Here is a 1153433-nt window from a genome sequence, read left to right as displayed (position 1 = left end):
CTGCTAAAATAAAAGAATGTGAGTGCTGTTTTTCCAAACGTTGAGGTGACACTTTGCTTATATCTACTTCTGATGCTAACTAACTGCAGTGGGTAGAGATCATTCTCAAAACTTAAGTTAATTAAAAATCGACGTCGGTCTATGATGGGCCAAGAGCGTTAATCATCACTCTATAATGAGCATCGAACACGATGTCTTAAAGCAACTAGATGTGTCCGAGTAACAAGTAGGTAACTGTAACAAATTACAGATCTTGTATTTTTTATTATTTAAAAATATATTTATACAAATCACATCCTGTAGTGAATACACGTACCTGGGAGTAATCTTCGATAGAACGGGAAAAGACGATGAGGAAATAAAGAAAAGGGTAACACAAGCTAGAAGAACAATTGGATGCCTAAATGGAATACTTTGGAGCTCCGAAATAGGAATACAGCGAAAATACAACATCTATGAAACACTTATTAAAAGCAGCCTACTTTTCGGAGCAGAAACTTGGAGAATAACCGAGAACAACAGGAAAAAATTAGAAGCTGTAGAAATGGATGTATTTAGAACATCGTTAGGTATATCCCGTAGGGAAAGAATTCGAAATGAGGAAGTAAGACGACGAATTGGAATAGATGGTTACTTAACAACAGACATTGAGAGGAAACAGTTGATTTGGTATGGTTATGTTCAAAGAATGGAAGACACAAGATTGCCCAAAAAGATCTTGGAGTGGGTACCACCAAACCGCAAAAAACGAAGAAGGCCCAAAAAGACATAGAAGGGGTAACCAAAGCAATGAGTACAAGAGATCTTAGAGATGGCCAATGGGATGATAGAAGGACGTGGAAGTTAGGCATCGGACAACGTCGAAAGACGTTCTAAAACCGATACATACATTTATAAAAATAGATCAACATTTTTTTTATAGTAGGAGGTAGGACCACTACACTAATTCTGCCCAGGGGCCCCCACTGCCTCAAATCCGTCTCTGGCCACACTGTGCTGTCGATATTTCTATAAAATAATAATATAATATCAAACATCATTTTTGGTGGCGAATTTAGATTTCTCATCCCAAAAAACCCCCGCTTACCAAATTTTGTTATCCCATGCCTGTCAGGAAATATTCAAGATATAAATAAAATAAAAGTTTAAATTTGACACCCTGTATTTCGGATCAGAGAAATGACTGGTACAAAGAAGAAGCCTCATAGTGGAATGGTGAATGATTCAGAAGGCAAGATTATAATAGATTTCAAACAAAAACTCACAAGATGGAAAGAATACGTAAAAGAATTTTTTGACGACGAAAGAGAATTAATAACAGTGAAACGAGAAGAAATGAAGGGTTTAAGGATACTTAAACAAGAACTGGAATATGCTTTAAAAAACAGCAAGGATGGTAAGACACCAGGGCCTGATAAAATACCGGTTGAAGTATTAAAACTTATTGATGAAGAAATTATGAACATGATACTCGAGTTATTTAACAACATATATGATACTGGAATACTACCACAAAACTGGTTAAGGTCCACATTCATTTTAATACCTAAAAAATCAAATGTAGAAGAGTGCTCGGATTGCAGAACGATTGCCTTGATGAGTCATATGCTTAAAGTTTTTCTAAAAATCATTCATAATAGAATTTTCCGCAAACTTGAAGAAGTTTGGCATGGTAAGTGAAACAAAAATGGGCTTCAGGAACGGCCTTGGTACGAGGGAAGCGCTCTTTGGTGTGGGCGTACTATTTCAGCGGTGTTTGGATATCAATCAGATGTATATGCCTGCTTTATAGACTTTGAGAAGGCATTCGATAGAGTCCGACACGACCGACTGAGACAACTTCTAATCGAAAAGAACATTGATGAAAAAGATATTAGAATAATAACTAATTTGTATTGGAATCAAACAGCACAAGTCAAGGTCGATGATGAAATGACTGAGGAGATCAAAATATGTAGAGGAGTAAGACAGGGGTGTACTCTGTCTCCTCTTTTGTTTAATTTTTATAGCGAAGTCATATTTAAAGAAGCTCTGTCGGAGGTTAGTTGTGGTGTAATGATCAACGGAAATACAATCAATAATGTGAGATACGCTGACGACACAGTGATATTAGCAGACAATCTTGCAGATCTGCAACGACTGATGGAAGGCATTAACCACTACTGCAACAGCTATGGACTTACATTAAACCTCAGGAAAACTAAATGGATGGTAATAACAAAAGATCCACACGCCAGGAATGATTTGGTTGTCAATAACACCGTTATAGAAAGGGTATCCTCCTATAAATACCTTGGAGCTTTCCTGGATCATACAGGCGATCAAACAAAAGAAATAAGAGTAAGAATAGAAATAGCTAGATCAGCATTTAACAAGATGAAAATATTTCTCTGTAGTCGTGATATAAATCTTGATCTGAGAGTGCGTATGCTGCGGTGTTATATTTTCTCCACTTTATTATATGGAGTTGAGTCATGGACCATGAAGATGGGCAGCATTAAAAACATTGAAGCTTTTGAGATGTGGTGTTACCGTAGAATGCTACGTGTATCTTGGGTGGACCACGTGACGAACGCCGAAATTTTACGTCGGATCGGAAAAGGATGTGAAGTTGTACTTACTGTTAAAAGAAGAAAGCTTGAATACTTTGGCCATGTTATGAGAGGTGACAAATACTCGCTGCTGAAACTGATCATCCAGGGTAAAATCAGGGGTAAGAGAAGTATCGGTAGGCGCAGAATATCTTGGTTAAGAAATCTGAGGGAATGGTTCGGCCGCAGTTCCATCGACCTATTTAGGGCGGTCGCCAGTAAAATAAGAATAGCTGTGATGATTTCCAACCTCCGATAGGAGACGGACTTTAAGAAGAAGAAAATTTCGGTTATTATCAACTTTCGTACTAAGGTAAGTTAGCTTAAATCGAACTATTTTAAGCTCAGGAATCTAAGGTTAAGCTATGGCCCATTCTTTACCAAACACCCTGTATATACACTATTTCATGTACAATTTTACAGCAGTATGTTGTTTTTATGTGTTATGTCAACGGCGGATCCAGCAACCTTGCAAGGAGGGGGCAATGAAATAAAACTTTTCTTGTCACTCGCGTACGCAGGATTCTTTTTCGGTATGGGCTGTTACTTTATTTTTCTTCATGTACCATGTCCTTTCAGAACGTTGGCTACTATCATAGCTATCTTAATTTTATTCACTGCCACCCTAAATTAACCACGAAGTGCTTTTTCGTCCTGGACTGCGTTTGCCTTCTATTTTCACTTGCATAATATTTTGTAGCAGCCTATATTTGAAACTTCTCATTACATGTCCAAAATACTCCACTTTTTTCTTCTTGATGCCTTCTATAATCTCAGAAGTCTTGCTGAGACGTTCTAGTATTGTGGAGTTACGAATCTTCTTCACTCAAGATACTTTTAAAATTCTTCTATAGAACCACATTTCGAAAGTCTCAAGGCGATTTAGGTAAGTAGATCGATTTTATTCACAGTCCAAGACTCGACAGCATACAGTAAGACCGAGAACACGTACGTTGGAGAAGGAATTATGTTTTATGTTTCATTCCGTTATTCAGTTGTCAACAGGACACAAAACTCACCATTTATTTTCAATCGTAACTATATATTTCATAAAAAAAGGCGACACCACGCGAAGTCTCAAGGAGGGGGCAATTGACCCCATTGACCCCCCTTGGATCCGCGCCTGTGTTATGTATTTGATACTGTTATTTTTGCCGTCATTATCTATGACTTGCGAATATAATTATTTTGGTGTTATTACATACCACTATACCACCTAACTAAAACTCATTTACGCTGTGTTCAGTGTCAGCTACTAGTGGTTACTTATTTTAAAATTATAATTTAATGTGCGTTTTTTAAGAGTTTCTCCGTCATATTTTTATGAGTCCATTTTAAGCCCCGTGTATTCTCAAGATGACATTCGAAGCCAGAAAACTGACTATAAAAATAATAACACGCCTCGACCTCACCGAGTCGCAGACCTCATATTGTAAATAATTCAGTATTGAAGGTGAATATCGAAATAAGAACACAGTCAGCAAGCAAGCAAAATAAAGTAAGTAAAGGCATCAGCTGCATTTAGGGTATTGTTCTCCCCCATTACTAGCCGATAACGCCACAAAACTGAGACCACAATTTCACCCTTGTATTACCAGGCCCGGGACAAGGGTCCATCAAGCTATATGCAACCTTTTGTTTATTACTAATACATATTTGGAAGTTAAATAATAATTAGTTTTGTAACGTTGTAAACGTCACATGTTTTTTATTTTTATTCAAATAATTATTTTATTTCAAGTTGTTTTGATTTTATTCACTTGTTCACTTTTTGCTTTGTTTTACTTTTTTTCTTCTAAAAATAGTTGGCGCCTAATTCTCCTATCAACTAAATATTCGGTTTAATCTTTCACTTATTTTGATTCTTTTCACAATAACAACTTAATCATAAGCATATATAAAATATCTATGGTGTCTACCCCCCATTCACAAGTATAATATGATAAAAAATATTTGTCAATTGGCAACACTTCCTCTTCTTCTTTTTGTATAGACATGACTTTGTCTGTTTTTTCAATGTGCCTCCAGTAAGTTGTCGTTCCATCGTTTTCGTGGTCTTACCACTGAATCGTCTTCCTATTGGGGAACCGTCTCTCGATGTCCTTGCTAGGTACTCTATTTGTTGTCGTTCGACTTATGAGGTATTCCATTCTACACTTCTGTTTCTTCCTCATCCTCCTCCTCCTCCTCCTCTATATGTTCTCCTTCGTAAGGATGTAGTGGCGTCATGTAAGTCGTTTAACTATTTCTGTCCAGTTGCTCTCTCTCCTGTGCGTATGGTTTTGCTTTGGAGAATGAGTAACCAGCTATGTTCTTTATTTGGTCCGATCATCGTAATGGAGATCTTCCTCTGGATCTTCTGCCCTCTACTTTGGCTTCAACTATCATTCGTTCCCAGTGGCGGCTCGTGATTTTTACAATAGGGGAGTCTATACCTAACTGTAAAATATCTAGACAAATTTGCACTAGCAAAAAAATGCGCCAAAAAATGTAATTTAAGGCCCCATTTTTTGACCATTTTTTATTTACATTTCATAATATCATCCTAATTCATAATTTCATGATATCATATCATTTTAAAAATAGTTACTCTAATTGTAAAAGTTTAATACCAAAGTTTGTGTTGTTTATTTGTTAACAATTCCATCTATTTGTAAATAGATACCTCGCATATCAAAATAAATACAGATTTGAAGTTTTGCAGTCCATTCATAATGAAGCTTCAAATTTTTTGAGATACTCAACTGAATTTTTTAATTCTAAACGCGGCTTACTGCGCATTCAAAAACACCATAAATTACCGATATTTTGCTTTGAGTTAGAGATATCGGAAAAAGTTATTTAAGCAAGTTGTTCCAAATATTATTATAACCCCACATACCAAATTTCATAACAAAATTCGCACTTTTAGATTTTTCATTATTTTTAGTCCGGACCCTAAAATTCGTTGTCCCGAGACGCACGCAACCACGCAACGGAGCCGAGAAGCTATTCTGCCTCCCTTGGTATATCTCCGGGCAGCGTGTGATGGCACCATAGATGCCACTGTTAGGAGACCGGGTCTCCTTAAACGCCTGCTGCGCTGCACGGAGCATTAGCAACGGAAACTGCTGGGCTTCTCGGCTCCGTGCTCCGTTCATGCATCTCGGGATAACCCAGGGTCCTGCCTACAATAATATGTAATAAAACTGAGACGCGATCATGCGTTCTAATGGTAATGCTCCATACGTATGGATAATTAGTGATAATATGGAATTTACACGTTGTATAATAGTGAGAGTGCGTGTTGTTTTCGCGATTTATGATAAACAAAACAGTGTAGAGTGTGTAAAAAAATTATGGGGAGGCTGAGCCTCCCTTGCCTCCTCTGACGAGCCGCCACTGTTCGTTCCATGCCTTTTCTTCTTCTAGTTATATGTCCAAAATATCTCAGTATATTTTGGTTGATAGTTGTGGTGAGTCTAGTTTTTATGTTAAGTTCGGCTAATATTGAATTATTTGTGCGATGTGCGTTCCATGGTATGTGCAACATTCTCCGGTAGACCCACATTTCAAATGCCATTATACGTTTTGAATCTGCTTTTTTGATGGTCCAAGTCTCTGAAGCGTAGGTGGCGATAGAAAATATTAACGCTCGAACAAGGCGTAATTTTGTGTTTTTTGTAGTGTCAGTATTCTTCCATATTTTTGTGACTTTGGCTGTTGCCGATCTGGCCATTATGATGCGCCTACGGATCTCGTATTCGCATCCTCTACTGTTAGTAATAACGGAGCCTAAGTAATTAAATTGTCTGACCACTTCGTAACCTGCCAAGTCTCTTATCTCCAGTTGGTTGTTTCTGATTTTATCGATGATCATTACTGATCATTACGAATTACGAAGTTTAAAGAGGAAAGGAAGTGAGATAAACAAATTTAAGAAAATTTACACTAATTGACGAATGGTCTTGAAATTTTTTGTGCAATATAAGGACTACTTGACTTAAACTTTTCAAGAAATATTAAATCCCTAGGTTGATTTTTGCTAAAGTTATAGCAAATTTTTGATTTCCAAAATTTTAGCTTTATTTTGCAATTTCCAAAGCAAGAAATGATGGGACCAAAACTCAAAAACTAACATTTTAAATTGTTGCCTATGTACATACTAAAGAAGAATACTCTAAGTAATATCGTTGATGTAATATATTAAATTATCCTATTGTTACCTGTAGCGACTTAAACGAAAAAACTATCATTTTTTACCCTTACTTGTTAATAACTATCATATGCTTCCGAAGAAAGTCAACGAAAAAACTGTTCAAAAAAGAAGAGAGATGAAAAATAAGCCAAGAAACTAGAGAACTAATCAAAACTCCAAGTAAAATGAGAGGAAGCGAAAATACTGAAAAACGTGCATTAACAGATCTCAACAAGTAAGTGTCAAAAGCAATTAGAAAAGATCTAAGGAAGTTTAAAACTCAAGGCATCAAGAAAACCAAAGAAATAAACGAAAGTTTGAGAGTTTTACGAAGGAAATTGAACAACGAAAAATGCGAAATACATAAATTAAAAAATAAAAAGGGCGAAATAACAACAAACAGAGATAACCACTAGCGAAATCCGTCAAGCACTAAGAAAAATAAAAAATGGAAAAGCACCAGGTAAAGATGGAGTCGTAATAGAGGCCATTAAAAACGGAGGCCACATTCTTATAGGTAAAATAAAAAATCTCTTCAACTTATGCCTTCATCAAAAGTCAATAGCTGAAAAATAGGAAAACGCAGTAACAATACTTTTGCGTAAGAACGAAGATAAAACAGACTTAGAACATAACAGACCCATTAGCCTGCTAAACCACTTATACAAATTCTTTACAAACGTAATGACATCAAGAGTAGAAAACAAGCTGGATTTCGCACAAACTTTGGAACAAACGACCATCTGCAGGCAGTAAAGTTACTAAATTGAAAAGTAAATAGAATATAATAAGCCCCTTGTCCTAGCATTCGTGGATTTTCATAAAGCCTTTGACACGATAGAGCTCGATAGCATTTTAGAAGCTCTAAATGAATGGCGCATTGACTATCGTTATAGTACACTCATCTATAATGTTTATAAAGTGGCAACAATGAGTGTTAACCAGGGAGCAGTCGCGCTCACTTTTGTAACGTAAGTAGTCGCGCGTAGAGAAAAAATCTCACAATATAGATTTAAATACGAATTTAAATCAAATTTCTATTTTATATTTTTGTTTACTTGTTATGTTAAAAATATCTATTTCTAACAATTTTGAAGCTAATTAGTTCTCACCAAAACCATACATTCCACAAAAAAAATAAAAAAATAAAAAAAATCTACGCATTACTACGATCTTCCTCGAGGCACTTACGAGTGGAAAGTTATGTTGCAAAACTTTTCATCAAGTTATCACGGAAAAGAATAAAATGTGAGATTTTTTCTCACGGCGCGACTGCTCCCGGGTTAAGATACATGATAGAACCAAGCAAATAAGCATAGAACGCGGCGTGGCGTAAGACAAGGCAACACACTCTCGCCAAAACTATTCATAACTGTTCTTGAATATGCCTTTAAGATGCTCAACTGGAACAATAAAGGTATCACAATAGATGGAGAAAAGTTAAATCATCTTCGTTTTGCAGATGACATAATCCTTATAACTGATGACCTAGGAGAAGTAAAGGAAATGCTAAATGAGCAGGAAACCCATTATGAACGCCCGGCACGGCACAGCCCGGCACGGCACAGCAGAGGCCGGTACGTCCAAAAACCCATTCGTAACGGCCGGCACGACACGGCACCGGAAAAATGATCAATTGCCATGGAGACCTCGTCAGAAGAAGTGGTTATAATAATAAGTTAATTTGTGCTGAGACTAAAACAGACGAAAATGCAAAATTACTACGGAAATATCGGTTTTGGGTTCACGAAATATTATAAAAAGAAGAGAATATGGCGATTTTCATCATCTTTTCCCGCATAAAGATGATCCAAAATTTCCCAAATATTTTCGAATGTCTCGGACCAAATTTTATATTTCCATGTTTCAAAACAAACAAAGCGCTTTCAATTAAAAAATCAACAATATATCTGCTTGCTACCAACAATTATGACGCACTGGCGCCGACTGGCCGTTCAGGCCGTTCGACTTCAACGGATTTTATTCTCCTCGGAGAATTTTGGCCGTTCCGTTTGCGTGCTGGACTGTGCGGGGCCGAGCTGTTCCGTGCCGGGCGTTCATAATGGGTTTCCTGCTTTAGACGTTACCTGCTGGAAAATAGGCCTGAAAATGAATTTTATTAAACTAAATTTATGACTAATCTGATTCCTAGCGGACAGCTGATAGTACGTGAACAAGAAGTAGAACTATTGGAAAGTACATTTACTTAGGTCATGAAATTAGAATTGGTAGAGATAACCAAACATGGGAAATAAAATGAAGATTAACTCTTCTTTGGGCAGCCTGCGCTGCGCTGAGAGACATATTTAATAGCAGTATACCGATCAGTTTAAAAAGACAAGTGTTTAATCAATGTGTATTACCGGCAACGACATATGTAGCAGAGACACTGACTCTAATCAAGGCAACAGCGTCGAAAATGAGTGTTGCTCAAAGATCCATGCTGGGCGTAAACCTACTGGATAAAATAAGAAATGAAGATCTCAGAAAAAGAACCGGTATCGCAGATGTTATAGAATGGGTCACCAAGTTCAAATGGAACTGGACAGGACACGTCGCCAGGCTGAAGGATTCATGATGGACAAGAAAGCTAAGGAATGGAGACCAAAAGAAGATAAAGGCAGTAGAGGAAGGCCGCCTACACGATGGACATATATCAGGCGGATTAGTAAAAACTGGCAACATTCAGCATAAAACCGTGAAAGGTGGAAACAATTGGGGGAGACCTATGTCCAGTAGTGGACGTAAATTGGTTGGATGATGATAATTATATGCCTCCGAACTGTGACGGGCATTTTTGTGTTTATAATGTATTAGGTATACAGGGTGTCCCCAAAAAATTTGGTAATAAATTATACCACAGATTCTGGGGTCAAAAATAGGTTGATTTAACCTAACGTACCTTAGTACAATTGTGCACATAAAAAAAGTTATAGTCCTTTGAAGTTACAAAATGAGAATTAATTTTTTCCAATATATCGAAAACTATTAGAGATCTTTTATTGGAAATAAACGTGTGGCATTCTTATGGTAGGAGCTTAAGTAACATTATAGAATATTATTTTCAATATTATTACCTCTATGTCTCTATAATCGTACATCTCCATATACAAATATGTGGTGGATATGACAAATATTCAAAATATCTCGATAAAAACTGGCTTTTCGAGAAAGTACTAAGAGACAAAAAAGTTTTAAAAACAATGTGTTTAACTAATGGTAGCACAATAATAATTTAATTGGAACGTACACAAAAGTTAGGGGGGTTTAAGGGAACAAAACCCCCATAAAATTTTTATGGGGTGCACAAGTTTCACTATAATTTTTTTTAAAGATCCTCCTACTATAAGAATGCCACACGTATATTTCCAATAAAAAATGTCTAACAGTTTTCGATATATTGGAAAAAATTGACTTTCATTTTGTAACTTCAAAGGGCTATAATTTTTTTTATGTGCATATTTGTACTAAGGTAAGTTAGGTTAAATTAATCTATTTTTGACGCCAGAGTCTATGGTATAATTTATGACCAATCTTTTAGGGACACCCTGTATACATAGTACCTATCAAAAAAACACATTTGCAACCTTGCTGGGTCAGTGTCCCGAACACGGTGTATTTTTGCCTTATTTCCCTGGGGTATTAAATCATACATGCCACAATAAAGCAGTTTCAGAACCTTATTCACGTACCAACAATGGCCACCATTTCTAGGTTTAATATTGAAATATTTTCAATCTGGAACCGGTCCTGTAGTCACACACTGACGGTCATAATCACACCACCTACAGCCCCAGAGTTTCACCTGAATGTCCAAAATCGAATTTTTGTTCTTTTATAACTTCTTTGGGATTACTTTTGGAACAGTGGAGCAGAGAACATATAATCTATTGACATAATTGGACATAATTGAACAGTTAATGCCGATGGGGAATCGACTGATGGAGTCAACTAATTTGACATAGAGGCGGTTCGGAAGCCTCTTTTCTTTCGGTAAGAGATGTGTGAGATTTAGTTTATTTGTGTCGATATTTAGATAAATCAAGTTATGTACATTTCTCCAAGAAATTAACGCACCACCTTAAAAATGGGTAGTTTTTAATGTCTCGAATTTCCTAAACCTGTTGTCTGATTTAAGTGATTATAGCCGTATTCTTTAACAATATCGCTGTAATAATATTGTTGCTATCTTCTTCTTTTAAGTTCCATCTTCTATTGAAGGTTGGAAATCATCATGGCAATGCGGACCCTGTTGACTGCTGCTCTAAATATCTCTGCACTGCTGCATTCGAACCATTCCCGTAAGTTCTTAAGCCAGGATGTTCTTTGTCTTCCCACATTTCGCTTTCCTCGGAAGAGCTTCCCACATTGTTGCTATACAGGTAAATCATTTACCTGTCTACGACAATTGTTGTCATTGTATACCGGGTATGCCAATCAAACTGTGATTTTTTCTCAAAGTTCGCGTCACCCTGTGGAATATTCTAGCATTTATAAAATACTGAAATTAAAACTATAGCCTCATGCTTTCTTAACATTCTGTTTTTTGTTCATTCGCTTATATTGAATAATAAAAAAGTTAGGTATGTACTTTAACAACTAGACTTGTTTTTCATCAATACAGGGTGTTTTTAAATAAGTATGGCAAACTTTAAGGTACTAGTACACTTTAAAATTTAGAAGACCAAAAATAAGTATTTTTTCAAGATTTTTTTTCTCAGAACGTTTATTAAAAGTGAACATAAAACTTTTTACATATTAATATCTAACTCTTAGAGAATACAAAAAATATATCTTTTTTCATTTTTGCACATACACTAATATTGCAGAGGGCGCCAAAATAGAGGCTTCAAAAAAAAGAAGTTCTGATGGCGGACAGTTAATCTCAGGTTTGGGATCTCTAAAACAAAAAAATCGTACGGCATTTGAAAAGGGAAGGTTTCTTACGTGACAATTTACCACCGTTAGTGAAAAATTCCCCAAAAAAAAGATTTTACGGAAAGGAACCCGCACAAACCTTATGGAAAATAGGTCCCAGTTGATTTCGTTCATACTTTGGGAAAATACTCTTTGAAGCATCCTGATAAAAGGTTCTCATGGGCACAACTCAATCGTATGAAGGATTTTCAAGATATAGAGGCCCAAACTAGGAAAATTATAAGATTTACGGGGTATTCCAATTCCGTGAGTTACTGGTTATTTGGCAACATGTTGAAGTTTGGATCAAGGAAAAGTACTAGTAGTCTAGGATTTTTTCCTGGCTATCCAATGACGAACTTTACTTTGACCTTGACCTTCAACGGACGTCATCTTCTAGAGTTTCGAGGGTTTTAGGCATTCAATTGATATAAACAGATTACTCATGGGTTTTTGGGGTCGCAAAACACGAATATGATATCAGAATTAACCTCCGGATGACGTGGTGGCCAGGGCCACTGCAAGGGACGTCATCTTCTAGAGTTTCGATGGTTTTCGGCATTTAATTGATGCAAATGAATTACTGGAGGGTTTTTTGAGGTCGCTAAACACGAATATGCTACCAGAACCGACTCCCGGAGCACCTGGTTTCCAAGGTCAATGAAAAGTGCTCCTGGAGTTTCGAGGGTCTTTGGTACTACATTGATGCAAACGGATTACTCAAAGGTTTTTGGAGTTGCTGAACACGAATACCCCATCAGAACAGACATCGGAGTACCTGGTGCCAAAGGCACGTCATGCTTTGGAGATTCGAGAGCTTTCGAAACTAAATTAATATACACTGATTACTCACAGGTTTTTGGGGCTGCTGAACGTGAATTCGATATCATATCCTATCCACGGAGCACCTGGTGCCTAAGGCAGGTCTTCTTCTGGAGTTTCGACAGGTTTCGGTATTAAATTGATACAGATGGGTATTACTCATTAGTTTTTGGGGCTGCTAAACACAAATACGCCATCAGAACAGACACCGGGGTACCTGGTGCGTAAGGCACGTCATCTTCTTGGGTTTCGAGAGTTTTCGGTACTAAATTGATGCAAGCGGATTACTCTTGTGTTTTTGGGGTTGCTGAACACGAATATGACTTAGACAAAAGACTCTGGAGTATCTAGTGGCCACGATGAATACCACTATCAAAATAGAATGTAGTAAATCGATATTAAAATAAATGAAGGAAAAACATTGTCAGATATAAATTGAGTTTATATTTTTTATAAATAATTAAAACAATTGAGTACTTAAGTTACTCACTTAGTGAGTACACACACCAAAGAGTAATCCAAAAGAGCAACCCCAAAAACCTAAGAGTAATCCATTTGATTCCTCCGAAACTCTAGACTCTAGAAGATAACCTATCTAAGGCACCAGGTGCTCCTGTGTCTGTGCTGATCACGTATTCGTGTTCAGCAACCCCAAAAACCTATATCTAATTCATTTGCATTAATGTAGTATCAAAGACCCTCGAAACTCCGGGAGCCCCTTTCATTGACCTTGGAAATCAGGTGCTCCGGTGCATCAATTAAATGCCGAAAACCATCGAAACTCTAGATGGCGTCCCTTGCAGAGGCCCTGACCACCACGTCATCCGGAGGGCAATTCTGATGGCATATTCGTGTTTAGCGATCCCAAAAACCCATGAGTAATCTGTTTATATCAATTGAATGCCTAAAAACCTCGAAACTCTAGAAGATGACGTCCGTTGAAGGTCAAGGTCAAAGTAAAGGTCGCCATTGGATAGCCAGGAAAAAATCCTAGACTACTAGTACTTTTCCTTGATCCAAACTTCTACATGTTGCCAAATAACCAGTAACTCGTAGAATTGGAATACCCCGTAAATCTTATAATTTTCCGAGTTTGGGCCTCTATATCTTGAAAATCCTTCATACGATTGAGTTGTGCCCATGAGAACTTTTTATCAGGATGTTTCAAAGAGTATTTTTCCAAAGTATAAACGAAATCCACTGGGACCTATTTCCCATAAGGTTTGTGCGGGTTCCTTTGAAAAAATTTTGTGAAAAAATCTCCCGTTTTTCTTCAGTTTTTCATGGTTAAAAAATATTCATTTTTTATTTTTTGGTCAAATTGTGGTTAATTGTCACGTAAGAAACCTTCCTTTTTCAAATGCAATACGATTTTTTCGTTTCAGATATCCCAATCCTGAGATTAACTGTCCGCCATCATTTTTCGAGGCCTCGAATTTTGCGCCCTCTACAATATTAGTGTACGTGGATAAATGAAAAAATATATATTTTTTGTACTTTTTAGAGTTAAATATTAATATGTAAAAATATTTATGTTCATTTTTAATAAAGGTTCTGAGAAAAAAATTCTTGAAAAAAATGATTATTTTTTGCCTTCTAAAGTAGTACCTTAAGAGGCAATACTGCATGAAAAAATAATGACAGTTTGCCTTATAAACGTATATCCGCAAATGCTTTGTTTCCGAGATAGGGGGTGTTCAGTTTTTTCTTACAAACTGACGATTTATTTATGAGACATGCAAATGAAATTTGGTGGATTTTAAGAGGTAGTTATTGCGGATTTTTTGATATACAATTAGGAATTTAATATTCACCGTTGGCGCGCATACGGGTAATATGACCCTTACTATAGACATTTTTTTAAAATGTCTAGATCAGGGATCACCAATTATGTTCCCTGTGGATCCGTTTCGAGGACCTATGACACATCCGGGGTCCGGACTTAATACTGCTTGTTTCTGGTTGTTTTTTTTCTGCAACTATAGTGTTGCAATTAGTAACAATTTTATGGAACATATTTGAAAAATATTCATTTAAATTTTGAATTTAGTAGGTACTAGCTTACGTTAAGGGGAGGGGGGTGGTTTGAAAATTATGAAATTTTCGCTTTTTTATTATTTTAAGTTAAAGTACACTTCAAGAATACTCTCTGAAAATTTCAAATTGATTGATTGAAAATTACCTGAATTACAGCATGATAATATCTTTCGCGCCAGCGCGCGTGAGCGTAGTGAGAAACGTGTTCCCCTTCTCTTTTGTAAATTATTCCACGATTCACAAACATATTCCGGTGTGCATCACTTTACAACGGTGTAACCAGGATGATCCTAAGTGGGGTTAAAAATACTGGATGGTCTGTGGGGGTATGGAATAGTAATGGTGTTAAGAGTATAGAGCTCAAAGTAAAACCAAATGAGGGGAGGGATACAACCCCGAAACCCCCGTCACTTTACGATTTTACAGACAACTCGTTATACTCAAAATTGTTATTTTCAAAGGCGGTGGATATTGTAAGAAAACTGTTTGACCGATGCACCTAAAATTTTGCATAGATTTTTTTTAGACATTTCATGAGGTAACGCTGTCGAGATATTTTTTGTTTTTTGCTTATTTTTTGTTTAACAATAATAAATATCCACAAGGAAGAACTTCCTGTAGTTGGCTGTATACCATTAATTACAAGTGAAATTTAATAAAAAAATGTTTTCTTGGTAAAAGGTATATTAGTTTAAAAAAGTCCTCAAGGGGTACAAACATATGAACAAAACGTTTTCGCTCTGTAACAAGAGCATCATCAGCGTTACCTAAAATAAGTATAACCACATTAATTAAGCAAATGTTAAAGTTAAAATGATGACAAAGCTAAAAGGAAAGTTTGGTTATACTTACAAGAACATGGTGAGCCAACCAAAAAATACAAAGGTCAAAGCCTTTCAAAAAACAGACAAAAGTCTTATATAATTGAAAACATCTAAAAATCCAAAGGATGGATAAAATTCCTAAGGATACGGCCCTAGGGCAACATGTGACTCCCACACGTTGTAAGTGGGTCAAAAGGTAACTAGGTCATTCTGTTATAAGAGGTGGCAGGCAACTAATAGATGAGACTTCAAAAGCGAATCTGTCTGATGTCAGGACGACAACTGTCAATGATTGAAGTTTTATGAAATTTTGGTTACGCAGCTACTAAATTTAAAGTTATTTATGGTACAACAAATGATAACAGCTAACATCAGTGTGTAAGATTTATAAAATAATGGGCGAATTTGAAATTCCAAAATCATCAATGAGGTGTATATAAATTGATGAAGTGAAGATAGGCAAACCAAAATACAGGTGGCATGTTTTGCGGTTTGTGTTAAAATTAGATAATTAATATTTGTGAACCAACACAAATGATGGTTGATAAAAAGGCTGCATGAAGATGAGACAAGTGAATAGGGGTTGTGATATCAAATGCTGAGGAATATTGTAAATGCAAAAAAATTTTTTTTATAGTTAATAGGATATAGATGGATTCATCTATAGCCCTTTAGGGCTTTTTAAACTAATACCTATACCTTTTACCAAGAAGAAAATTTTTTATTAAACAATAATAAATATGTTGATTTTCACCCTTTTTTCGAAAAATTTTGTTATTTTGAATTTTGAGAGACACCAATAACTCAAAAATGGTTAAAACTAAAAAACTCCACAGCGTTCCTTGAAGAAACTCATAAGCTAATACATACAATCTTTTTGAATTTTTACTACTATTGGTTACTTTTCTATTTTGCCTTGAAATTTAATTTTGAATATTTTTTGAATTGTACTGAATACGATTATTTAATTTGAAAATAAAATAATTCTACCACAATTTCAAAAGATCACAAAAATATGCTTGAAATGTTGATTTTAAAACAAACACTATATTCTGAATTTAACGGCGGTCCACACAAAACTAGCCTATGGTACGGATGCGGACCGCGGTCCGCTATTTGGTGACCCCCGGTCTACCTGCGTGGAAGTCAGATATGCTACCGCCTAATCTATCCGAGTCCTCTGCTACTAATCTAATTTTATATAAAAACTTCACTGATTCCTGATCTAAGCCATCAATGCTGAAGTTCTCTTTTGTTCTTTCTATTTCTTTACATCTGTTGATATGCTGGTTTTGATATTTGTAATTGATTTCTACCTTAGCTACTATATATGCGTCATTTTTCCAAACACGTTAAATGCAGCTCTCAGAAATATAGTAAGGGCTGAATCACGCTAAAATTTTACCGCTATACCTAAAAAGGTTAGAGTTTCTAGAACCAATGTTTTTTTGAGATCTCAGTGCCCGAATAAGCTAAGCAAAGGGCGTTAATTATCAGATCACCGAATAAGTATAATATTTTTTGATACAGATAAGATTGTCTTCTTCTTAAGGTGCCATGCATTTCTGCGTAGGTGTCCACCGTACATTTTCTTATTAGGTGAGATCTTAGATAGTCAGGATTAAATTATTCCTGTTTTAGCAGCATTACGAAGCATTTCATAGCTATGGATTCCTGTTCACTGGCGAATATTACGCAGCCATGACATCTTTTTACGTTCTAGACCTCTCTTAACTTCTATCTTTCCTTTGAGTACCAGTTGCTGAAAAGTGTATCGTTCCTCTCGTAATATACACCCTAAATATGTAGTTTTTTTTACTTTTGACATAATCAAAAAGTTCTGTATCTTGGAAGCCTGCTCTTCTAAATACTTCCTCATTTTAGACTCTGTCCATGATATTTTAAGCACTGGGCGCAGGCACCATTTTTTTAAAATTTCAAGTTTGTCAATGGAACTGGTCTTTAACGTTCATGCTTCCATTTTGTATAAGAAACAGACCAAACGTAACACTTTACAATATTGTGTCTCAAAAAATCATTTCTGGCTTCTTCTACTCTGCTTTTTATTTCAGTTTTAGGGTACCAAGCCTCGTTTAGCAGACAACTCAAGTTTTTAAACTGCCTGACTTATTCGATTCCTTCTCCAACTGCATATTTATATCTTCTACTGCATATGTCTTCTTGATATGTATTTTCAAACCCAGAACTTTACTTGCAAGTGTCACATCATTTAAAAGACATTGAAGATCTTCTATGTTATATGTTACTATCGCTGTGTCATCGGCATAACTAATGTTCTTAATAAATATGCCGTTTACTTTAATAGCCTTATTAGTGGCAATGCTTCTACTTATGCTAAAGCTTTTTCTACGTATAAGTTAAACAACATTGGAGAAAGTACACAAAATTGCCTTACTCCTTTTTTAATTGAGAAATCTTCCGTTTTGTTGTTGTCATTGTTTTTGTCTTCTTGATATGTATGTTCAAAGCCAGAACTTTACTTGCAAGTGTTAGATCATTTAAAAGACATTGAAGATCTTCTATGTTATCTGCCACTATCGCTGTGTCATCGGCATAACTAATGTTCTTAATAAATATGTCGTTTACTTTAATAGCCTTATTAGTGGCAATGCTTCTACTTCTGTTAAAGCTTTTTCTACGTATAAGTTAAACAACATTGGAGAAAGTACACCAAAATTGCCTTACTCCTTTTTTAATTGAGAAATCTTCCGTTTTGTTGAAGTTTTGAAGATGTACTGTTGCTGTCTGGTTTCAATACAGATTGGCGATAATGCTTATATCCTTGGCATCAAATTCCAACTCTTTTAGATATTTTATCATTAATTCTTGTTTTACATTATACAGGGTAGCGAGAATGTATGGGAACACGGTAATTTCTCGGAAACCGCTAGAACGATTTTTATAGATTTTGGTGGGTCTTTTAATGCGGCCGATATTATAGTGGTAATTACATTGTTGTCAAATCTTCCGTTTTTCTGGAAATATAATGAACTCTCTTATTTTAAATAAAACATCCTATATAATTTTTACGTTTTGAATTCCTTAAGAAATGCTGATTATTTTTCGTGTTATATTCCCTATACCTAAGACATATCGTGTTATATTTCGTGTTATATTCCCGGGTAGACATTATTTTTGGGTTTTTTGGATCATTGGGAACAAAAAAGGTCTTTTGTAATTTTCTTGTAATTTTGTATTTTTTTTTTTTAGTAAATGTGGTAATAACTCTGAAACCTCGACAAATAGGTATAGGGAATATAACATGAAAAATAATCAGTATTTCTTAAGGACTTCAAAACGTAAAAAATATACAGGGTGTTCTATTTAAAATAAGAAAGTTCATTAGATTTCCATAAAAGCGGAAGATTTGACAACAATGTAATTACTACTATAATATCGGCCGCATTAAAAGCCCCTCACCCACCAAAATCTATAAAAATCGTTTTTGGCGGTTTCCGAGAAATTATCGTGTTTCCATACTTTCTCGCTACCTTGTAGGTAGAATGCTTTCTCATAGTAGATAAAACAGATAAAAACATCCTTTCTTTGATCTAAAACAATTGAGGAGTTCTTTGCAAAAACCCCAGTTGTCATTATTTACAACATTGGAGATATTTAAAAAAAAGTTATTTAATTGAACCGTATTAAGTTTACGGAAATTCTCAAATTAGTGATTTATTATTTTGATGATTACACACAGTTTACAATATAAATAACATTATTTTTTCCTTTTGTTTATTTATGAAGGACATTTATTCATTTGACATATGGGGTTTTTGCAGGAGTTTTTCATTAATTTATAGGAAAAATGATATTTATAGTAATAAACCAAAATAAAAACTAAACGAAAAATGGTGTTTACTTATAAAATCACACAACACAACTATTCGAAGGAACTTTAACCTATAAAAACCTACTGACAGCCAAGCGATAAAGTTTCCCGCAAAAACACCAATAGTCATTAACAACTATGGTTTTAAAGGGAATTGCGCTTGACATATGGGGTTTATGCGGAATCGTCTATATTTTTGTCGCTTATATTTTGGACTACTGTGATTGTAATGGAAGTTTCTTAAGCAAGGAACGTAGGTAGAGATAGTGCAAACACTCCTGACCATGGAGCTGCGCGAAGGCGGAGTCAAAATCTCAAAATTCACGGAAAGACAGAAAGGTTATATTGTAGATACTAGATACAGTGCGTTTCGCATGGAAGTGGGAAATAAACCAAATTTCGTCTACTGCGCCGTGGTCAGGAGTGTTTGCACTATCTCTAATTAGTCCTTCAATCCATAGATGGCATACCTAAGTCCATTTCCGAAAAAAAAATGAACTGGGGTTTTTGCAAAGAACGCCTCAATTATGTATTAGTGTGTGCGTACTAAAGGTCGATTTCAACCACTGACTTCTTCACATTCCTTAAATAATCTTGTGTATAGTATTCTCAAGAAAAGTTTTAAAATGTGGCTCATTACCGTATTAGTCGGTGGTCCTTCCAGAAGTTCGCACTTAGTGTTTTGGGTAGGGAGATAAATGTAGAGTAAAGCCAATCTTTCGAAATATGGCCCGTATCGTAGATTTCGTTAAAAAGCTTTACAATAATATCTAGATATTCTTTATTAACTTAATTGTTTCTGCATACGTATTATCTGGCCCTGGGGATTTGGTACTTTTTAATAGTTTGATAGCGTGTATAACCTCAGCTAAGATAAGGATAAAGAATTAACTAACTAATTACATTGCATTGATTGGCGATGTTCCACAATAAGTCCTTCTAATTTGATCAATATATCTTTTATTTTAATTAGTTTTACGTACCAAAAAGATGGCAAATATGGTCTAATTGTTGACTTATAATAATAAAAATAAACAGCAAGTATCAAAAAATTTATGTTAACATGATGTAAATATAGCAAATATTATCATATTACTACCAGAAGGTTAAACGAGTGATCCCACATAAATTCTAAGACTTCCCTACAAACCCCATTCCCCCAAACCAACACAGAAAAGTATAATCTGACTGATTTTTATCATTCTCCATCAATTTATCAATATACGCAAGGTACACAATGTGATTTTTTTGTTCCAAGCCAAAACACCCCCGTCTGAGACCTCAAGTTGTTGAAGATGCACGATCACGACTGCCTCGGGACCGGAACTGACACGACTGCCAATTTATTGTGGCATATTCGGTATTTATGAATACTTCACAATTTGTTCGGATAGGATGCAACCAGAGATATATGTTCAAGTTTCTCGAGATTTTTCTTTTTTCCCACCCTAAATGGATCAATTTGTGCCTCCCGTTTTTTCAATAGTTCAATAGGACGATATACAGGGTGTTTCTAAATTCATGCGACAAACTTCAGGAGGTGATTGCTCGTATGAAATTAATACGGGTTCTTCCTATAACAAAATTTCCTCAGCCCAACCCTTAAGGGTGATGTCACCCATAAAAGGTGGTAACTAAAATTGAGTTTTTATTTTTTTTAAATTTCAGTAAAGCTAGAAACTTGAAATTCTGTAATTTTCGTGCACTCGCAAAGGACTAACCACGTGTATTTTTTCAATATTCCTGTTACATTATACGGGGGTGAAATTAGCAACCCTTACTTTATTTCATATCAAAACTTTTTTTTCGAGACGAAGTTGTATGAAATAAAATTTAACTTAAAATCCTTGTTTTATTTAAAACTTTTTTTTATTCTTAAATTTTTTTCCCAAAACCAATAGCTGAAAAAAAATAAACATCATAATTTATAATTTTTTTAATAAATTGAGTGGAAAACAGTAAAGATGTAAAATGTGATACGATTCATAATAAATGCTGGAAATGACCACCTCTACCTTAATGTTTTTAATTACAAAGTTTTAGAATAGTAGGCTGCTGTCACTTCGACATTTACCGTGTTTACTTAATGTTTATTCAAATATTAGTAGACTGATGTCAAACACTGTTGTTGGTAGTTACCAATCGAAGTTTACTTGTAAGTTTGTAGGTTGTTATTTTTGCATTATCTGTGTATTGTTTATTTTATAACATGTATACAAACGCTGAAATGGCCGACATGCATTTTGTGTATGGTATGGCAAATGGTAATTGTCGACAAGCTAGACGTCTTTATGCTGAAAAATATCCGCAACGAATAACGCCTCATCATTCCGTATTTGCACGTATTCACAACCGCTTATCCGAAACTGGAATGTTAAAAAGAAATTCAAACAGTACTGGTCGTTTCCGGACAGTTAGAAATGTAATGGTAGAACAAGCAATTTTAGATGAAATTGATGTACACCCGGAAACAAGCACTAGAATAATTGCCAACACCTTAAATATCAGCCATTCATCTGTGTGGCGAGTTTTAAAAGAGCAGCAGTTATATCCTTACCACATCCAACGGGTTCAAGCTCTTTTACCTAGAGATTTTCCTCAACGAGCTAGATTTTGTGAATGGTTAACACACGAATTGCGACAAAATCCTCAATTTTTAAATAATGTATTGTTTACGGACGAGGCACATTTTTCAAGAGTAGCTATCATAAATTTTCACAATAATCACGTATGGGCAGACGACAATCCCCATGAGATTATAGAGCACCATTTTCAAAATGTTTTTTCAGTGAACGTATGGATTGGTATAGTAGGGGATAACTTAATTGGGCCACATTTTCTGGCTCAGCCATTAAATGGAATTTCTTACACCAGTTTTCTACAAAATGATCTCCCTGAACTACTTGAAGACATCGCACTGAATATCAGACAAAACATGTGGTTCATGCACGATGGTGCTCCAGTACACTTCTGTCGGACTGCTAGGCAACATTTAGATGTAACATATCCCAACCTTTGGATTGGCCGAGGAGGGCCCCAACATTGGCCTCCTCGATCTCCAGAGTTAAATCCTTGTGATTTCTTTTTTTGGGGTTACCTTAAATCATTAGTCTACACGACACCCATAGTTGATATCAACGATTTGAAGAATCGTATTCAAATAGCGTGTGACACCATAAGAAATACACCTCAAATCTTTGAACGTGTACGGCAATCCATGACACGTAGGCCACGTTCATGTATTTTGGCTAGAGGTGGTCATTTCCAGCATTTATTATGAATCGTATTACATTTTACATCTTTACTGTTTTCCACTCAATTTATTAAAAAAATTATAAATTATGATGTTTATTTTTTTTCTCTGCAGCTATTATGATGTTTATTTTTTTTCTCTGCAGCTATTGATTTTGGGAAAAAAATTTAAGAATAAAAAAAAGTTTTAAATAAAACCAGGACTTTAAGTTAAATTTTATTTCATACAACTTCGTCTCGAAAAAAAAGTTTTGATATGAAATAAAGTAAGGGTTGCTAATTTCACCCCCGTATAATGTAACAGGAATATTGAAAAAATACACGTGGTTAGTCCTTTGCGAGTGCACGAAAATTACAGAATTTCAAGTTTCTAGCTTTACTGAAATTAAAAAAAAAAAAAAAATAAAAACTCAATTTTAGTTACCACCTTTTATGGGTGATATCACCCTTAAGGGTTGGGCTGAGGAAATTTTGTTATAGGAAGAACCCATATTAATTTCATACGAGCAATCACCTCCTGAAGTTTGTCGCATGAATTTAGAAACACCCTGTATATATTTTAGACTTAGGCAAATATGCAAATTGCATATTTTAATATTATGCATAATTTTAAATGTTGCATATTTTTATATAAGTGTGCATACAGTGCATATAATTTGAAATTTTGGTTGTAACTATACATACAGGGTGGGGCATTAGTGTGACAAAGTCCAATTACTCGTTTGTCGTAAGAGATACGAAAAAAAGTTATTTACGTAAAACTTGGGGCACACATATTACCATAATTTAAAAATATTTTCAAATATACAGGGGCGTGCGTATTGACAGGGTGACACAAACTTATGTTTTTTTAAATGGAACACCCTGTATATTTTTACATTTTTGGATTCTCCTCAATGTTTCCTTTCTTAAAATATATGATTTTGTAATATTATATGAGGTAGTTTAAAAGTTAATTACGTTTTTTTGTTAATTTCGTAGCAATATTTACACCCTGTAGAATTGTACTGATTTGACATCAAATTTCCTATTTATATTCAAACGATTTTCAATATAGTCTACTACTGTTAATCATTAACAGTATAGCGAAATGTTTAATTTTAGTATGCAGGGTGGGTCGAAACTCGGAATGAGTATTTTCTGAGTTTTCTTAAATGAAACACCCTGTATTTTAGTATTGTACTGAAATGATATTTTATGGTACTTTTTTATTTCTTAAGCATTCTCTATACCTAAGTGCTTTAATTTGTAAGTTATTCGTGATTCTTTAAGCCAAATATTAATTGCAACAAAAATTACGTGAAATTTTATTAATATCCAATCAAAAATAATTTTTCGAAAAAAAAAATACATAATAATCTAGCCTGATCCTTCATTTATTAATATTGGATGAAATATCCAAATGCATTCGTAGTTAAAGTTGTTGGTGCTTAATATATTAATCAAACATACAAAATTCTCCCTAGTTGGCTATGACACAAAATTTGCTTAAACATTTGACATTATACTATTTATATAGTTCCAGTTGATTTGTTACCATTACTTATATTAATTTTTCTAATGAGGAACTGATTAAAATGGCTTTGTGCTATAGTCCAGGGCGCATCTCTTTTGAGATGGACGTTGAGAGGTGACTCAAATTTTTTGGCAGAAATTGCCTGAAAATAACTAGAATAATAATATTTGAGTTATCCTCCCACTCAAAATGGTCCGGAACATTGTTTAAATAATCAAAATATCAAAATATGAAGGAAAAATTCGATTTTTTTATTGGTTTTTTGATTATAACTTGAAAACTATTCATTTTTGAGAAAAGTTGTACCAACATAAAATTTGCGTAATTAAATTTCTCACAAGATAGAATTGGTTAAAAATTTAAAAAATAGTCATCCTTGTTGCAAAATAGCAATAACTGCGAAAAAAGCCATACAAAAACAAGTATTCGCATTTTACCTTTTTCAACCATTTATGCTACACCTATGACCTTCATGCTTTACCCAGAAAAACTTTGTGATATAGTAAAGCAATACTGTAAATTTTATTAAGATCGGTTTAATAGATTTTGCAAAATAAATTTTGCATTCCAGCTTTCGCAAAAAAATTTCATTTTTTTAAAATGTTGCAGGACTGAAAATAAAGCAAATAGCAAGTTGAATTTTTTTTGCTTATAGAAGTTTACTGCACCTTTCATTTGCAATTTGCCAAATTAAAATCGATTAATTACCACGGCGTCAGGAAATTTTTTAAATAAACATTAATTTTTAGTTCTACGCGCAGGACAGCGGTGTTCGATTCACACAAGTTGATTTCCACCAAAATTTTTTCCAATCTTTATCTAATATATTATTTTCTTAGTCTATATTTTGTTGTATTTTATTATTTTAATTCCACAAAAATCAAACTAAGTTTATTATTGATTGTGAAATATTGTTTAAACAATTGCAGATGTTTAAAAATAATAAACTTTTATTCTTTAAGTTAAAATATATAAACAAAGAAAGTTTTTGATAAAAAAAGTGTTATTTCAAAGGATAGAGTATGTGTTTTTATTTTGCAATAAACAAATTTATTTATTTATATCGAAATGTAATGAAAATTAAAATGTATCAATTATTATCAAAGGTTATTGGAATGCCCAATCAGAGCAAACTATCCGCTGTCCTGCACGTAGCACCAATAATTAATGTTTATTTAAAAAAATTCCTGACGCCGTGGCCGTTAATCGATTTAAATTTTACAAATTGCAAATTAAAGGTACAGTACACTTCTATGCGCAAAAAAATTTCAACTTCTGCTTTATTTTCAGTCCTGTAACATTTTGAAAAAATGAATTTTTTTTGCGAAAGCTGGATTGCAAAATTTATTTTGCAAAATCTATTAAACCGATCTTAAGTAAATTTACAGTATTGTTTTACTGTATCATTATGTTTTTCTGGATGAAACATGAAGGTCCTAAGTGTAGCATAAATGGTTGAAAAACGTAAAATGCCAATACTTGTTTTTGTATGGTTTTTTTTGCAATTATTGCTATTTTGCAACAAGGGTGACTATTTTTTTAAATTTGTAACCAATTTTATATTGTAGAAAATTTAATTACGCAACTTTTATGTCAGTACAACTTTTCTCGAAAATAAATACTTTTGTTATAATCAAAAAACGAAGAAAAATATCGAATTTTTCCTTCATTTTTTGACATTTTGATTATTTAAACAATGTTCCGGACCTTTTTGAGAGGGAGGATAACTCAAATATTATTATTTAAGTTATTTTCAAGTAATTTCTGCAAAAAAATTTGAGTCACCTCTCAACGTCCAAATGTGCTAATATTTTTACAGATGCGCCCTGGTCTACTAGGAGAGTATGTATAACAAAAATGAGCTACTTGCAATAAAAATTTATCATGAGCAATTCCCTGATAGACGACAACTAAAAAGAGAAACTTTTAAAAGTATACTAAAACGGTTTCAATAGACTAGATACTTAGATTGTGAGAACGGTTGTACTAATATATGCAGATCCTTAGTGACACTAAGGATTACATTTAAGTCCTGTTTTCTTCACTTACAATAGTTTTTGTTCGATCAGATTTATCATAATCTAAGTGTCCAGTCCGTTGAAACCGTTCTAGTATATTTTTAAACGATCGATCTCATTTTGTATTAAAAAAATAAAAAAAAAGTGTCTGTCAGCCGCCTCAACTCCAGATGGTAGTGATGTTGATTATAGTTACTTTCGACTATTCGTTACAAATGGTTACTTTTGCATAAAGTAATCATTTACAGTATTCGTTACTTTGATTACTATGATTACTTTTATTACTTTTGTATTTGAGTACCGGTAATCATATCGAAAATCGTATTTCTCAGTAGGTAGGTATTTTGTATAGGTATTCCGATATAACAACGACCTTCACCGATCTGTTTAAAGGATAAAAATGATTTGATTACTATGATCACTTTTGTATTTGAGTACTGGTAATCATATCGAGAATCATATGTCTCAGTAGGTAGGTATTTTGTATGGGTATTCCGATATAATAGCGACCTTCACGAAGTACGAAGTAATCAGAGTAATCAAAGTAGATACAATAGTCATCACTCGCTCTGATACGATTGGTACGAAGTAGTCAGAGTAATCAAAGTAATAAAAGTAGATATAATAGTCGTTACTCGCTCTGATACGATTGGTACGAAGTAATCAAAGTAATAAAAGTAGATACAATAGTCGTTACTCGCTCGAATACGATTGGTATGAAGTAACGAAGTAATCAGAGTAATCAAAGTAATAAAAGTAGATACAATAGTCGTTACTCGCTCTGATACGATTGGTACGAAGTAACGAAGTAATCAGAGTAATCAAAGTAACGATTTGCCTCTCTGTATAGTAATCGTTACTTTTGGAATTCGTAAGTAACGAGTACGTTGTAACGAATAGTTACTTTTTCAACATCACTACCAGATGGTGGCTGCTTTTTAATCCGCTTTTCGTGAACTCCCAATATTTTACAAAATTCTTCCAAAATTAAAGAACTTGAATAATGGTTGATAAAATTGTTGAAAAAACCAACGACATATTAGGACTTCGCAAAGAACTCATTAAAAAGGTTTGATCATTCATTTTAGCATTTCACATTTATTCATTTGTCATAAGTGTGTACAAAATATATCAATAATTACCAAAAAGTAATAAACAGAACGATGGTATGAAAATCTTCTTCTTTCTATGATATGAAAGTCTTCTTCTTTTTCAGCTATTCCCTTTTAAGGGGTCGCTTAGTCCTCTTCGCAAATGCAACTCATTCCTACCTATCGTATCCTCTTCACCTAAACCATTCTATCTCAAATTCCCTGCCACACAGTCCTTTCGTCTTCTCCTCGGTTTTCGTCTACCTTGCCTTTCATCAACTTCTAACAATTATATCCTTCGGCCCACACAGTTTTCGTTCCTATGTCTAACGTAACCAAACCAGTGCAGTTTTTATTCTTAAAATTGTAGCTACTCCGTATCTTTCCCTAATCATGTCGTTACTTATCCTGCCCCTATAGTCTTACCCAGCATCCACCGTCACATTTTCATTTCAGCTACCTTTATCTTCTTTTCCTGAATCTTCTTTATAGTCCACACTTCGTCGTCATACACCAACGCAGGTCTCAACATACTCTTGTATATCTTTCCTTTCAGCACTTCCCCGATTTCGATTACAGATTACCCCACTCATTTGCTTCCAGTTAAACCAACCAGCCTTGTGGGCCAAGACTTTGAAAACTCTAATACCCGTATTATAGTCGTGCCTCAAGACCTTGTCAAGTCTCGAGACCGACGTTGAATAAAAGTTGAGTTTAGTTTACACACAAATTTTATTCAAGGTCGGTCTCGAGACTTGACGAGGTCTTGAGATTCGACTATAAATATGGGCAAGGCCGTGCCGTGCTATGATGCGGTGAGGCAGTCGCATCAGGCGGCATCCCAAGAGGGGCGGCATAATCAATAAAAGCAAAATACAAATTGAACCATTCAATAAATAAAAATATAAATATAGGACTAAGTCATCCGAAAGTATAAATATTGTGTACATGCAACGCTTAACTTTTTCTCTAAGTTCTTTGTTATTCCGACATAGAGGTATACGATTTATGGATTTATGTTTTCACAGCAATGTTTTTTCTAAGCGAACAAAATGAAAAGTTACAGACAATCTGGCAATGACCAAATGAAAATGACTGCAAATGAAATGGCAGAAAATCTCGATACAAGTTGATATCTTGATATAAGTTGATTACGAAAAGTCTGTGGATGAGCTCTTAACAGTGGAAGATAAATTTAATAAGTATATATTTATTCATCTATATTTTAGACATTGGTATTAATGCTTTGATTGATCGATTTTTGCTTCTAGAAACGCTAAAAAATTTAAATTTTTATATGATAGTTGAGGGAAATAGATGATAAAACACTAATGTCCGTCCCACCTTGACTTTACAGTGTAGGGAACATAGGCAATGTTCCCTTATGAGAGCTTTTAGTGCGGTGATGCCAATTTTATCAAAAAGAATTTGTAATTGAACATTAGTGAGATTAAATTAAAACTCTTTTAAAAAGACAATCTACAATTTTAGAATTTATATGCGTAATAACTAATATATCAAATAAACTTAAACGCATACGAATCCTAAAATTTTAGATTGTCTTTCTAAAACAGTTTTAATTTAATCTCTCTAATGTTCGATTACAAATTCTTTTTGATAAAATCGGTATCACCGCGCTAGAAACTGTCATAAGAACTATAATGTAAAGCCAAGCTGGAACGGACCATAGAAAAATATTGTATTGATCTTCTTTCAATAATTTCAATAGAAAAAAATCGGATATAGAGGCAAATCAGCTTCTAGAAAAATTTCGTGCTGTATCCCAAATTATACCATACTCCATGAAGTCTTTAGAGGTTTTGAAATATTTTTGCCAAAATAATCTAATTTCTCTATACCTAAAGGTAGTTGTATCACTAAGAATTTTATTAACACTCCCTGTCTCGCTAGCTAGAAAGGGGAAAGAAGCTTTTCAAAATTAAAAATTATTAAAAACTGTTTACGAAACTCCATAAGACAAACAAAACTAAAAAATTTAGCACTCATTTCAATAGAGTCCTCACTAGCAGCTACTTTAGACTACACCAACATGAATGACGATTTTGCCAAAATTAAAGTCGGAGGGTAAAATTGTAATTTTTGTAAATGTTATTTAATGTTAATATGTATGTATATATTTCATTCAATTTACGGTATGTTTTGTTTTAAAAACAAAAGTTTTCGTTCATTTTGTGTAGTTTCATTTAGTAAAAGTGAAAGTTAAGTTTCCATAACATTTAAGGGCGTAGGCGCAACATTTCGACTCCAATACTTTATAAATGCATTTATTTTTTTTAATCGTGAGAAAACTGATAAATATTTTTGAAAAATTTAAAGGCAGAATAAAGGATTACATTATTACCGAGGGCCGAAAGTCCCTTAGAATAAACAAAAAGTTTCTTTTGAATGAGATATTTGGAAATAAAAATCACACTAAATTCTCTCTTAGTTTTTCACCCCTGTAACTTATTAAAATAAACATTATAGAAGTTTTCGGGGACTTTCGACCCTCGGTAATAAAATAACGTAATCTTTCAGTCTGCGTTTAAATTTTTTAAAAATACTTATTAGTTTTCTCAGGATTCGAAAAAATGAATGCATTTAAAAAGCAATAGAACCGAAATTTTGCGCCTACCCCCTTAAGGGGCGACATTTCGAAGACTTGCATCATATTGAAAAGATTTACCACACGGCTCTGAATATGGGCATAAGACCCTATCCTAATTTTTGTAACCTGTAATTATGTTCATCCTGAAATAATAGTCCTCATCCAGAAATCCGAACGGAGGCTCAATTTGCTTCCGGAACATTTTACCTCAGCCATTTCATAAAAGTACGTTAACACTAAAACAGCTGTAACTAAAAAATATCGAATTTTGAAAATATTGAAAAACAGTAGTTTCCGGTAAATCACTAATACTTTATCTTCTTCTTATATTATGCCTCTTGATTTGCTCTTAACCGATTTTGAGCTTGTATTCGTAACTGTGATGTTGACTGCCAGCTATCTCACCACCTTTTAAAGGGCCTTCCTATTGGTCTCTTACCTGTTGGCTGGGAATATCTGGCTATACGGGCTATTCTTTCGCTGTCCATTCTCGTCACATGTTGATTCCACTCTCGTTTTCTCTGTCTTCCCCACCGTACTATGTATTGTATGTTACAGAGATCTCTTATTCTGTCGTTTGGTATTCTGTCTCTCAGTGTTTTCCCAGTTATTGACCTCAACGTTCTCATTTCTGATGCTGTCGGTATCCTCTTGCTTTCTGCTGTGTCACATCTTGTTTCTGTAGCGTACGTCATGATCGGTCTTACACATGATTTGTATATGCGTACTTTTCCTTCCAGCCTCAGATCTTTATCTCTCCAGATGACATCCCTCAGACATGATGACACGTAATTGGCTTTATTTGGCTGTAGGTTATCCTCGTTATCGGAGATTAAGATTGCGTCGTTGTCAGCATTTATTTGTTTTTCTGTCATCTTATATCCTCTTTCTTTACTTCCTTTAAAAAAAAGGGCTCAAGCTATCCCCTTATCGGAATACCGAGTTGAGTTCTACTTCCGATGTTAGTTAGTTTTCGACTTTTATTCTGGTTTTGTTCTTCGTATTAATGTCTTTAATTATCCATATCATCTTGTTGGTCTGATTTTTCTTCTTTAGCAATCTTAACACATCTTCTAATCTTACACAATAATATTTTTATTGCAAGCATTCAATCAATTACGATACTTTCAATAACTTTCAAACTCAAAGTGATAATTTTGAAGTAAAACATCAAATATGAATGCTCTCTAAATTTGTCTCAAACACGAAATCGAAATACATTTAGCCGAAATTAAACAAAGGTTTGACGAGGGGTCGAGTAAATTCGTTGCGGACACTGGTATTATATCAGATTAATCCCCGCATTGGTCACGGGTCTTAGTGTGAGATTTACTTTTTAATGTTCAGTGCCTGTTTCCAATCAAATTGGGCTTACAATATATATAACGGATATATATAGAAATAAGTTTTTGTATACATCAAGAAAAATGTTATGCAATAAAAAAATAACCTTTAGAAAACTACTTGGTAATATCTACTACACTCCTAGTCAAAAAAATCCAGACCCCTTGCATTTTGTAAATTTTGTTAATTTTGTCAGTATATATTGATTTGAATTGGTAGGCAGTACACATTAATAATAAAAAACTTTTATTCACAACAATAAAAACTAATCTTTTTAAATGATCGCGTCACTATAGAAACAAAATTTTGATATTTTATCAGAAAATAATGCTTTATCTTGTTTACTAGAAACGCATTTTTTGCATTTTCTTATTGCATTTACGTTTCACATTTATTCTGATACATTCAGATCACTGTCTATTGCTTCCACTATTCCAGTTTTTTTGTTCTAAGTCGCTTACCCTTATTCCTACTAACACTACATTTCAGCATATATTAAGCACCAGGGAATGTTACCCTGTAGTTTTACTGTAATTTTGTCCAAAACTAATGAGCATAAATAAGGACTAAGCACCGAGCAATCCTACTTTAACAGGATCAGTCCAGTCTCTCCCACACCTGCCCTAACACTAGTTGTTACTCCCTCAAACATAATTACTTCCCACAATCTTTACATATTTACCGGGGACTCATTTTTATTGAGTGCCACCACAGAATCTCTCCAGGAACTCTATCATATAGGTACTTTCTCAAGATCAAGGAATACCACATGAGCGTTTGTTTCTTTATTTCTGTATTTGTCCATCAACTACCTTATAATGAAAATTACATCTGTTGTTGATATGCTCTACATAAACCAAATTTATTATCGTATATTTTGGTTTGTTCACGTATCCGTCTATCAATTACTCTGTCCCATATTTTCATGGTGTGACTAAGTAGTTTCATGGCCTTGTAGTTTGTACAATTTATCCCTTGTTTCTGCTAATACACTGCTTCTGGCGTCTTCACGGCGTCTGGTAGCGCCCACAGTGGTCCTAGTAGTCACTGTCTCACGACAGAGGCAAACGGCCAAAGAATACTACCAGGGCTATAGTCCCTGCCTGTCGTAAGAGCCGACTAATGGGTCAGAGTGAGAGGTGTTTAAGCCGTCGTTTGTGGTGTCGAGTTCGTAGAAACGAGCGCAGGGCGCTATCCTGATCGCTGTGTCCCGTACGTAGCGAAGGTAACGTGGCCGTCGTTTGAGGTGTCGGCAGACGAGAGGGGTCTGCTAGTATCCGAGACGAGTCCATTAGTCGCACTGGCCAACGGTCTACGTTCTTAGTATCCAGGACGAGCTAAATGGGGGGCCACTGTACTCTCGATTCTGTATAACTTGCCGTGGGTAAGTTCGACAGTTCATAAATGCTGCACCCGAGCCAGCGTGAACCGACGAGCCATGCAGTTTGGAGACAGTGGTAAAGGAGGAGGCTCCTCGACGGTGACCTGCCACAAGAGCTTGGTGGGCTGCTATTTCTCACCGGCGTAGACTTGACCGCTCTCCGGGGAATCACGGACAGGACGACATACATATAGCGAAACAACTACTGCGGGGATGCCCCACGAGGACGGTTCTCGTACCCCCCTCATCTGGAGACGGACTCGCAGGGGTATTTGTTCTTCCTGGATAGGATAGTTTCTTCTCTATGATGTAGAGGAATCTCTTCATACTACCTGCCTTCTCCAAATGCGGTATTGTTGAGACTCTGCATCGAGGGGGACTCCAGACTTCACACCCTGGGGGGAATTCTTGTTAGCCATTCACGTTGACACGGATTCCTTAGTAGGGCAGGGGTCCGGTGTTTTTCTTGGGTTTTTACCGGACTTCTAATCCCACACTGCTACGCATATGCGTCATGCCTCGTAGACCGGAAGATCGTTTACACATAGAGTCTAGTTCCTCTTGGAAAGATAATCCAAGGCGTAGCGCTGCACTATAATTCCTGCTACCCAGGAACGATTCTGTAAGGAGAATCGGAGGGGGGAAATGGTGTAACCGGTCCGGGGGAGGAGTGATCAGTATTGCGGGCAAGCTGCGAGTACTTCGGGCAAGCTGCGACATTCGAACATTACTGGGGGTTCCTATGGGTATTGGGGGATTACCATCCCCCAAGCCCCTTGGTGCGGTCGCAACTATGATTCTATTGATATTTGTAATTTGTCTGGCAATTGTCCAACTTCCATAATGTACAAAATAGTTTGCTTAAAAATTGTATAAAAAGTATTTAATAAGTATTTTTAATGTTTAAATGTGTTGTTAGGCAAAACGATTTTAAAAATAAATAAGACAAAACATGTATAAAAAACGATACGGTCAGGCAAAACTCTCTTGATTCATTTGAAACATGTGTCTCAGTGTACACAAATCCGTACAGTTCATTAGGGATCGCGAAGGAACAAACTAAGGGCATTGCTGCCAAATGTTTGTGGAAATGGAATCGAAATGACTCATTGTTCTGCTAATCCTTTGGATAGATCTGTATTAAACCTTATATGAAGGCATATACGTGTTGTTTGTGGTCACTGGCTCGGTGTTCAAGGTATTAGTAAGCGAGAAAACATGGGTTTCTAAATAGATTTTAAAACTGCTTTAAATGTTTTCTAGATTTGATACATTTTCAAATTCAAACGAGAGTTATTTAAGTGCTACCTGATTAAGGATGCGGTCTACTCTGAGGATGGGGTGTACCTGCGCATAATACTATATTATGCCACGAGCATTTAATGATGGTCGTTATGATGCGAGTATGACGGATATAATACAAGCTTCATAATGACAATTAAATGCAAGTTATATACATGGTTTTTTCAATGATCTATCACAATAAAAATATTTTTTTTTCTTCTTCTTTCTATGAGTCTTCCCCGGACGATGAGGTCCAGAATTCTGGCCATCGTGTTGGTGGTCTACCCTGTGGTCTTTACCTATTAATCTGAGGTATTATTTTTGCTCTTTTAACGGGTCTGATGTCCTCCATTCTCTTTATATGTTTGTTCCAATATCTTCGTCTCTGTCTGACCCACCTTCCTATGTCCTGTATTCCACAGTTTTGTCTGATGTCTTCACTTCTTATTCTGTCACGTAGAGTTTTGCCTTGTATACTTCTTAGTGTTCTCATTTCAACTATTATTCAACTATATATTTTCTCATCATTTGTAACGTTCTAATTGTGTCTGGTCTTGTTTCTGCCGTATATGTTATAATAGGTCTTACTGTTGTTTTATATATTTTGACTTTGCTTTTAAAGACTTTGCTCTTTAAGAGATTTCCATAGCTTGTTATTTCCGCATCAAGATAATATTTGAAGTGATTCAAGTGCTCCACAATTTTGGAGTCAATTTCCAATTTGCATCGTATCGGTTCTTTGGAAATTACTAGGCACTTAGTCTTCTCTGTGTTGATGAGCATATTTAGTTCTTTAGCTTTAGTATTAAATGCATGCAGTAGCCTTTATAGATTGTCTTCAGAATCGACGATAAGGACAGTATCATCAGCTTAGCAAACGACTCTAAAGAATGTGTTATCCATCTAAAAAAAAAATATATTCAAATTTATTAATTTTGCAACGTAAACAAATTAAATAGTTATATGGTTAAATTAATTATTTTGTTGATACATTTATATTTTCAATATTACAATAATTATTCAAATCCATAAGGAAAAAATTTCCTGTAGCTGGCTGTATACCATTAATTACAAAATTGAAGATAAAAAATCTTCTGTGTAAAAGGTATATTTATTTGAAAACCCCAATAAAGGGCTACATTAAAAAACAGAACGTTTTCGCTCTAAAGAGAGCATCATCAGTGTTCTAAGCCTAAAATAAGTATAACCATAATTAGTGAAGACAAAGTAAAAAATGTAAAGGTTGACTAAGATAAAAAATTAGGTTATACTCACAAGCTCTAAAAGTCTTACATTGACGTGTTGTATATTAAGTCCTGGCGATGGATGAAATTTAGAAAGATACATCAAAGCATCATATGACTATTCCACGAGCATGTGGGTGGTTTAGTCGATTTTTCAAATGAATTTGAGGATTCATTTTAAATATCCCTATGGTCTTCAGACATTTTCTTAAAAAGATTTAATTTTTAAATTATTCAGTTTGTTTACATATTAGGTTTGTTCCAACTCGATACAAAACCGTTCTTGAACGGTTACGAGTATGCGCAGTAACGAAAAATTTGTTACTGCGCATAATTATCCGTTATTGCGCATGCGCGTACCGATTCAAGAGCGGTTTTGTATCGAGTTGGAACAAACCTTTTAAGAACTGTCAAAGCTTGTATACCTATTTGACTCGACATTGGTCACTGCGCATGTGCCACCTTCATCGCGAATGTCATCTCGCGATTCTATTGGTTAAAAATCTGTATCATAATGAAAATCTGTAAGTGTAAGTATCATAATAGTGGATCATAGTAGTGAATCATAATTAATATATTAAAGTATGAGAGTAAAAAAGTTCTATTATAGTGTCCGGTGTACCGTGTGAAAAGAAAAGTCTAAAAAACCATGTTATAAAATCTTCCCAGAATTTCTTATAATCACCTTTTTTGAGAACTACTTCCCAAGTGAAAATTGAAACGTCAAACATTAGTTAACAACTTGGCTGCGTTACGGGACAAATAGACCTTGTATTACACTATCGGTTGGCTGCGTCGATAATATGTCGAAATGATTTTTTTTTCATTTTTCAAGATACTTTATATATTATTAATTCGGATAGGAATATATTCACTCATAACATACGGTCTTCTTACGGCTTCCAGATCATACGACCCAAATAGACCTCGTACCGCACTGAAAATTGAGAATTGTTTTTGTAATGCGATGAGAGCATATCGTTATATACTATATTACTATAATAATTAATATAAGCAGAAATACGAGACACCAGTGACTCAAGCCGCACTGATAAAAAAATCCGACAAATATGACTTACTTGTATTGTGTATTACAAAGCTATACTTGATTATAACTTAGTGAAAAAGGGTGTTGATTTTAGTGATCAAGCGGCTTTCTATCAAAGCCCAATACGCAACTCTCTGAAGTGGTACCGGAAAGTGGAATTAATATTTAATTCCGCAGTAGTTAATGCTTTGCTGCTAAATAATGGCAAACGTGAAAAAAGCGACGAGATTCGTATCTTTGACTTCAGACTGCAGCTGGCAAAGGCATTGGTAACTAGCAAAAATTTGGAGCCCTCATGACCACTTACATCCAAAAAATATCATAAACTCAAGCAAAGCGATGTAGATAATAACAAGAGAAGAAAGTGTACAGGATGTTACAAACTTTTAAGAAACATGACTAATTAGTAGAGAGGCCGATAGAAAAGTTAAAACATACTGTAAAGAATGTGATGGAAAACTTGCATTATGTCTAGCGTGCTTCAATGAAACACGTTAAAAAATGTTTTTTACTGATAGAAGAACTAGTTTTATGTTAATTTTAAAAATTGTTTCCAGTCTGCTGTAGGTATCATTAAACAATTTGTTTAGTATTTAAAGAAGAAATGTTGAAACGAACGGTTTTATTTTTATTATGGCCCCAGCTTATGACAGGAAAGATGTAGGTATCTCACTCCTGCTTTTGTAAGGTATGTGTCCAATATTATATTAATCATTAATTTGACCGTTAATAAACCATCTGTTATTTTCGAATCACAGGCACCCTTTTCTTGGCAAACCAAAATAAAAATGTGAAAACTGTGTTTTCTTTATATTAATGCCCTTCTAGAATTATTTAAAAATTTATGAAATGGATATTTCACCTTTAATTTATCGGTAAGTACCAAATTTGAATTTGTTGCAAATTTTTTACATTGCCAAGAATACCATAAACCTTGTTATCACAATGATCCATGCATTTTTCTAAGGTTTGAAACGATTTCTCAAAACAAATTTCAAATTTCTTATATCTGAGTTCATGGGAGTACGCTCGCCCCCTCTCCACCCATTAAATTTCAAAAAAAAATGAATTTTTCCAAAAACGAAATTTTTTTTTTGTAAATTTAAAATAGAATTATTTATTTATAAAATATAATTATTATATTCTAAATAAAATCCTTATAATCTAGATAACTTCTTTTTTTGTGATGATAGGCGTAAAAACAGATTCTTTTGTCATTCAAACAAAGTCGCCTACCTTCACACTTTATGCACTGAAAGTAGTGCCTGAGTTACAAAACATAGACATAATTTTGTCTATCCTTTTTTTAAACATATTTATCTGCAAAACGGATAAAATTGCATAAAAATATTGCAGAGAAAAAAAAATCAAAAATCTACATTTGGAAAAAAAATAAAAACTTTACTCACCGTATACCTGGCAATGTAACAAATTTGTTACAAATGTTTGACAACGTTTTTTGATAGTTCAAGAAACAAAAAAAAAACAACTAAAACGTACAGTCTCTATTTACAGGATAATTGCACAATATAAAAAATCACCAAAATAAAAAACAAACTATTTCTTATAAAAAATTTAAAGTTTGTAAAAAAGTCGGGAATTTTCTCAAAAATGCAACCGGTGACAGAGATCATCATAATTTAGAAGTTAACGGAAATTGGTAATAATAAAAATATAAACCATCTAGGGACAGTTTTATATTATTAGTACAAAATGTGACTAAAAAAATGTGCTCAAAGTCACCTAGAACTCGCCTAGTACCTAAAATGAAAATGTTACAAATGTGTTACATTGTCAAGAAAAGGGTTAAATAGGCCTTTAAGAGGTATATACGGGTCGTAACGCACTGTGGCAGAGATACACTACGGGACATATTATGCCTCGTAACGTACTCAACGTAATCTTATAAATATCTGCTTATCTGCAACGTAAGCTTATAAATATCAACGAAGCCAAGGTGTTAATTAAAAATGTAATTTTCATTACAGCAATAATTTATAGCTTAATCGCATATAAACATAATACTTATAATTAAATTATATTTTAAAATAGATGTCGCGACTGAAAATCAATTCCAAGTTCCGTTCATTTCCCTTGTGTCTATGCATATTTATTTGCAAGGAACCTTAATCCAGAAAACTTCCAATTGATTTCTTGTGCTAAATGTTTCAGAAATAAATTGAAACAGCACGGGGCAAGAAAAAAGAAAAAGTTGATGCATTGGAATAACAGAGACCAAGTCACTATTGTTCGAAACACCCTTTCATTATCTTCTTCGTGCAATTCTTCCTTCTTATTATCTAAAGAAATAAATTTTACCGCACGATTCGAAAGATGGCAATCTGCATACCAATTTCTCCACATTTAATTTCAAGTTATTTCGAAGGCCACCATAGAATAAGTCGCATATCTCGGGAGGACAATTTTAAATTAAAGAATGCACTTTACAAAACCCGGCAACGTTTTCCGCTCGATCGAACAATTTTATGTTGATTTCCTACTACACTTTATACGAGTAGGTATAGGGTCTTTTATAATTCAAATCACACTTGTAAGTGAATAAAAACTTATCCATCCTACTTTTATAAAACTTTACAATTTTAAGATTAAAAAACACTAAATACCAGGGTTCTCAATTTCCAGAAAAATAATTCATTACTTTCGCTAGACATATAATTTTTTCCAAATCGAAGTATTTTAACTAGTGTTGCCCAAATGCAAGATTAAGACGAGACTTAGACAGTCTTGGTCTTGGTCTTGGTATTGCGCTCCCAGTCTTGGTCTTGCAGCAAGAGTCTTGCAAGTCCCGCAGTTGCCTATTAGCCTATTGCATATCTTTGAACAACGTGACAGAGATGTACATTTAAAGCTAGAATATCATAGCCGTAGTAAAGACCAACCAAATTAATAAATATCTAGACCAGCGGTTCTCAATTTGGGGTGCATGTACCACTGGTGGTACATATAATTATTTGCGGTGGTACACAAAACGCAAACACAGCTAAAATCAGCAACACAATTATTATTATACTTAATTAGATTACCTAGCTAGATACCTATTTCAGTTAGTTGGTAACAAAAAGTATTTTATGGTTCATGACTCAAAAAGATTGAGAATTACTGATCTAGACAACTGATACCGGGTGGAGTTTGAACCCATGATCGAAGTGATCCGTGCCTATGTTCTACCTAACTAAAGTTTATTAGAAACTTATATATTTTATTATATTAATACAGGGTAGCAAAGCCATATCCATGATGAACGGCATTCTGTGGGACCAGACAATATCTAAAGCGAACAAACAGCTCATATACAATAGCATACTTAAAAGTATAATCACATATGGCAGTGAAGTTTGGCCACTGAAACAAAGAACGGAGAAAATGCTACTAGTAACAGAAATGGACTTCTGGAGAAGAGCAGCAGGCAAATCAAGAAGAGAGCGGATACCAAATGAGAGAATACGAGAAATGATGGGAGTCACACATACAATAATTGATGACATAAAAACAAAACAACTAGTATGATACGACCATGTACAGAGAATGCCAGATGACAGGATCCCTAAGCTGATTTTGACATGGACACCACAAGAGAGAAGAAAAAGAGAAAGGCCGAGAAGAAGCTGGAGGGAGGGAATTGAAAAAGAACTAGAGGAAAGAGAAATCCCTCCAGGTCTATGGTTAAACACAGAAGAATGGCGGTTAGGAGTCGGAAGGCGTCGAAGAACGCTGTAAACCGATAGTAATAGTAGTAGTAATGTATTTTATTATCCAATATAAGAGAATGTAATGTCCAATATAAGCGAAAATATGAGGTTATCGTTGTAATTTCAGTATTTTATAAATGCTAGAATATTCCACAGAGTGATGCTAGCTCTGTGAAAAAACACACTTTTATTGGTACACGCGGTCTACAGTGACAATAATAATTGACCTGTCTAGCAACAATAATATTAGAGCGATATTTATAAAAATAAGACAACAAAAAAATCACTTAAATCCCACAACAGGCTTAGGAAATTCAAGACATTAACAATGACCTGTTTTTAAGGTGGTGAGTAAATTTTTTGGAGAAGTGTATATCGTTAATTTCGGTATTTTATTTATACTGTTCCTTTGTCTCGTTATCATACTATTCATACTTTTAAATAATAGCCGCGCTGTTGCGGCAAATTTTCTGTAACCAAGTGATCTCATAGCATAGGTCTAGCTCATAGCACATTCAGCAAAAATAATACATAATAGTCTTACTATTCTATATACCGATCATTTATCAACAAGGTGACATATTTTTAAAAAGTTTGGATACGATATTTGATATTACTATCGGCGTCGCAAAGCAAGAATGTTATGTTATGATTAGAAGGAGACTATTCTCATAATAGGTCTGGATCCCGCGTATGAAAAAAAAGTTGATTAATAGCATGCTGAAAATTTGTTAAGAGCTTAAGGGTGTCTAGTCGGACAAACTTTGATATATGGGAACACTGGAACAGGGGTTTAATTGTGGAACAGTTTAAAAATTTGAAATGGCCAGACCACGAAAACGTCACCAGTATTTTGTCCGACAGAACTTCCAATTGATTTGTTACCCTTTCATTAAACTCTCATGCAAAAATTAGACTGCTATTTATCACCTGTCATAATTCCTGTCATTTGACATGTTCTACGTGTTCCACTCATTATCATGCCCATTTGGTGATAAATAGCAGCCTGATTTTTGCATGAGAGTTTAATGAAAGGGTAACAAATCAATTGGAAGTTCTGTCGGACAAAATACATGTGACGTCTTCGTGGTCTGACCATTCCAAATTTTTAAACTGTTCCACAATTAAAACTTCCCCTGTTCCAGTGTTCCCATATATCAAAGTTTGTCCGACTAGACACCCTTAAGCTATTAACAAATCTTCAGCTTGCTATTAATCAACTTTTTTTTCATACGCGGGATCCAGACCTATAACCCGGACAACTAATTTCAGAGAGGTCGTCTGATGGGAAGGAAAGTACAAAATATTTTATTTTTACATTGTAATAATGACCTGAATACGTGTCAAATGTGTCAAGTGTTCTTTAAATGGATATTTTTACTCGCTATGTATGTTTATGGTATTGTTCGTAGTGAACATAAGTCCAATTTTCAAAATTTTTGTTACAAATTTTTTTTGTTTCTCATAAAGTATGTAAGAATATAGCCGAACTAATATACATACTCCCTAAAACGACCCTCAGTTCTAACTGCAAGACGCAAGGGTCTCGCAGGCTAAGTCTTGTTCTTGCTTAAGTCTTGCACGGTAAGTCTTGGTCTTGGTCTTGCTAAAATTAGGCGGTCGTGGTCTTGGTCTTGGTCTTGCGAAAATGCAAGAACAAGACCAAGACTGCAAGACCAAGACCGATTTTGGGCAACACTAATTTTAACATATGTAGAACTATCTGTGAGTGATTTGTTTGTTCTTCTTATTCTTCCTCCTCGGCTTAAGCAATTCTGCTTGTTCATTGGCGAATTGATGTCTCTATGGAAGGTTGTCACTCCATTTTTTTCGCGGTTGTCCGATACTTCTTTTGCCGATTGGTGGTTTATTTCTTGCTATTTTGACCACACTGGTCTTCACTGAAAAGTCTAGAGAATTTCAAGTACCTATGATTATATGCTTCGTTGACTACCAAAAGGCATTTGATTGTGTAAGCTGGATAAATCTGTGGTCAATTTTAATGGAAATGGGCGCACCAATGCACCTGGTGAACTTATTAAAAATCTGTACCAGTCTAATACAGCGATAGTACGACTAGATCAGAAGTTCTCAAACCAATTCAAGACCGAGAGAGGTGTTAGACAAGGATGCGTGTTGTCACCTGACTTATTTAACATTTATGGTGAACATGTCATGAGGATGGTTTTAGAAGGATGGGCCGGTGGAGTAACAGTAGCTGGTAGAAAAATCTCCAATTTAAGATTTGCTGATGACACTACACTTATAGCAGCAAATGAGCAAGAAATGTTTGATCTTCTACAAAGAGTTGAGTACGAAAGCAATAAAGTTGGTCTGAAAATCAATAAAGCTAAGACAAAAATAATGGTGGTCGACAGATTCGACACTATTCAACTGACTAACATATTACAGGAATACCAGATAGTAAACACCTTTGTCTATCTCGGGTCTAGTATAACTAACGATGGTAACTGTGAATCAGAAGTTCGGAGACGTATTTGTATGGCAAAAAATGCGATAAGTCGCCTAACTAAAGTTTGGAAAGACAGATCTATCTCTCAAAATATCAAGATGAGACTGGTGAATGCCCTTGTATTCTCAATATTTCTATACGGAGCAGAGACTTGGACTCTTCGCGCATGCGAGTGCCAAAAAATTGATGCCTTTGAGATGTAGTGCTGGAGAAGAATTTTGCGCATACCTTGGACAGCTCAGCTCAAAAAGGACAAACGTTTCCATTCTAAACCAACTCAACATTAAAAAAAGGCTGTCCACAATATGTCTGCAACGAATTCTGCAATTCTTTGGTCACGTGGTTCGCATAGGTGACGACAGTTTGGAGAGATTAATTGTTTCTGGAAACGTTCCGAGGAGAAGATCAAGAGGACGATCACCAACTAGATGGTCTGACCAAATAAAGCATTCAGCTGGAAACTCATTCTGCGAAGCTCTTAGAGCAGCTGAAGATAGAGACCAATGGAGAAATATTGTTAGGAATATTGGAAGAAATCACGATCCTCAGTAATGGGGAAACGACAAGAGAGAGAGAGAGAGAGGTCTCCCCCATTCTGCTTATGTGGTTATTTCATTCTTTTTTCTATTTAGTGTCCATTCGTTTGTATACTGTGCGTTACATTTTCTTCTATGCTACAATGTTCTATGTTACAATGTCTTCACTCCTCTATCGGTTTCTCAGCGTGCTTCCTGTAACCCTTCTGAGTACTCTCATCCCTGCCGTTTCAAGTAGGCTTTGTCGGGCCTTCTTTCTAATTATTATCGGGTCATTATTGATCATACACTGGTTTTAGAAATTCTATCTATAAAGAATTTATAAATAAATTTTGTAGAGGGAAAGTGACATGGAAGGAACCAGGAGATAACTCACTTCATATAATCAGAAATCAGATAGATTATATTCTAGTAAACAAGAGATTTAAGAATGGTGTCAAGAGATTAACGACATATCCTGGTGCAGATATCGGTTCAGACCATAACCCCTGACATATAGCTGACATCCAAGTGAAGCTCAAAAGAGTCGAATAAAGCTCAAAAAACACCAAAATTACATATCTCAGCATCCAACAAAACGCTAATAGAAAATGACCTGAATAATCAGCTGAAGAATTCAACAAATAAAAACAATACAGAAATATGGAACACGTTTAAAGATCTTACCTGGAAAGTAATGGAAAAATATACAACAACGATGCAGAGGCACAAAACACAACAATGGATGACTGATGAAATCCTGGAATTGATGAAGCAGAGAAGAAAACTGAAAGATAACAAGACATAATACAAAGAAAAACAGAAACTAATTAAACAAAATATAAAGGTAGCTAAAGAAAAATGGATGGAGGATAAATGCAAGGAATTAGAAAAGTTGAATGAAAAACATGGTACGCTTAAAATGTTTAAAAAAGTTAGAGAAGTAGCTGGTTTTATCATAAGAAAACTCCACATACTATAACCGATTCGTCGGGAAAAACGATAATAGACGAACATGAAATTCGAACTACCTGGTATAATTATATAAATGAACTGTATAATGATGATAAACCCGAAGAACTGGAGACTTTAGATGAAGGTGAAGGGCCAGAAATACTAAAATCAAAAATACGACATGCTATAAAATTGGCAAAAAACAAGAAAGCTCCTGTAGGTCCTGACAACATACCTACAGAAATGTTAAAGCTCATAAATGAGGAAAACATTGGAATACTAGTCAAACTTTTCAATGATGTTGATTCGACTGGAGATATCCCTGAAGATTGGAAGTCCGAATTCATAACCCTTCCAAAAAAAACAACGTCCGAAAAACTGTAGCGATTATAGAATGATAAGCCTTATAAGCCACACTTTGAAAATCTTTCTACGTATCATCTACAGTAGAATCAGAGATAAATGTGAAGATCAGGATGAAACACAATTTGGCTTCAGAAATGGACTGGGAACCCGGGACGCACTCTTTGCACTAAATGTAGTATTGCAGAAATGCCGAGATCAAAGGAAAAACGTCTTTGCCGTATTTATTGACTATGAGAAGGTCTTTGATCGAGTACAACATCACAAATTAATTAAAATATTAAAGGATAAAGGAGTTGATAGTCAAGATGTACGAATCATAGAAAAATTATACTGGCGTCAAACAGCGACAGCTTGCATAAATGGAAAATCAACAGAGAGATGCAAAATACAAAGAGGTGTCAGACAGGGATGTATACTGTCCCCACTGTTATTCAATTTATATTCAGATAGAATATTTAAGGAAGCACTGCATACGTTGGAATGGGGTGTGAAAGTTAATGGAATTCTGATAAATACAATCAGATATGCAGACGATACAGTTATTTTAAGTGTATCGATTAAGTGATGATATGAATGGATTACAACACCTTTTAAATGCCATTGACGCAGTGGGAAGAGAGTTTGGCCTAAACATAAACTGTTCAAAAACAAAATACATGGTATTTAGCCGTTTGGCCCCTCAAGATTCACGGTTTATGTTGATGGTCATATAATTCAAAGAGTACCCAGTTTTAAATATCTTGGTTGCCATATTACTGAACAACTAGATCCAGATAAAGAGATAAAATGTAGAATCGAGATAGCCCGCACGACATTTTTAAAAATGAGGTCATTCTTCTGTAATATTGTAATGATAACTTGCAACTTCAACTTCGAAAGCGCATGATTAAATGTTACATTTGGTCAGTCCTCTTGTATGGTGTCGAAGCATGGACATTAAAAATATCCACCATTAATCGTTTGGAGGCCATTGAAATGTGGCTGCACAGACGTATACTGAAAATACCATGAACGGCTATGCTGACAAATGTGGCAGTCCTTAAGAGAGCAAATGCTGCCGGCGAGCTGCTTGATACCATCAAACATAGAAAGATGGCCTATTTTGGACACGTAGTAAGGGGAGACCGGTATAATATTCTTCAACTTATTATGATGGATAAAATCGAAGGACGCAGAGGAATTGGTAGAAAACAGGCCTCTTGGTTGAAGAATATCCGGGAGTGGACAGAAATAAAGAAAGCAGAACACCTATTTAGAATAACTTGGGATAGAGACAGTTTCGCCATGTTAATCGCCAACGTCAAGGGGATTTAATAGGGCACGTTAATGAGAAGATGGGAAGTAATTCCCCCAATAATTAGGCACCCTGAAAACTACTCTCTGTATAATGCAGCATCATCAAAAGGGATATCTGCTACCATTTTCAACTGGATTAAAGCAATACTGGAAAATAGGCTGATTCTAACCGACCTGTAAGCAGAGGAGGTTTTAGCCAAAGTTAAGAGGTGCTCACAGGGAGGAGCGCTTTTGGTCCTCCAGTGGTAACTCCTGGTGGATGAGTTGATTTAATTTTTTTGCACAGGTGTACAAATGCAGGGTTATGCGGATGATCTAGTAATTATGTTAAAAGGGCAATATGACAATTTTCTATCCAGCACACTCGAAAGCACATTAAATATTCTTACTATGCGGTGCAACAGGAAAACACTATATCAATCCTAATAAAACAGTTGTAGACAGTTTCATAAGGAGAGGGTACCCAGATAACATCTAGATATCCGCTCTGTATGAAGATGAAAAAACTTTCAAAGAGGCGAGTGAGCTAAAATATTTAGGAGTCTAGATAAGCACCTTACATGGAACGCACGTTTGGTAAGAATATCAAAAAAGCAAAGCTTTCCCTTTAGACATGTCGGAGGATATGTGAAAAGAAATCCTGCCGATTAAGCAGAATCGTATTATGATATCATACTTAGAAAATTGGATTGGAAATGAATATATAAACAAGCACGCATATATAAAAATAGAAACACAAAATAACACGGATTATTAATTCTAATTAGTCAGCCAGATTGCGGGGAGAGTTTTAACTAAGTTTTGAGTTTGCTTCCTTTAAGAATAGAATGTAGTCATTGTCGTCACCAGCTGGGTACAATACATGGAATTTAACCAACAATAAAGTACAGATGAGTAAATAAATGTATTCCTGACAACCAACCTTCGTTTCCCTTCGTTTATTACCTTAATTTAATTTTAATTTTAGTAAGACAAAATATTTTTGGATAATATTCATATTTCTTTTACAAAATATCACTCGGTTTAACATGTTGTGCTTCGTATATGCACGAACACCTCCGCGCCGCGCCAACCGCTGACCGATTCTCGTGTTACTTCGACCCTAAAATCCCTTTTTCCCAACATTATTGTACCTAATCATAAAATATTACAAGTCGTTGTATCGATGACATTTCTATGAATTCTAAATTCGGTTTATCAAGTAGTTCACGTTCTCCTGAACATCAAAAAAGAGCGTATCCGATAGGGATTTAGGGGTGACTTTTTTAATCATTGTTGAGATTTGACGAATCGGTTTTAACCTTTATTGTAGTATGAAGAAATTATTATTTTATTAACCCTTATCCGGGCAAGGTGGGTTCAACAGGCCCGAAACGCCAATTCTTTTATCATAAACTGATAAAAAAAATTTATTGAGTTTTATGCATCACTGAATTTGTTTAGAAGTATGTTTCCTTCAACATAGTCATGAACTATTCAAAATATTCATTACCATTTTTGAAATTATTGCGTCGAAAGAATTTTGTCACGTAAAGGGGCAACACGGGCCCGTCGGACCCTATTTGTATTTATACCTCAAGTCTAAATCTTTGTTACAGAAGTTAATCTGGCAGTCAGGTAATGTTTTCGTGGATTATCTAAACGACTTTTATAATTCCGGAAATCCAATAATAAAGTATAAACCTGCAACAAACAATGTAAACATCTCTTTGGTGTGAACATCAAAGAGATGCTTACGATAGGTGTTATATCTATTCTAAATGAATTTTAAAAACTGATAAGCATTGTTGGAATGCATTAATATTGTTAGGTAGGTACCTATACATATTTTGAAATAAATAATGCATCTGCTATCAATCGTTTGATATCGATGTTAGTGTCGACAACTAAGCTCCTAAAATGATATTGAATTACAGTGAAAGTAGATAGTGCGAATAAAATGTCCCGAAAACCATTATCAGCTGCAGAACTGCAAGATATTGCTAATAATTTATGGGACTTCGATGATGAAGAATCTGCAGAAGTAGGTGGCATTGAAAGTGACTCTGAAATTCAAGATCATTTTTCGGAAGCAAGTGAAGAGGATGATCAGCAAGTAGTATTGAGTGATAATGAAGAAGAATGTGTAGCTACAAGTTCTCAGATTTCAGAGTGTGTAATTTTTGAAACTAAGGATGGAATTAACTGGAAGAGTCAACCACAACCGACAGGAAGTATGCGATCTTGCGACATAATAAAAAGCAAAATGCACAAAGTAATGTTAGCCCCTGGTCAAAGTGTAGATGATCCTGTTGATTCCTTTTGTTTGTTTGTGGACGAAAAAATTGTGAACGAAATAGTGAAGTGTACAAATAAGCCGAAAAAGTCCTGGGAATAGAGAACTGGAAGTATTGAGACTCTACAGAGCTATATGCCTTTATTGGACTACTACTAACTGCAGGGCACCTGAGTGCCAACATCCATTAAACGATTCAAAAATTTGCTAAGATTTGTTCGATTTGACCATAAAGACACGAGGTCTGAAGGAAGAAGGAACGACAAATTAGCAGCAATACGCGATGTGTGGAATCAAGTCAACCAAAACTTTCAGAAATAGTATTTACCAGGAAAAAACATAACGGTAGATGAGCAACTTGTAACGTATCGACGTAGGTGTCCTTTCAAGCAGTATATGCCTTCAAAGCCAGACAAGTATGGCATGAAAATATGGCAAATCCTTCAGGTAGATCGCACCCTCAAGGTAGACCGCATACTATAGTAGCACTTTTTATTAATCTAGACAATTTAAATATAACTTTAGTAAAAAATGAAAAAAGAATATTAGAAATATATGGGTAAATATTAATAGTACATTCACGAACAGTGGTGGGCCCAACGGACCCGAGTTGCCCGGTTACGTAAGTAAAATGTGTTGCCCGGCTAAGGGTTAAATAAAAAATCTCAAACAAAACATCAGATACAAAAAAAGCAAAAGAAAAGCACGTGGCCTCGATGAGGTTCGTGCTGAAAGACATACTAAAGTTTTCGGGAGAAAATGGATTTAAATCACTGTTTGGTCTCTTTAACAGAATCTCTGATACTGGGATCTTACCAACTGAGTGACTAAGTCGACATTTGTCACAATACCAAAGAAACATCGTGCAGAGACATGCAGTGATTATCGGACAATAAGTCTGATGACTTACGTTTTGAATATTTTCCTACGAGTACTACATAGCAGAATATTTAGCAATCGAAAATTTGTGGGAAATAATTGACAGAAGACTACGGCAGCTTTTGCCTTCTCCTTGAACCTTACAAAAGGCTCTCCTAGAAACAGTAGCTCTCGAGATATGGAATTATATTGTTCAAGACCAAACAGCAAACCTCATTTGTTTTGTAATATAAGACATAATATTCTGGCGAAGTAGTTTCTAGCGAAGTAGAGCCTTCCGATGAAGGCTCCAATAAGAGCCGAAAATCGCGATTCAAGGGACTGGACTGCACTCCGTATTCTAATTGAAAAGTAAGATTGTTTTGCCTTCGCATTGCAACTGAATAAAAATGGTATACATTTTTATTTTATAGTCGTATTACTCCGTAGAGTAACTAGGTGCATTTTTCCGTTGGAACTTTGCCAGCTGCAGACGGGGGATGTGAATTGCATAGTGTAGAATTCCTTCCCTCTCGTCTTCACTGCAGCATCCATTTGACTTGCAAATTGTAGAAGTCTTGGAGGTGTCACCAGGAAAGTGTACCAATAAGTTTTCAATTTAAAAATCTTTTAGTAATATTTTTAATATTTTCAATGTTAATAATTTACTATTAGGATTGAAAACTACTTCGTCTTTCAATGCCAGATGGCGCTAGCCACCTACTATCATCACTTCAGTTGCAATGGGTGGGAAAACCTCTCGATACGAATCAGTTAAAATATGGAGAACAGTGCCTACGTTCCTTCCGATGAAGGCTCCAATAAGAGCCGAAAATCGCGATTCAAGGGACTGGACTGCACTCCGTATTCTAATTGAAAAGTAAGATTGTTTTGCCTTCGCATTGCAACTGAATAAAAATGGTATACATTTTTATTTTACATAATATTCTCTTTTATTATACATAGAACATAAGCGAATGAATAAAAAAACAAAATGTTAAGAAAGCCTAAAGCTACAATTGAGTTTTAATTTCAACATTTTATAAATGCTAGAATATACCACAGGGTGTTCCGAACTTTTAGAAAAAACACAGTATGCTTGGTACATCCGGTATACAATGACAAAGAATAAAGCTATAACATATTTAAAAATTTACTCAAATCGAACAAGAGGAAATTCGAGACATTAAAAATGTCCCATTATAAAGTATATATAAAACCCTTTTAATTCGCCGCCCCTACAAAAATTTCGTTGTACGGTTTTCCGCCGCGCGCCGCACCGTGCTGATCCTATACGATACGGAATACACACACATACACGTCCATTTATAAAGATTGATCTCCACTCATAGACATAACCATTCATCAATTCCTTACTGGTTCTATTGCATCATTTATGTTTTAAAGTCCGTTAGGTCGCACATTTACATTAAACATTTATGTGCTATGTTCCAACTTAAGGCCAAATCTAGTCATTGAAGAGAAAATATTGGTTAGGTGTTGCAGGTGAGTCTAATTCTTTGCTTAGTTAGACACACTTTGTTATCGATCAGTGGGATTATTAGAACACCTTAGGGATTCGAACAAATGGCAGTACATTCCACATACGTTGTTTTTTCGTAACGACGTGGTTTTCCAGTGTAGTAAATTAATGAAATCACCGGACCATATACCTTACTGTTTAGATGTCTCAGCAAATTCTTTTTCTTTGTATAGTTGGTTAAATACATTTTTTTATTTGTTGCACACTTCATTAGAACACCTTTAACACAAAGACAAACAGCACCACTTGTCACGTGCATATTTAATTCCTATGATCCCTTAAAAGTATAAAATGAATCCATTAATTAAAACAAAATTTATATATCACGATGTTTCCTTTTTTAATGTGGCTGTTGTACCAATTAGCGGTCACCAAGAAATTGAAGTTAAAGTATCGTTGTTAGTTTAAGCTTCTGTTTTTTTCACACGTTTTGTAATAAAAATGTCACCTATGTAAGGTCTATTAAGATTCTGTTCTTGTTTACTTTTATAAGATAATATTCAAATCAATAGATAAATTATATGTCACATTCCACAGAAAATATTCACTTTTTTGATCCGAAAAACATTGGATTTTGAAATGTGAAGGCTCACTCCTGTGGCGATTTTTTTTTTCGTTAGTACTTAAATCTGAAAGAAAAAATAGTGCCGCCACACGGAAAGAGGATAATCATGTGTTTTTTGCGATATTTCAAAAATTGAATGAGCAAAATAATAGTGATTTTAAACTGTCAATCACTGTAGAATTTGTTTAAGAGCATTTACAAACTTGATAGACTTCAGTTCAGTGGCGGCTCGTACCACTTTAAGAAGGTAGTGCCAGAACTCGTACAGCCGCCAAAATTTTTAGTGACGGATTCACGATATTGTCAAAAAAAGGTATACTGACAACAAAAACTAAAAAAAAATATGCGCGGATACTTTTATCTTATGTATCTTAAGTTTATTGATCTGAGGTGCCAAGCAATTGTCCAACATTGATCAAAACAGTTCCGTAAATTAATTAATAATAAAAACCTCTTAACCTACCACCAGCATTTACTGCTGATAGTGCTTGAAAATTGTTATTACGATTTAGTCTCTATTTACCAATTTATAAAAATAATACTATTTCATTATTCACACACATGCACAAATTTTTGTAATGTCACTTTTAAAGTTTACGATATATGAAGTTCATTCTTCTATTTTTTGGTTGCAAAGTTTTCAATGAATTTATAAATAAAATTATCAATACAATTTACAAAATGCTTTTCTGCAGATAGCATACCTAAAGCACTATGTTTTAACATCGAAAAACAGCGTTCTGCTTCAGATGTGATATAGGAATGGTAACTAAAATACTTAAAAGTTTAATAGTTTCTTCAAATGTGCTTTTTAAACCTTCCCTCTACAATAAAACCGATTGTGAAACAGCCCCAGAGGTAGTAATTAATTCGTCTCGCTAATATAGTACCTACTTCTAATTAGGTTTTAAACCGAGTTTTGCTTAAAAATTAAAACTGTCTCCATGTTTCATTAAGAAATGATTCGGAGAACTGATGATTATAAGCAGAAAACTTCTCCGACATAAATAAATTAGAACCAACTAAATGTCCGGAGAAAGTAGAAATTTGAAAGATCTGGTACTTTAAATAATATGAACCTTTAAGTCGTTGTCTAATTCGGCGCTAAGATTGACCAGCTCCTTAAATTATGCCTCTATTTTCTGAATTTTCTTTTTCGCCGTGACCTCTTAAAGCTATCTCGAAAGCTCCACAACACCTTATAACATTTGTAGTTTTTTTCTAGCGAAAAACCACCAAAAAAATTTTTTAAGATACTAATCTTCATTGTCAATTAATAAATTAAACTTAAGAAATAATCAAAATATCAAAATACCCACGATCATGATGCGCTAAAAGTTTACTTATAAATACAAAAACTTTTTAACAGAAAATATACATAATAAAAGCGACAAACCAGCACGTAAAGAAACTCAAAATAAATAGACCTGGCATCATACCCTCGTGCCTGGCACAGTGATTCTAATTTTAAGGTATACTAATAGTCCAATATAGCTCTTTCTCTGTCACTTACATAGAATGCTCGTAAAATCTTTTTCTCTTTAGTCGTGCCAGTACTGACTTCGGCACGAAGGAGATTCTCCTGTCGAATACTCTCCGCTGTCGGCAGGGATTGTATTACGCCCATAGTTGCCATATTTTATATAATTTATGAAGATCAAAAGAAATACACACAAAAAAATTAACAGGAATTAAAAAGTTTTGAAGATAAAAAATATGTTTCTGCATAGTTAGCAAGGTAGTGCCATGGCTCAATGGCACTACCTCACGGGCCGCCACTGCTTCAGTTACTTGATTGTTTCTGTATTGATATCATCTGGTCTTGGGCTTTTGTTACATTTTAATAGTTTGATAGCGTGTACAACCTTAGGTTTCTAAATACTTGGGCCATTCAATAGGTCTCCCAGTTGCCATGGCGTTTGTTTCCTGTTATCGTTGAAGGGAGTAGCTGTGTATATTTTCCAAGTATTAAGTAAATCGCTAGGGTTCGTTAAATTAGTTCATCCTTGTCATTATATGTATACCAGTGACTTGCTTTTTGTTGAACATATGTTGTAGTTACTGTTATAGAAAGTCTGTACCAGTGTCTAAAAAACACATCTGGTGACAGATAATGAGGCGACTGCATATTAACAAAAAATATATTGACTTCTAATTCTGACTTTACCCGATTTACCAAAATATACATGCTACGATGCCTAAGAAATATAGAGGATGAATGAAATAAAACCTACAAAACACAACTTGCATAAAACAAAAAAACTGGAAGGAGATCTATAGCAAGGGTTAAAGACTAAGTGTAGCAAAACCTATGTAATATTATTATGGTTTATCTTTTAACCAGGAGGAGTAAACTAAAAAGACAGATTCACACCCAAGAAAGTCACCAGAAAAACCATCAAATACATCTTCTTTTTTGGTTGATCATGTCGGCCCTCAACGGTAATCCATAAATACTATATTATACCGGGTGTCCACTTATATTTTCCCCCATTTTAACTGCCTATAACTTCTAAACAACTCAAGATAGAAATATGCGGTTTTCGCTGAAATATTTTATTTTAGTAAAAGTTTTGTCTGAATGGATTGAATTTTTTATATCGCTTTCAAATACGAAAACAAAAATGGCGGATTTTTGAAAAAAGTTGTTGACTTTTTTTTAATGGAACACCCAGTATATTTTTTTGTAAATTGAAACAAAGGTCATTTATCTATCCAGCGATATAAAGTTTTTCAAAATCGGTTGTCAAATCACTGAGTAATTAATTTTTAAAATGAGGGGTGCAACATGGATATCACATAAAATAACATAACTAAGCAAATTGATATTATGTTAGGTGATTTGCACATTGCATCTCTCATTTTAAAAATGAATTGCTTAGTCATTTGACAACCGATTTTAAAAATTCTTATATCTCTGGATAGGTAAATGACTGTTTTTTCAAGTTTTTAGGTAAATCACCATTTTTTATCTCGCTTTTAAATAAAAAATGGCGGATTTTTGAAAAAAAACGATGTTGACTTTTTTTTTAAACCACCCAGTATATTTTTTTGTAGCTTGAAAAAATGGTCATTTACTTATCCAACGATATAAATTTTTTTAAAATCGGTTGTCAAATGAGTGAGCAATTAATTTTTAAAGTGAGAGATGCAATGTGGAAATCACATAACATAATATCAATTTGCTTAGTACGAGTATGTTATTTAGGTATGTGATATCCACGTTGCACCTCTCATTTTAAAAATTAATTACTCAGTGATTTGACAACCTATTTTGAAAAACTTTATATCGCTGGATAGGTGAATGTCCTTTCTTTTAATTTACAAAAAATATACAGGGTGTTCCATTAAAAAAAAGTCAGCAACGTTTTTTTCAAAAATCCGCCATTTTTGTTTTCGTATTGGAAAGCGATATAAAAAATTCAATCCATTCAGACAAAACTTTTACTAAAATAAAATATTTCAGCGAAAACCGCATATTTCTATCGTGAGCCGTTTAGAAGTTATAGGCAGTTAAAATGGGGGCAAATATAAGTGGACACCTGGTATTAATACGTCGCTAAACAGTCTAAAAACAACTGCTTTTTATATAAAAGCAGGCTAACAATCTAAAATTTAAAGGAATAACACAGAAAACACAAAAAATCGCCGATATAACTTAATTAACCTATGAAATGCCAAAAGAGTCAAAATTTGATAAAAATGTCATTAGTGTCAAAATTTTATAACAATGGAGTAAACTTGCCTGCGGTTGGACCAATTACAAACAAGCATTACAGCGCGGTAAATTTGAATCACTCCTCTTGGTTTAAAAACAAACTAGTGATAAAGCACATTGTAAAATGTATATTGAATTTACATGCTCTAATGTGGCTAATCCTAAAATACATATACAACAATATAACTCACCAAATAAACTTAGTAGAAAATCTAACAACAAGCAAAACAAAAATGGAAAAAGGAGTTAGACACGGAGATACTATCTCTCCAAAATTGTTTACTATTGTAATAGAAGATGTGTTCAAGAAGCTACATTGGAAACGAGGCGGAATTAAAATCGATGACGGATTTTAATTCATATAAGATTTGACATTGGCATAGTACTCATAAGCACCAATACAAAGGAATTACCCTACATGTTAAAGGAGCTTACACAAGCATCAGCGAAAGTCTAATTCTTTGATTAGTTAGACAATAGTATATTATTCAACGAGCATGTAATGATGGCTATTACTCACGATGATGAAGTTTGCAACACGAGCCGTTGGCGAGTGTCGTAATTCATCCGAGTGAGTAATAGTTATTACATACAAGTAGAATACTATACTTTTTCTACGACCTTTTTTATTTGGATTAGTAGAAAAATATAATTATCAACTACTAACGTTATTTAAAACGAAATATTTTATTTTTCATAAGAAAATATATTTTATATAACTATGGCAACACTGTTAGAATTACACTCGTTGGGCTTATAAAACAATCAAACAGTTGTCATTATGTCATGGAATGGAGGTGGCTTTTAAAAATAAGACATATTTTATGGCAATTACATGAAAAATAACGTGTGCTGTCAATTAAAATCTATTGTACAATGAACAGTAAGTAAAACAGAATTCATTGATATGAATTTCATATCCGTAAGTCCTTTTTCGAAATTAATACCGATTGTTTATTGTTTACCTTTTAATAACGTCAATCTTAAAATGTCAAATGTTGAAATTTAAACGTAAAAAATATACTAACCCAATGTTAAAGTTAAAAATCCTTTAAACATTTTTCAAATTTAATTGTTCATATAATTTACAATGATTATTTTATTAAATAAACAAGTTTAAGTAATTTTATTTGCTAATAGGTATATTAAAAGTGCCATGCACCACTTGAATCTAACTTCAACCCGTGAGTAATGACCCGCGAGTAACTTCAGCCCGTGAGTAATGAATTATTACTCACGGGTAAAGTAATGGGTGTTATTATCTATTCAAAAATAGCGAGTAATGAGTATATTATTAAACGGTCGTAGAAAAATTTTGTTATCGTTCAGTGGGATTATTAGAACACCTTAGAGAATCGAACAAATGGCAGTACATTCCACATACGTTGTTTTTTCGTAACGACGTGGTTTTCCAGTGTAGTAAATTAATTAAATTACCGGACCATATACCTTACTTTTTAGATGACTCGTCTCAGCAAATTCTTTTTCTTAGTATAGTTGGTTAAATACATTTTTTTAACTTGTTGCACACTTCATTAGGACACTTTTAACACAAAGACAAGCAGCACCAGTTGTCACGTGCATATTTTATTCCTATGATCCCTTAAAAGTATAAAATGCATCCATTAATTAAGACAAAACTTATATATCACGATGTTTCCTGTTTTAATGTGTCTGTTGTACCAATTAGCGGTCACCAAGGAATTGAAGTTAGTGTCGTTGTTAGTTGAAGCTTCTGTTCTTTTCACACGTTTTGTAATAAAAATGTCACCTATGTAAGGTAATAGATACACTATATGTCGCATTTCACAGAAAATATTCACTTTTTTATTATTGATCCTAAAAACTTTGGATATTGAAATTTGAAGGCACACGCTTGGAGCGATTTTTTTTTGTTCTTTAGTACTTAAATCTGAAGAAAAAAATAGTGCCGCCACCCGGAACGAGGATAATCATGTGTTTTTTGCGAAATTTCAAAAATTGAATGAGTGAATTAATTTTGATTTTGGAGTATAAAATGTCGATTTAAAATCACTGTAGAACTGGTTCAAAAGCACCTACAAACTCGACAGACTTACATAAGTAACTTGATTGTTTTTGCATTCATATCATGGTCTTGGGACTTTGTTACTTTTTAATATAAAATGAAAATAAACGGTTTTGTTTATTTAGAACTTAAATTTGAAGGAAAATATAGCGTCGCTAACCGAATCATGGGTATGTATATTCATGTCTTGCGTAATTTCAAAAATTAAATGAGCGGTATAATAGTAATTTTGGAGTGTAAAACTAGCGACCTAAAATCGCTGTATAATCTGTTCAAAAATACCTACAAACCGGTTCAGAAACAAAACTGAAGCCTTTTCGTATAATTTGAAAACAATGCTTTTGGTTCTCTTTATTCTTACATTGTTGTCACGCCTTCCGTTTTACTGAAAATCTAATGAACGCTCTTATTTCAAATAGATCACCCTGTATATTTTTACCTTTTGAAGTGTTTAAAAAATACTGAAGTTTTTTTATTTTTCCTGTAATGCTCTCGGGGTTATTGATACATGTATTATTACATTATATTCGCTGAAGTTAAAATAATACATTTTGATGAATAAACTCATTTAACCGTTATCCGGGCAAGGTGGGTCCAACAGGCCCGAGACGCCAATTCTTTTATCATAAACTGATAAAAAAAATTTTATTGAGTTTTATGCATCACCGAATTTGTTTAGAAGTATGTTTCCTTCGACATAGTCATGAGCTATTCAAAATATTAATTACCATTTTTGAAATAATTGCGTCGAAAGAATTTTGTCACGTAAAGGGGCAACACGGGACGGCGGACATTATTTGTATTTATACCTAAAGTCTAAATCTTTGTTATAGAAGTTAATCTGGCAGTCAGGTAATGTTTTCGTGGATTATCTAAACGTTTTTTATGATTCCGCAAATACAATAATAAAGTCTAAACCTGTAACAAACAATGTAAACATCTCTTTGGTGTGAACATCAAAGAGATGCTTACAATAGGTGTTATATCTATTCCAAATGAATTTTAAAAACTGATAATCATTGTTGGAATGCAATAATATAGTTAGGTAGGTACCTATACATATTTTGAAATAAATAATGCATCTGCTATCAATCGTTTGATATCGATGTTAGTGTCGACAACTAAGCTCCTAAAATTATATTGAATTACAGTGAAAGTAGATAGTGCGAATAAAATGTCCCGAAAACCATTATCAGCTGCAGAACTGCAAGATATTGCTAATAATTTATGGGATTTCGATGATGAAGAATCTCCTGAAGTAGGTGGCATTGAAAGTGACTCTGAAATTCAAGATCATTTTTCGGAAGCAAGTGAAGAGGATGATCAGCAAGTAGTATTGAGTGATAAAGAAGAAGAATGTGTAGCTACAAGTTCCCAGATTTCAGAGTGTGTAATTTTTGAGACTAAGGATGGAATTAACTGGAGGAGTCAACCACAACCGACAGGACGTATGCGAACTTGCGACATAATAAAGTGCAAAACGCACAAAGTAATGTTAGCTCCTTGTCAAAGTGTAGATGATCCTGTTGATTCCTTTTGTTTGTTTGTGGACGAAAAAATCGTGAACGAAATAGTGAAGTGTACAAATTAATGAAGAAGCCGAAAAAGTCCTGGGAGTAGAGAACTGGAAATATTGCGACTCTACAGAGCTAAATGCCTTTATTGGATTACTACTAACTTCAGGGCAACTGAGTGCCAACATCCATAATGTAGATATACTTTAGACCTTTGCAGTAAGTTTTATGGACCTACTATATTTAAAGCTATCATGGGGTTAAACCGATTCTAAAATTTGCTAAGATTTGTTCGATTTGATCATAAAGACACGAGGTCTGAACCAAAAAGGAACGACAAATTAGCAGCAATACGCGATGTGTGGAATCAAGTCAAACAAAACTTTCAGAAATAGTATTTACCAGGAAAAAACATAACGGTAGATGAGCAACTTGTAACGTATCGACGTAGGTGTCCTTTCAAGCAGTATATGCCTTCAAGGCCAGACAAGTATGGCATGAAAATATGGCAAATCCTTCAGGTAGATCGCACCCTCAAGGTAGACCGCATACTATAGTAGCACCTTTTATTAATCTAGACAATTTAAATATGTTTAGTAAAAAATGAAAAAAGAATATTAGAAATATATGGTTAAATATGAATAGTATATTCACGAACAGTGGTGGGCGCAACGGACCCGAGTTGCCCGGTTACGTAAGTAAAATGTGTTGCCCGGGTAAGGGTTAATGTGAATAATTTTTAATAACTTATGTACTAAGATTATTGGTTTAACATTAAAAAAGTGGATATTTTCTAACAACGACTAATCAAAACTGGACTAAAATTTGAGAAGAAAGGTCCCTTAAGTTGGAGATCTAGTTTTGAGCAATGAAATAATAAAAATTATTATAATACTTTTACGTCGTTTATAACGTAGCAGACGGACCCATGAATATCATATGATATCTCAAGGACTCATAATATTATCCTTATGAAATATTCAAAATATAGTTTCAAAAATTTTTTTCTATAGTTCTTATAAGATTTACATATTTGTAAGTTTTTTTCAGATATACATAAAAAAAGCTTTCAGTGGTTTTAAAATTAATAATACGAAGGTATTCGAACTCTTATCAGGCAGTGTATATTATAAGTAGTGTTGCCCAAAATCGGTCTTGGTCTTGCAGTCTTGGTCTTGTTCTTGCGTTTTCGCGAGACCAAGACCAAGACCAAGACCGCCTAATTTTAGCAAGACCAAGACCAAGACTTGCATGCAAGACTTAAGCAAGAACAAGACTAAGCCTGCGAGACTCTTGCGTCTTGCGGTTAGAACTGAAGGTCGTTTTAGGGAGTATATAGGAGAATAAAATATTTTGCACATCTTTAACAGTAGACAAATTCTTTGCTCTGAACTTAATTGTCCAGGTTTTTGGTACGAGTGTACCAATCAAACTGTGTTTTTAAATACATATTTTCTTAACATTCTGTTTTTTAATTCATTCGTTTATGTTGGATAATAAAAAACTTAGGTACTTTTTTAACTAGCCATGTTTTTCATCAATGCAGGGTGTTTTAAATAAGTATGGTAACCTTACAGGGTAATTCAGCACGAAAAATAATGACAGTTTGATTTATATACATGGTATGTCCTATTAGAGGTAAAATTCAATAGCTACACTTTGTACTTGATGAGTTTTTTCATGAACACAATTATTGGATATTGAGAAGTTAATGAATTTATCTCCATAAAGAATCATGACGTTAAGATTCAAAATGAAATAGGTAATGAATACAATGTTATTAAATAATTATTAAGTATGTACATAAATAAGTTTATACAAAACAGTTGCCTCTATAGAAAATCACATGTGATAGAAACAGAAGTAATGTTATTGTTAAAATATCAACATCCATTTTATACATACAAAGGTACCTATACAAAATTTTGCTGACTTACAACTACTAACGATCTATTAAAAATAACAGTCTATTCTTTAAAAAATGAACAATAAGTTTCGTTGTTTGAAAATAAATGCCATTATTTTCGGCGACAGCCACAAAAGTCGCCTGCTTAACCATAAAATAGATAATGTTACCCATAATGTAAGCGTAGGCTATCTGTTACAAAGAAATTTAAACCCATATTTTTTAATCAATCGCCGAACAGATAATGCACATGAATAATATACAGTTTCAACAATACAATATAACACACAAGTCGCCTGCTTGATCGCAAAATAGATTATGTAAAATATTTGCTACAAAGAAATAATTTAAGCTCATTTCTTCAATCAATCGCCGAATAGATAATTAACACAAAAATAATAAACAGTTATGTTTAATAATGTATTGTTTGAAAGATCACTAAATAATATGTATTACCGATTCGGCACTCCAGATTGTAAGGAAAAATTCACTAAGGGCAATAATAAGTTTTAATGAGTTTTACCTTGAAACCGAAATTCACAATCATGCACTTAGTGAAGTATACCATAAATTATCTCAGCAATTAGAATAGAGCCCCAGTTGATTTCTTCAGAGCTGGACAGTACCGTATTGAGTTCAAATTGATGAAAATGTCAAAATCTCAAAAAGTGCACTTTGTGAGTTTCACCTCTAATAGGAGGGTATGTCCGCAAATGCTTCGTTTCCGAAATAGGGGTATTAAAATTTTTCTTACAAACTGAGGATTTATTTATTGCTCTAAAACCGGTTGAGATATGCAAATGAAATTTGGTGAGTTTTATGAGGTAGTTATTGCGCATTTTTGACATACAATTAAGAATTTAATATTCACCATTGGCATGCATAGGTAACATGACTCGTTTGTTTAGAATTACCCCTTAAAGTTTGCCATACTTATTTAAAAACACCCTGTATTAATGAAAAACATGGCTAGTTGATAAAATACCTAACTTTTTTGTTATACAACATAAGCGAATGAATCAAAAACAGAATGAAAACATTAGACTATAGTTGGGTTTTAATTTCAGTATTTTATATGCTAGAATATTCCACAAACTAATGCGAACTTTGGGAAAAAAACACAGTTTGATTGGTATACCAGGTATCCGGTATACAATGACACTTTACCTGTCTAGCAACAATATTTTTCCAGCGATATTGTTAAAGAATATCGCTATATTATAGCCTTATATGTATATAAGACTAACAAGTGAGATATTGAAGAGTAAGTTTCACTCTGCTTGTGAAGCAGCTGACGTGCCATAAAATCTGACACCCATACTGGCCTGTCCAACCCAACGTAGTGTATAAAAATTAGAACTGGCATTAACATACTGTGCAGATCTGTCACCGAATTGAATGCTTTTCAACTCACAGATAGTGAATAGCAAATACACTAAAAAATGCATGTTTCTAATAAACTTTAGTTAGTTAGAATATGGGCACGCATCACTTACACCGTGAGTTCAAACCCCACCCGGTGTCAGATATTTATTAATTTGGTTGGTTTTTCCTATGGCTATGATATTCATTCTTAAAATGTACCTACTCTGTTACGTTGTTCTAAGATATGCAATATGCTAATGGGCAACTGCGAGACTTGCAAGACTCTTGCTGCAAGACCAAGAACAAGACCAAGACCGGGAGCGCAATACCAAGACCAAGACCAAGACCAGGTGTACTGGCGCAAGACCAAGACCAAGACTATCTAAGTCTCGTCTTGGTCTTGCATTTGGGCAACACTAATTATAAGTTATGTACTATAAGTACTATAAGTATTATAAGTTATGTTATTGTACTTCATAAGTTCTGCAGTAAAGCAGTAAATAAAAAATAATTTCTCATTTCGTTTCTCAGTTTGGTTTTGTTTCGATTCAGAGCGTTCATGTAGCCAAACTAAAGAGGTCTTCTATAGACCGAAACGGACGTATGGGGATGGTGGATCATCTCTGAACTGAAATGAAACATAAGGGCCAAACCAGACGGGACACTCTGCAGTGCTACTCTGCGGATCCACAGAGTGGCTGAAACAGGCGATTTTCTCATGTCGGCGACTACGCTGCTAAGTGGATCGTTTGGAAGGGTGCGGCGTTTAATGTAGTGAGTGAGAAAAAAAAGCAAGCTTGTTCAAATGATTAAAAACTTGCCGGCTAGTAATCTTTTAAAAATGTGTGTTCGTCAAAGTCAGTGTTTGTAATGTCCATAGTTTTAAATATTTTATAAAATTTCTACTCTTTTGAAAAAATACCAATAAACTCCATAAATGGAATTAAGAAGAACCAGACAAAAGTAGCTACATCACAGAAAGAAGCACATAAAAAATTAACCAGTACATCTGGTATCCAAGAGCCACAAAATAGTTTGATACAATTTTCAACAAAAATGGTAAGATTCCCATTACAACTGAGTGAACGAGGTCTTGTTTTTAAGGAGATGATGACATTGAATATATATGTAAACATGGTAACTTGCAACCCTCTTTTAACTGATATCTTATCGTTTTGTTTTCTATAACAAACAATAAAACCTTTTTTGGCAGAGGAAGGGACCCCACTATTTAAGATAAATAAACCATTTTCGTTTCCACTCTTTCAATGCTTTTGCAACATATATTTTAAACAAGGTCGGTGATACACAACACCCCTGACGTAGACCTTTATTAACCAGGAAGCTTTGCGATAATCTGTTTCCAGTTTTTATTTGTGATGTTGACCCTTCATACAAATTTCTTAAGGCTTTTATTAAGGTGACACTAATATTCGTCTGTCGTAACACGTTCCAGAGTTTGTTTACAGGAACTGTATCGTACGCCTTCTGCAAGTCAATAAACATGAGGTGGGTTTCTTGATTTGTGCTTAATTTTTGTCTATTAGTTGTTTGAGGCAGAAGATATTATCAGTACAGATTCTTCCTGTTCGAAAACCTGATTGTTCTTCTTCCTCTTGGTCTTTGTACTCCTTCTCAATGCGGTCTCTAATTATTCGTCCATACAAACGGCTGAATGTACTAGTGACTGATATCCTTCTATAGTTGTCACATTTAAGCTTATCTCCTTTCTTATGGATTGACGAAATGTAAGCAATTTTCGACTCGTCGGGTACGGGAGAACCATTTATAAATTGATTTATGCACCAAGTGACGGTTTCAAACAATTTTTGTGATCCACATTTTATTAGTTCGGCTGGGATATCCCCTGGTCCTGGAGACCTACCGCTTTTCAGTTCTTTTATAGCTTTTCTAATTTCTGTCACTACTATATATACTAATATATACGTTCCCTAAAAGATACGTTAATCAACACGTATTTGCAACGTGAATTTCCCGAAAGATTTTATTGCTATTTAAGGCAAATAACACGTCTATTGAAGACGAGTTATTCACGTAATTTAAAGACGTATTTTCAATGTGACATTCCAACCAAATTTTCACGTGAAATTCGCGTAAGCAATTTACGTATATTGGTGACAAATATACCCAAAATTCACGTAATTAACACGTCGGTCTCTTTGCTGGGATGTTCAAAAAATAACTTAAATCGGCCAACAGGTTTAGGAAATATGAGACATCAAAAATGACCAAATTTTTAAGTGGGCCGATTTCAATGCACGTAAGTTTAAGTGCGGTCTATAAAAGTCATAAATATAAAATAACTAAGAAAATATAATTATACAAATATTAATAGAAAGTGTAAACAATTTTATTGAAGACAAATGCTTGAAATTGATGATTTTTTTAACCTTTAGACATACAAATTATATTAAATCTTTGCCTGAGATCCTGCTCTATACCTTCAGTTCCTAGCCCATTATTTACTCCTGTATCTGTCTTTTAAAGCTTCAATTGACTACCGGTACAAGTCGTGTGTAGTGCAATCTCCCCAACCCTTGTTCTCAACAAACAGGGTGAAAACACCCATTTTTCTTTGCACGCAGTATTTTTAATTATCTGCACTCCGGCGAAATTTTATTATTTGTAAATTTTAAGAATGGAAGTCTTTTTGCATTCTACCTACATCGGGGAAGAAAAAATTAGAGGAGAAAGGCGCTAGCCCGATAGGGTGTTTGGCTCTAATTAAAACGAGTTATATTTTTTACTACCGGAAGGGTATTTGGTAATTTGTTTTTTGATTTGGGAACAACTTATCAGACTATGCGCTTTTATCGTTCTGGAGAATTTATGGGAAGGATACAGAATGTATTTAATTGCAAAAAACAATTGTTAATGAGTTTTTTTTAACCAAGTAGAAGAAATGAAATTAGATTCGAGCTCATGCAAAGTTTGATTAAATGTATTGTCATAAATAAATAAAGGCAGAGGGGAAGAAGAAGAAGAAAATCTAATTATCTAATTGTATAATAATTTATATGCATAAAGTTTGTCAATTTGTTTTTTTTTTATTAAGCGCAACAGGCCTTGTAGGCCTAGGGCTAAAATGTTTACATTTCTGATTACATAAATAATATAATAAATAAATATTAAGTTATTTATTATATTATTATAACTTACATAACTTATAAAACTTATAAATTTTATTTGATTACACTTCAGTCTTTTTATACACTCCTTCACCACCTTCCCCCATCTCCTTCTGTCCAATGCTAGTTCTTTTCATCTCTCAATGTTACTTTTCTTCAAGTCTTCATACACACTGTCCTTCCATCTTTTCCTTGGCCTGACTTTCCTCCTCTTTTGTATTGGTCTTCGTGAGAGTACCATTTTTGACATGCGTTTACTTCCCATTCTCTGGATGTGCCCCAAGTATCGTATTCTCTGTGCTTTGATCGTCGTCATGATCGTTGGCTCTTTTTATGGCTCGTTTTACAATAATCTATTGTAAAATAGTTCATTTTTAAAATATTTAATTTTTGTATTCAACATGTAAAATAGGTATCGATTGGATTTACCCAGTATTTTAAGTTTCTCTTTTAACAATGGTAAAATAATTTTATGATTTTTGGACAAATGTTTACAATCTTATCAGTGCGGGTAGATATGACAGAAAGTACTTCTAAGAACAATTAGCGGGCGAAAGTGACTATACGAAAGACGTTTTTGTTATCCGAAATATTTGGAAAAAGTCGGGATTTTCGAGTTCCTAGAAAGCGGTAAAAATTTGGTCCGTTGAAATATGAAGAAGAGCGATATTTGTTTTGACCAATAGAACTGAAGGGATGTCATTGATGGAAGGGGAAGTTGAGCCAAGACAGTTTTGGCAAAAAGAAAAAAAGGGGATATTCCCGATAGATGAAAGGAGCAGTTTGTTAAAAAAATAATAAGTATCGGTCTTTGTTAATCAAAGCCTTATAGGCCCCGTAAACAAAAAGTACTAAGTAAATGTTTTATTAAAGTTAAAATTAAATTCAGTGATAAATGGTAGCAGTTGTACCTAGGTATTAAAATTTATATTTTTCTATATCAATATTCTCCGTGGCGAGGATTTCGGTTTTCTTTGGCTCATCGACGTCTACATAAAGACTCCAGTGTCATTTGACATAAACTTTTACATAAACAATTTCGTAATTTTTTAAATTAATTTGTAATTACCAGCTATAATTCATTATTGTACCTATACTGGGTAACTAGGGAGATAATCAAATCAAAATATCTTGTAAATAAGACTTTAAAAAGCAACCCCATGCAATGATGGCAGTAAAATTTTGGTGATCCCATAGTAAATCATGAGGAAAAAATCAGGAAAATCATCACGATATTATCCCGAAATGATAAGTATTTGGTCTAATACAGTGATAAGAGCGCTAATAACCGGCAAAATGACGCAAGAAATGGAAAACACATTAAGCTGTGAGATAAAAAGAAATTAAACTAGTGAAGGTGGGAGATTTAGCGATAAAAACCTATAAATTTACAGTCTACTTATTGTTTTCCACCTATAGACGTATCGGATGAGTTTGCCAACTGCCAGTGTGACAGTGACAATTTTAGTTGAGATACTCCTTTGATACATCTAAAGGTGGGAAACAATAAATAGAATGTAAGTTTATAGATTTTTATCGCTAAATCTCCCACCTCCACTAGTTTCATTTCTTTTTATCTCACAACTTAATATGTTTTCCATCTTTTGCGTTATTTTGTCGGTTATTAACGCGCTCATCATTGTATTTACTCACAAAATTAATACCAAACTCTGATTTTACATGTTTGTTGTTTTAAAACATCAATGATGTAGGCTCGATATGTTATTGATTTACTAATAGAGGTATTTTCTTGCTATTGATTTCCTCTTTTAATATGAGTAACCAGTTCCTACTAAATTTTGCCAATGAATTTGTAATGCAATTGGTTTTATTTAACATAACCAGAGCCCCTTCGTTGATTTTTCTCTTTTTACCATCTCTTTCTTTCATGACTATTTTTGAATCTTTCCACTAAACTCTTTGTTCATTTTCCCATGCATGTTTCCATAACATATAGGTATGAGATCTATCAAATTCTCTAATTATAATATAAGATTGATGTTCACTTTTTCTAATGTTTAATGGTCTTAATGTTTCATCTAAATAAAAATGTTCACATTGAGAAGGTCAATTTTATAAATACAATTAATGGTTTTTTCTTGTTCATTGTTAGGTTTAGTTTTAGATAAAGTATATTATTATAAGCAAAAAAGCGGTAAACATTCTGAGCTCTCTACTGTGGTCTAAAGATATAAGGCAAGAAATGAAATTGACAATCTATCGTACCTTGGTAGAGCCTATTATGACTTATAGGGCAGAAGTTTGGCAGATGACAAAAAAAGATAGGAAGAGAATAGAAGTAGTAGAAATGGATTATCTAAGGAGAGCGTGTGGTATATCTAAAAAAGATCACATCAGGAATGAAGATATTAGAAGGAGGACACATACTGTATATTCCAGTGTAGATAAAATTGAAACTAGACAACTAGTGTGGTATGGTCACGTGAAACGAATGAATGAAGATAGATGGCCAAAGAAAGCTTTAAATTACATACCACACCAAAGAAGAAGAAGGGGAAGACCTTCAGTTGCCTGGGAAGAAAATGTACGGCACATCATGAAAGATAGAGCCATCAAAGAAGACGAATGGATGGACAGAAAACGATGGCGGTCGAAATGCGAGAAGCGGCAGAGGCTGTAGGAACCTCGCTGATAGATAGATAGATATTATTATCTTATTGTGTTTGTTGTTTTGAATGCTGTTGAAATGTTGAATTTATTTCATATAATATGTTTTTCCGATAAGGTATGATCTTGTTATTTTCTTCGTATTATTTCTTGTAAATGTTGTAGGGTCCCGTTCTAAGATGTTCTGGTCCATTCAGGCTATTCTTAAAAATTCCTTATTTTTTATAAACGACAAAGGATAATTCCTTTTTAATAAAATATATTTTAACAAATGTTTTTCTTCTAAGAACGAATTTTCGTTAAAATAAGTAATTTTGGCTATGATTTGATATGTAATTTAGATGTTTGTTGGTGGGTGATGGTTTTCTATACACCTGAGTCTCATATCTAAGTATTCTTTGAGATTAAAATATCGAGGAATAGTTTATATTATTTAGGAATGTGTAAAACAACTCTGATCCATGAAGCCCTGTTGAGAACATATATCCTGTGTACATATTTCCACCAATAATGTGGGGTTTCAATTTTGTTTAGAAATAATATTTGTTTCGAAATCTTCCACAAATATATTCGCTAAACTGCGGCAGGGGTTGGATATTCTGTAACAACTGCAAATACTGTTCTTCAGAAGTTATGCCTTCCAGCATCCAACTCCATCCATACAGGAGAACTCTATGCCATCCTCCAAGCATTAAAATGGTTATCTAGCCAAACTAAAGCCAAAAACATTGCAGTATGTACTGATTCGATGTCCTCCATCGACTCAATTAAAAATATATACTCCCAACATCCATTAGTTCACGCCATACACGAAGAAACAAACCGTCTCATTTCTTCTGGAACAAATATAACATTAATCTGGACTCCTTCACACGTTGGAATTTCAGGCAATGAAACCGCCGATACTGCTGCAAAAGAAGCAATTACAGCCAAATCAGACATCAAACACGTTCAACTAGCATCAGATCTAAAACAACTTTTCAGGTCCCAAATCAAAAAATCCTGGCAAAACCAATGGAAGAGATCAACCTCGAAATTATTAAAAAAAAAACCTACTGTCGAAACCTTTCAGCTACCTAACTTAAGCAGAAGAGACAAGGTAATCATTCGCAGGTTGAGAATTGGTCACACACGGTTGACACATGGACACTCATGGCTTCAGAGACATCAAGTGTTTGTGAAAAGTGCAGTGAATCGCTAACCGTTCAGCATATTCTCACTCAGTGCACCGGGTTCGAACAAGAACAAAAAAAAAATACTCGATACAGGGTCTTACGAATGTGATCCTCAGTGACTTGAAATATGTTCAGAATGTACTTGACTTTCTGCGTGAAACAAATATGTACTATAAAATTTAATGTTTCTTTTTAGGTATTTTTTCTCTATTGTAAACAATAATCTAATGTAACAACTTATGTAACAAAATTGGCCAAGTGTCAATAACCTTGTTGTTGAGACACAATAAACAAAAAATTTTCGCTGATAATCGGGATAAAGCAGTGCCTATTTTTAGACCAAAATTTTGTTTATAGAATTCATAATTATAATAACCATTATAACTAATACATTTAGTCATGCTCTAGTGTTATCAATAATATGTATATCATCGTTCTCTAATTTGGTTTTGATTATTTTTAAAATACGTATATTATCTAATGGCACATTTGTAAATAAACTGTTTATGTCAAAACTAACTAAAATTTGAAATCAATAAAAAATACCATTATTAATACGCCAGTAACATATCTAGGATACAACGTTAATGTTTTAAAATAACATACATATAAAATCAGAGTTTGGTATTAATTTTGAGAGCAAATTTAATGTAAGATGAAATACTTACCATGTCGGGATAGTATCATGAGGATTTCCCTGTTTTTTTCTCATGATTTACTACTTATATGTGATTACTAACAGAAGAATTTTACTGTCGTCGTTGCATATGGTTGTCTTTTTAAAGATAAATCACATGCTATGATTTTTCTGACGGATATTCGTCAGTGAAAGTTAATCTCATCTAATCAAATGAACTCGGTTCCAATAAAGTTTTCCCAGGAACGCAACTAATAAATATTGGCAGTATCATTTTAAAGTCATTTTCCTTAAAATGCACTTATATATCTGAATTGTCAGTATGAATCAGTCAGATAAAATTAAACTATTAGACGATTCTATGTAACAAACGACAAAACCAAAAACAAAATTTGTTTAATAAATTCATGTTTTTTATTTGGAGAACGATATCCGAAGTGGATATCGAAACGTCAAATAAACTTTATTTTAAATTAAAATTGTGGCTTATTGCCAACAAAAATAGTAAATTGCATTACGATGCCACAAGAAAATAGCTTCAAAACAATATTTATTTAAAAATGAATAACCATTTTCAATTTCGTTGCAAAACAAAAACACAGCCGAACCATATTCTAGTCCAATCAGAGAGTGCTGCAAGCACCCCTATACCGGTTTCGAAACTTATTAGTCTCTCATCAGGAGGCACATATGCTGCTCTCCCTGATCCAACCAAAACAAACCCCAGCGTGCAGTCCCGGATTGCAACGAACGAAATGGCATAGATGCCCTAGCGGCAACTGCTTGCAAAAAGACTAAGTTTTCACTCTAATGGCATATAAAACAACAAATTTTATTAGGTGTATAGGAAGTGTGTAAGAAATGTGTTCCATGCTCAAGAATATCTCTATTTTTGACAATATCGAAAATTAATATACAGAAAATATGTTTATAATTAAAAATAATTTTATCGCCAACCGTCACTAAAGTCATTCATTATTGTACTCATTTGACGCCATTTGCGGCAGTAAAGTAACACTTTATTGCACTGAAAGAAGAATTTTACTTTACCTGCCGCGATTAATCAAATTAACTGATTGACTAGTAACTAATTGAATGTAAGTGGTCGATGGTAGTAATCGATTATTTACTTGAGTGAACTTAAAATTTATTTACTTTAATTATTAAACATATTGTACAAAATTTACGTTATTATTAATTAAATTTATGTCAGAAACTGAAATTCTGTAGTATTTTGCAATTATATTTATAAAACATAAATCAAAACTTTACAGATTTAGTAATTAGGTCTTCAATATTGATACCTAACAACTATCGATTAAACATCGAAATCGGCCATCATGAAAGAGCCTTCTATCATTACTGTCATACGAAATTTTTATTTCGTCTAAAATTAAAAGAATTCTTAAATCTTTTAAGTTTTTTATTAATGCGAATATACATAGTATGAAATGGTGTTTTTGTTAATTAAATTATAATATAGGACGGCAATAGATATTTAGGTACTGATAATTTGTTAGCAAATATATTTATTTAGATTTTCTACTATTCATCACGGGAAAAGCAACTGCGCTGCGCTGCGGCAGGCTACACGTCATAAACAATAACGTAACTATTAACGGTATTTTATTTAAATGAAAATACGATAAAACTTTTTAAAATATATTTATTTCATTGAAATCACAATAAAAAAAATATAACTTCTTACGTCCGTACAAAGTACACACACTCTTTTTTCATTAGAAGGTTGTAATTAAGTAAGTGTTAATGTTTTTTATGATTGGCGATAAAATTTTGTATGCACCACGTCAGTAAAGACTCTTTATCGAACTCGTGTGTTACTCGCCTCGCTCTACTCGTAATATCAGACTCGTTCGATAAAGAGCCACTTTACTGACTTGGTACATAAATAACTATTAAATCATTGTTTAATTATTAATTGCAATAATAAAACTATTTTTTAACATTTTCTCTGCGATAAAGTTAAAAATTCAAGTTTGTGCATTAATGCATTAATATATTTTGACAATTATAAACTTAATGAAACAATTTTAAATACCATATTTACATCAAACAATGTGCCAAAAGCATGGATTTCACGGAAAACGTAAAAAACTAAATAGACCCGAAGTTAGCCGCAGTTTTGGTGACGTAAATCTAAAGGAGTAGAATATAACTGTCTGTATATGACAATGACATTGTTGTTGTTAGTATTTTCTTTACAATTTCATAACATTTTCTCACCTTTTAAACCTTCCTTGGATTTCTACAAATGAAGACATAAGTGGATAAAGGTCATATGTCACATTTTTTGAGAAAATTGTTTTATTAGGTTTTAGTTCTTCTAATATGTTGTTTTACTTTTTAGAATTTTAAAATAACCTATTTTTAGTTAAATAAAAATAACAGGAAGGTATTAAAGCAATATGTCCCACTAGATTTTCGAATTCTAGTGGATAAAGGTATTATGTACAAAATCGCATTTGGACATACCTAATACCTTTATCCATGTGAAATGTGTAAATATGGAGAATTTTTTCTACTACTTTGAAGATCTGCTGACGAATCTCTATTTATGTAAAAAGCAAACAAACACTTCAAATCAAAAGGTTAATTTTCGTGTTACGTAAAATGGATAACAGTGGACGTATTTGGCTTCTACCTCTATAAGACATAGATACTTTAATGACTACATGGCATTTCAGCAAGTAGATTTAAGAAAAAAAGGACACCACATCTGACCACAACTGAATCCCAGCAAACAGGTTTGAGCCCAGTTACGTGATGATTACGTTAAATTTACGGCAAATTTCAACGAATACGTAACTCGGTGATTTATGACGGGAAAAAAACGTATTTCAGTGACAAATCATTCACCTATATATTAGTGCTTCCTTTATACATGTTTGACATTAAAATAATATAAAATCATAATGACGAATATGGTACATGTTTTTTATAATAGGTGCGAATGTCGGTTACATCGCAAAGGTAGGTTTATTTCACGTAATAATCACGAAACAGAAATAACTTCCTTTGGTTGAATATTGAGAAATATTTTGGAAAACAAAATTTTACAACGGTGTTGGTTAAATACGTATCGCTTGAATTTTACTCACTGTATTTTATGGACGTCGAAAAATTAGATGTATTTCACGTAAAAGTAATGTAAATAATACCAATATTTAAACAAAAGTTTATGATTTCGCTTTTAAAATCATTTAGCATAACTATTTCAATCCAACCTTGATTTGAAGATATTTTTGCTATTTTTTCTTTAAATATATCACAGGAGCTAAAATGAGGTTGAGTCCAATTTTCAAATCGCGCGCGGTGATGACGTACTACCAAGCCTTTCTCCTCCTTTAAATACTATCACGTGACCACGGTACATGATTAACATAGTTGGTTCGAAAACTAAATTAATCGATTTATCGAATAATAGATACGTTTCGATAGGATTATTTTTTTATATTATTCTGGTACTGAAATAGATTTTTAGTAAGACCAATTAGTTAATAGTAGAAGAAATTTAAAAACAAAAAGAAAATACGTAATACTAATTTAAAGTAAGTAGAATAGTTTAACTGTAATTTAAAAATAATCGATTTTTATAATCGATGATCATAACCTCTAATATCAGCTTCTCACATTTCCCATTTCTCACAACAAAAAGTGAAACGTGAAGAGCTTTATTTCCCTCGTTTTATTTTAGGCGGGTTTATTTATAATAATGTCTTTCGTATTAACGTTTACCTCACTGCTCGAGGGTTGAAGTGCCGATGATGCATTTAGAAAAAACAAGAAAGTGTCGAAGTGTCCTCCTCGAAATAAAAAGTGACCTGTGTTGTGTTTTGTGTTGGCAAATTTTTTAATGTGTTTTTAGGTCAGTACCATTTTTGGTTCATTATCTTGTATAATAATTATACAAGACAAATGTTTTAAAGTCTCTAAATTCTACTAAATAAATACATTGTGAATACTTTAATTCTTATTTTATTTATTTCATATGAGGATAATAATTACGTGATTCATAAGTTACTTAAGGTCGAATTATTTACGTGAACCGAGGACTTATCTTTCACGTGAATACTAATATATACATTCCCTAAAAGATACGTTAATCAACACGTATTTGCAACGTGAATTTCCCGAAACATTTTATTGCTATTTAAGGTAAATAACACGTCTACTGAAGACGAGTTATTCACGTAATTTAAAGACGTATTTTCAATGTGACATTCCAACCAAATTTTCACGTGAAATTCACGTAAGCAATTTACGTATATTGGTGACAAATGTACCCAAAATTCACGTAATTAACACGTCGGTCTGTTTGCTGGGAATATTGGCTCCGTGCGTCTCCCCTCTACTTACAGTCACGTGACACGCTGTCAGATTTTGTAAGGACGTTTTAACATTGAGTCTTATGGGATTATTTTGTTAAACTTGAATATTTTATTTTGTAGTGATAATAACCGAATACAGTTGTTAGAATGCATTAGTTATTAATTTATACTGTAATTTATTGTGCAACAAAATATTTTCTTTTTCGTTAATAAATATTTATTGACATAAACTGCGATAGTGAGGTCATATATACAAAATCAAAGTGATAATCAATATTGGAAAGTGAAGAATTTATATTAGATTAAGTGCGTTTTTATTTTCTGTTTATATTAATACATAATATCACTAGCGTGACACGGCATTTTTTTTAAATGTCTCATTTAAACATACACAAAGCGTCCTTATAAAATTTCAAAAAACCGCCACCATGAGCAGGTCGGTCGATTTTGCTTTGACACTTTGTTAACGCTCGGAGCGAATAGACCAAGAAGACTGGAAAATAAAACTGGTAGTTTGAGTTTGGAAAAACTGGAAAATTTAAGAAACCGAATAAAATTTGTTCCCGAAGAGTATAGATGGTTTTATGAAAACGCGATAGAGGAAAATAAAGAAAATCCCAAAAAGAAAAGAAGAACCTACTAAAAAATATGTTTTTATTTATTTTACAGTTTGTATTGCAATTTCTTTTGACAATAAATGCCCATTTTTGATACTTAACTCTTTTATCCACTTAAACCTAACATTTTATTTTTACTATAGTAACTTTTTTTAAATTCAATTTAAAGTGTGAAAAAAGTACCTTCAAATACCTGTTTAAAAAAGTGTAGTAATGCAAATTTATAAAATAAATAAATAACTTGGAACAAAAGACACTAAAATGCTCATTACTCAAAAACATTATTTTGTGACATATGACCTTTATCCACTCATGTCTTCAAATGTTTTAAATGTTTATTAAACGTCATTTAATGTTTATATATCGAAACTTACCGGACAGACTGCGTGACTTGTCGCATTAGGATTTGATAAGATTAGATTTGTTGAATATTTAATTAAACTTGATTAAACATCAAATGAATGGATTTTGCAAAAAATAATAGTAAAGTTATTGTATATTATGATGTCATAGAGAGCTAATCAAAAGCGTTAATTGCGTGGCGAATATCGTGTAGTAAAAACAACGATTTATTAAAGCCGTAGAACAAGCAAGGAGCTGGTATCTATAATCCCATGAGTGTTTGTCTTAATTATAAGCGGAGCTCAAGAGAAGCTAGTCATTAGAATAAACTCCCACTGGACCTGGAAACCTGTGAATCTCATCAAATACCTAATCCCAATTCCATCTCGCTGTCGTTCGTATTGTTCCACTAATAAACGAAGTCACTTGACACAACATTTATCTTAATGGGCCTTAATACATCAATTCTTTCAATAAAACTGTTCTATTGATTTATATTGTCTTACTTGTCAGGCCAATTTTGCTGTTATTGGTTTTGTTTAACTGCTAAGATGCTATTTTTTAACATCCCCCTATATTATATCTGACACTTCGCATCAAGGGTTGCTTGCCCTAGTGCCTTGCACCCTGGACGACCAATTCGACACCGAGGGAGTAATTCTTGCAAATAGTGTTTCGGACTTCTTTAAATTCTTTACGACTGTCTTCTATCAAGAAAAACTTAATTTTGTATAATGGGGCTCTTTTTTATACGGAGTGTTTTAAAGTGAATGCTAAAAAAACTTTACGAAAAACAATATTTTTTATTTTTTATTGAAATAAAAGTAATAATAAACTCTTACTGCATTATTTAAGTATTATATTTATATTGGGTTAAGTCACAATTATTGGTGAAATGAAAAATTTTACATTTTTAATTAAGTAATGTTTAATATTTGTCGTTTCTATTTGTAGTCCGGAAATCGTTCTCAAAAAAGATTATTTTCCATGATAATAAATCATAATATTCCCATTTTATTTTATTCTAGATATTGTAGGCCACAGTAACTGTATGGTTAAAAACAGTTTTGAGGGTGTTATTACCCGAGAAATATCAAATTCTGATTGCTTTTTTATGCTACTTTCTGTTTTCTGTCGGCGATTTCAATGCTAAGCTGGGGAAAGAAGAAACTTTGGTAAATATATTTTGGAAACATAATTTGCATACTGAAACAGTCAAAATGGACTTAGAGTTGCACAATTCGCAGCAACAAATAACTATGTAGTTGTTACTACTAATTTCCAGAGAAAAGATATCCATAAAGGAACGTGGAAAATTACCAACGAAGCCAACCAAATTAACCATATCCTCATCTCAAAAAAATGGGAAACGGATATAACTAATGCCAGAACGTATCGCGGGCCGCAGAGCCTATTTTACTTCAAATCAGGTCCGAGGCACTACACAATTTTCGGGCCCCTAAATATAATTTAATAATAATAACTTTTTTAAATGTAATAATTATTTAATAGAAATATAATAGTTGCACAAGAAAATTAAATTTTTATTAACAATAAATAAAATTTATATTTAAACAATTAAACATTGTTTAAAGGGATAGGCCCAAACTTCAATGCTATTTAAACGCATTCGTTTTTTTCGAAGCCTGAGAAAACTAATAAGTATTTTTGAAAAATTTAAACGCAGAATGAAAGATTACGTTACTACCGAGGGCCGAAAGTCCCTGAAATCTTCGATAATGTTTATTTTAATAAGTTACAGGGGTGAAAAAATAGAGAAAATTGAGTGTGATATTTAATTTTAAATACATATCTCATTCAAAAGAAACTTTTTATTTATTCTAAGGGACATAGTCCTGTCGCCTGGGGGGTGCTCAGATGGACTTACCCAAGTTTTTTTATGTATTTTGACTTGTAGAACAAGAATTTTTTGGGTAACAGTTGATCGGGATGTCGATAACATTGTTATAAACAAAGAACTTGAGGAGTTACATAACAGCGATTTCTCGCAAAACAAAACATTTTTTTGTATATTTTGGGTCATTCTAAGCAAAAATATTCCTACAAGTTTTTTCGTAGGATGCATAGTTTTCGAGATAAACGCGGTTAAACTTTCAAAAAATCGAAAAATTGCAATTTTTGAACCCGAATAACTTTTGATTAAAAAATAAAATAGCAATCCTGCTTACCGCATTTGAAAGTTTAAGTCAAATTATATCGGTTTTGATTATTTTCATTGCTAAAAATTTATTTTTTTATTGTTAAACAAAGCTATAAACATATAGTGTTTCCCGTGCCTAATACATGCGTTTACATGCATGCTACGTAGAAATTGGCTCGATTGCACTTGTACCTACTCTACCTACTCGTTCGAATTTAAATGAGAGATCATTGAAAACATCACTCAAGCACTAGGTGTTTATGGCTTTGTTTAACAATAAAAAATAAATTTTTAGCAATGAAAATAATCAAAACCGATATAATTTGCAGAATTGCTATTTTATTTTTTAATCAAAAGTTATTCGGTTCAAAAATTGCAATTTTTTGATATTTTGAAAGTTCAACCGCGTTTATCTCGAAAACTATGCATCCTACGAAAAAACTTGTCACAACATTTTTTGCTTAGAATGACCCAAAAAATACAAGAAAATGTTTTGTTTTGCAACAAAGAGACAACAAAGTCCAACAAAGAGGCAGGAATATCAAAATGCTCTCCAAATAAAACTCAACGGAATCAGAGAGGAAGATGCTGCAGAGGAGGAGTGGAGACAATTAAAAACAATAATAAGGGAGTCTGCAGAGGAAACTGTCGGAAGAGCCAAAAGGTAAAGAAATTCGGAATGGTATGATGGTGAATGCAGAACTGCAATAGAGGAAAAAAAGGCAAGCTAGACTCAAACAACTTCAAAGAAACACAAGAAATAGCAGGGAGATTTATAACGAAAAGATAATACAAGCGACTAGAATATGCCGAAGAAAAAAAAGAGAGGCTTTGGGAAAACAAGTACAAGAAATCCTAGAGCATAACAACAGACGAGAAAGCAGAAAATGCTATAAAAGAATAAAAGAAAGCACACAATAATTTAGACCAAAATTGACGATATGCAAAGACAAGGACGGAGAACTACTAACAGAAAAGCAAAAAGTTATAAGGAGATGGAAAGAACACTTCGAAGAAAACCTAAATTCAGACAACGAAAATGATCACACCGAGACAATACACTAGTGGCCAAAATTCTGGAAACTTTACAAAAATTTTAGTTTTGTTAGCAGAATTCATCTCGATGAAACTTGTTGCATTCGATTCGTAAAAGCCGTAGGAACCTTTGTGAACTAAAGTGATGAAGACAAAATGAAAATTGCATTATTGAACAAGGAAAATGCATTTCGAAGTGTTGAAAAATGATAAATTTGTAATTCGGAAATAATTGACATAAATGAGTTCAATATTATTACTCGGAGGTTTTTGGGTCCTCTGAACACGAATATCATGACGGCGATGGTTTCCCAGGCACCAGGTGCCTCGGAGACCATCGGAGACATCGGTGCTTCGGAGACACCATAATATTGAATTCAATTATGTCAATTTTTTCCGAATTACGAATTTATCATTTTTTATCATTTTGAAATGCCTTTTGGAAAATGTATTTTCCTTGTTCAATAATGCAATTTTCATTTCGTCCTCATGACAACGTCAACTAAAGTGATGATGACGAAATGAAAATTGCTTATTGAAAAAAGAAAATGCATTTTCCGAAATTCAATTCGATGTGTTGAAAAATGATAAATTTTTAATTCGGAAATAATTGACATAAATGAGTTCAATATTATGGTGTCTCCGAGGCACCGATGTCTCCGAACCACCTGGTGCCTCGGAGATTATCGTCGTCATGATATTCGTGTTCAGTGAGCCCAAAAACCTCCGAATAGTACTATTGAACTCATTTATGTCACTTATTTCCGAATTACAAATTTATCATTTTTCAACACTTCGAAATGCATTTAGGAAAATGCATTTTCTTTGTTCAATAATACAATTTTTATTTCGTCATCATAACTTTAGTTCACAAAGTGTCCCAAGGCTTTTACGAATCGAATGCAACGAGTTTTATCGAGATGCATACTGCTAACAAAACTAAAATTTTTGTAAAGTTTCCAGAATTTTGGCCACTAGTGTATATTATTCGGCGAAGCAGTACATTGAAAATCCGACTTATGAAGTACTTCAAATAAAAAAGAAACTAAAAAACAATAAAGCGCCAGGAACGGACGGAATTTCAGCAGAATTACTAAAACATGGAGGATCTGAACTCTGGGGAAGAATTCATTACCTAATAAGATTAATATAGACCAAGGAGCAAATGCCGGAGGAATGGACAGTTGACCTTATACAGCTAATATATAAAAAAGGAAATAATAGTAATGCCAGAATTATATACATACCAATTATTACATTGCTAAATGTAATATACAAAATTCTTTCTGATATAATCTACAATCGATTGTTAGAATACTCCTAAAATATAATTGGTGATTATCAAAATGGATTCAGACCAAATAGAGCCACTACAGATAATATATTCATACTAATAACGATACAAGAAAAAGCCTATCAATACGACATAGAACTATCTAATATGTCTATAGACTGACTATACACAAGCTTTTGATAGTGTGAAAAGAGACAAAATGCTGAAAGACCTTCGTAATCTAGGTATACCTCTAGGTATACAATATGGAGAAATAAACATTTCGGAAATGAAAAAAGAAATGAAAGGCAGAATTTACAAAACAGTCATCAGACCAATAATGACATACGCGGCAGAAACACGACGCGACACAAAGATTGCTCGAGATAGCGGAGATGAAAACCCTCCGAAAAATCGATGGTAAGACTCTATGGGACAGAGCTAGAAGTATAGATATACGGCGGAGATGCAAGGTGGACAACATTAATAATTGGGTAAGAAATAGAAGAATAGAATGTAGAAAGAATAGAGTAGTAAGGACAGCGAGAGACGGTCCCCAATAGGAAGACGATCAGTAGAAAGACCACGAAAACTATGGAACGACAACTTACTAGAGGCACATTAGAAAAACAGAGAGAGTCATGTGTATACAAAAAGAAGAAGAATAATAAGAAGAAGAAAATGGCTTCAGAACAATATTGATGATATACGTAATTTAAATAATAAAATATCCTACCTGTATAACAAATAAGTTTATTTAAAGATAAATAATATAAAAATAAAAAAATCAAAATAAAATTTCGAAATAAATTAAAATAAAATGCACTAAAATATGATAAACCCTCTATAAACCATTAGTCCTTTTTGAAGTGAACGACTACCGAAATCGAAAATTCCAAATACCCATATAAGAATCTAAGATTCTGGCATTGTATGGGTTATCTGTTAACATTCCTTTGATTGGATCGCAGTTGAACAGACACATAAGAAGTTATTGGCAAAAGTAAAAAAAATGACCGAATAATGGTTGTCTGGTTATTCTGGTCTCTCCATGCCGGTGCTGGTGCTCGTCGTTCTTCTGGTATATTGAAAGTGACGATGTCCACGAGCGGCATAGGTTAAGACACGTGCTCAAGAATGGCGAACGAAAAAACATTCAACAGTTTCTTAAAGAATGAAATAAGAAGATGCGATAATAGCTATTTAGGACTCGAAACTATTTTCGATGTTTAAAAAATATTTATTCCGAAAACGGGATGTACAGGGTGTACAACTTTTTATCCGAGCATGTGCTCGTCCTTATATTGCTATTAAAAATTACTTGAAATGTCCGTAACAGTTTTATTATTGAAAGGTATTTTGAAATAGTACATAAATATCTTTTTGTTGGTAGTAGACGTATACATGGTGTTTTATTTACAACTTTATCTTAAATTACAGTGGAACCTCGATAACTCGGATTAATCGGGACCGCGACCGATCCGGGTTATCGAAAATCCGAGATAGCCGGAGAATATGGTAAAAATTAATAAAATACGGTATACTTACAGATAAACTCCATTAGAATTGAAATAACATGAAATATATTTATAAATATGCACAGTACCTACTCATTAAAATTACTAAAAAAAAACACCAAACCCAAACGTAAGCAAATGGAAGCGAACAATACAAGACACACAATACTAAAGACCATTGTTTATAAAAGAATTTTTTAAATAGTCTTTCCTAAATAATGCTGACAGTTTGAAATAAAAAGGAATAGATACTACAGGCAGGTGGTTGTTGTTTCTGCGGCGTGTGCTATGAGTCATTTTTAATATCGTATAGTTCAAATTACACACATAAGTACACATTATCTCTCAAATATTATATTACATACATTTTTATTGTTGAAAGGTTTGTCTGATAATTAACTATTTTGATTGGAAATAAGCCACAATTAAATTGAAAAATACAAAATATTGAAAATCAAAATGTTTATCTGATGAAAATCGGTCCGGGTTAGCCGGACTTCCGGGTTATCGGGGACCGACTTATCGGGGTTCCACTGTACTTCATAAAAAGTAGGAAATGATTTTAAATAAGTCAATAGATTGAAACGAAACGATAAACTACCCCAGATAATTGATACAATATTGGAAAATAATATTTCAATCATCCATGACAGCTATCGTTCACCCTGGCCTAGCTCAGTCTCCCAAGTTCTGTGTTCGTCTTCTCCTAATAAAAAATATGAGCACTGAAAAGTTAGAATGGAAGCAAACAAAACAATACTTTAACTAATCATGTTTATTCTTCAAAAAGATATAATAAAATATGACCTATTAAATGCAAAAACAAATATATTCAAATGCTTGCCAAACACTAACAATTTTTGAATTATACTCGTACTTATGGCTTATTGGTTCGATGGTAAATTCTTGATGTCGAATGGTACTGCTATACACTTGTAAACTTGGACAGATGTTATGGCTTCAGGTCCCTGCAGCTGGAGATGTTAGTCGTTGCAGTCTGGATATGGTCTTCGTTGTTTTCAGCCTTGTAGTGGCATCGCCGGCGATGGGGCTTCATGCTTGAGGCTCCCGAAGGGAGAAAGGTGATCTAATTCCAAAAACCCAAGAGATCGTCTGTTTGAAATAAAATAAATCTATCTTCAGCCTGCAATTGGCTTTTATAATTTTATTAATTCTACCCGCTCTCCATTATTGTCACTGTCATTGACACGACAGCGCAACGTAGGAGATGGCAGGCATGTTCCATTTTAAAAGACAGATACCTAGAGTGTAAGAATATATGAAGTACATTCAGTGTGATGATTTAGATGTTAGATGAAAAGAGAGATAGGAAATAGATGATAACGAAAGAGGGCGCCAAACAGGTTTTTAACGAAAAAACAAGTTAAAACGAATACAGAAGATAATTATTAATGAAATATTAAAGAAAATACAATAAAATAATTATTTAAAATAAAATAGGAAAGATGTGACGTTTGTAACTTTACAAGATATTATTATTTTAAATATAATATTTATATGGGATTAAGCTACTATCATTAGTGTAATGAAAATTACATTTTAAGAAATGTTTGACGTTTCTATTTCCACTCCGGAAAGCGTTCTCAAAAAATATTATTTGAACAAATTCTGGGAAGATATATTTATAACTTATAAATCTTATAGAAAAATGTATACTGAATATAATAAACCACTAGCTGTAATATTTGTGGACTATGAAAAGGCCTTTGACACCATAAATCAACAAAATATGCTGGAAGCCTTGACAGAATGTCGAATTGACTATCGGTATATAAATATAATTAAATACATATGCCAAAATGCAACAGCCAGTGTTAGAGTGAGTAATCGTCAAACCCAGAAATTCCCGATACAACGTGGAGTACATGAGTTATCAATGCCATCTATCTTAAAATTTTATAAGCTACCTGATAAATTTGACTCTCCTATCAAAATCTTATCCTAGAGGCTAGATGGCGTTATTTTTTTCCGGTTTTAAACAAAATATGATCGACATGCTAAACACAACAGTGTGACTATACTAGTTGTGCCACAGGAGTGAACACAGATTTTTAAAACAAATTGTGATTATTTGTATAGACACGGCTGAAAGACTGAATCATGTATTTGAAACTTTTAATTCGTAAAGTGTAATATATTGTTTAATCACAATTTTCATTTAAGCAAATTTTACAATGAACATACAATATCATCGACAAAGTGTTACTTTTATTATAACCACACTTTACTTTTAAAATGATAGCAATCTATACCTACACCAATTTTTATTACTACTAAAGTGTTACAATTCCTTTAGTCACTCTTTTCTTTTATGTAGAGTTGTAGAGGGTAAAGAAATCAATATTGTTAAATTTAATAGTGAGACCTTCAGGTTAGTTGCAGTTTACATATTCACCCGTGTTGAGCTGCCCCCCCCACTTGCAAAAATTAAAAAACAAATAGCCCTGATTTATGAGCTATTTATGAGCTTTCATATTCCGCAAACTAAAAATTTTGAGCTCGTTCCACTGAGCAGGAATTTACTGCTTTAGTGGGGGGGGGCGAGTCAGCCCCCCCCCCCAACTACTTAAAAATAGGAATATTGAATCGGTTTTTGCGGCAGAATTACGAGCTATTTATGAGCTCTTGAAATTATATAGTTTCGATTTTTGAGCTCATCCCCTTCACCCCCAAACAACCCTTTAATTGATTTAACTTAAGAGAAAAATGCTGAGAAAACTTAAAATATATCGTATTGCGGATATAATTCCTATAGCGTATATACTCTAAGAATAAACTATTAAATCACGTGCATTTCGATTATTGAGCTACAACCCCTTCGCAAGAAAACCACCCTATCTTCCCGGCTTAAGATAAAGTTGTACTTAAAATGCATTAAATTAATTATTTGGCGACTACATATCATTTAATAATTTATAAGTTTCCAAATTACGCACATTTAAATCAGTAAATTGCAATTTATTTTGTATAGTGCAGTCACTGAAAGTAAAAATCAACGATTACCTTCAATTTCGGTGAACCTTCATCGATTTTCACGAAAATTAGTCAGTGGTTAGAGGATACCTCAAGAAACAAAGGTGACATGGTACCACCTTGCGCCTTTACCCTGAGGGTGGATACCGCCCCTTCTCGGGGGTGGAAATTATTTTATAAAAAATAACTGCACAAATCTATAAAAGAACAAATTATTAGCAAAATTTATTATATAAAGTCATTAAAATAAGTCAATACTTTTTAAGTTATTAAAGATCAAAAATTTTAATTATTCGTGAAAAAAATGCATGTTTTGAAGCGGTTTTTCGTAAATCACTGAAAAACTGTAAGTTTTTACAAAAAAGGTAATAGTACTTTTATTCGTATAGCTTATATTCTAAGAATAAACTCTTAAATCACGCGCCTTTCGATTATTGAGCTACAACCCCTTCGGAAGAAAACCATGCCATATTCCCGGCTTAAGAGAGAGTTGTACTTAAAATAATTTAAATAAATTATTTGGCGACTAGATATCATTTAATAATTTATGAGCTCGCAAAATATACGCATCTCAATTATTGAATTGCCATTTTCTTTCTATAGTGCAGCCACTGAAGGTAAAAATCAACTATGACCTTTGATTTCGGTAAATCTCCATTCATTATCACGAAAATTGGTGAGCGGATTTTGATGGTATCAACTTTTTCTGGAGCTCATTTTTGATAGGTATTTCTAAGTACTTTTACAAGTATTTAGTACCTAAGTGTTATAAAATGCATCTCTTTCCCGTTATTTAAGCTTGAATCCTTAGATTTGAATAGTCGCAGAAAAAATATACATTTAATTACCAATAACTTACTTTAAATTAACATTAAAGGGTTTTTCAAGTAAGCAATATATTATATTTTTTATTAGCATCAATTTTAGTGATTAACACTTTTTTGTTATTTATGAAAAATCGCTTTAAAGCATGCATTTTCTTTCACAAAAATTAAAATATTTGATCTTTAATAACTCAAAAATATTGATTTATTTTAATCACACTATATAACAAATTTTGCTTACAATTTGTCCCTCTCTCGATTTGTGGGGTTATTTTTAATAAAGTAATTTTCACCCCCTAGAAGGGCTGATATACCTATACGCCAGGTTAAAACCCCAAGTTGTTATTGTTAATTCGTGAAAATGAATGGAGATTTACCGAAATCTAAGGTCATAGTTGATTTTTACCTTCAGTGACTGCACTATAGAAAGAAAATGGCAATTCAATAATTGAGATGCGTATATTTTGCAAGCTCATAAATTATGAAACGATATGTAGTCGCCAAATAATTAATTTAAATTATTTTAAGTACAACTCTTTCTTAAGCCGGGAATATGGGATAGGTTTCTTACGAAGGGGTTGTAACTCTATAATCGAAAGGTGAGTGATTTAAGAGTTTATTCTTAGAATATAAGCTATACGAATTAAACTACTATTAACTTTTTTGTAAAAACTTACAGTTTTTCAGTGATTTACGGAAAACCTCTTCATAACATGCATTTTTTTCACGAATAATTAAAATCTTTAATCTTTAATAACTTAAAAACTATTGACTTATTTTATTAACTTTATATAATAAATTTTGCTTTTAATTTGTTCTTTTATTAATTTGTGCACTTATTTTTAATAAAATATTTTTCACCCCCGAGAAGGGGCGGTGTCCACCCTCAGGGTAAAGGCGCAAGGTGGTGCCATGTCACCTTTGTTTCTTGACGTATCCTTTAACCACTGACCACTTTTCGTGAAAATCGATGAAGGTTCACCCAAATTGAAGGTAATCGTTGATTTTTACCTTCAGTGACTGCACTATACAAAATAAATTGCAGTTTACTGATCTAAATGCGCGTAATTTGGAAGCTTATAAATTATTCAATGATATGTAGTCGCCAAATAATTAGTTTAATGCATTTTAAGTACAACTTTCTCTTAAGCCGGGAAGATAGGGTGGTTTTCTTGCGAAGGGGTTGTAGCTCAATAATCGAAATGCACGTGATTTAATAGTTTATTCTTAGAGTATATAAGCTATAGGAATTATATCCGCAATACGATATATTTTAAGTTTTCTCAGCATTTTTCTCTTAAGTTAAATCAATTAAAGGGTTGTTTGGGGGTGAAGGGGATGAGCTCAAAAATTGAAACTATATAATTTCAAGAGCTCATAAATAGCTCGTAATTCTGCCGCAAAAACTGATTCAATATTCCTATTTTTAAGTAGTGGGGGGGCTGACTCAGCCCCCCCACTAATGTATCAATTTCCTGCTCAGTGGAACGAGCTCAAAATTTTTAGTTTGCGGAATATGAGAGCTCATAGATAGCTCATAAATCAGGGCTATTTGTTTTTTGATTTTTGCAAGTGGGGGGGGGGCAGCTCAACACGAGTTACATATTCACACTATGAAGTGTTGCGCTAGTAGTTGCGCTTACAAGTACAACACTGAATCAGCAACTCATTCGGTTACCGATTTTCCGGTTACCGAAGAAAATGAATGCTTTGTACAAACGATGTACAATGATACGAGAGAGAAGGGCAATTGTGACTTTCTGAGGATAGTTGCAGAGAATGAAGGAAGTGAACAAGTTCCAAGTTCCAGAAAAAGATCTGTTCCATCTAGTTCATCATCATCACCATAATGTTCCTCGTCATCTAGCTCAACCTCATCTTCATCAAATGCGTCCACATCAGGTAAATACTTTTCTTTCTATGATGCAGATAGAGATCCAGACTATATAATATCAACTCAAAGTAGACGCCAATTATTATACAGGCCCATTTTAGACCATAACAGTATAATGCAGAAAGGAATATAATGTAAATCTCCATGCTGATAGCAATGTACCGAAAAAACGAAGGCGTAAACATTTTAATCATTTGTCTCGACAGCAAAAAGATAAAAAACAATGGGTGCGTTCGGACGACCACAGCGGCTGGACAGCTGAGCCAGCAGTAGCTGTCAGACGTCACCGCTGGAAGCCAGCCGCTGAGAGATTTACTAAGCTTTCCCTATCACGGCTGGATACAACCACTCAGCCGATTTCTGCTGACAGCCAGCCGCTATGGTCGTCCGAACGCACCCATTGTAATAGTTGACAAAAATATATGTTCTTCCATGTATAAGAGGAAAAAGATCGTCCCTGAGAAGAAGGTAGGACCTCCATGTGGGGAAAAATGTCACCTAAAGTGTAGTGAAAAAATTACAAAACTTTTACAAACTTTATATTTTTATTATCAATTATTTTGAATTTTATGATAACTTTTCAAAAGATTTTATTATTTTTAGTTAGTTTATGAAAAAAAAATATTTTTGTTTGTTAAGATTCTTTTTATTATTAATATTCTAATATGACAATAAAACATTAGTAAGTATGATAGTTTGTTAATTTATCATATTTAATACCCACAAATATCAACTTTATTATTTTTTGGTCAATTTTATTATTTATAAATTTCATAGGTACCATTTATAATTTAATAAATTTAAGTGGTTGAAGAATTATCGCTTTGGTATTAATTCCCAAACCGTTTTCTCCGTCTCTTGGTTGTAGAATAAATTACTTCTTTTTCCTTATTGGTTTATTTAAAAAGACTACACTTACTAAAGCTAAGTTTAGCTTTTACGCCAGACACATCGAGAATTAATATTGTACAAAAATAGTCCCAAATATTAATTTGGACTTAATTATGAACTATTATAATTGAAAAAGCTATCGTTATTTTTAATATGTAACATTGACAAATATTTTCTTTTTGTAATTGTCACTCATTTTTTGAGATAGATTTTTTAAGAAGGCCAAAATCGTGTATTAAATGTGACATAATTTTAGGGGCGTAATAAAGCAAAGATTAGAATTTGGATTATATAATAAAGTTTCAACATTCTCCCCCGCGTTGAAGCATCCCTGCTTCAACTAAATTACACAGTGACAGAAACAGAAAAAACAAAGTGTTAGGAAGAATGTAACAAAACTAGAAATAAGCATGTTGGTCGTTTTAAGGTTGAGTTTGATTTGGTAATAAAGAAAGCTTTGAAATGGATCGGATATACTCTCCGGAAGCCGTACGGAGCTTAACCACACGGACTTTGCCATCCTTACCAGGATATACTTCAATGATGCGCGCCAACGGCCACATCATTGGAGGTACATTATGTTCCTTGAGTAAGACTAGTTTATTTACTTGCAGGTTAGAATATTCTTCAGCCCATTTAGGCCGGTTCTGAAGGCGATTTAAGTAATCAACCGACCAACGTTTCCAAAAAACTTGTTGAATTTTAGAAATCTGCTGGAAGGTGGAAAGTCTATGTTCGTTAAAATGTGAAAGATCCTTTTCAGGATAAGCGGTGAGAGGAGACCCTATCAGAAAGTGTCCCGGTGTAAGGCAGGTTAAATCTGTAGGGTCATTAGAAACTGGACCTAAGGGCCGAGAATTTAGTATTGCCTCGATTTGACAAAGAATAGTGTTAAACTCTTCTGAAGTGAACAAAGCATTACCCACCAATCTCTTGATATGAAATTTTGCGCTTTTGATGGCGGATTCCCAGATTCCACCCCAATGCGGAGATCGAGGTGGAATGAATTTCCACTTGGTCTCATTTTGTGAAAGAAAGTCACAGATAATATTTACATTATTATTAGTTTTGAAAAATTGATACAACTCACGTATGACATTTTTTGCACCTAAAAAATTGGTGGCGTTGTCACTATAGATCACTGACGGATTTCCTCTTCTCGAGACAAAACGTTTTAAAGCGTTCAGAAAGGAGTCAGTAGACAGTCCAAGAACTAGCTCTATGTGAACTGCCTTGGTGACCATGCAAACAAAAACCGCAATGTATGATTTTATGTGTGGAGATTTACGAAGCCTTGAGGATTATATTTGACAGAATCCTCCGAAATCAATTCCAACTTTCTGAAATGGTCTAGAAACATTTACACGATCAGAGGGCAAACTTGCCATAATCTGTTGGCAGACTTGATTATTGAATCGAAAACACATATTGCAATTTCGAATGATTTTTTTGATCTCTCTGAGCCCATTAAGGGGCCAAAAACGTAAACGAATATTGCTCAGAACGGTTTGAGCACCAGCATGCCCGAGCCGCCTATGTTCGTACTCTAGTATGAGGGAGGTCGTATGATTATGGGGTGGCAAAAGCAAGGGATGTTTCTGTTGGTAGGGAATGGAGGCGTTACAAAGCCGTCCACCGATCCTCAGCATTGATAATTCATCGAGAAATGGATTTAAAGATAATAATTGTTTATTTGATAGTTGCTGGTTTGCAGAAAGTTCGGAAATTTCTTTAGAAAAATTGGTTAGCTGAACTTGCCGAACTATAAAATATAGAGCTTGGTCCAATTCTTCAACAGTGAGCGGATCAGATTGTTTGTTTCCTTTTAAACAACTGACAAATCTGAGTACATATGCGATAGTACGACGTAATCGAGAAAAAGAAGAAAATTTTTGAAATAATTGTTCCCAAGGAGGTTTTGAGTTGACGTTTGTGTGTATATTGGAACGAGTTTTTCTGTGCTCTGTAATTAGCTGATCAGCTATTGGGGGTTCATCAGAGAATTCTAAAGAATGATTAAGAAGAAAAGCAGGACCGGACCACCACAACTTGTTGTCCAGAATTTCTTGGGCTGATAAACCGCGTGATAGAATGTCAGCACTGTTTTCAGCTGATTTAACGTATCGCCACTGAAAATTTTGCGTCAGTTCTTGAATTTGAGTAACTCTATGCGATACGAACACTGACCATTTACTAGGGTGTGCCCTGCACCAACATAAAGCGACCTGAGAATCGGTCCACAAATTTATTGAGTCATACTCTAATTTATTTTCGAAGACTTGTAGAATTTTGTTTACAAGTTTCGCCAGCAAGAGCATAGCGCAAAGTTCTAACCTTGGAATGGTAATTGATTTAAGTGGGGCGACTCTAGATTTTGAAGATACTAAAGTAGAAGAAATATCATTGTCAGAATAAAGAACTCGAAAATAAATGCAAGCACCATAAGCCTCTATGCTTGCATCAGATAAGCCATGAATTTCTATTTTGCTAATAGTTTTCGGACGAAAATATTGTCTAGCTATTTTTTGTTGTGAAAGCAAGGGGATATGTTCAATAAAATTGTGCCAATCTTTAAGAATGCAAGCGTCGTTTATTACGGTGTCCCAATGAAACTTTTTGAACCATAATTTTTGCATCAGTATCTTACCTTTTACTATAACAGGATTCATCAAGCCTAACGGATCATAACATTGAGCTAAGATAGAAAGTATTTTTCTTTTGGTAACTGGACCATGCACGATTTCTTGAGGCACGGAAATACAAAGAGTATCTTTGGCTGTACTCCACTTTAGCCCAAGAACTTTACTTGGGACTTCATCTATGTTTATGTCATAATCAGCTTTTTGATTTTCCGAAATGTCTTTGGAAATATTTTTAAGAAAATAATCACTATTTGAACAATATTTATGCAACTCAAACCCATGCTTATTTAAGATGGTATTTAATTGAGAGTATAAATTGAAAAGTTCGTTGTGATTATATGAACCACAAAGGCCATCGTCCATATAAAATTGATTCAGAATTGCATCAGACGCAAGAGGAAATTCTAAATAGTTTAGACAAGCAATTTCTTTAAGAACCCTTGTTGCCAAGAACGGGGCTGAATTGGTTCCAAAAACTACAACATCGAGTTGGATACATTTAAAGTCTTCATCAGGGTTTTCTCGCCATAAAATTTTTTGAAGAAAAGTTTGTTCCGGGTTCACGAGTACCTGTCGGAACATTTTTTTAATATCTACCGTGAATACAAAAGGAAAAAGTCTAAATCTACATAGAATGTCATACAATTCTGGCTGGACCTGATATCCCTTTAAACACACGTCGTTTAAGGAATACCCTGAGGAACTTTTGGCGCTGGCGTCCATGACAACGCGCAAACGCGTTGTTAAACTGGATTCTCTAACTACACCTAAGTGCGGAATAAAATATTTATTTTCAGATTTGGCATTTAGCAGAGTTAGGGGTACATAATGAGCATGTTTAAGTTCAATTAATTCATCAATAACTTTTTTATAGTCTTGATAAAAGTTGCAATTAGTTTTAAATTTATTTTCTAAAGAAATGAAACGCTTTCTGGCCATGTAATAAGAATTTCCTAACTTTAGATTTTCTGAAGGTGATTTCAGCGGCAAACTTACTTGAAATCTACCATTTTGTAAAATTTTGGTTGTAGAACGGAATAGGTTTTCAGATGCCTCATCAGCTTCTGAAAGATAGAATTTATTGGGAATTTCCTCGATTTCCCAGAATTTTTTCAAACGGCTGTCTAATTGTAATGTGGAAAGAAGTGAATTAGATTCAGTTAAAACTTCTGAACTACTGTCTGTAACAGATATATTGGATACAGTAAAATGATCAGGAACTGTACCAGCTACCACGAAACCTAAGTGAGACTCTTGTAAGACTGGAAGATTTTTGCCAAGTCTGACGAATTTAGGTAAAACAATATCGTAATAAAGATCCAAACCAATTAGAATGTCAATTTCAGAAGGCTTAAAAAATTCGTCGTCTGCTAGAAAGAATTGTTCCGGAATATTTAATTTTTTCACTAGTATTTTTGATTGAGGGAGAGCACAAGTAATCTCGGGTAATACAACTACTGAAAAATGAAAACTTCTTCGACGATCATAATTGGAAAATATGGTTATATCTGACATTTTAGTACAAGTCGAGCCACTCCCTCCTATTCCTGATATATGTACTGACTTGTTATACGTATCTAATTGTAACTTGTTCACAAGCTTCTCTACGATAAATGAATTTTGGGATCCTGTGTCCAAAAGAATTTTCGCTATGCAGAAATTAGCGTTTTTACCAAGTAAAGTTACTTTTGCAGTACCCAGAAGAATATGACTATTTTTTACTGACTGAACAGAGTGATTCGCTGAATGATTATTTGCGTTAGGATTATTTTCCGTAAAATTTCTCGAAGGACCTTGAAAATTTGTTATTCCTGAATTTTCCTGTACTGGTTGGATATCCAGAGAACGGGTTTGAAGATTTGAATTACTATCGAGATGAGAAGATGAATTATTACCATTTTGAACGTGAGCAGTATTATCTAAATAAGAACTATTAGATGAGATTAGAGAGCTATGGTTACCTGCGTAGCTATTAGGTTGAGAATTTGAACCATTATTATATAGAGAATGTGAATGACGCTTACTACTAGTCATTGGCGGAGAATGTTGATTTTCGCCGATTTTTATGTGCATTAACGAATTGTGTGACTTGGAGCAAAAAGAACATTTTTTAGAGGATTTACACTCTTTCAAATTGTGTTTACCAAAACAATTTATACATAAATTCTTTGCCCTAATAAATTGCAATTTGGCGGAATGAGATATATCTTTAAACTCAGAGCAAGTGTAAATTTTATGGCCCTCCTTGTTACAGTAGATACAAATTAATTGAAATTGGCGATTTGAAGTTGCCTCATGCATTGTCGAATGAGATGAGAAGTTTTTTCTGGTAGTTTTAGGACTAGAAATTTCAACATTTTCCAGAATTACTGCACGTTTTTCTAAGAATTTTAAGAAATGATTTAAAGTAGGTATTTCATCGTGATTCCTCTCAGATTCATATGCCCTAACCGATTGAAAATCTAACTTCTTTTTTAGAATGAATATAAGTGTTAAGTCAAATAAATTTTCGGAAGTTAAATTCAAATTTTTTAGTGACAAAATATTCTTTTGAATTGTAGTGATTAATTCTCTTAATGTGTCTGACTTACATTTAGAAATATTATTACAATCAAAAATTGCTTGCAAATAAGAATTTATTATGGCGAATTTGTTTTCGTATCTCTTCTTTAAAATATTTAACGCGATTACAAAATTTTCATTAATTATCGGTAATGAATCTATAAGTTGAAGGCTTTCACCTTTTAAATAACTCTTCAAGTACACAAGTTTTTGGACATCTGTTAATGTCTCATTTTTCACAATGAGCGCATCGAAGAGCTCGATGAACGATTGAAAGTCTCTAATATGACCTGAGAATTGTGAAATTTTTATATCCGGAAGACGAACTGCTATTGGAGCACTACAAGAACCCTCACTGGATGAACTAGATGTTATCTGAGAAGGTGCAGCTTTTAATTTATTAACACAAGCGGTCAAATCGCTTACAAGTTTGAAATATTGATTTTCTGTAAACTCTCTATCTTTTTCTTCTTTGCCTGTATTTGATGCAAGGAATTCGATTTCATTTTGTGCTTTTTCATAATCATGAAATATTAAATGAAGTCTACTTAATCGCGTCTCGAACTGGGTAACATCTAATTCTACGTCTTTTTTGGCTATAAACCAGTTATACATACGAGTAAGAGAAGACTTAGCAATTTTTCTGTATTTTTTGAACTCATCCATTTTTATTAAAGATATTGGAACACGAAAATGTCTTTGAATCACAGAATTTAATGATTTTAATGTCTTTGAATAACTGATAGCCAAATAGAATAATGAAACAAAGGGTATATAAATGGACTTATCTCACCCAGTATATCCTTTTGCTGTTGTGTCGGCGAATAATCTTGAAGAACTTTCCATAAGTTTTATGCTGGTCAAAAATCCGGCTCGATGTAGGCCAAATGAAGAATTATCGCTTTGGTATTAATTCCCAAACCGTTTTCTCCGTCTCTTGGTTGTAGAATAAATTACTTCTTTTTCCTTATTGGTTTATTTAAAAAGACTACACTTACTAAAGCTAAGTTTAGCTTTTACGCCAGACACATCGAGAATTAATATTGTACAAAAAAAGTCCCAAATATTAATTTGGACTTAATTATGAACTATTATAATTGAAAAAGCTATCGTTATTTTTAATATGTAACATTGACAAATATTTTCTTTTTGTAATTGTCACTCATTTTTTGAGATAGATTTTTTAAGAAGGCCAAAATCGTGTATTAAATGTGACATAATTTTAGGGGCGTAATAAAGCAAAGATTAGAATTTGGATTATATAATAAAGTTTCAACAGTGGTAAAGTGTTACTATAAAAATTAAAAATTCAAAAAACATTGTTCTAATAAATTATTCATGCTTTCCTCTGTTGTATGTTTTAATGTAAACAGATATCTATAATATCGCACAAAAATAGGGTCCCAGTATCTCTTCCATTGTATCAAATTAAAAAAAAAGAAAAAAAATTTTAATATTCGCTCTACTGTAAAATTTGCTTTTTTCGTTTAGTAACAATTTAACTTTGAAGATGCGATATGTAAAAGAACAAAACTGACCGACAAGGGCATAAACATAAACGGAGAAAAGATTAGCCATCTGATGTTTGCAGATGATATTGTACTAAGCCAAGCCGCACACCAAAGAAACATGAAACGTGAAACGAAAAACATGTTTCATGAAAAGAAAACACTGCTAAAAAAATCTCAAAGTCCGCCTACTAATGAAACGAGTGTGATTCATGCTCATGACACATTTTTATTTTCGGAGAGTCTCATAAATGGCCGGATATATATTTGTTTAGCAGTGGTTTATTTCCATGAAACGTAATTTACGTTTCATGTTTCTTTGATGTGCGGTCGGGCTTATAGTTGATAGGAAAGGTGAGGCCAAAGAACTTTTAAATCAGCTCTACCTTTTCTCGCTAGATGGGGGATTGAAAATAAATATATCTAAAAACCAGATGATGACAAATCTTGTAATTAGCGAAGATATATGTGTAGAAACAAGCTCCATAGACCAGGTCACGGCCACCCCTACCATGTGTGCAAAGTGTGCATCGCACACGGGCGGCCGATTATAGGGGCGGCCAAAAGCAGGCCACTGATGATAATACTTTTTTTAAAACCAAAAAAAATTAAATAGTAATGATTCAAATATTTCTATAAACTCTAATATTCCAAACAATCTAAGCAAAAATGCCAGAAAATGTTATTTATTATATGAACTGCCCTTTTGCAGCTGTAGTCATAAAGTAGTTCCGGGAATGCTTTTTAATTCAAAGTTGCTGGCGACTTTCAGATTTTAAGATATTTTTATCTACGTGGTCCATATGCGCTTTTTTTCAAATTCTGAACATTTATGATTTGTTAAGAGAGTTACGACAATAGGATACTTTCCGAGAATTTAGATAAATGCTTGTTAACTGTCTCTCATTAAGTAATAAAAAAGTCTTTTTTTATTACTCGATGGTTTAAAAACTATTTTTATTACTCGATGGTCGCTCTATTATAATATTGTTCCTTTATGCTTATGTATGGTTAAAGATGGGTTATAGTTCAGTCTAAGTTGAGAATTTGATGATTTTTGACACGCTTTTGATAAACGATTTTGTTTGTAATATAATAGTAGTGTGCCCGTTTCTTTTGCACACTACTGTATTTCAAATATGTTTTTAAATATACAGTCGAACCTGCTTATTGGAATAGCCTTCGTGCGAAGCAAAAGTATTCCTATAACCGGGATATTCTAATAACCGATCATTGGTGGCTAGTAGAAACGTTTCGGGACCTCAAATTTCTATTCCTTAAACCGTGATATTCCTGTAACCGGTATTTTAATAATAAGCGGGTTCGACTGTATTAGTAAACAATTAAGCATGCCGAATGTTGTAAGTAGACTTGTAAACAAAACTTACACATGTAGGTATTAGTGCAAGATTGCATTTCTGCATATTATTATAGATATAATAATAATAACTTTTTTTGGTACGCGGGATCCAGGTCTAAAAGTAACGTCGAGATCAGAGCAATTATTATTATTCATATAATCGTTACAGTCTCCTGCACATTTACTAATAGTACCTATACTATGTTCAAACGACTAAAGTGTTGGAAGGGGGCGACAAATATTAAGTTGCACACGGGCGGCCCACACTTTAGCGGCGGCCCTGGACCAGGTAATGGTCTATAAATACCTAGGTCATGAGATTCGCATAGAAAAAGATAACCAAATCGTTGAGCTTATCCGTCGTATAAGACTGACTTGGGCAGCTTTGGCAAACTGAACCATATTTTCAAATGGTCCGACATACCAATATGCCTTAAAAGAAAAACCTATAGTCAGTGTATTTTGCCAGTGTTGACTTACGAAGCGGAAACGTTGACCATGACAAGGAGAGCAGTGCAAAATATCCGTGTGTCTTAAAGGGCAATGGAGCGTGTTATGTTGGGCGTTTCACTACGAGACAAGATCCCAAACCGCCAGCTACGACAAAGATCAGGAGTGGCTGCTGCAGTAGAGAGAATAGCAACACTGAAATGGAACTGGGGAGGTCACGTGGCTCGAATGACAGATCGGATCGAACAGATGGACAAAGCGGATACTGGAATGGAGACCAAGAGTTGATGCCTACCGAAGCAGAGGTCGTCCAACATCACGTTGGACTGATGATCTAAAACGTTGTCATAGGAATTGGATGCAAGATCGAAAAAAGAAGATGCAAGAGGCACAAGATCGAAAGAGGTGAAAAACCATGAGGAAGATCTATGTCCAGTTGACAAGCGAAGATTAAATGATGATATTTATAACTTCCGACTTCCTTTACTTCGCCTATTTTTGGTGTGTTCTTGTTGTTGTATTGGCAAGTAACCAAAGCCTGCTATATTATGTGAATGGGATCGCTACACAGTTTTCTTCGTTAAGTAGGATGAAGGCTGCTTCTTTGACTTTCCTCTTTTGCATGTCTGTTTTTGAATATGTTCCGTATACTTACCAAGTTTTTCTCATACAGCCTTCTTATGAGGTTAACTAGGTAGTTAGGTACTTCCCTATTTTTCATTATACTCCAGAGGGGATCCCATTTTACTGAATCGAAACCTTTGAGTTATCTATGAAAAAAATCAGAGTGGGTATTTTGTGTTCCCTCGTTTTTTCTATTATCTGTCTGGTATTCAAACAAAAACAATGACAAGGACACAAGATAATAGAAACGTAATACTAAACGGCAACACAATAGAAGCGGTTAATGATTATATATATTTGGGACAGATAATAAAAATAAATAAGGAAAACCAAACAGCGGAGGTAAAAGGAAGGGTCAGATTAGCCTGGGCAGGATTTGGGAAATTAAAATGGGTCCTAAAGAATAAAAAATACAACAATACTTAAAAACAAGAGTGCTTGACCAGTGCATACTCCAAATTCTCACATACGCATGCCAAACATGGACCTTGACCAAGGCAAACATGGATAAAATAACGAAGACACAAAGTGCCATGGAGAGAGCAGTGTTAGGAGTAAAATTAACAGACAAAAAGCAAAACAACTGGGTAAGAAATAAAACAAAAGTCAAAGACGCAGGAAAACATATAGCCAGGCTAAAATGGAGCTTCGCAGGTCATAACGCTAGACAAACGGACAATAGGTGGAATACCACGATACAACAATGGAGACCATGGACAGGAAAGCGAGCAAGAGAACGAACCCAGATGAGGTGGGGAGACGACATTAAAAAGATAGGAGGAACGCACTGGAAACAGAAAACACTAAACAGAAGCGAATGGAGGAAACTGGGGGAAGCCTATGTTCAAAATTGGACGAACTAAAGGGCAAAAGAGGAAGAAGAATAAGTCTGGTGTTCAATATCTGCTCATGCATTCCTTTTCCTGGTACAACTTCACACTCGTTTATCTCTGGAAGTAGAAAGTTCTTCAGTCAGCCATTGATTATATGTAGCAGCATTTGGCTTGCATTATTAATAAAGGCAATTTTTCTGTAATCGGTGCATATGGTTAGTCATCCTTTTTTATGGGTTTCATATCATTTATGCACAGGTCATTCACCTGGATCCATATCATGTTGCACCCAGTATTACGTCTATTTCGATCTCGACCATTGCTTTTATACTCTCCGCTGGTATGCCATCGATCCCTGTAGTCCAGGGTAATAAGGTTTTTTCCATGACACTTGAACAGCCAGGGTACTGAAGCGTTTTTTTAACAGGTAATACCTATAAGAACAAATTGTAACTATTTCCTGCGTAGGATCTGGCGGTCATTTTTATTTATAAACAATTTAGTGTCAAAAAACGGACTTTTTCCCTTTTTTTCAAATTAATGGAAAACAGTAAGAACTATGGTTTTTTTAGTACAAACATCTTCGAGAGAATGAAAAAAGCTTTTAAATGTTGTATTACAAAGTTTAACACACTCATTTATTGTTAATATAATTGCGAAAAAAGGTCGAAATTTCAAAAAAACTAATTTCGCAATAACTATTGTAAAAACAAATGTACAGCTTTGAAATTTTTGTCAAATGAGGGTTCTTTGGTGCTTAATATGTGACAAAAATTTCAAAACGATTCATTTAATTGTTTAAATTTTAATTAAATTGTTTTTCCCAGATTACTTTTTTTGCAATAACATAAGTAAAAAAAATAATGTCAGAACCATTTTACAGGTATCAAATGAAAGAGCATGAGCTAAATTTTCAAATTGGTTTAAAAAAAGTGAATAAAAATTGCATTTATTAGTAATAAATAATTATGTAAAAGTATGTTCAATTTTTCCTTATAAACTTTTTATTTTTTTATATAATAAATTATATATATTTATTACAATTTTTCATCAATTATCATATACGTAACATTACTTGGTAGTTGCGCACTTAAAAAAACGGTAAAAAATAGATTTTTTTGAAAAAAGTTAATCAAAAAGTTTATAAGGACAAGTTGACGAAACTTCTGAATTATTTGTTACTAATAAATGCATTTTTTATTCACTTTTTTAAACTCATTTGAAAGTTTAGTTCATGCTCTTTCATTTGACACCTACAGAATGGTTCTACCATTATTGTTTTCTGACTTATGTTATTGCAAAAAAGCTCTCTGGGATAAACAATTGGAATAAAATTTAAACAATTGAATGAATCGCTTTAAAAATTTTGTCACATATTAGGCATCAAAGAATCCTCATTTTTCAAAAATTTCAAAACTGTACACTTATTTTTACAATAGTTATTGAGAAATTAGTTTTTTTGAAATTTCGAACTTTTTCGCAATTATGTTAACAATAAATCAGTGTATTAAACTTTGTAATAGGCCATTTTAAAGCTTTTTCTATTCTCTCGAATGTCTGTACAAAGAAAAGCATAAGTCTTCGTGTTTTCCATTAATTTGAAAAAAAAAGGAAAAAAGGCCGTTTTTTGAAATTAAATTGTATATAAATAAAAATGGCCGCCAGATCCTACGCAGGAAATAGTTAGAATTTGTTCTTATAGGTATTACCTGTCAAAAAAACGCTTCAGTACCCTGGCTGTTACAGTGTCACGAACAGGGTATATTTTTGTCTTATTACGTTATTACCCTGGCCTACTGAGGTTTGTTTGTTTCTTAACTGACTGAGAGCCTTCTCTTCTGCTCATAAAATGACTCGTTCTGCATCTCTGACTACATCTCTCTTGTGTTTTTTTGTCTATATTCTCGTGTATTTTTCGCAATGCCTGTGTATAATTCTGAGCAGTAATTTTTCCAGGTCACTGCAATGCCCTCTATGTGGTTTTTACTTCTCCATTATGGCCTTGCATGGCTTAAAGTTTGAAGTTGGGACTTGAACTCTCGGATCAAATTATTTAACTTTTTTTAAATAGTTCATGACTTTCTCATGGCGGTTCGCATGTTGCTCCAGTTCTTCATGAATAAACAATACTGTATATTATACAGTATGGGGCAAATGAAAGGAATAAATTCGGTACATATTTCGTAAACCGGCGACTTTACGGAAAAATGCCGAAACAGGTCGATTTTTATTTTTAAATTATGATATTTTGGCATGTATATCACACAAGTGACGTCATCCATCTGGGTGTGATGACGTAATCGATGATTTTTTTAATGAGAATAGGGGTAGTGTGCTAGCTCATTTGAAAGGTCATTCAATTCTCTATTCAGTAATATAAACATTAACATCGTTATTTGTACAGGGTGTCCAAAAACAATTTTTTATATTAAATTAATTGACAAAAAAAGGGAAATATATGTAATCTATTTAATTCAAAATACATTTACTACTGTCAGAAAACAGGAAATAAATGTTTATTCGAAAAATTAACATTGCTTTTCTCTTAAATTAATTGTTCAAACTTCCAAAAAGCAGGTGCCTAGCGGGAGCTGGCTTAAACATTCAATTTAAGCGAAAAGCAATGTTTATTTTTTAAATAAGTAAACATTTTTTTCTGTTTTCTGCTAACAGTAAAAATTATTTTGTATTAAATAAATTATATACGTTCTTCTTTTTTTGTCAATTAATTGAATTTAAAATATTGGTTTTGGACACCCTGTATAAATAATTATGTTAATGTGTACAATACTGAATAGAGAATTAAATGACCTTTCAAATGAGCTAGCATACGACCCCTGTTCTCATTTAAAAAAATTATCTAAAAATAAAAATCGACTTGTTTCGGGATTTTTCCTTAATGTCCCCGGTTTACGAAATATCGAATTTATTCCTTTCATTTGCACCATACTGTATACAATTTGCAATAATCAGTGTGGAATATCAATTATTGACAGAAGCAATAAAGAGAGGGGTACGACAGGGATGCCTACTGCCACAATATTTTATAACGTATATTCAGAACACATAATTAACTTTGCCCTAGTAGATGTAGACGAAGGAATACTGCTACACATCGTTAATATTAAAGCTACAGTAAAGATAAAAAGTAAAAGCAAAAGTATAATGTTCACCAACTCTGGATGAACTTGTTTTGTACATTAAAATATGAAACAAAATACGCATAATATTATCTAAACTTCTATATTTTTTATTCGTAGTTTCCTACTTGTTGTAACGAAACAACCAAAAAACAATTTTCTATCTGCTAGTATCGGTATTAAAAGAAAACGAGTGAGAAGAAAAATAGACAGCGAGAAAATTTAATACAACAATAAATCACCCCATAATTTTTGTAGCTGCTCTTATATTGCAAACCAACGCAGTGTAATATAACTCCCTGTCCATCCTCGTGTATCTTGGTAGGAAGGAGGAAGGAGGAAGGACAATGATCTGCAGAAGCCCAAGCCCAACCACATTTGTTGTATCGCTACCACCAATTTATATTAGGTTCGTGTCCAATCTGCCGGTAATATTAAGACGTTAACTTGACCCTTTACGACAAATGATAGCGTGCTAAGATTTACACTAGTCGTTGCCAATACGTTATTGTTTGTTTTGGGATAACACATTATTAGAGATAATAGTATAACTTCACAATATTTCTCATTTGTTACCAAATATAATGAATATAATCATACACGAGAACAAACAATCGGTATTTTTCATATTTTTTACATTAGAGGCATGTTCAGAGCCGCCGCTACCATGTGTGCTAAGTGTGCGTTGCACAGAGGCGGCAAACAATAGAGTCGGCCAAAAGCAGGCCACTGATTATAATACTTTTTTTGAAAACGACAATAAATTCAAATAATTAAATAGCAAAATTTTAGATAATTCTATAAACTCTAATATTCCAAACAATAATAGATAATTATTATTGGTACCGTTAACACGTATCGAATACGAGCCAGGTAGTTATCAAAAAGCAATTAGCAAAAAATTTATCGTTCATTTAGTAGATATAAATAAAAGTTTATTTATATATAAGTTAAGTTTTTTGTGAAAGTGGTACATACAAGTAAGTGATATACGGCATATTATCTACTTTTCACGTAATTACAGTCGAGCCCGCTTATTAGAATACCTGTTATAGGAATATCCCGGTTTAAGGAATAGAAATTTGAGGTCGCGAAACGTTTTACTAGCAAACCAATGATCTGTTATTAGAATAACCCGGTTATACGAATACTTTTGCTTGGCACCAAGGCTATTCCAATAAGCGGGTTCGACTGTATTTGAGACAATAAATTTTTTTATTGTATTATAATATACAATTGTATATACTAGTAACATTTTCAACACATTTTCAACACATTTTCAATTTTATTGCGGTCTATACTGACAAGAACTGGAGTCGGTTACCAATAGGGGGATAGGGCCGCAGTCACTCTTGCGGGTGATACCTACCTGTTCTTCTAAAATGATCTCCACCGAAGAAAGCATGGATCAACAATCTCAACACAACATAAATTCGCCGAAAAGCTACTCATAGGTGACAAATCAATTCAAATTCCCTTCAAGGGACCAGGCACTAGTCTTCAGTGCAATCGAAAATACTCCATTTCATGACTACCTAATCCCTCTTGATAACATTATTCAATCTAAAAACATCATTTTGCATGTACCTCGCGAATAGAAATATCCTAGATCAGTTTTTAGATCACTATGGCCAAATCACTATCCGAGGAGAACTTTTAAAGGCTAGACGACTTATAACACCAGCCGAACGAATTGTCATATCAAATGTATCCCCGACCATTCCACACCATATTCTTGAAAAAGAATTTCTAAAAATCAGTCTACATCTTGTATCTCCCATAACCTTTCTAAAAACCGGCGCAAATCTTCCCGAGTACAGCCATATCCTAAGCTTTCGACGGCAGGTATATGTTAGCCCTCACAATTTAACCATCCCAAACGCCATAACAATAGCAATCGGAAACACAAACCAAACAATATTTTTTTCTCAAGATGGAAACGTCTGTTTCAAATGCAAAAAACCAGAACATATTGCAGCAGCCTGCACCAAACCTACAAATATATCTACGACACAACAAACTCCACTAAGCTCTGCAGCTACAAATACTACAACTGTAGCTGATTCGGCTGCACAAACAACAACAGCATCGATTCCTACGCCAACCCTTACCAGTACGATAACCAACCTGAAACGTCCCAATCTAATCAAGCTCCAACTACATCATCACACCAAAGTACCTTTTCAGAACATACTGAGTCAAAATTACCAAACGTAAATACAGAAGTAACCGAAAACAAAGACACTCATTTAAAACGCTCTATCAGTAAAGTCGTCTCTCCAGAAACCGACAATACACTTCAAGAAAACCCATTTACAGTACCAAAATCTACAGCAACTCGAAAGAAGCCAAAGACATCTAAACTTGAAGAAACGCATTCGAATGTATCCATTTTCTCCATGATAAAGCCTGCCAAAAACCTTCATCGATAATCACGAACCACCATTTCCGCTGAACAGTCACAGTGATCAATTAGTCCTCCTCCTAGAAAACATAGCTGGCTTATCGAACCCCATAATCCCAATCAATGACTTCACTTCTGATTTTAGAGGTCTCAGTGACATGTTAAAGGAAATCCGTCCCTACTTAAAAGAAAGATCGATCAAAACAAGGCTGACTAACTTGAATAAAAAAATACTTGCTCATCTTGGAGAGGTGGGCTCCGGTATAGAAAGTGATGCATCACAGTCATCATAGATCAGCAGCTGGTTTCTATCCATTGTTATATTCCTTTTTTTACATTCAACTCGTCCAGTGAAGGTATTGGTTGTGCATTTGTAACTCCAACGTCTATTTTTCAATTTAAACTACCGCCTAATTCAAGAGTTTTCACCGCTGAACTATTTGCACTGTATCGCGCCCTAAAACATGCAAACCTTTCAAATATTTCAAAGCCTCTGTTTCTCACCGACTCGCTCAGCTCTCTTCCCGCAATCCAGCATGTGTATCCTGAAAGTCCTTTAGAGAAACTAATAAAAATTGAACTACAAATTGCCCAAGAGAACAACACAACTCCGAAATTTATATGGATCCCATCACATATAGGAATTATCGTCAATGAAGAGGCAGACAGAAGTTCTCGTAATGCAGCAACAAGTGCAAAATCCAAATTAGTGCGCGAGTGTGTATCTAAAGATCTCAAAACGTTTTTTAACCAAAAAGTGATCGGTCAGTGGCAACGTGGATGGTTTCTATCGCAATCTAATCTAAAATCGGTAAAACCACATACACGACAGTGGAAAACAAGTGCTAGTTTGAGGTTTATTCAAACGGTTCTAACGTGCCTACGTATAGGGCATACCAAGATTACACACTCATATTTACTTTCGGCCAGTGAACGTCCCATGTGCGACCTATGTGCTACGCCTCTTACCGTCACCCATCTGTTAACTGAGTGTCCAAAATATCAAATGTTCAATGAACAATCTGCCAAACACTCTACCAGCTTTATTAGGAGAAAACTGTCCAGTAAAATACTTACTCAACTATCTAATTTCAAATCTAGTTATTTTTTTATTTGTTAAAAATCATTGTTAACCTTTGTTTATCAAGTAATGCCGCTAATAACTTGTTGGTGGATGCGGTAATTTTTCTTTAATAAAAAAAATAATTATTATTACTTAATAATACTAAAATGCGTTTCGTTTATCATTTAAAGTTCTTTTTTCATCCTAATCTAAACAAAAATGTCACAAAATGAATGTCAAAATGTGTGGCAAGTAAAATATACGTGGTTATTATAGCAAAATCCTTCAAAGTTCAAAATATGACATAAAATCTTTTTCCACCTACCTCTACCGAAAGTATACTTTTCCGGACCTGATTGTAGGGAGCAAAGTTGTACTTTTCCTCCCTAGGGAGGAAAATATTTTTCCTCCCTAGGGAGGAAAAGTAAAAGTGACGTCATGGTATTTCATTTATGAAATGTAACTTATTGACGCCCTGTACAATATCTATTTTCTATTACGTCAGTTTCTATACATTTTAACGTTTATTTATAAAACACTCTGTATTTTGCAGAATGGTAAAAAACAGTAAATTGTTATTTTGATTTAACAATGTTTACATTATTAATTTGACTTATATTTGACAGTTGACAGTTATATTGTACGTACTTGTTAGTTTTAGTTCTAATAAATTTTGTTGGTTAGTTACATAAATAAATTAAGTAAAAATGAAAACATGACTTGTTATTTGAGGAAGGTGGAAAAACCATATGTATAACATGGGAGTAAAGTGCCTTTTCCTCCCTTGAATGATTACTGCCCTCCGCTACGCGTCGGGCAGTAAACTTCATTCTCGGGAGGAAAAGTAGCACTTTCCTCCCTTGTTATACAAATAGCTATACTTATACACTTGATAATTTAAAAAAATATTTCATAACTAAACGTCCTCGAACGTTTTCAAAATTTTGTAATTTAATCCAGAGAGATATCTACAAAAGCTAACATTGAAGAAGATTTCCCTAGGTCCTCTACCGAACGAATTGAAAAAATAAAAGTGCATTTTTGAGTAGAAAGGAACTAATGAACCTATATTATCTCGGTAATTGTCAATTAAAAGAAATTTTTATTTTAAGATTTTGGAACGAATCCAATTACTTCAACAGAACACAGACTATTTTAGTGTAATATATGGCATAAACCAAGTTAAAAACGATGATGAACTTAAAACCAATTGTGAGAAAGTGTATCAAACCCTTACAGACATAAACAGATCAGAGACTGACATTAGTACAATTGATCTATATGAAGAAATTAAAGCTATTCAACCATATTTTATGACAAAAAAAATTCCGAGTGATATTTTTTTTTGTTCTGATTCTGGCCTTGGTTTATAACCTTTAGCCATAGTGATATTCTTGAATACATTTATGAAAATAATCTTATATCAACATGTCCGAACTTACTATAATCTTATGTATATTCCTCTCTATAACTCTAATATTCACCATTGAATTGAATATTCACCATTGGCGCGCATACGGGTAATATGACCCTTATGTGCGCCAATGCTGAACATAACATTCTTAATTGTATCTCAAAAAATGCACAATAACTATTTCTTAAAACGCACCATATTTCATTTCCATATCGCAACCGGTTTTAGAGCAATAAATAAATCGTCAGTTTGTAAGAAAAAGATCACAACCGCCTATCTGGGAACGAAGCATTTGCGGACATTCATTTATAAAGCAAACTGTCATTATTTTTTATGCAGAATTACCCCTTAATGTTTGCCATACTTATTTAAAAACACCCTGTGTTGATGAAAAACAAGGCTAGTTGTTAAAGTACATACCTAACTTTTTTTTATTATCCAACATAAGCGAATGAATAAAAAAACAGAATGTTAAGAAAATATGAGTCTATTATAGTTGGGTTTTAATTTCAATAAATGCTAGAATATTCCACAGGGTGACGCGAACTTCATCCACCATGAGGCGATCACCATTGCGAAGGCTTGTCGATCTTCTGCAATATGGAATAATTGTCCAGCATTTGGTATCTGAGTCCACTCTCGAATGTTTTTTAACCAAGAAATTTGTTTTCTTCCTACACCTCTAAGGCCGGCCCTCTATTTTGCCTTTAAGGATCAGTTGTAATATATAAACGCCCTGTATTGTATACAATGACAATTTCCCTGTCTAGCAAGAATATTATTACAGCGATATTGCTAAAGAATAAGTTTATAACATTTAAAAAAAATCACTTAAATCGGATAACAGGTTTAGGAAATTCGAGACGTTAAAAATGACCAATTTTTAAGGTGGTGCGTTAATTTCTTGGAGAAATGTATTAGTTAAGTTAAGATATCTTCTTCTTCAGGTGCCATCTCCGCTACGGAGGTTGGCAATCATCATAGCTATTTTAATTTTTGAGGCAGTAGCTCTAAATAGTTGTTTTGAGCTGCATCCAAACCATTCTCTGAGGTTCTTCAGCCATGAAATTCGTCTTCTGTCGATGCTTCGTCTGCCATCTATCTTTCCCTGTATTATGAGTCGCAGGATGCCATACTTCTCGCCCCGCATCACATGTCCGAGATACTGTAGTTTTCTTTCTTTAATTGTAAGTTCAACTTCCTTCTCTTTACCTATTCTTCTCAGTACTTCATTGTTCGTAACTCTATCTATCCAGGAAACCCTCATAATTCTTCTATAGGTCCACATTTCAAAGGCGTTAAGTCGTCTCATTGTCTCTATATTTAACGTCCATGATTCCAGTCCATAGTATAGTACACTATATACGTAACATTTCGTTAGGCGTACTTTAAGAGCTAATGTTAAATCTTTGCTACATAGGACCTTTTTCATTTTCATAAAATTAGAACGTGCTTTCTCGATTCTGACTTTGATTTCTGCAGAGTAGTCATTATTTTCGGTTATAAGTGTTCCTAGGTAAGTGTACTTTTTTACTCTTTCGATCTGCTGGCCCTCTACTATCAAGATTTCGTTAGTATTATGGTTGTTTTTACTAATTTTCATAAACTTCGTCTTTTTGATATTGAGAGAGAGTCCGTACTCCCTACTACACCTTACTATTTTACTCATGAGTATTTGCAGGTCTTGTAAACTATCGGCTATTATTACTGTATCATCTGCATATCTGATGTTGTTAACTAAGACCATTTACTCTTATGCCGACTGTTTCATTTTCCAGAGTTTCTCGCATTACCTCTTCAGAATAAGCGTTAAATAATAGAGGTGATAGTATGCAGCCTTGCCTGACTCCTCTCTTCATTTTCATTTCTTCAGATGTTTCTTTTTCTATTCTTACTATTGATCGCTGATTGTAATAGAGATGTGTTATTAGTCTTAAATCTCTTTCATCTAGGTTTTTAGTTTTTAGAATTTCCATGAGTCGGTCATGTTTTACTTTATCAAACGCTTTATTGTAGTCTATAAAACAGACGTAAAGAGAACGGTTAACATCCAAACATCTGTGTGTCAGCACGTTGAAGGAGAATAATGCCTCTCTAGTGCCCATACCATTGCGGAACCCATATTGAGTGTCACTAATATCCAGCTCCAGTTTAGAGTGTATTCTGGCGTGGATAATTTTCAGCAGAATTTTCAGGGTATGTGACATTAAGCTTATGGTTCGGTAGTCACTGCATTCTTTGGCATTCACTTTTTTTGACAAACACACAAATGCTGATGTCAACATTTCCCTAGGGATGATTCCCGTAGTATAGATAGCGTTGAACAGTTCTACTATTATGTCCAGGTTTTTCTCGTACGGATGTACTAGCTTCTCTCTGGTCATGAAATAGTTCCTCGATGTACTGTTTCCATCGTCGTAGTTTTCGTTCTGTCTCCATTATAATATTTCCATTTTTGTCGAGCAATATATTTGAGGTTCTTCTATTTCCTACTCCGGCTAGTTTTTTGACTTTTTTATGTAGGTTGAAGTTGTCATATCTGTTTTAAAGTTCTTCTATTTCTTTACATTTTTCAGAGAAGTAGGTTTCTTTAGCCTCCCTAATTTTTCTTCTTACTTGGTTTTGAAGCTGTTTATAGCGGGTCTTATTATTTGTTTTGTTTTTTCTTCTTTCATTCATCAACTCTAGAATTTCCTCCGTCATCCATTCTTCTTTCTTACATTTGGTTGTTGTAAGTACTTTCTTATTTGGCTCTAATATAGTGGTTTTGAAGAATTGCCACTGATGTTCTACGTTGCAATTACTTCCTGGGTTTCTATCTAGATTTGTGTTGATTTCATGTTTCAAATTTTCTTTTGTTTCTTCTGACTTAAGTTTCTGTATGTTAAGTTTATTGTTGTTGCGGCTTTTTTGCGTCTTTTTTAGTTGAAGTTGAAACCTAGCAATAAGAAGACTGTGATCAGAAGATACGTCTGCTCCTGGATATGCTTTTACTGCCTGAATTGAGTTTCGATATCTGTGCTCCTAACCTATACCTAAGATCTATAATACCTTTCAGTGGTGCAATATGTGATTAACAACACTCAACCTCAGGATATAATATTTATTATTATTAAATAATTAAAATGGAATAAATTGTTAAATATACAATAATATAAATGACTTGTTCTTTTATGAATATCACGAAAAAGCAGTAATACATAGTTGGAATGATTTATATTTATCGGAAATTGTATATTGAGACAATTCCTGTATATACCTAAAAACATAATATAGGGAGAAGTTCAGAAAGTTTGAATGAAAATGTCCATTTGGAAAATGTCCGCAAGATGTTACAACGTAGTGGTGGACAGCCGTATCATTCTCCTATCAAATTTTATTGAAAACAGATGGTCCAGCTACTTGGTTTACCATAAAAATCTCATAAACGAAAAAATACGCGTTTTTCTAGGGGCCGTTCTTAATAATTCTAAGAAAAATTAGATATTTATGGATTATGTTCTTTTTTAAATCAAATATTCATTTTTATATCTGCCTTACTAGTAAAATAAAAAATAGGTGCACTAAACCACTTTTAATATTGCTTCATCTATTTTGCTTTATTCATAGTGTAAATTACATGATTACATATTTCCCTCATACAACAATATTCCGCTTGTAGAAGAAGATTTTTAGTATAGAGAAAGAAGGATTTTCTCAGGACACTAAAATATCTAGGTAGCTGACTACTTTTTTAGTTATTGTAGACCTGTAGGAAGAAAACCTACCTGTTTCCTGCCTAGAGTTCGCGTCCGTTTTTTAATTATTAACAATTTAGTACAAAAAACGCGATTTGTTCGATTTTTTGCACCCCATTAAAAAGATAAATAGTTGACATAAAGTTACAAAATTTGAATGTTAAAAAGTCAATTTGTTGCTTCCCAAATTACAAACTAAATGAAAATCGATATTTGTTAATAACTTTTACTAAATTTAACTTAGAACTTTAGGGTTTTACCCAAAGTTGGATATTTGAGTACTTAACAAACCCTCAAAATTTGAGACCGATCGATTAATTAGTTTCAAAGTTTATTTCTATTTGTTTATCCCAGGCACCTTTGTTTTGCAATAACATAAGACAGAAAATAATAAAGATAGGGGCAATTCTGCGTATAACAAATGAAAGTAGAAAAGTAGAAATTAGAAAGTGGAAAAAGGTTAAAATATTAAAAAAGATAAAAAAATTATTTAATATAGTAAAAATCCTAATGCCAAATTTTTGAAATTTTGTAGTTTATAAACATTTAGAATAACTTTAAAAATATTTTCCGTAGAAAAAATATTTTTGTATATTCGAAAAGCCAGTATTTGAACACAAATTTTCAAATACAAAAAAGTAGCCTAGGTTCATTTGGGCCAAAGTTAGCCATGTGTTTCCTTTTTAATTCACAGCTAATTTGTTTATAATAATTAAGGAATCTCATGGATACCATTTTAAAGAATGCGATTTGTATTTTTTGTTAAAAAATTTGCACACATATTGTACCTTCACAGGACCCTCTACGAATTTTCAAATATGTAGTTCGTAGTTCAAATTAGTGTTGCCCAAATGCAAGACCAAGACGAGACTTGAGATAGTCTTGGTCTTGGTCTTGCGCCAGTACACCTGGTCTTGGTCTTGGTATTGCGCTCCCGGTCTTGGTCTTGGTCTTGGTCTTGCAGCAAGAGTCTTGCAAGTCTCGCAGTTGCCCATTACAATATTGCATATCTTAGAACAACGTAACAGAGTAGGTACATTTTAAGATTGAATATCATAGCCATAGGAAAACCAAACAAATTAATAAATATCTGACACCGGGTGGGGTTTGAACTCACGGTGTAAGTGATCCGTGCCCATATTTTAACTAACTAAAGGTTATTAGAAACATGCATTTTTTAGTGTATTTGCTATTCACTATCTGTGATTTGAAAAGCATTCAATTCGGTGACAGATCTGCACAGTATGTTAATGCCAGTTCTAATTTTTATCCACTACGTTGGGTTGGACAGACCAGTATGGGTTTCAGATTTGATGGCACGTCAGCTGCTTCACAAGCAGAGTGAAACTTACTCTTCAATATCTCACTTGTTAGCCTTATATATAAGGCTATAAAGCCGTATTCTTTAACAATATCGCTGGAAAAATATTGTTGTTAGACAGGTGAAGTGTCATTGTATACCGGATACCAGGCATACCAATCAAACTGTGTTTTTTTCTCAAAGTTCGCATCATTTTGTGGAATATTCTAGCATATAAAATACTGAAATTAAAACCCAACTATAGTCTAATGTTTTCTTAACATTTTGTTTTTGATTCATTCGCTTATGTTGCATAACAAAAAAGTTAGGTATTTTATCAACTAGCCATGTTTTTCATTAATACAGTGTGTTTTTAAATAAGTATGGCAAATTTTAAGGTGTAATTCTAAACAAACGAGTCATGTTACGTATGCATGCCAATGGTGAATATTAAATTCTTAATTTTATGTCAAAAATGCGCAATAACTACCTCATAAAACTCACCAAATTTCATTTGCGTATCTCAACCGGTTTAAGAGCAATAAATAAATCCTCAGTTTGTAAGAAAAATTTTAATAACCCTATTTGGGAAACGAAGCATTTGCGGACATACCCTCCTATTAGAGGTAAAACTCACAAAGTGCACTTTTTTGAGATTTTGACATTTTCATCAATTTGAACTCAATACAGTACTGTCCAGCCCTGAAAAAATCACTTGCGGCTCTATTCTAATTGCTGAGATAATTTATGGTATACTTCACTAAGTGCATGATTGTGAATTTCGGTTTCAAGGTAAAACTCATTAAAACTTATTATTGCCCTTAGTAAATTTTTCCTAACAATCTGGAGTGCCCAATCGGTAATACATAATATTATTTAGTGATCTTTTAAACAATACATTATTAAACATAACTGTTTATTGTTTTTGTGTTCATTATCTATTCGGCGATTGATTAAAGAAATGAGCTTAAATTATTTCTTTGTAGCAAATATCTTACATAATCTATTTTGCGATTCAGCAGGCGACTTGTGTGTTATATTGTATTGTTGAAACTGTATATTATTCGTGTGCATTATCTGTTCGGCGATTGATTAAAAAAATATGGGTTTAAATTTCTTTGTAACAGATAGCCAACACTTACATAATGGGTAACATTATCTATTTTGCAGTTAAGCAGGCGACTTTTGTGGCTGTCGCCGAAAATAATGGCATTTATTTTTAAACAACGAAACTTATTGTTCATTTTTTAAAGAATAGACTGTTATTTTTGATCGTTAGTAGTTGTACGTCAGCAAAATTTTTTGTAGGTACCTTTGTATATATAAAATGGATGTTGATATTAACAATAACATTACTTCTGTGTCTATCACATGTGATTTTCTATAGAGGCAACTGTTTTGTATAAACTTATTTACTCAATAATTATTTATTAACATTGTATTCATTACTTATTTTATTTTGAATCCCAACGTCATAATACTTTATGGAGATAAATTCATTAACTTCTCAATATCCAATAATTGTGTTCATGGAAAAACTCATCAAGTACAAAGTGTAGCTATTGAATTTTACCTCTAATAGGACATACCTATGTTTATAAATCAAACAAGACCAAGACTGCAAGACCAAGACCGATTTTGGGCAACACTAGTTCAAAAATGGTTGCTAGGAGGAACCTACAAATCCATCGAGTTCAAATACCGAAAAAGCAGTTTCAAACTAATACAATTTTCTGTATCTCCGGATCTACTCAATAGATTTTGAGCATTATTTTTTAATTTTCATGTTGTTTCTACATACATTACATATATGCAATTTGTTTATAAATTTACATACATACATAATCGATTGCCTCTTATACCAATAGGTGTCGAGGTTTCTTGCTTTATATGCTACTCTCTACAAATTTACGCCACTTCTTCTTATCTGCTACTAAAACTCTGCTTCCTCTTTTCTTAAGTATTTCATTTACACTAGTGTTCCAGCTTTTCCTTGGTCTGCCCGTCGTGCTTTTACCCACTGCTTTGGCCTCCCATGCCATTTTCACTTGTCTGTCATCACTCATCCTCATTTTAACTTCTTTTCTTCAACTTTTTCGTTGAGCGATTTTACCTCTAGTTCATGTCTTATAACTTCGTTTCTTCTTTTGTCTAATCTTTTTGCTCCCACCACTTTTCTTAAGTATTTTATTTCTGTAGCTTGTAATCTTTTTCTTTGTCTGTCATTCAGTACCCAGTTTTCTGCCCCATACATTGTAATTGTCATAATATATGTATACGGCTTTATAGACTGCCATTTTGGTTTTACTCGATATTTCGTTTTTATTTAGGAAATTTTTATACAATGAATAGTAAGTTCTCGAATAATAATAAATTTATTATTTGATAAACACTCTAATTTGTTTAAACAATTCTTGAAAAAATAATTTTTTTCCAAAAATCTATTTTTTAATCATAGTATCATTAATGATCATAAAAAAGTTAAAGTTGCACTTAAATAAATAAATTATTTTTAATAAATAATTATTTATTGAAGATCATTTATTTATTAAAGTACACCTTAACTTTTCTAAAATTAATAACAATATGATTAAAAAAGTGGGTTTTTGGGAAACAATTATTGTTTCAAAAATTGTTTAAACAAATTAGACTGTTTATTAATTAATAAATGTCTAGATAAATTGCATATATGTAATGTACACAAAAAGTAGATACAAATTAAAAAATGAAATAAAAATGTGTGTACCATTTTTATATATTCGGCCGCAATACGAAGGAAAAACAATCTTACTTTTTAATTAGAATAAGGAGTGCAGCCAGTCCCTTTAACTGCAGTTTTCTGCTCTTATTGGAGCGTCATCAGAAGGAACGTAGGCACTGTTCTCCTTAATCCAATCAAATCGCATCGAAATGTTTTCCCAAATATTGCAGCCAAAATGATGGTAATGGGTGGCTAGCGCCATCTGGCCGTAAAAATACGAAGCAAGTTTTCAATCCTAATAGCAAATAATTAATATTGAAAAATATCAAAAATTACTAAAAGATTTTTAAATTGAAAACTTACTGGTACATCCCCATGTATACGCCTCCAAGACTTCTACAATTTGCAAGTCATATGGATGCTGCAGTAAAGACGATAGGGAAGGAATTCTAAACCTTGCAATTCAAATCCCCCGTCTGCAGCTGGCTAGGAACTGAAAGATGCACCATAGTTACTCTACTGAGTAATAAGAAAATAAAATAAAAATGTGTGTACCATTTTTATATATTCGGCCGCAATACCAAGGAAAAACAATCTTACTTTTTAATTAGAATAAGGAGTGCAGCCAGTCCCTTTAACTGCAGTTTTCTGCTCTTATTGGAGCGTCATCATTTTATTTTTATTTTATTTTCTTATTACTCAGTAGAGTAACTATGGTGCATCTTTCAGTTCCTAGCCAGCTGCAGACGGGGGATTTGAATTGCAAGGTTTAGAATTCCTTCCCTATCGTCTTTACTGCAGCATCCATATGACTTGCAAATTGTAGAAGTCTTGGAGGCGTATACATGGGGATGTACCAGTAAGTTTTCAATTTAAAAATCTTTTAGTAATTTTTGATATTTTTCAATATTAATTATTTGCTATTAGGATTGAAAACTTGCTTCGTATTTATAATTTTAAAAAATGAAAGATCAAAGTCCATTGACTAGAGCCCTAGATATAGAAAATGATGGTAGTTGTAAATTGCTTTTTTAGTTTTTGAACTCAATGCATTTGTCGGCTCCCAGCTCTCCCTTCACTTACCACGACTAGTCACCATTTGAACTAAATTTTTAAAAATTCGTGTAAAATACCGACTTTTCGCATAATATGTAAAAAGATTTTTTCTACGGACAATATTTTTAAAGTTATTCTAAATGTTTATAAACTACAAAATTTAAAAAAATTGGCATTAGCATTTTTGACTATATTAGAAAAAATTTTTACCTTTTTTTTAATACATTTTGATAGTATCACTTTTCTACATTTATTTGGCATACGCAGAATTGTCCTATCTTCATTATTTTTTGTCATATTTTATTGCAAAAAAAGGTCTCTGGGATAAACAAATAGAATAACTTTTAAACTAATTAATGGATCGGTCTCAAATTTTGAGGGTTTGTTAAGTACCTACCCCAATACCCAACTTTGGGTGAAACACTAAAGTTGTAAGGTAATTTTGGTAAAAGCTAATAACGAATAACGATTTTCACTTATTTTGCAGTTTGCGAAGCAACAAATTAACTTTTTAAATTTTAAAAATCGCCATTTTGAAGGTTTTTCAATGTTCTAAAAAATTTAATTTTGTAATTTGGTGTCAACTATTTAGCTTTTTAATGGCGTGCAAAAAAATTCTAAGAATCGCGTTTTTTGCACTAATTGTTAATAATTAAAAACGGACGCGAACTCTAAGCAGGAAACAGTTAGGTTTTCATCGTATAGGTCTACAATAAATAAAAAAGTTGACAGCTACCTGGATATTTTAGTGTCCCCAACATGATCTATTTCTAGCTGATTTCCCTGGAGTAAGAGTGAATTTTACCATTAGAGTGATTGAGGCTAAATCTGGTTAATAAAAATAATAATATATTAGCACTTCAATCCAAGCAGGCTCATGGCATTGTTTACAATATTCCTCCTTTCCTGTTTTTTGCATTTTCTCTATAATTTCTTACACTGAGATTTAACCTCATTTTAAGCAGATATTTGAGAATAACAAATTTATTGATTAAGTAATCAATTACTTCCAATCAAATTAAGAGTAGTATTAGTCACCTCATTTAGTAGCTTCTTAAAAAAGGCAGAAGCAGTTACTGGTTATGTAAAAACACATTTTATTAGTCTCCTCCTTTAATAGGTTATTAAAAAGGGTTATAAACAGTTTTATCTGCTGCATTTTGTGTTCCAGCCACTTCCACTTCACTTTATTAGCTTGCAATTTGCCATATAAAATTCTCTTAGACAAATTAAATTAACATATCTTCTTTATATTAGAGTATACCGGGTCTACTTTAAAGTAGGTCAAATATTTTTTATAATAAATAGATAACACTCTAGGAAAAAATTGTGTCATTTTCTTTCAAATATTTTCTTTATTTGTTCTTTTTTGCAGTCAGACATAGCAGTCTTTATGGAATTTTCGTTTGAGTTCCATTGGAATCTTTTTTATATATTATTATTGTAACAATATAGTGAACAAGTAGGTTTTCATCCTATAGATCTACAATAACTAAAAAAGTTGTCCTCTACCTGGACATTTCAGTGTTGCGAATATGGACTATCTCTTAACGCGAGTAATCATAACATATTAACAACAAAATAACCAACAAGTAAAAAAAATTAAATGATTAGTTGGGAAATGATTAGATATGCTATGTGAATACTCAACAGCCGTATAATCGTATATTCCACCAAATCCGATTTATGACTTTGATAAAAATTGAATGATTATATCGCGTGCCGAAAACAAAATAACAAAGGTCTGCACGTAATTTTTAAGAATCTGCTAACAGATCATAAATTAAAATACCTACAAAAACTTGCTGTTATCCAAGAGGAAAATGTTTGTAATATTATTCGTAGAAAACATTTTTCTAAGGTGTTCTTCTTCTTTTTCTGTAGACTGTTTTTCAATGTGCCTCCAGTAGGTTGTTATTCCATCTTTTTCGTGGTCTTCCCACTGATCGTCTTCCTATTGGAGAATCGTCTCTCGCCGTCCTTGTCATTCAGCTTATGTAGTCATTCCATTCTACTCTTCTGTTTTTCACCCAGCTATTAATGTTGTCCACCTTGCAGCTCCCTCGTATATTTGCACTTCTAGCTCTATCCCATAGTGTCTTACCATCGATCTCTCTAAGTATTTTCATCTCTGCTGTTTCTAGCATTCTTTTTGTCCTCACTGTTGAGAGATTGGTCTAATGACTGCTTTAGTAAATTCTGCCTTTCACTTCTTTTCCGATGTTTTTATTTCTCCATATCGTTTCATTCAGGTAACCTGCGGCTCTGTTTGCTTTATTCACCTGATCTTCCACTTCTGTTTCGAGCTTTCCGTAGCTAGATAGTGTGATGCCTAGATATTAAACTCCATGACTTGTTCTATTATTTGACCCTCCAGCTGTAATTTACACCTTATTAGATTTGCTGTTATAACCATGCATTTAATCTTTTTTGGGGAAATTAACATGTTAAATTTTCTAGCGGTTATATTAAATTGGTGCAGCATACGTTGTAAATCATCTTCACTTTGAGAGATTAGTATTGCGTCGTCTGCATAGCAAATTATTTTAAGTTGTTTTTCTCCCATTTGGTATCCTTTTTTTTTGTTCTTACTTTTTTATTATTTCATTCATGATCAGATTGAACAATAGAGGACTCAGGGAATCTCCCTGTCTGATCCCATTGCCAGCTTCAATTAGGTCAGTTAGTTTTTTATCTACTTTTACTTTTATAGGTTTACATTTTTGTAAAGTGTGCCAATATTATGGATGCCTCAGAAGTCAAACGGTGTAAGTCACATTCTCCCTAAAAATGGCTTACGAGATATAACACTTATTATTATATAATAATATTATTATTTCCTTGTTTGTATTTATGAATATGTTACCCATATTATACTAAATAAAGTCAGTTTATTTGTTTTTAATAACTACTTATATTTCTGCAACTATTGTCAGAAACACCTTAGTATCTCATTTTAAACACTTATTGACTTACACCGATTGGCTTCTGAGGCATCAACATCTAAGTTTATGAAAATAAATCAATTTCATAAATATCTATCCGACGAAATAAATGAATAGATGAATAAACATTTTTATAATGTTAAAACGGTCATTTATATGGTTCAGTAATGTTTTTCGGATTAATACTAACTATTGAAAGGTGCTACGATCATGATATTGACTTACACGTCCTTTTCCTACATTTTAAGCAAACATTTGACAGCTTAACACGTTCAGTGCTGATGACGCACCGGTGCGTCAAACTATTTCTTGTAGAGGGTCGGATGACGCACCGGTGCGTCATATACCATATCGAATATAATGTTTATTTATGTACTAGCACTTGTAGTGGGTGTATCGTAGGTGTGATAGCACTTGTGGTAATGTGTGTACTTATTTTGTCTTGTTTTTAACTCTTATAATAACACACATACCTATTAACAATAATGGAGATTAAAAAATTTCAAAAATATGTATCAGGCCGGCAGCAATGTTACTAATATATGAGTAGCACTGAACGTGTTAATAAAACCCGACCTAATAGAAGATATGAGAAACCTAGATATCGCTGTTTAGACATTTTATAAAATTTATTTTGTTATATTTTTTAATGTAAGCTTTGATTCTATGATGGATGTTGCTATGGTTGACGCTAACAACTGATATAATAATAGAAAAATAACTCTTGTTACTAAAAAATGTTTACATGATTGATTCAAGAATATGGTCAATCATCATTGATTAGCCCGAAGTTTATACAATGAAACTCATAAAGGTTACGAAAATGACAATTGAGGAACAGAGGGGGGGGAGGAACAGAGGAACAATAATAACAGATGACGGCATTTTCAAAAACATAGAAATAGCAACTGGACTACGACAAGGCGACTCTCTATCAAAGTCACTATTTAATGTCGTTATATAAGGAACAATATGAGCTACCGAAATAAAAGGTACATTTCTAAGTCGATGGTCTCCAATACACGCTGTACGCAGCCTACGGCCTCTATTGGATACCACCGGCTAGGTCGGTAGTCACTTCAAGTCACCCCGTAATTTGAATTTGTTTTAGAATTACTCTTTTTTAAATATTTTCGGTTATAAGTTATTTTTTATCCTTTAAAGTTTATTAAAAGTAACGAAAAAGAACAATTTTCCTACGGCGTGACGTTGTACGCAGCCTACAGCGTCTATTGGAGGCTACCGCCTAGCGAACCTTAGCGAACGGCCCCACGAGCGACAAATTGACAATAGCAGTAGCAGTTAAATGAAGCGTGATAAATGCAACCAATAGCGATAATACTGGGCGGCTCCACGGAGCTGTAAAATGTCGCTCAAGATCGGGAACAGGCGCGTCGTCAAGGTCATGTCGCAGATGGATATTTCAATATTTCTAGATACATATTATAGTTTTGTCCTTGAATGTAAGGGTAAATCTACCAGTTTATACCTACATTTTATATAGGGATGGTCAATTCTACAAATTCCTTTTGTTGTAAGATTAACACGTGTCTTTGCAATTGTGATAAAAATAGGACCTTTAAAAATTCAAGACCAAGACGCGGCGCTATGCATGCTGTAAATTGTCCCCTCGTTGAGCCATGATTTTACAGTTGTGCTGCTGCCGTAATTTTACTGCTACTGCTAGCGTCAATTTGTCGCTCGTGGAACCGTTCGTTAACATCGATGTCGCAGCTTGTGGCGTACTTTGACGACATAGCATTGATTAGCAGAAACCCAAACAGCTTAAAGGAAGAATTGGCTCAAGAAGAAAAAGTTGTGCAATAAAACATCCAAGATGGGCTTGGTAATAAATCGAAATAAAATAAAATACAGTAAGGTCTCCTTTATGCGGATTTTTTAATGCGATTTTGAAGTTGTGCGGTTTGTATTTCATTCAAAAATTTCTATTATTAACAACTAATATAATTAATATTAACTATTCACATTCAGATATCAGTAAAATGAGCATTTGCAATTTGATTTGGGGATTCCTCTTGTTACATGATGCCGCTATGACATCATTCTGAGTTTCACATTGAAAGGTATAACTTGTATATAGTTGTTTTGAAATTAAATTTTCTCTTAGCGGTGCTTCGTTCATTTTTATAAGTGACGAGTTTAAATTTTTCTGATTTCAAGTTGCAGTATAAAGCCGCGTCCTCACTGGTAAAAAATTACAACGAACTAGCTGTTCGTCGAAAAACATTTTCATTCTCGAGGTAAATTATGCTAAATTTAGACGCACACAACACACACGATCCATCGGTTGTCGGTTTTTGAGCGAAGATAAAAGGATTTGCGTCGCATACAGTTTGCAGTGTGAAAGAACGATAAACAAATTTTCGATGGTCGAGCAGTTAAATTCGCGACGCAAATTCTTGCGACAAACCATTAGATTAATACGCACGTAAAAATTTACCATCGAGGACGCGGCTTTATATGCAGCACATTTTGATTTTTAAATTGAAACGTTTAAAGCGAGTGTCGTCAAGTTTTACTTTTCATAAGAGGTTTTGCCAACTCAATATCGTAAGTTTATTTTTTTTTATTTCTTTTAAGATTTTATTTGAAATTTTGGTGGACAAACGTTGTGGTTTTATATGATTTTAGAGAATTAGGGAACGTATCCCTATTTTTCAATGCAAGTAAAGTCTTTTTTAATGCGATTTTTTTATATGCGCTTATCTATAGAACGTATCCACCGCATAAATCGAGACGTTACTGTACCTAATTTGCTCAAGAAAAAATACAGTTAATATGACAAGGTTAAATATTGGCGAATATGAGTTTGAACAGGTAGAACACTTTAAATATGTTTGGGTGTCAGTTAATGGAACTAATGATAGAAGCATAGTAACCAATGAAGAAATCCTGGCAGGTATGAGAATTCCTACTGGAAGACAACTTCCTTAATGTTAAGAAGCTTACTCAGAATACTAAACTGAAACTGTACAGAGCAGCAATTAGACCAGTAAGCACATATGGTGTTGAAGTAATGAACCTGGCAAAGAAAGATGAAGACAAGTTGAGGATCCTAGAGAGAAAAATCATTCGGAGAGTAGCAGGCTCATTAAACTTAGGAAATAATGAATTTAAAACACTGATGAATTATGAAGTAAGGGAACTTTTGAAAGGATAAGATATCGTATCAGATTTATCAACTCACAGAGATAGACATGAATGGGACATACAGAAAAAGAAATCCATAAGCGACTATCAAGAAAATCACAAAATGGAAACCACTATTAGGCTGACCACGAGAAAGATCGAAAACAAGATGGTACATCCAAATAATTGTGGACCTTAAGAAAGCGGGAGTTAGAGAATGGATAACCATAATCAAAAATAGGAACGAATGAAGAAATATTGTAGAAGACGCAACCAATGTTACACAACCAATTGTAAAACCAAAATGTTAATGCGGACTGAATCCCTGCGACAAACGAATCAGAAGGGTCCAAAGAGAGCGGCAATCACCGAGTATGCAATCAGGACTGTAGATGCCATAATGATGATAAAGATATTTTTCGGAAAATGAATTGCAAGACATGAAACATTAATTTATTAACTGTCGGAGATTTTAATTTTATCTTACTAAAGGCTATGACGCACTAGTACCATTACGACCACGACTGTGACCAAGACAGAATACTGTGTGATTTGGCTTTTCATTAAAACATAATTATATTCCTCTAAACTAATTTTCAGTCTCAATGTTACCTCTAAGTGGTAGTTCAAAATCCCTGCAAAATTTGACATAGCTAACCGTTTCAGAGTGAGCCGATTTTTTATTATTAAAGGCATTTTGCCTACCAGCCAAGTTTAGTCGTGTTGCAATATTTGATTTATAATTGATGGATTCGACCGTTACTTGATGGAAGTTCATTTTATCTAACAATAAAATACTGAAAACTTTTGTTTTCTATACTTCCACAAAATTTATTACAACTAAGTGACTACAGCTGTTTCGGCAGAGTGCCTTTCTCAAGTGATATAGTTTACAATGTGTTTGCCTTTTTAAGTCTTTAACTGAAGAGGTTGAGGAGTGGGGAGCTGTTTGTCTCGAGTTGGTCAGTCAGAATTACATCTGTATTTTTCAATTTATTAATTTCCATAGATCCTAAAAAAGATAGCTTAAGGCCTTTATTTTGAATATGCAGAATTTGAAACTTTTGATTGAAAGAATGATTATGATCTAGAAGGTGAAGTGCGTATGTAGAAGTATCTGTTTTTCTATTGTTGAAAGCCCTTTTATATTCTGCTATCCGTTTGTCAAAGGTTCTGCCAGTTTGACCGATGTAAGTTTTCGGACAGTCACCACAAGTTAGTTTATACACACCACTCTGTAGTTGCTTTCTCTTTCGGCTTTTATTGTTCTTAATATATTTGCTTAAGTTGTTGTTGTTTCTGAAAGCTGGTGTTATTCCTTTCTTTTTTATGTATCTGGCTATTTTTGTTGTTATCTTGCCAGTATTTGTGAGAGAGCAGAAGGTACTGGGTTCTTTCTGTGGTGGTGGATACACTAATTTCAGGGCTTTCTTATGGAATTTTTGGTTTAAAATGTTATTAACTGTTTGTTCGTTATAGCCATTGTTTACTGCTATTTGTTTAATGATGTTTAGTTCTATCTCGAAGTTATTTTTTGTCATGGGAATTTCTGTCAGTCTATGTATCATGCTATGGTAGGCTGCTAATTTGTGTTGTGTAGGATGGGATGATGAATTGTGTATGGTTGTGTCAGTATGGGTAGGTTTATGATATACGGAAAACTCATGTTTGTTGTGTAGTCTGGTAATCGTTACATCTAGAAAGTTTATGGAATTATTCTGTTCTGTTTCTATTGTAAACTCAATATTACTATGAAGTGAATTAATGTATGATAGAAATTGGTCAAGTTGTCTGTTAGTTCCTGTAAAACATACTAGTATATCATCCACGTATCTACACCAATACAGAAGAGTTTCAAATTCTGCATATTCAAAATAAAGGCCTTAAGTTATCTTTTTTAGAATCTATGGAAATTAATAAATTGAAAAATACAGATGTAATTCTGAATGACCAACTCGAGACAAACAGCTCCCCACTCCTCAAACTCTTCAGTTAAAGACTTAAAATGGTGCAGATATTTGTATCTTCTTCTTTAGGTGCCGTATCCGTATTCAGACATTGGCGGTCATACGAGTTACTAAAACCCTTCTCTATCGGGTGCTGCGCGAAATATTCTTCTGCCGTGGAACCACACCATTGTCTAATATTACGCAACCATAAAAGTTTCTTTCGACCAATCTATCTCTTTCTCTCCACTTTTCCTTGTATTATAAGGCAAAGTAGATGGTATTTAGATCCTCTAATTATATGGCCGAAGTATTCCGTCTTTCTCCTCTTTATGATGTTTGTGAGCAGACGTTCTGAATTCATTATTTGGAGAACATCTTCATTGGAAGTGTGCGAAACCCACGATATCTTTGGGATTCGTCAATAGCACCACAATTCGAATGCTTCTAATATATTTAGCACTGTGGTTTTTGACGTCCATGTCTTACAGTCATACAATAATAAAGACCACTAATATCATTTCAGGACCTCCTTGCGAATATTCATCGACAGGCCTCGGTTACATAAAAATGGTTTCCAAGTCATAAAAGCATTACCTAATGTTTCGATCCTGGTTATTATCTCTTCATCACATTCGAAATTTGCGTTTAACCAATTACCAAGGTATTTAAAATGGTTTACCCGTTCTATGTCCTCCTTACATTAGTCTTTCTAACTGCCATCCAAAAAAAGAGAAAAAAAGAGAAAGAAAAAAAACGAAAAAAACTAAGAAGATGTAAACCTCCGAGAAGTTGAATCGGGTTTATGTCTTAGCGTAGTAAAAAAAAACAATTAAAAAAAGAAAAGAAAACAAATTAAAAATATAATAAAAAAAATATATACAAAAAAAATAAATATATACAAAAAATATTTCACCCAAAACAATGTATTTATTTAGATAGTAGTATGTTAGTTTATTATGTGCATATATTTAGAGTTAGAAATAGAGAAAAAATTCCTCTGATTGAAAAAAAAATGTTTGTTTTTAAAATAAAATGTCTGGCTAATTGGCTCAGCCAAGGCCATCAAATTCACACAAAAAAAAAGTACCATCCATTTTGTCTTTGACGTATTGATTTTTAGACCTACGGTGCAGAAGTTTGGGACATAAGTGCAAGAAATAAAAAGAAGCTACTTAGTACAGAAATGGACTTTTTGAGGAGAAGTTGTCAGATTTCGAGGTTAGAACATGTAAGAAATGAAACAATTAGAGAACGTATGAAGGTGGAAAAAACTATAATAGACGATATTGAAAATAGACAGCTGACATGGTTCGGTCACGTTAAAAGAATGAATGAGACTCGCTGGCCGAGAAAAATATTAGAGTGGGTCCCACCGGAGAGAAGAAGAAGAGGACGACCACGGAGAAGCTGGAGGGACAATATTCAGGAGGCAATGGATTAGAGGCAACTAGATGAAGATATGTGTTACGATAGGAAAAATTGGAAGCTGGGTATGGAGAGGCGGCGACAGCCGTAGAAATCCATTATATATATTTTTAGACCTCTCCGTTTAATAGCTTCACTGACTAGATTTACTAATGTCTGGAGATCTTCTAAATTTTCTGCAAGAATGGCTGTGTAGTCAGCGTATCTGATATTGTTGATTACTTCTCCGCCCAGACTTACTCCCTCTTCTTCTGTCGTCCAAAGCCCCCCTAAAGATTTCTTCAGAGTACAGATTAAAGAGACTGGGTGACGAAACACAACCCTGTCGCACTCCACATTTTATGGGTAGTTTTTCAGTACGACTATCTCTTGGATAGAGGCTACTTGATCTTTGATCTTTGTATACCGTTAACTATTCAAAACAAATATATTTCCCGCAGCATTTTAAATAAATAAACGAAAACAATACAACAAATTTGTCTCACACTCATATATCCAATATTTATTTTTTATGTATATACATATTTAGACAAATAACGCGTAAAACTTTTTTTATGACTTTTTCTTACTCACATGAATTAGCTTTATTTCCAAAAGTCTGCTTAATTGCAAATATTTTGCGCCATTTGTCGTACTATATAGTCGCATTATGCGACTGTATTAGTGATGGTGGTTTTTAAATCACGCCGTGATCAATGACCATGATTTTTGAATAACGGTGATTTAAAACGATGACCGTGATCACCGTTTTTTTTTATGTACAGTAGGCACAATAATTGGCTAATAACTAAACAACACGATCGTGGTTCCTTCGAACACATCCTTCTGTCTTCAGTAGGGCCCAAACCCAATAGAATAAAATTGTCAGCTGGTGTACCAAATAGAGAATTACCCTTAATCCAACAAAAACGCAGATGAATGCCTTCAGACATCCTAATAGCACCAGAAACGGGCTAGGATAACCCTTCTAAGAGAAGCACTCGAATTCCGTTCATCAGTGATCTATTTGGGACTTTATTTTAGCAGAAATCTCAACTGGAACACTAATATCGATAACACCTTACACAAAATAAGGAAAAGAGCTAGTTTTCTTGGAGCGTTGCGTTATTTTTAAAGTTTGGAGGCACATCAAGCCGAACTCTCCTACTCTCCTACACACCTGCAAAACCTACATAAGGCCAATAATCGACTACAGAGCAAATATTTATGGGTCACTTAACACCAAACACAACATCATCGTTGCCACCGAACGTAGAATACTAAGAGAGTGCATGAAAAAGAAAAATTCGTGGTGGTATCCATCGGCCTCAGTACATACACTCACTAAAATCCCACCCCCGCCATACAGAAGAGAATTCGTTCTCTCAGTAGCAAGTATGTACGACGTATGTTAGATGACTCCAACAAAAGAGCTAAAGATGTCCTTAAAACACCTTGCAATATTTACGGCAGCAACATGCTCACCAGGAGACCCAGAAATAAAGTTCCATTCCCTCCAGCCAATCTTCTACAATTGGCGAGAAATGAAATGAACTTCCTGATGAGTATTATGATATTTTAGAAAAATTCCCTTATTATACCGCAGATAACTGAAGCTGCGTCCCCAAACGTTGATCCAAGAACCGTCTCCAAGTATACTGGTGACATCAGGTACCTTCGCTGGTAAAGGGTTGTTTTGCAACGATTCTACTTAAACTCCTTCAGCTTCTGTGCTGCAAGACAACCACCTTCTAAAACCCCCGCTCCACTAGCAGTTTTGCTTCTCCATCTACAGTACTCTTTAATGCCACCTCCATGCTCCCGAAAGGAAGATTCCGTACCCTGAAGAGGCCTAGGCATATAACAGGGATTAAATAGTGTGTCCTCATTCATGTATGGTAGTGAAGACAAAAGAAAAAAAATTACTAAATTTATTGATTGATTATAAGAAGTTTACCAACAAATTTTCATAATATTCTAGTCTAGGTACTTAAAAAAATTAAAAATATTTTGGTTGTAGGTATACTACTTAACGAATTTTATTCCTTAGGCTCACAGCCATAGGGCCTTTTACTATCGCCACCACTGGATATTATTATTACTATTATCTAGAGAATTGAAGCGTGAAAATAAAAACCAAAAAACATACCGTGCATTAACTGAAGAAGCATTTCCTACGTCGTCCATAGACGGCTTCCTGTAACAAAACTTTACTTTAAAATCATAGATAACTTTGCAAGTGTAGTCTTTAATAGTAATAATAATAATAATATCAAGGATTCGCTTCGAGATCTCTATACTTGGCGATTTTACAGAGATCTCAAAATACAAATAAGGAGACAATGGAGAATGCAAAGTACCCAGACAATACCTATTGTTCTTTCTACTACTGGAGTCATTCCGAAGAACCTCATAGAAAACATCAAAAAGCTGGGTCTAAATGAACATATTTACAAGACCATGCAGAAAGCTGTACTACTCCACTACTCGTGACGGCCAAAAGTGTACGAACATTTTTGGGAGACACACCTGCATTCCAAGTCACCTAGGGCTCGATAACATGGAAAGAGTCCCACCAGAGCTCAATCCTTTTGATACCCTGGGTATCTGGGATGAGTCAATTTTTCCCTTAGAGGGAGTGTGAGCCTCATGGCTAAATCTGGATCAAGGATTCTCTATTTATTGCTCCGCTAACTTAATGTTTGTAATGTTTTACAAACTGCTGTTACAAATGTCTTCCAAACGTTAAGATCATAGGTACCTATATGTTATGGATTATATATTGAATATCCATCAGACTAATTTCTAAAATCTCAAAGATCTGTTACCGTTCTATTTTAACTATATAAGTACATTTTAAACTGTTGGCCATTGTCTTGACTTGTCTAAATTTTGATGATATCATCCAGATATATCAATTGTGTGATCTGGTCTTTTACATCTGTCAAAAAAATGAGCGGCGTGTCTCCTCTATAATATTACAAAGAGTAATAATTATTGTTTACAACCATATGGTACACCACTCAGAAAATGATAACGATCAACATTATTTGTATTGGGTTGAAATAATAAATGTTTAAATTTATATAACGGACTCCCCTTGTTGAGTAAATTGACCCTTCCATCTATTTCACGTGTCGTGACAATTTTTCATTTTATTGTAGAGAAAATTAATACAATGACACTATAAAAGCTTCGCTTAAAAAAACAATTCTAGAGAAATAGGTACTCTAGATCAGAACTTAAGAAACTTCTTTTTGTAATTCTGCTTCAAATTTCTACGTATTTTCACATTAAACGGCATGTAACAAACTTAAAGTAATAAGATACAGTCGAAAGTAACGAGAATTGGATCTTTAATTAAAAAAGAAAAAAAAGAAAAATAGTAATAAAAACGTTCGAGAGAGGCTTAATTCGAGTGGTAGTGTAAATGTGAGCATATAAAACTGCAACAAAGTCCACTTTTTAATTGAAAAGCTTTTTCAGGGACTGTTGCCATTAAATCGCGGGCTTTTCCATGGGCGTATCAAACTCTTCATAATTGTTTAAGTTTTTAATCTAGCACATAAAATGATATTTAAAATACCATTTTATATCCTACCAGATTAAAAACAATGGAAAATCTTCTCTGGTTACACCATCCGAGGCTTCTAAACATGCAAGCCATACGGATTCTGAGACTATAGGAAGATGAGGTAATTTTACAATTTGTAATTCACATCCCATCTGCTCAGGCGGTAAATTTCCAGCGAGAATGGTTCCCTTCGTATTCCAAATGGAGTAAATATATAAATTAAAAATGAATAAACATTTTCAATAGTTCAATAGTTGAATCAGAGAGTACAGTAAGAATCTCTACCGGTTTCGGGGCTTCTTAGCCTCTCATCTTTTCTCTAGCAGATGTCCCTAGGGCATCCCTACCATTTCGTTCCTTGCAATCCGTGATTGCACGCGGAGAGTTATTCTGGTTCAGTCAGAGAGAAGAGCATATGTATCTCCTGATGAGGGGCTAAGAAGCCCCGAAACCGGTAGAGATGCTTGCTGTAGTCTCTGATTGAACTAGAAATACAATACGACTGCAGTTTCGGGTTGCAACGAAATTGAAAATGTTTATTCATTTTTAATTTTTTTCTTTATAATGGCAGCTAATCTGGAAAGCTCAACGTAGATGACGCTTGTGTAGTTGGAGGGCACGTCAACTTACGTCAACTATTCAAATCAATCTATTTCTAAGTAAATATTGCATATTTGTTTCGCTGTGTGAATTTAATTTGAGAACATAAAATGCCTCAATGTTGTGCTATGCCTTTGTGCTTATTGAGAACATCAGGATACAGGTTTCTCAAAGATATTCTGATGAGAAAAAAGTAGATTGTAGCAGTACGAAGGGATAATAAATATCTTCTGACAATAAATGCACGTATCTGCAATAAACATTTTGTTGAAACAGATTACGTATTGCCCCTGGATTCGACTTTAAAAATTGAATACTTCACTATAAAACTCAGATCAACATTAATATTTTTATTTTGGTCTGAGCTATAGAAATAAAATATTAAGACGATGATTAATATAGCTTACCCTTCGATAAGGGCTTCCTTTTTTCCAGTAACTCTCGCATTCCAACAAAAAGAATATCGAAAAAAAAATGGAGGAACTGAAACTTATTAATGAGAAGGCGCTTCAAGATATTAATCAATTACGAAATTAATTAAAGATCTCCAACGAAAGAGTACAAAAATTAGAAAGAGAGGGAAGAAGGAAAAATATTGTGATTCAAGGACTGCAGATTGACACCTATCAACCACTCTTGCTAGGGAATGAGGTAGAAAAATTCATAGAAAGGGAAATGCGAGTAAAAGTAAACGTTAATGAAGCAAGAAAGCTGGGAGCCAAAATATATTTGGTAAAGATGGATAGCAAAACAGAAAAGACCAAAGTAATGCAAAATAAGATGAAACCCAAGCAACCGAGAGAAATAATATATATAAATGATGATCTGACGAAGGACGGATAGGGAAATAATGGCCAAAACAAGAAGAATTGCTAAGGAAGAGATAATCAAAGGAAATAGCACAAAAACAGGATACCAAAGACTGACAATAAACAATGAATTATGGAAATGGGGCAGCTGGAAAGAATAGAGGAAGACATTGCAAAAAACTAGAATTGAATGCAGTATTAGGAGACCCAACAAAGATGACCCGGCAAAGAAAATGGAAACAAGAATCGAAAAATAATAAACGAGATAATGGCAATGAAGAACTAGTTAAAATAGCGACGTGGAATATAAGAAGATCATTCCAGGAAGGAAAACTGAAGCATCTAGTAAACGAAGCAAAAAAATATAAATTTGATCTTGTGGCAACAAGAGAATAAGAAACTAGGACAGGACATTTAGGAAATAGATGGCTATATAAACAGTGGAGGCTGTTAAGGGGCTTCCTTCAAATCCTTCAAATTGTAAATAAATTTTGCAATCCAGCTTTCGCAAAAAAAAATTCATTTTTTCAAAATGTTACAGGACTGAAAATAAAGCAGATAGCAAGTTGAATTTTTTTTGCTTATAGAAGTGTACTGTACCTTTCATTTGCAATTTGCACAATTAAAATCGATTAATTACCACGGCGTCAGGAAATTTTTTAAATAAACATTAATTTTTAGTGCTACGCGCAGGACAGCGGTGTTCGATTCACCGCCAAAGTTGATTTCCACCAAAATTTCTTCCAATCTTTATCTAATATATTATTTTCATACTCTATATTTTGTTGTATTTTAATATTTTAATTCCACAAATATCAAACTAATTTTATTATTGTTTGTGAAATATTGTTTAAACAATTGCATATGTTTAAAAATAATAAACTTTTATTCGCTAAGTTAAAATATATGAACAAAGAAATTTTTGCTAATAAAAGTGTTATTTCAAAGGATATAATATGTGTTTTTATTTTGCAATAAACAAATTTATTTATTTATTTATATCGAACTGTAATAAAAATTAAAATGTATCAATTATTATCAAAGGTCATTGGAATGCCCAATCAGAGCAAACTATCCGCTGTCCTGCGCGTAGCACCAATAATTAATGTTTATTTAAAAAAAAAGTTCCTGACGCCGTGGTGTTAATCGATTTTAATTTTGCAAAATTGCAAATGAAAGGTACAGTGCATTTATATACACAAAAAAAATTTCAACTTGCTATCTGCTTTATTTTCAGTCCTGTAACATTTTGAAAAAATGAATTTTTTTTTGCTAAAGCTGGATTGCAAAATTTATTAAACGGATCTTAATGAAATTTACAGTCTTTTTTTACTGTATCATAAAGTTTTTCTGGATGAAATATGAAGGTCCTAAGTGTGGCATAAATGGTTGAAAAACGTAAAATGCGAATACTTGTTTTTGTATGTTTTTTTCGCAATTATTGCTATTTTGCAACAAGGTTGACTATTTCTTAAATTTTTAATCAATTCTATGTTGTAGAAAATTTAATTATGCAACTTTTATGTGAGTACAACTTTTCTCGGAAATGAATACTTTTAAAGTTATAATCAAAAAACCAAGAAAAAAATCGAATGTTTCCTTAATTTTTTGACATTTTGATTATTTAAACAATGTTCCGGACTTTTTTGAGAGAGAGGATAACTCAAATATTATTATTTGATTTATTTTCAAGCAATTTCTGCAAAAAAATTTGAGTCACCTCTCAACGTCCAAATGTAGGTACTAATATTTTTACAGATGCGCCCTGGTCTAAATTACTACTTGTCCCATCATCATCAATGCTACAAAAATATGCAAACATAAAAGATACTGGGGTCCTTTATTTGAAGAGAAAATTTATATTTCTACAACGCGTGTCTTGTAACATAAGTAATTGGTTTTAAATATTTCAGACCCTTTTGTAAGAGTCAAGTAAGTATTTCTACGCCCGTGTTCCTGGCGGGGGTGCGTATGTCTTTTGCCATAAACGTGATGAAGAAAACTCCTATGAATCTCTTTATACATCCGTAATTGTTAACCCCATGCACGTTTATTGCTAATCGTCCTTATGTGACACTTAAACTTCATATTAATTATCAGATTCGGACGTAAGTAGTAACTCAGAGGCCTCAACTTACAAAGTGGACGAGAATGACAAGAATTCTGACGCAAAAAAGCCATATTTATTACCACACGCTTTCTATTTATACTTCAGTGCCTTCTCTCAGTTTTTACTTTATTCTATATAAAGACATACGTTCATTATCATTTTCTCTGTATCTGCGAAGTCTCTTTAAAGGGACCTACCTATAAACTTCATCGCAAAAGTTTTGCGTCACCAAAAATTATGCTCATTTTCATAGTTGATTTTCTCGTGAACGAAGTAACGGTTTCGGCTACTATTTTTTTAATATTTCAGATTTTTCGTTGGTATTTATACCGTAGTAAGAACCATAAATCAAACACTTTTACAGTAACAGGAGGACTAAGACAAGGCGGAACACTTAGTCCAACGCTGCTTATAGAGGGTGTTTCATTGGGAAACGGAAATACTTAAATGATGAATAGAGGTCACCGAGGCGGTTATAGATTAGACTACATTTATTGCCTCACCATTTTTTATAACCGAGTTACAGGGTGTTTTATCGATTTTGTACATTTCTTTCTGGACCCATAACTTTAGAACCACCTTGTATATTTTTTTGATATTTGGTACACATATGTTTCATTTAGAACCTAAATCATCCAACTACAAATCACAAGAAGAATCCAGGTCCGGACTACAAAAAAAATATTTCATTGTGACCTTGGAACAACACCATGTATATTGAAATTTTCAAAATCCGTTTGCATATTTGAAAAGAGCACAAAAAAGTTTAATGGTTCGCTTAAATTTTTTGGCCAGACAATTTAATGACTTTGATTTTGAGATTTTATAGATATTTTCGTTTTTTTAATGTGTATTTTTATACCAACTTGCGTTTCAAACGTCCCGTAAAAACGGTATTGTCCCGTTTTTTAACGATTTGTCTCGGGGTCCCGAAAAAGTCTCTCGAGACTCCTAAATGTCCCGTATTTGCGTTGTGTTTATTTTTTGTATCTGAGTATGTTTTCTCTTAATTTTTCTTCAATTTCGGCATCTGTTTTCATTATTATATCTCCCTCTTTTGTTACATTGTGGCCCAGTATTGTTTCCATTATTTTTCTTTCATTATCGTTGTTTCCATCCCATATGTAACAACAGGTCTTATTAAGGTCTTTTATAGGTTCATATTATACTTAGAGTCTTGCTTCTCAGCAGATTTCTATTCATTCCATATGTTTTTCTGCCCTTCAGAATTCTTTCCTCTGTTCTCTCTTTTTCGGTTTTCCCTATTGGTACTTCCAAGTAGCTAAAGGTGGATAAAGTTTTAAATTTATGGTTCTGTGTTATTAGATATTTCCCTTGTTGTGTCATCCTTCCCTATCGTCATGTATTTTGTTTCGTGCTGGTTTATCTCTAGTTCTAGTCTCTTCACTTCCTTATGTAATTTTCCAACTGCTTTTCACTGACACTGCAAGTGTCATCTTAGCCTTCTCTACGATGACTAACTAGATCATCTGCATATGCTACTAGTTAAAGTCGATCTGTAATAATGTTTTTGCTTGCAAAGTTTGTCCTCCTCACGATTACTTTAAATATCAGATTAAATAATGTCAGAGAGATAGTGTCACCTTGTTTCACGTCTTTGTTTACATAAATCTCCATGCCAACTGAAGAGTTAGTTGCCTGTCACCTCTTGTAATATAATGACCTAATTTGTTACCTTTGACTCACTTACCACGTGTGGGAGTCATATGTTATCCTAGGGCCGTATCCTTAGGAATTATTTCCATCCTTTGGAATTTGCTATGTTAGCATTTTGATGTGACTTTTAGTCCATTTTTGAAAGGCTTTGACCTTCGTATTTTTTGGTTGGCTCACCATGTTCTTGCAACACTGATGATGCTCTTTTTAGAGCGAAAACGTTTTGCTCAATGTTTGTAGCCCTATAGGGCTTTTTAAAATAATATACCTTTTACCAAGACCAAAATTTTCAATAAATAAACATTATTACCTGTTTTTTACAGCAGTAAAATGTATTTTGAATTAAATAAATTGCTTACATTCTTCATTTTGTGTCAACTAATTTAATAAACAATTTTTTTTGGACACCCTGTATAAATTATTACGTTAATATTTATATTTCTGAATAGAAAATTAAATAAACTTTCAAATCAACTATCACACAACCCCTACTCTTATTTAAAAAAATCATCGATTATGCCATCACGCCCAGATGGATGACGTCACTTGTATGAGATATATATGGCAAAAAGTCATAATTTAAAAGTAAAAATCGACCTGTCTCAGGATTTCTCACCAAATTCGCCCATTCTCTACAGGAATTTGAAATGCTGATATAATTCTTTCATTTTTGGTAAATCTGATTTTTAAATTGGATATAAGTTGATCCGCATACTGAATAAAATCAGAAATAATTCTAATAAAAAATAATAATAATTTCGTTCTATTTTTCAAAAATAATAATAATAGCTTGGAGATAAACATGCTTCCTTGGTACCAAAGCCGAGGCAGTTTTGGGAGGGGTCCGGACCCCATGGACCCATCCCTTGGCTATGTGCCTGCTGTTAGTTCATCTTATCCTGCTACTTTTTTTGGCCCTTGGGAGCTATGCCCATTTAGCCAATCCTGCTGATTTTCCTGCGAAAAATAATCCTGTGAAAAATAATGTTACAAAATACAAACAAAAAACAAACCAAAATTGATTTTTTAAGAAGTAATGCCTACCTTTTTTACATTAGTATTTTATTTATTTTATTGAAAATATATAATTAAAGATCAAGCAAATCGAAACCTCTTTTTTATTTCAATTAATTAAGCGATAACTCTACACAACGGACAACTCTACATAACGGAAAATTATTTTCCCCGTTGGTGTCCGTTATGGAGAAGTTTCACTGTATTTTAATAGTTTTTAACATTTCTTTTAAATGTCTATTTACTTAACTTTGACTTATGCTGTAGTATGTAAATAATCTATAAGGATGATTAATGTATCCAGATTTAGCCAAACGGCTCACACTCCCTCTAAGGGGAAAATTGACTCATCCCAGATACCTACGGTATCAAAAGAATTGAGCTCTGGTGGGACTCTTTCCGTGTTATCGAGCCCTAGGTGACTTGGTATGCTGGAGTCTGGAGTCCATAAACATAATAAAGAGGAGAAAAACAGAATACTTCGGCCATATAATTAGAGTGCCTAAATACCATCTACTTCGCCTTGTAATACAAGGAAAAGTGGAGGGAAAGAGATGGGTTGGTCGAAAGAAACTTTCCTGGTTACGTAATATTAGACAATCGTGTGGTTCCACGGTAGAAGAATTATTTCGCGCAGCAACCGAGAGAGAGAGGTTTCAGGAACTTGTAAACATGATGACAGCCAACGTCTGAGTACGGACACGGCACTTAGAGAAGAAAAAGTCTGGAGTATCTCCCAAAAATTTTCGTACACATCTGGCCGTCGAGAGCAGTACAGCTTTCTGCATGGTCTCATGGAGATGTTCATTCAGACCAAGCTTTTTATGTTTTCTAGGAGGTTCTTCGGAATCACTCCAATAGTAAACATAATAATAGACATCGTCTGGGTACTTAGCATTCTCCATTGTCTTCGTATTTGAATTTCCAGATCTCTGTACTTGACGATATTTTCAGTAAACTTAGTATGTAGATTATTGTTGTTAGGTATCGCCACATCAATTAGTGCTGTTTGTCTTGTTAATTTATTAACTAGTACGAGATCTGGTCTATTATGTGCCACTGTTTGATCTGTGAGAACAGAGCGGTCCCAGTATAGCTTGTAGTGTTCATTCTCAAGCATACTCTTAGGGACGTATTGATAATATGGGAGATGGTCCGTTTGGAGAAGTTTCAGCTTGATAGCTATCTCTTGATAAAGGATATTTCCTGCTGAGTCATGCCGTTCCTTGTATGCAGTTGCAGCAAATGCCTGGCAGCCCCCTGTAAGATGTTGGATGGTTTCTTGGACTTGACATCCATATCGGTATTTGTCGTTATGGACCTGAGGATATTTGACCATATATTTCAAGTAATTTTTTTTGGAATAACCTGATCCTGGATGGCTAGTAATGAACCTTGTGTTTCAGGGAACATCTTTCCTGATGTCAACCAATAGTTTGACGCTGTATTGTAGACATACTCTTGGCTGACCTGATTGGAATGTCGCCCCTGCAGAGGATTACCCATCAAGGTTCGCATTTTTTCGTCTTTAGTTAGGTGGTTTATGCGCATTTCTGGGTCGCTCAGTTTGATCGGTGTTGTGTCATCTACTGCGCAAATAGCGCGATATAGAGTAGATGTCTCAGCCTGCATCATAAGTTCTTAAATTAGCAATATGTTTGTCCAATTGCTTACCTATATCCATAAGTCCTCTCCCTCCTAAATACCGGGGTAGTGTCGTTCTTCCTTCTGCACTTCGAAAAGGGTGTTTTTGTGCCTTTGTGAGGTGCGTTCTTAGTTTTCGCTAAAACGGACTTACTTAACAATATCAAATGATTAGCTAAGTGCGCAACAAGCGTAGGTGTTTAGTGCCTTAATCAAATTTTTACTGTTAAGCTGTGAACGAAGCAGCTGTTTTACCCTTCGTACAAACTCAGTAGTTATCTCAGTTTTCATTTGCCTATGGTCAATTTTCCGCGTCTGCTTTAGTCCAAGATACAAGTACATATCGTTTTCACTCACGGCCTCGATGTTCTGGATATTTTCCATATCGAATCCACCTGGCTGTATCTTTCCTCTGACTATATTTAAAACACGGTACTTATCTAGTCCGAAGGGCATACTAATATCATTAGAGAATGTTTCTACAGTTTTTAGCATCTGTTCTAGGTTTTCTTGAGTGGAAGCATTAATTTCAAATCATCCATATACTACAGATGATTAAGCTACTACAGTATTGTTGTTTTTAATGCTAAAGCCTGAGTCAGTCGAGTTTATTAGCTGGGTTAGGGGGTTCATAGCTAAACAAAACCACAATGGACTCAGCGAGTCTCGTTGAAACAGGCCCCGGTTGCATATTTACAGATGCTCCTATACACCAAGGAAATAAGGCAAAAATATACCATGTTCGGGACACTTGAGCAGCCAGGTTGCAAATGGGTTTTTTGGGTACTATATACATAATATATTACAAATACAAAAATGCACCGTCACAGTTTGGACGAGAAATTTAGTTATTAACAAATAAGAGTCAAAAATGAGAGTTTCTTAGTTTAAATCGCTACAGGTATAAATAGGGTAATTAAATGTCTTATTTATAATATTTTTCTTTTAGTAGATGAGCCAACGTTTAAAATAGCGTTTTTTAAATTTTGGTCCGGTTATTTGTTGCTTCTGATATTGCAAAATAAAACTAAAATTTCTAAAATAAAAAATTTGCTATAGCTTTTGCGAAAATCAATTTAGGACTTTCATATTGCATGAAAAGTTGAATCAAACAGTCCATACAATGCACAAAAAATTTTAAGACGATGCGTCAATTAGTTTAAATTTTATTCAAATTGTTTATCCCAAAGAGCTTTTTTTGCAATGTTATTGTTCAGAAAATAATAATGATACAGCAATTTTGTGAAAACAACTTAAAAAAAGAATAGTCAGATTTTCAATGTATTAAAAAAAATCATTAAAAAGTCATTTTTATCACTCAGAAAACATTTTACTAAAATAGAGTCATTTTTTGCTTATAAACAATTTGAATAACTTTGTTAATATTGACTGTAGGCTAAAACTACAATAGAATTTGAAAAACTGGTATTTTTATACGAATTTTCAAAGAAAATCTTTTCGCCTAGGTTAATTACGGTCAAAGTTAGCCACTTTTTTTTATTTAATTGAAGGCTACTTTGTTTATAACAATTAAGCAACCTAACTAGAGCCATTTTGAAGTTAAAGATATATAGGCTATGTGTAAAAGTTTGAGTAAACTTTAAACCTCAACAGAGTGGTTAATAAAGCTTTAAAAATGGGGTCCGAACGGAATTAATTCGTGGTGGGTGGAGGGCGGAGGGTAGTTACTAAAATACGTGCACTCAAAAAATGAAACTGATTCTGCAAACATATGCTGCAATTAATATAGCTGGAACTTGTTAATGGATTTTGATTAAAATTTTTTAATTTGTATGTACTCGTAGTCTTATAGAGTACGTTATGTACACACAACCCCACCTAACATTACAAAATGTTAGGGGGAAGTCCCCTTATCACTCAGGGATATGAAAAATAGATTACGACCGATTCTAAGACCTACCGAATATACATATATAATTTCATAAAAATCGGTCAAGCGGTCTCGGAGGAGTATGGAAACTAACACTGTGACAGGAGAATTTTATAGATATAAATATATTATAGATGGCTATTAACAAATAGGGGTTGGTGATAGAAGAGTGAAAATTAAAGGTTGTATGTATTTTTTAATTCTACATCATATAAAATTAAGATAGATAATTTTGTCCAAAAAAATAAAAAAAAGTCAGGGGGCAACCCCCCTTATAACTTATGGGTATAAAAACTAAGTGGGTAACTTTGAACCTAATTAACCTAGGGAAAAAGTTTTTTTCTGAAAATTCGTATAAAAATACCAGCTTTTGAAACCCTAAAGTAGATTTACTCTATACCGGGTGAGGCAGATAAAGGGCCTATTAGAAATATCTCGAGAACTAAAGGCAACAGAATCATGAAAATTGGAATAAAGGGGTTTTGAAGGATGATCTATTAAATGAAAATATTTTCATCTCTTTGCAACTTCCGGTTATACCGGAAGTTGCTTATAACTTCGTTTTTTTAAATGGGACACCCTGTATATTTTTACATTTTTGGATTCTCCTCAATTTCTTCTTTCTTAAAATATAAGGTTTTGTAATATTATACAGGGTATTTTAAAAGATAATTACGTTTTTTTATTAATTTCGTAGCAAAATTAACACCCTGTAGAATTGTAGTAGTTTGACATCTAAAACTCTACTTACGTTCAAATGATTTTTAATATACTCTACTATTGTTAAGAATCATTAGTATAGCTAAATTTTTAATTTTAGTATACAGGGTTGGTTGAAACTCAGAATGAGTATTTTCTGAGTTTTCTTAAATGGAACACCCTGTATGTTAGTATTATAATGAAATGATATTTTATGGTACTTTTTTATTTCTTAAGCATTCCCTATACCTAACTGCTTTAATTTGTGCTTAATTGTTAATCGCACCAACAATTTTAACTAAGTAGGTATTTCGATAGCTAAACCATTATTGGTAATTTTAAGGACCAGTCTGGATTAATATGTATTTATTTCTGAGACATTATTTGGGATTGAGTATTTTCACGGCCAACCTAATAAAATTTTACGTATTTTTTGTTGCAATTAATGTTTAGCTTGAATCACCAATAACTCACAAATTAAAGCAGGTAGGTATAGGGAATGCTTAAGAAATAAAAAAGTACTATAAAATATTATTTCACTACAATACAGAAATGTAGGGTGTTCCATTTAAGAAAACTCAGAAAATACTCATTCCGAGTTTCGACCAACCCTGTATACTAAAATTAAAAATTTAGCTATACTAATGATTCTAACAATAGTAGAGTATATTAAAAATCATTTGAACGTAAGTAGAGTTTTAGATGTTAAACTACTACAATTCTACAGGGTGTGAATATTGCTACGAAATTAATAAAAAAACGTAATTATTTTTTAAAATACCCTGTATAATATTACAAAACCTTATATTTTAAGAAAGAAGAAATTGAGGAGAATCCAAAAATGTAAAAATATACAGGGTGTCCCATTTAAAAAAACGAAGTTATAAGCAACTTCCGGTATAACCGGAAGTTGCAAAGAAATGAAAATATTTTCATTTAATAGATCATCCTTCAAAACCCCGTTATTCCAATTTTCATGATTCTGTTGCCTTTAGTTCTCGAGATATTTCTAATAGGCCAGTTATCTGCCTCACCCTATATAGTCAATATTAACAAAGTTATTCAAACTGTTTAGAAGCCAAAAATGACTCTATTTTACTAAACTTTTTTCGGAGTGATAAAAGCGACTTTTTAATGATTTTTTTCAATACTTTAAAAATACAACTATTATTCTTGCATGTGGTTTCCACAGAATTGCTATGTCATTATTATTTTCTGAACAATAACATTGCGAAAAAAAAGATCTTTGCGATAAACAAATTGAATAAAATTTAAACTAATTGACGAATCGTCTTAAAATTTTCTGTGCATTATATGGAATGTTTAACTCAACTTTTCTTGCAATATTAAAGTCTTAAGATCATTTTCGCAAAAGTTATAGCACATTTTTCATTTTTTAAATTTTAGTCTTATATTGCAATTTCCGAAACAAAAAATGATCCCACCAAAATTCAAAAAGTGCCATTTTAAACCTTGGCTGATCTACTAAAATACGGTTACTCTAAATAATATATATATAATTACCCTATTTTTACCTATAGCGATTTAAACGAAAAAACTGCCATTTGTGACCCTTATTTGTTAATAACTAAGTTTCTCGTCCGAACTGTGACGGGCATTTTTGTATTTATAATGTATTAGGTATATAGTACCCAAAAAATCCATTTGCAACTTGGCTGCTCAAGTGTCCCGACAAAAACCTTATTTCCCTGGAGTAAGGCCCCGGTTGCATATTTACAGATGCTCCTATACTACGGCACCAGAGTGCTGAAATCGGTTAGCCTTTGAAATATACTATTACGCTACAAACCCTCATTGATTTCGGCACCTATTAAATTATAAGACATCTAATAAATTATGGCGCCTAAGTTTTTATTGCAATTAATATTATTGTAAGTATTGTATGTTTCAATAATAAATAAAATTATAATAAAACGCCAATGAATAAAAAACAAATAAATATTTTTTATTTTTATTTATTTGTAAGTACAGATATAATTACTTGTATACAGTGCGTCCATAAAGTAACGCATAAATTAATTATTAGCTAAATAAACAACATGATTACAAATTACCGAAACAGGTCGATTTTTTATTTTAATTTATGATTTTTTGGCATATCATAATATATCATACTAATGACGTAATCCGTCTGGACGTGATGACGTAATCGAAGATTTTTTAATGAGAATAGGGGTCCTGTGATAGCTCATTTGAAAGGCAATTAATTCTCTATTCAGTATAATAAACATTAACATAATTATTTATACAGGGTGTCAAAAAAATTTTAATTAAATTAATTGATACAAAAAGAAGAATGTGCGTAGATTATTTAATTCAAAATGCATTTTACTGCTGTCAGAAAACAGAAGAACATGTTTATTTCAAAAATAAACATTACTTTTTGCTTTAATTCAATGTTTATTTGTCTAATAAACATTTTATTTCTGTTTTATGACAGCAGTAAGATGTATTTTGATAATAATTAATTATTTAGATGGGAAATAAGCCACAAGTAAATTGAAAAAAATAATTTTGTTAAAGTCGTCCCAGGAACGCAACTCATAAATATTGGCAGTATCATTTTAAAGTCTTCTACTTTAAATGTATAATATAATATGTCTGAATTGCCGATATAAATGAGTCAGATTAAATAAATTATTAGAAGAATTTTTTACTAAGCAACAACATTTTTGTTTAATTTAGTAGTATTTTTATTTTGACAACGACACCCGATTTGGGCGTCGAAACGCTAATAAAATTATTTTTTTCAATTTAATTGTGGCTTATTTCCCAGCTAAATAGTTAATTATTATAAAAATGACACAAGGAAATAGCTTCAGAACAACATGTATTTTGAATTAAAAAAATTACGCACATTCGTCTTGTTGTGTCAATTAATTTAATTAAAAAAATATGGACACCCTGTATAAATAATTATGTTAATGTTTATATTACTGAAAAGAGAATTGAATTACCTTTCAAATGAGCTAGCGCACGACCCCTATTATCATAAAAAAAATCATCGATTACGCCATTACGTCCAGAAGGATGAGGTCACTAATATGATTTCCAAAAAATCATAAATTAAAATCAAAATTCGACCTGTTATTCGGTAATTTCTAATAATGTTGTTTATTTAGCTAACTTTATGAACGCACTGTATACTAGTAATTATATCTGTACCTGTACCTACTTAAATAAAAATAAAAAATATTTATTGTTTTTTATTCATTGGCGATTTTTTAGAATTTTTATTTTATTTGATTCTTCGGTTATGGTCAAAAAACACATTCTGGAGTAGGCTCGGCTTATTGCACTTTCGACATTTCTAATCCTGTTTTTCAAAAATAATTACAATAATATTACATAATTGCTATAAAAACTTAGGTACCATAATTTAATAGATGTCGTATAATTTAATATGTGCCTAAATCAATGAGGGTTTGTAGCGTAATGATGTATATCAAAGGCTAATTGATTTCAGCATTTTGGGGCCGTCGTCGTATAGGATCATCTACACACACCCAAACTTATATGGAATCACCTAATATTTCTTATTATTTCGTGCGAATTTTAAAAAACGAACACACGAAGTCAAACAATATTTATGTTAAAGCAATTTAATAACAAATACATAACAATTAAATAAAACAATAAAGTATTTAACAAACAAATTGCAATTAGTTGTTTTAAAGAGAATAGCATAAAAATTTCAATGTAAAACAAATAAAGTTTAAATTGTTTTTATTATTTTTTTTTTTTGTTTTTTTTTTGGTAGTCCGTGTTATCACCTGTAGTCCTTCTGCAAGCTTCAGTTTGCGTGGGCACGCTCCTTATCAAATTATCAACATTTTGTTGTGGTAGGTTTCTCCATCCTTCAAGAGCAGCTTATACTAACCGTGAGGTGTTTTGTGGATTATCCTGGCGAGCTCAAATTTTTCTTTTAAGAATATCCCACAAATTCTCTATAGGGTTAAGCTCGGGTTAGCAAGCAAGCCACTCCAAACAAGGGATACCTTCTGCTTCAATGATGTCTCTAGTCACTCTAATGGTATGTGGAGGTCTATTATCATGCAAGAAAATTAAATTTTCGCCTGTTGCACCTCTCCAGAGCTTAACTACAGGTTATCAACATACCTGTGAGCAGTTAAAGTTGATTGGATGAAAATTAAAGGAGTTTTTTACGGATCACAATTCCTCTCCAGAACATTACACTTCCTCTTGTATATTTGTGAACAGATCTAACAGTTTCCGTTCTTGATTGTCTTCCTTGATCTGTACATACACGATTTCATGGGTCATCTGATTTTACACAAATCCTGACTTTTCCCGAAAATAGCACATTTTGTCAATTCCCAATATTCCAGTTTTGGTGGTGAAGACACCAATTTAGGACATCAATCTTGTGCTGCCTGGATAACTCGGGAACCCATAACTGTCTCCTGCTGTATACTTCTTGGCACGAACTCTTCTTTTTTATCGTTTCAACTGAAAGAGTTACACCTGTAGCTTCCAAAAGCTGCCTTTGGAGCTGCAGGTGAGAAATGGTTGGATGTCTTTTAGCTGAATGGACAATTAAACGATCGTGGCGAGCCGTTATTACTTTTTGGCGACTTTCCCTTGCTTTATTTATGAGCTTTCCTAGTCTACCGCCTACCTCTACAGCTATGTCCCTCTAAAAACATTACTTGCTCCACAAGACCAATAATATTTCCCCGTTGAAAGTTCTATAACCCCATATGACGCATATTTTCGTTTTTGGACGCAAAAGTTAGTTTATTTATTTTCGTTCAACTTGCAACTCAAGCAAATAACCTACACCGTACCGAACTGTACTATCTGATTGTCTTATAGATTTGTTTATTTTCAATAAAAACCTTTATTCTTCGCAACAATACAAGTTTTTTCAAAAGAAATAAATATTACTTTGAAATACATGGTGATTCCATATAAGTTTGGGTGTGTGTATATGAGCCCCGGTTGATTGCGATATTTTCTGTTTCGATATTGTTTTCACCAGGTATTTGGAGGTGAATTTTAGTCTTCCAATTTGTCATTATATACCTTAAAATGTTCACTATCATCGACTTTGTATATTTTTAATATATCTGAATAAAGTAATATTATCATTATTATTATTCATTATTTGTAATTTTCTTATATTGTAGATGGTTTTTTATGCAAAAATTTCATATATATTTCGAGTTTCGGTCGGAGATTTCCAGACTTTCGTAATAAGATCTACAGCAAATGCCGGAAAGAATGTGCAGTGGCCCATCAAATATGACATCGGGCATTCCTCCGTGCTCATGTGCTGTTTATGAGATATTTAACTGGCCTATAAATCAACACCCTAGTGAAACGGTTGTAATTAAGGGTATAGTCAATTCTGATCCGGAGGAATAGGGCTCGCTAAGAGCTGGCAGACATGCCAGCGGGTTTTCAGAGGCTTCTCCTTGGCTAATTAACCACTAAATATCCACTGAATTGACCGGAATGTATTTATTTCTGTACGGGGTAACTTATATAATTGAACTACAATTTGCATAATTCAAACAGAATGTAGGTGGGGAAATTGGATAAATAAAACGTTTATGAAACTATTGATTTACCGAAGCTTTACAAAACTAATAACTAAACTCACGACAAGCTGTTTCGGTTAACATTTTTAATTACTAAAATCTTTGTTATAATTACTATTTTATGATAGTAGTCAGTAAATTATACTAGACAAGAATATTTCGAAAACGGAATTTTTCTTTTTATTAATTGGGTACATTCCATGTCAAATCACTCAGACAAAAACTTTTGGATCTCCGCTTTGTCTGAAACTTGGTGTATAGCTTCTGCTTAAAATGTCTTAAAGCTTAAATTTTAAGCTCAAAATCTTTTTTTTTTCTCAAAATATAATTTTAAGCGATTTTACAGTGATTTGGTATTTATTTAAACAAATTTGCATTTTTTTTATCCTAAAGTATCAATGTAAAAAATAATGTTTTAATAGAAGGGACTCAAAATTGTCGTTATAAGGCATAATAAGTTATTTTGATTCAAAACAAGTTTTTGATCAAATTTTAGTGTAGAAAACGTTAAAATGCCGGTTTTTACATATTCCTCCATTCTCAAAACATATGTCCTTTGATTTGACTGAAAATTTGCCCACAGATAGCCAAAACATAGGACTTTAAGTGGTTAAAAGAATTTTTACAGTTTAAAAAAAATTACATACAATAATAGCAGAGTCAAAAATATGGGCGTCTACTGTAAGTACAATTAACTCGGAAAATATCGACCTCACGACAAAAATTGTTAAAAGAAATTGTAATAAAATTGTAAATGCGATTTATTTGGAAACATTTCAGTTCTTATCATTTTTGCCGAAAAGTTGAAAAGAGCGATATTGAACAAAAACAACTACTATCAAACCAATCAGGTCTTACGCTCGCGCCTTTACCGTATACGTACTAATTTAAATATTGATTTTAGCAAAAAAATTAAAGAGATCAAAATTGTATAAAGTTTAATTCTCTACAAAACCGATTCTCCCTTGAAATCAAAATGGCGGCTACCGCAACGGTAGAATTCATTCGCGATTTTAAATGTACACTACTATTGAACCCCCTATAGATTACAAAAATAAAATTCCGACTGGACTATATAATTTTGACTGTGATATTATTCCATATAACTTTTCTTGTATTGTAAAACTATACAAATTATTTTCACCACTTAAAGTCCTGTATTTTGGCTATCTGTGGGCAAATTTTCAGCCAAATCGAAGAAGATGTATTTTGGGAATGGAGGAAAATGTAAAAAACTGTATTTTAACGTTTTCTACACTAAAACTTGCTCAAAAACTTGTTTTGAATCAAAATAACTTGTTATAATGCCTTATAATTACATTTTTGAGTCCCTTCTATTAAAATATTATTTTTCCATTGAAACTTTACTATAAAAAATGCAAATGTATTTAAATATACCAAATCACTGTAAAATCGCTTAAAATGATATTTTGAGAAAAAAAAAGAAGAAGACGGTTCGACCTTAAATGACTTATTTTTACGTTCCGCAGAAGCTATATGCCAATTTTCAGACAGATCGGAGATCCAAAAGTTTTTTTATCCAAAATTAAATGATTTGAAATGGAATCACCCATTGACCTCAGCTAAATAATCCTTTGAATGTGGTCTTTAAAGACCAATTAGCTATTTTTACTAACATAATATTTAGAAACAAAAGATCTCCTTACCTACCTCCTTTCAAAATTGTTTTCGCAGGGAAAGGTCTACATTTGATAATCGTATTTCACTACAGATCTCAAAATTAATGAAGCCTTTGCAAACAATCAGAAGTTAATAACAACATTTTTTGAGATAATCCAGGATTTCGATAGAACATGAAAATACTCTATATCAGCAACATAGTAATTACGAAATGCAAGGTAACATACTTGAATTCATAATAAATGTCATAGGTAACCGTTCTATAAAAGTTAGAAAAAATAGAATCACTGGTTTTCCAAAAATGCTCGTAATCCCTTAAGGATCTATTTTAAGTCCAACCATATTTTTAGTGGCTTTTAATACCATCATAAATGTAATTAAAGCTTCTATTTCCTATTAAAGCTAGTATTTATGCGGATGGATTGTTCTAACAATAAAACACTGAAAACGTTTGTTTTCTATACTTCCAAAAAATTTATTACAACTAAGTGACTACAGCTGTTTCGGCAGAGTGCCTGTCTCAAGTGATATAGTTTACAATGTGTTTGCCTTTTTAAGTCTTTAACTGAAGAGGTTGAGGAGTAGGGAGCTGTTTGTCTCGAGTTGGTCATTCAGAATTATATCTGTATTTTTCAATTTATTAATTTCCATAGATTCTAAAAAAGATAGCTTAATGCCTTTATTTTGGATATGCGGAATTTGAAACTGTTCATTAAAAGAATGATTATGATCTAGAAGGTGAAGTGCGTATGTAGAAGTGTCTGTTTTTCTATTGTTGAAAGTCCTTTTGTGTTCTGCTATCCGTTTGTCAAAGGTTCTGCCAGTTTGACCGATGTAAGTGTTCGGACAGTCACCACAAGTTAGTTTGTACACACCACTCAGTAGTTGCTTTCTCTTTCGGCTTTTATTGTTCTTAATATATTTACTTAAGTTGTTGTTAGTTCTAAAGGCTGGTGTTATTCCTTTCTTTTTTATGTATCTGGCTATTTTTGTTGTTATCTTGCCAGTATATGTGAGAGAGCAGAAGGTACTGGGTTCTTTCTGTGGTGGTGGATACACTAATTTCAGGGCTTTCTTATGGAGTTTTTAGTTTAAAATTTTGTTAACTGTTTGTTCGTTATAGCCATTGTTTACTGCTATTTGTTTAATGATGTTTAGTTCTATCTCGAAGTTATATTTTGTCATGGGAATTTCTGTCAGTCTGTGTATCATGCTATGGTAGGCTGCTAATTTGTGTTGTGTAGGATGGGATGATGAATTGTGTATGGTTGTATCAGTATGGCTAGCTTTATGATATACGGAGAACTCATGTTTGTTGTGTAGTCTGGATTGTTATTTACACCAAATCTAATAGCCTAGTTTCAGAAAACAAGCATTTTGCAACTTCTGCGGAGAAAACTCAATACGTTATTTTTAACAAAAATAACCCTCACCATACAATTAATATAACATTAAATGATTTACCGATAAAGCAATCAATGGAAGTAAATTTTTAGACCTAGCTTTTGATCAAACGTTTAATTGTCTTCTTCTTCTTCCTCTTCTTCTTCTTCTTCTTCTTCTTCTTCTTCGTGCGAATAGGATTACTCAACTTCCAATTAATCAACTTCCTGTTTGTCTGCCTCTTATTCTGTTTCAGTTGTTGTTGACTGTACATTGTCTTTTCACCTATTCGGTGGCCTTCCAGCGGATCTTGTGCTGTACGGCTTGTTGTTTTTACATATGTTCGCTAATCTATCTGGTCCCATTCGGTTTACAAGTTCGTTCCAGTTTTTTTCTTGTTTTTATCCACCTGTTAATATTTTGAACTTTGCATTGTTCGCGTATACTTCTGTTGCTTTTTCTATCTCTTAATGATATGCCCGCTATTGGTCTTAATACTTTCATTTCGATATTGTTGATTTGTTTTTTCGTCTTACCTGTATCGGTCCTTGTCTCCGCTATATATGTTAGGATTTGTCTTACTGTTGTCTTGTATATTTTCATTTAGCTTTTCGTGGTTGATATTGCTGCTTTTGCTGTTTGTCTAGCGGTAGCTGTTCTTATATTCCTGTCCCTAGTGATCTCTACTCCTAGGTAATTGAATTTCATTACTTGTCCTACAATTTTGCCGTATATTTCTAGTTTGCACCTACGCGGCTCTTTACTGATCACTGTACATCTAGTTTTTTCTACTGATATTCTCTTATTAAGTTTGTTTGCTGTAATATTGAAGGTACCGAGCCGCCTTTGTAGGTCATCTTCGTTATCAGCAATTAGTAGGTACTGCATCATCGACATAGCATACTATCGTGATTTTATGCGCTCCCATGTGGTATCCATGTCGTTTTCTTACTTCGTGAATTATTTAATTCATCATATTGAATAACAATGAGCTAAGCGAGTCTCCTTGGCGGATTCTTCTTTTTAGTTCTATGCATTCTGTTTTTCCTGTTGACATTATAACTCTGGTATTGCTCTTCTTTGGATTGGAATGTACGTATTAATAACTTACAACAAGCATACGAAAACCGATTAAACATACGTAGGTAAAGCATTATTGCTTCCTTAGTTACATTACGATAAAGCTTATTTATTTCGGAAACCATACGATTGTGTCCACCATGTCCAATTGCGAAATGCGTATTATGAATTATATCAAATAGTTCATCAGTTGTGGCATTTATAATACTTAAAGAGCTATTTATAAACTCGACGTTGACGTTAACGTTACCGTTCGACGTTGACCTTGATGTTCGACGTTCTGGGGTGCATTTATAAACTTTTCGTTGACGGTGCCGTAGCAGTTAGACGTAATGTCATGTGTCATGTCACATTTAAATTTCTTATTTCTCTCTAACCTTACATTTTTTATTTTTTGGAGTTTGAAATGGTTATATTAGAAAGTTGGAAGTGTTGAATGTAGAATGTTGATAACTGCAAAAGAATATGAAAACATGTACTGTTCCTGTTCAGCTTAACCAAATGGAGAAAAGACCAGGCGTTATTAGAAATAGTTGGAAGATTGTTGCAATAAGGGTCCTATATTCTCTTAGAGATAGTTGTTTATGTGAATATTTTTTATCTGACAAGAATCATATACCTACAGAGAATATTTTTAAAACAAATATCAACAATATTGTGAAGAAACTAGTAGTGTACATAATTTTTGTATGCATGAAATTGAAAATATGTATGGTATGTACTTTTCAGATCAACCAAATGGATTTATGGAGAATTAATAGACCATGGATCAACAGAATCATTTGGAAGAATTTTGCAAAAAGGTCCTATATTCTGTTTCTGAGATACATTATATATTTTTCTTCTTCTGGTAATGCTGTACACAAAATATTTTAAAAATAAATATATCAAATAAATTTTAAGTCATTTCTTATATATAGCCTCAACGGTTAAATACTGAAACCTCAAAATCTACAACTTTTCAGGATAGCAAAATAACTTCCTTGCTTAGTACATGTTTTTTGTGTTAATAAACTTCATTGGAAAACTTAGATAAACTGTTTTGTTTAAAATCTAACCTCTATAATGCAAAATAATGATGACTGTTCTCGCCGAAAAGTTCTCTATAATTAATGTATGTACTGTATAGTCAGAGGCGTGCGGTCCATGGAAGCGGGGGAAGCACCGCTTCCCTATTATACAAGGTGTCCCAAAAGTAGTGGAACGGTCTAATATTTCGCGAACTAAACATCGGATCAAAAAACTAAAAAATACGTGTTCAATCATTTTCAAAAATCTATCCAATGACACCAAACACCAACCCCCACTATACCCCTTGGGGGTGGGGTGGGGGGTAACTTTAAAATCTTAAATGTAAACCCCCAGTTTTTCTTGCAGATTTTAATTCGTTACGTAAAAGTAAGCAACTTTGATTCAAAACATTTTTTCGAACTGTGGATAGATGGCGCTATAATTGGGAAAATCGATTTATCCTGATACCAAAGGTAAATTATAGAAACGGTCTAGTATCTCATGAAATGCACTTCCAAATGAGAAACTAAAAAACAGATTTTTAATCTTTTTCGAAAACCTTTCGAATAACACCAAACGTGACCCTCCAACCCACTACCTGGAGGTGGGGTGGGGGGTAACTTTAAAATCTTAAATAGCAACCCCCACTTTTTATTACAGATTCGGATCCATCATGAAAAATTAAGCAACATTTATTCGAAATATTTTTTAGAATTGTTAATAGATGGCGCTTTAATTGGAAAAATACGATTTATTAGCGCCATCTATCAACAATTTAAAAAAATGTTTCGAATAAATATTGCTTAATTTTTTATGACGAATCCGAATCTGCAATAAAAGTGGGGGTTGCTATTTAGGATTTTAAAGTTACCCCCCACCCCACCTCCAGGGGGTGGGTTGGAGGGACATGTTTGGTGTTATTCGATAGGTTTTCGAAAAAGATTAAGAATCTTTTTGTTTTGGTTTCCCATTTGGAAGTGTATTTCGTGAGATATTAGACCGTTTCTATAATTTACCTATGGTATCAGGATAAATTGTTTTTCCCAATTATAGCGCCATCTATCCACAGTTCGAAAAAATGTCTTGAATAAAGGTTGCCTACTTTTACGTAATGAATCCAAATTTGCAAGAAAAACTGGGGGTTTCCATTTGAGATTTTAAAGTTACCCCCCACCCCACCTTCAGGGGGTGTAGTGCGGATTGGTGTTTGATGTCATTGGATAGATTTTTGAAAATGATTGAAAACGTATTTTTCAGTTTTTCGATCCGATGTTTAGTTCGCGAAATATTCGACCGTTCCACTACTTTTGGGACACCCTATATATTCGATATAACAAAATATATTATTAACTAATATTTAATTATCAAAAATTTTCCCCAATCCCAGTAATCTACATATTATTACCTAGGCAATAGGCATTGAAAAATATTAAAAATTAATCGCATAGGAAGGAACTCAATATGCACTATGCACACAATTCAACTACATATTCGGTCCACCCCTGACAGAAGCGCATTTCAAAATCGCCGCTTGTCATGCAGTTGTCCCGTATAAAAATTGGTCAGGGTTCAATGACCGCACCCACTAGTCGCGCGAATTTTGGTACCCTGCAGATGAAGCGATCGTTCGATCGCCTTCCAAGAGTGGGATGCTCTGACTGTTACTGCTTTTAAGGGGTGCTTAGTCTGCTTAGGTACATACATTCGCTTAAAGAATATTTCGATTTAAATTTTTTGCAGAGATTTTTCCTTTCACTGATCTTTTATTTGACATTTTACAGATGAAGTCAATTGACATTGCATTTTGTATAAGACAAATTGATGACTTTATTAATACGATAATTAAAAAACGAGAGCAGTTTAAAAATATTTGGGATAAAACTGAAAATATGGGGTTTGAACATGAAAGAAAAAGAATGAAGATTGATAATGTCGACAACAGATAGACCTTTTGATAACATTCTACAAAAAATGAATTTTCGCTTTCAAAATTTTACCGAATTAAAATTTGTAGAATTATATAATATATTCTTATTTAATATTTCTTATTATAATTCATCAAAATTTCCCACAGAGGAATTTATTTCACTACGATTAAATAATGAAAATATTTTGATATGCCAGCTTTGCATTATAAGTTAAGTGTTGTTTATGAAACAACTCACATTAGTGATAAAGATATACTCAGAAATCTGGGTATTTCTTATAACTACTGGTTTAAAAAAGTCCCTGTGTGAAGCGTCCAAGTTGTGTGAATTACTACAAACTATCCCAGTCACAAGTGCATCAGTTAAAAGTTTTTCAGTATTAAAATGCATTAAAAGTTTTACAAGAAATTCAACAAGCGAAGACAGACTTTACAAGTCCATTGAAAAAGACCGAATTCAACAATTATCAGAAGTTGATAGGAGAATAGAGCTCAAGTATAAATAAGTGTCATATTGTTGTAAGTTTTGTGTTGTGGAAAATGCCTCGGTATTAAAAAAAAACATTTAAATAGATCTCTTCTTTAGGAAACGACGCCCGGAGCGGGGACTTAAGGCCCGAGCAAGTAATACAGATCAATGATAGGTCACTATAGTCACTAGAAATAGCGGCAATAGAGTGCCTCACGCATTGATCGGGGTAGGATTTAGTGTGTGACTCTTTGTACCCAGGACGTCTCACATAAGCACTTTGCTGATAGAGAGCCCCTATATCGCATCAGAGTGTTATCAGGTGGGAAGTGGCTCGACCCTCGACCCTTAAGAAAATATTTTTATATCCTTATTGAATCGCTTCCCCTTTAGAAAAAGTCACCGCACGCCACTGCTGTATAGTATACCTACATTAAATTAAAATACCTAAATAAGAGGGCGGCAAAATTGTTTTCCGCCCCGGGCAGCCGACACTCACGCTACGCCACTGCATCATAGCAATCTTAATTTTATTCACTGCCACTCTAAATAGCATGCTTGTATCAACCCCATACCAATATCGCAAGTTCCTTCAACCATGATGTTCTTCTTCGTCCTGGATAGCGTTTGCCTGCTATTTTCCCTTGCATAATATTTTGTAGCAACTTATATTTGGGACCTCTCACTACACGTCCGAAATACTCCAGTATTCTCTTTTTGATGCTTTTTATAATTTCAGTAGTCTTGCTGAGACCGAGACGTTCTAGTGTTGCGGAGTTTCGAATCTTCTCCACTCAAAAAACTTTTAAAATTCTTCTATAGCACCACATTTCGAAAGCCTCAAGGCGATTTAGATCAATTTTATTCACAGTCTAGGACTCGACACCATAAAGTAAGACCGAGAAACGTAGCAGAGAACACGTAGCAGCGAAATATGCGGATTCTCAATGCCAATTTTAGGTCTCTGTTATACATAATATCTTGGACATCCTTCTAAAATCGGCTCTGGCCTTCTCTATCCTAGATCTAATTTCGCCGTGAGTCTCTGCGGTGCAATTTAATTGATATCCAAGGTAAAAATTTTATCAACTTGCTCAAGATTGGTATTATTTATACATATAGACGGTTTTATATTTTGTTGTTTACTTATTACAAGTATTTTGGTTTTCCGTATGTTCAAATCCAGACTTGCTTCCTTACCACTCTCAATGACACTATCAAGTAATGTTTGCAGATCTTCTAGCTAGGTTGTAGATCTTCTAGCTAGGAGTGCTGTATCGTCCGCATATCGCATATTATTGATGACTTCACCGTTCACAATTATTCCTTCTTGTTTTTCAGAAAGTGCATTTCTGAAAATTCTTTCGGAGTAAACGTTAAAAAGCAGGGGCGACGAGAGGCATCCCTGCCGTACTCCTCTTTTAATATAAAGAGCCTGTGATTCCAAACCGTCTACTAAAAATGATGTTGTTTGATTCGAATACAAATTTGCAATTATGCGAACGACTCTGCCATCCAAACCAATGTCTTTTAGAACTTCGATTAATATTGAGTGCTTTACACAATCAAATGTCTTTTAGAAGTCAATAAAACATCAGTATATGTCTACAGATATATCACGCTATCTATTGAGCAAGTACATTTATCCTAAACAACGCCTCTCTCGTTCCAAACTCGTTACGGAAACCAAACCGTGTGTCACTTAGGTATTTCTTTCATTTACTGTAGATACGGTCATATTTACCTTCAGAAAAAATTTCAATAAATGGTTTAACAATCTGATGGTTCTATAATCACCACAGGTTTGTGCTGTTGTCTTCTTAGGTAGAGCTATAAACAGTGAAACTGTTCTATCGACAATAACGTTAATATCCAGCCATTGTCGACAATGGCTAACTCAACAGGCCAGGTTAATAAAGTTATTGACCGGATTATCGTTATTGTCCGTAACATATAGGGTGTCCCAAAAGTAGCGGAAGGGTCGAATATTTCGTGAAGTAAACATCGGATTGAAAAACTGAAAAACACGTGTTCAATCATTTTCAAAAATCTATCCAATGACACCAAACACCAACCCCCACTACACCCCCTGGAGTTGGGGTGGGGGATAACTTTAAAATCTCAAATGTAAACCCCCAGTTTTTCTTGCAGATTTGGATTGGTTACGTAAAAGTAAGCAACTTTTATTCAAGACATTTTTTCGAACTGTGGACAGATGGCGCCATAATTGGGAAAAACGATTTATCCTGATACCATAGGTAAATTATAGAAACGGTCTAATATCTCGAGAAATACACTTCCAGTTAAGAAACCAAAAACAGGTTTTTAATATTTTTTGAAAACCTATCGATAAACACTAAACATGACCCTCCAACCCACCCCCTGGAGGTGGGGTGGGGGGTAACTTTAAAATCTTAAATAACAACCTCCACTTTTTATTGCAAATTCGAATTCTTTATGAATTAAGCAACATTTATTTGAAACGTTTTTTAAAATTGCTGATAGATGGCGCTAATAAATCGTATTTTTTTAATTAAAGCGCCATCTATCAACAATTCTAAAAAATGTTTCAAATAAATGTTGCTTAATTTTTCATGACGAATCCGAATCTGCAATAAAAAGTAGGGGTTGATATTTAAGATTTTAAAGTTACCCCCCACCCCACCTCCTGGGGATGGGTTGGAGGGTCATGTTTGGTGTTGTTCGATAGGTTTTCGAAAAAGATTAAAAATCTTTTTTTTTTGGTTTCTCATTTGGAAGTGTATTTCTCGAGATATTAGACCGTTTCTATAATTTACCTATGGTATCAGGATAAATCGTTTTTCCCAATTATAGCGCCATTTATCCACAGTTCGAAAAAATGTCATGAATAAAAGTTGCTTACTTTTACGTAAAGAATGCAAATCTACAAGAAAAACTGGGGGTTTCCATTTGAGATTTTAAAGTTACCCCCACCACACCTCCAGGGGGTGTAGTGGGGGTTGGTGTATGGTGTCATTGGATAGATTTTTGAAAATGATTGAACACGTATTTTTCAGTTTTTCGATCCGATGTTTAGTTCGCGAAATATTCGACCATTTCCCTACTTTTGGTACACCTTGTATGTATAACAAAAACAAAAAATAAAAAAATTAGTTCATACATTTTACATCGTTCCTTTAACTTTAACTATTGTATTAAGAGAAATAAAAGCACTTCACCTGCACTATATACACCTCTAATTCCATCGAAGTGAATCGGTGAAATCGGCATCTGTGCCGCGGCAGCAACATCAACATCCAAAAACAGAAAACAAACAGAAACAGTGGCCGATTGCCGATTGCCGATGACGACGATGTCGATGAAAGATCAGCTATAGAAGAAGAGAGTGAACCTTCGAGAATCAAGACCAGCTGTCTGGCACGCGAGCAAAACGCGCCCTGAATCTCTAAGTAAAATCTTTCCTTTCAAAATACTTATCAAATCTTGACTGATTATATGGATACTTAATGTAGTAGGATATGCCTATTGATTTTGTATGCGATACACGATAGAATATCCTACTTGTTTTAATTAATATTTTGTAGATCCGTCAGTGGCGCTACATAAGTGTGAAAATGATTTTAACAGAAGAGCCTAAGCATGAATTATTTTTTTATATCTTGTATTTTTTAATACAATATATACAGTATGCGGCAAAATAAACAGTACTGAAATGAATATTGGAATGTTTATGATTATTTATATATCCTAGTATACATAGCCTGCAAACATTATTCACGACGTCGCACGTTACCGATAAAACAGATGTTAAAGATGCCCTCTGGCCAGTGGCGGATCTACGGGGAGAGAAAATGAGGAAATTACCACACCCCTAACAAGGTCCAAAATTAAAGAAAAAAAAAATTGTTCAAACATAAAAGTATATTAGCTGACATAAAACCGAAACCACAGAAAGACAAATTCAACCCACTAAACACGGTAGTTAGGAAAATTTAGGGAACTTAATGGCTATAAGTTATTTTTTATGTCTCTTATGTAATCTGAGTTTATCTTTTTTATGTCTTTTGGTTGGATTTCATTGGAAGTCTCCCCATAAGGCAAATGTCCCCTCCCAAGGCAAATTTCCAGATTCACCACTGCGTCTGGCACGAAAAAATCTTTAATTCTAGTCCGCAATTCTGAAATGGCAGACGGTTGATCTGTCTGATGACTCCTTTAGCTTTACCCATATGTACGCATATGGCGGCGTTACTTCTGCTGAATGGCAACTCCCAAAATGATCGCGCAGTATTCAAAGACACTCTCTGGCAGTGTGACAGATTGTCCCGTCCTGCTGAAACCATTGTTGATTTTAAGCTTGGACCGTTTTTGTGACCTTTTCCGTATGACCGAAAATAGTACTCCATTGTTGCCTAACTTAGATGAAAACTAGAGTCTGGTGGGGTTGCAATGTTGAAACATAAATTTATTGTTTTATAGAGCTTATACACTATGGGGCAAATGTTTGGAATAAATTCGTTATTTCGTAAGCTAGCGACTTGGGAAAAATCCTGAAACACGTCGTTTTTTTAATTATGATTTTTTGACACATACGTCATACTAGTGACTTCATCTATCTGGGCGTGATGACGTAATCGATGATTTTTTTAAAAGAGAAAAGGGGTCGTGTGCTAGCTCATTTGAAATGTTATTCAATTCTCTATTCAGTAATATAAACATTATCATAGTTATTTATACAGGGTGTCCAACAAATTTTTATTTAATTAAATTAATTGACAGGAAAAGAAGAATGTATGTAATTTATTTAATTCAAAATACATTCTACTGCTGTGATAAAACAGAAAACAATGTTTTTTAATAAATAAACATTATTTTTCGCTTAATTCCAATGTGCAAGCTGCCATCCATATACCTCTTGACAGTTTAAACATTTAATTCAAGCGAAAAACAATGTGTATTTGTGAAATAAACATTTTTTTCTGTTTTCTGGCAGCAGTAGAATATATTTTGAATTAAATAAATATATTTGAATATATTTGAATTAAATAAATTACATACATTCTTCTTTTTGTGTCAATTAATTCAATTCCAAATAATTATTCTTAGACACCCAATATAAATAATTATGTTAATGTTTGTATTACTGAATAGAGAATTGAATAGTTTTTCAAATGAGCTAGCACACGATCCCTATTCTTATTTAAAAAATCATCCATTATGTCATCACGCCTAGATGGATGACGTCGCTAGTATGATATATATATATATATATATATATATATATATATATATATATATATATATATATATATATATATATATATATATATATATATATATATATATATATGTCCAAAAATCATAATTCAAAAATGAAAATGGACATGTCTCAGGATTTCTTTTAAAGTCGCTGACTTAGGAACAACTAACGAATTTATTCATTTTGAGAAACATTTTTGCACCATACTGTATACGATTCATTATAGATTACTCTCTATGGTTCTGCGTCCAAAAATCATTGACATTTCCAAGAAAAGTTGACATTTTTCATAGTTCTACCTTGAGGGTATATTCAGGTGCTATGCTATCTACCCCTATTATACAACCACTTCATGTTGAAACTTCTGAGCCTCCTCTTAGGATTAGAAGAAATTTATTAAGCGAAAAATGCGTACTCAAAGCCCACTAAAAGAACTCCAACAGCCACAGTTATAGACAAATGTATCTAAATCGATAGAATAGACTGGCTGTGTTTATTTTTTACCCTCAAGAGGTTCCCATTTCGAGTACAAACTTTCCAATGAGTTTTCAATTTTCTCAACGGAATCCTTGGCCTCATTCGAAGCGTTGAAATATATTAAAAACTCTCATATTAAAAAAAAGTTAATTCTTCAAACTGCCTTTCAGTTCTACAGAACATAAAAAATACTTCTTTGCCCAAAACATTTAGTAGTGCTTATATATTTTTTTAATAAAAGATCAGTAAAACTTATTTGGGTTAAGAATATATTGGACTCAAAGGAAATTAATATGTATACTACTCAACTAAGACTAGTGTAACATCAGGAACTTTATTGTCATATTCTTTATGTGTATCAAAAAGATGCCATTAAGATATTTAAAATAAACCAGCTATCGACATGGAATGATCAATGGGATTTACTGCTTTACAAACCATGCAAGATACACCAGTTATTCCACAAACTACTTGGTTTTAAAGAGTTTTAAAGTTCCACGTAAGTATATTAAGTATTTCCACAGTTTTCACTGTATTCCTTCACTCAACCGTTCTCTCCAGTTTTTTCTGTTCCGTCAGTCCCCTTTCTGTAGATTTCTTCTTTACTTTGCTTCGTCCACTTCATCTCTGAAAGATCTTTGGGATATGCCTCTCTTCCTTCTTCCTATCGGGCTCCACTTTGTTATTCTATTCATCCAACGATTCTGGTCTGCTCTTCTGACAACATGTCCGTACCAGATTAATCTCTTGTGTTCGATGTAGTCTCTTAAATCAGAGTTCATTCCAATTCTTTTCTTTATCTCTATGTTATTTATTCTATATCTTCTTGTTACCCTGCAGCTGCTCCTTAGGAATTCCATATCTGTTGTATGTAAGTATATAACCACCATAAATCGACTACGCTTTGAACATGCTTGCTATCCAAGTCATTTATTTAAAATAAAAGTGATTAAAAATGATAATTGTAAACATTGCGGAACACTGAGTGATCATATCTTTTTTGAATGTAAAAGTAATAGTAATGAAAAATACTAAGTTTCAACGTCATTCAAACTCCCTCTATAAGAATTTAATCAAATTTAACATGTATGCATCATTCCAAATCCAGTCTCTGCTGGCTACGGGCTCACAATAAATATACAATAATAATCATTACGTATAGATCTGTTGTCAGACACATGCACGGTTCTATAAGATTTGTACGCAAGCATGGAATTTTTCATGATGGTGTGAAAGTTCAGATTTGCATCCTTCGTTTATCCTAAATGTTATAACACCTTATCCGTGGTCGAGTATGGTTTGTCTACAAAAAATGTATTGATGGGTTCCTCGACCATAAGGAAGTGACACCGTATCTTTCTTATCGTATTTTCTTCTATTAATTATCCATTAATGTTGTATTAGGGAAAATATTATGTATTTTTTGTCTAATACAGTGAGTCTGAAGTCTGAATTATATTAGGTATAATATTTTAAAATTGTTGATAAGGACTAGGTGAAGGATACAAATTGTGTTATGCAGGGAGTAGTAACACTAGAAATGGAGTTGGTATAATTGCTGATAGTGAAATGAAAGATAACGTATTGGAAGTTGTAAGAACGAGTGATAGAATGATGTCAATAAAATTTGTAATTGATTATTGGAGAGGTATTGAATGTTGTGTGTGTATGCTCCTCAAACAGGTCTGAGTGAGAATGAAAGAAGAGCTTTTTATGACCAATTAGGAGACGTCCTGAGTGATATTCCGTCAGAGGAGAAAGTTATAATAGTAGATGATTTCAATGCACATGTGGGCCAAGCCAAGGCAGGATACGAAGCAATACATGGGGGATTAGGCTTTGGCACTACAAATGAAGCTGGAGATGATATGCTTGAATTAGAAACAGCACTAGATATGGCGATTGTTAACACATTCTTTAAAAAGAGAGAAACTCAACTTATTACGTACAAAAGTGGACAATATCAATCCCAAATAGACTATTTCATCATAAGGAAAGAAGACATACGTGAATGCAAGGACTGCAAGGTAATAGTTAGTGAGACAGTAAGCCAACAACATAAGCTGCTTGTTCTGGACATCGAAGTAAAAAGTGAAACTAAACCAAAATATCGGAGAGGACCACAAAAAATCAAGTGGTGGATGCTAAAAGGTGAGAAAGAAGGTCTATTTAGGGAAAGAATAGTAGAGAAAATATGTTGTAACATGAAAGGAAGCCCTACTACAATTTGGAGAAAAATGGCCAGTAGTATTAGAGAAACTGCTATTGAAATACTGGGGAAAACGTCAGGAAAAACGTTTGAGGATAAAGAGACTTGGTGGTGGTCAAATGAAGTTCAAGGAAAAATAAAAGAGAAGGGAAAATTATATAAAAAGTGGCAAGAAACCATATCGGACATAGATCTTCAAAACTATATGGTCGCCAAAAAGGAAGCGAAAGTAGCAGTAGCAAAAGCTAAAACAGAAGCGTATTCAAACCTATACGATCAACTTGATACCAGGGAAGGCAAAACGAAGATATATAAAATAGCCAAACAGAGAGCAAAGAAAACAATAGATTTTAATCAGATTAGATGTATCCGAGATGAAAATAATAAAATACTAGTTTACGAAAAGGATGTCAAAAAGAGATGGAGAAAGTACTTAGACAGCTTATTAAATAAAGAATTTGACAGAGAGCCTGTGGAGTCAACGGAGACAGTAGCAGCAATGGTCACCAAAATAACAAACGAGGAAGTGGCTCAAGCGCTTCAAAAAATAAAGAAAGGAAAAGCGGTAGGACCAGATGATATTCCTGGGGAAGTATGGAAAGCATTGGGAGAGACAGGAAGAAGGTGGCTAGCAGGTTTATTTAATACAATTATGGAAGTTGGACAAATGCCAGACGAATGGAGAAGCAGTATACTAGTACCTGACTACAAAAAAGGGAGATATACAGCAGTGTACAAACTACAGGGCTATAAAACTGCTTAGCCACACCATGAAAATATGGGAGAGAGTAATTGATAGACGGATACGTGAAGAGACCGTCATATCCGAGAATCAATTTGGCTTTATGCAGGGCAGTTCAACAACAGACGCAATTTTCATTATAAGGCAGTTGATGGAAAAATACAGGAGTAAAGAAACAAATGCTCATATTATGGTATTCATTGATCTTGAGAAAGCATATGATAGAGTTCTTCGAGAGATTCTGTGGTGGGCACTCAATACGAAAGGAGTCTCTGGTGCATATGTAAAGATTGTGAGGGATATATATGAGGGAGTAACGACTAGTTTTAGGACAGTTGTGGGAGAGACTGATAAATTTCATGTGAAAGTAGGATTGCAGCAAGGCTCGGTGCTTAAGTCCGTATTTATTCTCATTAGTTTTGGACCAGATAACAGCGAAACTACAGGGTAACATTCCATGGTGCTTAATGTATGCTGATGATGTCGTGTTAGTAGGAAATAGTGAAAGAGACTTAGAACAAAAACTGGAACAGTGGACACGAGCTCTGGAGGAAAAAGGTTTAAAACTTAGTAGGATAAAGACAGAGTATTTGGAACGTTCATTTAAAGATGGAGTTACTACAAATAAAGTGGTATCTTTGGATGGTGAACTGATTGTAAAAAGCAATAGTTTTAAGTACCTAGGATCGGTATTACAGAGTAATGGAGAAATAGATGGAGATGCATGCAGTAGAATTAGGGCTGGATGGATGAAGTGGAAAGAAGCGAGTGGTGTGTTCTGTGACAGAAAAATTCCAATGAAGCTGAAGGGAAAATTCTATAAAACAGACATAAGACCGGCTATGATGTACGGAACTGAATGTTGGGCAGTGAAAAAGAAAGAGGAACAACGAATGCATGTGGCGGAAATGAGGATGCTTAGATGGATCAGTGGAGTGACAAAGAAGGATAAAATTAGAAATGAGTATATTAGGGGAAGTGTAGGTGTGGCACCAATTGATGCCAAAATGAGAGAGCATAGGTTGAGATGGTTTGGTCATGTTCAACGTCGAGACGTTAATCATCCAATACGAAGAGTAGCTGAAGTGCAGATTCCTGGAAGGAGTAGGAGAGGAAGACCAAAGAAGACGTGGGGGGAGACGATTAGGCAGGACATACCCCGCATAGGGATAAGGCAAAGAGAATGAATGAAATGTTGCACTATATATGACAATAATATTGTAATACCGACATGCATGTAAAATAAACGTTACGAAAACCCAAGTGATGCCAATCCGAAAAAACCAAAATATACCTCAACCTTGCACAATTACCAGGCATATTTTAGAACAGGCCAATAGATTGAAGTACCTGGGATGTTGGATCGATAGCAGCCTAAATCCTGATCTCGAAATAAGATCGAGACTAGAACAGGCCAAAATTTTTTTTGAAAAAATCAAAAGACGGGCTATGTGATTCTCGAATAAATCACTAAATTTGACTACTTTTAACAAAATGATATTTCTGGTCTTCTCTCTGCAGTTGAGACGTAGGCCCTTAAAACATCAACCGTAATTAAATTGGAGGCCTTTGCAATGTGGATATACCAAATAATCCTTAAAATTCCGTGAGCATCGCATACCTCAAACGAAGACGAGCTGCATAGAACAAACAAGGAACGAAAATTTTCAACACAGAGAAAGTTAGAAAGACATCATACCTAAGCCACATTCTGAGAAATAATAAGAAGATATCAATATGCTCAACTAATAGTGAGATGAAAGATCGAGGAAAAGAGAGGACTAGGGAGGAAAATACTATGGTGGCTAAATTTTGAACAACTAATAAGAATAGCTGAAGACATAAATGAGTTTACAATTGTACCTAGTAGTCAACCTCCATTTACGAGAGGGTCGACTTTAAGAAGAAGTTGATTATGAAAGAAAGAAAACCAGATTTGCTACGTGCGTCTAATAATATCAGGCTGTATATATGAGGTTAAAACACGTTAAAAAATGTATACTGTAGCACGTAAGATAAATAATTTTTATTTATCCAGTTCAATTTATATAATAGAATACCAGGCAAATACAACAAATAATTATTTATCCAGGTCCTTTCTAGACTTACTATATATGTTTTTTCGCGTTTTCTTATTTAAATTCCACTCTTTCATTCATTTAAATGCAGCAACAGCTGCCCCATACGCCCTCGCCCCTCAGTTCCGCCACTGATTCGATTTGTAGTCATTAAGATGCGATAAGATTCGATTAATGGAAATTATATGAAGAGTTATCGATCGAAACCCACCTCTTCTTTTCTGTAATCATATAAATTAAGTGATTACTTTGACATTTTATCGTTCTTTAATTAGTGTGCTTTACATTCTCGAGAAAATCATCAGATATTCGATACCATACAACAAGAAATGGATAATAATAATTAACTTGACACCTTTTGTTCCTTTATCTAAGTACAATGATAGACTAGGTGGTAACTGATTAATTGTCTATTGGACAGGAACAGTCTTTCAATATAAGATATATGTATATCAGAGTAATTAGTTTAAACAATTTACAGTACACTTTTAAAATGATCATAAGTAATTAATAGTGGTTTAAATATTGTATTTATATGGGATTAGCCACAGTTGATTGTAATCAGAATTATATTTGTTTCTTAACCTTTGGATGACCAGTCTTTTTTTCTTACATGGTCAAAAATGACAATTGACAAAAAATGAAGTTGTTTTAAGAAATAAAATAATGTATTTATAATTTTAATGTTGGTATTGTATCAAAATTAGTGATTAATAAACAAGAATAAAAAACTGTTAAACGCCGTAAAAATGAGTGGCGCATACAATATTCCAGCTACAAAAGAGCTGATATAAGCATTACGTGGGGCGAAAATGTATTTTCATTTTTGTGGAAAATAAAATTATAGTTTTATTTTGAAAGATTTTTTCCATATTTGCTAAATTTGAAATAAGCCGCGCCACAAAAGGGTAACTTTGATACAGTTTGCATTTTGAGGCTCTTTTGTGGCGCGTTTTACTTCAAATTTAGCAAAAATTATGAAAAAAATCTTTCAAAATAAAACTATAATTTTATTTTCCATCAAAATGAAAATACATTTTGGCGCCACGTAATACTTATATCAGCTCTTTTGTAGCTGGAATATTATATGCGCCACTCATTTTTACGGCGTTTAGCAGTTTTTTATTCTTGTATTAGGAGTTTTTCAAGTGTTTTATAAATTAAATGTATAAAGTTGAATGTAATGTTTCTCGATTACACGTTAAGCGTTATAAATGGTCGCCTTTGTCGCATTCTCTCCCAAATGATCTAGTAGTTACGACACCAGACTTGTGATAGAAAATCCGAGTTCATATCCCAGCCATCCCAATAATTATCGCCAGCAAATGAACTCGGATTTCACGATCAATCTTAGCGTAACCATTACAACTACATAAACCATTTCAGCGATAATGGTTAAATGGATTATAGTTTTGGAACTCATTACTTCTGAACGGCTTAACCGATTTTGATCATTAAACATGAGTTTGAAACGTATTGACAAGTAGTATCTGATACATCCAAGGTCAAGTATGATAACTGAATATATTACAGGAATTATTGAACTTGAAAAACTGTTTTCTCCATAAGAAATAGATTTGATCATACTTATGAAGCCTATAACTTAAAAATTCGAATTTTCCCAGATATGAGGTACCTATACACCGTTAGATGCGTCTAGAGTCCTCCTACAAACGCTAAGTTATTGGCGTAATTCGTAGGTTGAAATTTTGAGTAATTGTCAAAAAACCAAAATTTTCAAAGTTTGGTTTTTCAGTTTTTCGGCTATAATGAGCCGTGTATATGTCTGATCCTAACCGGTTAAACACCATTTGAAAGCTTAACTCAACGCTATTGATTTGGTGTATTTGTGGTTTTCCTGTTTCTCCTTGAACCTAAGATATATACGCCCAAAAAATATGCCATTTTGTATCTACCAAGCCCTATAGATGGCTTATGAGTGGTCAAAAGTCACAAACTACACCGGTATTGAATCGGCCTTGACCCCCTCTTGAAACAAAGAAAAAAATTCAGATCGGTGTAACTTTTCCACATACATATTGTTATGCTCTACTTTTTCTATTTATTTAGATTAATTAGCAAATTCTTAATTTAATTGATTATTCAATAATTATTTCATTTCTTGCCTATGTAAAAACACAACTAAATTCGAATTAAATTTTCCAATCAATTTTATTCTCAGGGGTAATCTTGTATTTGATACAATATCTGTGATCTGTGGCTTCTAGTATTTCTGGTTGCTTACTTCTTCCAGGGTAGAAACAGGGAAATTGAAAACACTCAAAATCATATTAATGTAATCTATTGTTTTTATCAAATAAGCCGTGTACATAAGATTCAAAAAATACTAAAATTTAACTTTGTTGCAACAATCAATAACTTAATAAATTAAACTCTAACTCTGATATCTCCTTGTTTTTACAAAATATTTATTTGATTAGTTTCTTATTTACTCATACTAAATTGAATGAATTTTGAATGAAAAAGTCCCTCTCGTCCAAACTGCTTCCAAGAAAAAACACACAGGACTTGCTCGAATATCTTGTGCACAAACGGATAATAATCAGCTACTCGTTCTAGACAAAACAAAGGAATCTCCCTCGGACCAGGAAAATTAACTCTTCAACCGGTCGACGATTTGGTTTCAACTTGATTCTGCTCGCAAAGGCCGATCACACCACTCTACACTGATTCTACACTTTATAAAAAATTGGACTGCTCTCTTCCGATGTCAATTACACAGTGTCTTTATTTTTCTCTCAAATCCATACTCTCACATTCATTATCCCTTCTCCTGATATTTTCCATCTAATAGACAACAACCTCTCTCAAACCATTTATTTCTTAAGAAACCCAATATTCTTCCAACAACTTTTACAATTTGTCAAATTTCAAAGAATATCATAATTAGTTCTTTACTACTTTCTACTTTTAAAACTAAAAGCTAATACAGTTTGTTTACCACATTAAATTACCTTCCCGGAAGGATCTTAAAAACGTCTTTGTTTTCGTCAACGATGTCCAACTCTCTAATCACCGAATTTGTTTATTCATGTCCCGTGCATTTCGTCGAATCACCTATTAGTCGTTTCACTTTTCCCCGAAACACTTGCTTAATAGCAAAATTAAATTCTAAACAATTTTGGTGATATACAGGGTGATGAAAAACTATGATTTTATGGTCGTTGATATAAATTTATTTTTTTTTAATTTCCTTAAAAAAACAATTCCACAACAATACAGGGTGTCCCGAAAAGATTGGTCATAAATCATACCACAGATTCTGGGGTCAAAATAGGTTGATTGAACCTCACTTACCTATATACAATAGTGCACACAAAAAAAGTTACAGCCCTTTGAAGTTACAAAATGAAAATCGATTTTTTTTCATATATCGAAAACTCTCAGAGATTTTTTATTGAAAATAGACATGTGGCATTTTATGGCAGCATCATCTTAAAAAAAATTAAAGTGAAATTTGTGCACCCCATAAAAATTTTATGGGGGTTTGGTTCCCTTAAACCCCCCCCCCCCAAACTTTTGTGTACGTTCCAATTAAATTATTATTGTGACACCATTAGTTAAACACAATGTTTTTAAAACTTTTTTGCCTCTTAGTACTTTTTCGATAAGCCAGTGTTTAATATTGCTCCTCGTTTTCATTGCATCAATGCTGAAGGTCGTCAATATCAATTTTCCTTATAATTTTATTGTATAGAACTAAACATTTATTACCTATAAGTAAAAACAAAAAGAAATAGCTATTTGTATAACAAGGGAGGAAAGTGCTACTTTTCCTCCCGAGAATGAAGTTTACTTCAGAGAAGGAAAAGGCACTTTACTCCCATGTTATACATATGGTTTTTCCACCTTCCTCAAATAACAAGTCATTTTTTCATTTTTACTTAATTTATTTATGTAACTAACCAACAAAATTTATTAGAACTAAAACTAACAAGTAGGTACAATATACCTGTCAACTGTCAAATATAAGTCAAATTATTAATGTAAACATTGTTAAATAAAAATAACAATTTACTGTTTTTTACCATTCTTCAAAATACAGGGTGTTTTATAAATAAACGTTAAAATGTATAGATACTTACGTAATAGAAATTAGATATTGTACAGTCAATAAGTTATATTTCATAAATGAAACACCATGACGTCACTTTTACTTTTCCTCCCTAGGGAGGAAAAGTACTAAGTACAACTTTGCTCCCTACAATCAGGTCCGGAATAGCTATTTGTATAACAAGGGAGGAAAGTGCTACTTTTCCTCCCGAGAATGAAGTTTACTGCCCGACGCGTAGCGGAGGGCAGTAATCATTCAAGGGAGGAAAAGGCACTTTACTCCCATGTTATACATATGGTTTTTCCACCTTCCTCAAATAACAAGTCATTTTTTCATTTTTACTTAATTTATTTATGTAACTAACCAACAAAATTTATTAGAACTAAAACTAACAAGTACGTACAATATAACTGTCAACTGTCAAATATAAGTCAAATTAATAATGTAAACATTGTTAAATCAAAATAACAATTTACTGTTTTTTACCATTCTGCAAAATACAGAGTGTTTTATAAATAAAGGTTAAAATGTATAGAAACTTACGTAATAGAAAATAGATATTGTACAGGGCGTCAATAAGTTACATTTCATGAATGAAATACCATGACGTCACTTTTACTTTTCCTCCCTAGGGAGGAAAAATATTTTCCTCCCTAGGGAGGAAAAGTACAACTTTGCTCCCTACAATCAGGTCCGGAAAAGTATACTTTCGGTAGAGGTAGGTGGAAAAAGTATACTTTCGGTAGAGGTAGGTGGAAAAAATGTTTTTCGTTTTTATTTTTTTAAGTGGGATGCAATCAATTTAAAAATTTCAAAAACTTCACACGCTTAGTTGTGACCTTTAAAGTACATGTCTATTTTTTATCGACCCGCAGACTGAGTGTACTTTAATTAAAAGTACATTTTGTTTTCGAAAAAAAGCGTATAACTTTTTTTGGTGGTGGTTGCAGTTCTAATGTTTTTTATTTTGTGTATTTTATGCACCTTCAAAAATCCGAAAAAACAGTTTTTATCGGTTTTTGGGAATTTTCCCTATTTAATAGACCTCAAAATAGATCAAATCAAGGTTTTTTATAGGTTATATATAATTTGAAGTAATTAATTTCTTTCGGATATTCAAAAATTGGGCAAAACACGTTCAAACTCAAAAAATAGTTTTTCACGGTTTTTAAGGGATTTTACGAGTTATTACGGGTCAACTCGTATTTTTCAGATCGATACACTCTGAATCAAGTTTTCCAGTTTTGTACATGTTTATGTTTTATGATTAAAAATTTGAATTTTTTAAGCGCATTTTTAACCTGCCACTTCGTTCCCTTCCCCCAAGAAACGTCATTATTCCGTTTTTATTTTTTTCGGTGGTTTCCAATAAATTTAAAAATTTCAAAAAATTCATACACATGGCTTAGGATTTTTATAAAACTTGTCTATTTTTTCTATATCCGTAGATTAAGTGTACAGTTGCGGCCACTGAATAGATTACAACTTCATTTTTACATTATAATACTGTAAAATTGCAGTGTCGTACGGATTTGCTAAAAGTCAAAGTACTTGTTAAAAATTTCGCGAGCATCGAAAAATAATATATTGTGTTACTGTTTATCATTAGTTAATATAAAAAAGATTTAAAATAAAATGTGTATGTTTAACCCAGACTTCCTTATTTTCGTTATTAAGAACGTTAACAAGAATCCACTTTATTAAAAAAATGTCTTTTTATAAATTCCGTTTTGTTACATTTTGTAAAATAGATTTATTTTATTTTTATTGAAGTTATACTTCTTTAGGCGCGTTGGGAGTAAATTTATATGTGCGCGAATTCATCAAAAATCTTGGTCCTGAGCGCAGCTGAAACGCTAAACGTGCTCTGATTGGGTAATTACAATGACCTGTCAACAATTTTTCAATATGTCGGTTATTTTATTAATACGTCAATGGTTATGTTATGAGTAAACAAATGTTGTGTATATTAGTTTTTATTGTTGTGAGGACCAGACAAAAGCGAGTTTATAATTGTAGTGACTTTTTAAATAGTTTTTAAAAGCAACAGGTAAATGTTTCAGTATTGTAATAAGTAAAAAATTACATAGCTACTTACCTATTTGGAAAATGTACCTATCTAGTAGGTAATGCTTTGATTTACATAATTTGATTACCAACAAAATTTCTACCAATCTTCATCTAATATATTGTTTTCTTACTCTATGTTTTGTTGTATTTTAATATTTTAATTCCACAAAAATCAAACTAATTTAATTAAATTCGGAACTGTCAAACAGTAAAACGTTCAGTTGCTCTATCTTCCCACATGCCAGATATGTGTAATTGGGTAAATGAGTAGAGGCTTCGATTACAAATCTATGCGCCCTAAAATGCGCATTCGAACCCCATTGCGAGTTCTTATTTTTTTATGTATTTTATACATTTTATGATTGTAAGTATATTTGTTATATAATTTTTTTTTTCAGAAAATGCGTATTTAGTTAAAATTTTTGTCAACAATTATTATTGTTCAGAAATAATTTCTTTATGCATTTTTCAATGTGTTTGTGTGCGTTTTATTCTTTTATTTTTTTAATTGTTGGTATTGTTTTAATAAAAAATTTTGGAAAGTAGTAAGTATTAAAATTAGTTTAATATTTAAATAAAATATAAATAAACTGTTTCAAGTACATTATATCAATTTCGTTGAAATCACATAATAGAAGTATAACTTCTTACGTGCGTACAAAGTACACACACATTCTTTTTTTTTTTTAATTTGAATCAACATAATATGCTGGGTCCGCTACTAGTAACGTCCCTTTGATGTAAAAAGTGCGTTTGAGGTAAAAATTTAAAAATCGGCTACTATAGGTAATATGTATGGCTGTAAACTATTCAATTGCCGCAGCTGTATATAATCTGTAAATGCATTTTTATTTTCAACAAAATCTTATAACTTTTTTTGCGATGGCTGCAGGTTTTTGTTGATCCAGTCAAGGTTTTTTATAAGTTACAAATTATTTTCAAATAAATTTTATTATTTATTTGCTTTTATATTCACATTCACTTTGCGACTGTTTGCCAATAATTTTCCTTATTTGTATTTAATTCTATTTGTACTGGCTTACTCAACATCATATATACAGAGAGGGGCTAAATTATGGAATAAATTCATTTTCTCTAAAAAGTACGATTTTGGAGAAAAATCCCGAAAGAGGTCGATTTTTATTTTTAAATTACAATGTTTTGGCATATATTGCATACTAGTGACGTCATCCATCTAAGCGTGATGACTTCATCGATGATTTTTTTAAATGGGAATAGGGGTCGTTTGGTAGCTCATTTGAAAGGGCGTTAAATTCTCTATTCAGTAATAATATTATTTCTACAGGGTGGCCAAAAAATAATTTTTGAATTAAATTAATTGACGCAAAAATAAGAATGTATTTAATTTATTTAAGTCAAAATACATTCTGTTGCTGTTAATTTTATGTTTATTTGCCAAATAAACATTGCTTTTCGCTTAAATTAAATGTTCAAACTGCCAAGAGGTAGGTGGGAGGCTGTTTATGATTTAATTTAAGCAAAAAGAAATGTTTATTTGTAAAATAAATATTTTTTTCTATTTTTTTGACAGCAGTTCAATGTATTTTGAGTTAAATAAATTACATACATTCTTCTTTCTGCGTCAATTAATTTAATTCAAAAATTATTTTTTGGCCACCCTGTATAAATAATAAAATTAATGTTTATATTACTGAACAGACAATTGAAAGCCCTTTCAAATGGGCTACCACACGACCCCTATTTCCATTTAAAAAAAATCATCGATGGCGTCATAACGCTCAGATGGATGACGTCACTAGTATGAAATATATGCCAAAAAATTGTAATTTAAAAATAAAAATCGACCTGTTTCACGATTTTTCTCTAAAATCGTCCATTTTAGAGAAAGGGAATTTAATCCATAATTTAGCTCCTCTTTGTGTATATTATATATGTTACCGGCCAAACCCGATTTCAGGACAAACTAGTTTATCCTGATATAAATACACACACTTCAGGCCAAACTAGTTTATCCTGATATAATAAAGACTCACACTTCAGGATAAACTAGTACGGCCTAGTCTAAACCAATTTAGTCTAGTCGAAAGTAATTTAGCGAACATGTAAGGACCTTTACTTGCGGGGAATTCCCAAATCACGTCCTAACAGGGATGGCAAAAAAATTATACATCGATTGTATCATATGATACATCGATTGTAGATATTGATACATGCTATGAATCAATATATTCTTGTATAATTAAATAATATAAAAAATAATCAATAAAAGGATGAGGTTTTCTCCAAAAATTAAAAGAAAAGATACAGTTACGAATAAAATCTCGTACAAATGAATATTGTTTTCACCAATTTTGAAAAACAGTGAAAATGTTGAATTATCCACGATCGTCTGTCCGCCCGTCTGTCTGTCTGCCCGTGAACTCAACTCCTCCGTCATTATACCAGGTAGAATGACAAATAAGGTGTCAAATAAAAGCTTATAATCCAAGGATGGCCCTAAATGTGAGAAATGCGGACTTCCTTTTTTTAGAAATGCAACCGGAAGCACTGTTTTAAAGTCACCGCATTAGTACAAATGATATATTATTCGACGCCATTTCGCAAGACGAGAACAAATATATACTTCCGGTTTCATGACTGTCAAATTATTTTTTCTGTTTCATTATTTTCCCAAGATCAAAGTGTTTTATTCAATTTATTATTTATATTAAGCCGTACTAATTTGCTGAATTACTTTCTTCTTCTTGGCTTTTTCCCATTATGAGTTTGCCGTTTTCGTCTTCCATCATAGCTCGCTATTCTTCCAGTCGCCATTTCTGAGGTCTCTATCTATCATAGCATTTCCCATGTAAGTTTTCCATCTCACAGCAGGTCTTCCTCTCCGCCTTCCTCCCCGCGGGTCCAATCCAGTAATATTTTCGGCCACCTGTGCTCCGGCATTCTTTGTACATGCCCATAACAGTTCACCATTTCAGGGCTCTACTTTTACTACCACAACTTTTTTGTAATTAAGCATTCTACTTCTATTTTTTTTCATATTCCTCTGTTCTTATTCATTATTCTATCCTACCTGGTAATTTGTAGACACCTTCTCATAAACTCCAATTCAACTGTTCATATTTTATTTCGTATTATTGTTGTCACTGGCCATTCTTCCTCTCTTGTAGGGTAATATTCAGCACTATGCCCTAAAAAATCCTTTTTTGTTTTCTTCAGTTAGAGTGTTCTTCCATATCACTCCATGAAGTGCTTTCGTGGCTTGTTTTCCCCGTACTTACTATTTTCATTTCTATATCTTTCATACAAGTACCATCTCGGTTTATCATTTACCCGAAATACTTAAAAGTCTTACAACTCTTAATAGTGTCTTCCAAACTTAAGTTTAAGTCAACAACCAATCTGTAATCAATTACTTTCAACTAGATTAAATTGGCTTAGACTAGGCTAAACTAGTTTATCCTGATATAAAAACATACACTTCAGGATAAACTAGTTTGGCCTGAAGTGTGTGTCTTTATATCAGGATAAACTAGTTTGGCCTATGACAAACTAGTTTGGCCTACGCTCGATAGGACAAACTAGTTTGGCCTAGGTCAAACTAGTTTGTCCCGAAATCGGGTTTGGCCGGTAACATATATATAAGATGGTAGTATTCTTGACTGTAGATTTATATAGCAAGTAGTGACTCTTGAGGATGCAGTCAGTTTATTTGGCCCACAAGACAAAGAAAACTCTTTGACTTATTGTCAAGCTTTCGGATATATCAAGCTTACTGTCAAGCTATATATATATATATATATATATATATATATATATATATATATATATATATATATATATATATATATATATATATATTATATGTATGTGATGGTGTGTGTTTGTAAATATATTTATGAGATGTCGTTAATCGTGACCATTTTGCCCAGACTATCTGTCTTGTGTTTGAGCAGTCGTCGATCTTGGTCGGGCTTCGGCTACCTGTGCAGATAATATCATATAGAAGTTCGCCAATCGATTCTCGAAACAAATACAACTCCATATATGTCACCAACCTTCAGCAATCTGCAACTACCCATTATGGTCTAATTGGTTCTCAGAAGCAACATTGATTTTCTGAATTCTTATTTATTGCTTCTAATAACTGTTCCTTTAATTGGGATATGAGTCGGGATTACTTTCATACGGTAGATGCTTCTGTTTAACTTCGTGTTAACACTAATGGATACAGATTTGAGACAAATTAACAAACCCGACGTAAAATGTTTTATTTCTGCGTATAATGTTTAACGTTTCTAGTTGCGCCTTAAAAATAAGATTAATACTTGCTGATAATATTAAATAAGGTCGGACAATAGATTACAGAATACATTATTAATATTCATATATATAATAATTTTGCTTATCTATATATTATATAGATAAGCAAATACGTAACCTTTTCATCATTAACATACAACTTTTGTTAACTTACTACACTACACTGATGAGGTCCAAGAAGGCCGAAACACTGTATATAGTTGCCCAGAAATGTATGTAATGATGACCCTTCATCATTTTATATATTTCCTTTTATATTCACATTCACTTTACCAGTTTTAGCCAATAATTGCTTATTTATATTTATATTTGTACTCGATTATTAAACATCATTTTATATAAATAAGTTGTGGTATTTAAGACTGATGATATAGAGGATATAATGATATAAAGATATGATGTGATAAGTAAGGAATTCATTCTATTTTTTTATTAGCTTCAATTTTAGTAATGAAAACTTTTCTGTAAAAACTTTGAGTTATTTATGAAAGACCGATTTAGAACATGCTTTTTTTTCACGAAAAATAAATTCTTTGATATTTAATAATTCAAAAAGTATTCATTTATTTTAATAACTTTATATAAAAAATTTTGCTTAGAATTGGTACCTCTGTCGATTTGTGGGGTTATTTCTAATAAAATAATTTTCACCTCCGGGAAGGGGTGGAATACACCTCCAGAGAAAAACCACAAGTTGGCACCCTGTTGGCACCATGTCACTTTTGTTTCTTGAAGTATCCTCTAACCATTCACCAATACTCGTGAAAATCGATGGAGGTTCACGGAAATCGAAGTTAATAGTTGATTTTTACCTTCAGTGACTGCACTATACAGAAGAAATTGAAATTCAATAATCGAAATGCGCATATTTTGTGAGCATTCCAGTCCAAAACACTCCGTATGATAAGTAAAGTTCCATGGTACGTATCCAACCAGACACTTCACAATGATCTGGACATCCCACTAATCAAGGACTTAATAAAAAATCGTTCAATAAAATATAAAAATCGCACCACTGATCACACCAACGAATTGATAAATAATGTATTCACCCAACCACTTGCTGAAAGAAGACTGAAGAGAACTTTGGCCAGACGACCTACCACAATAATACTTAGAGAACCGTCACTGGACGGTACCTAACTCATGTTAATTGACTTACATAGGTACCATTTACTTATTACTTTTTATACAGGGTGTAACAAAAATACAGGTCATAAATTAAATCACATATTCTGCGACCAAAAATAGTTCGAATGAACCTAACTTACCTTAGTACAAATATGCACATAAAAAAAGTTACAGCCCTTTGAAGTTACAAAATGAAAATCGATTTTTTCGAATATATCGAAAACTATTTGAGATTTTTTATTGAAAATGAACATGTGGAATTATTATGGCAGGAAAATCTCAAAGAAAAATTATAGTGAAATTTGTGCACCCCATAAAAAATTTTATGGGGGTTTTGTTCCCTTAAACCGCCCCCCCCCCCCCCCAAACTTTTGTGTACGTCTCAATTAAATTATTATTGTGGTATCATTAGTTAAATTCAATATTCTTAAAACTTTTTTGCCTCGTAGTATTTTTTAAATAAGGCAGTTTTTATCGAGTTGGGGCTTATTTTTTAATATGTTTACATAAAAAATTTATGGGAGTTTTGTTCTTTTAAACCCCCCAATTGTTTGTGTACGTTCCAATTAAAATATTACTGCGGTACCATTAGTTAAACACAGTGTTTTTAAAACTTTCTTGCCTCTTTGTATTTTTTTGAGAAGGCACCTTTGTCGAGATGTGGCTTCTTTTTTAATATGGTTCAAAATATACCTAAATACAAAATTTTCATATTATTACCAAGTCTCCATAATCGCACTTAACCATATTACAAATATGTGGTGGATTTGACAAATATTCAAAATATCTCGATAAAAACTGACTTTTCGAAAAAGTACTAAGAGGCAAAAAAGTTTTACAAACATTGTGTTTAACTAGTGGTACTACAATAATAATTTAATTGGAACGTACACAAAAGTTTGGGGGGGGTTTAAAGGAACAAAGCCCCCATAAAATTTTTATGGGGTATCCAAATTTCACTATAATTTTTTCTTAAGATGTTACTGGCATAAGAATGCCACAGGTCCATTTTCAATAAAAAATCTCTAATAGTTTTCGATATATTGGAAAAAATCGATTTTCATTTTGTAACTTCAAAGGGTTGTAACTTTTTTTGTGTGCACATTTGTACTAAGGTAAGTTAGGTTCAATCAAACTATTTTTGGTCCCGGAATATGTGATTAAATTTATGACCTGTATTTTGTTACACCCTGTATAAAAAGTAATAAGTAGTATGTAAGTCAATTAAAGTGAGTTAGGTACCGTTCAGTGACGGTTCTCTAAGTATTATTGTGGTAGGTCGTCTGGCCATATTTTCTTTAGTCTTCTTTCAGCAAGTGGTTGGGTGAATAAATTATTATCAATTCGTTGGTGTGATCAGTGGTGCAATTTTTATATTTCATTGAACAACTTTTTATTAAGTCCTTGATTAGTGGGATGTCCAGATCATTGTGAAGTGTCTAGTTGGATACCTGTATAGAGTAGATTGTAAAAGTGCAGTGTATCAAATAAAAAAAAAAGATATTTTGTGAGCACAAAGTTTAGTAAACGATATGTAGTCGCAAAGTAATTACATATAACTATATTCACTATAAGTACAATTCTCTCTAACCGGGAAGATGGGAAGGTTTTCTTGCGAAAGGGCTGTAGCTCAATAATCGAAATGTGCTTATTTTAAGAGTTTATTCATTCTTAAAATTTATACGCTAGACGAATTATATCCGCGATACTATATATTTTAGTTTTTCTAAAAACTTTTCTCTTAAGTTGAATTAATTAAAAGGTTGTTTGGGGGTTAGGGAAATGAGCTGAAAAATCCCAGCCATATCACTTCGAAAGCTCATGAATAGCTCGTAATCCTGTTACAAAGATCGATCCAATATCTTTTAGTGTAGGGGGCTGAGTCAGCCCCCCACAAAAAATAATTAATTCCTGCCCACTGTAACGAGCCCAAAAATTTTATTCTGCGGGATATGAAAGCTCATAAATAGCTCGTAACTTAGCGCTATTTGTTTTCTAATTTATACAAGGTGAGTGGGACATCATCTTTTTTGGAAAAAGTAAATTCAAACTGAGACCAAATCTGATGGGGCTCTTTAAAAGTGGAGGAAAAGACAGAAAGCTGGGAGCTGGTTTTTTGTGGTAGCTAAATGTATCAAGGAAGAAGTGATAGCTTTTAATTCTGTCTCTGATAGGATGTGTTAATTATGGATGAAAAGTAATCAAAGGAACTAAAGTTTATTCAGTATTCATGTACCGTTAAAAGACAAGGACGACGAAATAAAAGATATTTACTAAGAACAGCTAAATGACGCATACGAACGCTTAGAGGCCGTCAATCACGTGAGGCTCGAAAGGGGGGAGGGGTCTATAAAAAATCACGAAATTTCATAATCCACGTGATATACGGGGTCTCAAACCTCACAATGTATCACCAAGGGGAAGGGGGGTTAAAAAATGACAAAAAAACCTCACGTGATTAATGGACGGCCCCTTACCTATACGTGATGTGAAAGTATACGTGTAATGCTAAAGTGGGAAAAATTCTCTGTACACTGTAGTAACTGGTAACCACAGTAAACATGAAGTAACAAACGATAATGGTGAAAGATTTAGTAGATTTGCAGTACAGCAACATAGCGGTCAGAAGCACACAAATAAAACGAACAGAGATATACAAAGGTACGTGAGTCTCCCCAGATAGAAGGACGTTGAATTAGATAGATCATGTTACGATTGAAAGTAAATGCATGAATATCAGTCAAAAGGAAAGAAGTATGAGAGGAGCTGAAATCGATTCTGGAAATGTCCTCGTTAAAGTCACATGTCACAAATATGAGGAGGTAGGAAGAAAAAGTGGAAACGCATAATAAAGCGAAGAGAAATCATAATATTGAAAAACTGAATACAATATTAAAAAGGAAGAAAAAGTACACTATTAAAGAAGAAATAAAAAATAAATATGAAGAAATAAATAAATTTCTCCAACAATGTGATCAAAATTTACAGAGCAAGCCTGGGAACAAACTAAATCTGCCATAGGAGAGGCTAGCGAGAAAATAGTTAAGGGCGACTTTAACCTGACATCCGACAGGTGAACTTTTTTGCCACTAACAGACAGGTGGGGTGTGACAAACCCCAGCAATTGATAGAGTTAAAGATTCTCAAAAAATCTCTTTACGTTTAGTTTTCTGTGATGTCTGGAACGTCAACACCTAAACCTTCAGGTTAAGGTGTTGGACTTATCCGTCAGGATAGTCACTATTTACACTAACATTGTCTAATTCTTCACTTACTTCCGAATTACTCTTGTCAATACATTCGTCACTGTCTGCTTCATTCCGTAAGACCTGAAGACGTGTTTATTCTCGATCCTAATTCATTTTAGCTTAGACTAATAAAAAAATATGTTAAAATCTGTAATAAGTATTATTCACTTACCTATATTACTTATTTATAGGAGTTAAGCAAAATAAAGACAATTCTGCAGAAAGTACAAAATCAGAAACGTGGGGCGTTTTTCAATCCAAATGTATTTGCTGAAACTAAACAGACGACTAAAAAGGTTGTGTGTCAAGTGTGTCAAGTGTCAAAAAAGTGTGTCAAGTGTCATCGCATAGATGAATATACAATCGAAAGCTATCTAGCCGCTGTGGCCACTACATGCAAAATTTCCTTATGTTTCAGGCCCTTCAGCATTGTTGGGGTGTACCACACCCCACCTGTCGGATGCCGGGTTAAGAGAATTGCAAAGAGAGGTTTGACGAAGAGTGTCAGGCGATAGCAAAAGAAAAGGAGGGGATCATTCAACAACGATTAACAGATATTAGAGATTGTAAAAACAAGCATATAGAATAATTCGAGGGAAACTCAAAGCTTTGTAGAAAGAAAAAGTAATCCCTAATTATTAAACTCTGATAGAGATATTATCTTCTCTGTTAATTAATCAAGAATATCTTGCACGTTATAAAAAAATAAAAATCTATCACTAAATCTCCTGATTTTATTTTTTTTATGTATATTGTCCTTGTGGAGGAGAACAATTCAAGATGTCAGGTTGTACCGTGGTGCAAATGCAGATTCTGACCACTTCCTAGTAATAGGAAATGTGGAAATGAAAATGTGTAATTAAAGACACAAAGAAATACACGAAAAGAAAAAATTGGAACGTAAGGAAACTAGAGTCGTATACTGTTCAGAAATATTATTCTAAAGAGTTTGAAGTTAATTTAAAAGTTTCGAACCCTAATAACATAGAAGAAACGTGGAAAAGAAATAAAAGGTTAAAAAGAATGGTATGACGAAGACTGCGAAACAGCAACCAGGGAAAAAATCTAGCTCGAAAAAAATGGCTGAAGACAGGTAGAGAAGAAGGTTTGGAAGAGTATATGAGAAAAAAGAAAGAAAGACTCAGACAAATGCTGTACAAACAAAAAAAAAGATATGGATTGATAAGTTATAGAAGAGTTGGAAGTAAAAAGCAAGAATAATATAAAGCTTTACAAATTTATAAAAACACAAAACAAGAAGAAACCAACAGTTAAGATTGATGCGAAAATATGGGGAAAATACTACGAAGCAGTGGCGGATCCAGCATCTTCAAGAGGGGGGGCCGATTGGCTAAATTTCTATGAAAAATAAATGAATAAATGAGTGTTTTTATAATCTTTATGTATAACTTGGTTAGAGAGAGGGGACGATCGCCCCCATCGCCCTCCCCTGAATCCGCCACTGCTACGAAGAGTTATTTAAGGCGAGAGAAAGTTCTCTCGAATATACAGAAGAAACAGACCTTGACGATGAAATCGAAATCGAAAAGCCGTCATATGAGGACTTTTTACGTGTGATAAGAAATCTAAAACAAAATAAAGCAGCAGGCCCAGATAAAATCCCAGACGAGCTAATAAAACGAGGTGGAGAAGAACTATAACGGAAAATATACGACCTAATAATAAGGATTTGGGAAGAAGAAAGTATGCCCGAAGAATGGAAAACTGGATGGATATTTCCGATTCTAAAGAAAGGGGACACCACAAAATGCAGCAACTATAGAGGAGTAACACTTTTAAACAGCTGCTACAAAATATTGACATCATTAATCAGACCATAACTCTCAAAATACATTGAAACTAAAATAAGAGACTACCAGCACGGATTTAGAGAGGGAAGGTCAACAATAGACGCAGTTCACATAATCACACAGTCAATTGAGAAATATTACGAACTTGACACCGACTTTTCAGATCCTTTTCATAGATTTCAAGCAAGCCTTTGACAGCTTAACAAGACCCGACCTAATAGAAGACATGAAAAACCTAGATATACCAATGAAACTTATAAAGCTTACGAAAATGACAATGGAAGTATCGACTGCAGCAACAATTACAGATAACGGAATCACCAAAAATATAGAAATAGCAAGTGGAGTACGACAAGGCGACACTCTATCAACGTCACTAGTTAATGTCGCCACAGAAGGAACAATAAGAGCTACAGAAATAAAAGGTACAATTATAACATCGACATCGCAACTTGTCGTGTATGCTGACGACATAGCATTAATTAGCAGAAACCTAAACAGTTTAAAGGAAGAATTTACGAAGTTATCCAAGGAAGCATCCAAAAGGGGTTTAGAAATAAATTAAAACAAAACAAAATCCAGTTAATGTGACAAGTTTAAATGTTGGTGAATATGAATTTGAAAATGTAGTCAATACTTTTCGAGTTATTTGCGAGTAAATATGTTCATTTTTCACAAAAAATCCCACGTTTTTAGACGGTTTTTCGCAAATAACTCATAAAGTAAGTATTTTAAAAAAAATTTCTTAGCAAAACTATAGACTATAAAAAAGTGAAAAAAATGGTGTATGTGTGAGGTCCGTAGACCCAGTAAGCGAAGTTGTAGCTAATGAACAACAGGTTCATATTCGTCAAATTCCAAATCGAATATTTCAACATAAAATAACCAAAAAATTATACACTTTTTGAGGAAAACTTGTCACAACTTTTTAAAGCATTTAAAAAAACTTTATTCTTGTTTTTTGAAAAAGTATCTAGTATCAAAAATAAAAATAAACAAGTTACGCTCAAAATAAAGTTGGTCCCTTTTTTTTTGTAAAACAAATCGGGAATATCACCCCCTAACTAGCATCTCAAATGAAATTAATCGTCACCGCTTCACAAGTTGCTTTACTTATGTTGTGTTTATATGATCTGTAAGTTTCAAGGGTTCGAAAGTGCTTATAAAACCACTAAAAACGTGTTTTTTTGTTGAAAAATGAACATATTCACTCGCAAATAACTCGAAAAGTATTGACTTAGTGAAAAAAACTCTATAGAACAAAAGTTGCTTAGAATTAATCAGTTTATCCACTTCCGGACTTATTTTAAAGGTTTTTTTCACCCCCGAAAAGGGGTGAAACTCACCTCCAGGGTAAAAGCACACATCTGCACAATATTACTTGTTTTGATTGACATGTTAGCTATGTGTATGCCACATCTCATGTCAATCCAAGCGGTTTTTTAAAATTTAAAGCAAAAACTGTGAGTAAACTTTATTTTTGCAATAATTTATTAATAACAAAGTCGGAACATGGTTTAAGCCAAACTATCACAATCACAAGCTCCATCTAAATTTTCGGCGTTCATATCTTTTGATTAAGACAAGGTGTACTCACAACCTGAGAAACTGAGCTAAAGGCGCTAAACGATAACTATCATAGTTGATTGAAATATTATTTTACAATATATGTAGTATTTCAATTCCCTGTGGTAGTTTATCGTCACACTAATGGCACCCAAAGTGCATTATTCGTTACAGAGTATTGCTAATTCTCTCCTCTAATAGCGAGTAGGTATATTCTGCTGAAGTGGCGTTATCGCGCCAATTTATTGTGACGATAAATTGCTGTGATTTATTTATTATATTAAATCTGTTTAGACACTGCGATAAATTGTTGCGATTGATTATAAACTGGAACAACTCGATCGTTACAATAAATTGATGCAAACCGATAATCCAATTTCCATTAATCGCTGCGATGTACCGTTTACACAACGATAAATTGAAGCAACTCGATTGATATCGATAAATTGGGTGGCTATACAGCCACCGAATGGAAGTAGACCGAGGCGCAGCGAAGTAGCACAAGGTTACTGTCTACACTCCCGTACTTGCTCAACTTCGATCGACTTCGCCGAGAGTGTGGTGCTCGCTTAACATTATGTGTCCGTTTTTGTCATTTAAACTTTGGATAATTGTTTCCGTTTGTTTCCAGTGACCTCTTTTAATTTTTTTGCTTAGATGAAATATGAAATGTATCGTGTTTCTTTTCATAATGCTCAGTTTCACTACATTCGCAATCTTATCAAAGTGTGTTTAGACGTTTTTATAACATAAAACATATATACATAACTTGTTTTTTCGAATTGTCTTAATAACACAAGAAAAGATAAGTCTCATAAACTCCGCAACCTACTCTTATTACGATTTTTCTCAATGGCTAGGTATTATCGAATGAAATCCTTTTTACTGTAATTTCTAGACATTATTATAGAATTACAGCATATTATATAATAAAATTATTATAGTACATTATATTTGTGGTTTCAGAGTTTTACTAGCATGTACGACCCTCTAGCAAGAATAGACTCAACAAAATAACAGTAAAATTTAATAGGCGAGGAAACGCAGCATTACACCTAGGAATTTTGTGCAGTAAAATCAATCGTCATACAACTTTTTGCATTCGATTCAGGATAGTGCAGGCGCAGATCCAAGGGGGGGATCAATGGAGTCAATTGCCCCTTCTTGAGACCTCGCCTGGTGTCTACTGACACTGTTTTTAAGAAAGAGATTGCTATTGAACATAAATAGTGAATTTTGTGTCCTGTTGATAACTGAATAACTGAAACATAAATATGGCAGAATTCCTTGGAATCGAAAATTATTAAAAGTCTTTGGAACATAATAAACGAAAAAGTCCCACAATAAATATATTCAATTGCCATCTATTCAATTCAACGCCAGAGACCAGATAAAAATAGTAATTGCCGGTGCTATGTTATAGTAATTTGATCATTTAATAAAACCCCCCGAATAAGAGCCGCTTTTAGAAGGATGTCCAAAGTATTATGTAACAGAGACCTAAAATAGGCATTAAGGATCCAACTACTTCGCTGCTACGTGTTCTCGGTCTTACTGTATGGTGTCGAGTCTTGGACTGTGAATAAAATCGAACTAAATCGCCTTGAGGCTCTCGAAATGTGGTACAAGAGAAGAATTTTAAGAGTTTATTGGATGGAGAAGATTCGAAACTACACAATACTAGAATGTCTCAGCAAGACTACTGCGATTATAAAAAGCATCAAGAAGAGATAGCTGGATTATTTCTGACGTTTAATGAGAGGCCCCAAATATAGGTTGCTACAAAATATTATTCAAGTGAAAATAGCAGACAAACGCAATCCAGGACGAAGAATATCTTCATGGTGGATTTAGGGTGGCAATAAATAAAATTAAGATACCTATGATGGTAATACCAACGTTCTGAAAGGACATGGTACATGAAGAATACGAAAATAACAGCCCATCACGAAAAAGAATCCTGCGTACGCCAGTCACGAGAAAATTTTTACCCCCACCTTGCAAGGTTGCTGGATCCGCCATTGGGATAATATCAGGAAAGTTTGTGAACTAAATTGATCTCCGGCAGATGAAAATTTCCATAAGAAAAATGCACTCAAAATGCATCTCGAAAAGATGGAAAATGAAAAATTTATAACTCAGGAAACACTGATGGAAATGAGTTTAATTTTTATACACGAGGATTTTGGAGGTCGTTGAACACAAATTTCACCTCGGCGATGTACTTCAAGTTACCTGTTGCCCAGGCTGGAACTCGTCGCCTAGAGTTTTATGATATAATCACTTAAAATCAGTCGATTAGTTAAGTTTTCCGTCGTTTTCTTCCACATTTCCTTCCATTTCCTTCTATCCATGGCCTTTTGTTTCCTCCTATTTTATTTCTCTTTTGTCGGCCCCTTCCCTCACTTCTTCTGTCCAAGTCTTTATTGGTCTTCCCCTCTTCTTTCTTCCTCTTCTATCTCTCACCTCATATATTTGTCTTACTATTTTCTCTTCTCCTCTTCTCAGTACATGTCCGAGCCATCTAAGTTGTCCTTGTTCGATTGTTGTTGTAACTGGGTGTATTTTCAGATTTTCTCTAAAGGTTTGATTTCTAATTTTATCTTTCCTCGTTTTCCCCTCTATTGTTCTCAAAAATCTCATTTCTGTGCTTATTAGTCTATTCTTTTGCCTTTTTGTTAATGCCCAAGATTCACAGGCATAGGTTAGAGTGGGTTTCACAATATTTTTTACTATTTCCGTTCTTATATTCTTAGGTATTTCTTTCTTTTTTAAAAAGTTACTCTTAATAATATTGTACAGCTTACCAGTCTTTGCAATTCTTGTATTTATCTCATCTTCTAATTTTCCATCCCGGCTTATGACTACCCCCAAATACAGTCGAACCCGCTTATTAGAGTACCGGTTATAAGAATATCCCGGTTTATGGAATATAAATTCGAGGTCCCGAAACGTTTTCATTTACTCCTTAATAAATTTATCCGTTTATTGGAATACGTATTAATAAAACAATACCGCTTATAAGAATATTATTTTTCAGGTCAACGAATAAATTTTTACCTACAATTTCGAATTTCCTAAAAATTTAAATTATGTCTTGTACTATGGTTTCTAGCCAAGGGCTTCGAAGGCCTGTAAGTAGTGCTGTTTTATTTATATTATTTGGGTTTGTCAGATAGGTAATAAATATTTTATTGCGTTGTTATGAGTACCAATTCAATCGTTTACCGACAAATTCAGTCGTAAAATAATTTCCTTTGTCTACAAACTATATATATTGCCACCCACTTGCCTGTTATAAAATGTTTAAGAAACAGTTCGCCCATCCTAATCGCTTGTAAAGTTATAAAACGTTTTCGGGATGGCCAAACCATTGTAAATTTTTCTAATTTTTATTAAGCTTATTTTTATAAAGTCAAAGCAACAAAAGTGATTAGTATTTTATGTAACAAAAAAACAAGCTACAATTACCGATTAGTTTTCAAGACTAAATAAATAATTTTCTTATTAAGTATATTATGTATTTTAATACGAAAATTTTTACATAATCTATATATTGCATACATTTCATATTAATTACTGTATGCATCCACATAATATAATGTAATTTGGTTTTTTAGTAAATACATTACGGTGTTGTATGATTGACATAAAAAGACCTAAAACAATATAAATATGTATACATATTAACATAGTATGTGCTATTATTACGTATATATTCGGTACACTTATTACGGCTAGCCACCAATGATCGGTTATTAGAATATCCCAGTTATAAGAATATTTTTGCTTAGCACGAAGGCTATTCCAATAAGCGGGTTCGACTGTACTTATATCTGTCTACCTGTTCAAGTTGCTTGCCATCTACTTCTATTTCATGTTTTCCTTTTTGTCTACCAATTATCATTGTTTTTGATTTTTCTTTGTTTATTTTCATGTTTCTGATTTTTAGCTCTTCACACAATATGTTTATATTTCCTAGTAATTGTTTTTCTGACTCCCCAATGATCACCAGGTCGTGTGCGTAGCATAGTTCTGTTATTTGTACCATTCTCAACTTCCAATATCCTACATTATATTTTCTCCATTTGTGTTTTTTCATTCTTTTATTACGTCATCTACTATTAGGTTAAAGAGTAGTGGGCTCAGGACACAACCCTGTTTTAATCTAATGTTGCTGTCGAATATTTTTGATTTTTCATTTCTTGTCCTTACATAGCTTTTCGTTTTTTCGTATAAACTCTGGATGCATCCCTATTAGATCTTGTTCACTTTTTCTCTTCTCTAGTATTTTCCAAATATCTTCTCTTTTAATTATGTCGAAAGCTTTTTCCATATCTATGAAACATACAAGTATTTCTTTTTCTGTTTTAAGAGCCTTTTCTATTATTTGTCTTATGAAAATCTGATCGTTCGTCCCTCTTTCTTTTCTGAAACCACTCTGGCTCTCTTCAAAGGAGTTTTCTAGTTTTTCTCCTAGCCTGTTTTCTAGTATACTAATACTAGCATAAAGTTTTCCTACTGTGCTTCCAAGTGTTATTCCTCTATAGTTTGAGCATTCTTTGCTATCTCCTTTTTTATACAATGGTGTTAATGCCTGTCTGCCAGTATAGTGGTACTTTCTTTTCATTTTTAGCTTGGTTCATGATGTTTAGTAATTCTTGTTGTCTTTCTTCATTCATGTATTTGAACATTTCTGCAGTTATATCGTCATGTCCCGGTACTTTTACTATCTTGATTTTGTTGATTACATTTGTTAATTTTTCTTGTGTTATATTTCCTATCTGTTCCTGTTGCTCTTGCGGAGTGTGTTGATTTTTGTTTTCTTCTTATCTCCTTCTACTTGTTCCACTTCCAAGAGTACAATCATTCAAAATCAGTCAATAACTATTACTCAGGGGTTTTGGGGGTCGCTGAGCACGAATTTCATGTCGGCGATGATCTCGGAGGTATCTGGTACCTACGGTGAAATTCATCACCTAGAGTTTTATGTTACAATCAAAATCAGTCAATAACCACTACTCGGAGGTTTTGGAGGTGGCTGAATATAAATTTTTCATTTTCACTAAACCATGTACCTCGGAGACGATGGTCGTTTGGACCCCCAAAACTCCACTAATAATGGATATTGACTGATTTTGAATGATTATAACATAAAACTCCAGGCGACAACTTCCACCCTGGGCATCAGGTACCTCGGAGACGATCGCCGTCATGAAAATCATGCTCAGCGTCCCCCAAAACCACCCAGTAATGGTTATTGACTGATTTTGAATGATTATAACATAAAACTCCAGGCGGCGACTACCACCATGGGCACCAGGTACCACGGAGACCATCACCGTCATGAAATTCATGCTCAGCGACCACCAAAACCCCCGAGTAATAATTATTGACTGATTTTGATTATAACATAGAACCCTAGGAGACGAGTTCCACCATTTGCGAAAAGTAAAAAAGTATCTATCCTCAAACCGTTTATTCAATGAAGACGCGCCCCACGCTTTTCTTTAGCGAATGTGTTAGATTTTTCACTTTTTTAACGAATGTGTGAGATTCTTGTATATTTAATATGTCTAACAGCTTTTTTCGAATAATCCGTCGAGTTTGAATTTTTTTATGTTTTGCTTTTTTGTTTTTTTTTTATATTTTTTATTTTAGTCACCCGTTACTAGAGAAAAGCGTTTCTTAAAAATTTTTGTTTTCATATTTTTTTTCTATTCTAAAACTCACATCGAAACATTATATTACTACCTTATTTGACTTACTTCTTTTTAGTTAACATAACATCTCGCGTTAACATCCGAGACAGGTCAAAGACTCCATTGATTGTTAGTTCGTCAATGGCATTGAATAACTTGGGAGTTTAAATATTGCAGAGGATCGATGTTGTCAACGGAAACAAATCCGCGGACCTTTTTCTTTATTTCTCGTAAAAACTATACGGTGGAGTGGAGGTAGGTATTGTTGACTAGAAAGAATCAACAATATTTATAGTGTCCAGCAGGCTGCCAGAATGCGACGAGTGGAAGCCGCTCTTGAATTACATTTCCACATTCTCAACATACATGGGCTTTAATGAGCAATCTCTCCTAGTCTTTCCATTGTATGTCCCTCGCGGGCCTCGCGGGACATGGTTTACGCACCGAACATCCATCTTAGAGGACAAATTTCTTTTTTCTATTGCCGATATTAAGCGACTAAACAATAAAAAATGACATGCTGCTGCGAATATATAGAGCTTTTTTATAAATACCAACTTTTAAAAATTTGAATTTTAAATTGAAATTAAATACGTTGAATACGTCGAATTCCACAGGAAATGTCCACTTTTTGATACTAGGTATACTATGTACATATAATCACATAGAGCCCGTTCACATGACAAGCGCATAACACGCGTTTTGATTACACGGGATTACAAATATATAAATTTTACTTGAGACCGTTTATATGCTAACGCGCGTTTTAAGTAGTTAGCTTCGATGTAGTCTCACTTTTCACGAATGTTCCTATAGAGTATAGAGGAATCACTAGATACCATAAGCAGAAAGTCTCCAATACGACCGGATACTCTAAATCTAACGAGACACTGCTTAAATAATATCTATACAGGGTGTCCCGAAAAGATTGGTCATAAATTATACCACACATTCTGGGTTCAAAAATAGTTTGATTAAACCTAACTTACCTTAGTACAAATGTGCTCATAAAAAAAGTTACATCCCTTTGAAGTTACAAAATGAAAATCGATTTTTTTCAATATATCGAAAACTATTAGATATTTTTTATTGAAAATGGACATGTATCATTCTTATGGCAGGAATATCTTAGAACAAAATTATAGTGAAGTTTGTCTACCCCATAAAAATTTTATGGGGGTTGTGTCCCCTTAAACCCCCCAAACTTTTTTGTACGTTCCAAGTAATTCATTATTGTGGTACCATAAGTTAAACACAACGTTTTTAAAACTTTTTTGTCTCTTTATATTTTTTCGATAAGCCAGTTTTTATCGAGATGCGGCTTCTTTTTTAATACATTTACAGAAACGTTTTATGGGGGTTTTGTCCTTTTAAACCCCCCAAATGTTTGTGTATGTTCCAATTAAACTATTATTGTAGTACCAGTTAGTTAAACATACTGTTTTTAAAACTTTTTTGCCTCTTAGTCTTTTTTTGACAATTCACCTTTTATCGAGATGTGGCTTCTTTTTCAAAATATACCTAAAAATGTAAATTATAAATAAATTTTCAGAATATCAACAGGTCCCTATAATCGTACACTTAACCATATACAAATATGTGGTGGATCCGACAAATATTCAAAATATGTCGATAAACACTGGCTTATCGAAAAAGTATTAAGAGGCAAAAAAGTTTTAAAAATATTGTGTTTAACTAATGGTGCCACACACACAGTTTTTATCGATTTTCATAAAGCCTTTGACACAGTTGAACTTAGCACAATATTACAGGCGCTTAAAGAATGCAGGCTAGATTATAGGTATACAAAATTATTACACAAAATATACTTACAGGCAACAACCACTGTCAAATTACATACTAACAGTAATCGCATAAAAATAGAACGGGGGGTTAGACAAGGAGACCCAATGTCACCTAAACTTTTTAATACGGTCTTAGAACATGCTTTCAAGAGTTTGGATTGGATGACAAAGGGAATAAAAATAGATGGAGAATACCTAAACAACTTACGTTTCGCCGATGATATAGTCATAGTAGCTGAGGATCTAGGTATGGCAAGAGAGATGGTACAAGAACTCGTTGTAGCTACAGAAAATGTAGGTTTAAATATAAACATCTCAAAAACAAAAATAATGACAAATTTGGTACCCAACCAGAACATCAGTATTGGTGGGAAGGAAATAGAACTCGTAGATAGATATAAATACCTGGGACATGAAACTACGATTGGCAGGGATAACCAGACTCATGAGCTGAAGAGAAGAATCGGTCTTGGGTGGGCAGCATTTGGAAAACTGAGAGAAACTTTTAAAAGTGAGTTACCCACATGTCTAAAGAGAAAGGTATTCGATCAGTGCGTCCTCCCAGTCTTGACGTACGGATCACTTACCTTAACTAAAGCCTCGGCTACCAAACTAAGAGTCACGCAGAGAAGAATGGAGCGGTCAATGTTAGGAATAACTCTGCGAGACAAAATCAGAAACGAAGAAATCAGGAGAAGAACAAAGGTGACTGACGTCATCGAGAGGATAGCCAGGTTGAAGTGGAGATGGGCAGGACACGTAGCCAGAATGACAGATGGGCTATGGACGAAGAGGTTATTGGAATGGAGGCCAAGAGAAGACAAGAGAAGCGTCGGTCGACCACCTACAAGATGGACTGACGACTTAAGAAAGGTAAATAAAAACTGGATGAGGGCGGCGCAGGATAGATGGGGTTGGAAACGAGGGGAGGAGGCCTATGTTCAGCAGTGGACTTTTGAGGCTGGATGATGATGAATGGTGCCACAATAATAATTTAGTTGGAACGTACACAAAAGTTTGGGGGGTTTAAAGAAATAAAACCACCATAAAATTTTTTTATGGGGTGCACAAATTTCACTTAATTTTTTTTTTAAGATGTTGCTGCCATAAGAATGACACATGTCCATTTTCAATCACAAATCTCGTAAGAGTTTTCGATATATGAAAAAAAATCGATTTTCATTTTGTAACTTCAAAGGGCTGTAACTTTTTTGTGTGCACTATTGTATATAGGTAAGTGAGGTCCAATCAACATATTTTTGACCCCAGAATCTGTGGTATAATTTATGACCAATCTTTTAGGGACACCCTGTATATTTCACCTATAAAGCAGCGTTTAGACTCCGCGATAAATCCGAGCAATTTATCGATATCGATCGAGTTGTTTCAATGCATCGTTGTATGCAAACGGTACATCGTATCAATTTATCGGAATTGGAGTTGGATTGGAGTTGGTATCGGATTGCATCATTATTGTAATGATCGAGTTATTTCAGTTTATAATGAATTGCGACGATATATCGCAGTGTCTAAACAGCTTTAAAAAAACAATAAATCGTAGCAATTTATCGTCACAATAAATTGCTCGCATTTATCGCGGCGTCTAAACGCCACTTAAGGAACAAAGATATAAACAAGTTGAGGGAGCACCGATGGGTTCCCTACTGTCGCCAGTAATAGCGAACTTGTTTATGAAAGAAACAGAACAGCGGGCAATAGAAACAGCTGAATACAAACCCAAAATTTGGCTTAGATACGTGGATGACATGTTTATCATCTGGACACACGGAGAAGAAAAACTAAAGGCTTTTTTAGAACATATCAACAATATCCACCATAAAATTTAGTTTACCATGGAACTGGAAAAAAACGATCAAAAACCATTCTTAGATGTGTTAATAATAAAGAAACAAAACACACATAGGCCATACAGTTTATCCGAAACCGATACATACCGACAGATATCTAAATGCTGCTTCACATACCATCCTGCATAATTACGTCCAGTTATCTGAATCTTGATTACACGATAGGATAGACTGACAGACCAAGAACATCAAAATGAAGAAATGCATAATGTGAATACAGCGTTAAGAAAAAACGGCTTCTCAGCATACACCATCGAAAAAGCTCAAAATACTCGAAGAAAAATTAAACACCCAACAGAGACGATAATCCGATTGGCAAAACCATTCTGCCATATGTGAAGGGTACAACAGAGAAAATAGGGAGAGTGCTGAGAAAACACAAAATAGAAACGATATTTAACACGGACAGAAAAATCTCAACTACACTAAACGCAAAAAGTATCTCATAATTTTTGAAACAGAAAAAAAGTTTAAAAATAATTTTTAATTTTTAGCAGAATGTTATAATACCCGTCTATCGTCTTCTTTAGGTGTCTACAAACCCATAACATTTCAAGTTGAAGTGCGTGCCGAAAAAAAAACAAGAAACAAAACGTTGTTAAAGCAGATATGTTGGACATTTGTGTTCGAGATTTTGATGCTGATTTTGTCTGCTTGAGTTTTCAATGAGGAGGTGCGTTCTTACAAAAAATTAGTAATATAACGTCAGAACAAGCAGCCCAAATTGTAGGAAATTGGAGATGGCCGATCGCAGCAATATCTTGCTGAAGTTATGGGAATCCACCAATTCAGCGTTTCAAGAGCTTTAAGAAGGTATAGAGAAAGTGGAGAATACACAAAATGACCAGTTCCAGGACTTTCCAGGTCCACGAACCCAGCAGATCGACGTTATTTACATCTGAAAACTTTGCGTACACATCATGTTACAGCTAGACAACTTCAAAATGATCTTTCCTCAGCCCGTGGCCTGTAATGTTCGGTTCGTAAAGTGCCAATTCGGTTAGAAACAGATTAAGGGAATTTGGAATCAGAGTCAGAATGACTGCTATTGCTCCACTGTTAACGAGGGCACACCGTATGTCACGTTTAAGTTTTGCGCCAAACCATGTCGATTGGGATATTAACGAATGGACTAATATTTTTTTTATTGATGAGTCAAAATTTACACTTTTTGGATCCGATAGACACTTTGCACTGTCGGATCCACAAAGTGTACATTTTGACCCCTCAGCAAAAAGAATATTAGTCCAGTCACTAATATCCCAATCGACATGTTCTGGTGCAAAATTTAAACGTGCCATACGTTAACAGTGGAGCAGTAGCAGACATTCTGACTCTGATTCCAAATCCCTTAATCTGTTTCTAACCGAATTGGCACTTCACGAACCGAATATTACGGGCCACGGGCTGTGGAAAGATCATTTTGCAGTTGTCTAGCTGTAACATGATATGTACGCAAAGTCTGCAGATGTAAATAACTTTCATCTGCTGAGTTCGTGCACCTGGAAAGTCCTGGAACTGGTCTTTTCATTTCATTTTCATTTTCTCTATACCTTCTTAAAGCTCTTGAAACGCTGAATTGGTGGATTCCCACAACTTCAGCAAGATGTTGCTGCGATCGGCCATCTCCAATTAAGCCTACAATTTGGGCTGCTTGTTCTGACGTTATATTACTCATTTTTTGTAAGAACGCATCTCCTCATTGAAAACTCAAGCAGACATAGTGCACAGTCAAATTCTAGAACACAAAGGTCCAAAATAAATATTCTACTTTAACAACGTTTTGTTTCTTGTTTTTTGAAGTTATACTTCTTTACGATCGAGAGTGAAATTTTATAAATGCCGGGCGCATGCGCACACAGACAGTATATTGTTCATTGTTAATCTTTCAAGATATGTATGTATTAGCGCTGTCACCGCAAATAAGTAAAAGGATATATTAATGTTTTTAGTAAATGTATTACTTATTATAATTTTTGTGTCTTTGGATTTGTCTTCCTTGGGAATAAGATATTTTATAATAATAGTAAGTATATTTAAAGTATTTTTGTATACTTCTCTTGATCTAATAAATTTGTCAGTATGTATAAGAAATCTTGTAACCTGTCAAAGCAAAGGGATATAGCTCAGTGGTAGAACGTGTGAACCGAAGATCGAGAGGTCCCGGGTTCAAATCCCGGACGATTCATATCATTTTTTTTTTAAATTATTGTAATCATTTTAATAAAAAAATTTTAAAAGTGGTAGGTAAGAAAGTTAGTTTAATATTTAAATAAAATACAAATAACCTGTTAAGTATTTTTATTTCTTTGAAATTATATAATAGAAGTATAACTTCTTACGTGCGTACAAAGTACACACATATTCTTTTTTTTTATTCGGCAAAAACACGCTCCAACTTGAAATGTTATGGGTGTGTAGACACCTAAAGAAGACGATAGACGGGTATTATAACATTCTACTAAAAATTAAAAATTATTTTTAAAATTTTTTTCTGTTTCAAAAATTATGCGATATTTTTTGCGTTTAGTGTATTTTACCAACAGCAAAAACCAAAATATCGCTACAAAATCAAGGAGTATAAATATGAGATTCCATATAGGGATTGTAAAAAGTCGTACATCGGGCAGACCAACCGAATAATCCATGTTAGACGAGAAAAACAGCGAAATGCCATCGAAAGAAGAGAAACAACGTCATCCCTTGCACAACATGTCGCAAATACAGGACATACAATAAACCTAAACCAAACGACGATGCCGATGCTAGAGAAGAAAACGTGAAATTAGAGAATCGATAGAAATAGAAAAAAATCCTAACAGTCTAAACCAAGAAAACGCATGCGAATACTTGTAACTATAATATACTCTATGGTATCATAATTTGTTGTTGTGCTAGTAACTCCTATATATTGCCATTTTTTATAGTTCCCAATCAAAGATTATTATCTGCGAAATAACTACACTAAATTCAAATTATAAGACATGCAGTGCATGTAAACAAAGATTACAGTTGTTAAAGGTATTTAAAAGCGTATCTACTCATCCCATAATAACAGTATATTATTAACATCGCGTTATCACTTCGTCCCTTTTCTCGATTATTAGATTTTATTGTATACCTAGTATATAAATCACTGTAGTCACCGAATACATAGTTAGTAAACAAATAATCCTATTAATTAAATAATTGAATAATTTACGCGATTATACAAGTAACTGTTATCCAAAAATATTCAAAACCTGAACGGAAATAGCCATCTTTTATGTTGCCCATGATGACATCGCTGTCAACTAATGTTTACATCCCATGTCTCATGCGAATAAACTGTAGTCCGTTAAGGTATTTACTAAAAATTGATACCGCATAGACGTAATAGAGGAAGGGACAATAAATTAAACAATTATAAATAATAATTATCATGTCAGACGATTGGTTAATAGGCCTGGATCGTGTGTACGAAAAAATGTTGATTAATAGCAAGCTGAAAATTTGTTAATAGCTTAACGGTGTCTAGTCCGACAAACTTTGATGTATGGGAACACTGGTACAGGGACAGTTTTAATTGTGGAGCGTGATTTTAATTGTGGAACGTGTCATCCTGACAAGTTTATGATTGTGAAAACTAGCAGGTTGTTTTTAAGTTTATTCAATAGCAAACTTTATACAGTGCGGTGGAATAAGTGTTGCCCCCCCTGTTAACTTGTTTATTTTAAGAATATAAGCAAAACGCTCGGACAGGTCGATTTTTAAAATAATAAAAGTATATTATAGCATCAACGTTTCGAACTTTACGCGATCCCTCTCCAGGTGACAGGCATAACTTTGATTTTTTAAAATGGTAAGGTACATCATGTGACACCTCATTTAACAGCTTTTAAAATACTGATTTCAAAAATGTATAATACTTTAATCCTTTTTGAGATCGCAGGCCCAAAATTTCGGTCGAACTCTTTTTAAACGCATTTATTTTTTTCGAATTCTGAGAAAACTAATAAGTATTTTTGAAAAAGTTAAACGCAGAATGAAAGATTAGATTATTACCGAGGGCTGACAGTCCCTTGGAATAAACAAAAAGTTTCTTTTGAATATATTTAAAATTAAAAATCACACTAAATTTTCTCTTTTTTCCACCACTGTGACTTATTAAAATAAACATTATAGGAGTTCTCAGGGACTTTGGACCATCGAGAATACTGTAATATTTCATTCTGCGTTTAAATTTTTCAAAAATATTTATTAGTTTTTTCAGGATTCGAAAAAAATGATTGCATTTAGAAAGAATTCGACCGAAATTTTGCGCCTACGCTCTCAAACAGGATTAAAGTATTATACATTTTTGAACTCAGTATTTTAAGAGCTTTTAAATGAGGTGTCACATGATGTACTTTCCCATTTAAAAAGGGATCTTTTTTTGTCATCTGAAGAGGGATCGCGTAAAGTTCGAGATGATTGGCCATTTTAATAAGTCCGGCACGTAGAACATGTCAAATGACAGGATTTATATTGGTGGTAAATAGCAGTCTGATTTTTGCATGAGAGCTTAATGAAAGGGTAACAAATCAATTGGTAGTTCTTTCTGACAAAATACATGGAACGTTTTTGTAGTCTGACGTTCAAAACCTGTAACTTGTTCCCAGAGCCTATTTTACTTCAAATCAGGCCCGAGGCACTACACACTTTTTGGGGCCCTAAATATAATTTAACAATAATAATAATAATACTTCACCAGAAATTTAAATTTTTATGAACAATAAATAAAATGTATACCGATTTAAACAATCAAACATTGTTTAATTATAATTCTTATTGTTATCATTTATCATTTCCTGTTCGTAAAATAAAATAATTTTGAAAATCTATTTTGATACTGTAATTAAAATTTTTTTGGTGATATTTCCGGGCCCCATTAAGGTACGGGCCTGAGGCAGGTGCCTCACGGGCCCAGTGGTAAAATAGGCCCTGCTTGTTCCACGATTAAAACTTCCCCTGTTCCAGTGTTCCGGTACGTCAAAGTTTGTCCGACTATTAATAAACTAATATTGCTATTAATAAACTTTTTTTTGGTACGTGGGATCCAGGCCTATTAGAGGCTATTGCCGGATTACTGTTTTATTACATAATAAAAAAGTGTTTATCCCTAATTTAGAACATAAATAAGAAGAATTAGTGATACGGTCCTGTATAAAATAGTGTACGAAAGACTCGTAATAGGTATCCGTATCGATTGTGTGGTGGGACCTGCTACGAGCCGTTTTGAAGCCGTTCGAATTTTAGATCAATTTATTTTGAAGTAGTGGTCAGTCGAGTTTTTATTTTGTCACAGACATTATACAGACAGGTATCGATACTCGTTTCTAACTTTTTGTTTAGGTCGCTCAATGTCGATTATGGACTGACTCTGTTCGAGAACCACGAAGAAGATGAGATGGTGCTTTTGCCGCTTAATGAGAATCGCAAATAAAACAACAAAACCTTTATAAATTATCTCGAATCGATTAGCCATCAGCAGAGTCTATCAACGCAAAATCAAAACCAGTTATGAAATAATCGACGTGATTACTCTACCGATGCTGGCAGATAATTTGCCTGAATAAATGATGTTCCAAAATGACCAGCGAGGCCCTGAACCACCTGAACGCGGTACCGGCACCGACACAAAACCCCACGACCTGCCTCTTGTCGGTTTTCGGTTCCCGGTTATACTAACGTGGTTCCGGTTTACATTTTACTTGTAATCATTTCACCTCTCACAAAATCCAAATATTTGACACGAAATACCTATTTTTAAAATGTGTAAGTATGTAAATACACTGATCAAAACGAAAAAGAAGCCACTTATAAAGATGTGCGTAGTTTTGAACTAATTATTTTTATGATTATATTATTTTTATTTAATAGTCCAGAGAAATAAGGATTTTCTCGGGACACTTGACGAGCCATGTTGCAAATGGGTTTTTGGAAACTGTATACGGTACATTCCATGTCAAATCACTAGGGCAAAAAATTTTGGATCTCTGATTTGTCTGAAAATTGGTATATAGCTTCTGTGGGACGTAAAAATAAGATATTTTAAGGTCAAAAATCTTCTTCTTTTTGTCTAAAAATGTTATTTTATGCGATTTTACAGTGATTTGGTGTTTATTTAAACAAATTTGCATTTTATGTCGCAAAGTATCAATGAAAAACATATTATAATAGAAGGGACGTAAAGTTGTCATTATATGGCATTATAACAAGTTATTTTGATTCAAAACAAGTTTTGAATCCCCACAGATAGTCAACACATAGGACTTTAAGTGGTTAGAAGGATTTGAATTATATTACAATACCAATAAAGTTACATGCAGTAATATCAGACTCCAAAGTATATTATTAATCCAGTCAAGATAGCATTTGACCTTGCATGCCGAGCTACCCAAAATTTTATTTTTCTAATCTTTAGGGGAGTCAATAGTAGCCTAAATTTAAAATCACGAATGAATTCCTCCGTTATGTTAGCCGCCATCTTGATTTTAAAGGACAACCTGTTTTGCTCAATATCTCCGCTATTTTTACCTTTTCGACAAAAATGGTAGGAACTAACATTGTTCCAAATAAATCGTATTTACAATTATTATAATTTCTTTTTAACAATTATTGTCATGAGGTCGATATTTTCGAGTTAATTTTACTAGAAATAAACGCCTATATTTTTGAATATGATATGCATGTAACTTTTTTGGTATTGTAATATAATTCAAATCCTTCTTACCACTTAAAGTCCTATGTTTTGGCTATCTGTGGGCAAATTTTCAGCTAAATTGATTATGATGTATTTTAGGAATGGTGAAAATTAACCCGGTCTATATAGACATTTGAAATAACAAAAATTGCCGTAGAGCCAAATTTTGGTGGAGAGCTGGGGTATACCTAGTGTGACCAACTCCAATTCAGTTGAATTCGGGACAAGACTGAAAAAAATACTTGAAATCCGGGACTTTTCAATGAAAATCGGGCCATCATTTTTATTTTTTAAATATAGGATTTTAATATCATCATGTTATTGATTATTTAACATTTTTATGTTGACAATGATATTTTTAATGGGATTAAGCCACAATTGGTTATAATGATGATAATTATATTTTTGTTAGTTTCTGACGTTTCGACTTCCAATCATTCTCAAAAAAGGAAAAATTAGAAAATAAAGTGATGTGGAACTTTCATATAAATACACTCACCGGCAGAGAAAACGGGCACCCCAAAAAATGGGTCATTTTTAATGTCTTGTATTTCCTAAACCTGATGTCCGATTTAAGTAATTTTTTAAATTTGTTATAGCCTTATTCTTTATCAATATCGCTGTAATAATATTGTTGCTAGACAGGTACATTGTCATTGTATACAGGGTGTACGAATCAAACTGTGTTTTTTTCTCAAACTTTGGAACACCCTGTGGAATGTTCTAGCTTTTATAAAATACTGAAATTATAACCAAACTATAGGATAGCCTCAGGTTTTCTTAACATTCTATTTTTTGATTCATTCGCTTATGTTGGATAATAAAAAAGTTAAGCACTTTAACAACTACCCCTGTTTTTCGTTAATACGGGGTGTTTTTAAATAAGTACGGTAAACTTTAAGGGGTAATTCTGCATGATAAAATAATGACAGTTTGCTTTATAAACGTATGCCCGCAAATGCTTCGTTTCCGAGATAGGGGGTGTTGAAATTGTTCTTACAAACTGACGATTTATTTATTTTTCTAAAACGGTTTGTGATATGCAAATGAAATTTGGTAGATTTTAAGAGGTAGTTATTGCGCATTTTTTGGCATACAATTAAGAATTTTATATTCACCATTGGCGTGCATACGGGTATAAATATTATAGATATATCCCGTATGCACGCCAATGGTGAATATAAAATTCTCAATTGTATGCCAAAAAATGCGCAATAACTAGCTCTTAAAATCAACCAAATTTCATTTGCATATCACTAACCGTTTTAGAGCAAAAAATAAATCGTCAGTTTGTAAGAACAATTTCAACACCCCCTATCTCATAAACGAAGTATTTGCGGGCATAAGTTTATAAAGCAAACTGTCATTATTTTATCATGCAGAATTACCCCTTAAAGCTTGCCGTACTTATTGAAAAACACCCTGTATTGACGAGAAACAGGGGTAGTTGTTAAAGTGCCTAACTTTTTTATTATCCAACATAGCGAGTGAATAAAAAAACAGAATGTTAAGAAAATCTGAGGCTATAGGTGGGTTTTAATTTTAGTATTTTATAAAAGCTAGAACATTCCACAGGGTGTTCCAAAGTTTGAGAAAAAAAAACACAGTTTGATTCGTACACCATGTATACAATGACAATGTACCTGTCTAGCAACAATATTATTACAGCGATATTGATAAAGAATAAGGCTATAACATATTAAAAAAATTACTTAAATCGGACATCAGGTTTAGGAAATACAAGACATTAAAAATGACCCATTTTTTGGGGTGCCCGTTTTCTCTGCCGGTGAGTGTATAACCTTAGGTTAATATAAAAGTGTAATTATCAATACAACCAATTGTGGCTTAATCCCATCAAAAATATAATTGCCAAACAGGCCACAAGAAAACAGCTTCAAAACATTTAAAAATCAATCCCTTCATATTCTAAATTTACCTCAACAAACAAAATATGATGTATTCTTGCAATGTAATTCTTTACATTGCTTATTTTTATTGTCGATTTTTTCTCGTCCCAACAATTTAATTTGATGTGAATTCTTAAAAGAATAACGAAAAAAATAGAATGTTACCAAAAAGTTGAAAATTCGGATGGCCCGGAAGCCTTTTCCGGGACGCCGGGACACGGCTTCGTAATTCGGGCCATGTCCCGGATTTTTCGGGCTAGTTGGTCACACTAGGTATACCATAACAAATAAAGTATTAAAAGTTAAAAGTCCCCATCGATTCCATGTGTGCAACAAAAGTTATTCGGGGTCAAAGGTCAAAATTTGAAATTTTTTGAATTTTTTTCGAAAACGGTAAGTTTTATCAAAAGACAACCTTAAACCAAATTTGTAGATCTTAAAATTCTCTACAAAAATAGTCCTTACTATTTTTTTCCTAAGAGTTGCCATTCCTGAGATATTGCGATTCTAAGAGTCACATTAAACATGATATGCACACGTTTCCACACCACCTGTGAGGTAGTGTACTCGGCGCGTTTTTTTTAGCTTGGTTTCCCCTGTAGGCCAGGGGGAAACAGGTCCAACATTACAGCAACTGAATTTTTTTTTTCTGTATCTCCGGATGAACTCAATGGATTTTGATCTTTCTTTTTTAATGTGTATGTAATTTCTACGTACATTACAAATATGCAATTTGTTTATAAATTTATTACTTAATAAACAGTCTAATTTGTTTAAACAGTTCTTGAAAAAATATTTTTTTTTACAAAAATCTATTTTTTTAATCATATTATTGTTAATGATCATAGAAAAAGTTAAAGCATACTTTAATAAATAAATGATTTTTATTAGATAATTATTTTTTGAAGATTAATTTATTTATTAAAATATACTTTAACTTTTTCTATGATTAATAACGATAGTATGATTAAAATCATGGATTTTTCGGAAAAAATATTTTTTCAAAAATTGTTTAAACAAATTAGACTGTTTATTAATTAATAACTGTCTAGACAAATTGCATATTTGTAATGTACAGAAAAATTACATACAAATGGAAAAAGAACGATCAAAATATATACAGTAGATCCCGAGATATATAAAATGATAGTAGTTTTAAGTTGCCTTTTTTAATTGATGGATTCGACCATTACTTGATGGAAGTTAATTTTATCTAACAATAAAACACTGAAAACGTTTGTTTTCTATACTTCCACAAAATTTATTATAACTAAGTGACTACAGCTGTTTCGGCAGAGTGCCTTTCTCAAGTGATTTAGTTTACTATGGTTTTTAGTTTTTGAACTCGTGCATTTGTCGGCTCCCAGCTCCCCCTTCACTTACCACGACTAGTCACCAATTGAAATACATTTTTAGAAATTCGTGTAAAATACCAGCTTTTCTAATATTTAAAATGATTTTTTCTACGAACAATATTTTTAAAGTTATTCTAAATGTGTATAAACTACAAAATTTGTGTAAATGTGTGTAAACTACAATATTTGTAATGTACAGAAAAATTACATACAAATGGAAAAAGAACGATCAAAATATATACAGTAGATCCCGAGATATATAAAATGATAGTAGTTTTAATTTGCCTTTTTTAATTGATGGATTCGACCATTACTTGATGGAAGTTAATTTTATCTAACAATAAAACACTGAAAACGTTTGTTTTCTATACTTCCACAAAATTTATTATAACTAAGTGACTACAGCTGTTTCGGCAGAGTGCCTTTCTCAAGTGATTTAGTTTACTATGGTTTTTAGTTTTTGAACTCGTGCATTTGTCGGCTCCCAGCTCCCCCTTCACTTACCACGACTAGTCACCAATTGAAATACATTTTTAGAAATTCGTGTAAAATACCAGCTTTTCTAATATGTAAAATGATTTTTTCTACGAACAATATTTTTAAAGTTATTCTAAATGTGTATAAACTACAAAATTTCACAAATTTGGCATTAGGATTTTTGACTATATTAGATAATTTTTTTATCTTTCTTTAGTACATTTTGATAGCATCAGTTTTCTACTTTCATTTTGCATACGCAGAATTGCCCTATCTTCATTATTTTCTGTCTTAGATATGTTATTGCAAAATAAAGGTCTCTGGGATAAACAATTAGATTAAACTAATTAATGGATCGGTCTCAAATTTTGAGGGATTGTTAAGTACCCCAATCATACAGGGTGTGGCATTAGTGCGAGGAATTCCAATTACTGATGTGTCGTAATTAGTACGAAAAAAAAATATTTAGGTAAAAGATATGGCATACATATGTAGGCCCATAATTTAAAAATATTTTCAAATATACCGTGCTACTTCAAATAAACCCTGTACGTTTTAATATTTTTGGATTCTCCTCGATACATTCTTTCTTGAAATATAAGGTTTGATATTGTTATACGAAGTAATTTCAAAGATAGACAAGATAAAAAGAAAGATAAAAAGCAAAGAATGTAGTCAATTAATTTGAGCTAATATAAGTAACACTTTGAGCTTCGTCGAGCTTTCGGAAATGTTATTTTCCTTTTCAAGACAATTTAAAAATGTTTTACTTAGACTGCCTCCGTTCCACTTTTTTCTAGGCCGTCCTACAAACCTTCTCCCACCTGGTCTTTCCCAAAACCCATTGTTTATGTAATCTACAAAGAAAAATTTTCCTGTAGCTGGCTGTACACCATTAATAACAAAAAAATTATTAAAAAATTCTTTATAAAAGGTACATATTTATTAAAATCCCTCAAGGGGTACATCAAGATCACAGAACGTTTTTGATCTAAAAAGATCATCATCAGTGCTGATACAGGTTAATCACATGCTGAGCTACCAAACATTCATGGGTAAAAAAACCATTTAATTTTTTTTTAAATATGTTAAAGTTACATTATTATTTAAATTCTAAGTGATGACATGTGGGTTACTTGTCTTTCTCCGAAGAATGAAAAACATTAGCAGACTTCAGAGTATATCAGAGTATACTCAGTATATTAGCAGAGTATATCAATATCGAGTATATAAATCGAAATATCGAGTATATCAATAAAAAAATAAAATGATACAGAACATAATCGAAACAGCATATAAACAAAATGGATAAATATCTTCTAACTCAAAGATGAAATTAGCGCCCATTGAATAGATGGATCAAAGTAGGATGCAACAGCAGCAAATAAATGCCTACTTTTTGGAATGGAGAAGAAAAAGCAATAATGAACTGGAGGATTAAAAATCAATTGACAAATTAATGATTGAATGGAGAGAACAGATAGAAGTATGCTTGACATACGATGAAAAGTGTACGATGAAAAAGTATTAGAAAAAAGACTGGAAAATCGTTAAACAACACAATTTATATACATTATTCATCTCTGAAATACACTGCAACAAAACGCATCCCAAATTATTATTGAAAAACGGTTTTAACCTAAAATACATAAATTACTGTGTAGTTAAATAGAAAATGCATTCATATACAGTAGAACCCCGACTATCCGTGCTCCACGGAACCGGACGTGGCACGGATGATTGAAAAGCACGGACAATTCGAACATTTATTTCTTATACAGTGATGAGTGCGCTAATAACCGGCAAAACAACGTAAAAAACGGAAAACATAATACGTTGTGTAATAAAAAGAGATGAACCTAGTAGAGGTGGGAAATTATAAATAGAAACCTATAAATTTAAATTATATTGATAGTTTCCCTCCTTCAGACATATTGGCAACTACCACTGTGAGAGTGACAGTTTTAGTTGACATACTCCTCCGATACGTCTAAAGGTGGGAAACTATCAATATAATGTAAATTTATAGGTTTCTATTGATAATTTAGCTCCTCTATTAGTAGCATCCGTTTTTTATTTCACAACGTATTATGTTTTCCACCTTTTGCGTTATTTTGCCGTTCTTAGCGCACTCATTACTGTATATAAGTAATACATATGTTCACACATACATATTATGTACCTACCATAAAAAGATAACAGAAAGAATAAATTTTATAAGTTCAAAGTAACTTTTACATTAGGTACATAAAAAGATACTTAACCAAAAAAAATAGTATTTTTAGGTTACTGTGATTAAAAAAAGTCAATCACTTTGACCTACCTTAAGAGTCTTCGATTTTTTTTATTTTCTGATGTAGTATACGCAAGTTCAAAATACCAAGGTCCGAAGGTTCTCGTTGTTCGAAATAGTCTACTACAGTATGCAGCAAAATAGATGTAAACTTACGTGCATAGAAATCGGCCCATTTAAAAATTTGGTCATTTTTGATGTCTCATATTTTCTAAACCCTTTGGCCGATTTAAGTGATTTTTTGAACATGTTATAGCCATATCCTGATTCTTTAAAAATACCACTTTAATAATACTGTTGCTAATCAGGTAAATTTTCATTGTATACCGGGTGTACCAATCAAACTATGTTTTTTTCTCAAAGTTCGCATCACCCTGTGGAATATTCTAGCATTTATAGAATACTGAAATTAAAACCCAACTATAGCCTCAAGTTTTCTTTTGATCCATTCGTTTATGTTGTATAATAAAAAAATTAGGTACTTTAACAACTAGACATGTTCTTCATGGATACACGGTGTCTCTAATAAAGTACGACAAACTTTATGGGATAATTCTGCATGAAAAAATAAAGAGAGTTGGCTTTATAAACGTATGTTCGCAAACGTTTCGTTTCCGAGATAAGGGACGTTGAATTTTTTCTTACAAACTGACGATTTGTTTTATTGCTTTAAAACCGGTTGAGATATGCCAATGAAATTTGGTGGGTTTTAAGACGTAGTCATTGCACATTTTTTGACATACAATTAAGAATTTAATATTCACCACTAGCGCGCACACGTGTAATAAAACCGATCATATTACCCGTATGCACGCTAATGGTGAATATAAAATTCTTAATTTTATGTCAAAAAATCCGCAATAGCTATCTCTTAAAATCTACCAAATTTCATTTGCATATCTCAACTGGTTTTAAAGCAATAAATTAATCGTCAGTTTGTAAGAAAAAATTCAACACCCCGTATCTCGAAAACGAAACATTTGCGGACATACGTTTATCATGCCAACTGTCATTATTTTTTTATGCAGAATTACCCCAGTTGCAGTTTGTCGCACTTATTTTAAATCACCGTGTATTGATGAAGAACATGTCTAGTTGTTAAAGTACCTAACTTTTTTATTATCCAACATAAACGAATGAATCAAAAAAGAAAATGTTAAAAAAATCTGAGGCTATAGTCGGGTTTTAATTTCAGTATTTTATAAATGCTAGAATATTCCACAGGGTGATGCGAAATTTGAGAAAAAAACATAGTTTGATTGGTACACCCGGTATACAATGAAAATTGACCTGCTTAGCAAAAATATTATTAAAGTCGTATTTTTAAAGAATCAGGCTATAACATATTTAAAAAATCACTTAAATCGGCCAACAGGTTTAGGAAATATGAGACATCAAAAATGACCAAATTTTTAAGTGGGCCGATTTCTATGCACGTAAGTTTAGTAGTATTAGTACTGAAATGAATATTGAAATATTTATGATTATTTATATACCCAGTATACATGATACTAGTACTATAGTATACATACATAATGCAAACATTATTCACGACGGCGCACGTTCCCGATAAAACAGATGTTAAAGATGCCCCTGGCCAGTGGCGGATCTACGGGGAGGGAAAATAAGGACCCTAACACGGTCCAAAATTAAAGAAAAAAATTGCACAAACATAAAAATATATTAGCTGGCATGAAACCGAAACCACAGAAAGACAAATTTAATCCAATAAACACGCTAGTTAGGAAAATTAAGGGAACTTAATGCCTATAAGGTATTATTTGTAATGTCTTTTATGTAACCTGAGTTTTTTATGTCTTTTGGGTGGTTTTTCATTGAAAGTTTCCTCCTAAGGCAAATTTCCCCTCCCAAGGAAAATTTCTAGATCCGCCACTGCCCTGGCACGAAAAAATCTTTATTCCTCATATGTACGCATCTGGTGGCGCTAGTGGCGCTCATAGCACGGATAATCCGCAGCCCGGACAGTCCGGAGCCCGGATTATCCGCAGCCCGAATAATCCGCGCACGGATAATCGGGGTTATACTGTATACCAAATTTTTAGGATAGAACTTTGAGTTGAATAAATCGTTGAATGCGGTCTCGTATGATAATAATCCGCTATATTTATTATGTATAAATGTTTACCTGTCTGTCCAGCATAACGTGTCATCTCGGTATCTGAAACAAATATTATTTTTACTTGAATATGGTTACCAATCATTATTAATTGACAATGATATGACGATTACAAAATACGCAGCAATTCGATATTTTTAGAAAATAAAAATTTTAATAAAAAAACACGACATTTAAAAATACACTAATCTCAAAAGTGTCCCATAATTTTTGGAACAGCCAAAAGTTTAAAAATAATTTTTAATTTTTCGCAGAATTTAAATTTGTTATAATACTCGTCTATCATCTCCTTAAGGTGTCTGCAAAGCGCAAAGTCATAACATTTCAAGTTGAAGCGTGTTTTTGCCGAAAAAACAAACAGTAAACAAAACGTTGTTAAAAGAGAATATTTATTTTGGACGTTTGTGTTCGAAAATTTGATCTGTGCACTATGTCCGCTTGAGTTTTCAATAAGGAGGTGCGATCTTACAAAAAAATGAGTCATATAACGTCAGAACAAGCAGTCCAAATTGTAGGTTTAATTGGAGATGGACGATCTCAGCCATATTTTGCGAATGTTATGGGAATCCACCAATCCAGCATTTCAAGAGCTTTAAGAAGGTATAGAGAAAGTAGAGGATACATAAGAAGACCAGTTGCAGGACGTCCCAGGTGCCTGAACCCGGCCCACAGATGAAAGTTATTTACATCTGCAGACTTTGCGTACACATCATGTTACAGCTAGACAACTTCGAAATGATCTTTCCACAGACCATAATGTTCTAATAAGTGCCAATTCGGTTAGAAACAGATTAAGGGAATTTGGAGTCAGAGCCAGAATGCCTGATACTACTGTACTGCTCCACTATTAACGAGGGCACATAGTATGGTATGTTTAAGTTTTGGACCAGGACATGTCGATTGGAATATTAACGACAGGGCTAATATTCTTTTGATTAATGAGTCAAGATTTGCACTTTGTGGGTCTCAAAGTGCAAAGGGTCTGTCGGATCCAAAAAGTGCAAATCTTGACTCATCATTAAAAAGAATATTAGTCCAGTCGTTAATATCCCAATCGAAATGTTTTGGTGCAAAACTTAAACGTGCGATACGGTGTGCACTGGTTAACAGAGGAGCAGGCATTCGGGTTCTGATACCAAATTCCTTTAATCTGTTTTTAACCAAATTGGCACTTTGCTAATCGAACATTACGGGCCACGGCAACTTGAAATGTTATGGATTTGTAGACACCTAAAGAAGACGATAGACGAGTATTATAACATTCTGCTGAAAATTAAAAAAAAATTAAACTTCTTTTCTGTTTTAAAAATTATGCGATACTTTTTGTGATCAGTGTAGTTCATTTTATAAGTAGTGTATAAAATTATAAATAACTTTATAAATTTGTCTTTACATTTTTCCTTCCCCAAAATATATAAAGAGTAAAGGACCCTTCAACCGCACAGACACTGAGGCCATCCTTCCCAACAAGGGTCAATGCTATAAGAGACAAAATAGTCAAATCTCACCTCGCAAGGTGTCGAGTGTGGTTCCGAAAATACACATATCAAAAATGTCTAAGGGACAATATTCTTCTTTTTTAAACAAAAACTTTTTGTTAGTACATCCCTTTGAAAACTTGATCTCCACAAATCAAGGTATTCCATGAAATTTGATTTTGTAATAATTGCACTTTTTTATTCAGGCATTAGTGAAAATACTTCAAATTGAAAAGATAACTTGCTTCATATTTTAAAAATAATCTGTATTTACTTTTTTTATGTAAATTAACGTGTCTCCACAACAAAGGCCATTGACACGGTTACAAAAGTAAGGATTACAATATATAAAAAGAATTTACAATGTGAGCATTGGCCATACTACCTTAACACACAAATAATAATTAACGAAACAACTACCACCAATTTGCTCCAACTACTCCGATCCACTGACTGTCAAACATATCCTACTCGAGTGCCTGCAATTCCAGATAGAAAGAAGATCCCATAAAATCACATAATATGATGACCTCAAGACAATCCTCACCAAAAAAATTTCAACAGTGTTATCCTATTTAAAATACATCAAATTATATAATTCTATTTAATGTAACATTTTTTGTATTGTTATATCCACTAATAACCCTGCGTGGTTGATGTGGTTTTGTGTTTAAATAAAAAAAATGTGAGCAAAATGACAAGAAGAATATCTATATGGCGCAGTATAACTACAGTCTTTAAGAAACATTATCACATTACTAAAGTTACTATTATAACTAAGAGTGGCTGTTAGGTCTTAATCCAGTTTGTGTAGTCTTCCAGTGTTGGTGTATAGCTGGCACTCAACTAGTATGTGTTTGAAGGTGACACGGGTATTGCAGGTATGGCACCAAGGAGGATTGTTTTGACTCATCAGGTAACTATGCGTAAGACGGCAATGTCCAATTATTAGTCTTCTTATGACAACTTTGTCCCTTCTACCAAGTGCTGGTATTTTTAAGGTAGGAATTATTTGAATATTATGAAGATTTGAGCTTGTTTTATTCCAGAGCTTTTGCTAGGCTCTTAAGGACATTTGATTGACTGTATGTTGTAAATTTACCCCAAGTTGAATACTTTCTATTGGAATATCACACCGGGATGCCTCTTTAGCCGCTTGATCTTCATTTTCATTTCCTGTAACATCTACGTGCGATGGTATCGAAATAATGTTAACCAATACATTCTTATCTCAATAACATGCGTTGTAGATACCTTGAATTAATGGATGCTGGGAGAATATTCGTAATACTCGTAGATAGGATGGAGGATAGTGAGTCAGTGCAGATTGCAAGGTTTTTGATTTTGTTGGTTGGACAACTGAGTGCTTTCATGACAGCATTATAGTTCGGCTGTATAGATGCTCCAGTAATATGGAAGACGGTAGATAGCTATAACTCCATTGGTGGTAGTGACGGAAGAACCAAACTGATCTTCAACTTAAGAAGCGGCGGTGTAGATGTGGTTACTTAAATTTTACTAAAAGAAAATTAATAAATGCAAACATATAATAATATATTATTTTAGGTAGATATCGTCGTCGTCACGGCAAAAATCACTAAGGCCACTTTTGTCAAAATTGAGTTAAGTGTCCTGATCGATTCACAATATCAGTTTTCAGAGTCTGGTAGAAATAACAAAGTCCTAGAGAGTTCGTAGAGATAGTTGCCTAAATCACTGAATATGCAAAAGTCCAAAATGACCATTTTTTTGTCAGGAAGAACTCACTAAATGTTCGTTTTCATGGACATATTATATAGACAACGACGATGGACAGATGATATCAGGCGGATTAGTAAAAACTGGCAACAATCAGCACAAAACTGTGAAGTGTGGAAACAATTGGGGGAGACCTATGTCCAGCAGTGCACGTGAATTGGTTGGATGATGATGATGATTCTAATACTTACAATAAAAACACTGTAATAACAACATAATCAATAATAATAATTACTTTTATTTCAATAAATTACATTCTTAACAGAAACAATTTTAAAACTTAAAAATAACTGTTTACCGATGCTTCTAATGGTTTGCTCACTACGGAGAGCAATGGATTGTATCCTCGCTCCGACCCTTGCTCCCTGGTATTTATATTCGTGAATTCTCGCATTTAAAATAATGTATTTATTTTACATAGCGATCGGAACTATATTATCGATCGCTATGTAAAATAAATACATTATTTTTAATGCGAGAATTCACGAATATAACGAATATAAATACCAGGGAGCAAGGGTCGGAGCGATGATACAATCCATTGCTCTCCGTAGTGAGCACAACTTAAAACTACCACTGGTGTTGGCTGTGCTGTCACCAATAAACATGAACTTGGTAAGATCTTCTCGGTTACCCTCAACATGTAGCGTTTACACAGGTGAAGTATATAGTACATATGATGTTGGCTTTTAAATGCATCTCCCATCAAAACAGACAAAACGCCATTTGTACGGATTCTCTTTCATCTATCCATTCAATCAATACAATTTTTGCTGACCACCCGTTGGTTCAAAACATTCATGACATCTACCAAAATCTCTCTGCTCAAGTTGTAACAGTCTCTCTCATAAGGCTACCTTCTCATAATGGAATTACTGGTAATGAAACAGCAGATCATTTTGCCAAAGAAGCTACCAACCACAATATTGGAATAACTACAATTCAACTAGCGATCTTAAATTCGTTTTCAAAAAGTCAGTAACTGATGCCTGGCAAAACTTATGACAACAGAGTAAAACAACTAACTATACATGAACTCCGACCATATATTGGTCACTTCTTCTTGGACTTTCTAACTAGAAGAGAAGCATCGATTATTAGAAGACTCCGAATTAACCACACCAAACTTACTCATGGTTTCTTGATGTCATCAGAAACTTGTCCAACTTGCCTCCATTGCAATGTTTTCCTGACTGTGAAACACATCCTCACCGAATGTAATTCATTCAACAACCTGTATACATCACTTGATATGAAACCTACTGTTAAAGAAATGCTCAACAACCCTAGAGAGATCATGAAAATGGAAACTATGTATATCGTTTTTAAAAACTGCTCAGCTCTACAAGAAGATTTAATATCATAGACATTAGTTAAAGTTATATAATTATTAAAATAAAAAAATCTACGGTTTCGTTTTGATTAAAATTCATTTCGAAATTCATTTTATATAATTATTATATGTTTTCGTTATTTGATAATGTATCTAATGTTAGAGTTCATGTACCAATGGCCATAGTTGTCGAGGTACTTTATGTAAATAAATAATTTTAAAACTTTTAATTATAATAAATTATAAAAATAAATATTTCAAATGTTAAATATGTAAAGAACTGTACCTACTCATTTACAGCAAGCAAAAATATTTTTTTGTAAAAAAATAATAAAAATCCTTTCATCATCATCATCATCATCATTCTCTTTGTCTTATCCCTATGCGGGGTCGGCTTCGCTAATTGAATTTCTCCACACAATTCTATCTTGGGTCATATCAATGTGAATCCCCTTTGCCAACATGTCCTGCCTTATCGTCTTTCCCCAGGTCTTCTTTGGTCTTCCTCTCCTACTCCTTTCAGGAATCTGCAATTCAGCTATTCTTCGTATTGGGTGATTAGCGTCTCGACGTTGAACATGACCAAACCATCTTAACCTATGCTCTCTCATTTTGGCATCAATTGGTGCCACACCTAGACTTCCCCTAATATACTCATTTCTAATTTTATCCTTCTTTGTCACTCCACTCATCCATCTAAGCATTCTCATTTCCGCCACAGGCATTCGTTGTTCATCTTTCTTCTTCACTGTCCAACGTTTAGTTCCCTACATCATAGCCGGTCTTATGGCTGTTTTATAGAATTTTCCCTTCAGCTTCATTGGAATTTTTCTGTCACACAACACACCACTCGCTTCTTTCCACTTCATCCGTCCAGCCCTAATTCTACTGCATGCATCTCCATCTATTTTTCCATTACTCTGTAATACCGATCCCAGGTACTTAAAACTATTGCTTTTTACAATCAGTTCACCATCCACAGATACCATTTTATTTGTAGTAACTCCATCTTTAAATGAACATTCCAAATAATCTGTTTTTGTCCTACTAAGTTTTAAACCTTTTTCCTCCAGAGCTTGCCTCCACCGTTCCAGTTTTTGTTCTAAGTCTCTTTCACTATTTCCTACTAACACGACATCATCAGCATACATTAAGCACCATGGAATGTTCCCCTGCAGTTTCGCTGTTATCTGGTCCAAAACTAATGAAAATAAATACGGACTAAGCACAGAGCCTTGGTGCAATCCTACTTTCACATGAAATTTATCAGTCTCTCCCACACCTGTCCTAACACTAATCGTTACTCCCTCATACATATCCCTCACAATCTTTACATATTCACCAGGGACTCCTTTCTTATTGAGTGCCCACCACAGAATCTCTCGAGGAACTCTATCATATGCTTTCTCAAAATCAATGAATACCATATGAGCGTTTGTTTCTTTACTCCTGTATTTTTCCATCAACTGTCTTATAATGAAAATTGCATCTGTTGTTGATCTGCCCTGCATAAAGCCAAATTGATTCTCGGATATTTCGGTCTCTTCACGTATCCGTCTATCAATTACTCTTTCCCATATTTTCATGGTGTGGCTAAGCAGTTTTATAGCCCTGTAGTTTGTACATTGTTGTATATCTCCCTTGTTTTTGTAAACAGGTACCAGTATACTGCTTCTCCATTCACCTAGTATTTGTCCAACTTCCATAATTCTATTATAGAAAAAGGAAAGGAAAAATCCTTTATAAAAGATATATTTATTTAAAAAAAAAAACCTTAAAGGGCCACATCCATCACAGAACGTTTTCGATCTAAGTATCATCATCAATGCTGTTACCTAAATTAAGTATAACCATTTTAGTGATAATTGTTAAAAAATTGAAATGTTGCCCAAGGTAAAAAGCAAAGTTTGCTTGTACTTACAGGCAAATCACATACTGTGCCACCAAAAATACATGGGTAAAAACCCTTTAAATGTTAACAAAATGTGCTACAATGACATTATTTCAAAAATCCAAGTGATGGATAAAAATCTGTAAGGTTGCCTTTGGCTTCCTATGACACTTCACAAGGCACGTGGGTTGTTTAATGGATAATATGTCTTCACATTAAGGACGGTTAACATTAACTGAATTGAGTGTTCAGCACGGAGTGTTCAGAGCATTTCCGATTGATGTCAGAACGAGACTGTCAATGTAGCGTAAGGTTTTGTGAACTGATCTAATGTTACACCAGCCATCAATTTGGAAGGGTTTTGTGGCTAGTGGTTCAAATTGATAGCTAGTGTAACATTAGATCAATTCACAAAACCTTACGCTACGTTGACGGTCTCGTTCTGACATCAATCGGAAATGCTCTGAACACTCAATCCAGTTGATACTCAACATCTTTAATGTGAAGACATATTGTCAATTAAGCAACCCACGTGCCTTGTGGGGGGCCATAGGAAGCCAAAGGCCATATTCTTACGGATTTTTATCCATCAATTGGATTTTTCAATAATAATGTCACTGTAACACATTTTGTTAACATTCAAAGGGATTTTACCCGATGTATTTTTGGTGGCTCAGCATGTGATGTGTCTGTAAGTATAACCAAACCTTGCTTTTTTCCTTGGTAAACGTTTCAATTTTTTAACATTTGTATTGAATTTGTGTACACTACTTTGTGGAGAAATATGTTCACCAGTTCCTTCAGAATAGTTTAAAATTTTGTATAAGTATACCTACTTAAGATTGAATTTTGTTTAAAATTAAGTAAAACATATATTATGATTGTATTTTATAAAAATGCTCTAGGTCTTAACCGCGTATTGTGCGTATAAATAAATAAATAGTATTTAAAAACTAAATTGATTAAAACACGTAATCTTAAAAAGGTGATATTAACTACAAAAAAAAAAAGCTTTTTGGGAGCCCCAAACAGCCTTGACTTTTTATAAATCATATATAAGGTCCATTATAGATTATGGCAGCTTCTTATATGGTAGTGCTAATAATAACTTATTAAAAAAATTAGATACTTTACAAAACAAAGCTTTGCGACTCTGCATTGGTGCAATGAAATCAACTCCAATTGAACCGTTAAGAGTAGAAACTGTGGAACCTCCATTAGGCAAGCCGCATACCAAAGAAACATGAAACGAAAAACATGAAACATGAAACGTGAAACATGTTTCATGAAAATAAAACACTGCTAAACAAATCTCAAAGCCCGCCTACCAATGAAACGAGTGTGATTCATGCTCATGACACATTTTTATTTTCGGAGAGTTTTATAAATGGCCGGACGTATATTTGTTTAGCAGTGTTTTATTTCCATGAAACGTAATTTACGTTTCATGTTTCTTTGGTGTGCCTTAGAGCTGAGAAAGCAATTATTGGCAGAAAAAATGATAATCAAGTGCAAAGTCAAAAATTCATCACTTACTCAAAAGATCTCCACCCTAAATATTCAGGACCTTACAGGATCATACTGGTCTAATAAAAACTCACCTCCTTTATGTGAAGGATTTAGAAACTCAATACACTTCTCCCCTACAACAGTTATAAGTCAACATAGATGTTTTATTGTTGAACATTCAGGTAATTATACCTAGATATTCTGAATTAAGATATCTTAATAATGAAAAAATAATCAATCAGCTATTAAACAAATATCAAATGTATACTGCTATTTACACAGATGCATCAAAAGATCCTTATGGCACAGGTGCGGCGTTTATTGTCCCACTGCAAGTACAACGCAGATTTAAATTGAGTAGAAAAACATGCATTTTTACAGCAGAAGCGTTTGCTATTTTGAAAGCTATAGAATTTATAATGGGAAATAACATTTCATACTCCATAATTTTTTCTGATTCACTTTCGGTTTTAAATAGTTTACAATCACATTTACAAATCAACTCCGCATATAGTCATCCTTACATAGCCAAAATAAAAACTTTGCTCTCTCAAATTCAAAAAACTAGAACATTTATTTTTGTGTGGGTAAAAACACACTCAGGTATCACATTCAATGAACAAGTTGATAAAGCGGCTAAAGAAAGCATACAGTTGGGAGAAGATGTTACACCCTTATTAACATTAGATGAGAGAATAAATATTGCTAAGGATAATTTATATAAAAAATGGTCTAAACAATACAAACATTTTATTTTGACAAAAGGCACAATATATACATTGCTAGAACCCGATATTCGAAAAAATTACTGGTTTAAAAATTACGATTATCCGAGAAGTTCCATAACAACCATATCTCGGATGAAATTTGGACATGCTTGCTATCCGGCACATTTATACAAAATAAAAATAATTGATAACAATCTTTGTGATATTTGCAATGAAACGGCCGACTTGGATCATATATTTTTTAATTGTAAGAAGTACACGCATCAGTCGGACATTCTTACAAAACATTTAAGAAGTTTAAACGTTTACGGTCCCTTTAATGTTATGTATCTTTTGGCACTGAGTGATAAACGTATTTTTGATTTTATTTTGTTTTTCCTATATGACTGTAAAATTAAGTTATAGAATGACTAGATTAGGCTTGTAACCTTAAATGTCTTTCCTTTTGATTGCCTACATGCCTGCCTTACCGTGTAGGGTGGGTATATAGGTAATCAATATTTATTAAGAAAAAAGAAAAACCCTTGGATGAGAAAAGTGTGACCCTTGTCCTTATCCCAAAATTTTTATTAAGATTAATTTAGCAAAAATTCACTTTGAAAATAAAATGTTTATTATATCTATTCTTAACAAAAAGGTCGGTCAGACTTAGATAACCTTAACTTAGATTACTAATTAGATAGTTTAGATAAGATATATTATGTTTATGTATGTACTATTTACTTTGTTTCTGGCGGCATGGTCTAATCCTAAAGCCAATAAAAAAAAAGAAAAAAAACTACTAAAAAGATATAAAATCAGCAAATACGCAGAATAGCAACGAGTTAATTATTTATAATTACGTCAGTTCTTTTTTTCCTTTTCTATTATTAATTCATCTTTCAAATGAATATTAAACTTGGAATTGTTAGATATTTTTAACTGTTAATATTCTTTTTTGTTGTTTTATTACCTGTTTCTGCTGTAGAATGTCATAACTTCTTGAATTGCTGTTTTACAAGTCCTAAGTTTTACTTCTCTTTTTAAGTGTTTACTATATTGCCAATATACATATGTTTTCAAAAGTAATGCATCACTCATCCTATTTATGGCTTTTACACTTTTATAAGAAATTTTATAAGAAAAATGGATGCGGAATAAATGCAAGGAATTAGAAAAGTTGAATGAAAAACATGATACGTTTAATATGTTTAAAATAGTTAGAGAAGTAGCTGGTCTTTATCATAAGAAAATTCCACATACTATAACCGATTCGTCGGAAAAAATGATAATAGAGGAACACGAATACGAACACATTATACAGGGTATCCCGAAAAGATTGGTCATAAATTATACCATAGATTCTGGGGTCAAAAATAGGTTGATTGAACCTCACTTACCTATATACAATAGTGCACACAAAAAAAGTTACAGCCCTTTGAAGTTACAAAATGAAAATCGATTTTTTTTCATATATCGAAAACTCTTAGAGATTTTTTATTGAAAATGGACATGTGGAATTCTTATGGCAGCAACATCTTAAAAAAAAATTAAAGTGAAATTTGTGCACTCCACAAAAATTGTATGGGTGTTTTGTTCCTTTAAACCCCCACAAACGTTTGTGTAAGTTACAATTAAGTTATTATTGTGGCACCATTAGTTAAACACAATGTTTTTAAAACTTTTTTGCCTCTTATTACTTTTTCGATAAGCCAGTTTTTATCGACATATTTTGAATATTTGTCGAATCCATCACATGTTTGTATATGGTTAAGTACGATTATAGAGACCTGTTAATAATCTTAAAATTTATTTATAATTTACATTTTTAGGTATATTTTGAAAAAGAAGCCACATCTCGATAAAAGGTGACTTGTCAAAAAAAGACTAAGAGGCAAAAAAGTTTTAGAAACGTTGTGTTTAACTAATGGTACCACAATAATGAATTAATCGGAACGTACACAAAAGTTTGGGGGGTTTAAGGGAACAAAACCCCCATAAAATTTTTATGGGGTGGACAAACTTCACTATAATTTTGTTTTAAGATGTTCCTGCCATATGAATGATACATGTCCATTTTCAATAAAAAATGTTTAATATTTTTCGATATATTGAAAAAAATCGATTTTCATTTTGTAACTTCAAAGGGCTGTAACTTTTTTTATGAGCACATTTGTACTAAGGTAAGTTAGGTTCAATCGAACTATTCTTGACCCCAGAATGTGTGGTATAATGTATGATCAATCTTTTCGGGACACCCTGTATACATGAACTGTGTAATGATGATAGACCCGAAGAACAGGAGACTTTAGATCAAGGTGAAGGACCAGAAATACTAAAAGCAGAAATAATATGTGCTATAAAATTGACAAAAGACAAGAAAGCCGTTAGTCCTGACAACATACCGACGGAGATCTTAAAGCTCATAAATGAGGAAAACATTGGAATACTGGTAAAATTTTTCAATGATATTTATTCGACTGGTGATATCCATGAAGATTGATCCTACCGAATCATTCAAACAACGCAACGTCCGAAAAACTGTAACGATTATAGATTGATAAGCCTTAGAAGCCATACTTTGAAAATATTTCTACGTATCATCCACAGAAGAATCAGAGATAAATGTGAAGAAGACCAGGATAAAACACAATTTCGCTTCAGACATGGACTGGGAAACCGAGACACACTCTTTGCCCTAAATGCATTATTGCAGAAATGCCGAGATCAAAGGAATGACGTATTTTCTATATTTATTGACTATGAAACGGCCTTTTGATCGAGTACAGGATCACAAATTAATTAAAATATTAAAGAATAAAGGAGTTGATAGTCAACACGTACGAATCGTAGAAAAATTATACTCGCGTCAAACAGCGACAGCTTGCTTAAATGGAAATCAACAGAAATATGTAAAATACAAAGAGGTGTCAGACAGGGTTGTATACTGTCCCAACTGTTGTTCAATTTATATTCAAATAGAATATTTGTGCTTTGTTGACTACTCCAAGGCCTTCGATAACGTAAAATGGGACAAAATGTGGCATATAAAATCTGGAGTACGGCAGGGATGTATAATATCCCCCATTCTATTCAATATATCGCCTAGTGAGAACAATAGTGGCGAAACTCGAAAATCAACGTTTTTGAGTTAAGTCCATCAATCGACATCTAAATATGCCCTCTTTTATGTGCAACATCGGCTAACAATTATTTAATTTCCTTATTACTAGAGGGCGCCTACAAGTCTTTATGGTATTGTGAATTTGTCAAATATTTTGATTCATTAACGACGAAAGCACACCAAACTTTATATCAACACTGGCGAATCTGTAATTACGCCGTGCCTGCATGTATTTGAAATATTAGATATTTTATTAAAAATAGCAGTACAATGTGCAATAGTGGCGAATGAACACTTTTGTCTGTGTGGTCGTTTTTGCTTTTCTGTTTTTTTTTTTTATAAAACTTCTTACAGAGAAACTCAGTTTCAATCGTTCTTAGGTACTTAGAAATAGCAAATCAAGAAAGCGTCTATCCACTTTGGATCAGTATTGTTTAATTCCACACTATCGAGAACCAACATTCATTTCTAAAAAGAAGTCTTACAAAATAAATCAATTCCTTCTACCCACAATCAGTTCTTTATTAGTTTGAAATACGAAGTGAGTAAAATGATGAATTTAATTTTACTACATAGTTCTTTTGCTTACTTTTTATCTTTTATCATGTTTATCGTTTTCATAATTATTACTTATCTTATTTTGTTATTTTTCTATTGTACTTTAGTTTCATTTTGCGAATAACTGGTGTGTACAATAAAATATTTTATTTGATGAGTTTAAATTATTTTTAAAATTAAATTTTTTAATTATTTAAAACAGAAACCAAACTGTTGTAGTATAGTAGTAGTAAAGTATAGTGGCGAAACGTCAAATTAAACATCCTCGATAATGCAATAATGGCGTAACATAGAAAAAAAATCAAAAATAAATACAATATCCATCTTTTTTTCAAATAAAATTACTTCTACTAATTGGTTTACACATCTAGAAAGCATATTATTAGAAAAATTCTGCAAAATGATTACCTATTAGTCAGTTATACTGTTTAGCAGTTTCATCAAAACTTCAAATACGATTATCTCTAAATGTTAATTTTGAAATTTCGTCACTATTGTTCTCACCAGGCGATATATAGTGAACACATTATGCGTCAAGTTTTTGAGGAATGGCAAGGTGGAGCAACAATAGGAGGAAGAAAAATAAAAAACCTACGTTATGCTGATGACACTGTTATATTGGCTTCTTCACCAGAAGAACTGGAAGAAATTATGAATAGGCTAGGAACGGTGAGTACGGAATATGGTTTGAAAATAAATATACAGAACTAAAAGGGAAGTTCCCTAGGTTGGCTGTATACCATATAGTTAAAAAACTCTAACAAGAAGTAAAACCACTTCTATGTAAATTGGTATATTTATTAAAACTTAAAAATCCCAATGGATTGAATAAAATATGTCCAATTCAGAACGTTTTCAGACCTATCGGTCCATCATCAGTGAATGTGCATACTTGCTAAATAGCCCCAGAACCAAACAATGGTTGAATTTAAAATTCGATTTACATTATTTAAAAATAATATTCAACAGGCTAAACGCCGATGTTACAGGATATTGCCTATGGGAACATGGTGAAACCCTACCAAAACCTCAATCAACCATCTTAGGCCAACTTTGACTATATACCAATTTACATAGAAGTGGTTTTACTTCTTGTTAGAGTTTTTTAAATATACAGAAAACCAAAGTAATGATCATCGATAGAATCAGAAACAACCAACCGGAGATAAGAGACTTGGCAGGTTACGAAGTGGTCAGACAATTTAATTACTTAGTTGATTTATTTATTTATTTTACGGGCAAGCCCAATTCTACAAAAATACATAGTGTACAGAAAAAAAACAATAACATAATATAATATAAAAAACAGACATACAGAAATATAAATATAATAGAAGTAAATATGTACTATGAAATAATATCATAAAACCAAGTTAACAAATTACAAAACCAAGTTAACAAATTACAGACGCTTCACTCAAATATTGATCCCATCTAAATTTCTTTTAAAACGACTGATGGAGTTGTCGAACAGTTGTAAATTGCAAAGGGAGTTTGCTAAATTCAAGACTCTGGGTACGAATGAAAAAAGTGAATAATTAAACCTGTGGAATGGTACATAAAATGTTCGCACTTGTCTAGTGGTGCGAGGTGGTACAAACAGTGCGATCTTATTAAGTAGTTGAGAACAACTGCATATACCATTTAAGATCTTGAATAATAGCAAAAGGTCCCTTTGTTTTCTCCTGCTTGCAAGAGAAGGGACCTGCAGTTGATGCTGCCATACAGCGTAATCTTGATAGGTATGAAGCTTAAAAGCAATGTAACGGAAGAAACTATTTTGGACTTGTTCAAGTTTCCTAATGTAGACCAAGTAGTGTGGGGACCACACTGAAGAACAATACTCAAGGTGAGACCTGACCAAAGAGAAGTAAAGAACTCTAATACTGGATATGTTTGTAAAATCACGAGTTGTTCTTTTTACAAAACCCAGCATTTTCATAGATGTTTGAATGACATTGATGATGTGAGTATTGAAACAAAGAGAGTTTTCCAGTGTAATCCCCAAGTCATTGATTCTATTAACAGTGTTGAGCAATTGGCCATCAATGTAATAGTTTGATAATATTGGGTGGTGAGTACGGTTAAAGTTAATTACATGACATTTGATTGAATTAAGGTTCATACCGTTAAGTGAACACCATGCAGAGAGGTTATTCAGTTCTGATTGCAATATGGCAGCATCATAATGATTTTTTATAACTTTAAAGCACTTCAAGTCATCAGCAAATAGCAAGGCGTTACAATCGTGAAAACAGTTGGTAATATCATTAATAAATATATTAAAGAGTAATGGACCCAAATGGGACCCCTGTGGTACACCTGACTTAACTGGAAAGGTTTGTGAGTAAAAGTGGTTTACTCGAACTTGTTGAAATCTTTCGGTTAAATAACTCTGTAACCACTGCAACAAAGGTCCACTTATGCCATAGGAGCTAAGCTTTTGAATCAGGAGTTCATGATTTACTCTGTCAAAGGCCTTGGAAAAGTCAGTATAAATTGAATCAACTTGAAGTCCCTCCTCCAAGGCCTCAGACAGAAAATCAACATAGGTCAACAAACTCAGTTCAGCAGACTTACCTGTAGTAAAACCAAATTGCTGAGAGTTTAGGATCCCGGAGCTATCGAAGGTGAGGAAATCAGTTATAATACTCTCAAACACCTTTGGTATAACACTAAGAATAGATATAGGGCGGTAATTACTAATATTGAATGATTTTAGGTATGTTATTGAAATACTTAATCGTGAGATTAACCTCTCCAGCATTTTGTCTCTCTGAAAGCTCGGACCTAAGACTATCTAAAAGCTTTCTTTGGTTAGGGGTTTGATCTAAAATAAAATATATCTTTTTTTCACGACTAACTGTTTGTTTGTTTTTAATAACATGAAGAGCATCACTTGCTGAAGAAAAAATTACTTTAATGGGACGATGTCCATTCTTGTTCACATTTCCAAAGCGTAAGATTTTGACTTCATTTGTGTTGATGGAGGCATGGGCCTTTGATAAAATAGATTTTACTTGAGAAGCATCTTCAGAAGTGTTACTTAATTCAGGAAGATTAAAAATGAGGATGTTTTTAGATCTTTTTTCCCGTTCATGAAGCTCGTTTACCACATCATCAACAGAAAATGAATTAGCACCTTTTTCAGCCTTAAGTTTTAACATGTCCTGTTTCAAAGCACTAAGTTCATTTTTAAAATTGTCAATTTCCCTAATAAGTTTGGGTACACTTTTAAAAGATAAACGACAATCAGCACAAAAATACATTAAGGTTCTTTTTTGGATAACAACAGCGCGTAGTTCAGAGGCGCATAAACCAGTACAGTGTTCAGACTGGTGCACAGTAACATGGCAGCTATCACATGCGACAAACTTGTCAAGAAGATCATCATTACAACTGGAACATTTGCTAACCATTTTAAAGTTGAATTGGAGATATTAAGTTCACTAATGAAGCAAAATCAAATTAACACCTGGCCTATAATGAGTAAAGGTTCTGCTTGCTTAAATTAAATCCATATACAAGCCAAACTCATTAACTGGCCTATCTTCAAATTACCTTATCAGAACTAGTTTTTTGTAGAATTAAAATTTTTAGTATTTTATTTTTAGCAGTATATTGCAAATTACACAAATACCTCAAAAATAGGACAAAAACGGATACAGCCACTGTATAACTCACAACTTTGTCCACAAAATGATATTATTTTCAAAATAAAAGACTCACTTTAAACTATGAAATTCAAAGAATTTTTAGGAGCAGATGTTTTGTGTCTGTCGTTGACAATTAGTTTTTTGTGACTGACCGGCTCCGTCCGGTTTTAGGTTTTAGGCTCCGTTATTACTAACAGTGGTGGATGCGAAGACGAGATCCGTAGCCGCATCATAATGGCCAGATCGGCAACAGCCAAACTCACAAAAATATGGAAGAATACTGACATTACAAAAAACACAAAATTACGCCTTGTCCGAGCGTTAATATTTCCTATCGCCACCTACGCTTCAGAGACTTGGACCATCAAAAAAGCAGATTCAAAACGTATAATGGCATTTGAAATGTGGGTCTACCGGAGAATGTTGCGCATACCATGGACCGCACATCGCACAAATTATTCAATATTAGCCAAACTTAACATAAAAACTAGGCTCAGCACAACTATCAACCAAAATATACTGAGATATTTTGGACATATAACTAGAAGAAGAGAAGGCATGGAACGAATGATAGTTGAAGGCAACTTACAGGGCAGAAGATCCCGAGGAAGATCTCCATTACGATGGTCGGACCAAATAAAGGACGTGACCGGTTACTCATTCTCCGAAGTAAAACAACACGCACAGGAGAGAGAGAACTGGACAAAAATAGTCAAACGACTTACATGACGCCACTACATCCTTACGAAAGAGAACAGATAGAGGAGGAGGAGAATATTTAAAGAAGCGCTGCATAATTTGGAATGGGGGGGGTGAAAATTAATGGAATTCTGATACATACAATTGACATAGTTTGGCCTAAACATTAACTGTTCAAAAACCAAATACATGGTGTTTAGCTGTTTGACACATCATGATTCACGGTTATATGTTGATGGTCATATCATTCAAAGAGTAACAAGTTTAAATATCTTGGTTGCCATATTACTGAACAACTAGATCTAGATAAAGAGAAAGAGATAAAATGTAGAATCGGCATAGCCCGCACACTTTTTAAAATGAGGTCATTCTTCTGTAATGATAGCTTTCAACTTCAACTTCAAAAGCGCATGATTAAATTATATTTGGTCAGTCTTCTTATACGGTGTCGAAGCATGGACATTAAAAATATCCTCCATTAATTGTTTGGAGGCCTTTGAAATGTGAGAGAGCAGATGCTGCTTGCGAGTTGCTTGATAACATCAAATGGAGAAAGACTGCCTATTTTGGACACGTAGTAAGGGGAGACCGATAAAATATTCTTCAACTTATTATGATGGGTACAATCGCGGGACGCAGAGGAATTGATAGAAAACAGGTTTCTTGGTTGAAGAATATCAGGTAGTGGACAGGAATAAAGAAAGCAGTGCAACTATTTAGAATACCTCGAGACAGAGACAGTTTTGCCATATTAATCGCCAACATCAAGGGGACTTGATAGGGCACGTTAAGAAAAATACACTTTTATAAATCCGTATCCTCATCACATTTAATAGGTCTTGTTCATATAATGATTATTCTTGATCTAGAAATAAGATCGAGATTATAACAGGCCGGAAAACCGTTTGAAAAAATCAAAACATTGTTATGTAATTCTCTATAATAGATCTATAATATCTAAAGAAGGCAATACCAAAAGAGACATCGAAAACAGAAAACGCAGCAGGAAAATGCGGCAAACATTCTAAGCTCTCTACTATGGTCTAAAGATATTAGACAAACAACGAAATTGACAATGTATCGAACCTTGGTAGAGTCTATTATGATTTACGGAGCAGAAGTTTGATCACGAAAAAAGGTAGAAAAAGAATAGAAGTAGTAGAAATGGATTATCTAAAGAGATCGTGTGGTACATCCAAAAAAGATCAAATCAGGAATGAAGATATTAGAAGAAGGGCAAATACTGTATATTCCAGTGTAGATAGAATTGAAACGAGGCAACTAGTGTGGTATGGTCACGTCAAACGAATGAATGAAGATAGATGGCCAAAGAAAGCTTTAAATTACATACCACAACAAAGAAAAAGAAGGGGAAGGCCTTCATTTGCCTGGGAAGAAAATGTACGGCACATAATGAGAGACAGAGCCATCAAAGAAGACGAATGGATGGACAGAAAACGATGGCGGTCGAAATGCGAAAAGCGGCAGAGGCTGTAGAAACCTCGCTTATACAAATAGATAGATATTATTTTATAAGTCATTTTTCAAATGAATATTAACCTTAAAATTGTTAGAGATTTATAACTCTCAATATTCTTTTATGTTATGTCGTATTTCTGCCGTATGTGTCATAAATTTTTGAATTGTTGTTTTACAAGTTCTAAATTTTACTTCTCTTTTTACGTGTTTACGTTATTATATTGCCAATATATAGGTAATACTAAATTATAATTTCCTGCTACCGTATAATAATAAATTATTGTGTAAATTGTAAATTATTATGAATTAACTACTCTGAGGTGAAAATATCTTGACTACAGTATTATGCAACATACATGATTTAATGTTTACTTTATGTTCCTAAACATACAATTTTCTTACACGTTCGAGTTGTACGTAATGACTACAGCGACTACAGTAACATAAATAAATATTTTATACTTATTTGATTTCTTTTACTGATCAGCGTAATAGTATCCTTAGGGCAGTAAAACTCTTCAGATAGGTTTTTGGTCCCTAATTAACTCTACCTTTACATCCTCTAACTATTGTTTACTACCTATTTTTATCTACCTTTTCGGAAGTTTTATGACTTTTCGTGAAGAGTTTCACGGGTCTCTTATTATCGTAAATACGGACTTATATATCCATGTAGAGAGGAAAAGTGTGTCTGAAGTTTGAAAAAAATAGTGGTGCAGCAAGCGGTACCGTACTTCATACTATGTTTTCTATATTTTTATATTTTAAATGAATTTTTTTAACTTGAATATGTAGTTATTTTATTTATTTATTTTTTAAAAGATGAAGTAGTTTTCAATCCTAATACCAATATTAGTAATATGTATTTAAAAATATTAAAATATTACTAAAAGATTTTTAAATTGAAAACTTATTGGTCCATTTCCTTGGTAACACCTCCATGGTTTCTAAAATTTGCAAGCCAGATGGATGCTGAAGCGAAGAAGACAAGAGGGAATTCAAAAACTTACAATTCACGAACCCGTCTGTTCAGCTGGTAAATTCCAACAGAAAATGGACCTAGTTACTCAAAGAAGTAACGACCAATATAAAAATAAAATAAAAATTCCATTTTTATTCAGTTGCAATGCGAAGGCAAAACAATCTTATTTTTCACCTAGAATACGGAGCGTATATACGGATACGTAAGTTTTTGAATTCTCTCTTGTCTTCTTCGCTTCAGCATCCATCTGGCTTGCAAATTTTAGAAGCCATGGAGGTGTTACCAAGGAAATGGATCAGTAAGTTTTCAATTTAAAAATCTTTACGCTAGAATATTCCGCAGGGTGTTCCAAACTTTGAGAAAAAAACACACTATCATTATTACACCTGCTATACAATGACACTTACCTGTTTAGTAATAATATTATTACACCGATATTCTTAAAGAATAAAGCTATAATATACTAAAAAAATCTTTCAAATCGGACAACAGGTTTAGGAATTACGAGACATCAAAATGTCCGATTTTAAAGGTGATGCGTTAATTTTGATGCTTAGTGTATATATAGTAATATTGTTATTTTATTTTAAATAGGTAACTATTGGTATCAGTTTTTGTAAAAAATGTGAATAAATTGCATATACATATAAAAAACAATGATTTTATTTGAAAGATAATAAATAAGATAGCCGCCCCCCCTATAAAAGAACGCCCTAGAATAGAATAAAACATAAAATTTGTGGTTTCTCGAAATGCGCATTTTTTGAATTTTTGTGCATATCTTGCGCATATTTCGTAATTTTTTACTGCATATATATGCGCATATTTCATCAAAATTGATCGCATATAAATCCGCTCCCTAGTTATTACAAATGCAATTTTTTATTCTAACTTGTTTATTATTAGGTAAAGGATAAATATATTTTCAAAATACATTTTGTTGTCGCTTTATGTTCTAAAAATATCTTCATGACTATCTTATGCAATTGATTTGAACTTCCTTGTTTATAACTTACTTAGCTTATTTGTGTCATAACCAAGTTCCTCATTAGATACTCCAATATTCAAGCCGTATTTTCTATTTTTGTGGTCCAGTTAGGTATATTCATTTATTCATTCTGTTAATATATTCTCTGGCCTGATCTCTCCATCTGCATTTTGGTCTCCCTTTAGTTCTTTTATTTGTAAGTTTCCACTTTAATATTTCCTTTATCTTCTAGTGGTGATTATTTTTGTGAAACCAGTCATACACTAATCAGTCACCACTAGACTAGAAAACAAATTGGACTTTTACCAACCAATAGAACAGGGAGGTTTTCGTAGTGGATTCGGAACAGATGACCATCTTCAAAGTGTTACGACGGTAATTGAAAAATCGATTGAGTACAATAGGCCACTTGTCCTTGCCTTTGTGGACTTCCATAAGGCCTTTGATATCGTTGAGCTGGACGCAGTCTTGAGTGTTTAACATATATGCCGTATCGATTATCGATATACTAAGCTAATATACAACATCTATAAAAACGTCACAATGGTAGTGAAGCTGCAGAGAATACCAGTTCCATTGGAATTGGCAGAGGAGTACTGCAGGGCGATACTATGTCACCTAAGCTATTTATCACCGTTTTGGAATACGCCTTTAAAATGCTTGATTAGAGGGAGACAGGTTTAAATATAGATGGGCAAAATCTAACAAACTTGCGTTTCGCACACGATGTAGTTCTACTGGCAGACAATTTAAAGGGTATTGGAATAATGTTGCAAGGCCTTCAAGAAGTGTGCTCTCAGGTTGGGTTAAAAATTAACATATCTAGAAAAAACTAATGACAAACCTAGTCTCCAGTGAAAACATTATCATTAACGACTGCGAAATGAAGTTTGCGGGAAAGTACACATATCTTGGTCATGAAATGCGAATCACGAGAGACAATCAAACATGCAAATTGAAACGAAGAATTATCCTCTCCTGGGCCGCATATGGTAAACTCAGAGACGTAATTAAAGGTGATCTTCCAATCTGCTTGAAACGGAAAGTCTTTAACTAATGCGTTTTACCGGTTATGACCTATGGTGCTGAAACTCTAACATTAACAACCCCATCTGCTAAGAAGCTAAGAATTGTTCAACGTAAGATGGAAAGGTCGATGATTGGTGTGTCATTGCAGGACCATATAACAAACGAAGAACTACGATTGAGAACAGGAGTCACAGATGTTGTATATCAGGTGGCTAACTGAAATGGAACTCAGCCGGTCATGTGGCCCATCTGACAGATGGGAGATGGACAAAGAGGTTGCTCGAGTGGAGAGCAAGAGCCAATAAAAGAAGTAGAGGAAGACCACCGACGCGATGGGACGGACGATGTAAAAAATGACCACAAATTGGATTCAAAGCGCCCAGGACAGGAGATAGTGGGCGAAAATAGGGGAGGCCTATATCCAGCAGTGGATGCAAAGGGCTGATTGATGATGATGATGATAAATTTATCTTCTTCTCGTCTTAGTACATGCCCGAGCCATTTCAACGTTTGCCCCTTTATATGTCTTAGTCTATCTTCTCCATTTTTCTATCTGGTTATTTATCTCGTTGCTAAATAACTCTCCGTCTTGGTTTTATTTTGTTCCAAGAATTCTTCTAAGGATCTTCGTTTCTATTATTCTTAGTTTCTCTTCGTCTCTATTAGTCTGGCACATTGTCTCTGCTGAATAAGTTATGATAGGTTTGATTGTTGTTTTATATATTTTAATTTTTCTTTTTTATTATTTAATAAAACTGCAACAGGAATCTTATGATTATTGCTATCTGATCATTACTAGGATCAATAAGCAAGTTAGTTCTATATACAAAATATTATAAAAAACTTATCTAAGGTCATATTCAACAATATTCCTTAGGCTCTAATGCATTACAGTACTACTAGCTAACGTGTACACTTTAGCCGCACTTTGCTCTACTTTTTCACTTTCACGCACTTGAACTTATTGCACTAACTCGAACGGCTTCGTTCTCTTGAGTCTTATCTGGTTGGCGTTGTCTAGGAGATTGATGGCCTCGACATTCACATAGTTGGAGAGCCTTTGTTCATGGCTCTCGGCAAACTTACTTATTGTCTGGATAACCGTATCCATCTGGAGGTCTCGATGAAGATCACAGTTTCTGAAGTACCATGGAGCTTTGACGATGTTCCTTAATACTTTATTCTGATATCGTTGTATAATTTGGATGTTACTTTCTTTTGTACAGCCCCATAGCTGTATCCCATATGTCCATATCGGTTTAAGGACTTGCTTATACAATATCAATTTATTATAAGTAGACAGAGTGGATTTTTTTCCCATCAACCAGTACATCTTTCTGAACTTAATTTCTAATTCTTTCTTTTTTTTAATATGCACTTTCCAACGTAGCTTGGAATGTAATGTCATACCCAAATATTTTGCCGTATTTGCATAAGGTATTTGGTTTCTATTTATACTAACTGGGATATGTTGTTCCCTTTTGTTAGTAAAATTGACATGAACAGATTTTGTTTCATTTAATTTGATACGCCATCGCCTGGTCCAGATGTTAATTTGTTCAACAGGGGTTATCACTGGTATAGAGCAGGTATAGCACTGGACCCAGGCCACTTCCTTGTGGAACTCCAGCTTTAATTTCTCTTAATTCTGAATATGCTTCTTCATTTTTAACTCGAAAGTATCTGTCGGATATATATGATTCTAGTAGTTCAGAATATTGTTATGGTAAGTAGCATCTCATTTTATGATATAATCCGTCATGCCACACTTTGTCAAAAGCCTGCGCTACATCGAGGAAAATTGCAGAACAGACTTTTCCTTCTTCTAAAGCTTTTTCTACTATATCTGTTATTCTATGCACCTGATCTATCGTTGAGTGGTTTTCTCTAAACCCAAACTGATGATTAGGAATTAAATTTTTTTCCTCTATAATCGGTTTTAGTCCCTTCAAGAGTAGTTTTTCATATAATTTAGACATGACAGGTAACAGTGAAGTAGGCCTATATGAAGAAGCTTCTTGTGGAGGTTTTCCTGGTTTTAGTGTCATTATAATTTCTGCCACCTTCCATCTTTGGTACGTACCTCAGCCTAAAGTAAGCATTTATAAGATGTGTTAATTTTATTATAGCTTTCCTTGGAAGTTGCTTTAACACTTCCCCAGTAATCAGATCAAATCCAGGAGCTTTCTTTGGATTTATATTTTCTTTTATTTCCAAATATACTTCTTTTGGAGTTACAGGGCTAATCTCCATTCCATCTTGATCAGGGAGCTCCCAGTTAATTATTTCTTGTTCTTCATTTGGTTGAAGAGTATTTTCTAGGTGATCAGCAAACCTGTTGGCCTTTTGTACATTTCTTCTTGCCCAGCTACCATTAGTATTTCTAATTGGTCTAATTTTAATTTTGCTGATATATTTTCTTTTTGGTAGTTTGTGGTATATCCAATATGCTCTATTGCCTGCATTTACTCTTTCAGTTATCTCTGTACTCCTGTCGTTTGAGCTGTCCATTGTTAGATCTACATACTTAAATCTCTCTACTTTTTGGAATACTTACAAATTTTTCAATCTTTATCATTTCTGTTACAATTTTTCCTTGAGATTAACATATTGTTCGTCTTTTCATTATTTATTTTTAGTCCTCTAATTTTCGATTCTTCTATCAGCGTCATCAGTGAGTTTTATAAGCTTTTTGTCTTGCAGCTATTATCATATCATCAGCGTATCCTATAATTTGTGTAGAGTTTGTACTGATTCCTATCTATCTATCTGTAATTTTGGACCTGTTTCGTTTGTTTATTACCCAATTCTCTGCTTTATAGGTCATTCATTACACTACGTACCAAGGTATTATATATTCTCTTCTTTGTATTTCTGGTAATCTGTATATCCCACAGTACCCCGTTCATTTATTTAATACATGTTCTTTTCTGTGCTAATCTGTTGGTTATCTCTTGCTCAGTGGTGCCATTCTTTGAGAGTATGAATCCTAAGTATTTGAATTTTTCAGTGCCGTTAATTTCCCTATCATCGTCCATTTCCAAGTTCTCACTGGTTCTTGTTCTGATGTTAAGTATTCGGTCTTTTCTAGGTTTATTTCCAGTCCATTTTTTGTGTATTCCTCTTCTAATTTTCGGAGCTTATAGCACAGATCTTCTTCATCTTGAGCCTTTACCACTTTGACCAAGTTACTGCAAACTTAATGTGTACAAGAAGTAGTCCCGGATTGGTATTCCCATCCCTTTACATGGTTTTTTCGATGGTTTTAATATTTGTTCCAGAAATATCTAACAGTGTCGGAGATGTAGAGCATCCCTGCAATAAGCCTTTTGTGGTCTTAAATTCGTTGCAGTATTTATTGCCGGTTTTAACTCTTACCCTGTTGTTGTTGTAAAGGTTTTTTACGGCTTCTATTAAACTCTCGAGTTATTCCGATTTCATTCATCGTGTTCCATAGTTGTTGTCTGCGAATCGTGTAATATGCCTTTTTTAAATCGATGAATGCCATATGTACTGGTCTATTTTTTGCCATTTTTTTTCTCAATTAATTGTTGGAGTGTCTATGCAAGATCTTCTACTCCGGAAATCGTTTTCAAAAAATGATTATTAACGAAATTGTGTTGCAAGAGTGTATAACCGCCAAAATTTTGATGTCTTTTCAAAAATGGGTTTGACATACTAGGCCATGATGGTGTAGGCAACAGCCATCCTTTAGCTGAAAAGGTCTGAGGATCAGAGGGTAGAAGTATTATGCCGCATGGTACATAAAATTCTGATTATTCTGTTCGTCTCGGCATTATTTCAATGTCCTTTATGCAAGTCTGTATATATGTGAGAGTGTTCGTATTGCGTTTGTGTATTGTGTGTTGCATATGTATTGTATATTATTGAACATGTGTATCTCACTATTTCTTATCCGCTATTGTTGGTATATTCTTGTTGTTCTGCTGATGGGTTTGCTACACATTTTTCTTCGTTTTATAGGATTAGTGATGCTTCTTTGATTTTTCTCTTTTTCATGTCTGTTTCCTTCATGATTATTATTGCATCTTTCCATTATAATCTGTATTCATTGTCCTAGGCATATTTGCAAATCTGGGATTTGTTGAAAACAGCTTCAGCCGGTGTTTGGCGATGTGTTGTACATAACTACGACATAATGAATTCTAATAATAAATTGTTATAGCCTACAAATTAGGAAATATTTAAATATTTCAAAAACGAAGGGAGATAGGTATAGAAAACCCTAATAGAGATTGAAAGATAAGTAAATCTTTCGCATAATAGACTAATAAAATACAGGGTCTTTCATTTAAAACAAGTCCGTTATTACAGCTTGAATTTGTTAATAGAACAATCTAATATTTTGACCACCTTGTACAAAATTTTGTCACAATAAACATCTGTTTAAATATGCTGAATAGTCTATTCTTAAGATCCAAGAAAAAATTTGTCACAGTTTCTTAGATTCGTAGATATTTATTTTTTTCTAAAACCTCTTCAAACACCCTGTATTTAGGTATAAATAGGGAACCCTTATAAAAGTGTAGCTTATTTTTTAAGGGCAATTCAAAAATGTTATCAGGTATGGGGTGTTTCATAAGAACGAATATAACTTTGATATACCACTCTTTTTTGAAGCACCCTGTATAATTCACATTAATTAAAATTGTAATGTTAATGTACCTGCATATTTCTGTGAAGAATTTTTTTTAAATATTAGCTCGTTTTCCGTACAGAGACCAATGCGAATAAGATGAACCACTCTGTATATACAGGGTGAGTGGGGAACAACGCACCAAACTTTAAGACTGTATAATATAATATGTCATGTAATAATAACTACAAATAACTCATATGTTGTTATTCGATTTTCATTTGTTTCCGAGATGCAGAGTGTTAAATTTCTTACAAACTGATGATTTTTAAAGAAAAAAATAGTACGCCACTGAGATATTTCAAAATAAAAATTATTTTAGAATTCCCCGTTCAATTTCTGACAAACAATCTATCTTCCCGTTTTTTCAGACCACGCTTCGTTTTCATGCAAAAAATAAAATAGCTTAACGCTTACAAAGTATTCGAAATAACTTATCAACACGTTCATTCATAATATAGAAACTTCGTCGTATACTTTGTAAGCGTTAAGCTATTTTATTTTTTGCATGGAAACGAAGCGTCGTATGAAAAAACGTGGAGATAGATTGTTTGTCAGAAATTGAACGGGGAATTCAAAAATAATTTTTAATTTGAAATATCTCAGTGGCGTACTTTTTTTTATTTCATACCATTACCCGTATGCGCGCCAATGGTGAATATAAAGTTCTTAGTTGTATGTCAAAAAATGCGCTATAACTACATATTCAAACACACCAAATTTCATTTGCATATCTCAACCGGATTTAGAGCAATAAATAAATCAGCAGTTGGTAAGAAAAATTTTAACGCTCCGTATCTCGGAAACAAATGAAATTCGAATAACAACATATGAGTTATTTTTAGTTATTACTACGTATATTACACTACACAGTCTTAAAGTTTGGCGCGTTCCTCCCCACTCACCCTGTATAATGTATCGTGAGGAGCCAAATTATGGAATAAATTAATTTTCTCTAGAATGGGCGATTTTGTAGGTAAATCCCGAAACAGGTCGATTTTTTTTAAATTATAATTTTTTTGCAACTATATCATACTAGTGACGTCATCGTGTGGTAGCCCATTTGAAAGGCTGTTAAATAGTCTATTCGGTAATATTCACATCATTATTTATACAGGGTGGCCAACAAATAATTTTTGAATTAAATTAATTGACGCAAAAAGAATAATGTATATAATTTAACTCAAAACACATTTTACTGCTGCCAGAAAATAAAAAAAATGTTTATTTGATAAATAGACATTGCTTTTCGCTTAAATTAAATTCAGACAGCCACCCACATGCCTCTTAGCAGTTTCAAAATTTAATTAAGCGAAAAGCAATGTTTATTTCGCAAATAAACATTTTTTTCTATTTTCTGACAGCAGTAAAATGTATTTTAAGTTAAATAAATTACATAGATTCTCCTTTTTTATATCAATTAATTTAATTCAAAAATTATTTTTTTGATCACCCTGTATAAATAATGATATTAATTTTTATATTACTGAGTAGAGAATTGAACAAACTTTCAAATGAACTACCACACGATCCCTGTTTCCATTTTAAAAAATTATCGATTCCGTCATCAGGCCCAGGTGTATGACGTCACTAGTATGATATATATGCCAAAAAATTATAATTTAAAAATAAAAATTGACCTGTTTCGGGATTTTTCTCCAAAGTCGTCCATTTAGAGAAAATAAATTTATTTCATAATTTTGCCCCCCTCTGTATATTTATTTATATATGTATATATATATATATATATATATATATATATATATATATATATATATATATTTACTCCCAGCGTATGAAGTGAGCCACATATCAAAAGAAACTGCGGTTGAAGTGAGGTCCTGTACAAAGTGAGGTCCAGTATACGGACCTCACTTAGTCAATCAATGTAAGACTTTTTCGTAGACATGTACTGATAGCAAACACTGTTTTTTTACAAAAAAAAGTGGGACCTCACTTTGTATGGTTCACATCAATTTTTAGTTCAGAGATTTTCCGCATAGGGGCGCTGACTTTGGCGTATATTTTCTAACCATGTATATTCTATGCCCTGTTGAATAACTTACGATACACATAGTGAGGACCATACAACTGGCAACATCTGTTCAACCAATCTTTAAAACAGTGGATCGCCAATCGTCGCATAAATTCAAACAGTACAAAAATGTTTAATACTTTAATCCTTTTTGAGAGCCTAGGCGCAAAATTTCGGTCGAGTTCTTTTTAAACGCATTTATTTTTTTCGAATCCTGAGATAACTAATAGGTATTTTAAAAAAATTTAAACGCAAAATAGAAAACTACATTATTCCCGAGGGCAGAAAGTCCCTTATAATGAACAAAAAGTTTCTTTTGAATGATATATTTAAAATTAAAAATCAGACTATTTTTTTTCACCCCTGTGACTTATTAAAATAAATATTTATAGAAGTTCTCAAGGACTTTCGACCATGGATAATACAGTAATATTTCTTTCTGCGTTTAAATTTTTTAAAAATACTTAAGGTTTTCTCAGTATTCGAAAAAAATGAACGCATTTAAAAATAATTCGAGCGAAATTTTTGCGCATATGCTCTCAGAAAGGCTTAAAATACTATAAATTTTTGTAATCAGTATTTCAATAGTTATTTATGATATAAGTGTTAAAAGTACACGTTTAAGGCACGCATGTGAAAGTTTGCAGAATGAGCGACAGCGAGTTCTGCAATTCACATGAGTGCCTTAAAAATGCACTTTTTAACAGACATATCATGCAATATTTTTTCTACAAACGTAATTACAGGACAATATCTACAAAAACTTTTACTTGAACTTGACTGACATTCCATTTTTATATTTTTTTGACATTACATCAAAATTGCCTATACGATCAATACGAATTGCAGTGCCATAAAAATTTTAAAGCACTAGTGCCTTAAAGCAGCGCCGGATAAAGAAGCGGGCGAGCCGGGCGACCGCCCGGGGCGCCAGAATTTGGGGGCGCCAAATTTTGAGAGACGCTGATATATAAATATAATATTTACCCCCCTCCGTGGCTCAGTGGTAAGAGCGCCTGCCTGTGGATCTAAAAAATCCGAAAGGTTGTGGGTTCGAATCTCACCAGGGTCGGAAATTTTTCATTTATTATAAATTAATAAATGAATATAGTTTCTGTCCTCGTGGGATCGGTTATCACCGGAGGGACCGCAGACGTTCGGATACAATTAGCGTCTCTTTGCAAAGACAATGACGTCGACATTGCAAAGTAACAAGGCGCTTACTCAACACACACTACTTACACATGACACTAGGTACCTAACTGTTCAAAATTACCGTACCTACCATGCCAATGGCCATTAGTTGTCGAGGCATTAGCTAAACAAAAAAAAATATAATATTTTTTACATTCATTATTTTTTTGGACTTTATAGATTATCTTTGGGCTAAGATTACTCCTAAGACAATTAATATTAAATAATTGTAACAATAAGAAAACTATTTCTAGCTCACAAAAATTCTCTAATAAAAATAATGCAACCTAAAAATTGTTATGGCTTTTAAAGGTCATTTGTCAGGTAATACCTATCACTTTTATGGTATTACAATGTTATACATACATACTTAAAATACACGAAGATCAGATTTACGAAGTATCAACAAATTTATGAATAGTCAGTGATATTATTATACTGCTGCTTGTCATTATAGCCTCAATGGTTAAATAGTTTTGTCTTCCTGTTCTGTAAACTTTGCTTTATCAACATTGTCGTGTGTCCGTGGGTGTGTAATTTGAAATAAAAAAAAAAAACAAACCAGGTATATCTATATGAATTAGAATTGACAAGTTCTTTTTCATAATATGAATATATAGAAATTTATTTCGAATACTTTGTACTCGTTAAGATGTTTCACTTTTTGCATAAAAACGGCACGAACGACGTATGAAAAAAAGGAATAATAGATTTTTGTATATATCATAAATTGAACGAGTAATTCCAAAATGATTTGTTATTTGAAATATCTCAGTGGCGTACTATGTTTTTCTTTAAAAAAATTCACACCATTTCAACAGTAGATATAAAATTATTAATTTTATGTCAAAAAATGCGCAATAATTACCTCTTAAAACACACCCAATTTCATTTGCATATCTGAACCGGTTTTAGAACAATAAAGAAATCGTCAGTTTGTAAGAAAAATGTCAACACCCCATATCTCGGAAACGAAGTATTTGCTGACATATGCTTATAGAGCAAACTGTCATCATTTTTTCATATAGAATTACCCTTTAAAGTTTGTCGCATTTATTTAGAAACATCCTGTTTTTTCTTGACCACCCTGGATTTCCATAGTTTTTCCTGTATTATTTCACTTGACCGTTATTTTCAGTTCTTTCTGTTTTTCCAGTCCTGCAGGTTTCTTTTCTAATATTGCTTCGTCCATTTTATCTCTAAAAGATTTTCGGGGTCTGTCTCTCTTCCTTCTTATATACTCGATAGGTTATAATGTTAATATAATGTTATATGTTACATACATTTATATTGCAATTCAGTTTGCTCAATTTTCCTCCCGAAAAATTCCCCAACCAATTCAACCTATAAAAATTTTCCCATGTGCTTTCAAATTACCCTAAAAATGGGCGAAAGTACCCCAATCTGGCATCTCTGATTCGTGGCTCCTTGTAGACGGCGTCGGTGTATATTGCGTTGTCAATTGGGATATTCCCAAAACTCCCAAAAGTGATGATCCTACCGATCTACCGACATGTCCCTAGGATCTATCGAGTTTAAAAAAATATCCAAATGACATATTTTACTTAAGAGGAAACAGTAGCGATCAACAGGTAGCGAAAACGCGTTCCAAGATTGCGGCTGTAATTTTGAATATTTTTTCGAGATATGTGGCACACGTATTCGTAATATAATAAAGAATGGCGGTACAGAGCCCAATTTAAAAAATATATTAATATGTGGAAATTACTCTGTAATTAAATACAATAGATATTAAAAAAACGAGCCTCTACCGCCACTAAGAAGAACAAAAAAATACACTTTCTTCAAATAAACTTTTTTATCCGATGCCTAGATTTTGTGTCATTTTGGAACTACTAAAATTTTTTATTTCATTAGTAGTTCCAAAATGACACAAAATCTAGGCATCTGATAAAAAAGTTTATTTGAAGAAAGTGTATTTTTTTGTTCTTCTTAATGGCGGTACAGACTCGTTTTTTTAATATTGTATTTATTTACAGAGTAATTTCCACATATTAATATATTTTTCAAATTGGGCTCTGTACCGCCATTCTTTATTATATTATAAATACGTGTGCCAAATATCTCGAAAAAATATTCAAAATTACAGCCTCAATCTTGGAACGCGTTTTGGCTACCTGTTGATCGCTACTGTATCACCTAAAATTCGATAAACCAATTCATCATTTATTGCCATCAAAAAATTTCAGCAGGTAGTATTTTTTAACACGTTTGTATAATACCTTTCATTTCCTAAGAATTATGTATTATTTAAAAATTACATAATGGAGATTCCTAATCGTATTTCGGTATTCACATTTCATACAAGAGTCTCAAAGTACTCATGTATAAACAATTTTTAGATGATTTTGGGAATATCGATTTCAAGCAGATCACATACCTTTTTATGTAAATATTCATGTGTTTCATAAAAGCTGATGTGACACTTTCGTCCTGTTCTTTATTAGTAAATAAAAGTTGAATTATGGTTGTTTGGGTTAATAATTACTTCGCATATTATTTATAATACATATAGTAGGGGAGCAAAGTATGCTAAATGTGCAGTCACTCGAGCGCTTTGGGGACCTATTGGGTTGTGATTATTAGGTTCTAAAACCAAAAAAGTTAAGTAAAATTTTCCATTTTAGTGGGGACTTTCCATATTTTAATTTAATTTTCCATTTCCAACACCCGTTTTCTCCGATTATAGCGCCACCTATCCGTAATTAGAAAAAACGTTTCGAATAAAAGTTGCTTATTTTTACGCAAAGAATCCAAATCTGAAATAAAAAAAGGAGTTCCTATTTAAGATTTTAAAGTAACCCCCCCCCCCCCCCCCCCACCTCCGTGGGGGTCGTGTTTGGTACCATTCGATAGATTTCAGAAAAAATATTCAGAAATTGTAGTGTATTACCTATAAGCAGTTACCGTTAAGCCGGGTCCAGACTATGTAACAAAACATGTTAAATAACAAAGTTTTGTAACTTGTTACAAAATTTTAAAAAAACAAGTTTTAAAACACAGTGTTGTATAACATTTTTCTGGTTATATAGCATGTTTTATGTTATCCAACAGATGTCGGTAAACATCAAAGAAAATTATAAAACCGCACCGCGACTGATCTACACCTAAACACATGTTATTGAAACATTCTCTGGCATAGTACCTACGCGAGCAGCAACCGTTGGAGTCATATCGCCTTGTTCATTCTGGAGTGATTGTGCTAAATTTTTCTTTGCTCTGTTCACGTAGGGTCATTTACGCGATGAAATTGTCGAAAGAACTGACTACTCATTTAATTGAGCTATTTCGTAAGTAACGAGTATTATGGGATTGCTATGGGATGAGCTACATTTATTGATTTAAAAAACAAATAAAAAACACGATGAATAGACTGAAATAGAAGTGAAAATAGATACAGAAACTGTAGTTAAAACTAATGCACGTACGCCTATAACTCAAGCCAACAAAAGAAAAGCAGTACGCGGAACCTTAACAGCAAATCGGTGCAAATCAACTCTAAATTTGACATAAATACTATTCTCTACAGAGCAGAGTGTTCAGACATAAAACCTGTAACATTCACTTCATTCGCTACACAGATGCAGACTGCTTCATCAGCTACTCAAACAGGCACTCAATCATACAATATATCTGAGCCTTTCTATTCCGTCCACTACACCTACATCCGCTACTTCTCCAGCTACACCAATTCAAACAGACAGTGACACTCAATCATGAACAGGTGAAGACGATAATACTGAGGAATTAAATTTTACACAAATGTTATACTTCCTCTCTGAAACAATGAGTAAAAAGTTTAAAAAATATACTTTGCTAATAATATAACTGTTAATCTTTCTCTTATTGGAATTGCATCTCGAAATGTCTTTCCTGCCTATTTTATGGCCGATGTCATTTATAAGAAATTCAAAATCAGAACTTTCTATTCTTAAGAAGTTTTTAAAACTGCCATCACATTTAATGTCTCCTGTCGATGGGTCTATGTTATATCTTTCCAGATCAGCTAAAAGAGCTGTACCACTACCTATATTTTGCTCGAGCTGCTAATGAAGGACACATCCAAAATATTAATTTAACACGCCGGTGTCGCCTCCACAATATTACACAAGCTGCTGTTGCTATGAAGAGATCCTCCATACTTATATGACGCAATTCTATATACTACCTAACCTACCAGCTATCCATCTAAAATGCTGCAAAATTTATGCGCATGTTGTTGTTTTGTTTTTTGTTATATAGTCTGGATACTCATGCTATATTATACCAAGTTACATAACAAAGTTGTACAACAAATTTGTTGTACAACTTTGTTATTAGCATGTTTTGTTACATAGTCTAGACCCGGCTTTAGAAGTTCCCCGTTTCAGGAAAAAATATTGTCTTAAGAGCGATAGCCTAGTGACCTAGTGGGTAGACCTCGGATCTCGGATTCGTAAAGCAGAGGTTTCGATTTCAAATCCGGGGTGTGGATCTCCGATTTTTTTATTTATTGTTACTGCATTCATGTCTGTAGACAATGTTGCAATCTATTATGAGCACAATAAAAAAATATAGTAATAAAATAATAAATAAATATTTCAAAAAAAAAACAAGAAAAAAAATACAATCACTGGAAGCGAAACTAAACAATACGGAAGAAATATAACCACTGGATTCGGAACTGGATATGGAACTGGATAATATTAGAAAACTGATATTATAATATGTAAGCAGTACGAGCCTAGTAGGCCCATGGCTTGATGTACTATTCTTTTCCACTCCCTTTTGTCAGTCGCTTTTGTTTCCCAGTTCCTTAAGTTAATTCTTCTCATATCTTCTCTAACTCCATTACTCCATCGTGACCTCGGTCTTCCTCTTCGTCTTTTCCCTGCCAATGCACTAGATAGTACCATTCTGGGAATTCTAGATGGAATCATCCTCTGCACATGGTCCAACCATCTAAGTCTTTGCGCCTTAATTACTGCTAGTATGTTAGGATCTTGATAGAGCTCAGTTTCCCACCGGGTGGAACAACAACTCTTGATGTTTTTTTGTTGTGACCCATGTTTCAGAAGCATACGTTACTATCGGCCTTATTACGGTCTTGTAAGTTCTTAGTTTTGCTCTTCGTGATATATGTTTACTTCTTAACAACCCATTAAAAGCAAATATAGCGCGGTTGCCCGACATAATTCTCTTTCGTATTTCTTCTTCACAGTTAGGATCTCTTGTGAAGACAGTTCCTAAGTACTCAAATCTCTAAACTTCTTCGAATTTATACTGTGTTCCCTTCGCTGTTGTCATTGTTATGTATTGCCCCCGAACGAATTGCTTATTTGTTCATTCCATATACTTTGTTTTTGCTTCATTTATATACAATCCTGTGGTTGCTGCCCTCTCCTCGAGTTTCATGACTGTTTCTATAAGTTCTATTTTGCTCCTAGCCAAGATTACCAAATCGTCTGCGAATGCCAAGCACTGATGTTTTTTGTGGTAGATCAGACCTGTTCTATTAATGTTTGCTTCCTGTATTTTCTACCTTTTCTAGTAATATGCTAAACATTATAGACCAGCGGTTCTCAATCTGTGGTACATGTACCACTGGTGGTACATTTCGTTTTTTGAGGTGGTACACAAAACGAAAAAACAGCCAAAATCAGCACCACTATTATAGATAATTAGGTCACCTAGTTAGATATGTATTTCAGTTAGGTGGTACCAAAAATAATAAAAAGTATTTGGTGGTACATGACACAAAAAGATTGAGAACCGTTGTTATAGACGATAATGGATCACCCTGCCGCAGTCATTGTTTGACCTCAAAGCTTTCTATTATAGTATTGTTTATCTTGACTTTATCATACTGATATATCATACTGATATTGTTTAAAAACACTAATAATATTGATATAAAATGTTAATCAATTTTATTTATTGTTATAAGAATCAAAGGTAAACATGATTAGGCGAATGAAGCCTTAGGTTTCGCAGTCAATATCCCAACCACACACACATGTTGCAATCTATTTCAATACGGTTTATAGTACAAACTATACACTTAGTAATAAAATAGTCTGATATATTTTTTTAGTTGAGGACACTTGTTCACATTGCATTGTTTCAGGATAAGGTGAAATATCTTCAATAATTGGAAAAAAGCATGTATGTCATATATTATAATACTTTCTATACTCTTAATATGTAGTCTCGTATAAATTTGTAGTGACATGATTTTAAGTATAAGAACAAGAAGCTTGCAACAATTTTCAGAGAAAATAGAAAACTAAAACTATTTTAAAATGATTATTCGAAATAAAACATATGATCATATTCACTGTATTTGCCATCTAGTGGAATAACTGTAAAATTAAGTCAGTAAAAAAGGTACATTAAGTTTAATTAAATTAAGTAAATCATCTTGTATACTAAAATTAAGGTTGGAAAATTGTCGTTTCAAAATGAAAATCGACAGGGGCAACAGTACCTATACTAAAATACACTCTGTATAGATAATTATGTCAATGTTAATAATACTGGATAGAGAATTGAATATCCTTTCAAATGAGCTAGCACACGCCCCTATTCCCTATTTAAAAATAAGGGGTGGGGGAAATGGAAGGGAGGGGGTTGACAAATGACAGATATGTATGTACCGTAAAAACTGTGTTCCCCTTAGATCAAAAGTCGGGCTTTTATATTTATATGTTAAGTTCAATATAAATTTCACATAACTGAACTATCACTGTATCCTCCATTTTGATTATTATTGTTCTCAACTAACGCTATTTTTAAAATTCTTGCTTTCCTATCCATCTTTAACGTAAATTATTAAAAAATATAAAACTATTTCTTTATTAACGCTAGTCTCCGATAAGGCTACCGTGATTTAATGCTGAGGTACTAAAATGTTATAAAATTAACAAACAGTACGAGCAAGAACAAAGAGTCCACATCCTTCTTATAACTACAAGTGACTGAAACAACGAAACAATAATAATTCTTACTGTGTTATACAGAAAAAGGCAGTAGAAACGATTAATCTCATATTTATCGACAACACTGTATGGTCCTCACTTGATGAGCTGTAAGGAAATATACACGTAAAGTTGTCCTCACTTTGTGCGCATAACGAAAAAGTATATACAGTCTCACTTTAATAGCTGCGTGTAATGGCCTCACTTGGGTGGCAATATACTTGAACAATACGGGGCACATATACGTAATCTTTTTTGTGTATACTCGTCATTTTTTAATTGCTATTTACTTGTCAAGGTCACTATGAAGAGTTGAAACGATTATGTCTACGTTTTATACCGGTCCTCACTAAGTGCGCGTAATGTCAGGACCTCACTTTGATATCTGTGCATAAATATATATATATATATGTATATATATATATATATATATATATATATATATATATATATATATATTTACACCACCTTATTAAATCGGACAAGGACAAATATTGAATTGCTTATAGGCCGTTGTCGAAATTTGCAATACATAGGGGGCAACTTTCGACCTTCCGAAACGTTTTTGTTCGTTCATTCTATTGTTAAGATCCCTAGCGCGTTAAAAAATGACGCGTTGATATATTTGTAGGGTAAGGCGAGCCTTTCAAATTCACTAGACCCTTGGAACGCACATGTAGAGCAGTCTTTATTAGAAGAAAATTCCATTTAGAAGCAAATAACGGAAAATTTAAAACTCAGGTTTCTGTCACAGTATGTTACATGCCAATAATTCATCCTTAAAGCTGGAATAAATTCCAAATCAGGGGTACGTAATGGACTAGATCCTTTGGCATTTTGGATTTGTGACAATTTATTGCTATGATAATTTTCCAATATTTTTATTAATAAGTTTCATTCTACTACAAACATGTAAAAGTGTATTGTAAATAAGGATCAGGTTTTAGTATTTCGGCAGCAATATTATTGAATTGATTGAGTTGTTTCTTAGAGATTTGATGCCTATTAATATCTCCGTTCTGGAATGGGCCTCGAAAGATATACAGTGCTAGTGAAAAGTCCGGTCCCCCTCTCGTATCTTTTGAACGGTTGTACTTATAATAGTGAAATTTGGAGGAAGAAAATAAACGGATGTAGGCTTCTCAACTAGTCATAACAGGTGACGTAATAGTGATAGATGACGTTACAACGCCACTGTAACAGATAATTTTAAACGGGACCTTACGGCAAGCGATACTTAGTTTGAAAGGTATTGAAAATACCTATTCAATCATAATAATTTTGTTTGGGTTTAAGTTGACTTTTATGAATAAATTAAATAAATATAAAATTGTATCGCAATTAAATAATAAAAATTGAAACATCCGCCTACGGTTACTTTTCAAAAAAGTTGACGTTGACGTAAAACAACTAAGAGAAATGAAAAACGTCAATTTTTTGACAAGTAACCATGGGTGGACGTTTTAATCTTTATTAATCAAATGCCAAGCTAGAATTTTAGTATTTGTTGATTTTTGTCGTAAAAATCAGCTTAAACCCAAACAAAATTAGCCTGATTAAATAAGTTTATTAAAATTGTAGTTTCGAATTTAATTAATAAACATTCAAACGTCCGCCTCTGGTTATTTGTCAAAAAAGTTAAAGTTGATTTAAAAACAATTAGACAATTGAAAAACGTCAACTTTTTTTTACGAGTAACCATAGGCGGACGTTTGAATATTTATTAATTAAATGCGAAACTATAATTTTAGTATTTATTTAATTTGTTCATCAAAATGACATAAACTCAAATAAAATTAGTATAATTGAATAGGTATTTTCAATACCTTTCAAACGAGGTATCACTTGCAATAAGGCACCATTTAAAATTATCGGTCACAATGGCGCTGTAATGTCATCTGTCACTATTACGTCACCTATTATAACTAGTTGGGAAGCCTACGTCCGTTTATTTTCTTCCTCCATACCGAAGTAGAGGTCGTCCACCAACACGTTGGACTGATGATCTAAAACGTTGTCATAGGAATTGGATAAAAAAGGCACAACCGTGACACACAATGGGATCAACAGTGACCAATTTAACCTACTTACTGGAGTCAGACAGGGATGCGTGCTTTCTCCGTTTCTTTTGAACATAGCTGTAAATTAAGTTCTCTCCAAACTAGACTCCGATACAAGAGGGATACAATGGACGTTAATCACAAGCCAAAGCGATCTAGCATGCGCCGACGATATCTGCCTGTAAGGACAAAGGTTCCAAGTAACTGATCGATTGAAAATACTTTCCACTGAAGCCAATAAAATAAAATAGGTTTGAAAATTAATAAACCCTTAACCACTAACATGCCGTATATTACACTGCGCCGAAAATAAATTTTGTTGTAAAACTTCTACTGAGGGCTTCAGAACTGTTAGCGAATACCACCGTGTCGTCTGCGTATCTTATGTTATTGCTACATTCTCCGTTAATTTGAGTTCCGGCTTCAACATCATCCACTGCTTCTTGAAAGATTTCCTCAGAGTATATGTTGTGGCTACAACAGTGGGGATAGTATACATCCCTGACGGACTATACGTTTGATTTTGATATCGTCAGATTCTCCTGCCTCTGTCCGGATAGATGAAGTTTGATTCCAGTACAGATTGCGGATAATCCTTAAATCACAGGTGTTTATTCCAATATTAGTTAATATTGGGTAATTTGCCTGTATCCTTTATATACCATATGAAGAAAATTTGTTTAGAAAATAAATTCTAAAATTTTCATATTTAATTGCATCATTAAAATGAAGACCCACTGTATATCACAGTATTTTTTCATAAGCAATTTACGGTACAAGCAGAAATAAAAAAAAGACATTCAATTGAAATAGTCTCTGAACATAAGACCTTTAGCGAAGTCCATTCGATTTTTCTAACTTGAAGAAACGACTTTTTATTTACTAAAAGAGGAATGCAGCCTTTATTGAGGAAAAAGCATGTGTATAGAGCCGACAATGGGGGTAAGTTCATAGACAGTCCGTGTCCGGTCGTTCTGTCTCACTCGATGTATAACCAGACATGTCCATCTAGGGATCAAGGTGATTGTGATTGCTAGCTGTTGTATTCTCTTCTGACTCCGACTCGGAAAACGAAGAACTTTTCAGTCTTCTTCGTCCCTTGTCATCGGTCACCGATCGATCTGTCGACTATTGATGTCCTTCTTGGGATTTCGATCCATTCTTACAGAGACGTTACCGATACCCTTATTCCCTATTAACACCTCTCAAACATTTAAATTAATTCATTACACTCTTTTTACTTTTTAAATATCCTACTTGTTATATCAAACATATTTTTATAAGTCGTAACGTCAAATTTAAAATTGTTCTAGGTTTTATTTCATTATTTTGTGTGTATATTATACGATATTATACACTAATCACAAAAAGTATCGCATAATTTTTGAAATAGAAAAAAAAGTTAAAAAAACATGGAAAAAATATTTTTAGGAAACGATTTTCTTTAGTTACGAGTGACTAAAATTAAACATAAAAAAATCAACTAAAAAGCAAAAAATAAAAGAAATTGAAAAAATCTAACACATTCGTCAAAGAAAAGCGTGGCGTGGCGCGTCTTCATCGAATAAACGGTTTTCGCACCACGCTTTTCTTTAACGAATGTGTTAGATTTTTTCAATTTTTTAAATTTTTTGCTTTTTAGTTGATTTTTTATAATATGTTTAATTTTAGTCACTCGTAACTAAAGAAAAGCGTTTCTTAAAAATACTTTTTTCATATTTTTTTTTATTTTTTAATTTTTAGTCTTACACTTTTCAAGCATTAAAATATATCGTCATGTTTATTAAAATGTGTATAAAACATATTATGATGTACAAACATGAAAAGTAGTCGGAATCGGCAAAAAATTTGAAACTTTATTGTTTATTTATGAAGCAAAACGTAAACAATTAACGTAAAAAGTGAAATTATGTATAGTTCATATAATTAGCTACAATCTGTAAAAGTTTCAAGTTTATACATTGTAAGAAATAAGAGAATTTAAGCATTTTCCGTTGAAATCGTTTTTTTTATTTGAACAATTAATAAACAAAAAAAATTTTTATTGATTATTCGTGTGTATAAACAAATATATGAACGTTCAAAATTTGAAACTTTATTGTTTATTTATGAAGCATAACGTAAACAATTAACGTAAAAAGTGAAATTATGTATAATTCATATCATTAGCTACAATCCGTAAAAGTTTCTACATTGTAAAAAACAAGAGAATTTAAGCATTTTCCATAAAAATCGTTTTTTTTTATTTAAACAATTAATAAAAATAAAAAAAAAATTATTGACTATTCGTGTATTGTTCCCGCGAATGCATATGTCTGCAAATTTTCATTCATTTGCATTGAATAAAACTCAGGTGACTTCATACAGACCAATACAGACCTGTTCTATCAAAAATTTTGGAAAAACTTCTCCTTAAACAATTATCCCCAGTTATAGAAGAAAGGAAACTAATTCCCCAACACCAATTTGGGTTCAGAACACAACACGGAACGATAGAACAGGTACATAGACTGGTAAAACACATCAGAAGTGATCTAGAAAATAAAAGGTATTGTTCTGCTGCATTCCTGGACATTGGTCAGGCCTTCGACAAGGTATGGCATGCTGGTATGCTCTTTAAACTAAAGAAAAACCTTCCCCATCCTTTTTATCAAATCCTAAAAAGCTATATTTCCAACCGACATTTCCTAGTCAAGCAGGATAATGAATACACAAGCCTAAGACCAATAAAAGCCGTAGTACCACAAGGAAGTGTCTTGGGACCGATATTGTACTTGCTCTACACTGCTGACCTACCCACAAGTAACAGAACAACGTGTGCAACTTCTGCTGATGACACTGCTGTACTAGCCTCTCACCATGATCCAAATACAGCATCCAGAATCCTTCAGAAAGACCTTAATAATATACAAAGATGGCTTAAAAAATGGAAGATAAAGGCGAATGAGAGTAAATCCATCCATGTAACCTTCACCATGAAAAGACAAACATGTCCATCTGTAACACTAAATGAAACGCAACTCCCACAAACCGATACTGTCAAGTACCTAGGAATCCATCTTGATACGAGATTAACTTGGCAAAAGCACATTTTTACAAAAAGAAAAAGCTAGGAATAAAATTCCGAGAAATGTACTGGACCATCGGTCTTAAATCTCAACTATCTCTTGAAAACAAACTGCTGATATACAGGGTGTAACAAAAATACAGGTCATAAATTAAAGTACATATTCTGGGACCAAAAATAGCTCGAATGAACCTAACTTACCTTAGTACAAATATGCACATAAAAAAAGTTACAGCCCTTTGAACTTACTAAGTGAAAATCGATTTTCTCGAATATATCGAAAACTATTAGAGATTTTTTATTGAAAATAGACATGTGGCATTCTTATGGCAGGAACATTTTAAAGAAAAATTATAGTGAAATTTGTGCACCCCCTAAAAATTTTATGGGGTTTTGTTCCCTTAAACCCCCCAAACTTTTGTGTACGTGCTAATTGAATTATTATTGTGGTAGCATTAGTTAAATTCAATATTTTCTAAACTTTTTTACCTCTTAGTATTTTTTCGATAAGGCAGTTTTTATCGAGATACGTCTTCTTTTTTAATATGTTTACATACAAAATTTATGGGGGTTTTGTGCCTTTAAACCCCCCCAAATGTTTGTGTACGTTCCAATTAAACTATTACTGCGGTACCATTAGTTAAACACAGTGTTTTTAAAACTTTTTTGCCTCTTTGTATTTTTCCGATAAGGCCCCCTTTAGCGAGATGTGGCTTCTTTTTTAATATGGTTCAAAATATACCTAAAAATGTAAATCATAAATAAATTTTCATATTATTACCAAGTCTCCATAATCGTACTTAACCATATACAAATATGTGGTGGATTTGACAAATATTCAACATATCTCGATAAAAACTGACTTTTTGAAAAAGTACTAAGAGTCAAAAAAGTTTTTAAAACATTGTGTTTAACTAACGGTACTACAATAATAATTAAATTGGAACGTACACAAAAGTTTGGGGGGGTTTAAAGGAACAAAACCCCCATAACATTTTTAAAGGGTGTCCAAATTTCACTATAATTTTTTCTTAAGATACTACTGCCATAAGAATGCCACATGTCCATTTTCAATAAAAAATCTCTAATAGTGTTCGATATATTGGAAAAAATCGATTTTCATTTTGTAACTTCAAAAGGCTGTAACTTTTTTTATGTGCACATTTGTACTAAGGTAAGTTAGGTTCAATCGAACTATTTTTGGTCCCAGAATATGTGATTAAATTTATGACCTGTATTTTTGTTACACCCTGTATAAATCTATATTAAAACCAGTGTGGACCTATGGTATCCAACTTTGGGGGACAGCCAGTCAAAGTAACCTAGAAATACTGCAGAGATTCCAGAACAAAGTCCTTAGAACAACGCTGAATGCCCCTTGGTACGTGCCAAACTATGTGATAGAGCAAGACCTCAATGTGCCATCCATAAAAACAGTAATAACAGAATATTACAAAAAATATTCCAAGAGACTAGAATCTCATCCAAACGAGTTAGCCTGCAACCTCACTGATGACCACAATGATGTACGACGCCTGAAGAGATTCAAAGTAGTGGACCTAGCATGAAGATTCGAATAATCTGTGATAACTAAACTTTTCACTTGTTTTTTAGTTTAATTTATGTAAAGAGGGTGATCACTGGATCTCCCTCTACAGGTCAAATTTTCAATTTTTGTCAAAGAATTTACCTATTGTTCTTAGTTAAAGACAGATTGTAAATATTACAACATTAAAAAAAATTTGCATTGAAGGAAAGTCAGTCAAATTAACGTCTAAAAATTTGATGCAAACTATTGAAGTTAAGAATTTAAAAATAATTTTTAATTTTTAGCAGAATGTTTTAATACCCGTCTATCGTCTTCTTTAAGTTATGTATAGATATGCGCGTCGCGCACTTCGCGCCGTGTGTGCCCCGTACGTTCTTGGCGTCCAAGGAAGTTGGATCGTGTGCGCACCGTTTGTGTGTCACTTGAAAACACGTACTAACGCGTACTAATCTAACGAACCCGCCACGAACGCGTACCGTACACACGGCGCGCATATCTATACGTACCTTTAGGTGTCTACAATCACATAACATTTCAAGTTGAAGCGTGTTTTTGCCGAAAAAAAAAACAAGTAAGAAAACGTTGTTAAAGCAGAATATTTATTTTGGACATTTGTGTTCGAGAATTTGATCTGTGCACTATGTCTGCTTGAGTTTTCAATGAGGAGGTGAGTTCTTACAAAAAATTAGTAATAAAGCGTCAGAACAAGCAGCCCAAATTGTAGGTTTAATTGGAGATGGCCGATCGCAGCAATATCTTGTTGAAGATATGGGAATCCACCAAGCCAGCGTTTCAAGAGCTTTAAGAAGGTATAGAGAAAGTGGAGGATACACTAAAAGACCAGTTCCAGGACTTTCCAGGTGCACGAACCCAGCAGATTAACGTTATTTGCATCTGCAGACTTTGGGTACATATCATGTTACAGCTAGACAACTGCAAAATGATCTTTCCACAGCCCGTGGCCCATAATGTTCGGTTCGTATAGTGCCAATTCGGTTAGAAACAGATTAACCTTTAACTACACGCGCTGGCGTATTTGGTACGTCAGATATAAGAATTCTACTGCAAATATATTTAAAAATTTAATTTTTTGACCTTGTTTATCTCTCTAACCTATCACCGTAATGTGCTTTACAATTTGGTTTTAGTTTCGTTATAATCGGTGTTCTGGGAAGATCGTAATTTACAGTTTATTATTTGTTGTTTCCGGTGGTGGACAATATACGCTACGATTATATTATTATAGGTAGTAATTTAAGTACTTATTTCAATTGTTTTTTAGTCATTATGGCACAAAATATATTTTTTTTATAAACAATACTTTTTCTCCTGTAAAAAAATCACCTTTCAAAAAATTTTTTATCAGTAATTTTATTTATCATGGAATCCTGTCATTCCATGACTCCAGTTATAAATCCCAATTGGCTTACTGAGAAGGAACTCCAAGTATTCACTGATACCGAATAAGGTTTAACAAACAACTAAGTGTATTTTTTCAAAAAAAAAATAAACAAATCCGCTGTTTTTAAGTGTATTTTCTTGTGGCGTATAAAGTACGCCACGCGTGCAGTTATGTTATAACTTGATACGTGGGTAGTTAAAGGTTAAGGGAATTTGGAATCAGAGTCAGAATGACTGCTACTACTCCACTGTTAACGAGGGCACACGATATGTCACGTTTAAGTTTTGCACCAGAACTTGTCGATTGGGATATTAAAGACTGGACTAATATTCTTTTTTTTTTTTGATGAGTCAAAATTTACACTTTTTACACCCCTCAGTAAAAAGAATATTAGTCCAGTCGTTAATATCCCAATCGACATGTTCTGGTACAAAATTTAAAAGTGCCATCCGGAGTGAGTGCCTTCGTTAACAGTGGAGCAGTAGCATACATTCTGACTCTGATTCCAAATTCCCCTAATCTGTTTCTAACCTAATTGGCATCTTACGAAGCGAACATTACGGGCCACGGGCTGTGAAACGATCATTTCGCAGTTGTCTAGCTGTAACATGATGTGTACGTAAAGTCTGCAGATGCAAATAACGTTCATCTGCTGGGTTCGTGCACCTGGGAAGTCCTGGAACTGGTCTTCTAGAGTGTCCTCCCCTTTCTTTATACCTTCTTAAAGCTCTTAAATTGGTGGATTCCATAATATCAGCAAGATATTGCTGCGATCGTCCATCTCCAATTAATGCTACAGTTTGGGCAGCTTGTTCTGACGTTATATTAGTCATATTTTGTAAGAACGCATCTCCTTATTAAAAACTCAAGCAGACACAGTGCATAGATCAAATTCTCGAACACAAATGTCCAAAATAAATGTTCCCTTTAACAACGTTTTGTTTACTGTTTTTTTTTTCGACAAAAACACGCTTCAAATTTAAATGTTATGGATTTGTAGACACCTAAAGAAACGATAGACGGGTATTATAACATTCTGTTAAAAATTACAAATAATTTTTAAAAAAAATTTCTGTTTCAAAAATTATGCGATACTTTTGCGTTTAGTGTACAGGGTTATTCTCTATATTTTGACCCCCTGTAAACTGCTTTATTTACAGAATTAGAAAAAAATATATAATACAAAAAATATTCGATTTTTAAATTATGATTTTTTGACACATATATCATACTAGTGACGTCATCCATCTGAGCGTGATGACGTAATCGACTATTTCTTTAATGAGAATATAGAAAAAAGAGAATGTGCAAAATAAGAGAAAATCATTATTTAATAATTGCTATTATTAAAATTAACCCATAAATTTGGTATTTCACCCAACGTTAGGTATTGGGGTACTTAACAAACCCTCAAAATTTCAGAACAATCCATTAATTAGTTTAAATTTATTCTATTTGTTTATCCCTTTTTTTGCAATAAATTTTGTCAGAAAAAATGAAGATACGGCAATAAAAAAAGGTTAAAACAAAATTATTTTTAAATCCAAAACCAAAAATACTAAAAATAACAGTAATTGTTATATTGTAACAATTATTGTAATCATCAAAATAGTAGGAAATAAAAAAATAATTCCTACTTTTTATCTAATCGACCCAGAATAACTATTAAATATTTCTTTCTTTGTGTAAGAATTATTAGCTTTTCGAATATGCAAAAAGATTTTTTCTAGAGTCAATATTTTTAAAATTATTCTAAATGTTTCGTCATCATCATCATCAGTGGTGTTACAGCCCTTTATGAACCAAAGCCTTCTTCAGAACAATCCTCCATTCGCCCCTGTCTCTGGCAACTCTTCTCCATGCTCTAATTCCAATAGATTTCAAATAATTTTCTAAGTTGTCGCCTAAAGAAGAAACAAGTAAGTGAAGAACTGATAGAAGCAACAAAAAGTATATATATATATATATATATATATATATATATATATATATATATATATATATGAAAACAACAAATACAGTAAGAACAAAATAATAGTTTTGTTTTGATTCAATTCGAGTCTCTTGTCATCCCCTGACACCTGGTGTTTCGGAATCTATCCCTTGTCAAAGAGGCTTGTCAGGGGATGACAAGAGACTCGAATTGAATCAAAACAAAACGATTATTTTGTTTTTGTTTACCTTACTCGGTTTTAGAGTACAAATGACCACGTTTCATTAAAGTGATCTGCGACGCATTGTTGGAGTGTTCTCCTAGCGGCGCCGCTTGGTACTACTGTACCTCGGTTAACAGATTACTGACTCGTGGTCGAAATTATTTTCACTCATTTCGTCATTCCCCGTTAGAGGACAGTCTAACCACACTCCGCTGCAAATATTTTAATATCTGCAGTTATTCTTCGTTAAGTTATGATTCAATTCAGTCTACTTGTAAAGCCTCTTTGACAAGGGATAGATTCCGAAACACCAGGTGTCAGGGGATGACAAGAGACTCGAATTGAATCAAAACAAAACGATTATTTTGTTTTTGTTTACCTTACTCGGTTTTAGAGTACAAATGACCACGTTTCATTAAAGTGATCTGCGACGCATTGTTGGAGTGTTCTCCTAGCGGCGCCGCTTGGTACTACTTTACCTCGGTTAACAGACTACTGACTCGTGGTCGAAATTATTTTCACTCAAATACAGTAAGAATATATTAAATAAATTAAATATACAGTCAGAACCATTTGAAACAACTCAAGGAGTTAGACAAGGGGGAAGTCTCAGCCCAGTGCTATTCATAAATGTAATAGATAAGATAGTTAAAGAATGTAAGAAAACATTCAAGAAATACTGCATCGGTTGGAACAGAATGCAAATGATAAACACTGAGATGTGTATATTTGCAGACGACATAGTATTAATTGCGGAAACAGCAGAAAAACTGAAATACAACTGACAGAAATCCTAGAAGCAAGCAAATACAACTTAAACGTAAACAAAGAGAAGTCTCAGATAATGAAAATATCAAAGAAACAAGGGACGGAAGATCAAATAAAAGTAATGATAGGTCAACAAAAAATAATACAGACAAATTCATACAAATACTTAGGAACAGTAATCAACAATAAAGAAGACATAGAGGACGATCTTAACAATGGAATGGAAAACACAGGAAAACTATTCCAAGCACTAAATAGAGGATTCCTTAATAATAAAGAAATATCAACACAGACCAAGATGATAATATACAAAACAATATATGGACCTACATACCTATATGGACCTATATAACAATATATGGACCTATATTTGACATATGGAGCAGAAAATTGGATATTAAACAAAAGACAGCAGAGCAGAATTAAGGCAGCAGAGATGAAATACCTCATTAGAACGATCGGAGTAAAACGAACTGACAGAATCAGAAATGAAGAAATAAGAGAAAGACTCAAAATCAAACCGTTACTCGACTCAATCAAGGAGAAAAAATTTGCATGGTTCGGAAATCTAACCCGGATGAACAATAATAGACAAGTAAAAAGAGTATGGGAAGTAAAAACAATAGGGAAGAACAGAAGAGGACGATCCATTCAAAAATGGAGTAGTGACATCTCGCAGATACTACAGAGTAAGGGTAAGACTTGGCAGGAAGCAACACAGATGGCATCCAATAGGAAGGAATGGAGAGAGTTCATTAAGAGCTAGGACACCTCAGAAAATTGTAAATTACTGTAATTTAATGAATTGTATTATAAACGGCCCAACACCGAAAGGTACAAATGGGTTTACTGATTAAGTAAGTAAGTAAGTTCTAAGTTGTCTTGGTACCTAAGTCTCGGTCTTCCTCTTGCTTGTTGTCCTATCGGCCCTCTGCGGTCAAAAACTTTTCGGACTATGGCATCTTCCTCTCGCCTGATTACATGGCCTATCCATCTGAGGCGTGCTGCGTTAATGAATCTTACAACGTGAGGTTCTCCAAAATTTCTATACAACTTTAAGTTATAACGTCTGCGCCACAAACCTTGTTCTTTTATGTCTCCATATATTCGTCTTAAAATTTTTCGCTCAAAACGTTTGAGCAGTTCTTGGTCATTCTATGTAAGTGACCCAGTTTCCTGTACCTACCAGTTGGGCTTTATAAGGATGATTTAACTGATTTGATATTTGGTTGAAATTTTTCTTATAGCCTTATAAGGATCTTCAAGCATCGACAAAAAATGTCAGCTTTTTTTCCTTTGGAATACCGGGGCGACCACTTTTGGGAGTTCTCGTACATGTCCCCAAATTTATGAATAATTTTGTCCTCAAATGTATGAATAATTTTGAATACAGATAATTGTAGATAGTGCCCGATATTAATCAAGGTATCTACATCGTATGTCTTCTTCTTCTTCTTCTTCTTTTTATATAGACATTACTCTGTCTGTTTTTCAATGTGCCTCCAGTAAGTTGTCATTCCATCTTTTTCGTGGTCTTCCCACTGATCGTCTTCCTATTGGGGAACCGTCTCTCGCCGTCCTTACTACTCTATTTGTTGTCATTCGGCTTATGTGGCCGTTCCATTCTACTCTTCTGCTTTTCACCCAGTTATTAATGTTGTCCACCTTGCATCTCCTTCGTATGTAAAAATTGTAAATTTATATGAAATCTTCTTATATATTACATTGATTTTTATGTTACGGGTATATCAATTTTACAAAAACAATGGGAAAATCCCAGTAGCTGGCTGTATACCATAGTTAAAAAACTCATACAGAAGTAAAAAAAAATTTGTATACTGGTATAAACTAGTTTATTAAAAAAACTTCTTAAAATGTCATCCAAATGGATTGCAAAACGTTTTCGATCTAAATTAGATCATCTTCAGTGAATTCTAGCAGTAAGCACACTATTGATTTCACCCAATTTTGAAAAAAGTGAAAACTTTGAATAATCCACCTCCCTCTGTCCGTCTGTCTGTCTTTATGTCTGTGAACACAACTCCTCCGTCATTATACTAGGTAGAATGACAAATGAGGTGTCAAATCAAAGCTTATGGTCCAAGGATGGTACTAAAGGTGAGAAATTTGACCTAGGCTCTGTCTGTCCGTCTGTTCGTCCGACCGCGAATATAACTCCTCCGTCATTTTAACAGGTAGAATGACAAATGAGGTGTCAAATCAAAGCTTATGGTCCAAGGATGGTACTAAAGGTGAGAAATTTGACCTAGGCTCTGTCTGTCCGTCTGTTCGTCCGACCGCGAATATAACTTCTCCGTCATTTTAACAGGTAGAATGACAAATGAGGTGTCAAATAAAAGCTTATAATCCAAGGATGGTACTTAAGGTGAGAAATTTTACCTAGGCTGTCAGTCCGTCTGTCCGTCCTACCGCGAATATAACTCCTCCGTCATTATACCAGGTAGAATAACAAATGAGATGTCAAATAAAAGCTTATACTCCAAGGATGGTACTAAAGGTGAGAAATTTGACCTAGGCTGTATGTCCGTCCGACCGCGAATATAACTCCTACGTCATTATACCAGGTAGAATGACGAATAAGGTGTTAAATGAAAGCTTATAATCTAAGGATGGTACTAACGGTGGTAAATTTGACATAGGATATCTGTGCGTCTGTCCATTGTTACGTAACTTTACGGAGTACCTCGGTAGCTCTAAGTCTTCAGAGATCTAGGGGTGTGGATTCTTAATAGATTTTAAATATAATATAAACTCAAATGCTCGGGGGCCGCCGTAATTAAAAGAAAGATGAAAGACGGAGCTTACATAAAACTTCAAAAAAAATTAAAAATCTCTAGTTATCATAAGATACAAACACATTTACTTAAATATAAATATATCAGGACCTACCTTAGTGTTCTCATGTTTATTTCTCACTTATGAACAAGAGAAAAGGGATCAGATAATAATATTATCAATAAAAAAAATTATTATAAAATGAGTCAACTTTTTATTAAAATTAAAATAAAAAAGATGAAATGATCGATCTCTTGTAGACAATATAAGAGATTCTGTTTACAAAAACAATAAAGTGGTTTACAAACAATACCTTGTCATATAGTCCTGTCCTCATTCTTCACGTTGTGAATGTCCAAAGCACGCACTTTTCACTGAATTTAGATAAAGAGTACAAAAAAGGTTGTTTCTATGAAAAGTTTCAGCAAAACTAAATAAACTTCCAAATGATTCTGCTCATATTGACTTTTTAAAAGATTTAAATAACTTCTAATTAACTTCTTGAAGTATTTATTAATAATATTTACATCTAATGCATGACTTTATCCATGACTGCTTCCAAAAAAGAAACTTAGGTAGTGTAGTATACACTAAAATAAACTGGCTCTTTGCCTAACAGCGGCATTTGGCTTGTGACTAGGAAGTCACGAAAGGAGAACAGTTTCTAACACTACATTTTCAGGAACTTAAAAACTTGATCAAGGACTATGTCGGAACTTAATCTTCGAACTTAATTTTCTCAGAAAACCGCCAAAACAGCTTCTGTCGAGGCTCAACAAACCTCTCTCTCTGAAAGCTCAAACTTGAATCCCCTAACTTGAATGCTTCTCTCTAAACCAAAACGCTTCCTTCCAAAACCCACTCCATTTCTCATTCTACCCTACTTATCCAATCAAGCAATAAGAAAAAAGTTTAATCCTTCCTTCTTTCATCATTGACTAATAAAAAAAAACTAAGCTTCCTACACTTCTTATCGACCAATAAGAAAAAAAACAAAACATATTCTAAGCCCAATCTACTTGGTAAGGAATCATCCAAAATTAGTTTGCAAAGTCAGCAAAACTCACTTCGTTCTACAGTTCTCAGGAAAGATATTGCTGAGTGCACACTCCTACACCTGCACTTTCTGATAATGATATTAGCACGTATGGATATCTAACTCCAAGGACTACTGGAGCGAAAACGATCATTAGCTACATTGTAACTCTTTTTTTACATCACAAACGGAACACAGGAAATCGAATATAGATACCTATGACCGTAAAATACCGGGTGTCCACTTATATTTTCCCCTTATTTTAACTGCCTATAACTTCTAAACGGCTTAAGATAGAAATATGCGGTTTTCGCTTAAATGTTTTAAAGAGTAAAAGTTTTGTCTGAATGGACTGAATTTTTTATATCGCATTCAAATACGAAAAAAAAATGGCGGATTTTTGAAAAAAAAACGTTGTTGACTTTTTTTAAAGGAACACCCAGTATTTTTTTGTAAATTGAAAGAAAGGTCATTCACCTATCCAGCGATATAAAGTTTTTTAAAATCGGTTGTCAAATCACTGAGTAATTAATTTTTAAAATGAGCGGTGCAACGTGGATATCACATACCTAAATAACATAACTAAGCAAAATGATATTACGAGTATGTTGTGTGATTTCCACACTGAGCAAATAATTTTTAAAATGAAAGATGCAATGTGGAAATAACATAACTAAGCAAAATGATATTACGAGTATGTTATGTGATTTCCACATTGCATCTTTCATTTTAAAAATTATTTGCTCAGTCATTTGACAACCGATTTTAAAAAATTTAATACCGATGGATAGGTAAATGACCGTTTTTTCAAGCTACAAAAAATATACTGGGTGTTTCAATAAAAAAAGTCAACAACTTTTTTTTCCAAAAATCCGTCATTTTTTATTTAAAAGCGACATAAAAGATGGTCATTTACCTAAGAACTTGAAAAAACGGTCATTTTTGTCTATCCAACGATATACATTTTTTTAAAATCGGTGGTCAAATGACTGAGCAATTAATTTTTAAAATGAAAGATGCAATGTGGGAATCACATATTATGTTATTTAGGTATGTGATATCCACGTTGCACCTCTCATTTTAAAAATTAATTACTCAGTGATTTGACAACCGATTTTGAAAAACTTTATATCGCTGGATAGGTGAATGACCTTTCTTTCAATTTACAAAAAATATACTGGGCGTTCCATTAAAAAAAAGTCAACAACGTTTTTTTCAAAAATCCGCCATTTTTCTTTGCGTATTTGAAAGCGATATAAAAAATTCAGTGCATTCAGACAAAACTTTCACTAAAATAAAACATTTCACCGAAAGCCGCATATTTCTATCTTGAGCCGTTTAGAAGTTATAGGGAGTTAAAATGGGGGAAAATATAAGTGGACACCCGGTATAATAACGTATTTCTTTAACAAGACGGAAAAACTACAAATTCTCACGTATTTTCTTTTTGGAACAGGGACAAATTCAATGAATTTACTTAGCATATGAAGCGATATTCTTATGTCTACAGGGTGAGACCAAAATATGTAACAATGACATTTACGATTTTTGGTTTCTGGATGGGGCAAATTGATTGAGTTCTTTTGAACCGCTTCACCATCCGACCGCGAATATAACTCCTCCGTCATTATACCAGGTAGAATGCCAAATGAGGTGAGTTATAGCCCAAGGATGGTATTGAAGATGAGAAATTTGACATTAGATTTCCGGTTTTAGAGTTGCAACCGTAAGTACTGTTTTAAAGTCACCGAAATAGTATAAGCGATATATCATTCGACGTGCCTTAGCAAGATGAGAAAAAATGTAAAATTTTGGTTTTAATATCTCGTTAGAAATTAAAAAGTTTTAATCAGAAGTGCCATTATAGTCGCAGAAATAGTACATGTAACACATCAATCGAAGCGTATTGAAAAGTTGAGTTTTAATCTTTAGTTCCTGTGTTGAAGTCATTTCTGTTTAAACAATGATCACCCAAAGTTTGTCAAAATTACTCAAAATTAGTAAAATCGTATATCGATCGACGCAAAGTTACACGAAGCGTTCAAATATCGACTTCCAGTTCTACTTTCGATTACGTTGGGTGAAAACCTGGACTGTCCAATTACTTGTTAAAAGTGGTAACCTCAAAATATATGGTTAACTAGTATTATTTTATAAAAAATGTAGCGACTCCAAGTCAATGTTAATGGATTATATTAAGCTATGAATACTCAAAGGGCAACATGGTTCCCTGCTCGAAAAAATGCGAGGTTCTTGCTAGTTCAATGGGTCAGTTGTCAGTTCAGTCGGCCTGTGCCCATTGAACTGGCAAGACCCTCGCATTTTTTTGAGCAGGGAACCATGATACCCTTTGAGTATTCATAGTATAATCATTAACATCGACTTGGAGTCGCTATGTTTTATAAAATAATACTATGTAAACCATATATTTTGAGGTTACCACATTTAATAGTGTGCTAGTTTCATCTACTCAGCAGAATGTACTGAAGTTGATCTAATTTAGATCGAGAACGTTTTGCAATTCATTTGGATGACATTTTAAGAAGATTTTTTTAATAAACTATTTTATACCAGTATATAAATCGAAATTTTTTACTTCTGTATGAGTTTTATATCAATTTTAATTAAGTTCGGAAAAATTAAAGATTACCCATGAGTGATCTTACACATCTTTTCTATGTTCCAGAAAATAATGAACTAGTACTATTATTAACAGAACAGTTTATATAATTATTATATGTTCTTGCGCTGGCCAATTTTTTGCGCTGTATTTTCCTGCGGAAAATACTGCGTGTTTTATATGTTGGTTCGTGGGTAATCTTTGATTTTTCCTACTGTATGTACATTTAATTTATCACTTAATTCGATTATGTCAATTTTCTAGTATTCTTTGTCTACACTGTCTTAAAACTTAGCTTCTTACTGGTTGATTCTTAATTTTAAACTATCAATATTTTAAGACTAATAGGCTATAGAAAATTAGGCTTATTCCGCAACCCCCGGATGAAAAGATGTTTGCTGTCATTTTCTTTATTGTTTATCTTTCATTAAACCGCTATTTCTTGTACAAACAATCTATAGTTAATATCTTTGCTTTTTAAATAACCCCATAAAAAATAAACTAGAGGTATCAAATCCGGGGATCTTATTGGCCATTCGATAGTTCTTTTCTCCCAATCCAACGTTTTCCAAATGTATTGTCGATAAACTAACAAAGGGCTCGAAGATAATGAGAAAGTGCTCCATATTGCTGAAACCAAATTTGTCTATTCATAAAATGAGGATTTATATCGTCAGGAAAGAGTGTGGCCAATTCTGGAATAACTCAAATTCTAAAAATGCCCAGTATTCTTCACCTGTAATGGTTCTTTCCCAAAAATAATGTCAAATAATCGTATGATTAATATTTCCTGACCACACACTGATCTTTTGTGGATACTGCTTGTGTGCCTCCACCATCCAATGCGGATTTCCATCTTACCAGTAACTGCAGTTTTGTTTACTGACTGTTATATTTAAATGAAGAACAACCTCATGACAACAAATATGTTTGAATTGTTTGAACAACAAAATGAATATTAGTATTAAATACAGGGTGTAACAAAAATGCAGGTCATAAATTAAACTACATATTCTGGGCCCAAAAATAGTTCGATTGAACCTAACTTACCTTTAGTACAAAATTTAATATGCACATAAAAAAATTTTAGCCCTTTGAAGTTACAAAATGAAAATCGATTTTTTCCAATTTATCGAAAACTATTAGAGATTTTTTATTGAAAATGGACATGTGGCATTTTTATGACAGGAGCATCTTAAAAAAATTATAATGAAATTTGGATACTCCCTAAAAATTGTATGGTGGGTTTGTTCCTTTAACCCCCCCCCCCCCCAAAAAAAAACTTTTTTGCCTCTTAATACTTTTTCGAATAGTCAGTTTTTATCGAGATATTTTGAATATTTGTCAAATCCACCACATATTTGTATAATGGTTAAGTACGATTATGGAGACTAGGTAATAATATAAAAATGTGTTTATGATTTAAATTTTTAGGTATATTTTGAACCATATTAAAAAAGAAGCCACATCTCGATAAAAGGTGCCTTATCGAAAAAATACAAAGAGGCAAAAAAGTTTTAAAAACACTGTGATTAACTAATGTTATCGCAGAAATAGTTTAATTGGAACGTACACAAACATTTGGAGGGTTTAAAGGAACACACTCCCCATAAAATTTTATGTAAACGTATTAAAAAAGAAGCCGCAACTCGATAAAAACTGCCTTATTGAACAAATACTAAGAAGCAAAAAAGTTTTAAAAATATTGAGTTTAACTAATGCTACCACAAGAATAATTTAATTTTAAACGTACACAAAATTTTGGGGGGGTTAAAGGAACAAAACCCCCCAAAAATTTTTATGGGGTGTGCAAATTTCACTATAACTTTTCTTTAAGATGTTCCTACCATAAGAAAGTCACATGTCCATTTTCAATAAAAAATCTCTAACAGTTTTCGATATATTTGAAGAAATCGATTTTCATTTTGTAATTTCAAAGATCTGTAACTTCTTTATGTGCATATTTGTACTAAGGTAAGTTAGGTTTATTCAAACTATTTTTGTTCCCAGAATATGTGATTTAATTTATGACCAGTATTTTTGTTACACCCTGTATATTTAACATTGTGTCACAGAACACCATTCTGCCATTTGGATCGTCTTCATTCAGTTCCTGTACGAACTATTCTGCTTTATAGGAATGCAATTTTTGTTATATTTACGAACAGTCGCTTGACTGATTTCATTTTCGGTTGCAATTTTTCTAATTGCGTTTTGAGAATGTTCAACCATCGACAAAAAATATCAGCATTCGTTTTCTCTGAAAAACCACTTTTTGGGAGTTCTCGTACATATCCACTTTCCTCAAATTTATGAATAATTTTAGATACAGATAATTTTAGATAACACCCGATATTAATCAGGGTATCTACATCGTATGTGAGAAATATAAATTAATACGAAATCCTAATATAAATTTTATAGATTTGTATACTGCGAGGCATAAGTTAGGGATATAGAAAGTTATGCTCATTTTAATAGGAAGTTGATTTTTTCGTGAACAGGTTAACAGATTCCGCTATTTTTTTTTGTTATTGTAGATTTTTCTTTGGTATTTACACAGTTAGGAAAAGGTTTACTCAAACTTGTTTTTTGTAATTACGAGTATACCGGGTGCAAGAAAAGAAATGTTTTCTTATGTTAAGTTTGAGACACCCTGTAGGGCGGACAAGGTACAAATGTTAGTATACATCAGAATCGTATTGTAGTCTTACGTTTTGTGAACATTTTGTTTCACGAATGTCCCTGATATCTTTTGAAACAAAGAGAATAGAAGGTTTTATTCTTTAACATGTGTTTTAACTGAAACAAAAATTTGAGACACTCTGTAGGGAGGAAAAAAGTGGGTATTTTTTTAGTATTTTATTTTTTTACTTTCTCTGATATCTTTAATAACAAAAAAACTAGACAGTTTAATTCTTTAATATGTGTTTTAACCGACACATGCGATACATGAGGAAGCAATGTCTTATCATACAACTAACATGAAATTATTTCTTATATATAGAAAAAGGAACAGAATGTTCAAAGAAAAAATCTGTGTAATGTACCTCTCGCTATTTAAACATCCGCCACGTAGACACCAAATCCGTACTTACTCTCAAGGAAATTCCACCCCAAAACATCACAGAGCTCCATTAAACAATCTCGTCTCTCTTATGTTGCGCTGTTCATAACACTCACCTGGTCGAAAAATAACTCTCATAGGTGTCAATCACAACTATTTACGTTATGTGTCTTTCAGTTTTTAAAGTTTTGTTAACTGTTATTTTTTATTGTTAATTTAGTCTTGTTTCAGTTAAAGCACATGTTAAATGGTAAAACCACCTATTTTCTTTGTTGCTAAAGTTATCGGGGTCATTCAAAAAGCAAACTGTTAAGAAAACATAAGAGTACAATACGTTTTCAATATACATACAGGATTTAAATAATAATTTTTCATATAGTAACTGGAGAAACCTTAGCACAAAATACGAAGATTTAACCTAAAACACTTAAATAAAATTTGGTTCGTTATTGAGTTTTGTCTAAAAATTTAAAAATTATTTTTGCTCAGCATTTTAGAACTATTCGACTTATCCTTTTCATACTTGGCAGGTAGTATAGGTGCTGTACAAACTACTAAATTATATTAAACAAATGTTTCTGGCTAGTACCAGAGGCGTACTACGGGGGAAAGTGAATGGTTGACCCTTTCCAAATTCTAGCCAGTGGCGAAATTGCTCTTTTAGTTAAATTTTTGGATTCTCCAACACTTTCTATGAAAATAATATACTCTTCGTTCATAACGATAAAGTCATTAGTTTTCGAGATCTTTGAAGTTAAAAATGTAACGACACGGTTATTTTGATTATTGTATTGTGTCGCTTCATTTTTAATTTCAAATATCTCGAAAACTAATAATTTTATCGTTACGAATGAAGGGTATAGTATTTACATAAAAAGTATTGCAAAATCAAAAAATACACTAAAATAGCAATTTCGTCAGTGGCGTAGAATTTGAGAAGGGTCAACCAACCACTATCCCCTGTCGTACGCCTCTGGTAGTAGCTAGAAACGTTTATTTATCTGAATTTAGTAGGGTGTACAGTACCTACACTTTCTGCCAAGTATGATAAGGATACGCCAAATAGTTTTAAAGTACTGGGTACAAATATAAATTTTAATCATATGAATCATACCATAAACCAATCAAAATAATTGTGCCGTTTCGTATTTAACTTCAAATATCTCGAAAACTAATGACTTTATCGTTACCAATAAATAGTATATTATTTACGTAGAAAGTATTAGAGAATCTAAAAATGGCACTAAAATAGTAATTCCTCCAGTGGCGTAGAATTTGAGAAGGGTCAACCATTCACCATCCCCTGTCGTACGCCTCTGGTAGTACCTAGAAACGTTTGTTTATCATAATTTAGTAGGGTGTCTAGTAGTTGCACGTTCTGCAAAGTATGAAAAGGATACCTCAAATAGTGTTAAAATGCTGAGCAAAAATATTTTTTAAATTTTTAGATAAAACTCAGTAAACTCAGTAACTCAGTAACTCAGTAAAAACCACATTTTATTTAGGTGTTTTAGGTTAAATCTTTGTAATTTGTGCTAAGGTTTCTCCAGTTACTATATGGACAATTATTAATGAAACACCCTGTATACTCACACTTGTACCTTGTCGTCTGTACAGGGTGTCTGAAACTTAACATAAGAAAAACACTTCTTTTCTTCCACCCGGTATAGGTTCAAAAAAACAGTTTGAGTATACCTTTGCCCAACTGTGTAAATACCAACGAAAAATCTAAAATACTAAAAAAAAATTAGCGGAATCCGTTAATCTGTTCACGAATAAAATCAACTATGAAAATGAGCATCATTTTCTATATCCCTAACTTATGCCTCGCAGTGTATGTTACGCGTATATCAATTTTAATTACATTGAATTTATCACTTAGTTCGTTTATGTGAATTTTATAGTATTCCCTACAGTCTACTGTCTTAAAATCTAGCTTCTTATTGATTGATTCTTAATTTTAAACTATCAATATTTTAAGACTAATAGGCTTTAGAAAATTAGGCTTATTCCGCAACCCCTGGATGAAAAGATGTTTGCTGTCATTTTCTTTATTGTTTATCTTTCATTAAACCGCTATTTCTTGTACAAACAATCTATAGTTAATATCTTGGAGGACGAGGCGATATTTCAGATTGCCATCTACTACGATCTTGGCGTTGGTGTCACGTTTAATCGCGTAAAGCCCTATTTATATCGCTTATTTTGACTCTAATCGGTCCTGGTCTATTTGACGACAAACACTTCTTGACATATTGGATCACTGTTAGATTATTTGCCCAAGTTTGATTAAAGGACTGTATGTTTACAAATTACCACCATTTTTAAATATTAATCAGATTATTTTAGTCAGAATAGTAAAAGTAAAAATAGAGATACACTTTTTTATTTATTTATTAATATCAGTCCCATCGACTACTAGTGGTTATTAGGAACATGTTACATTAAGGTATAATCACTTAATTAATTTATTTATAATAGATGAAGAAGGTAAGTATCTTTAAGGAAATGAGCAATGTTGTCTATGTTACAGTTTTCGTCTAAAAATACCTTTAGATCGTCGAAAAGATTATTGTTGGATTTGTCTTGGATACATTTTGCACAGTTTAAGAAATGTTTTACATTTAGAGTTGTCTTACATCTTATCACATACCGGCTGATTCCTTCCCCGGTGAATATACATCACTACTCTGAATTAGAATCATTGTATAGGTAGTTAAAAAATTTTAGCCCAACATCCATACTATGTCACAATATATATTGATGGATCAAATAACACTGATGGCACAGGCTGCGTCTGTATACAAAAAAACTGTAAGTTACCTAAAAACACATATATCTTCACAGCTGAGGCAGAAGCAATTCTAAAAGCACTAGAATATGTACAATAGGAAGAGTACTAGAATGCCATTATCATTTCCGATTCACTTTCAGTTCTAAAAATTTTTAAATTCAACTCAAACACAACCAATGATATTATTTTTAGCATCCTAGCAATTTTTAAAAATTTACAACATCAAAATAAATATAGTATAAAATTCATCTGGGTCAAAGCACATGTAGGGATAAAAAACAATGAAATTGCAGATGAAATTAAAGAATAGAGAAAGCATAGAAATGAAGAGAGAAAGCATAGATGTGGGAGAACAAATAAATTGCGAATTAACTACAGATTAACAATAAATAAACAAATCAAAACATAAAATAATGAGGAAATGGTCATACTAGGAATGGAATCAACAGTGGAATGAACTATCAACGAATCAGAAACGTATACGAATCTGAAACGAATACCTTAGTCAGACAAATAAAAACGGAACACTGACAGGGCTTCTCAAAACAGATGGAACACGACTTCTACGGAACACAAAAAAAATATGGAGAATGATCAGACGACAGAGAATAGGGATGAACGAACTAATAAAAACAAAACACGTTCAGAAGGAAACATGGGCAGACTACTTTCGATCTCTATTTGCTAAAGGTTACGATAATGAACCATCAACACCTGAAGTGACGACAAACGAAGAAATAAACATTGAGGAGGGAGAGGTAAATAAAAAAAATAAAAAATTGCTAGGAGAGGACAAAATATCGAATGAACTTCTAAAGAACGGAGAACAACATATGACCAAACAACTATTATAACTAATTCAAAAAATAATAAAACAAAACAGAATATCACACGAATGGAGATGAAGCATCCTAATATGTCTCTTCAAAAAGGGAGACAAATCAGACTTGTGATAACAAACAAACTGAATTCAATTATAACCTTAGCAGAAGAACAACAAGGTTTTAGGTCAGGAAGATCATGCACTGACACTATATTTATAATGTGGAAAGTTCAAGAGAAATCATTAGAATACAACAAACCGGCATATTTATGTTTAGTGGACCTTAAGAAGGCATTTGATAAAGTCTAATTAAAGGACGTGGAGTCCATTTATTGTACGCAAAAGAGATCCATCTGTCTATCTAATCAATCCTAAACATCCATCCTTGGACTTAGTCATCCCCTTCCTTCTTCCATGCCTCTATATATTTGGCATTTTGTATCCAAGCAAGAGAAATACCTCTAGGAATAATTAAAATGATCGAAAATATCTACCAAAACAACACAATATAAGTAAAAGTAACTGACGCAAATGACGCTGGCAATGGGATAAGACAGGGGAATTCCCTGAGTGCTATGTTGTTCAACCTGATCATGGATGAAATAATAAAAAAAAGTAAGAACTAAAAAGGGATACCAAGTGGGAGAACAACTTAAAATAATCTGCTATGCAAACGACGCAATACTAAGTGAAGATTTGATCACTTTTGTAGAAAGTGATACGGCTTTTTAGGTGTCTGCTAGTTTGGCCAATATATTATTTATTTCAACTTTCAAACACCTAAAAAGCCGTATCACTTCCCACAAGAGTGAAAGTAGATTATACCCTGATATATGTTTCCTGTAACAACATGTACATGATGAACAACATGCAATGAATTACAAAGAAACAAAGATCTTTGCAATGGAAAATAATCTCAACAAAATATTATTTCTCGAAATGACATTTACCACCAAACGGATAACTTAATAAATAAAAAATCAGGTGTGGAGCATCTACTCATCTATACTACATTTACATTCAATATGCAGTAGAAATAAACAAACCAAGACACGTTAACTGCTACTAATAGGAGCACTCCCGAATCATAATTTACAATGTATAAACTTTGGAAATCATGATTTTGGATTTAAAATGTATATACATTGTAAATTATGATTCGGGAGTGCTCCTAGTAGCATTTAACGTGTCTTGGTTTGTTTATTTCTACTGCATCTTGATTTTAAATTTAGTATAAGTGAAATTGATGCTTATTTATTACACCTATGTAGAAAAAAACAACTTAAAAAATAACACACTTTTAATGAATAATTAACATAATAAAAAATAGTATTAAATTTCCCAACTTAAAAACAACCGATATAATAAATTTCAATCAAGAAGCCTATGTGACGTTAGAGACATAACTAAATTATTTTCACAGCAAACACGTAACATTCGATATTTAGTAATTCTGGTATGTACTTCACCTTATTGACATTCCATCAAATAAATTTCGATTTTTGTCAATATAAAAATAAAATATTTTAAAGTAATCCATAGCGCTCCAATCTACATTCTATCAATTTTGCACAGTATTTTTGATGTTGTTAAGATCATATTACCATCAACCTCAATTAAGTAAGTCAAAAATTAAAATAAGAATTGTGCCATAAAATTTTAATACCATTTTTTAAATATTGTAGCTTTCATTTGATGAAGCAAATGAAAATATTCAAATATAATGAATCGTACAACAACAGAGTACAACTTAGTTTTTCATTCAGCTGCATACCCGATTAACCTCAGCCTCTTTTCATCTACCAGATCAGCTGTTATTTTAAAGAAAGGATGTATATACATATGTATATACCTATATATGTATAACATACATATACAGGGTGAGTCACCACTAACGGGTCGGAAGATTACAGCGAAATGGTAAAAAATTTGAAAAAAATTTAAATTGAATAGTTTGTAAGTTGATAAAAGCTACATTTTAAAATTATTTTGAAATATACAGGGTGTCCCAATAAATGGTGGCTTATGAAAGTTATATTTTTTCTTATGGAACACCCTGTATTTTATTGCATTTTTAATTGTCCGCGAAAAATAAGGTATAGTTTCATAAGGCTTCCCTATACCTATGTACAGAGTGTTCTGAGTTATGTTGACTTTTCTTGAAATGTAAAGTTTTAACAGAAGGCTTATTCTCAATAGTTATTCTCAAGTTGTTTAATTAATTATGAAAACATTACTTTTACATCTAAATAGTTGGATATTGGTTGAATGTATTCCATGATTAATTATGACACATTTGTCTACAGGGTGTTCAAAATTTACGGTTTCATTAGGTTTGTTCTAGCATCAGTTTCAAACGGTTTGAAACCATCAGAGAATAGCGGACCAGCGCGAGTAGAGGGGATAGCACTGGTGACTCCATTATACTCTCTTCACTGACCAACTGTTTGCTGACGGTTTCTGACTAGTTTGACTGTTTGCTAGAACAAACCTATTATTGGAGTATTCAATGTGTCATATGATGCTTATTTTAAATTGAACACCATGTATGTTAATAAATAATTATACTAAGCAAATCTACCCCTTTCGAATGGTATATGTATGTCCTATACCTAGGTGTCATAGTTTTTGCGTAATTTACAATTATTTAAATTCTTAATCTGTAAATCGATTTTAAAACAAAAGATGTAGTTAATTAATGTCATTGTATGACATTGTCAGTTTATGATAGTACGGTCTGGTAATTATCAAAAATATAAACATCCGTGTATGATATTCAATTTATTTTTTACTTAAAAATAGCTTTGGCAGGGCCAATTATATTCAAATTTAATTGTTCCTAAAAATGAATAATCACGCTATCTATGAAAAAGTAGACATGCTACTTTGCATTGGGGTATATTTTTAAAATTGTCTCTTAGCTGTATTTCCTAAATAACTTGAGAATAAGCCTTTTTTTAAAACTTTACATTTTAAGAAAAGTCAACATAACTCAGAACACTCTGTACATAGGTATAGGGAAGCCTTATGAAACTATACCTTATTTTTCGCGGACAATTTAATAAATGCAATAAAATTCATGGTGTTCCATAAGAAAAAATATAACTTTGATACGCCGCCATTTATTGGGACACCGTATATTTCAAAATAATTTTAAAATGGAGCTTTTATCAACTTACGAACTATTAATTTAAAAATTTTTTAAAATCTTCTACCATTTCGCTCTAATCTTCCGTCCCGTTAGTGGTGACTCACTCTGTATAAGTATTGAAAACTTATTTATTTTTAACGTAATTTTTAACGTAGTCCTTATTTCCAGTGCGCAACCGAGTAGCGCAGCTTATCACATAGTCATTACGATCGTAGAAACAGGAACAGGATTCAGGAATAGGAAAGGTCTCTCTCATTTATTATTCGGTACGAGTAGGGACCGTTACCACCACATGCCCACTGATAACTTTACGAGGAGCACCACTTCAAACCACATGTTACACTTTGGATTGCTACTTTATGCCCACTACATGACATCAAACTCCCTTCACCCCTTCCCAAGCCATCCCCCTAAACCCCTATGTGGGCCGCGTGCTCACTTTGAATACTATGAAAGTGCATGTCCTTGTGTAAATTACTTAAAACAATGATGGAATATATAAACCGTCTTTTTACTATTTCGAGGGGTGGGCCTTACTATTTTAGGGTTGCTTTCGTCTTGAATTAGGCCAAAATTCACTTATATACTGCCAGTTAACTTTATATAGTTAAAATTAATTTGTTGTGCATAATATATAAATATTGCTTTGATATTGGTTGAGTGTCAACATTCTATCAAATAAAACAAAAATAATTAGTGGCTGAAATTTAAATACACACAACCACAACAAAAAAAAACAAGATATCAAGTCAAACAATATTTGTTTTAAAGCAATTTAATCCCCAATAGATATAAATTAAAGCAAACAATAAGTCTGGAAATAACAAATTGAAACTACTTGTTTTAAAATAGCATGAAAAATTTCAATGTAAACAACATGTAGGCAACATTTTGTTGTAGTAGGTAGTTTCATTCTTTAAGAGCAGCTTGTACTGGCCGTGCAGTATTTTGTGGATTATCCCGGCGGGCTTCAATTTTTCTTTTAAGCATATCCCACAAATGCTCTATAGGGTTAAGGTCGGGTGAACAAGCAGGTCACTCCAGAACAGTGATATCTTCTGCTTCAAGAAAACCTGCAATCACTCTGCTGGTGTATTAAAGCGCATTATCATACATAAATATTAAATTTTCTCCCATTTTCCTCTCCTGAACCTAACTATAGGTTCCATCCCATCATATTCAGTGGTTATATGCCTGTTGTGTTTGTTTTGTTCTGTATTGTAAAAAGGCTTTCTTCTTTTCTTCACATTTTATCTTCAGTTTCTCTCTTAAACGATGGGGTTTTCTTTTTTGATATGTTAGTATTCGTTACTTTCCTCTCTCCAAGTGATTCTGTTATCGTTATCGTTTTTTAATATTTTATTCTCAGCAATCTTCTCAGGTATTCTTTTTTTGAATAAGTATTCCGTGGATTCCGTATTAAGTCCTTCGACTCTGACTTTTGTTTGTGTTGGTGCTGCTCTCTTGGGTGTGAAGTATTTCATGATAATTTTTGTTTTACATAATACTAGGCTATGGTCGCTACCTATATCTGCTGAGTTGTATCTTACATCGATTATTTTTGATGGATTATCTCTGTTGGTTACAATATAATCTATTATATATCATATATCTTTGTCCACGGATGTTATTGAATGTATATTTGTGTTGGTCTTTGGGGTCAAAAAATGTAATGTTTATTCTAAGTTCGTTATTCGTGCAGAAGTTTATCATCAGTTCTCGATTTTTGTTTTTAACATTCTTATTATGTTTTTTCTTAATTCCGGGTATTACTTAGTTGCCTATATTCGGGCGTTAAAATCCCCCAGTATTTTCTTCCCTTTAACTTGATCACTACTTGTTGCAATTCGCCATAAAATATTTTCCTTGTTGTTTGAGGCTTGATATTTTCTGGGTCGTATACTCCGATGATGTTTAGGTCTTCCTTCTCTATTCTTATTTTGGCTGTTACAATCTTTTCTGATGCATATTGACACTTTGATGTGATTTTGGTATTATTGGTGTATTAGTAAGGTTCCGCCTTCTTTGGTTCTGTTTTCTTTTACTACTCCACTCCAGATTAGTACCTATATATGTATTCACCTAATTATGATTGTCATTTTCCTTAATTTTTTGTTTTCCGTGGAACACATAATATGTCTATTTGTTTCTCTTTCAGCATTAGGGTTATTTCTTGTTCTCTAGTGTTGAGAGATCTGATTTTCCATGTGGCTATTCTTATATAAGTTTTAGATATTTTTTTCTTATCCTTATTTCTTGCTGTGGTGTCTTTATTTTATCAGAAATGAAATTTAGTCAAACTAGCCATTTTTTTTTTATAGCCAATAGGCACAAAAGACATCTAACGTTAGTTTAATATTAAATAGTTTATCTAGTTGATCATAGTTAGTTCAGGTATTAGATGCTAAGTGTTTATATTTTGTTGAACGCAACAGGCTACATACTTTTTGCTAAGTCCATCGTCTAATTGATTGCAATACTTTTCGAGGTTGAATTTAAGTACAGCTAAAGGCGTACAGCGAACGGCCAATCAATGAGACATAGCCGTAAGATATCTTGACATGTTAAAAGAAATCAACTTCTTTAATCCCATTGTAGTATAAAATTCATTTATCTTCGAGTTTGAATAAACGAAGACTGCGTATAAAAATGACATTGTTTATCGGTTTACGTTGCCTTCAGTGGCCCGTCCGTCCTATGTCAATCGGCTGATACACAGACGTACGTTGGTTAAAAACGGTCATTTATTACATATACTCCGTTTAAGTACATACTTCAATAGAGGAGTACGCGTCGGGGGATTAATTAAAAAATAGTAATTTTAATTATATGATATTATATAAAGTAGCCAAACGGGAGATGTAGGCCCAGAGATAACCAAATCAGAGGTTAGTCAGGCAATAAACTCTATGAAAACCAATAAATCTGCTTGTCCAGATGAATTGCCTAGCGAGCTGATAAAGTTGGTCAACGAGAAAAACCTGGACATAATAGTAGAACTGTTCAACGCTATCTATACTACAGGAATCATCCCTAGAGAAATGTTGACATCAGCCTTTGTGTGTTTGCCAAAGAAGGTGAATGCAAAAGAATGCAGTGACTACCGAACCATAAGTTTAATGTCACATACCTTGAAAATTCTATTGAAAATTATCCACGCCCGAATACACTCTAAACTGGAGCTGGATATTAGTGACACTCAATATGGGTTCCGCAATGGTATGGGTACCAGAGAGGCATTATTCTCCTTCAACGTGCTGACACAGAGATGTTTGGATGTTAACCATCCTCTTTACGTCTGTTTTATAGACTACAATAAAGCGTTTGATAAAGTAAAACATAATCGACTCATGGAAATCCTAAAAAATAAAAACCTAGATGAAAGAGATTTAAGACTAATAACACACCTCTATTACAATCAGCGAGCAATAGTAAGAATTGAAAAAGAACCATCTGGAGAAATGGAAATAAAGAGAGGAGTCAGGCAAGGCTGCATACTATCACATCTATTATTTAACGCTTATTCTGAAGAGGTAATGCGAGAAACTCTGGAAGATGAAACAGTCGGCATAAGAATAAATGGAGTCTTAGTTAACAACATCAGATATGCAGATGATACAGTAATAATAGCCGATAGTTTACAAGACCTGCAAAGACTCATGAGTAAAATAGTAAGGTGTAGTAGGGAGTACGGACTTTCTCAATATCAAAAAGACAAAGTTTATGAAAATTAGTAAAAACAACCATAATACTAACGAAATCTTGATAGTAGAGGGCCAGCAGATCGAAAGAGTAAAAAGTACACTTACCTAGGAACACTTATAACAGAAAACAATGACTACACTGCAGAAATAAAAGTCAGAATCGAAAAAGCACGTTCTAATTTTATAAAAATGAAAAAGGTCCTATGTAGCAAAGATTTAACATTTTCTCTTAAAGTACGCCTAACAAAATGTTACGTCTACAGTGTTCTATACTATCGAGTGGAATCATGGACGTTAAATGTAGAGACAATGAGACGACTTAACGCCTTTGAAATGTGGACCTATAGAAGAATTATGAGGGTTTCCTAGGTAGATAGATTTACAAACAATGAAGTACTGAGAAGAATAGGTAAAGAGAAGGAAGTTGAACTTACAATTAAAGAAAAGAAGCTACAGTATCTCGGACATGTGATGCGGGGCGAGAAGTATGGCATCCTACGACTCATAATGCAGGGAAAGATAGATGGCAGAAGAAGCATCGGAAGAAGACGAATTTCATGGTTGAAGAACCTGAGAGAATGGTTTGGATGCAGCTCAAAACAACTATTTAGAGCTACTGGCTCAAAAATTAAAATAGCTATGATGATTGCCAACCTCCGTAGCGGAGATGGCACCTGAAGAAGAAGAAGATATAAAGTAGGGTAAGGAAAGGTATATTGGTGAGACAAGTAATTTGGTGATAATTTTTAATCACATTACCAAACAGTTCCCTATGTAAGCACATTCATGACACAGCGCTAGTAAGTTGTTACGAGTGTAAGCAGGACAAACATATATTACGATTTAACAATGAGCGCACCCGCATTTAGTAAACAGACTGTTTTGACCATTGTGCGACAGTGGAGTCATTTCTTATTGAATATGAGAGACGGTTACATATGTGGTTACATATTAATTAAAATAATTGCTGTTTTCTTTATAAAACTTTATAAAACCATTCAATAAAATAATTATCAATAAAAAAAGCTGCGTTGAATTCGTGATTTAGCCAAGGTAAGTTAAATTCCTTAAATTCGGGTTGTTTCACCAAATTTTCTAACCACTATCACCAATATACCTTACCGTGCCACCAACTTACCTAACGTAAGTTTGTATGTCAATTTGACATTTATTATCATTATTATTCTTTTTTTGTTAAATTAACTCTTCTAAACATTTACTTCAAATAATAAGTAACGTAATAAAGCAAAACTTATTTCTTGCTTAGTTGTCAAATTCCTATACAGTAAGGTCTCTTTTTATGCGGATTAGTTTAATGCGATTTTAAAGTTGTGCGGTTTGTATTTCATCAAAAAAATTCTACTATTAACAAATAGTAGAAATTAATATTAACTGTTCCCATCCAGGTGTCAGTAATCTGAGGGTTTGTAATTCGGGTATTCCCCTTGTGACGTAATGTAGCATGTAGGTATTACATCAATCTGAGTTTAGCATTGAAAGGTATAACCTGTAATTGTTTTGAAATTAAATTTAAATGTTTAAGTATTTAAGAGTTTAAATGTTGCTGATTTCAAGTTGCAGTATAATAAACAGTACATTTTAATTTCTGGATTGAATCATTTAATTAAGTGTGGTAAGGTTTTATGTTCCATTAGAAGAGATTTTTGCAATCTCAATATCGTCAGTCTGCGTTTTTAATTTCTTCTTTAAGATTTTATTTGGCCCAATGGAGAAAAAAAAAATATCAAAGACATATAATTTTTGGTGGACAAACGTCCACCATTTTATGTGATTTTAGAAATTTACGGAACGTATCCCTACTTTTTCAATGCAAGTAAAGTCTTTTTTATGCGATTTTTTTATATGCGCTTTTCTGTAGAACGTATCCACCGCATAAAACGAGACCTTACTGTATTATTAGTATTTTTCATTTTTATCACCAATATACCTTTCCTTACCATATATGGTGGAAATGTTTGAAATAAATACGTTATTGCATAAACCGGCTACTTCGTGGAAAAATCCCTAAACAGGTCGATTTTTATTTTTAAATTATGATATTTTGGCATCTATATCATACGATTGACGTCATCCATATGAGCTTGATGACGTAATCGACGATTTTTTTAAATAAGACTAAGGGTCGCGTGATATCTCATTTGAAAGGGAATTCAATTCTGTATTCAATAATATAACTATTAACATAATTATTTGTACAGGGTATCCAAAAAAAATTATATTAAATTAATTGACAAAAGCAGAAGAATGTATGTAATTTATTTAATTCAAAATACATTTTACTGCTGTCATAAAACAGAAAAAATGTTTACTTGACAAACAAGCATCGCTTTTGGGTTAAATTAAATGTTCAAACTTACAAGAGGCAGGTGGTTGGCGGGAGCAGGTTTGAACATTGAATTTAAGCGAAAAACAATGCTTATTTATTGAATAAACATTTTTTTTATTTTATGACAACAGTAAAATGTGTTTTGAATTAAACACGTTACATACTTTCTTCTTTTTTTGTTAATTAATTTAAATTAAAAACATTTTTTTTAAAACCCTGTATAAAAAATATGTTAATATTTATATTACTTAATAGAGAATTGAATAAACTTTCAAACGACCCCTAGTCTCATTTAAAATAATTATCGATTACGTCATCACGCCCATATGGATGACGTCACTCATATGATATACATACATAATATATGCCAAAATATCATAATTTAAAAATAAAAGTAGACCTGTTTCCGGATTTTTCCTTAAAGTCGCCGGTTTACGAAATATCGAATTTATTCCAAACATTTGCACCATAGTGTATAATTATATATATACAGAGTGAGGCAGATAAACGGCTTATTAGAAATATCTCGAGAACTAAAGTCAACAGAATCATGAAAATTTGAATAAACTGGTTTTGAAGAGTGACCTATTTAATGTGAATGAAGAGTGATCTATTTTTACCTATTTGCTACTTCCGGTCATACCGGAAGTTGCTTATTACTTCGTTTTTTAAATAAGATACCCTGTATATTTTTACATTTTGGATTCTCCTCGATGTCTCCTTTCTTAAAATATGAGGTTTTGTAATGTTATACAGGGTAGTTTAAAAGATAATTACGTTTTTTTATTAATTTCGTAGCAATATTCACACCCTGTAGAATTGTAGTAGTTTGACATCAAAAACTCTATTTATGGTCAAATGATTTTTAATGTAGTCTACTATTGTTAAGAATTATTAGTATAGCTAAATTTATAATTTTAATATACAGGGTTGGTCGAAACTAGGGATGACTATTTTCTGAGTTTTGTTAAATGGAACACCCTGTATTTTAGTATTGTAATGAAATGATATTTTGTGGTACTTTTTTATTAATTAAGCGTTTCCTACACCTAACTGCTTTAATTTGTGAGTTATTTGTGATTCAAGCCAAACATTAATTGCAACAAAAATTACGTGAAATTTTATTAGGATGACCGTGAAAATATTCAAGCACAAATAATTTTTCGGAAATAAATACACATTAATCTAGACTGATTCTTAAAATTACCAATAATGGTTGAGCTATCAAAATACCTACGTAGCTGTAGTTTAGATTGTTAGTGCGATTAACAATTAGGTAAACACAAATTAAAGCAGTTAGGTATAGGGAATGCTTAAAAAATAAAAAAATACCATAAAATACCAGTTCATTACAATACTAAAATACAGGGTGTTACATTTAAGAAACCCAGAAAATACTCATTCCGAGTTTCAACCAACCCTGTATACTAAAATTAAACATTTAGCTATACTTATAATTTTTAACAATAGTAGACTATATTAAAAACCATTTGAACATAAACAGAGTTTTTAATGTCAAACTACTATAATTATACAGGGTGTGAAAATTGCTACGAAATTAATAAAAAAAAACGTAATTATCTTTTAAACTACCCCGTATAATATTACAAAGCTCATATGGAACTTTTGTTCCATATATAGTTTTTTCACTAAGTATAGCTATTTGTATAACAAGGGAGGAAAGTGCTACTTTTCCTCCCGAGAATGAAGTTTACTGCCCGACGCGTAGCGGAGGGCAGTAATCATTCAAGGGAGGAAAAGGCACTTTACTCCCATGTTATACATATGGTCTTTCCACCTTCCTCAAATTAATAACAAGTCATTTTTTATTTTTACTTAATTTATTTATGTAACTAACCAACAAAATTTATTAAAACTAAAACTAACAAGTAGGTACAATACATCTGTCAACTGTCAAATATAAGTCAAATTATTAATGTAAACATTGGTAAATCAAAATAACAATTTACTGTTTTTTACCATTCTGCAAAATACAGGGTGTTTTATAAATAAACGTTAAAATGTATAGATACCTACGTAATAGAAAATAGATATTTTACAGGGCGTCAATAAGTTATATTTCATGAATGAAATACCATGACGTCACTTTTACTTTTCCTCCCTGAGGAGGAAAAATATTTTCCGCCCTAGGGAGGAAAAGTACAACTTTGCTCCCTACAATCAGGTCCGGAAAAGTATACTTTCGGTAGAGGTAGGTGGAAAAATAATTTTCGAGGTATTTGCGAGTGAATATGTTCATTTTTCAACATAAAAACCACGGTTTTAGACGGTTTTTCGCAAATCACACAAAAGTGTGTATTTTATTGGAAAAAATGTTCTTAGCAAAAATATAGCTTATAAAATTTTTTTTAAAAACTTGTGCACGCATGAAGTCAGTAGATATGTCGGAAGAGTTGTAGCTCGAGAAAAGTGGGTTCTTATTCGTCAAATTCCAAGTCGAACATTTCACCGTGAAATAATAAAAAAAAATTACTTTTCGGGCAAAACTCGTTATAACTTTTTTAAAGTCTTTAGTAAAAGCTTTATTTTTGTTTTTAAAGAAAATAAGTTTAAGCTTTAAAACAAGTTTAAGCCAGTATAACGCTGAAAATAAAGTTGGTCCCTTTTTTTTGGTAAAAACATCGAAACATCGTAAAAATCCCAAATGAAATTAATCGTTACAGCTTTACAATTTACTTCACTTATGTATATTTATATGATCTGGAAGTTTCACCATTTCAAAGAGCTTATTTTTGAAAAAAATTTGTTATACCTAAATAAAAAAAATAATTTGAAATTTTGAAGAAAATGCCTTTTTTTCAAAATTTTTCCTAAGAATATATTTTCGATAAAATACTTACTTTTTGAGTTATTTCCGAAAAACCGTCTAAAAACGTGTTTTTTTGTTGAAAAATGAACATAGTCACTCGCAAATACATATTCGACAAGTAGATATTGACTTAAATAATATAAAAACTTTATAGAACAACCTTTTATAGTTACTTAAAATTCGTCAATTTATATACTTCCGAACTTATTTTGAACGCATATTTTTTCACCCCCGTGAAGGGGTGGTACTCCCCTAGGGAAAAATCACACGTCCACACAATATCATTTTCTTCTTTGACATGTTAGCTATGTGTACGCCAAACAGCCAAGCTGTTCTTTAAAATTCAGAGGTTTTGCAATATTTTACCGTGAGTGAATGCAGTAATAGTTCAGTTTAATGAGAGAAATTAATAACGGTTCGTACACTTAGGGGATAAAAGTAATAAAAACTGCTATTTTTATATCTACCTACGATTGGTAATTTTTTAATTTTACAAGATAATAAAATATTACTAATATTTCTGCTAATTTCGGTATTGTCAAATTTTTTTTTTTCGGCACGTGCCGGCGCCTTTTTGGTTTGGCGCCGTGGGGCACCGCCCCTCTCCGCCCTTATGGACGGCGCGGCCCTGATAGGCCGTTTATCTGCCTCACCCTATATACATATTTTATAACACTATGGAATAGTGATGCGGTCTGTGGCTTAGATTGAAACTACATTTAATTCTGTTGAAGTCGATATTTCGATGAGTTTATTTTTCATCTTCATCAGGAACAAACTACAAAATTAAGTAACAATTAGGTACTAACATAATGTTACAATGATATAACTTGCGAATTGTTGTAGGTATGTTATATAAAGCAATTTAACTTAGAACTATACATGTCTACGCTCTGGTCTTCTAGTGAAAACGACATGTACGACATGTTCGCAATTTTAAGTGTCATCGAAGCATTCCATGAAAAAATAAATAATAATTTTTATAATTGAGATACAATTTATTGCTTTTATAAAAAAATTGATTATTTTTTATAATATATGATTGTTTGTATTACCACTTTTCCATTAGCTTTAAGGACGAATCATTATTATTTTAATAAAAATTATTATTTTCTAATAATTACATACTATTTTATTCAGTTTTTCTATCGTTGTATCCAAAACATGGCGTTGTATAAAGGTATACTACAATGTTTATACACAGCCAGCCGTACTAGTTTATACTGCAGTGTCCGTATTAATATCACCAATATCAGGATACACTAGTTTGGCCTAGGCTAAACTAGTTTATCCTATCGCGTTTAGGACAAACTAGTTTATCCTATCGAGTTCAGGACAAAACTATTTTGGCTTAGGCCAAACTAGTTTATCCTGAATCGGGTTTGGCCGATAACATTATAATATTATAATGATAAAAAAATTTATTTTAATTATCTCGCTTACGAATTAATTCAAATATACCTCGGCTGAACATGACCAAGTAGGTACTGTTCAAAAAAATACTGGATGTTTCCAAAATTGTGAAACTTGAACATATTTTGGAACTATACACAGATTCATCCAAAGCAAGTTTTTTACTGTGTCTGCATTTTAAACTCTTTATCTGAATAGGTTGAGGAGTGGGGAGCTGTTTGTCTCAAATTGGCCATTCAGAATTATATCTATCTACTTATATAATTTATTAATTTTCATATATTCTAATAAAGATAGTAAGGTAGTGGGTTCTTTCTCTGGTAGTGGGAAGTATAATGTCAGGGCTTTCTTTTACAGTTTTTGGTTTAAAATTTTGTTTATTGTTTGTTCGTTGTACCCATTGTTTACTGCTATTTCCTTAATGATATTGAGTTCTATCTCAATTATATTTTAAGTTATTTTTGGATATGGGAATTTCTGTTAATCTATGTAACATGTTATCATTGGCTGCTAATTTATGTTGGGTAGGATGAAATTCTAAATTGTTGAATTCTTGCTTCCATAATTACTTTACATCAAAAGTCATGAGAAATGATTTGTATAGAACCGAAATCTTTATTAAAAACAAATGTTACATTTGTTCTACTAATTAAACACATTCCAAAATTTTGGAAAAAATATATTACATATTTGCCAGAGTACTATTAGTCCAATCATGAGAGATTTTGACTGAGAATATTAATTTTGGGACTCCAAAAAGATGCAAAAAAGTTTGCATTCCTACCCCAGGGCTTCCCCTAAATCCCCCCATAAGAATCGTAAAAAAATAAAAAAATCGCGCAATTTTTATTTATTTAACAGCTGCATAAAAACTGACTTCATTTGCGGCAAAAGCCAAAATTGAATACGAATGCCAAATTTAAATACCGGTGTAAACCAGGTTGGTTTTTATCTTTAATTTGTTAATATAATTTAGTACGAAAGGACCAAATATATAAAATAATTTTTTGATTCAGATAAATATTGTTATTTTGGCAGATTAGTGCTATGGATTTAAATTCTTTATATGTAAATTTTTTGCATAAAAGTTATTTTCTACTAAATTATTAATAACTAATCATTTAGGTAGAAATTCTAAAAATGGGGACAATCCTGCTAAAGATAGAAAATTAAAAATAAAGAATAATTTTAATATTTTATTAGAATTTAAATTTAAAAATAATTGTTTTATATAAAAAAATTAAATAATTAAATAATAACATAATGGAAGATAAAATAATAGCATAAATTATGAAATAAAGAAATCAAATTATTTTGTAAGTCAATATTCTGGCTAATATTCAAGCAATATGATTAATAGAAGAATAAGCCATTAATTTTTGTAATCTTACTTGTATCTTTGATTTGCATATAATGGGTCTACCCCAAAATCTCGACAGCCAAAATCCCGACCCTCCAGAATCCCGACAGGCCAAAATCCCGACAGGCCAGGCCAGAATCCCGACAGTTTTGAAAAGTTTCTTTTTAACATATATGTAATTACATTTATTTCTTGTTTTTTGTTTGTGCCCATCTGTTTTTATTTTGTGTTACTAAACAAAAGTATTTACCTTTTAATATGAACTAATTTTCTAAATAAAATTTCTAACATGGGTATATGAATTAACTTATTTTTTTGCCAATATATAGTCCAATAATATATGTATAATCAAATCCTGAATTCAAGTTTACTTTCATATAATAGATATTATCATGTCACTTACAACCTTCCATTTCAGTAAGTACCTATAGCTTTTATATTATAAAATGAAGTGTTTAAATATTTTTTTCTTTTAAAATACATAATAATTAGTACCCGTACTTATTAGTAAGTAATAATTTTTCAATTTCAATACTCTATAATATGATTTGGTATTGCATTTGAAAAGGAAACAATAAATATTTAAAATGTAGTGGTCAAAATTTTTACTTATGCAACGATTGTTGCGTGTCGGGATTTTGGCCTGTCGGAAACCTGGCGTGTCGGGATTTTGGCGTGTCGGTGTTTTGGCCGTCGGAATTTTGGCTGTCGGGATTTTGGCTGTCGGGATTTTGGGCGCCACCGGCATATAATAGCTTTCACTATGATGAAATCGTCTCATGATTGGACTAATACTACTCTGGCAAATGTAATATACAGGGTGATTGATTAGTAGGGTAAAGCTCAATAGCTCCGCTATAATAATAGATAGCAATAAAAGTTAATAACAAAAATTTTAGCCACCTTTGAGCTTCACATTACAAAATTAGTTAGAATGTTACAGGGTGTTCGATAACCCAGTGGCAGACCAAACTTATATTTTTTTAAATGGAACACCCTATATTTTATTTTAAATTCGAAATCCTGTTAACATTTAGATCACAAAAATATAAAGGTTTGTTATGTTATACAGGGTATTTACAAAGTTATAACCAATTTTATATGAAAATCGTAACAAGTTCAACTCCCTGTATAAATAAAAATAAGCAAAACAACAATGGTTTATTATTGCCATATTTTTTAACGTATTGTCAAAATTTTCAAGAATGGTCGATATTGCTAATTTTCTTTATATCAAATACAGGGTGAGTCAAAACGCAAGTACATTATTTTCTCGGTAATTTTAAATGGAATACCCTGTATTTTATATCACTATTGAAAAGTACCATTATCGTACTTTAATTTTCAGATAACATTCCCTATGTCTAAATTTATTAGTTTTCGAGATATTTTCATTTTTCAATGGACCAGTAGCGTGACCACCCAAATCACCAGAATTTAATAAACTGGACTGATTTTTTTGGGGTTACGTTAATAATGAAGTTTATAAAATACCTCCAACAACAAGGGATGAGATGAAAAATAGAATACAAAGTGTATTTCGATGTGTTAATTTACAAATGCTCCGTAGAGTATGTAGCTCATTCAATGATCGTTTTTAGGCGTACATAAATGTGCTAGGAGATAATTTTGAACACCTTATGTAATTAAATATTAAAAATATTTTATTAAAAGTAGCTTCTAATTTTTTCAAACATGTTTTTTTGCAAACTGTATTACTGATAAATTATATTTCGTTCTTTATTTGTTACATTGTTACATTTACATACAAAAGTAGTGTTTAATTGTCTTCACAAAATATTGTATTTTGTGTTTGTGTGTTTTTTTGTAAAATTTATTACTAATTTTCTTTGTTTATTTGTTGCATTTACATAAAAAGATAGTTTATTTGTTTCAAAAATGTTGCATGTAGTGGTTGTGTTTTTGTTTGTAAAATGTATTACTAATAAATTATTTTTATTTTTTTATTTACTACAGTGTTACATTGATTACCGGATTGATAATCGGTAATCTTCAATTGTCAATTCAGTCATGGCTTACTTAAAATTTAGATAAATTTAAACACCTAAAATAATTTGCTCTGAAAAATGAAAATATCTCGAAAACTAATAAATTTGGGCATAGGGAATGTTATGTAAAAATTAAAGTACGTTAATGTTACTTTTCAATAATGATATAAAATACAGGGTGTTTTATTTAACATTACTGAGAAAATAATGTACTTGCGTTTTGACTCACCCTGTATTTGATATAAAGAAAATTAGCAATATCAATAATTCTTAAAAATTTTGACAATAAATAAAAAATATGGCATTAATAAACCATTGCTGTTGTGCTTATTTTTATTTATACAGGGAGTTGAACTTGTTACTATTTTCATACAAAATTGGTTATAATTTTGTAAATACCCTGTATAACATTACAAATCTTTATATTTTTGTGATGGAGAAGTTAACAGGATTTCGAATATAAAATAAAATATAGGGTGTTCCATTAAAAAAAAAACATAAGTTAGGTCTGCCACTGTGTTATCTAACACCCTGTAACATTCTAACTAATTTTGTAATGTGAAACTCAAAGGTCGCTAAAATTTTTGTTATTAACTTTTATTGCTATCTATTACTATATCGGAGCTATTGAGCTTTACCCTACTTAATCAATCACCCTGTAATTTTCTAAAATTTTGGAATGTGTTTAATTCGTAGAACAAATGCAATATTTGTTTTTTATAGAGATTTCAGTTCTATACAAATAATTTCTCATGACTTTTGACGTAAAATAATTAGGGAAGCAGGAATTAAATAATGTAGAATTTTCCATTGAGTTTCCTATGGCCCGTTTGACGATTCACCACCCGGTATATGTGCAACACAGTAAAATACATGACTTGAGAAAGGCACTACGCCGAAACAGCTGTAGTGGCATTATCTTATAATAAATTTTGTGGAAGTATGTATTGAAAACAAAAGTACTTCAGTGTTTTACTTGTTACATAAAATGAAGTTCCATCAAGGAACGGTCGAATCCAACACTTATTTTACCATTAAACTATTTTTGATTCACAGTAATAAATCATACACACAAATCGGCAAAATTAACACCCAGATCCGCACATAAATACCAATCAAATGTCTCCGAATGAGAACATTGACGAATAGACTTAATGGCAACTGTTTGTATTGCACAATTTCCTCCTTGTGACGTGTATCCGGATATTGCTGTCAATGTCGGGGGAAGCTCTTCGATAGCGATACCGATGCGCACTCTATTAGATATATCCAGCATCCAACAAAAGCTCACGATTTAATAAAGCACTTTTCCGATTGTCCGATATATCTAACACTTTTGCTCCACTTGATTTTTGCTTGAATTTTCTCAAAGACCGAAGGCCCTGCATTCTTCCAAGAAAAGCAGGTGGCGCATACAATTTAATTATATTTGTGTTTTATTTCGGCTTTAGGATTAGTCCATGAAGCCAGAAATGAAGCAAACACTAAATCTAGCTTTTTTGTTTTTAATTTTAAAACGTACTTGGCTTAGTTGTTGTCACGATCTCCGCAAATTTTGTAATCCATTTTAAAAATAGTTCTAGGCTACCTAAGTACCTGAAATCTTCAGAATAGCTTAGAACTAGCCAACAATGCAATATTTAACTGCTATTATACAGGGTGATTGATTAGTGGGGTAAAGCTCCGTAGACCCGTTATAGTAATGGATAGCGATAAAAGTTAAAAAATTGTAGCCAACTTGGAACTTCACATTACAAAATTAGTTAGAATGTTACGAATGTTATGTTATGTTAGAATGTTATGTTATCGATAACATAGTGACAGATCAAAGTTATGTTTTTTTAAATGGAACACTCTGTACTTTATTTTATATTCAAAATCTTCTTAACTTTTCCATTACAAAAATATAAAGGTTTAGTATGTTCTACAGTTCTACAGATGGGTCCAAGACAGAAGATGGTTCGGGATCAGGAGTATATAGTGAGGATAGGAACTACAACGGTTCCATCCCACTAGGAGAATATACCTCTGTATTTCAGGCGGAGGTATATGCAATCCTGCACTGTGCACGGATAAACAGATTGAGGACTTATACTAATAAGAGAATCAATATCTGTTCAGACAGCCAAGCGGCCTTGAGGGCTTTAAAGAACCCAAGGATAACCTCAAGGCTTGTATGGGAATGCCGCGAAGAACTTGACACCCTGGCGGAACATAATGAGGTAAAACTCATTTGGGTGCCTGGACATCAAGGGATCGCTGGTAATGAAAAAGCTGACGAACTTGCTAGACGAGGATCAGCAACAGGATACTTCGGTCCAGAACCGGCACTGGGAGTGCCCAAAAACACAATCAGAGACCGATTAAGAGGCTGGATACGAAGACAGCACAAAGAATACTGGGAAGAAATTCCCACGCAAAAGCATGCGAAGAGATTTATACCTCAGACATGCGCAAAAAGAGCTGAAGAACTGTTCAAAATGAACAGGAATCAGCTCAAAATTATTACAGGTTTCTTAACTGGACACTTTCCAGTAAAAGGACACCTACACACGATAGGACTATATAACGGAGATCTCAGCTGCAGACTATGCAATAGAGAGACCGAGACAGTCAGACATTTATTGTGCGATTGCGAGGCGCTGGATCGCAAGAGACAAGCAATATATGGAGACTACAAACCAAGTCCGACAGTGTATGGCACTAACCCAATGGACCTTTACAGGCTAGTAAAGGGCACTGCATTATTGGATTGGGTGTCATGAGAACAAATGGAAGGAAGCACAATAAGCTGAAAAGCTGCAGTGCCACCGAGGTGCATGCACGGACGGCTTCCGGAAGAAAAAAAAAATGTTCTACAGGGTATTTACAAAGTTATAACCAATTTTATATGAAAATCGTAACAAGTTTAACTAACTGTATAAATAAAAATAAGCACAACGGCAATGGTTTATTAATGCCATATTTTGTATTTATTGTCAAAATTTTCATAAATAATCGATATTGCTCATTTTCTTTATATTGAATACAGGGTTAGTCAAAACGCAAGTACATTATTTTCTCAGTAATTTTAAATGAAACACCCTGTATTATATATCACTATCGAAAAGTACCATTACGGAGAAAATTATTAATTACGGGTCTAAATCTATCCAAATTTTAGGCAAGCCATGACTGAATTGACTAAAACTGACATTTTACGATTACTGATTATCAATCTGTAATCAAAGTTGGTTAAAATTTTTGTTATTATCTTTTATTACTATCTATTACTATAACGGATCTACGGACTACGGGGCTTTACCCCACTAATCAATCACCCTGTATGGATAAATCGATTTTTTTTTATTTCAAACTATTTTAAAAATATGACTAATGCAATAATATTTTAAAGTACGTTAATAAATCGATATCTACAAATTGATGGTGGGTCAGTGGCATTAGACTGCAGATCGAGAGTTCCCTAGTTCGAACACGGCTGTTGCGTATCTTTTTTTAATTTTTTTAATAAATAATTAAAAGTTGATATACTTAAAATTCATATTGTATAAGTTAATTATTATATATACTATTTTAAACAACCGTGGTATTATAAAAAGTATTTTTTTATACTAGTGTAATTTTTTGAATTATAATTTTAACAGTTAATACACCTACTAAAAATTCATATTTTATTAAAATCAAAATCAATGGGAAAGTCCCCGTAGCTGGCTGTATACCATAGTTAAAAACCTCTTGATCTGGTTGTTCTTCTTCTTTTTTTTTTCCATTTGGCAACACTACTCTCTACTTTTCTCTCAACAATATATCAACCTGCTTTCCATTACTGACTATAAAATTTCAAATTTTCAGTTAACCCATCCAATGAATTATTCCATCAAGATCTTTGCCTCATATTGACAATAACCCCAACTTTTAGCCTGTATTATATAAATATCATTCCAATATATCTACACTCACACCCTAACTAATTCCTATGGTTGCCTCTTATGTTATAACTCATTAACTTCATCCATTCAGTTTAATAATAACAATTGTTTGACACATAATTCATTTTGCATTTCTGATATTATCATTCAGGTTATTCCATCTTTGACTGGATTCTTTTAAATCATAATTATAAAATTTAAAAATTTTTTTAAAAAAAAATTTTCTGACAACATCTTTTAGGTAATTATCATTAAATAACTAATATTTTTTCAGTAATTTTAATTAAACAATTTTAATTTCAACCTATATTATCAGGCAACCACCATCATTCGTTCTCAACTTGATTTTGCTAAACAATCTTCTCGCCTACGTGGGAAGCTTCACAATAATATACATTACTTTCATATCAGTCTGTTTGCTCCATTATCTTTTCTAGTTTCTAGTTCTCTAATTCAGACAACCAATTAAATTATAATATTTTCAATTTGTCAATAAACATTACAAACATATACATAGGCAACCAACATCACCTAGCTATTTTTACAACATTAATATACACCTTATCTTGGTACCTATCATATAGGTGGTGTACATAGAACTAATTTTCCTTTTCTTTCAAACTAAATAAAACTGTTTGCCTTCTTTCTCAAATTTAATCACCGATGACGTCACTGACTAGCATTTTATCCACCTAACACTAACAACAGTTCTTTCTGTAACAGAGAGTAGAGAGTTGCCTTATATACTTTTACAATAAAATCTAATTATTATAATTTAAATTTCAATTTTATACAGTTACTAATATATAATCCAAAAATTTTTTAAACAACAATAATAATTTGAAATTCATAACCAAAAATTGACTACCTATCTTGTCATGTCACTTCGGTCTGATAATTAGATTGTCATCTCCTTCACTTTTGATGGTCTGTGTCCATTGAACTGGCAAGAACCACAAGTTCTTAACGAGCAGGGAACCATGTTGCCCTTTGAGCACTCCTAGCACATTTCATCTTGTAACATCGACTTGGAGTCGCTACAAATATCACTTAATTATTATGTAAACCATTAATATCGATGTAACCTTTTTCAAAAAGTTGCTAGTTTCTTTTACGAAGCAGAACGTAAGTATTGCCACATTTTTCTTTAACCTAGTCACAATTTTAACCTTTTGCATTCATTTTAACGTGGAAATACTTCGTTCTAGGCACTGAGGATGATCTGATTCAGATTGAAAACGTTTTGCAAATCCTTTTGGAGGACTTTTATGTTTTTTAATAAAACTTTTTATACCAATATACAAAAGAAGTTTTTACTTCTGTGTGGTTTCATATTTTATTCTTTCGAAACATGTTGTGTCCTGTATATAACAAAGCCGTGTTATTATAAAAAGTACTTTTTTATTATAGTGTAATTTTTGTAATTTTAAGTACTTTATATCGTCAAATTATTTTATATTCTCTCCTATAAAAAATAAAAACGTTTTATTATAAAAAAGTTCTTTTTTATAAAAGTGTAATTATTTAGTGTAAGGTTATCTCAGCTTGACCGACCAATTTATTATGATTATTAATTATAAGAAAAAATTTTTCGACATGTTTCCTTTTTTTAAGATTAATATGCATATAATATGCATATTAAATAATTAAATGCATAATTTTGCGATTAGAACAAGGATCACACTTTCTCGCCCAGGGATACTTCTGCGCGTTTTTTTTTAACAAATACTGGATAGACGACGGTAAGGTAGGTCTATAAACAAAAGGAAAGATTAGATTACAAACCTAATGTAGTTATTATATTTATAACTTAATGTTAGAATGAAATATGAAAAATAAAATAAATCTAAAATAATTTTATCATAGAATGCCAAAAGAATAAACTTAGATTTCTTTTAAGGATGTCTGACGGATATGTATACTTGCTGCGATTAACAAATATATGAGCCAAATCCGCCGTTTCTTTGCAAAATCACAAAGCTTGTCAATTATATTTATTTTGTATAAATGGGCCAAATAAAAAAGCATATCCGGGATAGGGTTGTTATGGAACTTCTCGGATAGTTGTAATTTGCAAACCACCATTTTTTTTTTAAATTCGGGTTCTAGCAATTTGTATATCTTGTGCATTTTGTCAAACAGAAATGTGATACACTTGTCTATATTGATTCTGATATATGTTAATTTTAGAGGTAACATCTTCTCCCAACCCTATGCTTTCTTTAGATGTTTTGTCAACTTGTTTATTATATGTGATGCCTGAGTGAGTGTGCTTTTACCCAAACAAAAATCCATTTTTTTAGTTTCTTGCATTTGAGGAAGCAACGGTTTTATGTCGAATATGGATATGTAAGGATTGTAGACTATTTAAAACACACCGGGAATAAAAAAAACTATGGATCATATTATAGTACTACTTTCTATTATAAATTCTATATATTTCATAATGGCAAAGGCTTCTGCTGTAAAAATTGAGGTTTTTATGGATGCTGCAAAGAATGGAATCTTTGCAGTTCCTCATCAGTTTGGATTTGGTGAGTGGGTTCTTTACTGCCAGAATAGCCTCTTGGCTATCTACATGAATTCTCTTTGCTTTGGGGTCTCCATCCATGCTTTCCATCCATCAAAAGGCCAATATAAAGATAGAAGACCAAGAATCCGAGAATATTAATATAAAGAGAGGAGTAAGACAGGGTTGTGTTCTGTCGCCGTTACTGTTTAACCTGTACAGTGAAGCCATATTTCAGGAAGCGATAGCGGAGCTAAGTGATGGAATCTCTATAAACGGAAGAATAGTAAATAACATAAGATTCGCTGATGACACCGTTATAATGGCAGACACCCTCTGAAATCGCTACAAGAATTGCTAAATAGAATTAACTATTATTGCATTCGATACTAACTAAAAATAAACAAGAAAAAAACTAAATTTATGATTCTCTCAAAAACAGAACATGGAAATGAAAGGTTAATGATAAAGCAAACCCAAATAGAAAAAGTTAAGACATACAAATATCTGGGAACCTGGATTGACGACAAAAATGACCAAAGCAAAGAAATTAAAGTCCGAATTGAAACTGCAAGGCAAGCATTTATAAAAATGAAGACACTGCTTACAAACAAAGACCTTCAGTTGCCTCTCAGATTGAGGGCTCTAAGATGCTACATATTTTCTGTATTGCTATATAAAATGGAAGCTTGGACATTGAAGAGACAACACATAAGAAGAATAGAAGCGTTCGAAATGTGGTGTTACAAAAGAATATTAAAAATTCAGTGGGTTCAAAGGGGTACCAATATTGAAGTGGACGTTTAAATAAGGAGTTAGAAATTATGAAGAGTAAAAAAATTAGAAAACTGGAATATTTGGGTCACATTACCAGAGGAGAAAAAATGAGTTGCTGAGAATTGTTATGCAAGGAAGGATCCAAGGAAGAAGAAGCATAGGAAGAAGACGCATCTCCTGGCTGAGGAACCTTACAGAATGGTTTAACTGTAGTTCATTACAACTATTCAGAACAGCAGCCAACAAAGTGACCATAGCCATTATGATATCCAACCTCCGATAGGAGAGGGAACTTTAAGAAGAAGAAGATCCATGCTTTCATTAATGCAGGCAACAAAAGCAAACTTTTGGTTGCGTAACTTGAGGGAATGGTACGGAGGCACATCAACCGAACTATTCAGAGCAGCAGCATCTAAGATCAGAATAGCCATGATGATTGCCAACCTCCGTCGCGGAGATGGCACGTGAAGAAGAAGAAGAAGAACAAAAGCAAAAACTTCAGCCTGGAACATAGTTGTATATTTACCTAGGCTGTAATAGTTACATGTTTGTCCAAAGACACCTGTTTTACTACGGGCAGTTTTAGATCCAACAGTGAAGCATATTGAGTCCCCATTAATATTTGTTACTTTTTGTACTCTAGAATCTAGATGGTATAATTGTGTCAATCTTCTCAATAAAAATTATTTCTGGTGTCATCATATCTGAGTTTATCATACCAAGTGCCGAAGCATAAACATAAACATAACCCAAGCGTAGGTCCAATACCACGATCATAATACAGTCAGCCTACAAAACAATATATAAAAAAGGCGCAAGCCACCAAAAAAATTATAAAAAACAAAAAAAAACAAAAAAATTCTTGAGCACCAAGCCATAGGACCGAGCCCAGTGGGGCTTGGTACAATGACTTGGGGCCCAAGCAAGCAATTTTTAGTTCGCGGATAAGTAATTAGAAGATAAAGGCATAGAGCGCTTCACGCTGGCCTAGTTTTGAATTCGATTAGGGCACCACATTGGAATCTTATTACACAGGATTCCATTGCAAAGAGCATTTGGCTACGATAGTTGTGCCCCTATAGCGCATCAGCGTGCTATAGGGGGGAAAGGAATGGCCTGGAGCATTGGAGCGAGGTGGGGTGATCCCTGTTTTTACTGGGGTTAAAATACCTCGCCCCAATGAATTGTTATACCCAAATGTACTTTTTCGATAGGGTGGGCATCTCTCACAGGTCGGGTTAAATCAAATTGCTTGCTTGCTTGCAAGATTTCTCTCATTAGTGAAGGCTAGTTTTGGAAACGGTTCACAGAGAGATTCTCTATCGGACACCAATTCTCTATGTAATAAGAGGCATATCACGTCTGATCTGGAACAAATTCTTTTACTGCTAAACCCATGAATCAGGTCAACAACGACTATATTCTGTAATTTTGGTGACAATAAAGCCAGACATACAAACCAGATAGAAATATTTTATTCGTCAGTCTGAGAGACCATACCTTAGAGACAAATAGATAAAACCTCTAATAATATAATAAGGTTTGTTCTAGCATGTAGTTTTGTATGGTTTGACACCACATTATTGTACTGTTTTACTGCGCATGTTCAATCCACAAACTGGTAACAAACTGTTGTTTGCTAGAACGCTTTTTATCGGAGTAAATACCAACGTTAAATTGTTTGTTTTTAGGTATTTATAATTTTGAGGTTAGATTAGAATTACATTTTTCTTATAAGTACCTATCCAAATGTTCAAAATGTATGCAAAATATTGAAAATTAATGATATAAACGTAAATAATGGTAAGTAATATAGTCAAAACAAATCATTTCATTTAAAATTTATAAACCTCAAACAAATAATTCCATTGCGCAAGTCATATAGTGATAATCCGAACAAAATCCGCAAACTGTTTTGACCGTTTGAAGCCAGGTTTCCAAACCAAAAGTTACTTTCGTTAGAACGCTCGATTAGTAGTTTCAACCTAGTGATTTGTGTGCTTAAACGCCATCAAACAAATGCGCATGCTTTTGATAGTTTCAAACCATTTGAAACTGATCCTAGAACAAACCTAATATGTCACTCTAATTTGAATTTTATTTCCTATTTTATTTTTGTTTTTTAATTTGTATTTTAAGGAAAGAGTCAAATTTAAAACAATAGGTTATGTATTTGTGAAAGTGACGAAACTTCCAATCGAAGGAAAGCTTATTGTATAGCCTTTTTTAATTACGATTATTTTTCGATAGTTTGATATTTGGCTCTAACATTTTTTCAAAAAAGAAAACCCCATAATTTAGAGAGGAAGTAAAGATAAAATCTGAAGAAAAGAAGAACGCTTTTTACAATACAGAACAAAACAAACAAAACAGGCATACAATCACTATAAACGAATCAGAAACGACACAAACACTTTAGTCAGACCATAGATTTAAGAAGGGTTTTCTTTAATCTAAGAGTCAGACACATAAAAAGGGAACACTGGGAGAGCTTCTCAAAACAGATGGAACACGACTTCTAGGGAACACAAAAGGAAATACGGGAGACTACTAAAGAAACGAACGGAAGGAAATAGGAAGGTTTCAGAAGGAAACATGGGCAGACTATTTTCGATCTCTATTTGCTGATGGTGACGATAATGAACCACCAACACCTCTGAAGTAACAACAAACGAAGAAATAAACATTAAAGAAGCAGAGGTAAGGGAAGAGTTATTAAGGAAATTAAAAAACAGAAAACCGCCAGGAGAGGACAGAATATGTACTAAACTCCTAAAGTACGGAGGACAAGATCTGACCAAACAACTATTAAAACTAATCGAAAAACTAATAGAACAAAACAGAATACGACAAGAATCGAGCTCAAGCATCCTAATGCCCCTCTTCAAAAAGGGAGACAAATCAGACCCGGAGAATTACAGAAGAATTAATTTATTAAACACAACATTAAAATTAACAACCAAAGTAATAAACAACAAACTGAATAACATTATAACATTAGCAGAATAAAGAGGGTTTTAAGTCGGAAAGACACTGACGCTATATATTTATAATAAGGAAGGTTCAAGAGAAGTCATTGGAATAAAACAAACCGGCATAATATTTATGTTTCGTGGACCTTAAGAAGCCTTTCAGCAGGGTCAAATTAAAGGATGTTACCTATTTATTGTCAGCAATAGAGGTAGCTCTAGGAATAATTAAAACGATCGAAAATAGATTTGAATAGATAAACTAGAACAACACATTAAAAGTAAAAGAAGAAGAAGAACTAACTGGCCCAATTGAAGGATCAGACAGGGGAATTTACTGAGTCCTCTATTGTTCAACCTGTTCATGTTTCATCTATGTAGTAAAAAAGTAAGAACTCAAAAAGGATACCAAATGGGAGAAAAACAGAATAATCTGACGAAATAATCTGATGAAATACGCCAGAGTAATAAGACAAAAATATACCCTGTTCGTGACACTTCAGCAGCCAGGGTACTGAAGCGTTTTTTCGACAAGTAATACCTATAGGAACAAATTGTAACTATTTCCTGCGTAGGATCTGGCGGCCATTTTTATTTATAAACAATTAACTGTCGAAAAATGGCATTTTTCCCTTTTTTTCAAATCAATGGAAAACAGTGAAACTTATGATTTTTTTAGTACAAATATCTTTGAGAGTATGGAAAAAGCTTTAAAATGACATATTACAAAGTTTGATATACTTATTGTTAATAATATAATTGCGAAAAAAGGTCGGAATTGCAAAAAAAATTATTTTCGCAATAACTGCTGTAAAAATTAGTGTACAGGTTTGAAATTTTTATCAAATTAGGGTTCTTTGGTACTTAATATGTGATTAAAAAGAGCATGAGCTATATTTTCAACTTGGTTTAAAAAAGTGAATAAAAAATGCATTTATTAGTAATAAATAATTATGCAAAAGTATCGTAAATCTTTCCTTATAAACTTTTTGAACAACTTTTTCCAAAAAAATAACTTTTTTACCCTGTTTTAAGTGCACAACTACCAAGTAATGTTATTTATATCATAATTGATAAAAAATTGTAATAAATATATATAATTTCTTATATAACAAAATAAAAAGTTTATAAGGAAAGATTTACGATACTTTTGCATAATTATTTATTACTAATAAATGCATTTTTTATTCACTTTTTTAAACCAAGTTGAAAATATAGCTCATGCTCTTTCATTTGACACTTGTGGAATGGTTCTAACGTCATTTTTTTCTGACTTATGTTATTGCAAAAAAAATGCTCTCTGGGATAAACAATTTGAATAAAATTTAAACAATTGAATGAATCGCTTTGAAATTTTTATCAAATATTAAGCACCAAAAAATAATTATATGACAAAAATTTCAAAGCTATACACTAATTTTTACAATAGATATTGCGAAATTAATTTTTTTGCAATTCCGACCTTTTTTCGCAATTATATTAACAATAAATAAGTATATCAAACTTTGTAATACGTCATTTTAAAGCTTTTCCATAATCTCAAAGATATTTGTACTAAAAAAACCATAAATTTCACTGTTTTCCATTGATTTGAAAAAAAAAGGGAAAAATGCCATTTCCTGACACTTAATTGTTTATAAATAAAAATGGCCGCCAGATCCTACGCAGGAAATAGTTACAATTTTCTCTTATAGGTATTACCTGTCGAAAAAACGCTTCAGTACCCTGGCTGCTCGAGTGACATGGAAAAAACCTTATTACCCTGGACTAATACTGATCTCTCAAAGTGAAGATGATGTACAACGTACGCTGCACCAATTAAATAAACAGCTAGAAAATTTAACATGTTAATTCACATGAAAATCCTTCGAAAAATCGATGGTAAGACACTATGGGATACAGATAGAAATGCAGATATACGACGTATATACAAGGTCTTCTTCTTCTTTTTGTATAGACATGACTCTGTCTGTTTTTTCAATGTGCCTCTAGTAAGTTGTCGTTCCATCGTTTTCGTGGTCTTCCCACTGATCGTCTTCCTATTGGGGAATCGTCTCTCGCTGTCCTGACTACCCTATTTGTTGTCATTCAGCTTATATGGTCATTCCATTCTATTCTTCTGTTTCTTACCCAGTTATTAATGTTATCCACCTTGCATCTCCGTCGTATATCTATACTTCTAGCTCTGTTTCAGCTCCGCTGTTTCGAGCAATCCTTTTGTTCTCTCTGTGTCGGGTCGTGTTTCTGCCGCGTACGTCTGCGCGGGGTAAAACTGGGGTAAAACTGGGTAAAAAACAGAAGAGTATAATGGAACGACCACATAAGTCGAATGACAACAAATATAGTAGTAAGGATGGCAAGAGACGGTTGCCCAATAGGAAGACAATCAGTGGGAAGACCACGAAAACTATGGAATGACCTGGAAGTACATTAAAAAAAACAGAGAGAGTCATGTCTACACACAAAAAAGAAGAAGACAGACAAATCTTTATTTAAGTAATTTTTCAATGGTTTTCTTATTTTGAAAATTTTTATAAATAAAGAAAATATCACAAATATACACGATAAAATAATATATTTGCAGGCATGTTGACGTTATTTTGCGTCACCTTTTAGAGATACTCAAAGAAATGCAGAACCGTATAGAGATCGAACTAACAATGACTATTGATATGCATAGTCTATTGCCTAGATTCTCTTGACGATTATTTGCAGTTCCCTCAAAGCTTTTCGGAACTGGGAAGTTGGAACTTCTTTTTCTCTGGCACTTTTCAAGACCGATCTCTAGAGATCGGAGATACCGTATTATGTTTAGTTCAGTAGTTATTTTTAGTCTCGTCGCATTCATTGGAAAGACTTGGAAATGCTTATGAATGCTTATTGTTTTGAGTAAAAATAAGTAAAAAATATGACAAATCAGTTTTTTTTATAATAGATTATCCGATTTCTCAATGGAGGTATTTATATTTAAATACTTATTATTTAAAATACCATAAAAACACTTAAAAATGGTAAATACCTTAGTCTGGGCTATATTGATGCCAAGTTAATTAAAAAAGTCGGTCATGAATTTATAAGTAAAATCCATCTATTAATAGAAAATGGCTGGCAACAAGAAATCTTCTTCTTCTTCTTTCTCATAATCCTTAGTGCCCTTCAGGGCGTCGGATGTCGGGTTCCGCCTTTTATCCACTTCTTCCAATTGCTTCTATTAGTGGCCAGGTTCTTCATATCCCTCATACTGATGTGTCTCCTTTCACCTATATCTTGAATCTGGTCCATCCATGTCTTCCTCGGCCTTCCCTTTTTTCTTTTGTTTCCCATTTTGGCTTCATGTACCTTCTTTGTAAGTCTATTTTGCTCCATTCGTTGTATGTGTCCAAACCAGCTTAATTGTTTGTTTTCGATCTTCCTAATTATCGGTTCTTGTTCCAGCTCTCTTCTTATATCTTCATTTCTGAATCTGTCAAACTGCGTAACTCCGGCTATTCTTCTCATGTATTTCATCTCGGTCGCGTTTATCATTGATTCATGTTTCTTTTGGACAATCCATGTTTCCGCCCCATATGTCATTATCGGATTTACTATGCTGTTATATACTCTGAGTTTAGTTTTGTTGCTTATTTCTGACTTTCCAAAAATTGTATTATTTAAAGAGTAGTACACGCTAGTTGCCTTCTTTAGTTTATTACTTATTGCCAAGTCCGTTTTCCCATCATCTGTTATTATATTTCCCAAATATTCAAAAGTAGATATATGTTCTATTACTTTTTCCTTTACTATTATATTAGTATTCCTTTCTCTTTTCTCATCTTCATTTATTATCATAAGTTTTGTTTTGTTGAGGTTCATTTCCATTTTTAATTTATGAATCTCTTTTTGCCAAATATCTATTAGTTTCTGCATTTTCTCTACTGTGTCTGTGATTAAAACTATATCATCAGCGTATAGAAGGGAGTTGATCTTTATTGCATTTAAGTTTTTATATCCTACTATGTATTGAAAGTTTCTTGTTTGATCTTTGGTATTTTTGATTAAAGTATCCATGACTATTATAAACAAGAGGGGGCTTAGTCCATCTCCTTGTTTAATTCCCTTATCCCATTTAAAAGTGCCTGATCTTTCTCCATTTATTTGTACTTGGCCTTCTACTTCCTATATATATATATATATATATATATATATATATATATATATATATATATATATATATATATATATATACTAGTAGCTACTAGTACTAGTAGTACTAGTAGCTAAATCTACGTACATCATTACTGATTATGTACATAAAAATAACAGTAAGAGTAGCTTTAACTTCTACAGAGCTATGTTACATAAAACTCGTAAGTTTCTTAGTGAAAACACTAACATTATTGTCATGCCTTCTGACAAATGTAATGTAACTGTAGTTCTGGAGAAGCAGAGATACTTAGATCTATGTCTCGAATTGCTAAATTCTGATAACATATATGAGAGATTGAACAGAGATCCAACTAATACTGTTCAAACTAAATGCAATAACCTCATCAAGGAATTATTGAGTTCGGGACAAATAGATGATGATACAAAGAAAAAAATTAACAGGGTATAAGGGTGTCATACCCAAATTTTACGCTTTACCTAAGATTCATAAACCACAGCTTTCGGTACGTCCCATTGTTGCATGCATTGGTTCACCTACTAATTTATTAGCATCTTTTTTGACTGAGATTTTGACCAATGCATACGTCTCTAATGAATATGACGTAAAAGTTCTTTTGATGTCTTTAACAGCTTTAACAACTATCAGTTACCTGAGGGCTATGTTATTATCAGTCTGGATGTAGTCTCTTTGTTCACTAATGTACATCTAGATGCAGCCTTAATAGCTGTTGAAAACAATTGGAATTTTATTAGTTCTCATTGCAATATTAGCTTGGAATCTTTCAAAAAACTCATCTCCTTTCTTTTTAACAACACCTATTTCACATTTAATAATACTGTGTTTAGACAAACACAAGGGACTCCTATGGGAGGTACTATCTCTCCCATTCTGGCCTGTTATGTGATGGATCATTTACTGGATATGGTGATCCCAGAATTGTCCTTCTATATTTCTTTTGTTAAAAAGTATGTGGATGACTTAATCCTCGCTATTCCTAGCAATAGATCAGCTGAAATTTTGCAAGTATTCAATAGTTATGACCCTCTATTACAGTTCACAATTGAACATGAGGATGATCTATGCTCAGTCCCCTTTCTTGATACCCGGTTCATTAGAACCCATAACAACTCCCTGAGAATTGACTGGCATAGAAAACCTCATAGTTCTGGACGTTTTCTTAACTATTGGTCATATCATCGACACTCAATAAAAATCAACTTGATTAAGCAAATGAAGGCTAGAATCATAGCTATCAGTGATCCTTCTTGCCATCAGAAGAACCTGAGAATCCTGTCTAACCTTTTTATCGACAACTCTTATCCAAAACACCTAGTCACCAAGATATTATTCAGTTTGACCCCTGACATAATACGCCATAATGATGAGTTGCAAATTACTGTTACAAGCGGAGAACAAAATGCCAATTGTTTATATACTTCTTTAAAATACGTGAAAGGCATAACACCCAGACTGGCTAGACTGTTTAAAGACATCCCTAACTTGAAAATAGCCTTTAAAACATCTTTAACTTCACGATCTATATTTTCAAAGGTTAAGGACAAGAGTGACATTAGGGATTGTTCTAACGTTGTCTACCAGATTCCCTGTAACAACTGTAATTTGGTATATGTTGGACAAACCGCACGCAATTTAGGTAGTCGTTTAGTTAGTCACCGCAGTGATAGCAGATTATATCCTGAAAGATCTGCTCTTGCCGAACATGTTAATAAAGAACATCACAAAATGAATTACGAATCGGTCAGAGTTTTAGCTTCTGAATCCAACTATACTAAAAGACTGTTCTTAGAGATGGCTTTCATTTCGCAGAATTCTAATGCAATGAACAAAAGGAGTGACATAAATCAATTAAGCTCTATTTACTCATATCTATTATGTTTGGACAACTATCCTCATTTCAATGATGTCTTATCAACTGATTCATTGTAAAGTTTCCAGCTTTCAGTACATTGAAATGTAAATTATTTATAATTTTGGTTTTTAACTTGAAACAAAACTCTGGTAAATTTTTGATGTGTATTCTTAAAGTATTAGTACTACATAAGACAAAGAAAAAAGAAGAAGTGGTGTCATTTGCGTATGTCCAGGAATGACATTGACTTCTAACCTCACATTTCACACTTGCCGGCACACGTGGCATGTAAACCTTTTTAATTGTCTTTTTCTTATGTGTTAGTGTAGAAAATAATTTGTCAATTTGGTCTTTTACACCATGTATTTTTTAATATTTGACTCAATCAATGAGTGGTGCGTGAATTTGTCACCTGTGAGTATAACATCCACGGAAAGCAAATCTCAATAACGTAAGTTTTTAAACCTTTACACCTTGTACTATATGTTTTCGAGGATGCTGTACTAACAGTAGCACTTTATTTCAGTTATTCCTGATGATGAAAATAAACATTTTCGAAAGCTTGAAACTTAGTTAAAAGAGTACACTTATTTCACCGCTGCATATCCCAATAACCTCAGAATTCCGTTTTCTACGTTGTCAGCAAAGACTTCTTTTCCTGTATATATATATATATATATATATATATATATATATATATATATATATATATATATATATATATATATATATATATATATATAGATTTTATGACTTTTATCATCTTTTTTGGTATATTATAGCTCTCCAATATTTTCCACAATATTTCTCTGTTTATTGTATCAAATGCCGCCTTCAGATCGACGAACATGAGAAATAGTTCATTCCCTTTAAGGCATTGTCTCTCTATTATATTTCTTATGATGTAGACGTTATCGTTTGTTTGACGGTTTGATCTGAATGCAGCCTGTTCGTCTTCCAATTTTTTCTCTATCACTGATCTTAGACGCTTCTCTATAATTCTCGTGTATACCTTGAAGGCGACCGATGACAAGCATATTGCTCTATAATTCTCGCATTCATTATGTTGTCCTTTTTTGTATATTGGTAGAACTATGTTCTTCTTCCAGTCATCTGGAATTTTCTCTGTACTCCATGCTTCCTTGCATATCTGTAATAGCCAGTCCTCTCCTGCCGCTTTTCCAAGTTTAATATTGTTTATAGCTTCTTCCAGTTCTTCCTTCCTTATACTCTCTGGTTCCTCTTCCTCCTCCAGTTCTGGTCTATTTCTTCCTGCTTCATATCTTTCTACTTCTTCGTGTTTGAATTTATCTTCGTAGTATTGTTTCCATAATTCTACTATTTCTGTAGTCTCTATTTTCAATTGGCTATTTTTATCTTTGATTCCATACTGTTCCCTGCCTTTTTTCCCTCTTAAACCCTTTATACGATTCCAGAATTTTCTGTTATCTGTTTTGTAATTTGCTTCCAATTCTTTTCCGAATTCTGCAACAAGAAATAAGAAAGGAAAAAACGAATCATGTATGAACTCTAAAGGAACTTCACTAATCAATACAACGTATAAAATATTGGCTTCTGTATTTCTAAAAATATTATTACCATAGTACAGTGATCGGCAAAGTGCGGCCAATGTGGCTCTTTGGCTCCTTAGGTGCGGCTCTGGCACAAATATCCACGGAAATCGCAAAAATATTTTCATTTAAAAAAAAAACTTATTCTGATAAATTAGCTTTCATCAAACTTACAAACTTTAACATTTGTCAAAAATCCTCTTAATGCTACAATAACCGAGTTAAAATTTTCTGTTTTTGAAATTGGCATTAATAGCTTTGAAACACAATTTCTGGATTTAAAAATCAAGGAGGTATGTCGCTCTAAATTCGAACGTCTTTGTGTTGAATTGGAACTATTGGAGAAGAAAAAAATGTTCACAACACAAGTGACCTGCTTTGAATGACCTGGAGAAGACATGATCATTTTCAACGCTTGGAATAGTATTCCTGATTCTTATGATCAACTGAAAAGGTTCACGTTTGCTGTTCTTTCCCTTTTTGGTTCTACATATCAACATTAAAAAAAAATAGATTTTGCGTTAAAAATTTTGTAAAAAATATAGTGTTGCAGGAAATAAAACCCTACAAAACGAAAGAGAACAGAAAAATAGAAAAAACGAAAAAAACACGTTTTAATTTTTTGCGGGGTTATGGATTTTGGGGGTTTAAAAATTTTTGTGGTCGAATATTTTTTGATGTAGAACATGTGGTTTTTTTATTTTTGGAATATCGCTGGGAGCACTTTTCACTATCTTAACCGACTGGACTCTTTAGTGTTATTATTAAGTGTAATAAATCTTATCATATCTTTTTAAATTGTTGTAATGTTCATATTTGGCTCTTTGGGTGAAAAGTTTGAAGACCACTACCATAGTACCATAGTACCAGGAAGAAATAGTTGATAACTACCAGTGCGGCTTCAGGCCTGGAAGATCGACTATCTATTGATCAAATATTTTCTATTAGACAAATGATTGAACAGTATTGGGAGTATAATCAAGACGTACCTCAGATCTTTATAGATTTCAAACAGATGTACGATTTAATTAATCGTCTAAGACAACGGAATTCAATGGTTGAGTTGGGTATACCTAAGAAACTAGCTGTGGTAACGCAAATGTGTGTAAGTTATTCCTTTGTACAAGTTAGAATAGGAGGAAAACAACAACTACTTTCTGCGTAAATTCTGGACTGAGACAGGGAGATCCGCTTTATTGCCATTGTTGTTTAACCTGGATTTAGAGTATGTGATGCGAAAAATTTATCCAAAAATCAAAACAGACATTGCTGTTCGAAGAGCAAAGATAATTCTCACATTTGCCGATGATGTAGAGGCAGTAACACATTCAACATTAGATTTTAAGGATATTTTCTTGAGCTGCATTAGCTATCGGTCGAAAAGTAAATGAAGACAAAACAAAATACATGACCATTTCAATCGATCATGTATTTCATATGATCGAACCAACAACGACGGCAAAAAGACACAATGTTACTATAAACTACAATAACATCGAAGTGGTTAAAATGGTGTATATATCTTCTTTTTCTTCTTTTAGTTCTTGGAGATATTTCAATCTGTTTATTTGTGAAGCTGCCTCTGGTTAACTGCATGGGAGGTAGATTGCCAACTATCCCTCCATCTCTAGGTGGTCTTCCGGGGATCTTGAACCAAGCGGGTTGTTTCCTAGGGCAATTTTTGGGAATCTATTCTCACCCATTCGTCCTTACATGGTTGTACCACATCCTCTTGCGCTGTCTTCCCCATCTTACAATACCTTGAATTGTGCATTGCTCTTTAATGTTTGTATTTCTCACCCTGTCCCTTCTTGTCTTCCCCACTATTGTTTTTAGGGTTTCATTTCGGAAACCCTTAGCATCTATTTCGTTTTGTTGGTGTCTTCGTGCACTTCTGTGCCATATGTCGTGATCGGTCGTATGGAAGTTTTGTAGATTCTAATTTTACTATCTGTGCGCATATACCGATTTGACCAGACTATCTCCCGCAGACATCCTGAAAATTCGGATGCTTTGTTGATCTGGCACGGCAGGAAGATACTGGATTCCATCAAAATACGAAAACTTCAATACTTGGGTCATATAACATGTGGTGGCAGATATGAACTTCTAAAATTAATTATGCAGGGAAAGATTCAAGGAAGGCGCAGCATAGGTAGGAGAAAAATGTCCTGGCTGAGAAATCTCAGAGAATGGTTTGGATGCAGCTCAACTGAACTCTTTCGGGCTGTAGTGTCAAAAGTGAGAATAGCAATGATGATTGCCAACCTTCGTCGCGAAGATGGCACGTAAAGAAGAAGAAGTTGATCTGACTCCGCAGGTCCTTTACTGGGTCGTGGGTTCTAGATATATCTATGCCCAGATATCTGAATTGCATCACATGTTTTATGGGGTTGTTCTCAACCACTAACTTACATCTGAGCGGATATTTTGCTATTGTCATACATTTAGTTTTGTTGGTAGAAATGTTCATATTTATTTGGCGGCTTATTTAAAAGAACTGAACTGAAAGTTAGTGAAAGTATATATCTAGGAACGACAATCACTAATGACAACAAAGTAGAACAAGAAGTTGAAACGCGAATAATGGTGGGAAACAGATTTTTATTTGCAATATACGACCGGCAGTCGCGTATGGAAGCGAAACATGGACGCTAATAAAAAAAGAAAAATAAATTGCTGGTGTGAGAACGTAAAATCCTTTGAGTAATATATAACTGAGAAATCTTGACAAACGAATAGAGGCGCAGACACAACTAGTTAGAGTCTCTCTAACAACTAGTTGTCAGCGACAATCGCCTTATAAACCATGTGTTTTTTGTAAAAACCAGATGGGAGAAGGTCTGCAGGACGGCCTAGAAAAAAGTGGAAAGATGCAGTCAGAGAAGATCTGGAGAAAATGTGAGTGAGAAAATTGAAAATAGTGGCACACTGACAAACATGAAAGGCAATACTAAAGGCGACAGAGACTCACGAAGAGTTAGATATAATGTTATTGATGATGGTGACCAATGCATATTATCATATTTCATATGAATAACGACAGCACATCATGAGATTGCTAAAAATTATTTTTAATAAATATGCATGATGTCCGCAAGATAATAATTACAAATATAACACTCTGGATTGCTATGGTAGATTACAAGAAGGCATTTGAGTCCATAAAAATTTAAGTAATCCTTAATGCCTTAGGCGACAATAGAGTTGATGACCGGAATACAAAAATTATGAAGTATATGTCTATATGTCTATATGATAATGCAACATCGCAAGTAAAAAGAGAACTAAAAACAGAAGAGATAAAACTACAGAGAGTGCTTAGACAAGGAGATTCTATCTCACCCAAAACATTTACTTTAGCTCTAGAATAGTCTAGAGTCTAGAACAGCGATACTCAACCTTTTTTTTCCCTGGGCCACATACTAGCTATTGCCACAGCTTGCGGGCCGCATAGGTGGAGTAGTATACAGGGTGTTTCATTAAGAAACGGAAATACTTAAATGGCGAATAGAGGTCACTGAGGCGGTTCTAGATATTCTACATTTATTGCCCCACCGATTTTTATAACCGAGTTACAGGGTGTTTTTATCGATTTTGCCCATTTTTGACTGGACCATAACTTTATAACCACCTTGTATATTTTTTAATATTTGATATAAGTATGTCTTATTTAGAACCCAAACCATAGAACTACTAATCAGAAGAAAAATACAAGTCCGGATTAAACAAATTATACAAATTCCTTGTGACCTTGAAACAACATCCTGTATGTATATTGAAATTTTCAAAACCCGTTTGCACATTTGAAAAGAGCACAAAGAACTGAGTTTATAGGTTCACTTTAATGTTTTTCGCAGAAAATTTAATCACTTTAATTTTGAAATGAAATATATTGAAATTTTTAAGAACAGAGATTACAAAGCAAGTTTTTAAAGCACTTTTAATAATTCTAATTCTCATTTTAACACTAATCAATACTTAGTTACTACATTGGAACGACCCACTTACTACTAATCACAACAAAAATACAGGTCCAGATTAACAAAAAATATAAAGTGATTGTGACCTTGAAACAACACCCTGTATATTGAAATTTTCAAAACCCGTTTGCACATTTGAAAAGACCACAAAAAACTAAGTTTAATGGTTCACCTTCATTTTTTTCGCAGACAATTTAATGACTTCAATTAATTTTGAAATTATGTCGAAATTTTTAAGTACTCTGAGAACTCACCACAAAAATTTCGATTTAATTTCGAAATTAATTTCATTAAATTATCTGCACAAAAAATTTAAGCGGTCAACTAAACGTTGTTTTTTGTACTCTTTTCAAACGTGCAAACGGATCTTGACAATTTTAATATACAGGGTGTTGTTTCAAGGTCACAATTATTTTATATTTTTTTGTTAATTCAAACCTGGGTTTTTCTTGTGATAAGTAAGTGTGATTCCAATGTAGTATCTAATTATGGATTATTTTTAAGATGAATATTTATTAATTAAATTTAGTAATTTATTATTCAAAGTGCTTTAAAGCCCTGCTTTTTTTAATCTTAGAGTTATTAAAAATTTCAGTATATTTGATGTCAAAATTAAAGTCATTAAATTTCCTGTGCCCAAAATTAAAGCGAACCTGTAAACTCAGTTTTTGTGCTCATTTCAAATGTGCAAATAAATCTTGAAAATTTAAATATACAAGGTGTTGTTTCAAGGCCACAATCACTTTATATTTTTTTGTTACTCCTGACTTGGATTTTTCTTGTGATTACTAAATGGGTTGTTCCAATGTATCTAGTAAATAAGTGTTGATTATTTTTAAAATGGGTATTTGTTCATTAACTTTAATAATTTATTATTATCTAAAAGTTTGTTGTTTGTTTGGGTTTATATGACTACGGACACTAAATCTATTCGCCAATTTTACTATTTTTTATTTTATTAGTCATTTTTTCGTATCTTATCCTAAAACTAATACTAATATAATAAACAATTCTACTAATAAATAATTATTTTTGTATTTTTTTTAATAATTTTTGATATATTTTTTTTATTTATTTTTTTCTAAATGATGTTCTCAGAGTTCCACAGCAAAAACTGCAACATTCTTCTTTAGCCCTCTACTTAATTCGAAAGCTATTTTACTATGGACTGTCCAAGTTCGTCATTTATTTTTATCTAAATATTTTTTTTATATTTTTTTAATTATTATATATTTTTTTTCTATTTTTTATATATCTTTTTTATATTTTTTCTTTCTTTTTTTTTGTTTTTTTAATTTTTTTTTATTATTTTTTTTATATTTCTTTTCTTTTTTTTCTTTTCTTTTCTTTTTCTTTTAACATATAACAATTTACAATAAATACTTATTCTATATTTTACAATTACAATTTAAGCTTAATATCTAAAATATGTTTATACAATAGTCGGTATACCAACTCATTATTTTCTAATGTTAATAAATAATTTAAATTAATGGGATGGTGGACATCAGTCAAAGAATACAGTGAATTTAAAAACATATTAACTTTATTAGAGATAAGAGAACAGGTCAAAATTTTGTGTTGTAGATTGCCCAACTGTCCACAAATACATTGTGGACTATCAGCTATATTAATTTTAAATAAATATGATGGAGTAAGACAGTGGTGAAATCTCATTCTGCATATGGTTCTTGTCATATCTTTTGTCGACTCCATTTTAGAAAACCAAGGTTTATCCGTTATATAGTTTCTGATTGATCTGTAGTGGTTTCCTGTATTTACGTTTTCATCAATATACCTTTCTTTCCATTCTTTCTTAATCTCTTTTAATAAATTTGATTCAATATCTTTTGGCGTACAAAGATAATGGGTTAATACTCCTTGTGTCACCGCGTTTTTAGCCAATTCATCTACCATTTCATTTCCAGTTATTCCACAGTGGCTTTTAACCCATGCCAACTTAACAGACTTTCCTTGTTGCTGAAGTTCTTTAATTTTATTTATGATATATAATTCAATGTAGTTCACTTTTGATTTAGGATTTATAGCACTAATTTTACTAAGAGAACTTTTGCTGTCACTAAAAATTATAAACTTTGAATGATTTATATTAGATAAATATTCTAGCTCATTATCGCTATTAATTCAGCTGTGTATATACTCATAATAGAATTTAGTTTAAACATTTTACTAATTTTATTACTGCTATCCCAATAGGCACACCCCACACCTTCAATATTTTTTGATGCATCTGTATATAGCATACAATAATCTTTGAACATTTGTGAACTGTCGGAGATAAACACTAATTTTCTATTTATGAGGCAAATTGCTATAGTCCCTTAAAAAGCATACCTGAACTTGTTCCATAGTATTAAAGTCGATATTATAATTTGGGTGTATGTCATATTTATAAAGTTGTTTATCATATATTATCATTTTTGAATATAAATCTACTATATTTAGAGTTTTCTTTTTTATCCAATATTTTTCTGTCAAGTCTGCTAAAAACAGTTGATGTATTTTGGAAATTAAACTTGCCTTTTTTTCATACAATCTAACTAAAAGGCTGATGCCAAGTTTTTTTCGTCTTATATCCATCGGTATTTCACAGCATTCAACTTGTAGATTATTTATCGGTGTACTTCTTAGGGCTCCTATAATACAACATTATACAACATTATATAGTACATTATACAACTGGCAAACTGTTAGATTTTTAAAAATGAATAACCATTTTCAATTTCGTTACAAAACGAAAATACAGCCGCATCATATTCTAGTCCAATCAGAGAGTGCAGCAAGCACCTCTACCGGTTTCGAAACTTATTAGTCTCTCATCAGGAGGCACATATGCTGCTCTCTCTGATCCAACCAAAACAAACCCCAGCGTGCAGTCACGGATTACAACAAACGAAATGGTATAGATGCCCTAGCGGCAACTTCTAGAAAAAGACTAAGTTTTCACTCTAATGGTATATAAAACAACGTAATGTTACTCTACATCCCACCAGACTGAAAACAATGGGAATTTCCCAGCAGATGGGACGTGAATTATAAATTGTAAAATTCCCTCATCTTCCTTAGTCTCAGCATCTGTATGGCTTGCAAATTGTAGAAGCCTCGGAGGTGTAACCAGAGAAGGTTCCCATTGTTTTCAGTTTGGTGGGATGTACAGTAACATTACGTTGTTTTATATGCCATTTGAGTGAAAACTTAGTCTTATGCTAGCAGTTGCCGCTAGGGCCTCTATGCCATTTCGTTCATTTCAATACGTGACTGCGCGCCGGGGTTTGTTTTGGTTGGATCAGAGAGAGCAGCATATGTGCCTCCTGATGAGAGACTAATAAGTTTCGAAACCGGTAGAGGTGCTTGCTCCAGTCTCTGATTGGACTAGAATATGATGCGGCTGTATTTTCGTTTTGCAACGAAATTGAAAATGGTTATTCATTTTTAAAAATCTAACAGTTTGCCAGTTATATAATGTAGATTTTTATTTTATTTATATTGTTTTTAGAATCAATTTTATTTTTTTTTCCTAAAAATCAAAGTCAAATATGATTAGGCGAATGAAACAATAGGTTTCGCAGTCAATATCCCCACCATACACACAAATGTCTCATTCCTTGCTTTTGTTGCATTATAACAGGGGTGGCCAAACTGTGGCTCGCGAGCCACATGTGGCTCTTTGAAGGATTATTTGTGGCTCTCAATAAATGTATCTGAATTACTTTTAATTTTTGTGTTAAATGTCTTAAATTATTAACAAAAAATGTAAAAGACTAGGTGTAACATCAGGACTTGGACAACGAGACCCCGTATCACCGTTGCTATTCAATTTGGCCTGAGAATATGTAATAGTAAAGTATCATCTGAGCTGACAGGAGGATTTTCGAATCGAGGATCAAAACTATTGTTGGACTTTGCTGATGATTTAGAGCTGCCGTTCATTCTACAAGAGACGTGAGAGAGGTATTTTGACAACTCAAGGAAGAAGCAGGTAGTCTGGACCTTCGAATAATTAAAGAGAAGACGAAATACAAACTACAAAATTCAAGACCAAGAGTTAGGCAAAACGTAACTATTAATGACCACAACTTCGAAGTAGTAAAAGAGTTTAAATATCTAGGGGCGGTAATCACAGATGACAACCACATATAAAAAGAGGTCTCAACAAGGATAGCTGCCTGAAATAGAGCAATATACTCCCTATCATCATTATTAAGATCCAAGCTGCCAAAAAGACAATATAAATTAAGATTGTGCATGCCAGTTATTCGACCAATTATTACATTCGGAAGTGAAACATGGATTCTACATCAGCAGGAAATAAATATGCTGCTGGTTTTTGAAAGGAAAGGTCTCAGAATGATATTTGGCCCTCAAAGTGATGAATTGACAGGAGAGTGGAGAAGGTGCCGCACAACTGAATTTTTTGACTTTGTGGTACTTAAAACATGGTCAGACATATAAAAACTAACCAGATAAGATGGGCAGGTCATGTGGTAAAGTCAGAGGAAGACAGAGTGTCAAAAACAGTGTATTTTGATAGACCAGACGATAGAAGATCAGTAGGCTGTCCCAGACAAAGATAGAAAGATGATGAAGAATCGAGGTATCCTGAAATAGTAAACGCTGCCTATATAGTTATTTTCCTAACAAGTGCAGAAAGTCATTTTCCGCACGCGACTGCAGTTTGCCGAACGACGCGAAGCTGAAGTTCGGCAAGCAGTCGAGTGTGGAAAAGAGACTTTCTGCAAGAGTTAGGAACAATATTTTTTCTAAGAGTCTTTAAAAAATTACCAAATCTTAATCAATTAATTTAATTAATATGAAAATACATACACAAATTAATTCTTTGACAAGGTTGTTAAAACCAAACTTTCAATATAATTAGTTAGCATGACGACGATCTTGGTTTCCATGACGATGTTTTAAAACGACTGTTATTGTCTACCGATTTGACTTTCGAATATTATGTCTAAATAATTTTATTTCATCGAATTGTCGCGTTAATTTCATTAAAACAGGAACACAATAAGATATGTTTGAAATAAATTAGTAAATAATTTTTAAATATTAGATTATTGCATGTATTATAGTTACTTTAAGACCATATTAAAATATCTAAATTAACACGCGTGCGGAAAAGTAAAAACCGCGTGCTGAAAAGTAACACGCGTGCGGAATAGTAACACGCGTGCGGAAAAGTGAAACTTTCTAAACTAAAATGCGTGCGCGAAAGTAGACATTTTTCACGCTCGTAGAAACAAAATTTTTGCATACTTGAAACAAAGATGTAAACCATTTTATTTCACTTTAAAATTCGTGAAATCCAAACACCGAGAAAAAAAATTTTCTCACTGAGGAAAAAATACCATTTTTACACTTTTTAAATAATTGTATAAATTGCTCGGCCTATCAAGGAGCTTGGCCACCCCTGCATTATAATCATTAAAATGTTTTTGATGTTGACTTATAGTTATTTCTATATGTACATATACCATGTTGTTATTAGTCTTTACGTCTCCTTGCAAATCTGGCATTTTAAACTTGCTTAAAGTATATCAGGTTAATTCTCTTTCTCCCTTACATTTGTGTAACAGTTCGATTTCAGTGCACATCTAGAGTTACGGTCTCTTTTTTATTTTATGTCCTTAATTCGTTCTCTCATAATATTTCGAGTTAACGGTACAGTCTTATTGCAACTCAAACGTAAGGGGTGAAGTTAACAACCCGAAAAGTAGAAGCAAATTCTGTTCTTCTGCAGTAAACAGATAAAAAAGTTTGGTGACATTCGAAAATAAACACGACCTCATCATAAAATTAGAATTCAAGGAACTGTTATGACGGCAAAAAATAAAGTACGTAGCGAAAATTACATCCAGTGACACTTTTATGTATAAAAGTTGATTTTAGGCCAATTTGGAATGCATCAGTAAGGAAAAACTTTGCCAAAACAATCCCTAGATCCTGATTTTTAAACGTTTATATCGATTATCAACTTCTTTCCAGAATATGTCTCTTCTAACTAGTTCTACCACCACTTTTGATATTTCTAGCTTATGCTAAGCATAGATAACTTTACAATAATTTTCCTATTGAGTAGGTACACCAACTAAAGCTTCTTTCACCAATTTGCGACTCCTTTGGATTATTGCTAGACATTCGACAGCGAATGGTCCACTCTACTGTACAGCATAAGGAGTACGAAAGTAAATTGCTCTAGCAATGAAAATATCTGCTTCTTCTTCTTCTTCTTTTATCTAGGCAGTACTGCCTGTTTTTCTTCAACGGTGCCTTTCATTCTGCCCCTAAGTTGTCATTCCATCTTTTCCTTGGGCGTCCTATACTTCTCCTGCCTAACGGTGACTTGTCCCTGGCTATTCTTACTATCCTTGATTCAGACATCCTGCTTATGTGCTCATTCCACTCTTCTTTTCTGTTCTTTACCCAGGTATTTATATTGTACAGGTAACATTGCTTCTGCAATGTAGACCACTCGTTTTGAAAAACAAAGGAGTCAGCAATTTGGTATTATTAGTATTTCATGGTCACAGCCAGGTATGAAATAATAACAAAGCAATTACGATTTATTTATAGATACAGAGAAAGTAAACGGGAGATCATTCATTATTAATAATTCATTATTTAACCATCAATGTAGTTAGAATATAGACTTTCGTCCACCAACTCGTTACTGGTATATCTAGTGTTGACAAATAAATATATGTCTGGTAAATAGTGTTCAACTTAATCAACCCCATCATAGGGAGTAACTACCCCAACCACCATCATATTGTCTACCCCACATATGCGTCTGATTTCCTCACTTCTTGCCCTATCCTGTAGGGGTTTTCCAGCAATCCTTCTTAAGATCTTCATTTCGTTGGTTTCCAGATGTCTTCGTGTTTTGCTTGTATCTGGTCTTGTTTCGGCCGTGTAAGTCATAACTGGCCTAATAACTGACTTATATATTCGGACCTTTGTTTCCAATCTTAGGTGTTTGTTTTTCCAAATTGTGTCGTTTAGGCATCCGGCCGTTCTACTGGCTTTAATTATTTGGTCTTTAACCTCTTCTTCGACATTGTTGTCGGCTGATAGATTAATTCCCAGATATTTGAAAATAATTACTTGTTGTATAATTTGATTGTCTAACTCCAATTTGCATATTATTGGTTCTCTGGCAATTACTAAGCTTTTTGTTTTTTGGGCTGATATTTTCATATTCATTTCTTTTGCGTTAATGTTGAACTCGTGCAATAATCTTTGTAGGTCGTCTTCGCACTCTGCTACTAACACGGTATCATCAGCGTAACAGAGTATTTTTATCTCTCTATTGCCCATTTTGTACCCTCTTTTTTTCTTCACTTGCTTTATTATTGCATCCAACATTATATTAAACAGTAAAGAGCTTAGTGAATCTCCTTGCCTAATTCCTGTGTTTGTTTCTATGGGTTCTGTTAGCATTCCATTGACTTTCATTTATATGAAAATATAAAACAAGTAATTTCTAAATTGAATTAAAAAAATTTTATTAAAAATATTTTTTTATTTTTTGTTTACTTTATTACATCTTCACTCCTCCTCATTTATTGTTATTAAAATAACCTAATCACAAAAAGAATCGCATAATTTTTGAAACAGAAAAAAGTTTAAAAATGATTTTAAATTTTTAGCAGAATGTTGTAACATAACACTCGACTATCGTCATCTTTAGGTGTCTACAAACTCCTAACATTTCAAGTTGAAGAGTGTTTTTGCAGGAAAAAAACAGTAAACAAAACGTTGTTAAAGGAGATTATTTATTTTGGACATTTGTGTTCGAGAATTTGATCTGTGCACTATGCTTGAGTTTTCAATGTGGAGGTGCGTTCTTACAAAAAATTAGTAATATGTATACTGTATAACGTCAAAAAAGGCTGACCAAATTGTAGGTTTATTTGGAGATGGACTATGATAGCAATATCTTGCAGAAGCTATGGGAATACCCCAATCCTGCGTTTCAAGTGCGTTTCCGTTATTGTCCAGGCCTCTGCTCCATACAGCAAGACCGGAAAGATATCATTTTAGCAGCCGTATTTTTAGTGGGATAGATATAGATATGTCGAATTTGATGAATATATTTCTCATGTTCTTAAATGTTGCTCTGGCCTTTTCAATTCTAGATCGTATTTCGGTTGTTTGATCCCATTTCGAGTTGACGACTGTTCCAAGGTATATATATATATATATATATATATATATATATATATATATATATATATATATATATATATATGAGTGTAATGTGTAGGGTGTGTGTTGGGTAAATGTCTTGTTACTTAGCAAAGTCGAAGTCATTTTTTTTGCAAAGAAACGCTAATTGTATCCGAACGTCTGCGGTCCCTCCGGTGAGTAACGATCCCACAAGGAGAGAAACTATTTTCATTTATTAATTTTTAATAAATGAAAAATTCTTCACCAAGGTGAGATTCGAACTCACGACCTTTAGGTCCAAAGGTAGGCGTTCTTACCACTGAGCCACAGAGGGGTTACAATCATGATTGAAACTCAAACAAAGTCCAAAATGTTTGATGGCAGGGGGAGAGGCAACTTTTCTAAACAAAACCACGTGCTTCGTATTTCCATGGTTACAAAACCCGTTTTCAATGTTTTGCAGATTTTTTTAACATCCGGCAAACGCGCATCTGTCGCCATTTAATACATCACTGCTGCCATCTACTAAATGACACGTGAACTCAGTTTCTCATCTATTAAGTGATAGCAGAACTAATTTATCACTAGAACAATGCCAACTTGTTACGGTTGTATCAACAAAATCCCTAGATTGCAGCTTTTAAGTATAATTTTCATCTTTAGGTACAGTTAATTTAAAAATTATGGCAGTATGAATAATGAACCTTTGCTTAAAATAAAGCTTATTGCATAGTTAATCATTTATGGTAGTTATTTTGTACCGAAGTTCAAAAATTATTCCATAAATCCAATTTTTAGGGCAGGATACCAAGTAAGTTATGACATGGGTTCCTTTAAGTACAGTTATAAAAAAATTACTGCTTTCTTTGGAAATTTTAACTAGATACTATTAAACTAGAAAGTTTACAGTTCACGTACATACCAACAAGTTGAAAATTGGTTTTGAAATAGTGACGGTAACTGTACCTAAAAATTATATAAATTTTAACATTGTATCATACCAACTTAATAAGGTGTAGTGAAAGTGGAGGATACACGAGAAGACCAGTTCCCAGTTCCAAGACTTCCCAGGTGCACGAACCTCGCAGATGAACTTATTTACATCTGCAGACTTTGAGTACACATCATGTTACAGCTAGACAACTGCTCTATGATTTTTCCACGCCTCCTCATATTTTTTGTAAGACACTCATTAACATTGGAGTGCCCTCGTTAACATTGGAGCAATAGCAGACATTCTGGCTCTGATTCCAAATTCCCTTAATCTGTCTATAATCGAATTGGCACTTATTCGAACATTGCGGGCTGTGAAAAGACCATTTGGCAGTTTTCTAGCTGTAACTTAATATGTACGCAAAATCTGCAGATATTAATAATGTTTATCTGCGGGGTTCGTGCATCTGGAACGTCCTCGAACTGGTCTTCTCTCCACTTTGTGTGTGTGGAGAGAAAGAGATGGCATTAGACAAAGAGTCTTTTTGCCACATAATTTATTCTCCACTTTCTCTATACTTTTTAAAGCTCTCTTTAAACGCTGGATTGTTGGATTCCCATAACATTAGCAAGATATTGCTACGATCGTACATCTCCAATTAAACCTACAATTTCGGCTGGTTGTTCGGGCGTTACATAACTGATTTTTTGTAAGAACACACCTCCTCATTAAAAAATCAAGCAGACATAGTACACAGATCAAATTCTCGAACACAAATATCCAAAATAAATGTTCTCCTTTAACAACGATTTCTTTCCTTCTGGAAGCCGTCCGTGCATGCACCCCGGTCGCACTGCAGCCTTTTGGCTTATTGTGCTTTCTTCCATTAATTTGTTCTCATGACACCAATCCAATATAGTAGTGCCCGTCACTAGCCTGTAAAGGTCCATGGAGTTAGTACTAGTACCATATACTTTCGGACTTGGTCTGCAGTCTCCATATATTGCTCGTCTCTTGCGGTCCAGAACCTCGCAATCGCACAATATATGTCTGACTGTCTCGGTCTCTCTATTGAATAGTCTGCAACTGATTTCTCCATTGTATAGCATAATCTCCATTGTATAGTCCTATCGTGTGTAGGTGTCGCTTTACTGAAAATTCTCCAGTTAGGAAACCTCTAATGATTTTGAGCTGATTCCTGTTCATTTTGAACAATTCTTCAGCTCTTTTTGCGCATGTCTGAGTTATAAATCTCTTCGTATGCTTTTGAGTGGGAATTTCTTCCCAGTATTCTTTGTGTTGTCTTCGTATTCCGCCTATTAGTCGGTCTCTGATTGTGCGTTTGGGCACTCCCAGTGCCGGTTCTGGACCGAAGTATCTTGTTGCTGATCTTCGTCTATCAAGTTCGTCAGCTTTCTCATTACCAGCGATCCCTTGATGTCGAGGCATCCAAATGAGTTTTACCTCATTATGTTCCGCCAGGGTGTCAAGTTCTTCGCGGCATTCTCATTTAAGCCTTAAGGTTATCCTTGGGTTCGTTAAAGCCATCAAGGCCGCTTGGCTGTCTGAACAGATATTGATTATCTTATTAGTATACGTCCTCAATCTCTTTATCCGTGCACAGTGCAGGATTGCATACACCTCTGCCTGAAATACAGATGTATATTCTCCTAGCGTGATGGAACTGTTATAGTTCTTAACCTTACTATATACTCCTGATCCCGAACCATCTTCTCTCTTGGACCCATTTGTATACCAGGTATGGCCCTCTTACTTCAGATGTCTTCCGGGATCTCCCCATACCTTCTTGAAGTGTATTTCCATCTGGAAAGGTATTTCCATTTTATATTTGGAGATTGAATGGCCTGTGATCATTTCCCATATCGGATCCCCGCATATATCCTTGATGCTGCAGTGTCCTTTGCCCACTGCAATTTTGCTTTGATTTCCCTGCAGTCTATGTAACCCCATCGTTGCTTCGCCCTTCACTATGATATGTAAGGGAGGAATGTCTAGTAAGGCTTCCATTGCTGCAGTTGGTGTGCCTCTCATTGCACCGGTTATGCTGCAAGCCTTTGTATCTTGTCTAACTTCTCTGTAGCATTTCTCTGCTGCACCTTTGGTCACCAGACCAATGCTGCATACGTTATTCTGGGCTTTACCATCATGTTGTATATCCCAATGTTCTGCCATGTGTGCGTCTAGTCACCATTAAAGTGGCCATCGCTCTTTTGGTTATTCGTAGGTGTTCAACACTCTAGGTGTTGATTTCAGATAAGCCTTGAGTCTATTATGACTCCGAATCTCCGAGATATTTTACCTCCCTCTCCACCTTTAGGGAGATCCCCATGAGATTCACAGGTCCTATTTCCTCTAACTTCCTCCTTCTGGTGAAAACTACTATTTTGGATTTGTGAGGTCTTACGGGCAATCCTACCTCACTTGTCTATTTTGATACTAAGTTCAAGGCCTGTTGCATATTATTCCTGACCGTTGTATTGAGCTTGGCCTGTGCCAGAATGATGAAATCATCTGCATAACCCTGAACATTATATCTTTTCCTGTTGATCGTTCCAATCAGTCCGTCCATAACCAGATTCCACACTAATCGAGATAATACACCTCCCTGTGGGCATCCTCTGGCAACCCGTGCTGACTAACAACGTTTTGTTTGCTGTTTTTTTTTTTCGGGTCTACAAACCCATAACTTCAACTTGAAGTTATGGGTTTGTAGACACCTAAAGGAGACGATAGATGAGTAGATATTATAACATTCTGCAAAACTTAAAAATTATTTTTAAACTTTTTTCTGTTTAAAAAATTATGCGATACTTTTTGTAATTAGTGTATTATCAAAAAAAAATAATCTAAAACAAGTAATATGAACATTTTGTCCCAAATCTCAGAATTTCATTAGGAACAGAAATATAAAAATTTCATTTTAACCGGCCTATAGGGGACGGTAATTCGTGTCATTTATATGTTTTGCATCGCGATATTAGGTGTACAACTTTGGTACTAATATTTGAATATAACATCTGTTTGCTATTGCCTCGTATACTTCTCGCCGCTTTGTATTGGGGTGCAAAGTGTTACAAACTGTAATAAAACACGTTATTCCATAACACTGCACACACTGCCTCTAACAAAACGCGGAATTTTAATATATGAGTTATTATATGAGGCGTACGTATTGAAGATTTCGATTTGAAATATATCTACACCTACTTGTTAAAATATAGCATATTTAAAATAAATTTTTTTCTGTACAAAAAAATAGTAGGAGGGAAAGCAAACATGAAATAACAAATAATAAAAGGAGAGTAATTGAGTTCGTGGACGAAGGGAACAAGAAAGTAATAAGCTCACATAGCAAGCGCAAGGATATCTATAAAGGAACCTGGATGGCACCAAATGGGAAATACACAAATCAAATCGATCATGTAGTTATAGATAAGGTATATCATACAGCAATAAAGAATGTAAGATCATATAGAGGGACCGATATGGACTCATGAAAGACTACAATCAGAGTTATTAGACTTTAAACCAATAAACGAAAGAATCGGCAACATAAGATTAAGAGGCAAATGGTCCAATTTAACTATATTCTCAGTGTATGCACCAACCGAAGACGCATCAGAGGACGATAAAAATGAATTCTACGACTCTTTAAATCAACTATACACAGAAGCTCCTAACCACGATATTAAAATAATACTAGGTGATCTAAACGCAAAGGTATGCACAGAAGATTACGTAATAACGGTGGCAGGAAGATATAGTCTACATGAAGTTACAAACGATCATGGATCACGTTTGGTCGATTTTGCGACAGGCTGCAACTTAGCCATCAAAAGCACCCAGTTCGCTAGGAAATAGATCCACAAGGCAACATGGAGATCAAACGATGGAAGAACAAATAATCAAATAGATCACGTATTGATTGATGGGAGACATTCTAGCAGCATAATAAGCGTTAGAATTATGAGAGGGCCAGACAGCGACACAGACCATTTTCTCGTAAAGGCCAAGCTCAGAACAAGAATTTCAATACAAACAATAGCTAAACACACAAAGATCGAAAGATGGAATGTGGCGAAGCTGAAAGAAGAAAATAACCAAACACAGTACCAAGTAGAATTAAGAAATAAGTTTGAGGTTTTGGAAATAAGTGAAAATGAAACTGAAGATGTAGATCAGCGATGGAACTCCATAAAAACAACTATTACAGAAGCAGCAGAGAAATCTATCGGAAGAACGAAAAAAACAAAAAAGAAAAATGTTTCGACGAGGAATGTGAAAGAACACTAAAAGAAACAAGCAAAAGAAGAATTGATTATCTGTCGAACACATCAGAAGAAAAACGTACACGATCCCACAGAGAGAGAGCCGCAGCTAGAAGAAGACTAAGGCAAAAAAAGACAATATCTACAACAACAAATTGAAAAAGTAGAAGGAGAACACAGACGCAATCAAAGTAAAAATTTCTACAGAGAGGTAAGACAACATAAGAGAGGCTCTTCTATAAGGACAACCAACTTCGTGCGAGATAAAAATGGAGAAATGCTGGCTGCCGAAAACAAAATAATAGAAAGATGGGCTGAATATTTTGAAGAGCTCCTGAATATCCAAACTTTCACTGATGAAAACAATGAAAATGGTGGAAACAACGGAGAACATGAGTATCAAACGGCCGAATTAGAAATACCCCCACCAAGCATGGAAGAAATTACGCATGCCATAAAAACGCTTAAATACGATAAATCCCTGGTCTGGACAATATTGATGCCGAGATAATTAAAACAGGCGGGCATGAACTCATAAGTGAATTCTATCAATTAATAGAAAAGGCCTGGCAACAAGAAATAATGCCGAAAGAATGGTGTGGTAGTATTATTGTACCAATACACAAGAAAGGAAAAAAGGAATCATGCATGAATTACAGAGGAATCTCACTAATCAACACTACGTATAAAATATTGGCTTCGATTTATTAAAAAGATTAGTACCATACGCCGAAGAAATAGTTGGTGACTACCAGTGTGGTTTCAGGCCTGGCAGATCGACTATTGATCAAATATTTACAATAAGACAAATGCTTGAAAAGTATTGGGAATATAATCGGGCCGTTCATCAGATCTTTATAGATTTCAAACTGGCTTATGATTCAATTAATCGTGCAACATTATGGAAGGCAATGATCGAGCTCGGCGTACCCAAGAAACTAGCTGCGGTAACACAAATGTGTGTAAGTAACTCCTTTGCACAAGTTAGAATAGGGAGAAAAATATCAAATGCTTTCTGCATAAATTCTGGACTGAGACAGGAAGATCCGTTGTCCCCATTGCTACTTAACCTGGCCTTAGAATATTTCATGGGAAAAATGTATCATAAAATCAAACCAGACATAACTACTCGGGGAGAAAAATCATACTCGCCTTTGCCGATGACGTAGACGCAGTAGCACAATCAACATTAGAAATTAAGGATATTTTCTCGAGCTTTGAAGAAGCCGCAATAAACATCGGTCTAAAAATAAATGAAGACAAAACAAAATACATGGTCGTCTCAAAACAAGAACGACGGCGAATAAGGCAAAATATTACTATAAACGATCATAACTTCGAAGTGGTTAAAGAATTTAAATATCTAGGAGCAACAATCACAAATGACGACAAATTAGAGCGAGAAGTTGAAACGGGAATAATGGCAGGAAACAGATCTTTCTTTGTAATGAAACATCTAATGAAGTCAAAACTTCTTTCACGAGGTGCAAAAATCCTGATATATAAGACCATAATACGACAAGCAGTCGCGTATGGAAGCGAAACATGGACGCTAACAAAAAGAGAAGAGAATAAATTGCTGGTATGGGAACGTAAAATCCTTCGAATGATATATGGCCCTTGCAGAAACAGCGTGACAAACGAATGGAGGCGCAGATATAATAACGAGCTAGAGTCTCTATTCGGAAAAGAAAATCTAGTCAGATATATTCTAATAGACTCAGATGGGCAGGGCATGTGCCCACAATCGCCTTATAAACAATGTGTTCTGGGAAAGGCCAGATGGAAGAAGTTATGTTGGGCAGCCTAGAAAGAGTGGAAAGATGCAGTCAAAGAAGATCTAGAGAAAATGGGAGTGCGACAATGGGAATTAGTGGCACAGGACAGACAAACATGGAAGGCAATAGTAAACGCGGCAAAGACTCACGAAGAGTTGTAGCGCCATTGATGATAATGATGATATGGACTCGGATCACTTTCTAGTCAAAATAGATAAAAGAAAGATAAAAGAAAGAGAAAAGGGAAAATAAAAAGAAAAAACTGGAATTAAAAGATTTGATGTAGGAAAGCTGATGGAATCAAAAGTGCAACAAAGTTATGCGAAATAATTGCAACGAATATGCCAAGAAAGAGGACAGGATCAAGTATAGTGTATAAACGACCAATGGAAACAATTAGAGGACATAATAAAGAAAGCTACTGAGCAAACATTACCATACAAAAAACCGCAGAAAATCGAAATATGATGGGATGAGGAATGCCGGGCAGAGACAAAAAAAAGAAATAAACTAAGAATGTTAGCATTACAAACACAGCAACCTGATGCAAAAGTAGCATATAAGGAGCAGCGAGGCTTCTATAAATGAAAATAAATTAGAGACTTTACAGAGAAACTAAGAAAGGGAAAAAAGATATAATAACAATGTGTATTTTATAAAGGACAAGGTAGGAAATTTATTGGGCAACGAAGAAAAAATGAAAGAGAGATGGAGAGAATATTTCTATGAATTGCTAAACGATAATCCAGGAGAAGAAGAATGGCAGACAATAGGAGAAGACGATAGTAACAGAAGTAGTATAGTAATAAGTACAGAAACCAACAGAAGAAGAAATAGAAAAAATCTTAAGCAACATGAAAAACAATAAGAGCGCCGGACAGAATGGAATAGCAATTGAAAATATTAAATATGCTGGCAGAGAGATAAAACGTAAATAAACTGTATGAACTAATTGTGGACATAATATGGAGAGAGGAGGAGATGCCGAATGATTGGGAAAAGGCAATAATAATACCGATTTTAAAGGATGGCGATGAGGCAGAGTGTAAAAATTATCGGGAAATATCACTGCTGGATGTGGCCTACAAAATAATAGCGACAATCATTAAAATCAGGCTGGAGATACTAGTTGAACCACAGATAGGGGAATATCAAGCAGGATTTAGGAAAGGCAGAATAACAAGCGATCATAGTGAAAGAGATACTGACCAGCTGCTATGAATATAAAATCCCGGCAATAGTATTATTTTTTTTATTTTATTTTATTTTATAATATTTCCAAGTTCCAATTTAAACTTTTTAGGAATGAAGCAGTCAAAATTTAAAGATCTACTGACATTAGCTGCCGAAGAATGTGTATTCAGTTTTGACGGAAAAGTGTATAGACAAATAGATAGCGTTGCAATGGGCTCTCCTTTAGGACCAGTTTTCGCGAATACTTTTCTATGTCACCATGAGAAAACATGGTTAGCTGACTGTCCAATTGATTTTAAGCCACTTCTTTATAGACGATACGTGGATGATATTTTTCTCATCTTCAAACATACCGATCACATTCAACATTTTTTAGATTATCTCAACCAGAAACACCACAATATGAAATTGACTAGTGAAATTGAAGTCAATAGAAATCGGCCCTCCTTAGGAATTGACATCTTCAGATCACCTTCAGGTTTTTCTACTGCAATATATAGAAAACCAACCTTCACCGGCCTGTATATAAACGCAGATAGCTTCATTCCCAACAAATACAAAACAAGTTTAATCAGTATACTTGTTCACCGCGCTTTCACTATCTGTTCAACCTGGCAACTCCTACATGAAGAGTTAGAAAACATAAAGGTGATCTTAAGTAAAATTGGTTTTTCGTTGAACTTCTTAGAAAGATACATCAGACGTTTTTTCAATAACAAATTCCAACCAAACAGCAAAGTAGAAGAAATCAAAGAAAGATCTATATCAAACTTCCATATACTGGTTACCACAGCTTACAAATCCGACGCAACATCCGTAGAACAATTAAAAAAGCATTTCCCTCTATAGAATTAAGATTTGCTTTCACGACTTTGGAAAGAATAGGATCTCGTTTCCATGTGAAAGACATGATTTCTACTGATCTCGAATCTAACATTATATACCAATTCAAATGTAGTAGCTGTGCAGCTGCGTACGTCGGGAAGACTCGACGTCACTTTAATGTCAGATGTTGCGAACACTTAGGTGTCACTCCTCACTTAGGAAGACGATCAAGAACAATTCCAAATTCAGCGGTATTCCAACATATGACTGATTCTAACCACCCTATTAGTCGTAAGGACTTCTCAATCATTGGTCATGCAAGTTCTCCAACGGAACTCAGCATCAAGGAGGCATTATCCATATTTCTTTTGAAGTCACCCTTAAACACGCAACAAAACATGGCGTGTTTGAAATTATTGACTTAACCCAATGATTGTCAATGTCATTTTTACGTTTTCATTAATTATTGTTTGTTCCTTTAAAATTATTTTAAAGCATCCGCTCAAGAAACTTATTATTCTGACGATGATTAAAGTAATAATTGAAACGTCACCATGAATTTAAATTTAGTTATAGGTTCTATCTTTAAGTTTATTATTTTTATCAAATAGTGTTATTGGTAGATTTTAAGACGGCGTACGACTCTGTCAATATAGGAAAAATTGCGAAAGTTATGAAAGAATTTGAAGTACCTACGAAGCTAAAGAAACTAGTGACGAAGTTACCACACGTTCACCGACCATCTAGTTTGACTATGTGCTACTATGTGGTATGGATTAGTTGTGGCATAATAATAAAATTTATGCCTATTAACCGAACCATTTTTATGAAACGTAGCTTATCTCCAAATATGTAGTACATTATCGAAGAAATCTCTCAGTTGATTAATTTTATCTAAGGCCCATTCACAAAATAATATTCTTTTTCTTTGTATCTGTGAACTGTCAGTTTTAGACAATCTAATCATGGCTTACTTGAAATTTGAAAAAAATTACACACCTACATAATTAATAATTTGCTCTGAAAAATGAAAATATCTCGAAAACTAATAAATTCAGACATAGGGAATACTTTTCGATAGTGTCACAAAATACAGGGTGCTCCATTTAAAATTTTTTCTTCTACGGCACTACAGCAAAAATTGGGCCTTGGTCTTCTTTATTTTTTGCCTCCAGCCTTGCTTGTCTGTGGCTGCTCTTCTCCATACACTGACTCCTAAAAGGGCTTGTGCGTCGCTGTTTGCTGTGTCTTCCCAGCGCTTTCTTGGCGCTTTCTAACCGGTTTCTTTCCGTGCATTCTAGCATTCCGTGCTCTTTTTGGTAGCATATCCTCTCCTATTCTTATCACATGCCCGGCCCATTGCAATCTTTGTATTATAATGAAGTCTGACAGGGGTGTTTCCTTATAGAGTTGATAAAGCTCGTTGTTGTATCGACTTCTGAAGATTCCATTTTCCCTCAGATTCCACTTTCCCAGGTCCTAGTATTCTCCTCAGTATTTTCCTTTCGAACGTGTCGAGTTTGTTTTTGGATGTTTCTTTCAGGACCCAGGCTTCACTGCCATAGCATGTTATTGGCCGAATTAAGGTTTTATAGATTCTCATCTTTGTATTTCGGTGGACACTTTTAGACCGAAATATATGGGAGAGGACAAAATAAGCTCTGTTTGCCTGCGTTATTCTCTTCTGTATTTCTCCATCTTCTGATCCGTTGGCATCTATTTCTACTCCCAGGTATGTAAACTTTCCAACCGTTTCAATGTCATCTTCATGTATAATGTTTTGTGGGGCTATATGTCTTCTCGTCTGAGTCATTATTTTTGTTTTTTTCTGTGTTAATTTCCAGACCTAGCATTTTTGTTTGTGTTTTTAACTCTGCGTATGTTTCCCGTGCTCCTGTTGATGTTCTACACATACCATTTAAAATTACTAAGAACATATTGTTGTACTTGCGTTTTTACTCACCCTGTATTCGATATAAAAAAATTTAGCAATATCAATCATTTTTGAAAATTTTGACAATAAATAAATAAATAGGGCATCAATGAACTATTGCTGTTTTGCTTATTTTATTTATAACTACATGGAGTTGAACTTATTACGATTTTCTGATTTTCATAGAAAATTGGTTATAACTTTAAAAATTGTCCTGTATAACATAACAAACCTTTATATTTTTGTGATGGGGAAGTTAAGAAGATTTCGAATATAAAATAAAATATAGGTTGTTTCATTAAAAAAAAAACACCAATATGTTTGGTCTGCCAATATGTTATCGAACACCCTGTAACACTATAACTAATTATACACTATCTATTACTATAGCGGATCTACTGAGCATTATCACACTAATCAATCACCCTGTAAATATCTGTATAAATTTTTTCAGCTTTTTTTCTTCCTTGACTGGAGTAAGACAGTCACAATTAACAACGCTTATACCACAATATGTATTGTTATGATCTGCTTCTTATTAATTTTATATTAGTTATTATTTATTTGATTAATTATTTAATTGTCGCAAATCATACATAAAAAATGAATAAAAAATCTCAGGGTGCCTTTTTATACTATTAAAAAAAATCCAAATTATCTCACGTTATACTTATCTTCTCTCGTGGGTTCAGTATCTCTTAGTTGATCCTAATCGGGATAAAATAGGGAAAAGAAATAAAGCAAAATATTAAAATAAAAATACAGAATTGTCTTTTATTTATCAAAATCAATACTCTAAAATCTATCGAATCTAAAAACCTGTGGACACAGATGTCCGAATGAAATTTTTACCACTTAAATTTATTATAGTTAAAAAAAACAATTTATCGGTTTGTTCCCGATGACTTTGGTAAAACAAACTAAACAAAACAAATTTATGTATTCGCAAGATTAGCTATACTTCCTATTTACTTTTAGAAATATTGGAATTTTAATTCATATGCCTTTTACTCAAAATTTTAGTTTCCGAACATACAAATCTCTTTCACATAAATTGACTGACCTTTTGCTTCACTCACTCTGATGTCTTCTCGTGACCCAAAACAGCTCTCCCTCGTTGACTATGTTAAAGGCTACTCATCAAAGCCCTCTCCGTTCTCCAGCTTCAAAACTATCAGCATACCAGCACCAATTCTCCAACAAGCCGGGCCTCTTTTGACACGTACTCGATTCAAACAAAACTCCAAAAATTCTCTGCTCTCCTTCTCACAATAATACAGAATCAAAGAGGTATTTAGTCTCAATTTGATCTGTCTCTCGTTCCACTTTTCAACACTATTCTCCACTATCAACAGCCACTGGTATCTGCTAACTATCTATCCACGAAAACGTCGAACTGCTCCTCAGCGATGCCAAAAGCATAATGACTTCTTTTTCAAACTCTCTCAATCATTCAAACCACTTTTCCCCTTCCAACTTGCCAAAAATCAGAAACAATATTTTCCATTCGACAAACAAACAGTCATTTTCAAAATTATTCCGACCATCCTTAATTACTTTCGGGGAAACTCTACAACATTTACTCGGGTTGAAACAAATATTAAAATTCCAAACTTTCTTTTAAACCACCTTTTCTAGAAAGTGATAATTACATCTACCGGGGGGTTCTATAGTTCTCGTAATAAACAATCTATTTCCATTTTAAATCTAAATACATCGTCCTTTTCACTTTAATTATTCACAAAAGTCTTTAATGGTTCATCGGAAAGCTCATTAAAAGAGAAATCCACTTACATCCAAACTAAATTCTAATAAATATTTACAGCTCAATATACAGGGTGTATCAAATTTATGTGCCCGCTTTATAAAATAAAAAAATTTAATTTAATTTTCATTTTGCCTTTGATTGATAAATTGAAAACACAATAGTATATTAAAATCATAAACATACATTATGTGTGTTTATGATTTCGAAATAAGTTTATACGTTTCGCCAAAGATATTGATTGCCATGTTTCAAAATTTAAGTAGTGGTAATTTTAATATCTACCACGTAGAAATAAGCAAGACGCAAAATATATATTATACTCCTAACTAAATGCTAACATTGTTGAATTGACTAGCGCAGTAAATTTGTGAAAAGTGCGGTAATAAACATGGAAGTAAAATTATGAGTCTCGCCTCGGAACGAGTCTCTGGAGAGTAGCAAATCGAATGGACGGCGATGCAAAGGAACTCTCAGCTTCAAAGCAGAAAAGTGTAGTGTGTATCTCATTCTTATAATATTCTCAATCGCGAGAGTTGGATGGACGATTAAGTAATTTATCGAGAGTCGATGTAAGTGCTCTATTTAAAAGTATCTCTCTATGGTATTTACACTGGAAAAACAAAGTCTTAATTGTGATCACTTAATACATACTATATACAGTCCGTACAAAATAGATACCGTTGCACGTCATTATCTACGACAGAGATCTAAGTTGACATTGTTGCCCAATTACAAAAAATTCTTGAATTCATTTTAACTCAAATACACACCCAAACTCAGGAATCACCTGATTTTTCTTATTATTTCGTGCATATTTAAAAAACGAACACACGAAGTCAAACAATATTTATTTTAAAGCAATTTAATAACAAATACATACCAATTAAATAAAACAATAAAGTATTTAAGTCAATAACTTGTTTTAAAGTCAATAGCATCAAAAATTTCAATGTAAAACGAATAATGTTTAAATTGTTTTTATTTTTTTTTGTTTTTTTTTTTTTGGTAGTCAGTGTTATCACCTCTAGTCCTTAAGCAAGCTTCAGTTTGCGTGGGCACGCTCCTAATCAAATTATCAATATTTTGCTGTGGTAGGTTGCTCCATCCTTCAGGAGCAGCTTGCACTAGCCATGAGGTGTTTTGTGGATTATACTGGCGAGCTCTAATTTTTCTTTCAAGCATATCCCACAAATTCTCTATAGGGTTAAGCTCGGTTGAGCAAGCAGGCTACTCCAAACAAGGGATATCTTCTGCTTCAATAATGTGTCTAGTCACTCTAATGGTATGTGGTATGTCCATTATCATGCAAGAAAATTAAATTTTCTCCTGTTGCACCTCTCCAGAGCCTAGCTATAGGTTATCAACATACCTGTAAGCAGTTAAAGTTGATTGGATGAAAATTAAAGGAGTTTTTTACGGATCACAATTCCTCTCCAGAACATTACACTTCCTCTTGTATATTTGTGAACAGATCTGACAGTTTTCGTTTTTGCTTGTCTTCCTCGACCTTTAAGTACACGATTTCGTGGGTCTGATTTCACACAGATCCTGACTTTTTCTGAAAATAGCACATTTTACCAATTCCCAATATTCCAATTTTGGTGGTGAAGACACCGATTTAGGCGATTAATCTTGTACTGCCTGGATAACTCGGGAACCCATAACTGTCTCCTGTTGTATACTTCTTGGCACGAACTCTCTTCTTATCGTTTCAACTGAAAGAGTTACACGTGTAGCTTCCAAAAGCTGCCTTTGGAGCTGCAGGTGAGAAATGGTTGGGTGTCTTCCAGCTGAATGGACTATTAAACGATCGTGGCAAGCCGTTATTACTTTTTGGCGACTTTCCCTTGCTTTATTTTTGAGCTTTTCTAGTCCTGTCACCTAGCATAGGTTTTGGACAGAACGCCCTGTGTTACGTCTAGCTCTACAGCTATGTCTCTCTGAGAACATTACTTGCTCTACAAGACCAATAATATTTCCCCGTTGTAAGTTCTATAACCCCATATGACGCATATTTTCGTTTTTAAACGCAAAAGTTACTTTATTTATTTTCGTTCAATTTGCAACTCAAGCAAATAACCTATACCGTACCGAGCTGTAATATCTGATTGTCTTATAGATTTGTTTATTTTCAATCAAAACTTTTATTCTTCGCAACAATAACAAGTTTTTTCAAAAGAAATAAATATTAAAGTTGATCTATAGTGGAATGCTTGGATCTAAACCCAAACTGATGTTTGGGAACTAGTTTTTTATCTTCAATAATTCTTTGTAATCTTATAAGGAATAGTTTCTGGAATAGTTTTGATACTGTAAGCCCGGCCGCACATCAAAGAAACATGAAACGTAAATTACGTTTCATGGAAATAAACCACTGCTAAACAAATATATATCCGGCCATTTATGAGACTCTTCGAAAATAAAAATGTGTCATGAGCATGAATCACACTCGTTTCATTAGTAGGCGGACTTTGAGATGTTTTTAGCAGTGTTTTCTTTTCATGAAACATGTTTTTCGTTTCATGTTTCATGTTTTTCGTTTCATGTTTCTTTGGTGTGCGGCTTGGCTAAGAGAAAACATTATGTGTGGAGGTTTACATGAACCATGATAATTTCCGCTACCTTTCATTTTAAAAGAATATATTATTTTAATCTAATTACCGTAATCTATTAATTATGTATGTTTTAATATTGTTCCAGTTATCAAGTCAAATCCAGGAGCTTTTTTAGGATTTTAGAACCTGGTAATAATATGATTTATTTATAATTTACATTTTGTTAGATAGTCAGAAATGTTGAAATATAATTAAAAATAAGCCGCATCTCGATAAAAATTGGCATATCCAAAAAGTACTAAGAGGCAAAAAAGTTTTAAAAACGTGTTTATTTGGGGGGTTAAAGGGAAGAAAACCTCCATAAAATTTTTGTGGGATGCACAAATTTTACTGTTATTTTTTTTAAGATGTCCTTGCCATAAGAAAGCCACATGTCTATTTTCAATATAAAATATCTTCTTCTCTAAAACAGTTTTCAATATATGTATTGGAAAAAATCAATTTTCATTTGTACCGTCAAAGGGTTGTAAATTTTTTTATTTGCACGTTTGTACTAAGGTAAGTTAGGTTCAATAGAACTATTTTGGTCCCAGAATATGTGATTTAATTTATGACCTACCTTTTTGTTACACCCTGTATATTTTATGTAAATACCAATTGAGTTTGTTTACTATACACTGATTAAAACAACTGGTAATAATTGGTATTTCTTTACTAGATCTAAAAAGTAAACGTTTTTTGATATATTTTTTTTTAGTGTAAACCAACTTGTTCATGCATTCATTCCTCACCGGCTACTTTGCAATGGTGTGCATGAAGTGTGCACACTGCACAGTGCTCTTACCGCCTTAACACATGCCAGTTAGAATGCTGTAATTACAAACAAGTTTGCAAATATTGACACTTTTCATTCTATAGACCGTAACAACACCACCACGTCGACATTCAACTAATGAACTTCTACTGCTTTAAGTGTGTTGGCGATTACGAAAAAATCTTTTTTCTACAACCACTATTCAAAAATTTCTCCACAGTTTTATGTTAAGAGACTTGACATTTTCTCACAGTATAAGATTTATGACATGTCTGCAAAAAAGTGACGTTTCTGTGCCGGAAAGTTCTTTTCTGCACAGTACCACTACAATCCACAAAAAATATAATTATAACATGTACTTTTCAAAAAAGAACCGATTTAACTACATCACTCATGTGGTAAATTCGCTAATTTAACACATTATTTTTGAACTTTATATTTAGTATTCTGCAAATAACTACCACATTCTGAGTAGCTTTATATCTTCTGTTTACATCTGTGGTAGACAAATATCTAACCTGTAAGACAGTTATTATACTTAAATTATCGTATAGAAATTAAATTATGAATGTTACAACTGTTTTATTTTACAATTTTATTCTTAATGAACATTTTATAATTATCAATTAACCAATAAGGATTTAGCAACCTCAGCAAGATACGTCGAGTGAAGTAGGTATAGTGGAAATCTGTGTCTGCATAAATATAACGTCATATGTGTCATTATTTTATAATAATTATTTAAAATAATTTAAATCTGGTTTAAATTAAAACAAATCAAGACAGTGCATTAACTTTTTAACTGATTTCTGTGTAATTTGGGTGGGTATAAGGAATTTAAATTGATTAGTATTAATTAAATACAGTTTAAAATTTATAATTTATTGCGATTTTTATGTTTAGCAAAAATTCTGGTTGTAGAAAAAGTATAGTGTGTAACACGTGCAGGAAGGTAATTTCTCACACGTTTGAATTGCGGCACTCGCTTGCGCTCGTACCGCAACTTTTCAACCTCGTGAGAAATTAGTACCTTTCTGCACTTGTTGCACATTATACTATTTAGGCAGGCTTTTGTGTCTGTAAAGCATCACTCTAGCCACGACGAAAAGTCTACCTAGTCAAGGAAGAAGAAAACAGCTGAAATAGTTATTTACGTTATAGGGACCGGAGAGTGGTGTTTTTCAGGTCGAGCCAAGCAGATTCTTTATTTTCTTTAAATTTAATTCTTTATTTTATAGTACTTTATATAAAATGATTAACAAATACTAAAACTAGATACTGAATATAAACTGAATAAATAGGTACATTAAAAAATTATAAAAGTTGAAAATTTAGGTTAAATGTACAATTATGACATGACTGTTAAATATCTGAAGGGAAGAAGTGTCTGAAATGCTGGTAATTGTTATATTTTTTGTGGTGGTATTAATAAAATTAGTTTCCTGTATATTGTTTTTGGAATATCTTGCATTGATTTTGTTTGCTATATTATCAACTTTGTTTTTCATTTAATTTCATATATCTTCATTCCATATCAATTTGCAAGGTAGCCTTCTGCTACAGTAGAGGATTTCCATCCTCCGTGTGGTTTTAAATTTATAATATCACCTCATCCATCTACGACTAGAGCCAGAGTTGCTGAGCTTCGACGAAAGCAGTGACCTGTGAATTCGCCTGGATTTTCTAATTTAAGATAATAGGCGATTTTGCTAGGAGCTTTTTCTACAGAATGCAATCCTATCACTTGGGTTGAACACTTTCCATTAAAAAAAATAAATGGCCAATTATGGTTGATATGCGGTGGTCTCAGGTCTCAATTGCAAATAATTCCTGTAAAGTTGCAAATCTCTTTCGGAATTTACAATAAATGTTCTGATGGTATTAACTGTTATATTAACGAGTTCCTCGCGGTAATATGTACCTGCGCAACCTATTATTAAAAGCACCTAAAATAGAATTAGGATTCATTGTAACCAATTATTACTTCATTTCTTTGAATGTGACTTAAGACCTGTGACCTACCTTAAGCATAAGATATTTATTATTGGGAGCATTGTTCAGAAACGTTTCAATTTGTTCCCTTGACAGAATTTTAGATTTTTTCGGTTCTTGAACAATGGACTTCTTTTTAATAAACTCTATCAATTTGAAAAAATTATTAATGAATGCTTTTATGGCCAAAGTATATTTTATCATAGAATATGCTCCATATAGGCTCCTATAGGCTCCATAATGTTGACGATGCCAGGTTTTGAGATTTTTGAGCAAAATATGCCAACATGACGTCTTCGTTTAAAATTTTTACTTTTTTTTCTCGATACCAATTTTTAAATGCGTCGTATGACTTCTCGTAACTGAGTTTTGATTTTTCTGGCAAGTCGCTTTCTTTGCTGCTTCCAAAATTTCTTCTGGAATTTCATTTTCTGTGTCGGACAATTCAAAATCTGAATCCATATTTTTAAATTTGCGAACTCGCCAAACAATGTGACCCTTTGCCGAGCACTGTCATGCAGAAGAATGACACCTCGAGAGATTTTCTCTGGACGTTGTCGTCATATTGCTTGTTAAAGCTTGTTGAAGTTTCATCATACAGGTTTTCGTTGATGTGCACTCTAGGTTCTATAAACTCTATGAGCAAGGGTCCAGGGTCCTCCAGGGTTGAAAAAAAAATGTTAACATGGCCTTGTTCGCAGAAGGTTAAACTTTGTATGACTTAAGCTGATTGTATCTGTTCGAATTGTTAACAACAAACGCCATTTTTAAATCACAATAATTAAAATCGCAGTCAAATACAAACAAATGATAACAACTGATCAGTGTGCCGTTTACAGACATAACTCAACATTTTAAAACGTCATTTGACTGATTATTTGAATAACGTCATTTGAATTATTGTTTCCAAGGCTAACCTGGGGGGCGTTCAAATATTACGTAACTCAGCTTGGGGGAGGGGGGTCTTGTAAAACGTTACGGCGCGTTACATGTGGGTGAGGGGGGTTTGAACAGCGCGTTACGTAACATTCTTTTTTAACTTAAATAAAAAAAAAACTACAGAATTTCTTTTATGTTTTACATAGACCCTGAATTATATTATGTTGCACCCTCACGCTCCGCTCATGTTCCGACAACAGGACAATAGTATTCAAGTGAAAAAATCTTTAAATTTGTAACCAGATGAAGCACTGTAACATGTGTTTGCAATAATTAGCTGGACCTTTCTCCACAACAAAAGATGAAAAGATACAGACGGGATTAAGAGGTTGCAGAGGGAACTACATGTTCATAAATCATGTATGTTTTCTGAAATCCATAACATGCAGTATCGTTTTCTGCAGTAGGTATTCATTAATGTTTTAAATATGTACGCAAATTTTCAAATTATTTAAAAATGTTTTCAAATAAAAAGCATTAAATACAAAACCCACTACATGTATATTGATACTTAGTTTAGGAAATGATAGATATTTTAAAAAATAATACCCTTATTTAAAGTGTTATTCCTGAATTATTAATAATTCCAAAGTTTTATGTGATTAATATCTTGACGAAAATTATACATAATTTCAAAATTTCACCTTGCATTAATCATAATAGACCATACATAATAAACATTTTTGAGATGAGGTTGTTAAGCAGCTTCTAAAAACAAAAATACAGGCTGCTTAATTAAAATTAAAGACAATCGGCTATGCCAGACTTGGGTGAATCACCCTGTATATTCAAATTTATGTTTAAATAGTCCATAGTTGAATTTAAAAGTTGACATATCCTAGCGTTTTTACAATTTTCTAAAATAATGACACATGACTTGAGTGAATCACCCTGTATATTCAAATTTATGTTTAAATAGTCCATAGTTGAATTTAAAAGTTGACATATCCTAGCGTTTTTATAATTTTCTGAAATAATGACACATGACACAAGCAATTTTATTCCATAAGTGGTTTCCATACATTATAATTTTAAATGATCACCCTGTATTATTCATAAAGACCATGAAATCAGATTGTTAAGCAGCTTTTAAAAATATAAAAATATACAGGGTGTTCCATTAAAAATAAAGATTATAGACTACGGTAGGCTTGCATGAATCACCCTGTACATTTAAATTTTTGTTTAAAAAGTACACATTTTTATATATGAAAATCTACGGGTCTCAGTGTTTTTTAAAATTGTTTAAAACAAGAAGTGCCTCCTTATATATACAGGGTTTCAGAAAAAGGTAACACGATCTCTAGAATAGGTGAAAAATTGAAAAATAATTGGGGTTTGCTTACTAAATAATTTTTGTAACGGCATGCGTTTTCACGAAACTACTAGCAACATCGTATATTAATCGTAATACAAAAATTTTTACTAAGCAAAATAAAATGTTGAAATAATTAATATATTTTATTTTAAGCTTTTATTAAAAAACATAAAATAGAAGAATGCATGAGAAGAACAATAAAGGATGAAGCCAAAAATATATGTAAGGACGGGGCAAAGTAGGGAAAATGTAAATGTAAATGTAAAATTAGTAATAAAAGATTATTATTTTTATTATAAGTTTTGGACATATTCCATGTCATGGGACATGAAATTACGATTGGCACGGATAACCAGATACATGAACTGAATAGAAGAATCGTTCTTGGGAGGGCAGCATTTGGAAAACTGAGAGAAACTTTTAAAAGTGAGTTGCCCACATGCCTAAAGAGAAAGGTATATTTGATCAGTGCGTCCTCCCAGTCTTGACGTACGGATCAGAAACACTTACCTTAACTAAAGCCTCGACTACCAAACTAAGAGTAACGCAGAGAAGAATGGAACGGTCAATGTTAGGAATAACTCTGCAAGACAAAATCAAAAACGAAGAAATCAGGACAAGAACAAAGGTGACTGACGTCATCGAAAGGATAGCCAGGTTGAAGTGGAGATGGGCAGGACACATAGCCAGAATGACAGATGGGCAATGGACAAAAAGGTTATTGGAATGGAGGTCAAGAGAAGACAAGAGAAGCGTCGGTCGACCGCCTACAAGATGGACTGACGACGTAAGAAAGCTAAATAAAAACTGGATGAGAGCGGCGCAGGATAGACGTGGTTGAAAACTAGAGGAGGAGGCCTATGTTCAGCAGTGGACATTTGAGGATGGATGATGATTGTAAGTTTTTATTATTACCTCAAATGCGATTAAAATAATAACAATAATAAGTTCTTTTACCGAGTTTTCGGTACTTTTCGCAACCTAGTTTTCCATTTAGGTTCAAATGGTCACTTGGTTGTTACGTAACGTTTATGTAGGGGAGGGGGAGTACAGAAAAACGTTACGGTGCGTTACATGGGGGGAGGGGGGATCAAAAATCTTCAAAAATTGCGTTACGTAATACTTAAACGCTTTCCGACAAAAGATGTTTTTCAATTGAACAAGCATATATTTTAGCAGTCATATATCATAGTTATCAGGTTCTGTTGGTCGCAAGCAATTGGAAAGTGTAACGTATTACACTAGGTCGATTGCCTTTTCAAAATCATGAAGCAAACATTAACATTCTTTCGGAACTCACTTTTTTGTAAGAGAACACTCATACAAAATAGTGACTCTCTAATTCCTAGGCCATTTCTAAATCCAAATTGGTTTTGATTGCTAAAGTTGAATAAATGCAGCGAAAATTTAAAAACGTGTTGTATTTGATGTTTTATTATTGAACATGAATGCCCATCAAGTAAACGTGAATTCCATAAATAGTTGGCAATATGTTTTTAAACAGCTAAAATATGTCCTAAAATTCTTATTTCCACATTTCATTATTTGGTTAGTTTTGTGACGCTCCTGCAACATCACATAAACGTAATCTCGACCTGCCGGACCATATAAGGGTATTGCACTTGTTCTCTTTCAAGTTTACACACCGAGTGTTCAAATATTTAGACATCTGGCCGCCAGCTAGTGAAAATAGAATAATTTTTTTGGTACTTTGCGGTGCTCTCTGATCTAATTACGGTAGTTCTACGGTACTGCATTCTTTTTGATATTGATCGGTTATGGTTGATGTATTCATACTTACGGTTTGCTTTTTATAAGTCGCAAAGAAAAACAAATTGACGTTATTATTGTATTATAATGGCATTAAAATCATCCAATGGAAACAACCTTCACAGAAACAAGAAACTGAGGTATTAATCAATAAATAAGAGAAACATTTATATAGCGGAAAATTATTTACATTATACTTTTTAGTTTATATCTCATTATTACGCTACACTAATACAACGTCACCCGACAATTAGTATTTTTTAAGATGAAACCGAATTACAGTTGATTCCAGTGCTTTTTTCAGTGGGTCCATTAATTTTGACGTCATAGGTATAGGATTTTAAGAATGTCGAAAATCATTACATGACATTTTATTTAAATCTGATAGTTGTCAGAATATCTATATTTATTTAAACATCAATATTTATGAAAATATTTGCCAGAATATTAATATTTAAATTATTTTGATGTAAAAATAAATAAATGTAAAATCAAATTTGACTATACAGGGTGTTTCATTGGGAATCGGAAATACTTTAATGGTGGATAGAGGTCACCGAGGCCGTTCTAGGTACACTAAATTTTTTGCCCCACCGACTTATCCGAGTTACAGGGTGTTTTCTCGATTTTGCTCTTTTCTTCCCTAAGCCGTAACTTTAGAACCACCCTGTATATTTTTTTAATATTTGGTACACATAAGTCATTCAAAACCCAAACGACCGACATACTAATCACAAGAAAAATCCAGGTCCGGATTAACAAAAAATTGTAAAGTAATTGTGACCTTAAAACAACACCCTGTATATTGCAATTTTGAAAATCTGTTTACATATTTGAAAAGAGCACAAAAACTAAGTTTAATGTTTCGCTTCGATTTTTCGGCCAGACAATTTTTTGACTTTAGTTTTGAAATTATATTGAATTTTTTAAAAACTCAACATTAAAAAGGAGGTGTTATTAACTTTTAATTATAAATTATTAAAGTTATTGCATAAATACTGATTTTAAAATGAATCAAGACTTATTTACCACATTGGAAAGACCCCATTATTAATCACAAGAAAAATCCAGGTCCGGATTAACAAAAAAAAACATAAAGTAATTGTGACCTTGAAACAACACCCTGTATATTGACATTTTCAAAATTTGTTTGCAGATTTGAAAAGACCAAAAAATCCGAGTTTATTGGTTCACTTTGATTTTTGTGCAAAAATTTATTAACTTTAATTTTGAAATTAAATATATTCAAATTTTTAAGAACCCTGAAATTAATTAGCAGGTTTTTAAAGCACTTTTAATAATAAATCACTCAAGTTAATGAATAAATACTTATTTTAAAAATAATCAGTTATTATTTACTGCGTTAGAAGGACTCACTTACTAATCACAAGAAAAATCCAGGTCTGTATTAACAACAAAATACAAAGTAATTGTGACCTTGAAAAAAACCCCCCTTTTTGAAATTTTTAAAATACGTTTGCACACCTGAAGAGAGCACGAAAAACTAAGTTTAATGTCCCGCTTTAATTTTTTGTGCAGACAATTTTTAATGACATTACTTTTGAAATTATATCGAAACTTTTATTATGAGTTCCCAGAGTTCTTAAAAATTTCGTCATAATTTCAAAATTAAATTCATTAAATTGTCTGGCCAAAAAATTGAAGCGAACGATTAAACTTAGTTTTTTGTGCTCTTTTCATACCTATGTGAAAACGGATTTTGAAAATTTCAATATACAGGGTGTTGTTTTAAGGTTACAATTATTTGACATTGTTTTGTTAATCCGGACCTAGATTTTTGTTGTGATTTGTAAGTGGGTCGTTCGAATGTCGTAAATAAGTATTTATTATTTTTAAAATGGATATTTATTTAATAACTTTAATAATTTATTGTTAAAAGTACTTTAAAAATTTGCTTTTTAATTTCAGTGTTCTTAAAAGTATCAATATATTTAATTTCAAAATTAAAGTAATTAAATTTCCTTCACAAAAAATTAAAGCAAACCGATAAACTCAGATTTTTGTGGTCTTTTCAAATGTACAAACAAATTTTGAAAATGTCAATATACAGGGTGTTATTTCAAGGTCACAATTACTTTATGTTTTTTTGTTAATCCGGACCTGGATTTTTCTTGTGATTTTCTTGTAATAATTGGGTCGCCCGAATATGGTAAATAAGTATTGATTAATTTTAAAATGAGTATTTATTCAATAGCTTTAATAATTTATAATTAAAAGTTAATAATACCTGCTTTTTAATGTCAGAGTTCTTAAAAAATTCAATATAATTTCAAAATTAAAGTCATAAAATTGTCTAGCCGAAAAATTGAAGCGAACGATTCGACTTAGTTTTTGTGCTCTTTTCAAATATGCAAACAGATTTTCAGAATTTCAATATACAGGGTGTTGTTTTAAGGTCACAATTACTTTATAATTTTTTGTTAATCCGGACCTGGATTTTTCTTGTGAATAGTATGTCGATCGTTTGGGTTTTGAATGAGACATACGTGTACCAAATATTAAAAATATATACAAGGTGGTTCTAAAGTTATGGCTTAGGAAAGAAACGAGCAAAATCGATAAAACACCCTGTAACTCGGATATAAAAGTCGGTAGGGTAAAAAATTTAGTGTACCTAGAACGGCCTCGGTGACCTCTATTTATGATTAAAGTATTTCCGTTTCCCAATGAAACACCCCATATAATGTCTGAATATACCAATAACATAAAATATTTATATTTACGTCGCTGAAAAATACTAACCTAGAAATTACAATTGTCATTTTACCATATGATATTGTGAAAATACTGTCACGATCGATTAATTTTGTGTCAAATTATCTTTATTCGCATCACTGATTGGTTATCTATTTGGTCACTGCCAACTGTAATGCGTTAAAGAGAAGTCGACAATCTGTGACGAACTGAAAAAAGGGTTTGGGATGATCTGTAACTATTTTATTTTTACATAAAGTCATGTAAATTTCTCTCAAAACATTCCGGATGAGTTACACATTACACAACTCTAGTTGCTTCATATATAGATCTAGTTTGCCATGCCAGTGTTTTCTTTTTGTATTTTTTTTTCGCCTGTAACATTCAGTAATCCGAACTACTAGGAAGTAGGCTCAGGACACTGATACACTTGTGTCTCCAAGGAACAGTTGCTCAGTCGTTAGAATTAATAGGAAATGTTGCAAGGGAAGGGAAGTAGAGAACATGTGACAGATATAGAAAAGAGAACTAAAAATAAAAGGGAAAGACAAGACTTCACAAAAAACGAGCGCCACTTAAAAAACGAGCGATATTCATATACACGAAGCAATAAAGCACTAAAATCGGCCTTACCTCCGAAAAAAAAACGACAAGACGGATCTTAATAATTCTTTTTGCATTGGATTCGTGAATGCGCCAGGAAACTTTGTGATCCAGAGCCATGATATAATATTGAAAAACTGCATACAAAAAATGCATTCTTAAAGTGCATCTCAAACAGACAATAAAAAAAATCAGAACTCGTCAATTATCGGCGGAAATGGGTTCAGTTTTGTTACTCTAGGGTTTTTGGGGTCGCTGAAGACGAATATGACGTCGTACGTGATCTCCGGAGTACCTGGTGCCCAGGGTACCTACTGTTTACCTCGTCATTAAAATTGACTGCAGCCAGTGGCGGCTCGTACCACTTTAAGAAGGTAGTACCAGAACTCGGGCAGCCGCCAAAATTTTTAGTGGCGGATTCACGATATTGTTAAAAAAAGGTATACTGACAACAAAAACTAAAAAAAATATGCGCAGATACTTTTATCTTATGTATCTTAAGTTTATTGATCTGAGGCGCCAAGCAATTGTCCAACATTGATCAAAACAGTTCCGTAAATTAATTAATAATAAAAACCTCTTAACCTACCACCAGAATTTACTGCTGATAGTGCTTGAAAATTGTTATTACGATTTAGCCTCTATTTACCAATTTATAAAAATAATACTATTTCATTATTCACACACATGCACAAATTTTTGTAATGTCACTTTTAAAGTTTACGATATATGAAGTTCATTCTTCTATTTTTTGGTTGCAAAGTTTTCAATGACTTTATAATTAAAATTATCAATACAATTTACAAAATGCTTTTCTGCGGATAGCATACCTAAAGCACTATATTTTAACATCGAAAAACAGCGTTCTGCTTCAGATGTTAACTAAATGGAATGGTAACTAAAATACTTAAAGTTTAATAGTTTCTTCAAATGTTCTTTTTAAACCTTCCCTCTACAATAAAACCGATAGCGAAACAGCCCCAGAGGTAGTACTTAATTCGTCTCGCTAATACAGTACCTACTTCTAATTCAGTTTTAAACCGAGTTTTGCTTAAAAATTAAAATTGTCTCCATGTTTCATTAAGAAATGATTCGAGAACTGATGCTTATAAGCAGAAAACTTCTCCGACATAAATAAATTAGAAGCAACTAAATGTCCGCAGAAGGTAGACCTTTGAAAAATCTGGTACTTTGAATAATATGAACCTTTAATTCGTTGTCTAATTCGGCGCTAAAATTGACCAGCTCCTTAAATATGCCTCTATTTTCTGAATTTTCTTTTTCGTCGTGACCTCTTAAAGCTAACTCGAAAGCTCCACAACACCTTATAACATTTGTAGTTTTTTTTTTCTTGCGAAAAACCACCAAAAAAATTTTTTAAGATACTTATCTTCATTGTCAATTAATAAATTAAACTTAAGAAATAATCAAAATATTATCAAAATACCCACGATCATGATGCACTAAAAGTTTAATTATAAATACAAAAACTTTTTAACAGAAAATATACATAATCAAAGCGACAAACCAGCACGTAAAGAAACTCAAAATAAATAGACCTGGCATCATCCCTCGTGCCTGGCACAGAGATTCTAATTTTAAGGTATACTAATAGTTCAATATAGCTCTTTCTCTGTCACTTACATAGAATGCTCGTAAAATCGTTCTCTCTTTAGTCGTGCCAGTACTGACTTCATCACGAAGGAGATTCTCCTGTCGAATACTCTCCGCTGTCGGCAGGGATTGTATTACATCCATAGTTGCCATATTTTATATAATTTATGAAGATCAAAAGAAATACACTCAAAAAAATTAACAGGAATTAAAAAGTTTTGAAGATAAAAAATATGTTTCTGCATAGTTAGCAAGCTACCTCACGGGCCGCCACTGACTGCAGCTCAATATCGATTTTTAGTGTTACGCTAGAAGACAACCAACAATTACAGCACCTGAATTGGTTAGTGGCAATGGACACACCAGATAACCATAGGCGGTGATACTAGAAAAATTCATCTCGATAAAGACAATCTCCACAATCGAAGGCCATTGAGATGTCCACCTCTCTCCAGAGGTAATTGCGCTGCAAAGTTAGAGTGGTGTCAAGAATATCAAAACTGAGATGCAAATGATTGGGCTACAGCTTTATTCTCTAACAAATCTATATTTAGATTTCATTCAGATTCTCGTCAAATAAGGGTGGGGAGACGATGTCCAGGACTTTTACACATACAGAGGTGGTACAGTAATGGTATGGAGTGGAGTAATAGTCGGTAGCAGAACGGGCCTCGTTTTTCCAAAACGCTTCCTTACAGCTCAGCAGTACCTCAACACCCCCGATCTGAATCCCATCGAGCATTTATGCGAAATGCTTCAACGAAGAATTACTCCATATAAGGGTAACATATAGGTACACGCCGCTTCCTTTCAGAGAACATATGATACAAGAATGGGGAAACGTAGGGGAGAGTCGGCTATTGGTGCGCACCTAAGGCAAATTCAGGATATTTCACAAACTTGAAACATTTCAGTTTCCAAATTTTTTGAAGATATACTTCAAAGGCGTAGGTATATTGGTAGGAACCGCATTCAATGAATGGTTGAACAGTAGAAGAGTGAGAGGCGAAATTTCCAATTAGTGTAATGCGCACAATTGCCCGACCTATTCGGCTAAAAGTGCGCATATGTCAGATAACTGTGCGCAATAGTAGAACTTAAAAATGATCTTCGAAAATGTAGCATATTGAACATAAATATTAAAGGAACAAACAAATATACGGAAAAAGGTAAGAAACCAAGTTACAGATATTATAAAAAAAATCTAGGTATTGCAGAAGTCACAAATATATCCTTCTGGACTATCCTGTCGTATACACATGGCATGAGACCATTGGCAATATATCGAACACTTGCACCATACCTCGTCTTTCTTGCTACTATCACCACAGTACACAGAAGTCATTTTGATCTGACACGAGATCCTCCAACTCATCATCATGGCACAGTTCACTTTCTGAAATAACTTCGGAGCTGTTGTGTTCAAAAATTTTCCTTTTTGTACCTTTTTTCAATTTCGTAGTTTTCTCTTTGGCCCTTTCTCTACTTTGTCGCTTGTTTAACGCTTGTTTACGTTTTAAACGTAAAAATGCCTTTATATACCTTGCCGGCTAATGGTGCGCAATGCGCACCATTAGACGACGTTACACTTCACCACATAACACAAAATTTGATAAAAACAAAAAAGAATCGAGCAAAACTAACTATATCAGTGTTTAAAATAGTAAATAAATAAAGGATATACGTACTATTTAAATGATACGTACTGATATCATCATCCACAGACATCCACATATACAAATTTTCATCTACATACAACCCACCATCATATTTCTACCTTTTCAATCTCTCATTACCAAAATATAACACTCATCTTTAGTAAAACCAATTAAAGTCTAATTCTCTTTCTAGGTCTCGTGCATGTTCCTTTCCCACTAATTCCCTCACAGACATCTCATACCCCCAGCCCCTACTGTCATCATCCTATTACGGTTTTGATTTTTGGACCCTTAGGGATCCGGGCAGCCTGCGAAGCCTTTAAGAATTAGTCGCCTAAGTTTGAGCTTGTGCTTTCTTAATAATACATCCCCCAGATTATTTAAGACATTTTTACACCTTAATCACCCCTATTGTGATCTCTAACACACTTACCCACATAAATTCCAACAGCTACCAATAAGTTAATTAAATTCGATAACTTTAATCAACACAAAATTGCTTTTTAAATCTTAGATCTCTCGATAATAAGGTTTTTTTACTGAATTTAGTTATCGAATACGAAACTTACGTATACGTATACGTGAATACATTTTAATTATAACAACTAGCTTAATGAACTCTAAATGATAATTTTCACAATGGAGTGTGTTGTTATATTATTTATAATTTTAACATGCTGTACAACTCACTCTTAAATATGACAGGTTAATTTTTAACTTCCTGTGGAACTGTCATTTATCTCTTGTCATTGTTCAGTGGTCCTATCCATCTCATTGTCACTTGCCGTTATACATTCAACATGTAAACAAGTCAAATCCACATCTCAGATGTTACCTGGAGCAGATTAGCTTAATATTTTAAATATCCATACTTTATGTAGATTTTTAAACCAATGTTTCCTAGAAGGACTTCTTTTACTGGGCTTTGACCCTAATATTTGTGTTAAATACTATCTTGGTGGTTAGCATGTACATTGCACGTGAGTATAACTGATAATTTTTCAACCCTAGTCAAAATTTCAATATCTTTGTATTATTTTATCAGAATATATTCATTTTAGGTAAGCACTGATGATGACTGGTAAACCAGTCGAAAACTAGTTATGTGAATTTGATGTGGCCCTTTTGAGGGCTTTTAAATATACCTTTTATACAGGATTTTACTGTTTTTTTTATTTAAATTATATTTCTGTCAAGAAAAAAAGTTATCGCTTATTTTCTTAGTCCCACAAACAATATCATACAACGCGAAAACATGTGTAAACGATAACTACCAACCGGTAAAGTATCTCCCGACGTTCGTTTATGTTGGATAGATATGGCAGTTGCTACTAGATGGCCCGACAGTATAGTTTTTACAATTTTATTAAATAGGAGATTAGAAACATTAATGCGCACAATTACCCGAAGCGCACCATTAACCGACTCTCCACTATATCAACAGAATATCGACAATCTAATTTTGTCAATAAACGACAGATGAAGAACTGTAATAAACTAGGGTGGACGCCATAATTTTTTGGAATAAGATTGTTCTGTGATATGCAGTATTTCTAGTGAGAGTATGGAGCTCTGTCTTTTTCAGAACAATATTTTGTAATTTTTGTTTTTGGGGGTCCTCGGCACCTAGTTTAGTGTGAAACCTAAGGTGTTTTAATTTCTAGTATCACAAAAAGAGCAATTATTATTGATAATAGTGGGTCTATTTGGTAAAATATTTTCTGTTTAATGATTGTAGTTTTCACTGAAGATGATAATAAAGATTATTGAAAGCTTGAAACAATTATAAACGGGGTTCCTCTATAGGTACATTAATGGAACGCAGATAGAGCGCGTAAAACAGTATTGCTACCTGGGAACGTGGGAACTATTATAAATGAGCAATGAAGCAATGTACAATGTACAAAAATGAGACATTTGAGATGTTGTTTTCTCTATATTATTATACCGAGCGGAGGCGTGAACGCTTACACACAAAACTATTAAAAAACTTAAAACATTTGAGACGTGGCTTTATAGAAGAATGCTGAGAATATCATGGACAACAAGAATCACGAACAAAGAAGTTCTAGGGAGAATGAAGAAGTAACCAGAGATTGTGTTTATCATAAAACGCATAAAATTGCAGTATCTGGGACACATTATGAGAAATCAACACCGTTACTCCCTGCTGCAGTCCATATTGCAAGGTAAAGTCAAAGGTAAGCGATGACCCGGTAGAAGGAGAATATCATGGCTGCGGAATTTAAGAACATGGTTTAAGAAAACCTCAACGGGACTGTTTCGTGCCGCAGCGAGCAAGGATATGATTGCCAATATGACTTCCAACATCCGTAACGGATAGGAACCAGAAGAAGAAGAAGAAGAAGGAACAAATATAAAGAGTTTTCTTTGAGATTGCTGCTACTCTCTATACAGTGTGTCTGGGTAACTTGGAACCATACGGGAAACTTTCTTAATATCAATTTTACGAAAAAAAGTTATTCTTTATAAAATGCTCTGCATAGTCTAAAACCTAAGATGCAATCATCAGATATCAAATTTTATCAACGGTATACGAGGTATGTCAAAAAATATGAATTTCGCTCAAGACTAAAGTGCCTTTATATTTCACAATATCGAAAATTGTCATTGAGAAAAGTTGTTTGTAATTAAAAATTATGTTATAATCTGCATTTGCACTCTTCTAATTGAACAATTTTTTTTTGAAAATTTTCCTCAAATCACGGACACCCAACATCATTTTATTTATGATAGCTCCGTTATTATTAATTTTACGAAAAAAAGTTATTCTTTATAAAAAGGTTTGCACAGTCTAGTAACCAAGACAGAATTATAAGATATTAAATTTTGTCAATTTTATACGAGGTATGACAAAAAATATGAATTTTGCTGAAGAGTAAAGTACCTTTATGTTTCACAATATTGAAATTTGTTATTATAAAAAGTTGTTCAGAATTAAAAACTATGTTTCAATATGCAATGGCATCCTTCAAGTTGAAATATTGTAAACTATAAAGGTATTTTACTTTTGAGCGAAATTCATATTTTTGACATATCCCGTATAGAATTGAAAAAAATTAATATCTCATGATTGCATCTTATTTTTTTGACTATTAAGACATTTTTATAAAGAATATGTTTTTTTCGCAAAATTAATAATAATGGTGTTATCCTAAATAAAAATGATGTTGAGTACCTACCCGTAATTTGAGAAAAATTTTCAATTTTTTTTCAATTAGAAGAGTGTAAATGCATATTATAACATAATTTTTAATTACAAACAACTTTTCTTAATAACAATTTTCGATATTGTGAAATATAAAGGCACTTTACTCTTGAGCGAAATTCATATTTTTAGACTGACATACCTCGTATATTATTGATAAAATTTGATACCCGATGATTGCATCTTAGGTTTTAGACTATACAGAGCACTTTATGAAGAATAACTTTTTTTCGAAAGAATTGATATTAAAAAAGTTTCTCATATGGTTCCAAGTTATGCAGACACACTGTATATAGACAGATCTCTATATAGAGAGAAGAGAGAGGAAACATGTATATAAAGGAAGTTTTTTGAAAATGCCACTCTGTGTTTTTCATTGTCATTTAAACCATGAAAATCTTCTTGTAGAAGCACATAAATACTGCTTGTGTTTTAGTTTCTGTGAACTTTTAAATTGCCTTTAGCAACCTCAACCTCAACGTTTATAGTCGAGTTGCATAACTTGCTACCAACTAACCATCAAATATATTTTTTTATAAAACTGGCGATGCACGAATAAGCACAACCCAGGTTAGGATTTATTTAATAAAAGCTCACGGTACACAACCAACGCAAATGATTTTTTGAAGGCTTGTAAACATCGACATCCGTTTGATATTTTCTTATTAAATTTATTTGGTACGTCATGCATGAAAGTATCGAGGATAATAGTGAATGTTGGGCTTTTTTAGAGATTTAAAACTCTTGACCGTTGCGTTGTTTACATGGTGAGGAGGAAACATTTTACAAAATTAAAATAAGCAAATAAAACCTACTACATATCTTTAAATAAAAAAACTACAGAACATAAAACTGTACAGGGTGTAACAAAACAAAAAGGCAGGCCATAAATTAAATCACATAATCTGGGACCAAAAGTAGTTCTATTGAACCTAACTTACCTTAGTGCACGTTTGTGCACATAAAAAAAGTTACAGCCCTTTGAAGTTACTAAATAAAAATCGATTTTTTCCAGTACATATATCGAAAACTATTAGAGATTTTTTATTAAAAATGGACATATGACATTCTTATGGCAGGAACAACTTTAAAAAAATATTACAGTGAAATTTGTACGCCCCATAAAAATTGTACATATCTGGGTTTCGTTCCCTTAAACTCCCCCCCTAAACATTTGTGTACGTTCCAACTAAACTATTATTGTGGTGTCATTAGTTAAACACAATATTTTTAAAACCTTTTTGCCTCTTAGTATTTTTTCGATAAGCCAGTTTTTATTCAACATACACAAAACTTTTGGGGCGTTTAAGGGAACAAACTCCCACAAATTTTTTATGGGGTGCACAAATGTCACTGTTATTTTTTTTAATATGTTCCTACCATAACCCTTTCGTGAGTTCATGTTTATGTCGGTATCAATATCAAAATAAACATATTTTTACTAGGAAAGATGATATCAATATGTTGTGTCTATCGTGTATTATCAGAGTAACTGAAATTATTTAAAGAATTCGCGCTTAGTTTGCAATAGAACTCGCTATAAAGATGGCTGTGTATTTTGACGACAAAACCGGTAAAGGTAAGTAAAAGATATTTTATTTTTTAAGTGTTTATGTTATTGTAACGGGGTTGTTACCTGTTAGATAAAGTTTCAACTTCAAGATAATAAACAAGATTTAAGAAATTATTGGTTTGTTTGTAGAGATCTTGTCCCGTAATATTTGAATATCACGATAGTGAGTTGCCGTCACACATTCAATTTTCAATAGCAGGAAATTAAAAATACTAAATATTTATTGGTTTGACTTTTTATTAATTTTTCTCTATTTTAATGATAAAAGTATTTTTTCTTATTACAGGTGTGCCTTTCACCCACGATTTGGCTCTAGAGGTGTTAAATGATGGTAACTAGTCCGAAATGGAAGATTAAGATGGCGAAAATGATGTTGCTTTTGACGTTCAAATGTTTAAAAATAACACCGATGACAAGGATATTGAAGAAACTGTATTAGATGAAGAACCTGTATTGGATGAAGAACCTATTCCTTCAACGAGCTCTTCTTCAGCAAAGAGGCAATGGAAAGACATGACATTTCAGCAAAAAATGTTTGTTCTATTTTAGTATGTAATAGCATATTAAACAATTATAAAAATAATTTTTATTTGGACCTAATGGTGTTTTACGTTTAATAAAAATGAATTTTTTCATACACTTACAATCCTGCATTCATAGAATATAAGCCGAGAGCGCACGAACGTGACATGTCATTTGTGACAATGAATTTTTTTCTGTATTTTTTACACCTTTTTTAGATACCGTATATCGTATTTATTCAAAGGGAAACTTCATTTTCACTAAAAAAAATTCAGGCCTGAAAGGAATGCCACATGTCCATTTTCAATAAAAAATCTCTAATAGTTTTCGATATATTGGGAAATATCGATTTTCATTATATATCTTCAAAGGGCTGTAACTTTTTTTACGTGCACATTTGTACTAAGGTAAGTTAGGTTCAATCCTATTTTTGGTCCCAGAATATGGGATTTAATTATATTAGTATATACAGGGTGTTATTAAATATGTATGACAAAGGGGTAATTTTACATGAAAAAATAGTGACAGTTTGCTCTATAAACGTATGTCCGGAAATGCTTCGTTTCCGAGATACGGGGTGTTAAAATTTTGATTTCAAACTGCCAATTTATTTATTACTGTAAGACCGGTTGAGCTATGCAAATGATAGTTAATGGGTTCGAAGAGGTGATTATTGCGCATTTTTTAACATTCAATTAAGAATTTTGTATGCAACATTGGCTCGCCAGCGGGTAATGGTCTGAATTTTTTTAAAGAAAAAAATAGTACGCCACTGATATATTCAAATTAAAAATTATTTCTAAATTCCACGTTTCATTTATGATATAAAACCTTTCTTGCCTTTTGTTCATAATAGCTATGGTGCACCATTTTTATGCAAAAAAATAAAACATCCTGGCACGTATGTTTCATTTCTTAATATATTATCAAGAACTATCCAATATAATAATAGATACTAAACTAGAACAATAACGGAAAATATTAATAATAAGATTGTAACTACATAGGTGCAAAGCTACAATAAATGTTCAAAATGATCTCCTTCGAAGGTGACAGAAGAATTTTATACTCATCATTGGCGCGCGTACGGATAATGATCTGAATTTTTTTAAAGAAAAAAAATAGTACGCCACTGAGATATGTTGAATTAAAAATCATTTTTGAATTTCCCGTTCAATTTTCGACAAAAAATCTTTCTTGCGTTTTTTTCATATCAGGCGCCGCGCCGTTTTTAAGCAAAAAAAAAAAAACATCTTAACGTTTAGAACAGTGATTCCCAACCTGGGGGCGATTGCCCAATTGGGGGCGATTTGAGATTTTCAGGGGGGCGATAGAGCGAAGGGGGCGATATGGGGGGCAATAGAGAAAAGGGGGCGATAAGATGGGCGATTAGCATCTGGGAAACGAGAAATTGGTAATTAAGAGAAAAAAACAATACTCTCGATCGGATATCCATAGTATAATAAAAAGTAAATAAATGTAGGTACACCAATTCAGGTAATAATAACACAAACATCTCGTCTAGTAACAGAGGGTTGTGAATCATGATACAATTTAATTCTACAGGTAAGTAATGCATTATAATTAATTCTGCATTTTCCTTTTACCGAGCTTTCGTATTGGGCGAACATCCGCGCAAAAGAGAAAGAGATAGAAGTGGGATAAGAATGGCGAAGGTGTCCAGTGGATTATCGCTTCATTCCATCTTCCGTCTTTTTGTCTGTTGTTTTGTCATGCTTTCCGCTAGAGGGTAGCTGCATGTTTGTTTACGTCTTTCACTTTGGTTTTATTTCTGATCCTTGTATTTTTTTTGTCATTTAGCTTGATACCCAGCATCTTTCTTTCCATTGCCCTTTGATTATTGGCCATCTTTTCCATATTTTCCGAAGGTCCATGTCTGTGCTTCATATTATGTAAATGCTGGTCTTGTCATAAATGCGGTAAATAAAATTAAAGCAAAACCAAAGAATGATGGAATATTTCGTACACTCTGACACTCTGTGAAGAAAATGATGAGATATTTAATACATTGCTACTACAGTACTACATACGGAAGTCCGCTGGCTTTCGAAAGGTATTTGCTTACGGCGGTTCTGCAGTCTCATGGATACTGTTATCGAATTTATTATTACTACTGACCCCAAACTGAGTATAGTACTACAAGAGAAGCGAAATGACATCGCTTAACTATCAGATATTTCTGAAAAATTAAATGGAACGAATCTGGAATTACAAAGGAAGAACATAAATATGGCCAAAGCGAAGGGAGTAGTCGGAGCATTCATTGGCAAACTATCTATTTTTGAAGAAAATATATAGAGTAGAGGTCTGACCAAATTCCCCAGAAATCATCATGTGGTTATTCTGAGGATCTTCAAACATATTGCCTCCACCTTGGAGGGGATTTGAGGTACATAGCTATTAACCAACATTGAGTCAGACATAAAGAAATTATGTATCACCAGGCCCAAGGGAGAAATTAAAAATTATTACTAACCATGTTCACCAACACGTGGACAAGATGCAAGAGGCACAAGATCGAAATAGAGGGAAAATTATGAGAGAGATCTATGTCCACCAGTGGACAAGCGAAGATTGAAAGATGACTTACCATGTATCATTTTATGAAATGTGTACTGATTAATTTTTTGTTTCAATTTTATTGGGGAGGGGGGCGATTATAGTATTCACAACTGGTGAAACCTGTCTAAGGGGGCGATCATGGGAAAAAGGTTGGGAACCACTGGTTTAGAAAGTATGTGAAATAAATTTCTATGCATATGGAAACTACCTCGAATACTTTGTAGCCCTAAGATGTTTTATTTTTTTGGGTAAACAAGGGACCTGATATGAAAAAAAAGCCAAGATATATTTTTTGTCACAGATTATACGAGAAATTAAAAATGATTTTTAATGTGACAAATCGACAATATTAATGAGTCAGATTTAATTAAATTATTAGAAAATTTTTTTTACTAAGCAACAACATTTTTGTTTAATTTAGTAATATTTTGTATTTTGATAACGACGTCCGGAAGTCAAAACGTCAATAAAATAATCTTTTAAGTTAAATTGTGGCTTATTTCCTAGTTAGAATAGTAAATTACATAAATGCCACATATAAATAGCTTCAGAACAATATTCCTGTTTTTAATTATTGTTGTAAACACTTCAAGACTAATTGTTTAGCAATGTTAACACTTAAAAACTTAAAACAGTCTTAAAACTGAATGAAATAATATACATAAACATGACCGATGTGGGAAAGGTCAGATGTCAACATATTTTTTTAATTCTTCATTAAGACTTTCATAATTTATTTTATGAAAAATATGTGCCCACTTAATTAAAGTAATTAATTTAATTTTTATTATTTAATTTAATTCTAAAAATATAAATAAACTCTGGTTAATTATTATAACAAAATCTTGTTCATTATTTTTGTTCTAGCTACTTCTTCATGTGCCGTGCTCGATTATCGAGCGTTGGCTGTCAAATTGGCTATAGCAATTTTGTTGACGGCAGCTCGGAAAACGGATGCGGAGGATCTGTTAAATCCTTCTCTCAGGTTTTCAAGCCATGACGTTCTTATTCGACCTAGCCCTCTTCTTTTTTTTTGTTCTATAAATACTTACCAAAAAATGAAATGCAAAAACATTCGAAGACTGAGCAACTTACTTAAACCGTTTTTAAAAGTGATACACGGAAGAATGTATAAAAAAATGCGAAGAACAAGCATGAACACAATTTGGATTCCGCGATGCCTTTGAAACCCGAGAGGCTCTATTCGTTATGCAAATGCTTATGCACAAGTGCACGGATGTCAATTGTGATGTATATATTTTTTGTTTTTTCGACTACAAAAAGGCATTTGATAAAGTAAACTATGATAAGCTCATAACCATTTTGAAAGAAGCGGGCTTGTATAGAGACTTAAAAATCATATATAATTTATATTACAACTAAACTGCCAACATTAAAGTGAATGACCAGTTAACAGAGGCAATATCCATAGATAGAGGAGTGAGACTAGGATGCATTCTATCTCCGGTGTTATTTAATATGTACTCGGAACATAATTATATTCGAGCAAGCACTGGTAGATTTGCACTAAGGTGTATTAGTAACGGAGAGTGCGTCTTAGACGTGATTAGATATGACGACGACGCAGTAGTTTTGGCAGATGGTTTCCAAAGAATAATGTCGCGCATATCAGATATAAGTAGAGAACAAGGACTTGGGGCAGCCACAGCTACGCATACTTTGGTACCAAATAAACAGCCAATGGTACCACTATACGTAACGATGAGGTCTCTTTTCAGAAGTCTCGATTTACAACTTGCTATTAAAATTTATATCATCAGGTGATATGTCTTTTCTAAGTTACTATGCGGAGTAGAGGTCTGGACACTTTCTGAAGCTTCTTTAAAAACTCGAGGTGTCTCCGAGAGGTGGTGTTGCAGACGCATTTTAAGAATTTCATGGGTGGATCGAGTGACTAATGTTGAGGTCCGTAAAATGGGCAACGAATACGAGAAGAATATGTTGGCTACAAAACCTGAGCCTAGATTCCGTGCAGTGTAGATTTCTACATGTAGCTCTCTATTGTTTGTAGCTATCTATTCTCGAAGGCGATAGTAGCTTTTGTTGGCATTCTACGCACGTATCGACAACGGTTCGGGAAGTTTCGGCAATATACTAGTCAAACGAAAACATTTATGGAAATCTGGTGACATTTAGTATTTTTTCTTCATATTCGTATTTAAACTACTGTCACTGTCAGTGTCTTATTGTATATTTTAAAATTTATTATCATATATTTACAAATAGGATGAAGTTGGATGCCGTACGATTTAAAGTCCATTTTCATTTGAGACATGTTTTTATAAAATAAAGTATTTTTGTGTACTAACCTTTTATTTATATCTAATTAGTATGGAAGATTATAAAAACGGAAATAGTAAAAAAGATTGTGAAACCCACTCTAACATATGGCTGTGAATCTTGGGCATTAACAAAAAAGCAAAAGAATAGACTAATAAGCACAGAAATGAGATTTTTGAGAACAATAGGGGGGAAAACAAGGAAAGATAAAATTAGAAATCAAGCCTTTAGAGAAAATCTGAAAATACACCCAGTTACAAAAACAATCGAACAAGGACAACTTAGATGGCTCGGACATGTACTGAGAAGAGGAGAAGAAACAATAGTAAGACAAATATATAAAGCGAGAGATATGGAAAGAAAGAAGAGAGGAAGACCAAGAAAGACGTGGACAGAAGTGAGGGAAGCGGCCGACAAAAGAGAAATAAAATGGGAGGAAACAAAAGCATTGGCCATGGATAGAAGGAAATGGAAGGAAATGCGGAAGAAAACGACGGAGAACCTAACTCCGAAATAACTCACACCGAAAGGTAGACCAGTTCTGGATTAGGTAAGTAAGTAAGTAAGTAAGTAGTATGGTATAGTTTATATTTTTTTATTAGAATACTGGATTAAAATGAAATATTTCTGAAATTCGCCAAAATAATAAATTTTGCATGCTCCTATTCGCCATTGATATATAACACAGTAAGGGTAGGTGAAAACAGCTGTTACAGCGTTGCCACTTTTTATGTCGGAAATCTATTGCATGTTTAGCTAAAATCTACTAAATCAAAAACTAAAATAGACTAAAACTTTATTAACTTATTTGTATATAATTTATGTTTTTTATATAATAAAAACAATAACTAACTTAACTAGAAATTAATATAATGTGAATGTTTGTAAAAAAACCAAACTTTTTTTACATTTTAACTAGGAAACAAAACGACTTAGGTACACTTCGCGTCATATAAAACTGGTACACTTTTTTTCCCAATGTAAACCTGTGTTCAGACTGACAATTATTGTTCGTGAATCACTTTGTTGTTGCCATCACAGATAACGGAATTGCACTAAATCTAAATACAAAAAAATAACGTAATATTTCGAATTGTAATACAATTCGACAAATGAGACCTGGCGGCTGACCTTGCCTGAAAATAAACAGCGATAAATGCAAAATACGGCAAGGTCACGCGCCAGGTCTCGCTTGTCCAATTGTACATATATTTAAATTCCATACTTGTTCACTGTAAAAGTTATTCATTTTGTATTAATTTCAAATTAAATTTTTAATTTTTCCAGTGTGTTTTATTTATTCTACACAACTTAATGCAGTTTTGTCCTACAATTTACGAGAAACCAATCACACCTCTCGATTTGACATTAAACATAATAATTTAAAGTCATGTCAAGATTTATATCTATCATTATTTTTGAATTGAAATATTTTTATAAATTATAATAAAACACGAATCAATGTATCGATACTTAACTGAGATGACGAAAAATTATCATTGTTTTAGTTTTTAGTATATTAAAAATGCGGTCTGTCGCTCAGCCCCGTTTTTACCTAGTTTGATATAATATTTTCGTTGAACTGGCAACGTTACCCTAGAAATTAGAATGACACTTGTGACAAGATCAACTTACACAACTTGAAAAACACGATTTTCGGTTATAAGAGTTGTACCAGTTTTTTTGACGCGAAGTGTACTTATAATTAATTTTTATCAGTTTATATTTAATATTTTTATATAATATTTTGTCATCCATTGATTTTAACATCTGCATGTCTGGATCAAATTTGGTACAATTCCCAACCTCATTCATACCTTCTTTGGCAAATAATCATGAAAATACATTTTTATTCAAAAGTTTATTGCGATCGTCAGTTTTAATACGGTTAAAAACGGAAAAAATTCTATTATTGCCTACTGAATTTAAAAAAAATATCAAAAATCTATCCAAAAAGTAGAAATTTGCTGAATGTGGCAACGCTGAGCTGTTACTTGGAGTAGAACACAAAATACCTTCTTCTCGTTGGCCCGTGGCGATTATGATAGAAAGCGATACGTCTCGACACCTCGCTTTCTGGCGAACGCTTTGAGGCAAATATTTTGATGCACCGAATACCAGTCGTATAGAAACGAGCCGATTGATAGATTTCTACACGTCTCGGAATCCCTGAGAAAGTGGTTCAATATATCTACCACCGGACTCTTCCGAATAGCTGCAAGCAAAGTTAGGATGGCCATGCTGATCGCCAACATCCAGAACGGATAGGCACCGTAAGAAGATTATTTTTGTTACACATTGATACTAAAATAGGTGTCATGAGTTTATGAGAATTAAAAAAAATGTGTTTTAATCATAAAATTATTTATTATCATGACTCGCCCAAATCCATACAGTATTCTGGTTTATTCTGAAACTATTTTCTTGTGGCATGTTCTACACTGAATATTTTACAAAATCAAATTCAAATTCATATTCAAAATATCTTTTATTAAAAAAATTGTAAACAACACACTTATAGCAAATTGTCACAATTGAATAATAAGTGTCAAATATACATACAAAATTACAATTACAACTACTATGAGTTAAAAGTTAAAATGTGTGATTTAAAAACTCATACACAGAATACGGTTCTAAATCCAATAAAATGCTTTTTATTTCAGTTCTAAATATATTAAAATTCTGTTGCAATTTAATTCTAACAGGTAATTTGTTAAAAAATTTTATACACGAATATGTAGGTCCTCTCTCGGTTGCGACTAGTCTATGTATAGGAAAATTGAGCCCTACATACCTAGTGGGTATGCTGTGTTTTGGCTCAGAATGTGTAAACCTGTCCCTATTCTTGAACAGGAACAGTAAACACTCATATATATATAAAGTTCTGCCACCGTTAATAATCCTAACTCCGTAAATTTTCCCCTACAGGTCCTTCGAGCTTTTATCTTGAGCATTGTTCTTATTGCTCTCTTCTGGGCAATGAATACTCTATCAACACCAGTTCCTCCGACCCAGAAAATAATCCCATATCTGAGCACTGAGTAGATGTTTGCAAAATAAACTGTCTTAAGGTGTTGTAAATTCAAATACTTAGATATTACTCGTAATGAATAACATGCCGTGTTGATTCTTTTGCGAACAGCACACAGATGCTCTGACCAATTCAGATGTTGATCTATGTAAATACCCAAGAATTTTGTATTTGTTGATAATACAACAGTTTGATCATCCAACTCAATCTCCTCTGGAATTATCTCATTATTTTGCTTTGTGTGAAAACAAATACAGTTAGTCTTCTCGGTATTTAAAACCCAATTTATTTTTTAAGAACCAATTCTGAGCTGTTTTTAAGTGATCTGAAGAAATACTCAGGAGATCCTCAAACGTTGATGCTAATGTTAATAAGTTTGCATCATCTGCAAAATTTACAAGGTGAGACTCACTGCTCAGTATTTCGCTACCAAAATTGTTAATGTAGAAAACAAAAAGAAGTGGCCCCATGACACTGCCCTGAGCAATACCAAGTTGTAAATTCTCTTCTTCTGAATAAAACTGTTGTCCTTCTCGAGTTATAATAACTTTTTGTCCTCTGTCGGTGAGGTAATATCTTATCCAATCCCGAGCAGGGCCACGAATTCCATATCTTTCTAGTTTGTCGAACAAAATATGATGATTTATGCTGTCAAACGCTTTTGATAAGTCCAGGAACATTCCCAAGGAAATCGCCCCGTTCTCCCATCCATTCAAAATCTTATCCACGAATTCGTATGTAGCTATTTCAACAGACCTTCCCTTGAGATACCCATGTTGTGATTCAGCAATTAGGTGCTCATTATTGAAAAAGGCTATAAGTCTTGTGCACATTGCTATTTCGAAAATTTTTGAAAATGTCGGTAGCAAACTGATAAGTCTATAATTTTCCAATTTGGTTTTATCTCCCTTTTTATGTAAAGGTTTCACTAGGGCTAACTTTAGTTGGTTAGGGAAAATACCATACTTAAAAGAGTTATTAATAATGTGGCACAATGGTTCTGCAATCTCTTTTGCACAATGTTTCAACAGATTCGCTGAGATCCCATCATAACCTGCACTTTTTTTATTTTTTAGCTTTGAGATGATATTAAGAATTTCAGAAATAGTTACTGGTATAAGAAAAAAAGATTTGTTGTTATATGGAATACTGCATGAAAAATTGGCTTGAGGTTGAGTTTTTATTAAGTTAGGACCTGCATGAAATACAAATTTGTTAAAGTTATTACAAATATCCTCAGGCTTACTACTAATATTCGAAGTTTGATCGACATATTCTGCAACTGTACCATTAATTTCCCTAACAATCTGCCAAACACATTTTGATTTGCTTTCACTGTTATTTATACGTTCTTCATAATGAGCACTTCTTGCATCGCTCAGGAGACGATTGTATTCCTGCTTCTTTGTTTTGTAAGCCTCACTATAGACCCTGTCAGACCTAATAAGCACTAGAAGGATGCCTAGCTCATTCTTACATGCAGCAACCTGCTGATTAGGTTTTAGTATTTTTTTGCCGTACATTTTTGCTGAACTGAGACTATAGGAAAGCAATAATCAAAGGTAGACCCAACAATGCCGACAAAAGCATCCCATTGCTCATTTACCAGTGATTCAGGTGTAAGAAACACTTAGTCCCATTTTTGACTAAAAAGCACAGACTTGAAATTATTTTTATTTGTAATTGAAAAAATTATTTTTTTAACTTTTTTGAGTTTTCCACTTATTTGCAAAGTAAAGGACACCTTCTGGGCAGTATGGTCAGACATATGAGTGCCGACCACCTCTGCATCAAAAACGTTTATATTAGTGTAAATATTGTCAATACAACTTTGAGAAGTCCTACTTACCCGTTTATATTCTAAAATAGAAGGAGCAAAATTAAAAGACTGCAACAATTCACTGAAATCTTTAGCATTACTGTCCTTAACATTCATTATATCTAAATTAAAATCTCTAGCAATAAAACATGTGCAGTGCTCATTCAGTAGTATATTTAGAACTGGCTCAAGTTTTACTAAAAAGTCATGAACAGGTTTTATGCTTGTTCTGTATATACATATGATTATGACCTTTTTTTTTATAAAATGAGAGTTCTACGGCAGAACACTCAAAACATTCTTCATCGCCAAATATGGGTATGTCACTTCTATGTACGTACTCTATAACATTCCTTAAATAAATTGCTGTGCCTCCATATCCATTTTGCCTGCAAAATGCTGATGCCAGTGAATATCCCACCAAATTATATGCGGACAATTGATCGATGGTTTTCCAATGTTCGCTCACACATAGTGTTTCCCAAAATCGGTCTTGGTCTTGCAGTCTTGGTCTTGTTCTTGCATTTTCGCAAGACCAAGACCAAGACCAAGACCGCCTAATTTTAGCAAGACCAAGACCAAGACTGACCGTGCAAGATTTGAGCAAGAACAAGACTGACCCTGCGAGACTCTTGCGTCTTGCAGTTAGGACCGAATATCGTTTTAGGAAGTATAGTAGTTCGGGTATATGCTTAGATGTATAGAGGCTCTATGAGACGCAAAAAAATATGTAACAAAAATTTGGAAAATTGGACTTACGCGCATTACGAACAATACCATAAGCATACATAGCCAATCAAAATATCCATTAACCCTCCTAAGGCGATGCGGGGTGCGGCTGCACCTCAGACCTCGTTTTTCTCACCTATCTTTTTTAATAATTTTTTTTGATTTTTGTCCATTTTATTATTCGTATTAAATTCAATTCTAAACGTATTCCACCCATTACAGCATTTAAAAGTTTTTGCGTTTACGTGCTTTTTTGAAAAAATTACTTTTGGGTGCAAATGATGAAAATTTCGTATCCTGAATTGGACGTTTCTGATGTTCCCCCTGGAGCTAACAGAGCTACGGGACAAGGTCGGTGTTGCTTATGTCAGAGAAACAAGACCGAAAGTCCTGGCATAACTGTATTGTGTGTAAAAACTTTGTGTTGCTCATTCTGTGAAAAATTTCATGTGTTTGTCTTGCGACGATAATAACTTTTTTTAGGAAGAAATGAGTACTATTTTTGTAAAATTATGTTTCATATTATAATAACTTCTAATTATCTTTCAAATTAATTTCCCCAACGTTCACATATAAAAAAATGGATATACAGATGGGGTGCAAATGCACCCCGAACCGTTGTTTACGTAAGAATCTAAGCACCGCCTTACGAGGATTAAAAGAAAACTTGGCACATTTGATACGTACTGAGAGGTCATAAAACTACAATGTAAAAATAAAATATTTTAAACATGCTTTAACAGCAGCCGATTTTTTCGCTCTGAAATTAATTGTCCAGATTTTGATAATAGGCGCCCCAATAGCCGCCGTCTAATCGTTTAAAAATATAATATGTCATCTTAGCTTAGCTGATAAAAAAATATAATAATAGGTATAATAAATCTTGTCGGCCCAAATTATTAAGACTAAACATCGTTTGTGCTGAGTGTGCGATATCGGTTAAACAAACCATTTGCTGAAAAAGCGCGGCTATGTAACTATCAATTATTAACAGTCTATTTCTATATAATGAACAATAAGTTTCTTTGACATTGTTTATGACACGGACACATAATATGTCGCGTTGTTAATCACGAAACAGATTATGTTACCTTTTCGATAATAATGTATATCTTTGATAAAGAACTTTAAACTCATCATTCCACACACACAACAATATCCTACTTAGGGTATTCGATAGTAAGGAGTATAAAAGAATCTTTGTATTAATTCTTGGTCAAAAAATTAATATAAAGATAAAGTAAAGTCAAAGCAATTGCGCACTGTTCTGTAATTTAATTTGTATTGTATTTTACTTTTTATTTAAATAAATGGCAAATTGTATAACTCTTTTATTCCATTTCATATAAGGTAAGGGTCGATCAATCCTTTTCTAGACAGATAATGTTCTTTGAAATACAGTCAACTTTATATCATTGTCATTAATTTGGTTTTTTGTATTTTAACCATATTTTAGCACATGTAAGCTTATTAAATGCAAACGTTTATCGTTTATTAAGAAACAGACTGTCTCCCGTGGGCCATGGTATATAGTTATTAGTTAGAGTTTTTAGAGTATAGGCACGGATCGCTTAGATCGTAAGTTCATACCTTACCCAATGTCAGTTTAGACATTTATTAATTTTGTTGGTCATTACCATGGCTATGATAATTCAAGATTAAAATGTACCTACTCTGTTACAGTTTACATAATATTCTAAAGGTGCCGGTGGGGGATGGCGTCTACGCGCATTATTATAGTCGGTGTAAAGAGAGAACATATTCGAAAGAATGAAATAGCAAATAATATAAAATTTGTTACTTCCTGATTTTGAATATTTTCTCTCTCATAGACCGACTATAATACTGCGAATAGACGGCGTCACCCACCGGCACCTTTATAATCTGTGCACTGTACCTACGTTGTTCTAAGATCTGAAGTAACGCTTAAAGAATGGCAATAGGCTAATGTGTAACTGCAAGACTTGCAAGACTCTTGCTGCAAGACCAAGACCAAGACCAAGACCGAGAGCGCAATACCAAGACCAAGACCAAGACCAGGTGTATTGGAGCAAGACCAAGACCAAGACTGTCTAAGTCTCGTCTTGTTCTTGCATTTAGGCAACACTACTCACACACATAGCAAGAACATTTTTTTCATCGTTTACAAATTCTTGAAGAACATCATGACTTGTTTCTATCGATTGAAAGTTTTGGTACACTATACACACCTGGTCAGAAGCATTTTTTTCAAGTTGATTATTTAACCTATCTATTGAGGTGCTAGATTCTTCAGGTTTAAAAATTCACTAACATAAAGACCGACTGGCCAAAAATCAGGAGTTAGGACTGTGGGCACGCTCTCTTGTGTTACTCCAATTTTAAAAGAGCCAATGGACTTTTTTTGTGCTCAACTTTTCTATGACGTTGATTTGAACCCCATTTTCTTGCATGTATGATTGTACATCCTTTGCTGTTGAATCGTCAGTGAGACCCGACAAGAAAATCCAACTATAACTAGATAAACTGGGGACAATTTTAAGATTGGAAGTTCCATTTATTTTGCCTTGAATGGGTGCTGGTCGTTTATTTTTTAAGAAACCCCTTTTTTGAGTTTCCCAACCATCCTTATGTTGATTTTTACTTGACGATGATGGAGCATTTTGGTCTGTTGTATTATTAATTTGAGTCTGTTTTACAAGATTTTCATGTGAAGACTTAACAGTTAGTTTTGAATCATCAGGTTTTATTGTCTCGTCGTTATTAATGTTTAACACATCATTCATTATTAGCTGAGTCTGTGTCTTCATAATTTCTAAACTAACAACTTGTTCATTTATTTTTGACTGACCTTGTATGACACTCTCATTAATTTTCGTCTAGTTTCCTTGAAGTTGTCCATTTTTGTGTGCTGAAGCCTTTTGTTGTTTTGTTAAAATCAAGGTAGATTGCTGTGGTACAACAAGACTATTAGCATTGATCTTATTGTTATTGTTTTTGTTACCCTTGGGCTGTTTTTTGTCCATCTGTTTATCTTTTTGTAACTGATATATTTTTTTTCTAAAGATAGTATTTTCTCATTCAAAAGTTTTATTAAGACTTTCTTGTCTCCTATTATAGTGTTTTTATCTTGTATTGTTGCTGTTAATAATTTATTTTCTTCTTTTAAAGAATATTCTTCTATTGAAGTTGAGGTTAGGTTGACATCACCTTTTTCAGCATGAAAATTCTCAGTAATGTTTTCACTGCAGCACGTTTTTGCTCTCTTTGCGCAACTGGAGTGATAAATTGAATTACATTTAGCACAACACACACCAGATTTTCCATTTTTGCTACAACCTTTACAAAGTTTCTTTAGGATATCTAAACCTCGAACTTTATCTGCGGCGGCCATTTTCTTCAATCTACAAGGAAAAGAAAGAATTTTTCTTTTGCAAAGAAAAGCTTTGTAAGAGGTATAAAATTTATTAAAATCCCTTTAAGGACTACATCGCAGAACGTTTTCGATATTTAAAAATATCATCATCAGTGTTTAGAACTGGTTGATCACAAGCTGAGCCACCAAAGAAATACCAGGGTATGAACCCTTTAAATGGTATAAAAATTTGTTATATTAGCATATTTGCTTAAAATTCCATAGGATGGATAACATATGTATATAAACAATTAGTCCCTTGGGCACATTATGACTCCCCCATCCCCCATCACGTGGATTGCTAAACAGGTAGTTATGTCTCCACATGAAGACTGTTAAATGGAATATCTTGTACTTGTCTGTTTCTTTGATTTGTTTATCTTCATCTATCTCCAGCTGTTTTATTTCTGTATCCTCCGTTGTCGGGTATTCAGTTTTCTTTAGGTTTATTTCCATCCCATTCTCTGTATATTCCTGTTCCAGTTTCCTCATCATAAAACTGAGGTCATCTTCGTCTTGTGCGATCACTATTTGGTCGTCAGCAAACTTACTTTCTTTTTCGTGGCTGGATCCGACTAGTTTTTCTGTCCTCTACCGGACTACGTCTACACCATTTGTATTTGCGAGCCCTAAATCATCGAGAGTGCACTGTGATGGGCAAAGTCTGCATACTCTCAGGTGCTCCCCGTTCTCAACATTCAGTGGGTCGTTATTTGTCTTGATGCCCTATTTAATGAGGTTCTGTTTTACAGGGGCAACACCAGTGCGTATGCGGTTGAGTGTCCACCAGGTTCTCCAGTCCAGGTTCATTCCATTAGGTCGTTCTGGATGTAGAGGAAACAGTTCGGGTGGTTCGACGCTGACATTTCTCATAAACCTTTTCCTTGATTTAAGTCGTCTGATTCCTGGCGGTTCGTCAAACCCGTATAATTGGTGTCTTTCATCGAAAGTTTGCCTGAACTTCTCCACATATTGTGAGGTTAATTCGATTTCACCATGTGTATATTATGTGTTTTTGTTTTTGATAGTATTCTTGCCATTCGTTTTATTTTTATTTTACCGATCTTGATTTGCTCTGTCTTATTTCTTTTGAGCGACTTTAAGATACGCCATGACTCTGAATTTCTCGTTCCTACTATGTGCTGTTCTATCTCTTTGCATGTGTTTTCCCATCTTTCATTTTTTTCATTTGCCACTTTTCTTTTTACTCTTTTATTTTCTCCCTGTATAGTTTTTAGTCCTCATAGTTTTTTGTGTCGTTAATAAGGTAGTAAAATCGCCATTAATATACTCACGGACAAAAATATTGCATATTTTATCTTCAATCTTTATTATTTGTTTATTTTTTATCTTTGAAACGTTAAGTATTTTTTATTTATTTATTTATTTAATGTATTTTAATTTATTAGAGATCAATAAATGGTTAAACATAGTCTTTATAACCCAATAATGCCCAATATGCAATAATGTAACAAATTAACAAACATTGCATAGTATGGAAAGTGTGCTTTGGCGACTTTACAATTCTTGTTTTGTTGAAATGTCAGTTAGAATATGTCATTTGGAAAGTTTATTTTTCGATTGTGCAGTTTTCTTGCTGATATGCCACATTTAAGCGAGTTTAGTGTGTGTACTTTAAGAAATGAGGGTTACAGACAAGAAGATATTGCGTGGATAGCGAATATCCGTCAGTCGACTGTTTCTCGTATAGTAAAGCGATACAATGAGACTGGGGAACACAAACGGCGACCTGGTCAAGGACGAAAAAGATGTACAACTCCAAGAGACGACCAATATTTAAGACTTAAATCTTTGCGAAATCGTACACTTACAGCTCATTATCTCAAAAATGAATTACTGATTACAAGACAAGTTAATGTAAGTGTCAAAACTGTGACTCGAAGACTTACAGAGGTTGGTTTGAATCCAAAACTGCCTGCCAGAGTTCCACTTCTTCTACCACGGCATAAAACTCAAAGGTTGCACTTTGCAAGAGCTTATGTTAACTGGAACGAACATCAATGGAGAAGAGTTCTTTTCACAGATGAAATGAGGATACATTTATAGAAGCCAAATGGACGTGATCGAGTATACAGAAGGTCTGGGGAACGTTTCGCAGAATGTAATCTTGTACAAAATGTTAGTTTTGGTGGCGGTTCATAATGCTATGGGGTGGCATTAGTTGTGAGAGTCGTACGGAGCTTATTGAGGTGCATATTCGAATGAATGCTGGTACATACAAAACATCCTTGAAGAGCATGTTTTTCCTTATGCCGGCTTCATTGGATATGATAACTTTGTGCTAATGCATGATAATGCCCGTGCACATACCGCAGGAACAGTCATACAGTATCTTGAGGATGTTGAGGTTGAGGCTCTAGACTGGCCACCAATGAGCCCTGATGCAAATCCCATAGAACATATATATGGGACATCCTAAAAAGACGTATACGAGCAAGAAATTCAGCTCCAGACTCAATTACAGAATTAAGAATTGCTGCACAGGAAGAATGGAATTGACTTCCACAAGACACTTTCCAAGATATTCTGCGGAGCAAGTCTAAAAGGATGCAGGCAATCATTAGAGGAAATACTAAGTACCTACTAAATTGTTACAATGTTGCCGTAAAAAATTGTTCTATTGTCGTTATTGTTTTTTTTTTCTAATTAAATGTTATAAGCAAAATCAGACTATTTCATTAATTTCTCTACAAATTAGTTGTAACTCTGCAATATGCAAGTTACTTGACAATAAAATATACGAAGGATAGTCCAGCTCAACTTATTTAGCAATAAAAAGTACAAAAAATTTTAAAAAGAAAAAGATATACTTCACAAATAAAATATGCAATATTTTTGTCCGTGAGTGTATTTTGAATCTTCTCCCATTATATATTGTGTTGATAAATGCGAGAAAAAAATGTTTCCTTCTGTTTTTTCGGACAGAGTAAGCCAATAGAATATCCTCCCTTTCCAGAGAAAGCTTTGTATCGACAAGCAATTAGAGCGTTAGAAATTGGTTTAAGCAGGAATTTTGTAAGTAACGTCAGGTAGAAAGAATTTACTGGCATAAAATCGAAGAAAAAATGTAGAAAATGTGCTCTATGGGCTTTCGAATGAGGTTTTTTGTAATTTTCCTTCGAAATAACTCCGTGCTAGGCATTTTAAGACAGAGGGTAGTTCAGGCCTGGGCTCTGAACTATAGCCAAAAATGTGCATTATGTCCATCGATAATAAGAAAGATATAAAGCGAACAATTGACATAAATTGGGCGAAATACAATCAAGCGTAATATATTTTTTGAAATTTTGACCACTTCTTTTTTCTTTAGATTTGTTTGTATTTTTATATTTTTAATCAACGGTCTGGATAACAAAACCATCATTTTTTCGTTTTATTCATTCATTTATTTTTTTCCTTTTTTGTAAGGTTCAACTTATTTACAAAGTTCAAAAATATTTACATACATAGTTGGAGCTTTTATAAAACTTGTCTATTTTTCATAGATGTACATAACCTAAAAATATATATTTTTTAAAAAGGTATAATTTTGTAAGATGGCTGCAGGTCTCATTTTTTTTATTTTGTGTATTTTATCAAGAAATGTGATCATGTATCTGATTTTTTTAGATTTTTCCGTAAGGTGCGTCACCTTCAAGAACCCAAAAAATTGGTTTTGAGGATTTTTTCATATTATATATTTTAAAATAGATCAAATCAAAATTTTTATGGAATATTTAATTCGAAGTAACTAATTGCTTTAGGACGTTTACAAACTGGGCAAAAAACAGCACTAAACCCCCCAAAAACAATATTTTTTAGGGTTTTTGCGAGGTTTTATGAGGTTAACAACATTTTTTGAGATCGATACAACCTGAATCAATACGTCTACTATTTATATTGAAAAAATATGAATAAGAATAGTTTCAGGACTCAAAAAAGCAAATACAATCGTCGTTTATGCGAAAAAACAGGGTTTCAATGGTTATTCGGGGCTTTTACTGGATTTATCCAACTTTTTTTAACTTTCTACATCATTAAAAAGTAAGTTTTCGAAAATTTCATAAACTAACTTAAGAAGATGTATTTCCCATATTCAGATAAGCTAGATATTTCTGGAAACATGAGTTTATTTTTCTGTCACGTTAAAACTATATTTAAAGAAATTTTCAAATTTCACCAAATACCAAACGAAGAGAAGCCAAACAAAAAGAAAGATGATTCAAATAGGCGACTACATTTTTGGGAAATTATGGATGGGAAAGTAAGTAGTAAGCCAAAGTTTATAATATTTACCTTTTTTTCGTATATTGGTTTTTGTATTGAAAATGTTCACTATTGAAAATCATCCCATAATCTTGCTCCTAATTGAAATACGTAAAATACTCATAAACAAACCTAATTTTTATACAAGACACAATGTACCATACTTAGTTTTAGCAGTAGAATATTTTTTCTATATTTTAAAAAAATACACAATAGCTCAAATTGTCCATGCTATCTGTGGTGCTATGAATTAGACCATGAAACACTAATTAGTCCACTTCCAATTTTAAATAGTAATATTAAAAAAATTACCCGATGCATATTAAAAATATGCCTCAAAAACAAACAAAGGGTAGGTTTGGGGATATGCATTTCCAGTACTGAATATAATTTCTCCTCAAAACTTCCTGGAGCTCTATGCATAAGCAAAGCAGAAATTATAGCAATACATCACGCGGTCGAAATAGCAACTAAAAATATCTAAAAAAGGCTATATTTTCTAATTCGCTCAATGCAATCAGCAAAATTAATGTAAGTTATTAACTTCAGCAGATATATGAGCTCTAAAAACAAAGAAACTTATATCTTCAACCAATTGGAATGGCACCAAAATTATCCTTTCTTGGATACCTGGACACTCTAATATATTTGGTAACACCAAGGCAGACATAACGGCCAAAATATAAAGGGATCTGAATGTACCAATGGAAGTACACCTGGTTACCCAGGATGTCCTATCAGTCATTAGAGGAAAAATTACAAAGAAATTCAAAGAAAGATGGCTTCCCAATACAAAATTCACGAATTCAATAGACACAACAATGTTGTTTAACAAAACATCTGTATAAAATGAAAATAAAAGATAATCCTTTTTGTGATTGTGGCCATTTCGAGGATCTAAACCACATCTTTTTTGAATGCCCGATTAATGTGATTTCTAACTTGGATATATACACAATAGTATATTGTACAACAAGAGAGAAAAAACACATATTTCTCACGAGCGCAGAAGTTTGTTGGCACCAGCCGAGGTACGAGGCGAGTGCCGCAAATCAAGCGAGGGAGAAATATGTCGTTTTCTCACGTGTTGTATACTGTACTTTTTCTATGGATGCGTTTTTGTCAAGAGTTCAAACTTCAAAATTAAATAATTTAGGTGCCTTTATGTAGATTACATGCCAAAATGGAAATAAAATATATATTATACACATATGTAGGTATTTAATATTCCTAATATTTATATGCTTTTATTTATTTAAAATTATAGTTACCAGTTATATTTGAACAGTTTTGAAAGGTGATTCCTGGTAAGTTTTGATTTGACACATTTTATTTGACAAAAATATTTGTGTTTGTATTGTGCATATTAGGTACCATGGAAACCGCGATTCTACGTATGGAACCGTGAGAAAAAATATTTGTCACTGCAATGGCCGACTTTTCTCACAGCCTGAGAAATTGTTCGTTTTGAATGTATGTAAGTAGTGAGAGAAGTTGCACATTGTATAGCATCCATAGAAAACATTCATTTCCATGAAATTCAAAACACCCTCCCTATATACAACATTGTAAGTTCCCAAACGAAAGAATCAGTCAATGTAATAATAGATACATTTCCTTGCAATTAACAAAATAAGCATATAAACTGCTATGCATTTTCTTGCAATTAACAAAATAAGCTTACAAATTGCAAGGCTCAACTACTGTTTATATGTATTCCCGTTGTATGTTGCTCAAACCTAAACCCACCTAATTTTTTCATGTTTTAATCATAATTAATCTGGTCTAATTAAACTCATATCATTACATCACACCTCACCAAAAGCTTTTTACAAGTTAACATAGTCAGCGATTTTGATATGTCGTAGAGCTAGACTACATCAAGATCGCCTCTAAATCGTGCTGGTAATCGCTTTGCAGCGACACTAAAAACCAAAAAAATGAGAAAAATGTTTTTTTTTCTAAATAGTATTTTTTAAATCGCCACAATTGTCGTTATTGGGCTGATGAAAATCCTACAGTTTTCCATACATCCATTGAAATTAAACGTGCGAGCAGGAATTTATGGGGATCTTATTGTTGAGCCATTGTTTTTGAAACAAAATTTGAACGAAGGTTCAAAAGTAAATTCCGCAAACTAAAAGTTTTGAGCTCGTTCCACTGAGCAGGAATTTAATACTTAAGTGGGGGGCTACTTAAAAATAGGAATATTGAATCGGTTTTTGCGACAGAATTACGAGCTATTTATGAGCTCTTGAAATTATATAGTTTCGATTTTTGAGCTCATCCCCTTCACCCCCAAACAACCCTTTAATTGATTTAACTTAAGAGAAAAACGCTGAGAAAACTTAAAATATATCGTATTACGGATATAATTCCTATAGCTTATATAGTCTAAGAATAAACTATTAAATAACGTGCATTTCGATTATTGAGCTACAACCCCTTCGCAAGAAAACCACCCTATCTTCCCGGCTTAAGAGAAAGTTGTACTTAAAATGCATTTAATTAATTATTTGGCGACTACATATCATTTAATAATTTATAAGCTTCCAAATTACGCGCATTTAGATCAGTAAATTGCAATTTATTTTGTATAGTGCAGTCACTGAAGGTAAAAATCAACGATTACCTTCAATTTCGGTGAACCTTCATCGATTTTCACGAAAATTGGTCAGTGGTTAGAGGATACGTCAAGAAACAAAGGTGACATGGTACCACCTTGCGCCTTTACCCTGAGGGTGGATACCGCCCCTTCTCGGGGGTGAAAATTATTTTATAAAAAATAACTGCACAAATCAATAAAAGAACAAATTAAAAGCAAAATTTATTATATAAAGTTATTAAAATAAGTCAATACTTTTTAAGTTATTAAAGATCAAAGATTTTAATTATTCGTGAAAAAAAATGCATGTTTTGAAGAGGTTTTTCGTAAATCACTGAAAAACTGTAAGTTTTTACAAAAAAAGTTAATAGTAGTTTAATTCGTATAGCTTATATTCTAAGAATAAACTCTTAAATCACGCGCCTTTCGATTATAGAGCTACAACCCCTTCGCAAGAAAACCATCCCATATTCCCGGCTTAAGAGAGTTGTACTTAAAATAATTTAAATTAATTATTTGGCGACTACATATCGTTTAATAATTTAGGAGCTCGCAAAATATACGCATTTCAATTATTGAATTGCCATTTTCTTTCTATAGTGCAGTCACTGAAGGTAAAAATCAACTATGACCTTCGATTTCGGTAAATCTCCATTCATTTTCACGAATTGACAATAACAACTTGCGGTATTAGCCTGGGGTATATGTCACCCCTTCTCGGGGGTGAAAATTACTTTATTAAAAATAACCCCACAAATCGAGAGAGGGACAAATTGTAAGCAAAATTTGTTATATAATGTTATTAATAAATCAATACTTTTTGAGTTATTAAAGATCAAATATTTTAATTTTTGTGAAAGAAAATGCATGCTTTAAAGCGATTTTTCATAAATAACTCAAAAACTGTAAGTTTTACAAAAAAATATAATAAATTGCTTACTTGAAAAACCCTTTAATGTTAATTTAAAGTAAGTTATTGGTAATTAAATGTATATTTTTTTCTGCGACTGTTCAAATCTAAGGATTCAAGCTTAAATAGCGGGAAAGAGATGCATTTTATAACACTTAGGTATTAAATACTTGTCAAAGTAGTTAGAAATACCTATCAAAAATGAGCTCCAGAAAAAGTTGATAGCATCAAAATCCGCTCACCAATTTTCGTGAAAATGAATGGAGATTTACCGAAATTGAAGGTCATAGTTGATTTTTACTTTCAGTGACTGCACTATAGAAAGAAACTGGCAATTCAATAATTGAGATGCGTATATTTTGCGAGCTCATAAATTATTAAACTATATCTAGTCCCCAAATAATTAATTTAAATTATTTTAAGTACAACTCTCTCTTAAGCCGGGAATATGGGATGGTTTTCTTGCGAAGGGGTTGTAGCTCAATAATCGAAAGGCGCGTGATTTAAGAGTTTATTCTTAGAATATAAGCTATACGAATTAAGCTACTATTAACTTTTTTGTAAAAACTTACAGTTTTTCAGTGATTTACGAAAAACCGCTTCAAAACATGCATTTTTTTTCACGAATAATTAAAATTCTTGATCTTTAATAACTTAAAAAGTATTGACTTATTTTAATAACTTTATATAATAAATTTTGCTTATAATTTGTTCTTTTATAGATTTGTGCAGTTATTTTTTATAAAATAATTTTCACCCCTGAGAAGGGGCGGTATCCACCCTCAGGGTAAAGGCGCAAGGTGGTACCATGTCACCTTTGTTTCTTGAGGTATCCTCTAACCACTGACCAATTTTCGTGAAAATCGATGAAGGTTCACCGAAATTGAAGGTAATCGTTGATTTTTACCTTCAGTGACTGCACTATACAAAATAAATTGCAATTTACTGATCTAAATGCGCGTAATTTGGAAGCTTAAAAATTATTAAATGATATGTAGTCGCCAAATAATTAATTTAATGCATTTAAGTACAACTTTCTCTTAAGCCGGGAAGATAGGGTGGTTTTCTTGCGAAGGGGTTGTAGCTCAATAATTGAAATGCACGTGATTTAATAGTTTATTCTTAGAGTATATAAGCTATATGAATTATATCCGCAATACAATATATTTAAAGTTTTCTCAGCATTTTTCTCTTAAGTTAAAACAATTAAAGGGTTGTTTGGGGGTGAAGGGGATGAGCTCAAAAATCGAAACTATATAATTTCAAGAGCTCATAAATAGCTCGTAATTCTGCCGCAAAAACCGATTCAATATTCCTATTTTTAAGTACTCAGCCAACCCCCCCCCCCCCCCCCCCAAACACTGAAGTATTAAATTCCTGCTAAGTGGAACTAGCTCAAAATTTTTAGTTTGCGAAATATGAAAGCTCATAAATCAGGGCTATTTGTCTTTTAATTTTTGCAAGTGGGGGGGGGCAGCTCAACACGAGTTATTCGCATACCATATGCACTAGATGTAAACATTAGTTAACAGCGATGTTGTCGTCAGCAACGAATGAGGTGGCTATTTGGTTCCGGTTTTGAATAATTTTGGATAACAGTTACTTGTATAATCGCGTAAATTATTTAATTGTTTAATTACATAATAGGATTATTTGTTCACTGACTATGTATTCGGTGACTACAGTGATTTATATACTATACAATAAAATCTAATAAACAAGAAAAGAGAAAAAGTGATAAAGTGTTGTTAATAATATACAATGGAACCCCGATAACCCGGAAGTCCGGCTAACCCGGACCGATTTTCATCAGACAAACATTTCAACAATAATAATACTTGAGAGATAATGGGTATTTGTGTAATTTGAACTATACGATAGTAAAAATGACTCATGGCACACGGCGGCAGAGTGATATTCATTCGGATTATCGGAAACAGCAGGCACCTGTTATTTCTTTATTTATTTCAAACTGTCTTAGCATTGTTTAAAAAAGACTAAAAGACTATTTAAAAAATTATTTTTTAAACAATAGTCTTAGTCTCCACTGTTCTTTTAAATAACAACATCGTTCCGATTGTGACCGTATTGTGTATAGTACAGTCATATTTCAGTTATAACGGAGTTTATCTGTAAGTATACCGTATTTTATTAATTTTTACCATATTCTCTGGCTAACCCGGATTTTGGATAACTCGGATCGGCCGTGGTCCCGATTAATCCGAGTTGTCGAGGTTCCACTGTACTGTTACTTGGAACGAGTAGATACATTTTGAACACCTTTAACAACTAAAATCGTTGTTTACTTACATGCACTACAAGTCTTATTTGAATTTAGTATAGAGGATTATTAATATAAAGTTCTAAATAGATAAAAAAAATAAAAATGTTTTTTAGATATTTTAAAATATGTATGTTAAATGTTGTATTATTATTATTTTATAAATGTATGAATGGAAAATGTATTCAGTGTTTTTTTAATATTGAAGCCACCCCTGCAGGTTTAAGTTGGCTCTGGTCCAGACCAAAGTATATAAGAGGTTAATGTCTTTACGGGCTGTGAAGGGGGCAATCAGAAATTTGCAAGTCTGATTTTTTCAGTAGGGGCATGTTACTTGATTATTCTTTAAAACAGTAGATCTTTTACTCCCTTACCCTACGTTGTACAAGTCATTGAGTCAAAAGTCCTCACGTTAATTTGTGAGTGTCGCAACAGCTTGTACTATGAATTTATTTTCTTTTCCACCCCTCTTTTTTCTGCTTTCTCGTGTTCTTTTCTTCGAACGCTTAGTTTTAATAGTTATTTATGAATGGATTAACGGCATCTGAAAATGTGCGAAAAGCAATAAAAATATATAGCAAAATCAAATACAGTGTGAAGAAAAAAACGCAGTCTTAACAATTTTGTAATGTTTAGCTTTGATGGAAGACGTTAAGATACGTCAATTTGTTTTTATTTTCTCACGTTATAATATTTGTCTCTTTGTACAGGGTGTTTCTTTAGGAACGTAACAAAGTTAACTGAAAAAAGGGGACACTTAGGTCAATCTAAAAAATACCTAATGGGTCTTACTCCATCAATAATAAAGATACTGGGTGTTTTATCTATTTTGCCAACTTCTGATTTGATTCTTCTTATCTGGCCTTCAAGATGCCCTAATTTTATGGCTATTAGGAAAATAAAGAACCATCGAAATGTAATTCGAAAAACGATTAGAAATATCTTAAAACGCGCAAGAAAGTGTATAGACCAAAATGGTCTATACACTTATAGACATTTTGAGCAATTATTATAGTTCATATCTTCTTAGCGTATGTTATGTTAAATTGTTACATAATCAACAAAAAAATTTAATTAGAATGGAAATGAGCTGATTGTTCACTAGAACATTAAAAATAATATTAACACCATTCTAATTTTTAATGATGAGCGTACAGCTACAAAAGAGAAGCTAATAATGGGAAATAAGTATGGATTATTTTTAAAATAAGTATTGATTAATTAACTTTAATAATTTATTATTAAAAGTTAATAATGCCTGCTTTTTAGAGTTCTTAAAAATTTCGATATTATTTCACAATTAGTCATTAAATTTTCTGCGCCAAAATTGAAGCAAACTATTAAACTTAGTTTTTTGTGCTCTTTTCAAATTGGCAAACGGATTTAGAAAATTTAAATATACAGGGTGTTGTTTCAAGGGCACAATGACTTTATATTTTTTTGTTAATCCGGACTTGGATCTTTCTTGTGATTAGTAGTTGGGTTAGAAATTAAACATATGTGTACCAAATATCAAAAAAATATACAAGGTTGTTCTAAAATTATGGATTCAGAAAGAAATGGCCAAATCGATAAAATAGCCTGTAACTCGGTCATAAAAACCGTTAGAGCCAATAGATGTGGTATATCTAGAATCACCTCTTCTTCTTCACGTAGCATGTCCTTTCAGAACGTTGGTGACCATCATAGCTATCTTAATTTTATTCACTGCCACCCTAAATAGCATGCTTGTATCAATACAATACCAATCTCGCAAGTTCTTCAACCATGTGGTTCTTCTTCGTCCTGGACTGGGTTTGCCTGCTATTTTTCATTGCATAATATTTATCAGCAACCTATATTTGGGAACTCTCATTACATATCCGAAATACTCCAGCCTTCTCTGCTTGATGCTTTTTATAATTTCAGTAGTCTTTGCTGAGACGTTCTAGTATTGTGGAGTTTCGAATCTTCTCCACCCAAGAAACTTTTAAAATTCTTCTATAGCACCACATTTCGAAAGCTTCAAGACGATTTAGATGGATTTTATTCACAGTCCAGGACTCGACACCATAAATTAAGACCGAGAACAAGTAGCAGCGAAGTAGGCGGATCCTCAATGCCAATTTTAAGTCTCTGTTACATAACACCTTGGACATCCTTCTAAAAGCGGCTCCGGCCTGCTCTATCCTGCGTTAAAATTTAATTGCTGTCCAAGGTAAACGATTTTATCAACTTGGTCATGTTTGGTATTATTTACATAGATGGTTTTATATTCTGTTGACCTGTTGTTTACTTGTTAGGAGTATTTTGGTTTTCCGTATGTTCAGATCCAGACCTGCCTCCCTGCAACCCTCAACGACACTATCAAGTAGTATTTACAGATCTTCTTGACTAGAAGCTAGGAGTACTGTATCGTCCGCAAATCGCAAATTATTGATGACTTCACCGGTCACAATTATTCCTTCTTGTTTTTCAGAAAGTGCATTTCTGAAAATTTTTTCGGAGTAAACGTTAAAAAGCAGGGGTGACAAGAGGCATCCCTGCCGTACTTTTAATTTAAGAGCCTGTGATTCCACACCATCTACTAAAACTGTTATTTGATTCCAATATAAATTTCCAATTATTCAAACATCTCTGCCATCCAAGCCAATGTCGTTTAGAACTTCAATCAATATAGAGTGCCTAACAAGATCAAATGCCTTTTGGAAGTCAATAAAACAACAGTCTCGACATATTTGAGCAAGTACCTTCATCCCAAACAATGTATCTCTTGTTCCAAACCCGCTACGGAAACCAAACTGTGTGTCACTTAGGTATTCCTCGCATTTATTGTAGATACGAGATACGACCATGTATTACCTTCAGAGAAGGACCTGTCGCTCTGCCATCGTTTGATGATTGTATGGCTATTAGTACCTCAGAGTGTATTATTAGGGGCCCGTCGCAGTTTAGTAATATCCGGAGGTGAACTACTCCTAGCGTCTTCGAATAGGTTCGTAACGTAATTTTCTCATTCTTTTAAGTTTTTACTCTGCCTCTACTGAGAACCACTTTAGTGACCTCTATTGACCATTTAAGTATTTCTGTTTACCAAATATATATTATATATATATATATATATATATATATATATATATATACAAGTATATATAATCTTTTCAGAGAAGGCACTAGACCGAAGAGAGATATAGAGTAACTCAGCCGAAGTGGTAAAACTATTAAATCATGCATGTAGTCATTTAGCGATTGCGTGTTACCCACCCTCTGGACATAATAACTTACACACCTGCTATAAATCTGCAGTCTCATTATTGAAGTGTCGTTAATTGAAATCTCATGTTTTGTCGGACCAAATCGGCAGGAGATGTGATGTGATCCCTCGGGCTGGTCGTATTTGCTGTCTGAAGATGCTGCGAGCTCATCGTTGTTGGCCATAGCAGTGGCGTGTTAAGAAAACATTCTTCATGAGAATATTTAACAAGATTTTAAAGGAAATGAATGGGTCGATTAATTCAGTGTGTCGAAAAGCTCTTTCTATCAAAAACATATTTTATTTGTATTTTGTCTGACAGTAGCGTCCCCTTCTAGTTAACTTTTCTTTGGTTTACTTTTAACTTTGAGCGCGTCAGAAAAATTAATTATCTTGGAACAACAAAAACAGAAGACAATAGCGGATCGCAAGACATAAGCAATAGGATACAAGCCGGCAGCAGAATGATGTCTTTATGCCCTTCAAAACCTTATAAAATCAAAGCAACTAACAAGACATACAAAAATATGAACTAAATAAAACCATTATAAGACTCATAGTATTGTAGCGAAACGTGGATGATAACAAAGGCAAACAAAAAGAGGCTACTAGACTAACACCTCGTACATATGAGGGCTGTTTGCCACCGGTTGACGCCGCGGTCAGCCGACGTTTCTACCGTACACATGACAGCGTTTGGCTGGCGGTCCCATTCCCCCCCCCCCTCCCAGTAACTTACAACCGCCGCGGTTTGACGACGTTGAGCGGTTAATGTGTACGATACGTTACAGTTGCATCATTTTTTCCTTGGCAACTTCAACCGCGGCGGTTGGGTTTTTCAGGTAAACCGCGACGTAGACGTTGACAAACTGTGACGGTCCCGTTCCTCCCCCAGTAACTTACAACCACAGCGGTTTGACTACGTTGAGCGGTTCATGTGTACGATACGTTGCGGTTGCATAATTTGTTCTTTGGTAACTTCAACCGCGGCGGTTGGGTTTTTCAAGTAAACCGCGACGTCAACGATGGAAAACCGTCCTCATATGTACAAGCGCTAAGATGCGTATAGGAAAAATTTTCTAATCATTTTAGTCACCATACGGCAGACCGCAAATCATAGAAACATGAAATGTGAAATATGAAACGGGAAACACGAAACAAATAAATTATGAAAAACGAAAACGTTTCATGTTATACAGGGTGTAACAAAAATACAGATCAAGAAACATGAAATGTGGAACATGAAACGTGAAACACGAAACAAATAAATTATGAAAAACGAAACCGTTTCATGTCATACAGGGTGTAGATTTTTCCAATATGTATATCGAAAACTATTTGAGGTTTCTTATTTAAAACGGACATGTGGCATTCTTATGACATACAAAAATATGAACTATATAAAACCATTATAAGACTCATAGTATTGTAGCGAAACGTGGATGATAACAAAGGCAAACAAAAAGAGAGACTACTTTTAAAATTAAAATTATTACTACTACTTACAAAACTTTTAAAATCTTTAAAAAAATTACAGTGAAATTTGTGCACCCCATAAAAATTTTATGGTGGTTTTGTTCCCTTAAACCCCCCCCCCCCAAACATATGTGTACGTTCCAATTAAATTATCATTGTGGCAACATTAGTTAAATACAATGTTTTTAAAACTTTTTTGCCTCTTAGTAGGTACTTTTTCGAAAAGCTAGTTTTTATCGAGATATTTTGAATATTTGTCAAATCCACCATATTTGTATACTGTTACGTACTATTATTATAGAGACCTGGTAATAATATGAAAATTTATTTATAACTTACACTTTAAGGTAAATTTTGAACCCTATTAGAAAAGAAGCCACACCTCGATAGAAGGTGCCTTATCGGAAAAATACTAAGATGCAAAAAAGTTTTAACAACACTGTGTTTAACTAATGGTACCGCAATAATAGCTTAATTGGAACGTACACAAACATTTGGGGGGTTTAAAGGCACAAGACCCCCATAATTTTTTTATATAACCATATTAAAAAACAAGCCGAATCTCGATTAAAACTAGTTTATCGAAAAAATACTAAGAGGCAAAAAAGTTTTAAAAACATTGTATTTAACTAATGGTACCACAATAATAATTTAATTGGAACGTACGTAAAAGTTTGGGGGGTTTAAGGGAACAAAACCCTCATAAAATTTTATGGGGTGTACAAATTTCACTATAATTTCTTTTTAAGATTTTCCTACCATAAGATCTCTTATATCTCTTATAGTTTTTGATAAATTGGGAAAAATCGATTTGCATTTTGTAACTTCAAAGGGCTGTAAGTTTTTTTGTGTGCATATTTGTACTAAGGTAAGTTAGGTTCAATTTAACTATTTTTGGTCCCAGAATATGTGATTTAATTTATGACCTGTATTTTTGTTACACCCTGTATACTAATCAAAGAAACAAAAATAAAATTTTTATAGTCAACAATGGAAATTGATGATGACTAGGTCGTTGTTGTCGTGGAAACTCTTATTATTATTACTGTCCAAAAGCAAGAAGAAAAGAAAACGACGTTATTGGGTGCATCCATGATATAAATCATAAACATAGTACCTACATATTTGGTTGCAAAGGAAATAAATATCCTGCTAAATTTCAATAATTTTATATAAGGAGTATACAAACATGTAGAAGTACCTCACCAGGTTATAATTATACAACTCTTTGTACTGCTCCACCACAGAAACCAATGCATTATTAAATTCTTGGTCGGTATTCATTTTACGCACGTAATTAATTGTCCAAAACAATGAAACTGAAATTTGAAAAAATTCGCTAATATCATTTATTTGTTAAAATACTTAAATATTTAATTGCCTTTAGTTTGTAAAATAAATAAATGTTAATTACTATAAAATATGAAGATATTTTAATTATTCTTGTAAATAAAATGTATACTACTTTCTGAGTTGTTTATATATATTTTTTATTACATGCATATTTTCTAGATAAACATGCATATTTTTGTGTAGAATACTGCATATTTTTGCGCCTATTTCACTCATTTTTATTTGCATATTGCGTAAGTCTACTCATGACGCTGTCGATATAGTGAGTCTCAAAATTGTAAAAGCCACAAAGTAGACTAGATGACAATAAACAAAAGTTTTAAATTAGCTCAACACAAGAATAATTAAATATCCATATTAATAATTGCCATTATTTTGATTTAGAAGTGGAGAATTTTGAATATATAGGAACTATAATAGATGGAAAAGGAAAAATACAAAAAGAGCTGAACAACAGAATTGCTAAAACATCAGGACTATATCACTCCCTAAATTCAGGTTTCATTAGCAAAAGAGAAATTAGCAAGAAGACAAAAATGTCAGTATATAAGACAATATACCTCCCTACTTTGCTATAAACTCTTTTTTCACTTAACATACTTATACAAAGGTGCCTGGATGTCAATCAAGATATATATGCGTGTTTTATTGACTATAATAAAGCATTAGACAAAGAACGACATGAACAATTAATGCATGTCCTGGAATCAAAGAAGATAGACTACAATGACCTTAGGATTATATCTAATTTATACTATAAACAACGAGCAAAAGTACGTGTTAACGATCAGCTATCAGAGAAAATTGAAATCAGACGTGGAGTGAGACAGGGATGCATGTTGTCGCCAATTGTTTTTAATGCCTACTTGGAAGAGATCTTCCTACTCGGAAGAGATCTTAAGGGTGAAACAGCTGGAATAAAGGTAAATGGAGTTCCCATTAACAACATTAGATATGCGGATGACACTGTCATCTTAGCTGAAAATATTGGGGATCTTCAGAGGCTGGTTAACAGAAGAGCGGAATTTGGACAAGAATACGGTCTAACAATGAACGTCAAGAAGACAAAGTTTATGAGAATATCAAAAACTCAAAAAAATAACGAGAATCTCGTCATAAACGGATCAACTATCGAACGAGTCGACCAATATGCATACATTGGAACAATGATCAACTCCACAGGAGATTACAGGAAATCAAAATCAAAATAGAAAAGACTAGAGCAAATTTTAACAAAATGAGAAAAGTGCTCTGCACAAGAGATTTTAAGTTGAAGCTAAGAGTTAGGTTGGCTAGGTGCTACGTTTTCTCGACTTTGGTTTATGGAATGGAAGCTTCAAAAACAAGAAAATTGGAATATCTCGGACATATTACACGTGAAGAGAGATACAGCTTGCTCCAATTGATTATGCAGGGAAAGATTCAATGAAAGAGAAGCATAGGGAGACGCAGAATATCGTGGCTGCGCAACCTGAGAGAGTGGTACAGATGTACATCAAATGAACTTTTCAGAGCAGCCGTCTCTAGAATCCGAATAGCTGTGATGATTGCCAACCTCCGTCGCGGAGATGGCACTTAAAAATGAAGACTTTGCTATATGGAAGTGAAAGATGGACGCTAACTGAACGGGAGAAGAGCAAGATACAATCTTCCGAAATGAAGTAATTACGAAGAGTAGAAGGGTAAAATAATAATGGACCAGGTAAAAAATAAAACGATAAGAAACAACCTAGATGTTGAGAGTGTCAACAAAGCAATAGAAAGACCACAGTTAAGAATGTTTGGTCATTTAAATAGGTTAGATCCACATAGGCAAGTCAAGGTAGTTTGAGAAGCAAAGGGAATTGGTACAAGGATAAGAGGAAGATCGTGTCAACAATGGAACCATGCTGTGGGAAAATCACTACATTGCAGGAACCTCACATGGGAGGAAGCCAAGAGAAGGACATCCAACAGAAAACTTTGGAGAGAGATGATTAGGAAATAAAAACAGATTTCTCGACACCTCACGGTAGAACAGAACCGGATTGTATATACACACACCGGCAAAATTAGCCGAACACGTTAAAAATGGGACATGTTTGATGTCTCGTATTTCATAAACCAGTGGTCCGATTTGAGTGATACTTTTAGTATGTTATAGCCTTATTATTTAAGAATATCGGTGTAATAATATTGTTGCTAGACAGGTAAATGTCATTTTATACCGGGTGTAATAAACATACTGTGTTTTTTTCTTAAAGTTTGGAACACCCTGTGGAATATTCCAGCATATATAAAATATTAAAATTAAAACTCTGTTGTAGAATTATGCTTTCTTAACATTTTCTTTCTTGATTCATTTGCTTATGTTGGAAAATAAAAAAGTTATGTGCTTTACAACTAGCCATGTTTTTTATCAATAAATCCTCATAGTAGGGAAGAAAAGTATGCTAAATTTGCAATTACTCGAGCGTTCTTGGGACCTGGAGTGGATTGTGAAGAGTGGGTGCTACAACCAAAAAAAAGTTAAGTTAAGTTTTCCATAGAGTGTGGGACTCTCCATTTTTCAATTTAATTGTCCATTTCCACCAATCGTTTTTTCCAATTATAGCACCATTTATCCATAATAGGAAAACATGTTGCGAATAAAAGTTGCTTATTTTTACGTCAAGGATTCAAATCTGCAATAAAAATTGAGGGCTCCTATTTAATATTTTAATGTAACCCCCCACCTCACCTCCGTGGGGGGTCGTGTTTGGTGCCATTCGGTAGATTTTTGAAAAATATTGAATAGGTGTATTTTGCAGTTTTACGATCTGATGTTAATTTCGCAAAATATCGCAGGGTTCGTATTTTTAATTTTTAATTTACCCCCACCCCTCTCCGTGGGGTGTCACGAGCCCCCACGGAGGTGGGGTGGGGGATTTAATTTAAAATCTTAAATAGGAGCCCCAATTTTTTTTGCAGATTTGGATTCTTTACGTAAAAATAAGCAACTTTTATTCGACATATTTTTTCGAATTATGGATAGATAGCGCTATAATCGGAGAAAAATGATTGTTTCAAATGGAAAATTAAATTAAAAAATGAAAAGTCCCCCACTTTATGGAAAACTTAACTTAACCTTTTTCTGATTTTAGCACATACTCTTCACAATCCAATAGGTCCCAATAACGCTCGAGTAACTGCAAATTTAGTATACTTTCATCCCCTACTATGAGGATTTATTGATGAAAAACATTGATAGATTTTAACGCACATAACTTTTTTATTATCTCACATAAGTAAATGAATCGAAAAGGAAAATGTTAAGCAAGCCTAAATCTACAATCGAGTATTAATTCTAATATTTTACATAATATGCTAGAATATTCCACAGGGTGTTCCAAACTTTCAGAAAAAAACACAGTATGATTGGTACACCCGGTATAAAATGGTATTTACCTTTCTAGCAACAATATTATTACAGCGATATTCTTAAATAATAAGGCTATAATATACTAAAAGAATCACTCAAATCGGACCACTGGTTTATGAAATACGAGACATCAAACATGTCCCATTTTTAACGTGTTCGGCTAATTTTGCCGGTGTGTGTATAATAATTACCAAATACTGTTCATTTGGAAGAAAAGGGTTACATCTCAAAATGTTAAAGTTTTTTGTTGCATCAATACCTTCCAAATAATGACTTCTACTATGGAAAAAATAGTTGCATTTGTAAGTACAGTAGTATCCGAGAGATGGCAGATGTAACTCTTTGGTTTTCCCCTAACTTTCTCTACAGAACGTTATTTGCTTTAACGAAAACAGTTATATCTTGGAATATAATAGACAAAAATAAGTTAATTTAATTAAAAGGGTGATTTATTTTTGGGATATAGAGTTATAAGTAAAGATATAACCATTTTTCTTAAAAGTTATAACACTAAAAGTGAACAGTATGTTCTGATAGAAGGATGCTTTCTTAGTTGTAACTTTTTTTTGGATAATTCATCATAAAAAAGAAGCAATATAATGAGCGTAAAAAGTAGTTTTGTGAAATGTAACCTTATTCTCCATAGTTATTTTGTTATAGGTATGTGAATTATCATTTTTTGCATTGGGTAAATTATTATAAATTAAACTGTAGTATTATTTAAGGACTAATTTAATTTAACAACAAATTATTGTTGTCTTTAATAAAGAAACGCAATGTTGTCCTGAGTAATAAGTTTTCACAAAAATTTGTAAAGAAAAACAGTTATTAGGTACTATTATTGTTTTATGTTTCATTTTGTGTTGTACGAACTATTTAATTAGTTTTTTTAAATGTTTTATTAATAAGTTTTATTAAATCATAATTGATATGATGGCATTTTTAATAATACTTTATTAATATAATTCCTAAAATGTAACTTTATAAGCAAACATGGTGTATTAAAAAGATAACAATTCTTTATTCAAGATGGTTATATCTAAGTTTTTTTCCTAAACCTGATATCTAAAAAAAGAAAATTCTTGTCAGAGCGATAAAAAGATCAGAAATCTATCATACTCAATAATTAAATCCTATAATATCAATAAACACTGCACAAAATAAATGAAATAAACTAATATGAGAATGTTAAAACCTTTCTACTGAAAAAGTGAAAATTCTTAGTTATAACCCTCTTCTTCCAAATAAACGATATGATATATTTTATTACTTTTGCACAATACTTCGTCCTCCTACCAAAACCGATACCTATACCATTTTGTCTCAATGCATTGCATGATTCAACTAAAAAACATTACTTGATGAAAGCTATTACATAAAATTCTTTACTAATTTATTAAGTGTTTCAAAATATTCATCGATTTTATACCTTTTATTACATCCACTTTTTGCTGAATTCGGATCGATTTCCATAAATTATAATAGTACTTTTATGTGTATCTACCTACCTGCTATGTGTCTCATTATAGCGTATTATATACTTTTATATATCTGTAGTCAGAGCCGTTCTAGGACGATTCGCTTCTTTTAGCAGAATTTGTCAATTTTTAAAGTAAACCAATATTGTGCTGTGAGACCACTTTTGGGAGACCCCTCCTGTATAACAAAATTTCTGATTCCTTTTATTTGTGCATTTACCAGTATGCACCCTTTGGTCATATTACCCGTATGCGCGCCAATAGTGAATATTAAATTCTTTATTGTATATCAAAAAATGTGCAATAACTACGTCTTAAAACCCACCAAATTTCATTTGCATATCTCAACCGGTTTTAAAGTAATAAATAAATCGTCAGTTTCTAAGAAAAATTGGAACACCCCCATCTCTGAAACGAAGCATTTGCGGACATACGTTTATAAACTAAACTGTGATTATTTTTCATGCAGAATTACCCCTTAAAGTTTGCCATACTTATTTAAAAACACCCTGTATTGTAGAAAAACATGGCTAGTTGTTAAAGTACCTAACTTTTTTTTGGTACAACATAAGTCAATGAATCAAAAAACAGAATGTTGGGAAAACATGGGGCTATAGTTAGATTTTAATTTCAGTATTTTATAAACGCTAGAATATTCCACAGGGTAATGCGAACTTTGAGAAAAAACACAGTTTGATTGGTACACCCGGTACACAATGAAAATTTACCTGTTTAGCAACAATATTATTACAGCAATATTGTTAAAGAATAAGGCTATAATATGTTAAAAAATCACTTAAATCGGACGACAGCTTTAGGAAATTCGAAACATCAAAAATGACCCATTGTATTCTGTAGTTTTGCATGTAGTTTGTAAAAATCTAAAAATCTATTTTAAAAAAAATTCATCAAAAAAGCATTCCGAGAATATAAATAGAGGCAAAGGTTATCTGTTATCGTTATCTGATTTTTTATTCCCTACTGATTGTTTTAAATCGGCATTTGTCACAATATCAAAGAAATATCGTGTAAAAACATGCAGTGATTATCGAACAGTAACTCTGATGAATCACGTTTTGAACATCTTCCTGCGAGTAATCTTCTTCTTCTTGTAGTGCCTATCCGTTTCGGATGTTGGCAACCATCATGGCAATCTGTACTTGGTAGACTGCTGCTCTGAAAAGATTTGTGGTTGTTGTGTTAAACCATATACGTAGATTTTTCAACTAGGAAATCCTTTGTCTTCCTGGTCCTCGTTTTCCTCCTACTTTTTCCTGTAAAATTAGTTGCTGCAATCCATATCTCTCGCTGCTCGTGATGATGTGATCGACGTATTCGATTTTGGCTGTTTTTTGTTATGGTTAACAACTCTTTTTCTTTTTGTATTCTTAATAAATCGTCCTGATTAGTAACGTGGTCGAATCCTGAAGATAAATTCAGGATTCGTCGATAAAGCCACATTTCGAAAGCATCAATTTTCTTGCACGTGAAATATGTTGAAAGTTAGCGACTCAACTCCGTATAACAGTATGGGAGAGACATAACATTGAAGATTGAAGTAAACTGATTTTTATGGGTATTGATAAATCATGACATTTGAATAGCTTAGCTATTTTATGAAATACAGATCTTGCTTTCTCTATACTACATTTGATTCCTAGGGAATGGTCCCAATTTTCATTGACTTTCATATCAAGAAATGTTTTTACACTTACTATTTGTTGACCATTCACACTGATTTCTCCAAATTGCTGTTCCTTCTTAGAGATCATCATACACTTTTGTTTTCTTAATGTTTAGTGAAAGTTTATATCTCTAACTTAATTCTGTGATCCTATTTATTAAATCTTGGAGAGCTTCAGAACTGTCAGCGAATACCACCGTGTCGTCTGCGTATCTTATGATATTGATATATTCTCCGTTAATTCGAATTCGGGCTTCAATATCATCCACTGCTTCTCGAAAGAATTCCTCAGAGAACATTATGTTGAACACCAGTAGTGGTAGTATAAAGAGACTACGATTCTAGAGGACAAAATTAGCAACAGTCAATTCGGATTTAGGAGTGACTTGTGTACGAGAGAAGACTTGTTCATTATCTAAGTAGTCATACTTAGATATGCAGGGATATAAATCAAAATGTACACATTTGTGCAATCGATTATGAAAAGGCTTTTGACCAGGTCTGACATAATAAAATGCTAGAAACATTGAATTCAGCTGGATTACATGATAACGATTTACGAAGAATTATAAATCTATACTGGCATCAAGTGGCAAGAATAAAAGTTGAACAATAATTGTCGGATGAAATAAATATACAAAGAGAAGTGAGGTTTCGCGTTCGAATTACACATTGCTATATGCAGTGTGTGAGGCTATGCTTAAACGCTTGGAAGCCTTTGATATGTACTACGGTTGAAAATTTGGTAGTAACGTTTGTTGAATTTTGTTTATTTAATAACCGATTATTTTGTCATTGGAGAATGTATAGTTTGTATGTTTGGATGTATATGCTTTTTGTGTGAGTAAGTGAGAGAAGATTTTTGTTGTAGAGTAATTGTTTTTGAACGTCTTGGTAGCAAAATCAAAAACGTTAATTCTTTTTCAATAGAAAGATTCTTGAGAAAGCACTTGAAGCCTGGTCGGCGATTTGAATTCCCAGTTTTTTTAATGGAAATGGTAGTTTTTCAATCCTTTGATGGGATGTGCTGCGAATTCTTTTATTGAGGTTTCCGTTGGTGTGCTGGAAATTTGGGGCACGTGAAGATGTTTGTTTGGAAAAACCTCAAAAGATTAATTTGATGTTTGTTAATGGCCAGGCTGAAAGTTGTTTAATGGACCCTTTTGCATGTTAAAGGTAAGCTGAAGTCGAATTTTAAGAGGTTAGTTCAGGTATTTTTATTGTTTTTTTTTTTTTCTTTTGCTAGGGTGTTCCGGTAGTACAAAAATTGTGTGTTTATGGAACCTGGGGTTTTGAAGAAGTTGTAATAGAAGTACATTTACATTTATTTAGCAGTTTTATATTTGACGTTTAACCCTTTGACATTTTGACAAAGTTTAAGGAAAATTGCAGTGTATTTCTCCAGGCAAATGGTTTGTTATTGAAGAAAACAAGAAGGAACAAGGTACAATTTAGGTTGGGTTAAATGGGTCTAAAAAGGGGACTAAAATAACAAGTTTTTATATTTATGTGAAGGAAACAGCTGGTTCTGGTTTAATTTTTTTTGTTAAAATAATTACCTACTTTTGTTCTTATAAACTGTTGAAATCAAAATTAATATTTTTATGTAAAAAGGAGCTTAAATTTATGTTGACATTACATTCTCTATAGTTATCTAGTGTTTTATTTGAACTGTCATGTCTCATGCTCTAAATCAAACCAACTAATTAAAAAAAGTAATTCTAACTGAGAAATAGCTGTGGTAGATGTAGATATACAGACCACTACTAAGAATACGCTGGGTCGACAGAGTTAGAAATGAGGAGGTTCTTAGATGGCTGAACCAAACAGCACAACTGGTCAATATAATAAATGGACGCAACCTGGAATAACATTAAATCACAGCGACTAAGATGGGCAGGCCACGTGTACAGACTTCATAACGAGATACTTGTAAGACTGGTATGGGAGCAGATTCCTATAGGCAAAAGACCACTCGGACGTCCCAGAATGCGATGAAGAGATAACATCCAAGCAGATCTCCGGAAAATGAACATTCCATTTGACCCTAGGTTGATGGAAGACTGAACAAATTGGAAGAAAGTTGTACAGTCAGCCAGGACCCACCCAGGGTTGTAGCGCTACGTGATGATGATGATGAAGCTGGAATACTTCAGTCACATTATGATACACCCTGAAAAATATGAACTTTTACATTTTCTCAATCAGGGAAAGATGATCGATGGTAAACGTGGCCTAGGTAAAAGAAGAACGAAGTAAAAACATTAGATCAAAAATTAGCTCAATCGCAACCAAAGTACATTGATTAGTGAAGATATTATTTCAAAAAACAACAAATCATATTTCAGTCACAAATTATTTATTAAAAACGCACATCAAAAGATACAAAAAAGAAAAACTAAGGAGCTGTCTAAGAAGAGTAAAACCACACAGAACGGTCCTGCCTGCATTTAAACTTCGCAATCTAAATTACGCCACAATTTGATGTAATCAATGAAGCCGATTTGCAGTAAACTACACAATCATGTCTCAGGCAATATATGTATTAAGTTATTATTAATCACATAGTATATAATAAATATATATATATATATACATATAATATATATACATATATTATTTATATTTATATAGTTTACCTGTGGTGAAATACAACCATTATTTGATGTCCCTCAAAATTAGCTGTGTTCGTTTCCACTACTTAGTAATTTTATTTTATTTATTTATTTTATTTATCAACGGGCAATCACCCAATTAAAATACAGTATAAACATTAATCACAGAAGATTTATAACCTAACCTAAAGTAAATTTAAAAATTTTAATCATACAAACTAGGAACATTAAATAACAAACATTAACAAAAAATGTACAAAACACAAGGATATCAAGTTATGACACACAGTTTTTAAGCTGATCTTTAAATTCATTTGGAAAACTATAACAATCTAAACTCTAAACCTTCCGAATATTGGTTAGCAAACATAGGTGTTCTGGACATGAAGGAGTTGTGTCAGTAGTTAGTGCGATGGGGTCTAATGTAAAAAGGTTGATTTAGCCTCGTATCTTTTGTCTCCTACTGGGAACATGAAGGCTAATTTTCTCCAATAGTTGAGGACCAAAATTATTGGAGTGTAGTATATTATAAAACATTGTGAGATCCTTATGCATGCGTCGGATTTAGAAAGAGAGGTTATAGTTAATTTCATCAACCCTCTGGTTTTGTTTAAATGCAACAAATCTTAAGAACTTGTGCTGAACTCTCTTAATAGCTAGAATATGGGTGTTATAGTGTGGAGACCAAACACATGAACAGCAATCTAGGTGAGGTCTCACAAGTGAACAATATACAATATTTTTATGGATGGGATATTTAAAAAGTCTTTAGCACAATGTTTGATAAACCCTAAAAGTTGAAGTGATTTTGAGACAATAGATGAGATATGGGGCATGTAGGAAAGCTCGAATCGAGCACAACACCTAGGTCTTTTATCTGAGATACAGAGTCTAAAGAACAATCCTTAATAATCTAGATATGATTTGTAGGAGTTCTATTTCGACCAAAAACCATTAAGTGACACTTTTTAACATTAAGTTCCATTCCGTTGCTATCACACCAATAGCTCAACCAATCCAAGTCAGATTGTAATTTTTGATAGTCACCATCATTCTCGATTTTCAAATATAATTTTAAATCGTCAGCAAACATTAGGAAAAAAGCAAAGTGGAAACAGGAGGTAATATCATTAACATAGATATTTAATAAAAGGGGTCCCAGATGTGACCCTTGTGGCACTCCTGAAGGTACCTTAATTTTAAACGATTGAAAACCCTGAACACGTACTATTTGTATTCTTTCATTTAGGTAGGATAATAACCATTCTAAAAGTTCACCCTGGATACCCAGACCTCTCAACCTATTTATTAAAATCTTGTGATTTACCCGGTCAAACGCCTTTCTAAAGTCTGTGTATACAGCATGAACCTGGAAGCCGCCTTCAAGAGATTCCAAAAGGAAGTCGGTAAATGCCAATAAATTAAGTTCAGTGGAGTGGCTAGAGAGAAATCCAAACTGCTGGTCGATGAAACAGCCTTTTAAACTTGCTGACAAATAGTCACACACAAGGCTCTCAAAAACTTTGAGAATACAACTCAGAATGCTAATCGGACGATAATTGTTCACTTGAGACTTATCTTCAGATTTTAGTATTGGGGTAATAAAGCTAGTTTTCCAGTAGACTGGGAACATCCCTGTCTTTAATGACAGGTTAATAATGTGAAAAAGAGGTCTTGAAAGTAAAAAGCTTAAGTGTTTAAAAAAAGAAAGTGGAAGACCATCTAGACCTGGCCCCTTGTTGCTATCCAAAATGGAAAGTTTTTCATATATAGACCAAATAGAAATGCCAAATTGAGATATAGTAAATTGTGATAAGTTGATGTCACCAGAAACTAAAATATTTTCCTGCAAAACACAATCTCTATCACTATAAGTTTTTGAAAAATATTCAGCAAACAAATTAACAATTTCTGTACCACTAGAACCAGTGGTATTATTATAGTGTACAACTGATGGTATATTAGGCTTGCTATTTTTTTTTTACTAACAAAGGACCCCACAGAAACCTTATGGGAAATGGCTCTCAGTCAAATGCTCTGAAACTTTGGGTTCTGGTAGTCCTTGATGTGTAGAACAAAAGACTCAATGGGCGCATAGCTCCAAAAATCATGGTTTTAAGATAATATAAGCATCTAAAGTTATAGGTACAGTGAGGACGTTTGAGTTGGAATAAATTCATTTTTCGAGAATGGGTGACTCTGGTGATAAATTACAAATGAGGTCGATTTTTATTTTTAAATTTTAATTTTTTGGCATATATATCATACTAGTGACGTCATCCATCTGGGCGTGATGGCGCAATCGATGATTTTTTTTTAATAAAAATGGGGGTCGTGTGATATGTGATAGCTCATTTGAAAGGTTACTAAATTCTCTATTCAATAATATAAAGATTAACAATATTATTTATACAGGGAGCCAAAAAATGTTTTTGAATTAAATTAATTGAGACAAACAGAAGAATGTATATAATTTATTTAATTCAAAATATATTTTACTGTTGTCCGAAACCAGAAAAAAATGTGTATTAAATAAATATTGTTTTTCCCTTAAATTCAATATTAAAGCTGCCACCCACCTGGCTCTTTCAGTTTGAAAATTTAATTTAAGCGAAGGGGTCGTGTGATAGCTCATTTGAATGGTTATTTAATTCTCTATTCACTAATATAAACACTAACATAATTATTTATATAGGGTGTCCAATTTTTTTTGAATTAAATTAATTGAGACAAAAAGAAGGATGTATATAATTTATTTAATTCGAAATACATTTTACTGCTGTTAGAAAACAGAAAAAATGTTAATTTGAAAAATAAACATTTCTTTTCGCTTAAATTAAATGTTCAAACTGCTAAGAGGCAGGTGGGTGGCAGCTTTAATATTGAATTTAAGCGAAAAACAATATTTATTTACCAAATAAACATTTTTTCCTGTTTTCGGACAACAGTAAAATGTATTTCGAATTAAATAAACTATATACATTCTTCTTTTTGTCTCAATTAATTTAATTCAAAAAAATTTTTGGGCACCCTGTATAAATAATTATGTTAATGTTTATATTATTGAATAGAGAATTGAATAACCTTTTAAATGAGCTATCACACGACCCCTATTCTTATTTAAAAAAAATCATTGATTGCGTCATCACGTCCAGATGGATGACGTCACTAGTATGATATATATGCCAAAAAATTATAATTTAAAAATAAAAATCGACCTAATTTGTAATTTATCTCCAGAGTCACCCATTCTCGAGAAAATGAATTTATTCCAACTCAAACGTCCTCACTGTACCTATAACTTCAGAGGCTTATATCTTAAAACCATGATTTTTTGGAGCTATGCGCCCATTGAGACTTTTGTTCTACAGATCAAGGACTACCAGATCCCAAAGTTTCAGAGCATTTGACTGAGAGCCATTTCCCATAAGATTTCTACGGGGTCCTTTCCAAAAATTTCTAATATTATCCCTGAGAGATGATTCAGTTAATGCAATGTAATCACAATACCATTGTTGTTTTAAGCGTTCACATTGAGCCGTTAATGCAGAAAACTCATTAAAGAGAGTGGGGGATTTAGTTCTCAGATATTCTTTGGGCACTTTCTTTTTCTGAATAATTGTAACTTTGAGATCTGGAGAAAACCACACCGGAAATTTCTTTGCTGAATACTTTTTAACAGGAACATAAAGATCAATTGTTAAGTATATAATATCGTAAAAAATACTGATCATATCATCAAGAGTCTTATTTTTGAAAAAATTATCCCAATTAAATTAAGAAAGAAAACTTGTAACATCTAGGACGTTCATCGCATGGAAATCTCTATAAAAAGCGTCACCACTCAGTCCAGGGTTGTTAACACATGATTCACACTTAAATTAAAAAGATATAGGTGGATGATGAATATCCAAAGGAAGTAGGACTACCTCTGCTGTTGATATCTTAGCTTCGCCATCGACCATGAAAATCAGATCCAGCAAATTGTTGTGTGCATTTTTATATCGATTCACTGATTAGGAAACACTCCACCTCGTCTCAATGCTCCAGACCATCCTCCCCTAACCCGAGAGCACGCTGATGCGCCATAGATGCTAAAAGTCGGCAAAATGTTTGTCACATGATCACGAGTCCTGGGTACAAAGATTCCCACATGAAATACTTCTTCTAGTTAGGCTGGGAGCGTGAGGCAATATAATCATCTTAATTGTCATGCATACCATTATTGCGCTTTGGCTTGCCGGGTGCCGATTCCTCGCTCCGAACTGAGTCCACTGCGTCGACACGGCGCTAGAGTCGAATACCAGTGAGAAATCCTCGAAATCGAAATATCCAAAGGAGTTTGTTAAGATTGCCATTAAAATATGCCAAATCTTGATCCTGAACAAATGAAAAAGGCCAGTATTAATAGGATGACAACGACACCCCTGCATACTCAATTAGATAGAATGGTCGACAGGATTGTCCATGTCCAGAGACACTTGTCCAAAGTTGTATCCAAACATCAAAGAGATTGTGACCAGCACATTCATTTATTCCTAATGGTCTACTACTCTGCCGTGAATGAATCTACAGGCCAGACAAGTTCGTTTGCCCTGCGACCTAGAGTTTGGTTGTCAAAGAAAATGTTGCAAGCGAAGAATATGGCGAACATGAAGAATGAACAGCATTCATGAACTTGCCTGACAACACATCCAGATAGCCAGTGACAGAATGACAGATCAGTTGATTCTCGATGCAAGAATGAAAGCTTTGAAATAGGTGATCTTGTCTGATTTTATAATACACAATGTCGTCGAGGCTTGTCTCCTTGACCAAAAAGACGATGGGAAGGTTCGTATCAAATTAAGAGAAGAATTAATGACTAATAATATAATATACCGAATTAAGAAGTTGCCAAAATGTAAACCAAACGCTTTTCACACAAATCGTCTTGCACCTTATGCTGACTTAAATGAAACGGAAGAAGCACAACGCCTTCACTCCTTCATCATGAGATCAAAGATGACCAACGACCAAGTTTTACTAAATTTATGTCCAATTACGCAGAAAGAAAGAGTGCTAGATTCGACGTCAACACATAAGTTCAGCAGGATCTTTTTGATGTTCCGGAAAACGTCTCCATAGCACACTGTGTTGCCCAAGACCTCGATGTTTTAATGACCTAAAACGCCCGTTAGCATGTGGACGGCCTCAAGTAAAATGTATTTAGTTGTAATCTCGCATTATCAAAACGCGCGTTAAGCGCTTGTCATGAGAACGGGGCCTTAAGAAATCAACAGCGTAAAGTTTGACCACTATAGTTGGCTGGTGACTACTATCAAATGCACACGTGAGCTGTGTTTCGGATAAGGGCAGATATGTTCCCTTTAAGGCCCCGTTCACATGACAATAACGTTTTGATAACGCGCGATTACAACTACATACATTTTATTTGAGGCCGTTCACATGCTAACGTGCGTTTTAGGTCATTAAAACGCGCGTTGGCATGTGAACGTGGCCTTAGTTAAAAACAATAACGTCGACATTCTGGTGCTTTAGTTTTAATTTTTTTAACCTTTAAAGAAATTTCAACAAGTTTTGTGAAGGGCATTTAAGCAAGTACTCAAATTTTCACTGATGTTGGTCTGATACGATCGAAAACGTTTTGAAAACTTGTAATCCGTTTGGATGTTTTATTATTTTAATGTTTTTAACAAATATACCAATTCTATTGGAAATGTTTTACTTCAATCTGAAAGTTTTTTTACTATGGTATACAGTCAACAACTGGGAAGTATCCCATTTTAAGTGATTATGAAATAATGTAACTATCAATCCAGGCCATCAAGACCTGTTTATCTAAATAAAAACACACATACATATTATAACTACGTGTTTGTGGATATCAAGCGAACCTACTTATGTCACATATACTTTTTAGATTGTAATTACAAGAAATTTTCAAATTACTGTTATTCATACTGACTTCTTTTAGCAGGTACAAAAAATATATAATTTCATTACAGTTTACTGCAATTTTACATAAAATTGGTCTTTGGAAAATTACAGTTAATGGTGATAAAAGTATATAATCATTCTTAAGACAGCGTGTTAACAAACTATATAAATAGAAGCTCTAGCAGTTGAGATATTCTATGAGCAAACATGCAAATTAACTGAAGATTAAATGGGACATTAATCGGTATGACTTTAATAAATTTACCGTTATAATTGCTACATTGCTACAAAAAAATATACAGGGCGTATCAAAAAACGGTAAGACCGTCTCTAGAATAGGATATAGGAATAGGAAATCGAATAGGAATAAAACATTTTGTACGATCTAACGTCTAACCCATTTATTCCCAGTGTACTTATTTGGGTACACTTCACAAAAACAGAATTTTTTTTGTCTGTCTGTGCTAAATAATAGTTATTTATGTACCAAGTCAGTAAAGTTACTCTTTATCGAACGAGTCTGATAATATGAGCAGAGCGAGCCTAGCGAGCGAGGCGAATAACAGACAAGTTCGATAAAGAGTCTTTACTGACGTGGTGCATACAAAATTTTATCGCATTTTATATTGGTTTTAACACTTAGGTACTTACAATGTACAATTTAAGAACTTTTTAAATTTTAAACGTCATAATAATTTCATGACAGTGATGACAGATAACTTTTGCAAGATGGTTGCTTTCGACTTTTAATCGATAGTTATCAATATTGAATAATTACTAAATCGGTGAAGTTTTAATTTTTTTATGTGAATATAATTGCAAAATACTACATAAGTTCACTTTTTGACATAAATTTAATTGAAAATATCGCAAATTGTGTACAATATTTTTAAATAACTATAGTAAATAAATTGTAAGTTACTCAAATAAATAATCGATTACTGCCATCGACTACTTACATTCAATCTCGATTAATCGCGGCAGGTAAAGTAAAATTCTTCTATCAGTACAATAAAGTACTTTACTGCCGCAAATGAGGACAAATGAGTACAATAATGAATGAGTTTAATGACGGTTGGCGATAAAATATTTTTTCTAATGACATATGGCGGAGTCAACAACAGAGAGTGTCCACGTAAATTTTTGGGAAAATAACTGTTTTTGTTTGCATGAAACAGGGCATATAATTCTAGTTATATTTACACCCGTGTTAGTGCACTACATTATTATTACTTTTTGTGTGAAATTAATCTTCGATTTTATCAATCTGTTGAATTTATTTTATAAAGTAAGTACATTTTACAAGTACTATTGAAAGTTTTCTGACAAATATCCAAAAGCCGTGTTTTTGGCGTGTAAATGTTGATGTACTCAAATTATTATTATTTTTTATATAGCTGGAATATATGGATGTTCCAGTTGTACGGGAACATCTTATGGACAATCTACAAGGTGTTACAAAAATATACAACAGGCATTGGATAACGACAAAGATTTTGACATTGTTAAAATACCGCCTGAGAGGGACTATCAAACCGATGAAGAGGATATCGATGACGATGAAATATTTTGACAATATAATTTCGATAGCGACAGAAATTCAGAGGATGATGTTCCTTTACTTACTAGATTGCAACGCAATGAAAATAGGACCAAACCGAAGGTCCTGCTACAGAATCCACAATGTATAGATACAGTAGTTAATATTTTAATGACTGGAGAAGATGATTATTTAGTTCGCCAGGTGAAACTAAAATTAGAGTTTTCTGAATTGAATCCTGTAAAGATATTTGAAAAAATTACTGATAATGATATACAGTTGAGTCCGGGAATGTTTACCCGTGCGTCATCATTTAAAGCATACGAAATAAGTCGATGATAAGTCGGAAATTGAAATTTACTAAACGCAACAGCAACTGACAGTAAGTGACTTGCTGTTGCGTTGATTCCCGGACTCAACTGTAATCAAAGACACTAGTGACTAGTGTCATTATATGGTTAACCAAAATTAACTGTGCACCGAACATAAAAAGTGTCACATATCGGATTGCTCAAGGCAGTTGTCTATAAACTGTATAAAGCGTCTTTTGTCGAGTTAAGACACTAAAGGTGATTGCTTTATTCAAAATAATCTGCGAATGTTCTCAAGAAAATGATACCTTTATTATAACTACTCTCTTAAGTAGATAAAATATGTACTGATATTATATTCTGCATTGCTAAAACCACATTTAATAAACAATTAAGTATTTTCTATCGAAAATAAGCCACAATTTTACTAAAAAATGAATACGTTTCGAAGCCCAAATTGGGTTTCGTTGTCAAAATACAAAATACTATTAAAATAAACAAAAATGTTGTTGCTAAGTAAAAAAATTCTTCTAATAATTTATTTAATCTGACTCATTTATATTGGCAATTCAGACGTATATTATACATTTTAAAGTAGAAGACTTTAAAATGATATCGCCAATGTTTATGAGTTGCGTTCCTGGGACGACTTTACTAAAAGATAGTTCATTCGATTACATGAAATCAATCCCAACTCAAGAATATCCGTCGCAAAAAAATCATAGCATGTGATCTCTCTTTAAAAAGACAACCAAATGCAACGATGACAGTAAAATTCTCGAGTTAGAGATTCCATAGTAAATCACGAGGAAAAACCAGGAAAAAAAACCTCGTGATACTATCCCGACATCGTAAGTATTTGGTCTTACATTTAATTTAATTTCAAAAAACTAATACCAAATTCTGACTTTAATATGTTTAAATTATAAATAATATTAATAATACATAGATATACAATAAGTAATACTAAAATATAAAATTTGTACTGACTCGATATGTTATTGACGTACTAATCGTGGTATTTTCTTTCTATTGACTTCCTCTTTCAGTAAGGGTAACCACATCCTACTGCATTCTACCGAGGAATTTGAGACACAATTGGTTTCATTTAGCATAATTAGAGCCGCTTCTTTGATTTTTCTTATTTCCTTAGAAATAAGAAAATTATTATTTATTTAATCCGCTTATTTCCCATAGAAAATAATTAATTATATAAACAATAATTCGTATATAAACAATAATAAACAATAAATAAAGTTAATAAACAATATTTCGTAAATTTTTAGTTATCTTATCTGTATAGTGTCACAACTCAAAAAAAATTGGTTACATCATATTTTGAGTAGACTTCTTCTTCTTCTTTTGACATCATAACCCTGGATGGGTCTTTGCCTATTTGGCTATGTCCTTCCATTCAGATCTCTCTTGTGCCCTTCTCCTCCATTGTCTTATATTCATGGTTTTCAAGTTGTCTTCCACGTCATCCAGCCATCTCGTCCTGGACCTTCCTGTTTTTCGCCTTCCTACCGGCTTCCACTGTAATATTTTCTTTGTCGTTTTCGTATCTTCTTGTCGCTGAACAGGTCCCAGCCATGACAGGCTTTGACTTTTAACAAATCTTACCATATCATACCCTTCTTCAGTTCATTAACCTCCTGTCGTTTCTCCTGATTCTCCATCTGCCGTCTTACTCTTGCGCCGGACCATATACTTTTCTCAGTATCTTTCTCTCGAATGTCCTGAGTTGGGCTTCATCTTTTTTCGTCATTACTCAGGTTTCACAACCATAGGTTACTATATTTTATGTACCAAGGATTTTCACAGTTTTCACTGTATTCCTTCACTCAACCGTTCTATCCAGCTCTATCTGTCTTGCCAGTCCCCTTCCTGTAGATTTCTTCTCTCCATTGCTTCGTCTACTTCATCTCTGAAGGATCTTCGGGGTCTGCCTCTCTTCCTTTTTCCTATCGAGCTCCACTCTGTTATTGGGTTTATCCACCGATTTTGGTCTGCTCTTCTGACATGTCCGTACCAGGTTAATCTCTTCTGTTCGATGTAGTCTATTATGTCTGAGTTCACTCCCATTCTTCTCTTAATCTCTATGTTATTTATTCTATCTCTCCTTGTTACTCTGCAGCTTCTCTTTAGGAATTTCATCTCTGTTGCTCTTATTTTATTTTTGGTTTTCTTATTTATTGTCCAATTTTCACACCCATAAGTGAAGATACTTCTTGACATGGTATTATATATCCTTCTTTTTGTTTTTATGCTGATGTTCTTATCCCGCAGTATCGGGTTCAGTTTTCGTATGCAGTCTCTTGTTTATCCTAGTCTATTTTTTATATCTTCCTCAGTTGTTCCTTTGTTTGATATTATAAAACCTAAATACTTGTACTTATCTGTTCCTCTGATTTGTTTACTTTCGTCTATTTCCAGTTGTTTTATTTCTGTATTCTCCGTTGATAGGTATTCAGTTTTCTTTAGGTCTATTTCCATCTCATTCTTTGTATATTCCTGTTCCAGTTTCCTCATCATAAAACTGAGGTCATCTTCGTCTTGTGCGATTACTATTTGGTCGTCAGCAAAACTTAGAGTATATAGATATTCATTTCTTACTGGTATACCCCCATTCCTTCGCACTTTCTTTTCCATGGTTTCAGGGTCTTTTCCAGGAATATTTTGAATAGGGTAGGGGATGTGGAGCAGCCCTGTAGTAGTCCCTTTGTCGTCTTAAATGAACTGCATATTCGATTGCTCATTTTGATAGCTACTTTGTTATTTTTGTAGAGTGCTTTTACTGCTTTTATTAATCTTCGTGGGATTTCGATGTCTTCCATTGCTTCCCATAGCTTGGTTCTAGGTATCGAGTCATACGCCTTCTTAAGATCTACAAATGCCAGATGGATGGATCTATTTTGACCATTCGTTTTTCTATTAGTTGTTCGACCGTGTAAATGTGATCCAGGCATGCTTTCGCCGCTGTGAATCCTGCCTGGTCTTCTCCCATTTTATCATGGATATATATTTCTAATTTTTCCTTTATGGTCTCTCCATACAGTCTGCCTATAGATGATATTATGCTGATTCCTCGATAGTTTTCGCAGTTTTTTCTATTTCCTTTCTTATATATTGATGTCATATATGCTGGAATCCATTCTGCCGGTAGGTCTTTTCCATTCAGTGCTCTCTCAAACATTTTGTGTATCATGCGGAATAGCTTTTCCGATCCGTTCTTTATCAATTCATTTGGTATTCCGCCGGGGCCTTTTGCTTTTTTGTTCTTTCGTGTTTTGATCGTTCTTTTTACCTCAGCCAGGCTTAATTCGATTTCGTCATGTGTATAGATTTCTATTCCATCTATTTCTACTTCTTTGAATTGGGGGCGACTTTCGGTTAGCAATTTTTTATAGTATTCTTGCCACTCGTTTTCTTTGATTTGACCGATCTTGATTTTCTCTGTCTTATTTCTTTGGAGTGACTTTAAGGTACGCCATGACTCTGAATTTCTCGTTCCTCCTATGTGTTGTTCTATTTCTGTGCATAGGTTACTATAGGTCTAATCAAGGTTCTCTAGATAGTCATTTTGAGTAGACTTAATGTTAACTATTTTGTAGAGCTTTAAAAACCTCTTTAACTTACTAAAATAGCTATTGTTCTAATTTTAATAGTTTTCAAATTAAACCCGGAAAATTCTAGCTCTAGTGTTAAACGTCATTTTCTCGATACTTTGCTTTTTTGACTTATGTCACTATTTGGGAGAAGGTGCGAATTTCATCTGATTCATTTCATCAACAGTTGTTTTTGAAAACACTTTGAAAGGAAACATTTAAAAAAAATTTCGCAGATTTTAAAACTTTAACATTAATTTTCATTTCTTAGGGATTAGTTTGGCAGGTCTCAAGTTGGCGTTATGCATTTTAACTAGACTCACTTAGACATAACCATATTCATATTATATTTTGCGGGGGTAAAAATCAAAGTGCTTTCTTTTGGTTTCCTGATTCACCTCATGAATACGCTATCGGTCTCCAGGAGCGGGTTGGCATTTATGTTCCAGCAATTGTAGTGCATATGAATTTTATATCGTGATCCCGAATTTTTTTATTTTATTATATATTTTGTATTTTTTAATGTGTAATATTCATAAAGACGGGAAAAGATCAATGATACAATTATATTAGAGTATCTATTACGTGAAAAAGGGCACGACCTCGAGATCATGGGAATATATGCTCTGTCAGAAAGTGCATCAAAAACAGTTAAACAAATATTCTACGAGACCTTATCAAAACTTATTGAAAATATAAATAGCCTCAAAGAAATGGTGCTGTTATGGGAGATTTTAATGCTTGGACATGAAAAAAAAACAAATGACAAAGTTGTGGGAAAATACGGTGATGCTAAAACAAATGAAAATGGAGAACATTTAATCAAATAAACATAACAGCACTCTCTGACAATTCTAAACGGATTTAACCAACATAAAAACATACATAAGTATACCTGGGTCCAACTAACGAGAAATACCAAGTCAATAATTATAAATTATGTTATCACCAAACAAGAAACACACATATAAGTTGAAGACGTAAGAGTATTAAGGGGAGCAGAGTGCGGAACTGACTGCTATATGGTAAGATCAAAATGTTTTCTACAGTGTCGACCGCGACTACTACATCAAAATGACAAACAACTAGCTGAATTAAAACCACTGAAGACGAATCTACCTAAATACAATATTGATGCACTGCAAAAAGACTCAACATAATTTTGGCCAATAGCCAAAAATTAACAAACCTGATCTGCTTTGCAGCCCAGAATACGTATAAAGAGATAATAAATAAAATCAATGAAGCGCTCTGCACAATCCAAAAGAACAAAAAGAATAATCCATTGTGGTGGACAGACGACATCGCTAATGCAGTACATAACAAGAAACAATCGTATCAAAAGTGGCTGCAAATAAATGACCCAGATGATAGAACATCTGCCAGATCAAAAAGGGAAGTAAAAAATCTAGTAACGAAAGCAAAAAATATTCCTGGGAAAGTAAATGCGAAGAGCTCAACTAATATATAGGATCAACAAGATCAAGAGAAGCATGGAAAACAGTAAAAATTCTGAGAACAAACAGAAAAGAAACTAGTAGAATAGATTTAATAGAAGAAAGATCTTTGATCGAACATTACTCACAACTTTTGACTGAAACGTATGAAAACGATTCAATAACAGTACCTACAGGAAGTCTAGAATGTAATACGAACTCTAAAAAATCGAAAGTCATGCGGACCACAAGGAATACCGAACAAATTACTAAAACACAGCCCACAAGTATTACGGGTATTACTGTATGTTTTCACCTTATTCTATAAAGGTCATGACTCATGACTTCCACCGGAGTGGACAAAAGCACACATTTATTAACAACATAATATATACAAAAAAGGAGATAGAAAAAATTATTCAAACTATAGGGGGCTTAGTGTCATAAACTCACTCTCAACACTCTATGGAAAAATAATAAAAAATAAAATTGAAAAAGAGATGACAGATGTAGGTGAACAAAATGGCTTTTATGCAGGCAGATCCTGCCTAAAAGATTAGATTACAACCTTTTCAACCATAACAGTCTTTATAGATTTGAAAAAGGCATACGATAGTGTGCCACTTTCAATGCTCTGGGTATCAATGGAAAAACAAGGAATAAGCAAAAAAATATACAAGCAGTACAACAGCTTTACAAAAATATGACGGTAAACATTATTAAAACTGGAAACAAATTAACGAAAGAAATTCCTATTAGTAAGGGTATAAAGCAAGGCCGCTGCATAGCACCTAGACTCCTAAAATATATTTAAATGAAGCGGTCTCACTGTGGAGAAGAAAGTGCTGCAATATGGGCATCCCAATTAATGACGATCTTCTTCTTAAAGTGCCTATCCGTTCTGGATGTTGGCGATCATCATGGCTATCTTGACTTTCTTTACCGCAGCGCGGAACAGTTCAGTGGTAGTGGTGTTATAGCAGGCTTTCGTAAATTTTGAAGCCAGGAAATGCGTCTTCTTCCCGGTCCACTTTTACCATTTACCTTCCCTTGGAGAATTAGTTGGAGAAGTCCGTAACGTTCTTGATTTCTCATTACATGTCCTACATATTCTAATTTTTCTGTTTTGATGGTTATGAGAATTCCACACTCTTTCCCCATTCTACGCAGGACTTCCACGATCTATTGTACACAATACACTTCGCTGACGACCAAGCCATTCTAGCTGAAGAAGAAAGTGAGTGATATCTAGGGGTCACCAATTATATTCCCTGAAGGTCCGTTTCAGGACCCTAGGATGCTTCCGGGGTCCGGATGTGATGCTTCTTGATTCTGTTTGTCTTTTTTTCTGCAACTATAATGCTCAACACATAGGTTGAGCCAAACATAGTACACAATTTTACTGTTAAAGATTTTCAAAATTATCAAACACTATATTCTGAATTGAATGGGGGTCCGCACAAAACTGACCTGCGGTCCGCTAATTGGTGACCCCCTGATATAGACTATATGCTCAGGAAACTGGAAGAGGAGTACACTAACTGGGGCCTTACGATTCATACACAAAAAAATGAGTACTTAGTTGTAGGAGAAACACCAGAACGCCTACAAATTGAAATGGGAACTATAAACCCAACAGAAACCTTCAAATATTTGGGAGTCTAAATAACTTCAAAAGCTGGGAGTAACGACGACATACAATCCAGGATTGGCTAAGCCAGATCAGCCACCAGACAGCTACACGGACTATTGTGGAATAATAAAATAACAAAATAAAATAAAAGAGGAATATATAAAACAATAATAGAAACTATTGGGTGTTACGGCGCCGAGCTCTGGGAAATAAACCAAAGAAACAAATCAAAAATTAAGCTCATGGAAATGAACTATTGGAGACGATGTTGCCGGCTCACTAGACTTATAGGGTGAGAAATATGGTGAGAAACGAAGATATTAGGAAATTGATCTAGATATAATAGACACAATCGAAGCCAAAAGACTCAACTGGTATGGACACCTTCAGAGGAGGCCTGAAAATAGATGGCCAAAAATATACAAAAATGGACTCCACCCACTAGAAGAAAACGAGGTAGACCATGACGATCCTGTAGATAAGATGTCAAAGATGCAATGACCGCCAGAGATCTAAAAACTGAAGATTGCGTCGGCAGAACCTTTCAGTGGCATCTATCTTTTTAATATTAATAATATTTCTTTCTTATATAATATTAAGCAGTTGATCAACCTCATTTTTAGAGTTCGTAAAATTTGAGAGTACGTGACTTTTGCTAGATCACATCTACATTTGATTTCTTCCTGTAGTTACTCTGTTTGTGATCAATGATTCTAGATTCTAGATGTAGGGATGAGCTCACAACCGCAAACCGGTCAATCGTGATTATGTGTGGATGATTGTTATGTAGTTTATATATTCACTATCATGATCTTTTTCTTTGAGATGTGTAACTGTCTACTATCGATTAGCTCTTTTTTACTCAAAAATGAATAACCATTTTTAATTTCGTTGCAACACGATACTACAGCCGCATCATTATTACAGTTCAATCAGAGAGTGCAGCAAGCACCTCTACCGGTTTCGAAACTTATTAGTCTCTCATCAGGAGGCACATATGCTGCTCTCTCTGACCCAACTAGAACAAACCCCGGCGTGTAGTCACGGATTGCAACGAACGAAATTGCAGGGATGTCCTAGCGGCAACTGCTAGCAAAAAACCAAGTTTTCGATCTAATAGCACATAAAACAACACCCAAAAATGCTATTCTACATCCTACCAGACTGAAAACAGTGGGAACCTTCTCTGGTAACACCTCCGAGGCTTCTACAATTTGCAAGCTGTAACGGATGCTGAGACTAAGGAAGATGAGGGAATTGTGCTATGTGCTATGTGCTATGTGCTATTAGATTGAAAACTTAGTTTTGTTTCTCTTTTTTACTATTTGAAAGGGGTTGTGTCATCTGCAAAGCGTAGATTGTTTATTTTTCTGTCATTTATTGAGATGCCCTTTTACCGTCCTTCAAGAGGTCTTCTTATAATATTCTTTCCATATATGTTAAATAATTGTGGAGACAGTATGCCTCAAATTTGTTGTTTCCGAACGTCGCGTCGTTATAACCTATGTGAATGTCGTGATAATGTTAGGTGCTTCAGAATGGTTCTCAGTTTTGCAGAAAAAAATTTTATGGTAGAATACTATTTTTGGTCACATGGAAAAGGTCACGAAAACGGTCCAAGCTTAAAATCCACAATGGTTTCAGCAGGACGGGATAACCTGTCACTCTGCCAGGGAGTCTCTTCGAACACTGCGCAATCATTTTGGGAGTTGCCTCTCACCAGAACTAACGCCATCAGACGCGTACATATGGGGAATGCTGAAGGAGCCAGAGAGATCCACCGTCTGCCGTTTCGGAATTGCAGACTAGAATTAAAGATTTTTTGTGCCAGAGGCAGTGGCAGATCTAGAAATTTGCCTTGAGAGGGAAAATTTGCCTTAGGAGGGAACTTCCAATTAGTGCAGCCGATATGTGAAACAATTGTCCATTTAATGATAGAAGTATATAATTTGGACCACATATACTGCACATATAAAGGTTCAAATTTAGATATGAGGCCATCTTAGATTTTGCCTTTTACAAAAATGGAGGGGATTCAAAATGGCGACTATACATTGTGACTAATAGCACGATAACTTTTGAACGAGACTTCAGATTTCAACCAAATTTGGTATATAGGTCCTTTTTTTGATATATAATATCGAAGACTTGAACTGGAAGAATCGGTTTACCAGAAGTTGTGTTTTTCCTGGTTTTTATGTAAAAATATGCTATTTTTGAAGTTATACTTCTTTACCGGCGATAGAGGGTGATTTTTTTATACGTTAAAACCTATCAGCCCGGCGCATGCGCATTATAACTTTGTTCTGATTGGATGTTCAAATGACATGTCAAAAATTATCCGATATGGCAGCTGTGGTTTGGAGGTAAAGGTAAAGGTAAACAAATGTATTAGTTTTATTGTTGTGAGGACAGAAACAAAAAGTTTATAATATTGTAGTGACTTTTAAATAGTTTTTAAAAGCAACAGGTACGTAATAATTGTTAATGTATCATAGGTATAAACCTACCTATTTGATCTGCCAAAATACATAGTATGTAATACTTTTATTTATATAATTTGATTACCATCAAAATTTCTATCAATATTCACCTAATATATTGTTTTTTTACTCCATGTTCTGTTGTATTTTTTCAATTCTAAATCATTTCAATTCAAAATTAAAATAATTTGATCAATTTTCAAAATATCAAAATATCACAAGTTTAATCCGTTTAGTTAGTCGATCTTCGTAAATAATGACACATAGTGTACGTGGCTAAGCGGAGAAGGCGAATGAATTCCAATACCAACCGCTCTTATCAGCGCTGGTTCGAGTCCCAATAGAAACTTTCTTTTTTGTTTTTTTTTTAATACATTTTATGATTGTAAGTATATTTATTATATAATTGTATTTTCAGAAAATACGTATTTAGTTAAAAAAATTTTCGACAATTAAGGTGATACAGTAGCGATCAACAGGTAGCCAAAACGCGTTCCAAGATTGCGGCTGTAATTTTGAATATTTTTTCGAGATATTTGGAACACGTATTCGTAATATAATAAAGAATGGCGGTACAGAGCCCAATTTGAAAAATATATTAATATGTGGAAATTACTCTGTAATTAAATACAATATTAAAAAAACGAGCCTGTACCGCCATTAAAAAGAACAAAAAAATACACTTTCTTCAAATAAACTTTTTTATCCGATGCCTAGATTTTGTGTCATTTTGGAACTACTAATGAAATAAAAAATTTTAGTAGTTCCAAAATGACACAAAATCTAGGCGTCGGATAAAAAAGTTTATTTGAAGAAAGTGTATTTTTTTTGTTCTTCTTAATGGCGGTACAGGCTCGTTTTTTTAATATTATATTTAATTACAGAGTAATTTCCACATATTAATATATTTTTCAAATTGGGCTCTGTACCGCCATTCTTTATTATATTACGAATACGTGTGCCAAATATCTCGAAAAAATATTCAAAATTACAGCCGCAATCTTGGAACGCGTTTTGGCTACCTGTTGATCGCTACTGTTTCCTCTTAATGTTCAGACATCATTTGTGGCTTGTTTAATGTGTTTGTGTGTGTTTTATTCTTTTATTATTTTAATTTTTGGCACTGTTCTAATAAAAATGTTTGAGAAGTAGTAAGTATAAATTAGTTTAATATTTAAACAAAATATAAATAAAAAGTATATTAATTTCGTTTAAATCATATAATAGAAGTATAACTTCTTACGTGCGTACAAAGTACACACACATTCTTTTTTTTTCAATTATTTCACCCTGTATGTATTAATTTTTCAAAAAGTTAATACCACCATTGAAAAAAGCGTAAAAATATATTTTAGGAAATATTTTTAACTTTTTAGTTATGTTAATTACCATTTAATAAATGCAAAACGTATCTTCACATGTACCTATATGCGGCAGATTCGTGCAAATATTTAAAGAATTATTGTGCATTTAATGGTAGAAGTATATAATTTGGACCACATATACTACACATATAAAGGTTCAAATTTAGATACGAGGCCATCTCAGTTTTTGTTCCTTTTACAAAAATGGCGGACATTCAAAATAGTGACTATACATATGTGACTAATAGCACGATAACTTTTGAACGAAACGTCAGATTTCAACAAAATTTGGTATATAGGTTCTTTTTCTGATGAATAATATCGACGTCTTGAACTGGAAGAATCGGTTTACCAGAATTTGTGTTTTTACTGTTTTTTTTGTAATATGTTGTTTCTTTTTCAATTTTTTCACCCTGTATATATAAATTTTTCAAAAAGGTAATAACGCCATTGAAAAGAGTGTAAATATATTTTTTAGGAAATATTTTGAACTTTTCAGTTGTGTTAATTACCATTTAATAAATGCATAACGTATGTTCACATGTACCTATGGGCGGCAGATTCATTTTGAATGCCAGCCATTTTTGTAAAAGACTAAATCTGCGATGGCCTCATATCTAAACTTAAATCTTTGTATGTGTAGTATGTGTGGTCCAAATTTTATGCTTCTGCCATTAAATGCACAATAATTCTTATATGTATTATTATTTGCACGAATCTGCCGCGCATAGGTACCTACATGTGAAGATAGGTTATGCATGTTTTAAATGGTAATTAATATAACTAAAGAGTTTAAAATATTTCCTACAAAATATTTTTACGCTCTTTTCAACGCCGGTATCACCTTTTTGAAAAATTAATATATACAGGGTGAAAGAATTGAGAAGAAACAACATATTTTTACATAAAAAAAAAACAGTAAAAACACAAATTCTGGTAAACCGATTCTTTCGGTTTAAGTCCTCGATATTATTCATCAAAAAAAGAACCTATATACCAAATTTGGTTGAAATCTGACATCTCGTTCAAAAGTTATCGTGCTAGTAGTCACATGTGGTCGCCATTTTGAATGCCCGCCATTTTTGAAAAAGGAACAAAAACTGAGATGGCCTCTTATCTAAATTTGAACCTCTATATGTGTAGTATATGTGGTCCAAATTATATGCTTCTACCATTAAATGCACAATAATTCTTATAATACTTGCACGAATCTGCCGCATAAAGGTACATGTGAAGATACGTTTTGCACTTAATAAATGGTAATTAGCCAGGGGGGGTTTCTCCATTGGTTCACTTGTGCAGTGAACACCCACTGAAATTTCATTAAAATACATATTTTTAAAAATCTCATAAATATCATTAAAATATTTTTTCTTAAATATCATAAATATCATAGTATCATTAAAATATAACTGTATTTATTAATCACATAATTTGTTTGTACAACACCGCTACGCTAGATGCACGTGGTAAGTGCAGAATTCAAATTGAACCCAGCCACTATACAGTAACCCTATAGAAGAACGAGAGCTCTTCAATCCGTGAACCAGGGATTCTCCTATCTTAAAACATTGACCATTTTGTGCACTGCACACAAAGACCGGGGCGAAGCGTTTCGATTCACAGTTTGGCATTTTCTGTTGTGGTATTTTATTAAATACAATATTGGTAGGTAGTTTTTTTAGGATGGTGGAGCCTTATTCAGTGAAGTTTATAAAAGAAAATGCAAATAGTTTTGAAAATCGACTTCTTATAAAAAGAATGGACTAACTTGGCCGGAGATAAACTTGGTACAAGAATGTGCAATAAAAAACAAAAAGTTTAAACATTGTTTTAAAGTTGAACAATATAGAAAAACTTAGTGATTATGTGGGTGTGATAAACTACATTCTTTATTTTGTTTTCCATGTTTAGTATTTTCAAAGAATAAAAGTATAATTTCAATCGTGGTCTTTGGATGCCGTTAAAATAAACGGATTTTTAAACAGTTTTGACAAAGCCATTTCATTATTCGTAACTTCTGACTCTACCTTCACCACCGAAGAAGCGCCATCATTCAGTAGGTATCATATTCTGCACAAAACAAAAAAAGTGTGTGACATCCTGACTAATCGGGTCAAAGATAGGTTTCATTTTACAGAACATCTTTTGGCGAGGCCCCAAAAATTTTTCGCTTGCGGCGCTTATTCACCGTTCGTATAATTACATTCTTTAATTGAACACCCTCCTTAAATTACCACGAGCCGCCACTGTAATTAACATAACTAAAAAGTTAAAAATATTTCCTAAAAAATATTTTTACGCTCTTTTTAATGGCCGTATTAACTATTTGAAAAATTAATACATACAGGGTGAAATAATTGATAAAAAACAACATATTTTTACATAAAAACCAGGAAAAACACAACTTCTGGTAAACCGATTCTTCGGGTTCAAGACCTCGATCTTATACATCAAAAAAAAGAAAATATATACCAAATTTGGTTGAAATCTGAAGTCTCGTTCAAAAGTTATCGTGCTATTAGTCACATATGTATAGTCGCTATTTTGAATCCCCGCCATTTTTGTAAAAGGCAAAATCTGAGATGGCCTCCTACTAAATGAAAAACCAACCAAAAGACATAAAAAAGATAAACTCAGATTACATAAAAAACATAAATAATAACTTATAGGCATTAAGTTATCTTAATTTTCCTAACTAGCGTGTTTATTGGGTTGAATTTGTCTTTCTGTGGTTTCGGTTTCATGTCAGCTAATATATTTTTGTTTGAACAATTTTTTTTCTTTAATTTTGGACCTGGTCAGGGGGGAAATTTCCTCATTTTCCCTCCCCGTAGATACGCCACTGGCCAGAGGGTATCGTTAAAACCTGTTTTATCGGGAACGTGCGTCGTCGTGAATAATGTTTGCAAGGCTATCATATATACTAGATATATAAATAATCATAAACATTTCAATATTCATTTGAGTACTGTTTATTTTGCCGCATACTGTATTTTTTTATTTAGCTTAATACCTCGACAACCTATGGCCATTGGCATGGTACAATGGATTTATGCAATCGGGTACCTAGTATAATGTGTAGTGTGTGTGTTGAGTAAATGTCTTGTTACTTAGCAAAGTCGACGTCATTGTCTTTGCATATTGTATTAATGACGAGCATAGTTTGAATTTATAAAATACTTGAAAAATTCTTTTATAATCTTTTCTTAAAAGTTGTTAAGTTTGATATGTTTGTTGGAGCAGTGTATACATCTTCACCAAATTATGCACAACGCAAAAAGATCTAGTCAGGTTCTGCGCTCCGCGGTCCTAGTTGCTTCCCAGTTATAAAGCCCTTAAGGACGACAATGTTGTCAAAGGGAATACTTATGTATAAATCATACTTTGGTGGATTTTTATTTAGTGCCAATGAAGAGGGATTCTTACTTCATTTGAATATAAATAGATATAAACAAAGTGCTTTTTTATTTCAGATGCTTAAAACAATCCGGCTTTGACACTACTGCCAGTAGTACAAGGTGGCCTAAAATTGCTGGATTACAAGTGACGAATGTGAAATCAGTATCACCAAAAAATATAGAGAGATAAGTATATTATGGTAATCGCATTCAATTCTCTTCACATTGACATTTTAAATTTGAGCCGTATTTAAGAATTGTTGACTAAATCTAATTGGCTGTAATTTGTTTTGAATATGTGGCCACTAGTCTAGCAAATTCTGTTCTGGTCCTATTGTAAATTGAATGTGACTATGGAGTGAATTAATGTAAGCTAAGCATTGGTCAAGTTGCCAGCTGGAAACAGCTGTAGCGACATTAATTTGTAATAAACTTTGTGGAACTATTGAATACGAAAGTGTTCAGCGTTTTATTATTAAATACTTAAAATGAACTTTTTCAGGTAACAGTCAAAATCCATCACCAATTCTTAGTTTAATTTGATGGTAGGTGCAGAAAGATTCAAGGCAAAGTTTCTGCATACATGATTTGGACGCTGGGTCTAATTGAAATGTAAATGGAAAGTCAGGTAATAAAATTCTAGAGATTAAGCTTGATAAGGTTTATTTGTCACTTTGAAATAAATACGAAATACATTTTACTAAATGGTATCGATCGATACAGTTAGTTTGATACTCATGTATCCTATCTCTAACGAACATAATTTTTTTTCTACTCTTTGGATCTTTAAGTCTATTACTTTCATGGACACTATTAATTTTAATGTAAGTTTCAGTTTGAAAATTTTTTAAAACATCAATAAAATGGAAAATATTTGGATGAGCATGGTAAAAATTATCATTAAAACGCGAGTGGGATGATTCACAAGCATTAGTTGTTAATTCTAAACTCTCACTCATCGTAGCCCACATCTCCGGTGGAAATGTTGCGTGGTCGCCAATGTAGTTGTCCAATAAGTAGTCGGAAAACTTTTCAATTTTTGCATCCTTTGGTTGAATAGCCATAAAATCATATATGAAAGATTCTTCGACTTCTGAGGGAGGTAAAAATGGCAGCCCAACTTTTCTGGCCCTTTCGTGAATATCTTCACTTTACACGATCCGTTTTACGCACCTCCAATACGTTTCTCCCGATTTTAGTACTTTATCTTGAGAAAAAGTAAAACTGTTCACTTTGAGCAAAATTTTACCACCATTACTTACTAACGTTGAAATTTCCATATTCACTATTAGTTTATATTCCTGTCTAGTACATGAGTTATTGTAAATAGACACAGGTTTATGGATTACAAACAAATTACCAGTTTGTTTTTTGCGGGAAACGAAAGTAATTAGTTTCGGTAGTACCGTAAATAAATTATCAATATGTCATCAGATGTTACTATACAGAATGTCTCACCGAATAAATCCTATTCTACCTCTTACTCTACATCAGTGGAATTTATACAACCCGTTGGATGTGCATGATTTGGGCGCTAAATTTAAAAGACCCAAAGGAGGAAGACCCAACCCTTCGGTCCTAACTTTACTTTCTGGCAGCGTCCAAAACACGGGTACTTTTAAGACCCTCAGGTACTTTAGCGTCGAAAACATGCCCGCCCACTAAACTAAATAATACGTTTTTATATTGTAGATCATAAATTTAGATCCAGAACGAGACAACATAAAAGAAAATCAGAAAAGGCAACTCAAAGCCAGGAAGTGAAGTCTACGAGTTAGGTTCAGCTGAAATTTTAGATAATGTAGCATAAAGCAAGCAAGTAAAGCAGCACGGACTGTGTCATGTATCTTTATAACGATATAGAAAAAAAGAAAAACATTAAGAGTCTACAAGTGGTCTGTAAACCAGGGATAGTTTTTACAGCCGAAGAAGAAAGTAAAATAGCTTCGTATTTTCTGAAGTGCACCGAAGTATATTTTGGACTAATTCCCATGAAGATGCGAAAACTGCCTTACCAATATGCTGTGAAACTCAGTGCTAAGCAACTTCCTTCTTCTTGATATCAAAATTATACAGTTGGTCCAGATTGGTTCCAAAATTTTATGCGGAGAAATCTACATTTATATTATTATTATCTACATACACCAAAATCCACCTTATTAAGTCGAGCAACATCTTTCAACAGGACCAACGTTGGTATTTTCTTCGAAATATTCCAAAAAATTGGAATTTTCGTAATGTTACACTTGCCCCAATAGATGTTACAACTAGCCTCAAGCGCGGGGTAAGTTGTAACAATGCACTTTTTTGGTAAAATGCTAGTTGATTAAAAAATAACAGTCTTCTTAACTTTTCTTCAGTTCAATTTTATTCAGAAAGAGTTAAACTAGCGTTTAGTGTTTAATTAGTGATAATTGGGAAAATAGCTGTCAAGATATATTTTATTTTATGAAAATTGTTACAACTAGCCCCCTGCTCCCCTACAAAGATGCACATTAAAAAGTTACAGGCTTTTGAAGTTACAAAATGAAAATAGATTTTTTCCAATATATCGAAAACTTTTAGAGATTTTATATTGAAAATGAACATGTGCGGCTTTTTATGGAGGAACATCTTTAAAAAAAGTGAAATTTGTGCACCCTTAAAAATTTTATGGGGGTTGTGTTCCCCCTAGTTAAACACAATATTTTTAAAACTGTTTGCCTCTTAGTACTTTTTTAATAAGCCAGTGTTTATCGAAATATTTTGAACAAAAGTCCACCACATATTTGTAAATGTTCAAGTAAGATTATAGTGACCCTGTAATAGTATGAAAATATGTATAATTTACATTTTTTTAGGTACCTACATACTTGAGACAACAGATATTTTGAAATACAGTAGAGCGTCGATAATCCGAACTAATTGGTACAGGGGTAGTTCGGATTATCAAACATATGTTCAAAATACATACAAAGCTCATAAAAGTAGTACATATGTAGATATGTACATACGTTTTAGTTACAAGGAATAAAACACCTGCATAATAAACAAATATATTGTATGTGCATTGTGCATAAACAAAACAAAAATCCGCGGTCATATTTTGCCCATATTGTCATATTAAATCCAAAAATTCGGTCCGCGATCATATTTTTTAATTTTATAATTTTTTTGCGTTCGGATTAGCGAACGTTCGGATTACCAGGATTCGGATTATCGACGCTCTACTGTATATTAAAAAAGAAGCTGCATCGCAATAAAAACTGTGTTTAACCGTTGATTGAGGTAGGTAACTAAGGGCCGGTTGTTCGAACGCTAATCAACAATGATCACTATCAAATATTTAATTACTGTCACCAACTGTCAATGTCAACTTTTATTGGGTTGCTTAAAACATAATTGATTATAATTATGAGATTAGTTAATCAATTAACATAACAATTATTAACATAATTGATTAAATAATTTCCTAATTGTAATTAATATTTATGATTTCAGCAACCCAAACAAAGTTGACATTGACAGTTGGTGACAGTAATTAAATATTTGATAATGATCATTGTTGATTAGCGTTCGAACAACCGACCCTAAAGGTACCGCAATAATTATTTAATTGGAACATACACAATCATTTGGGCAGTGGCGTAGCTGACAGGTCAGCAAGCCTTCACGCTTATTACTTGTACTTTCTTTAAATTGGGGACCAAAACATATTTTCCTAATAAGCATCGAAATAGGGAATTTGGAAGAAAGTAATGAAGCGGGTAATTGACGTAACTCTTACTCTTTCCGGGTGCAAGGTGCAATAATTTAGCGTTTCGTGGGCATGTTGGTAGTTTAGATGAAAGTCAATCCCAAAAAGATAATTTTTTGTCGGTGAAAATTTAATAGCTAAGTATTATCCTGTTTTAGCTAAATTAATCGATAAAAACAATAACTTAAACAAATTACTTGAGCCACCAAATAAAAAACGTAGTTATAAATTAGCTGGCTCAAAAAACTGAAAACAGATTTATTAATTTAATTACAAAAATTTGTTTTTATTCAATAATTCTTGATACCACTCAAGATATTTCAAAACCCGAACAGCTGAGTTTTATTTTCCGGTACATATGTAAAAATAACTTGCGACGAAAATAAATTACGTTCTAAAGCAGAAGTTGTTGAAAGTTTTTTGGGATTTATCTGCATATTAGACCATAGTGCAGAAGGTCCTGTAAATTAAATTTTAAAATTTATACAATCAAAGCACCTTTCCGTACACAACTACAGAGGAAAGGGGTATGATGGGGCTGCGTTACGGGTGGTGCATATTCAGGCGTACAAATGCGCATAACTGACATCGAAAAAACAGTTTCCTATCTTCATGTGCATCCCATAATCTGAACCTAGTGTTGAATGATGCCGTTGCTGGTGTACAGGAGTTGGTTTTTTACGACATAATTAAGGGATTATATGTTTTTTTAGTGCAAGTATTAAAAGATGGAATCTACTACATAATGTGTACTATTATCACTTTGGATTCATCGCGTTTGCCAACACTTAAAAATGTTATGTGAAACCCGGTGGTCATCCAGACATGATGCTGTTATGGCTTTGAGTCGTAACAGCATCATGTCTGGATGATGCTATGAGCTTTCCGACAAGTTATGAAATCTTTAACGAAAATTTCATTGCTATCAAAAACTATGAAAAATTAGAAGCTAATGCATTATTAGAGCATATGAATAATTTTGAATTGGCCGGTAAGATTACTATTCAATCTAAAATTCAACTAACATCAAAACTTCTGTAATCTGAAACGGCAGAGTTTACGGTTTTTCAACTTTTTGAAAAAACTCGTGATAATCTTCGAGAAATGAGAAATTCGTTATCCGAAATTTTCGCAGAAGCAGCAGGAATAACAGAATCTTCTTTTTCTTCAGGTGCCATCTCCGCTAGGGAGGTTGGCAATCATCGTAGCTATTTTAATTTTTGAGGCAGTAGCTCTAAATAGTTGTTTGAGCTGCATCCATCAATCCCTCATCAATAACAGAATAGTGGAGATTAAACCGGAATTTAAAAATAAACGGAAAAAAACGTACCTACTTATAAAAAAAATACGATGAGCTCAGCTGCGACGAAAAAATAACTTGTAGCAAAAAAAGTTTTGAAGGTTATGTTTTCAATGTAAATTTAGATATATAATATTGCAAGAACTTACTAATAGGTTTAGGTTTGTCGGATTAAGAGGCATGAAGGTATAATAGGCTTTCATGTCTATTCCTAAAAAATCTATTAACACGAACCGATAAAGACTTATTAAAGAAAGGCCAAATATTGTCATTTACACATATTTTAGTAAATGCTTATAATACGGGGCCCACAAAAATTGTCGCGGGGGCCCCCAATCTTCAGCTACGCCACTGCATTTGGGGGGGTTAAAGAAACCCCATAATATTTTTATGCTTTGGAAAAATTTTACTGTTATTTTTAATATGTTCCTACCATAAGAAAGCCAAATGTCCATTTTCAATACAAAATCTCAGTTTTCGATATAGGTACTTATCGCAAAAAATCGATTTTCATTTCGTAATTTCAAAGGGCTGAATCTTTTTTATATGCACATTTGTACTAAGGCAAGTTAGGTTCAATCGAACTATTTTTGGTCCCAAAATATGTGATTTAATTTATGAGCTACCTTTTTGTTACAACCTGTATATATGTAGTGGTATCTTATTGGGGATTATTATATCTAAATGTTAGATTTGTTTTTAGCATGCATTTATGTCTACTTGTTTATTTTGATGTGTCAAATATTTTCTATCAGCTTATAGTGTAAAGAAAATTTAAATCATCTTTGAAAACACACTTCTTTGAAAACTCTTTGAAATACACTTAAAATTGGAAACGATATTAAAAGCTAGAAATTAAAAAAGTTCAACATTTTCTCACAAGTGACACGCAAGCATTAATGTTTTTAATTCATACCACGCTTTACCGCATGCTTACGATGCCCACTCGCTCCCAATATCCGTCTCTTTTAGAAGGGTGTTTGGTCATTTTGTGGCTAAGCGTTGTTGGCCACACGCGGAACTTGAGGTCTATCCTGTCAAATAAAGGATGCGTTAATCCAGTCAATATGGATTTTAAAACAGGTTGGTAAACAAAGTACAAAAATCACTACAAAAAACCAACGGTAAAATGATTTTGAATTAAAAATGAAAAATGTACAACTCTGAGGTAATTCTAATGTACAGAAAAGGAGATCCCCATGAATTAGAAAACTACAGACCTATAAGTCTTCTTATTCACCTATACAAACTCCTTACAAGAATAGTAACGAATCAACTTAAGAAAAAACTTGATTTCTACCAGCCAATAGAGCAAGCGGGATTTCGTACCGGATTTGGAATAATTGATTAACTACAGAGCATTAAAACAGTAATAGAAAAGACTATCGAATACAATCGACCACTCGTTCTGGCTTTTGTAGATTTCCATAAAGCCTTTGACACGGTAGAATTTGACAATATCCTGGAAGCACTACAAGCATGCCGCATTAACTACCGATCTTCTTCTTTAAGTGCCATCTCCTCGGTGGAGGTCGGCAATCATCATAGCTATTCGTATTTTAGAGACGGCTGCTCTGAAAAGTTCATTTGATGTACATCTGTACCACTCTCTCAGGTTGCGCAGCCACGATATTCTGCGTCTCCCTATGCTTCTCTTTCCTTGAATCTTTCCCTGCATAATCAATTGGAGCAAGCTGTATCTCTCTTCACGTGTAATATGTCCGAGATATTCCAATTTTCTTGTTTTGATGGTATTTAGGATTTCCATTTCTTTGTTCATCTTTCTCAGAACCTCTTTATTTGTGACGTGTTCTGTCCACGATTTTCAGAATTCTTCTGTACACCCACAGCTCGAATGATTCTAGTTTTTTCATTGATGCAGCATTCAAGGTCCCAGCTTCCATTCCATAAAACAAAGTCGAGAAAACGTAGCACCTAGCCAACTTAACTCTTAGCTTCAACTTCAAATCTCTTGTGCAGAGCACTTTTCTCATTTTATTAAAATTTGCTCTAGCCTTTTCTATTCTGATTTTGATGTCCTGTAAGTAATCTCCTGTGGAGTTGATGATTGTTCCAAGATATGCGTATTGGTCGACTCGTTCGATATTGGATCCGTTTTTGAAGAGATTTTCGTTATTTCTTTGAGTTTTCGATATTCTCATATTCTCATAAACTTTGTCTTCTTGACATTTACTGTTAGCCCGTATTCTTGTCCAAACTCTGCTATTCTGGTCACCAGCCTCTGAAGATCCCCAATATTTTCAGTTAAGATGACAGTGTCATCCGCATATCTAATGTTGTTAATGGAAACTCCATTTACCTTTATTCCAGCTGTTTCACCCTCAAGAGATTTTTTGAAGATCTCTTCCGAGTAGGCATTAAAAAGAATTGGCGACAACACGCATCCCTGTCTCACTCCACGATACTGATACACAAGGTTAATTTACAATCCTTACAAGAACGCAACTCTGTTGGTGAAGCTACATAAAACACGGATCATATCCCAATCGGCAGAGGAGTCCGACAGGGCGATACCGTATCGCCTAAACTGTTTACCGCAGCACTAGAATATGCTTGTAAAAAACTTTACTGGGAAGAGATAGGCCTGAATACTGACGGTAGAAGATTAACAAATTTGAAATTCGCAGACGACATAGTTTTGTTCTCTGACAACCTCAAGGAGATATGTACAATGCTACATAAACTTCAGTTAGTGTGTGCCAGCGTAGGTCTTAAAATAAACATCTCCAAAACAAAATTCATCACAAACCTAGTACCTAGCGGAAATATCAATATTGGAGACAACGAAGTAGAGCTGGTGGAAAATACATATACCTTGGACACGAAATAAATAAAGAATAAAGAATAAACCTAGCATGGGCAGCCTATGGAAAACTCAAAGACATCTTTAAAAGCGATATACCAATTTCTTTAAAACGTAAAACATTTGACCAATGTGTGTTACCTGTGATGACCCATGGTGCCGAAATTTGACATTGACAGCTACAACTTTTAAAAAGCTGCAAATAGCTCAGAGGAAAATGGAAAGGTCAATGCTGAGTATATCGCTTCATGACCGAGTTAGAAATGCAGACTTAAGACGAAGAACAGGAAACAGGAATTACCGATGTAATTCCCGAATTGCCACATTGAAATGGAACTGGGACAGGACACGTCGCCCGAATCAGTGATGAAAGATGAACGAAGAGATTCCTACTTGAGCGGAGGCCGAGATTAGACAAAAGAAGTAGAGGAAGACCCCTACTCGTTGGACTGACGATCTCAAGAAAATGTCAAGAAATTGGATGCAAAGTGCTCAAAATAGAGCACAATGGACAAAAATGAGGGAGACCTATGTCCAGCAGTGGACGCAAGGGGCTGGGTGGTGATGATGAGAATAGAGCTATGTTTGATTGGTTGACTTAAAGTAAGGATTAATGGAGAGATTACTCACCGGTAATAGGGGAAGGCCTGCGGCACGTGCAGATCAATGGGGATAGCTTAGTGATAGGTGGTATAAGAATGATGGTTCCTAGTTTGCATCATAGGTACCGGTGGCAGCCGCCGCAGCAACAGCTGCAGCAGTATGTTGATGGCCACTGTAGTTATATGAAAGGCAAAGTCAGAAATTTCAGTAGAAACAATGACGGAGTGAAAAAAATATTTCGACGAATTATTAAATGGTGAGATGTTACGCCAATGATATAGAAGAGTTGTGGGAAACGACTGCCGAAATAATAACCAAGACAGCCGACAAGATCTTTGGAAGGAGTAGGCAGAAGAGGGCAAAAACATGGTTTGACGAAGAATGTCGGAAACAGCTGGAAAAATACAAACAGTAAGGAAGACATGGATACAACTACAAACAGACAGAAGTAAAAAGGAATACGTCGACTGCCGTAAAGAAACAAGAAAAATAATACACACAAAGAAAAGAAAATATGAACAACAAAAATATGAAGCTATGGAAAGAGACCGACCCAAACCAGGGAAACCCTTTAGAGAATTCTATAAAGCAATTTCCAATGAGAAAAGAGGATATAGAACCAATTCTATCCCTACACTGAGAGACAATCAAGGCCATATGATAACCGACGATAAAGAACTAACTGAAGAACGGAAAGGGTATTTCAGGGACCTTCTAAACATCATACAGGAAGAACAGCAAAAGGAAGAGATCTATATCACAGCGGACATTCCCGTCAAAAGTCCCTCTTTTGAAGAAACCCAAAAGGCTTTAAATAAGCTGAAAAATCACAAAGCGTCGGGTACGGATGATATACCAGCAGAATTTCTAAAATATGGTGGAGACGCACTATCTCGCCAAATCCACCAGTTAATAACACAAATTATATGGTTAGAAGAAAGGATACCAGCAAGATGGAAGGAAAACATCATAGTGCCCATCAACAAAAAAGGAGACAAAACAAAATGCGCGAATTATAGAGGAATTTCACTCCTAAACACGGCATATAAAATTTTCTCAAACATTATTCTTAGTAGACTAACCTCATGCTGAAAATGTCCTAGGAGAATATCAAAGCGGTTTTAGGGCAAACAGATCAACAATAGATCAACTCTTCACGCTGAGACAGCTTCTAGAAAAGAGATGGGATTATAACAGACCCATACACAATCTCTTCATAGACTTTCGACAGGCATATGATAGCGTAGAAAGAAGCCAACTATGAAATGCCATGGCGGAGTTTTCAATACCAAAGAAACTCATTCGGATGACCAAAGTGTGTATGGAGGGTGGAATATCTAAAGTACGTGTAAATAATAAACTGTCTGGTAGCTTTAAAATCAACAGTGGACTCAAACAAGGTGATGCATTATCTCCACTACTTACTTTTTAATCTTGTATTAGAGAAAGCCATGAGGTCGGCCGAAATAAAAACAGAACTGCTATCGGTTCAAGGGCAAGCTATTACTAGCATACTAAGATGACATTGATCTCGTTGGAGACTCCATCCTATCTATAAAAGACATTTTCAATAAGGTGGAAGGAGCAACAAGTAAAGTAGGGCTGATTAATGAAGAGAAGACGAAATATATGTGTAGGTGTAAATAGAACGACACGAAGAGACATGATCCGACAAAATGTGACGGTCAACACCTTCAATTTCGAAAGAGTAAAACGTTTCAAGTATCTGGGGGCCGTAATTGCAGCTGATAACGATGTTACCGAAGAAATAAAAGACAGAATCGGAATCCAATCGCAAATTGCTGTCTATTCGCACTGGATAATCTTATAAAATCAAAAAATCTTACAAGAAGTTCCAAGATCAAAATCTATCAACCCATCGTCAGACATGTAATAACATATTGATGCGAAACCAAAGCAAACGAAGAAATGCTCAGACGTTTTGAACGAAAAATACTTAGAAAAATGTTCGGACCTCCCCACGACATTAACACAAACCAGTATAGGATCAGAACCAATATCGAATTAAAAGCACACTCTACAATGACACCGATATTGTCCAAGAAATTAAATCATAGTGACTAAGATGTGCAGGTCACGTGCACAGACTTCATAACGAGAGACTTAGAAAACTGGTATGGGAGGAGATTCCTACAGGCAAAAGACCACTCGGGCGTCTTAGAATGCGATGGAGAGATAACATCCAAGCAGATCTCCGTAAAATGAGTAATCCATTTAACCCTAGGTTGATGGAAGACCAAACAAATTGGAAAAAAGTTGTACAGTAGGCCAGGACCCACCCACGGTTTTAGCGCTACGTGATGATGATGAGATGTTACGCGAAGCAGTAGACAACTGGCCAGTTGGAGAAAATGAGATAGTTGAAAGGCAGCCTACAGAGGAGGAGGTGGTGATAAGTGATAACAATACAGGAAATGAAAAATAACAGCAGAAGTCCTGAGAAAAATGACATAATATGAATGAAATGACAAATGATGAAGTTTAATGGAGATAAACTGCTGAGAAGGATATATGTATCAACTAATAATGCAATAATGGAAAAATGAAATAATGCCAACGAATTGGTATATGAGACCCATATATGCTAACTGCATAAAAAGGAGACAAACTTTATGAGTGAAGTGTGACAACTATACAGGGTGTAACAAAAATACAGGTCATAAATTAAATGACATATTCTGGGACCAAAAATAGTTCGAATGAACCTAACTTACCTTAGTACAAATATACACATAAAAAAAGTTATAGCCCTTTGAAGTTACCAAATGAAAATCGATTTTTTCGAATATATCGAAAACTATTAGAGATTTTTTATTGAAAATAGATATGTGGCATTCTTACGGCAGAAGCATCTTAAAGAAAAATTATAGTGAAATTTGTGCTCCCCATAAAAATTTTATGGGGGTTTTGTTCCCTTAAACGCCCCCAAACTGTTCTGTACGTTCAAATTAAATTATTATTGTGGTACCATTAGTTAAATTCAATATTTTTAAAACTTTTTTGGCTCTTAGTATTTTTTCGATAAGGCAGTTTTTATCGAGTTGCGGCTTCTTTTTTAATATGTTTACATAAAAATTTTATGGGGGTTTTGTTCCTTTAAACCCCCCAAATGTTTGTGTACGCTCCAATTAAACTATTACTGCGATACCATTAGTTAAACAAAATGTTTTTAAAACTTTTTTGCCTCTTTGTATTTTTTTCAAGAAGGCAACTTTTATCGAGATATGGCTTCCTTTTTAATACGGTTCAAAATATACCTAAAAATGTAAATCATACATAAATTTTCATATTTTTACCAAGTTTCCATAATCGTACTTAACCATATACAAATATGTGGTGGATTTCACAAATATTTAAAATATCTCGATAAAAACTGAATTTTAGAAAAAGTACTAAGAGCCAAAAAAGGTTTAAAAAAATTGTGTTTAAGTAACGGTACTACAATAACAATTTATTTGGAACGTACACAAAAGTTTGGGGGGGTTTAAAGGCACTAAACCCCCATAAAATTTTTATAGGGTGGCCAAATTTCACTATAATTTTTTCTTAAGATGCTACTGTCATAAAAATGCCATATGTCCATTTTCAATAAAAAATCTTTAATAGTTTTCGATATATTGGAAAAAATCGATTTAGTTAGGTTCAATCAAACTATTTTTGGTCCCAGAATATGTGATTAAATTTATGACCTGTATTTTCGTTACACCCTGTATATAGAGGTATATCCTTACTAGATACTGTATACAAAATCTTGAGAAGAATATTGAGAAATAGACTAAATTGCTATACAGAAGAATCCTACATGAGTATCAGACCAGCTTTACGACAGCACTATACTATAGACCAAATCTTCTCCTTAACGGAGATACAGACAACTTCTTATGAAGGTAAAGTTCCTCTACATGTTTTGTTTGTAGATTTTGGATAAGCATAATATGATAAAGTCGATAGAGTCAAAATGTATCGAGCAATGGAACATCAGGGTATACCAAAAAAATTTATCCAGCTACTAAAAATGACACTTAATAACTCTACCTGCGACATTGCTTGGCACGGTCACATTTCAGAACAATTTACAGTTGCAAGAGGCTTGAGACAGAGAGAGAGACACACAGAGAGACAGAGAGAGAGAGAGAGAGAGAGAGATCTTTTGTCCACTACGTTATTCAAGTTAGTGTTAGGACCTGTAATCAGAAAAGGCAGCTTGAAAATGAACACCAGTGCTTGGCATTTTGCTGATGATCTAACGATCCTAGCAAGAACCGCGAAATAATTAAGAAGAGTGGTGAAGAAAATTATTGAAGAAGCACAGAAATTAGGATTGAAGCTAAATGAAGACAAAACCAAATATAATATGACCATCGAAGGGACGGAAGAAAAAAAAGAAGAAGCAGACTTTACTGTGAGGTGTGTAAGTTATAAAAGCTATAGGATCAAAAGGGTAGATAATTTTAAATACCTGGGTGTAATAGTCAATGAAAGTGGAGAAGAGAAAATGGGAACTAGATGCCAAAATATCAAAGGAGAATAAAAAATTACGCACTTCTAGATGCCCTAATGAACTCAAAATACGTTTCTAGACAAGGCAAACTCCGAATATATAAAACATTTGTTAGACCCACAGTAACCTATGCCTGCGAGGCATGGACATTAAGTAAGAAGGAAGAACATACTCTGGAAAGTTGGGAATGGAAAATATTTTTATGTGTATCTACGCTAGCGTTACCAGGTTCGTCAAGTAACAAAGAATCAGATGGTTGGAACATGTAGAAAGAATGGCAGTGAAGAGAATGCCTAAACTAGTTATGACCAAAAAACTAATCGGTCCTAAAAGAAGATGTATAAACTCAGAACGAGATGGATTAATAAAGTGGAGGAAGACCTTAAACACGTAAAGGTGAGGGACTGGAAAAAAAAGCACAAAATAGAAGTTAGTGGAGAAATACTTTTCATTAGATCCTTCAAAGTAGGTAAGAATTTTGTATATACTTAAGTTTGAGTTTTGTTTAAAATAATTATAATTAGTTAATCTTATGATTTGGTAAAGTTTTGGTAAAGTTCATGAACTTTAACCAAAACAAAAATGACAAACACACAAGATAATAGAAACGTAATACTAAACAAAACCACAATAGACGCGGTTAATGATTATTGATTATACAGAGAGGTCCTAAATTATGGAATAAATTCATTTTCTCTAAAATGGACGACTTTGGAGAAAAATCCTGAAACAGGTCGATTTTTATTTTTAAATTACAATTTTCTGGCATATATTTCATACTAATGACGTGATCCATCTGAGTGTGATGACGTAATCAATGATTTTTTTAAATGGGAATAGGGGTCGTGTGGCACCTCATTTGAAAGGGTGTTCAATTCTCTATTCAGTAATATAAAGGATAATATCATTATTTATACAGGGTGACCAAAAAAATAATTTTTGAATTAAATTAATTGATCCAAAAAGAAGAATGTATGTAATTTATTTAACTCAAAATAAATTGTACTGCTGTCAGTAAATAGAAAAAAATGTTTATTTCCCAAATAAACATTTCTTTTCGCTTAAATTAAATCACAAACAGCCTCCCACTTACCTCTTGGCAGTTTGAACATTTAATTTAAGCGAAAAGCAATGTTTATTTGCCAAATAAACATTTTTTCTATTTTCCGACAGCGACAGAATGTATTTTGAGTTAAATAAATTGCATACATTCTTCTTTTTTCGTCAATTAATTTAATTCAAAAATTATTATTTTGGCCACCCTGTATAAATAATGATATTAATGTTTATATTACTGTATAGAGAATTAAACGCCCTTTCAAATGAGGTGCCACACTACCCCTATTCCCATTTAAAAACACCATCGATTACGTCATCACTCTCAGATGTATGACGTCACTAGTATGAAATATATGCCAAAAAAATTGTAATTTATAAATAAAAATCGATCTGTTTCGGAATTTTTCTCCAAAGTCGTCCATTTTAGAGAAAATGAATTTATTCCATAATTTAGGACCTCTCTGTATATATTTGGGCAAGATAATAAAAATAAATAAGGAAAACTAAACCGCGGAGGTAAAAAGAAGGGTAACATTAGCCTGGGCAGGACTTGGAAAATTAAAATGGGTCTTAAAGAATAAAAAAATACAACAATACTTAAAAACAAGAGTGTTTGACCAGTGCATACTCCCAGTTCTCACATACGCATGCCAAACATGGACCTTGACCAAAGCAAACATTAACAGAATAATGAGACACAAAGAGCCATGGAGAGAGCAATGTTAGGAGTAAATAGAATTAAAAGACACAAAGCAAAACAACTGGATAAGAAATAAAACAAAAGTCAAAGACGCAGGACAACATAGCCAGGCTAAAATCGAGTTTCGCAGGTCATAACGCGAGACAAACGGGCAATAGGTGGAATACTTAGTGGCGAATCCAAGGGGGGTGTCACGGGCCTCATATCCCCCCCCCCCCCAGACGAAAGTAAATATCAATTCAATAATCCTAAAAAAAGAAAAACCGAGAGCCGTGAAACAAAAAAAATTTTAAGCCCATCCAAAAAATAATTGAAAACCTATCCTAGGGGTGGTAACCTAAGTGACCTTGCATCAGAGAAAAGTAATTCAATCACCCTCAAGATCCAAGACCCCCCCCCAAAAAATTTCTGGATCCGCCAGTGGGAATACTACGATACAACAACGGAGACCATGGACAGGAAACAGAGCAAGAGGACTACCCCAGATGAGACGGGGAGATGACATTAGAAAGATAGGAGGAACACACTGAAAGCAGAAAGAACAAACCAGAAGCGAATGGAGGAAACTGGGGAAAGCCTATGCATATAAATAAATAAACTAATTGAGCAAGAGAATAAAATATTAAAAGTGTTAAAACAATAACCAGAATACTGAATCTCGTCTTCTAGGTTTCCCTTTCAACATAAAACACCTTGTACTTTTATGAGAGAACATGGAATAAATTACGAAAAAATGCAAAGAAAAGAAGAACCAATTAATATAGGTACCCATCTAATATTTAACTTAAAAACAAAATTTAGGTGCATACAAGATGCCTCCAAAATTTTAGTGAGTTGTTATACACGTTTTTGACGCTACCTTTGTAAAATACGTTGTGTCAGGGCCGGATTTAAGGGGGGCAGGCTGGGCAGCTGCCCGGGGCCCCCACATTTCGGGGGCGCCCACAAAGCCTCAAACATAAGAGGTTCATTTAAACAGATATTGGCAAGAGGTACAGGAACTCGACATCGAAAATATATGTCAAGTATAAAATGAAGGAGCGTAGGAGTGACAATATAATACATTATTCATGTTTTTCATTTTCCACCGGGTGAGTGTATTGCTTCGTTTGTAAATTCTTATCAAGTGTTCGTACACATTTTAGCCACAGAAAATTTTGTGATTGGAAACATGCAGATAGTAGGCTTATGGATCACGAAATGTCTAAAGCACACGAAAGAATTGGGCGTATTGATACTGAAGTAGCAAAACAGAACGAAGAAATAAAGAATTATTGGAAAATACTATCTTTCATCAACCATATGTAAGGAAATTGTACATCCGATGGGCCAAAACGTATTAAATGAAATAGTTTTAAGGATTAAGAAGTCAAAATATTATTCAGTTCGTACCAATCAATTAACTGTAATATTTCGTTACATACGAGGTTTCACTCCTGTTGAAAGGTTTACCATATTTTTGCCAAATCGCGGTCATAAAGCAGAAGATATATTTAATTCTCTAATGACATTTTTGCAAGAACATGATATCGATTTGAAAAACTGCAGGAGATCGTCCTACGTTAATGCGTCAGTTATCAGTGGAATATACAATGGTATTCAGGCTGAAATTATAGAACAAAAAGGTACGTATCCATACGTGGGTGCTCCCTGCTCGGTGTAGCTGCTCAAATGGATACGGCATGCGCTCCCCTACATATAACCCGCAAATCGGTTGAATCAAAGAGGGTGAGCGCCGAGGGGCGAGCACCAACGTATCCAATATGTGGAGCTGCTACACCGAGCACGGAGCACCCACTTTTGGATACGTACCTTAATATCTTGGAGTTGTGGATTCCTTGTGTCGCCCACTCTCTAAATTTAGTTTCAAAAGCTGCAACTGAGTGTTATCATGTATTAGCATAGCACAAGCATTCTTTAATTTCTTAGAAGACATTTTCACATTCACATTTTCTTAGATAGAAAAATATGTATTTTTCACTTCCTCTACATATATATACAACTTGTTAACAGAATGTTTAAAACTGCGTCTTTAAGCGACAGCAACGCAGACCGTGGCAAAAATATTATTGTTCCTAAAATAGCAAATAATACTTGATGGTCATGGAGGTGATGCCGCAAAAGAACTAGTTAAAGGTTATATTCAGATTAAAGGAGCATTATTCAAGATTTCGGAAGACTATGAGCAACAATTTAAAACTCGTAGCATTGCAAATTATGGTTTGTACCCATAATCGAATGTGTTTACTGGAAACAAAGAGGATATTAGGGAAGACAAACAGCACAAATCGTATTCTTCAAGATCCAAATATTGACCTTATTTCAGGAGTGGCAGCACTTAGATCACTTAAATAAATTATACAGTCAAGACGTGACAATTTCGAAAGATGAACATCAGAGAAGTTTAGAACTCAAAATTTTATCGCTATAATAGATCATTTCATAACCTCTTTAACTCAGAGGCTGTCTACATATATGAATCCATTCATTCCAATTTTGGATTTTTACATAATTTTGGAAAATTGGAAAATTTAACTCTCAATGAAATTGAAGCTCACTCACTAAAGCTTGCCAACATTTATAGCAATCATTTAGATGAATACTTATGTGTCCATCTCGTACAGTTTGTAAGATTCTTCAATGCATTTAAAGAGGAAATCAACTCATCAAATATAAGCAAAGAACTTCAAATGTACGAACTGTTAAAAGAAAAGAATATGAATGATGATTTTCCAAATGTTGAGGTGACACTTTGTTTATATTTAGTTCTGATGCTAACTAACTGCAGTGGATAGAGATCATTCTCAAAATGTAAGTTAATTAAAAATCGACTTCGGTCTATGATGGGCCATGAGTGAATCATCTCTCTATAATGAGCTTTGGCCACGATGTCTTAATGCAACTAGATATGTCCCACATAATCAAGAAATTTTCAATTATAATAGGTATCTCGAAAACTTCCCGGACTTTAACCATACATCTTACTATTATTTTTAATATTTTACTGTAACAAGTTACAGCTCTTGTACTGTTTATTATTTAAAAATATATTTATAAAAGTAAATCAACATTTTTTCAATGGTAGGATGTAGGGCCCCCACACCAATTCTGCCCAGGGGCCCCCACTGCCTTAAATCCGGCTCTGCGTTGTGTCCAATGAAGGACTGCAATGATAGGAGGACTAACTACTACAATATCTTGATCCAAAATGTTTGGTATAATTTTAGAAAATTTAATTACGAAACGGTATCTACCTAAGTTAATTTATAGTCTAGAGCTGTCATAACAAAATATGTGTCAAAGTAGTAGTGGTATATAAGTATATACCTACATATTTTTGTTATTTGAGGAAACTGGTCTGATGGCTACAGGTTGTTGGAAGCCATAATCATATTTCTGTACAATGCTTAACATTAACAGTGCTATATGTTTGATTTGTTGATTTTAAGTAGATAAGGATTAATGGAGAGAGCACTCACCGGTAATAGGGGAAGGCCTGCGGCACGTGCAGATCAATGGGGGTAGCGGGGTGATGGGTGGTATAAGAGTGATGGTCCCTAGTTTGCATCATACTGGTGGCAGCCGCCGCAGCAACAGCTGCAGCAGTATGTTGGTGCCCCAGTACAGCCGCCCAGGGCGAGGAAGGAAACCCTCCTGGGTGCTCCAGCTCGGAGGTGCACCTACGCACAGTCACACTGAAGTGCATACAGAATATGCACCCACCACACTTGACGGCACTGCACCTGCACCTGGCACAAGCGACGGTCAGATCATTCGAAATAATCAAACGCCACCGATAGCGATAGACACCCCGAGGACTCGCTGTCCTCTCGCGATCAACATTGAGATATCTCTAGCTAAGTAGCTTAGTAGAGGTGCCGACTTTACTATATGAACGCCAGCGAGTTCTTCGATGATTTTCGAGAGAGCCGTGGCCGTTTTCTGTTCTGTTATGAATAACTGAAGGAGTTCTGAGGGCGGGACTCTCGTACGTGCCCATGGGTCATGTGACTGTACGGCGGACTCCCGTAAGACCGCCTGGACCGGCTCACGGAGCCCGCCTTTGTACGGTACTCCCACTCGAGGCGTGTTTCCCTGCTTTACACAATGCTCTCGACTCGAGATAAGCTAAGGTAACGCTTGTCGCACCTTGCTGTGAGAAACCGTTTTCTCAACGTCGTCTTCGCGGTGTTGGAGGATGCTGATGGCTGGCAATGCCATTTAGTTAATGGATGCTGCCGGGTTTATATATTTTTTACATGCAAAACTATAATGCGGCTGCTAAAATGTGTATACACGAACTCGTAGAATTTAGGTAAAATCATTTTAGTGTAAGTATTGTCCAGCTTTAATTGGTTTGGAGAAAATAGAAAGCACAGTAAAAAAATAGTTAATGTTTTTATTATTCATAACATATATTTTTTAATAACTTCATTTTATTTAATTCTCGACATTTGGGATTGACAAATATATAAACTGTCAAAAGAATGTGAATTCGGCAGCATAGTCATATAGATACCTACCTACTTAAATTTATAGTGGCAGCGCTTAGTGGAAAGTTGAAATGAAATAAAACAAAAATTCTAATACTTATGCTTTCGAATTCTTCCAGAATTATGACAGTTTCATAGAAGTTTAAGTGATTTATTATACAGGGTCTTTCCAAAGTACTTAATCGAATTTTTTTTGGATTTCTTGGTGTTTAAATTTTAAGACTAAAATTTCTTACAAATATAATGTAAGGTAGGTGTAGGTATTCTTTTTCTCATGATCATCTTTCAGTGCGTCACAGTTTTTCGATTTCTTTCTAACGCATTAAATTGTATGTGACAGAAAAAAAAGGCACGTCGGTGATTACATTTCGTCGGTAACATTTATAACATATATTCTAGTTATTCTAGTTGTCGATAGATGGCGTCATAATAAAAAAATATTTTTTTTTAATTAGATAATACTTAATATTACAAATATAATCTGTATAATTTATAAGACTATACAAATCAAAGAAAATACCATTTTATAAATGCAAGAAACACATTTGATTTGCTTTTATTCCAAATTGAAAATAAAATGTGACAACTGTCAGATTTAACTAAAATGTCATGTTAGAATAAATGTCATAAATGTGTATTATCACGGACTTACCCTTTTTCCTATCATTTGTTACGCACTGAAAAATGCTCATGAAAAGGACAATAATATGGTCATGTACTGTATGTAATATGGCCATCTAAAAAATTTCCTAATATCTTTATGTTTAAACGATAGAAATCTTGATATTAGCATAGTATTACACATTTAGTGCCGAAATTGTTAAACAGATGGTGCAACATTCTCTATACGTCAGAACAGTACTTCATTGTTGTGAAAGCTCGCCATTGTAAAAGGTGGTTATTAATTCCATAATTTAAAAAAAAATCTTAACTGGTTCTAATAGGTACCTAAGCTTTTATTACTTATATCAATTGTATTTACGTGTTTCGTAGACCTTAAAAATTATGTACCTACGTATGCTTATTTTATTGTAGATATAATTTTTGATTTATTATATTATATTTTTTCGTACTTAGACAAATATCAAAATACAGTGTTGAGTAATACGGCCAGGTGAAAAGTAGGGTTATATGGTCATGACCATATTCCATATTTATCTTCCTGTGGCCATATTACTCTACAATAAATCTTCTACAATAAATATTTTGCTTGCTGTATTGATTGATTTCTTTTGTCACAGAAATCAAAAATGCCCCAGTATCATTGCAGGGGCCTACGAGGCAACTGGACCGAAGATAATTTGGCAGCAGCTGTACATATAACATCCCAAGGCGGACTCTTCGACGATATTTAGAGCAGGGAAAGCAAGTAAAGTCTTGTCTAGGGCGAAAAACTATACTTACAAATGCCCAAGAAGCAGAATTAGTTCAACGCATTATCCGTCTTTCGCAAATTGAATATATCCACTTACTGCAAGGCTAATGTGTAAATGTGTATATCGGTTTACAGAAATCAATAAAATCCCAAATCCTTTTCAAGAAAGAAAAGGAATAGCTGGTAGTTATTGGATACGTGGTTTTATGAAGCGCAATCCTCAAATCAGACCTAGGAAAGCACAAAACTTAAATCCGGCTAGGGCACAAAAACTTAATAAATTCATTGTAAAAGATGATTTTACTAAGCTGAAAGAGAAATGGACATAATAGATAAGGCCGAACGGATATATAATGTAGACGAGAAAGGTTGCAGGTTAACACTTTACCACCAGCAGAAAGTTTTACCGCAAGAAGGTGCAATAAGAGTACATGTTGTTGCAAAAGAACACGGAGAAAGTGTTCAAATGACTACAAAAGGCAGCATGAATATTGAAACGTTCTCAGTTTGGCTTCAACACTTTTCAAAATTTAAGATTGCTGGTCCATGTATTATCATATTTGATGGTGCAAGATGTCACTTGGATCACACTCTTGTAGAAACTGCCGAAAGATACGAAATCACTATATACTGTTTACCTAGTAATACTACTCACGAGCTCCAACCAATGGACAAAGCTGTATTTTAGAGCCTTTGAATATTACTGGGATGATGAAGTTATGAAATATTCTGTCCATAGGGATCGTGTTATTACTAAACAGAGATTTGGTGCAATTTTTTCGACTGTTTGGAACTTGGGACAAAACAATGACGCCATGTAATATAAAATCGGGGTTTTCTTCAACAGGAATTTATCCGTTTAACCCAGAAGCTATCCCAGATATAGCGTTTGCTAATAGTACTATCACATACCAACATCAGCAAGATAAAGAGAATGTGACGTTGTCAGACACTAACGTTGGTAATAAAGCGGATGATTGTATCCCATCTACTTCAGGCATGCAACAAAAAGATTACCGTTGTCATTCTACTTTGGGATTACAACCGAAAAATAGCTCAAAAGAACTATGTCTGGACACTGATAGTAGCGCAACTCCTGTCGTCCCTCTACTTCGGATATTCAATCGAAAAATCGCCCGAAAAAACCCTTTCCAGACACTGATAGTAGCAACTCTGACTCATCCTTTAGTTTGCTTGACTCTAGCAGCGATGAAGTTATTGATTCAGAGGACGATCAGAGTGATTTCTTAAACATCCAAAATACTTCATTCACAAGTATTCTCGAAACACCTGAAAATGCAGCAATCAAGAACACTAACAAGAAGCCTAGAAAACTAGCAATCATTAGTCTAGCTCAAGTTGTTACTAAAGATTTATTCGGTAGTTGTATTAGAATAAGTGATTCAGAAAATATTGAAGCCAATACGCATACCATAGATGGTAAAAAAGTCTCATCAATGCTCCAAAAATTACCAAATCCAACAAAAAAATTTTAGGCCTTGCCTGCTAAGAAAAAGGGAACAAATAAACAAGAACCTTGGTTCTGCAAATTATGCAAGGAAGACAGAATGATAGATATGAGACTATCTACCGTATGTGGCAGATATGTCCACGAAGAGTGCATGGGTCTCACATCTAAAGACAAAATTGATACATTCTTATGCCCTGATCGTGAAAAATAAGATAATATTAAGTTTCTGTACTGTATTTTCTTAACATTTAATAAAACTGTTGAAAATTCTGAAACTATTTTATTGTATTATGTGTTAAGTTTCATAATTTGATATAAAAATTTAATTACTGTAAAGTGGCCATATTGCCGACACCATGTTGGTAATATGGCCAATGGTAGTATTTTTTTAATTACGTCATAAATATCGTATTTTTGTCAATATTGGAAAAATTAGAAAATAAATCTATATTTCTATTTGATCTGAAAATTAAAATTTTGATAATTATAGACAAAATTCAATTTAATATAAAATATTTTCAATTTTCTCAACCACGGGCATATAAATTTAGAACAACCTGTATACAACAAATTGTTATATTTAATTTTAAGAAGTGATTAAACGAAACTCGGGAAAATGCGCTTAGAATAAACAAAGTGAATGGCGCGTACCATTATCGTTGTTCGCGGAAGGTTCGATCATTAGCCTATGCTAAATAAGACTCAGTTGAAATACATAATAGGTCATTATCGTTGTTCGCGGAAGGTTCGATCATTAGCCTATGCTAAATAAGACTCAGTTGAAGTAGATAATAGGTCATTAAATTTTGTAAATAGTAGAAAGTAATTTTAGAATGGGAATTAACTATTTTTTTTGGAAATCCATTAAGCATATTTAGAAAGATTAAAAATTGGTTTTGAGGAATACTGCGAATGAGAGTTGGTGGTGGAAGGTTGATTTGTGAATCTGGAAGGGATATTTAGAAAGTAGGTGAATGACTGAAAAGAGAGATCAGAATGTTTTGAGCTGTCGAGAAGTGAAGTCCAGTAGTAGACGGTAGTGTACGGAGAGTGAGAAAGCCGGTATAGTTCCGTGAGTGTGGAGTATCTATCGTGGAACGAGAGGTAGGCCAGGTCGAGAGTAAAGAACCTCCTTGAGCCAAGAGTGTCCCGGTAGCTGATTGAAGTTTCGAAAAAGGTAGAAACACGGCATCACGACAGAAGCAGGAACGGGAGCTATACGAGCTAGTTTTCAAAGGAGAACATTACTGGAAGCCAGGACGAGGTTTTGATCGCAGCCAAGGATAGCAGGAAACGGGTCTTGTGTGAAGACATTCTCAGTTCACCAGAAAAAGGTCAGTCTCATTTGTTTGGACATGAATGTATGGGTTTTTCGTATTAAATACCACATTTAAAATTGAAGAACATAATCAATAATATCAGAAAAGCTTCATCAAACTTAAATAGAATTTATACAGAAGTAAAAACTTCAAATTGTATTTTGGTATAAAATAGTTTATTTAAAACTTCTAAAAGTCATCCACATGGATTGCAAAACGTTTTCGTTCTGAACAGAACATCTTCAGTGCATTCCGCAAAGTAGTTGTAACTAGCACACCAATGAAGGTGGTAACTTCAAAATATATGGCTTACATTATACCTTATGATAAAATATTATGACTACAAGTCGATGTTACTAGATTAAGATATGTATGTGCCTAAAGAGCAACATGCTTCCCTGCTCGAAAAAACTAGGTACTTGCCATTTGAATTAGCACAGACCAACACAGACCAACTCAGTTGGTCTGTGCTAATTCAAATGGCAAGTACCTAGTTTTTTCGAGCAGGGAAGCATGTTGCTCTTTAGGCACATACATATTTTAATCTAGTAACATCGACTTGTAGTCATAATATTTTATCATAAGGTATAATGTAAGCCATATATTTTGAAGTTACCACCTTCATTGGTGTGCTAGTTACAACTACTTTGCGGAATGCACTGAAGATGTTCTGTTCAGAACGAAAACGTTTTGCAATCCATGTGGATGACTTTTAGAAGTTTTAAATAAACTATTTTATACCAAAATACAATTTGAAGTTTTTACTTCTGTATAGGTTTTTAAACTATGGTATACAGCCAACTATTGGGATTTTTCCATTGATTTTATTTTAAATAGAATTGTTGCTAATAAATCCTAATAGTTAAATGTTAATAAAAACTTTCAATTGGAAACCAAAAGGAAATAAGATTCCCATGTGTAAATGTTATGTTTAAGAATAATAAGATATAGCAAATATTAAGCAGTGATTGCCATTTAAATAAAATAAACCATATTTTGATTATAATTGTAACCCATATGTGTGTATTATTTTACTCTTTTCTTTCCTATCCCGATTAGGAACCATTGAGAAATACTTAGAAGCCACGTAAGTAAGTAATTAATTTTATAAAAAGCCCTGAGATTGAAAACATATTGATATGTGATCTGGTAAATTAATTAGATTATTATAAATGCATTGATTAAATTAAATGACATATAAGAATATTATCTCATATCAATAATCAAGATCACATCAACTGTCGTCCAACGTGGAAAGCATTGTAAAGTATTTCTAGTGGCAAATTTGAAGGATAGAAAGAGTAAAGCCGGTATTTGAAAATTTATATGCCTGTGGTAAAAAGTGAGATACTTACATTTGATAACATAAAATTTTAGATCTCTTTAGGTACAAATTTTACATAACTGATTTAATATTTTATTTTTACGATATTTACATTTGATATATTTATTGACAATTTATAATATTTGGGTGAGAAAAAGTCGTCTTGGTAACATACTAGTAAAATTTCATATTTGGCGGGGACAGTACTTCTTGAAAACAAATGTCTGTGACAAGAAGCCAAAGCAAAGACAACAAAAAACAAAAAGAACATTCAAATCAAGAGAATAATTCAGACCAAGAAGATATTTTAGACACGAAAATCATGGCATCAGAACAGCAAGAATTATCAGGAATAGATAAATTATTACAAATGATGCAACTCCATTCACAAAGAATGGAACAGAAAATGGATGAAATACAACAAAAACTGGATGACAATCAAAAAGAAATCAAAAGCAAAATAAAGGAAATAACGAATTGCCAGAAAAAGGAAATAGAAAATTTGGAAAATAAGTTGAAAAATGCTATTCAAGTAGACAGAGAAGAAGTGGAAAAAAGAATCACAGAAATAGAAAAACAAGTCACCGAAAACCGGACGCAACAAAATGTAAGAGAAAGAAGAGAAATGGTTATACATAGCACAGATGACGTGAAGATAAGGTTTGGCGGGGATGTAAGAAGATTACACCCAGTGCCGTTCATAAATAGCCTAAAAGAAGAAGTTAACTTAACAAATTTAATTTACAAAATACCTAGGGTAAATTTAGTGGGCTCAAACAAACGGACATTGGCAACTATAAATGAAGGCATACGAGTAATGGTACGACTGGGTAAGAAGATGTATGCACTACAATGTGTAATAATGCCAAACATGTCACATGACATGATAGTAGGAGTTGACGAATTGGCAGAAAAACATGTAGTGATAGAGTTTAAAAATAATACGATGAATCTAACAGAAGAAAAAGAAGAAGAACAGGACAAGGAACAGGAGAAACAAAATACGGACGAATCAGGTAAAGAACAAACAGTGGAAATGAATTTGGCAACGAAGCAAGGACAAAGAAGAAAAGGGAGAAAAAGTCAGAAAAAGACAAAAGAAAATGAAACCTGTGGCTCCTCAAAAGAAGAGTTGAGCCCAGAAGAAGAAAAATTGAGAGTATCAAAAGCAAAAGAAAACTGGGATTCCTCAAAAGAAGAGATGAGCTCAGGAGAAGAAGAAATAAAGCTAACAAATGAAAGCGAAAAAGATATAATCGAAACAGTGGCATTTGAAGAGGAGGCATATGAAAACGAGGATGCAGAATGCACGGTAAAAGTATGTGAAAAATCTGAGGAAAAAGACAGAAGATTGATATGGGAAAAAGGGAAAGACAACATAATAGCCGACACTCTAACACAGGATGAGGACACTGAAAATAAGGAAACAATTACTCTACAGGTGGGACTAATTAGAGTAATACAAGAAGAAGGGGTATAAGACGTAGATTAAAGTAAGGAAATATACAGGGAGTTGGTTTTGCCTCGAGAAAATTTATTTAAAAATGCAGATAAATTTTATCGAATACAAGACGGGGATTTGTTATATTTCTATTTGATCTGAAAATTAAAAGTTTGATAATTATAGACAAAATTCAATTTAATATAAAATATTTTCAATTTTCTCAACCACGGGCATATAAATTTAGAACAACCTGTATACAACAAATTGTTATATTTAATTTTAAGAAGTGATTAAACGAAACTCGGGAAAATGCGCTTAGAATAAACAAAGTGAATGGCGCGTACCATTATCGTTGTTCGCGGAAAGTTCGATCATTAGCCTATGCTAAATAAGACTCAGTTGAAATACATAATAGGTCATTATCGTTGTTCGCGGAAGGTTCGATCATTAGCCTATGCTAAATAAGACTCAGTTGAAGTAGATAATAGGTCATTAAATTTTGTAAATAGTAGAAAGTAATTTTAGAATGGGAATTAACTATTTTTTTTTGGAAATCCATTAAGCATATTTAGAAAGATTAAAAATTGGTTTTGAGGAATACTGCGAATGAGAGTTGGTGGTGGAAGGTTGATTTGTGAATCTGGAAGGGATATTTAGAAAGTAGGTGAATGACTGAAAAGAGAGATCAGAATGTTTTGAGCTGTCGAGAAGTGAAGTCCAGTAGTAGACGGTAGTGTACGGAGAGTGAGAAAGCCGGTATAGTTCCGTGAGTGTGTAGTATCTATCGTGGAACGAGAGGTAGGCCAGGTCGAGAGTAAAGAACCTCCTTGAGCCAAGAGTGTCCCGGTAGCTGATTGAAGTTTCGAAAAAGGTAGAAACACGGCATCACGACAGAAGCAGGAACGGGAGCTATACGAGCTAGTTTTCAAAGGAGAACATTACTGGAAGCCAGGACGAGGTTTTGATCGCAGCCAAGGATAGCAGGAAACGGGTCTTGTGTGAAGACATTCTCAGTTCACCAGAAAAAGGTCAGTCTCATTTGTTTGGACATGAATGTATGGGTTTTTCGTATTAAATACCACATTTAAAATTGAAGAACATAATCAATAATATCAGAAAAGCTTCATCAAACTTAAATAGAATTGTTGCTAATAAATCCTAATAGTTAAATGTTAATAAAAACTTTCAATTGGAAACCAAAAGGAAATAAGATTCCCATGTGTAAATGTTATGTTTAAGAATAATAAGATATAGCAAATATTAAGCAGTGATTGCCATTTAAATAAAATAAACCATATTTTGATTATAATTGTAACCCATATGTGTGTATTATTTTACTCTTTTCTTTCCTATCCCGATTAGGAACCATTGAGAAATACTTAGAAGCCACGTAAGTAAGTAATTAATTTTATAAAAAGCCCTGAGATTGAAAACATATTGATATGTGATCTGGTAAATTAATTAGATTATTATAAATGCATTGATTAAATTAAATGACATATAAGAATATTATCTCATATCAATAATCAAGATCACATCAATATAGATAACCCATGTAACTATAATAATAGTTACTTTTTAAAAAACTTATATTTGGCCACAAATACAGACAAAAGTTCTTAAGGTGGCCATATTACCTGCACATACCTTATTCTTCTTCTTCTTTCTAGCATGATCGATCATGCTAGTAGGCTACTGCTTGTTCATTGCCATCAAGTCATCCCCGGACGATGAGGTCCAGCATTCTCGTCGCCGTTTTGGTGGTCTACCATATGTGGTCTTTTACCTACTGGGTTATTCGTTTTTGTGCTTTTAACGAGTCTGCTGTCCTCCATTCTCTTTATATGTTTGTTCCAATATCTTCGTCTCTGTCTGACCCACCTTCGTATGTCCTGTATTCCACAGTTTTGTCTGATGTCTTTACTTCTTATTCTGTGACGTAGAGTTTTGCCTTGTATACTTCTTAGTGTTATCATTTCAACTGTTCTCATCCTTTGTAACGTTCTATTTGTGTCTGGTCTTGATTCTGCCGCATATGTTATAAGAGGGGCCTGACTGCAAAACTTACATTCTCCACTTTTTTCAAATACGACTTTTTAATTAATTCCAACTGTACTTACATGTTGAACTACATAATTTAATTTGAAATATAGAATGGTAACAACTAACAATATCCCATATAAAATCAAGTACAAAAACACTGGCCATTTTCAAAACTCACATTCTCTTCACTGCCGTACAATCATAGGCACGCATTTTGGTCACATGGCCCATGTGTTTATAACATTGTGTGGTTGGATATTATACACGCTGTGCAGCAGTGAGTTACTTTTAAATTGAGTAAATGTAACTCAATTTAATATTTCCAACCAAAAGAACCCAAGGATACAAAAATATGAAAAACGATAATAAACAAAACTAACATTCTCCAACATTGAATGTGGAATTTCTGCCTTATGACTATGAGGCATGAGGCCAGTTAATGATAAAAATTTGATCTTATTTAATATCTTATTTAAGCTATTAAAAAATGTTGCTTATGTTACTCTATTTACAAAAAAGAAATAACAAATTAAAAAGAGTTAATTTTTTAAATTTTGTTCCAAAGTTTTTTTTAGTTCCTGTAAATTTTGAAAAAGTGGAGAATGTGAGTTTTGCAGTTAGACCCCTCTAAATGGGTGTTATTTTTGTTTTATATATTTTGACTTTGTTTTCAGTATTTAGATATTTGTTCTTCCATACGATTTCTTTTAGGCATCCCGAGATTCTAACTGCTTTCATTGTTTGTTCTCTGACCTCGTTTGAATTTCCATAGCTTGTTATTTCCGCACCAAGATATTTGACGTGATTCACCCGTTCCACAGTTTTGAAGTCAATTTCCAATTTGCATCTTATCGATTCTTTGGAAATTACTAGGCACTTAGTCTTCTCGGTATTGATGAGCATATTTAGTTATTTAGCATTAGTATTAAATGCATACACTAACTAGCCTTCCGAGATTGTCTTCAGAATCGGCAATGAGCACAGCATCGTCAGCGTAGCAAATGACTCTAAATAATGAGTTACTCATCGCAAATCCACCTGTTCTGTGAAGGTTTTTCTATTAGTTTGAGCATTATTAAATTAAATATTAAAGGGCTCAGTGAATCGGCTTGACGGATTCCTGTGTTTATAATTATGTCTTCTGTTGTCAAATGTCCTACTCTAAGAGAAGGAGTATAGGACAAATATAATATATTTATTTATTTACACGAACAAGAGGCCGTTAAAACCTAGAGCCTTTTTATAAAATACAATATAAACAAAATTTTTAAGTAGGTATGGAAGCGTTCAAGTATTACGTAACGCGATTTTTGAACATTTTTGACCCCCCCCCCCCCTACGTAACGGACTCTAATAGGCGTTTAACTATTGCGTAACGCTATTTTTGAAGATTTTTACCCCCCCCCCCCCTCCAACCTGCGTTACTTAATACTTGAACGGTCCATACAAGGTGATTTATTAAGAATGCCCAATCTCTGAGTTGTAGATTTTAGACCTGAAAATATTAAGATTTAAAATGTGGCTCGTTACTGAGTTACAGGGCGTTTTATTTAAAAATTTAATAAATATTTTTACCCAGTACTTTAAAACTGCTTGACATATCCTAGTCATACTTGGCAGAAAGTGTAGGTCCCGTAAACCCTACTAAATTATGATAAACAAATCTTTCTGTCTACTACCAGAGGAGTACTACAGGGGAAAGTGAATGGTTTGTCCTTCCCAAATTCTACGCCACTGGCGAAATTGCTATTTTAGCACAATATTTCTTCTACAATACTTTCTATGTAAATAATATAGGTACTCTTTATATGTAAAGATAAAGTCATTAGTTTTCGAGATATTTGAAGTTGAAAATGAAACGACCCAGCTTATTTTGATTAATGTATTGTGCTCTTTCATTTTTAACTTCAAATTACTCGAAAACTAATGATTTTATCATTATAATTGAAGAGTATATTATTTACATAGAAAGTATTGGAAAATCGAAATATTGAGCTAAAATAGCAACTCCGCCAGTGGGCGTAGAATTTGGGAAGGGTAAACCATTCACTGTCCCCTATCGTACGCCTCTGGTAGTAAGTAGCCAGAAACGATTAACATAATTTAGTAGGGGGTACGTACACTATCTACACTTTCAATATCAATACATAACAAGTTCTACGTTAGATTTAATAAAAATTATTAACAAATAACGATTTTAACTTATTTTGCAGTGTGCGAAGCAACTAGTTGACTTTTTAACTTTCAAAAATTGGCATTTTGATGATTTTTCAATGTTCTAAGAAATCAAATTTTATACTTAATTGTATGTGAACTATTTAGCTTTTTAATGGGATGCAAAAATCGAAAAAGTCGCGTTTTTTGCACTAAATTGTTAATAATTAAAAAACTGCTCCGAACTTCAGGCAGGAAACAGGTAGGTTTTCTTTCTATAGGTCTACAATAACTAAAAAGTTGTCAACTACCTGGATAATTCAATGTCATGAGGAAAACCTTATTTGCCTGGACTATAATATGATTCAGCTACACTTTACACACTATGTGTGTAAATAAAGTAAAAACTGCGTGCTTAAAAACAATGATAGAACTATCACAAGGAAAAATTCCTGTAACAGGCTGTATACCATAAATCACAAAAAGTAAAAACCTCTTCTTGTAAAAGGTATATTTAAAATCCATAAAAAGGGTTATATTATCAGAGTAACAGAACGATTTCGGAATTAGTATTCCATCATCAGTGTTATCAAAACAAAAAAATTAGAATATCTAGGACATGTAATCAAAAATCAAGAACGTTACGGCCTTCTCCAACTGATTCTCCAAGGGAAGGTAAATGGCAAAAGAGTACCGGGAAGAAGACGCATTTCCTGGCTTCAAAATTTACGAAAGTAGTATAACACCACTACCACTGAACTGTTCCGCGCTGTGGTAAACAAAGTCAAGATAGCCATGATGATCGCCAACATCCGGAACGGATAGGCACTTTAAGAAGAAGAGTGTTATCACAGGTCACATTACATGTTTTAAAGTTTTAAGCCACCAAGATATACGGGTAAAAACCCTTAAGTTGTTTTAAAATTGTGAAGGTTACATTATACAGGGTGTCCCGAAAAGATTGGTCATAAATTGTACCACACATTCTGGGGTCAAAAATAGTTCGATTGAACCTAACTTATCTTAGTACAAATGTGCTCATAAAAAAAGTTACAAAGCCCTTAGAAGTTACAAAATGAAAATCGATTTTTTTCAATATATCGAAAACTATTAGAGATTTTTTATTGAAAATGGACATGGGGCATTCTTATGGCAGGAACATTTTAAAACAAAATTATAGTGAAATTTGTCCACCCCATAAAAATTTTATGGTGGGTTTGTTCCCTTAAACCCCCCCAAACTTTTGTGTACGCTCCAATTAATTCATTATTGTGGTACCATTAGTTAAACACAACGTTTCTAAAACTTTTTGTCCCTTAGTATCTTTTAGATAAGCCAGTTTTAATCGGGATGCGGCTTCTTTTTTAATATATATTATTTTTAGGAACATAAAAATTTTATGGGGGTTTCGTTCCTTTAAACCACCCAAATGTTTGTGTACGTTTCAATTAAACTTTTGTTGTGGTACCATTAGTTAAACACAGTGTTTTTAAAACTGTTTTGCCTGTCAGTATTTTTTCAAATTATAAAAATGTAAATTATAAATAAATTTCCAGATTATTAACAGCTCTCTATAATCGTACTTAACCATATACAAATATGTGGTGGATTCGACAAATATTCAAAATATCTCGATAAATTCACTTTAATTTTTTTTAAGATGTTGTTACCATAAGAATGCTACATGTTCATTTTCAATAAAAAAATCTTTAAGAGTTTTCGATATATGAAAAAAAAATCGATTTTCAGTTTGTAACTTCAAAGGGCTGTAACTTTTTTTGTGTGAACTATTGTATTGTATATAGGTAAGTGAGGTTCAATCAACCTATTTTTGACCCCAGAATCTGTGGTATAATTTATAACCAATCTTTTCGGGCACCCTGTATTATAACATTTTAATAGTGTATTATGCAACGAGCATTTAATGATGGTCATTATGAAGCGAGTATGAGGGTTACGAAACGAGCCGTATGCGGCGAGTTTCGTATAGAGTACGAGCTTCATAATGATAATTAAATGCAAGTTGTATACACTATTTTTTCAATGATCATTCACAACAAAAAATATATTCAAATTTATTAATTTTGTAACACAAATAAATTCAGTAGTTTGTCAGTTTGACGGTTTGTTTACATATTGAGAACTGTCAAAGCGCATGTATTTGACTCGCCATTGGTCACTGCCGTGTACCTCCTTTATAACGAATGCCATATCGCGATTCTATTGGTTAAAAATCTGTATCTTAATGAAAATCTGTGTCATAATGAAGTTCATTATGATACAGGTAGTGACATCATAATTGATATATTATAGTATGAAAATAGAAAAAGGATGTTAAAAATATTTCCAGATTGACTCCTGGCATCACATGATATCTACCATTTTGGCTGGAATATTTAAAGGTAGGACCTCACATGGCAGATTACAGTATCACTATGACGTGATACTGTAATGTGACCTGTGATAACACTGATGATGGAATATTGATTCCGAAAACGTTCTGTTGTGATATAACCCTTTTTATGGATTTTAAAAAATATACCTTTTACAAGATAAGGTTTTTATTTTTTTTAATGATAGAACTCATTTTATCAAATTCAAAATTATAGCAAAAAGTAGAAATAAATTTACAGAGTGGACTCATTCATGTGTGCATTCACAAAGTGGAAAGATAATTGCATTAATTTCCTATTTCCATTTAGATCCAAATTGTTTTACTAATACATGCTAAGATCAGATCAACCCCTCAGTGCCCAACGCTTCCCCATTACTATATATGTAACTACAATAAAATAGGAAAGTAGGGCAGGCGGGTGAGAGATAAATAGGCAACCGTCGTAGAAGTGTAGTAAATAGCCGAAGGGACTCTGGTAAAGGAAGGGGACTGCATCATTTGATTAACTCATAAAAATAACAGCTCTGCTTAGGTATTGCTCATTTTGCGTTAAATAGCTCATGAGTTTTAGTCATGTACCTCATACTTATACCTAATGTAAAAGAAGTTGTATTCACGAATGTCCATATGTGGGTAACTAAATGAAAAATCTTAAATAATTTTTTTATCGCCAACCGTCACTAAAGTCATTCATTATTGTACTCATTTGACGCCATTTGCGGCAGTAAAATAACACTTTATTGTACTGAAAGAAGAATTGTTACTTTACCTGCCGCGATTAATCAAATTAATTGAGATTGAATGTAAGCGGTCGATGGCAGTAATCGATTATTTATTTGAGTGAACTTAAAATTTATTTACGTTAATTACTTATTAAAAATATTGTACAAAACTTACGTTATTATTAACTAAGGGACATCGCACACATCTTATGGAAAATATAATGTCACTCAAATTCAATAAAATTTATACGATTAGATTCGTTTTAATATAACGATCAATTCTTATCATTGTGCCAACTCTTAATTATGATTAATTACGGCGCAAATTGCAATTAAAGTTTATCGAAATCACATTTTTGGAGTCCATAAAATGTTAGTTTACAATCATTATTGCTCTGAGTGCTATTCATAACAGCTTAAATCCCGCTGGGCCTAAGCGGATTAGTGAAACTAATCCGCTGATTTATGGAGTACCGAAAAGCTGGGTATTTTAAAATATTTTTTCTCTCTCTAACTTATGTACATACCCATTTGATTTCAGATTTATTTATATCAATTTCTGCTCTTATTTTTGAAAATAGAGAGTTGGCGCAATGATAAGATTTGATCGTTAATTTAAAACGAATCAATTGGTATAAATTTTATTGAATTTGAGTGACATTATATTTTCCATAAGATGTGTGCGATGTCCTTTATGTCAGAAAGTGAAATTCTGTATCTACTATTTTGCAATTATATTCATAAAACATAAATCGAAACTTTACAGATTTAGTAATTAGGTACTTATTCAATATTGATTACTTGAACAACTATCGATTAAACATCGAAGTCGGCCATCATGCAAAAGCATTCTGTCATCGTCATTACTGTCATACGAAATTTTTATTTCGTCTAAAATTAACAAATTCTTAAATCTTTTAAGTTTTGTATTAATGCAAATATATTATGAAATGATGTTTTTGTTAATTCGATTATATATAGGACGGTGACAGATATTAATGATAATTTGTTGTTAGCAAATATATTTTTCTACGACCGTTTAATAACATGCTCATTATTCGCTATTTTTTCATAGATAATAGCACCCATTACTGCACCCGTGAGTAATAATTCATTACTCACGGGCTGAAGTTACTCACGGGTCATTACTCACGGGCTGAAGTTAGATTCAAGTGACGCATGCCACTTTTAATATTAATCGTATGTAAACTGCAAATAAAATTACTTAAAGTTGTTTATTTAATACAATAATTATTGTAATTTAGATCAATAATTAACTTCGAAAAATTTTTAAAGGAATTTTAAATATAACAATGTCAGTATATTTTTTACGTTTATACATATCTTGTTTACTAAAATTTTTGACGTTTATCATTTATTTTAGTGACAGTGACATTAGCTCATTTTGTTTATGTTAATTGGAATTTATAACTAATATTGTGTTTATTTTTCAAGTTATATTGTGTTAAATATGTTATAACATATGTATAGTTATATTATTATATTAGATATATATTGTTGTGATCTTATTTTTGAAATCTGATGCTGTTCTCAGATGTAATTTATTTTATTTAATTAATTAATAATTATCTCATTAATCAAACAGATCAAATACCAATATAGTGTCAATCTCAGGGCTAAATTATAATATCAATTACTTACTTTCGTGGCTTCAAAATATTTCTCAGTGGATTCCTAATCGGGATAGATAAAAGAGAGTAAAATAATACACACATATGAATTTCAATCAGAAATTATAAAATCGTTTATTTTATCTAAATGGAATTCAATGCTTAATATTTCTTATATCTTGTCTTTCTATCTTTATTTAATATAATATTTACAAACATGGGAATCTTATTTCTTTTTGTCTCCAAAGTTATTTTATTTAAAATGAACTATTATGATTTATCAGTGATAAATTGATTTAGGTTTGATGAAAAATTTTTAATAATGATTGTGTGCCTCAATTTTCAATGTGGTATTTAATACATAAACCATACATTCATGTCATAACAAAATAGACTGACCTTTACTGATGATTTGACAATGTCTTCACACAAAACACGTTTCCTCCTATCTTGGGTTGCGATCAAACGACTCGTACCAGCTTCCCAGTAAAGCCTCTGCTCCTTTCTGAAAACTACGCCTCGTACAGCTCTCGTTCCTGCCTTCTCCTGATGCCGTGTTCTACCTTTTTCAAACACTTCAACAAAACCGGGATACTCTAGACTCAAGGAGTTATATACTATCTGGACTCGGCCTAACACTAGTTCCACGATATCTTCCTTTTTAATTTTCACAAAAAAAAACAAACTAACTATACCGGCGTTTTACTTTTTTGTACACACCTCTCGAAAACTGGCCTTCGCCTTTCGATCGCCAAAAACATTCTGCCTCATATCTCTCATCCATTCTCCTACTTCCAAATTACCCCTTCCAGCATTCAAAACATCAACCAATCCCAAGCAACTTTCAATTATCCGTATTTATCAACACAACTTTCCTTTTTCTAAATATCTTAATGGATTTCAAGAAAAAATAATATTCCCCATTTCAATTTTACTTTCTACATTAATACAACATTTACAAATTTAATGACCTATTATCTTATTCACTAGAGTATTAGTTAGCGGTGGTTAATGACAAATCCTTCCGCGAACAATTTCTTTGTACACATCACTCTAATTGTTTACTTGAGTCGTATTGTTCCCGCGGTTCGTAAACACTTCTCCGAATCACTCTCTTAAACGCTACCTATACATAATTTGTTTTATACAGGGTGTTCCAAATTTACATGCTTGTGGTCGAGAAAAATGAAAACCTTTATTTTAATTTGACTTTAATTTATAACTATAAACTTTTATTTCTTATATCAATTATACAATATACATTATATTTTATTTCTTATACAATATATATATATATATATATATATATATATATATATATATATATATATATATAAGAACAAGGAGAGGTTAGCGCGAGTTAATAAATATCGGCATGGCTCGCAATAAGTATGAAAAACAAAATATGCAACAGATGGAATGCAACCATAGACACGTGTTTCTGACTTATTAGTCGTCATCAGTATGATATAGCTAAACAGGAGCAATGCAACCAATTTGTGGCTATAATGTTAGAAGACCCTCAGGATTCGAGAGCAACAACTAACAAATCCACGGAGGAAGCTGCAGCTACCTGAGGCAAGGAATGCCAAACGTTTAGAACGTTTTAAACAATCAAACAAGGAGAGGTTAGCGCGAGTTAATAAATATCGGCATGGCTCGCAATAAGTATGAAAAACAAAATATGCAACAGATGGAATGCAACCATAGACACGTGTTTCTGACTTATTAGTCGTCATCAGTATGATATAGCTAAACAGGAGCAATGCAACCAATTTGTGGCTATAATGTTAGAAGACCCTCAGGATTCGAGAGCAACAACTAACAAATCCACGGAGGAAGCTACAGCTACCTGAGGCAAGGAATGCCAAACGTTTAGAACGTTTTAAACAATCAAACAAGGAGAGGTTTATATATATATATATATATATATATATATATATATATATATAGTTAAATGTAAATACACATTATAACTATTGAAATACGTCCACACCGACCACAGCCATTTCCTATTTATTAGATTAATTGACAGTAGGTACAAATTTAAGCTTACAATTTTTCGGAAACGAATAGAACTTATATTGACTATTTCTAGCTATATTTTTACAATAAATAATAATTTGGTAATAGTAGGAAACCAATTATTCAACCACATACTAGGGGGTAAATAGCATTTAGGTATTCTTGTAAATTATTATAATTTAAATCTCGAGTAGTTGATTATTCAATTTTTTACTAATTAAAATAAAAAAAGGTCGTAGAAAAAGTATAGTATTCTACTCGCATGTAATGGCTATTACTCACGATGATGAAGTTTGCGACACGAGCCGTAGGCGAGTGTCGTAATTATTATATTTTATATCGTAATTATTATACATCATTACATGCTCGTTGATTAATATACTATTATTTAATTTTTCTACTATTCATCAAGGGAAAAGCAACTGTGCTAAGTGTTAAAATTGGTTTAATATATACATAAAAATACGATTAGACTGTTTAAAATATATTTATTTCGTTGAAATTATAATAATAGAAGTATAATGTCTTATGTGCGTACCAAGTACACACACTCTTTTTTCATTAGGATGTAATTAAGTAAGTGTTAAGTAAGTGTTAATGTTTTTTATGATTGGCGATAAAATTTTGTATGCACCACGTCAGTAAAGACTCTTTATGTGACTTGGTACATAAATAACTATTACAATAGTTATTTTACATACAATATTTCCTCGACTTTCTTTTCATGTCTTTTTGAAGCTATTTCCTTGTGGCATTTTTGTAATCAACTACATATTCTAAATGGGAAATAAGCTACAATTTAACTAAAAAAATGATTTTATTAACGTTTTGACGTCCACATCGAATGTCGTTCTCAAAATACAAAATATTAATAAATTGAATAAAAATGTAAATAAGTAGTAAAAAATTCTTCTATAATAATTTAATTTAATCTGACTCATTTATATCGGCAATTCAGATATATTATACATTTTAAAGTAGAAGACTTTAAAATGATATTGCCAATATTTTTGAGTTGCATTCCTGGGACGACTTTACTGAAAATTATTTATATAAAAAAACTTGAAAAAAATTCTCAAGAAAGTGTATTCTAGTGAAAAATATTAAGCAAACATGAGCGAATAATAAAACTGGGCAAATTTATAATGTTGTTTGTATTAATTGTATTTTATCTATTTTTCTTTTTAATAAAAAATATATTCAAATTTTAATTTTAATATTTTTTAAGTTCTTAATAATTTTGATTGTATTTCAAACATGAAAAACACAAATTAAGCGAAAAGCCAAACGAAAATGAGCCTCTTCCTCTTCTGCGTCCCGGTTTGGCTTTTTGTAATTATGGTAAGCCTATGCGTAGGGAATGCTTAAGAAGTAATAATGTGCCAAAAAATAAAATTTCACTGCAATACATGGTCTTTCATTTAAGAAAACTGAAAATATTCATTCCAATTCCAAATAAGCATAAGTTTCGACCAATCCTGTATACCAAAATTAAATATTTCGCTATGTTAATAATTTTGGACAATAGTAGACTATATTGAGAATTATTGGAACATAAATAAATTGTTTGATTTCAAATCTCTATAATATGCTGAAAATATCCTAGGAGAATATCAAGCCGGTTTTAGGGCAAACAGATCCACAATAGATCAACTATTCACGCTGAGACAGCTTCTAGAAAAGGGATGGGAGTATAACAGATCCATACACAATCTCTTCATAGACTTTCGACAGGCATATGATAGCGTAGAAAGAAGCCAAGTATGGAATGCCATGGCGCAGGTCTCAATACCAAAGAAACTCATCCGGATGACTAAAGTATGTATGGAGGCCGGGTAGAATATCAAAAGTACGTGTAAATAATAAACTGTCTGACAGCTTTGAAATCAACAGTGGACTCAAACAGGGTGATGCGTTATCTCCACTACTTTTTAACCTTGTATTAGAGAAAGCCATGAGGTCGGCCGAAATAAGGACAGAACTGCTATAGGTTCAAGGTCCCAAGTTATTACTAGCTTACGCAGATGACATTGATCTCGTTGAAGACTCAATCCTATCCACAAAAGCCATTTTCAACAAGGTGGAAGGGGAAGGAGCAATAAGCGAAGTAGGACTGAGGATTAATGAAGAGAAGACAAAATATATGTGTATAAATAGAACGACACGAAGACACAGGATAGGACAAAATGTGACGGTCAACACCTTCAATTTCGAAAGAGTACAACGTTTTAAGTATCTGGGGGCCATAATCACAGGTGGCAACGATGTTACTGAAGAAATAAAAGACAGAATCCAATCAGCAAATCGCTGTCTATTCGCACTGGATAAGCTTATAAAATCAAAAAATCTTACAAGAAGTTCCAAGATCAAAATTTATAAATCCATCGTCAGACCAGTACTAACATATGGATGCGAAACGTAGACCATGACCAAATCAAACGAAGAAAAGCTCAGAAGTTTTGTACGAAAAATACTTAGAAAAATTTTCGGACCTCACCACGACATTACACAAACCAGTATAGTATCAGAACCAACATCGAATTAAAAGCACTTTACAATGACACCGATATTGTCCAAGAAATTAAATCACAGCGACTAAGATGGGCAGGATTTCATAACGAAAGACTTGTAAAACTGGTATGGGAGGAGATTCCTACAGGCAAAAGACCACTTGGACGTCCCAGAATGCGATGGAGAGATACCATCCAAGCAGATCTCCGGAAAATGAGCAATCCATTTGACCCTAGGTTGATGGAAGACCGAAGTAATTGGAAGAAAGTTCTACAGTCAGCCAGGACCCACCCAGGGTTGTAGCGCTACGTGATGATGATGATGATGATGAAATCTCTATAATAGTACAGGATGTTAATGTTGCTAGAAAATTAACCAAAAAACCTAATTAAAGTATAATTTAGAAATGTAAAAATATATAGGGTGTTCCATTTAAAAAAGATAAGTTCATTCCACCCTCTCAATATGGATGGACCTGAATAATTGAAAATATTTGCAAAGTATGATCCTATCTATGCTCTAGCTTTCACCTAAATATTTTTTTTCGTATCTCTTACGACCTGAGTAATTGAACTTCCTGATGAATATAATATTTTACATATTTAAATTTATTGTATTATGATTATTTCATAATAAAGAGATAGAGTTGTTATATTTACACATATTTATGCATTCAATTGATAGTTGTACAATTTAGTTATGCAGTTGTACATTTCTTTAATGCGAATATTGTTTTTTAACTGCTTTGTTTTAAAATTGTCTTATACTTACCTATTATTTTTAGCTGTTTTTCAGTCCTTTTTTGTCCCCATATTTGTGGACAAGACAACAGAGATTAAATTCAGATCAAATTATATCAAAACGAACGACATACAGGGTTGCGAAAAAGTCTGGCAACAAGGCTTTATATTTGAAAGGAATAAATTTAAAATTATGAAATTTTGGGATATTATTGGGATAACTCAAGTTTTTATGACGCCGTCGTTTCCAGTATCGCTGCCATCTTGAATAGAAACGTGGGTTGAGTGATATGTCAAAGAAAAGCTTATTTCATCCACTTTTCAAAAATGATAGTTCTTGACGCAATAATAAATAATTAACCAAATAATTGAAGAAACTTTGTTAAAAATATTTAACATGTAATTTTATACACATGGAATTTTGGTACTCTTTGGTACACATGGAGTATGCAAAAAAATTGACATTCTCAAATCCAGATGGATGAAGAAGTAGAGGACGACGTAGAAGATGGATTGATGATAATATGTAACAAGACGTTATGATTCTAAGGCTCAGAAGGTCAAGAGAAGCTGCTAGGAAACGATGGAACTAAAAAGGATTGTCGAGTCAATTATGATAATGGAATTCTAGTGGTTAAAAGAACTAACTGATCCAATTGAAGCTGGCAATGGGATAAGACAGGGAAATTCCCTGAGTCCTCTATTGTTTAACCTGATCCTGGATGAAATAATAAAAAAAGTAAGAACTAAGTAAGAAAGGATATCAAATAGGAGAAAAACAACTTAATATAATCTTCTATGCAATACTAATCTCTCAAAATGAAGATGATTGACAACGTATACTGCACCAATTTACGTAATAAAACCGACAGAAAAGTTAAGATGTTAATTTCCTCAAAAAAGGCAAAATCCATGGTTATCACAGCAAATCTACTAAGATGTAAATTAGGGCTGGAGGGTCAGATAATAAAACAAGTGATAGAGTTTAAATATCTAGGCATCGTACTATCTAGTATCTAGCTACGAAAAGCTCGAAACTGAAGTGAAAATTAAGTGAATAGAGCAAACAGTGCTGTAGGTTGCCTGAATGACACAACCATCATCATCCAGCCTCAAAAGTCCACTGCTGAACATAGGCCTCCTCCCCTCGTTTCCAACCCCATCTATCCTGCGCCGCTCGCATCCAGTTTTTATTGACCGCTTCATTCTTCTCGGCGTGACTCTTAATTTGGTAGCCGAGGCTTTAGTTAAGGTAAGTGTTTCTGATCCGTACGTCAAGACTGGGAGGACGCACTGATCAAATACCTTTCTCTTTAGGCATGTGGGCAACTCACTTTTAAAAGTTTCTCTCAGTTTTCCAAATGCTGCCCACCCAAGACCTATTCTTCTCTTCAGTTCATGAGTCTGGTTATCCCTGCCAATCGTAATTTCATGTCCCAGGTATTTATATCTATCTACGAGTTCTATTTCCTTCTCACCAATACTTATGTTCTGGTTGGGTACCAAATTTGTCTTTATTTTTGTTTTCGAGATGTTTATATTTAAACCTACATTTTCTGTAGCAACAACGAGTTCTTGTACCATCTCTCTTGCTATACCTAGATCATCAGCTACTATGACTATATCATCGGCGAAACGTAAGTTGTTTAGGTATTCTCCATCTATTTTTATTCCCTTTGTCATCCAACCCAAACTCTTGAAAGCATGTTCTAAGACCGTATTAAAAAGTTTAGGTGACATTGGGTTTGTCTAACCCCCCGTTCTATTTTTATGCGATTACTGTTAGTATGTAATTTGACAGTGGTTGTTGCGTGTAAGTATATTTTGTGTAATAATTTTGTATACCTATAATCTAGCCTGCATTCTTTAAGCACCTATAATATTTTGCTAAGCTCAAAGGCTTTATGAAAATCGATAAAAACTAGAACTAGAGGTTTATTGTATTCCATTACTTTCTCTAATAGGGGTTTTATACTTTGTAGATGGTCATTTGTTCCGTAATTTTTTCGGAATCCTGCCTGTTCTCTTGGTTGATAAGTCTCTAACTTTCTTTCCACAATATGACACAATATGTAGAAATAAAAATATCGGAAAAGAAATGAAAGGCAGAATTTACAAAACAGTCATCAAACTAATAATGACATAAGCGGCAGAAACATGACCTGACATGGAGAGGACAAAAAGAACGCTAGAAACAGCATAGATGAAATCCTTTCGAGAAACCAATGGTAAGATACTATCGGACAGAGCTAGAAGTACAGATATACAATGGAGGTGCCAAGTGGAGAATATTAATAACTGGATAAGAAGCAAAAGAGTTGAATGGAACGACCACATAAACCGAATGACAACAAAATTAAATAGAGTAGTAGGAACGGCTAGAGACGATTTTCCAATAGACAGACGATCAGTGGGAAGACCACGAAAACGATGGAACGACAGCTTACTGGAAGCACATTGAAAAAAACAGGCTATGTCATATCTACATAAAATAAAAACAGACTCTAGTGGTGATTTAATAGAAGAATTGTAAATTATAATTTCATTTGAAGAATAGACTTTTCCTAAACAACTGTGCTGTTTCTCATGCTGTCTCTCAACTCTCATTTAGAACGCAAAATAAATATAATCCAAGTATATGCACCCCCTGCAGACAAGGATCAATAGAGGACCATAGAGGCCTTCTATGAACAAATTGGCAATATCTTAAGGCTAACTAAAAGATATGATATTAATACAATTATGGGCGATTTGAACGCTAAAGTGGGCCAAGGAGAAATGCAGAATTGTGTGAGGTGATATGGACTCGGGGAAAGGAATGAACGATGCGATAGGCTAGTTGATTTCTGTATCAATGAGGAATTCATAATTGCAAATACCTTGTTCAAACTTCTTACCCTGTTCAAACTATATACATGGAAGTCACCAGCTGACAATAACAACAAAATAGTCAGAAATCAAATATAATGTCGTCAACAGAAGATATAGAAATTCTGTAATATCATCTAAAACTTATCCAGGAGGGGACATATCCTCCGATCACAACCCGGTTGTTTTGTCGATGAGCGTGAAACTAAAGAAGGTAAAGAGCCCTAGCTCCAAGATAATCATGGATAGGTACAAGGCTGCTCAAACAAGACAACACATATGCGGAAACGAAATTTAAAATAAACGAGAACTTAAGAAAAGTCAAAGAAGATAGTGCGGAAACTCTTACTATTGACCAAAAATGGGGAAAATTCAGCAACAGTCAGTTGGAAAAGAAACCCTTAAACCACTTGGAGAAAAAACAATACCTTGGATGACAGTATAAGTTCTTGAACTTATGGAAGAACAAAGAAAACATAAAGCAAAAGACCTGAATAAATACAAAGAAATTCAGAGAAACGTCAGAAAGAAAATTCGAGAGGCAAAAGAAAGGTGGTTCTCCGACAGATGCAAAGAAATAAAACATCTGGATAAGAAGTGTGATAGCTTTCATTTACACAAAAAAATCAAAGAAATGACAGGCTCTAGAAAAAGCACAAGAACGAATATCCTTAAAAATGATAAAGAGGATATTATTATTGATGTGAAGGAGAGATTGTGTCACTGAACCAATTACATCCAAATACTATTTAATGATGAAAGAGGAGAACTGTCATTAGAAATCACAGACCGGACCACCAATATTAAGAGAAGAAGTCACCTATGCCATTAAAAACACAAAAGAGGTTAAAGCTACTGGACCAGATGATATGCCCATCGAATTATTAAAACTCATTGATGAAGATGTTATTTATGTAATGGTTGAACTCTTTAATTTAATATATCAGACTGCCACAATCCCCTGACAATGGCTGCAATCGACCTTTATAGCAGTTCCCAAAAAGTCAAGTTCAACAACTTGCTCAGGTCACAGAACAATAACTTTAATGAATCACAGACTTAAAACATTTTTGAAAATAATACACAGAAGAATTGTTAAAACTCTTGAATATGAAATTAGCGACACACAATTTGGCATTAGAAATGGTATGAGCACAAGAGATGCTTTGTTCGGCTTGAATGTACTGGCCCAGAGATGCATGGACATAAATCAGGATATGTACTTATGTTTTGTTGACTTTGAAAAGGCATTTGATAAGGTTCAACATAAAAAGCTTGTAGATATATTAAAAAGCAAAGATATTGACAGTCGTGATATGAAAATTATATCTAATCTATATTGGAATCAAACTGCTAAGGTAAGTGTTGACAACCAGAACACCCAAAATATCAAGAGAGGAGTCCATCAGGGTTGCTTGCTGTCCCTACTACTCTTCAATGTCTACAGTGAAGCAGTATTTCAAGAAGCCCTCTCAGATTCAATAAGGTATATCTATCAATGGAGAATTTTGAATAACTTGCGTTTTTCAGACGATACAGTAATAGTAACGGATATCAACAATGATTTACAGAACGTAATGCAAAGCCTTAATGAACGCTGTCATGAGTAGGGACTGAAGATGAATAAAGAAAACTAAATGCATGATCATGACTAAATCAGCACATGCAAACATCCAATTGACTATTGAAGATACTGTAATTGAGGGTGTGTATAACTACAAATACTTAGGAACATGGATAACATCAAATGTCGACCAAACCAAAGAAATTAAGACACGTATTGATTTAGCACGTGCATCATTCATTACACTTAAAAAGTTTCTTTGTTGTCGGGATATAAGGTTAGAACTACGCCTAAAGAATAAAGATGCTTCGGTGTTACGTGTTCTCTACTCTTCTTTGTGGCTTGGAAGCGTGGACATTACAACAAGTCCATCTAAATAAGTTGGCCAACTTTGAATTTTCGTGTTACAGAAGAATCCTATGAATATAATGGATTCAAAGAATGTCAAACGTGAAAGTAACTAGAAGGATAGAAAATGAAGTGGAAATAATATTAACTATCAAAAGACGAAAACTTGAGTACTTGGAACATGTGGTGAGAGGGCAAAATACTCATTATTACAACTTATTATGCAAGGCAAAATCCGAGGAAAGCGAAATGTGGGAAGACGAAGAACATCCTGGCTTAAGAACTTAAGGGAATGGTTCGAATGCAGTAGTGCAGAGCTATTTAGAGCGGCAGTCAACAGGGTCCTCATAGCCATGATGATTTCCAACCTTCGATAGAAGATGGAACTTAAAGTAGAAGAAAACAACTTTATTTTATTTTACCACACCTGGTATAAAACTTACAAGATTATTTTAAAATCTGAAAACACAATATTATACCTGACCAAGGTAAGTATAGTATTTATATATAGGTATATTTTACCGCCAATGTGTCTCCATACGTCCTCTTCATTTTTAGGTGCGTCTCCTTAAATATGATAATATAATCAAATGTTCCTCTACGCATGATTTATACCTCGAATTATTTATGTTAACACCGTGTATGCATTCTGGGAAAATCCTTACTATTCTACCCATCATATTTTGTATTCTCCTGGTATAGAACACACCAACAACATGAATGAAAAGATGTTGAAAGATGCGCCTCACGTGGTGGTAACCCGTTCAACGCAATCGTCACGTACGCCGAATGGCTTTTTTTATTTTTTTACCTCAAAAGTGCTTGGCAATGGCAACTGCATAGGGTGGCAGAAGCAGAAGGTATCTACTTATATGTAGGTAAAGAAGATACGATTCTTTTTAAAATAATAAACTATTAATAGACTAAGAGCCGGTATACGTGAAATTTGCTAATCATTTTAGGCACGCTTAGAGTCTACAACTTAAATGCATTCATTCATTCATTAAGCATTACAATCCCTAGGGATTATAGCTAACGCCGTGGCGTTTAAAATCCTATTTTTGGGTGAGCGATTTTATGTATCTGACTATATTTTCTCTCTTTAATTCTTCTTCAATTTCGGCATTTGTTTTCATTCGTATTTCTCCCTGTCTTGTTACATTGTGGCCCAGTATTGTTCTCATTATTTTTCTTTCAAATTTCAGAAGACTATCTTCTTCTTTCTTGTTAATCGTTGTTGTTTCCATCCGATATGCAACAACAGGTCTTATTAAGGTCTTGTATAGGTTCATCTTGGTTCTCTTGCTCAAGGTCTTGCTTCTCAGCAGATTTCTATTCATTCCATATGCTTTTTTGCCTTTCAGAATCCTTTCCTCTGTTCTCTCCTTTCCAGTTTTCCCTATTATTGCTCCCAGGTAGCTAAAGGTGGATACAGTTTCAAATTTATGGTTCTGTGGTTCTGGTTTATTAGATATTTCTGATTTGTTGTGTCGTCCGTCCTTCCCTAGCGTCATGTATTTTGTTTTGTGCTGGTTTATATTGTGCTTCCTTATCTAATTTTTCAACGGCTTTTATAAGTGTCATCTTCGTCTTCGCTATTATGCCTTTTATAAACGGTTACGTGAGTCATATTTTAAGGAAGGAAAGTAATATTTTATTACTTTCCTTTCTTAAAATATGACTCAAGTAAACGTTTACAAAAAGCAAGTAACTTGTGGCAAGTAACCTGCCCACTTTACTTGCTTCCTTACTAGCTTCATGTATACCGGCCTTTACCAAACAAATTAAGACAAATATAGTTGGGAAGTAAAAAGGAGTAGGACGTCCTAGAAAAAATAGCTTAATGAAGTGAAGAAAGACTAAAAACAGACAGGCTTGTCAAGCTATGGAGACTTGCAGAAAGTACCAAAACCATGAAAACTGGCCTAAATATTACTATACTTATGGTAAAACGTGCATATTAATACCGAGGTGAACTCACTAGTTTGTAAAGTTAAAAAGGCCATAAAGTACCTATTACAATAAAAAACAAGACCCGATACAATTACAACACAAAAACTAGGTATTAGCGTATTAGAAACGGCAAAGATGAGAGTACTGAGGAGAATTACATGAAAGACGCCCAGAAACCGAAAGATGGGTGAACACTGAACATATCAGAAGAACAACAAGCAAAATTGCTTATAACGGAAAAGTGAAGAAATGAAGGAATGAACCAGACGTCGTAACGTCCATTAAAACAAGGTGACTTAGATGGGCTGGACACAATACCAATGCGAGACAACACTTTTGCTAAATTCTGACAACGAGAACACCTATGAAAGTACCCTAACAACACAAAACATTCCAGGAATGTACTATCAAAGTTCTATTAATGTTTGAATGTCCTGGACATTCAAGGAACATTCGGTGAACATCTGATTAAGTTATTCGTGGAATGTTACCACAAGACATTCTATGAACATACTACCAATGTCCTATATGTTAAGAGAGGCCATTTACTATTCAATTTGCATTCATGGTCAAATTTGCCGCGCGTGTATATTATGTATTTAGGCAATCCAAACCACGTGACTTCTGATTCTGGTTGGCATAAGTTACAGGTTACAGAGGTTATGTTTGTAATATCATTTCATTTCATTGTTTATCCTCGTATTTTGTCTATTTTGGATTCATTTGGATTTTGTTTGCTGTATTTTGTGAACTTTATAAACTTTACTACACTGCAAAGTGATTATTTAAGGAAATTATTGCAAACTCCAGATGTTTGGAGAAAGGTAGGGGAAACAATTTTTATTTACTGTTTATTTTTCTCTGATATTTATCAATATTGATGAATTTTGCAAGCAATAACATTATTTCTTTTATTATTTTAGATATTTATTGAAGCTGAAAATAATTGGGGATTTAGATCCATATACAATTCAGTCAGAATTGGATTTTACCATAAAGTGCATTCCACCAAATTACTATTATAGATATTTATACATATCTGGTGGAGTCTTGCAGTTACTACTCTAAGCAGCAGATGAAAGCATACAAAAGCCTTCAGGCACATAAATATTTTACAGCTGGATTTGTTTTAAAGTTGGAAGTCACAATCAACAACTTCGTAAGTACCTACAAGAATATTGAGGAAATCCAGCTCCTCGATACTACTGGACAAACTAGAAGATTGAAGAGGACAAAGCCTTTTGAACTAGTTTGAGTGATAGGTGATAGTGAAAAGCAGAGCATAATGCGTGTGTGCCTGTGTATGTTAGAATAGTGCGGTTAGAAAAGCAGGCATAGTGCTTGTGTGCCTGTTAGATTAGATAAGAGACACTATGGGGTAAGCTCTTCATCTTCATTTTAAGGAACAGTAGTAATTTAGGTTAAATTAAAATTGCTCATTGGTCAGAGTTATGACCAGATTGTAATTGTAATGTACAATTCAATACAATGAATCGTCATCGTAGTAATGATTATGGAAAAAAATATATGACAAGATTTTGTACAATAAAAATGTTTATATTTATCAAGGATGTATTATTTGGTACGGCCACATATACTTCTGGTATATTGACAGTGAAGTGACAATACCTCCTATCTGCTTTTTCATGAATTTTGTGGGAGATGAATTGGGCCATCTCCTGTTTGCATATATTTTTTGACTTGTTTTGTAGTAAATTCAACTATCTATTTACTACAAAACAAGTCAAAACTTACGTATGAAAACAGGAGGTGACCTTAAAAAATGTTTTTCGTCTCCTGCAAAACTCATGAAAAAGCATATAGGAGGTATTGTCACATCACTGACGATATATTTCAGAGAATGTCTAAAAAATATACTTTGAATATCCTAAGAACATTCGTAGACATTCATGGAATGTTTCAAGATATTCAAGGAATGTTTCAACAAGACATTCAGTCTAAAAAATATACTGTGAATGTTCAAAGAACATTCGTAGACATTCATGGAATGTTCCAACAAGACATTCAAGAAATGTTTAAAATGCTGACACATCACTTTCCTGGGACTTTCCAGGGACGTTCGTGTGCTTTTAGGGACATTCCAGGAATGTTTTCAATGTCCTGTGTGTACCTTCTAGGAACATTCCTGGAATGTTTTGTGTTATTAGGGTAAAGGCCTGTCGAGCTGAAGATGATGACCATTAATAACAAGAAGAATTTTAAGATGTAAACAGGAGAAGAGCCTGAGAACACCTATGTTCAGTGCTGGACGCACAATGCCTAAAAGAAAAATATGTATTACCGACCACATTCGGGCAATAGAGAGAAGCTGGTAATATTAGAGAGGGGAATAATGGGAACAACAGTATAACAAGTAAATAATAAGGTTCTGAACCTGTTTTCTTGTGGCAGTTGACAGTTGATTGTAATGACAATTTAGGTAAAAATGTAATTTTCATTAAAATCAACTGTGGCTAATCCCATATAAACAAAATATTTAAGGACATAATACAAATTAAAAAATATATCAAACTATGCAAAGGTTCCAGTTTGTTAAAGTAAACAATATATTATTATTAATTATTTTCAAATTAAAAGAAGCTGAGGACGACCACCGACTAGATGGACCGCTGACCAGTGGCGGCTGGTCAGGGTCGACAGGGTCGGCAGTGCCGACCCACACATTTATGGACACATTATAGATTTTTTAAATATATAAGTTAATCAGAGTTGATGATATTCGTTTCTGTGAAATAAAAAAATATCTGTGAGATAATACAGACTAAATTTTATTCATTCTGCGGTGATCTGCAAACGGCAACAAAACACGTACTTGGACGTTGAGATTTAATTTGGACGTTGAGAGGTGACTCACATTTGTTTGCAGAAATTGCTTGAAAATAACTCATACAATAATATTTGAGTTATTCTCCCACTCAAGAAGGTCTGAAACATTGTTTAAATAATCAAAATGTCAAAAAATAAAGGAAAAATTCGATTTTTTTCTTCATTTTTTTCAACTTTAAAAGTATTTATTTTCGAGAAAAGTTGCACTGACATAAAAGTTGCGTAACTAAATTTTCTACAATAAAGGATTAGCTAAAAATTTTAAAATTTGTCACCCTTGTTGCAAAATAGCAATAAATGCGAAAAGATCATAAAAAACAAGTATTTGCATTTTACGTTTTTCAGCCGTTTATGCAACACTTAAGACCTTCATAATTTTATCCAGAAAAACTATATCATATAATAAAAAAATACTGTGAATTTCATTAAGATCGGTTCAATAGATTTTGCAAGATAAATTTTGCAATCCAGCTTTCGCAAATAAATTAATTTTTCCAAAATGTTGCAGAACTGAAAATAAAGCAGACAGCAAGTTGAATTTATTTTTACGTATAGAAGAATAATGTACCTTTCTTCTATATGTAAAAAAATTCAACTTGCTATCTGCTTTATTGTCAGTACTGCAACATTTTGAAAAAATTAATTTTTTTTGCAAAAGCTAGATTGCAAAATTTATTTTGCAAAATTTTTGAATGGATCTTAATGAAATTTACAGTATTGTTTTATTACATCATAAAGGTTTTCTGGTTAAAATATGAAGGTCGTAAGTGTTAGCATAAATGGTTGAAAAACGTAAAATACGAATACTTATTTTTTATGTTTTTTTCGCAATTATTGCTGTATTGCAACAAGGATGACATTTTTAAAAATTTTAACCAATCCTATATTGTAGGAAATTTAGTTACCCAACTTTTATGTCAGTGTAACTTTTCTCAGAAGTGAATACTTTGAAAGTTAAAATCAAAAAACGAAGAAAAAAATCGAAGTTTTTCTGAATTTTTTTGACATTTTGATTATTTAAACAATGTTCCGGACCTTTTTGAGCGGAAGGATAACTCAATTATTATTTACAAGGAATTTTCAAAATATCTATTAGACAAGTTCATTAAAAATTATCCATTATTCTTTATTCAAATAAAATAAGAAAATGGATTAACAGTTTTATATGCTGATCTAAATATTTTCGGAAGGTGGGATAAGTTACAAAATATGTTTAACTTTATATACTGCAATTCATTAGGTACAACAAACTGTTCCCGAATTTAATAAATTATTGTGCTCAAATGTGATCAAATTCTGCCTCAAATGAACGGGATTTCTCTTGTCTCAAAAAAGTCAAAACGTATTGTCGAAACACCATGAAACAAGAGAGAATGTCAAACTTGTCTCAAATGTCAATAGAAAAAAACTTTTAAAACCTCTCCAAGTGCTCCAAAACAATATTAAATTTTACAATGACGTTATAACCCATTTTGCTACTTCGAAACAACATAGACTAGAGTTAATTTATAAACAGGTTTACAAAAAAAAAAACAAAAAAAAAATAAAAAGAAACCAAAAACCAAAAATCTTCTATGAAATTGAAGCCTTTTAATTAGATGGCATACCTATCTGAGGAGACAAAACCTTGCCGACCCTGTCCTTAAAGCCACGAGCCGCCACTGCCGCTGACATAAAATGAGTAGCGGGAAACTGGTTACAAGCGGCCCAGTGTAGAGAACACTGGAAAGAACTGAGGGAGGCATATGTCCAGCAATGGACGCGATTGGCTGATTGATGATGATGATGAATTATTTTTACTCATAAAAGAGAATAATACCCTTTATTATAACTTAAAAATAAAAGTTAGAATGCCAGTAAAAAATACAAGATCAAAATTCAACAGGTTTTTTATAAAAAATTATGTAGTACACATGTGTCATGGTATTTTAAATAAAATCGATGTTTTTTATTAATATTATTTTATTTATTTCGTAAAGTACTTACCCAATTTCATCAATTTTTCACATTTAAATAATGCTGCCTGGATGTGAATGTGGAAACGTCCTAGAAAGAAAAAAAATCAACAAAAAAATTTAAAAATTGTACCCTATCTATGAATGGAATAAAAAAGAAAAAAATTTACAGAAAAACGGCAAGAGTTCGGGAAATAAGATGGCTAGGACATCTAGATGAATTAAGAAAAGATACCAAACAAATTAACGCAAACACAGTTGGGAAGTAAAAAAGAGTAAAATGTCCTAGAAAAAATAGATTGATGAAGTAGAGAAAGACCAAAAACAGAAAGACTTGTCAATTTTTCCCATTTTGAATAATGCAGCCTGAATGTGAATGTGGAAACGTCCTAGAAAGAAAAAATAAATCAACAAAAAAATTTAAAAATTGTACCCTATCTATGAATGGAATAAAAAAGAAGAAAATCTACAAAAAAACGGCGAAAGTTCAGGAAATAAGATGGCGAGGACATCTAGAAAGAATGAATTAAGAAAATATACCAAACAAATTAAGGCAAACACAGTTGGGAAGTAAAAAAGAGTAAAATGTCCTAAAAAAATAGATTGATCAAGTGGAGAAAGACTTGTTAAGTTATGGAGACTTGCAAGTACCAAAACCAAGTAAACTGGCAGGGCGTCTTAATATTACTACACTTGTGGAAAACGGGCATAGTAATACTGAGATGAACTCACTATACATCAGAAACAAGACCCGATACAATCACAATACAAAAACTAGTTATATTAGAAATGCCAAAGATAAGAATACCGAGAAGAATTACACAAAATACGCCGAGAGACCTAACCTACGCTGAGAACCTAATGTCTAGCTAGGTTAAATAATATTGTGTTAATATGGAATTAGCTACAGTTGATTGTAACCATATTTTCGGTAAAAATGTAATTGTCATTACAATCAACCAGAGTCAGGCAAATATGCAAAGTAGGGCTTACAATACCGGGATTCCGGGATCCCGAATACCGGAATCCCGGACGATTTTTATCCGGTATTAAAAACCGGTATTTATCTAAAAATACCGGTATTTTGGTATTACATTAGTTGATAAAAATTGAATTTATGCACAATAGAAATCTAACTTAAAATAATATTAATTAATTACAAGAATTTTTTTTTAAGATAAACAACCAATTTCGTTGTATTAAAATCTATATCAGTCATATTTTTATTAAACACATACCGAGCCACGTATGGCACCATCGAGAAGCGGGGTGTCGGCAATATAAAGCGATTGTTTATGTTTTACGTCTATTACCCAATGCCACATTTTCTTTCGAAATGCCTCATTTTGCAAGAAAAATTAACCCGATAGAATTTTGGAAAAAATACAAATCCACATTTCCCTGACCTTTATTATTTGGCTATAAAATATTATTTGTCAATACCTGCCACATCAGTACCTTCCGAAAGTATTTTCAAAGGCTGGGCAGTTAACAAACCTAATGGTAGGGGAGCAAAGTACGCTAAATTTGCAGTCACTCGATCTTTATGGGAACCTATTGGGTTGTGATTATTAGGTCCTAGAATCAAAAAAAGATAAGTAAAATTTTCCATTTTAGTGGGCGCTTTCCATTTTTTAATTTAATTTTCAATTTTCAACAATTGTTTTTTCCGATTATAGCGCTATCTATCCATAATTCGAAAAAATGTCTCGAATAAAAGTTGCTTATTTTTACGTAAAGAATCCAAATCTGCAATAAAAACTGAGGGGTCCCATTTAAGATTTTTAAGTAACCCCCGCCCCGCCACCGTGGGGGTCGTGTTTGGTACAATTTGATAGATTTTTCAAAAACATTTGGAAAGTGTATTTTGCAGTTTTTCGATCTGATGTTCATTTTGCGAAATATCGCGGGATTTGTATTTAAAATTTTAAATTTACCCCCCACCTCTCTCCGTTGGAGGTCATATTTAGTACCATTCGATAGATTTTTAAAAAATATTGAAGACGTATTTTTTAGTTTTTTGATCTGACGTTCATTTCGCGAAATATTCGCTTTTTTGTGAAACTTTTTGACTCACCCATTTCCTTACGCCCCGCTCAAATCGTCAGATTTTTGAAATATACACTCTTTTGCATGTACTTAACTTACCTTATCTTAATCTGACAATTTTGAGTATTTTTAAAGATAGATTTTTTTTCGGCCCCTCCTTAACGAACTTCCCTGTGGTAAGAGCCAATATATGGTAGAGGTACATTTGCAGGGTACCAGGTTTCTCCCCATGTGATAATCTGACGCGCTCGAGTAACTGCAAAAATCCCCGCTTGGGCTCCCCTACCATAAGTATTTTTTAGAAATTAGACTAGACATTAGAATACCGGTTTTAATACCGGTATCCCGATATTTCAAATTTCAAATATCAAATACCGGTATTCAGATTTTAGTTCGGTATTGTAAGCCCTAATGCAAAGTGCATATGCATATGAGCAATTCCAAACGATTTCGCCGAGTTGTGTGGACGAGGTCCTCGGATTTGTACCAAATTTTAGTATGTTATTGTACCTCATTAAAAAATATTTTCCTGAGAATTATAGGCCCCTAGGTCTTATAGGGACTGAGATAGGGGCCCTGAAAAGGCCTAAAATTGACCTTTTAAAGGTTTTGAGCGTTATTTTTAAATTACGATATCTCGAAACCTTTTCAAGCAAATTTAATTTTTAAAACTCGAGTTTTTTTGTTTTGACGTTTAGTATTCACAAATAAATTTTCAAATTTCTAAATATTGTGCTTAATTTTGGGGAACTCATTAAGTGCGAAGCAAATTTTGAAAAATTGATATTTTCTTATCTTTTTCATTCTATTGCCAAATTTTAACGCGACGTCGAAGAATCTTTTGCAATATCTTATTTTTAAGGAATTAAGGCAAAGTTTAAAATAGTTATAGGTATATTTTTTATATTGAAAGGCAGCAAAAATATATGCATTTGAGCAGGGCCCTTTTTGTTCAAAACAGCGTTTTTTGGAATTTTCAGCCTAGTGCAACTTTTTTCTTCCTATATTTTTTGGCCTGAAATTTTTTTTGGGAGTAGTTCTCTATATGTGTAATAATCTCTAGGTACGGAATTTCTTGGCCCGGTCCTCTATGTCTTCGTTTTAAATCCATGAAAAATCAGGATTTTTGTACTGAGTAACTCAAATTACCTAGTTTTTTAGGACTCAGTTTAATAGATTCGAATAATATTCCAGGCTGTATGCTCGCCCTCGTTAGGTAAATTATTCCGATTCGTTTTTTTTGCACAAACAGGATGCCAGGCGGTATCGCGGTCGGAAAATTGTTTAAATATTTTTTTTTAAACAAATTCAAAAAATAAATTTTTTTATTTCAGACAAATTTTTTTTAGTTTCTTTGATTCATTCTGCGCAAAAATGATTTCATATGATTTTTTTTTTAAATTAATTGTTGTCGAGTTATACGCAATTTAAAATTTGAAAAACGCGAAAATGGGAATTTTCAAGGCTTAATAACTCGGTTAAAATTATCATTATGAAAGTCAGAAAGTAATCAAATCAAAGTTTAAAGCTCTCCCTACAATATCCTGAAGCAATTTTTGTCTTAATTTTATTACGAAGCTGTTATTGTTAATTATCAATAATGAGCGTTGAGCGCGTATGGAGGCCAGTGGTGAGTGCTCGAGAGATACACGCTTAGCGCTCATTGTTATTTTTTTAAAATAACAGCTTCGTAATAAAATAATGACAAAAATTTCTTCAAAATCTTCTAAGGAGGGCTTTAAACTGTGATTTGGTCACTTTGTGACTTTCATAATAATAATTTTAACCGAGTTATTAAGCCTTGAAAATTCCGGTTTTTGCGTTTTTCAAATTTTAAATTGCGTATAACTCGACAACAATCAATTTTAGCGAAAAATCACAAAAGATATTTTTTGCTCAGAATGAATCAAAGAAACTAAAAAAACTGAAGTAAAAAAAATTATTTTTTGAATTTGTTTAAAAAAATTATTTAAACAATTTTCCGACCGCGATACCGCCTGTCATCCTATTTGTGCAAAAAAAACGTATCGGAATAATTTACCTAACGGGGGCGAGCATACAGCCTGAAATATTATTCGAATCTATTAAACTGGGTCCTAAAAAACTAGGTAATTTGAGTTACTCAGTACAAAAAATCCTGATTTTTCATGAATTTAAAACGAAGACTTAGAGGGCCGGGCCAAGAAATTCCGTACCTAGAGATTATTACAGATATAGAGAACTACGCCCAAAAAAATTTCAGGCCAAAAAAAATAGGAAGAAAAAAGTTGCACTAGGCCGAAAATTACAAAAAACGCTGTTTTGCACAAAAGGGCCCTGCTCAAATGCATATATCTTCGCTGCCTTTCAATATAAAAAAATATACCTATAACTATTTTAAACCTTGCCTTAATACCTTAAAAATAAGATATTGCAAAAGCTTCTTCGACGCCGCGTTCAAATTTGGCAATAGAATGAAAAAGATAAGAAAATATCAATTTTTCAAAATTTGCTTCGCACTTAATGAGTTCCCCAAAATTACGCTTAATATTTAGAAATTTGAAAATTTATTTGTGAATACTAAACGTCAAGGCGAAAAAAATTCAGTTTGAAAGATTAAATTTGCTTCAAAAGGTTTCGAGATATCGTATTTTAAAAATAACGCTCAAAACATTTAAAAAGTCAATTTTAGGCCTTTTCAGGGCCCCTATCTCAGGCCCTATGAGACCTAGGGGGCTATAATTCTCAGGAAAATATTTTTTTATGAGGTAAAATAACATACTAAAATTTAGTACAAATCCGAGGACCTCGTCCACAAAACTCGGCGAAATCATTTGGAATTGCTCATATGCACTTGCATATTTTTGTATTTTCTTTTGAATTTTGCATATACTGGTATATTTAAAAATAAAGTGCATATAATAGGTTTTCAACACGAATTTACTTGCTGATTCATGGTTCAAATACCTTCGTACTTACCTGATATTTAAAAAATATGTAATATTATTCTGATCTAGGTGCTTACAATCAACTAATCGGAAATCAAGTGAGCAAGAGATATTTAACCATGATTTGTGCGAAGCATTGTTGAGTTCGAATATACCTTTGTCCAAATTACCAAACGAAAATTTGCGCATGCTTCTTAGAAAATACTGCAAATGGAATGTTCCAAGTGAAAGAAGCTTAAGAAGAAACGAGGTCGATTCTGTAGATAGATAGATAGATTTATTTAACTACTTTACAAAAAAAAATTGTTTGTAGCAAGTCAAAATTACAAAGTCAAAATAAGGAATATAAAAATTACAAGGTATATAAAATCACAAGGTATATAAAACAGAAATATAAAACACAACTTATAAATATGTATCACAAACAAGAATATAGATTAACAAAAAATATTTTGTGTCACGGTAAGCATTTCAGTAGATGTTCTGCAATGAGTCATATATTCTTCCGAGCAATAAAAGCAATGTTTCAACAGATACCTTTTTATTACTTTTTTGAAACTGTTACAGCTTAGCTGTTTAATATCTTTTGGTAAAATATTGTAGTAGTTATAATTAAGACAATTTTTATCTGAAAGACGCAATCTAGAGCGATTTGTTCGTAAATAGTGAGAGTATCGCGTATTGTGAACGTGAACATCAGACTGCTTTGTTAAATGGGACCTTTTTCTGTGAATTTCAGTCAGAACTTGATATATCAACAGAGTAGGTAGCGGCATAATTTTTAATTTGATGAAGAGAGGTCGGCAATGTTCCAGATAACTAACCCCTGCTAAAATCCGGATAGCTTTCTTTTGCATCCTGAAAATTTGAAGAGCATTTGTTGAATTGCCCCATAAGATTAATCCATAGCTTAGGTGTGAGTGAAATAAAGAAAAATATGTCACCTTCAATGTCTCAAAGTTGACAACCCTTGCTAGTTGACGAATAAGAAACAATGAACTAGACAGCTTCGCCTTTACTTGTGAAATATGAGCCGACCAGTTCAATCGATTGTCTATGGTTATTCCTAATAGTTTAGCAGTGTCTTTGTCATCTGGATCGCCATGTAAACCACTTGCAGATATAATCAAGTCCTGCGTTTTTTCAGTATTGAGTTTTAGTTTGTTCGCAGCAAACCATGTGCTAGATTTATCAGAGACTTCCTCGTAAGCCATTTTTAAATCCTCATTTTTATTACCTGATATTATGTATGTCGTATCATCCGCAAATTGTACTGATTTGTACGGAGATATGAAATGAGGCAAATCGTTGACATATATAATGAATAAAAGAGGTCCCAAGACCGAACCTTGTGGGACTCCATGTTTTACGGGTCGAAAATCGGAGAGATAACCTTTAGACACTACAGCCTGGTGTCTACCACATAGGTACGAAGAGATAAGCTTAAGAGGGATACCTCTGATTCCATAATAGTTTAATTTGTGGAGCAAAATGTCATGTGAAACGCAGTCAAAAGCCTTCGACAAATCGCAGAGAGAAATTGCTATGCGATTGCCACGTTCAAGCCCCTCAATCACCTCGCTCACAATATTATATACCGCGTTTGTAGTAGAACGAGCACTTCTGAATCCATATTGCGAGTTGCTAAAATAACTTTTAGACTCAAAATAAGAATATAATTGTTGTTTGATCACCTTTTCAATCACTTTCCCGAATGTAGAAACAATGCTTATGGGTCTGTAATTGTCAGCTTTCGAGGAATCACCTTTTTTATAGATAGGTAGTACCTTTGAGTACTTTAGTGCTTCTGGAAATACTCCAGTTGATAAAATTAAGTTAATAAGATGAGTGAAAGGTGTTAAAACTATTTGGTAAGTTTCTTTTAAAATTTTGCTATTTATTTCGTGCTATAATTGGAATTATTAAGAGATTTAATTATTTGAGAGATCTCATCTTCCACAACGGGTCGGAAACAAAAGGACTTACTCGGGGAAGGATAGTTTCTGTAACTGAAGAGGATATCGTTATTAATAGTGGGAAGGGATGTAATTATATTCTCTGCGATTGTAATAAAAAATTGATTTATTTCGTCTGGAGATAGATCTGGTTGTACCGAACTGGATCTTGTATTGCCTCTTTCGAAGTTTAATATTTTCCAGCAGTCTCTAGGTTTATTATTGAAGTTAGTAATAAAACCAGAGTAAGCCGACTTTTTAGCATTTTGTAACTGCCGATTATATTCATATTTTTGTTGTTTATATAGTTTGAAAATATCGGGATCCTTAGTGACATCTGCAATGTGTTTAATGAGAGAAAGATTAGATCTGTAAGACCTTAATTCGTCATTAAACCATTGCACGGGTGTTATTTTAGCAGTTTGTCGTACTTTTTTTAATGGAAAAAACTTTAATATTAAGTTGTTATAAGTTTCAGTTAAAAAGAACATCAAGACATCGGGATCGTTATTGGTGTCATAGAAAAAGTCCATTTTTGTACTAGCTAGTGCACATTTAAGCTTCTGCAAACCAGAAGAAGTAATAGACCGTTGAAGTGATTGATTAGTGTCAACAACTTTAAGATCAGAATCAATAGATATAAATTGTGCTCGATGGTCAGAGAAACAAGGTTCAAATACGCCCACCCTGTAGATATTTTCAGAAAAGTTAGTCATAATGTTATCGATGCAACTACTGGATTGAGATGTGATTCTAGTATAATCGTTTATCGTTATTTCTAGACCAAAAGACATTAACAGATTTTGAATATCATAAGAAGATTCAGATTTAATTTTAAAATTTATATTAAAATCCCCAAGTATAATCAGTTTGTCTGCTTTGTTAAGTAAGAATGCTATAACATTCTCAAAATTCACCAAGAACAAGTCACAGTCACCATTACCTGATCTGTATACAGTTAAAACATTGGTTCTCATTGAAGGTATATAAATTGCACAAAACTCTGAAGTTTGCTCTACGTTATATTCATTTAGATTAAGAGAAGAATACATAAGATTTTCTTTTACATAAATTGCAACGCCACCTTGCTTCTTTTCAACCCTACAGAAAAAGTTAGCTAGTGAAAAGCCGGAGATGTTAATTAATTTTAGATTTTCTTCAGTTTGCCAGTGCTCTGAAAAACATATGACGTCATAGAACTTTTTATCCGCAAGAAAAGCATTGATCATATCGACTTTATTTGATATACACTGTAAATTGACATGAAACATGCTTACCGTGCCTTGTTGAATTAGGTTATTTTGAAAATTTGATGGAGGGTTAACGGTCGTTTCTTCATCTTTCATTTTATTTGAGTATGTGTTGGACGCTTCATAAAAAACCTGCTTACATAAGAGCCTACGGGCCATAGTTTTGGGTCCATCGCTAAACCAAAATGTTGTTCAAAAATTGAGACTTTAAAGGATGAATATATGTTGGGATGCTTAGCCGTTAAGGACGTACATATCACTTCTGGAAAGTGTTTTTCTAACATCTTCTTAAGATTATCTGCCGTTGTATGCTGGTTTACCCTAGTAACATGAAGATGACTAAATTTTGGGACACCACTGATTTCAGAGTTTTCATTATTGCCAATAACAATAGGTCCATTCCTTCTTTTATACCTAACAGTTTTCCATTCTTGCCCATTATTATTTGGAACTGGAACCGAATTTTTACTCTCAGTATTTATCAAATTCTCATCGTTTGTTAAATTAATGATATCTGAACATTTTGCCTCCGTTTGTATTCTTAAAATATCAGCTGATAATTGTTTATTATTTTCGATTAAGGAAACAACTTGTTTATTTTTATTGGTACTATTTTTAAATAGAGTTTTTGTTGGGGAACTCCTTTCTTTATCAACAACAAGACTTTCATTTACAGCAACATTTTTTGCGGGTGTAGTGTTTTCGTTTTTTGGATATATTTTACTGCTAGACTGTTTCGGTCGTTCAAAATTTGGGTCTCTGTTTGAATGGTTGATTGAATTCGTATTTTGTTTTGTAGATGGCGACTGATCAGCTATTTGCATATATTTAAATAAATCTAGTTGTTCCTTCAATAAATTTATCGTAATTTGTTGATTTGATATTATTGTTTCATTCTGATTAATAATTTTCTTTAAGTACCTTATTTCAGTTTGTCTCGGATCCTCATCGTCAGCCTCACTATCCAAGGTTTTGTTTGGTGGATCACTTAACCTCACACTCTCCTCACAGCATATAACTGTCTCATCATCGATATATTTGATCGATTTTAGTTGCTTCAGGCAGCCACTATGGGATAACGTTCCACAATTCGCACATAATAGACCACTTTGTGCAACTTTATAACACTTTTTACAACACTTAACTTCCGAGTCGTAAACACGACCGTTCTTCTGAGGCGCCATGTTTCTCTCTGTATACTCTGCAGTACTGAGTAAAATCAAATTAAATATAGGAGACAATTATTTTTATGTATGTGTGGAAGAAACATTTGATTCTTCTGGACGTTACATCGCACATGTATTAATCGGATCTCTTAATGACCAAGTTTGTAAATCGTATTTAATTGCTTTCAAGCAGTTATATAGAACCAACGCACTAACAGTTACAAGGTTTTTGCAAGACAGTTTAGCAAATTTTTTCTTCCTTTAGCTGTTTCCAACGAAAAATTTTTGATGTTTCTTTCAGATGCTGCAGCTTACATGATTAAAGTAGGAAACAATTTTAAAAAATTTTATCCATGTTTAGTACATACAACTTGCCTAGCATATAGTTTAAATAGGGTCGCAGAAGAAATTAGAAATAAATTTCCTCTTATTAATAATTTAGTTTAAAATATGAAAATAATATTTCTTAAGGCACCTATAAGAATTCAGTTGTATAAGGAACATTTGCCCAATCTTCCTCTTCCACCAAAACCTATTGTTTCTAGGTGGGGAACTTGGTTAGAGGCTGCAATGTTTTATGCAGAAAATTTTGCTGAATTGAAGAATGATAACGGAATTAGCTGACGACTCTTCCGAACCAATGACACTTTCCAAAGAATTGCTGAAAAATAAAATAGTACCACAACAACTTTTATACATAAAATCAAACTATGATTTTGTGCTAAGTTGCATTTTTCAGCTACAGGATACAAGTTTATCTTTAATTTAAACTAATAAAAAAATTGAACTATCTTGCAAAATTGTTAAGGGTCAGCAGAAAATCAGTGGCCTTCTGACTACCCTAGAGGACCTACTGTCTTACTCGCTGAAGTCAAAGATGCAATTAAATCACTAAAGAGAAATAAATCCCCAGGCATTGATTCAATACCATGTGAAATACTACAGTTACTAGGTGACAAAGGATTACATATCATCCATTCTATCTGTGTTGCTGTTTGGAATTCAGGAAAATGGCCATCAGATTAAAAACCTATCTACATTACCAAATACCTCAGGAACAAGCGGGGTTGTAAAGGGTAAAGGTACAAGGGAACAAATCCTGAACCTGAGACAACTCATTGAAAAGTCTAGAGAATTTCAAGTACCTATGATTATATGCTTCGTTGACTACCAAAAAGCATTTGATTGTGTAAGCTGGATAAATCTGTGGTCAATTTTAATAGAACTGGGCGCACCAATGCACCTGGTGACACTTATTAAAAATCTGTACCAGTCTAATATAGCGACAGTACGACTAGATCAGAAGTTCTCAAACCAATTCAAGACCGAGAGAGGTTTTAGACAAGGATGCGTGTTGTCACCTGACTTATTTAACATTTATGGTGAACATGTCCTGAAGGATGGGCCGGTGGAGTAACAGTAGCTGGTAGGAAAATCTCCAATTTAAGATTTGCTGATGATACTACACTTATAGCAGCAAATGAGCAAGAAATGTTTGATCTTCTGCGAAGAGTTGAGTACGAAAGCAATAGAGTTCGTCTGAAAATCAATAATGCTAAGACAAAAATAATGGTGGTCGACAGATTTGACACTATTCAACTGACTAACATATTACAGGAATACCAGATAGTAAACACCTTTGTCTATCTCGGGTCTAGTATAACTAACGATGGTAACTGTGAAGCAGAAGTTCGGAGACGTATTGGTATGGCAAAAAATGCGATGAGTCGCCTAACTAAAGTTTGGAAAGACAGATCTATCTCTCAAAATATCAAGATAATACTGGTGAATGCCCTTGTATTCTCAATATTTCTATACGGAGCAGAAACTTGGACTCTTCGCGCATGCGAGCGCCAAAAAATTGATGCCTTTGAGATGTGGTGCTGGAGAAGAATGCTGCGCATACCTTGGACAGCTCATAGGACAAACTTTTCCATTCTAAACCAACTCAATATTAAAAAAAGGCTGTCCACAATATGTCTGCAACGAATTCTGCAATTCTTTGGTCACGTGGTTCGCAGAGGTGACGACAGTTTGGAGAGATTAATTGTTTCTGGAAACGTTCCGGGGAGATCAAGAGGACGATCACCAACTAGATGGTCTGACCAAATAAAGTATTCAGCTGGAAACTCATTCTGCGAAGCTCTTAGAGCAGCTGAAGATAGAGACCAATGGAGAAACATTGTTAGGAATATTGGAAGAAATCACGATCCTCGATAATGGGGAAACGACAGGAGAGAGAGAAATTGGCAAAGACATTTAAAAAAAATAATTCAGTCATTGATAAAAATACTGGTTTCATATTTCTATCTAAGGTTGCAAATGTATTAAGTGGGGTGTTTGATAAAATACTAAATGTAGAGGCTGAAGTTTTAAATGATTTTAAATACGCTCCTATAACTTCGGTGGATGTATGTAGAACGGAGCTTTTCTATATACAAACTTCTATATTATGTATACAGATAGACGACTAAGATGACACAACTTTATGTTAAAAAATTTTGAAAAACGTATCACATATTGTGTTTTTTTAAATAAATAATCATGTATATATTATATTTTTCTATTAAAATATTTGCTTAAAAGTTTTGTTATTTTATAATATCAAGCTTACAACTAATATTTTATAAAGATAAAAAAGATCAAGGCAGGTTTTTTTTATATTTGATTCAGAGTTGGACCACCATCTCCATATAGCTATTTCAGCATCCTTATGCCTCATCAGTGAAGCTCAGAAGTCTCAACTCTGAAGGAAATACAAACAATTCTGCCAATTTAAGGCAAACCATCGCAATGCAATGAACCCACCTCTGAGACACAATTTAGCGACATCTCTCGTAATACGAAGAAAACAACGAAAAGCCCCAGATACAAAGTTTACTACCTTTTAAACAATTAGAATAATTGAAATAAAAATATAATAAACAATATTTTAAATCTAAGACTTTTCGTTAATAAACTACTTTCTGGCTGCATCCCGTATCTCCGGATTTTACAATATATAATCACAAGAGACGACGAAAGTAGGAGAAAGCAAATAGAGGACGCTTACACCACGCATTTACCTTCCCTTCGTCAAGGAAAAGGACCGAAAGACAGTTTCTAAATACTCAAACTGAGTAAAAATGAAGAAGATAAAAAAGATCAAGGCAGGTTTTGTTTATATTTGATTCAGAGTTGGACCACCATCTCCATATAGCTATATTATTTTATATAATAAAATATAAAATAAAACATATAATATTTTATAATTTTTTTCTGAAGCTATTTCCTTGTGGCATTTTTGTAGTCAATTTTATTCTAAATGAGAAATAACCCACAATTTAACTAAAAAAATGATTTTATTAACGTTTCGACGTCCACATCGGATGTCGTTGTCAAATATTTTATATAGTTATTATGTACCTATATTTAAACGGTTTATGAAGTGCAAATTTGGTTTAAATAAATGCATACACAATATACATGCATATTTGGCATAAATAAATGCATATTCATGCATATTTGACAGAAATAGTATGCATATATTTGCGCATATAGCTTACTTTTCAGCCTGCATATTTGCCTGACTTTACAATCAACTGTGTCGAATACCGTATACAAACAAAATATTTAAGTACATATAGATTAAAAATATGTATCAAACTATGCAAAGTTTTAGTTTTTTAAAATAAAACATTCTACTCATATGAGAATAATACCCTCAAATATAACTTACAACTTAGAATAGGTACCTACCCATTAACAACATACAAAATCAAAATGCAACAGGTTTTTTATAATAAACTTATGTAACACACATTTGTCACGTTATTTTAAATACATAAAAACTATGTTTTCCACCTACCTCTACCGAAAGTATACTTTTTCGGACCTGATTGTAGGGAGCAAAGTTGAACTTTTCCTCCCTAGGGAGTAAAAGTAAAAGTGACGTCATGGTATTTCATTCATGAAATATAACTTATTGACGCCCTGTACAATACCTATTTTCTATTACGTAAGTATCTATACATTTTAACGTTTATTTAAAAACACTCTGTATTTTGCAGAATGGTAAAAAAACAGTAAATTGTTATTCTGATTTAACAATATTTACATTAATAATTTGACTTATATTTGACAGTTGACAGTTATATTGTACCTACTTGTTAGTTTTAGTTCTAATAAATTTTGTTGGTTAGTTACATAAATAAATTAAGTAAAAATGAAAAAATGACTTGTTATTTGAGGAAGGCGGAAAAACCATATGTATAACATGGGAGTAAAGTGCCTTTTCCTCCCTTGAATGATTACTGCCCTTCGCTACGCGTCGGGCAGTAAACTTCATTCTCGGGAGGAAAAGTAGCACTTTCCTTCCTTGTTATACAAATAGCTATTTCCACCTACCTCTACCGAAAGTATAATTTCCTGGACCTAATTGTAGAGAGCAAAATTGTACTTTTCCTCCCTAGGGAGGAAAAGTAAAAGTGACGTCATGGTATTTCATTCATGAAATATAACTTATTGATGCCCTGTACAATATCTATTTTCTATTACGTAAGTATCTATACATTTTAACGTTTATTTATAAAACACCCTGTATTTTGCAGAATGGTAAAAAACACTAAATTGTTATTTTGATTTAACAATGTTGACATTAATATTTTGACTTATATTTGACAGTTGACAGTTATATTGTAGGTACCTACTTGTTAGTTTTAGTTCTAATAAATTTTGTTGGTTAGTTACATAAATAAATTAAGTAAAAATGAAAAAATGACTTGTTATTTGAGGAAGGTGGAAAAACCATATGTATAACATGGGAGTAAAGTGCCTTTTCCTCCCTTGAATGATTACTGCCCTCCGCTTTCTCGGGAGGAAAAGTAGCACTTTCCTCCCTTGTTATACAAATAGCTATTTTGTCAATATTATTTTACTTATTTGATCAAATACATACCGATTACATCACATTTTTCACATTTTGAATGATGCAGGCAAGCCAGGAAAAGGACGCGGAAAGAAAGAATTATTTCAGGTTTGACAAAAACTTAAACTAATTTTGACGGCTACCAAAGGTATTGCGATGCGCAGCGAATGTGCGTATTCGTAAATAGCTCTTGCGATAAATTAGGGACAAAAAACTGTTTGTATTTTTCTACGAAATACTCAAAAATATTCCACCAAATAAATTAAAACTTAGGGAGAAAACAAACACGCATTAATAATCTGAATGGAACATCGGTTTTTTGTCATATAATAATACATCAATTTTGATTGGATTTTAATAAGTGACGTATCATTATAATGTTCGATGTATTATCATGGACGATTTTAATTCCAAAATAGGACAAGTTATACAGTCGAGAATATTGTGGGGACATAAAGTCTTGACACAACAAACGAAAGAGGAGGTCCAAGAAGATTTTATACATTGAAAGCTTGTTTATCGACATAAACAAAAAGTTTGGAAATTATATCAACTCATCAAAAACATATCCGGGCGCAGATGTATTCTCGAATCATAGTAGGTACTTAATATACAGAGTGAGTCTGTAATTTGGAATAAATTCAGTAGTTCAAATACTAGTTGTTTTTTTGAAAAATGCTCAGACCTGTCGATTAGTATTTCACATCGAAATTTTTTACATACAATAATAATGTAAACAGGGTGTCCCAATTTAGAGATATGATGTCATCAGTGATGTTCTTAAATGGCAACACTGTCATTTTGATAGCTATTTTGATAGGGTGTGTAAAGTTATACATAACTGCCAAATATCAAATTTTTATTCCCTACCATTTACAAGATAATAAAAATAAAAAAGTTATGTCTGTAATTTGGAATAAATTCATTAGTTCAAATACTAATTGTTTTTTTGAAAAATGCTCAGACCTTCCGATTAGTATTTGAAATCGAATTTTTTTACATACAATAATAATGTATACAGGGTGTCCCAATTGAAAGATATGGTATATCTTTTAAATGGTAGGGAATAAAAATTTTGATATTTTGCAATTATGTCTAACTTTACACATTCTATCAAAGTAGCTATCAAAATGAGAGTGTTGCCATTTAATAAAATCAACGATGACGTCATATCTTTAAATTGGCTACCCTGTATATATGCTTTAATAAATAAATAGAAACAATAAAAGCATACAATCCTCCGTAGACATTTTATAAGCCTAAAAAAGATATTTTTCATATTTACCGATAAAATACACCAAAACCATTAATTATAACATGAATAAAAAAATATGAAAAAAATTTTTTTAAGAAACGCTTTTCTTTAGTTACGAGTGACTAAAATTAAAAATATTATAAAAAAATCAACTAAAAAGCAAAAAATAAAAAAAATTGAAAAAATCTAACACATTCGTCAAAGAAAAGCGTGGAGCGTCTTCATCTAATAAACGGTTTTCGCCCCACGCTTTTCTTTAACGAATGTGTTAGATTTTTTCAATTTTTTTTATTTTTTGCTTTTTGGTTGATTTTTTTATAATATTTTTAATTTTAGTCACTCGTAACTAAAGAAAAGCGTTTCTTAAAAAATTTTTTTTCATATTTTTTTATTTTTTACTTTTTAGTCTTACACTTTTCAAACATTAAAATATATCGTCATGTTTCTTAAAATATGTATAAAACATATGATGTACTAACATGAAAAGTAGTCGGAATCGGCAAAAAATTTGAAACTTTATTGTTTATTTATGAAGCATAACATAAACAATTAACGTAAAAAGTGAAATTATGTATAGTTCATATCATTAGCTACAATCCGTAAAAGTTTCAAGTTTTTACATTGTAAAAAACAAGAGAATTTAAGCATTTTCTATTAAAATCGTTTTGTTTTTATTTAAACAATTAATAAACATAAAAAAATTTTTATTGATTATTCGTGTATTGTTCCGGCGAATGCATATGTCTGCAAATTTTCATTCATTTGCATTGGAGAAAAGGCACTCAAATTAACGTCTAAAGATTTGACGCAAACTATTGAACTAAATAAAAGCGTTTAATTAATAAAAATAGGTTAGTCTACCTCAAATTCAGTGCTATTATTATTTAATTCATGGTTAAAATATTATTATTAGATATTTTAATAAGAATTAATCAACGGCTTACCATTTCGGCACAGATATTTTTCTAGACTGATCAAGATCAATGTATGCGTGAAATAACACATGACCTATCTTTTGCCGGCCTTTACCGATATTGCTAAACTGAACCGAAGCTACAAACGATTATTACCGAAAGAGGTGTTTTTTTGCATAAAAACGTTTTTCCTGGAATGATAGTCGTGACGTCAAATCAATGTTGGCTACTCTGAAAAAGGTTTCCAAACAAAACATCTGTCAGGCACACGTGGTTTTTGTGGCAGATAAAAGCAAAGTTTTATTTTCGTTTTTATAAATGGAATAAATATATTGCTTGTACGTTATTTAATTAACTAGTTTTGATGGGAAATAAGCCACAATTTTACTAAAAAAAATGATTTTATTAACGTTTCGACGTCCAAATCGGATGCCGTTGTCAAAATACAAAAAATATTAATGAATGAATCAAAAATGTTGTTGCTTAGTAAAAAATTATTCTGATAATTTATTTAATCTGACTCATTTATATAATCCCAGGAACGCAACTCATGAATATTGGCAATATCATTTTAAAGTCTTCTACTTTAAAATGTATAATATTTCTACAGGGTGATCAGTAACTGCGTGGTATATCAAACATATAATTTTTTAAATGGGACACCCTATATATTTTTTCATATTTATATTCCCCTCATAATTCTTGTTCATATAATATATAGTTTTGCATCACTATACAGAGTATGTAACAAGTTATGACCATTTTTATTTCGAAATCACTATGAGATTAAAACCCTGTATATAAAGAAGTAATTCGTAGACAATAATTTGTTTTATGTAATAAGATAAACAATATACTGTAGTTTTTGAATTAAGTCCAATTCACATCATTGACGAATATTTGTATACAGGGTGAACTACAAAACCAAATTACGATTTTCTCTATTTTTTTAAATAGATCACCCTATATTTTATTTTTCAACATTATTGTATTTAATATACTCTTTTATTTTTATATAGCATTCCCTATATCTAAACTGATTACTTTCTGAGATATTTTTAGTTTTCTTCAAATTTCGGGAATACATTCAATTTTTCTAGTAGAAATAAGTTAGTATTGAGTGATAATTAAACAAAATTATTTTTATTAGATAAATAACTAACACAAAATATAAACCATAGCAATATGCAGTGAATATACCAATAAATGTGATATTAAGAAATTATCATATTTCCCTAATATACAAGAATCGTAAAATTCCTACAAAAAAAACTTTGTATTGTATAAATATAGTAGTATAACAAGATTATTTTTAGTCAATAAATAACTTACATGAAACATAAATCAAAACAATATACAACTGATGTAACAGTTTTTAGATTAGTATATCAACAGCATTCTAAGCCAAGAATTTTTTAGTAGAACATTCATTTTTATAAGCACTTTTAAACTACAAAACAAAATTACGATTTTCTCAATTTCTTTTTAATAGATCACCCTATATTTTTTTTAATATTGTATTTATGATGCTCTTTCATTTTTTTATAGCATCTCCTATACCTAAACTTATTAGTTTCTGAGATATTTTTAGTTTTCTTCATTTGCCGGGAATACATTCAATTCTTATAAATATAAATAACTTAACAAATAAGTATTATGTAATAATATAACAAATATTTTCATTCAATAAATAACTAACAAAAAAATAATAAACCATAACAAAATTTAATGAATGTACCAATTAATGTGATGTTAAGAATATAAATATAAAGTAAATGTTAAAAATGACCACTTTCAACGTCTGTGCAATTTTGTAACCGATATTCAAATGACCGAGCCACATTTCTAACATTTTTGTAAGTCAATATTATTAAAAGCTTCTTTTATTCTATTTTTCATATCATCAAGCGTTGTTAGATGCTTCTGGTATACAAGGTTTGTTATATAGCCCCACTTGAAAAAAATCAATTTTGGAAGAACTGGAGCACCGTCGTATAAAAACCTCAACCGTCAAAAAATGTGGACCAATCACATAATCTCTAACAATATCACCTTAAACATTTATAGATCACCTAGTTTGAGTGTTAACAAAGTAGGGATTTCTTGATGCATATTAATGAAATTTAATATGAAAATTATATTATTAATAACTGCGGGTCACAATCTGCAATTAGGAATGTGTTACTAAAAACTTCTTGGCTTAGAATGCTGTTGATATAATAATCTAAAAACTACTAAATTAGTTGTAAATTGTTTTGATTTATGTTTTGTGTGAGTTGTTTATTAAATAAAAATAATCTTGTAATTTTATTATACACAAGATACCTATTTTTAGATAGCTATTTTTTTTGTAGGAATTGTATGATTCTTGTATATTAGGGAAATATGATAATTCCTTAATATCACATTTATTGATACATTCATTGCATATTGCCATGGTTTATATTTTGTGTTAGTTATTTATTGAACAAAAATAATTTTGTTTAATTATCATTCAATACCAACTTATTTCTACTAGAAAAATTGAATGTATTCCCGAAAGTAGAAGAAAACTAAAAATATATCCGAAAGTAATAAGTTTAGATATAGGGAATGCTATATAAAAATGAAAGAGTATAATAAATACAATATTTTTGAGAAATAAAATATAGGGTGATCTATTTAAAAAAAATAGAGAAAATCGTAATTTGGTTTTGTAGTTCACCCTGTATACAAACATTCGTCAATGATTTCAATTGGACTTAATTTAAAAACTGCAGTATATTGTTTATCTTACTACATAAAACAAATTATTGTCTATGAATTACTTCTTTATATAAAGGGTGTTAATCTCATAGGGATTTCGAAATAAAAATGGTCATAACTTGTTAAATACTCTGTATAGTAATGAAAACCCTATATTATATGAACAAGAATTATGAGGGGAATATAAATATGAAATAATATATAGGGTGTCCCATTTAAAAAATTATATGTTTGATATACCACGCTGTTATTGATCACCCTGTAGAAATGGACATATTTTCCAAGCGTGGAGAATATCATTGCCTACATTTTTTCTAAATAACTTTTTGCGATATTCTATACCGTAATGGAATTATCGACCGATCCCGCACTAAAAACTCACCCTGTATGTCTGAATTGCCGATATAAATCAGTCAGATTAAATAAATTATTAGAAGAATTTTTTACTATGCAACAACATTTTTGTTTAATTCATTAATATTTTTTGTATTTTGACAACGGCTTTCGATTTGGACGTCGAAACGTTAATAAAATAATTTTTTTAGTAAAATTGTGGCTTATTTCCCATCAAAACTAGTTAATTACAAAAATGCCACAAGAAAATAGCTTCAGAATAACGTTATTTAATTTTTACAAAATGATAATGTGTTGGGTACCCGATTGTAACCACTGCTCATAGAGGAGAACTTGCTAGTTGCCGAAAGACACTGATGTTCAAAACAAATGATTATCATTTGAGTACTATCAAGTACTAAAATATCTAAAATTCTATATTGACGGTATAATGACACCATATTTTCAGGGGAACTGAAGAACAGAGTAGAACTACTCGTTAATATGTTCGTGCTACTTTTATAAAGGAGATAAAGAAAATCTTCCCACTATATTTCCAAATAGGACTGGTTAAGATCCTGAAGAAAGGCAGTAAGTATTATGTAGTGTGTAAATCCTTGATTTTGTGTAGGGACATTTATAAAATTAAAAGCAATATGATTGATGTATGATTAACAAGGATTGTGTCTTTATAAAAAATGCGCAGATGATTTTTAAAACAAAATTAAATTAAAAATGATTACACAAACCACGTGTATAATCAATTGACAGACGTCAAACTTTTTTTTTGTTTGGAAGTCTTTTTGACGTTTTGACGTCACATTATCACGGTCCATTACTACACACAGACAATTATTACACACGTTGAGTTAAAAATTATTTAGCTGATAATTTATTTTATGTTGGCCATGGAGGGAGGCGATAGATAGATTCATTTATGCGATAACTTTTGAAGAAAAAGTCCTAGAGTTTTAAAATTTTGATCCATGGTATTTAGAAAAAAATTAATCAATTTGCAACTAAATTGATGCAAATAAGTATATGGTCCATTCCATGTCAAATCACTCTGACAAAATCAAAAAAAGTATGAATGAGATATGTAATAACTACGGCATAAGCATGAACGTCAAAAAAACCAAATATATGACCTTCAGTAAGAATCCAATAAATGACACTAGTATCACAATAAACGGTACCCAACTTGAAAAAGTAAACGAATACAAATACTTGGGAACCCTTATCAATGAAACAGGTGACCAAAATCACGAGATAAAAAGACGTATTGAAATTGCCAGGTCTACTTTTATAAAAATTAAAAAATTATTTTATAATCGTGATATTAGTACGATGATATCTACGAACTAGAATGTTAAAATGCTATGTATTCAGTATTTTGTTCTACGGTGTTGAGCCATGGACTCTTAAACAGAGGAATATTAAAAATCTTGAAAGCTTTGAGACGTGGTGCTACCGCCGTATACTAAGAATAAGTTGGGTGGATAAAATTACAAAGAAGTAATATGCAGAATAAATAACGAGCCAGAAGTTCTACTGAATATAAAAAAGAGAAAACTTGAATACTTAGGCCACCCGATGAGGGGACAAAAGTACACATTCCTACAAAATATAATGCAAGGAAAAATCCAAGGACGAAGAAATCCAGGCCGTAGAAGAATGTCAGATGAAATATTTGAGAGGGTGGTTTGGCTGTACCACTAACGAATTGTTCAAAACAGCAGTAAATAAAATTAGAATCGCCCTAATGATATCCAATCTGCGATAGGAGAGGCACTCAAAGAAGAAGAGACTGTTTTTAACCACGCATTGCAATAACTAGTTTCATTATTTGCTTACTTATTGCGTTGTATATTGATTTGATTTTATGTCAAATAGTTATTAGGCTAAGGCCACACGGGCGATAATTTACGACACCGTAAGAGCAGTAAACCTGACGAGGCATTGGTTGACTAACTCCTATTTCATCTACAATTGGTGGAGGAGTTAGCCAACCAATGGGTTTACTGGTCTTACGGCGCCGTAAATTATCGCCCGTGTGCCCTTTCGCTAAAGAAAACTTTTTGACATTTAAATAATCAAGTTGCCAAAGCAGTTTTGGCTATCAAGCCACTACACTATCCGTCGGGTGGAATCGAGACGGAGACAAAATAAAAATAAAAAAGAAAATATACGAACTTACCTAGAAAGCTGAGCATGTTGAGCAAGTACAGGAAATACGCTACTAAAATTTTTAAGTAAGAAGAATGAATATAAGATATTCATTCTTCTTCCTTAAAAATTTAAAATTAATTCCAACGGATGAGTAAGTTGGTCTACAAGAACATATTATAAAGGGAGCGATAGAAAAATTGAATAATCACTTTTATTTGGCATTGTATTTCTAAAATTCATTCATTGAAAATAAATAAAATATATATAAAAAAAGTTTTTAATATAATTTTATATCCTACCAGATCAAAAACAATGGAAAACCTTCTCTGGTTACACCATCCGAGGCTTCTAAAAATGCAAGCTATACGAATTCTGAGAATATACGAAGATGAGGGAATTTTACAAGTTATAATTCACATCCCATCTGCTCAGGCGGTAAATTTCCAGCGAGAATGGTTTCCTTTGTACTCCAAATAGAGTAAATATATTAATTAAAAAATGAATGAACACTTTCAATTTCGTTGCAACCCTTTTCGTTAAATTGCTCTCGATGTATTGGACTTGTTCATTCAGAGAGAAGAGCACATGTATCTCCTGATGAGGGGCTAAGAAGCCTCGAAATCGGTAGGGTTACTTGCTGTACTCTCTGATTGAACTAGAGATACAATAAGACTGCAATTTCGGGTCGCAATGAAATTGAAAGTGTTTATCCATTTTTAATTTATATACAGATATATATATATATATATATATATATATATATATATATATATATATATATATATATATATATATATATATATATATATATATAAGAATTACTGGATATTAGTGACTGCCAATATAAACAAACAAGTGGTTTATTAGGGTTGCAGTCAGGAGTTTGGCCAGGATATCAAAGAAACACTCTTTTGACTTTTTGTCTAGCTTTCGGGGTTGTTTGACCCCTTTATCAAGACTCTGTAATATAAAACAAAAATGTAAGTACAGTACAACCTCGTTTAACCGGACTAACTGGGACCGGAAGCGATCCGGTAAATCGAAAATCCGGATAATCCGGAAATATAATAAGGTTAATAAAACTACATGTGAAATAATAACTTACTATATTTACACCCGATGCCCTGTATGATTTACGCGAGCATTAGTTTTTATTTACAAAAAAGGCATTGATCTTCCTTTGTTTTAATTTTGTGTGACGTTTCAATGCGGCACGATGACGTAAACGGATTGATCCGGATAAAATTTCATTCCGGATTGATCCGGATAATCCGGACATCCGGATGAACGAGGTCCGGATTAACGAGGTTGTACTGTATTGGTTAAAATATTACATTATTTTAGTAAACCTACTAGTCGTTGAGATTCTTAAAATGAAGCTTGATGGTGCTCAACATTTCAGATTAACAAAAATATTAAAAACAGAAGACAAAGGATTATATATATTCTTCTTCTTTTTCGTCTAGCCACTCACGTCCACGTCTGAACATAAGCCTCTTCAAGTCATCCTTTCCATTGATTTTTATTGTACAACTGGTTCCTAAAAAAATTGATACGACTCTTAGTAAGATTTGATTATTTTGAGCCGTGTATTTGATTGGCCTGACATTATATGTATTATATTTATTACGACAGACTGTCAAAGTCAGTTAAAATAAACAAACAAACAACTGATTACATTATGTTAATAATTCATCAATTGTAATAATTATTTTTATATGAACTGGAACATGAAGTAAAAACCACTTCTATGTAAGAGGTATATTTACTAAAAATTTTTTAGAATCCCAATGGATTCAATAAAATGAGTTCATCAGAACGTTTTCAAACCTATCGGTCCATCATCAGGGAATTTGAATACTTGCAAAATAGCCCCAGAACCAAACAATGGTTGTGATTATAAATAAATCTACATTATGTTAAAATAAATTTAAAATGGCTAAACGCCGATGTTCCCAGAGGTTTAATCCCTGAACATCGGCGTTTAGCCATTTTAAATTTATTTTAACATAATGTAGATTTATTTATAATCACAACCATTGTTTGGTTCTGGGGCTATTTTGCAAGTATTCAAATTCACTGATGATGGACCGATAGGTTTGAAAACGTTCTGATGAACTCATTTTATTGAATCCATTGGGATTCTAAAAATTTTTAGTAAATATACCTTTTACATAGAAGTGGTTTTTACTTCATGTTCCAGTTTGTTTAACTATAAGGTATACAGCCAACCCAGGGAACTACCCCTTTTTAGTTTAATTATTTTTATATTATTTTGAATTTCTGCATTTTATAAAGAGTATATAAATGATAGTTTTTACATAAAATAGGGTTATTGTTATCATATTTATTAATATTAAGGAATAAAACAAACGACTTAACTCAACAATATGTATATTAAAGCAAGAACTGTAACCAAATTAAAAGATAACTGGGCACTATCAGAGGCAGCAAAACATAAGCAGAACCATAGTTTTTCTATTAATAAAAAATGGAGGGAACAATAAACTCTCGAAACAAAGCAAGGGGATGGAAGACCAAAACTATACTAAATTTAGGTATGTAAAAATAAAATCAATATTTTGTAATATCTCCATCAGCAGTAATAACAGCTTGTAGTCTTCGGTCCATCTGCGTGAAAGAAACTATGAAATTGTCTTCTTCGGAGAGCTCTTCCCAAACCTTGCTTTCTTTCGAGAGTTTCTTGTTCTCTCCATCTTTTATTAATATTATAAACGGTTGTTCTGCTTACGTTAAAATGGTTCAATACGGCAGATAGTGACCAACCATCTTCTAATTTCGTTACAATTCTTGATTTTAGTTCTTTGCCAGCATGTGGAGCCATTTTTTGAGGTTGAACAGAATAAGTTTTCAGACAAATTTTAAGATTTGGCAGTGACAGTGACAGTATGTAAATAATAAGTATTTATAGTTCAAAATACACTGCTCAATTTTCTACAAAATACGCTTTAAGAGTCGTATCAGTTTTTTTGGAACCAGCTGTACGTTACTTGTAGCCAATTTTTCCCGGCAGTCCGTTTCAGAACATCTGTCCATCTCATAGGAGGTCTGCCTCTGGGTCTTTTGTGTTCGTATGGTCTCCAGGTTAGAATTGTTCTGTGCCATTTGTTTAGATAGCTTCTAGCTACATGTCCAGCGTATACCCATTTCAATTTTAATGATTTTTGTACCACATCGATGACTTTGGTTTTCTGTCTTATCCATGTGTTTGTTTTCCTGTCCTTAAGTTATATACCTAGCATTGCTCTTCCATCGCGTGTTGAGTGACTCTGAGTATATTCATATTCTTTTTTGTGATTATCCATGTGTGCCCCATATAAACGCAAAAATACGCAATTTTTAAAAAATAACTAAAAATTCTCTAAAGTAACTCTAGTGGCGCCCCTTAATTGCTGGCGCCTGTGTGCGCCGCACACATTGCACATGTGGACGGCGCGGCCCTGTATTTGGAGTCAATTCTTTACCACAGGTTGTGAGTTGGAATTCTGTTGGTCCACGAAAGTCGCAAAATTAAGCGAAGACAGTGGTTAATAAAAACTTGTAGCTTCTTTTTCATTTCCTTAAATTAACGAAGTTAAGTACAAAACATTATACTCAAATTAAAATGGGGCAATAGGTCAACGCAACATAAACAGTAAAGTGTTCGTACCCCTTCGTTGCCCCTAAAATACTAGAATATATCGAAGTTTGTGGCGGCAGCAGAACGTCGGAAGCTTGAAGTTTCACATAGAAAGAAAATTCTCCGGCATGATGGCGGTGGCGGTGGCGGCGGGATGAAGTGGCCGATGCGATGCTACGGTAATGAAAAGTGCCGCGTCGCATACTAAACAGTTTCGGGTGCTGCTCTGCTCGAATGCTGCCGCTCGAATGTTACTCTCTCTTTGACATAGCTCTGTTCTGTTTCGTAGGATCTGGTATCTGGTATGAATTGTAGCTGTCAAGCGATTTGTACAGAAAGCTGCCTGTTCCATTCACTCACAAAATTCACATTGAGTAAATATATAATATATAGTTTGAGTTTGATTCTTGAAACTTAATATATTTTTTTACCACAGTTTCTTGGGCTTAGATTCATAAAAAAAAGATTGTCTATGATGTTATGACATTTTATTAATTTTTTCCGACGTTTCAGCGGGAAATTCATGTCATTTTCAAGGATTGACTAAAAAACATTTATTGATAGATACAACACAATTTAAAAGAAAATCGACTTACCAAGCAATCGCAAATTTAGTTGTGAAACAAGTACATTAATAGACGTCACAATTAAAACAATGTTAAAATGTTCGAAAGCACAGGAACAGACCCACTAAGTCATTACGTCAACAATCATTGAATATGTCAAAAATTACTGTAGTGTTTATTAATATTTGATTTTATGATAAAGCAATTAGTTGCCTCTGCCTCATAGGCGTGCTGAATTTATTATACAGGGTGTCCAGAAACTCTACCGACAAACGAAGACAGGAGATTCTTCAGATAATTTTAAGATAATTTAACCCAATTCACTTAGTCCGAAAATGCTTCCTAAGGGAGCTAGAGCTCTTTGAAGATGGCGTCTTGTAATTAGTTTTTCTTAAATACCTCCAAAACGCTTCTATTTAGAAAAACAAAAATTGGTACGCGTATTTATCTTCAAGATATAAATCTTATCCATCCATTGCAAATTTCTAGTACCGATCATAGGCGTCCGTTTTGGGTAGGCCAACGGTTATTTTATCGCATAACTTTTTTATCTTTAACTTTTATGCATTTCTGACACTGGATTATTAAATTGTGAAGTATCCTAGTACTAAAAGGTACTCTTGTTTTAAATCGTTAGGACACACCGTTTTCTAGAAAAATGGATTTGAAAATTTTTCGCTTTTTGAATTAAAACAAAAATTCAAAAAAAAACTGTTTAGAAAGACGAAAACTGGTACATTTATTTATATTCCAGAGATAAATCGATTTCATTAATTGCGAATTTCTAGTACTGATCATAAGCGTCCGTTTTGGGTAGGTCAACAGTTATATTATAGCATAACTTTTTTGTCTTGAATTTTTGAGCATTTTTGACACTAGGTTATTACATTATGAGGTATTCGAGTATTAAAAGTTACTTTTACTTTATGTTGGTAAAATACTTCGTTTTTTGTTGAAAAGTTCTTTCAATTTTTTTTCAAATTCCAAAAACGAAAAACTTTCAAATCGATTTTTCTAGAAAACGGTGTGTCCTACCGACTTAGAGCAAGAGTACCTTTTAGTACTAGAATACCTCACAATTTAATAATCCGTGTAAAAAATGCATAAAAGTTAAGGACAAAAAAGTTATGCGATAAAATACCCGTTGCTCTACCCAAAACGGACGCCTATGACCGGTACTAGAAATTTGCAATGGATGGAATCCATTTATCTCTGAAAAGTAAATATGCATACCAATTTTCGTTTTTCTAAATAGAAGCGTTCTGGAGGTATTTAAGAAAAACTAATTTCATGACGCCATCTTCAAAGAGCTTTAGCTCCCTTAAGAAGCATTTTCGGACTAGATAAATTGGGTTAAATTGTCTTAAAATTAGCTGAGGAATCTCCTGTCTTCGTTTGTCGGTAGAGTTTCTGGACACCCTGTATAAGTAGTTTATTTTAAATTAAGTTGAAATATACTTTGTTAAGATTTTTGACATCTCTCTTGTCATTCACAGCGTTGTTATTTTTTTAAATTTCTATGGACTCTAGGAGTTCCTCTTCTTTTTTTATGTTCACTTGTTAAGCTGTTATTTTTTCTTCCTTATTGGCTTTGGATTACTTGATCCATTCAGCCACGATAGATAATAAATTACTGTTTGCTACAATATTCCAAATATAATAAGATACGTACATGTGCGCACATATAATACTTATGCACGCACATACATACATAGGTAGATACTGAAATCAATAAAAAGCAAAAAAATACAAAAAAGGAGGTGGAAACATTAAATTGACCGGCAGGTATACTCTTCATTCATGGCCCTAACCAACTTAAATTAATTTACAAATAATGAAATTGACACAAAAACTAAATGCCAATACTAAATACTAATACTAAATACTAATAAATATATAATTTTTTTTACACAGCGTTAAGGCTTCAACCCAGTTCGATACCTCGGAGGTTTAGACCTTCTTTGTGTTTTTAATCTTTTTTCTTTTTTATTTTATAATTTATTATACTTTTTTATTTATTTTTGTTTTTTTTTGTTTTGTTTTCTTTTTTGTTTTTTATTATTTTTTTGTATACATATTTTTTTATTTTTATTTTTTATTTTTTTAAATTTTTTCAATATAAATTTTTATACAACTTTATTCTTATTACCTCCCTGTAAAATTTACTTAATAAAATTTCACAGGGAGACAATATTACATAAGTATAAACATAAAGCAAACAATAATTATTGCTAAACACATTCAACCGGACTCATTCAGTGCAAAATTGAAGTGTATGAAGTATGAAGTGTACATACAGGGCCGTAACTACCATTGGGGCAACCAAGGCAGTGCTCCCGACCAAGGGGGGCCCCGATAATAGATTTTAACGAGGAAAATAAAAATATGTATTTTAAAAGCCGATCCCAACGAAATATTTTCAAATGACACAATTTTAAAAAGACCGCAACATAGTTTTAATTTTTCACTGGGAAAATTAATATTTTAGACTAAAATGCAATTGGAACCGAACAGGGCCCCTGAGGCCTCAGCTAAGCTGGGGTCCCGAGACCTTCACATACAAATTTAAATTATTACTTAAGAAATTAGTTATTTCGGCGTAATAAAACCTAAAATGCCATTGAAGAGGTAGGCCCGGGCTAAGCTGGGGCCCCCGAGACCTTTCGTAAACATAAATTGTGACTGAGGAAGTTAGTTATTTTGGCAAAATAAAAACTAAAATGCAATCAGAATAGGGACCCCAGGTCCCAGCTACTTTGTCTTAATCAATTTACCTCAGACCACATCTTGGTACGTGAAAGGGACCACATATTGAAAAGAAAGGTATACATGAGATAAAATGAGCACATTAGGATCAGTCCATAAGTATACTGACCAGCTTCAATGAGTGTGCTTGGCTCACACTGAAGTAGCTTAAGGGACCTTAAGGTGCTTTTAAATCAAAGTGAACACGAACGAAGGAACGAATTCGTAGGTGTTCGCTTGGTTATTCGTTCGGTACAAAGTAAGACCATTTACATTATAGGGAACGAACGCATTCGTTGATAATCCGTCCGCAATGTCAGATAAAGATGAAGCTGTAATCATTAGCGCTGCTAATTTTATAGTTATTTCAGGACAGGCTGAAAAATAAGAAAGGAGAGAGTGTGGTGTTCACATAGGAGGGCAAATGCGCTTTCAAGAGGTTAAATATCAAACATTTTTCCGGACCCCCTTGCGCCGGAGGTAAATTCCCCAGATCTCCCGGTAGAGGACCCCCAGATCACATTTGCCCCGGGGCCCCCAACATCGTACTTACGGCCCTGTGTACATAATGCCAGTAAGTACGTAAAAATAAAGCAGATATTCAACAATGTCAAATTATCTCGCTAAAAAACTACTTAGCCACATAATAAATAATCTATTTTAAAATTTTTGTTTTAAACACAATTTCCCAATAAGAGTCCCAATAAAAATTATGCTTCTTAAAAATTAGAAAGTATCAGAGATAATAGAGTGTTGAGGGATACCGGATTCTACTGTTGTCAATGTAGCTCCATTTTCCATTGATCACAATTATTAATGGGCAGTGGTGCACCCAGAATTTTCCTCTGGGGGTGGTTGGCTTGGGGACAGATTTTTTTTTGTATTGTTTGTGAAAGACAAGTCACATTTTCCTACTATTCTTTATATATTTCTTATAAGTCCTGGGAGGGGTTTTAACCCCCAAAACCCCCTGGGTGTGCCACTGTTAATGACGCGGACTATCAAAAGATATTATTTAAGTAAAAGTTATGATTTTATGTCGAGAATACAGAGAAGGGCAAAATTATGGAATAAATTCATTGTTTCGATAATGGGCCAATTTGGAGACAAATCTCAAAACTGGAAAATTTTTATTTTTAAAATAAGAATAGGGGTAGTGTGCTAGTTCATTGTAGAGGTTATTCAATTCTCAATTCAGTAATATAAACATTAATATAATTATAAAACAGGCAAAACCATCATTTTATTATTATTATTAATATAATTATTTATACAGGGTGGCAAAAAAATTTTTTGTGTTAACTAATTGGCGCAAAAAGAAGTATGTATGTAATTTATTTAATTCAAAATACATGTTACCGCTGTCAGAAAACAAAAAAAGTGTTTTTTCACAAATAAATATTAAATTTAAGCGAAAAGCAATGTTTATTGTGTCCTTTTTTATAATACCTATAATTTTGCCCCTCATTATGTATCCAAAAACACTGCATTAAGTAAAACATTATTTGAGTGATCAAAATGGTTCCTTTCTCCCGAGAAAAGTCCTTTTACAAGAGAAAATATCCGCAAAATGGTGCGATATAGCGGCGAATACTTCTCTAGATTTTTTACAACTTTCTAGGGAATTAGTTTTTCCTCTACAGAATCCGGACCAATTGATTGAAAAATATTGGCCGGTAGGCCCTTTATAAACTTGGGAATTCGAAGGACAACAAAGGCCGTGCCGAAACTCTCACTTGTTACGGTCCAATCCGTGGGGATTCTGCCTAAAATTCCAATGCCCGGACTTTCAGGATCGGCATTTATTTTATTTTAACGGCGTATTATTATTCGTTAACCTTGCCCACAATTAGAAATCGATATATTTTAAAATTAATTATAAAATTATTAAATCGGAAACTATTATTAATTAAAAGAAAAGAAAAGATGGTTCACATTTGATTACAATACAGAGCTTATACGTACATATTTCGGAATAACCGTTTCACTGAACTGTAATCAAATCCTTTCATCCATTCGGGGTAATTATCAAAATAATTACCAAAGATGCTACTAACACCATCTATGAATTGAAAGTCAAATAAGTCAGGAAATAAAATTCGAAATTATTTATCCTCTGAGCTTTTTAAGTTGGAGAAGTAAAGCATAACAGTGGCGAAATACTCGACAAGGGAAATCTAAAATTGCATTTCACGTCCTGTCATTCAGCGTGATAATAATTTTAGCGAATTTTTTCCTTTAATATCCACAAAAGTGAATAAAGTATAAACTAAAAGAAAAGAAAAGATGGTTATCCAGATTTGATTACAGTACATAGCCTCTACTATGTGTTTATACGTACTTCGGAACGTATTATTAATTATGTACCTACTTCAAAGGATTAAATTGTGTAAATAAGTGCAACAAACTACAGCAGTTTTGTCCGCAAATGCTTCGTTTTAGATGGTCCACAAATACGACCATCGGAATTGTTTATACCAGGAATGGCGAAACGATGGCACGCGTGCCACAAGTGGCCCGTTTGAAAATTTTGATGGCATGCACAAAAACCAAATTGTTTTTTTATTATTATATAATTAAAAGTTATCTTTTTAGTAGAATTGGAAAATCTTTGAATGGTTAAATTTTAATGGATTAGAAATGCAATTAGTAATTTCGGTCAAGTACCATATGGAACAAACAATTTGTTGAATTAAGAAATGATTTAGAGGTTAGTGAAAGTAATCGATTATTGGATAAAATAAATAAAATTGCAAAAGAGGAAATTCTTGAAAATTGTGAAATTTTTCATTATTTTTTTATTATCTTAACTGAAAGTACATAAATTAATGAATACTATCTGAAAATCTCAGATATATCGGAGCAAAATTACGGGAAACACAGCATGTTGGATATCCCTACCTTCGACTCGCTTTGCAGTAGCTTTGCGGCAGTGCGCTTGAGCGTAGTGAGAAACGTTCAACAGCTGTTCCTCTTCTCTTTTGTAAATTTCTCTGCGATTCAAAAACATATTCCGGTGTGCATCACTTTACGATTTGACAGACAAAAAATCAATTGAAACTAAAAGTTCTCAAGACTTTAAACGCGTCTTTCTCAAAACTGCTTTTTTCAAAGGCGCTGGACATTGTAAATCAAAAATTACTTGGCAGATTCACTTGAAATTCTGCACAGATTTGAGCTATGAAATATTAGCCGATGTGCAACCAATTATACATTCCCCGTATTCATTTGAATGGCAAGTCCGGCAGCTACCAATCTGCCGATCGGTGATCTGCGAACGGCAGCAAGGCACGTACCTACCTAGCCACGTACCTTGCTAGCGCGCCCGGGATGAAACTACGAAATAAGTAGTTTTACGTCGGCGTCGTTTAATTATTGATATTGTAGTTTTTTTAGGTTGCCAGAAATTACCATTTCGTAGTTGCCATCGGAGCATTCGTTAAATCAAGTTAATTATAGAGAACAAATAAAATTGTTTAACAAATACGACCTGGAATTTTCTAATTTACTTTCTGTCTCGAAGAGATTTAGCGGCGTACCTAAAACAGCACAGAATGAAAGAATCAATTAGTAGTTACATTTTGATCCTTTTCGGTAGAAGTAGGCGAAACTACTGATAGAGGTAACATGTCATTCACAATTATCAATTGTTCTTCGATACGCGTTACGTCTAATATTTATGAGAGGTTTTTAGGTTTTCAGACGTGAGTTGAAGCCATAAGACAGAATATATTTTTGGTGTTTTAAAGGACAGATTAAAATTTTTTGATATCAAAAATAAATTGGTAAGGCAAACTTATGACGATGCTGCCTTGATGTCCGGTGAATTGTATGGTCTCCAGTCTCCAGGCAAAAGTTAAAACTATTGCACCTCCGCTTTATTTATTCACTGTCATAAGTCATTTACCTCTTTGACAATTCAAAATTTAAAAGTTACGCCAAAGAATTTTCAAAATATCTATTAGACAAGTTCATTAAGAATTATCCATCATTCTTTAATAAAATAAAATAAGAAAATGAAATTTTATATGCTGATCCAAATATTTTCGGAAGGTGGGATAAGTTACAAAATATGTATAATTTGATATATATATATATATATATATATATATATATATATATATATATATATATGAAACTTAAAGCTAAAATCAATATCAACAAAAGAATTAATATTAAAATTAAACTCACCAGGCTTCCGGGTTGAACCGCGTCGTTGGTTTCTAGGCCGAGCTTTCGAAAGCTCGGCCTAGAAACCAACGACGCGGTTCAACCCGGAAGCCTGGTGAGTTTAATTTTAATATTAATTCTTTTGTTGATATTGATTTTAGCTTTAAGTTTCATTGTATTAACCGCGGAAACCTTTCCGAACATATATATATATATATATATATATATATATATATATATATATATATATATATATATATATGATCGAAAAAGACTATATTTGATTCCTTTTTTTGTTAACCTATAAGATAAATTAATGTTATATTTAATATGCTTAATCAAAATTTAACCCTCACGCACAAGTTGTAGTCTATTTGACTAACAACTTCAGTGAGAAACTGGGTTTATTTATTATGTATTAGTTGCTACAAATAAACTCTATTATTATTATTATGTACCTACTGCAATTCATTAGGTACAACAAACTGTTCCCGAAATTAATAAATTATTGTTCTCAAATGTGGGCAAATTCTGCCTCAAATGAACGGGATTTCTCTTATCTCAAAAGAGTTAAAACGTATTGTCGAAACACCATGAAACAAGAGAGAATAGCTTATCTCAAATGTCAATAGAAAAAACTTTTAAAATCTCTCCAAAACAATAATAAATTTTATAATGACGTTATAACTCATCTTGCTACTTCGAAACAACATAGACTAGAGTTAATTTATAAACAGGTTTAGGTTCTAAATGTATAGGAAAAAGAACAAAAAATAAAAATAAACAAAAACCAAAAATATCCTATGAAATTGAAGCCTTTTAATTAGATGGCATACCTATCTGAGGAGACAAAACCTTGCTGACCCTGTCCCTAAAGCCACGAGCCGCCACTGAGTAAACCTAAGTCTTAGTTGAAGATCGAACTCTGAACAGGTCAGTACCTTCCTGAATTTTACGAAAACTTGTCGAGCTTACTTACTGCGACATTTTACTTCCCTGTCCGATGCCCAGTCTTCAAAAAGCCACGTTCCCAGGTATTTAAATTTGCTCACTCTTTCTATGGAGTTGGAATACAATGGAGGTGGTGTTATGGTGGAGTTTTCAAGTGCATTTAAGTTTCTGGAGATGATCATAAATTTGGTCTTTTTGGTATTAATCTCTAATCCCATTCGCTTACTGTATTCTCCGATTATAGTGACAAGTTGTTGTAAGACACCATCATCAGCATACCGTATGTTGTTGATCAATACTCCCATCTCTGCATCTTCCAAAGACTCTTGAAATATGGCTTCCGAATAAATGTTAAATAAAAGAGGAGAAAGCACACATCTCTGTCGAATACCCCTTCTTATATGTATGGGTTTGGATATAGAATTGTCTATTTTGAATTGTGCCGTTCGTTACGAGTACAAGTTTTCAATGCATCTTTTGTCTTTTTGGTCTATAGTATAGGTATCAAGTTTCTTCAGGATGCCACAATTGATGACCACAATAACAAAATTTAGTTTATTTAGTTTAAAATTGATAACAAAATCGGGATAATACTATTATTTTAATTCTATTAAATTTTTACAAACTGCGACTATTTCTAGGGTAAAATATTATTTTGCTCCTTATCAATTAATTGTTGAGCACTCTAATTCAAGTACCTACCATGAGTTTTTTTCAACGCTGTATATTCGTTTACTGGACGCCACCGGAAATGTAGCCATCGAAGAATTTAGTTTTTTAACCTTCGGAATAGAAAGGTTGTACATAAATATTTGTGTTCGGAAGATCTTGGTGAAAATCGTCAGTAATAATCTGGGTATATCCCGTGTAGGCTGTAGGCATTGCTAGACCTCAGGGCCGAATGAGCCGCTACGATCCGATATTAAATTTGTATTTTTACGCTGATTCCGTAGAACATTCTGGATACGTGACCAGAAACCTAAAGGAAGACTATTAACGATCCGGAAACAGCAGCATTACGATGGTCAGACCTATTCGCGCGTCCTCACAGACTCGCACTTGAAATCGCATTTGCACAAACAACTCTCGCTCGGCGCGGCGGCGTTCGGCGTTGCCTGTTTTCCAACTTACGTTACAGGATGGTTGATGTTTCACTGCATTCAATTATACATATAAGTGTTTTGATTCTTCTTCTTTTCTTTATGTAGGCATTTAAAAATTATACTTACATTTATTTTTAATTATTAATGTAACAAAACTATTATTGGGCTAGCTCAAATTAATAAATTATCTGAGGGTTTTACGTCATCCAATCATAGAAATGCAAAACCAATACTTAGTATAGTATGTAGTAGTAAATAGTAGTAAAATATAACCGTATATTAAAAATGTTTATACCAAAGAATTAAACACAAATTTTAATAATAGAATAAATTGTAAAACCAACAATCTGAAACGATTATGTAAATAAATGTAAAAGAAAATGAAAAACACCGCAAATTATTTTAAATAGAAAGTTACCCAAGTATAGGTACAATAATGAATTATAGCTGGTAAACAAAAATTATTTTAAAAATTACGAAATTGTTTATGTAAAAGTTTATGTCAAATTACCCTGGAGTCTTTATGTAGACGTCGATGAACCAAAGAAAACCGAAATCCTTGCAACGGAGAATATTGATAGAGAAAAATATAGATTTTAATACCTAGGTACAACTGCTTCCATTTATCACTGAATTTGATAATGATAATGATACTTGTTATACAAAATTAAGAACTGATCCCATTAATACAATACAAACACAAAGTAATAAGTTAGTTGGAAACTTATTTAGAAATAAATATATTGATGATGTCACAAAGAAAAATCTTACAAAATATAATAGTATCGTTCCTAAAATATATATTTAGATACTTGCATTAGATCCATACATAAACACTGGAATGATATTTTTTAAAAGTTTTAACCATAGAGCCGCAATCTCAACTTTGTAAGTTCAATAACATTTTTAATTATTTCACAAAGCAACTCATTTTTAACACATTTGTAGCAATCACTGATGATGGTATAAAGGCAATACCGAAATATATCTGATTTTGAAAAAAGAGTATTCATGGCTCCGTTATTTCAGCTGCTTACCCATTAATCCTTTCCATTTGTCTTTAATATTGTTCAGCTGTGATCAAAATTGGATATGTTACACTTGAAGTTTCCGCGGGAGCTATATGTGCTTTCTGTTGTTTTCCGGGTTTGACTCCGCGTTGAATAATTTTGGTTTTGAGAAAAACCATTGTTTTGACGACGTTTCGGCAAGATCTCACATGCCATTGCCAAGTCAGGTAGTTCCGCTTCTCGCTGCCGCTTGATGAAGTAGACTGAATTTTTATTCACGATATCGTAACTTATATAGTTGATCGTGATGCATTTGCTTGACCTGCGCGTCTCTTGGATCTTGTGATTGGCCCAGTATATGTTGAGGGGTTTTTAAGGGTGATTTATTTTGGTCTTTTTCTTCAGTACCGTTTTCCATGTTGTAGGAAGCCGTTGAGCATCATCTCTTTGGTTTAGACCGTTGGGATTTCTTTCGATTTCTATCGATTCTCTGATTTCACGTTTTCTTTATATTTCTATGTTAGCTAACATCGTTGTTTGGTTCAGTTTTATTGTATGTCCTGTATTTGCAACATGCTGTGCAAGGGATGACGTGGTTTCTCCCCTTTCGATGGCATTTCGGTGTTCTTCTCGTCTTACATGGATTCTTCGGTTGGTCTGTCTAATGTACGACTTTCCACAATACCCACATGGAATCTCGTATACTCCCTGACTTTCTAACGATATTTTGGTTTTTGGGGTTGGTAGAATAGTTGAGATCTTTCTGTCGATGTTAAATATCGTTTCTATGTCATGTTTTCTCAGCACTCTCCCTATTTTCTCTGTTGTACCCTTCACATATGGCAGAATGGTTTTGCCGATCGGTTTTTCGTCTTCTGTCGGGTCCTTCATTCTTCTTCGAGCATTTTGAGCTTTTTCGATGGTGTGTGTTGAGAAGCCGTTTTCTCTTAACGCTGTTTTCACATTATGCATTTCTTCATTTTGATGTTCTTGGTCTGTCAGTCTTTCGGATCTTGTAATCAAGGTTTTGATACTCTAACCACGTTAAAGACACGTGTTTCTGACTCGTTTAGTCGTCATCAGTACGATATAGCCAAGGATCACTACAGGAGCAAGTGCCCAATTGTGACAAAAATGCTAGAAGACCCCGTTGGATTCAGGGCTACAACCAAAGGAACGCCAAGATGTTTAAAACATAAAAAGGATGTTGATTAATGCGAGTTCACAGTAAAGGTATAGATAAGGAAAAAATATTGACAAAGCTCGCAACATGGTATAAAGAATACACAAAAATATATGAAATGATGTAATGCAACCGCAGACATGTGTTTTTGACTCCTTAGTCGTCATCAGTACGGTATAGCCAAGGTAGAAGAAGGTGAAATTTTAACTTGGGGAAGGATCACTACAGGAGCAAGTGCCCAATTGTGGCAAAAATGCTAGAAGACACCGTTGGATTCAGGACTACAACTAACAGAGCCACACTAAGGAGCTACACTACAGCTAGCTGAGGAAAGGAACGCCAAGATGTTTAAAACACAAAAAGAATGTTGATTAATGCGAGCTCATAGTTAAGGTATATATGAGGAAAAAATATCGGCAAAGCTCGCAACATGGTATAAAGAATACACAAAAATACATGAAATGATGTAATGCAACCGCAGACACGTGTTTCTGACTCCTTAGTCGTCATCAGTACGGTATAGCCAAGTTAAAAAAAGGTAGAATTTTAACTTGGGGAAGGATTACTACAGGAGCAACTGCCCAATTGTGGCAAAAATACTAGAAGACACCGTTGGATTCAGGACTACAACTAACAGAGCCACACTAAGGAGCTACAGCTACCTGAGGAAAGGAACGCCAAGATGTTTAAAACATAAAAAAGGATGAAGTAAAGAAAGACAGACGTACTCATAATCTTTTAGTTTCACTACGACGACCGGTTTCGATCTCTACAATATACAGATCATCTTCAGGTCAGCGTTACAAGTGAATTAAATGCTACAATTAAAGAAAGCCAGAATTAGAACAGTGTCTGGTTGTACTAAAAGGCTAATAGAAAGCCAAAATTTTGAAAAGTATGTAAATGTTGACATTTAACAACAACAAACACATACGTACGTATGCACACCCGTGAGCAAATAAGTATTCATACTCATAAGCCCGCACACGCACGCAGATGCATGAGGTTTATGACTATTTGTTAAAATTTTTGATCTACTTACATGCCGTTGCAAGGGATGATTTGTAAGTTCATCAGTAACATGTTTTCACGTCCAGATTATGCTAGTAGGATAACTAGGTGTAGGACTGGGTAGGCGGACATGCTTCGTAGGTTAACACATAGTGTATTGGAATAGATCTTAAAGGTAGATGTGTGATGTGAAACAAAAGATAGACGGAACAAAAGGAATACAGAACACTTTTCCTTTTCTTCCGTCTATCTTTTATTTCACATCACACATCTACCTTTAAGATCTATTCCAATACACTATGTGTTAACCTACGAAGCATGTCCGCCTACCCAGTCCTACACCTAGTTATCCTACTAGCATAATCTGGATGTGAAAACATGTTACTGATGAACTTACAAATCATCCCTTGCAACGGCATGTAAATAGATCAAAAATTTTAACAAATAGTCATAAACCTCCTGCATCTGCGTGCGTGTGCGGGCTTATGAGTACTTGTTTGCTCATGGGTGTGCATACGTACGTATGAGTTCACTATTCTTAAATGTCAACCATTACATACTTTTAAAAATTTTGGCTTTCTATTAGCCTTTTAGTACCACCAGATACTGTTCTAACTCTGGCTTTCTTTAATTGTAGCATTTAATTCACTTGTAACGCTGACCTGAAGATGATCTGTATATTGTAGAGATCGAAACCGGTCGTCGTAGTGAAATTAAAAGATTGTGAGTACGTCTGTCTTTCTTTACTTCATTTAAAATGAATTCACATGTGCAACCCATTCAACACATAAAAAGGATGTTGATTGATGCGAGTTCAACGGTGTATTATTAATTCTTAACGATAAAGTCATTAGTTTTCAAATATTTGAAACTAAAAATTAAGCGGCACAATACATTAATCAAAAATCTGTTTAAACTTCGCAGTTTAACAAATATCTCGAAAACTAATGACTTTATCGTTATGAGTGAAGAGTACGTTATTTACACAGAGAGTATTGGAGAATGGAAAAATTGTGCTAAAATGGCGTAGAATTTGGGAAGGGTCAACCATTCACTGTCCCCTGCCGTACGCCACTGGTAGTAGCCAGAAACGTTTATTTTACATACTTTCATAGAGTTTATAATACCTACACTTTCTGCCAAGTATGAATAGGATACGCCGAATAGTTTTAAAATACTGAGCAAAAATAATTTTTAAATTTTTTAATAAAACACCCCGTAACTCAGTAAGGAGCCATATTTTATTTAAGCGATTTTAGTTAAAACTTAATATTTTGATGTCTACTATCACCACGGGCGCCCATATAAAAATTTTCAGGGGTGGCAGACGTGAAGATGTTGCACATTATATTTTGTATACTTTGGATAACCATATATTTATAGTTTACAGCACCCGAAAAGCTAGCGGGGGGGGCACGACCCCCCTGAGCGCCCATGACTATCACCCATTAGCTAATGTCCAATTAATATGGGACACCCTGTATAAATTTTAATTAGACATAAATTTTTTAATTTCTCATTATTTATTTAAAAAAACAGTATCTCTTTTAAAACAAAAAAAGAATGTTTGTGTACTTTGTGCGCACGTAAGAAGTTATACTTCTTACTAATTTCCAAAAATTTTTATTAAAACAATACCAAAAATTAAAAAAGTAAAAGAATAATACACACACACAAACACATTGAAAAATGCCACAAAGAAATGATTTCTGAACAATAATTGTTAGAAAACAAAAGTTTTCAGTGTTTTATTGTGAAATAATTGTTGGCAAAAATACTAAATACGCATTTTCTAATATATATATATATATATATATATATATATATATATATATATATATATATATATATATATATATATATATAACACATATACTTACAATCATAAAATGTATAAAATAAAAAATAAAAACTTGCATTGGGATTCGAACTTGCGTTTATTCGGGAGCTTAGGATTTGAAGTCGAAGCCGCTACCTATTTAGCCAGTTACACGTACCTGTCATGTGCGAAGATAGGCCAACTAAACGTATTAGTGTTTGACAGTTCTGAATTTAATCAAATTAGTATGATTTTTGTGGAATTAAATATTAAAATACAACAAAACATAGAGTAAGAAAACAATATATTAGATGAAGATTGGTAGAAATTTTGTTGGTAATCAATTTATGTAAATCAAAGCATTACCTACCAGATAGCTACATACATTTTCCAAATAGGTAAGTACCTATGTAATTTTTTATTACAATACTGAAACATTTACAATAATTACGTACCTGTTATTTTTAAAAACTATTTAAAAAGTCACTACAATTATAAACTTGCTTTTTCTCTGTCTTCACAACAATAAAAACTAATATACACAACATTTGTTTATCCATAACCGACATATTGAACAATTGTTGACAGGTCATTGTAATTACCCAATCAGAGCCCGTATAACGTTTGAGCTGCGCCCAGGACCAAGACTTTTGATGAATTTGCGCACATATAAATTTACTCCCAACGCGCCTAAAGAAGTATTACTTCAAAAATAGTTGTCAAAGTTGTTATTTTGTTTATAAATCATCTACAGGGTGTTTCATTGGGAAAGTAACATAATTGTTATGACATAAAGTGTTCAAAGAGGACACTTAGGCGGTCTCAAAAATATCATACATAATGGGGCATACTTCATTAATAAGAACGATACTGGGTGTTTTATCTATTTTGCCATTTTCTTATTTGGTTCATAACATTTTAACCACACTGTATATTTATTTTATATTTAGCACGCAAATGTACTTTAAGGTGTACAATAAATTAATTTATTTACAGTTGTAAAAAATCTAGGTCCGGATTAAAAAATATTGGAAAAATGTTCCGACCCAAAAACAACACCCTGTACATTAAAGTTTTTTAAAATAGATTTTGCATTTAAAAAGCGGATAAAAATCTAAATTTATTGGTATACTTTGAATTTCCGGCAAAATGATTTGTCTAGTAAAAATTTGAATTTGAATTCAGAAATTATGCGAACTGCGAGAGCTAAAAAAAAGAATGTGTGTGTACTTTGTACGCACGTAAGAAGTTATACTTCTATTATATGATTTAAACGAAATTAATATACTTTTTATTTATATTTTGTTTAAATATTAAACTAATTTATACTTACTACTTCTCAAACATTTTTATTAGAACAGTGCCAAAAATTAAAATAATAAAAGAATAAAACACACACAAACACATTAAACAAGCCACAAATGATGTCTGAACATTAATTGTCGAAATTTTTTTTTAACTAAATACGTATTTTCTTAAAATGCAATTATACAGGGTGTAACAAAAATACAGGTCATAAATTAAATCACATATTCTGCGACCAAAAATAGGTCGATTGAAGCTAGCCCACCTTAGTACAAATATGCACACAAAAAAAGTTACAGCCCTTTGAAGTTACAAAATGAAAATCGTTTTTTTCCGATATATAGAAAACTATTAAAGATTTTTTAATGAAAATGGACATGTGGCATTCTTATGGCATGAACATCCTAAAAAGAAATTATATTGAAATTTGTGCAGCCCATAAAAATTTTATGGGGGTTTTGTTCCCCTAAACCCCCCCAAACTTTTATGTGCGTCCCAATTAAATTAATTTTGTAGTACCATTAGTTAAACACAATATTTTTAAAACTTTTTTGCCTCTTAGTACTTTTTTGATAAACCAGCTTTAATCGAAATGCGGCATCTTTTTTAGTATGTTTACATAAAAATTTTATGGGGGTTTTGTGCCTTTAAACCCTCCAAATGTTTGTGTACCATTAGTTAATCACAGTGTTTTTAAAACTTTTTTGCCTCTTAGTATTTTTCAGATAAGGCACCTTTTATCGAGATGTGGCTTCTTTTTTAATATGGTTCAAAGTATACCTCAAACTGTAATTTATAAATAAATTTTCATATTATTACCAAGTCTCTAAAATCGTACTTAACAGTACACAAATATGTGGTGGATTTGACAAAATATTCAAAATATCTCAAAAAAAACTAACTTTTCGAAAAAGTACTAAGAAACAAAAAAGTTTTAAAAACATTGTGTTTACCTATTTGTGCCACAATAATAATTTAATTGAAACGTACACAAAAGTTTGGGGGGTTTAAGGGAACAAAACCCCCATAAAATTTTTATGGGGTACACAAATTTCACTATAATTTTTTTTTTGAGATGTTCCTATCATAAGAATGTCACATGTCCGTTTTCAATAAGAAACCTCAAACAATGTTCGGTCTATTGAAAAAAATCGATTTTTATTTTGTAACTTCAAAGGGCTGTAACTTTTTTTAGGTGCACATTTGTACTAAGGTAAGTTAGGTTCAATCGAACTATTTTTGATCCCAGAATATGTGATTTAATTTATGACGTGTATTTTTGTTACACCCTGTATAATAAATATACTTACAATCATAAAATGTATTAAAAAAAAACAAAAAAGAAAGTTTCTATTGGGACTCGAACCACCGCTGATAAGAGCGGTTGGTATTGGAATTCATTCGCCTTCTCCGCTTAGCCACGGACACTATGTGTCATTATTTACGAAGATCGACTAACTAAACGGATTAAACTTGTGATATTTTGATATTTTGAAAATTGATCAAATTATTTTAATTTTGAATTGAAATGATTTAGAATTGGAAAAAATACAACAAAACATAGAGTAAAAAAACAATATATTAGGTGAATATTTATAGAAATTTTGATGGTAATCAAATTATATAAATAAAAGTATTACATACTATGTATTTTGGCAGATCAAATAGGTAGGTTTATACCCATGATACATTAACAATGATTACGTACCTGTTGCTTTTAAAAACTATTTAAAAGTCACTACAATATTATGTTTCTGTCCTCACAACAATAAAACTAATATATTATACATTTGTTTACCTTTACCTTTACCTTTACCTCCAAACCACAGCTGCCATATCGGATAATTTTTGACATGTCATTTGAACATCCAATCAGAACAAAGTTATAATGCGCATGCGCCGGGCTGATAGGTTTTAACATATAAAAAAATCACCCTCTATCGCCGGTAAAGAAGTATAACTTCAAAAAATTGAAATACGACTTACAACTTGTTAACCACACAAGATATTTATTTTATATTTTACCGGATATTCTTTAAGGTGTCCAATCAATTAATTTATTTACAATTATAAAAAATCCAGGCCGGATTATAAAATATTGGAAAAATTTTCGACCCAAAAAAACACCCTGTGCATTATTTTTTTTTAAATGGATTCTGTACTTGAAAAGGGAATGAAAAACTAAATTTAGTGGTATACTTTGAATTTTCGTCAAAATGATTTTTCTGGTAAAATTTTAAATTTGAATTCTGAAATTATGTGGATTGCGAGAGCTCGAAGTAAAAGAAAATAAAATGTGACTTAATTTTAATTAATACCATTATTTAATGTAAATCGGTAAAATGTTAACATTTCAGTGTTTTTTTATTATGACGACAAATAATTCATAACAAATATTTACCTTTAATTATTAATGGATAAATAATAAAGAGTTCACAAACAATACCTAACTTCAATCAACGAACTAACTTAGAAATTAAAAAAAAAACAGAAAAAATTAGCTGAAAAATTACTTTTGAATATCTAAAATCCAAAGTTTATAACTAGGAAATAAATAGTAGGGAAGAACTTCTTGACCGGATTCGAGACGCCTTCCAAGAAAAGAAGAATAACCCTAAGGCTAAGGCTCCACGGGGGAGAAATTCACGCTAGCAGTAGCCGTAAAACGAACTTAAGGTTCCGCGAAACGGAATGGGAATAGCCGAACTGAACCGACTACGCACAAGTCCTGTAGTCGGTACAGTTCGGCTATTCCTATTCCGTTTTGCGGAACCTTAAGTTCATTTTACAGCTACTGCTAGCGTCAATTTCTCGCCCGTGGAGCCGTAGCCTAACCAGATTAGGAAGTCAGTCAGACATATCGATACATTTTTGGCAAAGTAACGTAAGTGACATTTTTGGCGAAAATCATGTTTTTCCGTTAAACTAACACTATTATTGTTTAGAACAGCGATTCTCAATCTGTGGTACATGTACCACTGGTGGTACAGTTCATTACTTGCGGTGGTACACAAAACACAAAAAAAATTAAAATAGTAGTAATAGTAGTAAGTCTTCATAATACACTCTAAAAATACAGGGTGTAACAAAAATACAGGTCATAAATTAAATCACATATTCTGGAACCAAAAATAGTTCGATTGAACCTAACTTACCCTAGTACAAATATGCACACAAAAAAAAGTTACAGCCCTTTGAAATTACAAAATAAAAATCGATTTTTTCCAATATATCGAAAACTATTTGAGTTTTCTTATTGAAAACGGACATGTGGCATTATTATGACAGCAAAATATTAAAAAAAAATTCTGCACCTCATAAAAATTTTATGGGGGTTTTGTTCCTTTAAACCCCCCAAACTTTTGTGTACGTTCCAATTAAATTATCACTGTGGCACCATTAGTTAAACACAATGTTTTTAAAACTTTTTTGCCTCTTAGTAATTTTTCTAACTAGTTTTTATCGAAATATTTTGAATATTTGTCAAATCCACCACATATTTGTATACTGTTAAGTACGATTATAGAGACCCTATAATAATATGAAAATTTATTTATAAATTACAGATTTTATAAGTATATTTTGAACCATATTAAAAAAGAAGCCACATCTCGATAAAAGGTGCCTTATCGGAAAAATACTAAGAGGCAAAAAAGTTTTAAAGACACTGTTTTCAACTAATGGTACCGCAATAATAGTTTAATTGGAACATACTCAAACATTTGGGGGGTGTAAAGGCACAAAATCTCCATAAAATTGTTATGTTAACATTTTAAAAAAGAAGCTGCATCTCGATTAAAACTGGTATATCTAAAAAATACTAAGAGGCAAAAAAGTTTCAAAAACATTGTGTTTAACTAACGGTACCACAATAATAATTTAATTGGAACGTACATAAAAGTTTGGGGGGGTTTAAGGGAACAAAATCCCCATAAATTTTTTATGGGGTGCACAAATTTCACTATAATTTCTTTTTCAGATGTTCCTGCCATAGTCATGCCACATGTCCATTTTCAGTAAAAATCTCCAATAGTTCGATATATCGGAAAAAATCGAGTTTCATTTCAATCGAGTACCAGAATCTACAGGTGATATTCAAACTAAAAAAGATGAAGACAAAAAATTTTTGGAGGAAATTTTGTCGGCTGTAGAATGTAATGCTACCCCGGTTACTTTCTTTAGAGTAGGCAAAGTTGGTGATAGATTTCCTAGAATGATTAAAATGGTAATGAATAATGAGTATGAAGCTAAGCAAATTCTACGAAATAAAAGGAAACTCTTAGAAAAAACAAAAACAAAAAATGTATCCATTGTTGACGATAAGACACCTATGCAAGTTAACTTTTTGAAAGAATTGCGATCTGAGTTAGAGACTAGAAAAGAAAACGGAGAGCAAAATTTAACAATAAAATACATACGTGGTATACCAAAAATCACTAATTTTCGACAATAATATTATAAAAACCTGCTTTTACGACTGGCTCTGCTTTTATACCAATTTAGCGACATTGCATTCTAAATTTAATGAACTTTTATGTTATATTCAGGATTTAAAACCTAAAATAATATTAATCACCGAGACTTGGCTAACACTCTGATGGATACTCTCTTTACAGATTTGATCGCAGCAATCGAAGAGGGGGAGGAGTGTGCATATACTTGTCATTAGATATTTCTGAGACTTTTTCTGTTGCTAATCTGGATGTTGTTGTACCTAACATTGAACTTTTATGTTTAAAAATTTCTCTTAATTCACTTGTTATTCACTTGGCGTGCATATATCGTCCGGGTAGTACTGTCCTAGAAGATGACCTAATCTTGATTGAAAAAATGGAACTCCTTTCAAACCTTGAAAACCTTGTCTTATTTGGTGATTTTAATTTTGCCGATATCTCTTGGCCTTTGACTATTGTAAGCAATGAACTAACAAATTCGAAAAACATTTTTACAAATTTTGTTCAAAGTTCTAATCTACACCAATTGATTACCAATCCAACTCGTTTCAGAATAAACAATTTGCCATCAACGTTAGATTTGATTTTTACAAATGATGACCAGTTGCTTACAGAACCGGTGATTCGCACTCCAGTGGGCAATTCTGATCATGTAGTTATCACGACAAACATACAGTTTCTTATGGAATATAATCATCTTTCTGAAAATACAGTTATACATGAAATAACAAATTTTGAAAACCTCTCTCTTCAATTGCGTGATGTTGATTGGCCGTTACTACTAGGAAGTCTAGAGGTCCATGTCACCAGCCCCCCCTTTTTCGATTTGAGGGTCAAAAAAAAGCTCATTCGTTTGTATTGCGTTAGTACTGGATTGTATCACCCTTCATTCGTTTGTACTGCCCCCACCCTTTTAAATCTGCCTGGAGGGGCTGGTGACATGCCATCCCCCCCTTTTTCGATTTGAGGGTCAAAAAAAAGCTCATTCGTTTGTATTGCGTTAGTACTGGATTGTATCACCCTTCATTCGTTTGTACTGCCCCCACCCTTTTAAATCTGCCTGGAGGGGCTGGTGACATGCCATCCCCCCCTTTTTCGATTTGAGGGTCAAAAAAAAGCTCATTCGTTTGTATTGCGTTAGTACTGGATTGTATCACCCTTCATTCGTTTGTACTGCCCCCACCCTTTTAAATCTGCCTGGAGGGGCTGGTGACATTATGACAGCCCTGGGCACTAAGGCTATCTTCTCCCGGTGAGGGTGGTTATCCCTTATCCGAGGGGTGGAATAATTGATACGCTTACTTGTTGAGTTGGTTTATTTACACTCACATGCGTATAAGCTGGTAGCACCGCACCCAAAGAACATCTCGTGTAGAAAGAGACACTATCTTTAATGTGGAAATATTACGTCTGATCACCAAAATAGAATGACGAATGTCTAATATAATAATAAAGAATTCCCTTGTTATAGTTTAACTGTTTATATATTTAGAAATGCCTATTCAGCATCGACCATGAAAAGTGTTTATAATTGACTCTGCAATTATTAGTGAATCGTGATCTTGGCTAACAATATTTATATAATCGAATGAAGGTTGTAATGTTGTTTTGATGACATAAATAACTGAAAGTAATTATCGTAGATAATTACAGGATGTTTTTAAGATATATCTACTGAGTACAGATGAATTCTTGTACACCTTCCCTTTTTAGGAATTTTCCGACTACGGGGAGGGAAATTTGCAAGTCGTACTACCAACCCATACTGTGTTGTAATCAATACAAAAAATTTATTTTATATACAAACTTCCTAAGCCTACGCAAATACATAAATAATATAAAATGTTCGTTTAACAACATTGTTTCGTAACACTTGTCACTCACTGTGTTTTCGGATTGTAAGCATATAATCTATTCTTATGTATTTCCTTGATTTTATTGTTTTCTATTCTGATTTTACAATTAACGTTATTTACTTCTGTTATTGTGAAAGGACCTACATAAAGACTATCAAACTTACCATTCTCTTCCCTTTTTACAAGGACTAGGTCTCCTATTTTAAAGTGTTGTGGTGTCGCTTTGAGCCTATTCTTTTCTTCTTGCCGCTCTTTTTTGTCTTCATTGCTTCTAGTGAGTTGACCTATCGTGTCTACGTATTCTGTGTCCTCTGGTTTCGAAGAAGTGTCCGATATCACGTCTTCTTTGACAAGTGTTCTATTCGGTTTGTTAATGTGACATTCATGGCATTGTTTAACGTATTTTCTTACGTCTTTTTCTAAATTTTTCCATCTAAATCTTGCTTTTAGCTTCTTTATTAGTCTATTTTTCTTTAAGTGTCCTCCGAACATCGGGTGATTATGGTATTCTTCTATTAATCTGTGTTTTTCTTTGTCATCTTTTATTGTTTCTGGTACTTCACATATGTATATTTCTATATTCTTCAATTTTTTATTTCCTTCTTTAATAAATTCATCAATTGTGCACATTTTAAAAATAATATCATTTACGTATATTTTTACTTTACGTACTGCATTCTCTACCGCCAGCTTATCAAGCTGTACCAACGCTTGGTTTAAATCGAAATGATTCAATCCTGTGGCTATGCTTTTGCTGCATTTTATTTTGTTTTTGGCCCTAATGCTCAGTCTTGGTGAGATTAGTTCTGCTCCAAAGGACAAAATTGGTAGTCTATGCGCCTCTAAATTATTTAGTACCTTCCTTACTGTCTGTTTGGTGGCTTCTGGCTGTAGTGCGAGTTCACTTTCAGCCTTTGTTTGTCTTGCTTCTTTCTCCTTTTCTTTTGCTTGAGCTCTTGTTATGGCTAGTATATGGGCGTTGTCTATGTATAGGTTTTTTAGTTGATGCAATGTTATTCTTGAAAGACTATCTGCGTAGTTACTTTTCCCTGTTATATACTCTATTTCGAAGTCATATTCTTCTAGGTCTAATCTGATCCTCGTGAGTTTTGAGGTTGGTTCTTTCATTGCAAATAGGTGTGTCAAAGGTTTATGGTCTGTTTTTACTTTGAATGTTGGTGCTCCATATAGATAACATTTAAAATAATTAATTCCCCAATGAATCGCTAGTAATTCCTTAACGATTATAGGTTTATTACATTCTCCTTTACTAAAACTTCTTGATGCATATGCTATAGGTAGGTCAATTCCGTTATAATCTTGACTTAGGATTGCTGAACAACTCTCATTGGATGCGTCTGTTGTTAAGATAAACTGTTTGTTGAAATCAGGATATTTTAAAATTGGTGGTTTCGTCAGAGATGCTTTAAGCTTTTTGAATGCTTTTTCACACTCCTCGGTCCACGAAAATTCTACTCCTTTCCTCGATAATTTGTTGAGTGGTCTGCATATTTCCGCAAAATTTTTAATAAAACGTCTGTAATAGTTGCAAAATGCTACAAATCTCTTTGTTTCTTCCGCTGTCTGAGGTGTCGGATATTGTTCAATTGCTGCATACTTCGCTTTGTCTGGTGATACTCCCTCTTGAGAAAGATCATGTCCTAAATATGTTACTTCCCTTCTAAAGAATTGACATTTTCCTGGGTTAAGTTTCAAATTGAATTTCCGACATGTCTCGAATGTCTTTTTCAGGTTGTCTAAGTGATGTTTTTCGGATATTCCAATTACTACGATATCGTCCATGTAAAGAAATGCTTTGTCTGGTGTTAATCCTGAAAATGCTATTGACATCATTCTTGAAAAGCTATTTGGGCTTACATTTAATCCAAAAGGTAATCTGGTAAATTGAAATGCTCCATTTTCTGTGCTGAACGATGTGTATTTTCTCGATGATTTTTCTAATGGTATCTGGTGAAAGCCTGACATTAAGTCTATAACTGAAAACCATTTTGCTCTTCCTAGTTGATCTAATATCGAATCTATTCTTGGTAATGGAAATTTGTCTGTAACTATCTTCTTGTTCAGTTGTCTAAAATCTATGCATAATCTCCATGCTTTTCCTCCATCTATAGCTTTTTTCGGTACCAGTACTACTGGGCTGTTGTACTCGGATGTAGATGGTTCTATGATTCCTTGGTCTCTTAGGTTTTGTACTTGTCGATTTAATTCCTCTGTTTGCGCATGAGGTGTCCTATAATTCTTGATATATACCGGAGTTTGGTCTTTAACTCTTAGTTTTTGTTCGTAGAAATTGTTACAGGTTAACATATCATGCCTTAGGGCGAATATGTCCGAATATTCCTCGCATAACGATACTAAGTTGTCTCGTATGTATTCTGGTATGTCTAATTTCAGTGATTCTCGTAATTCTTTTTTTCTGTCCTTGCTGTCGTTGACTAGCCTATATATATTGAATAGTTTAATATCCAACGTCCTGATTGTGCTTGCGTCTACATTTACTGTTTCGTACGTTGTGTTCAAAATTTTGATGTAAGGATTATTACTTGAAATAATTGCTCTTGCTATGAATATTCCTGGTTGTATTTCTTGCTGTTCCACTATCCTGTCTTTCTTTAACGTTTGAAAAATTTTTACGATTCTGTAAATTTCACATCTAGGCGGTATTATTATGGTGTCATTGTCTATATTATCCAGAATTTTCGTACTAATGTAACAATCGTTGTCCTCTTTAATGTGCATTTTAAGGTTTGCGTAATCTAGTATACATTGAAAGTTAGAAATAAAGTCTCTCCCAATGATTCCGTCTGTTGGAATTGGAAAGTTAGGTTCTACCAATTGAAAGATGTGTTCGAATCGAGTTCCTTTTACTTCGAGTGTTGTCTCAACTTCTCCCATTGTTTGCAACTCTCCTTTAGTGACTCCTTTTATTTTCGCCTTTGTGTTTGGTTTCACCTGTTCCTTCATAAAATCTTGTGAACATTTTAGTATTGAAATGTCAGCTCCTGTGTCTATGATAAAAGTGCTTGTGTTTTCAAGAATTCCTGTTTTCATTCGTACAAAGTTCGTTAGGTTTAGGTCGAAGTTGTAAATGTTATATTTTATTTCTGCCTGTGTGCTTCCAACTTCTTGTTCATTCAAAACCCCAACTGCTGGTTTTCTTGCTCTTCTTGACTGTCCTCTATTTCTAGTAATCTTACGTTCCTGTTACGTCCGCCTCTCTGGTTTCCTCTGTATGTTTGATTGTTAAATTGTCTGTATCCTCTGTTCGAATAATTTCGTTGATTGTCCGTTGCTTCTCCTTCGTTCCGTTGTCCGAAGTTATTTCTTCTTCCTCTGTCATATTTGTTATGATATCCTCTTCTGTATTGCTGCTGTCCTCTCCTATTCTCGTAGTTTGTCCTATAATTTAAGACTCTTCCTTGTGCATTTTCTTCAGTCGTATCTATCGACAAAAATTTAGATACTACTTCCTGCGGTGATGTAAAGTTACCTGCTTCCAGTATTATCTTAGCTTTCTCTGCATTAGCGTTTCGTTTCATTGTTGTTACTACAGCTTCCGTCGTATATTTCTTTGCTAAGTCAAGTGGCACTCCTTCCGCTATGTATGCTACTTTTAATTGTTCTGCTAACTCTTCCACTTCAGATGCGTACACTGCTGCATCTCTATGCCCTTGCCTTTTTTTTTCTAATTTGGCTATTAAAATCTTCGGATTATCACCTTTTAATTCTTTCTTTAGTGCTTCAGCTATCCGTGGAATTGTATCTTCTGTGGTTATTAGGTTCCTAGCCTTATTGGTGAGTCGCGTTTTTATTAGCGTTACAGCTGTGTCTTCATGACCTTCTGCCAATTTTCCAAGTAGTTCTAATGCGTCTAAAAATGGTTGTAATTTCCCTGCGCTTCCATCGAACTCGTTGGGCAATATCTTGCTTGCGATATTCAAAAATTCATTGATTGTCAAAGCCATGTTTAATATTGTTATATCTTGTTTTATGTCACCTTTTTCCTCTTTTATTTCGTCGTTAATTATTTCTTCTTCTACTTCCTCGTCGCTTTTTCCTTCTTCTGCTTCCTCGTCGCTTTGTTCGTCTTCAACTTCCTCGTCGATTGGTTGATGTATTGAATTTGGAACCACTGTTCTTACATTTACTGCTTGAAATGAGCGTATAACTTTGTCTCTGATTTTTCCAAAATATTTGTTGCACGATTCCCTTTGTTTGTCCGAAAGTGCTTCCCAGTTTTTCCTAGTCAATTGTGTGAACTTGTTATAAGCTTTAATTAGCTGTGTCGTTACTTCTTCCTTTATGTCCTTAGATTTCGGAACTTTTTTCTTTAAGACTCTTCTGCTTTGCCTGTCTATTTCTTGTGCAATTTCCTCAACTATTTTGACAAAATCTTCCCAAGTAACTTTGTTGCTACTCATTTATACATAATTTTTTTTTCTTTTTTTTTCAGCTTCTGCACTTCTTAGCGAAAATATAAATTCGATAGTCTTACGGTGTATATAGATATGTAGTATATAGATATATAGTAAAAAATATATAGAGATAAAATAATACGTCAATATATGGTAAAAATATGTAAAAATTGCAGTAGTAATAAAAATTCAAAAATAAATAACGTTATATTAACCCTTGTAAATAAGTAGTTAGAATAATAATTTAAATGTATTATGCATATAGCGTATATTTGTTATATCGTATATTTATTTTGATAGGTATATTTACGATAGCAAATATTAAGATCATAAAAAATTGCAAAAATGTACAAAAAATCAGTAGTCAAATAATAAATGAATAAAAGTCAGCAAGGATAAAGTATACGTTGATAAATATGTAAAAATCATATAAAATTGTATCATTGCGTCCTATAATAACTTAATATGAGGGTAAAAAAATCTTTGTATATTGATAAATATTGGTAATAGAATAGAATAATTAAGTAAAAATAGGTAAACTTGAAACATATATTAATGTAATTAAGGTAGCACATAATGTTTATACTTTATACTTTATATTAATCAGAAAATACCATAAAAATAGCTAATATGGACTTACCACTTTTACGCGTCTTTGTTCGTATCACAAGTCCTCGCTGCACGTTCCATAGCATTGTCCATGCTCCATTGTCCCACGATGTTCCATCTCTATACTATTCCATTTTCAGCTCCGCGTCGGCCTGATGTCTCCATCCATTTTACATATACCACACTGTTGTCTAAGGTGGTCTAGGTGCCTGAACATTGACGTGTTTCTTCATACCTGTCCTGTTCACCAGTCCTGAGTTCTTCCCTGGTTCTGGATCGCCATATGACAGCCCTGGGCACTAAGGCTATCTTCTCCCGGTGAGGGTGGTTATCCCTTATCCGAGGGGTGGAATAATTGATACGCTTACTTGTTGAGTTGGTTTATTTACACTCACATGAGTATAAGCTGGTAGCACCGCACCCAAAGAACATCTCGTGTAGAAAGAGACACTATCTTTAATGTGGAAATATTACGTCTGATCACCAAAATAGAATGACGAATGTCTAATATAATAATAAAGAATTCCCTTGTTATAGTTTAACTGTTTATATATTTAGAAATGCCTATTCAGCATCGACCATGAAAAGTGTTTATAATTGACTCTGCAATTATTAGTGAATCGTGATCTTGGCTAACAATATTTATATAATCGAATGAAGGTTGTAATGTTGTTTTGATGACATAAATAACTGAAAGTAATTATCGTAGTTAATTACAGGGTGTTTTTAAGATATATCTACTGAGTACAGATGAATTCTTGTACAACATGCCATCCCCCCTTTTTCGATCTGGGGGTCCGGGATGGGTATGTTCGTTTGTACTGCGTTAGTATCGGATTGTATCGCCCTTATTTTGTTTGTACTGCCCCCACCCGTCTATATTGGCCTGGGGGGGCCAATGACATGCTACCCTCTACTCTGCACTTTTTGCCTTCTGAATGTCGAAAATAGGCTATTTCGTTTGTACTGCGTTAGTACTGGATTGTATCACCCTTCATTCGTGTGTACTGCCTCCACCCTTTTAAATCTGCCTGGAGGGGCTGGTGACATGCCACCCCCTTTTTCGATATGGGGGTCCGGGATGGGTATGTTCGTTTGTACTACGTTAGTATCGGATTGTATCGCCCTTATTTTGTTTGTACCGCCCCCACCCGTCTAGATTGGCCTGTGGGGCCAGTGACATGCTACCCCTCTACTATGCATTCTTTGCCATCTGAATGTCAAAAATAGGCTATTTCGTTTGTACTGCGTTAGTACTGGATTGTACCGCCCTTATTTTGTTTGTACTACCCCTACCCTTCTACATTTAAAACAGAGAAGGATTAGTGCTAGGAGTAAGGACACAAAATCAGCCAAACCTTGCACATAGTAACACCGCTGTGTAAAATTTGGTAAATTCGTCAAAAATAAATCGAATTAAATTTTGAAACTGAAAAACAGGCTTGCAAGCCACTCTCCACTCTCCATGGGGAATGGAAATTTACCCCCTCAGATGGATCTCGGAGTAGTAGCGATTTGAAAAATGGTACATGTATTTGTTGGAGATATTTTGAACACCATTTTCAATCAGAAATCAGAGCAGCGACCTTGTCTTTTCCTACTAGGAAGAAATTTATCCATCCCCTCAATAAATTTTACAGTTTCAGACGCTATCGATATGAAAATCAAAGATCTTATGCGGCGCATTCCGAAATGCACTCTTCGTTGTACAATTTCAACCTCTCTGGATAACTAATTAACTGAAACATATATACGGCAGAATTCATTGGAATCGAAAATTATTAAAAGTATTTGGAACATTAAATGAAAAATTCCCACAATCAATATCTTTCTCACCATCTAATGTCAGAGACCAGATAACAATAATTGCCGCTGCTATGTTATGGTAATTTGTTTTCTAGAAAGGTTTGTATTGTTCGTTTATGACTGCAATAAGATTCAGAATTTCCGTATTTCATTTGTAAAATAAATATAGTGTCAAAAACTTGCTTATACATTTGACGCGCTGTCCGTCAACGTGTTAATTGACTCTACAGATTCAGTGCCAAAACGAGACATTTTTATAGAAAAATATTTGCAAGTATATTAAATGCCAAACTGAACTATTAAATAAACAATGACATTGCAATTTTCGATTTCTACTATGGAATTATCGCTGTATAGACCAGGGCGGATCTGTTTTGAGGTGGATGTGAGAGGTGGCATTCCGATTTTTGCAGATAAAATTAGGTGACAACTTCAGTAATTATAATTGACTTATGCTCCTTCTCAAATATGTTTGGAACATTATTAAAAAAATTTTAATATTTAAAAATTTCGAAAAACATCAATTTTTTTAAATTTCATTGCTTGTAACTTAAAACAATTCATTTTGGAACAAAGTCATAGGGAAATAAAATAAAGATAATTGAATTCTGTATGATATACGACACGACTGGTATAAAATATCTTAAATGATTATCCTTTCTGCAAAATAGCAATAAATACAAAATAAGCCTCTTTTTATTCAATGTTTTGCAACCACTTTGGTTGCACTTAGAACCTTCCTATTTTACTTAGAAAATTCTTGCAACATACTCAATCCGTCCACCAAATTTTATTAAAATCGACATAATACATTTTGCATAATAATTTTGCAATCTAATTTTTTTTAGAAAAAGTTCAAATTTTTTAAAAACTTTCTGAACAAAAAGTAGACCTGTTAGAAGTTGGCTAATTTTTTTTACATATCGAGAGGTACTTTACCAATCCAATACACTTTACAAAATCAAAATCGGATTATTTAAGCGGCCTCAGCACTGTTTTAAGGATATAAACAATTTTTCTTCTTATAAACAAATATAGTGAGGACGTTTGAGTTGGAATAAATTTATTTTCTCGAGAATGGGCAACTCTGGAGATAAATCCCTAAACAGGTCGATTTTTATATTTAAATTATAATTTTTGGGATATCTATCATACTACTAACGTCATCCATCTGGGTGTGATGACGTAATCGATGATTTTTTTAAAGGAAAATGTGGGTCGTGTGCTAGCTTATTTGAAAGATTATTCAATTCTCTATTTATTACATAAATATTTTATAGGGTACCCAAATTCTTTTTTAATTAATTGAGACAAACAGAAGAAAGTATTTAATTTAGTTAATTCGAGATACATTTTACTGTTGTCCTAAAACAGAAAAAAATGTTTATTTCATAAATAACAGAAAAATGAATTTATTCGTATTATTTAACTCAAACGTCCTCACTGTATTTGTTTATAAGCCAAAAAATTGTGTATAACTTTAAAACATTGCTGAGGCCGATTAAATAAACCAACTTAAAGTCTGTAAAGTGCATTAGATAGGTAGGGCGTATCTTTATATGTAAAAAAATTAGCAAACTTCTAAATAATGGTCTACTTTTTGTTCAGAAAGTTTATAAAAAATTTTAACTTTTTTAAAAAAATTTAGATTGCAAAATTATTATGCAAAATCTATTAAGTGTATTTAATAGTCGTATATCATAAAAAATTCAATTATCTTTATTTTATTTCCCTACGACTTTTTTCCAAAATGAACCGTTTTAAAAACGATTGAAGTTGAAAAAAATCGATGTTCTTCGAAATTTTTAAATATTTGAATGTTTTTATTAATGTGCCGGACATATTTGAGAAGGAGCATAAGCCAATTATAATTACTGAAGTTGTCACCTAATTTTATCTGCAAAAATCGGAATGCCACCACTCACATCCACTTCAAAACAGATCCGCCCTGGTCTATACAGCGATAATTCCATAGTAAAAAAATCGAAAATTGCACTGTCATTGTTTATTTAATAGGTCAGTTTGGCATTTCATATATTTGCAAATATTTTTCTATAAAAATGTCTCGTTTTGGCACTGAATCTGTAGAGTCAATTAACACGTTGACGGACAGTGCGTCAAATTTATAAGCAAGTTTTTGACACTATATTTATTTTGCAAATGGAATACGGAAATTCTGAATCTTATTGCAGTCACAAATGAACAATACAAACATTTCTAGAAAACAAATTACCATAACATAGCAACGGCAATTATTGTTATCTGGTCTCTCGCATTAGATGGTAAAGACATTGATTGTGGGAATTTTTCATTTAATGTTCCAAATACTTTTAATAATTTTCGATTCCAATGAATTCTGCCGAATGTATGTTTCAGTTAATCAGTTATCCAGAGAGGTTGAAATTGTACAACGAAGAGTGCATTTCGGAATGCGCCGCATGAGATCTTTGATTTTCATATCGATAGCGTGTAAAACTGTAAAATTTATTGAGGGGATGGATAAATTTCTTCCTAGCCGGAAAAGGCAAGGTCGCTCCTCTGATTTCTGATCGAAAATGGTGTTCAAAATATCTCCAACAAATACATGTACCATTTTTCAAATCGGTAGCGTAGAACTACTCCGAGATCCATCTGAGGGTGTAACTTTCCATTCCCCATGGAGAGTGGCTTGCAAGCCTGTTTTTCAGTTTCAAAATATAATTCATTTTTGACGAATTTACCCAATTTAACACCCGCGGTGTTACTATAATAGTTCTGGCTAATTTTGTGTCCTTACTCCTAGCATTAATCCTCCCCTGTTTTAAATGTAGAAGGGTAGCATGTCACTGGCTCCCCCAGGCCATTCTAGACGGGTGGGGGCGGTACAAACAAAATAAGGGCGATACAATCCGATACTAACGTAGTACAAACGAACATACCCATCCCGGACCCCCATATCGAAAAAGGGGGGATGGCATGTCACCAGCCCCTCCAGGCAGATTTAAAAGGGTGGAGGCAGTACAAAAGAATGAAGGGTGATACAATCCAGTACTAACGCAGTACAAACGAAATAGCCTATTTTCGACATTCAGAGGGAAAAAGTGCAGAGTAGAGGGTAGCATGTCACTGGCCCCCCCAGGCCAATCTAGACGGGTGAGGGCAGTACAAACAAAATAAGGACGATACAATCCGATACTAACGCAGTACAAACGAACATACCCATCCCGGACCTTCAGATCGAAAAAGGGGGGGATGGCATGTCACCAGCCCCTCCAGGCAGATTTAAAAGGGTGGGGGCAGTACAAACGAATGAAGGGTGATACAATCCAGTACTAACGCAATACAAACGAATGAGCTTTTTTTTGACCCTCAAATCGAAAAAGGGGGGGATGGCATGTCACCAGCCCCTCCAGGCAGATTTAAAAGGGTGGGGGCAGTACAAACGAATGAAGGTTGATACAATCCAGTACTAACGCAATACAAACGAATGAGCTTTTTTTTGGCCCTCAAATTGAAAAAGGGGGGGCTGGTGACATGGACCTGAAGTCTAGAACATCCGGAAGAAGTTTGGAATAATTTCATAAACATCATTGACAACTACAAAAGACTCAACACTACAAAAAAAACTTACTATAGGAACAAACTTAAGCCATGGATTAACGGTGAATTGATATCACTTATAAGACACAAAAGAAAATTATGGCGAAAATACAAACGTACAGGTGATACACGTGACTTGCAAACTCACAAAAACTACACAGGAATACTAAAAAAGTATATCAACGAAGCCAGAATGGCATACGAAGAATCTATTGTAAGCTGCAACGACTCTAAAAACTGTATAAATATGTTAGGTCTGCTATGTCTTCTAAAGTGTCCATTCCACTGTTAAAAAAGCATGATGAAACGATTTGTCAGAACACGTGTGAGGTCGCTAATATTCTCGCAGATACATTTTCTAAAGTTTTTGCTATTGAACCGTCTCAAAATCAGTTTCCTATAATTAGTAATCCACGAGTTATTCCCAAAATTGATTATATTGATTTTTCACCTGGAATCATTCAGCGCCATATTGACAAATTAAAAAACAACTCATCTCCAGGGCCCGATAAAATTTCTACATTATTTTTGAAAAAATGTTCAGATGTCCTCTCTGTTCCACTATCACTAATGATGCGTTCATCTTTTAATGCACACTCTTTGCCTTTAATTTGGAAAAGTGCTTCGGTGACACCTATATTTAAAAAAGGGAATAAGTTAGATCCTAATAATTACAGACCAATAAGCCTTACACCTGTTATTTGTAAAGTTATGGAATCAATTATTACAGAGTGTCTTTCAGAATTTTTACTTCGAGAAAAAATTATTCCTCTACAACAACATGGCTTTGTGAAAAGTCGATCAACCATGACTAATTTACTGTGGTGTGTTAATGAGTGGACAGCAGCATTAGATAAAAAACGACCTGTGGATATAATATATTTAGACTTTGCAAAAGCATTTGATCGAGTACCAAGAAGAAAATTGATGTATAAACTAGAACATTTTGGCATTCGCGGACAACTTCTTGAGTGGATTAATGATTTTCTAACAAATCGGGAGTTTTGTGTTAGAGTTGGCAAGTCGCTGTCATCTAAAAAAACGGTTTTAAGTGGTGTTCCACAAGGATCTGTTTTGGGTCCACTTCTATTTGTGTTGTATGCTAGTGATCTTGAATCTCATATCAAATCTAGGAAAGCTTTCTACGCAGACGATACAAAAATATTTGCTGACCCACTCTTGAATGGGCAAGACTTACAAAGTGACTTAGATTCGATCTTCAAGTGGTGTTCGGATTGGATGTTACCTCTAAATAGAGATAAGTGTGTGGTTTTACATTTGGGAAAAAATAACCCTCGTTTGTCTTACTCGATAGACGGGCATTTACTGGATACTGTGGAATCATATAGTGACCTTGGTGTAACAATTACTGAAAATTTGAGTTGGTCGGAGCATATTTCAAACGTTACTAAAAAAGCGAATAGTAAGTTATACCTACTTAGTAAGACTTTTACAAAAATATCATTTTCGGGTTCTATTCGTTTGTATAAAACTTATGTCCGACCCCTACTGGAGTACTGTGGAACGGTTTGGTGCCCAGAATTAGTGCGCGATAGAACTCTTCTCGAAAATATTCAAAAGAAGGCCACCAGACTATGTTTCAAACGAAGAAGGCCAGATTACCAACAAAGACTTTCTTTAGCCGGGTTATCAACTTTTGAAGCTCGTCGACTCCGTGGTGACTTAATTATCACCTTCCGAATTTTAAAGTATGGATATGGAGATTTGCAACACTTGTTTATTTTAGACGATCACAGCAGACTACGTGGACATAGCTTGAAAGTGAAGAAGGAACCCTTTTCGTCGATAAAGCGCCAACATTTTCTGTGTAATCGCATTTTTAGTATATGGAACAGTCTCCCAACGGAAATTATAAATTCTCCATCTATTAATGTTTTCAAAAACCAACTAGACAGTTATTTGTTTGTAAACTGATCAGTGTTGTGCACAATCTATTAGTCTATAGTTTATTTGCGAAGCTAATTTTTGTAATGCAGGTACTATTTCATTTTTCTTGTAAATGGGCTTATGGGTCTCCATGACCCCAGCCCTTATTTCTATGTAATAATAATAATAATAATAATAATTTTGTAACTTCAGAGGGCTGTAACTTTTTTTTGTGTGCATATTTTTACTAGGGTAAGTTAGGTTCAATCGAACTATTTTTGGTTCCAGAATATGTGATTTAATTTATGAGCTGTATTTTTGTTACAACCTGTATATGTGGTACCAAAAATAATAAAAAGAACTGTAGGTGGTACATGACTCAAAAAGTTTGAGAAAACGCTGGTTTAGAAGGTACTGCCAAAGTGTAGTAAGCCTAGAATTACTTTAAACATAATATATAGGCTTATTACACTTTGGCAGTGCCTTCTGAACAATAATAGCGTTAGTGTAATGGAAAAACATGATTTTCAAAATTGTCTCTTACGTTACTTTGCCAAAAATGTATCGACATAACAAAAAGAGTAAGATTTTGCATTCAACAAAGTGGTGGCAATTTTGAACAATTGCTATAGTTTTAATAAGTTATTTTTCAGATTTTTTTTTACTTTTAAGATAGTTTGTTGATTAAAATTATGTATTTTGGTGGACTCTTTATTATGTATTCATTAATAATTAAAGTTGAATATTTGTTATGAATTATTTGTTGTCATAATAATAAAACATTGAAATGTTAACATTTTACCAATTTAGATTAAATCGTATTAATTAATATTAAGTCAGATTTCAATTTTTTATTCGAGCTCTCGCAATTCACATAATTTTGAAATTAAAATTCAAAATGTTACCAAACAAATAATTTTCCCGAAAATTCACAGTATACCACCAAATTTAGCTTTTCATACTCTTTTCAAATGCAAAATCCATTTTAAAAAAATTTAAAGTACAGGGTGTTTTTTTGGGTCGGAACATTTTTCCAATATTTTTTATGGTATATGGCCCTGGATTTTTATAATTGTAAATAAATTAATTGATTGGAGATCTTAAAGAATATTCGGTGATAAATATAAAATAAATATCCAGTGCGGTTAACAAAATGTTAAACAAAATCGATTAAAGGTTATAATATTAAATATATTTATTTATTTATATTTATAGTACTATACATATATACTTAATATTAAATATAGCCGACTATTATCTAATTAAACGCATTATGGACATAAAGTGAAGAGCAAAAGAACGGGAAAAATTACGCCTTTGGTCTGGTCGACGCCGGGCCCCTTACATCGCCGGGCCCCGGTAAAATGTATCGGCTGTACCGCCCTCTCGGCGGCCCTGTATAACAGTAGTTTCTGAAAATAGCGGAAATTTTGGATGATGCATAACTTTTGAAACTATCTGTATGTGTATACACTTATTATGTATATATTATGCAGGCGGTGCAATACATCTGCCATTCATGACTACGAGATCCACTCTGAAAAAATATTTGAATTTACAAGTGCTTCTTACTTTATGTTGTTCGTAAGTTACTTGCAGAAACTTGCGTAGGGCACAGAGGAGTCCCTTAGGGATCGTGAAATGCCCTTCGGTTCAAGTAGCAGTTTCAAGATGGTCATCTATACATTCCCGGCTGGAGACGGAGACATCCACATCGGCATATATAAATTACTCAACTTTATGACTTGACCGGACCACAACCTTATTTTAGTATCGCCAAAGTTATTAATTCAGGACTAAGAAGGGAAGGGAATTTCAGTAGAGTGATCTTTAGGAAAAAGCGTATGTTATTTACAATTCAATCTGCTAATTCGTGAGACTGTCAAAATATGTGTCAAAGTTAATACTGAAATTTAATCTGCTCCTACGAAAAGTAATAGTTTTTAGTTATTTTTCATACAATAGTAGAGGAAAATGCCTAAAACCGAACCCCAATTTTGTTTTTCATTTCATGTGTATGAGAAATAGAAAAACATATTTTAAAAGTACATACCGTCGCTGATTTGCATAAAGGCGCCAAGTAACATTTTTATATTTTTACTAAGTGGATCTACTAAGCTCCTTTTTACACAACCAGTTTACAAAAAATGTTACTTGGCACCAAATAATTGTGAGACTATCTCAACACCAATAAGTAATACACTTGACCCTTTTTACAGAATAGGTAATACCTTCGTACATATCATTTTTGCACGAAACCCCTAACCCCTCTTTTGAATAAAATGTAACTTGGCACCTTTTTGCAAATCAGCGACGATACCATTTACTTTATAATGTTATGAATCATTTTTATTCAACTTTTATTAATAATAATTAAACGAAAACAGAAGTTTCCAGTTTCCACCTAAATAACAAGCTTGCAGGAAGAATACTCAATATTCAGTTCGAAAACACCACACTCGCCTACAATAAAACACCAAAGTACGTTGGGGTGACTCTTGACAGAATCCTATCATTCAAGGAACAACTGACAAAAACAGCGGAAAAACTTAAATCCAGAAACAACATCATCCAGAAGCTGTGCGCCACAACATGGGGAGCATCGGCTTCCACCTTGCGATCATCTGTCCTGGGCCTAGTCTTCTCAACTGCGGAATACTGCTCTTCAGCATGGCTTAACAGCCCACATATACACAAAGTAGATACCCAATTGAATAATACAATGAGAATGATTGCTGGAGCCACATTCCACCACCAAAACTACGACGCATACACGCACTCACTAGTGAGTACAGACAGATAGTAGATAACGAGAACCTGCCAATCCATCAGATATAGATGCCGCCAACGGTAACCGGCTATGCTCCAGACGACCACCAATAAAAACAGCAAAGGTTGCTGTGGAAAATGAGTTCAATTTAACGACAACATGGACTCGAGAATGGATGGAACAACAAAATAGCAACTTACCCTGCATCACATAAAAACCACCAGGCTTTGACTTACCACGCAACACTTGGTCTATGCTGAACCGAATCAGAATCCAACACGGCAGATGTGGTTACATGATGCACAAATGGGGTAAACGACCATCTCCACTCTGTGACTGTGGACAACCACAAACCATCTATCACATCACAGAACAGTGTCCCACAAGATCATATCATGGCAGGTCAGAGGATTTCCTGATGGCGACTCCAGAGTCGATAGACTATGTAAATAAGTTATATGTACCTACGTTTGTGAACCTATGTATTGTCTTATACAAAATATATGTAAATGTAAATGTGTCAGGTGCCATACGCTAAATAAATAAAATAAATTAAAAATTAATATAAAAAATATGTATTCCAAAATCCACCGTTTGGTGAGTTTGGAAAATAGTTGCTAAAAGTGGACCCCTTAAAAAATTTTGAATAAATCTGTACCAATAATTGGAAAAGAAAGGATATTAAATAAGAGAAAACATGATCTAGTTTCTAAATATAAGCATATTACAACAATTTCAGAAGTTTTATTTTCCAATATAATGCATAAAATATACAAAAATATTTAGGACAATTGAGAATATTCGAAACTAAAATCCTCAGACGGATTATGGGCCCGATAAGAATGGACAACGAAGAAATGAGAAGAAGAATGAACCATGAACTAAGAAACATAATGAAGGGAGAATATAATAGTTAGATTTATTAAAGCACAGAAGCTGAGATAGCTGGGACACATAGAGAGAAGGAAAAACGACTTAATGATTAAGAAGATCACCAGATGGAAACCAGAAACTGAAAGACCAAGGGGGAAGACTCAGCGAGAGATGGGAGGACCAGGTCATGAGAGATATCAAAATTCTGGAAGTGAGAAACTGGAGGGAACAATTCACATGTCGAAATGAGTGGAAGAAAATTGTAACGAAAGCCAAGTCATACAATAAACTTTGACAACATACAAGTGGAATGCGCAGTGATTCACCGCAATAAGCGAATCAGAGAGCTCTAAGTAAGAGTGGCAAACATTCCACCGGGAATGAAAAGCCCTGATGTTGATGATTTAGGATAATTATTAATTTATCTACAAAAATCGCAGATGTAGGCATCCTTATCAGTTCCAGCACAATCCACATGGGCCCACAACGAACACATAATGCACAAGACCCAAAGTTCCTCTTTACAATCTTCCGAATATTTTCTGCCACAAAACATGCACAAAGCGTTATCCTCTTTAGATAATGATATTCCCGGAATAATATCAAATTCAGATGTTCCAGAAGAGACACTGATTTCATCTTCGGTGTCTGATTCTTTTATATTTTTCTCAAAATTTAGACATTTTTTACCCTTCTCTTTTCCTTTTCTAGAAGGTCCTGCTGCCGAAAAACCTCTTCTGCCGCGGTTGTCTTTTGAAACCTTGAGCATCTTCTTGTTGTTCAGTTTTCATGGTTTCTACAGCTTTTTTAGATTCCATCAACTTGGATTTATAAGTAGAAGATGTGACGATTGTTGAACTGCAGGCTTTCCGTCCCCAATTAGTGGTTCTTCTTTGATTTTTCATGGGCATATAGTGCGACAGTTACGCACCATATAGAGCGACGCGCGGCGACTTAAAAGTTAAGTGGATGCGCATAATTAACAATTAAAATCAACGGGTCTAAATTGAAATAAGCCCCGATTACTAGTCAGAATCTTGGAACTGAATGTTTAAACTTCATTTAGGCACTTGGCAACCTCAAAAATAATAATTTGCATATGAGTTTTCAAGCCTCAAAAATGCGTATTTAAATGCGTATATATTATAAATCGCTTATAACTCGAAAACTGTAACGCTTACATCAACTTTTGAGAAAAATGAAAGATATTTTGATTTAAAATGACAAAAAACCTAAAAAATATTTTCCGATGCAAAAAAGGCGGTCTTTTGAATTGGTGTTCTGCATCTTTTAGACTTAGATATGTTCCCATCCTTTGGAAAACTGCAGAGGTCATAATGATACCCAAAGTAGGACAAGATAACCATGAATTAACACCAATTTCCTTAGTATCCATAATCTCAAAGGTGTTTAAAAAATTGCTACTACGAAGAATGAACCATATAATTGAACAAAAATATATTATTCCGACTCACCAATTTGGATTTCGTGATAAACACTCCACAATTGACCAGATCCATCAAATAGTAGCTGAAATAGAGAAAGCATTGGAAGGGGACAAAATTCCTGGATATCTCAAAAGCATTTGACAAAGTATGGCACGACGGTCTATTAATGAAGCTAAAGAAAATATTTCCTATGCAACTCGTTGAAATATTGCAGTCATTCCTACACAGCGAACATTTAGAGTTAAAATGGAAAACGAGTACTCGAGTTAAAGCCAATAAACGCAGGGGTTCCGCAAGGTAGCGTTCTTTGAGCAGTACTGTACCTTTTGTACGCATCTCACATTCCTGAAAGGACAAAAATTCAACTAGCCACATTTGCTGATGATACAGCAGTCCTGACAATAGGAGCAACTCTAGAGGAATCTACGATTAAACTGCAAAATGCAATAGACGGCCGGAGTGATGACGTAGAAGTGTCAATTTTTATTGACATATATGGATATATGTCAGATTTTTCCAAACCTTTCGAAAACGTTGTTTAGTGTGGCAAATTTGTATTTTTTTTATTGTTTTTTCAGTTTTTACAGAGAATATTTCCGTTTTTTGCAATATGTAAGTATTGTTATAGTTACTATAACAATTTTACAAGGTTGTGTAAATAATGAAGCATGATGTTTTATATAAATATCAATAAAATGTATGTATGGGTGAAGTAAGGTTAGGAGACCGAATTAAGATAGTGGAATTTAAAAAACACTATAATTAAACATGAAAAATAGCACAGGAAGCAAAATTTTAACTTTACACTAATTAAAAAGTCTTGAGATTCGGTAAACTCCATCTTTTCAACGTGTTTACAATCTTTTTTTGGAAAGTGATAATAAAACTCAATATAGCCGCAGTTGGCCGTGACGTCACACTCCGGACGTCTATTAATGGCATAGAACGCTGTTCCAAAAAATAACGTATAAAGTTTAATGAAGAGAAATCAGTTCATATTAACTTCACTAACAAGAAAATCAATAATCTTCCAATAGGGATTTTCATTCACAGTCATTTGTTTCGAGCTTCTGTCATGTGTCACATAATATTAATATATCTACGACATACTATATTCGTATCTACAATAATACAAACCAAAGACGTATGACGTAGATATATTAATATTATGTGACACATGACAGAAGCTCGAAACAAATGACAATCGATGAAAAGCCCTAGTATCACAGCGAAATACCTGGGCTTCAAACTCAAATGGAAGGAGCATGTTAAAAAGAAAACTAAACAGTTGAAGATAAAGTACAAAAATATGTATTGGTGTGATGTGGTGTGATGTGGTGTGATATTGAAACCGATGTTGACCTATAGTCTACAATTATGGGGCTGCACCAAAAAAAGCAATTACTACAGAAATTTAGAAACGCTCCAGAATTGAATATTAAGGAATAAGTATAGAATGTGCTCCTTGGTATTTTCGGAATGACGATGTGCGTAGAGACCTTAAAGTCGAATCTATTCCAAATGAAATTGAGAAAGTCACCGCAGGAGACATGAAGAGAGGCTCCCAACTATGAAGTACTCCAACTTCTTATCAACCAACCCCAGATGTGAAGGCTCAAGAGAACTAAACAGTTCTAGCTTGTGTAATGTGTGAAGTTGTTGTTATAGTGCTATGCATTATATTGTAGCCACAACAAAGAAGCGGACATGTCATGTCAAAAAAGCTAGGATGGACCAGGTGACATATATCTACCTACATACTACAATCACAATAAAGATGCACTAAAACAAACCAAAACGTTGAATGTTACGACGAGCACTCCTGAATCATGATTTACAATATAAATTCTAAATCACAAATATAATGATTTACAAAGTTTATACATTGCAAATCATGATTCGAGAGTGCTCCTGGTAACATTCAACTTGTCCTAGTCCCAAGAGGAGTAAACTAAAAAGACAGATTCAGACCCAAGAAGTCACTAGAAATATCACCAACTACATCTTCTTTTTTGGTTGATCATGTCGGCTCTCAACGGTAATCCATAAAATATTAGGTATATTATATTAATAAGTCGCTAAAGAGTTCTAAAAACCACTGCTTTTTATATAAAAGCAGACTGGAAAACTAAAAATTAAAGGAATAACACAGAAACACAAAAAATTGCCGATATAAGTTAATTAACTTATGAAATGTCAATACTGTCAAAATTTGATAAATATCATTAATGTCAAAATTTTATAACAGTGGAGTAAACTTGCCTGAGATTGGACCAATTACAAACAAGCATTACAGCGCGGTAAATTTGAATCACTCCTCTTGGTTTAAAAACAAACCATAGTGCATCTTTATTGTAATTTTAGTAGGTATAGTCGTATAGTTTACAAAAATTTTAGGAAAATTAGGTTAAAGAAAAAATACTGATTAATGTTATAGATGAGGTGTATTTTTATTGTTTAATTATAAAAAAAAACAATTTCTGTCTAAAAATTTCACCCAGCACCCTTCTGATTTGTTTAAAGGGGAAATTTTTGAACAGGAATTGGCAAAGAAACCGAATCAAAACAATTTTCATACAGGTGCGGTTGCACAGCATGGACTTATGACCTAACTCCTATAATATTATCATTGTTTTGTTTAAGAATGTATTTTTTAAACAATGATAATATATTACCATAGATTTAAAATAATTATTAAATATTTAATTTTTAATCGACATTTTTTAATAAAGATTTTGTTGCAAGTACTCCAGAATAATAACAGCTAATTTTATTGTTTCTTAAACAACAAAATATTCTTATACTTTAAGCGACATCTATCGTACAAGTGCCGTACAAAAGAAGGTGAAACCAGTGAAACATTTTCGTTAGCCATTCTTCTATTGTTTAGTGTTTATATTGACTAGTAGGATGCGCCACTTTCTCTGTAGAGTTTTCTTTAATTTTATATTTTTACATTTTAATTTATATAACTTTCCTTATTACTATGGTTAATTTTATTTACATACGCTTTAATTAAAACATTAAAATATGTCTATAAAAGCCTTGAAATAATTTGTAGATACATACATTTTGGAGAGTTTCTTTTTATTTTAATTTAAAAGTCGCCTTTTAATTTTAATTTATACTGAACATTTTCAACACTCTCTTGTATCGCTTGTATATTATAATTTTGAAAATACCTTTTAAATATATCATTAGTTTGATCTGAAGCTCCCTTTGTTTTATCACTTGGAAATGTAAAATTAGATGATTTATTATATTTTTGAAGTTATACCCTTTAGGCGCGATGGGAGTGAAATTTAATATGCGCGAATTCATCAAAAACCTTGTTCCCGGCGCAGAGGCATTATACCTTGCTCTGATTGGGTGTTCAAATGACATGACAATAATTGTTCAATATGGAGGTTACGGATAAACAAATATTGTATATTAGTTTTTATTGTTGTGAGGACACAGACAAAAGCAAGTTTATAATTGTAGTAACTTTTTAAATAGTTTTTAAAAGCAACAGGTACGTACTTAATTGTAAATGTTTCAGTATTGTAGTAAAAAATTACATACGTACTTACCTATTTGGAAAGTGTATGTACCTATCTATTAGTAGAGGTAATGCTTTGATTTACCTACATAATTTGATTACCAACAAAATTTCTACCACTCTTCATCTACATCTAATATAGGTAGGGGAGGGAAGGGTAAAGTGAAATAGTGGGGTAAAGAGAAATAGCTCGTTTTCAAATTCTTCCGCAAACGAAGTGATCACTGTTTACAATCCAATCGATGTTTAGAAGTAGCAAGCGCTTATCGACCATTTTGTACCGGTCGTTTGTCGATATTATTGAAAATATCACTGTTTATACATTCTTGGGCGACTGTTTGTAAAATCTGTAGGTGTGTGTAATTGATAATTCTTTTATCTTATTTAACTAAACATATTTTTGAAAGCAACACACAAAAGCAATCATATTTAACATTCTTTTATATAAAATATAGATTGTTGGGATAGGGTTAAACATTTTTACTGGACAAGTTTGCTTTTAAATCCATTTGGGGCAATGTGAAATGTTAATAGATGGGGCAAAGTGAAATATCGTTTCACTTTGTCCCACATGTAATTATACTTGATTGCCACCGTTAAAAAGGAATATCTATATTTCCAGGTGGAGAATGCGAAATTATAAACGAAAAACGACCTAACAACAATAGTCTGTGGAGTCAATGACATCTGGAATCAGATCTTTGCGAACGGGCATCCTTTGCCAAAATCAAACGGCTATGCAACACGGAGTATCTGCTGCTATGTTAAATCGGAGGATTAAATCCGAAAAAAAAATAGGAAGAAGCGCCAAGTAAGAAGCTAGGCCGATTTCAATCTAGACTCTAGACCAGAGGTTCTCAAAGTGGGTGACGCGGCACCCTGGGGTGCCTCAAGCATTTGCCAAGGGTGACGTGGAACATTTAAGAAAAGTCGAACAACCGGCCGCTACGCCACTGTCCAATCGAAATATGTTGACTATTTGTACTTGTGTATTCTCGATGGCAACCTGCATTCATTCCACAGTTTAATTCTTGTAGCCGATAAGTGAGTTTTGTAAAAATTAGAGTTAGATTTCAAAGTGGAAGTTTTAGATACAACTGCAGAAGAAAAGTGACGACGTAAGTAATTATACTCATTGGAATTAATATGTATAATATTATGTACTTTTGTTGCTATTTTTGCCATAAAATATGCCTTGCACTATTACGGTTGGAAATACCTTTCATTGTTGGTAATGTTTTGCTCTCTTTTATTTGGGACATTTTTTCATTCCAGAATAATGGAAAATTGGCTGAAATCTAGGTCTTTGAAAAGGAAATGTGTGAAGTCACTGAAGCATCGGAATAAACTGATTCAGTGACAACTAGCAAAGAAAGGGAAGATGCAAATGTCCACGAGATCCATTCGAGTCCAGCTCATCCAAGTTGTTCTCCCTCAATTAGTGGAAAGGAGGTTCCTTACCGAAAAGAAATTCGGGGAAAAATAAGAAGGTATGATCCTAGCTATCTCACGTTATATGGCTTTATTCAAGTTGGCAACGAACAGGCACCAAAAGGCCAATACGTTAATTGTCACAAAATTGTTGCTAATGGGTGCTTGGTTCCATCTAAATTAAAAAGACATTTGGAAAGTAATCATCCTGGTTTAGCCGATAAGGCCGAAGAAACCTTTAAACGTCGTGCTTCATCTCTTCAGGCAGGGTCATGCATGATGGAAAGAGTCTGCAAAAATTAAATCGAAAACGCCACTGAAGCATCATTTATTGTTGGTTTGGACATTGCAAAAGCTGGAAAACCCCATACCATTGCCGAGGAAGTGTTTAAACCTTGCTTGAAGGATGTCGTACAATGCATGTTAGCTCCAGATATGACCAAGAAGATTGATAATGTGCAGATGTCAAACAGCACTATAAGCAAGGGAATTCACACTAATTCAGACTTTGTAGAGAGAGAGCTTATAAATAGATTAAAAACTTGTGAATTCTTCAGTTTACAGCTTGATGAAAATACCGACGTTGCTGGACTTGATGTTCTGCTTGTGTTTGTGATGTTTCTATTCGGGATGAAAATAGAAAAAGAACTCCTTATGTGTAAAGAGCTTAAAAGTTATGCCACTGGTGAAGAAATTTTCAAGGCTATCCACGAGCATATAAGAAAAAATGATATACATTGGAGTAAATATATCTGCATATTTGCATTGATGGAGCGGCTGCAATGATTGGTAAAATTAGAGGGGCGGTGTCTAGAATAAAGGTAGTGGCAGAAAATGCCTCCAGCAGTCATTGTATCTTACATCGCCATTCTTTGGCAACTAAAAAGGGGCCGCAAGATTTGAAAGACGTATTGGATGGTTCTGTGAAAATAACCATGTGAAGAGCCGTCCGCTTCAAGCACACCTTTTAAAACTCACCGCTGAAGATATGGGTATGGATAATTTCAATCTTTTGCTCCACACAGAGGTCCGGTGGCTATCGAGGGGAACAATTTTAGAGAGACTATTTGAACTAAAAGATCCACTGATTATCACATTTACAGAGGAGTCTTTCATCAAAGCATTAAAAGATGTCAATTGGCTGCTAAAATTGGGATACCTTTCAGACATCTTCGAAATAATAAATAAAACCACCACTTCGCTTCAAGGCAAAGGAGGAGCACAATTAGATAAATTCAAAGCCTTGCGTAAAAAAGTTACATTTTTCAAAGCATGTGTTGAAAAGAGGAATACAGGAATTTGTTATAACAAATGAAATCAATCCTCAAAAGAACTTCTTTGAAATTGTTATTGCTCATTTGCAAGGTTTGGAAGAAAGTATTGTAAACTATTTTCCTGACATTGACTCAGATGACTTATATAGCTGGATGATGGACCCGTTTTCGTGCGACCCAAAAAATAAACCTGTCGGAATGACAAATGAAGTTTGTCAAAATCTACTTGAGATCAGCGAAGTAGCAGTTTAAACTCAAATACCGTGAAGGAAGCCAAGAAAAGTTCTGGATGCAGGTAAAATTGAAAAAGGGTTGCAGTGAAAAAACTTGTGTGTTTCACATCGACTTATCTCTGTGAGTCTTCTTTCTCCGCATATGCTTACATTAAAAACAAATACAGAAGCAAACTTCAAGCATCAAGAGATTTGAGGGTCAAACTTACAAATATTCCCATAATTATAAAGGATATAATGAAAACATCATCGAAACAGTTTCATTCATCACATTAAGTAAGGATATTTGAATATCAAATGTGCTGTGTTTTATTGATCTGAAATAAAGTTCGACATATTGATCTTAAACATTACTGTAATAAGATATGTTTTTTACAAAATTCCATTTCGAAAATTGTAAAATTTATTTAATTTTAAAGTTTAGCTATTCCACTTTACCCTACTCTCCCCTACCTACCTATTGTTTTCTTACTCTATGTTTTGTTGTATTTTAATATTTTAATTCCCTTTGTGAACTCAGAACTTTGTAAATTCAGAGCTGTCAAACAGTAAAACGTTCAGTTGGCCTATCTTCGCACATGACAGGTACGAGTAAGTGGTCAAGTCGCAGAATACACGGCTGGGCTGGGATGTCCTCGACGACCAGCTGTTTACCTACCACCGATACATTAGGTACGGAATTAAGGTCGCGTCATATTATAATGCACGTCGCGTTTTCGGCACGTAGCGTTTGCAGACCGTCAATCGGACTGCCCATTCACATTATCATACATAGAACGTTTACGTTGGTTTCAGTTTGGTGTGGTGCAGATGTGTTTATTGTCACAACACATGTTTACATGACAAATTGCCTCGAAAACTACTTTTTAAATTAGACCGGGCAGTATCGTCGCCCCGGCTAGCGAAATTATTCCGATTCGATATTTTTAAACAAACTTACTCAAAAAGAAGTCCTTATAACATATCCACAGGGTGCCGGGCGGTACCGTGGTCGAAAAATTGTTTAAACATTTTTTTTAAACAAATTCACAAAAATATTTTTTTCATTTCGAGCAATATTTTTTTAGATAAACTGGGTCATTCTGGGCAAAAAAGGTCTCTTGTCATTTTTCTCTAAAATTGATTGTTGTCGAGTTACATGCGATTAAAAATTTGAAAAATGCGAAAAGGCCATTTTCAAGGCTTAATAACTCGATTAAAAGTATTATTATGAATTTCAATAAGTGACCATTCAAACCCCTTCTTCAAGGTCCCAAAGAGATTTTTGTCATTATTTTACTACAAAGCTGTTATTTTTAGTTATTAACAATTAGCGCTATAGTCCAACTGTATCGTCGCCCCCGTTAGCGAAACTATTTCGATTAGATGTTTTTGCACAAACTTACTCAAAAAGAGTCCTTATAACAAACACATCCACAGGGTGCCGGGCGGTGCCGTTGTCAAAAAATTGTTTTAACAATTCTTATTAAACAAATTCACAAAAATAATTTTTTCATTACGAACGATTTTTTTTAGATAATTTGGGTTATTCTTAGCAAAAAACATATCTTGCAAAAATGCGGAAATGGTCATATAACTCGACAACAATCAATTTTAGAGAAAAATCACAAGAGACCTTTTTTGCCCAGAATAACTCAAATTATTATTAATTTGGGTTTAATTAAATTATTAATAAAAAATTATTTTTGTGAATTTGTTTAACAAAAATTGTTTAAACAATTTTTAGACCACGGCACCGCCCGGAACCCTGTTGATGTGTTATAAGGACCTCTTTTTGAGTAAGTTTGTGCAAAAAAATCTAATTTCGCTAACGGGGGCGACGATACAGTTGGACTATAGCGGTAATTGTTAATAGTTAAAAATAACAGCTTTGTAATAAAATAATGACAAAAATCTCTTCAGGACCTTGAAGAAGTTGTTTGAAACTTGATTTGGTCACTTATTGAAATTCATAATAACAATTTTTAATCGAGTTATTAAGCCTTGATTTTTCGCAATTTTAGAGAGAAATGACAAGAAACCTTTTTTGCTCAGAATTACCCAAATTATCTAAAAAAAATATTGCTCGAATGAAAAAATATTTTTGTGAATTTGTTTAAAAAAGATTGTTTAAACAATTTTTCGACCACGGCACCGCCTGGCACCCTGTGGATATGTTATAAGAACCTCTCTTTGAGTAAATTTGTGCAAAAAATCGAATCGGAATAATTTCGCTAGCGAGGGCGACGATACTGACCGGTCTAAATACTCGGTATCAAATTCAAAGAACGACCTACATAAACAACAAGGGGAAAACGACCCGTATCTGTCAACATCCGAAAAATATTGTTTTCGAACGAACCGAACGCAGACGTAACGTGTCTTATACGCTACGTTACGTGTCTTATACGCACAATATGAATGGTTCAATTTAAAAACCATTAAATTATATTTTTCGCAAACGAAACGCTACGTGACGAAAACGCGACGTGCATTATAATATGAGGCGACCTTTAAGGTGAAGGGGGGAATAAGACGGACGATAGGACACACTGACATCTATTTTAACAAAACTACGTACCTGTCGGAGGTCAGAAAGATCAACGATGAAGAGATTTTTGACCTTGGCCAACTAAGAAGAACACTAAAAGGTGCAGCAAAGTTGGCCACCGTGAAGAAAAAGAATGATAAAAAATCCCCCTATTGGTGGACGAATGAGATTGAAGGTCTACGGGAGAGATGCCTCAAAGCTCGCAGGAATTATACGAGAAGCCAGTGCAGCCTCGAGCTCAAAGCTCAAAGGAATTATTAAATAAAAAAATAAAACAGGAAAAAAAGGAAAAGTGGCAGGCCCTTATAAAAGCATTGGACGAAGATGTATGGGGCGATGCCTACAAGATAACTATGAAGGCCCTGAAAATAATCGCCCCATATAAATATTGGATGAGGACCAGCGGATGGAATCGGCTGAATCCTCTTCCCCACCAAAGACATCCAGAATTTTATAAAAATATTTCCAAATATGGTGGAGGAGTTTACAGAAGAGGAAATAAAAACCGCTGGTCAAGAGATGAAGACAGGGAAAGCTCCCGGCCCTGACGGGCTGCCACCAGAGGCAATCAAGATAGTAGCAACGGAGAAACCAGGTTTGATCAGAAGAATATGCAACGACCTACTGCAGAAACAAAAGTTTCCCAGAGACCTAAAGGAAGTGAACCTAGTTCTGCTCCTAAAACCTGGGAAACCCTCCGATTCGGCATCCTCTTATCGGCAAATATGCCTCCTAGACTGCCTTGGTAAGTTCTATGAGACGCTTATCAAGAAGAGGCTGGAAGGCGTGTTGGAAGATGAGAGACGGCTATCAAACCAGCAATATGGATTTAGAAAAGGCCGATCGGGAGTCGATGCCGCGGCCTGGATAAGGGACACGACTAGAGTAAGCAAAAAAAATGGGTGGTCCTTGTTCTGTTGGACATTAAAAACGCTTTCAACTCAGCAAACTGGGGCCTCATTATAGACAGAATAGTCGAAAGTGGGGCTCCGGAATATGTTTCCAACATAACAAAAGACTACCTATCTGAAAGAACCGTATGCATATCCAAGAAAAAGAAGATGAAAATGACCGCAGGAGTACCCCCGGGGTCAGTCCTGGGACCCTCACTATGGAATATATTATTTAACGGGGTACTAGAAGTAAACACAGAGAGAGGAGTCAGGGCGATTGCATACGCGGACGACCTGACCTTACTAGTCGAAAATGATTGGGGCATAATAGAAAAAGTAAACCGAGCAATAAAAAGAACTGCGGAATGGACAGTGGTGGATTTAGGGGGGGCTAGAGGTGCTGTAGCACCGGGCCCCCAGGTTGAAGGGGCCCCCAGAAGACCTACACATTTGTCTAAAATTACGTATTTGGCATTCTGACGCGCCGTCGTACTTACCCTACCAAACTCCTCTTATTTATTGTAAAAATTACTTTGAAATTATTGTTGTATTGACAATTTCATATAATCTTTTTTCTGAGAGAAAAGGAAAGGAACACCAGATAACCACCCTTTTATGACATGACATAAATGGCAACAGATTGGCCAACAACTCTAACAGATGCATTTCGATCAAGTTGTGTAGAAAAAGGCTCAGAATATTTTCAAAACAATGATGGCGTGTATACAGCTTCCAAGCGTAACTTTAAAACACAAAATAGAAGTCTTTCCGGTAAATTATTTCAAAAAAGAATAAGCAATGGAGAAACTGTACCTCTAAAATGGATCATGTATTCACCTTCAACTGGAAACATCTACTGTTTCGCGTGTAAGCTTTTTTCGGTAAAAAGTGTAAGTGCGTTTGTTCACCACGGGTTCTCAAACTGGGGTAAAGCAGAAGAAAGCACACTTTCTCACGAAAATAGTGTATAACATCGTGAGAGTATGTTTTTGTTGTTAAATAGACTTAATTTAAAGAATCGTATAGACAAAAGCTTAGCTAATCAGTTTATTCAAGAAACTGAGTACTGGATGAACGTGTTTTGAAGGGTAGTTACGGTCGTAAAATTTCTAGCGGAAAGAAGCTTATCATTTCGTGGTAGCGTAGAAAAATTTGGTGATAGTAGAAATGGAAATTTCATGGGAATACTAGAACTAATTTCTGAGTTTGACACGTGTCATATTTATCAAAAACTATACAGTGAGCACGTAAAGGTTGGAATAAATTCATTTTCTCGAGAATGGATGACTTTGGAAAAAAATCCCGAAACAGGTCAATTTTTATTTTTAAATTACGACTTTTTGGCACATATGTCATACTAGTTACGTCACCCATCTGGGCGTGATGACGTCATCGATGATTTTTTTAAATGAGAATAGGGGTCGTGTGATAGCTCATTTGAAAGGTACTTAAATTCTCTATTCAGTAATATAAACATTAATATAATTATTTATACAGGGTGTCCAAAAAAAATTTTTGTATTAAATTTATTGACATAAAAAGAAGAATGTATGTAATTTATTTAGTTCAAAATATATTTTACTGCCCTCATAAAACTGAAAAAATGTTTATTTGAAAAATAATCATTGCTTTTCGCTTAAATTAAATGTTCAAACTGTCATGAGGCTGGTGGGTGGCGGCTTTAATATTGAATTTAAGCAAAAAACAATATTTATTTGCCAAATAAACATTTTTTCCTGTTTTCTGATAGCAGTAAATGTATTTTGAATTAAATAAATTACACACATTCTTCTTTTTATATCAATAAATTCAATTCAAAAAAAAATTTTTTTGGGCACCCTGTATAAATAATTATGTTAATGTTTATATTACTGAATAGATAATTGAATTACCTTTCAAATGAGCTACCACACGACCCCTATTCTTATTTAAAAAAATCATCAATGACGTCATCACGCCCATATGGGTGACGTCACTAGTATAATATAATAATATAGTCGTAATTTTAAAATAAAAATTGACCTGTTTTGGGATTTTTTTCCAAAATCGTCCATTCTCGAGAAAATTAATTTATTCCAACCTTTACGTGCTCACTGTATATGAACAGTTTATTGATATTATTGGCGGTGAAGTGAAAAACAAGATTATTGGTGAAATTAAAAACTCTAAATATTTTTCTTTGATCGTGGACTCTACGCCCGATATATCACACACCGACCAACTTTCAGTGATTATTAGCTTTTCTAATAAAGTTCATGAACGTTTTTTGACATTTTTACTTATATTTAGTCATACTGGTGCTTCTTTGAGTAGTGTAGCTTTAGAATTTTTAGAACGTCATGATATTAACATTATGAATTGTCGCGGTCAATCTTACGACAACGCGAGTAACATGTCTGGGAAATACAAGGGACTTCAAGCGGAAATTAAAAACAGGAACAACCTTGCATTTTATGTGCCGTGCTTTGCGCATTCTTTAAATCTAGTGGGTCAATGCAGGGTAGAGACATCTACAGAAGTATCTCATTTCTTCATGTTTTTACAAAAATTGTACGCTTTTTTTGCTAGTTCAACTCATCGGTGGGATGTTCTTACAAGAAAGATGCAAGAAAATCGTACAAAATTTACACTGAAGTCACTTTCGTCCACCAGATGGTCATGTCGAGAGGATGCTACAAAAGCATTAGAAGCTAGTTATGATCAAACACACGATGGTCTTACTGTTATTCGCGACGATCCCGATGAGAAAAAGGAAACAAAATTAGAAAGCGGAACTTTAGTAAAAATCCTTGAGAAATTTGAACTGCTTTTTTAACCGTATTTTGGAACAAAATTTTAAAACAACTTGGAACAGTTAGTACCATTCTTCAAAAACCTGGTCTGGATCTAAACACTGGCACACTTCTACTACAAGGACTACATGGTAGTATACAACAACACCGTGAAAATTTTGAATACTTTGAAGAAAAAGCAAAAAAATTGACTTTATACGTTAAATTTGATTATTCCAAAAAACGAGCAGATTCAAAAAAAAATTCCAGACGGGCCCTCTTCACATTTAGAAGGTTCAAACAAATTTAAAGTCGAAACATTTTATTTATCGATCGATACATTAGTGACAGAGTTAGACAAGCGACGTAAAGCATACGGTTATGAATCTAATCTTTTTGCATTTTTTGGAAATTTTCGGACTATTGAAGGTGAAACATTAAAACAATATGCGCGAAATCTTATCGAAACGTACCCGCTTGATATAGATCAGGCATTTATCGAAGAGATTATATTTTTTCAAAATTTTATTTTATCTCTTCCTAATTCCGAGAATTCTATAATAACACCTAAAGACATGTTGGATATTATTATCGAAAAAGACCTTGTTTCAGTGTTTTCAAATACCTATATTGTTTTAAGAATATATTTAACTATACCTATCACGAACTGCGAATCCGAAAGATCATTTTCAAAATTAAGCTTTATTAAAAATAAATTAAGGTCATCAATGGGCGAGAACAGATTAGTTTCGTTATCGATCTGCTCTATTGAGAATGACGTATTGGGGGAAATTGATTTTGAAAGTGTCATAAAAGCATTTGTTGAAAATAAACAAAGAAAAAAAGCGTTACCTTGTCTTAGCCTTGTATCTTCTGCATAATTTTAAATGTACTGAAGTTTATATTGTTTTAATTTTTAAAGTGCCTTGTCAAAAAAGAGTTGGGTAGGGCCCTCTACAAGAATTAGCACCGGGCCCACTAATGAATAAATCCGCCCCTGGGAATGGATAGAAGAAAATGATTTAAAACTAGCAGTAAAGAAAACGGAAGCGATAATCTTGAGGGGACCGAGATATAGAGAAAATATATTATTCGAGTACAAAGACTCCGTAATAAGACCCCAGAAAACTGTTAAATACTTAGGAATAATTTTTGATGACAAAATGAAATTCGGACCACACATACAAGAGGCATGTCGGAAGGCGGAAGAAAGGACCTCCACACTAAACAAATTAATGCCAAATATAGGGGGTCCGGGATCACAAAAACGAGTTGTAATGTTGCAATCAATCATGTCCATCTTACTATACGGGGCCCCAGTGTGGTACGAGGTTCTAGAGATGGCAAAATACAGAGACATGCTTCTTAGAGCACAGAGGAAACCTCTGATCAGGGTGTGCAGCGCGTACAGAACCGTTTCAACCATTGCTTTACAAGTGGTGGCTGGGTACATTCTGGCCAGAGAAAGAGTCCGAATGCGTCAGAGGGGCAACGGGGCAATTGGTTCAGGGACACCATAAAGAAAGAGGAGCTTGGAGATGTGGCAGAGGGAATGGCAACGGAAGTCGGAAAGGCTGCCTGGACGAGATGCCTGATTCCGGATGTAGTGAGGTGGTACGAGTGCCGACATCGTCGCGTTAACTACTACTTCACACAGTTCTTGACGGGGCTTGGATCGTTCAGGAACTACACCCTCCGTATAAGGAAAACGACGGACGATCTATGTCCCGAGTGTGGGGTGGTGGATGACGCGCGGCATGTCGTATTCGTGTGCCCTGCATATCGTGCGGGGCGAACTGAGCTGCAGCTGGATCTGGGGTCTCCTCTAGGTTAGCCACAAGAGCTCATGGATAGAATTTTCGGAAGCAAGAGGGACTTCGACTTGTTCATTGCTTTTGTCACAAAAACCATGAAGCACAAAGAAGAAAAAGAGAGACGACTACAGGCGGGATGGCCCATATTACATAGCATATTATTTATTTATAAAAAAAAAATCGTTTGTGTTGTGGTTGGTAGTCAGCGGGGGGAGGACCATATACACCCTAACCACGCTGACTGCTGACTTCCATTTTTCTTTGGGCTATCTGCAGCATTTTAGAAGTTGTAGCTGTCAATATCAAAGTTTCGGCACCATAAGTCATCACAGGCAACACACATTGGTCAAATGTTTTACGTTTTAAAAAAATTGGTACATCGCTTTTAAAGATGTCTTTGAGTTTTCCATAGGCTGCTCATGCTAGGTTTATTCTTCTTCGTAGTTCGCATGTTTGGCTGTATCTTGTGATCTTTATTTCGTGTCCAAGGTATATGTATTTTTCCACTAGCTCTACTTCGTTTTCTCCAATATTGATATTTCCGCTAGGTACTAGGTTTGTCATGAATTTTGTTTTGGAGATGTTTATTTTAAGACCTACACTGGTACACACTAACTGAAGTTCATGTAGCATCATTGTACATACATATCTCCTTGAGGTTGTCAGAGAATAAAACTATGTCGTCTGCGAATTTCAAATTTGTTAATCTTCTACCGTCAATATTCAGACCTCTCTCTTGCCAATTAAGTTTTTTACAAGCATATTCTAGTACTGAGGTAAATAGTTTAGGCGATACGGTATCGCCCTGTCGGACTCCTCTACCGATTGGGATATGGTCCGTGTTTTTATGTAGTTTCACCGACATAGTTGCGTTCTTGTATGTATTGTAAATTAACCTTGTGTATCGGTAGTCAATGCGGCATGCTTGTAATGCTTCCAGAATTTTGTCAAATTCTACCGTGTCAAAGGCTATATGGAAATCTACAAAAGCCAAAACAAGTGGTCGATTGTATTCGATAGTCTTTTCTTTTACGGTTTTAATGCTCTGTAGGTGATCATTTGTTCCAAATCCGGTAAGAAATTCCGCTTGCTCCATTGGCTGGTAGAAATCAAGTTTTTTCTCAAGACGATTCGTTACTATTCTTGTAAGGAGTTTGTATAAGTGAGTAAGAAGGCTTATAGGTCTGTAATTTTCTAATTCATGGAAATCTCCTCTTTTGTACAATAGAATTACTTCAGCATTGTGCCATTTGTCGGGTATATTACTATCTAAAAGGTTTTTTATTTTCTTAAGAAGACAAGTGCCTCCGATTTTGATTGCATCAGGAACTACACAATCTTCGCCTGGAGATTTGTTATTCTTAGCTTTTCTTAGGGCTAGTTTTATTTCGTCTATTGTGATTTCCGGCAGCAGTTCTGATCCTTGGTTGACAATGCCCTTTTTCTTTGTTAATATTTCTGGTACTTGATCTTCTTTGCTATTTACTTTGTGTTGGCTTGTGTACAGCAGTTTGTAGAAGTCTTCAACTATTTTAAGGGTTTCCTCTCTGTTAGTTGTAAGATGACCATTTCTATCTTTAATCTTTATTATCTGTCTTGTCCCCGTTCCTAGTCTTCTTCTCACTACTTTCATACTTCTATTGTTCTCAATGGTATGTTCGATTTGTTCTTGGTTGTATTTTCGAGTGTCTTATCTAATAGCGTTGGATATTTCTTTATTTAATGTTTGTAGTTTGTTAGCGTTAGTTTCCGTGTCGCTTGTCATTTCTTTTCTTTTCTGCAATAGTTGCCTGGTATTTTGGCTGATCTTCTCTTCTTTTTGAGTTCTAGGACATAATTTGTTTTGACTTTCCAGTAAGGCATTTGTTAATTTATTATTTAAGTCGTTTATATTACTTTCTGCTTCAGGACTGCTAAGTATGTCAGAAATACATTGCTGAAAACTATTTACATCTGATGGTTTCATCCATATATACCTCTCCTTCTTTAAGCTTATTTCTATTTTACCTCGTACCATTCTATGAGCTATGTAATATATTATATTATATTAAATACACTAAACGCAAAAAGTATCGCATAATTTTTGAAACAGAAAAATAGTTTAATAATTTTTAATTTTTAGCAGAATGTTATCATACCCCGTCCATCGTCTTCTTTAGGTGTGTACAAACCCATAAAATTTCAAGTTGAAGCGTGTTTTTCCCTAAAAAAAAAACAAGAAAGAAAACGTTGTTAAAGCAGAATATTTATTTTGGACATTTGTATTCGAGAATTTGATCTGTGCACTATGTCTGCTTGAGTTTTCAATGAGGAGGTGCGTTCTTACAAAACATGAGTAATATAACTTCAGAACAAGCAGCCCAAATTGTAGGTTTAGTTGGAGATTACCGATCGTAGCAATATTTTGCTGAAGTTTCCACCAATCCAGCGTTTCAAGAGCTTTAAGAAGGTATAGAGAAAGTGGAGGATACACAAAAAGACCAGTTCCAGGACTTTTCAGGTGCACGAACCCAGAAGATGAACGTTATTTACATCTGCAGACTTTGCGTACACATCATGTTAAAGCTAGACGACTGCAAAATGATCTTTCCACAGCCTGTGGCCCGTAATGTTCGGTTCGTAAAGTGCCAATTCGGTTAGAAATAGATTAAGGGAATTTGGAACCGAGTCAGAATGACTGCTACTGCTCCACTGTTAACGTGGGCACACCGTATGTCACGTTTAAGTTTTGCACCTGAACATCTCGATTGGGATATTAATGACTGGACTAATATTCTTTTTATTGATGAGTTAAAATTTGCACTTTTTGGATCCGATAGACAGTTTGCACTGTCGGATCCACAAAGTGCACATTTTGACCCCAATCGACATGTTCTGGTGCAAAATTTAAACGTGTCATACGGTGTGCCTTCGTTAACAGTGGAGCAGTTGGAGACATTCTGACTCTGATTCCAAATTCCCTTAATCTGTTTCTAACCGAATTGGCATCTTACGAAGCGAACATTACGGGCCACGGGCTGTGGAAAGATCATTTCACAGTTGTCTAGCTGTATTATGATGAGTACGCAAAGACTGTAGATGTAAATAACGTTCATCTGCCGGGTTCGTGCACCTGGGAGGTCCTGGAACTGCTCTTCTTGAGTATCCTCCACTTTCTCTATACCTTCTTAAAGCTCGTGAAACGCTGGATTGGTGGAAACTTCAGCAAGATATTGCTACGATCGGTAATCTCCAACTAAACCTACAATTTGGGCTGCTTGTTCTGAAGTTATATTACTCATTTTTTTGTAAGAACGCACCTTCTCATTGTTTGTTCCTTCTTTTTTCTTCTACATCTAACAAACAAACAAGTGAGACAGTTCTTCAAAGGAGTTTCAGATATCAAGACCGGGTACCAAGCGAGAACAGGAAACTTCCTTCAAAACGAAAGCGAGCAGCTTATCACTGACGACAAGGAAATCCTAAAAACCTGGAAGGAATACTTCTATCAACTATTAAACGACCAATCTAGCAGAAATACATCAAACACAGAAGTACATACAGCTGAAATAGAAGACCAATACCCGACATACGAAGAAGTAATACAGGCAATTAAAAAACTTAATAATAATAAGACACCAGTTAGCGATGATATACCCGCAGAGTTCTTAAAACATGGAGGAGAAGCGTTGTACAGTTCTATATACAAGCTAATTCAAGACATGTAGTGAGAAGAAACAATGCCAGATGAATGGAAAGAAGGAATTATTGTACCAATACACAACAAAGGAAACAAAAAGAATGTATTAACTACCGGGAAACAACACTCCTAATACCACCTATAAAATCCTTGCAAACATCCTGCTAGAAAGAACCAAAAAATACACAGAAGAAATCGTTGGAGATTATCAATGCGGATTTAGACCGGGCCGCTCTATTATTGACCAGATATTCACAATAAAACAGATAATGGAAAAATGCTGGGAATTTGATCGTGAGCTTTATCAGATGTTCATAGATTTTAAACAAGCATTTGATAGAGTATGCAGGGCTAGACTGTGGACAGCGATGCAGGAACTTGGCTTTCCAAAAAAACTAGTCAGGTTGATACGGATGTGTTTGGAACAGTTACGATGGAAGGTGAGAGTTGGACAACAATACTCGGAGACATTTGAAATATACAATGGACTAAAACAGGGAGATGCACTTTCACCACAACTCTTCAATTTAGCTCTGGAGCACATAATCAGAAGTGCAAGAATCGAAAAACCCAATACAGTATTTTATCGAGAAGGACCAAACTTACTACTGGCATTTGCAGACGATATCGATCTAATAGGTAACTCACGATTAAGGATGAAGGAGACTATCGTGATGTTCGAGAAGGAAGCAGAGAAGGTGGGGCTCTAAATCAACGAAAACAAGACGAAATATATGTATATGAGCCGCAATAACCAAAACAGAGACAGAATTGGTCAGAACATAACCATCGATGACTTTAACTTTGAGCGCGTTAGAGAATTCAAGTATCTTGGAACAACAATAACTGAAGACAATAACGGATCACAAGAAATAAACAACAGGATGCAGGCCGGCAACAGATGTCTTTTTGCCCTCCAAAACCTTATAAAATCAAAACAACTAACAAGACATACGAAGATACAAGTCTATAAAACAATCATACGACCCGTTGTGATGTATGGAAGCGAAACGTGGACGATAACAAAGGCAAACGAAGAGAGACTACTTGTTTGGGAAAGAAGAATCCTAAGGAAGATCTTTGGTCCTGTGCTAGATGAAGCATCAGGACAATATAGGATAAGAACTAACAAAGAGCTCGAAGAACTTTACAGAAACGCCAACATCATAAAAGAAATAAAGTCCAGAAGACTCCAATGGGCGGGACACCTCAGAAGACATTCTGTCAAACAACAGTAAGACTGGTGTGGGAGGAAGTCCCAACTGGAAGGAGACCACGCGGACGCCCTCGACTCCGGTGGCGAGATAATACAGCAGGAGACCTAAGTGCGATGGGCGTGGAGAATAGGATTGAGGTTGCTCAAGACAGAAAACAGTGGAGGCATGTTGTCGAGTCTACTAAAACCCACGAAGGGTTGTAACGCCACTGAGTAAGTAAGTAAGCACCTCCTCATTGAAAACTCAAGCAGACATAGTCCACAGATCAAATTCTCGAACACAAATGTCCAAAATAAATATTCAGCTTTAACAACGTTTTGTTTCTTGTTTCTTTTTCGGCAAAAACACGCTTCAATTTGAAATGTTATCGTAGACACAAAAGAAGACGGTAGACGGGTATCATAACATTCTGCTAAAAATTAAAAATTATTTTTAAAACTTTTTTCTGTTTCAAAAATCATGCGATATTTTTTGCGTTTAGTGTATACACAATTTGTTTGGAATAATTGTTTAATGTACGATTATTCATGGAGACCATGACACTTAGAAATGGTACCCCGTCAAAATAGCCCCGTCAAAAAAGCTCCGACAAAATAGCCCCGACATAATATCCCGCACACAAAATAGCTCCGACAAAATAGCCTGCAGACAAAATAGCCGCGGAATAATAGCCCGCCGACAAAATAGCCCCGACAAAATAGCCCCGACAAAATAGCCCCGACAAAAAAGCTCCCTTCAGAATTCATCATGAAATCATTCCTTAAAAATACATTTTTTCGGAAATGGTAATTATCCTCAATTCAGATGTTTATCTTAACCACATTAAATAAAAATGGTCTTTTCAGAGAAGTCGAGTCCTGTCTTCCCTGCCTCTTGGAAGTTTGAACATTTAAGTTAAGCGAAAATCAATGTTTATTTATGATATAAACATTTTTTTCTGTTTTCGAACAACAGTAAAATGCATTTTAAATTAAATAAATTAAATACATTCTTCCTTTTTGTCAAATAATTTAAATTAAAAAAAGTTTTTGGATACCTTGTATAAATAATTATGTAATTGTTTATAAGAGGCTGTTTTAGCCGGGGCTATTTTAGCCGGGGCTGTTTTGACCGGGGCTATTTTGTGTGCGATCTATTTTGTCGGGGCTATTTCGTTTGCGGGCTATTTTGTCGAGGCTATTTTGTGTTCGGGCTATTTTGACGGGGCTTTTTTGACGGGGCTGTTTTGACCGGGCTATTTTGACGGGTCACGCTTAGAAATATCAGCCAATAGATTGAGAACGACACAGGGACGATCGAACGAGCTACGTTAGGAGTATCAAAAAACGAGAATATAAGGAAAAAATAACACAAGAAATAGAGGAAAGATTTCAGAAAAAAACAAATACGGTCGTTTTATCAAGAAGTTAAAAATGCTGGACGGAATGGCCGCCCGAGAACTTTATCGTACCGATATATTATCGTTATCGTACTAGATACTGGCATTCTATAAAAATAACAAAGTTACTCGTTATTTTGATATTTTAGAAACACCTTGTATACTTAATTCCCATATTCCCGCATAATACCGTAATTCCCGCATTTGAGAAAATGTTCGGGGACACACTATAGATTATTGCATAAATCAATTAGTCATACTTTCATTTCAAATTAGTCCATTTTTCTGAGAAATTAATAGTTTACAATATTTGCATTTTACTGCATGGATTGTAATGAAATTTTGGGAGTAGCCCAAATTCCAATCTCCTAATTCAAAGTCTATCCTATATACTATGGCGCTTTTATCATGGGGGCGGTTCTCACCATTTCTCGGGGATAGAACATTTTTATTTTCGAATTGCATGGAGCAAAAGAAAGAATTTTAAGAAAATTTAAAAATTTCGCTCTATAATTTGATCTTATTTTTTTCACCCGTCCAACTTTTTGAAAGTAGAAATAACACTATATTAAGAGGTATTGCAAAAGAAAAACAATGCATTTAAATTCTGGTGAATGAGGGGTTAAATGTATGTACTTCTCATTTTTCCTTAAAGTACATTAGTCATATATTTTTTTGCACCATATCTCGCTTAGTTTGAATGTAACCGACATTTAACGGTGCTCGTTTTAAAGGCCTTTTCAAACACTACAAAAGCATGAGCACTTTAAGCATGCACCAAAAAACAAACTCTTTTTAACTACCATATCTCTTTTTGTATTATAAATAGAAAATTTACGAAGGAACGAATCTCTTTGTTATTTATAATTAAAAAAAAATTATATAGTGTTTCTAGTTTGATGCATAGTTTTTAAGGTATTCACAAAAAACCGTCCGAAAACATGTCATTTTTAAATGAAAATGGCCAATTTTCAACTACGCATAACTCAAAAAGTATTAAGTTCTCAAAAAAAAGTATAGATTAGTTTTTGCTTAAAAATAGGTTCTCTAGCCACTTCCATGCTTATTTTGACCAATAAATTTTCCACCCCCTTGAAGGGGTGGGAATTGCCCCAAGATAAAAAGCGCCATAGTATATAGGGTAGATTTTGTTTCTTGAGCTATTCCCTACTTACTGTGAAAATATCAAGTATATCGATGTAGTAGGATGGAATTCGGGGCCAAATACCCTCAATGACTGACTTATAATAATGCTCTGCTATGATCGCGTAAGAGGGGACACACACAAGATTCTAGCAAAATTTCAATTTTCTGTAACTTTTCGAGTTTTTGAGTTACAGCAACGAGTTTTATGTCATTGGAAAGATAATTTTACATTCTTTCAAAATATGTAAAAATATATAGGGCGTATGTAAAAAATTAAGATTTTTTTTTCATTTCCGGTTAAACCGGAAGCCATATTGTAGGTAAAATTTATTGTGCTAATAGATAACAAAGTACTATATATGTCTGCCAAATTTCAAATTTTAGTTTCTATTACAGAGGTAGTTACGGGCACTCGAATATTTTTTTATAAAAAATTCATAACTCCCCTCCTATGAGGAGTTAAGAAACTTGACCAATGTTATTCTATTTATCGATAGGATATAAAAAACATATCAAAAAATAAACAAATTCCTTGAAGTCATTTTTGAGAAAATTTAGTTCAAATTTATGTCAAATTTTGACCCCTTAAATATAGGCAACCCATAACTTTTTCTGAAAAACGATAGTATTTTTGTCATAGCCCCATCTTTAGGCTATATAAATGTTTTTTCAAATTAAATTTATCTTAAACAAGTTTTTAGATTGGTAGGGAAATGTATCGGGTGGGAGGTCGGCCATGCTGGCCGCCATTTTGGATTTGGAAATGTCAAATTCCGTATTTCTATTTACCTATCGATGAGCTAACTTTAAGTTAAATTTCATTCGTTTCGGTCAAAATTTGCAAAAATGGGCCCCAAATAACCCCCCTATTTCGGCCCCCCTTTGAGAGGTTTTTTTCAAAAGCTTAGTTTCTTGACAAAATTCTCTTAAACTTACTCATACCGAATTTCATCGAAATCGGTCCAGTAGTTTTTGCTGGGCGGTGGCGACATACGTACGTACATACGGACATACTTCCGACATGTTTTTTTTTATTTGCTTTTTAGACTCAGGGGGACTCAAAACGTCGAAAAAAAGTGAAATCTGAAAAAAAATTTTTTGCACGATCCTATAACTTTATCTATTATACTCATACTGCGTATGTAGTACGATAAAGTAAAAAACTGAAAGGGGATTACCAGAATTACAATTTAAGAAAAAAGATGGAAGACTCACTAGTAAAAATGGTCACTGATGTGTATATGGGAGAGACATTCAGTGAACCACTGAATAGGCGAAATACAGAAGAGAATGAAAATGTCCTTATATAGGATCATGGCATAATAATAGAACTGCCTAGTGAACGAAAGATTAAAATTATAATCAATGGGCTCAGAAATAACAAAACACCCGGAGAAAACGAAATAGCTGCGGAAATGCTAAAGAATGGAGATGAAGAATTACAAAAAGGATGTACAACCTTATAAGAGAATATATACAGGGTGTAACAAAAATACAGGTCATAAATTAAATCACATATTTTGGGACCAAAAATAGTTCGATTGAACCTAACTTACCTTAGTACAAATATGCACACAAAAAAAGTTACAGCCCTTTGTAACTACACGATAAAAATCGATTTTTTCCGATATATCGAAAACTATTAGAGATTTTTTAATGAAAATGGACACGTGGCATTCTTATGGCAGGAACATTTTAATAATAAATTATAGTTAAATTTGTGCACCCCATAAAAATTTTATGGGGGTTTTGTTCCCTTAAACCCCCCAAACTTTTTTGTACGTTCCAATTGAATTATTATTGTAGTACCTTTAGTTAAACAGAATATTTTTAAAACTTTTTTGCCTCTTAATATTTTTTCGATAAACCAGTTTTAATCGAGATGCTGCTTTTTTTTAATATGTTTACATAAAAGTTTTATGGGGGTTCTGTGCCTTTAAACCCCCCAAATGTTTGTGTACGTTCCAATTAAACTATTATTGCGGTACCATTAGTTAAACAAAGTATTTTTAAAACTTTTTTGTCTCTTAGCCTTTTTGTGATAAGTCAGTTTTTATCGAGATTTGGCTTATTTTCTAATATGGTTCAAAATATACCTCAAACTGTAATTTATAAAAAAAAAATTCATATTATTATCAGCTCTCTACAATCGTACGTAACAGTATACAAATATGTGGTAAATTTGACAAATATTCAAAATATCTCGATAAAGACTAGCTTTTCCAAAAAGTACTAAGAGGCAAAAAAGTTTTAAAAATATTGTGTTTAACTAATGGTACCACAATAATAATTTAATTGGAACGTACAAAAAAGTTTGGGGGGGGGTTTAAGGGAACAAAACCCCCTAAAATTTTTATGGGGTGCACAGATTTAACTATAATTTCTTTTTAAAATGTGCCTGCCATAAGAATGCCACGTGTTTATTTTCATTAAAAAATCTCTAATAATTTTCGATATATTGGAAAAAATCGATTTTTATCTTGTAACTTCAAAGGGCTGTAACTTTTTTTGTATGCTCATTTGGACTAAGGTAAGTTTGGTTCAATCGAATTATTTTTGGTCCCAGAATATGCGATTTAATTTATGACCTATATTTTTGTTACACCCTGTATATACATATCCAATCCTGTGACTCCGTGAAGGAGCATAGGGCATCCACGAGGCTTCTCCATTCCCCTCTATTTCTGGTCATGGTTGCTATTTCTCCCCAGGTTTTCTTCATACTTTTGTAGTTTTCTTCAATGGTACTCCTCCATGTTTTGGTCGGGCATCCTCTGTTTCTTCGTCCTACTACACTCCATTTGAATGCTTGTTTTGTTATGTCTGCATTTCCTTTCCTCAGGGTGTGTCCCAGCCAGTTCCATGTTTTCCTCTTTATTGTTGTTCTGATGGATTCTTGTTTGGTTTTCCTCCATAATACTGCTACATTAGTTATGGTATTGGGTCAGTATACCTTTAGAATTTTACGTAGACATCTATTTACAAAAACTTGGATTTTATTTACATTTCCGTCAGTTATTGCCCATATTTCACTTCCATAAAGTAGCACAGTTTTCACGTTACTATTAAATAGCCTTATTTTAATATTTTGGATAATCTGTGTTGATCTCCATATATTTGCGAGGGTTCCAAAGGCATGTTGTGCTTTTCGTATTCTCTGTTAATATCTGCTTGATTGCCACCTTTTGCGCTGATTATACTGCCTAGATAGCAAAATTCTTGAACCTGTTTTATTTCTTGTTGGTTGATGTATAGTTTGTCACAGGTAGATACTCCTATTCTTATCTCCACTGTCTTGTTCGTGTTAATTTTAAGACCCACTTCTGCCTATTTTACCTCTAGCTTCCTTAACATGCTCTTCATGTCATCTATTGTGTTCGCTACGAAACAGATATTATCTGCGTATTCCGTATCTGTTAGTTTCTTGTTCTGAAGGTAGTTCCAAGGGATCCCGTTTTTTCTTTCAATGGTTTTTTCCAGTATATGGTTAAGACATATATTAAAGAGCAAAGGTGACAGTATGGAACCTTGTTTTAAACCTACTTCTATTCTTATTTTATCTGTCATTTGCCCTTTATGCAGTACCTGACATGTTGTTTGCTGATACATCATTTTGATTATTCCAATGATCTTAGGAGGCAATTTATTTAAGATTTTCTACAGCGCTGTATGTTTTATGCTGTCGAAGGCTTTAGCAAAGTCTATAAAGGCCATTATCAAGCCTGCGTTCTTCTCTATACTTTCGTCTATGATGATTCTTGCCGTCAAAATTTGGTCTATACAGGATCTTCCCCTTCTGAAACCAGCTTGTTCTTTTCTGAGGGTTGTGTCTATTATATTGTTGATTCTTTGATGAAAAATAAATGCTAATATTTTATTTATGGAGCATAACAGCGTTATTCCTCTCCAGTTTTCACATAGCTGTACGTCCCCTTTTTTTGGGAGCTTAACTATAATTCCATTATTCCATTCCGTAGGTAGGATTTTCTTCAGACTAGATAGTGGTTCTATTAGCTCTACGGTTCTCTCAGTGTCCGCTTTCCACAGTTCTGCTGGGATATCGTCCATTCCCGCTGCCTTGTTGTTCCTCAGGTGCCGGATTGCTTCAGTTATTTCTTTCTTCGTTGGAGTTTCCTCGTTTATCCTTAGGTAATTTTCTTTTGGTTCTACGTCGTTACCCTCTTGGAACGGCGGCACATTTTCTTCTTCTGTCATGAGTTCGCTATAGTACTCACGCCATCTTCATGTTTGCTCTTCTGTTGTTGTAAGCAGTTGTCCTTGTTTGTCTTTTAGTGGTTTGTCACTGTTGAAGTTCTTATTTGCAAGACGTTTAGTGGTTCTGTATAGCTCTCTCTGATTATTTGTTTCGGCTGCCTCTTCTGCTAAGCGTACCATCTTCTCTGTCCATTTTCTTTTGTCACTTCTAGCGCTTCTCTTTACATGTTTATTTGAATCTGCATACTCTTGGGTTATTCTGATTTTATCGTCTAATTTTTGTGTTCTATTTAGTTCGGCTTTTAAATCCTTCCTCTTTTTTATCAGTTGTCATGTGATAACACATGGCAAGAAGAGGAAACATAGAGGAAACACAGAGAATATAGGAAGAAGAAAATATGAACAAAGAGTGGATAAAAGCTGTATTATGCCCCCTATATAAAAAGTGGGATAAGTACATATGAAGATTATACAGGTGTTGGTCTGTTGGATACTTGTTACAAGGTATTAGCCAGGATGCTAAGAGAAAGACTCAACAAATATTATGCTGAATATAAACTAGGTGAATATCAGGCTGGTTTTAGAGTTAATAGATTAGATTTTTACGCTAAAAGAAATCCAGACTACCTGCTATGAACATAAGGTATGCTTTCATGCGTTGTTGATAGATTTTAAACAAGAGTATGTTAAAAAGGAATTAAATGTAGGACTGAGCTCCTGGGAATACCCGCAACACTGGTTAGGTTAGTAAGAATGACTGAATAGCACACGAAATCTTGTAGTGTGAAGACCATCTAAATTTCTGTCGTCTGTAAATAATTATACTTAGCTTTTGTAAGAGCAAACAGTCTTTCCAGTAAGTAAGCAAACACAACAGTTTATTTGAAAATATATATTTATTTAATACCTACAGATTGTCTTAGGCTATTAAGATATTCAACTCTATTCAATGTAGAAATGAATCTTATAAAACATTTAAAAAGAAACGACCTCTTAATACCTATCACTATCGTGATAGGTAGAATATCATGAGCTTACAACCAAAACGCACTAAGTCAGAAATCGGCGAAAATGGTTTTATTACTTTAAGTCATACAGTTCTTCATGCTGTTTTATACAGTAAAACTCAATAAGTCAGAATTGTTTATTTTCATTGATAAATCTCCATTGGTAAATAGCATTAGGTCAGTTTTTTATTACTATTTGTCCAACCAAATAACATTAAGAGGACTTTATTTTTCACATTTCATTTGACTTAGTGCATTTTGGTTGTAAGCCCACGATATGTAACACATCACGTAAGATAGTAGAACAGATATATAATAATTTGACTATCAAAATATTTAATTTTATTTCAGTAACATCTAAAATACCTTTAACGGTCGATTCGCACATCAGTGAAGTGACCGTAACGGGGAAGTGTCCTATCAGTGCTTCGACGGACCGTGATTTCGACTGTTTCCCTTGACTTGTTTCGACAGCGACCTGTTGATGATCGCTGTGATCTTAGATGAAGAAGAACACCAGGAAAGGAAACAGACACCACAAATAAACGCCTGTAGGTCGATTAAGCTTGGAAGAAGAGAGCTACGGAAGGATAATTGTTTACTCTATAGAAAGAGTTGATAGACGGTAGAAACAAGCTTTTTGAATATTTTTAGAATGTCTCAGAATTTGTTTATTTTGTTGCTGAATAAACTAGATAAGTATATCTAACTAAAATAATACCACTTGTCTTCATTTCTATGCCGATTTTGTTCCATATTTCATCGTGTCCATAAACAAATTTGACAAATGAAAAAGAACCGATTTTTTACGCACCAATTCGATTAACATCTCGTCATTTATTTTGAAGAATGCAGCCGTGGTCCGTCAGTGAAAATAAAAATATCGTCGGCGAGAAATCTGTCCATACATTTCGATCACATCGACAACACTGACAGCACTGTCAGACGACTGTGCGAATTGGGCGGTTTATTTTCCCAGAAGAATATTTTTATGTCGCCGGTGGAATCACGTCCAGTTCACGGTACGGTCACGGATGTGTGCGAATCGACCTTAATACACAAAGCTTCAAAATTAACGCACCACCTTAAAAATGGGACATTTTTAATGTCTCGTATTTTCTAAACCTGTTGTCCGACTTTAGTGAGTTTTTTAGTATGTTACAGCTTTATTCTTCAAGAATATCGATGTAATAATATTATTGCTAAAGAGGTAAGTGTGATTGTATACCGGGTGTAACAATGATAGTGTGTTTTTTCCTCAAAGTTTGGAACACCCTGTGGAATATTCTAGCGTATATAAAATATTGAAATTAAAACTAAACTACAGGCTTAGGCTTTCCTAACATTTTGCTTTTTAATTCATTCGCTTATGTTGGATAATAAAAATGTTAGGAACTTTAACAACTAGCAATGTTATTCATCAATAGAGGGTTCTAAATAAGTGCGACAAACTTTAAGGGGTAATTCTGCATGAAAATATAATGAGCGTTTGGTTTATAAACATATGTCCGCAAATGCTTTGTTTCCGAGATACGGGATGTTGAATTTTTTCTTACAAACGGTCGATTTATTTATTGCTCTAAAACTGGTTGAGATATGCAAATGAAATTTGGTAGGTTTTAAGAGGTAGTTATTGCGCATTTTTCGACATACAATTAAGAATTTTATATTCACCATTGGCGTGCATAGGGGTATGAACATTTTAGATACATCCCGTATGCACGCGAATGATGAATATAAAATTTTTAGTTGTATGTCAAAAAATGCGCAATAAGTACCTCTTAAAACCTACCAAATTTCATATGCATATCTCAACCGGTTTTAGAGCAATAAATAAATCGTCAGTTTGTAAGATAAAATTCAACATCCTTTATCTCGGAAACGAAACATTTGTGGACATATGTTTATAAAGCAAACGGTCATTATTTTTTCATGCCGAATTATTTCTTAAATTTTGACGCACTTCTTTAATTCAACACCCTGTATTGATGAATAACATGACTAGTTGTTAAAGTACCTAACTTTTTTATTATCCCACATAAGCGAATTAAACAAAAATGAAAATGTTAAGAAAGCCTAAGGCTACAGTTGACTTTTAATTTCAATATTTTGTATGCGCTATAACAGGGGTTCCCAACCGGTGGTACGCGTACCACTGGTGGTACGCGGGACGATTTCAGGTGGTACGCGTCGCGTGGGTGAAACAAACTATTACGCTGGGCCTCTGTCTGCGGATGTGGCAGTACTGCATTTCTCGAAATATCTCAAATACCAGATGTAGTTGGTGACATAATTCTTTATTTGGATTCTCTTCAAGAAACTTTTAATAAATATTTCTTGACGATTGACTGGATCAGAAATCCTTTTGCAGGAACCTCACCAAATGAGTTGTAATTGCAGGAAATATTCATCGATCTAACAGAAAATAGTTCTATGAAAGACAGCTTTAAAGAGAAATCATTGATTGACTTCTGGATCGGGTGTAAATCCGAGTATCCAATGCTTTTCTGGCAAGCTATGTTGTTTTTGATGCCATTTATCACTAGTAACTTGTGTGAGACTGGTTTTAAGTGCTGGATAATAATTGTATATATTTTTAAATTAAAATTAGACACCATAATTGTGTCTATAAAACAACAAGCCAATGGACATGTTTCTGATAGTAAATATGTTTCTAAAAACAATAGGATCGGGGGCATTCTTCCATTCCATGACCCCCCCCCACGATGTTTGGTGCTACGCCAAAATCTTCAAAATATTTCAGGTGGTACGCAGTTACTAAAAGGTTGGGAACCCCTGCGCTATAATATTCCACAGGGTGTTCCAAACCTTTAGGAAAAAAGCACACTATAATTGTTACACCCGGCATACAATGACACTTAACTGGTTAGCAATAATATTAATAAATGGATATTCTTCAAGGAATAAAGCTATAACACGCTAAAAAAATCACTAAAATCGGACAACAGGTTTAGTAAATACGAGACATCAAAAATGTCTCATTTTTAAGGTGGTGCGTTACTTTTAATGTTTAATGTACATTTTACATTCAATCCAAAGCATTGTTTACTTAACACACATAGGTATATTATAATACAATAGACATGAATTGTAAATTTTAAAACTAAATTATACAATTTAAATGTACTTATGTATTCTTTGACTATATGATTTCATGTTGTATATTGTATGTAACAAAAAACAACTATACAAGTATTCAATACTCAGAAATTGGGTGTTGGTTGCTAAAAGTAACCAATGAAAGAAATAGCTGAAGATATCTAGAAAGTATGTAGAATTTTAGCAGATAGCTATGTCTACCTGTACGTACGTTATAATTGAATTCTCTAATCATAATTGTTTAAAACCAGAAAATACTCAACAATACAATAATTCAGGTACATAACACAAAGACGTCTAGTTGAATAGTTAATATGAAAATGGTATTCGAGAACTGCCATCGTTCTACCCATCCAGAGACAAGTTCGATTCATTCGATAATTCCAATTTAAAGTCATAAATTCCCTTAAGATTTTATACTGCAATGTTTGAACAATTTTTTGCTGAAGGGATAAAAGATAAAATAAGAGATAACAAGAATTGAATTCAAAGAAAGGTTAAAAATAAACCGAACAGCGGTACCCCAAAATGAGGAAAGAGTGGAGAAAATATGAAAGAATTTTAAGGACATACTGTCAAAAACTGCAAACGAAACAATTGGGATAAAAAAAGATAAAACAGAAAATGGATAACCAGAGACACATCACAACCAACAGAAGAAATAAACAAACTTAAAGAAGAAATGTTACAAAAGGAAGCAATCGAAGAAGAAAGCGCTAGAAATAAAATACGAAGAAAAAATATGAAAGATGAAGAAAAAGCAAGCTATAAAAGGCAAAAGGAATTACGTAGATCATATGTTGAAAATGTAAGAAAAACTGCGCAAGAAAACAACATAAAAACACAATACACCATTATAGGAAATTTGACAGGAAAACACTAACAAATCAAAGATAAACAAAGAGGTATAATTAAAGGAGAACATCAAAAAATACCAAGAACACTTCGAAGCAATTTACAAACATGAGGAAACATCAGATATAGACGAAGAAAATGTAATACAGGAGTTAAACATTAACACAGACGACATTACGAAAGAAGAAATACAAAATACACTGAAACAACTAAAAATTGGCAAAGCCGCTGGAGGTGACAACGTACGGATAGATTTAATAAAGACCGACGCAAATTAATCAGTAGAAATATTTCACAAACTCTTAACAAGATATGGGACGACGATGAATTACCAAAGGAAAGGAACAAGGGTGTAATCATTAAGATACCAAAAAAGGGCGATCTAAGTAAGGCTTCTAAAGCCTTATAGGCAAAGAAATATAAATATAATGATTATTGACTTTAAAAAGGCCTTCTATAGTATAAACAATCAGACATATCAGTATATACAGTATAGAGAACAAATGTGAAAAGTTCTGAAACTATATGGACTACCAATGAAATACAATAACCTAATCAGATTATACTACAAGGGATATAGAGCCAGACTATACAAAGCAGAGTTAAACAAGGATTCCTAATCATAACAGATTGGACCATGAAAAAAGTAAACGATAAAAAACAGGTGTTAGGTGGAACTTGCATAAAAAGCTGAAAGTTAGCAGACGACATTTGTCTCCTAACCAAACATAGCAACCATATGCAGAAGATCAATAAACTTGCAAAATGCTCCAACGTAATGGGCCTTAAGATAAATACAGAAAAAACGAAACTCTCAAAAAACGACAACCAAGAAACTAAAATTAAAATAAATGGAAGACAAACAGAGAAAGTAGATAACTTACAGATACTATTAGATACACTTACTATACTATTAGATAACTTACTATTAGATACATATCTGATATCAACAGTGGAAAAAAAGAAGATAGTAGATCAGATTTGTAAAAAAGAATAGTAAAGGCACAACGTACTATGTATATAACTCCATAAAGAAAATCTGGAACACGCGATATATCAGAATTAACCAAAATCAAAATATTTAAAAGCTGTATTAAGAGTATATTAATAGAATCTTGTATACAGGAAGAAACAACTACCAACAAATTACAAACCTTTATAAACAAACCATTGAGAAAAATCCTAAAAATATACTGGCCTGATAAAATAACAAACGTAGAACTATGGAGAAGATCAAAACAAGAGAAAATAACAGTCACGATTAAAAGAAGGAAATGGCTTGGACATACTCTAAGAAAATACCAAAATAATATAACCAGACAGCCACTGCAATATCAACCAGACGGAGGAAAAGAGGAAGACGCCATAATACGTGGAGAAAAAAACTGTAACAAGAGAGCAGGAAAGAATTGGCCTGAGATAGAGAGAGGTCAAACCGAGAGGAATGGAAAATTCTTGTAGAGGAAATTTCGAAGAATAAAATAGAAGAGGATGCGCTGATCCAGCCAATCAGCCATCTTTCACTTTTGGCTACGAAACCCAAGAGCTCCCAATACTCCATAAGGAGGGAAGGCAGAAGAGAGATATATTAAGGATACGTAGAGGATACCATACTTGTAGAACATCATAAACTGGCAACTTTATTAACTATACAATTTGAACTAAATTGTGTATAAATATTTAGGTATAAAGTTACACATTCTATTCTAGACGTACTTTTTTATAATAATTTTCTTTGTGTAACTTCTCTTATGTAGAGTATATTATATATACACTAAGCGTCAAAATTAACGCACCACCTTAAAAGTGGGACATTTTTGATGTGTCGTATTTTCTACACCTGTTGTCCGATTTGAGTGATTTTTTAATATGTTATAGCTTTATTATTCAAGAATATCGATGTAATAATATTGTTGCTAAACAGGTAAGTGTCATTGTATATCGGGTGTAACAATGATAGTGTGTTTTTTCCTCAAAGTTCGGAACACCACGTGGAACATTCCAGCGCATATAAAATATTGAAATTATTAAATATTGAAATAAGTAGCCTTAGCCTTTCTTAATGTTTTTGACGCTTTTTGATTCATTCGCTTCATTCGATTCATTCAACGCTATTTAATTCATTCGCTTATGTTGGATAATAAAAAAGTTAGGTACTTTAACAACTAGCAACGTTCTTCATCAATACAGGGTGTTTCTAAATAAGTGCGACAAACTTTAAGGGGTAATAGTGCATGAAAAATAATGACCATTTGCTTTATAAACATATGTCCGCAAATGCTTTGTTTCCGAGATACGGAATTTTGAATTTTTTCTTACAAACTGACGATTTATTTATTGCTCTAAAACCGGTTGAGATATGCAAATGAAATTTGGTAGTTATTTTAAGAGGTAGTTATTGCGCATTTTTTGACTTACAACTAAGAATTTTATATTCACCATTGGCGTGCATACGGGTAATATGACCGGGTAATATGACCCGTATGCACGCCAATGGTAAGTATAAAATTCTTAGTTGTATGTCAAAACATGCGCAATAACTACTTCTTAAAACCCTCTACATTTCATTTGCATACCTCAACCGGTTTTGGAGCAATAAATAAATAATCAGTTTGTAAGAAAAAATTCAACATCCCGTATCTCGAAAACGAAGCATTTGCGAACATATGTTTATAAAGCAAACGGTCATTATTTTTTCATGCAGAATTACCCTTTAAAGTTTGTCGCACTTATTTAGAAACACCCTGTATTGATGAAGAACGTTGCTAGTTGTTTAAAGTACCTAACTTTTTTATTATCCCACATAAGCGAATGAATCAAAAAGCAGAATGTTAAGAAAGCCTAAGGCTACAGTTGAGTTTTAATTTCAATATTTTATATACGCTGGAATATTTCACAGGGTGTTCCGAACTTTGAGGAAAAAATACACTAACATTGTTACACCCGGTATACAATTACACTTACCTGTTTAGTAACAATATTATTACAACGATATTTTTGAATAATAAAGCTATAACATATTAAAAAAATCACTCAAATCGGACAACAGGTTTAGGAAATACGAGACATCAAAAATGTCCCATTTTTAAGGTGGTGCGTTAATTTTGAGGCTTAGTGTATTTATATATAATATGTTACACTTGTTATAGCTTGAGATTCAATAAACTGCAAATGCAATAGATATATGGAACAAATCAAGAAAAGAAGGTATGAAAAAACCGTGATAATAATGATAAATACAACATTAAGGCACTATTGGTTTTATCCAGCCGTAGGTACTATTTTTAAAATATCCACATGATCTGTGGATTCTGGTTGATTGTCACAAACAGCTCATATATATATAATATATGATTTCCGCAAAAATAGAGATGCCATAGACAAAGATACAAAATTTCTTCTTGGCAAAATGTAGGTAAAAAAATTGTTTTATAACAAAAAAATAAAATTTATCAAAATATACCGCATGAAGGAACTAACACAAAAATGCAACCTTTGATAGAAATAATTTAAAAATTCTTACAGTACATTAAGGACATCAATAAGGGAGTAAGCAGCAAAAAATTTTTTTTGAGTTAGGTATTTAATTTTTCAATATTGACAAAAGTGTTTTGATAGAAAAAGAAAAGCCTGCACCAAATCTTTTTAACGTGAAATTCACATTATTATTGTAATATTTTGTTATGTTTTTAATGAATGAAAAGTTATTTAAAATAGGTACTTTAAAATGTATTATAGTAAATAACGAAGTAATGTCAGAGAAACAAACAGCGAAAAGAGAATGTTTTAGAAAGAAGTATGAGAAGATTTCGAAAAGAGAACTTAAAGGAAACACCTTTAAGAGAACTAGCGGACGCACTGTTCCCACAAAGAGAAGAGAAACCCTTCCAAATAATACCCAGAGGCACCAACAAATGGCTTCTTACTAGAAGAGATAATGAGAGCGGGAAAAGCACTAAAGACACCTGGTCAGTCTGAATGGATGAAAAACATAATGGAGGACGTCCTTAGAAATTCCCCACGGTATGGAACGCGTTAAGCTTATCCTCATCCGAAATCTGGTACTTAGTTACTTTCCGTGTCCGGAATACCAACAACTTTAAATTCTGTGTTTCCAATGGTTGGCCACATAGATGGCCCTGTCATTTGCTGGTGGAGCAATCCCAGCTATGGGGTATACCTCTTCGATAGGTGTCGGTTTCAGGCAACCCAATATTATACGAACCGTTTCGTTTAGAGCCACATCGACGTTCTTTGCGTGAGCAGATTTTGCCCAAACTCCGCGGCCGAAAAACAATGCTAAGGCAGAAGTGCGGATAGTCTGTGGTTGCGCTCCCCATTTTGTATTAGTTAGCTTCCGGATGATATTATTTCTGGCACTTATTTTCTTCTTGACATCTTGACAGTGGTATCGGTAAGACAGAGTTCTATCCAGACGGACGCCAAGGTGTTTTGGCGTCTCGTTGTGTTCCAACATCTGACCACGCCATTAAACCTCCAGTGGCCTTCGGGCATGCTTGTTTCTAAGGTGGAAAGCACATATCTGGGTTTTTGTGGGATTGGGTTTCAGATAGTTTTTATAGTAGTATAGAGCTAAGCCTCCCAATGCATCTGTCAGTTTCACTTTGACTTCATTGAAAGTTCTTCCCTGAGCTGCCACAGTTGTATCATCAGCGTAAATAAATTGCCTTGTTTGTTGGTGTATGGGTTGGTCGTTGGTGTATATGTTGTATAGAATCGGCACGAGGACACTTCCCTGTGGTAGCCCGTTTTTTGGTCCCTCCACCGACTGTTCTTCGACTGGAGCGTTACGTAGAAGCGTCTATTCTGGAGAAGACATTTCACTAACCTTGTTAGTCGGAAATCCTTTGTAGTTTCGTAGAGTTTTGCGAGTAGCCGTTGATGGTTAACTCTGTCATAGGCGGCAGTTAGGTCTATGAACTCTACTCCTGTTATTTCTTTCCGTTCAAAACCATCTTCAATATGTTGGGTGAGATTAAGAATTTGACTGCAGCAGCACTTTCCGGGTCTGAATCCTGCTTGTTCTGGAATAATTATAGTCTCCACATATTCAGCGATCCGGTTCAGTATCATTCTTTCAAATGCCTTGAAAAGGTGGCACAAAAGAGAGACAGGTCTAAAACTCTTTGTATCCGCCGGATCCTTCCCTGTTTTTAAGAGGGCTACCACTTCTGGCAAAGAAATCTGGTAAAGAAATGGAAGAACTGGGTGTTTTCATGCCAATATGCTTGCTAGATACACTAGACCAACTATTCGAAATCTTCATAAAGTCTAGTTTCAAACAAAAATAAAAGAAAAGGGAGGCCTATTGAACCACCAGTATGCGTTCAGAAAATGGAGATCTGCCATAGATCCCACAAACAAGATGGCAAGAAAGAGAGAAATAGGTAGGGGTAGGTGGATGGTGTAATTTTCTGTGGATATCAAGAATGCTTTTATCAACGCGAGCTGGGGGGAAATGATCAGATTATTCCTCTTCTTCTTACGGTACCTATCCGTTCTGGATGTTAGCGATCAGAATGGCTATCCTAACTTGGCTTGCTGCTATTCGGAATAGTCTGTTTGTCGATGTATTGACCCACTTTCTCAGGTTTTGAAGCCAAGATATTCTTCTCCCTGGTCTTCTCTTTCCAAATACCTTGCCCTGAAGAATGAGTTGAAACAAGCCATTCATTCGTCATAACATGGCCAAGATATTCTAGTTTCGTTCTTTGATGGTGTTAGTTATCTTGCATTCATTGTCCATTCTTCGTAGGACCTCAACATTAGTCACACGATCCACCCACGAAATTCTTAAAATGCGTCTGTAATACCACATCTCGAATGCCTCGAGTTTTCTTAAAGAAGCCTCGGAAAGTGTCCAGGCCTTTACTCCACATAATAACGTAGAAAATACATAGCATCTGATGATAGAGATTTTGGTATCAACTGGCAAATCGTGACTTCTGAAAAGAGACTTTTTCTCTATTTACAAAACTATTTACAAAAACTTTAGTGTATGAAATAATTAATTATGAAGTGGATGATAAAGTAGGAGTTGGGTGCAGGAGAATGAAAAATGAAGATTATTTTTACAAAGACCAGGTAAAAACACATTCAAAATAAAATGATGGCTTTGGCATTTTAAAGTGATGAAACATTGATATAGTCATAAAATAACGAGATCAGCTTAAAACCCTATCCAATATAAATTACTAAATACTTCATTATAATCCAATATAAATTACTAAATGAAAATGAATAGTAAAAAAGTAATGATAGTACAAGTAGTGAACGTAAATAGTATGATGAACAATAGATATGGTCATAAAATAGCGAGATCAACATAAAACAGCCAATACATTAATAGATACTAAATACTTAATGAATATGAAGATATGGTATACATTTCTACTTAGGTATATACAAATGCATATACAGGGTGTTTGGTAAAGAATGGGCTATAGCTTAACCTCAGATTCCTGAGGTTAAAATAGGTAGATTTAAGCTAACTTACCTTAGTACAAAAGTTGATAATAACCGAAATACAGGGTGTCAAAGTTAAACTTTTATTTTATTTATTTTTGAGTTTTTCCTGACAGGCATTTGACAACAACACGAAATTTGGTAATTGGTGCTGGTACTGTATACCCTACTAAATTATGTTAAACAAACGTTTCTGGCTACTACCAGAGGCGTACGACGGGGGAACGTGAATGGTTGATCCTTCCCAAATTCTACGCCACTGGCGGAATTGCTATTTTAGTGCAATTTTTTATTCTCCAATACTTTCTATGTAAATAACTTACTCTTCAATCGTAACGATAAAGCCATTAGTTTTCGAGATATTTGAAGCTAAAAACGAAGGAGCATAATACATTAATCAAAATAAGTGTGCCTTTTCATTTTTAACTTCAAATATCTCGAAAACTAATGACTTTATCGTTACGAATGAAGAGTATATTATTTGCATAGAAAGTATTGAAGAATCGAAAAATTATGCTAAAATAGCAGTTTCATCAGTGGCGTAAAATTTGGGAAGGGTCAACCATTCACTTTCCCCTGTCGTACGCCTCTGGTAGTAGCCAGAAACGATTTTAACTATTTAGAATGGGAAATAAGCCACAATATTATTAAAAAATGATTTTTATTAACGTTTCGACGCCCAAATCGGGTGCCGTTGTCAAAATACAAAATACTATTGATATATAATATAATACAAAATACAATAGTATTTTGTATTTTGACAACGGCACCCGATTTGGGCGTCGAAACGTTAATAAAAATCATTTTTTAATAATATTGTGGCTTATTTCCCATTCTAAATAGTTAAAATTGTAAAAATGCCACAAGAAAATAGCTTCAGAACAACATCCAGAAACGATTATTTAACATAATTTAGTAGCGTGTACAATGCCTACACTTTCTACCAAGTACGGCATGGATATGTCAAATTATTTTATTAAAGTATTCTTTTTTTTATAATTTATTCTTTATTTAAAACTTTAAGAACTATGTGTGCCCGGTACTATAAAAATATTTGACATATCCTTATGATACTTGGCAGAAAGTGTAGGTACAGTACATCCTACTAAATTATGTTAAATAATCGTTTTTGGCTACTACCAGAGGCGTACGACAGGGGAAAGTAAATGGTTGACCCTTCCCAAATTCTACGCCACTGATGAAACTGCTATTTTAGCATAATTTTTAGATTCTCCAATACTTTCTATGCAAATACTATACTCTTCATTCGTAACGATAAAATCATTAGTTTTCGAAATAGTTGAAGTTAAAAATGAAAAGGGACACTTATTTTGATTAATGTATTATGCTCCTTCGTTTTTAGCTTCAAATATCTCGAAAACTAATGGCTTTATCGTTACAAATGAAGAGTATGTTATTTACATAGAAAGTATTGGAGAATCAAAAAATTGCACTAAAATAGCAATTCCGCCAGTGGCGTAGAATTTGGGAAGGGTCAACCATTCACAATTCCCCCGTCGTACGCCTCTGGTAGTAGCCAGAAACGTTTGTTTAACATAATTTAGTAGGGTGGACAGTACCAGCACCACTTACCAAATTTCGTGTTGTTGTCCCATGCCTGTCAGGAAATATTCAAAAATAAATAAAATACAAGTTTAACTTTGACACCCTGTATTTCGGTTATTATCAACTTTTGTACTAAGGCAAGTTAGCTTAAATCGTCCTATTTTAAGCTCAGGAATCTAAGGTTAAGCTATGGTCCATTCTTTACCAAACACCCTGTATAAATTTTCGTACAGCCAGAGTATAATGTTATGGTAGGGTAGGGTATAAGTTTTTATAACTGCACTAACTGTAAAATATAAAAACGTTTCGGAATGTAAAAACGTTTTTTTAAAAATACCGTTTTTGTACACTATTCTCGCAATAAACAAAAATACTATCTATATGAGGATACGCTGTGAGGTCTAGTCATGATCCAGGCGCTTGGCTTATCCGACATTGAGACGTTTTTGATTATGGCAAATAGGTCATTTTTTCGGGTCTCGGTCAATTTGTATTTGACTTAACTTGTTATTGATGTCCAATTATTATATGAACATATATTTGGGAGTTTCCATTAAAAAAAGACCATTTTAGATATTTTTAGCTATTAGATATTTTGTAAAATTTTAAAAATATTTTATGATATATCATTATTTTTAAGTACTTCAATCTCTAACTAGTGATACCATAAAGAAGGTTGTAAAAAATATCAGTTCGGATACTATCAATAAATCTTATTTTTTCTTTCCCTTTTCTAATATCAATGATGAAAATAAAAAAGAGACATTTGGATAAGTAAGGTAGTAAGTGGTCCGACAAGGAGTGTGTAGAAAGATATATAGCACGAGGATCAGTCGTAAAAAAAGTTCACTATGCCGCTGAGGAAGAGTGCTACGTGCTGGAATAAATGTGGCAACACTGCCTTCCAAATCAACTCTCCCTCTCTCTCTCTTTCCCCCCAGTTTCGCCCCGCTGCATTGGTCAGTGTCGGGCTAGTAGCCTTCGAAGATGGAGGTTCCGATCGCTGTTACCTACAATGTGAAATTTATGCTGTTATACGTTTTTAAATGCATAATGGATTTCACCTATTGACAGCCATCGTCAGATAATCAAGTTTATGGGTAAAAGTGCATATACCGTGGACGCACTGGGAAAATCCACTAACTCCATTTTTTTTTTAATTTTGACATTTTAATACCATTAAATCCACAAACATCAATATGCTAACAGGAAAAACCGTATATCTCTAAATTCGTCATGCACCGTGCTTAAATCGGTATATTCAATGACAAAGAAAATCAACGAACTCCATCTTTTTCCAAATTTTCATGAATAAAATAATGGTTTTCTAATATTTTTATGTACATGTATCAGGTACCAAAACTTGAACAGCCAGTGTACCAGATTTTTAAGAGGTAAGACTGAAACGATTCAAAAGAACTCAATTATTTAGCCTCACCCAGAAACCAAAAATTGTAAATGTATTGTAACACATTTTTGTTCCACACTGTAGACATAAGAATATTGCTTTATATGCCAAGTAAATTCAAGGAATTTATTTCTGTTCCGAAAAGTACGTGAGGTATATGGAATTGTAGTTTATCAGTTTTGTTAAAAAAGACGTTATATTATTTTGTAGTCATATCTACATTCGATTTCCTGTGTTTAGTTTCTCGCCCGTTCAGTTTTTAATGTAAAAAAGAGTTACATAGTAGTTAATGGTCTTTGGCGCCACGAATTTTGGAGTTTAGATACACATACGTGCTAATATCAGTATCAGAGAGCGCAAGTGTAGGATTGTGGACTCAGCAATATTTTTCTTGAGAACTGTGGAACTGGGAGAGGTTTGCTGACTTTGCGAACTGATTTCTGATGGTTCCCTACTAAGTAGCTTGAGCTTAGAATATGTTTTGTTTTTCCTTATTGGTTGATAAATGTAGGAAGCTTACTTATTTATTTTATTAGTCAATGATGAAAGAGGGAAGGATTGAACTTTTTTCTTATTGGTTGATTGGATCAGTAGGGTAGAATGAGAGAAATTGAGTGGGTTTTTGGAAGGAAGCGTTTTGGTTTGAGGAGGATTCATTCAAGTTGTGAGATTAAAGATTCAAGTTTGGGCTTTGGGATTTCAAGTTTTGGGAGAGAGAGAGGTTTGTTGTAGCCTCGGCAGAAGCCGCTTTGGTGGTTTTCTGAGAAAGTTAAGTTCGAAAATTAAGTTCTGACGTAGTTCTTAATCAAGATTTTTTTTAATTCCTGAAAATGTAGAGTATTAGAAGCAGTACCTATGTAGTGTTAGAAACTGTTCTCCTTTCATGACTTCCTAGTCACAAGCCAAATGCCGCTGTTAGGCAAAGAGCCAGTTTATTTTAGTGTATACTACACTACCTAAGTTTATTTTTGTAAGCAGTTATGGATTAAGTGCTAAAGATAATCCTAAGTACCTCAAAAGTTATTTAAAAGTCAATATGAGCAGAATTATTTGGAAGTTTATTTAGTTTCGCTGAAATTTTTCATAGAAACAACCTTTTTTGTACTCTTTATCTAAATTCAGTGAAAAGTACGTGCTTTGGACATTCTCAACGTGAAGAATAAGGACAGGACTATATGACAAGGTGTTGTTTGTAAACCTTTTTATTGTTTTTGTAAACAGAATCTCTTATATTGTCTACAAGAGATTCATCATTTAATTTTTTTTATTTTAATTTTAATAAAAAGTTGATTCATTTTATAATAATTTTTTTATTGATAACATTATTGTCTGATCCCTTTTCTCTTGTTCATAAGTGAGAAATCAACATAGTAACACTAAGGTAGGTCATGATATTTATATTTATGTAAATGTGTTTGTATCTTATGATAACTATATATTTTTATTAACTTTTTACTTTAGTTATTTTTTTGAAGTTTTAAGTATGTTTCGTCTTTCATTTTCTTTTTATCCAATGGCTCCCTCCGAGCATTCGAGTTTATATTATATTTAAAATCTATTAAGAATCCACACCCCTAGATCCCTGAAGACTTAGAGCTACCGAGGCACTCCGTAAAGTTACGTAGCACCAAGTATATTTTTATGTTTGTTAAATTTGTCGAGTTACATATTATTTTTTTCGCCTTTGTTGTCCACGCTGGTGCTACAAACCGTAAGATATAATCATGTTTAAATGCGTTTTTCTCAAAACTTTACTTTTGAGTTAGTGGATTTTTCCAGTACGTCCACGATATATTCAACATGTTCGCATATGCTGTAGAGAATTCAGTGAAGTCAGAACGGAAACTCACGATGAATCTGAAAGCCTTCCGCTCCGATCTTTACTGAATTCTTTACACCATTTGCGAACATATTAAACAGATATGCACTTTTATCCATAAACTTCGATTCACTCACGGTGAATGTCAATAGGTGAAATCCATTTTGCAGTTAAAAAACGAATCACAGCATGAATTTAACGGTCGCGGTAACAGCGACCGGGACCTCCATCTTCGAAGGCTATTAGCCTGACACTGACCAATGCAGCGAGGCGAAACTGGGGGTAAGAGAGGGAGGGAGAATTGATGTGGAAGGCAGTGTTGGCAGATTTCTTCGAATGACCTTTTTTACGAATGACCCTTGAATGGCCTTGAATACTCTGAACAAGACGGGCTAATAATAAAACTTTAATACATTATACCTGGACACTCAATATCAGACCTATCTTCCAAGGGAAATGTACTATCTTGTTTGTACAAAAAGAAGGACATGTACGATCTTGTTTTTAAGAAGATTTCATTTATTCTACAGGGAAAGTAGATTTTGTGATGCTTAAGTTGGGCACAATTCAGTAATAATGTTTTACTCATTTCTAATTGCTTAAATGGATTCCCAAATATATGTGTCATTGACAAACAAAAGACAAATATAAAATAGTCTTAATAAAACCTTAAAAAGTATCTTTAACACAAAAACTATCAAAAATTCAAAACAAATCAAAGGTCCTCTTAAACTAAGCAATTGCGGTATACGTAAAGAAATAAAAAATATAAAAATATGCTTAAGTTAAGTAACGTACAAAGAAATCGAACTTAAGGCCGGCCGTTGTATGAAAGAGAGGTCCCCAAATGCCGGCGCAACAGAGAGAAAAGATTCTTTCCCGAGAGATGCTGCCTCTATCGGAGAAATAACGCAATAGATATCTAAGCGAGGCCGCAAACGGCAAACTTTTTAGTGAGTCGATAGTTTAGTTAAGTACAGAGAGTATGCAGGTGCGGCCTCGCTAAGACGACTCGAAATCGTTTTATATATCAGGTGCGAACTTTTAATTTTCTAGGTGGTCTCGCTGAAAATTTTACTCGGATAAATACTGTGCTCGTATCTCGTGGTAAAATCTAAACCAAAAGTATTGGAGAAATCTATTTTAGTCCATGTGGTGAGACCGCTCCCGTCTGGGAAAATTTCTGATTCGGTTTCTTTGTGGATTCCTACTCAAAAATGTCCCCTCTAAACAAATCTGCCGGGTGCCGGGCGGAATTTTTGGGCAGAAATTGTTTAAACAATTTTTATAAACAAATAGAAAAGATCACGTTTTTTTGCCCCGGAGCATATATTTTTAAGTTTAGTGGGTCATTCTAAAAAAAAAAAAATCTTGTAATTTTTTTTTAAAAATTGATAGTTTTCGAGTTATAGGCGATTTAAAATCTGAAAAGTGCGAAAATGCTCATTTTCGAGGCCTAAAAACTCATATTTAAATTAGAACTTTTAAGGTTGCAAGATTCTTAAATTGAAGTTTAAACATTCAGCTTCAAGATTCTCAAGAGTGATTGTGTCTAACCCTAATTTAAACCGTCGTGTTTTAATTGTTAAATATGCATGTCCATCGATTTTTTTGTCGGTGCGGCGCGCTCTATTTCAAAAATCTCCAGTTTTCCTCCAAAATATCTTTTTTCTAGATTTTTTGGGACATTTTAAATAAAATAAGTTTCTTGACATTTTTCTCAAAAGTTAACAGTTTTAAAGTTATAAGCGATTTAAAATCCAAAAATGCGTTTTGGCATTTTTCGGATTTTAAATCGCTTATAACTTTAAAACCATTAACTTTGGAGAAAAATGTAAAGAAACTTATTTTAGTTAGAATATCACAAAAAATCTAGAAAAAATATTATTTGGAGGAAACTACATAGAAGATTTTTGAAATAGAGCTCGCCGCACCGGCAAAAAATCGGATAAACATGCATATTTAACAACTAAAAAAAAAAAACTGTATAAATTAAGGTTAGACGCGATCACTCTTGAGAATCTTGAAGATTAATGTTTAGTCTTCAATTTAAGTATCTGGTAACCTCAAGAATACTAATTTAAATGTGAATTTTTAGCCTCGAAAATGCGTATTTTCGCATTTTTCAGATTTTAAATCGCCTATAACTCGAAAACTATCAATTTTTAAGAAAAATTGCAAGATACCTTTCTTGTTTAGAATGACCTTGAAAACCTAAATAATATATGTTCCAGAACAAAAAAAATGTAATCTTTTGTATTTGTTTAAAAAAATTGTTTAAACAAATTCTGCCCCAAAATTTCGCCCGGCACCCTTCAGATTTGTTTAAAGGGGACATTTTTGAATAGGAATCGGACGGGAGCGGTCTCACCCCATGAACTATTTCGCATATTGGTTCATCATAGTTTGTTACCTACTTTCCTTGTCCAAATATTATAAAATTATACCAGGCAAGAACAATTATATCACTCTTTGTCTAAATGTCTAGTTTTATTAAAATGTTGTAATATATTAAAAATTGATTTATTTATGAATTGGGTAATATCTTGTGTAATAAAAGTTGTAAATTATCATTTATTTTACTATTTCTTTAAATTGCCCCAAAAGCGGCTTACATGAAAGCAATGGGCACGTGCCATGCGAACGCCTAATTGGCAGGAGGTGGTACCGGCGGCACTACAATCGATTCCTACTGTAAACAACTGGGAACAAGGATCGAGCAGTAAAATCAATGATAATCCTTTAAAGATTTTTGGCGGTGTTTTTTAAGCAGCAGCCGTTTGCGGTAGGGCGGCGGCAATTAATATTTTAATTTGTCGGCTATTTTCAAAAGAAACTTTATATTTAAATAGGGCTATTTAAATATAAAGTATTTTTAAATATATATTTAAATATATACTTTGATAAGTACTTCGACGTCAAATTGACGTCGAAGTACTTATCAAAGTTTTTTAGAAAAAAATTGATTTTTTAGTTACTTTGGAAGCTGTAAATGTGCAAGAGAATATATTTATATCAAAATATATATAGTAATTATTATTACGCAAAGAAATAGTGAATTCCTCACTGAAAGAAAACTATATTAGTACATGGTGATAAACATAGATATCAAAATCTTTATTTGGTCTCGTTTAGTATCCTTTTTTAGTGATTTAATTGACCATAATATAAAGGATTACATTTATATCCAGATAAAGGTAAACATTGTTAGTATTCAAGAAATCAGTGAAGCTCTTACTGAAGAAGTGACACAAATAGACGTCAAAACTTTAATAAAATCTGTTGATATCCCGTTAAGAGAATCCCGTTAACGGTCTCAAATCATACGAAAGTGTGAAACGAACTCTCCTTGATGATCCCATCAACTAGTTGTAATATATATAAACGTTAACCCCATGGAGGAGGATTTTATAACAGGCATCCAAATTCAAATAGGTTAGAACATTTCTATTTATTTTAGTAAGAACATCTGTGTATGTATCCTGTATTTCTTTAGTGTTAGTAGTTAGTACTCCTGCCACCTCCACGTGGTTAGGGGGCGGGCAACCACTCCACTGCCATAAGTCGGGGTCCTCCCACAATAAGCTCAGTGGTAGGGCTAAGAGCACACTGAAGAAATTGTAGGTAAAAAAGTGGAAAAAATGGGAGATAAAAAGAAAATTACTTCTTTTGGAGGTAATTCATCTCAAATAGATGACATAATTGAAAATAGTTTTAGAATTAGTATTAATACCTTATCTCAAAATAATAATAATGAAATATTAGATAATAGTATTGTAGATAATAATATAAATAATACTGAATTAAATATAAATTTGAATGAAAATATTGATAATACTAAAACAAAAATTAAAGACTTACTTGACTTCATTGAAGGTGAAATGGAAATAGGTAAAAGATTAAGTAAAATAGGAAAAGATGATTTAAAAAATAGAATAATGTTATTAGCAATGGAATATGGAAATATGGAAGGACAAATAAAAATATTAAAAGAAGAAAATAATAGACAAAGAATAGAATATGAAAAATTAAGAAAAATAACACAAACACAAGAAACGAAACAAACATATGCTGCAATAACATCAAAACCAATAAATAATAAAACTGAAAATCAAAAACTAATAGAGACACAAAAACAAATAAACACTCTTTTTATAACAAGTGAAACAGCACAAACTGGAAGAAAAGTACAAGAAGAACTTACGAAAGTTCTAGATCCAGAAAAAAATAAATTAAAAATAAACAAAATGAGAACATCAGGAAGAGTATTAATAATTGAAACTCCAACACTAGAAGACATTGAAAAAATAAAAAATAATGAAAAAATAAAAGAAAAATTTAAATGTGAACTTCCAAAAAAAAGAAAACCACTAGTAATAATGTATGATTTACCAAGCAACGAAAAAGAAGAAATTATATTAAATAAAATATATACTCAAAATTTTGAAAATATAACAAAAGAAGACTTTACAAACAATTGTAAATTAAAATTTAAGACAGGACCAAGAGAGAAATCTACGGTCCATTATGTATTAGAAGTGTCACCTGATATAAGAAAACAGTTAATAATAAATAAAACATATGTTGGTTTTACAAGTGTAAACACAAAAGATTACATAGTGGTAGCAAAATGTAATAAATGTAATGATCTAGGACACGTAAGCAAACACTGTAATAAAGAAACAACATGTAACCATTGTGGTGAAAATCACGAAAGAAAAAATTGTAATAAAACAGGACAGCCAAAGGTATGCATACCTTGCAAACACAGAGGAAAACAATGTAATAAAGAAAATAAAAATTGTACAACTTATGCTCTACTTTTAAATCGTCTAATTCAAAAAACAGACTATGGTACATAAATATTATTTAAAATTTAATTAAAATTAAAATTAAAATGAAAATTAAAATTAAATTTGAAATTAAAATTAAATTAAAATTAAATTTTATAACATTAAAAATTAATATAATAAAAAATAAAAAATTTCAAAAACATAAAAACCAATGTGATGCAATGGTTAAAAACAGAGTCATGAGAACAAAAAATCATACTTTAAATGCTAAAAATACAAAAAATATAAATCATAATATAAAACAAAAATACTTTAAAAATAATAAAAATTATTGTATCAGAGAAGAGGGAATAAACTCAGATAAAATAATTAAAAATAATAAAATACACAGATATGGTGATAAAATACTAAAAATGAAAATTTATTCGATTCTAATAAACACGGAAACCAAAATGAAATTAATAAAAAAAAAACAAACCAAATTAATTAATGACAAACAAAACATTCAATATAAAAATAGGACAAATAAATGGTATGAGAAGTATCACAGTACTACATGAAATAAGAAAAACAGCAGAAGAAAATAGTCTTGATATGGTTTGCATTCAAGAACCATACACAAGACTAGGAAAAATTCAACACATGCCAATTAATGCACAATGTGCAAGCATAGGAGAAAATCCAATGGCGGTAACCGTATTATTCAATAAAAATATGAGACTTCTAATTCTAAAACAATTTAGTGATCGACACTGTATCTGTGTAGAATTGCTAACAAAAGCAGGTAAATTTATCATAGCTAACCTATATTGTCAGTTCTGTGAAGATATTGATGAATACGTGGAAAAGATAAGAGCTATATTTATAACGTATAGAGAGGAAAAAGTTATAGTTGTAGCAGACGTAAATGCAAAATCAATATTGTGGAATTCAACTCAAACAGATCAAAAAGGATTATTAGTAGAAGATATGATTAATGAACTAGAGTTGATAGTACACAATAAACCAGGAAACCCACCAACTTTTCAAAACAGAGCTGGTGCGGCTAGCAATATAGATATAACAATATCAAATGTTGCAGTAGCACACCTAGTTAAGGATTGGAAAGTGATGGAACATGCAACAATAAGTGATCACAACCTTATAACTTTCAATCTTAATAACCTAAATCCACGTAATACGGAAATATCTTCGGTAAGATACAATATAGGTAAAGCAAATTATGAACTATTAAAGTCTGAGTTTCGACCACCTTGTCTGGTACAAAGGGGATCTAATATAAATATTGCAACAAAAGAATTAACCAAACAAATTAAAAAAGCAATGGATATAGCAATACCAAAAATAAAAGAAAATAGTAAAGTAAAAAACTCAGCCTGGAAGGAAAACCTCACAAGAATGAGAAGCAGAGTTAGATATGCGCGAAAGCGATATCAACAATGTGGTATCTATCTTGAGAGGCAAATCCTTCTAGGTGAATATAGAAGACTAAAACAAGAATATAAACAAGAAATAAAAATAACAAAAGCTAAAAGTTGGGAAACCTTCGTATCAAGACACTTAGAATTAGATATGTGGGGAATACCATATAAAATAGTTTCTAAAAAAATTAGATGTCCGACAATGCTTTCTACTTTAAAAAAAGAAGATGGAACATTTACAGAAAGTTGGGAAGAATCGGCCGAAACATTACTTAATGTATTATTACCTCCAGATAAATTAGAAGGAGAAACAGTAGAACAAAGAAATATAAGAGAAGAAATGATACAAGAATACCAAATAGAAGAAGAAAGAGAAATAGAGGAATTCACAGAAGAAGAAGTATATGAAAGTATGAGAGAAATGAAAAGAAAGAAGGCACCTGGACCGGATAATATTCATGTTGAAATACTTCAAGCATTGTCGGAACAAATAATTCCAGTATTAACATCATTATATAATGAATGTCTTAGACAAAGAAGGTTTCCCAATAATTTTAAACAAGCAGAAGTTATAATAATACATAAAGGGGAAGATAAAGATCCTGCCTTACCGAAATCATATAGACCGGTATGTTTATTGAATACAATGGGAAAATTACAAGAAAAATTACTATGTAAAAAATTAAATCAAATAAGAACAGAAATTGGATTACATCCTGGTCAGTATGGTTTTAGGAAAGGTAGATCAACAGAAGATGCAATAAATAAAGTATTTGAAATAGTAAACGAAAGCATAAAAAAGTATGTTTTAATGATCTTTATAGACGTGTCTGGGGCTTTTGACAATCTTTGGTGGCCGTCATTCTTTGAAAGACTTCGAAGAATGAGATGTCCAAAGAATCTGTACGGAAGTCTCAGAAACTACTGTCAAGACCGATATGCAAGCCTAAGCTGTCCAACAGGAAAAAAGACAAAACATATCACAAAAGGATGTCCACAAGGATCAGTTTGTGGACCTATGTTCTGGGATGTAATGCTAGAGGAACTGCTGGAACAATTGACTATAGATCCTGAAGTGCTTGGAAGCATAGCATATGCAGATGATTTGTTGTTGATCATAGATGCAAACTCAAGAAGAGAATTAGAAAATAAATCAAATGAAGTATTAATAAGAGTAAATGATTGGATGAATAAAGTAAAATTAACAATATCAGATTCAAAAACAACATATAGTTTAATAAAAGGAAATTTAGAAAGAGATCCAATTATAAAAATTAGAGGGAAAACAATAAAAAGAAAAATGGAAACAAGATATTTAGGTATTATAATAGACGAACAAAAATTATTTACAAAACACATGAATTGTGTCTGTGAAAAGGCAACAAAGATCATGCATAGCATTGCTAGTCTAGCACAGAAGGAATATAGAATTTCGTTCCGACAGATGAGAATATACCTAAGTACAATACTTGCATCAATTGTAGGGTACGGTTCAAGTGTATGGGCACATAGATTAATAAATAAAAAAAACGCAGAAAAATTAAATAGAGCTCAGAGAGGATTTCTTGTAAGAATGACGGGAGCATTTGGAACAACTGCAACACAGGCACTCACAGTTTTAACTGGAGTAATGCCAATGCATTTAGAAACACAAAAAAGAGCATGTAATTATTGGCTAAAAAACGAAAAACATGAAAAAATAATACAAATAATAGGATTAGATATAAGAAATAAAAGAGAATTAAAAGAAATAATAAATAGAAAAAGACAAAATGAATGGGAAAATTCAACAAAATCTAGACGTTTATACAATTTTATACCAATATTAGAAAACATTCCAAATTATTTTAATCCAAAACAAGGTTTAATACACTTTTTAACAGGACATGGACCGTACCCAACATATTTGGAAAGATTTAACTTAAAAGATGATGCATATTGTGAATGTGGAGAACTAGGTACACCAGAACATATAGTGTTACATTGTGAAAATACTATAGAAAATGAAGAACACAGAGAAATGAGAAGAAGATTAGAAAGAATTGAAATAAGAGATATATTACAAAATGAAGAATATTTTGAAATATTAAATAATCTCGCACAAATAATATCTAAAAAACAACAAGAAATCTATAATAATAGAAGAAGACAACCAATAATCCAACCTTGATGAAGTTGAGTAAGATAAAGTTAAAATAAATAAAATAAAATATAAATTCAAAAATAGATATTTACAATTATAATAATAGTAATTCAATATAAAATAAATAAATAAAAATAATAATTCAATACATAATTCATAAAAATAAAAAAAAAAATAAAAAAAAAAAAACTACCAACTCTCTTCTGAAAATAGAGGGACTGTCTTTATAACTTAGAAGGGAGTTGATAGTACCAAAAATATTTTAAATTGTTTATTTAAATTTGTTTGTTATACGTAATTAAGAGATTATGGCAAATTGTTATTGTAAAAATAGATTTAATAGTTGAGTAAAAAATGTAAAAAAATAAAAAAAAAAAATATCTGTAATCCCATCAGGAAAAAACGACCTGGATTAGTCACTAGAGGCCAGGTCATATGTATAAATAATAAATAAATATTTAAATAGGGCTGAAGAAGCCCGACTCCAGTGTTACCAGGTCTAGTGAAATTTCACTAGATCTAGTGTTTTTTTAACAATTTAGTGAAATAGTGATAACTTTTCAAAATAGACCCAATTCTAGTGATGTTTGGAAATTTCCATTATATTGAATATTTTTGCTACATTGTTAACAGAAAAAGAATGTGTGTGTACTTTGTACGCACGTAAGAAGTTATACTTCTAAATATGATTTCAATGAAATAAATATACTTTCGGACAGTTTATTTGTATTTTATTTAAGGATTAAATTTTTACTTACTATTTTCCAAAAAATTTTATTAAAACAATACCAAAAATTAAAAAAAGATTAGAAAACGCCAGGATTCGAACCGGGGTCCTTTTGATCTCCAGTCCAACGCTCTACCACTGAGCTATACCCTTTTCTTTATCCGGGCTACAAGATTACTCAGACATAGTAACAAACAGACGAAGTGAATTATACAATACTTTATTATTACTTATTATCTTATTTCCGAGGTAGACAAGTCCAAATACACAAAAGTTATAATAATAGTTACCTATTTATGATATAAAATGTTAAAAGTACAATTTTAAAGCACGTATGTGAAGGTTTCGTGTGAAAGATTCGCTTCGGTCATTCTGCAATTCACATAAGTGCCTTAAAAATATACTTTTTAACACCTACCTATATCATACAATATTTTGACGTTTCACAATTTGACAATTCACTTTTAACTGCAGTGCCTTAAAATTTTTAAAGCACTGGTGCTTTAAAGTAGCATTTTTAACCCCTTTTTTTAGGAAAATATATTTAAAAACACTAATATATTCTTTCCACACCTTTTCTGGACTGATACATACATACATAAATTAAAACATTTAGTAACGAACTACATACTGTCTGTGTGCGCATGCGCGCAGATTAATAAAATTTCACCCTTAATGAAATCGCGCCTAAAGAAGTATAACTTCAAAAAATTATTTTCATTGGTATTTTTAATACGTTTGTATTAAAATTCATTTAATACTTCCCTGTATTGTTTAAAAATTAGGTACTTTGCAAAGAAAGAAAAATCCCCGGAAATTTGTGATGGCAATCCTAATCATAACATATCATAACATTAACTTAAAAGTGATGAGTCAATTCCCTCAACTCAAGTGTCAAGAGGGGTGTAAAAAATTACATAATTAAAAACTAATGGTTCCGCGGCTTTCTTTGACTGTGAATTTAAAAAATTAGCCCAACTCAGAGAATCACGTTTGTCATATCTATTTCAATGTCAGATGAAATGAACTTTTAATAAATATTATGATCTTTATTTCCTATTACCAGTTCCCGCTATTCCCTAAAATAAAATATTTCATCATAATGGCTGACCTGAGTAAAAATCACTTATTTATAAATTAAATTTGAATTATAGGCCTGGATCTCGCGTACAAAAAAGAAGTTGATTAATAGCAAGCTGAAAATTTCTAACTTAACTGTGTCTAGTCGGACAAACTTTGATGTACGGGAACACTGAAACAGGCGAAGCTTTAATTGTGGAACAGGTTAAAAATTTGGAACATCAGACTATGAAAACGTTCCATGTATTTTGTCTGACAGAACTTCCAACTGATTTGTTACGATTTCATTAAACTCTTATGCAAAAATCAGACTGGTATTATCACCAACTGGGCATTTTAATAAGTCTAACACGAAGAATATGTCAAATGGCAGGAATTATATTTTTGATAAATAGCAATATGATTTTTGCATGAGAGTTTAATGAAACAGTAACAAATCAATTGGAAGTTCTGTTCGAAAAAATACATGGAGCGTTTTCGTAATCTGACGTTCCAAATTTTTAAACTGTTCTACAATTAAAACTTCTCCTATTCCAGTGTTCCCGTACCGTACATCAAAGTTTGTCCGACTAGACACAGTTATTAAGCTATTAACAAATTAAATAAATTTTGGTACCTCTATTTTAATATTGCGCAAACTAATAGTCGTTCTGAACTAGTATATCGGCTTTTTGGAAGACATCCATTACCTTTTAAAGTCGAAATATTAGATAAGGGCACCGCTCGCCATGCATTTCTTATTGCGAGCAGTGTCCTCATTTAATAAATCGACTCTACACTTCAACCGTTTGCAAGCGAGAGTAATAAAAGTAATATATTGTATATTATTCCAAGTACGCAATAATGAACCACCCGCATCCCTCAAAACGTTATTACTCTCTATAAAGTACCGAAATTTCCAAAGGAAAGTTTCAAACGGGCCATACCGCTCCTGAATTTTGCACATGTATATAATATTTTTCGTAGCGCCATCTTATACATAATGGCTACATTAACAGAGCTTAGATTCTTACAGATTCCTATACTGTATTCGTATTATATGTCGAATATTTACGTTTCACATGGCAATTTCTATTAATTTCAGAAATGTATTTTAAAAGTACACCACGCAAAAAATACTTTATTAATTCACATTTTTTTAACGTTATATCCTTCCATTACTTCTACTGTAGTGCTAAACGGAATTTTATCATGAAATTCATTTAAATACTTGAGTAATTTAGATATAAACGCTCTTATATTTATTGAGAAAAAAGCAAAACTTTCACATTTTTTTATAAACAATACACAACAGGTAGGAAATCAAAAATATGGTTGTAATTAGCGACATATATTGTTAGTAGGTTAAGCATTTTTCGGTATACATATATGCTCTAGATTATGAGTGGTGTACTTTATAAAGGTGATGGGATCGCCTATACTTATAACATTACCAATGGCCGGCCTTAACCTACTCTATGTCTAAATAATACAGTCAATACAAACGAAAAATTAGGTACTCTATATTGCAGGTCGATCTTGAAAATGTAACTGGGGAACTGGAGACCAGTTGTAGTTATTTTTGTTTTCACAGCACTTCGGCGCAATTATTGCGCTGATACATACAGCAGCCAATATAATTAAAGTAAATGAAAAAGATGTCCTGAACAATCTCCAAAACAATCTGTGATTATTTGAACCCGGGTCGTGATCTGGATCCCCAGGAGCGAGTTCTTCACCTTCCTTCTCATAGACGGTACTAAAAAAGCAAGAAAGTGGATGTTATTACATTTTATTTAAAAATAACTAAAAAAAGTGAAATGAAGGAAAAATTCAATTGTAACTGACGGGCAATATTATCTCTCTTGTGATTATATACAATCGTTATTGTATATAATATTTTACAATCAATAAAATATAATCTTTTGTAATTGTATCTGTACCTTTGTAGAGTCGGCAGGGCGAGTCCGCAGCACTTAGGTCACAATGGATTACGCAGCCTCACAGGGAGCTGTCGTCTTAGCTCATTCTCCATCTCGACATTTCTAGAAAGGAGGACAAGTCACCAGGGGACAACTCCCTTATGTGGGCAGTTGTAGACCAGACTGACCAGGGTTTACCAAACGCGTACTCTCGTATTGACAATAACTCCAGATATTCACATAGGACACGTTCGACAGATTCATCTTATCGTTCACATTTCATGCATAGAGGTGTGTCTACTAGCTCCAATGTGTAGGTGTTTGATTAGTTGACAATGATCAGTTAAAAAATCAACTGCCAAGCTTAGGTTTTTCCTGGTCATTACCAAGTACCTACTTCTTTGATGCTGACTTTTCAAGGTTCCTTAGTGTTACCTTGGTAAGTCTACATCCTTGCCCTTCTTCCCATTTTTTCATGGTTTGCGTGTGGTAGTGACATTTGGCAATTTTCGTGATTGTTGTAGTTGTACCATTCAAAAGATCACTAGGCTCTAAGAGTCGTAGACCTGCCGCTTTCCTAGGTATATGGTCAGCAATGCGGTTGCCTTTATTACCATTGTGGCCTTTAACCCACCTCAGGATGATGGATGATGGATTATTACCATCCGAAGATTGAGACATTGACTTATGGCACTTCATTGCTATTGCTAACCCTGATGTGACAATTGATCTATTCAATGTTAGTAGTGCTTGTCTGCTGTCCGTGCAGATTATTATAGTTTTATCGGCTATATATTTTCTGGTTATCTCTTTTCCGGCTATGGAGATACGAGCCAGTTCTCTCAGAACTAAGCATTTTTCGCCATACCCCACTTTATTCTTAGGTTCAGTGATCTGGAGTATATCCCACATCCTGAGCCTTCTTCGATTAGCAGGGGTAGCGCATCCAGCTCTCCGCTAGAAACGACATCCGAATTGTCTCATTCTCCATTGAAGCAGAGGGTAACATTTTCATGGTAACTGTGAGATCCATGCACATAGGAAATATATACTCTTTTAGGCCTATCATGGGAGTTACCCTAAGTGGGAGTACCATTTTAACTTAGTTAAAGTTAAACTTAGTAACAAAGTTAAACCACGTTGTTAATTCACAGAACAACGTAACGTTATTAAAAGCTTTCCCTGAGTCCTGATGAAGGTCTCTATGAGCGAGTTACATCTATCAGGGGCCCGTTTCACAAAACTACAAGTGTTGTTAGGAACAATTGTTAATATTCAGCACGTGTAATCACAAGTTGTTAATAACTAGCGTTTCACAAAAAAAATATTTAACTTGTTCGTTACATGTGTAAATTTGTCAGCAACAAGTGTACTTCACGCATGTTAGTTACAAGTTTGTAAATAAACATAACCTTAAAATAGTTTTGTTGACAATTTACTAGTTAAACGTCAGTCGTTATTTATAATTCTGTGACAATGTCGAAAAGCGTCTTAAATGGTACTAAAATTATAATTTTAAAAGAGATTAGAGATAAGAAAGCAATTCTTTTCGGCAGCTCTTCCGACAAATTAACAAAAAAAGACAAAATAGAATGTTGGAAAACTGTGCACCAAAAATCCACCAGTTTAGGGCTTGTGCCTCCAAATAAGGATTGGACTTACAGCCGTGATGTATTTTGGCAACATTTAAAGAAAACAACAATGGTAAGTGTTTGCCAAAGTGTAAGCGTATCTGACACTTGTTTTCGTATTGCAGAAGAAAGTTGATAACAGGAGGAAAACTGGTTCAGGTGGAGGCACATATTCTAAATTTACAGAAATGGACAATGTAGTTCTCGACATTCTTGGGCCGGATAATCCAATTCTGTGTAGTCTCGGCATTTCCGAAACTTGGGAGCAAGATCCTGAGAAGGAGCAAGATCCTGAGAACGTTGAACAAGAAATAGAAAATTCAAACCATTTGCAAGATCACGGTGCAACAAACAAAATTAAAAACACTAATGTGTTTATTTCTACTGGGAGCAGCAGTGTATCTGTGCATCTTGTGCAAAAAGGAAAAAGTCGAAAATATCTAATGAAAATGACCCAATTGACGAAGCACTAATCGATTTAAAGAAGAAAAAATTACAACACCAAATTGAAATCCTTGCAAAAGAAAGTTATCTAAAAACATTAGAGATTTTAAAACTAGAACGGGAATTACATGTGACCCCTTCAAAATTCACTGCATCGTTCGATTCTGCTGTAACCTACCTCATAAATGTAGAAGAGTCACCTACCAGTGAAAACGTGGAATATTCGACCATTGTTTGAGAAGTTATGTTATTGTTATATTTGATTTTTTAATTAATTATAAGAAAAACGTTTTGTTTATAGGAATTACTTCTTTGATTTTTAATTCATTATTATGCTAAGTATTTTTTAAATGTTTTGGAAATTATTTTTTCGTTTAAATAAAAAGTAAATATTGTGTATTATTCTATATTTATATATTTTATATTCTTTATTGTTTTAAAGTTACACTGGAACTAGTTTCTATTTCTAAAATAATTTATCAACTCCTGTTGTCTTTGTCTTGCATTCAAAGGAGCTGGTTGTCCGGCTATTTCATTATCATCTTCCATTTCTTCATTATCCATTTGTCGGTTTATATTCATTCTCTCCCGAGTAATGGCTGCATATACTGGACTCAAACGAAAGTAGTTAAGACAAGGAAATTTCTCCTTTAATACGCCTAAAGCATTTTCGACTAAACGCCGTGTTTTCTTATGTGCTCTGTTGTAGGTAGCCACAGCCTCATCCACATTCACCTCAATTGGGGTCATAAGCCAATCTAATAGAGGGTATCCAGAGTCACCTAGAATTATTCTATTTGGAATTGGATGCCAACCAGCTTCCATTCTCTGAAAAAGGGTGCTATTTCTCAGTACTCTCGCATCATGAACACTTCCCGGCCAATTTGCACTAACATAATAGATTTTCAAGTCTGGTCCACAAACAATCATACAATTAATAGAGTGATTTCCATTACGATCAACAAAAGCGGGTTCGTTTTCAGTTGGAGCATCTATTTTAATAAGCGTCCCATCAATACAACCTATAACTCGGGGAAATCCTGCTACTGCAAAGAATTCTGCAGTCGTATTTAAAATATTTGCCGGCCAAGCAACAACTTGATGAAATTTTATTTGGTTAATTGCGTGTACCACTTTTTTTACACATCTACTGACACTTGCTTTGCTGACCCCATGAGTATCTGCTATGACGTGATATTGTCCTCCACTGCCTAGCCAGTGTAATGCTATACACAATTGCATTTTTGTTGCCAGTGCATAAGAGCGATTCGTTGGATGCGCTAAGACAGGTGCAATGTCTATACGAAGTTGTTCCATTTGTATAGAAGTCATCCGAAAACGTTCATTAAACTCGTAAATTGATGGAGAATCACTATTAATTCTTGGTCTGAATATTCTCCTCCTTCTTCTTTGAACAAATACCTCATTTTCATTTTCTGACGAAGAGCTGCTACTAGACAACATTTTTCCTACACTTATTACACTTGTCAAACCAACTACCTACCTTCAAAGTTAGGTAGAAAATATTTAGTTCACTACAACTGTCAACTACAAACTTGTAAATTATTCTTGTGTTGAACAAGTAAATTGTTGGTAGCTTACAAGTAATTTACTTGTAAAATTGTAAAATTCACTAGTGGTTACAAGTGAATACTTGTGCATTCGTGAAACACTAATAACGAGATATTTTGCCAAACTTGTAAGAATTTCATTGTAACTGACAAACGTGTAGTTTTGTGAAACGGACCCAGATTGGACTTCCTCCTCATGAGTAGCTCTAAGATAGCCTGATATGTGCTAAAGTTAACATATTATTTTGTAATGAACTTATACGTAATTTCAAATTAGAGATATAACTTAAATAAAATCTTTACTACCTTAATTTCTCAGTGATTAGAGATCCATTTAGGTCATGTTCTAACATATCTTGGAATCGGCTCTGTAGATTCCGCAGTTTGTCTTCAATTTTTTGAATTCGTTTACGGAGTATGTCTTTTGCCTGGTTATTGATTGTTGGTTCTGCATTGAACTCTTTAAATAACTGCCGAATCATTGCCAGTTTTCTTTCCCTGTCCCTTGTGTCATTTTCAGACCCTTCGTCTGAAATCCCACTGTCCGACACATAGCCTTCTTGACCGTCGTGATCACGAGGATTCTAAAAAAAAAATAGTATGTCATGATTGAGTTAAGCAGACTATTTTTTTACTGACTAGATAATAGTACATGAAAAATATATTATCAATGATTTTTTTCTGCGTGTTCCTCTTCTTTTCTGCCCTGTGGGTATATCAAAAAATATTTTTCATATTGGATACATCCGCATTTCATTTCCTATTAATGTGTTTAACGATATCTGTTACATGACAAGAAAGCTAATAGAGGAATACAGGAAATGGGGACTAGAGATCAACATAGGAAAAACCAAATATATGAATATCGGTGGAACGCAGCAGGACTTAATACTAGCCGGAGGAGAAATCAGTAAATGTAACGAATATAAATACCTGGGTATGAAAATCACGAATGATGTAACACTGGACGGAGCCATTAAAGAACGAAATATTCAGGGCAGGAAAGCAATTGCGCTTCTAAACTCAGTACTCTGGGACAAACAGATGAACAATAAAACTAAGAAAAAGATCTACAGGGTGATTGATTAGTAGGGTAAAGCTGAATAGCTCCGCTATAGTAATAGATAGCAATAAAAGTTAATAACAAAAATTTTAGCCACCTTTGAGCTTCACATTACAAAATTAGTTAGAATGTTACAGGGTGTTCGATAACACAGTGGCAGACCAAACTTGTTTTTTTAAATGGAACACCCTATATTTTATTTTAAATTCGAAATCCTGTTAACTTTTCCATCACAAAAATATAAAGGTTTGTTATGTTATACATGGTATTTACAAAGTTATAACCGATTTTATATGAAAATCGTAACAAGTTCAACTCCCTGTATAAATAAAAATAAGCAAAACAACAATGGTTTATTAATGCCATATTTTTTAACGTATTGTCAAAATTTTCAAGAATGGTCGATATTGCTAATTTTCTTTATATCAAATACAGGGTGAGTCAAAACGCAAGTACATTATTTTCTCAGTAATTTTAAATGGAACACCCTGTATTTTATATCACTATTGAAAATTACCATTACCGTACTTTAATTTTTAGATAACATTCTCTATGTCTAAATTTATTAGTTTTCGAGATATTTTCATTTTTCAATGGAATAGTAGCGTGGCCACCCAAATCACCAGAATTTAATAAACTGGACTGATTTTTTTGGGGCTACGTTAATCATGAAGTTTATAAAATACCTCCAACAACAAGGGATGAGATGACAAATAGAATACAAAGTGTATTTCGATGTGTTAATTTACAAATGCTCCGTAGAGTAAGTAGCTCATTCAGTGATCGTTTTTAGGCGTACATAAATGTGTTAGGAGATAATTTTGAACACCTTATGTAATTAAATATTAAAAATATTTTATTAAAAGTAGCTTCTAATTTTTTCAAACATGTTTTTTTGCAAAATGTATTACAGATAAATTATGTTTCGTTCTTTATTTGTTACATTGTTACATTTACATACAAAAGTAGTGTTTAATTGTCTTCACAAAATATTGTATTTTGTGTTTGTGTGTTGTTTTGTAAAATTTATTACTAATTTTCTTTGTTTATTTGTTGCATTTACATAAAAAGATAGTTTTTAATTGTTTCAAAAATGTTGCATGTAGTGGTTGTGTTTTTGTTTGTAAAATGTATTACTAATAAATTATTTTTATTTCTTTATTTGCTACAGTGTTACATTGATTACCGGATTGATAATCGGTAATCTTCAATTGTCAATTCAGTCATGGCTTACTTAAAATTTAGATAAATTTAAACACCTAAAATAATTTGCTCTGAAAAATGAAAATATCTCGAAAACTAATAAGTTTGGGCATAGGGAATGTTATATAAAAATTAAAGTACGTTAATGTTACTTTTCAATAATGATATAAAATACAGGGTGTTCCATTTAACATTACTGAGAAAATAATGTACTTGCGTTTTGACTCACCCTGTATTTGATATAAAGAAAATTAGCAATATCAATAAATATTAAAAATTTTGACAATAATTAAAAAGTATGGCATTAATAAACCATTGCTGTTGTGCTTATTTTTATTTATACAGGGAGTTGAACTTGTTACGATTTTCATACAAAATTGGTTATAACTTTGTAAATACCCTGTATAACATTACAAACCTTTATATTTTTGTGATGGAGAAGTTAACAGGATTTCGAATATAAAATAAAATATAGGGTGTTCCATTTAAAAAAACATAAGTTAGGACTGTCACTGTGTTATCGAACACACTGTAACATTCTAACTAATTTTGTAATGTGAAGTTCAAAGGTGGCTAAAATTTTTGTTATTAACTTTTATTGCTATCTATTACTATAGCGGAGCTATTGAGCTTTACCCTACTAATCAATCACCCTGTATAATGCCGTAGTGAACAACATCATAACATACAGCTGCGAAGTATAGCCTATGAAGGAAAAATCAAAACAAATGTTAGAGGTCACCGAAATGGATTTCTGGAGAAGAGCTAGAACTACAGGAAGATCAAGAAGAGAAATTGTCACCAATTAACGGATACGAGAAGTAATGAAGGTCACACATACAATAAATTATGACGAAATCAACGAAATCCAACTAAGATGGTTTGGTCACGTACAAAAAATAAATGAGGACAGAATCCCAAAACAAGTACAAAACTGAAAACCGCAAGGTAGAAGAAGAAGAGGCAGACAGAGGAAAAGTTGGCAAGAAGGAATAAACAAAGCCATGGATGAAAGAGGTCTGCAAGTAGATCAATGTGCGGACAGAGAGGAATGGCGAACGGGTATCGGAAGACGGAGAACGTTGTAAACCGATATTATCTATATACAATATCTGGTTCCTGGAATATTTAGTACAGTTCGAAATTATATGGTCTTCTCCACCTCCACACACTACTATCATTCCCCACTCCGTAAATTCTCCTCTGTACCTTCCTCTCAAAACATCGTAAACTGTTTTTAAAGCTTCACCTTCGTATTTCCTGATTTATTTGAGAATTTGGAAAAAGAAGTACCTAAGCCTAAAATAGCATCTGTCAACCATACATACCATGTTATATATTGAACATATGTGGTTGCGGTTTGTGAACGTTTGTTTTACTTTCTCTAGCGCTAGATTAAATAGTATACAGAAGAGAGGGAATTAAACTACTTTATTATCCCCATAAGGGGGGTCATGATTGATGATTTATTCATACTAGACATCACAAAGAATTTGAAAAGAGAAAGAAATATGAGTCTTAATGACCTCAGCCCTTATTACTATGTAATAATAAGAATAATATAAATCGTGAACACAAGTAAACAAAAAAAAACTTGAAAATCTAGACCACATATTCAGATACGATAACTACCGTCTATTTCAATTGATTATCTAGGGGAAAATAGACATCAAGCGGGGGATAGGCAGGAGAAGGCACTGATGGCTCAAAATCTGCGGAAGAGGCTCACATCAGATCAAATAGAGAATTTGATCTGATGTTAATACTACGAATCCCATACAATAAGGTATCCATCCATACGTTGTTTATAGATCATAAACAAGCGTATGATAGGATGAGAAGGAATAAAATGTATTAAGTACTGAGGGAGAGTTCAAGTATTACGTAACGCAATTTTTGAAGATTTTTGACCCCCCCTCCCCCCTACGTAACGCACTCTAATGGGCGTGTAACTATTGCGTAACGCAATTTTTGAAGATTTTTAACCCCCCCCCCCCCTGCGTTACGTAATACTTGAACGGTCCCTGAGCTCTTTGGGCATACCAGTAAAACTGATTAGGTTAGAATTTGGTATTGGAAACAATAACCAGAAGTAGCCTTCGCTGGTGATCTTACTATTTTAAGGAAAACAAGAAAGAAATTAAGAAATGTTATAAAATAAAACGAGGCAAAATATTTTGACCTAGAAATAAACTTCTTCTTCAGGTGCCATCTCCGCTACGGAGGTTGGTAATCATCATAGCTATTTTAATTTTTGAGGCAGTAGCTCTAAATAGTTGTTTTGAGTGCATCCAAACCATTCTCTCAGGTTCTTCAACCAGAAATAAACTAGGAAAAGTCAAAGTACATGATACTCGGAAATACAGAGCAAAAAGAAAAGGAATAATTTACTTTCATATCTAATGAATCAAGAGAATATAATTTCCAGAGTCCATTTTACGTATCTAGGGGTAATTATAGGAGAGAAAGGTCAGGAAGAATGGGAATTTAATGCCAGGTTGACAAAGAGAAATAAAAAGATGAGAAACCTAAGAACACTGATGAAATCCAAATATGTATCGAGAAACACAAAGTTAAGGGTATATAAAACGGCAATAAGGCCCACAGTGACGTATGGTAGCGAAGTATGGACAATGAAAAAATCAAATACGGAGAAATTGGAAAGATGGGAAAAGAAAACGCTCAGAGCTATATATGGAGGCAAAAACACGGTGAAAGGTTGAGTGCGACGAACAAACATGAAGCTAGAGGAACTGTATAATGAACCAAGCCCTATGCCTTCAGGGCATAGGACTAATTTACTTTCATATCTAATGAATCAAGGGAATATAATTTCCAGAATCCATTTTACGTATCTAGGGGTAATTGTAGGAGAGAAAGGTCAGAAAGAATGATAACTGAATGCCAGGTTGACAAAGAGAAATAAAAAGATGAGAAACCTAAGAACACTGATGAAATCCAAATATGTATCGAGAAACACAAAGTTAAGGGTATATAAAACGGTAATAAGGCCCACAGTGACGTATGGTAGCGAAGTATGGACAATGAAAAAATCAAATACGGAGAAATTGGAAAGATGGGAAAAGAAAACGCTCAGAGCTATATATGGAGGCAAAAACACGGTGAAAGGTTGAGTGCGACGAACAAACATGAAGCTAGAGGAACTGTATAATGAACCAAGCCCTATGCCTTCAGGGCCTAGGACTAAAATTTTTGTTGAGCTCTGTAAAAAAGAGAACAGGAAGGAGAAACAATACCCATGGCCAATAGTACATATAGGTACAAGTGTCTTTAATTCAGTAAACGGTAAAGCGCAAATAAAGCGTCAAAGAAAATGAGATTTAGAATAAACATATATAATCTTTAGACCTTCTACCCTCTCGGGTGTAGGTATGACGTGTGCTCTGTTAACAGTGCACAAATCTCTTCCATTGCTTCCTGTCCTGTGCCATAGCCTTAGCTTCGTTTCATGTTACTCCTTTTTTGTCAAGAAGCCTTGCCATCACTTCGTTCCATGTCTCTCTCGGTCTTCCTCTACTTCATTTCCCCTGCACCTTAGTTTCCCAATTTCTTTTTAACCTATATTTCTTCCTGTAGTCGTTGTAAATGCAACCACCAACTTAATTGTCTTTTTCAACATACTCCATCATTGTCTCGATTTTCAGTTCTCTTATGTAGCTATTCCTTACCCTATCCCTTCTAGTGACTCCTTGAATTCTGCGTAGATACCTCATTTCTGCTGCCTGTATCTTACTTTTGTGTTGTCTATTTAGTACCCAGGATTAACATCCATATGTAAGTACTGGTCTGTATATAGCCTTAAATACCTTTATTTTCGTATGTTTCGATACTTCTTTCTTGTTAATAATTGTTTTTCTTATTGCGTGGTACAGTCTATTCACTTTATCAATTCTTTTATTGATCTCAGCACCCCGTTTACCTGTTTCTTCAATGGTTACTCCCAAGTACTCAAATGATTTGTACCTGTCTAATTTCTGTATCATCTATCGGAACATGTACATCCTCTCTTTCTTGGCTATTACCATTACCTTCAATTTTTATAGTCATACCATACTTTTTTAAAAGTGTGTTCCATGTTTTTACGCTTCTTTGTAACTCGTCTTCAATCACTGCTAAAATTACTACATCGTCGGCAAATGTACAATCTGCTATCTCAGTGCTTTTCAGATGTCTATACCCTATGTGTAGTGTAGTAGTTTCTTTTATTATTTCGTCCATAAACGTCATAAACAGTAACAGGCTTAAGCTTCCCCCTTGTCTTACATCTTCAGTTGTTCTGAACTGGTCAGATATCATATTTTTACTTATCACCCGGTTTTTAGTGCCTCTAGACATTTAGAATAAACATGAGTGAAATAGAGCAACCGTCTGAGCACATTATTATTCCTAAAAAATAGTAAATAGACTGGACCAGAAAAAAAGTAAATCTTAGACAAGAAATTAATATAGAAAAAATTAAGACTTCCATATTACCAGAAAAGCAACCAAAAATTTAGAAGATTTGCTTTAAGAGTAAGAATTTGGAAAACTGAAGGAAACAGAAAAAGTTAGGACCAATAATTAATGCCCTATTATTTTACAAAAGAGAAATCTTAAAAAGCCACCAGAAGAAATATATTTGTGTAAATAAAACAGCAAGGTAATATTGTTTACCTGAATAAAATTAATTAACACCAAAATCTAAAAATATTCGTATTAACTTACCGACTTTTTTATTTTTGGAAGTAAATTGGCTAGTTCTCTTATAGTAACAGCTTGGTCTACCACCTTTCCATCTTTTAAAGATCTACTGATAGCGTTAATTTTATGGTCATCCATATTTAGGTCCAACTCAAACAATTCCACAGCATCATCCATTTTTTTCCAAATGGGTAGCGAAAGCTGCAATTCTTCATACTTTTGATTCATACTGGGAAAGATGAAGGGTTTTAAAACAGAAATTTTCTGAAGGTTATAATACTTACTTTTTGTAAATGTTGTGGAATAGCTCATATAAATTATCCACATATCCTTTAAGGGTGGATTTGTTCACCTCATTTGGATGTTCATTTTGCAAAATGAATTGGTCTACACTTTTATTCAATTTCATCAAATCCTCATGATGTGCTTGTAGAAGATTCATTGAACTCTATAAGGAAACATAATTTACAGATAAGTGACTTTCACTCTAAAAAATTAGAGCATGCCTTGGAAAGTGCACCTTCTTTTGGGTGGTTAGTTTCCCCCACTCAAAGAAATCAAGATAAATATGGTAATGGATTTTGGGAAGAGGTATGACCTTAAAAATTTAACATAAACTTGTGTACTAAATCGGCATAATTTATAGCTCTTGTTAAAATCCAATACCTTAAGAATATAACTAAATATTTTCGATTCTAAAACAAATAATTGAACTTCGTAAGTCATAGGTTTTCACCCAAAGTAATCGAAAGTAGAACTGGAAGTCGATATTTAAACTCTTCGTGTAACTTTGCGTCGATTGATATACGATTTTACTAATTTTGAGTCATCTTTACTAAACTTTGGGTCATAATTGTTTAAACCGAAATGACTTCAAAAACCGAAACTAAAGATTCAAACTTGACTTTTCAATACGCTTCGATTGATGTGTTACATGTATTTCTGCGACTATAATATGGCACTTCCGGTTAGAACCGGAAATGTTACAGAAACCAAATTTTACATTTGTTCTCATCTTACTAAGGCACGTCAAATGATATACTGATTATACTATTTCGGTGACTTTAAAACAGTGCTTCTGGTTGCAGCTCTAAAACCGAAGTCCGATGTCAAATTTCTCATCTTTAATACCACTTGAGTTATAAGTTACCTAGTAGAAGTTTTCATTCGACACCTCACTTGTCATTCTATCTGTATTAACAACGGAGGAGTTGTATTCGCGGACGGACGGACAGACAGTCCTGAAACCGGAAGTATATATTTGTTCTCGTCTTGCGAAGGCGCGTCGAATAATATATCACGTGTACTATTCCGGTGACTTTAAAACAGTACTTCGGGGCGCATTTCTAAAACCGGAAGTCCTAGGTCAAATTTCTCACCTTTAGTACCATCCTTGGATTATATGCTTTCATTCGACACCTCATTTGTCAATCTACCTGGTAGAGTGGCGAAGAAGTTATATTCGCGGTCGGACAGACAGACGGACAGACAGCCTAGGTCAAATTTTTCACCTTTAGTACCATCCTTGGATTATAAGCTTTTATTTGACACCTCATTTGTCATTCTACCTGGTATAATGACGGAGGAGTTGAGTTCACGGACAGACAGACAGACGGACGGACGGACAGACGGACGTGGATAATTCAATGTTTTAACATTTTTTCAAAATTGGTGAAAACAATATTGTAAAGACTTTAAAGAGTCTGAGTACGAAAAGATATTTAGAAAGTTATATTCTTTGCGACATCTGCAAGGTCATAGCTCTTCCCAAAATCATCTACCTATACATAAGTACTTTTGTAAGTAAATTACAATTAATATCTGTACAATTGTTTGATTTCGTTAAAACATAAAAAAAGCGATCATCTAAAATACGTTAAGTCCTGTTGGTTACTGTTATAACATACATGAGAGTTATTTGTCAGTACAGCAAAACCTCTATTTAACGGACTTCTATTTAACGGACTTCGGATATAACGGACAAGAAAATCCGGTCAAATGAACACCACAGGAAAATAACTTGATAAGTCACATTTTTGGTTTCGTTCAGGAAAACATTTTTAAAGTTTAAAACTCTGTGATTATGTTAAAATACATCTTACAAACAATTAGAAAAAAAATGATAATGTTTTTTATTGATTATTTGATGATGTTTTTTAAAATTATATTGCATATTAATTACCTGGACTTATCAACGTTTTCCTCTGTTTGGAATGGACATGTCAAGTTCTTTTTCTGTAGAGGGTTTCTTTAAACACTGATATCTTTTAACTTGTCAAGTTATTACTCTGTATTGTGTTACTCTTAGAAACGATGCAATTAAAACTACAAACTGGTATTAAAAACGAGAAATGTCAAAAATTAGACTTATCAAGTTCTTTTCCTGTGGTCTTCAAATGTGAAAAAAAATTAAAAACGTCTCTGTATTTTACAAAGAATTTCAATAAACTTTTTATTATAGCATAATGCGGAAACATTTCTAATCATAAAATAACAGCAAAAACATCAAAAGTGCAAACAAAACTGAAAAAAAAAAGTTTTTTGATTTATTTTAAACCTATTTTTATATAACGGACTTTCGTCTTTAACGGACACCCCGTCCCCCTAATTAGTCCGTTATATCGAGGTTTTACTGTAATGTAATAGAATTTATATACAAGGTCAATCAAAATCAAACCTCATTTGATTTTAAAAAGTTCTGGAGCACATGGAAATCTTGCAAAATAAACTAAAATAAAAAACCAACAATTAAGAATCGAGAATATCAACGATGCCCTTAATGCTTGTGGTGAACGAGTCGGTGGCAGATCTACGGGGAAAGAAAACCGGAAATCCCCCCCCCCTAATAAGGTCCAAAATTAAGAAAAAAATTGTTGAAATATATAAAAATATATTAGCTGACATGAAACTTGAACATACGACTGAAAAATTCAACACAATAAACGCGCTAGTTAGAGTGCCCATGTCAAAAAGAAACGGAAAGAACTCGAAATCAATAAATATATCAATAAAAATATCAATAAAATAATCCAAGTTGTCAATATATAATAAATTACTTTTGTATAAACATGTATGGACATATGGTATTCAGCTATGGGATTGTACCAATAAAAGGAGTATTATTATGATACAAATATTTCAAAACAAGGTGCTGGGGAATATTGTAAATGCTCCCTGGTATATCAGAAACAGCCATATCTAAAGAGATCTAGGAATGGAGTCTGTGGACCAAACTTTAATCAAATTTGTCAAAATTCACGAGCAGAGACTTCAGCATCGCGGCCATCCAGCTTCTCGATGACACAAACCATACAAGAATGGGAGGAAGCCCTTTGATTTGGTGATGTGATCAATTATTGTGCAGAAGATTATTGTGCGGCTTAGTACACTCACCGGCAGAGAAAACGGGCACCCCAAAAATGGGTCATTTTTAATGTCTTGTATTTCCTAAACCTGATGTCCGATTTAAGTAATTTTTTTAATATGTTATAGCCTTATTCTTTATCAATATCGCTGTAATAATATTGTTGCTAGACAGGTACATTGTCATTGTATACAGGGTGTACGAATCAAACTGTGTTTTTTTCTCAAACACCCTGTGGAATGTTCTAGCTTTTATAAAATACTGAAATTATAACCAAACTATAGCCTCAGGTTTTCTTAACATTCTGTTTTTTGATTCATTCGCTTATGTTGGATAATAAAAAAGTTAAGCACTTTAACAACTACCCCTGTTTTTCGTTAATACAGGGTGTTTTTAAATAAGTACGGCAAACTTTAAGGGGTAATTCTGCATGATAAAATAATGACAGTTTGCTTTATAAACGTATGCCCGCAAATGCTTCGTTTCCGAGATAGGGGGTGTTGAAATTGTTCTTACAAACTGACGATTTATTTATTTCTCTAAAACGGTTTGTGATATGCAAATGAAATTTGGTAGATTTTAAGAGGTAGTTATTGCGCATTTTTTGGCATACAATTAAGAATTTTATATTCACCATTGGCGTGCATACGGGTATAAATATTTTAGATATATCCCGTATGCACGCCAATGGTGAATATAAAATTCTCAATTGTATGCCAAAAAATTCGCAATAACTAGCTCTTAAAATCTACCAAATTTCATTTGCATATCACAAACCGTTTAGGAGCAATAAATAAATCGTCAGTTTGTAAGAACAATTTCAACACCCCCTATCTCAGAAACGAAGTATTTGCGGACATAAGTTTATAAAGCAAACTGTCGTTATTTTATCATGCAGAATTACCCCTTAAAGCTGTGTGAAAATCTGTGGCTATAGTTGGGTTTTAATTTTAGTATTTTATAAAAGCTAGAACATTCCACAGGGTGTTCCAAAGTTTGAGAAAAAAACACAGTTTGATTCGTACGCCCTGTATACAATGACAATGTACCTGTCTAGCAACAATATTATTACAGCGATATTGATAAAGAATAAGGCTATAACATATTAAAAAAATTACTTAAATCGGACATCAGGTTTAGGAAATACAAGACATTAAAAATGACCCATTTTTTGGGGTGCCCGTTTTCTCTGCCGGTGAGTGTATATGTATAAGTTCGTTAGTACTGAGTGAGTTTTGGTTTAAATACTCCTGTAGTAATGTAAGTTAGAGCAGAGCTATGAAGGTGTTACCTGGCATAATCTAATATGTTGTTCCAGTTGGGTATGATGATCATAACGAGTGGAAGCATTTTTTATTTGGTCAAAATTTGTGCTTTTGAAGATTGCATATAACGTGTGCATTTCTTCACACAGAGATATGTATTGGGAAACGACCACCGTTTTCTTCTTCAACGCCCACCAGTTTTTGCATAGCCCTGGAATAAGATACAATTTATTAATATTTATAACAATTTTATCTTTTCTCACTTATACCTCAACAAAATGTATCAGTCTTTCTTTTTAATTAAAATGTAATGAAAGATTGGAAAAAATCCTTTGTAAAAGGTAAAAAATTTTATTAAAATCCCTTTAAAGGGCTACATCACAACAAAACGTTTTCGGTTTTATAAAGATCATCATCAGTGTTAGATAAACTGGATGCTAGCTGAGCCACCAAAGAAAAATATTCGGGTAAAAACCCTTTAAATTAACATGGATGATGGATGCGTTAAAAGTGCATACTTTAATAAAATGCCTTATGATGGTCACATGGCAAATAGGATAATGCCCTATTGAATTTCCCAACATGTGGGATCCAAATTGAGTTGTTACATTCCAATGACTTAATGGCAACTGTTAGTTGAAGGAAATTTCAAAATAAAACTTACAGATCATATAAACACTACATAGGTAAGTCAAGTAACATGTGAAGCGGTAACGATTAGTTTCATTTGAGATGCTAATTCGGTGGTGATTTTTACGATTTTTTTTACAAAGAAAAGGGACCAACTTTGTTTTGAGCGTACCTTGTTTACTTTTGATGCTAGAAACTTAAAAAAACAGAAATTCAGCTTTTTTAAACACTTTAAAAAAGGTGTGATGAGTTAAAATATTTAAAAAAAAAAATAAGAACCTACTTTTCATTACTTACGACTCTGCTCCTACTGGATCTATAGAGGACTTTTTGAGTTATTTCCGAAAAACCGTCTAGAAACATAGCTTTTTGTTGAAAAATGAAAATATTCACTCGCAAATAACTCAAAAAGTATTATTGACTTAGTGAGAACAATCTATGGAACTAAAGTTGCTTAGAATTAGTTAGTTTATCCAATTCCGCACTTATCTTGAACGTGTGACAAAATCACATATTGGCACAATATCACTTTTTTTCTTTGACATGTTAGCTATGCTTATGCCAAATTTGATGTCAATCCAAAGGTTCTTTAAAATTTGGAGCAAAAACCGTGAGTAAAATGAATTATAAATTAGCTTGAGTTTTTGAAAAAAAATGTATGATACATTTTATGATATATAATGATACTCAATGTTTATTAAAAGCTTTTGATAGGTAAACAATGTGTGGTTTTATTGGGCAGGCGGTCCAACTGGAACCAGGGCCCGCTGATCTATCAGTACGCCACTGATTCGAACATAATAATCCAGCTTCTTGTGGTTTTCACTAGTGCCGGATTAATGAGATTCTACTGTATTTATTATCAAAATTTAACCAAACTCACCCATAGTTTGAGATAGGTCTTGCCTAGACATTTTAAGCTCCTCCGGAGAATCTCTCATTTGATTTAGCATCGAAAGATGTTCGTCACAGGCATTAATTATGTCATTCTAAAAATAAAAAAGTTATAACCGGATTAACAAAATGATACTTTGTCAATATTTTTGTGAAATAACTTAAACATCAAGATAAATATGCGGCAAAGTAAACAGGACTGAAATTCGTATGCCTCAAATTTGTGGTTTGCGAACGTCGTTATAACATATGTGAAGGTTGTGATAATGGTGCTTCAGAACGGTTCTCAGTTTTAAAGAAAAAATTTTTATGGTGGAATACTATTTTCGGTCATACAGAAAAGGTCACAAAAACGGTCCAAGCTTAAAAATCAACAATGATTTCAGCAGGACAAAACAACCTGTGACAGTGCCAGGGAGTCTCTTCGAATACTGCGCGATCTTTTTGAGAGTTGCCACTCACCACAACTAACGCCACCAGATGCGTACATATGGAAAATGCTGAAGGAGTCAGACAGATCCACCGTCTGCCATTTCGGAATTTCTGACTAGAATTAAAGATTTTTTCGTGCCGGAGGCAGTGGCGGATCTAGAAATTTGGGAGGGTAAATTAGCCTTAGGAACTTCCAATGAAAAACCAACCAAAAGACATACAAAAGATAAACTCAGATTACATAAAAGACAGATAATAACTTATAGGCATTAAGTTCTAATGCCTAATTTTCCTAACTAGCGTGTTTATTGGGTTGAATTTGTCTTTCTGTGGTTTCGGTTTCAAGTCAGCTAATATAGTTTTGTGTTTGAAAAAATTTTTAATCTTTAATTTTGACCTTGTAAGGAGGGGGGTTAATTTACTCATTTTCCCTCCCCGTAGATCCGCCACTGGCCATAGGGCATCTTTAACATCTGTTTTATCGGGAACGTGCGTCGTCGTGAATAATGTTTGCAAGGCTATATCATGTACATATACTAGATATATAAATAATCATAGACATTTCAATATTCATTTCAGTACTGTTTATTTTGCCGCATACTGTACAATACAGGATGATTTAATTATGTGATTACTGTTAATTATACGGTTGTTAATTATATGTTCATTGGGAAAGGGAAATACTTGAGTGTTGACTAGATGACACTGAGGCGGTTCTAGATATACTTACTATGCACATGTATTGCCTCACCGATTTTTATAACCGAGTCACAGTCACAGGGTGTTGTATCGATTTTGCCTATTTCTTTCTGGATCCATAATTATAGAACCACCCTGTATATTTTTTTGATATTTGGTACACATATGTTTCAATTAGAACCCAAACAACATAACCACTAATCACAAGAAAAATCTAGTCAGTTTTTTGTGCTCTTTTCAAATGTGCAAACGTATTTGGAAAATTTCAATCAAAGGGTATTGCTTCAAGGTCACAACTACTTTATATTTTTTTGTTAATCCGGACCTGAAATTTCTTGTGATTTGTGGGTCTTTCCATTGTAGTAAATAAGTATTGATTATTTTTAAAATGAGTATTTATTCATTAACTTTAATAATTTATTATTAATAAAAGTTAATAATACCTGTTTTTTAATCTCAGAGTTCTTAAAAACTTCAATATAATTTCAAAAGTTATTAAATTGTCTGCGAAAAAAATTGAAGCCAACAATTATTAATCTTAGTTTTTTGTGCTCTTTTCAAATATGCAACCGTCACAATGAATTTATATTTTTTTGTTAATCCGTACCTAGATTTTTCTTGTGATTAATAGTTGGGTGGTTTGGGTTCCAAATCAGACATATGAGTTCGAAACAGGCTAGAACCGCCTCAGTGACATCTATTCACCATTCAAGTATTTCCGTTTCCCAATGAAACACCCTGTATAAACGTTCGTAAATATATTATAAAAAAGAAACCACGCTGATTACAATAATTACCACAAAACGTAAATGTATCCAAAACATTTGAAAACAAAACAAAGTGAACAACATAAACAATATCGACGGTAATGAACTTAACAGAAAAACTAATTTATAACGATCTAGAAATGGAGATATTACAAAACGTAAAAAATACTTACGATATTTAGAGTAATGCATTGGTAAAATTGTAATAAATCCTCATAGTTTAATTGGTTGATTTCATGGGTGGGTTCAGTATTGAATTTTTTTGTCAAAGATTCTTGAGCACTTTCCAATTCGTCTTCATGCGTAGGCTGGCAAAATTTCTGCCTTCTTCTGTAAGATATATCTGAGGTTTGAGACAAATCAGACTGGCTATTCAATAAAGAACCTAGCACATCTGGGGTGATGTACCGATATAAATATTCCAGTGAATTCGCATATTTCCGTTGGTTAATTTCTAGATCAGTTTTGGATTTTTCAAACAATTTCGCTAAAGCTTCTTGCTCATTATTTGATTGATCCTCATCCTCATCTTCATCCACCGGTTGGCCAAATTTGCGACTCATCTTTGGAGAAATATCTGAGGGTGTAGACCAATCAGATTGGCTGTCCAAAAACTTGCCATAGTCTTCCCCAAAGTTTAATAATCTTCGAGCAGCATCTGAATCCTGAGATTCACTGTACGGTTCGGACAAATAGTTCTCCTGTAACAATAAAATACAAAATAGTAGCAGTTGGTAGCAAAAAAGCTAACGCTAGAAAATGTGGAGAGCATAGATTAATTAGTTTGATTAGCGATGTACCTACTTAAAGTACTCCTTACCATCATTCACTGGCGCATATACACCCAATAGAAGAAAAGCTGAGTGAAGTTCAATTTGGATTCAGAGCAGGGCTCGGAACGAGGAAAGCACTTTTCAGTTTGCAAGTTCTAATACAGAGAGCCAGGGATGTCAACTGCAATGTGTATGCATGTTTTATAGATTTCGAGAAGGCATTTGATAAAGTCCCACATGGGAAACTAATCGATATCCTAAAAACATCTGGACTCGATGATAAGGATGTAAGACTGGTCTCAAACTTATACTTATATCTCCAACAAAAAGCAACAGTTCGATTCGAAAATGAACTGTCAGAAATCTTCACAGTCGGAAAAGGAGTTAGACAGGGTTGCATACGTCACCAGCATTATTTAACACATACAGTGGTACCTCGATATACGAGCGCCCCAATATACGAGTGTTTTGAGATACGAGCCGCCGAGCGAGCGATATTTTGCTTTGAGATGAGAGCAAAATTTGAGATACGAGCAACCGCTTTTTATTAAAATTCATGCCTCTTTTTGACTACCAACTTCTAACCTACTAAGGAAAGGGTATAAGGGCGTTACAATAATTTCCAAGCTCCGGACCTTTCTCCATGAAAAGATGGAGAAACTAATGATGGTGTGGATGACAGAGAAGTAGCTTCAAGGAGGAACCTTAACACAGAGCATCATATGTGAGAAGGCACGAGCGATTTATGAAAGGGAGGAAGAAACAAACCTCTGAACAGTTTTTTTAAACGAGCTGCAGATGAAAATGAGCAAAGTGTGACGAAAAAGCGAATACCACTGACGAAAATTAAGCGCTTCCGTAAGCACCTCACTTTTTCTTATATTTTACAGAATATGTATGTATTTTTTGTTATTTATAAATAAATGTTTCTTCTTGTAAAAACATTTTTCTTATTTAAAAACACTTAACAAAAACAACTAAAGTGATTTTTTGGGACTGGAACGGATTAATGACATTTCAGTTAATTTCAATAGGGAAAATTGCTTTGACATACGAGCAATTTGACATACGAGCAAGGTTACGGAACGAATTACCCTCGTATGTCGAGGTACCACTGTACTCTGAAAAGATCTTTAGAGAGGCCTTGGACGAATCAGAAGATGATATTGCAGTAAATGGACAACTTATAAACAATATTAGAAATGCAGACGATACAGTATTGCTGGCAGATAGTGCGCAGGGGCTCCAAAGGATTATGGATAATACGGCCTAAAACTAAATTGTAAGAGGACAAAAATATTGATCATTAATAAGAACACCAACATAAACGCCTAAATTACCGTAAACAATACACCCCTAGAAAGAGTACAGAAAATAAGTTATCTGGGCTGCAACATTAAGGATACATGGGATCATAGCTACGAAATAAAAACTCGTATTGAAAAAGCCAGAAGATCTTTTAACAGTTTTACGAAGATTCTGCAACTTATCTTTAAGTATCAATATACGCATAAGAATTCTTAGATGTCACGTCTTTAGTGTCCTCCTCTACGAAGTAGAAAGCTGTAGTCTTACAAAAGATGCCATAAAACGATAAGAGGCGCTTGAAATGTGGTGCTACCGACGTATGTTGAGTAGGGTGCATCGAAAAAATAAAAGTTGGAAATGTTATATCTTATAGCGTGAAAAAGTTACTAGTGTTATTTTTCAGCATATTATTATTTTTATTTTTTTTTTCTGAGCGAATTTTCTGCCCCCAACGACCTTGAATTTGATTAAATATCTGATTTTTATGGAAATTTCAATTCATATTATTTGGAATAAAATATGAGCTAAGTCGATCTAAGATCAATTAAAGAAAACTAAAAATGTTGTCAATTACAAATTTAAACCATATTTAAAGTTTTATTTGTTTTTTCAGTCTCCCCAGCCCCTTTGAAATGTCCCGCTTCGTGAGTCCGTGCGTGTAATTTTCGCTTATGTTTGGTGCGGTGCGTTACTTTGTTATTATTGTTGTTTGTAAATTAAAAATTTTTAAAATAGATAAACCAGGATCATAGGGAATAAAATCAAGATGTGCTGTGGACCGCCCCATTTTTGGGCAACCACCAAATATACCTGAAAATGTTTTACCGAAATACAAACAAGCGATGAAGATTTGTGGTTGCAAGAGGATAAAAAACTCAGCAAGAAAGAGCCAGAAATTTCTGGTATTGCCGAACACGTTGCAATTAAATTGGAGGAAATATGGAAAAAGGCTTTAATTCCAATAATTTAACATACAAGAATTATCCAGATTTTAAAAGCCTATCATGACAAATATAAATATGAAATTTATGAAACTATTTAAGAACAAGCAAAACAATAAATTTTACAAAAATAAAATTCAATGCTTTAAGAAAAAAAAGTAAAACTACCCGTTTCGATCTTGCAGCATGCAAATGTGATTAATTGTCTTTGTAGCAAATCTCAAAAAGTGCCTCTGGATGAGCGCGAATTTCTATTAAATCAAAGAGGTCCCAGAAAAATGGTGATAAGCTCGATTGATAGGGAAAACAAAAACAAATATAATCAGAGAGAACAACGGTAAAAAAAGAAAGTTACCGACGCAAAGACAAAACTTTAGCTCAAGTAAAAAACAGTACCAAGTTTTATGGTCAATCGATCGTGGAAGAACACATAACATTTGTGCATGAGCCAGGGTGCAAATATTTCGGATATGGGTATCCGCTGTCTGGTATATCAGAAAGTATCAAATCCAGCTATTGCATGTGACGAAACAGTCGTAAATACTGGCGTTAAGTGTGATGTAATACGGAGAACATCTTTAAAAACCGCTTCAGTGGTTTGTATGTCTGCCACATTCAAATGATCTACCCATTGGACATCAAAAGAAGTTTGCCAGTAACCAAATCAAAAAACGTGAGGGTCTTCAAACTTTCTCCTATAAACATTTTGATTCAAACGACTACTTTGAGTTAATTAACTAACAAGAATATCACCTTACAGAACCACCTATATTCATATTCTCTAGATTTTCGAGTGACAATCTGCGAGATTTTATTAAGAATCCTAACTTAGACCCTTTTAACATTGAGATTGAGAAATATCACTGCTACAAACAATAGAACGATGTGTCAAGCTTGTGACACAAGCTTCTCTATCAGTTTGTGGAGCGTATTTGATGGATGGATTTATAAAAATTCGAATTGATTCCAGAAAAACTATGCCTCAGTTTAATGCTAAATCGGAAAATATCTTCGAAATGCTTTTACCATATTTTTTTGTAATATTTATATACCTAATTTTGTACTTTGCTTTATATTTTTTTAGTATTAAAAAACTTGGGTGACGTCAGGGAGACGGATAAGTTAGGCTATTTTGTTATAAAAAAAATGTTTTAGTATACTTTTCTTAAGTAAAATTTTTAATTGCCTTGTGAAACCAGAAAATATTTTCCACTTTAAACCGAATTTATTTATTCAAGTTCTATTAGGTATTACATTTCCCTTACAAAAGAAATTCGCATATTAATGTATTCTTCTAATTTTTAGTTGCCGTGGGGGGGCAGAAAATATTTTTTTTATTTTAACGCAATTTTACTAAAATACTAAATAGTGTGTTAGGCAACTTTTGTGAGCTATTACATTTTTGTTTCAAAATAAAATTTTTTTTCGTCTGTTAACATTTTTTCAAAATTTTTAACTTTCTTGGGGGGGGGGGCAGAAGATATTTTCCAATTTCGAAAAAATTTTGCCAAAATACTTTACAGCTGGTTGGGCAACTTTTGTGAGGTAATACTTTTCCATCGCAAAAAAAATTTTTTCGTCTGTTAACATTTTTTCAAAATTTTTAACTGTCTTGGAGGGGCAGAAGATATTTTCCAATTTCGAAAAAATTTTACCGAAATACTTAACAGTTGATTGGGCAACTTTTTTGATGTATTACTTTTCCATCGCAAAAAAAAATTTTTTTTCGCCTTTTTCGATGCACCCTAATGTTGAGGGTCTCATATATTTGTTACAGTTCAAGTTGATTCTCAGTTACAGTTGACTATTCCTAGTTTGAGTCAACTCCAACTAAAACGAGCAGTAAAAGTTAATTTGAAAAATTTAATTCAACTTTTACTAGTTTGAGTTGACTATTCCTGGATAGTTTCAGTAAATGTTGATTATATGAGTATAATCTCACGTGTTTTTTTGATGACAGTGCGTCTCTTTGTTTTAACTATTTCAACAACTTATCATGATTTGAACATATATGTCAGGAAATGAAGCTGAAAAAATGGCTATTTTTTCGTCCAGCACCGATTTGTACAAAAAATTTGGGATTGGGCTCATTTTAACCTCTAGTTCATTTTCTATATTGAGCCGTTGTACGCTTTTGGTTTTTTACGGGTGATAACTACCGCCTAATTGTAAAAAATATAAAATAACATTGTAAACTTTAATATGGTCAACATTTGGTTTTTATTAGTTAAATAATTATTGTTTTATGCTTCACGATATAATATCATAGTATTTCAACTCTTGAAACCACCCTTGTTGGAGCTACATATAAAAAATTTATGTATCATAAAGGAATTGGTTGATTGATCTGGCTTGCATCGATTTGTATAAAAATTTGAGATTAGGATCATCTCACCCTGTACTTCATATTCTATATCAAGCTCAAGAGCGTTGATTATTTGTAGGGGTCTAAACTACTCGTTGTCAAAAATTATATTTATAAACACAATGTAAACCTTAATATGGGTAAAATCTGGTTTTTATTGGTTAAATAATGACTGTTTTATGCTTTAAGATATAACATCATAATATTTCAACCCTTAAAAATTACCCTTAATAAAATGGCAATTTTTATAAGTAATTTGTAATAGTTGTTTAGACATCTTCATCGAGATCGATGTCATCTTCGTCTTTTTCTATAACTGGTGCGCTATGTTGCAATCATCCCCCGAGCACCCAGAACAAGTGGAATTGCAGTATAACCCCAATTTTTAAAGAAACTAACCAATTTATTTACTATAATAAACACAATTGAATAATTCTACAAACATTGTCAGATCACATGTTATTTTCTTCGAACTGTAGAACACACTGGCGAGGAATCAACGAAATATACACACATACGCAAACCCATGAGCAGATGTTTCTTCTTTTCTGTCTCTCGATTTTAATGGAGAAAGTGGAATATATTATAACGTATTACTGCCAAAAACCCGGTTCTGTGGTATTATATACGTTAAAAATGCTTTATTACACTCCCAAGCGTACTATTCGAATTTTTCGAAAAAAAAAATTTGTTTTATAAACAAAGCTCCTTCATGTTTGATGATAAAAGTTGTTTAAAAAATGATTTTGTAGGACTTTTTGAAGAGCTATAAGACTATGTAAATTAAATTCTCTAATATCTCTTACTTTTTAAGAAGGGCGAGTTTAAAGGGCTCGAATACGGAGGTGTTTGCTTGTAAATAGAGGTTCTAAGCAGCTATACCTCGCTAAATATTCACAGTGTAGAATTTACAGTGTTTTAGGTACAATTTAGTAATCTATCATTTTTTTCGTATCTCTAATATTTTCGGAGATATTTTAAGAAAATGGTGAAAATTATGAAATTGCAAAAAATCATTTTATCTTTAAAGTCCCATTTTTCTAAATTTTAAATAGGTCAAACTTCTTGGGTGTATTGATAATACATATATAAAAATAATTACAGAAGGCCGAAGATCAATTTTAATTAAGAGGCTAGATAGGGGTTGTTTTCACTGATTTTTTCGTAGAAAAAAGTAGGTACCGACCTTATTTTGATCATAAGTTGCTCAATTTTTATGCTAGAAACTATTTTTTTGAAAGGTCTAATTGTATAAGTACTTGAAAAAATATTCTATACGTTTTCCTCGAAAAATGCAAAGTTTTTCCGTTATTTGGCTTTGAATATTTCAAATTATGCATTTGACGAAAAAAGCTAACCTTTAACATGCCGTATCTCAGTTTCTATTGTTTGTAGAAAAATTATAAAAAAAGGATTTTGTTTGTGTTTCTGAAAGATACAATTTGAAAGTTACTGTTTTTTTATTAAATGTATATTTTTTGAGTTATTTAAAAAAATACCTCTAAAACAATCGATTTTTTCGTCGAAAAACTGTTACTTTCAACCGCGAATAACTCAAAAAATATTAGTTTTACGAAGAAAATGCAAAGAACATTTTTTCTTAGAATTACAATTTCCATCGATTTCCATGATTAAAACATAATGAAAAATTCCCGCCGCCGAGATGGGGTGGCAACCACCCCTAAGGTTTTAGCCTACAGCGGCATGATATTGAAAATGATCCTTGGGTTATTCCCTACCTACTGTGAAAATTTCAAGCACTCAAATTTCAAATGCTGGACGAAAAAATTGTGAGCCAAAATGCTTCATTTCCTGGCCTAATATCCAGTAATAACTCTTACGAATCAACTCTTACGAAATGGCATTGGGAAGAGTATACTTTAACTAGTTGGAGTCTACTTTTACTAGTAAATGTTGAATAAAAATCTTCATTTTATATTTATAATCAACTTTTACTGAAACCAGCCGTGTGAGTTGACTCGAACTAGGAATAGTCAACTCCAACTGGATAATCAACTTAAACTGTAACATATACACCACACAACTAACATAACTATTATCCAGAAGCTAAGAAAAGACAAAGAAATAATTAACACCCTAAAGAACAGAAAGGGCATCGCACACATCTTATGGAAAATATAATGTCACTCAAATTCAATAAAATTTATACGAATAGATTCGTTTTAAATCAACGGTCAAATCTCATCATTGCGCCAACTCTATATTTTCAATAATAAGAGCAGAAATTGATATAAATAAATCTGAAATCAAATGGATACGTACATAAGTTAGAGAGAGAAAAAATATTTTAAAACACCCAAATTGTCGGTACTGCATAAATCAGAGGATTAGTTTCACTAATTCGCTTAGGCCCAGCGGGGGGTTTAAGCTCTTTTGAATAGCACCCAGAGCAATAATGATGGTAACTGACACTTTTACTGACTAAAAAAATGTGATTTCGATAAACTTTAATTGCAATTTGCGCCGTAATTAATCATAATTAAGAGTTGGCGCAATGATAAGATTTGACCGTTAATTTAAAACGAATCTATTCGTATAAATTTTATTGAATTTGAGTGACATTATATTTTCCATAAGATGTGTGCGATGTCCTTTGGCTTACTTCAGCCATATTATGCGTAATAATAAATACCGACTGCTACAGTTGATTCTACAAGGCAAGATTGAGGGCACGAGAGGCCCTGGACGTAGACGTATATCCAGGCTGGCCCATCTTAGGAAGTGGACTGGTCTAACGTCAACTGATGTATTTCAAACTGCTGTGAATAGAATAAGATGAGTCAATCTGGTCGCCAACATCTCCAGAAGATAGGCACCTTTAGAAGAAGAAGCAGCTGGTTAGCAGCAATCTTTTTAAACTTACCTGGTAATTATCCCACGCTTGTTCGGACATGGATCCAGAGTGTTCTCCAGGTGACAAACAAAATCGATTTGCTACGCATTCGCTATCTAAATAACGAGTCATTCCTCCATACTTAAATATAGGTCTACAAAGTAAAACAAATTTAAAAAATAGAATATCAAAGATATTGACAAAGAAAATATACAAATATTTAAATCTATTTCCCCGAAAAGTATCTGGTTTAAGGGAACTTATTGTCAGTACCAGTTTTGAATTGTTTGATAACATGAACTTGTTGTATACCTAAAGATTGAAAGACTCAGACATATTTATAAATGCGTGCAAGAGAACGGATTATGGAGTAGACGCTATAATTTTGAGTTTTACCGCCTTTATAGTGCATGGAAAAGCAAAAAATAAGGATTAGATAATTATATTACTGTAAGTCTGCCTTCATTATCATAATATTCATAAACTAAAAGGTTAAACTCTAAACAGTCATAAAAACTGGAACTGATATTAAGTCTTTTTTAAAGAAAGAGGTGGGACCTAACGTCCCACAGTGACGGATCTAGACATTTGTCTTGGGAGGGGAAATTTGTCTTAGGGGGGAACTTCCATTGAAACACCAACCAAAAAACATAAAAAAATAAACCCAAACTACATAAAATACATAAGTATTAAGTTACATGCATTACGTTTCCTTAATGCTTAATTTTCCTATCCTAACTAGCGGTTTTATTGGGTTGAATTTTAGGCCAGGGTAATAAGACAAAAATATACCCTGTTCGTGACACTTCAGCAGCCAGGGTACTGAAGCGTTTTTTCTACAAGTAATACCTATAGGAACAAACTGTATGATACTTTTGCATAATTATTTATTACTAATAAATGCATTTTTATTCACTTTCTTTAAACCAATTTGAAAATATAGCTCATGCTCTTCCATTTGACACCTGCGGAATGGTTCTAACGTCATTTTTTTCTGACTTATGTTATTGCAAAAAAATGCTCTCTGAGATAAACAATTCGAATAAAATTTAAACAATTGAATGAATCGCTGAAATTTTTATCACATATTAAGCACCAAAGAACCCTCATTTGACGAAAATTTCAAACTTGTACACTAATTTTTACAGCAGTTATTGCGAAAATAATTTTTTTGCAATTCCGACCTTTTTTCGCAATTATATTAACAATAAATGAGTATATCAAACTTTTTAATATGTCATTTTAAAGCTTTTCCATAATCTCAAAGATATTTGTACTAAAAAAATCATAAGTTTCACTGTTTTCCATTGATTTAAAAAAAAGGGAAAATGCCATTTTTGACAGTTAATTGTTTATAAATAAAAATGGCCGAAAGATCCTACGCATGAAATAGTTAAAAATTACTCTTATAGGTATTACCTGTCGAAAAAACGCTTCAGTACTCTGGCTGCTCGAGTGTCATGGAAAAAACCTTATTACCCTAGAATATTTGTCTGTCTGTGGTTTAAGTTTCATCTCAGCTAATATATGTTTATGTTTCTACCATTTTTTCTTTAATTTTGGACGTTGTTAGGGGGGGGCAATATCCGCCCGTAGATCTACCATTGACGTTCCAAAACAATAGTGACATTCAAAAAGTTTTAAAGTTTTAAAATAACATAAATTTCAACAACACTGAGAAGAGTCCGGCCTCTGAAGGGTCGAACTGGACGTGGCTCTTAACGCTGTGTATGTGCAAGGTAAAATTAAGAAAGAACTGATATTACAAAGATTTAGAAAATTTTAATTAAAAAATTAACCTAATTAAGTATTGGCACCCAACTGCCAAGAGGCAGGCGGGTGGCAGCTTGAACATTGACTTTATGCGAAAAGGAATGTTTATTTGTATAAACATTTTTGTCTGTTTTCTGACAGCAGTAAAATGTATTTTGAATTAAATACATTACATACATTCTTCTTTTTGTGTCAATTAATTTAATTCATTTTTTTTAAATCCTGTATAAATAATTATTTTAATTTTTATATTACTGAATAGATAAGTGAATAACCTTTCTAATGGGCTAGCACAGGACCCCTATTCTCGTTTAAAAAATATCGATTACGTCATCACACCCAGATGGATGACGTCACTAGTATGATGAATATGCCAAAAAATCATAATTTAAAAATGAAAATTGGCCTGTTTTGGGATTTATTTCCAAACTCGCTCATTCACGAAATAATGAATTTATTCCATTTAGCTTTTACACACTATACAGATAAAGGCAGGGTGAGGCAGATAAAGGGTCTATTAGAAATATCTCGAGAACTCAAGGTAAGAAAATTATGAAAATCGGAATACAGGGGTTTTGAGGTGTGAACTATTTAATGAAAATATTTTGGTCTCTTTGCTACTTCCGGTTATACCGGAAGTTGGTTGTAACTTCGTTTTTTAAATGGGACACCCTGTATATTTTTACATTTTTGGATTCTCCTTGATTTCTTCTTTCTTAAAATATAAGTTTTTGTAATATCATACAGGGTAGGTTAAAAGATAATTACGTTTTTTTATTAATTTCGTAGCAAAATTCACACCCTGTAGAATTGTAGTAGTTTGACATAATAAACTCTGTTTATGTTCAAATGATTTTTAATATAGTCTACTATGTTAAGAATTATTGGTATAGTTAAATTTTTCCTTTTTTGTATACAGGGTTGGTCGAAACTCAGAATGAGTATTTTCTTAGTTTTCTTAAATGGAACACCCTGTATTTTAGTATTGTAATGAAATAGTATTTTAGGATACTTTTTAATTTCTTAAGCAATCCCTATACCTAACTGCTTCAATTTGTGAGTTATTGGTGATTCAAGCCAAACATTAATTGCAACACAAAATATCTGAAATTTTATTAGGTTGGCCGTAAAAATATCCAATGACAAATAATTTTTCGGAAATAAATACATACTAATCGAGATTGATACTTAAAATTGCCAATAATGGGTGAGCTATCAAAATATCTACGTAGTTAAGATTGTTGTTGCGATTAAAAATTAAGCACAAATTAAAGCAGTTGGGTATAGGGAATGCTTAAGAAATTAAAAAGTACCATAAAATACCATTTTATTACAATACTAAAATATAGTGTGTTCCATTTAAGAAAACTCAGAAAATACACATTCCGAGTTTCGACCCACCCTGTATAATAAAATTCAAAATTTAGCTATACTAATAATTGGTAACAATAGTAGACCATATTAAAAATCATTTGAACATACAAAGGGATTTTGATGTAAAACTACTACAATTCTACAGGGTGTGAATTTTGCTACGAAATTAATAAAAAAAACGTAATTATCTTTTAATCTACCCTGTATAATATTACAAAACCTTATATTTTAAGAAATAAGAAATCGAGGAGAATCCAAAAACGTAAAAATGTATAGGGTGTCCCATTTAAAAAAACGAAGTTACAATCAACTTCCGGTATAACCAGAAGTAGCAAAGAGACCAAAATATTTTCATTAAATAGTTCACACCTCAAAACCCCTATATTCCAATTTTCATAATTTTCTTTAGTTTAGTTCTCGAGATATTTCTAATAGGCCCTTTATCTGCCTCACCCTATACCGGGTGTCCACTTATATTTTCCCCCATTTTAACTGCATATAACTTCTAAACAGCTCAAGATAGAAATATGCGGTTTTCGCTGAAATGTTTTATTTTAATAAAAGTTTTGTCTGAATTGATTGATTTTTTATATCGCTTTCAAATACGAAAAAAAAAAATGGCGGATTTTTGAAAAAAACGTTGTTGACTTTTTTTAATGGAACACCCAATATATTTTTTTGTAAATTGAAAGAAAGGTCATTCACCTATCCAGCGATATAAAGTTTTTCAAAATCGGTTGTCAAATCACTGAGTAATTAATTTTAAAATGCGAGGTGCAACATGGATATCACATACCTAAATAACATAACTAAGCAAATTGATATTATGTTATGTGATTTCCACATTGCATCTCTCATTTTAAAAATGAATTGCTCAGTCATTTGACAACCGATTTTAAAAATTTTTATATCGCTGGATAGGTAAATGAACGTTTTTACAAGTTTTTAGGTAAATGACCATTTTTTATATCGATTTTAAATACAAAATGGCGGAATTTTGAAAAAATAACGTTGTTAACTTTTTTTTATTAAAACACCCAGTATATTTTTTCGTAACATGAAAAAATGATCATTTACCTATCCAGCGATATAAAAATTTTTTAAAATCGGTTATCAAATGGCTGAGCAATTAATTTTTAAAATGAGAGATGCAATGTGGAAATCACATAACATAATATCATTTTGCTCAGTTATGTTATTTATGTATGTGATATCCATGTTGCACCTCTCATTTTAAAAATGAATTACTCAGTGATTTGACAACCGATTTTGAAAAACTTTATATCGCTGGATAGGCGAATGACCTTTCTTTCAATTTACAAAAAAATATACTGTGTGTTCCATTAAAAAAAAGTCAACAACGTTTTTTTCAAAAATCCGCCATTTTTTTTCGTGTTTGAAAGCGATATAAAAAATTCAATCAATTCAGACAAAACTTTTACTAAAAATAAAAATTTCATCGAAAACCGCATATTTCTATCTTGAACCGTTTAGAAGTTATAGGCAGTTAAAATGGGGGAAAGTGGACACCCGGTATAGTTCACAATCTTATTTATATCTTTCATAAAAAATGTGACAAATCCACAAATTTAAACAGAAAACAAGAATACATATGTCAATATCTTTGAATACCTTTTTACGTTATCTTCATCGGTATCTTCGGCACTACTTTCTACTTTATTTAGTTTCTCGGTGGTATCTTCTAAGTAATGATCACTCTCACGGCTGCTTGAACTTGATGCTTTTGATGTACTATTTCCAGGACACGATACGGATTTTATTAGATGTGTTATACTCGTTCTAAAAGTCTCTAAGTGTGTATCGGATTTTCCAAACTATAAAATAATAGTAATAGCGTTAGGCATGAAAATTATCACTGTACATTATTTTTTTCAGAAACTCTTACTAGGATCAAAAAAAGGATATCATGTTTGAAAGATTGGAAAAGAAAGACTACTTCCCTAATCATGAGAAACTATTTGTAGAGGACTGAAATCTGTATTAACAACAAATGTTAAAATTGTTCTATGAATTAAACACATTACAAAATTTTGCAAATATATAATAAATTTGCCAGAATGTTTAATATACTTACCAATCGTCTTCTCCTAAGTTTTCTTTTTTTGCTTGAGGTCTCTTTTATGGGTAACTGGGGCAAAGCTTCTTCAACTGTAGAGGATGTAGAATTATTAGAGTTGGTGTTAACATTATTAGTACTAACTGATGACGAAGGCAGTTCTTTCTGAGAAAGATCCAGTTTATGAAGCGCAGATTCTGATATCGAAAAATTATTCATACTAAAAATAAAATATACTTAACATATGTTTCGTTTAAGGCACAAATTTAAAAATAAAATGAAAAAAGCCTCAATTTGACCTGAAGCTTCGCATTATTCTTTGTTGAGAGTGGAAACTAGTTCCCCTTATATCATCCTTTCTTTGCTATATTTTTCTCAGCGTACCTGTTATTCCTGGTGTGGTTGTATCTTCTTCTTCTAGTGTATTTTCATTGACGTTCATACCAAGATAAGGTGTATGTTTTTACTCTTTCTAATCGTTGACCGTTCACACTTATTCGTCCAAATTGCTCTTCCTTCTTAGAGATGATCATACATTTTGTTTTCGTAATGTTTAGTGAAAGTTGATATCTCTGACTTATGTACTTCTGTGAATACCACCGTGTCGTCCTCTTATGTGATGTTATTGATACATTATCCGTTAATTCGAATTCCGACTTCAACATCCTCTATTGCTTCCTGAAAGATTTCCTCAGAGTATATGTTGAATAGCAAAGGTGATAGTATACATTTCTGTGGGAGCCCACGTTTGATTTTGATATCATCAGATTATCCTACCTTTGTATCGATATACGATGTTTGGTTCCAGTAAAGATTGCTAATAATTTTTAGATCGCAGGTGTTTATTCCAATATTTGTTTAATATCTCCATCAGCTTGTTGTGCTTTACTATATCGAACGCTTTATGGTAATCAATGAAGCATCTCGTCTCTACATCGTTGAAATAGCACTTTGTATGCTAATGAGAGCCTCTCTCGTACCCACGACATTCCAAAAACCAAACTATATTCTACTGATCTTTTTTCACACAGTCTATAAATATATCCTTTGAAGTATGACTTTTAGAAATAACTTTAGAATATGGAAAATGATAGTACGGAACTCACTGCAGGATACGGCTTTTGTTTTCTTTGGTAAAGCAATAAACGTCGAATTCAACCATGTTCTTGGTATTATTCAGCTCAAATATGTCATTAAATATTTTTGTTAGGCGTTGAGTAGGTACTGTTGATGCTAAATAGTTTTATGAGCTCAGCATAGGCATTGTCAGGTCTAGGAGATTTGTCATCTTTCAGATATGATATTGCTTTTTCCACTTCATCTGATGTGATTGGTAAATGGTCATTACAGAAAATGTAGGATGGAGGTTGTTCGGACCTATTATCATCAAATAGTTCTTGTATGTATTTGGTCCATATGCAAATTTCTTGATTTTTATCTGTCATGATGTTCCCTTGTTGATCTCGCATTTTTCTAGCTAGTTGGATTTTCGAAGACCACTGGCTTGCCAAAAAGGGCAAACCAGATAAACGTTACTTTTTTGAAAAAATTAAAGAATACTTACACATTGTTCGTAGCCACAGTAACTCGTGAATGTCCTAACCATTGCTTATTGTCATTATCCGCTAGATCATAAAAGGAATTGGCTGCTGCTTTTAAAGTAGCGGTACTAGAATCAAAGTCATCGGAATGATGAGACTCTTTTTCATCTTCTTCACAACTAGCATCACAGCTGTTATCTGTTTCAACGGATTTGGACCATTTATCGCTCCTTTTAAAACGGAAATCTGGACTTATCAGTTCTTCTGCCTTTTGTACAAGTAATCGTATGGTATCTTCTGGTACAGATTTTGGTCTAGGAAGACTAAAAAAATAGATATTTGAGAATACATACAGGCTATTCTTTCAAGAAATAATATGTAGCCAGCGTTTACCAGACCAGTGGAGGACGAGTATAACAATACCAGTACGCAAGAGAGGAAACAGCAAAGACCCTGCCAACTACCGTACTATCAGCTTGCTGAGCACAACTCTTAAATTTTTAACAAAAATACTTGTCAATAAAATAAATGAAGAATACACAATTAGTGAGGAACAACAAGGTTTTCGGAAAAATAGGTCCACAATAGACGCCACATTCATAGCCGGACAAATTGCTGAGAAAGCACTGGAATATGATAAACCTGCATTTATGTGCTTTATAGATCTGACTAGAGCCTTCGATTGTGTCAGATTAGAAGATGTGCTAAGATTGCTAAAGGAGAAAAATCAGCCCAACAAGATGATAAGGATAATTAAAGACAATACGAAGAACAAAACCAGAATAAAAGTCTAGCATGAACTAACATCGGAAGTAGAAATCAACTCGGGAATCCAACAAGGGGATAGTTTGAGCCAATTGCTTTTTAATTTAGAAATGGTCAAAATCATAAAACATCAAAAGTACAGGAAATGGATATAAGGTGACAGAAAAACAAATAAAAATCCTCTGTTATGCTGACGACGTAATCGTAATCTCCAATAACGAGGATAATCTACAGCGAATGGCACAAACTTTCAATACAATGGCGAAGAACTACAGCATGAAAATATCAACAGCTAAGACCAAATTCCTGGTAGTGTCAAGAGAACCCATAAGATGCCAAATAGTAATTAACAAGGAACTAATTGAACAAGTCTCGAGATTCGAATATCTGGGAGTCAAAATATGTAGTTATGGAGATGTTAAAGAGAACGTCCGAAAGCAAGCAAATAAAGCCAATTACGTGTCAGGATGTCTGAGGGATGTCATCTGGAGAAACAAAGATATGAGGCTGGAAGGGAAAGTACGCATGTACAAATCATGTGTAAGACCGATCATAACGTACGCGATAGAAACAAGATGTGACACAGCAGAAACCAAGAGGATACTGAGAACATCAGAAATGAGAAGGTTGAGGTCAATAACTGGGAAAACACTGAGAGACAGAATACCTAACGACAGAATAAGATATCTCTGTAACATACAAGACAGTACGATGGGAAAGACAAAGCTTGACAACTTATAACTTTATTATTTGTACTCCGATTTTCAAGATTCTTGCATCAGTTTGTAGGTATGGTATGTTTAACAGTAAATGGTTGAGTTCAATTAGTTACCACTATAAACATCCTGGATTAACCGATAATTGTATAAAAGGCCCGGTTTCAGGTAAAATTTAATTATGTTTTCTGGTAAAATTTCTTTGCTTTATTATGGGAGTACCGTCTAGTCAGTGTTAATTGTCAAAAGACCAACTCTTTCTGCCTCGGTTGCTTATCGCTCCGGGTGGGTCTTAACAATGGGCCAGGTCAGATAAATTTAATAATATTTACGAGCGCACTAATTGAACTCAACCATTTACTGTTGAACAAACCATACATGTATTGATATCGTTTGCTATCATTCCGGTAGCAAAAATACGCTTAGATGGCATTATAAGGGGCTGAATGGAAGCGTTGAATTTTCTCCCAACTTTAAAAAATATTGTGCAAAAATTGAAGAGCTGATTTTGTTTCATAATCCTTTCGTATTATCCTGGAGGCACCACTAAGATTTTGTTTTTTGGAATTATAAAAATATCTCTTTTCTTGTAAGAGCCGCGCAATTTTTTGTAAATAAAAACACTGATTGACTCATAAACATAAATATCTTAAATATAGGTTGGATTGATAAGATGATAAGATTAGAATGGCCCGCATGCAGCCCAGATCCCAATCCTATTGAGCATTTATGGGATGAATTAAAAATAGCTATTCGCCGTCATCCTAGGCCTCCAGAAAATTTGGTACAGTTATCGCCCTAGTAGAGGAATATCGGGCTATTCCCCAGGCAAGCATAACACATCTTACTTATTCGATGTCAAACAGATTGCGAGCAGCCGTTGCTGCGAGAGGTGGACATACCCTCTATTGAATTGTTTTGTTGTTAATTTTGTTTTGTGTTGTTAATTTTAGTGCGTTTAATAATTTTAATTAAATAAACCTTCAAATCAGTGTTTTTATTTACAGCTTTTACAAGAAAAGAGGTATTCGGATAATTCAAAAACAAAATCTTAGGAATGCCTAGGGAAGTTAGGAGAAAATATAACGCTTTCTTTCGCCTCCGTATAATGCCATCTAAGCAAAAATTTTTTGTTATCAGAAAAATAACAAACGATGTACCTACAACCTGTACCTACAACATGTACCTACAAACTGATGCAAGAATCTTGAAAATCGGAGTACAAATAATAAAGTTATAGTCTAAGAGCTAGTGAACCCTCCGACTAACGGTCTTCCTGTAAGGCTAGAAATTTTTATAGTGATAATTCATAGCACACCATGGCTAAAAACCATGACCTGACAGGCATCAGCCCTGCACGTGTATCTACCAGGTGAATCGAAAAGTGCATAGTTTAGGGGAAAAATAAACTTTCTCCTGTAAACTTTGAAAAGTATGTATTTGAGTAAGTCATTTAGAAGAAATGTGTACAATGGCAGGCGATTCTGAAGAGCATAAGACCCTTGCCAGGCGAGGGGAAAGATTAGGGTTTTTTCCTAAAATTATTTTTTTTGCATCGAACAAAGTATTTTTAGGTTTTTTGAATCATTCCAAACAGAAAAGGTCTTTAGTGATTTTTCTCTTAGGTTAATAGTTTTTCTTATAATATAAGCGATTAAAAATTTTGAAAATTGCGAAATCGGCCATTTTTAACCCTAAATCGGACATTTAACTAAAAATTTCAATGTTGCCAAGGTAGGTAGATATGCTTTAAACATTGATTGATGAAATCCCGAAGAGTTTTTTGCAATACAATATCGAAAACCCCTTTGTTTTTTAATTGCTAATCAACCGGGCGCGACACTGTAGTATAAGTGAGGACGTTTGAGTTTGCATAAATTCATTATCTCGAGAAAGGGCAAATTTGAAGAGAAATCCTCAGACAGGTCGGTTTTTATTCTTAAATTAGGACTTTTTGGCATATATATATATATATATATATATATATATATATATATATATATATATATATATATATTGTTGTGATCTTGATTATTGATATGAGATAATATTTTTATATGTCATTTAATTTAATCAATGCATTAATAATAATCTAATTAATTTACCAGATCACATATCAATATGTTTTCAATCTCAGGGCTTTTTATAAAATTAATTACTTACATACGTGGCTTCTAAGTATTTCTTAATGGTTCCTAATCGGGATAGGAAAGAAAAGAGTAAAATAATAACACATATGGGTTACAATTGTAATCAAAATATTGTTTATTTTATTTAAATGGCAATCACTGCTTAATATTTGCTATATCTTATTATTCTTAAACATAACATTTATACATGGGAATCTTATTTCCTTTTGATTTCCAAATTGAAAGTTTTTATTAACATTTAACTATTATGATTTATCAGCAACAATTCTATTTAAGTTTGATGAAGCTTTTCTGATATTATTGATTATGTTTTTTCAATTTTAAATGTGGTATTTACTACGAAAAACCCATACATTCATGTCCAAACAAATGAGACTGACCTTTTTCTGGTGCACTGAGAATGTCTTCACACAAGACCCGTTTCCTGCTATCCTTGGCTGCAATCAAAACCTCGTCCTGGCTTCCAGTAATGTTCTCCTCTGAAACTAGTTCGTATAGCTCTCGTTTCCTGCTTCTGTCGTGATGCTGTGTTCTACCTTTTTCGAAACTGCAATCAGCTACCGGGAACTCTTGGCTCAAGGAGGTTCTTTTACTCTCAACCTGGCCTACCTCTCGTTCTACGATAGATACTCCACACTCACGGAACTACACCGGCTTTCTCACTCTCCGTACACTACCGTCTACTACTCGACTTCACTTCTCGACAGCTCAAAACATTCTGATCTCTATTTGTCATTCATTCCCCTACTTTCTAAATATCCCTTCCAGATTCACAAATCAAACTTCCACCACCAACTCTCATTCGCAGTATCTCCTCAAAACCAATTTTTAAACTTTCTAAATATGCTTAATGGATTTCAAAGAAAATAGTTAATTCCCATTCTAAAATTACTTTCTACTATATACAAATTTTAATGACCTATTCTCTATTTCCACTTAGTCTTAATTAGCATCGGCTAATGACCGATCCTTCCGCGAACAACGATAATGACCTATTAACGATTTCACTTGAGTCTTATTTAATCACTTCTTAAAATTAAATATAACAATTTGTTGTATACAGGTTGTTCTAAATTTATATGCCCGTGGTTGAGAAAATTGAAAATATTTTATATTAAATTGAATTTTGTCTATAATTATCAAATTTAAATTTTCATATCAAATAGAAATATAACAAATCCCCGCCTTGTATTCGATAAAATTTATCTGCATTTTTAAATAAATTTTCTCGAGGCAAAACCAACTCCCTGTATATTTCCTTACTTTAATCTACGTCTTATATCCTAACTTACTATCTACTTCATGTAATTCTGTCTTTTATTCGTGATATTTGTATACATCGTGAATATTATAAATTCCTCGGATCTTTTCCGAGTTCCTGTGCCTCAACTCATAACTATTTATCCCATTTTCATTATTCACGATATACGGGCCTTCGAAAACAGGCATCAACTTTGCGCAAATGCCCCCAGGAAGATTTGATACTCGTAATGCCCTCACGAGTACTTTTTCACCCTTTTGGAAAGTCACTGGTCTTCTTTTTCTATTTTGTTCCTGTCTTTGGATATATTTTTCGTTGCTTCGCCGTAATCTTCTCTGTACGGTTTCAATCACCTGTTGATATTCTTTTGGCTCTTGGTCTTCCCATGGCCTTATCGGCAGTACACCCTTCATGATGTATTCTGGGGTCTCTTTTGTTACTGTGCTCGGAATTGTATTTAGATACCTTTCTATTTCCACCATTTTCCTGTCCCAGTGGCGATGTTGACCATCTGTTGCAATGCGAAGAAATTTCGTCACTTCCTGTATGAATCGTTCCGAAGGATTACTCTGTGGATGCCTGATGCTGACAAAATTTGTCTCTATTCCTCGTTCTCGAAGTTGTCCCTTGAAACGATCATTTCGGAAATACGTTGCATTGTCCAGTAGAATCTTTTTTGGTGTTCCTACTATGGCTATAAAATTGTCTATTTTTCTTAATATTTCTTCCCCCTTTGTGGTGCGGCAACTATATAATTTTACGTATTTTGAAAACACATCCACCATTACCAGAATATGTTTGTTCCTTTTAGTGGTCATAATTAGATCGCTTAACATATCTATTGCTACAATGTCTAGTTTGTTTCGGGCTTCAATATTTTTGGCAACATTTTCGTTTTTGAAATTCCGACTCTTATATTTTTGACATACATCGCACTTCTGGGTAATTTCCTTTGCAATGCGGTAATCCTGTCGGCTTATGTAATTTTCCCTAAAAACGAGCCAAACTTTTCTGCTACCGATATGCCCATTGTCCTCATGTAATTTCTTTATTATCTTTTCGGCCAATGTCTGTGTCACTAAATATAGTTCCTTTCCGTCTATTCTCTTAAAATATATGTTATTTTCTACTTCCGCTCTTCTTTTTTCTCTTTCCTCTAGGTCTTCCTGGTTTGTCCTTATCTCATTTAACGAATATATCCCTTCTTCTTGTATTAATCTATTTAGTCCCACCTGTAGAGTAATTGTTTCCTTTTTTCCGGTGTCCTCATCCCGTGTTAGAGCGTCGGCTATTATGTTGTCTTTCCCTTTTATATATCGGAACTCAAAATCATACTCCTGTAATAATAGAATGCCTCTATGTATTCTATTATTTACTAATCTATTCTTCATGATATGTACTAAAGCTGCATGGTCTGTTTCGATTGTGAATTTTGCTCCCAATAAGTAAAACCTCAATTTGTTTACGCAATATAGTACACTGGCAAACTCCAATTCTGTAACACTATATTTTCTCTCATGTGTTTTAGTCACTCGAGATATAAAACATATCGGCACTTCTTGGTCGTTTTGTATTTGAGACAGAACTCCTGCAAATTTTTGTATGGACGCATCAGTTCGGAGTATAAAAGGTAAATTGTAAATGGGGTGGTATATTTTCGTTCCTTTTGCGAATTCTCGTTTTAATGTTTCGAAAGCTTCCTCCTGTTCTTCTTTCCAATTCCATTTTATTCCTTTTTTAAGCAATTTTATCAGAGGGATTTCCTTTTGGCTCAAATCGGGAATCAGCTTTTTAAAATAATTTATCGTGCCAAGAAAACCTCTCAATGTTTTCAAATTCGTTGGTCTTGGGTATTCATCTATGAGCTTGACTCTGTCTTCGGCTAATCTTACTGTTTTGGTGTCCAATTGAAAACCCAAATAAATGACTTCTTTTTGAAAAAATTGACATTTTTCAATGTTTAATTTCAATCCCGCTGTGTCCAATTCTTTCAGAATTATTTCTATGTGTTCCAGATGACTCTGAGTATCTTGTGAAAAAATTAATAAATCATCGATATAATGAACTATGAAATCTTCATGGCGATTCAAAATGGTATGTAGAGCTCGGACGAGTGCAGCACAAGCACTCTGCAATCCAAATGGCACTACCTTAAACCGGTAGACAATACCATCAATAGAAAAAGCGGTGTAGTTTCTACACTTTTCAGCTAACGGTATCAACCAAAAACTGTGTTTTAAGTCAATTTTCGAAAATATGTGTGACCCGGTGATTCTTCCAAAAATGGCCTCGATGTTTAGAGGTGATTCATATTGTGATACAGTGTGCTGGTTGATATTCCTGGCATCTAAACATAATCTCAATTCTCCATTGCTTTTCTTTACTATCACAATCGGGTTAACATACGGTGAATCACATCTTTCGATGATTTGATCTTCCAACATTTTATTTATTTCTTCTTTCACCTCTTGTCGATACTTGTATGGAATCGGGTAAGTCTTTGATCGAAAATTTCCCAAGTTTTTCACCTCAAATGAATGTTCGTACTTTTTCGCCACTCTGTTTTCCTCATTGATCAAATTTTCGTAGTTTCTTAACATCAACCGCAATTCTTTTTCTTTCCCTTCTCCACATATCAATTTTCTGTCTTTTTTTTCAGATTCTTCACACATGTTTACCGTGCATTCTGCATCCTCGTTTGCATATACCTCCTCTTCAAATACTACTGTTTCAATCATATTCTTTTCACTTTCATTTTTTAGCTTTATTTCTTCTTCTCCTGAGCTCGTCTCTTCTTTTGAGGAATCCCAGGTTTCCTTTGTTTCTGATACTCTCAAACTTTCTTCTTCTGGGCTCAACTCTTCTTTTGAGGAGCCACAGGTTTCATTTTCTTTTATCCTTTTCCGACCTTTTCTCCTTTTTTTTCTTTGTCCTTGCTTCGCTGCCAAATTCATTTCCACTGTTTGTTCTTTACCTGATTCGTCCGTATTTTGTTTCTCATGTTCCTTGTCCTGTTCTTTTTCTTTTTCTTCTGTTAGTTTCATCGTATTATTTTTAAAATCTATCACTACATGTTTTTCTGCCAATTCGTCAACTCCTACTATCATGTCATGTGACATATTTGGCATTATTACACATTGTAGTGCATACATATTCTTACCCAGTCGTACCATTACTCGTATGCCTTCATTTATAGTTGCCAATGTCCGTTTGTTTGCGCCCACTAAATTTACCCTAGGGTATTTTGTAAATTAAATTTGTTAAGTTAACTTCTTCTATTAGTTTTCTGTTGACCAATGTTATTTCAGATCCAGTGTCTATCATAATTTTAATTGGTTTCTCGTTGATAAATCCATCCACAAATTTTAAATTAACTCCATTTTTCTTTTCGTTGTTTCCTGCCAATTTAATAAACTCCTTGGGGTGACAAAAGATTCCTGTTTGATTTTTGGTTTTTAGTGAGCGCCGTCGTGAAAAGACGCCGGTTGCTCATCGTTGTTTATATTTTCGTCATACTGTCTCTCTCCGTCATATTCATCTGTCTGGGTATTATTTACTTCTCTTCTATTTTCTCTTGGTCTGTCGGATCTGTTTCGGTTTTCTCGATACCCCTGTTCATTTTGTCTACCATTATTTCTGTTTTCTTGATTTGAGCGTGTGGTGTTTCTATTCTGGTATTCTCGATTTCTATCCTCATTCCATTGCCTATTTCTTTGTTCATAATTTCCTCTTCCGTTGTCTCTATTTTCGTTTTCCCTTCTGGGATTAAAATCTCGTCTTGTATAGTCCCTCCTATTTTGATTTCTATCTCTGTAATCTTGTGTTTCTCGGGGCCTGTAATCTTCTCGCGACCTTCTTGATTTTCTTTCTCTTAGACGTGATTCTCTTATTTGTAGGAATTGGCATAAACTATCTATGTCTTTGTAATTTTGCAATGTGATATGGTCTTCCAGCGTTTCCTCGAAATGTCTTGCAATCAGTTCGACTAATTGTTCCGATGAGTAATTATATTGTAAATGTTTTGCATTATTGTAAATTTGCAAAGCATATGTCCTTTCTGATACACCCATCCTATCATTGTATTTCCCATTTTGCAATTCCTTGTTAATTTCCAATTGTTGGACCTTTCCCCAGAAATAATTCAAAAATTTTTGTTCAAATTGTTGCCAATTGCCGAATTCTTCTTCTTTACTATCGAACCATAGGCTTGCTTCATATTTGAGATGGTTTCTGATAGTTTCTTTTGCTGTTTCGAAATTTCCGATGTGTTGTATTTTCTTTTTCAGGCTATTTATGAACGGCACTGGGTGTAATCTTCTTACATCCCCGCCAAACCTTATCTTCACGTCATCTGTGCTATGTATAACCATTTCTCTTCTTTCTCCGACATTTTGTTGTGTATTGATTTCCGCAATCTTTCTTTCCACTTCTTCTATGTCTGCTTGAATAGCGTTTTGCAACTTGTTTTCCAAACTTTCCATTTCTTTTTTCTGGCAATTCGTTATCTCCTTTATTTTATTTTGAATTTTCATTTCTTGTTCTTTCATCTCGTTTTTCATTGTTGTCAAACATCCTTTTACTTCCTTTTCATACTTTCCTATGCGTTCCTCCATTTTCTTGTTGTTCTCTTCTATTGCTTGTTTCATTTTTTGTTGTGTTTCATCCATTTTTTGATCCAATTTTTGTTGTGTTTCATCCATTTTTTGTTCCATTTTTTGTTGTGATTCATCCATTTTCTTTGATGTTTCTTCCATGGCTTGTTTCGTTTCACGTTGATTTTCATCCAGTTTTTGTTCCATTCTTTGTGACTGGAGTTGCATCATTTGTAATATTTTATCTATTCCTGATAATTCTTGCTGTTCTGATGCCATGATTGTCGTGTCTAAAATGTCTTCTTGGTCTGAATTATTCTCTTGATTTGAATGTTCTTTTTGTTTTTTGTTGTCTTTGCTTTGGCTTCTTGTCACAGACATTTGTTTTCAAGAAGTACTGTCCCCGCGAAATATGAAATTTTACTAGTATGTTACCAAGACGACTTTTTCTCACCCAAATATTATAAATTGTCAATAAATATATCAAATGTAATATCGTAAAAATAAAATATTAAATCAGTTATGTAAAATTTGTACCTAAAGAGATCTAAAATTTTATGTTATCAAATGTAAGTATCTCACTTTTTACCACAGGCATATAAATTTTCAAATACCGGCTTTACTCTTTCTATCCTTCAAATTTGCCACTAGAAATACTTTACAATGCCCTCCACGTTGGACGACAGTTGTTGTGATCTTGATTATTGATATGAGATAATATTTTTATATGTCATTTAATTTAATCAATGCATTAATAATAATCTAATTAATTTACCAGATCACATATCAATATGTTTTCAATCTCAGGGCTTTTTATAAAATTAATTACTTACATACGTGGCTTCTAAGTATTTCTTAATGGTTCCTAATCGGGATAGGAAAGAAAAGAGTAAAATAATAACACATATGGGTTACAATTGTAATCAAAATATTGTTTATTTTATTTAAATGGCAATCACTGCTTAATATTTGCTATATCTTATTATTCTTAAACATAACATTTATACATGGGAATCTTATTTCCTTTTGATTTCCAAATTGAAAGTTTTTATTAACATTTAACTATTATGATTTATCAGCAACAATTCTATTTAAGTTTGATGAAGCTTTTCTGATATTATTGATTATGTTTTTTCAATTTTAAATGTGGTATTTACTACGAAAAACCCATACATTCATGTCCAAACAAATGAGACTGACCTTTTTCTGGTGCACTGAGAATGTTTTCACACAAGACCCGTTTCCTGCTATCCTTGGCTGCAATCAAAACCTCGTCCTGGCTTCCAGTAATGTTCTCCTCTAAAACTAGTTCGTATAGCTCTCGTTTCCTGCTTCTGTCGTGATGCTGTGTTCTACCTTTTTCGAAACTGCAATCAGCTACCGGGAACTCTTGGCTCAAGGAGGTTCTTTTACTCTCAACCTGGCCTACCTCTCGTTCTACGATAGATACTCCACACTCACGGAACTACACCGGCTTTCTCACTCTCCGTACACTACCGTCTACTACTCGACTTCACTTCTCGACAGCTCAAAACATTCTGATCTCTATTTGTCATTCATTCCCCTACTTTCTAAATATCCCTTCCAGATTCACAAATCAAACTTCCACCACCAACTCTCATTCGCAGTATCTCCTCAAAACCAATTTTTAAACTTTCTAAATATGCTTAATGGATTTCAAAGAAAATAGTTAATTCCCATTCTAAAATTACTTTCTACTATATACAAATTTTAATGACCTATTCTCTATTTCCACTTAGTCTTAATTAGCATCGGCTAATGACCGATCCTTCCGCGAACAACGATAATGACCTATTAACGATTTCACTTGAGTCTTATTTAATCACTTCTTAAAATTAAATATAACAATTTGTTGTATACAGGTTGTTCTAAATTTATATGCCCGTGGTTGAGAAAATTGAAAATATTTTATATTAAATTGAATTTTGTCTATAATTATCAAATTTAAATTTTCATATCAAATAGAAATATAACAATATATATATATATATATATATATATATATATATATATATATATATATATATATATATAATACTAGTGACGTCATCCATCTGGGCGTGATGACGTAATTGATGATTTTTTTAAATGAGAGTAGGTGTTGTGTGATAGCTTATTTGAAAGGTTATTTAATTTTCTATTCAGTAATATAAACATTAACATAATTATTTATACAGGGTGTACAAAAAAACTTTTTTATTAAATTAATTTAGACAAAAAGAAGAAAAAATTTTTTGTGCACCCTGTATAAATAATTATGTTAAGGTTTATATTACTGAATAGAGAATTAAATACCTTTCAAATGAGCTATCACACATCCCCTACTCTCATTTAAAAAAATCGTCGATTACGTCATCACGCCCAGATGGATGACGTCACTAGTATTATATATATATGCCAAAAAGTCCAAATTTAAAAATAAAAATCGACCTGTCTGAGGATTTCTCTTCAAATTTGCCCATTCTCGAGATAATAAATTTATGCCAACTCAAACGTCCTCATTTATACTACAGTGTCGCGCCCGCTTGATTAGCAATTAAAAAAACAAAGGGGTTTTCGATATTGTATTGCAAAAAACTCTTCTGGATTTCATCAATCAATGTTTAAAGAATATCTACCTACCTTGGCAACATTGAAATTTTTAGTTAAATGTCCGATTTAGGGTTAAAAATGGCCGATTTCGCAATTTTCAAAATTTTTAATCGCTTATATAACAAAAACTATTAACCTAAGAGAAAAGTCACTTAAGACCTTTTCTGCTTGAAATGATTCAAAAAACCTAAAAAAACTTTGTTCGATGCAAAAAAAATAATTTTAGGAAAACCCCTAATCTTTCCCCTCGCCTGACAAGGTCTTATGCTCTTCAGAATCGACTGTCATTGTACACATTTCTTCTAAATGACTTACTCAAACACATACTTAAATTTAAACTTTACAGGAGAAAGCTTATTTTACCCCCTAAATTTGCACTTTTCGATTCACCTGGTAGATACAAGTGCAGGGCTGATGCCTGCCAGGTCATGGTTTTTAGCCTTGGTGTGCTATGAATTATCACTATACAAATTTCTAGCCTTACAGGAAGACCGTTAGTCGGAGGGTTCACTAGCTCTTAGACTATTATAAATTGTGAAACTTAATCAAAATTTTTTAGTGGCGGAATTTTGTGATATTGTGATATATATTGTGATATATGCAATATTATATAGTTCTCACATATTTTTGCATATATTATTGTTAATATGACATCTAAAGAATTTTTTAAAATTATTTATCTTGAATTATCACTTTAAAGTAGTAAAATTATGTAAGTGTGAAAAATAATGAGGCAAATAAAAACAGTTTAATAATAATGTAGGTATTTACAATAGAAATTAATACAATTTACATTACCAGATTAATTGATTTTAAGACATAATTTTAAAAATTTATTTCTCCACGAAATATGAAATATGTCAAAAATATGATAATAGGCGAATCGAAATATTCGACTCTTAACCTGTTAATTTCTTTTGTTCTGGCACATGTCAGATCATTATTGAGAGCCATTTCTCAAAATACAGTGTTCTAGCAAATTACGACGGAATTGAAACTCAACAAAGTATGGACCAAAACAGAAATATTCAGTACTGTGTAATCTACGAGTAGATTTTTAATACCAACACAATCTTAAACTCACCTTTTTCCTGCTTGAGATGGCAAAGTGTTTCTCCTGATAACTTTGGGCTTTCTAGACATTTTAGAAATTGAAAGAAGTGAATTTTCATAAACTAGAGTGTTATCGTGTACTGCTCCATTTTCTAGGCTGGAATCAGTGTTTTGGGCTAATTGGCTTTGGTTAGAAGTTTCGTCATTGGGATCGTTTTCGTTTAGTCTAAAATCATTGTTGTTTTTTGAGTTATTGTAGACTGCGTACCAACAAAACTTGTAGTAATAAATAGCATATATTCAACCAGTGATTGTAACTCATGAGGAAAAAAAATATGCCTTACTCAAACTACTTGCTAAGTCTTTTCTTTAGTGGATTAACTGTGTTTGAAAAATAAAAAATATGCTATTCAGTTTGAAATAAGCGAAAAGAACAAAAAAAAATTTAGAGCAGTCGTGGGAGTGCCGACAGAAGTGAAAACTTTTTATAGTACATATATCAATTACGAGCTGAATGTTTTTTCACATGAATGTCCTATGCTATTTATGTATACATACACATAATATAAATATATCCGTACAAAATTTATTTCGGCGAGGTGATGACGGTCGCAAATTCAATACTTTTTCCCCATATAAAAAGGGCACAACGTCCCTAAAGAAGTTTTCACTTCAAAAATTTATTTCGACGGTCGCGAAATAAATCCTTTTTCCGGTCCAAAAATAGGTTTTACATTTATTTTAAATTTAAATGCTTCTATGCAATTTATGTATACATACACATAATATAGATACGTACAAAATTTATTTCGCCGAAGAGATTACGGTCGCGAAATAAATCCTTTTTCCCCATCCTAAAAGAGGTTTTACATTAATTTTAAAATTAAATACTTCTATACAATTTATATATACATACAAATAATATATAGCATAAGCGATGACGGTCACAATGACGGTCGCGATGACGGTCGCCATGACGGTCGCGAGGACGGTCGCGAATTCAATGCTTTTTCCCCTATCCAAAAATCGCACAACATCCCTAAAGAAGTTTTCACTTCAAAAATACTGTCTAGTTAATCCACCTAGGGTTAAACATGTTTAAACTTCAGACTGCACAATGATATTAAGTAACATTAGATCATTAATAATAATAAAAAATAATTAAATATGCACTGTTGAAAAATATGAGATTTTGAGCAACAATTTCGATTAAGTAACTATATTTACTCGCTTGTTCTATTTTAAACTTTCTTAAGAAGGAACTTCACTGCGTGGAAAGCATGCTTAGATCACATACAGGGTGATTGATTAGTAGGGTAAAGCTCAATAGCTCCGCTATAGTAATAGATAGCAATAAAAGTTAATAACAACAATTTTAGCCACCTCTGAGCTTCACATTACAAAATTAGTTAGAATGTTACAGGGTGTTCGATAACACAGTGGCAGACCAAACTTTTTTTTTTTAAATGGAACACCCTATATTTCATTTTATATTCAAAATCCTGTTACTTCTCCATCACAAAAATATAAAGGTTTGTAATGTTATACAGGGTATTTACAAAGTTATAACCAATTTTGTATGAAAATCGTAACAAGTTCAACTCCCTGTATAAATAAAAATAAGCACAACAGCAATGGTTTATTAATGCCATACTTTTTTATTTATTGTCAAAATTTTTAAGAATTATTGATATTGCTAATTTTCTTTATATCAAATACAGGGTGAGTCAAAACGCAAGTACATTATTTTCTCAGTAATGTTAAATGGAACACCCTGTATTTTATATCATTATTGAAAAGTAACATTAACGTACTTTAATTTTTATATAACATTCCCTATGCCCAAATTTATTAGTTTTCGAGATATTTTCATTTTTCAGAGCAAATTAATTTAGGTGTTTAAATTTATCTAAATTTTAAGTAAGCCATGACTAAATTGACAATTGAAGATTATCGATTATCAATCCGGTAATCAATGTAACGCTGTAGTAAATAAAGAAATAAAAATAATTTATTAGTAATACATTTTACAAACAAAAACACAACCACTACATGCAACATTTTTGAAACAATTAAAAACTATCTTTTTATGTAAATGCAACAAATAAACAAAGAAAATTAGTAATAAATTTTACAAAAAAACACACAAACACAAAATACAATATTTTGTGAAGACAATTAAACACTACTTTTGTATGTAAATGTAACAATGTAACAAATAAAGAACGAAACATAATTTATCAGTAATACATTTTGCAAAAAAACATGTTTGAAAAAATTACAAGCTACTTTTAATAAAATATTTTTAATATTTAATTACATAAGGTGTTCAAAATTATCTCCTAACACATTTATGTACGCCTAAAAACGATCACTGAATGAGCTACTTACTCTACAAAGCATTTGTAAATTAACACATCGAAATACACTTTGGATTCTATTTTTCATCTCATCCCTTGTTGTTGGAGGTATTTTATAAACTTCATTATTAACGTAACCCCAAAAAAATCAGTCCAGTTTATTAAATTCTGGTGATTTGGGTGGCCACGCTACTGGTCCATTGAAAAATGAAAATATCTCGAAAACTAATAAATTTAGACCTAGGGAATGTTATCTAAAAATTAAAGTACGGTAATGGTACTTTTCAATAGTGATATAAAATACAGGGTGTTCCATTTAAAATTACTGAGAAAATAATGTACTTGCGTTTTGACTCACCCTGTATTTGATATAAAGAAAATTAGCAATATCGACCATTCTTGAAAATTTTGACAATACGTTAAAAAATATGGCATTAATAAACCATTGTTGTTTTGCTTATTTTTATTTATACAGAGAGTTGAACTTGTTACGATTTTCATATAAAATTGGTTATAACTTTGTAAATACGCTGTATAACATAACAAAACTTTACATTTTTGTGATGGAAAAGTTAACGGGATTTCGAATTTAAAATAAAATATAGGGTATTCCATTTAAAAAAACATAAGTTTGGTCTGCCACTGTGTTATCGAACACCCTGTAACATTCTAACTAATTTTGTAATTTGAAGATCAAAGGTGGCTAAAATTGTTGTTGTTAACTTTTATTGCTATCTATTACTATAGCGGAGCTATTGAGCTTTACCCTACTAATCAATCACCCTGTAAACACGGTCGAACAACTAATCGAACAAAGAATGGCCAAACATAGATCTGTCCATCTAGCTTTCGTAGATCTTAAGAAGGCGTATGACTCGATACCTAGAACCAAGCTATCGGAAGCAATGGAAGACATCGACGAAGATTAATAACAGCAGTAAAAGCACTCTACAAGAATAACACAGTAGCTATCAAAATGAGCAATAGAATATGCAGTCCATTTAAGACGACAAAGGGACTACTACATGGCTGCTCCACATCCCCTACCCTGTTCAGAGTACTCCTGGAAAAACCCTGAAACCATGGAAAAGCAACTGCGAAGGAATGGGTATACCAGTAGGAACGAATGTCTATATACCCTAAGTTTTGCTGACGACCAAATAGTGATTGCACAAGACGAAGATGACCTGAGTTTGATGATGAGAAAACTGGAACAAGAATATACAAAGAATGGGATGGAAATAAACCAAAAGAAAACTGAATACCTAACAACGGAGAATACACAAATAAAACAACTGGAAATAGACGAAGGTAAACAAATCAGAGGAACAGATAAGTACAAATATTTAGGTTTTATAATATCAAACAAAGGAATACTGAGGAAGATATACAAAATGGATTAGGACAAACAAGAGACTGCATACAAAAATTGAACCCGATACTGTGGGAAAAGAACATCAGCATAAAAACAAAAAGAAGAATATATACCATGACAACAAGTATCCTCACTTATGGATGTGAAAATTGGACAATAAATAAGAAAACCAAAAATAAAATAAGAGCAACAGAGATGGAATTCCTAAGGAGAACTGCAGAGTAACAAGGAGAGATAGAATAAATAACATAGAGATTAAGAGAAGAATGGCAGTAAACTCAGACATAATAGACTACATCAAACAGAAGAGATTAACCTGGTACGGACATGTCAGAAGAGCAGACCAAAATAGGTGGATAAACCGAATAACAGAGTGGAGCCCGATAGGAAAAAGGAAGAGAGGCAGACCCCGAAGATCCTTCAGAGATGAAGTGGACGAAGCAATGGAGAGAAGAAATCTACAGGAAGGGGACTGGCAAGACAGAAGGAGCTAGAGAGAACGGTTGAGTGAAGGAAAACAGTGAAAACTGTGGAATTCCTTAGTATATATATAAGAAGGAACTTTTGGATCAACTTTTGGTGATCCAAAACCAATGTTGAATTGTCGTACAAAAATATTTCACACATCTTCCACAGTTTCGATATATTTAGTTCACAAGGTAAATATCGTCTAACAACTGTTTTATTCCTTGCATAATGAGTTTCGCAGCAAGTAATAGATTCAATGAAATCTGTTATAGCCTGCTTTTTACAAATTGATTTTTGTGAAATTCTATCACCTCCTCTTCTTTCTGTAGGCAAAATGCATACCTAACGTATATTTACCACGTTTGCTCCTAACGTGACCTCACGTCACGGTCACGTGACGTCTTAACACGACGGCACGTGACTAAGAAGTCGTATCCGGATTGGTTTAAAGGGAAATGTTTGCTTTTGCATGTAACGAGAAATGTCTGATTTTGCATCTAAAGGCGGATCCACATCAATAAAAATTTGTGTGTGTGTTGTATTTTAAAATACAGAAAAAATATTTGCGGCACAAATTTAAATCTGGTCAAGTATTTTTACGACGTAAATATTTATTTTGTGCGTTGTACCGCCGAATCCACTTAGCGACAAGGGGATAATCAAGTCCACAATAACACTGCTGTGCGGCGAAAATTTCTTTGAAGTCGACTCAAAAACCGACAGCACGATGGATAGCGTGCGTTGTTCGTCACGAAAATATTTTTGCTTTAATCCATGCGGTGCACAGTCCACATCAACAAAAAGTTCAACGCACACGAGCAAATTTGTGTCAAATACAACGTACAACATAAATTTTTGTTGATGTGGATCCGCCTTAGGGCTAAAAAACTGTGAATAATGCCATTCAAATGTCTGTTTATGGACTTAGGGTCAGAAAATCGGATTCTTATCAATTTTTGCATATGGAATTCATAATATAACTCATTTTTTTTTAATGTCAAATGTCTGGTTTTGCATTTATAGGCTTCAAATGATGTACAGGGTGATTTATATTTTAATAAAATAAAGTTAATTTGACAGTATAATAATAACCGGGTTTTCGACACGTTACACATTGGCAATAAAAATAAAGGCTAATGACAGTAAATAACTTCACCCTACACCCTACATTCTACTACAAAACTATAGAGATAAACTTTACCTTTGTAGCCGAACATCCTAGTTGGCTTCATTGGATATGTTCACGTTTTCAGGGCGACAGCCATGTGCAAATAGATTTCAAATTATATATGATTTAAAGGCAAATATGGTTTAAAAAATGTTAAGAACTGAATAGACCAGACTTACCCCGTTTCCGCTTGGGACGCTGATGTATTTCTCCTGGTTACCGTTATTCTAGGAATATTAGAAGTAGTAGAAAGAATTGCAGTCTCACGTACCCCGCTGTTGTTATATACTGGATCAGTATTTGGAACTAAATCGCTGTTTTGTACTATTTTGCTTTGGTTAGAAATATCCTGGCTGAGATCGCTGCTGTTGACTCTAAATAAAGAATATTTTAAATTAAACAACAGCTTATGTTTCAATTCGGTTCAGAGGTGATGCACCATCCCCAAGGATACGTTTCTGTCTCTCCAGACGTCTTCAGTGGGGCAGTGGCGCACCGAGAATTTTCCTCTGGGAGGGGTTGGCTTGGACACCGAATTTTTTTTGTATTGTTTGTGAAAAACAAGTTAGGTACATTTTCCTGTAGGCGAGGATATACAGCATTACGTTATGAAACCTTTTGCGTTCGATTCGAGAGAGCATTAGGAAAATTCTTGAATGCTCGGCATGAAGTACACATAAAAATTGCATTGTTGTAAACAGAATAGTTATTTATGAAACAGTTCGGGAAGTATGCTTTTTGCGAACGCACGCGATGTTTAGAGCACGAGCGACAGAATGCGAGTGCTACACATCGCGTAAGTTCGCAAAAAGTACTTCACGCACAGTTTCATACAATATTTTATCTACGATAAACAAATACAAAAACTGTAACACTTCGTCACTGGAATTCATTTCTATTCTACAATTTTTAGAACTTTGACATTTAAAAATTTTAACTTCTTTCAAACCACAAAACTGTCAAAACTTTTGTTGTAATTTATTGCTCAATATGTCATCACCATGACAACGCGAGGGTTAAGGCTAAGTATTTGATTATATGAAAGTGTACCAAAAACAGTGCGAAATAGTTATTTTTCTATAACCACTATTCAAAGTGCACTTTTCTGCACGGTTTTATGTTAGCAAACTTGATATTTTCTCACAGTATAAGATATTTGACATTAGTGTGCAGAAAAGTGACGTTTCTGTGCCGCAAAGTTCTTTTCTGCACAGTTGACTACCTCATTCTGAGTAACGTTATATTCTGTTTACATCCGTGGACTACCGCATTCTGAGTTTCTGAGTAACGTTATATTCTGTTTACATCCGTGGTTAAACTTTAGACAAATATATAACCTATAAGACAATTATTATATTTAACTATAGCATAGAAACTAAATTATGGATGTTACAACTGTTTTATTTTACAATTTTATTCTTATTAAACATTTTATAATTATCAAATAACCAATAAGGATTTAGCAACCTGTGCAAGAGACGTCGAATGAAGTAGGTTTTGTGTAAATCCGTGACTGCATAAATATAATGTCAATAATGTGTAATAATTGTTTAAATTTAAACAAATTAAGGCAGTGCATTAATTTTTTAACTGATTTCTGTGCAATTTATTTAGGTATAAGGAATTTAAATTGATTAGTAGGTATTAATTAAATACAGTTTAAAATTTATCAGATAGGTACCTATTATAATTAATCGTTGTTTGGAAATTGTGATTTTTATTTTTAGGAAAAACTGTGCTTGTAGAAAAAGTATAGTGTGAAACACGTGCAGAAAGGTAATTTCTCACTCGTTTGAATTGCGGCACTCGCTTGCGCTCGTACCGCAACTTTTCAAACTCGTGAGAATTTAGTACCTTTCTGCACTTGTTGCACAATATACTATTTCCTAACAAGTGCAGAAAGTCATTCTTTTCCGCACGCGACTGCAGTTTGCCGAACGACGCGAAGCGGGAGTTCGGCAAGCAGTCGAGTGCGGAAAAGAGACTTTCTGCAAGAGTTAGGAACAATATTTTTTCTAAGAGTCTTTAAAAAATTACCAAATTTTAATCAATTAATTTAATTAATATGAAAATACATACACAAATTAATTCTTTGACAAGGTTGTCAAAACCAAACTTTCAATATAATTAGTTAGCATGACGACGATCTTGGTTTCCATGACTCAAAACGACTGTTATTGTCTACCGATTGTCTACACAATAAGATATATTTGAAATAAATTAGTAAATAATATCTAAATATTAGTTTATTGCATGTATTATATTTACTTTAAGGCCATATTAACATATCTAAATTAACACGCGTGCGGAAAAGTAAAAACCGCGTGCGGAAAAGTAACACGCGTGCGGATAAGTAACACGCGTGCGGAAAAGTGAAACTTTCTAAACTAAAATGCATGCACGAAAGTAGACATTTTTGCACGCTCGTAGAAAAAAGTAAATCCCATTTAAAATACATTGTTACTTGACGCACACTTCACGCACTGCTATCTATATTGCCAGTTTTCACAAACTAAAAACTTATACATAATAATATATGACATAGAGTAGATAATAGTTATTTATGAAACAGTTCGTGAAGTATGCTTTTTGCGAACGCACGAGATGTTTAGAGCACGAGCGATAGCGGAGCGAGTGCTATACATCGCGTAAGTTCGCAAAAAGTACTTCAACGCACAGTTTCATACAATATTTTATCTACGATAAACAAATAAAAAAACTGTAACACTTCGTCACTGGAATTCATTTCTATTTACAATTTTTAGAACTTTGACATTTAAAAATTCTAACTTCTTTCAAACCACAAAACTGTCAACACTTTTGTTGTAATTTATTGCTCCTTATGTCATCACCATGACAACGCGAACGTTAAGGATATTTGATAATATGAAAGTGTGCCAAAAACAGTGCGAAAAAGTAAATCCCATTTAAAATACATTGTTACTTCACGCACACTTTAAACCCTTCACGCACTGCTATCTATAATGACAGTTTTCACAAACTAAAAACCTATACATAATATGACATACATAGAGTAGATAAAATATATTTTCTAAAGTTCTTCTTAAAGTGTCAAAAAATAAAAATTCACAACTCAGAATATAATCATGGAGATGAGTTATATTTTTATATGTGACTGCATAGCTTCACTGAGGATGCATGAGGATGCTGAAATAGCTATATGGACATGGTAGTCCAACTCTGATACACGATTTCACCAACGATACCTAAATATTTAAGAATTACCTAAGTGGGTTTAGGTAACGGATTTCACCATACGATAAGAATTGCCTAAACCGCTTAAGCATTACCTTACGTTAGAATACGGATTTCGATCTCCCTAAACTTTAGGTATTACTTATCGTTGACAGTCGGGTTATATTTTTACAATTTTGACTAATGTACTTGTGACGTTTGTCAATAATTTGCTCTTACCTTAATTTTTCTGTTATTCTGTAATATTAGGTATATTATTAGTTGTAATTTTGTATTTTCTTTTATATTAATAATATAATATGTGTTGGAAAATATAGAAAATCCTTTGGAGTTTTTTACAGGTCTGTTGACAAAATTATGTAGTCTACCTACTACCTAACAAACTAGTGTTGTGTTTCAAGAACCCATTCATGATATAACTAAAAGTGTGTCATTAAAAATTAATAATAAAAAGCAATTTTCAACATATTACATATTTTAAAATTATTTCAATAATGACAATTCAACTAACTTCAATTTTTCGTCCTATGTGAAATTTACAACTTTATTCTTTTCCTCCATTTCACTGTAGATATACAAACAACATACAAGACTGTATTTATTATAGACAAACTTAATGCACAAATAACTAACTACTAAATAAAATAACTATAACAGTACAAAACTGAATAGAACCAAATTGGCAAACAAACAATAATGACAAATAATCGAAAAAGTAAGAAAATGTCATCTTATTCTTCTTTTTATTTATCAAAAATAGTTCAAACGTACCCTAGGTAATACCTGGGAAAGCATTTCCTAGATAAGCAGTTCTTTTAGTTGTGAAATGCGATTGTTCCCAACTATTGACTTAAGAAGTTCCTAACGATAAGAATGACTTAATAAGGCAACTGTTTAGGTATCGTTGGTGAAATCGGGCATGAATCAAATATAAACAAAACCTGCCTTTATCTTCTTTATATTTTTATATTCGGGGGTTTTGAGGTCGCTAAACACGAATATGGGTTCAGCGAAGCTGTAAGAGGTACCTGGTGCCCGGTATCCCAGTAGGCACGTCGTCTCCTGGAGTTTTATGAAAATTCATTATGAAAATCATTGAAACTTATTCCGAGGTTTTTGAGGTCGCTGAACCCGAATATTGCTTCGACGATGCTGTACGAGGAACGTGGTGCCCGGTATCTATATTATCCCTGGAGTTTTGCCATAAATATTGCATGGAAGATGCTGTATGAGTATGAGTTACCTGGTGCCCGGACTCTACTTCGTCTTCTGGAGTTTTATAGAAATTCGTTATAAAATTCAACGGTGAGTAACAATAACAGTAAGTTAATGTTGTTCTGAAGCTATTTTCTTGTGGTATTTTTATAATCAATTACTTTTAATGGGAAATAAGCCACAATTTTACCAAAAAAATTATTTTATTAACGTTTCGAAGCCCAAATCGGGTTTCGTTGTCAAAATACAAAATACGAATCAGTAGTATTTTGTATTTTAACAACGAAACCCGATTTGGGCTTCGAAACGTTAATAAAATCATTATTTGGTAAAATTGTGGCTTATTTCCCATTAAAACTAATGGAACAGTAAGTTATTTGAGCTCAGAGCGAAAATTATGAAAAAAAAAATAATTCGAAATTTTTTTTTCACTAATAATAATAATTTTTTTAGATATAGAGATGTCAGAACCTCGATTATATGATTAAAACTCTTAATTACCTTAAAAACCCCGGAATAACAAGTTGCAACAAATCTTATTACGAATTTTCATACAATTCCCAGAGACGACGTAAATACAGGGCACCAGGTTCCTCGTACAGAGCATCTTCGTTGCAATATTCTTGTTCAGCGATCTTAAAACCCCGAGATAATAAATTATTTTCAATAACGAATTTCTATAAAACTCCTAGAGATGACGTAGATTCCTGGCACGAGGTACCTCTTACAACTTCGCCGACCCTATATTCCTATTTAGCGACCTCAAAACCCCCATATTGAATATGAAAATTGAACTTATTCCCATGATTATTTTCCTAGTTGTGAATTTTTATTTTGTATGATGCACTTTGGAAAATGGATTTTCCGCCTACAAGAATGCAATTCTCATTTGTAATTATTCATGCCAAGTATTCAAGAATTTCCCTGAAGCTCTCCCGAATCGAATGCAAAAGGTTTCATAACGATCCGTCTTACTTTAAAAAAGTTAGAGGTTTAGGCGATTTTAGTGCTTTACTACCATTCTTTATATATCTTTTTTGTTGTATGCCCTGGGAGGGGTTTTAACCCCCAAAACCCCCCCTGGGTGCACCACTGCAGTGGGGCTACATGAATACCTCTGAATCGAAACGAAACCAAGCTGCCTATTTAAGCAGAACTATGAAAATAGTTGTGCGTATCGGACGCTCACAGTAGCGATATCTATTAAAGATGAATGAGAAGTCCCAGATCTAAACAATAAATCTGAAACTTCTCGTGGAACCACTTTCTGGTAACATCCTTCATCTTTGCCTTTCACCATTTATAAGGCAAGGAGACGACGAATAAAGAAGATGAAAGCGACTCTACAATATGCAGTCACATTCCGTCTATTCGTCTAGGAAAAATTCCAACGGAAGTTGATTCCTTGTACTCAAAATATGAGTAAAATGAAAAATTAAAAAAAGAGTGTGTGTACTTTGTACGCACGTAAGAAGTTATACTTCTATTATAATATATAATATCTTATGGCATTTTGCCGGGGAGATCCTTTCGGATTATTCCGGCGCCAATTATACCTTTAGCCCTGTTTCAAGTAACTAGTGTCGAGATACTTAACGTACTCTCCAAGGCACGGTGACACGGCTCGTATCATTTTTAAAAATGAAAATGGATTGTTGTTGCCGGGGCTGTGGCCGGGGCTCGAACCCGTGCGCTCTGGCTTACGAGGCCAGTATCATGACCGCTGAGCTACGGCCGTTCACATACTTTGTAACGTTACAAACGTCACATCTTTGCTATTTTATTTTTAAATAATTATTTTACTTTATTTTCTTTAATATTTCATTAATAATTATCTTCTTAAAAACCTCTTTGGCGCTCTTAAATACCTCTATAGGCAACTCTCTTTTCATCCAAGTCATACTGAACGTACGTCATATATGTCCTTACTCTCTAGATATCTGTTTTTCAATACGGAACATGGTTCTCCATCTCCCTATACTTTGCACTGTCATATTTAAATGACAGTGACAATAATTGAGAGAGGGCAAAATTAATTTATTTAAAGAAATGAAATTTAAATATTAGCTTTATTTTATTCCAAACAGACGATCTCTTGGGGTAAGAAAATTCATTATTTTTTTTCTTGTAATCACAGTTCAACATATAACCGTTTTTCTAGTATTTTTATACCTAACCTCCCATCTTCTAAAGGCATGTGTTCTGATATTTCATTTCATTAAATTTATTAATATGCTTTTAGTAATCAGATAATTTAACTATTCCCCTCAGTATTGATTTCATTTAATTTATTCTTGTCATCTGCTACCCTTTCTGACGATTATTTCTTAAAAGAATGGCAGACTTGGCACACTTTGGTTTCCTTACTTCTTGATGTATGATATTGTGTTTTATTTTCTAGTTTTTGGGAATAGATCACTTTTCTCCCTTCGGGAGACACCAGCTTTCATCACCGGTGATGCAACTTTAAAGGCACGGCAACAAGATGCATCGAACAGACAGCAGCACCCGACATCAGTAGTTGCAGTGACCTCAAGAAGAAGAAGATCTACTGTCAAATACCACAAGCCATACATAAGTAAAATTTACAAATTGTTAGTTTTTGGCAAGAATTTGAATATATTTGTTATGCATTTAATAAGTCACATTTTTATTATATCTTTTTTGAACAATAAACATGATTGAAACATATCTAAGATTAGGATAAGACGAACACACACCTTGGGAGACTGAGTTAAGCTAGGGTGAACGATGGCTATCTTGGTTGGTTGAAATATTATTTTCGAATGGTATTTCGATTATCTGGGGTAGTCCATCGGTTTTCGCTTTAACTTCTATTATTATGATTTCAACGAAATAAATGTATTTTTATTTAAATATTAAACTAATTTTAATACTTAAAATAAAAATAATACCCAAAAATTCAAAATAACGTTAATACGAAGTTGGATCGTGGTGCACCGTGTGCGCGCCTTTGTGCGCCACTTGAAAACCCGTACTAATCTAACGAACGCGCCACGAACGCCCAGCGTTCACACGGCGCGAAGTGCGCGGTACGCTTATTTATACGTACCTTAATAAATATATTTACATAAAAGGTAAAGTTTTCAATCCTAATAGCAACATTTATATTATTGAAAAATATTAAAAATATTACTAAAAGATTTTTAAATTGAAAACTTATTGGTCCATTTCCCTAGTGACACCTCCAAGGCTTCTACAATATGCAAGCCAAATGGATGCTGCAGTGAAGACAAAAGGGAAGGAATTCTACACTATGCAATTCACAACCCCCGTCTGCAGCTTGGTAAAGTTCCAACGGAAAATGGACCTAGTTACTCTATAGGAGTAATACTAATATAAAATAAAATAAAAATAAAATAAAAAATAAAAAGCAGCAGGCCTACGTCTCTCCGATGAGACTTCAACAAGAGTCGAAAATCGTCGATTCCGAGTGCTGGACTACGCTCCGCATTCTAAGTGAAAAATAAGATTGTTTTGCCTTCGCATTGTAACTGAATAAAAATGGTATACATTTTTATTTTATATTAGTATTACTCCTATAGAGCAACTAGGTCCATTTTCCGTTGGAACTTTACCAAGCTGCAGACGGGGGTTGTGAATTGCATAGTGTAGAATTCCTTCCCTTTGGTCTTCACTGCAGCATCCATTTGGCTTGCATATTGTAGAAGCCTTGGAGGTGTCACCAGGGAAATGGACCAATAAGTTTTCAATTTAAAAATTTTTTTAGTAATATTTTTAATACTTTTCAATATTATAAATGTTGCTATTAGGATTGAAATTGCCAGATGACGCTAGTCACCTAATCCATTCACAACAGTTGCAGTGTGGGGATAAACTTTCATGGTTGATCACTTCGAGTATGGAGCAGCAGGCCTACGTCTCTCCGATGAGACTCCAACAAGAGTCGAAAATCGTTGATTCAGAGTGCTGGACTGCGCTCCGTATTCTAAGTGAAAAATAAGATTGTTTTGCCTTGGCATTGCAACTGAATAAAAATGGTATACATTTTTATTTTACATTTACATAACTTGAAAGATTTAGCAACTAACTTCATGTTGTGAGTGTGTGCGTACTTCATACTGTGATTTTTATAAAAATTCACTCACATCAATTTTTCTCAATCGCGCCTAAAGAAGTATATATAACTTCAACAGCTTATGTTTCAACTCGGTTCAGAGGTGATGCACCATCCCCATAAGTACGTTTCTGTCTCTCCAGACGTCTTCAGTTGGACTACATGAACATGAACAAAGGATATTTTGTTGAGCGATTATAAACACGAAAATTTGTAGTTAAACAATTTTCATTGATAATTTAAAGTGGTAAATAGCAGAGGCCAACAAAAAACATTTTGTTGAAAACCTTTTTTGATTTTTAGCTGATTTTTATCCATTTTTATGTGCCGAGACTAAATCTAGTCTTAGTTTTTTGGTATCACCCATAGTTGTTGAGCAACCTGCTTTTTGTTATACAGGGTGGCCAGAAACTCTACCGACAAACGAAGACAGGAGATTCCTCAGATAATTTTAAGACAATTTAACCCAATTCACCTAGTCCGAAAATGTGTCCTAAGGGAGCTAGAGCTATTTGAAGATGGCGTCTGGTAATTCATCATCATCAGCAATGGTGCTACAGCCCTATGAAAGAGCCTCGACCTTCCCAAGTCTATTACGCCAGTCAGTCCTATCCATTGCCAACCGTTGCCAGTTTGCTGCGCCTATCGTTCTCCCATCCTCATCTACACCATCCTTCCATCTAAGTTTTGGCCTACCCCTATTTCTACTTCCCACAGGTTGTGACATAAGGATTCTTCTAGGAGGGTTGTTATGCTGTGATCTTGCTAGATGTCCTGCCCATCTTAGTCTTCCTATTCTTATAAGAGGTACTACGTCTTTACCACCAAATATATGTTTATATCTGTGGTATACCTCGTAGTTGTACCTCCTCCTCCAAATATCATTTTCACAGATGCCACCGAATATGCCTCTCAGGATCCTTCGTTCAAATATAAGCAGGAGGTTTTCATCTGCCTTGGAGATGGTCCATGTCTCCAATCCATATGTCAACACTGGTTGTATAAGGGTTTTGTATATGGTTATTTTTGTTTTTTGGCTTAAGTTTCTGCTTCTCATATGTCTACTCAGTCCAAAATAGCATTTGTTCGCTAGGATTATCCTTCGCTTGATTTTTTCCGTCATGACGTTCTCCTATGTGAATTTGTCCACCACTTCAAAGGTAGAGTTATCAACAGAGAATTGGTGACCGATGTTTCTGGCTCTATTGTTGGGTGTTGATGCCATCATCTTAGTTTTCTCCTCGTTTACTTTCAGGCCCATATTTTTTGAAGCATTTGAGAAGGTGGTATATATTTCTTCTAGTTTGCGTGTTGTGCGGGCAACTAGGTCCACGTCATCAGCATATGCCAAAATTTGGGATGATTTATTAAAAATTTCCTCTGTTGTCTATTCGGGCATCTCTGACCGCCTTTTCCAGAGCTATGTTGAAGAGGAGACACGCCAGCGCATCTCCCTGTCGCAGCCCAACATTCGTTTCAAACGCCTGTGATTGTTCGCCCTGTATTTCGACTTTGCAAACAACTTTACGCATTGTAGCCTTAACCAATCTTATCAGTTTATCAGGGATGTGGAATTCATCCATGGCTTCATACAATTTATTTCTTAGGATACTAACATAGGCCGATTTAATATTTACGAAAAGATGGTATGTGTCGATATTGAATTCATTGGTTTTTCCAGTACTTGCCTTAGCACAAAGATCTGGTCTGTTGTTGATCGACCAGGCCTAAAACCACTTTGATATTCTCCAAGAAGCTCCTCTGAATGCGCACTTAGGCGACCATATAGGATACTCGAAAATATTTTGTAAGCTGGTATAAGGAGGGTTATTCCCCTGTAGTTTCTACATGCCAATTGATCATCCTTTTTGGGTAGCGGGCAAACGATTCCAATACACCACTCTTCCGGGATTTGTTCGTTATTCCAGGCTCTCAGTATTATTTTGTATATTTGATTATTCAGGGTAGCACCTCCATATTTAATAAGTTCCGCGAATATACCTATCACTTCCTGGAGATTTATTATTTTTTAGGTGTTTTATTGCATCCCGTACTTCTTGAATTGATGGAGGCTCTAATGGTGTATTGTTGGTTGCTCTTGGGTTTGGTTGATTTGGATCTTCTACTTCGATGGTAAGTAGTTCTTTATAGCGTTCCACACACCTTTTTAATATTTCTTCTTTGGTTTGAATTCCTTTCTTACATTATTTAGAGTTTTATAGAATTTTCTTGTTTGATTTTCCTGTTTTAATGCCTCAAGTTCTTCCAGTATTCTATTTTCATAAATTCTCTTTTTTCTTCTATGAATGCACTTCGTCTGGTAATTAGTTTTTCTTAAACTCCAGAACGCTTCTATTTAGAAAAACAAAAATATGTACGCATATTTATCTTCCAGAGATAAATCGACTCCATCCTTTGCGAATTTCTAGTATCAGTCATAGGCGTCCGTTTTGGGTAGGGCAACGGTTATTTTATCGCAAACTTTTTTGTCTTTAATTTTTAAGCATTTTTGACTCTGGATTATTAAAATATAAGGTATTTTAGTACTAAAAGTTACTCTTGCTTTAAGTTGATCGGATACACTGTTTTCTAGAAAAATCAATTTGAAAATTTTTCGTTTTTTGAATTTGAAAGAAAAACTATTTAGAGAAACGAAAAATGGTAGGTTTATTTATATTCCAGAGATGACTCGATTTCATTAATTTCGAATTTCTAGTGCCGGTCATATGCGTCCGTTTTGGGTAGGTAAATGGTTATTTTATCCCATAACTTTTTTGTCTTTAATTTTTAAGCATTTTTGACACTAGATTATTAAAACATGAGGTATTTTAGTACTAAAAGTTACTCTTGCTTTAAGTTGGTAAAATATACCGTTTTTTTTTTGAAAACTTTTTCAATTTTTTTTCTAATTCAAGTAACAAAAAATTTTCAAATCAATTTTTCTAGAAAACGGTGTGTCCTACCGACTTAAAGCAAGTGTATCTTTTAGTACTAGAATACCTCACAATTTAATAATCCAGAGTCAAAAAGTTAAAGAGAAAAAAGTTATGCGATAAAATAACCGTTGCCCTACCCAAAACGGACGACTATGACCGGTACTAGAAATTCGCAATGTGTAACGTTCCGTTAACTTTTAATTATCTTTATAGTCATTTTATTTAATTTTAATTGACGTTTTTATTGAATTATACTTAAAAACAATAATGTTTAATTAATATATTATATATTTTTGCGAAATATTTCAATATTGGGAACTTTAACGAAGTAAAGTTGGTAGCCCTCTAGCGGTGAAACTAAGAAATAAATTGACGTCTGGCTTTTGGCTAGCGGAAAAGGATTGGAAATTGGCACTTAATGTTGGAGTGTGGTTAAGAAAAGGGGCGAAGGCCCTCGTATGATTTACGTTTTAAAAAGTTCCAGTGTTCAATATTGTTAATATATTTTAATTATATCATAACTATAATTATCCAAAGTTGGTGAACCAAGGAGACTAATTGCAGATGTTTCTATGAGGATTCTTCGCCCTTCCATGAAGCTTAAATAAGACTCTCACAACACCGAGAGGAACCACCTCCAACCCTCTGAAGTCACAGGAGACAAGCCTAAGGTCTCCAGTCTCCAGTTTTTTATAAGGAAGTTTCTGCACCTCCAGGAGGTCAACTTAGTTGGCAGTTAGCATCACCTTTGTGCTAACTTCACTGATAAAGGTTTTTGGTGTACGCTGTGAGGAACACTTTTGGGAGCCATATCTGGTCCAGTGGGTTTGTCTTGGGAACATATATATTTACAGTGCAATAGTTATTCGCTGATACCATTTTACACATTTTTATTAATATTCAGAATATTTCAATCATACACTTGCACATACCGTGACTATATTTATATTGTATTTATTTTTCCTCTCTTAAATTATCTATACATAACTTAATAGCGTTCCCACGCCTGTATGACTATGTAAAAGAAGATTTGGGCCCAAATAACTTTTTTTCCATACAGTAGTTCCTTACATTTATTGTTTTTTAGTATTATTATTAGGCTTGTTTCTCATTATTTTCTTTTCATAACCATATATTTTAATATTATTAGCTTGTTTCTCGTAATTTAAATTCAAAATTTTGTTTGCGTAACTTAAATTCATTTGTATAATAAATTATATTCAATCCCTACTCATTATCCCCTCAGGATAGCGTTTAGTTTTACTTGTGCGATATTTAAGAACCACGAGTCAGAAAAAGGATATTTGCATCCAGGACTACTTCGGTTCAATTAGGCTGGTTGCCCATCTAACTCATTGGGTTATATATTTATAGTATTTATCTTAGGTAGGTATTTTGATTAGTCGTTTTCCTGTAGTATTTAACGTTGCTGTACGTATTGCAATCGTACAATTATTTGGTGAAGGTTGTTATTTAACCTAGATGTAAGTTGGGGGTACGCTCCATATAAGTAATGTTCCAGTACTAATGTAACCATAGTTTTATATTTATATTCAGATAGTTAATTATTTCGAATTGTCATTTTAGAGTCACATAGTTTCACTTGTAACTCAGAGGTTGTCAAAAGTCTACGTAGTTATATTTAATAAATATTTATTTGTTTTGTATATCAATTATTTCTTTCCCTCATTTTTGGAATTTATTGATTTAATATATTGAATATTTTACAGCAGTGTAAGATACCTGGGAGATTGTCAATTCCAATCTTCTGGCGCCCGCAACTTAGTCTATTTTATTTATCCCCTATATTCTTCTATTTTTATTATATTATTATATTTATTCTATCTATTTTCTAAGCATTTATTTTTATCTTCATATTTCCCTTTCTAGTCATCATCCCTATCTATTTTGATCTACTGTCTTCGACAGGCATGAAAATTGGCCGTATCCATCCTTGAGTGTCAAGTTGTTGTTCACTTGCATATCTAGCTAGCCTAACTCCATTCAGTCCATCTGTCTATTCATACTTTTATTATCAGTTCATCCCACTTACTTCTTTCATATTATCATTTTCTTTCTACAAATACTAATGTAAAGTAGTATTTAGTTACAAATGGATGGAATAGATTTATCTCTGGAAGATACATATGTGTACCAATTTTCGTTTTTCTAACTAGAAGCGTTCTGGAGGTATTTAAGAAAAACTAATTACAAGACGCCATCTTCAAAGAGCTCTATCTCCCTAGGAAGCACTTTCGGACTAGGTGAATTGGGTTAAATTGTCTTAAATTATCTGAAGAATCTCCTGTCTTCGTTTGTCGGTAGAGTTTCTGGACACCCTGTATAGTTCAACATCTCTATACTCTATGCTATGGTAAAATGAATGAAACGCTATGTTAAATCACAATCATGGTTTTATCTAAAGCTTGTTAGCTTATTATCTAAAGATCATAAAAATCAAAAAATCTGTTTAAACTTACCCATTCCTATTGTCAACTAGAAACTCTTCTTCAGGTTTAATGCATGGTTGGCTGTTTCCGTTTCCATCTTGAGATGTATCTCTTTCGTTTCGTTCCATACTGGAATCACTATCTTCGTATTTAAAGTAAAACGTTCCTTGGTTTGGAACTCGGATACTGTTTCGAAGATGAGTACTGGGTAATACTGTCGGTGGACCTGGTAATTCGTGGTCTAGGAATACGGTGTTGGTTTGGTCATTCATCTTACGTTGTGGTTTTTTCGAATCATACAATGAACCATTCTGAAACAATGATAAATAAGAATGTTAGTAGAGATAAATATTGACAAATCATGTTATTTAATTTATAATTACAAACGTTACTATTAGATCACATAGATTACAGTTTGAACAGTTTACAGTAACTCATAAATAAAGTAAATGAAGTGAGTGAAAGATTTGGGCTACAAGTAAATATATCAAAAACTAAATTTATGGTCATCAGCAAAAATAAAATTGGAGACGTCCAACTGCTTATCAAGAATACACCAGTAGACGAGTAAGACAGTATACGTATCTTGGAACAATAGTAAACGAACAGTGGGATCACTCACAGGAAGTAAAATGTAGAATAGAGAAGGCTAGGAGTGCATTCAACAACACGGCCAAACTCTTTAAAAGCCACAACCTTAATCTGGAGATAAAAGTAAAGCTTCTACGATGTTATATCTTCTCAATATTGCACTACGGAGTTGAATCCTGGACACTCACTGAAGCGATGGAGAAAAAACTTAAAGCCTTCGAGATGTGGCTATACAGGCGAATCCTAGGGATTTCATGGACGGACAAGATAACCAACGAGACCGTACTACGAAGAATGGGGAAAGAAAGAGAAAAGATGTTTACAATTAAAAAGAGCAAGTTAGAATATCTCGGACACATAATGAGAAACGGCACTAAATACAGATTACTGAAAATAATACTTCAAGGCAAATTATTCGGAAAGCGAGGTATAGGAAGAAGAATATCATGGTTAGAGAACCTGAGGAAATGGTTCTCCACAACAACAACTAATCTATTTAAAGCATCAGTTAATGAAATAATTATAGCCAGAATGATCGCCAATATTCGAAACGAATAGGCACCAAAAGAAGAAGAAGACTATTAGATCAGGGTAGTAACGATTTTTCCAAGACAATCGAGACTTTTGTTATAGTAATATGTAATAAACAAAATATACAAAAGAATAAACGTCATTTTTTACTTATAAACAATGTCAAATCGCTATTTGACTTTAAATACTAAAGGCGAAGACTGATAAATTAAATGGAAAAGTTACATAATTTTACTGAAAAAACATAGAAAATCCTTTACAATGAGAGTTTGTAAAGTTAATTTTGTTAATTTGCTATTGAATTATTCCAAAAGATAGCTTCAGAATTCGATTTTTTTTAAAAAACATTAAAAACTTTTCTAAAAATGCACAAAAAACTGAAATGAGACAACTTCACATAATATTCAGCTATAAAAATTTCAAGAACTTTCACTTAGTCACACAATAACGTAGTTATTGCAAAATTGAAATTGTTTATCCCAGAAATCTTTTATCTACAACGATTTCTTCTTCTTCTTTGTGTGCCGTGCTTGTTTTCAAGCGTTGGCTATCGTCGTATCAACAATCTGATGAAATGTTTCTCGGTCGGCAGCTATATGAAACAATTCCTCGACTCAAAAATGAATAACCATTTTCAATTTGGTTGCAACACGAAACTACAGCCGCATCATATTCTAGTTCAGTCAGAGAGTGCAGCAAGCACCTCTACCGGTTTCGAAACTTATTAGTCTCTCATCAGCAGGCACATATGCTGCTCTCTCTGACCCAACCAGGACAAACCCCGGCGTACAGTTACGGATTGCAACGAACGAAATGGCAGGGATGTCCTAGCGGCAACTGCTAGCAAAAGACTAAGTTTTCAATCTAATAGCACATAAAGCAATACTAAAAATATTACTCTACATCCCACCAGATTGAAAACAATAGGAACCTTCCCTGGTTACACCTCCGAGGCTTCTAAAATTTGCAAGCCATAACGGATGCTGAGACTAAAGAAGATGAGGGAATTTTATAATTGATCATTCACGTCCCAACTGCTCAGCGTGGTAAAATTCCAACGAGAATGGTTCCCTTGGTACTCCAATCAGAGAAAACATGTAAATCAAAAATGAATAACCATTTTCAATTTCGTTGCAACACGAAACTACAGCCGCATAATATTCTAGTTCCTGTGCCTCCTGATGAGAGACTAATAAATTTCAAAACCGGTAGAGGTGCTTGCTGCATTTTCTGATTGAACTAGAATATGATGCAGCTGCAGTTTCGTGTTGCAACGAAATTGAAAATGGTTATTCATTTTTGATTTACATGTTTACTCTGATGGGAGTACGAAGGGAACCATTCTCGTTGGAATTTTACCGCGCTGAGCAGATGGGACGTGAATTATAAATTGTAAAATTCCCTCATCTTCTTTATAGCCCGGCTACACGCACCGTCTTGCATGTGCAGTCCAAAACTGTGCAGGCATGACGGAACAAAATAACTGTACACTGTACGTTGTGCACACGTGCAGGCCACGTAAAAAATTGGACTGCGCAAACTTCAGTCTTTCAGAGAATTCGACACGATGAGCAGCACGGAAGAGGTATTTTTAATGGAAGCGTTATTGTATTGTTTATTAATAAAAAAGCAACAAACAAACAAGCAACGACGCCGTAGAAGTAAATGGAGTAAAAAGTGGCTCTTGCGGAGAAATATACATTCACATGTTAACTTAATCGAAGATTTGAGAGATGATCCTGAAGACTGGCGTGGTTATCGAAAAATTTAAACGCAGAATGAAATACTACAGTATTATGGATGGTAGAAAGTCCCTGAGAAATTCTATAATGTCTATTTTAATAAGTCACAGGGGTGAAAAACTAAGAGAAAATTTAGTCTGATTTTTAATTTAAAATATATCATTCAAAAGATACTTTTTGTTTATTATAAGGGACTTCATGAAATCTACCATTTTGCGTTTAAATTTTAAAAAAATATTTATTAGTTTTCTCATGATTCGAAAAAAATAAATGCGTTTAAAAAGAATTCGACCGAAATTTTGCGCCTACGCTTTCAAAAAGGATTAAAGTATTATACATTTTTATAATAAGTATTTCAAAATCTTTTAAATGAAGTGTCACATGATGTACTTTCCCATTTAAAAAAAGTTATGCCTGTCACCTGAGGAGGGATCGCGTAAAGTTCAACATTGATGCTATGATTATGATATACCTACTATGATTATTTTAAAAATCGACCTGTCTGAGCGTTTTTCTTATGTGCTAAAAATAAATAAGTTAATAGGGGGGCTGTAACAGTTATTCCAGCGCACTGTATAAACTGTTTTCAATAATAGTATACCAATATGGGAAAAAATAATAGTTAATCTTTATTAAATACCAAACGGTACAAATTATTTGATTTTAAAGTATGCCCTATTTTAGAATCAATTAAAAAATAAAATATTACCTCTTTTAATTTTTCTGCCATTAAAGCGTAGGCGTCGTTTTTCTTATTTCTGTAGAAATATTCTTTACATTTTACTTTCCATAACGCCGTCAAAGATTTGTATAACTCTATAAATTCAGTTAAAAACTGTTTAACACTTCTTATGTCGCTCATCTTGGTCTATCCACCTCGAAAACTTTTGCGGGACTGAAGAACGGACTGAACTACCGTCCACACGTGCAAGTAAAACTGTAGAACCAAAAACTGCACAGGTAAAATCTTCAGCATGTCGAGGAGGATACAGTCCGCGCTTGGAGGCCTGTGCGCGATACAGTCTTGCCGTCCATACGCACGCTCTTACCTGCACAAACCAGACTGTGCAGGCATGCTCTCAGGCATGACGGTGCGTGTAGCCGGGCTATTATAGCCATCCGATATGGCTTGCAAATTTTAGAAGCCTGGGAGGTGGTAACCAGAGAAGGTTCCCATTGTTTTCAATCTGGTGGGATGTACAGTAATATTTTTAGTATTGTTTTATGTGCTATTAGATTGAAAACTTAGTCTTTTGCTAGCAGTTGCCGCTAGGGCATCCCTGCCATTTCGTTCGTTGCAATCCGTAACTGCACGCCGGGGTTTGTCCTGGTTGGGTCAGAGAGAGCAGCATATTATGTGCCTCCTGATGAGAGACTAATAAGTTTCGAAAACAGTAGAGGTGCTTGCTGCACTCTCTGATTGAACTAGAATATGATGCAGCTGGAGTTATGTGTTGCAACTAAATTGAAAATGGATATTCATTTTTGATTTACATGTAAACTCTGATTGAAGTAAAAAGGAAACCATTCTCGTTGAAATTTTACCGCGATGAGCAGATGGGACGTGAATTATAAATTGTAAAATTCCCTTATCTTCTTCAGTCTCAGCATCCGTTATGGCTTGCAAATTTTAGAAGCCTCGTAGGTGTAACCAGAGAAGGTTCCCATTGTTTTCAATCTGGTGGTATGTAGAGTAATATTTTTAGTATTGTTTTATTATGTGCTATTAGATTGAAAACTTAGTCAATCCCTCGACTGTTCGACCTGTCCATTGTCTAATGATACGCAGCCAGGACAGTTGCTTTCTTCCAACCCAGCGTTTTCCTTAGATTTTGCCCTGAATGATCAACCGGAGTAAGCGATATTTAGGTCCTCTCATTATATGACCGAAGTAATGAACCTTTCTCATTTTTATGACGTTGATCAATTCTCGCTCTTTGTGCATCGTCTCCAGCACACGTTCGTTGGATATGTGTGCAGTGTGTGCTGGCCACGGAATGTTGAGCATGCGACGCTAACACCACAACTCGAACGCGTCTAATTTGTTGAGATTCATCATTTTTGTTGTCCAAGTTTCACATCCATAGAACAAAACAAACCAAACGTAGCACTTCAATAATATACAACTATCGTGTGCGTAAACTATTGGGTCTACCCAGGCACGGATACAGAATGGGGTCTAAGGTACTATAGACCAGGTGTCACCAATTATATTCCTTGAGGGTCCGTTTCGAAAACCTATGACACTTCCGGGGTCCGGATTTAATGCTACCTGTGTCTGGTTCTTCTGATTCGGTTTCTTTGTGAATTCTTGTTTAAAATATCCCCTATAAACAAATCAGAAGGGTGCCGGGCGAAATAATTGGGCAGAAATTGTTTAACAATTTTTTTAACAAATTCAAAACATCACCTTTTTGCACCCGAAAATATGTTTTTAGCATTTTTGGGCCATTTTAAACAAAAAAGATCTTATGTAATTTTTCTCAAAAATTTAATAGATTTCGAAGATTGGCAAGAAAATAGGCATTTTCGAAAATTGAAAACTCATGTGTAAATTATTATTTTGAGGTTGCCAAGTGCTTAAAATTGAAGTTAAAACATTCAAGTTGTTTTTAATTGTGAACTATGCGGACCCACTCTACCCTTAAGCCGGTGCGTGTCGCACTATATGTTGGAGTATTTAATTAGCACATTGGCAATAATTAATTGAATAAACAAATAAATTATTTTAAAAAAAAATGGTAATAATATATTATAAAATTTTAATAAATGTCAAGTATTTGTTGGAAATTTTTCGCCTAAGTACGTATAATAATTATGTATACGTGCGACAGAGACGCACCATAAAGTGCGAAGCGCGACGATTAACGATTAAAAACAACTGTCTATATTGAAATAAGCCCCGATTACTCGTTAGAATCTTGAAATTGAATGTATAAGCTTCAATTTAGGCACTTGTCAATGTCAACCTGAACACTAATAATTTACTATGAGTTTTCAAGCCTCGTAAATGCGTATGCGTATTTTCGCATGTTTCAGATTTTAAATCGCTTATAACTCGAAAACTATCAACTTTTGAGAAAAATGACAAGAGACCGTTTTTGTTTAAAATCACCCAAAAAAATCTAAAATAGTTATTTTCCTAACTAGTGCGGAAAGTGGTACTTTCACGCACGAGACTGCCGTTGACCCGAACGACGCGATATCGGAGTTCGGGCAAGCAGTCGAGTGCGGGGAAGACACTTTCCGCATGAGTTAGGAACAATATTTTTTCTAGGGCCGTACGTTTGGAAGAAAGCCACAAAAATAGGAGTGAAAATACACAAATTAATTCTTTGACAAGGTTGTCAAAACCAAACTTTCAATATGGGTTTACCACGACGACGATATTGGTTTCCATGACGACGATTCAAAACCATTGTAATTGTCTACTGATGTGACTTTTAAATGTTATGTCAAAATAATTTTATTTCATCGAATAAGCGCTAATTTCTTTAAAACATGAACACAATAAGATAAATCTGAAATAAATAATTAGTAAATGATATCTAAATATTAGTTTATTGCATGTATTATAATATATTCTAATGCCATATTACAAGGTATTTTACTTTCCCGCACGCCGTGCGGGAAAATTTGCCACTAAAAGTGGCTCTTTTAGCACGGCCGTAGAAAAATATATTTTTGGGGCAAAAAGGTAATTTTGAATTTGTTTAAAAATATTGTTTCCTATGTAAAAAAATGTACAACCTGTCTGAAGTTTGGATTCATCTGTTAGCTGAGATCTGTACCGATTTTTAATTCATTTAAGTTCATTCTTGAAAAACCGGCTTTGCACACTTAAGTTGAGCCAAACATAGTACACAATTTCATCGCCAAACATTTTCAAAATTGCAAAACACTATATTCTGAATTTAATTGCGGTCCGCACAAACCTAGCTTACGGTCAGGATGCGGACTAATCGGATGCGGATTATATTTCTAATCCTAACTAATCCGCGAGTTCCTGAAAATGAATACAGATTTCCAAACACGTTATACTTGGAACAGTTTCGGCATATTATGTAGGTTAAATAAATTCCCGTGGCTATCATACTGCCGTATGTGTGTTTTGTTCGGGCCTAAAGAGGGTGGCCAAAGCAAAATCGCGTTAGGGAACTTATGAAAGACGAAACTCCGTCGGAAATTCAAGAAAGCTTATGAAATATTGAGGAGCCATTCTGATAATAATTAGGGTAAAACATCTTAACTAAAATGTAGTAACTTTAAAAAGTGTTTGAAAGTAAGTCTGAAAACGTTATGGTTCAACTTAACAATGAAGTTACAAAAACAGTGAACGAAAATAGGATAAAATTTGTTCTGATTGTGAAAACAATTATTTTGTGCCGTCGACAAAACATTCCTTTCAGAGAGCACAGAGATGATGGTGCTACCGATTTGGAAATGGAATCGTCTGAATCAATTTATAATTCAAGCGAAGGAAACTTCAGGGAACTACTTAAATATAAAGTTATTGCAGGTGATCTGATTCTGGAAATCCAGCTTGAAACTGGTCCTAGAAATTCAACGCTTACAAATAAAAACAACGCAAAATGGCGTCATAGACTGTTGTGGCTCTGTTATTGAGAAAAAAAATTATTGAAGCAGCTAACTAAGGAAATATTTTTCTATTTTGGTAGATGAAACAACTGCCATCAGCTCCAATGAAAAAGTAACATTATACCGGGTGTTTCATTAACAATTGTCCATAGACGAGGCAACGAAGCATTAAATCTAGGAATTTTGTGCAGTAAGATGAATCGTCATGCAACTTTTTGCATTCGATTCGTGAGAGTGTCAAGCAATTTTGTGAACTAAATGGATCACCGGCAAAAATTTTTGTGCATGAGAAAAAGCATCTTTAAAGTACATCTCGAAGAGATGGAAAATAAAAAATTTAGGACTCAGGAAATATTGACGGAAATCAGTTCAATTTTTATATTTGGGGGTTTTGGAGGTCAGTGAACACAAATTTCATGACGGCGATGATCTCTGAGGTACCTGGTGCCCAGGGAGGAACTCGTCGTCTGGGACGACCGAATATTTCGCGGGACGATCGAATAATTCGCGAAATGAACATTGGATCGAAAAATTGAAAAATAAGTGTTCAATATTTTTCAAAAATCTATCGAATGACACTAAACACGACTACCCCACTCCACCACCTGGAGGTGGGGTGGGGGTAACTTTAAAATCTTAAATAGAAACCCCATTTGTTATTGCAGATTTGGATTGCTTACGTAAAAGTAAGCAACTCTTATTCGAGACATTTTTTAGAATTGTGGATAGATGGTACTATAATCTGAAAAAACGATTTTTTCGTGATACCATAGGTAAATTATAGAAACGGTGTAATATCTCGAGAAATACACTTCCAAATAAAAAACCAAAAATACGTCTTTTATATTTTTTAGGAACCTATCAAATAACATAAAACACGACCCTCCACTCCACCTCCTGGATGTGGGGTGGGGTGTAACTTTAAAATCGTAAATAGGAGCCCCCATTTTTTATTGCAGGTTTGGATTCCTTACGTAAAAATAAGTAACTTTTATTCGAGACATTTTTTCTAATTATTGATAGACGGCGCTATAATCGGAAAAACACTATGTATTAGCGCCATCTATTAACAATTCTAAAAAATGTTTCGAATAAATATTACTTATTTTTTCCTGAGGACTCCAAATCTGTAATAAAACATGGGGATTCCCATTTAAGATTTTAAAGTTAAACCCCACCCCAACGTTGTAGAGTTGTAGAGTCGTGTTTGATGTTATTCGATAGGTTGTTGAAAAATATTAAATACGTATTTTTTGTCTTTTATTTGGAAGTGTATTTCTCGAGATATTAGACCGTTTCTATAATTTACCTATGGTATCACGATAAATCGTTTTTTCCGATTATAGCGCCATCTATCCACAATTCGAAAAATTTTCTCGAATAAAAGTTGCTTATTTTTAAGTAAGCAATCCAAATCTGTAATAACAAATGGGCGTTTCCGTTTAAGATTTTAAAGTTACCCCCATCCCACCTCCAGGGGATGGAGTGGGATCCCACCTCCAGTTTTTCGATCCAATCTTCATTTCGCGAATTATTCGATCGTCCTGCGAATTATTCGATCGTCCCAGGTGACGAGCTCCACCCTGGGCACCAGGTACCTCGGAGACTATCGCCGTCATGAAATTTGTGTTCACTGACCTCCAAAACCCCCAAATATAAAAATTGAACTCATTTCCGTCAATATTTCCTGAGTTCTAAATTTTTCATTTTCCATCTCTTCGAGATGCACTTTGAAAATGCATTTTCTCATGCACATTTTTTTTGCCGGAGATCAATTTAGTTCACAATCTCTCGAATTGAATGCAAAAAGTTTCATAACGATTCATCTTACTGCACAAAATTCCTAGGTTTTGGGCTTTTTAGTGCTTCGTTGCTTCGTCTAAACTGAAGAAACCTTAGCACAAAATACGAAGATATAACACTTAAATAAAATGTGGTTTCTTACTGAGTTACAGGGTGTTTTATCTAAAAATTAAAAAACTATTTTTGCTCATAATTTTAAAACTATTCGACGTATCCTTTTCATACTTGGTAAGAAGTATAGGTACTATACAAACTACTAAATTATGTTAAATAAACGTTTCTGGCTATAAACAGAGGCGTACGACGGGGAAAAGTGAATGGTTGACCCTTTCCAAATTCTACGCCACTGGCGGAATTGCTATTTTAGTTCAATTTTTGAATTCTCCAATACTTTCTAAGAAAATAATATACTTTTCATTCGTAACGATAAAGTCATTAGTTTTCGAGATATTTGAAGTTAAAAATGAAACAGCACAGTTATTTTGATTCATTTATGATATGATTCATTTGATTAATATTTAAAAACTGTTTGTACCCAGTACTTTAAAACTATTTGACGTATCCTTATCATACTTGGCAAAAAGTGTAGGTACTATACACACACCCTACTAAATTTTGTTACATAATCGTTTCTGGCTACTACCAGAGGCGTACGACAAGGGAAAGTGACTGGTTGACCTTTCCCAAATTCGACGTCACTGACGGAATAGCTATTTTGGTGTAATTTTTAGATTTTTCAACACTTTTTATGTAAATAATATACTCTTCATTAGTATCGATAAAATCATTAGTTTTCTAGATATTTGAAGTAAATATGAAGCAACACAATACATTAATCAAAATAACTGTGCCGTTTCATTTTTAACTTCAAATATCTCGAAAACTATTGACTCTATCGTTACCAATGAAGAGTCTATTATTTACATAGAAAGTATTGGAGAATCTAAATATTTAAATAATTCTAAAAATAGTAATAAATCTAAAAATAGTAATTTCCTCAGTAGCGTAGAATTTGAGAAGGGACAACCATTCACTATCCCCTGTCGTACGCCTCTGGTAGTATCTAGAAACGTTTATTTATGATAATTTAGTAGGGTGTATAGTAGCCACACTTTTTTCCAAGCATGAAAAGGATACGTCGAATGGTTTTAAAATTATTAGCAAAAATAGCTTTTTAATTTTTAGATAAAACACCCTGTAACTCAGTAAGGAACCACATTATATTTAAGTGTTTTATGTTAAATCTTCGTATTTTGTGCTAAGGTTTCTCCAGTTACTATATGGACAATTGTTAAAGAAACACCCTGTATATGTGCGATATGTAGAGCATAAGAGTAGTTTAAATATTTTTTTTTAAGATTAGTAGTGTACGATTAAATGACGAGGCATTGTCAAGTGTTATTGTACGAGAACTCAGAAACTTAAATCTAGATATTTTAAATCTTCGTTGGCAAGTTTATGACTGCTGAGCTAATATGTCAGGAAAGTGACGTGGTGTCTCTGGCATGGTAAATGCACCGTGTCTCACATTGTTTGTTGTTTGAATCTGTTAATTTCAAAACCATGCTCTGTTTACATAATATTAGACAAATATTTGGCACAATAGCTGAAGTAGCAAAATCTGTTAACGAAACCAGCAAGAGATCAAACTTTATGAGGAAGAAAATTAAGGACGTATGTTTCCAACACAAGAAAACTAAACTTCAGGCTTTATGTGAAACTAGGTGGAATGCGAGACACGATGCAATTGCTACAGTTCTTTTATATACTTATCCTGCAGTTTTATCATTTCTTGAAGAAGCTACACGTATCAGTTTTGTACCACCTCCAATGTGTTTCTTCGTTTTCTTGATTACTTTCTTAGCGACTTATCTGGAAAATTACTTTCTAATACACACAATCATGTAATGAAAATCCAGTCCCTTATTCCTAATTTTTCATTAGATTCTGAGAGTAATATTGATATCATCATACAAGCTGCTACAATTTACGAATTGGACCTATCAGAAACTATCCAACAACTTAAAGGAGAGCTACACCTGTGGTTTGAATTTTGAAAGACCCAGCAGAAGAAACTGGACAGGCGCGGATACATGGGGGGGGGGGGTCAACAGGTCCATGGACCCCCCTATTGTATTTAGTCTATAATTATTTTTTTATTATTTATTATTTTTTTCTGTTAACACTAAACTTTAAGCCATCAGTACAACACTAAATTACACGACAACCGCTTCCAAAGAATTGAAAGAAGCCATAAAATCTAATAAAACACCCTCTCTCTGAAAAATAATCTGCAGGCGCATTTGTTTGGATACCGGTGGAACCATAAACAAAGGAAATATTTTTCTCAATTCAATGAATAACAAAAATGATATTTTAAAATGCAAATACATTACACTGGGTATAAAACTTATCCCATGAAAAGTCACGTTTCAAATTTGCGATACAATAAAGATATAACAATTTGTATTTTACTAGATAATCCATGCGTACCTACCCACTGATGGTAGAAAGGTTAATATTTATGGTAAAGACCGATCAGTGAGATTAATAGTCGTGAATTGTCTATCAATCCTTTTGATACCGTAGGTATCTGGGATTACATAGTGTACTTTATCCTTAGAGTAAGTGTGAGTCGTATGGCTAAATCTGGAAAATATAATATTTGATTGCCACAGGTCTTGGACAAAATTTCGGGAGACTGCTATTTTTTTCGGTAGAAATCGTCAAATTTTGGGTAGATTTCATTTTTGCTTCTTTTGCTACCACATTGCAAAAAAATGATAATTTTAAGGTAAGGTACCAGTACTCAAAAATAAACTACATTCATCATCATATAATGATCAATAATCACCATTCATCATAAAAATCATTCAAAGTTCAAAATCGGTATACATTAAAAAAATGTATTTTCTCGGCTTTCTAGGTATTATAGAGCAATTTTCTTCATTTTTTTAATCCAAAATAACTCGAGTAGAGCCTTCTAACTAACGCAATACTAAATATCAAGGATGCTTTAGTTTTGGTATAAGGAATTAATTTATTTATAATAAAACTGCATATTTTTTCCTGTTGTAGACTTTTTAAAAAAACTTACCACACATGTACCTATTAACGTTCAAAATACAAATATTCTTATTTAAAAGCTGTATAATTGTTTAAACAAGTTTAAAAATTTTGTTATAATAAATAATAGTTATAAGTATAAGTTATTAACATTTATAAATTACTGCAAAAATAAGGGTTTTTTGCAATTATCTCCAATTGTTTATGTATTTCAAATTAGAAACTATTAAGATCTAGACTAGAATATTTATTTGAAACTTTTTTCTGTAAAATCTACAAAACAAAACAATGTCGGATATTGAAGCAATTAAGAACGAGAAAATTTTTTAATTAGACAAGGCGAAAACGGCGGGTTCGTTGGGAAAAATATTCCCATGAGATTTTTTGCATAATCACATTCGTGAGACACCCCAGAATAAGGTTCAAGAAGTCGCCCACGCGAAAAAATTTTTTTTAACAATTTTTTTAATCAAATTACAAAAATCAATGTTTTTGGCCCGGAAAAATTTTTTTTAGGTTTTTTGGATGATTCTTAACAAAAAAGGTCTCTTATAATTTTTCTCTAAAGTTGATCTTTTTCGAGTAATAAGCAATTTAAAATTTGAAAAACGCGAAAATTGCCATTTTTAAGACTTAATAACTCGGTTAAAAATTATTACTATGAAAGTCAGAAAGTGACTAAACCAAAGTTTAAAGCCCCAGCTACATGATCCTGAAGAAATCTGTGTCATTAATTTATTACTTAGCTGTTATTTTTAATTAATACCAATGAGCGGTTAGATCGTGTTGACGCGGCTGTAAATGTGAGTGCGTGTAAGATGCACAAGTGGACTGCCGGAATGGCATCTCTCTCGCACTCAGCATTTACGGCCGCCTAACACGTGCATGGCGCTCATTATTATTACTTAAAAATACCAGCTTAGTAATAAAATAATGACAAAAATTTCTTCAGGATCTTGTAGCTTTAAACTTTGATTTAGCCACTTTCTGACTTTCATAATAACAACTTTTAACAGAGTTATTAAGCCTTGAAAACGACCATTTTCGCGTTTTTCAAATTTTAAATTGCTTATAACTCGAAAACGATCAACTTTAGAGAAAAAATATAACATACCTTTTTTGTCCAGAATGGTCCAAAAAATCTAAAAAAAATTGTGGGGCCAAAAGTATTGATTTTTGTAATTTGATTAAAAAAAATTGTTAAAAAAAATTTGGACCACTTTTCGCGTGGGGGACTTTTTGAACCTTATTCTGGGGTGTCTCACGAACGTGATTATGCAAAAAAATCTCATGGGAATATTTTTCCCAACGAACCCGCCGTTTTCGCTTTGTCTAAATGTTCTTTAGTTATGTCGAAATACTGTAAGTTAAAAAGGTGCAAAATAAATTTCTCCTGTTTTAAGATTTTAATATAAATACTATTTTTAGTTTGGAACTATCTTCTATATCAAAATAAGCCACAATCCTTCAGTATTTATTATTCAGATTCAGGTAGATACATTTTACTCCCAAAATCATAATATAAAAGGACAAAGGACTGGTCATAAAATTGATATCGGTAAATCCGTATCTGCTGGTTCGCACATTGTGTCACAGGCTAGTAATAGCAATTCAAGAATTCTTGAAAATTGACTAAACTCTGTTGCCAAATCTATCCGCTAAAAAAATTTTTCTAATAATTTTGATTTTTCGGTAGAAAAAAATCGGCAGATTAATTTGGCAGGTAGAAAAAAAGGAGAATTAGGTGGATCGGTAGATTTGACAGGTATTCGGTAGATATACCGAAAAATCGGTAGCTGTGGCATCACTGTATTTGAGTTAAGTTTGCCCCCCCCCTATTATGAATTTCTAGATCCGCAGCCTGAAACTTGACACCTCACTTAAAGCTTCGCCGCACACATGAAATAACTTTTATCCAAATACAAATGAGTTACTCACTAGTTGTGTCCTGACAGTGACAACTTGCACGGCGAAATCATCATTCTCAGAGGGAGCACCGTGCAATGGTAGCGGCATGAGCAGTGGCAGCGCGAGTGACCTATTTACACACTCACGCTTCCCACTTACCTGTCCAACACGACTGAGTGTGAATCCGGCATATCACTTTGAAACATCAAACTTTTACGAGCAAATTCATAGACTTTTTCCAATTTTTCTATGAAATTTCCAATGTACGTCAGGGATGAACGTTCTTCTTCGCAGGGAGGCAATCATCCGAAAATCCGATCTGGAAGCTTCATTTCTCTTCCGGTGATCATCATCGATGGAGAATTACCGGTTGCCTCATGTTCGTAACTTATAGGTTAACAGGAATAGAGGAATTAAATTATCCCAATCTATGTAATTGATCTAAACATTCTAAACTGCTAAAATTTATTAAAGAAACTGAATTGGACGAAGCATATGTGAAGTTTAAATAGGTATTATGAGACTTAATGATGACAATACCTTCTAAAGTGCGTTTGTAGAGCAAAGTTCTTCTGTGGTACATTAGGGATTAAAAATTTTGTCACAAATTCCACAAATGACGAGAAACTATCTTACTTAGCGATTTTGTCAATTAAAAGAGGAAAGAAACCTTATAGAAAATGTCTTAATATAATTGCCGCTGTTTTCATATTCTATGATAATCGAATTTGCCAAATATGGCAGAGACATAAATTGCAAATAAAGGTTTAGTTAGATTTTAGTTTTTATAATTACCTTTCCACAAAAGTCATGAAATGTCATTAAATATCACCAACTAATCAAAAACATAAATATTATGTCTAAAAAATACGATTTCATGATGGACGTATAACTGGTTGCATACCTAGTACGGAGCATATACTTAAGTAAAGTAAACCTAATCTAATTAAGACATTTACGCCCGGTCTTTTCACCTCCGAATAAAAGTTATCCGGAGGTTTATTTGACAGATTTACATGTAATCTGCCGGATAAACTTCCTGATAAATATTTATTCGGAGGTGAAAAGACCGGACCTTAGTAACTTTTACAGAACACTTATAAGTGTTCCAAGATCCCATTTTCTATCTCCCTAATTCAAGAAAGGTCTCGAATTCATTTTGATAAATCTGAACTGATCCAAACAATCAATAGTATCAAAGGCAAATCTTCCTGTACTACTGATGGACTATCCATAAAAATTTTCTCAAATCTCCCAGAAAATGCATTGGGACTCCTCAGCTCACTAATTAATGATTCTTTTGAGAAAGGTAAATTTCCAGAGTGTCTAAAGACAGCCATCATTATTCTTCTTCATCGGGGTGATGAAAAATCGAATGCCTGCAATTATAGATCTTTTCACGGTGAGCTTGAAACATGTTATTATCTAATTTACGATATCTCAACTTTTTTTGTTGGAATATCTTGTACAACTCAAAAGTAAACAATACAAGACAAAATTTAAATCCGCTAAGCGTCCCTTTTTGAAAAAAACGATTTTTTCTAAAAAGTTCATATAAATTTCAGAAATTTCTGAAGAATTTCTTAAACCGTCCCGCATATCCTCCAACCGCTTCATTTTTTTTAATTTGCAAACTAGTGAATAAAAGAAAAAAATTAGATATGTATTTATTTATACAGGGTGGGCCAAAGAAAAGAGTCCACCTCGATATTTAGCAGTAGTTATTAGATTTTAAGGAAATGCCAAAACAGGTCGATTTTTATTTTTAAATTACAATTTTTTGATATATATTTCATACTAGTGACTTCATTCATCTGGGCGTGATGAATAATATTAATAATATCATTATTTATACAGGGTGGCCAAAATAATTATTTTTGAATTAAATTAATTGACGCAAAAAGAAGAATGTATGTAATTTATTTAACTTAAAATACATTTATTGCTGTCACAAAACAGAAAAAATGTTTATTGGGCAAATAAACATTGCTTTTCGCTTAAATTAAATGTTAAAACTGTCAAAAGAGGTAGATGGGAGCCTGTTTGTGATTTAATTTAAGCGAAAAAAATGTATATTTGTGAAATAAACATTTTTTTTCTATTTTCTGACAGCAGTACAATGTATTTTGAGTTAAATAAATTAAAAGTACATTCTTCTTTTTGCGTCTTATAATTAATTAAAAAATATTTTTTTGATCGCCCTGTATAAATAATGAGATTAATGTTTATACTACTGAATAGATAATTGAACACCCTGTCAAATGATCTACCAAACGATCACTATTCCCATTAAAAAACATCGATTACGTCACCACGCTCTGATGGATGACGTCACTAGTATGAAATATATGCGAAAAAATTGCAATATAAAAATAAAAATCGACCTGTTTCGGCATTTTCTTAAAATCGAATAACTACTGACAAATATCGAGGTGGACTCTTTTCTTTGGCCCACTCTGTATTTATATATTGCTGTGTTCATCTACTATTAATATAGAAGTTGGAATAAACGTTTCTTTCATTTGGCAAACGATTAAAACGATAGTTATTGCAAAATATTTATGTAAAATGTAATTTTTCATAATTTATATTTTTTTAGAAAAAATCGTTTTTTTTTCAAAAAGGGACGCTTAGCGGATTTAAATTTTGTCTTGTATTGTCTACTTATGAGTTGTAGAAGATATTCCAACAAAAAAGTTGAAGATATAGTCAAGGGCGGTCATAAGGGGGGGGCCATGGGGGCCATGGCCCCCCCCCCAAAGGTGGCAATGCACCTTAAATAAACTTGTCTAGTAACACAGGATAATGTTATGTTAATATATTTTAAATTATTTACTCTGTAAATTAATTATTTTGAATGGATTCACATACGGATTTTGAAATACCTAGATACTGCAATCTGTAATAATGATAATTAATCATAATGCCTGTCTCTTCAACTCTGGTTACGCCAATGCAAGTGCATCGCCTCCCGCGCGAATCCCGACACCGGCGACGTCCAGTGTAGAAACAGAAACATAAGAATGCCTATGTACATATTTTTTATGGAAGTTATATCGTTGTGTATTGTGTAGAAATTTGAACGTTCTGAAGTATCTATCGTCTACCCGATATACACTATCGTATCGTAGTTATAGAGGTGACATAGGTGCAGTGCACTATATATATTGCCGGATTGTAATCATCATTTTATTCCAGGGTGACAGGTGAGTAAAAATCCATAGATAGGTTAGGAATAATTTTCTGTTTGCTAACGGAACGAATACATCAGCAATGAGTACATAATACTCTGCAGTTTTCTCTCGTCCAGCGCAGATGTTCGCTATATAGGATGCTATTTCGAAATACAAAAGTTAATAGATTCCGATTTGAACGAAAAGTGACTGCAAGTTATTATTAGGCTCAAATTAAAAAACCTGGGCATATCCATCTCTCGTTTGGCCGGAATCACAAATGTTCTTTTTTTTCAGAAAATGAAGAGGGCAAACAATACGAATACGTTGAATTCGTATTTTTCTGTTGTTCCGAAGAAAGTAATTAAAGATGTGGGTGATAATGGGTCATCCCGGTCATCTTCCTCATCGTCTTCTCAACAGAATCTCGTAGTGCCAGAACGACTTACAACAGTATCAACATTACAAACATCAGTTAATAATGAAAATACTCTAAAGCAAGTCGCTGTAGAAAAGTCCAATGAAGTTAGTAACTACGACATTGGTCGAGTTGTTGATGGTTTGAGTGGTTTGGGAGACTTTCAAAAATATAATTATTTGAAAAATACGTGGGTTCCGGAAAAAAACTACTCATTTCCATTTTCTGAACATAACAAAAATAACAAGTTAGTTAAGCGGTACTTGAGATACGATCATCTCCAAAAATATAACTGGATTGCGTTTTCGGACTTGAAGAAAGGACTTTTTTGTAAGCACTGTGCTATCTTCGCAAATTCAGGTGGTAAAAATAAAGCAACAAGTTTGCAAAGTTTGGTTACCACACCAGTTACAAAATTTTCAAAATTATTTGGAATGGATGGTGTGCTAGATAAACATAATACAAATCGATATCACATTGAAGCGGTTTTATCGAGCGATAATTTTATAAAATGTTACGAAAACCGATCTTTAGATATAAGAAATTTGATAGATAGACCCGTGTTGAGCTGCCCCCCCCCCCCCACTTGCAAAAATTAAAAAACAAATAGCCCTGATTTATGAGCTATTTATGAGCTCTCATATTCCGCAAACTAAAAATTTTGAGCTCGTTCCACTGAGCAGGAATTTAATACCCTAGTGGGGGGGGCTGAGTCAGCCCCCCCACTACTTAAAAATAGGAATATTGAATCGGTTTTTGCGGCAGAATTACGAGCTATTTATGAGCTCTTGAAATTATATAGTTTCGATTTTTGAGCTCATCCCCTTCACCCCCAAACAACCCTTTAATTGATTTAACTTAAGAGAAAGATGCTGAGAAAACTTAAAATATATCGTATTGGGGATATAATTCATATAGCTTATATACTCTAAGAATAAACTATTAAATCAAGAGCATTTCGATTATTGAGCTACAACCCCTTCGCAAGAAAACCACCCTATCTTCCCGGCTTAAGAGAAAGTTGTACTTAAAATGCATTAAACTAATTATTTGGCGACTACATATCATTTAATAATTTATAAGCTTCCAAATTACGCGCATTTAGATCAGTAGATTGCAATTTATTTTGTATAGTGCAGTCACTGAAGGTAAAAATCAACGATTACCTTCAATTTCGGTGAACCTTCATCGATTTTCACGAAAATTGGTCAGTGGTTAGAGGATACGTCAAGAAACAAAGGTGACATGGTACCACCTTGCGCCTTTACCCTGAGGGTGGATACCGCCCCTTCTCGGGGGTGAAAATTATTTTATAAAAAATAAATGCACAAATCAATAAAAGAACAAATTAAAAGCAAAATTTATTATATAAAGTTAATAAAATAAGTCAATACTTTTTAAGTTATTAAAGATCAAAGATTTTAATTATTTGTGAAAAAATGCATGTTTTGAAAAGGTTTTTTGTAAATCACTGAAAAACTTTAAGTTTTTACAAAAAAGATAATAGTAGTTTAATTCGTATAGCTTATATTCTAAGAATAAACTCTTAAATCACGCGTCTTTCGATTATAGAGCTACAACCCCTTCGCAAGAAAACGACCCCATATTCCCGGCTTAAGAGAGAGTTGTTCTAAAAATAATTTAAATTAATTATTTGGCGACTACATATCGTTTAATAATTTATGAGCTTGCAAAATATACGCATCTCAATTATTGAATTGCCATTTTCTTTCTATAGTGCAGTCACTGAAGGTAAAAATCAACTAGTACCTTCGATTTCGGCAAATCTCCATTTATTTTCACGAATTGACAATAACAACTTGGGGTTTTAGCCTGGGGTATATGTCACCCCTTCTCGGAAGTGAAAATTACTTTATTAAAAATAACCCCACAAATCGAGAGAGGGACAAAGTGTAAGCAAAATTTGTTATATAATGTGATTAAAATAAATCAATACTTTTTGAGTTATTAAAGATCAAATATTTTAATTTTTGGAAAGAAAATGCATGCTTTAGAGCGATTTTTCATAAATGACTCAAAAACTGTAAGTTTTTACAAAAAAGTTTTCATCACTAAAATTGAAGTTAATAAAAAATATAATAAATTGCTTACTTGAAAAACCCTTTAATGTTAATTTAAAGTAAGTTATTGGTAATTAAATGTATATTTTTTCCGCGACTGTTAAAATCTAAGGGTACAAGCTTAAATAACGGGAAAGAGATGCATTTTATAACACTTAGGTACTAAATACTTGTCAAAGTACTTAGAAATACCTATGAAAAATAAGATGCAGAAAAAGTTGATAGTATCAAAATCCGCTCACCAATTTTCGTGAAAATGAATGGAGATTTACCGAAATCGAAGGTACTAGTTGATTTTTACCTTCAGTGACTGCACTATAGAAAGAAAATGGCAATTCAATAATTGAGATGCGTATATTTTGCAAGCTCATAAATTATTAAACGATATGTAGTCGCCAAATAATTAATTTAAATTATTTTAAGAACAACTCTCTCTTAAGCCGGGAATATGGGGTCGTTTTCTTGCGAAGGGGTTGTAGCTCTATAATCGAAAGACGCGTGATTTAAGAGTTTATTCTTAGAATATAAGCTATACGAATTAAACTACTATTAACTTTTTTGTAAAAACTTAAAGTTTTTCAGTGATTTACAAAAAACCTTTTCAAAACATGCATTTTTTTCACAAATAATTAAAATCTTTGATCTTTAATAACTTAAAAAGTATTGACTTATTTTATTAACTTTATATAATAAATTTTGCTTTTAATTTGTTCTTTTATTGATTTGTGCATTTATTTTTTATAAAATAATTTTCACCCCCGAGAAGGGGCGGTATCCACCCTCAGGGTAAAGGCGCAAGGTGGTACCATGTCACCTTTGTTTCTTGACGTATCCTCTAACCACTGACCAATTTTCGTGAAAATCGATGAAGGTTCACCGAAATTGAAGGTAATCGTTGATTTTTACCTTCAGTGACTGCACTATACAAAATAAATTGCAATTTACTGATCTAAATGCGCGTAATTTGGAAGCTTATATATTATTAAATGATATGTAGTCGCCAAATAATTAGTTTAACGCATTTTAAATACAACTTTCTCTTAAGCCGGGAAGATAGGGTGGTTTTCTGGCGAAGGGGTTGTAGCTCAATAATCGAAATGCTCTTGATTTAATAGTTTATTTTTAGAGTATATAAGCTATAGGAATTATATTCGCAATACGATATATTTTAAGTTTTCTCAGCATCTTTCTCTTAAGTTAAATCAATTAAAGGGTTGTTTGGGGGTGAAGGGGATGAGCTCAAAAATCGAAACTATATAATTTCAAGAGCTCATAAATAGCTCGTAATTCTGCCGCAAAAACCGATTCAATATTCCTATTTTTAAGTAGTGGGGGGGGCTGACTCAGCCCCCCCCCCACTAGGGTATTAAATTCCTGCTCAGTGGAACGAGCTCAAAATTTTTAGTTTGCGGAATATGAGAGCTCATAAATAGCTCATAAATCAGGGCTATTTGTTTTTTAATTTTTGCAAGTGGGGGGGGGGGGGCCAGCTCAACACGGGTGATAGATAGTGCTCGAGCCAGGCAGATAGAGGATAATCGAAATCGGCTCAAACCAATCATTCGATCTATAATTTTTTTAGCCAAACAATGTATACCTTTCCGTGGCCATAGAGATGACGGGCCATTGTTAGAAGAAAGCAATGTGACAAATAATGAGGGAAACTTCCGAGAGCTTCTTCAATTCAGAATCGAAGCAGGAGACAAAACTTTAGAAGAGCATTTAAGAAACACGTCATCACGTGCCACATATATTAGCAAAAGAACGCAAAATGAGTTGATTGAATGTTGTAAAGACGAAATTTTGTCTGTTATCGTGAAAAAAATTAGTGATGCTAAATATTACAGCATTATGTTTGACGAAACTACTGACATAGCACATGTTTCCCAAATGTCGATTGTTATTAGATACTTAGAAGGTAACAACGTGCGGGAGGATTTTGTGTCATTCATAGATTGTCATTCTGAGAACTATGAGCTCAGTCCCGATACGTTGGAACCGGTTTTGAATGGTACTATTTTAGGAAAATCAGTGATAAAACAAGTTCAAAAATTTCGTTTACCATTGGAAAATTGTGTAGGAATTTGTACAGACGGATGCAGCGTAATGACATCAAAACAACAAGGAGCCGTCCAAGAAATTAAAAAAGAAATGAATATAGCTGTACGATGTCCATGTTTCAATCATGCTTTAAATTTGAGTTTGTTGAAATCATCAAACGTTCAATGTGTGAGAAATGCTGTAGGGGTAATGAAGGAAATAATATCTTTTTTCAAAGCCTCTTCTAAACGCAATTATGTCCTCAAACAAACATTGGGTGATCAGCTCTCTGGATTGTGTGAAACGCGATGGGTAGAACGGCACGACTCCGTTCTGCAGTTTAAAGCATCGATTGAAAAAATTTTGCAAGCTTTGAATTTGATTTCCGAATGGAACGAAAGAGAATCTTCCAGTAAAGCTAGGACGCATATACTTGCGATCTCATCAAATTGCAGCTTTATTATCACTTTGTTTTGTCTAAATGAAGTACTCGCAATAACGTTACCTCTGAGCAAATTATTGCAACAAAAAATTTGGCTATAAGCTCTACACATAATGCTGTTCTAAATACGCTGCTTGTTTTGAAAGACAAACGCAACAATGCAGAAACAAATTTCAATGCTTTGCTTAAAGAAATAATGCCATGTCTAGAAAATTTGAATATAGATTTATGTATTCCAAGAGTGAATAAATTCATGAAAAATCGACCTAATCCAGATATTCATTCCTCCACAGAATACTTTCGAATAACGATATATATTCCTTTACTTGAAAGTATCATTTCCGACATTGAGTGTCGTTTCCAGCAAGAAACCATGGATGTATTTAATCTGCAAATATGTGTTCCTGCTATATTAATTCATTCAAATGAAGATGACATCCATTCCGCCGTAGAAATTTTGATTGCAAAATATGGAAGTTTGTTTGAGACAGTTAGAGACGTGCTGAAGTCAACTTTTATTGCAGAGCTACATTTATGGAAAATGAGATGGAAACACAGCAAAGAATCGGAAATTCCGAGCGATGATCTAAATGCTCTCATACAATGCGATGAAATGATGTATCCAATCATTAATAAAATTTTAAAAATATTGTGTACTCTTCCAGTAAGTGTTGCATCTGCAGAGAGGAGTTTTTCAGGACTGAGAAGACTTAAGAGTTGGCTGAGGGCCAATATGGGTGAAGAACGGTTAACTGGCCTTGCACTAATGCATGTCCACAAGGACATTGTTATTAACGAAGACAATATAATAGAACGTTTCGCTAAAAGTGGAGTGAGCCGAAACATAGAGTTCGTCATGTAGAGTATTAGTTTTTTGTTTATAATTTCATTTCATTCGAGTTATTGTTATTTTCTCTTTTCAATATATAAAACATCCCATTCTGCGTTTTGTGTCTGTATTGAAATTGAGAGCTAATATCTAATTGTACAAAATGGCCCCCCCCCCTGAATTAAGATATATGACCGCCCTTGGATATAGTAAATTAGATAATAACGTGTTTCAAGCTCAGCGTGCTATTGCATTACTACCGGTACTCTCCAAAATTATTGGGAGACTCATAAAAGCCCGACTTATGTCATTTCTCGTTGAAACCAATGTTTTATCACAAAATCAGTTCGGCTTTTTAAATAATAAATGTACCACTCATGCCATGTCATTTTGATAAAAAAACTAAATTTCTAAGGATTTCAAGGTATTTGTTTGAATTGGTTTCAATCTTACTTGGTAATAGGAAACAACTGATTAGAGCAAATGATACAGACTCTAGTCTCAAAAATATTGTATGTGGGGTACCACAAGGTTCAGTATTGGGTCCTCTACTTTTCATTATCTTTATTAATGACATCACTGGTTTAAAAATCGATGGAAACATTTTTCTTTTTGCTGATGATACCAGTATCACTTAGAGCAACTCAAATATAGCAGCTCTTCATGCCTACTATAACTTCTGATTTACTCACAATAAAAACTTGGTCCGATTCTAATTTACTCTCTTTTAACGTAGATAAAACAGTAGCATTATTTTATAAAGGAGCTCTTCAACCCTTACCTCTAAATAATAGCCAGATCAGTATCGTTGATTCTGTAAAGTTTCTTGGTGTTTTTTTTAGATAGCAACCTCAAAATGGTCCCTTTATGTCGATGTGTTAAGTAGGAAACTATCCTCAGCTTGCTATGCAATAAGATCTGTTTCGAAGGAAATCAATTTAGCCTCTTCCAAAATAACATATTTTTCTTAGTTCGAGTCGCATCTTCGATATGGTCTTCCTTTTTGCGGTTCTGGTACAGCTGCTAAGTCTGATGTTATTTTTCTTCTTCTTCTTCTTCTTTTATATAGGCAATACTGCCTGTTTTTCTTCAACGGTGCCTTTCATTCTGCCCCTAAATTGTCATTCTATCTTTTCCTTGGGCGTCCTATACTTCTCCTGCCTAACGGTAACTTGTCCCTGGCTATTCTTACTATCCTTGATTCAGACATCCTGTTTATGTGCTCATTCCACTCTTCTTTTCTGTTCTTTACCCAGGTGTTTATATTGTCTACCCCACATATGCGTCTGATTTCCTCACTTCTTACCCTATCCTGTAGTCCTTTTCCAGCAATCCTTCTTAAGATCTTCATTTCGTTGGTTTCCAGATGTCTTCGTGTTTTGCTTGTATCTGGTTTGGTTTCGGCCGTGTAAGTCATAACTGGCCTAATAACTGACTTATATATTCGGACCTTTGTTTCCAATCTTAGGTGTTTGTTTTTTAAAATTGTGTTGTTTAGGCATCCGGCCGTTCTACTGGATTTAATTATTTGGTCTTTTACCTCTTCTTCGATATTGTTGTCGGCTGATAGATTAATTTCCAGATATTTGAAAGTCATTACTTGTTGTATAATTTGATTGTCTAACTCCAATTTGCATCTTATTGGTTCTTTGGCAATTACTAAGCTTTTTGTTTTTTGGGCTGATATTTTCATATTCATTTCTTTTGCGTTAATGTTGAACTCGTGCAATAATCTTTGTAGGTCGTCTTCGCACTCTGGTACTAACACGGTGTCATCGGCGTAACAGAGTATTTTTATCTCTCTATTGCCCATTTTGTACCCTCTTTTTTTCTTCACTTGTTTTATTATTGCATCCAAGATTATGTTAATCAGTAAAGGGCTTAGTGAATCTCCTTTCCTGATTCCTGTGTTTGCTTCTATGGGTCCTGTTATTATTCCATTGACTTTCATTTCTATTTTATTTCTTACATATATGTTTTCTATCAGTTTTATAATATCCATTGGTAAATTTGTGTCATAGAGTAGTAGGTGTATCACATCTTTTAATTGGATTCTATCAAACGCTTTCTCTAGGTATATGAAACAGAAAAAGGCTGGTTTGTTATATTCTAATGATTTCTCCGCTATTTGCCTTATCACAAAAACTGCATCGTTACATGATCTTCCACTTCTAAATCCTTGTTGTTCATCCGATATATTTATGCACGCCATTATTTTCTCCATAAGTATTTTTGTTGTGAGTTTCAGTATAGTGCTCAGTAAATTTATCCCTCTATAGTCACTGGGGTCTGCCCTATCACCTTTCTTAAATAACGCTATCATTTTAGTGGTTCTCCATTCTTCTGGAATTCTTCCTGTATTTATTATTTTACTTACATATATGTTATTTTTAAATTACAAAAAAGGGCAATAAGATATCTGTTTGTCTTCAGAGGTTCACACACATGTTCAAAACACATTGCAGAAGCTACTTCAAAGATCACAGGATTTTAGCACTTCCTTCTTTATATATTTTAGAAACTGTGCTTAATATGTAAAGATTGTGAGAGATATGTATGAGGGAGTAACGACTAGTGTTAGGACAGGTGTGGGAGAGACTGATAAATTTCAGGTGAAAGTAGGATTGCACCAAGGCTCGGTGCTTATTCCTTATTTATTCTCATTAGTGTTGGACCAGATAACAGCGAAACTACAGGCTAGCATTCCATGGTGCCTAATGTATGCTGATGATGTAGTGTTAATAGGAAATGAAATAGTGAAAGAGACTGCAAAAGAGATGCAGAATACGGTATTCTGCATGCTGACACCGTAAAATTCAGATGGTAAGGTTTCTTGACCTTACCATAACCAAATATTCGTTATATGTAATGTAATTTTTCGTGTGAAAATCCTTTGTGCTTGTAATAGATGTCTTTAACTTTTTCGGCCACAAAAAACAACAGCAGAGTTGAGCATTTTTTCAACAGACAGACAAGGTTTTTTCCATCATTAAAAAACTGCATAAGAAATAGAAGTATTTTTATATCGAACATGGGATCCATCTCTCTTCATAGTGGTATTTTTAACTTTTTGACCATAGCTCTGAAGATGGCTTTATAAGCCGAAAGCTCTCAGCTAGGAATTATTTAATTTACACACTTCAAAAGTACACTTCTACCTTTTTACCTGTAATTATATTTTTGCTTTAATTAATAAAATAAACAAAGCTCCGAAATATCTTTTATATATTTATGGAACTGCAACATACTGCCAATACACATAGCGGCCACCTGTTGTTTAGTGGCCGTTATTGACAGGTTTTCTTGTAGTAGCAAACACGGCATTGGATAATGAACAGTAATGCGTTTTGTATAAAATGAGGAAAATTAATGAACGAGTAAAATAATAAAAAAATTACACACAGAAACACATTATATTACAGACATTACAGAAAGGGGAACAAAGAAATCTAAATATTATGTTTTGCAGACGACGTCGCATTCACCGAGACAGAAGACGATCTTTAGAAATAGCTTCAGAACAACAAGAAGACGATCTCTAAAGATTAACACACATCTTCAATACTACAGCCAAGAAATACAATATGATAATATCAGCAGAAAAACCACATGTATGACAATATCTAAATACCCATTACCATGTAAAATCAAAATTGATGGGAAAATAATAAAGCAGGAAGCAAGGTTTAGATATCCAGGAATACATACCAGTTGAAATGTTGAAGAAGAAGTACGACAACAAAGCGTAAAAGCAAGTAAAGCGGCGGGATCTCTTAATGACACAATCTGGATGAACAAACACCTAAGACAAGACACAAAAGAAAGAGTCTATAAAGCAGCAATTAAACCTATATTGACATACACGGCGGAGACAAGACCTGACACATCTAAAACGAGACGACTACTAGAAACAACGTAGATGAAGATACTTCGACGAATATCAGGGAAAAATCTATTGGATAGGGAGAGAAGCGAAAACATAAGAAGAGCATGCAATGTAGAAGACATAAATGTGTAACGTTACAAACGTCACATCTTTGCTATTTTATTTTTAATTAATTATTTTATTCTATTTTCTCTAATATTTCATTAATAATTATCTTCTGCATTCGTTTTAACTTGTTTTCCCGTTAAAAACCTGTTTGGCGCCCTCTTTTATTATCCTCTATTTACTATATCTCTTTTCATCTAACATCTAAATCAACATACTGAACGTACTTCATATATCCTTACTCTCTAGATATCTGTCTTTCATTACGGAACATGCTTACCCATCTTTCTGTACTTGGTCGTCATTTCAAATGTCGTTTTCAATGACAGTGACAACTCCCATATTTCATACACAAAAGATTTTGAGTGGTGGTTAAATTAATTTAAAAAAGCCAAGTAGAGGCTGATAATAGCGATTTATTTCAACAAATCATCTCTTGGGATTTTGGATAAAAATCACTTGTCTCCCTTCGGAAGTCACCAGCTTTCATTACCGGTGATGCAACTTTAAAGACAAGACAACAAGATGCATCAAACAGACAGCAGCACCCGACATCTCTAGTTGTAGTGTAGCGACCTAGGGCCACAACATTTGCCCAGGTCTACAAGTCTACAGCTGTACCATCCGACATCAAGAAGATCTACCATCAAATACCACAAGCCATACATAAGTATAATCTAAGAATTGTTAGTTTTTGGCAAGAATTTGAATATATTTGTTAATGCATTTAATAAGTCATATTTTTATTATATCTTTATTGAACAATAAACATGATTAGTTAAAATACTGTTTTGTTTGCTTCCATTCTGTATTTTCATGGTTCATGTTTAAGATTAGGACAAGACGAATACATACCTTGGGAGACTGAGCTAGGCCAGGGTGAACGCTAGCTATCATGGATGATTGAAGTATTATTTTCGGATGGTATTTCGATTAGCTGGGGTAGTTTATCGTACTCGTTTCAAATGGATGGTAACAAAACGGAAACAGGAGTGGAACGAACGCATTAGTAGAATGGCAGAGGATAGGATAGCAAGAATAGCACGAGATAAGTCACCAAATGAACGACGAAGTATTGGCAGACCAAGAAAAAGATGGTGTGATAATTTAAACAATTTAGTAGGCTAATATTGAAGAAGAAATAGGCGTTAAAGCCTACATACAAGAAATAATAAGAACAAGAACACAAAAACACAGTGAGCAATAATAATGAAAACAGGATACATTCTATTTAAACAAAACAATTTAGTAATAAAATTGTCGCCTGTATGGCGATATAGCCATACGAAAAGAATCAACAACAATAAAAGTAGCGAATTTCACAATTTTAATTTTTACAATCGATAAAAGAAGGTCATAAAATATAAAACTAGGTGCTGGATCTACGAGATATTAAAAATTTTAGAAACAAAACAATTTGAGGTAACCGTACTTTCTAATATATTGAACATTCTTTGTATATTAATATCTTATCTTCTAATTATGCTAATCAGTTACATTATCAGACATTTTACTAGCTATAACTTTAAGCAAATATAATTGTCGACAAAGATTTCTTAAGGTTTTCATAGTGTTTACACTATTTTCTATATACTTGTACTTTCCGTTCGGAACAGTAATAAAAATTGGATTAGAGTAAAAGAACATGTACATTGTACATATATTAATACTTGGTAATGTATATTACTTACTGTTATGTCTGTATGATGCACAATTTAGTAATAACTAATACATTTTTGAACACAAAAATATCCACAAGTACAAAAGAGAAGTTAAAATAGAGAAGAAAAATCGATAAAAAATAAAAGAAAAACGTAATAGGCACAAAAGTTAGAAGGGGTCCACTATTTAGTATGTAGTAATAAAAACAAAACAAAATAAGGCAGAAAATAATAACACTAACAAACTGCAAGAAAAGAAACAAGAATATGAAATTATTAGGTCATATAAATTGAGAAATAAAGAGAATATTGAGAAGTACGAGATGATCATAAATCAAAAACTAGAAAATACTGAAGAAAATAGAGAATGTCAAAACGTAGAACAATTATGGAACTACTTCAAAGAAGTTATACTAAATACAGCGACAGAAGTATGTGGAACAAGTAAGAAGAGCAATAAGCAAAACCAAATTGCATGGTTGAATGAAGAAATAAAACAACAAATTAAAAAAAAAGAAAATTGCTTGGAAAATATACTTACAAAACAAAACACCAGAAAACTATGCAGTATATAAAAAATACAGGAGACTAGTAAAAGAATTTATTGCAAAAGCAAAAAAGGACAAATGGACAGAATTTGGAGAAAAGATGGAAACAAACAGTAAAGATAATCAGAAGTTGTTCTACGGAGTCTTAAAATCAATGAGAAAAGAAAAAAAAATGTGTGTGTACTTTGTACGCACGTAAGAAGATATTCTTCTATTATATAATAGGTAATTTAAACGAAGTAAATATACTTAAAAGGTTATTTGTACTTATTTTATTTAAAAATCAAACTAACTTTCTTATCTACCACTTTCAAAACTACTTACAATCATAAAATCTATAAAAAAAAAATAAAAAAATAATAACTTGCTTGGGGCTTAAACCCACTTCACGTCTACCGCGCCGTACGAAAGTTGACGCCATTTCAAACTGCACCAAACTCTCGTATACGTCATGTGGGAATATACACAAACTAAACGTTTACACCATAAAATATGAATTTAATAAAATTATTAGTTTGATTTTTGTCGAAATAAAATACAACAAAATATAGAGTAAGAAAACGATATATGAGATGAAGATTTGTAGAAAGTTTGTTCGTAATCAGATTATGTAAATTAAAGCATTGCCTACTAATAGGTAACTACATTATTTTGTTTACATTTTCCAAATAGATAGGTATTGAAACTATTAGGTATTTCCAACTGAAACATTTAGAATTACGTACCTGCGGCTTTTCAAAACTATTTAAAAAGTCACTATAATTATAAATTTGATTTTATTTCTGTCCACACATCAATAAAAACTAATATTATACAATATTTTTGTTTACCGATAACCTCCATATTGAACAATTATTGACAGATCATTTCAAAATTTCAACACCCAATCAGAGCCTGTATAACAACTAATACCATACTGTCGGTGTGCGCATGCGTGCGGATCAATCAAATTCTACCCTCAATCGATTCGCCGCTAAAGAAGAATATCTTCAAAAATCCAAGATATAGAAAAACATAAAGATGAAAACTGGAGCAGTTCTCACAGAAGAAAATGAAATAGGTAATAGACAGATGGAGAGAATATTTCCAAGAGATGCTACAAACACACTGCTATCACGAAGAAAACAACGTGTTGAACAAAAAAATAGAAGATGATAATGTAGATCATATAATCATAAATGAACTACAAGAAGCGATTGCAGAAATGAAAAACGGAAAAGCACCAGGGTATGACAGAATAACCAGTGAAATGATAAAAAAAATAGGACAAAATGCAACAGAGTTATTACTAAAGATATTTATTGACATATGGAGAGAAGAACTGGCGGAAGGCTCAGATAGTACCGATTTATAAAAAGGGCGATAGAACAGATTGCAACAATTACAGAGGAATAACATTCTTAAGCAGTATCATGAAAATATATCAAAAAATACTGAACAAAAGAATAACAAGAAAAATTGACAGTTCATTCGAGGAATCACAAAGCGGAATCAAAAAGGCAGAAGCACCCATGATCATATATTTACCATCAAACAAATAATAGAAAAATATCAGCAACAGGGAAGAAATAATATGTGTATGGCGTACCTTAAACACGGCTTTTGACACGGTCCCAAGGCAAAAATTTAGGGGAAATATTAGAGAAGAAAGTAAGGAAAATATTAGTAACAAAGTGATAAGGGTAATTAAGAACATTTACAACAACAATATGAAAGAACATCAAAACCATTTACTACAAACGAGGGACAAGCGAGAGATAACGAAGACGATTAAGTTCAACACTATTTATAATTTACATGGATGAGAAAATAAAAGAATGTAACGTAAAAGTGAAAAAATGCAAGTGCGTTAGGGAAATTTAAGAAGAGTAGACATTTCAGAAGGAGCATTCGCTGACGACGCGGTCATATTGGCCGAAAATGAGAAACAACTACAAAGAAATATAGAAATATGGAATGAAATACTAAAAAAAATTTGGAAAGGCAATTAATAAAAATAAAACAAAGTTATGGCCATGGGAGAAAATGAAGAAGAAGAAAAGATAAACATAATAATAAAAGAAGTAAATATAGAACGAGCACGAATCTTCCAATACTTAGGAGTAGAATTAGAAGACAACGAAAGACAGGAAACAGAAATTAATAATAGAATTCAAAAAACGATGAACCTACACCATGCAATCAGCATATTTATATTCATACCTAAATAAAAACGAAATAACAAGAAAAACAAAAATTAAGTGGGTTCGTCAATATACAGGGTGTCCCGAAAAGATTGGTCATAAATTATACCACACATTCTGGGGTCAAAAATAGTTCGATTGAAACTAACTCACCTTTGTACAAATGTGCTCATAAAAAAAGTTATAGCCCTTTGAAGTTACAAAATGAAAATCGATTTTTTTCAATATATCGAAAACTATTATAGATTTTTTATTAAAAATGGACATATATCATTCTTATGACAGGGACATTTAAACAAAATTATAGTGAAATTTGTCCATCCCATAAAAAATTTATGGGGATTTTGTTCCCTTAAACCCCCCAAACTTTTGTGTACTTTCCAATTAATTCGTTATTGTGGTACCATTAGGTAAATACAACGTTTTTAAAACTTTTTTGCCTCTTAGTATTTTTTCGATAATCCAGTTTTTATCGAGATGCTGCTTCTTTTTCAATATATTTACGTAAAAATTCTATGGGGTTTTGTTCCTTTAAACCCCCTAAATGTTTGTGTACGTTCCAATTAAACTATTATTGTGGTACCATTAGTTAAACACAGTGTTTTTAAAACTTTTGCCTCTTAGTCTTTTTTTCATAAGTCACCTTGTATAGAGATGTAGCTTCTTTTTCAAAATATACCCAAAAATGTAAATTATAAATAAATTTTCAGATTATTAACAGGTCTCTATAATCGTACTTAACCATATACAAATATGTGGTGGATTCGACAAATATTCAAAATATCTCGATAAACACTGGCTTATCGAAAAAGTACCAAGAGGCAAAAAAGTTTTAAAAACATTATGTTTAACTAATAGTGCCACAATAATAATTTAATTGGAACGTACATAAAAGTTTGGGGGGATTTAAGGGAACAAAACCCCCATAGAACTTTTATGGGTTGCACAAATTTCACTTTAATTTTATTTTAAGATGTTGTTGCCATAAAAATTCCACATGTCCATTTTCAATAAAAAATCTCTGAGAGTTTTCGATATATGAAAAGAAATCGATTTTCATTTTGTAACTTCAAAGGGCTGTAACTTTTTTTGTGTGCCCTATTGGATATAGGTAAGTGAGGTTCAATCAACCTCTTTTTGACCCCAGAATCTGTGGTATAATTTACGACCAATCTTTTCGGGACACCCTGTATAGGCCTGTATTAACCTTTAGTTGCGACTCGTGATTTCTAATAGAAGGACAAAAGAGAATACAGGCATAGGCAGTACAAATGAAATACCTAAAGCCGCGTCCTCACTGGTCAATTTTTACGTGCGTATTAAATTAGTGGTTCGTCGCAATAATTTGCGTCGCAGATGAAAAAAAAATATAACAAATAAAATAATAGCAAAATTAGTAAAACGGCTAATGGATGAAGTCTACAGTCAGGAAATTCGATGACACACACATAGTAAAACGGCGACTGCCATTAGAGGAAAGGAAAGAAAAGAGAGACAGCGAAGAAAATGATTAATTGATGCTTTTAAAATGATGATAATGTTAATCATTTTAAACATTATAAACACAGAAATTGAAAGTAATGTAAGGGAGAACCTTAAAATAGAATATCTTGTAATTTTTTAAATAATTTAGTAAGTATAATAAAAGTACAGTAAGGTCTTGTTTTATGCGGTGGATACGGATACGTTCTACAGAAAACCGCATATAAAAAAATCGCATAAAAAAGACTTTACTTGCACTGAAAAAGTAGGGGATACGTTCCGTAGTTTTCTAAAATCACATAAAATGGTGGACGTTTGTCCACCAAAAACTGTATGTCTTTGATGTTTTTTCTCCATTGGGCCAAATAAAATCTTAAAGAAGAAATTAAAATTGCAGACTAACGATATTAAGATTGCAAAAATCTCTTCTAATGGAACATAAAACTTTACGACACCTAAATTAATGTTTCAATCCAGAAATCAAAATGTGCTGTTTATTATACTGCCACTTGAAATCAGCAACATGTAAAACTCTTAAATACTTAAACATTTAAATTTAATTTCAAAACAATTACAGGTTATACCTTTCAATGCGAAACGCAGATTGATGTAATAGCTTCATGCTACATCATGTAACAAAGGGAATACCCAAATTTCAAACCCTCAGATTACTGACATCTGGATGGGAATAGCTAATATTAATTATACTAGTTGTTAATAATAGACATTTTTGGATGAAATAACTTCATAACTTCATAACTGCATAACTTCAAAATCGCATTAAAATAATCCGCATAAAAAGCAGCGGCAGATCCAGCATCATTAAGCGGGGGGGGGGGCCGATTGGCTAAAATGAAAATCGGATCGAAGAACTGAAAAATACCTGTTCAGTAAGTTTTAAAAATCTATCGAATGACACCAAATACGACCCCCTACTACAACCCCTGGAGGTGGGGCTCAATTTAACATCGTAAATGGAAACCCCCAGTTTTTTTTGCAGATTTGGATTCCTTAGGTAAAAGTAAGCAACTTTTATTCGAGACATTTTTTCTATTCTATAGAAATAGAATAATATAGAAATAGTCTGTCTCGAGAAATACACTTCCAAATGAAAAACTAAAAAACACGTGTTTAATATTTTTCAAAAACCTATCGAATGACACCGTGTCGTGTTTGATGGCATTCGATATTCGATAGGATTTTGAAAAATATTCAACTTGTTTTTTTTTTGATTTTTCATTTGAGAGTGTGTTTCTATAGATATTAAACAATTTCTATAAATTACCCATGGTATCACGATAAATCGTTTTTCCGATTATAGCGCCATCTATCCAGAATTCGAAAAAATGTCTCGAATAAAAGTTGCTTACTTTTACGTAAGGAATCCAAACCTGCAATTAAAACTGAGGGTCTCCATTAAATATTTTAAAATTACCCCCATCCCACTTCCAGGGGGTCGTGTTTGGTATCATTTGATAGATTTTTAGAAATTATTGAACAAGTATTTTTCATTTTTTCGATCCGATGTTTATTTCGCGAAATATTCAACGGTTCCGCTACTTTTGGGTCGGGACACCCTATATTTATATAAAGTTGATGAAATAAAAATAAATAAATATGTAGTGAATTATCATTAAAATTTAAAAAAACCTACAAAATGAGACTTTATACGTTAACAAATTACAGTAGTTTCGGAAATGTAATAATGAATTAACCGAATATAATTTTCAAAAATTCAAAATACTTCTTTGACACCTCATGTCAAATCGTTTGAAATACTGATTACAAAAATGTATAATACGTACATTTTTTTTAGAATCCTGAGAAAACTAATACGAGAATCTTTGAAAAATTTAAACGCAGAATAAAATATTACATTATTACCGAGGGCTGAAAGTCCATTAGAATAAACAAAAATTTCTTTTGAATGATATATTTGAAATTAACACGCTGACGGACAGAACGTCTATAGACGTCTAATTTCCATTGATGTAATGTGAAGTTACATCACGTTGCATTTTCCCCTATTCTACTTTGCAAAATACATATTATAGTGTCACAACACTTGCATATACATTTGACGCACTCTCCGTCAACGTGTTAAAAATCATACTCAATTTTCTCCTTTTTTCCCCCTGTAACTTATTAAAATAAACATTATAGAAGTTTTCAGGGACTTTCGACCCTCGGTAATAATGTAATCTTGCATTTTGCGTTTAAATTTTTCAAAAATACTTATTAGTTCTCTCATTCTCAGGATTATAAAAAAATGAATGCATTTAAAAAGCATTGGACCGACATTTTGCACAAGTACTGCCTATACACTTTTGTAATCAGTATCTCAAAAGCTTTTAAATGAGGTGTCACATGATGTACTTTCCCATATGAAGTTTAAAATTTAATTTATTACCATCATTTTATATGTGGATGATTGCATCCCGCGACATAAATGACTATTATCTATCGTACTCGTGGAGAAATACTCATTCACTTCTGTCAAACGTGATATAAAATAAACTTATATAATATATAAGACATACATTTCATGCATATAAGACATACCTTTTTCCATAAAACTCTCGAAAGTAGAATTGGTATTCACTGCATCATCGTTGATTTGTATCGGACACACTGAAAAATCGCATGACTTGTTTTGAATGCTCTCAGAACTTAAATTTGATCCAAGATCAGTAGGTCTCATAGTATGATCTATCTGATAAGATGTACCTTGTACATTTTTATTATCATCATTACTATTAATATTATCACCCAAATTACGTTGATTTTTAAAAAAATAATCAGTTATATTGCGACATTTGAATTTCTTACTTTTTAAGTTCTCGGTAGAAGCTTCCGATTCCTTTCATTTATTTGACATCTTATAACTCTTCGTAAATCACAAACTATATTAATATAAAAAAAGAAGAAGAAACTCAAAATACTATTAATCACGCTAACAATTTACAAACTAAGATCTGTACGAATCAGTATTATGTAGAGATGTTACTTGCATCGATACCCAAATACCCAAAATACACTAATTACTAATAATTAATAAGGATGTTCTTTTTTCGTGGTCAGCTATCGGCGTGTGAACATAATATTTATATTTTCGGCGAATTAATATAGTTTTTGCTAGGCGCGCAATTTTCGAGAGATTTTGGGCGACTCTGTAATCTGCAAACGATTTTATAATTATACGTGGAGATGCTTAAGTATGGATTCACAGTATATAGGATTACATACTTTTTTTAAATATGCTCATTGTGATTATTTTTAATTCTTAATTTATAAGGATTATAAATTTTTCACTCATTTCCAAATACACTGGCGTCACTGGCCCGTTTTAGCCAAGTCCCATACTAATAAAATATATTTATATGTAATTCATAATTCATATAATATTGGGTGCGTTCGGACGACCACAGCGGCTGGACAGCTGAGCCAGCAGTAGCTGTCAGACGTCACCGCTGGAAGTCAGCCGCTGAGAGATTTACTAAGCTTTCCCTATCACGGCTGGATACAACCACTCAGCCGATTTCTGCTGATAGCCAGCCGCTATGGTCGTCCGAACGCACCCATTGTAATTTTAAAACATGTATAATTATCCATTTGAAAAAATAAATGAATGTTTTTGTAATATTTACATTATAATTAAAAAAAATAAATCACTTGGGTTGAGAGGGGGCCGATCGCCCCCATCGCGCCCCCTGGATCCGCCACTGATAAAAAGAAACCTTACTGTATTACAGAAATACATTTTGTATTTAAAACCGCTTCGAAAAATATTATCTCTAAAGCTCTAACCGTTGGTGGAATATTTACTCTAAAGACTCTTAAATATACCGATCGCATCGAGCATCGTGGCGAGATGAATGGCGAGCAGCGAGCCTTCACTATAAATGTGCGCTTACCTAAATTGAAATGATCTCACAGGTGCAACCCAATCAACATTTTAATAACTTAAGGCGCGTTTTCACGGTACACTTTGGATGATCATCCCGGATGAATAATCCAAAGTGAAAAATAAATGAATTGTGTAAACTATTAATCATCGAAAATGATCATCCACAATGAATATTAAACGAAGTTGAACCGAGTTCTACTTTTGTTCACTTTAGGGGGTGCATCGCGGATGAATCATCCAAAGTGAACCATGTAAACATGCATTTGTTGCTGTGATTCATCGGCAGTGACTAGTGAACGGCGGCAACAGGTCCACGTGGTTGTTTATTGTCCCATTTAAAGTGCGTAGTTGTTGTGTTTGTACGTTGTGTTTTTTCTTAGATGGTTTTTTAACATGGCTTGATCTTTTGTAGACCATTCCTTTAACAAACACGTTGACGCCCCCATTTTGTAGCGTCGAATTATCCACGGCCTTACCCACCAACGTCGTTTTTTTCTAATCTTCTGTTTTTCAAGTACATGCCTAAGTTCATTTAGAAGATATTCACTTATTATGCCAATTCCAGCACGTACAACTTCAGTCGGCGTCATTTGTAAGTGAACACAGTAGTTCAGTCTTGGTGACCCATGTAAACGATAATTACTTTCATCGTCGTAATCACTTTGGATGATTCATCCGGGATGATCATCCAAAGTGTACCGTGAAAACGGACCTTTAAGTGGGAAATACACCATTCAATTCGGTTGAACAATGTGGATGATTCAACCAAAATGAACCATGTATTTTGCAATTCAATAAAAGCGTTCAACAAAATTGAACGATGAAAGAAGTTGAGACAATTTCTACTTTCGGGATGATTCATCCACATTGACGCGTCTATACAAGTTTGTCGATTGTGTTCGATTCAACCGTTTATTACATTTTGACTTTCGCTGTGTGAGTTTCCTACTTTATTACAAGAAATACGTAATAATAGAATGGAAATAAAATAATAGAAATAATAGAGGGAAAGATGAAAAGACTCAGATATTTCTCGACTTATATAAAAATCACAAACGGAACCATCCACATTGTTCAACCGAATTGAATGAAAAATAATTGAAGCATGTATATGTATGCTTTTCAATTTGGTTGAACAATGTCCTTGAATCATCCACATTGTTCAATCAAATTGAATGGTGTATTTCTGCCTTTAGTATTTAATCTCATCGCTTATATTACCCGACAATTTATAATCAGAAAATGATCGAAAGTTGAAGCTCACGTGCACGAAGTCGTTAAATTCCGAAATAGAAACGATGGATAAACAAACCGATAGAAAAGCCCTATTCTCTAAATATAACTTTCAAAGCTGTCGAACTGAACAGAAAATTTCCGTAGGAAATATCTATAAACAATGTGAAGTAGGAACACAATCACAGGTCATTTACTCCATTTATTCATTCGCCTGGTCCGAGTCGGAACATGAAATATAAAATGTCGAATCTATTTACGGATCGAAATCACCGGCTATTACTCCAGGAAAATAAGCAAGAAATAGACCATGTTCGGGACACTCAAAGATCCAGGTAACTGACTACTTTTTTAGTTAATGTAAACCTATAGGAAGAACCTACCTGTTTCCTGCCTAGAGTTCGTGTCCGTTTTTTAATTATTAACAATTTTTTGCAAAAATCGCGATATTTTTGATTTTTTGCATTCTATTAAAAAGCTAAATAGTTGACATAAAATTAAAAAATTAAATTTTTTAGAACATTGAAAAACTTTCAAAATGCCGATCTTTGAAAGTTAAAAAGTCAATTTATTGCTTCGCAAAGTGCAAAATAAGTGAAAATCGTCATTTGTTAATACCTTTTACTAAAGCTAACTCTGTTTTCACCCAAAGTTGGGTATTGGGGTGCTTAACAAACCCTCAAAATTTGAGACCGATACATTAATTAGTTTAAAAGTGTTTCTATTTGTTTATCTCAGAGACCTTTGTTTTGCAATAACATACCTAAGACAGAAAATAATGAAGATAGGGCAATCCTGAATATGCCAGATGAAAGTATCACAATGTATTAAAAAACAATAAAAATTAAAAAAACATTTATTAATTAATAAACAGTCAATTTGTTTATACAATTTTTGAAAAAATCATTTTTTTTTTACACAAAAATTTATTTTTTTTAATCATACTACATATCATTATTAATCATAGAAAATTTAAGGTATACTTTAATAAACAAATTATTATCTTCAATAAATAGTTATTTATTAAAAATAATTAATTTATTAAAGTTTACTTTAACGTTTTCTATGATTATTAATGATACTATGATTAAAAAATAGATTTTTGGAACAAAATTATTTTTTTAAGAATTGTTTAAACAAATTAGACCGTTGATTAATAATTAAATTTATAAATAAATTGCATATTTGTAATGTACCGGGTGTCCCAATAAGAATGGCTCTCGGCCATATCTCAGGATTTATAGTACAGCTTTGAGAAAAAAATATTTATAACAAAAGTTGTCTCGGGAAAAGCCTGGAAGTTTTTTTTCATAATTGTGGATCCACCGCTAGAGGGCGTAATTGAATATCAAAAATTTAAAAATCAAAATTTTACAAAATTTACCTAATGCTATTAGGTAGTTCTATTAGTGCTATTAGTTCTATTCTGCTACTTTAGGGATGCTCCGGTAAGCTACATTCTTCAGAGATTTAAGGGGTGGGTTTTAAAATAACATTAATAATTAAAAGATAATATTGGGCGCCATTATTATATCAAAATAATACTGCAATGATCCAAAATTTAAAAAAGTTACTCAATGTCGATTTATTTAATGTAGGTTGGTACTTACCATTGCGGTCATAAAATTGTCTGTACTTCTCTCCAAGAAGAAGGAAAAGAGATAAAGTGTGCAAAAGGAAATACCAATATAAGTTATAACATAGTAGACGTTTATTAAAAAAATAAAAAAAATTAAAAATGAATTGAAATGATTTTGGTAAAGTTAGTCTTTCGCGAGATTGTTCGAAGAAACAAATAAACAGTTTATTATAAGTACCTGGTGACATGGACTGCATTGATGATTAGAGCTACATGGATTTGGTTTAGCTCAACCGGAACTGTTGTTGCTCAACACTTTTCACTTAACACTTTACATTTGTTTGAATTAAAGTACTATTTCACAACATTTTATAGTATGAGAATAGAACTCTAAAAAAGTTTTTGTTTCATTAGCAAAAAGGTAACTGCTAATGGTTGATTATTATAGAACATTCCACATTGGAACGATGTAGGCACTGTTCATTTGAACATAGTAAAAATTTTGTTAAAAAAATGAGTTTTTTTTTATCTTATTATGAAGTTGGAGAAACTCGTTCCGCGAACTTGTATTTATTTCTTCTTAAGAACAACATAACGAAACTATTCTTTCTAATACACTAGACAACTAGACACAAAACATACTCTCGTGGTATTCACTATAACCAACGATAGTTTTCTAACTAAGAAAACATACTGAATCGAGAATCACTACATCTCATAACTCACAAAACCAAAAACCGTCTCCTAGACCAAATCGGTCTGTGACTGTACACCTTCATCGCTAGATGTTGACTTCACTTCTGTCAATTTCTGAGCCGGTTCCTTCCTCAAAAAAAAAGAATTCACCTCCCATTATAACAAACATCAGATAGTTTTATCCAATAAAAAAACAGGGCATCTTTCTAAGACCATCCCACTAGGAGTCGTAAACCAGGAATACTTACTTTTTGCATAAACAAGTTTTTCGGTTCTCACAAAATTGCTAGCTCAACACTAACGACTATTCTAAACTCAAAGGCATTTGGTGACTTTATCTCTACTTAAAGAATTTATTATATCAACATTTTGGCTCAAGTGGAAAGAATTCCGTCTCAAAAAACATTAAATTATTTTGATAACACGCCGAAGATAAACAAACTCTTTACTTCTGGGCAAACGGAAAATATAATATCATCACATATCGTGGGATATATTAAAAAAAGTTTCGTGGTATAACACTTGCATCTAATTTATTCGACACTACAGGACCGGACCTGATATATTTATAAGACGTAAATTTGAGACCGTTACAAATGAAAGGGCACTGGAAATCCAATTATCGTGTTCTTTATAAAATTCTGCGTATATTTGATTTCACAAGTTTAAGTCTAGCTTTGCAAATAAGAGGTGGGGGTGAGTGGGAACCTTCTTATGAAAAAATGGCTGTAAGTCCGGTTCTGCTAAATCGAATTTTGCATACTTGGTCTTGTTGAAAACAGCTCTTTTTCGTCAATGTAAGTGTCTTATTTTCGAAATAGCCTAATAAGTAATATGCAAGCTAGGAGACGTTATTTAATTATTTTCGGAAATCTAGTTTTCTTTGGAGAATATTAAATACAAGTATGCATTTTTAATCCTGTATTACAAAATAAGACCAAATTAGCAACATAATACCGAAAACCTCATGTCGATACCTTTTTTCTATCTCGAGATACCTTAAGAAACGTGTAAATTTTAAACAACTGTTAATGTCACCGGTAAACCATGTTAAGGAAAAGTAGTGTGCTATGGAAAAAACAAAGAAACATTTTCCAGATGTAAACGTATATAATTAATTAAAACAACAATAAGACAAACAACATCATAAAATATAACAAAGAAATAAAAGCAACTACTTACTTAGTGACGACCTAAATGTTCAAATTGTTGCCCATCATTTTCGATGCAAGCATTTACTCTTTCAAGAGTAGATTGAACAGCAGTCTCAATTTCTGCTTTCGCAATGCTTTGAATGGCATTTTGTATTCTCTAGATTCTAGATCATATTTTCTCGAGTAGTGGGCCTAGCGGCAAAAACAAGGTCTTTAATCCGTCCCCATAAATAAAAGTCTAAAACAGTTAAATCTGTTGCTATTTAATCTACTCTTGAAAGAGTAAATGCTTGCATCGAAAATGATGGGCAACAATTTGAATATTTAGGTCGTCACTAAGTAAGTAGTTGCTTTTATTTCTTTGTTATATTTTCTAGTGTTGTTTGTCTTATCGTTGTTTTAATTAATTATATAAGTTTACATCTGGAAAATGTTTATTTGTTTTTTCCATAGCACACTACTTTTCCTTAACCTCGTTTACCGGTGACAGTAACAGTTATGTTTAAAATTTACACATTTCTTAAGATATCTCGAGATAGAAAAAAGGTATCGACATGCGGTTTTCGGTATTATGTTGCTAATTTGGTCTAATTTTGTAATACATGATTAAAATGCATACTTCTATTTAATATTTTCCAAAGAAAACTAGATTTCTGAAAATAATTAAATAACGCCTCCTAGCTTGCATATTACTTATTAGGCTATTTCGAAAATAAGACACTTACATTGACGAAAAAGAGCTGTTTTCAACAAGACCAAGTATGCAAAATTCGATTTAGCAGAACCGGACTTTCACTCACCCCACCTCTTATTTGCAAAGGTAGACTTAAAATTGTGAAATCAAATATGCGCAGAATTTTATGAAGAATACGATGATTGGATTTCCAGTGCCCTTTCATTAGGTAAATTTTGTAAAATTTTGATTTTTTAATTTTTGATATTCAATTACGCCCTCTAGCGTTGGACCTACAATTACGAAAATAATTTACAGGCTTTTCCCCGAAGCAACTTTTGTTATAAATATTTTTTCTCAAAGCTGTACTATAAACGGTTCCTGAGATATGGCGGAGAGCCATTCTTATCGGGACACCCGGTACATAGAAATTACATACTAATTAAAAAAGAAAGATCAAACTCCATTGTGTAGATCCGGAGATATAGACAATTTTATTAGTTTGAAATTGCTTTTCGGTATTTGAACTCAGTGGATTTGAGGTTTCCCCTAGTAGTCATTTGAACTATATTTTTGAAAATCCGTAGAGGGTCCTATGAAGATACAATGTTTGTGCAAATTTTTAACAAAAATACAAATCCCATTCTTTAAAATGGCATCAATGATGTTCCTTAATTATTATATACAAATTAGCTGTGAATTAAAAAACCACATGGCTCTTTGGCCCAAATTGACCTAGGACAAATTTTTTTATTTAAAAATTAGTGTTAGAAGTAGCTTTTCGAATGTATATGTAAATGTTTCTCAACTATAAAATTTCAAAACTTTGCCATTAGGATTTTTTTCACTATTAGATATATAGCCCAGTAAATGAACGGGAAATACGGCGATACCGTGTAATTTTCAGGGGCAACTCCGAATTGCATGAAAATTTTGATTTAGGTTCTACGTACCCTCCACTTCAAAGTTGAAATTGTGCCGTTGGTTGTTTTTACTTGGGGGGTGACAGTCACCCCTTCTCGGGGGTGAAAAAAACTATGTTCAAGATAAGACCGGAAATAGATAAATTTACTGATTTTAAGCAACTTTGGTTTCATAGAGTATTTTACGAAAGTCAATACTTTTCGAGTTATTTAAGATTGAAAACATTTATTTTTCGACAAAAAAACTACGTTTTCAGACGGTTTTTTGCAAATAACTCAAAAAGTAAATATTTGATCAAAAAAAATATATTTAGCAAAAGTGTAGCTTATAAAAAACTGAAAAAAAATGGTATATCAGTAAAGTCTATCAATCAAGTAAAAACAAAGTTCTAGCTCATGAAAAATACGGTCTTATTCGTCTAATTCCAAATCGAATATTTCAAGGTGAAATCACCGAAAAACTAAGCACTTTTCGGGAAAAATCCATTTAAACTTTTTTAAAGTGTTTATAAAAGGCTTTATTTTAATTGTCTATAAAAGTTCCTAGCATTAAAAATAAGCGACTTACGCTCAAAATAAAGTTGGCCCTCTTTTTTTTTGGTAAACAATCATGAAAATCTCACCGTGTTTAGCTCCTCAAATAAAATTAATCGCTGCCGCTTTACAAACAATTTACTTACTTATCTATTTTTATATGATCTGTCAGTCTCACCGGTTTAAAGTGCTTATTTTTGAAAGGGTTATAGTTGAAAAAGCTTAAACGGGTCACTAATCACCAGTGTATGCAAAATTTGAACAGCCATATCTCAACCAATTTTTATCTTACGGAAAAACAAAATGCAACTAGCATATTTATAATAGCAAAACCTACATTTTGTTAGTCTTAGATTTCTCTTATCACTAATATTTTTTGAGTTATTTTGAAAAAAGGAAATTTTTCAAAAATTTTTAGAAAATTTTTTTTACTATAAAGCCACAGTTTTTCAAAAATAAGCACTGCAAACCAATCAAGCTTACAATATAAACAATACATATTATATAGTTAAAATAAATGATAAAGCGGTAACGCATAATTATTTTTAGGGTGCTATATTATATTTAGGGAAATAGAGGGAGGTTTTCACGATTTTTTTTTACAAAAAAAGGGGCTAACTTTTTTTTCAGTGTAACTCGTTTATTTTTGATGCTAGAAACTTTTTTAAAAAACAAATATAAAGCTTTTTTTAGATACTTTAAAAATGTTAATAAGCTTTTCCCGAAAAGTGCTTAATTTTTCGGTGATTTCGCGTTGAATTATTCGATTTGGAATTAGACGAATAAGAACGTATTTTTCATGAGCTACAACTTTGCTTTTACCCAATTTATAGACTTTACTGATACACTATCTTTTTCGTTTTTCTATAAGCTACACTTTTACTAAGAATATTTTTTTCGATAAAATATTTACTTTTTGAGTTACTTGCGAAAAACGGTCTGAAAACGTAGTTTTTTTGTCGAAAAATCAACATTTTCAATCGCGAATAACTCGAAAAGTATTGACTTACGTAAAAAACTTTATAGAACGAAAGTTGCTTATAATCTGTCAATTTATCCATTTCCGGGCTTATTTTTGACACGTGTTGTTCACCCTCCGAGAAGGGGTGACTGTCACCCCCCAAGTAAAAGCAACCAACGAACGGCACAAATTCAACTTTGAAGTGGAGGGTAAGTAGAACCTAAATCCAAATTTTCATGTAATTCGGAGTTGACCCTGAAAATTACACTCCAAAACTGTCATTTATTGGGCTAATAATAAATCATTATTGATCTTTTTTTAACAGATATTGATATCTAGTATGTCTTTTCCTTTTATTTGGCACCCGTACAATTACCCTATCTTTATGATTTTCTGTCTTATGTTATTACAAAACAAAGGTCTCTGGGATAAACAAATTAAACTAATTAATGGATCTGTCTTAAATTTTGAGGGTTTGTTAAGTACCCCAATACCCAACTTTAGGTGAAACACCTTTATAAGTTAGTTTTAGTAAAAGTTATTAACAAATATCGATTTTAACTTATTTTGCAATTTGCGAAGCAACAAATTGACTTTTTAACTTTCAAAAATCGGTATTGTCAAGGTTTTCCATGTTCTAAAAATTTAAATTTTGTAATTTTATGTCAAATATTTAGTTTTTTCATGGAGTGCAAAAAATCGAAAAAATCACGTTTTTTGCACTAAATTGTTAATAACTAAAAAACGGCTCCAAACTCTAAACAGGAAACAGGTAGGTTTTCTTTCTGTAGGTCTATATAATAACTAAAAAAGTTGTCAGCTACCTGGATATTTCAGTGTCCTAAGAAAATCCTTATTTCCCTGGACTATATATTTACGTTAACAGATTCTATTTGCAATTCACCAAGTGAACTTTTACCTTTTGTTCTTTTTTAAATTTTGATCACAAGCGTTAAAGAACAGGGGTATGCAATTAATAGCAATAAGACTAATTACAATTACATAGTATAACAAGTAATAATACATTTAAATGAGATATCATTACAGGTACCTAGGAATAATAAGGGACAAACTCGTGGAACGCGAAGAGAAAATAAAAAATAAAATAGAAAGGTTTAACTGCAAACAGTCAAAAGTCAGTGCAAAACACTGAAAACGTTTGTTTTCTATACTTCCACAAAATTTATTACAACTATGTGACTACAGCTGTTTCGGCAGAGTGCCTTTCTCAAGTGATTTAGATTACTATGGGTTTGCCTTTTTAAAGCTTTTAACTGAAGAGGTTGAGGAAGGGGGAGCTGTTTGTCTCGAGTTGGTCATTCAGAATTATATCTGTATTTTTCAATTTATTAATTTCCATAGATTCTAATAAAGATAGCTTAAGACCTTTATTTTGAATATGCAGAATTTGAAACTGTTCATTAAAAGATTTTGATCTAGAACGTGAAGTGCGTATGTAGAAGTGTCTGTTTTTCTATTGTTGAAAGCCCGTTTGTGTTCTGCTATCCGTTTGTCAAAGGTTCGGCCAGTTTGACCGATGTAAGTTTTCGGACAGTCATAAGTTATAACTTTAATTAAACAACCACTCTGCAGTTGTTTTCTCTTTCGGCTCTTATTGTTTTTAATATATTTGCTTAAGTTGTTGTTAGTTCTGAAAGCTGGTGATATTCCTTTTTTTATGTATCTGGCTATTTTTGTTCTTATCTTGCCAGTATATGTGATAGAGCAGAAGGTACTGGGTTCTTTCTGTGGTGGTGGATAGACTAATTTCATGGCTTTCTTATGGAGTTTTTGGTTTAAAATTTTGTTAATTGTTTGTTCGTTATAGCCATTGTTTACTGCTATTTGTTTAATGATGTTCAGTTCTATCTCGAAGTTATTTTTTGACATGGGAATTTCTGTCAGTCTATGTATCATGCTATTTTATATAAATATATAGGCTGCTAATTTGTGTTGTGTAGGATGGGATGATGAATTGTGTATAGTTGTGTCAGTATGGGTAGGTTTATGATATAGGGAGAACTCATGTTTGTTGTGTAGTTTGGTAATTGTTACATCTAGAAAGTTGATGGACTTATTCTGTTCTGTTTCTATTGTAAACTCAATATTACTATGAAGTGAATTAATGTATGATAGAAATTGGTCATTGGCCGAAAACTTACATCGGTCAAACTGGCAGAACCTTTGACAAACGGATAGCAGAACACAAACAGGCTTTCAACAATAGAAAAACAGACACTTCTACATACGCACTTCACGTTCTAGATCATAATCATTCTTTTAATGAACAGTTTCAAATTCTGCATATTCAAAATAAAGGCCATTAGTCCATGTGGTGAGACCGCTTCCGTCTGGAAAAATTTCTGATTCGGTTTCTTTGTGGATTCCTATTCAAAAATGTCCCCTTTAAACAAATCTGAAGGGTGCCGGGCAGAATTTTTGGGCAGAAATTGTTTAAAAAATTTTTTTAAACAAACACAAAAGATCACGTTTTTTTTTTGTTCCGAAACAATTATTTTTAAGTTTTGTGGGTCATTCTAAATAAGAAAGGTATCTTGTAAATTTTCTCAAAAATTGATAGTTTTCGAGTTATAGGCGATTTAAAATCTGAAAAATGCGAAAATACGCATTTTCGAGGCCTAAAAACTCATACTTAAATTAGTATTTTTGAGGTTGCCAGATACTTAAATTCAAGTTTAAACATTCAACTTCAAGATTCTGAAAAGTGATTGTGTCTAACCTTAATTTAAAGCGTTGTTTTTTAATTGTTAAATATGCATGTCCATCCGATTTTTTTTGCCGGTGCGGCGCGCTCTATTTCAAAAATCTCCATGTTTCCTCCGAAAGATATTTTTTCTAGATTCTTTGGGATATTCTAAATAAAATAAGTTTCTTGACATGTTTCTCAAAAGTTAACAGTTTTAAAGTTATAAGCGATTTAAAATCCGAAAATGCGTTTTTTTGGCATTTTTCGGATTTTAAATCGCTTATAACTTTAAAACTATTAACTTTTGAGAAAAATGTAAAGAAACTTTTTTTATTTAGAATATCCCAAAGAATCTAGAAAAAATATTTTTTGGAGGAAAATAGGAGATTTTTGAAATAGAGCGCGCCGCACCGGCAAAAGAATCGGATAAACACGCATATTTAACAATTAAAAAACAACGGTAGAAATTAAGGTTAGACGCGATCACTCTTCAGAATCTTGAAGCGAAATGTTTAATCTTCAATTTAAATATCTGGCAACCTCAAAAATACTAATTTAAATATGAGTTTTTAAGCCTCGAAAATGCTTATTTTCGCATTTTTCAGATTTTAAATCGCCTATAACTCGAAAACTATCAATTTTTAAGAAATATTACAAGATACCTTTCTTGTTTAGAATGACCAAAAAAACCTAAAAATATATGTTTCAGGGCAAAAAACTTAATCTTTTGTATTTGTTTAAAAAAATTGTTTAAACAATTTCTGCCCAAAAATTCCGCCCGGAACCCTTCAGATTAGTTTAAAGGGGACATTTTTGAATAGAAATCCGCAAAGAAACCGAATCAGAAATTTTTTTCAGACGGGAGCGGTTTCACCACATGGACTATTAAGCTATCTTTATTAGAATCTATGGAAATTAATAAATTGAAAAATACAGATATAATTCTAAATGACCAACTCGAGACAAACAGCTCCCCACTACTCAACTTCTTCAGTTAAAGACTTTAAAAAGGCAAACCCATAGTAATCTAAATCACTTGAGAAAGGCACTCTGCCGAAACAGCTGTAATCACATAGTTGTAATAAATTTTGTGGAAGTATAGAAAACAAACGTTTTCAGTGTTTTATTGTTAGATAAAATGAACTTCCATCAAGTAACGGTCGAATCCATCAATTATGTAAAAACTATGTTTCAAGTTTATTTTGTTAATTATTGTTTTTTCACAATTCGTTTGGTTTTGGTCTTTTAGGTATCCTGTCTTATAACCTTATAAGTATAAAACTAGACGCTTTAGTTAGCATAATACAAATATATGCGCCAGTCGAGTGCAGAGAAGAACAGAAAATGTCTCAATTCTATTGCGAACTCCAAACAGCATTAGACGAAGTGAGAGAAGATAGTGAAGATAGTGAGAAAATAATAATAATTATTATGGGGGACTGGAATGAAAGAGTTGGAAATGACATTAACAAGGGACTTGAAAGTCTTGGGCAGTGTGACGAAAAAGTTGAGAACAGAAATGGTAAGAAGATGATATAATTTTATGTAAATAACGACCTAAAAATTGGAAAAACATTCTGGTATCAAAATATGGAAAACAGATAAACTTTTGAAGCACAAGAAAGAAATGCTAAAATGCTAATAGATTACATAGTGATTCCTGCAGAAATGGATATTATCAAAAACATAAAAACGAAAAAATTTGCAGAACTAAGCACTGAACATAAGCTAGTCGTAGCCGAAATAACTATAAAGAAAAAGATATAGTAGATAAAACATACACTAAGATGAATATTATGAAGATGAAAAAAAAAGAAAGAGAAAAATGAATATAAACAAGACATAGATGAGGAATTGCAAAGAATAGAGCTAGCAAAATACCAATTGGATATGGAAGAAAGATGGAAAGTGCTAAAAAGACACACTATATAAAACAACAGAGAAAATTTGCGGAAAAAAGTCAATAAATAAATATCACAAGAGAACAGAATGGTGGAGTCAAGAAATAAAGAAAATAATAAAGGAAAAGAAGAAAGCTTGGAAAAATTATCAACAGTGTAGAGATGAAAATAACAAAGCAGAATATATAGAGAAACGTAATAGAGCAAAGATAAGGGAAGCGAAAAAGCTGAGCTGGGAAGAATTCGGAAGAGAATTGGAAGCAAATTACAAAACATATAACAGACAATTCTGGAATCGTATAAAGAGTTTAAGACGGAAAAAAGGTAGGGAACAGTATAGAATCAAAAATAAAAATAACCAATTGAAAATAGAGACTACTAGTAGAAGATAAATTCAAACATGAAGATATGGAAAGAAATGAAGCAGGAAGAAATAGACCAGAACTGGAAGAGGAAGAGGAACCAGAAAATATAAGGAAGGAAAAACTGGAAGAGGCTATAAAGAATATTAAAATTGTAAAAGCGGCAGAAGAGGACCAAAAAGTTCCAGAAATGATTAAATGGATGGGTGAAAAAGGAGAGGACTGGCTATTAGAGATATGCAAGTGCAAGGAATCATGGAGTACAGAGAAAATCCCAGAAGACTGGAAGAAAAACATAGTTTTACCAATATACAAAAAATGACAACATAATGAAGGCGAGAATTATAGAGCAATATGCTTGTCATCGGTCGGCTTCAAGGTATATACGAGATTATAGAGAAGCGCCTAAGTTCAGTGATAGAGAAAGAAATGGAAGACGAACAGGTTGCATTCAGATCAAACCGACATACAAACTATAACATCTACATTATAAGAAATATAATAGAGAGACAATGCCGTAAAGGGGATGAATTATTTCTGGTTATATGTTCGTTGATCGTGTGAATAATGTGAAAAATATTGGAAAGTTATAATATACCAAAAAAGATGATAAAAGTCATAAAATCATGGGTAGGAACCTAATTGCTATGCTTATGGGCTACTCTAGTCCGTTCTCAGATGTGACTTTAATTCCTGTCATGTTACTGTCAAGAAACTATTCAAAATAATTGTTTTTCCATACAAAAAATACATTCATTAATAGTATTTTTACTCTGCTTTAAAATAACTTTATTCAACAAAACAACTACAACAACGCCAAAATTAGATCTTTCTATATATTCAGTTTCTATACATTTTCTGAGGTTCTAAACGTCACTAGACATAAAAATAAACATTGCAACAAGTGAAGGGTCCAGGACTGTAATAGATCAATGTTTCTATATATCTAGTAGGATGGCGCTTACTGTATAATATGGAAGTAGAAGGCCAAGTACAAATAAAGAGTTCGATTTTATAGAACCTGTTTTTATTGATGCTTCTAGCTCATAACACATAATTATATCTTCAAAAATTTTATGCAATTTTTAATATTTTAACACTAGAGAAATATAAACTTATAAGAAAACTTTCTTTTTGTATGATTTAATGAACGAATACCTATAATTTGGCATTTATTTCTCATCATTAATACTTGTCTACACTACTAAGCTAATATAAATATATACTGAACGATAACTTTTTTACACATGACATGTTTTAAAATATATAAATATAATCTATGTATCATATATTTTTATATCGAAGGACATTACACCCATATATTTTTGGTTTTCGTAATATCGTGTTGTGATGTGAGGGTTATTTTTACTGTGCAGATGTCCTTGAACCCCATTACTATTTATAACGATCAGTGATGCTGAACACCCTTATAAACCCTTCCAAAAATAGTATACTTCTATCATTAAAAAAATACAGAATATAATCATTATCCATATCTACGTAAAAATGATTTAAAAAGATATTGAAAAATAATATTTTTCTAGACTTGTTCCCGCATAGAGGCACAAGAACAATATGTCAATGGTCAGTAACTCATATTATACTCGGAGAGGTGTCATTTCCCACCCACGACCCTTCCAAATCTTAAACTCAATAGGTTTGTTCTAGCATCAGTTTCAAACGGTTTGAAATTATCAGAAGCATGCGCATTTGTTTGATGGCGTACAACCACACAAATAACTAGTTTGAACCTACTAGTCGTTTTGATTTGGAAACTGGCTTGAAACGATCAAAAGAGTTTGCGGATTTTGTTCGGATTTTCAGTTTGTGACATGCGCAGTGGAATTATTTGCACAGTAAAGCAGTAAAATATCTAGGGCCACACCATACAAAACTACATGCTAGAACAAACCTATTATAACCAGTGGGTAGCCAGAAACTCTGCACCAAAAATTGCTGTGTTAGTTTTGTCCGAAATAAAAAAGTACCCTGCTAGGAACTCTGACCCTAGCAATTACTTGTCAAGTATTTTACCTAGTATGGGAAATTCAGACAAAAAAAAACTCTTTTTTAGCAGTGACTTAGTGGTGGATCGCACACTTACATTTTTTATTATTTTATTCAACAACATATAAAAACCCCGAACTACTGAAATGTAAAGACTATAGCGATCAGCTTAAATAACCATATTTTAAAAGTCTCTTTGTGAGTCATACATGAATATGTCTACAAAAAACTAGACGATAGAACAGGAAACCAACTGGAATGTAGAAAAGGCTTTGGCACTAGTCATTATTTACAGTACAAACATCCATAGGACGATTTTCAGATATCTGTTGTAGTTTCGTAACTTTATCTTCTTCTTCAGGTGCCATCTCCGCTACGGAGGTTGGCAATCATCATAGCTATTTTAATTTTTGAGGCAGTAGCTCTAAATAGTTGTTTTGAGCTGCATCCAAACCATTCTCTCAGGTTCTTCAGCCATGAAATTCGTCTTCTGCCGATGCTTCTTCTGCCATCTATCTTTCCCTGCATTATGAGTCGCAGGATGCCATACTTCTCGCCCCGCATCACATGTCCGAGGTACTGTAGTTTTCTTTCTTTAATTGTCAGTTCAACTTCCTTCTCTTTACCTATTCTTCTCAGTACTTCATTGTTCGTAACTCTATCTACCCAGGAAACCCTCATAATTCTTCTATACGTCCACATTTCAAAGGCGTTAAGTCGTCTCATTGTCTCTACATTTAACGTCCATGATTCCAGTCCATAGTATAGTACACTATATACGTAGCATTTTGTTAGGCGTACTTTAAGAGCTAATGTTAAATCTTTACTACATAGGACCTTTTTCATTTTCATAAAATAACTTTATATGTATAAATATTTTTGAGAGCGCCTAACCTTTGGATCGAAAGTTCCGAATGGTAGTGAGTTCGAATCCCACCAGGGTCAGGAATTTTTTCATTTATTATAAATTAATAAGTGAAAGAAGTTTCTGTCCTTGTGGGATCGGTTCTCATCGGAGGGACCGCAGACGTTCGGATATAATTAGCGTCTCTTTGCAAAGACAATGACGTCGACTTTGCAAAGTAACAAGACACTTACTCAACACACACACTACACATTACACCTGAGTTAGTGATAAGATATACAATTACATACGTGGCTAAAGGTTCTAGTTCTAAACCAAGGCCAGAATCAGAGAAAAAAAATATTTTTGAAATCTCAACATACTGTTTACTGTTTTTGTTTTCCGTCATATAGTTAGCCAATATTTCGCTTACTAAAACCTATAACCACTATCGAGCAATAGATTATCTGTTGATACAATGTTGTGTAAACAATGAACAATGAAATATAATGTAAATTCTAGATCGCTTGGGCAGTTATACACCCACGCGTTGCAACATACTAAAAAATAAATTTTTTAACCAACCCCTGAGTAGTGTTGCCCAAATGCAAGAACAACACACCTGGGCTCGGTCTTGGTCTTGGTATTGCACTCCCGGTCTTAGTCTTGGTCTTACAGCAAGAGTCTTGCAAATCTCGCAGTTACCCATTAGCCTATTGATATTTATTAAACGTTACTTTAGATCTCAGAGCAACGTAACAAAGTAGGACAATCTAAGCTTGAATTAACATAGCCAATTAATGTAACAAATTCATAAATGTCTAAACAACTGACACCGGGTGGGGTTTGAACCCATGACCTAAGCAAACCGTGACTATGCTCTAACTAACTGAGCTATCTACCATGTCCCACAGGAGTTAGTCTGTTTTTTAACAAACGTTTGCATTTAATAAGCTTACATAATGAGTTAAACACAAAAAAGACCAAATGGACCTGACCTTATAATACGAAATGGAATAAAAGAGTTATACAATTTGCCATTTATTTAAATAAAAAATAAAATACAATGCAAATTAAATTACAGAACAGTACGCAGTAGCTTTGACATTACTGTTACTTTATATTAATTTTTTTGACCAAGAATTAATACAAAATAACCATCTGGCTGACTCATAACTCACCTATTTCTATGTTTTCTAATTATTAATTATGCTTCAGATCCAGATGAAGTTGAAGAACAACAAGGATTACATGAAAAACAATTATTACATTAGCATTATCTATTATTAATTATTTGTCTCGTTACTTTTGAATATTGACCGCATTCTTTCAGCAAATTTTGTTGAACTGACTGATCTCATTGCACACTCAGCAAAAACGATGTTTGGTATCAGGCCGATAAGATTTGTGGTATTTACATTCCTACTAACTAATAAGGAAAAAAATTCAATTATTGAGTGGGTGTCCTTAACAGTAGGTATGTATGTTAACCTAATTATATTTTTTATCAGCTAAGGTGACATATTTAAATTACTGTCGGCGTCGCAATGCAAGAAGATTATTTTATGATTAGAGGGCGGCTATTTTCAAAATCTGGACAATTAACTTCAGAGTGAAGAAGTCGTCTGCTGGGAAAGGATGTACAAAATATTTTTTTTTACATTGTAATTATGACCTCTGAGTACGTGTCAATTGTGTCAAGTGTTTTTTTAATGGATATTTTGATCCGTTATGTATGTTTTTGTTATTGTTCATACTGCGCATAAGTCCAATTTTCTAACTATTTGTTACATATTTTTTTGCGTCTCATAGAGTCTCTAAGCATATACCCGAACTGTTGTTGGGCATATGTTGTTGGGCGAGATAGCGCCAAACCTATTATGCAGCCTTTGTTGCTCTACGACGAAAACATTACACCGGAAGATGCAATGTTCCGCATCGTCCTTCTCATGACACGTGGTGCATATGTCATCGTTGGTTTTTTTGATGCCATATGTGTAAGACCTAAAAGACCCATGACCCGTCAGGAACTGAGTAAAGTAGTAATTTACCCGTTTAAATGTACAGTTCTACCAAGCTACAGCATCGGGGATCAGCGTTTTGGTCCAGCGAGCCTTCGTGGTCTGTACCTCCCATTCCCTTTGCCATTCCATTAGCATGTTTACTGGTATGGTCCTTCTCACCTGTAGTAAGTGGCCATCGTGGGCTTCATACAGCATTTGTCTCTCTTTGACTAACAGGTGAATAGGAAGCGTGCCCGCTATCATCTGTAAGGCCAACGTAGAAGTGGTTCGGTACGCGCACACCACTTTTAAAAGAGGCTTCTTTTGGGCTCTTGTTTTGATATCTTTGTACTTCTGGTATTTTAGTACGTTGATCCAGATGGGGGTTCCATATAGAAGGGTCGACTGCACCACTTGGAGGGACAAATTTCTCTTGTTGCTGCTGGGACCTCCAATGTTAGGTATTATTCTCTGGATTGCTGCCGTCCGTTCGTCTGCCTTCTTAACAACTACTCTTAATAAGTGTTTCGTGTATCTTAGGCCTCTACTACCTATTTGGAAGGTCAAGTCCGGTCCATTTCTTGGAGCTTTAAGGATGACCACTTTCGTCTTGTGACCTGCAAGTTCAAGATCATTATTTTCCATCCACCTGTTCAGTTTCTCGCAGCATTCGTGTACGATTTCCACAAGGTCCCAGTACATGTCGTTGGTGACCAATATAGCAAGGTCGTCTGCATAGGCTACTGCCATGTTGTCTCTACCTTAATCGATATTTAAAACCCCATTGTACAAGACATTCCACAACGTTGGACCTAGTACAGAACCTTGCGGTACGCCGGCTGTTAGTTTCATCTCAACATTTCTGGCCACTGAAACATGTCTCTAGCTTAAATATCTTTTTATAATATTGATCAGATATCCCGAGACTTTAGCGGTTTCTAATTTAGTAATAATATGGGCCCAGTTGGCCGAGTTAAAGGCGTTCTTTACGTCAAACTTTACTAAAACGGCCCATCTTTTTCTGGTGTTCTTCACAGTGTCTGTAATATGCTTGACCGCACCTATAGCAGATTTTCCTTTCCTGAAACCGTACTGTCTGGTTGAGATGATGTCTTTTTCTCTCAGCTCTCTTTCAAGACGGTTCTTAACAATATTCTCATAGAACTTTCCTAGGCAGTCGAGTAGGCATATCGGTCTATAAGCGGTGGCTTCTTCCGGGTCTTTACCGGGTTTGAGTATTATAGTTAGTCTTGCGAGCTTGAGCAGGTTAGGAAACTCTTGTTTTGTCAGCAGCTGGTTCAATATGGCTGTGATAGCGTCTGATTGTGTTTTAACTATTAGTTTTATCGCCTCTGGTGGCACACGGTCGGGTCCAGGGGATTTACCTATTTTAATGGACGCTTTGATGAGCTCCGCATTACTTATTTCCTCCGGACAGATATGTGTATTGTACGTATGTTCAATGCCGGGCTTGTTGGGAAAGAGAGTGTTAGTTCTCTTCTTTTCTCATCGCACAGATTGTATGGGATCTCGAACTTCAGCGTTTTGGTGGCTATTCTATAGGCATCGCCCCATACGTCATTTTCCAGCGCCTCGCACAAGTCTTGCCAACATGTGCGCTTTGACCTCTTTATAAGTTTGTTTAGTTCGTTCTTGACGGATTTATATTCCTCTTTTGTCTGCTGGGTCCTGTGTATCTGGGCGATTCGTCTGAATCTAAGGCATTCTGTCCGTTTCAACTGAATTTCGTCATTCCACCAGTAGGGTATGGTGTATGAGGCGGTTTTGCTCCTACTACTTAATTTGTATGCCCTAGTAACAGAATTCCTGAAGGTGAGAAAGTCAGTGGTTTCTTCCTGTAGATTACTAATCAACTCCGCAAATCTTGCTTGGTTGAAGTCAAGTATTTTCCTGTCGTTCTTTTTTGTTACCTTTGTGCCAATCTCTAAGAAGATGTACTTATGGAAGGTAAAGATGTTATCATCTAGCATGTCCCAACTCGCAATCTTTTTAGCGTAGTTTTTGGATGCCAGGGTAACATCTATGTGGCTACGTGAGGTTCTTATGGACCTGGTCCGTTAGATAGGGTTGATACAATGGACCCGCCGTAGGAGGTCTAAGTGTCTGAAGGGCTCACAAGTGGACCCTGCTCCGATGTACCATAACCATAACCAACTGCAAGACGCAAAAGTCTCGCATGCTTAGTCTTGTTCTTGCTCAAATCTTGCACGGTCAGTCATGATCTTGATCTTGCTAAAATTAGGCGGTCTTGGTCTTGCAAAAACGCAAGAACAAGACCGCGACTGCAAGACCAAGACCGATTTTGGGCAACACTACCCCTGAGACAATACCCAAAATCACTTTTGTTTGTACTGTCTGTCAAAGAAGACGTCGCGCGTCGCTTACGCTTTTGGCAGTGCAGCGCTGCTAGCTGCTGCTACCAATTCCCTGGGGTAAAGTACAACTTATATACAGTATCGAATACATTGTCTGATACCAAATTACATTGTTACTGTGATACTTTACTTTACTTTAAGTAGAGTTATTGGTGTAACGTAGTTATTTGCTGCAAATTCGTATTTGTTGTGTAGAGAACTTTATCTTATCTTGTGCGTCGGTTTTTATATTTTGAGTTAAGAACATTTTACATTTGTTTTTACTGTATCGTATAATTGTATCTTTTTACCACGGATTCTATTTCATTGGGTTTATTAATAATCATATCAATATAACTATGATTGCGTACCATTTCATGCTGATTAAACTAAATTGTATCACAGGGTGTGAAACTACCCTATATAATATTACAATTCCTTATATTTTAAGAAAGAAGACATCGAGTAGAATCCAAAAATATAAAAATATACAGGGTGTCCCATTAAAAAAAACGAAGTTATAAGCAACTTCTGGTATAGTATACCCTGAAGTAGAAAATAGATGAAAGTATTTTTATTAAATAGTTATTTTCAAAACCCCTTAATTCCAATATTCATAATTCAGTTACCTTTAGTTCTCGAGATATTTCTAATTGGTCCTTTATCTGCCTCATCCTGTATATAACACACATTTTTTTCAGTTGAAAAACATATATATTGGCTCTTAACTGAAAATACTTATGACTGTTACATAAAGCCGGATATTATCTGTACACAGTTTGTAGAAAAATTCTACCTCACGTTTCCATTCACTTTTTCGTTTACCACAAAGATCATGGTACTTTGTAAATAGGCTAGACAAATTAACTGAACACAAATCCGAGGAAAAAATATTTGTATGCATTTTAGAATTAGCTGAACTGTAAAATGTTGCAACAAATGCACCAACCCATTCATGGAATATAAAAAGTTCTATAAAATAGAATTGCTTGGTAATGTAAGAACAACATGATTCTATTTCTTTGAACATTTTTATTTAGAGGTAATATTTATAACGTAATATACGGAATTGCACGTATGAGTAATATATACAGGGTAAAGAAAAAGTATGGAAAAACGGTAATTTCTCTGAAGCCGATGAATATTATATTTATGAAATTCTAGAATCATGAATGAGATGATATTCTGCATTTTCTAGAGAACCTTTCAAATTTATGTGACGTCAGCGTTTAGCGTATCACCGCCATCTTGATTTTTTAAACAGCAACCTAGGTCGAGTGATATATCATAGAAAAGCTTATTTTTTCCTCTTTTCAGCAATACCAAATAAGTACCATATTACTTTCATTTTTATTTACATAATACATTTTTATTTTTCACTATTCTTGGTACGCCACAGTGGCGGATCTACGGGGAGGGAAAGTGAGGATATCCCCCCTAACAAGGTTTAAAATTAAAGAAAAAAATTGTTGAAACTTACAATATATTAGCTGAGATAAAACTTAAACCGTAGACAGACAAATTTAACCCAATAAAGCCACTAGTTACGAAAATTAAGGGAACTTAATCCATATTAGTTATTATTTACGTGTTGTATGTAGTTTAGGTTTATCTTTTTTATGTTTTTTTTTATGTTTCACTGGAAATTCCCCCCTAAGGCAAATTTCCCCTCCCTAAGCAAATGTCTAGATCCGACACTGGACCTTTTAGATAGAAAAATCTAAAACTAAAACTAAAACCAGTAGTAGACACTGACAAAATATCAAAAACCATTTTATATACCGGGTGTCCCAATAAGAATGGCTCTAGGTCATATCTCAGGAACCGTTTATAGTACAGCTTAGAGAACAAAATATTTATAACAAAAGTTGCCTCGGGAAAAGCCTGGAAATTATTTTCATGATTGTAGGTCCACCGCTAGAGGGTGTAATTGAATATCAAAAATTAAAAAATCAAAATTTTACAAAATTTACCTAATGAAAGAGCACTGGAAATCTAATCATCGTATTCTTCTCCTATTTCGAAAATAAGACACTTACATTGACGAAAAAGAGCTGTTTTCAACAAGACTAAGTATGCAAAATTCGATTTAGTAGAACCGGACTTACAGCAATTTCTTCATAAGAAGGTTCCCACTCACCCCCACTTCTTATTTGCAAAGGTAGACTTAAACTTGTGAAAACAAATATGCGCAGAATTTTATAAAAAATACGATGATTGGATTTCCAGTGCCCTTTCATTAGGTAAATTTTGTAAAATTTAGATTTTTTAATTTTTGATATTCAATTACGCCCTCTACGCTGGACCTACAATTACGAAAATAATTTCCAGGCTTTTCCCGAGGCAACTTTCGTTATAAATTTTTTTTCTCAAAGCTGTACTATAAACGTTCCTGAGATATGGCCGAGAGCCATTCTTATTGGGACACCCTGTACAATAAAATGTCAAGTTTTAAATTAGTCTTACTTGTATTTTTTGATATCTGTAGTGTTTAAAAGTAATTTAAGAATAATGCCTATTACCTAAAAGTACAGGGTTATTTACTATATATTGATCCCCCTGTAAACTGCTTTATTTACAGAATTAGAAAAAAAATGTAAAATACTAAAGTTATTCGATTTTTAAATTATGATTTTTTGACATATATATGGTACCTACTAGTGACGTCATCCATCTGGGCATGATGACGTAATCGACTATTTTTTTTAAATGAGAATAGGGTTCGTGTGCTAGCTCATTTGGAAGGTTATTCAATTCCCTATTCAGTAATACAAACATTAACATGATTATTTATACAGAGTGTCCAACAATTTTTTTAATTAAATTAATTGACACAAAAAGAAGAATGTAAGTATGCAATTTATTTAATTCAAAATACATTCTACTGCTGTCAGAAAACAGAAATAAATGTTTATTGAACAAATAAACATTACTTTTCACTTAAATTCAATGTTCAAGCTCCCACCCATCTGCCTCTTGGCAGTTTGAACATTGAATTTAAGCAAAAAGCAATGTTTATTTGTGCAATAAACTATTTGTGTTTTCTAACAGCAATAGAAGATATTAAATTCAATGTTCAAATTGCCAAGATGCAGATGGGTGGCAGCTTGAACATTGAATTTAAGTGAAACGTAATGTTTATTTGTTCAATAAACATTTATTTCTGTTTTCTGACAGCAGTCGAATGTATTTTGAATTAAATAAATTACATACATACATTCTTCTTTTTGTGTCAATTAATTTAATAAAAAAAAAACTTTTTTGGACACCCTGTATAAATAATTATCTTAATGTTTATATTACTGAATAGAGAATTGAATAACCTTTCAAATGAGCTAGCACACGATCCCTATTCTCATTTAAAAAATAGTCGATTACGTCATCATGCCCAGATGGATGACGTCACTAGTACGATATATATGTCAAAAATCATAATGTAAAAATCGAATCACTTTGGTTATGTACTTTGGTATGGTACTTTTTTGGTATTCCTGAAAAGAGAAAAAATACACAAAAGGCTTTTTCATTTCCTACAATGTCATTTTTACAAACGATTATATCAAAATATTTTTTGTTATTATCGAATAAACTATAAACCGCCAGTGAGAACACATTTCTAACTACATTTTTGTTCGCTTAGTTTCTAATTGTCTTGTCGGAATTATTGTTATAACATTGTAGATACAAATAACTAACAAATAGATTAACCTTACTTTTATAATAAGCAGATAAATACCAGTATAATTATATAAATTTTGATGATAAGGTACCTTGAAGTTTCAAGGTTTTTACTCAATAACCATAAATCATAAATGGGATATTATTTAGACAGAAAAATTACTTAGAGGAAGAAGCAAAATTGTTATTAAAAAAGCTAAAAAGCATCGGTTGTTACTTCATAACTTTCAAATCAACATACATATTCCGAAAACTGTACACAGTATCAAGTTTTAGCAAGAATACCTTTTTTAAAATTGTACGATGTAACCTTTAACTACCCGCGCATCAAGTTATGACATAACTACACGCGTGGCGTACTTTATACGCCACAAGAAAATACAAAATAACAGCGGATTTGTTTTTTTTTTGAAAAAAATACACTTAGTTATTTGTTCGAAACCTTATTCGACATCAGTGAATACTTAAAGTTCCTTCTCAGTAAGCCAATTGGGATTTATAACTGGAATCATGGAATAACTGGATTCCACGATAAATAAAATTGCTAATAAAAAATTTTTTGAAATGTGATTTTTTACGGGAGAAAAAGTATTGTTTATCAAGAAAAATATATTTTGTGCCATAATGACTAAAAAACAATTGAAATATGTACTTATATTACTACTTATATTAATATAATCGTGGCGTTTATAGTCCACCACCGGAAACAAAAAATAATAAACTGTAAATTACGATCTTCCCAGAACGCCGATTATAACGAAACTAAAACCAAATTGTAAAGCGCATTCCAGTGATAGGTTAGAGACATAAACAAGGTCAAAAATTAAATTTTTAAAAATATTTGCATTAGATTTCTTATATCTGGCGTACAAAATACGCCAGCGCGTGTAGTTAAAGTACTTGGAATTTTGATTAATAATTCTACCCTTAAAAAAGTTATGTACAAATCAATGATGTATGTATAACGTATACCTAATAAGACTCCGCAACTGCTGTAAAAGGTGGGAGCAACATAATTTCCTCGCCGAGGTAATTTTATTTATTGTTTTGATACGAACTTGACACGATCGAAGATCGTTTTGTTTGTATATCGTCATTGTATATTGCGTCATTGGTCGTGTTTGTGTTGTGTTTTGTCATTCTTTACGTGAAAATCCAATTTTATTTTAAATTTTTGGGAGTTATTTACTTAATATATTGGTAAAAATGGTCTCAGTTGTGGTCGCAGACTTTTGAAAACTCTTTTCGAGTAAGTTATTCTTGAAATGTATATTGTTAGGTTATGGTTATATCAATACAGAGTAGATAGATCGATAGATAGAGTAGAAGTCGATAGATCTTGCGGACACCCGGTTATGCATATGGTATAGCCGAGTTCTCTGTCCAGGTGTTTAATGTCAGTTGTACGAACCTTCTATCTAGATACCTCTATAATAAGAGTCAGATATAAAAACAAATTCATGGGATGGGGTCGACCCCAAAATCGATACTGTCATTAACACTAGAAGCACCAGAGCGGTCATTTTGACTGCTTTCTATTTTTGACCCTCTGTATTACTTATTCCTAGTTGTTTTAGAAAGTTGATAATTTAGGACTTTTCCTAGATCTATTTGAGGATTATAATTCCTCCTTTACAGGTACTTAGTGTAATGACTTTTTGAGATGGTGAATATATACCTAGAAGCACCAGGACGGTCATTTTGACTGCTTTCTATTTTTGACCCTCTGTATTACTATTCATTCATAGTTATTGTAAAAACTTAATAATTTAGGACTTTGCTACATCTATTTAAGGATTACATTTACAGGTAGATACTTAGTGTACCTAATTATTTTTTGAATATGTTGATATCTACCTAGAAAAAATGAGGTCCTTCTTACGGAGGAGAAGTACCAGATCAGAGCGATGATCAACAGATAAATTTGCACTTGCGTCGGCAATATGGAACCTATTTACAGAGAATTGTATATTTTGCTATACCTACAACTAACTAAAATATATCTATCGACGAACAGCTTTTTCCCACAAAGGCAAGATGTCACTTCACCCAGTAGGTACATGGCGTATCAACCCGATAAGTTTGGAATCAAATTCTGGCTTACAGCTAATGCCTAGTCCAAATATTTATTGCACGGATTTCCTTACCTACGGAAAGATTTACCAGACAATCAACTTCAAGGGGAACATGTAATTAGACGTCTAATGGGCTTATTTATGAATAAAGGAAGAAATGTCATGACACATAAAAATAATTACGAAAGAAGGCTACCAGAAGTACAGGAACAATAAACCGAGCAAAAAAGGACATTTCTCCGTCAAAAAAAAAAAACGAAAAGATGGAATTGTACAAATCAAAAATTATCATACACGAAGTCTTGAGCTAACCAGGGAAACCAGGCGTACGAGAGAAAAATGATCAAAAATATTCTAGCGCTGAGTTCTCTATACTCAAACAATATTGAAATAGGCATAGATAAAAAGAAGAAACCTGAAGCCATTACCTACTACAACCACACAAAATGCGGAGTAGACGTTGTAGATCAGATGGCCATATAGTGTTCAACCAAATCAGCTTCAAGAAGATGGCCGTTGCGGACTTTTTTTTAATAAAAAATAGTAAATCCTTTATAAAAGGTATATATTTAAAATCCCTAAAAAGGGCTACATCACAATCACATAACTAGTTTTCGACTGGTTTACCAGTCATCATCAGTGCTTACCTAAAATGAATATAACCTGATAAAATAATGCAAAGATTGAAATTTTGACTATGGTTAAAAAAGCTGTCGGTTTAACACCAAGATATAGTTTAACAAAAATATGTGGAGATATAGTTAAACAAAAATATGTGGGTCACATATTTTTGTTAAACTATATCTTGGTGGTTAGCATGTAAACTTCACGTGAGTATAACCGACAGCTTGTTTAACCATAGTCAAAATTTCAATCATTGCATTATTTTATCAGGTTATATTCATTTTAGGTAAGCACTGATGATGACTGGTAAACCACCAAGATATAGTTTAACAAAAATATGTGGGTCACATATTTTTGTTAAACTATATCTTGGTGGTTAGCATGTAAACTTCACGTGAGTATAACCGACAGCTTGTTTAACCATAGTCAAAATTTCAATCTTTGCATTATTTTATCAGGTTATATTCATTTTAGGTAAGCACTGATGATGACTGGTAACCCAGTCGAAAACTAGTTATGTGATTGTGATGTAGCCCTTTTTAGGGATTTTAAATATATACCTTTTATAAAGGATTTACTATTTTTTGTATTACATGGTATACAGCCAACTACAGGAAAACTTTTTCCTTGTGGATTTTTTTTAACATCTTAGATATGGTAGGAATAAATGAGTGGATTCTATATAAGGAAGTTACTGGTTGTCAAATATCTATGCAAACTTTCCTACTTCAGTTAGCACAAGAATTGCGACAAGATCATATGAGTAAGGGCAGGACAACATCAACGGAAACAAATCAGAGATACAACACCTCAATCAAATAATAAACGTAGGCAGTGACAAAAGCTACAGTATCTCGGACATGTGATGCGGAGCGAGAAGTATGGCATCCTGCGACTCATAATGCAAGGAAAGATAGATGGCAGAAAAAGCATCGGAAGAAAACGAATTTCATGGCGGGGAACCTGAGAGAATGGTTTGGACGCAGCTCAAAACAACTATTTAGAGTTACTGACCGAAAAATTAAAATAGCTATGATGATAGCCAACAAATAGCGAAAACAACTGGCGATAGAAAATTCTAGTACCCGTCATCTTGATCGCTCCGGTGCTTCTACGTATGTAACAATGTTGGTGCTTCTAGTGTTAAACACACCTAACTTCACGCGCAACTTTGATACGAGAATTATAAAAAAATATGTATTGAAATCCAGATCCCGCAATTTTTTGAGCATTATAAAGTGAGTACAAAGACATACATAATTTTTTTTTGTAATTCCATCTTCAATTTACCCTGCACTTCTCGTAGACTATTATTGATAAGGTAGAGTTGTCATTATTTTGGGTCGCGCCCCATGGGATGTATCAGCTTCCAAAACATATTCGTATACAATCTCACTACAAGGTTTTCAGTAGTTTCGGAAAAATCGTAAAAAATGTGATTTTTTTTTCGTTCGATGCCCTTTACCTTCAAAACGGATGGCTTTACAAAAATTGTTTACTAAGCAAACCTTAAATACAGAAAAAGAAATACAAAAACAAATAAGCAAGGTGGCGAAAGAACAAAGAGAAAAAGGAAAAATGGCAAGAATTGGATAAAAAAAGTTATAGTACACGGTAGAGAATGGAGATGGGATGAAGAGAAGGAGCAGCTATACAAAATAAAAAAAGGAAAGCTGCACCAGGGGGTTCAAAAAACTAATAAACAATAATTAACATGAGAAAAATGGTAACGACATGTCTACAATAAGGACGATGACTTCGGAGAAAGGAAAAGAAGATAAGAAAGGAAATAAACAAATTGAAAATGTACTGAAAGTGGGCACATGGAATGTAAGAGGGACCTACGATGAAGGAGCATTAAGAAATTTAGATGAAATACGAGAGAAATATAGAATCGAAATAATGGCCTTGCAAGAGACCAAGCAACTAGGAAGTGAGATAGTAAAAGTTGGAAAAAGTACCCTTTTTAAAAGCGGCGGGCCAAATAGATACATGGGGACTGGTTTTGTAGTGTCAGACAGAATAAGACGAGTAGTAACTGACTTCCAAGCAATATCAAAAAGACTGTGCTATTTAAGATTTCGCGGGAAGTATAGAAAAATTAGCATAATAAATGCACATGCTCCTACAGAAGAGAAAGATATGGAAACAAAAAATGAGTTCTATGAACAACTTGGTGAGCGAATTGGGAAAATACCAAAATATGATATAAAAATAATTATGGGAGATATGAATGCGAAAGTAGGAAGAGAAGAAATTTATATGAATATAACGGGAGGTAAAAGCCTACACAAAGAAAGTAATGACAATGGCAAAAAACTAATAGAACTTTCAATGGAACATAACCTTAAGATAGTAAGTACACAATTTGATCATAAAGATAGACACAAAATAACCTGGATCTCTCCTGATGGGAAAACGAGAAACCAAATAGACCATGTCCTCATTGAAAGAAAACACAACAGATCTGTGACTGATTGTAGAAGTTACAGAGGAGAAGACGCGGATAGCGATCATATATTGACAATAGTCAAACTTAAGCAAGAAATTTCCAAGCTACCAAGAAAAGGAACACAACGGAAAAATACCAATTAGAGCGACTCCAAGATAAAGAGGTAGCAAAAAGAACAGAGGAAGAGATAAACAAGAGATTGGAAAGAATCACTACTGGGAAGTCATGTCAGAAGGCAGTTTTTCAAATCAGTTTAACGTCAACAGAGGATTAAAACAAGGGGACCCCCTGTCAACAGACTTATTCAATCTAGTACTAGAAAATATAATTAGAGGAGCCAATATCCAGGTAAACGGCACGATTCTTAACAGAAGACAACAGTGTATAGGTTTTGCAGACGACTTGGTGTTTCTGACGCGTTCAAGAATAGAACTTCAAAAAATGTTCAAGCAATTTGAAGAAGAAGCAAAAAAATATGGCCTGACTATAAACTAAGGAAAAACCAAGTATATGGAAATGAGAGGAGAAAATGCTGAAGAAAATAAGTGGATTACTCTAAGGACAAATGACAAAGATTATAAATTTGAGAAAGTAACTGAAATTGAGTACCTTTAAGTCACAGTTACAAATATAGGAGACGAAGAGAGAGAGATAGATAAACGGTTGCTAAAAGGTAGCAAAGCAGTAGGTTCATTAAACGCTCTGTTGAAGGCAAAAAACGTGTCCAGGGCAGCCAAGATCCGAGCGTATGAAACAATAGTGAGACCAACGGTGCTGTATGCATGTGAAACTTGGACAATGAACCAGAAAGTAGAAAAGAAGCTAGAGATTTGGGAGAGAAAAATATTGAGAAAAATTTTTGGGGGTATAAAGGAGACTAACGGGGAATGGCGCAGAAGAACAAACCTGGAGATAATGGAGATGTATAAGAAACCTAAAATAACTCAGAAAATCAAGGCACAGAGAGTTAGATGGTTGGGCCATGTTTTAGGAATGCCACAAGAAAGAAACGTCCTAAGAGTTTTATCAGCAGGAGAACAAGGGAAGAAAAGAAGAGGGAGACCACGAAGGAAGTGGTTTGATGCTGTCCGGACTGACCTAGAAGAAACGGGTACAAGAGACTGGAGAGGACAAGTACAGGACCGCAAAAAGTGGAAGAAATTAGTCAAGACTATCGAAGCCAAGGGCCTCTAAGGCCTGTAGGCTGTAGGGCTGTTATATAAGCAAACCTCTATTATTTTTCAGTTTTTTACCTATCCTAGAGACGGTGTTATCTTTTTGTGAAACACCCTGTAGAATATCATAATAGATTAAATAGATGCATCATATCTATTTTCTTTCAATAATATCGTTGCTAAATTCTAAAATATAAGTATGTTTTGGTTATATGTAACCCATCATTTAAGTTTAAGAGATTATGGAGGAAGCCCACTCTTTACTATATTTTGACAGTGAGATAAACAAACACCAAATCTAAACACTAAAATGGGTCATCTCGTCCGTGGGAGTGGCAAACACGTGCCAACAGATTTTTTAGTTAGAATTCTTAAGGTAATTACCCTCAAAGATGGAATCAAATTCATCGTGACTAGTATAGAAAATTATATTTCGGACCTGTTCTTATACATGGTGAGCCAACTATATGTACATTCAATCAATATTATGCTATACCTAGGCAAAATTCTGCGAAGTAACTTTCTATGTAATATGTGGGGTATAAGAGACGTTTTAAAAGCATGTGGGTAAATACTGCAAAGAACTGAAGCTGTAACAGACGAGGGAAATACAGAAACTACCAATATTAAAGTTTGATTTCTACAAGGTGAGAGCCTGTCTACTACTACTACACTTAACATAGCACTGGACGGAAGTATTAAAAAAACTGGAATCAATACAGCTGCGGGAGCAGCTAGAAAAATAACAACGAAAGGTTCTTTAAGGAAAAATAATAACGAAAAGGTCCAACTACAATACGTATCAGAAAAAGAGTGGGAAGGCTACTGTAAAAAACTACTCACAGAAAACTGCCCAGATTTCATAGAGACAGACACAGAACATGAACAAAAACGAAATCAGAAGAACAGATTGAGATAACATTAATCGAAGTAAAGAATGCCATAAGAACTTTAAAGAACAAAAAATCAGGGGGACCAAGAGGAATCTTTAATGAACTAATTAAGTACGGAAAAGACAAACTACACAGAATTATACAAGAAATGTTCAGTAACGCTATAAACCTGAACGAAACACTAGATGAATGGTCCAAAGCACATATTATAACCTCGATACATAAAAAGGGAGATACGAAGAAATGCGAGAACTACAGAGACATCAGTGTGATAGCATCCCAAGTAGAACAATAAAAACATTTTAGTTTTATTTAAGGTTTATAAAGGTTCTATTGTGGTAAATAAGAAGATAATGGTTTTAAAGTTACCTTGTAGATATACTGCCAAAACTTTAAAACTGTCAAGCATTTGTCACTAGTTTTAAAGTATCTAACAAGGGTATCAAATAAGACTAATTAATCTTAATAGATAATTTGTCTTATTGTAGTTTTAAAAGGGTTTATTCTTAGTTCACTTTAAAACTAATCAGTTTTATGAAGAACTTCCAGACTGTTTGGTTTTATTAGATTCTAGTTTGTGACCTTTTAGTTTTATTGCAGTTTTAAAGATTCTCTTAATATGACTAATAAACCCTATTATTAAAACTACTTGATCTCAAGACTATTATGTCAGTAAAACATATGCCTTAAAACTATTTTTTTAGCTTTCTTTAAAGTTGCTTTCTTAAAAGCAATTAGTAGGCTATATTAAAACCAAACGCTCTTAACTGAATCAATTTGATTGTCGTAAAGACTAAACTATGCTTCTTGTTAGAAACAATAAAACTAAACTCATTCCCTCTTCTTTCATGTCCAAAATGATCGGCCGTTTGTTTTAGAGCGAAACAGTGGTGCAGTGTGTTGTAAAAAGTGGAAATACAGTTAATATGGAAGAAGTAAGTCGCAAGTACTTACAATATAAACCAACTGGTCATTTTAAAAGACAAAGACAACACACACAGCACTACGACGCCCCGATTTTAGGTTAGATTCACATTAAAACCGAGTGGCATTATTGACAGCAGCATTAAAACTAAACGGTTTTAATTCCAAGGCAACCTTGCTTTTATGTAGGATATATGCTCTTGGAAAGGTATAAAATAAAACCATTTGATCTTAACAATTCTCTGTCGATAGACTAAATAGTTTTATTTGAATTTCGGCCATATTGCTTTCTGGAGATGCTGAAAGCCATGATAGATTAACTGGAGCACAAAAATAGAAAATACGGCTTGAATATTGGACTATCCAATGAGGAACTTGGTTATCACACAAATAAGCTAAGTAAGTTATAAACAAGGAAGATCAAATCAACTGCATAAGATAGTCATGAAGATATTTTTAGAATAGAAAGCGACAATAAAATGTATTTTGAAAATATATTTATCCTTTACCTAATAATAAACAAGTTAGAATAAAAAATTGCATTTGTAATAACCGTGTGAATGAGAAATTTTATAATTTACTTATTTTTTTTTATTGGATTATAAAAAGACTAACGAAAGTTAGCTAACATATGAATGAGAATTTTACATTAAAAAATAAGAAAATTAACAACAAACAATGAGTCAACTAGCCTTTTTTCATACATAATTCTATCGACTACAATGGAGTCGAAGTTTCACTGGAGAAATAAACTACAACTCTAAGTCAAAGATAACTATGATCCCCAAAAAATCTCCATTTAAATAGCCGCGCGCCGTAGAGCAATTATTTAAACATCATAAACTGAAACAGCAAAATGCTACGTAAGTAGCTTATACTCGTAAAGCGTACAATATACACCTGTACACCTGCGATATGTACGGTATCCGCCAAAATAAACAGTACCGAAATTAAGAGGGCTGTAAAATTGCGCACGCAAGTTGCATTTGTCATATTTGGTATATGTACTTGTCATTAGTTGTCAACTTGACATTACGTTACGGTTAAAATCTTTGTCATTATTGTTCTTTCTACCGAAGAAAAAGTTTTTTAGTAGAACTCATACGGAGTTGGACGGAATAATGGCCCATGTTTAAAACAATTGTCAGAAAGATATCAACATTTTAACAAGGCATCCCCTACTAGTAAAGCTGTAATGCTCCGCAAAGAGGTATTGTTCGAACAGCACGTAAACTTAATATAATGCTGAGGCCACATTAACGTCTAATGCCGTTAATTAACGCGTTATTTAACTAACGCGTTGGGTGTAGCCATGACCTAGCGCGCTAATTTGTTAATGCCATTATTAATGCCGTTAAACGTTAGGCGATAGATCGGGTGTCGGTTTCTTTTGACACTACAAAGGAGTTACTCCGTTACTTATCGCGTTGTTGTGGCTACACTTGCACTTTTTCAACAAGTTCTAGCTTGTAGCGCAGCAGAGTAATTTGTTTTGTAAAATAGCTACATACCATTCTACGAAAATGGAGTAGAGTAATGAGAAAATAATTGAATTTTTAACAGTGTTTGAAACAGAACCTTGTTTATGGGATCCCCAACAAAAATCACATAAAAATCGTGGCGTTCATGGAGACGCTGCATTTTTATCATCCACCATATTCTTTTGAGTCTTGGTTTTTGCTTGATCCGTTTATAAAATAATAAATTCATAAAATAATAATTAGCACTCATAAAATATAACAGCCTAGCAGCTTCAACTTCCATCTTGAAATTATTGGATTAAAAAACGTGTTTTCTGCTGACTACGCGCTAAAATAAGTGTGGCCAGTCACTTTAACGCGCAGTTTATTCCATCATTTTTGGTGTGTTAATTAATACGATAATGGACGTTAGACGTTAACGTTACTGTGGCCCCAGCATAAGTGAAACATCTACACGCCGAATGTTCAAATCTATTGGTGGCTTTCCATACCGAATTCAGATGGGACAACAACTAAATGTTGCGGATAAACGTCAAAGAGAAATTTACTGTAGACGCGTGCTGATATTAGTGTATGAAGATCCCGATTTTTAAGAAATGTATGGTTTTCTGACGAAAGTCACATTCACCTGAACGGTTACATCAACCGAGAAACAAAGCGATTCCTTGGGTTTGAACGTCCTGATGCTATTGCAGAAAAGCCTCTCCATAGTGCTACAGTAACCATTTGGGTTGCTGTGTCTGGTCATGGGATAATTGGTCCTTATTTTGTTGAAGACGATAATGCAGTGGCGACGCGTGACTTTTTCTGAAGTGTTACCAAAACCAGATGCAAAAAATCTTATTTAAAAAAATGAAGATATGGCTAAATGTATATATACACTCACCGGCACAAAATTCCGCCACCCAAAATTTTTGATTAAGTTTGACAATCTATAACTTTATTATTTGTACTTAGATTTTCAAGATTCTTGCACGAGTTTGTAGGTACATGTATTGATGTCAATTGCTATTATTCTGGTAACAAAAATTTTTTGCTTAGACGGCATTATACGGGAGTGAATGTAAGCGTTGTTTTTTCTCCTAACTTTAAAAAATTCTGTGGAAAAATTGGAGGGCTGATTTTGTTTCATACCCTTTTTGTATTATACTGGAGGTATCACTAAGGTCTTGTTTTTTTGAATTATCAGAATATCCCTTTTCTTGTAAGAGCTGTAATTAAGAACACTGATTTGAAGGTTTATTTAATTAAAAATATCAAACGCACTAAAATTAACAAAACAAAACAAATTTAATAAGAAAACAAAACAATTCAATAGCGGTTATGTCCACCTCTTGCAGCAACGGCTGCTCGCAATCTGTTTAGCATCTAATAAAGATGTGTTTTCCTTGCCTGGGGAATAGCCCGATATTCCTTTACTAGGGCCATAAATGTACCAACTTTTCTGGAGGCCTAGGATGACGGCAAATAGCTTTTTTATTCATCCCATAAACGCTCAATATGATTGAGATCTGGGCTGCATGCGGGCCATTCTAATCTTATCAATCCAACCTCAATTGTATGAGTCAATCAGTGTTTCTCTTTACAAAAAATGGTACAGCTCTTACAAGAAAAAAGATATTCGGATAATTCAAAAAACAAAATGTTGGTGATGCCTCAGGGAAAATATGACAGGACTATGAAACAAAATCAGCTATTCCATTTTTCCACAGAATTTTTTAAAATTAGGAGAAAATACAACGCTTCCTTTCACCCCTGTACAATGACATGCAAGCAAAAATTTTTGTTATCGGAATAATACCAAACAATATGAATACACGTGCGTACAAACTGGTGCAAGAATCTTGAAAATCGGAGCACAAAAATAATAAAGTTATAAATTGTCAAACTTAATCAAAAATTTTGGGTGGCGGAATTTTGTGCCGGTGAGTGTAGCTTCAATAATATCATTTTGTATATGACTTGAAACTCTCGAAAAAACAGATGTTTCTAGATGTTGACAAAATTTTTGATCTTTTTTTGGCAATTAATGTTAACAATTCCCCGTAATTGCCTCGATTGTCAGAGTCGTCGCACTCAAAATGATCACGAAACGCTAGTTCTTGTTTGGCCCAAAAACATACAGTATCTCTTATAAGTGTGCTAAGGATATACCATATTATACCTATCTATTTTTGAACAAACTCATTATGTTTAGCAATATTGCTTTAAAAGCTTGGTTAAGAGAACTTTTGATTTTTGTTTTGCCAAACTGAATCAAATTGGGTATACATCTTACATGTAGGTAACGGAGAAATTTCAGTCTCCTTTTTAAAAATCTAACACCATTTAAATCGTGAACCTGGTCCACCCATTTTTATGTAGAAACCAGAAGACATGGCCAACAATACAGTATATTTTTCTTGCAACGATAATATAACCAAGGATTTTCACTGTACCAACTAAATTTAAAATATCGAACTACTTTTGTTGATTCCTTTTTTAAATTGTTTAAAATAGGTCTTTCATTTTTAATAATCTCATTTTTTTCTTCAAAATTATACAAGGAGAATTACTTTTCAAGTAGTTGATCGATTAAGAAGCGACACTCATCTATAGTTAACTGCACGCACACTTTTTATAGGTACTGTCACCAATTTTAAATTTGGTAACAGCCCTACTGATACACAGCGCGCTTATGCCGTCGCTTCTTCAAAATTTTCAGTCACTAGCCGGTCCCGAGCGCCAGCGTGCGTATATAACCATTGTCACCAGAAATGAGTCTGGTAACAGAGTATAATAAAGTGCAACGGAGTCACATAAACTCGCCAATATTTTCGTGTCTACGAGTAGTTGGCTATTTAGTGAGTTATTTACTGAGTTAGGTACTATTACCACATAATATAATAATATATTTCTATTGGTAAAAATACTCGTAAATAGAATTATTCATCGTCATAAAATTTTTATTTGCAAGATTTTTAACTGTTACCAATGGTAACAGTGGTTACATGGACGCTTCGCCAGTGCGATGAGCCGATAGTTACTGTCAATCGAGAGATGTGCAGACATAATATTGTGACACATTTTGTCAGCGATTTAAAGACCTTTTGTCGTGCACGTAATTTAAGAATCCGTAAGCAATGGTTTCAACAGGATGGCGCAACAAGCCATACAGCTGAACGCTCCTTGAACATTTTGGTAACAGAATAATTTCTCGTCGCACAGATTTCGAGTATTTACCTCATTCATCGGATTTACCACCACCTAAATTCTGATCATTCGCCCATAGTACTAACCATGAGTGACTGAATTATTAAAAAACAAAGTAACCCCACATTAACAAATAAATGGACGGATTGGGTAAGTTTTAAGCTGAGCCTTGAAGAGAGAATAAATCTAAGTGTACCAGTACAAAACGCAGAGCAATTAGATAAAGAAGCAGAATTGTTGGTGAACAATATCCAGCTAGAAGCATGGAAAAACACTCCTACACTGAAACCTAGGCTAAAAGGAAACAATTATCCAAAGGAAATAAGGAACATGATAATTGAAAAAAGAAAACTGAGAAGAATTTGGCAACAAACAAGGTATCCTCAAGATAAGACTAAACTAAATCGTGCAAGTCAACAACTCAAAAGAACTATACTACAATTAAAGAATGACTCAATTAATTCTTACTTACAGGAGCTAACAGATGACGGTATTACAGATTCTTCCTTATGGAAAGCTACTAAAAGACTGAAAAGACCTATTATGCACTCTCCTCCTATTAAACTAGAAAATGGTAACTGGGCCAGAAGTAGTGCACAAAAAGCAGAGCTATTTGCCATACATCTTGAAAATACATTCAAACCAAATGAACCTCAAGGGGATGAAGAAAGATGGGAGGAACATGTTCAATTAGAGGAATAAATTCGGCTAACTACACCAACAGAAGTGCTTGAAGAAATAAGGAAAAATATTAATCCGAAGACAGCTCCGGGCTATGATTTAATTACGGGTGAGCTGTTGAAAAATCTTCCCCGAAGAGCTATCGTTAAAATTAACAAACCTCTTTAACGGTGCATTCAGATTAAAATATGTACCAATGATATGGAAGATGGCGGAAGTCATTATGATTCCTAAACCAGGAAAACCAGCACATGAGGTTTCGTCATACAGACCGATATCTCTGCTTCCTGTAATATCGAAGCTGTTTGAGAAACTGCTCCTCAAGAGAATAAAACCAATTATCGAAGCAAGAAATTTGATACCGACATATCAATTCGGATTTAGAAAAATAATCATTCAACAATTGACCAGGTGCACAGAATCACAAATATTATCGAAAGATCCCTAGAAGAAAAGAAAGTCTGTTCAACTGTATTCCTTGATGCTGCACAGGCTTTTGATAAAGTCTGGCATGAAGGTTTAACATACAAACTAAAATGTTTTTTACCTATACAGTACTCAAAACTTTTACAATCGTACATAAAAGAACGACATTTTAGAATTAAGCAAGAATACTGTTTTTCAGACTTAAAAAAATTAGAGCAGGTGTTCCACAAGGCAGTGTGTTGGGTCCGTTCCTATACCTACTATACACGTGTGATATACCTGTACTGGAAGACAACACAGTTGTCACCTTTGCTGATGACACAGCTATTCAAGCAGTAGGGACGACAAGTGAAGAGGCGACCAACAAGGTCCAAATAGCAGTTAACCAAATCCATAAATGGACACAAAAATGGAGAATCAGACTGAATGAAGCTAAATCTGTCCATGTTAATTTCACCAACAAAAAAATACAATATATACCAGTTATATTCAACAATATCCAAGTACCATAATATGTAGATACTGCTAAGTATTTGGGTATAACATTAGATGCAAAACTACGCTGGAAGGTGCACGTTAAGAAAAAAGGGAAGAACTAAATATAAGATATAAAAAATGCATTAGCTAATTGGAAAAAACTCCACATTGTCGATGCATAATAAGTTACTACTTTGCAAACAAATATTGAGCCACTATGGGGGTGTACTAGACCAAGTAATATAACAGTAATACAAAGATTCCAGAACAAAATACTAAGAAATATTGTAGATGCTCCTTGATGTGTGACAAACAGTGATCTCCATAAGGACCTAGGAATGGAAACTGTGGATATAATCATCAAGAAGATGGCAGGAAGTCACGAGCAACGACTTCATATGCACGAGAATATTGAGGCAATCCAGCTCCTCGATACCACTGGGTAAATTAGAAGACTGAAGAGGACAAAGCCTTTTGAACTAGTTTAAGTGATAGGAGATAGTGAAAAGCAGAGCATAGTGCTTGTGTGCGTTAGTGTGTATGCTAGAATAGTGCACTATCTTGTTAGATTAGATAAGAGACGCTATGGGGTAAGCTCTTAATTTGAAGGAGCAGTGAGTAGTAATTTAGGTTAAATTAAAATTGCTCATTAGTCAATTATGACCAGATTGTAATTGTAATAATCATCATCGTAGTGATGATTATGGAAAAAAAAAACAAAAAATTAACACCACTTGATGCATACATTTGGGGTATGATGAAGAATTCCATATTTCCCTCGGAAAATCTTCAGAAACGCTATGAAGAACATTTTTTATAACTTACAACAATGTTCTTTTACGTATGTATTATCTACGATGCAGATGCCGCATAGGTCGGTGTCGGTATAAAATTTACGTTTCAAAGGTATATTAACTTACTAGTTGGTCAATTGGTTTTCTGCTTACCTACAACAAAAATATATTTATTAATAAACTAGAATACATAATTAATAATTATTAATACTACAAATTAGCTTTAGCGTTTTTCAAAAAGAGTTCTAGCATAGATCAGATTCCCAACGAATAAATCAGAAACATAATATTAGCACCAGAAACAATAATTATTGTTGAGCGTGTCGAGAAAAAAAGGATTAGATGGTTTGGTCATTTACTTAGGGTGGAGGAATCAAGGCGGTCGAAACGAGTATTCTCCTGGCAACCCCCTCGAAGAGATAACAGAGATCGGCGAGTCATGGAGCGAGGGAATAAATCGTGCTACTATACTCAAAGAACGAAATAGTTGGCAGGAAATTGGTGCATGAAATGTTACTTATTGGTTACTAAAATAATAGTATAATTCATAGGCGCAACCAGGGGAGGGGGTTTGGGGGTTATAACCCTCCCCCATTTGGATGTATTTTGAGGTCTATACGCTTAACACCATTACTATTTCATACCCCCCAGAGACCATCAAGTAGTTGTAACCCCCCCCCCCTTAGGGTCATCCTGGTTATACCTCTGGTATAATTATAAAATTATAGAATTATACACGTAAAATTATAGTATAATTTTACACGCCAACTATAATTATATTATATAATAATTATATTATAACTAAAATATAGTATAATGTTACTGACAACTATTTCGTTCTCTGACTATAGGGCTCATGATTAAGAAGAAAATCTGGCCCAAGATCGGGCAACTTGGATGAGGAGACTGGGAACGGGAATGCAGTGACTAGCTGCAATGATTGTAGCACAATGCATCTCTCGTTCCATCCCTCCTTGTGGAGTATTGGGCGCTTATGCGTTTCTTGGCCAAAAGTGTAAGATTGCTGTCTGGCCGGGACAGCGCATCTTCTTTTGTTTTTATTCTCTGGATAAATTGTGAACTAATTCCCTCCACTCTCTTCTATCTTTTGCCCTCTTTTTGACTTCGCCCCATCTTAGTCCAATTTTTTCGAGTTCTCTCGTTGCTGTTCTTTTCCAGCTGTTGTCTGGTCTGCCCCTCTTTCTTTTTCCCTCTGGTTGGTATTCAAGTACTTGTCTTGCTATGCTGCTTTGGTCTTTCCTTAAAGTGTGGCCGATCCATTTCCATTTTTTTTCCTTGACTGTAGTAGATACGTTAGTTTGCTTTGTCATTTCCCATAGTTCTGTATTAGTTATTTTGTTTGGCCAGTATATTTTCAGGATTTTTCTTAGAGATTTGTTTACAAAAATGTTTGTAGTTTTTGTACAATGCATAAGTATATTGTAAATAATTAATCCGTAATATATATGAGTAATATTTTTAATTTTCGACCACTTTTGTAGGGGTGGTCCGCGGATTTTTACAAAATTTTGATATATGATTGTACCTTAAAAAAGCAGCCATAGCTATTTTCTTAGTTCTCTAGATGACCTTGGGCCTGAGATATGCCTCTCGAAAGGGTCAAAAAGAGCCCTTTTTACGCTTTATTTGAAGAGTTATATCATTTTGCCATTCAACAGGTCTTTCTTGCACAGTTAGCTGTTCTGGGTTATCTCTTCTCGTTTTAAAGATAACCGCTTGGGTCTTTTCTAGATTTATTGCTATTTTGCACTGGATACGCCGTTCTTCTATTCGGATCGTTCGGGCATTTTTGGAACGTCTGCTGTATATATGCTATACAGGAGGGGTGATGAAACTGTCCCCTGAGGTATTCCAGCTTCCGGGATTCCGTGTTCAGATAGAACTGGTTCTACCTGGATTCTGGTCGCTTAGTTACGCGGAGATGAGTTTAGTCATGTCCCCGCTGCATCCATAATCTTTCATTTTGTATGTCAGTCCTTCATGTCCCACTCTGTCGAAGGATTTGCTTACATCCAGGAAGGCTGCTCCTGTACAGTGCTTGTCGTTGAATCCAGCTGTTATGGATTCTGTAAGTCTGAGTACTTGTAGTTAATTGGAATGTTGAGCTTTGAATCAGAATTGCGCTTCTGGGGTTAATCCTAGCCTGTCTGTCTCTGATTGGAGTCTGGCTTGGATAACTCATTCTACTATCTTACTGACTGCTGGAAGTAAGCTAATCGGTCTGTAATTTTGCAGAAATATGTAGTTCTTTCCTGGTTTGAGTATCATGATTACATGGGCTTGCCTATCGGTTAGGGAAGAGCGTGTATCTTAGTATTGCGTTTGTTATACAAATACACAAATGCTTTCGAAGGAAGATATACAGCGACACGCTTCATTTATTATTTTTTTAATTGCTAATTTTAAATATTAACTTTCTTTTCTAAACGAAAATAATATGGGTCATTTAAAATTCACAATTCTTTCTGTACGAAACCAGATGGTAATGGCCTGTTCAGTCTCAGTTTAAAAATTCCCCATTAAATAGTAAACCTTATCAGACCTTATGTCAATGAATCACTTTTTGAATGCATTCGAGGACGCTTTTCAACTTTTAAAACATCAGATAAAGGACCAGCCTCTTTATGTCGATAAATTAGTCTTCAACGTAAAACCGCAAACATGTATTTTTTGAAGTTATACTTCTTTACGGGCGTAATGACGGTGAATTTTTATATGGTAAAACCTAGCGACCGGGCGCATGCGCATTATAACTTTGTTCTGATTGGATGTTCAAATGACATGACAAAAATTATCCAATATGGCAGCTGTGGCACAGCTGTGGGACTGTGGTTTGGTTATAATGTATGGTTGTTGCGTTTTAAAATTTGTAGGAAGAGAAACAACAAACAAAAAGTTAGTTAATGGTTATACTGCCTTTTTAAATAGTTTTCATATTATATTTTTGGACTTATTTACATAGAAGAGATGATTGTTGCATGCCAATGTGAAAGCCCATCAAACTGTGACTAGTATGAGTGCCGCAGATCTCGCTTATTCAAAGCTAAAGAATCTTACACTGGTAAGTGTTTTATAAATAGTTGATCAAATTTTGTTATGATATTTGAACATAGCCACTTTGCACGATGCAAGTGATTGCGAAATTTATTAGTCGTTATACGGGCTCCGATACCTACCTATTTGAACCTACCAAAATACATAAGTAGTATGTAATACTTTTATTTACATAATTTGATTACCATCAAAATTTCTATCAATATTCACCTAATATATTGTTTTCTTACTCTATGTTTTGTTGTATTTTTTCAATTCTAAATCATTTCAATTCAAAATCAAAATAATTTGATTTACATAAGTTAAAAATGTCAAAAGTTTAATCCGTTTAGTTAGTCGATCTTCGCACATAATGACAAACTGTCTCTGTGGCGAAGCTTTTAATGCGAGTGAACCCCAATACAACGCAAATACCAGCCGCGTGGTAAGTTGGTTCGAATCCCAATAGAAACTTTTATTTTTTTATTTTGTTTATACATTTTATGATTGTAAGTATATTTATTATATAATTTTATTTTCAGAAAATACGTATTTAGTTAAAAAATTTTCCGACAATTAATGTTCAGAAATCATTTGTGGCATTTTTAATGTGTTTGTGTGTGTTTTATTCTTTTATTATTTTAATTTTTGGCACTGTTTTAATAAAAATGTTTGAGAAGTAGTAAGTATAAATTAGTTTAATATTTAAATAAAATATAAATAAAAAATATATTAATTTCGTTTATAATCATATAATAGAAGTATAACTTCTTACGTGCGTACAAAGTACACACACATTCTTGTTTCAGTATAGTCACAGCAACCACCCGGCGCGGACACACCACCACACTCGCAAAAGAATAATAAACCCTCTTTCGAGCGATATTCACGCTATTTTACCGACACAAATAAATATATTATTGACAAGTTGTTGTTTTTACACTTATTTTAATTTATGTTAATTGATTCCGTTAACCACCCACGGAACAGATATTTCGTCTGGACCAGGTGATTTCTTTATTATTATTTCTTCTTGTTCTTCGGGCGTTTCTACTTCTGTTTCTTCGGCTTTTTCGATAAAGTCTCTATGTCTTCGACTTGGTGATAATTCAATGTACACTCTTTCTCAAGGGTCCTTCTCATTACCTCGGCTTTCTCTCCTACAGTTTAGCTAGACGATTACGTTTTCTCCGTGTAGGGGAGAATGGGGTTTCTATCGGTTCTTAAAGTTCTTTGGAGCCTCCATATTTCTTGCATATTTTGGCCTCCTTCCTCCATTTCTTTTAGGTAATTGTCCCACTTTTGTCTTCTATGTTATATTAGTGCCCGTTTGACTTGTCGATTCAGTCGGTTCGTCCGATTTGTATTTTCCTATTTTATTGTTCTCGGGCTTTTTTGGCTTTGTTTTTTCCCTTATTATTTCTTTTATTTCCTAATTAGTCTCTAAATCTTCCCATTTGAATTTTATATTCTTCTTCAGTAGTGAGGAAAAAAATTATATGAAAAGCTTAAAACACCATAAGTAAGACGACTTTAGAACAAAATGTCGGATTTTAGTATATCCCTTGGTTGACTCACTCTGTAGTTAAATATACGCACCCACTTATTGCAGCGATCCTTGTGTTACTTGTATACTTATATTTTGATTTATATCTGTACAACGCATAAACCTTTCCTGAACATCAAATTTTTAGTACGACCCACACGATGTAAACTAACAGTTGATGGTTCTCACAAAAATAACGAAACATGGGTTTGTTAGATCATTCCCATCTGATACACAACAATTCACTATTTGAAACAATCTTATTCGAAAATCAGCAGTGGCATTGTAAGAAATTTTAGGTTTTGTCAGTGGCTTTGTTGAATCAATGAGATAATTTATGAATAGCTCGAACGCTGACCTCTTGCAATATAGAACGTCACGTACAATCTCGTTGAATAAATTAAACCAGTTTATAACTTTTATTGTCTATTCCTTAATTAATTTAATTATCCAATCTTCTCATCATACTAGTAATAATAACGTAACATAGTACAATATGATCCAAGTCACAACACGGCCAGAGCCTATTTATTTATTTCAAATCAGGCCCGAGGCACTACACAATTTTCAGGCCCCTAAATATAATTTAATAATAATAATAACTTTTTAAATGTTATTAATTATTTAATAGAAATAAAGTTGCACCACAAATTTAAATTTTTAATAACAATAAATAAAATTTATATTTAAACCATTAAACATTGTTTAAATATATATTATGTTATTTCCTTTTGTAAATAATTTGGTGCTTGAACCCTAAATGATAGACCGTTCTTGGACAAAAATTTAATGAATGCAGTAATGAAGTAAAAGACAGACGTACTCTCAACCATTTATTGTAATTTCCGACGACCGGTTTCGCTCTCTACAGTATGCAGAGCGTCTTCAGGTGAACGGTTACAAGTCACTAAATGCTACAAATAAAAACCATAGTTAGAACAGTGTCTGGTTATAAAAGATGCTAAAGATCCATAAGATCAAGCCAATATTGAACAACATACTTAAAAAGTAGTTAAGACATCAGACAAATACATATGCATGTACACTCGGAGGCTGCAACAAACGTCCCCAAGCTAACAAACACATGCAAATGTATGCCGTCTGTAATCATGCAATGATAACGTGTCGTACTTACATTCGGCTACAAGGAGCCATTTCCTGAGTATTCAATTACATGATAATAAAAATTTAACGGTTGCTATTATTAGTTAAAGAACGGTTCTCCAATGTTCCTTTTTTTCTAAATATTTTTTTCCATTAATGTTACAATTTGACCTGTTGTACTACTTCTCTCTTCTATGTTCAGGGGATCGCTCATGTTTCATGTTAAATAATTGTCCTAGTCCTGTTGATATTTTTTTAGTCGTTATATCCCTCGGAAGTTAGAAGAAAAATTTTCGTGGAAAACAGAAAAACTTTCCATACCATAGGGATTTCGTTTATATTTATGTATTCTTGAAATAGTTGTCAAGATGTTCGTATAATTTGTTCGTACTTAAACAATTCTCCGGGTATATCCCCTGGTCTACGTGCTTTTTTACTTAATTTTCCCAAAAATATTTGTTAAAATATAGAAATAACCAAGCTTTTTCTTGAAAATGTCAAACTATAATTCAGCATAATGACTATATAGGCTACTACCGACCCGTCTATTTATGTGATTCCATGGTATATCCCAATTAAGATTTTTTCATAGCTTTATCGTTAATAGAGTTCTATTAAGCCACTCCTGAATTAAGGTCAATACAGTGGAACCTCGATTATCCGTCAGGGCACCGGACCAAGGGTATGACGGATAATCGAAAAGACGGTTAACAGAACATTAAAAAAAATTGAAAATTGATAGTACAACTCTCAAATTTTATTTACATATATGTTTTGTTTTACAAGATAAGAGGAATTTTTGTTCGTACAATCGAATCAATTTGGTTTAAAATATTGTGAACATGAAATCTTTGTTTGTTTTACTGACGCTTCACATTTTTCTTAATCCGCGTAAGATCATGCAATCTACTTTACTGGTTTCTTGCCAAGAATACCACTTGATGAATTGTCGCATGTGCGATGCAGCTTCTCTAGCTTCTTTACGCAAATCTTTGTCAGTTGCAATATCATCATCGACATTGCCACCATCAAATTCCGAGTCTGTGTCAGCATCTGAATCTGTTTCGTCCGCCTCTTTTGCCATTTTAATGATTTCATCATCTGTCAGCAATCGATAGCCGTTTGGATCCTTATCATAAATTAACGATTCGTTTATGTCATCGTTAGCCAACGAAAACAAAACAGTTGATTCAGACATAACTTCATTAATTTGTTACCGTACTGTAAATTTCAGCGAATTTCGTTTGGCTTATCGCAATGCTCACACAAAATGGATTGATGACCCAATTTTTGCTTATGTAGTCAATACAACTTATGTACGGACCCTGACGGTTAACAGAGGTGACGGTTAATGGAGAGACGGATAATCGAGGTTCCACTGTATTTGGATTGGATCTTGGAGAATACGACTTGCTGTTTGTCCTCTCTAAGATTTCCTCTCTAAGGTCCTTTCTGTTTCCAGTAAACACATTCGATTGTAGGTACAAATCATTTGCCTCGCTACGATTTTTAAATTGTTGCTTACCGTCTTCTGAAATTGTGGATAATGCTCCATTAATCTGATTATAACCTTTAACTAGTTCTTTTGCGGCATAACCTCTATATGACCATTTAGTAGTATTTACTCCTTTAGGAACAATAATAAACTTACGTGCATAGAAATCGGCCCACTTAAAAATTTGGTAATTTTTGATGTTTCATATTTCCTAAACCTGTCGGCCGACTTAAGTGATTTTTTGAACATGTTATAACCTGATTCTTTAACAATACCACTGCAATTGGTGTACCAATCACACTGTGTTTTTTTCTCAAAGTTCGCATCATCTTGTGGAATATAATTCTAGCATTTATAAAATACTGAAATAAAAACCCAACTATAGCCTCAGGTTTTCTTAATATTACGTTGTTTTGATTCATTCGTTTATGTTGGATAATAAAAAAGTTAGGTACTTTAAGAACTAGACATATGTTCTTCATCAATACACGGTGTTTTTAAATAAGTTCGACAAACTTTAAGGGTTAATTCTGCATGAAAAAATAATGACAGTTGGCTTTCTAAACGGGGCTATAGTTAACGGGATTTTTAGAAAATCGGGGGCTATAGTTGAGTTCTAATTTCAGTATTTTATAAATGCTAGAATATTCCGCAATTACAAGGTGATGCGAACTTTGAGAAAAAAACACAGTTTGATTGGTACACCCGGTATACAATGAAAATTTACCTGTTTAGCAACAATATTATTACAGTGGTATTGTTAAAGAATCAGGCTATAACATGTTCAAAAAATCACTTAAATCGGCCAACAGGTTTAGGAAATATAAGACATCAAAAATGACCCGATTTTTATAACCGAGTTACAGGGTGTTTTATCGATTTTGCCAATTTCTTTCCTAGGCCATAACTTAAGAACCACCCTGTATATTTTTTTGATATTCAGTACACATGTGTCTCATCCAAAACCCAAACGACAGACATACTAATCACAAGAAAAATCCAGGTCCGCATTAACAAAAATTTATAAAGTAATTGTGACCTTAAAACAACACCCTGTATATTGAAATTCTGAAAATCTGTTTGGATATTTAAAAAGAGCACAAAAAACTAAGTCTAATCGTTCGCTTCAATTTTTCGGCCAGACAATTTTATGACTTTAATTTTGAAATTATATTGAATTTTTTAAGAACTCTGACATTAAAAAGCAGGTATTATTAACTTTTAATTATAAATTATTAAAGCTATTGAATAAATACTAATTTTAAAATTAATCAATATTTATTTACCACATTGGAACGACCCAATTATTAATCACAAGAAAAATCCAGGTCCGGATTAACAAAAAAACATAAAGTAATTGTGATCTTGAAACAACACTCTGTATATTGAAATTTTCAAAATTTGATTGCACATTTGAAAAGACCACAAAAATCTGAGTTTATCGGTTTCCTTTAATTTTTTGTGAAGGAAATTTAATGACTTTAATTTTGAAATTAGATATATTGATACTTTTAAGAACACTGAAATTAAAAAGCAGGTTTTTTAACAATAAATTAGTAAAGTTATTAAATAAATACCCATTTTAAAAATAATCAATACTTATTTACGACATTCGAACGACCCACTTACAAATCACAACAAAAATCCAGGTCCGGATTGACAAAACAATATAAAGTAGTTGTAACCTTGAAACACCCTGTATATTGAAATTTTCAAAATCCGTTTGCACATAGGTATGAAAAGAGCACAAAAAAACTAAGTTTAATCGTTCGCTTCAATTTTTTGACTAGACAATTTAATTAATTTAATTTTGAAATTATGTCGAAATTTTTAAGAACTCTGGGAACTCATAATAAAAATTTCGATATAATTTCAAAAGTAATGTCATTCAATTGTCTGCACAAAAAATTAAAGCGGGACATTAAACTTAGTTTTTCGTGCTCTCGTCAGGTGTGCAAACGTATTTTAGAAATTTCAATATACAGGGTGTTTTTTCAAGGTCACAATTACTTTGTATTTTGTTGTTAATACGGACCTGAATTTTTTTGGTGACTGGTAAGTGAGTCCTTCTAACGCAGTAAGTAATAACTGATTATTTTTAAAATTATTATTTATTCATTATCTTGAATGATTCATTATTAAAAGTGCTTTAAAAACCTGCTTATTAATTTCAGTGTTCTTAAAAATTTGAATATATTTAATTTCAGAATTAAAGTTAATAAATTTTTGCACAAAAAATCAAAGAGAACCGATAAACTCGGATTTTTGTAGTTTTTTCAAATGTGCAAACAAATTTTGAAAATGTCAATATAAAGGTTGTTGTTTTAAGGTCACAATTACTTTATGTTTTTTGAAGATATTCTTCTTTAGCGACGAATCGATTGAGGGTAAAATTGTACATTTACCGCGCGCCTGCGCACACTGACAGTATGTAGTTCATTGCTAATCTTTCAAGATAGGTATGTATGTATCTGTAACCGTGCAAATAAGTCATTAAAAGAATATATTAGTGGTTTTAGGAAATGTATTATTTATTATAATTCTTGTGTTTTTTGATTAATAAAATATTATGTAAGCATAGCATTTTTACACTATATGTCGCCGTGTTGTGTAATTATATCCGAAATTTACATGTTTATTTCTAGAGCCTCGATGGAGTAGGTAGAAATGCGTTAGCACTGAGATTGGAAGGTTGCGGGTTCAATTCCCGGGGGATCCATATTTTTTTTTTATTTTTGGTTGTTTTAATAAAATTTTTTTGAAAGTGGTAGATAAGAAAGTTAGTTTGATTTTTAAATAAAATACAAATAACCTTTTAAATATATTTACTTCCTTTAAATTACCTATTATATAATAGAAGAATATCTTCTTACGTGCGTACATAGTACACACACATTCTTTTTTGTTAATCCGGACCTGAATTTTTCTTGTGATTAATAATTGGGTCTTTCTAATGTGGTAAATAAGTATTGCTTAATTTTAAAATGAGTAGGTATTTATTCAATAACTTTAATAATTTATAATTAAAAGTTAATAATACCTGCTTTTTAATGTTGAGTTCTTAAAAAATTCAATATAATTTCAAAATTAAAGTCAAAAAATTGTCTGGCCGAAAAATCGAAGCGAACCATTAGACTTAGTTTTTTGTGCTCTTTTCAAATATGTAAACAGATTTTCAAAATTTCAATATACAGGGTGTTGTTTTAAGGTCATAATTACTTTATAATTTTTTGTTAATCCGGACCTGGATTTTTCTTGTGATTAGTATGTCGCTCGTTTGGGTTTTGAATGAGACATATGTGTACCAAATATTAAAAAAATATACAGCGTGGTTCTAAAGTTATGGCCTAGGAAAGAAATGAGCAAAATTGATAAAACACCCTAACTCGGATGTAAAAGTCGGTAGGGCAAAAAATTTAGTATACCTAGAACGGCCTCGGTGACCTCTATTCGCCATTAAAGTATTTCCGTTTCCCAATGAAACACCCTGTAGAGGAAGTGAAAAATACATATAATTCTTCTAAGAAATCAAAGAATGCAATAGAAGCAGGAAAATAGCATTACAACACTCAGCTGCAGTTTTTACAACTAAATTTAGATAGTGGGCGGCATAAAGAATCCTTCTTCTTCTTAACGTGCCCTATCAAGTCCCCTTGACGTTGGCGATTAACATGGCGAAACTGTCTCTGTCTCGAGCTATTCTAAATAGGTGTTCTGCTTTCTTTATTCCTGTCCACTCCCGGATATTCTTCAACCAAGAGGCCTGCTTTCTACCAATTCCTCTGCGTCCTTCGATTTTACCCATCATAATAAGTTGAAGAATATTATACCGGTCTCCCCTTACTACGTGTCCAAAATAGGCCATCTTTCTATATTTGATGTTATCAAGCAGCTCGCGGGTAGCATTTGCTCTCTTAAGGACTGCCACATTTGTCAGCATAGCCGTCCATGGTATTTTCAGAATACGTCTGTGCAGCCACATTTCAAAGGCCTCCAAACGGTTAATGGTGGGTATTTTTAATGTCCATGCTTCGACACCATACAAGAGGACTGACCAAATGTAGCATTTAATCATGGGCTTTCGAAGTTGAAGTTGCAAGGTATCATTAAAGAAGAATGACCTCATTTTTAAAAATGTCGTGCGGGCTATCTCGATCCTACATTTTATCTCTTTATCGGGATCTAGCTGTTCAGTAATATGGCAACCAAGATATTTAAAACTGGGTACTCTTTGAATTATATGACCATCAACATATAACCGTGAATCTTGATGGGCCAAACGGCTAAATACCATGTATTTTGTTTTTGAACAGTTTATATTTAGGCCAAACTCTCTTCCCACTGTGTCAATGGCATTTAAAAGGTGTTGTAATCCATTCATATCATCACTTAAAATAACTGTATCGTCTGCATATCTGATTGTATTTATCAGAATTCCATTAACCTTCACACCCCATTCCAAATTATGCAGCGCTTCCTTAAATATTCTATCTGAATACAAATTGAACAACAGTGGGGACAGTATACAACCCTGTCTGACACCTCTTTGTATTTTGCATATTTCTGTTGATTTTCCATTTATGCAAGCTGTCGCTGTTTGACGCCAGTATAATTTTTCTATGATTCGTACATCTTGACTATCAACTCCTTTATCCTTTAATATTTTAATTAATTTGTGATGTTGTACTCGATCAAAGGCCTTCTCATAGTCAATAAATACAGCAAAGAGGTCTTTCCTTTGATCTCGGCATTTCTGCAATAACACATTTAGTGCAAAGAGTGCGTCCCGGGTTCCCAGTCCATTTCTGAAGCCAAATTGTGTTTCATCCTGGTCTTCTTCACATTTGTCTCTGATTCTACTGTGGATGATACGTAGAAAGATTTTCAAGGTGTGGCTCATAAGGCTTATCATTCTATAGTCGCTACAGTTTTTCGGACGTTGTTTTTTTGGTAGGGTTATGAATTCGGACTTTAACCAATCTTCAGGGATATCACCAGTCGAATAAACATCATTGAAAAGTTTGACTAGTATTCCAATGTTTTCCTCATTTATGAGCTTTAACATTTCTGTAGGTATGTTGTCGGGACCAACGGCTTTCTTGTTTTTTGCCAATTTTATAGCATGTTGTATTTCTGATTTTGGTATTTCTGGTCCTTCACCTTCATCTAAAGTGTCCAGTTCTTCGGGTCTATCATCATTATACAGTTCATTTATATAATTATACCAGGTAGTTCGAATTTCGTGTTCGTCTATTATCATTTTTCCCGACGAATCGGTTATAGTATGTGGAGTTTTCTTATAATAAAGACCAGCTACTTCTCTAACTTTTTTAAACATATTAAACGTATCATGTTTTTCATTCAACTTTTCTAATTCCTTGCATTTATCCTCCATCCATTTTTCTTTAGCTACCTTTATTTTTTGTTTAATTAGTTTATGTTTTTCTTTGTATTCTGTTTTGTTATCTTTCAGTTTTCTTCTCTGCTATATCAATTCCAGGATTTCATCAGTCATCCATTGTTGTTTTTTGTGCCTCTGCATCGTTGTTGTATATTTTTTCATTACTTTCCAGGTACGATCTTTAAACGTGTTCCATATTTCTGTATTGTTTTCATTTGTTGAATTCTTTAGCTGATTATTCAGGTCATTTTCTATTAGCGTTTTGTTGGATGCTGATATATGTAATTTTGGTGTTTTGGGGCTTTAAAGAATCCACGACGCCAAAATAGTATGTTCTATAATTTTAACTTTTCACTCATAACTGACGCAGTATCGGAGGACTGTCTCCTGCAGTTTTTCAAGTCGATATCATGCAAAAATTTCATTAGAGAATTATATATCTTCTGAACTGTACTATTTATAATACGGTTTGATCCATCAGATGTACAATTTCTTCATAGTATGATTGATGAAAGATAGTTGGTATGTCCACTTCCAGGATTTGATTATTTATTAATATGGTGCTTCATAAATTCATCATATTCAGCTAATAACTCGAGTATTCCCAAATAATTTTCATTTTGTGATGAACCCGACACTCATTTTCGCTGCGAAATGCTAAACCTCGTTCACAAATAAACTTTATAACACTAATTAGTCTTTGAGTTACCATTTTCCAATAATTCTTTATTTCTTCGGCCTGTTTTGCTATTTCAGTATCAATCAAAACACTGTAACGACTGCGTTAAGGTGTGCTTTAGACTTTAGAAATTTCGTGATCCATAAGCCTACTACCTGCATGTTTCCAATCACAAAATCCACTGTGGCTGAAATGTGTATGAACACTAGATAATAATTTACAAATGAAGCAATACATTATCCCGGTGGAAGGTGAAAAACATAACCATGAACAATTATATCGCCATTACGCTCCTTCCTTTTAAACATACTTGTTATACAATGAAACCCATCAGAATCAAAACCTGGTAAATCCTAAATTTTTTGTTTTTCCTTTTTTTACACAGTTTAAAAGTTCAAGTATCTATTAATCTTATGCCTGTAGCATAAGGTTTTGGCTCAAAACCTTCTAAATCCTCTTCAAAATACCACTGAAATGTTAATGTAGAATCAAACCCTGCTCTGTCCATAGTTTTATGAACAATAAAATACTTCTTTTTCTTGTATATTTTTTATTTTTTTGCTATCAAAATGGTTCAACACCAACTTTTAGTGCATTAATTGCGCCCAAAAGCAGTTGAAAATGAGCAATATTATGTGGGCTTAGAATCAAAATCTTCTAAATCCAAACTAAAAGTACAAATTTCTTAAGAAATGCCGGATATTTTTTGGAAAATTTACATTTTTAATGTTTTTTAGTCTCCTGAAAAAAACTCAAAAAATGGATCTAGCACGTTTTGATTCTATAAGCGTGTTCCTGTATCTCCTGCCAATATCTGTTTAAATGTGTTGGAATTCAACTTTATTATTTTTGTTAAGTGTTAGAATACACATGTGGGGTCTTTCTTCATGGGTGAGCCAATTCTTCGAATGCATTAGGGCGATAAACTCTTACCTAATATTGCACATGTTACAAGGGATGTGAATGCCAGAACTGTATGTTAGTGTTAGTTCTGCGTTCGATATTCAGTCTAGAAGTATACGTTGTATAAGACACATCTTAATTTCTCTGTTTGTATATTATTATAATACGGTTCGGTTATAAAATAAATAGTTTTCCACCTACCTCTACCGAAAGTATACTTTCCCGGACCTGTTTGTAGGGAGCAAAGTTGTACTTTTCCTCCCTAGGGAGGAAAATATTTTTCCTCCCTAGGGAGGAAAAGTAAAAGTGACGTCATGGTATTTCAGTCATAAAATATAACTTATTGACGCCCTGTATAATATCTATTTTCTATTACGAAGTATCTATACATTTTAACGTTTATTTATAAAACACCCTGTATTTTGCAGAATGGTAAAAAACAGTAAATTGTTATTTTGATTTAACAATGTTTACATTAATAATTTGACTTATATCTGACAGTTGACAGTTATATTGTACCTACTTGTTGTTTTAGTTCTAATAAATTTTGTCGGTTAGTTACATAAATAAATTAAGTAAAAATGAAAAAATGACCTGTTATTTGAGGAAGGTGGAAAAACCATATGTATAACATGGGAGTAAAGTGCCTTTTCCTCCCTTGAATGATTACTGCCCTCCGCTACGCGTCGGGCAGTAAACTTCATTCTCGGGAGGAAAAGTTACACTTTCCTCCCTTGTTATACAAATAGCTATTGTTTACGTTTATTTGTACCTTTTATTATCTGCTATTTCTAATAAAATGAACACCTCTTACGTTTGGGGATTTGTGGGGGCCCCGGGCAGCTACCCAGCCTGCCCCCTTAAATCCGGCCCTGATGTAAGAACAGGAAAAGTGTTTCAAACCATTGGCGTAGCAAGGGTGGGGCGGAGGAGGCGGTCCGCCCCGGGTGCCACCTGTTCGGGGGTGACACCCGATAGACCTGATGGTTTAGATTTTATGAATTGCCATTCACAGAGTGCCATTCATAGATAAATACAAGCTATTGTTAAAGCAAAAAACAAAAAGGCCATTTTCGTTGGATGTATTGATCATTTAATTAATTTATGTGACCAGCACTCTTTTGCACAAAATACATCTTGTGTAACATTTTTCGGAACTGTTGAATCAATTTTTATTTTTTTTTTCTGCTTCCACTAGCTGCTGATAAGCGCTTATTAAACAAAGTAAAGCATCTGTTAAACGACTTTCCACAACGCGTTCGACTGCTCATTATGCTGCAGTTAAAGTATTGGCAGAACATTTTGATAGTGTTGTTGATGAAATTGAGGAATTATGTCATCAACAAGAAAATTTTGACACCAGAGGTGCTGCACATAACCTTATGCCCGTTGTGTGTAATTTCACATTTCTTTGTTATCTTTTATTTTGGATCTATTTGATGTAGGTACTAAGAACAATAAATTTTTGTCAGATTGAATTCCAAAGTAAAGTCATACCCGTTGTACAATCAGCGACCAGAATAGAGGCACATCGTCTTTGTATTGAAGAGAAACGTGGTCTTATTACAGACGAAGCAATAGATTTTGCCAAGAAAAAATATGAGGACAGAACATTCCCACCAAAAAACTGGATGGTTTTTCATGGATGGTTAGTTAGCTACCGACACAGGCCTTACACTTCGAGCCGAACTTCAAAAGGATATGTTGGAATGTTTTGACCTATTTAATATTGAACTCGAAACCAGATCTCAAAGCCCATTCATGATGTGGCTTCATTGTTCGAGGTTAAGCAGACACACACTTTACTTTTCACGAACAGTGAAGAATTGAAATTAGCTGTTTCAACATTTTGTGACTTTTACCATGAAGAGGTATCAGAAGCAGACCTTCTGCTAGAAATGCCAAGGCTCAGAAGATATTTACAAGCGGCCAATATTACAGCCTCTAAATGGTTAGCTTTAGACTTTTTTAAAATTCATTGTGGAATGGGACCTCATGGAATCTCTCCCCAACTTAATGGTCGCATTAAAATTATTGTTTATGAGCATTTGTACATCAGTTGCTTCATGTGGGAGTTTTAGTAAAGCTAAAATTAATCAAGAATTACTTGCGAACAACAATGACGCAAAAAAGCTAAATAACCTCGGCTATTAACTATATCGAACATGAAGCAATACAAAACCTAAATACTTATAGAAAATGTGATTTTGTATAGAAAATATAAACAACAAATTAATAAAATGTTATATACTATTTACTGCAATTTCATTAACTAAGTATAATAATTCTTAATTTTTTCATTATTCAAAATATGCGTTTATTGGATCTTCGTTGATTTTAACAATCTTTACTTTTAGGAGTTGGGTGACACCATCGATTACCGCCCCGGGTGTCATCTATCTAGCTTCGCCACTGTTTCAAACAAGCAAAAATTTCAAATTTTTTAAACTTCAGTACATTGACTGGCCTATTTCTATTAAATTGCTATGACTACCAAAGTCGTGATTAGGAGAGTTGAACTAATCAGCGATGAAGGACCCAAAACAGCATGATCTATTTAAATTTCGTATCGATGATGTCATAAGCTCAATTTCTGACTTGTGTTTACACATTTGGCACTACATAATTTAGTTCGTGAGAAATCATTGCAGGAAGTTTCAAAGGAAATAACCACTTGTCTTGGTTGAGTTGAAAATTTTTGTTTTTAACCAGATATTATCATTATTAAGGCCGGTTTTCACGCTACGTCTTATTGTACGTTTTGTTCGATAGGACAAATCCTATACAATAAAACGTGTCGTGTAAAATTATGTTAGTTTTGCTGTTTACACGTCACGTTTTATTGTATAGGATTTGTCCTATCCAACAAAACGTACAATGAGACGTAGTATGAAATCCGGTCTAAAGGCCGGTTTTTACGCTAAACAACATAGTTTTTACTCCTCCTCAGGGCCCCCATAACCGAGCGTGCAACGCGTGCGACGTACGCGGGCGCAGCCCCAAAAGGGCGCCAAACCGAAGGTTTAGCAAATAAGAAATATTTATTTTAACGAGATATTTATTTTTTAACATCTGGAGAAATTTCAAAAATAAAAAAAATATTGTGTTCTTAGTGAAAAAATAATTAAAATCTTATTTTGTATTTGGTGTTAATAATTTACTATTTTTTAAAACAGTATAATATCGGAATACCTATTTTGCAGTACTTATTCGTAAATAGTAAAAATTTGTTTACAGGTGAAAACTTGTTGGGTTGTAATATTCTGTCCAGACTTGAAACTTGCGTGGATTTTTGAAATTAAAATAATTTCATAAAAATTTGGCATTGAGGTTTTTTGAGACAAGGAATTCAAATTTTGAAAAATAAATTTTGACGGTTGATAAGTTGGATTTTTGGGTTAAATATATTTTTTAATAATTTAATAGAAACACCCAATTTGATAAATAAATACATGTTACAAAAAGGCAAAGATTGTAATATAAAAATAATATATACCTTTATATTTATTTCTAAACTAAACTACCGTTTTGAAGTACCTATGTATTTTGTATAACACCAGCAGCAAAAAGCTCATTTTGGCGCCCACCAAATAGGGGCGTCCGCCTGCAGTGCATCACTTGCAGGCCCGTTACTGCCGGCTCTGTGTGGCTCAATGGTAAGAGAGCCGACCTTTGGATCCAAGGGTTCTGAGTTGTGAATCCCAGCTGAGTATAAAATGTTTCTTTTTTAAAAATCAATTAATAGAAATAATTTCTATCCTTGTGGGATAGGTGAAGGGAGTGCAGACGTTCGGATCCAATTAGCGTCTCTTTGTAAAGACAATGAAGTCGACTTTACTCAAGTAACAAGACATTTACTTAACACCCACACACTACACATTACACTATAAACTGAATGTGAAATCAACTGTACCATGCCAATGGCCAAAAAAATTACGGAGATAAAAATGTTGTTGAAGGAATAATTGCCCAAGCGGGAAAACTGGCAGCTGATGAACAAGGTTTTCCTTCGTTAAATATCGTGAGACGAAAATATAAACCAAAATTTTTCGATTATGAACATGGAAAAGAGACATTTCATGATCCAAAAACCGCGTTTAAAATATTTTTTTTTTTAGAATAATTGGTCAAATTCATTAAATAGTAGATTTGATACAATGTCTTATTATGATAATGTTTTTGGTTTTTTCAGTGATATTTTCACATTAAGTGACCATGATATTTTAAAACATTGTCTTGCTCTTCAACAAAAAATTGATCAAGTAAAGATTGATGCAACTGATTTATTTAGCGAGATAAAAGCTTTATAATTAGGTTCTTTAATTGCGCAACTCATCAGATCCACTTGATATTCTTCAATATATATTTGAAAATAATCTAACTTCATCTTTACCAAATATCACTGTCTCATGAAGAATCATCCTCACTTTACCGGTGTCTGTTGGTTCTGGTGAGAGATCATTTTCAAAATTAAAGTTAATTAAAAATTGTTTGAGCTCTACTATGGTACAGGAAAGATTATCTGGTTTGGTAATATTAACAATCGAGCAAGAGCTCGTCAATAAAATTGACTTAAAGATAATATAAAAAATTTGCTGCCGTCAAATTTAGAAAAACACCAATTTAATTCAATTTAGATTTAAGGGCGTTGGCGCAAAATTTCGCGCCAATGTGTTTTAATAAATGCATTCATTTTTTTCGAATCCTGAGAAAACTAATATGTAAGAAATTTTTGAAAAATCTAAACGCAGAATGAAAGAGGGCCGGAAGTCCTTGAAAACTTCTATATTGTTTATTTTATTAAATTACAGGAGTGAAAAAAAAAGAGAAAATTTAGTGTAATTTTTAATTTCAAATATCTCATTCCAAAGTACTTTTTGCTCATTCTAAGGGACTTACGACCCTCGGTAATAATGTAATCTTTCATTCTGCATTTAAATTTTTCAAAAATTTTTATTAGTTTTTTTTAGGATTCAAGAAAAATTAATGCATTTAAAACACATTGGCCCGAAATTTTACGCCTACATGCTTCACTAATATACATATTAACGTTTTATTTGTTTTTGCCATTATCAGTAAATTAGTTACAAGAAAAATACAATTTAAGTTCTTGCAATTTCTGTTGTTTTATTACGAGTAAAAAATAAAAAATTATAGATTTATTTCATAATTGGATATACATAGGTTGACTTAAAGGGCGCCAAAATATATCCAGCACGCGGGCGCCGCTCAACCTTGCGGGGGCCCTGCTCCTCCTAAACAACATTGCTGGCTTATCGAACCCCATAATCTCAATCAATGACTAAAATGACTAATGAGTTCACTTCTGATTTGAGAAGTATCAGTGACATGTTAAAGGAAATCCGTCCCTACTTAAAAGAAAGATCGATAAAAACAAGGCTGACCAACTTGAATAAAAAAATACTTGCTCATCTTGGAGAGATGGGCTCCGGATTAAAAAGTGATGCATCACAGTCATCATAGATCAGCAGCTGGTTTCTATCTATTGTTATATTTTCCTTTTTTTACATTCAACGAACTATTTGCTCTGTATCGTGCCCTAAACATGCAAACTTCTCAAATATTTCTATTTCTCACCGACTCGCTCAACTCTCTTCTTGAAATGCAGCATCTGTATCCTAAAATTCCTTTAGAGAAATTAATAAAAACATAACTACAAATTGCCCAAGAAAACAACACGACTCCGAAATTTATATGGATTCCTTCACATAATATTATAGGAATTATTGGCAATGAAGAGGCAGACAGAAGTTATCTAACGCAGCAACAAGTGCGGAATCTGAATTAGTGCGCGAGTGTGTATGTCGTATGTAATGATCTCAAAACGTTTTTTAAACAAAAAGTGATTGGTTACTTGGTCAGTGGCAACGCGAATGGTTTATGTCAAAATCTAAACTAAGATAGGTAAAACCAGATACACGACAGTGAAAAAAAAAGTGCTAGGAGACATCAAGATTACACACTCATATTTACTTTCGGCTAGTGAACGTCCCATGTGCGACCTATGTGCTACGCCTCTTACCGTCACCCATCTGTTAATTGAGTCCAAAATATCAAAGTGAACTTTCAATAAACAATCTACCAAACATTCTACCAGCTTTATTAGGAGAATACTGTCCAGTAAAAGACTTACTATCAAATTATAATCAATAGTTTTGTATCAAATCTAGCTATTTGTTATTTGTTAAAAATCATTGTTAACCTTTGTGTATCAACCTGTTGGTGGATGCGGCAACTTTTATTTAATAAAAAAAATCCTAACCAAGATCAAAGGGCCTAGCCGGGTAAGATGATGAAAAGTGCCCCCAACTCGATTCGAATTCCATATAGGTCGCCGTTTAGCATATATAGTGAAACTCACTTTCTGAAATTTTTAGCCCCCTAGGTTGTCATGTGACCCACCTAGAGCCTAATTAGGGTTTTTGTGTTTTTATTTTTTATCTCAGCCGCATCGAGAACTAGCGAAAAACTTTAAAAAGAAAATTGTAAGCTTTAAAAAGAACTGTACGAAAAAAAGTTTTTTTTTAATTTTTGGCGGGAAATTTAAATTTTAGAACGATTTTAAAATTTTAAATGAGTATAAAAAAATAACTAAGACATTCGTTTTTACGAAAAAAATATATAACATGTATTTTTGCATAATGTTTCACCCTGAATTTTTTCAAATTTTTAAAATTGGTGAAACGCACCTTTAAAAATAAAAAACCGCATTTTTTCGGTTTTCTTTTTCGTTTTTTGATACAATTTTATACATGTTTTTGATAAAAGGTAACACCGTCACTAGAATAGGTAAAACACTAAAAAATAATTGGGGTTTACTTAATAAAAATTTTTTGTAACGCCATCCATTTTCAAGATACAGGGCGTTGAAGAAAACAAAATTTTAGACATTTTTTACGATTTTGCCGAAACTACTGGCAACATTGTAATAAAACTTGGCGGGTTTAGGTAGTTATTGTGCATGTTTTGACATACGATTAAGGATTTGATATTCATCATTGGCGCGCATAGGGGTAATGGTCTGAACTTTTCAAAGAAAAAAAGATAGTACGTCACTGACATATTTCAAATTAACAATCATTTTTGAATTCCCCGTTCAATTTGCGAGAAAAAAACTATCTTCTCATTTTTTTATAAGACGCGCCGTTTTGCTGCAAAAAATAAAATATCTTAACGCTTCCAAAGTATTCGAATTAGTTTTTATAATGGATGTACGACTTTATGTATGTAGATGTAGAAACTACAAGAAGTTCGAATACTTTGTAACTATGCGCCCCAATGATAAATATAAAATTCTTAATTGTATGTCAAAAAATGCACAACAACTACCTCTTAAAACTCGCCAAATTTTATTACAATTTTGCCAGTAGTTTCGGCAAAATCGTAAAAAATGTGTAAAATTTTGTTTTCTTCAACGCCCTGTATCTTGAAAATGGATGGCATTACAAAAATTTTTTATTAAGCAAACCCCAATTATTTTTCAGTTTTTTACCTATTCTAGTGACGGTGTTACCTGTTTTGAAAAACATGTATAAAAGTGTATCAAAAACCGAAAAAAAAACCGAAAAAATGCGGTTCTTTATTTTTAAAGGTGCGTTTCACCAATTTTAAAAATTTGAAAAAATTCAGGGTAAAACACTGCAAAAATACACGTTATATAAATTTTTTTTTGAACAGAACTTTTTAAAGCTTACAACTTTTTTATTTAAAGTTTTCCGCTAGTTCTCGATGCGACTGAGATAAAAAATAAAAACATAAAAACACTAATTAGGCTCTAGGTGGGTCACATGACCACTTAGGGGGCTAAAAATTTTAGAAAGTGAGTTTCACTATATACTATATATGCGAAACGGCGACCTATATGGAATTCGAATCGAGTTGGGGGCACTTTTCATCATCTTACCCGGCTAGGCCCTTTCTAATAAGATTTATAAATCAATCATTAACATTTTTCATAATAGGGAAAACATTTGAATATAATCTAAATAATCTAATTCCACTGTCTCGTATAAATATGTAAATATCAATATTTTATATAATTTCTATATAAAATACAAAAGTCACAGTACCAATCTGGCCGATATTAATTTTCCTAAAACTTAGTATATAAATACTTACAGCTCCCGGAGTAAACCATGGCCGATACGAAACGCTGTCATCGGTCATACGCCCACCTAAATTTTACACAGAAGGATTTCTCTCACCGGCCATGGTTCGCTCCGGAAGCTGTAATCCCCTTAACCAAGGGAGCGAACTAGTATACGGTCTTCGGAGCTACTATACAGGCAGGGTGTCCAGAAACTCTACCGACAAACGAAGACAGAAGATCCCTCAGATAATTTTAAGACAATTTAACCAAATTCACCTAGTCCGAAAATGCTTCCTAAGGGAGCTAGAGCTCTTTGAAGATGGCGTCTTGTAATTAGTTTTTCTTAAATACCTCCAGAACGCTTCTAGTTAGAAAAACAAAAATTGGTACCATATTTATCTTCCAGAGATAAATCGATTCCATCCGTTGCGAATTTCTAGTACCAGTCATATGCGTCCGTTTTGGGTGGGGCAACGGTTATTTTATCGCATAACTTTTTTGTTTTTAACTTTTAAGCATTTTTGATACTGGATTATTAAACTGTGAGGTATTCTAGTACTAAAAGGTACTCTTGCTTGAAGTCGGTAGGACACACCCGTTTTTTAGAAAAATTGAATTGAACCTTTTTCGTTTCCTGAATTTAAAAAAAAATTTAAAAAAAAAGAACGGTGTATTTTATCAACTTAAAGCAAGAGTAACTTCTATTACTAGAATACCTCAAAATTTAATAATCTAGTGTCGAAAATTCTTAAAAATTTAAGACAAAAAAGTTATGATATAAAATAACCGTTGACCTACCCAAAACGGACGCATATGACCGGTACTAGAAATTCGCAATTAATGAAATCGATTCATCTCTGGAATTTAAATAAACGTATCAGTTTTCGTTTTTCTAAACAGTTTTTTTTTATTTTTTGGATATTCAAAAAACGAAAAGCTTTCAAATCGATTTTTCTAGAAAACGGCGTATTCTATCGACTTGAAATAAGAGTACCTTTTAGTACTATAATACCTTACATTTTAATAAACCAGACTCAAAATGCTTAAAAATTAAAAACAAAAAATTTATGCGATAATATAACTGTTGTTCTACCCAAAACGGACGCCTATGACCGGTACTAGAAATTTGCAATGGATGTAATCGATTTATCTCTGGAAGATAAATATGTGTATCCATTTTTGTTTTTCTAAATAGAAGCGTTCTGGAGAAATTTAAGAAAAACTAATTACCAGACGCTATCTTTAAATAGCTCTAGCTCATTTAGGAAGCATTTTCGGACTAGGTGAATTGGGTTAAATTCTCTTAAATTTCGTAGGCCTTCGTTTTGGGTCTTCGTTTGTCGGTAGAGTTTTTGGACACCCAGTATAATATAATTAAAACGGGTTTTTGACCTGGGGAGCGAACTGGTCTGCTCCAATTTCTAGTGATTTATCATCGATCTGTATTGCTTGCCTCGAGTCCCCGTTCCAGTTCGGTGACTCTCTTCGCTCTTTCTCTTCGCTCCAGCGAAGGGTACTTACTCATTTCCACCCAATTGGGTGTACGTACGAATGGTCATGGAATATAGATAAAATTTTCTTCTTTGCTAATTTTTGATAGCTGAACTAAAATTGTCTTCTCCTTCTTCTTGTAATAGGACTATGTCCTGTTTCTTCTGTTACAGTCTCTGCTGCGATCCGGAGCTCCAGCTCACTTATCATCGTTTTTTAGATCGCTTGTTGTTAGGCTTCTGTGTCTTTGCCCATAGCGCCATACGTTCAGGGTCCATTCGATCTAGGTGGTCTCTCCACATGCGTCGTCGTGATCTTGTCCATCTCATTACGTCTTGAACGCCCAGCTCTCTCAATGTGTCTTCGTTTCGTATTCTATCTCTGAGTGTGATACGTCTTATGCATCTTAGTGTGTTCATCTCTGTTGTTCTCATTATTTGTTTGGTCTTTGTTGTCTCGGCCCTTATTTCAGCTGCGTATGTCAGTACGGGTCTAACACATGTCTTATAAATGCGGACTTTGCTTTCGGTGCTCATATATTTATTCCGCTAGATTATATCCCTCAGGAAACCAGATATTCTCGCTGATTTTATTGCCTGCTGTTTTGTTTCTTGCCACAGATGCCTGTCGCTAGATATTTCCACACCCAAGTACCTATGTACAATCCAATACCTGTTCGATTATATGGTCGTCCACTACTAATTTACATCTAGTTGGGTTCTTGGATATTACCATCGATTGGGTTTTCTCTGTGGATAGTGTCAGGTTATACTTTTCGGCGGTTATTTTAAATTTTTGTAGTAGGCGTTGTAAGTCATCTTCGTCTTCGGCTATTAAGATTGCATCATCTGCCTAGCAAAGTACATACTCTCATGGTTCGGTTACCCATTTTGTATCCCTGATTCATTTTGTTAACACTACCTATATAACTTCATCCATTATTAAATTAAATAGGCATGGACTGAGGCTGTCCCCTTGTCTAATGCCGACATTGATTTTGATTTCTTCCGTGAGCCGGTGTGTGGTTTTTATTCGTGTTTTGTTGGATCCAACTAAAATTGTAAAGCCAAAAAACAGGCATTTTATAAATCAACTACAGTAGAACTTCGCAAAATCCGAATCCCGCTAATCCGAACGAACGGAAAGTGAAAAAAATTAAGAAATTCAAGACAAAAACTTAAAAACATGTTTATTATATAGAATAAAACCAGACAATTGAACAATGGAGGATGAATAGGACTTTTGACATTTAAAATGTCTTAAACTGAATGCGTACTTTATACGTAGTGCTTATGAAGGTTAAACATTAATTAACGTCGGTTCTCTTGTAGTCAACTTAAGTTCAAAAATATTGCCCACACAAAACGAGAACGTTTGCAGCCCATTCTTAAAGAAGTCGGTCACTTTCTTCTGATGCGTGGAAGTGTAGCGACTTGACGCAGCGATGTTGAAGCATTTACTCATAAACAGTACATCGACCGGTAACGCAACAGAGTTCTGCTCTATGTAACGTAGAGCCACATCCAGAGCTTTAGTGGCATCTGCGTGTTTCACTCGATCTGGCAGGGAAATTTCTTCTTCGTCTTCTTCATCTTCATTAGAGTTGCCTTGAGATTGAACCAAAGTTTACAATGTATTCATCCGTAAATTCTTGGTGCCCATTGTCGTCAGCTTCAAATCATTCTGTAATTGCACTTTCTTCTTCATTTTCACATTCTGAAAGTTGTTGTACGACTTGTAATTGAGCTTTTTCAAATTGTTAATCTGGCCACAACTTCTTACACTATCAGGGCAGATGCTCCAGGTCTCAGGCACCCAATAAATAACATCTTTTATGGTGATTTTTTTTCAGGTTGTCAGTAATAAAAGTTTCCTCGCCTTTTAGTACAGTCCGTACCAATTTTTTGTATACATAGTACAGTTTTATAAACTACAGAACACTCTGGTCGATGGGTTGCAATAACTGGGTAACATTTGCTAGTAGGAAAACAACTTTAATTTCATCACATATAAGCTCCATTACTTCAAGGTGTGATGTAGAATTGTCAAAGAAAAGTAGGGCTCTTTTGGGACGTCCCACTTCCTTATTTCGAAGCGGCTAGTTAAACTTGTTTTTCAAACCATTCCTTAAAAAGTACACTATTCATCCATGCTTTCCTTTGGGCACTATAATAAACAGGCAAAGCGTTTATGTTATTTAAAATACGTGTTTTTTTTTAGATTTGGCCAATGACCAATGACCGTTAACAGTGACATCAATCTGAGATGGGTGGGAGAGGAAGAGATGTGCAGCGACTCAAAATCAACGACAACAAAAGCTTTGAATTATAAGTTAACTTTCGGATAATCCGAACTTTTTGGAATCCGAACAGGCAATCCCCCCAATTAGATTGAATTTGCGGGGTTCTACTGTATTGTCGTCCATAATATTTGTCTTTAAGTTTTTCATATCCTTGTAAAAATTGCTTTTTAGTTGGTCAAAACTAATTAAGAATTGATTTATTACATGAGAGGTATTTTAAATGCCTCGGCATACATTCTCTTTCTTGTCAAATTTTAATAGCTAAACAAAAATTGTGAAACCAAAGTTAATTTTTTAAACGAACTGCTGTAAGAAGTTTAGATTAATCTTCAAAGAAGTATTTAAGTATAGTGATGTAAAATTACTAAAACATAATATAACAACAAGGCGCTAGAATGTTTCAAATGCTAACTAACAGCTGATTATTAGAAAAACTGTAATTTAACCTATTTCTCACTCTTCCGTGAAATAAGCTTTTAATTTTTGAGACAAAAACGATTAAATTTAAAATTTTACCTCTTTTTTATTATATATCTACTGTTCAAAAATGAGATACAGTTAAGTTACGAAGGAAGAGTTGTGAAACACAATATTACTGAAATTTTAACAATACGTCGATGCTGTTAACTTTTTTTAATATCAGTTAATATAACTATAAAAGGTTCCTTTTACGAATATTTAGTATTAAATCAGTGTCAAATTCGAAAAATTATCGTTTTGTACCTCTTTCGTAAGCAGGGCCGCGTTTAGGTCAATTGACGCCCTAGGCAATTCTCTAGTAGCCGCCCTTCAAACATGTATCATTTTTGCGAAAAAAAATTGCAGAAATTTTTATTTAAATAAGAATACACTAAAAATGGATTTAAACTACGATGTTTATATACCTATAATAGAAAAAATTGTGTCATTCTTCATTGAAAAAACTTCTTTTCAAAAAAAGACTTTTCAAAAAAAAATTTGTTTTTGACAAAATCGACAAATTGTTAACACGTTCTTGCGTCATACTTAATGGGAAAATATTTTTATTTCTTGACATTTTCGTAAGTAACCTTTCAGCGGGCAGGTTAGCAACTGGGAAGCACAAATAAATGTCCAAAGCAATGTCAAAATTAGGGAAAATATCTTTCAATCCACTTAGTGCAGTCACTGAAGGTTTTCACCTCCGATTTCGTTGAACCGCCATCGATTTTCATGAAAATTGGTGAGTAGTAAGAGGAGGAACAAAGGTGACATGATGCCAACTTGCGCTTTTACCGTGGTGGTGAAAACTACCACTTTAAGTGGGGTGAAAGAAATAATATCTACCATAAATCGATAGAGAGACAAATTCTAAGCCAAATTTGTTATAGAAAGTTTTAAATATAAATCAATACTTTTTGAGTTATTAAAGATCAAAGATTTTATTTTTTCGTAAAAATGCATGTTTTAAAGCTGTTTTTCACGTAGGTATAACTCGAAAACTGTAAGCTTTTACAAAAAAGTTATTATTACCAAAATTGAAGATAATAAAAATCTGAATAGGCATACTTCTCACTTAAAGAACTAAACTAATGTTAATTCAAAGTGAGTTATCGGTAATTGAATGTATATTTTTTCAACGAGTACTCAAATCTAAGTATTCAAGCTTAAATAACGGGAAAATGATGCATTTTATAAAATATACCTGCTAAGCGCTTGTCAAATTACTTCGGAGTACCTATCAAATGAGCTCCAGTGGAAGTTAATAGCACCACAATTAAGCAAGTTATGATGAAAATAAGAGAACCTTAGAATTTTTTATTTAAAAAGTGAAAAATAAAACATACACCATTTCCACAAAAATCAAAATTTATAGTAATCCTTAGAAGAAGTTCTTCATATTAGCATAAGTAATGATTTCAACAATTTTGACCGGTTTAGAATGCATATATTTTTGAAAAAAAGATGTAATTTAAAAAAAATAAAATTTTTAAAATGATCGTAATTTTTATTTTCTTGTAGGTACATTTAACATTGATTGAAATTATAAAAGAAATAAACAAAAAAGTATGGCAACACTGTGACGCACAAACATAAGATTTAGATCAATTCAGTGTAGGACGTAGGGTGCACTAATTACAAGCTGTCCGCGAGAATCGTCTATTCACCATTAGCGATCTGTGGAAAACATTTAGACCGTTTACAGACGAGCCACTTTTTAAAGTCGAAGACGGCAGAAAAAAGTGGAGCGTTTGTGGTTGTCTGTTGCTAATTGAAATCGTCCTTCAACAACAATGAAAAATGCATTTATTTTTCACGCGGGCGTTTTCTCTACTGCACTACAACTTCTGTAGTAGGTTGACGCCCCTCCCGTGATTTCTCAATAATTATAGCTATTCTCTTTTCACACAAAACCACTTTGAAACGCCGGCGCCGGTAGCAGCGACAAAAAGTACAAGCGTGTTTGTTGCTGTTGAAAATAGTGTTGGCAAAAATAGAGTAGTTCGACACAGACACTTTCATTTGCTGCAACTCAGGCTGAACCTGCGATTTGGGATTACAAAGTGATTCATATACCAACAGAAATACAAAGGCAAAAGCTTGACTGTCCCAACTTTGAACGGTATTTGACAATGGGATGCATCCAAAATTTACGTCGTTTCCTTCTTTGTCTGCGCTTTCGAAGGAGCAACAAAAGCAATGTTTCTTCGTTCGAATTCATAATTACTTAATCTGCTTGTACAGACTACATTTTGTCGCTGCAGTTTACTACAAAAAGGTGTGGATCAGAACTACAGCAAACGCCGATACTAGCGACAAGCCAGCGCCTTTTTGCTGCCGACTTCGACTTCAAAAAGTGCTTCGTCTGTAAGCGGCCTTAAGCTGTGGTCTCCAATAAATGTCGTAGATTGTGTACAGAGTCACGCCGTTGGTCGCGTCTGTATGCTTAATAAAATAAATAATAGTTGCGGTCTGTTAACGTACTCCGAACGTGAGATCAAACTGCTGTACGCGGCTTCACATGCGGTGGTCACCAATAAACGCCGTACGCTGCCTACACTGTCACGCAGTAGGTTGCGTATGTATGCTTTTTTATACAATAAATAATGGATACGGTCTCTATTGGATGTCGAACAAAGTGTCTATCTCCTATGAGCGACTTAAAATGTTGGAAGCAGCGTCTTAAGTTATTTTCGAGCACTGCAACGTACATCTGGTACAAGTTTTAAGGGGGTAGGTGCAAAATCTTGGTCAAACGCTATTTAAATGCATTCATTTTTCTCGAATCCTGAGCAAACTAATAAATATTTTTGAAACATTTAAACGTAGAATGTGAGTCCCTTAGAATAAACAAAAATTTTCTTTTGAATAAACTATTTAAAATTAAAAAATCAGACTAATTTTTTTTTCACCCCTGTAACTCATTAAAATAAACATTATAGGAGTTTTTAGGGACTTTTGGCCCTCGGTAATGTTATCTTTCATTCTGCGTTTAAATTTTTAAAAATACTTATTTTTCTCAGGATTCGAAAAAATGAATGCATTTAAATAGAATTCGACCAAGATTTTGCGCCTACCCCCTTAAACGGGATTTTGTAGGGCTTTAATTAATTCTTATGTAATATACGCAAAACTTAAGAATGACACACATCATGTATTTGTGAAGCTCTGATTATACATGTGGATTTTTAAGGAAACTCTGCATGAAATCTTATTCTTCTTCCTTCTTGTATGTAGGCTTTAAAGACTGTTTCTTGTTCAATATTAGCTCCTAAATTGTTTAACTTATCGCACCATCTTTTTCTTGGTCTTCCAATACTTCTTTGTCCATTTGGTGACTTATCTCGTGCTATTCTTACTATTCTATCCTCTGCCATTCTACTAATGTGTTCGTTCCGCTCCTGTTTCCGTTTTGTCACCCATCCATTTATGTCTTCTACATTGCATGATCTTCTTATGTTTTCGCTTCTCTCCCTATCCAACAGACTTTTCCCTGATATTCGTCGAAGTATTTTCATCTCTGTTGTTTCTAGTAGTCGTCTCGTATTAGATGTCCTGTCTCCGCCGTATATGTCAATATAGGTATAATTGCTGCTTTATAGATTATTGATTTTGTGTCTTGTCTTAGGTGTCTGTTCGTCCAGATTGTGTCATTGAAATCCCGCCGCTTTACTTGCTTTTAAGCTTTGTTGTCGTACTTGCTCTTCAACATCTCCATAACTGGTTATACCTATTCCCAGATTATAACCTTGCTTCCTGCTTTATTATTTTCCCATCAATTTCGATTTTACATTGTAGTGGGTATTTAGATGTTGTCAAATATTTGCTTTTTTCTGCTGACATTACCATATTGTATTTTTTAGCTGTTATATTGAATATGTGTGTTAATTAAAATAAAATTAACATGAAGTAAAACTCCCTAGTGTAGTTGGTATATTTAATAAAAATTTTAAAAAATGTTTAAAAATCCAAACGGATTACGTTCAAAACGTTTTCGGACTTATCAGTCCATCATCAGTGAACCTAAAAGTAAGTAATCTCACTTAGTAAAATTGAAAAAGGGTGAAATTTTGAATGTTAAAAAATTGAAAAGTGTGGTTACGATTACTTACTCTCTGTCCTTGCTAAATAGCCACAATGCCAAACACTGGTCAAGATGTATATTCTAACTACATGGTGAAATTTTTTAAATAATTTGGCTTACATTGGATGCCAACGGATTAGTACTAGGTACATGATGCTCTACTCCATTAATTAAGAGATTTTTTTATTATGAATAGGTCTACATTGAACTACGTTTAGTCTGTCAATGATTTAGAAGGAAGTTGAAATACTTCAAATGTCAGTGACATTGAATACAACTATATCATAAAAAATACTGAGATTTTACACTGGTTCCGTTATGTAGACGATTGTTTACTTCTTATCTCAGGCGATTCCAACTCAGCACAGAATTTACTTCATAAAATAAATCAAATTCATCCAAAAATCACTTTCACCATGGAACTAGAAACTTCTAACTCCATTAATTTCTTAGACCTTTCTATCACCAGACTAGATGACCACTTCAACTTTGGGATCTACCGTAAACCCACTCAAACAGATCATGTAATTCATTCATCATCCTGATATGAAACCTGATGAATGAATAGAGACCTGATGAGAAACATCACACAGAACCAACCTAACGCTAAGGGGCATGGATCTGCTAATTAACCTTAAATCACTTAAATAATTTTCCACAGAAGTATGTAGGAATATAAAATCAATGTCAATAGCCGTTAGTATCTATGCATATAATAATATAGCCACTAAAAAGCTAGCTGGTTTCAACACTCTGGTGTACAAATCTGTTAGTATTTGTAAATGTACTGTTTTTCCAAACCCTAACTGATTTCAACACCCTAGTGTGAACACACGCTAGCATCTGTAAATGTACTGTTTTTCCAAACCCTAACTGATTTCAACACACTGGTGTCTACACACGCTAGCATCTGTAAATATGCCTCCGGGAGCACCAACGTATACATTATGTGGAGCAGTTACACAGAGCACCAACGTAATAAATACGTGCCTTAACACGAATTTGGAATAACTCGAATCGATCTACTCCAACGTATCAAGAATGGGCACAAGTAAATGTTGCTAGTTATTGCCTGTTGACACTTTACGTACGTCATAATTTTCAGAAAGGCAATAAATCCATATGAAGACAAATAAAGGGAACAAATCATTTTATTTCTTACTTGGAGACAATTGAATCTTAACCTTTATTGATATAGTGCAATAGTAAACACCTAGTGTTAACAGGTTATCGTCTTATCGATGAAAAAATATTGAATGTATTTTACTTTTTACAGCTTTAAACGAAGACACATCTTAGCTTTAGATAAAAAACGAGTTAAACATTGTTAAACATTCTCAAAGCTGTACCAGAGTAAGATTATAATATAAGATAATATTAACAAAAATACATAGATAAGGGCATTTAGCACAAAATAAATCGATTTTTAAATACAGCACCTAAAGACTTTTTGCATTGTGTTCAGGAAGACGTCAGGAAAAAGTCTACTATATAAAAATGGGTGGAAATGCATAATTGTATTTTAAAAGGCATAACAATGCATCAAACAGTGTATAAAAATATCAAACAAGTATATTAAGGGCCAGATTTGTTATTCAGGGAGTTTTTCAGAACCGGCCCCAGAAACACCTGGTTCTCAGGGTTACTGCTAAGGAACGTCATCTGGAGTTCTGAACGTCCTGAATCTGGGGTCAGTTCTGATTCGGTATTCGTGTTCAGTGACCCCGAAAACTACCTGAATAACAAAATCTGGCCCTTAATATACTTATTTTGACATTTTATGCACTTTTGGATGCATTTTATCCACAACAGACGAGATCAAGAAAAACTTGGTCATAGCTATTGTTACCATATAATTTATTAGGGCCAAATCCGGACAGGGGTAGTCCAAGGGGTTGTAGAAAATGTAAAATGTGAATTTGACTGTGTTGCTACCTTTACATTGTACATATATGCGAAATGCTTAGTATGTACTGGGCCCAGGGATAGGATGTTCTTCATCTGTTCTTCTTTCGTATTTTTCAGAAGGTATAATTTTTCTCAGAAAAGGCTTGTCATTTTTTATTTTGTCACGGAATTCGGAACATTACATTACAGAATTTGCTTTAATATTGAGAAGCTCTTTTACGACAGGCAGAGATAATCTCCCTCTCTCAACCGTCCATATAAAATTCATCATCGAAAAGATACGTTCAGTAGGAGCCGAAGTACCAGGCAGACAAAAGATGAATTCTACTATTTTAAAATTATTCGTAAAGGAAACGTTGTGTTTAGAAAATGCTTCAAATATTTCTTGCCATTTGTCATGAGTGTTTGGGGTTTCTTCTTTAGATAGTAAAGTCCATTTAGGTTTTAGCTTTTTCAGAACTTGGAGAAGTGACGAGCGCTCATCAAATAATTCATCCACATTGACAGAATTCGGTACAACGCTGAATATAGTTAAAGCGCTCTCTTCCATCTCTTTCCAGGTAGGATCACCTTGTAGCCTTAACCATTTGATTTAGCGCAGAGTGAAATTTCCCAGCATTGTCCAAGTGTTTTCCTCCATTTTTTTAGTAAATAAAAAATCCGGACATTTCTCATATCCGGACGCCAATCCGGACATGTCTTTCAAATCCGGACTGTCCGGACGAAATCCGGACGTATGGTAAACCTAGTCATAGCAGATATACGAGATCGCAAAGAAATGAGAAAAGTCAATAGAAGAAATTAAACGTTTATCAAGGGACAGGAAAAATTGAAGGGCATGGCATGGATAAAAAATAGCTATGCTATAAATACCTCAGATGCCTTTTATATTGCATATGAACATAAGTTGAAAGAAAAAATTCTAGGTTAATATAAACTATTATTTTGTTATTATTTATGATTTGAAATTGCCTTTAATAGTAATTAACAATTAATGACTTTATCTACATACTGTTGGACAAAAAATTAGGTCACTTGAATTATTTCTAATCAATGTATTCGAATAACAGAAAATATAAATTTACTCATTAACCCGGGAGCAGTCGCGCCGTTAGAAAAAATCTCACATTTTATCCTTTTCCGTGATAACTTAATGAAAAATTTTGCAACATAACTTGCCACTTGTAAGTACCTCTAGGAAGATTGTTGTAACGCGTGGGATTTTTTTTTAAATTTTTTTTTATTTTTTATTTTTTTTTTATTTATGGCTTTGGTGAGAACCAATTAGCTTTAAAATTGTTAGAAATAGATATTTTCAACATAACAAGTAAATAAAAATATTATAAAATAGAAATTTGTTTTAAATTCCTATTTAAATTCGTATTGTGAGATTTTTTCTCTATGCGCGACTACTTACGTGACAGAAGTGAGCGCGACTGCTCCCGGGCTAACAGAAAGCATAATAGACCGGGCAGTATCGTCGCCTCCGCTAGCGAAATTATTCCGATTCGATTTTTTTTGCACAAACTTTTTTAGATAATTTGGCTTATTCTGAGCAAAAAAGGTGTCTTGTCATTTTTTTCTATAATTGATTGTTGTCGAGTTATATGGGATTAAAAATTTGAAAAATGCGAAAATGGCCATTTTCAAGACTTAATAACTCGATTAAACATTATTATTATGAAATTCAAAAAGTGACCAAATCAATTTTCAAATCCCTTCTTCAAGGTCCTGAAGAGATTTTTGTCAATATTTTATTACAAAGCTGTTATTTTTAATTATTAACAATTAGCGCTATAATACAGGATGTATCGTCGCCCCCGTTAGTGAAATTATTCCGATCCCATTTTTTTGCAGAAACTTACTCAAAACGAGGTCCTTAAAACATATACACCGGGTGCCGGGCGGTGCCGTGGTCGAAAAATTGTTTAAACAATTTTTTTTAACAAATTCACAAAAATAATTTTTTCACTTCGAACAAATTTTTTTTAGATAATTTAAGACATTCTGAGAAAGAAAGCTCTCTTATGATTTTTTTGTAAAATTGATTGTTGTCGAGTTATACGCGATTTAAAATTTGAAAAATGCGAAAATGGCCATATAACTCGACAACAATCAATTTTAGAGAAAAATCACAAGAGACCTTTTTTGCTCAGAATCACCCAGATGATCTAAAAAAATCGTTCGCAACAAAAAAATATTTTTGTGAATTTGTTTAAAAAAATTGTTTAAACAATTTTTCGACCCCGGCACCATGTGGATATGTTATAAGGACCTCGTTTTGAGTAAGTTTCTGCAAAAAAATGGAATCGGAATAATTTCACTAACGGGGGAGACGATACAACCTGGATTATAGCGCTAATTGTTAATAATTAAAAATAACAGCTTTGTAATAATATCATGACAAAAATCTCTTCAGGACCTTGAAGAAGGTGTTTGAAACTTGATCTGGTGGCTTTTTGAATTTCATAATCATAATGTTTAATCGAGTTATTAAGCCTTGAAAATGGCCATTTTCGCATTTTTTAAATTTTTAATAGCATATAACTCGACAACAATCAATTTTAGAAAAAAATTACAGGAGACCTTTTTTGCTCAGAATAAGCCAAATTATCTAAAAAAAAATTGTTCGAAATGAAAAAATTATTTTTGTGAATTTGTTTAAAAAAAAAATAGTTTAAACAATTTTTCGACCACGGCACCGCCCGTCACCCTGTGGATATGTTATAAGGACCTCTTTTTGAGTAAGGTTGTGCAAAAAAATCAAATCTGAATAATTTCGCTAGCGGGGGCGACGATACTGCCCGGTCTATAACCTAATTCTAAAACATGTCAACCATCTGGTTTAAAAACTAATATTATGCCTGTGTACTTGCAATAGTGAAAAACGTAGATTTTGATGTAGTACGATTTTATTACAAAAGGAAAGTCAGAAAAAAATTACGCAGAGTAATACGATAGAAACGAAATCCTCGAGGTTGTCGAATCCTTTTATCGAAAATGATATGAGAGCACCAACGAAAGGCAAGATCAACCCCTGCCCAAAATCACAAACCAGAGATCAGAATCAATGACAGATATAACACGCTACGAAGTCAAAATGACACTTTTAGAAAGGAAAAATAACAAATCCCCTGACGATGACTGACTAGTGATCGAGGAGATCAAACTAAGTGGATATATAAAATTATCCAGGCTTTGGCCAAACTTTTCACCGCATGCATCTACCAAGAAAAAACTCTTTCTTAATGGATTAATGCAGTCATTGTTTTATTAGGCAAGAAAGAAACATAACAGATCTAAAAAAAACTACTGCCCTATCAGTTTGTTATCACACACATCTTTGGTTATACAGTAACAGTATTCTCGAAGAATACCCCAACCAACTGGTTGCGGTATTCTTTGGTATTATGATAAAAGACAATTGATATAATCCATGTTTTCATCAAAATGCTTTTATTTTTTTGCAATTTTTCTATGGGTATTGTCTCTTTTTGCGTACTCGATTAGTAGACCAGGGCGCATCTGTAAAAATATTTGGACGTTGAGAGGTGACTCATATTTTTTTGCGGAAATTGCTTGAAAATAACTCATATAATAATATTTGAGTTATCCTCCCACTCAAAAAGGTCCGGAACATTGTTTAAATAATCAAAATGTCAAAAAAATGAAGGAAAATTTCGATTATTTTCCTTTGTTTTTTGATTATAACTTTGACAGTATTCATTTCTGAGAAAAGTTGTACAGAAATAAAAGTTGCGCAACTAAATTTTCTACAATATAGAATTCATTAAAAATTTTAATAATTGTCACCCTTGTTGCACAATAGCAATAATTGCGAAAAAACGATAAAAAAAGAAGTATTCGCATTTTACGTTTTTCAACCATTTATGCTACACTTAGGACCTTCATATTTTACCAAGAAAAACTTAATGATATAAGAAAACAATACTGTGAATTTTATTAAGATCGGTTGAATAGATTTTGCAAAATAAATTTTGCAATCCACCTTTCGCAAAAAAAATTAATTTTTTCAAAATCTTGCAGGACTGAATATAAAGCAGACAGCAAGTTTATTTTTTTTTACATATAGAATAATACCGTACATTTCATTTGCATTTTGCAAAATTAAAATCGGTTAACCACTACGACGTCAGGAATTTTTTTAGATACACATTTTTTTTGGTGATACGCGCAGGACAGCGGATAATTTGCTCTGATTGGGAATTCCAATGACATTTGGTAATGATTGACAAATTTTAATTTTTACTACATTTCGATATAAATAAATAAATTTGTTTATTGCAAAATAAAAACACATGCTCTGTCCTTTGAAATAACACTTTTTTGGCAAAAACTTTCTTTGTTCATATATTTTAAGTTAGAGAATAAAAGTTTATTCTTTTTAAACATATGCAACTGTTTAAACAATATTTCACAAACAATAATAAAATTAGTTTGATTTTTGTGGAATTAAAATATTAAAATACAACAAAATATAGTGTAAGAAAATAATATATTGGATAAAGATTGGAAGAAATTTTGGTAGAAATCAACTTGTGTGAATCGAACACCGCTGTCCTGCGCGTAGCACCAAAAAATAATGTTTATTTAAAAAAATTCCTGACGCCGTGGTAGTTAATGGATTTTAATTTTAAAAATTGCAAATGAAAGGTACGATATTCTTCTATACGTAAACAAAATTCAACTTGCTATCTGCTTTATTTTCAGTCCTGCAACATTTCGAAAAAATGAATTTTTTTTGCGAAAGCTGGATTGCAAAATTTATTTTGCTAAATCTATTGCACCGATGTTAATGAAATTTACAGTATTGTTTTACTATATTATATAGTTTTTCTGGGTAAAATATGAAGGTCCTAAGTGTAGCATAAATGGTTGAAAAACGTAAAATGCAAATACTGGTTTTTTATGGTTTTTTCGCAATTATTGCTATTTTGCAACAAGGGTGGCAATTTTTAAAATTTGTAACCAATCCTATATTGTAGGAAATTTAATTACGCAACTTTTACTTACTTACTTAAGCCGTCCTCTTGTACCTTACGGTGTCGAGGTAAGTGGAGAAATGAGACGTCTCCATGCCTTTCGGTCGGTAGCTAGTCTTTCTGCTTCTCTCCACCCAATATTTCTTTTTCCGCAAGCCTTTCCAATATTTGCATTCCACGTTCTTGCTGGCCTGCCTCTTCTTCGTTTGTTGTCAGATGCCGCTTTCCATACCCTCTTTACAGTTCTACCTTCACTCATTCTCGCCATATGTCCGAACCACGATAACTGTTTCGTTTCAAGTCTGTCTAAGGTCCTTCCAACACCGCACCTTTCACGTATGTCTTCATTTCTTATACGATCACGTCTGGTCACCCCGGATACCGCACGTAAATATCGCATTTCGCATGCTTGGATTTTACTACGGATGTTGTCGTTCACTGTCCACGTTTCACTACCGTAGAGTAGCACCGGCTCGTATACGGTTTGAAATACTTTCATTTTTGTTTTCAGGCTTACTTCTTTCTTCCTAATAAAACTTTTATTTAGTGCATAGTATAATTTTGTTGCACTCATTACCCTGCTGTTTATTTCTGGTTCTATATTTCCTTGCCCATTCATTGTTGATCCTAGATACTTGAAGTCCTCAACTTGTGTAATGGTCTCATTATTCAACTTAACATTTATATTTTCTTGTGTTTTCGATATTACTAAAGCTTCTGTTTTTTCAATATTTATTCTCATCCCAAATTTCTTAAAGGCTTCATTCCAAACATTCACATTTACTTGCAAGTCTTTTTCTGATTTTGCCACAATAACCAGGTCATCGGCATATATCAACTCTGACACGCAAACTTGTTGAAGTTTATACACCCCAACCCTAGTTCTTTTTACCTTACCCCTGCATTCTTTTGCAATTTCGTCCATTAGAGTGATAAATAACAAAGGACTCAGAACACCACCTTGTCTTACACCTGTCCTTGTGTAGAATTCAAGAGATGAGCAATTGTTCGTTCTTACATTATTACGTGTACATTTATATATACTCTTTATTGCTTGGATTAACTTCGGTTTCACATTTCTACGGTTTAATATTTCCCAGATCTTGTTACGTGGCGCCCGATCAAATGCTTTTTCCAAGTCCACAAAACAGAGATACAACTTACTGTTATGCTCTAGGGCTTTTTCTGATAACTGTCTCACCGTGAATATGAGATCGGTTGTACCTCGCCCTGGCCTAAAGCCGCATTGGCTGTCATCCAGTGTGGCCTCGATCTTTTCTCGCAGCTTTTTCTCTAGTATTATTTCGTAGATTTTACTAGCAACTACCAACAATGATATTCCTCTATAGTTAGAACACTTATGTTTATCGCCTTTTTTGTGTAATGGTAGAATAGTTGCAAGCGTCCAATCTCTAGGTATGCATCCGGTACGCCAACAGCTTCTTATGATCTTCCATAGTAATTGTAATCCTTCTCCTTCCATATATTTAATTAGCTCAGCCTTAATATTATCGTGTCCTGCAGCCTTGCCATTTTTTAATTTTAAAATTGCTTCCCTGTATTCTTCGTATGTTATGTCATCATCATCTTGTTGTTCATTTAAATTGTACTCCTCCCTGTCATTCTCTATTTCGTTGTTGTCTCCCATTAATAACTCCATAAAATGTTCTCGCCATCTTTCGGTAATCTCTTCATTTTTTAATAATATGTTACCATTTTTGTCCTCTAAACCTGTTAATCCGTTTGATTTTTTTTGTCTTAGATTTTTTAAAGTCCTATAAAGCAACTTCGCATTCCCCTTACTATCACTTTCCATTTTATTTCCAAATTCTTCCCATTGTCGATTCTTAGCTTCTTTAATTTTATTTTTAACCAGTATTCTCTGTTCCTTATATTCTTGATAATTACTTTCACTTTTATTGCTTATATACTTTTTCCACAATTTTTTCTTCTTCGAAACTTCCAATTTTATGTCATTATTCCACCAAGCTGTACCTTTCAGATATCTTCCTTTCGTTACCCCACATACTTTACTCCCAGTTGCGTACACCAGCTCCTTAAAAATGTTCCATAATATTTCTATATCCTCCTCATTTTTCCAATTTGTTTTTCGTATTTCTTCATTTAATTTACGACAGTATTCTTTCCTAATATTTTCAGACTGAAGTTTGTATACTTTAATACTTGGTTGTTCGTAGCGATTTTCTTCATTTTTAATATTAAATGCCTGTTCTCTCCTTGTCTTTACTTTAGTTTCAACGAGAAAATGATCCAAGCTGATCTCATAGCCTCTTTTAACACGCACGTCCGCTATTTCATTTTTGTATGTTCGTATCCATATCCATCCTCGAATTTGCATTAACTAGTAGTTTTTTAAACCAGTTGCTGCTACATTATCTTTGACTTTTATATCAGTAAAAACTTTTCTCTTCTCGAAAGTGAATACTTTGAAAGTTATAATCAAAAACGAAGAAAATAATTGAATTTTTCCTTTATTTTTTGACATTTTGATTATTTAAACAATGTTCCGGACATTTTTGAGTGGGAGGATAACCCAATTATTATTATAGAAGTTAATTTCAAGAAATTTCTGCAAAAAAATATGAGTCACCTCTCAACGTCCATCTCAAAACAGATGGGCCCTGGACTATAAATAGTTGTCTTCTTTGAATGATTTTTATACAATATGAAAGTCTGTAAATGCTATTTTATTTTATTTTATTTAATTCACTGTCGATATTCGACTTTACTATTAAGCGATTTCAACACTAGCTACGTAAAAAAGATTATAGACTAAGAGCCGCTATAGGTATAGGTGAAATTTGCTAATCATTTTAGGCAAGATAAGACCCTATAAGTAACTTAAATATTAGAACCTAAAAGAAAACGTATGAACACTGTGCCGTCACTTTTTAGTGCCACATGCGTCGACAGTGGCGCATCAAACTTTCCACTTTAATGGACGGGATAAATAAATAAAGATACCCTTCCTTACTCCCAGAATTCGATTTTTAAAATTTTTTTAAGTTCTATGTGATTAAGAAATAAGACTCAGTGTAATTTTAACCTACCATCCCCTTCCCCCTTTCCGCTCCATCAAAAACTTCATTTTTCGTTTGTATTTTTTTACGTGGGATGCAATCAATTTTAAAATTTCAAAAATTCATAGGCATTGTTGAGGCTTTTACAAAACATGTCTATTTTTTATAGATCCGTAGGTCGAATGTACATAACCTCAAAAAAATTTTAATATTTTTTTTTGGAAAAAAGCGTATAACTTTTTTTGCAGGTGGCTAAAGGTCTATTTTTTTCTATTTAGTGTATTTTTTCAAACACTATTCACCACCTTCAAAAATCCAAAAACTGTTTTTTTGGGTTTTTTTTTCAAATCAATATTTTTTTATAGGTTATAATATGATGTAAATTGAAGTAACTGAGTTGTTTGGAACATTTAAAAATGGGAGAAACACGTTCAAACCTCTAAAAACCCCATAAAAAACAGTTTTTTGGATTTTTGAAGCGGGTGAATATTGCGGAAAATTCTGAAAAAAATTAAAAACATAGTGTTTGATAAAATACACAAAATAGAAAAAAAATTAAACCTCCAGCCACCTCCAAAAAACGCTTTTTCCAAAAAAATAATTAAACATTTTTTTGAGGTTATGTACACTCAGCCGACGGATCTATAAAAAATAGACAGGTTTTTTAAAAGCCTGAACTATGCCTATGAATTTTTTGAAATTTTAAAACTGATTGCATCCCACCTAAAAAAAATAAAAACGAAAAAAGTTTTTGATGGTTGTGAAAAGGGGAAGGGGGTGGTGGGTTACAATTACGCCGAGTCTTATTATTTAATCACATAGAACTTAAAAAATGAAAAAAATTTAATTCTGGGAGTGAGGGAGGGTACCTCTTAATTTATTTATCCCGTCCATAAGTGGAAAGTTTGAAACGCCACTGTCGACGCATGTGCCACTAAAAAGTGACGGCACAGTGTTCATACGTTTTCTTTTAGGTTGTATTATTTAAGTTATAGGGTCTTATTGTGCCTAAAATGATTAGCAAATTTCACCTATACCGGCTCCTAGTCTATTATTTTTACTCGCTTTATTTAAGAAACTCTATTAATGTACTCGACTTGTGTGAACAGTTTGCTCATTCGACTAAATTACTTTATTCTATTAAATCGGTGGCTACGTCTAAACCAATCTTAATATTACTACAACACTGGTATTGTGTTCTGCAAACGCTATTGATTAAAAAAGGTTCAAGGTAGCCAATAGCCACAAAAAACAGTTCAGCTTGGCTGACTTCTGTGACACGAATACTTGTGATAAATATCTTTTCTAAAGTTTTTAAACTATGTTTCATTTTTTTTTGACACCATCTCCAGCTTTATTTGAACTGTTTACAAATACAACAAATCTTTAGTTATAGAGTAACAGTAATATTATAAAAGACAATTATTGATATAAATAGAAGCTGTATTGTTATAAAAATAACAAAAAAAGTAGTGAAATCAAAAATAGTCGTAGACAGTACAAAATAATAACAAAACACGACACCGCACACATCTTATGAAAAAAAAAATAAAAAATGTCACTCAAATTTAATAAAATTTATATGAATAGATTCGTTTCAAATTAACGGTCAATTCTTATCATTGCGCCAACCCTGAATTTTCAACAATAAGAGCAGAAATTGATATAAATAAATCTGAAATCAAATGGGTACATACATAAGTTAGAGAGACAAAAAATATTTTAAAATACCCAAATTATCGGTACTTCATAAAAATCTTCTCAGGCTATTAGGCAGGCCGCACATCAAAGAAACATGAAACGTAAATTACGTTTCATGGAAATAAACCACTGCTAAACAAATATATGTCCGGCCATTTATGAAACTCTCCGAAAATAAAAATGTGTCATGGGCATGAATCACACTCGTTTCATTGTTAGGCGGACTTTGAGATTTGTTTAGCAGTGTTTTCTTTTCATGAAACATGTTTTTCGTTTCATGTTTCATGTTTTTCGTTTCATGTTTCTTTGGTGTGCGGCTTGGCTTGGGCACATCAAAGAAACATGAAACGTAAATTACGTTTCATGAAAATAAACCACTGCTAAACGAATATATGCCCGGCCATTTATGAAACTCTCCGAAAATAAAAATGTGTCATGAGCATGAATCACACTCGTTTCATTGGTAGGCGGACTTTGAGATTTGTTTAGTAGTGTTTTCTTTTCATGAAACATGTTTTTCGTTTCATGTTTCATGTTTTTTGTTTCATGTTTCTTTGGTGTGCGGCTTGCCTAAAACATCTTATTATAATAGTTTCACTAATCCGCTTAGGCCCAGCGGGTTTTAAAGTTTTAAGCTTTTATAGATTCCAAAAATGTGATTTCGATAAACTTTAATTGCAATTTGCGCCGTAATTAATCATAATTAAGAGTTGGCGCAATGATAAGAATTGACCGGTAATTTAAAACGAATCTATTCGTCTAAGTTTTATTGAATTTGAGTGACATTATATTTTACATAAGATGTGTGCGGTGTCCTTTGTGGAAAATATAGGGCTGTTCAAATGGATAGGACGAGATGTGAAAAATAGTGGATTCTAAAAATCAGTACGAAAAATTAGTTCAGGAATAAAACTTTGAAACTGTAAGCGGCTATTCAGACTGGGACACTGGTGTCTGACACCGGTGTCCGTCACCGTGCAGCAAAGCATTGTTTTAAATGAACGACTACTACTCCAGGGAAATAAGCTAGAAATAGACCATGTTCGGGACACTCAAAGATCCAGGTAGCTGACTACTTTTTTAGTTTTTGTAGACCTATAGGAAGAAAACCTGCCTGTTTCCTGCCTAGAGCTCGCGTCCGTTTTTTAATTATTAACAATTTAGTGCAAAAATCGCGATTTTTTCGATTTTCTGCACCCCATTCAAAAGCTACATAGCTGACATAAAATTATAAAATTTAATTTTTTAAAACATTGAAAAACCTTCAAAATGCCGATTTTTGAAAGTTAAAAAGTTTAATTTGTTGCTACGCAAACTGCAAAATAAGTGAAAATCGGTATTCGTTAATAACTTTTACTAAAACTACTTTAAGACTTTGGTGTTTCACCCAAAGTTGGGTATTGGGGTACTTAACAAACCCCTTAAAATTTGAGACCGATCCATTAATTAGTTTAAAAATTATTCTATTTGTTTATCGCAGAGACCTTTATTTTGCAATAACATAAAACAGAAAATAATGAAGATAGGGCAATTCTACGTATGTTAAATGAAAGCAGTAAAGAGATAATATCAACATGTACGAAAAAAAGATAAAAAAATTATCTAATATAGTCAAAAATCCTAATGCCAAATTTTTTAAATTTTGTAGTTTATGAACCTTTAGAATAACTTGAAAAATATTGTCCGTAGAAAAAACATTTTACATATTCGAAAAGTTGGTATTTTACACGAAATTTTAAAAATGTAGTTCAATTGGTGACTAGTCGTGATAAGTGAAGGGGGAGCTGGGAGCCGACAAATGCACGAGTTCAAAAACTAAAAAAGGCAACTTAAAACTACTATCATTTTCTATATCTCGGGATCTACTGAATATATTTTTATTTTTCTTTTTTTAATTTGTATGTAATTTTTCTGTACATTACCAATATGCAATTTGTCTATTTGCAATTTGACATTTATTAATTAATAAACAGTCTAATTTGTTTAAACAATTTTTGAAAAAATAATTTTTTTCTAAAAATCCATGTTTTTAATCATACTATCATTATGAATCATAGAAAAAGTTAAAGTATACTTTAATAAATGAATTATCTTCAATAAATAATTATCTAATAAAAATAATTTATTTATTAAAGTGTGCTTTAACTTTTTCTATGATCATTAATTAAATTATGATTTTGGTAAAAAAATATTTTTTCAAGAATTGTCTAAACAAATCAGATTGATTATTAATTAATAAATTTATAAACAAATTGAATATTTGTAATTTACGTAGAAATTACATACAAATTAAAAACAGAAAGATCAAAATCCATTGAGTTGATCCGGAGATACAAAAAATTGAATTATGTAGTTTGAAATTGCTTTTTCGGTATTTTAACTCGGTGGATTCGTAGGTTCCCCCTAGTAACCGTTTGAACTACATTTTTGAAAAATCGTAGAGGGTGCTGTGAAGATACAATGTTTGTGCAATTTTTTTAACAAAAAATACAAATCCCATTCTTTTAAATGACATCCATGAAATTCGTTAATTATTATAAACAAATTAGCTATGAATTAAAAAAATACAAGGCTAACTTTGTCGCAAATGAACCCAGCCTAAATTTTTTTATTTAAAAATTCGTGTTATACAGGGTGTCCAGAAACTCTACCGACAAACGACGACAGGAGATTCCTTAGATAATTTTAAGACAATTTAACCCAATTCACCTAGTCCGAAAATGCTTCCTAAGGGAGCTAGAGCTCTTTGAAGATGGCGTCGTGTAATTAGTTTTTCTTAAATACCTCCAGAACGCTTCTATCTAGAAAAACTAAAATTTGTATACATATTTACTTTTCAGAAATGAATCGATTCCATCCATTGCGAATTTCTAGTACCGGTCATAGGCGTCCGTTTTGGGTAGGGCAACGGCTATTTTATCGCATAACTTTTTTGTCTTCAACTTTTAAGCATTTTTGATACTGGATTATTAAATTGTGAGATATTCTAGTACTAAAAGGTACTCTTACTTTAAGTCGGTAGGACACACCGTTTTCTAGAAAAATCGATTTAAAAGTTTTTAGTTTTGGGAATTTGAAAAAAAAAATTGAAAAAAATTAAAAAAAAAAACGATTTATTTTACCAACTTAAAGCAAGAGTAACTTTTAGTACTCGAATATCTCATAATTGAATAATCGAGTGTCTAAAATACTTAAAAATTAAAGACAATAATGTTATGCTATAAAATAACTGTTAACCTACCCAAAAGGACGCCTATGACCGTTTCTAGAAATTCGCCATTAATGAAATCGATTAATCTTTGGAATATAAATAAATGTACCAGTTTTCATCTTTCTAAATAGTTTTTTTTTAATCTTTTTTTTTTAAATTCAAAGAACGAAAAATTTTCAAATCGATTTTTCTAGAAAACGGTGTATCCTATCGACTTAAAGTAAGAGTACCTTTTAGTACTAGAATACCTCACAATTTAATAATTCAGAGTCAAAAATGTTTAAAAATTAAATACAAAAAAGTTAGGCGATAAAATAACCATTTGCCCTACCCAAAACGGACGCCTATGAGCGGGACTAGAAATTCGCAATGGATTGAATCGATTCATTTCTGGAAAGTAAATATGCATACCAAGTTTCGTTTTTCTAAATAGAAGCGTTCTGGAGGTATTTAACAAAAACTAATTATATGACGCCATCTTCAAAGAGCTCTAGCTCCCCTAGGAAGCATTTTCGGACTAGGTGAATTGGTTTAAATTGTCTTAAAATTATCTGAGGAATCTCCTGTCTTCGTTTGTCGGTAGAGTTTCTGGACACCCTGTATATATGACTCCTTGAATATATAAAAAGATTGGTCCTATGGACAATATTTTTAAAGTTATTCTAAATGTTTATAAACTAGAAAATTTCAAAAATTTGGTAGTAGGAATTTTGAATTAATTAATTTTTTACCTTTTTTTAATACATTTTGATACTACCAGTCTTCTACTTTCATTTGGCATACTCAGAATTGACATATGTTCATTATTTTCTGTCTTATGTTATTGCAAAATAAATTTCTCTAGGATAATCAAATGTAATAACTTTTCAACTAATTAATGGATCGATCTCAAATTTTGAGGGTTTGTTAAGTACCAAAATACCCAACTTTGGGTGAAACCCTAAAATTCTAAGTTAAATTTACTAAAAGTTATTAACAAATATCGATTTTTATATATTTTGCAATTTGCGAAGCAACAAATTGACTTTTAACATTCAAAAATCGGTATTTTGAAGCTTTTTCAATGTTCTAAACTCTAAACAATCAAATTTTGTAATCTTATGTCAACTATTTAGCTTGGGATGCATAATGGGGTGCAAAAAATCGAAAAAATCGCGATTTTTGCACTTAATTGTTAATAATTAAAAAACGGACGCGAACTCTAGGCAGGAAACAGGTAGGTTTTCTTCCTATAGGTCTACAATAACTAAAAAATAGTCAGCTACCTGGATCTTTGAGTGTCCTGAGAAAATCCTTATTTCTCTGGACTATACAGACGAGCCACTTTTGAGTGTCTGGCTGATTTTAGTGGCCCATGCTTTGCCGCAATTGAAAACCGGTTGCCGGACACCGGTGTCGGACATCGGTGTCGTGGTCTGAACAGGTACTAATACGAGTAACACTTAGAAGTATATGCATTATTCACAGATATTTTGCCAGAAAACTTATAAGACTGACCAAATTCTTTTATCTTTTGGATTGATAGCCCAATGCACTTGTTTGCTATTTCCTTCCATCTAGATTTTTCTTGTGCCCTTCTTCAGTCTTTTAAATTCATGGTTCTTAAGTCATCCTCCATATCATTTAACCATCTAGTTATAGGTAGGTATTCCTTTCTTTGGTTTGCCTATTGCTTTGCACTGCACCATATTCCTAGTTGCTTTTGTGTATGTTGTGCAACACAATAAAAGTAAAAGTAGAAGAAGAACTAACTGAGTCCTCTAGTGTTCAACCTGATCGTGAATGAAATAATAAAAAAGAATACCAAATGGGAAAAAACAATTTAAAATAATCTGCTATGTAGACGATGGAATACTAATATCTCAAAGTAAAGATAATTTAAAACGTATGCTGCATCAATTTAAGGGGCTATCCTAGTGTAAAAGTATGAAATTCACATACTTTTTTGGGAATTTCTAAAATAAAAAGTGCTGTACCAATTCTATTGAAAATTTTCACGCGCAGTTATTATAAAAAGGAGTATATTTAAAACAATTTTCATAACAAAATATTTAAAATTAAACGATTTGTGCGCCATCTACTGGCACCGTGAAAATAAAAACATAGCTTCACTGCTGCAGTGATTGGGACTAATAGAGATCCTGAAACATAAAATTTCAAAGTTATTATTGAAATATAAATTATTTTCTATACCATCAACTAGGAGTTTTTTGATCGGATTTAAAATGTCATTTTGGCGGTTTTTGAAACTGAAAATGTTTTAGCTAATTTTAAAAATGTTTTTCAACACAAAATTTTTCCAAATTTTAATATTTTTAATAAATCCTAGTTGACGGTATAGGAAATAACTTATATTAAAATAATCACTTTGAAATTTTACGTTTCAGGGTCTCTATTAGTCCCAATCACTGCAGCAGTGGAGCTATGTTTTTATTTTCACAGTGTCAGTAGATGGCGCATAAATCGTTTAATTTTCAATATTTTTTTATGAAAATTGTTTTATCTATACTTCTTTTCATAATAAATGCTCATGCAAATTTTCATAACGATTGCTACAGTACTTTTTATTTTAAAAATTACCAAAAAAAGTATATGGTACATTCCATGTCAAATCACTCAGGCAAAAAATTTTGGATCTCCGATTTGTCTGAAAATTGGTATATAGCTTCTGCGGGACGTAAAAATAAGATATTTAAGGTCAAAAAATCTTCTTCTTCTTCTTCTTTTCTCAAAATGTTATTTAATGCGATTTTACAGTGATTTGGTGTTTATTTAAACAAATTTGCATTTTCTGTCGTAAAGTATCGATGAAAAACATAATATTATAATAGAAAGGACTCAAAAATGTCATTATATGGCATTATAACAAGTTATTTTGAATCAAAACAAGTTTTTGATCAAATTTTATAGTGTAAAAAACGTTAAAATACCGTTTTTTGCATTTTCCTCCATTCCCAAAATACATTATCATCGATTTGGCTGAAAATTTGCCCACAGATAGCCAAAAGATAGGACTTTAAGTGGTTAGAAGGATTTTAATTATATTACAATACCAAAAAAGTTACATGCAGTAATATCAGACTCAAAAGTATATATTAGTCCAGTCGGGATAGCATTTGACCTTGAATGCCGAGCTGCCCAAAATTTTATTTTTCTGATCTTTAGGGGAGTCAATAGTAACCTAAATTTAAAATCACGAATGAATTCCTCCGTTACGTTAGCAGCCATCTTGATTTTAAAGGAGAACCTGTTTTGCTCAATATCTCCGCCATTTTTAAATTTTCGACAAAAATGGTAGGAACTGAAATTGTTCCAAATAAATCGTATTTACAATTATTACAATTTCTTTTTAACAATTTTTGTCGTGAGGTCGATATTTTCGAGTTAATTGTACTTACAGTAGATGCCTATATTTTTGACTATAATATTGCATGTAACTTTTTTGGTATTGTAATATAATTCAAATCCTTCTCACCACTTAAAGTCCTATGTTTTGTCTATCTGTGGGCAAATTTTCAGCCAAATCGATTATGATGTATTTTGGGAATGGAGAAAAATGTAAAAAACGGTATTTTAACGTTTTCTACACTATAAAATTTGATCAAAAACTTGTTTTGAATCAAAGTAACTTGTTATAATGCTATATAATGACATTTTTGAGTCCCTTCTATTAAAATATTATGTTTTCCATTGATACTTTACGATAGAAAATGCAAATTTGTATAAATAAACACCAAATCACTGTAAAATCGCATAAAATAACATTTTGAGAAAAAAAGAAGAAGAAAATTTTTTGACCTTAAATATCTTATTTTTACGTCCCGTAGAAGCTATATACCAATTTTCAAACAAATCGGAGGTCCAAAATTTTTTTTGCTCCAAAATTGAGTGATTTGAAATGGAATGGCCCATATGAATTTCGCACTTTTACACTAGGATAGCCCCTTAATATACCCGCCAGAAAATTTAACATGTGAATTTCCCTAAAAAGAGACAAAAGGCATGTTATAACAGCAAATCTACGAAGATGTAAATTAGAACTGGAGGGTCAAATAATAGAACAAGTGATGGAGTTTAAATATCTAGCTACATAAAGCACGAAACAGAAGTGGAAGAACAAGTGAATAGAGCAACTAGAACCGCAGGTTGCCGACTGACCATATCAGCCGAATGGCAACAAATAGAGTAGAAAGAACGTCGGATGACGGTTCCCCAATAGGAAGACGATCAGTGGGAAGACCACGAAAACGATGAATTGTTGAAGGCACATTGGAAAAACCAACAGAGTCATGTCTATACAAAAAAAAAAGAAGAAGAACAAGCTTTGGTGTGTTATAACCACTGTACATGTTCCAGCCAGTGCCAGCCTCTAATAAGCCTAATGATCCACTTTTTAAAACTTTTCTTGAGATTACTACACACAACAATAATTAAGAAATGAGAAGGGATCGGTGGCTGGAGTCAGTATAGTTTCAAAAATGGTCTTGAGAAAGACGATCTTTAATGTGCAAACATTAATACAGAATTATTTAGATCAAAGAAAGAATGTTTTTCTCTGTTTCATCGATTATGAGAGAGCATTCGATAACGTAAAATACGAACTAATGATAAAATATCTAATAAGGGCATTGAAGTAAGCGGCATATTTTTAATAACATTAGGTATGCCGATGACGCAGATAATATTGAAAATCTTCTTCTTCTTAGGGTACCTGTCCGTTCCGAACGTTCTGGCTATGATGGTTTTGTTCGTTGCTATACGCAACAGTTGTGTTGAGGTCTTTCTATACCATGCTCTCAGGTTAGCAAGCCAGGATATTCTTTTTCGTCCTGGGGCCCTTTTTCCTTCAATTTTACCTTGAAAATGCATTGGAGTCGGCCATACCTTCCTTGATTTCTCATTATCTGTCCCAAGTACTGCAACTTGCGGTCCTTCACGATGTTGAGACCAAATCTGCGGTTGTATTCATCCTCCGTAGCACTTCTTCATTGGTGACTTTGTCTGTCCATGGTATCTTCAGGATCCTTCTCCTTCTGTATAACCATAGTTCAAAAGCCTGAAGTTTTGATGGAGTTTCCGCCTTCAATGTCCACGTGTCTATTCCGTACAGAAGCACTGAGTACACGTAACATTTAAGGAGCCGTATTTTTGTCTCTCGGGTGAGGTCATGGCTCTTGAACACGGTAAGGTCGTGGCTCTTCAATGCCTTTTAAATGATCTAACTACGCGAAGTTTTGAGTTTGAAAATAAATCATAAAGACAAAAACAATGATTGAAATAAGATTTATGTAGCTGGAGAAGAAATAGAAATATGAACAAGTCAGACAGTTTAAATACTTGGGTTATCTGCTAACCCAGAGTTATAACCCTGAGACTGAAATTATGAGCTAAGTAGAAGTAGATCTAGCCAGAAATGTTTGTTTTAAACTTCGCAAATTTCTGACTGATTGCAAGCCGGATACAAGATGCTAAAGTGTTACGTTTGTCCTATTCTCTTGTAGAAAATGGAAGCATGGACGTTAAAAGGCCAAATTCATTAACAAACTTCAAGTTTTTGAAATGTGGTGTCCACGTTGAAAGCTTAGAATGTATGTATGTATGTATGTATCGGTTTTGGAACGTCTTTCGACGTTGTCCGATGCCTAACTTCCACGTCCTTCTATCATCCCATTGGCCATCTCTAAGATCCCTTGCACTCATTGCTTTGGTTACCCCTTCTTTCCATGTCTTTTTGGGTCTTCCTCGTTCTTTGCGGTTTGGTGGTACCCACTGCATGATCTTTTTGGGCAATCTTGTGTCTTCCATTCTTTGAACATGACCATACCAAATCAACTGCTTCCTCTCAATGTCTGTTGTTAAGTAACCATCTATTCCAATTTGTCGTCTCACTTCCTCATTACGAACTCTTTCCCTACGGGATATACCTAACGATCTTCTAAACACATCCATTTCTACAGCTTCTAATATTTTCCTGTTGTTCTCGGTTATTCTCCAAGTTTCTGCTCCGTAAAGTAGGCTGCTTTTAATAAGTGTTTCATAGATATTGTATTTTCGCTGTATTCCTATTTCGGAGCTCCAAAATATTCCATTTAGGCAGCCAATTGTTCTTCTAGCTTGTGTTACCCTTTTCTTTATTTCCTCATCGTCTTTTCCCGTTCTATCGAAGATTACTCCCAGGTACGTGTATTCACTACAGGATGTGATTTGTTCATTATCCTCTAGTTCGATATTGGATAGCTCAGCTCCTATGGGTAGGTATTTAGTTTTTTCCACATTAATTTCCAAGCCCCACTGTTCATATTCCTCCTTTAGTTTTCTTGCCATATACTGTAGGTCGTCTTTATCATTAGCTATGATGACTTGGTCATCAGCAAATTGTAAGGTATATAAACAAACCACTCCGAGGTCTATCCCCATACCGTGGCCTTTACGTTTCCACTGGTTTAGTGCTTTTGCAACATATATCTTGAACAAAGTTGGTGAAATACAGCAGCCCTGGCGCAGACCCTTGTTAACTATGAACTTTTTAGATAGTGTGTTGCCAATTTTTACTTGTGATGTAGAATTTTCATATAGATTTTTAAGGCATTGACTAGAGTGTAGCTGATGTTAGTTTCTTGCAGTGATTTCCACAATGTAGTCACAGGAACACTGTCGTATGCTTTACGGAGATCAACAAACATGAGATGGGTCTCTTGATTGGTTGCTGTTTTTTTTTTCAATTAATTGTTTTAGGCAGAAGACAATATCTGTGCAAGTCCTTCCAGCGCGGAAACCAGCCTGTTCTTCTTCTTCTTGTTCCCTATACTCCATCCCAGTGAGATTTCTAAGAATGCGCCCGTACACCCGGCTTAGTGTACTAGTTACCGATATTCCTCTGTAATTTGAGCAATCCAACTTATTTCCTTTTTTATGAATGGAAGAAATATAAGCTACTTTCCATAAACTGGGTGGTGTGACACCGTTTATATATTTGTTCATACACCAAGTAAGTGCTTGAAAGAGTTTATCTGTGCCACATTTTATTAATTCGGCAGGAATATTTTCTGGCCCTGGAGATCTACCACTTTTTAGTTCATTTACAGCTTTCTTCACCATATCAACTCCCATTACTATCTCTTCGCCTTCAACGAATACTTCTGTTGGTGATTGTGTGGTATATTCGGCTCTACTTTCTGTTAGCAAACTTTCGTGGTATTCTTTCCATTTTTCTGTTGATATTAACTGAATAGAAGTAGTATTTCTTTCTGTGTTCTTTATTTTGTTTAAAAATTTCCATGTCTCTGAACACTTCCTTCCGCCTATGTAAGTGTTGATCTCTTGGCATTTCCTATCCCACATTTCTGTTTTTGCTGCTGTTACTGCTCTTCTTGTTGTTCTTCGTAGGTCCAAATATTTGTCTTTGTCTACTTGATGTTTAGTACTTAGCCACCGTGCGTACGCTTTCTTTTTCTCCATTATTAGGTTTTGTATGTCTTCGGTCCACCATAAAATTTAAACCAAGCTCTTCTTTTGCGGCTGTTTGCATACTGTCTATTATATTTTCGTACACTTCTTCCACGGATACATTTTGGATTGTATCTTCTAATTTTTCATTTACTCTTCGTTGATAAAGTGTTCTCGTACTTTCATGTTGTAAGCTGTCCAGGTTGTAATTTGTTGTGTTAAAAATTTCTGTGGCTTCAGGTGGTTCTTTTGTTTTCTTGGATCTAAACGGAAAAACTATTTCGGACTTTACCATAAAGTGATCCGAATCACATGATACTCCTCTATATACTCTTGTATCCATTACTTGTAATGTTGTACTTTGTTTTGTAATCACGTAATCTATAATCGATTTTAAATTTCTGGTTACCTGAATCCATGTATATTTGTGTATTTCCTTGTGTTTAAAAAAACCGTTTGTTATTTTTAGCTGATGGTTTTCGCATATTTGAATTAATCTTTCACCATTGTCATTTTGGGTTATTTCTCCATGTGGACCTACCACTTTGTTGTTTACCTTCTGTCCGACTCTACTATTCAGATCTCCTGCTATGATCACTTCCCTAGTACTTCCAATTTTAGTAATTTCGTCATTGATTTTCTCAAAGAATTCGTCTTTAATAGCATAAGGCTGATCATCAGAGACTGCATATATACCGAGAATAGTGACAGGTTTTTGGTTAATTGCCATGTTGATTCTTATGATATTTTCATCTACGGCTTCAAAATCTGTTATTTTGCGTTGATGTTTTTTATGTATCATTACGGATACACCTCTTTTTGCTCGCTGATGTTTCTCAACCCCACTATATATATGTACATAGTTCTTCAATATCTCTGTACCACATCCTTTCTTCTTTGTTTCAGTCAAGATAACTACTATGTCCATGTTCAATTTGGTAATTTCTTGGATGACTTCTTCCACCTTTCCGCTAATGCTCTGTACATTCCAAGTGCCAATGTTCATTGTCCATTTTCGTAGCTGTTGTCGTTGTCTGTTTAATCAATCCGAAGCTCCGAGGCAACTTTTAGGCTTTTTGGTAAATGCGGGCTTTTAAAAATAAAGGCTTAGAATATCAGGAAAGTATATACAAAGTCAGAAATGAGGAAGTACTAAAAAGAGAGGGTTTCCGGGATAGGGAACGTTTTGATTATGTAAAACTTAAGAATTCTTCATACTTAGGTTACATATTAAATGGTAGGCACATATTAAATGGGCACACTGAGAACGATACACTTTTCATAAACTAGTACTCGAAAGAAATATAGAGGCTGCGTGAATTCAGCAATTGACAGGAATCCATAGTTAATAAATGCTTCGTAATGTTGCTAAAAATAATCCTGACTATCTAACATCTCACCTGACAAGACAATGTACGGTGGACGCCTACGCAGGACTACCTTAAGAAGAAGAAGCATTAAGTAAACTTTCTTGTAAAATTACACTCTAGTTTAAAATCATAAAATAAGTAAAGAATATTTGTAGCTTGAATAAAGTTTAGACTAAAGTGAACAGAAATTAAGTGTAAATTGAATTGTTTTCAAAAAAAAGTTTTATTCGTTTCTAGGTTAAAGAAATCAATTAATTTAAACAAAAGAAAGTAACTTAAGAAAGTTATTGAGGATAAACTAAAACACAAAACGAAATATCAAATAAGGTATTTTCTACAGGCGTTCATCTATATAAAATAGCTATACTTTCAATCTTCATACGAACTGGTTGTAGCTGCATCCTCCTATATCCGTTTATTTTAACTTGTGTGTTTCTTTTTAGACGGGACTATACCGTCGGCCCCGTTAGCGAAATTATTCCGATTCGATTTTTTTGCACAAAATTACTCAAAAGGAGGTCCTTATAACAAATCCACAGGGAGCCAGGCGGTGCCGTGGTCGAAAAATTGTTTAAAAAATTTTTTTAAAACAAATTCACAAAAACATTTTTTCTTTTCGAACATTTTGATAACTTTGGTCATTCTGAGCAAAAAAGGTCTCTTGTCATTTTTCTCTAAAATTGATTGTTGTTGAGTTATACTCGATTTAAAATTTGAAAAATGCAAAAATGGCCATTTTCAAGGCTTAATAACTCGATTAAAAATTATACTATGAAAGTCAGAAAGTGATCAAATCAAAGTTAAAAATCCTTCCTTCACGATCCTGAACAAATTTTTGTCATTATTTTATTACAAAGCTGTTATTTTTAATTATTAACAATTAGCGCTATAGTCCAAGCTGTATCATCGCCCCCGTTAGGTAAATTATTCCGATTCGTTTTTTTTTTGCACAAACTTACTCAAAAAGAGTTCCCTATAACAAATCCACATGGTGCCGGGAGGTGCAGCGCTCGGAAAATTGTTTAAACAATTTTTTTAAACAAATTCAAAAAATCAATTTTTTCACAATTTTTTTTTTTTTTAGAATATATGGGTCATTCTGAGCAAAAAATATTTGTTGTAATTTTTCTCTAAAATTGATTGTTGTCGATTTAAAATTCGAAAAATGCGAAAATTGCCATTTTCAAGGCTCAACTCGATTAAAAATTATTATTATGAAAGTCAGAAAGTGACTAAATCAAAGTTTAGAACCCCTCCTTCATGATACTGAAGAAATTTTTGACATTGTTTTATTACAAAGCAGTTATTTTTAATTATTAACAATTAGCGCTATATAATAATAATTTATAATCGAGTTCTTAAGCCTTGAAAATGGCCATTTTCGCATTTTTCAAATTTTAAATCACGTATAAATCGACAACAGTCAATTTTAGAGAAAAATCACAAGAGACCTTTTTGCTCAGAATGGCCCATATAATCTAAAAAAATTGTTCGAAGGGAAAAAATTATTTTTGTGAATTTGTTTTAAAAAAATTGTTTAAACAATTTTTCAACCTAGGTATCGCTTGGAACCCTATACGCCAGGGCAGATAAATAAAAATGAGCGATTTCAGGGTAAAAATCAATACAGGTATTTGAAGGTGCTAAATCGTAGGGGGGACATAGTTAATTAAAAATACATACAGAGGTACTCGCAAATCAACCTCAGTTCTTTATAAACAAAGGCTAAAGTCAGAAAATATTGTTTTTTGCCTGTAGCATTTTTTGTATCATGTTTACAGCAAAAGTTGTATTATGAAAGTTGTGTATCATAAAAAAACGATTAATTTTGATTTTGATTAGTTAAAATTGATAAATAATTAACCGAGATAATTGCAAAAAACCACAGTTTTTGCACTATTTTGTAAATGTTAATAACTTATACTAAATATGCCCTAAGGAACATATTGTACCTTAATTATGAGGATATTATGTGCCTTTATTAGAGTGCAAAGTATCAAGAAGATCGTTTTGTTAGTTTACGAGTTACGTTAATTGTTTATCCAAAACATTGAATGTTTAAACATCTATTGTTGCCCAAGGAGTATTTTCAGAGCTTTTTAACAAAGTGAAATGAGTTATTAAAGACTCAAACTACTAAGAAATTAAAAGAAATGATACATTTATTATTTAAATGTTCTTAAACAAGTCGTTTAATAAATAGCGAGTTTTTTCCTTATAAACATTTAGAATAACTTTGTTATTTTTCACGACAAATAATTATAATTAGTTGTACCAGAAAAGTGGTAAAAAACACACATTAAAAACTAAAAATAAACTTTCTATGACCAATAATACCCAAGTTATACTTTTTTTTTTGAAAAATCATATCTGTATTGTTTATAAATATTAAGAGTCGAAATTTGCAAAAAATCATAATAGACATCTATATTTTACATTGCAATTAATAACTACAGTATATCTTCATTTAAAATGAGTAATAACCCTTTAAAATGAAGGTACTCGAGCTGACTTAACTGGGACCGTGTGATGGGGGAAGGATCTCTGAGTCCGCTTTCGCGCTTCGAGATTTTGGTATTGAAAGTTCAAATTGGAGCACTTGAAAAATTTTACAATAACTCCGCTTCCAGAGAACGTAGAGCCTTCATTTTTTTTTAAATTGGGGTAACTGGACGAAATAATAACGACTAGCTAATTTCCATTCACCGGAAAAATCGGGAAATTCTGGAAAATGGACTTTTTTATTCAACATTCATTTACAACGTTAACACTAATATATTTCAATAACTATTTTCATAACATATTATAAATTTGTAAATAAATAATAAATGTATAGTATATATATCTTTATATATATACAGGGTGGTTCATCGTATTTGCCTCGGTCTCCGGAAAACGACTTGATATTTAAAAAAAATTCTTGACAGCAATTTACAGGGCAATTAACACTGCAATCTAAAACTAATGAAAATTATACAGGGTGCTTCAAAAACGAGGGGTATATTAAAGTTATATTTTCTCTTATGGAATACCCTACTCGTGAGCCATTTTTGAATTTTCCTTAAAAAATAAGCTATATTTTTATAAGGGTTTCCTACACGTAAATACATGGTGTTTTGATTTATTTCGATTTTTATACGAATGTAAGGTTTAAGAAAAAAAAATTAATATCTACGAATCTAAGAATCGGTGACAAATTTTTTCTTGGATCTTTATAATAGACTATTCAGCATATTGGAACAGATATTTATTTTAATAATATTTATAATTATTTAATCGTACATTTTTAGATTTAAAAATTAATTAAAAACAAAAACATTCAACAAAACTGAAAACATAAACAAAAATATTTATATTATAGGGCCAAAACTAGTTTTAATGTGTATCTACAAAAACACATAATAAGTATGTGTTTTTGTGTTTTGTGTTTCTCCACAATACACCAGGGTAGAAAAATAAATATGAGCGATTTCAGGGTAAAAATCAATACAGGTATTTGAAGGTGCCAAATCGTAGGGGGATATATTTTATTAATAATACATACAGAGGTACTCGTAAATCGACCTCATTTTTTTATAAACAAAGACCAAAGTCAGAAAATATTAGTTTAGTTTAGTTTACAAAATCTCAAGAAGATCTGTTTGTTAGTTTACAAGTTATGTTAAATGTTTATCCCAGACATCGAATGTTTAAACAATCATTGTTGCCCAAGGAGTGTTTTCAGAGCTTTTTGGCAAAGTGATAGATAATCAAAGACTACTTAAAAACTCAAAGTAGTAAGAAAGTTAAAAAAAAATAATATATTTGTTTTTTAAATGTTGTTAAACAAGTAGATAAAAAAATGGTAAGTTTTTCCTTATAAACAATTAGAATATCTTTGTCATTTTTTCTGATAAATAATTATAATTTAATGTGTCAAAAAGCTGGTAAAAAAATGTACATTAAAATGAAAAAAAAACTTTCTAGGACCAATAATAGCCAAGTTATACTTTTTTTTTTGAAAAATCACATCTCTTTTGTTTATAAATATTAAGAGTTGAAATTTTTAGAGCATGGTAATAAATATCTATGTTTTATATGACAATTGACAAGTACGAAATATCTTCTATTTAAAACGAGTAATAACCCTTTAAAGTCAAGTTACTCACGCTGACTGAGCTGGGACCGTGTGATATGGAAGAATGTCGGAGTCCAGTTTCTCGCGTTGAGATTTTGCTATAAAAAGTTCAATTTGGAGCGCTTGAAAAATTTTACAATATCTCACCTTCCAGAGAACGTAGAGCCTTTAATTTTTTTTGGGTAACTCGACGAAAGAATAACAACTAGCTAATTTTCATTGGCCGAAAAAATCGGAAAATTCTGGAAAATGTATTTTTTATTCAACATTCATTTACAACGTTAACACTAATATATTTTGATAAATATTTTCATAAAATATTATAAATTTGTGAATAAATATTAAAATATAATTATAGTATGTATACAGGGTTGTTCATTTTATTCGCCTCGGTGTCTGTACGGAAAACGAATTGATTTAAAAAAAATTCTTCATAGAAATATACAGGGTCATTAACACTACAATTTAAAAATAATATGAATTATACAGGGTGCTTCAAAAAAGAGTGGTATATCAAAGACATATTTTTTATGGAACACCCTACACCTGATGAAATTTTTGAATTTGCCCTTAAACAATAAGCTAGACTATACCTAAGTACAGGGTGTTTTGATTTATTTCAATTTAAAAAAAATGGAACGTTTTAGAAAAAAAAAATAAACAGGTATTTACGAATCTAAGAATCGGTGACAAATTTTTTTTTGTATCTTCATAATAGACTATTAAGCATATTTAAGCAGATTTTTATTTTAACAAAATTTATAATTACATGATCAGGTTTAAAAATTAATTGAAAACAAAAACGTTCTCAAATGAAAAAAAAAAATGTATAGATTATAATTATTGATCTTCTTTAATTCTACACAGTTTTTGTACAGGTTCATCAATTTCTTCCACATTATCCATAATTTCTTAAAATAAATCAATTGTACCGAGCTTTGCATATATTGCAAAAATAATATTGACGAAAAAAGATGCTACAATCTTTTGACAGTTATTATAGATGAGAAAAGTGAAGTTGAAGAAGATTTGTTTAAAAAAATTAGGGATAATGTTTAAGAAATTAATAAATCTGTACATAAACTGTATAGAATTAACGAAGATCAATAATTATAATCTATACATATACATTTTTTCTTAATTTGAGAATGTTATTGTTTCCAATTAGTTTTTAAATCTAAAAATGTACGATTAATGGCCGGTTTCACCAACGACGAATCGTAGTTTATTCTATGATTAAAATTATTCGACCAATTAACTGACATATCTCCATTTTACTAACGTCAAATAAGACTTATTTTATTTATTTATCAAAAAAATACTTACTCTTTGAGTAAATTGGCAAGTTAATCTGACTGTAAATATTTAGAAGAAAGTAAATTCGCCACTTTCACTTTAAATTATTAAAATTATATTGAAACAAAATATAAACTTAAACATCTAATACATTTTATTCGACGAATAGCATTCATTGATTTATTTGTTGTTGGTAAAACTGGATCTAAGTAATTATAAATTTTGTTACAATAAACATCTGTTTAAATATGCTAAATAGTCTATTATGAAGATCTAAGAAAACATTGTCACCGATTCTTAGATTCGTAAATATTAATTTTTTTCTAAAATTTTACATTTTTCTAAAAATTTAAATAAATTAAAACACCCTGTACTTAGGTATAGTCTAGCTAGCAGCTAGCATATTGTTTCAAATTGAGCAATTTAAAAATATATCTTTGACATACCACTCTTTTTTGAAGCACCCTGTATAATTCATATTATTTTTAGATTGTAGTGTTAATGGCTTTGTATATTTCTATGAAGAATTTTTTTTTAAATCAAGTCGTTTTCCGTACAGACACTGAGGCCAATAAAATGAACAACCCTGTATATAAATAAATATATACATACTATAATTATATTTTAATATTTATTCACAAATTTATAATATTTTATGAAAATATTTATCAAAATATATTACTGTTAACGTTGTAAATAGAATATTGAATAAAAAAATCCATTTTCCAGAATTTTCCGCTTTTTCCGGTCAATGAAAATTAGCTAGTTGTTATTCTTTCGTCGAGTTACCCCAATTTAAAAAAAAATTGAAGGCTCTACGTTCTCTGGAAGCTGAGATATTATAAAAATTTTCAAGAGCTCCAAATTGAACTTTCTATAGCAAAATCTCGACTAGAGAAACTGAACTCCGACATTCTTCCATATCACACGGTCCCAGCTCAGTCAGCGTGAGTAACTTGACTTTACAGGGTTATTACTCGTTTTAAATAGAAGATATTTCGTACTTATCAATTGTCATATAAAATATAGATATTTATTACCATGCTGTAAAAATTTCAACTCTTAATATTTATAAACAATAGAGATGTGATTTTTCAAAAAAAAAAGTATAACTTGGCTATTATTGGTCCTAGAAAGTTATTTTTTTCATTTTAATGTGCATTTTTTTACCAGATTTTGACACAACCAATTATAATTATTTATCAGAAAAAATGGCAAAGATATTCTAATTGTTTATAAGGAAAGAACTTACCATTTTTTTATCGACTTGTTTAACAACATTTAAAAAACAAATATATTATTTTTTTTAACTTTCTTAGTACTTTGAGTCTTTAAGTAGTCATTGCACTTTGCCAAAAAGCTCTGAAAATACTCCTTGGGCAACAATGATTGTTTAAACATTCGATGTCTGGGAAAAACATTTAACATAACTTGTAAACTAACAAACAGATCTTCTTGAGATTTTGTAAACTAATAAAGGCACTTAATTACCTCATGATTAATTTACAATAAGTTCCTTACGACCTATTTAGTAAAAGTTATTAACATTTCCAAAATAGTGCAAAAAACGTGGTTTTTTGCAATTATCTCGGTTAATTCTTGATGGATTTTAACTTGTAAAAATTCAAATTAATCGTTTTTTTGTGATACACAACTTTCATAACACAACTTTTGCTGTAAATATGATACTAAAAATGCTATAGGCAAAAAACAATATTTTCTGACTTTGGCATTTTTTTATAAAAAAATGAGGTCGATTTACGAGTACCTCTGTATGTATTTTTAAATAACTATATCCTCCCTACGATTTAGCACCTTCAAATACCTGTATTGATTTTTTTCCCGTTTTTATTTTTCTACCCTGGTCTACTATGAATTTGATATAAAGAGCACTTTTTGAGTAAGTTTGTGCAAAAAAATCTAATCCAAGTAATTTCGCTAACAGGGGCGACGCACGATACAGCCTGGACTATAGCACTAATTGTTAATAATTAAAAATAACAGCTTCATAATGAAATAATGACAAAAATGTCTTCAGGATCTTGAAGGAGGGGTTTTAGTTTTTGATTTGGTCACTTTTTGTCTTTCATAATAATAATTGTTAATCTACGTGAATGAAGCCTTGAAAATGGTCATTTTCGCATTTTTCAAAATTTTAAATCGCATATAACTCGACAACAATCAATTTTAGAGAAAAATGACAAGAAACCTTTTTTGCTCAAAATGAGCCAAGTAATCTAAAAAAGAGTTATTCGAAATAAAAAAACTATTTTTATGAAATTGTTTAAAAAAAATTGTTTAAACAATTATTCGACCACGACACCGCTTGGCACCCTGTGAATTTGTTATAAGGACCTCTCTTTGAGTAAGTTTGTGCCAAAAAATCGAATCGGAATAATTTCGTTAACGGGGGCGACGGTACAGTCCCGTCTATTTACACCGTAGGCAATGAAGAAAATGAGCTCCAACAATACCGCAGTTTTTGTCGTGGTTCAGTCGTAGTTATGCAATCTAATGTTTAAAGAAACTCGAGCTTTATCTCCAGGCAATATCAACGCTTCTTATGAAACTAATGGTCTTCCGATGACTGACGTTTTTAACGAATTTCAAATTGCATTTTTATTTACGCCTAGATCAAAGTAATTTAGAAATCTATCAATCTTCCTATAGAAGTTTTTATTAAACTTCATGTATTTACAAGATTGTTTGCTAATCAGGCAATAAAATTAAAGGAATTACGTGAATAGTCAATAGTGCTAAGATTTTAAAACTCTCATGAGAGTAATAGTTATCTTTTTTCTTCTTCAACTATATATTTACAGTATGCGGCAAAATAAACAGTACTGAAATGAATATTGAAATGTTTATGATTATTTATACAGGGTGTCCCGAAAAGATTGGTCATAAAATTATACCATACATTCTGGATCAAAAATAGTTCGATTAAACCTAACTTACCTTAGTACAAATGTGCTCATAAAAAAATTACAGCCCTTTGAAGTTCCAAATGAAAATCGATTTCTTTCAATATATCAAAAACTATTAGAGATATTTTATTGAAAATGGACATGTATCATTCTTATGGCAGGAACATCTTAAAACAAAATTATAGTGAAATTTGTCCACGCCATAAAAAATTTATGGGGGTTTTGTTCCCGTAACCCCCCCCCCCCCAAACTTTTGTGTACGTTCCAATTAATTCGTTATTGTGGTACCATTAGTTAAACACAACGTTAAAACTTTTTTGCCTCTTAGTATTTTTTCGATAAGCCAATTTTTATCGAGATGCGCCTTCTTTTTTATTATGTTTACATAAAAATTTTATGGGGTTTTGTTCCTTTGTTTGTGTACGTTCCAATTAAACTATTATTGCGGTACCATTAGTTAAACACAGTGCTTTTAAAACTTTTTGCTTCTTAGTCTTTTTTTCATAAGTCACCTTTTATCGAGATGTGGCTTCTTTTTCAAAATATACCTAAAAATATAAATTATAAATAAATTTTCAGATTAACAGGTTTATACAAATATGTGGTGGATTCAACAAATATTCAAAATATCGCTTATCGAAAAAGTACTGAGAGGCAAAAAAGTTTTAAAAACATTGTGTTTAACTAATGGTGCCGGGTGCCGCAATAATAATTTAATTGTAACGTACAAATTTCACTATAATTTTGTTTTAAGATCTTCCTGCCATAAGAATGATACATGTCCTGTCCATTTTCAATAAAAAATCAAAAGAGTTTTCGATATATGAAAATAAAACGATTTTCATTTTGTAACTTCAAAAGGCTGTAACTTTTTTGTGTGCACTATTGTACAATAGTGATGACTGATTCAATCAACCTATTTTTGACCCCAGATTCTGTGTATACAGATTCTGTATATTTAGTATACGTATACATGATAAAGCTTTGCAAACATTATTCACAACAACGTTCCCGATAAAAAAGATGTTAAAGATGCTCTCTCTCACGAAAAAATCTTTAATTCTAGTCCGCAATTCCGGAATGTCAGACGGTCGATCCGTCTGCCTCCTTCAGCATTCCCCATATGTACGCATCAGGTGGCGTTAGGTCTGGTGAGTGGCATCTCCCAAAATGATCACGCAGTATTTGAAGAGACCCCTTGGCCGTGTGACAGGTTGCCTCGTCCTGCTGAAACCATTGTTGATTTTAAGCTTGGACCGTTTTTGCGACCTTTTCCGTATGATTGTTTTCTGCAAAACTGAGAACCATCCTGAAGCACCCAACCTTAACAAAACATTCACATAAGTTATAACGACGTTCGGAAACCACTCAGCACGTTTCGGCGCATGACACATACAAATTTGAGGCATAAGCATTTCAGTACAGTAAAACCTCAATATAACGGACTAATTGGGGGGACGGTGTGTCCGTTAAAGCCGAAAGTCCGTTATATAAAAATAGGTTCAAAATAAATCAAAAGCATGTGGACGCACATGCTTATGGTAATGCTGCTTTGAAAAAGGTATCAAGTTTTGTTTGCACTTGTGAAGTTTGTTGTTTTCGTTTTTACACAACTCAAAATGTGTATGATACAGTTGAACTTAGCTATCTGAGAATAATCAATAAATGTTATTAGATCGTCAGGATGCGATCTTACCTCGAATAACTTCATTTTTGGCAGGGTTTTTTGTCTTCTTCGCTATCTTCACTTCCACCTTCATCTACTTCTGGCCGTTGGTTGTAAAACATTTTCCTCAGCTACTTCTCCGTAATTATTATGTATTGTTCTACAGAAATTAGGAACTTCCAACCTATCTAGATCTATGTCTGCATCTTGGCCATCAAACAAATTCCTAACCATTTTTTAATGCTTGCCCTTGCACCTCTTTCCATGTTGCAGCAAAATTAAAATTAGCTTTATCGTTGAATACAACCGTTACTTACTAAAAACTTTCTGCGATATATATTATATTGATTTGGTTGCCAACATTTTCCCTGATCCGTGGGGTGAATAAGCAAGGTTGAATTTTTTGGCAAAAATATACAACTAAAGTTACTTCTTCTGAACGTAGAATAATTTCAGAGGAATTGGCATGAGCGTTGTCTGAAATCAATAAACATTTCACCTCTTCCGCCGGTATTCCCAGTTTCTTCCGTTGAAATTTTATCAATGTAGATACAAATTCTGTAAAAAACCAGTTTTTGAAAATATCTAATATGAATTATGCCTTATTACAGCTATATTATGAAACAGACAGAGAAATTCTTTGTAAAATACATTATTTGGGGTCCACCGGTGCCCCAATGGTATGCAGTGTATCTTGGTATGGGATGGGCAATGCATGAATTTTCGTTATATCCAAAGTCTGTTAAATGGAGGTCCGATATATCGAGGGTTTACTGTACTGTTTATTTTGCCGCATACCGTACTTATAGAACAGGGCATTTAGCACTAAAAACACCGAAATAAATAGATTTATAAATACAGCACCTAGAGACTTGCAACTTTTTGCATTATGTTCAGAATGAGGTCAGGAAAAAAGCCTACTATGTATAGCAAAACGGGTGGAAATGGATAATTGCATTTCAAAGTGCATATAATGCATACCGTGCATAAACATGTCAAAATAAGCATATTACGTCCCAAATTAACGACTACGCGATCAGAAACGCTCTCCGGAGCAACTGGTGCCCAGTGTCACTGCTAAGGCACGTCATCTAAGAGTTTCGAGGGTTTTCTGCCTTAAATTGATGCAAATAGATTACTCGGGCGGTTTTTGGTGTTGCTGAAAACGAATACGCCGGAGCTTAGAAAATAGAAAAGAATTGGGCAATAATTGGGCGAAATCACACAACAACCTGTGAAGGAAGACAACAGAGAACAAGAAAACGAAAAACTGATCACCACTTGATTTTTCCCCTTGAAAAACTGATCACCTTGTTAGGCATGGCATAACTTCATATGATAGGGGAACTGAAAAATTAGAAGGTATTGAAAAGCAGATCCCGTTAACACATGTGTACAAAAAATAAAAGGTAATGAACGTATTGACAGGATGACTAAACAGAATAGGAAGAAAATCTCAAGACCAATGTCGAAGAAGTATTGGACGATGTAACTTTGTCGCGAATATTTTTAGAAAACTAAAAAGCCAGTTTGTATCATCATCATCAATCAGCCCTTTGCATCCACTGCTGGATATAGGCATCCCCTATTTCCGTCCACTGTCTTCTGTCCTGGGCGCTTAGAATCCAATTAGTGGCCATTCTTTTTATATCGTCCGTCCATAGCGTGGGTGGTCTTCCTCTACTTCTTTTATCGGCTCTTGGTTTCCACTCAAGCAACCTCTTTGTCCATCTTCCATCTGTCAGACCGGCCACATGACCGGCCCAGTTCCATTTAAGTTTAGCCACCTGATATACAACATCTGCGACTCCTGTTCTCAATCTTAATTCTTCGTTTGTTATGTGGTCCCGCAATGACACACCAATCACCGACCTTTCCATCTTACGTTGAGCAATTATAGCTTCTTAGCAGATGCGGTTGTTAATGTTAGAGTTTCGGCACCATAGGTCATAACCGGCAAAACGCATTGGTTAAAGATTGGAAGATCATTTTTGAACACGTTTCTGTGTTTACCGTAGGCGGCCCAGGAGAGGATAATTCTTCGTTTTAATTCGCACGTTTGATTGTCTCTCGTGATTCGTATTTCACGATCAAGATATTTGAACTTTTCCGCAAACTCCATTTCGCAGTCGTTAATGACAATGTTTTCACTGGGGACCAGGTTTGTCATTAGCTGTCTTGACAAGACAAAGTCAATTTGTATGAAGATAGAACAATGAAGAAGACGAAAAAAATAGAATCACGTTATTTCATATTACACTCAATTTTAAATAATCTGAACTATTCTCTCTCCTCATGACCGATTAATTTTTAAACGCTTTTTTTAGTTCAATCGTTTGGGTCAAATGCAGACATATGCATTCGCGAGAACAATACGAATAGTCAATAAAATTTTTTTTATGTTTATTAATTGTTTAAATAAACAAAACAATTTTAATGGAAAATGCTTAATTTCTCTTGTTTTTTTTACAATGTAGAAACTTTAAACTATTACAGATTGTAGCTAATTATATGAACTATACATAATTTAACTTTTTACGTTAATTGTTTACGTTATGCTTCATTAATAAACAATAAAGTTTCAAATTTTTTGTCGATTCCGACAACTGTTCATGTTTGTACATCATGTTTATAAACATCCTAAGCGGCGACGATTTGGATCATATCTTTGTTTATATAAACATCGGCGCTTATTCGTGTTAAATCTCAATACGATACAAAACAAAACTTCAACCAAAACTCGAATTCAAAAAATTCGTGTTTTTAACGTAGTCTTAGAAAAACCACCGCGCACCGGTAGAGACGTTTCGTGCTACAATTAACATTAGAATTCGTAATTCGCGAGAAATTAACATAGTCTACACCGTTCAATCGTAAAGCATTAGAAGAGATGGAAAGACTGCGAAAGGTGTAATAATACTTTTGATTTAAGAAATGTATGAAGAAATTACAGAAAATGTACAATGCATGTATCAAATGTTGAAATAGATGCAAAAATGTGTCTATCATATATACATCCTTTTTTAAACATGATATAGAATAAGACCTCATTTATATATAGATTTTAAACAGTGTTGGCGATAAGCTGCATCCCTGTCGTAGTCCCTTATTCACCATGAAGCTATCGGATAATCTGCTGTTGATTTTTATGTTTGCTTGGATATTGTTATAGAATTGTTGCACTGCTTTTATTAAAGTTATATTAATAGGGGATTTTTCCAGGACTTGCCATAATTTACAAAGTGGTACGGTATCATATGCCTTAGTTAGATCAACGAATAGTAGATGTATTTCTCTGTCTCTGGCTACTTTTTTTTCATTGAGTTGGTTGAGCGTGAAGATGTGGTCGATACAGGATCTTCCTGCTCGGAATCCTGCTTGTTGTTCGATCTCTATAGGTGCATATTCATTTTCTATTTGAGCTTTTAAAGTTTTCCCATATAATCTGCTAAAGGTGCTGGTTACAGTAATACAGCGATAGTTTTTGCAGTCTTCCTTGTTACCCTTTTTGTGTATTGGGGTTATCCATCCTGTTTTCCAATTTTCTGGTATGTTTTCTCCATTTGTGTAGTTGTTGAAAATTAAGGTTATTAGTTTGATCAATTTTGCAGTTCCATTTTTTATAAGTTCCGCTGGTATTCCTTCTGGACCACATGCTTTTTTATTTTTTAGTGATTTAATCATTCTCTCAACGAATTCGTCATTTAATTCTACGACTTGACCATTTAAATTGTAGTGCTTTGGTGATGTATTTATGTATTCCTGTCTATTTTCTTGAAGTTCTTCTTTGTAGTGGGTTTTCCATTTTTTTAAATCAATCATTTGAAGGTTTGTATTATTTCTGTTTTCATTTCTTAGATTTCGAATGAACCTCCAAGCTTCTGAGGATCTGCTTCCACCTAGATGGCATTCCACTTCCCTACATCTCTGTTCCCAGGTATTGTTCTCATTTTTTGTTAACATTTTTTTATATTTGATTAATTCTTGGCGGTATTGGGTTTTATCATATGCGTTTTGTGATTTTAACCATTTATGATATTTCTGTTGTTTTATTTGTTTCTGTTGTTCAAGTTCATTGCTCCAACTATGCTGTTATTTTTCCTGGTATTTGTTATCTCCTCTATGCCTAATGCTTCACTGGCTGCTTCCTTAATCGCAAGTGTTATTTTGTCGTAAATTATATTGGTGCTACATGCCAGGTCAATTTGATCAAGTTTTTGATCCAGTCTGTTCTGGTATAGGAACCTGGTGCTGTCGTCATATAGCCCAGTTAGTTTGTATTTGGGTTCTTTGATTATTTCTACTCTTTCTTCTTTCGATGTTTCATTTATTGCATATTTGAAGAGGATTTTGATTCGAGATATTAGTAGGTAATGGTCAGATCCGCATTCTACACCTCTATATACTCTTGTGTCTTGGATTTTCCATTCTGATTTTTGTTTTATTATAATGTAGTCTATAATCGACCGTAGTTGTCTTGTCTCTTGATGCCAAGTGAACTTATGTATGTCCTTGTGGGGATAGAAGCCGTTTAAAATTTTTAGGTTAAATTGTTGACATAGACTAATGAGCCTTTCTCCATTATCATTGGTTACTTCTTCCCCGTAGTTTCCTACAATAAGGTGGTCCTTCTGTCTTCCTGTTCTTGCATTCAGGTCGCCCATCATTAATATCTCCCGTTGATCTCCGATTTTAGAAATCGTGTCTTCAAGCTCTTGTTGGAATGCGTCTTTTTCGTTTATTAATGTATCTTCGGTAGGGGCATATATACCTATTACTGTGGTTCTGTGTCCATGGATGTTTAAGTTGACAGTCAGAATTCTCTCGTTTATTGCTTCCCAATTTGTTATTTTATTTTTATATCTCTTATCGATAAGGATTGATACTCCTTTGGCAGCTCTTTGATGTTTTTGTACGCCACTGAAGATGTGGATAAAATGATCAATTTCTTCTATACCTTTACCTTTTCTTTTTGTTTCAGTAAGAACGGATACTGATATCTTGTGTTGTCTCATTCCTTTGATTACGTCTTCAATTTTTCCTTTACCTTTAACTATTTTAAAAACGTATGTCCAGAATTGTTTTAATCATACCCGCAAAAGAAACGCAACTTTAGCACTATTTCCATAATAATAACGTAAGCAAACGTCGTTTACGGCCATAATAACATAAGTACCGGTCGGTTTCTGTTACTTACGTCAGATTTTCGCAGTCAGTGTTTGGTTTACGACAGTGACAGATTCGTGCTACAATCGACTAAATTATTGATTTTAGGTAAGTTATAACGAAAAACATGATTTTGTTGATATTTTTGATATTTCAAAAAACTCTAAAATCTTAACTAACATTATGAACCTGTAAAACTCCTTTTCACATTTAATTTCGTTTATTTATTACAAATTATTTTGACATAGCCTAAGAAAAATTTTGATTGAATTGTTTGTTAAAAAATCTTTGTAAATTTTGATATGAAATGTAAAATGTTTGTGAAAAAATAAGTTAAAAATTGTAAAATTATCAATTTGAACTCTTGTGTCTAGAAAACGGTTAGAAATAAAGAAATATTGCTTGCATGTTTCTATTCTGATTTGCATAGAATAGTGCAGTCACTGAAGCTTTTCACCTTCGATTTCGTTGAACCTTCATCGATTTTCATGAAAATTATTGAGTAGTTAGAGGATACCTCAAGGAATAAAAGTGACATGATGCAAACTTGCGCTTTTATCCTGGAAATGGATGCTACCCCTTCTAGGGGGTGAAAATTATTTTATTAAAAAATAATACCATAAATCGAAAGATTTTATTTTTTCGTAAAAAAATGCCTGTTTTAAAGCTGTTTTTCACGTATAACTCAAAAACTATAAGCTTTTACAAAATATTGACGAAATTGAAGGTAATAAAAAAATAAATACACCCCTTACTTAAAGAACTAAACTAATGTTAATTCAAAGTGAGTGATGGGTAATTGAGTGTATATTATTTTCGACGAGTACTCAAATCTAAGTATTCATGCTTAAATAACTGGAAAACGATGAACTTTATAAAATATACCTATTAAGCACTTGTCAAAGTACTTCGGAATATCTATCAAATTAGCTGCAGAAGAAGTTAATAGCTTCAAAATTAAGCTAGTTATGATGAAAATAAGAGAACCCTTTCGAATTTTTTAGGAAAAAGTGAAAAATAAAACATATCCCATTTCCACAACAATTAAAAATTTATAGTAATCCTTACAAGAATTTCTTTATATGTATTAGTATAAGTAATTATTCCAACAAGTTTAACCGGCTTAGAATGCATATTAAAAAAAAAGTGTAATTTAAAAAAATCAGAATTTTTAAAATGATCGTAAGTTTCATTTTTTTTTTATAATAACTCTAAAAGTACTCAATATACGTCAAGGGCGGATCCAGAACAGATTTTCGGAAGGGGCCATGAACTTTTTTGGGAGGAATACCTGGGGTATGGGGAAAAATTTTTTAAAATTGGGGTTACAATGGTGTGTTTTAAGGCACTTTTCACATACTTGTGAGTGCCATAAAGATATTCAAAAGTTATCGTTATTAAAGTATTTTTATTTGTCTAGGTCAGTCTGCAAATATTTACATTTACATTTATATTTTTGAAATTATACTTCTTTAGGCGCGATTGAAAGTGAATGTAAATGGGCAAGAATTCATCAAAATTGTTGGTGCCACGCGCAGATCCGTTATGCGTTAGCTCTGATTGGGTATTCCAATGACATGTCAAAAATTATCCAATATGGCGACTGTCGTTAAAGCATGCTTAAATAATGTGTTGTAATTTTTATTATTATGGTTATGGTTGTTAAGTTGTGTTTTAAAAGTTGTGAGAACAGAGACAAAAGTGAGTTTATAGGTTTATTGATCTTAATAGTTTTTATATATATTTTTGGACTTCTATTAAAATTGTGTAGAAAATCTGACGTTTTTTAGATTTCCTACGATTCCTCAAGGGAAAAGCAATTGCTGATGCGCTCCAGTTCGTCGCAAAATGACGGATTGACATTATTTTTCGAGAATTTACCATTTTTAGTGATTTTAAAATTTGACGAAAATACAAAGGATAGGAGGAAAGGAAAATACAAAGGATTACAAATACATACGATAGCCCATGAACAAATTATATTACAATTTGTTTGTCGAAAAACGACGTTTTTTAGAGTTTATACGATTCCTGACGAGAAAAACAATTGCGGGGACGACGATTCAGTTCATAAAAAATGACGCATTAACGTTATTTTTAATTTTTGGTATTATTTTAAATATTAAAATTAGTTTAATATTTAAATAAAAATACAATTAACTTAATTACTTACTTAGTCCTAAGCCTTTCTACCTTTAGGTGTAAGGCTTAAAATACAATTAAACTGTCTGAAATATATTTATTTTGTCGAAATCATAAAAATAGAAGTATAACTTCTTACGTGCGTACCTACAAAGTGTAGTAGCTACACTCTTTCTTTTTTAAATTCTCGGAGGGTGCCATGGCCCCATGGCCCCCTCCGTGGATCCGCCCTTGATATACGTAAACAATGATAAATACGAGTATATAACTAAATTTTAGTTTTTTCCGTGTCAAATATTTTACCTTTTTTACTTAATTAATTGTTGTAACGTTATTTTGTGTTTCTTATAATAAAAGATTGTTGGTAATTATTCCCAAATTATTTTGAGTGCTACAATTTCCCGCCAAAGTGACGTATGTGTGTGCTTACGTTACATTTTTTATCAAGACTCAAGATTTTAGAACCCGTAAAATAACTTAAGTATCAATTAACCGCTAAAACTATACAAAAACTTTAAAAAATATTGTTCTTTATTAAACTGTAGACCTCAAAAAACACCCTGTTAAATTTTGTATAATTTAAATAAGGTTAAACTAAAAACATGGTTTTTCTACAAAAACGTTTTTGGTGACTTACGTTACTATGCCAAAAATATATCGTTTAGTTATGAGTGACTAAAATTAAAAATATTATAAAAAAATCAAATAAAAAGCAAATAAAAAATATGAAAAACCAAATTTTTAAGCAACGTTTTTCTTTAGTTACTAAAGTGACTAAAATTGAAAATATAAAAAAATCAACTAAAAAGCAAAAAATAAAAAAAATCAAACTCGAAGGATTATTGGAAAAAAACTGTTAGACAGATTAAATAAGTACAGAAAAATCTCACACATTCGTTAAAAAATTGAAACAATCTATGTAACACATTCGTTACAAAAAAGCGTGGGGCACGGAAAGTAAAACAGGATCTATCCTCAAACCGCTTATTCGTGTTAGATTGTTTCAATTTTGTAACGAATGTGTAGGATTTTTTTAGTTCAATAGTTTGCGTCAAATCTTTAGACGTTAATTTGACTGCCTTTTCTTCAATGCAAATGAATAAAAATTTGCAGACATATGCATTCGCGGGAACAATACACGAATAGTCGATAAAAAAAGTTTTCATGTTTATTAATTGTTTAAATAAAAAAAAAACGATTTTAATGGAAAACGCTTAAATTCTCTTGTTTTTTATAATGTAAAAACTTATACGTAATTTCACTTTTTGCGTTAATTGTTTACGTTATGCTTCATAAATAAACAATAAAGTTTCAAATTTTTTGCCGATTCCGACTACTTTTCATGTTAGTACATCATATGTTTTATACATATTTTAAGAAACATGACGATATATTTTAATGTTTGAAAAGTGTAAGACTAAAAAGTAAAAAATAAAAAAATATGAAAAAAAAAATTTTAAGAAGCGCTTTTCTTTAGTTACGAGTGACTAAAATTAAAAATATAAAAAAATCAACTAAAAAAAAAATTGAAAAAATCTAACACATTCGTTAAAGAAAAGCGTGGGGCGAAAACCGTTTATTCGATGAACACGCGCCACGCTTTTCTTTGACGAATGTGTTAGATTTTTTCAATTTTTTTTTATTTTTTGTCTTTTAGTTGATTTTTTATATTTTTAATTTTAGTCACTCGTAACTAAAAAAAAAGCGTTTCTTAAAATTTTTTTTCATATTTTTTTTTTATATATCTGTCTTTTTCAGTTTTTTTCGAATAATCCTTCTAGTTTGAATTTGTTTAGCGCCAACGCCAAATTTAAATCTTGAATGCATTTTAAGACACCCTTTATGTTTAGTATCTTTCATAATAAAACCGACTGGCATATTACTTCCAGGATGTGGTTGAGTCTTGAATGATTACCGTAACCATCTGTTAGTTAACATTACCGTGCAGTTAGGCAGTAGCCAATATTTGATAGCAATAAAAGTATAATTTCCACTTACACACATCGTTTAGTGAAATGAAAGTTACGTTTTCCACTTAAGGCCGGCCATTGGTAATGTTATAAGTATAGGCGATCCCATCACCTTTATAAAGTACACCACTCATAATCTAGAGCATATATGTATACCGAAAAATGCTTAACCTACTAACAATATATGTCGCTAATTACAACCATATTTTTGATTTCCTACCTGTTGTGTATTGTTTATAAAAAAATGTGAAAGTTTTGCTTTTTTCTCAATAAATATAAGAGCGTTTATATCTAAATTACTCAAGTATTTAAATGAATTTCATGATAAAATTCCGTTTAGCACTACAGTAGAAGTAATGGAAGGATATAACGTTAAAAAAATGTGAATTAATAAAGTATTTTTTGCGTGGTGTACTTTTAAAATACATTTCTGAAATTAATAGAAATTGCCATGTGAAACGTAAATATTCGACATATAATACGAATACAGTATAGGAATCTGTAAGAATCTAAGCTCTGTTAATGTAGCCATTATGTATAAGATGGCGCTACGAAAAATATTATATACATGTGCAAAATTCAGGAGCGGTATGGCCCGTTTGAAACTTTCCTTTGGAAATTTCGGTACTTTATAGAGAGTAATAACGTTTTGAGGGATGCGGGTGGTTCATTATTGCGTACTTGGAATAATATACAATATATTACTTTTATTACTCTCGCTTGCAAACGGTTGAAGTGTAGAGTCGATTTATTAAATGAGGACACTGCTCGCAATAAGAAATGCATGGCGAGCGGTGCCCTTATCTAATATTTCGACTTTAAAAGGTAATGGATGTCTTCCAAAAAGCCGATATACTAGTTCAGAACGACTATTAGTTTGCGCAATATTAAAATAGAGGTACCAAAATTTATTTAATTTGTTAATAGCTTAATAACTGTGTCTAGTCGGACAAACTTTGATGTACGGTACGGGAACACTGGAATAGGAGAAGTTTTAATTGTAGAACAGTTTAAAAATTTGGAACGTCAGATTACGAAAACGCTCCATGTATTTTTTCGAACAGAACTTCCAATTGATTTGTTACTGTTTCATTAAACTCTCATGCAAAAATCATATTGCTATTTATCAAAAATATAATTCCTGCCATTTGACATATTCTTCGTGTTAGACTTATTAAAATGCCCAGTTGGTGATAATACCAGTCTGATTTTTGCATAAGAGTTTAATGAAATCGTAACAAATCAGTTGGAAGTTCTGTCAGACAAAATACATGGAACGTTTTCATAGTCTGATGTTCCAAATTTTTAACCTGTTCCACAATTAAAGCTTCGCCTGTTTCAGTGTTCCCGTACATCAAAGTTTGTCCGACTAGACACAGTTAAGTTAGAAATTTTCAGCTTGCTATTAATCAACTTCTTTTTTGTACGCGAGATCCAGGCCTATAATTCAAATTTAATTTATAAATAAGTGATTTTTACTCAGGTCAGCCATTATGATGAAATATTTTATTTTAGGGAATAGCGGGAACTGGTAATAGGAAATAAAGATCATAATATTTATTAAAAGTTCATTTCATCTGACATTGAAATAGATATGACAAACGTGATTCTCTGAGTTGGGCTAATTTTTTAAATTCACAGTCAAAGAAAGCCGCGGAACCATTAGTTTTTAATTATGTAATTTTTTACACCCCTCTTGACACTTGAGTTGAGGGAATTGACTCATCACTTTTAAGTTAATGTTATGATATGTTATGATTAGGATTGCCATCACAAATTTCCGGGGATTTTTCTTTCTTTGCAAAGTACCTAATTTTTAAACAATACAGGGAAGTATTAAATGAATTTTAATACAAACGTATTAAAAATACCAATGAAAATAATTTTTTGAAGTTATACTTCTTTAGGCGCGATTTCATTAAGGGTGAAATTTTATTAATCTGCGCGCATGCGCACACAGACAGTATGTAGTTCGTTACTAAATGTTTTAATTTATGTATGTATGTATCAGTCCAGAAAAGGTGTGGAAAGAATATATTAGTGTTTTTAAATATATTTTCCTAAAAAAAGGGGTTAAAAATGCTACTTTAAAGCACCAGTGCTTTAAAAATTTTAAGGCACTGCAGTTAAAAGTGAATTGTCAAATTGTGAAACGTCAAAATATTGTATGATATAGGTAGGTGTTAAAAAGTATATTTTTAAGGCACTTATGTGAATTGCAGAATGACCGAAGCGAATCTTTCACACGAAACCTTCACATACGTGCTTTAAAATTGTACTTTTAACATTTTATATCATAAATAGGTAACTATTATTATAACTTTTGTGTATTTGGACTTGTCTACCTCGGAAATAAGATAATAAGTAATAATAAAGTATTGTATAATTCACTTCGTCTGTTTGTTACTATGTCTGAGTAATCTTGTAGCCCGGATAAAGAAAAGGGTATAGCTCAGTGGTAGAGCGTTGGACTGGAGATCAAAAGGACCCCGGTTCGAATCCTGGCGTTTTCTAATCTTTTTTTAATTTTTGGTATTGTTTTAATAAAATTTTTTGGAAAATAGTAAGTAAAAATTTAATCCTTAAATAAAATACAAATAAACTGTCCGAAAGTATATTTATTTCATTGAAATCATATTTAGAAGTATAACTTCTTACGTGCGTACAAAGTACACACACATTCTTTTTCTGTTAACAATGTAGCAAAAATATTCAATATAATGGAAATTTCCAAACATCACTAGAATTGGGTCTATTTTGAAAAGTTATCACTATTTCACTAAATTGTTAAAAAAACACTAGATCTAGTGAAATTTCACTAGACCTGGTAACACTGGAGTCGGGCTTCTTCAGCCCTATTTAAATATTTATTTATTATTTATACATATGACCTGGCCTCTAGTGACTAATCCAGGTCGTTTTTTCCTGATGGGATTACAGATATTTTTTTTTTTTATTTTTTTACATTTTTTACTCAACTATTAAATCTATTTTTACAATAACAATTTGCCATAATCTCTTAATTACGTATAACAAACAAATTTAAATAAACAATTTAAAATATTTTTGGTACTATCAACTCCCTTCTAAGTTATAAAGACAGTCCCTCTATTTTCAGAAGAGAGTTGGTAGTTTTTTTTTTTTTATTTTTTTTTTTATTTTTATGAATTATGTATTGAATTATTATTTTTATTTATTTATTTTATATTGAATTACTATTATTATAATTGTAAATATCTATTTTTGAATTTATATTTTATTTTATTTATTTTAACTTTATCTTACTCAACTTCATCAAGGTTGGATTATTGGTTGTCTTCTTCTATTATTATAGATTTCTTGTTGTTTTTTAGATATTATTTGTGCGAGATTATTTAATATTTCAAAATATTCTTCATTTTGTAATATATCTCTTATTTCAATTCTTTCTAATCTTCTTCTCATTTCTCTGTGTTCTTCATTTTCTATAGTATTTTCACAATGTAACACTATATGTTCTGGTGTACCTAGTTCTCCACATTCACAATATGCATCATCTTTTAAGTTAAATCTTTCCAAATATGTTGGGTACGGTCCATGTCCTGTTAAAAAGTGTATTAAACCTTGTTTTGGATTAAAATAATTTGGAATGTTTTCTAATATTGGTATAAAATTGTATAAACGTCTAGATTTTGTTGAATTTTCCCATTCATTTTGTCTTTTTCTATTTATTATTTCTTTTAATTCTCTTTTATTTCTTATATCTAATCCTATTATTTGTATTATTTTTTCATGTTTTTCGTTTTTTAGCCAATAATTACATGCTCTTTTTTGTGTTTCTAAATGCATTGGCATTACTCCAGTTAAAACTGTGAGTGCCTGTGTTGCAGTTGTTCCAAATGCTCCCGTCATTCTTACAAGAAATCCTCTCTGAGCTCTATTTAATTTTTCTGCGTTTTTTTTATTTATTAATCTATGTGCCCATACACTTGAACCGTACCCTACAATTGATGCAAGTATTGTACTTAGGTATATTCTCATCTGTCGGAACGAAATTCTATATTCCTTCTGTGCTAGACTAGCAATGCTATGCATGATCTTTGTTGCCTTTTCACAGACACAATTCATGTGTTTTGTAAATAATTTTTGTTCGTCTATTATAATACCTAAATATCTTGTTTCCATTTTTCTTTTTATTGTTTTCCCTCTAATTTTTATAATTGGATCTCTTTCTAAATTTCCTTTTATTAAACTATATGTTGTTTTTGAATCTGATATTGTTAATTTTACTTTATTCATCCAATCATTTACTCTTATTAATACTTCATTTGATTTATTTTCTAATTCTCTTCTTGAGTTTGCATCTATGATCAACAACAAATCATCTGCATATGCTATGCTTCCAAGCACTTCAGGATCTATAGTCAATTGTTCCAGCAGTTCCTCTAGCATTACATCCCAGAACATAGGTCCACAAACTGATCCTTGTGGACATCCTTTTGTGATATGTTTTGTCTTTTTTCCTGTTGGACAGCTTAGGCTTGCATATCGGTCTTGACAGTAGTTTCTGAGACTTCCGTACAGATTCTTTGGACATCTCATTCTTCGAAGTCTTTCAAAGAATGACGGCCACCAAAGATTGTCAAAAGCCCCAGACACGTCTATAAAGATCATTAAAACATACTTTTTTATGCTTTCGTTTACTATTTCAAATACTTTATTTATTGCATCTTCTGTTGATCTACCTTTCCTAAAACCATACTGACCAGGATGTAATCCAATTTCTGTTCTTATTTGATTTAATTTTTTACATAGTAATTTTTCTTGTAATTTTCCCATTGTATTCAATAAACATACCGGTCTATATGATTTCGGTAAGGCAGGATCTTTATCTTCCCCTTTATGTATTATTATAACTTCTGCTTGTTTAAAATTATTGGGAAACCTTCTTTGTCTAAGACATTCATTATATAATGATGTTAATACTGGAATTATTTGTTCCGACAATGCTTGAAGTATTTCAACATGAATATTATCCGGTCCAGGTGCCTTCTTTCTTTTCATTTCTCTCATACTTTCATATACTTCTTCTTCTGTGAATTCCTCTATTTCTCTTTCTTCTTCTATTTGGTATTCTTGTATCATTTCTTCTCTTATATTTCTTTGTTCTACTGTTTCTCCTTCTAATTTATCTGGAGGTAATAATACATTAAGTAATGTTTCGGCCGATTCTTCCCAACTTTCTGTAAATGTTCCATCTTCTTTTTTTAAAGTAGAAAGCATTGTCGGACATCTAATTTTTTTAGAAACTATTTTATATGGTATTCCCCACATATCTAATTCTAAGTGTCTTGATACGAAGGTTTCCCAACTTTTAGCTTTTGTTATTTTTATTTCTTGTTTATATTCTTGTTTTAGTCTTCTATATTCACCTAGAAGGATTTGCCTCTCAAGATAGATACCACATTGTTGATATCGCTTTCGCGCATATCTAACTCTGCTTCTCATTCTTGTGAGGTTTTCCTTCCAGGCTGAGTTTTTTACTTTACTATTTTCTTTTATTTTTGGTATTGCTATATCCATTGCTTTTTTAATTTGTTTGGTTAATTCTTTTGTTGCAATATTTATATTAGATCCCCTTTGTACCAGACAAGGTGGTCGAAACTCAGACTTTAATAGTTCATAATTTGCTTTACCTATATTGTATCTTACCGAAGATATTTCCGTATTACGTGGATTTAGGTTATTAAGATTGAAAGTTATAAGGTTGTGATCACTTATTGTTGCATGTTCCATCACTTTCCAATCCTTAACTAGGTGTGCTACTGCAACATTTGATATTGTTATATCTATATTGCTAGCCGCACCAGCTCTGTTTTGAAAAGTTGGTGGGTTTCCTGGTTTATTGTGTACTATCAACTCTAGTTCATTAATCATATCTTCTACTAATAATCCTTTTTGATCTGTTTGAGTTGAATTCCACAATATTGATTTTGCATTTACGTCTGCTACAACTATAACTTTTTCCTCTCTATACGTTATAAATATAGCTCTTATCTTTTCCACGTATTCATCAATATCTTCACAGAACTGACAATATAGGTTAGCTATGATAAATTTACCTGCTTTTGTTAGCAATTCTACACAGATACAGTGTCGATCACTAAATTGTTTTAGAATTAGAAGTCTCATATTTTTATTGAATAATACGGTTACCGCCATTGGATTTTCTCCTATGCTTGCACATTGTGCATTAATTGGCATGTGTTGAATTTTTCCTAGTCTTGTGTATGGTTCTTGAATGCAAACCATATCAAGACTATTTTCTTCTGCTGTTTTTCTTATTTCATGTAGTACTGTGATACTTCTCATACCATTTATTTGTCCTATTTTTATATTGAATGTTTTGTTTGTCATTAATTAATTTGGTTTGTTTTTTTTTTATTAATTTCATTTTGGTTTCCGTGTTTATTAGAATCGAATAAATTTTCATTTTTAGTATTTTATCACCATATCTGTGTATTTTATTATTTTTAATTATTTTATCTGAGTTTATTCCCTCTTCTCTGATACAATAATTTTTATTATTTTTAAAGTATTTTTGTTTTATATTATGATTTATATTTTTTGTATTTTTAGCATTTAAAGTATGATTTTTTGTTCTCATGACTCTGTTTTTAACCATTGCATCACATTGGTTTTTATGTTTTTGAAATTTTTTATTTTTTATTATATTAATTTTTAATGTTATAAAATTTAATTTTAATTTAATTTTAATTTCAAATTTAATTTTAATTTTCATTTTAATTTTAATTTTAATTAAATTTTAAATAATATTTATGTACCATAGTCTGTTTTTTGAATTAGACGATTTAAAAGTAGAGCATAAGTTGTACAATTTTTATTTTCTTTATTACATTGTTTTCCTCTGTGTTTGCAAGGTATGCATACCTTTGGCTGTCCTGTTTTATTACAATTTTTTCTTTCGTGATTTTCACCACAATGGTTACATGTTGTTTCTTTATTACAGTGTTTGCTTACGTGTCCTAGATCATTACATTTATTACATTTTGCTACCACTATGTAATCTTTTGTGTTTACACTTGTAAAACCAACATATGTTTTATTTATTATTAACTGTTTTCTTATATCAGGTGACACTTCTAATACATAATGGACCGTAGATTTCTCTCTTGGTCCTGTCTTAAATTTTAATTTACAATTGTTTGTAAAGTCTTCTTTTGTTATATTTTCAAAATTTTGAGTATATATTTTATTTAATATAATTTCTTCTTTTTCGTTGCTTGGTAAATCATACATTATTACTAGTGGTTTTCTTTTTTTTGGAAGTTCACATTTAAATTTTTCTTTTATTTTTTCATTATTTTTTATTTTTTCAATGTCTTCTAGTGTTGGAGTTTCAATTATTAATACTCTTCCTGATGTTCTCATTTTGTTTATTTTTAATTTATTTTTTTCTGGATCTAGAACTTTCGTAAGTTCTTCTTGTACTTTTCTTCCAGTTTGTGCTGTTTCACTTGTTATAAAAAGAGTGTTTATTTGTTTTTGTGTCTCTATTAGTTTTTGATTTTCAGTTTTATTATTTATTGGTTTTGATGTTATTGCAGCATATGTTTGTTTCGTTTCTTGTGTTTGTGTTATTTTTCTTAATTTTTCATATTCTATTCTTTGTCTATTATTTTCTTCTTTTAATATTTTTATTTGTCCTTCCATATTTCCATATTCCATTGCTAATAACATTATTCTATTTTTTAAATCATCTTTTCCTATTTTACTTAATCTTTTACCTATTTCCATTTCACCTTCAATGAAGTCAAGTAAGTCTTTAATTTTTGTTTTAGTATTATCAATATTTTCATTCAAATTTATATTTAATTCAGTATTATTTATATTATTATCTACAATACTATTATCTAATATTTCATTATTATTATTTTGAGATAAGGTATTAATACTAATTCTAAAACTATTTTCAATTATGTCATCTATTTGAGATGAATTACCTCCAAAAGAAGTAATTTTCTTTTTATCTCCCATTTTTTCCACTTTTTTACCTACAATTTCTTCAGTGTGCTCTTAGCCCTACCACTGAGCTTATTGTGGGAGGACCCCGACTTATGGCAGTGGAGTGGTTGCCCGCCCCCTAACCACGTGGAGGTGGCAGGAGTACTAACTACTAACACTAAAGAAATACAGGATACATACACAGATGTTCTTACTAAAATAAATAGAAATGTTCTAACCTATTTGAATTTGGATGCCTGTTATAAAATCCTCCTCCATGGGGTTAACGTTTATATATATTACAACTAGTTGATGGGATCATCAAGGAGAGTTCGTTTCACACTTTCGTATGATTTGAGACCGTTAACGGGATTCTCTTAACGGGATATCAACAGATTTTATTAAAGTTTTGACGTCTATTTGTGTCACTTCTTCAGTAAGAGCTTCACTGATTTCTTGAATACTAACAATGTTTACCTTTATCTGGATATAAATGTAATCCTTTATATTATGGTCAATTAAATCACTAAAAAAGGATACTAAACGAGACCAAATAAAGATTTTGATATCTATGTTTATCACCATGTACTAATATAGTTTTCTTTCAGTGAGGAATTCACTATTTCTTTGCGTAATAATAATTACTATATATATTTTGATATAAATATATTCTCTTGCACATTTACAGCTTCCAAAGTAACTAAAAAATCAATTTTTTTCTAAAAAACTTTGATAAGTACTTCGACGTCAATTTGACGTCGAAGTACTTATCAAAGTATATATTTAAATATATATTTAAAAATACTTTATATTTAAATAGCCCTATTTAAATATAAAGTTTCTTTTGAAAATAGCCGACAAATTAAAATATTAATTGCCGCCGCCCTACCGCAAACGGCTGCTGCTTAAAAAACACCGCCAAAAATCTTTAAAGGATTATCATTGATTTTACTGCTCGATCCTTGTTCCCAGTTGTTTACAGTAGGAATCGATTGTAGTGCCGCCGGTACCACCTCCTGCCAATTAGGCGTTCGCATGGCACGTGCCCATTGCTTTCATGTAAGCCGCTTTTGGGGCAATTTAAAGAAATAGTAAAATAAATGATAATTTACAACTTTTATTACACAAGATATTACCCAATTCATAAATAAATCAATTTTTAATATATTACAACATTTTAATAAAACTAGACATTTAGACAAAGAGTGATATAATTGTTCTTGCCTGGTATAATTTTATAATATTTGGACAAGGAAAGTAGGTAACAAACTATGATGAACCAATATGCGAAATAGTTCATGGGGTGAGACCGCTCCCGTCCGATTCCTATTCAAAAATGTCCCCTTTAAACAAATCTGAAGGGTGCCGGGCGAAATTTTGGGGCAGAATTTGTTTAAACAATTTTTTTAAACAAATACAAAAGATTACATTTTTTTTGTTCTGGAACATATATTATTTAGGTTTTCAAGGTCATTCTAAACAAGAAAGGTATCTTGCAATTTTTCTTAAAAATTGATAGTTTTCGAGTTATAGGCGATTTAAAATCTGAAAAATGCGAAAATACGCATTTTCGAGGCTAAAAATTCACATTTAAATTAGTATTCTTGAGGTTACCAGATACTTAAATTGAAGACTAAACATTAATCTTCAAGATTCTCAAGAGTGATCGCGTCTAACCTTAATTTATACAGTTTTTTTTTTTTAGTTGTTAAATATGCATGTTTATCCGATTTTTTGCCGGTGCGGCGAGCTCTATTTCAAAAATCTTCTATGTAGTTTCCTCCAAATAATATTTTTTCTAGATTTTTTGTGATATTCTAACTAAAATAAGTTTCTTTACATTTTTCTCCAAAGTTAATGGTTTTAAAGTTATAAGCGATTTAAAATCCGAAAAATGCCAAAACGCATTTTTGGATTTTAAATCGCTTATAACTTTAAAACTGTTAACTTTTGAGAAAAATGTCAAGAAACTTATTTTATTTAAAATGTCCCAAAAAATCTAGAAAAAAGATATTTTGGAGGAAAACTGGAGATTTTTGAAATAGAGCGCGCCGCACCGACAAAAAAATCGATGGACATGCATATTTAACAATTAAAACACGACGGTTTAAATTAGGGTTAGACACAATCACTCTTGAGAATCTTGAAGCTGAATGTTTAAACTTCAATTTAAGAATCTTGCAACCTTAAAAGTTCTAATTTAAATATGAGTTTTTAGGCCTCGAAAATGAGCATTTTCGCACTTTTCAGATTTTAAATCGCCTATAACTCGAAAACTATCAATTTTTAAAAAAAAATTACAAGATTTTTTTTTTTTTAGAATGACCCACTAAACTTAAAAATATATGCTCCGGGGCAAAAAAACGTGATCTTTTCTATTTGTTTATAAAAATTGTTTAAACAATTTCTGCCCAAAAATTCCGCCCGGCACCCGGCAGATTTGTTTAGAGGGGACATTTTTGAGTAGGAATCCACAAAGAAACCGAATCAGAAATTTTCCCAGACGGGAGCGGTCTCACCACATGGACTAAAATAGATTTCTCCAATACTTTTGGTTTAGATTTTACCACGAGATACGAGCACAGTATTTATCCGAGTAAAATTTTCAGCGAGACCACCTAGAAAATTAAAAGTTCGCACCTGATATATAAAACGATTTCGAGTCGTCTTAGCGAGGCCGCACCTGCATACTCTCTGTACTTAACTAAACTATCGACTCACTAAAAAGTTTGCCGTTTGCGGCCTCGCTTAGATATCTATTGCGTTATTTCTCCGATAGAGGCAGCATCTCTCGGGAAAGAATCTTTTCTCTCTGTTGCGCCGGCATTTGGGGACCTCTCTTTCATACAACGGCCGGCCTTAACTATTAATGGTGTTCACATCACAAATCAAAGATGCAACTATATCTTGAGCTGGTGATTGTTTTATAGTGTATTAATTAACTTTATATACAGCTTGTCTATTTATAACCCAGTTTTTTCATTGAACGTTCCTTATGAATGTTTGTCATTTGTGTTTGAAAAAAGCCTCAGATAGCCCAAAGAGTGTTGAATTTCAGCTTTTAAGACTAATATTAAAAATCAAACCAAATATGAGTATCTTCTTCTTCTTCATGTGCCTTCTCCGTTGCGGACGTTGGCTATCATCATAGCAATTTTAATTTTGTTTGCGGCGTTTCTGAATAACTTGATCGATGATAGTCCAAATTATTGCCGTAAGTTTTGAAGCCATGAGTGTCTTCTTCTTCCGGGTGCGTGTTTGCTCTCTATTTCACCCTGTATTATCAGTTGGAGTATATGATATTTATCATGTCTCATAATATGACCGAGGTATTCAAGTTTCCGTTTCTAAATTGTGAAAGAGATTTCTTTTTGTTTTCCCATTCGGCGCAATACCTCTACGTTGATGGTGTGGGTGTGAGTCGTCCAGGATATTTTTAGAACACGTTGGTACACCCACATTTCGAATGCCTCCAGCTTTCTCATTAATGTTTCCATTATTGTCCAGGCCTCTGCGCCATACAGCAAGACTGGAACTGCATAGCATTTTAGCAGCCATATTTTTAGTGGGAGAGATATATGTCGCAATGGGTGAATAGATTTCTCATGTTGTTAAATGTTGCCCTGGCCTTTTCAATGCTAGATATGTGGATCAATGAAGCAGTGGGACCCACATGTCTGAAGATTAAACCGGTCACACTCCGTAATGGAGTGGTACCTATCTGCCCCCAAGCTATACCACCACCCCTCCCCATCGAAAGACATACCGAATGGGGAGGAATTGTACTTAACGTTACTTTGGCTGCCCTGGGTAATGGGACATCATCTACATTACTTCATGTGGTAAATCCACCTGATTTTAGGGGTAGCTAGAAGAGCTTCTCTCCCTATTAGTGACTTGGTTAATTTATTACTTGACTTTGGACTTGTGTCCTAAAAAGTGTGTTCCGGGCATCAAGGCACCGACCTAAATCGGTTTCTCGCTGGCCGGATCGTGTGTGCTCGGTCACTCAGCCGCCGAATTGGCAAAATAAATTGTGTTCTCCTCGACGGCTGAACGCCCGAAATGTGTAGCCATCAATCCCACGTCTGTCAGTACGTGACCTCGATGCTCAAGTCCCGCGACTATGGTCCATTTGACCTACCTGAAGGGCGACGTCTGGTGGTGATGGTGCTAGTCCATTTGCCACAGATCTTTGCATGTTTATATTATCATATTTTAAGTTATATTAATTATGATATACTTAGGAATTGAAACTTGACTGTTACAAATCTAAATTATATATCCGGAAGCGTATAGATGATTACATACGAGTTCAAATATTGATTTCTGGTTGAGTGACAGGAGATGGGTTATGTTTACTGAAAGTTGCACCATTACTTGGGCGACGTCTGTCTTTGCAGTCAAAGCAGTTAAAGTATTTGTTTGTTGCCTGATCTGTTATTCATATTGGTGATGTCAGACTGCTGTAACGGAAGGTTATTACGTTCGACTATCCCGTGGTTATCTCAATTCTTCATTCTTAAGGGTTTTCTCTATATCCAGCTAACTGCTGTCTGAGCCGTCTATGTATGTACCGTTCTTTGGTTTTCGTGTCATTAATAAGTCAATTATCTTAATAATCTGCTAGGATGTTGTTCCTGATATTGTTGAATATTTCGTGTGCTCTTTCGTCTATCATTCTCAGGACTCCCTTTTGTGGCGTATGTCCAAATACGTATCTTAATGGGGCATATCCAGGTATATTCAGAGCTTCCTGGATCATGTGGTTTGTATTTTTTTCTTGTTGGTCTTACACGTGTGCCCCCGTGCAGCTGAGGCGTATGTTAGTGTTGGCAAAATTATACAATTTGCCATCCTAATCTTTTTCTTAAATCTCAATTTACTCTTTCGACGTATTAGCGATGACAGTTGACTGCTAAGGGCTTTAGCTTTTTTGGCCGTTTGTTTCACGTGCTTTGTAAAGGTCAGCTTTTTGTCCAACATTACGCCTAGGTATTTGGCTTGATTTTACCATTCAATTTGGGTATCAAATAGGGATAGTACCTGCGTATGTTAGTGTTGACAAAATTATACAATTTGCCATCCTAATCTTTTTCTTAAATCTCAATTTACTCTTTCGACGTATTAGCGATGACAGTTGACTGCTAAGGGCTTTAGCTTTTTTGGCCGTTTGTTTCACGTGCTTTGTAAAGGTCAGCCTTTTGTCCAACATTACGCCTAGGTATTTGGCTTGATTTTACCATTCAATTTGGGTATCAAATAGGGATAGTACCTCATTTGGTCTGACTCTTCTTTTTTGGTACATGACGGTCTGTGTTATGTCAGGGTTGACAGCTATTTTCCACTGCACACACCATTCTTGTAGTTCGTCAAGAGCTCTTTGTAGGTGTCTTGGTGGGTACTGCTAGAAGCTATCGCTGTATCATCTGTCTATAGACTTAGCAACGATGTGGGTTCAGTTAGGGTGTCTATCGTATGTATGGTATATAGATATGGCGATAATACTGCCCCTTGTGGCACACCAGCCTCAATGGTTCCAACTTCGGACAGGTTGACCCTATTCGAACTCTGAACTTCCTGTTGGCCAGATATGACGAGAGAAGACATGTCAGCTGCCGGTTGCGACCAAATAAAGTACAATACGATATTTTAAATATAAAATTTTAATTAAAAATCTGTTTCTTAAAATTTTTAGTTCTTGCTTGATTTTTGGGACACTCTATATTATACAGTATGTCCCTGTAAGTTGTATCCATAGGGAAAACTTTTATTATTAATTTTACGAAAAAAGTTATTCTTCATAAAAAGCTCTGCATGGTCCAAAACCTAACATTCAACCATCAGATATCAAATTTTATGAATATTATACGAGGTGTGTCAAAAAATATAAATTTCGCTCAAGAGTAAAGTAGCTTTATTTTTCACAATATTGAAAATTGTTATTAAGAAAAGTTGTTTGAAATTAAGAACTATATTCTAGTATGCAACTACACTCTTCTAATTAAAAAAACAGTTTTGAAAATGTTTCTTAAATTATTATGGATAACCAACATTATATTCAGTTATTTCAATTAAAATAAGTCTTTTATTACTAATTTTACGGAAAAATTTATTATTTATAAAGTGTTCTTCATTGTCTAAAACCTAAAATATAACTACCTTATATAAAATTTTATCAATTTTATAGGAGGTATGTCAAAAAATATGAATTTCGCTCAAGAGTAAAATACCTTTATTTTTCACAATATCGAAAAATGTTATTATGAAAAGCTGTTTATAATTAAAAATTATGTTTTAATATGTAATTACATCCTTCTAATTGAAATATTCTGAACTATAAAGGTTCTTTACTTTTGATCTAAATTTATCTTTTTTGACATACCTTGTATAAAATTGATCAAATTTGATATAACATGGTTGTATTTTAGGTTTTAGACCATGCAGAACTTTCTATTTAGAATCACTTTTTTTCGTAAAATAATAATAAAGATTTATCAAAATTGAAATAACTGAAAATAATGTTGGTTTTCCATAATTAAAAAAAATTCAATTAGAAGGATGTACTTGCATATTAGAATATAGTTCTTAATTCCAAACAACTTTTCTTAATAACCATTTTCAATATTGTGAAAAATAAAGCTTTTACTCTTGAGCGAAATTCATATTTTTTGACACTCCTCGTATAATATTTATAAAATTGGATATCTGATGGTTGAATCTTAGGTTTTGGACCATGCAGAGATTTTTATGAAGAATAACTTTTTTTCGTAAAATTAATAATAAAAGAGTTTTCCATATGGATACAACTTACAGGGACATACTGTATATAGCGCTTTTCATATTTTGAAACCTAATATTTTATGGGTCTCATCCTTTAGTTCTTGGTTCTCACAAACATCCATTTCGTGTCTTTCGATCAATTTACGTGCTACCGATCCGATAACATCAGATGGTAAAAACGTTTATACAAGGATGGCTATAAAATTTAAACTACTTTTTAATTGGTATATATGCCATATATGGTAATATGTATGGTAATAATTTTATATAAAATTCCTAATTTTTTCTAGAACGGTGATAAAAATACTTAACTATAAAAAGCTAAACACAGAGGATCAAATTATTCCATAGTAATATTGACACCTTTTCAGATGTTGAAGTTTAGGTTACTAATATTATTAGTTAGTTTTCATTCACTCATATATTCCATTTTTTTTTCAATTTTCTGTCATTATTTTGATTTCCTCGAGTATTTTCTGCTTAATTTTCTATATACCTTGTTAATCTGTGATATACTTTAATTAGTGTATTTTACTAGTTTTTTTATTGTCACTTTGTTATTCTTCTATTGAGTTACATTTTCACAACCCGATTGCGTTTAACCTACTATTATTATTTTTTCTGTATACTACATACAGACACTACATATTAAGTGCCCATTTTCAATCTTTGCGTCCCGTTCTACTCTTTACGTCGTTTCCCCATTACTGAGGATCGTGATTTCTTCCAATATTCCTAACATTTTTTTTCCGTTGGTCTCTATCTTCAGCTGCTCTAAGAGCTTCGCAGAATGAGTTTCCAGCTCTTATTCTCTTATTCTTAATTTGGTCGGACCATCTAGTTGGTGATCGTCCTATTGATCTTCTCCCTGGAACGGGAACGGGACGTTTCCAGAAACAATTAATCTCTCCAAACTATCGTCACCTCTGCGAACCACGTGACCGAAGAATTGCAGAGTTCGCTGCAGACATATTGTGGACAGCCTTTTTTTAATCTCGAGTTGGTTTAGAATGGAAACGTTTGTCCTATGAACTGTCGAAGGTATGCGCAGCATTCTTCTCCAGCACCACACCTCAAAGGCACCAATTTTTTGGCGGTAGCGTGCGCGAAAAGTCTAAGTCTCTGCACCGCATAGAAATACTGAGAATACAAGGGCATTCATCATTCTCATCTTGATATTTTGAGAGATAGGTCTCTATTTCCAAACTTTAGTTAGGCGACTCATCGCATTTTTTGCCATTCCAATACGTCTCTGAACTTATGCTTCACAGTTGCCATCGTTAGTTATACTAGACCCGAGATAGACAAAGCTGTTTACTATCTGGTATTCTTTTAACATGTTTTAACAGTCAGTTGAATAGTGTGGAATCTGTCGACCACCATTATGTTTGTGTTAGCATTATTGATTTTCAGACCAACTTTATTGCTGTCGTACTCAACTCTTCGCAGGAGATCAAACATTTCTTGCTCATTTGCTGCTATAAGTGTAGTGTCATCAGCAAATCTTAAATTGGAGATTTTCCTACCAGCTACTGTTACTTACTGTTACTCCACCGGCCCATCCTTCTGAAGCCATCCTCATGACATGTTCACCATAAATGTTAAATAAGTCAAGTGACAACACACATCCTTGTCTAACACCTCTCTCAGTCTTGAACTGGTTTGAGAACTTCTGATCTAGTCGTACTGTTGCTATATTGGACTGGTACACATTTTTAATAAGTGCCCAATTGTATTAAAATAGACCACAGATTTATCCAGCTTACACAATCAAATGCCTTTTGGTAGTCAACGAAGCATATAATCGTAGGTACTTGAATACTCCGGTCAACTTACACATCCGAGGTTACAAAAATTACCATCAAGCTGAAAATTGGCAGGATTGTTCAAAATACCATCATAAATGAAATCTAAAAAGTACTCATAAATCCGACCCGAGCTAAAAAATTTACTCGGGGTTAAAGGTCACCAAATATAGTTTTTAGCGATTATCAGCGAAACGGTAAGTTTTATCATAAAATTAGTTCTAACCAAAAATGTAGATTAGATAATTATCTATAAAAAATGTTTTATTACTTTTTTCCTAAGAGCCACCGTTTTTGAGATACAACGATTCAAAAAGTTGTAATCGTCATAATATGAGCACTCGTTTCCACACCACCTTTGAGGTAGTGTACTTAGCGCGTTTTTTAACGTGGTTTCCCCAGTAGGCCTATACCACAAATATGTTATGATTCTGTTTAATTTGAAGCTATTGAATGATTGATATTGGCAAGGGCTAAAAATGATAAAAGTTATAAAAAGCGGTATAAATTAAAAAAAAAAGGAAATGTATCCAACTGGTTCATAATTTTCTAATACTTCTGCTTCCTCTTCTCCTTGTTCTTCTTCTTCTTCTTCACCTTCTAGTTCTTCTTCTTCTTGTTCATCCTGGGCGCAAGTATATTACCCCAATAATGACACATCGCATGGCTCCTCGATAGAATCAAATGAATCCTCAATTCATGTTGATTCAACATTGGAGCACGACCAGTTTTGACAATTAGTGCATGCTACCGAACAAAACAGTCCAACTTTTTTGCAACCACATTTAGCGCCCCTTTTTACAGTTGCAAGAAATTGTGTTCAGGAGTTTTTCCGGCGCAGGTGGGAGTAAAGTTTGAATTGGTTCTAATGAACTATCGACTAATTTCCATCCCCAGTCTTTTGGATCTAGCTTGCTAGCAACACTTGCACTTGGTAATATGCCGGAAAAAGATGTTGATGAGCAGCCGCTGAGGTTGGAGGAAGACAAGATAATTGCACTTGTTTTTTATTTCGAGTATTTTTAAACAAACATGCATATCGAAACTTATCTAAGCACGCAGTATTTTTAGGTAGTAAATAACTTCTTGTGGAGTTAAGTTAGTTTTTTTTAAACATCAGCACATTCAAGTAAATAGGTTTAACACGTATTTTCACTCCGGAGTAGTATTCAGGACTAATTAATACCTCGAGGGCGTCATCTACCTGAAGGATTTCGCCACCCAGAAAGATAACGGTGTAATTTGCATAATAATAAACAAACTAAATTTGCACAAAGTTTATTGTATATTGAAATGTTTATTAGTACTTAGCAATAAACATTTTGCCTAGAAAGTTGGCTTTCATTATTATGTTCAAACCCTTTTGAGAAAAGAATAGTTAGGGCATCTTTACAAATTGAATAAGACGCATAAGTAAGAAGAATTATTATAAGTTAATACTTTGTCATATCAATTTACAAGTTAAGTTGACCGATAGAATATTATGTTTACTTGTATTACAGTTTCAGTGATGTATATACGTGGTATATTTAATACATATTATGACGATTAGAACTCTTTCAACTCTTTGAATCGTTGCATCTCAAAAACGTTGGCTCTTACGAAAAAAAGTATTAAGGTATTTTTTATAGATAATTATCTAATATACATTTTTTGTTAAAACTTATTATATGATAAAACTTACCGTTTCGCTGAAAATCGCTAAAAACCATATTTGGTGACCTTTAACCTCGCGTAAATTTTTTAGCTCTGGTCGGATTTATGAGAACTTTTTAGATTTCATTTCTGATGGTATTTTGAACAATCCTGCCAATTTTCAGCTTGATGGTAATTATTGTAACCTCACTCCTATTTTTGAGTCTAACTAGACCGGTCTAGAAATTCTAGACTTTTCAATGAGTTGTCTAAGGTTCAGGATTTGTTCTCGTGTACCTTTACCCTTTGCAACCTTTACCCTTTACCCTTCCCGGAATTAGTGATGCTATATTTATTAATTATGGTGCAAATGAAAGGAATAAATTTATCATTTCGTAAGGCGGCAACTTAAAGGAACAATCCTGAAACAAGTCGATTTTTATTTTTAAATTATGATTTTTTGACATTATATCATACTAGTGACGTCATCCATCTGGGCGTGGTGACGCAATCGATGATTTTTTTAAAAGAGAGTAGGGGTCGTGTGCTAGCTAATTTTAAAGGTTATTCAATTCTCTATTCAGTAATATAAACATTAACATAATTACTTATACAGGGTGTCCAAAAATTGTTGAATTAAATTAATTGATACAAAAAGAAGAATGTACATGTGATTTATTTTGTTCAAAATACATATTACTGCTGCCAGAAAACAGAAGAAAAATGTTTATTTCACAAATAATCATTGCTTTTCGTTTAAGTTCAATGTTCAAACTGCCAAGAGGCAGGTGGTGGCAATTTTTTAAATATATCAATCGCATCTCAGCGCGTCGAAAGTCCTGGTGAGCAGCTTGTCGAGATGACTGGCGAGCAGCGAGGCTTCACTATATTCTTTCCCTAAGGCTAGCACTATACTCCAACCATTTTTAATTGAAGGCGACTCATCTACAAATTGAACTGAGAACCATCGGCAACAATGTTAAATTTTAACTCTAAATTTATACCGGGGGCATTTTTATTGGGTATGCCTTGCCAATGTGCATAAGGGAAAAAGGAAGATGATTTCATAAAATTTGCCTCGGTAACAATATACCTCCGGTCTATGGGTCATATTTACGGGCGGCTAAGTTGAACAAATTCCTTGAACACTGTGAATCATTGGTAACCTTATCAATACTTCGCTGGTCTATATATTTACGTCTAAGGCAGGGTGAGAATCCTATATTTTACTCGTCAACAGGTGTCCTTATCTGCATAGACGTAGACGTGGTGTGTTTTTTTTCTTGTGACAGGGGATCAAGCCACAATTTAAGTTTTAAATTAAATTTATTTGACGTTTCAATTTCCAACTTGGAAATCATTATCAAAATACAAAACTTTAATATTTTAATCAAATTTTGTTTTTGATCTTTGGTAAAAATTTTTTCTCTAATAATTTAATTTTATCTCACTCATTCATATTGACAATTCAGACATAATATATTATATGTACATTTTAAAGTAGATTTATTTATTAAATATTAATCTTCGATTCATTGTCTTCACTCTTGTTCGTATTCTCGCTGTCTTTTCTTTCGTTTACGTGATTAAAAAAACTCCACCATGTTTTTATTTTTAATAGGCGTGTAAATTGTAAATATTTTCTGATCTTTTTAAAACTTTGGAGCAAAAATTGCAGCGAGTTTGTTCTTAGTTCATTAAAATGAAACCAAACATTGCTTTTTGGTGGTGCCATTTGCCATTATTCTTTCACGTTTTAATATCTGCAAAATAATATTCATGCGGTTCCCAAAGATCAAGGATAGTAAATGAAACTCAATACTTATTATAAACACACATCATAATGACAATTTGAAGTGAAAACTGACCTTGAAATACTGTATAGGTACTCTCTATTAATAAAATTTTACTTTATTTACTATTTTACTTCTAAAATAAGCCACACGTTAAGTTGAAAATTCAATTTATTTAAAGTTTTGACTTCCACTTCGGAAGTCGTTATCAAAATACAAAATATTAATAGGTACCTATCACTTTCAGAAGTGGAAGTCGAAACGTCAAATGAATTGTTTTTCCAACTTAAATTGGGGCTTATTTTCCAAGGAAAATAGTGTATAATCATTAATATAACTAATATTGGATACAGTATGGTGCAAATGTTTGGAATAAATTCGTTCTTTAGTAAACCACCGACATTCAGAATAAATTCTGAGACAGGCCGATTTTTATTTTTGAATTATGATTTTTCGTCATATATATCATACTAGTGACGTCATCCATTTGAGCGTGATGACGTAATCGGTGAATTTTTTAAATGAGAATGGGAGTCGTGTACTAGCTCATTTGAAGGGTTATTCAATTATATATTCAGTAATATAAACATCGATATAATTACTCGTACAGTGTGTCTAAGAAAAATTATTTTTAATAAATTAATCGACGCAAAAAGAAGAATGTGTATAATTTATTTAATTCAAAAAACATTCTAATGCTTTCAGAAAATAGAAAAAATGTTGTTTATTTCACAAATAAACATTGTTTTTCTCTTAAATTAAATAATGTTTAAACTGTCAAGGGGCAGATGGGTGGCAGCTCGAACATTAAAATTAAGCGAAAAGCAATGTTTATTTATCAAAAACCATTTTTTCTGTCTTCTGACAGCAATATAATGTCTTTTAAATTAAATAAATTTCATGCATTCTTCTTTTTTGAGGAGTCAATTTAATTCAAAAAAAAATTTCTTGAACACCCTGTATAAATAATTATGTTAATGTTTATATTGCTGAATAGAGAATTGAATAACCTTTAAAGTAACTATCACACGACCCCTATTGTCATTAAAAAAAAATGATCGATCATGTCATCACGCCCAAATGGATGACGTTACTAGTACGATATATGGCTCAAAAATCATAATTTAAAAGTAAAAATCGACCTGTTTTAGGACTTTTCCTTAAAGTCGGTGGCTTACGAAATAACGAATTTATTCCAAACATGCATCATACTGTACGTAATTGCATAAGATGCCACAAAGAAATAAATTCAGAAAAATATTTACTTTATTTTGTTAGAAAATTAGAAAATGATAATTTAATAATTACATAGATCTTAGATTTAACTTTTACGTAATTACTTACCTGTTTATATAAATAATAAGTAATTAAAATATTATTTTGGTACGCCACTGCAAAGTTGACAAGAGAACTATTGGTGACTCGTAATAGTTGAACTAGAAGTTGAAAGATTTGAGTACTTAGGAACTGTCTTCACAAGAGAACCTATTTGTGAAGAAGAAATATAGAAAAGAATTATGTCGGCAACAGCGCTATTATGCTATCAATGGGTTGTGAAAAAGCAAAAATATATCTTAAAGAGAAAATCTACGAAACTAAAGACCATAATAAGGCCGATGGTGACGTACGCTTCTGAAGCATGGATCGCAGCAGAAAACACCAAGAGTGGTTATTAGTTTGGGAGCGGAAAATACTGCGCAAAATCTTTGATGGGAAAAATTTTATTAGACAACGGATAAGAAGAACAAATAACAAGCTAACTGAGCTCCAGGGCACCCGCTACCATATGTGCAAAGTGTGCAACTCACACGGGCGCCATCCTTTAGGGGCACCAAAACCCAGAGTCAAAAATTGAAAAAAAAATTGCAAAAAAATTAATTAATTAATTAATTTTAAAACAAAAGTTGAGAAATGAAATGAGATTAGGTATAAATACACACGAAACATATTTAAATTAAAAATCCACGAGGAAAATGAAATTCCTCTAGCTGGCTGTATACCATAAATCACAAAAAATATTGGTCTGGCTGTATACCATAAATCACAAAAAATGTTGGGGTGAATTTAAATTAAGTGACAGTGATATTTTAAAACGTTGTTTTGTTCTTGAAGAATGACTGACATATCAGGATAATAAGGATATAGACTCCAATCATTTGTCTTGAAATTAAAGAGTTAAAGTTATTTTCATTACTTGATGATACTGACCCCTTAAATATTTTATAATAGGATTTACTTCCTCTTTGAAAACAATTTAATCTCCACTCTTTCAAACGTATGGATTTCGCTAAGAATTCTTTTCCCTAATCTGTAGCTTGAGATGATCTTTAAGTAACTTAAAAATCATTTAAGGACAATTCTTCAAGAAATATTGCCTGGTCTAGCCATATTAGCAATTGAACAAGAAGTTTTTGATGGCATAAATTTAGCAATTTAATTAATGAATTTGCAACAGCAAAGTCTCGAAAAATATCGCTAATGCAATTAACAGCAATTTTTTTATTTTTCTATTGTACCTATAGCTAGTAAATGAACGTACAATATGGCGATACCGTGTAATTTTCAAAGTCACCACCGAATTTCATGAAGATTTGTATTTAGGTTCAACTTCCCTTCACTTCAAAGTTGGACTTGTGCCGTTGGCTGCTTTTGCTTGGGGGGTGAAATTACCCCTTCTCGAGGGTGAAAAAATATAGGTTTAAATAAAATTAAAAATATAGGAAATGGATAAACTGACTAATTATAAGCAACTTTTGTACTATAGAGTTTTGTAACTAAATCAATACTTTTCGAGTTATTTGCGAGTGAAAATGTTTATTTTTCAACGAAAAAAAAAATTTCTTGTCTGTGATTACCACAGACAAGAACATGTATTAAACAAATGAACGGGGTATTGTGGGATAGACAGATTACCAATAATACAAAGAAGAGAATAATTAACACCTTGGTACGTAGTGTAATGACCTATGGAGCAGAGAATTGGGTAATAAACAAACTAAACAGGTCCAAAATTACAGCAACTGAAATGGAGTTCATGAGAAGAAGCTGCAGAGTGACAAGAATAGATCACATTAGAAATGAGGAGATGAAACGAAGAATGTCACTAGAATAAGACATCCTCAGGTACATAGAAGAAAAACGTTTAATTTGATATGGACATGTGAGAAGAGCAGATCGTATAAGGTGGATATCAAAGATTTCGGATTGGAGCCCAATAGGAAAGAGAAGAAGAGGTAGACCCCGAAGATTATGGAGGGATAAAATGGACGAAGCCATGGAAAGACGAGACCGTAGAGACGGGGAATGGCAGAACATAAAAGACTGGAGACTTTGGCTGAAAGAAGGAAGGCGGCGACAGCTGTAAAAATATCCTTATATATTATTGTGTTTTCAATTTATCAATCAAAGGCAAAATGAAAATAAAATAAATTTTTTTTTAAATAACGCGGGCACATAAATTTAATACACCCTGTATATTGATCTGTAAATCTTTATTAGAATTTAGTTTGGATGTAAGTGGATTTCTTTTTTAATGAGCTTTCCGATGAACCATTAAAGACTTTCAAAGTGAAAAGGACGATGTATTTAGGTTTAAAATGGAAAAATATTGTTTATTACGGGAACTATAGAATCCATAGGTAGAGGTAATTATCATTGTCTAGAAAAATGGTTTAAAATAAAGTTTGGAATTTTAATATCTTTGTTTCACCCCGAGTAAATGTTATAGGGTTCCCCGAAAGTAATTAGGATGGTCGGAATAATTTTGAAAATGACTGTTTGTTTTGTCGAATGGAAAAGAGAAATGTTTCTGAGTCTTGGCAATTTGGAAGGGGAAAAGTGGTTTGAATGATTGAGGGAGTTTGAAAAAGAAGTCATTATGTTATTGGCATCGCTGAGGAGCAGTTCGATGTTTTCGTGGATAGATAGTTAGCAAGTACCAGTGGTTGTTTGATAGTGGAGAATAGTGCTGAAAAGTGGAACGAGAGACAGATCAAATTGAGACGAAATACTTCTTTGATTCTGTATTATTGTGAGAAGGAGGGCAGAGAATTTTTGGAGTTATGTTTGAATCGAGTACTGGTCAAAAGAGGCCTGGCTTGTTGGAGAATCGGTGCTGGTATGCTGATAGTTTTGAAGCTGGAGAACGGAGAGGGCTTTGATGAGTAGCCTTTAACATAGTCAACGAGGGAGAGCTGTTTTGGGTCACGAGAAGACATCAGAGTGAGTGAAGAAAAAGGTCAGTCAACTTATGTGAAAGATATTTTCATGTTCGGAAACTAAAATTTTGAGTAAAAAGAGTAGGAATTAAAATTCCAATATTTCAGAAAGTAAATAGGGAGTATAGCTAATCTTGCGAATACATAATTTGGTTTTGTTTATTTTGTTGTACCAAAGTCATCGGGAACAAACCGATAAATTGTTTTTTTTTTAACTAGAATAAATTTAAATGGTAGAAATTTCATTCGGACATCTGTGTCCACAGGTTTTAGATTTGATAGATTTTTAGAGTTCGATTTTGATAAATAAAAGACAATTCTGTATGTTTATTTTATATTTTGCTTTATTTCTTTTCCCTATTTTATCCCGATTAGGATCAACTAAGAGATACTGAAACCACGAGGGAAGATAAGTATAACGTAAGATAATTTAGACATTTTTTTAATATTATAAAAAGGCACCCTGAGATTTTTTATTCATTTTTTTATGTATGACTTGCGACAATTAAATAATTAATCAAGTAAATAATAATTAATATAAAATTAATAAGAAGCAGATCATAACAATATATAGATAGTTCTAAAATCTCATGGATCTCAATCGGCCACGAAACCCCCTTTGTCCCTATACTAATACATACAAGTATGTCTGGAAACATATGACAAAGTTACAATACACATAAGTAAAGTCACAAAAAATTACCCATACCATGAAATATGTAGAACGCAATATTATTTCAGTAATTGCACGTATAGATAGATGCTATTAAATTTCTTTATTAAAATCGTACCTAAGGCCAGCACTAATTACGCAGTATTTTTCAAGTGTTAGTTGGTCGATTTATCAGTTCGGTACATTCTTTAAAGCACTCTACTAATAGCGAAAGCGATATGTTCCTCGAGCATATTCCTGTCAGAAGCTAATCAATTATGATGAGAGTAATAGAATGGAATTTATTTAGCCTATGAGCCTGTCGGCTTCGTTACTTACAGGGAGGCTGCATACAAAGTGTGGCTTTCTTTGATTTTTTGGCCATTGTATTTCTTATTCCACTCTTTACAAGAAATGCTGTAGAACATGTCAAAGCCTTAGGTGTATAAAGTATATTTTACTTAGTATGTATATTTTTAATTGTACGCATTATTTTGGTTGCAATTTGAAACTTATGAAAGAAAAAATTGTTAACAAAACAATGGGTACAATTAAAAATATACATACAAATTAAAAGATACTACACCTATGGGGCAGATGCCCATTTGTAGTCTACAGTATATCTTGTAAAAACTGCAATAATACATAAATTGGCCAAACAGGAAGGTATCTAAAAGGACGCATCACGTCCCACAAGAGTGACTGCAGACTACATAATGACCGTTGCTCATTAGCACTTCTTCTTCTTTAAGTGTCGTCTCCCAAACGGAGGTTGGATAGCCCATTACCCTGTCTTCGTCCATTTTTGTAATGAGAGGGTATTAAGAGATATTTCCCGATTCTGATCATGCCCGCTGCTCCTGTGAGTATAAGGTCAGTTAGTTGAATAAGATGAAGAGGTGTTTGGAATTCCACCATAGCCAGGATAATATATGCGTAAAGATTTGTGGGAGGATATCAAACGGACTGATATCCTCCCACTATTCGCTCAGGGTAGGAAAGCATTATTTTGTACAATACATTGGACAATACTTACTTTATAAGCTACAATGAGTAGACTCCTCTGAATCTATAAATACCAATATAAAGCGAATGAGTGGACAAGAGATTCCAGTCCTCGTGACTGGGGATGTTTGCCCCAAATATGTCTCAATTGTTCCTGATTTACGAAGGTTTAAAGTGTCGGTTTTTACTCCGTTTGAATAAAACATCCAAGGAATAATGCACAAGTTCAACGAAGCACCAATAAATAAAACGGAGACTCACTGATAGAGATATGTGCACAAAACGAGTTGCGTATCAACAATACATACTTTGACCACAAAGAACACGATAAATATACATTCACTAACACAAGGGGCCACAGATCGATGACTGATTATGTGATTACAAACAGAAAAATTCACCCACGGGAAGTACTTGACGTACGCACAATGACGTCTGCGAATGTGGGAACGTCATCTGTAAGTACCGCCACGCATACATAATAGAGAAAAAGAAACCACCTAACTACATCATAGAATGCTTACAAGACGAAAGTATTATTAACGTCATAGAAATGTAAAAGAAGCATGGGAAAAAATAAAAAACCATATAACTAGTAGCGCAAAAGAAGCCATTGGAGAAAGAACAATTGATTTAAACAGCGGCAGAAACCAAAAACCATGGTTCACACATTCACACTGGAAGTCAAAGATTTAGCAAAAGAAAAGAAATATGCATACTTAAGATGTATTAACAATAGGACCCCAGAAGAGTATCAAAGATATAAATCAGAAAAAAAATAGAACAACTAACAGAATCAAAGATCTAAAACAAATATATTGGGAAAAATTCTCAAATGACATGCAACATGATTTACGACGACGTCAAAAAAAGGTATGGAACATGTTGAGGAACAGGAAGAAGCCGATCACCGAAGAATTACAAATTAACGCAATTAAACCAGAATAATGATTAACTCACTTCGAAAATGTATACAAAGACGATAACGATAGTAATGAAGACAAATAAATGACCTACAAAATATTCTCCAAGAAGAAACAGTTCTCTGAAACTTGCCTTCTGGACACTTTGAAGGTTGAGAAAATGCAAACCGTTTGACTTAATCAAGACGACTTAAAAATATAACCAAAATATTATGTATTTTAAAAATTCGATATTGTTTAAGGTTTCTTTCAATGTCAGTATATATTATTGAACTAAAAAATAAAGTTAAATAATAAAAACCAATTTTTCTCAAAAAAGTGCAAGAGTCTTGCAGGTTGGTCTTGGTCTTGCGTGGTCTTGCAAGGTTCGGTCTTGGTCTTGGTCTTGTTCTTGCAAGCTTGGTCTTGGTCTTGGTCTTGCAACCAAAAGGCGGTCTTGGTCTTGGTCTTGGTCTTGCTGCAAGACCAAGACCAAGACCGCAAGACCAAGACCAGTCTCGCTCATCACTAGGTGGCTCAGCTTATGATCAACCAGTTCTAAACACTGATGATGATATTTTTAAATTTCGAAAACGTTCTGTGATGCAGCCCTTAAAGGGACTTTAATAAAAACAGTTTATACCTTTTACAAAGGATTTTTCATTAACAACTTTTGTGATTGGTGGTATACAGCCAGCTATAGGAAAAATTCAGTCTTTTACTTGTAGAATTTATTAATATATCCATCAGCTTGTGCTTTACTGTATCGAACGCTTTATGGTAATCAATGAAGCATGTATAAATAGCGCAATTTTCGCTTTATGGCATTTATGCTAATATGGAATTTTTCTGTCATATTTTATTTTTTTCTTCTAGATCTGTATAGGTGGCAATTACTCAATTGTTAAACTTCGATTGATTTAATAGTAAGAAATGAATTATTTATAGATTCTTACGATTCACAAGCGTTACAGCCTTAAAGCAAAGAAATTCACGATTTTCATATACTGTGGGAATGTTGCAAATTACCTGAAGAGTAAAAGTAAGTGGGAAAGCCTGCGGATACAAAATATCTACAGAGTATGTATTTTTTATACATATTTTAATATTTTTATATACATAGTTAATACACTATAAAACAAAATCAGTAATTGGTTATATGATTATTAAACAAAGCTTCATTTCGGTTGGTGTTAGTTCACGAGGATCGTGTGGCTAGGTAATACACTGCGCGTCATAGAAAACGGGCACCCCAAAAAATGGGTCATTTTTGATGTCGCGTATCTCCTTAACTTGTTGTCCGATTTAAGTGATTTTTTGAATATGTTATAGCCTTATTCTTTGTCAATATCCCTGTAATAATGTTTTTGCTAAACAGGAAAATTTTCATTGTATACCGGGTGTACTAATCAAACTGTGTTTTTTTCTCAAAGTTCGCAACACCCTGTGGAATATTCTAGCCTTTATAAAATACTGAAATTGAATCCCGACTATAGCCTCAGGTTTTGTCAACATTCTGTTTTTTGATTCATTCTCTTATGTTGGAGAATACAAAAGTTATGTACTTTAACAACTAGTCATGTTCTTCATCAGTATAGGTTGTTTGTAAATAAGTGCGACAAACTTTAAGGGGCAATTCTGCATGAAAAAATAATGACCGTTTGCTTTATAAACTTATGTCCGCAAATGCTTCGTTTACGAGATACGGGATGTTGAATTTTTCTTACAAACTGACGATTTATTTTATTGCCCTAAAACCGGTTGAGATATGCAAATGAAATTTGGTTATGACCGATCATATTACCCGTATGCACGCCAATGGTGAATATAAAATTCTTAATTGTATGTCAAAAAATGTGCAATAACTACGTCTTAAAACCCATCAAATTCCATTTGCATATCTCAACCAGTTTTAAAGAAATAAACAAATCGTTTGTTTGTACGAAAAAATTCAACATCCCGTATCTCGCAAACGAAGTATTTGCGGACATACGATTATAAAGCAAACTGTCATTATTTTTTAATGCAGAATTACTCCTTAAAGTTTGTCGCACTTGTTTAGAAACACCCTGTACTGAAAAAGAACATGGCTAATTGTTAAAGTACCTAACTTTTGTATTATCCAACATAAGCGAATCAATCAAAAAACAAAATGTTGAGAAAACCTGAGGCTATAGTTGGGTTTTAATTTCAGTATTTTATAAGTGCTAGGATATTCCACAGGGTGTTGCGAACTTTGAGCACAAATCATAGTTTGATTCGTACACCCGGTATACAATGAAAATTTACCTGTTTAGCAAAAATATTATTACAGGGATATTGACAAAGAATAAGGCTATAAGATATTAAAAAAATCACTTAAGTCGGACAACAGGTCTAGGAGATACGCAACCTCAAATATTACCCATTTTTTAGGGTGCCCGTTTTCTATGACGCGCAGTTTATTAAAATTTCTCTATCTCTTAAGGCACGTAGCCGTTACGTTGGTGCTCCGTGTAACTGCTCCAATGGACACGGCATATGCTCCTCTACATATAAACCGCCAACGATTGGATCGCCTAGGGTGAGCGGCGCTCCGGGAGCACCAACGTATCCACTATGTGGATCAGTTACACGGAGCACGGAGCTCCAACGTAATGGATGTTCTATGGAAATTAAATGCAGTGTAAAAACAAACAAACTGGCGCAGAGCAGCTAGACCAAAAAAAACTGGGGGGGGGGGGCGCATGTTTAATGGTCACAATAGATTTTTAGTGACCGGTGGTTTCGTCTGGTTCTCAAAAACCCCAATCATTGAGAGGAGATGTAAACATTCAAAAAATAAATTCTACAAAAAGATAGTTTAGATGAATTGAATTTTCGAAATTCCATCCGTTTCAGCACACTTGATAAAATTGATTAATTAATCGATGAAAACTATCAATCCTTCTCCCAAAACATCAATTCAACATATCTTTAAATAAAAATATATTAAACAACAATAAATAAATAAATGAGAAATTGTAACAACACATTTTATTTTATACAGATTTACTGCTTGTTGACAAGGTTTACATTTATTTACAAATTTAATCTTCTCTGGCCAACATTACTAAAAATGCCTATAATTTTGTCTGGATTTTTCATCAACCTTTCACTTTCTTCTCTTATCTCTTTCTTCGTTATCTTCTAAACAAGATAACGTGCCTTTTTAACGAAGATTATAGTACAAAAGTCCTGTGAAAATTGGGGGGGGGGCGGCTGCCCCCCGTAGAATCGTAGACTAAAATATGACTCGTAGACTAAAATTAATTATGTTATTTTATGTCAAAATAATCTTCAACTTAGAAAAGGAAACAGTGAGAGCAGAAGAAAAATATAGATTCGGATAACACTATTTTTTTAAACGCTTTTATTTAGTTCAATAGATTGCGTCAATTTTTTGGATGTTAATTTGACTACCTGTTCTTCCATGCAAATGAATGAAAATTTACAGACATATGCATTCGCGGTGACAATACACGAATAGACAACAAAAATTTTTTGTTTATGTTTATTAATTGTTTAAATAAAAAAAAACGATTTTAATGGAAAAAGGCCTAAATTCTCTTGTTTTTTTACAATGTAGAAACTTAAAACTTTTACGGATGGTAGCTAATGATATGACCTATACATAATTTCACTTTTTACGTTAATTGTTACCGTTATGCGTCATAAATAAACAATAAAGTTTTAAATTTTGAACACTCATATATTTGTTTATACAGTACGATGCAAGTGAAAGGAATAAATTCGTTATTTCGTAAAAAGGCGACTTGAACCCTGGAATGCTACCTGGGGTACACTTGTACCCCAACCTTATTTGTAAGTTACACCAATTTGCAGTAGTGGGTGTAGAAAATATGAAAATAAACTTGTGAATAATAATATAACAAAATATTTTTGTATACAAAATAAATTCTTAGCATGTTATCTTAAGATTGTTTTTGTCATAAGTTCTTAAAACATACATATATAAATATTTTAGGTCGATTTTATTTGGGGTACCACTGTACCTCGATGTAGCAGATTGGGTTTAGAAAATAAGTGTAGCAATCCAGGGTTAAGGAAAAATCCCGAAAGAGGTCGATTTTATTTTTAAGTTACGATATTTTGGCATATATGTCATACTAGTGACGTCATCCTTCTGGGCGCGATGACGTAATCGATGATTTTTTTTAAATGAGAATAGGGGACATGCGATAGCTCATTTGAAAGGTCATTCAATTCTTTATTCAGTAATATAAAAATTTATATAATTATTTGTACAGGGTGTCCAAAAACAATTTTTCAATTAAATTATTTGACAAAAAAGAAGAATGTATGTAATTTATTAAACGCTTTTATTTAGTTCAATAGATTGCGTCAAATCTTTGGATGTTAATTTGACTACCTTTTCTTCCATGCAAATGAATGAAAATTTGCAGACATTATGCATTCGCGGGAACAATACACGAACAGTCAATAATTTTTTTTATGTTTATTAACTGTTTAAATAAAAAAACTATTTTAATGGAAAGTGCTTAAATTCTCTTGTTTTTTTTTTCAATGTAGAAACTTGAAACTTTTACGGTTTGTAGCTAATGATATGAACTATACATAATTTTACTTTTTACGTTAATTGTTTAGGTTATGCTTCATAAATAAACAATAAAGTTTCAAAAATTTTGAACGCTCATATATTCGTTTATATAAAATTCGGCACTTATTCGTGTCAAATTTCAATACGATACGACACAAAACTTCAACCAAAACTCGAGTTCAAAAAATTCGTGTTTTTATCGTAGGCTTAGAAAAACCACCGGTAGAGACGTTTTGTGCTACAATTAACATTAGAATTCATTTTAGCGTATTAATTATTAATTAAACGCTTTTCTTTAGTTCAATCGTTTGGGTCAAATCTTTGGACGTTAATTTGACTGCCTTTTCTTCAATGCAAATGACTAAAAATTTGCAGACATATGCATTCGCGGGAACAATACACGAATACTCAATAAAAAATTTTATGTTTATTAATTGTTTAAATAAAAAACGATTTTAACGGAAAATGCTGAAATTCTCTTGTTTTTTACAATGAAGAAGCTTGAAACTTTTACGGATTGTAGCTAATTACTGTAGATAATTTTACTTTTTACGTTAATTGTTTACGTTATGCTTCATAAATAAACAATAAAGTTCCAAATTTTTTGCCGATTCTGACGACTTTTCATGTTTGTACATCATATGTTTGATACATACTTTAATAAACATGACGGTATATTTGAATGTTTAAAAAGGGTAAGACTAAAAAGTAAAAAATAAAAAAATATGAAAAAAATATTTTTTAGGAAACGCTTTTCTTTAGTTACGAGTGACTAAAATTAACAATATAAAAAAATCAACTAAAAAGCAAAAAATAAAAATAATTGAAAAAATCTAACACATTCGTCAAAGAAAAGCGTGGGGCGAAAACCATTTATTCGATGAAGACGCGCCCCACGCTTTTCTTTGACGAATGTGTTAGATTTTTTCAATTATTTTTATTTTTTGCTTTTTAGTTGATTTTTTATATTGTTAATTTTAGTCACTCGTAACTAAAGAAAAGCGTTTCCTAAAAAATATTTTTTTCATATTTTTTTATTTAACCTATTTTTTATTCGAATATTATAGGACTCTCACAATTCCTTCCCTGCTTCTCTGTCCCATGGCAGACGTATCCATGTTGTTTCTGCGAAAATTTTAATGTCATTTCTATGCCGCATTTTGGGTCTTACTCATGATCTCTTCGGTCCGTAAGGTCTCTTCTTCTTCTTCTTCATGTGCCATGCTCGATTATGGAACGTTGGCTATCAAATTGGCTATAGTAATTTTGTTAACGGCAGCTCGGAAAAGGGATGCAGGTTTTTAAGCCATAACGTTCTTCTTCGACCTGGCCCTCTTCTTCCGTCTACCTTGCCTTGTATTATTAAATGGAGTATATTATATCTCTCTGGGTGTCGCATAACATGGCCAAGATATTCAAATTTTCGATTTTTAACTGTTCTGACGACTTCCGTGACTTTTCTCATCTGGTGCAAAACAACTTCATTACGAACTTTATCCACCCAACTTATTCGAAGGATTCCCCTGTATACTCAGATTTCAAAGGATTCCAATTTCTTGAGAAGAGTATCTGTTAAAGTCCAACCTTCGACACCGTACAAAAGAGTAGAGAACACATAACATTTCACTAATCTAATTTTAAGATTCAAAGTAATGTTGTTTCCACACAAAAGTTTCTTTATCTTAAAGAATGCAGCTCTGGCCTTTTCTATACGTATTCTAATTTTTTTGCTCATGTCCCAGTTCTCATTTAGATTACAACCAAGGTAGGTAATACTGTTAGTTCTCTCTAATTGTTCACCATAAGATGTTACTACTTCCGGTTGTATTGGCGTCTTACTGACAACTATCACCTTGGTCTTTGCGGTGTTTAGCTTGAGTCCATATTCATCACACGTTGTGGTAATCCTATTAATCAGATGTTGAAGTTCTTTATAATTGCTCGCAAGTAACACCGTGTCATCCACGTATCTCAAATTATTAAGATTGGCGCCATTCATTTTGATACCACATTGAGCATTATCCACTGCTTTATTGAAAACAAACTCAGAATAGATGTTAAATATTAGTGGGTACAAAATGCAGCCCTTGCCTTACTCCTCTTCGTATTTGAAGTTCTTCAGACGTGTCCCGACCAATCCTGATGTTTGCACGTTTGCCAGTAAAGATTTTTAATAATGCGTAGGTCTTTATCATCAATACCCACTTTCTGAAGAATAGCAATCATTTCAGTATGTTTTACCCCATCAAAAGCCTTCTCAAAGACAATGAAACACATATAAACCGGATGTCCGACATCTCTGTATCTCTGTACCATAACCTGAATACTAAAAAGTGCTTGTCTGGTTCCAAGGTTATTGCGGAATCCAAACTGTGTATCACCAAGCTGTTCTTCTATTTTTTGGTACATCCTAGAGTGCAAAATTCGTAGAAATATCTTTAAAACATGACTCATCAAGCTAATGGTTCGGTAGTCACTACATCTTTTCGCGTTTGCTCTTTTAGGTATCGTCACAAAAGTCGACAGCAGCCAATCCGTTGGTATATAGCCAGTTTGATAAATTTTATTAAAAAGATGAAGGAGAGATCTTTTACCTGAACTTTCGAAGAGCTTTATTATTTCACTCGGTATTTCGTCTGGTCCCGTCGCTTTTCTGTTCTTTGCTAATCTTATTGCTTGTTCAATTTCGTCCATAGTTATGTCAGGTCCTGTAACTACTTCGTTAATTTCAAGCTCGGGCCTTTCATCATTAAACAGTTCCTTAATGTAGTGTTTCCATCTGTCTATTTTATCCAAATCAGTGGTAATCAGTTTTCCGTCTCTATCAACGATGTTAGGGAGCATCCATAAACTACGTCGTTGAAAAAGGGGAGGGGGACTTTGCTTATTACGATGGTATACGACAGGGGGGAGGGGGCCATAAGTGTACATCCGACGTCGTTTGAAGTTCACGATTATAAAAAATATACCCTATTTCCGAATGAAAAAGAATTTGTATATTACTTTTATCGCTTACTTTTCATTTTATTTTTATCACTACAGCCTTAATAATATTGCTAGCACACAGAATAACAAACTATAAAACATTGTCCTATGTCTTTAAACAAACGCTTCTTTTCAGAACAACGTCTGGAAGCAATAAATATTAAACTGTTCACTTATTTACTGAATACTCTGTGTGAAAAAATTCTAAAAGAATGAATAGAAATAAAATATTCTATTCTATTTAGTTAGTACATTGTATCTATTTATACTTATAAAAGAAATGGCATTGAAATCAAAACACAATAAGTATCAAGATTTATATGATGCAGTTAAGAGAGCATAACTCCGATTAAAGTGTTGTCTTTTGTCCCTATAAAGCTAATTATTATTTGTACAGTGAATTGAGAGAGTACTACTGACTTGGATACATTCGTAAATAAACTTTGACAGCTAACTTAAAAATCTAGGAATAACATGGAATTTAAAAAAAATCGCTAAAAAGGGGGTCATGAGTTGCAATTTCGACGTCGGTATGAGGGGGGTCAACTGCAAACGACGCTTTACGACGGAAGGGGGGGGTATTAAAAGCTCCAAAATTTTTACGACGTAGTTTAAAGGCAGCGAAATAAGACGGGGAGACTCATTGAGTCCTATGCTCTTCAATTTAATCATGGACGAATGTTTATGTACTTTTGGATTAATTTTATACTGCAATTAAGTATGTCCACCCATTTTTCTATTAAAAACTTTTTCCTGTTTCACTATTTCCCTAAAAATCATTTCTTTTTTCCTAAATGCCTTGGTCTATGTCTATTTTATTGTTATTATAAAAAAATCTAAAATATCTGCCTGCCAAAAAATTAGTAGAATTTATTAAAAAATTCATTTTTAATTATTAATTAGTCTGGACAAAATTATGTCGGGCACCTCTTGTTTTTAATAATTTTTAACATAATAGCATTATAATAGATTACATATCATTTAATTTCTATCCATTAAATAGATCGGGAAGGTCGTTGTTATTATATCGAATCTTATACGAAATACTGAGAAATGCGATTCTCCATATGATTACCGGTACTCAAATACAAAAGTAGCAAAAGTAATCAAAGTAACGAATACTGTAAATGATTTCTTTACTTTATACAAAAGTAACGATTTGTAACGATTATTTGAAAGTAACTATAATCAACATCACTACTCAGCTGGCATTCAACCTGTCTAAAAAAAACACTGATGATTTTTTAATAAAATCGAAAACGTTCTGTGATGTAGCCCTTAAAGGGATTGTAATAAAATTTTATACCTTTTACAAAGGGTGTTTTCCAATTTTTATATTATTTTCAATTTCTTGTGAGACAGTGACTAAGAAAAAAGAAGGAAGGCTTAAATTGATGTCTAAATGAATTGCGATTTTTTTCGATGGCTCGTTAGAGCATCGAATGAGGATTCTTATTTGGCAGAAAAAAACGATCAAATTATTTAAATAATTATAGACGAAATAAATAGTGCTTCAGGAGAAAAAATTAAAAGGTATTAGAAAAAAATACAAACAAGACTGCGTGCACACTTTTGCAAAGATGAAAATATAAAATATACAAAGTTCTATTTCGGAAAACTTTGTTATACCTAACATTTCCTGAAGCTATGTTCGAAATGAAATCTTCAAATTGATAGACCAATTACCCCATGTCTAAATTAAGCGCCGCAGTCAAGGATAACGTTGATATATCTGGTAGTGTGAAGGTTATAAGTTGAAAAAAACCTAAATTAAACAAAGTAACAAATTACTACATTTATTCTGAAGGCTGTTTATAATGAGTATTAAATAACTAAAGTATGTTATAGAAATTAGATTTTTGTTTCTATTATGACTTTAAATTTCTTTTAAGTTGCTTTAATATTGTAGACCGGGGCATTTAGCACTAAAAACACCCGAATAAATCTATTTTTAAATACAGTACCTAGACTTGCAGCTTTTTGCATTATGTTCAGGATGACAGAAAAGAAGTCTACTATTCAAAAATGGGTAGAAATTCATAATTGCACTTTAAAGTGCATACAATGCATTCAAAAGTGCATAAACATGTCAAAATCAATATACTAATTTCCAAATTTTGTTATTCGGGGGGTTTCTGGGGTCACTAAACAAGAATACGCCATTAGAACTGACCCCCAGACCACCTGGTGCCCAAGTTCACTGCAAGGGACGTCATCTTCTACCGTTTTGATGGTCTGCGGCTTTAAATTGATGCAAAAAGAGTACTCATGGGTTTTTGGGGTCGCTAAACACGAATATGTCACCAGAATTGTCCTTCGGAATACCTGGTGCCCAAAGTCACTACTAGGGCACGTCATTTTCTAGAGTTTCGCGGGTTATCGGAATTAAATTGATGCAAATAGATTACTCAGGGTTTTTGAGGTTACGAAAGACGAATGTGCCATCAGAACAGACCTCGGAGCACCTGGTGCCCAGGGCCACTGCAAGGAACGTCATATCGGGAGTTTCGAGGGTTTTCGGCATTCAATTGATGTAAATGGATTACCCGGGGTTTTTTGAGGTCGTTATGCTATCAGAAACGACTCCTGGAACACCTGGTGACCAAGGTCAATAGAAGGGGCCTCATTTTCTAGAGGTTCGAGGGTCTTCGGTACTACATTGATGTAAACGGATTACTCATATGTTTTTGGGGTTGCTGAACACGAATACGCAATCAGAACAGACACCGGAGCACCTGGTGCCTAAGGCACGTTATCTTCTGAAGTTTCAAGAGTTTTCGGTACTAGATTGATGCAAACTGATTACTATTGGGTTTCAGGGGCTGCTGAACATGAATACATCATCAGATCCGACCCATGGAGCACATTGTGCCTACGGCACGTCATATTCTGGAGTTTCGAGGGTATTCGGCATTAAATTGATGCAAATGGATTACTTATGGATTTTTGGGGTTGCTGAATGCTAATGCGCTATCAGATCCGACCCACGGAGAACCTGGCACCTAAGGCTGGTCTCCTTCTCGAGTTTCGAGAGTTTTCGTCATTAAATTGATGCATACGGATTACTCATGGCTTTTTGGGGTTGCTGAACACGAATACGCCATCCGAACAGATACCGGAGCACCTGGCGCCAAGGAACGTCATCATCTGGAGTTTCGAGAGTTTTCGGTTCTAAATTGATGCAAACGGATTACTCATGGGTTTTTTGGGTTGCTGAACACGAGTACACTATCAGAACAGACACCGGATCACCTGGTGCCTAAGGCCTATCACATTATGGAATTTTGAGAAATTTCGGTACTAAATTGATACATACGAATTGCTCATGAGTTTTTGGGTTTGCTTAACACGAATATGAAATGAGAACCGACCCCTGATTTTCTAGTGGCCAGAGTGATGGCTATGCACATCATGTTTTCGAATTTCGAGGCATTCCGACACTAAATTGTTACACACCAAGTACTCGGAGGTTTTCTGTTCAAGGAAAGCGTTCAAAATTGGTGAATTTTTTTTGCTGTTTGTAGACCTTTTGTTAAAATTACTATGTTGTGCTATTCAATTTTTTTAATTATTTATAAATATAAACTCAATTTATATCTGACAATTTTTTTTCATTTATTTCAAGATCGATTTACTATTTTCTATTTTGACAGTGTTACTCATCGTGGTCACTAGATACTCCAGAGTCTTTTATCTAAGTCATATTCGTGTTCATAAACCCCAAAAACACGTTTATATCAATATAGTACAGAAACTTTCGAAACTCCAGAAGATGACGTGCTTTAGGCACCAGGTGCCCCGGTGTCTGTTCTGATAGCGTATTTGTGTTCAGGAACCACAAAAACTTATGAGTTATCCGTTTGCATCAATGTAGTACCGAAGACCCTGGAAACTTCATAAGATGACGTCCCTTGCAGTGACCCTGGGCACCAGGTACTCTGGAGGTCGGTTCTGATTACGGATTAGTATTTAGCGACCTAAAAACCCTCGAGTAATTCATTTGCATCAATTTAATGCCTAAAACCCTCGAAACTCCAGAAGATGACGTGCCTTAGTAGTGTGACTGGGCACCAGGTATTCTGGAGGTCAATTCTGATGGCATATTCGTGTTTAGCGACCCCAAAACCCATGAGTAATCCGTTTGCATCAATTTAATGCCGAAAACCCTCGAAACCCCAAAAGATGACGTCCCTTGCAGTGACCTTTGGCACCAAGTGATCCGGGGGGTCGGTTTTGATGGCGCGTTCGTGTTCAGTGACCCCAAAAACCCCCCGAACAACAAAATTTGGTCCTTAGTATACTGATTTTAACATAGACGAAGTAGTTTTCAATCCTAATAGTAAATAATTATTATTGAATATATTAAAAATATTACTAAAAGATTTTTAAATTGAAAACTTGTTGGTACACTTTCCTGGTGACACCTCCAAGACTTCTACAATTTGCAAGTCAAATGGATGCTGCAGTGAAGACGAGAGGGAAGGAATTCTACACTATGCAATTCACATCCCTCTTCGGAAGCTGGTAAAGTTCCAACGGAAAAATGCACCTAGTTAGTCTACGGAGTAATACGACTATAAAATAAAAATGTATACCATTTTTATTCAGTTGCAATGCGAAGGGAAAACAATCTTACTTTTCAATTAGAAGACGGAGTGCAGTCCAGTCCCTCGAATCGCGATTTTCGGCTCTTATTGGAGCCTCATCAGAAAGAACGTAGGCACTGTTCTCCATATTTTAACTGATTCGCATCGAGAGCTTTTCCCACCCATCGCAACTGAAATGATGATAGTAGGTGGCTAGCGCCATCTGGCATTGAAAGACGAAGTAGTTTTCAATCCTAATAGTAAATTATTAATATTGAATATAATAAAAATGTTACTAAAAGATTTTTAAATTGAAAACTTATTGGTACACTTTCCTGGTGACACCTCCAAGACTTCTACAATTTGCAAGTCAAATGGATGCTGCAGTGAAGACGAGAGGGAAGGAATTCTACACTATGCAATTCACATCCCCGTCTGCAGCTGGTAAAGTTCCAACGGAAAAATGCACCTAGTTACTCTACGGAGAAATACGACTATAAAATAAAAATGTATACCATTTTTATTCAGTTGCAATGCGAAGGCAAAACAATCTTACTTTTCAATTAGAATACGGAGTGCAGTCCAGTCCCTCGAATCGCGATTTTCGGCTCTTATTGGAGCCTCATCGGAAAGAACGTAGGCACTGTTCTCCATATTTTAACTGATTCGCATCGAGAGCTTTTCCCACCCATCGCAACTGAAGTGATGATAGTAGGTGGCTAGCGCCATCTGGCATTGAAAGACGAAGTAGTTTTCAATCCTAATAGTAAATTATTAATATTGAATATATTAAAAATATTTCTAAAAGATTTTTAAATTGAAAACTTATTGGTACACTTTCCTGGTGACACCTCCAAGACTTCTACAATTTGCAAGCCAAATGGATGCTGCAGTGAAGACGAGAGATTCCTTCCCTTTCGTCTTCACTGCAGCATCCATTTGACTTGCAAATTGTAGAAGTCTATTAGGATTAAAAACTACTTCGTCTTTCAATGCCAGATGGCGCTAGCCACCTACTATCATCACTTCAGTTGCGATGGGTGGGAAAAGCTCTCGATGCGAATCAGTTAAAATATGGAGAACAGTGCCTACGTTCTTTCCGATGAAGCTCCAATAAGAGCCGAAAATCGCGATTCGAGGGACTGGACTGCACTCCGTATTCTAACTGAAAAGTAAGATTGTTTTGCCTTCGCATTGCAACTGAATAAAAATGGTATACATTTTTATTTTGATTTTAACATGTTTATGCACTTTTGGGTGCATTGTATGCACTCTAAAGTGCAATTATGCATTTCCACCCACCCATTTTTGAATAGTAGACATTTTTCCCGACATCATTCTGAACATAATGCAAAAAACTGCAAGTCTCTAGGTGGTGTACCTATTTAACAATCCATTTATTTTGTCCTAAATGCCCTCGTCTATTGATACAGTCCGTCCGCTCGTTCTTTGCACTTTTATGACATTATTTATGTGCAGAAGAAAACAATTATAGCAAACAAAGCCAGCAGGACGACCAGGATCGCGATTGACACTGGCTTCTTTCCAGTTGTGATAGTGGTGTCAAAAAGAGATGAAAAAAGTACTTTAACAGGTCTATTAAATGAATAATTTGACAGAAAACCAGTTATTTTTCTACGACCGTTTAATAACATGCTCATTATTCGCTATTTTTTAATAGATAATAGCACCCATTACTTTACCCGTGAGTAATAGTTCATTACTCACGGACTGAAGTTACTCACGGGTCATTACTCACGGGCTGAAGTTAGTTTCAAGCGGCGCATGCCAGTTTTAATATCAATCGTATATAAACTGCAAATAAAATTACTTAAACTTGTTTATTTAATATACAAAAATTATTGTAATTTGTATCAATAATTAACTTCGAAAAATTTTTAAAGGACAGTGACATTAGCGTATTTTGTTTTGTTTTAATTGGAATTTATAACTAATATTGTGTTTATTTTTTAAGTTGTATTGTGTTAAATATTATGTTATAACATATTATATAGGGCAGCGGTTCTCAATCTGTGTCCAAACCTGCAATAAAAAATGGAGGTTGCTATTTAAAATTTTAAAGTTACCCCCCACCCCACCTCTAGGGAGTATGATGGAGGGTCATGTTTAGTGCAGTTCGATAGGTTTTTGAAAAATATTAAATACGTATTTTTTTGTTTTTCATTTGGAAGTGTATTTCTCGAGATGTTAGACCGTCTCTATAATTTACCTATGGTATCACGGTAAATTGTTTTTTCCGATTATAGCGCCATCTATCCATAATTTGAAAAAATGTCTCGAATAAAAGTTGCTTACTTTTACATAAAAAATTCAAATCTGCAATAAAAACTGGGGGTTTCTATTTAAGATTTTAAAGTTGCCCCCTACCCGACCTCCAAGGGGTGGAGTGGGGGATCGTATTTGATGTCTTTGGATAGATTTTTAAAAATTATTGAAAACGTATTTTTCAGTTTTTCGATCGGATGTTTAGTTCGCGAAATATTCGACCGTTCCGCTACTTTTGGGACACCTTGTAGGTATATAGTTATATTATTATATGTATTATATGTACATATATAGTTAAATGTAAATATACATAAAGCTTTATGAATGAAATACGTCTGCCGATAATATAGCCATTTCCTATTTATTAGACTCATTGTCAGTAGGTACAAATTTATGCATATAATTTTTCGGAAACGAATAGAACTTGTGTTGGACTATTTCTTGTTGTATTTTTACAATACATAAGAATTTGGTAAAAATAGGCAATCAATTATTCAGCCACGTGCTATGAGTAAACAGCATTTAGGTATTTTTGTAAATTATTATAATTTAAATCTCGAGTAGTTCACAATTATATTTTTTACTAATTAAAATAAAAAAAGGTCGCAGAAAAAGTATAGTATTCTACTCGCATGTAATGGCTATTACTCACTCTGATGAATTACGCATTCGCAAATTTCATCATCGTGAGTAACAGCCATCATTACATGCTCGTTGAATAATATACTGTTCTAATATGTCCAATCTTAAGATTCGATTCCAGCAATAAAATATCCGGTAAATAACTTTTCCCAAAAATGGCATTTTTTCGATAATCTGCCCAGACTATTTTTACTTTTCTGATTACGGGGTTTCTACATTTTTAAGGTTACTTCCTTATATAAAAAAAAATAAGAGACCTCTCAACAGTACACTTTTCTTCCGACATTTAGTATGATGTATTTTCATCAGTTAATAAAATATCAAAGCAGCGCATCCTTTATTATCTCCAATATGGTGGCTATAAAAATAAGATTCTGAGAAAATATGTAAGAATCAGAGGCGTACAACCACAGCGAAACCTTATTGCAGGGGTCGGCAACCTTTAGAGTAGGAGAGTCACAAATTACAATAATTATTATTTACAAAATTTTTTCAAGTTTTTAAATAGCCACAATTTTTTTTCTTGCCAACCAATCTATTTATTCATAAAAAAATACCTATTAGGTATGTATTCATATACAGGGTGATTAATTAGTGTGATAAAGCTCAGTAGATCCACTATAATAATAGATAAAAATAAAAGTTAATATTATAAATTGTAGCCAACTTTGGGCTTCACATTACAACATTATTTAGAATGTTACAGGGTGTTCTATAAATGTACGTATCCATACAAGAGTGATTCGCGCTCGGTGTAGCTGCTCAAATGGATACGGCATGCGCTCCCCTACATATAAACCGCAAACAGGTTGAATCGAAGAGGGTGAGCGCCGAGCGGCGATCACCAACGTATCCACTATGTGGAGCTGCTACACCGAGCGCGGATCACCCTTGTATGGATACGTAGGTACCTTAACATAGTGGCAGACCGAACTTATGTTTTTTAAATGTAACACCCTGTATTTTATTTTATATTCGAAATCTTCTTAACTTCCTCATCACAAAAATATAAACGTTTGTTATGTTATACAGTGTATTTACAAAGTTATAACCAATTTTCTATGAAAATCGTAACAAGTTCAACTTCCTTTATAAATAAAAATAAGCACAACAGCAATGGTTTATTGATGTAATATTTTTTTGTTGGTTGTCAAAATTTTCAAAAATGATTAAATTGCTAATTTTCTTTATATCGAATACAGGGTGAGTCAAAACGCAAATACATTATTTTCTCAGTAATTTTAAATGGAACACCCTGTATTTTAGGCCACTATCATCGAAAAGTACCATTACCGTACTTTAATTTTTATATACTATTTCCAATGTCTAAATTTACTAGATTTCGAGATATTTTCATTTTTAGTGCAAATTAGTAATTAGGTGACAATTCTTCCAAATTGTAAGTAAGCCATGACTGCTTTGTCTGAAACTGACAGTTGTTTACGATCAATTTTCTTATATAATAGTTCAGGAGTGGTCAAGCTTCTTGATAGTCCGAGCCATTTTTTAAAATTTGAAATGTTTCGAGAGCCGCAATTAAACAATTATCTAAAAAATGTACAGAAAGTATTCAATTTTTCTCTCACTGTTTGGATTTCATGAATTTTAAAGTGAAATAAAATGGTTAACATTGTTGTTTCAAATACATATGCAAATAATTATATGAGCAGCCTTTGCTAATTCAGGATATTTCGATTCTTCATCATCCTTTCATCTTTTCTAGGACGGTCTACTTATCTTCTATCGTCTTTCAAAAATACCGTCTTTAACACTCTGTTTTCCTCTGATTTACCACATGAACTGCCCATCTTATCTTAGCGAACAATTAGCTGTACAGTCTTAATTTAGATTGACTTTTTAGCTGCTTAGATCTTAATAATGATGGTAGGGAGTAAAATGTTCTATTCCACGCAACTATCCTTGCTGAGACCTCTTTTTAGATGTAGTTGTCATGTGTGATTACCGCCCCTAGATATTTAAACTCTTTTGCCAATTCCAAACTGTGGTCACTAATAGTTATGTCCTGCCTAACTCTTAGTCTTGGATTTTTGGTTATTATCATGTATTTCGTCTTTTCTTCATTTATTTGAAGGCCCAGACTACCTGTTTTCTCCTCGAGTTGTGAAATCAACTCTCTCACGTCTTTTGTATAGATAGAGCGACTGCACCTATATCATCAGCAAAGGACAACAATAGTTTTGATCCTCGATTCGAAAATCCTCCTGTCAGCTCAGGTGATATTTTACTTGTTACATATTCTAAGGCCAAATTGAACAGCAACAGCGATACGGGTCTCTTTGTCCAAGTCCTGATGTTACACTTAGTCTTTTATATTATTTGTTGTCAGTAATTTAGGACATTTTGAAACACAAAAATTAAAAGTATTTCAGGTTCATTTATTCAGAGCCACAAATAATCCTTCAAAGAGGCACATGCGGCTCGCTAGCCTCAGTTTGGCCACCCCTGATAGTTTTATATCATGTTTTTGTTCATGTTTTTGTAGCCTTTCAATCTTTTCTTTATTTTGTTTCCTCTCATTGACTCTTAAGCTACGTCCAGACCAATAAACACTTTGCGCGATTTTGGTCTAAGCAACGTGTCTCAGGATGTCTCAGTAGACATGTTGTGAGACCACACTCCGTTGCGAGATCAAAAATCGCATGTCTAAGTGAGCTCGCATACCGAAGCAATATCCTACATCGCGTGTGGCATGCATTGCGAAAAGATACGCATTGAGTGTCACATCTGGTTTTCGGTGAATCTTCGGTGACTTTCCGTGGAATTTCGTTCACCAAAATCCAGATGTGACACTCAGTGCGTATCTTTCCGCAATGTATGTTATGCGATGTAGGGATATTGCTTTGGTTTGCGAGCTCCCTAAAGTCCATTGACATATTAAGCGTAGACAAGGCATACTCACCAAAAAAGCGTAACGCGGAAACAGCATGGAAATAGTCGATCGGTGGTCTACCTATCTCTTTTAACCAAACGATCCCACGCATGTGACAGACAAAGATGGCTGACCACTCAATCCTATGTTGGCGTTACACCTCGATGCATTGAGTGGCCTATGACTAGCCCGGTCTATCCTTAACATGTCTCTGCTAAAGTCTCCCGATTGAAATGGGAGACTTGATGCAACTACCTGCAACGTCGGTTAATTTTTAACAAATCCAGGAATTAAAATGTTTCTTTTTATAGAAAATATTATTATTAATCTTATTTTTTATTATTAATCTTACGCACCGTCAGGAAATAAAAAACAATAAAACTGGGGCTTAGGAAAGAACACTATTATCTTAATATTCACGCTTTCGGAAACGCTTATTTCCCTTTTCAAGAAATTCTACAATTGATGCAATAAGAGAAAAAAATTAAAATGTGTATGAACGTCATATCAAAAAATAATGAAAAACTTCTTCTTTTGGTGCCTATTCTTTTCGAATATTGGCGATCATTCTGGCTATAATTATTTTATCAACTGAACTGATGCTTTAAATAGATTAGTTGTTGTTGTGGAGAACCATTTCCTCAGGTTCTTTCACCATGATATTCTTCTTTTGTATGATATACAACAGCGAAATGTACAACCGTCTGTTACTATTTTTAATTTTATGTAAATTATTTAACATTTTTTATATTCTAAATTTTGTTACGTTTTGGTACAGATTATTACCAAACAGGCAGTCATTCCGCACAAACCAATGTCTGCCAAGGTTGTTGGCGAAGATGAGACTCAAAAATTAACATCACAGTCAGAGTGTGGACGCTAGACGAGACAAAAATCGGTGTCTCTAGACTCTAGAGTCTAGGTCTAGACCATGTCTATGTCTCAAGTTTAGACCGTCGCGAGACCGTTGCGAGAAAGTCGCGCAACATGGTCTACAAATGAATACGAGGCTTTAGATGTTTTTTTAATTGTCATCTTCTTAAAATATATATTCCTCTTTGGTTTCTTGTTCAGCATTTTAAGCCTAACTTGGATTTTTTGTTCCGTTAGCTCCGACAACAAGTTATTATAGGGAGAAAATATAAAATAGAACAAAACAAATTAGGAAATAAAGAGAAAATACTATAACTACGTTACTTACTTACTACTCAAAGTCTTTCAAAATGTCTATGTGCATTATTTTTGATCAAAAGTTACTATCAACACAGATCCTGGCTGTAGAGATGTGGGGAGATTTAAAAAATACGGACAATCTTTGACACATTGCAGAGCTCAGAGATGTGTCTTGGTCCACGTCTTAATTTGCTTTTTTGACAGATCGGAGTCGCGGGGAGTAGAATCTTTGACGGATTTTTTTAGAGCTTCCGATAACAGAGATGTCTTGATTTACTTTGACCCCGTCTAGCAGCCTAGACCCCGTCTTGATTTACTTTGAGGGTACCGGGTTCCTGAAATTTTGGGAGTTTTTTTGAAAACACATGTTTTTTAGGCACACACGAACACTTTACACTATTAAACAGTCTCTTATATTTACAATGTTGACAGTGTTGTCAAAGATAGGGTTATTTAATTATACTGGTAAATTAAAAGTATTTTTAATAGTTTTATATGTTTGAATAATTATTCGAATAAGAACCCTTTATTAGTATTTTGTTTGAACGCCTCTGGGATGCCAAAAGGGACTATTGAAAGCATACGAGATATAATTTTATATAGCAGCTGCACCTGCAGCGTCAAATATTCAGAGGTTATTTTAGTATTAAGGAAATACAAATAAATTTATTTTCATTTTTTTGATATGTTTTGTCGCTCTTTTTCAAACTATACGGAAGATTAATACTTAGGAATTAGGATGGTGAAAGATGTGGTTCATTCAGAGGAAAAGTTTTCTCACATAAAAATGTAGAAAAAGATATTTTTGTAGAATTTAAATATTTTAACATTCTTATCTATTAGGCGAGGCAATGAAGCAATAAACCTTAAACAGAACGGTGCAATTCGACATTATATCGGATCCTGTACTATTTGAAGTTGAATGCATCTTAATGGAACTTCTTGCATTCGATTCATAAGAGCCTTACGAAACATTGTGAACTAAAGTGAGGATAACGAAATGAAAATTACATTATTGAATAAAGAAAATGCATTTTCCAAAATGCCGATGTTTCTGATGTTTTCGTTCCTTTCACTGTCCATCTTCGTCTTTTCTGCTATTTTTCTCAGCTGCTTCATGTCTGCTGCATTTATGGCACTTTCATGTCTTTTATTTGTGACCCATGTCTCGCTTGCATATAGAAGAGTTGGTACTGTGATTGTATTATATACATGCATTTTTGTTTCCTGACTAATTTCCCTTTTTCCCAGTATCGTATTATTAATCGCATAATATATTTTCGTAGCTTGCTTTGCCCTATTTGCAATTTCTAGGTCTAGCTTTCCATCATTCGATATTACCGTGCCCAGGCACTCGTAGGCCGTCACCCTCTCCAATTCTTGTCCTTTACAGAACACTCGTGTTTCGCCTCCAATCTCCTGCCCCTGCTAACCTATCTTCATCGTCTTGCATTTGCTGATGTTTATGTCTAATTTCATTTTCTCTATTTCCTTAGTCCATACATCAATGAGTCGTTGCATCTTTCTCGGGTTGTCTGCTATGAGAACGACGTCGTCCGCATACAGTAATCTTTCTATCATAACTGGTGTTAGGTGCGTGTAGCCTGTTATTGTTTTTAAGTGGTGTGTTCTTCTTTTCACATTTTTAAATAATTTATCCATAAATATGACGAATAGGAGTGAGCTTAGGCTATCTCCCTGTTTTATCCTCTTGTTCATCCTAAATTCTAGTGATCTGCTACCTCCCATTTGTACTTTTCCCACCACTCTGCTGTACGTACATACTTTTAATTATCTTTAATAGTTTCCTCGGTATTCCCAGCTCCTCCATAATATTCCACAATTCTTTCCGGTCTACTGAGTCGAACGCTGCTTTAAGGTCTATGAAGGTTATAATATATGTTTGTTCTCCGATCATTATTTTTTTTTATTATATTTCGTAGTATGCTTATGTTGTCAACTGTTCGCCTTTTGGCTCTAAATGCCGTTTGTTTGTCTTCAAGTTTTTCTTCTACCTCTGTTCTTAATCTTGTTTCTATTATTCTCGTATAGAGCTTGCACAGTACTGATGAGAGGCATATATCTCTATAGTTTCCACAGGTGGATTCTTCTCCTTTCTTGTGAATTAGGATCAGTACGTTTTCTTCCCACTCTTTCGGCATTTTGTTTGTTCTGCATGCTTCTCTCATTATTTCCAGCAACCACTTCTTTCCTTCTTTTCCTTTCATTTTATCATTTCGGGATCAATTTTATCTGCTCCGCTCGCTTTTCCTATTTTTATTCTACTTATCGCTTCTTCCAAAACACTTATATTTATTTCTTCCATTTGGTTTTCGTCTGCTGCTATCTGTTCTATAGCTCCCTCTGCCTCTATTTCTTCACTTTCCTCGCCCATATATTTCTTTTCATAATATTCTCTCCACACTTGTATTTGTCTTTAGTTTGTTGTGTTTGTCTCTTACTCCTCTGAGTTCTTTTCTTTTCTTTCCTCTTAGACTCCCTTATTTTATTCCAGAAGCATCTGTTGAAGCATTCCAAAAAAATGATAAATTTGTAATACGGAAATAATTGACGTAAATGAGTTAGATATCACCATTCGGGAGTTCTTGGGCTCGCTGGACACGAATCTCATGACGGTGGTGGTCTCCGAGACACCTGGTGCCCAGAGGATGGGTCTCGTTTCCTGGGGTTTTATGGAAATTTGCTAGAAAATCAATGAAAACACGTTACTCGAAGGTTTTTGGGGTCGCTGAACACTAATGTGATGTCGGCGGTAGTCTCCAAGGCACCTGGTGCTCAGGATGAGATTTATTGATATTATATTTATCTGATTTTTTCTGATTGTAGGCTGTTACTACTGATATTGAACAGGAAATCACATAGTGTTATTCTTATATTTTTCATATATTTCTTTTCCCCGGTTCTTTACGGCTCCTAATTAAGAACGGGCAACTTCGACGACCAATCTATGCTGCGCAAATCACGATTCGTTCACTCACTGAACCCGTACGGGCAAGCCGTACGGGGGTATCTTGATGAACATGGGTGGTTTTAGTCAGCACCTACATTGGATCCGTATTTCTCCGATCCGATCAGATCCAATCCGATCCAACGTCTGATTGAAAACAAACTCACGGTATTAAGCATAATGAATATTACGCCAGGGAAATAAGGCAAAAATATACCATGTTCGGGACACTTGAGCAGCCAGGTTGCAAATGAATTTTTTGGGTACTATATACCTAATACATTATAAATACAAATATGCCCGTCACAGTTCGGACAAGAATTTTAGTTATTAACAAATAAGCGTCAAAAATGGCAGTTTTTTCGTTTAAATCGCTACAGGTAAAAATAGGGTAATTAAATATCTTATTTATAGTATCCTTCGTTTAGTAGATGAGCAAAGGTTTAAAATGGCAGTTTTTGAATTTTAATCCGATCCTTTGTTGCTTCGAAAATTTCAAAATAAAATTAAAATTTCGAAAATAAAAAAATGCATTAACTTTTGCGAAAATGACCTTAAGACTTTCATATTGCATGAAAAGTTAAGTCAAACAGTTCATATAATGCACAAAAATTTTTAAGATGATTCGTCAATTAGTTTAAAAATCATTAAAAAGTCATTTTTATCATTCCGAAAACATTTTTCTAAAGTAGGGTCATTTTTGGCTTATAAACAATTTGAATAACTTTGTTAATATTTACTCTAGACTAAAACTACTTTGGGATTTGAAAAGCTGGTATTTTTACACGAATTTTAAAAAAAAAACCTTCTCGCCTAGGTTAATCAGGGTCAAAGTTAGCCACTTTCTTTATCTAATTCACAGCTACTTTGTTTATAACAATTAGGCAACCTAACTAGCGACATTTTGAAGTTCAAGGTATATAGTTTATGTGTAAAGTTTGACTAAACTTTGAACTTCAATAAAGCGGTTAATAAAGCTTTAAAAATTACGTCCTAACGAAATTGATTCGTGGTCGGTGGAGGGGAATAATTATTAAAATCCGTGCACTCAAAAAATGAAATTGATTCTTCAAACATATTATGCGGCAATTAATATCTCCGGAGCTTGTTGATGGATTTTGATCATATTTTTTTTAATTTGTATGTACTCGTAGTCCTGTAGAGTACGTTACGTACACATATCCCCACCTAACATTACAAAATGTTAGGGGGAACCCCCCTTCTCACTCAGGGATATGAAAAATAGATTACGACCGATTCTAAGGCCTACCGAATATACATATACATATAATTCCACAACAATCGGTCAAGCGGTCTCGGAGAAGTATGGCAATTAACAGTGTGACAGGAGAATGTTATAGATGCAAATATATAGATGGCTTTAAAAAATAGGGGTTAGCGATAGAAGAGTGAAAATTAAGGGTTGTATGTATTTTTTAATTCTACACCATATAAAATTAAGGTAGACAATTATTTTGTCCAAAAAAATAAAAAAATGTCAAGAGGGCAACCCTTCTTATAATTTATGGGCATGAAAAATAGATTAGAACCTATTCTCAGTCCTACAGGATATACGTATAAAAGTTCATAAAAATCGGTCAAGCCGTTTCGGAGGAGTATGGTAACTAACACTGTTACAAAAGAATTTTATGTATATAGAAGTAACTGTGAATTAAATAATAAAAGTGGCTAACTTTGATCGCAATTAACCTAGGCAAAAAGTTTTTTCTTCGAAAATTCGTGTACTTTTGAACTCCCAAAGTAGATTTACTCTACAGTCAATATTAATAAAGCTTTTCAAATTGTTTTTAAGCCAAAAATGACTCTATTTTAGTAAAATGTTTTCGGAATGATAAAAATGACTTTTTATAGATTTTTTTTATATGATTTGAAAATATAAGTGTTCTTCTTTCATGTGCTTTTCACAGAATTGCTGTATCATTATTACTTTCTGAACAATAACATTGCAAAAAAAGCTCTTTTGGATAAACAAATTGAATAAAATTTAAACTAATTGACGAATCGTCTTGAAATTTTTTGTGCATATGTACTGGTTGTCCCAACTTTCCATGCAATATCAAAGTCTTAAGTTAATATTCGCATAAGTTATAGCAAATTTTTTATTTTTGAAATTTTAGTCTTATTTTCCAATTAGCGAATCCACAAATGATTGGACCAAAATTCAAAAACTGCCCTTTTGAACCTTTGCTCATCTACTAAAAGATGAATACTCTAAATAAGATATTTAATTACCCTATTTTTACCTGTAGCGATTTTAACGAAAAAACTGAAATTTGTGACGCTTATTTGTTAATAACTAAAATTCTCGTCCGAACTGTGACGGGCATTTTTGTATTTATAATGTATTAGGTATATAGGTAGTACCCAAAAAACCCATTTGCAACCTGGCTGCTCAAGTGTCCCGACAAAAACCTTATTTCTCTGGACTATATACACTGCAGTGGGAAGCCCGATTCGATATCGAGCGATTTACACTTTAATACTACGCACTACGCTTTAATACCTTGACTTTGTTTTCAATCCGACGTCGGATCGGATCTGATCGGAGAAATACGGATCCAATGTAAGTGCAGCCTTAGTTGGTAGGAAACGCAACAGAAAGACATTCGTTTGCAGAACCTATGGAAGAACTCCGACGGAACGTGGCGCAGCATTCTGAGTGAAATAGAAAAATGTAACAGAAAAAGATAAAAACTGAGGACGGGATTCAAGCCAACGTGAAATAGAATAAACGCAACGTGAAATAGCGAAATTTCTCACAAAATTTGTGATTTATGATCCTTAACACATTCACGGACACGCTGTCATTATATACATACTACTGTACTATATTCTTATAGAGTAAATTACTTCATATGCAGTCATGACCGTGAATGTGTTAACCTAATACCAAATCCTAATTTATTGTCGTGAAGCCTACGTATTATTTACCCTATTTTTATTGTCGTGGAGCCTATTGAGGAGCGTGGATCTTTTTTGATGAATTGTCGGTAAAATGACACAGTTCAAAGAGATTTATAATACAGGTGCTAAAACGTCCCCCTTTCAACTGAACTATGGAGCTGATACGATTAGTGCCTTGGTAATTTTACTATGTAGTGGTCTAACTACGTTGTGTTAAGATTTTTATCATTTTATGAATTAACCGACTTTTTGTTATATCTATGAATTATAAAAAATCTATCTAAAATCTAAAAACATCTCGGCCACGTAATGAAAGGGGATAAATATGTGTTGTTACAAACCATAATGCAGGGAAAAATACAGGGAAGAAGACGCATCTCCTGGCTCAACAATCTGAGAAAGTGGTATAATTGCAGTTCCATCGACTTGTTCAGAGCTGTAATCTCAAAAGTGAAAATAGCTGTGATGATTACCAACCTCCTTAGAGAAAACGGTACCTAAAGAAGAAGAAAAAGATAAAAAAATCTACCCCCACACTCCACACTGGTAGTGTATGGTCCTTACTCTGGGTCCGACCGATTTGATCGAAAAAAATATTTATTGAGTGCACAGTAATAAGGGGTGCTAACTGTGTGCTCTTTTCTTTCCACTATTATATGTTTTCTATCTCTCTTTGCCACGTTTAAATTGGTAAACGTTGGTCCGAGGCGAGGTAAAATGGACTCGGATGTTTTCCTCTACTCTGAATCCAACACACGCCGAGTCTGGTATAGTAGTACCAGCTATCTAAGAAATTCGATAATATTCAGCTCAGCGAGGAGCTACTGTTCGAGGTTTGAAATTAAATAAACAAGTGATCATTTCATGAAATATTCCCTTGTTTATGGAATTCCATACGTCGAACAACAGCACCTCGCTGAGCTGAACATGAATGAGTCTCTTATATAACTGGTACTACTATATGGTGTTTAAAACATATTTCTAAGCACATAAAAAACATAATATACTTACGAAATTTACTGGTATTTCCATAAATTGTCTACCCACCTGTAACAAACACATTGAATCACTGAGAGTACAGTCTGTTCATTCACAAAAAATAAAGATAACGAAAATCAATAACTAGCGGGGAAGTTTACGTACTAATCAAATGCAATATATGTATAATTTGGTACGATACATTTTCATTATATCGTATTGTTGACGGGAAATATAAATATAAATCTACACTCACCGGCAGAGAAAACGGGCACCCCAAAAAATGGGTCATTTTTAATGTCTTGTATTTCCTAAACCTGATGTCCGATTTAAGTAATTTTTTTAATATGTTATAGCCTTATTCTTTATCAATATCGCTGCAATAATATTGTTGCTAGACAGGTACATTGTCATTGTATACAGGGTGTACGAATCAAACTGTGTTTTTTTCTCAAACTTTGGAACACCCTGTGGAATGTTCTAGCCTTTATAAAATACTAAAATTAAAACCCAACTATAGCCACAGATTTTCTTAACATTCTGTTTTTTTATTCATTCGCTTATGTTGGATAATAAAAAAAAGTTAGGCACTTTAACAACTACCCCTGTTTTTCGTCAATACAGGGTGTTTTTCAATAAGTACGGCAAGCTTTAAGGGGTAATTCTGCATGATAAAATAATGACAGTTTGATTTATAAACTTATGCCCGCAAATACTTCGTTTCTGAGATAGGGGGTGTTGAAATTGTTCTTACAAACTGACGATTTATTTATTGCTCTAAAACGGTTTGTGATATGCAAATGAAATTTGGTAGATTTTAAGAGCTAGTTATTGCGCATTTTTTGGCATACAATTGAGAATTTTATATTCACCATTGGCGTGCATACGGGATATATCTAAAATATTTATACCCGTATGCACGCCAATGGTGAATATAAAATTCTTAATTGTATGCCAAAAAATGCGCAATAACTACCTCTTAAAATCTACCAAATTTCATTTGCATATCTCAAACCGTTTTAGAGAAATAAATAAATCGTCAGTTTGTAAGAACAATTTCAACACCTCCTATCTCGGAAACGAAGCATTTGCGGGCATACGTTTATAAAGCAAACTGTCATTATTTTATCATGCAGAATTACCCCTTAAAGTTTGCCGTACTTATTTAAAAACACCCTGTATTAACGAAAAACAGGGGTAGTTGTTAAAGTGCTTAACTTTTTTATTATCCAACATAAGCGAATGCATCAAAAAACAGAATGTTAAGAAAATCTGAGGCTATAGTTTGGTTATAATTTCAGTATTTTATAAATGCTAGAACATTCCACAGGGTGTTCCAAAGTTTGAGAAAAAAACACAGTTTGATTCGTACACCCTGTATACAATGACAATGTACCTGTCTAGCAACAATATTATTACAGCGATATTGATAAAGAATAAGGCTATAACATATTAAAAAAATTACTTAAATCGGACATCAGGTTTAGGAAATACAAGACATTAAAAATGACCCATTTTTTGGGGTGCCCGTTTTCTCTGCCGGTGAGTGTATTATATAAATTTATTACATTTTAGTTTAAGTAGTGTTAAGTGTAAATAAATTAATATAAAACAAAAAATAAATAAAATAAGTATTAAAAATTAATAATAAATTAAGTTGTAAAAACAAAGTAAGTTATCAATCGAACTAGCACAGAAAACAACAATAAATATCGTTCCTATACCACCAGATTGACAACAGGTGAAATACTTTCTTTGGTTACACCTCCTGAGATTTTCAAAATTTATCAATCATACAGGATGCCGAGGAAAAGTTTATACATTTTTAAGTTGTAAAAACTACAATATTTATTATATTGTTTCATATGAAAAATAATAATTTGAGTATGTGATTTTTCTATTGACAGTAGCGTTACCAGGTGTCCCGATTTGCGCGGGACGTCCTGATTTTCAGGGGTATGGGGACGCGTACCGATTTGTACCTTATCGGGACACTAAATGTCTCGATTTTCACCCACGAAAACTAATTTCAGGAGGACTTGCAGTGAATTTTATAACTATGTTATAAAAAACAAGGCACTCCTAAAATCGGCAAAATCGAATGAAAAATATAATTTTAATTAAAAACAAATAATTTACTGAATCTACGATTTTTTTTTGTAATTTCGTCTGATTATTATTATTATGTAGGATTAAATACAGAGTATAGAAACACCTTGTATATAGTCCAGTAAATGAACGGGAAATACGGTGATACCGTGTAATTTTCAGGATCAATTCCGAATTGCACGAAAATTTGGACGGCTTGTGCCGTTGGTTGCTTTTACTCGGGGGTTGACAGTCACCCCTACTTGGGGGTGAAAAACCGTGTGTCGAAAATAAGTCCGGAGATGGATAAATTGAATAATTCTAAGCAATTTTAGTTCTATAGAATTTTAACTTAGTTAATACTTTTCGAGTTATTTACGATTGAAAATGTTTATTTTTCGACAAAAAAATCACGTTTTCAGGCGATTTTCACAAATAACTTAAAAAGTATTTGATCGAAAAAAATATTCTTCGCAAAAAATGTATATAAAAAAAATGAAAAAAAATTGTGAACTCGTAAAGTCTATAGACCCAGCAAAAGCAAAGTTGTAGCTCATGAAAAATAAGTTCTTATTCGTCAAATTCCAAATCAAATATTTCAACGTGAAATAACCAAGAAATGAAGCACTTTTCGGGAAAAACCAATTAACTTTTTTAATAAAGCTTTATTTTTGTTTTAAAAAAGTTTCTAGCATCAAAACTAAGCGAGTTATGCTCAAAATCAAGTTGACTCCTTTTTTTGTAAAAAAATCGTGAAAATCTCCCCCTACTTATGTAGCACCCCAAATGAAACTAATCGTTACCGCTTTACAAACACTTTACTTTACTTATGTATTTTTTATACAAAATATGAACAGCCATATTTTAACCAATTTGTGTCTTACAGAAAAACAAAATGAATCTATCATATTTATAAAAGCAAAACCTAATACTTTTTAAGTTATTTTGAACAAAGGGCTTTTTACAATATTTTAGGAAAATTTTTTTTACTATAAAACCATTTTTTTTCAAAACTAAGCACTCCCAACCGGTAAACCTTACAGATCGTAATAACAGTACACATATAAAGTAAATGGTAAAGCGGTAACGATTAATTTTATTTACGGTGCTAAATAGGGGGAGATTTTCACGATTTTTTTTATCAAAAAAGGGGCCAACTTTATTTTGAGCGTAACTTGCTTAGTTTTAATGCTAGAGACTTTTATATAAAACAAAATTAAAGATTTTTTTAAACACTTTAAAAAATTTTAATATGTTTTGGCCGAAAATTGCTTAATTTTTTGGTGATTTCAAGTTGAAAAATTCGATTTGGAATTTGACGAATAAGAACGTATTTTTGATGAGCTACTTGCTTTTACTGGTTTATAGACTTTCTAAACATACAATTTTTTTTGTTTTTTAAAAGCTACTTCAAGCTTTAAAAATTACTCGAAAAGTATTGACTTAGTTAAAAAATTATATAGAACAAAAGTTTTTTTTAGAGTTAGTCACTTGATCCATTTTGGGACTTCCTTTAAACGCGCGCTTTTTTACCCCCGAGAAGGGGTAACTGTAACTGTCACCCACCAAGTAAAAACAACCAACGGTACAAGTTCAACTTTGAAATAGACAGTAAGTAGAACCTAAAACGAGATTATCATGCAATTCGGAGTTGTCTCTGAAAATTACAATCCAAAACGGTCATTTACCGGGCTATTGTTGTTTATTTGTCTCGATCTACAACTATAAATCCCGATTTGTTTTTGCTTATGTACCGATTAAAAACAAATCTGACCTGGCAACACTAATTGACAGGTAGGTACTAACTACAAACATTTACATTCCCAAGTTCTCAGTGGTACTCTGTTCTCGTCCATCCTTGGTATGGATTAGAGATGCATCAAGTCAAACTAGTTTGATTTTACTCAACAAACTTGACTTGACTTGAAAATCAAACTTTTTGTATAAAAAAGTTTGACTTGACTTGATTTCGATATCTTTAGGTTTGACTTGAATTCAAACATCTTCAAACAGTTTGAAAAGTTTGAATATTACGCAACGTGTTTATTTGTTCAGTGGCGGATCAACGGGGGGGGGGAGTAATGGGTGGGGGAGGGGTAGGGGTAGGGGAAATCCCCCAATCCCAACAAGGTCCAAAAAAATTTTTTTGACAAATTTCAATAAACAGAAATGTATTGGCTGATATGATATTTAAACCGCAGACAGACAAATAAAACCCAATAAGCGCGCCAGTTAGGATAATAATTATTAAGAAAGCTTATAGCGTTTTATAGTATGATACAATTGATCCAAAGAATGGCATAAACCAGACATCCAAAGTGAAAGTTATCATCTAACACCAAATTGTTCTATATGGTCCACATAATGTTCAGAAAAAAGTCACACCATTTTGAGCGTCGGGTTTGAAGGGAAGAGAGGGGAGAAATCGGTACATTCGTAGTTTTTTACGTTTTTCGTCAATATTTTTAAAACTATGCGATTTAGCATGAACAACCTTTTATAAAAAAATGTTCTACATTCAATTTGAAATAAAAGAGGCCCATTGCATAATCCTTCTAAAATGAACGGTTCCAAAGTTACGGAGGTAGTATAGTGTGGTATAGTGTGGTATATAACTGGTCAAAAAAAGGCCCTAACCCAAACATCCAAAGAAAGAGTCTTCCTCCAACACCAAATTGTTCTATATGGTCCACATATTGTGCAGTAAAAAGTTACACCATTTTGAGCGTCCGGGTTGGAGGGGAGATTGGGGAGAAATCGGTAAATTAGTATTTTTTTTACGTTTTTCGTCAATATTTCTAAAACTATACTTTAGCGTAAACAATGTTCTATACAATTCTACATAAAATTTAAAACAAAAAAGGTCCTATATATAACTGTTATACAGTGTGTCAATTTTAAAACTTACAATGGGCTATATCTCACGAACTAAAGCTGATCTCGAAAAATGCTTGAAACCGTTTCTAGGAGAGTAAGGGTGAACTAAAATGACATGAAAGAAAACTCATCCTCATCAACCCCCTAGGGCCCACCCACCACAACTAAAAAAGTTTAAATTGCAAACCCCTACTTGTGATACATCATTGAAAAGACTATAAAAAATTCTATCCAATGGTATAAATAACAATTATACAGGGTGAAGCAATAATTGTTATACTTTGGCTTAAATGAAAAATTTAATAAGGTTTTTGTTGAACTACAAATTTGTTAAAAATTTCAATTAAATAAATGTTCAAAGTGGCTTCCGTTGTTTTGTAAACAATAATACAGCCTATTTTCAAATTCTGCACGAACTTTGGCAAATGTTGTTCTTGTAATAGCGCGACATGCTTGCGTAATTCTTTCTCGCAATTCCTCAAGTGACGAAGGTTGAGTTTTATAAACAACTGACTTGAGGTAACCCCATAGAAAAAAGTCAGGTGGCTGTAAGCCTGGTGATCTCGGTGGCCACTCAATAGGACCTCTCCTTCCAATCCATTTGTTCGGTTAATTAGTATCTAACCAGTGCCTAACTGGAGCTGCATAGTGAGGAGGTGCTCCATCTTGTTGGAAGTGCAGCAAATCTTCGTCTAGAGCTAGGTTGCCTTTGTCGTCCCTTTGGTTCTCTAATCCATGCACAATTAAAGGTTCGAGGGTGTTTTCCAGCATATCGAGATAAATGTCGCCACTTAAATTGCCTGGTATGAACAAGGGGCCAATTATAGCATCGCCTAATATTCCTGCCCAAACATTCAGCTTTTCAGGATATTGAGTGTGACCTTCTCTGAATTGATGCGGGTTCTCATCACTCTAGTACCGATAGCTTTGTTTATTTACATTACCATTCAGCATAAAAGGTACATCCATCAGTGAAACAAATATTTTTTATCAATCTCGGTTCAACGCGAATTCTTTCAGTCATGAGTTCACAATCACAAAACAGTTCGTCGGTCTGGATCATCATCGCCTAGTCTTGAAGAATTTGTGTTTTGTACGAGTGAAACTGATGTAATTTCAACACCTTTCTAACCGACTCATGTGAAAGTCCTGTCATTGCAGATACTTGACGTGTTGATGCAGTAGGCTCTATTGCAAAATTTCCAAGGACCTCAATTTGGGATGTTTCATTCACTAATCTTGGGGCATCCCTTTTTTATTTTGCACTGATCCCGTTTCTCTAAACTTTTCAACTGAATCGTGGACGTACACGTGACTTAAATTTTTGTCCGGGTGCCTTTCATGAAATATTTGAGCTGTTCGTAAATAACACTGGTTCTGGGACGCAAATATGAAAATGATCTCCACGCGTTCGGGTATACTATAAACTAAACCATCGTGACAACTACAGCTTAATGACAGCAGTAGTACCGATCGTACAAATGATAAAAACTAATGACATTTAAAGGTCTCAAATAAACCAAAAATGATTGTATCTGACAGAAACCAAAAAACAGATGTTTTTAACTTGTTTTGCAAAAACGGCAAATTAAGTTTTTATACAAAAAAATGTACCGACGGACATTTATCATTCACAATAATAGTCCGGAAGATAGCATTACAAATATAAAAGTAATAGTTAGCCGGCTGATATTAACACCCTGTATAATTATTATTTATACCATTGGATAGCATATTTTTTAGTCTTTGAAATGATGTGTCACAAGTAGGGGTTTGCAATTTAAAATTTTTTGATTGTGGTGGGTGGGGCCTAGGGGGTTGATGGGGGTGAGTTCTCTTTCATGTCATTTTAGTTCCCCCGTACTTTCCTAGAAACGGTTTCAAGCATTTTTTGATATATTTTTTTGTTCGTGAGATATATCCCATTGTAAGTTTTAAAATTGACACACTGTATAATCAACGCTTCCAGAGTTACGGAGAGTGAAAAGTGGAGGTTTTCGATATTTTTTATATTTTTTGGGCAATTGATGATGATTGTGGGTGGTGAGGTTGACGTTTCTTCGAGGGCTTATCACTAACATGCCACTGAAATAGCAAATTTTATTTACAAAACACAATCCTGTTAAAGAAAATTTCTTTCATCAGTAATAATATTATAAATTTCCCAAGAAATATAAAAAGTATCGAAAACTTCCACTTTTCACCCTCCGTAACTCCGGAACCGTTGATTTTATAACAAATATGGATAGGACCTTTTTGTTTTAAATTTTATGTAGAATCCTTTAGAAACCGCATAGTTTTAGAAATATTGACGAATAACGTAAAAATCGCCGAATTTACCGATTTCTTCCCCCTCACCCCCCAAACCCGACGCTGAAAATGGTGTGTGTGACTTTTTTCTTACCATTACAAGGACCATATAGAACAATTTGGTGTTGGAGGATAACTTTCACTTTGGATGTCTGGGTTTGGGTCTAGTTATAAGTTATACCATACTATTAATGCATATTTATACATTAATTTTTTAAAAATTTAAACCCAACATTTGTAGCCTGTCTCCGAAAGAAATTTAAATTGTAGATAAATGTAGGTAAAACCATATAGACCTGGATCCCGCGTACCAAAAAAAAGTTGATTAATAGCAAGCTGAAAATTTGTTAATAGATTAACGGTGTCTAGTCAGAGAAACTTTCATGTATGGGAACACCGGAACAGGGGAAGTTTTAATTGTGGAACAGGTTAAAAATTTGGAACGTCAGACTACGTAAACGTTCCATGTATTTTGTCGGATAGAACTTCCGATTGATTAACATCCAATTGATTTGTTACCCTTTCATTAAACTCTCATGCAAAAATCAGACTGGTGTTTATCACCAACTGGGCATTTTAATGAGTGGAACATGAAGAACATGTCAAATGACATGACAGGAATTATGTTGGTTAGTAATAGCAGTCTGATTTTTGCATGAGAGTTTAATGAAAGGGTAACAAATCAATTGGATGTTATGTCCGACAAAATACATGGGACGTTTTCGTAATCTGACGTTCCAAATTATTAAACTGTTCCACAATTAAAACTTCTACCGTTCCAGTGTTCCCGTACATCTAAGTTTGTCCGACTAGGCACCGTTAAGCTATTAACAAATTTTCGGCTTGCTATTAATCAACTTTTTTTGGTACGCAGGATCCAGGTCTAATAACCCAATGGTTAGTTTTGAATTTTAAAGAAATACCAACAAATATACAGCAATACGTTTGTATTGTATTTTCGAGTGAACTAGCAGATTGGTATGTAACCAGATGTTTTTCTAACTGGCCCTTAAATGCCTTTTTTAATAAAAGAAAGTCATAAAAATTCCAAATCATTTTATTTTGAGCTGTCCATTGAGACACATGTGCTTTAGTGCTTGACTGCTAAATACAAATTTTAAGATTTTTTCACTTGAATACTATTTTGTCGTATTGTCACATGAGCGGAGGTGAGGGGCAATATAATACAATCCAGGGGTTCTATGTAAAATATAAACGAAAGGTGAAAGGGTGGAAGATTGTGATTCGGTAGTTTTTTTTTATTTAAGTTAAAAAAACAATGTTACGTAATAGTGATGTAACGAATATTCGTATTCGTATTCGCATTCGGGAATATCCGCATCTTTTTGCATATTCGCATTCGCATTCGCAAAATTTGTGCGAATGTTTTGCGAATATGAATATCAGAGAAGAGAAATAATAATTTGAAAATAAAGTTAGATTAATAAAATCAAAATCCATTCTCTTTCTCATCTTTTTTATTAAAGAAAGGTAACTTAACCTCGTATAATCAGATTATCAGCCTTCACGTTGTTTTATTATTTGGCATAATGTAATAAAGCTTAAGATTCAGATTGATTTACACTAAATATCAATTAACCTCTCATTACAAATTTAGAAAACATTTCAAAAATAAAAACAAATTAAAAAAAACTGAGCATTCGCATTCGCATCCGCATTCGCGAATGTCGTTATTAGATATTCGCATTCGCATTCGTATTCGCGAATGTTCAAAAAATGACATTTGTTACATCACTATTACGTAATGCGCTGTTCGAACCATCCTACCCCCTCCCCGTGTAACGCGCCGTAACGTTTTACATGACTCCCCCCCCCCCAACTTGCGTTACGTAATACTTGAACCTGAACGCTCCCAAAGTAGATTAAATTACACTTTGTATGATAAAAAACTATCCAACGAATTCTTTGTTTTAATCTAGTAACACTCAGATATAAAAAAGTTATGTGGATAAAACGAAACTTGCCAGCAAGCAGTTTAAGCATTCAGGAATCATTTTCAAGAAATTTAAATTTACGACCCTATTTTGATTATAATCGCTTCCCGTATTAAGTTACTTTTATGTGGCACTCATTGTATTATTAATTTTCTTATCTTAATTGGCAACTAACATGTCAATCTCAGCGAAAAAGTATATCTAATAAATAAATTATTTTTCAAACTCTTTCAAACTAGTTTGACAAACAGTTTGAATTTTCAAACCTGTACGATTGACCAGTTTGACTTGACTTGAAATATTTGTCAGAAGGATTGACTTGAGTTTGACTTGAAATTAAGTCAAACTCAAGTCAAGTTCAAACATTCAAGTCAAACTTGTGCAACTCTAGTATGGATGTCCTATTTCATTATTTAGTGTCTCCTTCACATTCATTATTTCTCTAATGCGTTGATTTCGCACTTTGTCCATTATTGTTAATCTACGCTTCTCCTCCAAAACACTATTTCCATTGCGTTTATTCGGTTTTCCATTGTGACCCACGTCTCTGAGCTATAAAGTGAGCAGAGTTCCAATAGAGGGGATGAGGGTAATTTGGAATACCGTTTATATAAAATATTGTTAACAATCGATCAAAAGTCTGTAAGGGATTAAAACACAATAAAATAGTTCAGGAAGATGTGTACAACACAGAGTAAATTATTACAAAAAATTGGAAGCACAAACAGAAAATATTAGACCTTAAATAACAAAGTGACATTTTTTTCATACAAGATGACTTGCAGGTAATTTGGAACCTATTGTTTTAAGGATTTGGTGTTAACTTTTGTTGTAATATCGTCGTACGGTTCATATAACAAAGTGTAATTGTCGCATTATTGTCTTTCTTTTCTTTATTTTGTTTAATGTATCCGTTTCATCTTCTCCTTTATTTGCTAAAGTTATCCCCAAATATTTATATTCCCCTCCCTATATAAAGTATAACCTTGAAATTAGAGAATGATAATACATTGACAACTAGGACAAGACTAAATGTATCAACTATAATGGAGTTATTGACATTATGTACAAATAATACCTATTTTCAACTAAATAATGAATTCTATAAACAAAATTTTGGTCTAGCAATGGGCTCTTCTTTATCTCCATTATTGGCTAATATATTTATGGAGGATTTCGAAAGGATATGCAAGTAAGACATGGGTAAACAATGCAAAAATAGACAGTACAATAAACGCAGCGGAGATGAAGCAGCTAAGAAAAATAGCAGGAAAAACGAAATTGGACAGAATAAGAAATGAAGATATTAGACAAAGACTGAAACAGAAATCGATAATAACCAAGATACAAAAAAGAAAATTAAAGTGGTATGGACACATTAACAGAATGGACCAGGGAAGACTACCAAAGCAGGTGATGGAGTCGAAAAGATATGGTAAAAGAATGAAAGGGAGGCCAAGGAAGAGATGGATCAATCACATTATAGAAATTGGACAGGAAAAGGGAAAAACACATCAACAAATGAAAGAGTTAGCAAAGGACCGCAAGAAATGGAAGAGATGGATAGAAGATGAATAAAACCTCCGACACCCCTGAGGGGCATGAGGAGTTTCGAGAAAGAAGAAGAGATAATGTATTAGGTATACAGGGTGTAACAAAAATACAGGTCATAAATTTAATCACATATTCTGGGACCAAAAATAGTTCGATTGAACCTAACTTACCTTAGTACAAATGTGCACATAAAAAAGTTACAGCTCTTTGAAGTTACAAAATGAAAATCGATTTTTTCCAATATATCGAAAACTATTAGAGATCTTTTATTGAAAATAGACATGTGGCATTCCTATGGTAGTAGTACCTTAAGAAAAAATTATAGTGAAATTTGGACATCCCATAAAAATTTTATGGGGGTTTTGTTCCTTTAAACCCCCCAAACGTTTGTGTACGTTCCAATTTAATTATTATTGTAGTTCCATTAGTTAAACACAATATTTTAAAAACTTTTTTGCCTCTTAGTACTTTTTCGAAAAGTCAGTTTTTATCGAGATATTTTGAATATTTTTCAAATCCACCACATATTTGTATATGGCTAAGTACGATTATGGAGACTTGGTAATAATATGAAAATTTATTTAAGATTTACATTTTTAGGTATATTTTGAACCATATTAAAAAAGAAGTAATATCTCGATAGAAAGTGCCTTCTCGAAAAAATACAAAGAGGCAAAAAAGTTTTAAAAACACTGTGTTTAACTAATGGTACCGCAGTAAAAGTTTAATTGTAACATACACAAGCATTTGGGGAGTTTAAAGGAACAAAACCCCCATAAAATTGTTATGTAAACATATTAAAAAAGAAGCCACAACTCGATAAAAACTGCCTTATCGAAAAAATACTAAGAGGCAAAAAAGTTTTAGAAATATTGAATTTAACTAAAGGTACCACAATAATAATTTAATTGGAACGTACACAAAAGTTTGGGAGGGTTTAAGGGAACAACATCCCCATAAAATTTTTATGGGGTACACAAATTTCATATTTATTATTTTTTAAGATGTTCCTGCCATAAGAATGCCACATGTCTATTTTCAATAAAAAATATCTAAGAGTTTTCGATATATTCGAAAAAATCGATTTTCATTTTGTAACTTCAAAGGGCTGTAACTTTTTTTATGTGCATATTTGTACTAAGGTAAATTAGGTTCATTCGAATTATTTTTGGTCTCAGAATATGTGATTTAATTTATGACCTGTATTTTCGTTACACCCTGTATACCTAGTACCCAAAAAACCCATTTGCAACCTGGCTGCTCAAGTGTCCCGAGAAAAACCTTATTTCTCTGGACTATACTTGAATGCCCCCTAAAGGATTTTAGTAATTTTTTGTTATTTTGATGTGCCATTAAAAAAACGTGAATGAGAAACATGAATACTTATCCTAAGGGCCGGTTGTTCGAACGCTAATCAAGAAGTTGATTATAATCAATCATTTATTGTAATCAATTTTCTTGATGGGAATCAAATCGCGACATGAAAAATACATGTAAAACACTAATCAGTGATTGATTGTAGGTAAAACAGTAATTAAAATATAGCCGCAGCTCTTAAATTATTAAAAATTGCTTATTATTATTATTGATTTGTAAGTAAAAACAAGAAATTAACATCAGAAAGAGTTTAATTATGTTTTATTTTAAATTAAAACCAAAATAATAAAATAAATCAGTCAACATAACCCCAAAATGCGACATCTGTCAGAAGTACGCTTAATCAAATATAATTGTAATTAAATATTTGATAATGATCAGTTTTGATTAGCGTTCGAACAACCGGCCCTAAATGTATGAAAATACTCGGCGCTCAGTGTATATCACGAAAAAGTATATTAGGATTTCTGAAAAGTTTATCCCAGGCCGGTCCTGCTGACTTTATCTATTGCCTACACAAAATTCAAAGTCAATTGGTCATGCTTTCTGGAAGTGAATGTTCTTTGTAAATGTTGGAAGAGTGCATTTCTTGCCTTGAGCGCGATATTATCCTCTGTGGATGCCAAGATTGTAATAACTATTTACATTTTTTCGTATCGTTACGGGTGGGTAATTCTCTAATATCAAATGAAATCGTATTCAATACTAATGTTGTACACATTTTGCAATAGATCATTAAAGCTTTCCAATAAGACAATGCGAGTATATTAGTTGAATGTTGTGTTAATTGCACAATGAACTTTTAATATTCAATTTCATACACAGCAAATTTCTTTCATATGGAAATAAATTCTGTAATATTAATTTTCAATAGTATTTCAATTATCTGTGGTAATTTATCGCGACAAATTTAATAAAGAATAAAAAAATATAAAAAAAAATTTTTAAGAAACGCTTTTCTTTAGTTACGAGTGACTAAAATTAGAAATATAAAAAAATCAACTAAAAAGCAAAAATAAAAAAAAATTGAAAAAATCTAACACATCCGTCAAAGAAAAGCGTGGCGCGTGTTCATCGAATAAACGGTTTTCGCCCCACGCTTTTCTTTAACGAATGTGTTAGATTTTTTCATTTTTTTTTTATTTTTTGCTTTTTAGTTGATTTTTTTATATTATTAATTTTAGTCACTTGTATTACATAGTGTTTTGTTACTGCCTTCTGGTTCTAATTAATTAAAAAAGACTAAACACGTCTTACTATACACTATATTTTATTCACTGGTATCCAATATCTAAACAATAACATTAATGATTCATAGCGCCTCGCCTTACTACATACTAACTTCTAATAATTATTTGTATATCTATATCCATACTGATTGCTCAGCGTGTTTTTATACCTATCTGAACCATAACAAATATAGTTCAAGTTCACTCGTAATAAACATGTGATACAAACTATAAGCTATTGTTTTTATGTATGTTCAATACCCTAAAGGTTAATAACATCATATTTAAATTATGATTTATACAGAGGGTTCATAATATACCACACACTCGTAACTAAAGAAAAGCGTTTCTTAAATTTTTTTTTTTATTTTTTATTTTTTACTTTTTAGTCTTACACTTTTCAAACATTAAAATATATCGTCATGTTTATTAAAATATGTATAAAACATATGATGTAGGTACTCACATGAAAAGTAGTCGGAATCGGCAAAAAATTTGAAACTTTATTGTTTTTATTGAAGCATAACGTAAACAATTAACGTAAAAAGTGAAATTATGAATTGTACATATCATTAGCTATACAATCCGTAAAAGTTTCAAGTTTTTACATTGTAAAAAACAAGAGAATTTAAGCGTTTTCCATTAAAATCGTTTTTTTTTATTTAAACAATTAATAAACATGAAAAAAAAATTTTATTGACTATTCGTGTATTGTTCCCGCGAATGCATATGTCTGCAAATTTTCATTCATTTGCATTGAAGAAAAGGCAGTCAAATTAACGTCTAAAGATTTGACGCAAACTATTGAACTAAATAAAAGCGTTTAATAATAAAAAATATGAAAAAAAAATTTTTAGGAAACGCTTTTCTTTAGTTACTAGTGACTAAAATTAAAAATATAAAAAAATCAACTAAAAAGCAAAAAAATAAAAAAAATTCAAACTCGAGGCATTATTCGAAAAAAACTGTTAGACAGATTAAATATACAAAAATCTCCCACATTTGTTAAAAAATTAAAAAAAAATCTAACACATTCGTTAAAGAAAAGCGTGGGGCGCGTCTTCATCGAATAAACGGTTTGAGGATAGATACTTTTTTACTTTTCGCGCCTCACGCTTTTCTTTAACGAATGTGTTAGAGTTTTTCAATTTTTTAACGAATGTGTGAGATTTTTGTATATTTAATCTGTCTAACAGTTTGTTTCGAATAACCCTTCGAGTTTGAATTTTTTTTATTTTTTTGCTTTTTAGTTGATTTTTTTTATATTTTTAATTTTAGTCACTAGTAACTAAAGAAAAGCGTTTCCTAAAAATTTTTTTTTCATATTTTTTATTTTTTACTTTTTAGTCTCACATTTTTCAAACATTAGAACAGCGGTTCTCAATCTCTGGTACATGTACCACTGGTGGTACATTTCATTATTTGAGGTGGTACGCAAAACTCAAAACAGCCAAAATCAGCACCACCATTGGCACAATTATAGTTAATTAGATCACCTAGCTAGACAGGTATTTTAGTTAGGTGGTACCAAAAATAATAAAAAGTATTTGGTGGTACCTGACTCAAAAAGATTGAGAACCTCTGCATTAGAATATATCGTCATGTTTAAAAAAAGGATGTATAAGATGGACACATTTTTTGCATTTATTTCAACATTTGATACATTGTACTATTCAGTAATATAAACATTTACATACTTATTTATACAGGGTGTCAGAAATATTCTTTTAAATTAAATTTGGCAAAAAAAAAAGAAGAATGTGTGTAACTTATTAAATTTAAATTAAAATACATTTTACTGCTGTCAGAAACCAGACAAAAATGTTTATATCACAAATAATCATTGCTTTTCGCGTAAATTAAATGTTAAAATTTCCAAGAGGTAGGTGGCTGGCGGAAGCTGGCTTGAATATTTAATTTAATCGAAAAGCAATGTTTATTTCTGAAATACACATTTTTTCTGTTTACGGGCAACTGTAAAATGTATTCTGAGTTAAATAAATTACATACATTCTTCTTTTTTGTCAAATAATTTAATTAAAAAATTGTTTTTGGACACCCTGTACAAATAATTATATAAATTTTTATATTACTGAATAAATAATTGAATGACCTTTCAAATGAGCTATCGCATGTCCCCTATTCTCATTTAAAAAAATCATCGATTACGTCATCGCGCATAGAAGGATCGCGTCACTAGTATGACATATATGCCAAAATATCGTAATTTAAAAATAAAATCGACCTCTTTCGGGATTTTTCCTTAACCCTGGATTGCTACACTTATTTTCTAAACTCAATCTGCTACATCGAGGTACAGTGGTACCCCAAATAAAATCGACCTAAAATATTTATATATGTATGTTTTAAGAACTTATGACAAAAACAATCTTAAGATAACATGCTAAGAATTTATTTTGTATACAAAAATATTTTATTATATTATTATTCACAAGTTTATTTTCATATTTTCTACACCCACTACTGCAAATTGGTGTAACTTACAAACAAGGTTGGGGTACAAGTGTACCCCAGGTAGCATTCCAGGGTTCAAGTCGCCTTTTTACGAAATAACGAATTTATTCCTTTCACTTGCATCGTACTGTATAAACAAATATATGAGTGTTCAAAATTTAAAACTTTATTGTTTATTTATGACGCATAACGTAAACAATTAACGTAAAAAGTGAAATTATGTATAGGTTATATCATTAGCTACCATCCGTAAAAGTTTCAAGTTTCTGCATTGTAAAAAACAAGAGAATTTAGGCCTTTTTCCATTAAAATCGTTTTTTTTTATTTAAACAATTAATAAACATAAACAAATATTTTTTGTTGTCTATTCGTGTATTGTCACCGCGAATGCATATATCTGCAAATTTTCATTCATTTGCATTGAAGAAAAGGCAGTCAAATTAACGTCTAAAGATTTGACGCAAACTATTGAACTAAATAAAAGCGTTTAAAAAGTGCAGAAATCTCTTGGTAACAACTTTATATGACATTATTCCTTTATCCCAATCAGTTTCTCTTCAAAAAGACAGTCCATTTTACACTGCCAGAAATAATGGTCACAACTATGAATACAACCAATTTACACATATACAAGGTGTTTGGTAAAGAATGGGCCATAGCTTAACCGTAGATTCCTGAGGTTAAAATAGGCCGATTTAATAACTTACCTTAGTACAAAAGTTGATAATAACCGAAATACAGGGTTCAAAGTTAAACTTTTATTTTATTTATTCTTGAATATTTCCTAACAGGCATGGGATAATAACACGAAATTTGGTAAGCCTGGGCTTTTGGGATGAGAAATCTAAATTTGCCACCAAAAATGATATATTATCCAGAGGGCGTCACATACGTCTTTCAGTGCTCATTTAATACGTTCAAATTTTTTATCTTCCACTCTACATACTTTTTGAATCAAAATTTTTATTCTTTTAATATTTTTACTTAAAAAATCTATACTACATTCATCTCGCTAAACTCAACTGTTTTCGAGATAAACACATTTTAAATCTGAGATACAACATATTTTTGTGCATAATATCATTGTAGTTAGTTCCGAAAAATAAACTTGAAACCATAATAATTGTGCCAGTTCTCATAATTATGTCATTGCATCGCAAACTCCATTTGAAGAAGTTTGCGATACATTTTTGTAAATTTTTATGGTTTTAAGTTATTTTTCGGGTGTAACTATAATGATAATAATATGCAAAAAATTATGTTGCCTTGCAGATTTAAAATGCATTTATCTCAAAAACGGTTGAGTTTAGCGAGATGAATGTAGTATACACCTTTTTTAGGTAAAAATATTAAGAGAATAAAAATTTTGATTCAGAAAGTATGTAGAGTGGGGGATAAAAAAACTGAACGTATTAAATGAGCACTGAAAGACGTATGTGGCGACCTCTGGGTAATACATCATTGTTGGTGGCGAATTTAGATTTCTCGTCTCAAAAATCCCCCGCTTACCAAATTTGGTGTTGTTATCGCATGCCTGTCAGGAAATATGCAATAATAAATCAAATAAAAGTTTAACTTTGACACCCTGTATTCGGTTATTATAAACTTTTGTACTAAGGTAAGTTAGCTTAAATCGACCTATTTTAACCTTAGCAATCTACGGTTAAGCTATGGCCCATTTTTTACCAAACACCCTGTATGTATACAATAAAGAAGCTGATGATTAACTGCAAGAGGTTGAGTTCACAGTAACTGAATAATGAACTATTTTAAATGGGAAATAAGCCACAATTTTACCAAAAAAATGAATTTATTAACGTTTCGACGCCCAAGTGGGGTGTCGTTGTCAAAATACAAAATAATACTAAATAAACAAAAATGTTGTTGCTTAGTAAAAAATTCTTCTAATAATTTATTTAATCTGACTCATTTATATCGGCAATTCAGGCATGTATTATAAATTTTAAAGTAGAAGACTTTAAAATGATATTGCCAATATTGATGAGTTGCGTTCCTGGGACGACTTTACTAAAAGATAGTTCATTCGATTACATGAAATCAACCCCAACTCAAGAATATCCGCCACAAAAAATCATAGCATGTGATTTGTCTTTAAAAAGACAACAAATGCAACGATGGCAGTAAAATTCTCGCGCTAGAGATTCCATAGTAAATCACGAGGGAAAACCAGGAAAAACCTCGTGATACTATCCCGACATCGTAAGTATTTGGGCTTACATTTAGTTTACTCTCAAAACTAATACCAAATTCTGACTTTAATGTATGTATGCTATTTTTAAATTATAAATAATATTAATAATACATAGATATTATATAAATAAAACTAAAATACAAAATATGTACTAACTCGTTATGTTAATGACTTACTAATCATGGTATTTTCTTTCTATTGACTTCCTCTTTTAGTATGGGTAACCACATCCTACTGCATTCTACCGAGGAATTTGCGACACAATTGTTTTCATTTAGCATAATTAGAGCCGCTTCTTTGATTTTTCTCTTTTTACTATCTGTTTCTTTCGGGACTATACTTAAATCTCTCCACTGAACTCTATGTTCATTATCCCATGCGTGTTGACATATTTGAGATCTATCAAATTCGCTATTTTTAATATAAGACTGATGTTCACTTATTCTAACGTCTAATGGTCTTGATGTTTCACCTAAATAAAATTGTTCGCATTCACAAGGTATTTTATAAACACAATTCTTTCTTCTTTCTTGTTCATTGTTACGTTTAGTTTTAGATCAAATAGATCTCAATGTGTTTGTTGTTTTGAATGTTGTTGAAATGTTGAATTTATTTCCTATTGTTTTAAGTTTCTCGGATAGTCCTCTTATATATGGTATTGATATTTTCCTCGTATTATTTCTTGTGGATGTTATAGGATCCCGTTCTACGTTGTTCTGTTCCATTCGATCCAATTTTGACAATTCCTTATTTATAAACGATAAAGGATAATCATTTTTTAATAAAACAGATGTTAACAAATGTTTTTCTTCTAAAAATGAATTTTCGTTAGAACAAGTAATTTTGGTTCTATCATATAAGGATTTAATGATTCCTTTTTAAGGTTGATGTTGTGATTTGATTTGTAAGTGGAGAGATTCAAGTATAGTCCTGAAAGAAACAGATAGTAAAAAGAGAAAAATCAAAGAAGCGTTTCTAATTATGCTAAATGAAAACAATTGTGTCGCAAATTCCTCGGTAGAATGCAGTAGGATGTGGTTACCCATACTAAAAGAGGAAGTCAATAGAAAGAAAATACCACGATTAGTAAGTCATTAACATATCGAATTAGTACATATTTTATATTTTAGTTTTATTTATATAATATCTATGTATTATTAATATTATTTATAATTTAAAAATAGCATACATACATTAAAGTCAGAATTTGGTTTTAGTTTTGAGAGTAAACTAAATGTAAGCCCAAATACTTACGATGTCGGGATAGTATCACCAGTTTTTTCCTGGTTTTCCCTCGTGATTTACTATGGAATCTCTAGCGCGAGAATTTTACTGCCATCGTTGCATTTGTTGTCTTTTTAAAGACAGATCACATGCTATGATTTTTTGTGGAGGATATTCTTGAGTTGGGGTTGATTTCATGTAATCGAATGAACTATCTTTAAGTAAAGTCGTCCCAGGAACTCAACTCATCAATATTGGCAATGTGTATAACACATGCCTGAATTGCCGATATAAATGAGTGAGATTAAATAAATTATTAGAAGAATTTTTTACTAAGCAACAACATTTTTGTTTATTTAGTATTATTTTGTATTTTGACAACGACACCCGACTTGGGCGTCGAAACGTTAATAAATTCATTTTTTTGGTAAAATTGTGGCTTATTTCCCATTTAAAATAGTTCATTATAAATATGCCACAAGGAAATAGCTTCAGAACAACATTAAGTTACTGAATATTGATTTTTTTTACTTAGCTAAGTTTTTTCTATTAAATAATATATGTTTGTTTATAATATTCGCTTGTTTATTTGTCTGCGTTTGCTTCTTTTACGAAACATTAAACATATTATTTTTTCGACTTTGTTAATTAACAATCCGTATTATAAAACGCAATAATTTGAACAACAGCATCTTGGCAGTTTTAACATTTCATTTAAGCGAAAAGCAATGTTTATTTATGAAATAAACATTTTTCTTCTGTTTTCTGGCAGCAGTAAAATGTATTTTGAACTAAATAAATTACATACATTATTCTTTTTGTGTTAATTAATTTAATTAAAAAAACAATTGGACGGACACCCCGTATAAATAATTATGTTAATGTTTATATTACTGAATATAGAGTTGAATAACCCTTCAAATGAGCTAGCATACGATCCCAATTCTCATTTAAAAAATTATCGATTACGAAGACGCTCAGATGGGTGAGGTCACTAGTATGATATAGGTATGTATATGTTAAAAAATCTCCCATTCACGAAAATATATTTCTGTATAATTGTTTTGTATAATTTTTCATAATTACCTGAATTAGAAATAGTAAAAACATATGTCATTATTAGCAACAGCAAAGCATTAAAAACATTCATAATCTTTGAACCGTGAAGATGTTCACTTTCTGAATATTTGAACTAGGATTGCGCGAGCACTACAGATGAATAAATATGTACACTAATAATAAATCAGTGAGTTTTCCGGCAATTTAGTACTACACGCAACCAAACTTATATGAAATCACATGTATTTCAAAGTAATATTTTTTTTTTCAAAAAAACTTATTGTTATTGTTGCGGGGAATAAAGGTTTTTATTGAAAATAAACAAATCTATAAGACTATCAGATAGTACAGCTCGGTACGGTATAGGTTATTCGCTTGATTTGCAAATTGAACGAAAATAAATAAACTAACTTTTGTATCCAAAAACGAAAATATGCCTCATGTGGGGTTATAGAACTTACAACGGGAAAGATTATTGTTCTTGTGGAGCAAGTAATGTTCTCACCCGTGTTGAGCTGCCCCCCCCCCACTTGCAAAAATCAAAAAACAAATAGCCCTGATTTATGAGCTATTTATGAGCTTTCATATTCCGCAAACTAAAAATTTTGAGCTCGTTCCACTGAGCAGGAATTTAATACTTTAGTGGGGGGGCCGCGTCAGCCCCCCCCCCCCCACTACTTAAAAATAGGAATATTGAATCGGTTTTTGCGGCAGAATTACGAGCTATTTATGAGCTCTTGAAATTATATAGTTTCGATTTTTGAGCTCATCCCCTTCACCCCAAACAGCCCTTTAATTGATTTAACTTAAGAGAAAAATGCTGAGAAAACTTAAAATATATCGTATTGCGGATATAATTCCTATAGCTTATATACTCTAAGAATAAACTATTAAATCAGGTGCATTTCGATTATTGAGCTACAACCCCTTCGCAAGAAAACCACCCTATCTTCCCGGCTTAAGAGAAAGTTGTACTTAAATGCATTAAATTAATTATTTGGCGACTACATATCATTTAATAATTTATAAGCTTTCAAATTACGCGCATTTAGATCAGTAAATTGCAATTTATTTTCTATAGTGCAGTCACTGAAGGTAAAAATCAACGATTACCTTCAATTTCGGTGAACCTTCATCGGTTTTCACGAAAATTGGTCAGCGGTTAGAGGATACCTCAAGAAACAAAGGTGACATGGTACCACCTTGCGCCTTTACCCTGAGGGTGGATACCGCCCCTTCTCGGGGGTGAAAATTATTTTATAAAAAATAACTGCACAAATCAATAAAAGAACAAATTAAAAGCAAAATTTATTATATAAAGTTACTAAAATAAGTCAATACTTTTTAAGTTATTAAAGATCAAAGATTTTAATTATTCGTAAAAAAAATGCATGTTTTGAAGCGAATTTTCGTAAATCACTGAAAAACTGTAAGTTTTTACAAAAAAGTTAATAGTAGTTTAATTTGTATAGCTTATATTCTAAGAATAAACTCTTAAATGACGCGCCTTTCGATTATAGAGCTACAACCCCTTCGCAAGAAAACCATCCCATATTCCCGGCTTAAGAGAGAGTTGTACTTAAAATAATTTAAATTAATTATTTGGCGACTACATATCGTTTAATAATTTATGAGCTCGCAAAATATACGCATTTCAATTATTGAATTGCCATTTTCTTTCTATAGTGCAGTCACTGAAGGTAAAAATCAACTATGACCTTCGATTTCGGTAAATCTCCATTCATTTTCACGAATTGACAATAACAACTTGCGGTTTTAGCCTGGGGTATATGTCACCAGTTCTCGGAGGTGAAAATTACTTTAATAAAAATAACCCCACAAATCGAGAGAGGGACAAATTGTAAGCAAAATTTGTTATATAATGTTATTAATAAATCAATACTTTTGAGATATTAAAGATCAAATATTTTAATTTTTGTGAAAGAAAATGCATGCTTTAAAGCGATTTTTCATAAATAACTCAAAAACTGTAAGTTTTTACAAAAAAAGTTTTCATCACTAAAATTGAAGCTAATAAAAAATATAATAAATTGCTTATATGAAAAACCCTTTAATGTTAATTTAAAGTAAGTTATTGGTAATTAAATATATATTTTTTTCTGCGACTGTTCAAATCTAAGGATTCAAGCTAAAATAACGGAAAAGAGATGCATTTTATAACACTTAGGTACTAAATAGTTGTCAAAGTACTTAAAAATACCTATCAAAAATGAGCTCCAGAAAAAGTTGATAGCATCAAAATCCGCTCACCAACTTTCGTGAAAATGACTGGAGATTTACCGAAATTGAAGGTCATAGTTGATTTTTACCTTCAGTGACTGCACTATAGAAAGAAACTGGCAATTCAATAATTCAGATGCGTATATTTTGCGAGCTCATAAATTATTAAACGATATCTAGTCGCCAAATAATTAATTTAAATTATTTTAAGTACAACTCTCTCTCAAGCCGGGAATATTGGATGGTTTTCTTGCGAAGGGGTTGTAGCTCAATAATCGAAAGGCGCGTGATTTAAGAGTTTATTCTTAGAATATAAGCTATACGAATTAAACTACTATTAACTTTTTTGTAAAAACTTACAGTTTTTCAGTGATTTACGAAAAAACCGCTTCAAAACATGCATTTTTTTCACGAATAATTAAAATTTTTGATCTTTAATAACTTAAAAAGTATTGACTTATTTTAATAACTTTATATAATAAATTTTGCTTATAATTTGTTGTTTTATAGATTTGTGCAGTTATTTTTTATAAAATAATTTTCACCCCCGAGAAGGGGCGGTATCCACCCTCAGGGTAAAGGCGCAAGGTGGTACCATGTCACCTTTGTTTCTTGAGGTATCCTCTAACCACTGACCAATTTTCGTGAAAACCGATGAAGGTTCACCGAAATTGAAGGTAATCGTTGATTTTTACCTTCAGTGACTGCACTATACAAAATAAATTGCAATTTACTGATCTAAATGCGCGTAATTTGGAAGCTTATAAATTATTAAATGATATGTAGTCGCCAAATAATTAATTTAATGTATTTAAGAACAACTTTCTCTTAAGCCGGGAAGATAGGGTGGTTTTCTTGCGAAGGGGTTGTAGCTCAATAATCGAAATGCACGTGATTTAATAGTTTATTTTTAGAGTATATAAGCTATAGGAATTATATCCGCAATACGATATATTTTAAGTTTTCTCAGCATTTTTCTCTTAAGTTAAATCAATTAAAGGGTTGTTTGGGGGTGAAGGGGATGAGCTCAAAAATCGAAACTATATAATTTCAAGAGCTCATAAATAGCTCGTAATTCTGCCGCAAAAACCGATTCAATATTCCTATTTTTAAGTAGTGGGGGGGGGCTGACTCAGCCCCCCCCCCCCCACTAAAGTATTAAATTCCTGCTCAGTGGAACGAGCTCAAAATTTTTAGTTTGCGGAATATGAAAGCTCATAAATCAGGGCTATTTGTTTTTTAATTTTTGCAAGTGGGAGGGGGGGGCAGCTCAACACGGGTAATGTTCTCAGAGGGACATAGCTGTAGAGCTAGCTAGGCGTAACACAGGGCGTTCTGTCATAACCTATACTAGGTAACAGGAACTAGGAAAGCTCAAAAATAAAGAAAGGGAAAGTCGCCAAAAAGTAATAACGGCTCGCCACGATCGTTTAATTGTCCAATCAGCTGGAAAACAACCAACCATTTGTCACCTGCAGCTCCAAAGGCAGCTTTTGGAAGCTACAGGTATAACTGTTTCAGTTGAAACGATAAGAAGAAGAGTTCGTGCCAAGAAGTATACATCAGGAGACAGTTATGGGTTCCCGAGTTATCCAGGCAGCACAAGATTGATCGCCTAAATTGGTGTCTTCACCACCAAAACTGGAACATTGGGAATTGACAAAATGTGCTATTTTCAGAAAAAGTCAGGATTTGTGTAAAATCCCACAAAATTGTGTACTTAGAGGTCGAGGAAGACAAGCAAGAACGAAAACTGTCAGATCTGTTCACAAATATAAAGGGGAAGTGTAATGTTCTGGAGAGGAATTGTGATCCGTAAAAAAACTCCTTTAATTTTTATCCAATCAACTTTACTGCTCACAGCTATGTCGATAACCTGTAGTTAGGCTCTGGAAAGGTTCAACAGGAGAAAATTTAATTTTCTTGCATGATAATGGACCTCCACATACCATTAGTGTGACTAGAGACATCATTGAAGCAGAAGGTATCCCTTGTTTGGAGTGGCCTACTTGCTCACCCGAGCTTAACCCTATAGAGTATTTGTGGGATATCCTTAAAATAAAAATTAGAGCTCGCCAGGATAATCCACAAAACACCGCACGGCTAGTACAGGCTGCTCTTGAAGGATGGAGCAACCTACCACAACAAAATGTTATTAATTTGATTAGGAGCGTGCCCACGCAAACGGAAGCTTGCATAAGGACTAGAGGTGATAACACTGACTACCAAAGAAAAAACAAAAAAAAATAAATAAAAATAATTTAAACACTATTCGTTTTACATTGAGATTTTTTATGCTATTGACTTTAAAACAACTAGTTTCAATTTGTTTGTTAAATACTTTATTGTTTTATTTAATTGTTATGTATTTGTTATTAAATTGCTTTAAAATAAATATTGTTTGACTTCGAGTGTTCGTTTTTATAAATTCGCACGAAATAATAAGAAATATCAGATGATTCCATATAAGTTTGGTTGTGTGTATATATCGTTTACCTTATACAGGAATAAGGTTAGATAACAAAAACTGTCGAGAATACGAGGTATTCTGCCAACTACCTGAGAGATAACAAAAGAGATATGAGTCACTTCTATTATTATTTTTGTATCAACCTACAAGTTCCGTGAATACCACAATAAAGTTAAATAAACTGATACCATTGTTTAGAGTACCTAGTTATTATATCTATAAGTATGGTACAATTAATTATCAGCGCCAATCAGCTTTTACGGAGGATACGAGGTATATTTTCGAAACTCATAAAGAAGCTCCCAACTAAACACATTTATAAACTTGGTAAAGATCGCAATAAACGAACAACAATAAATAGATTTGTGTATGGGACGATTGCGCCGATTTTTCCTGAATTACGTTCATCTGAGGAAACGATTGCGCCGAACTAATTCAGATGGTCCCTAATCCCTGGGCACAGCCCTGGGTATGATTGCGCCGCGCCGTCTCCCGTTGTGTGGGAATAGCTTAATGTCTTCCTAGATTTGACTATACTACCGTATATACCGTAAAGCATTAATAGATAAAATAGGTTAGGTAACGTAATTAAAAAAATCTCTCTCAATCGAGATGATTTTTTTATGTTAAGTTTGAGACACCCTATAGTGAGGACGAGGTACAAATGTGAGTATACATTGGAATCGTATTGTAATCTTATGTTTTGTGAACATTTTGTTTTTTGAATGTGACTGATAACGTTAGAAACAAAGAAAATAGACGGTTTTGTAGGTTAACAACTGTTTTAACCGAAACAAAAGTTTGAGACACCCTGTAGGGAGGAAAACGAAAAGGTACAAAGGTACATCGATATTATACACTGTGTCCGTAAAGTATGGAACACATTCTTTTTTAGCTAAACAAAGCATTTTAAGAAATAATCCTGAAACACGTCGATTTTTTATTTTAATTTACCGTATTTTAAAATAATATTCTAATATACAGGGTGAATTACTTTCGAGTAATGACGTCACCGTCATTTTTTTTTAAATGGAACACCCCCATTTTGTCTCAATTTTCGGATTACTCTAGCTGAGCTGATTCCAAAATTGTATCACATGTTGATTCAAATTGGTACAGGGTGGACAAAAATACAATAGTTTTGTGTGTGCTCATAAAGTTACGCGTTAGTTAAATTAACAATATAAAAAATACTTATTGTCTAGCGGACAGAATATGAAAGAAATTATTTCTTATCAGGATTTTTTTTATGTCTTATCAATTTAAAAGAAACATAGTAGGCTATGTTTTTGATAAATGTCATTATTTGTTTAGTAATTTATTGATGTTCAGTGACAGTTTAGTACTACAATATTTTTGGTATTTGTGAATGTTTTAATTATTGCTTAGATTTAATTTGAAGTAGAAATGGAGTTAAGTGTAAAGCAAAGAATTGAAATACTTATGATGATTGGGTATGGAGACAGATCGCGAACTCAGATGGAAGTGTGCAATTTGTTTAATGATAAATATCCAGAAAGACCTATAATGCGTTCAACAGTCAGTAAGATTGAAAAGAAATTTCGAGAAACTGGTACGGTTGAAAATGCACGGAAATCAGGTCGTCCCTCTGCAAATTCTGATACAGCATTAGATGTTTTACTCAGTTTTGAAGAAGATGCGCACACTTCTGTGCGTAAAGTTAGTCGCGATATCGGTGTTAGCAAAACAACGGTACACAAACTATTAAAGCTTTAAAAATGGCATCCTTATAAAATCAAACTTGTGCAGGAATTAAACGAAGATGATCCCGATAGAAGAATTCAATTTTGCGAAGCAATGATGGATAACTACCATCGAGACCCTCTCTTGGTACAAAACATTATGTTTTCTGATGAGGCCACTTTCACGTTAAATGGCGAGGTTAACCGTCAGAATTGTAGATACTGGGCAAAAGAAAACCCCGACTGGATGCGTGAGCATAATACACAATACTCGCAAAAGGTAAATATATGGGCTGGAATTGTAACAAATCGAATCATCGGACCCTACTTTATCGAAGGTAATTTAAACGGGGCAACGTACCTTGAGTTTTTAAGGGGGTATCACGTACCTACTTTACGTAATTTGTTTCCCAACAGACGTAATCCTGGAGGTTTTGATGAAAGTTTATGGTTTCAACAGGATGGTGCACCTCCACATTATGCTGCAGATGTTAGAAGGTACCTAGATGAAATTTTTCCGAACATGTGGATTGGTAGACGTGGACCTATTGAATGGCCAGCGAGGCCACCAGATTTCAATCCTTTGGATTATTTTATGTGAGGCCATCTGAAGAATGTTGTGTATCAAACGAAACCAGCAAATATTCAAGAATTAAAACAGAGAATTCGAACAGCAATAAACAATATTTCTCAAGACACAATAAACAAGGTTCAACAATAATTTGTTGGAGTTACTGTCAAATACAGCAAGGGCTGCAGTTCGAACATTTATAAAGTCATGTATTTCATCATATTCTGTCCGCTAGACAATAAGTATTTTTGATAATATTGTTAATTTAACTAACACTACTTTATGAACACACACAAAACTATTGTATTTTTGTCCACCCTGTACCAATTTCAATCAACATGTGATAAATTTTTGGAATCAGCTCAGCTACTGTAATCCGAAAATTGAGACAAAATGGGGGTGTTCCATTTAAAAAAAAATGACGGTGACGTCATTACTCGAAAGTAATTCACCCTGTAGGTATATTAGAATATTATTTTAAAATACGGTAAATTAAAATCAAAAATCGACGTGTTTCAGGATTATTTCTTAAAATGCTCTGTTTAGCTAAAAAAGAATTTGTTCCATACTTTACGTACACAGTGTATTATAGCCTCATATTTTACGAATATTTTTTTAATTTCTCTGGTATCTTTAATAACAAAGAAATTAGACGGTTTTACACTTTAATATGTGTTTTAACTGACGAAATGCGATACGCGAGGAGGAGGAGATACATGTCTTACTTATCATGCCACTATGATGAAATTATTTCCTATATATAGTGCGAAAGGCAAAAAGTGTTCAAAGAAAAAAAATATGTGTAATGTACCTCTCGCTATTTAAAGAGCCTCCACGTAGACACCAAATCTTGCTTTTGCTTGCTCTCTATAGGAAATTCCCCAATAAACAATAGAAAACCTCCATTAAATAATCTCGTCTCTCTTATGTTGCGCTGTGCATACCGCTTACCTTATACATTCTTATAGGTGTCGATAAGAACTGTTTACGTTATGTGCCTTTCTGTTTTTAAAGTTTTGTTAGCTGTTATTTTTTATTGTAGTGTGATTAACACCAGCTATTTTCTTTATTTCTAAAGATATCAGGGACATTCTGAAAACAAAATGTTCACAAAGCATAAGACTACAATACGATTTCGATGTATATTCCGATTTTTACTTCGTCCTCCTTACAGTGTGTCTCAAACTTAACATAAGAAAAACAAAAAATAAAAAATTGAAAAGTCAACAAATTGAAGAGTCTCAGATGCAGAATCCACCAATTTAATAAAAATTAAAATGGTAAATAGTATTTTAAACCTGAGACTTTTCGCGTTGAAAGTTCTTACTGGTACATCCTTAATCTGCGACTTTTTCAATTAATAAGACAGCAGACGACGAATATAGAAAACGAAAGGGAAACGATCACATTCCGCCTTCATTCGTCTAGGAAAAGGACAGCAGAGGACTTTCAGTACTCAAACCGAGTAAAGGAAATAAAATAATAAATGATGGTTTTGCTTGTTTTCGATTCAGAGGGTTGCACACCCGCTAGACAGGCGGTTTCTACCATTTCAGGCGTCTTCAGTAGCTTTTGTTAGCGTGCACACCTCTGCGATGTTCTTTTCCGAATTTTATGGCACTTTTTTATGATGGAAATATTGGAAATTATGCCACTGGGTTATGATCCAGTTCGAATAATGTTACGAATAACGAATAACATTATTTTGAAAAATCTCACCCTTGGGCGTTAAATTTTTTTTTCTCTGATTCTGATTTTAAAAAATAAAAACCTTATCTTGTAAAAAATATATTTAAAATCCCTAAAAAGGGCTATATCACAACAAAACGTTTTCGGAATCAATATTCCATCATCAGTGTTATCACAGGTTTACATGCTTGAAGCCACCAAAATATATGGGTAAAAACCCTTAAGTTGTTTTTGAACAGTTGAGGTTACATTATATTATTTGATTTTAAAGGATGTTAAAAATATTTCCAACCAATATGGTTGCTGTCATATGATACCAGGGGTTAATCTGGAAATATTTTTAACATCCTTTAAAATCAAATAATATAATGTAACCTCAACTGTTCAAAAACAACTTAAGGGTTTTTACCCATATACTTTGGTGGCTTAAAGCATGTAAACCTGTATAACAATGATTGTGGAATATTGATTCCGAAAACGTTTTGTTGTGATATAGCTCTTTTTAGGGATTTTAAATATAACTTTTTTGGTATAATTCTAATTTGGTATATACCTAATTTGGTATAATATATATCATTTTTTGTGATTTATGGTATACAGCCAGTTACAGGAATTTTTTCCTTGTGATATTTTTATAAGAAAAACATTTCTTTTCTTCCACCCAGTATAAGAACAAAAAAAGGAGTTTGAGTAAACCTTTGCACAACTGTGTAAATGCTAAAGGAAAATCTAAAATAATAAAAAAAATTAGCGAAATCGTTAATATGTTTACGAAAAAATCAACTACGAAAATGAGCATAATCTTCTATATCCCTAATTTATGCTTCACAGTAGGTAGGTATATTTAAAATTAGTTTCTCATTCATGTTTCTAAAGGCACATCAAAATAACTTTTTTTGTCTTTCTTATTTTTTTACTTTCACCCGGTATAAGTATAAAAAAGAAGTTTGAGTAAACCTTTGCACAACTACTGTGTAAATACTAAAGAAATATCTAAAATAATAAAAAAAATTAGCGGAATATGTTAACCTGTTCACGAAAAAATCAACTATAAAAATTAGCATAATTTTCTATATCCCTAACTTATGTCTCACAGTATATAGTATCAGCAACTTATTTGATAGCACAAATTATTGTTTTTATTATCAGACCAAGAAATTTTGAACGTTAAATGTCACATTGGCCTTTTATGGCATATGATAAGACTCTATTTTAGTATAAAATCATGACAACCCTGTACCTAGGTCTTCTTCATTTTCGGCTAAAAGGACAAAATCATCTATACTAAATTTACAATCAAGATGCAGTAGAAATAAACAAACCAAGACACGTTAAATGCTACTAGGAGCACTCCCGAATCATACTTTACAATGTATAAACTTTAGAAATCATGATTTTGGATTTACAATGCATATACATTGTAAATTATGATTCGGGAGTGCTCCTAGTAGCATTTAACGTGTCTTGGTTTGTTTATTTCTACTGCATCTTGATTGTAAATTTAGTATAGATATAAAATTATGTTTCCTTTTTCCTCAAACTTAGTTTACGATGAAACTTAAAATCCTTTAGAATACTGACCCGAAAACCCAATTTCTGATTCTCTGTGATTCAGTGAATATTAATAATTTTAAAAACATCATTGAGAATTATATAACAAATTGTTATTGTAAACTTGTAGGTGTCATATTATACATAACATAAGCCATGTTGCAGCTGTAAATCTATTTTTCAAGTCTTCTATTTTTGTTATAGTTGACACAGATTCTTGAATTGTTTTGTTAAAAATTTTACACTCAATTTGTGTTGTTTAAAAATGAAGGTCCGTAAATATGTCTTACAATTCAGTTTTATGGGGAATGTGTGATGTGTGCATGATATTAGCAACAACAACAGACATATTTCGAAATAAGCCGAGTTGACAATATTAGAACCTTCAGAATTGTGTATCGGATATAAATTTTTGACCAGATGCATCCCGCAATTAATTAGTAAGTAATAATCTCTAGTACTAAAGCTAAGAGAATCATGAAAATTGGAACACAAAGGTTTTGAGGTATGAACTATTTAATGAAAATATTGTCTTCTCTTTGCTGCTTCCGGTTATACCGGAAGTTGATAGTAACTTCGTTTTTTAAATGGGACACCCTGTATATTTTTACATTTCTGGATCCTCCTCGATTTCTTCTTTCTTAAAATGTAAGGTTTTGTAATATTTACAGGGTAGGTTAAAAGATAATTACGTTTTCTTATTAATTTCGTAGCAAAATTCACACCCTGTAGGATTGTAGTAGTTTGACATAATAAACTCTATTAATGTTCAAATGATTTTTAATATAGTCTCCTATTGTTAAGAGTTATTGGTATAGTTAAATTTTTCATTTTAGTATACAGGGTTGGTCGAAACTCGGAATGAGTATTTTCTGGGTTTTCTTAACCTTTAATTACCCGCGCATCAAGTTATAGCATAACTACACGCGTGGCGTACTTTATACGCCACAAGAAAATACACTTAAAAACAGCGGATTTGTTTTTTTTTTGAAAAAATACACTTAGTTGTTTGTTATAAACCTTATTCGGCATCAGTGAATACTTGGAGTTTCTTCTTAGTAAGCCAATTGGGATTTATAACTGGAATCATGAAATAACTGGATTCCATGATAAATAAAATTACTAATAAAAATTTTTTTGAAATGTGATTTTTTACAGGTGAAAAAGTATTGTTTATAAAGAAAAATATATTTTGTGCCATAATGACTAAAAAACAATTGAAATATGTACTTATATTACTACTTATATTAATATAATCGTGGCGTATATTGTCCACCCCGGAAACAACAAATAATAAACTGTAAGTTACGATCTTTCCAGAAAGCCGATTATAACGAAACTAAAACCAAATTGTAAAGCGCATTCCAGTGATAGGTTAGAGAGATAAACAAGGTAAAAAATTAAATTTTTAAATGTATTTGCAGTAGAATTCTTATATCTGGCGTACACAGTACGCCAGCGCGTGTAGTTAAAGGTTAAATGGAACACCCTGTATTTTAGTGTTGTAATGAAATTTTATTTTATGGTACTTTTTAATTTCTTAAGCATTCCCTATACCTAACTGCTTTAATTTGTGAGTTATTGGTGATTAAAGCCAAACATTAATTGCAACACAAAATAGGTGAAATTGTATTAGGTTGGCTGTGAAAATATTCAGTCACAAATAATTTTTTGGAAATAAATACATATTAAGCTATACTGATACTTAAAATTACCAATAGTGGTTAAGGTATCAAAATACCATCGAAGTTAAGATTGTTGGTGCGATTAACAATTAAGCACAAACTAAAGCAGTTAGGTATAGGGAATGCTTAAGAAGTAAAAAGTATTTTTTCAAAAGAAAAACAAATCCGCTGTTCTTAAGTGTATTTTCTTGTGGCGTATAAAGTATGCCACGAGTGTAGTTATGCTATAACTTGATGCGCGGGTAGTTAAAGGTTAAGAAAACCCAGAAAATACTCATTCCGAGTTTCGACCAAACCTGTATACTAAAATGAAAAATTTCTTCTTCTTCTTCTTCTTCGCGCGACTAGGATTACTCCTGTTTGTCTGCCTCTTATTCTGTTTCAGTGGTTGTTGACTACATTGTCTTGCCACCTTTTCGGCGGCCTTCCAACGGTTCTTCTGCTATACGGCTTGTTGTTTTTACAGATGTTCGCTAATCTATCTGGTTCCATTCGATTTACACGTTCGTTCCAGTTTTTCTTTCTTGTTTTTATCCACCTGTTAATATTTTGAATTTTGCAACGTTCTCGTATACTTCTGTTGCTTTGTCTGTCTCTTAATGATATGCCCGCTATTGATCTTAATACTTTCATTTCGATATTGTTGATTTGTTGTTTCGTCTTTCTTGTATCGGTCCTTGTCTCCGCTGCATATGTTAGGATAGGTCTTACTGTTGTCTTGTATACTTTTATTTTGCTTTCCATGGTCAGATATTTGTTTCTCCATATGGTTTCTCGGAGGCAACCACTTACTCTTGCCGCTTTTGTCGCTTGTGTTGTGGTCTCTGTTCTTATATACCTGTCACTAGTGATCTCTACTCCTAGGTAATTGAATTTAATTACTTGTTCTACAATTTTGCCGTCTATTTCTAACTTGCCGTCTAAATGAAAAATTTAACTATACCAATAACTCTTAACAATAGTAGACTATATTAAAAATCATTTGAACATAAATAGAGTTAATTATGTCAAACTACTACAATCCTATAGGGTGTGAATATCGCTACGAAATTAATAAGAAAACGTAATTATCTTTTAACCGACCCTGTATAATGTTACAAAACCTATATTTTAAGAAAGAAGAAATCGAGGAGAATCCAAAAATGTAAAAATATACAGGGTGTCCCATTTAAAAAACGAAGTTATAAGCAACTTCCGGTATAACCGGAAGTACCAAATAGATGAAAATATTTTCATTAAATAGATCAGTCTTCAAAACCCCCTTATTCGAATTTTCATAATTCAGTTGTCTTTAGTTCTCGAGATATTTCTAATAGGCCCTTTATCTGCCTCACCCTATATATTTTTATAGATCGTTAACATTTGGTTACACAACTAAACAACTCTCAAGGCATGTATCCACTATGTTCGCGCTCCTCTTGCGCTCCGCGCTCCTGCAGCTGCTCCACATAGGGCATACTTTTCGCGCACCGGTGGCGTTTATATGTAGAGGAGCGCATGCCGTATCCATTGGAGCAGTTGCAGGGAGCGCGGAGCACAAACGTAGTGGATACATGCCTTTATTATCAAAAGATGCTAACGAAAATAAAGTAGCAAATTAAAAAAGGTAAATGGAGTCGTGAACATAATTACATTATGAAACAGACGAAAAATATTTTTTCCACCTACCTCCACCGAAAGTATACATTTCCTGACCCGATTGTAGGGAGCAAAGTTGTACTTTTCCTCCCTAGGGAGGAAAAGTAAAAGTGACGTCATGGTATTTCATTCATGAAATAAATATAACTTATTAACGCCCTGTACAATATCTATTTCTATTACGTAACTATCTATACATTTTAACGTTTATTTATAAAACACCCTGTATTTTGCAGAATGGTACAAAACAGTAAATTGTTATTTTGATTTAACAATGTTTACATTAATAATTTGACTTATATATTTGACAGTTGATAGCTATATTGTACCTACTTGTTAGTTTCAGTTATAATAAATTTTGTTGGTTAGTTACATAAATCAATTAAGTAAAAATGAAAAAAATGACTTGTTATTTAAGGAAGGTGGAAAAACCATATGTATAACATGGGAGTAAAGTGCCTTTTCCTCCCTTGAATGATTACTTCAGTAAACTTCATTCTCGGGAGGAAAAGTAGCACTTTCCTCCCTTGTTATAAATAGCTATTTTCCACCTACCTCTACCGAAAGTATACATTTACTGACCTGATTGTAGGGAGCAAAGTCGTACTTTTCCTCCCTGGGGAGACAAAGTACTTTTGTAAAAGTAAAAGTGACGTCATGGTATGTCATTGATGAAATAACTTATTGACGCCCTATATAATATTCTATTTTCTACTACGTAAGTATCTATACATTTTAACGCTTATTTATAAAACACCCTGTATTTTGCAGAATTGTAAAAATCAGTAAATTGTTATTTTGATTTAACAATACCTACTTGTTAGTTTTAGTTCTCTAATAAATTTTGTTAGTTACTTACATAAATAAATTATTTAAAAATTAAAAAATGACTTTTATTTGAGGAAGGTGGAAAAACCATATGTATAAAATGGGAGTAAAGTGCCTTTTCCTTCATTGAATAACTACTGCCCTCCGCTACGCGTCGGGCATTAAACTTCATTCTCGGGAGGAGAAGTAGCACTTTGCTCCCTTGTTATACAAATAGCTATTATTTTTATTTATATGCACAACAGGGACCTAGGGCATTTTTAGACGAAAAATATAAAAAATATAAAAAAAAGAACTACAATTTAGTAAAAGAGTTAGAAAGTAAAGGGTGAAAGCAGACACATAAAAAACAAAAATAAAAAATTCAAGAAATAGATTAAAATGGTAAAAAAGAAAAATTATTATTTCATAGTCATAAGACCAGTAAGAACGAAGAAACCGTCGGTATACTGCGAAAACCAGATAAATGACAAATTTTAAAATATTGAGTTAAGTATACCAAAATTCTCAGCTTTTTACGATCTACATGCAGGTAAAACTCAATAGATACGACTTACCATTCAGCAGATAATTTGTGTAATAAACAAATAAGTTACACCTAACCAACTTTTCATTTTCAAATAAAACAATATATCGCTACTTACTTCCATAAAATCAAATTTCTGTTGCATGTAAAACCAACTAAGCGCACATTTATATTTGCCGGACAACAATATATTTCTACTGCTGTATATCTACCATATTCAGTAAAAAGGTGATAAGTGTCTTTAATACAGTATGATTTATTTTGATTTACAGGTAAAACCAGGTAAGTGATTCCACCTGGATCTTAAATTTAGGTTTAATCAGCTAGGTCTCTTAACTTTTTCAAACTTATGATATAATATTATTTTTGATATATGCATCTTTCACTAGCATATCGTTAATCAAACACAACTAACTGGTCCGCTTAATTCAAAATAAATCACTAAACTTTAAAAACGTTTTTTCTCGATTTCGGTATTTCGACATTTACCTGGTTTTCGTAGTATACCGACGAACAGTATAAATAAAAAAAACACACACACAATGTTGACATAATAACTTGGAGCGACGTTAAAATAGCAAAGGAGAGATAATGCATTCTTGCCGTATAGTCTAGTCGCAACATAGCGGGTTCCGTGGGAAATTCTAGCTCGCCGTGATTTGATGGTGATATTATAGGTTTTTTGGGTCGCTGAATCCAATGGAAGTGGTCTCTAAGCCCAAATATGGTGCGTTTAATTGTTATTAACAAATTATGGTAAAATTAGATATTTTTCAGGTATTATTAGAAGCCCTGTAAAGAAATTGATAGTGTTAAGGTCTTCTCTGGTGTATTTTTGAACGCTGAATCATTGAATCTAATGCGACTAGTCGTGATTACTCAAAATATGTTCTTATTTTGTTAATAACAAAATAATTGTTTATTCGCCGAAAAGCTCGAAATAATACGCTATCTACAGTAAGTTTGTAGTATTTTTCATAGTATTTTTATACGCTAAATCGATTGCCACTAGTCGTGATAGCTTAAACCAGGTTCCAACCTTATTATTAATAAATTATTGCAAAAATAACGGTTTATAGTACGTTTACGCACGGTTTTTGCTCTAAATTTTTAAAAACCGCTTGGATTGACATGAAATTTGGCATACACGTTGCTAACATGTCAAACAAAACAAGTGATATTGTACCGATGTGTGCTTTTACCCTGGGGGTAAGTTTCACCCGTTTTCGTGGCTGAAAAAGAAACCTTTAAAATAAGCGGAAGTGGATAAACTGATTAATTCTAAGCAACTTTTGTTCTATACAGTTTTTTCACTAAGTCAATACTTTTCGAGTTATACCCGAAAAGGGGTGAAATTCACCCCCAGGGTAAAAGCACACATAGGCACAATATCATTTGTTTTGTTTAATATGTTAGCTACGTGTATGCCAAATTTCATGTCAATCAAAGTATTTTTTTTTTAATTTAGAGAAAAAACCATGACTATAAACCGTTATTTTTGCAATAATTTATTAATAACAAAGTCGGAACGTGGTTCAAGCTATTATGACTAGTGGCAATCGATTTAGCGTATAAAAATACTATGAGAAAGACTACAAACTTGCTGTAGATAGCGCATTATTTCGAACTTTTCGGCGAATAAACTATTATTTTGTTATTAACAAAATAAGAACATATTTTGAGTAATCGCGACTAGTCGCATTCGATTCGGCGACCAAAAATACACCAGAGAAGACCTTAACACTATCAATTTCTTTACAGGGCTTCTAATAATACCTCAAAAATGCCTAATTTTACCATAATTTGTTAATAACAATTATTAAACGCACCATATTTGGGCTTTCAGACCACTTCCATTGGATTCAGCGACCCAAAAAAGCCTATAATACCACCACCAAATCACGGCAAGCTAGAATTTCCCACGGGTCTCCCTATGTTGCGACTAGACTAGTACTCTCTTTTAAATTTTGATGTTCTCCGATTGTATGTCATCTATTTTTATGTACTCTGTCTAGTTATAATATAAGTTTTCTATTTATTCTTACATCTCGCTTGTCTATTTGCTTTTGTTTCAAAATTGCCATCAGCTGGTCGTGCCTTACTCTGTGAAACTCTTTTTTATAATGAATAAAGCATGCATATAGGTATAGTTACGGTCATTGAATAGTTTACGTATCTAGAAGCCGATTTTTTAAATTTTTACCTCGTTTAAACGCACCTTTTACGTCAAAGTGACGTTACCAGTGGTGAACCTAGAATAGGTTGATTAAAATTAAAAAATCAAAATAATATAAAATATATTTTACAAAATTTAACAAAATGGAAAGTAGAGAAAGAAGTTTTTTTGAATAAAATGGATTAATGGTCTCAATAACGAAAATAAGAAAGGCTGGTTTTAAAATAACCATTTTATTTTTATTTTAAATCTATTTTATATTAAATAATGATAAACAATGATAAATAATAAACTATAATTAATATTTGGTGGAAGCCCCATTATTGTCACTACAACTTTGGAGTCTTCTGTTCGTAGATAGCACCAATCCCCTCATGTTATAGTCAGCAAGCTCTTCCTATGCCTGCTCAATTGCTTCCCATAATTCAATTCTATTTCGCAGTCTAAGGTTTCTTTTATTTAGTTTCTTTGTTAACTCTGCCCACATATTTTCGACGGGGTTAAAGTCTGCACTCCGGAAATCGAATTTACAAAAGCTATACTAATTCAGTCATGGGGGTGACTGTATTCGAGTAGGTTTTGTATGCAGAATATTAGTTACATATTATGTATATTCTATTTCTGTCTAGAAATGAACTGTATTGGTGTATGATTTGTAAGCGAAATTTTTGATTTTTATTGAGTAAATGTCTATACTGTTTCAGTCATGTAAGTAAAACTAATCAAGTATTTACTTAAGTGGATTTTTATATCATATATATGTTTTTAAAACTAAAATGAATAATATATTATATTTGGATATGATTAAAAATTAAAAACAAATTACTAATGTACGAGAGTACGAGTATATATTTATACAGTATGTCCCTGTAACTGTTTATGGAAATTTTTTTTTTACTTTTACGAAAAAAAGTTGTTCTTTATAATTGTTGCATGGTCGAAAACCTAAGATACAATCATCAGATATCAAATTTTATTAATAGTATACGAGGTATGTAAAAAAATAAGATTTTCTCTCAAGAGTAAAGCACCTTTATATTCCACAATATTGAAAATTATTATTATCGAAAGTTGTTTGGAATTAAAAATTATGTTATAATTCGCAATTACATTCTTCTTATTGAAAAAAAAATTGAAGATATCCAACATCATTTTTATTTAAGTATGATAACTCCGAAATTATTAATTTCACCAAAAAATTTATTGTTTGTAAAAAGTTTTGCACGTTCTACAAAATAAGATTCAATCATAATATTTCACATTTTATCAATTTTATACGGGGTACGTCAAAAAATAATATAAATTTCGCTCAAGAGTAAAGTACCTTTATTTTGCACAATATTGAAACATTTTATTACAAAAAGTTGTTCAGAATTAAAATTGTATGAGTATACAATTACATCTATATACACATATATTGTGAACTATAAAGGTACACTCTGGAACAAAATTCATATTTTTTAACAAACCTTGTATAAAATTGGTAAAATTTGATAAAATATGGTTTCTTAGTTTCTAGACCATGCAAAACTTTTTATAAAGAATAACTTTTTTTTTTGTAAAACTAATAATATCGAGAAAATTAAATTAAGAAAAAATTTAATTTTTTTTTTTCAGTTAGACGAATGTAATTGCATATTAGAACATTATTTTAAGTTCAAACAAATTTTCGTAATAACAATTTTCAATCTTGTGAAATATATAAAGGTACTTTACTCTTAAGATAAATTCATATTGTTTGACATCCCCCGTATAGTATTGATTAAACTTGATATCAGATGATTGCATCTTAGGTTTTAGACCATGCAGAACTTTTTATGAAGAATTAACTTTTTTTTCGTAAAATCAATAATAAAAAAGTTTTCCATATGATTCCAACTTACAGGGACATACTGTATAATATACTCGTACATGAGTAGTTATTAAAGATAAGATAATTAGCCTTAATTACTCGTTAATTTCATTAATATTTACAATCTACGTATCCGACTTTTGGTTCGGATCGATGTGACGATATTTGATACATGAATGAATAATACCGACGCGCGACGGTCGCGTGGATTAGGAATTACATTTATTTATTAATATGAAATGGACGTATAAGGAGAGGACATCTCGCTCACCGCGCCAGACATGTAAGGATAAGGATAGGGCAAATGCAACCCTCAAAATCGTTCAACGCACCAAGACGATGGGGGGTTGGAGGGTTTCGGAAAATGGTCGGGATATACTTACTCACCTCTTATACCTTGTTGTTGTTTATTATTCCCCGTTCAACGCACCGAGAACAATAATCCAACTAGGCTTTTTCGATCCGTTTTTTATACTGTCAGAGACGGTATAAAAACACGTTTTGCTTAATACACACCTGTTAATTTTTCTTCTATATGATAACAAACGCCTGGGATTTCATAGTCCAGGGTAATAAGGTTTTTTTCATGACACTTTAACAGCCAGGGTACTGAAGCGTTTTTTCGACAGGTAATACCTATAAGAGCAAATTGTAACTATTTCCTGCGTAGGATCTGGCGGCAATTTTTATTTATAAACAATTAAGTGTCAAAAATGGCATTTATCACTTTTTTTTCAAATCAACGGAAAACAGGGAAACTTATGGTTTTTTAGTACAAATATCTTTGAGATTATGGAAAAAGCTTTAAAATGACGTCTTACAAAGTTTGATATACTCATTTATTGTTAATATAATTGCGAAAAAAGGTCGGAATTGCAAAAAAATTATTTTCGCAATAACTGTTGTAAAAATTAGTATACAGCTTTGAAATGTTTGTCAAATAAAGGTTCTTTGGTGCTTAATATGTGATAAAAATTTCAAAGCGATTCATTCAATTGTTTAAATTTCATTCAAATTGTTTATCCCAGAGAGCATTTTTTTTGCAATAACATGAGTCAGAAGAACATGATGTTAGAACCATTCCACAAGTGTCAAATGAAAGAGCATGAGCTATATTTTCAACTTGGTTTAAAGAAAGTGAATAAAAAATGCATTTATTTGTAATAAATAATTATGCAAAAGTATCGTAAATCTTTCCTTATAAACTTTTTATTTTGTTATATAAGAGATTATACATATTTATTACAATTCTTTATCAATTTATAATATAGATAACATTACTTGGTAGTTGTGCACTTAAAACAGGGTAAAAAAGTTAATTTTTTTGGAAAAAGTTATTCAAAAAGTTTATAAAGGAAAATTGACGATACTTTTGCATAATTATTTATTACTAATAAATGAATTTTTTATTCACTTTTTTAAACCATGTTGAAAATGTAGCTCATGCCCTTTCATTTGACACCTGTGGAATGGTTCTAAGGTCATTGTTTTCTGACTTATGTTATTGCAAAAAAAATGCTCTCTGGGATAAACAATTTGAATAAAATTTAAACAATTGAATGAATCGCTTTGAAATTTTTATCACATATTAAGCACCAAAGAACCTTCATTTGACAAAAATTTCAAAGCTGTACACTAATTTTTACAACAGTTATTGAGAAAATATTTTTTTTTTTGCAATTCCGACCTTTTTCCGCAATTATTTTAACAATAAATGAGTATATCAAACTTTGTAGTACGTCATTTTAAAGATTTTTCCATAATATCGAAGATATTTGTACTAAAAAAATCATAAGTTTCACGGTTTTCCGTTGATTTAAAAAAAAAGGGGAAAATGCCTTTTTTTGACAGTTAATTGTTTATAAATCAAAATGGCCGCCAGATCCTACGCAGGAAATAGTTATAATTTGTTCCTATAGGTATTACCTGTCGAAAAAACGCTTCAGTACCCTGGCTGCTGAAGTGTCACGAACAGGGTATATTTTTATCTTATTACCCTGGCCTATCAGCACTTATCCATCCCCATACGTTGACCGAGAATCCTCCACTATTTCTTAAATGATGCGTACATTGTTCATCATACCTATGATTTCTCGGCCTATAAACTCTTACTCTACCATTTCGATATGACTGAAATACTTTTTCATCGTAAAATGCAGCCTTAGACCAAAAGTTCTCTTCACGGTTTATAAATTCATTACAAAATGCAACTCGTCTCCTCTTGCGATCTTCAGTCAAAAAAGGTTTCCTTGCAGCTGCACAATTTATGAGTCCACTTTCTTTAATTCTTCTACGTGCAGTGCAAATACTGTCTACTATCTCAAATAATCTACTAACATCTCATTCTGTTGATCTGTGGAGATCTTCTGCCCTCCTGAACCGCCCAATCTTGCTATAGAGTGAAAATTATTCCATCTTTGTTTGATTTTCCATATGCACATATGGCTCACGTTCAAATCGGCAGCATCTTGCTTTAGTGACCAACCTTTTTCGAGTTTGGTAATTGCTCTTGCTTTTTGCGCATCATTCAAATGCATTCTAACAATTTTCAAGGAGTTTGATATCGTTTTATTTTATTTTTCAACACTCACGAAATTTTTGACAAGCATTGACTTTTTGAAATATTTTGACTTTGACATTTATCAAATCCGTACGACACTGCAATTTTACAGTAGGTATTACAATATAAAAATTAGGGTTTAAACTATTCAGTGATCGTAACTGTACATCTTTATTTACGTCCAAACATCATTAAACGTATTGTTATATGATCTTTAAGAGAGATCTTTCTATGAGCCTGATGACTGACATAATTATTAACAAACATCTTTTTCTGAACAAAATTATTATCTACACTTGGCTAGGATATTACTACCAATTATGGCTAAACTGTAGATGGCAGCTGGAACTAAAACGTATTTCAACCTACGGTTGAATAAAAGATTAAATTCACACCTATTAAACCAACTGACTTTTTTGGGCATTTCAGAGGTTGTTAGTATTCCTAGTTTTTCTGATTTATGTCCATTCGTGGTAGAGCGCGCAACCGTGGGTGGTACTAAATGGACCATCGAGCGACGTTTGATTCGTACATCAATTATACGACTTAACACTTTTCTGATTGTATTTTGTATAAAGAAATAGATCCAGAATGTAAATATATGTAGTCTTCTAAATCGATAACAGAGGTGGACTTGTTTTAGTTTACAAATTTTCGTCAATTTCTCATTTTTAAAATTATCTAAGACAAGTAAAGTGATTATGTTACTATAAGTATATACTTACACACATCGGAAAAGTCTAGGGACCACTAGAGGGTTATCGATCACTCTTCCCTGGCGCCCATCATTTGTTCTTCTTTATCAATTTTCCTTCTTTATTGATTTTCAGTACATCTATTCTTATTTTAATATTTTCTTTTCTAGTCGTCATCACTATCTACTTTGATTTACTGTCTTTGACAGGCATGCAAATTGGCCGAATCCATCCTTGAATGTCAAGTGGTCATTCTCTTGCATCTCCTGCTAGCCTAACTGCATTCAGTTTACATCTCTCTATTCCTACTTCTGTTTGTAATTTATCTTACAACTATTATACTTACAACATATTTTCATTTTTTTTTGCAAAAACTACAGCAAAAGTAGTTTTTTTACATCGGCTCCCAACGTGGGGAATTTTTGTTTGTGACCAGACATCTCGTAACGCGACAGTTCGTAACCGGACAACTGGTAACGGACAATTCGTAACAGCGAAAGTTCGTAACGGCGACAGTTCGTAACTATACAAATTCGTAACGGACAATTCGTAACGTCAAAATTGAATTATTCTGTTTATTTTTGCTAACGTGGAAACTAACTGTTATTACAGTTATAATTAAAATTATGTTTATTAATTTAACGAATCAGTACCGGGATAAACATGTTTAACACATTTTATGTTTCGTGTTTCAGAATACATATATGTATTAAAAGTCTTTAAACACAAACAAATATTTAAATACATACAAACTTTTAACAATATTTTTAAAAGTTTATCCCTCTATTGTTCCTTAAAATTGCATAGACCTAGACAAAGGAATAATGAAGTAATTCGTGAAATATTTAAGCCAACAACCATCTTTAAACATTCCCAATTTTTTAGTAAACATTTTGTAAAGGAAAGATTATAATTATCTGTTATTTTAATAAACCTTGTGATTGGTTATAGCGTTGGGGTATTCAATCAACGGTTATAGTTGATACGAGGGATGGCTTTTAATACTTTAATACTTGGTTTAAATTCGTTAAACTGATAAACATAATTTCATTTATAATAATTGTAATAGTTTCCACGTTAACAAAAATAAACAGAATAATACAATTTGGACGTTACGAATTGTCCGTTACGGATTTGTATACATAGTTACGATCTGTCGCCGTTACGATTTGTACAGTTACGAACTGTCGCTGTTACGAATTGTCCGTTACCAGTTGTCCGGTTACGAACTGTCGCGTTACGAGATGTCATGGAACCATTTTTGTTACAGATGGAGCAAATTTATGAAATAATGAGAAGAGGAAGAGTTTATCCTATTTTTGAACAATAATTAGATATTAAACCACAAATCCCAATCTCACCATCAGTTTTTACAAGTAAAAGTGCTATCTGTTCTCGCTAATTTTTTCTTTGTCATCCTTACAACTCTCCAATCTGTTTGTATTAGTCATCTGCTTTATTTTTTCTAGCATATACCCGCATACTGTTCGTCACTTCCGGGCGATAAAATCAGTTACCATTAATGAAAATTCCATAGAAAAAAGAACGGTATTCATTATTATTCTCCGCATAATGCATTTCAAAACCTTTTGTTTTGACCATAACAGAATATTGTTAAATAGCGTGATCTATATTTATTTGTAGGTAAATATGAAAAGTTATTATCATAGAATCTTCTCTTCCGGTTTTTGCCCCGATTATTGCGTAACGTAAGGTTAACGTATAGTCATAATACATGTAAAAAAAATCCGGAAACTATTACTGCACAGTGAATGGCTAAATCCATTAATTATTTTTGTAAAAATCATCAAATAAAAAAGAGAAAATTTAAATGCCTAAAGATAGAAATCGAACATTGAAGGGGATATTTTTTACTACGCATGGATGTTTATGATTAAGTAAAGAAAATACAAAGAATACGAGACAGCAAGAAAAACAAAATTAAAAATATAAAAGGTTTAAAAAGAGTGAAGTAATAATTACATAACGACAATATGGAATTAGTATTTTCAAAAAATAGTTACGAAATGTCTTTCCGGGCTTCTCTCTGTATCTGTAGAGTAGGGAGGGTGAGTCAAGTCCCACAGCACAGGCCACAATTAACCTATCCTCCCAGGGGGTTGTCGTCCTTAGTTCATTATCCATCCTGCCATTTCCAGGAAGGCGGACAAATCACCAGGGCACATCTCCCCTATGTCAGCAGGTGTAGGCCAAGACTCGCCGAACCCATACTCTCGTATTGACGATAACTCCTGACACTCACATAGGACATGCTCGATAGTTTCGTCATCTCGTTCACACCTCCTGCATAGAGATGTGTCTACTAGCCCCAGTGTGTGGAGGTGTTTTCTTAGTTGACAATGGCCAGTTAAAAAACCAACTGACAAGCGTAGGTTTTTCCTGGTCATTCTCAAGTACTTTTCTGATGCTGACTTTCCAAGGTTCTTTAGTGTTACCTTGGCAAGTCTACATCCTGACCCTTCTTCCCATCTTTTCACGGTTGGCGCGTGGGAGTGATATTTGGCAATTTCCGCGATTGTTGCAGTTAACCTGCCAGAAAGATCACCAGGTCCTAAGAGTCTTAGGCCTACTGCCTTCCTAGCTAGCTGGTCAGCAATGCGGTTGCCTTTATTTCCGTTGTGTCCTTTAACCCACCTCAGGATGATGTTGTTGACATCCGAAGCTTGGGCTAGTGACTCATGACACTCCATTACTAGCTCTGATATGACACGTGGTCTGTTCAGGGTTTTGCCCATAGGTACCCCATTTTGTACTAAGGTTCAGTGATCTGGAGTATATTCCGCATCCTGAGCCTTCTTCCATTTTGGAGCCATCGGTGTAGATGCAATATGCATTTGCCACGTTTGACTCCCTAAGTTGTCTTGGTTCGATTTTGTAGGGTTTGTCGAAGACAAACGTAGGTTTAATTGAGTCGCATCCATGGCCCGCATTTAGCTGGGGCAGTGCCTCCAGTTCACCCCACCAGAAAAGACATCTCAATTGCCCCATTCCTACATCAAGGTTTGCACCCGCTGAGCGCAATCTCACCATCGTCATCAGCGCCACCTCTTTGACATATACAGGGTGTTTCATTAATAATTGTCCATATAGTAACTGGAGAATCCTTAGCACAAAATACGAAGATTGAACCTAAAACACTTAAATAAAATGTGGTTCCTTACTGAGTTACAGGGTGTTTTATCTGAAAATTTAAAAACTATTTTTGCTCAGCATTTTAAAACTATCCGACGTATCCTTTTCATACTTGGCAGGAAGTATAGGTATTGTACAAACTACTAAATTATGTTAAACAAACGTTTCTGTCTATTACCAGAGGCGTACGACGGGGGAAAGTGAATGGTTGACCCTTTCCAAATTCTACGCCACTGGCGCAATTGCTATTTTAGTTCAATTTTTGGATTCTCCAATACTTTCCATGAAAATAATATACTCTTCATTCGTAACGATAAAGTCATTATTAGTTTTCGAGATCTTTGAAGTTAAAAATGAAAAGACACGGTTATTTTGATTAATGTATTGTGTCCCTTCATTTTTAATTTCAAATATCTCGAAAACTAATCATTTTATCGTTACGAATGAGAAGTACATTATTTACATAAAAAGTATTGAAAAATCCAAAAATAACACTAAAATAGCAATTTCGTCAGTGGCATAGAATTTGGGAAGGGTCAACCAGCCACTATTCCCTGTCGTACGCCTCTGGTAGTAGCTATAAACGTATATTTATCTTAATTTAGTAGGGTGTACAGTACCTACACTTTCTGGAAAGTATTATAAGGATACGCCAAATAGTTTTAGAGTACTGGGTACAAATAATTTTTAAATTTTAATCATATCAATCATATCATAAAATTAATCAAAATAACTATGCCGTTTCATATTTAACTTCAAATATCTAGAAAACTAATGACTTTATCGTTACCAATGTGAAGTATATTATTTACGTAGAAAGTATTGGAGAATCTAAAAATGGCACTAAAATAGTAATTCCACCAGTGGCGTAGAATTTGAGAAGGATCAACCATTTACTATCCCCTGTCGTACGCCTCTGGTAGTAGCTAGAAACGTTTGTTTATCATAATTTAGTAGTGTGTATAGTAGTCACACTTTCTGCCAAGTATGAAAAGGATAAGTCGAATAGTTTTAAAATGCTGAGCAAAAATAGTTTTTAAATTTTTAGATAAAACACCCTGTAACTCAGTAAGGAACCACATTTTATTTAAGTGTTTTGGGTTAAATCTTCATATTTTGTGCTAAGGTTTCTCTAGTTACTATATGGACAATTATTAATGAAACACCCTGTATGTCTAAAGGGGTGATGCCAATGAACAACACCATTGCAGCAGTTGGTGTTGTTTTTATGGCACCTGTTATATTTAGACAGGCTGACTTATTATTACACAGATGAGACCAGAATTCAGTTATGGAAGCCAAATGGACGAAACTTCGTCTACAGAGAAGTTGTTTGTTTCATCATTGACATATACAGGGTGTCCCGAAAATATTGGTCATAAATTATACCACACATTCTGGGGTCAAAAATAGTTCGATTGAACCTAACTTACCTTAGTACAAATATGCTCATAAAAAAAGTTACAGCCCTTTGAATTTACAAAATGAAAATCGATTTTTTTTAATATATCGAAGACTATTAGAGATTTTTTATTGAAAATGGACATGTATCATTCTTATGGCAGTAACATCTTAAAACAAAATTATAGTGAAATTTTTCCACCCCATAAAAAATTTATGGGGATTTTGTTCCCTTAAACCCCCCCAAACTTTTGTGTACGTTCCAATTCATTCATTATTGTGGTACCATTAGTTAAACACAACGTTTTTAAAACTTTTTTGCCTCCTAGTATTTTTTCGATACGCCAGTTTTTATCGAGATGCTGCTTCTTTCTCAATATATTTACGTAAAAATATTATGGGGGTTTTGTTCCTTTAAACCCCCCAAATGTTTGTGTACGTTCCAATTAAACTATTATTGTGGCGCCATTAGTTAAACACAGTGTTTTTAAAACTTTTGTCTCTTAGTCTTTTTTTCATAAGTCACCTTTTATCGAGATGTAGCTTCTTTTTCAAAATACACCTAAAAATGTAAATTATAAATAAATCAGATTATTAACAGGTCTCTATAATCGTACTTAACCATATACAAATATGTGGTGGATTTGACAAATATTCAAAATATCTCGATAAACACTGGCTTATCGAAAAAGAACTAAGAGGCAAAAAAGTTTTAAAAACATTGTTTTTAACTAATGGTTCCACAATAATAATTTAATTGGAACGTACACAAAAGTTTGGGGGGGTTTAAGGGAACAAAACCCCCGTAAAATTTTTATGGGGTGCACAAATTTCACTTTAATTTTTTTTTAAGAATTTGCTGCCATAAATATGCCACATGTCCATTTTCAATAAAAAATCTCTGAGATTTTTCGATATATGAAAAAAAATCGATTTTCATTTTGTAACTTCAAAGGGCTGTAACTTTTTTTGTGTGCACTATTGTATATAGGTAAGTGAGGTTCAATCAATCTATTTTTGACCCCAGAATCTGTGGTATAATTTATGACCAATCTTTTCGGGACACCCTGTATAACGATATGTTCTATCTCTGACATTGATCTTGCATAAACTAAGGAGTTCATGTTGGTGATACGAATGAGAATGTGTTTATTGCTAAGGGAGTAGCTTCTCGTGAAGCCAACAAAATTGACTCATGCCTTCTCCAAATTATTAATCCTGGCCTGACTCTTAGGCAAGCCGCACACCAAAGAAACATGAAACGTAAAACATGAAACATGAAACGTAAAACACGTTTCATGAAAATAAAACACAGGTAAACAAATCTTGAAGTCCGCTTACCAATGAAACGAGTGTGATTCATGCTCATAAAACATTTTTATTTTCGGAGAGTTTCATAAATGGCCGGACGTCTATTTGTTTAGCAGTGTTTTATTTCCATGAAACGTGATTTACGTTTCATGTTTCTTTGATGTGCCTTAAGAAGCACTTGGTAATATGGTGTGATAATTGAGGGGGCAGACTAAAAATACTATTTTACTATGAACATTAATATTTTTGATAGCTAACGACGTTTTTCACAAAAAACTAACAAAATTTTCTTGTAAGTGGTCACAGCTTTATGCCCGGTGACCGAGACTTTGCATTGATCGAAAATACAGGGTGGTAACTAAAGCCTATGTGTTTTCAGACCTCCATGCAGTGTTTGGCTTGAAAATTTAGACATCTACGTTTTCTATTATTTTAAGTGAAAAAACGTAACTTCAAGAAAACTCTCCGAAAATTTCATATTTATGGGATCAAAATTATGGGAAATACAACATGTTGAATATCCTTACCTTCGACTCACTTTGCAGCAGCTACGCGCCACCGCGCTTGAGCGTAGTGAGAAACGTTTACAAGCTGTTGCCCTTCTCTTTTATAAAGGACATAGGAATAAAAGACATTTAATTGTACCACAAAAATTTTCCAGGTATCCTTTTTGTTCATACAGGGTTAGTCATGAGGAACTGTACATACTCCTACCTCATATAGAGGCTCCTATGGGGAATAACAAATGACCATTAAAAAGTGTCTGCTCCCATTGTTTAATAATGTACAGGGCGAGTTTCGGATTATGACAGAAATTTGTATTCGTCATAATTTTTGGAACGGTCAGATCGATGTGTCTCTTATTTTGGTCAATCGTTACACTATTGCCACCTAATCAACTGATTTATTCAAACTAGAAAAAAATCAGGTCCGGCTTTAAAAAATTAGTTCGTTTGGGTCTTAGAAAAACTTTCACCCTGTATACGCTTTTTGAAAACTCTAATATGAATTTTACAAATTAGATAAATAGGCAATTAAAATGGCATATTTATTTTTTCCCCACACGATTACTTAATTTTTTATAAAAAAATAAAATTAGTGACTATGAATTAAAAGTTTGGTAAAGTGAACCATAGATTTAAAAAAAATTAACTTTTATTACAAAAATTAATTTTTTTTTAAACAAATATTTAATTTATGTTACCATCCAATCAACTGATTTATTCAAACTAGAAAAAAATCAGGTCCGGCTTTAAAAAATTAGTTCGTTTGTGTCTTAGACAAATTAGACAAATAGGCAATTAAAATGGCATATTTATTTTTCCCCACACGATTACTTAATTTAAAAAAAATCAAATTTGACTATGAATAATTAAAAATTTGGTAAAGTGAACCATAGATTTAAAAAAATTAACTTTTATTACAAAAATTAATTTTTTTGAACAATTATTTAGTTTATGTTACCACCCAATCAACTGATTTAGTGAAACTAGAAAAAAATCAGGCCCGGATTTAAAAAATTAGTTCGTTTTGGTCTTTGAAAAAATTTCACCCTGTATGCGCTTCTTGAAAATTCTAATATGAATTTTAGAAATTAGACATATAGGCAAATCCCAATTTTTCCCCACACGATTACTCAATTTTTTATTAAAAAATCAAATTTGTCAAAATCGGAATTTTAACCTAAAAATGAAAAAAAATGAAATCACGGTTTAACTCGCTACAACAACTCTGTTCCATTTTAATATTTTTTTTTCTGAAATTTTTACAGCACATATCTCTTACCATTGTGAAGAATATGAAAATTGTTGTAGACTTTCAGTCTTCTTCTCGTAAAAGTTATGAATTTTAAAAAATAAAAGGTGATGCGAATTCACGAGAAGAAGACTGAAAGTCTACAACAATTTTCATAGTCTTCACAATGGTAAAAGATATGTGCTGTAAAAATTTCAGAAAAAAAAATATTAAAATGGAACAGTGTTGTAATGAGTTAAACCGTGATTTAATTTTTTTTTTCATTTTTAGGTTAAATTTCCGATTTTTACAAATTTGATTTTTTAATAAAAAATTAAGTAATCATGTGGGGAAAAAAATAAATATACCATTTTAATTGCCTATTTGTCTAATTTGTAAAATTCACATTAGAGTTTTCAAAAAGCGTATACAAGGTGAAATTTTTTATAAGACCAAAACGAACTAATTTTTTAAATCCGGGCCTGATTTCTTTGTAGTTTGAATAAATCAGTTGATTGGGTGGTAACATAAATTAAATATTTGTTTAAAAAAATTAATTTTTGTAATAAAAGTTAATTTTTTTTTAAATCTATGGTTCACTTTACCAAACTTTTAATTCATAGTCAAATTTGATTTTTTTATAAAAAATTAAGTAATCGCGTGGGGAAAAAAATAAATATGAAATTTTAATTGCCTATTTGCCTAATTTGTAAAATTCATATTAGAGTTTTCAAAAAGCGTATAACGGGTGAAATTTTTTCTAAGACCCAAAGGAACTAATTTTTTAAATCCGGACCTGATTTTTTTCTAGTTTGAATAAATCAGTTGATTAAGTGGCAATAGTGTAACGATTGACCAAAATAAGAGACACATCGATCTGACCGTTTAAAAATTTATGACGAATACAAATTTCTGTCAAAATGCGAAACTCACCCTGTATATTATTAAACAATGGGAGCAGACACTTTTTAATGGTCATTTGTTATTCCCCATAGGAGCCTCTATACGAGGTAGGATAATGTACAGTTCCTCATGACTCACCCTGTATGTATGTATTTACTTAATATTGTAATATCACTGTTTATTTTTAATAATGTATTTTCGATTGTTGTCGTTTATAACCCCAGTGGTTCGGACGACATTAAATAAAAATAAATAAAAAAAAATTGTCAGTAATGTTTTTGATAATTATATTGCTTTTTTAGATTATCTCGAACAAATCAAATGAACAAATAAATTTGAAACTTGAAATTCCGAGATTATGATAATGTCGTTATCATAAAAAAAGAAGCTATTAAAATAAATTATTTAATATTTATTTTGAAAGCAAATTCCATAGAAAGTAAAATGAATGAATAATCATTAGTAAATCGGCAAACAACTGAGAGAGATGAATATTAAACAGTAGGTATTGTGTGAACGCAAACAAATTCTTTTAATTTGCGAAGATTTCTCGTTACGTTAGAAACATCTGTCAACAATGTAGAAGAGTTTCCGAAAAAATGCATGCAATTAAAAAATGGAATAAAAAATGCGGGTGCTACTCTAGTATGCGGTCTACCTCTGCATACAGCTCTATTGATTATAGTGTGTCTACCGATCGTTATCTGAAAATTCCTGAAGGACTTGCACAAAATAATTAAATAAGAACACTCTTGTAGAAAAAATATTTATTAACAAGTAATAAACATATGGAGCAAATGAAAGAGGACTCTAATATAAATACCTCAATTATTTACAAAAAAAATTATATGTACTTAACCTAATTATTTACAAAATGATACAGTCCAATCATTTTAAAAAAAATTCATGAACCTTAATTTTAGGAGAGAAAAGCTGTCAATGATTTTAGCTGAAAAAGTCATGCAGACTCCCTAACCAAGAATTTAAAAAAATACCTTATGTATAAATATGCCTGTCCGACGTTTAGCCCCATCAGGGAACACAAAATTTTACGAAAACCTCAAAAAAATAAAGGAAGATGAAAATTGGGGAATAAGTAGTTGAAATTGTCTATTGTATTGAATTGTCTATTGTATAAGAAAAAGTTTACAATTCTACATCCATGGTTGCCTACCAGGAAAACAAAAAATCCATCCAAAATATTCAGAAAAGCAAAACGTACATTTTATTGCTTGAGATTTTTGGTATTAGTAATAATTATTCAGTTATTTTTAAAGAAAAATGAAAATTTTTTCAAAATTGAAAAAAAAATTTATTTTACAACAAATTTTTTTCAAAATTGAGCACTTTGAACCAATGAAATTTCTGGTCATATAAAGAATACATAAGCAAAGTAACTTGTGAAGAGGTAACGATTAATTTTATTTGGGATGCTAATTGGTGATTGGGTGATTTTCGCAATTTTTTTACCAGAATATAAAAGTGATCTTACTTACTTTTAATGTCAGAAGTTGTTTTAAAATAACAAAATAAACCTTTTTTAAAACACTTTAAAAATGTTTTAATGAGTTTTCCCCGAAAAGTTCTCCGTTTTTTGGTTATTTCACGTTGAAATATTCGATTTGGAGTTTGACGAATAAGAACCCACTTTTTATTAGCTACAACTCCTCATCTACTGGGAATGTAGACTTTATGCATACATAAGTTTTTTCACTTTTTTATAAGCTATATTTTTGCTACAAATAATATTTTTTTCGATAAAATACTTACTTTTTGAGCTATTTGCGAAAAACGGTTCAAAAACATGTTTTTTTTTTCTTAAAAATGAACACATTAACTCACAAATAACTCGAAAAGTATTGACTTAGTGAAAAAACTATAGAACAAAAGTTGCTTAGAATTAGTCATTTTATCCAATTCCAGACTTATTTTGAATGTATATTTTTCACTCCCGAGAAGGAGGTAGATGTAGAATTGTAAACTTTTTCTTATACAATAATAATAGACAACTGCAACTACCTATTTCCAAATTTTCATCCTTCCTTTATTTTTTTTTGGGGTCAGATTGTTCTTTGATCGGGCTAGTTCCTTAAAAATGCGAGAGATAGGTCGTTTTCCTCGCATAGTTAAGACATACCTAATTAAATAAATAATATTATAAATCAATCAAGTCATTTGATTTGAAAACAAAGGTTATTATTTGCGCAGATCCTTCTAAAAAAATGGTGTTATTTATATATGTACAGTGTGTCAATTTTAAAACTTACAATGGCTATATCTCACGAACAAAAGCTGATATCGAAAAATGCTTGAAACCGTTTCTAGGATAGTAAGGGGGAACTAAAATGACATGAAAGAGAACTCACCCCCATCAACCCCCTAGGGCCCACCCATCACAACCAAAAATGTTTAAATTGCAAACCCCTACTTGTGATACATAATTGAAAAGGCTATAAAAAATGCTATTCAATGGTATAAATAATAATTATACAGGGTGAAGCAATAATTGTGAAACTTTGGCTTAAATGAAAAATTTAATAAGGTTTTGTTGAATTACAAATTTATTAAAAATGTCAATTAAGTAAATATTTAAAGAGAATTTCGTTGTTTGGTAAACAATAATACAGCCTATTTTCAAATTCTGCACGAAATTTAGCAAATGTTCTAGTAATAGGGCGACATGCTTGAGTAATTCTTTCTCGCAATTCCCCAAGTGAAGCAAGTTAAGTTTTATAAACAACTGATTTAGGGTAACCCTATAGAAAAAAGTAATATACTATCCAACTATAAAAAGTACTATCCAATGGTATAAATAATAATTATACAGGGTGTTAATATCAGCTGGCTTACTATGACTTTTGTATTTGTAATGCTACCTCCCGGACTATTATTTTAAATGGTAAGTGTCCGCTCGTACTTTTTTTTGTTAATTAAAATTTAATTTGCCATTTTTGCCTTAAATCAGTTGTTTATAAAACTTAACTTGCGTCACTTGGGAAATTGCGAGAAATAATTACTCAAGCATGTGGCCCTATTACTAGAAAAACATTTGTCAAATTTCGTGCAGAATTTGAAAATAGACTGTATTATTGTTTACAAAACAACGGAACCCACTTTAAACATTTACTTAATTGACATTTTTATCAAATTTGTAGTTCAACAAAACCTCATTAAATTTTTCATTTAAGCCAAAGTTTCACAATTATTGCTTCACCCTGTATAATTATTATTTATACCATTGGATAGCATTTTTTATAGCCTTTTCAATGATGTATCACAAGTAGGGGTTTGCAATTTAAACTTTTTTGGTTGTGGTGGGTGGGGCCTAGGGGGTTGATGGGGGTGAGTTCTCTTTCATGTCATTTTAGTTCCCCCTTACTGTCCTAGAAACAGTTTCAAGCATTTTTCGTTTTCAGCTTTTGTTCGTGAGATATAGCCATTGTAAGTTTTAAAATTGGCACACTGTATGTAATAGTAAAGAATAGAAACAAGTTTAATATATTATTCCTGAAATAGTTATTTATGTACCAAGTCAGTAAAGTGACTCTTTATCGAACGAGTCTGATATTACGAGAAGAGCGAGCGTAGCGAGCGAGGCGAGTAACAGACGAGTTCGATAATGAGTCTTTACTGACGTGGTGCATACAAAATTTTATCGCCAACATATATTTTTTTAATTTAATGTCGTCCGAACCATTGGGGTTATAAACGACAACAATGGAAAATACATATTAAAAATAAAAAGAGATTGTAATATTAAGTAAATACATATGTATTAACAAAAAGTATACCTGAAACATTTGTGATACAATTAAATGTCTTTTATTCCTATTTCCGTTAAAAACTGTACCTATGATATTGTTGATATTTGTATTGTCTCTAAGAAGCTAGATATGTCCCTGGGAAGGTTGAGTTTACTTCTCGTTTGCTGGTATATTTGACAATCGGTTAAGATATGTTTTATTGATTCAAAATAATATTTGCCAACATAATTTGATATTTGTTTTCACAATTACTTGCAATTTACAATTTAAGAACTTCTTAAATTTTAGACGTCATAATAATTTCATGACAGTGATGACAGATAACTTGCAAGATGGCCGCTTTCGATTTTTAATCGATAGTTATCAATATTGAATAATTAATAAATCGGTAAAGTTTTAATTTATTTTATATGAATATAATTACAAAATACTACAGAATTTTACTTTTTGACATAAATTTAATTGATAATATCGCAAATTGCGTACAATATTTTTAATAATTAAAGTAGGTAAATAAATTGTAAGTCCACTCAAATACTCGCCATTCGATTACTGCTATCGAAGACTTACATTCAATCTCGGTTAATTTAATTAATCGCGGCAGGTAAAGTAAAATTCTTCTTTCAGTACAATAAAGTGTTACTTTACTGCCGCAAATGAGGGCAAATGAGTACAATAATGAATGACTTTAGTGACGGTTGGCGATAAATGTTTATTACTTCTTAGCAATAAGCATTTTGTCTACAAACGGTTTGTTGCCTTTCATTACCGTGTGTAAACTCTTCTAAGAAACAATTATGGTGTTGTTTACTCGCACAGGTAGACCTCAAACTATAAGAGAAACACGACGGTAGACCTCGTACTATAGTGCAGGGGTCACCAATTAGCGGACCGCGGTCCGCATCCGGACCGTGAGCTAGTTTTGTGCGGACCGTCAATAAATTCAGAATATACCTAGTGTTTGGCAATTTTGAAAATGTTTGGACATGAAATTGTGTACTATGTTTGGCTCAACTTATGTGTGCGAAGCCGCTTTATCAAGAATGAACTTTATTAAAAATCGGTAGAGATCTCACTTAACAGATGAATATATCAACTCCCTAATGAGACTCAGTTGCACTAAACTCACTCCAAACTTCAGACAGGTTGTACATAAAAAATGTCATTTTTCTCTGTGATAATTTGATTTTGTAAAGAGTTTCCCCCTTATTGTTATACTTACTAATCATTAATTTTGAAATTAAGTAAGCTGTAATAAAAAACTGTCATGTGCATTTTTTTATATTCATGTCCTCTCTACTATATGTTAAGTAGGAGTACTTTTCAGATGTGCATTTAATTAAAATAATTTTCAGATTTAATAAGTTTGCAACAAACATCTTGCATTGAAACTAATGTAGAAAAGATAACATGTTAATTAGCATTTTGTACTATGATTATTTATTTTAAATTCCTCAGTTTCCTTTCTACAAAATTGAAGATGTCTAAAAACTTCATTAGCATTCAAAATATAAATTAGTAATTTTTAAAATATTCTCAGTAACAATTATTTACAATATACTGATTCAAAATATACTGATAATAACATCAAAACAATACACAATGTACAACAAAACTTACAGAAAAGTATAAAGTAACCAAAAAACAATCAGATAGTATTAGTTTTCCTCTCCAATTTTCCAACTTTTCTAATTCCTTGCATTTATCCTCCATCCATTTTTCTTTAGCTACCTTTATTTTTTGTTTAATTAGTTTCTGTTTTTCTTTGTATTCTCTTTTGTTATCTTTCAGTTTTCTTCTCTGCTCCATCAATTCCAGGATTTCGTCAGTCATCCATTGTTGTTTTTTGTGCCTTTGCATCGTTGTTGTATATTTTTCCATTACTTTCCAGGTAAGATCTTTAAACGTGTTCCATATTTCTGTATTGTTTTCATTTGTTGAATTCTTTAGCTGATTATTCAGGTCATTTTCTATTAGTGTTTTGTTGGATGCTGATATATGTAATTTTGGTGTTTTGGGGCTTTCTTCGACTTTTTTGAGCTTCACTTGGATGTCAGCTATTAGAGGGTTATGGTCTGAACCGATATCTGCACCAGGATATGTCGTTAATCTCTTGACACCATTCTTAAATTTCTTGTTTACTAGAATATAATCTATCTGATTTCTAATTACATGAAGTGAGTTATCTCCTGGTCCCTTCCATGTTGGGCTGGATGTGGACTGTATATAGGTGTGGTTTTCTTTTTGTGTTTCCAATGGTTTTAAATAATGTTATACTGATTTTCATCTATTAATTGAACATGTATTATGGAAAAAATTACAAACCAGTATATGAAACAAAAATGTATCTTACATCAAACATTAAAATAGCTATGGCAACAAATTACAATTCTTCTTCTATTCTTCTTTCAAATTCTTCAAGGTGGGCTAAAAGGAAAACTGTACACATGTATATAATCTTCTTTTGTGTAATTTGAACCATGTATTTGCGATTATCATGTCATGTTCTTGACAGAACTGGTATAATCTATCGCCTCTTTCATTGCTCTCCCCTAGCCCATATTCACCTATCAGGTCAGATCTTCGTCCTTGACCAATTTTCGCGTTAAAATCTCCAATAATATATGTGATTTCGTTCCTTTTTAGATTGTTAAGTGTCTGTTTTAATTGACTACAGAATGATTCAACATCATTGTCATATTTCTTTTCTGAAGTAGGGGCATATATCTGGATAACATTGACATTAAATGGTTTACTATTTAATTGGAGTATCGCTAGTCTGTCGTTCACAGGTATAAAATTTTTAACATATTTTTTGAATTTAGATGTTATAAATATGCCAACTCCATTCCTATGATGTACGTCATCTTCTACACTTCCAGAATAGTATAGTGTGCCTTCATCTTGTTCACATGTTCCCGCTCCAGGCCAGCGCAGCTCAATGATGCTCAATATATCAATTTTTAAGCGTTTAACCTCTTGAACTAAGTTACTGAGCTTGCCTGCTGCATAGAGGCTTTTAACATTCCATGTGCCTAATCTGATTGTACTGCTAGACATCTAGAGATCTAGAGAAAATAAAAGACACCGAGGTAGACCACCAAAAAGATGGATGGATGACTTGAGCGGGAAATTGGATACAGAAGGCACAAGATAAAGAACAATGGAAGAATATGGAGGAGACCTTTATCCAACATTGGGTGCAAGAGGTTGAGGAATGATGATGATGATGATGATGATGATGAATTTCGTAATGGCCGTACAACTACATTGGATGACCCACGTACTGGACTGCCAACAAATGCAGTTACACCGAAAAATGTGAAGAAAATACACGAAATCTAGCTGATCGTAAAGTGAAGGTGCTTGAATTGGCAGAGGTCACAAGAATTAGTAAAGAACGCACTAGTCATATTTTGAAAGAAGTTTGGAATATAAAAAAGTTATCCTGTCGATCGGGGCCGCAGATTTGCTGACATTGACCAAAAACATGATCAAAGAACCACTTTTCAGCACTGTTTGGGCCTTATGAAACGCAATCTGTCGGACTTTTGGCATCGATTGGTAACTTTTAATGAAGCCTGGATCCTCTACTGCATACCAGAAAATAGAATGAACGCAGGGCAGTGGACTGAAGCCAGCAAAGGTGCCCCGAAGCGGTCAAGGATTCGGAAAAGTTATGGCAACTGTATTTTGGGATTACAAAGGCATAATTTTAATTGACTAAATTGGAAAAGTGTAAACTATCAATAGCCAATATTATTGTGCAATATTGGACAAACTTCAGCAGTAACTCAGTGAGAAACGGCACCATATGCAGAAGAAGAAGTGTTCTCTCCAAGACAACGCACAGACTAATAAGACAATGGGAAAATTCATGAGTTAAGCTTAGAATTGCTTTTTCATCCCGCTTAGTCTCCTAATTTGGCCCCCTCCAAATGTTATGTGATCCGAAATCTGAAAAGATTGCTCGCAAATAAAAAAAACGCTCGAACGAAGAGATAATTGACAAAACAAATACCTATGACATATGGGTATCTAAAATGCCGAAAAAGTCAAAACAGAAGGTATTGGAAACATTTGGGAAAATGTACTGTTATAAATTTATTAATAGACTTATTTATATTATTAACAGGAGCCCTAATACAATTTGGAGAAAAATGGCCAATAGTATTAGAGAGACTGCTATGAAATACTTGGGAAAATGTCAGGAAAAAAGTTTGAGGATAAAGAGACTAAAGAGATGGTGGTCAAACGACGTACAAGGAAAAATAAAAGAGAAAGGAAAATTATATAAAAAGTTGCAAGAAACCAGATTCTCGACTGGTGGCGAAAAAGGAAGCGAAAGTAGCAGTAGCAAAAGCCAAAGCAGAAGCGTATTCAAACCTATACGATTAACTTTATACCAGGGAAGGCGAAACGAAGATATATAAAAGAGCCAGACAGAGAGCAAAAAAAGCAAAAGATTTTAATCAGATTAGATGAATCCGAGATGAAAATAATAAAATAATAGTTCACGAAATGGATGTCAAAAAGAGATGGAGAAAGTACTTTGATAGCTTATTAAATGAAGAATTTGATAGACAGCCTGTAGAGTCAACGGAGACAGTAGCAGCAATGGTCACCAAAATAACAAAAGAGGAAGTGGCTCAAGCGCTTCAAAAAATAAAGAAAGAAAAAGCGGTAGGACCAGATGATATTCCTGGGGAAGTATGGAGAGCATTGGGAAAGACAGGAATAAGGTGAATAGCGGTCTATTTCATAGAATTATGGAAGTTGGACACATGCCAGACGAATGGAGAAGCAGCATACTAGTACCTGTTCACAAAAACAGGGGAGATATACAACAATGCACAAAGGGCTATAAAACTGCTTAGCCACACCATGAAAATATGGGAAAGAGTAATTGATAGACGGATACGTGAAGAGACCGAAATATCCGAGAATCAATTTGGCTTTATGCAGGGCAGATCAACAACAGATGCAATTTTCATTATAAGGCAGTTGATGGAAAAATACAGGAGTAAAGAAACAAACGCTCATATGGTATTCATTGACCTTGAGAAAGCATATGATAGAGTTCCTCGAGAGATTCTGTGGTGGGTACTCAATTCAATAAGAAAGGAGTCCCTGGTGAATATGTAAAGATTGTGAGGGATTTGTATAAGGGAGTAACGACTAGTGTTAGGACAGGTGTGGGAGAGACTGATAAATTTCATGTGAAAATAGGATTGCACCAAGGCTCGGTGCTTAGTCCGTATTTATTCTCATTAGTTTTGGACCAAATAACAGCGAAACTACAGGGTAACATTCCATGGTGCTTAATGTATGCTGATGATGTCGTGTTAGTAGGAAATAGTGAAAGAGACTTAGAACAAAAACTGGAACAGTGGAGGTAAGCTCTGGAGGAAAAATGTCTAAAGCTTAGTACGACAAAAACAGAGTATTTGGAATGTTCATTTAAAGATGGAGTTACTACAAATAAAATGGTATCTTTGGATGGTGAACTGATTGTAAAAAGCAATCGTTTTAAGTACCTGGGATCGGTATTACAGAATAATGGAGAAATAGATGGAGATGCATGCAGTAGAATTAGGGCTGGATGGATGAAGTGGAAAGAAGTGAGTGGTGTGTTGTGTGACAGAAAAATTCCAATGAAGCTGAAGGGAAAATTCTATAAAACAGTCATAAGACCGGCTATGATGTACGGAACTGAATGTTGGGCAGTGAAAAAAAAAGAGGAACAACCAATGCATGTGGCGGAAATGAGAATGCTTAGATGGATGAGTGGAGTGACAAAGAAGGATAAAATTAGAAATGAGTATATTAGGGGAAGTGTAGGTGTGGCACCAATTGATGCCAAAATGAGAGAGCATAGGTTAAGATAGTTTGGTCATGTTCAACGTCGAGACGTTAATAACCCAATACGAAGAATAGCTGAAGTGCAGATTCTTGGAAGGAGTAGGAGAGGAAGACCAAAGAAGACCTGGGGGGAGACGATAAGGCAGGACATGTTGGTAAAGGGGATTAACATTGATATGACCCAAGATAGAATTGTGTGGAGAAATGCGATTAGGGAAGCCGACCCCGCATAGGGATAAGGCAAAGAGAATGATGATGATGATGATTTATATTATTAACAGATAATTTTCTATATCCTACTATGTTCAGAAAAAAAACGGTACACAATTTCATGAACCTTTTGGAAATAAGCTCTTTAGTTTGATATACAGGGTGTTTCATAACAATTGTCCATATCGTAACTGGAGAAACCCTAGCACAAAATACGAAGATTTAACCCAAAACACTTAAATAAAATATTCTTCTTTACATACAGAGTGTTTTATTACAAATGTTCTAAAATGATTTTAGCCCATGGTTAAAGCACCTTTTAATATTTTTTGTTCAAACTTGAAACACACAGTTTACACATGCTAGTTTAACTAGTCTTAAAAGATAGTTTTCCGCTGTTACCAGAGGCGTGCTGTAGGGATATATACTTCCTTTTTGCCCCTTTCCCCCCCTGACAATCTACGCCATTGTCGTAATAATCATTTCAGCATGTTTTTTTGATTCTTCGTTACTTTTTACGTAAATATCATCATTTGTCTCAATGCGATAGAGTAAGTAGTTTTCAAGTTATTTGCGTTTTAATGTAATGGATTCAACAAGATTATGTATGTATTTTACACATAATCTTATTGAATGTAGTTTAAAGTACATAGTCTTATGGAATCCATTATCTTTAAACGCAAATAACTTGAAAACTACTTACTTTATCGCAATGAGACAAAAGGATGATATTTATGTAAAAAGTAACAAGGAATAAAAAAAACATGCTGAAATGATTATTACGACAGTGGCGTAGATTGTGAGGGGGAAAAGGGGCGAAAATGAAGTATATATCCCTACAGGATATATACTTTTATTCAATCCCTTAAGTTGAATAAAGCTCCCGGGCCTGATTTAATAAAGGCAGAAATATTAAAAGAAGTTTCAGGAGAAATTGTATCCCCTTTAACATATTTATTAAATAAAATTATAGAAAATGGAAAATGTCCAACAGAATTTAAAGACGCAATTATCAAACCTGTATATAAATCAGGAAATAAGGATTTAAGCCAAAATTACCGCCCAATTTCACTAATCTCTAACCTTGCAAAAATTATGGAAAAAGCGATTAAAACTCGGATGCTAAAATTTTTAGACCTACATAAAATCATATCTAATAATCAATTTGGCTTTGTTGAAGGCAGAGGTACAGATGATGCAATTGCTTCACTAATGGGTTGCATTTGTGATTCAGTTGATAGAGGTAAGCCAACATTATGTGTATTTTTAGACTTGGCTAAAGCTTTCGACACAGTAAGCCATAAGCAACTCTTGGAAACTTTGGCTGATGTAGGTTTCAGAGGCAACGTATTAAGATTTTTTGAAAGTTATCTAGACAATAGGGTACAAAGGGTAAAAATAAATGAAAGTGTGAGTGAGGGAAATGTGGTGAAGTACGGTGTTGCGCAAGGAACGATTCTTGGTCCATTGCTGTTTATAATTTATGTTAATAATTTATTGTCAATGAAATTAAAAGGTAAAATTATTAGTTATGCAAATGACACAGCTGTACTGTATACTGCAGATAATTGGGAGAATCTAAAATTATTGGCTGAAGAAGATTTAAAAAATTGTTTTGATTGGTTTGCACACAAACAACTAACTGTTAACTTCACAAAAACTTTCTTTTTACCTTTTGGATCTTACAAAACAAGTCTGCCTAACTACGAAACACTAATAATATCCAATGAAAGACATAAGCCCGACCGCACATCAAAGAAACATGAAACGTAAATTACGTTTCATGGAAATAAACCACTGCTAAACAAATATACGTCCGGCCATTTATGAAACTCTCCGAAAATAAAAATGTGTCATAAGCATGAATCACACTCGTTTCATTGGTAGGCGGACTTTGAGATTTGTTTAGCAGTGTTTTAGTTTCATGAAACATGTTTTTCGTTTCATGTTTTATGTTTTTCGTTTCATGTTTCTTTGGTGTGCGGCTTGGCTAAGGATCAACATATTCTGTCTGCTCATTCTGTAAAGTATTTGGGAATTACAATTGATAGTCATTTAAAATGGAACCTACATATTGCGAATGTGACAAAAAACCTTCGAAGTTTACTCTATAAATTTAAATACTTAAGCAATATTTTAGAACAGCGCCTTTTAAAAACTATGTACTTTGCCTTAGTAGAATCTAGATTATGCTATGGGATTCTTGGGTGGGACAGGGCGTACGGCAATCATTTGGAACAACTAAATGTCGTCCAAAGAAAAATTTTAAAATCAATTTATCGCAAGCCCAAGCTTTACTCCACTGAATTATTATACAAGGAAACTAATATTTTTGATATTAGGCAGCTTTATTTTAAAGCGGTTACTATATATCAATATAAAAATAGACAAACACTACAGTTTCCCTTGCATGAATACTCCACCAGAAACAGGAATAAAGCCATACCCCCGAAAAGTGAAAAAACAATTGGACAGCGTTGTTTCACTTACCTAGGACCTAGGTCCTTTAACGTTTTACCCATAAATGTTCAGAATGTCAAGAATATAAAACAATTTAAAAATAAATTAAAGAAATATATTATAGATACGCCTCTTTCAGTTATACATGATTTAATTGAAGTTAGAAAATAAAACAAGTGTTTGAATATTGGACTCATAGTTTTTGTACCTAATTTGTGTTTTTTTCTCATTTGTTGCTGTTATTTTTTGATAAATAAGTACATCGTAGGAATACTGTATTTTTAATTTTTTTTTTCCAGATTTTGAAATAGAATTATTTTCTTTAATTATTTAATTATTCAAAAAAACAATATAATGCTCTTTGCTTTTTTTTGTTCTCTTATTATTAAGTAATAGATATTATATTATTGTATTGCCTGTGAAAAGATAGTGTGTACCTACTCAGGATATTTTTGTTACATAATGAACCAAATTGACCACTGCACAAGCATTCTGCTTCAAGTGGTATTTTTGTGTTTATTTATAGGGAATTATAATGATTTTAATGTATTACCATTGTATGTATTGTATCTTTTCTCTGAATAAACATTTATTTATTTATTTTTTATTTACAGCTCGCCTCTGGTAACAGCGGAAAACTATCTTTTAACACTAGTTAGAGCAGCGGTTCTCAATCTTTTTTGGTGACGGAACCCTTTTGGAAAGCAAAATACTTAACGGAACCCTACAACTAAACAATAGTTCTTAAAAGTGTATTTTTTATTAATAAGCATAGTCAAATTTCAATGTAACAGTTACGTATTACTTACTTACATAACAAGTATAATAATAGAATGTAATATTAAAATAAAAAAAATCTAACTAATGGGAGGTATGAAACTGTTTTTTATTTTTCATCAATTGGTTGATATCAGGTTTGATAGATGACATTAATTTGAAGTCTCATCTCAGGTTCGGCGTCCAGTCTCTTGCGGTATTTTGTTTTCGTGGCTGCATATGTTGAGAATCCTGTTTCGCATAAAGATGTTGTTGGGAACGGGAGAAGAATATTCAGAGCCATTTTGGCAATCATTGGATATTCATCACGGATTCTGCACCAAAAATCTTTGAGAGGCGTCGTTTTAAACAATGATTCCATAAATGTGTCTGATGAAATTTCTAAAAGATATTCGTATTTCTCGTTTGACATATTTTCGGGCTTTTGTAAGTTGGGTTTATGAATCCATGAATTCAGTTTCATTTTTGTGTTCTGTTCAAAAGATGCACGCATGGGAGTGAGATATTTGACCAATTCTTCAAATACATCATTTTGGAACATTTATGAGTCCGTATCGCTAACAAACTGAGTGATGTAAAGCTTTCTATTTTTCTCTTTCTGACGGAAATAATTAAAAAATCTGATTTTCTTTTGAACGCAGTTATAGGCCTGGAACACTGTTGTCTGTTTACCTTGCAATGATAAATTTAAATCGTTCAGTTTTTGAAAGATATCCGCCATAAAAGACAGTCGGAACAACCAAGTTTTATCATACAAACGGTCTTTCAAATTGAAATAAGTATCTGAAAGAAACATTTGTAACGCGGCTCTAAGTTCAAATAGCCTTGTTAAAGTTTTACACCGAGACAGCCATCGCACTTCTGTATGGAGCAGCAGTGTTTTATATTTGCTGCCATAATATTCACACAATAATGAGAACAATCGGGAATATGGTCGTGATTTGATAAAATTAATTCCTTTTACTGCTTCATCCATAACTAATTTTAGATTTGACGGCATTTGCTTCATCACAAGTGCTTGTCTATGCAGGATATAATGGCTGGAGCTATAATTACGAGCTTTATTTTTTATTCGTGACACTAATCCCGCTGTTTTACCTGTTACCGCCTTGGCCCCATCTGTACAAATGGCAATGCAATCGTTCCAACTGAGATTATTTTCCTCAAAAAACATAATTATTTTATTAAAAATTTCCTCTCCGGTTGTGTTTGTGGGCAGCGGTGAACACATAAGCATGTCATCATCAAAAGAACTTTCATATGGATATCTTACGATAACCAGCAAGATAGCCAGACCAGCAATATCAGTAGACTCATCTATTTGCAAGGCGAATCGTGTTTTTTGTAGACGTGTAATTAGGTAGTTCTTGTTTGACGTAGCTGGCCAGATCATGAATACGCCGTGAAACAGTATCGTTCGATAGCGGTTCAGTAGAAAGATGCTTTGCAGATTTTTCATCGAGTATACATTTTGTTATGTCTAACACACATGGTTTTATGTTTTATTAAATTCTCAGCGATATAATGCGCTTCACCTGCTTGTGCAATGCGATAGCTAACTAAATATGATGCCTCTGTGGCCTTTTCATTGAAAGTTTTGGTTACATGAATTATAGTTTTTTGACTTTCCAATAACTGTTCTTTTTTACGTATAAAAAATTCTTTATTCTTGTTTTTAGATCCGGGGTGTACAGTTTCTAAATGTCGGCGCAACTTAGCAGGTGCCATTAGAACTATTAGGAAACAGTTTACTACATAAAATGCAGATAGGTGAGCCGTTGGAATCAACAAATCCGAAACTGTGTCATCATACTTACTATTTTTCGCCTTTGAACCGTGGAACTCCAACGTCGTTACATAATCGTCTTGACCGGTAATTGCTGTATACTCCGCGCGTACTGCTTTCGAACATTCGGCTTCGGTAGAAGATGTTGTTGCATCACGTTTAACGCCTTTAAGCCAACGTTCCATTCTTCTTTATTAAAAACCACAAAATAACGTACGATCACAAACAACAAAAGTACAAAACTGATACAATCAGAATGCAGCAGTAGAAAAATAAACAGTTTTTTTTAGCAGGTAGGTACTCATCGCTCCGAACCCTAATTGTCGACCGACTATACTGACAGTACTGACTAAGGACTAAGTCACCAAAGAATACCCCAACCAACCAAGTTGGTTGGTGTATTCTTTGCGGTCACACTAAGTCGTGTATCGGCGGTGACAGGCTAATAAAATTGTGTGAGGCAACAGGAGGCAACTAAGTTCGACCTGTGGTTCGACCACGCCTCGTGAAACGTGCTACACCACGTCAGAAAAGTCGAACAGAGAGGTGTTTTGAATTTTTTTCTAAATTCTCGCGGAACCCCTACAGGGGTATCGCGGAACCTTAGGGTTCCGCGGAACACACTTTGAGTATCGCTGAGTTAGAGGATCCTAAAATGTGTAAACTGTGTGTCAAGTTTGAACAAAAAATATTAAAAGGTGCTTGAACAATGGGCTAAAATCATTTTAGAACATTTGTAATAAAACACTCTGTATCTCGGTAAGGAAGAATATTTTATTTAAGTGTTTTGGGTTAAATCTTCGTATTTTGTGCTAAGGTTTCTCCAGTTACGATATGGACAATTGTTAATGAAACACCCTGTATATGTATGAAAGAAAGACACAACATTGCTACAAAGTTTTGAGGCTATAAACAACTAGACGAAAGACGTAAAATAGAATAGGCATTTCCTATAAGTGGGTCCATTCTGATTTATGAATGGTAAGTTTGTTTGTGGGAGATCTCTCTTATCTATAAGCAATTAAGATAAGGATATCCTTTATCTTAAGTGGTATCGAGATGGTATCCGGTTCTATTAGTCATTAAATTATCGCGAAAATAATTAGAAAATAATTAACAAGTAAGTTATTATGTTTTATTTACTAATAAAAATGGCCTATGATGTTTCAACCAACCACATAAAATGAAGCGTATTTAGCTAAAGAGAATCAATCGTTTTTTCAAGTGAATTATCAAAGGTCACAAAATGAACAGTCCTTATTCAATGCTTGGAAAGCTTTACATAATCATAAGGTTAAACTAAGTAAAACTGTTGTCATTCTCGAAAGACAAATAGCACAGTTGCAGACACAATTTACAGGGTTGGCAACAAAAGTCAACCAGACAGAAGAAAGAGAAAAAGAAGCAGCAAAAGAAGCTGAATACTGCTACTCTAAAGAGTTTTCTTGAACTGGATTTAATACAGTTCCTTAAATTTTTCAACAATGATACTCTCTTTCTTTCAATACGTCTCTTTCCTCTAAGCTTTCTTTGTATGTATTATGGTTTGAAATGGATTCCATTTCAAATCACGCAATTTTGGATCAAAAAACTTTTGGATCTCCGATTTGTCTGAAAATTGGTATATAGCATCTGCTAGATGTAGAAATAAAACGTTTAAGGTCGAATTGTCTTCTTCTACTTTGTCTTCTTTTTTTCTCAAAATGTTATTTTAAGCGATTTAACAGTGATTTGGTATTTATTTAAACAAATATGCATTTTCTATCCTAAAGTATCAATGGAAAACATATTTTAATAGAAGGGACTAAAAAATGTCATTATATGGTATTATAACAAGTTATTTTGATTCAAAACAAGTTTTTGATCAAATTTTATAGTGTAGGAAACGTTAAAATATTTTTACATTTTCCTCCATTCCCAAAATACATCATAATCGAGTTGGCTGAAAATTTGCCACAGATAGCCAAAACATACGACTTTAAGTGGTTAGAAGGATTTGAATTATATTACAATACAAAAAAAGTTACATACAATATCATAGTCAAAAATATGGGCGTCTACTGTAAGTACAATCAACCCCGAAAATATCGACATCACGACAAAACTTGTTAGAAAGAAATTGTAATACATAATTGTAATACGATTTATTTGGAACAATTTCAGTTCCTACCATTTTTGTCGAAAAGTTAAAAATGGCGGAGATATTGAACAAAAACGGTTCTCCTTTAAAATCAAGATGGCGGTCAACGTAACGGAGGAATTCATTCGCGATTTTAAATTTAGGCTACTATTGACCCCCTAAATATTAGAAAAATAAAATTTTGGGCAGCGCTCGGCATGCAAGGTCAAACGCTATCCCGACTAAACTAATACACTTTTGACTTTGATATTATTGCATGTAACTTTTTGGTATTGTAATATAATTCAAATCCTTCTAACCACTTAAAGTCCTATATTTTGGCTATCTGTGGGCAAATTTTCAGCCAAATCGATTATGACGTATTTTGGGAATGGAGGAAAATGTAAAAAACGGCATTTTAACGTTTTCTACACTATAAAATTTGATCAAAAACTTGTTTGCATCAAAATAACTTGTTATAATGCCATATAATGACATTTTTGAGTCCCTTCTATTAAAATATTATGTTTTCCATTGATACTTTACGATAGAAAATGGAAATTTGTTTGAATAAATACCAAATCACTGTAAAATCACTTAAAATAACATTTTGAGAAAAAAAAAAAGAAGAAGAAGACTTTTTGACCTTAAATATCTTATTTTAAGGTCTCGCAGAAGCTACTCGTATATACCAAGTTTCAGAAAAATCGGAGATCCAAAAGTTTTTGCCTGAGTGATTTGACATGGAATGTACCATTATTATCAATCTTAGCATTTCATATCACTTTTCCCTTATTACGTGTCCCAGATATGGTAACTTTCTTATTTTTATTGTGTTTAATATTTCGTATTCTTTGCCTATTTCTCGCGATATTTCCATGTTCGTTTTGTTCTGAATCCATGCTATTCTAAGCATCCTTCCATAATACCACCTTTGAAATGACTAGCTTATTTATGTGTTCTCGCTTCTCGCTTCAGTGTCCAGCTTTTTTTAAGTCCATATTGTAGTATCTAAAACACATAACATCTCAGAGCTCTTAAAGGGGTGATACACACGCGAGTAAGTACGCGAACTTATGGCTCGCGACCTTTTTCGCGCGTGTATCACCGCAAGTACACGTACTTTAAGTCCGCCGAATAAGTACGCCGTCGATCCAACAAGTTTGAAACCCTACTCGTCTCGTAACCCGTACGTGTATCACTGCCACGAGCCGCGAGCCTCGAACCATCATGTTATTGGGTTTAAAGTTACACTTATGTTTTCACTAATTAAGCAAATTGCCTAGAAATAATTCAATCGTTTATTGTTGAAAGGAGACAAGTTACATTTTATACGTTTTGAGAAAACCGTAAAACACTATTTTAAGCTTTTTTGATTATTTGTTTTTGAGTAAACCTAATTATTTATAGGCTGTTTTATCCTCCTGATGAAAATATTACCCTCTTATCTACGATATTTTTTTTGTTACCCGTACTTTTCGATTTCGTCTTTTTTTATTAGTATTAAAAATATATAATACGATAGGATACGATACGAAGTATATAATACGATAAAATTCCTAGATAGCACAAAGCATCTTCTCTCGACGACATCGCAATGAGTTATGAGTAAGTCTGCCGTGTATCACCGACGGCGAGCCGAGTAAGTCCGCGATTTTTAAACCCGCGTAAAACAATAATAATTGTTTTCATTTTTACAAACGCATTTCTTGCTATTTCTATCCTGGTCCTTATTTCTGTTGTTGGATCATCATTTTCTGAAATCCATGTTCTTAGGCATTTGTATTTATCAACCCAGTCAGTCGGTACATCTTTCAAATATAATATGTTTGTGTGTATATATTTGTTTTCTTTGTTATTCAAATTGTAAAAAATCAAAAATTGTAAAAAACTTTCATTGGTCCACTCCATATTTATTATTTTCAATATTTTCTACACTCTGTGACAATAACTAAACTACTTTAATAAACGTTATAAACTTTAACCTAACCTAAAAAATTTGCTTGTGCTTGCAAATATATGTGGATGACACTAAAAATATTCAAACGGCGAATATTTGTTTACTTTGAAGTGTTGAAAAGACCGACAACGGACGGGAACACGACAAATATTCGACAAGCACTAAAATTGGTCAATGCCAAATAGCAAGCAACCCCTCCACACTAATAGGCAAATAGCAAGCATTTGTTCGGTATTTGCCAAATACCGAACAAGTGCTTGCTAAATATCAAATATTTGAGTGCTCATGAAAGTGTTCGTTAAACGGCAAGCACCTTGCACCACATATTCGAGATTTTTCGTGTATCGAGCCACTGTGGGAACAACAAATATATTCTAAACAAACAAAAAAAGGTACAGAATGGAGAGTGATACAGAGCTTCTTATAAATTCAGCTTCTTTTGTCATTATGTCTGGCGGAAGTTTATTATTAAATAACAGAAAAAAAGCAATTTGCATTCCATATTATGGGTTCATTTTCATATGCATCCAAAAATTGTAAAATACTTTCATTGGTCCACTCCATATTTACTATTTTCATTATTTTCTACACTCTGTGACAATAACTTGCAATAACTAAACTACTTTAATAAACGTTATAAACTTTAACCTAACCTAAAAACTTGCTTGTGCTTGCAAGAAAATGTGGATGACGATAAAAATATTCCAACGGCGAATATTTGTTTACTATGAAGTCTTGAAAAGACCGACAACGTACGGGAACACGACAAATATTCGACACACACTAAAATTGGTCAATGCCAAATAGCAAGCAACCCCTCCACACTACTAGGCAAATAGCAAGCATTTGTTCGGTATTTACAATTTACCAAATACCGCATATCTGGCGCCGCCTTTAGATGAATAGGTATGCACTTGGACCGCAGATTAACGTGGAAGAAACACATATTCACGAAAAGAGAACAGTTGGGTCTAAAACTCAGTAAAATTTACTGGCTAATAGAAAAAAGGTCCACACTGAATTTCTACAATAAATTTTTAGTATATAAGTCAGTGATAAAGCCAATATGGAGCTATGGAATCTAACTGTGGGGATCTGCGTCGAGATCCAATGTCGACATCCTGGAGAGATTCCAATCGAAGACCTTTCGCAGTATCACAAATGCACCGTGGTACATGCCCAATGAATACAATAATCGCGATCTTTAAATGAAGACTACTGGCAAACAAGAAATTATTAGTTACTCCCAAAAATATGACAACCGACTGCAAAACCACCCCAACAGGCTATCGAAGAACCTTATGAGGCCCCAGGCAAAAAAGGCTAAAGCGTCACATTCTAAGCGATCTATCAACATGATTTTAAATTTTCAAAAGTTTGTTTTAAATTTATTATATTAAGTACGATTAAGTATACCGGCCAAATCCGATTTCAGGACAAACTAGTTTGGAATAGTCCAGACTAGTCTGTCCTGAAATCGGGTGTGGCCGGTAATATATACACATTTATTAGAGTCACAAATATTTTTTGAAGTTATAAATACATATGTACTTCTTTAGGCCCAATTTTAAAAATTGTTGAGAGTGAATTTTTATAAACACGACAGTATGGACTACGCGCACAAAACACTGTGAAGTTAGTTGCTAAATCTTTCAAGTTACGTACCTATGTGCAAATAAAGTGTGAAAAAAATATATGGCGTTTTTAGTAAATATATTTTATTATAATTTTTATGTCTTTGAATTTCGTCGGGAATAGGATAACAAAGATTAAAATACAGTGGTACCTCGACATACGAGGGTAATTCGTTCCATAACCTTGCTCGTATGTCAAATTACTCATATGTCAAAGCAATTTTCCCCATTGAAATTAACTGAAATGTTGTTAATCCGTTCCAGTCCCAAAAAAGCCACCTTAGTTGTTTTTGTTAAAGTGTTTTTAAATAAGAAAAATGTCTTTACAAGAAGAAACATTTATTTATAAATAACAAAAAATACATACATATTCTGTAAAAACATAAGAAAAAGTGAGGTGCTTACAGAAGAGCTAATTTTCGTCAGTTGTCTTCACTATTTTCGTCACACTTTGCTCATTTTCATCTGCAGCTCGTTTAAAAAACTGTCCAAAGAGGTTTGTTTCTTCCTCCCTTTCATAAATCACTCGTACCTTCTCACTTATGATGCTTTGTGTTAAGGTTCCTCCTTGAAGCTGCTTCTCTGTCACCCACACCAACATTAGTTTTTCCATCTTTTCATGGAGAGAGGTCCGGAGCTTGGAAATTATTGTAACACCCTTAGCTCGGATTATACCATTTATCACCTCCTTCAAGTTAGAAATAGTTCGTCAAAAAGAGGCATGAATTTTAATAAAAGCTGTTCCTCGTATCTCAAATTTTGCTCTCATCTCAAAGCAAAACATCGCTCGCTCGGCGGCTCGTATCTCAAAACACTCGTATATTAGGGCGCTCGTATATCGAGGTACCACTGATGAAAAGAAGATTAAAAAGCAATCTTAATATTATTTGTACAATCTGTCAAAATAATTAATTTTGGTGTCAGACGAATTAACTGTCATGCTAATTTGAGACATATTTTTATGAAATAGAAGTATATTATTACTATTAACCTTTTATTTATTTTATATTAGATCGAAATATTTCATAATTTATATGAAAATTTTCTATGTCGTCCTATACTATTCGTATTTAGTTCTAAAAATATAAGTAAATTTTCACTATGAACATTTATTACTCATTCCAATCAATTGTTGATTAAAATTTTATCTTCCAACCGTTAAACAGCGATAAAGCTGAAATCCTGGGGCCATAAAAATAAAGGTGAACGAATACCACAAGAAACTATAATTATTATGAGGTACTTTCTCAAAAATACCAATGTTTTATCACATAGAAATTACATGAGCCGAATCATCATAGGCTTATTCCCAATGTCTGATCCGCTTCATGTAAATTTTTAGTTGGTCTGAATTTCAGTCTCTTAATCAGAACAACATGGACGTCCAGGATATTTTTTCATGCGGGGTTCATCTACGGTTTGTAACGTTATAAACGTCATATCTTTATTAATTTATATTTAAATAATTATTTTATTCCATTTTTTTTTAATTTGATACATTTCTCAACTTTCTGTGTTGTTTTACTACTTTTTCTTTAAAAAATAGTTGGCGGACTCTTCTTTTGTCAGCTAAATATTCTATCCTGATCTTACCCGTATTCAAAAGCAACAGCTAACTTAATCATTAATCACATTAATTTTAATGGTTGTATGCCAAACGTTTGTCAGTTGGTAACTCTTGACTTCCTGTCTGTCATGTCAGTCTCTCCTAAAATGGAAATAACAAATGTTTTTATAATACTGTGTGCCTACTTAAGACGGTGTCTCCCTACAAAATTAATTTTATTTCGTCTATATTTCTTGGGGTGGGTATATAATTTCTTTATACCGGGTGTCCACTTATATTTTCCCCCATTTTAACTGCCTATAACTTCTAAACGGCTTATACGAAAAGAACAATGGCGGATTTTTGAAAAAAAACGTTGTTGACTTTTTTTTTAATGGAACACCCAGTATATTTTTTTGTAAATTAAAAGAAATGTCATTCACCTATCCAGCGATATAAAGTTTTTCAAAATCGGTTGTCAAATTACTGAGTAATTAATTTTTAAAATGAGAGGTGCAACGTGGATATCACATACCTAAATAACATAACTAAGCAAAATGATATTATGTTACGTGATTTCCACATTGCATCTTTCATTTTAAAAATTATTTGCTCAGTCATTTGACAACCGATTTTAAAAAATTTAATATCGCCGGATAGGTAAATGACCGTTTTTTCAAGCTACAAAAAAATATACTGAGTGTTTCAATAAAAAAGTCAATTTTTTATTTAAAAGCGACATATAAAATGGCCATTTACCTAAAAACTCGAAAAAACGGTCATTTCCCTATCCAACGATATAAATTTTTTTAAAATCGGTGGTCAAATGACTGAGCAATTAATTTTTAAAATGAGAGATGAAATGTGGAAATCACATAACATAATATCAATTTGCTTAGTTATGCTATTTAGGTATGCGATATTCACGTTGCACCTCTCATTTAAAAAATTAATTACTCACTGATTTGACAACCGATTTTGAAAAACTTTATATCGCTGGATAGGTGAATGATCTTTCTTTCAATTTACAAAAAAATATACTGGGTGTTCCATTAAAAAAAAGTCAACAACATTTTTTTTCAAAAATCCGCCATTTTTCTTTTCGTTTTTGAAAGCGATATAAAAAATGCAATCCATTCAGACAAAACTTTTACTAAAATAAAACATTTCATCGAAAACCGCATATTTCTATCTTAAGCCGTTTAGAAGTTATAGGCAGTTAAAATGGGGGAAAATATAAGTGGACACCCGGTATTTAATATAACCAATGTTCATACGTAGCTCAAACCATTATTTTTTATCATTTTTACTTTTTATACAGAACCCTTCCAGCCCACGTGTCTTTTTAACTTTGTTAAACCTTTATGCAATTAATATCTTTAATTAAATTAAACTAATTATGTTAATAATAATTATATTTTATTCATTTGATCATTGCCCATTTGCTATTTTATTTTGTTCTTATAATTGTAATCTTCAAAAGCAGTCTACAGGATGTTGTTCTGAAGCTATTTCCTTGTGGAATTTTTGAAATTAACTATTCTAAATGGGGAATAAGCTACAATTTAACTAAAAAATGATTTTATTAACGTTTCGACATCCAAATCAGAATTAATATTCTGTATTTTGACAACGACGTCCGATTTGGACGTCGAAACGTTAAAATCATTTTTTAGTTAAATTGTGGCTTATTCCCCATTTAGAATAGTTAATTACATGCTAAAGGAATATTTTAAAACTAAAAGTCATTAGTAAACTGTGCATTAAGAATAGTCAATAGTTGTAACAATTTTACTATGTGAGTTTTCTAGTGGTAGTCCGAACCAACCAATTGGGGGACAATTGGGGAATACCCGAATACCTCCTCTAGATTTTATTTTAATTAAATTAATTCATTTAATTTAATTTTAATATTAAATATAGTTAATTATTAATACTTAATTTGTGAACTACATTTAAAACAATATTATAAAATCGCTTTGTTTATTTCTAAGGGTATATAAGGGTTTATTTTCATATCCATTAAGTCCACTAATGGCTATGATTTTTTTTCAATGCCCTTTTTTTCTATACCTAGATACTATGTTTTCTTCCTTTGACCTCTCACAAGTAGTTGGTATTTAATTTCCAATATTATATCCTATACAGGGTGTTTGGTAAAGAATGGGCCATAGCTTAACCTTAGATTCCTGAGCTTAAAATAGGTCGATTTAAGCTAACTTACCTTAGTAAAAAAGTTGATAATAATCTAAATACAGTGTGTCAAATTTAAACTTTTATTTTATTTATTTTTGAATATTTCCTGACAGGCATGGGACAACAACACGAAATTTGGTAAGTGGTGCTGGTATTGTACAATCTACTAAATTATGTTAAACAAACGTTTTTGGCTGCTACCAGAGGCGTACTACGGGGGAACATGAATGGTTGACCCTTCCCAAATTCTACGCCACTGGCGGAATTGCTATTTTAGTGCAATTTTTTGATTCTTCAATACTATTTATGTAAAAAACATACTCTTCATTCGTAACGATAAAGCCATTAGTTTTCGAGATATTTGAAGCTAAAAACGAAGGAGCATAATACATTAATCAAATAAGTGTGCCTTTTCATTTTTAACTTCAAATATCTCAAAAACTCATGACTTTATCGCTACGAATAAAGAGAACATTATTTACATAGAAAGTATTGGAGAATCTAAAAATTATGTTAAAATAGCAGTTTCATCAGTGGCGTAGAATGTGGGAAGGGTCAACCATTCACTTTCCCCTGTCGTACACCTCTGGTATTAACCACAAACGATTATTTAACATAATTTAGTAGGATGTACAGTACCTACACTTTTTGCCAAGTACCATAAGGATATGTCAAATAGTTTTATAGTATCGGGCACACATAGTTCTTAAAAGTTTTAAATAAAGAATAAATTATTTAAAAAAAAAGAATACTTTAAAATAATTTGACATATCCGTGTGATACTTGGCAGAAAGTGTAGCACTGTACACCCTACTAAATTATGTTGAATAATCGTTTCTGGCTACTACCAGAGGCGTACGATAGCGGAAAGTGAATGGTTGACCCTTTCCAAATTCTACGCCACTGACGAAACTGCTATTTTAGCATAATTTTTAGATTCTCCAATACTTTCTATGCAAATAATATACTCTACATTCTTAACGATAAAGTCATGAGTTTTCGAGATATTTGAAGTTAAAAATTAAAGGCACACTTATTTTGCTTAATGTATTATGCTCCTTCGTTTTTAGCTTCAAATATCTCGAAAACTAATGGCTTTATCGTTACGAATGAAGAGTATGTTTTTTACATATAAAGTATTGGAGAATCAAAAAATTGCACTAAAATATAAATTCCGCCAGTGGCGTAGAATTTGGGAAGGGTCAATCATTTACGTTCCCCCGTCGTACGCCTCCCGTAGTAGCCAGAAACGTTTGTTTAACATAATTTAGTAGATTGTACAATACCAGCACCACTTACCAAATTTTGTGTTGTTGTCCCATGCCTGTCAGGAAATATTCAAAAATAAATAAAATAAAAGTTCAACTTTGACACCCTGTATTTAGATTATTATCAACTTTTGTACTAAGGTAAGTTAGCTTAAATCGACCTATTTTAATCTCAGGTATCTAAGGTTAAGCTATGACCCATTCTTTACCAAACACCCTGTATACTGAATTTCTTGACATTAATTGTTAATTATACAAAATAACCTTATCTGTCTTTCTTTATTTTCTTGTCAATTAGTTTAACCTTCCGATGACCAACCTTTTTTTGTTACACGGATGAACAACGGGGGTAAAAAATGACCCCACGTCAAAAATGACAATTGACAAAATAATTAATTTGTTTTAAGAAATAAAATAATGTATTCGTAAGTTTAATATTAGTATTGTATCAATAAATTATGAATAAACATTAGTAAAACATATTTTAATCACAATTGAACCAAAACAGGAATCATCATTCTGAACATAGAACTAAAGAAATTTTAAAATATACACTAATTTACGTCGCCACAGGTTTAACAAACAATTTTTTTCAATATTGAATTGTTTCTTACAAACAATTCAACATAATAGACGGTATTTACTTAATATAAAATTGGAACATGGAAAGCCAAGGAAGTTTGTCTTTGACCCCAAATTCAGAAAAAAAAATTTTCGTGAAATATAGGGAATTTTTTTATTAAAAAATATGAGTGATATTAAAGTTAAATAAAAAAATAATGAGTTTAAAATTGAAAATATTTCTGAATTTATTAAATAAAAACATACGTTGGGGTCCAAATTTAACCCCCTTCGTCATCCGAAGCTTAAGATCATATAATAATAAACATCAAACGAGAAATATTGACCCACAAAATGTCTTGCGGCCTACCACTGTTTATCAAACATCGAGCACTTCAATGTCCTCGTTGAAAATTTGGATCATCTATAATAACTGTTCCAATTTTTTGCTTCATTCTCGAGAATGTCGTTTGGCAAAAACCCAACAAAGTAGTGTTAACCTATCACACACTTTGAGTATTTGGGTAGTAAAACACAGGAATTCCCGGTTTATCACGTGGGTCAGTCAAAATTGGGAAAAGGTCATCTATTTTTGATTGACTAGATAACTATTTTTTGCTTTATTAAATATTTAAAAATAAATTGTTAATAATAGGACAAAAAATAATAAAATTTAAATAAAAAATGATGACTGGGTTGCACATGTGAGTCCAATTCAAATAGGTCGCACAAATAAAATTCAGATTTACTCACAATCTATTTTATTGAACAAAAAGGTTTATACAGACGACCATACAAAGAAGTTTATACAGACGACCAGCTGACTGGCCCTTCAATCAGTAAAGAGGACATAGAAAAGGCAATATTATATTCAAAAAACAATAAGGCACCTGGACCAGATGAAATCCCTTCAGAAATACTCAAACTACTGGATGAAAGGGGAATTTCAGCACTACATAAAATATTTAATTTATTTATGAAACTGGTTGCTATCCTCACAGTGGTTGCTCTCTACATTTATTCATCTACAAAAAAAAATCAATGCAAAAAGATGTGAGGATCACAGACTCATTAGCCTGATGAGTCACACTTAAAAAATATTCTTGAAAATACTACATCAAAGATTATACAAAAAATGTGAATGGGACATCAGTAATTCTCAGTTTGGGTTTAGGCAAGGTTTAGGAACAAGAGAAGCAATAGTAGCAACACAGGTGTTGGTCCAAAATTGGTACTATCAGAGGAAGGACGTATTTCTGTGCTTTTTAGATTACGAGAAAGCGTTTGATCGTGTCCATCATCACAAGTTAATGCAGATCCTCAAGAAGCTTGATATAGACCAAAAAGACATAAGATGCATTGAAAACTTGTACTGGTATCAGGCAGCACAATTAAAAATAGACAATTCTATATCCAAACCCATACATATAAGAAGGGGTGTTCGGAAGGGATGTGTGCTTTCCCCTCTTTTATTTAACATTTATTCGGAAGCCATATTTCAAGGGTCTTTGAAAGATGCAGAAATGGGAATCAAAGTGAATGGAGTATTGATCAACAACATACGATATGCTAATGATGCTGTCTTAATTTGTGACAACATAGCAGATCTTCAACAACTTGTCACTATAATCGGAGAATACAGTAAGCGAATGGGATTAGAGATTAATACCAAAAAGACCAAATTCATGATCATATCCAGAACCTTGGATGCATTTGAAAACTCCACCATAACACTGAATACTAAGTCCATTGAAAGAGTGAGCAAATTTAAATACCTGGAAACGTGGCTTTTTGAAGACTGGGCATCGGACAAGGAAGTAAAATGTCGCATTGAGTAAGCTCGACAAGCTTTAGTAAAATTCAGTAAGGTACTGACCTGTTCAGAGTTCGACCTTACACTGAGACTAAGGTTTACTAAATACTACGTGTGGTCGGTGCTGCTATATGGCATAAAGGGCTGGACACTCAAAACAAGGGATATAAACAGACTAGAAGCCTTCAAAATGTGGCTTTATCGCCGTATCCTAAAGATACCATGGACGGCGAAAGTCACAAATATAGATGTCCTTAAAAGAATCAACCAAGAACGCCAGCTTTTCGAAAACATCAAGAAAAGAAAAACGGCGTATTTGGGTCACATCATGCGAAACGAAAAATACCAGTTCCTTCAACTTATAATCCAGGGTAAAATTGAAGGCAAGAGAGGAATAGGACGCAAGAAAATGTCCTGGCTCCGAAAAGCAATGGACAGGGATTAACGACATGCAATCTCTGATACACATTGCAAGAAATAGAGAGTTAATGGAAAATGTGATCGCTAACATCAGTGGAATTGCATTTGAAGAAGAAAAAGAGCAAAAAGGATGATCGGTTTCGGATACTACAATTTATTGTCCATCTTCTTTTTCTTTTTCTTTTTCTTCTTTATAAGCAATTTTGCTTGTTCATTGGCGGATTGATACCTCTATGGAAGGTTGTCACTCCATCTTTTGCGCGGTCCGATACTTCTTCTACCGATTGGTGATTTATCTCTTTCTATTTTTACCACACGTGTCTCCCCCCTTCTGCTTATGTGGTTATTCTATTCTTTTTTTATATTTAGTGTCCATTCGTGTATACACTGTACGTTATATTGTCTCCTAATGTCTTCACTCCTCTTTCGATCTCTCAGTGTATTTCCTGTAATTCTTCTCAGTACTCTCATCTCTGTCGTTTCCAGTGGTCTTTGTGTTGTGGCTGTATCCTGGTCTTGTTTTTGATGCATATGTCCACTGTCCATCTTCAGATCTCCAATAAGGTCAACTCAAAATGATGCCGATTCTAGGAACATAGTAAAATAGGCGCGTACTAAGCGCTCATTTAAGCCCCGGCGCAAATTGATGCTAAGCGAACATAACCTGGCACCGGCGAGTTGCGTAGAGAGTTCTGCGCATCCTAATATCAATGAATACAGTGCCAGATCTAGCATGCAAACGTTTGTCATCGGAACACAATTTTCTGGTGTCGTGGGACGCGTGACTCAATTCTCAGTTGTGGTTTTGTTTTCGAGATGGACGTAAAAAAGCTAATAGAACTAGTTCGGAATTACTATTATTATAAACAACACTGATTGTGATTGGATTGTCGTTGCAAAAACTGCTTACCTATTACATATATGTATATCTCGTCTACATATTTTATTTTTAAGCATGAACAAGCCCGGTATGATGACACATTTTATTTGAGGGTAATGCGATATTCACAGATATGCTTAACGGTTTTTAATAATGAATCATTTTTAATGATAATGTTGTGTAGATTTAAGAAATGAATGATATTTACAAAATTTTTATACCTATAGAAAAGGGATTACGCCATCATTTGTGACATTGTATTTCTAGGCCTGGATCCCGCGTACCAACAAAAAGTTGATTAATAGAAAGCTGAAAATTTGTTACTGTAGCTTAACGGTGTCTCGTCAGACAAACTTTGATGTACGGGAACACTGAAACTGAAACAGGGGAAGTTTTAATTGTGTAACAGGTTAAAAATTTGGAACGTCATACTACGAAAAGGTCCCATGTATTTTGTCGGACAGAACTTCCAATTGATTTGTTACCCTTTCATTAAACTCTCATGCAAAAATTAGACTGGTATTTATCACCAACTGGGCATTTTAATAAATCCGACAAGAGAACATGTCAAATGACAGGAATTATGACAGGTGATAAATAACAGTCTAATTTTAGCATGAGAGTTTAATGAAAGGGTAAGAAATCAATTGGAAGTTCTGTCCGATAAAATACATGGGAAGTTTTTGTAGTCTGACATTCAAAATCTTTAACCTGTTCCACAATTAAAACTACCCCTGTTCCAGTGTTCCCATACATTAAAGTTTGTCCGACTAGACACCGTCACGTATTAACAAATTTTCAGCTTGCTATTAATCAACCTTTTTTGTTACGCGGGATCCGGGCCTATTCGTTTTAAGTAACCTTTTTTTTTCTAATAATGTGTTCTTGTAAAGGCATACCTGTTATCGCCGTTTATTTTGTCTAAGAGTAGGTACCTAATAAAGTTATTAGAATTTTAATGACAAAGCGGTGTTGGGTTTTGATTATATTATATTGTACTAATATTTATTTATCACAGTAAATTGTACTTACCATTCGTATTAAGTTCATTTCCGATTTTCTCCAGTACTTCGTCTTTAAGTTTCGTCCTCATGTAATCCTTGTGGCTGGTATCATATACAATGGATATATTTCGTGTTGATTTCGATATTACCATAAATTTAGTTTTCTTTATGTTCAAAGATAGTCCATATTCTTCGCTGCAGTCTGCTATCTTATTCACCAATGTCTGTAGCTCTTCAAGTGTTTCTGCGATCAGAACGGTATCGTCGGCAAATCTCAGATTGTTTAATCTAACACCATTTATTTTAATACCTATGGATTGCTCAGAGTGTTCTATTCATTACGTCTTCGGAATAGAGAATAAACAGGGTTGGTGACAGTGCACACCCTTGTCTCACACCTCGCTTTATTTCAATTTCTTCAGTGGTATTATTCTCTACTCTCACTACTGATTTCTGATTATAGTACATATTTGCTATTAGTCGGATATCTCGTTTATCTAAATTCTTTTCTGCCAGGAGTCTGATTAGATGATCATGCCGCACTTTATCAAAGGCCTTGTTATAATCTATGAAACACATCAGATACAGATACATCAGTATTTTGTAATCAGTATTTGTACTCAGTATCTACCGCCGTTCTACCACTGAGACCCGGTATCAAAAGTAACCGTTACACGTCCGCACTGATTTTGCCCGTCCCTCTATTCGTTGAAGAGAATGCCAACGGTTGGGTCTTGTTGTGATCAATATACGGTGCGCTAGAAAAATAACTGCACGGGTCACCCGTCCCGCCGGCGCAGGTTGTGACTCGCTTAGGTTCAATTTGCGCCGGGGTTTATGCTATGGTGTTGTTTAGTGATTTTTAACTTCATTACAAAACGAAAAAGTGGGGTGTATCTTGACGAGATGTTCTAGCCTTAGAATATGTCAGGCGCAAAATTTATCCAAAAATCAAACCAGACATAGCTGCTCGGAGTGCCAAAATCGTACTCGCCTTTGTCGATCACGTAGATGCAGTGGCACAATCAACATTAGAAATTAGGGATATGTTCTCGAGCTTTGAAGAAGCTGCATTAAACATCGGTCCAAAAATTAACGAAGACAAAACAAAATACATAATCGTCTCAAAACAAGAACGACGGCGAATAAGGCAAAATATTACTATAAACGATCATAACTTCGGAGTGGTTAAAGAATTTAGATCTAGGAGCAACAATCACCAATGACAACAAAATAGATCGATATTAATTCATTTACTCTTTTGCTGAGTACTAAGTAATCTTTCTTGTTGGAACTTTTACCACGCTGAGCAGGTGGGTTGTGAATTATTTAAAATTCTCTCATCTTAATTTCCTCGGCATCCTGTATGATTTATAATTTTTGAAAATCTCGGGAGGTTGTAACCAAAGAAAGTATTCCACCTGTTGTCAATCTGGTGGTATGGGAACGATATTTATTGTAGTTTTCTGTGCTACTTCGATTGATAACTTACTTTGTTTTTCGGTAGATGGCTCTAGTTCATCCGTGACATTTCTTTCTTTGCAATTCGGAAAGGTCCAAAGTGTGATACCTGGGGAAATCGGAGAGAAGAGGATATGGGACTACTGATGAGGAGGAAAAAACCTCCGAAACCGGTATAGACTCTTCCTGCACTCTCCGATACAACCAGAGTATTATGCAGCTATTGTTCCTATTGCAATTGATTTTGTGCTACCTTCCTCTGTTGTTTCTTTTGCTCGAGATCCATCCATAGTCATTTTTGTTAATCCAATACAGTCAAAGGCTTGTCTGAAGTCCACGAACAGGGTGTGGAGTTCTATGTTGTGTTCGTGGAATTTTTCGATTTTTTGTGTAATTATGTGGATCGCATCTGTAATGGATCTGCTTTCTCTGAATCCTTGCTGGTAGTCCTCAATTTTTTTCTCTGTGAATTGAGCTAGTTTTTGTCTGATGAGGGCTGTTAGAATTTTATATGTTGTGGTTGATGCGGGTATATTTATGTAAAAAAATACAGTTCGTCATATTTCGCGATAATTTTATGTATAAAATGTGGAATCAATCATTTAAAAATAAGAATTAACTCTGAACCAACAATAAGCAATTAAGTATTTACTTTACTCTCAAGTTGAGTAAGTACTGATTTTATTATTGGTTAAGAAAACTGTCAAGGATTAAGTATCCTCATGTATCCTCAAGTATCCTTCATAAATGTTGAAATGCGTTGCTAAGTGTTTTATTTTTAAGTGCTTTAACATGATGTCAACTATAAACATTTCATTTGCAGAGTAGCCCCACGACTAAAAATAGACATTTACATTATACATATTATACCTAATATGTCATGTCAGGTATCAGGTGATAAAAAAAATGGAAACGAAAAATGTCAAAATATATAGGGTGTCCCATATAAAAAAACATAGGTTAGTGTTCGAATAATAATTATTCGAACATATAAAATTGTTTAAAAATATTTTTAATTTACCAATAGATATAAAGTAGGGTGCAAATGTCTGGAATAAATTCATTATTTCGTAAGCCAGCGACTCTAAGGAAAATTCTGAAACAGGTCGATTTTTATTTTTAAATTACGATTTTTTGACATTTATCTATATCATACTCGTGACGTCATCCATCTGGGCGTGATGACATAATCGATGATATTTTTAATTATGAATAGGGGTCGTATGCTAGCTTATTTGAAAGGTTATTTAAGTCTCTATTCAGTAATATAAACATTAACATTACGTAACAATTATTTATACAGGGTGGCCAAAATTTTTTTTGAATTTAATTAATTGACACAAAAAGAAGAATGCGTTTAATTTATTTAATTCAAAATAAATTCTACTGCTTTCAGAAAACAGAAAATTTTTTTTTGATAAATAAACATTGCTTTTAGCTTAATTTCAATGTTCAAGCTACCACCCATCTACCTCTTGACAGTTTGAACATTTAATTTAAGCGAAAAGCAATGTTTATCTGTGAAATAAATATTTTTTTCTGTTATCTGACAGCGGTAGAATGTATTTTGAATTAAATATATTACATACATTCTTCCTTTTGTGTCAATTGATTTAATTCAAAATAATTTTTCTTAGACACTGTGTGTAAATAATTATGTCAATGTGTATATGCATTACTGAATAGAGAAATGAAAAACCTTTTAAATGAGCTAGCAAACGACCCCTATTCTCATTAAAAAAACATTGATTACGTCATCAGACCCAGACGGATGACATCATTAGTATGATATACATATGTCAAAAAATCATAATCCAACAAGAAAAATCGACCTGTCTCAGGATTTTTCCTTGAAGTCGCTGGCTTACGAAATAACGAATTAATTCCAAACATTTGCACCATACTTTATAGTTCCACCTTTGACAACACTGGCAACGTTGTAAATATAAAAGACTGTAAAAGACTGTTTAATAATGTTTAGTGTTCATGTGTGCCTAAAAGACATATGTTTTCAAAAAGACTCTCCAAGCATCAGGCATCCGCTACTCTTAAGGCACGTATCCGATATACTTGCCCTCCGGGCTCTTGCAACAGCTCCACATAGTGGCTACGTTGGCACTTCCAGACTCTGCAACGGTGGGGGTTTATCACGGGGTTTATATGAAGAAGAGCGCATGACGTATCGATTGGAGCAGTTGAAGGGAGCGCGGAGCGCAAGTGTAGTGGATACGTGCCTTTAGAGTAAATAAGGACGAGGTCGACGCAACATCGTTGTTAGCAGACGCGCTTAAAAAATCCGCCAAGAACTTGACCCCACGCAGTCTCCAATCTTTCAAATATTGTCTGCCTTTATTAAAAAGCTATTAGTTACAATTATTTTTGTAGTGTTTTGTGTAAACCAGTAAGTGTCAGAAGGTTTCTTGGTATAGTTTCCTCCGTAGCCTTAACCCCAAGGTTCTTCCACCACTTACAGTGAGGATCTGCGTGATAGTGACTTTCAAACAATAGTGCAGATAGACATTTCAGAGACTTGTTAACTAGTAAGTAATATTGTAGTTATAGTATTTTGTTTCTCTTTATGATCTAGTCTATGCTGTTGGATCTATTTGTTTATATTTATGTTGTTTGCTCTTTATTTTCTAGGTTATTTTGCTCTATTTTGTATTGTCTCTTTAAATTAAATTGTACTACCTGTGTATAGTTTTTTGAACTGGTAGTGTTTCAGACAGTACGAGTTCAAAATGAATTGACAGATCCCTTCCAGATAACTAAAGGGCTAAAACAGGGAGATGGACTGGCTGTGCGATTGAGGAGCTCGCCGTAGCGAACTTGGCTGGTTCTATGGTCGATTCTCGCACACAGATTTTGGGAACTTCGTCTTCTTATTTGTCGAAGGACCAGCTGGAAATCCAGCATCAGCAAGGAATAATCTTTGCTAGGGATAAGGAGAGGATGATAGGTAATTAAAACACAATGTTTATAAAGTAACAAAAAATAGGTATATTGAAGAGTTGAATTAATCGAAGAATAAATGAGAGATAGCAGATTGATATTATAAGTTTAAATTACGAGTAAATGAGAAAGTTTATTACGCATAGAGTTTTTGATAAACAGCGAACCGTTTCCACGTAATGGCAACACCGCGAACTTGACGAGAGGTACATGAATGTTTCCACGTAATGGCAACACCTCGAACTTGACGAGAGGTAAATGAATAAGATGTACATAGGATTTATCTTTGTACTTACAGTTTATACAGCTGATATTGTTTTACTATTTGGCACTATCACTTACTGCCTAGTTGATAAGGCCACAGACATTAACTATATTGTTATACTTGAGGTGAAAATAGACAAAAACCACATTATTTGGAGCTTCTTGAATGCGGTGTGTATCCGCCGATGGTTGAAAACGACTCTTAGTTGGTAGTTGGGCAACTTTTAGTTTCGTTGTTTGGCGGGAAAAGATAGTTGGCGGGTATATGGGTAAAAAACTAGTTTTGAAGGAACAGGTACAAGGTTCTAGTATGTTGAAATATTGAAAATATTTGTTCACTGTAGAAATTTATGGGAAATTTATAGACTGGCTCCGACTCTGTTTAAATGTATGTATGGAATATGTCATCAGAAAAATGTCCATAAACCCAAAAAAATTATTGTTTAATAAGAAGTCTAAGCAGATTGCCGTGTACGCAGATGATGTAAACTTAATGGGAAGAACCGCAAGAGACGTCACAGAACTATATGTGGAGCTTGAAGAAAATGCGAAAGAAATAGGGTTGGCCGTCAACAGAGATAAAACTAAATCCCTAATACAAGCAAGGAACCAACGAAACTTGCAGAATTTAACAATAAACGACGCTAATATAGAAATAGTAGAACAGCTCACATACTTGGTTGTACAGATAACAGAAAATGGCAGCGAGAAGGAATAAATACGGAAACGGATAATGCTGGCTAACAAAGCATACTTCTCTTTGTCGCAGGTGTTTGGATTCAAAGACATCCATAGGGAAGTTAAGTTTAAAATATATAAAACCATCACACGGCCAATAGCAACATATATGGTGTAGAAACGTGGATCATGACAGAAAAGACAATAAACCTTATTAATACTTTTGAAAGAAAGATATTAAGGAGGATACTGGGACCCATTTGTGACACTGGTATATGGAGAATAAGGTTCAACCACGAGCTATACCAATATTACAGAGAACCCTCAATAGCAAATTATGCAAAAATACAAAGATTGCGCTGGGCAGGTCACCTTATAAGAATGGAAAACGACAGAACACCTAGCAGAACGCTTAGCGGAACTATGGAGGGACGTCGGCCAGTAGGAAGAGGTGGATAGACGAAGTGAGAACAGATGCTAAAGAGATATGGAGTGTTGACAACTGGAGGAGAGCAGCCAAAGACAGAGATACTTGGAGGCGGATGCTGGGAGAGGCCAGGGTCGGAGTTGGGCTGTAGCGCCATAGGTATGGGTCGACAAGACAAGAATTCTTGTCTTGACAACAACTTCTTGTCTTGTCTTGAGAAAAAATCAAGAAATTTAAAAAAATCTTGTCTTAACGTTTTCTTGACATCTTATATCTTGTCTTGACCAAGAAATTTCAAGATCTTGAAATTTCTTGATTACCTGGTCCGGTGATTCCCCGGCGACCTTTTTATTGCGTTGCGTACTAACACGGCCTAATAGATCCCAGAATGACCTACAGAATCCAATACCAGAGCCGAAAAATACTTAAATGAGCCTAGGTCAGAAGATGCTGAGAATATACTTGATTGGGTAATAAGCTAGAAATAGACCATGTTCAGGACACTCAGGTAGCTGACTACTTTTTAGTTATTGTGGACCTATAGGAAGAAAACCTACCTGTTTCTTGTCTAGAGATCGCGTCCGTTTTTTAATTATTAGCAATTTAGTGCAAAAATTGCAATTTTTTCGATTTTTTGCACCCCATGCAAAAGCTAAATGGTTGACATAAAATTACAAAATTTAATTTTTTAGAACATTAAAAAAACCTTCAAAATGTCGATTTTTGAAAGTTAAAAAGTTAATTTGTTGCTACGCAAACTGCAAAATAAGTGAAAATCGTTATTTGTTAATAAATTTTATTAAAACTACCTTAGAACTTTATTGTTTCACCCAAAGTTGGGTATTGGGGTACTTAACAAACCCTCAAAATTTGATACCGATCCATTAATTGGTTTAAGAGTTATTCTAATTTTTTTATTCCAGAGACCTTTATTTTGCAATAACATAAGACAGAAAATAATGAAGATAGAGCCATTTTGCGTATGCCAAATGAAAGTAGAAAACTGATGCTTTCAAAATGTACTAAAAAAAAATAAGAAAATTATCTAATACATATAGTCAAAAATCCTAATGCCAAATTTGTGAAATTTTTTAGTTTATATTAACATTTAGAATAACTTTAAAAATATTGTCCGTAGAAAAAATAATTTTACATATTAGAAAAGCTGGTATTTTACACGAACTTTTAAAAATGTAGTTCAATTGGTGACTAGTCGTGGTAAGTGAAGGGGGAGCTGGGAGCCGACAAATGGACGAGTTCAAAAACTAAAAAAGGTTTAAAACTACTATCATTTTCTATATCTCGGGATCTACTGAATATATTTTGATCGTTCTTTTTATAATTTGTATGTAACTTTTCTGTTAATTACAAATATGCAATTTGTCTAGACGTTTATTAATTAATAAACAGTCTAATTTGTTTAAACAATTTTTGAAAAAATAATTTTTTCCCAAAAATCCATGATTTTAATCATATTATCGTTATTAATCATAGAAAAAGTTAAGGCATACTTTAATAAATAAATTATCTTCAATTAATAATTATCTAATAAAAATCATAATTTATTAAAGTGTACTTTAACTTTTTTTATGATCATTAATGATATATTTATTATGATTAAAAAAAGAGATTTTTGTAAAAAAATATTTTTTCAAGAATTGTTTAAACAAATTAGACTGTTTATTAATTAATAAATTTATAAACAAATTGCCTACTTACGTAATGTACGTAGAAATTACATACAAATTAAAAAAAGAAAGATCAAAATCTATCGAGTTTATCCGGAGATACAGAAAATTATATTCGTTTGAAATTGCTTTTTCGGTATTTTAACTCAGTGGATTTGCAGGTTCCCCATAGTAATCGTTTGAACTACATTTTTGAAAAATCGTAGAGGGTGCTGTGAAGGTACAATTTTTGTGCAAATTTTTTAAGAAAAAAATACAAATCCCATTCTTTAAAATGGCATTAATGAGATTTTGAATGATTTAATTAATTTTTAAATGAACACAAGCTAAATTTTTTATTTGAAAATTTGTGTTAAAATACTATCTTTTCGAATATATAAAAATATTGTTTCTATGGTCAACATTTTTAAAGTTATTCTAAATGTTTATAAACTACAAAATTTAAAAAATTTAGCATTAGGATTTTTGACTGTATTAATTATTTTGTATCTTTTTTAATACATTTTGATACTATCACTCTCCTACTTTCATTTAGCCTACTCAGAATTGCCCTATCTTTATTATTTTATGTCTTATCTTATTGCAAAATAAAGGTCTCTAGGATAACTCTTAAATAACTCTTAAACTAATTAATGGATCGGTCTCAAATTTTGAAGGTTTGTTAAGTACGCCAATACCCAACTTTAGGTGAAACACTAAAGTTCTAAGGTAGCTTTAGTAAAAGTTATTAACAAATAACGATTTTCACTTACATATTTTACTTATTTTAACTTTCAAAAATCGGCATTTTGAAGGATTTTCAATGTTCTAAAAAACTGAATTTTGTAATTTTATGTTAACTATTTAGCTTTTTAATGGGGTGCAAAAAATCGAAAAAATCGCGATATTTGCACTAAATTGTTAATTATTAAAAAACGGACGCGAACTCTAGGCAGGAAACAGGTAGGTTTTCTTCCTATAGTCTACAATAACTAAAAAAGTAGTCAGCTACCTGGATCTTTAAGTGTCCCGAGAAAATCCTTATTACTCTGGACTAACAGAATATAGAAGACACGAAAATGTCTACCCGTAATTATCGAAAATGGCCAAGGATTTTCTCGGAACGTTAGCAACATCTGTACCTGCGGAAAGGCTAGTTTCAAGAGCAGCTTTTTTTTTTCAAAGCCAAGAAATCGGCTAGGCTAGACGTTAACTCCATAAGAAGTATTATCTGTCTTTATTCATGGCTTATCAATTCCGATTAAAAAATTTATGTTACATTTACATGATTTACATTTTTGTAAATCGTTTTAACAAAAAAAAGTGTTCAATACATTAAAGTACGTTATTTTATGTTAAAATATATTATATATCATCATCATTCTCTTTGCCTTATCCCTATGCGGGGTCGGCTTCCCTAATTGCATTTCTCCACACAATTCTATCTTGGGTCATATCAATGTTAATCCCCTTTACCAACATGTCCTGCCTTATGGTCTCCCCCCAGGTCTTCTTTGGTCTTCCTCTCCTACTCCTTCCAGGAATCTGCACTTCAGCTATTCTTCGTATTGGGTGATTAACGTCTCGACGTTGAACATGACCAAACCATCTTAACCTATGCTCTCTCATTTTGGCATCAATTGGTGCCACACCAAGACTTTCCCTAATATACTCATTTCTAATTTTATCCTTCTTTGTCACTCCACTCATCCATCTAAGCATTCTCATTTCCGCCACATGCATTCGTTGTTCCTCTTTCTTTTTCACTGCCCAACATTCAGTTCCGTGCATCATAGCCGGTCTTATGGCTGTTTTATAGAATTTTCCCTTCAGCTTCATTGGAATTTTTCTGTCACACAACACACCACTCGCTTCTTTCCACTTCATCCATCCAGCCCTAATTCTACTGCATGCATCTCCATCTATTTCTCCATTACTCTGTAATACCGATCCTAGGTACTTAAAACTATTGCTTTTCACAATCATTTCACCATCCAAAGATACCATTTTATTTGTAGTAACTCCATCTTTAAATGAGCATTCCAAATACTCTGTTTTTGTCCTACTAAGTTTTAAACCTTTTTCCTCCAGAGCTTGTCTCCACTGTTCCAGTTTTTGTTCTAAGTCTCTTTCACTATTTCCTATTAACACTACATCATCAGCATACATTAGGCACCATGGAATACTACCCTGTAGTTTCGCTGTTATCTGGTCCAAAACTAATGAGAATAAATAAGGACTAAGCACCGAGCCTTGGTGCAATCCTACTTTCACCTGAAATTTATCAGTCTCTCCCACACCTGTTCTAACACTAGTCGTTACTCCCTCATACATATCTCTCACAATCTTTACATACTCGCCAGGGACTCCTTTCTTATTGAGTGCCCACCACAGAATCTCTCGAGGAACTCTATCATATGCTTTCTCAAGATCAATGAATACCATATGAGCGTTGGTCTCTTTATTCCTGTATTTTTCCATCAGTTGCCTTACAATGAAAATTGCATCTGTTGTTGATCTGCCCTGCATAAAGCCAAATTGATTATCAGATATTTCGGTTTCTTCACGTTAAAATATATTATATATATTTTTCACAAATAAGTAGGTTTTAGAGTTTTCATTATTATCTAGTCAAGATATTTCAAGATTTCTTGATTTCTTGACAAGAAATTTTGGTATTGACATAAAATTTCTTGTCTTGTCTTGAAATCTAAAATTACTTCTTGTCTTGATCTTGTCTTGAAATCAAGACAAGATCAAGACAAGATCTTGAAATTTTCAAGAAATTGGCGACCCCTAGCCATAGGAGAGAGGGAGAGTGTTTCAGACATTTCTAAATTACAGCTAAGGGTCTTATATTTTGCAATCAGCAACCTATATTTTACTCTCCCTCTCATTTTGGGACGATTTTCAGTTTTGTACTATTGTGTAGATATTAATTTTATCTATCGTTGGTATTATATTTCCTTAGTGAGACCTACTAAAAATATTTTTTACGCTACTGAACAGTTCCTTAATATATCTATCAAAAGTTCCAATAAAGTTTTTTTTTAATTTTTCCTAATAAAAACGATCTATAACCCTGTATTTCCGACATTTTCAATAATAGCGATATATCCCGCTAATGTTAATCATTTGATTGGGCAATCATCTTTATGTTTATGATTCATTAGAACAGAACTAACTGAGAGGAGATCAGAAACACTCTTGAAACGACAACAACTGAAACGATCACAGAATAACGACCACGGAAGCAAGTATTAAGATCAATGCAGACATATCATTAACAGACAGACAAAGTAACCGAAGTATACGAGAACGATGCAAAATTCAAAATAGTAACAGGTGGATAAAAACAAGAAAGAAAAACTGGAATGAACATGTAAACCGAATGGAGCCAGATAGATTAGCGAACATCTGTAAAAACAACAAGTCGTATAGCAGAAGACCCGTTGGAAGGCCGCCGAAAAGGTGGAAAGACAATGTACAGTCAACAACAACTGAAACAGAATAAGAGGCAGACAAACAGGAATAATCCTAGTCGCACGGAGAAGAAGAAGGAAGCAAAGATAGATGGCGGAGGAAATGTTAGATTTAATGGATGAAAGATAAAAAATACAAACACCACAAAGCAATAAATAGAACCATTAAACAAAAAATAAAAATGGATAACAGAACAATGTGAAGAGATCTAAGACTTACATAAAAAAACATGATAACTTCCATCTTCATAAGAAACTCAAGGAACTCACAGGCACAAAGACCAAATAATCTAATCAACGCTGAAGTCAAACTGATTTCCAGCCCTGAAGAACAAATAAACATGTGGGAAGACTACCTATATCAAGGAACTCTTCTATGACATCAGAGAACCTCCTACATTAAATAAAGAAACCGACGAAGGTCCTCCAATACTGAAGTCCGAACTGGAATATGCTCCGATTCGGACCAGTCTTCAGATACTGTTAAATAGGGTTACTGAGAGTTGTGTAAAAATGGGGATGAAGATTAATGCTACGAAAACCAAAGTTATAAACATATCAAGAAACAAAAATTTACCCCTTTCAATATATGTGAACCACCAACAGCTTGAATACGTAAACCAATACGAATATATTGTTTGCTGGTTCAACAATCAACTTGATTATAAACAAGAAGTAAGAGCGAGAGTAGACGTAGCCCGACAAGGGTTTATCAAAATGAAACTGTAACGTTATCTTTGATATTTTATTTTTAAATAATTATTTTACTTTATTTTCTTTAATATTTCATTAACCATAACTTTCTTCTATTTGTTTTACCAGTTTTCTTCGTTAAAAACTCGTTGGCGTCCTCTTTGATTATTCTCTTTTATTATCCTCTTTTATTACTCTCTTTTATTATCCTCTTTTATTATCTTCTTTTATTATTTTCTATTTACTATATCGCTTTTCATTTAAATAATCGATTGAACATAATGAACGTACCCCATACATTCGTACTCTGTAAGTATCTGTCTCAATACGGAACATGCCCGCCACTGCCTACGTCGCACTGTCATGAAAGTGACACTTCATCCCTACTCGCTGACAAAAAATCCAAATGGAAGGGAAAAATAAATCTATTTAAAGAGATGGGCCCATAAGGCCCTATCTATTTCCAGACTTTCATTCTCTTGGGGTGAGTTCTTATTCTTATCGTATTAATTGCAATCATATCATTTTACGTATCTAACCTAACCTCCAATGTCAAAGCATGTGTTCTGATATTTTAGTTTTAATTATATTATCTTTTTAATTTACATATATGCACGTTTAGTAATAAAAATTTTAACTATTCTCCTTATCTAAATTTCGTTTAATTTATTCTTGTCAGCTGCTACTCTTTCTGACGATTAGAATGGCAGACGGCACGCGTTGGTTTTTCTTCTTGATGATTAATATGTGTCTCTATTTTATAGTTTTTTGGATAAGATCACCGTCCACCATCTGGGAGTTTCAAAAAAGCCTATCGCCGGAGATGACACTAAGGCTGATGACAATGGGACCATGACATCTACACAGCAGCACCCAACATCCAAGTACGACACCACCAAGATCGTAGCTGCACTGACCTAGGGGCACAACATCTGCCCAGGTCAAGAGAAGTCCACAGCAGTACCATACATCAAGAAGTTACCACCAGATACCAAAAGCCATAAGTATAATCCAGAATTATTAGTTTTTGGCAAGAATTTGAATATATTTGTTAATGCAATGTACTAAGTCATATTTTTATTATATCTTTATGAACAATAAACATGATTAGTTAAACATAATGTTTTGTTTGCTTCCATTCCAAATTTTCATAGTTCATATCTAAGATTAGGACAAGACGAAGACACACCTGAGTGACTGAGCTAAGCTAAGTGTGTATCGATGGCTATCTTGGATTATTGAGATAATATTTTCGGATATTATTTCAATTAGCTGGGGTAGTCCCTCGCCGCTTATTTTGCTTCAAAACACTTGTTTTGTAAAAGAAGCATTAATATCAGCCTTGGACGTCGTTTTCTGCTTTGCTATGTGTGGTCAATACATTTTTATGGAACGAAAGCCTGGACACTCAACATTTTGAAGCCTTTGAATATTGAAAATACCTTGGACAAACCCACACCACCAACGAAAATGTTCTGAGGAGAATAAGCACAGATAGGGAGCTGCTAAAAATCATCAAGTCAGAAAAGTTAGCTATCTGGGACACATAATGAGAAACGAAAAGTACCGCCTCGCGCAACTGATCATCCAGTTGAAGGGAAATGGAGCCCCGGTAGGCGCCAGATTTCATGCCTCAAAATATCAGACATCCTTTAGAGCCGCATTGGACAGAGACACATTTGCCAGTGTAGTCGCCAACCTCCATTAAAGGAGAAAGCACCACAAGAAGAAGAAGAATAATATTTAACGAAAAAAGAAGTGATAACATCTATTCATATACATATCTACATTTTTCTGTCTCCTCTTGTTTTAGGTATAGGTGCCTTGAAAAACACCAATTTGGGACACCCTATACGGTAGGGAGTTCAGCTGTCATTAATTATAAATTTGTTGGTTAAACATGAAACACACACCTATACGAAGACCGACAAACACCAAATACACATAAGCACCTGTACATCTATATAGGGTGAGGCAGATAACTGGACTATTAGAAATATCTCGAGAACTAAAGGCAACAGAATCATGAAAATTGGAATAAAGGGATTTTGAGGGATGATCTATTAAATAAAAATATTTTCATCTCTTTGCAACTTCCGGTTATACCAAAAGTTGCTTATAACTTGGTTTTTTTAATGGATTTTTTAATGTATATTTTTACATTTTTGGATTCTCCTCAAGATCTTCTTTCTTAAAATATGAGATTTTGTAATATTATACAGGGTATTTTAAAAGATATTTACGTTTTTTTTATTAATTTCGTAGCAATATTCACACCCTGTAGAATTGTAATAGTTTGACATTAAAAACTCTGCTTACGTTCAAGTGATTTTTAATATAGTCTACTATTGTTAAACATTAATAATATAGCGAAAAGTTTAATATTAATATACAAGGTTGGTCAAAACTCGGAATGAGTATTTTCTGAGTTTTCTTAAATAGAACACCCTGTATTTTAGTATTGTGATGAAATGATATTTCATAGATTCATAGTACTTTTTTATTTTATAAGTATTCCCTGTACCTAACTGCTTTAATTTGTGAGTTTGTAGCGTTTGAAAAAACTCCAACATTAATTTAAAATCCCAATTCCCAAAAAAATGTCTATTTTCCAATTTATTTTGTGAAGTTCAATATCATTATAAGATCCCAAGCCGACCCTGTATACAGCCATGAAGTATTGCAGCAACATTTCAATGTGTTACAAGATTCCTGTTTATTTGAGACGCAAAAACAGAATTTGTAAGAAGTGTTGACAAAAGTACAGTTCTAATGCGTAGATGAACTTTCTAGAACAAATCTTGAACTGAAAGTTGAGTTCTTGTCAACTAAGCATCCTTAAGGATCAAAATCGCTCGGTACTTCCGTCGTATTTTTCCCGGGTAGTAGCTTCAGAGCGAAGCGCAAATTAGTCCGGTTTGATTTCTTCAAGCGTGAAGATCGCTTGCCGACTCACCCCAAAAGGGCGTGGTGCCTTTTGTTACCCGCCGGTAAAGGGTATAGTATGTCGTTCTGGAAGATCTAGTGTGAGGGCACGATGTTTTTTTTACCCCGTAGTGAAGTTGGGTGCTCTTACACTGTGTTTGAGTTGTGACGCAGTACTATACGCCGGCGTGGTATGAAGTCCCTGTATCTTGTCCAAGTTCCTGTTTAAATGAAGTCTTCCGAGTCCCGATTGATGTCCTGATGTAGACATTTTGAGTTCCAGTCCCGTGATGTTTATCCAGTTGATTGCCCCGAAATAAAAAGGAAGCCATGAAGCCCACCTCAGGTCGATGACCCTGCTTGTTTGTAGATGAACCCCCTTTCCGTGTAGTTTGTGACGTGTGATAAAGGATTTTGTTTAAATATGGTATGATATATTTTTTTAAATTTTGCAAGGATCCCAAATGGATAAATATTTTTGTTGGTAAAGAGTTTTGAAAAATAATAGTTGTTTGTGCTTTCATGATGCAACTTGTAAATTAAAATGACAGTGACTTTGACCTTTGACAGCTGCGTCAAAATTTTGTTTTGACATACACTGTCCAACAAGTTCTTTTGTCATTCTTTTGTTATGTTAAATTGAAGATTTTTTTTGTAATGTAAAAGATTTGTAGATATTTTGTCCTGTAAAATCATTTCCTGTTAAAAGTTTTTTTGTTTGTTTAAAAAAAAACCACCGTAAAGTTTTAAATAAATGTTTGTGAAAGTGTATCTATCATCTCATTTCTGTAGCCTTTGGAAAAATTTTAACAGAAAACTAATGCAACTGTATGAAAGTTTTAGTTCAGGAGAAAAGAAAGAATATGGCATAGAAGCCAATAATAAGGAAAGATGTTGTCCCAATGTAACCCCAAAGAGGAATCAATGATGATTGTCCCCCCGATTGGTACCCGTAAGTAAGAAAGTATCCAGTAAGTACCCATAGGTGAAATAGAGGATTTATTTCAAACGGCGTCCCTTTTTGTTAAATAGTAGAAAGATCCTCTAGTCAGAGTAAGTACCCTTATGTATTTAGTTATGGTAGTGTAGTCATCTTAACACCCCTTCACCCTCCCTAACGAATCTACGACCTAGCTCCCGCACAACAAATGAGCTGCCGTCCCGCAACGAGGCTTTATGTGTCTGCTTCTTCTTCTTTAGCCCCATTCTTACCCCCCAGTATCTCTATAGATAGTCTTTCCTTGTTCCCATATGAGCAGACATGTAAAACGCTTCAAATGGCGCCCAACGTGGGGCTCAAAACGCTTCAAATGGCCCCGGCAACGTGGGGCCTGTACTTTTTTTGGCCTCCCTTAGACCCCATTTGCATGTTCCCACTACCATGTCCTTTTAGCCTCCTTTCGGTCTCATTTGTACTACAACTGTTAGGCAGTGCCCGTCTTGGGTAGCCGATCTCAGTTTGTGGTGCAAGTGTTTCCGATAACATGGAAGCTCGACTCGTGTCATGTTTTGTATGCCCACTGTTACAAGTCTAGCTTGTAGACATGTTCAACTAGTAGTTAGCCTATCTACTAGTCCCCAATATCTTTAGCCACCCCCCCACTTAGTGTTACGCTGGTAATACTTGTAACGTACACCCTGAAGTTTGACCCGAGTAAATATCGCCCCAGTCTTCCCATGTAGTTTAGCCCAGATTCCTCTTGTCTTGCCCCCCCGAAACTGTTTCATGTCTTTTAGTGCCCCCGAAACTGTTTCAGTCTGTTAGTCCCCATGAAAGAGCCCATTTTTGTAGTTTTTGTTGCAAAAGTTAATAATTTTTCCAAAGAGGTGTAAGTAAGTACACATTTTGTTGTGATGTTGATTTGGTCGTGCTGTTGATTGTATGGGCATGTACCATTTCATACATCATAGTGTATTTAACTTGTAACCCCATATGTATACTGGTATTGTATGTATCGTAGAACAGAATTGTATGTTATTTTAGCGTACTAACTGTATTGTATTGATATTGTACCCATGATGAAAGCATTGATTTGAATTTTTTTGAAAATATTGATGAAATATATAGACAAACAGTTGAATAAAAAAGTAACGTAAAATTTTTTTGAAAATTTTGATTAAAAGTAACGTTAAATATTTTGAATATTGAATCCAATTATGAAGTATAACAGTATGTTGTATTTTTTGCATGTATTCCTATAGATCAACAGTTTTTTACAGAATAACCGTTTTTTGTGATTATTGATTTGGTCATTTGAGTAGATGTGTAATGTTGTTGGTATGGTCCGTGTATGAGTTTAGTCCCGTATAGTCTGTGTGAGAGAAGTTACCCCTTGTAGAAGTCACCCCATGAAGAAGTGAAGAGGGAAACCGTGGAGAGGCCCCCCACTTCTGTGTTTTTTTCAAGCAGCCAGGAGAAAAGCTGTCACTTTTAGATTTGAAGATAGCGTTCTCTGTCGACACTGTTTGAGAATAACTGTCTTGAAGTGTAGAAGTTAGCCCCTGAAAAAGCCCCCCCCTTGTCTGTGTTGCCCCTTGTTTTTTTTTTTTTTTGACTAATCTATCTTTGTAGGTGTCAAAAGGATGCCAGAGGTTAGTTAAAAAGAGCCCGTGAAGTAGTAGTTGAAGTTTCCCCCCAGTGAAGTAGTTGAAGTCCCCCCGTGAATGAAGTATGTCTTTTTGTATCTGACATGTCACAAGTGTAATACTCGTGATGAAGGAAGTGTTGTTCAGCTATCTGTGAACACTTTCATTAGTAGTCGGAGCAAGAAATGTCTTATCCCGTGTGAGCTCATATAGGAACCAAATTTCAATATTGTTTGTGTTTGTAAGCCCCTGAGTATATCTAGAAGTCAAAAAGTATGTTGTTGTCTGTTTGTTTGTCTATCCCTGTTTTGTCTGGAAGTTTTAGAGCCCATTGTCTGTTGTCCCGTGTTGTCTATTAGCCCGTGTTGTCTATTAGCCCGTGTTGTCTATTAGCCCGTGTTGTCTATTAGCCCGTGTTGTCTATTAGCCCGTGTTGTCTGTTAGCCCGTGTCCGTGCTGGAGTTTGATTTTTTTTGGCGAATAGTTAGTTGACCTCTCTTCTCTTTGTTGATTGAAAGTAGGCCAAGAGCAGAAGCTGTGACAAGGCTGGTGAGGTTAGGATCTGGCCGCGTTGAGTACAGGTGAAGCTTGCTTTCGGTCGATAAATGGAAGCGGTTGTTCGTCAGAACTGTCATACTTTCCAATGTCCCTTTGGTCTTCCCCTTGCGTGTTGCTTTCACCCCCTGTTTTGAAAAAGTAGCCCCCCGTTTTGAAAAATAAAGTCCACCCCCAGTCTTGAGAAATGAAATGCCCCCAGTTTTGAAAAGTAAGTCTATCCCCAGTTTTGAAAAGTAAAGCCCAACCCCCCTGTCTTGAAAAATGAAGTCTATCCCCTGTTTCGAAAAGTGAAGTGTAGCCCTGTTTTGAAAATGAAGTCTTTCCCCAGCTTGTGATTTGAAAATGAGAGAGTTGTCTAGTGAACGTTCATGAAAGGTTCTTATGTCCTGGATTGGACTGTTGATTGAAAACGTAATGATGTAGTGTTCTCTATATCATATGTTGCGTTCATTTCCCTTAGTCTTGTTTAAAAAGTTTGATATCCTGTTTGAACCCAGTATACTAGTCTTTTCGGTCTTTTGTTGTTGTCACACGTATCCCCCCTCCCCCCTTGTTAATATTGTCTTGATTTTAGTCCTTGTTGTTGTCATATACCCTTTTGTCTAGCCCTGTTTTGTTTGAATGAGTTGTTGAAGTAAGTTGTTGGTGAGATTTTGTCTCACTGAGGTATTTAGATTGGATTGTCTAAATCCTCATTTTTGCTGAACCGTTGCCAACAAAATTCCCTGAAACTCGCTAGGCGTTTAGTGGAGTTTAGGCAGATGCCTATCTGCTGAGCCTAGAGCTCAAATGATTTTTTTTAGTTTTTGAGAACCGCTCGCGGTTAGGCAACGAGGTGACAAGGCTGTGTCTGCCCTGGTATGTCACTTGTGTTACTGCTGTGGATGTCAGCGAGGTCCACACAGGGCACAAGTTTAGTTTCTTTCCCAAGGCACAGAAACTCTTGTCACCTACAGTTCTTAGTAGAGTCAAGAAACATTTAAGTCTACTCGACTTTAAAGAGTCTGGCGATTGATGGCACGCTAGCCCAATCCCTAACGATTTTTTTGTTTTGTTTAATCCCCACTAGCCATTATCTAAATATTTTGATATTGTTGTCCTGTCACACCTAAGATGTCCATGTTGGATTTTTTTCTGTTTGTTATCGAAAACTGGATAATCTTATCCAGGTTTCTCTTTTGCGCGGAGGCTTTGTAGCGTTTGAAAAAACTCCAACATTAATTTAAAATCCCAATTCCCAAAAAAATGTCTATTTTCCAATTTATTTTGTGAAGTTCAATATCATTATAAGATCCCAAGCCGACCCTGTATACAGCCATGAAGTATTGCAGCAACATTTCAATGTGTTACAAGATTCCTGTTTATTTGAGACGCAAAAACAGAATTTGTAAGAAGTGTTGACAAAAGTACAGTTCTAATGCGTAGATGAACTTTCTAGAACAAATCTTGAACTGAAAGTTGAGTTCTTGTCAACTAAGCATCCTTAAGGATCAAAATCGCTCGGTACTTCCGTCGTATTTTTCCCGGGTAGTAGCTTCAGAGCGAAGCGCAAATTAGTCCGGTTTGATTTCTTCAAGCGTGAAGATCGCTTGCCGACTCACCCCAAAAGGGCGTGGTGCCTTTTGTTACCCGCCGGTAAAGGGTATAGTATGTCGTTCTGGAAGATCTAGTGTGAGGGCACGATGTTTTTTTTACCCCGTAGTGAAGTTGGGTGCTCTTACACTGTGTTTGAGTTGTGACGCAGTACTATACGCCGGCGTGGTATGAAGTCCCTGTATCTTGTCCAAGTTCCTGTTTAAATGAAGTCTTCCGAGTCCCGATTGATGTCCTGATGTAGACATTTTGAGTTCCAGTCCCGTGATGTTTATCCAGTTGATTGCCCCGAAATAAAAAGGAAGCCATGAAGCCCACCTCAGGTCGATGACCCTGCTTGTTTGTAGATGAACCCCCTTTCCGTGTAGTTTGTGACGTGTGATAAAGGATTTTGTTTAAATATGGTATGATATATTTTTTTAAATTTTGCAAGGATCCCAAATGGATAAATATTTTTGTTGGTAAAGAGTTTTGAAAAATAATAGTTGTTTGTGCTTTCATGATGCAACTTGTAAATTAAAATGACAGTGACTTTGACCTTTGACAGCTGCGTCAAAATTTTGTTTTGACATACACTGTCCAACAAGTTCTTTTGTCATTCTTTTGTTATGTTAAATTGAAGATTTTTTTTGTAATGTAAAAGATTTGTAGATATTTTGTCCTGTAAAATCATTTCCTGTTAAAAGTTTTTTTGTTTGTTTAAAAAAAAACCACCGTAAAGTTTTAAATAAATGTTTGTGAAAGTGTATCTATCATCTCATTTCTGTAGCCTTTGGAAAAATTTTAACAGAAAACTAATGCAACTGTATGAAAGTTTTAGTTCAGGAGAAAAGAAAGAATATGGCATAGAAGCCAATAATAAGGAAAGATGTTGTCCCAATGTAACCCCAAAGAGGAATCAATGATGATTGTCCCCCCGATTGGTACCCGTAAGTAAGAAAGTATCCAGTAAGTACCCATAGGTGAAATAGAGGATTTATTTCAAACGGCGTCCCTTTTTGTTAAATAGTAGAAAGATCCTCTAGTCAGAGTAAGTACCCTTATGTATTTAGTTATGGTAGTGTAGTCATCTTAACACCCCTTCACCCTCCCTAACGAATCTACGACCTAGCTCCCGCACAACAAATGAGCTGCCGTCCCGCAACGAGGCTTTATGTGTCTGCTTCTTCTTCTTTAGCCCCATTCTTACCCCCCAGTATCTCTATAGATAGTCTTTCCTTGTTCCCATATGAGCAGACATGTAAAACGCTTCAAGTTACTGGTGATTCAAGCTAAACATTAATTGCAACAAAAAATACGTAAAATTTTATTAGGTTGGCCGTGAAAATATTCAATCACAAATACTTTTTCAGAAATAAATACATGTTAATCCAGACTGATCCTTAAAATTACCAATAATGGTTTAGCTATCAAAATACCTACGTAGTTAAGATTGTTGGTGCGAGTAACAATTAAGCACAAATTAAAGCAGTTAGGTATAGGGAATGCTTAAGAAATAAAAAAGTACCATAAAATATCATTTCATTACAATACTAAAATACAGGGTGTTCCATTTAAGAAAACTCAGAAAATACTCATTCCGAGTTTCGACCAACCCTGTATACTAAAATTAAAAATTTAGCTATATTACTAATGATTCTTAACAATAGTAGACTATATTAAAAATCATTTGAACGTAAGTAGAGTTTTAGTTGTCACACTACTACAATTCTACAGGGTGTGAATATTGCTACGAAATTAATAAAAAAACGTAATTATCTTTTAAAATACCCTGTACAACATTACAAATCCTCATATTTTAAGAAAGAAGACATCCAATTATAGAATCCAAAAATGTAAAAATATACAGTGTGTCCTATTTAAAAAAACGAAGTTATAAGCAACTTCCGGTATAACCGGAAGTTGCAAAGAGATGAAAATATTTTCATTTAATAGATCATCCTTCAAAACCCCTGTATTCCAATTTTCATGATTCTGTTGCCTTTAGTTCTCGAGATATTTCTAATAGGCCAGTTATCTGCCTCACCCTGTATAGTATTCAATCAGTAAATGACCAAAGAGCAACATCACAACTGTCTCATTACACTGTGAGATTTGTACTGCGACTACTATGGTGCACTGCCCAATCCATAGGAATAACACAACCTTGACCAAGGAATGCATGGTACAGGGAAAAAAGTGTTGCCCAAGCGCTGCCACAGACAGGAATATTTTTCTGTTCCAAATACCAATTTGGGATACCCTGTATAGTAGGGACTGCAGCTGTCATTAGTTATGGATTTGTTGGTCAAACAGGAAACACACACTTACCCGTACGAACACCGACAAACACCAAATACAAATAAGCACCTGCACATCTACACGGTACTCAATCAGGAAATGACCAAATAGCCCACATCAAAACTGCCTCATTATACTCAGAGATTTGTACTGCGACTACTATGGTGCACTGTCCAATTCATAGGGATAAAACAACCGTGCCCAAGGAATGCAGGGTACAGAGGAAAAGTGTTGCCTAAGCGATGCCACAGACAGGAATCTTTTTCTGTTCCAAAAAGACCAAATCAGTGTACTCAGTACTCAGCTACTCAGTGTAATCAGTCCAGGCTGTTTCGCCGCCCCCGCTAGGTAAATTATTCCGATTCGATTTTTTTGCACAAACTTACTCAAAAATAGGTCTTTATAAAAAATCCACAGGATGCCAGGCGGTACCGTGGTCGCAAAAAATGTTTAAACAATTTTTTTAAACAAATTCACAAAAATAATTTTTGCACTTCGGACAATTTTTTTTATATTCTTTGGGTCATTCTGAGCAAAAAAGGTCTGTTGTGATTTATCTGTAAAATTGATTTTCGTCGAGTTATATGCGATTTAAAATTTGAAAAACGCGAAAATGAAAATAACCATTTTCAAGTCTTAATAACTCGGTTAGAAATAATTATTATGAAAGTCAGAAACTGACCAAATCAAAGATTAAAGCTAACTCTACTCGTATAAAATCCTGAACAAATTTTTGTCATTATTTCATTACTAAGATGTTATTTTTAATTATCAACATTGAGCGCTAAGCGTGTATTGAGGCGGCCGTCAATGTGAGTGCGAGTGACATGCATCACTGGACGGCCAGAATGGTCGATCCCTTTCACACTCACCATTGACGGTCGCCTAATACGCACTTAGCACTCATTGTTATTAATTAAAAATAACAGCTTAGTAATAAAATAATGACAAAAATTTCTTCAGTATCTTGTAGAACGGGATTTAAACTCCAATTTGGTCACTTTCTGAATTTCATAATAGTTATTTTTAACCGAGTTATTAAGGCTTGAAAGTGGCCATTTTCGCATTTTTCAAATTTTAAATCGCGTATAACTCGACAACAATCAATTTTAGAGAAAAATCACAAGAAACCTTTTTTGCTCATAACAACCCATGTAATCTAAAAAACATTGTTTGAAGTAAAAAAATATTTTTGTAAATTTGTAAAAAAAAATTGTTCAAACAATTTTTCGACCACGGTACCGCCTGGCACCCTCTGGATTTGTTATAAAGACCTCTTTTTGAGTAGGTTTGTACAAAAAATTCGAATCGGAATAATTTACCTAACAAGGGCGACGATACAGTCTGGACTAATAGGCAAACCTTCAGAACAACAAGGAAGTTACTTGTCGTGATAGATACGAGAACCTTTGAAGTATTCGACAGAAAATTAAAAACGTTATTTTTATATCTTATCACTCACGAGACCATAAAAAATTATCATGAATTTGAGATAAACGCACAGGTATTTATATAATCAATAACTACTACAGTGATTAAATATTTACATTACATAATAATAGACCAGGGCGCATCTGTAAAAATATTTTTGGATGTTGAGAGGTGACTCAAATTTTTTTGCAAAAATTGCTTGGAAATAACTCATATAATATTATTTGAGTTATCCTCCCACTTCGAAAGGTCCGGAACATTGTTTACATAATCAAAATGCCAATGGTTTATTTATTTTAACTTTAAAAATATTCATTTCCGAGAAAAGTTGCACTAACATAAAAGTTGCGTAATTATATTTTCTACAAGATAGCTTTGGTTAAATTTTTTTAAAAATTGTCACCCTTTTTGCAAAATAGCAATAATTGCGAAAAAAGCATAAAAAACAAGTATTCGCATTTTACTTTTTTCAACCATTTATGCTACACTTAGGACCTTCATATTTCACCCAGAAAAACTATTTGATATAATAAAACAATACTGTAAATTTCATTAAGATCGGTTTAATAGATTTTGCAATCCAGCTTTCGCAAAAAAATGCATTTTTTCAAAATGTTGCAGGACTGAAAATAAAACAGATAGCAAGTTTAATTTTTTTTTACATATAGAAGAGCCTTTCATTTGCAATTTGCAAAAATTAAAATCGGTTAATTAGACTGTGTCAGGATTTTTTTTAAATAAACATGAATTTTTCTGCTTATAAACAAATAAAATGCTTTTTAAACAAAGTTGAGTGCCATTTTCAGCAAAAGTATAAAAAAAATACCTGAATTTTCTTGCGCTAGAATGTTTGTCATTTAAAGGTCTTTATATGTACAAACTTTCATAATGTTTGAAAATTATAAACACCTTAAAAAAACTCAATAAACATATTCCGGAATAGTACAATTATTGAGCTGAGAAAAAAATGAACTCTTACTTTCAAAATGGAAACAAAAAACATTTCATTATCTTGGGTTCTAACGAAGCGATTTTTATCATTTTTTTTAAACTGATTTAAGTCGAAGCGAAAATCACAAAAAACGTATTAATAAATTTTAATTTGTAGTACATTTGTACTACAAATTGTTAATTTGTAGTACAAATAAATTTGTTTATTGCAAAATAAAAACACATACTCTGCCCTTTGAAATAATACTTTTTTAGCAAAAACTTTCTGTGTTCATATATTTTAACTTTAACCTGTTGCTTTTAAAAACTATTTAAAAAGTCATTACAAGTATAAACTTACTTTTGTCTCTATATTCTCAAAACAATAAAAACTAAAACGTCAACTTAACAATTATTAACAACAACATATTTGTTTGGCCACAGCCGCAATATTCGATAATTTTTGACAGGTCATTGGAATGCCCAATCAGAGCAAACGTATCCGCTGTCATGCGCGTAGCACCAAAAATTATTGTTTATTTAAGAAAATTCCTGACGCCGTGCTAATTAACCGATTTTAATTTTGCAAATTGCAAATGAAAGATAACATGTTCTTCTACATGTAAAAAAAATTCGTTTTATTTTCAGTCCTGCAACATTTTGAAAAAATGCATTTTTTGCGAAAGCTGGATTGCAAAATTTATTTTGCAAAATCTATTAAACCGATCTTAATGAAATTTACAGTACTATTTGATTATATCATAAAGTTTTTCTGGGTGAAATATGAAGGTCCTAAGTATAGCGTAAATGGTTGAAAAAAGTAAAATGCGAATACTTGTTTTTTATGTTTTTTCGCAATTATGTATTGCTATTTTGCAACAAGGGTGACAATTTTTTAAATTTTTAACCAATTCTATCTTGTAGAAAATTTAATTACGCAACTTTTATGTTAGTACAACTTTTCTCGGAAATGAATACTTTTAAAGTTATAATCAAAAAACGAAGAAAAAAATCGAATTTTTCCTTCATTTTTGACATTTTGATTATTTAAACAATGTTCCGGACCTTTTTGGGTGGAAGGATAACTCAATTATTATTATATGAGTAATTTCTGTAAAAAAATTCGAGTCACCTCTCAACATCCATCTCAAAACAGATGCGCCCTAGACTATTATAATATAGTATTGTTTTGAGATGAATTACCATAGCCGTGTTTACCGTGGGTTCCGTGGCACCCACTCGCAGTCTAGAAGGAGCGCTGAAATGAGGTATTCCTCTTCTAAAAACTAAAAAAAAAATTGATGGCATTAATTTCCACCATCGGCTATGGCGCAAGTCCCACTCAAAACAATTTTCACTTCACGATTGTAGAAGAAAAGTAGACCGCAGAGAAGAAAATTTTGGGGTCCAAAACAGTGATTACCAAAACCACATACCCTAGGGATGACAATTTTGGGGGTTAATAAACAGTGATTAGCAAATTCACATACACTATGGGTGAAAATTTTGGGAGTTTATATAAACAGTTATTATTAGTAAAACCACATACCTTATGGCTTAGGGTACCCCCCTTTAAGTTAGGCAAAATGCCCTAACTCCCAGAATTCAATTTTTTTTCATTGTTTTACGTTCGATGTGATTAAAAAATAAGACTCAGTGTAATTTTACAAAATAAACAATATTAATATACAGGGTAGGCCAATAAAAACTGTCCACCTCGATATATTTGGAAGTATTTATTAGATTTTGAGGAAATGAGGAAACAGGTCGATTTTTGTTAGGGAGACACATTATTACGATACATACATCTGTCATTTATCAACCCTTTCTCTTCCACGTTCTCAACTCCTTATTTTCAAATAGAGATGTATACCATGTGCGGCACATAATTAGAAAGGCATTTACATGGGTACACGACAATTAGACCGAAATCATTAGACCGAAAGCAGTAGATCGAACTCATTGGACCGAAAAGCACTTTACCGAAACCTCACTAGACCGAATAGCATTAGACCGAAATGGTACATAAATTAAAAAAGATTGCGGTAAATTATGCTATTTTTTATATCTGTCTTTTTGTTTATTGTGTTTTTTTGTATTATTTTATACATAGACTGTGTACAGTACAGTACTGTACTGAACAGTCTGATATGAAATAATTCTCATCCGTTAAACAAATTAGCGAAGGTAAAAATAAATTAAGGGTAGAGTGACGTTATCACCATTTTAACTATTTCTAATAACCATTCAAATAACATTTAGTTGTAATTACATTTGTCTTATCTAGGCTTCCAATCACGCAGCCTAAGTTCAATCTCGGTATTTGCGGGACTACCAATTATTCCACTAACTAACAAATTATTCCACTATGCCAACTAACTCCACATTTATTACTATTAAGTACTATGAGATCAATCAAATTACACCGTTTATTCTTCACAGAAAACAGTAACAAATACTGAAAAAACAAAAAACCTATCTTCTTCAAAAAATACACCAATTATTAAAAACCAACAAAAAACACATTTTCTACTGAAAATTGACATAGTTTAGACTTTACTTATTTAGTTAATATATTACTTAGCTTTAGGTTAATATTATTTAGCTAAAGTTTTCAATTGAAAATGCTTGCGAAGGAAACACATCTAAACTGTCGTCTGCCAAACTACTGCGTAATTTAGTGGCAATATAGCCGGTAGCACAAAATGCCCTTTCGGCTTCCACACTTGTCGGCGGTGTTCCTTTTAAGGCTTTATATATAAATGTAACATATTTTCCTATTGACCCTGCAGATTCATAGAGTAATTTCTTTTTCTATAACGGACTCAAAAGTATGAGCTAGATATGGTTACATTACACGCTGATGATAAAGTTAACTCTAACTCCTTTTGCAATGTAAGATCAAGATCGAAACCCCATGACGGAACCTCTACATTGACGTTTCGTACGTGATCAGCCTCTTCGTCATCATTGCTCTTAGCCTCTTCGTCACACGACGCGTGATAAATCAGTAGTGCAGTCACATTTCTACGTTGTTATAAAATACGTCGGCGCAAAGACAAAGCTAATAATTCTGAAGCTAACGTTGAATGATTATGTTCCAGTTTCTTAACAAAAAATTTGAGCGTAGCTTCAGCAGTAATCATGGGTGCCCATACCCATGGGCAGGGAGGGCCGTGCCCCCCCCAGCTTTTCGGGTGCTGTAAACTATATATGGTTATCCAAAGTTTACAAAATATAATGTGCAACATCTTCACGTCTGGCCCCCCCTGAAAATTTTTATATGGGCGCCCTTGGCAGTAATGAGATTGGCATCTTGACGGCAAAGAAGTTCGGCAGCAAGTTTTACCGGCTTCAAGACATTTTTTAGATTTACTAAAGCATCAAGACTCACAAAAGTCACGGACCGATAGCTCTGGCGAGAGGTCGTATGTACGCTTTTTACAGTCCTGCAAATCCCGCGGATCTCACCTGTAATCCCTCATCCTGCGGGATTGGAAAATGACGCGGGATCCCGCACTACTGAGATCTCGGTATTCCGGGATTGGAAGCCCTAGTCTTATCTCTTTTATTGCGACAAGTAAAAAGAAATTAAGGGTCAATTTTATTTGCTTCTAATTTGAATTTAATGATTATAACAACAATCATTATGGATAAAGGGTAAAAGGAGATTGATGTTACCCTTGCTCAGATTACAATCCTGTTTGAGCACCCTGTATTATGTACCTAATGCTTTTCCGTCTCCTGCTTTTCGGTCTCCTGCTTTTCGGTCTCCTACTTTTTGGTCTCCTACTGTTCGGTCTAGTAAGGTTTCGGTAAAGTGATTTTCGGTCTATTGAGTTTCTACTGCTTTCGGTCTAATGATTTCGGTCTCTTTACAGTAAACCATTTACATGGAGTATTCAGGCAACGATTGTCCAAGATTTTTTTTTCGATATTTGTACCGTCTTTGCAAAAATAATCTTAATTCATTTAAAGTACAACACCTCTTAAAAATGAGACGTAACGTCTACAGTTTGCTAATATATATGTATGTCATTTTTTATGGCATAAACACAATTTTGAACATCTAATTAATGAATTCAATACATAATTTAAGTAAATTGTTTAATGTATCATAACTTCAAATTTATTTAATTTTCGTTACACTACAAAATGAATTTATTGCTTTTGCAGTATTTGTTTTAATTCGCTTTTGATGTAATAGAAAAAATGACATATTGGCCACACTGCTAGACAAAAAGACCAACGTTGGAATGCAGCACACGACCGAGAGGAAGACCACAGATGAGATGGGTTGATGATATTAAAAGATTAGCCGGAACAAATTGGAAATATGTTGCTCAGGATAGAGACCGATGGAAGGAGTTGGGAGAGGCCTATGTCCAAACGTGGACGATAGAAGGCTAAGAAGAAGAAGAAGAAGAAGAAGACATATTAGCAAACCATAGGCGTTACGTTTCATTTTTATGAGGACGTATTCGTGTTCAGTGACCCCAAAAACCTCCTAGTAACAAAATATGGCCATTAATACACTTATTTTGACATGTTTATGCACTTTTGGATGCATTTGGTAGACTGCAGTAATATGTTTGCATCAACTAAGTACCGAAAACACTCGAAACTACAGATGACGTGACCGATAAGTACTTAGCCTACAAAAGAAAAAAGAAAATTTTGGAAAAGTGGCAATTTATTTCTCTACATAGTCTCCTTTTAGCTCGATACACTTGACCCAGCTATGCTCCAACTCCTTTAACCCGTCTGAAAAATACATTTTCTCGAGGTCTGCAAAATAGGCTTCCATGGCGGCGATGACCTCTTCATTCGACTTAAATTTCTGCCCAGCGAATTTCTTTCTCAAGTTTGGAAACAAATAGTAGTCGCACGGGGCCAAATCTGGAGGATACGCTGGATGGGGCAACAGTTTGTAGCCGAAATCGACCAATTTGCCCATGGCGACGGCGGAGGTGTGAGCCGGTGCGTTGTCATGGTGGAAGAGCACTTTTTTCTTTGCCAAATGGGGTCGTTATTTCTTCAATTCGGCGTCGAATCGTCCTAATAATTCGGCATAATACTGCCCTGTGATCGTTTTGCCTTTCTCCAAGTAGTCGATGTAGATCACACCTTGTGAATCCCAGAAAATGCTGGCCATCACCTTTCCGGCTGATTGGACAGTCTTCGCCTTCTTAGGAGCACGTTCGCCGGGTGCTGTCCACTCTTTCGACTATTCCTTGGTTTCTGGTGTATACCAGTGAATTTATGTTTCGTCGACGGTTATGAAACGACGTACAAACTCCTTTGGATCACACTTAAATAGCGTCAAACACTGCTCTGAAGTGGTCTAACGGTAACTTATTGTCTGAAGTGAGCAAACGCGGCACCCATCGCGCCGACAGCTTTCTAATGGCCAACATTTCATGCAGGGTCTGCCAATACAAGATCGTGGATTTTTGTCGTTATTCTCCGTGATAGCCATTTTCGGGGCACCTACACGTGGCTCATCAAAAACCGACGTTCGTCCACGTTAAAACTCATTAAACCAATTTTTGACAGTTGCCATCGAAGGAGAAGAGTCACCGTACACAGCATCCAAGCGCTCTTTGATTTCGCTGCGCAATTTCCCTTCCGAAAACAAGAATCGAATCACCGACCGATCTTGCTCTTTTTCCATTTTATTAAAATCCACGGACACGCTGACTTTCACACGTTACCACAACAATACTATAATTACGGGCGGAGAGGCTAATTACTTATCGGACTGCCCTAGTAGCAGTAATCCTAGGCATCAGGTGCATCGAGGGTTGGTACTGATTATGTATTCGTATTTAGTGACCTCAAAAACCCCCTGAACAACAAAATCTGGCCATTAATATACACATTTTGACATGTTTTGCACTTTTGGATGCATTTTAGAATGCCATTATGCATTTCCACCCATTTTTATACATGTAGTAGACTTTTTTGCTGATGTTATCCTGAACACAATGCAAAAAGTTGTAAGTCTCTAGGTGCTGTATTTAAAAATCGATAAAACAATGTATAGTAACTTACTAATTTGTCAATTGGTTTTCTGCTTACCTGCAATAAAAATATATTTATTAATAAACTAGAATACATAATTAATAGTTATTAATACCACAAATTAGCTTTAGCCTTATTCAAAAAGGGTTCTAGCATAAACCAGATTCCCAACGAAGAAATCAGAAACATAATGTTAGCACCCGAAACAATTCTTGAGCGTGTCGAGCGAAAAACTCTTAGATGGCTTGGTCATTTACTTAAGATGGAGGAATCAAGGTGGCCGGAGGTCGAAGAGTTCATATATCTAAGGATATCGGTTAACCCCAATAATAACATATCAAGAAAAATAAAAAGACGAATTATAATTGCAAACAGGTGTTATCATGGTCTATCAAAGTACTTAGCTAATAAATATCTGTCTTAAAAACTCGTATAAGACTTTATAGAACACTGAGAAATTTTTGAAAGAAAAGTACTAACTTCCGAGTAACAAAATCTGTCCCTTAATACACGTATTTTGACATGTTTATGCACTTTTAGGTGCATTTTATAATTTTATGCACCTTAAAATGCAACTATGCATGTTCACCCATTTTTGTAGACTTTTTTCCTGACATCATCCTAAACACAATGCAACAAGTTGCAAATTTCTATATGCTGGATTTAAAAATCGATTTATTTTGTGTTAAATACCCTGATCTAATAACACTGTAATTGGTCTCCCTCCGCTGGAATTGTATATTTCGGCGGTAGCCTTTATGGCCATCCTGTGGCTCAAAGCAAACAATACTTGAAGGCCAAATTATGTATTGAATAGCCACACAAACATTACTGGGACTATACTTGAGGAATCCATCTTCATGATGAACTTAGATATGATGACACCAGAACTAATCTTCACTGAGAAGATTAACACAATTATACCATCTAGAGAACAAAAAGTCCCAAACATTAATGGAAACTTAATATGGTTCACTGATGGATCTAAAACTGCCCATGGTACTGGATCAGGAGTCTTTGGGCAAACATGTAACTATAATAAATCTTACAGCCAGGTCAACATACAACGGTGTTCCAGGCTGAAGTTTTTGCTTTGGTGGCCTGCATTGATGAAATCATTGATGATGACCCTAAAGCTAAGAGAATCAACATTTACACAGATAGCCAAGCGGCTATTCTGGCTGTAAAGAACCCTTTCACCAAATCAAAACTGGTGAGAAACTGCAAAGATCTCCTCAATAACCTGGCAAAAGACAATAAAGTGTCTTTAATATGGGTGCCGGGTCATGAAGGGGTGCATGGGAACGAACGAGCAGATATGTTAGCGAAACAAGGCTCGAGAAAAACTTTTGAAGGCCCAGAACCTTTCTGTGGCATCACTAAAGATGCTATGAAAAACGAGGTTCAGAAATGGCTGATAAAGAATCATCAAAATAAATGGAGAATCACTCAAGGGCAAATCCAGACTAAAAAAATAATCAAGAATATTGATAAAAAACGCTCGAACAGTTTGATGAACCTTAATAAACGAGAGATCAAAACGGTCACTGAAATGGTGACTGGACATTGCCGTTTAAGAAATCACCTATACAAACTAGGTAAGGTGAATGAACCATGGTGCAGAAAGTGCGAAATGGAAGAAGAAACTGCCATTGTAGTGTGCTAGGTGATGTAAGGCAGAACTTCACTGGTCAAATGAGGTTTGAACCAGAAGAGATCCTAAAACTACCAATAAGAAAACTGTTGGCCTTCGTTGAGGCCACAGGACTTATTAAAGTTTAAGGCGAAGAATAGGGTTTGGTACAAAGGTCTTATGACCAAGTGCCAGAAACTAACGAGTCTCGCCTGAGTTAAGAAGAAGAAGAAGAAGAAGAACACTGTAATTTTTAGTGTTGCCAATCTTTTTGAGAGTTGTCGTATCTGTATCTTTAAATAAATCAGATATTTGCGTATATTTTTCAGTGTATCTACCAATCTACTACAACAGACTAATAACAAAAATAAACTTTAAAAAAATCCGCTGCTCATTCATACATTCCCAACAACACATTAATTTTCTTTGGTTCCAGTCAATATTTCTATAAGCCTATATATTGGATGCATGTTAGCGACATCCGATACTTTTCATGGTAATTATCTAAGATAAGAAGGGGCAAAAGGGACCTGTGCGAATTGTTTTGTTTCCACTTATGGCATATTGATCCAATTCAAATTTCAAAAACAGGGATCCTGCTGTCCGATTTTATTTATGGGGTTTAAGTCTTTAAACTTATGAGAGCTACTGCACGATTTATTTATAGTTTTATTTTTATTTTATGTAGTACATTGCAGTGCAGTAAACGTCTGTTGAAATAAGTTTTGGTTTGTGAAAATACTTTTTCCACCTACCTCTACCGAAAGTATACTTTTCCGGACCTTATTGTAGGGAGCAAAGTTGTACTTTTCCTCCCTAGGGAGGAAAATATTTTTCCTCCCTAGGGAGGAAAAGTAAAAGTGACGTCATGGTATTTCATTCATGAAATATAACTTATTGACGCCCTGTACAATATCTATTTTCTATTACGTAAGTATCTATACATTTTAACGTTTATTTATAAAACACCCTGTATTTTGCAGAATGGTAAAAAACAGTAAATTGTTATTTTGATTTAACAATGTTTACATTAATAATTTGGCAGTTGACAGTTATATTGTACCTACTCGTTAGTTTTAGTTTTAATAAATTTTGTTGGTTAGTTACATTAATAAATTAATTAAAAATGAAAAATGACTTCTTATTAATTTGAGGAAGGTGGAAAAACCATATGTATAACATGGGAGTAAAGTGCCTTTTCCTCCCTTGAATGATTACTGGAGGAAAAGTAGCACATTCCTCCCTTGTTATACAAATAGCTATTTCCACCTACCTCTACCGAAAGTATACTTTTCCGGACCTGATTGTAGGGAGCAAAGTTGTACTTTTCCTCCCTAGGGAGGAAAATATTTTTCTTCCCTAGGGAGGAAAAGTAAAAGTGACGTCATGGTATTTCGTTCATGAAATATAACTTATTGACGCCCTGTATAATATCTATTTTCTATTACGAAGTATCTATACATTTTAACGTTTATTTATAAAACATCCTGTATTTTGCAGAATGGTAAAAAACAGTAAATTGTTATTTTGATTTAACAATGTTTACATTAATAATTTGACTTATATTTGACAGTTGACAGTTATATTGTACCTACTTGTTGTTTTAGTTCTAATAAATTTTGTTGGTTAGTTACATAAATAAATTAAGTAAAAATGAAAAAATGACTTGTTATTTGAGGAAGGTGGAAAACCCATATGTATAACATGGGAGTAAAGTGCCTTTCCTCCCTTGAATGATTACTGCCCTCCGCTACGCGTCGGGCAGTAAACTTCATTCTCGGGAGGAAAAGTTACACTTTCCTCCCTTGTTATACAAATAGCTATTTTAAAATGGATAAATGGTAAAATTAAAAAATGAAGCTAATATTATATTTGTTTCCTAATTTTTTAAAAAGTATTTTCATTGCTATTCGTTCTACCATTTTCAAACGCTAGTGTAGAAAGGGTTTTCAGTAATGCATTCAATATAAAAACAGATAAAAGAAACCTCCTAAATACATCTACAATTAGGGCTTTATTGGCGACAAAAGATGGTGTCGGTAATACTGGCTGTGTAAAATTTACACCTTCAAAAAAATGTTATAATGTAACATATGGCAAAATAAAAAATAAGAATTTTGTACTTTATTATATTATGTTTTTTGTGTGTGTTTTGTATTACGTACATGTTTAGGTTTTTAATGTTTTAAGACTGTCAGTTATGTTTCTACTGTTTTAGTTGTAATAAATCTTTAGTTGCTAAAAGAGCGTAGGGGCAAAATTTCAGACCAATAATTTTTAAACGCATTTATTTTTTTCGCATCCTGAGAAAACTAATAAATTTTTTGAAAAATTTAAACCCAGAATGAAAGATTACATGTTATCGAGGGCCAAAAATCCCTTAGAACAAAAAGGTTTTTTTTTTAATGAGATATTTGAAATTAAAAATCACACTCAATTTTTTTTCACCTCAGTAACTTATTACAATAAACATTGTAGGCTCAGGGACTTGCAGCCCACGGTAATAATCGGGGGGAGGGTTATAACCCTCAACCCCCCTGGTTACGCCTATGAGCGTATCTTTTCGTGACAAATCGGATCTTTTTCTAGCGATCATCGGATAATCTAGAATCTAGAGCAGAGGTTCCCAAACTATTTCTTCTCGTAGACCCCTTTAAAAATTTACTGGTTTCGGTGGACCCCCTGCTGCTACATTTTTACCATATTCCCAAAACTCGTCCTAAATGTGAAGATATAACGATGGAAATTGGCGTCGCGGGTGAGCTCCAACCCTAAAATCATCATCATTCATCATCACCCAGCTCTTTGCGTACACTGCTGGACATAGGCCTCTCTCATTTTTGTTCATTGTGCTCTATTTTGAGCACTTTGCATCCAATTTCTTGACATTTTCTTGAGATCGTCAGTCCAATGAGTAGGCGGTCTTCTTCTACTTTTTTTTTCTAATCTCGGCCTCCACTCAAGTAATCTCTTCGTCCACCTCGCTTCACTGATTCGGGCGACGTGTCCGACACAGTTCCATTTCAGAGTGGCAATTCGGGAAATTACATCGCTAACTCCTGTTCTCCGTCTTCGAAAATAGTGCTAAATTCGGAGTGATAAAAATAAACAAAAAATAGTAGGTATATTTTCTTACGATCTATTTATTAAAATGATAATGATAGCAGACTTAAAAGAATTAAAATAAAACACTAATAACGTTACGTAACTTTAAATATGCAAATCAACAATAAAAAAAATCCCAATAATTTTAATGGGAGGGATGTACTTGATGGATTGACAGCAAATTATCAATATTTGGCTTTAGTTTTGTTAGGATTAACCGCAAATCTCCCCGTTCTGCGATGTTTAATGTGTTCCTTTTTTTTTGTCAATAGGTTTGTAACTACACTAAAACTTTTTTCGACAAGGTATGACGAGGGAAACGCTATGAAAAGTTTTCTCGCAATTTCCCACAGCCCAGGATATTTTTCAGGTATTTCTGCCTGCGTCCAAAATGTTTGATAGCCTTTTTTAAATTGCACCTTCAGCTCTTCATTGGTGCTGAGCTCTAGTAGTTCCTCTTGTAATACCACATCCGCCACTTCCGTCTCATCAAATGGATTTATGACCCATGGTGGTATTTCCATCATCAAAATACATATCTTCAAATCTGTTTTTGAAGTCATCATGCAGCGCATTTAAATGTTGAACGTATGTCTGAATATCTTCATCAAGACATGCTGTACGTGACAAGCACAGGACTTACACATTGTAAGCACAGGATTGTGGGATCACAATCAGTAGAATTGCATATGCAAGTAATTTGCAGCAAAATAGAATTCTACTCATCGTGACAGTGGCGGAGTGATTTGGAACTTATTTAAACAAATTTGCATTTTTTATCGTAAAGTATCAATGGAACAAATAATGTTTTAATAGAAGGGACTCAAAAATTTGATTATTAGGCATTATAATAAGTTTTTTGATTTAAGATATTTTTGGTCAAATTTTAGTGTAGAAAACGTTAAAATACTGTTTTTACATTTACCCCCATTCCCAAAATACATGTTCTTCTATATGGCTAATAATTTGCCCACAGATAGCCAAAACACAGGACTTAAGACTTAAGTGATTAAAAGAATTTGTGGAGTTTTACAATATAAGAAAAGTTACATGCAATAATATCTGAGTCAAAATTATATAGTCCAGTCGGGTTAGCATTTGATCTTGCATGTCAAGCTACCCCAGCAAGATTCTATTCTGTTTTGACTGAAATTGTTAAAAATATGGTTTCAATAATTTCTTTTATTATAAATTTTTTGTCCCGTCAAGATTTTCCGAGTTATGGGGCGAAAATAGTGACAGTTAGAGCATAATTATTGAATTATCTCGTTTATTATTAGTTTTAGAACAAAAATATACTTATACAAAAGTGGAAAGAATTAAATTTTATACAATTTTGATTTTTTCCATTTTTTGCTAAAATCAATATTTCAGTCAGTACGTATGTGGTAAAGGCGCGATCATAAGACCTGATTGGTTTGAAAGCAGCGGTTTTTGTTCAATATCTCCTCCATTTTCAACTTTTCGACAAAAATGGTAGAAATTGAAATTGTTTCAAATAAATCGTCTTTACAATAATTACTACAATTTCTTTAACCATTATTTTCACAGGGCCGATATTTTCCGAGTTAATTGTACCTAATTACAGTAGCCGCCTATATTTTTGACACTTATATTATTCCACGTATTTCTGTTGTATTGTAAAGCTATACAAATTCTTTTAACATTGAAAGTCCTGTATTTTGGTTATCTGTGGGCAAATTTTCAGTCAAATCGAAAGACATGTATTTTGGGAATGGAGGAGAATGTAAAAAATGGCATTTTAAAGTTTTCTACACTTAAATTTCATCAAAAACTTGTTATATAATCTAAAAATAAACTTTTTAATCAAAATAACTTGTTACAATATATTTTAATGCTATTTTTAAGTCCCTACTATTAAAACATTATTTGTTCCCATTGATATTTTACGATAAAAAAATGCAAATTTGTTTCAATAAATACCAAATCACTATAAAGTGTTCGTGGACCCCCAATTACAACTTGTGCACCCCCATTTTTATTTCACGCCAATGTAGACCCCCGTTGAGTCCCCCGTGGACCCCTGGGGGTCCACCTGGACCACTTTGGGAACCACTGATCTAGAGAAATGCGGTTGGCAACACTGGTAATTTTGGAAACCGTATTCAAAGAAATCCTTGAAATAATTTTCTTTCAGTAGCTTATTTCACTGCACGGGATTGGTATTATTTGCGTAATTATGTGAAACGTAAGAACTATTAATAATATGATCTAGTTAAGTGGTGAGTATTCGATATTCTGTAGTCACAAGATGTGTGTGTATTTTTACTTAACATATGTATCAGAATAATAATTGGTCTACTGCGGTTTTAGTACGCATTCATGATTAACTCATGATATAATTCCACAGGGTCAAACCACTATTTTAGACTAGAATCTATTCTGTAATAATTATAGTTCGTGTTTTCAATAAAAACTATGCTATTCTATTCAACGTTAACATGAAAACCTATAATCATGTTCGATGTATAAGAACGATTACGCTATATCTACGGTTTTGTATTTTAATTCTCATTGATGCCTGTTGCAAACTTTTTGATATTGCTTCTTTTTTGCTGGTAACACAACAAACCCAAGGAATACACATAGTTTCAAAAGTTATGCATCGCCTAATATTATGCTCATTTTCATAGTTGATTTTTTTGTGAACTGATTAACGGATCCCGCTAAATTTTTTTATTATTTTAGATGTTTCTTTAGTATTTACACAGTTGGGCAAAAGTTTACCCAAACTTCTTTTTTGTGCGTATACTGGGTGGAAGACAAGAAATGTTCTTCTTATGTTAAGTTTGAGTCACCCAGTACATCGAAATTATGTTGTAGTCACATATTTTGTGAACATTTTATCTTTTTAAAGTATCTGATATCTTTAAAAACAAAGAAAATATACGGTTTTACTCTTTAATATGTGTGTTTTAACTGAAACTTTAATAATAATAAATAACAACAGTTAACAAAATTTTGAAAACAGGAAGAAATATAACGTAAACTAATAAATAATATCGCGTGTTGCTCTATTATAATTACAGCTTCACATCGCCTAGACATTCTGGATATTAAGCAGGCTATTTGATTTTGATCTATGACGTTTCAAATAGCAGTAACCATAGTTTCTATATCTACAGGGTGATTGATTAGTGGGGTAAAGCTCAATAGCTCCGATATAGAAATATATGGCAATAAAAGTTAATAACAAAAATTTTAGCCACCTTTGAGCTTCACATTACAAAATTAGTTAGAACGTTACAGGGTGTTCGATAACACAGTGACAGAACAAACTTATGTTTTTTTAAATGGAACACCTTACATTTTATTTTAAATTCGAAATCCTGTTAAATTATCCATCACAAAAATATAAAGGTTTGTTATGTGATATAGAGTATTTACAAAGTTATAACCAATTTTGTATGAAAATCGTAACAAGTACAACTCCCTGTATAAATAAAAATAAGCACAACAGCAATGGTTTATTCATGCCATATTTTTTTATTTATTGTCAAAATTTTCAAAAATTATTGACATTGCTAATTTTCTTTATATCAAATACAGGGTAAGTCAAAATGCAAGTACATTATTTTATCAGTAATGTTAAATGGAACTCATTGTATTTTATAACATTATTGAAAAGTAACATTACCGTACTTTAATTTTTATATAACATTCCCTATGTCCAAATTTATTAGTTTTCGAGATATTTTCATTTTTCAGAGCAAATTATTTTAGGTGTCCAAATTTATATAAATTTTAAGTAAGCCATGACTGAATTGACAATTGACGATTACTGATTATTTATCAATCCGGTAATCAATGTAACAATGTAGCAAATAAAGAAATAAAAATAATTTATTAGTAATACATTTTACAAAAAAAAAACACAACCACAGCCTGCAACATTTTTGAAACAATTAAACACTACTTTTTTTATGTAAATGCAACAAATAAAGAAAGAAAATTACTAATAAATTTTACAAAAAAACACACAAACACAGAAGACAATTAAACACTACTTTTGTATGTAAATGTAACAATGTAACAAATAAAGAACGAAAAATAATTTATCAGTAATACATTTTGCAAAAAAAACATGTTTGAAAAAATTAGAAGCTACTTTTAATAAAATATTTTTAATATTTAATTACATAAGGTGTTCAAAATTACCTCCTAACACATTTATGCACGCCTAAAAACGACCATTGAATGAACTACTTACTCTACGAAGCATTTGTAAATTAACACATCGAAATACACTTTGTATTCTATTTTTCATGTCATCCCTTGTTGTTGGAGGTATTTTATAAACTTCATTATTAACGTAACCCCAAAAAAATCAGTCCAGTTTATTAAATTCTGGTGATTGGGGTGGCCACGCTACTGGTCCATTTAGACGAGACGAAAACGGCGGGTTCGTTGGAAGAAACATTCCCATGAGATTTTTTTGCATAATCACATTCGTGAGACACCCCAGAATAAGGTTCAAGAAGTCGCCCACGCGAAAAGTGGTCCAATTTTTTTTAACAATTTTTTTAATCAAATTGCAAAAATCAATATTTTCTGCCCGGACAAACTTTTTTTAGATTTTTCGGACCATTCTGGACAGAAAAGGTCTCTTGTAATTTTTCTCTAAAGTTGATCGTGTTTGAGTTATAAGCAATTTAAAATTTGAAAAACGCTAAAATGGCCATTTTTAAGACTTAATAACTCGGTTAAAGATTATTACATATTATGAAAGTCAGAAAGTGACTAAATCAAATTTAAAGCCCCCCCCCCCCCCCCTTCAAGATCCTGAAGAAATTTGTGTCATTAATTTATTACTAAGCTGTTATTTTTATTTATTAATAATGAGCGGTAAGATCGTATTGACGCGGCTGTAAATGTGAGTGCGAGTGAGATGCGCCATTGGACTGCCTGAATGGCATCTCTTTCGCACTCATCATGGACGGCCGCCTAATACGTGCATAGCGCTCATTATTTTTACTTAAAAATAACAGCTTAGTAATCAAATAATGACAAAAATTTCTTCAGGATCTTGTAGGGGGGCTTTAAACTTTGATTTAGTCACTTTTTGACTTTCATAGTAATAACTTTTAACCGAGTTATTAAGCCTTGAAAATCGCCATTTTTCGTTTTTTTTTCAATTTTAAAATGCTTTTACCTCGAAAACTATCAACTTTAGAGAAAAATTATAAGAGACTTTTTTATCCAGAATAGTCCAAGAAAACCTAAAAAAAATTGTCCGGGCCAAAAATATTGATTTTTGCAATTTGATTAAAAAAAATTGTTAAAAAAAATTTGGACCACTTTTCGCGTGGGTGACTTGTTGAATCTTATTCTGGAATGTCTCACGAATGTGATTATGCAAAAAAATCTCATGGGAGTATTTTCTCCAGAGAACCCGCCGTTTTCGCCCTGTCTAATTGAAAAATGAATATATCTCGAAAACTAATAAATTTAGACATAGAGAATGTTATCTAAAAATGAAAGTAAGGTAATGGTAGTTTTCAATAGTGATATAAAATACAGGGTGTTCCATTTAAAATTACTAAGAAAATATTGTACTTGCGTTTTGACTCACCATGTATTTGATATAAAGAAAATTAGCAATACTAATCATGCTTGAAAATTTTGACAACACGTAAAAAATATGGCATTAATAAACCATGGCTGTTTTGCTTATTTTTATTTATACAGGGAGTTGAACTTGTTACGATTTTCATATAAAATTGGTTATAACTTTGTAAATACCCTGTATAACATAACAAACCTTTATATTTTTGTGATGGAGAAGTTAACAGGATTTCGAATTTAAAATAAAATATAGGGATGTTCCATTTAAAAAAAAACATAAGTTTGGTCTGCCACTGTGTTATCGAATACCCTGTAACATTCTAACTAATTTTGTAATGTGAAGCTCAAAGGTGGCTAAAATTTTTGTTATTAACTTTTATTGCTATCTATTACTATAGCGGAGATATTGAGCTTTACCCTACTAATCAATCACCCTGTGTATCGTGCAGTAACCATAGTTTCTATTATCTTGCAGGGAAACAGGAAGGGACTGACGAAGTCTTAATTGTCCACCGACAATATCCCATAAGTTATCAATAGGAGTGATGTGGAGAGACTGTGAGGGGCCAATTCAATATCTGAATATTTACTTCACTTAAATATGGAGTAACGACATACGATACGTGAGGAGGATGTCTTAGGGGTCGTTCAAGTATTACGTAACGCGTGGGGGGGGCGGGGCGAGAGGTCAAAAATGTTCAAAAATTGCGTTATGCAATAGGTAAACTCCCATAAGAGTGCGTTAAGTAGGGGGGGGGTTAAAAATCTTAACGTAATACTGTTATTTCCTATATTAAATGCGAAAGAAACAAAGTGTTCAAAGAAAGAAAATCTGTGTAATATACCTTTCACTATTCAAAGAGCCTCCCCCACGTAAAGAAACCAAATCCGTACTTACTCTCAAGGAAATTCCACCACAAAACATCACAGAGCCACTATTAAACAATCTCGTCTCTCTATGTTGCGCTGTGCATACTTTTAATTGGCTTAACAGTTATTTTTTATTGTTAATTTAATTTTGTTTTAGTTAAAAAACATGTTAAAGAATAAAACCGTATATTTTCTTAGTTTCTAAAGATATCAGGGACATTCAGAAATCAGAATGTTCACAACATATAAGACTACAATAAGTTTTCGATGCATACCCATAATACTTGTACTTTGACATTCCTACAGGGTGTCTCAAACTTAACAAATGAAAAAAATTTCGTCTCTTCCACCGGTAGAAGTTCAAAAAAGACGTTTGAGTAAACCTTTGCCCAACTATGTAAATACCAAAGAAAAATTAGCGTAATTTTAGTTGATGCATAACTTTTGAAACTATTTGTAAATTATCACTAATACTATTTTTTAAATATTTTTAACAAAAATTAAAAAATATTTATACTGAAGATAACGTTACGTGCCTTTCTGTTTTTAAAGTTTTGATAACTGTTATATTTTATTATTAATTTAATTTTGTTTTAGTTAAAAACATGTTAAAGAATAACGGTTGATTTTCTTTGTTTCTAAAGATATCAGGGGCATTCAAAAACAAAATGTTCACAAAAACTAACACTACAATACGATTTCGATCTGTAGCCATACTTATACCTTGTCCTCCCTACAGGGTGTCTAAAACTTAACATAAGGAAACATTTCGTTTCTTTTACCGGTATAAGTTCAAAAAAGAAGTTTAAGTAGACGTTTGCCCATCTGTGTAAATACCAAAGAAAAATCTAAAATAAAAAAAAATTAGTGGAATCCGTTAATCTGTTCACGAAGAAGTCAACTATGAAAATAAGCATCATTTTAGGTGATTTTAGGACTAATAATGAGGTGTCTAGTTTTACAACTAGTAAAAATATGAATTTCTTGATAGCTTACATCAACCATATTCCGTACCTAATTTTTTTATTTACTTTCAATTTACTTTAAACTTTGGTATGCTTATAATAGAACCTATTTTACTTAACCAAAAGTTACAGTAACATACACAAAAACAAACTTATATGGCCTGATTTTATTTAGAATATATTTATGTAGGATAAAATGTATTAATAGTTGGTCAAAGTCTTAGGAAAACGTTAGTGTTCTTTTTATGACATTTTTTTATTCTAACTCTAGGCTAAACCAAAAACATATATTTCGTGGGCTGATCGCGGCTGTCGGAATTAATCAGGTGTTACTACCAGGTCACTCATATTATAGTTTACATTTCATTTTATCGCAATATCGATCACGTCATTTGACGTCGTTGCTTTAACGGATGATCTTGAAAGCTCTAGATTTCAGAAGATCAAAAACAAATTTGTTACCGGTAGGTTAAAAAATTGTCAACGATAAAGATACATGCCGAGAATGATGCGCGAGTTTTTGTGCTACTATTACGAGGTCAATATTATACTTCAAAATACCAAATACTTTAAATCCGGTATTAACAAAAATTAGTTAAAATAATAGAAATAATAATATATATAAAGTAGGTAGATATAACAGTAGTCACTTTTTTAAAGAATATGATGTCGGAGTGGAAGACTAAAATTTATCTTCAAACATCTGGTGAAAACAATATCAAAACTAAAGATATCCCAATTAACCGGGGGCTTTTCCAGGGGGGCTCGTTGAGTCCACTTTAGTTCTGCCTAGCGATGAACCCACTATCTTAGCTACTGAAATCCGCTGACTCAGGTTTTAGCATTAAAATTAAAAATATCAATACTGTTGTGACAAAGCATCTGTTTGTTGTATATGGATGATTTGAAATTAATGGCATCCAGTCGAAACCACCTAGATCAGATGCTAAAAACTGTAGAAACTTTTTCAAATGACATCAGCATGCACTTTGGATTAGACAAGTGCCGTATTCTAAATATAGTCAGGGGAAAGGTTCAGCCCGGAGGTTTCGATATGCAAGATTGTCAAAACATCGAGGCCATGGGTGAAAATGACATGTATAAATATCTCGGTGTAAAGCAAGCGCGGAAAATGGATCATAAACAAATGAAAACCGAACTAACTTCCGAGTTCCGAGTTCGTACGAAGAATGAGAAAGAGGTAAATCGGTCATATCTTAATAGTAAAAAATTGTTTAAGGCATTGAATACGTACTCCTTTTCCGCACTTAGCTACTCATTTGGTGTTAGAAAATGGTCAAAAACGGATATAGAGAGTCTTCAGCGAAAAGCAAGAATACTTCTAACAAAGGCACAAAAACATTATCTACGTAGTGCACTAGAGTGAACAACATTACCACATGTCTTTGGGGAAGAGGACTCATGAACATAGGTGAGCAACTGGAAAACCAAGTTACCAATCTAAGAACTTATTTTCAGGCTCAGGCTGAGACATCTACTTTACATCGCGCAATCTGCGTAGTCGATGACACAACACCGCTTAAACTGAGAGAACATGAAATGTGTATAAACCACCAGTCTAAGCAAGAAAAAATGCGCACCTAGATGGGTAAGCCTCTGCTTGGGCGGCATGTGAATGGGGTTAACCAAGTACATGTCGACAGTCGACAATTCAACGTCGAACTATTGGTTGACGTCAGGAACGATGTTTCCCGAAACAGAGGGTTTCCTACTTGCCATTCAGGGTCAGGTTATTGCAACTAGCAATTACCTGAAGTATATTGTCAAAGATCCTCAAGTCCAAAACGACAAATGCCGATATGGATATCAAGCCCAAGAATCCATCCACCATCTTACCGGAAGCTGCCAGGCCTTTGTCGGAACTGATTATAAAGAACGTCATGACTCAGTAGGAAAGATTCTTCACCAAGAACTAGCTAGCAAACTTGGACTTCTCCATACTGACGATCTCCCTTATTATCAATAGGTACATCCCTGATAGAATACTTGAAAACGACAACTACAGGCTATACTGGGATCGCACTGTGCTCACAGACCAAACAGTGGCACACAATAGACCAGATCTCATACTATTAGTTAATAGACTTGCTAGGCAAACAACATTAATAGACGTGGCGATACCTAGCAACAATAAGCTGCGTGTTAAACACAACGAAAAGATCGCCAAGTATAGAGTTTTCGAAATACAAATAAGGAGACAATGGAGAATGGAAAGTACCCAGACAATACCTATTACCTATTCTTTCTACTACTGGAGTCATTCCAAAGAACCTCATAGAAAACCTCAAAAAGCTGGGTCTAAATGAAAATCTTTACAAGACTATGCAGAAAGCTGTGCTACTCTCGTCGTCCAGATGAGTACGAAAATTTTTGTGAGATACTCCGGCGTACCAAGTCACCTAGGGCTCGATAACACGGAAACAGTCCCACCAGAGCTCAATCCTTTTAATACCCTAGGCATCTGGGATGAGTGAATTTTCACCTTAAAGGGAGTGTGGGCTGTATGGTTAAATCTGGTATAAGATATAGTTAAAGTATTATTAAAATAAGATAAAATTCACCTTCAAACTTCTGGTGAAAACAATATCTAAACTGAAGATATACCAAATAACCAGGGGCTTTTCCAGGGGGACTCGTTGAGCCCACTTTGGTTCTGCCTAACTATGAACCCACTATCTCAGCTACTGAACTCCACTGACTCAGGTTTTAACATCAAAAATAACAATACTATTGTGGCGAAGTTTAATCATCTGTTGTATATGGATGATTTGAAATTAATGGCTTCGAGTCGAAACCACCTAGATCAGATGCTAAAAACTGTAGAAACTTTTTCAAATGACATCAGCATGCACTTTGGATTGGACAAGTGCCGTATTCTAAATATAGTCAGAGGAAAGGTTCAGCCCGGAGGTTTCGATATGCAAGATGACCAAAACATCTAGGCCATGGGTGAAAATGACATGTATAATATCTCGGAGTAAAGCAAGCGCGGAAAATGGATCATAAACAAATGAAAACCGAACTAACTTCCGAGTTCCTACGAAGAGTGAGAAAGAGGTAAATCGGTCATAATTTAATAGTAAAAATTTGTTTAAGACATTAAATACGTATGCCTTTTCCGCGCTTAGCTACTCATTTGGTGTTAGAAAATGGTCAAAAACGGATATAGAGAGTCTTCAGCGAAAAGCAAGAACACTTCTAACAAACGCACAAAAACATCATCCACACAGTGCAGTAAAGAGAACAACATTACCGCGATATCTAGGGGGAAGAGGACTCATGGGTATAGGTGAGAAACTGGATAAACAAGTTGCTAATCTAAGAACTTATTTTCAGGCTCAGGCTGAGACATCTACTTTACATCGCGCAATCTGCGCAGTAGATAACACAACACCGCTTAAACTGAGAGAACAAGAAATGTGTATAAACCACCAGTCTAAGCAAGAAAAAATGCGCACCTGGATGGGTAAGCCTCTGCATGGGGGGCATCTGAATGAGGTTAGCCAAGAACATGTCGACAATTCAGCGTCAAACTATTGGTTGATGTCAGGAAAGATGTTTCCTTAGACAGAGGGTTTCCTACTTGCCATTCAGGATCAGGTTATTTCAACTAGAAATTACCTGCAGTGTATTGTCAAAGATCCTTAAGTCCAAAACGACAAATGCCGGTATGGGCGTCAAGCTCAAGAATCCATCCAACATCTTACAGGGGGCAGCCAGTATAAAAAATATTGCATACCAGTATGCATATTTGGTCAAAAAAAATCATATAAGTGCATATTTTAAAGGCAAACAAGACATACATATGCGCATATTTTGGCTGCATTTAAATGCATAAATTCCGCCCTTTAATGATAATATTATGAAATGTCATCCGAACTGGGACCAATTGTTTACAAAACAAAGCTTCATCTCAATGCAGATGTTTACTGTAATAAGTAAATTATATAAATATTAAATAATAGAAATATTTATATTGTTATTTTGTGAATTATTCTAATTTGACAGCTTAATTTAATATACGAACCCATATAATTGACTTGATGTTATCTTTGCAAGGACAACTGGCATCAAAGGGATACAAGTACTGAAACACATAGATCACTGTCAACACTATCTCCAACTTTTCAGACCACTTGACACTACAAAATCAAAAATTGAAACACAACAAAGTTTTAGTTTTATCTAAGTTTTAATTTTTATCAATGTTAAATCGATCGTTTTTTTATGAAGCCGTCGTTTAATCGAGTCGGATTTAGTACTGATGTAACTATTTATTTCTACCAAAATTATCTCAATTATCGATACATGTTGACGATATAATCGCAACTGATTAGGTTTATCAATAATGCAGGTGCGGACTTGTTGCATAATTTAAAACGAGCCAACAAAGTCTACTACAATTGAATTAATACACATAGTTTCAAAAGTTATGCATCACTCAAAATTTTCGATATTATTAACTATTAATTATATTATTAAGTTGTGGCTTATTATTAAACGCTTTTCTTTAGTTCAATCGTTTGGGTCAAATCTTTACGACGTTAATTTGACTGCCTTCTCTTCAAAGCAAATAAAGGAACATTTGCAGACATTATATGCATTCGCGGTAACAATACACGAATCATCATCATCATCATCATCATTTGGCTCTACAACTATATGTGAGTCTTGGTCGCATTTACTATTTCCCTCCATTGTTGTCGGTCCTGAGCAGCTATTTCCCATTGCTGTACTCCCATTTTGCGTAGATCACTGGCTACTGCGTCCTTCCATCTCTTTCTTGGGCGACCAACTGACCTTTTTCCATCGGGCCTTTCCCAGAATGTGGCGGTTAGAAGTCTTTCGTCACTGATCTTAGTACGTGACCCGCCCATCGTATTCTGTTTGCTTTAATGTAGCGTACTATGTTTTCATCTCCGTATATTGTCTGGAGTTCATCATTGTGTCTTCTTCTCCATTCTCCTGTTGTCTCTTCTCTGCAAGGCCCATAGATAGTCCGCAGTATCTTTCTTTCAACTACCAGTGTAATTTTGTTGTTTCCCGCTGATTCAGAGTCTATGTTTCGCTTCCATACGTTATTGTGGGACGAATTATTGTTTTATTATATACAATACACGAAAAGTAATATATTTTAATAACTTAAATTCTGTAAATCCTGTAAAACCTAAGTTTTAACAATGTACTACTGGATTCCTCAAATCATACAAAATTTTTAGGTATCCATCTCGACTCAAAATTAAAATGGTCAGTTCACATAGACATGCTCAGTAAGTCCCTTAATAAGTCGTACTATGCATTATCCCGTATTAAAAATATTATACCCATCTCTGCGCTGTTAAATGCAGCCTTGTTTATAGTAGACTTTGTTACAACATAGTTTTATGGGGGAACGCAGTCAACAGTGACAGAATATTTATAACACAAAAACGTATAATACGAAAAATGTTTGGAATTAGACCTCTTGAGAGCTGTAGGCCCATATTTATTAAGAATAATATTTTAAGTTTTCCATGTACAGTAGAGCGTCGATTATCCGAACTATTTGGGGGACATGGTCGTTCGGAAAACCGATTTGTTCGGATAATCGAATTATATTGAGATTGTCATACATATTTATCCACAAGTGAATAAAAACCATATTTATATAACTGTATATTTGTTTATACCTTGATAATGACCAATAGCAATTAAACAAAAAAGTGCAGTATTTGCAACAACATATTTTTGGATACACAATTGAACAAAATTTAAGATATTTTAAGCGTTAATTTCTAACGCTTGCTCAGTACTTAAGTGCGGGACGCGGGAGTCGGGAGTTTGGATAACCGGTCGTTCGGTTGACCGACGTTCGGATAATCGACGCTCTACTGTATTTATATCTTCAGAATGTTACTATATGCTGTTGATAATATTCATATATGTATGACAGAAATTCTAGTTTCCACAATTATTTGACGCGAGGTGGCGACTTGCTGAGGCTGAGTGTACCTGGTCATAGATCGAGTAAATTTGAAATGTCAGTAAAGTATATGAGCATTAGATTGTTTAACGTTTTACCAAAAAAATATAGAACAATGAATAAATATTTCTTTAAGAAATTCATTAAAAGCTTATTGCTTACCAAATGTTATTATACTGTGGAAGAGTTTGTTTCGGACAGAAATATTACCTAAATGTTATCAATTCTATCTACCTTAAAATGTTTATAAAATTTATAAATGTATTAATTTTATTGTTTGTTTGTTTGTAAAACTAATGACATGTCCTATACATTGTATGTCTTAAAGGATGAATAAATATTATTATTATTATAGTCAATAAAAAAATTTTTATGTTCATTGATTATTGTTTCAATAAAAAAAAACGATTTTATTGGAAAATTCTTAAATTCTCTTGTTTTTTACAATGTATAAACTTGAAATTTTTACAGATTGTCGCTAATTATATGAACTTTACATAATTTCACTTTTTACGTTAATTGTTTACGTTATGCTTCATACAAAAACAATAAAGTTTCAAATTTTTTGCCGATTCCGACTACTTTTCATGTTTGTACATCATGTTTATAAACATCCTAAGCGTCGACGATTTTGAACGCTTATATCTTTGTTTATATAAACATCGGCGCTTAATCGTGTCAAATTTCAATACGATAAGAAACAAAATTTCAACCAAAACTCGAATTAAAAAAATTCGTGTTTTTAACGTAGTCTTAGAAAAACCACCGGTAGAGACGTTTCGTGCTACAATTAACATTAGAATTTGTAATTCGCGAGAAATTAACAGGGTCTACACCGTGCAGTAGTAAATCATTAGAAGAGATTGAAAGACAGAAAACTGTAATAGGTGTAAATAATGATTTTGATTTAAAAAATGTATGAATAAATTACAGAAAATTAACAATGTATGTATCAAATGTTGAAATAAATGCAAAAAATGTGTCTATCATATACATCCTTTTTTTAACATGACAATATATTTTAATGTTTGAAAAATGTAAGACTAAGAAGTAAAAAATAAAAAAATATGAAAAAAAATTTTAAGAAACGCTTTTCTTTAGTTACGAGTGACTAAAATTAAAAATATTATAAAAAAATCAACTAAAAAGCAAAAAATAAAAAAAATTCAAACTCTAAAGATTATTCGAAAAAAACTGTTAGACATTAATAACTCAAAAATATCACATTCGTTAAAAAATTGAAAACATCTAAAAAATTAACACATTCGTTAAAGAAACGCGTGGGGAGCGAAAAGTAAAAAAGTATCTATCCTCAAACCGTTTATTCGATGAAGACGCGCCCCACTCTTTTCTTTAACGAATGTGTTAGATTGCTTCAATTTTTAAACGAATGTGTGACATTTTTGTATATTTAATCTGACTAACAGGTATTTTCGAATAATCCTTCGATTTTGAATTTTTTTATTTTTTGCTTTTTAGTTGATTTTTTTATATTTTTAATTTTAGTCACTCATAACTAAAGAAAAGCGTTTCTTAAAAAAATTGTTCATATTTTTTTATTTCCCATTTAGAATAGTTAATTACAAAAATGCCACAAATAAATAGCTTCAGAACAACATTATTAACTATTTTCAGAAACTACTGTTATAGATCATTTAAACAAAAAAATAGGCACCATAACGTTGATAGGTTATTTCTTGTTTTAAAAAAGATAGATACTGTTTTTAATAAATAAGAAATTGAAAACTAAAAATTTTATTTCTAATTCTTTTATTAATTATTACATATTATTAAATTAATTTCTAGTTGTTGAGTCCACTGGAGGTGGTGGAAACATGTCTAGGTTGGCAAAATCAGATCAATTAAATAGGTATTTAAATAAAATTAAAAAACCAAAACGGGGTAGTTGATAATACGAAAACTGCCTATTAAATATGTGATAAGGGTTCCGATCTATAAAAGTGTAAAAATCGTGAATACGAGGGGTGATGCATAACTTTTGAAAGTATGTGTGGTTATCAAGTGATTAATGTGTGATTATGTACTCTCAGTACAGCACAAGTTAAAAATTATTGTACGAGTTTCACAATTTCGTTAACATTGATCATTGGTGTCAACAGGACCGGCTTGGTCTATTTGACTCATTAATATACTCATACATTGAGGGGGAAAATATGAAATAAATTCATTTTTTTTTTCGAGAATAGGCGACTTGGGAATGTCGGTAAAGTTAACATACATACAGCGTGTCTACTTGAGTTGGAAACATATGGGAAACTTTTTTATTATTAATTTTACGAAAAAAAGTTATTCTTTTTAGAAAGTTCTGCATGCCCCAAAACCTAAGATTCAATTATCAGATATCAAATTTTCTCAATATTATACGAGGTATGTCAAAAAATATGAATTTCGGCTAAGGGTAAAGTACCTTTATTTCTCTCAATATCGAAAATTCTTATGATAAAAAGTTGTTTGGAATTAAAAACTAAGATAAAATATGCAATTACATGCTTCTTATTGAAAAAAAAATATTTTTCTCAAATTTATGGATACCCAACATCGTTTTTAATTATTACAAATATCATAACTCGTTTATTATTCATTTTACGAAAAAAAGTTATTCTTCATAAAAAACTTTGCATGGTCTAAAATCTAAGACACAACCATGATATATCAACTTTTATTAATTTTATACGAGGTGTGTCAAAAAATATGAAATTCGCTCAATATTATAGCACCTTTATATTTCACAGTATTTCAATTAGAAGGATGTAATTGCATATTGACACATAGTTTTTAATTTTAAACAACTTTTTTAATAACCGTTTTCAATATTGTGAAAAATAAAGGTACTTTACTCTTGAGTGAAATTCATATTTTTTGACATAACTCGTATAAAATTAATAAAATGTCATATCTGTTGGTTGAATCTTCGGTCTTAGGGCATACAGAGATTTTTATAAAGAATACCTTTTTTTCGTAAAAGTAATAATAAAAGAGTTATCGTATGTGTAATGAATAAAAACGAAGTTAGTATCAATAAATTTGAGAAAAATTTGGAAAATATTTTTTTCCAATTAGAAGCATGTAATTACATATTTGAGCTTGGTTTTTATTTCCAAACAACTTTTCATAATAAGAATTTTCGATATTGAGAGAAATAAAGGTACTTTACCCTTAGCCGAAATTCATATTTTTTGACATACCTCGTATAATATTGAGAAAATTTGATATCTGATAATTGAATCTTAGGTTTTGGGGCATGCAGAACTTTTTATAAAGAATAACTTTTTTTCGTAAAATTAATAATAAAAAAGTTTCCCATATGTTTCCAACTCAAGTAGACACGCTGTATATTTATTTTATCAGCGCAAATTCAGACCAAGGCTATAATTTATTGCTAATTGATTACGGAAAGAAAAAAATATTGCTGTAGCCGTTTCCGAGAAACAATGGGTATGCTAACTTTACGGTAAAGCTAGCAGCGTCAGGGCTATATCTCGACAAGGAAAAGTGCTACAGGGCCCATCTTGGCGGCATATTTTATTGCTAATTAATTACTGTTGATTGATATATTGACCTTGTTCTTCTCCTTCTTTCTTCTTGTATGTAGGCTTTATTTTCCTGTATTTAGGCCTGTTTCTTCTTCAATATTAGCCTCCTAAACTGTTTAAATTATCGCACCATCTTTTTCTTGGTCTGCCAATACTTTTTCATCCATTTGGTGACTTATCTCGTGCTATTCGTACTATCCTATCCTCTCCCATTCTACTAATGTGTTCGTTCCACTCCTGTTTCCGTTTCGTCACCCATCCATTTATGTCTTCTACATTGCATGATCTTATGTTTTCGCTTCTCTCCCTATCCAACAGACTTTTCCCTGATATTCGTCGAAGTATTTTCATCTCTGTTGTTTCTAGTAGTCGTCTCGTTTTAGATGTGTCAGGTAATGTCTCCGCCGTGTATGTCAATATAGGTCTAAATGCTGCTTTATAGATTCTTGCTTTTGTGTCTTTTCTTAGGTGTTTGTTCTTCCAGATTGTGTCATTAAGAGATCCCGCCGCTTTACTTGATTTTAAGCTTTGTTGTCGTACTTCCTCTTCCACATCTCCGTAACTGGTTATATATATTCCTAGATATCTAAATCTTGCTTCCTGCTTTATTATTTTCCCATCAATTTCGATTTTACATCGTAGTGGGTATTTAGGTGTTGTCATACATTTGGTTTTTTCTCCTGATATTATCCTATTGTATTTCTTAGCTGTTGTATTGAATATGTGTGTTAATCTTTGGAGATCGTCTTCTGTCTCGGCGATTAATTCGACGTCGTCTGCATAACATAATATTTGGATTTCTTTGTTCCCCATTCTGTATCCATGACATTTACGCATTGCTTCTATTATTTCGTCCATTATTATATTAAAGAGAAATGGGCTTAACGAGTCACCTTGTCAGACTCCGCTTTATACTAGTATAGACTGTGTTAGTTTTCCATTTTTTGCCTGTATTCGATTATTACAGTGGTTGTTCTCGATGGTTTGCATAATATTGATTAGTATTTGGTATGTTTCTTATATAGAGTAAGTGTAAGAAGTCTTCGACTTGGATGCGATCGAAAGCCTTTGTCAGGTCTATAAAACAGATAGGCTGGTTTATTGTACTCGATGGCCTTTTCTGTGATTTGTCTCGGTACAAATACGGCGTCTACGCAGGATCTTCCGGATGTGAATCCGTGTTGTTCATCTGATAAAGTTGTTAGTTTATTGATTTTGTTGGTTAGGACTTTTGTGGTTAGCTTAAGTGCGGTGTTCAGTAGTTTTATACCTCTATAATTATTGTTGGGGTTTTCTTTGTCTCCTTTCTTGAACATTGGTATCATTATGCTGTTTCTCCATGCGTCTGGTATCTTGCAGTGCAATATTAATTTTGTATACTTTTGTCATCTCTAGGGTTATACTTTCTCCTCCGTATTTTAGAAGCTCGTTGGTTATTCCATCTGGTCCTGGTGACTTTCTATTTTTGATTAAGTTTATGGCTATCTTTACTTCCTGAAAACTGATTTCTATTTCGTGTCTTAATTCAGGTAGGTTATTGTTTTGACTATTATTTTCTTTTCCTTTAAACAGTTCCGTCAAGTATCTTTCCCATTCGTTTGCTAGATGTTATTGTATTCCTTCAATTCTGCCATTTCTTTCCGTTGGAAAAGTATATTGACCAATCCCCACCATCATTCCCTAGCGCAAAAGCCACCCACGGGAATATCAAGGTATCTGCCTAAAACGTTGAAACTAGATAAGTGCACAAGCTTGCAAAAAATTATTCTCTAAAAATTTTTTTTATTATAACATCCGCAAAAAACCTTGGTTTCCCGGCTGCGATATTACAAAAACAAAAAATATACTAATTCACTCATGGGGGCGACTGAATTCATCATCTTCTTCTTCCTTTTTTTTTGGGTTTCGATTTTTTAATCATTTACCCAGTACATGTTATTGGTTATGCGCGTCTTGCTCAAGGCAATGCACAACCAGGTGTCCTGTCAACTTCAGATTTTTTTTTTTTTCTTTGGTCCTTATTTCCTTATTTGTGGTGTGGTCCTTGTCTTGTTCTTGTCCTTCTTGTGTTCTTCAATCTTTAGCCGATAAGCTTTCAGATATTGAAAGTGAACCGGACCGTTTTGAGACTGATGACGAGAGCGACAAAACTATGAGACAGAGACAACAACACTTGGACCTTTTTTCATAGGCTACCACAGGGATATATATGTCCCAGTTAACAATACCAATGGGACAGATATGTCCCATCTGTCAATGTCAAATCTAAAAAAATCTTATGAAAACCTGTTTGCGTAACCTAATTACATACAAAAAAGCTCAGAAATTACGATTTCAACTCCGTTTACTCCACGTAACAAAAGTGGGGCTGAAAGGATTAAACAAGACAAATGCATAACTTATAATACTGTAGAGGTACAGTTGAAAAAACCCTCGATTAAAGTATAATATTTATATTTCAAATCCTTATAAAAATGCTTATCAAATGGATTAATTAAAAAAATCCCGTTTTTTGCACCCTTAATGGACCACACTGTATATTATATAAGAATATTAAGAATTAATAAAAAAAATATGAAAATTTTTTTTAAGAAACGCTTTTCTTTAGTTACAAAAGACTAAAATTAAAAATATTATAAAAAAGCAACTAAAAAGCAAAAAAAAAAACAATTCAAACTCAAAGGATTATTCGAAAAAATACATTCGTTAAAGAAAAGCGTGGGGCGCGTCTTGATTGAATAAACGGTTTTCGCCCCACGCTTTTCTTTAACGAATGTGTTTTTTTCGAATAATCCTTTGAGTTTAAATTGTTTTTATTTTTTGCTTTGTAGTTGATTTTTTTATAATATTTTTAACTTTAGTCTTTCGTAACTAAAGAAAAGCGTTTCTTAAAAAAAAATTTTTCATATTTTTTTATTTTTTACTTTTTAGTCTTACACTTTTCAAAGCTTAAAATATATCGTCATGTTTATTAAAATATATGTATAAAACATATGATGTAACAACATGAAAAGGAGTCGGAATCGGCAAAATTTTTAAATTTTATTGTTTATTTATGAAGCATAACGCCAACAATTAACGTAAAAAGTGAAATTATGTATAGTTCATCTATTTAGCTACAATCTGTAAAAGTTTCAAATTTCTTCATTGTAAAAAACAAGAGAATTAAGGCATTTTTCTTTAAAATCGTTTTTTTATTTAAACAATTAATAAACATAAAAAAATTTTATTGACTATTCGTGAATTGTTCCCGCGGATGCATATGTCTGCAAATTTTCATTCATTTGCATTGAAGAAAAGGCAGTCAAATTCACGTCTAAAGATTTGACGCAAACTATTGAACTAAAGAAAAGCGTTTAAAAAATCTCTATAACATGGGTATTTACTAATATTACCCACACTGTACTTATAATAATATAATATACTTGTATATTAGTAGGTATTCATTAAATTTGTTTTTAATCGTATCCAAATAATATAATTATTCATTTTAATTTTGAAATATAATTAAATTTTATATTATAATAATACATCGACTAAGTTAATATTTCATTAGTTTTATACATGACTGAAACAGTGTAGACATTTACTCAATGTGTAATCAAAAATTTCGCATTTCGCTTACTCATACACATACACCAATACAGTTAATTTCTGTACTGTAATACAGAATATAATCTGTAGGTAACTAATATTCTGCAAAGAAAAACTACTAGAATTCAGTCGCCCCCATGACTGAATTAAATAGTGTAGTTTTTTTTGTAATATCGCATCGCGGCTTGTTCTAAAATAAAAATACCTTATACAGCGGCTACATTAATATCAGTTGTTGCGCGGAATATCCTCTTTGTAACGTAATGGCTTAAAGTCCAAATTTGTAAATTCACTGTTAGTTTTCCTGTAAGCCTTTACCGGCATCTGGTCATGACATGTGCTACTAGATTGCCGAGATCGGTTAGGTTTAGATCTCGGTTAATAGGTTTGTAAAGTAAACATTAAACATTACCTCTTTACTGCAAATCAATCAGCTACTAATGATTTCTTTTGAAATGCTTTTAACAAAATTTTATAAACTTTTGGAACTGTTAAATTAAGAAATTAAAAGAAAGTAAGAAACTGAAAAGAAAATTAGGTTTTTATTTAGAACAGTAAGATACAGTGGCGGATCTAGACATTTGTCTAGGGAGGGGAAATTTACCTTAGGGAGAACTTCCAATGCAACACCAACCAAAAAATATAAAAAAGATAAACTCATACTACATAAAAGACATAAATAATCAGCCCTGTGATGAATCACTCACTTTAACTATAATAATCCGGTCAACTTAGACATCAAAATAGTTGGCAAATAACAAAAATTGCCGGAGAGCAAAATTTTGGTGGAGAGCTAGAGTTTACCATAACAAATAAAGTTTTAAAAGTCCCCATCGATCCCATGTGTGCAACAAAAGTTATTCGGGGTCAAAGGTCAAAATTTGAGATTTTTTGGATTTTTCTTGAAAACGTTAAGTTTTATCAAAAAAAAAACCTCAAACCAACGTTGTAGATCTTAACATTCTCTACAAAAATAGTCCTTACAATTTTTTTCCTAAGAGTTACCATTCCTGAGATATCGCGATTTTAAAAGTTACTTTATACATTATATTATGCACATATAAGCCACATATATACATGTGGCACTTAAGACAAGTATAAATGCCTATTTGTGACTCTTTTATTATAATATATTATACTATTCTGAAAATATTTCTTCAAAAGATAATTAATCAGTCCCAAACTGAATTTCCTCTATCCACGTGGCCTTGAAAAACATTTGGCTATACCATTGTTTTAAAAAGAACAGATTGTCTATTGTAAACAATGGCTACAGTATTGTCCGTAGGTCTTGTTCATATTATCTGTTTCTTTTAGTGCTAAAGGTTCAGTTCAAGTGAATATATGCGTTGATTGAAATATTAATATGGGTAACCCTCAATACAGCAATCAACGATATAGGTAAGTACAAGCGTCTACCATTTAGCAGACATTACGGGCTTACAGTGACAGTGGTATTTGATTGCTACAGTGACTCGACAAAGAATAATAAAGCTGCAGAGTAACGTCGTACGTAGAACTACAAAAACATCATTGGTTCCGAGATTATCTTTGATGAAAATATAACAGTTCCAGCGAATCAACAACAATTTTTCGCTAACATTAATAATAAATCTCGTTTCCTTTCCATGTTAACTGACAAATTAACAGCTGCGAATATCGAAGTGAAACAAGCTAAAAATGACGCAGATGTCCTTATATTTGAGACAGCAATTGAAAAATTTAAGGCAACAAACACAAAAATTGTAGTTGGTGAAGATGTTGATTTGTTAGTACATACTGCTTACTGTAAAAACTCCAGTAGATAAAATTATTTATTTTTTGAAACCTGGAAGGGCTTAACAGCGAACAGAGATATATATTTTATTTTTACATGTGATAACCGGCTGCGACACTACGTCAGCAATGTACAGAAGGGGCAAAACGTCAGTACGTAAATTATTCGAAAAAAAAAATATTTGACTGACTGCTGTAAAGTTTTTACAGAACTTGATTCCACACCGCAAACAATAATTACGGAAGGAATTCGCTTTCTTCTTGCAGTTTATGGAGCTCCAAAAAAATTAGTTGTCTTGATAAATACCGATAGTTGAACCGAAAGTTCAAACATGGCTAGGCAATAAACTGAATCCAGAAGACTGGGGTTGGAAATTAATAGATAATACTCTGGAACCGATTAAAACCTTACTCCCACCTGCTCCAGAAAAACTCCTTAACACTATTGTTGTAGTGCCAAATGTGGATGTAATGTCGGGTCGCTGTGTTCTTTACCGCATACCAACTGCCAAGGTTAGTCTTGCTCAAATGTCCAGTTTAGTACAACAGAGGAAGACTCCTGTGATTTTAATGAAGAGACCAATGACTCATTCAATTGAACATCTACCAAGAGGATGAGGAAGAAGATGAAATCGAAGAAGACTTGACTGTTGAAGTAGACCTTCAAGAATATGAATCTGATTAAAATATCTAAAGAAATCAAAACAATAGTTAACCTAATAATCAATAGCAATATCAATAATCAATATCAATAATAAGGTAATATCTAGAACTTGACCGGTATTGTTTCCTGAAATTATCCTAATATTGTCAAAACAGTTAGTGAAGTAGGCCTACAGGGGAAACCACTGTAAAAAACGCGCCGAGTACACTACCTCACAGGTGGTGTGGAAACGTGTGCATATCATGTATAATGTGACTCTTAGAATCGCGATATCTCAGGAATGGCAACTCTTAGGAAAAAAATAGCAAGGAGTATTTTTGTAGAGAATTTTAAGATCTACAACTTTGGTTTATGGTTCTTTTTTGATAAAACTTACCGTTTTCGAAATAAATCCAAAAAATCTCAAATTTTGACCTTTGACCCCGAATAACTTTTGTTGCACACATGGGATCGATGGGGACTTTTAAAACTTTATTTGTTATGGTATACTCTAGCTCTCCACCAACATTTGGCTCTCCGTCAATTTTTGTTATTTTTCAAATGTCTATATACCGGGTGTTTGGTAAAGAATGGGCCATAGCTTAACCTCAGGTTCCTGAGGTAAAAATAGGCCGATTTAAGCTAACTTACCTCAGTACAAAGTTTATAATAACCGAGATACAGGGTGTCAAAGTTAAACTTTTTTTTTATTTATTATTGAATATTTCCTGACGTATCCCGAATGAAGTACGTGCCTCCTAGTGGCGGGATACGGGCAACAATACATTGGCTTATAGGGCAGTCCTTACAGTAGGGATCCTGGCCTATACAGAAAAATGCAGGCGGGTGTGGGGTAATACTGCACTTTGGTTGCATTGGTGGTGTATTGGCTAAACGTGCAGGACAGGGCAGGGTATGGTGCTGATAGAAAAGGCATTCAGGCATCAAATATCCAAAAATCTTTTCAGGCCATAATAATGAAAAGACCTTCTCCAAACGAAATAAAACTTATACTGAAATGATGGCATCTCCTGAGGTAAAATGTTCCGGAAGTAAAATGAGCCTCCATTCGGATCTCCGGGTGAGGACTATCTCAGGGGGAACACCATTGCAGGTTAGAAAAATCAGGATAGGGTCTTGGAATCTTGGTAGTCTTACAGGTAAGAGTCTGGAGTTAGTGGATGCGCTCAAACGAAGAAGAGTTCAAATTGCTTGTATTCAAGAAACTAGGTGGAAAGGACAAAGGGCGAAAGAACTAGGTGATGGATATAAATTGTGGTATGTAGGGAGTAGTAACACTAGAAATGGAGTTGGTATAATTGCTGATAGTGAAATGAAAGATAACGTAGTAGATGTTGTAAGAACGAGTGATAGAATGATGTCAGTGAAATTTGTAATCGATAAAGAGGTATTGAATGTTGTGTGTGTGTATGCTCCTCAAACAGGTCTGGGTGAGAATGAAAGAAGAGCTTTCTATGATCAATTGGGAGACATACTGAGTGATATTCCAGCGGAGGAGAAAGTTATAATAGGAGGTGATTTCAATGCACATGTGGGCCAAGCCAAGACAGGATATGAAACAATACATGGGGGATTAGGCTTTGGAACTAGAAATGAAGCTGGAGATGACATGCTAGAATTAGCAACAGCATTGGATATGGCGATTGTTAACACATTCTTTAAAAAGAGAGAAACTCAACTTATTACCTACAAAAGTGGACAACATCAATCCCAAATAGACTACTTCATGATAAGGAAAGAAGACATACGTGAATGCAAGGACTGCAAGGTAATAGTTAGTGAGACAGTAAGCCAACAACATAAGCTGCTTGTTCTGGACATCGAAGTAAAAAGCGAAACTAAACAAAAATATCGGAGAGGACCACAAAAAATCAAGTGGTGGATGCTAAAAGATGAGAAGGAAGGTCTATTCAGGGAAAGAATAGTAGAAAAAATATGTTGGAACATGAAAGGAAGCCCTAACACGATTTGGAGAAAAATGGCCAATATTATTAGAGAGACGGCTATTGAAATACTTGGGAAAACGTCAGGAAAGAAGTTTGAAGATAAAGAGACTTGGTGGTGGTCAAATGAAGTACAAGGAAACATAAAAGAGAAGAGAAAATTATATAAAAAGTGGCAAGAAACCAGATCGGACATAGATCTTCAAAACTATATGGTCGCCAAAAAGGAAGCGAAAGTAGCAGTAGCAAAAGCTAAAGCAGAAGCGTATTCAAACCTATACGATCAACTTGATACCAGGGAAGGCGAAACGAAGATATATAAAATAGCCAAACAGAGAGCAAAGAAAGCAAAAGATTTTAATCAGATTAGATGTATCCGAGATGAAAATAATAAAATACTAGTTCACGAAAGGGATGTCAAAAAGAGATGGAGAAAGTACTTTGACAGCTTATTAAATGAAGAATTTGACAGACAGCCTGTAGAGTCAACGGAGACAGTAGCAGCAATGGTCACCAAAATAGCCAACGAGGAAGTGGCTCAAGCGCTTCAAAAAATAAAGAAAGGAAAAGCGGTAGGGCCAGATCATATTCCTGGGGAAGTATGGAGAGCATTTGGAGAGACAGGAACAAGGTGGCTAGCAGGTCTATTTAATAGAATTATGGAAGTTGGACAAATGCCAGACGAATGGAGAAGCAGTATACTGGTACCTGTTTACAAAAACAAGGGAGATATACAACAATGTACAAACTACAGGGCTATAAAACTGCTTAGCCACACCATGAAAATATGGGAAAGAGTAATTGATAGACGGATACGTGAAGAAACCGAAATATCCGAGAATCAATTTGGCTTTATGCAGGATAGATCAACAACAGATGCAATTTTCATTATAAGGCAGTTGATGGGAAAATACAGGAGTAAAGAAACAAACGCTCATATGGTATTCATTGATCTTGAGAAAGCATATGATAGAGTTCCTCGAGAGATTCTGTGGTGGGCACTCAATAAGAAAGGAGTCCCTGGTGAATATGTAAAGATTGTGAGGGATATGTATGAGGGAGTAACGACTAGTGTTAGGACAGGTGTGGGAGAGACTGATAAATTTCATGTGAAAGTAGGATTGCATCAAGGTTCTGTGCTTAGTCCGTATTTATTCTCATTAGTTTTGGACCAGATAACAGCGAAAATACAGGGTAACATTCCATGGTGCTTAATGTATGCTGATGATGTCGTGTTAGTAGGAAATAGTGAAAGAGACTTAGAACAAAAACTGGAACAGTGGAGACAAGCTCTGGAGGAAAAAGGTTTAAAACTTAGTAGGACAAAAACAGAGTATTTGGAATGTTCATTTAAAGATGGAGCTACTACAAATAAAATGGTATCTTTGGATGGTGAAATGATTGTAAAAAGCAATAGTTTTAAGTACCTAGGATCGGTATTACAGAGTAATGGAGAAATAGATGGAGATGCATGCAGTAGAATTAGGGCTGGATGGATGAAGTGGAAAGAAGCGAGTGGTGTGTTGTGTGACAGAAAAATTCCAATGAAGCTGAAGGGAAAATTCTATAAAATAGCCATAAGACCAGCTATGATGTACGGAACTGAATGTTGGGCAGTGAAAAAGAAAGAGGAACAGCGAATGCATGTGGCGGAAATGAGAATGCTTAGATGGATGAGTGGACTGACAAAGAAGGATAAAATTAGAAATGAGTATATTAGGGGAAGTCTAGGTGTGGCACCAATTGATGCCAAAATGAGAGAGCATAGGTTAAGATGGTTTGGTCATGTTCAACGTCGAGACGTTAACCACCCAATACGAAGAATAGCTGAAGTGCAGATTCCTGGAAGGAGTAGGAGAGGAAGACCAAAGAAGAGCTGGGGGGAGACGATAAGGCAGGACATGTTGGTAAAGGGGATTAACATTGATATGGCCCAAGATAGAATTGTGTGGAGAAATGCAATTAGGGAAGCCGACCCCGCATAGGGATAAGGCAAAGAGAATGATGATGATTGAATATTTCCTGACAGGCATGAGATATCAACACAAAATTTGGTATGTGGGGGTTTTTTGGGACGAGAAAACTAAATTCCCTACCAAAAATTATGTGTTGCCCAGAGGGCGCCACATACGCCTTTCAGCACTCATATAATACGTTCAATTTTTTTTATCCGTCACTCCGTATAATTTTGACATTAAAATTTTTATTCCCCTATTAGTTTTACTTAAAAAAGGTATACTACTTTTATCTCCCTAAACTCAACCGTTTTCGAGATAAACGCATTTTAAATCTGCGGTGCAACATAATTTTTAGCATAATATCATTGTAGTTACACCAGAAAAATAACCATAAAATTATCCAAAAAGGTATCGCAAATTTCTTCAAATGGAATTTGCGATGCAGTGACATAAATTTGAGAATTATCACAATTATTATGGTTTTAAGTTATTTTTCGGGTGTAACTACAATGATATGCTAAAAATTATGGTGTATCGCAGATTTAAAATGCGTTTATCTCGAAAACGGCTGAGTTTAGGGCGATGCAAGAAGTATACCTTTTTTAAGTAAACCTAATAGGAGAATAAAAATTTTAATGTCAAAATTATACAGAGTGAGGGATAAAAAAATTGAACGTAATAAATGAGTGCTGAAAGGCGTATGTGGCGCCCTGTGGGCAATACATAATTTTTGGTAGGGAATTTAGTTTTCTCGACCCAAAAAACCCCCACATACCAAATTTCATGTTGTTGTCTTATACCTGTCAGGAAATATTCAATAATAAATTAAAAATAAGTTTAACTTTGACACCCTGTATCTCGGTTATTATAAACTTTGTACTAAGGTAAGTTAGCTTAAATCGGCCTATTTTAACCTCAGGAACCTAATGTTATGCTATGGCCCATTCTTTACCAAACACCCTGTAGACCGGGTTATAACGTAAAGTTATCCTGTAGTTAAGTTATAATCATCGAATTGGTGTGATGTATCATATTTAACTTAACTACTTGCGTTATGTCTTGACAGTTCTCGAGTTATCTGATATATCAACTGTCAATTTATAACCCGACGTTACTGATAATACGCGATGAGATAACTTTGTAGTTATGTAAGGATTTAAGGTTAGGTTTATGTTTTGATTTGTTTTTAGATAGAAATCAAGTGAATATTAATTTAACGTAGAACGCTGCTTCAGGTTGTCCCAGGAGCTTGTGCGGCATTTTATTAATTTAATGAATCAAATTTAATATCAAATATAAAGCAGCACAAAATTAAAAATATCAAAAATATAGACCTAAGGTAACAATTAAAAACACGTAAATAATAAAATTAAATCAATAAATCAAAATGGAAAATAAAGCTAATAATTTAAGAATAGAAGGGTAATACAATTTTAAAAATCATACAAAAATCAAATCGAGAGATATAAGTTGAAATTTATAAACATAGGGATTTAAAGTAGAACCATACCTACTTTTATGCAGTGTTGCCAGAGAAATTTTTGTAAATGCACTGGAATGACTGGAATAGTGACACAAAATGTACTAAACCAACACATTTTGTACAAAAACTAAAAAAAAACGTCGTTTAATGTTATTTGAAGCAAATTTCTTATATCACAAAATTTTAGGTTTTTTACTTTAGGATACTTTAGTATCAAAAGTTTGGTTGTTAATAATTGTATCAAATTGGTACAATTGTACCAACTCTAGCAACGCTGATTTTATGGTTATCTTCCCATCCTGTGCCATGTTCCGATCAATCTCTCGCACTCACTTCAACTTGTACTATTTCTACATAAGGTTATCTTTGTTATTTCAAACTTTGTTACTCAAATGTTCTTTCTTTTTTAAGGTTTAAGAAATAACTATCTCATAACGGTGACGGATACGACACACCGAATGTACCGGGTGTCCCAATAAGAATGGCTCTCGGCCATATTTCAGGAACCGTTTATAGTAGAGCTTTAAAATAAAAAATTTTATAACAAAAGTTGCCTCAGGAAAAGCCTGGAAATTATTTTCATAATTGTGGGTCCACCGCTAGAGGGCGTAATTGAATATCAAAAATAAAAAAATCTAAATTTTACAAAATTTTCATAATGAAGGGGCACTGGAAATCCGATTATTGTATTCTTCATCAAATTCTGCGCATATTTGATTTAACAAGTTTAACTCTACCTTTGCAAATAAGAGGTGGGGGTGAGTGGGAACCTTGTTATGAAAAAATGGCTGTAAGTCCGGTTCTGCCAAATCAAATTTTGAAAACTGGGTCTTGTTGAAGACAGATGTTTTTCTTTAATGTAAGCGTGATAATTTTGAACCATCCCAATAAGTAATAAGCCAGCTGGGAGGCGTTATTTAATTTTTTTTCAGAAATCTAGTTTTCTTTGGAAAATATTAAATACAAGTATGCATTTTTAATCATACTTTATAAAATTAGATTAAATTAGCAATAGAATAGCGAAAACCGCATGTCGATACCTTTTTTCTATCTCAAGATATCTCGAGAAACGTGTAAATTTTATACATAACTGTTACTATCACCGGTAAACTAAGTTAATGGAAAGTAGTGTGCTGTGGAAAAAAACAAAATAACATTTTCCAGATGTCAACGTATAAAAATATAATTAATTAAAACAACAATATAAAGAAAAACAATACCATTAAAATTAAATATAACACAGAACAAAAAGAACTGCTTAGTGACAACCTAAATATTCAAATTGTTGCCCATCATACACTACTCTCGAATACATTATCCAGAGAATACTAAACGCCATTCAAAGCATATTGAGAGCAGAAATTGAGACTGCTGTTCAATCTACTCTTGAAAGAGTAAATGTTTGCAACGAAAATGATGGGCAAAAATTTGAACGTTTATGTCATCACTAAATAGTTGTTTTTATTTCTTTGTAATAGGGCTTTTCAACGCTTCTCATTTGTTTCGAGCCTCTGTCATATGCCGTATAATATGTGTATAATATTAATATACGAGATATGAACGAGGCTCGAAACAAATGAGAAGCGTTGAAAAGACCTAATATACGTTGACAGCTGGAAAATGTTTCTTTGTTGTTTCCATAGCACACTACTTTTAATGAATTTCGTTCACCGGTGACAGTAACAGTTATGTTTTTAAATTTACACGTTTTGTAAGATATCTCGAGATAGAAAAAAGATATTAACATGCGGTTTTCGCTATTCGGTTGCTAATTTTATCTAATTTTGTAATATGGTATTAAAAATGCTTATTTGTATTTAATATTTTCCAAGGAACACTAGATTTCTGAAAAAAATTAAATAACGCCTTCTAGCTGGCATATTACTCAGTAAGTTGGTTCGAAATCATAACTTTTACATTGACGAAAAAGATCTGTCTTCAACAAGACCAAGTTTGCAAAATTTTATTAAGCAGAACCGGACTCACAGCCAGTTTTTCATAACAAGGTTCCCACTCACCCCCACCTCTTATTTCCAAAGGTAGACCTAAACTTGTCAAATCAAATATGCGTAGAATTTTATGAAGAATACGACGATCGGATTTCCAGTGCCCCTTCATTAGGAAAATTTTGTAAAATTTAGATTTTTTAATTTTTGATATTCAATTACGCCCTCTAGCGGTGGTCCCACAATTATGAAAATAATTTCCAGGCTTTTCCTGAGGCAACTTTTGTTATAAAATTTTTTATTTCAAAGCTCTACTATACACGGTTCCTGAGATATGGCCGAGAGCCATTCTTATTGGGACACCCGGTACGTAGAATAGAATAGAATCGAAATATGCTTTATTGTCATGAAAAATTGTACAATGTTATCGACAAAGCTTACAAAAAGTCAAGAAAACAAAACAATAACAATTCAATTTACGAAAATTACATAAATCGTCAGTATAAATTAAAAAAAATAATAATAATGAAGTTAAACAGTTAATCAATTGCAAACTTTAAATAAATTGCAAATTGCATAGTCTACCTAGTACCTAGTAATTAAGTTTAAAAGTTAGGCTGCTGCATATGACACCCAAATATAGATGAAAAATAACTAATAATAAAAAACGTAAATAGTTATGGACATAGTTATCCGTCAGTTATCGTAACTTTAACGCAAACGTTAAAGATAACTTCGGTCATCCATCACAAGGCTGAATAACTTACATGCATTAAGTTCCCTTGATTTTCCTAACTAGCGTGCTTATTAGGTTGAATTTGTCTGTCTGTGGTTTAAGTTTCATGTCAGCCAATATATTTTTATGTTTCAATAATTTTTTTCTTTAATTTGGGATCCTGTTAGGGGAGAAATTTCCCCCAATTACAGAAAAGGGTGAGCAACCGTTGGCCTTTAATTATTTTTCGCTCTTAAATTCACAAATTATTTACTACAGCAACACAAACACCAAGCTCAAACGAATAACATATCTTACAGACCTTGCCAAGCTACTTACGAAGCACCATATTTATATTATTCGTCGGTGAAGAATTACATCAGTGTCAATTCCGCTAAGGCCAAAATTAGAAATGTTCTGGGAAATTAACCCATTCCAGTTGAAGCTGTCGAAACAAATAATGCGAATGCGAAACTTCGATGTTTTTTGCCCCAAAAGAAAAAACAGATTTACTCAGCACCGATGTCATACATGTTTGACACCTGGAGGTAAAGAGCCTACTTCTGAAACATTTTGACTTACGTCGATTGTATTAACAGAGAAGAAGGTTTCTGAACTAAGTAATAGCTTGTTATGTTTTGTTCTTTTAAACAGTTCTTGAATAAAATCTTTAAACAAGTTGCATACGGTTTTCATTTCTGACAGTGACATTATGACATTAAATTATATTTTATTATAAGTACCAATCGTTCTATTTTCTAATAAATATCATCATCCATGGCGTCACAGCTCTTTATGAGCCAAAGACTTCTTCAGAACAATCCTCCATTCGCCCCTGTCTCTGGCAAATCTTCTCCATACTCGAATTCCAATAGATTTTAAATCATTCTCTAAGTTGTCTTGGTACATAAGTTTTGGTCTTCCTCTTGCTCGTTGTCATATCATCGGCCCTCTTCGGTTAAAAAATTTTCTGACTATGGCATCTTCCTCTCCTCACCTGATTACATGCCCTATCCATCTAAGGTGTGCTGCCATGAAAATGAATTTTACAACGTCAGGTTTTCCAAAACTTCTATACAACTCAAAGTTGTAACGCCTGCGCCACAAACTTTGTTCTTTTGTCCCTCTATATATTCTTCTTAGGATTTTTCGCTCGGAACGTTTGAGCACTTCTTGGTCATTATGTGTAAGTGACCAACTTTCTGAACATTATGTTAGCACTGATCTTATTAGTGTTTTATAGATAGTTAATTTAATTTTTCTAGGTAGTTTTGAGGCCATCTGTCTTCTTAAACCATAGTAACACTAAGTGGCGAACACTATTCTTCTTTTAATTTCTTCACTGACATTGGTATCTTTAGTTAGCAGCGAACCTAGATATATGAAGGTGTCGACAGCTTCCAATTCTAGGTCGTCAATTATTATTCTTGTAGGTGTCGGGTTGCTTGACCTAGTGCAAAACATATATTTGCTTCAGTCAGAGATTCTGTGGACCTAACTATGATGTCTATGCTATTTGCGTATCCGACAATTTGTACTGATTTGTTAAAGATAGCACCAGGTTAAATAAGAGATACGATATTCCATCCACGTCTTAGTCCATTCTTGCAATGGAAGGGTCTTGAGAAATCGTTTTGGATATTTACCATGCTATCTGCTCCTGTGAGTGTAAGTTAATTGGACAAGATGAAGCGGTATTTGGAATTCTACCATAGCAAGTAGAAGTTTAACTTTATTAACTCAGTCGTATGCGCCTTTGAAGTCCACGAATATGTGGTAGTTGTCGACGCCGAACTCTAGGGTTTTTTCAAGGATATGCCTCAATGTAAAGATCTGGTCCGTTGTTGATGTATTAGTGTTAGTCTTTTGTACAATACATTGGACAACACTTTATATGCCATATTGAGTAGAGTGATGCCTCTATAATTATCACACACCACCATGTCTCCCTTTCTGTGTAGCGGACACAGTACACTTAACTTCCAGTCTGTGGGTGTTTTTTCTGTTGCCAGATTGCAGTTATCAGTTTATGCATGTGTTTCAAGAGAGTGTCGCCGCCGTTTTTGAAAAGTTTGGCAGGTAGATTATCCAAACCGGGGGTTTTATTATTGTTCAGTGTTACGATGGCTTCTTTAATTTCTTCTTTGATGGGGAGTGGCTCCCCACCCACATGGGAGCCTCCATCTCGCCATCTTCATGATTGCCACTAAGCAGTTATTCAAATTGTTTCGCCCATCTATTCCGTGTATCTGTTCCGTGTTACTAATTATGGAGCCGTCCCTATCTTTATAGGCTATTATTCTGGGTTTGAATCCTTTTCTGTAGCTGTTTATCTGTTGGTAGAATTTTCGTGAGTGTTTTCCATTGTGGTAGTTAACAATTTCGTTTAAAGCGTTTAGATTTCTAATAAATATACTTAATATTTATTGGAAATAACCAAATAAAATGGGGTTCAAATGGGGTAGTGAAGCGCAATACAAGATGCTGTTTCCAGTTAGCATCTCTAGCCTCAACTACTCAATTCCTATCCTCACCTCCACGAAGTGCGGCTTGGGCTGCACGGGTGAACCCTGGAGAACCTGAGCAACCTTACCGGAGATTGGGTAACCAATCCCAGTGGAAAGTAGGGTCAGGGCTGACGAGGAAGGGAGAAATGGTCCTCCGAAAAGGGGGTTGGGCGATAGGCCAGTAACCTATTCTTGTAAAAAAGTACTACTACGAAACCTTCAGATAGGCCTCGGAATGGACGGATATCAAGACGACGACTTTGGCAACGGAATATGGAATTTATGCTGGGAATATGGAATGTCACAACGCTAAATAGACCAGGAGCACAGAGGATCCTTCTACACGAACTGAAAAGATATAAAATAGGAATCACTGCAGTACAAGAAACTAAATGGTTGGGAAAAGGTATCCGGGACACTAAAACACACACTATACTGTATAGCGGTAAAGATGAAGGAAATAAAGAATTTGGAGTAGCCTTTATCGTAGATAATAAAATGAAACACCTGATAATAGATTTTCAAGCCATCAATGAAAGAATCTGCAAGCTTAGGATAAAAACGCATTTCTTTAACATAACCCTTATAAATGTACACTGTCCCACAAACGAACAGGAAGAAGACACTAAGGTAGCCTTTTATCAAGATCTAGAACGAATCTATGACTCAATACCAAGAAACGACATTAAAATGGTGATAGGCGACACAAACGCCAAGATCGGAAAAGAAGAAGAGTACATAGGGGTAATAGGGAAACATAGTTTGCATAGAGACACAGATGAGAATGGTCAGTTTCTAATAGATTTCGCAGCTGGAAAGAATATGATTATCAGTTCGACATGCTTCCCACATCGGGACATACATAAGGGCACTTGGATATCATCTGACGGAAACACAATAAATCAAATAGACCATATACTGACTGAAAAAAGAATGGCGACGAGTATATTAGATGTAAAAAGCAGACGTGGCGCAAGCTGTGACTCAGACCATCTACTAGTGCAGACACGGTTTAGATGCAAAATCAGTCGACAGGTAAAGGAAAAATATCCAAAACAAGAAAAACTAAATTTAGATAACCTAAAAGTTCCTGAGGTACAAGAAAGATTTGAGACAACAGTGGATGAAAAATTACTAGAAGAAAACAGAGCAGACTCCACAATAGAAAATCAATGGAACACCATAAGCAGTATCATACTAAACACAGTGAAAGAAGTCATAGGAACAAAGACACAACGGAGAGAAGAAACATGGTTCGATGAAGAATGCAAACAAGCTATACAGGAAAGAAATGAAGCACATAAGAATTACATACTCAGACGTACTAGAGAGAGAAAAACAGAATTCGAGAACAAAAGACGAAGAGCAGATAAACTGTGCAGGCAGAAAAAGAGAAAGTACGAAAACCAACGGATACTAAACATAGAGAGGGAGTTTAAGGAAAACGAAACACGTAGTGCATACCAACTTATTAAACATTTAAGACAGGGATACAAACCGAAGACTAGCCTCTGCAAAAATAAGAAGGGTGAAATCGTTAGCAATATGGACGAAATTAAGATAACCTGGATGACATATTTTAAGGAAGTATTAAACAAAGGGGCACAACCACCATTACAACAACAGAGGCAGCAGCAGGTACGGCAGGAGGTACAACAACAAGAGCTGGGGGAAGATGGAGAAGAAAATGAATTAACTAGACCCCCAACGCTAGAGGAGGTCCAAACGGCAATCCACATACAAAAAAGCCATAAAGCACCGGGAATAGATAAAATACCGGCAGAACTACTCAAGCAAGGAGGAAGGAATTTGACACAACAGATGTACCAGCTAATACGAGAGATATGGATAGAAGAAGAAATCCCCCAACAATGCAAGAAAAGTATAATCTGCCCTATTCATAAAAAAGGAGACAAACTGTTGTGTCAGAATTATAGAGGCATCTCTTTACTTTGTTCGGGATACAAAATATTCACAAACATCCTTAATCGAAGACTTCAACCTCTCACGGAAAAAATCATCGGGGAATATCAAGCAGGGTTTAGGCAAAATAGATCTACCATTGACCAACTATTTACAGTTAAACAAATACTAGCCAAAGCATGGGAATATGACATGGACGTTTACAATCTCTTTGTAGATTTTAAACAAGCCTATGATTCAATAGATAGAACAATTCTACCTAATATATTGGAAGAATTTGGCATACCATCAAAATTAATACGACTAGTGCAAATGACAATGACAGAAACAGAAGCACAAGTATGTATTCAAGGACAGATCACTGATGCGTTTACGATAACGCAAGGACTGAAACAAGGCGACGGACTGGCTCCAACGCTTTTTAATCTTGTTCTTGAAGATGTAATTAGACGGTTGACGGTGAGTGGAAATAACATACTTACAAACAAATCTACCCAATTAGCAGCATACGCGGATGATATAAACATAATGAGAAGGACAATGAATGCAGCGGAAGAAACCTACGTTGAGTTGAAACAGAGTGCAGAAGCAGTAGGGCTAGCAATAAACACAAATAAAACAAAACTACTCATACAAACCAGATCAAATAGACCGGCGCAACAACACTTTATTGACGATATAGAACATGTGAATAGATTCACGTACCTAGGAATGGATCTGGTTGCAAGCAATGAAGAAGAACCGGAAATAAATAGAAGGCTTGTGCTGGCAAATAAAGCCTATTTCGCGATGGGCCACATATTCAAATCGCGAGACGTACACCGGAAAACAAAACTTCGGGTATATAAAACAATAATCAGGCCCATAGTAAGTTATGGCTGCGAAACATGGGTGGTGACACAGAAATCTGCCAATGCATTAGATGTGTTTGAAAGAAAAGTATTACGTAGGATACTGGGCCTAATAATTATAAGTGAAAATAACAACTGGCGAATTAGGTATAATAGAGAAATATACGAGCAATATAGCGAACCAACTCTAGCACAACACACTAAACTGCAGAGATTACGGTGGGCAGGGCACGTGGTCCGCATGCATGAGAATAGAATCCCCAGAAAATTGCTGAATGCAAGAATGCAGGGAAGAAGACTTGTTGGAAGACCTAAAAAGAGATGGGAAGACGAAGTCGATGACGATGCCAGGAACTTCCTGGGAACGCGTTCATGGAAAAGAACAGCGGTAAATCGAAATGATTGGAGAAGCTTATTGAAGGAGGCCAAGGCTCGATTTGGGCTGTAGTGCCATTGGATGGATGGAACCAAATAAAATATAAAAAATAGAGCTAAGTACCAAAATAACTTAAACAGGCGACAACATTAGTATGTTAAGCTGGGATCTAACGTAACGTACTCCAAGTACTCTAGTCGCAACATAGGGGGTCCCGTGGACACTTTTAGTTCGCCGCGATTTGATGGTGGTATTATAGGTTTTTTGGGTCGCTGAATCAAATGGAAGTGGTCTGGAAGCCCAAATGTGGTGCGCTCAATTGTTATTAACAAATTATGGTAAAATTAGGTGTTTTTCAGGAATTATTAGAAGCCCTGTAAATAAATTAATAGTGTTAAGGTCTTCTTGGTGTATTTTTGGTCGCTGAATCGAATGCGACTAGTCGCGATTACTCAAAATATGTTCTTATTTTGTAAATAACAAAATATTAGTTTATTCGCCGAAAAGCTTGAAATGCGCTATCTACAGCAAGTTTGTAGTCTTTTTCATAGTATTTTTATACGCTAAATCGATTGCCGCTAGTCGTGATAGCTTAAACCATGTTCCGACTTTGTTATTAATAAATTATTGCAAAAATAACGGTTTATAGTACGTTCACTTACGGTTTTTGCCCTAAATTTTAAAAAACCACTTGGATTGACATGAAATTTGGCATATACGTAGCTAACATGTTAAACAAAACAAGTGATATTGTGCCGATGTCTGCTTTTACCCATATTATTTTCATAGCTCAACCGGTCTTGAGCAATAAATAAATTGGCAGTTTGAAATAAAAATTTCAATACCCCGTATCTCGGAAACGAAGCATTTGCGGACATATGTTTATAAAGCAAACTGTCATTATTTTTTCATGTAGAATTACCCCTTAAAGTTTTTCATACTTATTTACTAACACCCTGTATATCTATGGCATTACCGATCATGGATTAAAGTCGCCGATTACTATTCTCATATTTGTATGTGGTATGCTGGATATAGCCCTTTCTAGGATTATTATTATACATTATTGACAGACACACAAATATGTCAGACCATGGAGTTTGGGGTGTCTACATTGTAAAAATTACGTGAACCTTATCCTCCATGCTATGGCATGCTGGACGAGCCATACAGTCTGTAGTCAACACCCCGAAGTATGAGCGGGAACACAAAGCGTACCAATACTCATACGCTTATGAAACGCACCTGGCGGATCATAAGGGCCTTCACATTTTACTCTTCTTCAACTTGTCTTGAGTGAAATGTCTTTAATCTTTTCTATCAGCCTCTCTTGGCTAACTCTTGTTTTTTTCCGACCCCGAATGGCGATTAGGTTTCCGAATGCAGACGGGTCACTATATTTCTTTCTACTACAGATTCTTCCCATATACACCTTTTTCCCTCCCCATCTTACCCAACAAAATATGGAGAAAACCAGATGCAAAAAATCCGTAAGTTAAGGTGGAAGCTATCGTGCTAAAAACTGAATGGTCGCACGTCACGCGGCCGCTAACGATGCTCTTGGGACACCGGGCGAAATCCCATTGAAAATTAGCCTTGTTCCTGTACGCGGGGCTCTACAGGAATCGACAACGATCCCCAGCTACTCGTGGGAATAAATATGAATACTCACCAACATGCAAGGCAAGCACGGTGTTTAAATGCCACAAACCCGACCAGTGTAAACCAACCCTATTCAAAGTGCGTCAAAAATATAAACCTCAACATCGCCACATATAATGCTCGGTCGCTCTCTACCGAAGAAAGGTTCGAAGAAATGGAGGAAGAACTTTCAAAAGTGAATTGGGATATTGTGGGTATCAGCGAAGTTAGAAAAAAAGGAGAGAATCTTATCTCACTCCCATCAGGCCATCTGTGGTACTACAAAGGAGAAGAGGAATCGACAGTCGGAGGAGTCGGCTTCTTTGTTCACAAAAGAATTGCGAACAGAATTGTGTCAATAAACCAAATATCAACAAGGGTGGTCTACTTAAACATCAAAATGAGCACCAGATATATCCTAAAGTTCATTCAAGTATACGCACCTACTACAGGCCATTCAGATGAAGAAGTCCAAATATTCTACGACCAAATATCCTGTGCAATCAAGGAAAATCCTGGCCACTTCTTAATAATAGGCGGTGATTTCAACGCCAAAATAGGTACCAAGGAAGACCCCTCTGAAATAATATTGGGAAATTTTGGAAGCGAAGGCAGAAATGATAGAGGCAAACAACTGTTAACTTTTCTTTTGGAAAACAATCTCTATCAAATGAACAGCTTCTTTAAAAAGAAAAAACACAGAAGATGGACCTGGGAAAGTCCAGATGGAAAAACAAGGAACGAAATCGACTATTTCTTAACAAATAAAAAAGAATTATTTAAAGACGTAAATGTGTTAAACCAGTTCAGCACAAGCAGTGATCACAGGTTAGTAAGAGCTAAAATAACGATATCGATCGAAAAGGAAAGACTCAAAATGATAAATAAGAAACACCCAAAGAAATGGGTAAAACCAACTAATATTCAGGAGTTCGAAAAATATATTAATGATACATTGAAAGATACAACAACAGCAGACATTAATATACTGAACAAGCAAATAATCACCACAATACAACAGGCTCAAACTAAATACTGTCCAACAAACCAAAAAGATGAAAAACTAAGTCAACCTACTAAAACCCTTATAGAACTAAGACGACAGATGAAAGGAGATACAAGTTCCAGCAAAGAAGCGCTAAATCAAATAAATAAGACTATCACAAAGTCAATAAGAAAAGACATAAGAAACTACAATGTAGAAAAAACAAAACAAGCAATAGAGCAAAATAAGAACATGAAAGTTTTGAAGAACGTAAGCGTACAAAAAGGAAAAATAGAAATCAACAAACTAAGAAACAGAACTGGAAAAGAAACTACAAACAGAGATGAAATATTAACAATAGTCGAAGAGTTCTACACAGAGTTATACAAATCAAGAAAAAAAGATGACAATGCGCAACCTCCAATTACAGTAAAAACTGGAGTATTAAATCAAGGATCGGATTTAATGCCCGATATAACAAAATCAGAAATCAAAGAGGCTCTGAAGAAAATGAAAAATAATCGAACCCCAGGTGAAGATGGAATAGTATCAGAAGCACTAAAAATTGGAGGAAATATACTACTTGAAAAAATTAAACAACTTTTCAATATCTGCCTTCACAACGCCAATATTCCAACAGACTGGAACAACGCTACTATGATTCTATTACACAAAGCAGGAGACAAAGCCAATTTAGAGAATTACAGACCGATTAGCCTCCTCAGCCATTTATATAAGTTATTTACGCGAATAATAGTTAAGAGAATGGAAAGAAAGTTAGAGACTTATCAACCAAGAGAACAGGCAGGATTCCGAAAAAATTACGGAACAAATGACCATCTACAAAGTATAAAAACCCTGATAGAGAAAGTAGTGGAATACAATAAACCCCTAGTTCTAGTTTTTATCGATTTTCATAAAGCCTTTGATACAGTTGAACTTAGCAAAATATTACAGGCGCTTAAAGAATGCAGGCTAGATTATAGGTATACAAAATTATTACACAAAATATACTTACAGGCAACAACCACTGTCAAATTACATACTAACAGTAATCGCATAAAAATAGAACGGGGGGTTAGACAAGGAGACCCAATGTCACCTAAACTTTTTAATACGGTCTTAGAACATGCTTTCAAGAGTTTGGATTGGATGACAAAGGGAATAAAAATAGATGGAGAATACCTAAACAACTTACGTTTCGCCGATGATATAGTCATAGTAGCTGAGGATCTAGGTATGGCAAGAGAGATGGTACAAGAACTCGTTGTAGCTACAGAAAATGTTGGTTTAAATATAAACATCTCAAAAACAAAAATAATGACAAATTTGGTACCCAACCAGAACATCAGTATTGGTGGGAAGGAAATAGAACTCGTAGATAGATATAAATACCTGGGACATGAAATTACGATTGGCAGGGATAACCAGACTCATGAGCTGAAGAGAAGAATCGGTCTTGGGTGGGCAGCATTTGGAAAACTGAGAGAAACTTTTAAAAGTGAGTTACCCACATGTCTAAAGAGAAAGGTATTCGATCAGTGCGTCCTCCCAGTCTTGACGTACGGATCAGAAACACTTACCTTAACTAAAGCCTCGGCTACCAAACTAAGAGTCACGCAGAGAAGAATGGAGCGGTCAATGTTAGGAATAACTCTGCGAGACAAAATCAGAAACGAAGAAATCAGGAGAAGAACAAAGGTGACTGACGTCATCGAGAGGATAGCCAGGTTGAAGTGGAGATGGGCAGGACACGTAGCCAGAATGACAGATGGGCGATGGACGAAGAGGTTATTGGAATGGAGGCCAAGAGAAGACAAGAGAAGCGTCGGTCGACCGCCTACAAGATGGACTGACGACTTAAGAAAGGTAAATAAAAACTGGATGAGGGCGGCGCAGGATAGATGGGGTTGGAAACGAGGGGAGGAGGCCTATGTTCAGCAGTGGACTTTTGAGGCTGGATGATGATTATTGACAGTCTCCCGCATATGTTACAAAAAGGGTTTGTGTTTTAAAAAATGCAGAAAATTGTTAACGAGTTAGGTTATGTTTTCAATTCTTGTGTAGCTGTAGGAGGGACTAACCTACCAACCGAAGAAAGACTTATTGCTTGACCTGCTGTAATCTCGATTTTTCAATAGCCCGATACTTCTTCACAAATAAGTTTTCTGTTTCAAATTCCAGAAATATTTGTATGGTAAAATCGGTTATGTAATCTGTAACCCTACCTGTTTACCTAATAAGTTATATTTTATTTGTATGTTTTAAAAGTGGTTTAGTAATAATCGAAGATTTCTCTACGAACCAATTGAATTGGACATGCAATTACAATATTTCATATATTAAACATTCTATCTACAGCAAATGAGGTTTTGTGGACATTATATGTATTTAAAATTAAAAGTGAAGTCGGCTAGCCAGAATGCTATAAATCAAAATTATTACCCAGTGAAAGCTTGGTCAAACTACTGCAAAATATATAGTAATAGTCGTATAAGTTTATGAACCAATTTGCGAGATATACTGAACATTGTCTAACCAAGCCGTTTAATCAGTGATAAATTGTATAGAAAACACTTATCGTGGATTTCACTTTGTTTTTTAATTCCTGTTCAAAATTTCCTCCTTTTGATAGGACAAATGTAACAATTACTCTCCTTTAAAAATGTTTTTTTCTACAACCACTATTCAAAGTGCACTTTTCTGCACAGTTTTATGTTAACAAAGTTTTCTCACAGTGTAAGATTTATCACATTAGTGTGTAGAAAAGTGACGTTTCTGTGCCGGAAAGTTGTTTTCTGCACAGTATCATTACATTCCGCAATAAAATCATAAATATAATTATAACATGTCTAGATGAAATGGTTTTATTTAAGATATTAGATTTGATAGTATAGTATAGTATATGGCTTAACACCCCATGTGGGGTTTCGCCGCTTTCGCTTTCTAGATCCATTTTACGGGGTGGATCAGTCCCCATGATCATTGTATTTGTTCACTAATATGTCTCCATTTCTTCCGGTCTATTGCCCTCTCTTTCCATTTTGTAATTCCTGCTCCTCTTAGGTCCTCTTCTACTTCAGTTAACCATTTCGATCTGGGTCGACCACGTCTCCTTTTCCTTTTTCCTCCTGGTTGCCACAATATCATAGCTTTTGATACTGATTCAGGTCCTTGTCTCCATATGTGACCTAGCCATTTGGTTCTTTGTACTTTTATTTTCTTTACTATATCTTCACCATTTAATAATAATAGTCTCCCGTTTTATACTGGGAGTATAGCAGGGTAGTCTGCTATATCTAGGGCCTACGGTATACAAGGAAGGTAACAGGGCCAGTGCTACGCTTCAACCGCCTATTATTACCCCTGGTTTTACCCAAGGTACTCATTTTATTCAGGCTGAGTCGACCTGGGGCCTATAGACATTTTAAAAATGTCTAGTTGTTCTTGCAGGCGGTAGGATTTGAACTCCGGACCACCGGCATGCGAGGCAAGCACACTACCACCTGCGCTACGCCGGCCCTTCACCATTCACCTTTATCTTCACCATTTAATTCTTCTAAAATTTCTTTATTCGTTCTCCTTCTATAGTCTTGTTCTTCGATTCTCACTGGACCCAGTATTGTCCTTATTATCTTTCGTTCATTTATCCTTAATTTCTCTTCTTCTTTTTTTGTCATAGTCATGGTTTCTGCTGCATACATCGTTATTGGTCTTATTATTGTTTTATATATATTCATTTTTGTTTGTTTGGTCAATATTTTACTCTTTAGTAGTTTTCTATTTGCTTGGTATACCCGGTTTGTCGCAGTTTTTCGTTCCCCTTTGTTATTTATCATAACGCCCAGGTATTTAAATTTCTGTACTTCCTCGAATTTATCCTATCTATTATTTCCTATCCTTATCTCTTTGTTTTGTTCTGCTTTTCCGAGTCTCATTAATTTTGTTTTCTTTTCATTAATTCTTAGTCCCGTCTTCTTTCCCTCTTCTTCTATCTCCATTAATAATTTTTTCATGATTTTTCGTGTTTTTGTTACTATCGCTATATCATCTGCATAGGCGATTAGTTGGTAACCTGATGCTCTTAGGTTTCCCTTGTGGATCTTTCGTAACACAAAATCTACTGTCAGGTTAAATAGTGTTGCTGACAGTGAGTCACCTTGTCTCACTCCTTTATTTATTTCGAATTCTTCTGTTTCCCCTTTTTGTGTTAGAATACTTATTTTTGATTTATTCATAGACATTTTTATTAGGTTTCTTAGTTTTTTACTTACTCCTTGATATTTTAGGGCTTTCATTATTTCCTTTCTCTTTATTGAGTCAAAGGCTTGTTCAAAGTCTATAAATAATATTTCTATTTCATGTTGATGTTCGTGTGCTTTTTCCATGATTTGTTTAATGGTATGTATTGCATCTGTTGTTGATCTGCCTTTTACGAAACCGCATTGGTATTGTCCTATGATATTTTTTGTTTCATCTGTAAACCTTTTTTGTATTATTGACGATAATATTTTATAGGCAACGTTTAATAGTGTAATACCTTTGTAGTTCTTACACTCATGCTGGTCGCCTTTTTTATGGATCGTTATAATCTGTCCAATTTCCCACTCGTTCGGCATTGTCCCCCTCTTTCCATATTTTCTTAATCAATTCATGTATTTTTTCATGAAATATGTCCCCTCCGTATTTTATTAGTTCTAGATTTATTCCGTCCTTCCCAGGTGCCTTTCCATTATTCCCTTTCATTATAATGTTTTTTACTTCTTCTAATGTTGGTTCCTGTGTGTTCGTTTCTTCTTCGTCCTCGTCTTCTATTTCATCATTTATAACTGGTTCAATTAGTAATTCTTTAAAGTGACTTGCCCATATTTCTTTATACTCTTTCTCTTCCTCTACAATTTTACCTTGTTTGTTTTTTATTCCTTTTAATTTACCTTTGAATGTTCTATTGTTTTCTTTTATTTTATTATAGAATTTTTTTGAATTTCTGTTATATTTTTCGTTCTCTATTTCCTGAATCTTTAGATTTATCCGTTGTCGTTTTTGTTTTCTGTTATTTTTTTTGCCCTCATTTCTCAGTAGTTCGTAGTTTTCTCTGTCTTCTGCAGTGTTCGTTCCTATCCATTTTAATCTCGCTTCCACTTTTTTTTCCATCATTTTTTGACATTCGATGTTGTACCATTCTTTTTTCTTCTCCTTCTTCTTTTTGCCAATTGTTTTTCTGCTGCTTCCTGTATGGCGTCTTTTATGCAGCTCCACTCCCGTTTCACATCAACACATTCTTGATTGTCATCCATTATTAGATATTTTTCCAGTTCTTCCTGATATCTCCTTCTTACTTGCTCTTCTTTTAGTTCTTCAGTGTCCCATTTCGTTTGTTTGCTTTTATTTTTACTCCTGCATGTTTTTTGTTTTATTTTTGCTGTTACCATGAAATGATCTGAGTCTCCACAAGCTCCTCTGTAGGATCTTACGTCCTTAATTGAAGATTGTCTCCGCCTGTTTATCAAAATATCAAAATATGGTCTATCTGAGATTTAGTTTTGCTGATTTGGTGATATCCATGTTATTTTGTGTTTGTCAGGATGCGGGAACTTTGTACTGCTTATAACCATGTCTGTTCTTGTTGCTAGGTTGCATAATCGTTGTCCATTGTCATTTGTCCTTTCATGTATTGTGTATCTTCCTGCTACAATTTCTGTGTATTGTTCTTTTCCTATTTGGGCATTGAAGTCTCCCAGTACCATGATCGTGTCTTCTTTGGGTATCTTTTCTATTTCTTCCTCTATATCATCGTACCATTTTTCTTTTTCTTCTCTGTTCGCATTTTCTGTAGGCGCATATACGTTTAGTAGTGACATATTGCTTGGCTTTGCTTCTATGCGCAAGTATGCAAGTCTGTTACTTATCGGTCTAAATTGTAGTATTTTTTGCCTTACATCTCCGAGTATCATAAACGCCACTTCGTATTGCCCTTGTGTTTCGCTCCCTGAATATTTGAGGCTGAGGTTTTTGTTTTCTAATTCGCCGCTTCCTTTCCATCTGGTCTCTTGTATGGCAGCTACGTTTATTCCGTATCTTTTCAGTTCTCCTGCTATCTCTTCCATTTTTCCTGCAGTTAACATTGTTCTTATATTCCAGGTGCATATTTTCATTATTTTCTGTTTTCTTTTTTGTTTCTTTTTGTTTTGATTTTTAATACTATTCCTAACATTATTATTCCCACCACCAATCATATTACTATTATAATAATTAACATTTATTTTCCTATTTCTAAACTTATCACTACTTAAATCTATACATTTTTTGTTAGTGTCCTGTTCACTTGCAATATCTTCTCTCCCTGTTCCTCGCATGATCCCTATGTCGTTTCTTCCGTGTGACTGTCTTAGTTTTTTGGAGTCGCTATTTCCTTTTCTTCTTTCTGGTTCCATCTCCATTCCCTTCCGTCTACTGTAATTTTATTATATCCCATTTTTACTATTTTCCCATGTTTATCATTTCTTGTTTTAGAGCTTTTGGATCTTCACTGTCTATAATTAATCCGCTTATGATTAGGTTATTTTTTCTTTTTTCCTTGTCTAGTCTTTCCATTGATCGTTTAAGATCAGATAGATCCTCTGTTATCTTTTTGTTTTCTGCTTTGAGCATTTTATTCTCTTGTTTCAGCTCTTTCCTCTCCTTTGCCCATTCATTCTTCATATTTTCTATTTCTTGTTTTATGTTTTTTATTTCTTCGTTGTTTTGTTTTAATTCTTCTTTTACCTCCCTTATGTTGTTTCTAATCTCCTCATTTTCTTCTTTTAATTCCGTTTTCAGTTCTTTTATTTGTGTTTTGATATCCTCGTTCATTTCTTTTAACATTTTCTTTATTTCTTCCTTTTCTTGTTTTTCTTGCTCTTCTTTGTTGTCCTTTGGTGGTGTTCTTGTCGTTGATTTGCTTCTTTTAAAGATTTCCTCCTCGCCGAATGAGTTTTCGTGTTCCGGTTTATCTCTTTTGTTGCTCATTCGTTTAAGCTATGTTTGTCGTTGTTAATTGAATTTTAACTTTTAGCAGGATAAGTTCTTCCGCTGTGTTTGCTAGATTTGATAGTGCTTTTCAAAAAAGAACCGATTTAACTTATGTACGAGAAATCTGCAAAATTCGCTTACTTTAACACATTATTTTTGAACTTTACATTTGGTATTTTACAAATGATTACCTCATTCTGAGTAACGTTATATTCTGTTTACATCTGTGGTTAAAATGTAAACAAATATACAACCTGTAAGACAATTATTATACTTAACTATCGAATAGAAATTAAATTTTGGATGTTACAACTGTTTTATTTTACAATTTTATTCTTAATAAACATTTTATAATTATCAACTAACCAATAAGGATTCAGCAACCTCATACGTCGAATGAAGTAGGTCTGGTTCAAATCCGTGACTGCATAAATATAACGTCAAATGTGACATTATTTTTTAATAATTTATTTAAAATAGTTTAAATTCAAACAAATTTAGGCAGCGCATTAATTTTTTAACTGATTTCTGTGTAATTTGTTTAGGTATAAGGAATTTAAATTGATTAGTATTAATTAAATACAGTTTAAAATTTATAATTTATTATTATTATAAATCTTCGTTTGAAAATTGTGATTTTTATTTTTAGCAACAACTGTGGTTGTAGAAAAAGTATAGTGTGTAACACGCGCAGAAAGGTAATTTCTCACTCGTTTGAATTGCGGCACTCGCTTGCGCTCGTACCGCAACTTTTCAAACGCGTGAGAAATTAGTACCTTTCTGCACTTGTTGCACAATATACAGTGGAACTCCGATAAGTCGGCTCCCGATAACCCGGAAGTCCGGCTAACCCAGACCGATTTTCATCAGACAAACATTTCAACAATAAAAATATAATGTAATAATAACATTTGAGAGATAATGTGTATTTGTGTAATATGAACTATGTATACAATAGTAAAAATGACTCATGGCACAAGGCGGCGACGGCAGAGCGACGGTCATTGTCTCGGATTTATCGGAAACAACAGGCACCTGTTATTCCTTTATTTATTTCAAACTGTCTTAGCATTGTTTAAAAAAGACTAAAAGACTATTTAAAAAATTCTTTTTTAAAGAATGGTCTTAGTTTTCACTGTTCATAACATCGTTCCGATTGTGACTGTATTGTGTGCAGTACAGTCTTGTATTGTTTGCTTCCGTTTGCTTAGGTTTGTGTTTGCGTGTTTTTAATAATTTAGATGTGTAGCATGATACAATAACTGAAGATATGACATGGAGTCGGTGGGCGGGGCCTACGTAACTACGTCACTCTGTGAGTAGAACAGCATTAAATTCAGTGTGGTCGTATAGTAAACCGTATTTATTTTTTTGTTTAAGGTGAATTTTACTTATGATTTGTTAAACTTTTATTAAAAATGAGGTGTGCCGTGTTTGGTTGTAATGTGGACAATCAATCCACAAGGTTTCGATGCGAATATCAAGTTTTTAGTTTCCCAAAAGACAAAAAAGTGCGATGTGTGTGAAAACAATTATGTAAACGTAAACGTGCAGACAATTTTAACGTTAACAACGCTCGTATCTGTTCATGTAACAGCGACGATTATGAACGCAATCTGAAACACGAGCTGCTTGAATATCCTCCTAAAAATTTTCAATGCCTTAAAAAAAAAGCTATTCCATCCCAAAATTTAGCCAAAGCGGGAAAAGGCAAAGTGGATTCTGGTAGAGAGCAACTAACTATTTTTAATGGGAAGTAAGCCACAATTTTACTAAAAAATGATTTTATTAACGTTTCGACGTCCAAATCGGATGCCGTTGTCAAAATATAAAAAATATTAATGAATTAAACAAAATTGTTGTTGCTTAGTAAAAAATTCTTCTAATAATTTATTTAATCTGACTCATTTATATCGGCAATTCAGACATATATTATACATTTTAAAGTAGAAGACTTTAAAATGATATTGCCAATTGTTCATTCGATTACAAGAAATCAACCCCAACTCAAGAACAAAAAAAATCATAGCATGTGATCTGTCTTTAAAAATACAACCACATGCAACGGTGACAGTAAAATTCTCGCATTAGAGATTCCATGGTAAATCAAGAGGCAAAACCAGGAAAGAACCTCGTGATACCATCCCGACATCGTCAATATTAGGTCTTACTTTAGTTTACTCTCAAAACTAATACCTACCAGATTCTAATATAATACTTTCGATAATAATAGTAAGACCTAATACTTACGATGCCATGATAGTATTACGAGGTTTTTTCCTGGTTTTCACTCGTGATTTACTATGGAATTTCTAATGCGAGAATTTTACTGTCACCGTTGCATGTGGTCATGTGGTTGTATTTTTAAAGACAGATCACATGCTATGATTTTTTTGTGACGGATATTCATGAGTTAAGGTTGATTTCATGTAATCGAATGAACAATTCGCAATATCATTTTAAAGTCTTCTACTTTAAAATGTATAATATAATGTTATGTCTGTATTGCCAATATAAATGAGTCAGATTAAATAAAGAATTTTTTACTAAGCAACAACATTTTTGTTTAATTCATTAATATTTTTTTTATTTAGAGAACGGCATCCGATTTGGACGTCGAAACGTTAATAAAATAATTTTTTTTTGGTAAAATTGTGGCTTATTTCCCATTAAAAATAGTTAATTACAAAAATGCCACAAGAAAATAGCTTCAGAACAACAGTAGAGAGCAACGCTGTGTATTATACAGTATAATATATACCTAATGAGACGTATCTTGCCTAATAATAAAAAATCATGTTTGTAATTGATTTCTATTATTAGATTATGTTCTCAATAATTATACTTAATCATACTAAACAAAACAGCACTTTTCGAAAATTACACAACTGATATTAAAAGCTAAAATCCCCAAATCATAATGGCAATGCATTCGAAATGTAAAGGATCTACTCACAACGTGACGTCATGCGCGACCTGAACGAAATTAGGAACGCTGCGTGTCGTATCTTGGGTTATTGTATCATGGATGTGTAGGTACTGTTGTATATATTTCATGTTATTTCAATTATAACGGAGTTTATCTGTGTGTATACCCTATTTTATCAATTTTTACCATATTCTTCGTCTAACCCGGATCGGCCGCGGTCCCGATTTATCCGAGTTATCGAGGTTCCACTGTACTATTATTAACCCCACTTTTTTTACAATCTATATATCTGTACAATCTCAACCTAAATGTTTAGGTAGATAATAGATAATAAGTAATAGAAAATCTGTTATGACATGTGATGCACCCCGTTTGTTTAATCTTTGTCGAGCGGCATAATTTTACACCGTTAATAGACGGCATAGGTACAATTGTACCTGTTGTATATTTTCTTAAAAATTCGTTAATGTAAAGGGAAATATATGTTAATTTTAAGATAATATTATTTATTACTCGCATAACTGGTAAAAATTGTTGAATATTGCAATAATATGGCAATAATAGTGATTATTAGAGGGAGTGTGAGCCGTATGGCTAAATCTGGTGATTATACATCTAGTTTACCGAAATGGCGACAAAAGAGGTGTACATAGAAATAACAAAGAAAACTTGTGTGAGGTGTGGATTATGAAGTATCTGTCACTAATACACGCAGCAATGTCTTGTAATCCTTTCAAGACCATGCTAAGATTTATATGATTTGTGATTTGACAACGAAAATACCCGCGAAGAACGCAAAAAAAACGATAAAGCTTCACTCGTAAGAGATAATATATGAATGCTGAATAAAAATTTGCAACAAGTCTCCAAACCATCCCAATGCATAACCACCGACTAACAATTGTTTCCATTTAGAGGCCATACAAATTTTACACAATACCTTCCAAACTCGCTAAATACGGGATCAAAGTATTTTTGGCTTGTGATGCATCAAACGCTTATCTCGTACAAGATCATCTTTATATTGGAAAAACAGCAAATGGTTCCCGACAAGTTAACGTTGGTGAACACACAGTTTTGGATCTGGTCACGTCTTATAAAGGTTATGGGCAGAATGTTACCACAAATAACTTTTTTACTTTTTTACCAGTTTTGAATTCGCAAAATTGTTGAATTCATGGCACATGACGTTAGTAGGGCTAGTAGGCACAGTTAAAAAGTGATTTCTACCCACACATATGCAAGCAAACAAGGAAAGGGCTGGTTTTTCTACTTTCGCATACAATCATGATGCTACTGTATGCTCTTATATGCGCCAAAGGAGAACAAAGCAGTAGTGTTACTCTCGTCCGTGCATATGACAGGAAAAGTAGAATACAGTGAAGTAGCAAGCTGGAAATAATTCATTATTACAATAAAACCAAAGCGGGATTGATAACATGGATACAATGCTGGGTGAGTATTTGACCGTATACTTAACCAGCATTTTATGTCGAACATTGCGTTGGACCTTGACCTTTTTTATAATATGATTGACGTCACTGGCTTTGCATGCTACATTATACATCGAGAGCATAATCCATTAAAAAAAAACAAAAGACTAACGCATCAAATTTTTGAAGGATCATTCTAAAAATATTTGGTTACCTTCATTTCAATCTCAAAGTAAAAACCGGATGATGATAAAGAGTCATTTTCTTCGTAGTGTTGTAGAAAGAAATGGTCCTTGGTCGAAACAGAGTATGTATTTGCTGTAACGTGTAGATACTTCTCCTCAAGTATCTCACAGCATTCGTGAATCTACTCCAGTAACCGGAAGTTGTCATGTTTGTCAAAACGAACGGAAAAACAGCGTAAAATGAGAAATACTTGTGTAATATGTTTTCTACCTGTGTGTGACGAACATTCTTTGTCTAAATGGTATGTGATGCGAAAATCCACAATAACATTCATTTTTGTATTTTGATTCAAATAAGCTATCATTCAAATACAAAATGTATTGTTTTTTAAAATTACTTATGTAAAAAAATGTACAAGGTACAAATGTACCTATGCCGTCGTTTATGGGGGTAGGAACTTTTTAAGCCTCCTTCTGGGAACTGAATAAAGATTTTTTTGTTATATCTGGCTCACATAATCTACTGGATAAATGTAGATATGTCACAAAAGTTCAAGTCTCTACCTATTTGAAAAAAAAGTTATCACAATTTGAAAACTCAAAAGTTACAATTGTACCTATGCCGCCCGACGAAGGTTAAACTTAGTCTACAATATTGACTATATCTGACAGAGGCTTATACACATTTAGCGTTGATTGATAAATATACAGGTTGAGTACCATATATACAGGTTGAGTTATCATTCAACGCATTTTATCATCAATCATCATCATCAACAGCTATTCCATCCATCGTCGGATGTAATCCTCATTTAGGTGTGTCCATTCATATCTGTTTAGTGACCAGCCATTTGCTTGATCCTTGATGTCATCAGTTCATCTTGTTTGAGGTCTACCTCTACTTCTTTTGCTTGCCCTTGATCGCCACTCGAGAATTCGCTTTGTCCAACGGTTGTCTGCCATTATTCCTATGTGTCCTGCCCAGTTCCATTTTAACATGGCAACCTTCTGGATCACATCTGTTACTTTTGATCGCCTTCTTATCTCTTCATTGCACTTGCGATCACTGAGATTAATTTTGAGCATTGTCCGTTCCACAGCTCTCTGAGTCACTTGAAGTTTGTGGAATATGCTGTTGTTAAAAGCCCAAGTTTCGGTTCCGTATGTCAGAACTGGCAACAAGTACTGAACGAACGTTTTGCCTTTAAATTATTTGGTAAGTTTGATTTAAATATCGACCAAATCGTAATCGACCAAATGCTGCCCATGCTAAGGAACATCTTCTATTTAAATCAGCCTTTAAATTATTTTGCATTCCTGGGACGACTTTACTGAAAGATAGTTCATTCGATTAAATGAAATCAACCCCAACTCAAGAATATTCGTCACAAAAAAATTATAGCATGTGATCTGTCTTTAAAAAGACAACCAAATTCAATGATGGCAGTAAAATTCTCGCGTTAGAGATTCCATAGTAAATCACGAGGGAAAACCAGGAAAAAATAGCTTCAGAACAACTTCAATGTTAGTCTATTTCTAGCCCATAAGTCCAAACTGTTTTAGGATGGATTTGTAGATCAATATTTTATTGTCAGTTGATAGTTCTGTTTTCTGCCTAACAACCAATACATGGTCCTTAACTTATAGCCCAATTGTTTTCCCTTAGTAGATATATGATTCTTCCAGTTTAATCTTCTGTCCAAGATATTTGACTTTATCCCCTTGTGAGATTCGTTTGCCGTTTAAGTATACAGCCGAACATCTTTCCCTACGCGTGGTAAATGTTAGGTGTAGTGATTTGTTTTCATTTATTTTGTCGATTTTGTTATCCATTGTTGTATTTTATTTAAGTTATTTTGCAGGATTTCTGACGCAATTTTGGGATTTTTGTTAGATGATAGTATTGCCGTATCATCCGCAAATGTGACTGTGGTGATATTTGTGTATCGGTCGGTAGGTCAGCAGTGAATATAAGGTATAATATGGGTCCTAGCACGCTTCCTTGGGACACCCCAGCGAGATTTTTTTGTTGTATGTTTGAGTATTCATACTTTAGTTGGAAATTTCTGTTGGTGATATAGACTTTAAGATTATATAGTAATGTGTTGGTAAATTCTGTTTTTAATTTAAAAAACTTGACGCTACGCGGTTCATTTCGTATCCGTCATACTCGCATCATATTGACCATCACTAAATGCTCGTTTGCATAATATACTATTTTAGAACCTGTAAAGCGTCCACTATACTACTCGCGAAGTTGATCGAAGTTGATCGAAGTTCAGCGAGCACGAGAGTGTACAGAGGTACTTCATGCGACTTCGCTTCGCTTCGGGCTACTTCCATTCTGTCTCGGGTTTTGCGACCGAGTCAAAGGACTCGAAGTTAGTTTCTCCCCGCGCGACTGTGTTCCTCGAAGTTAAACGAGTGCAGTGTTGCCAATCGCATTTCTCTAGATTATCCGATGATCGCTCGAAAAATATCCGATTTGTCACGAAAAGGTACGCTAGGTCAAACATTATTCTGTTATTAAAATCAATGTTGCCAATGTTATTCTTTTAGTCCCCTTAACAACCATCAAATAACAAAATCCGTTGTTCGTACGCCAATCAGTTGATTGTAATCAATTATCATTATGATAATTAACATAATTGATGATTAATTAATTATTAATTATCAATTAACGTAACAATTATTAACATAATTGATTAATTAATCAATTAATCTCATAATTGTAATAAATTATGTTTTCAGCAACCCAATCAAAGTTGACATTGACAGTAATTAAATATTTGATAATGATCAGTTGATTCCATTTCTGATTAGCGTTCGAACAACCGGCCCTTTAATCTACTGGATTCTCTATTTCACAGTTTAAAAATTTTCGTTTATAGATGAAAATCTCGTATCCTAGCTGATTATTCTAATTCATGTATGTAAATAATACTATTTACTTACTATTATTATATTATTCGTATTTTGTATTATCGTAAGTGTTAAATTCTAAATAAATAAATAAATCTAAATATTTCATTATTTGGATCGTTATATTAATTTATTATAATTATTTAAGTAAAAAAAATACACTTTTAAATATTATTTTATTAAAACGTAATAACTACCTAAAACTAGGTACTGTAAAAATAAATAATAAATAAATCGATACAAAATAAACTACAGCTACATTAATAGCATAGGCGCAAAATTTCTGGTCAATGCTTTTAAAATGCATTATTTTTTTCGAGTCCTGAGAAAGCTAATAAGTATTATTTAAAAATTTAAACGCAGAATGAAAGATTACATTATTACCGAGGGCCAAAAGTCCCTGAAGATTTCTATAATTGCAATTCTAATATGTTACAGGGGTAAAAAGGAAAAGAGAATATTAAGTGTGATTTTTAATTTCAAATATCTCATTCAAAAGAAACATTTTGTTTATTCTAAGAGACTTTCAGCCCTCGGTAATAATGTAATCTTTTATTCTGCGTTCAAATTTTTCAAAAATATTTATTAGTTTTCTCAGGATTCGAAAAAAATAAATACGTTTAAAGATTATTGGTCCGAAATTTTGCGCCTAAGCTCTTTTAACAACTAAAGATTTATTACAACTAAAAAAATAGTGATGTATTTGACAGTCTTGTAGTTATTAAGGTATCAAAGTTATTATCCATAATACCCGTGGTGCGTTCAACGTTAATGCCCGACTAAATAATTTTTATAGGCAAAAAATTTGAAGGATTTTGAGTTAATTAGTAGATATCTAGATATTACTAGTTTCAAATAAGTAGATTTTTCTACAACCACTATTCCAAATGCATTTTTCTGCACAATTTTATGTTAACAAACTTAATATTTTCTCACAGCATAACTGACAGTAGTGTGCAGAAAAGTGAGGTTTCTGTGCCGGAAAGTTCTTTTCTGCATAGTAGGTACCATTACATTCCTCAAAAAAATCATAAATATAATTAGGTAAGTATAACATGTTTTGATGAAATGGTTTTGTTTAAGATATTAGATTTGATAGAACTTTACAAAAAAGAACTAGATTTAACTACGTCTCATGTCCGAGAAATCTGGAAACGTTTACTTAAGCACTGCACTACATAAAATGAAAATAAAACTAAATCGTGCGTGAATTAGCTTTCATAAGTTTAAAGACTAAAAACTAAAAACTCATAAATAACATCGGACGGCAGATGGTTTTTGAAATTTAAATTTATGCCTTAAGTGGATGCACTTGTGCATTTAAATTCTAAACAAAAGAATCGGCACATGTCCCTTTTGTCAAAAGATGAAAAGTATCGGATGTCACTAACATTCATCCAGTATAGGCTATTTATAAAAATTTGGGTGGAAACAAACAAAATTAATGTGTTGTTGGTGTTGGGAATAAATGGATGAGAAAGTTTTAGTCGATGGTAGATACACTGAAAAATATCCGCAAATATCCGATTTATTTAAAGATACGAAGAAGATACGACAACTCTCAAAAAGGTACGCAAATCGGATAATTATCCGCCGATTGGCAACACTGAACGAGTGTGTAGTGATGCACTTCGGACATCTTTCCCTAGTACTTCGTCGACTAACTTCGCGAGAGTGTAAAGCTCGCTTAAGACTTATTCAGCTTTTTTTTCTTCCTTGACTGGGGTAAAAGACAGTGGCGTAACAAACTCCGTCCCCTCCCCCGCAGAATTGGAAATGGGGCCCCCTTTAAAAAATTACTAAATGCGACATGTGTAACAAATACCTATATGTGTTACAACCCAATAAATGAACGTAAAATATGGCGATACCATGTAATTTTCAGTGTCACCACCGAAGTGGTCAACTCAAGACTTCTCGAGTTATTTGTGAGTAAAAATGTTTTATTGTTAAAAAAAACAATTTTTTGGGCGATTTTTCGCAAATAGTCTAAAGAGTAAGTATTTGATCGAAAAGAATATTGTTAGCAAAAATGTAGCTTATAAAAAATTTAAACAAAAACGAAGTCTCTCGACCCAGTAAAAAAATTGTAGATCATGAAAAGTTTTTCTCATTCGTCAAATTCCAAATCGAATAGTTCAACGTGAAATAACCAAAAAATTAAATAGTTATCGGGGAAAACTCATTAAAACTGTTTTAAAGTGTTTAAACAAGTTTTATTTTTATTTTTTACAAAAGTTTCTAGCATCAAAACTAAGCCAGTTATGCTCAAAATACAGTTAATCTCATCTTTTGGTAAAAAATTGTGAAAATCTCCTCCTATATAGCACACGAAATGAAACTAATGATCATCGCTTTACAAATTACTTAACTTTTTTATATGACCTGTAAATTTCACCGGTTTAAAGTGCTTATTTTTGAAAAGGTTCTAGTTGAAACGGCTTGAACGAGTCACTAATCACAAGTATGTGCAAATTTTAAACAGCCATATCTTAACCAAATTTTGTCTTACAGAAAAACAAAATAAAGCCAAAATATTCATAAAAGCTAACCCTACATTTCTTTGCTCTTTGAGATTTTTTGTATCACTAATACTCTTTAAGTTATTTTGAAAAAAGGCATTTTTTCAACATAAAAAACTTTTTTTACTGTGAAACCAATTTTTTTCAAAAATAAAAACTTCGAACCGGTCAAACTTACAGATCATATAAACAATAAATATTAAAAGTAAATGGTAAAGCGCTAGCAATAAATTTTATTTGAGATGCGAAATAGGGGGAGATTTTCACGATTTTTTTTACCAAAAAAAGGGCCAACTTTATTTTGAGCGTAACTCGTATAGTTTTGGTGATAGAAACTTTTATAAAAAATAAAAATTGAACTTTTTTGAAACATTTAAAAAATATTTAAAAGTTTTTCCCGAAAAGTGCTCCATTTTTTAGTTATTTCAGGTTGAAATATTCGATTTGGGATTTGACGAATAAGAATAATTTTTCATTATCTTCAACTGTGCTTTTACTGTGTCGATAGACTTCATGAATTAGTAGTCCATTTTTTTGTATCTCATAAGCTACATTTTTGCTACAAATATTTTTTCGATATCTAATATTTAATTCAATAAAATACTTATTTTTGAGTTATTTGCGAAAGACCCGTCTGAAAACGTGTTTTTTTTGTTGAAAAATAAACATTTTCACTCGAAAACTCTATAGAACAAAATTTGCTTATAATTAGTCAATGTATACATTTTTGGACTTATTTTAAACGTATGTTTTTCACCCCAAGGAGGGGTGTCACCCCCCGAAGTAAAATCAACCAACGGCATAAGTCCAACTTTGAAGTGGAGTGTAACTAGAACCTAAATCCAAATTGTCAAGCAAATACGTCCGTCGTGACGCTGATAATTTCACTCCACTGTCATTTACTGAGCTATGGGTGTATTCATTCATGTATTGTGTATGACGACTTACGTTTTTCATCTTTATTGGTATAGAATAAAATAGGACAAAAATTACTAAATAATTACATTAGTACATAGTATTATTCTATGAGATGAACAACTTTCTTCGTGCACTACTATTAGCGAATATATCTACAATTTTATTAATTCGGATATGCAACTTCATTTTCAATACTGCACTGCTTAAAAAACTTATGTATGCGAATAATATAACAGCGCATTTTTACATATATTAGACGACAAGATGGGGCCCCTGACGCGTATTTACGTTTCCGTGTTCATTTCAAGACCGGGTATTATAGTTTTGAAATCGGCACGTAAACGGCGGAGCATATCTGCTTTCAAACACGTGTGCATTTTAAGACGTTTAATTTTGAAATGCGCACTGGTTTGTAAAAGAACTTCGCGCCTAAAATTATCACAAATACGTGTTAAGTTGGAACATTATTTTATTTTATTTGAACTGTTTATCACAAATAGCTCCTATCTGCAGAATAAAAAATTATCATTCATTTGATCTGTGGAAATAAAACAATTTTGTTACCAAAGTTACCTTCTTTTTTTCTTTATAATTTTTCAAAAAACTCAAAGTAGAGCCAAAATATCCTGTCAAAATAAACTATTACGATACGTATACATTTTGTAGTAATGCACAACAATATAGGTACTAAAAGTGTTATGTATATTAAAAACATATTTTAGTTACAGCTAAACAATTATTGTTCAGCAAACATATTTTTAGCTATTTTTAAAGCTATTCTTAAGGAAGCAATATCAGAGTAAGAACAGGGTATATCAATAAACGGAAAATTCTTGAAAAACATAAGATTCGCAAACTACACCGCTATTTTTGCAGACAGTTTAGAAGCACTGCAACGAGTAAAACCTAAATAGATTACATTAAGTCAGTATAAAATATGGACTACGAATGAACGTTAAGAAAACCAAGTTCATGGTTATTTCTAAGCAACATACAATAGGAAGGCTAGATATCGAGGGAAAACAAGTAGAAAGAGTGAATAACTACAAACATCTGGGAACCTGGATAACAGAAAACAACGACCAAGGTAGAAAAATCAGGACACGAATCGAAATTGCAAGAAAAGCATTTATAAAAATGAAAAAAAGGTTTGTTAATCGAGACCTTTCTCTGGAGCTAAGAATAAAAGCCGTAACATGCTACCTGTTCTCGACTTTTTTGTATGGAATGGAAAGATGGACACTGAAAGTAGACAACATAAAGATGTTGGAAGCATTTGAGATATGGTGCAATAGAAGGATTTTGAAAATACCAAGGATCCAACGAGTTACGAATGCACCTTAAATAATTTACTTAAACTTAAATACACAACACGACCCTCAAAGCTAAGTTGATAAACAGCACGTGCAATGAATAATAGACCTATTAGTTCTATGCACTTGTTTGTAGAATTCCAACGCCACATGTTTCGGTACAAACCCGTGTACATTTCGGAAGTTGGCGCTTTCAAATCAACACCTTTTTGGAACTAGATATGTATCACCGTTTCGGTGTCCGTTTCAAAACCGCAATGTCTTGAAATGAACACGCAAACGGAAATACGCGCCCCTGACATATTGGGGCCCCGCCGTAACTTCATGCTGCGGGGGCCTCTGTTACGCCTCTGGATAATTGTTTCAAAATACTAAACGTAGGTAAAGATTATAGAGAAAACCCATTTCTAGATTTAGAAATATTGTTCTAAAATTCGGCAAATTGCAATTCTCAAATCTTTCAATAGTTACGTACAAAGCATTGTAGTTTATTGCCGTCACCATAAAAGTTCGGGAGACCGGAAAGGATTAAGTTTCTAGATATGAGATTCACTTGCCGAATGCACCTATTGAGAAATGTACGTTAAATTTAAACACACAACGTAAAATAATATAACACTAACAGATTTTTACATAATATCAGACGACAAGATGGGGCCCCTGATCGATTGGGGCCCCCGTAGGCTTCATGCTGCGGGGGCCTTTGTTACGCCCCTGGGTAAAAGGCTACTTAAGTGAAGCACTGTAGTTTTATAAACCCGCACAAAACTGATAAAAACTAATTTCTTAATGTCTATGCATTCCTGGTTATTAGTATTAAAATATTCATGTGGCTCGAACCGTAATATACGGTTTATACTAACCATAATTTTGGTTTACAATGGACATTAAGTGATAAATCTAGTTTTTCATATCCTTACCATATTGTTATGTCACGTATTTTGAACTTCTTTATAATACCGAATCTAACAATACTGCTATCAGCCATTGATATCTGACTTAAGTAGATCCCTGAATAAAATTCTTCCTCTTGTCAGCAGTGGCACAATATACATACTGTACCGGATATAGTGTTGAATACTGAAGATGATAGTTAAAAATACGAAATTAATGTTTCTAGATATTTGATTGTGTGAAATTAGTTTTTGAATTGCCTTGAATATTTTGATTGGAAAATTTACCTTTAAGGGACAAAACTGTTGCAAAATAAGTATTACGAGAGGTAAAACCTAAATAAAACTAAATCTTTTATACAACTTATTTTACACAACTTTTTCGTATATCTTTTATACACAATTAGCCCACTTATTTTAAAACTGCAAATAATAACGTTGGATAATGATTTATTGTTGAAAAATTGGTTGATTAATACCAGTTAGATACCTGTTGAATCAGTATAATTAATAACTGTAATAAATAAAGTCAAACAAGAGAAATGAAAGTTTTATTTTAATGTCTTTTCACTAAAGAGTGCAAAATATGATATTTTGTAGATGTATTGTCGGAATAAAGGTTATTCTTCATTAGGCAGGTTTCACAGAGGGGAAAGCATGCTCAGATCAAATTTACACAGTCGAACAACTAATAGAAAAAAGAAGGGCCAAAAATAGATTCGTCCATCTGACTTTTGTAGATCTTAAGAAGGCCTATGACTCGATACCTAGAACCAAGCTATGTGAAGCAATGGAAGACATCGAAGTTCCACGAATATTAATAAAATCAGTAAAAGCACTCTACAAGAATATCAAAGTAGACATCAAAAGGAGCAGTAGATTATGCAGTCCATTTAAGACGGCAAATGGACTACTACAGGGCTGCTCCACATCCCCTGCCCTATTCAAAATATTTCTGGAAATAACCCTGAAATCATGGAAAAGAAAGTGCGAAGGAATGGGTATACCAGTAAGAAACAAATATCTATATAAGTACCACAAGTTTTACTGACGACCAAATAGTGATCGTGCAAGACTAAGATGACCTCAGTTTTATGATGAGAAAACTGGAACAGGAATATACAAAGAATGAGATGGAAATAAACCTAAAGAAAACTGAATACCTAACAACGGAGAAAACAGAAATAAAACAGCTAGAAATAGACGAAGGTAAACATCTTAAAGGAACAGACAAGTACAAGTATATTTAGGTTTCGGAATATCAAATAAAGGAACAACTGCAGAAGATATAAAAAATAGACTACGGCAAACAAGAGACTACATGAAAATTTAACTCGGTACTGTGGGATAAGAACATCAGTGTAAAAAAAAAGAAGAATTGGATATAGGAATTAAGTCAATACTCGCAATCTTAAGTTCATATTTTAATAGTTGTTACATAATCATGGGGCAACCGATTTCGAGGCTTACAATTTATGCCTCATCTTCAGGCCTAGTACATAAAGTCTTCACAATTACAAACTACAAGCTGAAATCACAAAAAGAGACAAACATGTACATGTACATATACATATATAAAAACATAAAAAACAACTATGTGTTGGTTTAAATTAGGTACATATGATAAAGCCAAACAACTGTATAGTATTGAAACTCAATAGTCTATAGAGTGTATACAGGGTGTTTCATTAATAATTGTCCATATAGTAACTGGAGAAACTTAAGCACAAAATACGAAGATTTAACCTAAAACACTTAAATAAAATGTGGTTCGTTACTGAGTTACGGGGTGTTTTATCTAAAAATTTAAAAACTATGTTTGCTCAGCATTTTAAAACTATTCGACGTATCCTTTTCATACTTGGCAGAAAGTGCGACTACTATTCACCCTACTAAATTATGATGAACAAATGTTTCTAGCTACTACCAAAGGCGTACGACAGGGGATGGTGAATAGTTGAAACTTCTCAAATTCTACGCCACTGAAGAAATTACTATTTTAGTACCATTTTTAGATTCTCCAATACTTTCTACGTAAATAATATACTCTTTATTGGTAACGATAAAGTCATTAGTTTTCGAGATATTTGAAGTTAAATATGAAACGGCACAGTTATTTTGATTAGGTAATTTATGATATGATTCATATGATTAAAATTTAAAAATTATTTGTACCCACTACTTTAAAACTATTTGGCGTATCTTTGTTTACATCTTTGTATACATTTTACACATTCTTTTTTTGTTTATATTCTAGTCTATTTTATATTATTTTTGGAGGGAATAATATTATTTGTAAATAAATAGTAATTAAATTTATTATTTTTTTATGGGTTTTAAAGTTTTCTTTTTCTAGTTTATTGACAATATCCCTAACTTATGCCGAGCAGTATATTTTAACTAAGAAAATTCAGAATAAACATATCACTAGTGTTAGATCGTTAGTGACGTGTAAAACCGAATTGAAAAAATCTCGTATAAACTACCAACTACGAAAAATATATATCTACAGGAATAACAGAACAATGACACCAGTTTATTTTTAACGTATGTGCCCTCCTCCACTATTAATTGTTAAGGCACATCGCATCGTCTCGTCTCGGCATAATTTTTAAAAGATTTCGGATATTATCATTTGTATATTTTTCCACTTTACCAAAAGATATGCAGTGCGTCCATAAAGTAACGCATAAATTCATTATTAGCTAAATAAACAACATTATTACAAATTTCCGAAACAGGTCGATTTTTGATTATAATTTATGATTATTTGGCATATATATCATACTAATGACGTCATCCGTCTGGACGTGATGACGTAGTCGATGATTTTTAAATGAGAATAGGGGTAGTGTGCTAGCTCATTTGAAAGGTCATTCAATTCTCTATTCAGTAGTATACACATTATTATAATTATTTATACAGGGTATCCAAAAAATTTTAATTAAATTAATTGACATAAAAAGAAGAATGTGCGAAATTTATTTAATTCAAAATACATTTTACTGCTGTCAGAAAATATAAATTTCACAAATAAACATTGTTTTTTGCTTAAATTAAATGTTCAAACTGCCAAGAGGTAGGTGGGTGGCAGTTTGAACATTGAATTTAAGCTAAAAGTAATGTTTATTTGTCAAATAAACATTTTATTTCTGTTTTCTGGCAGATGTAAAAATGTAAATGTATTGTGTGCAGCAGCAGTAAAATAAAGTAAAGTAAAATGTATTTTGAATTAAATAAATCACGCACATTCTTTTTTTTGTGTCAATTATTTAATTAAAAAACATTTTTTGGACACCCTGTATAAATAATTTTGTTAACGTTTAGAATATTGAATAGAGAATAGCGCACGACCCCTATTCTCGTTTAAAAAATCATCGATTGCGTCATCACGTCCAGACGGATGACGTCAGTAGTATGATATAGATGCCAAATAATCATAAATTAAAATCAAAAATCGACCTGTTTCGGGAATTTCTAACAATGTTATTTATTTAGCTAATCATGAATTTATGCGTTACTTTATGGACGCACTGTATATCGAATTCTACAGAAACTATCCACTTTTGATTTTGAAATTTGAGAGCACACTCTAAAGACCAGTGTTTTTTTTTTGTTCTTTAGTACTTAAAACTGAAGAAAAAAAATAGTGCCAACATCTGGGACGAGGGCAATACAATATTTTTAATATGTAATTGAATACGCATACGCAATAATAAATTTTTGAGAAATTTCAAAAGTTGAATGAGGGAAATTGTAGTGATTTTGGAGTGTAAAAAGTCACAACACAAAATTACTGAAGAATTTGATTAAAATCGCTTACACACCTTTCTAAAAAAAACGAAAATGAAGGACTTTTTATACTTTTAAAACAATGCCCTTGTTTTTCTTTTCATTATCAATCTACAGCGTGAGTTTTAAGTATGGAACGCCCCAATTATCTCGATAACGGCTGGCACGATTTTTATAGATTTTAGTGTATAAGGGTCTTGTATTTACATTATTGTCAGATGTTGCGTTTTCTGGAAATCTAATGAACTTTCTTATTTCAAATGGACAAGGTTGCTTTGTTTTAAACATTTTGTTTTATTCAACTGTTTTAAACATGTTTTAAACATTTGTTTAGGTTTAAAACAGTTTAAAACACTTAAATTAAACACGCGTTTTTTTATTTTGTTTGTGAATATAACACATAAATATGAAAAAAATCTCAAAACTTATTGTTATACAGACTTTTTAACAAATATATTATTTATTTATTAATAATGGGAACACAACAAAAATTGGAAAACTTCAAAACATTTTTCATACAAGAGTTAATAAATTTCTCAAACTGTTTAAGTCTCATAGTAATCTTGTAATCTAAGTCATCAATCTGATCAGCCATGTGATGAGTTATAGAATTAAGCTCTTTAAAAATTGAAACCAACTTGGCAGCTTTGACATTGCCTAGCCGATTACATAGTTTGGAATTGGCTAAAGCGTATGATGAGAAGAGTTTTTTATGTTGGATGACCATAGAACGCCACCATGCCAATGGTCTTACATTCTCAGTTAGATGTTTAGAAAACATATATATGCTTCTGGATAATAAGTTTCTACATATTCCGTGCCAGTTTTTAGTGGCTCTTGACTAAATTTATTTCCACTAAAGCGATGAGCAAGCAAATTTGTCAAAAAATGAGCCGGGATTAAAGCCATTTCCATGTTCAGTCTCGAATACTCCCAGCTCGAAGTTCTAGCCATATCTCTGTAGTAGGGTGGTTCGAAAAAAACTTTTTTTCTTATTTCAGATCGCTATAGTGCGCAAAAGTTGCTATTGGTATAGACTTGAAAAAAGCACTAATTATTATTTTTTTAATAATTTGTCTTCCGGTCGCGCAATGCCATCGAAGTTAGCAAAAATTGTGAAAAACCTTAATTTTTCAAAAATTTTTTTAAACAGGCCAGATGGTTTCAATTGCGTTCCTATACCATGAATTAACTACTAAAAGTATGTAAAATCAATACAAATGCACTTATTATACATTTGTTTCATATCTTCCGGTCTCGCAACCTAATACAAAATGAGTAAAATTACGACTTTTAGAGATGCTATAGTTTAATTCAATTACAATAATATATTTAAAATCCAAGCATCTAAGATACATTTTGATATTCAAGTGGAATTAGGTCGCGCAGCTTTGTCAAAAACAGCAGACTACCGAGAAGCGAGGCGAAAGTGACGAGTGCCAGCGAAGCTCGCGGAGCCACAAATAGAGATACATGTGGGAAGACTACACTGGAGTATTCGTCTTCTCCATTACAACGAACTGCCATTCCGCCACCTTTTCCAACACTTAGATGGAAATAAAACAGGCACTATAGGATATCCGGACCGATTGGAAAGGCCCTACCTGATTGTGAAAGACTACCAGTTGTTGATTTTAATCGTTGACATCGTTGATCGGTGCAATAATGTGGTTCTAATATAGTCGTCTCTGGAACTGTGTCCACGCACTTCACTTGAAGTTACGGTCACTAGTTTAACGCATCTTTCCACTGCCTGTGTATGGCATGGAAAAGTATCTATACTCATAACCGGCTTGAAGTCATTGCTCACATACTGTTTTATCTCTTCATTAGTCAATGTTCTCAGCAGTAGAGGGGAGTCAGTGTACTGGTGTTCCATGTGAAAATTTGGTAATACTATTTAGCTTCAAAGTTTAAGTTTGGTGGTTTAAAGATTCTGATAGAGTCACTTTCAGAAATTGCTTGCTTTTCCTTCATGATACGCTTGAAGCCCAGCTCTCGGATATGGTTTCTGTCATCAGTTACCATAGCCAAAAGTAAATTTTCGGGGTGGGCAAAGTAAGCATTCCGTTGTAAAACGGGATCAACAACTTGAAGAAGCTCTTCTGGTAAGTACATTGAATATTCAATGATTTTGTAATCATGTCTAGGCCCATCTGTAAATTTCTGGTTTATTTTTGTGGTAAACCACATAGGCATATTATAACATTTGAGAATGAATGTGACAATCTCTCTCAGATTTTCAGAAGGGTTGGACACACTGATGTATAAACGCAAAACTCGGTTTGCAGTAGTAAGCCATCTTGAATGTGACGTTGGGATAGGATCACGTACCCACTACAAAGTCTTCTGAACAATGTCCTGACTTGATGACTTCTGATATCTCAAGCAAGTACAATTATTGGTGCTTGCTAAGAATACGCTTGTCAACTTTTGGAATCTTACAATCAATAGGATTAAAATCAATAAGTCTTCTTTCACAATCAGGTAGGGCCTTTCCAATTGGTCCGTAGCATCCTATTGGGTCTGTTGTATTTTCATCTAAGTGTTGGAAAAGGTGGTGTAATGGTAATTCGTTGTAATGGAGAAGACAAATACTCCATTGTAGAGGTATTCCCACATGTAACTTTATTTATGGCAGCGCGCGCTTCGCTGGTATTCGTCACTTTCGCCTCGTCTATCGGTAATCTGCTGTTTTTGACGAAGCTGCGCGACCGAATTCCACTTAAATATCAAAATTTATCTTATATGCTTGGATTTTAAATATATTATTGTAATTAAATTAAACTATACCATCTCTAAAAGTCGTATGATTAAATTGTACCACACAGTCAAACTTTTAAATTTTGCAAAAACTACTAATTTTACTCATTTTGTATTATGTTGCGCGACCGGAAGATATGAAGCAAATGTATAATAAGTGCATTTATATTGATTTTACATACTTTTAGTAGTTAATTCATGGTATAGGAACGCAATTAAAACCATCTGGCCTGTTAAAAAAATATATGAAAAATTAGGGTTTTTCACAATTTTTTCTAATTTCGATGGCATTGCGCGACCGGAAGACAAATTAATAAAAAAATAATAATTAGTGCTTTTTTCAAGTCTATACCAATGGCAACTTTTGCGCACTATAGCGATCTGAAATAAAAAAAAAAGTTTTTTTCGAACCACCCTACTCTGTAGCCTCTCCTTTAGTGCAAGTATTTGTTTGGACTTTGTCCCTGCAATATACTTTAATTTTTATAAATACCTAGTCTTAGGCATTTTTCTTTAAATTTGTATCATTTACAAACTTTATTACATATGTATCAATACTTATTCTATTGTTTGAGCAAACTTGAAATAATATTGGCCAGTTTTTCAACTAACTTTATAAGCATTCCGATAAAGTATTCCAACGAAGGCAATTCGGAAAGGCCCAAAGTGTGGTACGTGGAAGAATCTGAGAGAAGAGGGTATGGGACTACTGATGAGGGGAAACAACCCCCGAAACCGGTATAGACTCTTCCTGCACTCTCAGATTTGACCATAGTATTATGCAGCTGCTGCATTTTCGTGTTGCAAAGAAATTGAGAATGTTTATACATTTTTAATTCATTTACTCTTTTGTTTGAGTATTAAGGAATCTTTCTTGTTGGAGCTTTTACCACGTTGAGCAGATGAGTTGTGAATTATTTAAAATTCTCTCATCTTAATTTCCTCGGCATCCTGTATGATTTATAATTTTTGAAAATCTCGGGAAGTTGTAACCAAAGAAAGTATTCCACCTGATCCTTCTCATTTTAAGAAAATATTATTTAAACAATGTTTTTTTCTATGTTTTATATGTTTAAAACATGTAATATAAAAACGAAAAAAACATATTTAAAACAAAAAAAACCGTTTAAAACAAAAAAAAAACGTTTTTGTTTAAAATAAAAAAACATGTTTTTTTTTCAACCCTGCAAATGGATCACCCTGTGTATTTTTTGTCTTTAGAAGTCCTTAAGAAATACTGATAATTCACTGAAGTTCTGGGCCATGTGTATAAACCAAGGACATAATTAATAGAGTAATGTAAAGCCGGGCGTTCTTCTGTCGCTGGCTTAATAACACACTCTTCTTACAATTCGGCCGACTGCTGCCTTCGAAACATTCAAGTGATCATTTCAAACCCTTTTTATCACATAATGGTGTAAGGCGACAATACATTACATTATGTTACATTATAATACAATACAAAAACAACTTAATCTTAAATTTAACTAATAACTGCTATACATTTATATTATGTACAAAATTGACCCATCCCTTCTTATTTCTAGCCAGCGTCCTTGCTTCTATCCACGTTGTTCCCCTTTTCTCGATTATTTTGCCTAGTGTTCTCCATGTTCGTCGTGGTCTACCTTTCTTCTTTCTTCTTTGCGTTTTTGCCTGCCAAATTTCTTTCACCGGTTTTGTCTGATCCATTCTCTGAAGATGACCCCATCGAGTTGCCTTCTCTCTATAAATTTTAACGTTGACTCGATTTATAAATCTTCTCTTATTTGAGTGTTCCGTAGTCTATCTCTTTTAGTAACTCCTCGATCTCGTCTAAGGTATTTGTTGAAAAGTTGTACTGACATAAAAGTTGCGTAATTAAATTTCCTACAATATAGAATTGGTTATAAATTTAAAAAATAGTCACCCTTGTTGCAAAATAGCAATAATTGCGAAAAAAACCACACAAAAACAAGTACTCGCATTTTACGTTTTTCAACGATTTATGCTACACTTAGGACCTTTATATTTTACCCAAAAAAATTTTATGATATAGTAAAACAACACTGTAAATTTCATTAAAATTGGTTTAACAGATTTTGCAAAATTAATTTTGCAATCCAGCTTTCGCAAAAAAATTCATTTTTTTTTAATGTTGCAGGACTGAAAATAAAGCAGACAGCAAGTTGAATTTTTTTTTGCTAATATAAGTGTACTGTACCTTTTATTTGCAATTTGCAAAATTAAAATGGATTAATTACCACGGCGTCAAGAAATTTTTTAAATAAACATTAATTTTTGGTGCTACGCGCAGGACAGCGGTGTTCGATTCACACCCAAGTTGATTTCCACCAAAATTTCTTCCAATCTTTATCTAATATATTATTTTCTTACTCTATATTTTGTTGTATTTTAATATTTTAATTCCACAAAAATCAAACTAATTTTATTATTGTTTGTGAAATATTGTTTAAACAATTGCATATGTTTAAAAATAATAAACTTTTATTTTCTAAGTTAAAATATATGAACAAAGAAAGTTTTTGCTAAGAAAAGTGTTATTTCAAAGGATAGAGTATGTGTTTTTATTTTGCAGTAAACAAATTTATTTATTTATATCGAAATATAATAAAAATTAAAATGTATCAATCATTATCAAAGGTCATTGGAATGCCCAATCAGAGCAAACTATCCGCTGTCCTGCGCGTAGCACCAATAATTAATGTTTATTTTAAAAAATTCCTCACGTCATCGTAGTTAATCGATTTTAATTTTGCAAATTGCAAATAAGAGGTACAGTACACTTCTATATGCAAATAAAATTTCAAGTTCTATCTGCCTTATTTTCACTCCTGTAACATTTTGAAAAAATGAATTTTTTTTGCGAAAGCTGAATTGCAAAATTTATTTTGCAAAATCTATTGAACCGATCTAATAGCACAAATGGTTGAAAAACGTAAAATGCGAATACTTGTTTTTGTATGGTTTTTTCGCAATTATTGCTATTTTGCAACAAGGGTGACTATTTTTTAAATTTTTAACCAATTCTATATTATAGGAAATTTAATTACGCAACTTTTATGTCAGTACAACTTTTCTCGGAACTGAATATTTTTAAAGTTATAATCAAAAAACGAAGAAAAAAATCGAATTTTTCCATCATTTTTTGACATTTTGATTATTTAAACAATGTTCCGGACCTTTTTGAGAGGGAGGATAACTATAACTCAAATATTATTATTTGAGTTATTTTCAAGCAATTTCTGCAAAAAAATTTGAGTCACCTCTCAACGTCCAAATGTACTAATATTTTTACAGATGCGCCCTGGTCTATTCTGTTAGTACCTAGTACCTATTACTTGCAACCAAAGGTTAATACAGGTCTATATATTGACTTGAACAGATTAATTTTTGTTTTTCGTGTTATTTCGTTTTTATTTATGAATTTATTGCTCATTGCATGGTATAGGTTCATTGTTTTTTAATTCTATTATTTATTTCTGTTTCCTGTCTTCAGTTGTCTTCTAATTCTACTCCTAAATATTGGAATGTTCGTGCTTGTTCTATGTATATTTACTTCTTCTATTTTTATGTTTATCTTTTCTTCTTCTGCCTTTTCCCCCATGACCATAACTTTTGTTTTATTTTTATTAATTGTCATTACATATTTTTTTAGTGTTTCAATCCATATTTCTATATTTCTTTGTAGTTGTTTCTCATTTTCGGTCAATATGACGACGTCATCGGCGAATGCTCCTTCTGAAATGTCTACTCTTCTTAAATTTCTATAACCCACATGCATTTTTTTCACTTTTACTTTACATTCTTTAATTATCTCATCCATGTCAATTATAAACAGTGTTTGACTTAATCCTCCTCCTTGTCTCATTCGTAGTAAATGGTTTTGATGTTCTGTTTTGGCTGATTGTTGTTGTAAATTATCTTCATATCATTTTGTTACTTATACCTCTCTTCTCTAATATTTCCCATAATTTTTGCCTTCGTACCGTGTCAAAAGCCTTTTCAAGATCTATGTAAGCCGTATACATTTTTTTCTCCTGTTGCTGATATTTTCTATTATTTGCTTGATTGTAAATATATGATCCTGGGTGCTTCTGCCTTTTCTGAAACCACTTTGTGATTCCTCTAGTGTGCTGTCAATTTTTCCGATTATTTTTTTGTTCAGTATTTTTTCGTATATTTTCATGGCAGTGCTTAACAGTGTGTCGGCACTATCTGTGCCTTCTGCCAGTCTATCGGTATCTGTTCTCTCCAAACTGCATTAAAATTTTTAATAATAGCTCTGTTGCATTTTGTCCTATTTTTTTTATCATTTCACTGGTTATTCTGTCATACCCTGGTGCTTTTCCGTTTTTCATTTCTGCAATAGCTTCTTGCAGTTCATTTATGGTTATCATTAGTACATATTTGAAATGATCAATTAACAATAATAATTGATTTTAGACATCAATTAGTCTGTTTTTGTTGTTTAGGTGATGCGATTGGTCACCGGTTCAGTGTTATAATTGATCTACCAAATTTTTAGATAATCTTAATCTAGTTTTAAAATCCACATCATCAAATGCAATAAAAGGGTTTCCTCTCTGCAGCAACAAGCGTTGTTTACACCCTAGCTGCACATGTCGGTCTTCATCAGAGGATAATGATGATGATAATCAAAATTAAATAAAATATGTGTAATTCACATCGTCAACATAATCACGTTTATCTGCAATACAATTGTGATAATTTTAAGTTAAGCTAAAGAATTCTCATTGTTATACCGGGTGAGGCAGATAAACGGCCTATTAGAAATACAAATATCTCGAGAACTAAAGGCAACAGAATCGTGAAAATTGGAATGAAGGGGTTTTAAAGAGTGATCTAGGTATTTAATGAAAATATTTTCAGCTATTTGCTACTTTCGGTTATACCGGAAGTTGCTTATGACTTCGTTTTTTTAATGGGACACCCTGTATATTTTTACATTTTTTGATTCTAGTCGATGTATTCTTTCTTAAAATATGAGGTTTTGTAATGTTATACAGCGTAGTTTAAAAGATAATTACGTTTTTTTTTTATTAATTTCGTAACAACATTTACACCCTTTAGAATTGTAGCAGTTTGACATCAAAAACCCTATTTATGTTCAAATGATTTTTAATATAAAATATTAAAAATTATTAGTATAACTAAATGCTTAATTGTAGTATACAGGGTTGGTCGAAACTCGGAATGAGTATATTTTAAGTTTTCTTAAATGAACTATTTTAATATTGTAGTGAAATGATATTTTATGGTACTTTTTTATTTCTTAAGGATTCCCTATCCCCACCTGCTTTAATTTGTGAGTTATTGGTGATTCAAGCCAAACATTAATTGCAATAGAAAATACGTGAAATTTTATTAGGTTGGCAGTGAAAATATTCAATCACAAACAATTTTTCGGAAATAAATTCATATTAATCTAGACTGATTCTCAAAACTACCAATAATTACCAATAATGAACTATCAAAATACCTACCGTAGTTAAGATTTTTGGTGCGATAAACAATTAAGCACAAATCAAAGCAGTTAGTTATAGGGAATGCTTAGAAATGAAAAAGAACTATAAAGTGGCATTTCATTGCAATACTCAAATACAGGGTGTTCCATTTAAGAAAACTCAGAAAGTACTCATTCCGAGTTTCGACCAACCCTGTATACTAAAAGTAAACATTTAGCTATAGTAATAATTTTTTTAAATAGTAGAATATATTGAAAATAATTTTAACATAAGTAAATAGAGTTTTTGATGTTAAACTACGACAATTCTACAGGGTGTGAAAATGGCTACAAAATTAATAAAAAAGTGTAATTATCTTTTAAACTACCCAGTATAATATTACAAAACCTCATATTTAAAAACGAAGAAAAAATCGGGGAGAATCCAAAAATGTAAAAATATACAGGGTGTCGCGTTTAAAACACAAGTTATAAGCAACTTCAGGTATAACCGGAAGTAGCAAATACATGAAAATATTTTTATTACATAGATCACTCTTCAAACCCCCTTCCTTCCAATTTTCATGATTCAGTTGCCTTTAGTTCTCAGATACTTCTAATAGGCCGTTTATCGGCCTCATCCTATATATGTTACAGTTCAAGTTGATTATCCAGTTGGAGTTGACTATTCCTGATTCCTAGGAATCAACTCAAACGGCTGGTTTTAGTAAAAGTTGATTATAAAATGGACCGCGTTATGTAATAACGGATTAACCGCCAAAAGTCCAAAATCGAGATATTAGTGCCATCTTGCAGCTAGGGTGCAAATCTATGTATAAAAATATGTTTTTTGTAAAAAAATTTTAAAAAAAGTTGTTTTTAAATGCCTGTATTAAGCGACATTTTTTATTTTATTAAAAAAAATCTCACATTAGGATTTGTAATATCGAACTAAACGCCAATAATGGTACATAATCCATTGTCATAAACAAAAATCCGCATCTTTGTAAGTGTAATAACGAATCAAGCGCCACGAATAGTCGGTTAATTCTTTATTACAAAACATAACATATTTACCAACGTTTAAGATATCAAATTAAAAGACATCCTTTGTCAGGTAACATCAGATTAAGCGCCAAATATGTCTCTTAATCCGGTATTCGGATCTTAACTCATGCATATCTTAAAAAATCATTAACGAATTAAGCGACACTTGATCGAATAACTTTTAAAATATAAATTATTTTTAAAAAATTTTAAACACATGTAAAAGTCTATTTACATTTGCATTAATATATTAAATATGAAACATCTCAGTACTATATTTTAGAAATAGTACCAAAAACAAATTTAAAATCTTTAAACCGATTTATCTCCAAACTACATTTTGGTGCTAATCCGCTATTACATAACGCGGTCCAAATATAAAATGATGATTTTTATTCAACATTTACTACATAGTAAAAGTAGACTCCAACTAGAAAAAGTAGATAGGTATACTCTTCCCAATTAGAGATGCATCAAGTCAAACTAGTTTGATTTTACTCAACAAACTTGACTTGACTTGAAAATCAAACTTTTTGTATAAAAAAGTTTGACTTGACTTGATTTCGATATCTTTAGGTTTGACTTGAATTCAAACATCTTCAAACAGTTTGAAAAGTTTGAATATTACGCAACGTGTTTATTTGTTCAGTGGCGGATCAACGGGGGGGGGAGTAATGGGTGGGGGAGGGGTAGGGGTAGGGGAAATCCCCCAATCCCAACAAGGTCCAAAAAAATTTTTTTGACAAATTTCAATAAACAGAAATGTATTGGCTGATATGATATTTAAACCGCAGACAGACAAATAAAACCCAATAAGCGCGCCAGTTAGGATAATAATTATTAAGAAAGCTTATAGCGTTTTATAGTATGATACAATTGATCCAAAGAATGGCATAAACCAGACATCCAAAGTGAAAGTTATCATCTAACACCAAATTGTTCTATATGGTCCACATAATGTTCAGAAAAAAGTCACACCATTTTGAGCGTCGGGTTTGAAGGGAAGAGAGGGGAGAAATCGGTACATTCGTAGTTTTTTACGTTTTTCGTCAATATTTTTAAAACTATGCGATTTAGCATGAACAACCTTTTATAAAAAAATGTTCTACATTCAATTTGAAATAAAAGAGGCCCATTGCATAATCCTTCTAAAATGAACGGTTCCAAAGTTACGGAGGTAGTATAGTGTGGTATAGTGTGGTATATAACTGGTCAAAAAAAGGCCCTAACCCAAACATCCAAAGAAAGAGTCTTCCTCCAACACCAAATTGTTCTATATGGTCCACATATTGTGCAGTAAAAAGTTACACCATTTTGAGCGTCCGGGTTGGAGGGGAGATTGGGGAGAAATCGGTAAATTAGTATTTTTTTTACGTTTTTCGTCAATATTTCTAAAACTATACTTTAGCGTAAACAATGTTCTATACAATTCTACATAAAATTTAAAACAAAAAAGGTCCTATATATAACTGTTATACAGTGTGTCAATTTTAAAACTTACAATGGGCTATATCTCACGAACTAAAGCTGATCTCGAAAAATGCTTGAAACCGTTTCTAGGAGAGTAAGGGTGAACTAAAATGACATGAAAGAAAACTCATCCTCATCAACCCCCTAGGGCCCACCCACCACAACTAAAAAAGTTTAAATTGCAAACCCCTACTTGTGATACATCATTGAAAAGACTATAAAAAATTCTATCCAATGGTATAAATAACAATTATACAGGGTGAAGCAATAATTGTTATACTTTGGCTTAAATGAAAAATTTAATAAGGTTTTTGTTGAACTACAAATTTGTTAAAAATTTCAATTAAATAAATGTTCAAAGTGGCTTCCGTTGTTTTGTAAACAATAATACAGCCTATTTTCAAATTCTGCACGAACTTTGGCAAATGTTGTTCTTGTAATAGCGCGACATGCTTGCGTAATTCTTTCTCGCAATTCCTCAAGTGACGAAGGTTGAGTTTTATAAACAACTGACTTGAGGTAACCCCATAGAAAAAAGTCAGGTGGCTGTAAGCCTGGTGATCTCGGTGGCCACTCAATAGGACCTCTCCTTCCAATCCATTTGTTCGGTTAATTAGTATCTAACCAGTGCCTAACTGGAGCTGCATAGTGAGGAGGTGCTCCATCTTGTTGGAAGTGCAGCAAATCTTCGTCTAGAGCTAGGTTGCCTTTGTCGTCCCTTTGGTTCTCTAATCCATGCACAATTAAAGGTTCGAGGGTGTTTTCCAGCATATCGAGATAAATGTCGCCACTTAAATTGCCTGGTATGAACAAGGGGCCAATTATAGCATCGCCTAATATTCCTGCCCAAACATTCAGCTTTTCAGGATATTGAGTGTGACCTTCTCTGAATTGATGCGGGTTCTCATCACTCTAGTACCGATAGCTTTGTTTATTTACATTACCATTCAGCATAAAAGGTACATCCATCAGTGAAACAAATATTTTTTATCAATCTCGGTTCAACGCGAATTCTTTCAGTCATGAGTTCACAATCACAAAACAGTTCGTCGGTCTGGATCATCATCGCCTAGTCTTGAAGAATTTGTGTTTTGTACGAGTGAAACTGATGTAATTTCAACACCTTTCTAACCGACTCATGTGAAAGTCCTGTCATTGCAGATACTTGACGTGTTGATGCAGTAGGCTCTATTGCAAAATTTCCAAGGACCTCAATTTGGGATGTTTCATTCACTAATCTTGGGGCATCCCTTTTTTATTTTGCACTGATCCCGTTTCTCTAAACTTTTCAACTGAATCGTGGACGTACACGTGACTTAAATTTTTGTCCGGGTGCCTTTCATGAAATATTTGAGCTGTTCGTAAATAACACTGGTTCTGGGACGCAAATATGAAAATGATCTCCACGCGTTCGGGTATACTATAAACTAAACCATCGTGACAACTACAGCTTAATGACAGCAGTAGTACCGATCGTACAAATGATAAAAACTAATGACATTTAAAGGTCTCAAATAAACCAAAAATGATTGTATCTGACAGAAACCAAAAAACAGATGTTTTTAACTTGTTTTGCAAAAACGGCAAATTAAGTTTTTATACAAAAAAATGTACCGACGGACATTTATCATTCACAATAATAGTCCGGAAGATAGCATTACAAATATAAAAGTAATAGTTAGCCGGCTGATATTAACACCCTGTATAATTATTATTTATACCATTGGATAGCATATTTTTTAGTCTTTGAAATGATGTGTCACAAGTAGGGGTTTGCAATTTAAAATTTTTTGATTGTGGTGGGTGGGGCCTAGGGGGTTGATGGGGGTGAGTTCTCTTTCATGTCATTTTAGTTCCCCCGTACTTTCCTAGAAACGGTTTCAAGCATTTTTTGATATATTTTTTTGTTCGTGAGATATATCCCATTGTAAGTTTTAAAATTGACACACTGTATAATCAACGCTTCCAGAGTTACGGAGAGTGAAAAGTGGAGGTTTTCGATATTTTTTATATTTTTTGGGCAATTGATGATGATTGTGGGTGGTGAGGTTGACGTTTCTTCGAGGGCTTATCACTAACATGCCACTGAAATAGCAAATTTTATTTACAAAACACAATCCTGTTAAAGAAAATTTCTTTCATCAGTAATAATATTATAAATTTCCCAAGAAATATAAAAAGTATCGAAAACTTCCACTTTTCACCCTCCGTAACTCCGGAACCGTTGATTTTATAACAAATATGGATAGGACCTTTTTGTTTTAAATTTTATGTAGAATCCTTTAGAAACCGCATAGTTTTAGAAATATTGACGAATAACGTAAAAATCGCCGAATTTACCGATTTCTTCCCCCTCACCCCCCAAACCCGACGCTGAAAATGGTGTGTGTGACTTTTTTCTTACCATTACAAGGACCATATAGAACAATTTGGTGTTGGAGGATAACTTTCACTTTGGATGTCTGGGTTTGGGTCTAGTTATAAGTTATACCATACTATTAATGCATATTTATACATTAATTTTTTAAAAATTTAAACCCAACATTTGTAGCCTGTCTCCGAAAGAAATTTAAATTGTAGATAAATGTAGGTAAAACCATATAGACCTGGATCCCGCGTACCAAAAAAAAGTTGATTAATAGCAAGCTGAAAATTTGTTAATAGATTAACGGTGTCTAGTCAGAGAAACTTTCATGTATGGGAACACCGGAACAGGGGAAGTTTTAATTGTGGAACAGGTTAAAAATTTGGAACGTCAGACTACGTAAACGTTCCATGTATTTTGTCGGATAGAACTTCCGATTGATTAACATCCAATTGATTTGTTACCCTTTCATTAAACTCTCATGCAAAAATCAGACTGGTGTTTATCACCAACTGGGCATTTTAATGAGTGGAACATGAAGAACATGTCAAATGACATGACAGGAATTATGTTGGTTAGTAATAGCAGTCTGATTTTTGCATGAGAGTTTAATGAAAGGGTAACAAATCAATTGGATGTTATGTCCGACAAAATACATGGGACGTTTTCGTAATCTGACGTTCCAAATTATTAAACTGTTCCACAATTAAAACTTCTACCGTTCCAGTGTTCCCGTACATCTAAGTTTGTCCGACTAGGCACCGTTAAGCTATTAACAAATTTTCGGCTTGCTATTAATCAACTTTTTTTGGTACGCAGGATCCAGGTCTAATAACCCAATGGTTAGTTTTGAATTTTAAAGAAATACCAACAAATATACAGCAATACGTTTGTATTGTATTTTCGAGTGAACTAGCAGATTGGTATGTAACCAGATGTTTTTCTAACTGGCCCTTAAATGCCTTTTTTAATAAAAGAAAGTCATAAAAATTCCAAATCATTTTATTTTGAGCTGTCCATTGAGACACATGTGCTTTAGTGCTTGACTGCTAAATACAAATTTTAAGATTTTTTCACTTGAATACTATTTTGTCGTATTGTCACATGAGCGGAGGTGAGGGGCAATATAATACAATCCAGGGGTTCTATGTAAAATATAAACGAAAGGTGAAAGGGTGGAAGATTGTGATTCGGTAGTTTTTTTTTTATTTAAGTTAAAAAAACAATGTTACGTAATAGTGATGTAACGAATATTCGTATTCGTATTCGCATTCGGGAATATCCGCATCTTTTTGCATATTCGCATTCGCATTCGCAAAATTTGTGCGAATGTTTTGCGAATATGAATATCAGAGAAGAGAAATAATAATTTGAAAATAAAGTTAGATTAATAAAATCAAAATCCATTCTCTTTCTCATCTTTTTTATTAAAGAAAGGTAACTTAACCTCGTATAATCAGATTATCAGCCTTCACGTTGTTTTATTATTTGGCATAATGTAATAAAGCTTAAGATTCAGATTGATTTACACTAAATATCAATTAACCTCTCATTACAAATTTAGAAAACATTTCAAAAATAAAAACAAATTAAAAAAAACTGAGCATTCGCATTCGCATCCGCATTCGCGAATGTCGTTATTAGATATTCGCATTCGCATTCGTATTCGCGAATGTTCAAAAAATGACATTTGTTACATCACTATTACGTAATGCGCTGTTCGAACCATCCTACCCCCTCCCCGTGTAACGCGCCGTAACGTTTTACATGACTCCCCCCCCCAACTTGCGTTACGTAATACTTGAACCTGAACGCTCCCAAAGTAGATTAAATTACACTTTGTATGATAAAAAACTATCCAACGAATTCTTTGTTTTAATCTAGTAACACTCAGATATAAAAAAGTTATGTGGATAAAACGAAACTTGCCAGCAAGCAGTTTAAGCATTCAGGAATCATTTTCAAGAAATTTAAATTTACGACCCTATTTTGATTATAATCGCTTCCCGTATTAAGTTACTTTTATGTGGCACTCATTGTATTATTAATTTTCTTATCTTAATTGGCAACTAACATGTCAATCTCAGCGAAAAAGTATATCTAATAAATAAATTATTTTTCAAACTCTTTCAAACTAGTTTGACAAACAGTTTGAATTTTCAAACCTGTACGATTGACCAGTTTGACTTGACTTGAAATATTTGTCAGAAGGATTGACTTGAGTTTGACTTGAAATTAAGTCAAACTCAAGTCAAGTTCAAACATTCAAGTCAAACTTGTGCAACTCTATTCCCAATGCCATTTAGTAAGAGTTGAATCACACAAACAACCGATTCTAGAAATTAAATGTTACTGGATCTGTTCAAATCGTGATAAGTAGTTGAAACGATCAAACAAAGAGACGCACACTCATCAAAAAAGCACGTGAGATTATACTCGTATAATTCACATTTAGTAGAATAGTCAACTCAAACTAGTAAGAGTTGATTCTATTTTTTCCGCGATCGACTTTTACTAACAAGGGTTAGGGAAGAGTCCACTTCAACTAGTAAAAGTTGAATGAAATTTTTCAAATCAACTTTTACTGCTCGTTTTAGTTGGAGTTGACTCGAATTAGGAATAGTTGAGAATCAACTTGAACTGTAACATATAGATATTAAAACAGAAATGTTAAAAGTGAGGTTAACTTATCAATTCGAAAAATAAATACTTATTTGACCGACAATTAATGAATAACTTATTTTGAGTTTCTTCATATAAGTCCTAATTTGACGTAGATATGTCAGTTTTATTGGTCGAATAACTTTATTCATCCAATATAGACTATTATTATTTGTCGTTGGTGAACCTGGCCGTAAAAGAATCTAAATTTAAAATAAGTTAAAAAAAAATATCGTCAGACGTTTAATCAGACAAGTTTTGATATTGGGTTAAACAGACTACGCACAGTTTCATATAGGTACAGGGTGTTAGTAAATAAGTATGAAAAATTTTAAGGGCTAATTCTACATGAAAAATTAATGCCAGTTTGCTCTATAAACATATGTCCGCAAATGCTTAGTTTCGGAGATACGGGGTGTTGAAATTTTTATTTCAAACTGCCAATTTATTTATTGCTCTAAGACCAGTTGAGCTATGAAAATGAAATTTGGTGAGTTTTAGGAGGTAGTTATTACGAATTTTTTGACATACAATTAAGAATTTTGTATTCATCATTGGCGCGCCTACGGGCAATGGTCTGAATTATTTTAAAGAAAAAAATAGTACGCCACTGAGATATTTCGAACTAGAAATTATTTTTAAATTCCACGTCTAATTTATGATAAAAAACCTTTCTTGCCTTTTCTTCATATGATGCACCGTTTTTATGCAAAAAAATAAAACATCTTGGCGCATATTTTTCATTTCTTAATACATCATCAAGAACTATCCAATATAATAATACTAAACTAGAACAATAACAGAAAATATTACTAATACCATTTCAACTAGGTGCAAAGCTGCAAGAAATGTTTAAAATGATCTCCTTTACAGGTAACAGAAGAATTTTATATTCATCATTGGCACGCCTACGGGTAATGGTCTGAATTTTTTGAAGAAAATATAGTACGCCACTGAGATATGTCAAACTAAAAATCATTTTTTAATTCCTCGTTCAATTGACGACAAAAAATCTTTCTTGCTTTTTTTTCATATGCGGCGCCGTTTTTATGCAAAAAAAAATAAACATATACTAAGTTTCTATGCATATGGAAACTACCTCAAATACTTGGTAAGCGTTAAGATGTTTTATTTTTTTGTATAAAAACGGCGCCTCGTATGAAAAAAAGGAAAGAAAGATTTTTTGTCGTAAATTGAACGAAAAATTCAAAAATGATTTTTAGTTTGACATATCTCAGTGGCGTACTATTTTTTTCTTCAAAAAATTCAGACCATTACCCGTACGCGCGCCAATGATGAATATAAAATTCTTCTGTTACCTGTAAAGGAGATCATTTTAAACATTTCTTGCAGCTTTGCATCTAGTTGAAATCTTATTAGTAATATTTTCTGTTATTGTTCTAGTTTAGTATTATTATATTGGATAGTTCTTGATGATGTATTAAGAAATCAGAAATACGCGCCAAGATGTTTTATTTTTCTGCATAAAAACGGTGCATCACATGAAAAAAAGGCAAGAAAGGTTTTTTATCATAAATTAGACGTGGAATTTAAAAATAATTTTTAATTCGAAATATCTCAGTGGCGTACTATTTTTTTCTTTAAAAAAATTCAGACCATTGCCCGTAGGCGCGCCAATGATGAATACAAAATTCTAAATTGTATGTCAAAAAATTCGTAATAACTACCTCCTAAAACTCACTAACTAAATTTCATTTTCATAGCTCAACTGGTCTTAGAGCAATAAATAAATTGTCAGTTTGAAATAAAAATTTCAACAAGTATATTCAAATGGGAAATAAGCCACAATTTTACCTAAAAATGATTTTATTAACGTTTCGACGCCCAAGTCGGGTGTCGTTGTCAAAATACAAAATAATACTAAATAAATAAAAATGTTGTTGCTTAGTAAAAAATTCTTCTAATAATTTATTTAATCTGACTCATTTATATCGGCAATTCAGACACGTATTATACATTTTAAAGTAAACGACTTTAAAATGATATTGCCAATATTGATGAGTTGCGTTCCTGGGACGACTTTACTAAAAGATAGTTCATTCGATTACATGAAATCAATCCCAACTCAAGAATATCCGCCACAAAAAATCATAGCATGTGATCAGTCTTTAAAAAGACAACCAAATGCAACGGTGGTACTGAAATTCTCGCGTTAGAGATTCCATAGTAAATCACGAGGGAAAACCAGGAAAAACCTCGTGATACTATCCCGACATCGTAAGTATTTGGGTTTACATTTAGTTTACTCTCAAAACTAATACAAAATTCTGACTTGATATTTTAAATTTTAAATATGTACTAACTCGATATGTTACTGATTTACTAATTGCGGTATTTTCTTTCTATTGACTTCCTCCTTTAATATGGGTAACCACATCCTACTGCATTCTACCGAGGAATTTGCGACACAATTGGTTTCATTTAGCATAATTAGAGCCGCTTCTTTGATTTTTCTCTTTTTACTATCTGCTTCTTTTAGGACTATACTTGAATCTCTCCACTGAACTCTATGTTCATTATCCCATGCGTGTTGACATATTTGATATCTATCAAATTCTCTATTTTTTATATAAGACTGATGTTCATTTACTCTAACGTCTAATGGTCTTGACGTTTCACCTATATAAAATTGTTCGCATTCACAAGGTATTTTATAAATACAATTCTTTGTTCTTTCTTGTTCACTGTTAGGTTTAGTTTTAGATAGAATAGATCTCAATGTGTTGGTTGTTTTGAATGATGTTGATATGTTGAATTTATTTTCTATTGTTTTAAGTTTCTCGGATAGTCCTTTTACATATGGTATTGATATTTTCCTCGTATTATTTCTTGTGAATGTTGTAGGATCCTGTAAAATACCTTGTGAATGCGAACAATTTTATATAGGTGAAACGTCAAGACCATTAGACGTTAGGGTAAATGAACATCAGTCTTATATAAAAAATAGAGAATTTGATAGATCTCAAATATGTCAACACGCATGGGATAATGAACATAGAGTTCAGTGGAGAGATTCAAGTATAGTCCTAAAAGAAGCAGATAGTAAAAAGAGAAAAATCAAAGAAGCGGCTCTAATTATGCTAAATGAAACCAATTGTGTCGCAAATTCTTCGGTAGAATGCAGTAGGATGTGGTTACCCATATTAAAGGAGGAAGTCAATAGAAAGAAAATACCGCAATTAGTAAATCAGTAACATATCGAGTTAGTACATATTTAAAATTTAAAATATCAAGTCAGAATTTTGTATTAGTTTTGAGAGTAAACTAAATGTAAACCCAAATACTTACGATGTCGGGATAGTATCACGAGGTTTTTTCTGGTTTTCCCTCGTGATTTACTATGGAATCTCTAACGCGAGAATTTCAGTACCACCGTTGCATTTGGTTGTCTTTTTAAAGACAGATCACATGCTATGATTTTTTGTGGCGGATATTCTTGAGTTGGGATTGATTTCATGTAATCGAATGAACTATCTTTTAGTAAAGTCGTCCCAGGAACGCAACTCATCAATATTGGCAATATCATTTTAAAGTCGTCTACTTTAAAATGTATAATACGTGTCTGAATTGCCGATATAAATGAGTCAGATTAAATAAATTATTAGAAGAATTTTTTACTAAGCAACAACATTTTTATTTATTTAGTATTATTTTGTATTTTGACAACGACACCCGACTCGGGCGTCGAAACGTTAATAAAATCATTTTTAGGTAAAATTGTGGCTTATTTCCCATTTGAATATACTTGATTATAAAAATGCCACAAGAAAATAGCTTCAGAACAACATTAAAAATTTCAACACCCCGTATTTCCGAAACTAAGCATTTGCGGACATATGTTTATAGAGCAAACTGGTATTAATTTTTCATGTAGAATTAGCCCTTAAAATTTTTCATACTTATTGACTATGTAATAATTAAAAATTATGTAATTGATTAATCAAAGAAACAGACATACAAGCACTGCTTTATTTATAATCCTTAAATCATAATTTGGGATTTACAATGTACATACATTGTAAATTATGATTTGGGAGTGCTCCTCGTAACATTCAACGTGTCTTAGTTTGTTTATTTCTAGTGCATCTTTATTGTGATTTTAGTATAGTACGCCTAGTGCGCCAGTGTAGGCGGTGTTCGTTTGTCGGTCTGTGTCTCTGTCTGCATCTGCATATTATGTGTGAGCTTTGTTGTGTTTTTTAGCTTTGTGGGTTTGTGTGCGTTCATATGTTGATATTCATATTATGTGTGTATTGGTCATTTCCTCGAAAATCCAGTGCATGTCAACCAACGTTACATTATCATTTTCGTACAGTGTTGCCTTATTTTTGTGACAGTCGGAATATAGAGAATTATGAAATAATGGAAATGTATTTACGGATGTTATTTTTTTTAACTGGCATAGGTAAGTGTCACACAGTCAGTCACAACATGCTAATATTCTCTAAAGAACAGAAAGAGGATTATCTAGTATAATATAAAACTACAATATAAATTTTAAACTTAGTAGCATTACAAATTTTAAGCATTTATTAATATTTATTCATTATTATTAAATTATTAATTATTAAATTCATTATCATATTATTATATTAATTATTTATTAAATTATTATCCATTAATTATTATCGATAAGATGGGAATAAAACATGCACATGGTTTCTCGTCTAGGGACCCATGACCCATCATGTTTTTTAAGACAAACTAAACTAGGTCACGGATAGGAGGTAACCATAAATGGGGTAAAACAGAGGTTAGGATTCTAATGACACATTAAAATATTTAGTTTGGTTTTGTAGATAAATTCCATTAAATATGGATATTGTAACCAGTTTGAGTTCCAGTATCATTGGCTTTTTTAGCTAATAGATCAACAAGTTCGTTGTATTTAAGGCCTATGTGAGCTTTAACCCACAAAAAATGAACAATTCTTTGGTTTTTATGAATGTCATAAAGAATTTTTTTTATTTGAAGTATATATAGGTTTGCCTTATTACTAGGAAGGTTTGAAGCTTCAATGACTAACATAACAGATTGATGACTTGGGGCTTAGAACCGAAAATAACCCTCTAGTCATATAAAACGATTATTAGGCCCGTGGTCACATACGCATCACTCGTATGGTGGTCAAAAACACAAAAAACAGTAGCTAATGCCAAGCTGCAAAAAGTGCAGCGGCTAGCTTGTCTGGGAAATACAGGGGTAATGCCTCACTGCGGCTCTAGTGGCGATGCTGAACCTCCTCCTTTGCAATTCTGCATAAGGAGGGAGGCAGTAATCACCGCCTTAATTAAAGCTTCGACATACACAAATAATAAAACCTGGGGATCTAGTGGGCCACCTAAAAATCTTGGAAGAAATTCCATTAGAATCTAAGGACAGGACGACAGATGTCATTCCAGTCAAATTCGACTTCGAAACACCCTTTGAGGTGGTCACAAAAAAACCACCAAATAGGTGAAGAAGTTGAACCGAAACTGGAAGGAGTTCACTCGTATGGGATACGGGTGGATCTAAGATAGATGAAAGGGCAGGATTGGGAGTTACTAGGCCCAATTTCAGGCTATCCAAATCTGTGGGAAACGCCCCAACTATCTTTCATACAGAAATACATGCTATAGAAATTAGTGCGTAAGAATGTCTCAATCGAGATACTCTTAGGATTTTATCAGACAGCCGAGCTGCCTTAAATGCTCTAAAGTCATTTACTTGTGAGTCAAAGTTGGTTTGGGACTGCAAACAATCCCTCAAGAAGCTGGCGGAACTCAACAAACTAACTTTGATGTGAGTGCCAGGTCATCACAAGGGAATTGCAGGAAATGAGGAAGCTAATAGCCTCGCAAAATAAGGAGCTGATACCCCATTCCAAGGGCCAAAACCCTTCTGTGGACTATCGAAAAGCCACATCAGAGAGGAACTCCAGACCTGAAAACTCAATCAACTACAACTTACATTGGTCTAACTGTCTAACAGATCAGGACAAACGCAACCAAAACGGCCCATAAAAGTTTCGCCTAGTGCGATAAACTCCCTTGCTCTAAATGAGTAAAAAAGATCATAAAATGGTCACTGGCCTTATCACTGGTCACTGCCCTCTGAGATATCATCTAGAAAAATGGGCAAATCAGATAGTGATAACGAGAAGAAATGGCAGAGCATATTTTATACTATGCAACTGCGTAGCACTTTTCTGCAAACGACTAAAATTCCTAGAGAGATCAGTCTAGCGCGCTCTAAAATAGGAAACAAGTCAACTAGGAACTTCATCAGAAGTTTTGGCATCCTAAAGTTTAACTAGATTAAGATATGCACAAAAGATCTCTATAGGTGCGGAGAGGTTGAATGGCCTTAATGACCTCACATAATCTAATCTAATAATCTAGCATAACAGATAGTGAGTTAGATACTATTAGCCTTAGCACTAAAGATTAAAAAATTAGGATTTTTCTTTTGTATCACAGTAATGGGTTGCAATCACAAATAAAAATGTTCGATGTTTAGATTATCCTCCGATTTAAAGTCATAATCAAAATTTGACAGGCTTCTAAAAGCCTCACAAAATGGAGGTAAATCTTCTTCATTCAGTTCTTTTGGCTGAAGTATTCTTTTTCTATAGCTTCTATAGGCGTAAGACAAGGAGATGTAATATCCCCAAAACTCTTCATCTTAGCTCTGGAAGACGTCTTTAAAGAACTGGAATGGGAAGACATGGGTATCAACATAAACGGGAACAGTCTCAATCACCTCAGATATTGCGATGATGTTGTCCTTATTACAACCAACCAAGAAGAACTAGCCACAATGCTGACTTAACTAGCACACGCATCGGAGAAGATAGGATTAAAAATGAACATGAGTAAAACCAAAATCATGACAAATACAAACCACAGAATAAATGTAAATATAAATAATGTCAATATTGAGGTTGTTGACGAGTATATTTTATATACCTGGGTCAAATAATCAAAGCTAATAAAGAGAACCAAACAATTGAAGTACAGAGAAGAATCCGATTGGCGTGGGCAGCATTTGGAAAGTTAAGATGGATACTAAAAAGTACAAAGACACAACATTACCTAAAGACCCGTGTATTTGACCAGTGCATCCTTCCTGTTCTAACGTATGGCTCAGAAACATGGACATTAATAAAGGCCAACATAAACAAAATTGAAATAACTCAGAGAAAAATGGAAAGATCCATGTTGGGAATAAAACTACAAGACAGAAAATCAAACAAATGGATAAGAGAGAAAACAAAAGTAAAAAATGTAACTGAACATATAACAGGGTTAAAATGGAGATTTGCGGGCCACAATGCGAGAAAGGAAGATAAAAGATGGAATGCTGAAATACAAAACTGGAGACTGTGGAGAGGAAGAAGAGGAAGAGGAAGACCTGAGATGCGATGGAAGGACGATATTGTAAAAGCTGCAGGAACTAACTGGAAAAGCGCAGCCAAGAACAGACGGAAATGGAAAGATTTGGGGCTGTCCAAAGTTGGATAGAAACGGGCTAAAAGAAGAAGATTATTTTCTATAAACCAAAGTGTTTTGCAGTCCTTTCACATGTAGAGTATTAATAGGCGTCGGTTTCATGGCATCCAAACAAATACACATTGCTGCATTTTGAAACATATCTATTGTTTTCAGTATATGTTTACTTGGTGAGCCTATATGGCTCACCTATACGTATCCATAATCAATAATTGATATAATATACGATCGAAAAAACAGCAACGAAGTTTCCACATCGGCACCCACCTCTTGTAATTATGTAATCTATCTATCTATAATCGAGGTTCCTACAGCCTCTACCGCCTCTCGCATTTCGACCGCCATCGTTTTTTGCCCATCCATTCGTCTTCTTTGATGGCTCTATCTCTCATTATTTGCCGTACATTTTCTTCCCAGGCAACTGAAGGCCTTCCCCTTCTTCTTCTTTGTTGTGGTATGTAATTTAAAGCTTTCTTTGGCCATCTATCTTCATTCATTGGTTTCACCTGACCATACCACACTAGTTGTCTCGTTTTAATTCTATCTACACTGGAATATACAGTATTTGTCCTCCTAATATATTCATTCCAGATGTGTCTTTTTTGGATATACCACACGCTCTCCTTAGATAATCCATTTCTACTACTTCTATTCTTTTTCTGTCTTTTTTCGTGATCTGCCAAACTTCTGCTCACTGGCGAAGCGTCCATATAACCACTGTTACCATTGGTAACAGGTAAGAATCTTGGAAATAAATATTTTATGACTACTGTGAAATAATTCCATTTTATTATTTTTTTTTAATAGAAATATGAGTGTTAATAGTATGTAATTCAATAAAAAGCCAACTAGAGCACGAAAATATTGGCGAATTTATGCGACTCGGTTGCAGGTTAATGTTACCACATTTAAATGTGGATACAAATGAAGGTCCATCGGCTATCGGTCGGACAGTCGGAAACGGCTCGTGTCTGAAAATTTTGAAAGGCGAAGGCGTAAGCGCGCTGTGGATATTAGTACTTTTGTTACCACATTTAGGAATGGTTACAATGGTTACTTACCTATTACAGTACGCGTCCAATTAAACATGGATGAGTGTCGTTGACGATTTTTTTTTGAAATTTTTGAAACTATGATTATCCAACTTAAAACTAGGTTTTCTAATTTAAGGCAAAAAATTTTCAGATAGGGCCTTTCATCAATTTTTACAGCTATATGGACAAAAATTTGAAAATTTGACACAGTAAAGTTACAAAACAGAATTGACAGTTCTTTATAATGATCCAGATTATATTTAAAAAAATGTACAAAAATTGTATCAATATTTAACGTATTCAGAACTTGATAATGCATTTCAGGAACCCTTTAAATTGGCAAACCTATTTTTAATAATCCGGCTACAAGTGCATCCGCTGAAAGAATTTTTTAAGCAATGAAACGGATTAAAACATGCCAAAGAAATTACCCAATTGCAAGATCGAATGTCGTCATTTTCTTTAATTTTCATTGAGTAACGCTTTTTAAATGGATTAATGACAGATACTTCTTTCTACGATTCTGTTATTAACATTTTTCCAGATAAAATAAACAAAAACTTATATTTACGAGGGTCTTTTAAACAATTTTTTACATCTGGGTTTGGTGACACTTTAGAAAAAGTCACGCGTCGCCACCTCTACCAAGGTACGATAGATTGTCAATTTCGTTTTTTGTCTTATATCTTTAGGCATAGTAGAGAGCTTAGAATGTTTACCGCTTTTTTGACCTCCTGCGTTCTGTTTTCGATATCTCTTTTGGTAGTACCTTCTTTAGATATTGTAGATCAGAGATATTTATATTCTTTACATGTTTTTGTGGTTCTAATTTCTAACTCTGGATCTTCTTCATCATCCCCTATTTTAAGATACTCATCTGTCTTTGACATATTCATATTGAGGCCCCATTTTTCATATTCTTTCTTTAGTTTTCTAAACATGTAGTTTACTACTCTTACATAATTATTACTCTTTAGTAGTAATTATGTAATTTGAGAAAATTTAGACCCTCTGTTAGTTTCGGAAAAAACACCATTTTCTAGAGATATTTTGTTTTTCGTATGAAGACACTTAATTTTTCAATAAGAGATATGTTGTCGGGCAATCTGCCATGAACTTACATGGAATTTTCTCAACCATCTAATAAAAAATTACCTTGATAATGTATCTTCAGGGGTTTAACATATTCAATATCTGCATGAGAAAGTCATTTTTTAAGAGACAATTTAACTAGTAGTTAGTGATATCTGTCTGATGTTTGAAGAACTAACTAACACTAATATGATAACAATTTTTACTTCTTCGTCAAGCAACTTTTTACTTTTCTTGATTACTTTTTATATTTACACCTATGTGCCAATAAACTGGCAATTTGATTACTTTTTACATTTTAACCTTCAATTTTTCTATCGTTGTTATATATCTATTCTTACCAAAAAAATCAAATTAAATCAAATGAATTACAGACTGCTCATTAATGTAATTTTTAAACACCTTTAAAACACTATCTTTATTACTTAAACTTTAAACCATAAAATTGCTGTATGTCGCTAAACTCGAATGATCAGGAAAAACATAAAAATATACAAGGTTGTCTATTTATCCAAAATAGGTATTACTAGTAGGTATTATTATTATGACAGGGCCGCGTTTAGGTCAAATGACGCCCTATACAATTCTCTAGTAGCCGCCCTTCAAACATGTACCATTTTTGCGAAAAAAAAATACAAGCAGAATTTTTTATTTAAATAAAAATGTTAGGTTCTTCAAATAATGTTCGGAAATGTGTTAAAAATATTATTTATTTTACATCAGGCGTAATGTTACATATTACTATTATAAGTATGTTTGAGCGTTTTGACATGTGCCCAATGCATGCGTTTTAATGCATGATACGTAGAAATTGCCTGTTTGTATGTGCGCCTACTCGTTCGATTTTAAATGAGAGATGCATTGAAAACATTACTCAAGCACTATGTGTTTATAGTTTTGTTTAACAATAAAAAAATTAATTTTTAGCAATGCAAATAATCAAAACCGGTATATTTTGACATGAACTTTCAAATGCGGTAAGCAGAATTGCTATTTTATTTTTTAATCAAAAGATATTCGGGTTCAAAAATTGCAATTTTTCGATATTTTGAAAGTTCAACCGCGTTTATCTCGAAAACTATGCATCCTACGAAAAACTTGTAACAACATTTTTTGCTTAGAATGGCCCAAAAAAATGTAAAAAAAAAGGTTTGTTTTGGTAAGAATCGCTGTTATGCAATTCCTCAAGTTCTTTGTTTATAACAATCTTATCGACATCCGGATCAACTGTTAACCAAAAAATTCGTCTTCTACGGGACAAAATACATAATGAATACATTACATATTGAAACATAGTTTTTAATTCCAAATAACTTTTCAATAACAAATCAGTCTCAAATTTTGAGGATTTGTTATGCACCCCAATACCCAACTTTGAGTGAAACACTACAGTTCTAAGTTAGTTCTAAGTTATTAATAAATAACCATCTTTAGTTATTTTGCAGTTTACGAAGCAGCAACTTTTTGACTTTCAAAAATCGTCATTTTGAACGTTTTTCAATTTTTGTAATTTTATGTCAACTATTTAGTTTTTTAATTGAGTGCAAAAAATGGAAAAAATCGCGTTGATTGCACTAAATTGTTACCCTTTATGGGCATCTGGAGTTTGAAAAGGACCACAATATAAAGAACACCTAATTAGATTTAAATCTGATTGTTTTTTCTTTTTGTTCTCAAAGTATCAGAGTTGAAATACATTTTCCAAAGATGTAACAAAATAAACACAAAATAATTATGCTCAATAAATTTTAGAATGTATTTGGTCCATTATATTGTTTTTAAATATTTGTTTTATAAATGTTGAGTGCCGTTAAGCTTTTTTAAAGAATTTAACGACTAGTAAATGTACTAATACAATGTAATATTTTGTAAGTATTTACATGTTTATTTTATCTACATTATAGAGTCTTGATAAAGGGATCAAACAATCCCGAAAGCTAGACAAAAAGTCAAAAGAGTGTTTCTTTGAAACTGGCCAAACTTCTGACTGCAACCCTAATAAACCAGATGTTTGTTGAGATTGATAGTCACTAATATCTAGTATGTAATTCTTATACTTGACTCCATGAGTCTTTACCCGTGCGTCATTAATATTTACCTGGCGAGATAAAACATATATTTGATAACTCAAATTTTAACCCGTAACAGGAGCAATAGCTACTTACTGTCACTTGCTGTTGCGTTTAGTAAATTTTAATTTCCGACTTATCATCGACTTATTTCGTATGCTTTAAACATGATGACGCACGGGTAAAGACTCGTGGACTCAACTGTAGGTATATCTAGTAGGGTGGGCCGTGGAGTAAGGTGTTTTTATTTTGTTTTTTTAATTAAGTTGCCTGACTTCAGAAAAGATGTATGATAAGATAACTCACTTCACAGTGTTTTATTTTATAATTAATTTAATTTTTTCCACTGCCACAGGCTATATAAGAATGAGATTTTTACGAAAAATCTAATCATCTAATATATATGTCAAATTAGTTTTTTTTTTAAATTTATTATGGTCGCCTAAGCCAAAAAAGTGTTTAATAAGATAACTAACATCATAGTGTTTTGGTTATGAAATTATTTTCTATTGCCACAAAGCTATAACAATAAGACTTTTTCAAAAAAAAACTATATTTTTTACTCTATGGAATTTGAATTTTTTTTGCATACAAAAAGTTTAACTTGGGCTAAAGTTAACTTTATTTTGAATACATAAAAAGTAAATAAAAATTCAAAACAGTCTAACTAAACTATAAAACTATTATAAAACACCATAAAAAACAGAATGTTAACTCTTAAGTAACAAACACATCATTTCAAAAAAGTCTTTCTTTGATTCATATTTGGCCATATTTCTTCCCTTTATTTCAGTATGTTCCTTATATGTATAACCGTCTCTTTTTTTATTTCCACAGACAGAAGCCGAAGCTTCTGTTAGACCACTCAACCGCTTGTGTGTGATAAGGGTATGCTGTTACATATGCCAAAAGACTGCTTTCGGGATTTTCAACAATTTCCCTTCCTTCCTTACAGGAGGCTTTGTCCATAAAACTTTCTGGCAGTCGATAACCTCAAAGTAGGTACTCCTTAGCGTGAAAAATAATTCTGGTACTACGAAATGTCGCTGATCGTTGTAATTTACCTGTCTACTCTTCAAAATTCTTTGGAATCCCAGTTGACTTATATTATGTGTTTACGTTCGTTAAATAACATAGCCAAAATAATATATTCTGGACTCCCAAAGTATCCATTTCTGTGAATACTTTTGCTGACTAAATCCTTTAAGTAGTAAATAGTCGCAGTCTTATTGCTTTGAATAGCAGACGTCTTGCACCATAAATTCATGATGGTTGAGTTTTAAAACATATTGCAAGAAACAGAGAGTTAATGGAAAATGTGATCGCAAACATCCATTAGTGGATTTGCATCTGAGGAAGCAGAAGAGCCTTAAAAACTACATGGGTGCATACACATTCATTACAAAATGGCTTGGTTTTTGGAAATTTTCCGAGAGGCTACATATAACTGAAGGATAAAGGAAGCAGTGGTAAGCCAGAGAGAATGTGGAAACTTGTTCTCAACAAGTACCACGTTTAACTGCTTGACAAATATCGTACAGGTATTTTTGCTCTGTACTAAGATCGTTGCTGCGGAATTCGTCAACTTATGATTTTATTTTTGAAACTGAAGCTACATAGATAGAGTTTCGCAAACTTGCAGACGTTTTCCAAGTGACCCATGCAGCTGACTGATAAACTATTGCACGGGCCTGTGTTTGTGACAGTATCGACTGTAAGCGACCTGTAAGCTATCGAGGTCCAAATTACATTTTTTTTAAAACTTGCAAGATTTCATTTACTATATGCAGGACAGTGGCAGGCGTAGGACAAATGCTACCCACATACTTAGAACCAGATTCTCCTAACAACGTGATATGCTCGTTCACCACAGTTTTACTTGCATTTTCCTGGAACACTAAAGTCTTCTCTTTCCGTCCATCCAAGTAACGACCACGAAGAAATAATGAAATAAAATCGTTCTGAACCTCAATTCTTTTCTATTCTCTTGCTCTTCTTTTTTTTGCTAACGTATACTTTATTTGGGTACATAGTCCCATTTTTTAAGTAGGTTTCTAAATTAATTTTTCTCTATAATATTATTTAGTGACGAATTACCGAAATAAAGTATACGTTATTTTACAAAGTATACATGAACCCGCCACAACAATACAAACTTTATTTCAACTTTTTTTGAGATTATTTTTGTGAGAAAAAATAAATAACCCTGATGTTTCAAAAATTAGATAATAAAAAGATATGAAGATCTGAGTTTGAAAAAATTATTTTTTTTTATTTTTTCCACTGCCACAATGACTTTTTATATTAAAAAAATATATACTCTTTGTAGCAGTGGAAAAAAATATTTTTAGCTACTCATTTTGGACTTAAAATTTGTATTTTAGTACAATGCAACTTTTTTGACCTCAGGTGTTGTTATTTTACACAAAACAATTTTTCGGCCCACCCTAATATCTAGTAATTATTCTAGAATGATCAAGCGGTCTGAGATGTGGAAAAGGTAAAAAACATATGTATAGGGTAAAATAGAGACAGATGCCTACATAAAAATATGAATTGTTAATATTCTATAAATAAATAAACTTTTGGAAATATGTAATTGTAAGTATTTTATCCTAGATAACTGTATATTTCGATTTTCTGCACACGTACTGGACTATATTTCATTACTATAACTTTTATTCCATGATACATAAAACACTTTAGTGAACTACGTTCACTTTCGTTAGCAATGTGGCCATTTAAACAGTGAATAAGTTATATACAATTTGTGTTTGAACTGCGGCAGTGAGGTCACGGATTAACTGAAGCACATTTTGTTCCAGATGGACGAAGTTTTCTTTTTATTTTAACAATTACGAGAAATGGAATAAATTGTCGTCAAACGCTAAATGAGATAGTTTGGAATAATAATAATGAAATAATAGAAGAAAATGAAAGCCAAAATATCCAGTAAATAGGAAATAAAGACGAATTGAATAAAGACAAATGTATCCTGGTAAAAATGGGAATATTCTGTAAAGTTGAGGCAAGTTAATTTATCATATGTGTCCATTTTATTGAAATTAATAATATTTTCTTTTCTTCGCGAAAATAACTACTACTGTTTTAATAGTCCACTGTTTTTCAAAAAAGTTTCTAACGTCAAAAGTAAGGAAGTTCCGATCAAAATAATGTTGGTATCTTTTTTTTTGGTTGGTAAATAATCCGAAATGAAATTAATCGTTACCGCTTCACAAATTACTTTACTTAATATAAGATAATATGTAAGATTCGTTGGTTCAAAGTGCTTATTTTTGAAAAGACTGTAGTTAAATGGACTTAAACTAGTCACTAATCAAGAGTATTCAAATTTTTAACAGCAATATCTTATGTAACCAATTTTTGTCTTCAGGAAAACAAAAAGTCCAAAATATTCCCAATAATAAAACCTAAATTGTTTTACTAGTTGAGATTTTTGGTATCACCAATAATCTTTAAGTTATTTTAAAAACAATTTTTGTCTAAATTAAAAAAGGTTTTTTAATTTAAAACCAATTTTTTTTCAAAAATGAGCACTTTGAACCAATAAAACTTACAGATCATATAAACAATACATAATTCATGTAATTTGTGAAGCGGTAATGATTAATTTCATTTGGGATGCTAATTAGAGGGTGATTTTTACGATTTTTCTACCAAAATAAGAGACCAACTTTATTTTGAGCGTTACATACTTAACATTGATGCTAGAAACTAAAAAAAAAATAAGAAGATAAAGCTTTTTTAAAAACTTTATAAAAGCTGTGAGTTTTTCCCGAAAAATGCTTCATTTGGTTGTTATTTCACGTTGAAATATTCGAATTGGAATTTGACGAATAAGAACCTACTTTTCATTACCTACAACTCTGCTTCTTCTGTTCGGTTTCTACATACTTCGTATATACACCATCTTTTTCATTTTTTTATAGGCTATTTTTTACTGAGAGTAGATATTCTTTTCGATAAAATACTTACTTTTTGAGTTATATGCGAAAAACCGTCTCAAAACGTGTTTTTTTTATTAAAAAATGAACATATTCGCTCACAAGTAAATCGAAAAGTATTGACTTAGTGAAAAAACTCTATAGTTGCTTAGAATTAGTCAGTTTATACAATTCCAGATTTATCTTGAATGTATGTTTTTCGCCCCCGAGAAGGGGTGAAACTCACCCCCAGGGCAAAAGCACACATCGGCACAATAGGTAGGTACATACCTTGATATGATATATTTTATGATATATGATGATTTATACTTAATGTTTATTAAAAACTTTTGATATTATACAATGTGTGTTTTTATTGGGAGGGCGGGCCCGCATCTTAACTGGAACCATGGCCTGCTGATCTATCAGTACGCTACTGGCTCCGGCAATTCGTTGGCTTGCAAATTTTAGAAGCCACGAATTGTGTAACCAGAAGATTAGTTCTAATAAAGTTTTATTTTCAATATTGTTAATATTGAAAGCAAAACTTTCGTTCTTATTTTATTGAGTTTCCGGTACTTTTCGCAACATAATTGTTACTTTTAGGTAAAAATGGTCACTTGGGTGTTACGCTTAGGTAGGGGGAGAGGCAGTGCCGTGCGGTACATCTTTTCAATATGGTGCAAGTCTTCGAAATGCCGCCCCTAAATATTATTGAAATTTAACTTTTATTTTTATTAAAAGAACCTACACAAAATGAACAAAAACTTTTATTTAAAAAAAAATGCTTTAAATTAAATGAAATATATGTATTAACACTACATTAAGTGGGTAGGCGCAAAATTTGCTTGCAATGCTTTTTAAATGCATTCATTTTTTTTCGTATCCTGAGGAAAGCAATTAGTATTTTTGAAAAATATAAATCAGAATAAAAGATTACATTATTACCGAGGGCCGAAAGTCCCTGAAAATCTCTATAATGTCTATTTGAATAGGTTACAGGGTAAAAAGAAGAAAATTGAGTGTACTTTTTAATTTCAAATGTATTATTCAAAAGAAACCTTTTGTTTATTCTAAGGGACTTTCAGCCCTCGTTAATAATGTATTCTTTCAATCAGCGTTTAAATTTTTCAAAAATATTTATTAGTTTTTTGAGGATTCGAAAAAAAAATTAATGCATTTAAAAAGCATTGCAAGCAAATTTTGCGTTTATGCTCTTAAGTAACATTTACAAAAGGTATATTTTACCCTTATGACTTAAATTTTGGCAAACTCGTCAATCAAATTGGTGTAATCTAGTGGGGATAGATTAGGTGTAGCAGCTAGTGAGAACTTTATTGAAATAAGTGCTAAATTTTTTAGTTTTGTTTGTCTTATGGAGCTTAGTAAATAGTTTTTAATTTTGAAAAACTTCTTTCCCCACTAGCTACCGAGACAAGGAGTGTTAATAAAATTCTTAGTTTACAACTACATTTGGGTATAGAAAAATTAGGTCATTTTAGAACAAATAGTTCAAAACCTCTAAAGGTTTCATGGAGTATGATATCATTTGAAATATATCACGCAATTCTTTTAAAAGATCATTATATCATCAGATTTTTTTTATTTTCTATTCTAGTGTTTTTCTAGTGTTTTATCATCTATTTCCCTCGATTTAAAAATATAATTTATAAAAATTTAAAATTTTATTATTATGAGTTTCTAGAAGCGAAAATCGATCAATGAAAGCATTAACGGCAATGTCTAAAATATAGATGAACAAATTTATTTCAAATTTAGCTTCATCTGTTAAGAGCTCGTCCACAGATTTTTTGTAGTAAAATAAACGCTTTTTTCTCCTGGCTCGAATTTCATTTTCAGCTGGAAATTCGGAACAAAATTTTCTGCAATCTCATTAAATTTTCATTTGGTCATTAGTAGTATTGTCTGTAACTTTTCATTTTTTCTATAGTTTCTGACAACATTTTTACACAATCTGACAATGCTTTTTATTTTACTGTTTATGCCGCCCCCCTTGTGATGCCGCCTGATGCGAGTGCCTCGCCGCATCATAGCGCCACACGGCTCTGGGGAGAGGGTACAGAAAGACGTGACGGTGCGTTACATGGGAGGTGGGGGGGGCTCAAAAATCTTCAAAAATTGTGTTACGTAATACTTGAACGGCCCCTTGCGGATTGTCAACAATTTGTTAGTTACGAATTGTCGCCGTTACGAACTGGCAGCGTTACGAATTGTCCGTTACCATTTGTGGGGTTACGAACTGTCTCTATACGTGATGTCTTTTCTCGGACGAGGTAGCCTTCTTTTAGAAGAAAATGCCCAAAATTCTGAAAAAGGCAAGCTTCTGAATTTAAAGAATGAAACAAAAATCGTGACCCACGAGAGTGTTTTTTATTACACGGAATCACGAATGTTTCACCCCTGAAGTGAATAACTATTTCGAAAACAAAAGGTTAACGTTTTCTTAATAATAGACAATGCACCTGGCCATCCTCAGGCCCAATGAACCGAAAACAAAATTGTCAGATGGTGTTGATGCTACCAAACGCACCTGCGATATTTCAAACAATTGACCAGGGTATTATTAGACAGGGTTGGCATAGAATTTCCCCATCTTATAAAACCCAGTGGGTTTTTTCGGGTTTTTTCAATTGATAAAACCCACTATTATTGGGTTTTTTTCAAAAATAGCAAATTTTCAGTTGAATGAATGTCATATACTGTTATATTTCTATTTGATATGAAAACTAAATTTTGGTAATTATAAACAGAATTCAATTTAATATAAAATATTTTCAATTTTCTCAACCACGGGCATATAAATTTAGAACAACCTGTATACAACAAATTGTTATATTTAATTTTAAGAAGTGATTAAACGAAACTCGGGACAATGCGCTTAAAATAAAACTCAAGTGAAATCGATAATAGGTCATTATCGTTGTTCGCGGAAGGTTCGATCATTAGCCGATGCTAAATAAGACTTAGTGGAAATAGAGAATAGGTCATTAAATTTTGTAAATAATAGAAAGTAATTTTAGAATGGGAATTAACTATTTTTTTTGGAAATCCATTAAGCATATTTAGAAAGATTAAAAATGGGTTTTGAGGAATACTGCGAATGAGAGTTGGGGGTGGAAGGTTGATTTGTGAATCTGGAAGGGATATTTAGAAAGTAGGTGAATGACTGAAAAGAGAGAGCAGAATGTTTTGAGCTGTCGAGAAGTGAAGTCCAGTAGTAGACGGTAGTGTACGGAGAGTGAGAAAGCCGGTGTAGTTCCGTGAGTGTGGAGTATCTATCGTGGAACGAGAGGTAGGCCAGGTTGAGAGTAAAAGAACCTCCTTGAGCCAAGAGTGTCCCGGTAGCTGATTGCAGTTTCGAAAAAAGTAGAATACAGCATCACGACAGAAGCAGGTACGAGAGCTATACGAGCTAGTTTTCAAAGGAGAACATTACTGAAAGCCAGGACGAGGTTTTGATCGCAGCCAAGGATAGCAGGAAACGGGTCTTGTGTGAAGACATCCTCAGTTCACCAGAAAAAGGTCAGTCTCATTTGTTTGGACATGAATGTATGGGTTTTTCGTATTAAATACCACATTATAAATTGAAGAACATAATAAATAATATCAGAAAAGCTTCATCAAACTTAAATAGAATTGTTGCTAATAAATCCTAATAGTTAAATGTTAATAAAAACTTTCAATTGGAAACCAAAAGGAAATAAGATTCCCATTTGTAAATGTTATGTTTAAGAAAAATAAGATCTAGCAAATATTAAGCAGTGATTGCCATTTACATAAAATAAACAATATTTTGATTATAATTGTAACCCATATGTGTGTATTATTTTACTCTTTTCTTTCCTATCCCGATTAGGAACCATTGAGAAATACTTAGAAGCCACGAGAGTAAGTAATTAATTTTATAATTCGCCCTGAGATTGAAAACACATTGATATGTGATCTGGTAAATTAATTAGATTATTATTAATACATTGATTAAATTAAATGACATATAAGAATATTATCTCATATCAATAATCAAGATCACATCAACTGGCGCCCAACGTGGGGCATTGTAAAGTATTTCTAGTGGCAAATTTGAAGGATAGAAAGAGTAAAGCCGGTATTTGAAAATTTATATGCCTGTGGTAAAAAGTGAGATACTTACATTTGATAAAAAAAAAATTTTAGATCTCTTTAGGTACAAATTTTACATAACTGATTTAATATTTTATTTTTACGATATTTACATTTGATATATTTATTGACAATTTATAATATTTGGGTGAGAAAAAGTCGTCTTGGTAACATACTAGTAAAATTTCATATTTGGCGGGGACAGTACTTCTTGAAAACAAATGTCTGTGACAAGAAGCCAAAGCAAAGACAACAAAAAACAAAAAGAACATTCAGACCAAGAAGATATTTTAGACACGACAATCATGGCATCAGAACAGCAAGAATTATCAGGAATAGATAAAATATTACAACTGATGCAACTCCAGTCACAAAAAATGGATGAAGCAAAAAGAACAATGGATAAAAATCAAGAAGAAACATCAAAGAAAATGGATAAAGTGGATCAAAAAATGGATGAAACACAACAAAAAATGGATGAAACACAACAAAAATTGGATCAAAAAATGGATGAAACAAAAAGAATAATGCAAGAAAATCAGAAGGAAACAAAACAAGCCATAGAAGAGAACAACAAGAAAATGGAGGAACGCATAGAAAAGTATGAAATGAAAATTCAAGATAAAATAAAGGAGTTAACGAATGGCCAGAAAAAGGAACTAGAAAATTTGGAAAATAAGTTGGAAAATGCTATTCAAGTAGACAGAGAAGAAGTGGAAAAAAGAATCACAGAAATAGAAAAACAAGTCACCGAAAACCGGACGCAACAAAATGTAGGAGAAAGAAGAGAAATGGTTATACATAGCACAGATGACGTGAAGATAAGGTTTGGCGGGGATGTAAGAAGATTACACCCAGTGCCGTTCATAAATAGCCTGAAAAAGAAAATACAGCACATCGGAAATTTCGATACAGCAAAAGAAACTATCAGAAACCATCTCAAATATGAAGCAAGCCTATGGTTCGATTGCAAAGAAGAAGAATCTGACAGTTGGCAACAATTTGAACAAAAATTTTTGAATTATTTCTGGGGAAAAGTCCAACAATTGGAAATTAACAAGGAATTGCAAAATGGGAAATACAATGATAGGATGGGTATATCAGAAAGGACATATGCATTACAAATTTACTATAACGCAAAACATTTACAATATAATTACTCATCGGAACAATTAGTCGAACTGATTGCAAGACATTTCGAAGAAACGCTGGAAGACCATATCACATTGCAAAACTACAAAGACATAGATAGTTTATGCCAATTCCTACAAATAAGAGAATCACGTTTAAGAGAAAGAAAATCAAGAAGGTCGCGAGAAGATTACAGGCCCCGAGAAACACAGGATTACAGAGATAGAAATCAAAATAGGAGGGACTATACAAGACGAGATTTTAATCCCAGAAGGGAAAACGAAAATAGAGACAACGGAAGAGGAAATTATGAACAAAGAAATAGGCAATGGAATGAGGACAGAAATCGAGAATACCAGAATAGAAACACCACACGCTCAAATCAAGAAAACAGAAATAATGGTAGACAAAATGAACAGGGACATCGAGAAAACCGAAACAGATCCGACAGACCAAGAGAAAATAGAAGAGAAGTAAATAATACCCAGACAGATGAATATGACGGAGAGAGACATTATGACGAAAATATAAACAACGATGAGCAACCGGCGTCTTTTCACGACGGCGCTCACTAAAAACCAAAAATCAAACAGGAATCTTTTGTCACCCCAAGGAGTTTATTAAATTGGCAGGAAACAACGAAAAGAAAAATGGAGTTAATTTAAAATTTGTGGATGGATTTATCAACGAGAAACCAATTAAAATTATGATAGACACTGGATCTGAAATAACATTGGTCAACAGAAAACTAATAGAAGAAGTTAACTTAACAAATTTAATTTACAAAATACCTAGGGTAAATTTAGTGGGCGCAAACAAACGGACATTGGCAACTATAAATGAAGGCATACGAGTAATGGTACGACTGGGTAAGAATATGTATGCACTACAATGTGTAATAATGCCAAACATGTCACATGACATGATAGTAGGAGTTGACGAATTGGCAGAAAAACATGTAGTGATAGATTTTAAAAATAATACGATGAAACTAACAGAAGAAAAAGAAAAAGAACAGGACAAGGAACATGAGAAACAAAATACGGACGAATCAGGTAAAGAACAAACAGTGGAAATGAATTTGGCAGCGAAGCAAGGACAAAGAAAAAAAAGGAGAAAAGGTCAGAAAAAGATAAAAGAAAATGAAACCTGTGGCTCCTCAAAAGAAGAGTTGAGCCCAGAAGAAGAAAATTTGAGAGTATCAGAAACAAAGGAAACCTGGGATTCCTCAAAAGAAGAGACGAGCTCAGGAGAAGAAGAAATAAAGCTAAAAAATGAAAGTGAAAAGAATATGATTGAAACAGTGGTATTTGAAGAGGAGGTATATGCAAACGAGGATGCAGAATGCACGGTAAACATGTGTGAAGAATCTGAGAAAGAAGACAGAAAATTAATATGTGGAGAAGGGAAAGAAAAAGAATTGCGGCTGATGTTAAGAAACTACGAAAATTTGATCAATGAGGAAAACAGAGTGGCTAAAAAGTACGAACATTCATTTGAGGTGAAAAACTTGGGAAATTTTCGATCAAAGACTTACCCGATTCCATACAAGTATCGACAAGAGGTGAAAGAAGAAATAAATAAAATGTTGGAAGATCAAATCATCGAAAGATGTGATTCACCGTGTTAACCCGATTGTGATAGTAAAGAAAAGCAATGGAGAATTGAGATTATGTTTAGATGCCAGGAATATCAACCAGCACACTGTATCACAATATGAATCACCTCTAAACATCGAGGCCATTTTTGGAAGAATCACCGGGTCACACATATTTTCGAAAATTGACTTAAAACACAGTTTTTGGTTGATACCGTTAGCTGAAAAGTGTAGAAACTACACCGCTTTTTCTATTGATGGTATTGTCTACCGGTTTAAGGTAGTGCCATTTGGATTGCAGAGTGCTTGTGCTGCACTCGTCCGAGCTCTACATACCATTTTGAATAGCCATGAAGATTTCATAGTTCATTATATCGATGATTTATTAATTTTTTCACAAGATACTCAGAGTCATCTGGAACACATAGAAATAATTCTGAAAGAATTGGACACAGCGGGATTGAAATTAAACATTGAAAAATGTCAATTTTTTCAAAAAGAAGTCATTTATTTGGGTTTTCAATTGGACACCAAAACAGTAAGATTAGCCGAAGACAGAGTCAAGCTCATAGATGAATACCCAAGACCAACGAATTTGAAAACATTGAGAGGTTTTCTTGGCACGATAAATTATTTTAAAAAGCTGATTCCCGATTTGAGCCAAAAGGAAATCCCTCTGATAAAATTGCTTAAAAAAGGAATAAAATGGAATTGGAAAGAAGAACAGGAGGAAGCTTTCGAAACATTAAAACGAGAATTCGCAAAAGGAACGAAAATATACCACCCCATTTACAATTTACCTTTTATACTCCGAACTGATGCGTCCATACAAAAATTTGCAGGAGTTCTGTCTCAAATACAAAACGACCAAGAAGTGCCGATATGTTTTATATCTCGAGTGACTAAAACACATGAGAGAAAATATAGTGTTACAGAATTGGAGTTTGCCAGTGTACTATATTGCGTAAACAAATTGAGGTTTTACTTATTGGGAGCAAAATTCACAATCGAAACAGACCATGCAGCTTTAGTACATATCATGAAGAATAGATTAGTAAATAATAGAATACATAGAGGCATTCTATTATTACAGGAGTATGATTTTGAGTTCCGATATATAAAAGGGAAAGACAACATAATAGCCGACGCTCTAACACGGGATGAGGACACCGGAAAAAAGGAAACAATTACTCTACAGGTGGGACTAAATAGATTAATACAAGAAGAAGGGATATATTCGTTAAATGAGATAAGGACAAACCAGGAAGACCTAGAGGAAAGAGAAAAAAGAAGAGCGGAAGTAGAAAATAACATATATTTTAAGAGAATAGACGGAAAGGAACTATATTTAGTGACACAGACATTGGCCGAAAAGATAGTAAAGAAATTACATGAGGACAATGGGCATATCGGTAGCAGAAAAGTTTGGCTCGTTTTTAGGGAAAATTACATCAGCCGACAGGATTACCGCATTGCAAAGGAAATTACCCAGAAGTGCGATGTATGTCAAAAATATAAGAGTCGGAATTTCAAAAACGAAAATGTTGCCAAAAATATTGAAGCCCGAAACAAACTAGACATTGTAGCAATAGATATGTTAAGCGATCTAATTATGACCACTAAAAGGAACAAACATATTCTGGTAATGGTGGATGTGTTTTCAAAATACGTAAAATTATATAGTTGCTGCACCACAAAGGGGGAAGAAATATTAAGAAAAATCGACAATTTTATAGCCATAGTAGGAACACCAAAAAAGATTCTACTGGACAATGCAACGTACTTCCGAAATGATCGTTTCAAGGGACAACGTCGAGAACGAGGAATAGAGACAAATTTTGTCAGCATCAGGCATCCACAGAGTAATCCTTCGGAACGATTCATACAGGAAGTGACGAAATTTCTTCGCATTGCAACAGATGGTCAACATCGCCACTGGGACAGGAAAATGGCGGAAATAGAAAGCTATCTAAATACAATTCCGAGCACAGTAACAAAAGAGACCCCAGAATACATCATGAAGGGTGTACTGCCGATAAGGCCATGGGAAGACCAAGAGCCAAAAGAATATCAACAGGTGATTGAAACCGTACAGAGAAGATTACGGCGAAGCAACGAAAAATATATCCAAAGACAGGAACAAAATAGAAAAAGAAGACCAGTGACTTTCCAAAAGGGTGAAAAAGTACTCGTGAGGGCATTACGAGTATCAAATCTTCCTGGGGGCATTTGCGCAAAGTTGATGCCTGTTTTCGAAGGCCCGTACATCGTGAATAATGAAAATGGGATAAATAGTTATGAGTTGAGGCACAGGAACTCGGAAAAGATCCGAGGAATTTATAATATTCACGATGTATACAAATATCACGAATAAAAGACAGAATTACATGAAGTAGATAGTAAGTTAGGGTATAAGACGTAGATTAAAGTAAGGAAATATACAGGGAGTTGGTTTTGCCTCGAGAAAATTTATTTAAAAATGCAGATAAATTTTATCGAATACAAGGCGGGGATTTGTTATATTTCTATTTGATATGAAAATTAAATTTTGATAATTATAAACAGAATTCAATTTAATATAAAATATTTTCAATTTTCTCAACCACGGGCATATAAATTTAGAACAACCTGTATACAACAAATTGTTATATTTAATTTTAAGAAGTGATTAAACGAAACTCGGGACAATGCGCTTAAAATAAAACTCAAGTGAAATCGATAATAGGTCATTATCGTTGTTCGCGGAAGGTTCGATCATTAGCCGATGCTAAATAAGACTTAGTGGAAATAGAGAATAGGTCATTAAATTTTGTAAATAATAGAAAGTAATTTTAGAATGGGAATTAACTATTTTTTTTTGGAAATCCATTAAGCATATTTAGAAAGATTAAAAATGGGTTTTGAGGAATACTGCGAATGAGAGTTGGGGGTGGAAGGTTGATTTGTGAATCTGGAAGGGATATTTAGAAAGTAGGTGAATGACTGAAAAGAGAGAGCAGAATGTTTTGAGCTGTCGAGAAGTGAAGTCCAGTAGTAGACGGTAGTGTACGGAGAGTGAGAAAGCCGGTGTAGTTCCGTGAGTGTGGAGTATCTATCGTGGAACGAGAGGTAGGCCAGGTTGAGAGTAAAAGAACCTCCTTGAGCCAAGAGTGTCCCGGTAGCTGATTGCAGTTTCGAAAAAAGTAGAATACAGCATCACGACAGAAGCAGGTACGAGAGCTATACGAGCTAGTTTTCAAAGGAGAACATTACTGAAAGCCAGGACGAGGTTTTGATCGCAGCCAAGGATAGCAGGAAACGGGTCTTGTGTGAAGACATCCTCAGTTCACCAGAAAAAGGTCAGTCTCATTTGTTTGGACATGAATGTATGGGTTTTTCGTATTAAATACCACATTATAAATTGAAGAACATAATAAATAATATCAGAAAAGCTTCATCAAACTTAAATAGAATTGTTGCTAATAAATCCTAATAGTTAAATGTTAATAAAAACTTTCAATTGGAAACCAAAAGGAAATAAGATTCCCATTTGTAAATGTTATGTTTAAGAAAAATAAGATCTAGCAAATATTAAGCAGTGATTGCCATTTACATAAAATAAACAATATTTTGATTATAATTGTAACCCATATGTGTGTATTATTTTACTCTTTTCTTTCCTATCCCGATTAGGAACCATTGAGAAATACTTAGAAGCCACGAGAGTAAGTAATTAATTTTATAATTCGCCCTGAGATTGAAAACATATTGATATGTGATCTGGTAAATTAATTAGATTATTATTAATACATTGATTAAATTAAATGACATATAAGAATATTATCTCATATCAATAATCAAGATCACATCAATACATATATTTATTTCTGAATAAAAACAAAAACTAGCATAAATGCCATGAAGTAAGTAGTAGGTGAATACAAAACGAGAGAAACTGAAACTAAACTAATAAAACACTTATTTTAAACATGGTATATAGACAAATAAAAAAATAAACAAGTTTCTTGTTAAACAAAGCAGCAGTGCTTTTATTCTTTCAATTTTGCTGCTAATTAAAAATTTACAATGTTTACATTCAGCTTTAAGCTTTCCTTCCGTTTCAATTTTGTTAACGTCTGCCCAACTGAAATCTAATTTTCTTCCACATCTACTGTTATTTGCCATAATTTCAGAATGATGTAATTTCACAACTCCAGAACGCCACGGCAAAACGCACTCATCAATGCATCGCACAGTTAAAATTGACAAAATTAAGAGGTTTGTGCTCTAAATAAATCCCTGAAGAAATATCGGTGATTCCCCATTATCCAGCTGTTGGCGTGGAGGCAAATGACGTAGTGCAGGTGCTGATGCACTGATGGCCAGTGATGCCAAATGTATTTATTTATGTGAAGTTGCTTTATTTTGTAAGCATATTTTGTTATTTTATTATTTTTGCAATAAAATTCATAATTTTTGTAAAACTTTTGATAGAGCAGAAACTATATATAAAATCTAAATAAAAAACTTAAAATCCCCAAAAAACCCGAAAAAAACCTAAAAAAACCCAAAAAAACCCGTGGGGTTGGGCTTTAAAAAAAACCCGGGTTTTTTCCAACCCTGTTATTAGATGTGTCAAGGGCTCATATTATACTGATGCCTCAAAATATTACAAAATTATTATTTACATTTTCACTGACTCTATTCGCGAATGCCTTAAATAACATATATCCCCCATATAGAATTCTGGCAGTGAAGAAGTGTATATGTACTTTGGCAAAATGGATTCTAGATTCCAAAATTATTCCACATCTACAGCTGATTTAGCAATGAGAGAGAGTTACAAAATTTCATTCAACAAAGATCAGTTATTTCAGTTAGACCAATCTATTTCCAAGATTTGTCAGCCAGGATATACGTTTAGGTCCACTGCCTCTCTTGCCCAGCTTTCCATTCCATCTTTCTGCTCTGTAGAGCAGGGGTTCCCAATGTTTTTTGGTCTCGGAACCCTAATTGACGATATTTTTTTTTGCGGAACCCTATTTTGATAAATAAAGAAACTACCTTGTAAAAATGTATAAACATTTTCAATTTCTTTGCAACACGAAAATGCAGTAGCTGCATAATACTCTGGTTAAATCGGAGAGTGCAGGAAGAGTCTATATCGGTTTCGGAGGTTTTTTCCTCCTCATCAGTAGTCCCATATCCTCTTTTCTCCGATTTCCCCAGGTACCATGCTTTGGGCCTTTCCGAATACTACCTTGTAGTTTAAATATTTTTCATGTGAGACTTTAAAAGAAGTAACAAATTATGAATGAAAAATAATATTGTAAGGAATACAAAATATTTATTTTACAAAGATAAATACAATTAAGTAAGTACTTAACTGTAACTATTTCAATGTGAAGAATGAAATTTTTTCACATAGTTTCTTATAATAAATAGTACTAATATTTAGGCTTAATGTCTGACAATTGAATACGAAGATTCGAAGCTGCATACAGCCTATTTCTGAACTTGTACTGTAAGCCAAGCCGCACACCAAAGAAACATGAAACGAAAAACATGAAACATGAAACGAAAAACATGTTTCATGAAAAGAAAACATTGCTAAACAAATCTCAAAGTCCGCCTACCAATGAAACGAGTGTGATTCATGCTCATGACACATTTTTATTTTCGGAGAGTTTCATAAATGGCCGGACATATATTTGTTTAGCAGTGGTTTATTTCCATGAAACGTAATTTACGTTTCATGTTTCTTTGATGTGCGGCCTGCCTTAGTCATCACAAAAGGAAGTAGAACCATCATGAGAGCTTTGTCAACGATTGCGGGGTATTCATATTTAAGTATGTACAATCCAAAAGTCATTCAGATTGGAATCTTCTAATTCAAATTTTTGTTTTAAAAAGGATGAATACTTAATCTCGAACAAATTCTCATACCTTGGCATAGTTAGCATCGATGGCTTGGTATGTTTTGTGAATGGATTCTGAACCAAGTCGATGTTCTGTAACTTCTCCGGGAAATAATCTTTCAAGGAGTTTTCGAGGTTAATTAAAATGTTTAATCTTTTTTTCCACATCTGAGGTTACTCCTAACTCATTTCCTTTCAATAAGTTATTTAAAAGAGTAACACATTTGTAATTTTTAGGTTCCACACATTCTATCCATAAGCAAATTTTGTTTTTAATATACGATATTTTGTCTTTTCCTGTAAATGGGGTTACCGTTCTTCGTTGTAGGGAGTAGCAGATTACGTTAAGTTTATCGAATATATTATCAGCTAAGTAAGCCGATATCATCAATCATTGCTTGCTCATCATGCAATAGTTCAACAAGCGTACTAACAGATACAGTAATGGGTTGTTCAGCAAAGAATATCGTAAGCTCGTTGCACAAAATTCACGAGCGCTTAGGCTGTGTACATATGCAGGCGGTTGACGCCGCGGTTAGCCGACGTTTGTACCGTACACATGACATGCCAGCGCTAGCCCTGCGTTTGTCTGGTGGGGTCCCATTCCTCCCCTAAGGCTACGGCTCCACGGGCGAGAAATTGACGCTAGCAGCAGCAGTAAAATGAACTTAAGGTTCCGCGGAACGGAATGGGAATAGCCGAACTGAACCGACTACGCAAAAGTCCTGTAGTCGGTACAGTTCGGCTATTCCTATTCCGTTCCGCGGAACCTTAAGTTCATTTTACTGCTACTGCTAGCGTCAATTTCTCGCCCGTGGAGCCGTAGCCTAAATAACTCGAATCGCCTTGCAAACGCGGCATTGGAAGTGAATACAACCGCCGCGGTTTGACGACGTTAAGCGGTTGCATATGTACGATACCATTTGTGCCTTGGTAACTTGAACCGCGGCGTTTGGGTTTTTCAGGTAAAACTAGAGATGCATCAAGTCAAACTAGTTTGATTTTACTCAACAAACTTGACTTGACTTGAAAATCAAACTTTTTGTATAAAAAAGTTTGACTTGACTTGATTTCGATATCTTTAGGTTTGACTTGAATTCAAACATATTCAAACAGTTTAAAAAGTTTGAATATTACGCAACGTGTTTATCTTCAATTTTAAATTAGACCGCCTACGCCTTTATTTGTTCAGTGGCGGATCAACGGGATCAAAACCCAATAAATGCGCCAGTTAGGATAATTATTAAGAAAGCTTAATGCATATTTATACATTAATTTTTTTAAAATTTAAACCCAACACTTGTAGCCTGTATCCGAAAAAATCTTAATTGTAGATATAAAACCATATAGACCTGGATCCCGCGTACCAAAAAAAAGTTGATTAATAGCAAGCTGAAAATTTGTTAACAGCTTAACGGTGTTTAGTCAGACAAACTTTGATGTACGGGAACACTGGAACAGAAGAAGTTTTAATTGTGGAAAACGTTAAAAATTTGGAACGTCAGACTACGTACACGTTCCATGTATTTTGTCGGACAGAACTTCCAATTAATTTGTTACCAATTAATTAAACTCGCATGCAAAAATCAGACTGGTGTTTATCACCAACTGGGCATTTTAATGAGTGGAACAAAAAGAACATGTCAAATGACAGGAATCATGTTGGTTAGTAATAGCAGTTTGATTTTTGCATGAGAGTTTAATGAAAGGGTAACATATCAATTGGATGTTCTGACCGACAAAATACATGGGACGTTTTCGTAATCTGACGTTCCAAATTTTTAAACTGTTCCACAATTAAAACTTCCCCTGTTCCAGTGTTCCCGTACATCAAAGTTTGTCCGACTAGACACCGTTAAGCTATTAACAAATTTTCAGCTTGCTATTAATCAACTTTTTTTGGTACGCGGGATCCAGGTCTAATAACCCTATGGTTAGTTTTGAATTTTAAAGAAATACCAACGAATATACAGTAATACTAACTTTTGTATTGTGGTACATATTTTCGAGTAAACTAGCACCTTGGTACCACATGTTTTTTCGAACTGGCAATAAGATAAATAAATGCCTTTTTTTAATAAAAGAAAGTCATAAAAATTCCAAATCATTTTATTTTGAGCTGTCCATTGAAAAACCAAATAGTCTTATTTTATTGTAACCCTTAAGGGCATAGGCGTAACATGTCGCTTATCAAAATGTTCAATGTGTTTTAAATGTATTAATTTTTTTCAAATCCTGAGAAAACTAATAAGAATTTTAAAAAAAATTTAAACGCAGCATGAAAGATTACATTATCTGAGGGACGAACATCCCTGAAAACTTCTATAATGTTTATATAACTAAGTTACGGGGGTGAACATAAAAAGGAAAATTTAGTGTTATTATTGATTGCAAATATTTCATTCAAAAGAAACTTTTTATTTATTCTAAGAGACTTTCGGCCCCCGATAATAACACAATCTTTCATTCTGCGTTTAAATTTTTCAAAAATACTTAATAGTTTTCTCAGGATTCGAAAAAAATAAATATCTACATTTAAAAGTTTTAAATTAAAACACATTGAAAATTTTGACTTTTATGTGGCACTCATTGTATTAATAATTTTCTTATCTTAATTGGCAACTAACATGTCTATCTCGACAAAAAAGTATATGTACTAAATAAATTATTTTTCAATTCTTTCAAACTAGTTTGACAAACAGTTTGAATTTTCAAACCTGTACGATTGACCAGTTTGACTTGACTTGAAGTATTTGTCAGAAGGATTGACTTGAGTTTGACTTGAAATCAAGTCAAACTCAAGTCAAGTTCAAACATTCAAGTCAAACTTGTGCAACTCTAGGTAAAACGCGGCGTAACCGCCTGCGTGTGTACAAAGCCTTAGTGCTCAAAAGTTGGCAGAATTAATCGAATGGGGTGACATCGAAATTGAATTGCCAGAAGTAACATAATCGCAAAAAAAAATCAATACAATCAAATAACATTATTTCGTTCGAGGGTTGGCCATATCGCATCACCTAAACCTAAAACATCTGTTGAAATGAAACACACACTAGGTATATAGTGCTGTGCCATGCAGGTGAAGTTGTGTGTACAGTGTACGCTAGGGTTTAACGTACAGGGTGATTCACGCAAGCATTGCATAGTTGTTCATAAGCTTTATTGTTAATGGAACACCCTGTATATTTTTATATTTTTAATAGGTCCTTAAAAATATGATTGAAATATTGGTATTTATTTAATAGGTCCTTAACATTGAAAGCCTCCTTGAGGCTTCCTTTTTAAGGGGTAGGTATTAAAAAAACTTCAACATTTTACTAAATTTTACTCCTTCATTGTATATGCCATAAAAGTTTGATCTTTATTTAGAATCTGTTCAATTTTCAACTCTTAAGGTTAGTAAACAATGGAAACATGATTTACAAAATGCCTCTAAAGTGACTGTTTTGGTAAGTACATTTGTTTTAATAATCGCTCTCCGGGATAAACAAATTCAATAACTTATAAACTATTTGGTCCATCGGTTTAAAATTTAGCGCACTTTAATAACTCATCAGCTGCCACAATTTTGAGTATTTAAATTACATGTTATTATGCAAAAAACAAAGTTATAGTCGGTTCGCTAAACTCAGACACAACTGGCTAGTGATTTTAGTCGGTATTTTTTTTGTTTTCGGCCAATTTTGCCAAAATTGGCAAAATTACTAACTATTTAGTAATTATTAACTATTTTGTAATTATTTTTTTGCCAATTTTACCAAATTGTCAAAATTACTTACCAAAATCACTAGCCAGTTTTGTCTGAGTTTAGCGAACCGGCTATAATAACATTTATAAATTACTGCAAAATACCGGTTTTTTTACAATTATTTCGGTCAGTTGTTTATGTATTTTAATTTGGAAACTATCAGAAGTAAAGAACTTTTATGGTCTACAACTTTTATTTGAAACATTTTTCTCTAAAACGCATAAGAAAATTTTAGAGGCAAAAACTATTTTTTACTTTAAGATTGTAAAAAAAGTTCTCATCAGTTATCCCTCACAGGACCTATTTTACCACTAGGCCCGTGAGGCACCTGCCTCGGGCCCGCATTTTAGTGGGGCCCGGAAAGATCATAAAAAAAAATTATTGCTATCGATGTTGATGATTTAGTGGAAGAAGTGGCACGTTTTAAAGAACTTTGCAGCACATCTAATATCTTACAAAATCCGCAAAGTATGATGACCTTTTTGATTGAAAATAGCATCATATATACGTTTACAAATGTAGAAACGTTGCTTAAAATTTATTTAACTATACCCATTAGTAATGATGGGTACAAACAATTTATACAAATGTAATAGGTGATAAATTTGGTGAAATAAAAATAAGAAGAAAAAAATTTTAAAAGTGAAAGTTTTCAACCTAATAAAATAAAATATTTAAAATAATATCAAATTGAAAACTTATTGGACCATTTTCCTGGTAACACCTCCACGGCTTCTAAAAATTGCAAGCCAGATGGATGCTGAAGCAAAGAAGACAAGGGAATTCTAGAATTTACAATTCCTTCATAAATAAAAAAAATATTGCCAACATAATAGAGTAAAAAATTTTTAACACAAAATCTTTGTAGAAAATAAAAAATACTGCTCCTAAAGAAACAAGAGAAGTTCAAGAAATATAGAAAAAAATGTCTGCCAAATGCTGATAATTCCAGTTCAAGTGTACATATCTGCTTTTGGCATGCGCAATATTTTATGACTTACAACTGACAAGGGACATATCAGCTTTTGGCAAACGTTGGTCATGTGGACATATCAAGATTAAAAAATGGAGAGTAAAATACATTTCACAGTACATTGGCCATATCTGCTTTGGGCAGATGGAGCATATAATCACACACTATCAATTGGCATAAAAAACTGCAAATCACAAAAAGTGGACATATCAGCTTTTGGCAAACGGCCATAGAATTATAATAAGTTTGTTCCTACAGAAGTTCCCAACTGTCACCGACTGTCAGACGCATGCGCAATAATAATTTCGCCGTTCCAATAGGGCTTTTCATTCACAGTCATTTGTTTCGAGCTTCTGTCATGTGTCACATAATATTAATATATCTACGTCATACGTTATTGATATATACCAATGATACAAACCAAAGAAGTATGGCGTAGATATATTAATATTATGTGACACATGACAGAAGCTCGAAACAAATGACAGTCGATGAAAAGCCCTATAAGAGTTTCTCTGATTACTAGTCAACAAAGTACACTGTTCCATGAAATATTTAATCAGTTTGAGATTAGTTTCTGACAGTTTGAAAAGTTTCCGAACTTTTTGCAAACTGGTAATCACGGACATGCGCAATTAGTCTAATTTTGATTCACTCACATGCCCACACTAAATAACTATTTATATTTATATCAAATAGGTACCTTTACCTTTGTTTTGGTTATTTTGTTGATTTAAGTACATACATATTGTATTTTAGTGTTTTATACTTTTGTTATAATTTATGAAACAATGATTGACAGCAAATACTATGGACTGTCAATAGTATTTGTTAAAGGTGTGCTCGTTGCTCGTGTTGTGGTGTAAAGTAGTAAGGTTAAAGTTTTTGTTTCCCTCGTTTTCCAGAATGCTTTGTTCTTCTTTCTTTTCTTTTCTCTGGGCACTGCTCTTAGGCAACTTGCCAGCTCGGTAGAATATTGTTCCAACAAAAATCACAAACTAGTTCGCGGCTGGTTGAATTCGCACATGCGTATTGTGCAGCAGTCAGAAACTGTCATGAACTAGTTTGTGATTCTTTGTAGGAACAAACCTATTTTAGTTGCAGGTAATTTCTGTATGTATTTTAAATATGTTGTTTAATTAAATTTTTTTATTGTTATCTATATAATGTACCAATAATGTACTATATACCTATTCAATTTGTACTCATGTTTAAAAATTTATATTTAAACCTTTAAACAATGTTTAATTGTTTAAATATAAATTTTATTTATTGTTAATACAAATTTAAAATTTTGGTGCAACTATATATTTATTTTAGAGAGGGTCTAGGAACTAGAGAAGCATTATTCGGAGTCAATGTTCTGACTCTGACACAACGATGTCTGGATATGAATCAGGACATATATGCTTGCTTCATAGATTTTAAAAAAGCTTTTGACAGAGTTCAACATGAAAAGCTTTTAAGTATTCTTAAGACCAAAAACATAGATAGTAGAGATTTACAAATTATATCGAATCTGTATCAAAATCAGAAAGCAAAAATAAGAGTCGAAGGAGAACTGACAGAGGAAGTAAGTATACTTAGAGGAGTTTGACAAGGGTGCATACTTTCACCACTCTTATTCAACGTCTACAGTGAAGTGATATTTCAAGAAGCTTTATTGGATATTGTGAAAGGTATTTTGGTCAACGGAAATAGCATTAATAATATTAGATATGCGGACGATACGGTCATATTTGCAAGTGTCATGGAAGATCTACAGTACATAATACAACATGTATACAATGCATGTGAAAGGTACGGACTGCAAATGAATCTCAAGAAAACGAAATCAATGATATTCTCAAAAAAAACACAAAATGTAGATAACCTGATCATCAATAATACAACGATCGAAAGAGTAACATATAAATAACAGATAAATAAATATTTAGGAACGTGGTTAACCGAAGATGGAGATCAAACAAAAGAAATCAGATCTAGAATAGAAATGACAAGAAACACGTTCATAAAATTGAAGAACTTACCTTGCAACCGTAACCTTAATCTAGAGATCCGCACAAGAATGCTACGTTGTTACGTCTTTTCTACTTTATTATACGGCATGGAAGCGTGGACAATAAAACAGTCTGAAATCAAAAAATTAAACTCCTTTGAGATGTGGTGCTACAGGAGAATCCACAGAATATCGTGGACTGAAAAAGTAACTAATATAGAGGTGTTACAAAGAATGAAGAAATAATGTGAAGTCATAAAAACTGTTAAAATTAGAAAGATTCAATATATGGGTCATATAATGAGGGGCGAGAAGTACGTATTGCTTAGGTTAATTATGCAAAGGAAGATACAAGGGAAGAGAAACCCAGGACGACGCAAAATATCCTGGCTAAGAAATTTGAGAGAGTGGTTCGGTTGCAGCTCATTAGAATTGTTCAGAACTGCGGCTAATAAAGTTAAAATAGCGATGATGATTTCCAACCTCCGATAGGGGAAGGAACCTGAAGAAGAAGATATATTTATATTAAATAATTATTAAAGTCATTATTATTATTATTAAATTATATTTAGGGACCCGAAAATTGTGTAGCGCCTCGGGCCTGATTTGAAGAAAAATAGGCTCTGATCCCTCATATACCTTTAAGGCTCGCTTTCACGCTACGTCTTATTGTACGTTTTGTGTGATTCTATACAATAAAATGTGCGTAATGGGACGTTTCATCGCCGCCGTTTCGATGCCGCCGGTTCATCGCCAGTCCATTTCATCGCCGTCCGTTTCATCGCCGGCCGTTTCATCGCCAGTTGATTTTGTATTATGGGAGATGACACGACACGACGTTTAATTCAGTTCAAAACTTATGACAAATACAAAGATAAAAAATATTATTATATTAATTTACTGTTCTATTTCTACTTCCCCTAAATTTGATACTAAATCATATTAAATTTGTAGTGGTTAATTATATTTTATATTATAAAAGTTTAAAAGTCTGTTAAAAGATTAAGTATGGCAACGGGAATGGTCATATCTCGCATTTCCTAGAATTCCTCATTAATATTAAAAATAAATAATAAATTTAATGTTACTGTCGAAAATTGGTAGAAAATTCGGAAATATATCAGTTAACGATTAACTGACTGGCGATGAACCGGCCTGCGATGAATCGGTCGGCGATGAACTGGCGGCATCGAAACGGCGGCGATGAAACGTCCTAGATCCTAAAATGTGGCGTGTAAACAGCAAAACGTACGTTTGGTCGAATCGAAAAATGTATAGGATTTTGTCCTATCACACAAAACGTACAATAAGACGTAGCGTAAAAACAGCAAAACGTACGTCTTGTCAAATCGAAAAAATTAAATCCACGTATTGATGATCCATGATTTGTATGACCCACAAAACGTACAAGAAAACGTAGCGTGAAAACGGGCCTTTAGAACCTTCACATATCTGTATAAGATTTTAACGTGAAATCCATGATTTTATCACAGATAGACTGGTGTATTAGTGCAACAAACTTTTAATACCGCGCGCTTAAATTTGTTAATACGTAAACAATACAATAATCTCAACTTGATGCCGCAACGAGCTATTCAACCGACCGTTAACATAGAATTGCTTCGTGAACATACATTTTAGTATTAAAATAGGTAATTTCTCGTCACACTGAACAGATTATTATTTTATCGTTTTGTAGTATGTTTTATAATATAGGATATTTATTTAATGATTTACAGAACAGTAGCCCGCTTAGAATAGACAGCAGATATATTACCTTTTACCTTAATAAAAGAAACTATGAACCAAGCTACAGCTTACATATTACCTAAATGAAAATGAATACACGAACCCTGTACCATTAAACAGGGGAGTCAAACAGGGAGACACTCTATCACGCAAACTGTTCACCTTAGTTTTGGAGGACGTTTTTAAAAACCAAATTGGAAATATAAGGGAATAAACATCAATGACCGCTACCTCAGTAATCTACTATGACATGACAATGCGGATGACATAATTTTGATAGCGCTGTTGACCTACAAGAACTGCAAACCATGCTTTTAGAACTATGTACATTGTACATACCGAATCTTCTAAAGTAGGACTGAAAATGAATTTAAACAAAACAAAAGTCATGCACTCCGAAGAAACCGTGACAATAATAAACGACAGTTATACAAAAAGTTGAAGAATATAATATACAGGGTGTCCCGAAAAGATTGGTCATAAATTATACCACATATTCTGAGGTCAAAAATAGTTTGATTGAACCTAACTTACCTTAGTACAAATGTGCTCATAAAAAAAGTTACAACCCTTTGAAGTTACAAAATGAAAATCGATTTTTTTCAATATATCGAAAACTATTAGATATTTTTTATTGAAAATGGACATGTATCATTCTTATGGCAGGAATATCTTAAAACAAAATTATAGTGAAATTTGTCCACCCCATAAAAAAATTATGGGGATTTTGTTCCCTTCAACCCCCCCAAACTTTTGTGTACGTTTCAATTAATTCATTATTGTGGTACCATTAGTCAAACACAACGTTTTTAAAACTTTTTTGCCTCTTAGTATTTTTTCGATAAGCCAGATTTTATCGAGATGCGGCTTCTTTTTTAATATATTTACGTAAAAAATGTATGGGGTTTTGTTCCTTTAAACCCCCCAAATGTTTGTGTACGTTCCAATTAAACTATTATTTTGGTACCATTAGTTAAACACAGTGTTTTTAAAACTTTTGCCTCTTAGTCTTTTTTCCATACGTCACCTTTTATCGAGATGTAGCTTCTTTTTCAAAATATACCTAAAAATGTAAATTATAAATAAATTTTCAGATTATTAACAGGTCTCCATAATCGTATTTAACCATATACAAATATGTGGTGGATTCGACAAATATTCAAAATATTTCGATAAACACTGGCTTATCGAAAAAGTACTAAGAGGCAAAAAAGTTTTAAAAACATTGTGTTTAACTAATGGTGTCACAATAATAATTTAATTGAAACGTACACAAAAGTTTGGGGGGTTTAAAGGAACCAAACCCCCATAAAATTTTTATGGGGTGCACAAATTTCACTTTAATTTTTTTTTAAGATGATGCTGACATAAAAATGCCCCATGTCCATTTTCAATAAAAAATCTCTGAGAGTTTTCGATATATGAAAAAAAATCGATTTTCATTTTGTAACTTCAAAGGGCTGTAACTTTTTTTGTGTGCACTATTGTATATAGATAAGTGAGGTTCAATCAACCTATTTTTGACCCAGAATCTGTGGTATGATTTATGACCAATCTTTTCGGTACACCCTGTATAAATACCAATAATCTGGGGTGTAACGTCCACTCTACATACGAACCCACGGTAAATCATCGGAAACTACTTTTGTGGATCCACAGCGTAGTGCTGCAGCATTCGGCAAACTGAACTATATACTCAGAAATCAACAAATTCAACTACATCTTAGATCTAATGTTTTTGATGCAGGCATTATTCCGATAACATATGGGGCACAAACATGGACAATTACAAAAAAGAATATTTTATGAAGATACTCAGTCACTCAACACGCGATGAAAACAGCAATGCTAGGCATATCACTTACGGACAGGAAAACAAACACATGATAAGACAGAAAACCAAAGTCACCGATGTGGTACAAAAATCATTAAAATTGAAATGGGACAGGGTTGTTTCGTTTTAAACATTTTGTTTTAAACATCTGTTTTAAACATGTTTTATTTTAAACATGTGTATGTGTTTAAAACAGTTTAAAACTTGTTTAAAACACTTAAATTAAACAAGCGTTTTTTTTTATCATTGTCTTGATTAAAATAATAAATAAATAGGAAAAAAATTCTCAAATACAATATAAAAATTTTTGAACATACATATTATTTATTTATTAATAACCGGAACTTAACAAAAATTGGAAAACTTAAAACATTTTGCATACAAGAGTTAATAAATTTCTCAAAACTGTTAAAGTCTCACAGTAATCTTGTAATCTAAAATTCTTCTTCTTCAGGTTCCTTCCCCTATCGGAGGTTGGAAATCATCACCGCTATTTTAATTTTATTGGCCGCACTTCTGAATAATTCTAATGAGCTGCAACCGAACCACTCTCTCAAATTTCTTAGCCAGGATATTTTGCGTCGTCCTGGGTTTCTCTTCCCTTGTATCTTCCCTTGCATAATTAACCTAACTAATACGTACTTCTCGCCCCTCATTATATGACCCAGATATTGAATCTTTCTAATTTTAACAGTTTTTATGACTTCACATTCTTTCTTCATTCTTTGTAACACCTCTATATTAGTTACTTTTTCAGTCCACGATATTCTGTGGATTCTCCTGTAGCACCACATCTCAAAGGAGTTTAATTTTTTGATTTCAGACTGTAATATTGTCCACGCTTCCATGCCGTATAGTAAAGTAGAAAAAACGTAACAACGTAGCATTCTTGTGCGGATCTCTAGATTAAGGTTACGGTTGCAAAGTAAGTTCTTCAATTTTATGAACGTGTTTTTTGCCATTTCTATTCTAGATCTTATTTTTTTTGTTTGATCTCCATCTTCGGTTAGCCACGTTCCTAAATATTTATAATGTTGTTACTCTTTCGATCGTTGTATTATTGATGATCAGGTTATCTACATTTTGTGGTTTTTTTTTTGAGAATATCATTGATTTCGTTTTCTTGAGATTCATTTGCAGTCCTTACCTTTCACATGCATTGTATACATGTTGTATTATGTACTGTAAATCTTCCATGTCACTTGCAAATATGACCGTATCGTCCGCATATCTAATGTTATTAATGCTATTTCCATTGACCAAAATACCTTCCACAATATCCAATAAAGCTTCTTGAAATATCACTTCACTGTAGACGTTGAATAAGAGTGGTGAAAGTATGCACCCTTGTCGAACTCCTCTAAGTATACTTACTTCCTCTATCAGTTCTCCTTCGACTCTTACTCTTGCTTTCTGGTTTTGATACAGATTCGATATAATTTGTAGATCTCTACTATCTATGTTTTTGGTCTTAAGAATACTTAAAAGCTTTTCATGTTGAACTCTGTCAAAAGCTTTTTTAAAATCTATGAAGCAAGCATATATTATGTCCTGATTCATATCCAGACATCGTTGTGTCAGAGTCAGAACATTGACTCCGAATAATGCTTCTCTAGTTCCTAGACCCTTTCTAAAACCCATCTGTGAATCACTTATTTCTTGTTCTAATTTTACGTGGATTCTGTTATGTATGATTTTAAGGAAGGTTTTCAATGTGTGGCTCATTAATGCAATTGTCCGATAGTCATTGCAATCTTTAGCATTTGTGATTTTTGGAATCGTTACAAAAGTTGAGAGAAGCCATTCTTTGGGTATGTGTCCCGTCTTGTATATGAAGTTAAAAAGGTCTACCAAGACATCAATATTATCTTCATCAATTATATCTTCAATAGTTCAATTGGTATTTCATCGGGTCCTGGAGCTTTTCTACCTTTTGTGTTTTGGTAATCTAAAATTACCAATCTGATATTGCATCAATCACGTCATCATTGATGCAATTAAGCTCTTTAAAAATTGAAACCAACTTTGCAGCTTTGATATTATTGCCTAGCCGATTACGTAGTTGGGAATGACAAACCGTATGTTGAGGAGAAGAGTATTTCTATGTTGTCTGACAATGCATTACCTGTGTGGAGCTGTTGAGCAAGTTCCAATGCTGTAGTATTTATATTTTTTTATAGAACGCCACCAAGTATCTGCTACATATTACATTCTCAATTAAATTAATGTTTAGAAAACATATATGGTTTAAAGTTTAAAGGGTACACACTTTGCCTGGTAATAATTAATAATAATTGACAATGCTCCTGGATGAAAATTTATAATGGATGGATGGTAAGTTTATGTCCACTAAAGCGCGTATCAAGCAAATTTGCCAAAAAATAAGCTGGGGTCAAAGCCATTTCCATACGCTCCTTCGTATCATGTATAAAAATTCGCCATTTGCATGTTGCAAAAAAGTACTAAACACCACAAAATAACTTACAGTACGCGTTCTTGCAATAATAGCTAACTGGCAATGCGAATTTATAAATAGTAAGTCTGGGGTTCCCCCAGGCGATAGCTCCTAATTGCAATTGGTTTTCTTATCTCTATTATAAAGAAAAGTTAAAATCAAATTTATTAATATTATGTTTAAGAAAATATGGTTTAATTAAACAATGTTTTTTCTAAGTTTTATTTGTTCAAAACATACAATTTAAAATAAAACAGGCATGTTTAAAACAAAAAAAAGAATGTGTGTGTACTTTGTACGCACGTAAGAAGTTATACTTGTATTATAATATAATTTCAACGAATTAAATATCCCTACTTAACAAATACAGTATAAAAAATTAACAATAATTACCAAAAATGAACCAAAACTTAACAATGCCAAATATTAAAAAAAAAAGAAAAAAGTATGAATCGTCCGGGATTTGAACCCGCAATCTCGCGATTTTTTTATCTCTGGTCAAATGCTCTACCAACAAGGCCATCAAGCCGCATGCTAGTTACCTTTCAGATATACATAATTATACATCACGGTGACAAGTGAAATATAAAAATAGATGTTTTATTATTTTACGCCCAAGGAAGACAAATCCAAAGACACAAAATTATAATAAAAAACCTTTTAAACCCCCTTTTTCAAATTGCGCAAGTTATATTATTAATATTAATGTTAATAAATGAAATATAAATATTTTGACGTTTCACAATTTGACAATTCACTTTTAACTGCAGTGCCTTAAAAATTTTAAAGCACTAGTGCCTTAAAGTAGCATTTTTAACGCTCCTATGGAGTCCTAAAAATTGCATTTTTAACACGTTTGTAGAAAAATATATTTAAAAACACTAATATATTCTTTCCACACCTTTTCTGGACTGATACATACATAAATTAAAACATTTTGAAGTATAACTTCAAAAATATAATATGAAAACTATTTAAAAAGGCAGTATAACTATTAACTAACCTTTGTTGTTTCTCTTCCCACAAATTTTAAAACGCAACAACCATACATAACCAAACCGTCAACCGTCCAAACCACAGCTGCGCTACAGCTGTCATATTGGATAATTTTTGACATGTCATTTGAACATCCAATCAGAACAAAGTTATAATGCGCATGCGCCCGGATCGTAGGTTTTAACATATAAAAATTCACCCTCATATCGCGCGTAAAGAAGTATAACTTCAAAAAAATGTTAAAAATAAAAAAACATATGTTTTAAACATGTTTTATTTGTTTAAAACGTAAAATTTAAAAACAAAATAAAACATGTTTAAAACAAAAAAAAAACGTTTAAAACAAAAAAAAATGTGTTTTGTATAAAATTAAAAAAACCATGTTTTTTTTTTTCAAGTCTGAATGGGAATACCTACGCTGGACATGTAGCTAGAGCGATCTTAACAAATGGCACAGAACAATTCTAACCTGGAGACCATACCAACACAAAAGACCCAGAGGCAGGCCTTCTATGAGATGGACAGATGATCTGAAACGGACTGCCGGGAAAAATTGGTTACAAGTAGCGTACAATAAAAAACAATAGATGGGAAAACTTGAAGAGGCTTATGTTCAGATGTGGACGTGAATGGCTAGACGAAGAAGAAGAAGAAGAAGAAGAAGCCCGCTTAGAGACGTCTTTGCACATTTTTGCTACAAATATAAATGAATAACATAGCTTCAAAAGGTATGCATCACCTAAAATTATGCTCATTTTCATAGTTGATTTTTTCGTGGACAGATTAAAGGATTCCGCTATTTTTTTGTTATTATTTTGGATTTTTCTGTGGTATTTCACAGTTGGGCTAAGGTTTACTCATACTTCTTTTTGTACTTATACCGGGTGAAAGAAAATAAATGTTTTTCTTATGTTTAAGTTTCAGACACCCTGTAGGTAGGAAAAGGTACAAAGGTATACATCTAAATTATGTTGTAGTCTCATATTTTATGAGACACTTATATATAAAACACTGAAAACGTTTGTTTTCTATACTTCCACAAAATTTATTACAACTATGTGACTACAGCTGTTTCGGCAGAGTGCCTTTCTCAAATAATCTAAATTACTATGGGTTTGCATTTTTTAAAGTCTTTAACTGAAGAGGTTGAGGAGTGGGGAGCTGTTTGTCACGAGTTGGTCATTCAGAATTATATCTGTATTTTTCAATTTATTAATTTCCATAGATTCTAATAAATATAACTTAAGGCCTTTATTTTGAATATGCAGAATTTGAAACTGTTCATTAAAAGAATGATTATGATCTAGAAGGTGAAGTGCGTATGTAGAAGTGTCTGTTTTTCTATTGTTGAAAGCCCTTTTGTGTTGAATTTAGCTAAAACTTTTTAACAATAATAAATAATAACAGTTAGCAAAATTTGAAAAACAGAAAGTAACATAACGTAAATTAATAACACTAATATTGTTCCGCTTATTCTAGGGGTCGACAAGACAAGAATTTTTGTCTTGACAACAACTTCTTGTCTTGTCTTGAGAAAAATAAAGAAATCTTAAAAAATCTTGTCTTGACGTTTTCTTCACACCTTATATCTTGTCTTGATTCAAGAAATTTCAAGATCTTGAAATTTCTTGATTACCCGGTCCGGTGATTCACCGGCAACCTTTTTATTGCGTTGCGTGGTAACACGGCCTGCACTGGCACTTGGAGGAATACCCGATCTGCATTTGTTTCCTGACGAACGCAAAATTGATGTGTAGTTGCATGCTTAAAATAAGCATTTTGTATGTTTCGGGGAAAAATACGTACGTTTTGTAAGGGGAAAAATATTGCACACTCCCATTGGTGGTAACTGGAGTAAGCTTACTTTTAGACGAACTGGAAATATTGGGCTCATGAATTTGATAATAAAATTGATAGAGGCGCAACCGATGAAACATAACAAAACTGATTGGATATACTGTATAGTTCTTATTTTGGATCCTCGGCACAAAGTAGTGGCATTTTCCTCTTCATCTTGGGGAAAGCTTCTACAATCAGAAGCAGTACAAAAATTTGAAGAAATATTTAAAGATAACTACTTTAATAAATCATAGAATTACCTAGAGAATCCAACACCAGACCAATACAGAATCCAATACAGAATCCAATACAGAAGTCCAATACCACTTAGTCTGAAAAAAGAAGATAACGAATTTTATTTAGATGTTACTTACCTTTTTAAGAAAGCTGATAATGATAAAATGATAACTTACAATGTTGGAAGTATGAGACTGAAAAATAAATAAATGAGCCTAGGTCAGAAGATTCTGAGAATATACTTGATTGGTGGAGAAGACACGAAAATATCTACCCGTTATTATCGAAAATGGCCAAGGATTTTCTCGAAACGCCAGCAACATCTGTATCTGCGGAAAGCCTATTTTCAAGCGCAGCTTTAACAATAACAAAGCCAAGAAATCGGCTAGGCGTTGACTCCATGAGAAGTGTTATCTGCCTTAATTTATGGCTTATAATCAATTCCGATTTAAAAATGTGTTAAAAAATTTGTTATTTGACATAAAATATAGTTTGCAATTTATTTTCAACAGGATGAGGTACCTAAGTATAAGTCATTATTATTTTTAATTTACATTTTGTGTAAATCGTCTTAGCAAAAAAAATTGTTCAACGAATTAAAATATGTTATGTTATATTAAAATAATGTTATCTTTTTCACAAATAAATACGTTTTAGAGTTTTCATTATTAGTCAAGATATTTCAAGATTTCTTGTTTTCTTGACAAAAAATCTTGGTATTGACACACAATTTCTTGTCTTGTCTTGAAATCGAAAATTACTTCTTGTCTTGATCTTATCAAGACAAGATCAAGACAAGATCTTGAAATTTTCAAGAAGTTGGCGACCCCTAGCTTATTCTAATAGCAGCTTCACTTCGCATCGCCTAGGCATGCTGGATACTAAAAGCAGGCTATTTGATTTTGGTCTATGGAGTTTCAGACAGCAGTAACCATAATTTCTATATCTTGCAGGGAAACAGAAAGGGGGAAGTCTTAATTGTCTACCGACAATGTCCTATAAGGCCATACGTGATCAATAGGAGTCATGTCGAGACTGTGAGGGTGCTAGTGTTGCCCAAAATCGGTCTTGGTCTTGCAGTCTTGGTCTTGTTCTTGCGTTTTAGCAAGACCAAGACCAAGACCGCCTTATTTTAGCAAGACCAAGACTGACCTTGCAAGACTTGAGCAAGAACAAGACTAAGCCTGCGAGACTCTTGCGTCTTGCAGTTAGGACTGAGTGTTGTTTTATGGAATAATACAGGGTGTAACAAAAATACAGGTCATAAATTTAATCACATATTCTGGGACCAAAAATAGTTCCACTGAACCTAACTTACCTTAGTACAAATGTGCACATAAAAAAAGTTACAGCCCTTTGAAGTTACAAAATGAAAATCGATTTTTTCCAATATATCGAAAACTATTGGAGATTTTTTATTGAAAATGAACATGTGAATATTCACCTAATATATTGTTTTTTTCTCTATGTTTTGTTGTATTTTTTCAATTCTAAATCATTTCAATTCAAAATTAAAACAATTTGATCAATTTTCAAAGTATCAAAATATCACAAGTTTAATCCGTTTAGTTAGTCGATCTTCGTAAATAATGACACATAGTGTCCGTGGCTAAGCGGAGAAGGCGAATGAATTCCAATACCAACCGCTCTTATCAGCGCTGGTTCGAGTCCCAGTAGAAACTTTCTTTTTTGTTTTTTTTTTAATACATTTTATGATTGTAAGTATATTTATTATATAATTGTATTTTCAGAAAATACGTATTTAGTTAAAAAAAATTTCGACAATTAATGTTCAGACATCATTTGTGGCTTGTTTAATGTGTTTGTGTGTGTTTTATTCTTTTATTTTAATTTTTGGCACTGTTCTAATAAAAATGTTTGAGAAGTAGTAAGTATAAACGAGTTTAATATTTAAACAAAATATAAATAAAAAGTATATTAATTTCGTTTAAATCATATAATAGAAGTATAACTTCTTACGTGCGTACAAAGTACACACACATTCTTTGTTATTGCAGATTTGGATTCCTTACGTAAAAATAAATTGGAACGCAAAAATTGGAAATGGAAAATGAATTTAAAAAAGTGGATTAAAAAGGAATTTTTTCAAAAGAGGATTCAAATTTACCGTACAGTAATGCTAGTTTGTAACTGGTCCAACATCCGCCAAGTTTACTCCTCTGTTATGAAATTTTGACACTACTGGCATTTCATAGGTTAATTAAGTTATATCGGCGATTTTTGTGTTTTCTGTGCTATTTTTAATTTTTAGATTTTTAGTCTACTTTTATATAAAAAACAGTACTTAGTTGTTTTTGGGACCCTTTAGCGACGTATTAGTTTAATATAATTTGTATGGATTACGGTCGAAGGCCGATATGGTCAACCAAAAAAGAAGATGTACAGACTGACTCCCGTGGGACAAGATAGCCCAGTTAGTTAGAGTACAGGCAGGGATAGTTTAGATCGTGGGTACAAACCCACCTAATGTGAGTTGCTTATTAATTAATATCAATATGCTAGTGGGTAACTGCGAGACTTGCAAGACTCTTGCTGCAAGACCAAGACCAAGACTGGGAGTGCAATACCAAGACCAGGTGTACTGGTGCAAGACCAAGACCAAGACTGTCCAAGTCTCGTCTTGGTCTTGCATTTGGGCAACACTAGAGGGTGCCAATTTAATATCTGAATCTTTACTTCGCTTAAATATGGGGCAACGACATGCGATATGCGATACGTGACGAGGCCATGTTTTATCATACACTAAACTAAAATTATTTTCTATATACAGTGCGAAAGGAACAAAGTGTTCAACGAAAGAAAATCTGTGTAATGTAATTCTCGTTATTTAAACAGTCTCCACGTAAAGATACCAAATCTGTAGTTACTCTCAAGAAAATTCCATTCCCAAACGTCACAGAGCCTCCATTAAACAATCTCGTCTCTCTTACATAATATATTGTGCTGTGCAGACCGGTCACCTGGTCGACCAATAACTCTTATAGGTGTCGAACAATAATTAGTGAGAACTGTTTACGTTATGTGCCTTTCTCTTTTTATTTAAAGTTTTGTTAACTGTTTTATTTTTATTGTTTTGTTTCAGTTAAAACACATGTTAAAGAATAAAACCGTCTATTTTCTTTGTTTCTAAAGATATCAGGGACAATCAAAAACAAAAAGTTCACAAAACATAAGACTACAATACGATTTGGATGTATACCCACACTTGTCCACCTACAGGGTGTCTCTCTCAAATATAACATACGAAAAACATTTCTTTTCTTCCACCCGGTATATATCAAAAAAGAAGTTTGAGTAAACTTTTACCCAACTGTGTAAATACCAAAGAAAAATCTAAAATAATAAAAAAAAATTAACATAATCCGTTAATCTGTTCACGAAAAAATCAACTATGAAAATGAGCTTAATTTTAGGTGATGCATAACTTTTGAAACTATGGAGTTATTAAAATGTCGATTAGGTAAGCTTTTTCTCAAATTGTTATTTAAGCTAAATTATTAAGGGCACAATTTTCTCTAAATCTATAACCATCAACTACTCTAATAACAGTTGGTTAGTCTAACATACATATCTGGTGAATCGGCACGAGTGGCGGATTTAGACATTTGCCTTGCGAGGGGAAATTTGCCATAGGGTGGGGCATGGGGAACTTCCAATGAAACACCAACCAAAATATATAAAAAACATAAACCCAGACTACATAAAAGACATAAATACTAAGTGATGTGCATTAAGTTCCCTTAATTTTCCTAACTGGCGTGTTTATTGGGTTGAATTTGTCTGTCTGTGATTTAATTTTTATGTCAGCGAATATATTTTTATGTTTTAACAATTTTTTTCTTTAATTTTGGACCTTGTTAGGGGGGAAATTTCTCCATTTTCCCTCCCCGTAGATCCGCCACTGATCTGTTTAATGGATAAAAATTATTGGATAGGTATTTACTTATGTAATTTATGTTACTCTGTAATACTTAACATTTATGGTAGGTACTCTGGAATACCGGAGTAATTATTCCAGTACATAAAAAGGGAGATCAGCTTGAATGTAAAATCTACCGGGCAATAACGCTACTGACTGTGGCATATAAAATACTGTCAAATATTGTGTATGAGCGATTGAGATCATATTCGGAACAAATAGTTGGGGGATATCAATGTGGTTTCTGCAGGCAGAAGTCCACAATAGATCAGATCTCCGTCTTGAAGCAAATCTTGGAAAAGACTAGTGCATTTAATATAGACAGACATTATCTCTTCATTGATTTTGAGAGTGCCTATGTTCGAGAATTTCTGATCCACGCCCTGAAAGAGTTTAATATTCCAACTCAACTCATTGATATAGTAAAAGAAACACTTAAAGTACAGAGCAAAATTCGAATTCAAAACGCACTAACAGATACAATGCATGTTAGAATGGGCCTACGACAGGGAGATGCCTTATCCTGTATTCTATTCAACATCACATTAGAGAAAATAATTAGAGAGTCAAAAGTCAACACCAGAGGAACAATAATAACAAAAAGTGTACAAATATTGGCATTTGCAGATGATGTTGATATCATAGCTAGAAGCAAAAGAGAAAAGATAGAAGCATTTAATGCGATAGAAAAAGCGGCACAAAACAGTGGCCTAAATATTAATTAAATAAAAACCAAATACATGAAGGCCAGCAAATCGACAGGCCAAAGAAACCTACAGAATCTGACAATAGGAGACTATAACATCGAAAGCGTAAAATTGTTTACATATTATCTAGGTTCACTAGTTACCGCAGATAACAATGTCAGCGAAGAAGTTAAGAGAAGAATACATATTATACAATAAAACATATAATGGACTAATAAAATATCTAAGATCTAACAACATCACGAGAAAAACCAAATGCAAAATATACAAAACCCTGATAAAACCGGTGCTTATATATGGATCAGAAACATGGACACTGTCGAAAAGAGATGAGAACTTATTAGGTACGTTTGAACGAAAAATCCTCAGACACATATAAGGGGATAAAAGAAAATGACGTGTGGCGCAGAAAATATAATTTTGAACTATACGCAGCATATAACGAACCCGACGTCATAACATCCATAAAGATCAAACGTCTGCGCTGGATGGGCCATGTTGTACGGATATTGGAGACCGAAACACCAAAACATATAATGAGGTAAACACCAGTAGGGAGAAGGTCAAGTGGAAGACCCAAACTTAGATACATGGAACAAGTGGAACAAAATCTGAAAACACCTGAGATTACCCACTGGAAGAACAAAGCACGCAACAGAACAGAATGGCGGAAAATCCTAGAACAAGCCAATGAAGCCAGGACCCAAAAAAGGTTGTCGAGCTACTGATGATGATGACTTATGTAATTTAGTATGTTAAAAATTATAAAAAACAAGGGGTGCCCGATATAATTTTGTTCACACTATATAATTAATTAATATTAATTATAATGACTTTTTTTATAAATTAAAAAAAATCGACCCGGGCAGATATTATTTTGGATGTTTTGGATCATTCTAGACAAGAATGGTCTGTTGCAATTTTTCTCTTAAGTTTTCGAGTTATAAAGAATTTAAAACTGAAAAAGGACGAAAGATGACGATTTGCAAGGCCCAAAAACATAAGTATAAAATATCATTTTTGAAATTACGAACTACCTAAATTCAAGTTCAAACCTTGTTCTATCAGTTCGTGATAAGTATTTTGGACTTATTTTATTTTAAAACATTGTTTTTTAGTTGTTAATGTCCGTCTTCCCATAAGGAGCCTTCCTCATTAACAATAATTATATAAAAATATATATTTTAGAATAAAACATGGCAAACATTCTTATCGGACCTGACAGAAGAAGGTTTGCACTTGAATTTAGGTACTTGATGATTACAAAAATATTATATTTTTCTTGTGTTATTGAGCCTTGAAAATCGTCATCTTCCGTAATTTTTTCAGTTAAATTGTTTATTCCTAACTCGAAAACGATCAACTTATGGGAAAAAGACCTTTTTTGCTTAGAATGATTAAAAAATCTGAAATAATATCTGTCCAGGTCGAAAACTTCTTTTTATAGTATATTTTCAAAAAAACCTTTTACCACATAGTTGTGTACGGCCACATAGTAGGGTTACGACATAGTGGTTTAAAAAAAGGCATTTTTGAATTGAAATTGAAGAACTAAGTGGAAGAAGGAAGTATGTGACATTCTCTAAAATTTTGAGTTTCCTAGTGAATGAAGGTGATATGTGACTTCTCTACCATATGAAACTGACACTGTACCAGGGCCGTAACTACCATTGGGGCAACCGGGGCCCCCAGCCAAGAGCGGCCCCTTTTGGTTCGCCATCCATAGATTTTAACGAGGAAAATAAAAATATTATGTATTTTAAAACCCGATCCCAACGAAATATTTTCAAATGACACAATTTTAAAATGACCTTACAGTGGCACCCTAGACTTCAACATAAATTTTTAATTTTTCACTGGGAAAATTAGTCTTTTCGACTAAAATACAATTGGAACAGAACAGGGGCCCCTGAGGCATGAGCCAAACTGGCCCGAGACCTTAAAATAAAAATTTAAATTATTACTTAGGCAATGAGTTATTTCGGCGCACTGGCGAAGCGTCCATGTAACCACTGTTGCCATTGGTAACAGTTAAAAATCTTGCAAATAAATATTTTATGACGATGAATAATTCTATTTACCAATATTTTTACCAATAGATATATATTATTTTATTATGTGGTAATAGTACCTAACTCAGTAAATAGCCAACTACTCGTAGACACGAAAATATTGGCGAGTTTATGTGACTCAGTTGCACTTTATTATACTCTGTTACCAGACTCATTTCTGGTTACATCATCATCTCATTGTATTGATTTGCGTGTAAAGATTAAATGCTTTGTGGAAATGCTTACAATGAGTGTCCCCGTTTAGGATTTTGTCCTCTTCAGGGTTTGTGGTGAATGTAGTGTGTTGGATCGCAAAAGCAAACAGTCCGAAAAACGCACTGGGGCAAGTGTGGTGTTCCTGGTGTTCCTGGGTTATGTCGGACGGTGGTGTCCAGAAGGCCAAAAGACAACAGAGAAGAAAGTTTGATGGAGTTGATGTTGGTTCCATAGACATTTACGTGTACTGTCCGTGCTTTGCTCTCGACCAGTCTCCCTAGAAACCATTGTACAACGACAGGCAGGCCTGCGTCCCTCGTCGGCGGTCAGGAGGTGGTTTCAGCGCAACGTGGACAGTGAGCGTTCGAGTGATGAAAATAGTTGCGGCTATTTTCTTGGGACGAACAGATATAATTGTGCAATGAAGTTGGGAAACCGCTTTTTCTGGTTACAGTTACGGTTATATATACCCACGCTGGCGCTCGGGACCGGCTAGTGACTAAAAATTTTGAAGAAGCGACGGCATAAGCGCGCTGTGTATCAGTAGCGCTGTTACCAGATTTAAAATTGGTGACATTACCTATAAAAAGTGTGCGTGCAGTTAACCATGGATGAGTGTCGCTTCTTAATCGATCAACTACTTGAAAAGTAATTCTCCTTGTATAATTTTGAAGAAAAAATGAGATTAAAAATGAAAGACCTATTTTAAACAATTTAAAAAAGGAATCAACCAAAGTAGTTCGGTATTTTAAATTTAGTTGGTACAGTGAAAATCCTTGGTTATATTATGGTTGCAAGAAAAATATACTGTATTGTTGGCCATGTCTTCTGGTTTCTACAGACAAATGGGTGGACCAGGTTCACGATTTAAATAGTGTTAGATTTTTAAAAAGGAGACATGAAATTTCTCCGTTACCTACATGTAAGATATATACCCAATTTGATTCAGTTTGGCAAAACAACAATCAAAAGTTCTCTTAACCAAGCTTTTAAAGCAAATATTGCTAAACATAATGAGTTTGTTAAAAAAATAGATAGGTATATCCTTAGCACACTTATAATAGATACTGTATGTTTTTGGACCAAATAAGAACTAGCGTTTCGTGGTCATTTTGAGTGCGACGACTTTGACAATCAAGGCAATTACAGGGAATTGTTAACATTAATTGCCAAAAAAGATCAAAAGTTTTGTTAACATCTAGAAACATCTGTTTTTTCGAGAGTTTCAAGTGATATACAAAATGATATTATTGAAGCTACACTCACCGGCACAAAATTCCGCCACCCAAAATTTTTGATTAAGTTTGACAATTTATAACTTTATTATTTGTGCTCCGATTTTCAAGATTCTTACACCAGTTTGTAGGTACATTTTTTTATATTGTTTGGTATTATTCCGGTAACAAAAAATTTTGCTTGCATGTCATTTTACTGGGGTGAAAGGAAGCGTTGTATTTTCTCCTAATTTTAAAAAATTCTGTGGAAAATGGAATAGCTGATTTTGTTTCATAGTCCTGTCATATTTTCCCGGATGCATCACCAACATTTTGTTTTTTTTTTAATTAAGTATCCGAATATCTTTTTTCTTGTAAGAGCTGTACCATTTTTTGTAAATAAAAACACTGATTGACTCATACAATTGAGGTTGGATTGATAAGATTAGAATGACCCGCATGCAGCCCAGATCTCAATCATATTGAGCATTTATGGGATGAATAAAAAAGCTATTTGCCGTCATCCTAGGCCTCCAGAAAATTTGGTACAGTTATGTCCCTGGTAGAGGAATATCGGGCTATTCCCCAGGCAAGGAAAACACATCTTTATGAGATGCTAAACAGATTGCGAGCAGTCGTTGCTGCAAGAGCTGGACATAACCGCTATTGAATTGTTTTGTTTTGTTGTTAAATTTGTTTTGTTTTGTTAATTTTAGTGCGTTTGATATTTTTAATTAAATAAACCTTCAAAGCAGTGTTTCTAATTAAAGCTCTTACAAGAAAAGAGATATTCACATAATTCAAAAAACAGGACCTTAGTGCTACCTCTGGGATAATACAAAGGGAGTATGAAACAAAATAAGCCCTCCAATTTTTCCACATAATTTTTAAAAGTTAGGAGAAAAACAACGCTTACATTCACCCCCGTATAATGCCATCTAACCAAAAAATTTTTATTACCTGAATAATAGCAATTGACATCAATACATTTACCTACAAACTCGTGCAAGAATCTTTAAAATCGAAGTACAAATAATAAAGTTATAGATTGTCAAACTTAATCAAAAATTTTGGGTGGCGGAATTTTGTGCCGGTGAGTGTATATATACATTTAGCCATATCTTCATTTTTTTAAATAAGATTTTTTGCATTTGGTTTTGGTAACACTTCAGAAAAAGTCACGCGTCGCCACTGTTTCGGCGTATAATAAAACCTAAAATGCCGGAAGTTTGGGCCCCAGAGACTTTTCGTAACGGTATAAAGAATTGAAGGATGAATTAGCGAAATCTGAAAACCATGAAGTAGCAAGTAGAAATTTGCCATAACTTTAAAGAAAATGATCAAAATCTGCTTGATCTGCAAGCAGAATCATTTACTAAAGAGTCTGGTCGTAGTGAAGATGCCATTCCGATTTTAGAATCATCCTCTACAGATAAAGAAGTAAGCTTGTGCGATGTTTTCTCAAGAACTGTGCATGAAAGTAACCTGAGACCTGAAGCAAAAACTTCTCCAGGTAAGACCTTTTCAGCATGATGGACGCGTTTTCCAAGAGATAAATATCAACAGGCAACAGGGTAGATGTTCCTCAAACCACTTTTACACCTTCAACACTAAGGATGGAATGAAGCTAAGAAGAAATTGGTTGTTGTACTCTAAAATAAATGATAGTGTTTATTGTCTTACTTGCTTGTTATTTTCTGACCATAAAGAAACTCCTGTCACATTAAAATGCCTTTTCAAGGGGTTAAATATCAAACACTTTTCCGGACCTCCCCCATTCCGCTGATGGTAAACCACCAGACCCCGATAGGTGCCCCCAGATCACGTTTACCCCGGGGCCCCCAACATCGTACTTACGGCCCTGCAATGTACCTCTAAAAAGCTTAATAGCATTGTTATTAAACTTTATAGTGGTACAGTGTAAGTTTCATATGATAGAGAAGTCACATATCACCTTCATTCACTAGAAAACTCAAAATTTTAGAGAATGTCACTTCTTCCACTTGGTCTTCAATTATTAATTAATTACGGCCAGAACAAAATTATATCGGACACCCCTTGTTTTTTACAATATGTAATTGTTAACATACTAAATTATACATCAAATAATTTTTATCCATAAAACAGATCGGTGCAGATCGGCCTTATATCGTATCCTCTACTATTCAGATTGGTCCACAAAATATCTATCAATACTAATCAACAATACTTGAGTAACTATTAACTGTAAAAACTGTTTAAAATGCACATTCATATCAAAATAATCTGAGGATAAAACAATGTATTAAATAAACAAAAAGCAATGCAAAATATGTCGTATTACAAAAAAACTAGGTTAAACAAAATATAAACTAACCTGGAAAACTCTCTCTTTTCAAAAATTCGCGGTGTACGCAATCACCTGTTTATCACAATTTTGTTTATTTATTTTTAACTTAACCGGAAAACTAAGACTCCAAAAGACACTGCCTTTTACTATCACAACTTTTTTATTTATTGTTAATTTAAAGGTCTAGAGAAGTCTTTTGATTTGTTTTTTATTTAATTTATAAACCAAAAGTCTAGAGAACACTCTCTATTACTGTCACAATCTTTTTTATTTATTTTTAGTTAAAACACAAACTAAAAGTCTAGAGAACGCCGTCTTTTACTATCATAACATTTTTGATTTATCTTTATTTCATAGGAAAACTGAGGGTCTAAAAACACTGTCTTTCAGAAGTTATTTTATTTATTTTTGATTTTAATAGACAATCTAAGGGTGGAACCAACACCGTCTTTTACTTGTTTAGTGAGTTTTAATTTAACAGGCCAACTAGGGAACTCTGCCTTTAACTGTAACAACACTGTTTTATTTACTTTTAATTAAATAAAGTAAATATTAGTCTAGACCACTTTGCCAATGACAATTCTTCATCAACGAGCAGGGCTACGAATGACTGACGCTTTGCGTACCACACGCCGAGAAAATCGGTCAGAGACTGGTGAGACTGTGAGTAGTGAAGTGAGAGACAGTCGGGCTTAGTAGTTTAAGCCAACTAGATGATTCAGGCAAGCTGTTCCCCACCATATTTATATTTATTTGTTGTATGCCAGTGCAGATGGTATTTTACCCACAGATCGCTTGCAGCGGAAATTCAAATTCACACAAAAACAACAATTTGTCGATGCGTCTCCCTTTTTTCAAATTAATCAAACAAAATCTTTCTGCCAAAATGTTTCTTCGCTTTATTTTCGTCACTATATCTCGTATAGAGTATTATCAAAAGAAGAGAAGCTAAACGATTATGCAGGCAACGGAAGAGAAAATTACTGGAAAAATAATAAATTAGAAATAATAGAAGAAAACTATTTCAAAAAAAAAGTTAGAAATTTTTATAAATGAGTAAAAAAGACACGAGTGACAAAAAATAAATGTACAATGAATAATGAATTGCAGAAATAAAGATGGTATGTTCTTAGATGGTATGTATACTGTCCCCACTGTTATTCAATTTATATTCAGATAGAATATTTAAGGAAGCGCTGCATAATTTGGAATGGGGTGTGAAAGTTAATGGAATTCTGATAAATACAATCAGATATGCAGACGATACAGTTATTTTAAGTGATGTTATAAATGGATTACAACACCTTTTAAATGCCATTGATACAGTGGGAAGAGAGTTTGGCCTAAATATAAACTGTTCAAAAACAAAATACATGGTATTTAGCCGTTTGGCCCATCAAGATTCACGGTTACATGTTGATGGTCATATAATTCAAAGAGTACCCAGTTTTAAATATCGTGGTTGCCATATTACTGAACAACTAGATCCAGATAAAGAGATAAAATGTAGAATCGAGATAGCCCGCACGACATTTTTAAAAATGAGGTCATTCTTCTGTAATGATACCTTGCAACTTCAACTTCGAAAGCGCATGATTAAATGCTACATTTGGTCAGTCCTCTTGTATGGTGTCGAAGCATGGACATTAAAAATATCTACCATTAACCGTTTGGAGGCCTTTGAAATGTGGCTGCACAGACGTATACTGAAAATACCATGGACGGCTATGCTGACAAATGTGGCAGTCCTTAAGAGAGCAAATGCTACCCGCGAGCTGCTTGATAATATCAAATATAGAAAGATGGCCTATTTTGGACACGTAGTAAGGGGAGACCGGTATAATATTCTTCAACTTATTATGATGGGTAAAATCGAAGGACGCAGAGGAATTGGTAGAAAGCAGGCCTCTTGGTTGAAGAATTTCCGGGAGTGGACAGGAATAAAGAAAGCAGAACACCTATTTAGAATAGCTCGAGACAGAGACAGTTTCGCCATGTTAATCGCCAACGTCAAGGGGACTTGATAGGGCACGTTAAGATGAATATGTTCTTAGGAGACAAGATAGACAAATCAAACAGATAGGCGGAGTATTTTTAAAAATTAGTAATCGATAAAGGCTAAACAAAAACAGAAATACAACAACAAACACAAGACACAGAACAACAACAAACAGAAGAACCGACAGAAATGGAGATAATAGCAATAGTAAGAGATCTAAAGAATAATAAAAGTATCGGAAAATGCGGTGTATCAGCAGAGATATTAAAGCTAGAAGGAGATATATTGCAGAAAAAGATAGCTCGACTTATAAAAAAATATGGGGAAACGACAAAATGCAAGAACAATGGAACACAGCACTTATCTGCCCAATTCGCAACAAATGTGATAAAACTGTCTGTGACAATTACAGAGGAATCGCACTAGGATGTGGTATATAATGTATTGGCAAAAATGGTAAAAACTAAAATAAAAACCTATGTATCAGATATAATAGGAGAATAGCAGGCTGGTTTCAGACAGGGAAGAACAAGAACAGATCAAATTTTTATGTTAAAATTATTTCAGTCCCGGCGCTAGGGTATAAGGTGCAAGTCTGCAAAAGTAGTGTAGGCGCCCTTCGGTTGTTTTAAATTATTATTTTGTATACCACCAGCAGAAAAAAGCTCATTTTGGCGCCCCCCAAATAGGGGCGCACGCCTGCAGCGCATCCCTTGAAGGCCCGTTACCGGGAACGGAAAAGTACGGAACTTTTTACGTACCACACGTCGAGAAACTAGGTCACAGACTGGTGAGACTGTGAGAGACTCGGGCTTAGTAGTTTAAGCCAACTAGATCAGGGGTCACCAATTATATTTCCTGAGGGTCCGTTTCGAAAACCTATGACACTTCCGCGGTCCGGAGTTAACACTACCTATCTGGTTGTTCCAATTCGGTAAACAAATCAGAAGGGTGCAGTGCGAAATTTTTAGGCAGAAATTCTTTTTAACAGTTTTTTAATGAATCCAAAACATCAACTTTTTTGCTCCCGAAAATATGTTTTTAGCATTTTTGGGCCATCTTAAACAAAAAAGATTTTCTGTGATTTTTCTCAAAACTTGATAGATTTCAAGTTTTAAGCGATTTATAAACTGAAAAATGCTAAAATAATTATTTTCGAAGCTTGAAAATTCATGTGTACATTATTATTTTTGCGGTTGTTAAGTGCCTAAATTGAAGTATAAACATTCAATTTCAAGATTCTGATGAGTTATCGGGGTTTATTTCAATTTCGACCTTTTGTTCTTATTGGCGTATTTAATTAGCACATTGGCAATAAGTAATTTAATAAATAAATAAATCATTAAGAAAAAAATATGTTAATAATAAATTATGAAATTTTAATAAATGTGGAGTATTTGTTGGGCATTTTTTGCATAAGTACGTATAATATGTATAATAAGTGCGGCAGAGACGCACCATAAATTGCGATGTGCGGCGAAAAAGTCGAGTGGACTCGCATAATTTTAGAAAACAACGGTCTATATTGAAGTAAGTCCCGATTACTCGTTAGAATCTCAAAATTGATATATAAACTTCAATTTAGGCACGTGGCAACCTGAAAACTCATAATTTACATAATACTAGTTTTCAAACCTCGAAAATGCGTAGGTATTTTCGCATTTTTCAGATTTTAAATCGCTTATAACTCGAAAACCATCAACTTTTGAGAAAAAATGACAAGAGACAAGAGTAAATGCAATTTTCGGGACTAAAAGGTAATTTTTAATTTGTATAAAAAGATTGTTTTGTCCGGCATCCCGGGCCCCTTCTGATTTGTTTAAGGGGACATTTTTGAACAGAAATCCACAAAAAAAACCGAATCAGAAAATTTGTCATTATTTACAAAATTAAATTATCAGTGGGAAAAATTACATTTTTTATTATGTAAAACCTGTCTGAAGTTTGGAGTGAGTTTGGTGCAACTGATTCTCATTGGGGAGTTGAGATATTCATCTGTTAGCTGAGATCTGTACCGAGTTTTAATAAAGTTCATTCTTGATAAAGCGGCTTCGCACACATAAGTTGAGTCAAACATAATATACAAGTTCATGGCCAAACATTTTCAAAATTGCCAAACGCTATATTCTGAATTTAATGACGGTCCGCACAAAAGTAGTTCACGGTCCGAATGCGGACCGCTGTTCGCTAATTGGTGACCCCTGAACTAGATGATTCAAGCAAGCTGTTCCCCACCATATTTATATTTATTTGTTGTGTGCCAGTGCAGATAGTATTTTACCCACAGATCGCTTGCAGCGGAAATTCAAATTCACACAAAAACAACAATTTGTCGATGCGTCTCCCTTTTTTCAGATTATTCAAACAAAATCTTTCTGCAAAAATGTTTATTCGCTTTATTTTCGTCACTATATCTCGTACCTACTTTAGCGAAAAAACTAAAGAGTATTAAAAAACCAAAAGAAGAGAAGCTAAACGATTATGCGGCAAAGGAAGAGAAAATTACTGGAAAATAATTAGAAATGATAAAAGACAACTATTTCCAAAAAAAAGTTAAAATTTTTATAAAGAAGTGAAATAGACACGAGTGATAAAAAATAAATGTACCTATAATTAATTACAGAAATATAGATGGTATGTTCCTAGGAGACAAAACAGACAAATCAAACAGATAGGCAGAGTATCTTTAAAAATTATTAAACGATAAAGGCTAAACAAAAACAGAAATACAACAACAAACACAAGACACAGAACAACAACAAACAGAAGAAACGACAGAAATGGAGATAATCGCAATAATAATAGACCTTAAGAATAATAAAAGTACCGGAAAAAGCGGAGTGTCAGCAGAGATATTAAAGCTAGAAGGAGATATACTGCAGCAAAAGATAGCTCGACTTTAAAATATGGGAAAACGAAAAAATGCAAGAGCAATGGAACACAGCAATTATCTGCCCAATTCGCAAGAAAGGTAATAAAACTGTCTGTGAAAATTATAGAGGAATCGCACTAAGATGTGGTATACAGGGTGATTGATTAGTAGGGTAAAGCTCAATAGCTCCGCTGTAGTAATAGATAGCAATAAAAGTTAATAACAAAAATTTTAGCCACCTTTGAGCTTCACATTACAAAATTAGTTAGAATGTTACAGGGTGTTCTATAACACAGTGGCAGACCTAACTTATGTTTTTTTAAATAGAACACCCTATATTTTATTTTATATTCGAAATCCTGTTAACTCCTCCATTACAAAAATATAAAGGTTTATAATGTTATACAGGGTATTTACAAAGTTATAACCAATTTTGTATGAAAATCGTAACAAGTTTAACTCCCTGTATAAATAAAAATAAGCACAACAGCAATGGTTTATTAATGCCATATTTTTTATTTATTGTCAAAATTTTTAAGAATTATTGATATTGCTAATTTTCTTTATATCAAATACAGGGTGAGTCAAAATGCAAGTAGTACATTATTTTCTCAGTAATGTTAAATGGAACACCCTGTATTTTATATCATTATTGAAAATTAACATTAACGTACTTTAATTTTTATATAACATTCCCTATGCCCAAATTTATTAGTTTTCGAGATATTTTCATTTTTCAGAGCCAATTATTTTAGGTGTTTAAATTTATCTAAATTTTAAGTAAGCCATGACTGAATTGACAATTGAAGATTACCGATTATTAATCCGGTAATCAATGTAACACTGTAGCAAATAAAGAAATAAAAATAATTTATTAGTAATACATTTTACAAACAAAAACACAACCACTACATGCAACATTTTTGAAACAATTAAAAACTATCTTTTTATGTAAATGCAACAAATAAACAAAGAAAATTAGTAATAAATTTTACAAAAAACACACAATTAAACACTACTTTTGAATGTAAATGTAACAATGTAACAAATAAAGAACTAAACACAATTTATCAGTAATACATTTTGCAAAAAGACATGTTTGAAAAAATTAGAAGCTACTTTTAATAAAATATTTGTAATATTTAATTACATAAGATGTTCAAAATTATCTCCTAACACATTTATGTACGCCTAAAAACGATCATTGAATGAGCTACTTACTCTACGGAGCATTTGTAAATTAACACATCGAAATACACTTTGTATTCTATTTTTCATCTCATCCCTTGTTGTTGGAGGTATTTTATAAACTTCATTATTAACGTAACCCCAAAAAAATCAGTCCAGTTTATTAAATTCTGGTGATTTGGGTGGCCACGCTACTAGTCCATTGAAAAATGAAAATATCTCGAAAACTAATAAATTTAGACATAGGGAATGTTATCAAAAAAATTAAAGTACGGTAATGGTACTTTTCAATGGTGACATAAAATACAGTGTTCCATTTAAAATTACTGAGAAAATAATGTACTTGCGTTTTGACTCACCCTGTATTTGATATAAAGAAAATTAGCAATATCGACCATTATTGAAAATTTTGACAATACGTTAAAAAATATGGCATTAATAAACCATTGTTGTTTTCCTTATTTTTATTTATACAGTGAGTTGAACTTGTTACGATTTTCATATAAAATTGGTTATAACTTTGTAAATACCCTGTATAACATAACAAACCTTTATATTTTTGTAATGGAGAAGTTAACAGGATTTTGAATTTAAAATAAAATATAGGGTGTTCTATTTAAAAAAACATAAATTTGGTCTGCCACTGTGTTATCGAACACCCTGTAACATAACTAATTTTGTAATATGGACCTCAAAGGTGGCTAAAATTTTTGTTATTAACTTTTATTGCTATCTATTACTATAGCGGAGCTATTGAGCTTTACCCTACTAATCAATCACCCTGTATAAGGTATTAGCAAAAATTGTAAAAACTAGAATAAAAACCTATGAATCAGATAATACTTAATAGGAGAATACCAGGCTGGTTTCAAACAGAGAAGAACAACAACAGATCACGTTTTTATGCTAAAATTATTACAAAACAATAGTTATAAAGAAAATCTACTTGCATATGCCCTTTATTGATTTTAAACAGGCCTTCGACTCCATCTCACGAAACGGAGTATACGAAGCAATGAGATCACTAGGAATATTAGACAAACTGATACGATTAGTTAACTTGACGCTAACCAATCCAGTCAATATAGTTATAGTAGAAGGAAGTTTTTCAAATCAGTTTAACCTCAACAGAGAATTAAAACAAGGAGACCTCTTGTCAACAGACTTATTCAACCTAGTACTAGAAAAGATAATTAGAGGAGCCAATATCCAGACAAGCAGCATTATTCTGAATAAAAAACTATGACTTGGTGTTTCTGACACGTTCAAGAATAGAACTTTACAAAATTTGAAGAAGAAGCTAGAAAGTATGTCCTGACTATAAACCAATAAAAACCGAGTATATGGAAACTAGAGGGGAGAATGCAGAAAAAAATTAATGGATCACTCTAAGGACTAATGACAGAGAGTATGAGAAGGTAACAGAATTTAAGTACTTTAGAGTAACAGTTACAAATAGAGGAGACGAAGAGAGAGAAATGAATAAACGGTTGTTGAAAGGTAGCAAAGCAGTAGGATCATTAAACACACTGTTAAAGGTAAAAACCGTGACCTTCCAGCTCCAATTTACATCTTATTGGATCTGCTGTTATAATCATGCATTTTGTTTTTTGTAAGGAAATTAACATGTTAAATTTTCTGGCGATTATGTTGAATTGGTGCAGCATATATTGTAAATCATCTTCACTTTGAGAGATTAGTATTGCATCGTCCGCATAGCAGATTATTTTAAGTTGTTTTTCTCCCATTTGGTATCCTTTTTTAGTTCTTACTTTTTTTATTTCGTCCATGATCAGGTTGAACAATAAAGGACTCAAGGAATCATTTTCTATAAAAATTAATTTTATTAATAATAAATAAATTTAAATTATTTATTTATTATTATTTGTTTTTAATTTTAAATATATATATTATTGTTAATATTAGAATTATATAAAATAAATATTTTAATAGAGACTATAATAATTTTATCCTACTAACTTAAGAAATGCAATTTATAATAGTCTTATCCCATTGCCGGTTTCAATTGGCTCAGTTAATTTATCTTCCACTTTTACTTTTATTGTGTATTGTTCTGGTAGATGTTTTCGATTGTTTTAATTATTCCTAGAGGTACCTCTCTCGAGTATAACAAATGGATAACGTCCTTTAATGTGACCCTGTCAAATGCGTTCTTAAGGTCCACGAAACATAAATAAGCCGCTTTGTTGTATTCCAACGATTTTTCTTGAACTTCCCTCATTACAAATATAGCGTCAGTGCATGACCTTCCCGACCTAAAACCTCGTTGTTCTTCTGCTAATGTTATAATTTCATTCAATTTGTTTGTTGTCACTTTGGTGATAACAAGTGATTTTAAAAAAGTTATTACATATTATTATCAAATCATATTTAGGTGCCCGAAAATTGTTAGTGCCTCGGGCCTGATTTGAAGTAAAATAGGCTCTGTATATAAACATAACGAATAAGAGTCAACTAAAATAAAAAAACAAAAATCACTTTCGGTATGAACTTAATTTGAAATATTGCCAAATAAGTATCCCTTAAAATGAGGGCCTAGCTCGTTCTTAGCACCACTGAACGAGTTAGGCTTTTTTATTTTGCTTTCAGTATTTCCCCATTATATTCCATTATGTCATTTGGACCGGCCGGCTATGTATTGACATGTGTATAAAGCCACCTTATCATGCGGGCAGATAGAAAACCAATATATTTTAACGGAAACTTTAAGTGACAATTAGTGTCACAGGAAGTTACAATGTGTAATATAATTATAGGGTTCAAAGAATTCACAAGAAGGGACAATCAGAACTACATATTGTTCAAAATAGCACGGACTGAGAAATATGCATTATATGCAAAAATCCTCGAAGAAAGTAGTTTACAGAATATTTTAGTCTTGTATAAAATAAGTTAGGTGACTCGTTTACGTTAATATCTACTACGTTGAAGATTTTTAAACAAATTCTTTGGCATTTCGACCTCTCCATCGAACACATATTTCAAAATTTTGACAGACAGAAATTCCATAATTGTATAAAAAAATAAAACATTTCATATGTATATAGTCAACATTTTAATATACAGTGCGTCTATAAAGTAAAGCATAAATTCATTATTTCGTAAACTGGCGATATTAAGGAAAAATCCCGAAACAGGTCGATTTTTATTTTTAAATTACGATTTTTTGGCATATATATCATACCAGTGACGTCATCTATCTGGGCATGATGACGTAATCGATGTTTTTTTAAATGAGAATAGGGGTCATGTGATAGCTCATTTGAAAGGGTATTCAATTCTCTATTCACTAATATAAACATTAACATATTTATTTATACAAGGTGTTCAAAAAAACATTTTTTAATTAAAATAATTGAGACAAAAAGAAGAATGTATGTAATTTATTTAATTCAAAATACGTTTTACTGTTGTCAGAAGACAGGAAATAAATGTTTATTTGACAAATAAATATTGTTTTTCACTTAAATTCAATGTTAATGCTGCCACCCACCTGTCTCTTGGCAGTTTGAACATTTCGTTTAAACGAAAATCAATGTTTATTTGTCAAATAAATTTTCTTTTCTCTTTACTGACAGTAGTAAATTGCAATTTGAATTAAAATAAATTACATATATTCTTCTTTTTGTCTCACTTATTTTAATTTAAAAAATGTTTTTGGAACACCCTGTATAAATAGTTATGTTAATGTTTATATTATTTGATAGAGAATTGAATACCCTTTCAAATGAGCTGTCACATGACCCCTGTTCCCATTTAAAAAAATCATTGATTACGTCATCATGCCCAGATGGATGACGTCACTAGCATGATATATATGCAAAAAAATCGTAATTTTAAAATAAAAATCGACCTTTGTCGGGATTTTTCCTTAAAGTCGCCGGTTTACGAAATAACGAATTTATGCGTTACTTTATGGACGCACTGTATACAGGGTGTTTCATTGGGAAAGTAACATACGTTAACTATAGAAAGAGGACACTTAGGCGGTCTGAAAAATACCATACTTAATGGGTCTTACTTCATTAATAACAAAGATACCGGGTGTTTTATCTATTTTGCCATTTTTTTATTAGGTTCATCACTTTTTAACCACACTGTATATTCATTTTATATTTGGCACGCAAATATTCTTTAAGGTGTACAATAAAATTATTAGTTTATTTACAATTGTAAAACCTCCAGATCCGGATTAAAAAATATTGGAAAAATGTTCCGACCCAAAAACAACACCTTGTACATTAAATTTTTTTTAAAATGGATTTTGCATTTGAAAAGAGAATGAAAAACTAAATTTAATGATATACTTTGAATTTTCGGGAAAATGATTTTTCTAGTAAAATTTTGAATTTGAATTCTGAAATTATGTGAATTGCGAGAGCCCCAAGTAGAAAAAAATTGAAATAAGAGTTACAACTTGTTAGCCACACTGTATATTTATTTTATATTTATCACGCGAATATTCTTTAAGGTGCCCAATCAATTAATTTATTTACAATTATAAAACATTCAAGACCGGATTAAAAAATATTGGAAAAATGTTCCGACCCAAAAAAACACCCTGTATATTATTTTTTTAATGGATTTTGCATTTGAAAAGAGGATGAAAAACTAAATTTATTGGTATACTTAGAATTTTCGGCAAAATGATTTTTCTGGTAAAATTTTGAATTTTAATTCTGAAATTATGTGAATTGCAAAGCTCGATGTAAAAAAAATTAAAATATGACTTAATTTTAATTCTTACCATTATTTAATCTAAATTGGTACAATATTAAAATTTTGACACATAACAATAATTTTTGATGGTGGTAATTCTGAATAAGTACTTTAGTTTTGAATAGTTATTATTTATTATTTGTCACAAATAATAAAAGGACACTGAAATGTTAACATTTTACCAATTTAGATTAAATAATGGTATTAATTAAAATTACGTCACATTTTATTTTTTTTTTCTACTTAGAGCTCTCGCATATCGCAAAATTCCAGAATTCAAATTCAAAATTTTACCAGAAAAATCATTTTGCCAAAAATTCAAAGTATACCGGTAAATTTAGTTTCTCATCGTCTTTTCAAATGCAAAATCCATTTTGAAAAAAAAATTAATGTAGGTACAGGGTGTTTTTTGGGTCGGAAAATTTTTCCAATTATTTTTAACCCGGCCCTGGATTTTTTACAATTATAAATAAATTACTTGATTGTACACCTTAAAGAATATTTGCGTGCCAAATATAAAATAAATATACGGTGTCGTTCAAAAGTTATGAACCAAATAAGAAAATGGTAAAATAGATAAAACACCGAGTAATTTTGTTATTAATGAAGTAAGACCCATTAAGTATGGTATTTTTGAGACTGCCCAAATGTTCTCTTTCTACAGTTAACGTATGTAACTTTCGCAATGAAACACCCTGTATATCTACAAATAAAAACTTTTTTATTCCTGGGTTTGTCGGTCTGATAAATAAAACACTTTATTGTTACTTAAAGGTTTCGACTACTTGCCATTTTCAATAAGCACGTTAATGATTAACACATTACAGTTTTAACCTTATATTTTCACATACACGTTATATTTTAACATTCATAAAATGGCTTCATTCTCGAGGTTTTAAGGAAGAATGAAAAAGTTGGCCTTCTCTAGCACTATATATTAGACACTTCAAAACGGTTTTTAAACCAAAGATTATATTATATTTTCGCCATTTTTAAAACCAATCAAAACTCACTATATACTATACAGGGTGTCCAGAAACTCTACCGACAAACGAAGACAGGAGAACGGAGATTCTTCAGATAATTTTAAGATAATTTAACCCAATTCACTTAGTCCGAAAATGGGAAAAAAAACTAAGCGAGCTAGAGCTCTTTGAAGATGGCGTCTTGATATTAGTTTTTCTTAAATACCGCCAGAACGCTTCTATTTATAAAAACAAAAATTGGTACGCGTATTTATCTTTAAGATATAAATCTAATCCATCATAGGCGTCCGTTTTGGGTAGGGCAACGGTTATTTTATCGCATAACTATTTTATCTTTAACTGTTATGCATTTCTGACACTGGATTATTAAATTGCGAAGTGTGTATTCTAGTACTAAAAGTTACTCTTGTTTTAAATCGGTAGGACACACCGTTTTCTAGAAAAATCGATTTGAAAATTTTTCGCTTTTTGAATAAAAAAAAATAAAAAAAAACTGTTTAGAAAGACGAAAACTGGTACATTTATTTATATTCCAGAGATAAATCGATTTCATTAATTGCGAATTTCTAGTACTGGTCATAGGCGTCCGTTTTGGGTAGGTCAACAGTTATTTTATAGCATAACTTTTTTGTCTTGAATTTTTGAGCATTTTTGACACTAGATTATTAAATTATGAGGTATTCGAGTACTAAAAGTTACTCTTACTTTATGTTGGTAAAATACTTCGTTTTTTGTTGAAAAGTACTTTCAATTTTTTTTTCAAATTCCAAAAACGAAAAACTTTCAAATCGATTTTTCTAGAAAACGGTGTGTCCTACCGACTTAAAGCAAGGGTACCTTTTAGTACTAGAATACCTCACAATTTAATAAGTGTCAAATTGCACAAAAGTTAACGACAAAAAAGTTATGCGATAAAATACCCGTTGCTCTACCCAAAACGGACGCCTATGCCCGGTACTAGAAATTTGCAATGGATGGAATCGATTCATCTCTGAAAAGTAAGTGTGTATACCAATTTTCGTTCTTCTAAATAGAAGCGTTCTGGAGGTATTTAAGAAAAACTAATTTCATGACGCCATCTTCAAAGAGCTCTAGCTCCCTTAAGAAGCATTTTCGGACTAGGTGAATGGGTTAAATTGTCTTAAAATTATCTGAGGAATCTCCTGTCTTCGTTTGTCGGTAGAGTTTCTGGACACCCTGCGAAGAAAAAATATTTTGTAAGAATGATGTGAATTTGCGAACTCAAAATATGAATACTGAAATGTTATGTATTTTCTGTGTTATTAAGGAATATAGACCTGGGGCTAGATTCCGTGCCCTGTGGATATCTACACGTCGCTTCTATCGATGTCAATTGTCGTGAAAATATTTGAATTTTTAGCTTTAATTGAATTATTTTCTAGTTTTGCTAGATTATACTCTAATTGATGCTGAAGTGGCACTTAGTAAAACAAGAAAATATTTGAATTAAAACTAAAAATTTAAATATATTGACATTGATAGAAAGCGATCGGCGTTAGCGATTGTACACAGAATCCCACCCCTGGACGCTAAAAAAGGGGATATAAGTAGGTATTGTAATATAATAGAAGCATTTGACTCGTGGGAGTAGTATAGAAGAATTTTAGAAATAAGCTGGGTTGATACTGTTATGAACAAAGACCATTTTGTAAAAGGAATGAAAAAACAAAATGAGATATTAAACATAGTTAAAATAAGAAATTGTGGTATCTGGTCGTCGTGAGGAATGAGATAGTTATGCGTTGTTGTAGATCATTAGAAAGAATCATATTATGTCGATGTGGAATATTTTTTGAGGGAGACAGCACTTGAAGAAAAATAATAAGAAAGGCCGTATTTAAAATATCTGCCAATGGTGTGTTTACAAAATGTAATCAATTTATCAAATTATAATATATATTGGAGATATTCTCAGACCAGTCTTATTATTGGTGCAATTTTGGTCTTTCTTTATGTGAATCATCTCCAGTCAGTATACATCTTACAGCTCGCCAATTGTCTTAGTAAAGAAGAAAAACGGTAGTTACCGATTTTGCACAGATTTCAGACGTATCAATGAAATTTCCGAATCCACTAGGCGCTTCCGGCGCCTATCCACTTCCGTACATCAATCACATTCTGGACAAATTAAAGGCAGCAAAATACATTTCAACATTGGATCTAAAAAACGGTTATTGGCAAATACCACTGGCAGAAGAAAGCAAGCCTTTGACAGCGTTCATAGCACCGGATAAAGGATTATTTCAATTCAGAGTCCTTCCGTTTGGGCTAGCTAGGGATGGCGATTGTTGACAAAAACACCGGTTTTCGGTTATACCGGTTTTTTTTACCTACAGTTTAACCTGGCGGTTATAACCGGTCAAAAAAACCGGTTATTCCAAAAACCGGTGTTAGCTTTTTTTAGTCATAGCCAATACCAAATATATTACATTTACATTGCGCTTTAGTTTGCGATACTACCTTCGAATCGATATCAGTCCATATCAGTATATAAATCAGTCATCAGTGTTGTAAAATCTGTTTCAGTCAGCTTAAAGTTTCTCATTTATGCACGGGGCGAAAAATTTTCCCATTTTTTCTCTAAATTCAGTATTTTTTCCACTTATCCGGTTTTTTACCGGTTATAACTTTAAAAAGAAAAAAAAACGGTTATAACCGGGACAAAAAAACAACCGGAAAAACCGATTATTGCGAAGGAAAATACCGGTTTTAGGTTATAACCGGTAGGTTTCTCCCATCCCTAGGCTACACACAGCATCAGCCACGTTCCAACGCCTATTGGATTCAGTTATAGGACCCGAAATGGAACCTTATGCATTCGCATACCTAGACGATATCATAGTTTTCAGATAGATATCATAGCCGTATCGCAAATAAATATTCCGTTTCCTTCAAGCAGCAGCGCGAAGGGGAACTACCTGACTTGACAATGGCAAGTGAGATCTTGCCGAAACGTCGTCAAAATAATGGTTTTTCTCAAAACCAAAATTATTCACTGCGGAGTCAAACCCGGAAAACCACAAATAGCACATATAGCTCCCGCGGAAACTTCAAGTGTAACATATATTATACCGGGTGGTGAATTGGAAAGCGGGCCATAGGAAACTCAATGTAAAATTCTAAACTGTTGAATTCCTGCTTCCCTAATTATTTTACATCAAAAGTCATAAGAAACTATTTGTAGAGAATTGAAATCTGTATTGAAAACAACTGTTAATATTGTTCTACGAACAATAATTATTCAAAATTTTGTAAAAATATAATACATTTTTCAGAGTAATACGCCAAAGTTAGGCCACACGCAATACCATAATGTGTATAAGGTTGCATTTGTTAACAATAAATTTATTATATTAACAATTTGAACTGTCAATTTTTTTATTTATTTTATCAATTACTGTTTAACACGTTAAGCCCCATGTGTACCACACTGGCACACACTCTAGTTTTATCTGGGACCGTGTGTACCTATCAGGCCACAGCGAAGTGTCGTGTTCCTAATGCCGTGGCTCGTCGAGGATCGCATTTGCCGTGCTTTCTTATGTATAAATCAGTGGTGTCATGGTGTGGGAACGCGTGGGAACGCCGTTCCCACACTGGTTAAGAAAAGAAAAAAAATAATAGAGAATTTAGGTTTTGTAAACAAAAATTAGCAATGCGTTCCGGCACTGCGTTCCCGCACTGCTAATTTTGCCATGACACCACTGGTATAAATGTGTGTAAACGGTCTGTGGTAAACAAAATCAGAGGTTGGTCCGTTAAACCACGTGTTCACAAACAGGTTAGGTTATAATTTCTAACATGCTTCAGTCAGTATCGGTTCGAACGTCTAACGAGGCTAACACTATTTTCTCTTCAGTTTTTTGTTAAAAAGTGGAACTAAAAAATAAGATAATGTTCCGTAAAGGACTATCGGAAGACGAACTTCGCAGACTTGCTGAGGAGAGTGACTTTAGTGATAGTAGTATGTCTGAAAGTACGTTTTATGATTCTGATGCCGATCCAGTGTACAATGAAAATGTTACTGATGGTTCTTCAGACTCATACAGTAGTGAATATGAGTCTCGTAGAAAAAAAGCTAAAATTTGCAAACAAACACAAAATTGCAAAGAATTTACTGCAGGTTCTAGTTCTAACCAAAAGGAGGCTGATACAAGAAGGATAGGTAAATTATTTAAGAATGCACAAATTCGGTTTGTACTTTACTTTTTTTTGCTTTGTAGAAAAAGCTGAATCTGCAAACGTTAGCCTGGAAGCTGTTATTGACGATGTATCAAGAAATAAAATAACTGCAGGTCCTAGTTGTATCCAAAAGGAGGCTGATACAAGAAGGATAGGTAAGTTATTTAGGAATGCACAAATTCTGTTTGTAGTTTACTTTTTTTTTGCTTTGTAGAAAAAGCTGAATCTGCAAACGTTAGCCTGGAAGCTGTTATTGACGATGTTGTATCAAGAAATAAAATAACATGGAGCGATGTGCCAAATCCAGATGATCTCAATAAGTTAGAACTATCATTTACTTCAGGAATAAATCAGGAAGAACTCGCAAAACTTACAGACCACAAACCAATAGATTTCTACCTACTGTTTATCGACCGTCAAGTGCAAGATTTGTTGGTTACTGAAACTAATAAATACGCCGAACAAACCATAATCGCTGGTATTGTAAATGAGTCAATAACGAAACATTCGCTTATGAGTAACTGGAGACCAATTGACAGAAAAGAATTGCTTCGATTTTTGGCTCTCATTATTTGGATGGGGTTAGACAGAAAACCGAAACTCAGAAATTATTGGAGTAACAATTTACTTTACAAAAATGAAGTTTCTAAAATGTGTGAAATAAGTAGAAGTCGATTTGAAATATTATTACACTTCTTTCACATTTCAGATAACGAGAGCTGCCCACCTGGAAACAGACTCTACAAAATTTCTCCTCTTGTACAAATACTAAATGAAAAGTTTCAGAAAATGTGTACTCCTAGAGAATCGTTATGTATTGACGAAACTATGGTGCCATTTCGTGGTAGACTTAGTTTTTTGCAATACATTCCTGGAAAAAGACACAAATATGGAGTCAAATTGTTTAAACTTTGCGTCGCAGATGGATATACGTACGCCGTTAAAGTGTACGGTGGAAAAGAGATGCAACCATCTGAAAAGTCGTTAGCATCCAGAGTGGTGATGGAACTTATGCAACCGCTTCTAGATACAGGCAGAAGTTTATATACTGATAATTTTTATACGAGTGTTGACTTGGCTCATGATTTAAATAATAGGAAAACCCATTTAGTCGGAACATTACGTTCCAATAGGAAACATAATCCCAAAGCGGTAGTCAATGCAAAATTAAAAAGAGGTGACATGAAGTATCTACAGAGTAATACAAAAGTTGTTATCGGAAAATGGAAAGATAAACGGGACGTTTTGTTTTTAACGACCAAGGATATTCCTTTGATGATAGATGTTCAAACAAAACGTGGACCTGTTCCCAAACCATCGACCATTGTTGACTATAATTCTGCAAAATCTTTTATCGATGTGTCGGATCAAAAGGCTGCATATAATTCCCCTGTTCGACGAAGTATGAAGTGGTATCGTAAATTGGCTGTGGAATTACTAACAAATACCGCACTTGTGAACTCTTTAGTTCTCTACAAATCTGTTACTGGCAAACATCTCTCAATTACTGAGTTCCGTGAACAGATTGTTCAAAGTCTTTTAATGCCTCAAACAACTTCTGAAAACTCTTTAACAACTTCTGAAAACTCTTTAACAACTTCTGAAAACTCTTTAACAACTCTGCATACGTTGGACGAGAAAGAGAAAAGGGGAAGGTGTTCAGCATGTTACAAGAACTTTTCGAACCGTGAAGGAAGAGCATCAGCGATGAAGAATGCCAAAAGGGTATACACTTTTTGTCCGGCATGTGCCGTTAATACCGCATATATGTGTGTTAAGTGTTTTGTGAATATTCATACATGTTCTTTGAAAAAATAAATTGTTTTTGTATTTTTAAACTTAAAATATCTTAGGGAGAAGGTATTTGATTATCTTCCTGGTGTGAGCCAATATGGCACACATGGTCCACATTAAAACAAATTACAAAAATAATTATAAATAGACCGTGTGTACCCTGTTGGTACATGCTGTTTTTTTACTTAAAAAATGTATTTTGTTTTTATTTTAGAATAGAAATAAATAGTTATACACATTCTTATTTCAAAATTATTAAAAAAATGTTCCGGTCTGACAGAAAAATTATGTCATGATGGTCCGGGGCTTAACGTGTTAAAACACAATAAAGTTGATAAGATACCTTTAGTTAAGGAGAAGTATTAATAATAAAGATATCTTCTTCAGTCAATAATGTGCTCACTGTCAGTTAAATAATAACGTGTGGCCTAACATGCCCACACATACCTACTGCGGTAAATACATTATATTTTTCAAAATTTTGGAATGTGTTTAAATCGTAGAACAATTGTAACTTCTGTTTCTAATACAGATTTCAATCCTCTACAAATAACTTCTCATGACTTTTGATGTAACATAATTAGGGAAGCAGAAATTCAACAGTTTAGAATTTTACATTGAGTATCCTATGGCCCGTTTTCCGATTCACCACCCTGTATATATAGTATGTATTTGGAATTAGTAAATTGTAACATTTACTTATTATGTAGTCATGTATACTTATTATGCACAGTGTATGAAATGTCATTTCACGTAGCCCACTGATGTTGCATTTAAACTCTGTTTATTGTACACTAAGAGCCCGTCTTTCATCAGACTGCATAATTTGGCGAGACGTATGATTAAGCAAGAATCTGGGATGTAAATAATGCCACCTACTTGCTCATTGTACTTTTGCCATTTTTATGAATGTAGGTACTCCGACTCAGTACTTAACAGAAATTTATACTGATTGAAAAAGGTCTGCCCAACACTTTTTCAATTCTCTATTAATCAGCTATACAAAGAACAGTATAAGAATAATAAAAGCTCATATTAAAAACGTAGATATATTAATTATGTACACTGTTAAAATAACTTAAAATATAAAACAGCAGTTTACCTAGTCTCTCTTTTTCCTCTTCTCGTTTGTCGTAAGAGATACGAAAAAATTTGTTTAGTTAAATTATATTATACCGGGTGTCCACTTATATTTTCCCCCACTTTAACTGCCTTTAACTTCTAAACGGCCCAAGATAAAAATATGCGGTTTTCACTGAAATGTTTTATTTTAGTAAAAGTTTTGTCTGAATGGATTGAATTTTTTATATCGCTTTCAAATACGAAATAAAATATGGCGGATTTTTGAAAAAAACGTTGTTGACTTTTTTTTAATGGAACACCCAGTATCTTCTTTTGTAAATTGAAAGAAAGGTTATTCACCTATCTAGAGATATAAAGTTTTTTAAAATCGGTTGTCAAATCACTGAGTAATTATTTTTAAAATGAGAGGTGCAACGTGGATATCACATACCTAAATAACATAACTAACCAAGTTATGTGATTTCCACATTGCATCTCTCATTTTAAAAATTAATTGCTCAGTCATTTGACAACCGATTTTAAAAAATTTTATATCGCTGGATAGATAAATGACCGTTTTTTTCAAGTTTTTAGGTAAGTGACTATTTTTTATATCGCTTTTAAATAAAAAATGGCGGATTTTTGAAAAAAAAACGTTATTGACTTTTTTATTAAAACACCCAGTATATTTTTTTGTATCTTGAAAAAACGGTCATTTACCTATCCAGCGATATAAATTTTTTTTAAAATCGGTTGCCAAATGACTGAGCAATTAATTTTTAAAATGAGAGATGCAATGTGGAAATCACATAACATAATATCATTTTGCTCAGTTATGTTATTTAGGTATGTGATATCCACGTTGCACCCCTCATTTTAAAAATTAATTACTCAGTGATTTGACAACCGATTTTGAAAAACTTTATATCGCTGGATAGGTTAATGGCCTTTCTTTCAATTTACAAAAAAATATACTGGGTGTTCCATTAAAAAAAGTCAACAACGTTTTTTCAAAAATCCGCCATTTTCTTTTTCGTATTTGAAAGCGATATAAAAAATTCAATCCATTCAGACAAAACTTTTACTAAAATAAAACATTTCAGCGAAAACCGCATATTTCTATCTTGAGTCGTTTAGAAGTTATAGGCAGTTAAAATGGGGGAAAATATAAGTGGACACCCGGTATTATTATATTATATGAATATTATATACAGGGTGTTTGGTAAGGAATGGGCCATAGCTTAACCTTAGATTCCTGAGGTTAAAATAGGTCGATTTAAGCTAACTTATCTTAGTACGAAAGTTGATAATAACAGAAATACAGGGTATCAAAGTTAAACTTTTATTTTCTTAATTTTTGAATATTTCCTGACAGGCATGAGATAACAAAACGAAATTTGCTAAGTGGGGGTTTTTTAGGACTATAAACCTAAATTTCCCACCAATAATTATATATTATCAAGAGGGCGCCACATACGTCTTTCAGCGCTGATTTAATACATTTAATTTATTTTATCCCCCACTCTATATATAATTTTAAGATCAAAACTTTTATACATGCCACCAGATTGACAACGGGTGGAATACTTTCTTTGGTTACACCTCCTGAGATTTTCAAAATTTATAAATCATACAGGATGCCGAGGAAATTAAAATGAGAGAATTTTAAATAATTCACAACTCATCTGCTCAGCGTGGTAAGAGACTACTGATGAGGGGGAAACAACCCCCGAAACCGGTATAGACTCTTCCTGCACTCTCAGATTTGACCACAGTATTATGCAGCTGCTGCATTTTCGTGTTGCAAAGAAATTGAGAATGTTTATACATTTTTAATTCATTTACTCTTTTGTTTGAGTATTAAGGAATCTTTCGTGTTGGAGCTTTTACCACGCTGAGCAGATGAGTTGTGAATTATTTAAAATTCTCTCATCTTAATTTCCTCGGCATCCTGTATGATTTATAAATTTTGAAAATCTCAGGAGGTGTAACCAAAGAAAGTATTCCACCCGTTGTCAATCTGGTGGCATGGAGACGATATTTATTGTCGTTTTCTGTGCTACTTCGATTGATAACTTACTTTGTTTTTCGGTAGATGGCCCTAGTTCATCCGTGACATTACTTTCTTTGTAATTCGGAAGGGCCCAAAGTGTGGTACGTGGAAGAATCTGAGAGAAGAGGATATGGGACTACTGATAAGGGGGAAACAACCCCCGAAACCGGTATAAACTCTTCCTGCACTCTCAGATTTGACCATAGTATTATGCAGCTGCTGCATTTTCGTGTTGCAAAGAAATTGAGAATGTTTATATTTTTTCAATTCTTTGAATTTCATTGTAGTTATTAAATAGTTAGGTATTAAAAACCATTTGACATATCCTTGTCATACTTGGCAGCAAGTGTAAGTACTGTACACTCTACTAAATTGTATTAAACGAACGTTTCTGTTCCCAAATTCTACGCCACTGGCAGAATTGCTATTTTAGTGCAATTTTTGGATTCTCCATTTTGGATTATTTAACATAATTTAGTAGGGTGTACAATACCTACACTTTCCGCCAAGTATGTCCAATAGGTTTAAAGTAGGTACCGGGTGCAAAATAGTTCTTAACGTTTTAAATAAAGAATAAATTATTAAAAAAAATAATACTTTAAAACTATTTGACACATCCATGTCATACTTGGCAGAAAGTGTGGGTAGTGTACATCCTACTAAATTATGTTAAAAACCGTTTCCTGTTACTACCAGAGGCGTACGACAGGGGAAAGTGAATGGTTGACCCTTCCCTTGAAAGTGAATGGCAAGTAGAATACCCACCGTTTGACGTAACATCCTTCCTGATAAACATGAAGAGTTTTTATCAGGAATACCTGATAAACACCAAATCAAGGCCGGTTAAAAACCGGAAGTCGGAAGACCAATTTAAAACTGCAGACCCATTTTCGATTTTTGGATTATATACTACAATATTTTTTTAAGTCCATTTTATCGATCTATTTTACACAAAACAATAACCAATACATTGGAGTGTTAACGCATTCGCTGCCGGTCACGCACCAGCTTGTGATATGGTTACTTCAGTCAGGTGCCGTTCACACTCCAACGAGTGATATGATTACTTCAGTCAGGTGCCGTTCGACAAAATGGATCCTAGCCAGTGGCCACGCGTGACTTTCTAAAGTGTTACCAAAACCAGATGCAAAAAAATCTTATTTAAAAAAATGAAGAGATGGCTAAATGTAAGTATAATATAGTTTCAATAATATCATTTTGTATATCACTTGAAACTCTCGAAAAAACAGTTGATGTTTCTGGATGTTTGCAGAATTGTTGATCTTTTTTGACAATTAATGTTAACAATTCCCTGTAATTGCCTCGATTGTCAGAGCCGTCGCCCTCAAAATGACTACGAAACGCTAATTCTTGTTTTCCCAAAAAACATACGGTATCTATTATAAGTGTGCTGAGGATACAGCTATCTATTTTATTAACAAACTCATTATGTTACTCACTGAATCAAATTGGGTATACATCTTACATGTAGGTAACGGAGAAATTTCATGTCTCCTTTTTAAAACTCTAAAACTATTTAAATCGTGAACCTGTTCCACCCATTTTTCTGTAGAAACCAGAAGACGTGGCCAACAATACAGTCTATTTTTCTTGCAACCACATAACCAAGGATTTTCACTGTACCAACTAAATTTAAAATATCGAACTACTTTTTTTGATTCCTTTTTTAAATTGGTTACAAGGAGAAAATTATACAAGGAGAATTACTTTTCAAGTAGTTGATCGAATACGCAGCGACACTCATCCATGGTTAACTGCACGCACACTTTTTATAGGTACTGTAACCAAATTTAAATCTGGTAACAGGGCTACTGATATACACAGCGCGCTTACGCCCGTCGCTCCTTTAAAATTTTCAGACACTAGCCGGTCCCGAGCGACAACGAGTATATAACCATTGTAACCACAAATGAGACTGGTAACAGAGTATAATAAAGTGCAACTGAGTCACATAAACTCGCCAATATATTCGTGTGTCTACGAGTAGTTGGCTATTTACTGAATTAGGTACTATTAACACATAATATAATAATATATTTCTATTGGTAAAAATATAGGTAAATGGAATTTTTCATCGTTATAAAATATTTATTTGCAAGATTTTTAACTGTTACCAATGGTAACAGTGGTTACATGGACGCTTCGCCAGTGATCCTAGCCGAGTTCCATCCTCCTCGATAGGCAACGAATGTATTAAGAAAGTGACACAGTCAGTGTACACCATTGGTAAATACCTAAAAAAGTACAATAATAATAGACTTAATTTAGTTACTAATTAATTGAATTAATTTGAATCTTCTTAGCATTCTATCGTCCACGTTTGGTTGGACATAGGCCACTCCCAACTCCTTCCATCGGTCTCTATCCTGAGCAACATATTTCCAATTTGTTCAGGCTACTCTTTTAATATCACTAACCCACCTCATCTGTGGTCGTCCTCTTGGTCGTTTACTTTGGTAAGGTCTCCAATGTTGTATTATTGCATTCCAACGTTGGTCTTTTTGTCTAGCAGTGTGGCCTGCGAAGCTCCATTTAAGTTTGGCAACTTTTGTTGTTATGTCCTCGACTGTTGTTTTTGATCTTACCCAGTCGTTCCTATTCTTATCTGACAGTCGTATACCTAGCATTGCTCTTTCCATTGCTCTTTCTGTTGTGGCTAGTTTATTCATATTTGTCTTGGTTGGGGTCCAGGTTTGCCATCCATATGTCATGATAGGAAGGATGCACTGGTTGAACACTTTGCTCCTCAAGTATTGGGGTATTCTGCGGTTCTTAAGTATCCAATTAAGTTTTTCAAATCCTGCCCATGCTAGTCTTGCTCTCCTAGTAATTTCCACACTTTGGTTCTCTTTGTCAAGTTTCTGGAGTTGCCTAGGTAGATATATTCCTGCATTTTTTTTATCTCACTGCCATTTATAATTATACGTCTAGGGTCATCTGTGTTTGTCATTATTTTTGTTTTCCTCGTGTTCATTTTTAGGCCGACGTATTGGGAGCTGCCTGCGAGTTTCTCCATCATAATTTTCAGTTCCTCGAATGAGCTCGCTATAATCTCAATGTCGTCAGCGAATCTAAGGTGGTTTAGCTTCTTGCCATTTACGTTATGCCATAGGTTGACCAATTTGTCGTCTTGAAGACGTCTTCTAGGGCTAGGTTGAAAAGTTTTGGCGATATTACGTCTCCTTGTCTCACGCCTCTCTTAATGAGGATGGGATTTATATTTTCGTCTAGTTGTACTATCACAGCTGCATTTTCATATATTTTAGGTATTAGTTGTCTATATCTCGAATCTATTCTACAATTATTAATAGCTTGTTCTATGGCCCACATCTCGATACTATCGAACGCCTTTTCATAGTCTACAAAGGAAAAAATACGGCTAGTTGGTATTCATTTGCCTTCTCTATCAATGTTCTCATTGTCAGCAGATGGTCTGATGTACTATATCCTTTGCGGAAGCCAGCCTGTTCCATCGGTTGATAACTGTCCATTTTGTAGGTCAACTAGTTGTTAATAATTCTCATAAATAGTTGGTATACTTGACTGAGCAACGATATAGGTCTATAATTCAGTAGGTCACATTTGTCCCCTTTTTTGTGTAAGAGTATTAGGTAGGTACTAGACTTTCGTTCCAGTCTTTAGGGATCTTGCTATTATGGAGACATCTATTAAATAGCTCTGTTAGTATAGGGATTGTTACTGTTTTGCTTGTTTTCAAGAGCTCGGCAATTATACCGTCGGGAATTAATTTGAATAGTAAAATAATAATTGAAATAATTAATTAGTTTCTAGTGTTCAGGTCAAGAGTGTCTGTATTTTTAAACTTCTGTTCTGTAGGGGTGTCAGGAGATTGGTGATCAATATGTTTGGGTGAACCGGCAGTCTAGTGTGGTACTTGGAGCATAGAGAAATAATTTCTTCTTTTACCCCTTGGGCTTAGAGATCTATATGTATGTCATTATTGAAAATGTACCAAGGAGCATTGCAGAGTTATCTTAGAACTTTTGATTGAAAGCGCTGAATCTTGTGTAGGTTTGTTTCACTGGCAATACACTGTAGGTACTGCAGTATTTAAAAAAAGAAGTGTGACACTAAGTATGACCCCACTAAATTACTTACTTTAAAGACAGTCTGCCAGACGGCGAAGCCATCAAGCCAGCTGCTTGGTCTCGTTATACTTCTTCTATCTCTGTGCCAATTAGTAATTTACCTATTTACTTGTCGAATAAACTTTCTAAATCGTCGGCTGTGCTGTATGCAATAGTGGCTTAACTCAAAAATTGACAAAATTGCGTTAACATCACCAGAGGGATAGAAAAAGCATTATTCATGACCTGCAAAACTGGCACAATAATAATAGCAAAAATGTCCGCTAGACCGCTAGACGTCACTAGTGCCACTATGACATGTTGTCGGTTGAGTTAGATTGTTTCTTGCAGTACTGGCCCTTTTTAGTTGTGCAGTGGAAGTCGAACCGTATCGATATCAAGTTTCTGTGCAATACCGGCACTTTGGAGTTGTGCCCAGACAATTTTAGATATTTTCAAACTGTATCAGTGAGAATTTTATAGTTGTGTCACATTAAACAAAAGGATTAATTCGAGTAGTGAATAAAAAATAGCCCTGGAAGATGTTTATAATAACCATCATAAAAACACTCGACAAAGATAATGTAACCAACTTACAAAAAGTTGCTTGTTTTGATCTACAAGCTGCTCTACCGACACCAAAAGGAGACATTTCCGCTTTCTATTATGAATCTAAGATGTCAACATATCATTTCTCTATATGTGAACTTCAGAAAAAGGGGCTGGGAAATGTGCACAGTTATGTTTAGCACGAAGGAGAAGGCAATAAAGGTGCCATATCTAAAAATTGTTTCTGACGATTTGAAATTCATATTTTACTCAGACAATTGTGGTGGCCAAGGAAAAAACAAGTATCTAATTTCAATGTATCAGTACGCTGTTACTCATTTCAAAATTTCTTCTATAACTCATCTCTATTTAGTTGTCGGCCATACTCAAAATGAGGGTGACAGCTGCCACTATTTGATAGAAAGAAATATCACGAAAGCTTTAAAAGGGCTATTTATCTACAGACTCACTACGCTATGCTAATCCGAACTGCTCGTTGCAAACAACCATTCAAAGTACACGAATTATGTCATAATGATTTTTTTGACCTGAAAAGGTTAAATACTAAAACAGCGACAATTTTCAATGAAGATGTACAAGAAAATACTTTTCATTTACGATATTTGTGAAATTTAGGTAAAAAAAGCTCTGGTACTCACTACTATTTTAAACTTCATTTGCACAAGAGGAGTACAGATCAGTTGATACCACTAAGAAAAAAACAAGAAAAGGTTTAGAAAGCATGGATACTATAGCACTAGAAAAGACTTACTACAAGACCACATAAGTGCTTATTTTTAAAAGGGTTCTTGTTGAAAGGGCTTGAACAAGTCACTAATCACGAGTATATGCAAATTTTAAGCACCCATATCTTAACTAATTTTTTTCTTACAGAAAAACAAAATAAAATAAAGCCAAAATATTTATAAAAGCAAGACCTACATTTTTTTACTCCTTGAGATTTTTCGTGTCACTAATACTTTTTAAGTTATTTTAAAAAAAGGCATTTTCTAAAATAAAAAAAATTTTTACTATGAAACCAAATTTTTTCAAAAATAAGAACTTCGAACCGGTCAAACTTACAGATCACATAAACAATAAATACTTAAAGCGTCTTAAAGTAAATGGTAAAACGCTAACGATAAATTTTATTTGGGGTGCGAAATAGGGACAGAAATTCACGATTATTTTTACCAAAAAAGGGGCCGACTTTTAGCTAGAAAGGGGCTAGAAACTTTTATAAAAAATAAAAATAAAGCTTTTTTTTAAACATTTAAAAAAGTTTTTTTTAATGAGTTTTTCCCGAAAAGTGCTTCATTTTTCGGTTAATTCAGGTTGAAATATTTGATTTGGAATTGGACGAATAAGAATAATTTTTCATGAGCTTCAGCTGTGCTTTTACTGTGTCGATAGACTTCATAAAAATAAGTACACCATTTTTAGTATCTTATAAGCTACATTTTTGCTACAAATATTTTTTCGATATCTAATATTTAATTCGATAAATATTTATTTTTGAGTTATTTGCGAAAAATCCGTCTGACAACGTTGTTTTTTTTTTGTTGAAAAATAAACATTTTAACTCGCAAATGACTTAAAAAGTATTAACATACATGGATAAAAAAACTCTATAGAACAAAAGTTGCTTATAATTAGTCAATTTATCCATTTCCGGACTTACTTTAAGCGCATGTTTTTCACCGCAAGGAGGGGTGTCACCCCCCGAAGTAAAAGCAATCAACGGCATAAGTCCAACTTTGAAGTGGAGTGTAACTAGAACCTAAATCCAAATCGTCAAGCAAATACGTCCGTCGTGGCGCTGATAATTTCACTCCAAAACTGTCATTTACTGAGCTATTGTTGTATTCATGCATTGTTCATGACGACTTATATTTGTCATCTTTATTGGTATAGAATAAAATAGAACAAAAATTACTAAATGATTACTATAGATTTGTTCCAACATTACTGAGAAACGTCATGAAACGATCACGAAACTGCACAGTAAACAAAATAACGCACGGTACGTATAATTTGGCTATCTGCTCGCAGTTTCGTGATCGTTCCATGACGGTTCTCGTCGTGTTGGAACAAACCTATTAGTACATAGTATTATTCTATGAGATAAACTACTTTCTTCGTGCACTATCTACTATCAGCGAATATATCTACAATTTTGTTAATTTGGATGGACAACTTCATTTTCAATACTGCACTGATTAAAAAACGTATGTATGCAAATAATATAACAACAGGGCCTATTTTTCCACTAGGCCCGTGAGGCACGTGCCTCGGGCCCGCATTTTAATGGGGCCCGAAAAGATCACCAAAAACGCAAAAATAATTTTTTTAAATTCTGTCATTTTACGAACAGGGAATGGTAAATGATAACAATACGAGTTATATTCATAAACCATATACCGTTCTTATCATAAAACTGCAATAAAAGTAGGTAGATTGCTTTCTTGGCATCAATAATAATAAACAAAATTGTTAGACACCACTCCAAAGGATTAACAAGAGGTGTCTTCACTTCACTCATATTTTGCAAGTATGCACTTTTAAATTTAATATTTAGTTTGATGCCGGTTTCTGCAAAGATAAGGTCTTGCTTGTTTGTATTAGTTTTCAGTCCTGTGCTTCTTAAGTTCAACTAATCTGTTCATTAATCATAACTCGTTTTATTAAATTTCTTTAAAAATTTATTTTTCCTAACTAATCCTTTCGTTATTATCATAAGTAACAAACATTTAAATGGCAGTGAAAAACGAAAATAGCACAAATTAAGAGAATAGGGACGGCAGGTATAAAAAATGCAATATTATCATTTTTTATACCCCACAACACTGCGCAAAAAGGCAGTTTGTCCTCCCATCCTGTTGCTGATCGATCTGTAGTGACGAGTGATAGTGATAGTGAAAATAAATTATGTGATGAAAGGCGAGTTGCAATCAAAGAAAATGATGACTCCAGTGTTGATTTCCAAGCGACTTCACCTGGCACAAGTACACCTCCTTCATCTCCTAGAGAAATCGACAATGTCAATAATTCTTTTTCTAGCGATATAGGGGATTGACCAAAATATTTAAATCCGGAATTTCAACAATATTTTATAAATAATCGACCGAATCAAAATATTGATAAAATTAGTGAGTGTGTTACACAATTGGATAATAATAAAACTAGACATTTGCAAAGTGCGATTTTTTTATGAAACGAAAGCTAATGGGGATAAAATTCTTCGCGAGTGGTTAGTCTACGGCTCCACGGGCTGGAAATTGACGCTAGCAGTAGCCGCAAAACGAACTTAAGCTTCCGCAGAACGGAATAGGAATAGCCGAACTGTACCGACTACAGGACTTGTGCGTAGTCGGTTCAGTTCGGCTATTCCTATTCCGTTCTGCGAAACCTTAAGTTCGTTTTGCGGCTACTGCTGGCGTCAATTTCCAGCCCGTGGAGCCGTAGCCGTTAGTGTACAGTCCTAAATGTAGCCGTGTTTATTTTATCTACGTTTGTAAACTTTTTTCCACGAAAATTGTTCTTTTAACTTCCGATGGGTATAATGACTGACATAATGATGAAAATATCAATAGGACAGCTATTCAACATGAGCGATCTCTTGAACATATTTCATTAATTAGTACGTTAGTCAAGAGAGGTAGTACCTACAGCAGGACAAATTATAACATTAATGGAAAAAAGTTATTTAGAAGAAAAGGAATATTGGAGAAACGTTCTTCAACGAATAGTAGCCACCATTAAATTTTTGTCCATGAATGGTCTATCGTCTATCCTTTTATGTTTCAACAACCAAATTATTTACAAAAGTTAATAGAAACTTTGAAGTTGCTTAAAGTATTTAAGTGAATTTGACCCATTTTTAGCTAGTCACTTACAAAAATATAATGACGCTGGCAGTGGAAACTTCAACTACCTCTCATCATCTATACGAGTAGGTATGTTATTACTATCTAATGTATTGCTCTTTTATAGACTCTACACCCGACATTCCACATATAGATCAATTAACTTTAATAATCAGACATGTGCATCCGACTGAAAAACCAGTAGTTTACGTTTACGTAGTTTACAACATGTTTACGTTTTCTCTTTTACCAATTTTTCCCCATACTGGAGAAAATTTGTCAACTGTGGTCTTACACAACAATTAAAAAAACTTGATATTAATAATTAATATTTATATTAAACAATTAAACAAGGTTTAATTGTTTAAATATAAATATTTATTGTTAATAAAAGTTAAAATTTCTGGTGCAGCTATATTTTTCTAATAATTAATGCATTTAAAAAAGTTATTATTATTATTAAATTATATTTAGAGGCCCGAAAATTATGTAGTGCCTCGGGCCTGATTTGAAGTAAAATAGGTTCTGTATAACAATACATTTTTACACAATATATTAGACGACAAGATGGGGCCTTCGACATATTGGCTCCCCGTAAGCTTCATGCTGCGGGGACCTCTGTTACGCCTCTGGATAATTGTATCCAAATACTAAACGTAGGTAAAGATTAAAGAGAAAACCCATTTCTAGATTTAGAAATATTGTTCTAAGATTCGGTAAATTGCAATTCTCAAATCTCTCAATAGTCACGTAGTTCAATTGGTTCAATACAAAGCATTATAATTTATTGCCGTCACCATAAAAGTTCATGAGACCGGAATGGATTAAGTTTCTAGATATGAGATGATTCACTTGCCGAATACGCCTATTTGAAAATTACGTTTTTAAATTTAAACACTCAAAGTAAAATCATATACCTATAACAGATTTTTACATAATATCAGACGACAAGATGGGGCCCCTGATCGATTGGGGCCCCCCGCAAGCTTCACGCCGCGGAGGCCTCTGCTACGTCCTGTCCTCTCTTTCCAAATACTTTGCCCTGAAGAATGAGTTGCAACAAACTATATCTCAGTTCATTCCTCATAACATGGACAAGATATTCTAGTTTGCGCTCTTTGATGGTGTTAATAATCTCGCATTTCTTGCTTATTCTACGCAAGACCTCAACATTAGTCACACGATCCACCCACGAAATTCTTAAAATCCGTCTGTAACACCACATCTCGAATGCCTTGAGTTTTCTAAAAAAAAGCTTCGGGAAGTGTCCAGGACTCTACTCCGTAAAATAACGTAGAAAATACATAGCAAGTGGTAAATCGTGTCTTCTGAAAGGAGACTGCATCATTATTAACGCTGATCTCGCTGTTCCTATGGGTCGTTTTATTACACTTGAGTGGTCGTCCCATTGGCTGTTTATGTTGGTACCAAGGTATGTGTAACTGTCCACCCTGTCAATTGGATGTTTATTAACCAAAAGCTGTGTATTTAATATTTATATAAGTTAACTACCATGTACTTTGTTTTTTTCGTATTGAGATCAAGTTCGTGTTCTCTACTTATATCTGATATGTGCGATATTATTTTTAATATTGCTATGCCCTCCCGTGATTACATTTCCCATTTGTTTAGTTTTGTTTAGTTTCCTGTAAAACCATAAGATCAGTTCCGTAACTGCGATGTTGGGGGCAACGGGGCAAATGTGATCTGGGGGCCCCCTACCGGGAGGTCTGGGGAATTCACCCCCAGCGCAAGGGGGGTCCGGAAAAATGTTTGATATTTAACATTTAACCTCTTGAAAGCTCATTTTCCCTCCTATTTGAACACCACACTTTCTTCTTTCTTTTTTTTTCAGCATGTCCTGCAATAACTATAAAATTAGCAGCGCTAATGATTACAGCTTCATCTGTATCTGACATTGCGGACGGATTATCAACGAATGCGTTCGTTCCCTATAATGTAAATGGTCTTACTTTGTACCGAACGAATAACCAAGCGAACACCTACGAATTCGTTCCTTCGTTCGTGTTCACTTTGATTTAAAAGCACCTTAAGGTGCCTTAAGCTACTGCAGTGTGAGCCAAGCACACTCAGTGAATCTGGTCAGTGTACTGGTGGGACTGATCCTAATGTGCTCATCTTATCTTATCTTTCTTATCCAGATGTGGTTCCTTTCACGTACCAAGATGTGGTCTGGAGTAAATTGATTAAGACAAAGTAGCTGGGACCTGGGGTCCCTATTCCGGTTGCATTTTAGTTTTTATTTCGCCAAAATAACTAATTTCCTCAGTCACAATTTATATGTTTACGAAAGGTCTCGGGGGCCCCAGCTTAGCCCGGGCCCCTCTCTTTCAATGGCATTTTAGGTTTTATTACGCCGCAATAACTAATTTCTTAGTAATAATTTAAATTTTTATGTTAAGGTCTCGGGGGCCCCAGCTTAGCTCAAGCCTCAGGGGCCCTGTTCTGTTCCAATTGCATTTTAGTCTAAAAGACTAATTTCCCAAGTGAAAAATTAAAACTATGTTGCGGTCTTTTAAAATTGTGTCATTTGAAAATAATTATTTCGTTGGGATCGGCTTTTAAAATACATATTTTTATTTTCCTCGTTAAAATCTATGCACGGGGCCCCCCTTGGTCGGGGGCCCCGGGGCACTGCCCCGGTTGCCCCAATGGTAGTAACGGCCCTGCATAAGATCTATTTTATATTTCTTTATCCCATTGGTTAGCTCTTTAAACGCTCCTTCTCCTTCATGAATATGAATGGACCCTCTAAAGTTTCAGTCCTCCTAAGGTTTTTATAATGATAATACAGAAAGGTGAAAGGTTCTAGATAATACAAGTTTTCTTGTCGAGAAATATATTTTAGAATTATATTATTAGAAACTATTAACTGTTTCTTGTTTTTTTTTTTTCATTATTTTAATGATGATACAATATAGAAACGCGTTTATTAAACTACACTATTGGTATGTGACTTATAAAACGGTTATCTGTTTTGTTGTTTGCATCACTCTGGCGCAATATTACAGAATTCTTAATATTCAGTTCTGGGCCCGGATTACGTACACTCGATACGCATCGTATCCGCCATGTTTTACTGTAGCGCCTTATGGGAAAACATGGCGGATACGATGCGTATCGACTGTACGTAATCCGGGCCCAGTCCAAACGTAGCTTAATTTTACACCGCCAGATAGAGCTTCACATACAAGAAGACAAGAATCTACAGGTCGAGCAAGTCTCGTAAATTTCACGATTGCGAGCCACGCTTCACGCAACCGTGTTTGCGTACTTGTGTTTCGAGTTGCGTGGTCGTGCGGAGTTATATTTACCAAATTTAAATGTAATAATAATATACTATTCTCAATATGGCTACTGGGTGTAAAAGATAAATCTTATTCTATCTGTTCTTCATGAGTTTTAGATAATTTTAGTTGTATTTCTTTGTAATTTTGTGTTGTACAAAGATTAATTTAACATTTTCTCTGGAAGTATTAATTTAGAAAGATAATATGCTTCATTGGTGTTGTGTTTTGAAGTGTGAAATGCAAAGTAATTGTGATAAAGTCAAGATAAAGTTCACTTTTAAACTGAACTAAATAAGGTATCTGAGAGACAACAATGGTTAAATGCAATACAATGTACAGGTTTTACTAGCGAAATGAAAATTTTCCTGTCCTGTCTGCTGTAATCATTTTATATCTGGTAAGTTACAATTACAACAGTAACGATTTTTGAAGATGTTAACATTTTAATCTTATAGGAAAATAGGAAAACCAGCCGACTTAATCGATAATAACAATCTCCAGATTGGGTTCCTTCAATAAATATGGGCTATAAACACAATGAAATAAGTTCCCCAAAATCTAAAATGGAGTGCTATCAAAGGAGAATTAAAGGAAAAAATATTCATATTGAAATTATTTATAAGGCACTGGACTGTCTTAAATTCTACAATAATACTAGGTGGGTAAATGATTTTAGACATTTTTCATTAAGAGTAGATTAAGATTAAGTAGATTTTCATTCAGTAGATTTAAGACTTGTTTACACGGGTAGAGTAATGATGCAAGTACTTGATAGAGTAGAGTAACTCTACCTGTAAAAATGCTCAGCACAGTAGAATAGCTGGTAGAGTGTATAGTTGGAGTTAAAGTAGAGTGACTAGCAACCTATGGCAAAGTAACTACTCTATGACCACCACTACTGCCAAAATGTCTACTCGGCTGCACACTCTACCCATGGAACACGCTCAATTATGGCAGAATAGAGTAGGTAGGAGAGTACATGGGGGCGCTGTCATTCTGGCTGGAATTGTGTTTTGTGTAAATAGTGAAAATGAAGTTCACCGAAGATGAAACTTTAAAACTTGTAGAGCTATAATACGGCGAATACCAGTGTTTATGGAATTTAGGTAGTGTATACTACAGAAATAAAAGTTTGCAGCAAGCTGCGGAGGATGAAATCGTCGAAAGAATGGCAAAGGAGGCTTTGGAGTAAACGAGCTTAAGCAAAAAATTAAGAATTTAAGGTGCACTTATAATCAAGAGTGTTTAAAAATACAAAAATCGGTTTCACTATACTAGCATCAGTACTATACTTGTACTCTCCTCATGTGAATGGTATCAAGCCATTTTTGGTAGAGTACTACCGCTACTCTACTCTCCTCAAAACTCTACCCATGTAAACAAGTCTTTACAAACAGTGGAAAATGAGGTAGCTAGTAGAGTAGTAGTAGAGTAAAATATACTGGTTTAGCAAATTACAATGTTTTAAGTTAATACAGTAGCGATCAACAGGTAGCCAAAACGTGTTCCAAGATTGCCACTGTAATTTTGAATATTTTTTCGAGGTATTTGGCACACGTATTCGTAAAATAATAAAGAATGGCGGTACAGAGCCCAATTTGAAAAATATATTAATATGTGGAAATTACTCTGTAATTATACAATATTTAAAAAAGAGCCTGTACCGCCATTAAGAAGAACAAAAAAATACACTTTCTTCAAATAAACTTTTTTATCTGATGCCTAGATTTTGTGTAATTTTGGAACTACTAATGAAATAAAAAATTTTAGTAGTTCCAAAATAACACAAAATCGGATAAAAAAGTTGTATTTGAAGAAAGTGTATTTTTTTGTTCTTCTTAATGGCGGTACAAGCTCGTTTTTTTATATTGTATTTAATTACAAAGTAATTTCCACATATTAATATATTTTTCAAATTGGGCTCTGTACCACCATTCTTTATTATATTAAGAATATGTGTGCCAAATATCTCGAAAAAATATTCAAAATTACAGCCGCAATCTTGGAACACCTTTACGCTACCTGTTGATCGATACTGTTACCTCTTAAGATAGTTTTAATAGTTATTTATGATATAAGTATTAAAAGTACAATTTTAAGACGCGCATGTGAAAGTTAACTTGAAAAAATAATTTTATTAATGTTTTGACTTCCACATCAGATGTCATTGTCAAAATACAAAATATTCATTATTATTAGGTTTATTCTAGCAAACAGTCAAACTAGTCAAAAACCGTCAGCAAACAGTTGGTCGGTAAAAGAACATAATACAGTCACCAGTGCGATCCCCTCTACTCGCGCTGGTCCACTATTCGCTGATGATTTCAAACTGTTTGAAACTGATGCTAAAACAAACCTATTATTATTATGCATATCATTATCTGTAAATAATATTTCTTCTGATTGTTAATTGTAAAGGATAGAAAAATTACCATTTATTTTATTTTTTTTTAGAATCAGCTGAGAGAAGTGGTCTACAAAAAACCAGGAAGGAAACGGAATATGTGGCTACGAAAGGCAAAAGAAAGGTTTACAAAGCAAATGTGACACATTTTTTTGAAATATTTAGGAATATCAGTAAATTGCATTAAAAAATGTATGAAAAGATTTTGTTCAATAAAAATGTTTATATTTATCAAGGATGTATTATTTGGTATGGCCACATATCGTCAGTGATGTAATAATACATCCTATCTGTTTTTTTCATGAGTTTTGTAAGAGAGACTAAAAACTTGTCTTAGGGTCACCTCCTGTTTTCATATGATATTTGTTTTGTAGTAAATTAAACTATCTATGAACTACAAAACAAGTCAAAACTTACATATGAACACAGGAGGTGACCTTAAAACATGTTTTTCCATCTCTCATACAAAACTCATGAAAAAACAGATAGGAGGTATTGTCACATCAGCAAGGATGTACAGTGATGAGTGCCCTAATAACCGGCAAAATATGGGCAACATATTTAGTTGTGAGATAAAAAGAAATGAAACTAGTCGAGCTGGGAAATTTAGCGAAATTAACCTTTAAATTTACGTTATATTGATCCCACCTTTACACATATCGGAGGAGTATGTCAACTAAAACTGTCACTGTGACAGTGGTAGTTTCCAAACTCGTCTGATATGTCTGAAGGTGGTACACAATCAATACAATCTAAATGTATAAGTTAATATCGCTAAATTTCCCAGCTCGACTAGTTTCATGTCTTTTTATCTCACTACTTAATACATCTTTTGTGCTATTTTGCCGGTTATTAGAGCGCTCATCACTGTATTTCTGGTATATCCAGGGAATGTCTACAAAATATATTTTGAATGTCCAGAGAACATTCGTGGACATTCATGGAATGTTCCAATAAGACATTCAGGTAATGTTTAAAATGCTGACACAGGATTTTCCTGGGATGTTCAGGGAACATGTTTTCGGGGATATTCCAGGAATTTTTCAATGTCTGTGTACCTTCTATGGACCTATATGGAATATTTTGGTGTTATTACCGCCGCACTCCACTTGCGATTTGTAATCAGGAAGATTGAACACATTGTTTCAAATACAAGTCAATCCATTTGTGACTAAATAATCATGGATTGACTTCTATTTGAAAGAATGTGTTCAATCTTCACAACTACAAATCGCAAGTGGAGTCCGGCGCTTAGGGCTACTTCCTCTTTGGTATTATGTATTATACTACAGAAATCAGGAACTTTCCTTCTAAATATATGTATGCATCTTGGCCATCAAACATATTCTTTGAAACATTTTTTTAAGGGGTTACATAGGTCTTGTGGGTAAAAAAAGTGACTTTTTAAAAAAAATATATCTCGAAAACTAAAATTTATTTTTATTTATAATTGGAACATGTAAAAGTATAGTACTTAAGGTAGTCTCAAAAAAAGTTTCAGCCAAAAATATTCATTTTTGTAGAGTTTAAGTTTTTTTGCGTTGGCAGCATAACTAAGTCCAGTCTCATCTGAAATCAAAAAGTTTCTTGTAGTTTATACCTCTGGCTAGAATATGAAGGAAGGAATTTAAAAAAATGAAATTTGAAGATTTTACATAAGTTTAAACACATTTTTGACCCCAATTTTTCTCATTTTTAAAGTAGTTTTTTTTTATAAAACAAAAATGACCTCATCTAATAAAAAATCATTTGTTCATTCACTAGCCAGAGGTATAAACTACAAGAAACTTTGATTTCAGATGAGACTGGACTTGTTATGCTGCTCACCACAAAAAAGGGCTGTTGTCGAAAAATTGCAGTCAACTCTACAAAAATGAATATTTTTGGCTGAAATTTTTTTGAGAGTACATACTTTTACATGTTTCAATTATAAATAAAAATAATTTCAAACACCTCACCTGATACAGCGTCTCAAGTACGATTGCGCGAATTGGTAAATATAACTCCGCACGACCACGCAACTCGAAACACAAGTACGCAAACACGGTTGCGTGAAGCGTGGCTCGCAATCGTGAAATTTACGAGACTTGCTCGACCTGTAGATTCTTGTTACAAGAAGAGGTTTAAAAATTTTAATAAAATTGTATATTAAACAGGGAAAAATAAAATGTCATTTTTAAATTAATATGCAAAAGGCTATTTAAAATAAATATGTAATGTCTGCGCCCATGAACTTGGTGAAAATATACGCAATGAAAAGAAATTAAACTAAACATTGAATCATTACTAATTTTAGTTTCTCAAAGAATTTCTTTGGAAAAATCATGGTGAAAGAAAGTGCGCCTTCTGACTTTCATCTCGGGACAGCATGTAAGGATCCTGATTACCTCGTTTATAGCCGGTTCCAGCTAGGATTGTTGTCGTGCTTATGCGGGTATACCTATTATATAGGGTGAGGCAGATAACTGGCCTATTAGAAATATCTCGAGAACTAAAGGCAACAGAATCATGAAAATTGTAACGTTGGGGTTTTGAAGGATGATCTATTAAATGAAAATATTTTCATCTCTTTGCATTGCTATATTCCGGTTATACCGGAAGTTGCTTATAACTTCGTTTTTTTAAATGGGACACCCTGTATATTTTTACATTTTTGGATTCTCCTCAATATCTTCTTTCTTAAAATATGAGGTTTTGTAATATTATACAGGGTATTTTAAAAGATATTTACGATTTTTTATTAATTTAGTAGCAACATTCACACCCTGTAGAATTGTAACAGTTTGACATTAAAAACTCTGCTTACGTTCAAGTGATTTTTAATATAGTCTACTATTGTTAAGAAATATTAGTATAGCTAATTTTGAAATTTTCAAACTGATTTACTAATTATATATATATATATATATATATATATATATATATATATATATATATATATATATATATATATATATATATAATAGATATCCAACTTTAAATAGATATTTTTTAATACCTTATATCAAAGATATTACTCCGGGGTTGACTAGGATATTTAATAATTTAGAAAGTAACAATAACAACAATGATAATCATTTTAAAATCAATGTGGCTTTCAGATCAGCTTTAACAATTAACAACCTTTTTTCAAAAGTTAAGGATAAAACAGAAATAGGTAAGCTTAGTAATATTGTCTACAAAGTTCCCTGTTCTTCTTGTAACAAATCGTACATTGGTCAAACTTCTCAACTTCTTAAATTTAGGATCACTTTACACAAAAGTGATTCGGCGGGCGTAATTTCGGCCGGTAATCCCTTGGCCTACCTGCATAAATCAAGGGGTACCATTTATGACAGGGGTAATTTCGGCCGAGGGGTTGATGTTTACGATGAGATTAAAATATTGGTAATTACACTCCTGGGGTACTCTACACTCTAATACCCGAAAGTTAGGTTTTGACGAAGCGTTAGGTCTTCCTCCTTTGAAAATTGTACTGTGTAATATATAATATAATATATTAATTTTTTAAAATTAGCAAAATTTCGGTTCAAAACGAATAAGAAGTAATTAAGAAGCAACTTAAAACCTCCGGCCGAATTTACCTACCGGGTTTTAGTACCTGCCCTTTTTCCGGCCGAAATTACATCCGCCCAAGTGATTCACGTCTTCAGCCCGACCGTTGTGCATTGGCTAAACACGTACATACCACAGGTCATTCCATGGACTTTGAAAACACCCTCGTTCTTCATCAAGAGAACAATAAATTTAAAAGGGAATTTATTGAAATGTCCTATATCTTCCTTAATGATTCCTCTATTAATGTTAAAGGTGACTTCAAAAATCTGAGTGATATTTATCATCTTCTACTCAGATCAGATACCAGCCATAGATCGAATTTGCATGACTCCAACTTGACTGATAATACGTAATTGTCAATATTAATAGTTCTTAGAATAAAAAATAATTTTTGTTTGCCAATAATCAACAATAATTTAAAAAAATTTTAAAAAACCTTTAAATAAATAGAATATGTAATTATGTAACATGACACTTATGTTGCGGTACATCCTCTTGTAATATTTAGATAAATAAACCTTAATATTTTTGTTTAATAATACCTTTTGTCCGTACCGATTAGGTGTTTGGTACTTCTATGCGTAGGTCAAATGAACCTACATGTCTATTCATGAGCATGCGCTCAATATAGTTAACACCGAACGGGAAAGTTCAAAAAAGAAGGACATATTTAAACATTCATTGTTCTCATCTACATGTAAAGTTACTTCCAACATAAAATGTAGTTATATGCTAGTGTAATTGGTTCCTTGAGTAAATAATTCATTGATTGTAACCATATAGCCATAGTTTTCCAAGTTGAAGTGTTGTGTTTTCTTTTTTACTTCAAACAAAAAGAGATATGTTTTTATACATATCGTCTTTTTTATTACTTAACAACGTAACTCTACAATTCTACGTATTGGTAATGAAAACTAACATTTTGCATGGAATATATATGGCTAATTAACATTTCCTTTATTTCAGCCCTGAAGAAGTGAATAATCATTCACGAAAACGTTAGGCCGTACAATTGATACGCATTGAGTTTTGGTTTGCAGATTTCCCCAATATTCAAAACTTTACTATATATATATATATACATATATATATATATATTGATGTGATCTTGATTATTGATATGAGATAATATTTTTATATGTCATTTAATTTAATCAATGCATTAATAATAATCTAATTAATTTACCAGATCACATATCAATATGTTTTCAATCTCAGGGCTTTTTATAAAATTAATTACTTACTTACGTGGCTTCTAAGTATTTCTCAATGGTTCCTAATCGGGATAGGAAAGAAAAGAGTAAAATAATAACACATATGGGTTACAATTGTAATCAAAATATTGTTTATTTTATTTAAATGGCAATCACTGCTTAATATTTGCTATATCTTATTATTCTTAAACATAATATTTACACATGGGAATCTTATTTCCTTTTGGTTTCCAATTGACAGTTTTTATTAACATTTAACTATTATGATTTATTAGCAACGATTCTATTTAAGTTTGATGAAGCTTTTCTGATATTATTGATTATGTTTCTTCAATTTTAAATGTGGTATTTAATACGAAAAACCCATACATTCATGTCCAAACAAATGAGACTGACCTTTTTCTGGTGAACTGAGAATGTCTTCACACAAGACCCGTTTCCTGCTATCCTTGGCTGCAATCAAAACCTCGTCCTGGCTTCCAGTAATGTTCTCCTTTGAAACTAGCTCGTATAGCTCTCGTTTCCTGCTTCTGTCGTGATGCTGTGTTCTACCTTTTTCGAAACTGCAATCAGCTACCGGGAACTCTTGGCTCAAGGAGGTTCTTTTACTCTCAACCTGGCCTACCTCTCGTTCCACGATAGATACTCCACACTCACGGAACTACACCGGCTTTCTCACTCTCCGTACACTACCGTCTACTACTGGACTTCACTTCTCGACAGCTCAAAACATTCTGATCTCTATTTGTCATTCATTCCCCTACTTTCCAAATATCCCTTCCAGATTCACAAATCAAACTTCCACCACCAACTCTCATTCGCAGTATTCCTCAAAACCAATTTTTAATCTTTCTAAATATGCTTAATGGATTTCAAAAGAAAAATAGTTAATTCCCATTCTAAAATTACTTTCTACTAATTACAAAATTTAATGATCTATTATCTACTTCCACTAAGTCTTATTTAGCATCGGCTAATGATCGAACCTTCCGCGAACAACGATAATGACCTATTATCGATTTCACTTGAGTCTTATTTAGCATAGGCTAATGATCGAACCTTCCGCGAACAACGACAATGGTACGCGCCATTCACTTTGTTCATTCTAAGCGCATTGTCCCGAGTTTCGTTTAATCACTTCTTAAAATTAAATATAACAATTTGTTGTATACAGGTTGTTCTAAATTTATATGCCCGTGGTTGAGAAAATTGAAAATATTTTATATTAAATTGAATTTTGTCTATAATTATCAAATTTTAATTTTCATATCAAATAGAAATATAACAATATACATATATATATATATATATATATTTATATGCGGTACGAATCTTATGATGTCCAGACGACCAAGGCATAAAGAACCGGGGATCCAAAACGGATACAGTCCAAAGGATTGAATTAGATAGAGACCGTCATCGCGACCGTCATTGCCTCGACGAAAAATTTTGAAGTGAAAACTTCTTTAGGGACGTTTTGCCATTTTTAGATGGGGAAAAAGTATTAAATTAGCGACTGTCAATGCTTCGACGAAATAAATTTTTGAAGTGAAAACTTCTTTAGGGAAGTTTTGCACTTTTTTGATGGGGAAAAATTATTAACTTAGCGACCGACATTGCTTCAACGAAATAAATTTTTTAAGTGAAAAATTCTTTAGAGACGTTGTGCCCTTTTTAGATGGAGCAAAGGTATTGCATTAGCGACCGTCATCGTAACCGTCATTGCTTCGACGAAATAAATTTTTAAAGCGAAAATTTTTTTAGGGACGGTATACACTTTTTAGATGGGGAAATTTATTATAAATATTATTAATTATTAGGTCAATAAATGTTTTTATTTTTGAAGTTATAGGTACTTCTTTAGGCTCGATTGGGAAAAATGTTGAGAGTGAATTTTTATAAAACCCCACGCGCATGCATACACCGACAGTATGGAGTTAGATGCTATCTTCCAAGTTATGTATGTATCAGTGCAAATAAGGTGTGAAAAGAATACCTATATTAGCGCTTTTAGTAAATATATTTATTATAGTTTGGGGTGTCTTTGGATTTGCTTTCGTCGGAAATAAGATAATAAGTATTATTAAAACATTATATATATTTCACTTGGTCTATTTGTCACTATGTCTTGTATCCCCTATAAACATAGCGATTATAGGTCAGTGGTTAAACATTAGACTGCAGATCGAGATCGCAGGTTCAAATCCGGGTGTTTCCTATTCTTTTTTTGAAGTGAAAACTTCTTTAGGGACGTTGTGCGATTTTTGGATAGGGGAAAGAGCATTGAATTCGCGACCGTCATCGCGACCCTCATCGCGACCGTCATTGCGACCGTCATCGCTTAAACTATATATGTATTACGTGTATGTATATATAAATTGTGTAGAGGTATAATTTAAACTAAATGTAAAACTATTTTAGGAAGGGGAAAATGGATTGATTTCGCAACCATCATAGCGACCGTCATCTCATCGGCGAAACAAATTTTGTACATTTATAGGTATATTATGTGGATGTATATATAAATTGTATCTCTCTCTCTCCTGTCGTTTCCCCATTACTGAGGATCGTGATTTCTTCCAATATTCCTAACAATGTTTCTCCATTGGTCTCTATCTTCAGCTGCTCTAAGAGCTGCGCAGAATGAGTTTCCAGCTGAATGCTTTATTTGGTCAGACCATCTAGTTGGTGATCGTCCTCTTGATCTTCTCCCCGGAACGTTTCCAGAAACAATTAATCTCTCCAAACTGTCGTCACCTCTGCGAACTACGTGACCAAAGAATTGCAGAATTCGTTGCAGACATATTGTGGACAGCCTTTTTTTAATATTCAGTTGGTTTAGAATGGAAACGTTTGTCCTATGAGCTGTCCAAGGTATGCGCAGCATTCTTCTCCAGCACCACATCTCAAAGGCATCAATTTTTTGGCGCTCGCATGCGCGAAGAGTCCAAGTCTCTGCTCCGTATAGAAATATTGAGAATACAAGGGCATTCACCAGTCTCATCTTGATATTTTGAGAGATAGATCTGTCTTTCCAAACTTTAGTTAGGCGACTCATCGCATTTTTTGCCATACCAATACGTCTCCGAACTTCTGCTTCACAGTTACCATCGTTAGTTATACTAGACCCGAGATAGACAAAGGTGTTTACTATCTGGTATTCCTGTAATATGTTAGTCAGTTGAATAGTGTCAAATCTGTCGACCACCATTATTTTTGTCTTAGCTTTATTGATTTTCAGACCAACTCTATTGCTTTCGTACTCAACTCTTCGCAGAAGATCAAACATTTCTTGCTCATTTGCTGCTATAAGTGTAGTGTCATCAGCAAATCTTAAATTGGAGATTTTCTTACCAGCTACTGTTACTCCACCGGCCCATCCTTCTAAAACCATCCTCATGACATGTTCACCATAAATGTTAAATAAGTCAGGTGACAACACGCATCCTTGTCTAACACCTCTCTCGGTCTTGAATTGGTTTGAGAACTTCTGATCTAGTCGTACTGTCGCTATATTAGACTGGTATAGATTTTTAATAAGTGTCACCAGGTGCATTGGTGCGCCCATTTCTATTAAAATTGACCACAGATTTATCCAGCTTACACAATCAAATGCCTTTTGGTAGTCAACGAAGCATATAATCATAGGTACTTGAAATTCTCTAGACTTTTCAATGAGTTGTCTCAGGTTCAGGATTTGTTCCCTTGTACCTTTACCCTTTACAAACCCCGCTTGTTCCTGAGGTATTTGGTAATGTAGATAGGTTTTTAATCTGTTTTTGATGATATGCAACAAGATTTTACTAGCATGTGTTATTAGTGACAGTGTGCGGTAGTTTTCACATCTGGTAGTAGTTCCTTTTTTGTGTAGTGGGATATAAATTGAGGTACACCAATCAGATGGCCATTTTCCTGAATTCCAAACAGCGACACAGATAGAATGGATGATATGTAATCCTTTGTCACCTAGTGACTGTAGTATTTCACATGGTATTGAATCAATGCCTGGGGATTTATTTCCCTTTAGTGATTTAATTGCATCTTTGACTTCAGCGAGTAAGACAGTAGGTTCTCTAGGGTAGTCAGAAGGCCACTGATTTTCTGCTGATACCTCGTTATTTTTATATAGCTCGCCACAGTAGTTTCGCCATGTTTCCAATATTTCATCAGTATCGGTCTTTAAATTACCTTCCTTATCTATTACAGACCACGTTTGAGGTTTAAACTCTCTGGTAAGGAGTTTGATCTTCTGGAATAAGTCCTTCAGTTCATTTCGACAGCCATGTTCCTCTATCTCTCTGCATATTTGAGAGATGTAATCAGCTTTATCTTTGCGGCACTGTTTTCTGATTTCTCTCGATAACGCTCTGTATTCATCGTTTGTTCCGTATCTAGTTTTATGTGCTTTTCTGCGTTGAATCACAGTCCACGTATTATCGGATATCCATGGCTTACGGCCAGTGGAAACCGCTGCCTCACAGTCTTTTGCAGCCTCGATTACCTTATCTTTGAGATAGATCCAAGTGCTCTCAGGGTCATTATCTACTTGGTCTAAAGAAAGAGCATCTTCTAGGTTTTGTCGGAAGTCATTGATTTTTGATGGACTTAGAAACATGACTTTTCTCTGGGGTCTTCTTTTGGGGACTTTAAAACGAAGTCGAACGTTCAATACCAAGAGTTGATGATCGCTTCCACAGTCTGCGCCAGGATATGTTTTACAGTTGATGGACGACGATTTCCATCTTGATCTTATTAGGATGTAGTCTATTTGATTCCTTGTTCGTCCATCTGGGCTGCGCCATGTGTATAATCTCCGTGGATGATGTTGATATAATGTGTTTGTAATTGTAAGATGTTGTTCTACACAGAACTCCACTAGACGGTCACCATTCTCATTTCTCTGTCCTAGTCCATTTTTGCCCAGCACTCCTTCAATATTTTCATTAGATGACCCCACTTTGGCGTTAAAATCTCCTAAAATTATGACGAGTTCACGATTCGGAATAGCGCGAACAGTTTCTTCTAAACAACCATAGAACCTGTTGATGTCTTCTTCTTGTGCAGCTGTTGTAGGAGCGTATACCTGGACAAGGTGTAGGGTATTGGTGGATATTCTCATTTTAAGGGATATTATCCTGTCATCAATAGTATTATATCTAATTACGCAGTCGTTAAGTTTAGAGGGTACAATTATTGCGACTCCATTTGTACTTTTGTTATCTGGGCCTGAAAAATAGACGACGTTGCCAGCAGTTGTTTTAAAATGCCCTTTTCCTCTCCAGTGAGCTTCTGAGAGTCCCAGTACCGAAAGATTGTGGTCTGCCATTTCTTTTTCAATTATGTGTAACTTTCCAGGATTTTGGATCAGTCCCTGGACGTTCCATGTACCAATTCGCTGACATTTTCTTAAATTAAATGAAAATTTGGATTCAGTCGCACAATTTCTGCCAGGTGCCTGATCCCTCACACCTTGGCAGCCGGTAGCAAATTTCACACCATCCGACCCGGAACCGAGATGGCGCCGAGCGTGAGTCGGGTCGCTACACATTCCATCTTCACTTGCCGAAATTGTCATCGTTATGGGAAGAAATTCTCTTGGGAAAATAGTGCAGTGGTTTCCCTTTGCCTTCTGCACCGCTGTATATGTGCCGTTTCTGTGGCTATCATTCTCGCCGCATGGTCAGTTTTGTAACAGCCAGCTGCCACTGTCCAACCTATCACCATGTCTGGCTACCCTCACTTAGTTTAGCCTGCAGACCAATGCAGTTGCCCGGGATGTGGCACGTGGAGCCATAAGTGAGAGTTGAGTGCCTTATGAGGACCAGTTATCAAAAACCATCTCCCGTCTGTGACGTTTGATGTGGTCGTTCCAATAAAAGGTGCTACCTCTATAACACACTCATACACCCCCAATTGTATAGAAGTATTTAAATTTAAAATAAATGTAAAACCTATTTTAGGATGGGGAAAAAGGATTTATTTCGCGACCGTAATCGCGACCGTCATCTCTTGCGCGAAATAAATTTTGTACGTATCTATATTGTGTGTATGTATATATAAATTATGTAGAAGTATTTAAATTTAAAATAAATGTAAAATATATTTTGGGATGGGAAAAAGGATTGATTTCGCGACTGTCATCGCTTCCACGAAATAAGTTTTGTACGTATATTATTATAATATACGTATAATAATAGTAATATTATTGAAGTGAAAACTTCTTTAGGGACGTTTTGAATTTTTTATATGAGGAAAAAGTATTGAAGTAGCGACCGTCAGCGCGACCGTCACTGCTTCGACGAAATAAATTTTTGAAGTGAACACTTTTTTAAGGACGTTGTACACTTTTTAGATGGGAAAAGTATTGAATTAGCGACCGTCATCGCCTTGGCGAAATAAATTTTTGAAGTGAAAAGTTTTTTTAGGGACGTTGTGCACTTTTTAGATGGGGAAAAAGTATTAAATTAGCGACCGTCATTGCTTCGACAAAATAAATTTTTGAAGTGAATATTTCTTAGGGACGTTGTGCACTTTTTAGATGGGGAGAAAGTGTTGAATTAGCGACTGTTATCGCTTCGGCGAAATAAATTTTTGAAGTGAAAAGTTCTGTAGAAACGTTGTGCCCTTTGTAGATGGGGAAAATTATTTAATTAGCGACCGTCATCCCGAACGTCATTGCTTCGACGAAATAAATTTTTAAAGCGAAAACTTTTTTAGGGACGGTATACACTTTTTAGATGGGTAAAAAGTGTCGAATTAGCGACCGTCATCGCTTCGGCAAAATAAATTTTTGAAATGAAAACTTCTTTAGGGACGTTGTGCCCTTTTTAGATAGAGAAAAATATTAAATTAGCGACCATCAATGCTACGACGAAATAAATTGTAGAAGTGAAAACTTCGTTAGGGACGTTGTGCCCTTTTTAGATGAGGAAAAAGTATTAAATTAGCGACCGTCATTGCTTCAACGAAATAAATTTTTGAAGTAAAAACTTCTTTAGGGACGTTGTGCCCTTTTTAGATGGAGAAAAATTATTGAATTAGCCACCGTCATCGCAATAGTCATTGCTTCAACGAAATAAATTTTTAAAGAGAAAACTTTTTTAGGGACGTTATACACTTTTTAGATGGGGAAAAAGTGTGGAATTAGCGACCGTCATCGCTTCGGCGAAATACATTTTTGAAATGAAAACTTATTTAGGGACGTTGTGCACTTTTTAGATGGTGAAAAAGTATTGAGTTTGCGACCGTCATCACTTTGCGGAACTAAATTTCGTACGTATATAAATTATGTGTATGTATACATAAGTAGCATAGAACTTACGCAATGCATATATAATATAGCTATAGCACTTCTTTTTGGGTCGAGAAAAAGCAGTGAGCTCGTAATTTATACACTATAAGAAGTTTTCACTTCTGTCGGCACTCCCATGAGTGCTTTAATTGTTTTATTATTTTAGATTGTTCTTTGGTATTTATATTGTTGGGCAAAGGTTCTGAGTCTGAAATGTCTAAGGATATTTTTATAAAATAATAAAGTAAATAAAAATAAATTCACGTGATCATTTAATTTCAATTGAATTTATACAATGGCTCTTCGCTCTTCCTGTAGATTTCTGGAAGTAAAACATAACGACAAAAGTGATAACGAATATTTGGCAAAGCTTTTTACAGGCGAGAAACAAACTATAGGTTTTACACTGCAGTAAAATATTCTGCTAGTTTCGATTTTGTTCATGATATAAAGTTCTTGTTTTGTTAATGCATTAAAAATATTGTTTTTTATCATGGAATGACGTCATTTTAACTTTGGATGAGATAAATAGGGCTGTAGGCCTTCTTCAATGTAGCATATGGCAGACTAATGTAGTTGAGCGCATGGGACTCTACCATAATGTTAAAAGTCAATTGTGGCGGCATTTTTGTGACACTAGAAGTCCAGCTTAACATCATCTAGGACGTGGGCGCACTACAACCGATTTTTGGTGTTAACCGCTAGAAGACAACCAACAATTACAGCACCTGAATTGGATAGCGAGTATCATATAGTTACATCAGGTAACCATAGGCCGCGATACTGTACGAAATGTCTTCATGAAGAAAATCTTCACAATCGAAGGCCATTAAGATGTCCAACTATTTCCAGATGCAATCCCGCTGCAAGATTAAAGAGGCGTCAAGAATATCAAAACTGGGATTCAACTGATTGGGCTACAGTTTTATTCTCCGACGAATCTAGATTTGGGTTTCATACACATTCTCGTCGAGTAAGAGTGTGGAACGGATCTGGAAATGTCAACGCTTAAAACAAGTTCAGGACGTTTACATATGCAGAGGTGGTGCAATAATGGTATGGAGTGGAATAAGTAGCAGAACGGACCTCCTCTTTCCAAACCGCCTCCTTACAGCTCAGCCGTATCTCGACACCATTCTACAACTATCATTCATCCGTTTGCTGATGCAGTTGATCAAAACTTTCACCTCTTCTTCTTCTTCTTTTTCTTCTTCTTCTCCTTGTAATAGGACTATGTCTTGTTTCTTCTGTTACAGTCTCTGCTGCGATCCGGAGCTCCAGCTCTCGTACCATCGTTTTTTGGGTCTTCCTATGGGTCGCTCGGTGTTGGGCTTCTGATCTACGTGGTCTCTCCACATGCGTCGTCGTGCTCTTGTTCATCTCACTACGTCTTGAAAGCCTAGCTCTCTCAATGTGTCTTCGTTTCGTATTCTATCTCTGAGTGTGATACCTTTTATGGATCTTAGGGTTTTCATCTCTGTTGTTCTCATTATTTGTTTGGTCTTTGTTGTCTCGGCCCTTGTCTCAGCTGCGTATGTCAGTACGGGTCTTACACATGTCTTATAAATGTGCACTTTGCTTTCGGTGCTCATATATTTATTCCGTCAGATCATATCCCTCAGGAAACCAGATATTCTCGCTGCTTTCGTTGCCTGATGATTTGTTTCTTGCCAGAGATGCCTGTCGCTAGATATTTCCACAGCCAAGTATCTACAATCCATTACCTGTTCGATTATATGGTCTTCCACTACTAATTTACATCTAATTGGGTTCTTGGATATTACCATCGATTAGGTTTTCTCTGTGGATAGTATCAGGTTATACTTTTCGGCGGTTATTTTAAATTTTTGTAGTAGGCGTTGTAAGTCATCTTCGTTTTCGGCTATTAAGATTGCATCATCTGCGTAGCAAATATTCTCATGGTTCGGTTACCCATTTTGTATCCCTGATTCATTTGGACATGAATGGATGATCAAGGATCATGCATGAGGCATGTGGACCTCACCTCAGTGATATACTGGCTTACCAACGAAGGTATTGATGTGTTGCCTTGTATCGAGCATGTATGGGATATGTTTCAACGAAGAATTACTCCGCATATGGGTAACATATACAGGCGGTTTCGTTTCCGAGAACGTCTGATAGAAGAATGGGCACACGTATCTAAACAGGGTATCGACAATCTCATTTTGTCAATGAACGACAGATGTAGAGCCTTAATACACCAGGGAGGACGCAATACATTGTATTCATTTTGTTTTTTCTTATTACGACCATATCTTGTGATGACTTATTTTTCTTTTAATTGTACTTCTAGATATTTTTGACTTTTCAACAAATTTTGTTGTACCTATTGTTGTGATCTCCTTTCTATGACTTTGATATTAATTATTATTTGTTTGATTAATTATTTAATTGTCGCAAATCATACATAAAAATTAATAAAAAATCTCAGGGTGCCTTTTTTATAATATAAAAAATGTCTAAATTATCTTATGTTATACTTATCTTCTCTCGTGATTTCAGTATCTCTTAGTTGATCCTTATCGGGATAAAATAGGAAAAGGAAATAAATAGAAAAATCATAAATAAACCATACAAATACCTTTATTATCAAAAGCAATGCTCTGTAAATTTATTAATTAAATCCTGTGGGCATAACTGTCCAAAAGAAACTTTTACCATATAAATTGATCTAATTCAAACAAATATTTATCGCTTTGTTCTTGATACTATTAATAAAACAAGCTAAACAAACAAATTTGGTATTCGCAAATTACTTATACTTCCTATTAAATTTTTGAAATGTTGGAATCTTAAATGCATATGCTTTTATGTAAAAAAAATTTACCTTGTGATTATAAAAAATCTATCACATAGGTTATTGACTGACCTTTTTGATTTACACACAATGATGTCTCCTCTTGACCCAAACAGCTCCTCCTTGTTGATTATGTTAGACTACCAATCAAAGCCCTCTCCGTTCTCAGCAAACAATCCAGCAGGATACCAGCAACTATTTCTCCAAAACACAAGCCAGGCCTCTTTTTTGCCAGTTCTCGTTCAATAAACTCCAAAACTCTCTCCTCTCTTTCTCTCAACAATAATCTCCTGAGACCCAAGTATCTTTTTTTACTTGGTGTCACAAATAATTTTATAATGATAATTCTTGTAACTTACTCTCTTGGACTGTACAGAATCAAAGAGGTATTTCTTGTCGATTTGATTTGTCTCTCGTACCACTTTTCGGCTACTCCCACTATCAAAACAAAACACTAGTACTTGCTGCTGAACTACTCACAAAAACTTTTGACTGCTCCCTTCGGATGGCGGTAACACAATGAATTCTCTTTCCAAAATTCAGTGGGTTTTCATTCGAAAACCCACTCATACTTTCCAAAAATATTCCTAACATCATAATAAATTACTTTCGGGATATTCTACAAAATTTACTCGGGGTTAAAAAAAAGAGATTAAAATTCCAAACTTTCTTTACCTTAATTTTCTAAGAACTGATAATTACATCTACCTGTGGTTTTACATTTCCCGTAATCAATCTGTTTCAAATAATATTCCTAAATAACTTTCACTTCACTTTTATTTACAAATGTTTTTAATATTCTTCATGGAAAGATTCATTAAGGAGAAACCACCTTGCGTGATAGCTAACTTCTAATAAATATTTACAAATCAATATACAGGGTGTATCAAATTTATGTGCCCGTGTTATATTAAAAAAATTAAAATTTTTTTAAAATAAAAAGGAAAAAATTCCTTTCATTGGCTGTATACCATAATAAAAAACTTACTAATGAAGTAAAAACCTCACGTGTAGGTAGATGGTATATAATTTATTAAAAATTTTTTTCTAAAATGATCCAAAATGGATAAAATCACACAAAAGTTTTCGGACCAATCAGTCCATCATCAGGTGGTAGAAACCTAAAATAAGCAAACCACTGCATTAAAAAAAGGCCAAGATGAAGTTTTGACTGTCTGAAAGTTATGGATCTAACGTAAGTAACCACATGTTGTAATTTTCCTAACTTTCAGACAGTCAAAATTTCATCTTGGCCTTTTTTTAATGCAGTGGTTTGCTTATTTTAGGTTTCTACCACCTGATGATGGACTGATTGGTCCGAAAACGTTTGTGTGATTTTATCCATTTTGGATCATTTTAGAAAAAAAATTTTAATAAATTATATACCATCTACCTACACGTGAGGTTTTTACTTCATTAGTAAGTTTTAAAAAATTTTTATTCTATCTTTGATTGATAAATTGAAACACAATATATACTATATTAAATACTACTAAACACTACAAATCGATTATTATTTATTCAAAACAATTAAAGAAGAAATTACGTATTCTTTTTAAAAATATCCCTAGACTTTTCCGATATAATACATTAATTTAAGATATTTCATTCCCTTCTCACGATGTACAGCTTCTGCACCATCTCCTTTGGACTGCTCCCGTTGTGGATCCCTGATCCCTGGTTCCTTTTTCTTCATGCCTTGGTCATCTGGACATAATAATCCATTCGTACCGCGCATATGTACAGCATGGTGCAAATGTCTGGAATAAATTCATTATTTCGTAAGCCAGCGACTTTAAAGAAAACTTCTGAAGCAAGTCGATTTTTAATTTTAAATTATGATTGTTTTACATATATATCATACTAGTGACGTCATCCATCTGGGAGTACGACATAATCGATGATTTTTTTAAATAAGAATAGGGATCTCGTGCTGTGATGGTACACGACAACCCTCACGGAATTTTCCTAATTTATTTGTTATAAGAATAAGGTCAATATTATAGTTGCAATTTGTATAATTTATTACGATAGTAGCAAAGTTCAAAGTATTCAACTCATTCGCAAGACTGCAAACACAGCACACGTCATTATTGAAATACGTATAGCATAACCATATATGGTAATACATATGGGCATTGTTTTTAATATAATAAGATATAAGTGGGAAGGTCGAGTACCTGAGACATTCATTGTTGTATCAGTGTGTTCGCTGAACTCTGCTGGCGCGTGGTCAGGGGATATAGTTACCGAGATATGGGTCACCTTGACCTATCCTAACTATAATGTCGGTCGACGTAGTTGTAACTGTACCTTTAACCTTGTAAGAATAAAGAGATGTAGAAAGTTTAAGTTTGTTTGTTCGGGAGTGTCTTCGTCCAGCAACCCCCAACATCACATGGCGACCCGTGCCTTAAGTTAAAGAATGGAGTTTTCTGGTTCGCATATAGATTGAGGTATGCAGCTCTACACGTAAGATGGGAAACAACCAGAATAAAGAAAAAGAGGAACAGATCTTCATAAACCAAGCAGGCAACAGCGGAGGTGTGACAGCTGAAACCGGCGAAAACGAGAAGCTATCAATCCCGGGAGTTTTGGGAATTGTATCGTTCAGCCTGGCCATAATCATCGTCGGATGGCTACTGTATCGACGATGGAAGAAGCAGCTTCGACGCCACATCCGACAGGAAGTATCTAAATCAATGGAGATGCTGAGGTTAGACGCCCAGAATCCAGGACCAAATGCATAGACACATGAACCCATATTCGTGAGTAATTTTTCTTTTTAATACAATACAGTTTAACTGCTTATGAAGTAAGTTTGATGACTATTTTTTTTATTTTCATATTGAAATTTTGATTTTTTTTTTATTATATAATTACTCACTTACTTATTTACTGACACTTTAAATATTGACGGTTATCCAATATTATTGATCCTTTTATTTTACTTACATTTATGTTTTATTATATTATTTTATATGTTACATTTTGTTATATTTGATAAACTTAACGGCAATGATAAGCTTTACGAAGTAATTGAGACTTCGAGACACTAGGCCATATACTATTGAGTAACGTAGGCAGGCCAAGCCGAATTTATGTTCGAGGAAAGATTTCAACGTATTCTGGAAGATATAACTATATTAAATAGGAATCTCACAAAAGACACTATAGAACGAAGGAAAAATAAGCTAATCACAGATAAATGGGTGGAAAAACTCAGGACTATCACGGAACAGTTTAGGACGGTGCATAAAATATACAAAGGTGACAGCTGTAAGGCAGCAGAAGACAAATTCATTGCAGATATTATTGCAAAAATTGGAGAAAAGATCGGAAAAGTCCAAACAGAACTACGGAAAAGACAAGTTGAACATAACAACGACAAGATGGGAGAGAAATTCGAACTGAAAACAGCAGGGAACCTGATCCCTCACATAGGAAACACCGAAGAATCAATTAGAGCATTCATAGACGCAATTGAACTGTACGATGAATTTTTAGATGATGAAGGAAAACCGCAACTAACAAAGTACCTGTTGAAGGTGAAACTAACGCAAGCAGCAAAATTACGACTGAAGACCACTTACAACTCAAACGCGGCACTAATAACCGATATTAAAGAAAAGTTTCTAGTAAAACAATCTATCCCTGTTCTGTCAGCGGAGATCAACTCAGCGAAACAAGAGAATAGGTCAATAGAAAAATTTGGAAGAAGTTTAGAGGAGCTCATGGCTAAATTAACAATAGCACAAGCAGAGGGAAACAGAGATGCAGAAGAAGTGCTGGCCAAAGTAAACGAAAAAATTGCAATAAGCGTGTTTACTAACGGTTTAAAAAATGACAAGATAAAGACAATTTTGAAAGCCAAGAACTTTAGCACTTTAGCGGAAGCGATAACAAGCGCAAAGAACGAAGAATCGCTAACTCGAACGGAAACTGCAGGAATGTACCACATGAATAAAACATATAGAGGCGGAAGAAGAAATACAACAAACGGATACAAAAATAGTTTTGACAGGAGAAAAGAAGGTAACAAGACATATAATAATAGAAATACAAATGGAAACGAAGTAAGACAATATCATAACAGAGGTAGGTCTCAAAGAAACAGAGGAGCAGGACATGGTCATCGAGGGAGAAATAATAATTGGTCGCAAGGTAGAAACCCCAGCAACAGAAATTCACCAGGAGCATATTTCGCAACAGAGGAGCAGCCCCGCCAAGAGCAACCACACACAAGCACAATACAAGAAGTAGATTTTTTTCGTGGCCCATCAAATGGAGGCAGATAATTCCACAGCAAGTGGATTAAATTATATTAATGTTTATTACAGAGGAAAACGCAAAAAACTATTAATTGACACTGGCGCAACAGTCAGCGTTTTATTTGAAGAATGTTTAGATAAAAACTACACCGACATAAACAAAACCCGACGTATTAGCTTGCGAGGTGTTACCGGAAAAACTATATATACAAGGGGAACCTTATTGTGTGACCTTGAAATATTAGATAACTCAGAGAAGATAACGTTGACACAGGAATTTGCAGTTATGAAGAGTTTCACAAATAAAGTCGATGGGGTTATTGGTAGCGATTTTTTATACCAATATTTTGCTACAATAGATTACGAATCCTTAAAATTATCGTTACATGTAGAAGGAATGAGAAGAGATTTTAAAATGCTATCTATGGGAGAAATTTATACGATAATAATACCTAGGAGATGTGAAAAATTATTTTTTTTCGAGATCGGGACACACTACGGAGATTTTGTAACTATACCACAGGAGATAGCGGAAGGAATTTTCTCGGCAGGAACAGTCTCAAAACCAGTCGACGGAAAAATACCAATAAGGATATTAAATATCAATGATAGAGAAATAATTGTTAAGAATTTTAGACCGAAGGTCGAAAGATTAGACAAGTTCGACGTTTTCCACATGGGAGAATCAAAACAATCGGTGAGTCGTGCCGAAAGACTTTTGAATATAATAAACACAAAAAATTTATCGCTAGAGGAAAAAAGAGCAATAGAAAAAATATGTGTAAAATATTCCGATGTGTTTTTCTTAGAAAACGATCCATGCACAACGACGGACGTATACAAAGCAAAAATAAAATTGCAAAAAGGAGTATCACCTGCTTATACAAAACCGTATAGATTACCACACGGACAAAAAACGGAAATAAATAGACAAGTAGACAAAATGTTAAAAGACGGGATTATTGAAAATGCAATATCAGAATTCTCATCTCCACTACTTATAGTGCCAAAGAAAAACGATGAAAATGGAAACAAGAAATGGAGAGTTGTGATAGATTACAGACAACTAAACAACAAAATTGAGAATGACAGATTTCCATTACCATGCATAGAAGAAATCCTAGACGCTTTATCAGGAGCAACATATTTTTCACATTTAGATTTATACCAAGGATATTACCAAATAGAACTCGATTCTAAGTCCAGACCGTACACAGCATTCGCAACCGATAGAGGTCAATATCAAATGACACGACTTCCGATGGGGTTAAAGACAAGCCCAGGATGTTTCTCACGAGCCATGACTATGGCAATGTCAGGTTTAAATTATGAAAACATGTTTATATATCTTGATGATTTGATAGTCTTTGGCAACAGTCTACAACAGCATAATCAGAATTTAGTGAAGGTATTAGAGAGACTAAGGAAAGTAAATCTGAAATTAAATCCAATTAAATGCGAGTTTATGAAAAAAGAACTATTATATTTAGGACACAAGATTTCGAATAAAGGTGTAGCACCAGATCCGGAAAAGATCACCGCATTGGAACAATATCCAATACCACAAAATGCAAAAGAAGCAAAAAGATTCGTAGCCTTTGCAAATTATTACAGAAAACATATCAATCATTTTGCAGAAATAGCCGCACCTCTAAATAGACTATCAAGGAAAAATGTAAAATTTGAGTGGACAACAGAATGCCAAAAAGCTTTTGAAAGCCTCAAGACGTCATTATCAAACCCCCCCGTAATGGAATTCCCAGATTTATCGCAGGAGAACACGTTTATTCTACGGACAGATGCATCTGGCATCGCACTAGGAGCAACTTTGTCAAACGGGAATGACAAACCGGTAGCATATGCCAGTAGAACACTTAATAAAGCGGAAATGAATTATCCTACGATAGAAAAAGAATTACTGGCAATAGTATGGAGCATTGCTAAATGGAGACATTACCTTCTACAGAAAGAATTTATTATTTTGACAGACCACCGACCATTGGTGTACCTATTTGGTATGACAAACCCTTCCAGCAGATTAACCAAATTTAGATTGAAGTTAGAAGAATACGACTTTACAATTAAATACGTGAAAGGAGCTGAAAATGTAACAGCTGACGCCTTATCACGAATAGAAGTTACATCAGAAGAACTAAAGCAACTAAATAAGGACTCAGAGAAAAGTATATTAGTGATGACGAGAGCACAAACGAAAAAGCAGGAGGAAATCACCGATTCGAAGAACGAATGGACTGATCAACCAGACGTAGTCGAATTGTTGAAATTCCCGAAAAGTGCGGTAGAGGTAAAACTGATAGACAAGGACGATTGCAAAACAATGAAGCTAGATTCGGCTGAAGAAAATACAAATAGTAGTATATTGTACAATGAAGAAGACGATATTATTTATCTGATTCGAGATTTTCGATCAACGTCTGCACTACGAGCGTCGTTGAGAAACTCGACATATCAAGAACCTCGATCAACGTCTGCGCTACGAGCATCGTTGAGAGCCTTGATTCAAATGTGCGCACAAAAGAATATAAAGGAACTAGTACTAGTAAAGAATAATAAGAATCAGCCAATTATTGAAGAGATAAGAAAGGATCCTAAAATATTTAAAGAAAGAGATATCAAAATATGTATAGTACAAGACAAACAGAATATAGCAGATGAAAAATTAAGAAGAATTATAATTAATGATTTTCACATGTTACCAACAGGAGGGCATGCCGGAATAAATAGAATGTACAAAAATATAAGGAAATATTATTTTTGGAATAGTTTACGAAAAGATATCGAGGAATTTGTGAAGAGATGCGACGATTGTCAAAGACATAAGCATTCTATCATAACCAAACAACCTCTAACTATCACATCGACTGCCACCTGCGCATTCGACACAATATTTATAGATCTAGTAGGACCATTTGAGATGGATGACAGTGGGAATAGATATATATTGACACTGCAATGTGAGCTAAGTAAATACATAGAAGGATATGTAATAAAGAACAAAGAAGCCGAAACAGTAGCCAAGGCATTGGTAGAAAATTTTATTCTGAGGTATGGAGTACCCAGAAAAATAGTCACAGACCAAGGCTCAGAGTTTATGGCAAGAACATTTAAGGAAACATGCTCATTATTGCAAATAGAGAAACTAAACTCAACAGCATATCACCACGAAACAATAGGAGCTTTAGAAAATACTCACAAACATTTAAATGCGTACCTTAGGATACAACTATCAAAATTCCCTACAAATTGGAGTACATGGGTGCAATATTTCTGTTTTTCGTATAACATTTCAGTACACTCAGCAACGGGTTATACTCCGTTCGAATTAGTGTTCGGAAAAATATGTAGACTGCCGACAAATGTTCAAAACGAAATAGAACCCCTGTATAATTTTGACGACTATCCCATGGAACTGAAATACAGACTACAAGTAGCCGCAAAGGAGGCCAGAGAAACACTAACACATACAAAACACAGCAAAAAAAAAATATATGATGCCAAAACGAGTAAAATAACTTATAAACCAGGAGATAAGGTATTAATAAAAAAGGAGCCAAACACAAAACTTAACTGTTTGTTTTCGGGTCCATATACCGTAATTAAAGATAAAACGCCTAACGTAATTATTGAGAAAAAGGGTAAACAAGTAGTCATACATAAGAATAACGTTAAGCTGTATAATATATAAAAAGAATAAGTACTGAAAAGTGTTATAGTGTAAAAGTGTAATAATAGTCCACCATAAGACTTTTACTAGTACTTAAGGTTCAGTGTAAATATTTATATATCTCATTTTTTTTTCTTTTCTCATTTTCTTTAATATGTTTGTTTAATTTTCTTATAAAGGAGAGACGTCAGTCAGCATAAATAATATAAAATAGAGATGAAAGGAAATTGTTACTGAAATTCCCTTTCATCTTTTCCCCGCCCAGAGAGATGTGATGGTACACGACAACCCTCACGGAATTTTCCTAATTTATTTGTTATAAGAATAAGGTCAATATTATAGTTGCAATTTGTATAATTTATTACGATAGTAGCAAAGTTCAAAGTATTCAACTCATTCGCAAGACTGCAAACACAGCACACGTCATTATTGAAATACGTATAGCATAACCATATATGGTAATACATATGGGCATTGTTTTTAATATAATAAGATATAAGTGGGAAGGTCGAGTACCTGAGACATTCATTGTTGTATCAGTGTGTTCGCTGAACTCTGCTGGCGCGTGGTCAGGGGATATAGTTACCGAGATATGGGTCACCTTGACCTATCCTAACTATAATGTCGGTCGACGTAGTTGTAACTGTACCTTTAACCTTGTAAGAATAAAGAGATGTAGAAAGTTTAAGTTTGTTTGTTCGGGAGTGTCTTCGTCCAGCAACCCCCAACATCACAGTGCTAGCCCATTTGAAAGGTGTTCTCTATTCAGTAATATAAATATTAACATAATTATTTATATAAGGGGTCCAAGAAAAAATTTTGAAATAAATTAATTGACACAAAAAAAAGAATGTATGTAATTTATTTAATTCAAAATACACTCTAGTGCTGTCAGAAAACAGAAAAAGAGTTTTTTGATAAATAAACATTGCTTTTCGCTTAATTTTAATGTTTAAGCTGCCACCCATCTGCCTCTTGGCAGTTTGAACATTGAATTTAAGCGAAAAGCAATGTTTATTTATGAAATAAGTTTTCTAGGACACGCTGTATAAATAATTATGTCAATGTTTATATTGCTGAACAGAGAATTGAATAACCT

General features: G+C 33.3%; 2 protein-coding genes and 1 long non-coding RNA gene across 6 annotated transcripts; 2 read left to right on the top strand and 1 right to left on the bottom strand.

The window, feature by feature from the left end:
* Positions 1–560678: 560678 nt before the first annotated feature.
* On the bottom strand, positions 560679–1095007 carry LOC126878717 (uncharacterized). 3 transcript variants are annotated; one of them, XR_007695744.1, is made up of 16 exons: positions 1094386–1095007; positions 642437–642717; positions 628670–628864; positions 623151–623345; positions 609993–610292; positions 608447–608648; positions 607984–608186; positions 603235–603358; positions 595137–595664; positions 593055–593160; positions 591568–591752; positions 587197–587360; positions 586937–587141; positions 580252–580529; positions 575843–576136; positions 560679–565044 (listed from the first exon to the last, which is right to left on the bottom strand). XR_007695744.1 is itself a non-coding variant. In XM_050641584.1 (15 exons), the coding sequence occupies exons 2-15, from the start codon at positions 642676–642678 to the stop codon at positions 575899–575901; spliced, it is 3165 nt and encodes a 1054-aa protein (XP_050497541.1). In that variant the 5' UTR covers positions 642679–642717; positions 1094386–1095007; the 3' UTR covers positions 573972–575898. The 3 variants fall into 3 exon arrangements, 1 of the variants encoding a protein (XP_050497541.1); XR_007695745.1 differs by lacking the exon at positions 1094386–1095007 and adding an exon at positions 972112–972346; XM_050641584.1 differs by lacking the exon at positions 560679–565044 and having other exon boundaries at positions 573972–576136.
* Positions 1095008–1109876: 14869 nt separating this feature from the next.
* On the top strand, positions 1109877–1112454 carry LOC126878716 (piggyBac transposable element-derived protein 4-like). The gene is made up of 3 exons (XM_050641583.1): positions 1109877–1110329; positions 1110388–1110501; positions 1110561–1112454. The coding sequence occupies exons 1-3, from the start codon at positions 1110059–1110061 to the stop codon at positions 1112162–1112164; spliced, it is 1989 nt and encodes a 662-aa protein (XP_050497540.1). The 5' UTR covers positions 1109877–1110058; the 3' UTR covers positions 1112165–1112454.
* Positions 1112455–1127035: 14581 nt separating this feature from the next.
* LOC114343830 (uncharacterized) lies at positions 1127036–1129725 on the top strand. Of its 2 annotated transcripts, XR_007695743.1 has the most exons (3): positions 1127100–1127487; positions 1127546–1127748; positions 1129545–1129725. It is a non-coding gene; the product is annotated as an uncharacterized LOC114343830 (long non-coding RNA). The 2 variants fall into 2 exon arrangements; XR_007695742.1 differs by having other exon boundaries at positions 1127036–1127748.
* Positions 1129726–1153433: the final 23708 nt, after the last annotated feature.

The sequence above is a fragment of the Diabrotica virgifera genome, chromosome 10 (assembly GCF_917563875.1).
Source record: "Diabrotica virgifera virgifera chromosome 10, PGI_DIABVI_V3a".
NCBI classification, from domain to species: Eukaryota; Metazoa; Arthropoda; class Insecta; order Coleoptera; family Chrysomelidae; genus Diabrotica; species Diabrotica virgifera.
The sequence above is the reverse complement of the archived record's forward strand: the minus strand, read 5'-3'. Positions and strand labels throughout refer to the sequence as shown.

Bases quoted from the DNA above. Each gene is read 5' to 3' on its own strand.
- LOC126878716 (XM_050641583.1), top strand. From the start codon at position 1,110,059: ATGTTCCGTAAAGGACTATCGGAAGACGAACTTCGCAGACTTGCTGAG. The intron at 1,110,330-1,110,387 runs GTAAATTATTTA...TTTGCTTTGTAG, and splicing joins GGCTGATACAAGAAGGATAG to AAAAAGCTGAATCTGCAAAC. The intron at 1,110,502-1,110,560 runs GTAAGTTATTTA...TTTGCTTTGTAG, and splicing joins GGCTGATACAAGAAGGATAG to AAAAAGCTGAATCTGCAAAC.
- LOC126878717 (XM_050641584.1), bottom strand. From the start codon at position 642,678: ATGAATGACCAAACCAACACCGTATTCCTAGACCACGAATTACCAGGT. The intron at 587,361-591,567 runs GTAACACCTTCA...GTTTCCTTATAG, and splicing joins AACATATTAGATTATGCCAG to AGTTCAATGAATCTTCTACA. The intron at 587,142-587,196 runs GTAAGTATTATA...CATCTTTCCCAG, and splicing joins TTCCACAACATTTACAAAAA to TATGAATCAAAAGTATGAAG.